Source organism: Urocitellus parryii, chromosome 6 (assembly GCF_045843805.1).
Source record: "Urocitellus parryii isolate mUroPar1 chromosome 6, mUroPar1.hap1, whole genome shotgun sequence".
In the NCBI taxonomy this organism is placed as follows: Eukaryota; Metazoa; Chordata; class Mammalia; order Rodentia; family Sciuridae; genus Urocitellus; species Urocitellus parryii.
The window spans coordinates 113940593-115094025 of NC_135536.1; the positions used below are offsets into that span (position 1 = coordinate 113940593).

Consider the following 1153433-nt stretch of genomic DNA (forward strand, 5'->3'; position numbering starts at 1 on the left):
ACAAACTGGGGATCTGAGAAGGGCCAGGGTGTGGTTTGAAGGTTGACAGGCAGAAAGCTGATGGTGCAGATTCCAGCCTGAGCCCCAAGTCCTGAGGACCAGCAGTGCCCCAGGGCAGGAGGCTGATGTTCTCCCAGCTTCAACCTTCTTGTTCTCAGGCCCTCAGTGGTTGGCTGGGACCCACCCACTGGGAAAGCATGGAGCCTCTGCTCAGCCCACCAGCTCAATTGCCTATTTCTTCAGAGACACCTTCATGGGCACACCCAGAAATAATAGGCGTCTTGGCATCCCAGCTGCCACATAAGGTTAGCCATCACAGTAGCCTTCTTCTTCCTGTACATAAGCCATTCAAAATACAGGTACTTCAGGAGTGCCCAACAGGCCGTCACAGAAACAGGGGAGGGACTGGCCATTAACGCCAGTCTGGAAGCCAGCATCCATCCACCTGAGCTGGTGGCATGGACCTGGCCCTTTCAGAGGAAGGCAGGGAGGGTAGAGTCAGGGGCGCTAGCTGTTCCTGCTGTGGGCATTGACCCACTGCACCAGGGGAGATGGAAGCCATCAGTCTGCCGGACCTCCTGGCGAGGCAGGTATGCATGTAGGGTGTGACTGAGAGAGGGGCCCCCTCTGGAGGCACCCTGAGGGAGCCAGGGACACACACAGCCGCTGGCCAGTGCTGCAGAGAGTGTCTCTCCTGGGGAGGAGGCTACGGAGCTGGGCAGAAGGAAGGCAGCAGGCTGTGGACGGGGAGTCCAGCCAGGCTTAGCTGCACAGCGCTGGGTGGGGTGGGTGGTGCTGGGCCGCAGGCCGCCCAGGCTCCTGCCTCTGCAGAAAGGCTTCAGGGCTCTGCGGTGTCTCAAATGCCAGGCCTGGGAGGCAGAACCTGACGGGGCCTGTTAGATATGTTACAGGCCCAGTGCGGGAAGCTGTTTTGATTAAATTTGGGAGCATAATTGCAGGGTTTGTGCTGCGGCCTCATTATGGCTTTTTTAATCTTGTTAACCTCTCTCCCCCCATCTCCCAACCCCCCTCGCTTCCCTCCACAACCACAAGCTGTGGCCTTAGAACAATACCAGGAATATTTTCCGTCTCTCCACCTCTCCACTGCGGCTCCCTCCTAGTCCCCCATATTGGATCCTAGAGGCAGGGTGAGTGAAGAAAGGAAGAAGGCAGGGGATTCACAGCATGTAGATACCCTAATGCCTCCTAGTCTGGTTCCCACACATCCAGCCAGCAGGCCTTTTGGTGCCCTGAGGGTCACAAGGGCTATCTGCCCTGATTTTAGCCTCCAGAGTTGAGTGAATGAGGCATATATCCCTCGGGGACATGGAAAAGCTGGGTTATATGACAAGGTGAGTGAGTGGAGGTGGAACTTGAGGCATTGGAGGCAGCAGAGCGGGCTGGGCTGGGAAGCTGTACAGTGGCCTAGAAGGTTAGGAGGAATTGGAGAATGAGTGGATAAAGTTGGCATGGGCAAAGGTGCAGATCTGCACCTCAGTGCACAGACTGCCGTAGTCAGAATGGACCTGGTTATGGTGCAGTAACAAATAAGCCCATAGCTCAGTGGCTTCCTAATAGTTGTGGTGGAAGAGCAGGGATATGAGGAAGGTGGTCTGTTTGGTATCTAGGGAGGGCATACTGGCAGGTGACACCAGCATTGTGGGATGCTGTGGGGTAGGGAGGGTCTCCAGACCTTAGCTAGCAATGGCCCCAGTGGTGTGGCTAGGGGCTAGGTGGTGAGCTCTTGGGGCAGTGGACACCACCTGCTGCAGGGCTAAAGGGAGAAGGTGTTGTGTGTTCATAAAGAGGCAAGTGGGTTCCCAAGACAGAGCCTGGGCTTCCAGGAGAAGCGGAGAGCAGGCTGGGGTGTGGAGGGTGTGCTCCGTGCACCCAGGGTCCCTTCCCAGCAGCTCTCCGGGCACCCATGTCTCCCTCATCTTTCCCTCCCACTTGCGATCAATCGCCAACTTCAGCACCAAGCTTTTTACTGAGCTTTCCAAATTACTGCTCTCCAGATCATGCCTTTCAGGGCCACTGCATGTCCAACCGTCCCCGTCCCAATGACTGAGCCAGCAGGTAGGTCCCAACCCAGACCTTTGCTCTCTCAATTGACCCTCCTATCTCAAGCCCTTCCCCCAAGTATTGATCCTGCTGATTCTGCCCATGAAATATCCCTGGATCCCCTTCCCCGAATTGCGTTTGTCCCTCCACTGCCTTGTCCTCTGCTTCCTTCTGGCCCATGACAGTCACCTCCTCACTGGGCTCCTAGCAGCTGTCTTGTACCTCTTCCACCCAGTTCTTGATGCTGCAGCTGTAGTGGTTTATTTTCTAAAATCCAGTGGTAGAGGAGTAGGCCTGCTTGCTTCATACCCTTCTCTGGCTTCCTACCATGCCCCCCAAGGACCTTCACAGTAAGGTTCCTGTGCATCTCATCTCCAGCACCCCACCCATCCCTCAGGGTCGAGAAAACCAAGAATCCATCATGCTCTCAAGTGTCTCTGAGCCTGGAGCTCATCCCTTACCTCCCCTCCAGGGAAGGCTCAGAGGCCACCTCTTTAGGAAGCCCCAAGGTCTCATGGCTGATGCCATCTCTCCCTTCAGCACTTTCAAGAGTGACAACTTTCCTGCCTAGGATGCCACACACCACGGCCACGTCTCCTCTGCTCCATTGCCACCTGCTCCTCACCAGCAGACCCATCTTTTCCAGGTCAGTTTCCTGCCTGACCACACAATCGGCCTGCCGGTGGGCCCCAGTGAAGGCCTGCCTACTATTGGCTGCGTCAGTGGGTGATAGGTGGTCCAGGAGCTGGGCTTTCCATGGGAGCTGGCAGGGAGGAGGGACCAGGGACCAAACACTGGGAATGATTAGGGCGGAGCCTGGGTGATGGAGTTAGTACTTGTTGAACGTTTCCAAATGTCGGGGCACTCTGCCTGCAGGGTGTCTCCTGTCCAAAGATGGAGGAGATCTGGTCAGAGGAGGAATGGGAGGAGGTGCTTGACTGAGGGAACAACTGCATATCCTGCCTCCTGGCAGGGTCCCACTCAGAGGGTGGGAGAGGCTGTTCCCCCAGGGCAGGAGCTGAGCCAGGTAAGGGAGAGGCCCTGTCTCCCAAGGTTGTCCTGGCAGCAAGGAGCTGTGTGTCAACAACCATCTTGGGAAACACTGTGTTCTTCTCGGCCTGGGAGGGCCAGGGGCATTCCCTGGAGCACACAGACAAGGGTCAGCGATGCTACAGGTCGGCTATGCTGTGCCAGAGTGTTTGTGCCATCGTGGGGCCCATGCACGGTTGGACACGCAGAGGCCTGGAGAGGCGTGAGCTGGACAGCAGTAATTTGAACCATGCCTCCCATTTGGCCGATCACTTGCCTGGACCTGATAAGCCCTCTTCCTTCAGCACTCAGCCAGGGGATGCAGTGGCCATGTGCCCAGCCAGGCCTTACCCACCTCCAAGGTCTTTTTCCCAGAAAGATCTATGGGACACTCCAGCCTTCCCCTGCAGCACCCCTGTCCTGTCAGTGCCTGATACGGGGCGCTCTGGGGAGGCCAGGCGGAAGGAAACAGGGGGAGGTTTCTCTCTTGGTGATCCCGAGAGCACCTGGTCTGCTGTTCTCTCTGCACCCTGTGAGGCTGAGCTGGGGGTAGAGGATGAACACTGATGTCAGGACACCTGGTCTCTGGGCCTGGCTTTGATGAAACCCCAGGGTGAGCCACCTCCTCCCTCCCTGAGTGTTAGTCCCCACATCAGGAGAACAGAAGTTTGGAGGCAGGTGTTCTCAGAAGGCACAGAGTGCAGATTTTCATTACCAGACTGGCCAGAAAAGAGGGGGCAACCACCACCAGAAGCCAAGATCAAGTGTTCTACATACAGTGTTCCTCCAGAGCAACTTGGGCCGACACATCCGCCACACCAGCCCGTGCCCAGCACTTTGCCCAGGAGGGCTGTTTCCCACACTGGGCCCACTACCTTCAGTTCCCAGATGAGGAAACTGAGACTCAACAGGGTCAAGGCCTGATATCTTTCAGGGAGTTGGTGGGCTGGACTTGGGCTCCTCTTCTTCCAGAACCATGCAGCTTCCCTCTGGCTTGAAGATCACGTGTGGAGGCCCAGGATGGCCTCACGCTCTCCACCACCTCCTAAATTTAAGTTTAGCCCATGCGGGTTTAAGACTGTGCCCTGTCCCTGGGCGTGTTCCTCACGTCATCGCCTGCTCCTCGGCAGGGCGTGTGTGGTTCCCCATGCCTGGCTTGGCTCCTCGTCCCAGCTGCAGCCTCCTGGAGGGCAGAGGCTGGGTCTCACTCCTCTGCCCAGCGCAGGCCCCCGGCACAATTGCTTCCCAGAAATGATGCTGGTAATTAGAGTGAGTGGTGGGTGGGATGACCCCACCCGGGCAGACATGTTTCTGGAATCCTCTGACAAGATGGTTTCTGACAAAGCCTGGGAGGGAGGGGGAGGGGCCGCCCGCCTCTCCAACCAGCATTGTTCCTAATGGGCTGACGGAGACGTGTTCGACAGGAGCCTAACAGGAGAAGGCTGTAGATGCAGTGACGAGTGAGTAATTAGACGCTAATTAATTTGCATTTCACAAGAGAGTCAGGGATGTTAGGGGGGAAAAAAAAACCTGCAAAGATTAAAGGCCTCGTGGAGAAGGGAAATCTGGGACAAGGAGAGCCTGTGGAGCAGCCAGAGCTGAGGAGGCAATGGCAGAGGGAGCAGGTGCCACCGCACTGTTCAGTGAAGCAGGTGTGCGTGTGGCCCTCTGAGCCGCGCCTACCACTGTCCCACACAGCAGCTGAGCGGCCCACCAAGGGTGTGGCCTGATGATGGGATGGGGGAGGGGAGAGAGAGAGAGAGGTGTAAACACATCTAAATGGAAAGTTAGAGCAGGGCTTGGCCAAGTTTGTAAAGTACCACATTGTAGATATTTTAGACTTTGCAGGACACCCAGTTTCTGTTGTATGTTCTTCGTCAAAATTCATTCTTAGTCCCAGGGCCATCCCCAGACAATTTACTGGTGTTTTTGGCCTTTGGTCTAGAGCTTGCTTCTCAAAATGGAATGTGGGGCCCAAGATAAATTCTGCCCATTTCTAACGAGTTTCCAAGTGAACTCAGAATTCACTTTGAGTATGGAGGGCTGAGGGTGCCTTCACAGGGAGGCCAGCCCTCCAGGATCAGCAGAGGGCCTGCATTGGAAGACGCATCCCTTCTTTGCAGAACATGGAAGTGACGTGGGGTCCACATGCCCCCCAGGCTCCCTTCAAGGAAAGCCTCACTGTCTATCAGTAGGGGGCATGGCAGGCAGGCAGCCGTGGAAAGATGGGTGGGCAGTTTCTAGGGTGAGCCCCTTCAGGGTCTGCCTCAGTGGTGGAAGCCACCCTGGACTGAGGTCAGACCCTCTCCAGCCCCGCTCAAGGCAGCCTGCATCTAGGGACTGAGCAAGTTGGGGGTCTGCCTTTTCTGTCACTGTAACAGGACACTGGAGATGGGATGATTTTTAAAGAAAAGAGATATACGTATTTAATGTTTCTGGACATCCAGAATCAGGCAGCTGCATCTAGTAAGGGCCTCCTGTGTCATCGTAATGAAACTGGAATTTCTCCACTTAGGCTGGAGGCGCGGTCTGCGCAGCTGCGGTCCTCTGCCGCAGGGAAGCCTTGCAGCTCTCGATGGTGGGCCGTGCCCTGCACGGTAGCAGCAGACCCCAGCAGCTCACCGGCAATTTCTTTCTTTTTTTCTGGGTTCTTGTCTTATAAGTTCAAAGAATGAAATCCACAGACAAGAATGAGAAGGGGCAAGAGTAGGATTTAGTCAAGTGTCCTAGATCCCGCATGGTGAGAGGGGACCCAAGAGGGGTTGCCACCCCGTGTGCTAGTGTATGGTTCATATGGCACTTGGGTCAATGCTATTGGTCCAAATTTACGCTGATTAGGGTTTGGAAAAGTACTAACACTTAAGTCTGCTCTATCTCCATTCTCTTGCACCACTGACCTCTGTGGGGTGACAGGTCAGCTCACGCCGGCTCACTCCGTGCTAGCCCACCGCCACTCCTACCACACCAGCACAGCAGGCTCCGCAGGGCCAAGGCCTGTGTTCGCTGCCTGCACTTCCACCCATCAGTGCCACCGCTGTAAGGTGCCAGGGCAGCAGCTTCTTAGCAGGGACCCAGAAGGGCTGGCCCCGCACAGCTTGGCGGCCAAGTCATGTCAATAAGATGGTGGGGGCTGGAGATGTGGCTCAGCGGTAGCGCACTAGCCTGGCATGCGTGCGGCCCGGGTTCGATCCTCAGCACCACATACCAACAAAGATGTTGTGTCCGCCGAAAACTAAAAAATAAATATTAAAAAAAAAATTCTCTCCCTCTCTCTCTCTCTCTCTCTCTCTCTCTCTCTCTCTCTCTCTCTCTCTCTCCTCTCTCCTCTCTCCTCTCTCACTCTCTCTTTAAAAAAAAAATAAGATGGTGGGAAAACGGACAGGTGAGTGGGTGTGTGTGCAAGAGACCAAACACAAGAGGTAGGCGTGGCTTACGACAGCCAGTTTCAGGAAAGCCAACCCAGTGTAGTGAGGAAGCCATTGACCTCAATCTCCCCATTTGAAGGCCCTTAATCACATTTGCCAAAGACCCCTTTTCCAGATAAGACCACATTTACAGTCTCCAAGTATTGAGACTCATATCTCTGGGGACTATTGTTCAGCCACCTGATCTCTTCTTAAAGGCTCCACCTCTGGATACCACCATGATAGCAACCAAATTCCAACAGGAGCTTCAGAGGGGACAAACCATGGGTGTGTGTGTGTGTGTGTGTGTGTGTGTGTGTGTGTGTGTGTATGTGTGTGTGTGTGTGAGAAGTCCTGGTTACTTCAGTTCCCTGCAGGGCTGGCTGAGGACTGCACCACCATCCACCATCAATTTCCCATTGCCCCCAAATTTCTGCCCCTTTTTCACTGGGACAGACCTCCTAGTATCCCAAAATTCCTGAGTCTGCTGCCATGGAACCTAGCTTGAGGCCCAGGCAACAGAAGAGTATCCCAGCTCAGGGGCAGGGATGATAACAGACTGGAGCTTGGTACTAGCAGGACTGGTCCTGGGGCAGCACTGAGTCACTATGGCAGCCGGGGGTCTCCGGGGTCTAATCCCTCTGGGGGTCCTAGCATGGCTAGGAGAAAGAAGGCAGAAGGAAGAGGAGACTGAGGGTCTAGGGGCTGGCAGACCTGGATCTGGCCTTGGCCAAGGCCCCAGCATACTGTGTATTTTTGGGTGGGTCACTACTGATCTCTGGGTCTAGTGTTTTTTTGTGTGAATAAATAGGATCCATGGGCTGGGATTGTGGCTCAGTGGCAGAGTGCTTGCCTCACGTGTGCGAGCACTGGGGTCAAAATAAATACATAAAAGTATTGTGTCCAACTACAACTAAAAAAGTTTTTAAAAAGGGATCCATGATCTGCCTGTTTTTCCTGGGATTGTTATAACAAATGAGCAGAAACTTGTCTGTAGTTTAACACAACTGAAAGTTATCTTCTCATAGTTCTGGAAGCCAGAAATCCAAAATCAGTGTCACTGGGCTGAAAACAAGGCGTGACCAGGGCTGTGCTTCCTCCAGAGGCTCCAGGGAAGAAGCCATTCTTTGCTTATTTAGGGTACCAGCAACCCTTGGCATGTGGCCACAGCACTTCAAACTTCAGGTGTAGCATCTTCAAAACTCTGTCTAGTGTGCCTTCACATCACCTCTCTGTGTCTATAGATCAGATCACCCCTCCAGGTCCCTTATGAAGGCACTTGTGATTGCCTTTAGGCTTATTCTAATTCAGGGTAATCTCCCCATTTGAAGGTCCTTAATCACAATTGCCAAAGACCCTTTTCCCAGATAAGACCACATTTACAGTCTTCAAGTACTGAGACTGATATCTCTGGGGACCATTGTTCTGTCTACTCCATGAATAGTTTGTCCCCTTCACAGGCTTTCCCTCTGCTCACGTCTCCCTTTCTAAGCTGAAGTTATTTGCTTGGTCTTATTCTGCCAAAATTATTTTCAGTGTCCACTGATTAAATATCTGGCTGTTGTACTTACACCGTTGCTTTCATTAGCAACTACACCACAGCTAACATTAATTGAGAATGTACTACAGGCTCTGTGGTATATTTGCATCATATCAATTGCTCCTGCCCAAGAAGGTAAGTACCATTATAATTCCCATTCTACAGATAAGGAAATCAGGGATGGAGAAGTTAAGCAATTTGCCCCTGGCCCACAGCTGTGCTGCTGGGATTCCCCCTCCAGCTGTGTGGCTGAAGGGCTCTCTTATCTCTTACCATATATTGCCTCCCCAGCATAAATAGAGCTTCTCTTTGAAACTATTTACCAAGTTCGGGTCCCTTTTGAACTTTGAAGCAAGTCTCTTATCAGATCCTACAAATTGCAGACATAACATAGGAAGGACTGTTCTAGAAAGTTGAAAATCCAATTACAAGAGTTAGGGAATGCAGTTCCTTTGTGGCAGTATTTGTGACCCCTACTATCAGGCACAGCCCAGGCTGGGAAGGAGGGACCGCCCCAGGCTCTACCTGCCCATTTGACAGCCCTGCTCAGAGGCTCTATTATTTCTCCAACTCTGAACTGCTTGGGACTTTGGATACTGGTCGTTGTTCCTGTTGAATTTATGGGTTGACGTTGGCTAAGCAGTTTATTCTTCAGCACATGGGCCAAAACATGCTGCTTCTCAGAGATTCATATATTTGCCTTTTGTCCTGAATTTAATTTCAGTATCTCAAAATACCTTTGCATACAGAATTGTGTTTGCTTATATAAGGAAAAGCTGGAAGGCGGTTGACCATGCTTCTCTGGTTTGAAAGGGTTTCCAAACGTCCAGAAGTAAGAAGGCACAATGACCTTTGGGAATGGAGTTTTAAAGACAACATGCAAGCAAACCTTGAGCCTGAGAGTGTGAGGCTAGTCTAAGCACATCTCACTCCTCCGGTGAGGAGGACGGTGGGTCCTGTCCAGAGGCAGCTGGGGGCGTGGATATTTGCTCAGCTGCTGCCAGGAATGGAGTGGGCACGTGGCAGGAGGGATGCTGTGGGCAGATGGTGTTGACCACAGGGGGCAGGGGTGCCTCCAGGACCCCACCAAGAGCTAGAACTTCATTCTCCAGTCTGTGGGGGCACCTCTGCAAGATTTGATGCAGAAAAGTGACATGTTTATGTGCTTTTGAAATATTTTTCTGGCTGTGTCCATGAACTCAGAAAGAGACTCAAAGGGCCGGGACTCCTGGCAATAAGGAGGAAGGACTGGATTTTGGTTTTCTTTTTGTAATCCTTTGTTAACCACAGCCACCATGCTGTACAATAGACCCCTGGATGCATGCCTCTTAGCTAACTGAAATTTTATATCCTTTGGCCAACAAGTCCCTGTCCCCCGCCCCAACCCCTTAGTAAGTACTATTCTACTCTCTGCTTCTATGAATTTGATCTTTTTTAGCTTCCACATATGAGAAGAGCATTTCTGTTTGCTTTTGAGAAATGTGCATTCTGATCCTTTGTCCATTATTAACAGGGTTGTTTGTTTTCTTACTATTGAGTTGTTTGAGTTCCCCACACATTTGGGGTCCTGACCACTTCCAGTGGGTGGGTTGTTTCTTCACTCTGTTGTTTCCTTTGTTGTACAGAAACATTCTGTTGGATGACATCCTATTTGCTTTTTTTTTTTTTTATCTTTGCTTGTGTTTTGATATATATTTTTAAAAAATCATTGCTTCAATCAATGTTATGGACTTTTTTTTTTTTGTAGCAAAAATTGAACCCAGGGGCACTTAACCACTGAACCACATCCCCAGCCCTTTTTGATATTTTATTTAGAGACAGGGTCTCACTGAGTTGCTTAGTGCCTCAATGTTGCTGAGGCTGGCTTTGAACTCACGATCCTCCTGCCTCAGCCTCCCAAGCCACTGGGATTACAGGTGGGAGCCACTGTGCCCAGTAATGTTATGGACCTTTTTTCCTATATATTTTTTTTTCTAGTAGTTTTACAGCTTCATGTCTTGAATTTGTCTTTAATCCCTTTTGAATGATTTTTTTTTGTATAGTTTAAGTCCAATTTCATTCCTCTTTTTGTGAACACCCACTTAATTGAAGAGACTATTCTCCTATTGTATATTCCTGGTTCCTTTGTTGAAAATCAATCGCTTATAAGTTCATGGGTTTATTTCTGGGCTCACTACTTTGCTCCATTGGTCTAGGGTCTGTTTTTAGCCAGTACCATGCTGCTTTGACTACTGCAGCTTTGTTGTATATTTTGAGGCAGGTGGGGTCATGCCTCCAGCAGCTTTACATTTTGTACTCAAGATCACTTTGGCTATTTGGGATCTTTTGTGGTTTTATGTGAATTTTAGGATTTTTTTTTTCCTGGAAGAAATTTCCTTGGAATTTTGATAGGGATTACACTGAATCTGTAGTAGGTTGCTTTGGGTGGCGTGGACATTTTAATAATATTAGTTCTTCTAGTCCGTGAACATGGACTATCTATTCATTTATTTGTGTGTTGTTGTTTCAGTTTCATTCATTCGTGTTGTATAGTTTTCAGTGTGTAGGTCTTTTTTTGTTAATGTATTCCTTTTTGTTTTGGGGTATGTGTGTGTGTGTGTGTGTGTGTGTGTGTGTGTGTGTGTGTTGTGTTTGTAAATGAGATTGTTTTCTGGATTTCTTTTTTGGGTAGGAAGGAGTGGATTTGAGTAAGAAGTAAATTCAGCTGGTGGTTGGGCAGGGAGGATGAGCAAGGGAAGGAGGGAGGAAGATCCCTGTGTGTGGCTGGGGTGGGTAGGGGACTGGGGTTCCTTGTTCAGAGGTGGAGACCAACCAGACCATGCATGAGGGAAAGGGGCACACAGGTGGAGGTTTACAAAGAGAAGAAGCACACACAGGTCAGGAGCGGGCAATGTCTGAGAGTGAGAGAAAGGGTGGGTTCATGCCTCCACTACGAGGCAGCACACTGAGAGCTGCGGTTGAGCAGGGACATTTGTTTAGGAGGTGCCTATGGAAGAACCCCCAGAAAGAAACCAGGAGACTAGGCCTGTTCTGCCATGACTTACTGTGGACACCTGGCACATCACAGTCTCTTTCTGCCTCAGTTTCCTCATCTGAAAAATTTGGAATCAGATCATATCAAGAGGTTTCTCATCAGTTGGGCACAGTGGCACACACCTGTGCTCCATGGTGCTCAGGAGGCTGAGGCGGTAGGGTCGCAAGTTCAAAGCCAGCCTCAGCAACTTTGTGAGGCACTAAGCAACTCGGTGAGACCCTGTCTCTAAATAAAATAGCAAAAAGGGCTGGGGATGTGGCTTAGTGGTTAAGTGCCTCTGGGTTCAATCCCCAGTACCAAAAAAAAAAAAAAAAAAGAGGTTTCTCAATGGAGATTGGCTGGTGGGAGAATGTCCTATCTTCTGCAAACAGTGTGCAAATTATGTTTGTTTCTCCCTGTTTGTGAAGGGGCTGACAGCATACCCTGAGGAGGGAAGTGACATCAGATATCACTGGCCACACCTGGAGTTGGACACCTGCTGGTAAGGATTGCTCACTAAGTATGCCAGGAGTGACTCTTGTCTCACCCAACCAGTTCCTGGAAGGCAGAGATCTGGGTCATAGGTTGCCAACATATCCCTCAGGTGTGTCTCCCCACTCCATGGGGGACTTTCACCCACACACGAGGCATAGAGGCCCCTCAGAATACCTGGAGCCTCCCAGTGAGGCTCTGTTCCCCTGGGCAGCCTAGGCACGTGCCCTTCCCTGGCTAGAGCCTGACGGGCCTCCATGCCATTTCTCTTCCTTCTCCACCATAAAACTCCTCGCATCCTTCACACCCTGAACACCCCACTGCTGTGAAGCCCTTTCAGATTTCCCCTGAGCAGCACTAACTTCTCACTAAAACAGGACTTTACAGGTGAGGCGTCGACTCATCAACAGCCTGTTTTCCACCTGTCCGAGCTAGGTGGCATGGGCTTACCCTTCTGCTTTCCCTTCCCACTCTAGTCCCACAATCCTTTCTTTACGGTAGGGACCATGTCTCAGGCACTTCAGTGTCCCCAGGAGCAACTGACCCACACATGGTGCTCAACCAAAGGTAGTCTCTTTAGTTGTTCTAACTTAGGAATGAATGGCAGTAAAGTAGTTCCTGTTGCTGATCTCAGGCTTCTCACTGGATCATGTTGGGGGTGTGAAAAATGTTGGCTCTGCTCTCCTGAGAGGTATTTAGGAGGGTGAGTGACAGCAACCAGCAACCGCAACTCAAAGCACCTTTTACAAAGTTCCTCCTAGGTCCTTTCCCACAGCATCTCAGGATGACGAATGCAAAATGATACCGATAAAAGATTGCAGAAATCTTGTTGGACTCACACATAGAGTGGAAAATAATACCCACGTCTGGAGCACGTTGGTGCAGGTCTTCTGCCAAGCCTTTTCTAAGAAGGGCCGTAGGTACCGTGTAGAGCAAGCCTGGCTGGCAGGCGTCATTATACCCATTGTACAGATGAGGAAAGAGGACGGGAGAGTTTATGGGCCTTATCAGGTTCACACTCTGCCCCGGCTCCCGCTCACTTCTTACTGAGGTCAGGGCCAGGACCTACCTGTGGGTTGATGTTTCTCTTGGCTGTGAGCAAATGGTCTTCACCCTACCTGAACAATCCAGCACCTTCCCACACGTCCTGCCTGAAGATCCAGCCAACATCCACTCCCCCCCTGGGCTTTTTTTTGCTGTTGGGGCCTTGTGCCTCCTCCTCTTCTCACACTGCAGACTCGCTTTGAATCAGCGAACTGGGGTGTGCCTGGCCAGCAGGCTGTGTGCTCTGGGAGGTGGGCTGCTTCTGGGGACAGTGCCCTGGCGGGGGGTGGGGGGTGGGGGTGGGGGGGCGGTGGCGGTGGCATTTGAAAAGGCTTCACCTGGGAGCAGCGACTTCAGGTCTGCAGGATGAGCAGGAGTTTTGATTTTTTTAAACATTTTTTTTTTTTTAGTTGTAGTTGGACACAATGCCTTTATTTTATTTATTTTTATGTGGTGCTGAGGATCGAACCTAGGGCCTCACATGAGCTAGGTGAGCGCTCTACCCCGAGCCACAGCCCCAGTCCTGAGCAGGAGTTTCCAGGGTGAAGGAGGAGGAGAAAGAGGGCTCTGGGGCTGGCACTCCAGAAGTCTCCACGGCCTGGCTGAAGACACGGTTGAGAGGGCCAGAGGAATTTAGAAGCAGCCCTGCAAACCCAGGGGAGAGGCTGGCGGGCTGAGGAAGAGGGCAGATCCTGTGACTGAGCCCAGGAACGGCTGCCAAGCCCCAGGGCCTTGCCGATGGCAGGCTGGCCGCCGGGGCACCCCCACATGGGCCGACAGCGCCAAACCAACAGCCGGGAGAGAGGCCTGCCCTCCCAGATATGTGGGAACGAGGGAGGCTGAGTCACCCGCCCAGCTGGACACAGCCACCACCGAGGGCTGGAAGGCGGGAGAGTGTTCCCAGCCAGGGCCAGTGGCCTCAGGATGCCCTGGAGTTAGCCGGGCTCTTTAAACGGCTGTTGCAGACTTGGCTGGCCCTTGCATTGCTGAGCAGAGGCTCATTTGCTAGCTGTCAACTCTCGGGGAGTTGGGGCCAGGCACACAGCCCTGCGGACAGGATGTTGGACTAGAGATCAGAGCCCTGAACTTTGGAAAAAGGCAAGTGTGGGTTCTAATCCCAGGGCAAGTCCCTTCATTATCTGTCAAGTCCTCACCTTTCCATTCAGTTACATGATGCAAATAAAAGGAGATTTTGGAAGAGCTCTTGCAGACTCCCTGGCACATAGTAGGGCTTCATGCAGGTTACTGCTTCTGCTCCAGGCCTTCCTTGGAGGCCAGGATGGCAGTCTGGCCCTCATCTGCACTGTCAGTGTCATTCTTGCTATGGGCCCTTGAGAGACACCAGTGCCCCATCCTTAGCTTGCAGAGGGCTGGGGGGAGGGGTGCTGGGGTCACCTCCTGACCTGAGCCGGGCCCAGAATCTCGCCTTTAGCCTCAGGCCAGGGTAGAGAAAGAGCCGACCCCCTTCCCTTTAGCACCCGGAGCTCCTGCAGCGGGACCTACTCCAGGTATTGTGCAACCCCCGAGGCAGGTAAGCCTGGGGACCAACTCAGCGGGGACAAGTAACAACAGGGGACCTCACTGCTCATCCAGTTCACATTCCAGGAGTGCACCAGTCCAGCTCAGAGATGGTAACAAGATACCCTCTGGCTGGGGCTGCCAGGAAGACAAACCCGTCTTTCATCTGCCTTCTGAGCCTCGCAGCTGGCGACCTAGGGATGCAGCTTCTACAGAGGATGCTCTCCAGGGCTGCCGCTGAGGTGCTCCTCCTGAGCACTGAGGGAGCAGAATGAGTGATCCTCTGGATGCAGGAACCCCCGGCTAATCACTGTCCGCATCGGCCAACCAAGGAAGGCGACTCTCTGGGAAGACGGGCCTCAGTGGAGGACCCAACACCCAGTAGGTGCCCAGGGAACACTTAGTGGTGGTTCATTGAGCAGATCACAACTGTGGGTTAAAGAAAAGAACAGGAAACCCCATCTACTTAAATTGCTTAAATGGGCCTATCTGTGCTTGGAGACACACACACACACACACACACACACACACACACACTCCACAATTATTTCTTATGCTTGGAGTGCTGCAGTCATGTAGAACCCAAGGGTTTTATTTGATAAGCACAGACCATGAAAGGGACTCACTCAAAGTCACACAGCAGGTTAATCGAAGGGCTTCTCTTTTCATTATCTTTTTATTTTCCTGAGCCACATCATGGCTCAATTGTCCTTCCCTGTTACACTCCCAGCCAAGTCCCTGCATCTGCTATGCCAGCCTCTAATTCCTAGTGTGTTTGACATGCTCACGGGGGAGAAGGTCATCCGGCAGAAGGAAGGGTATGTGCAAAGTTCCTGAGGCAGCAGGGAGGAAATGAGGTGAGGATTGCCTAGGGCCCGGGATTCAGAGGGTGGGGAAGGAGCTGAGGATGAGGCTCAGCAGTACAGTACTTGCCTGGCATGTGTGAGGCCCTGGGTTTGAGCCACAGCATCACAAAACAAAAACAACCACCACTACAACAAAAACCTCAGCCGAGTGGGCAAGTGAGGTTGGACTAGAACCCAATTCCATAAAGTTTGTACCTGGATGTGGAACAGATCGGACCATCTGGGCCCCTGCTGTCTTCAGGCAGGTGAGCCTGAATCCCGCCAACCCTCTCCTGTGACTCAGGAGGCACTGAAACCCAGCGGCCCTGGGGATGTGGGCCTGAGCTTGCTGGGGTGCAGGATGGCCATGTGCATCCTGGATCAGCAGGAGGCAGACCTCGGGCTGTGGTCCTGCAAAGTTCCCTGATCTGGGTCAAGAGGGATGCAGGAGGTCACCCCACAGGTACCTCCTGGTCCAGCTAAGCTCCCGCTAGGTGTGGCCTAGGCCCAAGCCTGATGTGTCACAATGGTGTGGGCTGGGCTGGGATGGGCATGGGTGGGGGGGGGGGAGTGGGGGGGAGAAGGGAGCCTTCAGGAGACTCAGGGGAAAGGGCCAAGAGGGCCTGGGCCCTTGCTGGTTGTGAAATGATGACACTTCCTTATGGGTCTGGAACAATCCCATAGTTTACAGCAGAGCCTCTTCCTTGGGGACCCCATTGGTCAGTGCGATCAGAGTGCATCACATGTCCATCACACACACACACACACAAACACACACACACATTGCAGACCTACTGTGTGCCAAGCGTTACTAAAAACTCTGGAGTTTCCAGGAGCTCAGACTCCAACAGAGGAGACCCATACCCTGCCAATGAAACATTAGGCAGTAGGTTTTTTTCTCTAAGGGCATGATCTTAATTTTTCTATTTTATTTTATTTTTGGTACTATGGTTTGAGCCCAGGGGTGTTTTACCACTGAGCTACATCCCCAGTCCTTTTTTTGTTTTTTATTTTGAGACAGGGTCTCACTGAGTTGTTTAGGGCTTTGCTAAATTGCTAAGGCTGGTCTCTAGTTTGTGATCCTCCTGCCTCAGCCTCCTGAGTCTCTGGGATTATAGGCATGTGCCACTGTGCCCAGCTAAGAGCATTATCTTGAAAGTGCCTTCAAAACTCTGAGGAGGAGCGGTCAGGGAGAGCTCTGGTTAGCTGAGCCCTCAGGGTGGGGATGAGGCTGGACAGACCTTCCTGGCAGGGGGAACCGGTTGGGCTTGGAGCCTGTTGGCTCAGGCATCAGGGAGGGGCTGGGTGTGGGTGGAGCTAGGAACCAGTGAGAAGCTTGGAGGAGAGGCTGTGCAGCTGGGGACAGGGTACTAGATCTTTCTATTTTCTCTGCATGTGGGGATCTAATCCATGTTCTCGTAGGGGGCCAGAGTCTTGAGGACCCTCCATCTGGGAGGATCCTGAGGCCTGGATTGGACTGCCATTTGAAACTAGGCATGCCTCTGAAATACTGAAAGTGTTGGCTAACACCCAGAGTCCCCGAGCCCACCCTGAGGTCACAGGGCCAGTGGGTGCTCAGGCGAGGATGCAGCTTTAGCCAGCTGGTCCGTGAACCACACTTTGAATAGCATTAGTCCAGTTTACTCCCAGGAGGTATCCTGGGCAGGGACTGTGTAGGATTTTTTCAGTGCTCAGAGCCCCTGTGTCAGGGAAGTGACAGGTGGGGTGTCCCCATCTCCCCGGCCCGGGCCAGGCTCCGATGCCCAGCATAGCCCAAGGTTACTTGGTGGGTCAGGAGCAGGGACACAGCCATTGAGGATGAAGCTTTCTAACCTTGAGGTTGAGGGGCATTCTAGTGCAGGACTGAGTCCTGGTCCGCAATCTCCTGCCTAGAACACTGGCAGGGAGTGCTTCAGAACCAGGAGGGAGGACTTGGGGCTGGGAGTGGAGGGAGCTGGGACAGGGGGAGACGGGCACACGCGTGTGCACCATGTGTGTGTGTGTGTGTGTGCACGTACAGCTCAAAGAACTCAGGATTAGCTATGACCCTTCCCTTCCTGATCATCAGTTTCCTCCTCTGGAAAAGCGAGGGGAGGGGAGTGGATTAGACGTTTCCTCTGAGAGAGGCTGGGCCTCCCTGTCCTGGTGACACCACCGTCTGTTCAGCACTCAGTCCAGAGCGGCTAATAGACGCTGAAACTTCTCAAGGCTAGGCCATTCCTGGCACCAGAGCAGCCCTGGGTCTGTGGGGACCTCCCACCTATCAGGTGTCCTCGGCCTCTCTGGGGACCCTGAGCGTGCACAGCATTGCCCAGAGGAAACTCAGTGCAAAACAAAAAAAGCCCTTTCCCCAGCAGCTCCCTGGGGGGCTCCAGGGACAATATCTTGGCCCCCACCGAGCCTAAGAGACTCGCCCCTGTGGGGTGGGCATTTGAGGGAGCTGCAAGAGCTCATTCTCCTCCCCTCCCCTCTCTTCCTGTCCCCAGGACTCTGTCCACGGACACCAGCCCAATTACAGTGGCCTTCTGAGGAACTGGCAGAGAAAACAAAGGCTCCCCAAGAGGAGAGTGCCCCAGAGCAGCCCGCAGTGCAGGCTGGGCAGCCTGGACTGGATCCCAGTTCTGCTTTGCAAGCCGTGGGACCCTGGCTTGTGTGCTGGACCTCTCCTTGACTCGGTTTTGTGGTCTCTAAGGTATTCTTCCTGATTGGTCTTGGGAATTAGCTAAATGGCAGTAATGGAAGCATCTTGGGGGAATGAAAAAATGAAATTCAGTGAAGCCTTCCACGATACCATGCTGCAGATGGACTCGGTGGTTAAGGGCGTGGAACGCAGAGTCTCAGATCCGTGTCTCAGTCTCAGTTACTTTCTGTGTGACCTTTGGAAACACACAGAACCTCTCTGAATTTTGATGTCTTCATCTTCAGCAATGGAAATATTTATGGTATCTCCCCCCCGCCCCCGCCCCAAATGTAAAAGAATGAAAATTAAAAGGAGAGAGTGTGTCCATAGTTCCTGGCTGATGATAGGCCCCTAAAGTTGTGCTTCTCATGTTCCTCAGGCGTCCTCACCTCAGAGTCGGGGGGTGGCACTGCCATTGTCCACGGTCGAGTGCCTGCCTCAGGTGTGTGTCTCTAGGCTGCCCTGGGCAGGCCCGGCCAGGCTGAGGGGCGCTGCCAAGTCGTGGCTGACCCACAGCAGCCCGCCCGCCCAGTGGTTAGCTCAGGAAAGCCTCAAATTATACAATTTATGAAACCCAATCCAGTTTTCCGACTGGAACGTGTGATTAGAGCGATTACACATTCACTGTTGCAATTATGGTAATGTTGATGTGTGGACAGATAACTGGCAGCAGGACCGTTCTGAACCATCTATTTATAGGCGAAGATTCTTGCTATCTCAAGGCAGACATATGGGCCATAAAGGCAGGCGACAAAAAAACAGGAGGGGGAGAGAAAAACCTCCCTGGGAATGAAAAGACACCCAAGGAAGCCGTAATTAGGGCTGGGACCGGCTTATGTAAATCAGGTAAGACTTTCAAAACAGAGATGAGATCCGGTTTTAATAAAGTGTATCGGAACAAATGGTGGAATAATGACTTAATAAATCTAAATACAAATATTTTGTTCCGTCTCCAAAATGAACAGCCCTAGCATCTGCCAAGCCGGGGCCCGGGCAGGGGCGGCGCTCCGTGTGCCTGTGTTCCTTCGCTGCCTCAGCAGGCTCGGGGATTTTAATTTTTAGCCTTCTGCTAAATTACATGGGCTGTCAGTCAACTGTGGGAGATATTTTGAGTAGAGAGATTTATACAAACACACAGAGCACACTCGGAAGACTCCGCACAATATCTTTTACACCGGCCGGGATGGAAATCATAGGTTGTTCCGAGCCTGAATTACAGCTTTTCTGGAAATAGACTGCAGAGGAATTATTCACCAGTAGGAGGAATCGGGTGGCATTTTTTTTTGGATACCCCTCTCACCCCAGGATGAATCAGGGAAGCTCCAAGATTGTTCTTTTGGGTATCTTTTCCCATCACCTCCCACTCCAACTCGAGGGTCTAATGCTGAGGTTACAAACCCACCGTGTGTGGGCCAGAGCTGATCCGCAGGGGTGTGTGTGTGTGTGTGTGTGTGTGTGTGTGTGTGTGTGTTGATTGGCTCAACAATGTTGGCCTAGACCGAGGCCAAATTTTAAAAATTAATTGCAAGTATTTTTAAATGAAGGGTTTTCATAAAAGTTGCATTTCTCTCAATGGGTCAGAAAACCCAGCCAGCAGCATTGACTTTGCCTTCCTGTGTGGCGACAGCTGGAGCAAAGGATGCTGGGCACACTTGGGCTCTGCAGGTCTTCGCTGTCCCTGGATTCCTATGCTTCACCCAGTTCACTGATGTTACCTTCCTGGTCTTGCTAAGATTTTTTTTTTTTTTTGGTACTGAGGATTGAACCCAGGGGTGCTTAACCACTGAGCCACATCCCAACCCTTCTTATTTTTTATTTTGAGGCAGGGGCTTGCTAAGTTGCTGAGGGCCTTGCTAAATTGCTGAGGCTGCCTTCGAACTTGGGATCCTCCTGCCTCAGCCTCCTGAGCCACTGGGATCATAGGCAAGAGCCATCACATCCAACTCATTAATAATTTTATATTTTACATTGTCCTTATTTTTACTGGTGAAGAGACCCAAGTTCGAGAATTAATGATGTATACATATATGATTTGTGTTATTTCCAATAACTTTGACTTTTATTTCCAATGACAATGACTTTTCCTAAGCCTGTGGTCTGTTAATAGAGATGTAAGGTGAATGTCATACACATCTACTCATGGACACGTATGTGTGCATGTGTCTGGGTATATAATACGGTTTGAGTATATCTTCCAAAATTTTGTGTTTTGGAAGCTTATTCCTTAGTGGGGCAATGTTGGGAGGTGGAGGGACCTTTAAGAGGTGGAGACTAATGGGAAATGATCACGTCATTGGGGACCTCACCCTAAGAAAGAATTAATGTAGTTCTCATGCAATAAGTTAGATCTCAAGAGAGCAGGTCATTGTGAAAAGAGCAAGACTAGACCCCTCCCTCTCTCTGCCTTCCTATCTTGCCACAGCATCTCTCCCTCTTGCATGCATCCTGCCTTGATGCTACCTGCTGTAATGTGATGCCAGAGTGGTCACCATTCTCTTAGGACTTCCTGTTTTTGAAACTGTGAGTTAAATAAACCTCTTTTCTTTATATATTACCCAGCCTCAGGTATTTTGTTATACTAATGAAAAAAGGACTCTTACTATCTACACACACCCACACCCATAGGATTATCAGATTATCAGTGATTCTTACTTGGGAAGGACTTTTCTTTAGTTCATTCTATTCTGTTTCATCATTTCCTTTGAAACATGTTGAAATTTATTAATAATAGTCAATATCACATAGTTAATTCAACTACTTCTCTATTGTGCATAGTGACAACATCTTCACTAGACTGCATGCCCAAGGATTTGAGATGATCCGTGTTTGGAGCACCACAGTCAGAGACTGAGATCCACTGTATTTACACCAAACACAGCAGCCTCGGTGAGGGGGCTGCCGGCCTAAAGCTGGGAACACAGACAGTCCAGGTGCAAGGGCGGTCACTTATTTGGAGACTGATAACACATCTTTAATAGCCACACACACATCTCTACCTTTTTTTTAAAAAAAGGTGTCATTTCATAGACAGTGCCTAAATTTTAAATTCAAAGTTTAAGTCACAATTCAAAAAAAATAAAATTCATCCATATTTCGTTTCCTCTTTTTAAATAGATAATTGTTTTTACACTGATGGTCTTGACAAAATCAGAAGCTAGGTAACTTGAGGTCATTTCTCATGTTCCTGGGGCCTCTGACATCCCAGAGACTAGCTTTTCTCACCCACATCATCATGTAACTGTGGGTTCTCAGACCTGGAGGGCAGTTCTGAAGGCCTTCACCCATCATCCACACCCCCTTCCCCGTTTGTGTCCTCCCACCCCTTCCTTCACACCCATTTGTCCACCCGTCCATGTTTGTCCAACTATTTATGTAGACTCTCATTCATCTGCTTGTCTACTTCATCACAGCCTGTCCACCCGCCCACCATCCATCCACCCAATGCACAGAGCTCTCCTTTCTGCTTCTCTGCACTCCCCAAGTTTAAGTCCAGCAAGTCCTTCAGTTTTTACGGGAGGTCTGGCTGGCAGAGTTCTTCCTGTAAATGTCTCTGTTCTCAACAAAACACACGTTCCTGGGACTTCCATCCACCAGTCTCATTAGGGCCCTGCAAACACTTGACCCTCACTCCCCCATCAGCTCCTAACACAGCTCTGTCCTACCTCCCGAAGCTTCGCTCCTTACTAGAGACTACTGTTATTGTTTTCTTCTGGAAAAACCCCTTGGATTCCTCCTTTGACTTGCCTCTAATAGGAATTCTGGATCTTGTTCTCGGTATGGCTCCAGGGTCTTCCTCACTCCACTGTGGGCCCTGGGCAGCCCAGAGACGTGGGAGGCCCTCTGCTCTGTCACTGTGAATGCTGCCTCGGTGGCCTCATTTCCGAACTGGAAGGCCTCATGGATGACGCAGAGGGTGGCCAGGTCCCCTCAGCTTGCAAGGTACATCCACGCGTGCCACTAATTGCCCACATGGACATCCACAGTGACCCTGGATTCAGCTCAAAAGAGTTTTCTTTTCTCCCCCCCACCCCAGAGGTTTTTCTCTGCCTGTCAGGAAAAGTTAAAAGTCATCTCCGCCTGGTGAACATTATTTCCAGTCTCTCACCTTCGATGTTACCATCCTCCACAGAACCAGACCCAGCTTACCCAGTGTGAAGGGGTCCCTTCCCTACATGGAGGGATTCGGGATCAGAGCAGGCCATCCGGGCTCTTCTCCCAGAGCAGGCCGCGGTCTCATAATCCCCCATTAGCCCGTTCTTTATTATTGATGCCACATGTAGGAAAATGAAGGTTTTGAAGATCAAAGTGTGACGGGAGGTAAAAGGTAGCCAAGAAGGCCTCCATCTTTAGCTGGAGTGGGAAATGGACAAGATGGGGACTAGAAGTTCAACTTCACTCTTTACCTTAGATGGTCCACAGGGTGGGTCCTTACCCCTCAATGAATCCTACGCCTTTCAAGCCTACTCAACGAGTCTGTTGTTGTTGCAGATCTTGCCTTCCGTGCAGTACAGTTACAATATGGTATCTGTGGGGTATTTGTTCCAGGGTCTCTGAGGATATCAAAACCCACGGATGCTTCAGTCTCATATAAAATGACCAAGTGATTTCCTATAACCTTCACTCTCCTCCTGTAGACTTTAAATTATCTCTACTTATCATACCTGACACAGGGTAAATACTGTGTGTATAGTTGTTATACTGTATTGTTGAGGGACAAGAAAAAAAAAAAACAGCAGTACAAGTTCAGTGAAGGTGTGATTTTTTTTCTGAGTGTTTTTGATCTATTGTTGGTTGAATCCACAGAGGCGGAGCCTTTAAACACGGAAGGCTACTGCCCTGTCCAGAGCTCAGCCGCTCTCACGCTCCTCTGTGGGCCTCGCTCGGCCAGGACACACAGCTCTCCTTTCTCAGATTCTCTCTGCCCAGGAGCAGACCCTGCGTGGACTCAGCCCTTGTCTTTGGCAGCTACATTCTGAGATGGCGTGGACACATCCACTCTGCATCCCCAGCAGCTAGCTGCCCCAGAAGCACCCTGCTGCACTCATGAGTCAAGCAAGGGGTTTTGCCTCTTGGCAACTTGGCAGGAGGGACTTCTTTGAAATGGGAGTAGCAATTGGGAGTTACTAGAAGGACATGTTCAGACACCCATGGGTGTGTGTGTCTGGACCAGAAAGCCTTCCCCTCCTAGGAGATAGGAAGGGTTGGTGGAGGAGCCTGGATGTCACCAAGGAGGAAGTGACAGAGTGTGCTTCTGGCACAAGCACAAGATCTGACACGTGACCTGAAAGGGGTTTAGCTGTGGAAGTGAGGCTGTGATGATCGGTTTTAAGTATCAACTTGACTGGGCTAGGAGAGGCCAAGACAGTTGGTAAGACCATATTCTGGGTGTGTCTGTGAGGAAGTTTCTAGAAGACATTAACATTTAAATTGGTAGAAGACATTGCCCTCATCCATGTTAGTGGCCGTCCTTCAAAGCACCCGGGGCCTGAAAAGAGCCAAAAATTAGAAGAAGAGTGAATTTGCTCTCTGCTTGAGTTGGGACATCCGTCTTCTGTCCTCGGACAGCAGTGCTCCTGGCTCCAGGGCCTTTGGACCTGGACTGAGACTTTGGCTCCCCTGGTTCTCAGGTCTCAGACTCAGATTGAATTACGCCACTGGCTTGCCTGGGCCTCCAGCCTGCAGAGAGCGGATGGTGGCACTTCCCCACCTCTCCCAGCGTGTGAGCCACTCCTGCACAATAAATCCCTTCCCATTTATCTCTGTCTGTCTGACTGGTTCTGTTTCTCCGGAGAGCCCTGACTAACACAGAGGGAGATGGTCGGAGGGAGGAGGCGACAGTGGGAAGGGAGGCTGTCTGGTGGCAGCAGTAGGCACTAGCAGGTTCACAAAACAACAATAATAATGGCCCTCCCATGTCAAGTACTTCCTTGGAGTCAGACCCTGGGCTGTCAGACGGCTCCGTAGAAGTCATTGCGCCCTCCCTGTAGCCACTCGGGGGGTGACAGGACAGAATTTATGTTCTTGTTTATTTGGAAATATTCACAGCCAAAGCCACCCTACCTGCTCCTGATGAAGAGAACTCTGGAGTTACCCTCTGAGTTGACCTCTCCAACACTCGCCCAGAGGGAGGCAGAGACGGGGAAGGGAGACCAGGGAGCCTGGCAGCTGGGGCCGGTGGGAGGATTTCATGGCTGTGCTGGGTGAGACGCTCCAGGAAAACCGGAGAGATTGCAAGAGAATTGGGAATGAAGAAAGGGCTTTTCTGGGAGGTGAAGCGGGGAGGAAAAGTGATTGTGGATTATTTCAGAGTTTCTGTTACAAATGGAATTCCTTCTTATTTTTTTTTTCCTTTCAACTAAGTCTGGACCACATGGGCCCTGGACTTTTAAAGGTCATGTAGGTGCTATTTTCCTTATTTATAGATAAGGCAACTAAAGCTAAGAAAAGTTGATTTGCTTAGGGCCGTACTGCTGGGAGTGAGGGGGTCTGGATTTGAACTTGGGCCATCCACCTCCACTTCCTAAGCTTGAATAAATGAGAGAACTCTCCACTCACAGATATTTAGAAACGGGATGGACAGGGGACTATGTCTCCCAATTGTTTTGTTAGTAGAGATACTGAAGACCAGAGGAGGGGAGCGAATGGCCACCGGCGGGGAAGAAGTGAGACCCAGGATGGAAATCCGGGCAACCTAACTGCACCTGGAGAATATTATTTTCTTTCTTTATTGAGAACTTGCCATAAAGTCGACACTGTGCTCCAGGCTTTACCAAAAACATCTCCTAATCCCTCTCAATCCTCAGAGGCAGGGATCATTATCCCTGTTTTATAGAGGAAGAAACACAGGAACTTGCCTGCGTTCATACACCTTAAAAACAGCACAGACAGGATCGGAAGCCAGGCCTGTTAGACTTAAAGCCTGCTCTCAATGGCTCTTTCCTGCACAACTGGTTTTAGTGCTTATGGTTACTAATGGGATAGAATGCTAATTTCAATTTCTGAAAGAAAATTATACTCTATTTATAGTTGGGTCAAACAGCGAGTTTCAAGCGAAGCACTTTTCATGCAATGCTGAAAATGTTTATAATTGGTTTCAGAGAGGAAGGACAGGGTTGGGGTGCAGAGAAGGCCAGGCACTCACCTGCAGGGTGAGGATTCTCAACCAACAATGCAGGACTGAAGAGAGAGGGACTGAGTGGGTCCTTTTTCCCCCCTAGTGAATCACGTTGATAAGTTTGTTCCTCCCCTGAGATAGGGCGATTTACCTCAGTTTTGCCCTGAGGATGCTGGACACCCATTCTCATTTGCTTTTGTGCATGAACACAGGCGCACACACATGTTTTAATTTTTGAACCGTACTATGTGCAAAATATGACCCAGGTCTGTGTCTGTTGTCCTGGCAGATTCTGCTGCCTTACCTCTGAGAGAGCAGGTGGGATAAGCTCCCAGAGAACGCCAAGGTAAGGTGGAAATGGTACATGCCTTCAGAGTAGGGAGATAAAGTGAGCGAGAGGCTGGGAGGCCCTCGTCGATCTGTCCATCTAAGAAATCTGGAGGATTTCCTGTAAGAAGTGGGATTTCAGAAGGGCTTTGGAAAGATGTGAATGTCTTGCCTCAGAGAGATGGGGAGAGGTGTATGGTCCAGATCCAGGGGTTGTCTGTGTCTGTGTGTGTTGCTGCCTTCAAAATATTCTCTTCTCTTTCTTCCAGTTAAAAGCCCATCAACCAAATTCCTTCAAGTGCTTTTGTCATCCTAAATTCTCTGATCTTTTTTTCCCCCTTCGCTTAAGTTTATTGTGAATTCCTTTTGAAATAAATCATAATTGCCTACTGTCACAACACCAGAACCACTTGACAGGCATCTATCTTGAGATACCATTCAATGCCTGTCAGCCAGCTGGCTCAGGGGCCAGGAGAGGGGAGGGGAAAGTCTAGCAGCCAGATACAGGGCCCCAGGGTCCTCAGATCATCCCCCCTAGTCTGGCAGGACACCCCTTCCCCAGCCCACATACCCAGCAGAGGGGCTTAGAAGAGACACATGCTCTAACGGGGCGTTTAAAACCCCTCACTCCTTCAAAAGGTCCATATTGAAACAGCCCAAATCCTCACCCTCCTTCTGGACAATTGGCATTTTGTAAGTCACAATCACCAGATGACAAATTATTACCAGGAATGATCAATATATTGTTCAGTAGAGCTGGCATTTGGGGAAAACAGACTGACACACACAGAGACAGTCTTGGAAGTCTTCATGTGCAGAGTCTACTGATTAATCAATAAGTAAATATTTCTTGAGTGCTTATGTGGATAAAGAGGAAGCACAGTGCACAATTAAGAGGGCCGGCTGTGGAGTCTGCGGATCTGGGTTTGGATCTTTGACTCCCTGATGGTGCGGTTGCACCCAGGGCAGGAGTGTCCTTGACCCTCGTGCCCCTTGGTTTCCCTGTGTGAGGAGGGTGGCAGTGCTTGCTTTCTGTGACTGTGCTCAGGATTAAATCAGCTCATGTGCAGGAGGAGCTCACACTTACCCAGTTACCCAGCTTGGCTCTGGGGGCCTGGGTGTCCACCCAGCCCAGCCCTCGGGGAGCTGTTCTCCTTGCTGCAGGCCCTGGACGGCCCTGGGCACCCCATGGGGCTATGAAAAGAAGGAGGTGCCTGAAGCTTAACCGACTCCCTGGTCCTGTGTCAGATGACCTTTGGATCACGCCAGGGTTGGCTTCTGAGTAGGCTTTCTCTGCGTCTCCCTCGGATTATCACGTCGTTAATGAAGAAATGGGACCAGCCCTCACATTAAGCACATGGACTGGGAGGTTCCTGACATCTTCTGGGCTCTGCCCAACCCAGCGGCTCCGTGATCCTGGGAAAAGCACCAAAAATGCCGCTTTTTCTGCTTCCTTCCTGCAGACTCCCAGCCATGCCTTTCCAGCCCAGCTGGATGTCTTCCCATTCGGAACAGAATGGCCGGATGTTCGAAGGACACGCTCCTCCACTTGAAGCTCACTTAAGGCGCTCTTAAAGCAGACGCCCACCTCAAGTGGACCTTTGGACTTTCCCTCGATGCATGTGTTTCCCTTCCACCCACCCGTCTCAGCTGGCTTTGGCTGCCAGGACATTCCCACTCTTCACACACAGAAGTCAAGAGGGACGGTGGGAGGGACTCAGAGGGCAGCTGGGCCTGAACTTGACCCCACAGCTCTGGAGGCTGAGCATGGGGAGCTAGGCCACCAGAGCCCACACCCAGAGCCCTCTGCGATAGACCAGAGACATGCCTGGGTCTGCTTCCTCTGAGGAGCCACTGGGGATTATGGGGGTGGGGGTGGTACTCAGCACAAGGCCCAGCTACTGAGGCAGCAGATAGGCCACTTCTGCGTGGGCACGTGTAGCCTTTACAGAGAATGGGAGCCAGACTCAGGTTGCAGGGTTAAACCAGGAGAAGTCACAATCCAAGAGGAAGACACAAAATATGCAAAGATGGTGTGGATTCCAGAAATCTCAGGGATGAGGGAGGAGGCAGGGCCTGGAGCCAGTGGGTGGGGGCAGAGGCGGGCCTGGGGCCCTCCCTTGACATGGACAATGGATGCTTTCTGGCTTTGGAGATACCAGTTTTCTAGTTGTAAAGAGCCAAATATGTAAATGAATGTAAAACAAGAGGTGGGCGGGGCAGAGCGGAAGGATTTCCAGAGGCCTCTGGGTGCAGGAGAGGTGCAGCAGGCTGAGCAGAGTTCTTGCTGGAGCCCAGGCTCAGCCCCGCCTGGGCTTGAAGCATCTGCTGCTTGGTTCTTGCTGCTTCCCTGAAGGCCACTCTCTTATATTTGCTCAAGTCAGTCTCCTTGCTGACTCAGGGTGGCCAATGGCCCCATACCAGAGCTGCGATCCTGCCACCATTTGTCAGTGCCCCCCCAGCATGGGCATCCCTGTAACTAGTGGCTTGGAATCCATAAGGGGCATGATTGTCCGGTGTAGGCGAGGTGGGGGAGGCACAAGGGAGGACTTAGGGTCAAAGAGGTCTTGTGACCTAAGCTCCCCTCCCCCACCCAGTCTTGGTTTCCCCAGTTGCTCCTGAAGGGGTTGAACTAAACAAAATTCAGAGAGGATAACTGTTACCAGGAACATCACAGACAACCATGTCCTTCCACCCAGACTTAATAAATGGGCCATATCTACTCTGTCATCTCTCTCTCCTTCTCCCTCCGTCTTCCAGATGAGAGGGCAGGTCCCTACCCACTACCTCTCTTACAAGCTCAAGTCCAGATCCCCACCTCACTCTTTGGAGATGCTACTAGGTTGAAGCTGGTGTGACCTGCCCATCAGTTCTGATGGCCTAAGTTCCACTGAGATGGCCACTCCAATATGCCTTCAAGGCCATGGACATAGAGGTGTCCATGAAAAGCCTCTGGCCCAGGGCTTCTTCCATGAGACCTTGTCCTCTGTGTCTGGTGTCCCCACCCTGCCTTGCTGAGGCCCAGACCACAGTCTGCCTCTCAGGAGGGGTCGTTGAATGATTTTTGCCATCCCCTCTTGCCATCCAGGCTCCCAAGCCTGGTCCTGGGCGGGCTGAAGCAGGGAATGCAATTAGCAAAATCATTTCAGATCCCAGAGCCAATAGGCAGCCGCCCCTCCCAGCGCCACTTGGGTGGTTCCCAGGTGACTGATAACCTCCAGGCTTGTGCCCCTCTTCCTAGAGAGGGTGTGGCTTTATTCTAGAGCCTTTAGATGTCTTAATGAAGGATTTGACTTATAACCCTGCTAGTAGCCAAGAGCTGAGCTATGACCTGGGTCGGCGGGGAATGCTGTGTAGGAGCTAAGTCAGGGAACATGAGCTGGGAGAGCCCCTGGTGGCCTGAGGCAGGCAGCCCAGAGGGACCCAGGGTCATTGCCAAGAAAAACCCCCATGGTTGATCTGGGGCAAAAACCTGTAGCCCTCCTGAATGCCTCCTTAGGTGAGATCAGCTCCATTTCACAGATGAAGAAAGTGAAGCTCAAGGTAGCACTGTCCATGTGTGACTTTGCTGAGATCAATTCAGGGGTCTGATTTTTTCCCCTAAACTCTCACTCTGCCAAGTTGCCTTTCTTCCCTTCCAGGAGTTGCTGAGGTCCCCACTGGCTGCGACACTGAGGTTGATAGCCAGGGCACTCTTTGCAGAGGTCTTTAGGATTATTGTCACCATGATGGCAGGAAAAGAGGCCCCTGTGCAAGAATGACTGTCACGGTGAGCCTGCCAGCCTAGGTTGGCACTGTATAGGAGCTGACGCAGAACAGTGGTTTCCTGGGTGGCACCCAGAGAAGGTACTGGGATGGGGACCTGAGCAGGGGTCTTCTTTGCCAGGCTTCCAGGGATCTCCAGATGTCCCAGGAGGCAGCATCAGGAGGACTGGACTCTCCACGCTCAGGGGTGGCCTGTCCCAGCAACCTACTAGACCACCGTTGCAGAGGCCAAGAACTTCTCACAACCACGGCTCTGATGAGATCCAGGTCATGGGTCTTGACTTAGACTATTACGGGACCACCTTGGGGCAACTGTCCCAGTTTAAGGAGTTTCCTGGGATATGGAATTTTAGTGCTAAAATGGAGAAAGTCCTGGACAAACTGGGATGGTTGGTCACCTCAGGCCATCACTGCCCAGCCGCTGTTTTCTTGGAGATGACTCACTGGATTAGGGAGCTGAGGAGTCTGGGAGGGGGAATGGCCCTGGCCCCCAGCCTGCAGGGAGGGCTGTCCTGGTGTTTTGTGGACCCTGAAAGCTGGCCCACTTACCTGGGTCAGGATCTCCTCCGAAAGGGCAAGAGCCTGAACTTCGTTGGATTCTCGAGGAGGAATTATTAGGAAGCCCACCGTGGCCACCTCTTTCACCCACAACCTTGACATGGCTTGGTCACTAGCTCACACTTTCATATGACCATCTGCCCTGGGCCCCCCTCACTGCACTTGCAAATTATTTACTGACCTTGTTGACCACTCTAAATAGACACTGAGCAGTAGGAGTATGGAAAAAAGGCACGTGCTGGGTAAGTGACAGAGGCCCTGGCAGTGGTGACAGAGCCCACCAAGAGGCAAGGATGAGCCTGCCAGTGCCCAGCGCAGCCCAGACCAGGCACTTAGGGAGTGCCTAATGCACACATAGCACCAGTATTGATTTGTGATTAGGCCACACAGATCAGGCCTATTACATCAAGGCCCTCAACAACCCCAGGGAGTAGGGCTGCTGGCCTTTCTTTGCCAGAGAGAGTGGATGTGTGCTTTGAGGGCACAAGCAGAGTTAGCGGTGGGCCCTGAGCCACAGCTCAGGGGTCCTGACTCACAGGCCACCCCACCCTGCAGCCTCTTTGATTCTCTCTGGCTAGAGGCAGTCAGGTATGTGTGTGTGTGTGTGTGTGTGTGTTTGTGTGTGTGTGTGTGTGTGTATGTGTGAGAGAGAGAGGGGGGTGGGAGTCTTGTTTTAGGAATCCATAGTTACCATACTAAATTGAGATGGTTCTGTAACTCTTTAGGAACCTGGTGTAAGGGGGTGCCAAGCAGAGACCCCACAGGCACATTGGGCTCTGGGTCAAGCAGACACCCCCCTCTCTGACCCTCAGGGAGTCTGTTAGGAAGAGAAGACCCAGGATGGGTTTTGGTGTCAGAGAGACCTGAGTCTCTGGGACTTTGGACAAGTGACTCCATCCCTCTGGGATGATGCTATTTCCTAGGATTGTGAGTGTGGCAGTGCAGGACATACAGTGGTTGCTCAGCAGAATGCTTCCCTCCGCACCTGTCTCAGGTGTGCCCATTTGGGCTGGAGCAGGTCCCGTTGGTTCTGGGAAGGGCCATGGAATGTGGGCTTTTAACCACAGGCACATCCTTCTGTTGAATTTTCATGTACAGCAAAGGCTCTCTGAATGTTCCAGTTTATTACTTAGCACAGCCAAAGAGAATTGAGGGAAGGGGTTGGGTAGTTTTTGAGTGTGAATCCTGAAAAACAAAGTTGCTGTGGCCTGTCCCTAGGGCCTGGATGGGGTGGCTTCAGCGGAAAGGATAGTCAGCATCCCTTGGTCCAGCGTCCTCCTTCCTGAAAGGCTCTGGGTTTATTTGAGGAAGGGTTGTGAATCCGTCCACTGCCTGTTCTTCCCTCTGCTTGACACCTCACTCCCTCCCCCAAAGGGCAGCAGGTTGGATTCTGCAGCAGAGAAGTCCAGCAGGAGAAAGATCCATTAGGCAGATGAACACAGTGCCCCCTCACCACTGTCCCCTGTCTGCCCCAGACGACACACATCATGGTGATATCTCATTCAGCTCACCTAGAGAATAAAATTAGAAACCACGTCAGCTCCCTGGAGTCTTGTTAGATCAATCTGACTTACACAAAACAGGCCAGACAGAGTGTGAGGTTTCCATGAAATTAGGCTGTGTCCCTAGGGGCTGCCTTGGAGCTACCCAACATTTCAGAAAACTGCCAGGCACCCTTTTGCATAATTTATCAATTACACACAATTCAATTCATCTAGGCAGGAGGCAGGAGGCGTGGCTTAGGATGGAGGGGACCCTGGGAGCAGTGCGGGTAGGGAAAGGAAATCCAGATTCTAATCTCCTCCTCAGCTCTGGATGAACGAGTCTGTGGTTATAGGGCGCCAACCACAAAGTGAGGGGTTAAGACTAGTGGGCCTAAATGTTCTTTAATCAGTTCTAGAATTTGTTTGAATGATGAAATTCCAGATTTGTGGAATCTGAACACAGTGGTGGGTGGAGAAAGAGATGCCCAGAGCTTGGGCCCTGCCTGGCAGCGTGGTAGTATTGAGTGGCCAAGGCTAGGTGCCCAAGGTGGCAAATGATCCAGAGGCCACACAGAGGTCAACTTCTCAAATTTGCCTCTTGGCTGTCACACTTACAATGCCACCTCTTATGCCTGTCTATCCTGTTAACTTCTCAGGCATCTCTGTTGTGCATCCATTGACCTTGCTCTCAAGGAAAGCAGGGTGGGCTGCTCTGAATCCTGCTTTACTTCTATGTCATGATCTGAGGCCCTTGTGCCGCTTACCTGGACTGGTTCTGAGCCGCCGCAGTAGGGACAGGTCATCTTTTCCAGCTTCAACCTCACCTCTCGAAGGCCCATGCTTGACCATGGCATCCACAACAACAGGACTTTTGGGAGAGCCAGGATTTGAACCTACTCCTGCTTGACTTCAAAGTCCACATTGCATCTATTAAGCCATGATCCCCCCCACATTGTCTTGTGACTTTTAAAATGCCACTTTACCCCATCTCACCTCAGCCCTTACAGGTTTGTGGATATGCAGGAGGACAGGGCTGGGGTGTCTGGCCCACTTCAAAGATGAGAAGACTTGCCCGAGGTCACATGTCAGAGCCAGGACCCCCACCTATACAGGTGTTGCCAGAGGTGCCCACAGGAGCAGTCAGTTGCCTGAAGTTGCTAGCTACCGAGTTACCGGCTGGGGCTCTTCTGATTTCATAGCAGGTATTTGGTACCCATTTGCTGGTTGGGTCTGTTTGCTTTTGTTTTTAAATTTTTATTAAAGGACTGAAACAAATATGTGAGTCTCCTCCCAGAGTGGAGTTCCCCACAGCAAAGAGATCACCAGGGTGGGATTTCCTATGGGGACAGAGAGCCACAGGGCCCACCGAGGTTGAACCAAAGGCAATTTTGCTCTGCTCAGATACTAGATTATTGCCTGGCAAATATTGTCTCAAATGGTGAAACCTAATAAGTCCTCATTATCTTCTTAGAGAAGAGCCACAGCCTGGGAGACAGGATGAGGTCACCCGGCCTATCTGTCTTATCTGTTGTCCCTGAACGGGAGGGTCAGAAAGGTGGAGGGGGCCATTGGGAGCCCCAGACTCTCCCTGAGAAGGCTCTGGAGGCACGCAGGGCACAGCTGCTTTTGTTCCTGGCCTCAGAGCGTGCAGGCAGGTTTCGGGGGCAGGGTGTGCCACCCTGGTTCCGCCTGGCCCGTCAGCCTGTGCCTGGGGGCTGAAAGGCTCCACCGGAGAGGGCAGCGCCAGCCCTGCTTGGAGATCTCTCTGAGGGACATGTTGCTGCTTTTGTCTGGAAGCAAACTCCTTAGCCGCTGTTTTCTCCATGGAAATTAAAGCCAGGAAGCTAAGCAGTGGGTGATTATGGGGTTCAACTTGCTTATTAACAGCCCACAAAGGATTATCCTAGGGCTTCTAGGAGAAGCCCACAGAGGCTTGGCAGAGCTGTGGCTGCCTCCTGGCTCGGGCACTGCTCCCTGAGAGCACAGTCTCCTCCTGGCTCCGCCTTGCCTGTGTCCCCACAGGAGTCCCCAGACCCAAGGGGGGCAAAGCCATTTGTGAACTGTGTCTGCAAGGGATGGGTTAAACGGAATGAGATCAATGCCCATCCCATGGTACAGACTCCAGGTATTTGCAAATGTCTTTTTGGAGCAAGAGAGCATTCAGATTAGTTGCTAGAGTATCGGAAGGCAGGGGTTAGTCACCAAACCACAGCTGAGTTCTGCTTGCTGCCTGTTTTTATAAATAAAGTTTTATTGGGCATAACGGCCCCCCATTCCTTCAGTTATCCTTTGTGGCTGCTTTCAAGCTACAAGTTATATAGCTGCAACAGACTGTCTGGCCCATGAAGCCTGAAGTATTTATTCTCTGACCCAAGACAAACTTTGCCTGCCCTTTGGTAGAGAAAGAGTGCATTTCAGAGTTGACTAGATATGATTCCAATGTCACTGTTAACCTGTTTTACATTACCTTGTATATGGCACTTCCTCCGGAAGCTCAATCTTTCTACCTGTTGAATAGGGCTGACCATACTTATCCTCCTGTGCTCACCCTGTACCAGGTGCCATCCTCGGTGCTTTGCAAACACTGACTCATTTACTCCTCACGGCAACTCTCCCGGGTAGTGATAGTATGATCACAGCATCCTACAGAGGCAGAAGCAACGACCCAGAGAGGTTTAGTAACTTGCCCAGGATGACACACGGTCCTAGGCAATACAGTTAACTGCTGTGTCCCAGAGCCTCTCACCAGACCTTTGTAAAGATTAAGGGATAATGGATGAGCAGGAAGGGGCCACCGGTCTTGGAAGGTGATAGGAGCTCAATAGATGTTAGTTCACCCTTTCCCATCTTCCTCCCCAGATTGCTTTGCTTCCCACATTTTCTAGAATAAGCATGCCAGCCCCTTTGAATTACAGAGACTGAGGTCATCAGGTCCCGCCTGCCTTTGCCAAAGCCACAAACACTGCTGTGTGTTTCCTCAGCGCTCTCCCTCTCCCTGCCTGCCATCCTCTCCCTCCCACTGTTTCCTTAATAATAACATATCATGTTCTGTCTCAGATGCATATCAGTGGTGTGTAATTATTTATGGAGAAATAGACAGATGAGTCCCTGCTTGGACCATTTTCAGAGGCAGCCCTACCTATCACTTAGCATCCCTCTCTCCCCCAGTCTAATAACACTGTCCACTTTAGATCCTGGGGCCTTGATTTATTAGGTAATTTGTTTCTTCTCTGTGGCTTGGGCCTGCCTGTCATCAATATAATAGAATGATGGAAGTGCAAGCTATAGACACCAGACATTAAAAACTAGGCAAATATTACCCATTTCAACTCCTTGTCCAGCCACAGCCAATCCCCAGCAATCCTCAGCCTCTGCTTGTCTAAGGAGAGGAAAAAGATTACAGAGGGACACCCAGGGCCTGGCTTCTCACAAAATGGCTCTTTGCAAATTGGGCTGCTTGGTGGCTCTGCTGATGGATGTTTCTTGGAAAATGCCCACAAGAACACACATCCACAAACATGCCCACATACAGCACGCGTGTGCATGCATGCCCACACGCGCGCACACACACACACACACACACACACACACACAAGCAAAGGGATCTAATGTGAGAGACTGGATGGATTGAGGAGGGAAAGGGGCTCCCTCTACCCCTGCTCTGCCACAGTAAGCAGCTGGGGAGTTGGGGCCACTCACCTCATCTCTGGGCCTGAATTGCCTCATTTGTCAAAGGAGGAGGTGGATTAGATGAGCTCCAAGTGGCCTTGTAGCCTGCTCATGCTGTGAGATGGCCAAGGTTACACAGAATGTAAGCGGCAGGGCTGGAAATTGAACCCTGGCTGTCTGATGCCAAGATGAGTGCTCTTCAGCATGTCACCTCGCTGCTGCCATTGATCGTAATTGTAATCCCAATTATCATTCTCTTCACTGTCAATAGCGTTATCACAATCGCTGAAATAATATTACCGATAAATGATCTTTAATTGCATCATCAGAGAATCATCAGTGCCATTATCTCCAAGAGCATCTCACCGCCACCATCACCAGCATCTCCGTGATGCTAATTTCACTGAGTGTTTTATATATTCCAGGTTCCACATGCAGGATGTTGTTTAATCCTCACAGCAATCCTGGAAAAGAGGCACCATTACAATTATTCTTATTTAATAGATGAGGTGACTCAGGCTCAAAGTGGCTGAGAAATCTTTATAAGGTCACACAATAGTAAATGGTTGGCTTTGAATTTGAACTCATGTCTGTCTCTAGGGCAAACTCTCAATTTCTGTGCTATATGCATTGTCAGCTTTGTTAACATAAATACTCTTATTGGTATGAATGTAGCCATTTTCACCTATATCAGTATCAAAGTCACACAACAGGGTCTTTTTAGCCACTGCCAACATCAACATCATTGCTAAAGTTCATACCACCAGTATTGAAAGCAATAACACCAATATCGTTATTATCAATATTGCTTCAATATGAACACTATCACTAATCATCAGCATTGTTACTATTATCAATGTACTCAATACTAGTATCATAATTAATACTAGTGTCATAATTAATACTATCAAAAGCATTATCTTTAGAGTCATTGCTATTACAAATACTAACATTGACACTAGCAATTGTCACCAACCCTGTCCATAGCAACCTGGTAATATTATAAAAAGTAGAATCATCAGGCTCATCACTAACGTCACTGTCCATAGGGAATTACCAATATCACCTACAGTATGATCAACCCCTCATCATCCTCAGTAGGCAACTCTGGATATTCTACTAACACAATCAAAGTGGATGATATACACCTGCAATTACATGGATAACACAGAAATCAATATACTTTGCATTGTCTCAGACATGATCTACTGAGTTCTTAACTCTGGGACTTGTTCTGTGCTGGGTCTTTTCTCCCCTGGTCCCATTCAGATACTCTGTGAGAAATGTGGAATGCATAGATATTTGATTCATTGCCTCACAGCCAGGGTAGTTAGGAATACAAAACTTCTCCATCTCTAGAGTTAGCTGATTTCTCTGTCAGAAATGTTAGCCCATTGAATATCCTCATATCCCTTCCATCCTTCAAAGTCAATGTGCTTCCTAGTTTTGTGGTGGGATTGACTCCCCCTCTTCCTTTTGCTTTTATTTTATAAAAGCATTGTTGTAGCATTTCCAGTTCATCTTGTCTGTGCACCTATCTCCTCCCCTAGGATATAAGTTCCTGGAGTTGGGACTAGGTTTTTCCCATACTCCTTAGCAAATCTATTCAGAATGTTCTCATGTTTTTGGCATTGAAGCAAATGGAAAGTCAGCTGGTCCATAAGAATCATAAGATGAACCGCCAGAACATGAGACAGATCCAAGCCATCTAGGTATCGCCTGCTGGCCAGGCTGGTGATATGAACTGGGTTCAAAGAAATTGGCTGTGTCAATACCAAGAAAATGACAAAGAAATCACACAACACACGAACATAAGTTTCTAAGGCAGGGTGGCTCAGTGACCCAAGGGTCAGCTCCAGTGCTGGAAGGAATAAGAGAGACAGAGAGAGAGAGAGAGAGAGAGAGAGAGCACACCTGAAAACTTCTATTTATTGGGGAAAAGACATTCGAGAAAGTTCCACCCAAATAAGGTAAGGGATTGGGTTTCCAAGGGTGGAGTCTTGCTTGGTGATGTCTTGTGGTCAGCAGATTGATTGACATCTTAGACAGCCACACCCATCTCAGGTGCTGCGTGAGATCAAAGGCAGAGCCAGAGAAAAAGGCATACATACGTCCCACAGCCCAGTCAGGCAGTAAGGTCAGGCCAGTCCCTTCAGACGCTCAAATGCACATAGCTCTCACACACACACACACACACACACACACACACACGCGCGCACACACACACACACACACACACACACGCCCGTGGCTGGCTCCCGACATCTAGGTTTTAGTCTGAATCTTTCTAACTGAGCCAACTTTACCATTCCTTCCTTCCCTTCCCTCTGTCATTCCTTTCTTTCTTCCTTCATCTCCACATCTAAGTGTCGTCCCTTGTCCACACCCAACCTGTTGACAGTTCAGGTGACTCTACCTTCTACATCTCTCCCCAGGCCACCCACTTCTCGCCCCTCCCTTTCTGCCCCACAGACGCCCCGTTTCTCCCTAGAATCACTGCGATTGTCTTGCCATCGGTCCTGCTCTCCCACTCTCTCCCCTAAACTCTCCCTCCAAGTGGGGGCCAGGTCTCTCTTGTAAAGTGTAAGTCAGCTCCCATTGGCCCTCCTCACCTCACCTGTGGCTGCACACCTCACCATGAACAGCACCCAGGCTGCCTCCAGTGGCCTGCACCCCGCAGCCCGACTGCCCTCCCATCTCCTGCGTCTGCACCTCACCTGTGCCCCCGGGGGCACCAAACCCCAGGTTCCACCCTGATGGGAGGCCAGGACGACTGCTGCTCCTTCTGCCCAGAATGTCCCTGCCTTGAGTCTCATTCTGTGGCATCCCCTGGTTCCTTTGCAGGACCAGCCTTTGGGAACCACAAATATTTGTCACTACCTGCTGCAGAGAAATCAGACAGTCTGAGTGCACTAAAGTACCCTACAGCTCCCTGACACCTCCGGCTCAGAATTCCTATGTCTCCCTTTTTGGTTTTCTGTTTATTCTTGAGATGGAGTCTCTCTAGTATCCCAGTCTGTTCTTGATTATCTGTTGAATTTTGAATTTATCCTCCCCTGACACCTCTGGTCCAGCCTGGGTTCTCAAACATCTCACTTTATCCTGGTACCCCCATCCTTAAAAAAAAAAAAATTCTACCTCAGCCAGTAAATGATTTTCAAAACTTAAGGTCAAAACTAACCTCTGAGGAGGAAGGAAGAATGGAAGTTCATTGGATTAGACAAAGGGGAATGAAGGGAAGGGAGGGAGATAGGAATAGGAAAGACAGTGGAATGAATCGGACATAACTTTCCTGTGTTCATTATGAATCCTCAAATACACAACCAGAGAAACTCGACATCGTGTACAACCACAAGAATGGGAAGTTATACCCCAGGTATGTATAATATGTCAAAATACATTTCACTGTCATTTATATCTAAAAAGAAAAAAAAAATCTAACTTCTGAGTTAGGCACAGTGATACGCACCTGTGATCCCAACAGCTCAGGAGGCTGAGAAAGGAGGATCATGAGTTTAAAGCCAGCCTCAGCAACTTAGCTAGGCCTGAAGCAACTCAGTGAGACCCTGTCTCTAAATAAAATATAAAAAGGGCTGGGGATGGGGCTCAGTGGTTAAGACCTATGGGTTTGATCCCAGGTCCCAAAACAAAAAAAATAAAAAAACAAACAAACAAAAACTAGCCTCTGCTGTGAGGAATTGAGGTGAGGCCAGGGGGGTGTCACTCTCACGGAGGGTGCAGAGGCTCAGCAAGAACAGGAGACACACATAGGGAATAGAGAAGGGTCAGCGGTAACCCACAGGGAACTGACAAGCAGGAAGGGAAGCACTGGCTTGTCCCAAGGGTGGTGTGCCCTCTGTGGCTGGGTGACCACGTGGGTCAGGGCAGTGTGGTGTGAGCTGCAGCACTAAAAGAAGGAACTGTCAGTGGAAGCAGAGGAAGTGGTTGCTATTCAAGCATCGTGGCTTACGGAACCTGTCATGTCATCTATGAGCATCAGGCTTCTCCGCCACCAGGTGACTGCATTTTTATAGATGAGAAACCAAAGCCCAAAGAAATCAGACAACTTGCCCAAGGGCACAGAGTAGGAGGAAGACTCCAGAATCCAGACTCCACACCCCAGCTCTAGGATTTGTCAAGCTCCCAGAGGGTCTCAGTGTTGGCAAGGGCCTCTGAGTGCCCCCGAGGGCTGGTGAAAACCCAAATGAGCAGAGTGCAGTGGTGCATGCTTGAATTCCAGTGGCTTGCAACGCTGAGGCAGGAGGATGGCAAGTTCAAAGCCAGCCTCAGCAACTTAATGAGGTGCTAAGCAACTCATCAAGACCCTGTCTCTAAATAAAATATAAAAAAGGGAAGGGGATGTGGCTCAGTGTTTGAGCACCACTGGGTTTCAATCCCTGGTACAAAAAAAAAAAAAATCCAAAACAAACAAACAAAATCCCCAAATGACTGGGTCTCATCCCACAGAGATTCTGTTCAGTGGTGGGAAGGACAAAGAGAGGGTGTCTGAGATTTTGCATCTCAAACAGTGTCCCAGGGAAGACAGATTCTGTGAACCACACTTGGTTTTAAACTGGTGTAGACAGACAAGAAGGAAGAAGACATGCTCAAAAAGGGTGAGGGGACGTTGAAGGTGACAAGACCCCAGAGGCAGGAGTGGGCAGGGAATATGCTCACAAAAATAGGAAACTTGGGAAGCAGGAGTGGTTGGGGCAGTGGAGAAAAAGGAACAGGCTGGTGGAGGGGAGCACAGACGAGCCGTCTGCGTCCCCCCATCCCTCCCACCCAGCCCCATCCAAGGAGACAGCATCCCACAGCACCCACCTCCCCCAGAGAGGCCCAAAGAGGGATTCTTAGCCTAGATAATTTCTCCAGCACCACCAATCCCTTCTGCCGAGTGTGATAAACCCTATTTCATAAAGAAGATATGAATGGCTGTAATCAGATACAATGTTTGCTACGCTAAACAAAATGAGCAAAAGAAAAAAAATGCAGCCAGGCTGTAATTATGGGTGTAATATTTCAGCCCATTAGCAAAAAATATCTCAGAAACCTGCTGCCCCGCCTTCTCAGCTCAAAAAAATTGGATGCTAAGCTGGTGAAGGCAAACGGAGGCCACGGCGTGCTGAAGCAGAGGCCTAATTAATTGCTTAAACATTTTTTTTTTTTTTTTGGCTGGCAGTGGGTTCTGACAATTCTGGGTCTTTTGCTACACCAGATAAAAAGAGAGTTGGTCACCCCCTGGCAGTTGTACTCTGAAAGCTGGTGGCTTTTCCTCTGCTCTACCCGGCCTGGCCTAGTATTAGTCTCAGTAAGTACTAGCCTGTCACTTACTGAGCACTTGGAAGATTCTATTTTCTGTACCATGTTCACCATCTTGGTTGCTTGCTCTGTGCCAGACACAGTGATCAAGGCTGTGCCAAGTCGATCTCATTTTCCACCTTGGGAGCAATGAGAGGTAACGTCATGTCATAGTGTGCTGGACCCTGGCACCGGTGGCCAGCTGGGGAGGGCTGCTCACCCTTTGTCTGGGTGCAGACGTCTTATCCCCTGGGCTTGTTTCACCAGTGAGTGGCAGGGCAGAGAGGAACCTGGCTCAGTCTTGCCGGGGTAACTGAAAGGGCTTATACCTGGAGTTCCCGGGGCCCAGGCTCAGTCTGCTCCCTCTGTGGGAGTTGTCTGAAGCCACCCTTGCCTGATTTCTTCCCTATCACTGCCCTGTTCCTCCTGGTCCTCCTAGAGAGTACTTTCTTCATACGTCACTAGCACACGAAGCCTTTTCTCAGAGTCTGGGGAGTCCGACTTCAAACACACCATCTTCCTTATGATCACTGGAGCAGACACTAGCTCACTGGGGAACTGGGCTGAGAAATGGGGGGCTGGGATTAGACTCTGCGTCCTCCAATCCCAAGGCTTCCTCTTGGAATCCCTGTGCTGAGACACCTTTCACTAGCAGCATCAGCAACAGAGTCGTGACCTCCTCCCTCCTTCCCTTCTCTTCTGCTGGTCTCTGCTTCCCAGAGAGATTCTTTAGTATGTCCCCCAAATCCACTGTCCCCTTCAGTGACCTCTCCACGATATCATCCACACTGCATTGTTTAGTGTCCACCATCTGTGACCTTTCCTGCAGCAGCCTGTCCCCCTGAGGCCCAGGAATGGGCATGCTCCTTCCCACCCCCACTAGACTGACTTCTCAGAGGCCAGTGTTTCTGATTATTCTTCAGGGCCCTGTGCCCGGCAGGTGGTCAGGACGCATGTATGGAGTTAATGAAGTAGTTGCTCTAGGTACAGCACCTTCCCCACGCCCTTCCTAGTCTCTAGGATCTCTATGAAAACAGAGCAGGGGGGTGGCTTGGGAGCCACCACTGCACGTTCTGAAACTGGAATTGTCTGGTGATTCTAATAACTAGATCCCCCCTTTTCTCTTGACTCTCTAGTTACCTGCCTTTTACCTCGGCTCCCCAGGCTCTGCAGGAGTCTGGCCAGTTCCTGTGCAGACTTTCATTTATTCACTCTTAAAATCATCTACCCATCTAACCCCATCCATCCATTTAAGCTGTCTGTTCATCCATCCATCCATCCATCCATCCATCCATCCATCTATCCATCCATCCATCCGTGTATCCAACAAAGCTGTGCTACGTTCCAGGCCCTGCCCTCAGTGATAGTCCAGGGGAGTAGGGCCTGCTCCTGCCTGGGGGCAGAGAGGGGCTCTTCCCATCCTGGCTGCCCAGAAGAGGAAGAAAATGGTCATCTGAGTCAGGAAGCTCCAAAGTCAATGCTCTTTCCCCCACTGCTTCCAGAAATGGTTTAATTATTAAATTACTATGTGCACACGGTAAAAGAGATAATCCAGAATGAAAGCAAAATAAATATGACACTTCTCCCCCCACCCACACATCTCTCCTCCTTCCAACACCAGCCCGACCCCATCCCCTAGGGGCAACCATTACTGCATTTCCAGATTCACAGCACACTAACATGCTGCTCAGCAAATGGCTTCTTGTTTATAAAATATATACTGAGCATATTGCTACATCAAAATGTAGCTTAACTCCCATTTTTTCCTCTTTTTTTTAATTGTAAGAATCATACAAATTTATGATTAAAAAATCTAGAAATTCAGAAAAAAATATTAAAAAGACCAAAATCTACCAGTATCTTAAAATCTCATTATCCAGAGATGACGATTCACATTCAAGAAAAAATACATACAATTTACTTTTGCTGCGCAATAAAAGAGGAAAAAGAAACTAAAGTTAGAATTAAAGAGAGAATGTCCAGTAGATTTTTCTTCAGAATTGGAGATATTGGCCCTTATATAATTGCTGTGTTTCTCTTAACTTTAAAGGAATTAAGAGTTTGAAGTTGTGATGTTTTACTTTACATGCTTCTTAATGGTTGTTCGTTTAAGTTAAAACTCAGTAATTTCTCTTATAAAAATCAATTTGTTTATCCCTAAACAAATACACAGACTGATTTATCAGCCTGTAGCCTCTTGCTCTCTGCAGGGGGTGGCTCCCAAGTCCCTCATGTAAAACGACGTAGCGTTTGCATACCTGTGCACAACCTTCTGCATGTTTTAAATCATCTCTAGATCACTCAGGACACCCAACATCATGGAGATACTATGTAAACATTTACTATCCTGCATTGTGTAGGGAAGAGGACAAGAAAAGGGCCCACAGGCTCGGGACAGCTGCAGTATTCCCCCCATACACACACATTTTCCATCTGTAGTTGGTTGACTCCTCAGATGCAGATCCCCTGTATACGGAGGGAGGACGTCATATATTTAAAATTAAGATAATATAAAAAGCTAAGCCTACTGTCAGGATATTCATCCAAAGCAATTATTGAAGTTATTCAATCATTTTCAAAAAGAACCAACACAGCATAGGGAAGCAGTTACTGCTTGGTCCTAATGAAGCTCCAAACAGAATATGTGTGAATTCAAAGCATTTGCTGATCATCTGCTTTTCCCCACACCCCTGACCAAGGGCTGGCTGACTTGTGGGTGGAGAAGACGCAACACCCTACGCTTCAGAGAGGGCTCAGAATCACACTTCAACCTAGCTCACCTTTTTCCCCCCGTGTGGACTGTGGGTTTCGTGGAAAGTGCACTCTTTTCCCCAGAGTCTCTTTTGGCCTGGCTTCTCCTGATGCTCAGAAGTGTCTTGGTCTTGCTTTCACGCAAGCTCTCAGCACTCTAGCCTGGGACTCCCAGGACCTGGGCAATGCTGTTTCCTTCTCCAGGTCCTTCTTCGTAGGACCTTGGGATGTCTTGCTCTAGATGGGGCTAATTGCTTATTAGGCCAGCTGCACAACTGTCCCATTGGTGTTCCTTTTCTGTGTTCTCCTGGGTTAATTCTAGAATCTCTTTAATCTATTGCCTCCCTGGTTTTTGGATTCAGTTTTTGTTTTGTCGGATCTCATTTTGGTTATATATATTCTAGGATTTTTTTTTTTCATGAAATGTACCCAACAGGGTAGCTATATGGAGCAAGTAAATTTGAGTCCCTGGCTGTCTAAAGTGTCTTCACTCTATCTTTACACTTACTTGAGTAAGACTCCAGTGATTTCTCCTCAGAATGCAGTAGACACTATCTGTTGCCATCTACCAAGCTCCTTTGCATATGAAAAATCAAATGCTGGTTTGAGGGTTGTTTCTCTTTAGGTACCCTATGTTTTTTTTAGAAATTGTTTTTAGTTCTGGTTGGAGACAATATCTTTATTTTATTTATTTATTTTTATGTGGTGCTGAGGATCTAACCCAGCGCCTCGCACATGCTAGGGGAGCGCTGTACCTCTGAGCCACAACCCCAACCCCTATATTTTTCTCCTTAAGAAGTTTTAAGACTTCCTTTTGATTGTTAGAGCTCAGAAGCTTTCCAATCTGTTGAGAAATGTGTGATTCTTTGCATTTCACCTGCTCTGCTTGGTGCAAGTAGGAGATGGCTATTGCTTTTTGTCTGGCCTCTTTCCCTTCCCACTGGGAACTGCTGCTTACTCACACTGACTCTAAAAGTATGGAGATGCTGTCAAGAAAAGAACCCTTCTTCTCCTGCCCCAGAGCAACCATCAGAACATTCCAACTCTTGGCTAAGCGATGGGTTAGAGAGATGATATAGATACATACTGGCCAGGCCAGTAAGAGTTCTTTCTGGACAATGACCTGGATGCTGGAAGGAGAGAATTATGATCATATCTCTGATTTTGGTAAAAGGATGAAATCAGATTGAAAGCCCTTCTTAGCTAAATGGAGAGACTTTCTGAGACAGAACCCAACCAAGAGGCATAGGGAGAAGATGGGAAGAGGGAGAGAGAAAGAGAATGAATGAATGAATGAATGAATGAATGAATGAATGAATTTATTTCCATTTTTGGACCTGTGGATGCAGGCCAGACAGAAACCAGATTATCCAATATGTTCATTTCTTCTTTGAGTTCTCTGAGTCGGGTTTCTATCAAATGAAACCAAAAGAATCTTGATAATATAGTGAGCTCTTTTAGCCTAAGAACTTTTATCAGCTTAGGGGAATTTTCTTTTATTATTTGATTATTCCTTCCCTTCCATAGCTTCATTTTTCTCTTTCTGAAATTCCTATTAGTTGGGTATGGGCTTTCTGGGATCTAGTCTCCATCTCTTTTTATATTTCCTCCTTTAAAAGAAGTCACTTTGACATTTTATGTAACTCCATATTCTGAGACATTTCCTAGACTTTATTGTCTAGAACTCTGATTGGGTCTTCCCTGCCACTTCCGCTCTTTTATTAAGCTCTTCATTTTAGCCAACATATTTTAAATTTCTAAAATCTTTTCTATTCTCTGTATGTTCCCTTGTTTTTTCATCATGAGTTGCTTTTGTTTTATGGATGCAATATCCTCCCATTGGATTTGCACAGTTCTCTTTGCTGCATTGTCTGTTTTTTTTTTTTTCCCAAGTTACTTTGTTCATCTTATTCCTCTTTTTTTTTTTTTTTTTGGTTGATTATTTCCCCCAAATATGGTTATCCTCAGACAGCCTTTAGAATGCTTGAATAAATGCTTGATCGATAACCTGGCTCAAATGGATATTTTTACCCCTGAGAGTTGCACAGGCCTTTTCCTGATGGGTCAGGGGTCCTGGAGGTACTTGCGTGGGCCTTGCTGACAGAGAGCAGCAGTGCAAGTTCATGACCTGCCACGATGCTGAAGCCAGGAAGAATTTCCCTCTAACTCTGGAGAGCCTCAGTGTACAAGCATTTTGGTCTACGGGATCCCCCAAATCCTTTAACTCTTCCAAACTGCACATTGAAAAAAAATAGGATCAATGTGAACAATGGGGTTAGGGATAAACTACTCAGTATTCATGCAACATTATAATCAGACCATTAACAAAAATAATAACAACCCTAATAAAAAAATGCTGGTGCTTTAAGAACACAGTTAAATTTCTAATAAAACAAAAACTTTATTTTTTTTTTTTAAAGAAATGAAAGTAGCTTCAAAGAAGGAAGTGCCAGGTAGGGTTTAGGCTTCTGAGTTATAATAATGAGGGTCAAATGCACAGGGAGAAAGGTGTGACAAGCCCTTGTAGGACAAGGCAAGGGGCCCTGAGGAGGAATGTGGGTGTGTGAGGTGGTTTCCTGTACTGTGCATGCCTCTGGGTCCCGCCATTGTTACTTGGTGGTGCAGAACAGTATGTGGGGAAAATCCTGTATGTGACTTCCATCCTGAGCCGACGCGGCATCCTGACAGGTGTGAGTAATGCATACGATAGAAACACAATGTGTGGAGACCAGGGTCATTCCTCTGTGGAATCCTCTGCCTTCATTTTCTCCCTGAGTATTGTGAGAAGGTCAGGAAGGGCCAGTCTGCAAAAGTGCTGGCGGAACCCCTGTTTTATTTGGAGGGTCATTTTTCTATTTCTCCCCCCCCCCCCCGGGGGTGAATGCCAAGACCAACTGTTCTATATATCCCAGAAGGGGCTGAGACAACCAGCCTGGCTATTCTTCCGGCAGTTTCCATTGCCCTGTGGCCTCTCTCTCTCTTTTTATTATTTTCTGACACTTTTTTCCAATAGGGTTTTGTTATAGAGAAAAGTTAAATGTTCAGTCTACATCCCAAGTTGTGTTTATTTATTCATAGCCTCGACAACAGAAGCTGTTCACAACTTCTGCAGTGCTGGGGGCAGAGCCATCGAGAATTTGGAAGAGGCAAAGATGGCATGCATAATTCAGAGATTGCTGACCATGGGCCATTAAATTTTCCATGATCTGTTTTATTGCAGCTGCTATGCAGTGTTAGTCCCTTCCAGTGCAGACGCAAACCAGGCATTTCACTCTGCCTACAGGAGCTGGCCGCTGCTCCCTCTCCAAACCCAAGACCATGAAAGCATTGGCCTCAGGCCTGGCTGGGTCTACTTACTGAATGGTGGCCAGGAGTTCACACCCCAGCAGGAGTGCCAAGCTTCCTTCCTGCTCCTTCTTTACTGGGCCACCAAGAGAGGAAGGATTATCACCTTTCAAGCATAGGATATACTTGCAAATGACTTCACCTTTAAACTACTGCTGTCACTGAGGATCAGCTGCCAGGGCTGAGGAATTCAAAGAGTTAATCATTTCTATGTAAACAATAATGGTTACCATTACTTTTACCATGTCATTTTTCCATTTCATCATATACTGGGAGCTTCAAAATTTGGCAATGGCCCACACCTCATGTAACTTCTGGGAAAGGATGGATCTTCAACTACAGGACCTCACTGTTTAGAAAATTAAGGGAAGTAAATATATATTGGAAGGCAGAGAAGCAGAAAGGGAGCTGACCTTGGGCAAAGACGCTAGCTGGTGGTAAGGCAGGCCCAGGGTCAGGTGTCAGGATTCATAGTCCAGAGCCCTTCCTAAGGCTCAGGTCTCTGGATAGAGAATTATTCCTCTCTCCAGCCAACAAAGTGTCACTATGCAGGGTCACTGTGGCTTCTCAGACTTGCAAACACAAACCTGTGTTTTCTCCATCATCCCAAGGACCACAAGGATCCCTGAGATCACACTTCTAAGTGTGCCCCCACTCACATCCCAACTATACAAAAGAAGAGAACTTGTGCTGCAGCTGAGATTTGCCCCAATGTCCGTGGCTCAGGAGGTTGGCCACTGGGTGTAGTGGCCTTTCCTACAGTAACCTTTCCTGTGGATACACAAAGACAGGTAAAGTCAAAAAGGAAGAGTCCCCCAGAGGATCCCTAGTGGGCAGACGAGTGTGGCAGAAGGAATGCAGATGTGTAGACAGACACACTGGTTCCAAGTTCCAGACTTATTGCTTACCAGTTGTGTGCAAAGCAGAAATCACTTCTCTGTCTTGTTCTTAGTTTCCTCATACATAAAGTAGAGATACCAACTCTTAAATCCATGAGGTTTTATGAGGCTCTATCCTAATGATAGTTATGAACTGCCAAAATTCTTTTGACAACCGTTGCTGCGTAAGAAACCACTACCCCAACACTTAATGTCCTAAAACAAGTGGTTGTTATTGCTCAAACCTTCATAAGTTCATGGACATTTGTCTTGCAATCAACTCACTAAGCCTGAGCTCCCTCACTTGTGTGTGCCTGGCTGGTTAGAAACTGGGCTAGGGCAAGAGGCTTCAGTTCTCTCCCCATCCAGCAGGATAGCTTGGGCTTACTCACATGGCACATACAGGGTTCTAAGAGAAAAGCATGGGACACATAAGCCTGCAAAGGGCTGGACTTGCACAGCATCACTTTTACCACATCCTGTTGGCCAAATCAAGGCATAAAACCAGCTTCATCTTTTAACGGAAGCAGTAGCAAAAAATTGCAGCCATCTTTAATCTGTCACAGCTATAACATAGAAAAAAGTATGTGGTCCAGGATACATACACAGTAAATATTAGTTTTTGCTTCGTCTCTTTCCTGCATCCATTCAACCAGTTCCAAGCTAAGGAGTTCATCTATTTATCAGCTTTCCCTCAGCTTTAACTAGGTGACAGTCAGGGTACAGAAGGGAAGACAGGCAGGTGAGAGACCCTGTGAGTGATCCCAAATAAAGCACAGATTGATGAGTTAGAGAGATCCAGGAAAGCTGGTTTCTGGCTCTGACCACTCCTGTAAGTTGTTTATTTACCTTGAATAAGTCCGTTGCCCTCTCTGGACTCAGTGATGCCATGTGACATGTGGGGGATGGACGAGAGGAGCTCCAAGGTTCTTTTGGCCTTGTCACTGTGTGACTCTACCCATGGGCCTGTGTGTTCCTCAGCACTGTTCCAGGGGCTCTGAGGACTCATGACCTGATGTCAGGACTTGGGACTTGATGTTTCTATTCTTTTTGCAGACAGTCCTGATGCTCTTCTTTGGTGTCACCCCTGGGCGTGGGCTCTTAGACCTCAGAGGGGCTGATTTCTAATCCAGTCCCAGCCTGATGTCCCTTCATTGATTAAGCCCTAAAATCCCTTTGGTAAATGAGCTGTAGTGCCGGGTTTCTGTTCTCACGACTAAAAGGCTCAGGGGTCACTCTAGTTAAACTGGGCTAACTGGGCTGCACGAAATAACCACACGAGAGACACAAATACCTTTTTCTTTGGGGTTGCTGTGACGGCTCCTCTGACCTTAAGGGTCTGCAGAAAGAGAGAGAGCGAGAGCCCATGCTGACCCCTTTTATTGAGGAAAAGTTATTTAAATGAGGCAAGGGGTCAGGTTTCAGGGGGCTGAGTCTATCTTCATGATGTCCACTGTCAGCAGGTTGACTGACACCTGGGTAGGCCACACCCAAGGGCACTGTAAGAGAAGGGGACACACACAAGGCACTTCCATGGAAGATTCTATCCTAAACAGGGTAGGGGGTTATATTACAAAGGAACAGGTGAGCATAGCTTCACCATGGGGCTGTAGCAAGACACACCCATTTCTGTGACTGAGCGCCTCAGCACCCAGCTGGGGAGTGTAACTCAGTCACCTGTAAGGTTGGCCTCCCACATTGTAGGTAACCTTAAACTGATGGCACCCCCCTCTCCTCCCCGCTCCTCCTGGAAAGTCTAGAGGGCTTTGCTGAGCTCAGGTCATGACTTTAGCCAAGGACCCTAGCCACTCTGCTCACACTTGCTGAATTTTCCAGTTGACTTCTTGGGACCTTTTTTCTGGGGTGAGGTGATCCTCAGCATTTGGGGGTTTCTTAGCTTTTACCCTCATTCTGAGATGGAAGGTTTATGCCTCTGGAAATACAACCAAACATCTCCCTTTACTGCTCAGGTGCTGTGTACCAGGAACCACCAGGTCATGGGGAATTGGGTGTATCTTCAATATGGATAGAAAAAAGCCTCAACACGTACGATCCTCTCCCAGCCTTCTTGCTGACTGTTTTGTTCCTTGAAATTTAAAATGAGCTGAGCCTTGGAAGTGGGTGACATTTAGTGAGATGCAGGGAAGAGGGGAATGATTTTAGAATGGGGGGCACGAATGAGCAGAGGCTGGGAGGGGGAAGAGAGGGAGGTGTCCCGGGGTGGTAAGGAGGCCTGCCTGGGCTGAAGCAGAACGCCCAATCCTTGGAGGCAAGACATAAGTTCAAACCTAGTTTTCTCCACTTGTTTGCATTTATCTATTCCTCACTCATTCACCTATTGCTCCTACAGCTCCGCTGTGTAGGCACAGGGCTGGTTTCTAGGAATAGGAACCAAAACAGAAACCTTGTCCAGAGCAGGAAACAAATGCTAGTCAGATGGCCACACCAACAAATGTACCATTTCAGCTGGGACTATTGACATAAGTGACAGGTACTCAGTGTGTGTGACAAAGCCTTTATTGGTTATATGTGTGTATGTGTGGGAGGGGGGAACCTGACCTTGTCAGGGAGGTCAGGACAAACTTCCCTAACATTCCAAGCATGAGTTGAAGGATGAATAGGAATTAACTACTGGAAAGAGAAAGGGCAGAACATTCCAGGCAGGCCTAGGAGATAGCATGTGCAAATGTCCTGGGCAGGGCAGAAAGAACCTTGTCAGGTACTATGGGCCTAGAAGGTGAAACTGGGGAGAGAAGTTTGGATTTTTTTTTCACCATACTAATGAGTTGGGCCTTTAATTCCAAAATAATGGGAGTTAACTTTTGGCTTTTAAGGCTGTGGGCTAATGATCTGAACTGACTCGCATTTTGGCAACATCATTCTGGCAGCAGGTAGAGAAGGAATTACAAGGGACATCTGCAGGTATGGGGAGGGCAGTTAGGAGGCTACTGCATTTATGCAGGCCAGGTATAGACTCAGGTGGCAGATATAGAGATAAATGGAGGAAGCTGAGAGATCTTTTGGGGGTCAAACTGCCATGGCTCGGGGATGGATTGGTTATGGAGGGAAAAGAAGATGTCAAAGACCACATTTATTTCTGGCTTGGGCATCAAGGTCCATGGTGCTACACTTTGCCAAGATGGGGCAGGCCAGAGGAGGAGGTTAGCCCTAGAGTCTGAGCATCTTGGTAAGAAGCGTGGGGCGGGGAGGTGAAGGAGGCTCTCTGGGTCTGAAGTCAGGGTAGCCAAGGAGTCCAAACGCTGCTGAATTATTCAGAGAAGGCTAAACCAGTGTGGGGGGAGGAATTGAGGCATGGCCTCTCTGCCCCAGGGAGGAAAAAGTGGGTGGGTTTTCCCAGGAGAAGAAGTGACCCAACCCTGGAGGATGCCAGCATTTACCACCCAGGAGAGGGCTGGAGAGCAAAGGAGACTGAGAAGGAAGTGCAGACCTCCAGGATGACCTGCTCACTGGAGAGAACCCCTGAGCCCTGGAGATGAACACCGGAGATGCCTGGCTGTGCCTCCCAGCCAGACCCTGTCCTGCACTCCCAGGGTGCTAGCCGCCTTCTTGCCAATCTCTTTCAGATGTTCTGGTCCCCACGGCTCCTGCCCTGGAGCTCAGCCATCAGGACATTATGGGCCCTCAGGTTGCCACTTCAATCAAAGCAAGCGAAGAACCTTCAAAGGACTTCTACTTGGCTGCCAGGAACAAGGCCTTTGGGCATTTTAAAGCTCAATTTGGAAAGCAAGGGAGGAGGTTGCTGGAAAGTGGTATTTTCCAGAGAAAGCCATCAGTGAACCCACTCCCTTTGTCTCTTCTCTTGCCCCCTCCCCATGACGACTCCCTGCTTTCATCCACCCACTTTCTCCAAGGAGAAGATGGAATCAAGGGGTCAAAATGTCTTTTTCAGATCTGTGGACTTGCATTTTGGAAAACCAGATTTCTATGGGCTCTGATGAAGCCTGTAATCTGGCATTCAGTTCTATTCACTTCAATTAGATTCAAGTCAATTCCATTCAACTCAGTCAATTCAAATTAATCCAAGAAACCTAAGAGACTCTGCCATGTGGGGCAGGGTGGGCGACAGGGAGAGTTCAGTGCTCCGGGGGCTGGGATGATTTGATGTCTTGGAGGAGACAGTGGGCTGCAGATGGGGTTTTCTGTGACAGGCCAGGTCCTGGGGCAAAGGGCTTCTCTTCAGTCAGGAAGACAATGGGTCAGGGCCGGCATTTTACAGAACCAGCTTCCTGAAAAGATGGCCCCCTTCACATTTTTCTGAGCTGGTGATGCCCAGAAACAGGAAGGAGGTTGTGGATGGAGACATAAGAGATGCCCCAGCCTGGCCTGCCACCTGCCTAATTCTCTACAAACCAATCCTCTGTTCACATCCCCACCCATTCTGCTTGCTGCTCTAGGGAGCTGGGATGGACCCCAGACTCCTTAACCCCCTCCTACCTGAACTGCAGCCTAGTCTGCTGTGTCTGTTGGCCTCCTTCAGCTGGGAGTCTGCAGAAGATTAAATCAGGAGACCTGGCTGTGTGACCTAGAGACACAAGCTGGTTTTGCCAGCTCTGTAATCACAAGGAATCTGCTTGCTGTGGTCACTGAAATGACAGTGAAACAGGCAGCAGGCAGAGAGGCCATGGAACTATTGAGCACGCAAGAGTGCTTCTCCCTGCACCCTCACCCTGCCCTCTCCTGCAGGCCCACAGCTCCCAAGCCAGGCTCCTTTCTGGGGTGTGGCTTGTGGATGCTTCTGCTGGGGGCAGGGGATCCACTGATGCATCTGGAGCAGGTGGGTTGTGCTGCAGCAAAGGGCATCAATCAATTGGATGCCCTCATTGACTGTTCTGATGTGGCCTAAGGCAAAGCAGAGAAATTGTCATTTGCACTCATTCATTCATTCATTCAGTAAACACTTCTGGGTGTCCACCAGGAGGTTGGGCTATGGGAATAAGCAGGACCCACCTGACGTCTACTGTCCTGAACCTCCTAAGAGTCACCATGAGGCAGCACACCTGAGTGAGGACTGTGATGAAGGTTGTCCGGTGCTCAGGAGGGTCACCCCTCTCCAGAACCAGACGCTGCTCTGGGTGCCAAGCACACAGGCATGATCTGGCCCAACTCCTTTCGGAGCCAGAAAGGGGAAGGGATGCACAGGGCCTCTCAGGTTGGTGGCAGACCTCCAGCTCCCAGTCAGAGCAGTTCTGACTCTTTCTGCAGAGAGGTGCCCCCCTCCAGGGTTCTGGGCCTGAATGTGTTTCTCTGTTCAAGTGACAAAGGTAACTGAGTAGTGACTAAGGGCAGGAAGACAAAGCTGTGCTCTGTCAGAGAGTTCATTCAGGGACACAACAAAGGCCAGATCAGCTTCTCAGTCCCCAAGAGGGGAGCAGGAGATAGCAGGGCAGAAATCCTCTGCCAGGGGCCTGCTTCCCAGACCAGCCCTAATGGGACTCTGTCCCCAGCTCTTGGCCTGGACTCCTCTGCTGCTGAGAACTAGCTGCTCTTTCCACCCCACTTCTCTTGAGTGTGTTCATATAGATTTTCCCCAGTTTCCTTGTGTGCTAAAGAGCAGAAACACTGGCTGAACCCACGGAGTTGCTGAGAGAATAAAATGAGGCTTGGAGAATGGCGGTCAAATGCTGTGCTGAGCTGGCCAGGGGAGGGCTCTGTAAACCTGAGATCTGGTGAACAGACCTGCCACCTTTCTCCTGGAACTTCCCAGGGACTTGGCCCAGGTGCAGAATAGCTCACAGTGACCCAGGAGCCCTCTGTTCCCATGTGGTGGCTGCCAGTGACCCCAGGCTAATCCCTTGAGCCTTCTGGGCACTGACATCCCTCTTAGAGGAAAGCGCCTGGGCCTGGGACCCTGGAGTCCCGGCCAGGCCACCTGCCAGAAGCAGGATCCGTGGAAGCCAGAGCTCATTTCCACCGTCTGGGTCAGACTCTCCAGCTGAAAGGCACAGAGCCCTCCTTTGCCACAGTGTAGACATTCAGCCTTCTTTGAGTTTCGGCTGAGCACCCCCTGCACGGAAGGGTTTGAGAAACCCTGGCCCCTGGGAAGAGGTGGGGACCACAACCCTGCCCGCAGCAGCCCCCAAGGAGGCCGTTTGTCTTCGTTGCCCAGCTTCCTCCTTCCTGTCCCCCAGCCAGCCCTCACCCCTCTTTCACCACACAGAGCACCTGTGTCTCATCCCTGACACTTTGCAACTGTAGACCTTACTCAAGACGAGGGGGAACCACAAGGGATTTCAGAGATCCTTGAAACCCCAGGCCCAGGCTCCCATCGGGGAGTCACACTGGGGGTTAGGCACTCCCCTCCCTAAAGCCTTTGAACTTTGGAGACTGCAAAGGCAGCACTGGAGCCCATGCATGATGACAAATGTGCAACCCAGAAGTCAAACTTCAATTTCTGCTGTAAAGGAAGGAAGCGATTCTTTAATGTACAAAGTTTTCTTACCTGGCAACAAGAAAGAAAGAAAAAAAAAAAAACAATAACCCAATTAAAAAAATAGACGAAATACAGGAAGACAGCTTTCGAACGAATATATAAGTGGCTCTTAAATATATGAAAAGTTACTCAGCCTTACTCATAAAAGAAATGCAAATTAAAACTTCAATAAGAGACCCTCTTTCAACCATCAGATTGAAAAAGATCAAAAGCAAGGCAGTGCTCTGCTGCTGAGGGCACAGGGGATGGGCGCTGGCACGTAGAACTGGCAGGAATGGCAACCAGTGCCACCCCTGAGAGCCATGGGGCAATAGCTACACACGCTCTTGCCTTTGACCCAGCACTTGCAATTCTAGGAATTTGCCATGCAGATGAATGTGAGAAGTGTAAATGCCGTCACTGGGCTTTGGTTTGCAGCATTGCTTATCAAAGCAAACCATTGGAAATTGCTCGAATGTTAATTAGCAAGGGACTGATTCAATCCACGGGTGTCCATGCAATGGAGATTTTCACCACTATGAGCGTGACCACCACATACGTGACCTTAGCTCCCTTACCTGGAATCAAAGCCCTCCCAACTGTGCCTAATCAGGACATAGAATCCTACATAACACATATGATTATTGCTTTGAGCCAATTAAAAAAAAAAAAAAAGTAAAGTGGCCTCTAACTGTTCCAGTAAGGAGAGGGCTCCAGGGTACTGTCATGTGTGGCTTAACGATGGGGACATGTTCTGAAAACGGTTGGACGATTTCCTCATTGTGCAAACATTGCAGAGTGCTCACACAAATCATCCGGACACACGGTGGACATGTGTGTGTGTGAGGCTGCTGCAGGGGACAGGCCTTCTTTTGCAAAACTCCTCTTCAATAAGTCGGAAGACATTCGAAAACAATGATAAAAGCATAGTAGCAAGTAGGTAAACCAGTGACAGTCGTTGATTATTAAGAATTAGATACTATACATAATTTATGTGTTGGACCTTCACATACCTGGCCGCACTGCTTACAACAGCATCACCACAGACATGCGATGAACACATTGCCTGGGACCTTAGGGTGGCTTCCATGTCACTACTTCATGGGAATTTCCCTGCTCCATCCTAATCTTATGAGACCACCATCATATATATGTGGTCCACTGTTGACCAAATTGTGTGGCTCACAATTGTGTATTAATGTGCCACTACTGTGTGAAAATAAAGGAAAGGAAGAGATGCACACCTGGAAACACACACACACGCACACACACACACACACAATTGCATTTATTTGTAAACCTAGGAGAGTGAATGATACCTGGAAGGCTGTAGGAACACCAGCTGGAGTGGAGGCTTCGAGGAAGGACCTGGGTGCAAGGGGCCTGGACAAGGAGGAGGTGGGGGAGAGGAGTTTCTCACTGGATGGGTTTTTGGCCCTTTTAACTTTTTTAATAGTGTGCCTGCATATTTTCTTCTAAAGATATACTTATTTAGTCTAATTAATCAACCCAATGGCCTCTTGACACACACACGCTGAAGGCAGGTAAGCCAGGGACGTACCAGGGTGTGAACCCCAGGCTGCAGCCCTCTCTTTATGGGGTCCTGAAGTCGAGATCTGGGAAGGTTCTCTCCAGCCCTCTCCCCGCCCTGCCCTGCCCTGCCCTGCCCTGTTCCCCCAGGTGGAGATTTGTGAGCTGGGGGAGGCCTTTGCTCTCTCTGGACTCCTGCACTGGAGCATACCAACTCCTCTGGCTTCGAGAACCTCAGTACCCGCTAGGCCTCCATCTGGGTGTCTTCAGATCCTGTCTTTGGCCTGTCCCCGGAGGGACTCAGACCCTCAGAATGCTATAGCCAAGGGTCCCCAGGCTTTTCAAGTGTGCTAATTGTCCTCAGTGCCTGAACCACCCTATCCCTGGGTCCCGGCCACAAACACTGACCTCGAGGGGTCATGGCCAGCTTGCTTAGGGCAGTCCCAGCCAGTCTTGCAATTGGTGCTGGAAGGAAGGTCCAGGGGAGATTCCAGGGCAAGTCATCTCCTGTTTCTCTGTTGGTCCTGGAACAGGGCAGCAAGCTGTGACCCTGCCTCAGGCCAGACTCCATGTGAGGCCTTGGCCAGGGCTGGATGTCCAGAGCCTGCTGTGGAGACCGGGGTTCAGCCTATGGAATCCAGTGGAGGGGGCCTGGGCACATGTCAGGCAAGTCACAGCAGCACCCTGAGCCCCAGCCTGTTTTGTATCTGGGCAGTGGGAACAATGATAATTTGTTCTTGAATTGCTGGGCCATAAAGCCCCCGGATGGAAGGCGAGTCCCTGTGGACAACTGCTCCACGCTGCCTCCTCCTGCAGCCCCAGGTGCCACTTCCCAGGGAGCAGGAGCTCAGAGGGTCAGGTGTTTGCCCAGGAGGGCCAGAGCAGGTGGGGATCAGGTCCACTAGGGGGAGAAGCAGGTGAGCAGATCATATCACCTGCAGCAGGTGATACCCCTCAGGCTGCTCAGAAACCATTCCTGGGCCACCTCCCTCCTCTTTATCTATTTTTCTCACTCAGACAGCATCTCCCTCTTCCCGCTTTCTCTCCCCAAAGGAGAAAAGAGGCATCATTGGTGTCAAAGGGAAGTTGCAGTGAGAAGCACCAAGTGCCGGGCCAGGCCCAGAAGAGACGCTCTGCCCCCTCTAGTGCTCCAGAAGATTCGCTAGTAACAAACTACAGAATTGATCCCTGAAGGTGTAGGCTCCCCTTCCTCTTTAGTTGTCTTGATTCAGAGCCAATCCTTGCTTGCCACTGGCTAAGCCCAGACTCCATCTGCAGAGGTCCCTGGGGGAGCAAAGGACACTCAGGCGCACAGCTCTCCCCGGGGGCCTGTTTAAACAGAAATAACCCCTTACCACATTATCAGGTACTGCGGGGGTTGGGGGGCTTTACACAGATTATCTGATCTTTCTCTCACAGCTGCTCCTTAGGGAGAAGCCCTCGTTAGGCCCATTTCCAGGATGAGGAAGCTGAGGCACATGCTACCTTGGGGTTACACCCCTAGAAGAGAAAGAGCTGGAATTTGACAGGAGGCAACTTGGTTCAGAATGGAGGCAAAGAGGTGAAGTGCCCAAGGAAAGCCCTAGGAGTGAGCAGCTGTCGACGGCACTCTGAATGGGGTCCCACCTGCACCCGTTCCCTCCCACCTTTGCCAGCCAAATGGGGAGATGAGCACAGAAGAGGACATCATCCTGTCTGTCCATATCTGGAGCCTGTCAGATCTTGGGGAACCTCACGAGGGGTAAGCGCAGGGGCTCCCTCCAGCAGCCTGGGCTGGCAGGGCTGGGCTCCGCTTTTCTCACCACTCAGAGTTTTAAAAGTCAGAGGAATGGGTGAGGTTACAGTCCTCTTCATATCAGCAGGCCTCATGTCCAGTGTCTGACATGTCCTGTGTGGTCCCTTGGGGTCTGTGTGCTTCAGCATTCCTGACCTCTCTGTGCATGGACCAGGCTCCTGGGTCAGAGGAGAAAATAAGAGGCACTGAGGCCCTGCAGAGAGCCAGGCCGTGCACCCTGCTCTGGGTACAGGCAGGGAGCTGAGGCTCAGGAAGGAGAAGTCCCTCAGGAAGGAGAAGTGCCCTGGTGAAAGGGAGAAAGACCCAGAACTGGGATTCAGCCTCTGAAAACAGAGCCTCTGCTTCTCTCTACACACAGGTGAGGGGGCTGAACTCCCCACTGCCCCACCTCAGCCTGGGGCCTGGGAAAGGAAACCATCTTACACAAAGGCCCCTGTCACTTTTTCCGTGCTCATTTGCATGGGCCCTTCTGGGTCATTATGGAGGTGGCCTGGGAGGGGCTGCCTGTGGCTGGCTTCGTCTGTTGCTGAAAGCAGACCACAGAAACCACACTCAGGGGTCCTGGTGAGGGGACACAGGGTCACATGGCCGCCTCTGTGGCATGTGCTGTGGGTGGAGGAACCTCTGCCTGTCTCAGCTCCGCCCCTTCTCTAGAATAACAGAGCAGTCCCAGAGGCAGGAAGGATGCCCTCCATCTGCCCCACACCGGCCTGAGAATCTGCAGGTGGCTCCTGTCTCCCATGGCCAGTCTGGGCTTGGCCATGGTTTCTGGGCCTTTTGTGACCTGCATCGCCCATTCACTCTCTAGTGCAAGCTCCTTCGCTCTAGCCATCTCCACTGCCTAGAACTCCCTTCTCCACCTCTCCTCCCGTCTCTCAAGGAAATACATCCTGAAGCTTTTAAAGCCAATGCAGAAGCTGCCTTCCCTGGGGACCCATATCAGTGGTGACCCAGCCCTCCTTATCCACCAAGTGCCTGTCACCTGAAGTCTCTCCACCCCCCAGAATATCTACCTCTCTCACCCACTTGGGTGGTTCCTTGGCTGGAAGCAGGTTTGCAGAGCTTTAGGAAGGACCCAGGTGGGAGGTCACCGCTGGTGGATCAGTTTGGGACTGTAGCCCCAACTGCACCGACAGTGGGAGTCGGTCAGTCGCCGTGCGGACGTGGGCAGGTGAGGGAGGTCCACTTCTCACCAGGATGCCCACCCTGTGGCAGGGCCTCCCTAGGATTTTGAAGTGGTCCCTGTGATCCCAGTATCCTACCCAGGCCAAGATACAGCCCTGCCCAATGACCTTTCAACGATTTGTGACCAGTTTGTTATAATAATTGTGATTTCAATGTGGTTTTAAGACCAAACTTTATCTTCCCAATAGTCCACAAGGCATAACGATCCCACTGCTGTTCTTCCTCGTTATGTCGGGGACTCAGTCTCATCTGGTTGGTGACTCCCTAAGGACTCACAGTGGGACTGTCGGGATCCTTGCTTGCCAAATTCCAACCTCGGCTTATTATATGCCTCCCCCAGGAGCCTCGGCGTCCTGTAGGTGGTGGCTCCAGAAGCAGACAGGTCTCCGCAGGGCTTCCTGCTCCTCCATGATCAGCTAGGTGACTGTTAGCAAGCCCTTCAACCTCCCCATCTCTGATGGCTCCTTCAGAAAGGGATGCAATGAGACCCATCTTGGGGGACTACTGGAAGATGCTACAGAATGCAATGATACGCCGGCCTGCTCTGAAATGGTTGACCCTGTGGCCCCACCTGTTGACACATCTTTCTTACAGGGACCAATCTTGATCCCTTCTCTGAGGCCAGACTCGTCCTGCCCTGGGCCTGAGTGAGCAGTTGCAGCCTGCTGTGTTGGTGAGGCCCCTAATTGATTGTTTTCATAGGCTGGATCTGGTTGTCCTCTTGGGAAGTTGGTACTCTGGGATTATTTTCTGTGCTTGGCAGGTAAGAAAACAGAGAGGCTTGGGAACAGTGTCAGGTCACGCAGCAGGAGGAGCCACACCAGCACCGAGAGCCCCTGGCTGCAGGCAGGACTTCCGGTACAACCTCCCTAGGGCCTCATCCACGCTTCATTTGAGTCCTTTCCAAAAATCGAGATCAAATTCTTAAAACCTCTCAAAATCCATGCCAAATGGACAGCCACCCACCTGCCTGGCCCTAGACCAGCACTCGTGTGGGTATGTGTCTGCCCCTGGGGGGCGTTTTTCCCACTCTGTCTAGTCCTCACTGGCCAACCCAGTGTGGCCTCTGACCCTCTGTCATTAATGCACCCATGTTCCTCTCTCCAGGCCTCTGTTCCTTGTTGTAGCAGGTCCCCAGGGTCTCAAGGGGCTTTGCACCTTGTGGTACCCAGGGTGGAAGGTGGCCATGTTGTCACAAGAGAGCAGCTTCATCATCCCCACATCATGCCCTCCCCCAAGTGAGCACTCACTGAGGCAGACTTGCTCAGAGTCACTAGGGAAGCCACTTGCCTCTCAGCTGGGCCAGCTGTCCACAATGAGCCTCTGCTTAGTAGATACCCCGAATACCCTGAGGACTCCCACCCCCTCCCCTGCCTCTTCTCAAGGAGCAGGGAAGAGGATGGGGTGGAGAGCTGGGACAGAGAAACTCCCCCCTCGAAGTTACTCCAAGATTTAGGGCTCCCCTTTCCTTCTGGAAGTTTTCCATCAGAGGAGAATCAGGCCCAGCTGGGGCCAGGCCCGCCTCCCCCCCTCCCCCAGGAGAGGTAGCTGGAAACGGCTGCCCAGCCCTCCCCCAGGTGTCTCCACAGCCTCCTGCTCTCTAGGATATGAGTCACACAAGTCCCGGGAGTCCCAGACAGGCCACGGGCCCTGCAGCAGAGGAGGCGCCTGGGCCTGTGTATTGTGTGACTGCGAAGCTCCACACCATTTAAGCCTTGACCCCCGGCCTCTCTTTGTCAGCACATCCAAAAGCCCGTGCTTGAAGAGTTTCTCATTGTTCTGGAAGCACATTCGTGAGCTCAAGTGCATCACCACCATCACGAGTTCAATCACACAGGCATCACTTTTCACCAGGAGTGACGGTCAGGTGGGCAGCCCCACCCAGCTCCTGCCCTCAGGAGTGTGGCACCACTCAGTGGTTCCGACTTCGACTGACCGAGTGAGCAACGGTGGCTCAGCACCCCAGTGGGTGGTCAGGCAGGTCCTATTCCTTGCTCTGCAATTTACTGTGTGACTGTAGACAAATCACTCAGCCATCCTGAGCTTGTATTTCCTTATCTGAATAATAAGAAAGTGAGGGTAAAAGCAGAGAGCCCAGGGCTTTGCAATTAACTAGAGAGAGATACTGTTTGGTCTTTGCTTCAGAGGTGGGGCACTTTGGGAACTCTGACTTAATAAACTACGTCCCCTCGGTGTGTTCACAGAGGGCTCCTAAACTTCATCTCCTGTCAGCTCGCCCCCAAAAAAGTCAGGAGACATGTGGCCTGGGAGCTGAGAGGAGGAGCCTCTGCACCCAGCGAGCTCGCAGCCTCCGAGGAGAGGCTCAGTCAGGATCAAGAAAGGAGGAACCACGCAGTGAGGGAACCAGGGGGCTCCGTGAACGCCCCGTCGTCACCCGCAGGCAGCGTGTGCGATGGCTTCCGGCCTGCTGCGGGCGGGCTGCCGGGTCCGATCATCTTCTGGGGAGCTGGAGGGGGAAGTGTTCCAGGGGGGTGGGTACAGGATGAGCAGAGATTTGTTTCAAATAAGGTGCTGAGAGGACCTAAGGGCAGCCAGGGCTGTGGTTCTTGCCTGGAGTTCTTATCTCAGAGGGGAAAAGCCTAGGAATCATGGCTCGAAGTCACTGCCTTCTTCCTAAGTGCGCACACAGTTCTCACCACGTTCCGGAGATTACCTGATTTAACCCTCTCCGCACCCCAGTCGGGGAGGTAGGCATCAGATACTGGGGAGCAAACATTCAGAGGAGGCTGGGTGGCTCGCCAAGCGTGCACGGCCTCCGGGGGCCAGGGGAGAATCATGAACCTGCCTTGCTCCCAAGAGCCTCTGGGTCTTGGAGCCCCTAGGCCATGGTGGGCAAGAGTGGACAGCTTGCAGTGGGAGTTTGGGGACTGTAATAGCTGCTGGCAGCTGGCACAGGCCTGCCATTAGTTCCCATAATAGCATTGTCTCCGTGGCAACCCTGCTGGGCCCACCCTTGAGGCTGGCTGGCAAGGAGCGCCCATGGGGAGCATGGCCAGGTAGTTCTCCACACATACAGGTGTGCAGAAGACTCCCCCTGGTTCAGGAAAGCCAGGATCTGTCATCCGGCTTCTGAGAAGCTGGTGCCACTTAGCCTTTCAGATGGCAACTGCCTCCACCTGCACAGGGACATCACGATGTACTCTCCACCAAAGACACAGGGTTGGGACATGTGGGGACTGAACCGAGAGTTGGACATCACCTTGGGTGAGCAGCAGACATGCCAGAAGTTGTTCCTGTTGGGTCAGGCACAGGGATCATGGCCAACACAGACACTGGCCAGATGAGGAAGCTGCAGCTCAGGGTGGGGACTGGGCACTGGCCACCCCAAAGTCACCCCAGTACCTGGGCTCACTCCTAAACAAGGCTCTCTGGCTGCTGTCCCCTGGAGGAGACTTCCAGAAGGCCTCAAGGAGCTCCTGGGAGTCAACCAGAACATGGAGGAGGGCTCTGGTCTCCTTCAACTGGGCCTCTGGGGGTTGCAACCTGGATCTCGAAGCAAAGGGACTCAGTTTTCTTTAGTGCTGCTCAGCAGGTGGGACTCCGCCTGGGGCCACCTCCCAGCTAGTAAGTAGCATAATTGGTGTAAAAGCTGGAATTCCCTAGTTCTAAACTCACTGGTGAGTCTGGTTTGGCCCATGACAAAATGGTGGCACCATCTGCCTTTTATGTGTGTGTGTGTGTGTGTGTGTGTGGTTTGGGGAACTGAACCCAGAGTCCCAGCATGCTAGGTAAGCAGGCTACCACTGAGCACCATCCCCAGAGCTGTTTTCTTTTGAGATAGGGTCTAAGTTGCCCAGGCTGACCTTGAACTTAGGATCCTCCTGCCTTAGCTTCTGAGTCACTGAGATTTTTAAGGGCCTGCACCTCCACAGGGACCACATTTGTGTTTGAAGGCATCTTCTCTCTCCTTCCCTTCCTTTTGGCATCTTGACGACCTGTCCCCTCTTCACCTGACTCAGGCAGGCAGGAAAGGGTGCACAGGCCCCCTCCCAGGAAGCCTTGGTCACAGCTTCCTCCATTCCCCCCAAAGGAGCTAGACTCTAAAACCAGCCCCTGAAGAGGGCGCTGCTGAAGCCCGAGGTGACACTCTGAGGGGGTCTCGCGGCTCTGTGCATCAGGGAGGACGAGAACGCCAGGACGGGCAGCTGTTTGACAGTGAGAAGCAAAGTGCCTGCCTGCCAGGGTGCCATAAAGCTCAGTCTAGCACAGCAAAGTGGCAAAAAGGAAGAATAAAACAGCCGTCTATTTAAAAGAGTAACGACAGGGAAAAATACATTTTCATCAGCTCGTCTTCTCGTGGCTGAATCCCTGCAGCAAGCTCCAAATTCCGACGTTAGGAAATAAATCAAAATAACTTTGCTGTGTTTAGCCTCATTTTGCTGCGCCACTCGGCTCTGAGTTAAAAAGCAACAGGTACCGTGGTGTCTCTCCCAGAAACACGGGAATGGTTTTAAAATGCAATTATGGGGGCTGGTGGAAGGGAAGGGGAAAAATGTTTTTCTTCGATTGATGTATGATTGCCCCCATGCTGTTTGGAATCGTATTTTCGCTGAGCTCTGCTAAGAAGTGCTATTTACGGGGAGCCTGACAGACGGAAGCGATTGGGTTTGGCAGGTCTAAATGTATTATTTTAGCGGGTCTCCAAGGAAAGATTCCGGGAGGGGCGCTGGCCTTTTAAAGTGCAGAGGACAATGGCGCTGCTCGGCATCGGTTCTGCTGGTCAAGACCAATCAGCTCGCCTGGAAATAGCCCCTGAGCTTCCTGGAGAGGCCCGCCTGCCTCCCCACCACTCCTCCCTGCTTCCCACCCCATCCTCCTCCCCGGCGGACCTCGGCTCCGACTTGACAAATGCCATCCATCATCTGTTCACCTAGCAAGGGCTTCCTGAGTAAATCTAATAGATCTGGCTCTTTGCTGGGTGCTCCAAGGATTTCAAGGGGACTCTGGTCAGATGGGGGCCACCGGAGGCTGAGCCCATGGGGAGAGAAACTGGCTAAAAAGGGTGTCGATACAGTGTGGGAAGCCCAGAGCTTTGGGCACCAGGCCCCACCGGGTGAGTCATCCGTGACAATCTGTCATCAGTGACAGAAAACAGGTGGCAGGTCCTGATGGAAGACGGTCATGGTTCCGAGGTGGGTCCATGAAGTGATGGGGCCACCAGTGGGCGCCCACACAGGAGTATGACTGGGGAGGAGCTTGCTGTCTGCCCTTCAGCATTAGCTCTGCCGGAGCCCCTGCCGAGCCAGGCACTGCTCCGAGCACTTCACATGTATGACGTCATTTGATCAGCGCAACCGCCTGGTAGATTTGATTATTTTCCCCGTTTCACAGATGGAACACATAAAGGTGATGACTCTCGATCTAGGTCACCCAGTGAGACAATAGCAGGGGTCAGACTTGAATACAGCTCCTGGAGCACTGTGCCGTGGGGAATCCAACAGGGGCTGGGCCTGGGATCAGGTCAAGGCAGGGAAGGCCAGCTGCAGTGCAGCAAGATGGGCCGAGCCCTTGAGTGACAGGATGCTAGGCACTGCGCTCAGCCAGGAGTGAGGAAACAAAGCCCAGCTCCTGCTTTCAGGAGGTGGATGGTCACATACATAAAGTGGTCATTTAAATACATAGGATAAAATGCAAGGCAGCCTGATGATGTCACAGCAGCGGGTCCTGCAAGATGCTGAAGCCTCCCAGAGGCTTGACTCCAAAACTCCTTCTGGAGGACGGGGCGGGAAGGCTTCCTGGAGAAGGTGACATCTGGCCTGAGTTTTCAAGGACGGATAGACGTTTCCATGAGAAGAGGAGAAGGCAGGAGCAGCGAGTGGAAGTGCAGGCCAGGGATGAGGCCCGGGGTGGAGGATGTCCTGAAAGGTCTGAGAACCTTTTGCGGGGAGGTTGTGAGCAGGAGACCAAGGTTGCTTCTGGCTTGCGAGGCCAGGGGTGCTGGGCTAGGGAGCCCTGCAGATTATTATCCTGAGGTAAAATGCTCTAGATCTGGGCTTCTCAAACCTCAGAGTAGTTGGTGGTTTGGGTCAGGAGTTGTTCGTTGCAGGAGGCTGTCCTGACCCTCGCGGGGTTCTTCACGGCCCCGATAGCTTTCACCCTGCAGACGCCTGCAGACCCTCCCTGCTCCCTTCCAGTGCTGACAACCGCGAAGGTCTCCAGACATTACCAAATATCTCCTAGAGGGCAACATTGCTCCCCGACTGAAAATCCCTGGCCCTGACCCTCATGATTTAGGAGATAAACAGAAGGAACCACACAGTGTGTCCACGCAGTGATAGAGGCTAAGGGAGAGCTCTGTTTGGGCAATGTCTTAGGTGACAGATCCCTTGTTCCGGGGAACTTGAGGGCAGAGAAGAGAGGACTGTGAGAGTGGGTTTCAAGCCTCATGGGCAGATATTTAGATCCGGAATGGCAAATAGAGACCACATGTGTCTTGATCCTGTGCCCAAGGCAGGCATCAGCAATCCATCACAGAGTTCTTCCCACTGAAGTCAGGCTACACTCCCTCCCCGTGCCCTGAGACAACCACGGCAGCTAAGCAGGAAGTAACGCACAAGTTGCCCTCCTGGGAGCACAGTTCTTCCCTGAGAATTCCTTTCTCTGACACTAGGGGCTTCCTATCCACAGTGCCCCTCACTGGCCCCCCAGTCACAGCATCCTTCATCCAGTAGGAGAGCCAGGTGTGTTTTCTTGGTGAGGCTAAGAACAGCCTTCTTCCACCTTCTGCTTTTCAAAGGAAGAGCTGGACCCGGAGACTCTAGGGTCCAGAGTAAGGAGGGCACATGCTTCCTGGTGACAGGAGGGATCTGTGCATGATCTGTGATGAGTGTGCACAGGACACACCAGGCAGGGGCAGGAGACAGTTTCCAGTGGTATCAGAGAGGATTATTGGCATAACTCCAGGCAAGGATGACTCCATGGAAGAGGCTGCAAAACCTCGCCCCCCCATCCCACTGGGCTGCTAAGACTCTCTGGGGTGTTGGTGGGAATGGTGGGTGCAGAGAGCCACAGAGTTCATTTATCCCAGGGAGCTATCTGAAGGCTCAGGCTTGAGCTTCTTTGTTCCTACATTTCCTGAGTACCTGCCAGCCCACTACTTCATGGCTCCCACAAACTTCCTGCAGGTAGACCCATTGCTCTACACTGCAGGTGAAAAAAAATTAAGGCTCAGAGAAGTTAACCAACTTCCCAGGGTCACACAGCCAATAGGAAGCAGAGTGAGATGAAAAACCTTAAGTCACTGACCATAAGCCACTACTCCTTGTCCACCCAGGGCTCATCTTTTAGAGAAGAAGTAGAATTGCAGGGAGGATAAGGAAACTATTACAAAGTGGAGTCAGTCTGGGCTCAAATCCTGATTCTGCCACTTAGTGGTCAGGTGGCCTCAGGTGAGTTATTCAACCTGTCTTTGCCTTGGTTTCCTCACGGAGGAAATGTGATTATGATTCCTAACTCACAAAGCTGTTACAAGGATTTGAAGTGTTCCCCACGAGCCCAGAGCCTGGCATCTAGCTCCCTGCTGGGTTTGTAGTGGGCACTGTGTGGTCTGCAGCTGGGCTTCCCCTTGCTCTGTCCAGGATTCTTCTGCCTGCTCAAGGTGCCCTCCTCTCAGAGCCCATCTTAAAGCGAGACTGCTGGGTGCTGTGCGTCTCTCTAAGTCTGATGTGTTGCCACAAGGCTGACCTCAGCTCCGCCTGAGCCAAATGTCACCGGAAAGGCACAGCCTGTGGTTTGTTGACGCCCCCACCTCGCCAGCCCTAGAAACCTGCTGTGCACATGAGGCCCCAGGGGAAGCAGAGGGCACCTCTGGGCCTGCTTACAAGGTGGGGGGCTCTGGAAACAGTGGGGAGGAGGGATGAGGGCGGCAACAGGAACCCTCATGAAGGGCCGCTGAGGGGCGGCTGGGCCAGGTGGTCAGGTGCAGCCGGTGCAGAGGGCCCAGTTTGCCTTAAGGGTGGGGCTCCTTGTCCATCTTCCTGGCTGGGGTGTGGTGCCTCCTCTCTGTGTCAGGGATCCCAGGGGAGCACCACTCACCTGCTTTCCTGCCTCCTTGGCAGCCAGGGCACTGTCACATGGCCTTGGCTCCACCCAGCAGGGCTTTATTCCCAGGGGGGACTCGAGACTGCAGCTAGGTGTATGGAGAAGCAGGTGGGGGAATGTCCCACCTGGCAGGGACATCAGCTGCTGCATCTCCCGCCAAGGGCAGCTGTGGGTGGGCTCAGGGCTGGCACCCACCACCGGCGTCCATGCTGTCAAGTGTATTGGCCAAGAAGACAGGGCACCCCTTGGCCAGTGCTGCAGGGTGGCTTGCCATTGGGTCCTGGTTATGAACTCTCCAAGTTCAGGTGTTGAGTTCCCCCAGAGATGATTTTAACATCAACCCGAGTTCCTATAATAAAATCCTTTTGTTTTTAGACAGGATTTCCACGGTTTTCTCTGTTCCATGTGCTACCCCCACCTCCTAACTACTGGATCTTCCTGAGGGGAATCCAACCAGAGTTCTGGAAGCTCCATGCTGTGCTTTTGGTGACTGAAATTTATACAGTTGAAATCAACATGGAGAGCTGCCTTGGGGTGTGTGTGTGTGTGTGTGTGTGTGTGTATGCACGCGCACACACACACACACACACGCAGTGTGCATGTGAAGCCACAAAATGAGGAAGTCAGCTTGAGAAGGGGCTGTGAGGGGGTGGGGGCTGTCCCATGCCTGGCCCAGTGGCAGGTGGTTTGGGGCTGAATACACAGTGCCATGCTCTTCCTGCCACCTGCCATCTCTCCACCTCTGTGCCCTGGTGCAGGTCTCGGGTTTGTGACTCCTGCCATCTATCGGGACCCACACAGCACCAACCATGAGAGAGCAGCAGAAGCGGAGCCGAAGGCCATCTCCAGAGTCCCTTTGAGTGACACACCCCTTCACCACCAAGCTTGTCTCCGTCACTGTAGGGAATCGATGAAGACTCGAGGCTTTAGAGGGTTCCAGGGAAGGGGAGGGCCCGTGCCCATGTCTTGTGGTTAGCCACAGTGCTCTGCTCTGTGTGCAGACAACCAAAGCCCAGCGGCTAGGGGGGTACCCCGGCCCGCCCCAGGGCTCTGCACACTGGCAACAGACAGCATAGGAGCCTGAAGCCCAGAGTAGGTGGTGGCTTCCTCACACAGGCCCCTCTAGTCCCCAGGGCAGAAAGCCCGTGTGTGTGTGTGTGTGTGTGTGTGTGTGTGTGTGTGTGTGTGTGCACTCTGACTGTAGCATGCAAAGGGCCTTTCCCCTTCGTCACCCACAAAGCCTGCTGTCACCTCAGCTGGCCTGGGGGCTAATCACACCCATCCTGCTTTTGCAGTTCAAGATCCCCAGTCCCAAGTCTGGGGAGTTTTCATAGTTTGGCCTGGCAGAAGGAAGACCTTCAGAGTGGTGGCCCTGGGGTTCAGGCTGCAAGTGGGTGGGAGGGTGTCCTAGCACAGCTGGAGAGGGGCGGGCACTGGGGAAAGCTGGGGACAGAGGGGGAGGAAAGAGTAACAGGGCTGAAAGGGGATGGAGGGGGTGGGCACAGGCAGATTAGGGGCACGCATGAAGTGGGCAGGGGCAGGGGTGAGAGGTTGCTCCACAACCTGGACTGGGGCCACACTTCTCCTCATATGCAGCTTTTGGAGTTCTGATGTGACAAAGGATGTGTGTGTGTGTGTGTGTGTGTGCGCGCGCGCGCGCGCGCTCACACATGCACATGGGCTTTTTCCCTTGGGGGCCGGGGGCTGGGTGAATGCACTCACTGAGTGCCCACGGCTGGGCTTTGAGTTTCCCTGGGGCTGTAGTGCTCTAACCCCCAACTACCTGCTCAGGGCAGGAGCGGCCCCGTCAGCCCCTCTGCAGCTCTGCGTCACTGGAAACACCAAGTCATCCAGACCACTTGTGTGCATGTGTGTGTGCAGAGGCACACTCACCTGTGGTTGGTCTGTGAGGCAGAATGCATCTACGCGTGCTTGAGGGTGAGTGCATCAGATGTGTGTGTGCAAGGGTGACTGTGTGTCCACATGTGCATTGTGTGTCTGGGCATGGATGCACACAGGCCAGAGTGTGGCACCGATGTTAGCCTGCACCGCCTCTCTGAGAGCTCCTTTAAAAGGCAGATGGGGGGTCCTGGGTGGGGTTTGTGCTGAGGGGCTATGCACTGGAGGGGGAGGGAAATGCACAGCTTGTCTTCCTCCAAGATGATAGAGAGACTGAGCATAGGGTATTCACCAAATGGGACACTGGGAACACTGCAGAGCTAAGGGAAATGAGACAGGAGGGGTATCAATACTGAACTCCAAAGACCAACTTAACAGCTCCTCTTGGGGAGCAAGGCCACCTCCAAATATGCGATGCCCCTGCCCATTCTTTTCGACCCTTCCTGGGACTCACATCCCAGTGCCTGATGCCACCTTCCCGGTCTGGGACTGAAAGGAGGGCACTTACCCTGACATCCAAGCCTCATCCCCCTTCCCCTCGTGTCTGTGTGGTCCAGCCCAGGAGCCTAGATGGCCATTTCAGTTTTAACTTAAAGAACATAAAAAATCTAGTTTCTCAGTTGCATGAGCCACAGTTCAAGTCCTCCGTAGCCACATGTGGCTGGTGGCTCCCAGTCTGGAGAGCTCAGTTCAGGAACATTCCCACCACTGCAGGAAGTTCCACTGAACAGCCTCGGGCTCTTACCCCTTGTGACACTTGCTGAGGTTGTACAACCTCCAGGATGCCAGTCTCCCTGTGTCTGCCTGTGGAAGGCCTTCTCTGGGCTAGGATATGCTCGCCCCCAGGAAGTCCCCCAGCCTGGGCTGCTCCTTCCTGCCAAGCTCTGGGCCTCCTTCTCACCTCCAGACCACAAGCTGCTTCAGGAGAGGGTCCACACCTTAATGGTTCATTTTCGCTGTGGCTGTTCACACGGCCTTCAGTTCTCTAGCCATCTAGTTCCTCTGCTGGTCCACCTGCTCGGTTTCCCCTCCCAGTCCTCCATGTCTCCTGCCACCTCTTGGTCTGCCTCACAGGCTCCTGCATGTCCTCTCGGTTTCCTTCTTCCCTTCCATCCCCTCTCCTCTGCTTTGCTAGAGAGATGCTAATTGCACCTGCAATTATCTAATTGCCATGGCAATTAGCCAGTTGCACTCTATTTTAAAGGTGCAAATGGCAAATTGCAGGTGTAAGGAGGTAATTTTCTGCACAGAATTGTGCCCAGAGAACTTGACCTCAGCCTCAGGGGCCAAGGAAAGTCCAGAACTGGTGGGAGCAGGGTCTGGGGTGTGAAGCTCTTCTCCCAGGTGGGGTGGGGGCAGGGCTGGGGAATTTCCCTCCCGCAAGGCACATCTCCTCCAGCACCCAACTGAGGCCAAGCTTGGAGCTTTAATTGTAGTGATTTTAATATTACCGCTAGCGCTGATGAGGATTAATCATGGAGTCTCAGCAAGGTGGTTCAAGGTGCTGAGAAAGGAAGGCACTTGACCTCCAGACTTTCCAGCCTGGTGCCATGTCCCTGGACCCCAGTTCGAGCCTGGACAGTCACTTCTGGGGCAGAGGATGGAGCTGGGAGCAGGGGTGAGGCCAGCTGGAACCCGTTGTCTGTGCAGGCCTGGTGAAGAGTGACATAACGTGACCCCAGGTGTAAATGCTGCTGAATTTCATGGGGGGAGCTTGAGGCTGAGCCCCTTCCTCTAGAAGTCAACACCACAATTCCCTCGGGAGACCTGGGGTCCTCAGAGCCACCCTCCCCTGGAACAGAGCTCAGGTCAGTCGCTTGCATTAATAGCAGGTGTTTACAAATCTGGTTAGTGGTGTCTGGGGCTGTGGGCTTGTAAGAGGTGACAGGAGCTGACTCCTGTGCCTGTCCTGGTCTGTAGGTCTCCACCGGGGTGAAGAACGGGGACTCTGGCCCAGAGGAGGGAGGGAGCTCTGGAGCACAGGACAGTTCTCCTCCGTGGATAGGTTTGGGACTTCCTGGCAGACTGGGATGACGTCAAGCTGGCCAGGCCAGGGTGACCTAGGTGCGTTTTGGGGTAGCCCTGCGCATGCTGATGGGGAACTGGGGAGACAATTGCTAGCATGGGTTATAGTCCCCGACTTCCTTGAGTGACCTTGGACAATGAAGTCCCCAAACAAACAGAATTCTCTGTTGTGCTCAGCACCAGGTTAGGTGTCGCTGGTGATACTGAGGTCACAAGTCTAGGGATACTGTCCCATTGGCTGTGCACTGTGAGACAAGGAGACAGACAAAGGAGGCCCTGTGATAGTCTAGTTGGCACTCATCTAGCCACTGGGGAGCTCAGGAATTCTGTGGAACAAACTAATGGATAAACAAGACGTGGCTTCTCTGTGGGCCTCAGTTTCCCAATAAGTGAAGGGAGGAGGCTGACTCGAGGTCCTTTCTGTCTCTCACAGACTAGAAGTCCATGCTGGCGGGGTCCCTCACGCTCCCCTGACAGCCCTTCTCCCACATTTGCTGGCGGGATGCCTGCACCATCTGCTGAAATGACACTAGCTCTCTAAGACACGGACCCTGGAGCTGAGGTCCAAGAGACGCCTCAGTCCCACTGTGCTGGGGAATGGGGTGACTGGGGGAAGCTCAGAGCTGGAGCTGGGGAGGCCAGCCAGCAGCCCCCCTTCCCCCTACTCCCAGCACAGTCTCAACAGGGATACCAGCTAAGCACAGCAGTGTCCAAGGCCACCAGCACAAGTTAATTAATTCGCCAGAGGGAAGGAAGGCTATAAATAACTCGCTGGGAGCGGAGGTGCTGGCTGGGGCAGGTTTGTTCACCAGCCGGTTTCCCAGTCTCTGCTCTAGCGACACAGGTTAATGAACACAGGCCTCCTTGCCAACAGAATAGCGACTAAAAATAAAAAAAAAAAAAAAAAAAAAAAAGAGGAACGAGGCACCCTCCCTGGTGAAATCAGAGGCCTTGGATTTTAATTTCCACACTGCTGCTGAACTTTCCTGTTCCTCTGTGCCCCAGGGGCTGACAGAAATGAAGTCCCACCCTCAGAGGAGAGACAGGTCCTATTCTCAGCAAGGAGGGACCGTGATAGGAAGAGGAAGGGCAAGTGGAACCCAAGCCTGGCCAAGTGGCCACCAAAAGGCTGAGGACACTTGCTGTCTGTTGTTCAGAGGGAGAAGTGAAATTTGATCACACCAAAGTCCCAGACCTAGTGAGTAGCACAGCTAGGACTCTCTCCTGTGACTCCAAATCCATGCCATGGCTCGGGTCTACTCTCCCCCTTGGATTTGTCAGATGAGGAAACTGAGGCACGGGGAGGAAAAGTGGCTTGCCAGGAGTCTCCCGGGAGACTCAGGAGCCCCGTGCCTCCCCAGCTGCTTGCTGTGGTGATCTCCCTTGGCTCCACTCCTGCGATGTGGCCATATACCTCTCCTGCTGGGCCCTCCCCAGGCGGGCTCCTGTTCCACCTGACCCTACCCCCACCCCCATCCCGGCTTCCTCCAAGAGACCTGTTAACTGAAAAATCTCCAATGCCCCACGTTCCCCCAGCCACCTGAGCAGCACATGTAGGTTGGCAGAAGGTTCTTGTCACATGCCTCTGTCCTTGGAGGTCACCCTGGCCCACTTGGCTGGAGACAGGCACATCAGACTTCTCACCGAGGGGCCTACCCTTGGGGGACTCAGAGCCTTCTGTGAATTGGAGAAAGGAGCCCCCTCCCACAGGTGCACCCATTTCAGGACACTGGGCTTGGCCCCTGGGCCCAGGGTGGGTTTCAGGCCCCACCTGCCTCATTCCCTGCCAGGTACACTGTCTTCTGCAAGGAGCCCGTCTACCTGTCTATGTGGAGGCCTGCCAAGCCCCTAGAGGCTGTCAAAAGAAGAACGCTCATGAAAACTTCAGCCTCCCCCTCCCCAGCATATGTCGTGAAAGGAGAAAGACGGAAATAGACCACAGTGCCTTGTGTGGACAGAGCAGAGCTTGAGGCCCCCAGGGGGCTGAGAAGCCCACCTTGGGAGGAAGACCCAGACACAGCTGGAGCCAGACTCCCGCCTGCAGACCCAGTTGGGCCCTGCCCCCACCCCTCTGCAGTGGGGGCTTGTGTCATCTCACTGTCCTGTTGGCAGCTGTGGGAGAGGGACAGGCCTTGTTCTGGACCCCAGGGAAGAGAGGCGGGCACAGGAGGGGCGTGTCATAGCCAGGGCAATGGAGCCAGGCCTAGGGGCGGCTTTCTGGAAGCCGCGTGACTCCCAGGACCACACCCATCTGGGAGCCCATTCTGCCACTCTGTGGCTCCTTGGCATTCCTTGTGGCAGATGTCAGCACAGATGAAGCCAGCCTGTCCTGCCAACATCGCCCCTGATCACTCATCCCCAGCGGAAGGCTCTGCAGAGGGAACTGGCTCATCCTGGACCCTGGGGCCCCGTGCACCTGTAGGGAAATTCCTTTTTCTGTGTTTTAGTGCCTTTTTCAAAACTCCACAGCAAAAGCTTTTTCCTGCAGCCCACCCAGCTGGGTGTGGGGCGGGGGAAGTGTGCATGTTCACAAACCAGGCCTTCTCTTCACCCCCTGCACCTCCGCCACACCTGCCTGCACCCTGGCTCTCAGGTGCGGCCCGCTGCACCCACGAGGCCTCCTTCGGGGTTCCAGCCTCTTCCTCACAGGCCTTCTCGGGGCCTTCCTTCTTCCCCCCTCTCACTCTGCTGGTCCTGCCCACACAGTGGGGCCCAGGATCATGAGGAAAAGGCCCTTTCCTGTTCCTTTTCTCTGTGGGAGGTGGGGCAGGAGAGGTGGCAGAGGAGAGAAGGGCCACCTGGGAAAGGGAAAGGAAATGGCGCACGGTGATGGCCCACCGGGGCCTCCTGCACAGGCTCAGTCTCCCTCCACTGCCCTCCAGGCCTCACCGGTAGCCAGCAGACCAACAGGTACCTGGCCATGCCTGTCCCTTCTCTGTGACAGAGCTCTCCCTGCCCCCAGAGGACCTGCGCCTCTTCAGCGACCTGTGCCCTCCATGAGCCCCTTATCTGCTGTGTCTCCCCGCCCCCCCCCCCCCCCCCCGCCTCCCTCCTGGCTCCTGGCTACTGGCATTTTACCAGCTCTTTTCTGTCCCCCAGACCTCCCCTTCCTGGCCTCCGGGCCCTCCCAGCTCCTGACCCGCCCCACTTTCTTCCGCAGCCAGAGCTCTTCCTCGTGAGCACTTTCGCAAGCAGTTCCCACCTCCTCACATCCTGCCCCCTCAATCTGGCTCTGGCCCCCTCCAGGCCACCCACGCTGGCCTCTGGCAGCCAACTTTGACCTCCTTGTTGCTAAATCTAATGGGTGCTGTCGACTCCACATCCCCCGTGGTCTGTGGGCCAGGCTGACACCGTGACCACTTCCTCCTTTTTGACACACTTTCTGCCCTGCTTGCTGGGCTCCCGCCCTGCTTCCTGCTGCGCATCCTCACCAACAGCTCTGTCTTCCCCGGGGCAGGTGCAGGCCCTGCCCACGGGGCTGCTCGCGGCTTCTCCCTATCACCCCTCACCCTCCCATCCATGTCCACATCTTCCCGTGTCTTCTCGGAGCTGTGGACACCCACATCTTTCTCATCAGCCTGGATCTATTTCCCATGGTGGAACAGGAGACAGAAGCCCAGGACTTCTGTCGGCCAGTCTCCTGCTGGGGTGAACGGGCCGAGACCACAGGCCATCTTCTCTTCTTCTAACCCTGCCTACCTACAGAATAGAGCAAAACAAAGCAGCAGGCTTCATCCAAATAAAAGGAATAACTCCAGGGGCTAGGGGAAGGGTCTCCTCATACTGGACATCCGGTCCAGTCACGCCAATCTGCTTCCCTTACAACTGTCATTCTACACGACGCTTTTCACATAACACCCTCCATGGCTCCCCATTGCCCTTTTCTTCTGCCTGTGCTTTCCTGACATAACCTGGCACAATCTCTGGCCTCACGAGACTGTCCTTATGGTCCAGTCTCCCATGACATGACGCCTCCTCCTTGGATGCTTTCTTTGGGCTCCAGAATCTATGCTGTTTTCTACACACATCCAGTCCTTTCTGGCCCCCTCTGCAATGCCTTTCTCTTTCCCCTCCCTCCCTCCCTCCCTACCTTCCTTCCTTCCTTATTCTCACAAACTCACCTTTCTCAAGGCTTTCTCCAAAGCACATTCCTGCAGACAGCCAGCACACCACAGTGAGCTCTCCCTCCCAGCATATCTCAAGAAGCCTGTGCCCAACTTGGAGAAGGTGTGCTTGCCATCTTGAATCAATCCCCTGCCCCCCTTTGTGTCATGGCCCCAGCTCCAGGGTCAGCATTGTATACCCCGGGTGTCTTGACTCGTTTTGGAACAGCCCGGTAACTGAATGAATGGAAGAGACACAGGAGAGCAGAGTGATCAGGAGAGACGGCTTCAGGGTCAGACAGATGTGGGGCCAAACCAGGGCTCTGTCACTACCTGCATAACATGGAGCAGACCCATACCCAGGTGGCTTCAGCGTCATCTGCACATGAAGAGCAGTCCCTGCCATGAAGCTCAGCAGGGGCTTCTGGCAGAGCCAGGCACCCGGCCAGCACTCCACAAATATCAGCTCTGGGAATGATTGTTCATCCCTGCCAATGTCCCCATTAAGAAGACAGGCAAGCTGAGGGACCAAGGACATCCAGGCAGTCCAGATGCAAGAGGGCACATTTTTTGTGTCTCTGCTCACTTCTTTTACCTCCCAAGGTCAGGGGACCATGTACACCTGGGTGACTCCAGTAAAGTGGATCAGAACTTGAACAAATGCTCTGAGGGTCTGGAAGCCCCACCTGACTGCCCTGGGACCCCAGCCCTCCTCCCCTGGCTCTTCTCTCTACACCCCAGGCTGTAGGAACCAGAGATGGCTTTGCAGTGTCTTGTAAATACTTACAAAGGAGCTCAGCCAGAGCCTCTGAGAGCTGTCACCTCCCCAGTCAATACCCCCTTCCCCACCCCCGACTGATCCATCCCACTAACGCTGCGATCTGGAGCACCATCCGCCTGGACTGTGTGCTTGGGGCCTGCGGTGGTTTATTTTCCTCCTGTTAGCTCTCTGTGCCTCCAGCCCTCCCCACTACCCTGCACCTCCGCCCCCCAGTAGCAGCCGAGTGACTGTGGGCCTGCCCCGAGCCCTGACCCTGACAGGCAGGAGGAGGAGGTGGGCCGGGGCTGTCACCCTTCAGCTGGCTAATGTGGAGGTCTTAATGAATATGAATCACCTCCTCCTGCCCCGAGCCAGCCCCCTCAGATTCCTTCACACCTCGACGAACCCGGAAAGGTTACTCAGAATTAAATGTAAATCACATATTTACTGGTATGAATCAGATCACAGTGTCACTTTCTCACCACCGAGAATTTAATCACTTTGCAGCCCCTTGGGTTCTGTCTTCCTGTGGCCAAGAGCCTCACCATCCCACCCTGTGGCCTGCACCTGGGAGGGAAGGTCCCTGCCCTCTAATGGGAGGGGGTGCAGGTGGGGAGTTCCCAGAGTCTGGGAAAGGGCAGCGGGCACAGGGGAGACCTGAGGCCGGTGTACACAGCCGTGGGCACCCAAGTCACGGTCGCCTGTTCACACCACGTCAGTCAGAGGCAGTCACCATGGGTGGGCAGCTCTTTAAAGCTGTGCTCCGTTGATACAGAGTGAGTGGCCACAGGAACATCACTGCTGAGAGGCGTCCGGCAGTGACCCCTCTCTCCAGGGCTCATGGGTGTTGCAGAAGGCAGAGGGGGAAAGGAGAGACCCATGGAAAGCCTTCATCCATGTTGTCCCACATCCAGAGGCAGCCGAGCGGAAGGAAGACTGCCTGGGGGCCCAAGGCCCAGCTCAGAACCCAGACTTGCACCTTGTTCCTCTCCAGACCGTGGGCCATTCACCATTATGGCGGGTCTCCACCTACATAGTGAGGCATAACTTCGGCCCTGCTGGCTGCACCTACACGTTGCCTGTGAAGTGTTTGCCGATGGCAAAGTGCTCTGCAAACGTGAAGAGCCGACATGAGCCCCGTGCAAAGGCCGCTGGACAAGGAACAAAGGCACCAGGCTCGGTCCCTGCTTCTCCTGCCTAAGGCCTATGTGGCCCTCAGAGTAGCCTCCAGTGCCTCTGAGCTTCAGGTTCACATCAGCGAAATGGAAATAAAGAAGACTTTTCCTATGCCAAGAGGCTCAAATAATGAGTGACAGACCTCTGCGCAAACCATAAAGTGCCACACGTAGCTAAGGAGCTCTGTGTGGGTCACTTCCTGCAGCCAGGGCGGGATGCCAGGGACATCTGCTCTCCTCAGAATGTCACGGCCCCTTGTCTTCCCTTCCCAAGCCTGCTCCTTGGAGGCTGGGCTCCCCACAACAGCTGTGTGTTTAGAGGGCTCTTTACAATTTACCAAGTGTTCCGTAAGGCAGGACCATGCAGCTTACTTAGGAGGACACACCATTTGCTCTGGGGTCTTCCTGGGGGCTTCTAGCTGGGCCCACGGAAGCATACAGGAGCTGGCACTTGCTGGGAGTGCCCAGACTGAAGTTTTCCTCCAGCAAACTTCATGCCCAGGGCAGCCTCCCCAGAGCTAAACGCCTGAAGTAGGCTTTCTCCACCAGAGAATTTCCTAACTGCATAACTATTTTCCGGAAAACTGAGCCCACATTGTCTGCACAGGAAGCCAGTCCACATCGTGTGTGTGTGTGTGTGTGTGTGTGTGTGTGTGTGTGTGTGTGTGTTTAACCAGGAAAACAGATGTACTTTCTTCGTGTATCAGGAAGCCTCTCTTTTCACAAATTTTAAGGAACACAGCTCCCTTGGGCTTAAAGTCAAGGGGCTTTCTTTTTATAGTCAGTCTCAGTCCTATAAAAGTTCTGGTGTTGTTTATGAACTCAAGTTAGGGAAATGTTGATTGAATTAGAATCTGTCCATTAACCCTAAGCTGGACATGGACTGATAGGAAGTCATGATTGTAGGGGAAAGAAAGTCCATTTCAGTTATCTGTTGTGTAACAAATCACCCTACAATTCAGTGGGGTAAACAAAACCCCATTTATTAAGCTCATAGATTCTTGGGATCAGGAATTTGGACAGGGCGCAGTGGAGATGGTTTGTGTCTGCGGCACCGTGTCTCAGGTTTCCACCTGGAAGATCCAAACACTGGACTGCTAAGGGCTGGAATCAGCTGGGGGCTTCTTTGTCACCTGTCGGGTACCCTTGGGTTAGGATATGTCAAAGTCTGGCCCATGGATTGGAGTATTCCACAGTGTATCCCCATTTGGATGAGACTTCTCATAGCATGGAAGTTGGATACTGAGATGGGGAGAGCAGGAGAGGGAGCCTCTGGTTACTGAGGACTGGCCAAATTCATGAGGAGATAGATAAGGTTTCATTTCTTGCTGGAGCATGGCAAGGAGAGTATCATGGTGGAGGAGAGCATGTGGGCTAGGTGTTACTGCTGCTGCCATCTTTGGAAATCACATTCTTCAATAATATCTCTTGTTGCTTTTAGTTAAGCTGCTGAGAATCAACCACTCAATCAGTTAATTGCCAGATATATACTGACTACCTCCTAGGTCCCAGGCTCCAAGCTAAGTGGCAGGGCTGGCAGAATGCTTGAACTCCCAGCTCCAAGTCAGCTTCCACATCTGTGAAATGGGATCCAGTCAGGGATCTTTAGATGGCAAGACACAGAGACCCAACCCAGGCAGCACAAGTAGAGAAATGCTTATTGTCAGGGCGCTCAAACATCCTGTGGAAATTTAAGAACTGAGTCTTTAATACATTTCCAGAAATCATAGACTCCACTGGAAATCCCTCAGTTTGTCTTCCAGGGCCACATGGGGGGATTCTCCTGGGGGAATCAGTGCTTTCTCTCCCCTTTTGTCCTGTTTCCTTTGCTCATTCCAAGCCTCTCCAGTCTTCCCCGCAGCTCACAGCTTTCCCAGGACCCCATGGTCGCCATGACCCACATGCTACCTCCTGATCTTCCAGCTCCCTATCTACTTCTCTCAGTGGCCCAATCCCTGGTCCTAATGGGGATCTTTTCCAGCCATTTCTTAAAGATCATAGGTTGTTGGCCAACCTAGAAATAGGACATCTTTATATCAAGTGCCTCCCTCTTGGGTCAATTAGCTGGACTTTGGTGGTAAGGGGACCAGGACTTTCAGCGGCATCTCTGTATACAACACTGTCCCTTAGCAGGGATTTGTGATGTCATCAGCTTTTTAGTGCCCTCTCACTGGACTGTGGGGAAGATGGAATTGATTGAATGGGGAAAAGCACTTTGTCATCTACAGATTGCCACAGAGAGGGGAGCAGCATTATGTTTGATCCATCCATCACTCAAATATTTATTGAGCATCTAATAGGTGCCAGACATTGCGCTTGGAACTAAGGAGATAGCAACAAATGAGTTAGAACTGGTTCTCGCTCTTCCCTCATTTCTGCATTTATATATCAAGGCACAAGATGCATAGTCTGCAAAAACCCAAGTAGCCTTAACTCTGACTTGTGGCACAGGGAATAAGCACACCAGGGTTTAATAAAACAACCTACAAATAAATGAATCTATGTTGAAATAACACCATTTACTGACCATATTGCAAAAGACTCAAATGCATACTGAGAGTGGTGGTATAGAACACTGAGCGTGCTTTTACATCACCCATAGGAGTGTGAAGCAGTACAAGTTCCAAGTGGAACATCCCTCAAATTACAAATATACATCTCCTGGGAAGCTGTCCTTCATTCATTTATCCTGGTACTCTCTACAACCCTAAGAGACTGGAAACAACCTAAATGTCCACCATGGGGGAGAGATTGAATAGATTCTGGTGCAGCCACTACATGAAATCCTACATGGCCATGAAATTCAAAGAGCCCTTCATGGGCTTCTGTGTAAAGATGGATAGAAAACACTACTGAGTTTACAAAGTAAGGAATAGAGCAGAGAACTACAAATGGTGTTAAAAAGTGCTGGGCGGTGCGCATGTACACACGCACACTCACACACACACACATACACACACTTGTATATGCTTGTGTAACCATGAAATATCTCTGGGAAAATTCTCATAAGAAACTAAACAGCAGTTTCCTGCTGAAAAGGAAATTAGAATTGGAGGAAGATTATTTACTATACACACACACACACACACACACACATATTTAATTTTGGGACTATTTTAATGTATTACTTATTCAAAAACTAAATTTAAAAAAGTAACACAAATGGAATTTAATATCCCTTTAGATCTCGTAAGTTGCATGTGATTAAGGCAGGGTGACATTCTGTGGCCAAGAGAGGCCTGTGCTACATGTCCACGCTGTGGTCAGAGTGGCCGGTCATGGGGCCCACTACCCAGCCGGTCCAGCAGGGCTGGAGGCCTCCATGGCCCATGAGGATGCTGGGTGGAGTTTCTGGCAAGCACTCGGAGAGGAGTTACAGTGCAGACCCTGGGGCTCTGGAGCAAGACCATTATTCTCATGGCAGAGAACGCTTGTCTGGACCCCACTTGAAGTTGACATGGGACACCGAATGGCTTTGGGCCTGGACTTGCACACTGTGAGCTGGGAGTCATTTAGGTAATTCACTAAGGATGAACATGGCACAGCTGGCTCTCGCCCAGCCATGTCTGGAAGTAATGAGCAGAGTATATGAGCAATGACTGTCACTCATGCTTCTGGCTGCACACCTATGACTTCATGGGTCAGGAATCCTCTGTGAGCATGTGGTAGAGGGAAAACCTTGGGCCTGGTTCTCAGGTGGGTCACTGTGATGTGCCATCATGAGTCGAAACCAGCCTATGCTGTTATGATCCCAATCTGGATGGCCCTGCAAGACGACTGAGGAAGGAAATCCCCCAGTGGGTGGACCTGCAGCTCTCACAGCTAGGAAAAGGACCCAAGGAAGGCACACACAAAGATTCACTGCAGAGACCCGGCCGGTTAGTCAAGCACCTGCAAGGAAAACAATGATAAGATCAGGGATAAGAAGTCTAAGGGAAAATGTGTGGGTGAACTTATGAGGACAGGTGCACACCAGGCAGATCAGGGAGTCTCGCATTAATGCCACTGCACGGGAGACATTTGGCAATGGGGTGGGTGGGGGCCAGGAAGACTCGACCTATGGAGGTTGGTCGAGCTCTCGCCTCTCACCATTGATCATGGGGGAAGGATGGAGCCCATGAATACCCCCGACGGCAGGGGGGCCCTCTCACCAAGCTCATCTCATTACAGCCACTGTGGTATGTCTAGTCTGTGTACAGCAAGTGTCTCTAAGTCCTCAGCATGAAGCCAGCCCTTCAAGGTGATGCCACCTCCAGTGGGAAGATCACACTGGGGCCCTTCAGCCAGGAAAGAATCTGTCCTTGCTTCCCGTTCTCTGCCCTCAGAGCCTCCACCATTGGAAGGCTTTCCTAGGCCTTCTCTCTGTGGGACACCCTGCACACTGGTGGCTCCTATCAAGGGACTCCTTCTATGGTATGACAAAGAGCACATGGCAGTTGGGGGGGGGGGGTTCCCTTGGTCTTGTATACCCATCATTCAAACCCAGTGGCCTATTTCAATAGTGAAACGGCCTGTTAAAGGCTGAGCTAATGTGCCAGTTTGGCATCAACCCCCCATGAGGCTGGAGGACTGCCCTTGAAGACGGGGTCTAGGCACCGACCCAATAGGCACTGAATGGGGCTGGGTCCCCATTGCTGGACACCCTTCCCATTGTTCCTAATGACCTTCTGGCAGAATTTGGGCTTCCTGTGACCACAAACCTTGGGTCTTTGAGGTTAGAGATTTTGACATTTCTGGGGTTGATACTTCTTTCATAAAAGTGGCACTGTAAGGGTCCCAGTGGACTTACAGCTGTTCCTGTCACCTGCTACTTTAGGTTGCTCATGTCAGTGGACTGGCAGGCAATGAAAGGAACTGCCATAGAGGCAGGTGACTCACCCTGATTATTATGTGGGGCAGCTCTGAGGCTCCCTAAATAGGGGCAGGGCTTCTGTGCTCCTTGGCCTAAGGAAAAAGATTTGTGAATGAGCAAGAACCGGAATAACAGTTCATATGGACAGGACCGAGCAGAGGCTCAAACCCCTGGGGGGTGACATCTGGGTCTCGCTGCCTGGTAACAGCCAGGGCAACCAGGTTGCTGGCTGAGGATCATGGAGGTGAGACTCCACAGCCATCCCTCAGGCACCGGGGCTTGTTTCATTCATCCCTTTCCCTCTGGTCTCCGCAGAGGTTTGGAGAAGTTCTGTACATTAGTCATAGGAGGGGTTTCACCAAACATGGAGGCCCAGGTGGCAGCCTGGGAGCGGGGTGTGACAGGGGGGCAGACGCACACGAGGGTGGTAGGAACGTAGATACATGTGCCAGACTGCAGATCTGGACTCCCCTGTCACTGGGGCCTTAGACGTTTGAAGCCCCAAAGGTTCTACTGCAAGGCCAACTGTTTGAGTCTCTGATCAAATGAACGCAGCTCCATCCCAGAACATCTCATCTCCCGTGTGTGCTGCACACGCATCTCTTGGGCCATGGGGCTTACCGGTGTGTGTTGGGGCCTAAATTGCAGCAAGACCCACTCAGCACCCACATGTGTACCCAGGAAGCACTGGGCACCCTTCGGGCTATGGCACCCTGGAACCTATGGATAAGTTCTTCCTTCCCCCCGCCCCTCCCCCCAAGACTAGCCTAAGAAGGAGTCACCACTGCCTTGGGTGGCCAGGTGGCCGGGGTTCTCTTGTCCTGGCTGTCTCGTCTCCAGCTTTGTTTGTCCTTTCCTCACTCCTGCTTCCTTGGTGCAGTGCTCCTTGAAACACAGTAGCCCACAAGCCTTTGCCTCAGGCCTTGCTTTCCAGAGAAGTCGGGCTAAGGCAAGATGTCCGGCCTCTTTAATCTTTCCCTCAAGCTGGGTGGCCACACCGTGATTGTGAGGAAGACGAGGCTGTAGGAAGTTCTAGGCTTCATCCAGAACCGCACCACAGGCAAATTACGAAGACTCTGCACCTGACTTTGAGTCCGAGTCTGGGGCTCCCTCCAGGGCACGGAACCTGCTGCCCTGAGCAGGGCTGTGTGTGAGGGTGGAGAGGAGAACGGAGGATGTTGGAAAGGATCACACCATGGGCTCACCTGGGCTGGGCTCTGCTAGGCTCCTGAGCAGCCGGGGAACAAAGGTGGACTGGCACAGGAAGGCAGGGCACCATGAGCTTGGATGAGGCCAGCATGGGTTTTGCCGCAGTCCGGCTGCAGCAAAATAGCCGGGGGGTGACGAATAACTTGTGTACGTTGATACAGCAGGAATGGGAGCCATTTATTGTAGGGCAACAGAGCTATTTATACATTTTGCACAGCTTATCTTAATTAGCATAAACTAGATACATCAATCAACCAATAAGGAATCTCCACACTTAATGGCTCACTTTTGTTACTTCTCAAACCACTCCCTCTGACATTTTGCCAGGCACCATCCAGACTTGTTTACGAACTCTAACATTTGTCTGGCAAAATACCAGGTGTTATTTTTGACTTATTTACAGACCTTAACAGGGTTTTCTGGTCAAGAATCCAGACAGACACTGGGTACATGGTCTGAGGGTCCCTGTGAAAAAAAAAAACCGTGGTGACATCAGTGGGCAAACTGAGTGATTCAAGTCTTCAAGTAACAGGATGTCTCCAGAGCTGCCCCTTTATTCTTGTCTATTGAGGTTTTAGGGGTGATGCAGAGGAGACCTTCCTAGTCTATGCACCAGGAATTGTCGTGCTCCGAAAGACAAGGGTGTCATGAGAAAGCGGCCTCCTCTCGAAGGCTCACAGGCACAGCGCTACAGCCAAGGCACACAGCCCACGTGGTGGTCAACAAGCGACAACAACAAAGCCCTGACTAGCTGAAACCAGCATTGCCCAATCATCAGATCACAGCAACTTTCAAAAAAATGATTTTCAACCATAAATATTTTCATCTTGTAGCATGCTCTGTTCTATAGAGTGGCTCACAGAATATTGTTTGGAAAAACACTGAGTAACTCGATCCCCTCATTTGACTGTGGTGGGAAGCCACAGAACAGAGAGGTGACTCAGCTTGTCCAGATACACCCAGCAGGGGCTCCTATATCCCCTGATTCACTGGCCGGGGCTCTTTCTTCGACCTGAGAGAAATTTCCACTGCATGATTGTTGCCAAGCTATTAATGAAAATGAGACCTAAATTAGCTCCAGAAAATGAGGTTTTAGCATTGGAAAGTTTTTGACTATTTAGATTGGGAATGCAAATGAATCTATGTGCTAGGAATCGGTTAGCAAGTGAAAAAGAAATCCTGCAAATACTAGTGATTGAAACCCACGGCACCTCTTGGGGTCTCAGTTTCCCCTTCTGTGAGGTTAGGCTATTCACTTGCTGAAGTACCATTCAGGGGTAATGAGATTCGGTGATTTCAGAGATAAGTGTCCAAGGCAGAGAGGACGGGCGACCTGGTGGGGGCCCCCCATCGAGGGAGAAGGCCAGCTGTCCCAGTACACAGTCCCTGGCAGGTTTCCCTGCTGCCCACCCAGGAAGCCGGTTCCCCAGATGCAAAGCACACATCTCACATTAGCTTGCGAGGCAGCGCTGATTAGTAATTAGGCGGCTTTAAAAAAAAAATAAGGCCATTAAAACTAATGCCATCAAAATCAGAACCTCAGACGCTGGCTCATCATTATGAGCGAACCTCACGACTCACGGGAGAGGACATTTACATTTTAACACGCACACCACCCAGGCGTCAGCGCCTCCCCCACCCACCCTGCGCCCATCATGGGGGGCCACTGAATTCGATTGTTTTCCAGCTTTACTGTGATCCTAGAGAAAGCAGGTCATCCTGAGGAAGGTGATGCGGGGCAGGAAAAGAGACTTTACCTTCTCAGTCCTGCCTCGCCTACCTCTGTTACTTTGGACAGCTTACTTAATCACCTTGGCAACCTCATTTTGGTCATCCTTAACTCTGGGATGACAGTGCCCATCTTGTCGTGTTATGCTAAGGGGAAAGAGTCAAGGCATTGCTAAATCTAACACACAGTCGAGGCTCAGTCCCCAGCCACTGTTAGACCTGGTGCTTGGTGCTTGGTGCTTTGTAGGTGCTTGAGTCAGTTCTATATTGGTTACTGCTGAGGGGGAGGGAGCGGGAAGAGAGAGGGAATGTGAGGCCCTGGAGAAGGATAAGAGATGAATACACATGAAATCACCGGACTCATCCAAGCCAGGGCTCAGGGAGGGACAGTGACAGCCGTGGCACTGTGGACTGGGGCAGAAGAGCCTGTGGCCCTGGAAGGTGGTGGGGTTCACCTTGTACTTGGAGCCTGCCTGGCTTCTCCTGGGTGCTTTATGTACAGTATCTCACTCAGTCCTCTCAGCTGTCCCCGTGCCCATTTGATTGACAGGGACAACTAAGAGGAGCCAGGCAGCTTGTCCAGCATCAGAGCTGGGCATCGCAGGAGCCCATGGCCAGGTCTTCATGACCCCAGGCTGTGTGGCAGGAGAAGGAGCCATAACCATCTATACCACCCTTTGAGGACTGGGTGGTAGAAGCAGCGAGGCGGGTATCTGACATTCCTGGAGCTGGGCTGGGATGCAGATCTGGCCCAGCATCCTCAGTGCTCCCCAGACCTCAGTCTTGACTTTGAGCTGGGCTGGGGCCTCCCCTGGAGGCCAATGTCCTTGTGAGTCCCCCTGGCAAGATTCTGTGGACTGCAGAACCTGGAGTCCCAGGTTGTCTCCCTCACTGTTGAGGGCAGCCTATTTGCAGAATAGAACCAGCCAACAACCTGGAGAATCTGACGGGCTTCTATGGCTGTGTGACTTTGGGCCAGTTGCTTCACCTTTCTGGGCTTCCACTGCCTATTCTATGACATGAGGGAGTTGGAGAAGACAAGCTCGGCTGCCCTTCCCAGGCTTGACTCTGCTGCTTTTGTAAAGTCTGGAGTTTTTTTGAAAATAAAGTACCTGCCTTTGGTACGTGGGTTCACTGAGACTCTCCACTCTCATTATTTCCTCCAGAGACTTCACTGTCCAAGGGCTAAGAAACAAAAGTTTAAGAGCCTTTTTTTTTTATTTTTTAATATAAAACATCAGGGCCAGACAGGCCATTTTCAGACAGTCCCTGGGGCCTAGTCAGCTATTAAAGATGGAAATTATATATTCATAACACAGGATATTGCTGCTTGCTTATTTATAACTTGCTCCATTTCAAGAATATTTATTCTAGACGAGGAGGCTTGATAATTTTCATCCAATCTACTCCTCATAGCTTAGGGCAAAAGAAGGAAACAGCTCAATCGAAGGAGTGGCTTTCTATTATCGGCAGGTAGGGAATGCACAGTGCTCTCCCTTCTGCAGGCTCAAAGCAGAATGGGTGATCCCAGCCGGTCTGCACCTCGGTCGGCACCAGCCTCCTTGGGAACCCAGCCAGGACCTCACCAACCCCAGGCACAGTCCTCTCAACCACAGCATGGTGACCTGAAAGGGACAGAAGCCCCCCTGGGGGTGCACTTGTTCAAGGTCACAGGAACTAGGAGGGGCGTGTGCACAGGGCTGGGGTGGACCAGGCCCCTCGAGCCTCAGGCCGCTGCTTCAAGAAGGGAAAGGGAACTATTGAGTACCAAGAATTATTCAGCTAACAAGATTTTTATTAAGCACCTGCTGCATGCCTTGCCCTGTGTTGGGCACTGCTAGGGATCAAGGAAGAAGAGACAGGAGGGTGAAGAAATGTTCCTTCCCAGGAAGCAAGAGCAGCCTACATGTGACCACCACCAGCTGGTCCTATGAATGGGGACCCCCGACGTGGCTGGCATTCTGTACTTTCTGCATATCCCCAATGACACATTCACCTTCCTGCTCAGAAGAATCATGGAAACTGAGAAAGTGTGGGTTGTGTTGTTGAGTTCTTCACTCTGCAAATATTTATTGAGCACCGATTACCTAGCAGGCCCCAGGCCAACTTGAGAGTCCCAGTGTTGGATGGTGAGTCAGACCTAATCAGTTGCTGTCCTCCTGGAGGCTGTAAATGGGTGATGACCCAGTATTCATGCCTGGGCCCCTGAGAGCTGTGAGAGAGAGTCCTGGTGGCCTGGATCTGTGAGGGACCAGAGTTCTGTGAGAGGTAAACAGGAGTTTAGCTCAGGTAGATGAGGAGGGTGGCAGGAGAGAGCTCGGCACCTGCAGAGGCCTGATAACCAGGAGAGGGCTCAGGGAGAGGCCAGGCTAGGCTGGACCTGCAGGGCATCCCATACCACATTAGGGACAAGGGTCTTTGTCATCAAGACAATGGGAAGCCACTGAAGGATGAAGAAACAGTATCAGAATGCCCCCCCCCCCAATTTGGTGATGGAACCCAGGGCTTCCCGCTCCACCCTCAGCCCTCAGATTGGTTTTCAAAATGCTCCTGAGAGTTCAAGAGGTGCTGCGGAAGCCAGGGTTTCCTTGTATGGCTGCTATTTATTCTAAAGCAGCTGGTGGCACGTGTAGGACTGGGGACCCCCTCACTCCTGCACTGCCCTGCTCCTGAAGCCTCCCAGGGCTTTGTTCAGGAAGAGGCAAGCCCCAGCTGCATCAGGAACAGGGAAATGGGAGCTGGGTTTCAATGCAGATTTCCAAGTCCAGGCCAGACCTCCAGAGTCAGCAGCTCTGGGGAGGTCTCGAAATGTGTATTTTGCAAGAAACTCAGAAGTAGATGAAAGCTGAAGAGCTTTGAATTGCTCTCCATGAGCTTTCGTCTGTCAAGAGTGCCTGGAGAGTCGTCAGCCTCTAGGGTGGAAGTTCTCGGCTCTCACTGAACATTCGAACTGGTGGAAAGACTTTTAAAATGCTAATGGCAGGAGCTGGGGTTGTGGCTGAGTGGCAGAGCGAGCGCTGCCTAGCACCTGCGAGGCACGGGGTTCGATCCTCAGCACCACATAAAAATAAATAAATAAGATAAAGCTATCGCCTCCTATCTATGACTTAAAAAATATTTAAGAAATGCAAGTGGTGGGGCTGCAGGCTTAGAGATCCCAATTCACTTGGTCTGGGGGCACTGAGTCTGGAGGTCTGGGCACCATCACTTCTAGATTCTCTCCAGGTGATTCTGTGGAGTAGTCAAGGGGTGTATTTCTGTGTAAGAGTGACAGAGACAGAGACAGAGAGCATTCTGAGGGTTAAATAGGGGTGCAGCAGGTGGAGGGGGAAGTGAGAGGTGGAGCCAGGGACAGGAGGCTTCAAGAAAGTAGGTTCAGCTGCTTCGGTGATGCCTCATCACACGCTTCCAAAGTGACCACTGCCTGCTGGGTCCGGTACTGGGCCCTAGGATGATGACTTGCTTGTCCCTGTGGTGTCTAATCCTGCAGAGCTTGGTACATACTCAGTTCCTGGAGCACATCCCGGCGCTCATCTGCTCACCAGGGCAGGACACTCGCGGGTGGAGGATGACAAAGCCAGAGGGGACTCTCGCAACCTCACGGTCCTACCTGAGGTCCAGGGAGGAGAAGGAACTGTCCCAAGTTCACATGACTCCCAGGGCCAGAGAGAGCTGAGCACATGACAGAGGACTTTGATGAGAGCCTAGAACTGTGTGTGGCAGCAGGAAGGACTGAGGACTGCACTGTGGGTGAGAGGCCAGCCTGAGAGCTCAGAGGGAGGACTTCCAGGGGAGAGGGAGGAGGAGGAAAAACTCACTGGAGCTCCAACAGCCGAGTACAGCACCCGCCAGAAACCAGAGCCCGTTGGTCCTCACCATGGTTTCACAAATGCAGGAAGTGAGGCCCAGGCATGGGGGTGGGGGGTCACGTCCAAGGGTACACATATATAAAACACGCAATGCACGCGCGTGCACACACAGCACTCCTTAGACATCTCTAGCCTACGGAGTTCTTCACCCACGCTGCTTGGTGTCTCAACCCAAGTGGAGTTTATTGATTCTTTGGTGTTGAAAAATTCATTCTGCATTTTTTAAACCACAAGTCTTGCTCAGGATATCCTAAACCTTAAAGAGCAGATGAATTACAGTGACATGAGGTTTTGGTGGGGGGTGATTTTCTTTTCTATTCCTTTAAATTGATAAATCATTAGTAAATGCCTTTAATGGAGATAAATGAAAACCAGCCTTTACCTCATTATAAAGTAGGTATTCTCGACCTTTGCCAACTGGATTTGGGAGCCCCAGAGTCTAGAGCCTCCCCCAGCACAGAAAGCTCCCCTTCCAGAAATTCAGATTACTTTCACCTTATACCCAGGACCACCAAGCACCTGGCTGGGCTCTGGAGCTAAGCAGGCCAGCCCTTGCCCCAAAGGCTCCTCCTTCATGCACTCCTGAGGCGGCCACACGGGCTAGATAGCCTCTTCCCACAGGGACACCCATGTGCTGAGAGACACTCGTTGACACAAACACCCCCATCCACACCCACTTACCCAGAGATTTGCACACACATAGATCCACATGCACACGTGCACACACACTTCTGCCACCCTTGGAAGTCACCCGTATGCATACACCAAGGGTCCTGCTACCCACATATACAGAAGGCAGAGTCTTTATTTTATGGAAGGGCAGGGAATATGGACTCCATTTTATTTTTGTCTGTAAGGCTAAGGTTTAATATACTCTCTTCTTGCTTCCCGTTTCCTTTCACTTTATGACCTCATGTTTCACTTCCTGGAAGACCAACAGGTAGGATGCAGAGTACCCGGGGTGACATCAGTAGGTGACCCAGGGCAGGTGCAGGGGCTTCCTCCATTGTTTTCTATTCAGAAAGGAGCAGCCAAAGATCTTCAAGCCAAAGAAACGGCCAGAACCCACAGAGGGGTCAGGTTTAATGGAAGCCAGAAGAAGGCTAAAAGGTGTGGCTGCTTCCCACGAAGTCCTCAGTGAATGTCTCCTTCAAGGCCAAGGTCGGTTCTGTAGCACCAGGGTGCAGGGGACTCCCAAGGCGGCCTCCTGGAAAATAACCCCTCAAGGGCACCCTCGGGAGGAGCCCTGAACAGCAGAGTACTCCCACAGGAGGAGCAGGCACAGGGGATGCTCCTGCAGACCCTGGGGATGAGGTGTCCCTTTTCCTATGAGTCATAAAACTTAAGTTCTGCTTTGCTCCAACCCTGACAAGCTGTTCCAGCCCCAAGTCACTGGGGAGTCGCAGCCACACTCCTCCACCTCTGGAAGAAAGCCTGGCCCTCCCTGATGCCCTCTTGCGGAAGAGCTGTAGCACACTCCAAGGAGCACCTGAGTCAACAGCCGTTCCTCTCCTGGCACAGGTGGCCACCGTGGTGTCGGGGGCAGGGTCATGGACCTGTGGCTGCGGCTGTGCAACCTCAGCCTGCCACCTCACCTTTCTGGGCCTTGGCCTTGCTTCCCTAATGCGAGGAGGGCTACCACACAGGCACGTGTGAGGTCCCAGGAGGTCCCCAGAGCAGGTCCATGACACGTGACAAGTAAGCTTTCAAGCTTACTTACTTATCGGAGACTGACCGATGACGTCAAAAGCAGAAGACCACATCCTCAAAGATGAAAAGAATGGAGGTATGGTTGAATATCTGCCTGGAACCCTGGAGCTCACCAAGCTCTCTGAGTATTTCCCACTGTGCTCCCAACAACCCCTGCGAAGAAAGCACAGGACATTTTTATCCAAACTCTGCAGATGAGAAAATTGGGACCCCAGAGAGGGGGCACTTTACTCAAGGTCACACAGACAGTAAGTATAGGAAGCCACGACTCCAGCCCAGCACAGGGGCTGTGCTCTCCTGGCTCAGAGCATTTCAAAGGGGCTCAGAATGGAGGCCATGCCTTCTTAAATCCTGCCTGGGTGGTATTAGGATACTGACCCTCAGTCAGAACATGGGCCCAGCCTTGAGTCAAGAGTGCTTGTTCTGTCCACTCAGCACTCCAAGAAGGCAGTGACATGGCTGTCATCGCTTTACCATGGACTTGGTAGAGAGCCTGGCACAGAATGGACCAGAAAATACTGTAGAATGCACAGGAAGACTTGGCTGACCGAGGGCATCGGTGCCTGAATCGGCAAAGAGTAGTTAAGAACTTTGGGCTCGTACAATCTTAAGTTTTAACCCTGCCTCCACCTCCCTGAATGTGTGCCTTGGGCAAGACTCTTCTCCTCTGGGCCTCAGTTTCCTTGTCTGTCAGTGGGTAAGGGTACCTACCTCGCGTGCATGGTAAGGATGATCGACATCGGCAGTGCAGGCCAAGCCCAGCACAAAGACTAGCTTCCTGCGGGATTAAGTCTGCTCTTCCTGCGGAGCTGGGATTGCCCTCCAAGCTGCACCCCTACTTCTGTTCCTGCTCACTCTTGCTCTCCTCCAGCCTGTCTGTCCCAAATATCTCAGGAGCTGGGCCCTGGCTCACTAGATCCACTCTCTCAACAGAGTCACCTGGGTTGCTGGCCCCTCAGGGCCAAAATGAGTACAGCTAGTGGATAGAGGCCTCTAGGAGCTAGGCCCTGGGGACGTGCCTGCTTTCAGGGAGACCTTACCCAGTGGCTAGGCATCAGGCACGGAAGAGGAAAGGGAAGAGGATTCTTCAGTGTCCTCCTTCCTCACCTCCATCTCTCCAAGAAAGAAGGCTTATTTTACCAATCAGGATGCTTCCTACTGCTGGAAACAGGAAACCCACTGTAATTGGCTTAAACAATAAGAAATCTGTGAGAAAGCAAAAGGCCCAGAGGAGAAGCAGAGCCAAAGACATCACCGCATGGTGGCATCGTGGCTGCTGAAGCTCCAGATATCGTATGCAGATGCAATGAAATCACAGAGGGAGGACATTTCATCTGTGAGAAAACTGCCCCAGAGGGAACACCCTCTATCAGCCAAAGACTCGAGCTAAGACCACCCCACATCAGTTAGGTGGACTCAGAGTCTCTGCTTTGAAATGTCCATAGCCTCTTGCTTTGCCTGAGCAGTGAGCCTTGGTAAGGACCCTGAAGCCCCACTCTCCTCCAGCAAGGTGAGGCAGCCACTTCATTATCTGCTCAATATGTCCTTTGATGGGGATGGACCTGCTGGGCTGGCCTGGAATATTAGCTGGGTTAATTGTCCCTTCAAATGAACAACCAGTTTAATCAAGGACTTAATGCCCTCAGCCATTCAATTATGCCCGCCTCTGGACACGCAGATTCCATTACCGTCCCACACCTTGCATGCAGGGAGAATGAGATTGGTGATCGTGTGTGTGCGCGCGTGCTTGCGCACACTCTCATCGCTCACAGGAATTTGTTAAGAGCAAGCTGTGGGCCCAGAGCTCAAGCCGCAGACAGCACCTGACCTTGGCCATTGGCTGCATGGCCTCATCAGGTAGCTGGGCCGGCCCTGCCCAACAAGATTGGCAACTACATCTTACCTGCAAATGCCCGTGAGTGAAAGAAAGAGAAAGAGGGCTTGATAAGATCTCTGTGGGGTAACAGAGTTTAAATGGAATTATTTAAATCAAATTCCACCCATGAATTTGACATTTGCATTCACACACACACACACACACACACACCACTCATACACACATGCTCACACCCAAATTCAGCCCCTATTCTTCCTACCAAGAAAAAAAAAAAAAACACTGAAAACAAAAACAATGTAGTCCCAAGATTTTCATGGGTCTATATCGGAATCTTCAGTTTCCAACACAGTTCAAACAAGATGTGGTTAGAAACAGCCCACATGACCGTCACCAGGAGACAAGCTAAATATTTGAAGGCACGTCTACACAGTGCTATGCATCCACTCCAGGACTGATGTGTATCTCTATTCGTTGACACGCACATGACACATGATTGAGTTAAAAAAGGAGGTTGCAAAACTGCATGCTTACAGCATGATCCACGGGTAAAAATTATGGTAATCTAGATCTATATGAATATGGATGGACAGGGACTTATGGGAAAGAATAGTCCCCACCCCACCCCAATTCCCCACTTTGCATGTGGGGGTGATGAGACTTCTGGTTATTTTGCTTTATTTTCATTTTCTGATATACACTGGCTATTCTACAAGAGTATAAATAAGCCAATTAACACAATTAAGGCAGCAATTCTTCCTTGGGGACATCTCCTCACATCTTCCGGGAGCCACATCCTGTAGGTAAAGGTCACACTTGTCACTTCCTGAGAAGTCTCCAGCACTCCGTGGGACTCAGGAGACAGGAATGGCATGAATTTTGTCACTTAGCTCGGGGACTCGGTTTTCTTCTCCCGAGAACAGTAATGCCATTGACTTCAGCAACTTCAAAGGACTTGTTGGCTTGTGATCATAAGCAGAATCCAGATCACTGATGAAAACTTGAACCCTGCAGAGGGCACATGGAAGGAAACACCACCCCAGGCCAGCAGCAGAAGACATCCACCACTCCCACTCTGCTCTCTTTGCCTCCAGTCTTTTTTTCTGGGTCTAATTGGGGGCACGGCCACCCTCATGCCTGCTTCTACTGAGACTCCCTGGCTTCCAACCCTGCCAGGAGGCCTTGGGTGGGCGTCCACCCCCTCACCTGTCCCTGTTTCCATGGGAATGATCCTGATGCCTTTCTCATTCAATATGGAATCAGATGAGGACCATAGCTCCAGCCCTGCTCCTGGCCAGAGCAAAGTATCTTTGTCATACTGCCGAAACTCCTGGCCATCTGTTCTCCCTCTGGCCCACCCCTGCACCTGACCAGTCCCTCCCACTTCAGAGGGTTGTTCTGGGTAATACAGGACAGAGTGGTTCTGGGCCCTGGCTTCCCACTGGGACTATCTGGGATGCTTATAAGACTGATGCCCAGGCTCCACCCCAACCTAATTAATTCAGAATCCTGGGGGTGGGGATCTGGCATTGATATTTCTGGAAAGTTCCCCAGAGAATCTGAACATGAGCCTGGGATGCGATCCACTGGTGCATGTCATGTCAAAGTGCTTCAGAAAGGCCAGAGTGCTGCAGCTATGAAAGGGGCTGTTGTTAGTCACTGGAGACACCCCTCTGGGGTGGGAGTGGGTTCACTGGCTCCCCCCTACTCTCACTGACCCTTTCAATAAGGTATTTTGGCAAAGTCACAGTCTTGCTTGGAGGGGGCTCCAGGGCTCACAAAGCATTTTCTTATCACTAGTAGTGTTACTACTATTGTATTTTTTGCAATTCAAGTTTAGTTCATGGGAAAAAAAGTGCTCATGCAGTTCAATAAATTTTGCCCATGTACACACTTGTGTAGCGTCACCCAGATCAGGGGACAGTTGATCCCTGAGTGTGGACTTTACCCCAGGCCCTATGCTCAGCTGAGTTATCACGTGTCAAACAAGGCGACAGGCATTTCTTTATGGTGTTCCGCCTCTATGGAGGTGATCTGGCAACATCCATGCACACACCCATTCCACTTCTAGGTGTTTAACTAGTGGAAATGAGCTTTCATGACTATCCCTCCAAACAATGTGTGTGTGTGTATATATATATCAGCATCCTTTATAATAACCTAAAACTAGGGAACAACCTAAGTGTACGTCAATAGGTGAACAGATAAGTAGATTGTGGTACATTTGTGCAATGGATCAGCAACCTGCCTCAAAAACAAAGGAGCCATGATTGAACACAGTGACATGTGTGAGTCTCACAGACAGTAGTGAGAACAGGAACCAGACACAAAGAGCCGTGCATTCTTCATGACTCCATTTATACAAAATTCAGAAACATATGACCCATCTGAAGCGATGGAGGTCAGATCAGTAGATTACCTTGGAGGGATGGTGCCCACCAGGAGAAGGTATGAGAAGGGGCTGGAAACATTCTACAGAACTGTCCTCTGATCTGGGTGATGCTTACACAAGTGTGTACATGGGGAAAATTTATTGAACTGCATGGGCACTTTATTTTCCATGAGCTAAAACTTGAATTGCAAAAAATACAAATTTAATTACAAAAAAATTCAAATGACACAGCATATGCCCTTTTCTGTGATAATAACACTTCTAGCCATTTTTTCTCTATAGGTCTATTTGCAATTGAGAGATATGACATGTACAAAGTTATTTATTACACACTTATTAAGAACCAAAGACTAGAAAAAAATAGAACATCCATCAATGGGGGCAGGGTTAAGTATAGTTCCTCTTAACCGTGGAGCATGACACAACCATGCTAAAATAGATCACCAAGGAGTATTCGTAAGGAAAAAAAAAAAACGCAAGGTGCAAAGATGCATGATGAAGGGTGTGTGTGTGTGTGTGAGAGAGAAAGAGAGAGAGAGACAGAGAGAGAGAGAGAGAGAGAGAGAGAGAGAGAGAGGAATTAGTTCATGGAGGCATAAAACAAAATATCTCTGGAAGGATACACAAAAAAATTGAAGACCAGCCATTAGAAGGGAATCTGGGGCTGGACAGGGTTGAAGGAAACTTCTCACTATATACCTTTCATGGGTTTTGGATCCTGAATCTATTAAAATTTTTGAGTGCAAAAAGTTAAAGCAGATAGCCTCTCACTGAGCTATTTCCAGGCCTATTGTTGCAGGATAGGATTCTAACATTCACCTTGGCCTATGATACAATCCCAGCCTAGCCTTCCCCTGCCACCCTACCACACTTGACCTCCTGGTCCTCTCCAGTGTGACATGACTCATACCCACCCTGGGCTTTTGCATCTGCCATATACACTTTGGAATGTCCATCTGCCTGGTGCCACCTCCTCCAGGAAGCCTTCCCAGACCCCCTCCAGAACCCCATGGGCTCCTGCAGTCTGTATTTCTTATATGCCATTTCTCACTGTCATGGACCATACTGTTCACAGTCATTGGTTTCCAGACCCACGTGCCCTGCCAGAATGCCAGCCCAGGGCCTGGAACCAGGCCTGAGGAATGGATGATGGATGGATGGTTTTTACTAGGCAGGGATTGAGAAGCAGCTTTTGACTCTAACACTTCCTGTTTAATTTCCAAGTTCAGCAGTAGCAGACGCTGTGCCTCGGTTTCCTCACTATGAAAGCGAAACGATGGCACCTACTTCATGGGATTGCACGCTGAGAACTGGGTCTGTGCACACACAGCACACGGAACCGTCACCATGACTTAGAGATCACTGTATCGTGGAGGGGGCAGGTCTGGCTGCAGACCTCAAGGCCATGGCTCCAGGACTAGCTGCTCTTTCCTGTGAGGGATGCAGGCAGGTGGGAGGTTGTCAGGTGGCTGCCTTCTCCAGGCCTCAACCCCTTTGGGCGTTTTTCTACCAACAACGCACACTCCTCTGGGCCTTCAAGATGAACCTCCACGTGAACCCTCTGCATGTCCCCTGGGGCACAGGGAGCCTCCCCTATGTGGGGAGGGGAGGCTGGATGTGGGGAGTTGAAGGAGGATCCTGAGTCAGAACTGAGCACCGTCCTTTTGACTGACTCAGAGGACAGTGTATTTCAACCTCCAGATCTGACCATGGGTGAAGAATCGGGGGGGGGGGGGCGGGGGGGGGGACGACCTCTCTTGGAGAAGCTTCAGGGCACCTCCCAGAAATCACTGCCTGAAATGAGTCTAGGAAAACCGCTTAACCTTGTTAAGACTCATTTTCCTCACCTGCCAAGAGGGAATCATTACTGTCAGGAAGAAAGGAAATAATAATTCAACGAAACCACATGGAAAGAGCTTTGGCTCCCGTAATGCATTAGCCGAGGTCGGCACACAGTCTGCCTGAGGGTCAGAACGTTCATTTTCATTAGAGTCACAGGAAGCACATCAGGACTCCCAGGCTGCTACAGTCCCCACCACTCCCTAGCGCTTACTCCAGCCTGTTCCAAGCTCTGTGTTCGCCTCACCCGAGGCACGTGACCTTGTCACCCCGGCTGTGAAATATGACTTACCAAGATGCCTGCTCTTCTGTCAACGGCCAGTCTTAGAGGAAGCCATCAGAACAGAGAAGGTGTGGCCGTTTGAATGCCTGGGACTGCTCTGCTCAGCCCCAGGACTCCGCCGGACTCCACTGAGGTCCTAGCCAGAGGCCCATCCATCTTGGTCCCAGTAGTTTTCCATGAGCTGAAAAGAAGCCAGACCTGCGTGCTGCCAAAGGACACGCCTTCCCCTAGCCTCTAGGTACAGAGAATAAATCTGCCACCTCCTAAGCTTGCCAAATTCCTGGTCTGCCGGAGCCTGGGAGGCCAGAGGCCGCTGAGGAGCCTGACTCCCAGATGCCCCCAATTCCACCATTATCAACACACTCCTCCTTGCTAAGCCCTCACGGCCTTGTAAAGCCGAGAGATCTCCTGGGAAGGGCAGGAGAGGGATTCCAAACTAGCCTGCAGCAGGCCGTTCAGGCTAAGCTTGGCGGGAAGGAAGGTTCTAGAAGCTGCCTAGGGCAGGTGAGGAGGGGCAGAGGGACAGAGGTGGTTGAAGGCGAAGTTCCAACCTTCCAGAGGGCAGCAAGGATCAAGGAAGGGAGTCTGAAGGGGCCGAGAACCTGAGAACAGGGAGGACACTGAGGCCAACGGGAGGCACAGACAGCAGGACCCGGGGCAGGGCCTGCAGGAGCAGAGGCCACCAAGCTAGCCCCCAATTGCCCTCTTCTCCTTCTGCTTGCTTCCCACTCACCCCCCAGGAACCCAAGGACACAGCAGCTGTCCCCCGAGAATGGAGATAGGTAAGGGAGACCCCTAGACCAGAGCATGCAAGACGGGGTGTCTCATCAAAGGCAGGGCAGGCCTGCAGGCCCAGGGACCACCTCAGGGATTAGTCCTGCGGGTTTTATTGACAACCCCCGCCCCTCCACAGGAGCCGGCTCCTTAGGGTCAGTTCTGACAATGGAGCAAACATCTCTCTTTTGTCCCAGGAAGAGGTTTTTGTTTTGTTTTTTTTTTTTGATCCTCCTGCCTCAGCCTCCCATGAAGCTGGGATGAGAGATACAGGAGGGCACCTCCACACCCAGCATGAGAAGGAGTCTTGAGGGCCTGTGAGGTCAAGTGTCTGGTGCCTTCGGATCCCTGACTCCACTGAGGGACTCCATCCTCAATTCCCTCATCTGTGAAAGGAGCACAAGTCTAGTGTCTTCTCCATGTGAGGATCAAAGAAAGGGATCTGAGGGTGGAGATCCGAGCTGAACGTGTTGGTGGTTTAGATCCTGACCGGCGTCCCAGGCAGGGAGCCAGCCGTGGCAGGGCCTGAGGGAGCAGGCATGTTCGCGTGCTGGAGCACGGCTTTTGGGGGAGATGATTCTGGAAAGGTGGCCCCGGCTCCGTCACCAGGGCTCTTCACTGCCTGTCTCAGGACCTCAGACTCAGTAAGCAGTGGAGAACGGTCGAGGAGTCCTCACACTTCAGAGAGGTCATCAATGTCCAAAGAAGTGATCTGTGCCAGGCCCCAGGGGACACGTGGGTTGCTGTTTCAACCGGCCACAACCCAGCTGAAGAGAGCCACCTCCATCAGGGTCAGCTGCTGACAGCTGGCCCCAGCCCCTTCCCTTCTGCCCTTACATCCTTTCTGTTCCTGGCATGGGGAGGACCCAGCCTTGAAGTGAGATGGATCCTTTCTCAGACGCCAGTTCCGCCATTCCCAGAGAGGTGACGGGGCCAGACCCTTAAACACACAAACTCGGTTTCCTCATCAGAAGTTTGGGAGATCGGCGTGAACCTCCCGGAGTAGGAGGGTGAAGTGGATGGGTGGGGTCCTGGGCCTACCTGGCCCCTGCCACAGACAGCTTTCATTTCAAATTGCTCCCAGACCTTCTCTGTGACTCTGAGAACAGCAGGAGAAAGAATGACCCCTGACCCCAAACCTCGAGGTCAGGCTTAGGGCTACCGGGAAAACAGGGAGCAGTGATGACGGAGGGAAACTGCTTTTCTCTACCTGGACGCAGCTGCATGTGCCAGGTCCTGGGTAAGGAGCCCTGCTGGGTGCAGGGCCTGGTGCTTCCTACCGTCCCCCAGGCAGTATGGCTCACTGAGCACCTTCCACATGACCAGCCCTGATGCTGGAGCAGGGACACACTGTGGACAGAGACGTGGTCCCTGTCCTCAGGGAGGACCAGTAAGATGCCATGGAAATAAGGGCATCCTAAGGACCTCAGCAACGGCTACTGTGAAGAGCTGAGCAGGTGGGAGAGACTGGCCTACTGTAGAGACACACAGACACACCAAGTGAGTGGGGACGCTCAATGGTTTGGAGGCTCATGAACTACCCAAGACACAGGTTCAATTGTACCTTCTTGGATCCCAACTCCAGAAATTCTGACCCCAAGGTCTAGGGCATAGCTCAGGATTCACGTTTGTAACAAGCATTCCAGGACATTTGGAGAAAAATATTGTTGAGGGATACATCTTGAGAAATACCAGGTTAGAACCCAGCAAGAGTAGCACAAGATAAGGCGAGTCACTGGACATCTCTAAGCAGCTCTTAATTAAAGTGCAATGATGGATGGCAGGAGAACTGAAGAAGGAGAGTCACACTGGGCCTGGCATAGAGCCTGGTATGCAGCAGGAGCTTGGTGGATCCCTGTATTTCCATTGCTGCCCTTCTCGTGTCACGTCCTTGAGTCAGACACCTGTGCTCCAGTCTCAGCAAGGCCATGCCTCCCCACTGCACCCTAGGCAAGCCACTTCTTCACGGGCCAGGGGGGTCATAGTTTCCCCACCTGTAAGAAGAGGGTATATGCTTAGGTGACTCTCCTCACCATATCAGTCGCTCAACCACTGTCCGCCATCTTGAATTCCTCATTCTTCAGAGCCCAGAGCTCCCTCACCAAGTTCAGTAGTGCTCAGCCTGGCTGCCAGTGAGAACCAGCAAGGGGGCTTTTTCAAATATTGGTCACATCAGAATCTCTTGGGGTTGGGCCCAACCTTTTTGGTGCTCCCAGGAGGATCTAATGAGAACCAACAATCTTATTCCTCGAACCCCTCTTTTGTCCAGAAGAGGAAACACCCTCCTCCCCAGTTCTGACCTAAAACCTCAGGGAGTACCCAAGCCAGTAAGAGCCTTAGTTATTATTCAGCACCTCACAAAGAAGTCTGTTTTGAAAAATAGTTTTTAATGTACATTTTGGGAATCTTGCCAAAGTAACAGTATGTTATTAAAACTAAAAAAAAAAAAAAAAAAGCCAAGTGACTTCTTATCTACTACCCCTGCTGCCCAAAAACCACCAGATTTAATCAACTTCATTGAGCATAATTTATATGCCATGAAATGAACACATTTAAACTGTGCAGTTGGAGGAGTTGTGACAGATATATCTTGCAGCTGGGTGCATTTGGGTATACCTGTAATCTGGGTGACTTGGAAGGCTGAGACAGGAGGATCTCAAGTTTGAGGCCAGCCTTTAGCAATTTTGCAAAACAATCAGTAACTTCTTACGACCCTGTCTCAAAATAAAAAATAAAAAGGGCTGGGGGTAGAGCTCACTGGTAGAGTGCTTGCCCAGCATGTGTGAGGTCCTCAGTTCAATCTCTAGTATCATAAAAACAAAATCAGAAACAAAACAAAACAAAAAATGTATTCTGCCTCCCTCTCACCCCCAGGAGGCATCATGTTTAACAGTTTTTATTTTACTTCCTCTGGTGGTTTTCGCATGTCATGTGTTTATACCGATACTTCTTGATTTATCAAGTTTAGATAAGATGGCAAATGATTAATCTTCCAACCAGGAAACTGTTGAAAGTGAGAAGAACAAAACTCATAATTGCACAGAACAACAGGTATAAAATGGGACCTTCCTGGGCAGGACAGTAGGTGGGGTCAACCTGCCATTATGGATTCATGCTCAGCCACAGCCAATGAGCAGTTAATTATTCCTCATCTCTAACACCCTCTCCCTGCCCAGCTTTTGCTAGTTTTGTCCCTATTTTAGTTTCTCTGTTGCTTAACTCTGTGAATTTAAATACTTTTTTTAGACTTCTAATTCTGGGGACATTTGGCAAGATGAAGATATTGGCATCCCTATTTTTTCCTCCATTTCTGTTCTACCTCTTAATTTCTTATTTCTTAAATTTATCTTCTCAAGGTGGGTCACCTTTGCTTCTACCCTATACTTATTATTTAAACTTTCCTATTTCATCCATTAAAACAAAAACAAAACGGCACCTTGTTTACATTCTGTCGATGCCGTAACTTTGTCCCTATGAGCCAAAGAGTAGATTGAGTGACTTCAGTTCCTTCTCTAGGGCTATAGGATCACAACTCCTCTGCCTCTCATGGGAGAATCCTTCTGGTATCAATGTGAATGGATTTTTCTTTCTTACTATCTACAGATTCTTCCAAATTATGTCCAATTTTAGTTGGCTTCATGTTTGAACCATTCATTTCTTGTTGAAGTTTTCTTTTCTTCCTCCTTAGCCCTTGTTATTTTGGATTCCCTTGCTTGTTTTGGGAAGAAAGACATAGGCCTCTTCACCATACTCTTAAAACTTAACAGCCTCCTTTTATATATTTCCTATAATCAATTTCCTTTCTTCTTTCTGATGTCATTCTCCCTAGGTCTCTGCTCTTATTTTTTCAAAGGTTTCATTCTGAAATTCCTGGGCTCTTTGAATTAATTCTATCAATTTTTAATCCTAATACATTATCCTTCATTTTTTCCGAGTCAATTTGGCTGAAATATGTATTCAAATAACTTCTCAGAAAAGAATGGCAAGAAATTCATACGAGTCCTTCAGTGTCTGAGGTGATTTTTTTTCCCCCTTCACACTTAATGGTCAGTTTGGCTGGATATAGAATTTCCAGTTCAATGCTATTTACACTTAATTCTCAAGAGATAGAATATAGTGAAGATCTTAAAAGATGGAATGAGCCATGCCAGGGTTCAAATCTTAACTTTACATTTACTAGACAAAACCAGTTACTTAACCTCTCTTTATCTCAATTTTCTCATCTACAGACTGAGTTAAAAATAGTGCCTGTCTCATGGAATCATGAAGGGAATTAATAGTTTATATGTATAAAGTGCTTGGAACAGTGCCTGAACCCAGTGAGCATCATGTAAGTGCCTAACATTCTTGTGATCATTGTCACTGTGGAGGACTGTGATGTCAGTCCGATTCTTGCTTATTTGTTAGTCAACGAAGTTGATGTTCTGGTTTTTGTAAATCCCTGTTATAGTTTCTCTAGAGATGTGCAGGATCTTCTTTACTCTTGATATTTTTAAATGGCCCAATTCTCTATTTGGCATTCTATCCACCCTTTTGATTTAAAGACTCAGCGTTTCTTTTTGGCTCAGGGATGGAGGGTTTAAAAGGTAATTATTTTTGTGCTAATTCCTTTCTTCTGCGCTCTTTCTTTTCTTGTTCTGGAACTCCTACTGTTAGCTGGATGCTAGAGCTCTGCATCAATTGGTTTTCTTTCGTATTTTATGCTATTTGCTCCAAGTTCTGGAGATTTTCTTGACTTCATAGGCCAAACTTTCAGTTGACTTTTACGAGTTTTGCCAACAATGATTTTCATTTCTTGGAGCTCTTCCCCATTCATTGGTTGCTCCTTTTCCATGTCCCTTGTTCTGACTTTTAGAAGTCTACCCACTCAGCTTTCCTATCAGCCTTTTGATGATCACAAGATACCTCTGCAGAGTTGAAAACCTCTGTCACATGCATTCGATCAATACCTTGAGCGGGATACTGTGGTGTCACAAAAATGAATGAGCTATAGCTTATGGTCCCAGTCCTCCAGGGCCTCGTCCCATACAGAGACAAATATGGAAATAATAACACAACAGGGGCACAAGAGGTCCTTCCCGAGGGGAAGTGACGAATAGCCTGTTGGAAATCACAGCAGAGATGGCACTCAGATTCCTTTTAAGGAGGTGTACTGATCCAGGAGCTGATTGCTAGCACATTTGTGAGTAGATTATCAAAAAGTCATTGTTTAAAAATTAACTTAGGTAAATTTATAAATAAATAAAATTATATCAAAAACAAAGGTGATAATATTAAAAAGTCATCATTTCCAATTAGTTTATTATATATAACGAGTATGATCTTGAGCTTGTTCCCATCTGTTGGGTCTGTGGAAATACTGTAGATTGATGTGTCCTCTGCCTCTCTATTCACCTCCTTCAATAACTTAAGTTAGTAACTCAGAATCAGCCATAGTAGAAATATTTGCACCATGGATATTGGCAAATGCTACAAATCAGAGCTTGACTATTATTTTGTTGATTGTCTAGACTTGAGGAAATAATCAAGAAAATGTTAATGTAGATTGAACTTGAAAGTATGTCACATGGTAGCCATTACATTGTGAATAGCACAAGAAATTGAGGACATCTTCTTCCAATATTCAAAAACCATTATCCTCTCCAGCGAAGAAGTCACTCATCATTGCTGAGCAAATGAAACTGGATATATGTTTTCGTTGTTCACGTTCATCTAACTCATTAATGTAAATGAAAATATCAACATTCGTGTAGGAATTATAAACACCCATTAATTGTAACAACAATTTGGTTACAGATACAAGAGTTTAGGAAATACCACAAAAGCATTCTGTGAGAATCAATTTACTTGATAGAATTTATAATAAAAGCACTATATATTTTATTGTTATTTGTAAATTGTATGGTATAATCCTTTAAAGCAATAACATTTTTAATAAACTTCTGCCTGTCGATGTGTATGCACGTGTTCGTTTCCGGGGAGCCCCGCGTTCAATACTTACAGCACATTGCTGAGACTGTAGAGAGTGCTCAAGCCCTGCAATCAGACAGGCCTGGGCTGAATTCCAGCACTCTATCAATAAGCTGTGTAGCCTTGAGCAAGTTACTTTACCTTTCTGAATCTCACCAATAAAACTGAACCACATGCCTGGCGTGGTGGCACACACCCGTAATCCTAGCAGTTAGGGAGGTTGAGACAGGAGGATCACAGGGTCATAACTAACCTCAGCAATGGCGAGGCGCTAAGCAACTCAGTGAGACCCTGTCTCTAAATAAAATACAAAATAGGGCTGGGGATGTGTCTCAGTGGTTGAGTGCCCCTGAGTTCAATCCCTGGTACCCCCAACCCCCCCACACACACAAAATAGAACTATGTGATGTGCTAACTTGGGTAAAATAATATGGTCTGGAGGTTAAGAAGCCAAGTTCAGAAATCTGGCTGCCTGCCCTTGAGCCTTGGGTCTCCCACTGATCACTGGCTCAGTGGCTGTTTGATGGTATATTATTCAAGGTTCTGCCAGAGAAATGAAACCAGTAGGAGATGATTTAAAGGAATTGGCCAGCATGATTGTGGAGGCCTGCAGATATGAAATTTGTGGGTTGGGTCAGCAGGCTTGAAGCTCATGGGCAGCAGCCATGCTACAGAGGGGGGAGCTTCCTTGTCTTCAGAGGAACCTGAACCTGGCTTTTAAGGCCTGTCAACTGATTGGGACCAGGCCCACCACATTATGGAGGATAATCTCTTTTACTTAAAAGTCAAGGGATTATCTACCAAATGCCTTCGCAGCAACATAGAGAATAGAGTCAGGTTAAGCGATGACTCTAGGCTAGCCATGTGGGTGCATAATGCTCACCATCACAGGTGGGAATGATGAAAGCAGAGACCTCATGGGGTTCTCACAAGGACTGCACACAGCCCTCCTGCCAGACAAGCCTCACTGACGTCGGGGAGTACGGTTCACGCTCTGACCAGAGTTTCCTTTCCAGGCACGAGGCAGCCCAGCAGTCACAGGGCAAGGAAGTGACACGGAATCTGCATGGGAAGATCTGTTGGAGCCCCAGCACATCACTGGTAGGCTGCTGTGTTCAGAGAAAGGTGGGGGAGAGAAGAGATGAGGGGAGTCGTGGCTCTGGGACCCAGTGGGAAACCAGCTATGACTGGAGGGCGCCTGTCTGGCCTCCCAGCAGGCAGAGCAACCTGGCTCCGTGGGAGACACTGGGGCCTGAAGTTGAAGTGGTTACAGGTGTCAGACAGGAGGCTTTGCAGAGGTTGTTTCATTAAGCTACTGACTGAGGATCTGTGTGACTTTCATTTGCTGCCTCAGCAGGTAGCTCGGTTTAAAATAAATTCCAGGAGATCAACCTCAAATCCCCAAACCAGCATCCTTAGGCCTCAGGCAAGCCCCTGGCACAACTGCTCAATCTGCAAAGTTGATCTCCAGTACTTCCCAGGTCACCTCAAATGCCCTCTTTCCCTTCCCCGGAAGCCCTCCCCCAGCTCTGAGACCTCGAGCACTTCCTTATTGCCCTGGATCCTCTGTCCCAGCTAACCCGAGTCCTCGTGGACTGGGCCCTGCTCCCAGTGGCCGGTCAGTCTGCTCTGCTCCTCACACCAATTCTGCACCGTGCCCGTGAGCCATGGAAGAGGACCCACGGATGAGGGCTCATGGCTTCAGGTGCCACCATTCTTTGGGGATCTGGGGCCAGGAGGAAAGCGTGCTAGGAGACTGGAGTGACATTAGCTGGTGGTGGGATGTCTGGCACTTGGTTGTTTCTGCAGGAAAAGATTTAGAGCTCAAAGCAGGCTTGCACACGAGCATCGATCCGATCCCATAGAGCAGAGCAGAGCAGGGAGGAGCCTAGAGGCCAGTTCACTCCCTTCTTTTTTACAGATGAGAATCTAAATCTTGAGGAAGTACCATGACTTGCCTTCAGTCACACAGCTAGGAAGCCACTGAGAGGCTGAGCCAACACCCAACTTCCTGGGGTGCAGGCCCTGCCCTGCTGCAGTCAGCAAATGATCAGGGGTGGCTTCCCCAAGGCAGAGAACCACCAGGAATTCCAAGCAGGCCACCCAGATCCCTGGCTACTGCCCTTCCCGGCCAGCTCCACCCCAGCCCTGACCTAGCGCTGTGGCATCTTTCCCACCAGCTCCACCTTCCAACCTGGAACAGAGCCTTCTGGGCCTCTCGTCTCTCCAGCCACAAGGCCTAAGCCATTGCACTCTGGCTTGCTGTGGGAGTTTGAGGCTGGGGATGATCAGAAATGTCCCGCCTCCATTGTTCCCCAAGTCCTGCTTGCTCTATACCTGGCCTCCAGTGAAACCTCCCCTCCCTACTTCAGGCCAAGATTTTGCCTTAAACATGCAGCCCCTGCTCCCTTGGTCTGTCCATATGCTTTTTCTTTTTCCTCTGGCTTTCATTTTCAGGTCACTACCTTGAGTGATGCCTCCTATCCCAACCCCCACCCTTCATTCCGACAGCACCGTGTTTATTCTTCAGGACTCTAAGAGCAGCATTGTTTTAGTTTACATGATTAACCTGAGTGACATGAGCAATTTCTAATACGTGAAAAGTCCTACTGACTTTTTTACCTATTAATTTTGGTGTTTTCAACTTTATAAAAACACTTTCAGATTTAAAAACTACTGCCAAATAGACAAGAAATTCCAAGAGGTTAACATGTTACCCTACTTGCCTATTTTCTCAGTGCTCTTAAGACTGTCACTACGATTTGGTTTTATTTATCACTGAATCCTAGAATCTAGCCTAGTATCTGGCACCAACTGGTGTTCAAAACCACTGCCTGGTGAATGAGGTAAAGTGTAGACCCAGGGATGGTTGAATGTTGGAGGGATGGATTGATGGGTGGATATTGGCTGGCTGGTTAGATATCCTTGGATGCATGAACGGATGAATGCTGGATGGATAGACAGGTGGATAAATGTTGGATAGATGGATGAGAGAATGAGAGGGTGGGTGAGGGAGGGAGGGGACAGCAGAGGGGACCTCTTACCTCAGTGGAGTTTCAATTTCCCCAGCACAGAGCTCGGCCTGTGGGAGGGGCAGGGGAAACTTTGCCATGTTTTGATTCCAGAGCATCCCCCCATTCCTCAGGCCCCCCTAGGTCAGTGCTGAGAGAAGGTCAAGCAAGGGTTGGCCATACCTTATGGATGAGGAAACTGAGGTCTAGAGCTGTTGAGGTTTTTGTTCATGAACATCCAACTAGTTCAAAGCAGAGTGGAAATCTACTCTGGCTTCTTGACCACTTGTTCCCAGCTGTGTGATATGTGAAAAGCAAGATCTAGGGAGCAGTGGGGCCCTGATCCAGCAGAGGCCTCAGTTGCCTCCTGCTGAGGACCCCACGGACCTATTCCAGCTGTAGTTTGGGCCCTTCGTGACACACCTTTGGATGCATGTGCATTGGGACTGGTGTCTGGCTGAACCTTTTAATTCCTCTGAACAGGAAGGGTTTTGAGAGAAAAATAGGCGAGATCAGGCCCTCCAGAAAGATCTTCTCCCTGCAGAGCTGGCCTTACGAGTCAGTGGCTACCCAGAGCAGGCAGGGTGGGGGACACCACTACATCTTTCTTCTATACCTCCCAAACCCGATAGCCAGGTCTCGGCAGATCATGGGGGAGGATGATCTTCAAGAGAAAATGAACTCAGAGTCATTCTGAGTCACCAATTAGATGAGTGACAGCAATTTCTAATATGTGAAAAGTCCTACTAACTTTCTTACCTATTAATTTTGGTGTTTTCAACTTTATAAACACTTGCAGATTTAAAACAATATTGCCAAAATGGACAAGAAATCCCAAGATGTTAACATGTTTCCATACTTGCCTGTTTTCTCTATCATTTCCTTTATAATTCTCCCTCTCTCTACAGATGCTTGTGTATATGCCACTCTCTGTGTGTCCAGACACATGTGTGCGTGTATATGTATGTGTGTGTTACTTCTCTGAAGCAGTGGAAAGTAAATTTCAGAAGTCCCTTTGCCTCTAAATACTTCAGCATGTTTTTAATTCCTCTAACTAGAACCAGTTTCTCAGCCTGTCTTTGTTCTTCATGAACTTTGCATATTTGAAGAGAACCAGCCAGTTCCTAGGCTGTCTCTCCTGTGGGCTTGGGTGATGAGGTTGCCTCTTGATTAGTTTCAGATGACGCAGTTTTGGCCAGCTGCCACAGAAGGGACACTGCCCTTCTCTGTGCCTCCTGCTGGCAGGGACATGATGTTGATTTGTCCCCTTGCTGGTGATGTTCACATGGATCACTTAGTTAGGGTGGTGTTCCGAGTTTCTTCAAGGCAAAGTTGCTCTCTTTCCCTTTGTAAAATAGTAACTTGTCTCATGAGAAGATAATTTGAGACTATATAAATATTTTGTTTCTCTTCATACATTTGCCCACCAGTTTTAGTATCCAATCAATGACTCGCCCAAAACAGTTATTGCGATGGCAGTTGCCAAGTGGAGATGTTCTGATCCCAACCTTCCTGCTACATCTATTTGTTGGAATCTTTCTGAAGACAAGAGCTTCCTTCCCTTTCTGTATTCATTCATTCATTCATTCATATCAATATAGGCTCAAGAATTCTTTTTGTTCTGTGAGTGATAATCTGTTACTCTCGTTACTAATTAATTTATTGAACATTTCATTTTGAAATAATTTTAGATTCTTGGGAAGTTGCAAAGATAGTATAGAGAGCTCCCATATACTCTTCTCTTGGTTTCTTCTAATGATTGTATATTGCATACTTACATTGCAATACTAAAATTAGGAGATTGGCCTTGGTACCCTGCACATCTGTGGTTCTGACATCTTATCACATATATAAATCCATGTAAGCACTGCAGTCACGATGTAGATCTGTCCTACTACCAGAGGGCTCATGCTTCTGTCATCATCTCATCCCTTCCCCACCCTCCCTAACCCCTGGCAACCACTAATTTGTTCTCCATTTCTGTATTTCTGTCATTTTAGAATATTATATAAGTGGAATCATAGTATGTGGTTTTTCGAGATTGGATATTGTTTCACTCAATGTAATGTCCTTGAGAGGATTCCAAGTTGTATTTATCAATATTTTGTTCCCTAATAAAAATAACATACTCAGAGGTATTACATGGTCTGGATGTGCCAAGTTTGCTCAGCCATTCACCTATTGTAAGACATTTTGGTTGTTTCTAGTTTGGGACTATTACAAATAGAGCTGCTATGAATAGTCATGCACAGATTTTTGTGTGCACATGTTTTCATTTCTCTGGGCTAGGTGCCCACGAGTGTGGTTTAGACTTTTGAGAAACCACTGAACTGTTTTCCAGAGTGACTATACCATTTTACGTTCCCATCACTGCTGTACAAGGGACCAAGTTTCTCTGCATTCTCTCCAACATTTGGTATTGTCACTACTTTTGATTTTAGCCACACAGTTTGTAGTGATACTTCCAGTGCCTTGAATTTGCATTTCTTTAGTGGCTAATGATATTGAACTTCTTTTTATGTGTTTATTTCCATCTCTCTATCCTTTTTGGTGAAATGTCTCTTCATCTGTTTTGCTTACTTTCTAATTGGATTGTGTTCTTTCTTACTGTTGAGTTTTGAGTGTATGCATATATATTGATTTTTAAAACAAAGCTTTTATTCACTCACCTGACCAATGGCTTCCTAGGATTTACTGTATGCTGGATATCTGTCTGGGAACCAGAAACAAACAGAACAAGCAAGACCCAGTCCTTGCCCAGGGGATGCTCACAGTCTAGAGTCTGGGTTGGAATAGAGAAAAAAAAAAAAAACAACTGATTACTTCAATGAGATGCAGTCAATGGCATAGAGGCATGGTCAGAGTGATGAAGACGAGGAAGATGGCCAAAGTCTGAGGATGAGTCTGTGCCTGTCCGGGAATCAGGGCCTCCAAGCAGAAGCAAGAGTTCCAACACATGCCCTCAGGTACTCCAAAGTTCCTGGCAGAGAGAGAAATTCCTCAGAGTTGGGCTGGGAGGTACTCACTGATTGTGCGACCATGGACTAGACTTTGAACCTTTCTTGGGTTCAATTTCTCCTGGGAAAAATGAGCATAGAAAAATACCTTTCACCCAGAAACCCTGAAAGGTTTCAAAATGTGATCAGCCCTGTTATCCATGGCTTCTTCATCTAGGGATTTAATCGAGTTCAGATTGGAAATATTTTTTTTTAATGGCATCTGGCATGAACACTTCAGACCTGTCTTCTTTTACGATTCCCTCAGCCATACAATAGAACTTCCAACATAGCGCTTACTATATTAGGTGTGATAAGTCATCTAGAGATGATTCAGATTAGATGGGAGGAGGTGCTTAGGTTATTTGCAAATACTACACCATTGAAGGGACTTGAGCATCCTCCAACTTTGGTATCTATCTACAGGGGGTTCTGGAACCAATTCCTTGTGGATGCAGAGGGATGGCTACGAGGTACACAGAGTACCTAGCACAGTGCTAGGGACAGTAGCAGGTGCTTGATAAACACCCGCCTTGGGAGATCATACTGGAAACCTAGGACATATTTAAAGGTCTCTTTCAGGAGGAAACCCCACCAAGGTCTTTCCCCTTTCCATTGGTCCCTATCTCAGGCCATTGCTACCATGTTCCTTCTGCATCTAATGAGGCCGACTCCACCTTCCCATGCTCTGGGCCACACTCTCCCACCTCCCTGGGACCAGGCACATTCTCCACTAATGAAGACACACTGCTTCTGGTGCCTTCCCAGCAGTCTAAACTTCCCTTGGCCACCAGCCACTCTCCTTTCTTTCTCCACCATGTGTCTCAGAAGAGTTGCTTATTTCCTCTGCCTCCACTTTCTCATCCTCTTTTACGCTTAAACTCAGTGTGGTTTAGGCTCCTCACCCCCACCCCCCACCCCACCCCAGGAGCTTTCTATTGAGGTCATCCATGATCTCTGTGACCCTGATCTGAGTCACTCTCTCACCTGATCTCTGCAGCATGTGAAAGATTGACCACTTCCTCCTGGAGACATTCTCCTTGCTTGGCTCTTCAGGCGGTGCCCTTGTGGGACTTTTCCTGCTGTCCCACCCGGAGCCTCTTCCGAGGTCCATGGGAGGTTCCACTCCCCACACACATCTCTAACGGGAGGCACGACCCAAGGTTCATCTCTCAGTTCTCCATTCGTCTCACTCTGCGAGCTCGGGACCGCTCCCTGGTGCACCGTGTGACCCCTGTGGGTGTCTTCTTTTAGCTGCCTTGGTTTGAAGACTCCAGGGTCTCTATCCTAGCCGTCCCCGGTTTTCTCTCCTGAACTCCAGACCACTGGCTCCAAGTGTCTGTGGATATCTGTCCACATCTCAAACTCAATACAAGTGAAAAGAAGGATCATTGTCCCCCCAGATGAGCCCCCACCTCCCCACCATCCTACCCTTCACTGCGTAGCACCAAGTGCAGAGCAGAGAGTGAGAGAACACAGGGAAAGGGGTGGAAAGGTGAGCCAACGGAGGTGGAGATGCCAGGAGCCGCTGCCAACACGTGACTAGAGTTGTGGGGGGGATGAGGACTAGCTAGGGGAAGGGATTTGCTGGTGTTGCAGCTGCTTCAGAGGCAGCCCTAAAAGGCCCAGGGGTAAAGCACAGCCCTCTCTCTATGGAGCCCCCAGACAGTACCCCTCTGGGCTTGTGAGCTGACAGCATAATGATCTACAAGGTCAAGGAAAGGAAGGAAGGAAGGGAGACAGGGAGGGACAGGGGCAAAGGGAGGAGAGGGGAGGAGAGGAAGGGAAGGAGGGACTCTGTTTCTGTAAGGAGAAAGGAGACAGTCGAGGGAGAACTGGCACGCCGGCAGTGGAAGTGGCTAGAGGCGAGTGGGATGGGAAATGCCCAGGACTAGAGGCTAAAAGGAGAAGTGAACTTGATGTGTTTGTGAGGTTTGGAGAGGAAGGTTGATGACCCTCTTTCCCACTGCTCATGGAGAATGTGTAATTTGTGTTTCCTGCATTAATCTAGGTGGGATGAGGTGGGGGAACCACTTAAACATTTTTTTAAACCCATTTATTTAATACTTAGCGCTTATCTCTATATAACGTGTTGCTGTTTCTTGATATCTCGATTTTAGGCATTGCTTTGGACTTTTCCATTATAAAATAATGGGTTTTAGCTCTTTCTCTCTCACATACACTCCCAGTACACACATGCACATGTCCTAGTCTCTATCCTCCCAGATATAGTAGGCAATTAGCGTAATCAGTAGTTGATGGTGATATTAATATGACTAACTAACTACCCCTCAGACTTGTTTCATATAGTAAACCAGGATTCCTTTTTCTTTACTGTACACCCTTTTTTTTTTTCCCTTTGGACTTGATCATTGCTTTTATTTTTCCTGTTCTTTGCATAGCTTTCTATTAATTTGTTAATTCAACATTCAAAACGACCACCAGTTGCCTAATAAGAGCTAGACATTTTGATGCACATTCATTATTCTTTCAGTTTAATTTCTATGAAAAAGCATTTCATGGAATTTTCTGATCTTTCTCCAATTGAGACCTGCTGCCATCTCTGCCTGGGTCATGGCTTGTCATCCGGGCCTCCCCCATAATTACCATTTTGGAGATTCCCTCTGTATCTCTGTTTTATGTTTTTGTTTTTCTTATTTCACTCCCTCATTTTGGCTGGTATCAATATCCTTTGAGACAATTTTCTGACAATAGGATGCAGGGTTGAAATTTTGAACCTGTGGATTTTTCTTCCTGTGCTACTCATTTCCCCCAGAGAAGAGGCTTCCGGTGTCTTTCCTGAAGTGGGTAAAGATGGAGCTTTCTGGGAGCACACGGGAGAAGCCTAGGACATTTTAGCATTGAGTATGTAAATGTTTTTGCTTCTTGAATTCAATACTGACCTCCACCCTCAACTCTGCTTCATGCCCCTCTTCTTGGAGTGCAGGCTTCCTTTTATCTCCAGGCCTTGGCCAACTTTTGCCATGATAACGAGTGATGCTTGCCTAGAAGGATAGAGCAGAGGCACAGCTCTGGAGTTCTAATTGCTTCTGAGTGAATTGCTTTCACTCAGTAATCCTTATGTTTGCCCCACCTCTTTACCTACTAGCAGAAGTACATGGTACTGTTAGTTCCTGAAGCTTTTGAGGATTCTACTCTGTGATTCATGCTGCTCCTCAGCTTTTCCCAATGCCAACTTAAGAGTCCTTCTTATTTCTCCTGCTGAGTTGATTACCACTTGTCCACATGCTTTCCAGCCACCACAATTTTGTGACTCTTATTTTCTGTCATTTTTTCTTATCCTTGGGAGTTTGTACCTCCTAGATTCTTGTCTTCCTTCTCTGTCTTTGCCTAGGAGTCCAAAGCACCTGACCCCTCCTCAGACCCAGGAATCCTGTGCTGACAGTGGGCAGGCCCTGTGGCATGAGCCATTTTTCAGCCAGTCTCTCAAGGAAAAGAAAATGAGTTTCTGAAATTAACATAATTCCCACATTGGAATCAAGATGGCTCAGACCTCCACTGACTTGGCCGTGACCTTCCTGAGCAGCCTTGAAAAAGATATTTTGCCTTTTTTGCTAGATCTCAATGTTCCCATCAGTTAAACAATTGGAATGCCAGCTGCAACCTTTGATGAAGGCATTGAGAATCAAACAGGATGACAGGGAGATACAGTTCTCCGCGGAGTTTTGAGTACCACGTAGGTAGTGAGAGTTGGCATTACGGGTTTCTTATTTAGGAAGCACCAAGTACGCACCTCTGCTAGGTCCTCAAGTTCCACAGATAGAAAAGGCATGTCCCTTCCCTTAGAGAAGCTTGTGCCATAGCAGAGAAGGCAGATGAATAAACAAAGGGCTACAGTAAGTGGGAAAGCAAGACTGTAGATGGCAAAGGAGTGCTCGGGAGAGGGAGGCTCTCATGCTGCCCATTGGGCTGGAGGAAGAGAAGAGCTTCAGGGGAGCTAGGCAAGAAGGCATCAGAGAACAGAAAGAAGGTGCTCGAGACAGAGGGACCAGTATGAACAAAGGAGAAGAGGCCTGCACCTGAGAAGTAGGAGCAGAGAGAAGCAGAAGCAGAGAGCCGCAGTTCCATGGATAGGAGCTTCTTAGCTGGACAGGGACTGGCTTGCACCTGCCATTCTGCCTTTCCACTGTGAACCAGGGACAGGGTGGGACATGGCATGGTACGGTTGATTTGCCTTTGGGAAGGTTGCTTGTGGCCACGAGATGAAAAGAGGCCTGAAGAAAGGCAGTCAGCTCAGTGTTCCATCGCGATGCTCTGCCACAGCGAGACGGTCACTAGGAGGACAGGAGCAGCGGAGGTGGGAAGAGACTCCAGCCTAGGGTCACATCAGCAAGGCTTGGTAAAGGCTGAGTGTAGGAGTGAGAAGGTGGAGGGTCTAGGCCCACTGCTGGGCATCTACTCCCAGGACTGGCTGGCTAGTGTGGCTGTCTCCAAGCCAGGACATGCAGGAGAAGGTACAGACTGGGAAGAAAGAAGCAGAGGAGGTAAAGGGTTTGGGTGTGGGCATGTAGAGCCCACAGGACGTAAGAAGGGGTGATCATGTGGGAGGTGAAAGTGAGCAGGAAAGGCTAGAGGTTTCAATCATTCAAGCATAACCACCACCACTGTCCCTCCCTCCCACCACACTAGCATCACCACCACTGTCACCACCCCTCTCCATCATCACAACTGCCACCGACACGCTATAATCTCCCCCACCACCCTCGTACCATCACCATGATCACGACCACCATCACCACCATCGCCACCATCCAGATTCCCAAAGATGACAGTCCCTCAGCTTTGCAGAGATTGGCCCTTCTTCTAGGCCCTTGTCTGTCCCATACTTGGGGTTCAGAAATCATGAATATTACAGAAAAGCCAAGGGCTAGGCTTCTGGCCCACCTCCTCCACCTGCCCAAGGGTACTTCCGGACTCTGTCTGTGGACTCCCATGTCACCTCAGCCGGGCATGCTGGGCCACGCCTCCCCACTCCAGTGACCAGGCTGCTGTGCTTCTCAGCCTGTCTCAGCAGCCAGCACTCGGGGGCAAGTCCCACTCTGCCCCCCACGCCCACCCTGCTCTGGCTTCCCCACTGACCTTCCCTGGGTCCTCCCCACCTCCTGCCGCGGGACCCCCGACTGCCCTCCCTACTCAACCCTCTCCCCATCCCCAGCCTTTCCTGGCACCTGCTCTCCCCCGGGGCTACATCCTCCCATGCTGCCCTTCTCCAAGAGGCAGCTCAGCGGTGGCCTGTTTGCATAGTGAGTTCCTGGGTCCTCCAGGAGGTTCCCTCCATTCCTGTAACTGAAACCATTCCTCCTTCTTCCTTCCACAGCGGCACGTTCTCACGCCTCTTTTGGATTCAGGCTTCCACATACTGGGTGTGACCAGGGGCGAGCCACCGCTTCTCTGAATCTCAGTCTATTCGTCTGCAAATGGGGAGAATACCTTCTTCCTTTTAGAGCTATCATCAACATCAAATGATATCACCTGTACTTGTAGATCAGGACATGGCCTGGCACATCATACGTGTGAAACACGCTTTTTATACCTTTCCATTTCCTGACCTGACAGCTTTACCACATCCAGGTTTTGCTCTTCTTGTTTACGGTATCGTTCAATCTATCCTTATTAGGCATCGGTTAGAAAAGAGCAGAGTTCAAATCATATATGCCATTGAGTCCTCCATAGCCTTCTGTCCATCATCCATGCTCCATGAATGTTGGTTAAATGACTGAGTGAGCTGATTAGCGTCTGCTAGCAGCTGCAAATTCTTGCTTATTTGGGAGTCAGACTCAAAGAAACGGGAAGGCACATCCTACATCCATGTATACTTACCCCAACAAACCGATACACATTTGGGGAACATTTGTACCCCATCTCCCCTCCAGTCATACAGCTATATCAGGGCTGGTTGAATTGTAAAAGGCGGCAATTACTCTGAAACAACATAAGCTGTTTCCATGACCCATTAATGGGCCTGAGCTAACCAGAGGAGACCTCCCAGAGAAGACCAGATTAAGCCAGACGTTTTCCAGCCCCATGGAGCAAATATTAGAATCACTCAGGGGCTTTAAAACCTCAGTGTCCACAGACCACTCCTGGGCCAATGAAGTAGAGATTCTGGGAGTGAAGCCCAGACATCAAATTTTTTTTACAGCTCCCCGGGTGACTCAATTGAGCTGAGTTTGAGGACGTCAGGGGTAGAGGCTGGTTTTGAAAGACTGGGATAACCAATGTGGAGGGGCAGGACATTTGTCCTAGAAGTTGTGTGGAGGTTCCCAAGAGTGACACCACCCTGCTCTGTTTGCTGTCTTTGTTCTCTCTCTCTCTCTCTCTCTCTCTCTCTCTCTTTTCTTTTCTTTTCTTTTTTTTTTAAACTCACCTCCAACTCGCTTTCCCTGCTGATGAGTCAGAACATCCTCTTCCAGCACCTGCATTAATAACACCATGTATCCCTTGGGAGATGCTGAGTCTTGCTCTGCTCAGAGCCCCACATCCATCCAAGGCCCAGGGTGTGGGGAGGGAACAGCGGGATTTACACAGGTAACTCCAGTTAGGACAAATGTCAGCTCCTTCTTCATGGGCTACCCGTGACTCGCTCAGCCGTGGAGCACAGGCTCCGTGTGTGAGTGCAGGATGCTTCGCTGTAACTGTCAGGCTCTGACAGAGCAGCCCCAAGGAAGGGGAGAGAGCGTGAGCAAGAGGCAGGGCCAGGACACACGGCCTGCCTGGGAATCCCATCGCCCCTTAGAATCGTTCCACTTTGGAGATGTGGGAAGCCGCTCCTTCTAAAGGGGCCACACTTAGAAGCCAGCTTTGAGGGCTCCTCAGTCCCAGTTGCAGGGATCCAGGGCTGGCTGTTTCCAGCCTGTTTCCCTGAACCTGCTGAAGGGTCTCCTGGGAGCTGAAGGAGATCCTCAACCAAGTGAGGTCCCCAGATCAACAGATTCAACACCAACTGTGGGATGCCTAGAAATGCAGGCTCTCAGACCGTCCCCCTCCCCAGCCCTCCAGAGTCAAAGCCTGCAGGTTCACAAAGTCCCCAGTGACCCAGAAGCACATTGAAGGTTGAGAAGTGCTGGGAATGTGGGCCTGGACTTGGGAAAGACCAACAGCAGCCCTGTGTCGGGGGCTTAGCTCAGAACCTCCTGGATCACCTGGATCCATCTGCAGAATAGGAGCAACAATGCCTCCATGTAGGATGAGCAACTCACAGAAATGCTTCCGAAGGTCATTGCAATGATGGAAGTGAGAAAAATAACAGTGATAAGAGCAGACACAGGCTGGCACCCAAGATGTGCCTGCACCGGGCTGATGGCTTTATGTAAATTATCCCACTTAATTCTCACAGCGCATCACTATAGCGGTATTATCATCTCTATTTGCAGTGGGTAAGTGGCTGCTCAGGAAGGTAAGAGAATGTACCCACGTGTACACAGCTGGGCAAGGCCAGGGCCTAGGGACCCAGCTCTTCTCTATCCAGAACCCACGTGCTTAGCCAGTATACAATGAGAGGGGCTGTCCCAAGGTCACCCTCTACCCCTATATTCCCCTATACTAAGATGGCTTCCCTCTCCTGGGCATCCCTACAAAGCACAGGACTGCCACCCTAGGAACAAAGGTAGACAGCGTCAGTAGGCTGAATCCCAGGCTGTGCTTCATCCTCAGTAGCCTGAAGTCTCAGTCACAGCACTCATGTCGGGGACATGCAGAGTCTCACTGACCTCAGCCTCCTCTCACCCCCATAGGGTGGCTTGGGAAAAACGAGAGAACAGTCGCTGAAGCTGCAATGAACTTTGGAATCTGAGACCAGGGTTCAAATTCTGCTCTGCTATTTCTCATGGTCATAGGCAAGTGATTTTGATCTCTGTGGGCCTCAGTGTGCTCTCTGGTAAAATGGGAATAATAAACATCTGCTTTCTGAGATTGTTGGGTAGATTAGAGATGGTTGGTTTAGAGAGTCCCGCACAATGCCTGGCACAGAGTCGGTAGGCTCTCAAGGGTCACCCCAGGTGTCTTCTTCCTTCACCACATCATCATCGCCACCAAATTCTTCCCTGCAGAAGAATCCTGTGGGGTAAAAATGCAAAGGACCTGGTACCCAGGACATCGAGGAGGGACTTACTAAGCCAGCAGGCTTCCTGGGCTGGCGGTGCCTGGCCCGGTGTCAGCTGTACCAGGGCCTGCCGTGGGCATGGGGTTTTGGAAGGTTCTCTAACCAATCATTGTTTGGACAATAAGTTGCCAAATTATCCAGAGAAACACAAAATTGGTTTGTTGTTTTTTTTTTTTTAAACTTGATCTATTCTCTATGGAAAGTACTTCTAGAGCTTTTTTTCTTGTTTTTTCACATCTTGCTCTGAACCTTTTCATGGCAAGTTGCAGTCATGCCTGGGAGCCACACTGGCCATCCTGTGCTCTCATACAGGATGGTGGCGGAGTTGGGGGGGGGCGGCTGTATTCAGAGGCCCAGACAGCTGCAGGTGGCTGCTAACAGATCTACCACAGCTCTGGCCCTGCGGTTCAGACACCGAATGGAAACATATGAGTGGGAAGCACATGAAGTCATCGTGGCCCATGCCTTCCTGAGTGAGCGAGAATTGATTTCTTGGATGAACAGCAGGTATTTGGCAAGGCGGGGAGGTGGGGGTGGCCTCAGCTTGGAGCAGCAATAAGAGCTGGAGAAGGACAGGACTTGGCCTTGGGGCTGCGTCTGATGCTAGCAGGAAAAGATTCAGACCATCTGGTGGATTTGGTAGTTTAGGCGAGGCCAGTTAAGGTGGCTGAGGGGTGCACTCTCCTTTTCATCACCAAGAGCGCTCTGGGATCCAGGGACAAGATTTGAGTGCAGGATTTGAGTGGGTCTGTACAGAGCAAACTTACATCTGATGGAGAGCCATGAGTCCTTCCTGCTTCCCACAAGATAAACCCCCCACTGCTCAGCCTCACAGACAGGTCCCTGCTGACCTAGAGTGTGGCCTCTATCTCTATCTCTATTTTTATCTATAAAATAGCATTTGAAAGCCAACCATTTGGATGAAGACATGGAAAGCATGTGCATCAAATTTGCAGATGACTCAAAGCTGGAGGGGATGAGAGATTTAAGGCTGTAGATGATCTCGACAGTGGAGAATGCTGGGTCAAAAGCAACCAGATGAAATTTAGCATCAATAAATCTCATGTCCTGAATACAGTTTCCAAAAATCAATTGCACAAGAACAGGATGAAGGAGACCTGGCTTGACTGCATTTCACATAAAAAAAGATGAGGAGGTTTTCGTCTGCCTCAAGTTCAACACGAGCCAGCTGAGTGATGAGGGTTAGGGTTGGGGAGGAAAAGAAACCTAGCAAAACCTCATAAAAAAACGCTTACGGTGCATTAACCCTTGCTGACGAGGGGAAAGACGGGGGACGCTCTTTGCCATAGAGTATCAGGCCTGGGAGAGACGGGAGCAATAAGAACTGATACTTATGAGAACTTATCATGTGCCAAGAAGTTTCTCAGCTCATCAGATCTTCACCCGTCGAGGTAACATCCAGGACACCAGGACACAGCAGAGAAGCTGCCCAAGGTCACATGTCTAGTGGGTGGTGGAGCCGTGCTTTGACCACCCCACCCTGCTGCCTTTCCGTTAGACACCTTGTCTACTTTCTCTTCCCCATTTTACAGATGAGGAGCCAGGACCGGAACCATGAGGAAGACGTGTCTGCAGTGACCCAGTGATGGACTGCGGTCTCGGGCTCTCGTGGGACCCTGTCTTCAGCGCTCCTTCCCTCTGCATGCTGGGCAACGGCCAACCTGCCAGGGTGCTGGATGTCACCCTGAACAATCCTGAGCTTTTATGCAACTTCCTGTGGCACTTAATTGTACAGTGGCTTCTACCCTCGTTGCCTTCTGAGACATAGGGAAATGCATAGGACTTAACTTTTCCTTGGTCAGGTGGTGTCTCGCTCAAGGACAGCAATTACCATGCCTAATTGAACTCCGGCAGGATATTTACACTACAGAGAACTGTAAGACCCTCTATCAAATGTCTCTGTTTCTGTTTCTAGGTGTTTTTTTTAAAAAATTGTCTTCCACTTAAACTGCTCATGGCCACTTCTCTGCCCTCCACTTATTTCTTACATGCCACCATGAACTACGCTTTCAATTAAACAAAACACAAGTTGAGTATCTTCTAGGTATGTGTCTGGCATAGTGCTGGGTCTTCATGGATATGATCTCAGTTAAACTTCACAACAACTGGTGAGGTGGATTATTATTATCCTTTTTCACCAGAAGGATATTGGCTTTATTGGGTGAGCAGCTGTACCAGTTTGCCCAGGACTGAGTGGTCTCACAGAACATGGGATTTGTTGTTTTAAACCAGGAGAGTCCCAGGGAAACTGGGACAGGTTGGTCACCTTGGGCTTAGAGGGGTTAATTAACCGGCCTGAGATCACACAGCTAGAAAGTGGCTGATCCAGGATTTAAAATCAGTTCCCCTGATACCAGATAAATCTGGATAGCAGTGAGTGTAAAGTAACTACACTCCAGTGACTTTCTGACCTCTGCCGAGACTCCTGGAAGACTTGTTTTATTTCCTTATTTTCAGTTCTGGATCAGAAAACCAAGTTCCTGCATATATGAAATGAGAAGTGTCTCTAGCTCCTGGGGCTGCTCTGAGCTCTGCATGTTTGAAAACACCAGAAAAGGGCACGTCATGGCAGGGATTCACAGCGACTTCGCTGCCCGCCCCCCACTGCCCCCCACCAACCTCAGCGTACTCAGTCTGGAGAGCTTAGCTGAGGCTGAGACAGGAATCAATGGCAGTGGGCTTCGATCACTGGCGGTCACCCAGCTGTGACACCGTGATGAGTTTGGGGGATCACATCCCTAGAGGCTATTGACCAGGTTGGGGCCCGGCAAGGGAAGGTGACCTTGATGGTGAGGGGCCCCAAGAGCTAGCACAGGAACTGAGAGAAGAAGAAGGTCCTGGAAGTCTGAGCTCTAATCTTTACAAGGAGGTACCCAGGTCGTGAGGCCCACGAGAGACGTTCACAGCCAGGGACAAAGTTAGTGGAGCAACCTGGGTTCAATGCTGGAAGAATGATCCAATGACAAGATCACCAGAAGGCACTGCTCCCAGCCCGGGCCTCCCTTCCCATTGCTGGGGCTGCACAGATGGACTGGGGGTCACCTGAGAGGACTCTGTGATGGCACTTCCACAGCAGGCGCGAGACTGGCTGGGTGCACTCCGTGGGATGCTGGCTTCCTGCCCTGTGACTGTGACTATTTATGCATTCCCAAGTTGTGAAGGGAGCTCTTGGCTTACGGGGGTCAGGACCACAGGTTCCTTGGGGGACAGTTTGCTTTGTATTTCCTTGGGTTGGAAGGGACACGGTGGTGAGGAAGCAGGCCGTCTTGATGAGTGGTGGGGAGGACTTCCTCTGGGAAGGGGACTTCTTGTCTTCCAAAGACTTCTTGTCGGCTGCATTTGGAGTGAACACAAGCTGCAGTTTATGTGTATGTGTGGTGTCGGGTGTGGGTGTGGTGTTTGTGCATGAGTGTGGTGTGTGTGATGTGTGTGGTGTAGGGGTGTGAGGTAGTTGATGTGATGTGTATATGTGTGTGGTATGTGGTGGGAGGGGTAGGGAGTGTTTGTGTAGTGTGTGTGATGTGGAATGTGTGTGTGTGTGTGTGTGTGTGTGTGTGTGTGAATGAGGGGAGGATCCTTCAAGAGGAAGGGATGCAAAAAGAGATCACTTAAGAAAGAGGAAGTCTGCTGGGTGCGGTGGTGCAAGCCTGTAATCCCCGCGGTTCGGAAGGCTGAGGCAGGAGGATCACAAGTTCAAAGCCAGCCTCAGCAATGGCGAGGTGCAAGCAACTCAGTGAGACCCTGTCTCTAAATAAAATACAAAATAGGGTTGGGGATGTGGCTCAGTGGCTGAGTGCCCCTGAGTTCAATCCCGGTACCCAAAAAAGAAAGAGGAAGTCCCCACGAAGACAGGGTCACTTCCTCCATGGTCACAGCATGCCGAAGTAGAGCCTGGGCTATCCTGGGGGAGGTCCCGCCTTGGGGTTCTTTGTCCTCCTGGGGGAGCTGGAAGGTGCCTCCACTCCTTCGGGGTGGCTGGGAGGGTCACGCTGGAAGTCAGGTCACAGCCTGACTGAGCTCCACTCCTCCCAGGAGCTGGTGTCGGGGAGGGGGAGATGCAGTGCTGGTGGCTGAAGGCTGCAGGGAGCCTCCCCCTCCCTGAGGCCCCCCCTGACCTCTTGTTTCTTGCACTCGAGCTCCTGGGCCACGGTGTTGTCACCCTGAAAACACCTCTCTCCACTTCCCAGGGGAAGTCCTCCCCACCACTCATCAATTCGGCCTGGTTCCTCACCCCTGGGTCCCTTCCCACAGGCCATCCTCTTGGCCCAGAATGTTCTTTCCGCTCTGCACTTCAGCTTCCTCGTCTGAAAATGAGTCAGAATAGGATCTGCTCCGTGAGCTGGTGGTGAAGGTTCAGTGGTCGAACGTGTGCAGGGACCTTAGTGGCACCAGGCAGTTGTTACTATTTTATTAGGAAAGCCAAGTCCTACTCTCCCTGTGAGACCCTGTGACACCCCGTCTCGGAAGGCTGCCCTGTCCTCCCCAGGGGTCTCTTTCCTGATGATTTTGTTCGCTTGTTCTGCCTTTGACTTTAGGCATCGGTGACACTGATTTTGTTCAGGTCATGTTTTTCCTGGGATGACACATGATCATCAGCCTGCCTGCTGGTCCCTCCCACTAGACAGGGGCTCCTTGGAGTAGATACTTCCCCTCAGTTCAGTCCTCAGCCGCTAGGACAGTGCCTGGCACCTGGCGAGGGCTCCGGGAACTGCTGTTGCCCAAATGAATGGAAGAAGACTGAAGCCGAGAAGCGGCTGGTGGTCCTGGGAGCCGCCCCTGGGTTCTCACTAGGATGAGGTCGATCCAACCTCAGGAGACCCGCTGCCCCAGGCCTCTCCACCCACCCCACCTTCTCCTCCTCTCGCCCGCCCATGGACAGACATCTCATTTTTCCATTTCCTCCAAGACGTTTGGATTTGGAAAACAGTGATCACGGAGGAAAATGTGTAATGACTGAGGACTCAATCATGGAAAACACGTAACTCTCCGGAGTCTTACTGAAATGTCAAGGACTCAGTCCGAGAGCACACCCAGTCCCTGGTGATCCAAAGAAAAGATGATCCGTTTGTCCCAGAGGGGGAAGAAGGATCATTCTTTATTTACAAACCAGTCTGGTTAATCCCTTCTGACAATACGGGAAGTCATTGTGCTCGGCTTCTATCTTCTACTCAATTACAGCAAGGCTGAACTCGCCCTGACCTCCTCGTCCCTCTGCCAGGAAAGCAGGCGAGGGCTCCTTCCAGCGGGGCGGCTGCCTGGGCTCCAGGCCGAGCCCTTTTTCATCAGGGTGTCTCAGGCATTTATGAAGGGTGGGAAACAAGATGGAAACCGTCCCTCCTCGGTTCCCTTCAGCCTGGCCGGTCTTTGGTTTCAGGATCTGGAAAAGGAAGAGCCCCCTGAGGGGGGAAGAGGATGCGAAGGGGGCTCTTTCTGGGGCCATCTCTGCCTGCCCAGCTGCAGGTGAGGGCTTTGGAGTCAGGCTCCGTGAGCAGCCCTGGTGGCAGGAGGAGTCCCCGCTAGAGAGGTCTTCAAAGCCCCGACTGCCTCCCAAGCCAGTACAGCCTCGGGTACTGTTGTAGGTCAGGGCCTCCAGTTCACACCTGCCTGCCAAACCCCGCCTCCATCTGCAGGAGGAGCCCTGTGGTGACCTGGGGAGCCCACACCAAGACTGGCCCTGGATCTGATCTCACTGGAAAAGCACATGCCCAGCGCTTCTCCCCTCCACTCCCCTTCCCCAAGCTCCATCACCCCTGGGGGACAGTGTTTCGGAGGCCCAGCGCTGCAGCAAATGGCGTTTTCGCCATGAAGATCTTCTATAGAGAAAAGTGTGATTTTTTTTTCTTGCTTTTCTCAATTACAAAATAATAAGATTGTTGAAAATCCAATGGCAGAAACGTCAATATTGGCAGGGACAGCCGCAGGAAATCCAATTGCACAACGGGTGCCAGTTAAAGATGGTATGTGCTCTTCTCGGGCTTTTCTTAATTCCAATTAGGACGAAATCTACTGATCTTATGGACTCACAAACAGAGGCTTGTTGGTAGGCCAGGGGTGGGTCTGAGCTACCCTTTCTGGGCCTCTTGCCTTTCTTTCCCCCTTTGAACATCATCTCTGATTGGGACTTTTAAGCTGATTTTGAACATCAGCTCTCTAGTTTCTCTGGCATGTCAGAGGGCCAGATGTTTTTTATTTGAGAGCAAATTGACACATTAAATTACACTGTGCAAACATTAAAGCCAGCCGCGGGTAAACAGGCCGAGATTCATTGAATTTTACGGGTCACAATAATGTTTATGTAATTTAACAAATTCTTGCCCTGCTGCTGAGATTCTCCAAGAAGTATTAATCGAAGAAAGATGAGCCCTGCCGGAGGCTCGCTGTCCCATCCACCCCAGCTTGGCCTCTCTGGCCAAGGCCAGCAGGTTTAGAGCTGGGTATCAGAATTTCACAGACAGAAAAATAAGTGATCCTTGTGAAGTCTCACTTAGTCTTAAAGACATCTCCCATTTTCGTCCGTGTGGAGTTTTACAAAATATTTGTGGCACACGATATCCATGGGGTTTGCCTGTCTGGGATCCATCCATTCATACTTTTGACAATACACTATGATTTTTCTCTAGCAGCCATCAACCCCATCTCATGATCAGTTTCCATGATTCCTGAGGGCTGGAACCGCTCCCTTGCTCTGGGATGACACATGACCCAGGTCTGGCCGATCAGAGCCTTCTAAGCAGCCCCTGGCTGTGGTCATTGGTTCAGAGATAGGAACTTAATCCATTCTAGGTCAATTAACATCCACCTCCTCATTTTACAAAACTAGCATGAAAAAGGGCTCTCATTTTACTGGACTTAAGTGGTAACATCGAATATAGGAATTGCTGGGTACCAGTTTGGAAAGTCTACTGGGGAAGGAGGCCAGCACAGAACAAAGTGAAAATGGAGAAGGGCAAACTCCCAATAAGATATTTTGAGTCCCTGGATCCAACTGTGGTCTACACCTGTACTCATGGATTATGTGAGTGAATAATCCACGGTTTCAGCTAAACCAGTTTGCGTTGAATTTCTGTCACTTGAACCACAGGATCTGTTCAACAAAGCAAGAGATTCCCCTGCACCACTCTAGAATAGGACCTCATCCCCACACCTCAGACCCCACTCAGAGTCCCCTGTGGGCTCTGCACTCACCTCTGATTCCCTGAAGCTTCCGAAGTATGCCGCCTCCTCTGGAGCCAGGCTGGTCTGTCGGTAGGCACATCCGCTTATCTCTCCTTGCCTTCTCTGATTTTCCTTTTATTGCCTTCACCACCAACTTCTTTCATCCACCATCCTTTAGGGCCCCGTTTAGTGCCTCTGTCTACAAGGAGATCTCCAGGAGAACAAAGGCTTCGCTCCTGTGTCCCAGTAGGAGGGCCGCAGTAGGTTCCATAACTCTTGGCCCTTAATTATATGAATTAAAAATCTTTTGGATGCTTCCTGTATTATATGTTTCTTTTTTCTCATTCGTCTCTTTCTAGCTTAAAAACCTCCTGGTATGGTTCTAGGCACATAGTCATAGTTTTTTTTCTTTTAAGAAAACAATGATTTGTACTAATTTATTTATTTATTTATTTTTAGTAGTGGTTAACTTTATTTATTTATTTTATTTTTTTATTGGTTGTTCAAAACATTACATAGCTCTTGACATATCATATTTCATTCTTTAGATTCAAGTGGGTTATGAACTCCCATTTTTACCCCGTATACAGATGGCAGAATCACATCGGTTACACATCCACATTTTTACATAGATTATTAATGTTTGAAGGTCTCTTAGAAATCATAAAGATTTCTCTGTCCCTATCATTTACAGATAAGGGAAACTGAGGCTCACAGAGGTGAACTGACTTGCCCAAGGTCACAGAGGCTGTGTATTGCCATGCCAGAGATGAAATTCAAGCTTGGTTTTCTTTCCATGGCACCAAGATGCATCACTTTGATAGACTGATCTTCCAGTTAAGTATATGGATAGCTCAAATTGGCTTCTTACCATCTATTAATGGAACTGAGTCAGCACATAGAGAAGAAAGAATATAGACTTGACAGAATCAAAAGAGCTGATTTCAACTTCCAGTGAGACTTCCTGACTTTGGACAAGTCCTTTCACCTTGTTAGACCTCCAGTTTTCACAACCACAAAAACAAGCGGGTGTCTTGCACTAGGCCTTGATGGTAAGTGAGTTTGATTTGTGACCATCACCCATTGGCTGGCGGGAAGTATTGTGTGGGAAGGTGAGGGTTTATCTGACACACTACAGCAGGTGCCATCACTGACCAGCCCAGTCTATCTTGTGACCAGGAGCAGGAGTGGTGCCAAGGCAGCGAGCATGACAGATTTTTGCCTTCTCTGAATGGGTGTTTTTTGAGTTCCTTCCTATTCTACATTTTAGGTCACTTACGCTCTGGTGAAATAGTCAACTTCAGAACACCTGCCTGTTCCACCAGCTGTGGGCTGCCTTCTCTGCCTCTGCCTGTCCCAGGGACCATGAAACCTCTGAACTCTAGGATCCACTAGCCACTAGGATCTAGCGCCACTCAGCCAACATTCACCTTGGTCTGACCTTAGATCCACTGAGTGACTGAAATCTGGGTTTGGTTTGTGAATTTGGTCTAACCCGCATAGGGTGGGTCAAGGAGCTGAGGAGGCGCATGAGGTCATGGTGTAAAGCTGAAGGTCAGGGGACTCTGGGGGGTCTGAGAAATCTACTTCTGTGTTTACTTTGTTCACCATCTGGCAACAGTCCTCCTCTCTACCATTTCCAATGTGAAACAGAGGAGGAACCCCACAACTCGAGCCAGAGGCCAGGAAACACAGGTCACCCGGGGAAGGACATGTGCAGGGGTCCCCTTCTGAGGTATCGGACAGATGCCCAGCTTGAAGGTTCACGCTCCATCAGGCTCTGTCTTCCTCACTTTACCTATTTTTCAAATGGAGAAAATGGTCCTAACACTGCATTGAAATAAGTTTCACCCAGTGCCCAACCCACAGGGCTTGGCAGGTACCCACCATCTTCTTTCCACCCCAACCCCAGCTCGATTCACCTCCAGCCTAAGAAGTTCAAGCACCCATTTAAAATCAAGCCTGCCCTGTGTGGAGTGATAGAAAGGCAAAGTTGAGTAAGACATATATTTTTTTGGCCCTATTTTAGTTACAGGCCACAGGAATAAAATCCAAAGTAGTTATAGCTTTTAAAAAAAGTGTGTGTTGGGGGGTTGATGGGCTCATAGAAGTAAGCTGCCTTCAAGCATGGAAAACTCAAGTGATAGCATTGGAGATTCTTCTCTTCTCCATCCGGGTTCCCTCCTCTCCCTTTCCCCCTCCCTGCTCCTGTCGTGTTTCAGACTCATTGTCATAGGCAAGGAGGACATTGGAAGCCCAGTCAACTTAGCAAAATCCAAAGCAGAAAGAAGGAAGGCTTCTGATTGGCCTGGCTCAGGTCATGTGCCCATGAAGGACCCTATCACCACAGGCTGAGTAAAATGGGGTGTTCTTATTGGATGGGCTTGGGCCTTGCTGCCAGGCAGCTGGTAGGATCCTCCTCTGTATCCAGTCCTCAGGGAAACAGTTCCCCACAGGAAGAAAAGGTGCTGCAGGTGAGGGCAGGTGGGTGGAGCTAAACCATTGGTGTCTGCAGGGGTTCTGGAGAGGAGGCTTTCCCTCTTTTAGGAAATTCACTGGGATGCACCGTGGAGTCCCTCTGGATTTTCATACCAAGTACTCCACGCCCTCCTATCTCCCAGGCAGGAATGATCTCAATTCCCCACTGGCATTTAGTCCCCTCCTGCACAGGGGCAGGAAGCCAGTGGCAGTGTAACCAGCAGGTCTCTGGGTCTCTAGTTTTCTCCAGAGAACATAATGACATGATGCTGACCGCACAGCCCATGGAGCAGGGCCCAGTGGTGCAGAGGCTCTGAGGCTGTGGTCTAGCTCCTGCCAAGGTCAATTCCTTTCTGTCTAACTTTAGAAGTTCATGGTTGGCTTCCCTTGCTTCAAAGCAGTCAAAGTATTCAACTCCAGAGGGTGTGTATTTTTAAAACAACAACAGCAAAAAAAAATCAAAACAAAGGGGTGGGTGGTGGTGGGGGGGGGAAATCCAGTGATCTTTCAGAGTCAAAGAGACTCTGCTTAAGAGCTCTGGGCTTCACGGAAGTGCCCAGTGACTGTGGTCACCCGAATTAAACATTTCTACTCTGTTTTTAAAGCTAAAAAAAAATTCGAAATGACCTTTAATTAGTAGAGCCACTTCTTTCCTTCCCATCAAAGCCAAGTGTTTCTTGAGCAGAGCTACATTTCCTAAAAAGGCCTGGGGCTGGAAGCTGAGCTTCCTCACCACTGCACAGAGTCCTGCCCCCCAACAGCATTCCCCTGGGGCTTTGTGGCTGTGCTGAATGGGTGTTGTGTGCAAACAAAGGGGGAAGAGAGGCCCTGGAGATGTGACCGCAGGGAGGAGGACTGGAGGTCAGGGAATCTGGCTCAGTTCCCACTTTGCTCTTTTACTAGCTGTATGCACAGAAGCAAGCGCCCAGATCTCTGCCATCTCTACTTCCTCATCTTTTAAGGGTTGGCGGGGAGTGATTTCTGGCCAGCCCTAGCTGGTGAAAGATTCAGCTCTTTGAAAAGCACCAAACCCTCTACAAAAGAATGAAATTATTGCTAATCTATCCAAAGCCGGAGTCCTCCTGCTGCTCCTGCTCCTCCTCCTCCTTCTCCCTTGGTTTCAATCTCCCTTCCCCTTTCTCTGTATCTTGGCCCACCCCCTTAATTCCTCTCTTCCTTCTCTGTCCCGACCTCCTGGTCCTATGGCTGCTTTACCCATCTGGTTCCCAGCAATGGGAAGCTCCAAGGGAGAGAACATGGAGGTGATGCTGGTGCTGGGGAGGAGGCCGGTTCCCGAGAGTATCAGATTGGGCTCGTGGAGGCGTGCTCACTCGGAGATTGCACTCATGTGTCTTTTCCAGGTCGGCTGGCCTCTCTCCATGGCTCCCCTTGGCCTCGAGGTCTGCAAGAAAGCATCTGTCCTTTCAGATCCAACTGGTGGCTCAACCCTCCAGGAAATTTTCCTCTGTTGGCTGCCCAAGTTGGCCAGACAATTTATCTGGGGGTCACACATCATCCCAAGGGAATGCATATTTTTTTCTGAAGGTCACGGCAGTGGATGGAGAGAGAGGAGGCTTGAAATAAAGCACCCGGAGACTCAGAGAAGACAAGTGTGTACTAGGGCTTGCCCAAATTTTGGGAGGGATTTATGGACCCTCTTGAAGGGACTCTCCCAGGCAGTTGGGGACAGGCCAAGCCCACAGGCTGCACAGTTTCCAAGTCTCCTAAGCTTTCTTTACTCAGCTCCATTTAATGCAGAGAAAGAAAAGCACAACACACTGGCTACAGCTGCAGGTCTGTGTCCTGAAGGACCCCGAACAGACGGTTTCTAATGACTTTTTAAATTTCCTTAGTGTTTTTTTTTTTTAATTGAGGCATAATTTTACAGTGAAATGGAATTATCTCTTCTTCTGATAAATGTATATGCCATGTCAACCAAGATTCAGAACATTTTATTGCCCCAGAAAGTTTTTTTGGTGTCACTTCCAGACATTACCACCCAAGAGGCGAGGATCCTTCTGATTTCTCTCACCAGAGCGGAGTTTTGCCTGTTCTAGAATTCTGTATAAATGGAAACATATAATATGTTTTGTTTTGTGTACTGTTCCTTCCACTCAATATAATGTCTGTGAGGTTCATCTGTGTTGGGTGAGTTCTGTTCCAGAGTATGAAGATGACATAGTTGATTTATCCAGGGCCTCTGGATGGACATTTTTTTTTTTTTTTTGGTACTAGGGATTGAATCCAGGGGTGCTTAGCCACAGAGCCACATCCCCAGCCATTTTTGTTTGTTTGTTTTTGATTTGTTTTGTTTTTTAAAATTTTGAGACAGGTTCTCGTTGAGTTGCTCAGGGCCTCGCTAAGCTGCTGAGTCTGGCTTTGAACTCTGAATCTCCCTAAGGTATGTGGGACCACCACACCAGGACTAGGACATTCTAGTTGTTTCCAGTTTAGAGCTATTTTAAAAAGGCTGCAATGTTCCTTCGTGTATAAACTGTTATGTCGACATTCACTTCCCTTTCTCTTTGATATGTACCTAGTAGTGGAATTGCTGGATCATAAGTAGGCAAATGTTTGCATTTATAAGAAATTTATAATTGAAATGGTTGTTCTGTTTTATGCTCTCACCAGCAGCGCATGAGGTCTACATCCTCACCAATGTTTTGCGTTGTCAGTTTTAATGTTAGCCATTCTAGTGATGTGTGATCGCAGTTCATCCTGATCTCAATTTGCATGTCTCTGAAGCTTCCAGATCTTGCACACTGCTTCATATGCTTATTGGCTCTTATAGCCCAAGGTCACAAATATATTATCCTAGGTTTTCTTCTAAAAACTCAATAGTTGTAAGCCCTTACCTTTGATCTATATGTTTAAAATTAATGTTTATATGTAGAGAAGCAGAGGATCCAATTTTATTTTTACCATACATTTACCCGGTTGTTTAGTGTTTATTGCAAAGACCTTCTTTGTCCTGTTAAATTGGATTAGCACCTTGGTTGAAAAGCAACTTGCAGTAAGTAGTAGGTCTGTTTCCAGTCTTTCTACTCTGTCCATTCCACTGTCCATCCTGATGGCAGCATCATGCTGTCTTGACCATGAAACTGGACAGTAAGTCTTGAAGGCAGACAGGAAATTCTCCGAATTTCCTTTTCCTTTTCAATATTCCTATCTATTCTATATCTTTGCTTTTTTATATAAACGCTTAATGACATGTTTCTTGTCATTTTCTACAAAAAAAAAATTGATGGGGATTGCTTTAATCCATAGATAAATTTGGGAAGAACTGACATCTTAACAATTTTGAGTGTTTCAATTCATGAATATGGAATATCTCTTCATTTATAAGATGTATTTAAATGTCTTTTAGCAATGTTTTGTCATTTTTATGACAAATATTGCTCAGACTTTGTTAAATTTATTCCTATTTTGTGTTTTGGGATATAAATGTAGAATGACTTTTTAAATTCTTATTTTCCTCTTATTTTGTTTACGGCTCATGTATAGAAAGACAGTAGACTTTGATATATTGACTTTGTATCCTATGACCTTTCTGAATTCACTTATTATTTCTAGGAGTTGCTTTATAGAGTTCTTAGGCTTTTTTTTTTTTTTACATTGAAAAAGGACTAAAAACATTAATTTTAAGAAAGGGGGATGTCTGGAAAGTTGGTTTTATTTCTCTCATTCCAATTTTAATGCCCTTTGCCTTTTACTTCTTTTTAGTTCTACATGTTATACTGTGTAGGAGCACCAAAATAATTCTGAATAAAACTGGTGACAGCAGACATCCTTCCCAAACACCCATCCTGGGGGCAGAGCATTGGATATTTTTGCATCATTTACATTTACCTTAAGTGCATCATTAAAAGATACCCTTTATCAAATTGAGGAAGTTTTTCTCTATTTCTAGTTTGATGAGATTGTTTTTGTCATGAGTGGATACTGAATTTGTCTAATGTGTACTATAGATTTATGAAATTGATCATATTTTTTTCTCTTTTATTCTATTAGTATGGTGAATTACATTGTTTGGCTTTTCAAATGTTAAACCAACTTTGTGTTCCTGGGACAAAGCCCAGTTGGCCATGATATGACCATTTTTGTGTTAGTAAGTTTCATTTTTGTGAACATTTCCTTATGGAGTTTTGTATCTCTGTTCACAAAGGATATTGCCCTGTAATTTTCTTTTCTTATACCTTTTTCAATGAAAGGTATCATTGACAATGTCAAAATTATATCAGGACCATTTTTATGTGAGCCACACAAAATGAATTGTGAGGTATTACCTTGTCTGTCTGATACATTTCTGGAAATATTTGTGTAAGAGTGATAATATTCTTTCCTAAACTTTCAATGAATTTAATGAGTGAGACCACCAAAGACTGGAGTTTTCTCTGTTGGGAGAGTAATACAATAAAGGCAATCTCTTTAATAATACAGAACTCTTTGAGTTTTTGTCTTCTTGCATCAGTTTTGGTAAGTTGTGATTTTCAGATAATTTGTCCATTTTACCAGGGTTTTCAAATTTATTAATATTCTTATTTATAATAACCTCTTATTTTCCCTTTAGGATCTGTGAGATCTGTAGTGATAGCACTTCTTTCATATTTTTTCATTCTATATTTCATACTATGTTCTTGTATATTTCATACTATAAACTTGTGTTTTTTTTCTTTTTCTTCTCAATAAGTTTTACTAAGGACTTATCAATTTTATTGATCTTTTAAGAGACCCAATTTTTCCTATGTTAGTTTAGTTTTAGAAATTGCTTTTCTCTTGTATAACTGTTCTTTCTAATCTTTCCTATCTTCTTCCTTCTACTTGTTCTGGGCTTAATTTTTTTTTTTTTTCTCTGTACAAGCTTAATTTGAACTTCTTTTTATTTTTCCCGAATATAAGCATTTAAAACTATAAAGTTACATACAAGATTAGTCATATCCCACAAATCTTGATGTGCTTCATTTTTATTCACTTTAAAATATTCCTAATTTTTATTACAATTTCTTCTTGGTCTTCTGTATGTAAAAGTGTGTGATTATTTCCAAATATTGGGATTTTTCTAAATGTATAAATATATGACTATCATTGACTTCTTATTTCATTCCACTGTGGTGATAAAACATATTGTAAATTATTTCAGTCCTCTCAGACATCTTGAGATGTGTCCTGTGGTCCAGCATAGGATGGCCTGATTGCTTCTTTGCACTTGAAAAGAACGTATATTCTGCAGCTGAGTATAATATACATCCATAAATATCGATGGGCCAAGATGGTAAATAGTGTTGTTCAAATCTTTTTACACTTACTGATTGTTCTTCAGCCACTGGCTGTTTTAAAATTGCCAAAAGAAGAGTATCAGCACCCCCAACTCTGTCCATTTTCCTACTTCTGCCTATAGTGCTATATGGTTTTTCTTCTTACATTTTAAACTTTATTACTATACACATGCATGTTACAATTATATTACCATTCCTTTATTTTCTTCTCTACATTTTTTATTGATGCACTATCATTGTACTTAATGGTATCATGTTGTTACATATTCATGTATGCACACAATATAACAATGTACTTTGACCAATGTCTGTTTAATTCATTTGCCCAATTATTGAGTTTTTGTTTGTTTTTTAATGATGAATATTTTTAGTTCTTTGTATATTCTAGATATTAATCTCTGTCAGAAGAGTAGCTAGCAAAGATTTTCTCCCATTCTGTAGGTCCTCTCTTCACATTCTGTTTCCTTTGCTGTGCCAAAGCTTTTTAATTTGATGCCATCCCTTTTCTTAACTCTGGGCATTATTTCCTGAGCTTTAGGGATCCTACTGAAAAAGTCATTGCCTATGCCTATATCCTGAAGTGTTGACTCTGGTTTCTTCTAGGAGTTGCATAGTTTCTGTTCTAATCCTAGTTCTCTGAGACTTTGTGTGTATGTGTGCAGGTTGAGAGATAAGGATCTAGTCTCATTCTTGTACATAGGGAAAGTAAGTTTTCCTAGCACCATTTGTTACAAAGGCAATCTTTTTTCCAACATGTGTTTGGGCACCTTTACCAATAATCAGATGACTCTGGATTTGCCTCTGTGACTTCTATTCTGTACCATTGGTCTATGTGTCTGTTTTTACACCAATACCCTGCGGGTTTTCTTACGATAGTATAGTAATATACTCTATAGTATGATTTCAAGCCAGTCCCTGTGGTGCCTCCAGCATTGCTTTTTTGCTTAGAATTGCTTTGGCTATTCTGGGTCTTTTATTTTTCCAAATGAATTTGAAGACTGTTTTTTTCTAGTTCTGTGAAGACTATTATATTACCATTTCTATGTCTTCTAATAAATTCACCTTTTTATTGTGAAATGATAGTTCTCCCTGTCTTGATGCCAGTCAAGGTTCTTTCTGTTAATGTTGGTACCTTTTTTCATAGTTTTACTTTTTTCTATCTGTCATTAGATTTAAAATATGTCTTTTAAATATCACTTTATCTTTACTCACATACTTACCATTTTTAATATTCTTCATTTCCTTTTGTAGATCTGAGTTTCATTTACCTTCCGATTGAAAAACTTCTGCTGTCCATAAATACTCTCAGCTTTAACTTATCTGAAACTGCTTTATTTTGTCCCCACTTTTGAAGACTATTTTTCTCTGGACATGAGTTCTAGATTATGAAGTACTGGGTAAACCACTTTTCTCTTTCAGTACATTTCATATTTAGTGCTTTACACTGTCATTTCATTGAACTTTAATGACATCACTTTCATATTTGCTCCTGAGTTTGTAATAAGCTACTTTTTTCCATAACTGCTTTCTCTTGATTTTTTGAATTTCAACAGTTTGACCCTGATATATCTCAGTATAGGTTTCTTTACATATATATTATATTTGGGATTTGCTGAGATTCTTACATCTGTAGGGTGATATTTTTCACCAAGCTGGAAGATTTTCACCATTATTTATTCATAACCTTTTTTTCCTTTTTTTTTTTACCCAATTGAATTTCTATTGATTTGTCTTGAGTTCACTGAATCCTTCTCTCATTTCTAATCTGCTATTAAGTCTAGCCAATAAATTTTTCATTTCAAATATTCTTTTCAATTTAAATAGTCCCACCTTTCTTTATTTTTAAATTCATTTCCTATCTATTTACTCCTTATGACCACATCTTCCCTTTAGTTCTGGAACGTATTTATAATAAAAGCTTTAAAGTTATTGTCTGCAAACATTTGAGTCATCCTGGCATCTCTTTCTACTGACTCCTTCTCTTGATCTTAAGCTACATTTTCTTTTATCTTCTAAGGCCTACTAATTTTTAAAAATTTACACTGGACATTGTGGGTGATACATTGTAGACTCTGGATTCTGTTATCTTCTTCTTAAGAATGTTAGTTTTTTTGTCTGTTTTTTTATTGAGACATAATATTTGTACATCTTTCTGAGGTATAGCAATGATAATTTGACATATATGTGTGGTATATAATGATCAAATCAGGATGAAAGCACTTGCATCTTCTCAAATATTAATTATCTCATGTTGGTAACTTTCCTACTTTTCTACTTACTCTGAGGTCTATTATAGATTGTCAGAGCCCATAGTCACCCTACTGTATTATGGAAAACCAGAACTAATTCCTCCCCTCTGACTGTTCTGGTGTCCCTTATCTAAAAAATGTTGCTTTTTTTTTTTTATTCTGGCTGGTAGTTAAGTTGCTGTGTGATCACTCTGACCTTGCAGGAGCTTGGACATTGTTCAGACATGTATTTGGTTTACTTTTGTTTTGACATGAATCCCTTAGTTCTCAGACAGAGACTTATTTTAAAAGTTAACTTGGTGGGAATCAAACTCTAAATTCCATCTCTGCAGCTGGAATTTCTGCTTAGTGTTTGCAGACTTCTGGCGGATGCCTCCATGGGGCTTCTTGATTCCACCCTCATGGAATGTGGCTCAGGGTCAGTTGGTCAAGGATTTAAGGGTACTTGATATGCAGATTTTAAAGCTTACCTTCCAAAAAGCTTCTCTCCTTTTCAGGACATTTCCCCTTAAATTCTAGGCTTTCTGGTAGCATTGAGTGTCAGTCAGAAGAACTTTCTTTTTTTTTTTCTACTTGAATTCTAGTTACCCTGCCAGGAAGACGGTGCAGTGCACTTAGCGGAAAAGCCATATAAACATGAATTCCACCCGGTGAAGTTATCTTCTTTCAAGAGTCAAACTCACCCCAGTTTTGGCAGCTTTCCAATGCTTTCAAATACTTGTGTGTTTTTTTATATTTATTTAATACCTTAAAACTGTTTTATATGGGAGAGTGAGTACCACATGAGCTGCTCGGACATGACTAACATGGGAACTCAGCTACTGTACTACCCAAGTTTGGGAAAAGTGCTGCCCAGAGAGTTAACAGTGGCCTGCTCCATATCACATATCCATTACTGTGAGGGCCAAGTCCCGAGGCCAGGTTTCCTGGCTCCTCTGGCCCTGTCTTGCTGTTAGGTGACCTTTAAGGCTTCGTAAGAGGAGATCAGAGGAGATTCCTGTAGCCCCAGGGATTCTCACTGCAGGCAGGCAGTGGGTTAGGTCACTCAGAGCCACCAAGGGCCAGGCAGTAGGTCATAGAGGCAGAGGCACCAAGGGAGCAGGGATGCCACGTGGCCCTGGGTTCAAGTACCACCGAAGGGAGTCCAGACTCACAGGGATCTTAAACTCAGTCCACCCAGAGCTAGACCGTCATGGTGGTCCCTGGCCAGGAGGTCTCTTCTTCCATGGTGAAGGCCACGGCATCCATTTTCTCATCGTCCAAGCTGGAATCGGAGAGTCGCGACCTTGACGCCTCCCTGCTGGAGGACAGACTGGCACAGGTTCCACATCCCGGGACACCCGTCGTAGCACAGTTCCTCCTTCTGATCTCTCTGGTCCCTGTTCTTGATGAAGCTTTCTTTCTTTCTCCCCGTCAGCCCTGTAGGATCATGACAGCTGCCGAGGTCGGGCTAACCCCTGCACTCCCTGCTTCATTTCCATAGCTGTCAGCCCCAACGCTGATCCTGTTCCTCTCGGTTCTCTCAAAGTCTCCTGCGGGGAAACAGGTTAACATCTGGCCATCATATGAAATAAGCCCTCATAGTAATTGTGAACTTGGGGGGCATCGAGCTCCCCAGTGGGTCACACCCTCTCCCCTCCACCTGCGGACACCCGATGAGGAGGGGGTGCTCAGTTGCTCTTGGCTGCTTCCCCATCCAAACCCACTTAACCTAAGTCAGGAGGTCTAAAATGGAAACATTTTGGCTTTAAAAGGGACGGGGGTGGGGGTGGGGGTGGGGGTGGGGCTAAGCTTACATTTTTAGACACAAAGAGGATAAAGAACAAAAGAAGCAATAAGGTATTCAGATCCGTGTACTATGGACCACCTTGTAATGAAATCAGTTTGTTAAAAGTAAGGGTAAGAAGTCTCCCTAGTCATCTCCCAGACTCTCATTCTTAAAGGAGGCTAAAGATTGACTTCATGTTTTCAAAGTTCCAGAAAGTGAAAGAACAAGAGGCCAGACCTTAGGCAGAGCTGCTCCCATGGCCACTCCTTCTGGGTAAGGACGTGAAGGTGACGGTAATCACAGCAGGCAGCTCGCAGGGTCACTGCTCGCTTCAAATAAGACAGCGAAGGCAGAGGCCCTTGGAGAAATTCAAAGTGTCGTGACAAAAGGAATTCTTATACCAGACACATTTGTGTTCATCTTGCCTTCTCCTGAGAGGCGTCTGTCGCTCCAGCCCCCCCCCCCCAGGCTCATAATATTCCAGAGACAAAAGACAGCGTGAGCCATTGAGGGAGGGCAACCTGGAAGGAGGCAGTCCTGGGGGTTTCCAGGGGACCCTGAGGGTCACGAATGTTTCCAGGAGGCCCCAGGACCATCCAGAGAGACCATGGTGACAAGTGCCAAGGCAGGCCATGACCCTGAGGCTGTGGAGACCTGGACCCTACCTGGTCCACACACAGATAGGCCCTCCTGCCCCACCTCACCGCTGCACGGTGACATGCGCACGCACGTGGGGCGTCACTCCTGGGAGTCCCGGGGAGGGTGAGACGGAACCTACAGGGCCCCACCCATTTCTGGTGTCCTAGTTGTCACCTTCGTCTTCGTGTGCTGACTGTGTGGGTGGGGGATGTCCTTCTGTGCAAGACAGGCCTTTGAAGGGAGCGGTCTCACCGGCCTCCTGGGCCTCAGCCTCTGCCTGCCGTGCAGTGTGGTTTTCATCAGGAGGCTGTCGGGAGGCCAGACACCACGCAGCCAGCACAGCCTCCAGACGCAGGCCGCCCGCGCGCCCTCCCCCAGACCACGTCCTCCAGGCCTCTGACTCCTGCTCCAGCCCAGGTTCCACGTGGCGCTGTCTTGGCAGTGGCCTGGGGAGGGAGGCGTTCTTGGGCTCTCTTGCTAGGGAATATCAGGACATTCAGCAGGATTTAGGTTCCCAACTGGAACTCCAGGCTATCCCCTTAATTGATTTCTTTTGTTTCCTTCAAGTCCTCAAAAATGTGTCGACATCCATTTGGAGCAGCCGTCCGCCAGGCAAGCGCGGGCCAACTTTCTTCAATTAATGAGCTGAGACTGAAGTTGAGATCTTTGCTTTTCACAGCCATGGCTGGAGATTGACCCTGCCGTGGTGATAAAAAAAATAAATGTTGTTGGTGCTGTGTCTGTGAAATATAAGTGATTAAAAAGTGGCCCCACCAGCTCGCCCCGGAGCTGGTTACCGTGGATGGCTGGGGTTTGAGCGGCGGCTGGACTTCCCCTGGGCTCCCCTCTGACCTTGGCTTGCTCGCGGCTGCACTTCTGCCCAAGCCCATCCCCTGCCCAGCGTGCCCGCTCCATGACCCTTCTGCTCGAGAATCCCAGCCAGCCTTGAAGATCCAGCTATCTGGATTTCATATTCATTCAACAATCATTTATCGAAGGCATCCTGTGCACCACGCTCTTCCATTTATCCATTCTCATTCTATCAACATTTGTTACCAGAACATCTATTAGGAGAACCAGGGGGATACTGCCCTCCTCCTCAGTGAGCCGTGGGTGTTGGAGGAACACCCTAACATGGCTTGTAGGTTCGGGGCAGTGATAGATATATATAGGTGTACTGGGAAACTGGGAAGGGGCACTTATTTCTGAACAAAATGTCATATTTAAAAAACATGTTCGCAATGAACACTTTCAAATATGTAAAAATATTAGACAAACTTACACAAGGAACTCCTAGGTGCCCATCCCCCAGCTTTAACACCTATTATTTCTCAGGCAGTCCTTCATTTAGATTCCTAACTACTTCCCCATCGTACTCTTGCATGATTTTGAATCAAATCCCAGATATCGCAGGGTTTTGTTTACGAATCCACAGTCTTCTAATGTGTACCTTTCATCGACTTTAAGCCAATCTTGATAAGGGAGCCACCAAGTTATCTAAGAGGCACCGCCTGGACTTGATATTAGATAAATTCCCCCCCCATACTTATAAATGATGTGGCTTTGAACAAGTTACTTAACCTCTCTGGGCCTTATTTATTTATTTGTACTGGGGATTGCATCTAGGGTGCTTAACCACTTAGCCACATCCTCAGCCCTTTTTAATATTTTATTTAGAGATGAAGTCTCTTTAAGTTGCTTAGAGCCTTGCTAAGTTGCTCAGGCTGGCTTTGAACTTGTGATCCTCCTGCATCGGCCTCCTGTGCCCTGGGATTACAAGTGTGCGCCACCACACCTGGATCCTTACATTCTTCATGAGGACGATGTGACTGAGCTCCCAGAGTTGTTCTGATAATTAAGTGAGATAAAGTACATAAAGTGGCAAGCAAGATACCTGGCACCAAGTAGGTACTCTGCAGATATTTCTCCCCAGGTCCATGTTTTTTCCTGGATGAACAGGAGAGTGCTACAAAGCCTCTGAGTAAATTTGATTGTGACCCTTCCCTTAGGATGCACGAAGATGCAATTGGAAGATTCTAGAAGACAGACACCTGATCACGGTGTACCCAGCCCAGGCACCTGCTGTAGTGAGACCTTGTCTTCAACGTCAACCTCTCTCACCTAACTACTTACATAGCAGGGACCATCCACTGACCACATGTCTACCTCACGTGGTTTCACTGAAGATAGGAGTCACCTAGATTTTGCAGAGTGCAAGTCATGAGGTTGGCATGACTTTCCCATCTCCTAGCTCACAGGGGAAGAGGAGACACTTGGCAACATGGAACGTGCACACCCAAACCAAGCACCCTCAAGCTTTCCTTCAAAAGTCCCGACCGGCTTCTGGCAACTGTTGCAAGCACCAGATTCCTCTCTACTCTGGGTGGCAGCTGGCGATAAAGCCCCAATAACTCAGACAAATGTGGCTGACGCCAGAGAGGAGTCAAGGGCCTGGCTGCGACGTCTGGGGCCAGCTTGGGCTTGGACCTCGCTGTGTGTTTACAAGTTTCCCTTTGACAATTCAGTTTTGAAGATGGGCTTCATTAAAGGGCAATTATAGGTTAAGTAACTTGTTGGCTCGCTGCCTAATGTGGAAAACTCGACTGTGACAATCAGATAATTCTGAGATTAAGCAAGACAGCAATTGCTACTGAAAGAAGCAGCTTAGCAAGGGGATAAAAGACTCTCCAGCCATGACCTCATCCCAGCTGCCCCGTCTGGGCAGGAAGTCTGAATCCAGGGGCCCGCGGGCTCTGGGAACCTCTGTCATGGGGGGTGACCTCTTCTGGGAAAGTGGACCCTGGAAGGCAAAGTGCTTTCCCACTGGGATGGGACGATGGCCCTTTTCCTACGGGGCTCAACTCTTCCAGAGGCTGCTCCTGGGCATCAAGGGCTAGCCCAGCTGTGTGCTTGGCCTCTATCTGTACCTTTCTCTTTCTCACCAGCACAACTTTGCTGGAATCTTCTGCTAGTATTATTCGTGGAGTTTTTCTGACCCATAAAGGGATGCTCCACATCAAATTCCTGTAGCAGTTTGTGTTAAGTAGGAGGCTTTTTATTATATGTCACCCCAAAATATGACTTGTGTAGAAAGGGGGGTTTATCAACTCTTGTAACTTACAAGCCCAGAGGATGGGGTGGCAGGAGGACACAGTCAAGATGGTGGTGGTATCTGGGCTGGTGCAAGGACCCCTTCAGCAGGTCTCTGGGCTGCCAAACTGCCAACGGCGCCAGGTGAAATGATGCCATCCATCAAGGCATGGATGAGGAACTGGAAAGAGAGGAGAAATTATTTCCGCTTGGGGAAGAAGTGGCCCAGTATGACAGGACATGCAAGGTTAGCTGAGGCCTGTGGAAAAAATATGGACACGAGGATTATAGATACTCTCCTATCTGAGACGGGCTTTGCTAGAATTGCTGTCAGTGGAGCTATGGCTGGGTTGTGGCCCATTTGTGAATTTATGACCTTCAATTTCTCTGTGCAAGCCACTGACCAGGTTATAAATCCAGCTGCCAAGACCTACTGTATGCTGGGGGGCCTCCAGCCTGTGCCCATAGTCATAGGGAAGCCAGTGGCACCCCGGTGGGTGTGGCTGGCCAGAACTCACAGGGCTTTGCCACGTGGGATGGGAAGTCCTTAGGCCTTAAAGGTGGTCATCCCCTGGAATTCAGAGGATGCAAAAAGGTTTTAATAACTCAGACATTGAGATAACAATCCAGGGATAGTACTGGAAAATTAGTTGATGTATGGAGTTCCTTTTGAACTTCTTCTTGCTCAAAGATTTTCTGGTTCATATTGGAAAAGTCAAAATAGAAAGCCAAGGGACCGTGGTTTCCCACACAAGACCTGAATGCCACTGCTGAGAAGTTGCAACGGTGCTGTCTAAAGAAGAAATTGAAGGTGAGGTGATCAGTATGGGTACCATAAGTCCAATGGATGTTGAAACCATAGAAACCAACATTATGAAGACAAATTGTCTCTGAGCCCTGGAAGGAGGCCGGCCCCAGTTTGCAGCAGGAGCTAAAATTTGTGCCAGGATCGTGGATGACCTTGCATTCAATTTCCTGGATGTTTTGCTATTGGTGTCCCTATGCCTTATGCAAAGATTCCAAAAGACAGAAGACCTCAGGTCAAGGACATCATATTTGCAATCAAGAAAACGTGAACTCTAGTTTGGACTTGAATATCAAGTCACTGAAATTTACTTAAAGTACTTGCTGGGATTTCACCTGGATGGTACTGCAAGACTTCATTACTTAGAAAAGTTATCTCTAAGGCAACAACAGGTGTTTTTGTATTGATGGGATGTTTAAATGCATCCATGTGTGGGAAACGCTCTGCTCTCCTGCCCTGGATTCCATGCTTTCATTGTTACGGTTGCCCTGTTCTTTGAATAAATTAATATAAAATTTTACCTCTTTTGCTAGAAGGACAGGATATACATGTGGCACTGTACCAATGAACGATATATGTGAAAAAGATAAGTCACTCTTCTTTTTCTTTTCCTTTTTTTTTTTTTGCCTTTGGTTAAGGGGGGGGATTTTGTTTTGTTTTGTTTTGTTTTGGGGGGGGTACCAGGTACTGAACTCAGAGGCATTTGGCCACTGAGTCACATCCCCAGCTCTATCATTTTATTTAGAGACAGGGTCTTACTGAGTTGTTTAGTGCCTCACTGTTGCTGAGGCTGGCTTTGAAGTCACGACTCTCCTGCCTCAGCCTCCTGAGCCATTGAGATTACAGGCATGCTCACCGTACCCCACGTGTATTTTTAAAAGTGTATAATCTACAATTACTGTTTGCTTGTTTGAATAAGGAATAAAGGAATTCCTAACTGTGGGGGGAAAAGCAAGCCCAGAGAATGTTGTTCTCAGGTATAGCTGGATCCAGGAACACTTAAACAGTGCCCTCTTCTCTGCTTAATTCCATTTTCAGGGGTTCTTTTGGCAAGATGAACACAAGTAATTCTGGTCCAGCAGAAAGAAGTCTTGTTGCTTCCTATCAAGATTCCTACAAAGGTCTAAGGAATCTGATTGGATCAGTGCAGGTCATGTGACTGGGGGGCACAGTTTCCTGACTGGATGTTCTTAGGGTACATGTATGAGAGAAATAGCTCCCAGATGGGGGCTGTATTAGGAACACATCACTGAGGGTAGAAAAGGAGTAGATCCTCAAAAGGAAATTAGGGTGCCGCTATAAAAGAGAGGGAAACAGATGCCAAGAAGTCAGGAATCTAATTGATATGTTTCTGGCCTCTGGCATACATTTAAATGTCAACTTTGCACATGCTGGGTCCCAGGCTGATTCTCAGTTTCTTTAGGGCAATGCTTCTGAAAAGTGATCCTTAACAAGCAGCATCAGCATCACCTGGGAACTTGTTAGAAAGTCGTCACATTCTCAGGCCCCACCCTATACCAATTGAATCAGAAACTCTAGGGGCAGGGCCCAGGAATCTGCATTTTAACAAGCCCATCCCCATGCTCTGAAGTTTAAGAACCACTGCAGTAGGACAGGAGCACATATCCATCTTCTCGGCATATCCCCCTCATTGATATTATTCACACAAAATTAGCAAAGAAACGAGGCCCTAGACAGCTCCTTTGAAGAAATGAATTCATGACTGTGGGACAATTTGGTTGCTAGCAACAGAAACCTTCTCAGGCTAACATAAGCACTGTTTCAGTCTGCCTTTGTTCTATTGGTAGATGGTAAATGCTTAAAAAAAACGAAAAAGTCAGCTACTGTGGTTCCTATGTCCCACGACTGTGAAGTACTAGCCATGGAGGGTAACCAAAAACAGACCTGGTCTCTGTCCCCTGGAACCACAGGCCAGCAATCAGCAGAGTCAGACAAATGAACACAAATGGGTAACTCTGGGAAGTTCCAAAAACGAGAGCCACTGGTGTCGTAGGTGGGAACAACAGGGGGATTTGATCATTGCAGGGTCCTGGAAAATCAGAAACTGGAATTTTTGGAAGCCTTCAAAAAGAGCTGATGACTCAAAGGAGACCTGAGCTAGAGGCCTTTGGACGGCCATAGCCTAGGACCTTAGGACCATAGCCTAGGGTCACCTTGAGGACCTCGACAACCAGGGTCGGCAGACGTCCTGTCCTGGGCTCTGCCTTTAAAGTGACTTGTCAGTGCTGTTGTTTCTCCAGGGTCAGATTCAGGAAGGAAGAAACTCCTTGAGCCGGTCAGCCAGAGTCAGGCAGGCCAGAGAGGGACCTGGACAAGGTCGCGGGGGCATCATCAAAAGCCGACGTCGAGGATAGGAAAGGTAGCAGAATACAACAGTTACTAATAGGGCATTATGTAAGAAGGTGAATGTGTAACTGATGTGATTCTGCAATCTGTATTTGGGGTAAAAATGGGAGTTCATAACTCACTTGAAACTAATGTCTAAAATATGATATGTCAAGAGCCTTGTAAGGTTTTGAACAACCAATAAAAAAAAATTTAAAAAAAAAAAAAAGCCGACGTCAAGGAGTGACTGATTCCTGACTGGCCTGGAACTTTCCCAGTTTCAGCCCTGAAAGTCTTTGTCCTGGAAACCTTTCACCCATCTGGCTGTACCCCAGTCCCTGGAGTCCCTCAGGTGGGAGGCTACATGGCCTAGGTCTTCATGCCTCTGCTTCAGTGTCAGTGCCACCCTGGCTGGGCACAGTTGCTGTTCATGGGGGTAGCATCAGGGTGACAGAACCAGGCTTCCAGAACACACTCCACTTCTGGGCCTTGCCTTCCTCATCTCCTAGTGACAGGCTCTGGAGTCCTTGTTTGTATGACACTGAGTGCCTCCTGGGCTCTCTGCTCCACCCTGGGCTAGGAATTGAGGTGGCTGCAGGGAAAGACAAAAGGGCGATTCCTGCCCTCCTCAACATAGAGCCAGTTCCTTTCCACGCAGAGACACTAAGGTGAAAAAAGGTCAATCCAGCTGCTCACGATTCAAGATCCAGGTGCAGACCCCTGAAAATAGCAGAATACCCTGGTGGGCTTCCTGGGGGAGGAGCACATTGAAAACAGGGTAGGATGAGAGAGTGTGGAGAAAGCCCTGGGAGGAGGAGGGGAGGCTGCCGAGCAGAAGCGCCGAGGCAGGTTTAGCCATGTGCTTGAGGATCAGAAACGGGCTTCCTGGCTCTCTCCTGCTCAACGTGACACAGACTGAGCCTTCTTCCCACACCATGTAAAATCCTGCTGCTTCTGCCTGTTTTATCAGAGTGTGCTCAGAACTCCATCTCGGTGCACACAGGATTGAACAGGGAGCCCTGAGTGGGATACTGTGGTTGGATCCACCAATAAGACTGGACCAACATCCTCACAGTGCAGATGCCAGGCAGCAGAGCCAGCTCATAGTATTTAGAGGGAGTTTGAGACATAAACGTGGACTGTTGGGGGGGGGGGGATGAGGCATCTTAGGCCAGTGCAGGGGAGGAGGGAGGTAGGGCATTGCTCACTGATTTGTCCCTTTATTCCATGCATAGGTAGACATCTGCCCAGCTCCTGCTCTGAGATGGTCTGCTCTGGTTGCTGGGACTGCAGAGGCTCCAGAAATTCTGTCCATCCATAAAAGATGGGCATTGAGAGAGTTTGCTCCAGCCCTCGTCTCCTATAGGTGGGAAAACCAAGGCCTGGGCACAAAACATGCAAGGGGCCAGTGGCCAGGCCAGCCCATGCCAGGTCCAGGCATGCTCTCCCTGCAAGAAGGGAATGACTGTGAGAAGCCGAAGCCTGAATGGGCCCAGCTCTAGCTGGTAGGAGGGAGCAGTAGGAATAGCTGGGAGCTGAGAGCAGCTTCAGGAGCTGGGTTCAGGGTCAGAGCACAGATTCCCAGTGGAAGAATTGGCAACAGGAAATTCAGACAACTGGCCACAGGGCAGCAGCTCTCACAGGACAGATTCCAGGACTCTGGTCAGAAGCCACGCAGGAAGAGAAGCCACTTCATCACAAGACCAGGCATGGCTGCAGGGCAGGTTGGTAGCCTTGGAGAACCTGAGGGGCTAGGCACATCCTAGGTAACAAAGGTGGGTTTGCAAGGTCCCCGAGTGAGAAGCCAACACAGCTGCAGCGTCCCCTGCCACAGGCCACCACTGCTTCCAGGCTGAAGCCAGGAATGGGCCCAGCACTGAGACGGAACAGAACAAATCAGCGGCCAGGTGTTTGTGGCCCCACAGCTCACCAGAGCAGGAGGTCCTCAGCAATCTCAAGAACAATAAGGACAAGGAAAAGCTTGCCGTGCACCTGACACTGTGCGAAAACCTATGTGCATTATCTTGGTAAATCCTAGCACCAAGAACATCTCCATATCTCAGATGGGGAAACAGAGGCACAGAAAAGTTAGGTCCTCGCCCAAGCCCACACAGCTAGCAAGGGATAGAGCTGTCCTTAAACAGAACTGGATTCTAAGGCCCAGGTGGTGAGAGAATCCCTATCCTTTTATTCCTATGATCTCATTTTTGTTTCATTTTCAAACATATACAAAAGCAGATAAAATAGTTATACTGATCCCAATGTATTTATCATCTGGCTTCAGTGTGGCTCCACATTTGCAATCCTGTTTAATCTTCAGACCATCTATTTTTAGGAGGAGACTGGAAATTTTCAAAGCAGATCACAAACATTCTCTCATTTCAACCCCAAACTCTTTGGTATGCGTATCTAACAGACGAGCATATTTTTCCTTCCCATAACCATTATGCCATTATCACACCTATCAAGATCAGCGATGATTCCTGGATATCATCCTCTACATAACTCGAGGTCAAATTTCTCTGATTAGCTCCAAGATGTCTTTGTAGAATCAATTTGTCCAAATCAGGACCACCTGGGATCTACACAGAGCATTAGTCACGATGTCCTTCAAGTTGTTCTGATTCTCGTTTCCCTTCCCCACTTTCTCAGGCCAATGATTCGGCCCTCCCTTTATAGAAGAGAAACTGAGGCAGGTGCTGGGTCTCTCCATCACTGAGGGCAAAGCCTGGACTAGGACCCAGCCAGGTCTCATTCATCCTGTTCCCAGCCAACAAAGTCAGACCCCCTCTCTTATTTATTCTCGTCTATTTTGCACTAGCACAGAAGTTAGCAAGAACGGGCATCCTCAAGCGCTGAGTTCTCAGGATATAATTCACTTTAATCTTTTAAGCATTTGACAGTATTTGCTCGAAAGAAGGAGCAACAAGTACATAATTATTGCACTAATTAAGCTGCCAAAAACACAAGCGTGCGGCAAGAGCACCTTTGAAACGGGGAGCCCACGACGCATTAGCATCTGCTGTAAGCTTATTAATCACCTAACAGGCAATTAGCAAGCTGTTACTGTTTGAGGCTGCTATGTAAATAAATTCTTGGGTTAATTTCTTCCTCTGATAATAAAGAAAACATTATGAAAATTAGCTAAGCGACAATGTAAATGATCTTCACTGTTAATTATATGACAGCGTTACATATGCAAGGACCCAGAGCTGATAAGGGCCGGGCTCCCTCCCTCCCCATTGCCCACTGCCAGTCCCCACCTTGGCTGTGCTGCTTTAAAAATAAAAGTGTTGACACAGGTAAGGTGGGGGGAGCTTGGGGACTCAAGTCGCAGCTGTTTGCTTGCAGCCTGCCCAGAGCAACTGCCAACTGCAAACTGGGATGTTTTCTCGCCCGAGTCTCAAGTGGCCTTGGGCTGGGCCTGTGACCAAAGCTGGTAGGAGGAGAACAGGGAAGAGGAAGAGGACCAGGTCTGGGTCCTTCCCATCCCATAACTATCTATTCCCAGAGGCCTCCCCTCAGTGCAGAATGAAAGCCTCTGGAACTGGTGTCATGGCCATCAGCGGCAATTCCTGGGTACTAGTGCATGTGGCATCTGCTAGACGGGGGCCTCCTGGCTCATCCATCTGGTCAGGTGTATAGCATGATGCAGTACAAGCCCAGACACTGAAGTTCAAATCCTGCCTCCACCACTCAGGGACCGTGTGACCTTGGCAAATGATAAAGCTTCCCACAGCCTCCATTTCTTCATCTGCAAAACGGAGGTGACAATAATGGCACCTACATATAATTGTTCACTGTGAACAATGATGGGGGATCATCCTCATAAAGCCCTCAGCACAGAGCCACCTATGGTGTCTAATACATGCTCACTGTTGTTGTCATTCCTGATCTGGTCATTCAAGTAATTCTCCATTGTGCACCAAGACCCGGGCCAAGTACCACAGTTCCCACAGGGGGAACAGCAAGGACGTGCCATCAGGAGATGGAGAGCCAGGGCATATGTGTCAAAATAACCTGCCCACCAGCAGCACAGACCATGATGGGCAAGTGTCCGTCTAGCTTCCTGGGGAGTTGGGTGCGGGCATTGTTTTGGGGTTTAAATATGTCCTGAGAGACCTCAATGCAGCAAGGGTGGTTGCTGCTTCACATGGTGGGTTCATCTTTGTTCAAGAAAGCTCTCTGCTCTAGGCCCTAGGTAACTCTTGGTTGTGGGGATGAAGATTAGGGATGCTGAGGGCAAGGCACTGTGTACGGTAGATAAAAGGATGATATCATGTAGATCAGAGAGGCTTCTCATGAGGTTCTGCACCTTGTAGCATTAAGGTCCCCTGAGCAGAGGAGAGTGACTCTGTTGGATGGTGCCCAGATGCAACTTGTGGCCAGGTCCTGATGCATGGTCCTATATAATTCCCAAGGTCGTTCTGTGAGGTACTCCATGGAGAACAAGGGCTTTTGGTTAATTTAGTTAGGGAAATACCAAGTTAAGTAGGTTTCTTTACTGAAGTGCTTTTCTGAGCATCTAAATACTAATATGCCTGTATCAGGGTCAAAGTGCTAATTGCTTCCATATTTGAAAAGCCCCTACAATCAATAAGACCAGCAATCTATTTTTTAAATGGCCAAAGGTACATTATCTCTTTCCCTGAGGATACATACATCCTACCAGCAATTTCAACTCTGGGTATATGTACTCTAGAAATCTTTGCCTGTGTGCACTAGGAGATACGTACTGGAAAGGTCTTAGTAACACCATAATGGCAAAAATTAGGGGTAATCCCAAGGCATCAACAAGAGAAAGATTATGTTGTGAGGTATATAGCAAAACATTTTATAGAAGTGAAAATTAATAAACTGAAGCTATTGACAACATAGACAAATTTCTCAAACAATGTTGGGAACTTTGAAAAATAATACCAGTTATGGAAGTATATACTTCAATACCACTTAAAAAAGCCCCCCAAAATATAACAACCTATTATTTAAGGAGATCAATTCTCATCTTTATCTCTCTGTATATATATAAAGCATACACTATATGTATATTTAGCAGCACTGTAATGACAAAAATTATATTCACAATATGTACTATATACTATCTATATACATATAAGGTATATATAGTATATGTATATATTTTGTATAATATGTATATATAAAACTTAAATATGAAAAAACACAAATTTGAGAATTGTAGTTACTTTTGGAAATACAGGAGATTTCAAAGGTATAATAATAGTCTATTTCCTAAGCTGCTTCCTAGTTTTTTTCTATTTTTAAGGTGTTTTTCTATTTTTAATATCTCATTTTAAATACATACACACATACATTCAGCTCTCCATATAGATGGGTTTTGCATCCACAGATTCAGTCAACCACAGATTAAAACTATTTTTTTAAATGTCTGTCCGGAAGATGTACAGACTTTATTTTCTTGTCATTATTTCCCAAACAATATAGTATAACAACTATTTGCCTAGAGAGGATGTGCATATGTGATAAGCAAATCCTATGACTTTATCTTTAAGGGACTTGAGCACCCATGAATTTTGGTATCTGAGAGGGGTCCTGAAATCAAACTCCTAGATGTTGAGGGATGACTGTACATAAAATATAGAGAGTATATGCATATATGTGTGTGTGTGTGTGTATAAATATATACTAAGTACATGCATAGATTTACACATGTATATCTTTCTGTATATTTGAAACATGTTAAAATTTTTTAAATCAGGAAAATGGCAAAAGATATAGACAGTTCACAGAAAATAAATTGTCAATGTCTCTCAAATGTATGAAAAAAGGCAATTTCATGCATAACTTCAAACATGAACATTAAAACCACACTGAACTGTAACTTCCTACCTTTTGCACTGGCAGAGATGAAAAGCAAGCCAATGCAGGTGCCCGCATTGGTGGGGGAGGGAGCCTGGCACTGCTGCCCTCGAAGGCAATTCCGCAACAAATGCGTATTCCTATAGACCCAACTATCCCATTTCTAGGTATTTAGACCTACAGATAAACTCCCAGGGTTGCAAATGACTCATGTATGAGAATGTTCACTACTATAATAATTAAATGGCAAAAGAGTAGAGATATCTTAATGTCCATTAATGGGACACTTAAATAAGTTGGTTGTACATCAACAGGATGAAGTGCTATGCAGCTATTCAAATGCAAGAGAGCTCTGTGTGAGTGAGAAAGATCTCCAAGATATATTGTTACGTAAGACAGTGCCCTGTGGTACAGTCCACGCCCATTCCCATGAAAATACATGCATTCCTATATCCCCTGCATTATATATTTGCAGGTATTGGTGCTCATTGCTGTGGGATCTCTAGAAAACAATGTTTGTCTGTGTTGGGGGCCCCGGGAGGTGGGACAGCAGAGGAGGGAGGCTTACTCCCCCCACTCACTATGTCACACATCCCAGGTCCATCAGACCCTTCCTGCCTTACTGTCTCTTGGTCCAGCCTCAAGCAGTGAGGAGCTCTGTGCAGACACCAAGGTGCCACCTTGCTTCTGGCACCTACTGTTCCTCCTGCCTCTCCTCCCTCTGGACATCACCACTGCAGCACCACGCCTTGGTGCCCATGCCTGCCCCACCCAGATGGGAGAATGCCTCCATGGAGATAATCTCCACCCAGCTGGTGACAGAAGCTGACAAATTTCTTCCCCCACGTCTCCTGCATGTTAATCCTGGGACACGATTTAAGAGCAGCCCTCTGGGACCCAGCACTCAGGCGCATGTAGCTGCAGGCAGGGCAGGATCATGACGTCACAGGGCTCTTCCCCCTCTGCAGCTCCACCCCATCCCTCTCCCAGGAGAGGGGGATGTGCTCTTCCTAGTCCCATCCAGCATGTAGGTACTGTGCTTTCCAGGGGATTCTGGCAGAGGCGAGCCCTTGTGTACTCCTGGATTTTGCCCCATGTGATGTACTTACTAGTTACATACCTGTGATACACATTGGAAACAGCACTCTGAACCACTAAGAGGGGCAAGGTAGGGCATAGATACGCTTCCTATTCTGTTTGGGTCTGCTCCCCTTTCAGGTAGCTCCTGCTAACTACCTGGCACTCTCTGGGCAGCAGCTGGAGAGCCACTACACCCCTCTGCACTGTTCTGAGCCCCAGCCCTGCTTCCAGGGCCACCCTGGACAAGCCCCTGCCTGCGTCCCATACGACGCCCTCATAAACTGAAAGCGCTGCTCACCTGTCCTAGTCCTCGCTTGCAGGCGAGGCTCTCGGCTCCTCTAACAGGGCTTCTGACAAGCCCCCAGCTCTCTCGCAGCACAGCCATTCTTCTCTCTAAAGTCTTCAAACTTTGATGTGCTTTTTAATCTGTGACACCTAGAAAGAAAAGCCCTGGTAAGTGGGCAACAAGCACAGGCAAGACTGTGGCTGCTGCCTCTCAGGCTCTGGAGGTGTTGGCTCTGCACAGCCACCAAGGCAGGGCTCCCCTGCTTAGCGGCCGGACCACACTGCTGCTTCTATTGATCTTGTGGCCAGCCTCCCCACCCCTGGGTCTTCCACACCCCCCACTGTGACCCAGCCTCCCGCACCCTGCACTTAGGCAATCGATTTCTCTGATCCTGAAACACAAAGTCGTCCTTGTTACCTCTGTCCTGCTGGAGTCAGTCTCTGGCCAGGGCCTGCCAGGGTCCTGTGAATCCTGAATTGGTCAACATGTCACAGGGAGGTGAAAACACTGGCCCGAGGCTGGCCTGGCCACAAACCAACTATGTGCTTTTGAACCAGCTCTGCCTTTTCCTAGGGTAAGGAGGGGTGGACTCTGTGGTCTCGCTGGCCTCACACTGAAACACCTGCAGTCACTGTCCCTCCCGACTTTGGCATCTGCACCCACAAACCTGAGCTGCTGACAGCTCATGCGCTCACAGCCAAGCAGTGACCTTAAAGGCAGGCCACCAGTGACCTCCCTCCAGGCCCAAATGGAATCATCCATCAACCCATTGGAGCCAGGGCACGTCAATGCCAGCACTGGTTTGTGGGTCAGCCTCCGGGGCTCTATCTTCTGTGGCCCCTCCCCATGAAAACACCCAGCACGTGGCCAAAGTCTGAGAGAGGTACGGCTGTTGCTTTGCCCTCCCTATCTTCTGCGTTGCTTCACACCTGCCTGCTGTGCGACACCAGGGCCTATTGAACACTAGCGTTGGGCTGAGTGGTCGCCTGCGGCCCTCAGGGACAGCCTCGGAAAACCCATATTCACTCCCATCTATCCCAGAGCAAGGAAGGAAACCATCCAACTTGTTCTGCCTTAGTCCTGGCCTGGGACCTTCCTTTTATTTCCACTCTCCGTGTTTCCAAATCCTAACCCCATTTAAAAGATCATTCTGAGCACCAAGGGCATATGGAACACTGATCCAGGAAAATCTAAATTTAAATTTAATTAAATTTGCTTGATATGGTACTACACAGCTATAATCCCAGAGACTCAGGAGGCTGAGACAGGAGGATTGAAAGTTCTAGGCTAGTCTCAGTGAGACTTTGTCTCAAAATAAAAAACAAAAAGGGCTGGGGATGTGCCTCAATGGTAAAGCACCCCTGGGTTCTTATGCATTTGACTTTCTTTTCTTTTTCTTTTTTCTTTTTTTTTTTTGCACCAGGGATAGAACTCAGGGTTGCTTAGCCAATGAGTCATATTCCCAGCCCTTTTTATTTTTTATTTTGAAACAGGGTCTCACTGAGTTGCTCAAGCCCTCACTAAGTGGTTGATGCTGGTTTTGAACTTGCGCTCCTCCTGCCTCAACCTCTCCAGCAGCTGGGATTACAGGCATGCACCACCATGCTCAGCAACGTGAGGTTCAATCCCTAGTACCAAAAAGATTTTTTTCTTTCTCTTCTACATTGAATTAAATTAAAATTTTTATAGAATAAAAATAAAAATGGAATTTTATCTTCCAATGTATGTATGTACCCAGTAGGTGAAAAAATAATACTAAGACCAAAGAAAAAGATGAGAACAGTGGTTCTTATCTATGAAATGGACAAAACTCACGAGTTATTGCCAAGATAGAATGCAACCTCCAGGCAGTCCCTCCTGGCACATTATAGTTACTTAATGTTTTGCTTTTTCTCTGGTATTTCAGGGATATTGGTCCCAGTTGTGCCGGTGTCATGGCTGGAGGGAGCTTTCAGGAGCTGCTAGTGACTCCTCTTTCCACAGGTGAGGACACGGAGGCTGAAACAGGGCAAAAAGGAGAGGCAGCTAGTGGCAGAACCACTCCTTAGCTCCAGACTGTCCCCCAGGAGACTACCGTAAGAGGGTGATAATAGCCAGTGCACATGGAGAGCTTGCTGTGTCCCACCCCTGTCCTCACAAGAACACTTGGAGGGAGCTAACATTATTCGTCCTAAATTTGAAGATGGGAAACAGAAGCAGAGAGGTTCAACGACTTGCCCAAGGTCATCCCATACATTTGCAGGAGGGACTTGCTTCCAGCCCCCCAGGTGGCCTCCCAGGCTAGTCAGGGCTCACCCTGCACCTCTTCCTCAGCTTTCCAGGCTACAGAGCCTTGGGGACACAAAGAGCCACAGGAAGGTCTGGAAAAGAGCAACTGTCGTTTAATTTCCCTGCAGCTCTTCCTGCCCCCTCCACAGGGACACAGGCACTGTCCTGGTCAGCCATGAGTCAGTCCCTGCCATTCCTATACTCAACCCTGCAGGACTCTCCATCAGGCAGAAATCCAAATCACACCCCACCTGCATTCTTCTCGTCCCCTTGGTGGCCTGCCTGTCTCTCTGGGCTCTTGCCCCCTGCCCAGGTACATAGGCCTCCTGGCTATTCCTGGGACCCACCAAGTTCAATGGCTTCTCAGGGACTACACACCTGTTGTTCCTCCAGCCTGGAAGCTCTTCCCCTGCATCTTAGCCAGGTCCCTGCACACAGGTGACGTTCTCAGAGAGGCTCTCCTAGAGCCTTCTAAGTCCCCACTCACCTTCCCCATCAGGCTGTCTCCCTCCCCTGCTTTACTTCCCTTGCCCGACGCTGATTTGCAGATCTATTTATCCCTTCCTTGACTATATCCCACCCCCACCCCGCTAGAAAGTGGGAAGCTGTGAGCTCATTGCTGGGTCCCCAAGGCCTAGCACAGTGCCTGGCACACCGCGATCCTGTCCATCCTTGTAAGAAGGAGGACTTGATGAAATTGCCCTGCTCTCCTGAATGTCCACTCCAGGGCTCAGGCCCTGCTGTCCCCCACCCCCCACACCTCCTGGGGCAAGGCATCGGCAGGGGCAGGAGGCAGCTACTTGAAGAATCCCTGCCTACCCCTCCTGTGAGTCCTGGACGGGGAAGCCAGTTTCTAGTGCAGCAGGCCCACCTGGGCTCCATGATCAGGTGTAGAGAGCCGATAGTGGGCAGATTAGAGCAGAATGGAAGTCAGGGACCGGGAATGGGGAGAGGCTGTGTGGGGCTATGCCGGCCCAGAACAACACCATTTCCACATTTCCAGGGTCCCTCCGTCTGGGGCCTAGTGGGTAGGGTCAAGGCCAAAAGCACAGGCTTTGGAGCCAGACCACCACCTACTGGCCGAGCGGCCTTGCCCTTGCTGAACTGGCCTCTCCATCTGCAGAGCTGGGAGCAGTAGCCTCTCTACACAATTGCCTGAGGGTGCAAAGAACAAGGCGCTGCCTTTGAAGTGCCCAGAGCAGGGTCCCGCAGGTGTGGGTGCCCATCCTGTTACTTCTTCCCTGTGTCCTAGGGTCTTCCCCCCTTTCTCCTGTCCCCTCACACTCCAATACCTCTGTTATCTTGCTCTTTCCTTCAAGGCCAGGCTTGCTGAGGCTTCTAAGCTGGTATGTGTGTCCATGGGAGCCAGGGACAGCTCCTCGTGTCCCCAAGCTCACATGTGTGTCAGCCAGAGTCTTCTGGAGACAGCACCTGGCACCCCTGCACACTTTGTTCCTAAGCTCAAAGAGCTACGGCACACTGATGTCACAGTGCTCTGATAACATCCAAGGAGGGGTGGGGGACCCCGGCAGGACTTTTTGTTTATTTAATTGAGGTGCAACTCACATAAAAGGAACCATCCAGTGGCACCTAGCGCATTCACCATGATGTACAGGCATCACCTCCATCTGATTCCAGACCCTTTTCATCCCCCAGAGGAAACTCCACATTCATTAAGCAACCTCTCCCCACACCCCGACCCCCACCACCTGCAGCCGGTCTGCTTTCTTTTTCTTTTTTTTGGTACCAGGTTGAACTCAGGGGCACTCAACCATGAGCCACATCCCCAGCCCGAGCCTATCTGCTTTCTGTCTCTGAGGATTTGCCTTTTGTTTTTCTTTTCTTTCTAGAACTGGGTATTGAGCCCAGGGATACTCTGATATTCTACCCCTGAGGTGCACCCCCACCCCCAGTCCCTTTTATTTGGAGACAAAATCAAGTTGCACAGGCTGGCCTCCAACTTGCGATCCTCCTGCCTCAGCCACTGGGATGACAGACATGTGCTGCTGCGTGGGCTCCCTGTGCAGCTTTCATTTAGGTGGCATGTTATTCCCTGCGTGACCCTTGTGTCTGGCTTCTTTCACTCAACATAATGTTTTTCTAGGTTCAGCTGTGTCAGAGCATGGGTCAGCGCCTCGTTCCTTTCATGGTGAGAGATGTTCCCTGCAGACTTCTTAATAAAGAAGGCAGTGCCCATTCCGCCTTGGAGCAGGGCTTTCCTGGAGCCAGGCAGGTGGATGCAGGCAGATGTGGAAGGAATCTCAACAGGGAAGGGAGAGAGGGAGGGAGGGAAGGAAGGAAAGCAGGAAAAAAGACAAGGAGGGAAGGACACCACCATACTAGAACATGGGCAAATTCAAGTAGCAGGCTGAAGTCGATGCACCAAGCCATGAGGGTGCATTTTAGTGATGCTCAGGGATCAGGAAAAGGCAGACATCAGAGGCAGGTGGTCCTGGGCTGGGCACGTAGACTCAGAAATCATCGATTTGTCCTGAACTTCTCCTCCACTCACTGTTCTCAGTTTTCCTTCACTGTGTTCTTGGGCAAGGCTGGCACACCTGCAGCCCAACTGGTCCTCAGAATCTGGTCCCGTTCTTGGAGAGGCCTTTGCTCTGTCCCTCTGCTGCGAGAGTTCCGGGCAGGTCAAGGTTGCTGCAGGGGCTACCTGCCATACTGGAACCCCACTGCTTGGCTGCTAGCCAGGGCTATGGCTGCACACTCTGCTTTCAAGAGCCAGGCAGAGGCAGATGTGCCTCCCACGATCATGCAGGGAGTGGGGGAGGACATGCAGGGAGTGGGGGAGGAACCACAGCTCCCTCACCACAGGACGAGGGCTCCCGGGGGTTGGTTCATTGAATACAGAGACCCTTGTTTTCCCTGGAGCTCAGAGAGCCAGCCCTCTACACCTGGGAGCTGATGTCAAGCCAGGGAGCCCGACCAATTGAAATATTGACTCATGTCAGGTTTGAAGGCTTTTGATGTCCCGAGTTTGTTTTAGTTTAATGGTTTTGGAAATTATAGAGTCCCTTCTGATTCAAACTGCCTCACTAAGGGTCTCTGCTTCTCCCGGCCCGTTGTGTTGTGAACACTGATTTGCTAAGTGGTTCACATTCAGATTTGGGTTTGGCCCGAGAATCAACGCATGTGTGCAGTTAGTTCTGGTCTGGGGTGGGGAGTTCAGACCAGTTTGAGGCTCTGGTTCAGAGACAGAGGACAAAGCCCACTGTTCATGAAGCCGGAGGAAGGATGCAGCCGCCCCCGCCGTTCCCCCTGCAGGTCTGGGCCCAGCCTGTGCAGCACTGAGACCGGCTTCAGCCTCAAACCACAGTGAGCCTCCGGAGGGCAACACCGTGTGATTGATTTTGAAACTGTGACAGTAAAACAGTTAATAAAAACCCAATAGATCTGTACAGAGGTGCTTTCCGCGCTGCTTAAATGAGTGCTATTCATCACGGCTGGGCACAGACGCCCCGAGCTCCTCGCACAGGGGAGGGGCGTGTAAATCCTGCCAGGCCCCTGCAGGAGCCCACCTTGCCCTGCTGCCCACGGCCTCCAGGGAAGGCCCACATGCCTCTGCATTCCTGCTCCCCTTTCGTCGAAGCAGTGGTTCTCAAATTATGACCCTCCAAACTAGCAGCACCACCACCCCACCCCCCCGGGTCACAGGGACAAAGAGGCAAGTTCTCTACCGTTCCTTCTGCCTGCTGCCCTGAGACTCCTGGAGGGCCCAGGTGTGAGAACCTGCTCTCAGGGGAACCCTTCGCACGCAGTCATCAGACACCTTGAGCTTTTAGACCTCGTATTTCCTCTGTGCAAAAACACCTGACAAGTTCAGATAGCGCCAAGGCTGAAAGCTTCGTCCTGTATTGACAAGGGGCTTATAGCTGAGCGGAGGATAAGTATTGACTCTCTCCAGCGCTAGAGCTGAGTGGCTGCCAACAGGGAGGAGGGCCCTTTGAGGCTGGGGTTGGGCGAGGGAGGATCAGAGAATCAGGATATGTGAGAGGTGGAAAAGCAGAGAGGTTAAGGGTGTGTATTCTGGAGGCTGCACAGCTGGGTTCAGGTCCCAACTTAGTCCCATGCCAGCTGTGTGACCTTGAGCAAGTCGCTTCACCTCCCTGTATTTTTTAGTCCCCTCAACTAAAACCTGGGGATAATAATGGGACCTCTCTTGTAGGGTGGCTGTGAAGATTTAATCAGTGACTAGATACACATTTCAAAACAGGCTCCTCCCCACCTCCCAGGGACCAGCTGGGGATTTCTGGTGCTCTCAGTCTCTCCTCTGGGGCCAGAACCCCAGCTAGGGAGTCAGGGGGCTGCCACCCAGCCATGCACTGTTCACCAAATAAGCATCCTGGAGTGGGTCACACCCACCCAGGGGGACCCTATCTCCAGTTTGCATAAAGGCACCCAATGGGGTAATGAGACCCTGGATCCCAGTGAAATACCCGGCCACAGTAGACGCCCAGGCTCCAGTCCACCAAGACCCACCACCACCTGCCCTTTACAAAATGCCAGGATTCTCCAGGCTAGGGGCCACATACTTTTGAATCAGGCCCTGAGAAGAGAACTCTTGGGTTCATCCAGTTCTTTCTTGCATTGGATTCCAGTGCCTTCAGAAGGTAATGTGCCCTCTTGCAGGCACACACCCTGCACCCCCCCCCCCCCGGGCCTGTCACCTGGTGCTGCAGACCATGGAGTCTGACTCTCCATCCTGGAGGGACCAGATGGCCTCAGGCAGGCCCGTGGGGCTCAGGGAAAGTCATGATGGACTCCAGCATTTGGCCACCCCAGGAGACTCCAGCCCCTCAGCCTGGCAGCTCCCAGCTCAGCCTTGTGGCCCTTGTGGGTTGCCCTCTGCTATCCGAGGGGAGTCCTCTGGGACAGAGGGTCCTTCAGAGAATGGAAGAAGTGGGGGCTGGGGGGGCAGGGAGAATCCAGGGAGACCTGATTAGCTCCTCCTGAGGGAAGGATGTTCTCTGCTGTTGGGAGGCAGGCAGGAGTCCAGGGCATGGCTACTTCTGGAATATTTGACCCCCTGATCTTGCTCCCCAAGTTGTTCTCAGCTCCTGTGGCCATTCCTCCATGGAGATTTGCTGACCAAGCTCTCCAGACATGAAAATTGGACTGCATTCCCAGAAGGTGGACTGCATTCTGTGTGGTGGGGGAAGGGAGTAGGTTTCGTTCAGAAGGAAAGCAGGTTACAGGCCCAGTGTAAAAAAGGGTCCATGTGGGCACCATCAGGGACTGAGCAGACTTGCATGCAGAGGGTCCCCAGGCCACATGACCCCAGGCTGAGTGAGCCTGGCAGACCCTGGTGACATGGACAGTTCTGCCCAGGCCTTTGCTCACACTGCCAATCAAAGCCCACTGGGCAGGCAGCTGTTCTGAATGGCTCCTGCTCTGTTGATCCAGGCCAGACTGACAGGAGTAAGGGTGACCACAGGAGGCTCCATGGCCCTGCACTCACCTCTGCCTGGTCAGATAGAAACCCCCGTGAAGCACAAAGATCCCTGGTGTTGACCAGATGATTCTCTTTGTTACCTGGATGCAGCTATTCTTTAGTGACTTTAATTATGCTTTTATTTTTGATGTGCATGAGAAAAACAAAACGAGTAGGTCACACAGTGGTTTAATGGTTCGTTGCCTAGGACAGGGCTAAGTTAAAACATGAGTTGATGTAAGGAACTCAGTGTACAGGGGTACGTCCATGAAGCTTATAATAGTGGCAGAACGAAAAATACTGGAGTTGGGGAAACTGTATTTTCCAGACAAGGGGGGGTCTCCCAACTGGACAGTGGGCTGTTCCTTCTCAGTCTGCCCCATCCAGCACCTAACCCCGGCTTAGGCCAGGAGACCCTGACAAAGACTGCTGTTCACAAACACAAGGACATGATTTGCCCAGGGGCAGAGGAGTTGCTCTGTGGCCTAGGGTGCGGGGTTTGTCCATGTCCTCCCTCCAGCAGCCTTTATCCTTGTGATTTTCCCTTCAGGGGGTGCATTTGAGGAAGCTGGGTTCCTGGAGAGGCACCACAGTCTTGCTCCCCGCAAATCACACATGGAGAGAGCAGAGTGGCAAATGGAGGGCTTCAGGGATGTGCTATTGACATCTGGTTCCTAGGGGCCAGGAGGTCCAGTCACCAGCTGGCCAGGCCTCTGTGTCGCCTCTGAGCCTCTCTGAAGTTCCTTCTCCTCCATCAAATCACGTCACTCTCTTTGCACTGGGTAGGGACTGAGGTGTGCATGAAGTGCTCTGAGGAGTCCACGGTGTCTGCAGGTCAGCCGTGACCACTCTGCTCCACCACCCAGAATGCATGGAGGGAAACCCCAGGGAAGGGGATGAATGGGTAAGGAAAGAGCCCCTCCAGCACTTCTCAGCCAGCTCAGCACTGCGAAGGGAGGCTGCCCACAAAGCATTAGCTGGCTTTGTCGGGGAAATTACTTTAGCCAAGCATCATTTTTTTATGTGCCTGTTCAATAAAATAATTATTGATGGCCTCATCCATTTAAGTCACAATCAAAATAGCAGCCAGGATGGGGCAGCCCTATATTATATCACCAGAGCAAGAACTATTTTCTATCAATTCGCAAATACATTCACATTTAAGTGAAAAATTATGCCATCTAGGATCAAATATATCACAGGCTGGGAGCCAGGAGGGAGAGCACCCGGGTCTGAGGGCTTTTTCATTATTCATTAGTGAAGCATGTGGGAGAATGGAGGGGGAAATTTCTGCCTGCCAGTAGACACCCATAGAGGGCAGGGAAGGAACTCTGTCCCCACTGGATGCAAGTGACACTGGCCCCATCCAGGGGTCAGGCAGGCAGTGGGCATTGGATTTCCCACACAAGGAAAAATATAATCAAATGAGTTAGTCAGGAGATGGACCCACGGTGATGTCCAAGTTAACAGCCATGTGCCAATTATCCAGCAAGTCTCACCATCCAAGATGGCAGAAGAGAGGGGAAGAGGGGCAAAGCGGAGGAAGGAAAGAGGAAAGAAAGGGAGGGTAGGTGGGAGGGCAGGAAGAACAGTGGCCATGTGTGGCTGGGGGCCAGGCCCCATGCTGTGTGCTTACCATTGTCTAGCCCACTGAATCCCCCTGCAAACCATGAGGACATGAGGCGCAGAGCAGGGAATTCACTCCCCTAAATGTGCACAGTTTCCCAGGGTCAGAGCTGAATTTTACCATCCAATCTGCCTGATGCCAAGTTGTGCTCTGGAATGTCCTTCTTGGATAGCCCATTGGCAGATGATGGGGTAGGGAGCGCACAGAGGGGGGCAAAGCAGGAGTAGATTGCTTGTTCATTCTTGTTTGTGTTGTTGTTTGCTTGGGAGAGGAATGTTCCAGATCATGGCACCAGCACTGTTTTTTGAAAGTGAGAACTCAGCAAGAATTGGCAAGAAATCAGTCAGATGGCTCCCCTCTGGGTGGAGGTGATCCCAGGATTGGCTGTGCAGAGGCTGTCTGGGATCAGACCAAGTTCACCTGCAGGACTTTCTCCAAAGCCCATCCACTTGAAAATGGCCTTGGCCACGGTCACTTCCTGCATTGTCACCTCACCACTACCCTGCCTCTGTTCTTATGCCCTCCGTCTGAGGTGAATGGATCTCCCTCCCCAGGAGTCTGCATTTTAAGCTTGGTTTCTAATTATGCCCTCAAAGGCTGTTATCCTGTGGATGAGATTTAGGCTCTGAGATGTGTCCCCCAGACCCCCTAAATTCATACGCTATAGAATCCTGGGTTCTGTCTGTTCAGGACCAGTCCAGAGCCTGTGTTTCAATTCTTAGACAAGGTATGTGGATGCATTGGTGGGAGTGTTGGGAGAGTGAAACTCTTAAATCTGCCTTCCAGTATTTGACCCCTCTCTTGCCTCCTTTAATTAATAGGAAACCATTTCATTTGCATGATCCTACCTGTCCAGGCATTACACTTGCAGAATTTATCTTGGAAAACCCTGACCTCATGTACAAACAAACTCAGTGTCTTCCCCTGGCCCTAACACCCAACTTGCCCATTGGGAGGACTGTCAGCAGCCTCCATCAAGATTACGTGGCCCCTTGGGAAAACAATCTGGTGTTCCACAAGATGTTAAGCAGAGAGTTTCTGTGGGACCCAGCAATCTCACCCCTAGGTAGACATACCCAAGAGAACTGAAAACACACGCCCACACAAAACTCCAACAAAAAGGTTCAGAGCAGCATTATCCACAGTTGCCACAAAGTAGAAGCAATTCAAGGGTCCATCAACTGAAGAACGGATAAATAAAATGTGGGACAGGTATGGCTCCATACAACGGGGTACTACTACTCAGCCATGGAAAGGAACAAAGTACTGATCATGCACCTACCAGGGTAAACCTGTACTAAGTGAGACTCAAAGACAAGGACTGCATGAGTCTACTTCTTAGTCGAATGTTCAGAATAGCCAAATTCATACAGACAGAAAGTGGATTTGAGGCGGCCCAGGGCTGCGTTGGAGGGCCACGTTAGGGAGAAATGACGAATGACTACTAATGAGTATGTGGTTTCTTTTGGAGGCCATGAAAATGTTTTAAAATTGACTGTGGTGATGGTTGCACAACTCTGGGAAGATCTATTGAATGGTACCCTTTGAATGGATCAGTTGTGCAATATATAAATTTTATTTCCCTGATGAAAAAGGATTCTGCCCATTAATTGACGGTCAAGGCCTCTGATACCTTGCTGGTCCCTCCAGACCTCAGTCCTCTTACATTCCCTTTCACCCATGTCCACACATCTGTCGCCTGGTTAGCTCCCTTTCCTTCCATCACAGGCCTTCCCCTAGGCCCCTTCCAGCTGCTCCCCCACCCCAGAGACCCCTCCCCTCTGTGCCTGGCTGCCCGGTGTGCACGGCTGGTCTCATCAGCTGCCTGAACTGAAGGCCCTCTAGCTGGAGCCAGAGTAGGGGTGCTGCTGTCCTCAGCCAAGAGCAGCCTTCTGGGCAGATCACCTCTGCTTGGGGACAGAAGCCCTCACACCAGCCCGCCCACCCCTGCCTGACTGTACTTTCAAGGGTACTAGTGTAGAAATTGGCTCTGTGACAGACAACCTGGTGTGGACCCTGGTTTTGCCACTTCTAGCTATGATGGGCACAATTGTGTCCCCCCCGATTCATATGTCAGAGTCCCAACCTCCAGTACTTCAGAAGATGACTGTGTTTGGAATTAGGGCCCTTAAAGAGGTAGTGAAGGAAAAACAAGGTCATAGGATCGGCCCTAATCCAATAACGACTTGTGTGCTCACAAGAAGGGATCAGGACATAGACACACAGAGGGAAGACCAGGTGGAGACCCAGGGAGAAAGTGGCCCTCTCCAAGCCAAGGAGAGAGTTCTCATCACCCTGCTGATGCCTCCATTTCAGGCTTCTGGCCTGCGGAGCTGTAAAAAATCAGACGTCTGTGGTGGAAGCCACTGGCCTCGTTACGGCAGCCCTTGAAAATTAGTGCACGAGTTATGTGACCTTGGGCAGGCTGTTTCACCTCTCTGTGCCTCAGTTTCCTTATTTGGCAAAGGGAACTCATACTAGTGCCTACTTCCTAAAATGGCTGGGATAATTCACTGTGCTACACAAATAAGGTTCCAGTCAGCGTCCAATATGTGACGAGTGCTGTGTGTATTATAGATATTATCATTATACATAAGAGACACAGGTCAAGAAATATTTTCTGGCACCAACAAGTTTGAGGTCAGAGCTCTAATTGTCAGCCCTTTCAACTCACATGAACGTGCCAAGGGTAGTGCCCCAAATGATCAGTATATGGCTGCTGCCTCATTCGACAGACGAGAAGCTGGAAACAGTCTCTCAGCAATGATTGGTCAAATCAAATACAGTCACGCAGTGGACTATACCACACAGCCATTGGCCAAAAGATGTAGCTCCGAGTGCCGGGAGGACCTGGACACCCAGGAGCAGGTGAACAAACGGAATTGCAAACAGATGTCTGAAGAAGGCAGCGCTCAGCACGACATGCTGTGTGTGCGCCCCCTCTGACGTTGAGTAAATAAGTGCAATAGATCACACACATATGAAATAACACTGCTGTAAGGCACACTTCATTTATTTTTTCCTTGAAAAAAAAAAAACCTGTTGACAGAGGTTATGTAGAGAGAGAGACTGGGGTGGTAGCTGGGAGACTAACAATTTACATTTCTGAAATGAATGCATTACTTTAAAAAAAAAAAAAGAGTTGTGGGAAGAATCTGGTTTCGGAGTTGTGGATTCCTTTTGCTTTTTTTTTTCCCCTTATTTTTCTTTATTAACCCACAACCAAATCCCTGAAAAGATGCACTTGGGAGTCAACCCCTGGCTCTGGGGGCACTGTGTTATCAAGCCTCAGGCTCCTGGATCTGCTCATTACTGTTCCCTAATAGTTAGGTCAAAGACTTGGGTGCCTACCCCAATTCTGCCACTCGAGGAATGTCCCCAAACAGTCCCGAACCTTCCCTCCCCTTGGCTCCTCATCTGCAGCCACCCTGTCCACCTCGTAGGGCTTGGAAGAAACTACAGATGAGAACTCTGCTGTCCTTGGGTTCAGGTCTAGATCCTTTGAAATGCTCATTAAAGCTGCAGGTTTCCAACAACTCCGGGGATGAAGCTGTTCCGACCACCTTCTGCTGATGTAAGTATCGCATCACTTACATCTAGTTGTTGAGTTATTCGAGCTGTTAAGTATCTGCTGTGTATGAGAGAGGCCACCAGAGCCAAGACAGAGACCCTGGCGCAGGGAGTTCCCAGGTCAGTGCACAGAACAACTGCAAGACAAAGTTCAGCTCTGCAGACACAGAATGGGAGAGGGGCCCCCAGCAGGAGGCCCAGGAAAGTGGTGGACCTCAGGAGGGGTGGAAGAGGGCAGCCTTTGAGCCTCTACAGAAGAGTGGGGGGATGTGTTCCAAATGGAGCTCACAGCACCAGAGGCTCAAGTTGGCAGAAACAGTGAGAAAGAGCCACCTGTGATGTTCTCAAGGGGCTGTGGAAGGAATCAGCCCAAGCAGCAGCACCCACTCCTTGGGCAGGGATCCAGACCCCACTGGGAGTCACCAGAGCCTCCAAGTCCTGGCCTGCTCCAGGGATCGCCTCTTTTTGGCTTCTCTCCACCCCTGCACTCACTGAGGGGCCCACGCGGCTCTTCCCAGGCCAGCAGACTCTTCCTCTCAGGGGCCTGTCACTCCAAAGGCAGCCACCCCTCTCGGCATTGCCTCCATTTAGGGAAACCCTGCTTGAGGCCTGGTCCAAACTGCTAGCACACCAGCGCAGAAGGCGAACATTCCTGACCTTCTCTACTGGACCCCTGGACGAGGTCTCATTTATGAATGAGAAGCTGGTCAGAGGTTGGCCAGGCACAGCCCTCCCCTGGCAGACACCCAAAACTGGAGATCAGAGGGCCAGGAAGGGAAGGAGAGCTGACAGAGGATAGATCAGGGCTGCACCCCCCGCTCTGTGCTGCGAAGCCAGGGCCCTCCCTTCACCACTGCTGCGAGGAGAACCCTGAGAGCCAGCTTCACCTGCCCATCAGCCCCAGGAGAGCCCACCTTGAAGATAAGAGGTGACAGCTCTCACTGAAATGAAGACTGAGGGTTAGGGTCTCTGTAGATGGTCGTCACCGTGGCAGAGGAGTCCCTGGGCAGTGTAGTGACAATGCTTACAGAGCTGCAAGGGGCCTGCTATTTACAGAGCCCTTTCCCACCAGGAGCTCATGCCTCCAGGAGATGGAGCAGTTGCCAGTGTGGTTTGGAGGGTGGAAGGGGGTGGGGCACCTGGGGAACAGGTGCAGAGGGCCCCACGCAGGGCAGAGGCAGCCTTTGGAACCTGAGAGGGATGAACTCCCCTAAGTGTCCCAAACTTGCACAGCCGAGTAAAAATAGGGACAACTGCAGAAAAGCTTCTTTCTCTGTTTTAGGGTCAAGTGCCAGGCACCAGGGTCACTTGGCCAGCTTGCCCTAGGCTGCCTGGGCATGCCAGGCTCTAGGTCAGTTTCCAATCCAGAGTCCTGACTCTCCTGGGATGACCACAGTGGGAGCAGACCTATGGATGCAGAAGCCTGACCCACCAGGTAAACAAATCCTCCCCAAAGACCTGGGAGGTCCCCAGAGAGCACCAGGATATAAATACAGTGATTGAACTAACACCTGTTCACCCAGCAGCCTCCCTGCAGGATCCCCTGATGCAATAAATCAGGCTGCTTGCAGCCCCTGGATTGAGGTCTCTGGCCCTCCAGGCATGGCCTACAGGCAGGCAGTAAAAGTGCCATGTGCATGGCTGTAGGGGGCAGTGAGGGGATCCTCCTAAAGGGAAGGGCAAATGGCCTAAGGTGAGCCTAAGAGGGACAATCTCCTGGAACCACCCCTCCACCCTAAACCAGGTGAGGAGGAAGGGCCAGCACACAGGCAGTTTTGGGAAGGAGGCAAACCTGCCTCTGGTCTTTAATGAAGGATGGGCAGGTGAGTGGCCCATGACGGACAGAGTGGGATGCCCTTATCTCTCCCTTCTTGAGAAGAGAGGAGAGCGAGGTAATCTTACCCATCCTATGGCCTCAAAGCACAGTCGGCCATCGCCTGTCCCCCAGGGGACTCTCCCTCATAGGAGAAGGTGTGCCCACCCCTGCATGCTCAAGAAACAGCCAACACATTGATTCAAGAAACAGCGAGTAAGCACTGACTTTGCACCAGAGCTTATTCCAGGTTTGGGAAATACAGAAATTGAAAAAAAAAAAAAAATCCCTGCTCTCCTGGAGCTTACATAATACCAGAAAGAAGTTCCTTTAAAAAGGCGACTATCTGGCCACACACTGTCCACTAGTTGAACTCCGTCCCATAAGCCACTCATTTCTGGTTCTTGCTTTTCTTTCTACGCAGATCCCACTGGCAGACCCTGAAGAGTCCCGAGGGCGGTGACTAGCAGTTCCTGTCCCAGCCCGCTGGCTGTCTCCTTCACACCACTGCAGCTTTACCCCCTTTCTCCTGTCGGAATCTCCCCCTGCTCTCTACCCACCCCTCCCCCAGCCCCCTTGGGTCTCTCTTCAGACCTTCCCTTCTCTCTTTCTTTTTCTCCCTCTCTCTCTGAGGTGAGGGATGACCATGAGGAACCTGGCAGGCAGGAGCCAGCTGATGTTCAGGGTCTTGCAGCTGCAGGAGGGACTCCCACTGTGGGCCAGGCTGCTGGGGCGGCTCCTTGAGGTTGGCTGGGGCAGGGACCCCCCATCTGGGAAGTCAGCCCGGTGGGGTCCTGGTGCCTCTAGATGCCTCCCACCTCCCTGTCCACTGATGATAACAGCCTCTGTTCAGTGAGTGCTTCCTCCAGTGGAGGCCCTGGGCTGACCTCAGAGGCATCACCTCATCTAATGGTCCCGACTTCTGTGCTCCAGGTGGTTATGATAACTTCATTTCCCAGTGAGGACCCAGAGCGTGGGATCACAGGACAGGAAAAGAACAAGGCTGGGATGGTGACCCAGCTCTGCCTGGGCCCAAGCTCACACAGTTGGTCCCATCTCTGGTGCCTTCTCCAAGTCTGCCTCCACGAGACTGTCTTCTGTCCTCCAGGAGTGACCTGTGAAGCCCCTGTATCTGTCCCTGATGACAGCTGAGGTGGCCCTCTTTCTTTCCCAAGGGTATTCAAATATCATGTACTTTAATAACTGGACATCTGTCTAGACACATTCAGGTGCCCATGGGGGCCGTTTCGGCCAGATCCCAGCCAAGCATTGCTTCTCATTTGGGAATCAAGGTGTCCCAGACGTCCCAGGAGCACCCCTGCAGGGGGCTGCCTCCTCTGTTCTCTCATCAAAGTAGCCCTCCCCGAACTCCAGTTCCCTGTTCACTACTCACCTCACTTGGCTTCCAGGCAAATGCTCTAGCCTTATTAATTATTGCGGGATAATTAGGGATGGGGAAATCGGAGCACAGATACGATCAGTGCCCTCCCACACCTGCTCCCACATGCCCCTCCTGGTCTGCCTGAAACCCTGGGATGTGCCCTGTTCTTCAGTCATCTCTACCAGGAGGCTCCCAGCACAGCCCCAGGCCAGTGCCCGAGTGCCTGATGAAGGCAGCCGTGTGTGCAGGGCCGGCTCGCCTGGCTGCTGGTCAGGCTGCAATTCCCATGGAAAGCTTCCAGCCACCCACCTTGAAGACCCAGGCAGCTTCTTCCTGGGCCCTCGCCCCCAAACTCCAGCTGCATCTCACCTTTTCCTTCCCAGCCAAGGCTGGGGAAATCCCTGAAGACCCAGTCATCCCTTTCTCCATGGAGACGTGCACCAAAGACATGTCTCAGAGGATCAGATCACACTCCAGGACAGCCCAGGCATCCTTTGTGGGGAGGCCCTGGCTTTGCTACAGAGCACCTCCCAACCCTAAGGGTCCTGGAGGCTACTGAGGCCCAGAGGCCAGGCCTGGTGTGGCAGCAGCCAGAGCTTCTAGAGCTGGCCCAGCTGTACATATCTGCAAAGAGAGACAGTTGGGACAACCTGAGGGTCATGGCAGAAAGGACTAGAAGGATTGGTCGTGTCCCTCAGAGGTGGCAGCAGGGCACAGGACAGTGCTGCCACTCCAAACTACAAAGGCCAAGCAAAGACTAGGACTTTCCCAGAGTCGTTGGTAAGGCAGGCTGCTGCAGGGAGGGAGAGGGAGAAGAGAGGAGGGGGAGGGAAGAAGAAAGAAGGAGGGGGGAGAGAGGGAGGGGGAGGGAGGGAGGAGCGGGGAAAGGAAGAAGATGGGGAGGGAGGGCTAAAGGGGGAGGGAGGAGGCAGGTGTGGAGGAGGGAGGAGGAGAAGGATGAGGAAGGAGGAAGGTTCTCAAGCTTCTTCCAGCTTCCCCATCCCTCCCTCTTCCAGGCAAAATATTCTCTCTTAAAAAAAAAAAAAAAAAAAAAAATCCAGCCTTCCTCCTTTTCCTTTCTGAGCAGGAGCTTTGTAACACTAGATGGCTGATCCGAAAATAACTGTTTTGCCCTTAGACAGAGGCGTTTTTTTAACAGGAGAAGCTGAGATATTTTGAAAGCCGCCCCTGAGGCAAGAAAGTTGTGCATAAGGCACTAATTGTCAGCGCTCCCCAGGGCCTCCGCAGGAGGAGGAGGCCGGGAGGAGAGGGCCCCTGTCACCATCCTGGGGGAGTCTACCTTGCGCTCAGCCAGCCCGGCCAGCGCAGGAGATAAAACACAGGAACAGACGATCTTACATAACCAAAGCGGGACTGAACATTTTCAGCAAATTACCTCTGTTATGAGCTCTGCCATAAAATCGCCTCACAAGTGAATTTAGTTTTTCTTCCCTGCGTGCCCAATCAATTAGCACATGAGTAATACCAAGCCCATTAGGACAAACCGATGCCGGGGGAGTTATGTCATCTGCTATAGAAATGATTGCTTAATATACCAGTTGGCTCGGAGGAGCTCTTAGCCACACACAATCTTGCCATAATCAATAGCAACAGTCAAGCGATGCTGTTTCCAATGAGAACACTGCTGGGCAGAGCAGGAGCCCAGGCTCAGTGTGTGCGGCCAGGATTCTGAGCAGGCCCAAATTCCAGCTGCCACCTCCGCCTGGCCTCCCTCCCACCCTCCCCTCTCTTTTGTTCCCTCCTGCTGCCCTTCAAAGCTAGTAGGAGAAGCCTAATGGTGACTAAGAGAAGCAACCTGGAGGGAGAGAGATGAAAAAGCTTGGGGAGTTATGGGAATTTGCATCCAAAAAGGGAAAAGGGCAGTCCCTTTCTTCCTTCCTTTTCTATTTCCTAGCAACTGCAGAATGGACCTTCATAAGCAACATCTAGAGACTCCTGCAAGATTAAAGCCCCTGGAGCTGAGTGTATGTGTGCCCAATAGGCCTGTCTGTATGTGCTTTCGTGCGCACGTGTGTGCACACAGAGGTGCATGTGAGCATAAACAAGAACATGCACCCACGTGTGTGTCTGCACGTATCCGTGCATAGTCAGGTGGGGCAGGCACATGGATGCTGGGGTGCATATGAGCATCTGTTTGCATGCAGGTGTGTACATGGGCTCCCATTATTCCAGAATGCAGTAAGCCTGTCAGATTCATCTGCCGGCCACATTCATTTGTTCTCTCATACTTATGGGCTGAGAAAAGCTGAAAGCATCTTCCACAAGATGATGGAGAAGAGAGGCCACAAGCCACGCTGTCAGCCACCGAGTGTGGCATTCTGGAAGAGCTCCAGCTTGGCTTTGGAACTGGACCACCCTGGATCTGAGCCCTGCCCTGCCACCGAAAAGGATAAGTTCTTTAATTTCCCTGGGCCACCGTTGCCTCATGTGGACATGGAGATGGTGGCATGTCCCAGGATAGCAGACTGCGGGCTGGTGCACAAGAGGCGCCTCGGGTAGCCTGTCAGGCAGTGTCCACTGAGCTAAGCTGTTGTTAGTGAGCCCTGTGCCCCTGGCATCTCATTGCTGCTGAGATGGAGATCCAAATCTCTAAGCCCTCTTGTCAGGAGAACCACTCCATTTCCATCCCAGGTCCTCAGAGAAGATTTGCCATATCCCAGACACTGGGCAAATCCTACAGGAAGTGAGTGTTTGCAGCCTCAGCTCTCAGCCAATCTCCTTTGAAGAGACCTTCTCCTCTGGCTAGCAGGTGACTCCCTGAAAGATAATCACTGACCTCGACAGTCAGGGAGAGCTTCTTTTAACCAGCTATAGGTTCCCTGGAGAGCCAGCAGAAAGTACCAGTGCCAGCTTGCATGGGCAGACACAGGAGCCCATAGTGGGACATATATTGAGAGCCACATGGAAATGCTCTCATGCAGACCTTTCTTGCAGAAAAGACGAGGTAATGGAGGCTTCCAAGGTCAGCCAGTGAGTTAGAGCCAGGTCAGCCTGTGACAGATCCAGAGACATGGGTTTCAGGCTGGAATTGTATGTCATGGCAATGAGTACTGGGAAGCCACGTCCTCCTCTGGATCCAGTGGTGGGCCAGGGTAAATGAGCCACAAAGCATGCTGGGAGGGAAAATGGACCTGGGGCTCTGAGGAAGGGCTCATTGATAAATCTGTATGTTGTGGGTGATAAGGGAGTGGCTCAGAAATTAATGCCCAGCCTTTCAAAATGCTGCACTTTTTGGAAGAATGCAGTTTAGCCTCTCCCTTTAGTTTTCCTATCCACAAGATTGAAGAATGGGTTTTAAGAGCCCAAGGTCCCTCCAGCTCAGATACTCTGGGAGTAGCTGTGATGACCCTGGGGCACAGTTGACTTGAGATATAACTGGTGGCAGCTGGGATGGAGAGCTCCAGGGAGGTGTGGCTTCCTCTTATTATATGACTGTCCCATAGGTAACTTCAGCAAGGCAGCTTGGTGGAGAGGAAGGCTGTACCCTAGATCTTTCCACCCACTTGTTCAACTAGGGGTGTGACATGGCCTCTCAGAGCTTCTGTCTTCCCTAATATGGGGTGGCACTAGGGCATCAGGCCACAGATTCGGAGCAAAGTTTCCAAAAATGACAGCTTTGCCCTCTCAGAACTGACCTTCCAGATCTGGCAATAGGAGGGATTAACAAGAAAATTAGAAAAGGGGCCAGGGCTGATGTGTGTGACACAGAAAAATCAAACCAGGAAAGGGAGTAGGAGGGGCACTTTAGTGAACAGAGCTGGAAGAAAAGAAACCTGTCTCTGAGCCTCCGTTTCCTCATCAATAAAATGGGCACCAGACTGACTACTTTACCTAGCTCCTGGGTTTTTGTTAGGGAATAGTGACAAGGCTTCATAGGATTTAGAGTCTTGGGAGTAAAAGAGAACCTCAGGAAGACGGAAATGAAAAAGAGCAAAGGTCATGTTAGCTTTTACTACCAAGGGTCAGGACCGCAGCTCATAACCCCAGCCCAGCCCTGCCACCACTGAGCCAAGCCAACATGAATCCCGCCAGGCCTGGTCTCTCCAGCCACGCTCCAGGACTTGCCACTCGCAGAGATCTGTCGGTCCAGGCCCCCGTCCATCCCCATGCCCTCATGCCTAGCAGAGAGAACCGGGAGATGCTCGGGTTCTGAGCTTGGGAAGAACTGCTGCCCGCGAGTACTGGGAAGCCACGTCCTCCTCTGGATCCTTCTTCCCCTGAGAGAAGCTAGGTCATTCCCAAGGTCACACAGAGGTGAGGAACCAGGTTCCAGGGCTTGTGAGACCACCCTGCAAACCTTCCTCAAGATCCTAAGTGTGGAAGCTGCTCTGGGATCTGCACAGCATCAAATGAAAGTAGTCACCTCACAGCTTCAAATGTCTCCAGAGAAACAGGCCAAGACGTGAGCCGTGCTTGGTTTGCCTTAGGTGTGAGCTACCAGCAGGGTCCGGAGCGGAGTTCCCCACCTCGGCCGCCTTTGTGTCAGACAAGACAAAATCCTGTAATAAAGAGCGACTCAGACGGGCCTGCTGAAGGGAATATTTTGGTCTTCATTTGCCTAATTCTTTCCATCCCAAGAGTCCTAGACTAAAAAAATAATAGATATCAAGAAATCAGTAAACAAATGATGTGGCTTTGCTGGTTAGGATCCCGACTGCCTTGTGTGACCTCAGGCCTCAGTATCTTCTTCTGTCATGAGCTCAAGTCTCTTCCCTGAGGCACCACCTTTGGTGGTAGAGGTTCTGTCTGGAAGACAGGAGTGCTGAGTGCTAGCTCTGGCCCTGTCCCAAGGAGCCATGAAGTCACGATACTCTGAGGCCTTGATTTCTCACCTCTAAAACAGGTATTATACCACTCTCCCTACATGTATCCCAGAATTATCCCAGGAAAACATCAAACTTTAACTCAGGCATCATCACCCTTAACTGAGGCAGCTTAGCAAAGCAGAGAGAACATGAGCTTTTAAAAAGAGATACCCTTGAGTTCCAACCCGAAGCAGCGACCTCTGAACTGCCGGGCTTCAGCAAACCCATTCCTGAGTCTGTGTCTTCATTGGGACAATAAAACTTACCTTAGGTAAGAATTAAATAAGCAAGGGAGGTGTTCAACTATTTCCCCTCCCTTTACTGAGCATTTACCAAGAGTGATATGTTCCATATCCTAGGAAGGATATCAAGTTATCAGATGTAGTAGCCAGCCTCCAGTGTGGTCCCCAGTGCCTGACCTAAATGACATCATCTGTAGCTCCTCCCACACTGAATAGGCTGACATTCATAACCAGAGATTTGTGGGAAAACTGGACTGATTTCTGAGGCTAGGTGGTACAGGGCTCTGCTGTTTTCTCCTTATTCTTTAGGAGAATCAGGCCACCATGTTCTGAGGAGACCGAGCAGCCCTGGAGAGAATATTCCATATGGCAGGGAGCTGAAGCCTCTTGCCAATAGCCAGCATCAACTTGCCAGCCGTGGAGAGAGCCATCTTGGAAAAAATCCTCCAGCTCAGCCAAGCTTCAGATGATGGCAGCCCTGGCTCACAGCTGGACTACAACCTCTCAGAGACTGAGGGCCAGGACCACCAGCTGAGCCATTCCTGAATGCCACTGTGCTAAGTAACTTAAATGCCTTGCCCTGTTAGCTTCAACACCCATCAGTAAAGAATGCTACATGCATTGCCCACCATTTGACACGTGTTTCACTCAGATGTCACTAAACTGAGTCACCCATGCACTCACCTTCATAAACCCAGCGCCAGAACTCCTGGCCCACAGAAACCATCTGGGATAAGAAATGTTTGTCGTTGCATTAGGCTGCAATGCTTTGGGATCATTTGTTCCACAGCAACAGGTAACCAATACAGATGTGGTCTCTGCCCTCTTTAATCTGGTTCCAGAGGAAAGAAAGATGGTTGGAGAAATGGCCCCATGAAGCACTGTGTGGTCAGTAACCAGCCGCTCCCAGCATCATGAGCCTCTCTCTGCGAGGCACAGGGATAGATTATTCTGAGGACTGGGAGGCAATGGCTGAGAAGTTGTCCTGGGAAGCAGACCGTATTCTGCTCCTTTGTGGAGAGTTGTGATCAAGAGGAGAAACTCTTGTGTCAGACCTTGATGGGCTGCACACTGGCCTGGCACTCAGAGTCACAGAAGCCCCAGGGTCTTGCAGGAAAGCTTCCTTTACTGTGCTTTTTAGAAGAGGAGGAAATGGGCTCCTTTTCTCTCCTAACAGGCCCGGCTGCTCTCTGATTTTACAGGTAATGGGGCAGGAAATTGCCCGTGGTGAATGAGCGAGACCTGTTACCTGTGGGTGGAAACGGGTAACGAGAACTTAAATCCAGGCACATCACCGATCACATTAGGGAGTCAGCTTGCAAAAATGATTAGGAGTGTTTTACTATCAAGTGATTGGATGGAGACCCATCTCCTGCAGCGACCTCGGACTCATTAACCTAGTGGTCCTGCGCCAGCAATCAATCATTTGTGCTGGCAGAGTGGCCTCCATCCCAGACCTCTCACGGGGCCTCCCAGAACCCAGAGATGGGAAATAATTAAAATGCTATTTGGTATGGTCCAACCAGCTCCCCTTAAGTGCAACTCAGATAATCCTTCAGGCCTTGCCTTAGTGAACAGTTCTAACCTTCCTGCCTCTGTGGGCAAACCCCGGGGCAGCATGCCACTCCCTTTTCCCTTCCTCCAGGAGAGGTGATAATAGGAATCAGTGAAACCTAGTGGAAGGAGCACTGATTCCACAGTTGGGGCACCAGAGCCCCAGGGCTCACTCAACTGCCCATAACCAGGTTTTCAAGTCATGGCCCCTCTCAGGCCAGTGTGTGGGGTCAAGAGGCATCTCCTGGCCCAATTCTCTCCTGATTGTCACTGATCACCCAGGGAACTTTTCTATATGTCCCAGAGTAAGATGCTCAAGGGTCCCCACCCCAAACTCACCGTCTCCTCCCTGGGTTACCATTTTTCTTTCTGTACTCATTTTGATACTTTCTTCTTCTTACACTTCTTCAGCAAATTCTAGCATCTCATCTTTGAAAATGCTGAATCTATCCCTATCCCCTGGTCCACACTGAGATGGCATCAACCTTCTCCTTAGATTTCCTGTTTCCGGCCTCTATTATCCTTCTGCCCTAAGACTGGAAAGGACTCCACCAAGCACGGAAGCTCTCCATGAATCCGCAGCCAGACCTGACCTCAGAGCTCACCAACACAGGGCCCCAGTCTGACCACCACTGACTCCGCTCACCCCTGGGCTCTGTCCCCTCCTCTCACTTCACTTCACATGGTCCTCCAGGCTACCCTCACCCTCTACCTAGCAGCCCCCACCCAGCTCCACTTCCTGTCCTCCTAGAAGCTGGCTTTGTCTCCTGTGCGTCCCTCCCCAGCCAGGAGTCCCTGTGGTATCTGCACTCACCTTGTAGCCTCTCGCCCACTCCTACCTGCGTGAGGGTTGCTCATTGATTTAAGTTTCCTGCAGACTGATGAGTTTTCTGAGAATCCTGTCATCCATCTCCCCTCGAAGGGCCCGGAGCACCCCTGTTCAGTGTAAACGTACCGCTAATGTTTCTTCTCATTTAATGGCTTAAGACAGGGTCTCTGCCCTTGAGAATATTCCTGGAGGAATATTCTACTAAATTTGTATTCATAGAATTTAGAGCTGAAAGGGACCCAGATGACCCTTTCCCATCCCCCAAAGATGGAGAACTAGGTCTCCCCACCACACTTCCACGGGGGGCTGGATTATAAGGAAAAAGCACACTATTTTTTTTTTTTTCTGAATCTCAGGCATTAGACAGGAAGAAAAAGACAAAGCCCTCAACTATCACTAGCTGGCTACCACGAGAGCTAGCTGGGTTTGGGTCTCACTGCCACTTGCTTGCTGTGTGACTTTAGGCAAGTCACTGAACCTGTTTGGGTCTTGGCAAGAAAGCAGACAAAATAAACTTCACAGTGTGCCTTTTGCTTTAGTCTCTCTCTCTCTCTCTCTCTCTCTCTGTGTGTGTGTGTGTGTGTGTGTGTGTATGTGTGTGTATGCACTTGTGTGTCTTCTTATCTGTCTCGGTTTCTTTCTCAGAGATGCTCATTAGCTTTATCAGCAGTCCTTGGGTGGGGTTACTTGCTCCAGGCTGACAGGTGGAGGAATGTCATCTTACAGAGGCCCATGTGCTGCCCACAAGCAGCAGTCATCCATGTAGCTTTGCATTCCCACAGGCAACCAGCACCAGGCCCAGTACTTGGCCAAACCCAGGCTGTTCAGATCCACCCCGTAAACGTGCAGGGGCCAGGCTCCTTTCCAGACGGCATCCCCGTGGAGAGATAACAGCTGCTGACAGGCAGGAGGCTCCATATCATCTGAAGAGACCTCAGCTGACAGAGAAGCCAGGCAGAGGGCAAGCTGGCCTCCCTGGGGGGCAGCCTGAGGGGCCTCCACCCCAATGCTGCAGGAAGCCTCACAGTTCCAGCCAAGATCCTTCTTGGATACCCAGCAGTTTTGCTTTCTGAGGTGACACCAATCCCAGAGGGCTGAGTAGTGGGTGTGCACAATGCCTGGTTTGCCAGTTGAAGGAGGTCAAATGTTCCAGGAACACAGGGACACGGGGTGGGGAGGTTCTAGGCTGGAAGGTGGCCCACGGACAGGAGAGCACTCACTCTCCACAGCTCTTAGGGAAAAAAAAATGGCTGCCCATGATTAATGCATTGAGTGAAGGAGGCCACTGGATACCTTCTGAAACAGCGCCCAACTTTCAGAAACATGGAAGGCCATTAATTATTGATCCTCAGGCGGGAGAAGTACCTCCTCGGGAGGAAGCAGCTCTGAGATGATTTCCTATGCAAAGCTGCATCAACCCCTGGGAACACCAAGGGCGTGGGCAGGAGGGGCTGGTGCAGGCAAGCAGTGCCCTGTAAAGGGTCAGGCCCGGATGCAGAGACCCCCAAAGCCAAGTTATTGTCATCATTATTATGGTTACCATTACCATGGATGAAAAAGAGCCCCCACCATGACAGCCGACCTCCCTAATGGAGGCACCTCATTAAATTCCTGTTGTGACATGGCCCGAGAGCTTTGAGATCAAGAAAAACTGGGTGCTGAGAAAGGACCAGACACCACCTTGTCCTTATTTATGACGCAGAGTGTTTTATATATATGAAAAGCCAGCCGTAATTTGCTTATAAATAATTGACTTCTCCTAGATTAAAATCTCTGGAGGGACTCAGTGTATTCACAACAAGGCGCTTCTGCCTACAGTGCAAATTAGGCCCTTTCAAACCTGTCTTATCTCAACCCCCAACGTTATGAAGAGTGATTTTTTTCTCCCTTCATCCCCTGTAATAACCTTCAACTAACCTTTAAACCGGAGTGAATAATTTAAATCTTATTTTCATATCAATGGAGGAGTCAAGCCAAGCAATTATCTTTTATCTGTATACTCTGTCGTCAGAGCGCAGGCATAATCAAGTTTTCCCCAGCGAGCCAGATGAGAGAGAGGAAGAGTGAGGAAGTGAGAGATGGTATCTGAAGACATTAACGCAACAATGAATTATTCAATAATGAGTACAAGATCTGTCATAACACACACACACACACACACACGCAGAGCTTTACATCTGCCCAATGTTCCAGGCAGGCCAAGGCTGGCAGTCTGGGGGAGGGGGTGCCAGGAAGGGGGCCCCGGCTAAGCATGACAAATCGGCAGATCATCTGCTCAATTAGGACAGAGAGCAGGTGCGTGGGGCGCGTTTGCGGCGCAGGATGGCAGTGTTGTGGGCCAAACAACAGGCTGAGGGAAGACACCTTATTCGCATGACAGTCTTTTAGAACAGCTCAAGCTATGATTTTGCTAAAGGGGAGGGAGCCAGGCAAGAAACAGGATTTGGTGGAGGGGGTGCAAAAGAGAGAAGGGAAGATGTTTTTCTTTTTTTTTTTTTTTAAAATAGTAATAAAAAGCAAGAAAAGGTTGGAATTCCCCATGGTGCTCATTAAAATTCTACTGCACGCGTTTCCTCCCTAGGTCCCCCTGGACTGCCCGTGATCATTTTTATTAATTCATAAAATATCGCACCAGTGATTGAGGCTGATGATTAGTGGAGCCGACAAACCGAAGAGCTGGTGAAATATTGCTGCAGCTCCTATCGGGTCCCTCCAAGTGAAAACACAGGCGTTGCATGAAAATTCATCCTCTAACCGGGGCTCCGGCAGCCAGGCCCGGCTGGGAGGGGCAGGCAGAGGGACTAGTGTATCTGCAACTGCTCCTGTCACCCTAGCTGTCTCCCTTGTGAAGACACCCAGTGGAACCAGCAGACATTTCCCCTCCTCATCTCCTGGTTTACAGGAAATACCTCCTTGAGATAGAAAGGTCCTTTAACCTCCATGTGAAATGGACTGTCAGGCAGCCATGAGAAGCAGCATGGAGTTTCTCCTGGAAGCTCAGGCCTGGCTGGGCAGGTGTCATGGCTTTGAAACCAGGATTCCCTCACCCGCACCACACAGGACCTCAGCTCTTGCCCAAATGTCAGCACCCACTACCTCTTCCCAGGAATCTGTTCAGTGCTATGCAGGAGCACTGCCCCTATCCATCATGCATTACTGTTCCTGTTTTATAGCTGAGGAAACTTGTTAAGGTCCCCAGGCTGGCAGGCACAGAGTTCCTGGTTGCAGGAAAAGCAGAACAGAGTTCTTCATTCAGTTATAATGACCGTCCTCTTAGCTCCCCACTGTGAGTGTCTTCTTCCCCCCCCCCCCCCTGTTTCTGATGTTCTTTCCCTTCTCCTACTAACTGCTGTATTTGACTTCATAGACATGTCACATACTTTGTGATACAAGGTGGGAAGCAAGTCTAGCTCCATTTCCCTCAACACTGACCTCACCCCAAAGATGTACTAAATTAGAATCTCAGGGAGGGAATCAGGCCAAGGAATTTGCATTTTAACCATTTTGCCAAGTGAACTGCAGGCATCAAGTTTGAGAACCTTGGGTCCAGGAATATCAGATCTCAAAGTCCTGGCTGGGTTTGAGAATCAACAGAAGACCTTCGGGATAAAAATAATTCCCTAGGCCCCCACTCCAGAGAGTCAGATTTGATTGGTCTGGGGTGAGACCCAGGCATGGTAATCTTCAAAGACTTCCAGGTATTTCCAATGAGCACCCAGCCACACTAAGAAACAGATATGACCATACCAGAGCAGCTCCTCCATTCTACCCTCAGCGCCATGAACTAAATATGCTCCTGCCTCTCCCTCCCTGATTCATAAAGTGCCAGTAAACCACACAGGAAATAAAAAACAGTGGAACAGATTACTTTTTAAAGACATTCATGATCCATTTATACCTTGGGCACAGAGTTCAGGCTGATTTGCATGCATACATGATGTATTTCATTTTTTCTTAGCAAATTACAATGCCATCTATAATGTGAGAAGAAAGGTGTACTAAGTGCTTGTGTGCAAAACTCAAAATTCTTCCTCCTCTCAATTAGCTCATGTAGACATCAAGCTTACTCCACATGCATTTTGCATTAAATGTATTTGTACAGCTTCTACTGGGATCATTTTAGAATTCTGAGCTCCCAAATCTAGAGGAGACATGCAAAGGCAGTTTTCATCTTATATGCTGGTTTTCAAAGTAGAGTCATGCTTCTCCTGAGAAAATTATTTCATTTTATAGTTATTAACAATGTGAATTGTAAAACTGATTGAGTAGCCTTCTCTGATTTAGCCACTGGGACACTCGGAGCCAAATTTGCAGCCCCCCCCCCCAACAAGATCATGGCATGAACTGTGTAGATTCACTTTCATCTTCACTTTTGGCCTTAGCATAAAAGTAATAAATATGAATAAAGAAGAATAAATTAAGTAGGGACTCATGGTGGCACCTGTTGAGTAGCCATGTATCATTCCCTGAACCAGAAGTTCACAAACTCAACACCTATAGGGACAAGGTAGGCAGCGTATGATTGGGAAGGCCTGAGACCCCACAGAAGGGCTGTGAAGACTACAGACAACTGGGGTGCACAGGCCCCAGCTACAGGCTCAAAAATTGGAAGAAGGAAAAAGACAAAGAAAGAAAAAGAGGGAGAATCATTGTATTCTCAAACACATCTACAGACCAAATAGGGTCCAGGGCCTCTGTCAAGTCAAGTTACTCTAGAACAGGTAGGTAAGGAACTACTTCACACCAGCAGTGTCCTCCCATCCCTTAATTTTCACGTTAGAATAATTATCCAGCCCAATGAAGAAACACAGGGGGACTCCTGGCTGAAGGAGAGTGGGTGCTCCAGAAGTGTTTGGTAAATGAGCTATTGAATGAGGTGCATCCTCTAGGCTCCAGGCCTCTGCTCCATTGAAAGTTATTATAAAAGCAGCACACGCACATGAAAAGCAAGATAGAAACACGGACACTTATTAAAAAAGAAAACAAGAATTCACATCAGTGGGACACTTGTCCCCTCCATGTAGGTATTGAAGGCTTATGTGTTGAAATAGTACACATGCCTACTTCATTTTCAACTTATATTCTTCTGGGAACTTCTTTATTCCAGGGGAAAATTTATTATTTCCTAAATTACTTTCTTAAACTCCCAGGAAATACGGCCAGGTAGATAAGAGAATCACAATTTCTACCCATACATTATTAATTAAATGAAAAAGTAATAATAACAATAGCAAAAAAATCAGAAAAATACTTTGAAAAAAAACTACAAGAAAACATTCCTGAGATTAAAAATACTAGGTCTATCTCTTAAAAAGAAAAAGTGTAGAACAAAGACTTTCAAGGCATATCTTGATGGAGTAGTTGAACTCTTGAGAATAATACTCTTAAGAATAAATCTTTAGTTATTTTGGTTTGAAAATATAAATCATCTTTAAGGGCAAAATCAGGATGCCCTCAGAATTATTGTTTCACTATAAAAATATTCATAGTTTGGGAATGTGGGAGAAACCTCCAATTTTATACCTAGCAAAATTTTCACTTATGAATAAAATAGAACACATCAATGCTAAAAGCTTACATATAATGTATCATAGACCTGAAGTAAGAACTAAACTATACAAGTTCTAGAAGAAAATCTTCCTAACCTTATTGCAATTTTTTTTAATATAGAAGAGTGAATAGGGTTATTGGAAAAGACACAAAAATACAAACACGGAAGAAAAAATTAAAAATTTCTTCTCTTCAATAGTCATGATTAAAAATGATTATGGAATAGAGTGGGAGAAACTATTTTTAGTGTGAATATCTGACAAAGAATTTGTTTTTAGAATATTCCAAAAAGATAACTTAAGACAACCCATTTACAAAAGACCTAAATATTTGAACAAATTCTTTATCAAAGAAAATATATGAAAGTTCAATAAGTACATTAAAAAATGCTCACACTTTTTAGTTGAACCCAAATCAAAAGCACAATAGGATTTTCTATACACCTAGAATTGCAAAAATGAATAAGACTGACAATATCAAGAATTGACAAGGATTATGGACCAACCGGAACTCTCATAGACATTTGATAGCCTTTGATAGGCATGAAAATAGTATAATTCCTTTGCAAAGTACTTTGGCAGTTTCCTATAAAAGCTAAACACATATCTATTATATGACCCAGCCATTCCCACCACTCAGTATTTACTCAAGAGAAATAAAAACATATGTCCACATAAAGACTTTGTGCAAGATGTTCACAGCTTTATTTCTAATAGCCTCAAACTGGAAACAACTCAACTGCCTATTAGCACTTGAGCAGTTAGACAATTTGTGAGATATCCATATAATGGAACACTATCCAGCATAAAAAGGAATGAAATCCCAATAAATGTCACAACTTAGAAGAATCACACACAAAAAATGTCATTTATGAAAGATTACATAATTTTTTATTCTTTATGGAAGAAACTTTAGAAGAGAGAAAACTAAGCTTCTATCATTATAATGATAGAAACCACATTAATAGATGCCTGGGGTAGGGATTGGTGGAGGGGTTCAAAGATTGACAGTAAAGGGTACCCAGGAAACTTTGGGGGTGACAAGTGTTTTATATCTTGATTATAATAACAATGGTTACATGGTGTACATGTTGTCAACAGTTAGCAACTATATTTAAATATATGACTGTTACATATGGGAATTACACTTCAATATAGGAATAATGTGGAAAATACAAATAATAAATGCAATGGGTTATATGAATTAACTTCTTTAAAATAAAGATATCTTAGAAATTTTGAGAAACATCAGCCCCATAGATAACAGGGCAATGGATGTGAAGAAGTCAATGAAGTACAAAGAGGTTCATGAACAGATACTCAAGCTCACTTATAATTAAAAAATGCAAAAAAAAATGTTGAGACATCATCTCTTACCCATTAGATGTCCAAATATTATCAAGGTTTATAATACAGTGCTTTCCAGGCTATATGGAAACAGGAACTATGATACATCATTGGTGGGGATACACACTAGTATAGACTTTTGGGGAACCACCTGGCAAAAATCTCAAAGTTTATAAACCCTTTCAGTTGAAAAATTCATTGCTAAAATTTTACAGTTCAGGTACACTTCATGATTGTTCAAAGGTTGATAAGAGGATGTTGCAGCTTTTTTTTTCTTTTGCCATGTTTAAAAAGAATGGAAAGAAAATAATATCCATTTGTAAGAAAATAATTAAGTAGATTTCCTTTTATTTCTACATCATACTTATACATAATAAAAGAAATAGGCTAAGTTATATTCATTGTTCAGTGGGAAAAGTAAGTTAATAGGTCATATAATTTCATTTCTGTGAAAAATGTATATATTTGTAAATGCATTTTTAAAAGTATATTTATGCATAGCCACAAAACTGTCTCAAGGCTTTCTTGGGAAGGGAATAAAGATGGCGGAGAGGAGAACATGGCGGAGGGGGAGGGCTTTAATCTCATATTTTCTTCATGTTGTTTTTTTTTTTTATATAAGTGTGATTTATTTTGACAATGAAACATTTCAAAACAAAATCAGTCCATCCCACTCTTTTGTCCCAAACCACCTCATGACTCATCACTGCTCACGACAGTGCACAGTCCTTGGCCTGGCAATCAGAGCCCTCGGCGCTCTGGCTCAGTGTCCCCGCCTCCACAGGATTTGCCGATGCTTAGTCTCCCAGTGAATCTTCACAGCAGCCCTATGAAGTGGGGTCTGGACAATCCATTGCTGCACCCCCAGGACTTCATGTGGAGTCCACCCCGTGGCAAGTACTAACAAATAACCACAGAAAGCTGTCTGAACACCTCCCATCGCTTTCTTCTACCAACCTCAAGTCCTAGTCCCAACACCTACTCTGTGCATGATACTGACTCAAGTGAAGAGGCAGGAAGAAAGAGTGGGATGCAAAGATGAATGAGACAGGAGCCCTGTGCTTGTGGCTGTGAAAGACAGAGATCTCAGCTGGAAGAGGTCCAGCCTCACCATCGGGCCACATCACCATCAGCATCTGCCAAGTAGGACCAGGCTACAGAGAAGGGCACCCAGGATGACTCAGTGCAGCCAGGTTTCCAAGTGTGCCTTGGCTTCCTCCCTCTCCCTCGAGTTCATCTTCTCCCCGAAACCTTCTCCTAGCCCTTCAGAGTCAGGGCTTCTGGATGTTGGACCCAGTATCACCCTATTTCTCCTTAAGTAAAAGAAACTCCAGAACTTTATTTGCCTCTGTTCCAATGCCTAGAACCAAATCTGGGATCTAGGAGAGAAGTGGTCAACCCTAAGTGCAGTGAGGTGAGCAGTGGTCTTCACATAAGAAGAACCTCCATTCTCCACAGACATAGGGTTTGACTGAACACAGCAGCTTTCCCGACGGGGCCCAGGGTTCTGTCAGCTGAACTGATGCTGGAAGATGTCCCCACATCCAACACTGCTTCCTTAGCATTGAGGCTGTGAGCAACTGCTCTACCAAAAGTGCTCCTGCAGGGGTGGCCTTGACCCAACAATAGACCCCAGCTGGGCCCCCATGGGGCATGGTGTCCTGAGCTGTGATGACTGCCAGTTTCTTCCAGACTCTTCCAAACCTGCTTGGACAGCTCTTCTGGGAATGCTAAGAAAGAGATCTAAAGGGGGCATGTTTAAATCCCCGATAGAGTCAGGAGTGAATAAGAAGCCTCAGGACCTGGTGTTTCACGAACACTGAAATCTAGAAGCCCAGCAGGGAGGACTTTAATGAATCATCCCTTTCAAATCTCATCTGTGACTTGGTTTTCAAGGCTGAGTCCTTCAGGAGGGTGGGCAGGGGTGCCCAGGTTCTAGGTTACTTGGGGTGAACTGAAGAGCACCTCAGGCCACAGACTCAACAGAGGGAAGCAAGGAGGGGTGAGATTCCTGGGAGAAGGGACAGAGAACCTGCATCAGGGCTGGCACAGACTCACCTGCAGGAAACAAACAGCACAATCCTGCCCTCCGGATTCTGCTGGGTCATAAAGAAGACACACAGGGGCTGCTAAGTGCTTCCTCCCTGGGAGTCTGCTGCCGCTAGAAGCCCACTGCCCTTCCAGGGGACATCTGCATGCAGGCCCACAGAAAAGCCTCCTGTGTGAGCATCAGGCTCCCATTTGCCAGTGGCCCTGGGGGCCTTTCCCACCAGGCCCAGGCTGGGCAGGTGCCAATACCTGCTTCGTCATTTCATGTTCACCAAAGCTGTGGGGTGACAAACAGGGCCCAAAATGTTCAACAACTTGCCCAAGTTCAGATGCCCAGGAAGAGCAGAGGCGTGACCCCAGACAGGTTCAGGTATGTTGGGTGTCGAGCTCCCCACTAGGATTATGGCTCTGGGTGAGGAGCTGGAACCCCATGAGATTCATTCCCTCCACGGACACAGATGGGCAGGTCAACAAGCCAGCCACCCTCCAGCAGGCTTCGAGGGCACAAAACCAAGGTACTTAGTGTAATGATCATCTTAATTAGGAAGGAAACAGGGGCAGCAGCAGAGCCCAGGATCATTTTTATTCCTATATCAGTTTCCTATGATAAGGGACCAGAAGTTCAGGAAGGTTGTGGGTTGAGGTAGGGGATTCTTTTCCCACAAAATTTCAGAAGCAGTGAGTTCCAGTCTCCATTCTGACCGAAACTGTCTGTATGTGACCTTGGAATGCATTCAGAGAGTGACACTGAAGCTGGACCTTGGAAGATAGAGAGGAATTGGGGAGCATGTGGAGAAGGGCTGACAAGAGCAAAGTCTGGAGCTGGGGGATGCTCTTTGTTGAGAGCCAGGGTCTCTGTCCACAGAGAGTCCGGCTCTGCCCACGGTGATGACTGCAAGTTTGCCACCTCTCCCATTCTCCCCTCACTGGAGATGCTCACTCTGCCAGTGAAGCAACCCCTGCCGTCCCACCCATGACCCGGGAGCTTGGCCCATCACACGGAAGCACATACTTTTCCTCAAGCACAGCACAGACCTGTGATGACCATTTTATTAAATGCACTGGATGCAAAGGAGGCTACTCATGCTCACGAATGGCTGCCACTTCCAGTGGAATCTCAGTTGGATTTAGGGTGCTCACATCTGATTGGAAGTCAAAGTACACTCCACATCTCCAACGTGGTGGGAGATGGGCGTACATGACATTCCTGACAGTGGCCTCCTACCTTCCTACAGAACCAACTTGGACTCTGTAAGCAAACCTGCCTCAAGAGAGGAAGCCACACTCCTCTTTGAGAGTACTCCCCGTCTCTCAGAGCCTCCTTCCCAGTTTCTTAAAGACTGGCCCCAGTGCCAACTTAAATATTGCATTTGGTTGGGAAGGGAGGAACCGCGAGCCCAGAATGGAAGTCAAATTATTCCACAAATATTGCTTATTTAAATAACATTTTTAAAAATACATAATGTTCAGTGGTGAAGAACTACTAAATTATTGAATTCCCTGAAGCATCCTATAGGCTTTAAAGTGGCTCAGGAAGCCCTATAAAAGAATATAATAAATAGTCAAGAAGGAGCGCCGGGCTCCATGTCAGCGTGCCTGTGTGAGCAAACGTTCAACATCTTCATGTAATCTTTCCACTTAAACCAATGATTAAACAGATTAAACAGATGATTAAACAAATAAAGATTAATGAAACAAGTAAAGTAATCAAATCTGTATGGGTGTATAAACGAATGATTCCAGACAATATTAGAACAAATTGTCTAAAACTAATAGCGGATGCGTCAGTTCGGTCCCAACAGCTTTTGTTGGGCTCTCACTTGGATGTAATCAAAACATTTGTTTAAACTAAGATGGATATGAGGCATTGAGATGTCAGTTTCTTGAAAGAGAAAAATAAAACAAAAGCGATGTCTTTGGTAAAGAGATTGGCACCACCGAGGGGGCCGAATGACTGAGTCATCTGTGAGCGTGGTTAAGGGACGTTGCTCTATTTTGGAATGGACTGTGCCCAGATAATAAATACAAGCCAGCCAGAAGAGGAGGAAGATACCTAAATTACTTGAGAATTTGTAAAGGAGAGAAAAAAACTGTTCAAATATCCTCTAGCTTTAGAACCCCGTTTTTTTAATTAGTGGTCATTGATATGCTAATTACAACCTGTGCTTATTTTTTTTTTTTTCTTCTTGAGAGCCCTGCCACTCTCTGTGTATTCTTGGAAGAAATAAAATGGGATATCATAGCAAAAAAATGCTCTAGTCATTTTTTTTTCCATTAATTAAAACTAGTGAGCTGGTTTTTTCTTTGCTTTTTAATTTTATTTTTGCGTTTTTATTTTTCTTTACCTTCCTTAGGATAGTTCCTTGGTTTCAACCCTGATCATTGATAATGGGGTTTTAATTGACAGCTCATTTGTAATTCCTTCTATAGGAAATCTAAATCCTTGCTATTCCAAGGATGGCCCTTAGACTAGCAGCACCCTGTTACTCAGAGACCTATTAAAAATATAAGGCTGGGGATATAGCTCAGTGGGTAGAGTGCTTGTTTCACATGCACAAGGCCCTGGGTTCAATCCCCAGCACTACAAAAAAAAAAAAAAAAAAAAGTAGATTCTCTGGCCCTGCCCCAATCTGCTGAATCGGGATCTGCATTTTAGGATTTTTTTTCTCACCTAGTGTTTGAGATGAACGGGATTGCATATTTTGAGCTATGGGAAATTTCCTCAGTGTTGGCAAATAGATAAAGAGCTGGTGGGCTGTTATCTTTCTCCAAGATAAAACTGTATAAGGAATACTTTGGGGGGAAAAATGCTTTGGGAAGAGGAGCTGACCAGGAACCTGGTGCAGTTTTAGCTGGGACCCTTGGGATCTTGCTGATACACGGTGGGCCCCTACTCTGAGAGTGAGGGCAGACTGAGGAAGGGCTGTGAGTGTGGGAATGCAAGCAACAGAAATCAGATTAAGCAAAAAATGTGGATTGTTTGTTTGTTTGGTAAATATACAAGGCACTTCCTAGAACCCACAGCCAGGATGCTGCTTCAAGAAAGCAGGGAGCTATGGCCCAGACAGCCCTCTCCACTCATTTTCTCATTCTTTCTTCTGCTTCTCTCTGAATCTCTGCTTCATGCCATCTCTCTGCCAACCACCTCTTGCTGCCTGTAGACCTTGCACAAATCACAGCTGCCTGCCCAGCTATACCCACAGACACAGATACTTCTAGCCACCTAGAGACTTGGTCTCTCAGACCAAATTCCAAATCCAAGGTGAGAATCATGGGTGATTCTGTTCTAGTAATAGCCACCTCATCCAACCAGCCATGGGGTAAGACCATGTGAAGGAGCCATGCTTTCCAGGAACCTACTTTGTGTGAGACAGGGGTGTATGTACATCAGACAGAGATGGGGTGGAGGGGTGTCCTCAGAGAAAGGAAAGCCCAGTAATTTGCCCAGGGTCACTCAGGGGTGACGCCAGGATTTAAGCCTGGAGATAACCACCATGGACATGGGCTTCCAGCTCCTCTGCTTCTTCATTGTCAGTCTCCCTGGGGTGCTGCCATCTTTGGTTTATGTAAAGCAATTGGAACTTATCATGGTCCCCCTTCTCCCCTCTCAGCACCTGACCTCTGGTCTTCCATGCTTGCAGACTGACCTGTGATTAATCAAAAAACACCCCACCCACTGGGGTTCCCCAAAGCTCTGAGAAGTGTTGACGATGGTGGAAATGTTAACATTCTCAGATTCTCATCTCTGAAGGTGACATGCTACCAGACAAAGGTAGAGCAAGCTGTGTGACGTCATGAGTAGAAAGTGACGCCATACCACCCCACCCCCGTCCAGCTCACTTTAGTCACCAGAGGCCTCCTGAACACAGTGCCTGCTCTGAAGGTGGAAGCCGCAGGCTTGTGGCAGGTTAATAGGGAAGATATTTGGAGTAGAATGCCTTTTGGAATTCCCTCATCAATCCCACAAGGGGGTGGGTGGAGAGACAGAGCCAAGAGAAACATATTAAAATCGGAGAAGCTCATTAAAATACAGAAGCCTCGGGCTCCCCTGCTGTCCTGGGTCCAATCCTCCAGAGGTAGGCCTGGGGAATCCATAATTCCCCAGCTCCCCTGAAAATTACCATCCACAGCCCAAGTCACTGACACCGATGACCCAGAGGAGCATCGAGGAACCATTGGAGTGGCTGGAGGGGGCCAAGAGGGCCAACAGAGCTGCCTTGTTCTGTGCCCACTAGCAAGTTGGGGGTGGACTTGATGATAAACTCTGGGTCTCCTAACTCATGTTCTAGTGTGTTCCCAAAGCAGGGCACAGACCAAAGAAGAATGAGGGGGAAAGCCCTGGAGAGAGAGAGAGAGAGGAGAGAGAGAAACTTCTTTAGGAAAAAAAAAAAAAAATCCAGAAGTAAGAAGGACTTCAGTTTGTTCAGCTGCTAGCACCAGAATAAAGGCCCCAGAACTGCCCCCTCTCTATAGGACCACCTGAGGCTCCCCTCCACAACTCGCCCCAGAGCACCGGCTCAGAGGATCAGCCTCACACAGGCCCCCTGGTTGTTACTATCAGGCGCCATGGTAAGGGAAAAGATCAAAGACTTTGAAGTTGAAGGGGCCGAGGTTCAAGCTTTGGTTCTGGTTTTGTGTGATCTGACAAGTTCCTTGATGTCTCCATGTCTCAGTTCCCATCTGAATCTCAGTCCTCCCCATAAGCAGAGACCAAGGTACAGGCTTGCCTGCAAAGCATTGATTCTGGAAGGGTCACAGAACACAGGACCCAGCCAGTGGAACATTCGACAGGGGATCCCAAACCAGGATGTATTATCGAGTAAGTCACTGCTGCAGTGACCTTCCTTGTCACCTTATGAAGGCATCACAGAACAGCCTGCCCCTGGGAGGAACAGAGAAAAACTTCCTCCATCGTCTCCATGGCTGAGCTCCCCAGACACACACTGCTTTGGCATCAGAGAAGCCCCCAGGCAGGAAGGGAGAGCCACACAGAAAAGCTGATAAACCTTCCTAGAATTGGTCATTACAGTAGCTGGAGCAAGGGGCCAAGGCTCTTAATGGCACCCAGGGGCTGCTGTTATAGTTCCCAACAGGGTTAGTACAGGATAAGAGCAGTTTCAAGCCAGGATCTAGGCTTCAAGCAATGGAAGGCAGCTCGGGCTATCCCAAGCACAAGAAATGCTCTGAATTAACAGGAATCTAAAAAACGAGGCTTTGAAAATGGGTGAGGGGGGAGCTAAGGTGGTTATAGATAGGCTGTCCACAAGCTGCAAAGGGCTTCAGCAAAAACAGACTATCTGGGGTGCTGGTCCCCTGTCCCCTGCTGCTGGGCTACTGTAAGTCCATTCAAATGATCCCTTTGGCCTTGAATATTGCTCATGATTCAGAGTCTAGGAGGAATGTTGTCTGGCCAAGAAGGCCTGGGCCGTAGGTCCACACCCTGAACACTGGGTTGACTCAGGAGGAAGCAGATTGCCCTGTTTGCTTTCCAAGATGAAAACGCTTGCCCCTAGGAAAAGGATTTGGGCAGCCCAGAGATGAAAAATGAGCACTCTATGTCACATGCAAAATGGGCCCAATACACCAACTGACACCTGCAGGGGCTCAGTAAGTAGTAATTCACAGTGCATGAGGCACTGGTCACCCTGATTCTTCCTGTGCTGTTTGAGACCCATTCTGGTCTCATACCCCGAAGTGCCACTGACCGGTGGATTTCTGGAAGGAACAAGGAACAGCAGCCCTCATTAAACCAGATGCAGGGCCCACCAGGGAAAGTGCCTGGCGGGAAGGGCAGCTTTGTCCTCGTCCACGTTGTCTCCTTGCAATCTGCACTCTGCTTTCTGCTGCCCAGAGAGATGTCCAAGTGTGGCTGCTGCTCACAGCCCTGGAGAGGGTGAGGTCTTCTGTCCTGTCTCCATGAGGAAGGTGCTGCCTTCCACCACCATGGCATGGGAGTAGATGAGAGAGAAGGGATTCCAGAGAGAGTCCCCACAGCCTGGATGAGGATGCTGAGCCAGAAAGGGTCACTGAGATCTCAGAGCCCATGACTCAGAGATTTAGTTATAAAATCCTGTCCATGCTTCCCTTTGGTCAGCCGCTCTCCCCTCAACAGAATGCTCGAACCCGATTCCATCTCTATAAATCGCCTTTAACCAGAGGCTCACTGAGCGGGTAACAAGGACAGTCCTACCTTCATCCACCACTCACTCCGGGGCAGCTCCCCAGCCATGGCCTCTGTGCACACAGAAGGGCGATGGGGGTCTTCTGAATGCCCCATGACATCGAGCCAATACGAAGTCCATAAATACCTGAAGATGTGCCAAGGCAAGAAAACCTCAGCCAGACCCCCAAGCCATACCTCTTGAACCTGGAGGGAATTTTGGAGTATTCCAAAATTAAGATTAAATCCTTATTTTGCCTATAAAGAAATAAAACCCAGAGATGGAAAGAGACTTTCCCCAGGTCACCAGGCTAGTCAGTGGTAGATCCAAGCCTAGAATTAAGTTGGAGTCTCCAGGGTTGGTGTCCCTTCTATCCCACTATCCTGGGCAGTGTTTCCCAACCCCAAATGGCTGAGCCATTGAGTCAGCTCTGGCAAAGTCCTCTGGCAAACTTTCACCCTCCCTTTGTCCTCACAAACAACATCTTTCCACACCACTTTGCAATCATCCATTTGCTGTCCTAAAATTACTGTGGCCTCATTTGCTTATTTTAGTTACAATGGGGCTGCAATTTACACTCAGCTTGTTCGAGCTGCCCAAAGCCAGAATCAGTCCCCAGGCATGTCTCTGAGTGGAGACCATAAAGTACAGACCAGTTATGGGCAAAAAAAACAAGAGGAAAGGATTTAGCGAGCTTCTGCCCCCTCCACATTTCCTGGGTCACTAAAGAAGTGACTTCCATTAAGAATTCTCACTCGTCTGTAACCCAAGAAATAAATCAGGTGCTCAACTGAACCACACTTCCAGGGTGGCCTCCCCATCATGTGTCAGGGAGTTGGCACTGTGGGCACCAATATTTATAGATTGGGTCAAGCAATGACACATTACGCATATTCTAAGAAACAGAGGTCTTTGCATGCTCAACATCAATGGGGAGAGGGAAGGACGTGGAGCACTGGAGATCTACAGAACACTTCTAGAAGGCTTGGAAGACCTCCAGGCAGCTTGGGAGGTAGATAAGAACTCCCAGGGGATTTTTTTTTTTTTAGGGGGCGTTACCAGGGATTGAACTCAGGGGTACTCAACCAGTGAGCTACATCTCCAGCCCTATTTTGTATTTTATTTAGAGACAGGGTCTCACTGAGTTGCTAAGTGCCTCGCCATTGCCGAGGCCGGCTTTGAACTCACGATCCTCCTGCCTCAGCCTCCTGAGCTGCTGAGATTACAAGCGTGTGCCACTGCACCAGGCTCAGGGACGGGGTGGGGGTGGGGTTATATCCATTTTTGTATTCAGTGACCCTCCAATTCAAGGTGGTTGGCTGAATTGTATGTGCCTCAACAAACACTACGCCTTCTAGTTTTGACCCATCTTTGCAGTCCTGCAGTGCCCAGCGAGATACCTGGCACACAGCAAGGATCCCTGGACCACCTGCTGAGGAATTGGTTGATGGGGTTAATGGCATAAGAACCTCATAGAGTACAGTGATCTAAATCTTGTTCACAGAGCACAACTCTACCCAGCCAGGGGACCTTCACTGACTAATAGCTCTCCACAGGCATGGCTCTGGGTGCTGTAGGGCACCACATGGGAGCAGGCAATCTGGCAGAGGAAGCAAGTGGCACACACATGGTATGAGGATGCTTTTCATTTTTAATGGGCTTTTTTCTTTGCCTTCTTGCAGCGTGACCTTCTTGGTCCATCCCAGGGAACTAGTTGCCTGGAGGGAGATTAGATTTTATTTCAAAAGAGATTCAGAAAGAAAGATTGGGGTGATATTCAGTTATGGACACACAAAATAGGATTATGCATTGGAGCAATAGTCTAGTAATTCAAGCTCTCATTTCAGAGAGAATTTTCTAAAATCCTTTTTCTCCCCCATTAGAATATCAACCATCATGTGACTGGGGACACAGCTTATAGAGTCCTCCTCATGAGTGGACAAGCATGTGCCCTGTTTGCCATTAAGGCTGATTCAAGAGGAGACAGAGAGGCCATGGGAAGGGTGAGGCTCTCCCTGGCCCCCTGCACAAGGCCTGCTGCAGCAGAGAGAGCTGAGCCCCTCAGTGAGGCCAGGGGTGAGCGGCAGGACCAGAGGACTGGGCGCAGGACTGGCCCATCCTGTCAGTCTGCATCCCATGAGAGTTGAAAGGAGGCTGACTCAGTCAAAGGTGCACACTGGACTCTGGCCAGGCCAAGGGAGATGCATCTGGCAGTGAATGTCCCCAGGGCAAGCGACATCAGGTGAACAAAGCAGGAGAGGTGAGGATACTGTCCAGACGCTTGGTCCATCTGCCTCCCCTATCCCCACAACATCAATTTGTAAGCCCCCCTCTTCCCACATACCTGTACCTCATCTTCGCAAGTCTTAACAACTGCGTATTTTTACTCAAATGAGTAGAAATGTTCCTCATGGGGCTGTTTAAAATCATCACAGCCAATTATATTAAATCTTAATAAAAAATTAGTTGAATTCTCCTGACCCCCTACTTACCAATATTGGGAAGAAGAGCTCATTAGTTATGAAAAAAAAAATCAACCAATTGTATTTTCTGGGTGTGCCTGCATTGTTGCCTGAGTAATTGATCAGCTTGGCCCCATACACACCTCCTGTGCGGGTTATCAAGTATTGGTGGCCAAGGGCGTGGTAAGCCTGGAAGCCCCATGCAGGATGAGGTGGAGATAGCGTGGGCATTCCTTGCTTTAGACTTCCTTTCTCATTGTTCTAATTATCCTGGTTATTCTTTGGAGAACTTCACCTACCTCCCCCCCACCCCGTCTGTGTTTAGGGTGAGGTTTTTGGTCACCTCCTCTCAAGGTACAGGCAGAGAGCCCCTCTGGCCAGAGAAGATCCTGTCTACTTGAATGCCATGATTGGTGCAAGATGGCCAGGCGATCTATGCAGGACCACTCGGTCTTCTCTGATCCTTGATAGAGAGAAGCTGGGGGAGACAAGAGACTTCTTTCTTTTGAAGATGTAGGGATCAGACTTGGGGCAGGGGCCACGCTTTTACCCAGAGTGAAGACTTACAGAAGGAAGAAAAAAAATGAAATGGTGGCGGGGAGAGCAAAAGCCATCGTTGTTCCCCTGGATCCACCTGTGTCTCAGAAAACCTTAGATTCCATAGTTTTATGAATCCACTTTTTCCTCTCAAGCTAAATTGAGTTTCTTATCATTACCGCCAAAGGCAAACCTAACGCATATAGAAATACCAGGAAGACTTGTGGAGCTGATAGGCTACAGCTAAACCTGGGAAGACGGGAAGCTGCTCAGGACTGGATGTTTGTTTCTCTTCAAAATTCATATGGAAACCTCATCTCGATGTGATGATATCTAGAAGTGGAGGGTTTTGGAATGATTAGGTCTTGAGGGTGGAGCCTCATCAATGGAGTTAGTGCCCTTAGAGGAAGAGATACGAGAAAAATGATCTCTCTCCACCAATGAGCCCACAGCAAGAAGGCAGCCCTCGGTAAACCAGAAACAAGCCCCTCATCAAACACCCAACCCTGATCTCAGACTTCCAGCCTCCAGAACTATGAGAAAATAATTCTGTTGTTGAAGTCACCCAGTCTGCGGGAATCTCATTATAGCACTATGAACTGATTAAGACAGAAATCTATTTGGTTCATTTTTAGGTAACAAGGAAGGATAACATGGAGGAGATAAAATGAATGCAGGTACCCATAAAGGTAATGGCTGGCAGCGGGGGACGTAGGGGTAGGGAGGGCAGCAGTAGAACCCAAGGCCATAAGTTAGACTGGACCCAAATAATGTAGACTGAATAGCAGACAGAGGAAGGGCCTCCTTTTTCTTATAAGCAGGGGAGACCCCTGAAAGATGTTGGATCAGAGCAAGGCAACACAGAAACAGTCTCAGGAGGATTCCTTTGACCTTGAAGCCAGAGATCCCCTGCAAAGGAAATCTGCATTTCTTTGTTTTTGTGTCTATGGCTTCAGTTGGAATGAGCATGTCAGGAGGGACCTACAGGACATGGAATCCCATTCCCATTTTTACAGAAAAAAGAAACTGAAGGCTAGAGAGGAGACATGACTTGGTTGCAATCACTAAGCAAATCAGCAGTATAACCTAGACTAGGTCCGGGACCCATGTGATGAGATAGTAAAAGAAATGGCAGAGACTTTTTTTTTTTTTTTTTTTTTTTTTTTGGTACCAGGTCTTGAACCCAGGGGCACTTAACCACTGAGCCACATCCCCGGCCCTTTTTATATGTTTTACTTAGAGTCAGGGTCTCACTGAGTTGCATCAGAGCTCTGGGTTCTATGCTCAGAATATAAAACTGAGATCAAGGGGCAACCAGGCCGAGTTCTCACCTGAAAGCCCCTGGGGAGAGTCCCTCTCTAAGCACATTTGTTGTTTGCAGAATGTAATTCCTTGTGGTTGGTTGCAGAGCTGAAGTCTCTGTTTTCTGGCCAGGGTGGGGGTGGTTTTTGTTTTCTTGCCCCTGGACTCCTCCATCTTCAAGCCAGCAATGGTGTCCTGGATCCTTCTCAGACTTGAATTCTCTTCCACTAGCTGGAAAGAAAAACCCCTGGACTTTTAAAGGACCTTTGTGAGTAGGTAAGGGTGTCCTGATGATCTCCCCATCTTCAAGTTCACTGATCAGGGACCTTAATTAAATCTGCAAAATCCCTCCACAGCAGGACCAAGGTTGGGGTTCAGTGAGAAGAGGACCTTTGTGTGCAGCAGGGTGCAATACCCGCCTGGCCTGGGCACTAACAAGGGGAGTCCAACTACAGCTTATTTCATTGAACTGGGAGAGTACTCTACTACTCAGAAGACAAGCCCATCATTTCAAATAAAAAGTCAGAATTTAAAGGTCAAAGCAAGGGCCCCTTGAGCCAGTGCAGCCACCTGAGCACAGCAGCCCACTGTGTGCTCAGGTCCACACCGCACATCTGTTTGGTCAGGGGACCGGCCCTAAGATTGACAATACTTTCTGTATCCCACATGGATGTACCTGTGAGACTCAGCATGCCATTAATATTTTTTTGATAGGTTCTTTCAATTGCTCTCCCTGGGCCTGTGACTCCTATCCTTAGCCTGCCTGGCCCATTCTAACCCCTCTCTTGCAACCAGTTCATGGACCCCCAAAAGAAGCTGCACGGTCCTTCACCTTCTGGGACCAGCCTGCTCTGGACACTGAGCAGCTTGGATGGGTCATCAGTAAAAGTCCCTGGATCCTGTGTGACCATCCTGCAGCACTGTGGGAACTGACACCTCCCAGATCACTTCTTCATTCAATCCAGCCCAGCAGGTTGGCCCCATAACCATGTGATCAGTATTCAATAAGTCGTCAGCACTTAGCCTGTTTAATCAATTCCTTTATAGATAACTTGGCAGGGCTGAGGGGGGAAACTGCTTGAATACAGAAATGTAAAGGGAATCAAGATAGAAAGGAGAACCCATTGTTATTCTAATTGTGGTCTCCAACCTCCCTCCTCCCCATGAAGAGAGGAACACTTTTCCTTTGGAGCAGGCTGCTTCCTGCCATCCTGGGAAGGATCTGGAAGGTCAGAGCCCCTGGTGAGCTCCACCAGCAGGAGCCACTGGGTCTGGGAGGATCTGTGGCTGCCACATTGTCTCCTGCTCTGGGGAGAGGCCTGACTCTGATTCTCCCAGGCTCCAGCAGGTCGGCTCAGCTCCGAGCAGTTTGTTTTTTGAAAGTCTCATAAATTTCCAAGAAACTTCTCCAGACAACTGTCACGAGGCTGCACCTGCCAAACAAACACAAACAGAGCTCTCCTCCACCAGATTAGTTACTTAATTAAGAAGAGAAAGAGACAAGGCACATAATGTGGAGATAATTACCCATCTTGCCAAGTCTCCAAGTGTAGCGTGGCGCACGCGGGCAAATTGCAGCACCGCCGCTAATGCATATTCATCCAAAGTTGTAACTGCTGTGAACATTTTCCACACAGACAGCAATATGTTCAACCAACAATCTGAGCTCCTTCTCAGATTCCAGCATCTTCCCACACCCTTCCCTGCCTTCCCAGGCTCCCTCCCTGTCTCTCTGTGAAGGAATTTGCTAAACAAAGCAGAGAGGAAATCAGTTCCAAGTGAGTGTGACCAAAACCCACTCCAGGTGATGCTGTTGGGAACAATCAATTTTGGACCCAAAGAAGAGGTGTTTGGATTTTTTCCCTAGCCTGTTGACTCATTCAATTTAATGTCATTTAATCAAATTACAAGGATTCATTGAGCATTATTGTATTACGCCCAGAGATAACCAAGTAGTATGAGGTACAAAGAAGAGTGTAATGGGGCCTCATCTCATGAGGATCAATCCTTGAAGAAGAGAGCTCTGCTTTGTGGACCAGGCAGGATGAGTATCATGTCAGTTTTCTGTGACTGAAGAAGAAACAAGGACATGTTAAGTGCATGGATAAAACAGAAAAAAAAAATAGGGGATCTGGGCCTTGAACTTAGATTATCTAGCTCCAGATCCTTTGTACAAGGCAGACAAGGAGAAATTCTGTTTTGAAAAAAAAGAGGAAAACAGAAGAAAGAACAGAGCCTGAAATAGCAGAAGAGATGTGGGCTCTATTGCTTCTAATCTCTGCTCCCTTGGATAATCATTGAACTGTGAAGGTTGTCAATCTTCTCATTAAGAAAATATAGATGATGAACTGGGCCTGTTTGTAATTCTAGCAACTTGGGAGATTGAGGCAGGATGATCACAAATTCAAGGTCAGCCTCAATCACTTAGACCTTGTCTCAAAAAGAAAAAAGAAAAAAAAGGACTGGGGATGGGGATGTAGTTTAGTGGCAAAGCACCCCTGGATTCGATCCCCAGTACAAAAGTGTGTGTGTGTGTGTGTGTGTGTGTGTGTGTGTGTATGTGATGAAATCTAAGAAATAAAAGTGCTAATAAAATGAAATGCAATCAGATTCCTAAAACTGCTGCTAGGATAGTGTGTGGCACTTGCCAGAGGCTTAGCAAACATAAGTGATCCCTGACACACAATCGTTTGATTTATGATTTTAAACTTCATGATGGTGTGAAAGCAATATATGCTTATTTAAAAGTATTTTTAAAATTTTGATATTTCCCCAGACTAGTGATACATGCAGTATGATACTGTCTCATGATGCTGGGCAACAGCAGCCAGATCCAGCTCCTGGTCAGCTGCATGATCAGGGGTGTAAACATCCCACACTGGGTACTGTGTTGCTAATCCCTGCTATTTGCTGGGCCAAGGATATTAAATGCACTTTTTTAATTTTTATTTTTGTTTTTTTAAATTGTAGATGGACACAATGTCTTTGTCTTTCTTTATTTATCTATTTATCTATTTATTTATTTATTGCTATGTGGTGCTAAGGATCAAACCCAGTGCCTCATACATGCTAGTCAAGTGCTCTACCACTGAGCTACAACCGCAGCCTCTTAAATGCACTTTGGACTTACAGTGTTTTGGACTTACAATGTGTTTATTGGGATGTAACTCGATGTGAGGGGAGGAGCATCGGTAGTCACACGCCTCCCTTGGCTAAAATAGAAGGATAAATGGAGCCCAAGAGGAGATCAGGGAAAGGAGAGATCCAAGATGACAGGGGAGACTGGGGACCTCTGGCAGGCAGCGTGATTTGGGTAGGCCATTATGTGTGGTAAGATTGAAGCAGGACGTTTCCAATGCTGACAGTAAATGACTGACATTCTCAGGAGAGAACAGCAACAGTATGGCCAGCACCGGAGCACAGTACAGATGGGGATCAGGCTGGGTGGTATGGGACCTTGAATGCCAGGGCTCAAAGAACCCTGGGCATTTGGAACATACTTTTTAAGTGGAGCTAACGCAGGTTACCCACTAATAAATTGGAAGTCAGGCCCCAAGAGAAGAAAGATCATGAGGAATTCCATGTGCTCAGAGAAAAAGGAATTTGTCCTAATTACTTCTAGAACATTATCAAGTGGTGGGGAAATTGACAACCTTGTCAACTTTGTTTAAAAGCACACAAGGTCATCCTCTCTGGTGTTCTCCTCCTCTCTATCCAAACTTCATTTTCCAGGTCAGCCAAGAGATCCTGTAGGAAACAATACCCAATTTCTAAGAAAGGAATAAAAAAAAAAAAAAAAAAAAAACAAGCTCAGAATTGCCTTACCCATCTCAGGTTAGACTCTGAGGAACCCACAGCAGAGTTAGGAGAAAACTAGAGTGGGCCTCCTGACCTAATCATGAAAGATCGGGCAAAACACCACTCTCACTATCCCTGCTTTTCTATGGGGGAAACCGGTCTCAGTCCAATTGATTGGAGCTGCCTGGAGTACAGCATAGTGGAGCACTGTGAGGACACTTTTGGTTCAATTGTGTGCCACAATTGATTAGCGATGCCTGTCATGGGCATGTCAAGGGCATGTTAGGGAAGAGTGGCTACATATGTATTTGACAGCCTTGGCAATCATCCCTGGGTATTTGGCTAGTTTAAGCTTACATCCAGTCTTGGATTATTATTATTTTTTTTTTTCCATTTCTGAAGGAGTAGAGAACAGGAAGAGAACAAAAGAACAACAGTAGCAACCATGTATTGAACTCTTCAATGCTATAATGTGGAGGAAGTCACTGTACTCTCCAATCAATCACCGTTCCACGGCTACAATTGAGGAGCAGCCCATGGCAGTGGTGTTTAGCCTTCAGAGGGTCTCAGGACCACCTGGCGAGCAGTTGAAATGACCTGGTTGTCCCTCCAGTATTTGGTTTCAATTGATCAGGGGCAAGGGCAGGCTTTGCGCTGTTTAAAGCTCCCTGGGTGGTGCTGGTGTTCAGACAAAGCTGAGCCCACATGGAGCCCATGATCTCAGTCTCATCAGGAGGCTCCCACTCCTTGAAGGCTCTCCACTTTGCCCTGCAGGGGCATCGGGCTCCTCTATGGATGCCAGGAGATGAGATTTGTGAGGAGAGAGTTCTGCTGGTGTGGTCTGGACACTCTCTGTCCAGATTTTATCCAGCCTTGGGCTCTGAGTTGGGCCTCAAGGCTGGATAAAATCAGGACAGACAGGAACTTGCTTAGGAGGGGGCCGGGCATCATAAACCAGGGGGCAGCAGCGGGTGGCTGCAGCAGAGGCTCCGGGGAGGAAACCCGAGAGGTCCTACAACCGGGGACCAGGTGGCCCACAAAGAAACTTGCTGAGCAAAACTGAGGTCATGAACCCAGGGACTGGGTCCTGCCAGGTATGAACTCTCTCTGGGGTAAGCTGCCGGCCAAGCCCTCCTTCTGGAAGCCCCACATCCAGCCAGCTGCCAGCCTCGGTAGGAGGTTTTCCTTTGGACCACAAACCCTTTCGTTGAAGTTTAATTCCCAAAAGGGAGCCTCAGGAGCAGACTTTAAATGACCTGTACCAGAGGGTTCATTCCTCCTTCCTTGCCTGCACCACACTGGGGCCCCTTAGCTAGGATCCTTCTCTGCCTGAGCCCCAAGGCACACCTCCCCCTCCCTTTGTGGATACCTGAGGCTGTCAAGAGCCTGTTGTTTCAACTTGGCACCTGCCCATGTTGCTTCCTTGTCCCTTCCTGTCTCCCACCTGTTCACAGGGACTTCTAAATTAGCCATCTGTTGCTAAGGAACCGCTCTGCTCCCCCAAGGTGTGAATCCTGGGGGATGCAATTTTGGAAGAAGTGGGAGTGATTTATGGGAGCTGGTGTGGTCCATACATTGGTCAGGGCCTGGATGGCAAAGGCTGGAGTGGGGTCTTGTGAGCAGTGGGCCTCCTGCCCCCAGCACTAACATCCCCAGAGGTGCTGCTAAAATGCAGAGTCCCCGGCTCCACCCTGACTTCCTGAATCAGCCTCCAGGCCCTGGGGCTGCATGTGGCCAGTGGGAGGGTGTCTGGAGGTTGTCTCAGGCTCTGCTGGTACACAGAACACAGCTCTGGAGGGCTGTGGGTGCTTCCAGTGGTGTGTCTTCCTCACTTTCCATTTGTAGGGACTTGTGTGTGTAAGAGAGAGCAAGAGAGAGACAGAGACAGAGAGACAGAGGTCAAGACAGGAATGGAGGCAGAGGTACAAGGATGAAATAATACAGAAACCCAGACTTATGTCATGGACTATTTGTTTCTGTGTCCCAATAAGCTACACCCTATTTCCCAGCAGGTCGCCTGGAGCTCTCAGGATAAAGGGTGTCCAAAGTTGTTAAAGATAAATCAGCATGTAATCAAATCTCTGTTCCTGATAGAACCAGAACTAAAAGAAGGTCAAGGTCTCACACTCACCACCTCTCCTGTTCTCTGGGGAACCTCAGGACCTATTCCCCATAGTCCAGCAATCCAGAGGAGCAAGGGCTCGCTCTGCTTACGGAACTGGTCATTGTTGACCCTGAGCCTTTTAACTCAGTTGAAGATGCTTTGAAGACGATGAAGTCCTACCAAATATGGGGGCAAAGTGTCACATGTGTTTCTTCTCCTTGTTGATACCACGCAGCATCTCCTCTAAGCCAGGTGCTTGTCCTGTGGCATCTTGTGCAATCCTCAGGGGAAGCCCTAAGTTCATCCCATGGCCAGGTCCGAGGGGATGGGGACTTTCGCCATTTGCCCCAGGTCACACAGTCAGTGACAGGCAGGGTTCCCTGTGCTCCTGAGAGGCCCTCGTCCCCCACTGCACCCCATCAGCACAGTCTTCTTTCTTTTACCAAAGCTGGGATCCTCTCCACTGGTTAGTGACCTCCTGCCTGACCCTCATTGTGTCCAAAGGAGAAGTGACATTTTCAAAGCAGCTCATTTTAATTTCTTCTGATTACAAATGCCCCCTGGCATCTATGCTATGGAGACCGTGAAGGGAGAAGGCAACGGTGAGAAAAATAGCAGACCCCATAACCAGTGGCTGTTGGGTCACTAGCCCAGGAAGATTGGCAGTGACATCCTGTGCCACGGGCACTGGGTTCACTGGGTTCCCTTTGCCCCTCCTTTGTAAGTTGGTCGGAGGACTTTGTAGGTTTGGAACAGGGAGGAGGATGGTGGCATCATCGCAGTGCCAACTGCAATAGTTTCAGAGAGCGAATCTCAATGGCCCTGCAGGCTCATCCCCAAGAGAGCAGCGCAGCGTGGAGACTTAGGTGCCTGCTCTGCAGTGAGGATCCTCTTCACCAGGGAGCTCTCGCATTCACGTGACTAAGCGTTCCTGCTCCCCTCTCCTCTAACACAGAGGCACAAGAAGGAGGCACAGATCTTTCCTGGCGTGTCCACGGGAAGATTCCCAAGGCCTGCCCTGTTCTTCTTGAGGTCACAGGAGCTCCAGGGTGGGTGTGTCCACTCCTTGCCTGCTCAGAAGCTGGACCGGACACCCGATCTCAGCATGTGTGTCACCATGCTTCCTTTGGATGGTGATGGCAATGGCAGAAGTATGGGGCCAACATGACGGTAGCTCTATTTTTGTAAAGCAAAGAAAACAGGATGCAAAACTCACTGGACTCAGTTTCTCTGTCCTGCATCCAGGCTGGTTCTGACTGTGATGGCACCACCGTTGACACGGAAATGCTTTAGAAATGACGTGTCGTTGCGTCCAGCCAACTGCCAGGGTCAGAGGGGAAGGCCTCCTGTCTCCCATGGGAGTTCTCAAAGGGCGACTGGAGACCCTGGGACACTGCTGTGGGGCCTCTGACCAGGAGACACTCTCACTAGGGCATCTAGATGACTGAGACGCCTGTCCAGCCATGGAGATGGGCTGTTCTGACACAGGAGAAGGGAACAGTTCAGAACATCCCCAGGCCCTCCCTCTTCCACCTTGGAGGCAAACAGCTGAGTCTGCTTTGCCCCTGGACACTCCATCCACCATTTCCTGCTTTCCACCTCCCCTGGGTTGGGCTCACCTGGAGCCCAAGACGTGAAGGAACCCAGTGTCCATCTTCCTCCCACTCTCGTCTCCTCGAGGGTCCTGCTCCTGGGGAGCAGGACTCCCTGTGAGCAGTGACTGTCCCAGGCCTGTGCTGGGTGCTTTGCACATGTCTTCTTATTTAATCCTCAAAACAGCTCTAGTAATCCACGCTTACTACTCCATCTCTATGGCCCTCATTTCAACCCCTACCTCTTCCACCGTGAGGAGTGTGAACTTGAAAAGTTCCCTAGCTCCTTTGCCTCCATTTCCACATTGGTAAGGTGGAGCTGTTCAAAACGCTGGCCCCTTTTCATGTTTTGTGAAGATGAAAAGAGAGGGTGCCAATGAGTCTGGCACAATGCCCAGCATGTGATCAATATGTCTGTACTGTTAGCACTGCAAGAGGTAAGAATGTGAGCTCAAAGAGTTTTGAAGGACTTGCAAGAAGTAGATTTACATTTGAACTCAGCTCCAACTAACCCCAGAGCTCTCTACCAGCATGCTAGGGCAGTGGGTCTCAAGTGGTGGTCCACAGCCCAATAGGATTGGTATCCCTGGAAATGCAAATTCTCCAGCCCTGATCCAGACCTACTGAATGAGAAGATCTCGGGTGGAGCCCAGCAACCCACATACCCTAGGTGGAGAACTTCTGCTAGGAGAAGAGTCGGCAGGACCCTCGCTTCACCTCCCTCCTGTCTCCATCCCCTACCCCCATCCCTGCTCAGAGAAAACTTCATAATTCCTCAAAGTCTCATGCAAAGAAATATCAGGCAGAGCAAATCTTTAAGAACCAGGAGGATGAGGCACAAAGGAACAATTAAAACCAGGAAGGAAATTAGCAGCCATGGGAGGATAGTTATTTTGAGTGAATTTTTAAAAAACAACAACAACATAAGGTGAGTCATATCTTCATAAATTTATAACATTCCTCTCCCACACCTCTCTTCACTGCTTGGCTCCCAGGATCATAGGACAATGCAGTGCCTGTGAGCTGTACCCACTTCCTTTCTCCGGCCCATTTCACCTGGCCCCATGAGGAGGAGGGCAGGGGGCCCAGAGCTGCCACTGTGAGACCCAGAACAGAAAAGAGACCACTTTCCAAACTTGATTGAGAAAAAAGGCCAGCAAAGCCCACGTGCTTGTTTGTCACCAGACGGAGCATAAGAGCCAGGCCAGGACCACGGGAGGCAATGAAGCCCCCACCCCTAACCCCCCCCCCCCCGCCGCCACCTGGCCCACCCGGGAGGTAAGCACTTTTTTGGAGTTTGCACCTGACCCCACACCCTACAGGAATGCCACACAAAACTTGTCATTACAATTGGTTTCCTCCAAATAAGTCACCTGAGTCAGAACCACCATTTCATGCCTGGACTCAGGACACCTGCGTAAGGGACAGTGGGCACACAGACACCTGCTCAGGCTGCTTGCCAGTGGTCTGTCTTGGGAGCCAGGCCCCCTCCCCACGGGGGATCCACGCGCTTGCTGCTACAGCGCCCACCGGGACCCCCGGCCCTCCCAGCTGCAGGGAGGCAGTGCGGCCCCTGCCAGCTGCCAGTCCGGCCTCTCTGCTTGGAGCCCCACAGGCTCTGAACAGCGTCGGCAGCAGGTTGGAGCCCCACCGGGGGAGGCAATGAAACTCACAGCCGTAAACGACTTTATTATTGTTGTTAACTCGGGAAATAAACGTCTCGAGCACTAATAAAACATTGTGTTTTCTGCCTTTATGTCTCAGAGCTGGGGTTTTCCCAGCATCTCTGCTGCTGGAGCCCGTGTGGCCCCGGAGCCCCAGGCAGGACATGGTAGCTGAGTCCCCTCTAGGACGGGGGGCGGGCTCCCTCCTCCATCAGATCCTGCTCAGAGAAGCCTGGCCTCAGGTCAGGAGAAGAAGGCAACAGGGAAACACAAGCAGAGATCTTCAGCTCCTAAGCAGGAGTGCTCTAGTTCCCTTGCATAAGGGACAGGGGGCACACAGACACCTGCTCAGGCATGTGCGTTCCAGAGTGGCAAAGTGCCCTCCTGCCTTCGGTCTGAGCTCCTGACACGGAATCAGGACGACATGACCACCACATTGCTATTCTCTGGGGCTTCATTTCAGTGGTTATAAAATGAGGAGAAGGTGGAGATTATCTAGGCTCTCTGGGCGCTGATGTTGTAGGAGTTCGTTGTTGATTTCTAAGATGTTGAGGGCAGGCTCTCCTCCTCCAGGTGTGCCCTGACGATGTGCAGGTGAGGCCAAGCCTTCAGGAATCTTGACCTCTTAACTGGCCTTGGGTCACCTTTGGGTCAGACTAGTGGTAACTGCTGTGCCAAATAAAACTGAAATCATCTAGGGCTTAACACAAAAAAAATTATTTCCTGCTCCATAAGGGTGTTCCTGGATGGGCAGCTCACCTCCACGTGGTGATTCTGGGATTCAGGGTACGTCCATCATGTGGCTCTGCCCCCCTCTATGCCTTTGGAGTCCTATTCACTAGTGGATAAGGGAAAAGGCACAGCAAAGGCACAGTGGCTTAAAAAATCCAGCCTGGCTCACCACCATTGGTGGAAACTAGTCACATGGCCCTTGATATTGCAAGGGCATCTGGGACATGTAGTTCCTGACTGGGCAGCAGCCCCACATGTGGGCTGAGAGTCTGAATTTCCAGTGGATAGCTGGTGGTCTCTGTCATGGGTGTCTCTGCCTAATGGAGGGCTGGGCAAAGAAGGCAAGGTCACAGGCCTTCTTCCAGGGCCATGTCTGGTTGTCCCTTACCCCATTCTGGCACTTGCTGCCCTAGGGAGAGCTAGGAGAGCCAGGGGAAGAAGAATGACGAGTGATTCCAAACTGCTACCCTTGGCTGCTTCTGTTTCTTCACAGGAAAATGGAGTTACCAAGAAACCTACCCTATCCGGCTGGGGATGTGGCTCAAGTGGTAGTGCACTCGCCTGGCATGCGTGCGGCCCGGGTTCGATCCTCAGCACCACATACCAACAAAGATGTTGTGTCCGCCGAGAACTAAAGCTACCCTATCAGGTTAAAAGGGAGTTTAAATAAGGCAATGCCCCAGCTCCAGGTACCTGCCCAGAGAAAGTCAATTAATGAAGAATGGGGGGATGTGCCCCAGAACCAGAAAACCAGGAAAGAGGCCCTTCATGCAGCCATGGAAGGAAGAAGCCTGCTCTGCCTTGTGTCCTAACAGACACCCCAAGTCCCAGCCTGCAGGGTTCCCTCTGAGCCCAGCCACGGCCTCTCTAGGTAGAACTGTGTGTTTGCATTCAGTTTAAAATGACTCAAGCAAAAACAAATGGACATCACACACCTTCCCTCAGACAGCACATGCACACACACAATGACACAGAGACAAAAGAAACAAATAGGCTTTATCCCTCCAGAAAAAAAAAAAAGACGAAGCTTACTGCGGATACGGACGGACTATATTTAGTGTAGGTTTGGCACGGTCACATACTTCCCTGCGTTATTTGAGGGTCTAAGCAAGTCTCCCAATTCCCAAAATAATTACCTTTCAAAGAGCTTTGAAAGAGAAAAATAAGAGATGAGGTGTCCAGCTCTCCGAGAGCTGCTGGTGGGGCTACAAGGAAGAACAGCCTGGTGCAAGTCATCTAAATAGAAAGCCCACCTTGGTGTGCTGGGGCCACAGCTGGGGCAGCTCCAGGAAGGGCAGAGGACACTGCCCCCCTAGGAGGGAGCAAAGCCCACCTTTCCTGGGCGGCCCCAGTCTTGGTGATAGGTCTTGGTGCGGGTGGGGAGGGCAGCCTGGCTCCTGCTGGACTGACGGGCTGTTCCGTCTTCACTGGCCACTGGAGACCTGTGTGGCTCCGCAGCCTGGGAGTCAGGTCAACCTGCCCAAGGCTACCAAGGGCCTGCAGGCGGCAGGAGCTTCCCAACGGATGCAAAGGGAATAGAATGTTCTGCTGAGCTCCTGGGAGTTGCCCACGTGTTCCAGAGACACTGGTGGGCCCAGAGTAGGTGCGTCACACGGGGTGGGGTCAGATCAGTGAGGCTGCTGCCCGTTCCCTCCTCGCCCTCCCCTCCTCCTTGGCCTCTTTCCCCTCTTCGCGGTATCCAGGCAGCTGACTCTCAACGCCAGGAGAACTTTCTCTGCTCGGCTGGGTTCTCCTGCACCCATCTGAGGGCACAGGGTGTGTGTGTGTGGCCTCACGAGTGGTGAGCTTACAGATGGGATTCTCATGGACCTGGGCTCCCAGCCCTGCAACTTCCAGGCTGTACCTTAGGACACTTGTGTAAGCCTCTGAGCCTCAGGTCCTCTCTGTTCAAAACGGGGGGGGGGGGCCCAGATAATTGGTGCCAGAGTTGACAGACGGATGCCGGCCCCACGCCTATGACTTTGTGGACGTTTACTTGCTGTCACTCCCCTCGTCTCACATGCTATGATTTCCAAGATCTGGGTCGCGCTCCAGGCCGACTTCTGAGCATCACTCTTGAATGTCCACCCCTGAAACTTTGTCTCTGAAGTCTCTGATCCTGGGGAAAACAAAATGTCCACTGAGGGAACACCTGGCTGGTCCCTCCCACTGATGCCACCCAGGTCACTCCCCCAGGAGGTCCTCCTATGGACATGCTCTTCCTAGGCACCTGGCTATGGGCTTTGCTCTCCCCAGGCTGGTCCAGCGAGAGGTCCCAGGCATTGATATTCCTCTACCGTAAGCCCAGCTGCTTCCAGCCAGAGCCAGCCCTTGCCACCGGAGGGAAGGGGATTTGAGCATGCAGGACCATGCCTCGGCATCCTTCTCCCGGAGCCTCATTACGATATTGTCGATATTCCCCGCGAAAGGGCATCTCTCCTGACGCCTTTGCTTTTTTATTAATGTGTGTGAAGGCAAGTCAAGCCTGATTATCATGAAGACAATTGCTGCAATCCCTCCTGGAGAAGCCTCATCCAGACTGTGTAGGCGGTTTAATTTCAGAGACCCATTAATTGGCAAAATTGCTTAAGCAGCTGCTCTCGGTGTCATTTCAGGACCACTTTGTGAGAAGCAGGGGGGGGGCGGGGAGGAAGCAGGCTTCCCTGCAGACCAGCGTGTCGTGTCTGGGCCCAGCGCTCACACCCACCAGGGCAGGTGGATACTGAGGCCACGGGATGATCACGCTGTGGCCTTGGGCTGGGTGCTCCCCTGTTGCCACCTCTCACCAGTCATCCAGCCCTCAGACCCACAGCCACACGCTACCAGTCCCTCCACTGCCTCTTCCACTCCAGCCGTCTGCAGCCAGCTCACTCACCTTTGACACTGTTAGGAGCCACAGCAAAAATATTGATACAGGCACCTTTGGATTTTATTGACTGCCAGCCAGCAATTCACATTCATATGGTAATTGGACTCATGCTGTCTAGCTGGGCCCATTTTCAGGACTCAGGTTACTCATGTCACTCTTGTAATGGGAGAGTTCCCATTGGTTGGGAAAGGATGGTAGGAGGGTGTTCCGGGGGAAGGGGAACCCCCCCCCCCCCCCCCCCCCCCCCCCCCCCCCCGGCTCAGGTAGAACACACACGTGGCGGACCCACCTGTTAGGGGACGCACACGGCCTCTCTCTAAATAAAACTTTGTCTCAGTTTGACTGGCTTGTGTTTTTGTGCCCAACCGGGTTGCAAGATTGCAAGCCCGCGTGCACTGACAGCTCAGCAGGGAATCGCTCAGCAGGGGTGCCGCAGGCAGTGCTCGGCAGCAGGAACGGGACTCAGCCGGCCCGGGGCCGGGCAGTTTGCGGCATGACACCTCCTCCAGGAAGCACCCTGGGTTTGTTCCCACAAGGTCAATCTCCCTTTTCTCTCCACCAGCTTTCTTCCTTTGACACTTCTACAATCTGCAAGAGCGGGTGATAGAATGGACAGGGTCCTTGGTGTCTTTCTCTCTCCACCCCCAGAACACAGAGTGTGATGTAATGAACGGGCTGACTCACGGTCTGTTTCACGGAATGTGCAAGGCTGGGGTCAGAAGGCTGTTCGTTCATTCAATCAGCAGGTGCCAGGCGTCGGGCGAGGGGTGTGGGTCCCCTGGAGGCTGAGAGAGGGTCTGATGTGCCATCAAAAAATGGGGAGCTGGGAAGAGTCTGAGGGGGTGAGGGACTGCACCCCCAGCAGAGGGGACCACAGGAGAGAGGCTTAAGTTGGGCTTATGAAGGGACGTCGCAAAGTTGATGATCGTTTTGATGCTAGAGCCTTCCATAAACTGAACAGATAGAAAGAAATGGGAAAGTGCAGGTGTGGGTTCTGTGGATCCCTGGAGGATAAACAGGACTCAGAATGAACACACCACGACTGGAGTGCGGCATGCATGCAGCCAGGCCCGTAAGTGTTAAGTAGAAGCCTCACTATATTTTTATATCAGTTTCTACCACTCAGATGAAACATCAGAACATTCCCAGCTCTCTAGAAATGTCCCCTGCCATGCTGGGCAAGGTGGCTCAGGCCTGTAATCCCAGCGACTCAGGCGGCTGAGCCAGAAGGATCGCAAGTTCAAAGCCAGTCTCAGCAAAAGTGAGGCGCTAAGCAACTCAGTGAGACCCTGTCTCTAAATAAAATACAACACAGGGCTGGGGATGTGGCTCAGTGGTCGAGTGCCCCTGAGTGCGACCCACAGTACCGAGAGGAAAGAAAAAAACAAGTCCCCTGCCTTACACCTAGTCTCTGCTGCCCTGCAGACCAGATTGGCCCAGAACCGTGGGGTGACGCTTCCCAGGGGCTCCTGTGACCCGGCCTCCTGTCGGGGAGACTCACCCGCTGCCTGCCCTGGCAACAGAAGAGCTGGGGACACCACCAGGGCCTCTGACCGACTAGGCCAGCGCTCTGCCCCAGAGCCACACCCCCGCTGTCACAGACAAGGGTTTAGGAAACACCTCTGAACCCAGTTCTGGCAAGAGCAGCTGACTCCCATCACACGCCACTTCCCCAGTCTTTCTGACCAGAAGCCAACTGCTGTGGGGTGGTAACGTGTGCAGTGGAGAGAATGCATCCCAAGGCTTCCCTGCGGCCAAGGGTGGCCGAGGAGGGGGCCGTGGAAGCCACTCGGCAGGAGCCGGGGAAACCTTACAGAGGCTGAGTTAGCCAGGAGTCCTTCCAGTCCTTCCTTGTGCATGGGATACGGATGTGATGGGAGCTGCAGCAGCCACCTTGGGTCATGAGGAGACTGGAGAATGGCACGACACAGTGAGCATGGTAGAACAGAAACCTCAGAGAGCCTGGGTCACTAATGGCGTCCTGGGGCCTCTGTGTAAACCTGGACAGCCTTGATACAAGCTTGTGGACTGCCCTATGGGGTTTTCAGGTACAGGCAGGATAACAGATGCCGATAGTTAGACCATAGTGGTGCATAAACCTTCCATTGCATGTGGCACCGAGTCCAGATGTTTTGCCGTGGTCTGCATGGTCCTGTGTGATGTGGCTCCTGGATTTCTTTCTAATCTCCTCTTCTACTTTCCCCCTTGCTTTCGACCCTCTTTCATTTCCTCAAGTCCTCAGAGCTCTTTTTTGACCTCAGGACCTTTGCACATGCTATCCTTTTGGTGCACTCTCCTCTAAATCCAACTGCTCTCTTCTCATCTTTCAATCTGACCATAAGTGCTGGCTCTTCAAAGAGGCCTATCCTGACCTCAACTGGATGGAAGTTGCTTGAAGTTGATTTTTTTTTTTTTTTTTTTTTTGGCACTTACTGCACTTTGTAATTACAGGGTCTTTTGTTCACTTGGTGAAAGCCTGCTCAACCCTTAGCTCTACAAGGGAAAGGACTGCCATTTTGCTGTGTTAACTTTTATGTCCTCAGAGCTTCGCACCTGTCCCATGGTAAAAACTCCGTGGGCATTTTTGAATGAAGAAATGAATGAACTTGAGGGAAATGGTCAGGAAGCTGCAGCTCCTTCTCTATCCTAGAGGAGACAGAGATCTCAGCTCCACCATAAAACAGAAGCAATAATAAACACAAGATGCCAAAGATGACAAGATAGACAAGATGTCACTAAGAGACCAAGGCCAGATTGGTGGGTGAAGATCAGGGGCTCATGGAAATAGATAGTATTCTGAGAATCCAGGAAAGGGGAGGCCAGCAAGATACGGGAAGGCTCTAAAAGACAGAAATTACGAGAAATGTAAAAATATAAAAAGCAATCCATTTATGAGGATAGCCTACTTATGAGGATTAGGTTCAGCCTTGGGTATTAAAATGCCAAAATAATAATGGCTTAAAGAAAATACAAGTTTGTTTTGCTCCCACGTGGAAGACACTAAGTCATCAGAATCCATTCTGCATTTCTATCTTGCTTCTCTAGCATCTTTAGTGCATGACCTCATGGTCAAACATGGCTGCTCATGCTCCAGCAGTTACATCCAGAATCCATGCAGTAGGAAGAAAGAAGATAAACAGAAAGGGACAAAGGATTGAGGCCCACGGTTCATTTACCATTTTATAGGCCAGAACCTAGTTATACAGTCTGTTCTAGCTTTGAGGGAGGTTTGGAAATGTAGTCGTGTTTCTGAACCCAGATAAAAGTCAGAATTCTATTACTAAAGAAGAAGGGCAGAGTGACTATTGGCTTTAACTGTAGTATGGTATCCCCTAGGACAGGGAAGACTTTGTGAAGTTTGACAGGCTGCAGAGGAAGCCACAATCCATTGTCTCCCTCCCATCAAAAGGTGGGATTTAATTCCCACCTCTGAATCTGGGCTGGCCTGTGACGTGCATGAGGAGAGGTGACAGTGAGCCTAGGCCCCAAGGGCCTTGCAGCCTCCACTCTCAGCCCGGGAAGAAACACCAAGGCTCTCCAGCCAACAGCCATAGGACCACGGGATACCCGAGCAGGGCCGCTCAGGATGCCAGCCCTGACCAGCACGGAGCCCTGGGCACTGCTTCTGTGTCAGGACACTACCTTCATTTGTGGCTTCAGCCCCGAGAGCTAACTGATGCCAGTGGGCAGGTGGCAGGTGAGGACGCGCTGGAAGCGCTTGGGGCTGAGCGGGGAGGAGAGCTCTTCCCCCAGATGTTCCCACCCACGGCTGATTAGTGTGCCAAGGCCTAAGGAAGAGGCTTCCTGGTTAGGGTAGAAGCCCACCCTGGGTGGGTCCAGAGACAGCAGCCGGAGGGGGCGTGGCCCATCTTCCCACCTGCGGGGAGTGGGTACTGTGCTGCTTCAGGGTCCAGCAGCCTGCCGAGCTCAGCTCTGGGGTCACCTGGTCCTTAGATGCCCTCACCACTTAGCGAGGCTCAACTTGCCTTCCCGGTGCCTGCTCAGATCCCTGGTTCCTGCTGGGACTAACTGCCTGGTCACAACCCCAGCTCAGCTACACCCTGACCCCGCAGTGCCCCCAAGAGTGAAGGAGCAGATGCCCAGGGATCAAAACATCCTCCGTTTTTGCCAGCTGTGTGAACCTGAGCACACTGATCAACCTCTCTGAGTGGCCTAGATAAAATAGACACACTGCCTCCCTCAAAAGCAGGTTGGAAGTATTCAAAACTAAACTTTAAATAATGTAACAGCATTCCTGGGCAGGCTTCGGAACACAGAGCACCTGCACACGAGTGCCCACGGCCCCCCAGGGAGCAGCACCCTCTCCTGTCTTTACTCTGCCTCTGGGGCTATTCCTGGGGACTACATTTCCCAGGCTCCCTTGCCTGTTGGTTTCCTGTTTGGCTCAGCCAATAGGAGACGCCGGTGGGAGACTGGAAAATGCCAAGGAGAGGAAGGCTTCTTGGGGCTCCTGGCAGTGCCTCCAGCTGCACCAGGGGCAGTGGTGCCTGAGGGACCCTGGAGCTGTCCCACAGCACTGCAGGAGAGCAGTTCTCCCGGGTGACAGCAACTGGTAGTTAGGCTGGTGAGGTCTCCCGGGCCCCAGCCCACAGGACAGGAAGAGCTTCTCCCGGGGTAAGGACTCTCGTCTTTCTTTTGCTCCTCTGCCCTCGGGGAACCAAGTCCTTGCATTAAATCTGAAACGTCTAGAGCAGTCCCTGTCTTCCCGCCTGGACACTGAGAGATGGAGTGGGGGAAAGGTGGCCCACAGGTGGAGGATTTCTTACTCTGCATCCTCCACTGGGCCACGGCCCAGGACCTCTGCAGTGCCAGGACCCCCCTCAAGCTCCCACACTACTCAAAACTCAGATTGGAGCCTACTGGGACTCCGTTTGCATTATCCCTGGAAGCAAGGATGGACACCCAACACAGCTCTGCGGTGACCGTTGGGCCGCCGCACCCTATAAAGATCCTCCAGTCTGATCTCTGCTCATCGGAATGGCAAGATATTGTTATACCCATTGCACAGATGCAGACAGCAAGTCTCAAAGGGATAAGGTGACTTCCTCAGACTTCCTTCTGAAAAGGCTCCCCTTCTGTCTCAGACTCAACACTTCTGCTGATGGTCCTTCCACTGATCCTTCCCTATCTCACGTGCTCATGGTGTGGACACACCTCTCGGCTAGACAGAGCCCTCCACTCAGGCTGAGTCCTGCGTCCTGTACTTTCCCAATCCTGAGATGCTAATGCAACACCGTGTCTTGGATCCCCATCTCTGTTACTTGTTGTCTTTTGACAGGGAAGTGAAAACTAAACTGGATCAAGTGTCAGTGGGTCAGTCAGTGCTCTCTTCCTTAGAAACACGTTTGTTTCTTAGCTGAGGCCTTCCGCTGGGCCACTGAGGGGAGTCATCATGGTGTCATCCACGAGCACAGCCTCCCCTCACCACCTGGAGTTGTGCAGCTGACATTTAGTCTGTGCCTGCCTTTCCAGAGACAATGTTTGGCACAAAGGAATACACTGGAAAAAGAGAGCTCGTGACGAGGATCAGAGGACTCAGGCTTGATCCCCCAGGGACCACTGACCCCATCTCTCTTCCTTTTGTGAAAACTTAGGGCATGTGTTTGTGCAGAGTCGAGTCTCCAAAGCACACCTGTGCTTTCTCATTTAATCACACAGCAGGCAAGGCGGGCCTTCCTCTCCATACCGCAGAATCTAGAAAACAGGGCCCCAGGGGGTCAAGGACTTGTCCAGCGTCCCGTGGCTCTGAGGGCCAACTCCTGACCTGGTCTAGGTTCTGCATCCAGTCTTACCAGAGTGACCTGGGACCCGCCGCTTTCGAAGTGCTAAAGCGATGTGGAGGTTTGGGCAGAGGCCATGGTGATGTTTGGCCATGAGGGGCCTTTGGCCCAAGGGGACGCATCATGAAGTCTTTGAGGCCTGTCCTCTCCCTCCCCCAGAGGCTCCTACCCCACCTCCAGCTCAGAGCTGGCTCCTGGAGGTGCCAGGTGGAATCCCAGCATTTCTCCCGCCGTCCTGAACCTGGCAAGTGCAGCCTAAGAACAGATGCCTAGCACCTTGTTCTTGGGGAGAATGACGGATTTTCAAGTCCCCTCCCAGGAGCCTGGCTCGCCCCCCCAGCGTACACACTGTGTCAGCCCGTCCCGAGCTAGTGAAAATAAACAGTGTCATTATCCCTCCGCTGACTGCTGCACAGTCTATTTATACCACTTAAGACACGGGATAAATGGCTTCTCAGTTTCATAATGAAAGGAATATTTCATTTTGCAGAGCCGAGGAACTGTTTATTGAGCATAAAAACAACATTTATACTGTGTTTTGATAATACACTGATCTGGAAGTTGGTTCATTTAGACGGTGACTTGCATATGACTCAGTCACCTCCTCTGAAGTTGGTGTGGGTGGGGAGAGTAGGGGTGCAGGGAGCCTCTGATCAGGGATGTCACGGGGCCCTTCTCCTCGACTGCGTCAACCTTCTGAATCCTCATCGTGATCCTGTGAGGTGGCTGTTAGGACCCCTAATTCACAGGTGGGAAAACTGAGGCCCAAGAGCTTTTCCAAGTCACTGAATGACTAAATGGTGGATCTGTGAATGAAGCACAAGCAGACGGGCCCCAGAGCCCACTCGAGATTTGTTCTCAGCCTGAGAAAAGTCTAGAAACCTGGAAGGAATACACCAAGAGGAAGTGAGGGGAAGGATCCTGTCGTTTATGAGAACAGGAGCCCAGCGCCAGGCCTTTGCCTGGCCACCCTGGTTGTGGTTCCCCAGAAGGAAGCCCCTGGGGGGAGGGTGCTGGGACCTTGCTCCAGGAGCGCCCTCTTTTGGGCACCCTGGGCATTGCTGCTTTTTTGCAGACAATGCCGCCCAATCTGCAGGTTCTGCCTTAGGCAGCCCCAGACTGCCTCAGCCAGGCCCTCTACAGGACTCCCTGCTGAGAAATGATGGGGCTGTCCTTGCTGCTGGATGAGACCTGTCCTTTCCCCTGCTGAGGCTGGCACCTGCTGGAATCTTCACCCCACTGCCAGCCCCTCTCTATAGAAACGCCTCTTCACCTGCAAAGGGAGGAGGTAGGGAGTTTGTGAAAACACCTGCAGCCCCTGAGTGCTTGCTGCTAGGTGCAGGGCACGGTGCCAGATGGTTTGCAGGGTGCAGTGTCCAGCTTTACAGGAGCAAGGCTCAGGAAGGTAATCTAACTCACCTAAGGTCACATGGCTGGAGACTGGCAGAGCACAAACTAATCCCAGAGCTGTCTTCTCCCAACCCTGGGGCTTTCTCTACTCTGACTCCTCTCCAAGCCCTTAGGGGTAAATCCAGGTTAGACAGACTGTGCTGGGTTCCCTGGGCCTTGTCTCCACTCCACAAAAGCATCAATGTCTGCCTCACTGCCCTCAGTCTGTCCCTAAGTCTAAGAACACCAAAAGACACACACATTCTTTTTTTTTTTTTTTAAAGCAGTGCTAGACATCCAACTTAGGGCCTCAGTCATGCCAGGCAAACACTCTACCACCTGACCACATCCCCCGCCCTCAGACAGACATGTTCTAATCCCCCAAATCTGTAAATGTCACCTTACCTGGCAAAGGGCTTATGCAGATGATATGCTAAATTCAGGATCTTGAGATGGCAAGATCATCCTGCATTATCCAGGTGGACCCTAAATTTAGTCACAAGTGTCCTTCCAAGAGGGAGCATTGACTGCAGCAGAGAAGGAGCAGGATAATGACAAACGTGGAAGCTGGAGGGGGGCAGCAGTGAGCCAAGGAACATGACAGCCTGGGGAGCAGGAAGAGACAAGGAACAAACATCCCCCTGGAGACTGCAGCCAGAACCAGCCCTGTCGACACCTTGATTTTCACCCTACAAGACTATTTTCAAACTTCTGACCTCCAGAATTTAAGAAATTTGTGTTGCTTTAAGCCACTAAGTTGATGGTAATTTGTTATAGCAGCAACAGGACACTAATACAGTCCCATAAGGCCTAATCTTCCAGTTTGGTTCTGATTTTAAATGATTGTTCTGTAGATTCCAAAAATACACCAGACCTTGTCTATATCCCAGTAGAGGCTCAGGAAACCTCATCACTATTTATGTAGTGTTACTTCTGAGGAGAATCCAAAGGTGGAGAGAGGGGAAGTAACTGGCTTAAAATCATAAGCTAACAGTGATGAAGGTTAAACTTGAACCCAAGGCCTCTGGCTTAGGGATGAATGTTTTCTCAACTCTTTTAGGCAATGGTAACTCTAAGGAGTTTCAGGAAAGGATAACTGTGGGAGCTTGGAACAATTTTTTCGTGTCTGAACAGGTGTGTATATGTATATTATTTTGTTTCTTTGTGTGTTGTTTTGTTTGCTTGCTTCTTATTTCTGTCTCCACAGCAGATTATAGGCCTATGGCATAATAAGGAAAAACACATTATTCTGAATTTGCAACATCATTCTAATTGCTAGTTTGGGGCTTTTTGGCAAGAACGAGATATCACTAAATGATCACCCAAACCATTTTGAGTTCTTCTGGGGTTCAGTGTCTTGCATCTAGGCAGGGACTGACTCTGGATGGTGAAATGTGATGGAAGGGAGATTTGCTACTTCATGGCCTGACAACTAAAACTGCAACTAACTCCCCTTTTTAATCCACCTTGCTCATTGACTGGCCAAATGCAGAAGACCCAGAGGAGGACTTGGAAGACTAGTGTCTGGAACACTAGAGATCCTTGGGGTTAGCAACACCAGGCAAAAGGAGCTAGATTCTTGATTTTGCATAAAGGAAGATGTCTGGCAAGACCATCTGATAGCAATAGCCACACTGGACCTGGCAGCGGTGATGAAAGCATTCTGGGTTAACCCACTGAGACTTTGCGGCTTGTTACTGCAGCACAACCCAGCCTATCCTGACTGGTACCATACCTGATGATTCGAAAGGCCTCCTAGAGCTTGATAATGTAATTACTGGTAGGCCTATAGAATGGGACCATTTCTCTGGGTGACTATCAGATAGGGTCTGTGGTGCCTGTGCATGTAATCCTTCTTGTTCCATCCATATATTCACCAAAGGGCTGCCCATTAATAATCAAGAGAGGCTGCAACAACCAGAGAAAAATGGGCTTGGTAATTTTTTTTTTTTTAACTAAACATGCTTCTACTCCTTGCCCTCAGATGTCATTCCATCTGAGAGAGGTTGAAGGCCAGGGCTGAGCTCTTTGGTCCTGACTCAGTTTCTCCTGGTGGGATCCTGCCCACTCCCATGACTATTGAGGGTGTCCTAGTGGAGATAAGGTATTTTTGGAGGAGGGAAGGCCAAGAAGAACCATGTGACCCTGAAAGAAGAAAAAGGAGGGAACAGAGAAGACCTACTTCTAGGGCAGGAGAAGTAGGCAGGACCCACCCAGGCAAGGGTGGGGAGTGAGGCCTGGGGCACTGTCCCCTCAGCCCTGGCTCCATGCCACCACCGACCCCATCAGAGATGCCCTCAGAGGCTGGGACAGAGCTGAGCCAAGCCGACTCTGGAAGACAAACCACCGAGACACATAAGAAAAGATGTGCTTGAGGAACACCTCCCATGGATCCCTGGGAAACGGGACTTAAAAGAACGGTACAGCTGGGAGAGGTTTACCAGGTTCACAGTCTGACATTTTGGAAATCAGAATGTATTTTGCGACCCACAGCAGGCCACAGTGTAATTAGCAGGGCTTTTTATCTCTCATGGAACATAAAATAGTGGTGTATGCCTTAGGTCAGACAAAATAGGTGGGAGTGTGGTCAGAATCATTTTGTGAAAGAGAGTTCCCTCATTCATCTAGACATTTAAATGAAGGATTTAAGTCTTTGGTACATTTTGATAGCAAGAGCTAAATCCCCAAATCACCACTTGCCAAAGAGGTGCCTCGCACAGCCAATTTCAGATTTTTGAAAAATACTTTAATAATAGTATTTAACCAACAAAAATACCAAGATTTCAATATTTCAGAATAAAAAGATATACGCAATACTAGAGAACTGACATTAGAACTGCCATCATTATTTGGGGACTATCTTGGGGTGAATGGGGAAACTGGCTGAGGTGTGGCTCCTACATAGTCAGCATCTATGCTGAATTAATTATGTAAAGTCTAGGACTCATGCAAGATCTCTATTTGATTCCCTGTCTCTTACAATTTGTTCCTCTTCTTCCACCTTCCCTCTCTCTCCACATGGTCCTTTCCTAATTTCCAATCACATGTAAGAGAAACCGAAATTTTTAAACAACTTAAGAAATGCTCCACCTCTTCCTTCAGGCCCATTTCCTTTCTGAGCCCTGCCCTTTTCTGAAAAAACAAAAATAATGCTCTTGAGTATTATCAAAACATGAACGTTCTTGGTGGGTCAGATCCAAGGCTCAGCACTTTCCAAGCATTGTCTAGCATTTTGTAAATATGTCTCTGGCATCTGTTGGGGTTAGCAACACCAGGCAAAAGATGTTATTTCTTAGTTATTTCTTTGTTGTTATTTCTTTGCTTGTGAATCTCGTAAGGCTGGAGTTAGATCTTTAACTCTGTGAACCCCTTCTTCTAGGGCTGTGAGTACCATTTAGAAAGTACTCATTTGATTGGGAGGGACTATGGATGGACAGATGGAGGAAGGAAGGAAGGAAGGAAGGAAGGATAGATGGATGGATGTAGATGGATGGAAGGAAGAAGGAAGGAAGGAAGGATGAATGGATGGATGGACAGAAGGACAGACAGACAGTTGAGTGGAACTATTCATATACTTTTTTCCCTTAAGTCATTGAAACAAAGCAGAGGTTCTCTGTGACAACAGTCAGAGGTTGCTGAGGCAGGGACAGATTTTGGAAGCCACAGCCAGTTTATTTAATCCTGCAAATGAGTAAAAATGATAAAGTTTCCCCAAAGTCCAGAAATCTAGATGGGTGTCTGCCCCTGGCCAAATACACATGATATATTCTTCTTAATAAAGCCAGACTGGTGTCCTCAAATTATCCAAGGAATACATTTGCCCACCCACAGCGGCCGGGGAAGCGATTACTTATTAATAAAGCAATAGCTAAATCTAATTATATCCCCATCAGAGGCAGCGGGTAATAAAACCAGGCTGGTCTTCCAGAGCTCGGTGACCTCGCTGACCTCAAATCAAAGTTTAAACCATCCTTCAGCTTCCAGTACATTCCCAGCACACCTACCAATTACGAGCACCCTGGTGCCGCTGTCTGCCAGGGGTCAGAGGTCGCCGCATGCACCAGATAGCTGGGAGCTGGAATGGGGTTTTAGAAATCTCATTATCCTGTTAACCATACATTTATCTGACAAGATAAAAGAGACTAGGTGACCAAGCTATCATTAAAGATTAATAGAAAGTATAAAAAATTCAGCCGCAACCAGCATCGCTGTTTAGAGCTTGTGATGGCATGACAGAGTTATTAATCAGGGCGCCAAAAAGATTTAGGTCTTCGCTCTTGATATTTTCTATTTTTATTTTTAGTTTTTTTTTTTTTTCTTCCTCCTGTCTCAAGTCATTACCTCGACTCAAACCGCCCCAAACTGGAGGTCAGAGGAGAGGCCTGCTAATTGGCTCTCTGGTTTTGAATGTCACCCACTGGGCCAATTATAAAATTGCCAAGACTCAGGGGGTGACGGGGACTGGGCCAGGGGTGCTGGTGGGCTGGACGGGGCTGCAGCTGCTTCCTGGGCTGCTCAGGTTCCCGGGTTGCCAGGCCTGTTCTCGTCAGAGGGGGAATCGATATGTCTTTCATTTAATTCAGTCCTATAAGGCACACCCAAGTCCCAAGATATTCCTCCTCATTCGAGATTCCATTTCAGTTTTACATGAAAGACTCGCGGCCCACGCCCACCGCAGCAGCACAGGGCAGGATGGCTTTCGAAGGCTCAAGGATTCTCTCTCTCTTTTTTTTTTTCTTTCTGGTACTCTCTCCTGTCGCCCACCCACCCTTGCTGCCCCGCGTCTTCCCTTGGCGTCTTCCTTCGCCTTTTTGATCCTAAATCAATGCCCTTTTTCTAGGCTGCCCAAGAAGATGTGAGCTCAGATGCAACTCAGCTGCTGCCCTCCTGCCTCTGAGGAGGAGGCCCAGGCAAAGGGGAGGCTGTGGGGGCAGCAAGGGGCGTCCAGAGCACAAGGGTAGCGCAGCCCCGAGGAAGTGACCTGTGGCCCGCACGGTCCTCAGGAGGCTGTTTAGAACGTGACCCTGGCCACAGGTGCTTGTCCCTCTTCTCTACCCTGGAGTCAGGTGGCCTCCGAGTGAACCCAGGAATGCCCATCCGGCTAGCGGAGCCTACGCGACTGTCCAGGTGACCCTGAGGAGCATATTTCCTTGGCTGGAAAACAGGGACCCCCCCTCCCTCTCAGGGCTGTTTGAAAACCAAATGGAATCCTGAGTACAATCTCTTCTATTGTAATGGCTTCCTGGCTGGCTCCTGCTTCCTCCCTGTTCCATTAAGGCTAATCTGATAAATCAATTAAGGGCAAAATATGATCGACTGACCTCTGGTTAACTGCCAGAGTTCAAGGGCATTTTATTCCCCTGGGCAGCGCCCAACTCTAACCCCTCCATTACACATGCACACACACACACACACACACACACACACACACACACAGAGTGGGTCCTCAGTGAATTGTCTAATGGCCTCATCTTCCCATTAGGAGACAGTTTTCCTGCCTCCAGGAGCATAGCCCTGCACACATTCTAGTAAATGGCTCTAAGTATTTGGAGAATGAAGGACTGAATGCTTGACCAGGTAGAAGCTTCAAACCTCCTGCTAGGAAGAAAGCCAAGGGTCAATGACCAAACATGGGCAAAAAGAGCTGAGGATCCAGCCCAAGAAGCCCAAACAGTAAAGGAGAAGAAAAATCAGGAAGAGAAGGGCAGGCTGGAAAGAAGAGTACAATCGGTCAGGAGAGTGGTTCAGATTGTGCACTGTGCAAAGTGTTCCAGAGCTTTTAAAAGATATGGCTATGGAGGGGTGGATCTGATGGTTTCTAGGGTCAGACAGCTCTGTTGAGTATGGAAATCACAGTGCCAGAGGCACGCTGAGCCGTACTGAGAGAGAAGAATCTCCCTCCACTGGAAAACCAAGCAGGAAGGGTAAAACGGGAAAGGGAAATGGGGAGGGTGTTCAGCAGGGCAGTGGCCTGAGATAAGCGACATTTCAAGGGACAAACTTCCAGTGATGTTATGCAGAACAGGTCAGAGGAGGAAAGTGTGGAACTGGGGACGTGGTGAGGATGCCATCACAGCCTCACAGCCCCCCAGGTAGGCTGGACCACACTGGGAGTGGACTTGGGGGAGACCTAGATGTGGAAGGAATCCCACCCCTGCCTGTCACCATCTCCACACCTGAGTCCCAGCCAAAGCCAGCCCGACAGGTCCCTCACCGCCCAGGCTGTGACCAGGCCCAGTGACGCCAGGTAAACGAAGAGGAAGTCCACGCTTTCATCTCTCGTTTCTCTGTCCGACTTCCTCCCACTGCCAAGATCTTTCCATCCCATCTGCAACAATGTTCATTTCCTATTCAAGGCAGTGTGTGCCTAATTAATCACTCGATGGGTATCTAAGTCATAATCACATTTAAAGGATTTTTCCCCCCAGAAATGATTTTCCTGTAAGCAACAGTGCTCATTGTCTGAGGATGGTGCATTTGGGGATTAAATCCAGGAGTGCCCGTGACGGCCATGGGAGGGGAGGGGGCTTTGAAGGCAACACAGGGTGGCTGTGGCCTCCTGGAGGGCTCTGGGGCCGAGAAAGTTACATGTCTGCGTGTGTGCCTCTGCCGTTCCCCATGCGTGTGTTCTGGGAGTGTGAATGCGTGTGTCTGTGGAGCAGGGCGCCTTGTACCCTGTGTGTCGTGCAGGGGGGAACAGGAAGCTGACCGTGTTTCCATGTGGTGGGCACTGTGTGCATCTTTGAGTGTTCTTGTCTCTGTTTAACAGCTGAAAAAACTCCGGAAGATGCTGAAATTCAAAGAAGTAAAAGAACTTGTTCAGAGTTATTCTGCCCATGAAGTCAGGGCCGGAACCCTTCAGCTCATAATCTCTGCTCCCAATTAAAGACATGACACCTCTGTTTTCTTCACCCAGTGGCTCACTCTACATTTCCTGAGGTCCACTCATGGCTTTGACAATCATTTTCTGAGTCCCTTCTGTCCCCAACATGGTGGTAGAAACTTTACCTCTGTGAACCCATGCAAAGTTCACCATGGCATGGGAAGTCGGTTTATTACGCGTATTGCAGAGATGGGGAAAATGAGGTCCCAAGGGATCAAGTGACTCCCCTCCACGGAGCTATAATTCAAGTACTGCTCGGTGTGACTCCAAAGCCTGAGCCTTTGCCCCACTATTACACTGTCTTGCTTCATTACAACTGAATTTGAGTATTGAGAATTCAGTCTCTGTAAATAGGAGAACCATACATGTGAAAATCAGAATTGTGACAAGACGATCTCTATGTTGAGGCCAGCAGCTACACTTCATCACCCAAACTCAGTTTCTCTTCTTCCTACTCTGCTCCCTCAGTCTGATGGCTGCCTTGCATTAGCTTCCCTCTTAGTCACAAGATGGCTGCCACAGTTCCTGTTGCCACAGCATCATACACAGTCCTGACAATATCCAACAGAAGCTAATTCCTGGGTCTCCTCCGTTTTTTTTTTTTTTCCTTTTTTTAGTTTCCACTTTAAAAAAAATATTTCTACTATATCGAACCTCTACATACATATAAAGGTATGTTGGGAAGATAACTGCAAAAAGATCACTCTAGTTTGATGCATTCCTCGATTTGTTTTTAGAAAAAATGATAAAGTCAGTATTCAAAAAAAGCAAAACAAAGCTCCTAACGTCAGTCGCCTGCTTAGGACGCATCGGTGGCTTCCCACCACTGATGAGATAAAGGACAAACTTTCTTGGCAGAGTCTAGAAGGCTTCTGTAATCGGGCCTCTGTGTTCCTGCCTCAGGACACTGGTCCTGCAGCCCACAGGCATTTATGAGCTTCTTGCCTGGGCTGCTCTCTGCCCTGGAGAACCTGCACCCACTGCTCTGCCAGAGAAAACCTGCGCCTTCCCCAAGGCTCAACTCCAAACCATTTGTTCCTGGAAGCCTCCCCTGGAGGCTCAGCCTGAGGGCTCGCTCCCCTGACCAGTGAGGAGAGCTGAATGCATTCTCCCAGTTCAGTGCCTTTGGCAAACGACCTTGCCACATGGTTGGTTTGGGTTGGTGGCCTGCTGGGGCTGATTGTGTCCACTCTTGAGACTGTGCTTCTCTTCCCAAGAGCTGCGGCCAAATCAGCCATGGCGGGGATACTTAGACCACGGGAATTGGGAAATGCTATCACCAGACAGGTTTTCCTTCCCCTGGGGAAAGCTGGTTGCTGAAACTTTCTCAGCACACCCCCAGTTTGGAAAGTGTCTTTGCTCTCAACTCAAGATCAACTCCCTGAGGTTCAACTCCTTCCACACCAGATTGGCAGCTTCTGCAAACACAGTGTAAGCAGAGGGCAACCGGGAATGGCCTTGACCTTGTCCAGCAGGGGCCTTGCAGCACCGGGCCCTGGGCTGCGGGTGCCAGAGCCACCACGGCCAGCTTTCTGGTGGTCTTCTGGCAGAAGTCACCCTGTAGGGAGAGAGGTAAGAGCTGGGCTTAACAGGCAAGTGGAGTTGAAGAAACGCCCCAGGCCTCCCCAGATCCCTACATCTTGCACAATGGAGAGGCTCGGTGACTCCATAAATGGGCCAAGGAGTTCATATCTTGGAAAATGCAAAGGGGATCCCTGAACTGGCCTGGCTAGGCGGCATGGATCGTGAGCTCACTGGTGGAGCCAGAGGGGCCCATCCAGTTCCCCAGTACTGTCTGTGCTTTTCAAGGAAGAGTCCAAGTGACCCAGGAGAGAGAGAGGTAGCCCCAGGCAATGGTGGGGGAATCCGGGGATGAGTCTGTTCAGGTCTGTGCAGGTCACAGGGTGGAGGATGGGGGTCCTCAGAGAATGCACAGACTCAGCCATGAGACCAGGCCACCCACACCAGGCTGCACGGCCACCTGAACACACGTGTGGCCTCAAAGCCCATGCTGTCTGTCGTTCGGATGTGGATGGTCCCAGACAAAATTTATGATGCAATTTGCTTGCCACTGTGAGAGAGTCAGGGGCAGGGCTTGAAGTGAGCAGGCCATGAAGAGGGATTAGTGACTCTGGGAGCTGGGGCAGGGGTTGGCTTGGGCCTGGATGTGTTGGGGCAGTGGTTTGCTCTAAAACACAGCTGCCCTCGGGCTCTTGTCTCCTCTGCACTTGCTCTTCCACCACGTGGCCTTGACGCTGAGCAGAGGCTGGGCTCCCTGTTCCTAGACCAGAGCCCAAATAAACTTCTTTCCTTTTTCTTCTGATCTAGATATTTTGTTGGAGCAAGGCTGCCCATGTGAGAGGAGAGCTGGAACAATATTCCCCAGAGACAGACCTGAGACAAGAGGCAGCAGCGGTTAGTTAGGTCCTTGCCATCTTGATTCCTACCCCAGTGCCCAGTCTGCAGGTCATTGTGGAAAATGTGGAAAATCATCTGAGTTCTGGTCTGACCTTTCCCGGTGTGACCTTGAACATGGCTCTTCTCTCTGGGCCTCCATTTCCCCCAATGGGCAATAAGAGAGTCACTGAGTCCCACGGGGTTGGTGGAACCCTCCCAGCTCATCAGCCTGGTCGCCTTCCCTTTCTGCATGTTTTGAGCCATGTGCCCAGACTAGAACCCAGGGCAAGGCTGAGCATTGTGAGGGTTTCTCATCCAGCTGGTAGGTCCAGACCAAGGCGTGGGGGCCCCCAGCGTCTCTGGCTCAGCCCCTCTGAAAACCAGTCTCTCGCCCTGTCAGAGGGAGGGAGTGCGCCCTGGAGCCCACCCAGCTGGCTGGGAGAACTCTGTGTGCGCGCAGGAGGAGGCCGCCGAGTGACAGTCATGAGATGAGGGAATCTCAGCACATGTCCCAAGCCACCATCAGTCAGCAGCTTCCCCGAGTGGAAGGATGTCAGAGGCATGTCAACACTTTGGCTGCTGCTATTCCAGGCGGGCAAGGCAGGCAGCGGGCCTGTGGGTGCCTGGGCTCGGCAGAGCCAGCCCATGGCGGATGGGTGCCAAGACACAGGAGGGGCCCAAGCTGCCCTGCACCCCACCCCACAGCCTCTAGGGGCCTGGGGAGAAGGAGGAGCAGGGGAGTGCTTTTCCTGTGTCTTCTGCCTTCAGACACTGAATAATTGGTCTTGTTCCCGCCCCCCCCATGACTCTACGAAGCAGATACTATTTTGCCCTGCTTTGTAGATGATGATAAGTGATACAGTATATCTGGCTCAAGCTCACTGCATCCTCCAGGGTGACACCTTTAGGGGTAACAGCTAGCAGGTATTGAGCACCACACTCTCAACAAACCTAACATGATGGACTGCAGATTTGTGTGACCCCAAATCCACATGTTAAGCTCTAACCTCAGAGCATTGGCACTGAGAGGAGGTGATCTACATGAGGGTGGGGGCGCCATGAGGACATCAGTGTCCCCCCTGAGTAGAGGAAGAGATAAGAGCTCATTCTCTATCTGGATGCACACACCAAGGAAGGCCCTGTGAGAACACAAGCAGGAGGAGGCCCCTCACCAGAGCTCAGCCATGCTGGCACCCTGGTCTTGGACTTCAGGCCTCCAGAACTGTGAGAAGCAAAGGCTTGTTTTCTGAGCTGCCTGGACCCTGGTCCTCTGCTATAGCAGCCTGCACTGCCTGAGACACCCAGGGAGCAGGAATCAGCCACACGCTGGCTCTCCACCCCAAATGTCACATGGAAACCCGTGGGGTCCACCCTGCGAGGACCTGGGTCCTACTGTTCCAGGCTGACCAGCATCTAGAGAGTCTAAGGGGATGTTCACTCGGGACAGCTGAGTTTTGTTTAGGAGGCCCTTTGAGGCAGCCGGAGTGGGGCTTGCATGCACGCAAGATCTGGGCTGGGTGGGAGCAGGACGATGTGCCTACCCCCAGAGGAAAATCAGCCTGAGACCCAGACTCTCAGAAAGCCTTTGCTGGGTCCTCAGCCCCCGTGGGGACCCAGCCCCAGGGATTGACTGGAAGGCTTTGACTACCCCCCGGCTCTGTCCCTTCTCCATGTTGCTCACTCCAATCCTCTCTCCAGACCTCCCTGTCTCCCACTTTATGTCTCCCGCAGAAAGATTCTCCCATCCCCTTCCCCTGTGTAGGGCTAAAGGTCCATCAGAAATTGCTTGAAGCCCATTACGTTTCAGCTCCAGCAGTTAACAAAGTAAAAGGAGCTTTGCCTTCCTGAGAAACCAGTGCTTGGAGACACCTGGCCCTTCCTAGAGGGCTTTTCTAGAAGGAAGAGGGGCAAGGACCACAGGGGAACCACGGCAGTTAGCTTCCCCCAGGGCAGCAGAGGCAGGGCCTGGACGAGCTCCGGAACAGCACCCAGCAACTGGTGGCTGTGGAACCCTGGATGGCACGGCCCAGGGCGGGCTTGAGATAGGAAGGTGACAGGGGAGGGCATGATGGGCGAGGCGCGGCCCCAGCGAAGACAGAGGAAGGAGCAAGAACCCCATAGGAGCGGGTGGGAGGATCAGCTAAGTGCTCTTGTGCAGATTATCTTGCTGCACCTTTGCAGCAGCCCTGCTAAGGTCCATACCACGTTCTCACTGTTCAGATAAGGAAAGGGAGGCAAGCACAGGGGGGCAGCCATCCAAGTTCACGGGCTCCCCAGCGGCCGGACCACAGGGAGCCAAGCCCTCGAAAGAGAACTGCTTACCAAGTTCAGAGTCGAAAGTGGCTTTTTTGATGATAACAGTCTGCCAGGGAACGAGCTGAGGGGAAGAGCTTTCAGCCAGTGGAAGCTCTGTGGGTCTTCTCAGTTAATAAGCCAGGGCATTTCTGAGAAAGAAAGAGAGTGGCCTTTCTGCAGAGGGGCCCGAGCAGGTGCATTGGCCCTCTTCCACCTCAAGAGCAGGTGTCTCAGGGAGGCAGGGAGCGGCCACCAGGCTCTCCCCAGCAATTCCGAGGGTGCAAGGGGAAGAAGAGCCATTTTGTGATGCTGTCTGCTGATCAGCAACTTGAGCAAAACTTAATTGCTTCCCTGAACCTGAAAAATATCAAACTGCATAAATAAATGTGCTCTAAATTATTAATAAAGGCATTTACATCTGGAGTTGGAGCATGAAAATTAATTTAATTTCTTATGCTAAACTGGCTGGTGTGGCTGGTGCTATCAGGATTCGGAGACACCAAGGGCAGGGAAGCAAAGGAAGATGGGATGTGAGCTCTCTTGGGTGTTTTGCATTTAGAATCTCGAAAATAGTAAGAAAGAAGGGACCAGTGGAAAGGGTGGGAGAAAGCTGTGCAGACTCAGTTGACCACAGAGAAACGAGAACACCAAGCTCATCTGCCCTGCAAAGCAACTCTGAGGGCTGATGGAGCCTGGCTTTCTGCAAAGGGGAAATTCCCTGACTTCCTAAGGCAGCCATAATTGAGCTCGGGTTGGGATGGCCCTATCTGAAAGGGAGGCCTGGGAGCATCAGCCAGTGCCTGTGAGGCAGTTTAGACCCCCAGGTCCTCCACTCCTCCCACCTGCCAGCAACCTTATGACACTCCTACGGCTTCACCTCCTTGGCTTCTGGTAGCAGGGTGGTACCAACCAACCCTGCATCTGAATCCCAGATCAGCCACTTACTAGTTCAGTATTCTTGGGCTAAGCTTGTTCTCAGAGCCTCAGTCTCTTCTTTTGTAAAACGGGCCAATCATACAAATGTCACATTTATATTTTGTAAATATATAACATACCGTTGAGGGATTGTCAAGTCAAAGCCCAGACTTCTTAAAGAAGAAGATATGCTCACCATTTTCCCCAGTGTCTCTGACACCGTTTGACAGGCCTAGATGAATCTGTTTTTGCAAGAGACAGAGAAAAGGAGATGTGGGATAGGAGTCTTGGTCCTCTAAGGAGAGAGGAGTATGAAAGACGATGCCAGACCTGTTCCCATCTGGTCCTGGGGACTGGGTTGAGCTCTGGGATTCAGAAGCTTGAGAACCAGGAGTCAGTCTATTTAGGACCATGGGCAGGAGCAGGGCTGCCTGGGCACAAGGACACCCAGTGGCATGAGGCAGAGAGAAGCCCACAAGAGCCATGCTGGCAGGGACGGTGACACAGATATGGGGTGCACCCAGGAGAGGAAGGTGGGTGACACCCATGAGTGACTGCCAGTCAGGCCCCAAAATACCCAGGGGCCTGATTCTAGCAGTGGGGTCCATGAGCTGAAATGGACCTGGCTTTTTCGGTCACAGGCCAGACACTTGCAGCGGGCTCTGGCCACACCCATCACCATGTGGTATACAGTAAGTGTCAAACTAGTTCCCTCCACACTCCCCTTCTGTCCTGAGTCTCTGTGCCTCTATCTTTTCTCTGATCTGGTTGTCAACAGAGTCAGCTCTTCAGGTTGTAGACTCTAAATCCCAAACCTACGTGGGCCGCTCGACACAGGGACCACCATGTCTGAAGGCACTCCAGGGTGGGCTTCCACTCCTCCTTCACATGAGTCTTAACAACAACCCCGCAATAGTCTTGCTTCACAGTGGGGCGAACTGAGGCCTCCAGGGAAGTGCCTTGTGTCAGAGCTCACAGCTCATTCATCAAAGCAGGAGGTCAGCCCTGGCCTGGCACGGCAGCCTCGGATGGGGAGGAGGGTCAGGCTGATGGGGCGGGGGAACTTTTCCCTCTTTTTTAACCCCTCTTTAAAAAAAAAATATCATTGAGCTTCAATTCACATAAGTTACTGAGTCAGCTGGTGCTTAATACAGTCACAGGGGTGCACAAGAACCACCTTGACTACTTTTAAAGATCCATGTGCTCAGATTTGTCCAGGTATGATTGACAGAGAATCTTGACTGGCATTTAAGGTTTGAGGGTGATGACTTAGTAGGTCTGCATGGTGAAGCCATTGTCCTGACTGAGCTAATTAGCACATCCATCTCCTCAGGGGTCACCTGTGTGTGGGTGTGAGGTGAGGGCACTTAAGACCACTGCGGTGTTATTAACCAGAGTCCTCACCCCACCCACCGAGCCTCCAGCATTTCTAACTGAAGCTCTGTACCCCCCACCATCCCTCCACTTCCCCCACCCAGACCCTTGGTGCCCACCTTCAACCTCCTGTTCCTGAGTTTGACTTCTCATTCACACACAGTTGAGACGGTGCAGTATTTATTCTTATGTGCCTGGATTATGTCATTTAACAGAATGTCCATCAGTGTCATCCATGGCAGGATTGCCTTCCTTTGAAAGGAGCTGGTGTGGATGTCTCTCTCTCTTTCTCTCTCTCTCTCTCTCTCTCTGTTTTTTTTTTTTTTTTTCGTTCATCCATTCATCCATCACGGATGGACATTTAGGCTGTTTCCACATCTTGTCTATTATGAATAATGGACAATTTCATTTCCTTTGGGTGCATATCCAAAACTGGGATTGTGGGTTCATTTGGCAATCTGTTTTCAGTTTTTCGAGGAACCTCCACACTGTTTTCCAAGTGCCACATTTCTAGCTCTTCCAAGAATACAGCAGACACATAATTACACATCTGCGTGGTGGCCATTGCTGAGCCCCTCCGGTGTGCCTTACGTGGTGCTAAGAACTCTGAGAGTTTCACTTGCTCATCGTTGCAAAAACCCAATGGAGAAGGCACTACTGTTCTTCCCCTGTGGAGAGAGGAGACTGCAGTTCACAGAAGCCAGGTCCAGTCCCCTTTCCTTTAGTCTAGTGAGTAAAATAATCAGGACTCCAGCAGCCAGACCAGAGGCCATGCCCTCCACTCTGGCCCCTATTGCCTCTCCCTGAGCAAATCCACCTTCTGCATCTATCAAACACACCTAAAACACTGAACTTGCAGGGCTCCGGTGAGGACCGAGCAGAGGGAGGCTCTCAAAATAAAACGTGTTCCGTTTCCTGTGCTACAGGGCTTCTGGCCCCAAGCTGGGACAGGAGGACAGAGATGAGGTGACTAAGCACAGGCACCCTCAGGAGGAGGCACAGGGCCTAGCGGTGGGAAAGGAGTTGGCCTCCACTCATCATTGCTCCCAGTCCAATGCCCACACCAGGACTGAGTGTCTACTTCGGTCCCTGACCTCCCTGCCCTTTTCCAACAATTTTGCTCTTGTTATGATTAATGAATGCCAGTGTCTGAGTCTGTCTGCCTTTGACTGTTCCTTCCACTCTTTCCACCAGGATGAGAAAGGACACAGCTTAGTTGAAAGTGTTGATTACAGTGTAACACAGGAATGTACTCCAACTCTGGGGACTCTCGGCAGGATCCTGTCCTTGTGGGAATTTTGGGATATTGCCTGAAAAGTGAAGGTGGTAATGGTCCCTACCAAGGTGACCTCGGCAGCAAGCTAGACAATGACCAGGCCACTGCTTGGTGCGGCTCAGCACGGCCATCGCTGCTGTTGGCAGCACCGTCTCTCCCTGTGTGCAGCCCCAAAGGCAGCGGAATGAGTGAAAGTTTTCCATCTGCTGTGGGAGTATGTGGGAGTCCCTGCTTCCATTTTATGTTATTAATTTTTGCGTCTCAGACATTGGCCTTGCCAAATATCTTTGAAAATGCTTCTGAATTGCAACATGATTCTTTTAAAACAAGTTTCTTAAAAAGAATTTAGTTAATGCTGGCTAAAGATAAGCATTTTATTGTCCAGATGTGATGACAGTCAGGGACCCCTTTTGTGGTCATGGTGTAAGGTAAACATGTACGTCCATTCCCCATGATGGGGAGAAGGCTTAGGAATTTTACCTGACCGTGAATGTTGGTCTCTATTATCTGCTTTGTGACACACTTGGCCACAGCTTTGATTTGGCTGTCATTGGGACATTTGGGGTGGGAGGACATCATCCCTAATGACTACATGGCTTTTTCAGAGAGATGACTTCCATTTAGAATATAATTTCTAAGAACAGATTATGAAGGGAAGCAGGATAGTCCTGATCCCAGATGTTTTCTGTTAAACTTGGGAGGAGAAAAATTACATTTCCTCAGTAATTAAGTTCTAACAATTGTTATGGTTAGAACAGTAATTATTCTAACATTGGGTCAAAAATGTCCCCTGAAGGACAGACGTGTGACCATCAGCTTCTGCACCAACACCTCTCACCTGGAGGGCCCCTCTTCCTCCCCTGGGCTGAACACTGCAGAACCCCACCCTCCCACCCAGTTGTACACATACCCACAGGTGCCTTTTTGTGGGGGACATTTAAGACAGAGCCAAGTCCCCACTCACGCCAGCTTCGGTTGTCCTCATCCCTGCTCTGATGTCATGATCCCAGCCCCCAACCTTCTGGCTCCTGTTCCTCTCTCAGCCCGAGAGCTCTTTGGCCTGCCTTGTCTCAGTGTGTGGCCTTGGAGTCCCTCCAGACTGGACCCTGACTGCCACACAGTGTGTCCATAAGCAAGTCATCTCCTTCCCTCATCGGTAAGACAGGGATGCACCTGCCTTCTCCAGGGGGTTCTTGGGACCCAGGGCTATTGTGATCCTGGGGTTGAGAGTGATGTGTAGACTGTGAAGAGCCATCTGGTGGTTGTGATTAGGTTTCAGCCGGTGACAAGCCATCTCCCCATTGTAGTTTTTTTTCTCTTGTCATCCAAAGACTCTCCATGGAAGGGGGAGCACTTGTGTTTCAAAAGATGAAGTTGTAGAGGAGGGAACTTCTTCCTTCCTCTCCCCAGCTGCTGCCTGCTCATGCACAGGAAGCCTCCTGCCCCCTCTAGGAGTGAGCCAGGGCCAGGCTCCCTGACTCCCAGAGGTCCTGAGCAGGGTCCACAGGGCAGAGATGCCTGACTGGTACCTCACACCCTAACTTTCCCTTCCGGCTCACATGGGGGCCACTGCCTGTCCCCCAGGATTCTGCCTCCCTCCCTGGGCTTTCCTACCACTTGGAGACCTGGCCTCCTTAAAACTGCAGTCCACTATGAGGGCAAGCACCATTGTTCCAACGCTGGAGAGAAGAAGTCCCAGGCCCTGAATCCTTGATGTTTTTCCTGGGCCTGATACATCTCAAAGCAGTAGGATGTCAACCCCTGGTTTATTTATTTGCTCAATAAACATTTCCTGGGCAGTACTATAAAGCAGTCCCCAGGACCGTCGCTGGGAATCAGGAGATCAGAGGAGGAGGAGAGGGAAAATCCAGACTAATGGTCTCATTTTTGCTCTCACATAAATTCTCCTGCATCTGTGTCGCACTGGGTTCTGTCTCTTCTTGGCACACATGCCCATGTGCACCCCCACTCCCCCCCCACAGCCCCCCCCACCCCCCCACCCCACCAAGAGGCCTGGGGCTGAGGCTCAGGCCTGCTTTCTGGAAGGAATTCAGTGGGAAGAATAGGTCCCCTGCTGGCACAGGGCCCGTCCTCCCCTCCCTCCTCCCGGGCCACTTCTGGAGCCAGCTCCGACCCTCATCCCCCAGGACCAGCCTCAGCCCCTCTCGCCCGCTGCCCCCTGGGACTTGCTGCGCACCACTTCAGTTTCTAAAATGTAGAAGAAGAAAAAAAAAGGAAGCTTGGCAGGCGGGCCCAGGCCGGGGCGCGAGGGGAAGGGGCCCCAGGGGAAGGGGCCCCAGGCTGGGCGCAGAGCAGAAGTCGCTGATGCGCTGCGGTTGCCTTGTGGTTCGGGCCCAGAGGCTCCTGCGAGCGCGCTGTGGTGAAGCATGATAACCGGCGAGACGATTCGGAGAATTTCTGAAGGTTTTGTAATAAAAGGTGACAGCACAAAGCCTGTGATAACAAGGTGCCGCGGCACCGCGCCAAGAAGTCGGGCGGCAGTGACAATGAGGGCTCCCTCCGTGAGGGAGGGGGACGCGCTCCCCTCCTGGCCAGGGAGCCCGAGGGGGGCTTCTGCCTCAGCTTCCAAGAGCAGAGACAAGGAGGCCACTTGGAGGAGCTGGCTGGCCTGTGGCTGGGCTGAGGTGTGAGGGGAATGGAGATGAGCCAGGCCGGCCTCCGCCAGGCCCAGCCCCGCCTGCTCTGGGATTCCACGCGGGTCTCAGGCCACAGGCCGCAGCTCTGGGAAGAGCTCTGGGAAGTCCCAGCGGCTGTCGCCTCCCCTCTGTCTTGCTCTCTCAGGATGCTCATGACTCCAGCCTCGAGTCAGGTGGGCAGCACAGGGCACAGGGCAGCACTGACAGCAGAGCCCAGCAAGCGCGAGCCTGAGTGCTCTCTGACCCACTTCAAGTGCAGACTGAGGCAGGGCTTTTGGATCCTCAGTGGCTCACAGGACGTGTCTTCAGGGCCTTCCTCCCTCCGACACCAGCCCACCTTCTCAGCATCATCTCCTGCCACTTGCCTCACTGACAGCCCAGCCCTCCCGACGGCTTGCCACTGTACCCCACCCTCAGCTCTTCCAAGGCTGCAGGGTCCTGTGCCTGCGATGCTTGTCCCTTGCCTTCTTGTCTGGCCCCTCCTTCAGGACTCACTCAAATGGTTTCTCTTGCGTGCAGACTTCCCCCTGTCCCCAGGGCAGCCTGGGAGACCCCCAGCCCCTCCATAGAGTTGACCATGAAGACATCTCTCTGCACAGCCCTCCATCCAAACCATTTGCTTTCCTGTCTGTCACCTTCCCAGGCTGTGAGGACCATGTCTTGATTTACTGCTTGTTCCCTGAGTCTAGTTCAGAGCCTGATACAGCAGGTACTCTGTAGATGGATTGATTGAAAGAAGGATGAATGGACAGTTGGGTGGTGGGTGGATGGATGAGTGGATGGGTAGGTGGATAGACAGACAGACGGATGGGTATATGGGTGGATGAGATGAAGGCAAGATCCGGGTAGGTGAGGGTTCCTGGTTATCTGCGGGCAGTAGCAGGGACTTCTTCACTGATCTCCCACCTCCTTCACTCTGCCTCAGGCTAGGAGCCTGGGGTCCCACGCTGCTGGAAAGCCCTCTACTTTTCCTCATGCCTGTGTCCACGGCCATCTCCTCCCCTGGCCTTCCGCCCTCACATCCCTGTGAGGTAGATGCCTGTGAGGTAGATGGGACCCCAAACCTTGAGGGGGTCATGGGAACCCAGCTTTCTCCTTATAAATCCCAGAGGAGGATGAATCTCCCCTCGGCAAGTCCCAGGCTGCTGCACCCAGGGATGGAAGACAGGAGGACTGGTCCCCCTCAGGCCACAGCTGTTGCTCCTCCCGCTCTCAGGGAACCCCCCAGGCCCCGTCCCTACCTGAAGGACTGGAATTCTCAGGGCCCTCCTACAACTTGGGGTGCCACCAGGGCCCAGTCCCAGGAAGAGAGCTCACCCGTAAGAGGCACAGGCACCTGCCAACCAGAAGGGACAGAGCCGTAGGGAAAACAGACAGGCAGGGCAGGGAGGCGGCCAAGGCCTGCAGGAACTGGGATGAACCAGACCAAGCTGGTTTGACTTTGTCTGGTTCTGAGTGGGGAGGAAGTGAGGGGCTCACACCTGGTGAGATGGAGCAGCCAGAGGCATCTGGAAGCCTGGGTCTATTGCTGAACCCACAGAGACACCGCTCCCCACCTCGTGACCCCTCAGGGGACAGGGTGCAACACAGGTCTCCGAAAAACTCAAAAACAATGAGACACTGATTTCCTGTCCTCTTAGCTGAGGTCCTGCCTGGTTCCACACACCTGTGCCCCAAATGCTTTCCTTGCCATGGGCACACGAGGGTTTCCAGAGAATTCTATACACATTTATGTCTTTTTTTTTTTTTTTTGGAGTCCTTCAGGAAATTATTTATGCCTCAAGTTTCCCTTCTGGAAACTTCCACAGGGACATTTCCTCCATGGAGCATCCACATCCCTCATAGGGGCTGCCTACCCCTTCACTGCATGAGTAAATTTAGATCACCACCATGGAGACCTCGGGCTCAGGGATCAGACACCAGGAGCTCAAATCCCCACCCCACCACGGATCAGCTGAGCAAGCCTGGCCCCACAGCCTGGCCCTCCACCTCAGCAGCGTGCTATGGCCCTCCGAGGGCCACTGGATACTGAATGAGAGGGCACACGCACAGCAGTCAGCACAGCTGCTGGCACGTAGGCAGCGCTCAGCCAACAGTGGCTCTGTGTTTTACCCACACACAGACACATGCACCCAGCTCTGCTTCTTTCATGCTGGGGTCACCAGTCCACAGCCCCCAGGGCCTGAAAGAGTCAAGGGAAGGTGCAAGAGCCCCCAGAAGAGCGGCTGACCCAACCATACCTGAGGACCAAATCAGCATCACCTGTGGGACACTTGGCACCATGTGTCACCTCGGAGAACCTGCTCCTGCATCAGGTCAGGGAAGGTGCTGGTAAGTTCCCAGAGGGGAGGACATTTCCTGGACCATAAAAACACTGCAGGCCCATGAAGAAATCGCTTTCCATTCCCTTCCCTGCCCCGGTTCCCTAATAACCTCTAATCTGCTTCCTGTCTCTGGGCCTGTCTATTCAGGATACATCGTATAAAAAGAGCCACACACGATATGTGGCTTTTTGAGTCTGAAGTTTTTCACTTGACATAATGTTTTCAAGCTTCATCCCTGTAACAGGCATTATGCCACATTTCTTTTTTTGGGGGGTGAATAATGTCCCAGCGTCTGGATAGACTATATTTGTTTACCCAGTCATCCATTGATGGACACTTGGATCATTTCACCATTTTTAAGCATATAGAAAAGTTGAAAGAGAAATATAGTGAACACCCATTTTTCCACTCCTTAGGCTGAGAATCAGGGCCAAGACTTAGGGTGAGACTAAGCTGGGTACTTCTAGTACCACATAGAAGTAGGGCCTCACTCTCAGTCTACAGGGGCAGGGTGGACCTTTGAGAGGAGACATCTTCTGCAAGTTTGGGCCAGGGGCATCTTGCTGACCTCATGCTAACCCAGGCCCTGAGGGACAATTTTAATATATTGCCATACATGCTTTATCCTGCTCTATGAACATGGGTAAACCTCTGAAGACAGGTTATCAGCCACACTCCACTTCATCCTCAATGCCTTAGGATGCATGCTCAGGGGACGCTCTCCTACACAGTCACAGATCCTTGTCCACATCTACCAACTCTACCCACGATTCCACACTGCATCTGTCTCCTATCCATGCTCACAGTTCCCAATTTTCCCAAATATGTCCTTCAAAAGATTTTTTGTTTGTTTAAATGATTGGTTGGTTGATTGTTTTGTTGTGTCTTCTGTTTATTATTAATTATTATTATTATTATTATTGCCAGGAATTGAACCCAGTGGTTTACCCCTGAACTATATCCCCAGCCCTTTTTATTTATTTATTTTTTAAAATTTGAGATCCTGTCTTGCTAAATTGCTTAGAGTCTCCATAAGTTACTGAGGCTGGTTTTGAACTTGCAATTCTCCTGCCTCAGCCCCCTGAGTCACTGGGATTTCAAGCACACCCCAGCACACCTGGCAGCCTTTTATTTTTATTAAGATCTTATGAATCTTCCTGCACCTTGCGCTTTTGGAACTTCTTTTATTCTAAAATAGCCTCAGACTTTTTTCTCCCAATAACCTTGGCCTTTAGAAGAGTCTGAACGTTAGATTCTTATAGTGAGAGAATGCCCCAACTGTGGATTTGCTCAATTATTTATCTTGCTGAACTTTAACCTAGTCTTCTGCCCCGTGCAGATCCTGCAATCTGAAAGTTGGGGCTAAAATTTTTAACACACTCAGGTTTTTTTTTTCTTTTTCTTTTGGAGGGGAGTTTATTAAGTTGTATCATATATTTAATTGGCACATAATTACACCCTTTTAAGTGTTTCATATTGTTTTAGTCAAATTTTTTGCTGCTGTGACCAAAAGACCCAAACAACACAATTGTAAAGAAGGAAAAGTTTATTGAAGTTAGCCAATGCCCAAAAAACAAACATCGAATGTCTTCTCTGATATAAGGGGGGTGACTCAAAATGGGGTTGGGAGGGAGAGCATGGGAGGAGGATTATTTCTAGATAGGGAATAGGGGTGGGAGGGAAAGGGAGGGAGAAGGAGATAGCAAGGATGGTGGAAGGAGACCCTCATCATTATACAAAATACATGTATGAAAATGTGAATTTCGTGTCAACATACCTTATATACAAACAGGCAGGACATTTTTTTTTCAAAATTATTTAAATAATTTTTTTTTGTTTTGTTGTGTTCTGTTTTGCTCTGGGTTAAGCTCTCTGATTTAGATAGGTTTATTTGTTCCTGTTCATGCACAATTTGGAGACTTCCCTTTTTCCTATATTTCATTTAATTTCATTGATTTTTTAAAAAATATTTATTCTTAAGTTTTAGGTGGACACAATATCTTTATGTTACATTTATGTGGTGCTGAGGATTGAACCCAGTGCCTCATGCATGCTAGGCGAGCACTCTACCCCTGAGCCACAACCCCAGCCCCTGATTAATTTTTTTAACATGTACAAATTATGTAGAAGTGATCCAAAACACAAAACTATATTAAAAATCCTATTTGGAGAAGTTTCATCCCCATGTTGATTGTTTCTCATCCCCTTCATTGGTTTCTGGTTTGTTCTTCCTATATTTCTTTATACGTATGTTTTGTGTGTGTGTGTGTGTGTGTGTGTGTGTGTGTGTGTGTGTGTGTTTATGCATAAACACATGCTACTACTTTCTACTACTTTCTCCTCTTTCTTAGAGATTGTGTGTTAAGGGTGTGGAAGCTGAATTCCTGTGGAGAGGATTTTAAATGAGGTAAATGTGTGTTGGACTTCAGCTCTACTTGCTGCTGGCCCTGCGGCTCGCTCTTGTCTTGTGGCTCTTCAAACTCTACAGTTAAGATCCAGGCCTCAGAACTCTTGCGTGGGAAATGGGTAACAATAGCTGCCTTGTATGGTTTGCACTGGTATTAAGGCCTTTCTCACATCACACACAAAGTTGGATACAATAAGGAACAAAATGTACAAAAACAATTAGAAGGACATTAAATTTTTTTTTTTTTTTAAATTTAAAGCTTCTTGGGACTGGGGTTTTGGCTCAGTGGTTGAGCGTGTGCCTTGCATGTGTGAGGCATTGGGACAGAAAGAAAGAAAGGAAGGAAGGAAGGAAGGAAGGAAGGAAGGAAAGAAGGAAGGAAGGAAGGAAGGAAGGAAGGAAGGAAGGAAGGAAGGAAGGAAGGAAGGAAGGGGAGAGAAAGAAAGGTGTCCATCTAAAACTAAAAAAAAAAATTAAAAAAATAAATAAATGTAAAGCTTCTTGTGCAACACACAAACTCCAACACCTACAAGAAAAAGATTGAGGTGAGTTCATGAAAGTGTAAAATACCTCTAGGACAAAGTACACCTAATCAATGTTAAAACACATATAATAGACAAGGCAAATATGTTTCCTATATTCAAGACACATCTAATATAATCACCATGGAAAACCGCTTGGCAGTTTCTAAAATACGTGAACATACAACTACTATGTGACCTGGTTACTCAGCCCCCAGGTATTTACCTAAGAGTGACAAAAACATGTCCACATAAGGACTTGTGTAACTTCTTCATAACAGCCTTAATCATAATCACTCCAAATGGAAACAACCCATATGCCCATCAGTAGGGGATGATCAGGATGGTTACCCTCAGTATCCATGGAGAATTGGTTCCAGGACCACCAACCCATATCAAAATCTGTAGATGGCTTAAGTCCTGTGTATAAAACCACATAATATTTGCATAAAACTGTGCACATCTTCCCACATACTTTAAAACATCTCTAGATGACTTACACAACCAAATATAATGTAAATGCTACTTAAGTAATTGTTACATTGTGTTGTTTAAGGGTAATGACAAGGAAAAAGATTGTATATGTCCAATACACATGCAATGTTTTTTCTAAATATTTTTAATCTGTAATTAGTCAGGTCCAGAGGACAGACTGCATACCCATACAGTGGTCTACTGCTCAGCAGTTGAGGGGAACCAATTACAAGTAGACATGACATGAATGAAACTCAGAAACAATATATTGGGCAAAAGAAGCCAAACACAGAGTTTATATATATAATCCCAATTATATGAAGTCCAGGAAGAGGCAAAGCTTATCTTCAGTGATAGAAATCAGAACAATGGCTACCCTGGGGAGGTTGACTGGAAAGGGGTGTAAGGGAACTTCAGGAGTAACGAAGACATTTTAAATCTTGATTTGGGTGTTGACTTCACGAGTTACACATTTCTCGGAGCTCTTCAAACTCTACACTTAATATCTGCATCTTTTATTATATGTAAAATACATCTCAATTAAAAATACAACTAATTTAATGGAACATATGTAAAGAGCTCCTAAAAATAAACAAGGATAATAAGTGTCATAGAAAAATGGTCAGTGATTATGAACATACAACTCCTTAATGATGAATGTACAAATCTTAGCAAAAGAAGAGATGTCTGACTTCACAAGTCAACTGGGAAATACATGTTAAAACATTATGATTTTATTTTTGCCTATCAGGCTGTCCAAAGTTAAAAAGATTAATAGTATCAAATGTTGGCAAGAAATCAAGGAAGCAATCACTTTCATGATTGCATAAATTGGTGAAGGTTATTCAAAGGCAATTTGGCAGTGCCTATGAAAATTTAGAAGTACATGCCCTTTGATCTAGCAACATGACTTCTAAAAATCTTTACAAAAGAAGAATTATATTAACCCTTGATATTTCTGTACCATAAAATAAAACAGATCTACATGTGCTAATATAAAAAGATATACAATTAAGCAAACAAAAACAAAACACATGTAGTATAGCACAAACCCATTCATAAAAAAATACCTGAGAACATATGATTTTATGCATATGTATGTAAATATTCAGAGGAGAAACAGAAAAAAAAATGTACCTTAAGTGCCAGGAAGGTTATTTTTGGGAAGGGGAATGGAATGTGTTTGACAGAGAAGAAGTTTCTTGTATTACATTATATTCTTTTAAGTATCGTTTTAATAATTAGAGTATACGCCTATATTCTTGGAGTAATCTAAAAAACAAAAAGTTTTTTTTAATGAACTCTCTGATGATAAGTAAGGACTTGTTAAGGAATCATTCCTTATGTGCTCATCACTTTAAAAATGTCCTTCCCTGTGGGAGTGAGACCGAAGCCCCAAGAAATGTGCTGCTCCCAAATCCCCGCCCTCTCGCCCCAGAGTGACCATGAGACACTAACCACGCTAAACACAGCTCCCCGTCATTCAACCTGTGTCGGAGCATGTGACAGCTTGGGCTTTCGAGGGTTCACATTGCTCTGATGTGTGAGGTGAGGGAGGGGGTCCTTTCCCTGAAAGTTAGTGATCTGGGTCAACAACTCCTTACCTTGAGCCAGAAACCAGCTATGCTTTGAAATGTTCTAATAAAAAATAAGGAGGAGGGGGAGAAAAAAGAGAAAAAGAAGAAAAAGAAGGAGGAAGAGGAGGAAGAGGAGGAGGAGAAGAAGAAAATCAGAAATGTTCTGATTTTAGTAATTGTGACTGTACAAAAAAAAATCTGTGTGTTGCATAACAGTTCTAGCAGGGTCTTGGGGCAGCACCTTGTAATCAAATGCACAATATTTTTGCAGCAAAAAAATTGGTTGAATATTCTTACTGAATACAGTCTATAAATAGCTATAGGTCAAGTCAGGTGAGATTCTGCCACCTCATGAGTTTGGGCAAAACAGACAAAATAAACTTGGCTTTGAGAGCTTTGAGGATTTGGGATCTGAATAAGGGCAAGATCCCTAACTAGGCCTCACCTTTTAAAAGCTATTTCTGATGACATAATGGTCTAGATGTTGTGCCTGGTCTCTAATTCATTCTGTCCTGTCATAGCTGAGCAAAGTAATGGAGTCCAAGTTAAGGGAGCATGGTATGGGTGTCCCAGAGGCCTGGCGTTACTTGTGCAGAATGATTCGCATCTTTGAATGAATGGCACAAGATTAAGAGAACTACTAACCCTGTCATTACCATTTGCATTTTTCTATTTTCTACTCTCTTCTAGGAAATGACATGGGACAAAACACTGTAACATAGCCACACACAAGCATACAGGATGCATTGGGTGACAGGCAATGGTGTTGACCACAGAAATCTAAAGGCAGCATGAAAAAGTCAGCCCTAGGGCAGCAAGATGTAATACACAGAATTTTATATCACCAGGTCTCATGTGAGTATGGGGTTTGAGTTTATGTGTTGAAGTTCCCCCCAAAACTTCAAGAAAAGCCATCTCCGGTTGGGGGTGCCCCCTGGTGGTTGGGAGAAGCAAATACAAATCATCTGGAGGAAAAAAAAAATCACAGTGTGATTTATCAAGGAGAGACTTAAAAACACACTGGCAGCAATGAGTCATCATGAGCAAGAGTCAGCAGAGACAACAAGCAACAAAATATTTCCTAACCTCAGAACTCCTAACATTATGACCACACAATTCTTTACTGTGGGGCCGTCCCGGGCATTGTAGGATATTTAGCAACAGCCCATCCTCTACCCTCTAGAGTGCATTCCCCTGTCATGGAAACCAAAAGTGTCCCAGACATTGTCAAATGTCCCCTGGAGAGAAAAACTACCCCCACTTAGAAACCACTGATTCAGAGCCTCAAAGCCTGCAAATACTATAAAAACGAGGCAGATTATAAAGGAACTATGTATAAAATGCTTAAAGAAATAAAAGACGGAATGGAAAAAGTGGCCAAGGAATTAGAGACTACCGGGTTATAGGCAGATGTTTATAAAGGCTCAAACGGAGCTTCTGGAAATGAAGCATAAAATGTTCAAAATTAAAATTTCAGTAGATTTGTCTGACACAGATAAAGAAAGAATTAATGAATTAGAAGAGAGCTTTGAAGAAATTACCCCAAATATATCAGGAAGGCAAAGTATATGAATCATGGAGAGGTTGGAATGTAAGAAAAATCTGATGGAATTGGAATGGTATGGAAACTGGAGCTCTGGAAGGAAAGAATAAAGAGACTGGGGAAGAGGCAATGTGTGAAAGGTCAACATCTAAGGAGTCTCTGGATGCTCATATGCAGGCAGTCTGAAAGATTCCCAGCAGGATGGAAGCGCAGGTTGTTGTGAGTTGGGTGTAGAAAAGCTGAGGACTGAGCTTCCAGGGCTCTCCAAGGAGATGGGGACACCAATCCAACCCAAGGGGCCCACAGGAATGCCACCCCTGGCATTAGCAGCGGAGACCATGAGTCTTGCAAGGGGAGTACTCGTGAGACCAGCTGACCTGAGCATGGTCTTGAAGGAAGGGCTTGTCCAATGCTGATTCAGACCTTGACCCAAGTCCCACATTTTGCAGGGCAACCCAGCAGGTCCACTGGTGGACTTGAAAGGGCAGAGAGGAAACGGGATGATGTACTAATCAGGAGGAGAGTGTGAGCAAAGGCGTGTGGCAGAGCTAAACCCTTCATATGCAGAGGACCAAAGGGAGAACTGTCAGATCAGCCACGAATCTGATGATGGATGAGGAGAGGCCAGACTGGGGAGGCCCCTGACCAAAAAGCAGGGGTGTTGAGACTTGAAAGGCTAGGCTGGGTGGGCAAGTGACAGTCTGTGGGCCAAAGTGGGCCCACTCCCTGTCTTTGCAAATAAAGTTTTATTGGAACACAGCCACACATGGCAGGTTTGCACACCAACAGCAGAGATGAGTGCTTGTGGCAGAGCACCACCTGCGGAGCCTCTGATGTTTCCTCCAGCCCTTGACAGAAAAGGCCAAGGCAGAGACAGGCAGCCACTGAGTCCTTTCAACAAAGGATCAAAAGAAGAGGACGAACCTGGCAGTTACCGCACCACAAGGTGTGTACTACGAGGAGGGAGAAATGTGCCCAGCCTCTATTGAGTTCTTACTGTATACCGTCCCTTCACCCACATTATTATCAGGACTTCCCACAGTTACCAGGCTGGGAACCTGTTATTATCTCCATTTCAGAGAAAAGGAAAATGGGGTCCAGAGAGGTTAGGTGACTTGCTCAGGGTGGCCCAGTGCTTCAGGGCAGAACTGAGATTTAATTTCAAGTTGGTCAGACTCCCAAACCAACGTTCTCACCACATCTCACTGCTTTTCAGGACACTATGTATCCCCGGTAGGAGGGGACAGCCCAAAGCCGGGGAAATGGCTACTGTGTGTCATAGCAAGCAATGGTCCAAACAGGGGAGATGGTAAATACCTCACTCCTGTCCACCACCAAAAAAACAGATCCAGGGGCAACTCTGATCTACAGAGGGAACTTGCAGCCCAGGGGTCCCCCATCGATTGCTCCCGACTTGGACTCCACCCTATCCCTCTCAGCCCCATGTCTCTGGAGCCACTGGCTCTGCCAAAAATGCTATCACACCATCTCCCTGCAGCCTCATCTCAGCCAGATGCTAAAGGCAGTTGGGCGATACCATCTCCACATCTGAAAAAAAAATATAAGACAACCAGGGCTGGCTGCCCTGCGGGTGCCACCCACAAGAGATGGCCCAGTTGATCTGCAGTGAAATTGCGACACGGCTTCTCTCCTACCCCATTGGACCCTGGAGCCCCAGCCTGGCTCCTGTTCCTCCCGTGACTCATTCAGATTCTTTCTGATAGCCACCATGACCACTTCATCCAGAGAGGCCCTACCAGACCTGCTTCTTCCTCAGAGCTTCCCCAGAGGTCCGGCAGCATTTATTTTGTCTGTAGGGAAAAGTAACCTGCTGCCTCTGGGACTCAAGCTGGTTGAGAACTTGAGAAACCATGAGAAAGGGTCAGGCGAGTGCACCTTCCGCCTAAGGCCTGAGTTCTCCATATTGGTGTGTGGCCCGTAGGAATCCCAGTGCGTGGGTCAGCTCCTTACTGCTCCCCACTGGCCCAGAGGCTCAGACCCCAACATTTCCACCAGGAAATGAATACAAGGGCAGGCAATCTCCCAGAACAGGTGGGAGGAGCCCTATGACCCCCACCCCCCCAGTCTGCTGACAGTCCCCAGCCACACCTGACACACCCTCCTACTGTCCTGCCTTGGGAAAGTCAGCTCTGGGGACACGGGATCCACTCCTGCTGTGAGCTGTGGTGTTGGCGGTGCCAGAGGCAGAGAAAGAGAGACATGAGAGACACCTGCTCAGGCTCTCCCCTCGCCTTCCTCAGACACAGCCTGCTGTCCCCTGTGACAGCCTCGTTTTGGTGTGGCCACAGTGTGTGCTTAAAGGGGAAAATAGAAGGAAGAGGGTCAGCAGGGGACAAGATAAATAAGATCTCATGAGCATTTACTTCTAGGTGCCAAGGTCAGAGACATGGCACGGCATCCACATTAAGGGTGGCCATGGAGCCAGCTCTTCCTGGGTCCACCTCTGCGACTTCCTGTGTGATCTCAGTTCACGCTTCTATAACATCAGGATTAAACAGCATCCATCATTTCATACGGTTGTTAATTACGAGGATTAAATATTTATATAAAGGACTTAGAATAATGCCTGGCAAATTGAGAATAAAATAGTGTGAACAAATAATGATTTGGGGTCTCAGAGAGGCAGTGACACAGTCAGAGAAGGGCAGTGTTGGGATGCAGGACTGTCTGATATAGTTACCCCGTTGAAGAGAAACTCAGGTGTCCTCGAACCGCAGGGCAAGGTGACTCTAAACGCAGCTCCTGGGGGCTGTGGCTGCCCCCAAAGGAGAGACCATATCATGTTCAAAAAGTGGTGGGGCTCTGCCCTTCTCAGCACCCCTAGAGCGTCATGAGAACCCAAGGGTGGTTCTGGCAGAAGGAGTGGCCATCTCTGGATACCAGCCAAAGATTTTCAGAAAAGAGTAAGAGAAAGTGCACTGGGCAGGGGGCAGGGGGCAGGGGCCAGGGGCCAGGGGGCAGGCCGAGTGGGGTTGAGAGGTCCCCTGACAGCAGAAGAACGCACCAGCTGCTGCCCACCCCGGGGCCGGATGCACCCCAGCTCCATCATGTGAAGGTGGCATCACGGAGCCACCCAGGACCAAAGCGGCAGGGCCCCTTCTGGTGCAGCACCCTGGTTCATCAAGCCCACACTCCACCTCAAGGTGGGCCAGGCCCCTGGAACCTGAGGGAAGTTCCCCAGCCTCCCAGGGGACCCATTTTTTCAGCTGTGGAATTCAGGCGATCAGACCCCACTCCAGGGGAGATCCAAAGACGATGTTAGGTCTGTGGAGGGCAGAGACCAGGTGGGGCACAGAGTGTGAATACACCCCTCCCCAGTGCAGAATGACCAGGGTGGGTGCTCACCGGGGACCTTCTGCTCACCACTGTGTCCTCAGTTCTCTGGTGTTAACATACTTCTGGGTCCCTCAGGCAGCTAGGCCTCAAGGTGAGTTTCTACAGCGCTCCCCGTACCTGGTGCAAACTGAGTATCTTTGGACCTGTGCAGCTCCTGGCCTGGCCTCCATCTTCTGGAAGCCAACGAACATAGAAACCCTGGCTGGTTCTAAACGGAGTGAGTTCTCCGCCGTGGGTGCATCAGGAGAGGCCAGCTCTACCCAGAGAGGAGGTTGCACAGGACATTCGTTCATTGAATAAGAGCCAGAACCCACAGCCTTCGCAATCTAGCCAGCCAGCCGGAGCCCACGACTCTGTGTTTTTGGACTCCGTGACTGTGTTGCAGGCAGAGCCCCAAAGTCTCCTTGATGAAGTGTTGTCTGCCTAACGAATGTCTTTACGGGCATTGGAGTTCAAGTTGAAAGCCAGCCCAACACCAGCATGCAGGGATTAGAGAAGAATGGGGAGACGGGGTAGGAGATGAGGTGTCCTACAGCCTAGAATACTTTTGTTTGGCTGTCCTGGGGATGGACCACAGGCCTCACACAGGGAAGACAACTGCTCTACCAGGGAGCTACATCCCTAACCCTTCAGCATATTTTTCTACCAAAAGAGCTTGCTGGCTTCTAGAATTCCTGTGACTCCGTCCCCATAACCTAAGAAGACCAGGCTGCATCAAAAACCACCCTTCCCAGGTCCCAGAGACGCCAGACAGGTGGCGAGGCCGCTATACTTCCGTTCTCTCCCAGAAGCGTCTTTGGATTCCATCATTGTTGTTCTAAAAACCTGTCAGAGGCTCGGAAGGGCACCGAGGCAGCTCTCTGGAAGACAAGCAGACAGCAGTGAAGGAAACCAAGGCCTCAAATTACTCTGGGGACTGGAGACTTTGAAAAGAGATGGTTTAATGAAAAGGTGCTGTCAAGAGCTAACTGTTGAGGGCAGCGTGTCCTTGGCCACTTTCTCCCTGTCCCCTCCCTTCCCATCCTGCCCAGTCCTGCAGACACTTAGACCTCAGCGCCTGAGGATTAACCTCTGCCCGGCTGGTCTAAAAGGATCCAGAGGGCTCAGATGCTCAGGTGGCCTCCCAGCAGGGCCTCCGCCTGCTGCTTGGAAGACTCCAAGATTCTGAACCCCTGTCCCTGCTGATGCCTCACTCCCCTCTTCCCAGCAGAGATGGTGGTCACGGCCTGAGGAAGATGTCACAGCCGGTGTGCTTTTCTAAAGCATTCTGTTTGGCCAACAGGACCTCTGGCTTAAAGTCAGAGTTCATTAGTAGTGAGTGCTCACTTTGACAAGTCATTTCTAATTTCATTTTCAAACAATGGGTACTGTTATGATGCCCATTTTACAGATGGGACAACTGGGAAGTAACTCATCTTTGGTCCAACAGCTGGTGACACAGGATCTGAGCCTCAGCAGCCTGGATTTAGCACTCTCTGCCTCCTCTGGCCCTCCTGCAGACTGCTCCCCCACCTCCTGATCCCTGAGCCCCATCTTCATCCCCTGAATACTGGGGGCTCAGCCTCTGCCTGGCAGCCTTCTTTCCCTACCTTGGCTCTTCTTCCTGGGGTCAGGAGCTGCTGCCACCTACAGGCTCCCAGTGTGTACAAACATGCTGGGGCCAAACGGAGGACCTTGGTAAGAGCTGGGACTTGAGACCCAGTCCCCCGCTCTGTGGTTAGGCAAGAACAGAGACCCGGGAGCTGTCTCCTGGGGAGAGTTGCAGCAGGGTTCTTCTGCAGTGATGATCTAGACCCCACAAGACAAAGGGGGTGGCTGAAGGGGAACAGTGGGAGGAATTGAGAAGAGCCCCAGGGAGACCGACCCCTCCAGGATGAGTTCACCCCTCCGGTCCATGTGCCCAAAGGCGCTGGAGAGAAAGAACACCGCACATTTCTGCACTGGGGCTTTCCTAGCTCACACGAGGCTCTGATGGGGTCATAATCCAGCTAGAGGAAATCTAGAAGCTGTGAGATGTCCCTGTGCTTGAGATGCTAATGGGCTCTTTTCCAAATAGTAGGTACAACTGACTCAGATTGGTGAGGGATCAGGAGCTCCATGGTGCCTCACGGTGACAAACAAATTTAGAATCAGCAGCCGAAACAGACCAAGCTGCAGAGTTGGGCATTGCCTGCTGAAGGGCCTGGTCTCATCTGAGGGAAAGGGCATGTCGACAGCTCTGGTTTTGTTTCTAGATCTGCCACAGGATCCTGGGCCCACCTCGGCCGCCTGGGTCTCAGAGTCTGGTTTAAGTGGATGGAGGATGGGAGAGGGACAGGGACTCCTGATTGACTTTGTACCTAATAAAAGGGCCACGCTATGTAAGTTGCTTTCCATAAACCCCCATCCAGAGCCCCTGGGGGGCAAAGATTATATTCCTAATTTATAAAGAAAAAAATCAGCTCAGAAAGGAAAACTTAATGTCATGTAGCTACACAGTGAAACAACTGGGAGCAAAGAAATAACAACAGTGATAATAATACCAGCTGATGGTTGGCATTTGTGAGCACAGGCCGTATTCTGGACAGTATGCTGTCTTCCTTAAACATAACTGAAAAAACACTATGAATGGACCATTGTCCCCATTTCACGGGATGAGAAACCTAAGTATGGAGATCCATGATTCTCACCCAGTAGCAGCCACCCTGACACCTTCCCTTGTCGTGTCACAGAACTGTCACGAGGACCAGTGGTATCCGAGAGCGGAAGATACTGCATGGACCTCCCTGGGCTTCCTTCCTGGAGTGGCCCTGCTCCTAAGGAACATTTTCATAGCTGGTCCTTGGCAGCACCAATCAGCACAACTTTCAGGAGGAAAGGATTGTGGCTCTGACAGCTGCAGACCCACATCACATGCATCCCCACCTTGTAAGGAAAGGCAGCTGGCCACCACCTCATCCGTGCCGAGACCTGGTGTCAACAGAGGGCATCATCAACTCTACGGATGAGTTGGTAAACCCCGAAGCAGGTGCCCTTTGCTCTTTGTTTCTTCTGCATCCTTCTAAAGCTGGACTAAGTGGCCTCAGAGGTGCACAGCACTGCAGGGAAGAACCCTGGGAGTGCAGGGGGAATCGAGGAGAAGAGCTGGCTTAGCAATGAGTAGGAAATGCATAAATGAGGGGGAGAATGACCAGGAGGTGGAGGATTGGGGATAAGAAGGACAGGACATAGAGATATAGAGTCAGTGACAGAGAAATAGGCACGTGGCGAACTAAGTTAAGGAGCAAGAGAGAAGAGGTGAAAACCAGGGGTGGAGGGAGCTCTCCCCTCTGACTGCTGGGAGCCTTGGGAGAGCCCAGGGCCTGGGATTCTCAGCCATTGAACATCCTGGAGCACTTCTGCCTCTTAGGAATGAACAGAGAGTCTGTTTCTAGTCAGGAAACATGCAGGAGTAGCCATGGTGGTGACTGTCCCCTAGTCGGCTCCCACCAGCCCTCCTGCACCCTGTGGGGTTTCCTAGACACCCCAGGTGTGCTGTGCAGGTGCTCTGCACACCACTCTGAAGGAAGCAGGTCAAAGGTTAGAAACTAAGCTCAGAGAGAGATGCCGCTAGTTTAGGATCACCAGCACCTCAGTGCCTGGAGGACCGATCCCCCGGCTGGGGAGTTCCTCACGTGGGCCCAAGGGCCTCTTGCTCTAGGAGGTGAGTCAAGAGACAGAACACCTGGGCCAGAGAGCTGATGGAGCAGAGGCCTCTCCCACTTTCCCATTCCACCTGTCCCTACTCTGGACCAGCCCAAGAAGAAACAGCAGCCCAAGCATTTCCGCAGGTCCCCTCCTGCCCCCAGCTCCCACTCACAGTCTGGGTCCCACAGGCATACCAGCTCCCCACCCAAGTCCTGTCTCTTCCTGGAAGCAGGGCTGGGGGCTTGGGCCAGGGTGGGAGGGCACCAGGTACCTCACTACAGCCCATCCAGTCCCACACGGTTCCAAACAGAGCCGATGCGCAGCTGGGGTACAGACATGCAAAGCCGCTCACCTGACACAGATGAACTAACCAGAGGCTGTGGAGAGAGGGAGGGGAGGACAGGAAGCAGGAGTGGAGGTGAGTGGAGCCAGAAGGGCTGGAGCCAGGCTCGCCAAGGGACGGGGAGGACGTGGCTGGTCTGGTGAGCCCAGAATTTTGGGCACCTAGCAGGGTGGGATGGAGTCTTAGAGGTGGGGCAGGGAGGTGGCCTGGACTGGCTTATGAAGTATTGGGTCCTCCTCCCTCTACTGCCCTCCACCATGTGCCTCAAGCCTAGAGCAACAGGCAGGTGTAGAGGGGGCCCAGGAGCAGAGCAGCCAATACTTTCCCAAGCACAAGCTCAAGGGTATGTCCAGGGGCTGGTGCTTGGCCAGCCCTTGCTGACAGATGGACCGTCTTCTGCAGTCCCTTCCTCCTGCCTCTCCATCCTCACCTCCTCTGGAGGACTACAGAAGCAGGGACGCAGGGACACCAGCCCATACCACTTGCCACCCTTTCCAGTCAGGGCCCCATTCGGAGGGAAGCCTGCTAGCATCTTTAGGAAAATCTCACAGGAATGGAACACACTGGGCTCGGGGGAACCTTCTGCATCCCTACCTCCTACATCAAAGGTTCATTCCTCAGCAGCATTAAAATTACAATAAAAACTGCAAACCTCAGGGTTTCTTGTATGTGTTCCTACATGTGTCTCCTGGATGGGTGACAAGCACCAGTCGTAAGTGGAACCTGGATGGAAGCCGGTGGCCAAAGACTCAACGCCAGCTGTGAGTGCAGTGGTAACTCCCAATACACAATAGCCCAGCTTGGGGGGTCTTTTTTTGTCACTATGGTGACTTTATTAGGGGCTTCCAGTGCTGGTGCAGGGACTTCAGATTCATGTCAGGCTGTGCCCCCAGGGCTCAGTCAGTATTCCCGTGAGCTTCAGTCAGAAATCTTGCTCTTTTTATGCTTCCTCCTGGCTGGGACACAGATACAGCTGGTGCCAGACTCAGGGCCCCTGGAGCTGGCCAGGGAAATACCCTTGGCCTGAACCTCTGTGCCTTCTCCCACACCCACTGACCCTTCTCTCCAATACCCTGGACCCTAGGATATTTAGGCGCCAGGGTTGGGCCTGCTGGATTAGCAAACTGTGGTGGGAGTCCAACAGAATTAAATTTTGAGACCCACCTTTCCCTTCCAGGGATGATGTGTGGATGGAACACGGCAATGTTCAGACAGTGCTGGGCACAGTGGTGGCGGCCCCCAGCAGAGCTCAGTTAACTTTGGCTATAATTACACGCTGTTATAAGGCACTTGGCAGTAGAGTAGACACTCCACAAATAAGCACCATACAAGTGTAAGTAATTATTAATTATTATGATGACTAATCATCATTATTGTTGATAATAAACGTGAGAAATGCTACCCAAACACTAGCTCCCCCACTCAATCTGTCTGCAGACAAACATCACTCCTCAACCAGGAAGAAACATTCTCAGAAAGAGAGCGGATCCCAAGCAGCTAAACAGGGAGCCCTGTCCTGCCTTCACCTCCTAAGCAGCACTGCAGGTCTCACCAGGCAGGTGACATTCACCCAAAAGCATCCTATCTGGCTGTTCAGGTTTTCTGTTCTGCTTGGCTCTTCTGCCCCTGAGTTGTTAAATATTTGGGAGGTTACCTAAACAAGAACATACCTTTGTATTTTCCTTGGGTGCTGGCTCACGTGCCACAAGGCCAACCTGAGTGCAGTGAGTAACTCGGGAAATCCTGGTCATGCTCCCAGAACTCTGCTTCTAAGGTGAAGGCAGATAGGCCAGGAGCAGTTTCTGCTGAGCATGCAAATCTCCATCCCCAGCCTGAAAAACAGATCAGGGCAAGGCCCACAAAGGTACTCAGAGCCTAGCTCAGCATCCACCGTTATAGGAGCTCAATAAACACTTGAATGGGTGGGTAGGTGGATGGATGAATGGGTGAATGGACAGATGGATGGATGAATAGATGGGTGGATGGATGAGGGATGGGTGGGTGAGTGAAAGGAATGGCATTAACCATGCCTCTTTATTTTCTGTAGTCTGAGGCTTTGCCCTTGGGGCCTTGCTGATCGGGAGAGACTTCCCCTGCCAAGACTAGTGAAAGTCAAGGATTTGAATGTGACTGTGCCTCAAACATGGGTCTTAATCTATTTGAGGGCCATTAAAAAATCACAGAGTGGGTAATCTATAAATAACAGAAATTTGTTTTTCGTAGTTTGAAAGCTGGAAGTTCAAGATCAAGGTGCTGATGCCAAGCGCAGTGGCACATGAGTGTAATCCCAGTGGCTCGGGAGGTCGAGGCAGGAGGATCATGAGTTTAAAGCCAGCCTCAGCAACTTAGCAAGGCCCTAAGCAACTCAGCAAGACCCTGTCTCAAAATAAAAACTAGAAAGGGCTGGGGATGTGGCTCAGTGGTTAAGTGTCCTAGGTTCAATCTCCTGTGCAAAAAAAAAAAAAAAATTATATATATATATATATATATATATATATATATATATATATATATATATATCTCAAGGTGCTGGCAGTTTTGGTGTCTGGTGAGGGCCTGACTTCCAAAGTGATGACTGACTTCTCTACTTCTAAAGTGATGCCTGGAACACTGCGTTCTCCAGAGGGGACACAAACGCTGCTCACATGGTGGAAGGGTGAAAGAACAAGAGGCAGAATGGTCTAGCTGTTTCCCTCCAGCTGTCTTGTAGGTATTAATCCCATCCACACGGCTCCACCCTCCAGGCCTAATCACCTTGTAGACTCCACCTCTTAATTCTATTGCACAGAGGATTAAGTTTCAACATGAATTTTGGAAGATACACAAACATTAAAACCATAGCAATATGCACACTAACCAGTCCTGAGGGCCTGAGCCTCCTTTAATGTGTGCCATGCTCAGGGTCTCTATCCCCCTGCCTAATCAGCAGGGCCAGGCACCAGATAAGGAGGGCCACCCCATGTCCCAGAACCAGCAGAAATGATCCCAACTAGCCCATCCTAAACCTGTGTCCTCTGCCCGGACAATTCCTTCCCACAAAAACCACAATAAAGCCCCTCACCCATGTCTTCCCCTCATTCTCTCTGTCTCCTGACCCACCCTGTTGCTTCTGCGTGTGGCCCTGTATGGCAGGGTGAGCCGCCTCCCCTGGGAACCAGGGGTTACTAACCCACTTTCCAGTTGCAGTCATTTCCTGATCCGAAAGCCTCATTTTACTCAAATAATAATAAAACCTACATTTTAAAACAGGGAAGGAAGAAGGATGGAAGGAAAGAGGAAGGTGGGAAGACTAGATGGTAGATAAAAGGAAGGAAAGAAGCAAGAAAGGGTGAAGTCCACCTGGGCCTCAGGTTGCTGTGGGACGATCTGACTTACAACTTCGTTTCAGGCTTTGAAGGAGGCTTTCTCCTAGGAAATTCTGGATGTGTCTGGGAGAGTGTCCCTTTACAGGGTCACAGTCCAACAGCCACACAGTATTTCCCATTACCTTTGGGGACAGAAGACTTGGACCTGAATCGTGGCCATGCCATTCTCTAGCCATGAGATCATGGACGGTTGACTTCACCTCTCTGTGGCTTATTTCCTTAACTGGGGTGTGTGTGTGTGTGTGTGTGTGTGTGAGAGAGAGAGAGAGAGAGTGTGTGTGTGTGTGCGCACACATGCACCTACCTTCCAGGTTCTTGATGCTGGAATGAGGTGATGCCACACAGTAGTACCCAGCACAGATCAGGCACTCTGCCCGGTAAGTAACAAGTATCACTATTTGGCTGCATCCTGAGAGTCACCTGATACAAGGACGGTGCTCTTTGGTCTAGATGTCTTCCTGCCCCCCAAACCCCTATTTGGGTCTCCTAGGGCCCTTGGTCTCCACCTCCCAGAAATCCCTCTTAACCCCACTGCCGGTCCCCCGCCAGGAGTATGGGTGCCGTGGGCAGAGGCGGGCTGCTCTGCCTGAGGAAGGAGGAGGCCTGGCCCCACCACGTGCCTGGATTTCACAGTCCTCTCCTCTGGGGCCAGGCTGACCCCTTCCCGCTGAGATGCTGTTTGGCTTCCCTGCTGCTTTTAAAGCGAGAAGGGGAAGACCTTTGCACGGGGAATCACATTTCAATCTCCCCATAGCCCCTGTACACCATCACTCAGTAAAAATAGCTCATTTTAAAATGGCTGCTCTCGTGATGGACGAGATTAATGGATCTTGAAGAGCAGCCAGTACACCAACTGCTCCTGCAGCCATGATGAAAGCTAATAATGTAGAAAATTCTGCCAATTCCTTTAATTCATGAATATTTAAGCCTGTGAAAAATCTGTCAGATTATATCATTTTTTTCTGGTGATTTTCCGCCTAAGTACATTCATGGCGGCCTGCCAGTTGCTCAAGAAACTTCAGCGGGAGCAAAACCGTTTTTGTTGTTGTTGTTGTTACTAGGGGCTGCTGTCTTCTCCTTGCCGGATTTATCCTCTGGCCCCATCTCATGACAGAGAATAGGGCTGTCCAAAGGCAACTGCTGCGATTTCACCCCAACGGGCACAGATTCTCCTCCAAACCCAAAGGCTGGCACAGGCTTCCTAGATCAGAGCTCATGGTCTTCAAGGTATGTTCCCTGGTCCTCAGAAAAATAGGTGTGAACCCACCGGACTCTGGGAGGGTTTTGGGCTAGAAATACTGAGTGGATGGAGCTATGGGATCTGACAGCCACTTCCACCAAGCAGTTCCACTTTATGCATAGAGGTTCCAGGTACTGGACAGAAGTGTCACCCCAACTTTAAAAATGCATAGAAGGGGTGCCTATGGAAACGACCGCTCTAACCATGCCCTTCAATAACCAGTGGAGAAACTGAATCCCCACGAAGGTCACCAGTTTGTCCACCTCACCAAGAACATTAGCACAGCGCCTGAACTGTGGCCAGGGTCCCCAACTCCAAGTCAGTGAGCTCACACGCTCTGGCTCATCCTGGCTGACCGACCTCCTGACCGCCCCGCACAGCATGTCTGGGGAAAGCAGGAAGTAAGGTTCAGCTGAGCCATGGCTCCTGGCCACGGTGGAAAGGCTCTCTGAAGCCAAGATGTTTCCCTGCAAAGACAAGAGAGAGAGACAATGAGCCTGTTTAGCGACTTGAGAGGGAGGGCGGGGAAGGTGGCCAACTTCAGAGATGATTATCATTCAGGGACTCATTGGCTGGAGGAAGGAGAGCGCTTCTTTTTATAGGAGCTCCAGTTCCCCGTTTTGTTCTCTCGGGTTATTCTCCAAAGAAAGCCGGCTCTTGAGTCAGCTGGCAGAGAGGGAGGCAAGCGGGGCGGTTCTGGCCGCGATGGCCCCAGTTCAGCACTTGCTCCAGCTGGTCACGTCCTCACCAGGGCGGCCGGCTGGCCTGCCCACACTCTGCCAGGAGCCCAGGTCAGCCCTGGCCTCTCAGGGGCCGGAGCCCATCCAAAATCAACAAGTCTTTTGTGCTTCTCCTTTGGACGCTGTATAATTACAGCAAACATGTATTGGCGGTGCGCAGCGATTGCGAGGCAATTGTTGAAGGATCTCGAATGCGCTTGGCATTGGGTCCTGGAGAGCGTCGCGAGGAAACACAGCTCCAGTTGGCTTATGCTGGCCAGAAAACAAGAGATTTTTAGAAGTTGCGAGAGGCGTGCTGGCACGGCATCGCCGGCATGTAGTTCATCAGCTATTTCCTTGATAGTGGGTTGCGTTTTACCACCAAGCCAAGCGGCTGACTCATGAGTCAGGGACCAAAAATAAATAAATAAGCGAGGCCCACGGAGCCCGCGCCCAGCAAAGCACTGCAGGCTGCCGACAAAATGGGCCCCTGCCACTTTCGGGTGGTTTCCATTTTCCTTTGTGTCTTCTTGTTTGAAAACTACAAAAGCAAAACCACACACCGCTCCCCTGCTCTGTTCCCACGGGCAGCTAGAGGAGAAGGGCAGAGGTGGGGGCGGGCGGGACGAATCTCCTGGCCATGTTGTCTCTCCTAGGCAAATCCACATTCCAGCCACCAGGCTCCAAGGGTTTGGTGTGTCCTGGCTCAGCACAGGGCACCCTGAGGGAGGCCGACCAAGAGCTGGCGTCAGCCCACCTCATGCAGGAGACCAGGCACTCAGCTGGGTGTGGCTGGCTTCAGCCTCTTAGTGGCTCTTAGAGGGAATAGCTTAATCCTCAATTTATGGAAGAGGAATTGAAGGATCCTGAGGTTAAGACTCGTGCTCAGGTGGCGCAGTTGTAAGCGCAGAGTTGGGGCTGGAACCCAGTTCTGGTTCTGATACTCATGCCCCGAGTGCTGACCTCATTCCAAGCCTCTTCACTCCAGAGATGCCTGAGGTTGCGCAGGCTCCAGGTGACGTGCTTGGGCTTAATGGTGAGGAAGGCTGATGTGGCCATTGTCCCCCTAAGGCTGTCAGTCAAGCTCGGGAGGCAGAGGCGAAGATGAGTTGGACAACTGATCGTTTCATTGCAGTTGTGGCTAATGCCCACAAGGACAAGGACAGGGTGGTTACAATGTAGGACAGGGGATCTGGCCTGGCCCGAGAGGCCTCAGAGTGGGATTAAGTGGGCAAAGCACTCCTGGCAGAGGGAGCAGCAGGAACAAAGGCCCAGAAGCCAGCAACATAGGCTGCGGGGAGCCTGAGGTCAGGGCCTGAGGCACTGGGTGGGGAGAATGCCCACGGAGAATCTGGCAGGAGCCTTGGAAGCCAGGAGAACCATGGGGGGCAGGGGAAGTCACGATGGGTTTTAAGCAGTGGCCAACCAGAGCAGGAGGCTTTTGTTCAATGTCTTCTCCTGCCGCTGTCTTGCCTCCTTCTGCTGCTGCCCACCCAGACCCCATAAGACAGAGAAGACTCAGATCCATGCCCTGTGTGAGGTTTGGGGGCTGCCCGAGCTGTTCACTGTGCCCCTGATCAAGGTCCCCACTTGACCGTGTCATGTTGGTCATATGCTCCTTTGCCATTAGGAGCCCTTACAGAACTGGAGGGAAAGGGCAGCCAGAATCCAGGGATCCCTGGGGCTTCCAACTACCCTCAGAGCATCCCCATCTTGTCCTGTTTCTCTTCTTTCTTTCTTTTCCTCCTTTTTCATTTGTTTTGTTTTGATACCAGGGATTGAACCCAGGGACAAGTACACTTCCCCAGCCCTGTCTGTCTGTCTGTCTATCTATCTATCTATTTGAGACAGGGTCTCACTAAGTTCTTAGTGCCTCACTGAATTGCTGAGGTGGGCCTCAAACTTGTGATCCTCCTTCTCAGCCTCCCGAGTGGCTGGGATTACAGGCTTGGGCCATGGCGCCCGGCTGCCCATCTTGCCTCATTTCTAATCCCCATTTGCAGACGAGGCAACGGAGGCTCAGAGGGACTTAAACACTTACTGCTAAGTGGGAATAAGTGGTTGAAGCCAAGCCTGTTTCTCATGTTGCTTCCTGGGTCATCAAGGAGAAGGAGGGAGAGAGGAGGGGCTGCAGGGCTGTGTCCACCATCTATTCTGTGTCTGGGACACAGACACACCACAGTGTGTCCACCATCTATTCTGTGTCCCTCAGAGCACACCACCGTGCAGAGGCCTGGCACTTGGGAACGATCTCTCTGCCCAGCACGCACTCCTAACAGCCCATGTGGGGCCAGAGGGCCCCAGACTAGAGATGAAGCCACTGCCCCTCCACCTCTACAAAGTCAGGACAACACAGTCACTTTTAACAGTGCAGCACGAGGGACAACAAGCCAGATGACACACTGGCGGGCCACCTCAACCACCAAACACAAGCAGGAAAGCCTATTGCCCGGAACACATCAAGAACTGTCCTGATTCAGACATATTTAATGGCCACTGCAGCCAAGTAGCCAGGGCTCCTGGGAGGAGGCCCATTGCCTTCAAGGGGAGGCCAGTTCTCCCCAGGTCACCCTTTGGCTCAGCCCACCTGGTCCTGTTCCCTTCCCGGCCCCTCCTCAGCAGGGAGCAGGGGCTTCACTTCCTGGCTACGGTGCAGATTTTATTTTCTCTGGCCTGAGGAAGCCCTTGCTGAGCCCTGGGTGTCTCCAACTCACGAGGCAGCAGCACGTTAGACACGGCTCCCAGGCCCCTTAGTAGGTCAGCCTCCAGGCCCCGGGCCCAGTCGGATGGAGCGGAGCTGGAGAGAAACAGGCAGGGCACCCCAGCTCCCAACCCCACTAGTGAGGGCCTGCCCCAGCTTGGATGGTCCTGGGCAGGACGGGGAGAGAAAGAGAAAGAGGCACTGAGAAACCAGCCCTCCAGAAAGCTCAGTACCAGAGGGAGGCCCAGGCTCTGCCCCAGGCCTCTCCCAGTAGAGTCCTTCCTCCTGCCCAGGGGACGCACCCGTCAAGGAAAACAGACACAGAAAGTGCCCTCCCGCCCCTGCCCTGGGTGCTAGGGGAGAACAGCAGGCCAGCTGACTCCATCCTGTTTGGGACAGGCAGAAGCAAAAGGTCCACACTGGCTACAGGTGTGGACTCCCCTCCTCCCCGATGGGTTCTGCATCCCCAGGAGGGAGACTGACCTCTCAGACCTGCATCTCCTAGCTCCTTGGCCTGATGGCTCCTGACAGGACTCATGAAGAGGGGGCAGGAGACAGGAAGAGCGTTTCCCTAACAATACCTGCATCCTCCATGACCTGGCCTCCTCCTGCAGGGGTGCCTTTGTCACCCTAGCACTATGCCTTCCCCTCCCCTTCAAGACAGGACTGGTGACAGCTTCCACTCCTGCTAGTTTCTTTCTACTCTCCAAAAGAAGTCTCTGTACTCATGGCTCTCGTTGGTGCCCCTAGTAGATCCTCAGCCAGGACCTCTCAGCTCCTCTTTCCCTTGTCTTCTTCATCCCTCAGAGAAGAGGCAGTGGGTGAGCGTGGAGTGGGGGGAAGAGGCTTGCCTTTGAGCATCAGGCAGGTGTAGCATCCCATTGCAGCTGTGCCATATGATGCCATGAGAACTTGGGCCATTCCCTTCAATTCTTTGAGCTTCAGTTTCCTCATCTGTAAAACAGAGACCATGAGAGCAGTGGTTTTATGAGTTAAGAGGGTGAGATGAGACCTACTCACTTGGATCTCTTGCTCTTCCTCTCAGCACCTGGAAGGCAGGGAGTAGGCAAGGCTGTGGGGAGGAGCCTTCTGGCCTTCCCATGGGTCTCTAGAGCCCCTACTGCGTGCTCTGGGTCCTAAAGGATGGAATATTTCTACCATGGGCCTCAGGAGCCACACGAACCCATAACCTCCACCCCCAGATCTAAAAGCCACAAAGAAAGAAATGATAGTCCTGGTTCCCAATGGCACCCTGAGAGATGATGACTCACCCCTGGCCCCCAGAAATAGAGGTGTCCTGAGCCAACCGTGGGGGGAAACCCCCCCTGGCCCATGGAGCTTACCAGATGAGAGGAAGGTGAGCATGAATGGGTCTGTCTGTCCGCCCCAACTAGCCGCCTCCCTGCCCCCCCCACTCCTGCTATGTCCCATTCCCAGAAGGTCTGAGGATAGCAAGACCTGCTCTACTGATACCACACAGGGGCAGCAAGAGGGCAGGACATTGCAGAGATGAAGATGTGGCTCTGGTCAGCCTGCCCAGGCACCGGGCCTGCACAGAAGCTGAATCCATCCACCCACCGCAGCAGCTCCCCCTGCTCAGAACTCAACAGTGGCCCTATGTCACCTCCCATTAGCCCTGCAGACGGGCCTGAACCAGACTTAGGTGAGGAAAGCCACCCTGGCTACTTCTGCTGCTCTTCAAGAGTCCAAATAATCTGGCCCAAAGCTTATTTCTCTTATATGTTTGTTCCTTCAAAAACTGCTTACTCAGCACCTACCATGTGCCCCGGGAGGGAAGTAAGATGAGACAGAGAAGCAAGTAGAGGCCTCGCCACGCCTGACTTGCAGGTCTTGCACAAGAGTTTCCGTCATTTTGCTGAGGGGAATGAGAGGCCACTGAAGGGTTTTGTGGGCCAGGGGTGAGGGTCCACTTCTCACCTGCAGCATAAAGTACATGTGGGTACAGCTTGGATGGGCAGGGAAGCCCCTGGGGAGCTTAAATCAATCAGGTGAGATGTGGTAGCCACATGCACTAGTGATGTAAATGGGATAGAACATGGAGATGACGCTGGAGCTGGGGTCGGGGTGGGAGAACAGCAGGAATATTGAAGCCAAGTTGATGGGACTTGGTACTTAAAGTCGAAATATGTGAGAGAAAGAAGAAACAGTCAAGAATGACTCTTAGGGGTTTCTGGATCATGGGTGGTGTCTTTCAGTGAGATGCAGGACCCTGGGAGAGGAGCCAGGTTTAGAGACCAGGATGACGGAGGAAGGTCACAACTTTGGTTTTCAAGGTAACATATTTGAGGTGACATTGAGATATCCCTAAGATGTCGAGTGAAACACATGAAAATGGAGCTTGAAAGAAAAGCAAGTCATCTATGCTGAAGGGAGAGAGTTCAAGGCAGGAGGTAAGAAAATAGGTCCACGACCTGAGGAAACCCAATAAGTAAGGTCAAGTAAAGTGGGGGAAATCTTGCAGAAGGAGCCAGTGAGGCAGTGACCTGAGAGGTAGGAGGGAAATAAGGTAAGCGTTGAGTCCTGAGGGCTGGAGGACGTTGAGAGTGTGGATGATCCTATGCAAGGGAGGGGGAGGTGGGGCTGAAACGTGCCCATGGGATAGAGCAGTATGGAGCTCATCAACTTCATCAGAATGTTCTCCTCTCCACTCTCCGCCACTCTCTGTGCTAGGCCCAAGGTATGCATCCTGTGGTACCCAATAGAATCCCTCACCAAACCTTTCTGGCTTCCCACCCTCCGGGTGCAGAGCAGATTTGCACTTTCTAGTCCGCTGCTCATCAGTGCAACCACATGACTGGTTTTGGCGAACGCGTTGTGAGCAGAAGTAACGAAAGTCACTTCCATTAGCTGAGGATTTCATCAAAGGCACAAGCCCCTCCAGGCCCAGTTTTCTTCTGGTATGGGCACTGGTGAGGTCAAGTTGGTAGGGTTGCTCTGTCAGCCTGAGCCCCTGTGATCCTGATAAACTGAGCCTCCTTATCCATCTTTCTTTGACTTTTACCTGGACATCCTGTTACAGTGTCCCACATCCGGCTCAATATTCTGTCTGCAGACACCCCCAATAGTTGCATGTACAAAAAATAAGTAAGCTTTACCCATTGAGGGAGGTGTGTGTGACCTCACAGCTGGGAGGGACGCAGAACATACCAGTGAACTCCATTCACTCCCTACCCCATCTCAACGTTGTTCTCTCAGAAACGCACCTGCTCAAGTGTCCGCTCAAGGGTTCTCCACGTGCTCCTTGCATCCTGTGTGTATATCTGGGTGGGTGCCCATTCCTAAAAGGAGAGGGACCCCCACTATGAGGGCAAAGCCATGATTTTCCATGTCTATGTGCATCCTCCCCCTTTCTCCCTAGAGAGTGCTCCCAGTGAATTCCCAATGAGGATGAGGAGAGGAAGCAAGGATGCTAATGAAGGGCAAGGGAAGACTAGGGCTCACCTCCTCCTGTGTAAAGTGGGGTAGCTCATGTCCAGATGGGTGTAAAGGGAGATGATATATAATATGTGTAAAGTATACTGCCTGAGGCGTGGGAGGCATATAGAGGCACTTTGCAAATATTTGCAGAGGGAATTAAGGCATGAAGGAGGAAGCAAATAAGAGAGAATAAAGGGAAAAGGAAACTGAAGGCAGAAGGGATAAATTCTTAATAAGCACCTATTATATATCAGGTCACAGTTGCAGGCCCTGTGTACACACAGTAGTTAAAAAAAAAAAAAGATATATGGCTGAACTCATGAAGCTCACAATCTAGAGGGAAGAATGACAGCCTTTGTAACCCACGTGGCGGATCTAGACTCAGTTATTCCTGCCTCGTCCAGCTGATGATCCTGCAGATCTGATGCAATGCGCTAAGCTGCACTGTGGATGCTGGAGCGCAGGAGCAGAAGCACGGTGCTCACCAGGTTCCTCCAGGCTCCTCTCTGCTGAGAACTGCCCAGAATCACCCTTGCTGCCTCAGGAGGGAAGAGGGCACCTAGTTCTGCCTGTAGGAAGGTCATAAACCGGCAAGAAGCCGGATCCTCTCCTCCCTGAAGCCAGCCATCTCCAGCTTATAGCCCTGCCTCTTAAGCAGAGTTGGGGAGGAAGGAGTTTTGAGGTGGGAAGCCCTCAGCCCATGGCCACTATGTGTCAGCTAAAGGGGAAGCAAGCCACAGAGTCCAAAATAGAGAAAAGAGGAAGAAACCAGACCCACTGGGCTCCCTGTACACCCCCCCACCCACACCACTGCAACGCATTGGAGGGTGAATCAGCTTGTTCTCTTGGTTTCTTTTTCTCCTGATGGTGGTGGTTGGACTGGTGGGTGAGTAAGCCATGAGGTTCCCCAATGTGGTCTCCATCAAGGTTTGCTTCAGTCCCATTTGATGAGTTCAGTATCATCTCACATCTACACTGCCCACCCCCCACCATCCCCAGCATGCCTCCCTGGAGTCCTAGTCAAAACATGACCAGGCCTACCTCACTCCCAGCCTGGCCCAGCCAGCCCCTAACCAAAGCCCAGGGCGCAATCCAGAACCACATCTTGCAACATGATTCACTTCATCTTTAGATGGATTGATGCAATTGTGGGTGAGGAGTCATTTCTGCAGATGGGGAAACCACAGCAACCCAGCAGGGGTGGAGGGAGGGGAGGGCGATCCATCAGAGCCCTCAGGACCCACCCTGAGACAGAAAACGACTAAAAGCCCTCCGGCTTCCCAGAGCAGTCTAGGGGCCAGAGAGAAATATGAAGCTGTCCACCTACATAGACATAGCAGGCTGGGGGCAGGAAGAAGGCAGGGCTCTTGGCAAGGAAAGGCCCAGTTCAAAGACAAAACTCTTCAAAGGGCCCCGAGGGTGATCCAGCTTTCTTCCTGGGCTATGTGTGTGAGAGGTTTTTTGAGCTGATGGGAAACCATGAGCAGGTAGATAGTTTTCTCTGAGTGCTAGACTGGCACCTGGACCCAGCATTGGTGCTGCCGGCTGCTTGCTATGCTGCTCTAGAAACATCTATGTCACTTGTGGACAGTGAGTTCTCACAGTCAATCAGGTGCCCAGAAAATAAATGTCTGACTGCATTGGAAATTCCAGGAGCCCAGCTGAGCCTCCTCCAGTGAGCCCTGAGCTCATCCCTAGGCCTACATGAGCGCACACCAATGCAGCCCCCTCTCTGGGTTACCTGTTCCTTCTTCTCAACCCTGCGCTCACTCTGCTGTGTGGCAAAGGACCAAAAGGTAGCTCATGACCACTCTTGTTCTGTGCTCTTTTCCTGTCTTTTTATCCTCTCTCTCCATTTCCACCGCCAACTGTTCCAGAAAGGGCTGGGCTGGCCTAGAGAAATCACCCCTGCCCCAGAGCTACACCTCAACTCAACAGATGTTGACTCATCCCTGCAGGGGAGACAGCATTACCCCACTCCACTAAAGAAGAAAGCAAGGCTCTGGAGGTCACCTAAGCCACCAAGGACACAAGTAAAAGACAGACTTGGAACTGGGGTCCAGTCTTCCAGTTCCCTGCCTAAAGTTCCCTCCAGACCCCAGCCACCTAGCCCAACTACTTCATGGGGTCTCCTGGTGAAAGGTCACATGAGGAGCCCCCCCCCCCCCCGAAGTGCAAGACAGAATAACAGACCTTCCAGATCTACAGGTCACAAACTCACAGCGCCAGGGTCCCCCATAAGAAAAAATAAAATCATGTCACTTCCCATCCTCACCACCTTCCTTGCTCACTGAGCACCCAGCAAGAGGGAGCAGAGTCATCAGTGTACAAGCCTGACCCCTGGTGACCATAACCTTGAACTGCATGGCCAACCAAGCAGGCCCAGGAGGTGGAGAGGTTTGGCAGTCATTTGCCAACCAAATTCTCACTAGCACAGAGTTTAAGCATCAAGCTCCTTCTCTCCATCCCCCAGCCCAGCTGACTCCGGAACCCCAGGGCCAGCCCAGGTTCCTGCTTCGTGGGAGGCAGGTGGAGTCAGAGCCCCAGGGCAGTGAAAGATGACTAAAAGGTCAGAAAGAAAAGGGGGAACATAATATCCAGGACACCCCACTTAAAACAAGTGGATTGGTTCAAAACAAAATAAAGGTATTTGAAATAAACACACTTATTTGAAATTAAACAATTTATTAAAAATAAACAAACATGCTTGAAATGAAGTTTCCGGAAGACAGTATTTTATGTTCCTCCCAATAACTCAGAAGCAAGAGGCAGTGGATCTGAGAAACGCTGGGCCCAGATGCAGGACTAGATGCAGGTGGCCAGATTTAGCAAATAACAGAGAAGGACGCACACTTGCGTTTGAATTTCAGATGCAACGTGAATGCGCCACTTGGGATATACTAAGATAGTATTTGTCATTTATATGAAATTCAAGCCTCACTGAATAGCCTGTATTTTATGTGGTCACCCTAAACGAGATGCCATTATGGGATGGGAGAGAAGGGCAGCTGGTTTAGGGGTCCAGGATCAGCCTTAAGGCCTATTGGCTAGACAAGAATAAAAAACGGGTTGGGGGGGGCAGTGGAGCTGGAGCTCAGTGGTAGAGTGCTTGTCCAGCATGTGCAAGGCCCTGGGTTCAAACCCCAGCACCCCCAGAAAAAAAAAAAAAGAATGAAAAGCCCAGAGAGGTAGGAGATGAAGCAGGAGACCTAGAGCAGAAGGTGGGAGCCACTGCAGGCCGTACCCAGGAGGGTGGCTTTTAGATACTGGTCATGTGTGTCTTAACAATCACTCTGACCAATGTGGTGGTGAATGAGCTGAAGGGAGGAAAGAGGAGTCAGGACTCAGGAAGCCTCTAGGTTGGGGAGGGAGGGCAGGGATGCATGCGTGGGAGCCATGGTGGCTTGTGCAGGGTTACATGGCGGAAGTCGGGGATGGTGGATGGTGGGTGTGGTCTGAAGATGGAGCCCGTGGTAGCCCCACCTTCCAACGCAGCTTCCTTGAGTCATCTCACCTTAGTCCTTCCCAGTTCTTCCCCTCAAACACATGTGCTTGTCCCCTGCGTCCTCTCCCACCCACGCTGACTTCCCCTCTTTTCTTCCTCCTCTATGTCCTCCTCACCCCCTTGCCTTCTGGCAGGATCAGCAAAAGGAAGAGGAAGGAAAGTCATTTTGTGTTTTCTTTACGCACCCCAAAGCCTCACCTCCGTGCCCCACAGAGGACCCGGCCACAGGCCTCCGTCCAGCTTTCCTGAGACGCTTCCATTCTCCACAGGTCCAAGCGCCAAAGTGGGGGTGGCCTCCTGCCCCGGGTGAACTAAGACAGCAGCGTCCAGCCACTCAGTTCCAGCCCAGAGAAGGGTCCTGCTGTCCACCCCTGCTCCCGCTATGGCGTCGTATACTAATTTCCCCTGAACCAAATCTCAGAAGGAGACAGGAAACCTGGTCTTCGTGCTCTAGATCCAAGTTTGACCCCCGTAGGACAGCAGGAGCCTGGGGCATCTCCAGCCACACAAGTCCACTTGTACCTACTTGACAGACCCAGGCCCTTGTAGAGTTCTTCTTTTAAGGGCTTCACTATTGGAAATATTCACCTGGATACACCTGAATATAGACCACGGGTGTGTCTGAGTGGCTGCTTTGTCCCTAGGTTCAGCTCGCCCAACTCCACGACACCCGAGACCTGTTCCTGTAACTTTTATGCTCCTCCTGCTTCCTCCCTAAGCCTTTAAATCCTGAGATGGATGAACCCTCTCTCTTGAAGGTCTCTATCAGAATCCTTAGGCAGCGGCCTAACACACTGGCTGTGTACTCAACGACCCATTCTTCAGATGAGATCACTGAGGCCCAGAACCTGTAAACTCTGGACTGCACACTGGGCCTCTGATTTTGGATGTTGGCCTTGAGTGGGCTCCCACTGTGTCACCAGTCCAAGGTGCCTCCTGGAATACAGGTCTGGGTGCCCCAGCCCACATCTGTGGATGGTCTGAAGCCTGCCCAGGAGTTGGCCGCAGAGCTGGGAGCTCCCTGAGGGCTGCACTCTAAACAGCAGGGCCCAGGCTTCCCTGTGGGGAGAAAAATGAAGATTCTGGGTCTCAGCCCTGGAGACTGATCTCCCTGGTGGCCTCCCTGCAGCACCCAGGGGCTCACTACCTGTTTCTATCACATGGCGAGAGAGAGATGTCTGCCCAGGCTGGGAGGTGGCTCCCAGCCGAGCAGGACGCTCAGCCCACTCTTGTCTGTTGCCTGCTCACATGTGCTAAGAGAAGCCAGCCCTGCTCCCAGGAACCTACTGAGAACCTGGGCCAATGTCCCAGGCCACTCACCAGAGACCCCAGAGCCATCCAGTCAGTGGTTCTCTGGGTATCCCAATTAAAAATGCAAATGCACAGACAACACCCACAGAGGTTCAGTCTTCCTGGGGTGAAGCCTGAGCCTCAGAGTTGTTGAAAGCTGCCCAGGTGATTCTCTGGGAAACCAGGCTTAAGAACCATCATCTGATCCAATCCTCCCATCACAGAGGAAGGAACTGAGGCTCAGAGGGAAACGCTGGTGGCAGGTTAGGTAGGAGCCGGGACTCTCTGCACCCCAAAACCAACATGCTCACGATTTTCAGCCCCAGGTGGTGAGAGGTGCAAAGGGCAAGGGAAAATGGTCACCTGGTTCCAGCCACCAATAGGACATTCTGACCTTCCTTCTTGTCCCCAAACCAACCCTTTCCTCTTGGATGCTCCTCTGTAAGTCAGACAATGAGAAGGTGACTCCAAGTTGACACAGCTGTTCCTGCTTCACTTGGCAGTTCTGAGCACCTACTGTATGCAGATACCATGGCTGGGTGCTTTCCTGGTGTTATCTCATCCTCAAGATCTGCTGTTTTCCACCAGCATGTCTCTAGTGTCCCCAAGAGAAAAATGCCAGCTGGGCTTCACTGGACCTCAGTAGCCACGTCCTGCTGCACACAGTCACAAGGGCTTGCTTGGAACTTCCAAGAGACGGTAGGAACTCCCATCCTCACTCAGGGAAACAGGGCCCAGTGGAGCTCCAAGCCCTGCCGTCAGCCTGTGCCAAGCTCGGGGAGGTGCAGAGCAGAACTGGGGGCCAGGGCCCCAGATTTCTGGTCCCAGCTCTGCCTCAAGCAGCCGTGGGGCCTTGGGCAAATCACTTCCTTCACTTCAATCTCACATTTCAGTAGACAGAGTTGGACTGAATCAGGGACATTGAAAGTTGTTTCATGAGACAAATGCTTCACACAACTGTGCAGACACAGAACCCCATGGCCTGGGAGGATCAGCGGCTGAGTCTTACAGCTCTGTGCCCCCAGACCCTCCTCTCTGAAGAAGCTCCCAGAACTCTCCAAAGCTCCACTGTTCCATCTGTATGGACCCCTTTGGTTCTGTTAGGTCCTCCTGTTGGGAAGGACAGAGAGCAGTGCCGGGGAGATGGGTGACAATTAGGTAAAAGGCACCACAGAAAACCACAGTGTGCAACACGGTCCAGAGGTTCTGAATCGTCAGGGAAAGAAGGTTCTTTTTCCATTTGGTGTGACTCTCATGGCTAAGTAGTTAGCATGGGAAGGAGGTGACAATGGTGACCAGTGGCACTAGGGTCAGGGGAGGGGGCATGTAGGGCAGGTGGGGCCTGGTGCATCCTCAGTGCCCGTGTGGAGGTGCCCTCTCTGTGGTGTAGGCCAGGGCGCCCTGTTGTTCTGCTCTGCTGCGTCTGTGTGCACCTTGGATGGCATGGGGGTCGAGGGTGGTTGCACTCTCAGAGCTGGTGGAAACGTCAGTTTAGTGGTCCAGGAGGAAGGTGGGGCCTGGAGAAGGAAAGGCCTTGTCCAAGTTCATGCAACAAATTAGACCCAGCACGGGAGCCCTCAGCAGGCTAGAGCACCGCCAGCGGTTTCCTTCCTGCTGCTCAGGCCAGGGCGCCTGCCTGGACGGTCCTCCCACACGCTGTCCACCTCCCCAGGCCCTGGGAAAACCACTGACCCTTGGGCAGCCTTGGGTTCCTGAGGCCCGACTCAGCCCTCCTCGGAGCGCATCCCCTGCCTGGCCTGTGATGGCTGTAATTGCCCCCTGGGGAGGCGCGGGGGCCTGCTCTCTGTCCACATGAGTCAGGTTTCCAGAGCAGCAACCTCAGGCAGAGCCACACCGCACAGCCCAGTCTCCCTGCTGCTCCCCACAAACCACTTCCTGCCCGTTCCTGGCACCACCAGCCTGAGACTCGTGGCAGCTGCAGGGCGCTGGTCCACTAGTCCAGCCCACGCCTACCCACAGGCCAGCCAGGCGAGGGATCTGCCTGCCCAAGTGGAGGGGCCATAGGACAAGGAAGGGAAAATCAAATCCTGGGCCCTCATCAGTCCTCAGTAGCTGCCTGTAATTTCGCTGTCCACAGATCCTCCACGTCTGCCCACAGCAGGGTGAGTAATGAAGTTGCTGGGCTGGCAGCCCTCCCCCCCCCCCCCTGCTGCCCTGTCCACCCAGGACTGAGCCCAGCTGTGTCTTCTCCATGGGAAACCTCAGGAAAAAGGGAAAGAGCGCTGACTTTGGAGTCAGCTAGCTCTAGGTTTGAATTCCAGCAGCCTCACTGCCTCACTGTGACCTTGACCAAGTGATTTTACCTTTCCGAGCCTCAGTTTGCCCACCTTTAAAATCAGGAGCCTAATGTCTCCCTTTCCAGATGTGCAGAAGAAGTTACTGAGCTAAGACACACAAAAGCCTACCCAGTGCATGGCACACAGTAGATGCTTAATAATGCACGTATCCTCCCTCTGCTGCACTGTGGCAGTGGCTCTGCTGAAGTGCAGAAAACACAATGTCAGGAAGAGTTCTGCAGTGGGAGTCAGGGGACTTTGTCTCCGACCCAGCACTCTGCCAGTTTGCTGTGGCCTCGGACCACTTGAGCCACCACTTTGGTCCTCAGTTCCTCATGCTTACCTGTGAGGGTGGGAGCAGATGGTTTCCCAGTCCCCCCACCCCCACCCCCAACTGTGACACTCTAGGGCAGGGCTTGGAGGGAGGGGCCGGAGCAGTGAGGAGGATGTGGTCATGACCATCTTCAGTACCATGGTGCAGATACCTGTTCCAGAAAGGACAGCCAGGTCCGTGCTGTCAGGGCAGGGGCTGAGCTCCCAGGTCCAGCACCAAGGCAGCTGCAGGGACACCACAGTGGGTAGTGAGGCTGGCCTGACTCAGGACAGGCTTGCTCTCTCCACCTGGTTGGCCTCCCCTGCCACTCTCAGGGTTCAGGTCGTCACTCCACGCAGCAAGGGGACAGCAAGGGTCCCAAGGAATACTAAGCCATCTCTGCCTTCAGGGAGTTCTGCTGGTGAAGGACAGGACTCACACCACGTGGCAATAACTAGGAACAACACCGACCACACATCCTAACTTCTATTTACTGCTTACCTAAGGTGGTAACCTGTGTTAAGTCCTTAATGAGCTTGATCCTACTTAATCCTCCGACAGCCCAAGATGAGGTCATCACCATGGTTGTTCCTATCCCGCAGTGGAAGGAAATGACACAGAGGGGTCCCATTCTCTGGCTCCAGGGGAGCAGCAGAAGGAGGCTTCCACGGAGGTGCTGGGGAAGGCCCTGAGAGGCCGTGGGGGCCGGCGGAGAGCAGCCATCTTTGGGATGGGGGTAGGGGAGGTGTCTCAGAGGTGGGGACATTCGAGTCAGGCGATGACCATACTGGCTCCCATCTACTGAGCACTTGCCAGTGTCATGCACTTCTAATTCTTTAGGTGAGAGTCATTTAGTCTTCCTTTCCAACCCATGGCGTGGGTACCGTGATTATTCCTGTTTCTCTGAAGCTCAGAGAGGTGAGGTCTTACCCAATGCAGGGGAAGACAGGGTCAGGCAGAGGGAACGACTCAGAACCTGCCATGTTCCCGAGACAGCAGGTGGCTGGCGTAGCTGTAGTTTTAGGTACTAGGTTAGGAATAGAGTTAGAAGGCAGGTAGGTGGGAGCTGGGAATGGTGGCAACACCTGTATTCCCAGCGACAGGGAGGCTGAGGCAGGAGGATCACAGGTTCAAGGCCAACCTCAGCAATTTAGCAAGGCTCTAAGCAACTCAGGCCCTGTTTCAAAATAAAAAGGGCTGGGGATATAGCTCAGTGGTTAAGCATCCCTGGGTTCAATTCCCTGTACCCCTACCGCCCCCCCCCCAACAAAAAAGGGAGGCCGGTGGGGCCAAGACACCATCTCCCTCCAGGAAAAGGCACCCGGGTTCTAACCTCACAGAAAAACTTGATATTGCAAGTCAGGAGCCTCCACCTCCTACCTAGTTCCCAAGAAGGTGGCCTGTTAGTCATCCTGTGACTGATGCATTTCCACTTTGGGTAAGCAAAGAGATCATGGGGCCTCTAATCCTCTCACACCCAGAAAACTGGGGAGAGGCGAGGAAGACAAGCCTGGAATCTGTGGCCTCCGGGGTGCTGGGGAAATCTTTTATTCACCGTTCCCAAACCAGTAGGGCAGAATACCAGCAGGATTCATTTTTTGAAGACACAGAATAAACAAGGCCCAAGAAGAGATTAGGTCTTTGTTTCCCCGGATTCAAGACAGTTGGAAATGCAGGATTGGAAATGTGGAAATCCCGGGTTGGCAAACAGAAAATTAGGGGCGGATTAATTTCATTGTCTCACTGGGGAGTGGAACCCTGGACGTTAAGTACAGGATTAAAGAGAGATTATTTTCGCATCTCACCGGGCTGGAGCCAGTAGCCTACAGGGGGTTCATGGAAGCGCTGTGCATCTGGGGAGCAGGGCTGCTGGGTCCCAGCCTCTTCCTATCTGCCCTCAGTGCTGGGAGGGAAGATTTCAGCAAGCCAGGGCCACCACACCATGGTTCCTCTCGGTGGCTTTTCACGTATGCACAATGGCATGCTCAGACGCACACTGTGTTCACAAACCCTTCCTCCTTTCTTGTAATAATTAGTTCTTTATGTGGTTACTGAGTGCCAATGCTTCCCTTAGAATGATTCAGTTTGGCCTTTGCAACAAGCCCAGTAGGAATGACTATTAGAAGCCCGCTTTCCAGATGAGAAAACCGAGGCACAGAGGGGATAAGTGGCAGAGCTGGTCAGTGGCAGACCCCAAGCCACCTGGAAACCAAGTCTGTGCCCTTCCCTCCTGCTTCTCCATGGAGCCCGTCTGTGCTCCATGATATCCGGCGGGGTTCTTCCTGGCTATCTCAGGGTGACATCACCCGGCCCACCAGTTCTGCCCAGTGGGAAGTGCCTGGGGGAAGCTTTTCAGTCAGCCCTGGGCCTTTGTGGTGGCTTCTTCTGCAGCTGCTACAGGTGGAGAGCTCAGAGGGAGTCAGGCTGGGACATGCAAAGTCTGCGCCGGCAGAGGGACCCACCCACCCACCGAGTCACAGGCTGGCCAGGGCGGATGGGTGGTGTGCCCCAACCAGGGGAGAGCAGGGTGGAAGAGCCCAGGTTCGGACAAACCTCAAATGGCAGGCTGGGGGCAGGACAAAGATCCAGAGAAGGGTGGCCTACAGAAAGGAAGGACGGGGGTGGCCAGCCAGCGGGAGCCAGACCACAGTGTGGCCAGGGCAGCAGAGGCTTGATGTGACTCCCACGGGGGGCAGGGATACACGAGGGACTGGCATCTAGTTCTCCCTTGGGGATGACAAATAACCTTCAACTTCCATGTCAGTGCTAGACAGCTGATTGTGGCTGCCTAGAGAACTCATGGACACTAACGTCACCTCCTGGCTCAGCAAGGTCAAATGCTGTGATCCATTAGCAAAGTCTGCCATGGGCAGAGCATCAGAGTGGCAGCAGGAGGGCCACAGCGTATCAGCCACCCTGTTAGCTCCATAGTGTGGCATTAAGAACCTCCCCACCAGCGCCCCGACTTCAACTCCACTCCTCCATCCCCTCTTCCCGGCTTCTGAGCCCCAGCCACATACCAGCATTTAAGGGAGTCTGGACACAGCTGCAGTGACAACAGACTATCAACAGGCTTCAGAGAGGGCTTTCTTCCTCCCGCCGGACATCATTTTCCCAAGCCCGACCTTGACCGTGTTCTTCACTTTCCCTTCTGTACCTTACAATCAACGGAGCCAACTTGGCGGAGTGACTCCAGGTCCCCGCGTGGCACCAAATTCATCTGGTGCACGGTCATCATAACTCTTTGGAATACTCTGCACATGTTCTAAAATGATCCCCACCTGACAGACAAGGGTCTGACGCTGAACGGTGTTGGAAACTCGCCCCAGATCCCCCAGCGGGGCAGGGATGGGCCTGAGATCTGAACCTGGCTTGTCTAAATCCAAAGCCCGGATTTTAATTGTTACTCGTAATCTGGCTGCTGCTTTCTCTTGCAATGTCACACTACGTTGGGATTTTTTTATTTACACGTCCGTCTCCCTCTCAACAGTTGCTTCTAGAAGCCCAGGGCCTTTTCTTTATCTCGTATCCTCAGCAGCTGGCCCAGGGCTCTGCACACAGCACGGAACCCATAGACGTTGGCTGGACTGGATTGGACGGTGTGCAGAGAGCTTTCCCTCCTGTTCTCTGCCTCGCATCTGTCCAGTGCCCCTTCCCGGGCTCTGCTCAGCCCCATCTCCTCCAACCCCGCAGGGAGAGTTTTCTGGTGCCCAATGGGATGGAGGCTTGGTGGGTTACAAGGACATGAGTCTTTTCTGTGTGGGTGATTTACCTCCCCAGAGAGATTATTAATGCACCATGGAAGAGAACAAAATATACTTCTTTCCTGTCTTTCTCTGTTCTTTTCTTCTGTGCATCTGCTGCTTATTGTAGTGAGCATTCCCATCGTGCCAGGCCTGGGCTGGGCACTGAGGAGCAGTGCTAGTTACTCAAAGTGGGCTCTTTGGATAATCTACTGCTTAAAACACCAGCTCCCTGACTCCCACCCGCTCCCCTCCAGGCTGACTCTGCAGGACCAGCCTAAAGCTCCAGACTACCCAGCTTTGACAGGACACGCCTAATGCTAAGCTGCCAACAGCCACCAGGCCACAGAAGTCCCCACCTTTGTCATCCAAGCCGTCAATGAAGCTGGCAGCTCAGTGATGACCTGAAGGTCTGGTCATGTTGAGGAGAGGGGCCTTGGGCATCCTGGTCCTCCTGGGGCCCACAAGGGGACTGGGGGTCCCCATCTCCAACATGTCCTCTTTCGGGCTTAATTTAAATGTCCCTTCCCCAGGGAGTCCTCTCTGACTCCTCGGGCTGTGTTCATGAGCCTCACTTCCCATGTGTAGACCACATCCTGCTGCCATAGCCTGATTCTGTGTCCCATGTCCCCCCAGACGGTGAGCTCTAGAGGGGACAAGCCTCCTGCTCACTCATGTACCAAGGTGGGCCATGACACGCTTTGTTAAGTCAAATAGAACACTGTCCCTCTCACAGCTCCTGTGATGGCTGGAAAACACAGGAGCTGCCTGTCCATCCAGAAGAAATCAGAGTGGGATGTGTCAGAGCAGAGGAGGACTCAGGGGTGCCCGGCACTGTCTTCCCAGGGGCTGCGAGTGTAGACGGGGCACCCCACAGAGCTCCCAGGCAGAGCCGTTGGTCATGAGCACAGACACGTGGTGGTCTAAATGTAGCCTCCGTCCTGCCCCAGGGAATACTGACTTTCCGAGGCTGAAAGGGACCTCAGAGCAGCCAGCACCGTGAGCTCCTAGGAGGGGCGGTTCTCATGAGCTCCAAATGGTCCACTCAGAATGTGTGGAACCATTCCTTGACTTTCCCACGCCTGTGGAGAGACAGCACTGACTGGCAATTTGGTTAGCTAGAGTAACCCCCGTAACCACGTGCCCAGAACAATGTGCAGCGGTGGCAAGGATGCTGGCCTTGATAGATCTGGGTTCTCCTCCAGGGTCTTGCTATGAGCTGTGTGACTCTGGGCCTATCATGTGCGTCTCTGGGCCTTAGCTCTCTCACATGTAACCTATGACTCACAAGACTGTGGAGGAAAATAGGAAGATACAGGGCCTAGGAGTCCTCTGTCCCTGCCCTGCCATGGCTGTGTCCCACTTCTTATTGGGGACCATCCCAATACTGGCCATCCACCTGCCTGAGTGTCCCCTTCCAGCAGGATCCTCCAGGAGCTTCTAGTCTAGTCTTCCGTGATCTGGCCCACCTGGCACTGCGAGGCCCTGGGTAGAGCACTGGTTTTCTGTCCTGGCCCCTTTGATAGCTCATCACTCCCCTCTGGGCAGAAGGGCAGAGGTGACCACAGGACAGGCTCCCCGAGAGGCCCAGAGACACCTCTTCAACCTGGTCATATTCCCAGAAGTGTCTCCCAGACAGGATGCAGGAGGAGGCTGCAGGAGGAGGCTGCAGGAGGAGGCTGTCCTTGGGGTGGTTTCTAGAAGCTGGAGTCCCCAGAGCCTTGGAGCGAGGGGGCTCCTCACAGCGGTAGCCCGGGGGGAGCACCCTCCTCTGCTGACTCCACACACTTGGTAAGTGGGGTGGGCCCTGCTGGGCACAGCAGAGGCTCCACAGCGGCCTCCAGCAGCAGAGGCAGCCAGCCTGTCCTTCCATGGAGCTGCAGTGGGCGAAGCAGACAATCATAGCAAAATGAGAGGCATGGGATCCAGAGGGGTGTCGTTTTGATGGGAAGAGAGCTAACGGGGATACGGGCGGCTGAGGTCCTCCTGTGGGCCAGGCGCTGGGCCCGGGCCGTTTGCAGACAGTAGAGTGCCATGACCTTCACACTGATGCAAACAGGCGGACGCTGCCGTTAGCTCCATTCTGCTAATGAGGAACCTGAGGTGGGAAGACACGTCAGGTGACCATGGCATGTGACAAGTTAGGGGACACCCAAGATCCGAACCCCCAAGCCCAACTCCAAAGCCTTGATTTGTCTGTCCACCAAAGCACAAACCCAGGGACTTGGGTCCTGAGGACTTTTCAGCTCACCCTGGACAAGTTCCATCCCCCCATCCCTGAGTGGATGCCCATCCAGATACAGAAAAGTGTCTATTCCCAAACCAGAAAGCCAGGAGCCAGCATGCCCCCTACCAGTCCCCATCACCTAGAAGCCACCAGTGACGGCAGGAAGCCACAGAGCCCTCTGCCCATGGCCTCAGTGCTACAGGAAACAGGCTTGAGTCGTGGCTTCACAGCTGGGTGACTTTAGGTACATTACTTCACCTCTCTGATTATCAATTTGGAAAAGAATTCATATTTTGCAGGGTTGTTGTAGAAATTAAATGAAATAAAGAATGAATGAAGTGTCTGGCGAGTAGTTAGTGCTCAGCTAATGCTTCTCACAGGAGTTCCCGGGAGGCCGCGCACTCCCAAACAGAACAAATCATTCTGCCATCAGCTGCTTCTAATTTCTTCCGGTATCCTTCTCCCTAGCCAAGTCAGGGCATCACTAAATATCTCTGGGCAGGAGAGGGGAAATAACTAGGTAGGCCCCAGCTGCCTCTGCATATTAGTTTAAATTTTTATGAAATGAGGAAATTTTCTCTCCCACCTCCAAGTGCCTGGGCTTCATGGACCCAGCCAGGAGGAAAACACTGGAGCCGGCTCAGGCAGCGTGTGGGCGGGAAGGCAGGTGGTGGGTCCCGGGAAGGTGCTGTTCCCAGGCCCACTGGGCAGGAGAGCAAGGCCTTTCTCCTCACGGAGGCCAGGAGAGGAGAGGTGAAGAGGACCTTGAATTTTCTCACAGTGGAACTCAGGCGCATGTGTACCCCCCAGGCCCTGGGACACCCAGGAGACAAACGGCTCCATGTGCAGAGGAGCTCCACCAGGAAACGGGAGATACCAGCCCCACCTCGAGGGGAAGGACCCGAGAGCGTTGGATAAGTGCTGGAGAGTGCCCACACGCTCGCCCGCGCCAAGCATCCTTGTGACCACTCCTCAGGCCCTGACCCACTGTCTCTGCCTACACAGGTGTGGCTTCCACTGTCCAACCAGCAGCCACGGACACAATCATGAAGCAGTAGTAGTGCCTTGTCTCCGGGCTGCAGGTAAACAGACCACCCAACACCTACCCTTCAGGCCCTCTTTGCCAAGACCCCAGCCCCTCACATGGACAGGCTCATCAGAATAGAGTCATCATGACTCAGGGGACCCCCCAGGACTGCTAGTGGACAAGTGTCTGTCCAGGGATGGGGACACAAATAGGGGGAAAGGGGGGGGCATATCACCTTGCTGGTGCTTCCAGAGCGTCAGGCTCTTTCACATAAAAAGCTCAGAATCACCCAACCTAGCTTCAGATCCCAGCTCTGCCATTGGCTATGTGACCTCAGATAAATCACTCAACCTTTCTGAGCCTCTGGTTCCTTCTCAGGAAAATGGGGAACCCAGGATGATCTCACTAGATGTCAGATGGATTAAGTAATAATCTGACTTTTCAGCTCACCCTGGACAAGTTCCCTGTGGCTGAGATAATGTTTGAGATCAGGATCTGGACTCTCTGACCCTCGGATAAAGGGGAAGGGGCTGGGCTCTCCCTCTGCTTCCTCCCCAACACCACAGTTGCTGCCAGTGTGCCCTCCAGGGCCTCTCCCCTCTTCATGGCTGCCCCCTCCTCGGTGTCCATCCATCTTCCCTCCATGCCACCTCATTCTGTGTGGTCCCCCGGCCTTGGTTCACCTTCAGAGGGCCCCTGAATGTCCCAGCATACACCAGGTGAGTGAAGGGAGGGCTCGGTGCTCAGGGGCCTTGAGAAGTCACCCTGAGCCCTGGGAAGGGCTGCAGGAGTCACAGAGGAGGGGACCTCAGGCTGGGAGGCAGGGCCAGTGGGCACCAGTCCCAGGCCTGCCACTAACCAGCTGTGTGGCCTCAGGTCGACCCTGTCTCCTCTGGGAGCCTGGTTCTCCTTGGGGATTTCAAGCCCCATGGTTTGGGGTGTCCCCTCACCCGGGCCCAGAGGGCAAGGCCAGGAGGGCACATCTCTCTCTGCTCGGCTTCGCAGAGTGGGGTTCTATGAGCATCGTCACGGAGAAAAATCAGTTCTTGAGGATCACTGCACCAACTGTCCTGGGCAGCTGCCTGACCCTGGGCCGGGCCCATGGTTGAGAGAAGGGAGGGAAACCAGCCCTGGTGGGAGTTCAGGGAAAGGGGACAGGAAAGCCGGCGGGCACCACGAGGCTGTCCAAAAGAGGCAAGGCGGGGCGGGGGCTTCCAAGGCCTCTCCCACCAGCCCGGCCACCTCACTGGGCACCAGGAGGGCTGCAGCTCCACCATCTTCTGCTCTGGAGCCGATGGCCTCACAGGAAGGCCCTGCTTCCCAGGTCGGGAGCAGGGAGCAGCGGGGGCAGAGTGGTAATGAGCCCCCCGGGTCCCCTCATGTGGCAGCCAGGCCTGCACCTGGAAGCCAGGTCTCCTTCCCTGCCACCTCCCCCCAAGCCCTGCTGGTTTATTCCAACTGTTGCTCACAGCCTTGGGCCACATGGTTCCCTGACCACCCCGGGGCTGAGGTTCCAGGACAGGTTCTGACAGAGTCACCTGTACCCACACCAAGACTTCTGCCTGCTCCCTAATCACTCCAGCATCCTCCACCCCTGGTCAAAAAAACTTCTGGAGTGGTCTCAGCACTAACAGTGACAGGCACCGATAGCTGCCACCTCCATTGCCTGGGAAATAGGCAGACTCACTTTATAGATGAGGAAAGTAAGGTCCAGAGCGCAACTTGCCCAAGTGCACACAGCTGCACTTCTGATTCCAAAACCAGTTTCTTTCCAGCCACTTCTTAGCAGCCGGTCTTTCTGTCATTCATTTGCATTTAAAAGTCACAAGGTAGGGCTGGGGATGTGGCTCAGCGGTAGCGCGCTCGCCTGGCATGCGTGCGGCCCGGGTTCGATCCTCAGCACCACATACAGACAAAGATGTTGTGTCCGCCGAGAACTAAAAAATAAATATTAAAAATTCTCTCTCTCTCTCTCTCTCTCTCTCTCTCTCTCTCTCTCTCTCTCTCTCTCCTCTCTCACTCTCTCTTTAAAAAAATAAAAAATAAAAAAAAAAAAAATAAAAGTCACAAGGTAGAGAAGGAAGGAACCGTAAATAACAGACCAGAAGGCTTGAGAGGTGACTTCTACAGAGTCAGATCAAAGGAGAGCAGGGGCCTTCTGTCAGTCACCACTTCTGTCCTTCAGCAGGGGTCTTTGCATCCCTCAAGGAGGTTCAAGAACTCGAAACTGCCCCCAGTTGCATCCTGGCAGGCCTGTTATGGCCCCGTTCCCTCCTAGTCCCCCAGGACTGGGGCCTCACTGTGCTCTTTGCTGATAGGGGACCTTAGGGGCCTGGGTTGGGGTCCTGTCCTAGAGCAGCTGTTGGTATTAAGAAAAGGTAGGATAATATTGCTTCCTGGGGACATTCCTCATGTCCCCGGACTGGGCCCAGGACTTAATTATACACACTTCTCATGCCCTGTCCCTGTCCTTCATGGCAGGAATCATGGGCTGTGGTTCTACCTTGGTGGACCTGCCAATTCAAAGTCTGTCTAGAGATGACAGTGTGCAGGAACCAGTCCGCTCAGCATGGAGCCTGGCACAAGGAAATGCCCGGAAACACTTGAATGGATGAGCAAAGGAACCAATGTGGAAACAGGCAGGACAGTGGGAAGTCAGAGAGCAGAGAGAGGAAGGCCAAGGCGGCAGCCTTGAGAAGAGAAGGGCTGAGGCCGGAGGGAGGACGGCCATGCATGGTCAGCAGCACCCTCTGGAGAGAGGTGACCCTCAGGCCAGGTGCTGGCTGCTCTGCTCTTGGGTGGGCAGTGGAAGAACAACCAGGGTAGCGGGGTCAGTTTCCATCATGTCCTCACTTGCTCAAGGCCTTTACCCCTCTGGGTCTGCTTGTTCCTGCTGTGAAGTGAGGACAGGAAGGTTGTCCTACCAACCCTTGAGTCCCTTCTATTTCTGACTCCCCACCTCTGGGCTCAGTCAACAACTCTCAAGGCCACTTCCTGAGCCCCAAAGTCCTGAGCCCCCGGCAAGGAACTCTGCCTTCAAAGACAGCTGGAGTTGGGGGCTGACCCTCAAGTGGCCATGTGGTTGCTGAAACTTTTGAGACTTCCCCTACATTTCCCCAAGTCCCCTGGGGCCCAAGGTTTGCTATGACTCACAGCCACCAGGCCTGACTCTGCCAAATCTCCACTCTGGGACCCAGGACAAATCACCCTGACTCCGTGGTCCCATCTATGATGCAGGAAGAGAAGTCTTGTATCACCAATGCACCCATCCTGCCCCCAAAGATACCATGAGTCCAAGCAGAGCCAGCAAAATTCTGCACACAAAGGTAAGACAACGAGATTTTGTGAGGCACCCTTCCCACCCACCCCCGATGGCTCCCATAAAACCCTTGTGTCCTGGGTGCCCTGTCCTCTTAAATAATACCAGTGTCAGTGACCACAGTGTAAATGCTGCTTCTTTCCAAGTTTGGGGTAAATGGGGACAAACCTGAAAACCAAGTGAAAGCTCACTAACAAGGAGCTAATAATAATTAAGGGGTCACGGGCAGAGGGGCAGAACCAGAGCTCCCTCCATTCAGCTGCCCCTGTGCCCAAACATCCCACATGACCCAGGCACCAGCTCCTGAATCAGGATGGGCACCCTGCAAGGTGAACGGAGCAGAGCTGACACCCCAATTCCAGAATGTTCTCAGGGAGCCTGTCATCTACCCCTCCCAGCACAGCTAAGGATATTCAGCCTCAGGAGGGGCTGTGAGCTGCCTGGTGTCTGCAATGAGACTGCAGAAGCTGAGCAGCTCAGCTGGATCCGCACACCTGTGGCCTGGGGGCTGAAGATTGAGGGGCTGCACAGTCTGACCAAGCACCCCTGATTCAGTGGCTTAGGTTCTCATGCCCCTATTATGAGGGTTCAAATTTGAGTGACAAATCAATCCCAAAGTTCGTCTGCTACTGGGTTGCAAAAGAATTGTGATTGTTTGGTATTGGGTGGTTAAACACTAATCATCTTAACAAGGACTCCCCGGCCCCATCACCTCCAGCTCTGGCCTCTCCCCAAACCCACCACTTGGCTTTGACCTTGGATGCCAAAACAGCGACCCCTGCTGGTGGCCACGAGTCTGCCTCTCCAGGCTCTGACACTTGGACACCTTAGAGCAGCCTGGACAGCAGTGGGCACTTCCTGGAGGTAACAGAATGACCTTCTGTACCTCAGGCAGACAGCAAAGTCCTCAGGGGACACCATTGTTCCCAGCCTTAGGGGGACCTGCCTCCCCAAAGCACTTTCATCTGTTCCACCAAGAGCTTCTGATGCCGCTGAGGGCTGCTCTCTTCTCTTCCTTCCTTTGTACTCTGTGCAGGCCACATGGAAATAAGTCATCCTGAGAGGCAGGACCTTCCCAGGCTTCATGAGTCATTTCAGCACTCACTCAGCTTCTTTAAAATCCCCTTCCCTTGGGGATAACAAGGGAAGGCCATCTGACTAGAGTAATTTGCACCTAGGTGTGGCTGACCAGTGGTACTATGATAGGGGATCAGGGAAGAGGAAATCTCCCCCCCCCCCAGTATGTGGCTTTGAACCCAGAGGTGCTTTACCACTGTCACATCCCCAGCCCTTTTTATTTTTTATTTTGAGACAAGGTCTCACTAAGTTACTGAGTTTAGCTTCTATTCTCCTGCCTCAGCCTCTAAGTGGCTGGGGTCATGGGTGTGCACCACCAAGCCCAGCTGAGAGGATGGCTTTTTAGGTGTATTGCTACCCCATACAGAGAAATATCAGGCAGTTAACCAACCCACGAAAGCAGGCTTTAGCAGTTAGAGAAAAACGTAGGGGTTTTTTCGTGGGTTTCCTGACATCCCTGCATGGATGAGAAAGTGCCTCCAGGATCCATTATGCATTTGTGAAGTTAATCATAGAATCACAGCCCCTCAGAGCCAGGGGAGGTGGACCCTGGGGGTATGCAAATGCGTGCACAGGAACTTGCATATTGGCAGCCTTGCTCTGTGGGGGACCAGCTCAGGGAACAGAACTGTCAGGTGGGGAGAGCCAAGTACCATACCAGCCTCCTACTGCAAAAGCCCAAAGCACCCTGGAGAAACTCTGGAGGGGAACAGGGCTTGGCTTGCTGCTCCCAACCTCGGTGGCAGGCCGTTCCACCTTGAGCCTACAGAGATACCCCAGAGAGCCCGAAGTGGCAGCAGAGGAGAGAGGCAGCCAGAGGTGCCACATAGCTGCCTGAGATGGAGCCCAGCCTGTGTTTTAGTAAAAAGATGAATCAAAAGACCATAGGAAGGCAACTACAGGGAAGGGCCCCAACACAGTCACCACCTCTGCCTACCTGGTGATGGTCTACCAGCCCTGATCTGATGGTGGTCACCAGAGCAGCAAGCAGGGGGTACCCCACCACCCCCCAAACATCCTCCTCCATCTTCCCTGCTGTCTACTGCTGGGTGGTGCACTAGACCAGACCCCGTGCCCAGCATCAAGAGCGCCAGCATGACCTAGGCCAGGTCTCTCCCCAAGGAGGGGCCATTGGTACCACACATTCAGCCCTGAGGCCAGGTTAGCACTCAAACTGACACCTTCAGTGCCAAAGACAGGGCTCTGTCCCTCCTCATCCTCTGCAAAGACAGATAATGCAAAGGTGATATCAATCCTCCAGGGCAGGGCCGGCCAGGGCCTCTTCCAGGCCCTGAGAGGTGGATTTGAACAGAGGGGCAGGATTTATTGAGCACACAGTAGAGGCCAGGAACTGCCATTTGCCAGGCTGAGGGCTAAGACCAAGAAAGAAGAGGAACTCCCCCTAGCCACACAACTAGAGATGGCACACTTCAGCGCCCAAGAAGAAGCAGGTGGATGAGAGGGGCTTGGGTTAGGGTGGAGAGCGTGGAGGTGGTAAGAGGTCCGCCTGCACCCCAGCCTCACTCTGGCTCCTCCCACTCACAGTGCGCACTCTCTCCCCTCTTCTGTCCCTAACACGCGTTCTTGCTGCAGAGCGCAGTTAGGTCAGGCACGTGGCAGGTCTGAACTCCCAGGCATGGGTCAGGGGAGGGGGAATCATACCCTTAGAGGCTGCTCCCCAATTCCTCCTTCCTCCCCCAGCCTACTGCAGCGCCTGCTTCCCCAGCGCCAACATCAAAGATTCATCAAAGCTGAGGCCCACAAAGTGTGTGCTTCACATCTTTAAATGTGCTTCTTTCCAATGAAAAATTCAGTGGAAAATGCAGGGAGTTAAAGGAGAGGAAGAAAAAAAAATACAGGTTCAAGAAGGAAACAGGGAGGAAAGGAGAAGAAAGGGGAGCTGTTTCTACGTTGTGTTTCTACGGAATTGACCCATATTTGTTGAGCATCTACCTCAATGCACTGGGCCAGATGCAGAGGTGGGACGGCCATACAGCTACACAGTCACTGCACTGCACAACCCTTGGGGGGCCATTGCCAGAGACCATAGAGGTGGTTCTGCAGAGGAAGCCGCTTGGCTCCTCCAGATGATGTGGGAGTCAGGAGGCCAAGTATCGGCGTCTGCTCCCAAGTCCCTCAGGAGTCTCCTAACATTCTTGAATCTCCAGATTTCTCTGTTCAAATTGGGGTTAAAGTACCTTCCCTTCTGTGGTCCTGAGGAACATGTGCATTTTGGAAGCTGTTGCGATGACAGAGGAAGCAGATGACTCACCCTACCGAAAAGCCTCAACAATGGCTCAGGAATGAAGGGGAGGCAGGGATCACGTCCAGTAGGACACTGCGGCGGAGCCTTCCTAGAAGAGGTGACCTTAAGTCCGAGATGTAAAGGGTGAGGAGGAGGAAGGAGGAGGTCTGTGGCCAGCCAGGCAGCGGGACCGTGTGGGCAGAAATCCCAGAGGTAGGAATGAAGGAGCAGCTGGGCAGTGGCGGGACAGTCTGGTTCAGCCGAGGAGGTGGGGGGGAGGCCGCAGAAGGGGCAGGGGAATGGACTCAGTGGATAAGATGGAAGAGACCCTGGGGTCACCGCTTCCCCTCGTGGTGGGAGACTGCCCTCCCCCACCCCTCACAGATGGAGTCACAAACAGAGATTTCCCTGCAGCCTCAGCGTCCTCCTCCTAAAACAAGGATACCAGGCCTGGCCCTCTACAAGTTCCTCTTGTGGCTTACTTGATCTGTACTTGTAGTCCTAGGAGGTCAATTCTGTTGGCCCTGGGGATCCCCTGACCTGCCCAGGGTTCCCCCCGCTCCCCAGAGGACATCCTATCCCTACCCACACCCCCACTTCAAATCAGTCACAGGTTACTGTGCTCCAAGGACCGGGAAGCCCAAGCTTCCCGTGAGTGGGCCTTCCCAGACCTGAGGCTCCGCCTTCCTCCTCCCTGGAGACAGGGCTCAGCAGGACTTCCACCCCACCCTGCAGACCTGCAGGGAGTGCCCAGGTCTGGAGGGGCCCTGAGTAAGCCACCAGCCTCACAGCCCTGGGATCCCTGGGTCAGGCCCCACACAACTGCACACCAGGTCCTGTACACCAGTGTCCCATCACGTTTAAAGGAAGTTAAGTCTCCCTGTCCTGGTCAGCCTCATGGTAAAAGCCAGAGCAACATTCATGAAATGGCCGGTCCCTGAGCTCCTGGTGCCTGGGCGAGGCTGGCAGCCATCAGGTCATCAGGCTGTATCAGGCCTGGGACAAAGGCTTCCCTGGTAGCAAGTACAGTGCTCTTAGCTCAGCTCTGGGCAGCATGGAGAAGTGGCCCACTGCCTGGACTTGGGGCTAATGATGTGTTTGGGATTCTCAGCTCTAGTCTTTGCTGACTAGATCTGGAGCCTGGGTAGGTTTCTGGTCCATGCTAAGCCTCAGTTTGCTCCTGCCTATAAAACAGGAAAGCTAACACCCGCTGTGGAGGTCCTTGGGAAGATCATGATCATGGTTTTAAGGTCCCGGGGACTTGATCATGGTAATGGTTCAACAGGCGGTAAATTTGCTGGTGCAGCTTCCTTGGTGGTTTGCAGCCAACCCTGTGGGTGGTCCATGGTGAACCCTTGAATGTGCCTGGCCCAGCCCAAAGTCAGGAATCTCAGTGCTTGGCTCCACAGTGCCCTCTTCCTGTCAAATAGGCCACTACAAGGTCAGTGCAGGCAGGGACCACACCCCACTGTGCTGGCCTCCAATCAAACGGTATCACAGCATGGCTGCCACAGGACTAGGAAGGCTGTTCCTGGACACAGCAGCAGGTGGCCCACTGCTGGTCCAAAAAAAAGACAAAGTGACCGAATAACAATGTCTAACAGGCCTGTGCAAGTTTATATCCCCAAATTAACAGATTGAGTTTCTAGGTTGGGCATAAATTGTGTTCAAAAAAAAAAAAAAAAAAGAACAAGCTAAACATAGATCTTAAAAAAAGACATATGATGGACGTCCAAGGTTAGGGGAGGGGGATGGAGAAAAAGAAAGAAAATTCCATCTTCCACAGGGGTTTTTACGGGGGTCAAAGTGAAGAATAGGAAAGTTGGCAGTTCCCAAGGACTCCTGCATACTTTACCTAAAAGTTAAGGGCTGGGTGTAGGCGAGCAGCTGGGCTCCCAGGCAGGAGAACACCTCATCTCCATGCTCTAGGGAATCCCCGCCTGCCCACCCCCTGTCCTGAAAATCTGGATGGCCGTTGTTACTAGCTGCCACTGGCCCAGGGACCTCCCTTTAGCAATGTCGGAAAGTGTCCCCAGTGGTCAAGTGAGAGGACTGAGCTCTCACTGTGAAATGAGAACTGACTGGCACACGCTCTACCTACGTGCTCTCATAAGTAACCCCAGTGCCTCCAGCCCCCCAGATGGCAAGGGTGGCCTTCCCTTCAGTAACCCCAGCCCAGCCTCAGAGACAGCCACCAGCCATGGCAACAGGACGGCCACCCTTCCCTGAGACTCCCTCCCCTCCAGGGATTTCTGAGCCTCCCCCCGGAACACAAACATGTCCAGAACATAAACACGTCCCATAGGACCTACAGGAGTCTCACCTTGTGTTTTATCAACCCAACGCCCTCGCCACTTTGTCTCAGGCCACAGCTCTGCATCACAGGGTCACCTCCTATCATGTCATAATTGGATCCTCCCAGCCACTTCATCCACTACCTCCCTGACTGCTGCATCTCGGTCCTGGACACGAGCCAGCGTCTCCACCTTCAAACTCAGCTACTGAACTTGTATTTTAACACAGTTTTGCCAAAGGCGTAGGAGAGTATATCATAGAGATTAATTTACAACGGGCTACTAGAAACTTTTCATCTTAAAGCTCACAGCCCAAAATGTGACCTTGGACTATGGCTAGCTCCTGGCAGGACGCTCCACATAGAGGGCTGCAGCTTATTTAGAGAAAAAAAAATCAAAAATAATCTTCTAAAAACTGATACTACTATAGATCAGTTTATTAAAAAATATTAAAGTTTACATGAATTTATCAGAAGAAACTGAAATAATTCAAATGTTTGTTTTCCTTATTTATTTATTTTTGGTGGTGCTCAGGATTGTACCCAAGGACTTGCACATGTTAAGCAAGCGCTCTACTGTTGAGCTATTCTGCCAGCCCAAATGATTTTTAACCTTAAAAAATAATTTTTAAAAGATTCCTATAAGAGCCAAGCATTGGGTATAATCCCAGAAACTCAGGAGACTGAGGGAGAGAGAGAGAGAGAAAAAAAAAAGGAGGATAACAAGTTCAAGACCAGCCTGGACCACTTAGCCAGATGTCATCGCAAAATTAAAAATAAAAAGGCTGGGGATATAGCTCAGTGGTAGAGCACTCCTGAGTTCAATCCATAGTACCAGGGGAAGATTTCTATAAGGTTAGCTAGAAAGATTATGAAAAGCAGTATATGTTGTAATCATTATTCTGTAACTATGTTTATATTATAAACAATATAATTGATCATTCACTCTATATGAAGACATTAGCATTTTCATACCTGATTGACTGATTGATTGATTGATTTAGTACAGGGGATTGAGCTCAGGGGCCCTTCACCACTGAGCCACATCCCCAGCCCTATTTTGTACTTTGAGACAGGGTCTCTCTCACTGAGTGGCTTAGCGCCTCTCTTTCACTGAGGCTGGCTTTGAACTTGGATCCTCCTGCCTCGGCCTCTAGAGCTGCTGGGATGACAGGTAGGTGCCACTGTGACCAGTTTCTATTTCTATTTTTAACAGTTACATTATTGTTATTTTCATAAGGCTGTCAGTGTTTCTGTTTGGTGACCAGAGCTCCCATAGTTGTTCATAATTCCATTCATTTTTGTCAGTGCTGGGGAGGGGACCCAGGGCCTCACTCATACTAGGCTCCACCTCTGAGCCGCATTTTTTAGCTGAACTGTTAGTTTGAGATGGATTCCGTGGTCACCATCCTTCCTTCTTAATTCCTGTATTCTTGGCTTTTAATTCTAGCTCATTTGCCTGGCTTTCCTTATCAACAGCACCCATCTGAGGGACCCTGGATGATGCTCTCTGGTGCTGTCCCATTTGAGAATGTCTGTCTGCCTCGTCTTTGCAGTTGAAAGGCAGCCTCCCTGTGTCTACACTGTCTAAGTTGACACCCTCTTTCCTCCAGAGTTTTGCAGACATTGCTCTGTGGTCTTCAGGAATTGAAAATCGCTGTGAGGAAAGCCTGGGTCAGTCTGCTTCCCTCACACCCTCACAGGTGATTGGCTTCTCTGATACCTGAAGATGTGTTTTTTTTTTTTTTTTTTCCCTTTAACTTGGAAGTTCAATAGCCCACCTAGGTTGTGCTCAGCCATCAGTATTCAAAAGCAAACTTTCCTAGAAAGCTGCACTCTCTTTTTGATCGGGGGGATGACTTTCTTCATTTCAGGGAAGTCATCTGGCACATCCTTAAGAACAACTTCGTTATCCTTTGTTGGGTCCTTGAGTCTTGGTGACACCTGTCATCCTCACATGGGAGCATCTCTGTTTCCCTTTGATATCTGGTAGTTCAGCTTTGATTTCTGCAGTCTTTGTCTTTTTCATCTGTCTCGTCAAGATTTTTCTCTGTTAGTCATCTTGATTTCATCTAAGCTCAGCTGTGTCAATTCCTTCTTGGCCGTTAGCAATTTCTTTTGCATGTGTGAAGGTTTTGGTTCTCAGTTGACATGTTCAGCTTTGCGATCTCTATCCCACTGCCTTATGTATCCTCACACTTAAGAGCTGGAATTCATGCATGTATGAAGTTGTTCTATCTGTGAAGCAGTAGTGAAGAATCGCCTGCGCCATGAACATCTTCTGGGTTGGATCCCTTCTTCTTCTGGGGATAGCACATTTGCACACTTGCTGTGTCGCTTCCGTTTATTTTTCTTTATTGAATAATCTATACCTTCTGTTTGCACTGATATGCAGAGGGTGCTCCTCAACTCTTGCCACACCTGAGACCAGTTTGTTGCAACTTTGAACCACTGACAGTCACATGGGGCGTTCGTTTCTTTGCATGCTACTTCAGTCTGAGGGACAGGGCTTGGGTGCCACGTGGGACCAGCTCAGCTCAGGCTTCATGGACTCTTGTGGTACTTGGTCTTCTCTTTTTCTTCCAAAGTGTGTTAAACACCCAGGGTTTATGTCACCTGCTTGGAGGGTGTATTTTGTCACCATGGGGAACATCTGGAGCTGTGGATCATGCCCCTAATTTAGAGTGTCACCAGAAATCTTCATTTTGTGAGAGGGGCTACCTTACATCCCCGCTGCTGTCTTCCCCCTCCTCTGGAGACAGAAAGGGGAATGAAAGGGAAACCTGCAATTTCACATTTCTCCAGAATTTGGTGTCTCCTTGGAAAAATAATCTCTAGGTTGTTATCTGCTTAGCGAGGAGCCCAGCTGTGCTGCATCTCTCCACTGTTCCTATGTCCCCGTGCCATCTCTTAGCACCCACGTCGTGGCACAAGGACACGCCTCTCCTCGGTGATCATGCTCCATGCTTGTTTGCTAACTGGGGCTCTCAATTTTTAGTTCATTTTCCTATGTGTTGTGGGAGGGAAATTCTGAGATTTGGTGTCCATTTCTTATACTCCCTAATCCCTTAAACTAATTTTTGTAGCTTTATTAATTTTAACAAAAAATTAACACCAATGAAGTGTTTGACATGTTTTGAGACCAGATTAACACCTCTGATTTTCATTGCCCCACCAAATTCAACAAACAGTGCTTTAAGGAATGAATGGGTTTTTTTTTTGTTGTTGTTGTTGTTCTTTTTAGATATACATTACAGTAGAATGAATTTTGACATATATACATACATGGAGTATAATTTATTCTAATTAGGATACATTCTTGTGGTTGTACATGACATGGAATTACGCTGGTCACTCATTTATATATGAACTCAGGAGAGTTATATCTGATTCATTCTGCTGTCTTTGCTATTCCCATCCCTCCTCCCTTCCCTTCATTCTCCTTTGTCTAATCCAATGAACTTCTATTCTTCCCTCCCCTACCCCCACTGCCTCTTTATTATGTGTTTACATCTGCATATCAGAGAGTATATTCAGCCTTTGGTTTTTTGTTGTTGTTGTTGTTGTTGTTTGGATTGGCTTACTTCAGTTAGCATGATAGTCTCCAGTTCCATTCTTTACTGGCAAATGCCATAATTTTATTCTTAAATACTGAGTAATATTCCATTATGATTATATAACACTTTTAAAAATCCATTCATTCACCTAGCAGCTGGGTTATTTCCAAAACTTAGCTATTATGAATTGAGCTGCTATAAACATTGATATCGCTGTGTCACTGTAGTATACTAATTTTAAGTCCCTTGGGTATAGACAAAGGAATGGGATAACTGGGTCAAATGGTGGTTCCATTTCAAGTTTTCTGAGGAAGTTCCATAATGTTTTCCATAGTGGTTGCACCAATTTGCAGTCCCACCAGCAACATAGGAGTGAACAATTTTCCCCACATCCTCACCAACATTTATTGAAGGAATGGATTTTTAATTAGTCCCATTCTAAAGACAAGGAAAGTTAAGACCTAAAAACTGTACCCAAAGTTGCCAGCTAGTAGGTAAAGCCTGGAATCTCACCGGTAGGTCCTAGGAACTTCTCCGCTGCTGCACCAACATGGAGATGCAGTATTGACTTTTAAGCAAGCAGAGAACAACTTTCAGGCTGACTGTGACCTAGAACAAACCCCTATGTCTTTTCCATGCAAAAGTTGAGCCAGTGATTTCTTGTCACTTCCTGTGTCACATGCTAAAGTGTCCTCCAGGATACAGCAGCTAGAGTTTGCTGGCTTATAATGGCATGGCACCCCTGATGTAGTTGTGTGTGTCTTGTTCTCCATTTTCTAGCCAGAATTCATAGACTTAGAATCACGACAATAACACAGTTTTCTCTGAGAGCAGTTCCAAGACCTACCAAAGAAGATTCTGGCTTGGAATCTGGAGGTCTATCTGGGGTTTATATCCTACCAGCCCCCACATCTAACTCAGGGTTACCCAGACTTTTCTGTGAAAGGCAGTCGTGGAAGGAAATGCACGTGTGCTTCCACGGGAAGCAGTTTGACTGAAGAGCCTCTCCTGATCGTAAAGGCCCTCCAGACTTTAATCTGGAAAATGGCCCTAGAATTTTCCTTTCTAACATGTTTGGTTTCAGAGAAAAATCTTCTAGAAAAATTAACCTTCTGGAAAGATAAACAGTGCTTCTTACCCTGTGGATTTTCTTCCCCTGGCACTCTGCCTTTTGTGAGAGTGAAAACAGGCATTCCTCTCCTCCTGGGCCTGGGGTGACTTGCATTTTATTGCTTTTCTCATAGGGATAAAAGAACACACACACAAAAAAAATTCTGTGCAAATGAGAAACAAAAGAAGCAATAGCTTCAGAGGCATGAGAGACAGCCGGGGGCAGGAGGGGCCGTAGAAGGGTGAAGAATAACAGGGTGAAGAGGGGTCTTCCACCCAGTTTTGACTAATTTTTGCCTCATGAGGAAGGTGTAGGAATAACGTTGCTAAGTCTTCTGATTTTCAAGAGAAGCCAGAAATATGGGCTTCATGTGGAGTTTTCAAAAGTGGACAGTGAATTCAGCGATTTTAAAATGGACTGACCCCTCCAAAAGAATGTGTGACTGACCTGACCCCCAGTCACTAATTTGCCACTCCATAGTGTCAGTTGATGCTGGTCGCGCAGCTGGTACATCTGTTGGTGTTTGTTTGGCCTCACCTGGTAGGAAACACGCTGGGTCATTCAGCACCAGCCCTCAGTTCAGGCAGAACAGCCTCAGTGAACCCCGTGCTGTCCTCTGGGTTCCGACTCTGCTTGCCATCGGTCCCTCACAGGCTTCCTGAAGGCTGGACTGCCTCATGCCGACCTCAGAGAACTCAGAGCGTGAGTCAGGCTGCAAGTGGCAGTGGGAAGACCAGGGGGGGCCTCCAGATGCCAGGAGCTGCAGAGGCTCCATCTCTCTGGTGCCACTGTCTGGCTCCCAGCAGAGGGAGAGTGGGGAAGGCTTGCAGGATTTCTAACTGTGGCACCGACTTTTCCATTGGCGAGCTGGAAGAAAGAAGATGCTCTTCACCACCAAGAAGCCAAGTCAGTCAGGCTGTCTGGCTTGGGATCTATGACACGGAATCCCCTGCCATGTCCTGAAGAAACATGCTCAGCCCCCCTGCCTACGGGGTGCCGGGGTGCACATGCGCTCACTCACAGACACACTCAGGGACAGTGAAGCATAGGCATGCATACACACATGCACGCTCACAAGTGCACAAGCACAGGAGCACACCTAGATCCCACACGGGCACGTCCACCTGTGCCCACCCCTGCAGCCCCTTCTGAGCATGCCCACTGGTACCCATCCACACACACCAGAAATGAGAGAAGCCCAGCTTGACATCTTGCCTTAGCAAGCTTTATCTGCAAACCACCTGTCCCCAAAAGGTGTACTGGGAGCCTGCCCCAGGCAGGCCACCAACCAGATGGTGGGGCTGATGGCTCTGAGTCCACAGAGGAATTGGCATGAGAGGATGATGGAAAGAGGGCAGAGGAGAGGAGACAGAAATGAGCCAGACACAAAAATGAAAGTGTCACCCATCCGGGACTAGGCAGCCCCTCCCACGCTTCTCTCCACCTCAGGCTCTCCTCCCCCACTGCAAGATCGCCAGGGACCTCTTCTCAAGCTGGGTTTTCTCCCCTAACCCCCGAACCAGCAGCTAAACTAGTCTTTCTAGCCTGGTATCTTTCACTGGATGTGGTTTCCTTGAACTAGGCCTCATGCTTGCACATTCCTGCTGCGATTGTAATCAGTGCAGGGGATTGTAATCAGTGCCCTTGATTTACTGCACCTCTCTGTCTCCAGAAGAAAAGCTGCCCCCCCCCCCCACCGGCTGCTGAAGAAGCCCATGAGCACTGAAGGTCAGGGGAGTCCCCCAGAGAAGAGGCACCACCTAGCACCCAGCTCTTCATGGCTTCTCAGGTCAGAACAGGAAAAGACAGACTTCAGGACAGCAAGACAGGATGGACCTCTCACCTATGTGCCAGCCCCGGTCCCCAAGGGCAGAGCTTCGGAGGTTGTCTTTTTCAAATGTGGCTCCATGCCATCCCCTCAGCAACATCAGGGTTTCTAAGACCTGTCCCTGCCCCCAGGAAGTTGTTCACTATGCCCTAAGGACCCAGGAAAGGCCAGCTGCCTGGTCAGGCCCTCCCAGTTACTCGGGGTTCCCTAGGTACTTTCATTTTGCTGAATAGAAGAAGCCTGCAGTTTAAAAGTTTCCTTTTACCACCCTGTTAATAATCGGTATCAGTAACCAGAGAGCTCTGTCTCCCCAGTGGACAAGGGAGTTGCTTTTCCTTTTGAGTCTGCGTGGTGAGCAGGGCGTGGTAACACTCAATATGCTCCCAGTCCTCAGAGAGAAGACATGCTTGTGCCCCAGCCCCCTCTTGCCCTTCAGATGAGATCTTCCCATGAGGCCCTTATGTCTTCATGCAAATAGACCTGTAAGGATCGGAACAACCCCCCAACTCCTGCCCCACTCCCAGATCTGCAGGCAACTCTTCCCAGGGCCTGGCCAAGATGAGTGGGGACTCATTGGGCCACAGGTGTTTTGCCATCCAGCTTCCATCCAGTGCTCACCTGTGCCCTGTAGAGGGTTCCTTTGTCCCCTTGCTGTCCCTGTAGACTTCTAATCACCCCTTGACATCAGCACCACACACTGTGTTAGAGCAGGAAGGGAGTTAAAGGAGTGGCAACCCAGCATGATCACAGAGAAAACACACACACACACACACACACACACACACACACACACCCCAAGCTGGGCTAATCAGACTCACTCTCTTGGTAGATTAAAAAGGAGCCAGGAGACACCTGTAGTTAGGGGACAGTTGGGGCAGAGTAAAAGCTCACAAGCTGGAGACCACAAGGGCCTTTAAGCAGCCTGGTTCCTGCCTTCCTCAAGAAGACTCTCCTTTAATTTCCAGAACTCTCCAGGAGTCTTCCATCAAGTTTCTTATTTTGCTTGATTGCACTAAGAATGGTTTCTGTTGCTTACGTAAAAGTTGTCAGAGTCAAAATGGAGTCACTTACGTCAAGCCCTGATACCACAGAGTCGAGGGGGCTTGAAGGGCTTGAAGGTCTCACAATAAATGCCTGTGATGAAAATTATTTTAAGAATTTTATGAAAACCACAGCCTTGTTCAAAGGCCACCACAACTTTAAAAAAAAATACTTCTGAGTGGACATTGCGTAGAAATGGCCTATCTAGACTTGAACTGATGCCACAGGATAATTGCTTCAGAACAACTTACGTGATATCCCTCAGCTCGCCTCTAGAGGACTCCTTTGCCTCCCCAGATATGACTGTGATCCATCCAGTCACACACCTCCGGAATTTGCAAATCCCCTGCTGTCCCAATTAAGCCTAACTCCTTTAGAGTCTCTCTGCTATTCAGATTGACCCTTAAAACTAACCTGAGTAATGCAGAAGGAAAGGCGGACCTCTTTTTCCTTGAGAACCCCTGCGTGCGGGGAAAATTAACCACAGGTCCCTCTTCAACCTCTTGATGACCCTGTGGGTATTGGTGTGATTATTCCTTCTTTAGAAATGAGGAAACAGGTGAGGCTCCCAGACCAGGGGCAGTGCCTGAGGGCACCTGTCCAGGGAGAGCGGAGCTGTCTGCCAGGCTGCAAGGCCATTCTCTCCCACTCTCCCACTCTTCTATGGTGCCCCATAGCCCACAGACGTAGACCTTAAGCCCAAACCCAAATCCCTCTAAAAAAAATCAATATGCTTGTTATTATTATTAAACAAAAAAATTTACTGTTAGTGACATTTAACACATTCATGATGGGCAGCCATCATCACTACATAGTTCTTAAATATTTTCATCACCCCAAAGGAAACTCCAGATCCATTCAGGAGATGCCCCTCATTCCTCTCTGTACCCTGACCTCCTATCAGCACCACAAATCTCCTTTCTGTCCCTTTAGATTTACTGACTCTGAACAGTTCATACAAATGGAGTAAAACATGCGTACACTTTCTTGCTTGGCTTTTTGCACTTAGAATAATGCTTTCAAGTTTCATTCATGTTTCAGTACCGACAGTACTTCATTCCTTTTGAAGGCTGAATAATATTTCACTGTATATATCACATTTTGTTTATCCATTCATCTGTTGCACCTTTTGGATATTGTGAGTAGTGCTGCTATGAATATTTGTGTGTATGTGCATGTGTGCATGGATGTTTAACACCTGTTTTCAGTTCCTTGGGGAATGTACTAGGAGTAGAATTTCTGGGTCATATGGTAATTCTATGTTTAACTTCATGAGAAATCACTAGAATTATATGACTTTATTCTGTTGAAAATGGCCATGGTCTTCTCCTCAACATCAAGACACTGTGGCAAAGGATTAAGAAATACAAAGTTCAGGAGATAAGTATGAATCTCCTTATAAAACTTTGAGAAACAAACTGGTTTATCACTGGATAAGGGTTTATCATGGTACAGCACCAAGCACTTTTTACAACTTGACCCAAGTGCCCAGGGTTCACCAGAACAGAGTAAACATTTCTCCCTAACACCATGGGATCTGGGAGGGGCAGGGAAGGTCCTGTGGCCAAGGACACACAGCATCTGTTAATCCAGCTCCCACCATCCCAGAAAAGCATGAAAAGGAGGGGATTGTGGGTAATGGAAAATTTGCATTTCAATTCCCAAATACAAATTAAACCCAAAGTTGTCATCAAAGAAAAGATGAAGATGAGGATCAAAGTGATTTCACACTCCTAGAAAAAAAAAAGAGATTAAAGAAAGTGAATTGAACACAAATTTAAAGAGGTTTTAAAAGGTGTTAATGCAGACTAATGCAGTTAATGAAGGTTAGAAAAAATAAGTGGCTGCTCAATTAGCATTTTCAACTAAGGAGGAGAGCTTTTTGCACCTTTCCTTGAATCAAAGCCTGGATTCTTCCTCTTATGAAAAGACAGCTTCGATTATTTTAAAAGGAAGAAGAGATTAAAAATAGATTTATGATAATTGCTTCATCCATAATAGTAACAATTTATTTCTTTGCTCCCCAAACTCAGCCTCATAACATATGATGTAGTCCGCTGCCCCCAATAAGTCTTTGAACCAACGATTTCCTTCTTTAGAGATGAGGAAACAGGTGAGGCTCCCAGACCAGGGGCAATGTGCCTGGCAGCCCCTGCCCAGAGAGAGCGGAGTGAGCTCCATCAAACCAACAATTAAGATCAAGGGCTTAACTTTCTGCTAGACACTCCCCTTCCTTTGGGTGAAAAGAAAAGGGCCCCAGATGGACCCAGAGAGTGCTGGGTTTGGATCTTCCCTCCAGTGTTCACTGTTGTATAGCAAGGCACATAATCAACAAGAGCCATGCCACCTGCCTTTAGGAATTACTGGTGGTCAGCAGGGGCTCAGTCTGGTGCTTTCCAGAAAAGGCAAGGAAGGGTGTGGGTGTGAACCTCCCAGTGGCTCCTCCCCAGATGAAATAAAGCTAGCAGGGGAAGGCAGCAGTAGGCACCAGTCGGTGTGGTCTTTTTTGCTGGCCTGGTGGGAGGGGAGGGTCAGGTCAACTAGGAGAACCAGGAGCTTAGCTGTGGAATCGGATGCAAGGGAGCGAACCCAGTAGGTGGAGCCCTGGCAGCACACAGTCAGATCAGGAAGGACCCAGGGCAGTGTCCCCACAGACGGGCCAGGTAAGATGCTCAGATCCCAGGAGACAGCAGGCAGGAGGAGAAACAGCAGATGGTGGGTCTTGGGCAGGATGCCAGTCCCAGCAGAGGAGGTCTGAGGAGCAAGGCCAGGCCTGGTATCAGACGAGCCCAGGTACCCCTTAGACAGGCATAAGGGCATAATGCCAAGTCCTGATCTTCATCACCATCATCATCATCATCATCATCATCAGTGTCATCGCCAACATGGCAGCTAATTCTACTTCCTGAACACTGCCAACGTAGGTCCAAGCACTTTACAAATATTTCGTTTAATCCTCACGGCAGGCAGCCTTACAAGGTTATTATGCCCCATTTTACAGGGAAGTTGAGACTCGGAGACATGAAGTCACCAGCTCTCAGTCACCCAGTGAGAAGCTAGAAGAATATCTCAGGCCACTGCTCTCCATGGGTCTGCATCCTAGGCACAGTCAGGACAGGCTCCTTCAAGTCCCCACCCCAGTCTACCAGCCAGGGACGCGGGGAACAGGAAGCCTGGAGCCCGAGCCAGCAGCGAGTGGGGCAGTGCTTCCCTGTGGTGACGAGGAATAGGAAGGCTTAGAGTCGTGACCCCTTCCTCTGGGCTCACAACTCACGGCACCTGATTGTGGGGCTCCCGGGAGAGGCTGGGAGAGCACACCACTCTCACTACTTGGTGCCTTCGGCCCCCTCTGGCAGCAGGGATGGGGAAACTCTTCTGACCAAGTCACCTGCCTCCGCAATTTCTTTTTGATAAAATGTCCCAGGACCCAAGAGACAGTAGAGATCCAGGGGTCCTGGGCTCCTGTCTCTTGGTTAGCAGAGCTACCCCTTCCTTAGCATTTTGGAGGCTCAAGAATTTGAGTGATTTCCACTCGGACCCCACTACAGATCTGCTGACCAGGAAGCCCTGTGGCCGGGCGGCCATCTGCACTTCAACCAGTGCTCCAGCTGATTCTGCCACACGCTTGTGTTTGAGAAGCAGTGAATTAAGGAAAATATGGACGTAGCTAAGAAGTGCTGGGGTGAGAGTCCAGGAGAAGACCTGTGGGGGCCCAGTCAGTCTCCCCTGTGGCCCTGACCTTCAGAAGTCAACCATTATGGTGATGATGATGGTGAGGATGAAGATGGAGACAGTAATAAGAGGCTGCTGCTGCTCACTGAGCAGGCACCTGTCATTCATCCCCTTCCTATGTAGTCAGCAGTGTCCTTACACCCATTTTACAGATGAGCAGAGTGAGACACGAAGAGATTGGTTTTCTTGCCCAAGTGCACATGGCTATCTAAGTGCAGAGCTGGGCTCTGACTCAGTCTGCCTCCCTCTAAATTCCACAGTGCCATTGATCATCAAATTACCCAGTTAGGTGTCTGTGAACAAAACCCAGCATTCACTGCAGTGAAGTGCACTATTTCCTTACACAGCATGGAAGATTGTAAGGGCAGGAGCCAGAAAGAAAAAAATCTCCCCACTGCCTGGGAATTTACAGCACAAACACTGTGTCCCCCACAGACAGGTGCATCCTTAGAAGATAACCGACCCTGGTCATTCGCAGATTTCCTATTCTTGATTTTGATTATTTCCTGGCAACCCCCAAGTCCAAGGTCTATAATCAGCTGCAGTTCTGCTCAGTCACACATCTAAATCCAAGGCCCTGAAAATCTGCTCCTCTATTTTATTACCTTCCTGTGGGGGAAGAGGCCTGAGTGGCCGTGGGCAAGAGCCTGAATGGGAGCCCCTCAGCCCCACTTCTCGTCTTCCTCTCTGTCAGGAGCAATGGCGATTGGAAAGTAACAGAGAACCTGCTTCCTTTGGGGGAAATGAGCCAGGAACAAAGCCTAGTGGCAATGCTATGGTAATATTTGTCACTCTGAGGCTTTTCCTAGATCTCAGGATACCACCGTCCTCATGGCAGGGGTCTTCCACTGCATTTTGCTTGTCTGTCCTGTGACAATGATGATGTTTGGATTGACGCCTCTCTTCAACTGCCCAGGCATGGAAAGGGACGGTACATCTCCTACCCCTTCCCACCCTCCAACACAAACTCCCCGCTCTAAGTTCTTGGAATCCTGACTCATTGTACCCATGGGTGGATGTCACATACCACACCGTCATCATTGCACATTGACCTTCTGCATGAGGCTGCCCCTCGAGGGCAAGCTTGGTCCCAGTTGTCTTTGTTTGCCCAGCATCTAGCACAGTGCCTGGCTCCAGGAGTCATGGGAAAGTGTTTGTTGAATGAATGCATGAGTTAGTCACTCATCCTTTCACCACAGCTCTACAGAGAGAGTGAGGGTAGGTATGATTGCTATTTGACTGCGCAGGAAACTGAAGACCAGAGAGGGTAGGTGACTTGTCAGTCACCCAGTCACCGAATCCTAACTCCCGATCCACGGTTCTTAGGCAAAATCTCTGGCCCTATACCTCCCCACTCCCACTGTTTGTCTTCATGGTTTGGGAAAATAGTTGAGGCTAATTCCCTCTTTATCAGTTTTACTCCTGCCATTTTGGAATAAAGCACTGGTCTCTTGGGGCATCCACCCCCGCACAAAGAGAAGTCAGTCCTCCTTCCCTCTGATTCATGACCACAGATTGATGTCCAATCTATGCCTTGGGCTCTTCAAATGTCCGATGCTGAAGCAGCAGCAGTGAATGGGTGAGTTTATTCCTTTCCACCATCAGTGATAATGCCATCATTGAGCAATTTCTCCCATTCCTCTGCCTGTGTCCCTCCTCCTGAGTCCTAGAAGCCCTCGGATATCCCTGGACACAGCTCAGGCCTCTGCCCATGTGGCTGCCCCTGTTGGAAGATGAGCACTTTCGTGGCAACACTATTGTTGCAGAATACAACATTCTTTCCTTTATTATCAGTCGCACTGGCTTGAGTTGCTTAGGCTGGAGTCGGCAAGATGTGTTTATGTTCTTTCGTCACCTCCCAGGTTGGACCGAGAACACTTACTTTATGTCAAGGCCAAGTCTCCTTTTCGTTTCAGGCTCCCTGGGGCCGAGGTCTCTGCTGTCCCCTTAATGAAGCCCATATAGCATCCAGGTCTCCAAGGGAACCACAGGGAACTGGCACCGCACCAGGAATATAAGCCGGACAGCCACCGCATCCTGGGGTGGGAGACTGCCTCTCCCGGTGCCACCCACACTTGCCAAGTCACCCAAATAACCCTGTGCCCAGGAGCCATGTCTTGCCAGGGGACAGGAGGTCTAAATTGGTGGCTTCCTCACACATTAAGCACAAGACCAGACAAAGGCTGTCTCGAGGCCCAGTGGGAACCAGCAGTTTTATGAGCCGTCATATTTACTATTACCCGATGAGTCACTGGCAGCAGGTTTTCATTTTGAGGCTGCTGGATGAATAGGCTCTCATTGGAGCCACTCTTAATCCATTATTTACGCCCTCCCTTTGTCCTCTCTGCTGTACCTTTGCCGACAGGAACCTCAGTCTCTACCCACCAGCAGCATTTGCCGGGCTAATGCACATCCTTTGTTTCAGGCAAAGCATGTGGTGCTTGAAGAAGCCAACAAGGCAAACACTCTGATTATGCAATTTCCACTTGATATTCCCCTTGCCTTTCACTAGGGAGAAAGTGAGGACTGAGCGAATCCACAAGCCCAAAGCATCCTGTTTCCTACTGGGCAGGCTCAGGTCCGTTTCCCAGGATGCACCCATTGGTATCTGTAATAACTGGGATCGGCGATTGGAATAAATCTGCTATGCCTAAAGGGCACTTTGTTAATGCCCAGGAAAGAGGCACAATTTGCTCATTAGAAAATTGTCCTCAAGATGGCACTTCTTATGTAAGGACAAATGCCCCTGAGTGTGCGGAAGTGACCTATGCAGCACATGTCAGAGGAAGGGAACTCTCAGGCTTGTGACTTAAAGTCACTCATTGCTCCAACTCAGATTTGTCTTGTATATTGGCCACTAAATGGCCCATAACCTTGGCTCAGCAAGAAAACTCTTTCCTCCCTCCATGATGGGTAAGCAGGAGGACAATTCACTTGGCGGCCAAGTGTCCTACTCAGAGGGTACATAACTTGGAGCAGGCAGAAGTCTGGCACCTAGGGTGCAGTGACTCTGGAAACCTCTGTGGGGTGACCTACTCAGGCCTGGGTGGGTATCTAGAACTACGAGAGGTGGGCCGGAACCAGGACCCGGCCAGGAGGCCAGGCTGTGGATGGCAAAACAGAATCACGTTCTAGGTCCCCTGGATTCTCTCTGGAATCTGAATCTGGAGCCGAGTGACAGAGAGCTAATCATGGCTGGCATTCACTTGCACCAGCCGCATCGGCACCAATGGCAACCCTTTAAGAACCTGCTCTTCCCTTCATCAGCAGTGCCTGTTTCTGAGACCCATACCCTCCACATGGTGGTCCCGGATCCAGCCCTTCTAAGCTGGTCCTTGCCCTGCATTCAGCTCCATAAGCTCTGCTACCTGCTCCCAGCAATTCCTTATGCCTCCATTAGCCAGAGAAGCCCCCGCTGTTCTCCTCCAAAGCACCTGAGCAGATAAGAACTGGAAATTAAAAGGAACATAAACCAAGAGCAGAGCCCACTGGTCCAAGAAGGGTGGAATCTTACGACAGATTCCAACCCAGGGAACAGGGTATGTGAGGCCAAAGGGAACTCTCGAGGGACAGGTCAGTACAGGCCAGCCTCCTGTCAGGCCCATGATACTGCTGTCAACGTCTAAGACCCATGAAGTCAACTGGGGCCCTCCTTACCTTGGTTCCTGTTTTGGTCAGGTTTTTTTTGTTGTTGTTGTTGTGTTGTTTTTGTTTTTGTTTTTTGCTGCTGTGACTCAAGCACCAGACAAGAACAATTTTAGAGCAGGAAAAGTTTACTGGGGAGCTCACAGTTTCTGAAGTCTCCATCCATAGAAGGCCAGTTCCATTCCTCAGAGCTTAAGGGGAGGCTGAACATCATTGCAAAAGAATGTAGTGGAGGGAAGTGGCTCACATGATGATCAGGAAGCAGAGAGAGACTCCTCTTTCCAGATACAAAATATATGCCCCATAGCCTCACACCTCATGAACCACTTCCCCCAGCCACATCCCACCCGCCTCCAGTTCCACTCAGTTAATCCATCAGAGATTGACTCACTGATTAAGTTAAGGATATAGCCCATTTATTTCTCCTCCAAACCTCCTTACATTGTCTCACATGTGAGCTTTTGGGAGACACCTCACATCCAAACCATTATAGTTTCTAATGTGATACAATATAAGAGTTAGGCCTTATCCTTAAATTATTTATTCTAGTTGACCAATGGTGAGAGATAATATTAAGTAAATGCACTTTCTAGACTAGGATGACTCGAGTGACAATGTAAGAAATCAGGGCATTGGGTTAGAATTCTGTATTTATTCCATAAGCAAACATTTGCTGAGAGCCTACTCTGTATTAATATGTGCTCCAGGCACAGGGCAGACTGGAGGTGACTAAGTCACAGGTTCTGCCATGAGTTGAGAAAGGACAGTGTGCACATAACCCTCCACAGCAGTGCACAGTAGGTGCCCAGGAACTGGCACACCCAGGAACCAGAAGCAGAGAAATCCCTCAGCCAGGTGTGGTGGTGCACACCTGTAATCCCAGCAACTTGGAAGGCTGAGGCAGGAGGATGGAAAGTTCAAAGCCAGAGGGGGCAGCTGAGCAAGACCCTGACTCAAAATAAAAAAATTAAAATGGCAGAGGATATAGGTCAGTGACGTGCAAAATCCAGATCCAATCCTTAGTGCTGCAAAAGGAAGAAGAAGGGGGAAGACGAGGAGGAGGAGGAGGAGGAGGAGGAGGAGGAGGAGGAGGAGGAGGAGGAGAAGAGAAATCCCTTGAGCCTTGATCTGAAAGGACAGGAGAAGATGACGTGGAGGAGCAGGCACTGGAGCTGCTCCTTGAAGGAAAGAGAGGGTTTCACGGACAGCTCTTCCAGAGATAGAGGCACAAACGGAAAATGGTCAGTGGTCTGATTTGTCAGATGTACCCTCTGTCCATGAAGGATGAGAAAGGTAGGCTAATGTCTGATTGTAGAGGGTAGGCTGGGAAGTCTGGAGTTGACCTGTATTTGGTGGGGAGCCAACAGAGTCTTGGAACTGGACAGGACATCACGAAAGCAGCAAACTGCAGAAACTTGCTCAGCAACAATCTGCAGAGCAGCTGCGACAGAGGAAGAGTGAGCCTGAGCTAGGAAGCTGCTGACAGCCCACGCAGGACCCTTCCCTTGACATGGAGACATGGGAGTAGAAAGGAAGACAGAGATGAAAACTGGAGGAGTGGAGCGGGCTGGCATTGGGAAATAGGTGGGCAGGAGGGAGAGTCAAGGGGACCTCCAGGGTTTAGGCCAGCAGGGCCGCTCGGTTCCATTGCAGTCACATATTTCCTGAGCGCCTGTGTGCACAGCATGGCTTAGGAGATGGAGAGGCAGAGGGATGGAGAGGAGGCATTAGTGTGAAAAAAAGAAAATATGGAAAGGCCAGGTCCTTATCAAAGGCCAGGTCTTATCAAAATGTGTTCCATGCACCCAAATCTCCCCCTCGGTACCTATGTGGGCACACTGTGCCTCTCAGTTCCCCACCGCCAGCTTACTTGGGTGCAGGTTTGGGGGCCAGAGAAGAAAAATGCAACCCAGAGGCAGATGTGCAACTGTTGTTAGCAGCGGCCACTCCTCAGCCCAGTGCTACAAACCCTGCTCTATCTTGTGGTCCCTGGCCTGGCTTCTTGGCTACCTCTTACTCTCATTCCAGAATTCACCTCAGCCGCAAGACCACCAACCAACAGCACCCATCTCTGTATGTTTCGGAGAGAAGCCTACACCCAGAAAGGATCCAGATCAGATGCGACACTCTTAAGAGGGCTTTGATGGTTTAATATGAGGAGTTCCCCGAAAGCTCTCGCGTGAGACAATGCAGGCATGTTCAAGAGGTGGAATGATTAGATTATGAGAGCCGTAACCTAATCAGTGGATTAATCCACTGATATGGATTAACGGGGTGCTGTCAGTGGGTCTGTTGTGGCTGGAAGAAGTAGGTCACTGGGGATTTGTCTTTGGGGTTTATATTTTGTCCCTGATGAGCAGAGCACTGCCCCACTTCCTGACAGGGAACTTCCTGTCATGCACTGAGCTGCTGTCCTCTGTCACCCGCTTCCACCAGGATGTTCTACTTCGCCTCCGACTCGGAGTTACACAGTCAGCAGACCATGGGCTGAACTTCCGAAGCCACGTGCCAAAATAAATAACATCTCCTCCTCTGAGTTTTTCTTGTCAGGTATTTTGGTCACAATGGCACAAAGTGGACTCAGACAAGTGCACAGTGTGTTTTTCTAAGTGCTGCCCACACGGCATCTCTCAGAAGAGGCCAGCAGCCCAGGGGAGGCTGCACGGAGCCAAGTCAGAGTTCCCCCTTGTCCCATCGCCAGTGTGAAGGGCCAGAGCCGGGCCCACGTGTCCCTCCTGCCTTGATGCATTTTTCACTTACCATCTCCTGGGGACTGGTGTTCCAACAAGAACACATGCACACACACGTGTGCACACACACGCAGATAGTCCACAAACACACACATCCCAGGAGATATAATCACACACAAGTGTAGAAAGGAGCAGCTTCCCTGAACTCCCTGGGAGGGCAGCTCTGTCCCTGAGCCCAAGCAGAACACAAAGAAAATCTTCACACCAGCTTAGTGTCCTGTGATCACTGAGTGCCACATCCCAGACTTACAGCAGCCCCTCCCTAACCCTAGGCTGGGAGGCAGAGTGAACAAGAGTCTCTGAAAGGGACTTTCTCTGCCTCAAAGGGTTCCATTCAGCCCCCACCAGAGGAAACTGAGGCTCAGAAACCTTGCGTAACGGGTGGCTGGATGGGATAACACTAAAAGCAGAGCTGGGGTTTGCCCTCACACCTGCCCGTTCGCTCAGTCCATGGGCATGGCCTTCCCATGTGGAACACTGACTGGCACGGTGACGGGCACATAGTAGCTGTTGAACACTGAAGATGACCTTGGGGAGTGAGTCTAATGTGAGAACTCCACAGGGAGAAATGTGGCACTTCTACCTGTACTGGGGCCTTGGTCTCCAAGTTTTACGTGGTTGACACTGGGCTTTGCAGCAGCTGGTCTTGATTCCTGTGACCTTGTATGATCTGCCCCAAATGAAACAGGCCACTCCATGCAGGGCTGAGCACCAGCACCACCATGCTGGCTGGCTTGCCACAGGGGCTCATGCTAGCGTGCTCACCTCAAACTCCTCACCCTTTGCTTTTAATTTTAGGGACTGAGGACTGGAGTAGAAATATGCTTTACCCCCTCTCAAAAGCAGAAATGGAGAAAAGAAGAGAAGAAAGGAAGTAAAAGGGGAGGGAAGGAGGGGGGAACAGGAAGGTAGGGCTGAAAAGAGAAGAAATCCTCTTGCTTTCCATTGGGGGATTATGGTAAAGGTGAGCAGGAAGGAACCTATTACAAGAAAGGTCAATTATCAGGCTGGTTGGTTTGTTTCCAGGCTGTCAACTCACTGGGAGCCAGATGGGTCAAGTGACTTGTCCAAGGTCACGTTGATGGGAGGGACTGGAATCCTGCTGCCCCACACTCCAAGACCCTTGCCTCCTTTCCATGGCCTGCATCACCACCTTGAAGAGTGTGAGTGCATGCATACACACACACACGCACGCACACACATACACAGCCTCCTAGAACAAATTAAATAGGCTCTGGGGTGACCTGTCATAGCATCCGTCACAGCACCACAGGTGGGGAGCTCTTGAAAGGTTGTTAGCAAACTAATGAATTACATAATGGCTGCTCAATAATTCCCAGAGCTAAGGTAAGCTCCTGGAATGCACACTTCTGTTTGAAGAAGATTAAGTTGAAACCATATGTGTGGTGCCCTTGGCAAGCTGTGAGCACTGCCCTTTTCCCTGAGAACATCTGCACGGTGACGAACCTGTGGAGAGGCAAGGCCAAGGCTGCCCAGGAATAGCTCTGAAGAAAGCACCTGAGTCAGGTGCCCCCAGAGCAAGAGCCTTCATCTCCATCCAGGACAAGCCCCTGCTGCGGTGCCAGGCAGTGGAGAGCCCACCCGAGCAGGCCCTGATGGGTCAGGCTTTGTCCTGGGGACTACAAGAGGAAACACAATGAGACATTGTGCCTGGACTCCAGGGGCTTCTGCTTTGATGGGGAGACACTGTCTTTATTTGGGAAAAGCTCCCAGGGTAACAGCACTCTCTCCCCTTCCGCAGGCTGCAGATTTGTTGATCCTTCTGAAGCTCCTGGCCTGGCACGGAGGCTACTGACCATGCCCTCGGCAGAGCCCAACCTATCAGCAAGAGAGAAGGCAGGGAGATAGTGCCTGCCCTGAGGGACCCTCCCGGCTGATGGGTGTCAGGGAAAGGAGTGACTTGATCTCATGGGAAGAGTCCATCCCTGGAGTCCCCACTCCAATACAGAATTAGATCCCAGAGCTCTAGGGGGCCTACAGGTGTACATCTGCCATGTCCAGGGTTAACCCCATAAATGGAAGGCTGTTGATACTGAGGGTACTTAAAGTTTCATGACGACTTCGCTTTTTGCCCCCTACTGAGGGTACTTAAAGTTTCATGACGACTTCGCTTTTTGCCCCCATAAACACACGCACGACACGCACACACACACACACCCCTGGAACCCCATTCAGCCCAGCCCTGTGGAGACTCCACCTTTGAGTGCATGGAGTGGCCACCCCTGGAGAGCAGGCCACTGGGTCCTCATAGCCAGCCCCTCTCAATGACCCTCTCCTCTCAGCAAGTGCCAGGGGGGTCAGGCCACGATCTCCAGCAGCCATCCGTGGAGAGGGTTATGAAGCGCTTGCTCAGGAACTGCAGATTCAGATCGTGGGACAACGCTCAGGGGATCAATCAGCTTCTGCTCCTTCACCTGCTCCTCTCTTAGATGGCTCCTGCTTCCCAGACCCCATCCGCCATGGGGACTAGCAAAGATCTGGGCAAGAATAAGCCTTCTGGATGGGAACCCCTTCTCTGGCCCTATCAGTTCCCTCCCAGGCTCCAGGATCCAGGACCTGCCCTGCCCATAACCCAGGGGCCTATCACATCACAGTGTGACAAACACCTCCAGCCCTCAGCTCTACCCAGCTCCTCAGCTATGGCCCTCAGGGTAGATTCACCTCTTTCCATTCTTGACTTTCCAGGTGACCACAGCCTACTTTCAGGCCCAGTCCACTTTCCCTGAGGTCTTCCTCAAGGGCCTCATGCATGGCTCCATGGGGGTCAGTAACCAGTGTTGAAACTGAACTGGGTCCCCACCCACTGTGTCAGGGACGTTGACTCTCTCCTACTTGGAGTTCTGTCCTTCGGGGCACCCAACTCTAGCGTAGCTGTAGCACCTCCATGCGGCAGTGCGTCCAGGAGAGGGTTTCAGACGACACCCCCACCCTCTGGCCACAGCACTTCATTCCCTTCATTAGAAACTGACTTTAGTGGCTCAGAAGGCTGAGGCAGGAGGATCGCAAGTTCAAAGCCAGACTTAGCAACTCCGTGAGACCCTGCCTGTAAATACAAAAAAGGGCTGGGGATGTGCACCCCTGGGATCAATCCCTGGTACCAAAAAAGGAAAAAGAAAGAAACTTACTTTATTAAGTACAACTTCATGGGAAAGATCAATAACCAGTGGCCCAGGCCGGACAGCGTAGTAAGCCCTCAGAAGTCAGGGTTCCTGGGGAGCAGAGGCGGCCACTCGAATCACCTCGACTCTGGCATCAGGTGCAAATCACAGTCAGGTCTGGCTTCCACTCAAAGCACGGTCCTCCTGACCTGGCTTCCACCAGCAGCGCAGTCCCAAGTGTCCCTTTGCACTCGAAGCCATGCTGACCGCTGATTCCCACCAGGCCTTGAGAATAGCAGGAGCAGAACGAAGGATCTGGGATTGCAGAAAGATGGCGTGAGGAAAAAAGACGGAACCTGGAATCAGATGTTCAGCCACCCCGATTCATCGTGCCGTGCCGAGGACATCACTGAATCCCTCAGTTCCTTTATCCATAAAAAAGAGGGAAATATAGCACTCATTTTGTGGGTGGTAAAAAGAGACACAGAAGTGCCAGGTCTGAAGAGATGCAGAGTGAGTAGGGCCAAGTCCCCGACTGGCTGAGGTCTCCTGCAATTACTGAATGATAGATTCTGAAGGAGTACGAAAGGGAGAAGGGGCAGGAGGGGGTGTCGCAGAATTTTGAGGAATTCCTGGAAGACAGCTGCAGGAACGGGACTGACAAGAAACAAGCCCAGAGAAGAATCACCATCCAAGACATAAGGAGTCCCAGGAGAAGCAAACAGAGACTCCCAAGTACAAATGTGAATCGGCATCCAAGGATCTCCAAATATTTGAGGAAAACCAGCAATATAAGCCCTGACCTCATAAAAGGAACTAACACCCAAGGGAACAGCATCAACAGAGGAGGCAGAAGACAATGTTAAAATAAAAATTAATATTCTCAGAAAGATTCAAGATGACACACACATAAAGAATAATTAGTTGTGATGAAAAGCAGCAATTCTTAAACATTAAAATGTGATTATAAAAATTATACTCATAATTGATGGACTGAACAAAGGAACGAATCCAATTAGTGAGTGGGACAGTGGAGATCCACAAGTCCCCAACACAAAAGAGCAGGCCAGATAGGGGCCAGGGCCAGCCGGGGCCTGGTGGGAGGGGAGCAGGCGGGACCTGAAAAGGGTCTGTGGAGAGCAGCCTGGCGTAGCGGAAATAATTCCTCCATCATCACACGGACACTATTCATGAGCGTATGGAGGCTTTTTGTGTGTGAATTATGCAAAAGTAGCCTTCAGCCTAGTCCAAGTCAAAAAAATTACAGGTTCAGAATCAATGGAGTCTGCATTAGCTACGTCTGAGTGCTCCCAGCTCTCAAAGGACACACGTGTGTGTGTATGAGCACACACACACATACACACACAGTCACACACACAGTCACATGCCTGCATGGCTGAGCAGTGAGGTTTCCTAGTGATCATGTAGCCCAACGCTCTTTTTGCAGAGATGAAGAAACTGAGGTGAACAGAGGCCACGCTGGCCCAGACTCCCTCTCAACTCCCCTGCCTGTCCACCCTTCCAGAAGGCTCCTGGGTGTCGCAGCTCACCAAGCCCAGCAAGTCACTTCTCGGGTGTCTGCTCTGCATAGACTCTCCCTCCAATTGGGGTGGGACAAGCCCCAGGGTTTTGGAGCAACATCTGCCCCGTGGGCAGCTCAGGGAGGAGGACACCCCCAAGGAGTCCTGAGAGCCATCTTCAGATGGGTTTGGGCAGCAAAGGGGAAAAAAAAAACAAACAGCTGCTGTCATTTCTACCACTTGCTTGCCCCCACTCGTGGCCCCAGGGGCCTGGCCTGTATGTCTTGCAGGCAGCTCCTGCATTGAGCTTGTTTTCATTCCCACCACGTCACCTCATTTTCTCAGGACACACTTCCCCTCTAGTTTGTAGTCCCCCACGACATGGTCCAAGGCTGGTTTTCTGTTCTCCCTGCTCTTGTTCTGTTGTTAATATTATTATTTCTGTTCCCCCTGCTCTTGACTGTGTGTGTGTGTGTGTGTGTGTGTGTGTGTGTGCGCGTGCACTCGTGCACTCACACACACACACACACACGTGTCCTTTGAGAGCTGGGAGCACTCAAACGTGACTAATGTAGACTCCATTGATTCTGAACCTGTAATTTTTTTTGAGGAAAAATGGAACCTAAAATTTATAAAACCCCTCCTACATGCCAGACTCTCTGTGGGGCACATGACATTACTGGGCCTCTTTTGATGGTCACAGCAACTGTGATACAGGCAAGCTTTCCCCCTTTTATGGATGGGAAAACTGAGTTCAGAGAGAGGAAGTCACTGGCGAAGGGCCACACAGCCAGCAGATGGGGAAAGCAGGCACCCGTTCAGTCCTCCCTCCCTCCTGGCTCCTTCTGTCCCCTCCCTGCTTCCCCAGCTTCCAGTGAACTTGAAGTCTCCTGGGGCTTCTGGGAAAGGGCATGCTAACTGGGGCAACAAGTCGCTCAAGTCGCTTGAGAATGATATTAAGGCCAGGTGGCAGGAAGGTCGTGGCCAAACGGGGCCCCGCTGTGAGACTCAAAGCCATGTGCTCAGGGAGGCTTCAGAGGCAGGCAGGGTCCCAGCTGGAGGGCGAGCAGGCAGGCTTTGGAGAGCGGAGGAGAAGGAAGCCAGGGAGAAGTTCTGGGCTGAGCAGACAAGATATCCTATGGCTTTACAAAGTCACATCCAGCCACCCCTCTGCCTTTCAAGGAAGCAGGGATGTGGAATAACAGGGAAAGTTCACGGTGGCCGGGGCCTTCTACTGGCCTAGTAGTGGGATGTGGGGGGTTGGGGAGGTATGCAACAAAAACCGATCCCCGAAAAGGGAAGAAGGACGCGTCAGGCCTCTGGGGATCCCACGGGTGGTTTTGATTTTTGCAGAAATAGGTGCCAGCCCCAAGAGAGAGTGTGGAGAGCTGAAAGCTGGTCTTCTGGTGGCAGCAAAGGAGGCCTGAACTTCCAGGGGCAGCCAAGGGAGGGGGTGGAAGGCAGAGAAAACAGGGAGAGAGGAGAGAAGGGTCCCCAGAGGGCAGCTGGGGACTGGGAAGCATCTCCCAGGGAGCAGTGGCTGAAGATCTGCAGGGATGAGCGACTCTCAATTCCAAGTTCATGGCTACAGCCCAAGTCCACACCTCATGGTCCACATGGCCTCAGCTTGGCGTGCAGCAGCCTACAGCTGGGGCTGCTCTAGGGACACCCCCCCCCCCGCCCCCAGGTGGTGGAAGGCACCTGGCCTTGGACCTCCCATTATTTACCAAATGGGGACTTTCAGTGTTTTTATTTAAGTAGCAAAGGGTGATTCTGTTACAGGAGGGTTTGGGGGACAGCCAAGTGGTTGATAAATAAGTTATAGAAGCTGAAAAGTGAAGACAAGGGTGCAAATGAGGTTGTCATTTTTCATTCACAGGCAAAAGCCTCATCATCAAGCCATGCTGACTGTTCTTCTCTGTTTTGTAAAGGTGTCCTTCCTGTGGTCTGGCAGCAATTAAAGTGCCACTTCAGTAGCAACTAAAAGTTCATGCATTGACTGAGTGTTCACTATCAGCTACCACACTTCTGAGTGCTTCACGGTTATTAAATCAATCAATATCCATCACCACCCCATAGGTAGGCATCTGCAAGGATGAAGAACTTGAGACACAGAGAGGATACTTTACCTGCTGAAGGCACATTGTAAGGGGCATAAGTGAGATTCTGCCCCAGGCTGTCTGGCACCAGAGTCTCCCTTTCAATCTTTTCATGTTATAATCTCCCTATAGTATGGAAGCTCTGGCTTCTGTCTCTCTTTACAAGACCAGAACTAACTGCTCAGAGAGTCACCAGGAAACCTATAGACTCTCACCATGACACAAAGATTTGAACTTGTATCAGGTGCAGTGGTGCACACCTGTCATCCTAGCTATTTGGGGGGCTGAGGCAGGAGGATTGCAAGCTCTAGGCCTACCTGGGCAACTTGGCAAGAACTTTATCTTAAAATAAAAAGGGCTAGAGATACAGCTCAACGGTAAAGCACCTATGGGTTCCATTACCGGTAGCTTACACGCACACACACATACACACAAAGATTTGAAATTGCTCTGGGTCAATCCAAAGGATCAAATCAGGATCAGCAAATAGAAGTAACATGGAAATGGATTCCAGCCCCAAGGAAGGGAGACTTTTCTAATATCCTGAGCCATACCACAAATGCATGGTCTCAGGAGGTTGTGTCACTGCCATCGGAGTGACACAAGCAGAGACTTGCCAGCAACTGGGTTTAGAAGCACACTCAGCAAAGGAGTCCTTGAAGATATTTTCCAGCTTGAGATTCCATGACCCCAAGAAACTTCCCCAGTCTAGGAAAAACCACTCAAGATCAGATACCAGGGATCACAGGATCCATAGGCTTCAAGCCACCGAAGGTTGGTTGTGTTGGCCATCCCTGGAAACCATTTCCTCTCCTCGCCTTCATGGCGAACTCCAAGCCCATTCTTACTGGACACAGGGTCACCAGGGCCCTCCCCACCCTGTTTCCTGTCTCGCTTCTCTGAATGACCCCACTTTCTTGGTTATGGTTCATCTGCTCCTGCTCAGGGAGCACCTGAAGGCAGACACCAAGCCCTCACTGTGTCTCTAAGCGCTCATGGAGAGGAGAGGGGTCAGTGGGATCAATTTGATTCAGCAAATAGGTCTCCGCGCACAGCCCTTCATGCTCCACAGTGACTGTTGACACACAGGGCGTGTCCTGAGCCCTGGCTCGCCTCCCCTTTGAGCAGCCAGCTCTACCTCCTCGCTCTCTCTGACCCACGTGTGTCCTATCAATGCCTCACAGATGAACGATGCTGGGGTTTCCTTTCCTCTTAGGTGGCTTGCTCTTGGCTCTGTTCTCTAGGATCCACATGAGGGGAAGTGACCAGATGTCCAGCAGCCCGGGTCCTTGTTATTGTGCTGGCTGCTTTGTCTGTGCCTGCCAGGCACACTTGGAGGCAGAGTCCCCCTTAAAGGAAGTGCTTGCAGGGAGGGCTGGGGCAGGCAGCCTAGCTGTGGCCCTTCAGGATTCCTCAGGGCAGAGGGAGCAGACACACTCCAAGTCACCACCCTTCCTAGGAGACCAGGTAGGGGAATGTGCGGGAAAACCTCAGTGGCCTCCTGATGCAGAAGGGCCCACTTGCAAGCTTATGGGAACTAAGATTTGGGAGGTTTCCCACCAGACCCTCATAAGAGCGGCTCATTGTGTCCAAACTATCCAAGCAACACATTGCCTGCTGAACACCTGCTTTTCTCCAGGGAGCCTGGAATTTGGCACTTGGCAGGCAGAGGGTGCCTGCATCGCTAGCTCTACCCCCACCATCCCAGCCAATCTCTAGGCCCTGAGTCGGTAATGAGCTTCTCCACTTGCAACATTTCACAAGTGCGGAGCAATGCGTTGCTGGAGAAATGAAGTGCGTCCTGCGTGATGCCCCTGGGAGAGGACGCCTGGGAGCCTGCGTCTGGTTTCCCTGGTCTCCTCATCATGCATCTTTTGCCTTCACTGGTGTTGCTTTGTATCCCCTCACTGTGACGAACAGTGCTACTCCGTACTGAGTCCTGACCCTGCTAGCAAATCATCAAATCTGAGAGTTACCTGAGGGACTTCCGGTGCAGGGTATTATACAGGGATATTTGGCTCCAGAGCTCCCACAAGGTCAGACAAGGTTGTAGTTGGACCCATCTCACAGATGACCTCGCCTTTGGCACACTACTTCCTTCTCTTCTGCCAAGGCTCTTGGCCCCAAAGACACTTCTAAGTGAAGGAGTCTGCTTCCCTAGGAACTTGACCTGCAACAGATGCATGTCAGGACGTGCAAGTCACCAGGCATTTTGTGGTGTGTTGATTTCATCACCACAGCCTTTTACAGAGGAGGATACAGCTGAGAGAAGTTAAGGGGTCTGTCTAAGGTCACAGAATGTGTGAACTTAGGAGCTGGGACTGGATCTCGGTCGGGATGCTTCTGCAGTGCTTGGCCTGGCTCCTGACTCAGGCTGCCTCTCCCCTGCCGCTCTGAATGGCGGATGTGTGGTTATGTGTTCCCCAACTAAGATCTTCCCTCAGTGAAAGAGTAATTCAGTGACAGGAACAAGGCAGAATGTGTCTTCTCTCCCTGAAGGATTCAGGGGGAGAGGACAAGTAAACAGAGCTTCTGAAAGAGGGACCTGCAGTTCTCAACTCTGTCCAGCCCATGCAAGGCTCAGGCACCTGCACACGGGCATGCTGTAGCCAGGACCTCTGGCCTCCCAGGCCTAGAGTCTGTGCAGAGGGGTCTGTCCCTCTGTGCAGAGCACAGGAGTTATGCATGGTCTCATTAGCCATCTAGCGCCACCTCCACCACAGCCACAGGAATCCATCCAAACAGTGACAGCACTGAGAGGCACTTGGCTTCCGTCAGGAGAGAGGCTGCCACTCCACAGAGGCAGCCAGGCCAGCTGTCAGCTCCAAAGAAGATGCGCTGCTGGAGGACGTGACAGACGGAGTCCTGGGGAGCTTGCAAACCCCATCTGTCCATGGCTGGGGGTGGGGGGCAACGCCTCCCCAAGCAAGGCACAGCTTTCAAAGTCCCACATAAGCCACAGAGGGTGCACAGGAGACTGAGTGGCCGCACTCCACCTGCCCTATCCACGAGGAGCAGGCCCATCAAAGGGGTGCTTTGATGTGACTGAGCCGCCCAGGACCTCCAGCGGAGATTACTCAAGGCCCCAGTTGCATGACCTGCTGATACCAGCATGTGCATGTTGACTGAGTCAGGGACAAATGAGATTCCAGGTTCTGGGAATTCCCAAGGCTTTCACCCCCAGCATCTTCCTTGCTACTGGCTCCTGCATTTCAGGGATCCATCACCACTGAACATAGACCGAGTCGTGGGGAGCACCACTAAAATTAGCCCTTTCCCCCTGTTCACAAAATAAACACAGAATAAGCAAATAAATAGCAAACATTAGATTTACTATAGATCTTCCTGAAAACCTCAGAGGTCCAGACAAGCGACCACTCTCATCTCTTATAACTACCAGCGACTTAAAATCCCTGTTTTCTTTCCTAATCTCTGGGGTCCTCTCTGACCCTCTGGGGCTCTTGGTTCCTGTCAACATGGTGCCATTGGCTTCTCCCTTCCTCCTTTCTCTGCTCTTCTCTCCATTTCCCAATCCTCAGAGCAGCAGAAGTGCCTCCTCGGCCACCTTCAAGCCAAATTTCACATTGGAGCAGGACTGGACACCATCATTTCTCTTTGAGGGAACCACCTTGGCATGGCTCCTCTACCCAGCCCCTTTTTTGACATGTACCTGTGTTGTCACTGTAGTCTGAGGCATATGCAAAGAAGCCACCACCTACTTCTTCCCTAAAATAGGGTCTGTCACTTATCCAAAGTATTTTCTAGAACACACCAGACCTCTCCACCAGCGCAGATTTCTAGCAGGCTCCACCTGGGACCACACAGAGACACAGAAATGCCCCGTACATTCTTACTGGCTTCTAAGACTAAGCTACATGTTGACTGAGTTGGGGACAAATGACTAACTGCACCTACAGTGAAGAGTGGGAATAGAGGCTGGAGGCCAGGAAAGCACCACTCTAGACCCCCAGAGCTGGCCAAGCCTAGAGGACCTCGAGCCCAGCTCCCAGCAGAGACAACACTGAGGGCCCAGGGCTGCCACGTGAGCAGGGCTTGAGCCGAGGACCCTGGGACTTTGCAGCCCTGGGTGTTGGGCCAGCTCTGGTATGTTCTGGCACCTTGTTCTCAGCAGCTCAGCACAAGAAGCCATGCTGAGGACAGGGTGACAAGGATGGTGGCCCTGTTTTCCAGGCATGATGGAGATGTCTGAGTACTTGAAGACCCAAGGCAGCCCCAGCCACCCCCACCTCCACCACAGCCCTGCTGCAGCTTTCTTTGTGGGGAAGTGCTTGCCAGCATCCCCCACGGCCCTGTGCCAGCTGGAGGAGAAGGACAGGGGGACATGCCCACACCAGCTTCACTTCAGCTCAAGCTCCTATAGGAAATCGGGGGAGCCACACCTGCAGCTGAGACCTCTCTGTACCTTGGGGCAGAAACAGGCCTTTCATTATATTGGCAGATAAACTCTCATATATTTACTGTGTACAACATGATGCTTTGAAGTATGTCACATTGCGGGTGACTAAATCTAGTCAAATAGTGTATTTCTTCACACAGCTATGGTTTTTGTGGTGAGAACACTTTACATGCACTCTCTTAGTATTTTTCAAGAATATAACATATTATTAGCCAGAGTCCCGTGGGTACAATAGGTCTCTCGAACTTATTCCTCCTGTCCCACTGAAATTTTATGTTCTTTGACCAACACGTCCCATTCACCTTGTAGCCCTTGTAACTTGTCACTTTAGGTATTAGATGTTCCCCAAAAGCTCACATATGAGACATGCAAGGTTTATAGAAGAAATGATTGGGTTATGAGAGCCTTAACCCAATCAGTAAATTTATCCCCTGATGGGGATAACTGAGTGGTAACCCAAGATGGATGGGGGTGTGGCTGGAGGAGGTGGGTCTCTAGGGGAATGCCTTTGGGGTCTATGTTATTGAGCTGAGCTTCCTGATCATCATGGGAACCACTCTCCTCTGCCACACTCTTCCATCATGATGTCTGCCTCACCTTGAGCCCTGAGGAATGGAGGCAGCGATCTGTGGACTGAGACCTCTGAGACCGCGATCACTCAAGTCAACTTTTCCTCCTCTACAATTGTTTTTGTCAGGTCTTAGAGTCACAGCAGCAAGCAAAACAGCTGACTGTGACTTACCCCTTACGCTCCCTACTTCTGTCAGAGCGACTTTCTATAATTTCATATATAAATGAGATCATGTGATAACTCTTTTTTCATGCCTGGCTTATTTCACTTAACATAGTATCCTCCCTGTTTTTCCTTACTGTTGCAAGTGACAGGATTTTCTTCTTTTTCTGGCTTACTAATACTCCATTGTGTATCTATACCTCATTTTCTTTCTCCATTCATTCGCTGACAGACACTTAGATTGATGCTATCTATTAGCTATTGTGAGTAATTCTGAAATAAACATGGGAGTGCAGATATCTCTTTGACATACTGATTTAATTTCCTTCAGATATGTAGCCAGTAATGGGATTACTGGATCCTATAGTCTTTCTCTTTTTAATTTTTTGAGAAACCTCCATCCTGTGCTCCACATGGCTGTGCTGATTTACATTTCTATCAACAGTGTACCAGGGTTCCCTTTTATCCACATTCTTACCCACCAAAAATATATAAGGAATTCAAACAACTCAATAACAAGAAAATAAATAACCCAATTTAAAAATGGGCAAAGAACCAAAAAGACATTTCTCAAAAGAAAGCATACAAATGATCAACAGGACATATATATTTTTAAAATGTTCAAATTCACTAGATTTGTAATCCCCAAAGGATCTCCTTACACACAGGCATTAGATAAATCTTCAGAAAGGTGTTAACTTAAGAGTGGGTCCAAATTAGCCCTAGACCAAAGGCTACCCTGCATTCCTATGAAGAAAGCTTAAAAACAAGTTTCAAAGGGATCAAACTGTTTTCAAGTAACTTAACTGCATCCCCAGAACAAAGTCCAACAATATTTAAATAACCTTTGATATTTGCAAAATCTAACAATGAACAAGGAAAAATCTAAAATAACCAGTACACCATCAAAAATTCCTACCCACATCTACTCACTCCATTTCTATTTAGCATTACACTGGGAGTCCAGTCAGAAAAATTAGACAAGAAATAAAAGTCATCCAGATTATAAAGGAAGAAGTAAAAGTATCTCTACTTGCTGATGACATGATGTTACAGATAGGAAAATCCTTAAAAAAATTACAAAAATGCTATTAGAACTAATAAACAAGCTCAGCAAAGTTGCAGGATACAACATCAATAGACAAAAATGATATACTGATATAATAATGAAAAAAATAAAAGATAAAATTAAAAACAATTTACTTGCAATAGCATTAAAGAACAAAATATTCAGGAACAACTTTAACCAAAGAATTGCAAGACTCATACACCAAAAATTACAAAAACATTGTCGAAAGAAATTATAGAAGATCTAAATAAACAGAAAGACCCCTTCTGTTCATTACCTAGAAGTTAAATGTTGCTAAAATGGCACTACTCCCCAAACTGGCCTCCAAACTGAATGTCTGTCAAAATTCCAACTGCTTCTTTTGCAGAAATGGACAAGCTGATCCTAAAATTCATATGGAAATTCAAAGGAACCCAAAATAGCCAAATTAATCTAAAAAAAAAGAAAAAGAAAAACAAAGCTGAGGACGTGTACTTCCTGATTTCAAAACTTACTATAAAGTGACAGTAATTAGGACAGTGTGGTGCTGATTCAGGAAGGGCATAAGATCTGTGGGATTGAATTGAGAATTCAGAAATAAACCCAAACCACTATGGTCAACTGCTTTTCAGCCAAGATGCTAAAGCTATTAAATAAGGAAAGAATAATCATTCCCACACCTTGTGCTGGGACACCTGGATGTCCACATACGAAAGAGTAAATTTGGACCCCTTCTTTAGACCACACACAAAAAAATTAACTCAAAATGATTGAAAAGGCTAAAACTATAAAATCCAAAGTTGTAAATTTCTGGAATCCATGAATTAGGCAACAGTTGCTTAGATGTGATACAACCAACAAAATTAAAAATCAGTAAATAGGACTTCTTCAAAATTAAGAATTTATTTGTGTCAAGGATACTATTTAAAAGGTAAGAAGAGAACTCCCATGATGAAACAAAGTATTTGTAAATTACATATCTGAAAAAGTCTAGGATCCAGAAAACAAAGAATTACAAATCAATTAAAAAGATAGTCAATAAAAAAACTGTATTAAAGATGTGGATAGACTTTTCTCTAAGGAACAGATACAAATGGTCATTATAAAGATGTATAATAACATTAGTCTTTAGGGAAATGTAAATCAAAACCACAATGAGATATCACTTCGAATCCCTAGGCTGGCCATAATCAAAAAGAGAATGGTAAGTGCTGGTGAGGATGTGGATGAACTGGAACACTCAAACATTGTTAGAAGAATCTAAAATAGTGCAACCATTAGGAAACAGGTTGGCACTTCCTTGAAACGTTGAATAGAGGCTTACCATATGACTAGCAATCCCACTCCTGTGTCTATACCCCAAAGAACCAAACATTCAGGCAAAAATATGTCCATAAATGTTCATAGTAGCACTATTCACAATAGCCAAAAAGTGGAAACAGACCAAACATCCATGAAATGATGCATAGATACTCAAAATGTGCTACAGCTATACAGTGGAATGTGATCCAGACACAGTAAGGGATGAAGTATAACACACACTATAGCCTAGATGGACCTTGAAATTCTGATGCTAAGTGAAAGATGTGAGGCACAAAAGGCCACATGCTGAATCATTCAATTTATCTGAAATGGCCACAATGGGCAAATCCACAGAGATGAAAAATTGATTAGTGGTTTCTAGGGCCTGAGAGGAGAAGGGAACCAGGGGTGATTGCTAATTGGGGCAGAGTTTTGTGTGCGTGATGAAAATGCTTTGGAACTGTAAAGTAGCGATGCTTGCACCATCTTATACATACTAACAAGTAGTGAAGTGCTCATGTCAAATTGGTAAATCTCATTATATAAAATTTATGTTAGGTTTATGTTAATTTATGTTAAGAAGGTGCAGAAGAACATGAGCATAATGCAGAGAAAGGTCAAAGACATAAAGGAGAACCAAACCGAATTTCTAGAAGTGACAAATAGAATATCTGAAATGAAAAATACATAGGTGGGCTCACAATGTTAAGCTTGAAATAGCCAGTTCTCACACTGTGTCTCCTCATTAAAGTGCTCATACCTATGACCAAAATACACATGACTGTGAACCTGTTGACCGGATTGGGCTCAGTGGCCATTCTCCATTGGCATTAGGTTCTTTCTAAGTAGGTCTGAAGGTAATGGGGGCCCGGTTGGGGACTTTTTTCCTTTGGGGATAGGAGGTATGCTATTCAACTGTCTTTTGGGGACCAGGTGTGACCCATGAGCTCCCACCAGATTCTCATCTTGATATGGCTACAGGGGATGTCCAGCCCATAGTTGGTCAGGGACAGTTGGTAATCAGTACCAGGTTGGCTTCTCAGAAAAGTCAATAACAGTCCCCTCTGAGCAGGAGGGAGTGTGAGGATTGGCATGGAACTGGGAGTGTTATGTCAGTGAGATTGGGAACCCTCTTCCAGACCCACAGATCCATTCATATCCATTGCCCCCTCACACACACACACACATAGAAACAAGCAGATTAGATGTTGTAGGAGGATCATTACTAAACTCGAAGATGTAGTAATGAAAACTAGGCAAAATGAAAGAAAAAAGAAACTGAAAAGAAGTGAACAGAGCACAGTGACCTGCAGAACAATAAATAGTCCAATGTACATGTAACTGGGGTCTCATAAGGACAGAAGACAGAGAAAAAGCCTAAATAGCTTAGGAAATAATGGTCTAAAAATTTAGAAATTTGATTTGAGAACTATAATCTTTTATTGATAATCAGGAATATCAATGAACTCCAGACAAAAGCAGCATTAATAAAACCATAAGACATGCCATAATCAAATCCCATCAAATTAGCGATAAAGAAAAAGATCTTAAAAGCAACTTTTAAGTCTCATTAGGTACAGGGGAACAAAGAAAAGATGGCAATAGAACCCTCATCAAAAATCAGGCAAGCCAAAAGACAATAGAGCAACATCTTTAAAGAACGAAAAGAAAACAACAAAAAATAAATAAAATTCTATACCCAGCGAAAATGTTTTCCAAAAGTGAAAGCAACTGTGCGCAGTGGCACATGCCTGTAATCCCAGCAGCTCAGGAGGCTGAGGCAGGAGGATCATGAGTTCAAAGCCAGCCTCATCAAAAGTGAGGCACTAAGCAACTCAGTGAGACCCTGTTTCTATATAAAATACAAAATAGGGCTGGGGATGTGGCTCAGTGGCTGAGTGCCCCTGAGTTCAATCTCCAATACTCCCCCCACACACACAAAAAAGTGAAGGTAAATAAAGACTTTGTTAGATAAGCAGAAATAAAGGACTTTAATACCATCTCACCAGGGCTCAAATAATATTAAAGGAAGTTACTTAGGCAAAAGGAAAATGATGGAAAGAATTAAGCCAAATATCTCCCAAAATGTCTTCCCTAAACCAAAAAAAAAAAAAAAAAATGACAAAAGAGTAGATTTTACATAAAACTAAACCAACAGCTTAGCTTGAAAACAGAGAATGTTTAGACTATAAAATAACTATATAAAAAGATAAAAAAATCATTAAATGCTAACATGTGATCTCCTATGCTGCCACTTCACCTCCAAGAAAGAGGCCTAAGTATAATTCAAATAATCACCAAAACATGGAAAATAATCCAAGCAAAGCACAGGACAGGGGGCCCTTCTCCACACCACCAGTTAACGATGAGCTCAGCCAGCACCTCAGTCTTAGACTCTGAATGCCATTCTCCAGTCAAAGAAACCAGGGCTCCGTGGAGAAGTGATTGATCCCAGGAGGTAGCAGGGAAAATATAAGAAGAGGCTGGAACAGCTTGGGATGCCATAAAAGAAGGAAGTGCTCAAAAAGGAATCAGAGCATATCAAAAAGGATAGGAGGACTGCAGGTGTAACTCAGTGGTGAGCACTTTCCTATCATAAATGTGGACCTATGTTTGATCCCCAGCACCTCAAAAAAAAAAAAAAAATACAGGAGACAACCAGATGGAGTTCCCAATGCTCAAAGCTGGAGCAATTTGGATAACAAGATAAATAATGATGGTAGTGGATTACAAGCCTTAGAATAAAAATAATACCCAGGAGTCCATACTGGTCTACAGAAGAAATATATGCAGAATAATTCTGGTTAAAAACAAATGTAGAAAGTATGAAGAATAACAAATTCACATTTGGAGAAGCACCATAATGATAATTGTTGAAGATACAATCCATTGATGGATACTAAAATTGGTAGGTGAAAGTTTGAGAATAAACAGGATATTAGTATATTCTCCATGTATTTCCTCAAAGATATTGTCAATTGCAAAAAGAGGGAAATAATAACTTTACAGTGGAGAAACTCTACAAAGATCACCTTAGCCTAGGAGTAAAGTTAGTATCACCAGTAATAAAGCATTTTGATATTATGTACCCATTAGTATAATGCACAATAACTAGCACAACATCAAACCTGTGGTATTCTTATGCAAACCAATTATGAGAAAATATGAGACAAACCCAAACTGAGAGGCATTCTCAAAAACAATTGACTACTATTTATTAAAACATTAAGGTCACAAATGTCAAGGAAGGAATGAAATAATTGCTACAGGTAAGAAACACTATAGAAACATTTTTAAAAAATCAATGCTGTAGGATTTTGAAACAAAAAAAGAACATGGTGGTGGGGGGACTGATGGCATTTGAATAAAATCTATAATTTAGTTATTAATTCCTGCCAATGTTAAATTCCTGGTTTTGATCACTAGACTATGGTTATGTAAGTTGACATTAGGGAAATATGAATAAAAAATGTAGTTGAATTCACTGAATTCTTTTTGCAACTTTTCTGAAAATCTACAATTTTTTTCCAAATAAAAATTCTAAAAATAGAATTTTCTGTGTAAAGCAAAATAATAACAGTGTAGTGTAGGGTTTAATTGTTATATATATGAAACTAAAATGTAAGACATAATAATGCAAAGGATAAGAGTGGGGGAATAGAAAAAATATTTGCATAAAATTCTTACTTGTGAAGCGATATTATTTGAAAGTGGAGCATAATGAATGAAAAGAAATACATTTTAAACCTGGTCAACAACTAAAAAATAAAAAAACAAAATCAATATAGCTAGTAAGCTAGTAGTAGAGATAAAATGAATTGTAAAAAAAAATCAATTTATCCAATGTATGTGGAAAAGGAAGGGAAAAGGAACAAAGAACAAACAACAAAGAGCTGATAGAAAAGAAAAGAAATAGCAATATCTAAGATTTTAAAACCATATCAGCCTTATGGAAAATTATATTACATGTAAATGATCTAAACATTCCAAATAAAAGGCAGTGGTTGTCAGATTGGGTTTTAAAAAGTGGGAGCTCAACTATTACTATCTATAAGAAATCCACTTTAAATATAAAAATGCAAATATGCTAAAAGTAGAAAGATAGGGGAAAGTGGCATCATGTAAAAAGTAGTTTAAAGAAAATCATATTGCCTATAATAATACCAGGCAAAGTAGCAACTAGAACAAAGAATATTTTCTGAGACACAGAGAAGAATGACCTAATGATAAGGATCACTATCCCATGAAGATAAAACTATTCTAAATATATGTGCACCTAACAACAGAGCTCCAAAATCCCTTGAGAAGAATTGAATGGAGATGTAGCCAAACCCACACTTACATTTGGAGAATGAAACATTTCTCTCTCAATAATTGATATCATAAGTGTAAGAAAATGAGTCAAACTATATTGAACAGCACAATCAATCAACATGGCCTTACAGAACACGCTGCGCAACACTCACAGAGCCCACGATCTTTTCAAGTGCACATGGCATACGTAGCACAATGAAGCATATTTAAAAGAGCTAGCAGTGCATGCCCATGTTCACCCCCGGGAATGATGGAAGTTGTTCATAGAGCATGGCAGTGACAGATGATCAGAGACGTGTCCTGTGGAGGCAGAGGCCAGGGAAAGGGAAAGGATGAGGAACCTGTGGTTGACTGACTTTGACAGCCCCACTGGGCCTCTGCTATGAGCTGGAAGGAAGGCTGGAGCCGAGGGCTGCATTCTCACTGATCACCTGGAATGGGGCTTGGCACCAAGCATGGCATGGTGGAGGTGGCACCTAAGCCAAGCTGCTGGGAACTCTTGTGTGGCCTGGAGTGTCCAAAGTCACAGGGCAGAGTGCTCAGTGACTCCCAATGCCACAGTAAGGCAGAGTTTGGACATCCCTGAGGCCTTGCTGGGTGGGGTGGTGGTGAGGGGAGTCCTGCCCCTTGAGCTGCTTGATCCATCCACAGAGTGTCTGGAATGCTTCCTGAGTAAACTGCTCCTGGGAATCATATACCAACAGGCATCGCAGGTGTGTGAACAATGTTCCAGAGCACTCCAGAAACACAGCCTCCTCTGGAGCTGGCAAAGCAAGGGTTAGCCAGGGCACGGCAGAGAACAGAGTCTGCAGCCTGAGTTTTGCCACTAATTGGCTGTGTGACCTTGGGCAAGTCCCTTAACCTACCTGATTTTTGTTTCTTCAATAGATAAATGAGAGAGAGAGAGAGAGAGAGAGAGAGAGAGAGAGAGAGAGAGAGAGACTGAGAGAGAGAGCGCATGTGCGCAAGAGGGAGCACTTAGACAACTCTAAGGTGATTAATTAATCGACTGAGTTTTCTTGAACTAGAAGGAAACCACTGGGGTGAGGAAGGTTCTGAGGCTTGTAATCCCTTCCCAAAAGGCCTCACAAGGCAATCTAGGATACCAGGGTGTTCCCTGCCTCTGGGCCTGCCACAGCCCACTGTCCCCACTCTCTCAGGCTCTAGCTGCAAATTGGTTCCCATAATGCAAGCAAGCTGCCCACATCACTCATAGGATGGCTTGAGAAGAGGCAATTAAATGCTTTCTTAATTGTAGGATGGCAAGAGGTTAATGAGTTACTATAAAAACCAGTCCCTGCCATCTGGTGGCTGTCACCAAAGCCCACATGCAGGGAGCAATCCCAATTTGTAAGACAGAATGACAGGATCACTCCAAGTCATGAGAAGGTGTGCAGGTGTGAGGTTCGGAGGCTGGGGCCCAGAGTGCGTTCCCCCCAGTCCCCAGATGTCTTCTAGCTGCAAGGGATGTTCAGAACCACGCTGGATGAAAAAGCAGACAGGAAGCCAAACCATTCATCAGTTCAAACACTTTTTCTCTGGGATCTGGCTCTCTCAGGGGACGGCCCTGACAGCCACTCTGCTCAGTGTGAGCCAGGAGGAAGAGAGAAAAGTGACAGACTGAGGGAGATCCCGGCCAAGGCAGAGGGAGGGACAGACAGAGCAGGACTGCCAGGCCCTGCCGAGACAAAAACAGACCAGCTGGACAGACAGACAAAAGAGAATGAACTAGGACTGAAACGCCAGGAGATGAAAAGGGACCGTGACAAGGACGGTTGATGAACGTGAGAAGCAGATGAAAGGGCAGGTAATTTTCTAGAGACAGAGACAGGAAAAAAACTTCCCAGTGTTTTGCTTTGTTCTGTGCAAACGTGTTCTCTATGATATGCCAAAGCTCCCTGAGGCCCCCAAAGAAATAGCCCCTCTCCCTAGGAAGGGAGGGGGAAGTGAGCATCAGGGCCAGCCTCTGCATGGCCCCACCGCCACACACACACACACACACACACACACACACACACACACAGAGAGAGAGAGAGAGAGAGAGAGAGAGAGAGAGAGAGAAGCTCCCACCCATTCAGAAATTCTCAAAGCATCCTCATTCTCAACCCGCACCAGGCCCAGCAAGTTCTCTGCAGCCATGCAGGACCCTGAGTGTCATGTTTCTCTTCCTTGAGCCCCAGTCCCAGTGGCCCCATAGTCTCAATCTGGCAGGGCCAGGGCTGGTTCTCTGGTACAAGGTCCACTGATTCCAAGAGCTGCACTTCCTATGGTTTCCATGAGGCTAAACACTGCTGGCCTCTCTATCATCGCCTGGGAATTGATGGGAACACAGAGGTCACCCGCAGTGTCCTTCCAGGGTCAGCCTATGCATTGCTTCTAGAATGAACTGGAACCAGGAGACATTCCCTTCCAAAGTTCTGGAAGCTTCCTCTCCTGGAGCAAGCTCTAGTTGACTCCAGCAGCAATACAAGTGCCTGCCCATAGGCAGAGGCTGGACCCTCTCGGTTCAGTATGGCCCCTTCACCACCACTGCTGTCCACCCGAGAGGACCATGGAAGGAGCTTGCTCCTGGAGACCTGGGTCTCAGCTTTAAAAAAGAAAAAAAAATCTATATCCCAGAATAAACCAACAATTTTTTTTAATTTAAAAAAACAAAAGGAATATACAGCCAGAAGATTCCAGTATCGCTATTTTCCACATTATCTTGAGTTCTTGATTTTCCTTCTCCTCCCTCCTATTCCAGGGCTGCTTGGACAATCTACCTCTCAGGAGACTCTGCACCTCTGGAAGTACCAAGAAAAGGTGATGTCCCAAGAATCTGCCCATCTTACTAGAGGTTGGTGATTCCCCTGCAATCTGTATGGGTAGTTAGGGACGGGAGCTCTGGTGTCCCAGGGTACAATGAAAGTTGGAAATTGCTGGTGTACAGTGTATGCCCAACTAGCACAAGCGCTGCCACCGAGTGCCACAAGTGCTGACTCTTCTATTTTCAATGATAAGCTGGAATCTCAAGGCTGGCTCCACCTATCAGCTGGGTTCTTTGGGGACTTGCATTACCTGTAAGTCTCCCAGCAGAGGCACACCAGGTCTTTGAAAAGCTTCTTGATTCTGGTGTCAGCAGCTATGAGCACCCAGCAGCTGCATAACAGCAGGGCCATTGGGCAATGACCAGGCAGGGTGCCAGCAACAGAGTCCTCATGCACGGCTCTGGGACCTGCTTTTGTCGTGGTTCTGGCTTTTGTCCCTATCCTTTCGAAGGACTAGTTATTCCTCTCTGGTGAGTCTGTGGGCCACTGGTAGCTTTCCTGCTTCAGAAGATAAAGAGCATGCATGCACCCATATGTTCATGTGAGAGCAGGAGCAACTAACACAGAGACAGAAAGAAGAAGGGAGAGATGGTAAGAGATGGTGAGACACAGAGTCAGGGAGAGGGAGAGAGAGAGACAAGACTCTAGCTGAAGGAATTTAGTAGCCAAGCCACAGGCACTAGTTGGTCCTTGGCCAGCCACCTCTGCACTGAGCCTTCTATGTCCAGCCTTACTCCTGGTGGCCCCATAAGCCTGTGCCTGCAGTTTCATCCCATGACTTTAAAACCTTGTTTTTCAGGCTGGATCTACTGTCTACTCCTGCTCCATGATTAGCCACCTCCTCCTGCTGCTTCCCCAGGTCCCCTCTGGCACAGTCTGCATGTATACACACATGCCCACACACATCTCACACACATACACACGCACTCCTCTACTTGTGTCCCTGTTCCATCCTGAGTTTGCCAAAAGTCATTGCTAGAAGTTGACACATTCCAGGCTCCAGCTCCTGGTCAGCCTGTTCAGACCCCTCATCCAAGACGGGCAGGCATGGCTAGGGGAAGAGGAGGGAGCGGAGGCGGCCAGCACGCAGGGTCTGAGCTGCCACTCGGAGACATCAAATGCAACAGCAGAAGTTGACTCCACAATTTTAAACTCTATGAAATGAGTCCCCCAAACATTGGACCCAAAGGTTTTTCTTTGTTATCACCCAGATGTGGCAGACACACAGCCAGATAGCACGGCCAAGCCTCCTGAGACTGTTGAATCCCTTTTGAACCACTTCCTCCCTCTCCTCTTCAGAGCGAGCGAGCGGGGTGCTCTTTGTGAAGAAGTCTAGCTCAGACAGATGTCGCCTGCAATGACTGCATCAGAGGAGACAGTTCAGTTCCGAGGACTGGGAGCGAGCAGCTCGGTGAATTTCAATCAGCTCTGCTCTGTGAGAAAACACTTACCCAGAGCAAACCACCAGAAGACTCCGGAGCAAAGCGTAAACAAATGCAGGACACAGGGGAGCATTCTGTGCAAACAGGGATCACAGAATTCAAAGTCAGAGAGGGCTGTCGGGAAGTGATGTCAAAATGTGTGCCCCCATGGGTAGCTGTTCTGCCTTCCTCCCAGCGGGGTCCTCACCAGCCAATCAAAACTGCCAGGTCCACCTTCCCACGGTCTTCTATCCGGCGCTGGCCGCTATTAACAGGACCCCCATCCACCCGTCTCTGGGTGGCCGGTGAGAACTTGGGCCCTGGAGCCAGAGGGCTTGAGGTTTGAGTGCTGGCCTCATTGCTGGCCAGCGCTGTTGCCCTCCCCGGGCTTCAGTTTCAATGGGAATAATAACAGGAGAGCGCCCTTGTCTTCACTTCCAGTCCTTCCAAGGAAGGCTTATCTCAAGATCCCGCAGGAAGGCGATTCCTCCTTCAGACGCTCCCTCAGCAGGCTCTCCTGCCTGGCCAGGACCAGGGCTTGTAGAGACAGAGATGCTCATAGATACCACCCTCCTCCTTCCTGACCACTGCCTCCCTCCAGGGTCCACTTTGGTACCCAGGGCCTACTCCTAGAGCTGTCCCACAGAGGAACTGGACCAAGGGGCCCAGGGAGGCAGAAATCCAGCACCTTCCCAAATCCACTCAAAAGAGCCACAGAAGCCATTCCACTGACGGAGGGAGGAACCCCAGGGGTTCACATGCTGTTTAGAACAAAACATCCTATTTCCAGCCTCGGGGCCCACATGCTCTTGCTATCTCCGCTCCTGCTCTGGTCCACAGGTCCTTTTCAGCACCATCCAGTGACCACGGCCTGCTCCTGCTCACTCCCACTTCCCCCGCTATGTCCTCCAGGCCCCGGAGAAGCCATGCTCTGTCCAGTGGCCCACCTCATCCCAGTCCTCCTCGTCAGCCTGAAGCTGATCTACTCAGAGGCCCAGGGGGCAGTGCCCACTCACCCAGGACTGACTTGTCCCCAGGCCTGGCATTCCACACCCCTTCCCTCGCTGAGTTCACGTTTCTCCCTGCAAGTCCAGGATGCCCCGTGCCCTTCCCTGGAGCCCGACGAGCTCCCAAAGAGCCCTGTTTGCACTGTGGCAAAACTGGGGTCACGTGCCAGTGCTCCTAACTTACTAGTTACAGGAGCTGGACCAGTTACTTAACCCTTTTGAGCTTGAATCCCTCCTCTGAAAAACAAAAATGATCACAAAGCCCATTCCAAAGAGTTCATCGTGAAAATGAGCATGAAACAACACGTAAGAAGTGACTACCCCGGATCCAGTCCACCTCCACACGCCTCCAACCTTCCATCCACAAGGTCCACAGAACCCAGATGTCCCTCCTTTCAGCTCACAGCAGCCAGCTCCAACCAAGTTAGCCAACCCTGGTCTCCCCGGACCTTGGAGAAAGAGCAAGTTTCCTCACTCAGCTCCAATGAGAAATGCAGGGTTTGAATCTTCAGCTGTGATCAAAGTGGGGACGGGGATGGGGGCCTCAGAGAATTTTAACACAAGCAAGGCATTTCCTAAGGGAATGAGAATCAGGTGTGGCCCTCCTCCCCCCACCCTGCCCCCAACATTAAGGGGCGGGAGTGCACAGAACCCCAGTTACACTGAACCCAAGCACAAGAGGAGGCACTTTGCCACCCATCGGGCACTGTGTCATGCTGATCGTTGTTTTAATTTAACTCTCCCCAGCTCCTGGGAATCATCAGGCAGACTTGGAGCCGGCGTGGGCTTTCCCCGCCAGGCCTTGGAGAAATCTGCTTCACCTGTGGAATGGGAGCATGCCACTGAGGAACTTCCAAGGATGGGATCCTGGGTCCCACCCTGCCTGCTTCAAGGTCCATCAGGGGATCTAATCTGAGCAGGTTTTGAAATCCCAGCACTCTTGTGATTTGGGCTGAGATCATTCTTTGTGGTGGGGTTTCCCTGTGCATGGTGGGGTGTTCAGCAGACTCTCTGGCCTCTGTCCACTAGATATCATAGCACCCTCTCAGTTGTACCAACGCTAAATGTCTCCAGAAGTTGCCAAAGGGGGAGCAAAGTCACCCCTGACTGAGAACCACTGGCCCTGGCCTGTCCAGGCTGCTTCAGGAGGCTCCCATTGCCCGCCGTGGCCCCCTGTGGCCTGGCTGCTCACTGCCTGCCAGCCTGGACTCTCGACTCTGCAGCCTGATGTGCTGAACTGCTTCCCACTTCTAGCAGCTTGCTCTGGACAGTCCACAGAGCCCTGAATGCCTGTCGGCGCAGAGCACCTGCTGGGGAAAGTGGCCCCAGAAGAGTTCCCGTGACTCCACCTGTGAGCAAACAGACATGCTCCCATCCTGGACTAGCCCCTGTGCAGTCACCTGCATGGATCAGGGGGTTTCACCTGTATTAGACTCCCATTCCTGACCAGGCCTGCTTTCTGTATTTTGGGAAATGGAGAAGGGTGTTGCGGAAACAGGTACTGGGGAGAAAACAGAGAGAAGCAAATGCAGAATGCACAACACAGGAGACACCTGCTTCCAGAATGTGCAAGATGGTCCGTCCACTCCATCAGCCGTGACATCACATGTTCTACAGTGACCATATACTGCTTATTCAATAAATTTTGAAGTCTTAAAAAACTTTAAAAATTAATAGTGCATTTTAATAATGAGCTCTTTATGACATATTTGTACATGCATGTAACATACTTTGGTCATATCTAGCCCCCTTGCCCTTCCTTCTCCTCCCCCTCTGCTGTCTTTGCCCTCCCCCTGGTCCCCCTCCTCTTCCCTGCTAGTTTCATGTCATCTTTTTTATCTCTAAATTCCACAAATGAGAGAACATGTAACTTGCCTTTCTTAGCCAGGCTTATTTCACTTAATATTTTGATCTCCTGTTCCATCCACTTTCCTGCAGATGACATTATTTTTTATGGCTGAATAATACTCCATTGGGTATATAGATATCATTTTCTCTGTGCATTCATCCATTGACAGGCACCTGAGCTGATCCTATAGCTTGGCTATTGTAAATTGTGCCATAATAAACAAGGGCATACATGTATCTCTATACACATGCTGATTATAATCCTTTGGGTGTATACCCAGGAGTGGCATCACTGGATCATATATCACATCATATCTATTTTCTGTTTTTTTAAAAAACCTCCACACTGATTTCTATGGTGGCTGCACTTGATTTATATTCTCATTAAAATAATTTATCTACTACTACTTAGTGATTGAGCCATGTTTCTAAACCAAGGTTTTGGATTCTTACATGAACTGGATGTTGTTATTTTCGAGAGCATATTTTAGTTAGCAGATGAAACCATTTTTATTTTGTTCAAGTCAAGCAGGCACTGGTAATAAAAAATAAATAAAAATGAAACCAGAAGGGAACTGAGTAGCTAGTTTTATTTTTTAATCTCACCACTTTTGGGGGGAAGGAAATAAAAAAATAAATCTGTTCCCATAGCACCTTAGTTACCACTACCAAATTAACCTTTCTGTAATTATGATAATGCAAACACACATATAAATAATATGTATTATAGGCATAGTCACTTATATTTTAAGCAAAGTGCAGCTATGCTACATTATTCTGCAATTTGCTGTTTTGTTACTTAGCATTTAATCCTTATTGGTGGCTCCCTTCCAAGTCAGTGCCTTGGGAACATGACTGCCTGGTTCAAATACAAGCTCTGACTTCTTGTGGTTGTGTGACCTTGTCTCTTCTTTAACATGTGGATGACAACATGGCCTACTTTATAAAAATGTTGAGAGGGTTAAATGAGGCCACATATAGAAAGCACTGAGAACATAATAAATGCTCAAAAGCACATTAGTTCTTATTTTCCAAATCTACCTCATTTTTTACTTATTTATTTCATGTGGTGCTGAGGATCAAACCCAGTGCCTCACATGTGCAAGGCAAGTGCTCTACCACTGAGCCACAACCTCAGCCCCTCTAACCCATTTTTTTATATAGTTGAATGTGATTCTATTACATAGATATACGTTAATTTATTTAACTCATGCTATTTGATGGAAATTGAAACTTCTACAAAGTTTGGACTTATAAGCAAATGAATGCCTTTGTCTATATATCTTCACATATTTATACTCTGATTTTTAGAGGATAATTTCCCAAAGGAGAAATAACTGAGTTATTTAGTAGACACATTTTAAGTTCAGACATCTATTGCCAAACATCCAGAAGGTCCTGCTGCTCTATACTCTACCAACACCACACCCTGCTCACCTATGCTGAAGGTCATGGTTCTTTTTCACTGGGTAGGAAAAAAATAAAAACAAAGCCACATTACTGTTTCCATTTAAGTATCTTCCGTTATTAGTGAGGCTGGCAATCTTTTAAATCTTTCTTCTCTAATGAGCCATTTGTCATAGGCAGTGAAGGTGGGTGGGTACCTGTGCGTCTTGCCCATTTGCCCATGTTCGCTGTTTCTGATTGACTTAGGGGAATATATTCTATGGTATGAATATCCAGTTTTCTTGCTAGAATGTGTAGCAAAAACTTTCTCCTAGGCTGTCATTTATGCTTTCCTTTATTGATGGTTCCTTTGAAAACATGGATTTGGCTTTTTTTATTTTTGTTTCTGTTTTCATTTTTATGTGGCCCAATCTGCAAAATGTCTTTTGTGACTTCTGGGTTTGGTGCCAGACATAGAAGGGCCTTCCCCACCTCAAAACAGACAGGTAGATACATAAATACATACATTCATACATACATACATAGAGAAAATCTTTGCATTGTCTTTTAATTTATTGATATTTATATATTTAATGCACAGATCTGTAATCCATCCAGATTTGTTCCTGTACATGGTATTAAGTATGTACATAATTTTGACCTCTTGCTCATAAATAGATATTTATTTCATGGCTCAAAGTGTCTTTGGCCTCCAACTGGGTTACAAGTAGGAAAGAATCCCTGGATTTGAGTCGGCCTGGCCTGGGAAGGGAAGCTGGCTGGGAAGGAGCGTATTTCCTCCTCTTCCCTCCCTCTCCATCCATTTATTGTCTCCAGTGACAGCAGGTGTTGCCAAGGCTCCTGGCTCAGAACTCAGAGCAGGGCGAGGTGAGTGGGCTGCCAGGGGAGCCATGAACACTACATCACTTGAACACGGCATTACGGGAATGGCCAGAATCTGAGCTATAGTTACCCTGGGACTACAGTAACTTATGTGCCCAGAGAAATCATTTTCCTGGAAGATGCATTTCAGGCAGCATGGAGGCTCGGGTGACCCTTATATCATCTGTCCCCAGGTTCCTGTGGATTTACACATGCTGGCTTCCCACAATAGAGAGAAATCTAATTACTGGTAGAATAACTTACAGGTAAGGAGGCCTCCAGCATGCACCCTGCTGGCTGTAAGTCCTCACAGCTAGATCCTGGGGAACGTGAATAGGCACCCAGACTTGGATACCCCATGGTTCAGAGGGCAGTGCCCACCCAATGCAGGCATGGGCAGGAGAGCATGTGAGCTTCCAAGGACCTGGGGGTCTTCAGGGCCTGAGGAATGGAAAAAAAACATTGGACCGGGCCTCAGTGTGCCTGGGCTGTTCATTTTCCTATTAACCACCAATAGGAATGCAGCCTCCCATTTACCATCTTTCCTCAGTTTCCCTATCAAATTGGTTACTGGTATTAAGTCATATCCCAGGGGCCATGCTATATGCTCCAAGTATACCACCCCCCCAATTTTCACAGTAACCCTGGAGAGGAGACTTAGGATTCCCATCTTACTGCACAGAAACAAGATCAAAGATGTCAAGTGAATTACTTCAGTGACATTGGAAGAAAGCCACAAAGCCCATGCTCAAGTGTGTTCCACGGCATCCATGTTTGCAAACATGGCGTGTGGACCTGCTGCTGCTGGGAGGCCCCACGGTGGGCAGGAGGAAGCATTCCCGGCCTCCCTCAAGGCCCCCAGGAGGCTCCCAGGACTTTGCTTCCCCTTGACCCCCATGTGGCACACCTTTCCCTCTGGACTCAGCTGTGGCCAGGTCTACACAGCTGCCCAGCACTGGGCTCCAAGGGCCCCCACCACAGCAGGAGCCAGGTTCTTCTGTGGCTGTGTGGAAGAGGGGCCACAGGCCTTCAGACATTGGCATGATCGGAACCAGAGATGGGCGGTGGGGAGCGGGCACATACCATGTGGACATATACTAATTACAACTTACATTGTCACCTGCTAAAGTACAAGGCTTCCATGATTCTACCTTAACAGAAACGTCTTCATCATAATCTTAAAAGATGGACATAACCATGGTTTTTATACTACTGAAAGTCTTAACAATACCAAAGATGAATTTACTCCACATGGCACATGCCTGGTGGTCCATTGATGGGCTGTCCATATTTGGATGAGCAATAGAGATATTACATTGATTTTTATAAATTTTTGCCTTTATTTCGGCACAATCTTCAAGTATGTTCATCTTCACAAAATTTTATTCTATTGGCAATAATTATCTAAGGATTAAAAAATAAAATGCAGTTGCATTATAAAGGAATAAGCTGTGCATATACTTTCAATTCTAAGATATCTTAAAATAGAGGTAAAAATGAAAAATATTTACATTATTTGGTAAGTGGGATTTTAGCAAAAGTTATTTTTCATCTAATCTATTCCAAATTGTCAAAAAATTAAAAGGCAAACTTTTAAACTTAAATTCTTAAAAATTTAATTGCCTATGAAGTATTTTATTACAAAAAAAGTCACAATTCTAGCAAAGTCCACTTTGCTACCAATGTGAAGAATCAGTATCACTTCACACATTAGATCTTGAGCTGCTATATAGAAATTTAAGAGTAATATGAATGGTTCACTATGAGAATAAGCTTCAGCATCCACAGGCAAGTGTTGGGAGCACTGTGTTAATTCTTATCTCCAGAACCAGAAATTGGAACATGAAGAGAAGCAAGAAAATGAATGTTTGGCACAACTGGGAAACAATAATTTGTTATACACGAATCTATTGCATTCAAGCTGAGAGGAAGGATTTGACAAGTTAATTAATTTGCTTTTTCTCTTACCCAAGCACTCTGCTCAAATTCTCCCTGCTCTCTGAAGCAGTATCTGCCTCTGACACTGTCAGAAGTGCACAACACACAAGCTTCATGGTGTTTGATGCAGTTTTCCAGGACCTAAGGCAAGAGGCTTTCCCTGGGGCCTGGAAACGGAGAACCACAAGAGCCAGACTTTAGGGTTGCAGACTGCGTTGGGCCAGCACTGGGCCTGCATTCCAAATGGCAGGTGTGTGTGTGTGTGTGTGTGTGTGTGTGTGTGTGTGTGTGAGAGAGAGAGAGAGAGAGAGAGAGAGAGAGAGAGAGAGAGAGATGCAGGGCCCTCCACAGCATAAAGTTCAAAGCAGGGGCCCCTCTGTTCAGGAACTCAGGATGGGGAGGGAAAATGATTTGGAAGAGTCAAGGGTCCCCGCGACCATCCTCAAGTTTGATATTTCACTAGAACACTCCTGGCAGGACTCAACATGTGGTGATACTCATGAGTAGGATTTACTTCAGTGAAAGGGTACAAAGCAAAATAAGCAAAGAGAAGTTCTTGGGGCAGAGTCCAGAGGAAACTAGGAACCAGCTTCTGGAATCCTCTCCTGGAATGAGTAGTGAGATCATGTGAAATGTTGTGTACCAGGGAAACTCACTAGACCCAATGCCCAGGGCTCCCATCAGCAGTAAGAGGAGCTGGTAACATTGGTGTCCTCTGCCCGGCACATGACATTTCAGAATCCAGAGGGAAAGCTGGTGTTTCACATAAACCCGATCACCAGAATGTTTTAGGCACTGAGATCCACTCTCAGCAGCAAGTGAGGGGATCCTCCTGAAAGTCAAGTTCCCAGACACCAGCCAGGGGCCGACGTTGCAAGCAAGCTTTCCAAGGAGAGCAGCCTGGGGTGGCTAAGTCAACTCTCTTCTGCATGATAAGTAACTGGGGTGTGAACAGCAGAGACAGGAGAGCCCTCTTCTTTCATCTACCTTCAAATTTCCAATTCCTGGTGTGAGGACCCATTGGCCTGAGCAGAACAGGAGTTGGTGAGCAGCTTCCTGCCTCCCCTGGATTCATCCAAGTGGTCATGAGAAGTCAGAATGGGTTCATTTTCACCTGGAATAACATCCCCATGTGTGCAGACACCAGAACTGACTTACCCATTTTTTTCAGAGGATGCTAACAGAATGATAGGATTTTTATAAAGTTCAGAGTTAAGCAAATCTAAACACGACACTGTTTTAAGAATGCCACAGGTGGTTGCACTATTTTTTAAATGCAAGCAGATTCAGCATAATTTTAACCTTAAGAGCTCAGAGGTATGAACTGAGAGCAGAGGGGAGCCCACAGTTGTTAGTAATGTTCTTAAGATGGAAGGTGGTTCACAGGTCATGTTAGAATCAGGTTTCATAACTTCACATGAAGTAGTTATAGATACATAGGTGCCTTCACATATACTCCAAAATGCATAACACGTTTTAGTTTTTGAAAATTTTACCATCTGGGGAATGGTAAGGTGCCCTTTCCAACTATGAGCCCATGAGATATGGAATTCTCAGTACTGAATTACAAGCAAACTAAAAAACCCTAAAATTTCACTCCCTCAGAAACCCAAGGGCATCTCCAATCAAATGACATCAAGCTTCATATTCTTTTATTTCTGGCTGGTCCTAAGTCATTCCATTTTTTTTTCACTGAGGATCTCATTTTTGTGAACCAATTTGATGTTGGGAATCAACTCACTTTATATTACCCACCCCCACCCCCACATTTCATTGTTTCAAACCTAGGTGAATAGCATTGTTTTATTTTCAATGTTTGTTTCTGCAGTTATGTTTTATGTATAAGTGATGAAATTTTCTATTTTTGATAGAGATGGAAAAGCTTCTTTTAAAATAACTTTATGCAAGATAATCAATGTTTATAGCAGCTCAATTCACAATAGCTAAATTGTGGAACCAACCTAGATGCCCTTCAGTAGATGGATGGATAAAGAAACTGAGGTATATATACACGATGGAATATTACTCAGCATTAAAAGAGAATAAAATCATGGCATTTGCAGGTAAATGGATAGAGTTAGAGAATTAGTGAAGTAAGCCAATCCCCCCAAAAACCAAATGCCGAATGTATTTCTGATATAAGGATGCTGATCCGTAATGGGGATGGACAGGGAGCATGGGAGGAATGGAGGAACTTTAGATAGGGCAAAGAGGAGGGAGGGAAAGGAGGGGGCATAGAGATAGGAAAGACGGTGGAATGAGATGGACATCATTACCCTAGGTACCTATATGAAGACACAAATGGTGTGACTCTACTTCATGTACAAACAGACATAAAAAATTCATGTACAGACATAAAAAATTATGCTCTATATATGTACTATGGATTGAAATGCATTCTGCTGCCATGTGTAACAAATTAGAATAAATAAATTTTTGAAAAATGCCACCCTCCAAAAAAAGAAAACTTTATACAAGATAAAACTTGAGACAAAGGAAATATACAACTATGAGTTGAATGACAGCTTGTGTGGTATAGCAATGTGACAACAGTCATCAAAGAGGACAATGGAAGCACTGGCCAACACAAGTAGCATCCAAGTATTTACCACCTAAGTTTTATTTGCTGGATCCTCTGGGAGGCCAGAGAGTCACAGGTGTGTGTGGTGTGCATGTAGGGTGAGCTTATCCTCTGAGAGCTGCCCCCCAAAAAGCAGGACTCACAGACAGATGAGGAAACAATCAAGGCTAGAGTCACAGGAACTAAAACAGGGAAGAGTCAGGCTTTTAGGGCAACAGGTATGAAGCTACGAGGAACATCACCCTTTAAAACACTTTCTGGACATGTAGCTACAACCAAGCTCAGCACCTCCAAGGGCTGTATACAAAGCGATAGTTGATATCACCAGTTGATTGTCCTGTATACGTCTTTCCAAGGGAGGGAAATGGGTATCAATTTTAAAATAATGAACCAACAGCACAAGGCAGTAGGTAGTGGGGTCTGTCTCACCTCTGTATTTTATTCCCCCCAAAATATCCATGTTCCAATACCCAGAACCTGCTAATATTTCATGGCAAAAGGGACCTTGTCAATGTGATTAAATTAAGGGTCCTGCGATTGGGAAGTACTCCTGGATTAGTCAGGAGGTTCCAAAGTGAGGAGTAGAGGGAGAGCTGAGTACCAAGAGAAGAAGAAGAGGGGTGTGAGCCCAGAGGCAGAGATTGGGATAACGTGGCCACCAGCCAAGGAATGTCAGCAGCCACCAGAAACAGGACGAGGACAGGAAATAGATTCTCCCAGGAGTTGCCCAAGGAAACACAGCCCTGCCAACACCTTGACTGAGGCCTGCAAGACTCAGTTTTGGATTCTAACCTCCAGAACTGTATGAGAATTAAGTTCCTGTTGTTTTTACGTTGCCAAGTTTGTGGTGATTTGTTACAGCAGCCACAGGAAACTAACACAGCTACCAGAGGGGGAAGGAGTTACAGGCAGAGGGAGCTACAAAAGCTGTGTGGGCAAGGCCAAGTACATCAGGGAGCCTGGAGGCTTTGACCTGAGGCCCCCTAAATGCAAACAGAGCTTGAGAAGGATGAATCCCGCTTGGCTGTGCAGAATGTATGGAAGGCGCAGAGGCCAGAGGCAGGGAAAGCTGCCAAGAGGTTCTCTTGAGGCAGCTCAGGCGTGCAGGGGTGAGAGCCAGGCCCCTGGGATTAGCAGTGGAAAGGAGAGAAAGGACCAGCACAAAAGAAATTTCAAAGGCAAAATTGATGGGGCTTAGTGGAAGACTGAATATAGCAGATGAAGGAGAAATTTCTTCCAGCTGTTAGAGCAGGCACTAGCAGCGAAGGGGAAATTGGGGAGAGGGGAGAACTTTCTAAGTGTTTCTAACAACAGCAGGAGAATCTAAACTACCCCAGCGCCAGGGATTGAGCTTCCTAAGAGTTAAGGGAACCGCTTGTGGATCAGCGCCCTGCCTAGCTGGAGGACAACGCTTTTGCCAGGGCTCCTTGTTCCAGTGGAAGAATTTTTTCCAGCTCACGTCCTAATCTCCCCTTAGCCGGAGGCCTCCCACAGCCTCATTTTTCAATATGGGGATGGGCCAGAGAATGGGGTGGAAGGAAAGGACAGAAGTGGGGGCAGAAGGGAAAAGGGAAGGAGAAAACCATGACACCGGTCAAACGCACCACAGCTGTATCCTGCTGCTATTTTGCCTGGGCACTGACCAGGGTCCAGACAAGCCCATTGGACTGAGACTGGTGCTATCACAGCTCCATCAATAGGGCCTTATTTCTGGCTTACTCCTGCATCCCAGAGGACCTGGAGGATAAACAATCTCCTTGCCAGAAATGGAAGTGGATTCTGGCTGGTTGGGGGAATGCGAAGCCAGAGACCAGTGAGATGAGCAGGAATTAGACTTTAGGAGAACATGTGGTTTAGGGCATATCCCAAAACCAGATCAGGCAGCAGAGCCCCAGAAAAGGCAGTGGTCAAGCCTAGAGGCACATCTTCAGAGATCTTAGCTACAGATTGGGAGAATGTGAATAATTACAGAGCTCTGCCCCGGAGCGCTCTGTTCCGACTCCCACCCTGGGACCACCGATCCCCGCAGGGCAAATCCTCCACCAACCGCATCCAGCAGCTTTCAGCCTGAGAAGGGCCCGGCTCTGAAGCCCCGGCTTTGTTTGGAAGCTGTCAAGGCTCAGTGCTCATCTTGGCGCAGCAAAGGGGAAGGAAAAGACAAAGAGAGGCCTGCGCTTACCCTTGATTATTTATTGTGCAGCTCTCCCAGGGGCAAGCACCTGTTAGAGGCTTAGAATATCCAGTAAATAAGACAGACCCAGCTCCTGTCCCCAGGATGCTTATAAACGTCATCCAAAACAGCCTTTGAAAAAAGCCTGAGTGGAAGCTTGAATCAGAACCAAATCTCTGCATTTTCCGAAATGATTGAACTGGCAAACATGCTAATGTTCTCTGGACCCAGCCAGGATCCTGTTCCATTTGAGACTCTCTCCTCTTCAGGGCCTCCAACAACCTGCTGAATTACACACCCTCACGTGGGCCATCTCTTCCCACAAAGTCCCCAGAGGAATTCGCTGAGATCACTGAGAAATCAATTTTATGCCACCACTTTCCAGCAGTATTACCTTTGTCCTTGTCTGAGCCCCTTCCCTTGTTCATTGGCTCCTCCGACAACCATTTATCGAGCGCCCAGAGGGAGCCAGGTGTGGACAGAGGGTGCAGCCCAGCCCGGGGCTGCCAGCCCACAGGGAACTCCACTTGTTTGTTAGCTCTTCCGCACAGCCTGGGGCGGTGGACAGGGCAGGCACAGCCACCCAGATCACACTGGCAGGAAGCTAAATGTCAGCCTGCAGGAAGACCTGGCCCCCAAGCTCCCAGGCTGGAAAGTCATTGCATTGGGGGAAAAAAAAAAAGCCCGAGACCCTCTAATGCCTGTTCTAACACCTTCCCCCACACTCTGCCCAATTCACTCCATGAGAAACCTCTCTACAGACATCATGAAAGGGCTGTTGGAATTCACCAGTGCATCCCACCTGACCCTCACTCGAGTCCCACAGTGACCCTGCAAGGTAAGCTTTTGCACCCCAGGTTTTCAGACAAGGAAATGGAGGCCCAAGTTCCCCAGCTGGCGGGTTGCCAAATGGAGGCATGATCCCGCTCTTGTGGTCTCAGCTTCAGTCTTCTCTGCTCGGTTTGTTGAGCTGCTTCTCTTTGTTCCTTGTATCTTGTCCCCCTCACCTCCCAAATCGCACGCACATGCCCGACTCAATAAATAATTAAGTTAAATTAAAAACAAAAGTCTCTGCTCCACTCCAGGGCCTGGCAGCAGGCGGCAGACAATTCTGAGAACACTTGGTGATTTCCAGGGCAAATCGGACCATCACTAACATCCAAAGACACTGCAGTGGTTTCAATTTGCGAATCAGGAGTGCTCTGGCTTCGGAGCCTGGGGAACAATGGAGCATGCTGGGGAGGGAAGGCTGACCTCTCCCAGAACCCCCTCTGTTCCCGGCTAATATGTCAATAGCCTCTTAAATGGAACGTTATGTGTCTGGGATTTTATTGTCAGCCCATCCCTTTTTGGTAGGGTTTAGATTTTTTTTTTTTTAATCTAAAGTTGATTGCCTCTCTCATTATCAAAGCCACCATCCATCTGTTTCCACTTTCTTAAGGGCTGCAGCAAGGAATAGAGTGGAAATATGTTTTTACTTGAGGTTTTAGGATTCTCCCTCCTCCCCTCTTGTTGAGGGTTGTTCAAGTTTTAATGTTGTCACTGCAATATGATCTTTCGGTAGTGGGTGGCCTGGCTGTGCTATTTGAAACTAATTTACAGCTTTGTCTGAGACTATATCGTCACTTCAGATTAATTAACCAGAGTGCACCAAATATTCTATGATGGGGGGGGCAGGGGACAAGGAGATGGGGTGGGGAGTTTTAAGCAGAAAGAAAAAAGCTTTCTAAGCTTTGCTGGTTCCTATCCTTGGGCCTTAAAGGGCCATCGTGGCTTTCCTTCCCACCCACCTTTTGGAAGTAAAACATAAGCCATAAAAATTCAGTGTGTTGTCTTCCTTCTGAAAGATTTTTTGAGGAAGATAAGAATTCTGTGTTGGTTTTCACCAAGTCAACCAAGGCTGCTACTGAGAAGAAAGGTGAGTGGTTCTGGGTTCTGCCGCTGGCTGATGGGGACTTGCACATCACCTGAAGGGTACTAGAGATGAGATGGTGGAGGAGAACACCTGGGCATCTGCCTCTCCCCCACTCCAGAACCGTTCCTTCCAGGGCTGCAGGAGAAGGTCATTTGTTCCTCTCATATTTGCTAAGTATATACTGACCTCTTGTCATGTGGTAAGCACTAGGGGTGAGGACAAGCCTTCAAGAGGCTTATGGTTTTCATCAAAATGACAACCACCATTTGTACCATTCTTGGAAGTCTACAAAGCACTCATATATACATTCTCACTGTGACCTGTGGAGCACACAGTATTGTCATTCCATTCAATAAGGGAAGGAACCAAAGCTCAGAGAGGTCAAGAGGCTTATCCCTGACCACACAGCTATGAGGTGATGGAGTGAGGATTCAAATCAAGGCCTGTTGCTAAAATAGAGTCCTCTTTCTACAAACCTATAGGAGGGGATTATAAGTACAAAAACAAGAGAAGCATAAAGGTCATTTATGCAATTCAGGGTCCACAGGCACCTTATTTTTCTGCAGTGTTCCAGCCACTGCCACCTTGAGACTTGAGCTAGTGACGGGGCCAGAGGAAGCAGCCCTCTAACCAGGCCTAAGGAGTTATGGGGACCTCAATATGGCATAAATCTGTGGTGACACAACTGTGCACATTATCTCTGGGCTGGAGTTGACTTTCTAAAACTGAAACATGCAGAGTGTTTGGACAACAACAGATTATAATCTCTCTGCTCTTACACGCCAGCAAGTGTCTGAAAGTAATTTGAGAGTCATTAACTGATGCTTGCATAATGCCTGGCTCAAATGCAATACTCAAAACACTGTTGGTGATGGTTCCTTGCCCAATCCTCCCCCTCCATGAATTTCAGAGTTGGAAAGACAAGTCCTTAGACACAAAGGTTGGCCCCCAACCCAATAGAAATATGGACATCTATTGTGGAATTACGTAACCTATTATATCAGCTGATACAGAGCACTCGCTGTGTGGCAAGCCCTCTTCCAGTACTTTCCCTGAATTAATTATCAGGACAACCCTAGGGGTATTCGATTAACCCATTTGACAGAAGGGGAGTCTGTGACAAAGATCAGTGAAGCATCTTCTTGCTCAACCGGAATTCAAATCCAGGCAGCTTACCTCCCAGGGAGGGCACTGAGCCATGGTGCTGTCTATCCTGCTTGAGTCCCCTCTAATATCCTGAACAAGTGGGCATCTAGTCTTTGCTTAAATATCAATACAGTGACAGGATGCCCACTATCTACAGGCACAACCTTGAGTTGCAAAACTGAGCATTTGAAGAAGAAAATTCATCTTTATGTTGGAATGAAAATTTGCTTTCCTGCCATTTCTATCCATGGTTCCTGTTCTAGTTCCAGAATAAGTTTAAACTCTTCAACTTCAGTAGGCACAAGGGGCCTATTCGAATGCAAATCTGTTTTTATAGCTCTGGGGTAGGGCCTGAGAATCTGTAATATTTCACGAGTCCCCAAGCAATGAGATGCTTCTGGCCCCAGGACCACTGTTTAAGGAGCAAGGGTCTAGCTGGGGAATAGGGTTAAACCCAGTTGGCCACCTGTTTCTGTTTAATTGGTACACGTCCACACCCATCTGTTCACAGCTTGTCTATGGCTGCTCTCTTGCTACCACAGAGGCCAGCAGTCACGACAGAACCCATAAGGCCTGCAGAGCCAAGAATATTTGGCCCTTCACAGAAAAAGTTTGCCAACCCCTGCTCCAGATGACCGCCCTTCACATTATAAAGAGGCTCTGCCCTGACCTCCCAACCACCTTCTCACTGGCAGAACATTCCAGGTGTCACCACCCTCCCATCAAGGGCCCATGGCATCCTGGGGTCTACTTCTGAGAGTACTCAGTGGGCCAGGGGCATACTCCATTGCAGGAGGGGATGGCACCCATTTCCTCCTTAGTCCCCAGGTCCATTTCTCTTTGTGGAATGGTTGGCATCTGGCCTTGGTGGCTCTGCGGAGCCTTCTGCCAGATCTGCCATCCTCAGGACTCTGTTCTTCTCACCAACTCAGCGCTGCTCTAAGGTTCTCCTTAATAATTGATGCTAGTTGCCACGGTGTTGATTCTCCAGCCCACTGAGAACTCTGTGCCCACACCTGGGCAGAACAGGTGTCCCCTTCTTGGAGGCTATAGCCCTGCATTCTGAGTGGCATCTCTGCCCCCCAAAATCCCCATGCAGAGGGCCAGGGTCACAGGCCTAGGAATCATGATCAGGAGCCTTATTACCCTCAAGACACTGCTTCTGTGACCTCAAGGCTCAAGGTCACTGCAGGGGCAGCTCTAGTGACAGAGCCTGGCTCAGAGGGTCTCCTTTCAGCTTCCCTTAGGCAAGTGAGAACCTCTTAGCCGGGGTGACTGAAAGGGAGTTCCTGATACACCCACATCTGCCTTTCAAACACACCATCCTTCTCTCCACATTGCCCAGTAGAACCTTCTATGAGAGGGGCCTATTTTCTAGCTGTACTGTCCAATGTCATAACCACTAGCCACAGGAAGCTGCTAAAGATTTGAAATGTAGCTCTTACAATCGAGGGACTGAATTTTTTATTTTAAATAATTTTAATGTAAATAATCAAGTGTGGATAGTGGCCACTATATTAGAAGGTAAGGGTAATCTATCTCAGGCATAAAATTGATGAATCAAAGCCCTCACAATCTGATCCTTTTGACTCTTTGGGGTCTGATTTTAAATATGTCTGTGGAAAGAAGTCACCTTTGGGGATATTGTAATCCCTAGTTCCTTCTTACGACTTACCACACAGAGAATATGAGTTAATTTGGGGTGGCTAGAGCAGGGGACACAGGAAGAAAGGGAAAGGACAAGATCAGACCAAACCACATTACCAACCTGGGGCCCAGCTAGGAGGTAGAGGTGATTAATCCATTAAAAAAAGGGGAGGGACTATTGGTTTCCACCGGCAACACTGTACTCGATACATGAAAGGGGGGAAAGAAAGAAGGAAGGGAAGGAAACAGGTTGGAGGAGAGGGAGCTGCTTCAGCATCATGCAGACTCGGGGCGCTTGTAATACAGCTCAAGAAGCAAAGTCACAACAGCTCAAGCAACTGGAAAAAAGCAAGGTGCTAAGCTGTGACACTGTCCCCAATAAAACACAAGTTCCAAGAATGCAGACCTTGGAGAGAGCTGAAGAAATCTGAAGAAGGGGAAATAGGCTCTGGTCAGGCAAGGAGCAGGTTTCACTTGGACTACAGGGAGGGCAGAGGCCCTGGGCAGGAGGAAGTCTTGAACCAAAGCCCAGGGCGGCCAGGGGCCAGCCTGGCTAACCAGGCAGCAGAGCTGCTCACCTCGTTAGGGGGACACGGTGGGGCAGAGAGCACTGAGGTGAGATGCTGCAGTGGAGCTGGACTTGGGGGCGCTGGGCAGCACAAAATCAGGTGTTTGGGTCTCTGTAATTTCCTAGTTTTCTGAGAAGGGAAGAGGTTGTCCAGGGTTCCGAGGGGCTCCTGCTAAATGCACAAAGCAATGCTCAGAGTCAAGGTCCAGGAGGACCAGGGCTGAGCACTATAGGGTCCTGGCACCATTCATGCCAAATACAGGCTCCTAGGGCTCCTCTAATGGGCTGATGGCCCACCAAAGCACCTGCCCAGCAGCCCTGTAGTCCCAGACCGTTCCCGTGTGACCTCCTGCCCTTCCCTTTCCCCCTTCAGAGGTGTCAGACTCCAGCCTGCTCCAGATCTTTGCCCTGCACCCTTCACCAGCACTTCTCTCACGGAATCTTTGACACATCCATTCTGTCTTAGTGTCTGCTTCTTGTGGGACCTGAAATGACATAGCAGGGACCAGAGAGACGTGTTCTCTTTTAAGAGGTTATATGCTCCTCCAGGGTTGAGGCATCTCCGAGACCAACGACGTCCATCTCTGGAAACTAGGAAGCACTTGGGGCACATACAAGGGGTCAGGCCACCAAGAGCAAGGGCCGGGGAAGGCTGTCGCTTCACCCAACAGCCCCCCACACCTTTCTTATCCTGCCATTTTCTGGTAGTGCCTGCCAGAGTTGCCAGCAGTGCAAACGCTCATCCATCGGCCTGTCCTGGAGAAAGAGCCTCGTGCTCCCACCTGAGGCCTGATGCTTCACTCCTACCCCTCATGGGCACCCAATGTTCCCAACTTGTGACCCTCAGGTGATAACAGCAGTGTGAGGAATGGCAAGGAGCTGAGGGAGACCAGAGAGGGCCCACGTCTCTGCTGACACTTTCCAGGGAGTTGGGGAAGAGAAGGAAGCAGAGGGGTATCCGTCACCTCCCAGTGCCTCCTTTGTCACAGCTGTGTTGGCGAGGAAGGGTTAAAGGCCATCAGAGAAGACAGCTCCACAAACATCACTGACACCCCAGCTCTACTCATCCCATTGTTTAAATCTAGGCTTCTCCCCCCCACCCTGGGGGATCTGTGGGGACTGCCAGTGGATTATGGCATGTTCAGCGGCATCTCTGGCTGATGGCTACCAGGTGCCATTAGCACTCCCCAAACCCTTATGGTGACCACCAAAATGTCTCCAGAATATTGCCAAATAGTCCTGGAGGGATAAAATTATCACTGTTGAGAACCACTGATTTAATTCATTAGCAGAAATTCTACTTGAGATAGAATAATTTTTTTGTTGTTGTTTTTTACGGACCATTTCTGTCCCCATCAGCCCCTGGGCAGCAAGCGCTGTTTTCAGGTTTTGCCAAGTATCTGCTAATCTAAAGCTCCCAAGATGACTCTTTCCTGGCCTGGTCCTAGAGGTCCCCAGCCCCATTGCAGAGCCCATCTGTTCGAATCCCATCCCAGGTAGCCAGGCCTGGCCCTCCATGCAGCCATAGTGTAGCTGCCTGGTTAGAGAATCTTCAGGGTCTCATTGATACCTGCCAGTGGTTTCTGATGTGGACCAACCATAAAGCTCTGCTTTTCCCCTTGCTGCATTTAAAGGGAAATAATCCAAGGGGAGATCACACTTGCTGCCCACCACCGAACACCTCTTATTTATTCATTCAACAAACAGTTATTGAGTTCCCAGTAGATGTCAGCCACTGTGCTGAGAATTAGGAATGTAACTATGATGACAGTCACAGCCACGCTCTTCCCACTGGGAAAAGTGCAGGCTCCCAACTCTGACCCCTGGGATTTGAGTCCGCCCCACCACCTAATACCTACATGTATTTGGGCATTTTTTAAAACCTCCCTAGGGCTCAATCCTTCATTTGTAAGATGAAGATAATGATGACTCCCGCCTCCAAAAGAGGTGAGAATTGCACGGTGTAAGATGTAAAAATTGCTTAGCATGGAGCTTGGCATGTGATAAGGTGAGAGCTCACTCTGGGGAGGGGGTGGCCATTGTTATTATTCAAGACATCACAGTCTGGTGGGAGAGACAGACATATTTAATATGCAATTACATAAAGTGTGATAAGTGCCCTGAGAAACAGATGCATAGAATTCCTTTGGTGGTAAATCCAAACCTAAGCTTAAAGAGAATTACCTCCCTGCCCCCACTGTCTCATGAGACGGCAGGACATATACTGCAAGCCGGGAAAACGTGTTAAGTCACAAAGAACACAGCACCAAGCACAGACCAAGGATCTGGGAGTGCTCAGTGTGGCTGGAGCAGGAATGCTGGACAGGAAAGCTGGGCTCATGTCACTCAGTCCTGCCAGCCCATGAAGACATTTGTTCTTGATTAATAGAAAACTATTGAGAGTGTTCAAGCAAAGGAAGGGTGTGATCAGATTTGACTTAGAAGTTCAGAAAATATTTATTTTTATATTTATTAAAACAGTGCTTTTAAAAGATTTTTGTCACATCAATCTTGTGTCTATGTAAAGGACATGGGGAATAAGTTGCTCAAGTTATAACTATAACTTCATATTCTGAACTAACTCTTTTCATGTCACGCCCCTCGCTGTCTGCATTTGCCCACACAACATGGCCCTCTGGGTCTTCAAGAGGACCCGCCATGCAGCATATCTTGAAAGAGCACCCCACGACGGTCTTCTGTTTAATGTCAGTGGGAGGCTTTGGACAAAACAATGTCTGATGTCTTAACGATAGCCCAGCTCCACACATGAATCGGTCACTCCAGGCTCTTGTTGCTTTAAATTTTGTTTCATTGATTCCAAGGATTTGGGCTATTTCTCCTGCTACAAGTTCACTTTTGATGAAGAGGGGAGAAATGATTAGAAGGATAGAAGTGGCCACTGCTTTAACAGGAGAACAAGTGAGTGAGTAGAAGGTCCTAGAAGGGTCACTTGGAGCCTCAGAGTGGCTTCCAGCAAATTCCTGTAGCATCCAGTCCAGGGGCCATCTGCCCCTTCCCAAGATGAACCAAACTCTAGGCAGCTTCAGGAACCTGACTAAAAGTAAACCAGAGAATGCCCTTGTCCCTAGGCAGTGCAGAATGTGTGTGTGTGTGTGTGTGTGTGTGTGTGTGTGTGTGTGTGTTGTGGGGGTGGGGAGGTGATGAAGGGTAGAATATGAATATGAAAATAAATGAAATAAATGTCAGGGTGGCACATGCCTGTAATCCCAGCATCTTGGGAGGCTGAGGCTGGAGGATCATGAGCTCAAAGCCAGCCTCAGCAACAGAGATGTGCTAAAAAACTCAGTGAGACCCTGTCTCTAAACAAAATATAAAAAAGGGCTGGGGATGTAGCCCAGTGGTTGAGTGCCCCTGAGTTCAAACCCTGGTATTCCCTCCCGCAAAAAAAAAGAAAAGAAAATGAATGTCAGGGCAGAACAAAAACCACATGCCAAGCTCCAGGGGCTGCCATCTGTGGAGAGGCTGAAGAAATTAGGTCCAGGGTCTGGAAAGGCAGGAGCTGAAAGGGACCAGATCAAAGGCTCCAAAGTCCTGCTGCAGGCTCCGAGCCTGCTGATGACAAATGAGCTCACCAGGTAGAGCACAGGTAAGAGGTTCTGCATGTGTCTGGGGGCTCCAGCAGGGAGCCGAAAGTGCAGATGCCTGGCTCGGAGCTTAAAACAGGGAGTTTGGAGCAACTACAAGAAATACCAAAAAAATTTTAATTATACAACTAATTCTCATAATAATTAAAATATTAAAGACAAGGCTGAAATTTCTCAACATCAACCTCAATTTCAATCCTTTCTGCTCCTCTTCCCAGCGGTGACCACTCTTCAGGTTTCTGTGTTCCCAAACCCCACCTTATTTATTTGCATGTGCACATATATGTGCCCAAAGGAGGTGCATAATAATATTGTTGTGTAGAGCATATTACAATAGGCAATGTGATATGCTTATTGTTGTTACATTGAATAAATAGGTCCTCCACCTGTAATTTGCTTTTATTCACACCACAGTGTGTCTGGGCATTGGCCCAAGTAGATCAATACAGGTGTCCTCCATCCTCCCTGACCAGAGCAGAGCACTATGTGCTATCCTATGGCTCATTGGACCATTCCCTCAGCAGGGACACTTGGTACAAGGGGTAGAAAATCAAAAACATCTCACCCTTCAGTCAGGGACAAAATCATCTTTTTCAGCAAACAGCTCAAGATAAGGTCTGGAATAATGCAGTTAGCAGGGACCTGAAGCTTGAGGAAGCTCAGACAAGTCTCCAGCCTTAACAGTGAGGACCCCATTTTGGGAAACAGTGAAAGTGGAGAATTGAAAAAAATTGCAATAAGCAAGAAGAATTGCTCCCAACCTTGTCATGCTTGGCTTGACTGACAGCACCTGGTGAGGTGGTAAGAGGAGGTTCTCTGCCTTCTCTTTGGGTGGAATTGCAATCCAGTGCTGGGGCCTGACCCGATTTCCAAGCTCCAGCAGAGAGAACTCTTCTAACATGATGGCAGAGGGACGATACAGGCAGATAGGAGGAGTCTCCAGTTCCTGAAAATGTCTTGCTGACCACAGCTCACCTGCCTCCTTGCCCTCAAGCACACATTCCACTTTCCCTGTGAAAAGTGTGGCTTCTCTGTTGGACTCTTCTTCTGATCACACCCGAGTGTAGATGGCAATGCACGGGCTGGATTCTCTAAGGCCTGTACAGGTCAGAGGGTAAAAACAGTGCAAGATCAAGGATGCTGGGGTGGGGCCACAGAGGCTTTATAGGTAGAGAGGATGAGTGGTCACCACATTCTCCCCTTAGTGAGGTCTGGAGTTCCACACTACAGTGGCACTGTGAGTTCAAGGCTCTCTCCTTGTCCTCTTTTTCAAACCTAAACTGCCCACCAACTCCACCAGCCTGGAATTCGACCACTAGTAGGAGGGAGCCATGCAGGACCCAACATCCACACTGATGAGCTGGGCAGCACCAGGTTACTACAGGGGTAGGGTCAAGACCCATAGCAAATGAGCTACCTGTGTGCCATCCAGATGGGCCTGGAGTAAGGGAGGCAGTTCTTACTGCAGGAGCAGAGGTAACTATTTCTGGTCTTAGCTTTGTTATCCATAAAATGGGAATAACATTAACCCCTACCTCACAGATGGTTAAAAAGCCTGATACAGATGCTGCAGGAGGCACCCGATAAAAGGAAGATACTGATAGTCACATCTGAAATAATTATGTATAATAAAGATTAAAAGTATTGGAATCTGCAATGTCCCTTGTGTCTCAGTGAGGACCTGGCCTCCAGCAGACCAAAACTCAGCTGTCCCTGCCATAGGTGCCAGGTTGATTGACTCATAGATGCCCATCCTGCTGCTGGCACTCCTGAACCTCTACCTCAGTCCTCCCAAATTCACCTGACCATGGTGACTTGGCACCACCACGGACCAAGCTTAGCCATGACTCAAGTCAGTCACCTCTGTCCTGGACCTCAGCACTAGGTGGGCAAAGAACAGGGGAGAAGGGCGCAAGTGACAGGTCCCAGTCCAATCTAGAACCAGGCATTTGCCATAACCATAGGGGGGTGAACATCCCCCAGGTGGCTCAGAGACCTGCTGAGAGCTCCAAGGGAAGTTCAGAGCAGTGGACCAGGCATGGATAGGGGTTCTTTGGTCCCTCTTTAGTTGTCTTTAGGTCTCAGGGTCCTAAGCCAGGCTCACTGTACCATATTCCTGGCTTCCTCTTTCCTGTGGTCCTTCACCTGCACCAGGTTCTGAATTTTGTGTTCCCCACTAAAGCCTGACCTCAGAGTTTTCCCTACTCCTTAGAAGGAGGCTGAACCCCACAATCCCTCTGAAGTGGCCCCATCACCCTGCTGAAACAACTAGCCTACTCCCCAGGGGTGGGGTGTTGGTGAGCAAATGTCTCCAATCTCAGGAGGGTCGGACTCAAGGGCCACACCCTAGACCCACCCTGCACTTAGCAGATGAGTAAAGGGAGCCCCCAAGAGAGGAGGAATGTGCCCCTATTACAAGCCTGTAAGGGACCACAGCCTTCAGACCCTCTCCTTCAAAGCAAAATAAACTCCCCTGGATTCCTACATCATCCTTTTCAGCAAAACACCATCACACACCTGTTGTCAATTCTTTCCTAAGTGGAATCACTTGTGTTTTTGGCCTGTGATAGAAATCATCTGGGCACACTCGGTGTAAAACTTGGGTTCCGTCCACGAGTACTTGCGGGACTGTGTCTGGAAGGGCTCCGAACCCCTCTTCACAGATCTCGGGAAAACTGAGAGGGACAGTTTGCCCTCACCAAAGAAACAGCAAGTACAGCAAAGCTGGTTCCCGGGAGATCCCCTGCCGCCAGCCCATCAATCCCTACCAGGCTCCCAAGTCCCCACTCTTGCCACGGAGAGTACCAGCCCCCGTTCCTCAGCTCTAGCTTGAGATTCCTTTGAAGTCCTTCCATTCGGCGCCCTGGCCTGGAGATTAATGCCCAGTGCGCAGCTAGGATCTGGCGGGACTGGAGAGGGCCTCATTCTGGCTCTGCAGCCTCTCGTGGCCTTTGCTGGGCGCACAGCGCCCTCTGCGGACCGATCACCAGGTCCCTTTCCAACGGCAGCCAGCTTCCTCCATCAGCAGCCTTCAGAGGCTGAGCCTGATTGGTGAAGATCCTGACAACTGCAGGTCCAAGGAGCACAGGGATCTGCGTCAAGGGTATCTGGACACAGGCTTGCATGGACAACCTAGAATCAAGGTGGATGGACATGCTTGTCACTTCTGAGAACACTGCTTGGTCCACAAATGAGCTGTCAACCTTCCAAGCTGCTATGAGGGCCACAAACAACTGAGCTGATATCATTGGCATTGACCCTCCTCCCCTGCCCCCATCTCAGCACACCTCCATGTGTTGCCCAGGGGCCTCACCTCTCCGAACCCCTCTATCCTCACCCACTAGCCTCCCCCAAATCCTGATCTGTGCAACCAGAGTAGTACTAAGCCTCAAAGCCTGCCTCAACAATCAGGAATGTTACCTCCAAGGACAAGGACCCCTTGTCTTTTTAAGTTGATAGATAGACAAAAAGGCGATGAACTCAACTGATTTGGGAGTCAAGAGACTGGACTCTTCAGCTCAACCCACCTTGAACTTGTGTGATCTTGGACAGTTCACTTGTCCCTCTCAGGGCCACTTCCTCCTTTTTAAGAAAGAAGAGGTTCTGTTTAGACCTGACACTGTCTCCACTAGGGGTCTCTCCAAAATCAGTACAGCACAGGCCAAAAACTCATCTTCACTCCATGGGATATGTCATGCCCAGCCCGTCCCCTCACCCCACCCCACCCCCGCCACTCCCTGCCCCTCCTGCCTGGATGGGGTGGCCAAATGCATCATTCACTACAGAGCTGGAGGCAACTGTGCAGACTGCCCACCACATCCCCTGTTTGCCCACTCTCCCAACCTCTCTGCCTTCTGCCTGAGCAAAGCCACCCCACACACTGATGCCAGAGTGACTATACAAAACACAGCTTTGGCCAATCACTCCCCTGCTCCAAAGCCTTCAGTGGCTCCCTTCAACCATTAGGATAAAGGCCAAGATCCATACCCTGGCAAAGAGAGCCATGGACAATCTGCACCCCCTACTTCATGTATCCAACTTCGCATCTTGATAGTCCCCTTAATGGGAAAGGAGTGTAATTTCCCACAATGCACTGCACTCAGAGGTCTCCTCTTTGCTTAGGACAGCTCTCCCCTCCACCAACAGAAACTCAGACTGCCTTCTATGCTAATTCCTCCTCCTGACCCTGGTCAGGTTTTCCTGCCTCCATGCTTCATAACCCCCTGTGCTTACTTCTATTGCTTCCCCTAACCACATTATATTAAAATGTAATTTGATGTTCTTGTTGTTCCAATTAATTGTCTGTCTTCCCCTCTAAATTGTGAACTCCTCAGGGCTGTCTTATTTGTCTCCAAATAACCCAGATGGCTCTTGGGATCTCCCAGCCCACTTAACTCTAGTTAAGATGAGCTTTGTGAAGGACATGGCTAATTGCCTTTCCAATAGCCATTTTCAAAGTCTTCCTTAATGATAGAACCCCAATTTTGTTCAGGCAAACAATATGCCCAGCTAAAATAGTCTCCTTCCCATACTCATGCAGTTGACTGTGGCCATGTGACCGACACCTGACAGAAGTCACTGGATGGAGTTCCAAGGAAAGTTTTTCAAAAGAGGGCAGATTCATTCATCTGGCCTACTTACCCCCTTCCTTTTTTCTCTTTCCTGAAACACAGGCAAGATGTCTGGAAGAGCCAGTGGCCATTTTGCAACCAAGAGGTCAGAAGCAACATACAAAGGTAAAGCAGAAGGTAGAAGGAACCTGGATCCTAGGTGACAACTTTAAACACTGGACCAGCCCTTGCTTTTTAAAATCACTTTGGAAGTTTTTATATTACTTGCAGCCAAATGCAATCATAACTGATACAAATGCCATTTCCTCTCCCAGATGTTCAAAGCCATGCCATACCAGGTGTCTGTCAGTTTCCGGTAGGCTCACATTCTTATAGCCAACAGTCACAAACAAAGGTATACTATCTTGCAACAGAGAGGCCCACCAACTCTCTGTACCCATGCCAGCCACACTCTGTCTCTGGGCTCAGGTTTCCCCATGAAGGAGTTAGAAGAAATTTTAAATCCAGTAGTAAGCCTAATTCTGGAAGTTCTTCAGCCACTCCACCCTGGAGAGTAGGTTCTAGCTGCATCAATTCCTTTGGTCCCCAGCCCCACACTGTCTTGCAACCTCCTCTCTTCTCTTTCCCATCCTCTGATCTTCCCTCCCCATCCCTCGAGGAACAGAAAACAAATTCTTCTCAGGTTTTCCTATAGAGTTACTTGACCATCCCTTTTATGTCTTGGACGCCAGTGTGCTCCCTCACCTTCTAGCTCAGTGACTACCAAGCTAATTTTTCATCAATGTCCCTCTAATAGAAATTCTGTTCCTCAAGGTTAAGATAATTAATTGTTTACACTTGCCACATTTCTTTCTATCATGTTCCACACACTCTAGGAGCTCCCTGAAGGGGCTTGTGTGAGCAGAGCTGGAAGGGAACCCTGAGACACCCCACCATGTCAGGTCAGGTGGAAGGGCAGGTAGATGCAAAGGTCAGACAAGTGCAAGCCTCAGGGAGACAGGTGCACCAGGTGTCTGTCCCTGGGCGAGTCATGGTTCAGCCTCTGGGCTCAGGTGTCCCCATGAAGGAACTTTAAATCTCACCCGTGAAGTACTAAGAATGATATGACATCCCTTTGTCAATTGGGAGATGTTTTTGCATTTCTAATACTGTACTTTTTTCTCAATCCACTTTTGAAATTTTAATTTTATCAATGTTTTCAAAATATTAATTTGGGGGTATTTTTAGAATCACCTTTACTGTATGTTCTGTTTATCTTTCTTCACTTATCTTTATTACCACCTTCCTTCATTTCTATTTTTATTCTAACATCTTAACATTGATGGTTGGCTCACTAATTTTTAGGCTTTCTTCATTTCTAATGTAAATATTGAATGCTATAATCTTCCATATAAATATTGTTTGACTATGGTATGTTTTGATGTATAAATCAAAATATAGCAATAATGATAATAAATCATGTTTTGATGTATAATATTTTTATTTATGTTCAATTACATTTTCTTATTTTTGTTATAACCTTTTAAAACTATGACTTGTTGAGAAGTGTTTCTTTGTTTAACTTCTAAAATAAAAGGAAGTTTGTAATTTCTTATTATTGTGGCTTCTGATTTCTAACTTAATTGCATTATGGTTAAACAGCATACCCTGAATCATAACAGTCCTTTTGAAACTTTGGAGGCTTGCTTCATGATTTTTCTTACGCTCAGTTTTCATAAATGTTCCGTGAGGCGTGCTTGAAAAGAATGTATGTTTTCTATTTGTGTGCAAAAGGCTATAAATGTCTGTTAGGTCAAACTTTATATTGTTCAAATATTGTATATATTTAATTTTAATCTCTTAGATTACTCAGTTAATATAGAAAGGATATTAAAAAATGATTTTGGTCATGAATTTGCAAATCCCTCCTTATGGTTCAATTTTTGCTTTATGTAGTCTAAGTCTACTTTGTTAGGTTCATATCAGTTTAGTATTGTTACGTCTTCTGGATGAAAAATATTCTTTCAGTATGTAATATAATGGTACTCTGCCAATGTCTAAAGCTAACAAATATCCTTATTCTTCTGAACAAACCATATATTTTAAAATATTTCACTCTGAACATGTCTCCAAACTTACAAATAATTGGGGCCCAAATTTGTACATAATACAATTTTCTTTCTGGCTGATTTTGTAACTTTTTTGTATCTTTGGTGTTCTGCATTTTCACTATGATATATCTAAGGGTGAATTTCTCATCCTGCTTAAAATTCAAAACATCTTAGTTCTAAGGCTTACTGTTTTTCAATAATTCTAGAAATTTCTCAGACATCTTCCCTGTCTTCTCTCCCTGACACTGATGAGAGATCACCCCATCCTCCATGTTGCTTAATATTTTTCTATTGTCTTTTCTCTCTGGGCCTCATTTTCTATTACTTCATTTTATATAATTACTTCATTTTATATAATTACTTTATATGATTACTATCATCTAGTTCATATTTCTGTCTTCAACTGGTCCTATATTCCTTATCTACCAAGATTTGATTTTTTCAATTGTTCTTTCTTGTTTCTAGAATTTTATTTGGTTCTTTTGCAATTTTCTTCTTCATCTTTTTTTATACTCTATTTTTCTTTGCTTATTTTCAAAATGCTCCCTGTATCTCTTTGCTTATTTTTAAGTGTCTCTGTTATTTCTATAAGCACAGTAATAATCAATTCTGATATTAAAATATTTTCAGATCTAGTTCTGATATCTCTATCTATCTTTCTCTCTCTCTCTCTCTCATTTTTTTTTCCTGCTTTCTCTTGGTCATGGTAAAATTCTTTCATGTCTATTTTGTAATTCTTGACTTTGGACACAAATTCCTTAGAATTTTGTCTGAGGGAATTCTTTGAGTCTTAGGTTGAAGTTGTGTTTATCCAGATACTTTACATTTGCTTCTGTCAGTGTTTAGGGCAATTCAAACCTAAGATAAATTCAATTTTCTATTACAGATGTTTTTTTCATTTCATTTAAGTAGACTGTATTTGGACTGGAAACCTACAGTAGGGCCAGCCCACAGTTATGATTTTTCTCCACCCAGCACCAAGCCTTATCAGGCAAGGACAGGTTTCCTTGTTGTCTCCTCCTGCCTTGTGGGTTTATTTCTCCCTCACCTTGTTCCAGCTCCCTGTGAGGTCTCTAGTAGATTTACAAGCTTGGTTGGGCCCAACACTTTATCTCCAGTACCACACCAGTTTTCCAAAACTAGAATTCTTGGTCACCAGTTTGGGGCAAATATCTTCACAGTGAACTGGCTTCTTTGTTAGCTTACTTACTTGCCGCAGTCCGGCTGCAGCAAAATAACCAGGGGGTGCGACCAACTTGTGTACATTGATACAGCAGGAGTGGGAGCCGTTTATTGTAGGACAGGAGGGGTGTTTATACATTCCACACCACTTATCTTAATTAACATAAACTAGATACAGCAGTCAACCAATAAGGAATCTCCACACTTAATGGCTCGCTGGCGTTACTTCACAAACCACTCCCCCTGGCAAAATGCCAGGCGCCATCTTGACTTGTTTTGTCATTTTTGTTTTTTCTCTTCTTCTTTTGCTTTTCCTTTCCATTTTGTTTCTGCATATCATTTTCATATCAGCTCAGCTTTTCATGTAAAACCACCATTTTTGTTCTAAACAACTTCTCCATTCTTTTTTCATTGTTCTCTTATAGAACCTAACTCAATATGACCAGTCCACCAAACTCCCTGAAACAAAGTCAGAAAACACTTTTGAACAGTGCACTGTTGCCCCTAAAGGACCCGTGATTCATACCACCTTCACCACTTAGGTCCCATAAACACTACAGTGATTTTGTTGTGTTGCTTTCCTGCCTTCTTACCTTTACCTACACCAGACCCTATGGGAGACAACTAGTGACTTCTATCTTTTGATGTGAAGCCCAGGAACAGCTATAATTACAGAAATAATGAGGTTCTTCAGGTCATTTTCTGATAGTCATAATGATGTTGCTTTTAATGGACACTTATTACATGCCAGGCATTGTGCTAAATGTTCTTTTTGCATTATCTCACTTAATCCTCACAACAGCCCTATGAGGTAGAATAATTACTATACACATTTAAAACATGAATAAGCTGCAATACTTACCACATAGCTACAGTAATCAAAGCAGTGTGATATTGCTGAAATAATAGACAAATAAAATCAATGGAACAGAGCAGAGAAATAGACCCACACAAATCTAATCAACAGGTGTGGGTGTGTGTTTGTGTGTTTGTGTGTGTGTGTTGCTAGAGATTGAGCTGAGGTATTCATGCCTGCTGGCTACCTAGTCAACTGATCTTTGACAAAGGATCAATATTCAAAATAATATTGTCTTGTCAACAAATAGTGATGGAACAACTGGATATCCACTGGCAAAATAATTAATCTAGTTGCAGAACTTTCATACATTCAAAAATTAACTCAAAATAGATCAAAGACATAAATGTAAAATTCAAAACGATAAAACTCTTAGAAGATAACATAAGAAAAACTCTAAATGACCTTGGGCTTGATAATAACTTTTTTATTATAGCACTAAAGACAACAATTTAATGAAGGTGGACTTCATTAAAATTTAATATTTGCCCTTCTAAAGACACTGTCAAGAGAATGGGAAGACAAGCCATAGACTGGGAGAAAAGATTTTCAAAGGACACATCTGACACAGTACGATTATCCAAAATATACAAAGAAACTTATAACTCAAGAATAAGAATATAAACAACCCAACTTAAAAATAAGCAAAAACTCTGGACCAATACCTCACCAAAGAAGAAGCACAAATGGGAAAAAATACCAAGAACATGCTCAAACTCATGTCATTAAAGAATCACAAATTAAATAACAGTGAGATGTCACTCTACACCTACTACAATGGCAAAAATCCACAGTAGTGATAACATCAAATGCTGAAGGAGGTGGAACAGCAGGAACTGTCACTCACAGCTGGCAGGAATGCAAAATGGTGCGGCCACTTTGGAAGACAGTTTAGTAGTTTATTATAAAAGTGAACATATGCTGACCATATGATCCAGGATCATACTCCTTGGTATTTACTCAAAGGAGTTGAAATCTTGTGTCCACACAAAAACACAGATGTTTATGGCAGTTGTATTCATAATTGTCAAAACTTTTGGAATCAACCATGATGCCCTTCAGCAAGTAAGTGAGTAAATGGAGTCATACATTTGGATAATGGAATATCATTTAGCACTTTAAAAATACGCTTATTAAGCCATGAGAGAAACATGAATGCATATTATTAAGTGAAAGAAGTCTATCTGAAAAGCCTGTGTACTATATGATTTCAATTACAGATATGGGCCACGTAACACCTCAGTCAACAATGGACTACATGTATGACAGTGGTCCCATAAGATTATAATGGAGCTGAAAATTCCTGTCACCCGTGACTGACAGCTACCATAATGTCATAGTGCTGTGCGTTATGTGGCTGTGCTGATACTGGTGTGACCCCATTGTACTATCAGCTATAGAAAAGCACAGAACATACAGTGATTTACAGCGCACGATACTTGATAATGATAAAACAACTATGTTAGTGGTGTATGTACTTCCTATGTTACACCTTTTATCATTATTTTAGAATGTATTACTGCTACTTACAAAATAAATGTACTGTCAGACAGTGTCTGTGTTGTGTCAGCAGCAGCCTCTTGCATCTCCTGTTTACCCTCTCTCCACTACATCAAAAGAACATGTCGAGTGATTGACCTGTGCCGTCTAGGTTTATGCAGGTACACTCTGTGGATGTTTGCACAAAGACAAAATTGCCTAACAATGCATTTCTCAGGATACATTTGGTCATTAAGCAATGCGTGACTGGACATGACCTTCTGAAAAAGGCAAAACTATGGAGACAATAAAAAGATCAGTGGTTGCCAGGGATTTCGGGGGAGGGGGGATGAATAGGCTGAACACAGAGGGTTTGGAGGGTGGTGAAGCCACTCGGTATGAGACTGTAATGATGATCATATTGTGACACATTTGTTAAAACCCATAGAATGCACTAGAGTGAATCCTGGTGTAAACTATGGGCTTCAGGGGATAATTACATGTCATTGTAGACTGATGCATTGTAACAAAAGTACCCTCTGGTGGGGAATGTCTGACAGTTCAGGAAGCTGCATATGTGGGGAGGATGAGAATATGGCGATTCTATGTACTATCAGCTCACTTTTTTCCAAAACCCTAAAACTGCTCTAAAAATAAAGTCTGTTTTTCAGAAAGAAGAAAAGAAAATGACAAGCTTAGATCAGATAGCAGTCAACTCAAAGTGCCCAATGGAAGCCAGAGGGCTTTCCTGAAAGCATCTAAGGAGAAATTCATGCTTATACCCACAGGGGCCCTCAGGCCCAGCATCTGATTGTAAAGATGTCAATGCTGCTAAGAAGACAAGTCTCCCATCGCAAAGTCTGAGCCTTCCCAGGAAAACAGGGGGACTCAAAAGCCTGGAACAGGAACATTTGGGTGAACAAGACTGAAAATTTGGACCCCAGATCCCCTGAATTACCAGGGACAAAGGAAGTTCACTCTTCTTTTTTAGGAAGAATCAGCTTCCCCACACCTGGAAACCATGCAAAAACCTCACCTGAGACAGGTAACTCTTAAAATATTCCTGGACCTTCTCAAGATCCTCTCTTATCATCACTTTATTGCCTTAGGTCAATAACCATGGTCAGTTAGGGGCACAGTCCAAGCAGAGCAGCCCAGTCCCTTATCTGGAAAGAAGTAGCTTTTGTATCAAAGAATGGTATCACCTGGCCAGTGAACACCTGCAAGAACCATGGGACACATGTGAGAGCAGATCTGAAGAGTTAAGGCTCAGTACGACTGGCTAAAGATAAGGTTGAATATTTATTATCGTTATTGTCACGTGAGCATGCCCAAACTCAGGGTCATGTCTTGGCAAGGACTTTGGAGCCAGACCTTAGTTTCTATTGATGGCCCCTTCCAGCCTGGGCATAAGGAAGACCTATGGGAGGTGGAGAGTCTGGAAGGTTTGGCATAATACTGATGAAGGGGTAGAATCCTCAGGAGTAGGGGAACGTTAGGGTGAAAGTGCAGAGTTTACTTTGCTTCCTCAAAGTGACCAGAGCACACCGGCTCAATAATGCAATAAAGATGGCCCTGGAAAGGGGCCACCCATGCCCTTCAGAAGAAGCTCAGTGGTTGTTGCTCTTCTCTACAGGATCATGTGGCAAGGAACAGGTGCTGCCATGACTGTGGGATCTCCAGGAATCTGAGTGGGGATGATGAGATTCCAGAAGGGCTGATGCTAAGGAGAGCTTTAATCAGCAGCAGCAGGTGGACATACTTATTGGAACAGGCAGTGAGGCTAGAGTAGCAGTAAGCTGTCTGGACCTGCAAGGATCTTGGTGATTGCCAGTTGGCCATGCTGTTCTGAAGGGCCTGATAGTCAGGTTGAGTGTTATTTGACTTATATATCCCTCTCTCAAAACAAAAAAACCCACAGAGCTGGCATGAAGAAGCTGCCATTAGCTGCCACCATAGAAGATGATGGTTCTTGAGCCAGTTTCCAGATCAAAGTCAGCTCACAGACCTGGGGCCCATCGACTAAAGAAGAGGCCAGAGTCCTTTGAGGAAAAACTCTGGAAAGAACACCCAAACTTTTCAAGGAGTTCTGGACATGGGGTCTGGGCTGAGATTGATACCAAGGGAACTGAAATGCCACTGTGGTCCTCCAGGTACAGCAGGCCTTGTGGGAGTCAAGACCCATGGTATGGTCATAGGAGTGGAGACTCTTATGTCACTCCCATGGCCTTCCCTACAAAATGATGACACATAGTACTGGCCTCATAGAACTGTGAGACCTACAGAAGGTGCTTCTGAGAAAAGACTGTGTGTTCATCTTGGCCAGTGATAAATGTACATTTCCTTTGTGGCTTAGTAATAAGAAGGTTGGCCCCTATACCAATCATTGAAAAGCCAGAAAAATAAGAAATGCCGGGGAAAGAGTCAGCTGACCAGGCCTGGGCACCATCCTAGACCCGAAGTTCCCCCGTGGGAGGTAGCCAGGCCTCCTCAGCCCTTCCCAGCAGGCCAGTCGTCAGCTCTCCAACCTAAGAGGCTGCTTCCCCACAACATCAACATCGTGTAGAATGGAACACACTTGACTCCGAGTCAGGATCCTCCTCCCTCAGCTCCACGACCTCAGGGAAGCCACTCACCCCATCTGGGTCCCCTGGTATAAAATAAGCAAGAATCTCAGATGCTTGCCAAAGCCTCTTTCATGGCCAGGATCCAGAGTTACCAAGGCCAGAACCCAGTGGACACATCCTTGGGGCCTCAGCATCTCTCCATCAAAGACAGAAGTGAACAAGTACAAGGAAACTGAGCCTAGCTATAATAGTCTCCTCACAGAGACCTTCAAAGGACCAGATCGATTCTGCTGCTTGACATTCTTCTAAGTTCTGTTATGCACACGTGCAGAGCTAAGGGTCCCTCCATGAGTTTAGCCTCGGGACAGTCTTGTTTAGTTTATTCCCCCACCCAGAAAACTTTATTTACTTATTTGGGTGTTGGAGATTGAGCCCAGGATCACACATGCTAGGCACATACTCAACACCTCCAGCCCCCTCCAGAGACCTTAGCACATTGCTCTTCTCCTTCCCAGTCTCTGCTTTCAGCCACCTTTTAATTCTTCAGTGACCCCGAAAGGGCTACATGTGTTCTCATTGTGATACTGTTTGCCAGACAGGCAGAAGGGGAGCTGGGAGGAGCACAGGAAATGGTGGATGGTCCAGAGAGCCAGTAGAGCTCTTAATCCATACCCCAGGTCCCATTTAATCAAAGCCAGGCCAGAGCCTGGTCAGCCCAAGAACCCAGACCTCAGGCAGATGTCTGCTGCCCCGGGAAACTCTTCCAGCAGCCACTTTCTCCTCTCCGACTTTTGGCAGAGCTAGCACCATTTCTTCATATTAATAATGAAAAAAGAAAAACCCTCAATGAATGTGCAATGAAATGAATCTGCAATTAATTTTAAATAAGCTTAAAATCCCATCGCAATGCCCTCCCTTGGTAGTTTTATGGGAAATGGTTTTCACTAGATATGCACACCAGAAAGATCCTGAAACATACGATAGACAAAATCCTCTTAGGCGTGCTAAAGGGTAATTTGGTTTTTCTCAAATCTACATTTTTAAAAAAAATTAAGGGATAGAAATAAGCCAGCTTTTAAGGAAATATTAACTGCTAACCTATAAACCATCCCAAAAAGCAATCTCCCTACTCAGGAAATTTAGCATATGGTTTTCTGAGCTTAACCCTTTTGCTTTTTCACTTCTTTAAGAGTCTCTCAAGCTGAATCACTTAAAATACAAGAGGCCTAAGGAAATCTTTTCTCATAGATCCCAAATCAGCAGCAATCCTCAGGCCTGAGGGTCCCTGCACCCTGGGGTCTGTCTGGCTGCAGGTTGCTGGCCAGCCTGGGAGCTCCAGTCCAGGCTCAGGGAGAGAAGCCATTCCAAAGCCTAGGGAGGCCTTTCTTCTCCTAGGCCTCTGGGACAGTTTCCAGCTCTGCTTCCCAGCCCCCCTCCCTTTCCCCCCTGTCTGATCCCTGGCCAAACCTTGGCTCCAATAATAACAATGAGGCCCAGAAGATGAAAAGCTGAAGTCCTTTCCCTTCCAGCTGAAACCAGGTGTGATGCTGGCGGGAACAGCTTCCAAGCGTGGCTGAGCCAGATGAAGGCACGCTAAAGCAATAACCCGAAAACGAGCCCCACGTGGGGCCAGATGCCCAGACCTTTCACTTATTTTGCTATAAATGAGTTTCCTGGGGCAAAATAATTTCTTCCTTCAAAGAAAAATCACAAAGGCCAAAGAACAGAAGGAGGGAGCAAGAGGGGGAAGAAGCAAAGGCGGGGTGGGAGGACACTCCAGGCAGGAGCCTCCTGGAAGGTCTTCCAGGGATTCCCAAAGGGCCCACAGAGCCTATTGGGAACTATCTGGCATTTACAGGGTGAGCAGCTCCAGAAGCTGCGCCCAAGCTCTGGGCTGACAGCATGTTCTTCAGCAGGGAGACACCACACTGGTTTGCAGCAGGCCTCTTAGAGGAACAAGGGGACATGGCCCATAATGCTGGACCTCCTGTTTCCCTGGGGACTGGACACCTCCCAGAATAAGGCCGGAGGGTGAGGTAGACTTCAGGCTGAGTTTGACAACTGTTTTCCTCCACCCTCTTTAGCTCTTGGAGCTGCTCAGATGCCCAGACTGGAGAAGGCAGCCTCCAGCCCTGCCTAGGAGGAAACTTCCAATCCTGTTTTATAATCTCAGGGTCATGTAATCTTGAAGATGATTCTGGACACAACCTCAGAATGAAAGCCAGATGCCAGGCCAAGCTGCTTCTGCCCAGTCATTTAGAGTGAACTATGATTCCCATTAAGCGCAAGCTAGTCAAGTGGAAATCGGCCCAGAAAGGGGTATTTTCTATAATGGCCAGAAAGTGAGACAGCTCAGACAGGAAGGAGGCCAGTGTGGTCTGGCTGCTGGCTGCCACACTGGATCTTAAGCCACTGTCTTGAACCAGCATACCCAACACCAAACCAACCACCTACCCTCTGGTCAGGAACGAACAGGGAGCCTGAGAAGAATCAGACTATGAGAAAGGAGAAGCTGAGGGTCACTTAGTTCCACTGCCACCTCCTCAGATGTGCCCTCACTGCCCACTAGAGTGTACCACGCTAAGAATATCTTTCCCCACCTCCATACAGCTCAGGCCTGCAGGGGACCTAGCTTTCTCTAAGCAGGTGCACTAGCTCAGGAGCTGGAAGATGGGACCTGATAGGGTCAGTGGTGCCTCCTGGCAAGCTCAGCCAGGGAGGCATTTGGTTTTCCTGCAACAACTCTAACCGAGGGTCCCAGAGGATCTCTAGCTCTTTGAGCATCAAGAGGCTGGGGCAAGGCTTTGCTGAGCTGGCAGGGACTGCAGCAGAGACAACATGGACCTGGAGCCAGGAGCTGTAGTGTGCATCCTGGCCACAGCAGAGCTGCAGCTCCCGTGGCAGGCCAGTTCTCCAGCAGCGGTCCAGGAGGCAGTTCTGCTGACTCCGCCCATCCTCCAATGCCCTGATAAGCACCAGGCTCCCTCCATTCAATCCCTTCCTGCCTAAGTAACCTAGGGTGGGTTCTGCTATCTGTGTTGATCTCAAGAGAATCGGAAGCAAAAGGAAGAAAGTACAGATGCTCAATTTACAATGGGATTAGGTCCTGATAAATCCATAGTAAATGGAAAAAAGCCTAAATTGAAAATGTATTTAATACACCTAACCGACCGAACATCATAGCTTAGCCTAACACACCTTATGTGTGCTCAGAACAGTCACTTTAGCCAATGGTGGGCAATGTCATCTAACACAAAAAGCCCATTTTATAATAATTAGGCAGCTCATCTAACGGATGAAATACTTGTTTCCAAAATACACTGTCGAGCGTGGGTCATTTTCCCTTGTGATCCCACGGCTGACTGGGAGCTGCAGCTTGCTGAGCTGCCTGCCATTGAGAGAGAGGGTGTTGAAGTACATGTTGCCAGCCTGGGAAAAGATCACAATTCAGAATTTGAAGTAGTTTTTATTAAATGCCTCTGGCTTTTGAACCACTGTAAAGTTTAAAAATTATAAGTGGAACCAATGTAAATCTGGGACCGTCTTTCTTTATAAAGGAGTAGTCCCTGAGGTTGAACAATGCAGAGAATTTAAGAGGAGAATAGAAAAGGACTTGGGATTTGTCAGCATGAAAGTTATCAGTGACCTTGATATGAGCAATTTCAGTGGGAGGCTGAAGCTGAACGGGAAGGGAGCAGGACGAGACAGCTGATGGAAAAATCTCTTTTGAGACGTTCTGCTGATATGAGGAACAGAGGATGACACAATTGCTAGATGGAAGAGTTTTTGAATATGGAAGGCTTCCGAGCACTTTGCCTGCTGAAGGGATGCTGTAGAAAGAGAGGGAGATTGATCGGGCTGGGATTGTGGCTCAGCAGTACAGCGCTCCCCTAGGTGGGGGGGGGACCTGGGTTCAATCCTCAGCACCACATAAAAAATAAAGGCATTGTGTTGTGTTCATCTACACCTAAAAAAAAATAAATATTTAAAAAAAGAAAGATAGGGAGATTGATAATGCAGGGGAGAGAGGATAATCAGACACGAAAAGTCCTTGAAAGCCAGAGTGGATGGAAGGGCAAGCCCTTGAAATAAGGAAAGTAAACCCTCCTTTATAACCTCTGGGCATTGAGATGATAGCAGACCAGCTGGACCCTCAAACTTGTGTGGAGGAGGTGTGAGGGATAGGGTTGAAAAGAACATAGGAAGTCAAAAGAGCTTTGGTTGCCAAACCAAGGAATTCAGACCTCTCCCTGAAGATATTGGTTTCCAAAAACAAACGCTTCACCCAAGGAAGATGCAAGAGCAAACATCCTGGGAGACCCAAATCAAGTCTGCCAGGTCCACATCCACATTGCCAGCCTACCTAGGCAGGTGCATTGCCAGGTGAGTGACTAGCATCAGGACTGGGGGTGGAACTGAAAGGCAGTCTGATGGAAAGAGCACCAGCTTTAGATTTGGATGAATCTGGGTTTGAATCCTGTTACTAATAGCTGTGAGACCCGAGGAAAATCATTCAACTTCTGAGAGCCTCCCCTTTAAAACAAGAATAATCATTGATACTGGAATGGGTGTTGTAAAGGTCAAATTAAATTACATACCTTGCCTAGTATATAATAAGTGTTCAATGAATAGTAGCTCTTGAATCAGAATTCCTGAAAGAGGAGTTCGGATCCAGATTTTTAACAAGCTCTAGGAGGTGAGTCAAATGTTGGCCTCTGGGGGTGGCTGGGATTGTAGCTAAGTGGCAGAGGGCTTGCCTCACACATATGAGGCACTGGGTTCAATCCTCAGCGCCACATAAAAATAAATAAGTAAAGGCATTGTGTCCATCTACAACTAAAAATATTTTTAAAAAAATGTTGGCCCCTAGGGCTTTTTTTTTGAAGCTTTTCCTGTGACTTAGCAGATACTAGGTGATGAATAAGTATTTGTTAAATAATTAGGTGATAGATGATAGATAGGTAAATAGATGTTAGAATGAGCATGGGTAAGTAGAACTGGCCATAAAATTGAGTTTTAATTTAGAACATTACAATTTTGAGTCTTCTTTATAAAACCCTGTCACCCTCCTGTAAATAACAGGGCCCTAGCACATGAGTCATCTCCCTTTTTGGAGGAAAAAGTACAAGGGAGGCCTCTATAATCACCCAGAATCTAACACAATGAACCACAGCCTAACAGCATGCAGACGTGTTATCTTCTAATAGGATCATCAGGGTTTTCAGCAAAGTCCCGGCAAAGCTGGCCTGTCTGAGACAAACTTTTCACCTGGAAGCAGAACAATTCTGTTGGCCCTAATTACATTGAATCCACTTTGGATTGGATTTCTCCTTTTAATCCCAAGATATGACAGAATTCAGGGTGCCTTTGTATGCATGTGTGTGTGTGTATGTGCGCGCGCACGGGCGCACGCACACACACACACACACACACACACACACACACACACACACACGCCTTGCTGTTGCAATTCCCTACCTAGCAGAATCTCCACCAAGGCCAAAGCTGACTCCAGCAGGATGAACCAATCTAAGATTGGCCTCTTGCAGGTTTTTGCCAATGCTTTATCATTCCCCTAATTTATTCGTGTCTGAAAACCAAAGCTTTGAAATCCATCTAATTTAACTTCTTCTTGTTGACTGCCTGGCTACTATCCTGAAGTATAAGCCAAAATTTAAGTGTGCAGGGGTGAGCAGGGGTGAGAAAGAAAGAAAGTGCCTGCCTGACATTTTCTTTCAGGAGAATCCTTTGCTGGGCTATTAAAGCTCCCTCTGCATCATTCCAGGTGAATGTCAGTTTGAATATTCAACCTGGGTCTGCAGTTGACACCTCCTCCTTCCTGCAGATCTGGAATTTTGAAAGACAAATACCCTCAAGATCACTGCCTCAAAATCCATTCTCTTGAGGGCTTAGACACTAGACCACGTCTCCTCCAGCTTCATCTCTTAGGGCAATTGGAAGTGTTCTCAGGCAGCTGAGCCTCTATCCAGGAGGACCCAATGACTGCAAAGACTTTTTTATATTTTTCATTTTTCAGAGAACTGACATTTTTAACCTGAAAGTGGGATATTAATCAAGTCTGCATAAGGAATGGAGATCACAATGACCTGAAATCTACAGACTCAATTTGGAACAGTAGTCATTCCTGTGGCTATTTTCTGCCAACAGCTTCAGAGCTCCAGAGAATCTTGAGGATGGGATTGGATACCTTTTAAGATGAGGTCAAACTAGTGGAGTACTTTTGAGGCCTGAGATAAAGCTTCAAAGTAGTTTTCCATTTTCATTTGGATGTAGTAGCCCAACATGGTAGACATTACCGGAGTTGGAATCCTAGCACGTCCATGGCCTTGGGCGGTGTGACCTTGGGCTACATGTCCTTGGGCAGAGTGACCTTGGCCAAGCTGATTTTTAATCCCTTTGGACCTCAGTGTTCTCATTTGTAAATGGCATTGGGGGGAGAGGTCTGCTTCAGGAAAAGAGTAGAAATCAAGAGACTATGTCCAGCACCTTTGTATCAGGGCGTGTGCTGGTTACTCAGTCCAAATTAGTTCTGCCCTCCCACCCTGACCCTCCTCCTAGGAGCCCAGAGGCATCAGCCCAGGTTCTTCTCAGAAGGCGCTTGCTGTTCAGAACACTTCTCTTGCCAAGATTTTGTTCTTGCATAAATTCAACAAGCAAGGACTCCTTTGAAGTTCACCAGGAAAAAACTCTGTTCTGGCCTTTGGTTACAGCAAGTTCAAGAACAGGCCCTCGCTGTACAGGAAGACAGACACAGTATTTGGAATTTAAGTTCCTTCGTAAACTAAAAGATAACAACTCCTACAACAAAAACTGATATGTTAATTTTTTTAACTTGAGGGATTTTTTTCAACATGGTAAATGAACGACACTGTAAATGTATTTTCTGCACACAAAATTCCTACCTAGTAAATAGTAAATTTCTACACATATTTGTTTTTCTTCCCTAAACCCTTATCCTTGGCAAGAAGTATGCAATTGATTACTGAGCATCCCTTCCCAGGATGCCTCTGCAGACACTCATCCAAACACATTTGCTCAGAACTTGCCATACATTCCAACATCTGGGTGAGGGGTGTTGTTGTTGTTATTGTTTTGGTATGTTTTTTTTGTTGTTGTTGTTTTGTGTTTAAAATACAGTTATACTTTTAAGAAACAGAAATACCAGGATTTCTTTAAAAAAAAAAAAAAAAGACTGTTTCAAACCAGGCATACAAGTCTCATAAGTGCTGAACCATGGAATTCCTGACCTGCACATGCAAAAATATCCCCCTATTACAATGCCTAAGCCTAAGATTGCTCCACCATGGATTTGATCCTTTGGCTTAAGCATTATCTTTCATTTGGCTACTGGGAAGGTAGGGAGGCTGATGGCAGCTAATGGCAATGCCCCAGGAATAAATCTCTAAGTTTATACATGCAACAAATACCATTGTATTTATTTTCTTCACCTCAAACTAATTCTATTCCTGAGTCCTACAATATTCCAGAGGGTCCCCAGATTCTGGTGTCTCCTTCCTCTCTTTCTGGGGTCATGCCGAAGTTCTGGTTTCTTGTTTTCTAACAAGGGTGAGGGTAGGAAATGGACCTCTATTGGCAGATGTCCAGCTTATTTGCCTGATCCCGTGTCCTTCGACAGGCCCCAAGGGAGGATGACATCGCAGTACATGTGTCCTCCTGAGGCTCTCTGGCATCCAAGAGCAGATGGCAAGGTCCTAGGGTGCCTGTGTACCCACTTGCACTCTGCACCACCAGCTCTCTAAGACCACTGGACGAGCCTCACCAACTTCTGGCATAATGCAGTTTCCAGTGTCTGTCGACCTGATGAGCATCATGTACATCTCGTTCTGGTACTGGTGTTTCCATCTGGTGTCTAGCAGTGCTGCTGAACACCTCTACATGTATTGTCCACTCAAACTCCCCTTTCTGTGAATTGCCCATTTATGTCTCTTACTAGTTGTTTTTTTACATTGTTCTTAGTAGTTTTTCTTTATTGCTATTTTCATTCTTTCTTTCTTTCTTTTTTTTTTTTTGTATCAGAGATTGAACCCAGGGATTCTTAACCACTGAGCCACATCCCCAGCCATTTTTAAATTTTTTATTTAGAGACAAGTCTCACTAAGTTGCATAGGACCTCACTAAGTTGTTGAGGCTGGCTTTGAACTTTCGATCCTCCAAACTGCTGGGATTACAGGCGTGTGCCCAGCTATAATTCTTTATTTTGAAGGATTTCAAACTAACGAAAAGTTTTATGGATATTACAACAGAGTATACATTTTAATGCACACACACACACATATATTACTGTGTGTGTTGAGTTTTTTTAATACCTTTATTTTATTTATTCATTTTTCTGTGAAGCTGAGGATCAAACCCAGGGCTTCTCACGTGCTAGGCAAGCACTCTACCGCTGAGCCACAACCTTAGCTCCGGTGGTGGTTTTTTATATGTAACCCAACTCTCAGTTGATTGTAATCCTCTGGACCGAGTGTTAAATTGATCTTTATTTTATTTGCTTTTTATTATGGTAAGAGATACATAATGTATTGTAAGTGTATATAGTTCAGTAGTGTTAAATTTATTCACATTGGTGTGAATATATATAAATATAGCTTGTTGAAAGTATGTTGCTGGCATTCAGATTTGGATATGTCACCACCCCGGTAATTTTCTGAAATTATGAAAAAATACCTCCCAATCCCTTACCTGTCTATTAATTTCATCTGTGAAGATCTTCATGTAACCACAATTTTAATTTTGTTGTCATTGATGTGTTTATTTTTGTCCCTTAGGAAAGAGGTTTTGAGGGTCTTACCTAAGAAGTTCTTGGCTTCCCCAAATTGCAAAGATATTTTTCTTAACAATTTTTTTCCTTTTAACTTTATAGTTTCACCTTTCAAATTTAAATCTAAGGAGGTCAACTTTGTGTGGGATAGCATGTAGGAATTCAGTTTTTTCTTCATATATAAGTTTTTTCAATGCCATTTAACATTTAATCACCACCCTGGCTCCTCTTAGCCCAGGTTCCATGCATGAAGGTTGCTTGCAGACTCTGTCTTCTCCACTCCTCAGTCCACCTGTTCCTACCCAGGAAATGCATGATTCTATGCTGTCTCTTGCTTTCTTTGACCTTCTGTCTGACACATCAACTTGTCTTTTTGGCTCTTGTTTTCCAAACTTTACAGCAATGTGAGGACTTTTACTCTTGTATATAAATTTTAGATGATGTTTTCTCAGTTCTTCAAACCTTCTGCTCACAGCCACCCACTGAATGACCTTCACGCCAGCCATCCAGCTGTCTTCCTACCTAATGGGTTCCTGGATGCTAAGAAGCAAATTTAAATATGAAGGTTTTTTTTCCTGAGAATTCACTTCATGCCATACCACAAAAATGCCAAATCTATCTTGAAAATAAATAAAAGACGTTATCTTTTGAAGTGGTTCTGAATTCATGAAATTCGGATATGTAAAGGAGAATGCTTTCATTAATCTCCCCAAACAAATCCTAAGCATCTTAGGGAGACCTGTCTCAAAATAAAAAATAAAAAGGTCTAGGGATGCGGCTCAGGGGTAAGTGCCTATAGGTTCAATCTCTGGTACAAAAAACAAAAACAAAAACCTGACTTGAATTTCTTTTTTATGGGAACAGCTCCCATTTTCTCTGGGGTGGAATCTGAGTTCCAAAGGAGTTACAGAGAACTATGGCTTCCAGGCAGTGGAGAGATTCATGGAGTGCTCCACATCACCGAGACAAGTAGGTATCATTGATATGCACATTGTCCCATCTGTCCTCAATCAATTGTCCTCAAATTCTCTCTACTTCCTCTGTTCCTCTCTTAGGCTCCTAGCAATCATTCTATGGTTCCATGAAAGCAACTGAGAAATGCTAGGAAATTCCATCTACCTAGATGTGCCACAGAACCATTAATTCTCTGAGATCTTGCTGCCTCTCAAAGCTATGCCAGGAAAAATAGGCACAGCTGCCTTCAGATCTCACAAATCTGCTGGGATCTCAGCAGATTTATTCTCTCCACCCTCAAACCACCAAAAACTGACTTCCTGTATTAGTCATGGTTCTCCAGAGAATCAGAACCAAGAGGATGTGTATATAGAGAAATGTTTACCATCAAACTTTGGCTCACATGATTATGTGAGAATGGCAAGTCCAAACTCTATATCGTGAGCCTTCAGCTTGGAAACCTAGTTCAAGCTTCCAGTTCGAATCCAGGGTCTGCAGTAGAACCAGGGAAAGCCAAGGGTGCAGATGAGGTCTGAAGGCAGTTCTGCTGGAGAAATCGCTCTTGATTGGGGGAGACTGATCTTGTTGCTCTATTCAGGACTTGACTGATTAGATGAAGCTCATTCACATTATGGAGGGCAATCTGCTTTACTCGAAGTCTCTCAATTTAATTGTTAATCTCATTTAAAACACCATCACAGAGATACTCAGAATACTGTCTGATTAAGTATTTGGGTACCCTATGCCCCAGCTATGCTGTTACAAAACTAACATACTCTCCTTGGTTAATTCCATATAATCCTTGGTCTAGTCTAATCAGATATTTCAATGTAGAGGACTGATATTTTTAATGAGATATAATTCACATGACATAAAATTTTAATGATCACCACTATCTAATTCCAGAACACTTTCATTGCCCCCCGCCCTTCGCAGTCAAAAAGAGGATTTAGTGAATTGGCAGTGTATTTGACTAACACAATTTAGTGAATTGTATTAGTCCATTTTCCATTGCTATTACAAAATGCCTGAGACTAGGTACTTTATAAAGAAAAGAGGTTTGTTTTCTCAGTTCTGGCAGTCCAAGAGCATAGCTCTGGCTTCCAAATGACTCTGGGAAAGGCCTCATGGTGGATGGCATCCCAGAAACACACATGGGAGAGATTGCACAGTGAGACAGGCAACCAGACAACAAGGAGGGGCCAGGTGTGCTCTTTTATAACAGCCCACTCTCACAAGAATCACTGGGTCCTACAAGTAGACTTAATCCCTTTTGAGGGCAGCATTCCCACTAACCTAATTTCCTCCCACTGAGCCTCACTTCCTAGTGGTTCCACCACCTCTTAACATTACTACACTGTGGACCAAGCGTCTAACACATGGAACTTTGAGGGACACGTTCAAACCATATTCAAACCATAACAGGTTTGGATAGAGGCAGAAAAGGAACAGACACCAACACTGCACACTGAAACTGTAAGAAACGCTTTCACCACTTGGACTGGGGTTGTCAGAACCAGGGTCTAGGAGGAGGGCCTCCCAGAACTGGGACACGGATTTCCTAGAAGAGAGTACCCAAACTTGTAGTGGAACCTCAGGAGACGGGAGGAGGGGACTTCAGAGCTGAGACCTGGATCTCTGAGGTGGGCACTTGGACTATATGCTGGTGTCCTGCGGGAACTCAGGGGGCAGATCTCCCTAAGTTAGGACTCAGGAAGGGGCGCTGCCTGGCTGCTGCTGATAGGGGCTATGATGGGCCAATTATGGGAACTTAAGGAGAGGACGGAACCCGGAACCAATACTGCTGTGGAGTGACGCTGACACGACTGCGAGCACACAGGAAGGCGCAGCGCTTTTCAGTCCTCCTGACTTCCGGGCTCATTTTGGCGCCCCCTATTGGTGGACCTAACAGGGAGCAGCTGGCAAGGAGGAGAGTGAGTTACAAAGTCCGACCCTCACCTTTGTGCGACTGAGGATAGAAGAGGGGTTAGCAGCTGAGAGACCGTAGCTTTTTTAAGCCCAGCTCTGTCTGCCTAGCCCCAGATGGGGTGGGGGGTTCTCATTGGGAGTGTTAGAAGAAGAGAGTGGCAGAAATCTTGCTGTCACCCATGATGTTGTTTTTTGTTTTGTTTTGTTTTTTGTTTTTCCCAAATAATTACCTCTGTATCAGCTACTTTCCTCCCTGGTCTAAGAGCTCAGGAGCATGATTCCTAGACGTACCTGGGCAACTAACCTTGTTGAATGGAGCCATGCCTGGAGACGGCTGTTTGGAGTGGAGGCCGTTGGTGGTTACAGGGGACTGTCTTTATCCCTAAGTGGACGGGATCATACTGCACACACTGTTTAGTCATATTCCATGTAATGCAACCCAGAGATTGATGAAGGGCACCTGGCTCAGGTGAGATGGTCTGTGGCACATAATTTCACTGACCCACTGCTGAACTGCACCAGTTTTAAACCTGGAAGTATTCACCTTGATTAATCAAATAATAAAAACCAGGTTTAGTAAACAGAACTGCACTCACCTTCGGTGCACACTGCTGGCACCAGTGGAGCCTCACAGTGGATCCTCAGTTCTGATGAGATCCCAGCTCAGACACTGCCATGCACACGTATGAGCCAATCATGTGTGCCCCTCTACCTGTCTCGGATGATATTGCTCATCTCTCTGCCCTGTATCCTGACTGCATAGCCTCCTTCTGTTTATTTTTGGTAGGCAAATACTGTTTGATTTACCCAAGTGACATCTGAGGCTGGGTTTTCCTTTAATCCAAGTCCACTGTTGGTATCTGTCAAGACAGTATTGTGATTATACACCTTCCCATTATGTGAAGAGTCTAAGTTTTGCAATGCAAAGAGCCAGGAAGGGGATTCTTTTCTTTGCATTTTTGCAGTCATCTTCTCTCTAGAACTAATCAGCACACAGTGGCCTAGCTGCTTCAAGAGATTATGTCACAGGAGTTTTTTTGGCTTTTGTTTTTAAAATTTGGTTTTGTAATATTACATATGCCCAGTTCACAAAGCAAACACATACAGCTACAAAGTGTAGCCACCACCCTGAAAAGAAAGAGGACATTGTCAAGCCCCCAGAAGCCTCTGGGTGCCTTCCCTTCAGGTGCACCCTCCGTGTTGACTCACAGGTTCACATTGTATCCATTTGAACAAGTTGGAATTAGGCTCCTTGGAATCCCTGAATTACTTGTAGAATAACTCGGACACTTTTCCTCCCCTTCCTTACTCCATCCCTGCAACCTTTATTTTTCTCTTGAGGAAAGCTTTAGAAGGCAGGAGTAAAACAGCAGGTCTTACTTTACAGAAGTTGTCATGGTCAGATTTGGTGACAGACCCAGAGGTCCCTGTCCTCATCCTGTACCTCCAGTCCTTCCTTCTGATGGGGATCCAGCTGGACCAACAGCGACCCCAGCTCACAATGGACACTCTCAGCCATGGCAGCTGTGCAGAGGCACCAGCCTTGTAGTGACATCTGTCCCACAGCAACACTTCACAGTCCTGTTTCAGCAGCTCGCGTGTCTGGTTTCCAGGTCCTCAGAAACTCCAAAGTGTTTGGTAGCTTTTCTGCCTCCTTCCATTCCTTTCTGAATGTGTACTTCCCCATCCTCTGCCCTAACTGCATGAGGACTAATTCCACCAGCTAATCCTGTGTTCACAGGATCCACTTCCCCGACAGAACACTAATCCACAGATTCTCATAGTCATCACTTTTCTTCCTTTTCTTTCAGTGTTATCATCAACTAGGCACACATACTTAAACACTGCAGTTTAGTTGCACCTGTTTTTTGGTGGGGTTTTTGTTTTTTTGTTTTAAATGAGTGGAATCTCCCTTTGTTTTGTGTCTAGCTGATTTACTCAGCACTACGTTTGCAAGCTTCGGCCACATTGCTGGGTGAAGCTGCAGCTTATGCTTTTCTTTGCTGTGAGAATGTCTTAGTATGAATAACTCACAATTAATTTTTCCACTCTGTTTTCCATTTGGACTAGTATAAATCAGGCTGCTATAAACATTCTTGTATATTTCTCTTAGCACATTCAGGTACCTATGTTGTATACAGGTATAAGGGCAGAATGGCTGAGTCATGGAGTATGTGAATCTGAAAATTAAGTAGATAAAAATCAAACTGGTGGTTTTATCAGTTCACATTCCCAACATCATCAGAATTGATATTTTCAACCTTTTCATTTTAGCCATTCTATGGATGCTTAGGGAATACTCATTTGTGTTTTAAATTGCATTTCTGTGATAATGAGTTTGCACACCTATATATATACTTAATAGCCTTTCTTGAAGTGTCTGTTCTGTTGATTTTTTCCAGTAGGTATTTATTGGTTTATTTTTTCTCATTGACTTATAAATAATTCATTATATATATTTAATATTATTGAGTATATTTTGAATATAAGAACTTATTTGTGTTTTTTTAATGTTTAGTTTAATGAGAGCTGACATATGCAGTTATTGAAAAGTTAATCTTCTCTCTGTGGAATTATCTTGGCATCTTTGACAAAAAGCAATCACTCATATATATGTGGGTCCATTTCTGGACTCTTCCATTCCTCTGATCTATTTGTCTTTGCATCATTTGCTATTCCTGGTTCTTTACAATTTCAATTTTTAAAAATCCGTTTGTCAATTGCTAGTTTTAATTAGTCTGCTTAGATTTGGATTGATTCACAGATTCATCATCCCAATTTGGAGATTGACATTTAACAACATTGAATCTTATGATGTGTGAATATGGTGTGTGTTGCGTGTATAATATATATATATATATATATATATATATATATATATATATATATATATACACACACACACACACTTATTTAGACCTTTAATTTCTCTCAGCAATGTTCTTTTATTTTAGCATACAAGTCTTTTGTTATAGTTAATCCTAAGTATTTTATGTTTTTGACATTGTAGCACATGAATATTTTCATTTCATTTTTCAATTATTTGATGCTAATATATAAAATTACAATCAACTTTTGTATATACTTGTATTCAGCAGCTTGGCTAAAATCAGTTTTTTAAAATATTTATTTATTTATTAGGTGTAGATAGACACAACACAATGCCTTTATTTTTATGTGGTACTGAGGATCGAACCCGGGCCCACCCCTGCTAGGTGAGCGCTCTACCACTGAGCCACAATCCCAGACCTCAGTTTTTAATTCTAACAGCTCTTTGTAGATTTTTTTGAAATTTGTATATAAACAATTATGTTACTTGCAAAACAAAAGCACTTTTACGTCTTACTTTTTAATCTACATATTTTAATTTCTTTTCCTTGCCTTATTGCAATGGCTAGGATCTCCAGAACAATGTTGGAGAGTAGCAGTGAGAGCTGCCCCCTGACCTTTATCCAGGCTTAGGGATGGGGTGTTCACTGTTTCACCCTGAAGGTGTGAAACTGTAGGGTTTTCATTGATAACCAATAGTAAATTGAGGAGGGTTTTTTTTGTTGTAGTTTACTGAGAGATTACATTATTAGTCAATTTTAAGTCTTTTCAAATTCATTTTCTGCACGCATGGAAATTATATTGCCCTTCTCCTTTCTTAATGAATGATATTGGTTGATTCTCAAATGTTAAGCCAACCTTGCATTTCTGGAATAAAACCCACAAGGTCATTGTGTATTATCCTTTTTATATACTGTTGGGTTTAATTTGTTAAAATTTTGTTAGAAATTTTTGTATCTATGTTCATGAGGGATATTGATCTTTTTTTAATTTTAGAATTAACTTTCACAGATCATGATTAGGGTTATGCTAACTCCAATATTACACAGTGATCCCACTTTATTTTCTGAAGAATTTTATGTAAAATTGGTATTATTTTATTTTATTCATGAATTTTTAACAGAATTTACAAAGAAAGCTATTTGAGTCTGGAGTTCCCTTTATGGAAAGTTTGTTTTCAGAGTTTTAAAAAGTTATATTGAGGTAGAACTGATATAAAAAAAAAAGGCACCCCATATCTATCATGTACAATTTGACAAATTTGTACATACACAAACAGCTGTGATGCCATCACCCCAATCAAGGTAATACCAACACCTCAAAAACTTAATCCTTGTGTCCCTTTGTTTTTCTACAATATAACATTTAACATGAGACCTACTCTTAAAAGCTTGGAAGTGCATACTCCCATATTGTTAAGCAAAAACTCAATGTATGTAGCAGATCTCTAGAACTTACTCATCTATCACGACTGGTACTCTGCAACCATTGTTTCCTCCATCCACAGTCCCCTGCAAACACTATTGTATTTGATGCTTCCATGACATGACATTGACCATTTTAGACACCTCATATGAGGGGAATTGTGAAGAAATTTCCTTCTGTCACAGATTGTTTTACTTTTAAAAAGTCCTTTAGGTTCATTCATGCTGTCAAATGATGATAGAATGCTCTTCTCTTTTTTAAAGCTGAATACTACTCCTCTGTATGTATAGACAACATTTCACTTTATACATTCATCAGTGATGGACCCTTAGGATATTTCCATGTATCAGTTATTGTGAATGAGATGAGTGGAAATATCCTTTTGAGACTATAATTTCCATTCTTTTGTGCATGTGTGCTGAAGAGGAAAAGATGGATAGCAAGACTGTTCCATTTTTAATTTGCTGAGGGCCTCCATACTTTACGTTCCCAGTAGTGTACAAGAGTTCCGATTTCTCCACATCTTTGCCAATGCTTGTTACCTTTTGCTTTTTTTTAACAGCCTTTCTAGAAAATATAAAGTAATATTGTACTTTTGATATGCATTTTCTTAACAATGACATTGAGTGTCTTTTCCTATACCTGTTGACCATTTATGTTTTCTTCTAAAAGTGTTTATTATGCTCCTTTCTGCTACTTAATTTTTAAATTTTAATCCCATCTTGAAGAATTTATCATATCTTTCTTGGTCTCTTACATTTTTTCCTAGAATTTTCATGTATCAAGAGTACCAGTTTCTTTGCTGTTACACAGTGTGTGTGTGTGCACGTGCATGTGTGTGTGAATACACATTATGGCCCTTTCCTATGTCAAAAATTGAGTGTCTATATATTGTTCCATGTGGATTCATTTTAACTAGCCATCGTTTCTTTTTTAATATTTTTTTTTTGGTTTTAGGTGGACCCAATATTTTTATTTTTACCTTTATGTGGTGCTGAGGATTGAACCCAGTGCCTCATGCATGAGAGGCAAGCACTCTACCACTGAGTCACAACCCCAGCCCCACCATTGTTTCTTTCTCGGGCTCATTATACATGTCAACTCTTTAGCACAAATTGGGGTGGGAGTGAACAGGGCGTAGGCAAGGGAAGTAACAGCTAGGTTTCAGATTTACTGTCCTAGGATAATTTCTCTGAGCCTATATAATGTTCACTTTGTACTTTCAAGAATACAAAGAGATTTTTCACTTTTGAGCTACCAGGAAGCTGATGATTTTGTAGGAAGCCATGTGGACTATAAACTGCTCATGTTATGACAGTGTCCATAGCCCTCCGCCTGGATCAGCAGCCACTTAATGTAATTGCCACCCAGCCTCTCCATCTGTCCACCAGTGCTATGCCACAAGCCACTCTTTTAAAGAGGATGATGCACCCTTCAGATCTCATTCTCCCCTGTCTTCTAACTCTCCCCTGTTCTTTGTTCTTTTCTTTTATTATTAGATCTTTATAGTTATACATAGTAGCTTGGTTCGTCCTGACAAATACAGGCATGGTTCATAAATGTGTGGAAATCAATTTTAGTTCATGACCCCCGCTCTTATCCCTCCCCCTTTTGAAGTTTTTTTTAAATAATAATCTTATTTAATAAATAAAGGTAGATCTGAGCTCCTGTTTCAGTTCTCATAAATTATATTAGTAATTTTGTCTGTGCTGTGCAATTTGTTGGCATAAATTAGGACACTCCCTTATTTTTATTATGTGTAGTGTCTCTAGTAATAAGCTTCATTTATTCCTGATATTGGTCATTTTTTCTCCTCTGTATTTTCTTGGTGAGTCTAGCTAGGGATTTACCAATTTGGTCCACCTTTTCAGGGAAACAACATTTGACCTTATTAATTTTTGTACTATCTGATCTCTTCCATATTGTTGTTTGCTTTTATATTTTTCCCCTTTCTACTTATTTTGGATTACATTTTTTCTCTCCTCTAGCCTTTTAAAAGTTAACTTTGAGCATTAAATTTGGACCTTTCATTGTTTTTAGTATAAGCATTTGAAACATTTCCCTCCAAACACCAGTTTAGACAAATCTTACAAATGTAGATGCTGTATTTTCATCAGGCAGTCTAAAGTATTTTTAAAGTTTCCTGGGATTTCTTCTTTGACCCATGGGTTATATGGAGACGTGTTGTTTCATCTCAAAAATGTGTTTTTTCCTAGATGTCTTCTTGTTATTGATTTCTCATTTAATCCAATTTCGGCCAGAGAACATATCCCGAAAGCTCCAGATTCCGAATTTCTGTCGCTCGCCAACCTCTACCCAGTAGACTTTTCCATTTCATCTGTTGACTGGAATCTTCAAGCAGATTCTAAAAAATACATATTTTGTCTAGTATCATATTGTGCTGAGGAAGACAGTTAATCCAGACCCCCTAATCCTTCATTATCAGAAACATTTACCAACATGTATTACTCAGCAAAGCCAAATAAAAGCTATGCCATAAAGTGCTTTTGGTGAATTTTTCTGCATAGGATACACTGACTCTCTTCTTAAAATGTAACTCAAATGTTTGGACCAAAAATATTTTCTCTATCTCCTACTGCAAACTTCAGAATCAAACCTAGGCATTCTTCTCACAAAGAGCTCCAAGAGGTGCTCAAAATTGGGGTCCTCAGTCTCAACCATTTGGCATTGTCCATTCATTTTACAAGAATGTCTTTGATGTTTATTAAATGGTATTTGCTAAAGACAGAGAAATAAAACTTACCACTTTTTCTATTTGATCCCTATTTATGTCAACCTAAAAAATTCATTTTGAACTGCATTCACAATTAAATATATTATTTTGTATAAAATTCTATATGCTCTGTCTTGTCCTGTGGCTTTCCTAAACCCTGAGGTCATTTCTTAGGAGGGAAAGATCATTCCCATTCTTGTGGATCATTTGATGTAAAGATGCACCATTCTTTGTAACACTTTGTAACACAGTGCCCCAAGTAAGCACACCATCAGTCAGGCTCCTCCAAGAGCAGAAATTCCCAAGCCAATACTCCTGGGTATGTACAATCGACTAATACCTGAGGTTCGAAATTAAAGCCCAAATACCAGGCCCACCCCATTAATAAAGGGGCCCTTCTGGTCTCCATCTGCTTTTTTTTTTTTTTTGAGAGAGAGATAGAGAGAGAGAACTTTTTAATATTTATTTTTTAGTTTACAGTGGACACAACATCTTTATTTGTTTTTTTTTTTTTTTTTAATGTGGTGCTGAGGATCAAACCCAGCGCCCTGCGCATGCCAGGTGAGCACACTACTGCTTGAGCCACATCCCCAGCCCTCCATCTGCTTTTATTGTCTTATTTCTCTATACTTCTAGAGACTTGGGTGGGATAGGATGGTGCTACTTACTTGTCTCCCTTGAATCCAAGAGATCTGCCAACCAATCCTCTTCTTGAGGTAATTAGTCCATCCTTTGTTTTAAAAGAAAGCATTCTTGTGTTCTCAAGCCTTCAATAGAGAACAGGTGGTTCTGCAGAGGTGGGTCCCTGGCTCAGAGCACATGGATATAACACATTGCTGCATTCAATTTTTACTGCATAAAAATATCCAAATCTCTCACCTCATGAATCAGATATATATATATATATATATATATATATATATATATATATATATATATATATATATATAAATATTCACCACTGATTTCTTGGACCATCAATGGCTCATAAATGAACTTAAACTAAGGGGCTCTTAATAGTGATAAGGAAAAGCAAAACCAGGGAGTGGGGGAGGTATCAATATTTGGGTAAGTTGAGAGGCATCTATAATGAAAGAAAAAATGGAGTCTTGAATTTGCAGCGTGGTGTGATAGGGCAGAACTTAGCTCAAATTCCAGCTCTGCTTTTTTTTTAACTTATTTTTTTTAAATTTATTTTTATGTGGTGCTGAGGATCGAACCCAGGGCCTTGCACATGTGAGGCGAAGGCTCTACCGCTGAGCTCCAACCCCAGCCCCCAGCTCTGTGACTGTAAGCAGAGGCATGGCCTTAGGAGTCCCAGCTCCTTTTCTCATGCAAACAGGAGCAAAAGGTGACCATCTCAGAGGACTGGTAAATGAGGTGACATATTGGAAAGTCAGAGACGTATAATGACAGCTTGTTTTTTCTCCCCAAACAACTTTTTGGTTCAGATTTCCTTGATTAATTTAGGAAGTCTTGAGGAAGACTCTGGATAATATCGACAACCGAAGAAGTAGAAAGATTTGTAAAAACAAAACAAGCAAAAGAAAAAACAACAGAGTTTGTAGGAGGAATGATTCAGTAAACATCCTACATTTGTACCACTTAATGCTTTGCCAGAGGGCACCCTAACTGCTATTTGATGTGAGCCTCACAATTGGTCCATGAAATTGATGGGGCAAATACTGCAGAGTCCATTTGAAACACAGCAAAACCAAAGTGGGGAAATTCAACACGATTGCTTATGGCACCTCAGTATCTAGTCCTGTCACTTTTTCCCATGATCCCCCTGATATATTCTGGTTATTCTGAAATAATGACCATAATGATATCACCCCCACACATACAAGGCACTTTACGATGTTCAGGTCTTACATTTATTTTCACATTTGGTCCTCACAACAAAAATTTTTTCTCATTTCATAGATGAGGAGCTCAAAGCTTTAGAGAAGCCAAGCAATCAGCCCAATAACACACAGCTAACGCAGAGGCTGAACTCAGGTCTTCTGACAAGTCCAAGGCTCCCGAGCTCCCAGGTAATGATCTCACTGAGGAAAATGAGAATATAGAGGACAAATGGATGTGAATCGGTTTCTGGGGTAAGAGCAGGGTGAGCATTCTCCAGCCCTGGGGGAGCTCTGTGCATGAGTGGTTCTGGCCCTTGTGGTCACAGTGACTGGCACAGCCAGCACTCTGCCTGGGTCATTTAGCATAATCTGAAGCAATGTTGTGATTTATTGATGACTTTTATTTCCCACTGGGATGGCATGAAAATAATCAGATGAATAATGAGCTTGTGAAGATGAATGCTCTCTGAGCCAGCTCCCGCAGAAGGGAATTATTCGATGGGATTCTGCCTGGAGCAGCACAGGGCGATGGATGTTTCTGCAGAAGGCTGGGCCTCATTTGCTCCTTTGGCAGCGAGTTGCTTCTCTCTACAGCCACAGAGAGCTTGAGAGGTAATAGTGCTGGCATCTCCCTGTTCCAAGAGTAGAGATGAGATGAGCATTGATGGTCTCTGGGATGACAGAACAGAACAGAACCCTAATCTCCGGGTGTGGGGAAGAGCTACATTTAACCCTGCAGGAGCTGGCTTGAAGGCTAAACCCCCCTGAGGTTTTGCAGTGCACAGGAAGTCACCCTACTTGATCACACACCATGGTCCCATCCCACTGGTACAGACATGCTGTTAGTTAGCTATGGCTGAATCCCAGGCCACTCTAAAACTTAGGGGCTTTAAGCAACCATCATTTTATTACTCATATTTCTATGAGTCCGAATCTGGGTGGTTCACCAGGAATAAATGATTTCTTCTTCACTTTGTGTTGGCTTGGGTTGTCCAAGGTGGCCCCTCTCACATGTCTGGGGACATGATGCTGGCTGTTGGCTGGGGTGTCTCTGTTCACCAGCATACAGCCTCCCTCCAGCAGGACATCCTGGGCTTGTTAACATGCACTGGGGTCTAAGAGCCAAAATGAAACTACAAGTCTACATAGACATGGACTTAGAAGTCAATGCTGTACACAATCTTGGTCAAAGCCAGTCATGAGGCCAGCTCAGGTTCAGGCACAGAGAAACCTTCTGCATCTCTGGATGGGAGGAGCTTCGTAGCCACAGCAAAGGGGAGAGAACCCATGGGTGGGGCTCACTGGGGGCTGAAAGCAGACTCTGAGTTAGAGTTTACTGAGCACTGTGTATATGAATACCGCTGGACAGTCACACGTGGAAGGGAGGGACAGGAGCAGGAGTGGGCAGAGAGAGAGGGGGATGAGATCCTCCAGCATCACAAGGAGCACAGATGCCGGAAGGACCCTTCTGTGCTGTCCAGTGGACCATGGTGGCCAGGGCTTTATACATCTGCCACCTGCCCACGCACGCACGCACGCACGCCTGGCGGCTGAAGGGGGCTCTGGGCAGCCCTCACAATGTCCACCTCAACTTTTCCTGTATTGGCCTTCACCAAGAGTCTGCTTTTCTCCTGAGAGCCCCATCCGTCCACCTGGAAGACAAAGCCAGACGCCTCTTGTCTGACCTGACGCCCTTCTCAGCATCCCTCACTCCCTTCCTCCCTGCCCTCACGCTAGCACTGCTTCCTGCCCAGGTCTCCTCAATTCTACCCTCTCCCCCTCAGCCCCAACTGCCTCTGAAAAACAGAAACCTGCCTGACACCCTCCTGCTTAGCCCTTCTCTGGCTCCCGTCTCCTGGAGACCAAGCCCTGACTTCTCGACATGGCTTCTCAGGCCAGGTGTGGCCTGCCCTGGCCCACGGCCCAGGACTCAGCACTTCCCTTTCACACTCCTTTCGGACCCTCAGTAGACTTGAGCACTGTCTTGCCTCTGGCTGCCACAGGAACTGTCCCCTCTGTCTGAAAGCCCTGTTCTGCACTCTCCCTCCCCACCTCCTCTCGTTGCCCTCACCCCACCCTTCACCAGACTGTCTTCAGCCCACCCTTTCCCTCACCCAATCCCCAGCACCATCCCATGTCCCTCACATTCCAGGTACCTCCACTCTCCATCCCAGGCTGCACCCAGGGTAGAGGTGCCAGTGAAGCCTGTCTGACCCCCTGCACTGGACAGTGGGCTCCACAGGAACAGGCTAGGCTCACTGCACCCCAGGGCCTGGAACACAGCATCATGCAGGGCTGCATGCACAATAATTTCAGCGCCTCACTTACCTGATGCCTGGGCTGTGCTCTGAGCTGATACCCAGGAGGGTAAGGGAGACAAGAGGCGGGAGAGGGCTGAGCCTGAGTCCTGAGTTAGGGAAGCCGAATCTCAGGAGGCGAACACCGTGGCAGGGAAGAAGAGCTGCCCTGGGAGCCTAGAGGAGCCAGCAGGAGCACACGGGCTACACGGGCATTGAGATAACATCCAGAGCTCTACTCCCTGTGGGGCATTTCCACTCTGACAGAGCCCTCAACAGGCCCTGCCATGGGGCGAGATGCACAGCCTGTCTCTTCCTGCCCCTCAAATACTGCCAACCTACAGCACAAGGGAACTGCACGTCATTTCATAGCTCTCACTGAGTCAAGTGAAGTCCATTGTGCTTTATGGGGATTGTTACCCTCAATTTTCAGGTTAGAAAACAGAGCCACAGAGAGGTTAATGGCTCATCCAAGGTCCCCACAATTAGTAAGTGTCAAATGCTGGATTTGAAGCCAAGTTCTGTCTCCTGTCCACTGTGAACACTTGACACTTTGCAGAAAGCCCAGGTGAGGCAATCTGTACAGGTCAGGGAGTAACGCCATTGACAGCTGCCCACCAATTAGAACAGATCACGAAGCTCGGACTTCCAGTCTCTATGAGTCATAAGCCTATTCAAAAGCAGGACTGGGAGGGAACTTGGAGACGATCTTGTCCAACTACCTCTATTTTTATTTGGTTTTATTTGGTGGGCCCTCGGGGCTGTGGTTTTAAGATCCATTCCTGTTTCTATGTGAACATCTGGTCCACTGCTTTTAAATGCTTCCAGCAGCTACATACACCCAGATTTGCTGCCCACTGCTGTAGGAATCAGTGTCCAAATGACAGCTCGCTCCCCAAATACACTGCAAAGGTCACCCACAGTCATTGCTGTTTTTAAAGGCGAGAAGATGAGGGCTAAGGAGTGGAGAGACACTTGCACCCAGTATTCACTTATGATAGGCATTTCCAGTTGGCTCTTAGCAACCCCAGGGAGGTGAGGGTAGAGGGGGAGCCATTTCTCTCTCCCCTAATATCTGCATGTCCATTTTGGAAAGAATCCTGGCTGGCTGGCCTTACTTGGATATTCACACCTTTGACTAATCCCAATGGCCAGAGATGGGGCTTCTGACAGGGCGAGCCAGCCTGGATCCCTCCGGTGCCCACCTCTCGTTTGCAATAGCTGGAGCAGATTCTTATCTGCCCACAGGACACAGAGAGGATAGGGAAAGGACAAAGAAAGAGGGGTCTTAGCAGAGAAAAATAGAAGGGGCCATCTAGGGACTCACAATTACTCCCTGCTGATCATGCAGAAGGGTCCTTTGTGGGGGTGAGGGGCACAATAACACTGCTAAAGGGGGAGGGGGAACATGGAGGTGCTGGAGGCTGGAGGCACGCTTGTCTCTGCAATGTGCTTCCACAAAGGACGAAGAAGCCCCAGTGCCTCTCTGTCCCTCTGAGGTGCTGAGCAAGGAAGAGCAGCCCCCCACACACTCCCTGCTTTATCTACCCATCTCCTCATTTTGCCCCAAGTCTGAGACCCTGCTCACAAACATTACCAGATCTGCACAGAACTAGTAGAGAAGCCACGAGAATCTCCCAACATGCAACAAGCTCTATCCTCCCAAATGCACAGCCCCATCCCTCTTCACAATTTAATCTCAGAAAACACAGGAAAAAGAACAACTCAAAAAGGGAAAAAAAAAACTGCTTCCACAGACTTAACTCAGGTGAGCAAAAATCTGGCAGTTGAAATGGCAGAGAAAGGAAGTTAAGAAAACATAACCATTGGCTCAGAATGTGTATGTGGGCGAAGTATGTTCCCTACCTGCCACACTCTCCTCTTGTCCACTGTGAATTCCTGAGACTTCCCACACTAGGCCCAGGCAGGGCAATCTGGAAGGGTCAAAGTTCATGTCTCTGGAAGTTACCCAGGACCCATCTGGATATGGGAATTTGGTGATGAAGATCAGTCCCCAGCTTCCTCTCCCTTTGCTGGGGACTGAGACATGCTTTGTAGGGGCTGCCAGGGCTCCCCAGGGGGGTAAGCTGTCCTCACCCAGAACATAACTTGCATGATAACACACACGTCATCAGCTTCTTCTCCACCAGGTCCTGTTTCTCCACACCCCTACGACTTAGCAGAACAACTGCTTGCATTCAAATCCTTCTCTCAGGGTCCATGCTGGTGGGGCTCCAACTAAGGCAATGTGAGAACAAAGAAAGTAAATTCTAGAAACCTGGAGGCATAGTACTAAAGTGGTTAACCCTCCAGGCTTTGGGGTCACATCGTCTGCTTGAATCTGCCTTACTAGTTTGTAAATATTTAATGTTAAAATGATTGTTATTTAGAGACTTTAGGAAGTAGATTTCCAGAGTGACAGAACTGGAAACTCTACAGAAGAAAGACAGTTCCAGAAGGGTGGGAGACTTCTTAAAATTCTGAGAAATTCTCAGAATATCTCAAATAATTCATTCTACAGAGGCGCCTGCAGAAACACTGTCTTCCTGGGATGCACTGTGGAGGACCTGTATTTGAAAGGACAAAGGGCAGAAGGAGTAGCCATAAGCAGGACAGAGAACAAAGTCTACCCACCCCTGCCCGTAAGATGAGTGTGGAGAGGCCAACCCCAGAATGTGCTGTGGCTTGCAAATCTCCAAGGACAATAGGAATGGCTTTGTTAAAGCATGTTCCAAACAAAGCCAAGAATGAGGAAGGGACAAGCCAGTGCTTGGGGCAGGACGTTCACGGGTGACAGAGAAAGTCAAACTGCTCAACACCCGCCTGGCCCTGTCTCTCATCACTGAGAAAGATTTAAAACACACAAGGTGAAGACAAACAGGGTTAGGATGGAATCCACACTCGACTAGGGCCCCCGCAGGCTTTCTGGCTTGACAGGGTTACTAGACAGAAACTCCGAGAGCCAGCAAGGCTGGGCTTGGCCTCAGAGGCTGGCAAGCAAGCCCTTGGCCTCAGGTGCATGGGGCAAGTAGGGACTAGGAGCAGGCTGCAGGGCTCTGTCCTGAGTCCCAGTAAGTCTTTCAAGAAACTAGATGAAGATCTTAAGCACAGTGCTTAGCCTGGTGAAGGCTCTAAACCAGTACTTTTCAACAAGGGACAGTGACACCCTCCCCGCCACCACACCACCCTTGTTGCCAAGAGGCCTTTGGCAAAGTCTGCATGCCAGTTTTTGACTATCACTACAGAGGTGTGTGGGGGAAAAGGACTGCTACTGACATCCAGTGGATGGAGGCCAGGATGTGTCCCTTCCTACAGTGCTAGGGAAGACTCCCACATCAGAGAATTGTTTGGCTCAACAAGTCAATGGTGCCAAGATTGAGAAGCCCGAGTCTCAAAAGATCCCCGTCCAATGAATGAGTGAATGAGACACTGGGCAACCACTATGAGCCCTGGAAATGCAGAAACGAATGAGACACAGTCTCTCCCTCAAGAGCTCAGACTGTAATACAAGAAAAAAGGAATGGAAGTTTGGTTGGGACATGAAGTGGAGATGAAGGGTGGATGGGCCATTAAATGTGCCTGGTGTGTACGCAGGGCCCTTAGGAAGAAGCACTGGAGACAATCCTGGGGAGGGACCAGGTGCCATAGTACAAGCCCCCACTATCTTCCAGGCACAGGGTCAACAAAGTTGTGAGGCATGGTAACATAGTCAGAACTATTTTTGAAATAAGAATATACTTATTATTCCTTATTTTAAAACATTCTTCCCTTCAGCAAAGAATTAGTACAATTTTAATCTCATTTATAAGTGCACCATGATGACTTTACACCCAAAATGGTAGAACACACTGGAACCTTTGGAACATAGCAAAATGCTCTGCCTGGGCACACTCATCAGCGGCTCCTTTGCTCTGCACATGTGCCAGATTTTTTTAAAAGTGTACAGCTCAATAATTTTTAGTAAAGGTATGGAGTTGTGCAACCATCACCATAATCCAGTTTTAGAATATTTCTGTCACCCCAAAGAGTCCCTCGTGTGCATTTGTACTCAATCACCATTCCTCCCACAGCCCTAGGCAGCCACGATTCTGCTTTCTGTCTCTATATATTTCCTATTTCTAGACATTTCAAATAAAGCGAATCATACAATACGCAGTCTTTGCCTCCAGCTTCTTTCGCTTAGCATAATGTTTTTGAGGTTCGTCATGTGATAGCATGAATCAGTCGTTTGTTCCTTTTTATTTCTGAATGACATCTCCGTCAGATTTCTATTTAAAAGACTGTGCTGGTTACAGAATGAAAGATGAGTGGGAGAGAGAAAGTAGAAGCCAACAGACCCTTTAGGACACCCTGGTCATTGTTCCAGGGGAGACAAAGCCTGAGTTGGACAAGTGGCCTGGGTCGTGAAGAGAGAGGGAAGGGATGGGGTCACAGAGCCAGGAGGTAGTTAGCTGATAGTGGGACCAGCTAGGAGGCTTGTTCACAGGACAGCGTCCGTGGGGGCCAGGTGAGGAGCCTAGGAGAGGCCTGTACTCTCACAGGGCTAAGCAACAGGGATGTGATCTCAATGTACTTCTGGGCAGGTTCAGACTTGGCTGAAGGGATCGTGTTCAACAAATCCAAGCCACCCATGGACACTCCTGGCGGTCTGTTGAGAGCCTGGCTCTTTGAGCCATTGGGAATAGAACACATGTGGCAACTAGACAGGTGACTCAAAATTGTGAGGGACAACAAATTTAGGGTAACAAAATTCAAAAAATGTACCAGGCCCCAGTGATGGATGGGCTATGGCAGAATCTGGGCTGATCCATGGTGGAAAGAACTAATAACCTGTGACTTTCTGGTTATTCTTCCTGGGATGCTGTGAACTTTGTGAGAACAAGGACTGTGTTTACAGGGACATAAGGAAAATAATCTGAAAATGAACCCTGAAGCTTGCTCTGGGTTTTTTTTAATTATTTTTTTAAATTTATATATGATAGTGGAATGCATTGCAATTCTTATTACACATATAGAGCACATTTTTTCATATCTCTGGTTGCATACAAAGTATATTCACACCAATTCGTGTCTTCATACCTGTACTTTGGATAATAATGTCCATCACATTCCACCATCATTTCTAACCCCATGCCCCCTCCTTTCCCCTCCCACCCCTCTGCCCTATCTAGAGTTAGTCTATTCCTCCCACGCTCCCCCTCCCTATCCCACTATGAATCAGCCTCCTTATATCAGAGAAAACATTCAGCATTTGGCTTTTGGGGATTGGCTTACTTAGCATTATCTCTCTAACTCCATCTATTTACCTGCAAATGCCATGATTTTATTCTCTTTTATTGCTGAGTAATATTCCATTTTGTCTATAGGCCACATTTTTTTATCCTTTCATCTATTGAAGGGCATCTAGGTTGGTTCCACAGTTTAGCTATTATGTGACACAGCCACATCAATGGTTATAGCAGCACAATTTGCTTGCTCTGAGTTTTATGAGGGTCACCTTTCTCAGATTCCTATGTGACTGACAGTTCTACGGAGTGCCCACAGGTACACAAGATCCCATGTGCAAGGTCATGGACCACTCCTTTAAAGATCATCTCTCTGAGAGGCAAGTCTAGGAGATTGACCTCTCCATGACTTGCTTCTCCATGGGATGCTGAAAAGATGGGGACTTTTCTTTGTGGTAACTGTATTAGCAATAACAAAATGCCTGAAGCTGGAAACTTACAAAGTAAAGCGATTTAATTAGCTCATGATTCTGGTGGCTAAAGGGTCCAAACAGTGTGATACTGGCCTCCTGGTGAGGTTCCCCGGGCTGTACTACAACATAATAGAGAGACAGAAAGGGAACTGGCCTCACGCACGAAAGGTCACATGGTCAGACAGGAAGCCAGAGAGATTCAGGAGTCAGGATCCCTCTTTTTATAAAAATCTGCTCTGATGAAACCAACCAGGTCCCAAGAGAACTACATTAATCTCTTGTGAGAACAATGTCCTCCAGCAATTCCAACAGTGCCACACCAAGGACCAGGCTTGCAACATAAGAACCTTTGGGGAACACACACAAACCACATCAAACCATAACGCTGACCTTTACTTTGTAGTTTTCCCCCAATAACCCCGTTCCTTAGCCCTTACTGTGTGCTGGGCCAACATTTACCCCAAGTTCTGGTACACAACAGGTGGCCATTCTGGTAGCAACTAACAGAGCCCACTTCATCTTTATATCCATCTGAGCCGGCAGAGTGCCAGCCTATGGTCAGTAGCTCCAGATTTGCAAGGATTAAGTAGGGACCTTATCACTGTACTCACTTCACTGGGCCCTCATTCTTAGAAACTGGAAATTCTGATAAGATTTACCACATTTTCTAATTATATAAGTAGCTGATGCCCTCTGAGGCAGATGTGGAAAAATATAAGCACTGCTAACTTTTCATTACTTTCTGTATAGAGAATGTATGTTTGAACATTCGTTCATTCCTACACACACACAGACACAGACAAACATACTCGGCACATTTTTTGCTACACAATTGGGATCAACAGTGCAGTTTTCAGTTTCAAATTAAAAACACTTCTTGTCTTTGAAGACACCCTCTGTAATCGGAGCATAACATCCCACCAAATACAGGTTACATAGTTGATTTTTCCATTTCCCTCTCACTGCCCCTGTAGATTTTTCTGGGTCTAGGGATTGACTTTAGTGACACCCAAGTCTGCACTCAGGACTTGGCTCATTTCCCATATGGTTTCATGATTCCTTCCCCAGTTACCCGATTTTGCTTCCTTTGCCTTTAACCACCTGCTCTCAGCACCGGCACACTCTCCTCTCTGGTGGCCTTGCTTCTGGGTCTCTGTGGACACTCCCCACTCCCGCTCTTCTTCACCCCAAGGGCCTGTTCTGCCCTATTTCCCTGTTTTCTCCTACCAGCTGGTTTCTATGACTCCACAGCTTCACAGTCTCTCTGAGGCCACAGTGGCTCTCTCCTGCCACCTCCTGCCCATTCACAACATCTCTGACACCAGCTCTCCCCTCACAATGCTGCCTGCCCACTGATGACTTGGGAAAGGACACACCTAAGTCAGCATGAAGACATTATTGGGTTTACGGAGTAAAGCTACCACTCTGACAGACCTGAGTTAATTTGCATCTGAAAATAGAACTGTAAGCTCAATAGGAATCAATAATGGGATATGGCTGAGAAAAAAGAAAAAGAAAGAAAGGAGAGGAAAGGGAAAGCTAATGCCATTTCCAGCCACCTTTGTGTACTGTTTTCAGATTCAAGATCAATAGGGATAAGTCACAGGAAAATAGATTTCAGGTCAAAATGAAAAAAAGACTTTGTTAAAGGAGTCTGACCTCCAGTGAAACAGACTGGCAAGGCATTGACCATCACAGGCCACGTTCAGGAAAAGATGGCATCCATTCTGCCTCCAAGATTTCATGGATACCCACTTAAATAAATGGATTCTTAAGAAGTGACTGTAGAAAGAGACTACCCACGTGGTCTTCAGAAGACATGGTCTGATGTTCACGTGGACCTTCATTATGCAGTCCCTTTCCTGGGGTCACTTGGGGGTACAGTTGGAAGGCCACAGGGAGGAATGTAGTAGGTCCTGTGGCAGGTCCTGAACAGACCTGAGGCTGGCTTTTCACCATCTCTTTCTTCTTGACAGCACGGGGCAGCACCAGGTTTCATTAACTAGGTCCATCCCAGGTGGGACACAGTGTCCTCCACGCTCCTTGAGCCCTGGGAATGCAGAGGCCAAAGTCCTCCCCACCCCCAACCCCCCACATCAGCCCCATGGTGCTTCACCAACATTCTTGTACTGTCTGCACTCAAATAAGTCATAGCAACTCTGAGGGACACTTGCCTGTCACCTACTCAAGGCACATTTCCTTCCTCAGTTACAGAACAGCTGGCAAGGGTAGCAAGTGAGTACCTAAGAGAATGGTTCCATTTACCTTTGGAAGAGGAATAAAGAAAGGAAAGTCTTAAAGGGTCAAGACAGAGGATGAGTAAATGGATGTCTGTTGGCCCAAAATGGGTAAATGCAAAGGCATGGAGATGGAGGGGCTCGGGAAAGAGAGCATCCAATGGGGCTGCAGCAGAACAGGGTGAGACTCGAAGCTGGAGAGGGGCAGACGGGGTTCAAGATAAGGACAGCCATGTGAAGAAACTTGGGCTTCACTATGAAGGTCATGGGGGACCACTGAAGGAATATAGAGAAGAAAATGATGGAAGCAGATTTCCATTTACAACAGACACTCTTGTAACACCCCTCAGTGGAGTGGAGAATGGATTGAAGCAGAAGAGACTAGAAGTAAGCAGGTTATGGGGACAGCACCACCATTTGTTGATGAAAAGCACCCAGCATCTTCATCCCAGCAGTGAGGATCAGGAGGAGGAGGAGGAGGGAAGGTTTCTACCTAGAACTATTACAAGAGGTTACACAGGGTTGTAAGGGGCAGGACAGGTTCTGGCCAACCCCGTTTTCTGACTTGGGCAGCACTATGGATGGCAAAGCCACTCCCCTACGCAGAGCTGTCATGAATTCAGATACTGTGCCTTGCTGCCCTTGCTTATGGGAACCATATGTCTTGATTTGCATTGGAAACGAATAACATCCATGCTGTGTATGTGATGTGTCTAAGTTTTAGATGCCTAGTGTGTCTGAACCACTTCTTTTTTTTTTTTTTTTTTTTTTTTTTTTTTTTTTGAACCACTTCTTATGTTTAAAAATGTCCTACACTAAAAGTCCAAATGAGAAGCCAAGCCTATCTACCTCTATAGAAGCTGAAAATACTCAATTCTTGCTTTCCCTGCCTCCCTTACAGATACAGGACCATTACATGCCCTTCCAATCACACTCCTGCTCAGACTGTAAGTAAAGACCTGGTGACACAAAGAAGCAAGAGTCACAAGACTCTGGGCAGAGTTGGTGACTACAATATCATGGACTTTCTGGGGGCTCAAGGCAGCAACATTAGCAGTGTCTCCCTGTGTCTAATGGTAGTGGTACAAACAGCAGAAGCAGACTTCTCACTGTACAGGTCTGTGACATTATTTAAGTAGCCTCTGAGCCTAGCTCTCCATCTCTTCTGGCAAATCTGCAGCCTACTGTGTAATCATTCAAAAATTATTTTTCTCCCTAAATTAGCCAGAATTTGTTTCCATTGCTTGCAATTAGGGATGCTGACTGTTATTGACATTGAAGTCAGGAGTAGCTGTTGGCAGATCTTTAGAGAAATGGGAGAATCTGGATAGAGTTTGGGGAGATGAAGCCTGTGTAACCATCTTGTGTTATGTGGTGGGATTCCGGCAGTCCATGCCTGCAGAGGTAGTCCACGATTAAATCACCACCTCCTTACACCTGGTGGGGTAGTGGGCAGGATTCTGGCTCCCAAATTTCTCATACCCTAAACCCTGTGATAGTGATTAGGATATCATGCCTTACAGATATGTTACCTTACTCAGTAAGAGGAACTTCACAGATGAGCCAATCTTAAAATAGATTATTCTGAATTATCCAGGTAGGCCAGAGGAATCACATGAACCCCTAGAAGCAGAAATATAAGGGGAAATCAAGAGAGATCTTCACCATAAGAATAATCTGATGTGTCATTGCTGGTTTGAAGCTGGAGGGCCTGCATGTCAAGGAATGGGACCCTGGGCATTCCTCCTCCACACTGAAGAGAATTCTGGCAGCAACATAAATGGGCTGGGAATGGATTCATCCCCAAAGACTTCAAAACAAACATGGCCCTCTGGCTCCTGGATTTCGACTTTGTGAGCCCTGAGCGGTGGGTTCCATCACATCAGACCATTCTTCTGGACTACAGAACCGCGAGAGAACAAATGGGTGTTGTTTTAAGCTGTGAAGTCTGGTCACTGTTACGCAGAAATAGAAAACTAGTGCAGTTACTGAGGAGGCCATTGTCAGAGAAGAGGTGAAAAGCCTGAAGAATTCGGGGACTATCCTTGGGTGCTTCCTTCTAAGGGCACTGACTGGAATTCCTAAATTCTTGGTCACAGTGGGTGAGCTTATCTGCCTGCCTTCACACAGCACCACAGAGGGCACTGCTTTGTTCTCATTGAGACACAGAGGATTGGCTTCCATGCCCAACAGGTTCTGCCAATAGACTCACCATCTACAGATTTAGAATCAAAGACAAAAATCCATTTTTCCACAATAAAAAAAAATTGGTTGACAATCATCATTCATTAGTTTTACCATGCACCAAATCACCCGGAGGCAGCAGGCCTTGTAGAACGGGGTCATCATTTATTAAGGACTCAGGGTATTTATCGTTGGACAAGCAATACCTTTCGGGGGCTGTTCTTCCATGTCTTCCGTGCCTCAAACCAGCCAGCCTCGATTACCTGGGGCCAGAAAGTGAAGGGTGGATATGCAAATGTACTTATCCATATCACACCTCATGACCCACCCCCAATTTTTACCTCCCATTCCTGCAACTCAGAGCTCTTTGTGTTTAAAGGTTTTAGTCACAGAGAAGAATACTTTTCCTCAGGAGACAAAACAATAATTTCTAAAACATCTCAGAGAGAGACGTTGCTAGGCTCCAAATATAAAAAAATAATAAAAGTTGGAAGAGGTGGAAATGCTAATTGCCCTGATTTCATAATTACACAATGTATACACATATTGAATGATCACACTGTGCCACATACATCTGTACAATTATTATATATCAATTAAAAATAAATTTCAAGGAAAGGCGAAAAAGTAGCTATTTGAAAAATGTGATCTTTCTGGTCCTGATGCTACTTTGGTTATGACATAATTATTACATAACTCAGGCAAAGAGATGAATAGATGGAGCCTAGGGGCTCCCTCAAACTTCTCCTGGTACTAAGATAATCAGTGGTAAAAATACAGAACTTCTATCTAGTGATACTGAGTCATAGCATTTGCCATTTGCCTTGGTGTAAAAACTCCCACCATGACGAATTTCAAATCATCAATATGAACATGGGGTTGGAATAAGATGCATATAATAGCACATCATTATATAATCTCTGTTCCTTACACATACAAAAGACAATCTCAAAACCATAGTGCCTCAATCCTAAAGAAAAGGAGGACATTCCAACACCATGCCCCTGGAATGCCTTTAGTTCCAGGAACCTGGCCACATCAAGGGACAAAAAGGGTAGGCATAGGGTCAGGAATGCCAAGATAAACTAGAAGGACACCGACTTTTGCTCATATAAGCTGGGAACTAGGGCAAGCTAATGCTATCTGTAGAATATTTCCTTTTGCACATACTGAGATACTGGTCACATAAGCAAAGTAAGCAAGATAATGCTGATAGTGTCTCTGCTTCTGCCGCCTAACATAAAATTCCTCTCTGTGTGGTGACTGCTACAGAACTGAGGTTCCTGTGGAAAGGATGTATGTCACTCGTTTAGCCAGTGGAAAACATGCTGTGAGGGAAAAGAGGTGCTGCTTGGCAAAGCACAGTGACGGACAGTGAAGGACAGAGGTGCTATCAGTTCAGTCTCTCATGACGGGACCTCCTCTGTAAGCAATTCTCCCTAAAGCTTATACCTCATGCACTGTCTCCAGGTACTTTCTTTGGTCTCTCAGCAACCTATCCCCACGGCCTTGGCACAACTGGGCTGTGGACAGAGAATGGATTTGAGATACTGATTACATTTGTCTCTAATACAATTTATTTGATTAACAGTTTATATATTTTTAAATAGCATGTATGTGTTTAACAAATGGCCCACAACATTGTAGAAAATTGACTCATCTTCTCTCACAAACCAGTTAAAGACAGACCCGACACCACCAGTGATAAAGTAATTCTATACAGAAAGGGTCAATAAGGCTCAGATCCCCCATAAATGAAGATCAGGGTCACCTTTCCTGGTTAAAAAATTCAGTTGAGGTTCTAGCTAATGGCAAAGTGAATTGTAAATATTGTTGAAGAAAAAAATTGCAAAACCCAATTCTGTCCTTCAGTCCAGTTGTAAAAATCAAGACTAAAATAACTACCCATATTTTCTCCCATTCCATGAAAATATGAGTTTTAACTGATTTTCCTTGACTTTCCTGTCTCTTAGAGTAGTTGACTTTATAATTTAGTCTCTAGAACTTATTATAGAATTCTGAGAATGAATGTGACAACTCAAGAAGGGCTGGAAAGCCCCAAGACCCTGGACTTAGATATGGAGCTGGTCATAGTTCTTATGAAATGTTGACTTGTCACCCTTGAGGAAATACATGAATTCGTTTTTTATTATGTAAGGGTTAAGAGGGGGACATTTTTGTTTTGCCTATTTTGTTTTTGAAGCATGAATGTGGAAAAAGGAATGTTGTTGATATAGTAAAAATCCCTCAATAAGCATCATTTCACATTGTAAATTTGGATACAACACAATTAGTAATTGCCTTGATCCTCTACCCAACCCTGCTCTCAAATGCGGGAAGACTTAATTGTTTATCTTATGCTTCTGCAACAGGATGGAAGAGTCAGGCAACTGTGTATGGGAAAGATGAGACGAAGGGTTTGCCCCTACCTCCCTGGTATTCTCCCCACATCAGGCAATGAAATGGAAACCATCCCCGCAGGAGAGTTTTAGAATCATGTACTGTTCTGGAATCACTTCCCACTGTAGAATCCAGAATCATTCTCTTGATATCTAAGTTGGAGTTGACAGCTTCTCCAATTGTCACCACGTGGCAACCAGGATCTGAACACAAGAGAATCCTGCAGTGGGACTTTGAGAACTTCCTTCTAATTAGCTATGCGGTCTCGCCCAGTTAATGAGTTTATTTCTCAGTAATACAACCTCACATTTTACAAGCTTTGATTGATGTGTGTGTGTGTGTGTGTGTGTGTGTGTGTGTGTGTGTAAATGTGTGTGTATGCTTACTTATGACATTACAGCAGGGGTTTATGATACTGGACACCAAAAGAAAGACCCACGGATATTTGTGTCTTGTTTACTTAATTTCAGCTTCTCAGCACTTGAGTCAATTTTTATAACTGGGGAGCTTCCACCTTTTAGATTTTAGTATGAGGTTGTGCTGACGAGGCTGAATAGTCCCTGCCCCAGCTTCCTTTGCGTATGGACAACATAGCCCAGGAGCAGCCAGGTTGGCAAACCTGCCCTGGACCTGGCATTCAGTGACAATTGTGGCATCTCCACTGAGCCAGTCTTGATGGTTTGGCTACACAGCCCTCAAAATCTTTCCATCTTTCCAGTGATTCCATGAGCCACTTTATATTATTTTTCAATAATATAAACACAACATCTTTTATTTTTATGTGGTGCTGAGGATTGAACCCAGTGCCCCACGCATGCCAGGCGAGCACGTTACCGCTTGAGCCACATACCCAACCCCACTTTTTCTTCTTAAATCAGACAAATATATTTGTAACTAAAACCTATTTATATAGTTCTTACTATATAAATAGATTCTAGAGGGACGTAGCAGAGTTTCATTCCAACTTTGAACTAGTGAAACAAGGAGTAGGGCTACCCACTCACAGGGTGCTGGGCACACAATTGATTGAAGAGAAATGATGAGCCCTTGGAGGAAATAAGGAATCCTTTTTGAATGAATCTGCTTCTCACACCAATTTTCTACTTCCTTGTGAGCTATTTGAAACAAAACTGCCTTTAGTTTTTCCTTTCATATGGCTCATCTTACAATCACTATCTCAACCAAAATAGTGTCAAAAGAAGCAACTCTGAAATTCATAATTCAGAGAAAACAATAATAACTTTACTAGTCCAAAAGCCAAGGAAAACCAATAATCATGCCAAGAATAGAGCCTCAAAACTGTTATATTAGGAAGTACTTTTGTAATAATCCAAGCCTTGTTGTTGTTGTTGTGAAGGTCCAGATTCTGGGCTTAAGATAGTTATCCAAGATCACATCAATAAATCAGGAGTTTACCTAGGAGCAAGAACCAAATCTTACTTGTACATTTCACAAAACTTTATAAATTCTAATCATTAAATATGTTTGGGATGGTCCATGGATATTATCTCATGTGTACACACACACACACACACACACACACACACACACACACATTGAATATTCCTTAAGATGAAGATTCTTTCGACAGAAAGGCAAATTCCAACTTCCAGCTAAGATCACTAATATCTAAAACATGTCTCACTTGATTTAAAGTTAGTTTCTCCCCTTATCAACCAACCTCTTCTCCCACCCAGAACCACTTTAGAAGGATCTCAGCAAGCTTTGTGCCTTGGAAATTCAACCGTATTAGTTATTCTACAATGGACTTTGGCTTTAAGTCCTGTAGGCCCTCACAATTGAGGCACAGTAGGAAAACCAAGATCCTGCATACACCCAGATCCAAACATAGAAGAGAGGGGACCAACGTGAGCCAGTGTTCAGTATTTTCATTCTAATATGAAATAAGACAAAACTCTCTTTTTTTCCACTCAAGTTCTAAAGATCATCCTGTGGATTAGAGAGGTAGCCCAAGGGAAAACATAAAAATCTTTAACAGATTTATGATTTTCATGAACTTTAGGAAGTTCAGAGCCAATTTTGTAGCCCAAATTTAGTTATGATGTAACCATAGAAGCAGAGATTGAAATGAAGCTTCCACCAGCCAAGGAAAGCCAGCAACTTCCAGAAGCTGGAGAAGACAAGGAACAACTCCGCCTTCACTGGAGAGAATTCAATCCTGTGAACACATTGATTTTGATAGGGAAACCGATTTCTGACTATTGGCCTACAAAAGTATGAGAGAATAAATTTCTATTGTTTTAGATCACTAAATTTAAGGTACTTTGTTAGCAGTGACCACAGGACACGAATACACTCCCCAAACAACTATGACAGTGACTTTCTGACACATAGCAAGCACTTAAGAAACATTGTATGGACTAGAAGAACCTATGATATCATAGCAACTCCCCAAGGTTGAATTCAAACCATAATTCTTCAGCAGCATATTGAGGCAGAAGACTGAGAAAATGCCAGTAGCTACTCAGAAAGCTAGCAACCAGGAGAAAACGAGAAATATTGGTTTCTAGAATAAAAAGAATAGACTGGTAGTACTGGGTGCATAGTGGCTCAGGGGATTGGCAGGGAGGAAGATTTCCTTCAATGAACTCAAAGAAATTCTCCCACCAAGTTTAAGAGAAATGGGCACCACTCTCCAGCAAATTCACAGTCTGAGCAAAAAAATATGCTCAGATACAGTGAGGTGACCTGGCACAGGAGAGCGTCCCACCATTCTCCAGTAGAGCCAGTGGAGGTGCAGAAGCTATGATTGTGTAAAAAAGACTTTGGATTTCCTAAAAATCCCCATAGTTTACATTTATTTTTCATCTTTCACTTCATTTTTTTAATTTGTTTTTTTTGTTCTGCTCTTGGAATACTTCTATTTGAGTATCCGAGACCAACAGATACTTAGACTTTACTTTTCCTTGATTAATGGGTGCCCAGGCCATGAGTCTGTCTAGGCACAGAGTGCAACTGTGACACTGACTTGGGAGAAGAGTGACAGGAGCCACTGCTGCCCATCTTTGATCATGCAGAGCAGAGAGGCAGAGGGCTCTTTCATTGGAAACTGGCGTTCTGAACACTGATAAGGAACGTGACTAAGAAAGAGTGGAACTGGTACAGAGCAGGGTTGGGCAGGAAACGGTTGATCCCGCATCCCACCACAGGCCCTGAGCTGAGGTCCCAGTGCCCAGAAGGGTCTGGAGGAGGCAGGTGCATCCCACATACTGGCCCCTGGACTGAGCCTCTTATAGTGAGAGGTGCAACACAATCCTGATCAGCCCACAAGCTGCACAGATGATAGAGCTGGCCAGCAGCGCCACCAGACCACTCTCCCAAGCCCAGTCACAATAATAAAGGAATTCTGAGGGTAAGTCTGCTCTGAAAGGGACAATGAGGCCAACAGGTGCTTACAGGCAAAGCAGGGAGGAAGAAGGTTCAGCATATAGACTGCCCTAACAGGTTTGCCCAGTTTGGAACAGAATCCAGGACAAGAGGATGATATTTGTGTCATACAAACTTTCTAATACCTGTGAGATTCTAAAATCAAAACCCAGGCAAGAAATGTGTCCATTTTAACATGCCCAGCAAGAAGAAAACTGACTCTTTATGACTTTATTGCGTTAGCTACTCCATGTTAACTGATTGCTAGTGTCTTCCCATAGTTTGTATTTTTTCAGTTATGATTTTATGTATTTTGTCAATTAATTGGATCCTCTCTCAATAGCTCTTCTTTTTCATCTCTATTCCCCCCTTCCCTTCTCCTTCATCCTTCTGTCTCTTCTCATTTTATCTTCTGTTTTCCTTCCCTCCCCCACTTTTTTTTTCTTTTTCTTTTTTATTTGGTCTATTTTCTATTATCCATTTTCCAATTCAATTTAGTATACTATCATTAATGCTTAACCTTTTGAGCCTGTTTTATATTATTTCTCATACACTTTCCTCTTTGGCTAATAGAGTTGTAGAGATCATTAGTGATGGCATTTTTAGCATATGTTGACATATACTTAACTCCTTAATTACCAGTTACTAATGATTATTCTCTCTTCTTAAAGTGGTACTGCTGTTTGAACTTAGCACTTTGTTTATACTTGGATGTGTTGAAGCTAAAATATACCCTCAGTCCAGGGCTTATTATACAGAGATAACTCCTCCTTAAAGGACCCTCACATAAAAGAGGAAGGAGGAATCCAACTCAATAAATGCGTAAATATAGGACCACAGAAAACATGGGAAAACAAGCCAACAAGATGCCTCCAAATGCTTATAACTCCCCATACCTAAATCAACATATACTGAAGTGGATGAAATCCTAGAGAAAGACTTCAAAAAGTTGATTGTTGAAATGATTAATAAATTTTAAAAATATCTAAGGAATAATCTAAGAGAGAAAATACAGGATGTATTCTGTCAATAAAGAGAGATTTTCAAAATAAACCAAACAGAAATCTTGGAAATGAAATACTCAATAAAGAAAATAAAAAATTTAATTGAAAGTACTACTAATAATAGATATAACAACTAGAAGACAGAACCTCAGAGCTTGAAGACAAGGTGGACAGTCTTGAAAATTGAGATAGGGTTATATAAAATTAAAAAAAAAAGAAAAGAAAAGAAACAAAACAGGTCAGGATATATAGTAATCCTGGGACAACATTAAGAGATCAAACTTAAGAATCACTGGCATCAAGAAATATATGATTACGTGACCTGTGAAACTCTATATCATGGACTCCCAGAAGAATAAGAAGTTATATTCTATTTATGTATGATGTGTCAAAATGCATTCTACTGTCATGTATAAATAATTAGAACAAATTTTTAAAAATTTAAAAAGCATTTGCTGTCATAAGTTTATATATAAACAACAACTGATATTACTTTGTAAATATTATATTTTGATCATAAAATTTCTGGCTTATTCTTCTGCAATTCAATTTGTACAGCATCATTTTAATGTTTCCTCTGGCACTTTCTCTAATTTATAAAGGTCTGATAAACTGACAGTAAGTTGGTTATTTGTGTGTAATTAAGAATGCTTGTCCATTCACCCTATCTCTATATCTTCAATTACAATGAAATTAATATTAAAGTTATATTCTGTGTTTGAAACGAAAAAAGGAAGGAAGGAACAGAAATACAAGTTAATGGCATTGATATCTTTTCAGTGAAATAGTAGCAGAAATTTTCCAAACCTTGTAAATGAGGCGGACATTTAGATACAGAAGGTATTTAGAACCCCAAATAGACAACATTAAAAAAAATACCTATCCACAACATCATATAATTAACCTGCCAAGTAAAGAGAATAAGGGTAATTCTACAAAGTCTCAAAAGCAAAATGTCAGATCAGAACTAGAGATTTAAAAAAATCTTATTTCTCAACAAAAATCTTAAAAATCAAAAGGGATTTTAAGCCCTGAAAGAAAATAACTACCAACTCAGATTGCTATATCTAGCAAAGCTATTGTTGTAGGGACAGACGAGGTAAGGCACCGAAGATAGCTGCAGCCAGGTTCAGAAGGCACAGCTTTTGCTGTAATCAATTAATCCCCTGAATCCCGAGTTCAGGTAGTTTCAGAGTTTTATACCCAGATGTAAGGGGAGGGGCTCAGAAGTTCACAGTCTGCAGAAGTTCACATGAAAGCAGCTTCTACTTTTACTGTTCTGGGCAAGTTAACCCTTCAAGGACAACACCTGAGAAGGGGAGAGCTTCTCCCCTTTCTTCCACCCCCACCCCAGCTGTTACCATGGAGCCCAGTTGTAACTTATCTTAAAAATGTAGACATCTCTGTGAAGCCCAGCTCAAGGCCAGAGGCCTTGTTTACACATTTCTACAAACTACTAAACTGGATATGTTTGTGAAAAACTAGTAAGGGGGTTTTTTGTTCTGCTCTTGGTATACTTGGTATACTAGGTATACCTGGAGGGCTGGTATCTTCCCAGCCAGTGGCCAAGTAAAACAGGGCGACACGAAAATAGGAAGTTTATCTACTTTGAACTCTTTTGCAGAAACTCTTTTGCTGACAGTCCTAAAATCAGCCATCGTGAAGATTTCTGGAAAAGCTCAGTTAAGACTTTTCTGTGGAGAAAGGGGGTGCCACTTCACTATCTTTCAAAATTGAAAGAGAAATAAAAATCTTCCAAGACAAGCATAAAGTAAAAGATTTCATGACAATTAAGCCAGCATTGCATAAAATACTTGAAGAAATCCTATGCACAGAAGAAGTTATAAACAAAAACAGCAGAGCTTTGGAAAGGGTAAATATCATTAGAAGTGTAGTTAAGCAAATGAGAATTATGATTAACAACAGAAATAAATCAAAATATCAGGAAATAATAAGTATTTCTCTATAATCACACCAAATATAAGTAGTCTCAATTCTCCCATTAAAAAAAAAGTAGACTGGAAGATTGGATTATAAAACAAGACCCAACTATATGTTTTCTGCAAGAGACACACCACTTAGGCAAAAAACATTCTCAGGCTTAAAGTCAAAAGATGGAAAATAATATTCCATGCAAAAAGAGACTAAAAGCAAGAAGGAATACCTACTTCATATCTGACAAAGCAGATTTCAAGAAAAATCAATCATAAGAGACAAAGAACATCACTTCATACTGGTAAAGGGTGCCATCCAATAATAAAAATAATGATAATAAATATTTATGCCCCAAACATCAAAGCACCTAATTACATAAAACAAACTACTTGACATAAAGGCACAGACAGGTTCCATACAATAATACTGGGTGATTTCAACAAACCTCTCTCACTGTTAGGTAATCCGGACATAAAATCTGAAATGAGACTTCAGAACTAAAAAAACATACTATAAATCAAGTGGACTTGACATCTACAGAATATTGCATCCAACAACAGCTGAGTATAATTTCTTCTCACCTGCCCATAGAACTTTCTACAAAATAGACACTATTTTGGGCCACAAAGCAAGTCTTAGTAAACACATACCACATGTGCCCACATGCACACAAAGTATATAATTCTTCGCATCTAATCAGATTATAATGGAATGAAATTAGAAATTAACCACAAGAAAAACTATATAAACTATATAAACACATCCTCACCAACACTTATTGTTGTTTGTGTTCATAATAGCTGCCATTCTGACTGGAGTGAGATAGTGTCTTAGAGTAGTTTTTATTTGCATTTCTCTAATTGCTAACGATGATGATGAACATGTTTTCATATATTTGTTGATGGATTGTATATCATCTTCTGAGAAGTGTCTGTTCAGGTCCTTGGCCCATTTATTGATTGGGTTATTTGTGGTGTTTGGTGCTTAGCTTTTTGAGTTCTTTATATACCCTAGAGATTAGGCTCTATCTGATGTGTGAGGGGTAAAGGTTTGCTCCCAAGATATAGGCTCTCTATTCACCTCACAGATTGTTTCTTTTCCATTGTCATATATAAATTAAAGAAATTAATTAAAAAGAAAAGAAACTATATAAATACATGGAGATGGAACAACATACTTTTGAACTATGAATAGAAGTCACAGAAGAAATTATCAGGTGAGGGGGCGCATGCCAGTAATCCCAGTGGCTTAGGAGACTGAGGCAAGAGGATTGTGAGTTCAAAACCAGACTCAGCAACAAACAAGGGGCTAAGCAACTCAGGGAGACACTATCTCTAAGTAAAATACAAAATAGTGCTGGGGATATGGCTCAGTTGTCATGTGCCTCTGAGTTCAATCCCCTGAACCCTCCCCCCACAAAAAAGATCATAGAATAAATTAAAGGAGACATGTAAAATTCTTAAAATCAAATGAGAATAGAGACACAACGTGCCAAAATCTCTAAGATATTATGAAAGCAGTGCTAAGAGGAAAGTTCATAGATATGAGTGCCTACATAAAAATATCAGAAATATCCCATATAAATAGTCTAATGATGCATCTTAAGGTCCTAGGGAAAAAAGAACAAACTAATTCCAAAACTAATAGAAGGAAGGAAATAATTAAAGGAGGGGAAGAGATGCGGTAAAGGGAAGGTACTAGGCAATGAAATTGATCAAATTAGTTTGTGCATGTAAAAATACATTATAATGGATCCCATCATGTATAATAAAGTACCAATAATAATTAAAAAATATTTTATCAACTTAAGTTCATAATAAAAGGAAAATTTCTTTTTCATTTCTTTCTTTCTTTTTTTTAACCACTGGACTACCAGGGAAATTCTTTCAAAAGGAGAATTCCTGGAAGTGTTCATGAGAGTAGGATTTGAAAAATTAGGTGAATTGTAATAGGAAAAAAAGGAGCAAGAGAACATTTCAAATGGTGGGAATAAGATGGACAAGCAAGGAGGCAGGAGATCTCAAGGCTGTTAGTTAGGATGATGATGTTGGGATGTTGGCCCAGTGTGACTTACTGGGGAACAGTGGAGAAGCACTGCAGTACAAATACCTTAGTCCCCTCATGCATGGGTCCATGCTCTGACTTTCACTGGCAGAATTTCCTCCAAATGCAACTGATCTTGCCAACGTGGGACACTTTTAGATTATTCTTCTAAGACCTGAGCATAAGCTGACATAGTTTTGGTGTGCTATAAAAATCCTACCTTGGTGTATCCCCTTGACTCTCCTGCCGGAAAGCTATTTGGAGCCTAGCAGGATAGAAAGTATAGTTTGGGTCTTCTGGGAAATGGCTCTGTGAATTACTGACTGACTATTTATCATTGTCTTAAGTATTTTTCTATAATAGTTCTAACTCACCAAGTCCATTCATCAGTTTAATGTGGATGGGGTGACCCACCTAGAAAACGGATGGGCCTGTCATCTGGCTCCAAGGGCTCTAGCACTCATTTCTCTCCCAGTATTCAGGAAGAAAATACTGTCAACTCTATTTTACTATCTGGTATTCTGCTCAGGCTCCGTGCCTGAGCACATTGGCACATCTGCAGTATAATGACCATCAGTTTTGTGATATTACTGATGATCTCGAAATACTAGAAGATCTTATGAATTCTCAAAGTAAGTTTCCTTAATACCATTGCTTATATACCAGAGTCCTGCCCACATAAAATAAATAGTTTTCCATATGGCAATCCCCAATGGACACGATTCCCCAATCCCCCCTTATTTATCAAGATTGCCTTTTATTTTTAAAAAAAAGCAATTTCAGATATATTTGAAACTTGAGGAAAGATGATAGGTTTTGAAGTAGAAAGAAAAGACAGACCACTGGAAAATAAGAAAGCATGAAAAATAACCCCAAATATTTATAGGAACTCTATGCTCAAGGTGGCATTACAAATCAGTGCATAGATTATTTAATTGAAAATCAAAAATTGTCTAGTTAACCAGAAAACCCAAATAGCAATTTGGATAATAAATGAACTAAATCTATATATCACATCATATCATAAAGCAAATTCCAAATGGATTATTTGTTTAAATATTACCAATAGTACAAGTACTAGATAAAATGTTAAAGTTCTGACACAGATGCGGAAACCATACAAAACTGACAACTGTTAATTATGCACACATTTTAAACTTCTGAATGAGAGAAGAATCAAAGTTAAAGGACAAATAGCAAAATTGGTGTGGTGATGGGGGAGTGTTCAACCTCTGTGACAAAGAGCACCCTTTTGTAAGTGGTTCTTAAATTAGCTTCAGAGGTAAAATTCAACTTTTTCATCCTTCTTTTTTGTCTATGTTGTCAAATTCAACTAAGTACTCTTAGCCCCAGGCTTTTAAAAGAAAGATTGGAACCCTATTTATTGGGTTCCCTGAACAAAGCAGGAAGTGGCCTAAAGCTCCTGCCCTTTATTCTTCCACAGGATGGGCTCCCTTGAAATTGATGGATGCATATAATTTACTGGAAAAGATAACACCAAAGCATTAACAGTGGTTATCTACAGGTTTAGGGTAAATTATTTTTTCTTTGTCCTATCTGTATTTCTAAAACTTTCTAAATTGAAGATGCTTAATTAATTCTAAGCAACAGAAACTGATTCTGGCTGTTCTAAGCAGGTAGGTGATAATGTATTTGGGATGACAGGTATGAGGACCACTGAATTGGGGTCTCACAGTAGGAAAGAGATACAAGGTTTCTCTCTTAACAGAGCATGGGCAAGTAGCAATTTATAGCCAAGGAGCAGATAGAGGTCAGTGGATGGAAAATTACTAAGAGGAAGCATCAGGAGTGAGGAGGATTCTTGTTAAAGACAAATCAGGGTCATCAGGTGCTCAGACCTCATCTAAGAGGTCTGATAAAGATCCTGATCAGATATCATGGCAAGGTGAGGGATGAGGGTGATACCACCGATTACCATGATGAGCCCTTGCTTCCCTGAATGCTGAAGTATAACACCAAAGAAGCAGGCCGAGACAAGTGTGGAGTAGAAATTGAAAGGCTGTATTAAAGGATAGCAGAAAAGACCCCCACCCCCACCCCCGCAGGAAGAAGGGCACCCGAAAGGCAGTCCCTGGGAAGGGGAGTTCTTCTCCCTTTTATATCTAAGGTCTTCTTTTGTTCTTCTACATTTTTGTCCTTTATTTTGCTCATCTCCCTCTACCCTGCATGTGGTGGGGGATGCAGGTGGGAAGGCCAAATGTGGAAGACAGGTGGGCTGATGGGGCAGGGAGGGCCTAGGGTGATTTGATTAGCATTTCCCTGTCTTGCTGGGAGCTGTTTCATCAACAGTTCTTTGGGACAGCCTGGCCTTGGAAACATAACTTTTCAGTCTCCCAGGTGCTGTTCTGGTTTCCTGGGCTCAGATCAACTCTGTTTTCTTTATTAGACTCGATATTAGGCCTGATTTACCTAACTACACTACCTACCTATCCTTAAACCTGGCTTCAAAGGTGATTGCCAAACCGACTTGACAGGGTACTTTGCTAAAATTGGATGTTACAAAAAAGTACACAGATGGGCCTAGAAGATTTCCTTAGCCAGTCAAGCCAAGTTTGGCCAACTGAAGAATGGGTAAGCACATAGGAAACCTAAAAGGGTGGGACACAGGTAGAGGAAAAAGAGCAGGAAGGAAGATATCAGGGTAAGATGTCTACTTTAGAAATTTATTTGAAACATTTGTGGACCAAGAATAAGCCAAGACTTGTAATCCCTGCAGTTCGGGAGGCTGAGGCAGGAAGATGGCATGTTCAAAGCCAGCCTCTCAGCAAAAGCAAGATGCTAACCAACTCAGTGAGACTCTGTCTATAGATAAAATATTAAAAAGGGCTGAAGGTGTGGCTCAGAGGTTGAGTGCCCCTAAATTAAATCCCCGGTATATAATAATAATAATAATAATGCAAGAAAAAAATGTGTTTTTCCTCATGGACCTAAAAGGATACAAAATATAGACTCCTCCTCCTCTGGTTCAATTATCTCATAGGATATAAATTACTCCAAATTTAAAAACAGCATTCTGACTATCAAGTCCAATGGAAATACTTTAGAAGATGTGCCAGGTGGGATGTGCCCAGCAGATGTGCCAAGGGAGGGCACTCTTCAGTTTGAGAAGCATCCCAAGTGATGGGCTGGACCCACAGGGGAACCACTTGCCAGTTTCAGAAAGCAGGAACCACTGTGCTCTTCCAAAGGGACGCTGTTGCCTCAGGCATGTGTGATCATTATTACCAGCCAGTTCAGAGTCAAACTAAGGTCAGCTCCAGAAAAGGAAACATGTTTAAGAACCTGTTGTCTGGGATCCAAAGTTGCAGCTTGCTTTTCCTACCCTTTTAGTATTTACAATCCCCTTTTCCCCTTCATATTATGAAAAGTAAATGAGCCACCATAAACTCCTTTTTGTGATGAGGTAGAGCAAAAATCATAAATATGCACATTGACATTTCCTTGGGAAACTAGAATATAAATTAAAGGCACTAGCTCTTTACTCTGGTTAGACATCAAATCACAATTAAATCTTCCTCAAATTCTCTGTTGTCCTGGTAACTGCTCTCTACTTAGAAGGGTGAGATTGCCCAAAAGGGCCTGGAAGGAGAGCAAGAGCTTATTAAGGAATTCTTTCTGATGCTCATAACCACACAAGCCCTGCCAGAGTGGCAGCATGGAGTTGGAGAAAAGCCCTCCTTCAGGTTATCCCAATTGCTGTGATATACTTGGGGCCCTGCTGCGGTTAAATGGCTACGTACATTATAATAACAAGATTGGCTATGGTACACCACAAATATTGACAATAAATAGTATTTTGGATAATCAGATTATAAATCCTTTAAACACATTTGACTCTAACAGATATATTTAGACTTGCATGAACGGAGCTGGGGGAATTTTTTTTTTAAGTGTCAATTGGTGTGAATGAATAAAGATAGTTTTAAAGGAGCTACACTGCTTAGGGATTAAGGCCAACTGGAACAATTCACTTAAAAAAAAAAAAAACCTCCAAGCTTAAGAGAATGGCTTGAATTTATTTGATTGTGGCAGATATACTTTAATCATTAGGTCTTGTACTGGTAGTCCTGACATAGTTCATCTCTCCATTTGTCCAAAGAAGAATGACTTTTAATTGTGCATAAATAAGATCTTGCAACTCACTGTATTGAGACAATGTTTGTAGCAACAACAAAGAGGGGGAAAATTTAAGTAGCAGTCATTTTTATTTTGGTTTAACAGATTTTTAGCAAGAAGACTCTGAATATGAATCGGCTTCATTTTTAAATCCTGAAGAAAATTTCTAAGCAGCCCATAAGGTGCCACTTCAGTCAGAAGCAATTAAAAAAAGCCTAGAATAGCAAGAAAGAAAATCACAAAATTTGTTTGGACATTGTAGGGAAAAGTTACAAATTACACTAACTCCATTCCCACACCCTACTCAGTCTACTTGCCATTATTCTCTCACATTAAACTTTTCCTAGTTTTGGGGGTGGGAATGGGGCAGGACATGGTATAGGTAGTGAAAAAAAGTTTATATTAAGATATTGCTAGTCATGTTGTAGCTCCAACATGCAAAGCATTTCAAGCCCATCAAAGGATGGAGTGGACATTCTCCCCATAGGCCAGGGGTTCTTCTCAGGGTCAGATCCCTGAGGCATCACTACAAAATGTGAACTCAGCTTCTCCTGTCTGGGTAGGAGAGAAGAAGGCATTTCTCCAGAGAAGATGCTCTCACACTTAGATTTTTTTGACAATATATAGCAACCTTGAGGATCCTGGAAACAACCTGAAATTTGGTTTCTCAAAGTGCAATACCAACAGAGGAGATAGAGCTACTTCAATATTTTGCAGGTTCCTTTTTTAAAGTGGCCTTCATCCTATTCTCCAAGCCTCTAAGAAAGCTACTTAATGATGCATAAAACTAATTATTATAAAATAAGACTGAATCTGTATGGTAGCTGTTCACAATGTGGAAAATCACACTTTTTCATGGCCTATTTTCTTTTAAAATGTGTGGCCTTTTCCCATCCTTAATGTGTTCTGTGTATGTAAAATAAATACTCTTCGCAGCAGGACCCTGGCTCAGAGGCCTTAAAACCTAATAAAAGAGTCCTGTAGCTTAATGGTCCTTAAATGCTCAACATCTTTTTCACTTAATGTAAAATCCATCTGATCTAATAGCTGTGACTGAATTATAGATATATAATTTTTTTCTATTAAATGTTAATCTTCTGAGTTGGCAGAGCAATAGAAGCTCTAAATTATTAAGAAGGCAATAACCTCTCTAAACTCTTTACAGAATTCAGAATATTCCCAGGACTGCTATCAAGGGGAAAAAAATTGCAAACCTGCTTAAAATATAAAATAAAAATCAGGCCTATTAAGTACAACAATTTGATGGCAGATAACAATTATAAGGGGCATTGTTTTTATTGATGTCTCCCATTATTTCACTGAGAACATACACACACACATATAAACATATATACATACACACGTGACAGTAAACCTCACAAGTCCTGGCTCTTTTTCATTTACATATGACATTTTTGTTACCTTCCCCTTTTGGTTTAATTCATTCTTCCCAATGTTTGTTCATGCAGGCATAAATAATGAAAATGCCCTCTAACAGAACAGTGATGCCACATGCCCAATTATGCTAAACACCAGCACTCCCACTGCCCAGGGAGTCTTGTTGGAATGTCATCTCTGCTGCAGCTTGATTTAAAAAAAAAAAAAAAATCTGTACAATCATGACTCACTTGAGCCAAAGGTCAATACAGGTAGTAAGACCAGAAACCATGCTAAAAAGCAGGTTAATATGTAGCTAGAGACACTGATCTGCAAGGTTGTCTCAAAACATGAAAAAGAGTTGAATTTCCAAACACGAAGTATCAGATCCAGCTTAGCTGGGGACATCACTGAATGAAATGGGAGATGAAATGACTATTCTACATTCCATTTTCTATTTAGTGTACAATCTATTTTTTGGTGCAAACTCTGTCTTATTCATCTGTTGTCCCCCACCCCAAATTAACTTATGGTATTTAGGGGGCTGAAGTAAGATCTAGATTCTTTTCTTCTCTGCCAACCATATGCTGCTGTATTTTACATGTTCATCACAGCCAATTCCTCTCCAAGCCAGATCTTGCAGTAAGAGTATTGCCATTCCATTACTTTGGTGAACATACATAAAGAAAAAAAATCACCACAAGGTTGCAGAATTCTGGATGAGGAAAGTAAGGAAGTAATTAGTAGTTTTTTGTTTTTTTGGTTTTTTTTCCACCAGGTGAAGCAAAAGTCAAGAGAAGCTCACAACTGTTGAGTCAAATTTGGCATACATGTAAGTGGGTACTGATACAGCATCATGAACCCCAAAAGTTAATTTGAAACTCTTCCCTTTCCGACTTTGAAAAAAGGAAGCTGAAGAACAGGAGCCATTCAGGCAGGTAAGGTTCTTGTTAGAGAAAAGCTGGTAACACTTGGGGGAAAATGCTTTTGTTCTAAAGCCACAAGATTTTTAAAGCAGCAACGAGCCAATGCATTTAGAAAAACAAAAATAAATAAACTGTATAAAATTTGGTTAGGGTCAAGAGAAAAGGTTTCAAATAAAAAGCAAGCCATAAGAAAGACTGTTAGCTTTTTGTTGCTATGGGAAAATGTCTGACATAACCAACTTTAAAAATAGGAAATGTTTATTTGGGCTCATAGTTTCAGTCTATGGTTGCTTGGTCCTGTTGCTTTCCGGCCTGTGGTGAGGTAGCATACCATAGCAGAAGCAGGGCCGCAGAGGAAACTGCTTACCTGATAGTCAGAAAGCATACAGGAGGGAGGAGGGAAAAGGGAGAGAGACCAGAATCCCAGTCTCTCTTTCCAGGGCATGCCCCAGTGATCTAACTTCCTTCCAGTAGCCACCCCCTCCCCCAAGAGTCCCATCACTTCCCAATAGCACCATAGGCTGGTAGCCAAGCCTTTAGCACATGGGCCTTTATGGAACATTTAAGATTCAAACCATAACAGACTAAGCTAAATTTTAGAACAATGCAGGTATAGCTAGTGATTAAGTCACTATAATTTAAAGTGTTTACTGCATGAATATTTGATTTTAATCATAACACTGACCCTCAGTCAAAGGGAATTAGCTTTTCTGATGAAGCAGGACTGATAAGAGCGATAAGAGAAACTAAGGATTAAAGGATAGAGACTGCACTGCAGCAGGAATTCAGTCATTATCCCAGAGGGCACGTGCAACATTGTAGACAATAATTCTCTGAATGTGGCCCTAAATTCAGTTCTCAGTCTTTCTGAACACCGAATGGCAGAGAGATTAGCACTATCCATTATCTATATCCTACTTGTTTACTAAATAAAAGACTTTAGTTATCAGTGTTATAAATGCAATCTCTGCCTTTCATATCAAAAGGTGAGACAACAGGATTAGCTTAAAAGGATTCTAGACAGCTAACTGAAAATGATTACCATTCTGAATTTTGACCTCATTTTCTACTCCAAATATTCAAAGATTGGAAATGAATTAGTTCCAAATTTTTATAAGGAGTGGGTTCAAAACAATACTCTACAGAAAATATTTTATTGATGGTTGAAGCAAAATACACATAAAGTTCCCTTCCTGCCCTATTAAGAAAAATACAACACTGAATTCAAGTATTCAGTCTAGAACTTTGCTCCACTGTTGAGCTTCAATGGTGACCTAAAAGTCACTAAACAGAACTCAGGATAAAAGACAACAATGTATATAATTAAAGAAATCAGATATTGCTTATGTAAACTATGTGTCTACCTAGAGAATTAAAAATAAATCCAATTCTGATTTTTCACCATTGTTTCTATACTGAAGAAATACAGTGGCTTATTCTTTGGTTTGAGAAGCTATTCTGATGGTCCTTTTTCCCCATTATGCAGAGATGGGATAAACATGTCTGGTTCAGGATAGTGAAAGACTTTGCTAAGGCACATTTTGCAATTAAAGAAAAGTCAGCCAAAATGATCACTTTGTTGAGCTATTTGCTAAATTTTTGGTCTGAATGATAAATAAAATATTAATAAAAATAACATATAAACTTTCCTTAATGAGATGTAATCAATAAAAATGGTTATATCATTTACTATAAACATGTCCTATTTCATTATTTTCTTGCTCTCTATAAAGTTTACTGTGTTATTGCACTTTTGTCTAACTTAAAATGTCTTTGAAAATCAATTCTCTAATACTAATTTTGTATTTCACATTATTAATGTCATTAATATAATTTTCCTATAAGTATGAAACACCTGGAGGATGCATGTATAATGAGTGCTTGATATAATACAGCAGCAAATGTCAAAGTAACTGCTCAAAAAATGTCTATAAATTTTTTGACACTTTAAAATCTAGCATATCATTTTTCTCCAAATACTGTGGTAACAAAAGGCACCACAGGTTAAAAAAAAAAAATTAAGACATCATTGTAAAGATTATGTAGGAACTTTATTATAAATTCCTGAAATATTTTACCCCTGTGTTTAATCTAAATGTAACTTAGCACTACAAAACATTTATGAAAAGAAATTTACTTTAAAAGGCATAAAAATTATTAGCATAAGAAAAATACTGTACCTCCAAAAGAAGTTAGTCTCTCATTAAGTTATCTCAATAAAGACAGAACTTGGCCAGCCAAGTTACTATGCATGCCTTAAAACTACATGAGACTCAGGATCAACTAAAAGATCTTTTTGATACACTTAAAAGTAGTCACCAAACAAATTAATTTCTCTTAAATAAATCTTTAAACAAATATACCTGCCTAACCCCTCTTCATATGGAACCACGCAGATGGCTCATATTTTAAGTAGCTCAAAGGTACGTAGTTAGTCCAAGGCAAAGTGTTATGTGGTTTGCAAACTGTAAAAACATATATAGAATATAAGATTTAACTTGATATTGAAAAACTCAGTAACATACTCATCTAATTAAAAAAAAAACCCTATTAACGGAACAAAATATATTTTATTTTAATTCCAGTAGCAGAGTCAGGCCCAGAAGAGTCAGAGTTGCACACAGAATGCTCAGCACCAGGAGGAGAAGTCAGACTGGGGCTGCTCAGTGCTAATGCTAGCACACAAGCCCCTGGCGCATCTGAATGATCTGTAGTAAGGCCGCCTGAACATCTTCATCCATGTGACCCTGAGAGAAAGAAACGTTTCATGTCATCATTGTTTACATAGATATCGAAAGTCAAAGCCTTTATCTCAGGGCCCAAGAGGTTGTGACTGACCACATGCTAAACCTCACCATGCTAAACCATGCTAACCCTCACCACTGTGATAGGCTACAGGAAATAATGGAAAAGAAAGAACAGCTCTATTGTGAAAATTTTTAAAAAGTCAATAAGTAGTATGCACTAGTTGATTTTAACATCTATTACAGAAAACAAATGGACAAGCTTCTCACTCTTTTTTAATAATGACTTTAAATGGTTGGGTAGCTTAAGGTCCAAATGAACAAAGTCAACTACATATTTGTGTTATTGTTGTTGTTGTTGTTGCTGCTGCTGCCACTGCTGAGGATTTTTTTTCTTTTTAAATTTTCTAAATAATTGAGGGGAAATAATACTCACATTATAGTTTTCATATGAAATGTGATCAGAAAATAAATATCACTTTACAGCTTGCTTTTTTGCTTAGTGTCATAGACATCTTTCACTAGAGCTACTTAGTTAATATTTGTATAATTTCTCTTTGTATTAAATTTCTTTACCTATTCCCCTAAAGATGAAAATACTTTAAATGTATTTCCAACCTTTACAGACAAATATCGAAAGAAATTGCTGGGTTGAAGAGCCGATTCATATTTTAATTTTGTGAAGTACTACAAAAGTTCCCTCTTATGGAGATTATAACAATTTATACTTCCGTCCATACAGGATATAAATGCCTATTTCCCTCACACTATGGCCAACACTATGGGTTGTTATCTTTTAATATGTACCAATCCCACAGATAAAAAAAAACAAAAAACAAAAAACAATGCCCTTTGTTTATTTGTATCTCCCCTGTTACTGAGTAGGTTGACCATCACTGTACATGCAAAGTGACCTTTTTGGGGGGTCAGGGGGAGAGTGCAGGTGGGAAGTACTGGGGATTGAACCTAGGAGTGCTATACCACTGAGCTACATCCTCAATCCTTTTTGAGACAGGGTCTTTCTGGGTTATTCTGGAAGCTGGTCCAGAACTTGAGATCCTCCTGCTTTAGCCTCCCAAGTAGCTGGAATTACAGGTGTATGCCTGATGTGATTTGTATTTTAAAAGAAACACTTTATCCAGGTGTGCTAGTACATGCCTGTAATTGCAGCTATTAGAAGCTGAGGCAGAAGGATCAAATAACACACTTTGTCTCAAAAAATAAAATAAAGAGGGAGAAAAAAAAGCTGAGATTGTAACAAAGTGATAGAGAACCCGGGGTTCAATCCCAGTACTAAAGAAAAGAAAAGGAGAAAGAAGAAAGAAAGAAAAGGAAGAGAAAGAATCAGGGAGAGAAGGAGGGAGGGGAGGAGAGATTTTAAAAAGTAGAAAGAGACTTCATTAAATGAGTCAATATGGTGGGCTTTCAACAATCCTCTACTTCTTTTTTTCTTTTTTCATTGTTGAAATACTTGAATAGGTTTCAGCACAACACTTCTATTAATATAAAGTTTTGCTTCTGAAATCTGTTTTTATAACAGCAGGATGCTTAAATTTAAAACATTAGCCACAGTTGACTAAACTGAATTCTTAGTTAACTTTATGATGCCAGAAGGCAAGACTATTTCAAATGCCAATTGCTTTTGTTATGTTTCATTAGGACTCAGTAGAAAATAATCTCAAATTTCAGAAATGTAGATTATACTAAGTGGAAAGGCTTGTTAGTTTGTTGTATTTTTCAGTGAGAGCAAGCTCCTCCTCCTTTGGCCAAAACCAGTGTGCTTCACATCCTCACTAACACAGATTTTCTATGCTCTTCTACCATTCCCCTCTAAACTTCCCATTCAGGTGTCCACATACAGTTTTTTTCTAATAACTACAATAAACTTTGAAATCTCAGGTTATCCTCCATCTACTCAAAAGATGGCAGTACGGATGCCTTTTTTTATTAGACCGTTCATTCTTTTTTAGCGGCTCCCCCTCCACCTACAGAAACAGTAGGACTTTTGATTTTAGGAATTTGATATTATAAAGGACTTCTCTTTTTATTATTTTATCTAGTTCTCTTTTTAAAAGTGGTCTTCATTTGAAATTTCCTCTCAACACTCATTCCCCCCACCTTTTTAAAAATTTTAACAGTGTGCCCTAACACCCTTCAAATCCAAATAATTCCTAGTATCTCACTTGTCACTCTAACATTTGTCTCTTGTAGTACACACATCTTCCTGAGAAATCTATTCTGAGAATTTTAGAGATGCTGCTCGTGAAGTTTTGGAGATGCTGCTCATACAGAGCATTAAGAATATATTTTAATATGCTAAATATTTCCTTAATATGATCTAAAAAGAAACAGTGTTCTCAATATAACCCTAAAGAAGAAAATTTGTAAGCTTATGCTTCAATAAATTTAAGGCTCAATAAATATGATAATCTCTTAATAGACCAAGTTTTCTTTACTTATCATTATTCTACAAATGCCCTCTTTGTCCTCTTCATACTTCTCTAGTATTTTCTACATTTCAAAGAAATACTCCTAAGCTACCAAGAAGCATATGAAGCCCTTTCCACTCTCCTCTTTCAGCTGACAGCCACGTGTGGATGTCAAGGCTTTATCTCCAGCTAGCAACACTATTAATGTGCTCTGCCATCATATGTTGCCAAACTGTCTAAAAAATGAGTGACAAGCAGATGGAGACAACACTAAATTTAAGTTGTTGTGTTGCCATATAGCTTTGTAAATTTTTCTGGGAGATATGCAAGCCATGATTAAAAGAAACACAATTATTTTTAAATAAGCATATGGGACACAGCTACTTTAAACATCAATTACTTTTACATGAATTTACTTGAAAATAAAAGCTAATTTTCTCTCAAACAATACCCTTTCTAACAGAGCAATAGTTCTTCACCTGTGCAGCACTAAGGAGGTGTGTCCGATAAATTGCGATTACTTCTTGGTGCTGTCTGTCGGCATCCTAGAAATATGGAAAGATGGGACATATCAGAATATCAGCATTTACATTTCCAAACATGTGGAGGCTTGTGACAATGCTCTCCTCGGGCCTGGGCCTGATGCTACAAAATAGCAACCTATCAAAGGACTTCTGCTACTCTTCCTAGAACAAACCACCTGGGACCTACCAGACACTGAATTCCATAACGTGAAAGAAGATAAACTTCTCTAATGAATGTGCGAGAATACTCATCATGAAAGCAATACCACTTATCCTAGGTAACATGAATTTACTGTCTTGGTTTACATATACTACATGAACTTGCCAGACACTTATCAACTTGTGCTTTGGATTATTGGCAAAATTCTCATTTTATCTCCCTGTCACCAACCTGGGTTCCCTACCATGCTTCCAAGACTGAGGTAGCTCTTACCTCACCTCCTTTTAGTTCAAACACTCCGAGTGGCAGTTCTTTATGTATAAAATGACTCATCAGCTTGGTTCTTAAAGTCCTCCACAATTTGGCTTCATATATTAGCCTCAAGATTCAGGCAAGGCATTTTTTTGTTTGTCTGTTTTTTCAATTGCGCTGGGCCATGCCATCTTACACTCCTTCTTCATGGCTCTTCACCCTATTTCCTCTTCCTAGAAGACCCTCTATTTTCCTTATGCCTACCAAACACCATCTATTTTCTAAGTTCAGGCCAAATACTCTCTTCTTGAAACAGGTTCCCACTCCACCAGTAATTATTCCTTCCTGGAAAACAAGGATGCTTTGAATGTGTCCCCCAAAATTTCTGTGTTAGAAACTTAATTCTTAATGCAACAGTGTGAAGAGTGGGGAATTCTCAGAGGTGATTAGATCATGAGGACTCTACCCTCATTCATGGACTAATGTCACTATCACAGAGTTGGATTACTAGAGTGGGGTCCTGATGAAGAATGAGTTTCACTCACACATGATGCCTTCTGCCCCACTTTTACACAACAAGAAGGCCCTCATCTGCAGCAGCCGCTTGACCTTGGACTTCCCAACTTCCAAAACCACAGTCCATATAAATTACTGTTCATTAAACATTATCCGGTCTGTTATTTAGAGTTATAGCAACACAAATAGATGAAGACAGAACCCTGTCCTTCAGAATCTGGTATTACATTCCTAATTCTGGATCTGACATTTCTCATTTAGAGGTTGGAAGACCCCATTGCTTCAGGCCCTATTGTGAGGCATACACATTATAGTAGGACATGCATGAGGGAACAAACTCTTTACCTCATAGCAGGACAGAGAGGAAGGGACAGGGTGGGGGTCCCAGTATTCCCTTCAAGGACACACTCCTGATGACTGGAAGACCTCCCACTAGGCCTCACCTATTAAAGTCTTCACCATCTCCCAAAAGCATGGAGCTGGGGACTGTCTTTAACACATGCGCCTCTGGGGGACATTTCAGATCTAAATTATGAGCAATAACTTCTTTCTATTCAAAACCAATTCATAACCAAATCCTACAGAATAGGAAAACATTGGCAACAATTTGCATTTGACTAGGTCATGCTTTACTTTGCATTCAGTGTGTACTAGCTCAGTTAAAAATGTGAACAAGCTGGATGCAATGAGGCAGGAGAATCACAAGTTCAAAGCCAGCCTCAGCAACTGAGCAAAGCCCCAGACAACTTAGTGAGACCCTGTCTCAAAAAAAAAAAAAAAAAAAAATTAAAAAGGGGCTTCTCATCCTATTTTATGGATGTGGAAGCCAAAGATTAAAGGGAATGTTCCATGCCACTCACTTTTGAGTTGCAGGACTAACACCAGAGCTCCCATCTTTAAGGACTTCTAAATCCAGATACCTTCTTTAAAGTTATAAAGCATAAAAGCATAGGAATTCCTATTTTTGTTTGGAAGGATAGAAGATAATGAAAATCTCCCTTTGGTTAGTAGACCAATATTTTAGAGCACACACTGCATGAGAAAGATGCTAGATTGGAAACTGGTCATCCCAAGTTTAAATTCCAGCTCTATGATCCCAAACATGAAGTATTTTAATCTTTGTTTTCTTAAGAATCAAACAGTGGGAATAAAATCTGTTTGAAGAATACTGATAAAGACAAACTTTATATTTAAAATAAGTAAAGTATTTAAGGTAGTACCTGGCATATATTAGGCACTAAATAAATGATATTATTATGCCCCCAACAGAGGTAATTTGGGGCAAAAATGATTACATTCTTAAATGTGAACACAACTACAAATCCATTTGCTCTCCAGAAAAGCCTTACACACAAACTAAGACAGACAGCTGCCAGCCAAGGCCTGTATGTCTGGTACTCACAGCCAGCTGCTGCTGCAGGGCCTTCACTTGGTGCTGAAGAGTGTCAATCAGCTGGCTCTGCCTCTTGGTGGGGCTGCCACTTGTGTATGTGAGTTGGGAAAGGCCATTGAGCGCCTGTTTTAGTCTTTCTACATCATTAAGCAATTCAGTTATCTTTTGAAAAAGAGAAAAAAATCATGGTAGAAACGCATATCATTTACTTATTTTTTATAACAAACATCTTTGTACAGAAATCAATCCTTACTTGAGACATTTATTCTTTTTTTTGCCAGAAAAATGAGGTAGAAATATTGCAAAGATCATTATCAACAATATATACAACATATTATTTGCATTTCTTTGATTTAATTCCTCTCAGTAAATTTCTTAGAAAAGTATCAAATTAAAGAATATAACACATCCTAAGATTAAGAATGAACTTAGTCTTGATTTCAAATAATAAAAAAGGATCTATGAAGGTACAGAAACTATCTTCCAGGCAATGTTTGAAACAGAAAGAGAGGCATCTCCATCTGACAAAGTGTAAAAAGTAAAAGAACGCAGCCTATGTATTTCTAAAATTAACTTGTGTACCCTGCTCTTTACGGAAGTTGTATCAGTAAGACTACTTTGTGTAAAGAAAGAAAGAAAAAATAGGGAGGCTCTTTAGAGAAGTGGAAAGAGCACAGACTTTGAAGTCAGACTCGATGTGGAAAGTTTAGCTAATTTCCTTTATTTTTCTGAGCCTTGAAAGGTGAAAAATCTTTCATAGTCAAGAAAATCAATGAGGTCATAAATATATACCTAGTATATGCTCAATAAATGACAATATGTACTATTAAACTATATGCTATCACATTCATAACCACCTTCCAAACAAAGTTAGAGAATTTACATTCTGAATTATATGGAAAGATGTGCCAGAATTTGTACTTATACCTCTCTAGTGAGGAGTGCTGGGTCTGAATCTGCTTTTACTCATTGCTAGTTCCTAGCAGCTGCCATATAGAAGGCACTTAATAATGACTTGTTGATTAGATAAAACTGTAGTCAATCTTCATCTCATGTCCACAGCAGAAATTATGTGACTACCAGTTTCAAAATATTGTTGAATACCTATTCTGTAAATTGTACCATGAGATTGAAAGAGAAAGAAAATTAAGTTATAAACCCTGCTCTTCAAAGCTGGTTGAAAAGATCAGTCACACAATTCTAATGCAGTAATACAAATGTTTTAAATGCATGGAAAAGCCAAAACAAAATATGAGTTCTAGAAGATGAACCCTTTACTGAAGCCTAGAGTGGACAGGATAGGCTTTAGGAAGGAGAATAAGGGGCTAAAGAATGTACAGTATTCAACTCAATAGGAAAGGAAGGGCACTACATACTGGCCCCACTGAATTCTGACTATTCCTCTAGGAAGCCAGTGAATCACAGTATTTTTTCAACTCTTGGATGTACTATCCAAGGAACATTAGGAAAAATGCTTTTGATTTTTTTTTCAATTCAGGATCTTCTGCACATCAATAGTCATAACAAAAAGGGGGCACTTATTTAATAACTTTGTCAGCTTGTCTGTGGAATTCTATGGTAAAAAATCCCATTCTACTCTGGCCGTCCTGCTCTGGGGTTTTCAGTGCATAGCCACACAGACTATACTGTGCCTACCTTATTATCTTTTGCTTCAATTTGTTTAGCAGATTCTTGAATTCTTCTCTGTAACTCTGTGATTGTTGTTAAGGACTTATCACATCGTTCCTTCTGATCCTTGATTTCTTGCTCAATGCTGAAATGTACTAAATCCTTTTCATCTTTCTTCTTTTTGACATGCAAAACCTCTTCACATACTTCATCATACTTTCTATTGAGATTGGCCAGTTTTTCATTTAAATTGGAAATCTGAGTCTCCAAATCACTTTTTGTTGCTTTATATTTAGACAAATCAACTACCTCTCTCGTCTCTAATTTCTTTAATGCTTGTTTAGTGTTCTGAACCTCGGTCTGGAGTTTAGAGACTTCTTCAGTTTTGTTTTGGCTTTCTTCTTCCTTTTTTCTCAAGCTAATTTTCATGATTCCAACCTCTTTCTCAAATGCTTCCTTAATCTGCAAATGCTCCACCAGGGGTACTGAAGAGTTCTTTTGATTCTCCAACAGCTGATGCAGTTTGGTCACCGTCTGTTGCTCTTTCTCAAAACACCTTTGCTTATTCTTCAGTTCTTCCTTTAAATTCTCGATTGTGTCATTAAGAGACTTTTTCAGAGCCTCAACCTGTTCCAATGGAACATGCTGTTTTTGCAAAAGATTTTGTGCTGCAAGGATCTCCGAACCTTGTCTGGCATTTTCTTCCATGAGCTTCTCTTTCTCCTTCTTTACTTCAGTGTATTTCTGTGACAGGTCTTTTAATTCTTTGTTTAGCTCTTCTGTTTTTCTGCTTAATGCTCTTTCAGTTTCACGGGAATTCACCATTAGAGCACTCTTATCCTTTAACTCTTTCTGAAGGGCGAAAATCTCCTTCTTTAATTTGTCATTCTCTAGCTTGCTTTTCTTGGCCTCTTCTTCTCTGACAGTACACTTCTGTGTCTGCTCTAATAGCTGTTCTTTTAGTTCTTTCTCTGTCACTTTGAATTTTCGCTCACACTCTTCAAAGCTGATAATTGGGGCATATTTTAGCTTGATGCATTCTTGTATTGTATCAAGTTCCTTCTTCTGGGCTTTAATTTCAGCATGCAGTGTAACAATCTCTTCCTGGCCTTGGTTGTACTTGGTCAGGATCGCAGCATTAGCGTCCTGCTCCTTCTTTAGGCTCTGGCTCATAACACGCATCTTTCCCTCATGTTCTTCCAGGCTGATGTACTCAGCTTTTATTTGATTCTGAGTGTTTTCCAGGTTTCTTTTTAAAATTTCATTCTCATCCTTTATTTTTATGAATTCTTGATTTATACCTTCAAAGCTTTTCTTCACATCAAATAATTCTCTGTTAGTTTTATCTAAAGAGTTATTCAAGGCAGTCTTAATCTCTTCGTGGGTTTTGGCTGGTACATACTGGCTACTCAGAGTCTTTTTCAAACTCGTGTTTTCAGACATGAGTGCATGAATTTTCTCTTGGTCTTCACCACATTTTTTATTAAGTTCAGATTGCTGTTTTTTAAGTTCAACAATATTGGATTTCAGAGCCATTATCTCTTTTTCATGTTTCTCAGGACTTATAAACACAGTTTCCAGGTGGCTAACATTCTTACTTAATCTGTCATTTTCCATCAGCAATTTCTCTGTCTCCAACTTCTTCTCTGTATATTTTTGTGTTACATCTGAAAGCTTTTTATTCAAATCATCAATATTTATATCATGTGACTTTTTCATTTCTTCACTTACCTTTAAAGGAACATAATGATTTTTCATTTCAATTGTTAGATTATGTACTTGCTGGTTGAGGAGCTTCTTATCCAGAGAAACTTTTTCAACTTCCTTTTGTAGTGCCTGGTTTTTCAGTGTTAGCTCAGTGATCTTCTTTCCAAGCTCTTCTGACTTTTGTTCTAACCTGCTCTTGAGCTGCTCATGTTCCTCTGGTCTCACGTGTTGGGCGAACTTGGCCCTAATGTTCTCAAGTTCTCTCTTCAGCTGTCTAATTTCGCTAAGTGATTTTTCATATTCTCTTTCCATCTCTGCCAGTTTTTTTGCTTTCTCACTCACTTCATTTGATAATAAGCTCTTCATGTTTTCAAATTTTTCTGTTGGAATGGAAAGGGCTACCTTTGCTAACAATTCTTTTAACTGGCATTCCATCTCCATGACCTTTCTTCCTTTCTTCTCTCGTTCCATTTCACACATACTAAATTCCTTCTGCAATCGCTTATTTTCTTCTATCAACCTACCTTCATCCCTCTTAAACTGTTCTACTAACATCTCATTTTGTTTGATTTGGTTTCTTAACTTTCCCACTTCTGCAGATGCGCCTTCATATTTTGCTTTCATGTCTTTCAGCTGATCCTTCAGTTCTTCCATTACTCTGTGATTCCCTGTGGCTGCTTCACTGGTTAGGTGCTCTTTAAGGGCAAGAAAATGGGTCTGCATTTGTTTCACTTTACCTTCTGATTCGTACATTCTCTTCTGCACATCTTTTAATGCATCTTCTAATTGCTTTATCTGTTCATCTGAGTCCTCCTTGACCCTTTCACATTCTAATGCTAAGGCTTTGCACTCTGCCACTTTGTGAGCCAGTTCATTTTGGAGCTTGAGTCGATCTTGCTTTGCTGAATCACAGAAGGTTCGCATTGCTTCTAACTCTTTCTTCAAAATTTCATTTTCAGAGTATGAGGTTTGACTGGGTAAAGATAGCTCCAGTGGTCTTAACATAGATCTGCTTTGCATATGAGCTGGCATACCTGGGGAAGTACACTGAAAAGGAAAACAAGGCATCAATCACAAAAGTCTAAAGAAGACAAAGACTTCTTATTTGCCAAACTGTAGAAAAGGTTGCACATCATCAGGAGTCAAAGGGTTTTTCAGAGTAAGTAGGTATGTTGAGGACTAAAAAATCACATCACTGATTTATACGGCAAGAAAAGCAGTTTTGAATATGATTTTTTTTTAACATACTCAAAATATTTTGGGAGTTCTGTATGCTTGAATCTATTTCTGGCAGAACAAGAAAGAAAAATAGCTGTGGTCTCTGGGCTCTATTTTCTCTTTCTTTCCCCATTCATAATTCCTACCTATAAAACAAAAATATCAATTTTATCAAAAAATATTTACCTCTATGTTTTATGATATATGATGTACTAAGAATTACATATTATTTAGCAGCTGCTGGGTTTTTTTTTTTTTGGCGGGGGGGGGTGTACTTGAGGGTTGAACCCAGAGGTACTTAACCACTGAACATCTCCAGCCCTTTTTATGTATTTATTTTTTATTTTGAGACATGGTCTTGTTAAGTTGCTTAGGGCCTCATTAAGTTGATAAGGATAGCCTTAAACTCATCATCCTCCTATCTCAGTTTTCTGAGTTGATAGAATTAGAGGTATAAGCCACAGTGCTTGGCTTACATATTATTTAACTTCTAATAAGACATATGACTTCTGAGTACCCTTACTGTTAACTCTGAAATAATGTTCTTTAATTTTTAAAAATACCACCAAAATAAACCCAGCTAGTATAAGAGCTGTCAAAAGAATGTCAACTCACAAAAAGGAATCAAGTTTTCTTAGGAAAATAAATTAGAATATAGCACATAATAGTCATATAAAATTTAAAGGGTACCTTGTTCCCTCTCTTAAGTGCTGACAAAAAGAGGAAGTATAATTAAACTTCTGAGTGAAATAGTTCAAATACCAGAACACGCAATCATGAAGGACTAAATTTAGCTATTTTTATTTTCTCAATATAGCCTATTACAATAAAGGCTCTTTACAAGTACTAATTCATTGATAAAAGCCATGTGTCATGAGCACATCCTATTATTTTAATGGGCAGTTAAATGAAAACTGTCTTCTTCTGAAACAAGAGAAAGAAAATTGACAACATGGAATAATTTCCTAGCCTGGATCTGCTGCCAAATTATCCTTTAATTTATCAATTATCTTTAGACTTATAGCTATTTTAATTGCCCCCCAAATTACACACACAGCTTCACAACTTATATGCCTATTTTATTAAAATCACATACTTACCTAATCTTAAATACTGGTAAGTTGATAACCATTCCTTCCACTTAGACGCTTAGAATTTTCCACCTTAAAGAGGCCTTATACTTTACCTAGGTCTACTCACTCTGACTGCACAAAAGAAGGTATATAAAAGCCTTTATAGCCCAAATATACATCAGTTCTACAGGCTATAGAAGGTGGTAGAAATACAAACCTTAAACGTACTGAAAAATAAGGACCTGAAGCAGATAGATAAATAAGTAGTAAGAAAAAAAGCCAATACTCTAAGTCTTGGAAGCTTGCTTTACTTAGAGGTGAATTTCCAAAACATAGACTGTATATTTAATTGAAAGGATACATTTCAAAGCCAAAACAATTTATTTCAAAATTACTCATATCTGTTTTCCCCCTTCCATGGGAAAATGTGAAGCGTTAACTGCTATAATAACAGAGGCTCATTAACAAAGACAATGAAACTGTAATTCAAATCTTGTTTAAGCCAATACTACCACAAACACTCTAGAGGGCACTACAAACAGCAATCTCTGCTTTGATTAAACTCAAGAAAGCAAGATCAACTTTGATAATGAAATCTTTACTTAATGCATGCAGATTTAATAAATATATACATAGGACTGTTTTCTCTTTTTTTAAAGATAGAAATATTTTCTTAAAACTTTTTTTAAATAAAAGAAACAATATTACCTGTGAATCTGTCATATACATTTGACCTTGTTTAAGAAGCACATCTTCTTTTCCTAAATAAATCCAAATAAATGGCACCTTAAATATCTACACCAAAGTAGGCTAAATATTCATTTAGTATCACTCCCTCACTTATTATCCCATCAAAAGAAGCAGGAAGTACAACAAAATTATTTTTGTTCTAAAATATCTATTTTTCTTATTATTTCTACTAAAAATAAAGGAATTATGTAAGGTCTATAGTAAGCTGTTTTTTAGAAATATGAAAGATGGTTAAATAGGCTACATAATTAGTATAAAATATACAGTCAAAATAAAAATATGTTCTCTGAGATTCATAGGATATGTATTATACTGAGTGAAGAGTTTAATACTCACTAGGAAGTAAAAATAGATTTTCTAGAGAAAGTGTAAAACTGAAGAGTAAATGAAGTGAAGACTGTGTACAGTCCTAAAATAATTAATAAATAAGTAATTATTTATGAAACTTGTAATTACAAAATGCTTATCTGAATTGAGATTGATTTCTCCAAATCAAAAAACTGTGTTTGTTTTTATTTCCATGAAAAAGCCAACTATCACAAGAAAAATGTCTACTAATCAAAAAGGCAAATGTGGTAATTCATATAATGTACAATTTAAAACTACAGGTGGCAAAGGAAAACAGGGCCTCAGTGACTCTCAGAGTTTATGGTAGAGGTCATGGCATTCATCTGAACCTCTTCCTATTCTACTTACTGAAGTGTAATACACAGGTGGGTGTAAAAAATTTAACAGCAGGAGTATTATGTACAATCAGACAAATAAATAGGTATAAATATTCTTTTTCGCTTGAACTGGGAGAACCATAATAACAAAGCCAATATTTTTATACTCACGGTTACTGAAATGACTTCCTGATCCTAAATGATCACTCTGAAATCAGAAGCATAAATTAAAACACTTGTGTGAATGCTGCTTCATTTTCTTGAAAGTTCTAGTTTAGCTCTAAATGATCCAGTCATTAAAACCACATTTTTTACATTCCTTTTTTCTCCTGAGTATTATTCTATTTGATCCCACAAAAAGACACAGCACTAACAACAATTAGACAGATCAGCTGGGAATAAACAACCTCACTAAGCATTTAAAAGCAGCTGAGTGTTTCAAGGAAAAACTTTATTGCTCTATAGAAAAAAAAAAGTGAGCCCCAAACAAACTGAAACAACTTTCAATATCTAGTGTTTGCCCCTGCTTTATCTCAAAAGGAAAGAAGTATCCCGTTTGCATCCAGGACTCATTTTACTTTACCACTGTTGGGAGCAGAAACCCTACCTCAGTGACTATGAAATATTAGTGTAATCCCTTCCTTTGGAATTTATAGAATATTGATTACTTTTGAAAGCAAAAGGAGACAGAGAGCAGGAAATGAAACTGTGGCAAAGACCTACACACAAAGGTAGTAATAAACCTGTTAATGTATCAGTTAGGAAAAGGAACACAATAAACACTTCAGATACTTTGAATTAAAATACCCTTGGTTTGCTCCTTTTCCTGAGTAAGGAAAATACAAAGAATCTAATATATAAACTAAAGTATCACACTTCAAGAATAAGTGTATGCAGATGAAGTTCTGGGAGTATTAGTAGCAAAAGCTACACATCAAACTCTTACATTAAGATACTATGATAAAAAGTCTAGAGTTTCATAGCTAAATTAATGCCACCTCCATTAAACCTTAATGCTCTAAATGTGTGAAAAATATCTCTAAACTTACTTAAGTTCTTCATTCCATGCAATATTTAATATCAGAGTTTGTAAAAACCTAAATAGGCTTGTATGTGGATGTAAGGGATCGAGGTTATGCACACAAGGAGTTAAAAAAAACCTTAATTTGGTTTTGTTATCTTTATTTCTCAAATGAAAACAAATGCATGGATTATAAAATTATACTTATTCTAAAATATTCATATTTCCATGTATTTTTTCTATAAATGTAAGGGAAATACCTTCATATTAAGTATTACACATAACTCACAGTAATGCTATTGGCAGTTTAAGAAGTTTTTAAACATGTGAGATGATACAGTAATGGATATTTAAGTTGTTCCTTGATGTCCATGAGGATTGGTTCCAGGACCCCACAGATGCCAAAATCTATAGATGCTCAAGTCTCTTATAGAAAATGGTACAGTATGTGCATTTGACTTCTATCCATATCTTCCATATAATTTAAATCATCTCTATATTACTTACAATACTTAACACAAGAAAAATGCTATGGAAATAGTTGTTATTTAGGAATATTAACAAGAAAATAGTATGTGTTCAGTAAAGATGCAATTTTAAAAATATTTTCAATCTGCAGTTTATTTAATCCATGGATGCAAAAATCATGAACATGAAAGCCTGATTTTATTGAAAGTTTTTATTTTATTTATTTTATTCTTAGATTTTAATGGCTGCTTTCATAAATACTGGGTCACATATAAATAGGTCCTGTAATTTTCTTCTTGAAAGTAAAAAAAATCATTCCTAGCATGAAAATTAGTCAAAATTAATATGTAACAACTAAGGAAACTAGCCCCATTATATTGAAAGAAGGGTTACAAAATGGAATGTACAATATGACTCAAGCTGTTAGATGAGTATGTGAAAAACAAATAATGCACAAAGTACTACAAAGATATTGGTCAGGTACTAAAAGCACAAAGATGACAGGTGCCTCTATTTTCTGCTTTTAGTTTGACTATATTTTCTAATTTAAAAATGCATATTGGTTTTGTGATAAGAAAAATAAGTTACTTTTCTACAGATTATTATGACCTTATTGAAAGTTACAAACCTGACAAACTAGAGTTTCTCTACAGAAAACAACTTATTCCTGAGACATGCAGAATAGAAGAAAAGCAAGGTAAAAACAGTACCCAAATTACAGGTGCCAGACTTTGATGATTACTTCAAAGGCTCTGTTTATACACCTGTATTTTCTCATTCAAGCTATTCTAAGTGCAAAACTAGCATGTGAGTTAAGATACCTGGGTTCAAGTTTCGGCTCTGCTACTTCCTATTTGTGAAGTCCCTCCCTGGGTAAAACCACTCTGCTCTTCAGATTCCTCACTTATAAAGTGCAGATAATAATAAAACATATCACACAGGGTTGATGTGTTCATTAACGCACATACACTGCACAAAGCAGAATAGGATTTATTTTATGAAAATGTTGACTATGACTAGATTTCACAACCTTAAAAAGAAGTTCTTCAAATACGACTAGATTTCATAACCTTTCAAATGTGGAAAAGAAATCCCTACAGTTAGATTATTCTTACGTTTTAGCTTATAGAACTGTTTCTAAACACTCTCTAGAATGCAGCCATAAATAAAACACTTTTGTTCTATTTTTAAAAATGTATGAAGGCCGCCGACCAACATGGCTGCCAGCGAAGAGGCAGCACATACAATGCCTCCGTGGTAAGGGGATCAGAGAGACTCATTAATACACCCACATGCATCCTGCTGAGAGACTTCAAGCAAAATTCCACTGAAAGGAGACCTTCCGGGAACTAGTAAGTTTAATTGGAGGTGTCAGCTTGTCACAGAATACTGAATCTCGGCAACCCAGAGCAGGGGCACAGTCCCGCCGGGGCCGCCAAATGGCGGCTTCCTACACGTTGCAGTGAATATAGGAGCGGACACTGACCGCCTGGACCCCCGCGAGCTGGCTCTGTGAACCGCAGCCGGCCGCAGGCCACACGCTGCAGCGAGTTTAGGAGCGGGCGCTGCCTGTCTGGGCCCCCGAGAGCTGGTTCTGTGAACCTCCGCTGGCTACCACCCACACATTGCAGCGAACTTGGGAGCAGTTGCTGCCTGACTGGGCCCCCGCAAGCTGGCTCTGTGAACCGCAGCCGGCCGCAGGCCACACGCTGCAGCGAACCTGGGAGCGGTTGCTGCCTGACTGGGCCCCCGCTAGCTGGTTCTGTGAACCACAGCCAGTTGCCGCTCACACTTTGCAGCGAGTTTAGGAGCGGGCGTTGCCTGCCTGGGCCCCGCATCCCGGTTCTGTGAACCTCCGCTGGCTACTGCACACACATTGCAGCGAACTTGGGAGGGGTTGCTGCCTGACTGGGCACCCCCGGGCTGGCTCTGTGAACCGCAGCCGGCCTCCGCTCATACGGTGCAGCGAACTTGGGAGCGGTTGCTGCCTGCCTGGGCCCCCGCAGCCCGGCTCTGTGAACCTCCGCTGGCTACCGCCCACTCGTTGCAGCGAGTTTAGGAGCGGGCGCTGCCTGCCTGGGCCCACACCGCCCGGCTCCGTGATCCGCCACCGGCCACTGCCCACACTTTGCAGCAAGCTAAGGAGCCGGCGCTGCCTGCCTGGGCCCCCCCCCCCCTCTGTGAACCGCCACTGGCCGCCGCCAAGCGGCCGCTGCCTACACCCTTGCAGTGAGTGGGGGAGCAGGCGCTGCCTGCCCGGCCCCCACCGGCCCGACTCTGTGAACCTCCTCTGGCGGTTTGGAGCTGCAGACGACCACCCTCCACCTGCCAGCCGGGTGCTGCAAACGACCCTTGACCAGCTCTGCAAAAGGCCCCGCCCACACGCCGAACAGCAGGAGTGGAGACCCGCCCAATCCGGGAGGAAGAACTGCTGCACAGTGATTGACTCCCGTCTACTGAGAGGAGAAACTTGGCCCGGTAGGCATAGCTCCATCTACTGAAAGAGCAGTTAATAGAACTCTAGGACTGCATTTATAAATTTTTTTTTTTGCTGTGTTTTTAAATGTCTTTTTAATCCATCTTATTTTATTTTATTCTAATTTTTAATTTCATTTTCCATTTCTACTATTATTATTTTTCTTTAAATTCCTTTTAATCTTCTATTTTTTTCTATCCTTCTTTTCTCCTGTCTTTACATTTCTTTTCAATTTTCTTATTCCCCCTTCCTTGAATTCTACCTGCTTACTCTCATTCTCTTTAGTGACTTCTTCCCATCCCTTCTAATACCTTTCCTCCCAAGCATCAAATATATTTATAGGAGTAAACAGTAACTCAGCAGTCAAACAGAACAAGAAACAATATGAACAGCATGAAAAAGCAAGGAAGAAAAGGAGTGCAAACAATGCAGGGCAGCCCAAATATTCAGGAGGATATAGAGTCACCAGAAAAATGGTCATATAAAGAACTCATGGAACACCTGAGACAGATGGAACGGAACCTTAAGGAGGATACAAGACAGCAAATTCAAGCAGCAAAAGAACACATTGAGAATGAATTACATAAACAGATAAAAGAAGAAGTTAAGCACCTTTATCAGGAGATAGAGATTATAAAAAAGAATCAAACCATAATCTTAGAAATGAAGGAAATTATAAACCAAATTAAAAACTCAAATGAGAGTATTATTAATAGAGTGTAGCAAGTAGAAGCCAGAACGTCAGATGAAGACAAAATATATCATCTGGAAAAGAGTCTAGCCAACTCAGATAGGCTGGTTAAAAATCAGGAGAGAAACATACAAGAGATATGTGATAATATAAAAAAACCAAATTTAAGATCATTGGGATAGAGGAAGGGATAGAGATTCAAACAAGGGGAATGAGTAATCTACTAGATGAAATAATTACAGAAAACTTTCCAGAAATAAAAAAGGAAACAGATATACAAATTGTAGATGCATACAGGACACCGAGCACACAAAATCACAGTAGACCAACGCCAAGACACATTGTTATGAAGATATCCAATATACAGAACAAAGAGAAAATATTAAAAGCTACAAGAGAAAAGAGAAAAATTACATTCAGGGGTAAACCAATAAGGTTAACAACGGACTTTTCAACTCAGACGCTGAAAGCGAGAAGATCCTGGAACAACGTATTTCAAACACTGAAAGACAATGGATGCCAACCAAGAATTCTGTACCCAGCAAAATTAAGCTTCAGATACGACAACGAAATAAAAATCTTTCACGATAAACAAAAACTAAAAGAATTTGCAGCCAGAAAACCAGCGTTGCAAAGCATCTTGAGCAAAACACTTCATGAGGAAGAAATGGAAAACAATAACCAAAGCCAACAGTGGGAAGTACCTCAGTAAAGACAGATGGAGGGGGAAAGCTAATCATGGTGAAACAAACGCAATTAAAAAAAAAAAAAAAACGAGATAAATAATCAAACATGGCTGGAAGTACAAACCATATATCAATAGTAACTCTAAACATTAATGGTTTAAACACTCCAATAAAGCGACATAGGCTGGTAACATGGATCAAAAAAACAAATCCAACAATATGCTGCCTCCAGGAGACTCACTTGACTGGAAAAGACATACACAGGCTGAAGGTGAAAGGTTGGGAAAAAATATATCACGCACACGGTCCTCGCAAGCAAGCAGGTGTGGCCATCCTCATATCGAATAAAATCGACTTCAAGACTAAGTTAATCCAAAGGGATAAGGAAGGACATTATATACTGTTAAAAGGAACCATTAAACAACAAGACATAACAATTATCAATATTTATGCACCAAATAATGGTGCTTCGAAGTTTATAAAACAAATTCTCCTCAAGTTCAAGAATCAAATAGACCACAACACAATAATTATGGGTGACTTCAACACACCTCTCTCACCATTGGACAGATCCTCCAAGCAAAAGTTGAATAAAGAAACTACAGACCTCAATACCACAATCATAACCTAGACTTAACTGACATATATAGAATATACCAACCATCATCGAATGGATATACTTTTTTCTCAGCAGCACATGGATCCTTCTCAAAAATAGACCATATATTATGCCATAGGGCAACCCTCAATAAATATAAAGGGGTGGAGATAATGCCATGCATTTTATCTGATCATAATGGTTTGAAACTGGAAATTAATGATAAAAGAAGGAAGGGAAAATCCAATATCACATGGAAAATGAACAATATGTTACTGAATGATCAAAGGGTTACAGAAGACATAAAGGAGGAAATCAAAAAATTCTTAGAGATAAATGAAAATTCAGACACAACCTATCGGAATCTATGGGACACAATGAAAGCAGTTTTAAGAGGGAAATTCATCGCCTGGAGGTCATTCCTCAAAAAAAGGAAAAACCAACAAATAAATGAGCTCACACTTCATCTCAAAGCCCTAGAAAAGGAAGAGCAAAACAATAGCAAATGCAGCAGAAGGCAAGAAATAATTAAAATCAGAGCAGAAATCAATGAAATTGAAACAAAAGAAACTATTGAAAAAATTAACAAAACTAAAAGTTGGTTCTTTGAAAAAATAATCAAGATTGACAAACCTTTAGCCACGCTAACGAAGAGAAGAAGAGAGAGAACTCAAATTACTAACATAAGGGATGAAAAAGGCAATATCACAACAGACGCCACAGAAATTAAGAAGACAATTAGAAATTATTTTGAAAACCTATATTCCAATAAAATAGAAGATAGTGAAGACATCCATAAATTTCTTAAGACATATGATTTGCCCAGACTGAGTCAGGAGGACACACACGATTTGAACAGACCAATATCAATGGATGAAATTGAAGAGGTAATCAAAAGACTACCAACCAAGAAAAGCCCAGGACCGGATGGGTATACAGTGGAGTTTTACAAGACCTTTAAAGAAGAATTAATACCAATACTTTTCAAGTTATTCCAGGAAATAGAAAAAGAGGGAGTTCTTCCAAATTCATTCTATGAGGCCAACATCACCCTGATTCCGAAACCAGACAAAGACACATCAAAGAAAGAAAACTACAGACCAATATCTCTGATGAACCTAGATGCAAAAATCCTCAATAAAATTCTGGCGAATCGGATACAAAGGCACATCAAAAAAATTGTGCACCATGATCAAGTAGGATTCATCCCTGGGATGCAGGGATGGTTCAATATACGGAAATCAATAAATGTTATTCACCATATCAATAGACTTAAAGATAAGAACCATATGATCATCTCGATAGACGCAGAAAAAGCATTCGACAAAGTACAGCATTCCTTTATGTTCAAAACATTAGAAAAACTAGTGATAACAGGAACTTACCTTGATATTGTAAAAGCTATCTCCGCTAAGCCCCAGGCTAGCATCATTCTGAACGGAGAAAAATTGAAGGCATTCCCCCTAAAATCAGGAACAAGACAGGGATGCCCTCTATCACCACTTCTATTCAATATAGTTCTCGAAACACTGGCCAGAGCAATTAGACAAACGAAAGAAATTAAAGGCATAAAAATTGGAAAGGAAGAACTTAAATTATCACTATTTGCAGATGACATGATTCTATACCTAGAAGACCCAAAAGGGTCTACAAAAAAACTACTAGAACTAATAAACGAATTCAGCAAAGTGGCAGGATATAAAATCAACAAGCACAAATCAAAGGCATTTCTGTATATCAGCAACAAAACCTCTGAAATGGAAATAAGGAAAACCAGTCCATTCACAATATCCTCAAAAAAAATAAAATACTTGGGAATCAACCTAACAAAAGAGGTAAAAGATTTATACAATGAAAACTACAGAACCGTAAAAAGAGAAGTAGAAGAAGATCTTAGAAAATGGAAAGATATACCCTGTTCATGGATAGGCAGAACTAACATCATCAAAATGGCGAAATTACCAAAAGTCCTCTATAGGTTTAATGCAATGCCAATCAAAATTCCAATGGCATTGCTTATAGAAATAGATGAAGCAATCATGAAATTCATATGGAAAAATAAAAGACCCAGAATAGCAAAAGCAATTCTAAGCAGGAAGTGTGAATCAGGTGGTATAGCAATACCAGATTTCAAACTATACTACAGAGCAATAGTAACAAAAACAGCATGGTACTGGTACCAAAACAGGCGGGTGGACCAATGGTACAGAATAGAGGATACAGAGACTAATCCACAAAGTTACAACTATCTTATATTCGATAAAGGGGCTAAAAGCATGCAATTGAGGAAGGATAGCATCTTCAACAAATGGTGTTGGGAAAACTGGAAATCCATATGCAACAAAATGAAACTGAATCCCCTCCTCTCACCATGCACAAAAATTAGCTCAAAATGGATCAAGGACCTTGATATCTATCAAATCAGAGACTCTGCGCCTGATAGAAGAAAAAGTTGGCTACGATCTACATATCTTGGGATCAGGCTCCAAATTCCTTAACAGGACACCCATAGCACAAGAGTTAATAGCAAGAATCAACAAATGGGACTTACTTAAACTAAAAAGTTTTTTCACAGCAAGAGAAACAATAAGAGAAGTAAATCGGGAGCCTACATCATGGGAACAAATTTTTACCCCTCACACTTCAGATAGAGCCTTAATATCCAGGGTTTACAAAGAACTCAAAAAATTAGACAATAAGACAACAAATAACCCAATCAACAAATGGGCCAAGGACCTGAACAGACACTTCTCAGAGGAGGACATACAATCAATCAACAAATACATGAAAAAATGCTCACCATCTCTAGCAGTCAGAGAAATGCAAATCAAAACTACCCTAAGATACCATCTCACTCCAGTAAGATTGGCAGCCATCAGGAAGTCAAACAATAACAAGTGCTGGAGAGGATGTGGGGAAAAGGGTACTCTTGTACATTGCTGGTGGGACTGCAAATTGGTTCAGCCAATTTGGAAAGCAGTATGGATATTCCTGGGAAAGCTGGGAATGGAACCACCATTTGACCCAGTTATTGCCCTTCTTGGTCTATTCCCTGAAGACCTTAAGAGAGCGTACTACAGGGATACTGCCACATCGATGTTCATAGCAGCACAATTCACAATAGCTAGACTGTGGAACCAACCCAGATGCCCTTCAATGGATGAATGGATTAAAAAAATGTGGCAGTTATACACCATGGAGTATTACGCAGCTCTAAAAAATGACAAATTCATGGAATTTGCAGGGAAATGGATGGCACTAGAGCAGATTATGCTTAGTGAAGCCAGCCAATCCCTAAAAAACAAATACCAAATGTCTTCTTTGATATAATGAGAGCAACTAAGAATAGAGAAGGGAGGAAGAGCAGGAAGAAAAGATTGACATTAAACAGAGGCACGAGATGGGAGGGAAAGAGAGAGAAAAGGGGAATTGCATGGAAATGGAAAGAGACCCTCATTATTATAAAAAACTACATAAAAGAGGTTGTGAGGGGAATTGGAAGAAAAATAAGGAGAGAAATGAATTACAGTAGATGGGATAGAAAGAGAAGATGGGGGGAGGGGGATAGTAGAGGATAGGAAAGGTAGCAGAATACAACAGTCACTAGTATGGCATTATGTAAAAATGTGAATGTGTAACAGATGTGATTCTGCAATCTGTATTTGGGGTAAAAATGGGAGTTCATAACTCACTTGAAACTAATGTTTGAAATATGATATGTCAAGAGCTTTGTAAGGTTTTGAACAACCAATAAAAAAAAATGTATGAAGGCCTAACTCAGCTGCCTGAGTACACCAGCATTAAGTGCCCACTATAATAATTTCTGCCCACATATACTCTGTGTAAGCACAACCCACGTCAAGATACAGAGTATGTACAGCAGCCCAGGAGCTTCTTCATGCACTACTCTGGCCTATAACCCCTTCACCAAAGGGTGGCCTCTATTAAATATCCAACAACACTGATCTGTTTATCTGATTTTAGATTTCATAGAAATAGAACTGTGCAGTATGTACTCTTTGTGTCAGATTGCTTTCCTGCAACATTACATCTGTGAAAGTCATCCATGCTTTAAATTCTTTTTTTCATAGCTGCACACATACTTTTTTATTTACAAAGAAAACAATTTACTCTGCATGTCCCTCAAAATATGCTGAAACTTAACTTAGGTGGTACCAGAGGTGGAGCCTTTTGGAAAGTGATTAAGTCACAAGAGCTTTGCCTTCATGAATGAATTAGTGCCTTATAGCAGAGCTACCAGAAACTAGCTTAGCCCCCTTTTTGCCCTTTCACCTTTTGCCAAAGGAGAACACAGTTTCGTATACTTCCACCACATGAGGATGCAGCCAGGAGGCCCTCACCAGACAGCAAATGAGGGCACCTTGATCTGGGATTTTCCAGTCTTCATAAATGTGAGAAATAAACTTTTGTTCTTTATAAAGTACCCAGTCTTGGGCACTTTGTTACAGCAGCACAAGTGAATTAAAACACACTTTTAAAGTATTGTGGAATTATATTTCCCAGTAAGAATAAGATTCATTCTCAATCAGCCACTTTTTTCAGCAATCCCTAATGATGAATGACATTATACAATATATAATATGGCATTACAGTTAAAAGTTGAAGAGAGGTTCCCCTTAATGTAGCAAGAGCAAGGAATGACAAGAAGCAAGTGTGAGAGAGGCTTTAAGTGCTAATAACATTCTGTTTCTTGATCTGGATGTGTTTAAATTGAAAATTTATTAACTTGCACACTTTAAGTGTGTACTTTTAAAATGTCTATTATATTTCAATAAAAGTTAAAAATATGACCTTGAAGAAACTAAAAACTAACTGATTCAACCAATGGTGAGTATATGATGTCAGCTTTATTAATATACCATTCTCACCAAGATGTTCTAATTAGACCATATGCACACAGTTCTTCCTGAGACAACCCTGGTCATACTGCTTTTCATTTATATGATTCTTTATTAATCTTGCCACTATAATCACTGAAAATTTACAGGTAAAAACATGAAGTTTTGAAAAGGTACAAATAAACAACTAAGAAGGTTGGGGAAAAGAATCTGGACTGGAGCTAAGTGTCAACAGCATGCTAGTCAACTGTAATGACCTCACCTAACCTTTACAACTCTCTGAAGAAAGGCAAGATAGTCCTAATTTTTCCAAAGAGGCAAAAAACTCAGAGATTTTAAACAAAATCCTGAGATCACACTATAACAAAGAGTTATAACCCAAATTCAAGTCTGATGCCAAGCCCCTTACTACTACTACCTACTATGAATTATAGGAAATGAATAAGTTTTCTGTACCTCAAGATATTTAAATCTATTTTTCAGAGTCTCAATAGTTCTTAAGCTTTCTTCATGTTGCTTTTCTTTAGCTGCCAAGAGGGACTTCAGCTTTTCTCTCTGAAAAGCAAGGAATAAATACAGAGTAAAATCACCCTGTGCATGAAATAGGAATTCCTTTGAGAACTGGAGTTAATGAATTCTCTAACCTGGTGGAATTAGTAGAATTAATAACATAAATATGCTAATAAATCATGCAATATATAAAAATATTATAAAAAATTCAAATCTCTGTTATTTAAATCTTAGTATGTTCATCCTTTATAATGTTTAGAATTTTTCATCATGTCATGATAAGTTCCACAGAAAACAATATTCAAAACAATTTTAAGTCACACATAGGTTTTTCTTTCCCTTTAAGCAATAACTAGAAATAGAATCTTGTTTTTCATCTCAATTTAGGACTTAAACTTTTACTACAATATTATCTTCAAATTTACAAAACACTTTATATGTTTAAAATAAAATTTAGCATCCTACCTCACTTTCCAGATCATCAGCAACCATTACTTCCTAAATTTAAGAAAAAGAAATGTATTTTAATTCTTGAAAGTTTATCCCAAAAGATAAGAGAGTGGCAAATATATTTTTAAAAGACTGGTAAATGCCTTTAAGATTGGAGACAAGGATGTGAGAAGAAAATGGTAAGTGCTACCATGTCTGCTGTAGTTCATTCTTCTTACCGACTTCAGAAGCACTTTTTTGATTCAAGTCAAAAGAAACTTCCCAAGTCCTATCTGCTCTTCCTCCTCATATCTTCTGCCTACAGCTGCTTCTTCAATCCCCTGGCCTCTACTATAGTTCAATCCTTTGCTATTATCATACACCTAAATTATTGATAATGGCCTTCTTTTTTGGTATGAGCTTCCTTATTGTAAAATGTCACATACACACAAATATAAGTCCATTTTCAATACTTTAAGTATTATTTAGAGGACAATAAAGTGAACATCTGTACCACTATCTTTCTATATTTATAGTAAAGGAATGTATATCTTCTATAATTCCAAAGTTCAGGATTAATTTTATATGCTAAATCAAAATTGCTAATTTATTTTTCTGTTAAAAGCTACTATGTCATGAGTTGTCCTATGGGAAGTTCTCATGGCAAGGAATGAGGACCCTTTAACAAGCATCACATCAGTCAGCTTCAGAGCAGATCCTTTAGCCCTTCAGATACTGCAGCTTGGTTGACTGCCTGACTTCAACCTGAGGGACCTGGAGCCAGAACCAACCCTGCTCTTAAAGCTTCTAAGTTTGAGGGTAACACATTACATGTGAATAAACACCTAATACACCTTGTGTATATGAAATTATCTTTATTTTATCCTCTTGTTTGATTGAGTATTTGACTGGCGATAGAATTTTAGCATGAAATTTATTTTCTTCAAAATTCTGAAGGTATCCTCTACTGTCTTCCCATTTTCAATGTTACAGTGAGATTCAGAGTCATTTTGATTTCTGATCCTTGAACATGCTACCTGACTCTTTTAGGGAGTGGGGGGAGACAGTTGTTGGTAGGATCTTCTTCGTCCTCAATTCTCTGAAGCTTCACAACAATTGCTAGTTCATCAACGGTGGGTCCTCTCTATGTGGAAAAGCATGTCTTTCATTTCTGGGAAATTTTCTTTAGTTACCTTTTTGATGATTTTCTCCTCTCTGCTATCTCTTTCTGGAACATCTATTACTCAGATGCTGGACTATGCTCGTCTGTTTTCCAATCTTTCTACTTTTTTCTAGTTGACAAGTCTTTATCTTTTTTCTATACTTGCAGGGCGTTTTCCCAGATTCACTTTTTTTTTTAATATCAGAATATTCCCCTTTTAGATGAGATATTTTCTTATGTCACTGAAAATATCAAGAGTAGTCAGTTTTAGGGTTTTGTTTTTTAAAACTTCCTTTCCTGCACAAACCATTTCTTACATTCTCCTGTGTGTTAAATCTCTACCTTCCACAGCTCATGGATATGCAGCACCTTGATTTTTGCTCGTGTTCAAAAGTGAAGACTTAAAGAGCTGACTGAAAGGTCTACACCTGTGTATGACTAAGGGTTGTACTGCAAGACAGTATGATGGGGCCAGCTAGGTAAGGAACCCTTCATTTCAGCATTTTAAAGAGTTTGCTCCTTGGGCTGGAAAGATTCCTTTGAGAAGACTTCCAATCTCCTGCTGGCTGTAACTCACTTACAGAGCAACAGGATCTTAGCACTAAGAATGCCAACCATTACTTAACCTCGTGTGTTTCTTACGGTGCACCCACCTTTGGCTACACTTGGTGTCCTCAGTTCAGATATTCTTCTATTGAGAAGAATAAAGAAGAGCAGTTAGAACTGAATGAAAAGAGTCAGGTATTTAGGAACCTGTTTTTTGTTTGTTTGTTTGTTTTTTAACAGAATTTTAACTACTCATTCAGCTTTCATTCCTAAATCCAGAGATAGCTGACACTACCAACTCCTAAGCTTTTTAGAGGTTATGAATTATAAATCATTCCACTTTCCCCACTGCTGGCCTTAGATTCAAATTTCTCAAGTCTAATAATTTATTGTTCATTAATCTGATTTCCAGATTCAATATTTTGTTACTATGATATGTTTCTATTATACCTGTCCTGAGAGATGCTTTTGAAATGTCCCTTAACTCTCCTTTCACTGGAGATGTGAATGGAAGAATGTGCATGTATTCTAATTGTTGCCTTAACTAAGAAGTTATCCCTACCAAAGTTAGTATTTAATTTTTATAATGAAAAATTAATCTTACCAACATAATTTATCAATTTCCGGACTCATCTGTGTTTCTTATATCCCACAACTTTCCTCTTACTTTATCTTTCTTGATGAAGAAGTACATTCTTTAACGATTATTTTATTGAAGGCCTACGTGTGGCAAATTCTCTTAGTCTTCAGAAATCTGAAAATGTCTTCACTCTGCCCTCATTCTTGAATGAGTGCTTGGAAACAAAAGTCTAGGCTGAAGCTCATTTTTGCTAGCATTTTGATGGTATTAATGGTTTTTCTTTTTGTCAATATAAATTACATTGTCTTTCCTTTTTAACCACTTTTAAGATCTTCTCTTTAAATCTAATGGTATATAGTTCTACAATGTAATATTTAGTTGTATCTATATTTTTGTTTCTTCTTGGTACTCAAAGTACACAATCACCTAGTTTCAATTCTTGAAAATTATCAATAATTATCTCCATTTTATTTTAATTTGACTTATCAATTTTTATGTATTTTTTATCTGTGTTCTACATCTGAATGCATACTTTACACTATCTATAAATCAAAACTCACTCTTTAAGTGTAACCAATCTTGAGTTTAGCCTGTCACAATTTTTATCTCAGTGACTATCCTCAGGGCAACTAAATCAATATAGTGGGGAGAGGCAGTAGGAAAGGGGACTCAGAGATGATTCTAAGGTTAGTGTAGATACCAAAACCAGTCAGTAGGGCTCTTAGAATAAAAAAAAAAGAAAGGAATGACTAATTTCCAGTTAAGATAGTGAATTTGCTTTGGGATACATTCCATTTTAGGAAAATCTAAAAGAGATAGAAATATATTAAAATAATGAGGAAAAATAGAACCAAAAGGACAGCTATCCCAATCATGGGCTTATTTCCCACTCTTAAAATAAAAATATCACACAAGATGGTACCTGTGACAAGTCATACACATGATAAAATATGCATTTAAAGAGTGAAATGATTATCCTGGATTTCATATTTTCTTTAAAAAATAATAGCTTATAGATATTTCTTGCATTTTCAACTTTTACACAATAGATAATATAGATCACTGTTTCTGTGACTTTGTTCATAATAGCACTCTCTGGAACATCCCTTTGTTCCTTCTTGCTTGCTACAAAATTCAGTCAAAATACCATCTTCTTGCAGGAAGTACCACCTTAGAAGCAGCAGCTCACAGCTCTCTCCTTTCTCCTCTGAATGTCCCTCACATGTCCTTACTTATCATCTGGGTTACATTACTTTATATTTTTACATTAGAAGCTTCAAGGAAAGGGTTTGGCCTCTAGTAAGATACAACTGTCCTCAGGACAATAACTTGATTTTACCTCCTTTAGCATTGTGACCTGAAGTGACAGGCAACTGGTAACAATATCTTATTGATAATTATAGGTACTAAAACAGTTTTTAGATTTTTAAAAATACTGTGCAGATTATTTACCTCATTCAACTGTAATTGTAAACCATTGACTTTATCCAATAGTATCCTTTGTTCTTGCTGAATTTTTCTCAACCGCTCTTTCAAATCTTCATTTTCAATCTCCAGATCCTTAAAAGAGAAAACAGATAAAAATTTTTATAAAATAAATTTAAAAAGCAGTTTGCTATAACAGATATACATATATATAAAACAGCTTTAAGTACAAATGATATAATTTCAATGACAATGTTACTCAAAATCTAAAAATGAGTAATAAAATTACTGTCCAATGATAATAAATACAAGTATATTAAAGAGAGTAACTAATCAATTTGATTTCAATAAATAAACAATAAAAGCAACACTTGGAAACAGAATATGGCAGAATATGCCACTTTAACTTTTGCTTAAGAATTCCCAAGTTGCTGGGTACAGTGGTGCACACCTGTAATCCTAGGAGTGCAGGAGGATTTCGAGTTCAAAGACAGCCTCAGGAACTTAGCAAGGCCCTAAGAAACTCAGTGAGACCCTCTCTCTAAATAAGACTTTTTTTAAAAAAAAACCTGGGAGTGGGGGGTGATGTGACTCAGTGGTTAAACTCCTCTGGGTTCAATCCCTGGTACAAAAAACCCCACAAAACTCCAAAGTTTATGAAGCATTCTAAAGCTTCTGTTAAACTAATCATTTCACGACTCTGATAAAATATGAAAGGTTCCTACTTAAGTCCACAGTCTACTTTCTCAACACTACCTAGAAACCCAAATAAAATGCTTTTATTATATTGAAAGCAGCTATTTAACTTATAATTTAATGATGTTCCAGTAATAAACTAAGTATGAGTTCTTTCCTCAACATAATCCACATAATAATTACTCTGGAAAACTTTGACCAACATAAAAAGGCACTGTGTAGTTAGTTTAACAAAATTATTTTTTTTTCATAAAAATAAAAAATTTTTAAAGTTTAGATTTTATTTTTTTATATTACCATTACTTTTATTACCGCAATTAATTTTACAACATGAACATAAATGTATGGTTTATAAAAGATATGAAAATCAAAAAGAGTTACATAAAATTGCTAAGTCATTTGATTTTCTAGTGTAATCAAAACAATGTATTCTATACTATACTTCTGTTATATACTTGAGTTACTTAATACAGACTCAAACACTCATAACAAAAGTCAATTTTTGAAGAAGAGTAAGAAAATATCCCAACCACAACAAACTTCCTTTCCTTTTCCCATTCATTTCACCTGTGTCTCTGTTCTCACTTACCCCATCCCACTATATACAACACTGAAATTCTTTTAAAAGTAAGATATTAATTTTTTTCTTTGTACCTGAATGTTTTGATGCTCCCTCTGATTTGACTTTATGTTTATTTCATCTTGCATGTGTGTCAAATTTCGCTTGGGTAAAACATTAAGAAAAAACAAATTAACAAGTATAAGAATATGGAACAGTAATATTTTCTTCAATAGTCAATACACCCAACCAGTGACTTTTAGTTCATTCAACATTAAATTTTACTGTGTATAACACAAGATGGCAGTATTTACACTTAAAAACCCCTAAATGGAAAGCATCTTTAAAGATAGAGGCTTTAAATAAATCAAAGTATAATTTAAAACACTACCAATTTTTAAAACTTATTAAGGATTTATTTTAGCTAAACTCACAAAATTTAAAAAGGAAAATTTTTTACTAGACACAATATGAATGTTGTGCTACAAAACATCATATACCACTTCATAGAAGAATTTAGTTTTTGAAAAATGGAGGGGAAGGGCTGGGGCTGGGGCTCAGCAGTACAGCGCTCGCCTAGCAAGCGCAAGACGCCGAGTTTGATCCTCAGCACCACATAAAAATAAATAAAATAAAGGTATTGTGTCCAACTACAACTAAAAAAAATTTTTTTTAAATGGAGAGGAAGAGGAAACCACATTAAGTTTGAAAGACAATATGGAAAGTATTCCTTTTCTGAGGACTGCTAAAACAAAGTATCAAGATGCGGTGTTAAGAAGAGACACTGACTTGGATATATAAAAGATCTCTAAATAACTCTGTTGGGTATATGTTCCATTTTTAAACACTTACAGCTTTGGAACTTTATTCCAGTTTAGAGATTTGCTTTAACAAAAACAGAGCACAATGATTAAGCAAGAGAACAAAAATAACCTCCTTTTTAAAAAATCCAATTGGTCTTTAAATCTGCATAATAACCAATTTAGAAACATCACTCTTAAAGTTAAAAAAAGACTGCTTTAATTCCTCTAGATAATTTTTCATGTTTTATATTACTTGTTTGTTTAATCAATTTATTCAACTACCATTATAATGAGTTCGGATCTAGAATTCGGGGACAGGTCCCTTTAAAAAGATATTCTGTAGCCACAATTTCCAAAATATGTTTCTAGTTTCATTCATCCTACTAGAGGACTGTTCCTCAAGAGGCATTTGACATTTATTAACAGCTCACTTCATCCTATCATTCTTATTTTTTTATTGTTTTTGAGACACGGGTCACTGTGTTGCCCAGACCAATCTCAGATTCTCGAAATCACTGTGTTGCCCAGACTCAGTCAATCCTCCTGCCTGGGACTACAGGTGCCCACTATGGCTTCCGGCTCATCATAGAGCCCTCATTCCTAGCCTTCCTCTCAGAATCCTCACCCATTTCCTCCACTCTTTAACCCACCCCGCTCAGACAAACTAAGTCAACTCCACCCACGAAGACCCAGCTTCCTGACAAGGCCTTCTTAGCAACAAGAAGAGAACGTTCCTTGCCCTTCCAGCTCCAAGAGGCAGTAACCCAGGCACAACTAATGGCTGATATAAGCCTTCCGCAAGCTGTTGGTCTTCAGAAGACATATTTGAAGTCTTTACCACCCCAAGTTCTTCTTAACACAGCACCTGGTTATTTTACCACTCTCTCCTTCTGCCCCCTCCATCATGTACACAGCACTTCTGCCAACCTGAGCTTCTACTGTCCCACAGGTGGGCGAAACACACTCCCTCATCAAGGGTTGGAACTTGCCTCCCCCTCAGCCTGTGAACTTCTCTGGAGCCCCCACTCTCTCCATCTTCATCCTTTAATACTGTTTCCTTCGTAGCATCTGCTCTGATGCAATTGGTCATTTGTTTATTGTTTTTCTCTCTCAATAACCTGGTAGCTGCATGGGGGCAACAACTTGGCACCTGGCAATATCCTGACACTTAGAACAGTGACTGGCACACTGTAGGTGTTTGTTGAACAAACAACTAAGTCTTCCTTTTACAACTATATTACAGGTTTCTTGATAATAGGGACTGCATGGCTTGTACAAAAACAGATCCTATTTATAGTAGATAGTCTATAAGGATATTCAATAAATACTGGAAACAGGAATTAGGAGTCATTACTCTTACTGCTCCTAGTAGAAAATTAACTTCTTGTATTCACTCAGAAATCCTTATAGTACTGAGCAGAGTACTATTCCCATGTAAATATTCAATAATTCTTTATTTTAAATATCTGTACATTTCAGAACTCATTTTTCTCTTCTGTAGGATGGCTGGTATAAACACAAGAGAATACTTTTTATCTCACTCGACTCCTACTTAAATTATCTGAGAAACAGGGAGAAGGTTGATGAAAAAGAAAGTATCAACAGACATGACCCATGTATGAACATGTTACTTCATTCTGATGGATTGAAAAGGAGAACAAGCTTTAATACAGCTTTCAGATTGAGGTGAGAGGTAGAGATAATGGTGCAGAATGATGAATAGAATTGCTCAGAAGGTACCTGATTACTTTTTCTTCAGGATTTGGAAGTGCCCAGGTTCCTCTCACTAGAGAAAAGCTGAAAGCCTGGAAGGGAACAGCCAGCAGAAGAGGAAAGCTGCCTACACTAGCTCTGCAGCCAGAGTGCTGTCAACCACCCCACTTCAACTCAAAAAGATGAGAGGAAAACACAAGACATTTACTCAAACCAGGACATAAAACCAGGGTTAAACTGTGATTTGTTAAGTGGTTAGTATAAAGTATGAATTGTTCCATGTGCTATTTTTTAAAGTCATCAATTGAGTATACATAGAAAAAAGACTTTTAGAAATAGAAAATACTCTATATTAACAGTGGTATTGAAATCACAATAGATAATCAGTTCTTAACTGTTTTCTTCGGTTCTTACTGCACTAAAAGAATCTTCCCAAATCAGTACAGATTGGCTCTGTTGTTAAGAGAGGATGGGGGAAACTGCCTATGATCTGCCAGGCTAAAATTCATCATTAAATAATTTCAGTGAGGTGTGATATCACCACATACATGGAACTAAACGCCCCAATCAGGAGGCTATTTTTTCCCCACTGGATACATTCATTGTGATTATGATCCATTACCAGGCTAAGTGATATTATCTTAATATAATAGGATCTTATGACCTTGATACTACATTCTACATGGGCATGATAAACTGGGGAGATAGAAAGCATGCACTTAAATTCACAATGAGTTGTGTATAATCATTAACCAGCTTTACTAAGTACTTTACTTAAATTGCACAATACCTACAATTTTTAAAAATTAAAATTAAGATCTACCTGTTGCAGAGATGGTCCTTTCTTCCAAAGTTCTCTCCCTAAAGATTTAAAGAGAGAAAAACAGTGAAACAGCAGAGTATTATGGGTAGATATGCATCCCTTAACTATACCACTCAGTCAATATTAACTAAATAAATCTTAAAGTTTCCTCTACAGCTTACTACTTTTTAGTTTTAATTCTTAAATTCATGCCTAAAACAACAATAAAATAACATTTTGCTAACCAAATTAACAAAGTTTTTTTATATGACAATATTTAGATAACTGAAACATCAACTTGTTAAACTATCTCAAAAGCCATAATGTACATATCCTAAAGCCTAGTGATTCAATTTCTAGGAACTGATCTCAAGGGAATAATAAATAAACATATGCCCAAAACACATAAGGACAAACCAGTGAAAAAACAGATGTAACTTATATACCACCAACAGAAAATTGTCTTAATTAATTGCCTTAATTTAAGTAAATGGAATCCTAGGCATTAATAAAAATTATACTAAAAATATGAGGAAAAAATAGAAAAAAGAAAAAGTCTTCAAAATATGTTACATAAAAAAGTAAGCTACAACTCAGTGTTATAGGTGACCTCAATTTTATAGATAAGGAAAAGACTGGACAGCTATGCTTCAAAATATCCACAGAGGCTTCTCAGTGGCAGGATGAGTGTCTAACTTTATTCATTGTGCTCTTCTGCATTTTCCAATTTTTCTTTCATAAATAGAAAAACACTTGGTATAGGCATTTGATGTATATAACATTTGAATACTTTATATACATATGTTAAAATGTTTTTTTTTTCTTTAAAATTTCCTGAGTATAAAGTTAGGAGCTTCACTCCTTATCAAAAATATTAATATATGCAGTTTTTATGTGTCAATTAAAAAATATTAGTAAAACCCTTGAGTTGACTCTTCCTCTCAGTTCTTAAATTAGTCCACAGTATATCAGGATTTATTTGATAAACTACACAATAAATGTGACAGACACTGTCCCAAAACAAAGGGGTATGATGTAAGTAAGCAAATCTATGGTACAAAGGGAGGGAAACCAACACTTTATTAAAACTTTATTATTTATTATCTAAGTCTTTAAAAAGCTGCTCTTTCTTAACCTGGACTTTTCTAGTCATAGAGAACTGCTAATACCTTTGCTGGTGTTTTCTGATGCGGTCTTCAGTAAGGTTAGAATGTCCAGATTGTCACCAATTCTTGCGTAGTAAGAACTATCATGGCCAAGGGCGTCCAGTAAGCTTACATCAGCACCATTTTTAATTAAGATTTCTACTGCATCTCTGCAACCATACTCACAACCCAGCATGAGAGCCGTTCTAAAAGGAAAGGGGAAGAATAAAAGACCTTGAGAAAATCCAAGGAAATGTTTCAAAAATATTCAGCCAGAGGCCTCCTTAAAACATCAGTAGTACTTTAAGAGATTATACTCATTACAGATACAGATTTTACTTTATCTGTTTATCTTACATTTTAATTTCATCACATTTATAAAAAAACATTTACTTTATGTTTGCAGAGCTTAAACCTTATGCTCTCTTATATACTTTAATTACTTGTCAAACTAAACTTGTTTATTCCCAGTTCATCAATGTGGTATAAATAATTACCATAAAAAAATCTTCTACAACTAATATTGTCACCCCCTCTGCTCAAAACTTAACTCAGTCTTTTCATAAACTGAACCACATCACACAAACTTCCCCGAGAAATCATTTATCCTCCAAGGGAGGGCTTTCTGTCTTTAAGCTTCATTTAAAACTTGTCTCATTAAATGAACTTTCCTCAACTACTCACACATTAACATAGACCATTCCTTTATTCTGCATGAGAAAGCCATCAGCACTTAAACATTTCACATATGTCAGCAAATAATCATCATGAAATAATACGATTAACTTGTCATGGAAATTTAGAAGGACCCTAAAAATTATTTTGTCAAATTGTTTTTACAAATAGAAGAAGACCTTAGAAGATGGAAAAATATACCCTGTTCATGGATAGGAAGAAGTAACATCATCAAAATGGTGATATTACCCAAAGTTCTCTATAGGTTTAATGCAATGCTAATCAAAATCCCAACAGCATTTCTTGTAGAAATAGATAAAGCAATCATGAAATTCATATGGAAAAACAAAAAACCCAGAATAGCAAAAGCAATTCTAAGCAGGAAGTGTGAATCAGGCGGTATAGCGATACCAGATTTCAAACTGTACTACAGAGCAATAGTAACAAAAACAGCATGGTACTGGTACCAAAACAGGCAGGTGGACCAATGGTACAGAATAGAGGACACAGAGACCAATCCACAAAATTACAACTTTCTTATATTTGATAAAGGGGCTAAAAGCATGCAATGGAGGAAGGATAGCATCTTCAACAAATGGTGCTGGGAAAACTGGAAATCCATATGCAACAAAATGCAGCTGAACCCCTTTCTCTCGCCATGCAAAAAGTTAACTCAAAATGGATCAAAGAGCTTGATATCAAATCAGAGACTCTGCGCCTGATAGAAGAAAAAGTTGGCTCCGATCTACATATTGTGGGGTCGGGCTCCAAATTCCTTACTAGGACACCCATAGCCCAAGAGTTAATAACAAGAATAATCAAATGGGACCTACTTAAACTAAAAAGTTTTTTCTCAGCAAGAGAAACAATAAGAGAGGTAAATAGGGAGCCTACATCATGGGAACAAATGTATACCCCTCACACTTCAGATAGAACCCTAATATCCAGAGTATACAAAGAACTCAAAAAATTAAACAATAAGATAACAAATAACCCAATCAACAAATGGGCCAAAGACCTGGACAGACACTTCTCAGAGGAGGACATACAATCAATCAACAAGTACATGAAAAAATGCTCACCATCTCTAGCAGTCAGAGAAATGCAAATCAAAACCACCCTAAGATACCATCTCACTCCAGTAAGATTAGTAGCCATTATGCAGGCAAATAACAACAAGTGCTGGTGAGGATGTGGGGAAAAGGTTACTTTTGTACATTGCTGGTGGGACTACAAATTGGTGTGGCCAATTTGGAAAGCAGTATGGAGATTCCTGGGAAAGCTGGGAATGGCACCACCATTTGACCCAGCTATTGCCCTTCTCGGACTATTCCCTGAAGACCTTAAAGAGCGTACTACAGGGATACTGCCACAACGATGTTCATAGCAGCACAATTCACAATAGCTAGACTGTGGAGCCAACCCAGATGCCCTTCAATAGATCAATGGATAAAAAAAAAAATGTGGCATTTATACACCATGGAGTATTACGCAGCACTAAAAAATAACAAAATCATGGAATTTGCAGGGAAATGGATGGCATTGGAGCAGATTATGCTAAGTGAAGCTAGCCAATCCCTAAAAAACAAATGCCAAATGTCTTCTTTGATATAATGAGAACAACTAAGAACAGAGCAGGGAGGAAGAGCAGGAGGAAAAGATCAACTTTAAACACAGACATGAGGTGGGATGGAAAGGGAGAGAAAAGGGAAATTGCATGGAAATGGAAGGAGACCCTCATTGATATACAAAATTACATACAAGAGAATTTGAGGGGGAAGGGGGAAAAAACAAGAGAAAGAATTAAATTACAACAGATGGGGTAGACAGAGAAGATGGCAGGAGAGGGGAGGGGGGATAGTAAAGGATAGGAAAGGTAGCAGAATACAACAGTTACTAATATGGCATTATTTAAAGATGTGGATGTGTAATTGATGTGATTCTGCAATCTGTATTTGGGGTAAAAATGGGAGTTCATAACCCACTTGAATTGAGTGTATGAAAAATGATATGTCAAGAGTTTTGTAATGTTTTGAATAACCAATAAAAAAAAGAAAAAAATTATTTTTACAACTGAGGGAACCAACACCTAACAAAATAAAGTGACTTATCATCAAACTTCAATTGAGACTGCTGAATTTCATAAGAAAATTATTCTTGCCTTTACTATCCTATATAAGCTCTTTCTTATACAACCAATACCCCCATAATTGCTGGTATAAAATTCTATACAAAATAGGCATTAACAAAGTTGTATTATTAGCTTTAAAAAAATGCCAAAAACTCAATAACAACCACAAAAAACTTGAATACAGTGTCAAAACTATAATTTTAAAATCATTTGCTATCTAGCAAGTTTATAAAACATCACGGTGTGTATGTGTGTTTGTGTGTGTGTGTAAAACAAAAGAACTATAAAAATGTAAGGCATTATACATAAATCACCCAGATCAACCCTCTGTAATCCCAAATTTTAATTTTAGAATCAAATTTTATTAGTTATGCTTAGACAAACAGATTATAGTATCTGCACAAAATAATACAAGAATTCCATCTTCTTAATCATATTAGTGATTTAATTGCTTAAGAATTTCCTCCATTGAGATGTCTGCACAATAAAAACAATTAGAATTATAAATATGACATCTAAAAACTATTTTATTTGTCTTCTTTCAATGAACTATAAATAGTATACATGTTTAGAAGAATAAAATTAAATAAAAAGAACAAATTTATTAGTAATTATTTGTAAAATCCCAGAAACTTAGCTATAAATTATTACAACAGCCCAACTAATTAGGGGAATATATTTCAGATATTTGCCACCAGAAAGTTTGTGACCATATATACATCAGAATTATAATATAGAAAACACAATGAACACCGGACTCCAAGAAGGAGAAAAGGCAGACTGTGGGTGGAAGTTAGCAGAGCAGATTACCTGAAAAACATTCATATACAGGGGGAAAGTAAACTAAGGGAAGCTTAGGATGAAGAAATAGACTCATTTTCAGAGGAGACAGCACTGTGCTCTGATAGGCTAAGGAGAAAACACCTCAAGAAAATCTAAATTGACCATGTCAAGCTTTACAATGTCCAAGAACCACCTGAATCTAAAAAAAATTCACAAGTGAAGAAAACAGTCTATAGATATAATTTTTAAAATTCTTCTGTATTTTGTATTTATGCCCATTTCATTAAAGATTTTTTTTAAAGCTTAAAATAACAGGGATGTACTTCCTTTTTCCTTCAGTTCCCTGACCCAAATATAGGCCCTAATCACTGCTTTTATTCACCATTTAACCTGTCATTTCCCCCTATTTTCCTCTCCTTTATCCTTCAGCAGACTGAAGAAAAGTGAGGGATGGATGATAATTCCAAAGAAGAGCAAACAAAGGAGGGGAGAGGAGAAGGAGAGGGAAAGGCCAAATCACAGCAGCAAAGTTTCAGAATCACTGTGCTTCCAGCTGCTACCTTAGAGCCAAGAAAAAAGAATTACCTGTTTTGTTTGTCTCTGGAATTAATATCTGCCCCTCTATCTATCAGCAGTTGACATATTGTTGGCCTACACATCTGAGTAGCAAGAACAAGTGGTGTCCGCCCATCCTAAGCAACAAGAAAAATAAACCAGCATTAAGAAAAGAAAGTTAGAACACATGAGACAAAATGAGAATAAAAACGTAAACTAACTTACTATATCCTTGGCATTCACAGAGGCCCCATGGTCACAAAGCAGCTGTATGCTAGAAGGACAGTCTGCCATTGCTTTGAGAAAGAAAGAAAAGTGATAAATGCTGAACATCTGTTAGGACACATGGTGCTTTTCTAGGTACATATAAAGCAATATAGTTCTTCAATTTCTACACCACCAATCTTTATATTCATCATCCTCAGTGCAGCATTATAAACATCAATTTTCTATTTAAAAATGGGTTAAATGAGATCATTTTGTAACTTTTTGAATAATTTATTAGGCTCAAGGAACTATTGTCATCCTTGTAGAAGATAAGAATATATTACTAATCAAGGGCAAAAGAGATAATAAAAACCAAACTTAAATTTTCTATTTATAGCATGTTTTTAAACATAGCTACAATTACCTTGTTTCTTGAAGTTAGTGGGTTTTTTTTAAATATTCATTTTATAGTACAGCCACAGTGAGTAAAGAATGAAACATACAATTCACACTTTATTTTAAAAGTAGAGAATGCAATATCTGCCCTTTAATGATGGAAATTGGGCCATTTTGCTTAAAATTATAAAATCACATAACACTTCTTCTTGACTAACACTAGACTTCATATTTACACTGGTAAAAAATTTTTATTAAATTCAGACTGTTTACACGCCTCATGATTTTTTTTTCAAAGCCTTATGAGCACATTATTTTTTTCCCCTTGGTGGAATTTAATAGAATTAAGCAAAATATATGTAAGAAAATCAAGTAAATTTTAATTTTTGTCTCTGAGCCAGCAAATCCCTCATTAAAATGCTAATCAAACTTAAAGAAATAAACCAAACTGAATACATTAATTCAGAAACTAAAATTTATAACTAGCCAGGTTCAACTATAAATGAGAATTAAAAATGAAAGGCTTAATAAATTCCAGGGTTATAATATACTGAACATGTAAAAGTTAGTATTAAAGGTCCATGGTGAAGACTGTTAGCTAGTAACCAACTTGGATTACCCTCTCTTCCATGATAATAAAGTTGTATTGAGCACATAGTGACTCATCTAATGACTCCATTTTCCAATCCCTCCCCCCAATAGCCAAGTGTGGCCATGTGACTTTGATTCTGTTTATGAAATGTGATAAGAGTGATGTGTGTCACTTCCCAGTCTAGACCTTAAAAGACTAGTGATGCCTTCCTCTACAATCTTTTCCCTTCCTATGAGCTGGAACATAGAGGTGCCTGCTATCATCTCAGCCTTAAAATTGAGAACAACTCTAAAAGATAGTAAATCTGCTAAATGGAAGAAATCTGGGTTTCTAAATGACCCTGTGGAGCGAAGCATTAGCCAACGTGAACATCAGGTCTGTGACATGAAAGAAAGAAATTCTGTCCTTCCTTTAAAGCCAATGTTAATGTTATTTTATGGTTTGTTATATAGTAACTTAGCCTAAGACAAAAATTACTATTGAGTGGGGTGCTAATATAACAAATACATAAAATAAACAGTACAGATTTAATGGTTGGATGCCATGTGATGAGTTAACAAATCTCAGGCTAGAAATCTGGTGAACCTCTTATGCTGTGACAAAATATTTCACACAGCTATCATCTATGATAATTTAGAAGGTATACCATGTGATTATGAATGCTTTCTTGGTTAGGCAATAGAAAAGAGCCATACTAATAGGATATATTTAATAATATATGTATTTGAGACCTCACAAGTGTGGTGAAGCAAATTGTTTCTCTATACCAAACAATACAATATAAAATCATTGTTGCTTACAACTTTTCTCAAAGGCCTTATAGCCAGGGGAAAAAGGATCAAATCCTAGAATAAAGATAAGATTGAGGATGTTATATTAACATTCAAGACTATTGTTTCAGATGGCTTTAAGATAAGTAGCCATTAAAATAAGATTAAAAAAATCCTGAGTCTAGAAATAAAGACAAGAGATAATGGAGGGTTAAGAACCATATGTCCAGCACATAACTTCTGATATGGTTCTTGGTATATAAGTGGTTGGAAGCAAATAGGTTTTGAGGGAATTGTCCTACTGCAAAAGCCCAGTCAGCTGAAACTCAGTTGTTCCAAACTTAATCGGCTTCCACAAAGGGCAACTTTCTCCAATAACCAATGCTAGGAGCCACAGCAAAAGTATTGATACATGGCTCTTTTGGTTTAGATGACTGCCAGCGAACCATTGAGGATATGATTATGTTAAGCTTTATATTTCATATGAAAATTGGACTCCTGCTGTTCACCTCGGCCTGTTACGGGTTACTCGTGTCACTCTTGTAATGGGAGAGTTCCCATTGGTTGGGGAAGGATAGTAGGAGGGAACTTCCGAGGGGAGGTCCAAGCGCCCGGTTCTGGTGAGACACGTGGGTCAACCGGCTTGGGAGTGAGACACAGAGGGATCGCTTAGCGGCTTTTTTAAAATAAAGCTTTGTTTCCCGCTTGAGCGGTTCGTGTTTCTGTGTCTAGCCGGGTTGCGGCGGCTCGTGCAGCCGGATTGCGGCAAACCAATTTACCTGTCTTAGAGGAATATAGACTAGTAGGATTCTCCCTAAAGGCAGGGCCAGGAGCCACAGAGAGCAATGGATAAGGGATGTCTCCCATAAAACAGAAGGGGCAGGTGGCAGCACCAGTAGAACAAATCAAGAAATTGAACCCTAGGACCTCAGCAGGAAGTCCTGTTCCAAGTTCTGCTCAGCAGGATTTGATACCTGTTACTAACTAGTGAGTGCTGTTTGTCCCTGTTCCTTCCTTCCAAAAAGGAATCTTTATTTTACTTACCCTGTTCTTGTGCCTTCATTCTATATTATAAGGAGATACCTTCCCTTTGAATTTATAGACTGCTAGACTATGAAGTGTTACCTCAGAGCCAAAATGATAAAACTGTCGCAACATCCAGAAATCCTGGACTTTGAGCTAGAGGCTGAAGAACTGATTTATGTATTCTCACCCTTGAGAAGAAGATGAAGGATTCCATGTGTGGGGAGTAGAGGCTACAGAAATATCTGGAAGGACAGAGTTGGACTGGAGCAGAAATTGTGAAATCTGTTCTCCCCTTTTTCAACTGTGTAATAACCTGACTAGTCATCTAGAAACTACACTTCTGAGCCCCCTTTACAAATAAAAAATGCCACCTGGCTTTGCTTTTTTCAGGAGAATATGAATGGAGGGTTATTTACCACTTCTAAGTTTGGGCCTTAGACTTTGAGCATGTGGTCCACCCATGTTCCCTTTCCACTCACTTCTAGTCCCCTCATAGACAAGACTATAACTGCTTTGACCACAGAGTTGAGGAAGAAACCCAGAAGATAGAGTAGCAACAAGATGAAAAGAATTTCATACAGAAATGACCATGAGTCACCTGCCAATCTATACTACATTCAAAAGTTTTTTGTAAGAAGCTTATATTAGAGTTCTTTTGGTAGAACACTAAAAAGATATCCATCCTACCAATAAATGTATTGAACAAATATTAAGATTTCAGTTGATCAGGTGGTACCAGTTCTAAATAAAGGGGATAAAATTCATAATAACTCTTGGAATTTTATTGTAAGGCTGAAATGATAATGTACATGAAAATGCTTTGCATATAATACCATTCTATATAAAAATAAAAGAGAAGAAAATGCATTGAGAAATAAAAATAGAAAAGCACCTAAAATGTAAAAGAGAAAAAAGTGAAAGAAAATTAAGACATAAAAAGTTAAAGGAAATTAAAGGGTATCTTTAATATGGACCACTGTAAGTCATGCAAATAGTCCCTTTACATGAAAAGAGAGGGTAGATTTATTTTTTTCATTTTAGTAAACTATAGAAATTTCATACTGAAAAGAACCACACAAGAAGTCAGGCTATCTTACATTCCAAAAATACCTGAACATCTAACTTTTTCAATGTATTTTCTTTATGACACCTAAAGAATAATTCAGACACTTTGACACATAAGTGTGAACAATAAACTCTGTGAAATTACTAGTAAATTTTTTTATATATAGCACATTACAGTGATATGAAATTCAGTATTGACACCTCTTAGTCAAAACAATCACCATAATTAATTAATTAAGGCACTATTTATGATTTAAATGTAATAATATTATTAACTTCATTCTGCAAGTGAGAAAAAATAAGGCTTAGATATGCTAATTAGGTGCATTCAATTTAGAAACAAAAAGTCTTTCCCACTTCCCATATATCTTAACAATTCACACACACACACACACACACACACAGTGCTTGGAGCTCCTTGATAGCAGGGTATGTTGTATTTATCTTTGTGCCTTTAGTATCTAACAAACTGGCCTGTAAAAATTCACTGATTCAATCTTTTTAAACTTCATAATCTAATAAATTATACATAGAAGTGTAGAGCATTCTTTATTTCACCATGAATCATACCAATACATGTTAAAACTTCGACATTAATTTAAATGATTAGATATTTTAACAAACATTTGTGTTCATGGGAAACCTTTGCTTACCTGCATCATGAAGTGCAGTTCTCCCCTGAAGGTCTACATGTTCAGTAGGACAATTGTACTGTTAAGACACAGAAACTTGGGTGATCTGAGAGAGTTTTGTTTTAAAATTCAATATCCAGACTGAAATGAACAGCTGTTATTTCTTAAAATATTCCAAATATCAAAGAAACTTAAGACTTTTTAGACAATGTAGCAAATATTTTGACATGAAACAAATATCATAACATGATATAACTGTAAATTTCATGGTATTTCACCAAACAGGAAACATACGGTACATTACAATAGCATGGAATATTGAAAATATGTTTGTTTGTTTTTTCAGTGAAATTTAAAACAAACTTCTGAATAAGAACAAATAAATCCTAGTGTGAAATTTAGTGGAAGACCCTTTGATTAAATTCAGCCAACTAGTTCACAGAATTTTGTGGTTGCTAGATTAAAAGTTTAACTAATAATGTTAATATTATGTAGTCAAAGTTATCTACATTTATATAGAAATATATAAATCATATCTTCTATCACTTTATCTTAGGCCATATTCTAGACAACAGAAAATTCCAATCTCCAGCTAATGTCAACAGGAAGGTCAAGTCTTTGTTATTTATTTTTAATACACTGAGTTATGCAATTCACTTCCCTTGGAGTTTTTGTTCTTTATTGTTCACATTCCTTCACAAACGATGGAAAAAATATCATGTAAGCTAACAGTCAAAGTTAGCCTACCATTTTCTTTGAACTCAAATTCCAAAATACATTAAAAACACATTTTTCAGTCAAATAATAAAACTAAAATTTTAACCACTTCCATTACCTGTAGAAGTTTTTGCAGGCACAATGCATGTCCATACTTGGCAGCCAGATGAAGAGCATTTCTCCCTAAAAAAGAAATTATGTAAAGGATTGTTTTCTTCATACATTAATTTTTATAAAAATATGATTCTTTATTCCAAAACTAGTTGACAGGATACTTAATTTGTAAGCAGGCTCTTAGTTTCTATGATTTTTCACTTAAGTCTGATATTTTAATAAGAGATAAATAAACACACAAAACAATAAAGATGGGATGAAAAATTAGCATACAAATTCAAAGAAGTAGGAACTTTGTCTTATTCACCACCATTGAATCTCCAGAACCTACAGTAGTATCTAAGACAAAGTAGGTAGTTAAGTACTAGCATAAAGAAAGAGGGAGGGGAGAAAAAAAGAATGGAAGAGGAGAAAAGGAAAGAAATACCAGATTTTATGTAACATTTCCAATTAGGCAGTGTGGGCAGTAATAATGGAGAAAGTTAAATATAAGTCATAGAAAAGGTATTCTCTAATTTTCATACTTCACCTAGAACTCATAGTCCATTATGAGACTATATTTCTGAACATCAGACCACTTGTTCAAATATACTATGTACCAAAATGTGCAATTTTATACACATTTTAAAAGAAATGCCAAAGGGATTGGGGAGGAAAGGTTACCAAATAATTTAAAAAGCTGACTTTGAATTTTGGATAAAGTAGACTCTCAGAGGATATCTTAACTCCAAACGTTCTCTTCTAATTATGTTTTTTTTACACATTCATCTCTCTTTGTTCTCTTTTTTACTGGTTTACTTTAGTTATACATGACAGTAGAATCCACTATGTATAATTATACAAGCATGAAATACATTCATCTCTCTTGAATAGTAAAAAATACAAGGGTTTCACTAAGATATTCTATCTTCCACTTTTTAATACTCCCAATTTTCTTCTAACCTCACAAATTTCTGAAAATATAATTTGACTTTGCAAGTACACCTTTCTACTAGAAAAATAATTTATATTCTGAGCATTTTGGATGGATAAATAAATTGGCTTTCAATTCCCAGTCAAGAGTTTAGGTAAGTAGATAGGTTTTCCTGGTCTGATCACTTTTCTGCAGCTGGTTAATAAGATTCTAGAACAAAATACAGTGAGACCAGGCACAGATGTAATATATCAGCCACATCCAATCATCTTCTAATTTCAAATCAGTCAGATATGATCATTTCAAATTTCAACTTAGTACCATTAATGGACAAGTTTCCTAGAAACATTTTACACTGTGAAAAATAATTGACAGATAGCATGGAAATGGAGGTGGTGGAATGAGGCATAGTGGTGAGTCTCTGGTGTTCAACAAAACGTTACAGAAAGCTGGTTACATAAATAGGCCTAAGGAAATACCCAATCCAGACACTTGAGATGTAGCAGCAAAAAAAAATCAGGACACACCAGATCTAAAATGTGCAATGTTAAGGAAACACCAAAGGGGTTGGGAAGGGGAGGAAACCTTTCATTATAAATCACTTTCACGTAAAACTGAAGTTAGGTTAGTTTACATAAAAATTTTAAATCAAATATCCACATCTGGATTGTAACAGATTCTGTAACAAATGAGAAATGTCCTTGTCTTCAAGAAAGGACATCTCTAGAGACAGACAAAGAATCAAATAAAAATATAGCTAAATAGCAGCATAAACAAAAGAAAGGAAGACTTTAGGATATGTTAGAATGCAATATATGAAGCAATGTCTGCTGATCTTGGGAAAGCTTTATTTGAGTTTTATCTGCACTGAAGGAGGCAGGAAAAAAGTCACTAGATTGGGCTGGAGATGTAGCTCAAGCGGTAGCGCGCTAGCCTGGCATGTGTGCGGCCCGGGTTCGATCCTCAGCACCACATACAAACAAAGATGTTGTGTCCGCCGAGAACTAAAATAAATAAATATTAAAATTCTCTCTCTCTCTCTCCCTCTCTCTCTCTCTCTTAAAAAAAAGTCACTAGATTATCCACAAGGCAAAAATGTCCAGAACAGAAAAAACACAGATTAAAAAAGAAAGAAAGAAAATACATGTTTGAATTGGAATCAGCACAGTAAATAGTCTTAGAAGTTCTGAAGACATATAGGTCTAAAATTTCTAAGAATATATATACCTTCAGTGATATACAGGAACATTCCTACAATAAACATATTTCTTTCTTCAAACATAGGTAATAAACTAAGTTTGGACTTTAATTTAAAATTTCATGTATGTTAGGTAAAGATTTTCCTCACTAACTCAATTGTGATCTGTTTCCCTTTTTCTGTTTCATTTCTAAAAAGAACACTGGTTAACAGTAATGTATTTATTTGCCCATACACAGAGTCACAGGATAAAATATTAAAGATGTTTAGCAAATTCTCTGCTCTGAGTCAATTCCTATATTTCACTGACTAACAAAGTAGAATTACAGAGAACTAAGCTGTTAAAGAATGCCAGAGATATGAGAATGGTGATCCTGATGGACTGAAAAGTAACACTCACTGAAAACATAAAAACATATTTTTTAACATAAAAACATATATTTTATGTTAACACTCACAGCTATATTCAAATACTTAGGGGTCTACCTTTGATGTGCAAACTTATGCTACATGATTTTAAAGGACAGACATAGGCATGACTAAGTGTAAGCAGAATATAAAGTAAAAAAGATTTCCATTGTTTTTAAAAATATGTTTTTATAAATATAGCTAAGCAAACAGACTGGGTTCCCTTTGAGGCACAATGGCTAAGAACACATACTGACTGCAACGTTATCTACTGAAGGGCCTTGGGCAAGGTACTTAACAGCTCAGTGCCTCATACCTCACTTAGTTAACATGGAGATAAAATGAGTTAACATATGTGAAGCATATAAGGTACTTATTTAGCAGCTTAGCAGAGAAGGTATACAAATATTATATAAATGTCAGCTATCCTTGCTACTATCCTTATTGTTGAGGTTGTTGCTATTTCGAGGTGGTTACTTCTCCATCACAAAAAAATGTCTAATTGAATGTCAAATGACCCCATGACAGAGAGGACTCTTAGAATAATATATGAATATCAATTCAATAGCCCCTAAAGATATTAAAAATCTGAGATTTTAGGATCCCATAACACTACTAACACCAGCACTAGACTATAGGTCTTACACTGCTTATCAGTCTAGTAATCCTTTCTCCTCAATTCCCTATACATGACTGCGCTCCACAATGATAACTCAGAAGTAAACCTTTTCTCAACTATTTGAACATAGAAAAGTAAGGAGTTTTCTTTAGTCTAACTACTTAAGTGGCCAGGGGTATAGCTCAAAAGTAGAGCACTTGCCTTGCATGTGCAAGGCCCTGGATTCAAACTGAAACAACACACACATACATATGCACGCACTAACAGTGGACAGTGTTTGCAACCTCTTGATGCTTTGACATTGACTATGGAGGTAAACATACCTGCAGTGTCACTGGTTGTAATGTCAATTCCATGTATAAGGATGGCATTCAAACACTCAAGATTCCCCTTTGAGGCCACAACATGGAAGCTAAGCAAAAAGAAAATATTTGTTATACCACAGAACCTACCAAAGGTAATTTTTATGTTACATGAATGTCACTATTTATTCAAAACATGTGTGCGCTCATATACACACACACATACACACACACACACACACACACACACACACACATTTAAAGGCTACATATTTAAAGGAACATATTGAGCATCCCTAAACCAAAAATCTGAAATTTTAAATACTCCGAAGTTGGATTTCTGTAACATGCCAATACATTCCAGAACATTTATTAGAACCAATAAAATATTCTAATATTCAAGTCTTAAGAGAAAATTTATCCCATTAATACCATTAACTCCATAATTTACCATTTCAGTAGCAAAAGTATTGGTGCTTGGATAATAAATGTACACTGAAAGATTTCTATTTAGATCATTTTGTTTAATTTCAAATATACCAAAAATCCCCCCAAAAAAGTTATTACAAAATCCTGAGGTAAAGACACATCAAAACATTTATCTCTTGGGGCTGGGGTTTTAGCTTAATGGTAGAGAGCTTGCCTGGCATGTGTAAGGCACTGGGTTCAACCCTCAGCACGACTTAAATAAAACAGAGGTGTTGTGTACATCTACAACTAAAAAAAACAAACAAAAATTTAAAGTCCATTGATAACTAAAAAACATTTTTTTAAAAATTTACCCCTTCTCTTTACAATTATCAAACTAAGCCTTCCAAACAAGCAAAATGACCTTTAAAAACCACAAAAGAATCTGTGACCAGTGACCAAAGACTACCAGCTAATTCTTCTTCTTGCTTACAGACAGACCTTCATGATTGGTTAAGTTTCACACAAACCGATGTAACTGAATGATTTTCCTTATAAGGGAAGTCAAACCTGCTTAAGAAACTGTGAAGCATCAAGGATTTAAGACACCAGATAACAAAACATTCCATTTCTTTGATCATCTACTTTATTAATCAACATTTACAGAAACTTTTTCTGTGCACTAAGACCTGACGTTGACTATCAAATTCAAAGCGGTAAATAACATAAGAGTTGTTGGCAAAGGACACTGAACTCAGGTTGAAATAGAAATGATGTTCTAAACAAGTACAATAACCACTCTGAAGATGCCAGGAGACAAAGGATATGAATGTGTTCAGCAAGGTGCCTGGAAACAGAAGCACTCTGCATCGCTTTCTCAACCCAGGGTGCATCCCTGGCCAGACCATTGAAAAGTTTTATGATCCTCCTGGTCCCTGAAAGCTTAGTACTTCAAGTTCCCCCATTTTATGAAGAACTTAACATTTTCATAATACATAAATTCAATGCTTATTTTCTTTATAGTTTTTGAATCTCTTCTTAATCAATTGCAAACTCAATAAATGCAGAGATTTTATCTGTTTTCCTTTCTATTATAGCCCCAGAATCAAGTGCAAGACAGATAGTGGACCTTGAAATATTTGAATAACTAAATACTTAGAGACAAACTTTGAAGACAGCTTGCAAATTAATTTCCAAGTATTATGATACTCAGTGTGTGACTCTACCTACTATTATGACAGATAAAATGCAAACTAGAGACCAAGCATTCCTTTAAAAAAAAATCAGGTTTGAATACAAACTGAATTAAAGAAAAATAGATGTTTCTGATAAAAGGTATATAGTGTTCTTAAGAGTTAGATTAGTTCTCCTTCTAACAGAATAATTAAGGCTGAGGATATTGTTCAATCTCTGCAATAACACTGAAATCAAGAAATAATTGTTACATTTTTGCTTTAAATTTCAAAATTAAAAAAATCAAAACAAAGTTTTTTTATAATTACAGATAATACAAAAGATACATTTGTAATGACCTATACTTGACTACTTACTAAATTATTTAATTAAGGAGAAATATAGTTTATATTTATTAAGTATATATTAAGGCTGAGGATATCATTCAATCTCTCTGCAATCTGAATAAATTATACTATGCAATGCACTATGAGAGCCTTTTGGGCGCTGCTAATTCCTTCACACAGATATTTAGCCCCCCAATGATCTTGGAGATAACACTTTTTGTTTGCTTGCTTGTTTTTATCTCTTGGCTCACAAAATTTAGAAGACCCACTTCTTCAAAATTAATCAACATTATAAGAATGACATGCTAAAAGTCAGAAATCAGAACAAATCTATAATGGATTATTAATATCGGTATGCTATAAATAGTAAATGTGCTTCAGAAAGACAATACATCAATTATTAAAATGTGAGCAAAGAACTATAAAGGAATATGAAAAACTGCTTCACAAAAATACTCTTTTGCAATTAAAATATCAGTTCTTAGGTTTTCCTTTTAAGAATCAAGAGACAAATTTCTGCTTCCATAATGGAAGATATAGATAATTTGGACAATCAGTACCTCTGAGGACAAATAGAAAAGCTGCACAAAATATAAACATGTCCTCAAGGGTATTGGTAAGCTAAAAAGATAGTAAAGAAATGACTAGGCCAGGATGCAAGGGAAGACAGATGCCCAGAGGAGAGAGCTTAGTATCTGAGCAGAGGCCACTTCCTTCTGAACATTTGCTGATTCCAGAGAAAGCGGTTGGGAAGTTGAACACCACTTTGAAAGCCATTGGGGGAAGGGAAGCGAAAATCTAGAGCCCGTGGTTCTGTCATTGATGGTGGGGATCCTTGGTGAACCTGCCTATTTGGGGTTGGAAGTTCCAAAGGCTGTGCCCTAGGAGAGAGGTACACAGGAAAGAAAAAGAACCTTGCAGTGACAATGGCTAGGCTTCAAATATTTCATTTGTTAAATAACACTGAGATCAAGAAGAACTTGTCTCATTTTTTTGCTTTAAATTTCAAAATTAAAAAAATTCAGAATAAAATTGCTTTTATAATTACAGATAATACAAAAGATGCATTTGTAATGTCCTATACTTAACTAAACACTAAATGCTTTAACTAAGGAGGAATACAGTTTACATGTGTGAATAAAAATTAAATATATTTTATCCCATGAATCCCAGGAAGAATTCTACTTCTTACACTGAAAACCTCAAAGATTAATTCTATTCATTTATTTCACAAACCTAGAATTCAAAGTTCATCAAATGATACTAAATTTTATACTCTATAATATAAGTAATTTCACCCTAAACTGAACCTTAGATCAAAAATTCAAACAAAAACTCAAAGATCATTCATTCAAAACACTGAAAACAGGAATGGGCTGAAACAAGGTTTCACCAAAGAGTTTCACACCACAGAAGACTTCCTTTATCTTTTAACATCTCAGAGTTTCTGGAAAAACAAAATCACTTACAGATACTAAATTTTAATTATTTCTACTGTGGGTCCATTTTCATAAATAACTTAAAATTTAGAAAAAAATAGGGAAAAGCAAAAATAACCAATGTGTCTGTAACTATCAAATTACAACTTGATGAAATTGAAACATTATAAACGTTTAACTTTTCAAATTTTAGTTTATTTCAAACTTTGTATTATCTTTAAAACTACTTAATTTATAGTCATGCTTTACTATTTTTACTATATTTAAAAGTCTAAGCATTCCAAGGTAATGACCTCCATCAAACATTAACTATTCACTTCCTAATATTCATTTCTATATTTAGTCTTTGGTTTCCACCTATAATATTCTGAATAAACGCTTACAAGTATAAGACTGAGGAATTTTAGGAAATGGGACTTTTCACCTTTAACTTTGGAAGGATGCCCAGATAGGGTTTTAACTGCTATAATTATAAAGGGTCTTAACAGAATCTATATCTACCCTTTAAACCAACTGATCCCCACCCTCAACAGGAAGGGAAGCAATGAAGATTTGGGATGGGTGGGGGAAAAGACACATGGTTCATAAGCACATAAACTAGCCAGCTGTCCTTCTCAGTAACAAAAACAAGAGTAGGATCACTACCTATGTCTCTCTAGGACACACTAGTTATTCTGCTTCCAACTGCTCTGAACATTCTCATTTAAGTATCTAAGTTAAAAAAAAAAATAGATCAGGGACTTGGGGGGAAAGACAGTAAAATTTACAGAACTCTTCAAAGAAAAAAGCTTGGGCTCACATCCTAGTTCTGTGACTTTCCATGAGATTAAAGCAAGTGTTTTAACTTCTGTAAACTTTTTTTCTACTTCTTTTATAGGGCTGCTCTGAGATCAAATATGGAAATATGAAAAAATCTTATCAATAAAAATGCATCAAATAACTATAGGCCATGGTTTACTCTTGGGCCTAAACAGCTAGACCATCAGAGTAATCTGGTGTTCTCTCTCTCACTTGGGAATCTTTGAAATTAGAACAATCATTAGCTTGTTTGAAAGGTTTTTGTTTTGTTTTTTGTTTTGATACCAGGGATTTAAGGGGCATTTAACTAACCACTGAGCCACATACCCAGTCGATTTTTCTTTTTACTTTTTAAAAAATTATTATTTAGAGACAGGGTCTTGCTGAGTTGCTTAGAACCTCATTAAGTTGCTGAGGCTGGCTTTGAACTCAGAATCCTACATCAGCCTCCCTAGCTGCTGGGATTACAGGTATGCACCACCACACCCAGCTGTTTGAAAGTTTAACAGTGAGTTTTGGTAGAGACTTCTTAATTAAAAATTAATATCCATAGTTCACAAATTTCATTTGTATCCCAACATTCTACCCAAATTTTCTTCAGACATGCTTTCATCACGGGCAATACTTACGCAGATCTGCCCTCCACATCTAGTTTGCCTGGACTGACTCCCTTTTTAGCAAGGATTGAGGATACTTTTTCTACATCCCCTCTCTCTGCAGCTTTCATCAACCGGTCATCATATTTATTCCAATCTGCTGCATGCTACAAAAAGGAAAAAAAAAGAAAGAAACATGGCATAGTATATTAGTTAAGATTTTGTGGAGGAGGAAGGAAAAAAGAAGGGAAAGTGGTACTGCGTAAGACAATTCCTCCTTTTCCAACAGCATCCCAAACTTCCTTCTCTGTGCTGTGCTAACTTAAGTAGAACAGCAGTTACAAAACCTTCCCAGGACACAGGACATTCAAGTGTAGTTTACATTGTACTTTTGAGAAAAAGTATGCTTCTCATTTTCTCTGTCCTGTTCCCTTTGTCCTCAGGGAGAAAACAAGGAAATTAATAATTACTAAAAGCCACCCTGTGCCAGACATAAACGACCCCCAAAAACCCTAGTAAACTAAAATTATCTTCTCTACTTAACAGATGTGGAGAGTCAATGCTCTGGGGACATTAAATGGCTGAAGTCGCCAAGCCCAATCTTGACTTCTCCCAAATCAGTTGCTTTTCCTATTCCCCAATCACACTTTCAGATTTGGCTCCCAGGACTGTTAGCCATAGAATTCTGTATACATTTTAAGAAACCATATTCCTCTCCCACTTATTTAAAGGTACTGATAGAAATATATTTATTTCTATAAGGCAAATAATACACACACACACACACACACACACACTCACACACACTCAATACAGAGAGAAACTTATTATGCTTATATATTAGGATAAAAAAAGAACTTCTACACCAAAAAAAAAAAAAAACCTAGAAAGTCTCTAAAGTATTAATTTCTTAGAATCTAAAATAATAAAATTAGAAATGACTTTCATTTTCTTATTTACATTCAGTACATTTTAATTTTATAAAAAAGATTTTTAATTTTAACAAAAATTCAATACATGTTTTAAAAAGGAAGATCAAAAGTAGTTTTTTAGGGCTGGGGTTGTAGCTCAGTAGTTGAGTGAGGCACTGGGCCGAATCTGCAGCACCACGTAAATAAATAAATAAATAAATAAATAAGGATATTGTGCTCATCTACAACTCAAAAAACTTTTTTTAAAAAGGTAGTTTTTAAAAATAATATTTATTTGTATATATATTTAATTGTACTAAGATTTTATTTAGCTTTGATTTGAAGAAAGTTCATTTTAAGATATTATTCTCAGTAAGCAGAAATTAAAGAACACAGAAATTAAATACATGTTGTTTACACATTCAAGATTTTAACCTTTTAAAATATATATCAACTTCCTGCTTAATTCTGTGCTAAATCCAGTACTATTTCTAGAACAAAAAATATCTACACATTTTTCACATAACTTATAAAGCAAATCCTATGCTTACAAATATCATAACAAACCTCTGGGGGAAAGTTATTTACTCACAGATTCCCTAAATGTTTGTTTAATCAGCAAGATTATTTTATATCTAATATCCTCTGAACCACAAAAAGAAAAAAACACCAATTTTCTAGCTAAATATCAAAGTACTCATTAAAAATATTAAAATTGTGTATAAAAAGATAAATACATTAAAATTTTAACTCACTCTTGAAATTCAGTATTTTTATGGAACCTGGTTCAAGTACCTACAGACTTAATAATTGTCTTGAAATCTATAACAATATGAAGATTAACCCACTTCTTTCTAAATTCAGAAGTTAAAATTGACAATTATGAGTAGAGAGTAACACTATTTATTGGCTCAAAATCTGTTACATTTTAGGCACTACCTTTCTCTAGTGCAGATCAAAACAGTTTAGTGACTCTGATTTGAGGAATGGTAGTGGATGCAGACCTAAAAGACGCCACACTTTCAAATGCCTCAGGGATTAAGTCATATTTAACACACTTTCTCTGTATTGATTAGTTTATCCTTACAAATAACACAATCATTATTTCCAACTAGCTGGTGGAGCAAAAAGCTACATAATTCCAAAGGAAGGCTTTAAAAAAAAAAAAAACAACAATTAAACAGGATCAAAGTCTCACATGAGGATGTGATTTTCAGTCTACTTCATCAAGCTCCATTTTCAATTCTGGTCCAGTGTCAGTTAACAGTAATGCTGCTTAATGATTAAGATTCTATCATGTGCTTTTTTTAATCCAAGAAAACAAACAAGAACTTTTATTTTCTATCACTAATCCTAATGGCAAATCAGGAAGAAGAGTAATCCAACGAAAGCAAAATTAATAAAACAGCACATTTTAAAAGAACACAGTTCAGAAAGCCGAATGAGAACCTTTTGTTACACTGAACTACTAGGATACCTACTCTGTTCTTAGGAGCACAAGAAAACCAACAGCTCATCATAGACAGGATTTAGTTTCTTGTTGCTAACGGCAAACCACTCCGCATTAAGTTACAAATCTCTGCAGCTCACAAAGCAAGCCTTCACACAAACGCCTAATGAGTGGGGTGACTCAGTCCCTCACATGCTGTGCTACACTTAGCTTGGATCTCTAAGGATATTTTCTTCGTCTTCAGGATCCTTCTCCGCCTTCATAACGCTTGAAAATTATTTTCCTCACAGCGCAGCACTTGATTAACAGGAGCCTCAAGTCAGGTACTGTAACTCCTCCTATTTCTCGTTCTTTAGAGACTGTCTTTCAAAGTCCTCCCTTTCAAGGACCCCACTAGAAAACCTGAACAGTACTCTGCATCCTGCTGCTTTGAAACTGCAACAGAGACTCTGCAGTGCATGATAAAACTGTCCACATCCGAAAGGTCCAGTAAACAATGCAGAGACTGTCTCCCGTTGATGGAGTTCTATTTTAGATTCCATAGGACCTGACAGCTGAGTAATAGAAAGGAGCAGCTAAGAATATATTGTAAAGGCATGCTTTTCTTCTGAGTAATAAATTTCAGGTCTCCTGGGAAAATGACTCAAACATGTTGTAAAACATGCTTATTATATAAAAACAACTTGTGTGACATAATGACAACACTGTTAAGAGACAAATTTGGTTATCCTACAAAACAATATTTAAAACCAGTTTCAGTCTTAGGATCATCTATCATGGAGTTATAATAGCCTTGACAAACAGAATATAAAATTCTATTTAAAGCCAGTGTGTCACACTTTAATTTAAGGAAACACACACACTCACAGTAACACTTTCAAATTTCCTCCATTTTAGTACCCATACCAGTCTCATTCCGCATACAACCAAGTTTCAGCTTACAACTGCTGCCAGTCTGTCTCCTTGCATGTTAAATGAGAAGAGTCAGAGGAACTGCCAAGACATTAAATAGACTACATCATGATGAATACTTTTCAACAAATTTTAAATTTAACTCAGTACTCTTTAATTTCCAAGTTTAGCACCCTGCCTGTTATAACAAGTAAATATTTTATCAGTGGAAAGTCAAATTATCTGGATTTGGCAGATTAAAAAACAAATAAACTGATTAAACACTAAAGGAGGCATTAAATATTGAACTAGACCATAAATGAAATTCTGTTTGGGGACAAAGCAGAGGACTCCTCCACATTCTCTACAATACCTATACTTGTACCAACATTCCACACATTATCAAGTTGATACACCCACAAGTTCAGGATTCTTTTTTAAACCATGTTTTATTTACCACAATAGTATAAGAATAATTTGTACTTCCTCCAAAAAGGCACATTCAGGAAAAATGTTTCCTGGGAATGCAAAGCATTCCAACACAAGCATTTATAGGAAAGAGGTAACTGCTAGCCTATAAGATCATGTGCCTAGTACAAAATTCTGTTATGAACTTCAGCAAGAAATCCATTTCCTACTATTTAATTTTAAAACATTAGGTCCATTTTTAAATTTTAAAGTATATATGTATTACTTTCAGAACAATGATTTTCCCCCCTCAATCTATGAGCTATTACAATGGATTTATCTGAGTCAAGAAACTCCACCCAGCCTATTTAATCTTCTTCAGAGGAAATCTGGAATAGAACTCAGGTCTTATCCTTTGGTTAACAAAGCAAGTACATTCTTCTTGACATAGGACAGTATCAGCAAAAGAAATAAAAAGAAGGGGGAAATTTGTAAGGAGTAATTAAAGCCATAGAAGAAGCTGCCCATGCTCAAGAAGATAGGATGTGAGTGTCCTAGTGTACAGAGAAAGTCCCAATCCTCCCCACTCTGTGGCTCAGTCTCCAGTTCCTACTCTCACACACTCCTTCACTGCAGTTGCCAAGGAATCCTAAGCAAATCCCTGTTATTGCTGTCCCCTGTTGTCTTGAAGGTTCTTCCCTCACCTTCACTAAGGTTCTTCTCAAATGTCATTCTCTCAATAAATGCTTCTCAGATCTCTGTATCTAAGCAGCCCCCATCTGCTTGACCCCACCACTCTTTATCCTGTGCCACTGTACTTTCCTTCAAAATACTTAATAGCATCTGCCATTATATTCTCATTTACCTGTTTAGTATATAACTTACTGCCTATCTCCCTAGTACCTCTATAATTTGACTAGATATCTAAAGTCTTTTCTATGTCTATTTGAAATTATAAAGCTATTTTTTAAGAAAGTAATTTGGAGGGCTAGGGCTGGGACTCAGCAGTAGTATACTTGCCTGGCATGCGTGAGGCACTGGGTTCAATTCTCAGCACCATATATAACTAAATAAATCTAAAACTGTTTCAGGAACCCTCTTTCTCTTGGAAGACATTGCTAACAAGGTCAGATCTGGAACATATTTTTACTAGCAACACTGTTTCCCAGTAAACTGTCCACCTTCAGACAACATGTAGGAAGCCCAAGAGTGGCTCAGCTGATTGCAACTGAATAGACCCTACAGCTTGTAGTCAATTAAAAATCCTTGGGGGTGCGGGGTGCTAGGGTCATAGCTCAGCCGTAGAGCGCTTGCCTAGCATATATGAGGCACTGGGTTCGGTCCTCAGCACCACATGTAAGTAAATAAAATAAAGGTATTTTAAAAAATCCTTCTAGACCCTTACCTCCTGTAAAATCTATGTCTCAAGTCTCTCTTCACCACTCTTCAAATCCCACTGGGCCCTTCAAAAAGTACCAAAAATAATAGAGTCAGGCAAACCTGGGTTCAGATTCTAGTTCTGCTATCTTCCCGCTGTGTACAAGGCTCAGTTGCCTCAAGTACAAAGAGAACCTATCTATATAAAGTCAAACAGGTAATACATAGGAAAGGTCAGCACTGTGCCTGGCAGATATTAATGTCCAAAAATTAATGTCCAAAAATTGGAAGGCATTGGTGATGGTCACAGAGCTCCTGCTCAGAGATGCTGAACAGAAGAAAATTCTTTTAAAAACTACCAAAGTAAAAAAGAAAAAGAAAAAAACTTCAAGCACTTTTTCTGCCTTTCCTATGTTCCTATGTCAACTATGCCTGGGGGTAATTAAAATAGTTGATGAGGGTAAGTTTATATTTACAAAGGTATAATGGCCAATAAAAAAAAAGAATTAGAATTTCACCATTTTGTAATCCTTGTATAATCAATGGATCTAAGCAATGATCCTCAAAGACTGTTAACATCACTAAAAGATAAGTAGATCTTAGGTTCCTTTTATAATAGCATCAAACCCAGAATTTTAAAAGAAAACTTTTATCTAAACCTCTAACTACAAGAAATTCAAAGGACAGAGGAACATAATAAACTACAATACAAGGATGAATCAGAAAGTTCTATCACAGAGAAAATTGTGGTTTCTAAAAATACAACAAGAAAAAAAGAGAAGTAGACCTATAGGTCAGGTACAGTGGCACATATCTATAATCCCAGTGACTAGGGAGGCTGAGGCAGGAGAACTTCAAGTTCAAGGCCAGCCTCAGCAACTTAGATTCTCAGCCATGATGTGAGAGGCTGTCTCAAAATAAAAAATAAAAAGGGCTGGGGATGTATCTTAGCAGTAGAATAATGATACCACCAAAAAAGAAAAAAGAAAAAAAAAGTGAACCTTTTTTTTTTTTTACTCCCTTGTTTATTAAATTTATTCCTAAGTATTTTAGGTTTTTTTGATGCTATTATAAAGGGAATTATTTTCTTAATTTTTTTCATATTATTCATTGTCAATGTATACAAATGCAACTAATTTGTGTAATTCCTATATAATTAAATGACCTCAGAAATATACCAATAAATCACTAGGCATGGAACTTAAGTACCTCAATTAACTATTTTAGAAAACATAGCTACTGACTGGATACTTGATGATATTAAAGAATTATAATAAATCAAGGGTTTGGTAATAATGTTACTATGATTTTTAATCCCTTTTTCAGGAAACATTTTTAGTTAAATGATAAGACATCTGGTATTTGCTTCAAAAATAATAAAAATAATCAGGGGGCAAACCAAATTCAACAGAACTTTTGAAGGATTATATACCCAAACTAAGCAGAATTTACTCCTGGAAGGCAAGGTGACTCAAGATGGGAAAACCAATCAGTGTAATACACCAAATTAACAGGATGAAGGACATCATCTCAATTGAAGCAGAAAAAGTATTTGACAAGATATGACTTCAAAGATGAAAATATTCAACAAACAGGAAGAGAAGGAAACTACCTCAATGTAATAAAGACCATATATGAAAAGTGCACTGCCAATGTCTTACACAGCTCTAGATGACTGAAGGCTTTCCCTATAAGATCAGATATGAAACAAGGATGCCCACTCTAGTCTTCTATTCAATACAGTAGTCAGAGCAATTAGAAAGGAAGGAAGGAAAAGGAAAAGAAAGGGGCAGCTGAGGGAGGAGAGGGCTAAGGAGAGTAGGTGCAAAGAAAAGACATCCAAATTGGAAAGAGAGAAGTGAAATCGTCTCTGTTCACTGATGACATATAGAAACCAAAAAAGTTCCAATCCTCACAAAAACAAGCCTGTTAGAATAAATTCTGCAAAATTGAGGAATACAAAAGCAACACACAAATTAGTTGCATTTGTATACATTGACAATGAATAATATAAAAAAAATTAAGAAAATAATTCCCTTTATAATAGCATCAAAAAACTAAAATACTTAAGAATAAATTTAATAAACAAGGGAGTAAAAAAATCTGTACACTGAAAACTACAAAACATTGCTGAAAAAAAATTAGAGAAGTCACAAATAAATGGGAAGATATCCTGTGTTCATGAACTTGGAAGACTTCATGTTGTTAAGATTTCAATACTTCCCAAGGTGATCTACAGATCAATTCAATATTCCAAATTCCAATGGCATTTTTTTTTTTGCAGAAATTGAAAAATCCATCCTAAAATTCATGTGGAATTTCAAGGGACCACAAATAAGTAAATAATCTTGAAAAAGAAAAAAAAAAAAGACCAAAGTTAGTCGTCTCATACTTCTTGATTTCAAATATACTACAAAGCCACAGTAATCAAAACAGTTTGGTATTGGTATAAAGACAGGTTATATATAGTCTGAAATAGAATAAATAGATAAACTTCATGTATACTTTCAAATGATCTTTGACAGCAGTGCTAAGATCACTCATTGGGTAAAGAATAGTCTCTTCAATGAATTCTACCAGGGAAACAGGATATCCACCTGCAAAAGAATGAAGCTGGACCCTTATTTTACAGAAGATACAAGAATTTACTCAAAATGGATAAAAGACCTAATTGTTAAGACCCATAATGATAAAACTCCTAGAAGAAAACCTGCATGACATTGGATTTGGCAATGAGTCCTTAGCTATGACACCAAAAGCACATGCCACAAAGGCAACACTAGATGAATAAGACTACATCAGACCTAAAAACTTCTATATAGGGGTTCAAGATGTGGCTCAAGTGGTAGTGCGCTCACCTGGCATGCGTGAGGCACTGGGTTCAATCCTCAGCACCACATAAAAATAAAATAAAGATATTGTGTCCATCTAAAACTAAAAAATAAATATTAAAAAAAACTTCTATGTAGCAAAGGAAACAATCAATCCTTCCAATCAGAGTAAAATGTCAACCTCTGGAATTTGAGAAAATATGTGCAAATATATATATATGATAAGGGATTAGTATATAGAAAATACATTTTTAAAAATCTTATGACTGGGGCTGCAGTTGTGGCTCAGTGGTAGAGTGCGCGTCTCGTATGTGTCAGGCCCTGGGTTCAATCCTCAGCACCACATAAAGATAAATAAAATAAAGGTATTGTGTCCATCTACAACTAAACACATATAATTTTTTTTTTAAAAAACTTATGACTTAACAAGAAAACAAATATCTAACTTTTTTAATGAGCAAAGGATTTGAATGTGCATTTCTCCAAAGCTAACACACCAATGGCCAACAAGCATATTTAAAAAGATTCTAGATGTCAGTAATCTTTAAAGAAATACAAATCAAAACCATAATGAGCTATGCCTTGGTACACCTGGATAATGACTATCAAAAAAATTATAAAGAAAGGAAAAATAAATAAAAGACAAAGGTATTGGAAAGTACGTAGAGAACCATTTCTTGAACAATGTTGGGCATATAAAATAGAGCAATCATATGATCCAGTCATATGGTTTGGGGCATATAGCCAAAAAAATTGAAAGTCAAGTCTCAAAGAATTACTTATACACCCATGTTCAAAGCATTATGAACATAATGATATTGACAGAGGCAATCCAAATGTCTATTGGGGGATGAATGGATAAACAAACTGTGGCATATGCATACAATGGAATATTATACAGTCTTTAAAAATAAAGGAAATCCTGTCTTATGTTACAACATGGATGAACCTTAAGAACACTCTAAGTGAAATGAGCCAGTCACAGAAAAAAAAAAATATACTGTATGTTACCATTTATATGAGGTATGTGAAGCAGTCAAATTCATAGAAACAGAAAATGGCATGGTGGTTTGTCAGGGGCTAGAGGGAGGAGGAATGAAAAGTTATTATTTAATGGGTATAGAGCTTTAGTTTTGCAGGATGAAAAAATTCTTTAGATGAGTTTCATAACAATGTGAACATCCTTAAAACTCTGAACTGTATGTTCAAAAGTGGTTAAAATGGTGAATTTTATGTTATGCTTTTTTTTGTTTTGTTTTATTGTTTTTTGAGAGAGAGAGAGAGAATTTTTTAATATTTTTTAGTTTTCGGTGGACACAACATCTTTATTTTATTTGTATGTGGTGCTGAGGATCGAACCCAGCGCCCCGTGCATGCCAGGCAAGCGCGCTACTGCTTGAGCCACATCCCCAGCCCTCTTATGTTATGCTTTTTAGCACAATTAAAAATAAAACATAATATGAGAAATGCAATATCTCCCAATACCTTAACATGATTAATAAAAATTTATAATACGTTTTTAAATCAGGGATTGAGGGTGTAGATGAAACAACATTGACTGTAGCTTAATATTAACTATTAAAGCTGAGCTATAGGTTCATTATACTCAAGTATTCTCTTGACCTCTTACATTTTATGCACTGTTGATACATGGCACAAAAAAATCTGGCTAATGTATAAATTTTTAAACTGCATTACATGCTTATCACTAAGGTCCTTCACTGAATTATTAGCATGGCATGAAAAGCAGTACAGTGATCCTTTAACAAAAGGCACCTATCTTCTTTTAAAAAGGAGCTATTAACTTCTCAACATATCTTGGCATGTACAAGTCGCATACTGACTGTCTTCTCTTACTCTAAAATTTTAAATGAAAGCCTTGTGAAAGGAAGTAATATTTTTAAGGCACATTTAATGTTTACCATGTATGAGAGCAAAAAACACTGCCACAGTCAGTTATTACATTAGTTTGCAAATCGTTCAACTCAGCCACTAGCCAAACTTTCTATGGCAAAAGCCAAACTACAGTTGTTTCTAGAGAATATAACATACTAACACGAATCAGTTATTTCACTAAATAGATCTAACTATATCATAACTTAAATCTTGAAACCAACATAAAAGAAATAGCTTGAAAAAGTTTGACACTGATTCTCATTCATATTGATTATAAATTCATAATTTTTTCAGAAATGCTATGAAACTTTTTTAATTTAAACGAAATGCATGATTACATTAAATATGTATATACTACAATAAAGTTAACAAATGAAAATAGAAATGACCATAATTGGGGCTGGGGATGTGGCTCAAGCGGTAGCGCGATAGCCTGGCATGCATGAGGCCCGGGTTCGAACCTCAGCACCACATACAACAAAGATGTTGTGTCCACCGAAGACTAAAAAAATAATAATTAAAAATTTCTAAAAAGAAGAAAAAAAAGAAATGACCATAATTCCAAACTGCAGAAATGACATTATTAAACATTTTGCCTAGTTTCTTTTCTATTGAATGGTCTAATCAAGATAAATCTAACATTGAATAAGAATCCAATCAATATTTAGAACAGAAAGTCTCTTAGAAGAAATGCATAGATGTAAAAAAGAATAAAGCAGACTCTAAATCCTATGCAATCAACATAAAATAGCCTATATTTAAAAGACAGATACAACAGGACACAGTTTAAATGATTTAGTAACCAGTTTAAGCCTAAAAACAATTTTTGATACATTATGCAAAGAGGATGACAATAATATTGTCACAGAAATCTGCTTTAAACTGAGTGTCATGGACTCCTTTAAGAATCTGATGAAAACAATGGATCCTCTTTTTAAATTGCATATAAGCACACACACGTGAAAAACCAACTGTGTTTTCTATTCTCACACTCATCACAAATTACTTCTATGACCAGATATGTGGGACAAGCAATTTTCCAGGGGACACCCTCCAATTTAATGCAATTCTGACACTACTCACCTGGAGACTGCCTCAGATCCCCAAGATTGCTGCCCTCCTCACCTAAGATGCTGCTGTTGGAATAGGTTTGTCCCCTCCAAAACTTGCACTGAAATTTGGTCCTCAACAGTGGTGAGAGGTGGTGGGGCCTTTAAGAGGTGATCAGATTGCTATTCACAGGACTGGATTAGTTACTTAAGAGCCAACTGTTATAAAGTGAAGCCACCTCTTGTACTTTGTCTCCAACAAACTCACTTGCTCTTTCCTTTTTTTGCCAAGTTATGATGACCTCACTACAAGTAGAGCAAACATCTGTACCATGCATGCTCTTAAGACTTCACAGTCCCTAGAATTCTAAGCCAAAATTAATTTCTTTCCTTTATAAACGATCAAGTCCCAGGCATTTGATTATAGTAACAGAAAACAGATTAAGACAAATCACCACTTGCCCCATGTTGTGGCCTATGCTCTGACTAATTGGTGAATTTTATGTTATGCCATGATCCCCTCTTCTGGTTTGATTAATTTGCCAGAGCAGCCCACAGGATTAAAGGAAGCAATTTGCTTATATTTACTCATTTATTAGAAAAGATAATTACCTAGGATACAATAAACAGTCAGATGAGAGAGATCTATAGAGCAAAGTATATGGGAAGCAGCACAGTTTTCTTACCATCTCCTGGAGTGTCACCCTCCAAGTTCCTCCTGTATTCAGCAAGCAAGAAATCTCTGAACCTTATCCTTTTGGGGTTGTTATAAAGACTTCACTATGCAGGTATGCTTGATTACATCATTGGCCACTGATGGTCAACTCATCCTTCAGTCCCTCTCCCCTCCCCCAAGGTTAGAGGATTTTGTCTGCCATAACTGTAGGAAGCTGTAGAATGACTGTAGAATCCTGTTGTTTTGACACCTACCTGGTATTCTTTCTATTAATTAAACTATTCTCATGTCTCTAATTATCTGGAAAAAAATCAATGTAAAAATGCAAATATTTCTTTAAAAATTTAAACCTAAGAAACTCAGATGTCCTTTACAGCAAAAACATGAAAATGTCTACATTTACATATGCAAACTTTTATGAAGCACCTTCTACATGTCTGGCACAGCACCAGGGATACAACAGTAAGATAGCCAAAGTCTCTTCTCCTTAATGGAACCTGATGACCTAATAAGGAAAGACAGAAAGTGAACAACTAAGGAAAACAAGTTATCAGGTAAACATAGGGAAGATATGAAGGCAATGCTGGAGTAGAATGTGAGGCTGGCTAATCATGAAAGGCTGTTCTGAGAAGGTGATCATGATGTTGAGTTCACAATGACAAAGAACAACCAGCCCATGAGGATTTACATTCCAAGGAGAGAGAACAACAGTAAAAGTACAATTTATCTGAAAGAAGGCCAGTGTAGCAGACGCATAATCAGTAAGGGGGATCCAGGATGAGATAAGGGTAGAAGAGAAGGCAGGCCCCAACAGATGTAAAATGTGGGATTTCTCAGTTTTATCATAAACATTTTTCAAAAGAGACTTCAAGGATTAAAATAACTGCCTTTTCATTAAGTTCTTTGGGCCACTTTATAATAAAGTCTTAAAAAATCCTATTTTTTTCACTTCCAAGAATTTATATTAAGCAATAACTGGCTGAATCTTAACTTCCCTTGAAATATTGACAAGACTAATTAACTACTTTAACATACCAGATACCATAATCTATCTCTCCATACCTAGAAACCAAATAAACTTTGAAACTATACTAAAAAATAACCATAAAAAATAGTACCTTAAAAACAATCTCAATCATAACCTCAAGATAAGTGTCTTTTAAAAAAAGAAGGTAGAGGCAACTATTAAAATCTTCTCCAATGGAAAAGATACATATGCCCTAAATAAAAACTAAATAATACAAATGTATCATTTAGGTAAATTCCCCTTAGTAGCTAATTGAAACAAAATACAACAGGATTCTTAATATCTGTAGTTATCAACATTCCCAATTATTAAACTTAAGACAATCACCACCACAATTTAAAACTTAGCAGAGAGCAAAGCTCATGAAGCATTAACATTCCTTAAAGATTAGGCTGCACAATTAAGAACTGTTCTACAGTTCACTGGACTGGTGATGGTTAGAAATATTTCTCCCATTCCATTTAGTCCAAAGATTATTTATTCCTTCCTGTTGTGTAACAACAGCAAATTAGAGCTTACATAATAGGAAAGGAAAAGAAGAAGGCTAAAATAAACCAGGAAAACAAAAACTGTACTACTAGCTTCCTTCTCCCAGACCCCTAGCTCTCTTCTCTTTATGATTTTCCCTTATCTTTATTTAATTATGCCCTATCCACCTCTCTCACCCTTCTAGGGGCAAAAGTATGCAGTAAGGAACAAAGAAAAAGATATTCTATCAATTACTTTTCTGAGCACAGCAATAACAGGCTTAATCCTGCTCCACTGGATTTCTCTGCATAAAAATGACAAGAACTAAGATGATGATGATGATAAGGGTGAGTATTTAAATAATAAATCCAATCCCTTCAGGATCTCAGGTGGCTATTTGATCTGGAAAAAAAAAAATCTTTTTTTTTTTTTTTTTAAAGAACTAGAATCAGAAAAACTAGGAATGCACTGCCTTGCCAAGATTTCCTAACCACCCAGTTTGATTCTATTCTAGTCTGTTTAAATACCAGACTGTCTACCCCGCCCTAATGCAGGTATTTGTTCCCTTATTAGAGCTGTCTAGGCCCTCAAAAGAGGTTACTAAAAATATAGACCCAGAAATTGCAAGTTCAATAAATATCACTTGTTTCTAATATCACCTATTTCACCCTTCTTCAAAAGAAGACAAATTAAATTCCAAATATAATGTGTAAATATATGCATAGATCTTAAGTAGAATAAATTATAATGTATGTTATATAAGAATACAGTTCTGAGGTTGGTTAAGTAAAATTTTATTCAAAATCACTTTTTAAAAGTTAAAGAATTGGGAATTTGGAAAAAATAAACTTTGTTCCTTAATATTTTTAGAAAAATATATTCAAACTAGAGTTCTTAAAATGCCTGAATGTCATGAGTAAAAATTTTTAAACATTAAAGTAAAAACCAAGGAAGGTCTATAATCACCTCCCACACTTACATACACCAATGAACAGAGTGATACCTTTGATGAGTTTTAACAAATATTTTTGTCAATGTTCTAATATATATCTCAAAACAGGACTGTTTTAGAAAGCACAAAGTGAAAAGCAAAACAGATACATTTGTTAAAATAGAGCCTCTGATGAAGGTTTTCCACAGTAAAAAAACAACAAGATATTTTTATTTCTTTGGCTTTTTTTTTCTAGGATTTGTAAAGAAATATTAATTAAATAAAAATATGAAGTTTGGGGGTTTGCTAGAATCCAAAAGTCTCTTCAAGAATTAAAGTAAAAACAAACCTTACAATACCAGCCAATATTTTTAAAAATCTAAAATGGAAAATATGTACATAAAAATAAAACTTATGGGGAAGTATATTTTTGGTAAACACATTTGAACATAATTGTTTTTGCTCTTTTATATTAAATGAATGTTTTTTACATAACACAAAGATCTTCCTACACAGTTATTTTACAAAGGAGTTCCTTTGAGTGAATCTTAATGTTTTCCATATTAAAAATGCATGGCCATCCTAATTAGAATAAGTTATAATCCGTGTATGTATAATGTTAAAATATACTCTACTGTCATATATATCTAAGAAAAACAAATAAAAAAATACATGGCCGAATTAATAATAAGAAAGAATACTTATTTGCATATTTAGGTTTATAGTGAAAACAGCTTCTAAAATAAGGATGCTCCTTCAAAGTTTTTAAGAAATACTTCTGAGTGCATATATAATTGTTAAACTTTAAGAATCCTGCAATTTAAGTCATATTGCTATTGAAAACTCAGTCCTTAGCCCCAATTGTCAATCCAGTAATGAAAACACAGTTTTGAGAAAAGGAAAAAAGAGTTTTATTGCTTTGCTAGCAAAGAAAAAACACAGGGGACTCCTGTCCCAAAGGCTGTGACTCTGCCCATCAAGAACAGGGGGATTTTTAAAGAGGCAATTCAAAGGCTACATTCTTGTGTGCTCTGTTGTAAGTGGTAACCCACTTGTTAATTTAGGAGATAGTCATTTCCACATCTTCTGGTGCCATTCCCAAAGTTTGAATTACTTTGTTCTTTTGGTGGGTGTGTGCTGCAGACAGATAACTCTGCCTAGGATGAGGAAGAAAGGTAAATACAGTTTCCCCCAAGATTAGGGAGGCAAAGAGATTAGGAGGGGGAGGGGGAGAGAGAGAGGAAGAGAAAGAAACAGGTCCCTTTTAAAAATAAGCTGCAGCAGCAGAGCAACAAGGGCTACACTCAAAGCATAAAGTGGACCACTGTTACAATATTGTCGTTTCTACTTTCCAAATATGGCGTGAATTAAAGTTAACTAATTTATGGTGGTGGATTGTGCAGCAATCTTGATGTCTTTCACTCCTGGGAGCCCACCCCTTTGCAATGTGACTTGGTTACTCCTCCTATTAAGACATGGCATTTATTGCCTTGTCCCTTGAATCTTCACTGGACTTGTAACTTATTTTGAATGCAGTAGAAGTAACCTGGTGAACGTCTGCATGTAGGCCTCAAGAGACCTTGAAGCTACCACTTTAGCCTTCTTGGAATGCTGCCAGCACACTGTGAGCACAGCAACCCCCTTGAGGATAAAAGTGCCCCAGAGAAAAAGAGCCCAGCTACCCAGACACACTAGCCAGAATCATGTGTCAGAAAGAGTGGTGTGACCATCCTAGCCACCTAGTCCTGGTGCAGCCACCAGGCGACTGCAGTCATATGAGTGGCCCTAGCAGACCAGTGGAATCACCACATGGCAGGGCCTAGCCCAAACTGGTGACCTACAGAGTCAGCAAGAAATAAAATAGCTGTTGTTTTAAGCCACTAAATTTAAACCTAGAATTGTCTGAATCAGAGTCTAGACTCTCTCCACTAAATAAAGTTGTACTTTATTCTTTGCTATGGAAACACATACACCTTGTAGTCTAATTCAACTTTGTAGATATTAAGAGCAAGCAAATTAGGAAATAATAACAATTTGGTTAAACATTATCTGAAAACAGGGGATGAGGTGGGTACAGAAATACATCTTTTTACCCTCTTAAAAGAAGGAAAATAGATATCCATATTGAAATTTGTAATGGCAAATTTATAGAAAAAATACTTCCCCTTCTTTCCCATAGATACACAAGTATTCATTTGGAAACTAACAGGAGAATCACAGCCTCTGGGACAGGAATCCTCTATGTTTCTCCTTTGCTAACCAAACATTAAAACTTCTTTTTTCCTTTCTTCTCAAAATGATGTCCTCATTTGGATTGTGCTATGGTTTAGCTATGAGGTGTGCCCCCCAAAAGCTCATGGGGGAGAGAATGCAAGGTTCATAGGAGAAATGATTGGGTTATGAGAGTCTTAACCCAATCAGTGATTTAATCCCCTGATAGGGATTAACTGAGTGGTAACTGAAGTGGTGTGGTATGGCTGGAGGAGGTAGGAATTGAGTCTTGGCTTTGGGTATGTATTTGTATCTGGCAAGTGGAGACTTCTCCCTCTGCTTTCTGATCACCATTTGAGCTGCTTCCCTCTGCCACACTCTTCCTCCATGATGTTCTGCCTCACCTCAAGCCCTGAGGAATGGAGCAAGCCTTCTATGGACTAAGACCTCTGAAGCCTAAACCTTTCCTCCTCTGCAATTATTCTGGTAATAATTTAATCACAGAAGCAAAAAAAGTTGACTAAAACAGATTGGTAATGAGGACAAGATCCAAGCTTTCAATAAATTGGCAACCACAAAGGAACCCAAGAGCAGCCCATGCTCCAGTTCTTTGGGGGTGGGTCTGGCACTGTGAGCAACCCCTCTTCCACACTAAGGATGTAAGGTGGCTGGTAAGCTTTTTTGAGAGCACACTGATAGAGAATTAGAAGATGGGGTGAGTTTGCCTTGGGTCCAACCAGAGGAGCTATTCCTGTGAGTAAAGAAAAGGACTAAGGGACTGTCCAAGCAGCTCCAGAAGCTCCTTTTGTTCCAGGGAACTCAGGCCTCTCTCTCAACTGTATGGGTTGCTCCATCTTTTGGTCTACATTGAGAAAAAGGAAACCAAATACAGCATGTTGGCCATCTGGATTACCTTTCTTTCCCATCCTAGGTAAAGTGATCTGTCCTTGAGCATATATCCTCCACAGGAATTTCCATGTAGGGATGTCACCAGAAGATCTAAAAATGACTATTTGCCAAATTAACAAGTGAATTATGATCCCCACCAGTAATGTAGCCTTTGAATCACCTCTTTAAAAACTATCTGTTCCCCTTGATGAGCAAAATTACAGCCTCCCCTGTGAAAGCAATAAAACTTTTCTTTTTCTCCAACATAAAATAAAGCCTAGCAGAACTCATTTGTTTTATCCATGAAAACTGAACTCAGCACGTAATCTAAAAAAAAAAAAAATCTGAATGTGCAATAAAAATTTAGAAATGATTGATTTTTATTCATCTAATAAAAGTTGTGGCTTCAGAAAATGCATTGAAGTCTAAAGTGAAGGGATACACTAAACTAGGAGAGGTGCATAACAGAACAAGAACCACAGCATCTTCTCTATAGGTTGGAAAACTTTCTCTGTAAAATGGTAGGTACTAAATATTTTAGACTTTGTAGGCCATATGATCTGTTGTAACTTCTTAACTCTGCCACTGAAGAATGAAAGCAGCCACAGACAACATGTAATGAATAAGCATGGCTATGCTCCACTAACACTTCATATATAAATATATAGGCAGCAGGCCATAACTTGCAAACCCCTATTTAAGGTACTATTATATTCAGCCAAATATGCTTTGTTTATTAGCTCTGGTCAAACTAATCTGTGTGCTGACTCATCATGAGGATTATTAGAAACTACTCCCTCTATTTACATTCTTCTATCTGCAAATTAGTAATGTATGTGATGGCTAAATTTTGTGTCAACATGGCTCAGTTATGGTGCTCAGCTGTTTAGTTTTAAACATAAGCCTATGTTGCTGGAAAGGTATTTTGCAGATGTGCTTAACATCTAAAACAAGGTGACCTAAAGTAAAGGGACTTACTCTTTATCATGTAGGTAGGCGTCATTCAATCATATGAAGACCTTCAGAGAAAAAACTGAGGATCTCCAGAAAAGAATTGTGCCCCAAGACTATAACATAAAAATTCTACCTGGTTGGTTAGGAATCTTGTTCATATCATATCTTTTTGTTGTTTAATACTAATGGACACAAGGTAACTTATTTATAGTCCTCTGTCCCCAAAGTAATATTTACAATATGAGCAATTTTTTTCCTCTGTATATGGTAGATAAGTATCTCATAGAACTTCTAATTCTGTAAGATGTATCCCTTCCTATAATGCAGTGTAAAATATTACAGGAGCTCAAAAGACTTGGCAGCAAAGAGCTCCATTTAACTCCTTTGCCCATTATGTCCTGAGTTTAATCAAACAGGGTTTTGTTTTGTTCTGTTTTTTTGGCATTCCTTTTAATGGAATGAAAAATTGCTTTAGAGCAGTATAACCAGGGCTTCCTGATTACCAACAAATTGGCCTGGAGACCTATAACAAACATAGTATCTTTTGAAAACCTGAAAAAAAAAAAAAACAACTTAGGTTTTGTACTGCCTGAGTCCCCAGCTTGCTCTATAAATTTCAGCTTCATCATTCTCCACAATAACATAAGCCAATTCCTTAAAATAAATCTCTTTTTATAGGTATATACCTATATCCTATTAGTTTTATTTCTCTGGAGAATGCTGATGAAAATGTAGAATATTAAGGCAAGATGTCCTTAAATTTTTTAAAAATATATACTCTGATGTTTTATCACATGTCTACAATTTAGAAGAAACAGATGTCCCTACCTATTCATTTTTGGATCACTCATGTGACATATTTGACTCATTAGTCAAATGGGAAAGAATGAAATGTCTGTCACATCTAAACAAAAACTTTAAGTAGCAGTCTGAGCTTGGTCCAGCCTTCTTGCTTCAGTAGTCAAGAGATGGGCATCTCTGATGTAAGGGATATTTTTTCGGCCATGGTTCCAAATGAGAAAAGGTCTGGAGCACAGCCGCAGGCTGGGACAGAACTGAAGCTGACTCAAAATCTGTACGTAAAGGTAGTACAAAACCTAAGTTTTTTTAATTTTGAAAAGTCACTGAAATTCAGAGGTCATTACTACAACAGAGCTGAACATTGCAGAAACTAGCACCAGAAATGGTCTGTTACCTTAACAATAACCAACAAAAATATAATTTTAAAAATCTGAAGTAAGGTTTGAAGTTAGGTGACAGATGGCAAGGAAACTCTTAGTGGAGATTGGAAAAATGGCAAACTACATCATTCAGTGGTAAATAATAAAGCCATCATGTATAAAATATTGGATAAGTTGATGAAAAAACTAAAAAATAAAAGTTGTGCTTTAGTTATCATTAACTGAATTTGATAAAGTACTATTAGAAAAAGGGCCAGCAAGGATAAAAAGAGAACCCTGAAAATCCTGGACTTGCAAGGTAGAAACTTTAAGTTATTTCCATCTTAACAGGCACAGAAGTGCTTTCAAAGGTCCAAGTAAGACAGAAACTCAGAGCTAAGACCAAATCAGCGGTGTGGCCATCACGATATTTAAGATCTCTGAGCTGATGGATTTGAAGAGAGACCCACACACCCACGGGAAGAGACTAACAATGTGGTCCCTCAGAAGCCCAATAAACTCAGGATACCTGTACTAAAATCTTGTAGCTATCAACACACAAATGATCTGACTGATCAAACAGACAAAAAGACAATAGACAACCAACAAGTAACCCCCAGCCTGAGTTAAGAAACTGGAGCTGACTTCTTCTAGATCACCTTTGGGTCTCCAATTCTCTGAGCATGCTGAGTAGGCTGCTCAACCCTGACTGCACTTCCCAGTTCAGAAGGGCGTATCTCCCAATATGCTGTTCAAATGTGGACAAGAATGACATACTAAAAGAAGCACCTCACAGAGTACACAGCTGAGAGCCATGAAAACAACATACTGGGGTGTCAATCAAGGAACAAACCCCAGCTAATCATGGAATACTCCATCATATCCAGAAATGAATCCTCACTACATTTACCCAATAGGATTTTCAGTAGTGCTAGGGATCCATGATTGCCATGTGTTTCCATTCTTCCTTTTTTTTTTTTTTTTTTGTATTGGGGATTGAATCCAGGGGTGTTTAATCACTGAGCCACATCCCCAGCCGGTTTTTAAAATTCGGGGGTGGGTGGGCGATGGAGTTGTAGTTCAGTGGTAGAGTGGTTCCTTCGCATGTTTGAGGCACTGGGTTCAATCCTTAGCACCACATTAAAAAATAAAAAAATAAATACAAATATTGTGTCCATGTACAACTTTAAAAATATTTTTTTAAAAAAATTGAGGCCGGGTCTCACTAAGTTGCTTAGGGCCTCAATAAGTTCCTGAGGCTGGCTTTGAACTCAAGATCCTCCTTCCTCAGCCTCCCCAGGCCCCACACACGGGGCTCTTCCCCTTTCTCAAAAAGAATGTTTACTGTGGATATCCTATTACTGAACCATCACCACATGTGGCAAGCAACAGTCTCAGTCACTGATCAAGGAAATCTATATATACAAAAGGTACAAAAATTTTAATGAGGTTTAGACTGAAGGAAATTCTTGAGGTGTTTTCTTTCCTTGAGGAAAGAATGAATCTATTTTGAATACTGACAGGAATGAAGTTAACATTTGTGATCTGACTGACCAGGTGTGGTGGCACATGCCTATAATCCCATCTACTTGTGGGGCTGAGGTAGGAGGATAGTAAATTTGAAGCCAACCTGGGCAATTTAGCAAGACCCCGACTCTCCCCCACCCCCTCCCCCCCAAAAAAGAGGACTGATTGTATTGGATTATATTATTATTCACAATTTACCATCCCCCATCCTTCAAAGAGGTTTATACATCCCTGTCCATTAATTTATAACTTGCCTCTATTTCCTGTGGGAAGAATACTTGCCTCTGCATCTGACTTTGAACTTGACCATGTCCCAAGTTCTGGCACTCAGGAACCACTCCACACCTGACAGAAGTTTTAAGAGGTTTTGCATGGTTTAGCCAACCCTGAGTTCTGTGCACTACCATACAAATGGCAGGTGGAGACAAGGGATGCTTCTTCAGTCTGGGTCTTGGAATGAACACGTTTGGAGCAGAGCCACTCTGAGCCCACAGTCAAAAGCCTACATGTAGTGTAATGCTGTTATAAGCCACCCCTGTGGCAAAATTGGTTAATACAGAAATCAAATGAAACAAAAAGTAAAAGGGGAAAGAATTATGTGATGCATCATAGGTATTACTCTAGTAGGTGAATACAGAATGACATGCTATGGACGTAGATAAGTACAGTTAGTGAAGGATCTGTTTATAAAAAAGACTATGGGTAAGGGTAAATAAGAATTCTTTAAGGATAAATCAGTTCAATTTGATTGCTGGAAACAAGGTTGTGGTAATAAATAAAACTAAGGTTGCTTAGTTTTATTTATTATTGAGCTTATGCTTCACACAGACTATAATCAAGACAGATTTTTATGATGACCGTTTTCATTTTACATAAAAGAGAAACTTAGAGAAGTTCAATAACTTGTCAACATTTTACACAGCTACCAAGTAACAGTTAAAAAATTCAAACCCAAGGCTAATTTTAAAATTCAATTTTTTTTCTATACCTACTATCAAAAAAAGGGCACACCCAGTTGTTCGGGAGGCTGAGGCAGAGGACCAGAAGTTCAAAGATAACCTCAGCAACAGCGAGGTGCTAAGCAACTCAGTGAGACCCTGTTTCTAAATAAAATACAAAATAGGGCTGGGGATGTGGCTCAGTAGTTGAGGGCCCCTGAGTTCACTCTCTAGTACGCCTCCAAAAAAAGGCACAGATTACTTAAGAATCATGCCATAAACAGTGGCTACTTGATTTTATACCATCTACCAATTCTTTTTTTTTTTTTTTAGGGTTTGAGTCTTTTATTTTTTAATTTTTTTGCATTCATTTCTTATCTTTTATTGATTTTATTTTTTAAATACATGATAGCAGTAGAATGCATTACAATTCTTATTACACATATAGACCACAATTTTTCATATCTCTGTATATAAAGTATGTTCACGCCAATTTATGCCTTTATACATGTACTTTTTTTTGCATTACAACTCTTAATACACATATATCACAATTTTTCATATCTCTGTTTGTATATAAAGTATGTTGACACCCAACTCAAGTCTTCAGACATGTACTTTGTATAATGATGTCCATCACATTCCACCATCCTTGCTAATCCCTGCCTCCTCCTACAATCTACCAATTCTAATAAGAAAAGTTGATACCATAAATTCAAAGTCTGAATCCTTTTAAATACATTATTCATATTGAATATTTCTTTTATAATCTGAAATGTACCTATTATGTGACAACCAAGAATCTAAGACAATACATCTTTTATCTCTATTCAATAAAAAGTTTATATTTAGACTACAGTAATTCAGAATCCCAAAGATTCAGATAAATGATGGCCTAAATCTAACTTTTCAAAATAAAACAGATTTCCCAGACAAATTAACAATAAATAAAATGACAGGTGATGTGTTTCAGAGTTTTTAAATACTTTTTAATCTAGCAAATAGCTATTAAACTCTCCTTAGTAGCTACAATTAAGTGTTGTTTTATTATGTAACAATATATTCAGAGTAAAAGAGAAAATACTAATACATATTCAAAATGAGAAGCCAAGCAAGAGGGAGGGAGAGAGAAAAAGACAGGTAAAATCATCATTAAAATGATGGTGAGTGATATTAGCCAGATTATATTGTTAATGACTATATTGTTATATTGTGTGCATGTATGAATATGTAACAACACATCCCATCATTATGTACAACTATAATTCGCCAATTAAAAACTATAGAAAAAAAAACACTAATTTTATATTTTGTTACCTATCTGTCCAGATTTCCTTTCAACACCTAAATATACATTAAGTTTTAAGTCAAAATAAGAAAATACTATATGTTTTACTTAAAGAATTATTCTTAATATGAATTTATCAGAATTGCTTATAGATGAATATTTCTAACTTGGAGAATTCCAAAGCTTATTAAAATATCAAGCTTTCTGGCTCCCTCTGGTGGTAACTAACATAAGCTTTTTTTTCCCTTCAATTAAAAAAAAAAAAAAAATCAAAATGACCCAACTCAAGAGAAGGGCTCCTTTAACACTAAAAATATCTTTAAGAACAAAGGCACATGCACAATTGGGCCATAATGTGTAAAATGGACAATTTTTGAGTGAATATCTATTATACAACAACATCTGGCATCACAAACACCTGAACTGAGTTCCAAGGTTGAGTTAATTGTACCAGTTTTGTCATCTGTAAAATGAAGCTAATAACTACTTCATTAGTCATAATAATTGGAGTTAATATCTGCACTTTTGCTATGCTCCAAAGTACTAACACAGAAAAAAATGCAAAATAAATGGCATTTAACTATCACTGCTACCACTACCACCACCTTGATGCTGGCTTATAATTAGACAGCATGAAGAATTTCTACTCAGTGATCAAATTCAAACAGGTGTAAATGTCTTGAATGCAAATCTACTGTATACACAGTCTTCAAGGACTTCTAAGTATTTTATTTAATCCTTTATATAGTTTTTTCCTTTATTAGCACCTTATAGTTATACATAATAGTTAGGTTCATTTTGACAAAATCATACATGCATTGGAATCAATTTACTCCATTTAAATCCCCAGTCCTCCCCCACTTTTCCTTTCCCTCTTCCCTCCCCTATTCTCTTTCCTGTACTCCACTGATCTTTCACTCATTTATTTTAATTAGTGCTTTATAGACATATATAAAGGTGGAATTCACTGTGGTATATTTATACGTGTACATATCATAATTTTTTCAAATTCATTCCTCATATTTTCACTTTCCCCATCCCTCCTCCCTCTCTCCTCATCTTTTTCTACTCCATCGATCTTTCCCTATATCTGTATGATATCAGACCTCCCCTTTTTTCCCTTATTTTGTTCTAGATTCCGCATAAGAGAGAAACATTCAACACTTCATTTTCTGAGTCTGGCTTATTTCACTTAGCATGATGTTCTCCATTTCTATCCCTTTATCATCAAATGCGATAATTTCATTCTTCTTTATACCTGAATAAAGCTCATTAAGTATATACACCACATTTTCTTAATCATTCACCTACTGATGGGCATCTGGGCTGGTTCTACAACCTAACTAATGTGAACTGTGCTGCTATAAACACTGATGTGGCTATCACTATAGTAGGATGGGATAAATACCAAGGAATAGGATAGCTGATAGCTAGGTCATATGATGGTTCCACTCTTAAATTTTTTGAAGAAACTCCATACTGCTTTGCAGAGTGTTTGTACTGATTTGCAGTACCACTAACAATGCATGAATGCAGTACATACAATCTTTTAACAACTTTTTATTGCTCAAGACCAAAATCCTTACCATGACCTCTAAGATTCTTTACGGTCTTGTCCTACTGGCCTCTGAAGTGTAATCTTGAGTTGGATACTCTCCCTCTAACCCTTCAATCGCTTTTTATGGTGAAGTTTTTCAAAAGCACCAAGTTCCCTCATTGGGTACCTGAGAATAGTGTTCCCTTTCTGCATCTCTAACTCATTTTTCAGATTTCTTCCCTCCCATTACATACTCTGGTATATCTCTCCTTTGTACAGCTAATTACATAGACTTGTGGCTTCATATTTAAATGTGTTAGCACTGGAATCCTGTCTTCTCCTCTTTTCTAAGAAGCACACGTTCTGCTTACTACTCTGTCCTTAGAACCTCGGTGGCTGTCTACATATACTAGGAACTTAAATATCTATTGACTTAACAGAAATAAACAAATATTGAAATTGAAAAATTCTTTACAGACCTGCTTCAGATAAACAGTGGTCATATAAATATTATGTTTTGTATTTCTTCTCAGGCTAACCAGTATTCATAAAGGCTGACAGAAAACAATACTCAAATAGAACTATGTTTAACACGTCACTCAAAGTAGTTCCCTTCCAAGAAGAATCTTTAAGAGAACAGAAACCTAAATATATAATGATAGTCCTTCAACATCCCAAATTTAAATTTTGAAAACTTTGTGTGTGTGTGTGGGTGTGTTATCTTAAGGGAAACTATATTTTAAAATAAAGCTCATTTATAATAGAAACAAGCTGCCATTGAAGATCATCTTGTCCCGCAACAATAAATATCTAATAATATGTGTGGCCTCTCCTGTGGCAAATATGGATAAGTCAATCTTAGCACTCTTTCCTCGATCAAGACCACCTAGATTCTTGACAATAAGGCAATAATCAGTAATGTAAGAGAAGCATGGTCATTTTCATTAGCACAGAGAACATCTCCTGCTACAAAAGGAGGCAGCTAACAACTCAGGGAAACCTCCCTTCCTCCCTGTCTTAAAAGAAAATCTAATTTCAACCTTCACAACATCCTTCCAACTTTAAAGAGGACCTCTCATGACAGATTTCTTTATATTCCAGTTTCCACGGAGAAGGGCAGATTATGAATTGACATAATGTATTTCACACGTTATCATTTAGCCAAGAAATAGGAACCAAGAGTGGAGACACTGAAGTACTTATGACTGCAGAGGTACATTAAGAAGGATGATTTTCAGGAAATCAGACCCTGGCCATGAAAAAAAAACAATGCAAAATAGATGAAGGAGACACCAAGACATCAAAATATAAGTACTTTATACATTTGAATCTGCCCCTTTGTTCCTATTGTTCTGACCCTTTCTTCAGAAATCAAGCTTTTGATAAACTTTTTTCCCTTTTGGGTAACATGAGGTAGAAGTACTCAGCTCACTAGTCGGCTATTAAGCTCTCATTATATACTAATAAGATGATATTTAATACATCAATGAATTTTCAGTCTAATTCTGTACCCCTAAACCCAATCAAGGCTGAGTTTTTGATGAAATAAAAGTAAGATTAATTTATCAAGGTGACCAAAGGCCTTCCCTGGCAACAGGCAATTGAGTCTCCCTTACCAAAACCTTTAATTCAAACGTTTACAAATGCATATCTGAGCAGCACAGAGGAAACTATAAAAACTATAAACAGCATTGATTTCTCTCATCAGCTTAGAAGTATATTTTTGCTGTTCTTTTTATAAGAAAACAAAATCTCCCCAAAATTCAGGCTTTAAAAATATTTCACTAATTTTTCCAATTTATTTCATTTTACTTGGCTATACTTTGATTTTCTTCTGTACTACAAATAAAGGTACAATAACTTGGCACATTTAAAAGATCACAATTTTAAGATATAAAAATTCCAAAAGATAATGGAAGGAAATAACTAAAAACTTTTAGCTATGAGATATAGAATTAGAAAATACTTTTTTCTTTCTTATTTTTATATTTTCTATATGTTTTATAATGAATATTTTTCTGTTCAAGCTTCTTTATTTGAAAAGAACAAATAATATTTCAGATGCCTTAAGCAAAACAGGATTTATCATAAAGATATCATAAGAGTTACAAGGAAAATCTAACAGAAAGCAAACAATGGGAGCCATCAGCAGGCTGAGCCCTAAGTCTGAGTGAGAGGGTGGCCTGGGAGCCTCAAGAATATACTCAGGGAGGCTGTTGCCAGTGTTCTGCCATGCACCCTGCTAAGCTCTCATCCATGTGTGCTTCTCCATTCCCACCATCAGCTGTGAACACTCTGCCTTTGGCACCATATCGAACTCCAAACTTCTTCCATTTTAAGTACAAGGCTGTGGTTGAGGTACTAAGGAAAATAAGCAGCTTTTTTTTTTCATTTTTAAAATTTGTTCCAATTAATTATACAATGACAGCACAATACATTTCAATTCATTGTACATAAATGGAGCACAACTTTTCATTTCTCTGGTTGTACACGATGTAGAGTCGCAACATACGTGCAGTCATACATGTACCTAGAGTAATGATGTCCATCTCATTCTACCATCTTTCCTGCCCCCAAAACCCTTCCCTTCCCTTCCCTCCTCTTTGCCCAAATTTCCTCCATTCTTCTCACGCCACTCACACACACCCACAAATACCCCAATTATGGATCTGCATCTATTTATCAGAGAGAACATTGGGCTTTTGGTTTGGGGGGATTAGCTTACTTCGCTTAGCATGATATTCTCCAACTCCATCCATTCACCTGTAAATATCATAATTTTATTCTCTTTTAATGCTGAGTAATATTCCATTGTGAATATATACCACAGTTTCTTTATACATTCATTTATTGAAGGGCATCTAGGTTGCTTCCACAGTTTGGCTATTGTGAATTAAGCTGCTATAAACATTGATGTGGCTGCGTCACTATAATATGCTGATGTTGAGGGCTGAAATCAAGTCAAGATGGCGCCTGGCACTTTGCCAGGAGGAGTGGTCTGTGAAGCAACGCCAACGAGCCATTAAGATGATGAGGATTCCTTATTGGTTGACTGCTGTATCTAGTTTATGTTAATTGAGTTACCTGTGTGTAATTAGTTAAGTATATATACCTCTGCTGTCCGGCAGAGAAGCGGCTCCTGCTATCTCGGGTGCCCGCTACATTGAGTTCTCGCTCAGGTCCTGCTGAGGTCACTTGCAATAAAGTAGTTCCGGATTCAACCTTCAAGTTGCATGTCACCTCTCGGTTATTTAACCCAGCCGGACTACGGCATGCTGATTTTAAGTCCTTTGGGTATAAACTGAGGAGTGAGATAGCTGAGTCAAATGGTGGTTCCATTCCCCATTTTCTAAGGAATCTCCATACTGCTTTTCAGAGTGGTAGCACCAATTTGCAGTCCCACCAGCAGTGTATGAGTGTGCCTTTTCCCCCACATCCTTGCCAACATTTATTATTGCTTGCATTCTTAATAACTGCCATTCTGACTGGAGTGAGATGAAATCTTAAGAGTAGTTTTTATTTGCACTTCTCCAATTACTAGAGAAGTTGAACGTTTTTTCATATATTTGTTGATCGATTGTACATCTTCTTCTAAGAAGTTTCTATTCAGTTCCTTAGCCCATTTATTGATTGGTTTTTTGTTTTGTTTTGTTTTGTTTTTGGTGTTTTTTGAGTTCTTTATACATCCTAGAAATTACTGCTGTATCTGATGTGTATGCAGTAAAGATGTTCTCCAACTCTGTGGGCTCACTCTTCATATTACTGATTGTTTCTTTTGCTAAGAAGCTTTTTAGTTTGAATACATCCCATTTACTAATTCCTGATTTTATTTCTTGTGCTTAGTTCTCGGCGGACACAACATCTTTGTTGGTATGTGGTGCTGAGGATCGAACCCGGGCCGCATGCATGCCAGGCGAGCGCGCTACCGCTTGAGCCACATCCCCAGCCCGTATTTCTTGTGCTTTAGGAGTCTGATTAAGGTAGTCAGGACCTAATCTGACCTGATGAATATTTGGGCCTACTTTTTCTTCTATTAGGTACACTGGTCTAATATCTATTATCACTTCTATTAGGTCTCTGGTCTAATATCTAGATCCCTGATCCACTTTGAATTGAGTTTTCTGCATGGTAAGAGATAGTAGTTTAATTTCATTTTGCTGCATATGGATTTCCAGTTTTCCCAGAACCATTTGTTGAAGATGCTATCTTTTGGCCAATGCATGTTTTAAGCACCTTTGTCTAGTATGAGATAACTGTATTTATGTGGGTTTGTCTCTGTAGCTTCTATTCTGTACCATTGATCTACATGTCTATTTTGGTGTCAATACCTTGCAGTTTTTGTTACTGAGGTATGGTACTGTGATACCTCCTGCTTCACTCTTTTTGCTAAGGATTGCTTTGGCTGTTCTGAGTCTCTATTATTTCTTATGAATTAAAAATTGCCAGGGCCGGGGGAGTACTGGGAATTGTACCCCAGGGATGCTCTACCACTGAGCTACATCCATAGCACTTTTTATTTTTTTGAGACAGGGTCTTGCTAAGTTGCCCAGTCTGACCTTGATCTTGCAATCTTCCTGTTTGAGTCTCCCAAATCAGTGGGATTATAAGCATGTGCCACCACGTCCTGCTAAATTTAACTTCTGATTATAAATGTAATATGGAAACATACATACACAGATGGTTTTAAAAACATACAGCAGTACAGAGAAGGGTATATAAAAGGAAAAGTCTTCTTGGCATTTCTTTCAGGAAAAATAAAAAAAATGAAAAATGACAGGAAAATTTACATTTAATTCATTTCCAAAAATCATAAAAATGATTTTCTTATTACATAAACAATCATATAACAACTACAAAATGCAGATCACCAAAAGCAAAAATACATCACTTTAAAATTACTGGACATCATATCACAAACAAATAATATGCATTACTTTAAAACTGGTTCTATTTTTTAAATTTTTTTTATTTATAGGTGCACACAATATCTTTATTTTATTTTTATGTGGTGCTGAAGATCAAACCCAGTGCTTCACACATGCCAGGCAAGCGCTCCACCACTGAACCACAGCCACAACCTTGATTGGTTCTATTTTAAATAGATATTTTTCTGACCTTCACTGTCCACAGAGCAGATAAATATATATTAACAATCTATTTATAAAGTATATAAAATACATCATCATTGTAGAAACATTGTAATTCCTCTTATACTTTTAATCTGTCCTACTCAGGAGTAAGTGGCGAAACTAAAAGCACTGTGAAAGTATTCTCAAAAAGCAAAATCACCAAATAAACATGTAAGTGATGCTTAAGATATTAACTGTTGATAATACCCTTAATCTATCCTAAAACTTCTACCTGATAGGGTCAGTCATCTCAGTCAGTGGTTTTCAAATCTAATTTTAGAAATTTTCTTCAAAGAAGACCTGACACAAACTGCACTGTTTAAAGGCAGGATCCTTTCAGTGTATGTTTCCTTCCTTTGTCCTAAGATTCTTCATGGAGCAGCTCTGACAGAGTAGTGAGTAAACAACTGCATCAAAATACCTGGTACAGGTATTTATTTAAAATGCAGTCAAGACACCACTCTAAATCTTCCAAACCCCTTTCTAAGCTAGGCATGGTAGCACATTCCTATAGTCCCAGTTCCTCAGAAGGCTGAAGTAGGAACATCACTTGAGCCCTGGAGTTTGAGACAACCTGGGCAACATAGTAAGACACCCCCTTCAAAGGATGTGGGGACAGGAAAAGAAAGCAGAGGAGGGAATAAAAGGATGAGGGAGGAAAGAAGGGAAAGGAGAGAGGGAGAAAGAGAAAGAAAGAGACCAAACACACCTCTGGATGGGTGATCTCAGAATATGTTTGTGAACTTCATATTCCTGAACCCCTTAAACATATGAAACTATTTTTAAGAGTTTGGTGAAGAATTTGGTGTATATTTTCCTGTTTAAAAAATCTCCATTAACCAAATTGGAATCATACTAATAGACTGTTCTCCAACTTGCTTTTCTCACAATATTATATCTTAGACATCTTGACATACTCTGCATCCCAAATGATAATTTCCAAAGTCTTACAATATTCTATAGAGAAAAAAAAATTTTTAAGGAAATAATGTTTTCATTTTACTGTGTTATTATAAGTACTCTGAGTTGATTTTGAAATTTAATGTTGGGGATTTTGGTATTACTATTATACTGGTAGATACTACTATTATACCAGTTAATGTCCAAACCTCTGGTGTGGGATTGAAATTAACATTAGATTCCTGAATTAGTTAGCCAGTTTAATTTTCATGTTTTAGAAATATTTAATCATTCTTCAATGGCAATTTTGAATGTATCATATCACATTTACAAAGCCAAGTAACTCCACAGTATCCCCCCTTCTTCATGGGAACACATTTCAAGGCTCCCAGTAGATGCCTGAAAGCACAGATTGTACCAAACTCTAAATGTACTGCTCTTTCCTCTGTATACATACCTATGATAGAGTTTAATTTATAAATGAGGAAACAGTAAAAGATTAACCTAAATAACTTTAATCAAATAGAATAATCATAACTATTATAACAAAGTTTTGTGAATGAGCTCTCTCAAAATACCTTACTGTATGTACTGTTTATGACACAGATTTTTTTCCTTCTTGACAAGTTTACAGATACAAGATACACTTTGACCTTAGATCTAAGCAATCTCAGCATACAATTTTTTTCTCTCCTTATTAACTTGATAACTTTAAAGTCTCCATGTAAAGGAAGCACTTTACAGTTTCTCTTTTACATATCTGAATTGCCAGCATTATTAATCTTGTACACTCGCAATAAGAATTTACTAGCTAAAATAAGGGTTTACTTTAATACAAGCACTACAATACCACATCAGTTAATTCTGATAACACAGATGGCTACTAAGAACTAATAGGCGGTTAGCAAATACAGTGTGGATACAGCAGACAAAGGAATGACTCACTTTCCAGATGGAACGGAGCAGGAGGGCACAAGATTTCATCCTGCTACTGAGAATGACATGAAAACAAGACCACAGACAAGAGGGGAATACTGTGTATGAAGAATAAATTGAATCTGGCATAATCGGTAGTTTTCATATTACTCATATGCTTTAAATATTTTATTTTTATCTCAGATTCTTAATTATATCAAACTACTGTAAAAATCATTATACTATACAATTAAAATAAAATATTTTGTACAGAACAGGATAGAATGCTGAAGAATTCAACCTGCTTTCAAATACTATTTTCTACATTTGAGAAATTATGGAATTTGAAGTTTAACATCTTTATTATGATTTTTATAGGATTATAGCTACTTATATTGATGTGATTATCCTAATTTCAGTAAATAAATGCTTATACTGATGATGACAGGGCTCATGATCTCTGCTTCTGCAGGGCTAGATACTGGAACAGGCACTAACTTTCTCTGGTTATCAAACATTGACTTGTGATACCCACATGGTGTAATAGGTCTAAGAGTATATCATATCCATCATTTTTTTGTGGGGGGGGATTCAAGAATATGAAAAACATTTAATAATAAGCAGAATGTCTCAAAAGATTTCAGTCCTTTTTGAGTGCAGCAATGCTGTATTTGGGAACCATTTCTATATTATAAACAGATTTAAAAGAGTGGAATATTTCATCCAGACTTATAAATGTATATATTAGAGAAAAAATTGTGTTTTTTAAGGTCAAAATTTAAATTTTATGTTACACTCTTTCTAATAACTTTTACTTAACATTAAATTGCATAGTACTTTCTCCGTATTTAAAACTTGTTAGTCTATTACTTTACACATATTTATATAATTAGTGTCATAAATTAAGATACTTGTATTTCTACCTATACTTTAAACTTCCAATCATATCCTTTAACTTAAAATGAAAGAAACACTTTTAGAAATGAAGACCACACAGCAAGTGGAGTGCCAGCCACAGCACTCAAACAAAAGTCAAGCCACACTTAGAGACCCAATCCACAAACAATTCACTTAGACTTTTCCAATAACATAGAGATAACACTGCCTCAAACACTCGGTAATTTGTTATTCCCTTCCCACATCTCTCCTGGATTCTCATTAATGTTTTGAGGGAAAGATGAGTTTTTAAATAGGCTCGTGAGTATATTAGCTTGAATTTTGATTATTTCTCAAATAAATGTATACAAATACAAATGAAAGGTTTTTTTTATAAATAACCTAGATAAATTTAATTTATACTAGTCAATCGCAATAAGAATTGTTATAGTTTATATTGTTTTCCTAGTTTAGACACTGTGGACTACTTATCTATTAACTGGTCTCATTGCTTCTATTCTACCCTTGCACCACCCTACAGTTTATTCTCTCTTCAGTAAAAATATATATTTTTAAAAAACCTAAGTTAAATCATGTCACTCCTTTGTTTAAAACTCTGTGGTAGTTAGTGTTCTTGCCATAAATGTTTAACCTAAACCTAATAAGAAAGCAAATAAAAAGCTGGGTGTGGTGGTGCACACCTGTAATTCCAGTGGCTTGGGTGGCTGAGACAGAAGGATCACAGGCTCAAAGCCAGCTTCAGCAATTGGGGGTGTTTAACAATTCAATGAGACCCTGTCTCTAAATAAAACACAAAATAGAACTGGGAATGTGTGACTCAGTGGTTGATTGCCCTCGAGTTCAATTCCAAGAAAGAAAGAATAGAAAGAAAGCAAATAAACTCAAATTGTAGAAATGTTTGTAGAAATGTTTTTTTAAAAAGCACCTGTATCCTATATTCTTAGACTGGCATCCAAACACAACGCAAAGTCCTTACCCATACTTGACCCAGATCCCTAGAGATCATTGATACAATCTTCTGTTTTCTCCCCCTGCTCATTTCAATCTTAATGGCCCCCTGTCTCTAAAACATGAAGACAACAAATAAGACCTCATCTCAAGATCTTTTAACATGCTATTTGCTCTGCCTGAAATTATTACTAGTCAAAGAAAAAAGTAGAAATATTCATTTAAAAAACCAAAGGCATTACCATGTGGTAATGAATCAGTTACCTATTACCAAAAGACTAATTCACAGTGATTAAAACAGCTACCATTTATTATTTTTCATGAGTTTACTGGCAGGTAGTTCTACTAGGCTGGGCCAGGCTCAGAAATCTCTACGTGGCTTATACATTCACAAATGCATCTACAGTCAACTAACAAGCTGCCTCATAGAATGGTCTTTTCCAGTTTTTCTGATGATTGACTAGATTTCAGTTGGGGTAACAGGGACAACCAGTAACAGTAACCAGCATGCTAGAAAGCATGTGCTTAGATTTATCAATCTAAACTATCTTCACAGTATTTATGTTCCTGTAACATTGTATATAAATTAAATCACTTTAAGTACATAAGATATACTTTGTATCTTTATAAACTAAACATGCTCCAACACTCAGGTACAAATCTATGATAGCATTGGCCAAGGGAAATCATAAGAACCAATTTAAAGACCTCCATTCTAGTATTTCAGGGGGCGGGGCAGGGGGAATAATAAGTTGCTCCTTTACAGAAAAGAAAATGTAGTAACTTGCTAACCCAGTGATGCACCAAATAGAGCTGAGAGGCAGCGAGCACAATAAAGAACCTAGGAGAGAAATGTAAGGGAGACTCACTCTCAGGACAAACAATGAATCAAAAGGTGAGGCAAAAGCCTGCTGTTTACAACTCATCTCCAATCCAGCAGGCAAGGGAAACAGCACTTTGATTTCTGCATGACAAAAATCTGTCCTCTACTAAACCTCAGCACTTATACCTTACCCATCAACATCTCTGTGTCCCTTCAAAGAACCACAGGGCCTACCATCTGTGCTAAAGTGATATCAAACGGGGAACTACTGATAAAAAGGGTCGCTTACAAGAATACAACTAGAATAGTTGGCAAAATTTTTAAATTGTAAATTAGGTAGAAATGAGGGGCATTTCGGGAAGTTTACAAAATTCTGTCCTTTATAAAGTTCGCTTTGTGTTTTAAAATGATTTATAATTTGTAAACATGTATTTCAAACATTTTTTTCCAACAATGTCTATTTAACTAAACTAATGTTATACCCAGAAACACTGGGAAGCAATAGTAAATAGTATGTGGTTAGGAATGTTAAGTTTTAGTAATCAGTTTCATGCAAAAATGACTATAAACCAGGGTTTCATCTTCAGAGAGCAAATGTATTCCTTCCCTAATTGTGGTCTTCTATAAGGAATATCTTTCATTCTAAGCAGTCAGGAGCAGCCACAGGAAGTTTATCTTTTAGGTTAGAACCAACAACAACTATGTGACAGCCTCATCGCATCAAATGAGACATTGCATTTTCTTAGGTACACACAAACACACCACCACACCCAAAAGTATTTATAATGGGTCCTAAGTGTAGTTCCTTCCTCTTTCCTGACTCACCCTTTCCCATGCTATCAAAACAGTTCGACATCAGGAATGCAATTAGATCTAAGCAATTAAGTACTTGCTATTCTATTTCCTCAATGGGTATACAGAAAAGATTCTGATTAATAAAGCTTATCTTATAAGGCCTTACAATACAGTTCTTTCATTAAGGCTAAATTAAATTACTTTATGTGGCTATAAGCAATAACAGGCACAAGTTCTTTCAGTTCTTTCACACATCTTTTTTTTAAAGGCCATACACCAGCAACTTGAAACTACATTTCCAACTACTTCATACCTCTACACAGAATTTCTAGTCAAAAAATGTTCAGGTCTGTGCATCCCCCAATCAACATGGGGCAGCAAAAGTTATTTCCTTAGTAAACTAGTTAACTGGACAATGTTAAGGAATGCAGGATTTGGGGGCTCTTGATACCAATTATATTAGTGATATATTAATTAAGCAAAAGGAAAACATGTAAATGTTCATCACACCCAATGCTTACTAACAAGTCTTTTATACCTATGAATCTATATGTTTTAAGATCTATAAATTTCTAAGTAATATTAAGCTGTTAGTTTTATAGGAAAGTTTATTAAATTAATACAACTCCATTTTAATTATAAAAAGTAATATAACAAAGAAATGGGAAATTTAAAATTTTTTCATAAATCTTCCACATCTTCATAACTGTGATCATTTTTTATATCTTCTTCCAATCTTCTCCTTTGTGAATGTTTTTCATTTATCAGATTATGCCTACATATTTTATTCTATTTTTTTTACTTATAAGATTTTCATTTCCTTATAGAATTTCTTCATATTCTTACAAAGTGGCCTTTTATTTTAGTTTTCTCTCAGGTACAAATCTATGACACTCGGGTACAAATCACTACAAATGTAGAAGCTTAAAAACAACTATCGGTAAGTTCACAGTTCTGTAGATTAGAAGTCCAGGTGGGACTGACTACATTGTCTGCGTAGGGTCTGGTTTCTCAAGGACAAAAATCAGGGTCCAGCCAGCCTGGACTGTTGGCTGAAGAAATTTTTGCTTTCAGGATCCTTCAGGTTGTAGACAGAAAGCAGTTCCCTGCAGTGGGGGGACTGAGGTCCATAGTTCCTACTGGCTGTGTGACAGGAGACTCTCTCAGCTGTTTAAGGCCACTCACATTCCTTCTCATGTGGTCCCATCCACCTTCAACCTGAACAACAGGACAAGACCTTCTTAAATTTAAATCTTTTAAATTTGCAGGTCTGCTTCAAGCCAGAGAAAAATCTGTGGTCTTTAAAAGGGTGTGTCATTAGAATCGACCCACCTAGAATAATGTCCCTTTTTACTACCTTAAAGTCAAGTGATTGGAAAACTTAATTATCTGTGCAAAATTTTGTTTGTCATTGATTATGACATAATCATGGGTATATTTTCTCATTATAAAGTCCTGGAAATTAGGGTTAAAAAAAATCACAAAAGGTCATTTCTAGAATTCTGCCTATTACATCTGTGGATCACTAAAGAAAATTATTTCTCACTGTGGGTTGTAGTAAAAAGAGCTTAAAGGTCATCCAGCCACTCCTCTAGAAAACTTTAAGGTAAGGGCTGGGGCTATAACTTAGTGGTAGAGCACCTGCCTCACATGTGCAAGGCACTGGGTTCAATCCTCAGCACCACATAAAAATAAACAAATAGAGAAAACTTTAGGGTCACTTCCAATCCAAAGTTCTAAAAATCTAATATTAAAATATATTTTAAAATGTAAGGTTGTTTTTAAAACTGTAAAGGAAATAAAATTATATAAATTGAAAAGATAGTTTAAAAGTATGCTGAAGCTTTTCCTTGTTTTAAAAAAAATATTTCTATAATCACTTTTTTTTAGTCTGTTTTCTAGTCATATCAAGAGATTGAACCTTTAAGGAAGAATGATACATGAGAGTAGAAATAAAGGTTAGTGCCAAATCATAATGCCTGGGAAATTCAGAAGGAAAAAAAAAAAAAAGAACTCTAAGCCAGTGACAATTTCACAGTACAAACTCATCTGATTCTAGATATAAAGATTAGAGGAGGTAAAGGGGCCAAATGAAAACTAGGTAATATACAGGCTATTCCACTCAAGGATCACTAAGAAAAACTACAACTAAGGGTATAACCCTGTTACCAGAATGGCAGGCCTCTTAAAGAAGAGGGATCAGCTGACTGGCTTTAGTATAAAAGAGTCCACATCCCACATTCCTATAGAAGGAAGGAAGGAAGGAGGGAGAAAGGGAGACGAAGGGTGGGAAGGAAGAGGAAAGAAGGCAGGGAGGAGAAAAAGAAAAGGTACTTGGCATATAGTAGGTGCTAAATATATATTTGTTGAATGAAGATAAAATATAATGGATCATAAATACATTTGTTAGCCTCCAGTAACCTTTACCAACTCAGAAAAGTATTTCTTTCTTTTTCATTTATTTATTTTTTTAAAATTTGTTCTAATTAGTTATACATGACAGTATTTTGACACATTGTACATAAATACAGCACAACTTCTCATTCCTCTGGCTGTACATGATGCAGAATCACACCAGTCGTGTAGTCGTACATATATAGAGAGGGAAATAATGTCCATCTCATTCCACTGTCTTTCCCACCTCCACATCCCCACCCTCCCCTCTGCCCAATCCAAAGTTCCTCCATTCTTTCCTACCTGCCCCCTCACTATGGATCAGCAACTGCTTATCAGAGAAAGCATTCAGCCTTTGATTTTGAGGGGGTTGACTTATTTCACTTAGCATAATGTTCTCCAGCTCCAACCATTTACCTGCAAATGCCATAATTTCATTCATGTTTAAGGCTGAGTAATACTCCATTATGTATATGTACCACAGTTCCTTTATCCATTCATCTGTTGAAAGGTATCTAGCTTGGTTCCATAGTTTAGCTATTGTGAATTGAGCTGCTATAAACATTGATGTGGGCGGGCACAGAGGATAAGACAGGAGGATGATGAGTTCAAAGCCAGCCTCAGCAACAGCAAGGTGCTAAGCAACTCAGTGAATCCCTGTCTCTAAATAAAACACAAAATAAGGCTGGGGATACGGTTCAGTGGCCAAGTGCCCAAGTTCAATCCCTAATACCCGCCCCCCCCCAAAAAAATTGATGTGGTTCATCACTATAGTATGCTGATTTTAAGTCCCCTGGGTATATGCCAAGGAGTGGGATAACTAGGTCAAATGGGAGTTCCATTCCAAGTTTTCTAAGGCATCTCCATACTGCTTTCCAGAGTGGTTGCACCAATTTGCAGTCCCACCAGCAATGTATGAGTGTACCTTTTTCCCCACATCCTCACCAAGACTTATTATTGCTTGTGTTCTTAATAATTGCCATTCTGAATGGAGTGAGATGAAACCTTAAAGTAGTTTTGATTTGCATTTCTCTAATTGCTAGAGATGTTGATATTGAACATTTTTTCGTATATTTGTTGATCGATTGTATTTCTTCTTCTGAGAAATGTCTGTTCAGTTCCTTAGCCCTTATACTGATTGGGTTATTTGGTTTTTGTTTGTTTGTTTGTTTGTTGTTGTTGTTTTGGGGGGAGTTGGCATTAAGTTTTTTTTAGTTCTTTATATACCCTGGAGATTAGCACTCTATCTGAGGTGCATGTGGTAAAGATTTTCTCCCGCTCTGTAGGCTCTCTCTTCACACTATTGATTTGTTTTGTTTTGTTTTTTTTGCTGAGCTTTTAGTTTGATTTTTGATTTAGTTTTGATTATTGATTACTGATTTTACTTCTTACACTTTAGGAGTCTAATTAAGGAAGTCAGGCCCACATGATGAATATTTGGACCTACTTTTTCTTGTATTAGGTGCAGGATCTCTGTTCTAGTGCCTAAATCTTTGATCCAGTTTGAGTTGAGCTTTGCGTAGGGTTAGAGATAGAGATTTAATCTCATTTTGCTACACGTGGATTTCCAGTTTTCCCAGCACCCTTTTGTTGAAGAGGCTGTCTTTTGTCCAATGTATGTTTTTAGCATCTTTGGTATGAGATAACCATATTTATGTGGGTTTGCTTCAGAGAAGTATTTCTAAATCTTAAACACTAGTGGACAAAAATCTATCAATATAAACCAGGCTCACCCTAGATCTAAGGAGAGCAGTACATAAGGGACTGGGTTCCCAGAATGACAGAAGAAAATAGGGGTATGTAACAAAAGTGTGAAATCCAAAAATAAATAAATAAAAATAAAGCCTTAAATATTAGTGGAACTCAACTTTGCTGAAATTTTTTAATCTCATAGTAATAAATTATACAATAGCAAATACACATGTAGATACAGTGTTCTCAACAGAATTCCAAAGAAATGTCCCCAGCAAAATAAGCCAGGATTTTATCAGTATCAACTAGTAGAAAGAGCTTATTAACAGCTGTGAATGATGCTATGGAATGAAAAGCTTATAACAAACACAGAATACTTCAACTTCTCATCAAACATGCAAGTGTAATGTTTTCCATGGCTTACAAAATGCTCTAAATCTAGGGTTCTCATTCACTTCTGTACTCTGAAGATTTCTTGGGGGAAAAAAATGTGTATTTTGTCACATTTACAAGGATTGTTCCATCTCAACTTGCTTTATTCAGTTAACCAACTCAAAACTGCATTGTACAAAAACAAAAGCGGTATTCATATTTACCACTCATGGAATCAATATGAGCAGTTTGAATTAGAATTCAAATCTTTTAATTCCACTATAAGCAATAAATCTTACTCTTCACCTCATAAAAATATGAGCAACACATTTCATTTTCAGAACTGGACCAGAGCAATTCTGTATATAGCCAACAAAAATTAATGTAATGGTTTAATTGACAGACAATGACCATTGCTTAAATTTCTATACCTTCTGTTCGACAGTTTCCAAAATATTTCCATTCTTTTTAGAACCTAAAATTTCTGGTAAGTTAGAAAGGTAAGTGGTGTCCCCAAGAGAAATAACTCAAAACTTTCTGAGATAAAGTGCTTTGCTCAAGTCACAGACACTTTAGCAGCACTACCTGCACCTGAATCAAGATTTTTTTGATATCTTGTCTATCGTCCCTGATCTTTTTGCTACAGAATGTCTCTACTTTAGTGGTATTAATACTTAAAAATGAAAGAAGATGTTTTTAGCATTGCATCAAATTTCTTTATATTCGGAGGGAAAAGCAAAATAACTGAATAAACATGTTAAAGAAAACATTTATTTTTTTAAGATCCTAATAAAACTAATGTGAGAAAATAAATAGCTATTATCCTAATATTCTAAACTAGAAGAATTATTTAGCAGTCAAAACAATGGACACACTAATAATCCACTATAGACAACCATGAGCTATTTTGAATAATTCAATAAGCTATACCCTATTCAGAAATTACATTATATTCTTAAACATAAATTTAGGTGATTTATTTTAAATTTAAAAAAATTCAAAGAACAATAAATTTCAAATACTCATGGACATACAATGAAATTTTTGTTTTGTTCCTCAGACAACACAGTGCCTTGCATAAAGAACATGTGTTTTTAAAAATGTGTTCAAATATAATTTAAATACTAAATAATAATTATTTCAAAAAGAATTTCGATAAATTATAATTCTTAGCTATAAAGAATTTTTTTAAAAAATCAGTCAGTCTACAAATAGGAAAATATTCACTTAGTAGCAGAATGTAGAACTGAGCATCTAAGTGTGGTCTACACAATACTATGCAGGCAACTGTCTCACTGGCACAAAGACAAATGTGGTAACAGTCTTCTAGAATTTCCTCCTAAGATACCACATCACTCAGTATAAGCCTGCTGCAAGGATAACTGCAGAGGCATGAAGTCAGTAATACAAGCAAAAGGACCAATGACAGCCTGTTCCAGAGCTCTGGTCCCTGCTTCAACCTAGTGACAAGACCAGTACAGCGCAAGTACTCACATGCAGCTGCATCAACACTCTCTTCCCACCTGCCACTACCCTTACTAATGCTCCTTCCCCAGATGCTAATCAGAGAGATACTCTGCAGTGCAGAGGACTGCCAGTAACCCCTTTACTCAGCATCTGGCACAGTTTCCTCTCTAAATAAATATATTGGTATTTATATATTTTTTAAATGAATCAACTTAAAAGCACATTAGCAATTATTATAAATGTTTTATGGATGTGACAAAAATCATAAAAATAAGGAACTAATATTATTACTAAAGTTTGAAAGTTGGTGTTACCATGTACAATGCAAGGTAAAGGGGCCTGAGAAATTAGAAAACACAATTTTTTCATATCGCTGAGTTTCCTCACCTTTAAATAAAAGGTCCAATTTCAAATATCGGCATTATATTAAAGATATTTAAGAAGATTATTATTCTTAAGTGATGCATACTACGGTATTTAACAGTGAAATAAAATACTGTGATTTGCTTTCAAATCATTCAGTGAAAAATGAGTGTACTATGTACATAAAATTTGATATGCACATTTTCAAATAGAGCAAATGCAGCAATATATTAACCTTTGGGTCTAAGTAGTAGGCAGGAAGATCCTAGATCATGGTACTACTATTCTTTTTCTATTAAAAATTCAAAGAAAACAAATTACCTTCTAAAAATTATCTTCATAATGTTAAACTAAGATATTTTCCAAACATCATCAGAACATTGAGCCATTCTTCCAAACTAATTATAAGTGTGCTTTTTAAAAAATGTTGTTAATATATAGGAAGTTGTAGGCAGTGTCCTCTCACCCCATCAGAACATAATTACATCCAATCAGATACCCAGGGGACTCAGTGGGAATCACACAGGACAAGTAGGTAGGGGCTTGAGAATCTGTTTGCTGTGTGACTAGTGAGTTAGAACTTTGGATCTCTGGTACCCTTCTCTCCATTTACTTCCAGTACTAAAGGATTCAGGCCCTCACTAATTCTTGCCTATGCCACTGAGGCAGTTTTATAAAAGATCTACTACTCCAAGTTCCATCTCCTCCAATCTCTTCTGAACAAAACTACTACTAGTAATTCATTAGAAACACACTTGGTCATGTGATTGTCACCTCTGGGTCCACAGGACAAAGTACAAACACTTATAGATGGTATATTTAAAACCATTACAACTTCCTCTCTGCCTATTTTCCACCCAAGCCCACTGATATCATTCTAGGATTCAGGAAAGCTGAGCTGACAATCTAACTGCTCCCTTCCCCCAACATCATATTTCTCTTCTATGTCTGTTCTTCCCTCTGATAGGTATTCTATCCTTTCCTGGATTACTTCTGTCACATCCTAGAAGCCTCCGACTAAGAGGCTCACTCTGTAAACTGTTGATTGCCATGGGATAGGGAAAGGTAGGTGGAAAGCAACTACTTAATGGGTCCACAGTTTCCTTCTGAGGTAATGGAAATGTTTGGTACTACATAATACAGTATTTACACAATACTGTAGATACACAAGATGCCACTGAATTTTCACCTTACGTGATTAATTTTATGTTATGAATCTCACCTCAATTGCAAAAAGAAAAACAACAGCAGTTTACCTTGAAAAATCAACCTGGCTCACTTCTCAGGTCCACACTGGATGGATCAAGTACCTTGCACATTATCACAGCACTTAAGGCTTTACATTACTCTGCCAGAAAACTGTGAATAAGCCTTTTGTTTTGTCTTCTCATCTCCCAGTGTTCAGCCTAGGACAGCCCTTGAGAAATATTTATTTTCCATAATTGAAAAATAGAGATGCCAATTATCTCCCTCAGGGCAAGAAGCTGAAGCGGATGACCTTTGGAAGATCTAGGTTACATGAACACCTTACAGAAGTCTGTCTTTGTTGGAGAAGATCAGGAAATCCATACTTCACCCATAAGCAGTCAACAATGGAGTGACCTCCAGTGAGATGTTTCAGTTAGTAATTAAGAAGTAATCTTTACTGAGACAACTTCAGGCACCATGCTAACAAGTAAGCCCTGATTATGTCTCACAGCTACTCTACAAAATACAATTACTAACCTCATCTTCCAAATGAGGCAAACAAACATATTTGAGTTCTTGCCTAAGGTCACAAAACTGATTACCAGGAGTGGCAACACTCAAACCCAGACTACCTGGGCTACACAGTTTGACCAAGTAGCATCAACATGTTACCCTACCCCTTTATACTTTTCCCACTACAGTTTCAGAGCCATTTAGGGTCATTCTTTGGCCCACAATTTACCTTTTATAAGGCTGAGAAGGCATTTCATTTACTTACTTATCCGTTGTCATGATTGCTGTTTATATTCCATACAGTGATTTTTAAAGATATATAATGTTAATTTTAAAAATCTATCCATCAAAAAAGAGAAATGATCCTTAAAAAGATCTCTCAATTAAAAGACTTCTCACATGTAAATCAGCAAGCATTTGACTGTTCCTCTTGCCCATGCCAAAAAAGGTCATGTGCCTGCTTCACTATAACCACACCCACAAGGCTTCCTCACGGAAGTGCCCCAACCTCTGCACAGGGTAAACCCCCTACAGATTAAAAATAAATAAATAAATAAATAAAACATGAAATTTAAAAACCATGCTGAAAGAAGAATGGCCCATTCTTACTTTTTTAGTTTAGAGAGTGTTGGGAGCTGCCCCATAGGAACCTAGCACCCCTTAGCCCTGAGCCATTGAAATGTGGAGCTGTGGCAAGCCAGCCATGGGCTGTGTGAGAACTAGGGGCATTGAGTGCACACAGTGGACTGACCTGACAGGCCTCTCTGTTTGGGTGGGACTCGCTCTGGTCTTTCCGCTTGCTCTGCCTTTGACCCCCACACATCTCAAGAGATAGGCATGGCCTTTCTCAATGTCAGTCAATCTGCTGACAACAGACATCAGGAAGCTAGACCCAACCCCCTGACACCTGACCCCTTGCCTCATTTGAATGTCTTATCCCCAATAAAAGGGTTCACACATGCCCCATGCTCTCTCTCTTTCCATGGACCCCTAAGATCAGAGAAGCTGGCACAGGACCCAAAGAAAAAAGTATTTCTCTGTCTGTGTGATTATTTCGTGCAGTCCAGTTCACCTGGAGTGACATGAAGCAGGGGTTAGGGTATAGCTCAGCAGTAGAGCACTTGTCCAGGAAGAATAAGACCCCCTAGAGCCACAGGAAAACAAAAACAAAAGCCATGATGTCTAAGTGTACACATGTGCATGCTCTCTCACACATTCTCTGCCACTCTCTCTCTCTAAGAAAATGCCACAATCTAGTAAGAAGAAGATTTTTACCAAGATTCAGTAAAAATAAAAAATAATTATTTGTACACCTGTAAGGGAAAACCTTACTACAGAGTTAATGTCAAACCTTGACAACTTAGCAATAAAGCCGATATTAAAAATGTCATCTCTTTAAAAAACACACCCTTTTAGACATACATACACACAACCCTCCAGATTAAGCCAGTTTTCAGTTCTACTGGATCCTCAGGACTTCCTTTACCTATATATACATCCTTCTAAAAATCTGATGCTAAAATCAAGCATGAGAGGATAATGTGCAAAAGATAAAAAAAAAAGAAGGGGATATGTAACAGTATTAATATAGAACAATGTAGAATTCAAGACAAAAGTCATAATGTGACAAACTAGACCCTTTTACAGTGAATATAAAATAGCCAAGAACCTTAATGTAACAATTATCACAAAATTAAATACTTTTAAAAAAAAACTTTGAAATACAGGGGAAAATGACAGAAACAGAAAATCACTATACAGAGACACAGGCTACTCTCAAAGCTATGACTGACCAAGCAACAAAGATACAGATATAAAGCTCTTCCAGATCAATATGAATAAGACATCAGTTTAAAAAAATGGTAAAAGAACATGAACAAACAATTTCTAAAACAAGAAATGAAAGCAGTCACTAACATGAAAATATGTTCAAACTCCCTAGAACACAAAAACACAAATTAAAACAACAATTCTTTTTTTCCTATCAAGTTGACAAATATTTGCTTACATTCATTCTATCCATTACTGAAAGGATACAGGGAATCTTACAATTTCATACACCACTGGAGGAAGTATAAATTGATTTTGAAACTTCCCATTGAAGACCTGCTTTCCTGTTAAACACCCCACCCCATTTTTTATATGGCTTAAGATACAAATTCCATAGTTTTAAATTTGAAATTATACCAGTTCAGAATGGTAAGGCCATGGATTCCAGAACCAGGCTACCTAGCTTCCCACTTACCAGCCATGGCAGGTAAATTATTTAACTTCTATCTGAAATGATGGCAAAGTGCCCACTTCTTTTTGCTGTGAGGACTGAGTTAATGTAAATCACTTAGAAGAAAGCTCGGACACACATGCTCAAAACATGTTGGCTAGGGCACTTTTATTTCTCATGAACAATTTAAGTAATTCACTAGCATTTCCTGAGAACAAAACAAATCCAACAGATAAAACTTTTTTGTGTGATTACAAACAATTCCATTTATGTTTTTGTGCTGTACTTTTTTAAGCCCCCCAAAATATATACATTTTCTAAATATATTAAAGCTATATAATCATTTGTATCTGCTCAAATAATTTCATATTGCTTATAACTTTCAAATACAAATTTGTTAGCTTAAAATATTATTTAAAATTGTTCATATATCACTACTGTAGTGTTAAGATAATTATATACTAACTAAATAACAAAGAGGCAGGATGGATTTTTAAAACAAGCACAACCAGTGGTTATGGCACAGTAAATAGCACTATGGGTAACTTGTTTGGTCTCAACTCTATTTTCTACAGTGATTTACATGAGGTGGGTATTTTGTTTTTTGTTTTGTTTTTAAGAACAGAGGATGGAACCCAGGACATCATACATGTTAGGCAAGTGCTCTATCACTGAGATACACAACTGGCCTCCAAAGGCTTTAAAACAATAGCAGCCTTTTATCCTAACTGGTTGTCATATACCTACTCTCTATTAAAAAGACTTGCCAGGTCTGATTCAATTAAACAATTACAATTTATCCCATTCCCACCCTTTGCTAGATCCTTTAGTCACTCAACCACATCATTTCCTCTTCTGCCCATCATTTTAGAGAGGTTACCATTTGAAAATAATATTAACATTTAGGATTTCTGAGAACAAAACAAGTCCAACAGACAAAACTTTTTTGTGTGTTTACAAACAATTCCATTTGTTTTCTGGGTTGTACTTTTAAGCCCCAAAACAAACAAACATACATATATATATATATATATATACACACACACACACACATATATATATATATTCTAAGTATATTAAAGCTATATAAAATGTTAAATAATTTTATTATTTAGAGAAATAAGGTGATATAAATATACTATCCCACTTTTCTAATTTTAGAAAGTACATTTCAGTCTTCTGTTTTTAGGGAAATTCCTTACATAAATCACTTTGTTTTCTCTTGAATAAATAAGCTCATACAGGTGAAAATTTTAACCATCTGATATATCCTTTAGGTGGCAGAATAAATATTTGCCTAACTGTAATAATAGGATAGTGAATGGTTCTATATTATAGAGATGAATACAAACAGAATACATGAGTTATAAGGTTCAAATCTAGTACTTTGGACCTAGATTTCTCTATCAAGGACCCAACTATAAGTTAAACATAGCTGATGACAACAAAATTTTGTTGGCTATTAGCTAAATCTAGGGATGATGGCAGAAGAGAAAGGGTAAACTTGTTAAATCACTATTATGAAAACTTCTGAAGGTAAACCTTTAGCGACTCCACTACAATTTCTCTAAACATGGCATAAACATCAAGTATTTTAAAATTTTAATTCAAGTTAATAAAAAAAAAAAAAGGAGGGACCTTCCCTAACTACAACCCCCTATCTGTTGCCTTCTAACCTCTCTCACTGAAATTCTTACAAGGTGATTAGTTTAGTTTCCTAACCTGATGCACCCTCAGCAGGCTAAATAATTTCACAGTTCCACACCACAATACTTGCTCTTCTTTTGCCTACAAAGTCATTCAAGTTGTCTTTCTGGCCCTGGTGGAAGCTTCACTCGCCAGCCTTTCCCCTGTCCCTACTCTATACATCTGCACTCCCATAGCAATATATACAGACCTCTATTATGGCTCTGATACTGTATTACTGTTATTGTTTAATTGTCTCTTAAAATCCTTGAAGGCTGAGACTAGATCTTTCTTATTATAAAAATTTTAGGAAATATGCTGAATTCAACAGTAATACAAAAGTAGATACAATAGCATCACAAACCACCCAGCTACAACTGACCAATTTTAGTTCAACTATAACCCTACTTACTCACCCCATCTACCCTCCACCAGAGTATTTTGAAGCAAATCCTAGACTTCATATTATTTCATCTGTAAAAGCACTTCTAAATATATCTTTGAAAGATACTCTTTATAAAGATAATGACATTACTACCATAGTCATATTTAAATTTGTTATAATTCTATATCATGAAGTATCCAGTTAGTGTTTACATTTCCTCAATTGTCTTATAAGCTTTCACTTTCTACAACTACTTAATCAGGGTCTAAATAAAGTCCATCATTGCAATTGTCAATATGTCTTTTAATCTCTTAAAATCTTGTAATCTCTAGATTTCTTCTCCATCTTTTTCCTTTTCTTATAATTTATTTTTGAAGACACCAGGTCACCAGTTCTTTAGTTTCCCACACTCAGAATTCTCCTGACTACATCTCACATTTCTCTTTCCTTTGTATTTTCTATAAAATGGAGGTTATATGTAAAGGGCTATCATATTCGGGTATGATTTTCTGGGCAAGACACTAATAAATGGTGAAGAAAATATCTACCAGGGGATAATGTTCACTGTCTAAACTCTACACCCATTAATTCACTAGGACATGTAAAATCATAATACGCTAGCATTCTTGCTTACTAGCTGGAAGAATATGTGATATGTTAATTCTATCACCCCTTCTTCATCTATTAGCTGGGATAAAATTCCTTTCATAAAGAGAAACTTTCCCTTATTGACAGTTTAGTTACCCTGAGATACAGTTTACAACAGAAAATCATGACAAATATTTTGTTATATCCCTTTATTTTCCAGAGCTTAAAAGAATGCATCAGTTCCCCAGCATACTCTAAAAGTGACAAATTGTTTTTATTTTTTAATCATCACTACAAACTCATGGATTGAAAGGTTTTAGTCCACTGTAGTTGTTTCCTAACCAATGATCAAAAGGTCCCATCTTTGGCCAAGTGGGGGCCTCTTCAAGTTAGCATCAGAATTCTAATCTTTTATTTCCCCCCTGCATTCTAGCATGACAAGGAATTCCAGGCTCATCTTGTACTACTTCTGCTTCCAGTTTGGAATCATCCATTTCTTCAAAGAGGATGTAACAATTAATCCATTCTTGAGACTAACTTAATATTCCATAAATATTTTCCAAGCTAAGTAATTGCTGAGCAAAGTCCAATTCCTCAACTAAGTTTAAATTTGAACAATATGTATGATGCACAATAAAGATATACAAATTACTTCATCCTTATTAATATAAGTAATTAAAATCCTAAACTACTCATCACTTAAGTTTTTAGACTCATGTACCAGAAGACCTACAAAAGCAACTGTTTTGGTATTCAGATACAAATTTCATAATTCAAATACACACGATAATCTGGGTAAACCTGCTGCTTATGTTGGGGTTGAAATGGAAAAGTATGAAAAACAAAACAAAAAAATCTTCTTAACTAAAGTCTTCATCCTTCAAGAATCACAGGAAATATAGTGCAAGAATAAGAATAGGAAGTTGTCTAAATAAAGCTTTAATTAAGATAGGCATTTTTAATTAAAGGTTGTAATCTTTAATGATAATGAGTGAATAGTGCTCAATTAAGTATCGTGAGCTTAGAATGATGATAACGATTTGTGATCTTAATTATTCACATTACCCAAAAGTCATTGTGGTAATATTAACATGTTTTCAAACACACCCAAATCCCTGAGTGGAAAACATAAAACCAAAACTAAAATCCAAACTAAAACAAAATCATGTTTAACTCTTTAACATCTCAAACTAATATCCTTAGTAGGAACCAAAAGAAGTTTTTTGAAAAAATTTTAGTTGCTATTTTGTAACCAAATTCCTTTAGAAATCACAATGTTTCTTCAGAGTGCTGAGGCATTAGCAAGATGCTTTCAGAATAAAGTTAGAATCTGGCACTGTGGGACATGCCTTTAATTCCAGCAACTTGGGAGACTGAGAAAGGAGGGTTGCAAGCTTGAGACCAGCCTCAGGAACTTAGTGAGACCCTGTCTCAAAATTAAAAAAAAAAAAAAAAAAAAAAGAAAGAAAGAAAGAAAGAAAGAAAGAACTGGAAAGTGCATAAACACTCACTGGTAAAGCACCCCTGGGTTCAATCCCAATATCCAAAAATGAAAGGGAAGCAAACATAATCACTGCAGGACCTCCTAGGTCAGAAAACTTTTACAATCAAGACTTTGCTACAAATGTTGAACATAGCTACAATTTAAAGTGGAACTGCCCCTTCCAAAGTATCTGCTTACAATATTAGTCTCTAGCATGCAGCCTCTACTAGTTCTGTAAATACAGTCCCTTAATTTTATTACTAAAGGTCAGATTTTATAATTAAAAATAAGTGTAGCAACAGAAATATTCTAGTTTATGATTAATAAATGCAGCTATCTCCAGATTTGACTTGTAAAGTACTAATCATCAAATGTATTTTACCCTGAATTGATAATTGTGAACTGTTTATCTATGGATATATAAACCTGTCCCCATTTAGCTGGGCTTTAAACTCACTAGCATATTTATAACAATGGTACTAGTCTGACCATTTAAAATTACTTTTTTTCTGCACATCATCTGTGTATAATTATAATTTAGTATGTTAAACTAAGATGCTATATTTTATATACATACTATGTCATAAAATGTTTACATACCTAACATACTTCAGTCTATTGCTCATGTCTCCTCTTCAGATATAAGCTTAAATAAATACACAAAGAAAACCATGATATAAACAATTTTAAAATTTCTCTCAAATCAAAGTAGCTCAAATTGTAATTATTTCCATGATAATCAAAAAAAACATTAAATTCAAATTAAGGGATTCAAATAGGGGAAAGGAGGGAGAAAAAAGAAGGCAAGATGTATACCTTCTTACAACAGAATAAATTCTGTGTGTATCCAAAAAATGCAACAAAGCAAACAGAAGAAACTTGGGGAATTTCTGCTGTTGTTTAATACTGCAGAGTGAAAAGGCCAAAATGTAACATAAATCTAAATCTAAAAGTCACAAAATAAAAGGTTAAGAATTCTGATAGTATAAAAACAAGCACTTTCTGCCCAGAAAATGCCACCATAAAAATATGACAAATTACCAATAAATTAATATTAGCTATTCATATTAAAGGGGCTAATTTTCATGCCATAAAGTACATATAAATTAATAAAAAATCAACAATGCAATAGAAAAATGGGAAGGATAAACTGTTCACAGAAAAGAAGATGCAAAGCAACTGAAGAGATATTTCACAAAAGAAGAAATACAACTGGTCAACAAATATATAAAAAAAAATGTTGAACCTCTAGCAATTAGAGAAATATAAATCAAAATTACACTGAGATTCCATCTTACTCTAGTCAGAATGGTAAATGAAGAATGCAAGTAACAATAAGTGTTGACAAGGATGGGGGGGGGGAGGTACACTCATACATTTCTAGTGGAACTGCAAATGGGTGCAACCACTCTGGAAAGCAATATGGAGATTCCTCAGAAAACTTGGAATGGAACCACCATTTGACCCAGTTATCCACCCCTTAGCATATACCCAGAGGACTTAAAAACGGCATTGGATAGCAGCCATATCAATGTTTACAGCAGCTCAATTCACAATATCTAAGCTATGAAACCAACCTAGGTACCCTTCAACAGATGAATGGATAAACAATGGAAAATTACTCAGCCATAAAGAAGAATGAAATTACGGCATTTGCCAGTAAATGGATGGAACTGGAGATGGAAATGGAGACTATCATGCGAAGTGAAATAAGCTAATCCCAAAAAACCAAAGGTGGAGTGTTCTCTCTGATATACAATGTTAACACACAATAAGTGAGGGAGGGAGAATAGAAGTTCATTGGATTAGACAAAGGGGAATGAAGGGAAGGGAGATGGAAAGACAATAGAATATGACATAACTTTCCTATATTCATATATGAATGCAAGACCAGTGAAACTCCACATCATGTACAACCACAAGAATGGGAAGTTATACTCTATGTTTATATGATATGTCAAAATACATTCTACTGTCATGTATAACTAAAAAGAATAAAAAAAATTTAATATGAGAAAAAGAAGATGCAAATGGCTTGTAAAAATTTGAAAAGATGTTCTACTTCAATCATAAGGGAAATAATGCAAATCTAAAGTACTCCAGTCATATTTTATCTGTCAGAATAGCAAAGATCAAAAAATTTAAAGACTTTTAATAAAAGTTCAAAAACATTTTTTTCCCACACATTGGTTTCATGATACATAAAAGGAAATTTGACAACATTCTTTAAGGTACAAAGAATGTACCTATCCTCTAACCTAGCAATTCCACTTCCAGGAATGGGAAGCTCTGGACCAAATTTACCATTAACAAAACAACACAGGATATAGAACAGCAAGAAAGGTGAGCTACTATTTCTATGAAGGATGAATATTTATATTCATATTTGTTTATATATACTAAGCTCTCTCTGAAGGAACATGCAGGCAACTAATAACAACAGTAGCCTCTGAGGTGGGTGGGACCAGGTGGATGAAGGACAGGGATGAAAGGCCGACATTCTGTTGCAAATATTTGTTGTTGTTGTTGTTGTTGTTGTTGTTCCCTGCAAGTCAAACCAGGTCCTATATTATCTGTTCAAAAATGTCTAAAGTCAAGGTGGGGGTGGGTAGGAGGGAGGGAGAGGCCTGCCCAATCATAACAATAAATACATATGTGACCAAATCAGGAGTTATGATGTATATATAGACTGAAAAGCAGAAGGAATCGATTTCTCCTGTATATTTTATGCTATCAATGCTTGGTTTGGCTTTGTTAGTTACCACACTCACTTTCATTTAAAAATCTTACAAAACTTACTCTAATATGTATCAAACTGAGAAGACATTTGTTTTTTTTGTTTGTTTTGTTTTTTGTTGTTGTTGTTTTTGGTTTTTTGTACTGGGGATTGAACTCAGGGGCTTTCAGCCATTGAGCCACATCCCCAGTCCTATTTTGTATTTTATTTAAAGACAGGGTCTCACTGAGTTACTTAGAGCCTTACTTTTTCCTGAGGCTGACACTGAACCCGCAATTCTCCTGTCTCAGCCTCCCAAGCCGCTGGGATTACAGGTGTGCACCATCATGCCCTGGCTCCATGTATTTCGTCTTCATTCCATTATTTTATGAAAAGTAACAGAATGCTGAATTTAATGAGCACTAAAGACATAAGCTTCCAAATGTATAAAATGAAAATTGAGATATGGAATATACCAATAACAATCAAATACTCTCTCTACTTTTCTAGAGGAGAAAACAGGATAAAATTAAGGTATATAAATTTTCAAGTGCTATGTAAATCCTTAATGTAAAAACAAACAAAACTGTGGGAGATGTAGCTAAGTAGATATAGAACAGTATATCTTCCAAAAAGCTGAAAACACACCTGTATCACAAAGAAGTTCAATCTTTAACTTGGCTATAATGATCTCCAATATTACTACATATTTTTGCCAATTATTTTTTTAAGTGAAATCAAAGGAGTCTTTTTCCTGAGCTTATGAAACATTTTCAAGCTTTACTAACACCACCAAATATCATATTATCTGAATCCATTCTTTTTATTTTTTAAATTTTTAATTAAAAATTCTAGTCCCTCCACAATTTCCTTATGACCTAGTAAAATAATCCTGGAAATGGGTGGAAACAAAGGCACAAATCTGTATAAAGTCTAATTCGTATTTTCATAAAAAGCATATGATCCGGGCTGGGGATGTGGCTCAGCGGTAGCGCGCTCGCCTGGCATGCATGCGACCGGGGTTCGATCCTCAGCACCACATACCAACAAAGATGTTGTGTCCGCCAAGAACTAAAAAATAAATAAAATTCTCTCTCTCTCTCTCTCTCCTCTCTCTCTCTCTCTCTTTAAAAAAAAAAAAAAAAAAAAAAAAAAAAAAAAACATATGATCCTTTGGTAAAATCTACACAAAACTATAAAGATCCTTTTCAATTACTCCCACTATGTAACTGGGCTGTTTCAGCATAAATTTCCTCGGTATTTGATTCTTCAACGCTTTTTAAATAGCATTTATTTTAATAAGACAAAATTGTGATGATATTGCCATTCTTCTAACGTGCCAAATTATCTAAATCCCAACATCTGTGGTCAGGCTGTTTTCCAAGATCCCTGTTCTCTTGCCAACTAAACAGAGGCCCTGACTATTCTCCTTCTCAGCCTGCACACAGAGGCGGGCTGCAAATCAGTGGCGAGTGGGTGTCCTTTACGGATCTGTTCCACAGCTGACATGGCCAACAGGGCAACCCCCTTCCTGACTTCCCGACCTAGAGGGTCAACACCTAAGTGAAGCTTTGTCTTCACAACGATGCCCATTCTCTCGGCCTCTCTCAAAATCAGATTTTCCCAGTGACAGCGACAGCGGAAGACCCACGACGTCCACGCAGCCCTGCAAGACTCAGGCTCGCAGTCACAGCCCGGAGACCCGTTCCAAGTCCGTGCGAGGCGGCGCCGGGGGCGCGGCCTGCCCACCTGGACTGGCCCGCGGGAACCCCGGGCAGGGGACGCCCTGCGACCGCCTCGCCCCCGCGGAGGACTGCGGGCGGGGAGCCTGCGCCGAGAAAGGGGAGGGGCTGCGCGCGGAGACACTCCGCAAACGCCAGCTTTAGTAGAGGACTACAAACCCGCAGCCCCCGGGCTTCTCCAGAAGTTCCGAGACGCAGCGACGAGGGGCGGGGCAGGGACCCCCAGAGGAGCTGCTGCCACGGCGGGGAGGGTTCGCGGGGTCTCCGGGCCTGAAGGAGGGTCGCCGGGCCCTAGAGCCGGACTGACTGAGGGCCCGCGGGGAAGGGCGGCGCAGGGCTTGCGGGAGTCGAGCGCAGGGAAGCCCAGAACGCGCGCGGACCGCGGGACTCACCGCGCTGGCGGCCGCAGTGGCGCCTGACGACGCGGGGCCGGGCGCGTCCTGCCTCCTCAGGCGGGACTTGAGGCTCTTCATGGCCAACTCTTGGCAGTCCGGCTCCCGGCGGGCGCGGCGCGCCTGGCCCGCGCGCGAACCTTCAAGCTTGAGAGTTGGGAGAGCGAGACCGGGAGGAGGAGACTTCGGGGGCGGTGCGAGCTGTGCCCGCCCCACCTGCCACCTGGGGCGGCCGCCTGCTCCCGGCCTGAGGCTCTCCCCTCCCTCAGCCAATCGGCTGACCGCATGGCGGGGGTGGGGTCGGCCCCAGCCAATCGGAATCCGGGAAGAGGGAGGGACTTCCCTTTTAAACTTAATAACACCCTTCCTCTCGCTTGCTGGAGGAAAAGTTAGGGAACTTCGAGTGGCGTAGGTGTGCGGCTAGTGTCGTGGAAAGGCTCCAGGCTCCATACTTATGCCTTCCTCCCACTCGGGCGGTGGAGCCTAAGGTCCAGAGCAAGCTTAGGGTCCCGCTAAGCCAGCCCTAGTCTTCCCGGACTCCCTTCTCTTTCCAACCACGTGCTCTTTCCAGAGTAAAGTTCTCTTCCGTTGTGTCCCAGAAATTACTCTGGGTTACCTGTACAAAGACCAGATTTCGAGTGCAATTTCTCTTCCGCCTGATGTTTTACGACACAAATCTCACAAATTCCACAACCACTCGTACCAAAAACTCCAGAAAGGTAACCTCTAAGAAATAGGTTGTTGATAGTACAGAAGGACATACAGTTGACAGACTTTGACATACGTTATTGTAAATCAAAGGACATGTTAGGTGTTATTTGTTGAGTGAAGAACCCACTGCTTTGGAGGGGAAAAAAATGGAATGAAGGGGAGGGGTGCTCTCAATAAACAAAATTTGCCCACATGGCTAAAGTGATGTTGTCAAAAAAAAAAAAAAAAAAAACTAAGTCATAATATGTTTCCTATAGAAACACATTACAGATTAAAGTATAGAAATGACTATATGGCTGAGACAGAAGAAATGCAAGCTTGTGCCCAGCCTCAGCAATTTAATGAGATCTTGTCTCCAGATACACAATAAAAAATAAAGAAAAGGTCAGGGGATGTAGCTAGGTGGTAAAGCACCCCCTGGTTCAATCTCCAGTAATACACACACACACACACACACACACACACACACACACACATACAAATGAAAGTACAGAAACATGGATTAATGAAAATTATTTAAGGAAAGGGTGAAGAAATCATCTGGTGAGCAATACCCAATAATTTGCTGTCAATGCGATAGTTTCAAAAATCTTTGGTGTCAGTTTTTTCCCAGTAAAATGTTTATTCTAGCAAGCAACCATTTCAAAAGATAAACAGGTTGTCCACGGTTCTAACAAAGGACTCTTTTTGTCTTCTAACAGGGCAGTTGCTTTTTTTTTTAGTTTCCTTACAGCAACTCAAGGTTTTATTCAAATATTTCAAGAAAGTTTCCAGAATTCTCTTAGAGAGACAGCATTCAAAGACTCCTTTTAAAAAGTAAATAACAAGTACTGGAAAAAAAATACGAATTGTGTCTTAATTGTATCTACGGAAGAAAATTTTCTTTGATTCCCCTTTTTCCTCAAGGGCCACAATCAGTTTTTGTTGGCTCTTTATAGTGTTTGCAGATGGCCGGTTACTCTCTGTCCTCACTGCCACTACAGAGCCAAAATTATCTGATGCCTGTATCATTATAGAAGCTTCCCAACCAGTATTCCAAACTCCAGTCTCACCTCTCCCATTACCAATAAGTTACTAACCATCACTGAAAAGTCTTACAAACTTCTCTTTTTTCAAAAACCTTCAACAGCAAGTGGGTAAATCTACCTTCTTTATGTAGCATTTAAGTCTCTACAACATGGACCCAACCCTGTTCTCCAACTGGCACTCTGAGCCAATTACTCATTTCTCAAACATCGGTCATGGTTTCCAATGTCTCTCAGTGTGAATGTCTTTACACATGGACATTGTACAATAATACAATAATAATAATTCATATGGATTCAGTATATGAATCCACCTCTAATAATTTTTTCTCGGTCTACATTTCACCTAACAAATCCTGCTACCCTGAGTGTGGTTAGAAGGGAGCAAAAACAGCACTCGAGGTCTTTCTGAAACACCATGCTATTCTATCTAGATACTGCTTACATAACTAGTATGTTCAGTTTATGAGAATTCACTGAGCCTGTACTCTTCATGCAGTGTACACTCTTATGTGTGTGCTATACTTTAATATATACTTTATACTTTAATAAAATGGTAGTTTTTAGATAAAGTATACATTCCTCCCAAGTGTCTTTCCCTATAATAGATCATGTAATCATTACCTAATCATGCAACTGAAAAATTAGAGCAGCTGTTATCTCTCAAAGGTACTAATACAAATAATCTGAACTCATTACTGAACTCCAAACCTCTTAAAATCAGGAAAAAGCTGACATACATTTGCATTTCCTAAAATGTTAGCACATTATAATATTCAATAAGTATTTCTGAATGGACCAATGCATTCTTTTTAGTCGCTGGAGTGAAATGTGGTTGGTTGTTCTGGTTACTCATGTGACACAAATTTGGGACCCCTCCCTTATGAACACAAGTGAGATGATCTTGGGCTATGTTACTGCTGAAATACTTGTACCACCAATCAACTGCTTTATTCTGGACTTAAGATAAACACCCCTTTCCATCAAGTCCCCTGGCTGAATCTTAAATGTTAATTGTCTTTAGTAGCACTGTCTCCCCTACATAATTGGCTGTTGAGCTAACTGCAACCTTATTCTGTACTGGTGTTTCCTGTAGCATCCAAATTATCATAGCCCTGGTGGCATTATTGAATAAAGCAAAGGAAACAGATAGAGCCACAAGTATAGCTTGCATCAGATTCCAAAAATGTTGGGCAAGTTATTTTTATGAACTGTCTGAATGATGTCCCCATGGTGTTTGTGTCCAGTGGCTATTATGGATTTTTCCAGGCTAGAAACTTGGTAGCTGATTCTATGTATTACCATTTGAGAGCAATTAAATGAACTGCACTAGTTTGAATACACAGTGAAAGTTTTGATCTGGAAGCCCCCTAAATAAAGTCAAGTTGCTATTATTAACATTTAGCCAGACAGGTTTGGTTTGTTTTTGTTAATTATTATCACTATTTTTCATTTTTATCTTCCTTTCAGAACAAAGGGCACTTATCAAACCTAAATGGACTTTCATTTGTTACCATACTGAATCTATATAAAATACTTTTTTGTTTTGCTTCTTACTTTTTACAACATATGCAAACAGAAAGCGTAATGCACTTTCTAAAAGTATTTTAATAGGATATACATACACATGTTAAAGAAATGCCAGATAATGTAAAGAGTATACAGATAGGATTCTTATATCACCTCTCTCCCTTTGACATCTGATAAGGGGACAAAGCTAGCATATAAAATTCAAATGGAATCTACTTTCTAAACTGTTCATAGGATTGCAGGTATGAGTGGTACTGAAGGAAGGGGAAAAAACAGAAGATAAATTTACTTGAATGAAAGATCCCAAGGTTGGGTATTCATTCATTCCTTAGATGCACTCAGCTGAGAGTTCACACCAGGTAGGCAGAAATTACCCCAGGGAATCTAGGGGAAAAAAAAGCATAACTGGGATCTCACTAATAACACAGATGATGCTAATGACAAGGATGATTTCTCAGAGGAGAAGAATAAAGAATGAACATACAAAATCTAAAATTTACACAGAGAACAATTCCTTTGCAAACAGGATCTCCTTTCAAGCAAGCTTCAGTTATGAATTCCATTTCCAATGACTTCCTGGGAAATGAAGCCAATGAAGCCAGTCAATAAATTCCGCAGAAGGGCCCAAGACATCATTCATTCTCTCCCTAGTTCAGATGCCAAGGCAGATAGCTGGCAGAGACACGTGTGGCCACAGGGTCACAAGGAAGGGTCCCCCACCCACCCAGAGCTCCAGGAACGAGAGACCTGAGGCAGTTCTCACACACTCTTTTCTCTCCACATTTGGAACTAAAACACATTGCATAAGAGGGCTTAAAAAAATAAATAGGTCATCTCTGGCACTAACTTTAAAACCATCTGCATTTCTAATAAGCTGTCCAGTGACTCCATCCCGAAAACTAGAGTGGGAAGAAGAAAGTGGGAAGAGGAGGTAGCTTCTGCTCTATACAAACATAGACCCTTATGTTTCCTAGTTATTCATAACTAAAATTTCCAAGGATGTCATTTTCCACATACAGAAACAACTTTTTAATATCTCCTGCTGAGGGTTGTTTTGTATTTATCTAGAGCAATCTTGAGTTGACCATCTATCCCTTGACCTGGGCTGCTTTCCACCTATCTCTGTCTTCATTGGCATTTATGGACTGTCATTCATCTATGATACATGAACTGTGCCCTTAGTTTCAATGTGGAAAGGGAGAGCAGAAAGCAGGGAGGGTCCTGGTCAGAAACAAAACTAGACTTGCCCAGGATATTGACCTTATAACCTTAGACCCCAGGGACCTGTCAGAACAGGGAGGAGAACACAGATGATGCTAATAACTTGTTTAATATAAAGAAAACCCAATGGGTTTCACTTGGTGAAAATTAACCTTCATTATTAAGTCTTGGTTACAAAGCTCCAGATATACCATTGCTTTCCCTTGAATGAGAAGACTATATGCCCATAATTCAAGGCAGAGTGCTTTTCTTTCTTTCCTTTTTTAAAGTAGTATACTTTCAGAAGCTCTTTTTTGCCTCTTTTAAAGCAGGCTGCTTAGCCTAGAATCTAGATAAACACCAGAAATTTGGTTCAGGGATCAGAAACCATCTGATTCCGTAGGAAACTTTCCCAGACCTTGGAGTTTTCTTATCTTAGCCAGGGGACCAGGATATGAGCAAACAATGAGCCAAAAGACTTTCAAAACTTCAGCACTATCAATAAGTTGAATAAAAAGGCTTCTTGCCTTTGAATTGAAAATGTGGCAAATAAAGGCTATCTCTGTAGAATTTTAAATGATAACTTTGCTTGTCCTTGCTTGTGCTTGTACTTTTTCCCTTTTGGATCTCCAAAGGACCTTTTAAAGTTCTGGCAAGGTACTCAGTAAATACTCTAGACTAAATGATTAAATTACTAGTACATTTTTATGGTTGGTTCAATACCATTAATTACTCAATGCCAGTATTTGCTAACTGCCCTGAAACAAAAGAACATTGCAGACAAAATAAATCAAGCTAAATTTCACTTTCAAGTACACTTGGAAAATGACCTAAGCCTTATGCTAGGTGTTCAACAGTGAACTTAGTTATTTAAATTGAAATTACTATATTGATTTATGCTGAAAGAAAGGTCATAGTCAAAACACTGGAGAGGCATATTCCAATAAACTTATATGTAAGGAAATTTATTATATATTATATTACATATTGTGTTATATATTTTACATATTTTAATGTACCATTTTGAATTTTTCATCAATTATCCTTAGAAATTAACACATCTTTATGTAAGTCCTAATTTTATGTAAAAATTAAGCCCATATGAATGTAGATAAAAATGTGTGTTTTTTAAAATTATTCTTAAAAATTAGTTGCTTGCATGATGTAACAATACAATTTATTGATTGATTGTTTTTGTTTTTTTAATTTGGTTACCAAAAGACTCAAACTTTGGCTTCCTGGAAGAGAAATTGATGAAAAAGTTATGAAAAGTTTTTTTCTGAATTCCTCTTCTTCAAAACTACTTGCACAATGTTTAAATTTGTTTTAAAATTAAAATATAATTTTGCTAAATGATAATTAATTGCAATGCTTCTCTGGGAAATTTTCTTAAATCAAGGTATAATTCTTGTATACAATGGCATTCCACATTGCATTTAGGTTATCAGGGCTATTTTCAAGGTGTATTCTATTCCAAGAGATTTGTCCACTGCTGTACCCTTATGGATTAATCATGTATATATTCTTTATATTATCTATGTCTATCTGATACATGTATGAACAAATATTCAATAATAATGGATCAGTATATGCTTTTCCAATTGCTGTTTTAGGAATGCTGTTGCCACAAGCAAAACATATAAAATAACCAATAAATTAAAATACCAACACGCTCTGGTCTTCAAAAGAGTTACATTTTAATTCCATCATGCTGGGGAGAAGCATGTACACATTATGCTCCATAAACTTCAAAACCACTCCAGGCCTAAACAACAATTAAGAAAAGTTCCTTTGAACCTCAGAAGGGTGAAGTTCATTCATTTACTTAAGATCAAGGCATAGCATTTGAAGCCTACTCTAAAAGGTATATTTCTTCCACTTCTGAGACAGGGAGCACTGAGAGAATAATACACTGTTAAAATCCATTGACTTTTTGGCTCATGACTATGAAGTGACACTCATCAAGTCAACAAATGCAAATAAACCTAAAACCCCTCACACCCAGAGGGTTGGGCTCTTAGTGGGTAATTTAAGCACTAAGTACAGCAACCTTGTGGAATCACAGATATGAATCACAGCAAATCACCAAGCAACAATGAGGACTTCCCAGACTGCCACATAAACTCTTCCATCCAGAAAACTCCCATCCAACAGCACATTGTTCCTTGCCAAGATCCCTGACAGGCAGCTGTCCAGTCTCTGCCTCAGTGTTAACCCTTGCAATGATTTTGTTCAAATCACACTTCTTTTTTTTTTTTTAATTTAACTGGTACATAAAATTGTACATAGTTATAGAATACCATGCAATGTTTTTATACACAAAAACACTGCATAAGATTCAAATCAAGGTAAACTTATCTATCTCCTCAAACATTTATCATTTCATTATGGTAAAAGCACTCAAAATCCTTTCTTCTAGACAAAAAAAAAAATATATATATATATATATATATATATATATATATATTACACAAAATACATTATTATTTAGAGTCACCATACTGTGCAATAGAACACCAGAACTTCTTTCTCATAACATCATATTTATTAATAAATCTTTCCCCATAACTTCCTCCCCTTTAAATCACACCTCTCTCCAAAAAGAAAGTGTGGTGAATTATAATAAATTTCATTACCAGAAATTTGTTCTGATAACAAAAGTAGGAAATAAATCTGAAGAAGGGAGAACCCACATTCACGGCTGGAGAGACTATGCCTGCTGCCTTAAGCTTGAAACTTAATTTTCCCTTTCCTAATAAACAAAAATGTAAACAATCTGAAACAGCTTTAATATTGGAAGCAGGAGACTCAGCAGGTTCTCAATGTAGTCAAGTTTTCCTGATGCATCATTCTGAAATGAACTTCTCATGTGGGTGTGACTTTACATATAGGAGAGTGAGCATGATCATAGACAATCTCCTCACCTGCAAGAAATGTCTTTGTTGAGGATCCAGAATGTTCACTCATTGCTACAGCAACTATTGGTTAGTCACAAGTGATATGTAAACTAGTGCTGGGGAAACAGCAGGTACCAAGATGGACAAAGGGCTTGCTCTTGTGAAGCAAAAGTGCCAGTAAGGAGGACATAAAGTAAGCCACCAAGTTTCCTTGGGTGATCAAGGCATATCTTTCTGGAGAAATGACTTGACCTAAGACCTGAATGATAGGAAGCATAGATGTGGTGGCAGAACACTACAAATACAAAGGCCTAAGGGGACGTCCAGCTTCACATACTGCAGGAATATACTGAAGGCCTGTGGACCTGAAGCATATAGGAGAAGAACATGAGCAAGATGAGGTTGGAGAGGCAGGATTGGGCCAGCACAGAGAGGGCCTGGTGGGTCAAAGTAAGAGTTTTTAATTGTAGTCTCAGGAAACTAATTAAATGGGGATGATCTGGTGTTATTTATATATCAAAAAGACCCTTCTGGTGCTAGAGAGAAAACTGATCATAAATAACCAAGACAGAAATCAGGAGGGCCTGAACAGGATTGAGACATCAGGTAGGAACAGAGCCAACTGGCTGATTAGATTGGACGGAGAGAGAAACATTAAGCAAGTAGGTAGTGGTGTCATTTACTGAGTGGGCATGATTACAGGAAATGTATTTTGAAGAAAACGTCAAGAGTTCTATTTGGTCTTTTTGTTTGAGCTGCTATTTGAATATTCAAGTAAGGCTATAAGTAGGACTGAAACTCATGAGAGAGTGGGGCTGGAGACACAGATTGGGGAATCACAGGCCATCATGGAGACAGATAAGATACATTATGGAAGAAGACAACCAAAGGCCAAGATGTAGGTACTACAACATTTACAAATTGAGCAGACAGAAGGCACAAAAAAGGAGTCTGAGAGGGACTGGCTAGCGAGTAGGCAGAAAGCCAGAGAATGTGGTGATAGCAGCCAAGAGAGGATGGTTTTTCAAAGGTCAGGGATCCTGATGCCACTGAAGGATGGAGAAGCACAAAGACAGATACATGAGTGACCACTACATTTCCCACCATGGATGTTGCCAGTAGCCTTGACAAAATGGTTTCCACCAGCTTGGGGGAGAGAAAGCTGACTAAAGTAGATTTGACAGGGAAAAAAAAAAAACAGAATGTGGAAGGGTGAAGACTTTGACCAAGTGCTAAAAAGGGAACAGAGAAAGGAGATGGCAGTTGAGAATAGTGAGACAGCAGAGGAAAGCTTTTTATCCTAAGGTGGGAGCTAGAACTGTTTTGTAGGCTGGAAGAGGATGATGCAGTAGAGAAGGAAGGGCTGATGACACAGAGAAGGAAGACAACTCAGAGCTGAATCCTTGAGAAGGTGAGAAGGGACATGATCCTTTAGGTGCAGCTTGGACACATTATTTATAGTAACAGGATTGAGACTATATTTATATGTGTGTGTGTGTGTGAGTGTGTGTGTGTATACATATACACAGACACACATACAGACACACTTTGGTTGGTGCATTTAGTGGAAGGAAAAGAAGAAGGTCCCGCCTAGATTGCTTATATTTTCTCATGAACCACAATCTTCCATTAAAAGGATAATGGAAAATGAAGTTTGAAGACAGTTGAGAAGATATAAAAGAACCCATATTTTGTAGTCCTACAACCCCCAAATATCAAATTGATATGCCTGATAAAAGAAATAGTCAGTGTTATTGTGAGAATATGATAATAGTTTCTCAAATGACATCTTTCTATCAGCAAACCATATCAGCTTGGACAGGGACCTCCCTAATTATCTAAGCCGCCAAATAGCAAATAGCTCATTTATATTCCAAAGTCATAGAGGGACTGGTCAAAATATTTGTTTGCCAAAGCACACATTTTATCTCTTTGTGAGTGTGTACCCTGCTTGCTACTATTATTACATTATAACTAAAATGTATTGAAATACTCCATGTGCCAAGCACTGATAGGTTCTTTACATATGTTGTTCTTCAGTACTTTCAGCAACTAAATGAGCAGTTTACATCATTATTATCCCAGCTTTATAAATGATGAAGTTGAAGTTTACACAGCTAAATTATATCAATATTAGAGATCGTGAAATTGACCATGAGATGAGAAAGACAGAGAGTCAGCAATTACTAATCAGGCCATGTAGTTATGAATGGAGTTGCGTAAATAGGTGTAAAACCATATCCTAGTGAGGTATTCATGCTTATAAACAGTTTTTTTTTCATATAGGGAAAAATCTATAAAACCAAAACAAAAATATAATGATTGATACACATAAATGATCTGCTATAGAAAGTTAAAGTACTCAGACAGAAAGTCTAGTTGAGGCCAGGCACAGTGGTGCACACCTGTAATCGTAGCCATTTGGGAGGCTAAGGCAGGAGGGTCACAAGTTCACGGGCAGCTTCAGCAACTTAATGAGGCCCTAAGCAATTTAGCAAGACCCTATCTCAAAATAAAAAATTAAAAAGGCTGGAAATGTAGCTCAGTGGTAAATCGCCCCTGGTTCAAACATCAGTTCAAAAAAAAAAAAAAAAGAGAGAGAGAGAGAAAGAAGAATAGAAGTAAAGAAAGTCTAGTTGAAAAATGGACTTTTAGAAAGCTCTCTTCACAAAACCAGCAGGTAAAATGTTTATCAGCTGTTTTTTTGCAGCTGGTGGCAGAGTTGGTGAGCGGGCAGTAACTTGCCAGTAACTTTCAGTGCAAATATTTCCACCATAGAGTTCAAGCTATCAATGTGACATCAAACAGGTCACCAAAATTCTTGAAAATTTACAACTTGGCTCTTGTGAGACGCACACCTGTGGAAGCAGCTCAGGTGAATCCTGACACTACCAGCTCTCATGTGTCCTACAGTATATCTAACAAGGATAACTTGGGGGTTGTGGAACTTTGATTGGTCTGAGATTATAGCCCCCCTACTCCATGGACCAAGTGAACGAAATAAAATAAAAGGGAACCCCAGGCAAGAACTATACTGAATCTCATGTATGGTCAGAGTGAGGAATAGGCAGGATAGGCAATCTTATTTCAGCCCTTGTATTTTGTTTGGACTTTCTCTTTTTTTCCAAAGCATTGAAAAGATTTCATGAATAAGACATAATCAGATACCACAACAAACAAAAATTCCATACAGAGATGTCACATTGGTAGCTTGAACTCTATGGTGGAGTCTCAGAGTGGTCGCTTCCTGAGTTTCAATGTGTTTGTATGATTCCAGGCCTATGGTCTTAAACAGTAGTTACATAGCTAACATACCCCCAAGCAAGTACGTGAGAAGCTGATGTGGATTTATTGGATCATATAAGTGATTGAACTTCCTCTTTGAAAAAAAATTCATGTATAGAGATTCAGCTCTCTGCCATTTTAAACAAAGGATTCATTGACCTTCTAGTTTCAAGTTTAGGAATGGTAATACCAAAGTAGTGCTTTCATAGAGTCATGGGTGATTGTTATGTGAACTCTCAGAACTATATCTTTCCAGTTTCATTTGTGATTCATGTCAGAACAGGTATGGTTTGGATTCCAAGGTTGAAACAAGCCTCCAGGGCAGAATCAAGTTTTCTTTCAGACCTGTTTTCTGGATTTTTATTTTTTAAAGTCGGTGTTCCTAGTGTTATAGGAACACTGCAGTATTTTTGTTGCTCAAAGTAAAAATCTAGTCAATGGTATCAAAAATTGAGATTCTAGATAAATATCTCAAAGAAACAAGTGAAGTAGCAAAAAAGAGAAAAATCCTTCAAAACAGGAGAAGTAAACAACATGAGAGTTTGTGACTGAGAAAATTTATTCAGTCATTAGATATTTACTGAGTACCTATGAATTGCCACACATACTTCAGAATCTTTGAGTTTTCATCATTATCTCCAAAGGAGTCAGAACACTGCTCACCCCTCTCCTCCATATTCCATATGACTAATTTCCTCATCTTCAAATGTCCCCTTTCTGTTGAGTCCTACCTTGGCCTATTCTGCTTTCCTCCACCCCTGCCACTTGAGTTCCCCAAGTTTTTCCATATTACTGACAAACATCTTATTTTGACATTCTACATAAACAGATTACATATAACACACCAGGAAGCAACAGGTGTCATTGTAGCTGGAACAAAATGAGAAAGAACAGGAAATGAGGAGGATGACCTGAGAGACATAAGGGAGGTCTGGGATATCCATCATGAATCACATAGTAGGCTATTGTATGAATTCAGGACTTTTCTCTGAGGGACATGAGAAACCATATTTTATAGTAATCAGGGTAAGATTGGTGACCATCCTGGAGGTGCAGCAGTGGAAAAGTGATTGGATTCTGGATATGCTTTGAAGATTGAACAAGCAGGAATTCCTGGTGGATTGATACGAAATGTGTGTGTGTGTGTGTGTGTGTGTGTGTGTGTGTGTGCAATAGAGTCAGTTGTGAATCTGAGCATTGAATAGAATTGCCATCAACTGAGATGGGGAGGACTGTGGGTCGAGTAGGTTGTAGGGAAGGAATTTGGACAATTGGGAGCTTCAGTACTGGACATGTTTAGTATGAGACGTCTACTACATATCCGAGTAGCAGTTTAGATAAATCAATCTGGAAACCAAAAGTAGGGTCTGACATGGTGAAATACATTTGGATGTCATTAGCATATAGTTGATCTGAGATGGCATGAGGTCATCTAAGGAGGAAATATACAGAAGAGAGCCTGAGGACTGAGCTCTGAGCTTCAGAGCTTCAATATAAACCAGTTGGGAGAAGATAAAGAACCTACCAAGGAGATGGAGATGATGCATCTAGGGAAGAAAGAGGGAAACCAAGAGCATGGGGTCCTGGGAACCAGGTTAAGGAAGGACATAAGAAAGAGGACACGGCTGGCTCCATCAGTGCTGCCTTCAGTGCAATGAGGACTCAAAATTACCATTGGCTTTGGTATCATGGAGGTCATTGGTCACCATGACCACAGGCAAAGAGCATTGATAGGATAGTGGGTGTGGAAGTCCAACTAAGTTTGGCTTTCAGAAGAAATGGAGGAGACGAATTGGAGATTACAGTAATAGACAATTCCTTCAAGGAGTTTGTTCTGCAAAAGGGAATGAGGAAATGGGTGAAAGCTTTTCTAAGATGGGAGACAACAACAGAATGTCTTCAAATAAATTTTACATACTTAGCTCCACGCACACACACATCCCAATCTCAGCACTTTGATTATATTGTTTACAGGGCTCTATGTCAATAAATTCTGATAATAGATAAACTCTCCAGGACAGGGACTTTGTTTTATTCAACTTTATATACTAGCCCAAAGTATTCATTTCCTGTCAGCTATAACAAATTACCACCAGTTTCGTAGCTTAAACAACACAGGTCTGAAAGTGAGCTATCTAACAGGTCTCACTGGAATAAAGGTGTGGCAAAGTGCTCTTTTCAAGTTTCTAGAGGTTGCCCACATTCCTTGGTTCTATGTTCCTTCATCCGTCTTCAAAACCAGCATTGTTGCATCTCTGACCTTTTTTTTTTTTTTTCACAGCACATCCTCCTCTGACTCTGAACTCAGCTGGGAAGGATTCTCAGATTGTTAAGGAGACATATAATTAGACCAGGCCTACCCAGATTATGCAGGATCATCTCTCCATCTCAAGGTTTTTAATCCAATTGCATAGTCTATAAAGGCTCTTTTGTCATATAAGGTAATATATTTGCAGGTCCTTGGGATTAATGTGTGAACATCCGTGGGGGTCATTAATTCTTCTTATCACATTCAGTGACTGACATTTAGCTAGACAAATGTTTGGAATACCAACCCTCCACGTGTTTCCTTATGGTATCAATCTGACTGCATTCCCAGGGCTGAATTCCTTAAAATCTGTATCTATGACAGCAGAAACTGTCTCACTTTGGTTCCTCCCTGTATTCCCAGCACTCAGCAGAAGGCATGGAGTGGGTACACAATAAAGATTTATTGAATAGCTGAATGAAAAAATAAGTGAGTAAACCTATTCTTTCATGTGAGCTGCTATAGGAGAAATCTCTTTGGGGGCCTCAGCTGGTAATATCCAACCCCTTCAAGGGAAAGGGGCTCCCTCTTCATGGGCAGGGTCACTTTATCGTCCTTATCTTTTCTTCAATATTTGATTCTACCTTGAGCATATCCCTTCCCTTCAGTCCCTACTGAGCTTATGCCATCTGCTATATTAAGCCGTTAATGGCATTTCCATTAAAAGACGGACAGATGTTTACTTTTTAAATTTATTTTAATATATAATATATACTGTACAAAAAAGTTTTAAGTACAAAAGCAAATTTATTGACAAGCAAGCTGGCCTTCCTGTTCCAGCCACCCTGTTTCCTTCCAGAGGCAACATCTTCCACCAGTTGATTTGTTTGTTTGTTTTTGTTTGGGGGGAGGGGCCTAATCTAACAGGAATATGCTGAATGTACACATTTGTTATATAAAACGAAAGCATCCTGAATAAAAAAAAAAAATCTGACTTTAATTTTTATTTAACAATCTCAATCTTTCCAACAGCTCTTAGTGTGCCATTAAGTAGAGATGCAGCAATTTATTAAACCCCCTGGTCCTCCTGCGACCTCTCTGACTTTCTCAGTCCTTCTCTGGATCCTTCCTTTACTGGTTTGCTAGGGCTGCTGGCCACACACTGTGGCTCACAAGGGGAATGTATTGTCCTGAGGTTCTGGAGGCCAGCAATCTCAAATAGGCTTCTTAAGTGGGAGGGTTTCAGGCCCCTGAGGCAGAGAGAATCTGACTGTCCTGGGTGCAAGAAAGCAGATGGAAGGAGCTGTAGTGTAGGTGTGGCACCTGGAAGACCAGATGTGTCACCAAACTAGAAGGCAGTGGAAGAAATTCAAATGCCTGAGAAGGGAAGCCCAAGGCAGCAGAAGGAAAACACATCCACGACTCTCCACAGCTGCCTCCACCCAACCTGTCCAGAAGCAGCTTGCCCCACTTCCCTAAGCACTTCCGCCACTCCTGCTGCAGGGTTTCCTCCCGGCTCCCACCCCTCAGGGCGACTGCACATTCCAGTGCCCTTGTTCACATCCTCCTGCTTCCAGAGTTACAATTGATGAAACCACATTGACACATCATAATCACCTAAGGGCATAATTGGCACTAGGGCTCCCTCTTGGCAGTGTACGTTCTGTGGGATACACACACACACACACACACACACACACACACACACATAATGGCACACAGTCCTCACTGTAATATCAGGCAGAGTAGCTTCCTCTGTGCTTTGCCTATTTATCTCTCCCCACCCTCTATCCCTCTGCCCCTAGCAACTGCTGATCTTTTTGCAGTTTCCATAGTTCTCTTTTCCGGATGGCCATGTAGCTGAAATCATGTAGTACATAGCCTTTTCTGATTGACTTCATTTACTTAGTAATATGTATTTAACTTTCTTTCGTGTCTTTCAATGGAGGATTCTTCTTGAGATAGTTTTTAAATAGGTAAATTATTTTCATGGCTAAAAACCAGTTTAAAGGCCATAGTCCTCCAGGTTTAGAGGCTGTGACGCATGGACTAGAGTGGAGATGGAAACCTGAGATTTTGAAGGTATAATCAATGGGCTTTGATGGCTGATTTAAATGTGGTGGAAGTAGATAAGGAAGACTTCATACTTTTCAACTCAATTGCCTGAGTGAATACTGTTGTTTTTTTAAATTTATTTTTCTTTTTACTGTATTATATTTTATTTATTTTTTTTTGTGATACTAGGGATAGAAGCCAGGCCTTGCACATGCCAGGCAAGTACTCTGCCACTGAGCTGTTCACCCCAACCACACACCTCCCCCATGCTCCCAGCAACAGTGTTGCTTTTTTTCCACAAAGAAGGTATACAAGCAGGAAAACCAGTTTATGGGGTAAGAAAGTTTTGATTCCTTGTATGTTCAACTAGAGCTATTTGCAATGCTTCCACATCCAGCAGCCAGGAGGACAGGCAGGTCTGGAGCTGAAGATAAAAAGCTGATTGTTGTCAGTGTGTATAATGGTAATTTGAGCCATAGGAATGGCTAGGAAAGCTCAGGAAGTAGGCAGAGTGATATGAATCCTAGGACCGGAGAATGGGTGGAGAAACACAGGCCAGCAAAGAGTAAAGAGGAAAATCAACAAACTCCAGGGACACAGAGGTCAAATGTCAGTAAATATTAAGTGCAAGTGCTGTTGACAGAAGTCGACAGCTACTTTCCTTCTAACTGTCACCCTTATTCAGCAAGGCCTCACCACACATTGAGAGTACTCCTGAGCCACACCTCTGACCAATCTTCATTTGTGAGAAAGCAAATAAAACCAACGTGCCCTGTGCAGCAAGTCTGTGTTTGCAGACTTGAGTGTAATTATTTGGGATATCTAATTGCTCTTCTTTCTGGGTATTTTAACATTTCAATTAAACAATGTGCAGAGCAGAAGTTGAATATTACATCAGCAAATTTTCTGTCCTAGCAAATGCTCAATCCACTGATAGGAGAACCACAGGCTCATCCAAACGATGGAAAAGGTCTGTATAATTATGTTTTCTCCAAGGAGGTTTAAGGGATATGGTGGTTTCATAGGTCATGCTTGCTAATCTCTCTGACATCTATCCTCTGTGCATTACACAGCCATTGTTAACTGACCAGCTCAGTTTAAATTTAAGACTACCAAATTTGGGGCCAAGGAACCACTAGGTCTGTGTTCCTCATTCTGTAGCCACATCTTGGCCTGTTCGCTTCTCAATTTATATACAACTTCAGTCCAGTGCTCAACATTCTTTTCAAGCTTTATGACCATTGTATGTCTTGGCCATTTCAGCCTCTGGATCTTTGTCCTTCATATAAACACTTATCACATTTTCTCTGTCTCTCACCTGGTTTTTGATGATATGATACTTAGTTTAAGATTAACTTCTCACTTGATCATATTTCTCCTCTGCTCTGCTTTCTATGTGGTTTGTTCCCCAAAGATTCACATACTAGAAGCTTGGTGCCTGATGTGGTGGTATTGAGGTGGTGTACTCTTAAAGAGATGGGACCTCCTGGGAGGCAATTGAATCTTTTAGAGGGATTAATACTTGTTTGTAAGAGTGTTCCAACTTCTTTTCTCATTGCATTTACTGTCTGTCTGTTCAAGTCATGGTAGAATAAATTTCATAATCTCTCTTCTGCTGTAGAGTTTAACCATGAAATTTCATTAAGCATCATAAATTTACTTTATTTCTTAAAGGCAATTGCCATATCTCTATAACCAGACCATAGGAACTGTACTTTATACTTTATATCTCCATGGAGTCTAGTTCAGTGACCTGCCCGTGGATAGTGCTCAATTAATAGCTCTTAATCGATTGGTCCATTGGCATTACACATGTACAAAGGCATGTTAGTGGTGGTCCCTATACTTAGGAAAGATTTGGTGCAACTGAGGGAAACAGTGCAACCTAGACAGTTATGTGACAACACATGAAATGTCCGCAGACCTCTGATTCATGGTAAACAAATGCAGCAAGTCAGTGGTTCCCAACTTTTGGACCTTGGGCCTCTTGTAATCTTTGGGGTTTACTAGGCTTCCCAAAGTCTGTATATTTTAAGATAACTCAGACATATCTTAGAAGGGCCATAAACTTATTTTTAAATGTTTCTATTGTGATCAGCAAAATGGCCTCTTAAAAGTCAGGATTTCCTGCTATCCCTTGTTTAATGTGAACTTTGACAATAGATGCTAAATGAACAATTATTGTACAGGTTCTGAGAACATATCTGGAAGTTAAAATCATCATATTCAAAAAGCATTATTCAATCCAGTGGTAGAGATATCCAGAATTTAGAAAATAAAGTCAACACTTTGGCCTAAATGGATCAAACGGGTTTTTCATTTGTTTATTTATTTTTTTCCCTGAAAGATGGGGTTTGAACTTAGCTTTGAATAATGATTAAGTTTTTAACAAAAAGGTTTGACCCATTTTTAGTGTCCCAATGTATAAAAAAAGGAGAAAGACTATAGTCTTCATGTCTATGTGCTACAGTTCTCTCCCTGATAGGTCATGATACACAAGATCAGAAGGCACATGGATGAATTGGAGTGTAGGTGAATGCAATATCAGGTTAATTAACTTCCTTTAAGAGCATCCAGAAAATTAACAAAGACATGAGAAATTATTCATCCCAATAATGCATGCCAGTCAGCCAGGAACCTCTTAAACCTATTACATCAGGTTTTTAAAAAAACATCTTCAAAGCATTGTAGACAACTGTGCAACACCAGCCACACCCTCAAAACTTAACAAGGCAACATGAAAATAAGAATACCTGAATCTAAGGAATCACATATAAGAGGATGTGCCTTCAAATCAAGTCCAATCATTTTTGTTTATCATCAAACACGAAAGGAGATAAACTAGCAGTGACTTGCTTCTTAAGCAAGTTATTTCATGGGGGCGGCTTTGATTTGATAAAGTGAAGAGCTGGAAAAAATAATCATAAGGGGCTCTAGAGCCACCTGTCCCCCAGGGAGCTGACAGGTGCCACTGTTCTAGCCTTGAGTCCTAGGAGAAGTGGACAGAGGGAGTTGCCCACAAAGGTGGGCAGAGGAAGAGACGACCTCCCTATTAGATCTAGAGAAAGTCCCAAAAGGCTGTCGTTCCTACAATCCTTTCCTAAAAGCTCTTTTCTCTGCAAGAAGTGAAACATTACACTCTGCCTTTCTGACCTTTCCCTTTAGGCTAAAATCTGGCAGTGAACACATTTCTTTCTTTCTGTCTTTGAACTTGGGTTCACATCAAAACTGCTGCCTGTTTGCTCACTGCACTGCTGGAAGGGGATCTCCTGTAAAATGACCCAACTCTTTTGGAAAATATTTTGCTGTGAAGGATCACAATGCTTAAAAACAGTCATCATCTTGTAGCATGTAATCCTACATTAATTCCAGAAGTCAATTTTAGAGAGGTATTTCTAAATTTAGTTAAATATTTAGGTAAAAATATGTTCATGGTTGAGTTGCACAATTGCAAAAACAATGGAAACAACCTAAATGTCCAGGACAGAAGAATGTTTAAAAAGTCACAATATACTGAAACGATGAAATATGGTGTTAAAAGTATTGTGTTAAAGAATTTGAGATTAAAAACTTGGAGGCTCCATGTATGCCTAACATATCAAAATACAGGGGCTGGGGTTGTGGCTCAGAGGTAGACCGCTCACCTAGCATGCCTGAGGCACTGGGTTCCATCCTCAACATCACATAAATAAATAAATAAATAAATAAATAAATAAATAAATAAATAAAATTGTGTCAACCTAGAACTAAAAAATAAATATTAAAAAAATACAGTCTAGGCTTGGGATGTGGCTCAAGCGGTAGCGCGCTTGTCTGGCATGTGAAGGGCTCTGAGTTCGATCCTCAACACCATATAAAAATAAAATAAAGATGTTGTATCCGCTGAGAACTAAAAAATAAATATTGAAAAATTCTCTCTCTCTCTCTCTCTCTCTCTTTAAAAAAAAATACAGTCTAGGGGCTGGGGTTGTAGCTCAGTGGTAGAGCACTGGTCTAGCACGTGAGAGGCCCTGGGTTCGATTCTCAGCACCACATAAAAATAAATAAACAAAATAAAGGGGTTGTGAAAAAAATAAGTCTATTGTCATATATATCAGAAAAGAACAAATAAAAGAAGAGAGAGTTGCACTGCAAAAAAAAAAAAAGAAAAACAGAAAACTTTGAGACACTGCTTATATTGCAAAATCATGAGATTGGTTTTCTGATAGGTTTTGAGCTCTGTAAACAAAAACATGGATAGAAAAAATATTGAAAAGAAACCTACCAAAGTGATAGCAATGGTATTTCTGGGTGTTTGCCCATATCCACTTTTTTTTTTATTAATAGGCTTTTATTGTTATCAGAATAAAAATATGATTCAAATACAATGAATGAAAATGTTAGCAATAAAATCTCTTAATGAAGCAAATACAAATGTTATTGATTTCCTTCTTTTTTATTTTCTGCATTTCTTCAGTTATTTATTATTTGTATAATCAAAGAAAAAAATTAAGAAAACCCACAGGAAGATTACCATGGGGCTCCCACTCCAGCTCCACACCCCCGAGTGGTCTTGATGAGATGGAGCATGTGTATTCGTTAGCAGCTCAATGGCTGACAAAGGGGCCCAGATGGAAAGTAAATACTATGTTTGTGACTAAATTTAGACTACAGGTGGCAGGAAGGACACAGGAGGAAGGATTAAAGATCTAAGGGGGTGGCTGCTGAGGAAGTCTCAGGAACCTAAATCTGTGTTGTGCTGTTGAGTGGAAACAGCTCTTCCAAACATCTTGGCCAGCTGTTGCTACGTTATTTGTTCTGGGTACTGGAGAAGACTCAACTTGTCCCCACAGGTGCCTAGCCACTGCACCATCAGCAGCAGTCACTTGAAACTAGGAGCCAGCTGGGCAGGTGACCTCTCTAGAGAGTTTGGGATATTTTCTGCTTGCTCCAAAGGCTGGCTGGCCTAGCTACTAGGAAGACTGATACCATGGGCTGGTATTGCAGGCAAGCTGGACAAAGCCCAGGAAGCACCTAGGAGATCATCTTGTCATCTCAAACATCTGGCATCCAGGGCAAAGTGAGAGCTCTGGAGACAGCATCACATTTATCTTCTAGTCCTTCCAGTAATTAGTAGGGCCTTGGAAGAGCTGTTTGACCTATGCCTCAGTTTTCCCACTTAGCCTCCCACATTGGACCGGGCATATAGTTGATGAGTGATAAATGTGGCTACATGAATGACAAAGAATGGGGTAGGGTGGGCCTCATCAAGTGGGCCCCTGGGAAAGGCTCACAGGGGGTTCTGCCCTTTGGGAAGAGACAGTTTGGTGTTCCCTGGTCTCCCACACCATGCCCCACTGATATAAAAGGGAAACCCCTTTGGCCCATTCAGAAATTCTCCTGAATTTCCTTTTGGTGGGAAGGCTCCAATCAACCATCCTGCCCACAGTGAGACTTTATTCAGTCTCAGGAGCAGGTACCTAGTGGTGGGGGGCTGGGAAGCCGTAGAGCCCCCACCACGGGTTGTGAGGTAGTGGGAGCTGCTTTTCTGCATCTGTCTCACAATCTGACTTCCTCTGACATATTTCTATCTTAGCCTCAACCGTGTTATTATAGTATCTTTAAAAATGTGGGAAAGCCCCCTCCCCCGCAATTCCCAGCATCCAACCCTGCTACCCTGTCTCTGGTCCCATGCAGTAGAGTCCAGACTAGAGCCAACTATAACCAACTCGAGGGTCAAAGGGGCCCCAGGGGACCTCAACATAAAAGAAAAAACAACAGCTCCTCAAGGCATTTCCCAGGGCCTAGCCAACTGATGCTGAAGCCCACACAGCTTCTCTTAAGAGTTGAGAGGGGTGGGAGAGCTTCCCTTGGGGGTCTTGAGGGGAAAGATAAACAGGAAAATCAGCATTCAGAGGAGAGGAGAGGACGTGAGAATGGAGGCCATCCTGATATACCCAGAGTGGGCAGTTGTCTGAGAGACACGGTTCATCTACAGCTCTCAGTCATCCTGAATCTCTGCAGCCTCTGAATGTACAAAGTCATCTGGTACTTTAGCCTCTTGAGTAGAGTCAGGGGCACATCCCACGCCAACCCCAGCAACCAGTCCACGATAGCAATTCCAGCAGAGACAGGAACATGTAATCAATTGCTGCTCCAGTTTATGGGGGTTGGGGTGTGGAAGACGGACCTTGCTGATCGAGCTGGGAGATTTGGGGGCTTCCCCTGAGGTCAGTGTAACTAATTTAAGTCATCTGCCTGCTAGAACTTTTTTAAAATGAAGTTTTAGTAGGATTCTTCATGTGGGCGCTGTGGTTAAACAGAAATTCCTTTTAAATGATGTCTGAAGAGTGAGTCAAAATAAGGCCAGAAATCTAGTGGTGAGTAACTCCAGGACAGAGCACGAGCTGGGTGGAGAGGGTATTTATGCAGAGTGCACGGGCCAAAGTGGAAGGGAGATGGTTCCTTCTCCAGCTCTCACTGCAGGATATGGCCTTCTGCTCTCCTCCCATCCCACTGCCTTTCTGCAGGAGATTTCTCCTTGCAGAATTCCTAAACAAGGCTCAGCTTCTATGATAATCAGGTCCCCCTCTGTTTCAAAATAAAGTTTCTTTTATTGCTTTTTCTCTATGATAAGAGTTGTAATGAACAGCCATGCAGCTAATTGCACAAGTTCTTAACCCTTTTTGTTGGATAATTTCCCAGAAGTCAAATTGCTGAAGCTCCTTCATCTTTTTTTTGTTAGGAAAATTCAACCCCCAGATGTTGGCCTAAGGCGCTACACAAACATTAAAAGATGATGGGGTGGGGGCAATGGACAGCCAGGCCAGTGCCCTCCGATCACACTGCTGTTTGTACTGTGCAAGATAACGAAGCTACTCTTCATCCTTATGCGAAAGTTGGAAATACCCGCAGTGAGAATGAAGGCCACCATTATAATTTGACTTCTTGTAAAATTGAGGGCTTCTAATTAAAAACCCTTTGGAGGAGATACTCATCTTTTGGGACCTTGGGTCTGGGACATCCTGGAAATGTGAGCTGTCTATCAGATCTGTCAGCATCTTCCTGTATCCAACCACTATTAGCATGTGAGAACACTGAATCTCTAGACCTTCTTTCTCTTCTGCTGGCCATAGGGGGATTGGGATAAAAATTTTTTTTGACGTTCTATAGGAATCTCTAGACCCATTATTACACAGTATCTCCTTGCACTCTGCATAAGCTCTGCATTGAGGGGGCTTATAAGGAAAAGCCTCAGAAGAACAACTTGTATTTATTTCTAAACAACTTGTATTTCTTTCTGAGCAGTTGAGATTCCTCTCCTCCTGCACCTCAGTAGCACAATTTCAGTTCAGTCACCTACTGCCTAAATCTGTCAACTAATAACCCTACCCCTACCCCAAAGAGAGAGGTAATGAGATGGGGAAGTTGTTGGGGCAGGAAGTAGATTTGTAGAGGGATAAGTACAAATGGAGAAGGAAGAGGAATGTGTGCACAGAAATTGAAAGTGTGTTGTTCTGGGAGTGAGGAGACAGTTGCAGTTGTGCCAGCCATGTGCTGTGGAGCTGTGAGGAAGCTGCTTTCCTATCGGGTCCTGTTTTTCCATCACTCAGACAGTGGCTTCCCAGTCTCACTGCTCTGCAGTGAGATAAGATTTGATAATATTTCTCAAGTGGTTCAGAGCATCCTTTGGTAACTTTTTTCAGTCCTTTGTGTTTTCTGAATCTTACAGACAGGTTCCCGGTGATTGATCACATGTTTATGCCAGGGAGAAGTAGCAAGGTAAGCTTTGATCTTTGCTCTAAAAGCCCTCTGGTTTTCAAAATCCTCTTCTATAGCAACAAACTCTTGTTTATAGGGGCCCAAGCCACCTTATCTTTAAAACTTATAACATGGGGGTCTCCAGGGCCTGGGAATGTTCACTTCATGCATATCTGGAGAATTCTCCCTTTTCTGCTCACCAGTCCCTGAGCTACCAGGAACTACAGAGTTGGCACATTGATTTCATTCTGCATGCCACTCTAATCATCTGGTGGTGGCTGCCTCAAAGGTCATAGTAGAAAAGGACTCCGAGGCTACTTCTGGTCTTAACCAGAAAGACTGCTTGTCTGCCATGGGAAGGAGGCAGAATTGCGCCATTTCTCACTTGCCTGACCTAATGTATGAGAATTGGTCAATCAGCTTTCCAGTGGGTTCCCATACTGCAAGGTAGGGATACAGAAGGTCAGCCCTTGTGGGGAAGATAAGCCTGTGCATAAAGAGATGTTTAGGACTGTACAAGCATGCCCTCATCTCTTCCAAAGCCTTCCACCAGCATGAAGGCAAGATGGCACCTCTCAACTTGAATACTGGGTTTTCTCAAACTGTATTCTTCTCTCCAATCCTTCTCTTGAGCAAATTTTAACTTCCCTCCTGTATCACATTTTCTTTTGAGCAACTTTGAGACTCTCTTTTCCAGTTGGAAGAACTTGGCTGGATCATTTATGGACTGGAAGTTGACACTTCAAAGAGAATCTGCTATCTTTTGGAAAGACAAGATTTAGAAACAGTACCTGGGAAAATGTTTGATGTGATCTCCTTATTCTTTTCATGTGAACACAACACACAGCAAGCTTAAAGTGGTTGTTAGTGTAACTGTATAAGGAGCAGAAAGTCCCATAAGGGTTTTTAAAGCAGGCTTGCTAGACTTGAAGATATCATGCATCTCCATTCAAGGCAGTGAGGTCTGCAGGGCAAGCCAGCACCTGGACTCAGGAAGGCAGAACTCTTCTTTCTGTTTCATCACCCTGGGGAGGGCAATTCACATTCAGGGCCTCAGTTTCCCCATCTTTTACATGCCCTGCCCATCTCATAGGGATTGGGGGACAATCTGATAGGAGAAAGGATGTGAACGTGCTTTGGAAAGAAGGCTTAAGAGCTATAGAAATGGGAGGCATAATCGTTTGTTTTCCTAAGTGGAGCTGTCCTTTTGCCATCCCTGCTGGAGAGGCTGTTTGGATCATAAGTATTTGGCCTCTGAACCTTTACTCTGGAGTGGAGCAGCTGTGGGTGGCAGGAATGTGGAGAGGGAGGAAATATCAGAGTTAGCAAGCATGGGCCTCAGTTCCAGAGTTGGCCAGGTTTCTAAAAGGAAAAAAAAAAAATCTCAAGTAGCTCTTTGTGGTCATGAAGAATATACTTATGTGATTGTTTTCAATGTCTTAGAGTCTGAAGAATATCTTGAAAAGACACTTATCACCATGGAAAACAATAGAGTTACTCATTTAACCTAGGATGGGCACATAGTTATGTGAAATGGAGACTAGATCAAATTGTCTATAAATGATTCAGCACCCCTCTTTTTCTAGCATCCACACAGTTGGACATACAAACCAGGATTATTTCATCCATAGTCACTGAGATAGTGGTTTCAAATGCATTTGGTATATCCTTCTGTCTTTCCACCCAGTCAGAAAGTTCTTCAAAGTTATTTTCAATGACTTCATATTTTTATACTCAGTGCCAAGCACTGTGTCTGGCTCATAGTGGGCACTTGGGTAGTTTCCTATAAGTAAAATGCCACTCCATCTGGGGGTATGTTGTTATCCTCAAGGCTTCCAATGGTTCATGTCTCTGAATCCATGAGCTTGCAAACTATTGGGATATGTATACCAATCAACAGTCAGCTCTAATGGCCAGTCGTGTGAGTGAGGCCATTTTCGACCTTCCAGTCTACTTCAAGCCGCCAGACGGCAGAAGAACTGACCTGCTAAGCTCAGCTCAAATTGCCAACCCTTAGAATCATGAGCAAACTCTAGTTTTAAGGCAGTGAGATTGGCATGTTCTGCATCAAGATGCTACTTCTTTAAAAACATTGATAGAAATCTTTAGGTCAAAAATGGCCAATATGTTATCCCATCTATCAACTTTTAATTGATTGGTAGTGCTTTCTTGGAGGCGTTTCATGAGAACTTGAAGGTCAAATTAGTGTGAGGAGGGGAAGCCATGATTCATTAGCAATACACACAAAATACACAGGCCAGAGTAGTGGCAAGGTACATCCACATATTTACCATCCTTTTTTCCATGTTATCAATCAGACGGAGGCCAATGAATAAGGAAAGCAAAATTACTCAAGTGTAATGTAGGGCAGGCAAAATAGTCAGGGATTTTCCCAGGGAGTTAGATCATATTTTCCAGGAACAATGGTGGTGAGGGCAGAACTCCTCAAGTGGACCCAAACAGCAATACGTCACTGGAGAACACAACCATGTACTGAACTGAAGAGAGTCACAGTTTGGGAGTCTGGCTGGCTCTCCAGGATTCCTGGGACACTGTGCAAATAAGTTTACCATGGTTGCAGATCTGGTCATTACCCTTGAAGTTCCAGAAAGTCTGTGTTCTTGGTGCATCTGGAACTGACTGGACTCTTGGGAACAGACTTAGAAGAACTACACTCCTGAGAGACTAACAGCAAAATAAAATGAGGGATTCAGGGAGACAGTTCTTATCTTCTTCCTGACTAAATTAGCCCTTTAAAATGCTAGTTCCCACAAAGAGGATGAAATGAGAAGAAGTGGGAAGATTCAGAGGGAATATTTCATGTGAGTCATGATAGTCCAGTGGAACATCTTTGCCTCTCACAGCGCCCTCAGGCCCAATGCCCTCTCCTTGGAGCACAACTGGAGATGCACTAACTCGCTTGCAGATAGAAATTGTTCTTTGACGTCTCTGCAGACCCCACTCCTCTGAGACACACTTCCTCAGACATTAATTTAACTGACTAGGCCATTCCTACTTTCCTGTTCAGAAACCCCTTCTGGAGATTCTACCATAATTAGAGTTTTGTTTTCTCAAGTCACTGACTATAAATTTCCACCTTGATTTATAAGGCATCTTACTGCATGGAAGATTTCTACATAATGCATTGGTTTATTCATCTATCCATCTTTTTTCCTTTTTTTTGGTACCAGAGATTAAACCCAGGGGTGCTTAACCTCTGCGCCGCATTCCCAGCCCATTCGATTTTTAATTTTTTTTTTTTTTGAGACAGCTTCTCACAAAGTTGCTTAGGGCCTCACTAAGTTGCTTGGCTTTGAACTCGTGATCCTCCTACCTCAGCCTCCCGAGCTGCTGGGATTACAGGAGCGTGCCACGATCCCCAACCCATCCATCATTTTATCTATTTATTCATTAAGTACTTCATGTGCACCCAGTTGATACTGGGAGACACACAGAGAGCAGAACATGAGTACTGCTTCTCAGGTGCCTCAAAGGTGAGAAAGGAGACAGAAGTCTAGGTAGAGACAAGTCCTGGACTAGTTTAGAGAAGAAATGAAGATAAGTGGAGCAGAGGTGATAGGGAAGAAGGGGCAGATATCAGACCAGAGTGTCTTTATTTTTTTTATTTTTTTGGTACAGGAGATTGAACCCAGAGGTACTTTACCACTGAACTACATCATCCCTGGCCCTTATTTTTAATTTTAATACAGAGTCTTGCTAAGTTGCTGAGGCTGGCCTCAAACTTGCAATCCGCCTGCCTCAGCCTCCTGAGTTGCTGGAATTACAGGTGTACACCACTATGCCTGCCTCAGATATTAAGGAGAGATGTTAAAGACAGAAAGTAGACTTAATAACACCTTTATAGATAGGCAATTGGGGAGAGAAGAAAGAGACCAAGATTAGTACTGAGTTTTTATTATTATTGCCATCATTACAATTGTTAACAGCTGGCATTCATTAGTGCTTCTAGCCTGACAATACTATTCTAAGGACTTTATAAGCATGCATTGATATAATTCCTCATAATCCAAAGGGATAGGCACTGACATGATGTGCATATTTCAGGTGAGGAAATGCAGTCACAGAGAGATGGGGGAACCTGTCCAATGTGATGCAGCTAGAAGTGGTTAAGGGTAGGGTGACTCTCAGGTGTCGCGTTCAGTATCCCAGTAGGTGCCTCCCACAAAGACAGGAAATGTAGGAAGATACACAGAACAGTTTTAGAAATGTGCAATTTGAGACACCAGGGACCATCCCAGTGCAGTTCCGGAAGGAGGGGTATGTCTAGGAGGGAGGCCAACTGTGCTGGAAACATCAGCTTTGCCATGCTCAGCATGGCCATGTGGTGGTGGAGAGAGAGATGGGGTGGGGAATGTCAAAGACAGGGCCAAGGTCAGGACCTGGGAGAAGACTCAAGAGTGAAGGGACAGTTGGAGGAAGAGGAACCAGAGAGGGACTGTGGTAATGAGTAATTCAAGAGCTGAGATACAAACCAGGACCAAGAGATGTCACAGAAGGTGACAGAGGGAAGAGCTCCCTAAAGCAGGCGATGCCCACACACATCAGATACCACCAAGAGAACACACAATAGAGGCCTGAAAGGCAGACCCTGAATTATACCTTCAAGAAGGTTAATGACTAGTGGCCTGGACAAGCGCTGTTTGTTTTAGTGGCATGACCTCCAGCTCCCAAAGCGCCCAGATCAGTGGTGTTCAACCAGTGGGGCAGCAGGATCCCTTGGTAGACTGCAAAAATGCAGACTTGACCTTGACATGGAGAGTACCTGTGGCTTTGGAGCAGAGACTCTTGTTTTGTGTTTTAGAGAACTAAGAAGACCAGTGGTGGGAAGCTGGGAGACCTCTTCCAATCAGTTTCCGGCCGCATCCAACAGAAATGGGATCTCTAGCAGAGAGAATCCTAGAATTCCTAGAATTCCCTTGGTACTGGCAGACACAGTTTTTGAGTTTGCTTCCCCTAAGCCAGGGAACCTGAAGGCTATACTTTGGAAACGAAACCATATGGAAGGAGGAGGGAGAGGAGGAGGAGGAAGAAATGATGAAAAAAAGAGGTATAATGCCTTCTTATATTTATTTATATTCTAAATATGTATTTAAAATAATCACAGAAAATTAAGTTTTCAGAAAATAAAGCTTTTGCAGAGTGGGTTAAGGAGGAAGAACCATAAATGCCCAAGAACAACAAAGTAGAAAAAATAAGCAGAGGAGGAAAGAATATAAAAACAGGAAGTCTGCAGGCAGCAGTTCCCCATGAGGTCATCTGCAAAGGCCCCAGGGGTCTGTTTTCTGCAGGCCATGGGTGTGGAAGGAAAAGCTCGGGAGTAGGCCTTTTCTTGTAGCCTTGGGTACTAAAACAGGGCAGAGCACGGGGTCAATGCCAGACACAGATGGAAAATTTCAAAAGCTATTTGTATATGGGATGGGGAAAGGGTGGTCTCAAGTGGGCCCCAGGGATAAAGGAGGAGGCAGATCAGATGCTCAATTCAAGTCAGAAGATGAGCCCCTTCTGGATCTGCCATTCAGAGGCTGTGTGACCTTGGGCAAGGGCCTCCACCTCCCTGGGCCTGTTTCTCTATCTGGGATTTAGTGTGGTTGGCAAGGCCTGCACACAGGGGTGGCCAGGGGACCTGTTGATATCCAGCTATGCACTGTGGTTTGAGCTGAGACCGAGAAGAAAGGGTGGTTTATTTGTTTGTTTATTAATATTCTGCCAGCCAAACTCAGAGCCCCAAAGCTGTGACCATTCAGAGAGGTGCCTTTTACTCCCTCATGCAGAGAGCTCCAATGGTGCCCTCAAGTGAGGGGATGTGGAGATACAGTTGGAAAAACAGGCTAAGGCCACCCTAGGAGAGCCTTGGGTGCCATGATACGAAGCTTGGACTTGTTCTTGAGTGAATGGAAAGCCAGATCTGCGTGAGCCTGTGGCCTCCCCCAATCCCTTCTCCAGGTCTGTTCCATGGAGAGTTCCTGCTGCCACCATCACCCCACCTCCTAACCCCCGAAGGCCACTCACCCAGGGGTGAGTGCTGGGCTTGGGCATGAAGTTCAATGCTGGCTGTAAAACAGCTCCAGCCCCCACATTGTCCAAACTGACCTAGACCACTGAGGCTGGCCCCGCAGCTGCTCAGAGGGCCCAGGTTCACAGTCCAGATGCAGGAAGGAGCTAATGCCCCACGGGGTGAATTGGAGCAGGGAGAGACGGAGACAGGGAGGAAGCAAGAGACGGCTTCCACTCTTCTCCCTAAGAAATTGCTCCAGGGTACAGTGGGTTCATGTGGCCTCCCCAGAGTCCAGCATGACCTGCCACCCTTCCTGGGATGCCACAGCCTACGCCATAACGTGCCACTTTGTATTTGCCAGGTCCACCCCCTTTCTCTCATGGTTGCTGCTGCCCCAGGGTTACCTTCCCCTCATCATAAAGCTCTATCATGCAAGAGTGACAGTTTTTTATTCATTGAATTTTGGGGGGAGAATGGGCTAAGCCAGAGGGCTCTCCCTAATAATAGATACTGGCTATCTTGCTGACCCTGGCGAGGAAAGGCTTGTCACATTCGTAAGGTGACTTTCCTTGCTCCTGAGTGTTGTTAGAGCGTACTCTGGTTGGGCAGAAGAATCAGGAGGATGTGGAGTCAGACAGAAGAGCGTTCAAATCTTTCAGGAAGTTGGGTGAGGACTTGATTTCTATAAGTCTTAATTTCCTCCTCTGTGAGATGCAGATAATAAAATTTCACAGAGTCAGCCATGATCAAATTCAATGAAACATTTCTGTGGATTTCACAGCATATTGCAGGCCACACAGGATGGGCTCAGGCAATGCTGTGCTTTATTGTAATGATCGGGAAAATTGAAAGCTAGGCCTTTGAGTGGCAGCCTGGGAACAGCAACTGCAGAGAGGCATACCCTCAGGCCTGCAGGAAGGGAATGACTGGCAGCTGAGGCTGGTCTGGAAGATTTCCCAGATGGGGTTCAAATGTGGGGATTCTCTGCTGTTAAACATGGATGGTGGCCCGAACAGTGATCCCAACCTCCCTGGAGCCCGTTTCCTGTGCAGAGCTGCAGACCCACGCAGCCACCCACCCTGACCTCAGCTGGGAGCATGCTCACCTCCCACCCCTGAATGCTATTTCCGCTGCTGCTCCTGTCCCCATTTCATTTTCAGAAAGGACAGGCATCTTGCCTGGCTTGTTTTTGCTGTGGCCTTGGGCTTGGAAACGAAAGGCATGATTTGGCAAGAAGTGAGTCCCAAGGCAACCTAGGACACAGCCTTTCCCTGCCCACAGCCACAGCAGCCCGTGGGCACCTCTGAGGCCAGATCAGGTGTCAGAGACCAGACTGCAAGGTCATGACATGTGTGCATGGCAGCACTGTTGCTGGGGACCTGTGTTTATTTGTACTGCTCTGCTGCTATTTGTGGTGACAGACCACCAGTGGAGAAGGGTTGGGGAGGGGAAGGGTTTCTACAACGGGGAACTGAGGCAGCTGGAGAATGTGATATTCCAGGTTGCAGAGGGAGTCCAAAGGGAGGGTTCTGTTTTGTTCTTTTATTTATTATTTATTTATTTACCAGTGAGGGAGCCCACACATGGAAAAAGCCATAAAGAGAGAGATGGAAGTTGGTGGAGCAAAGGTCCTGGAATCCAGGGCACAGGTCAAGAGTTCTAGTCACCTCACTCTCTGATATTGGTGGGGGTCGGTGTGAAGGGCAGCAGACAGAAGGATGTGTGTAGTGGGGAGACTGGCAGGTGAAGGGTTCATGCCTCTGGAGGCAGAGCCACCAGCTGGGAGCAGAATTGAACTAAGAATGGGATGGAGAAAGCAGAGATGAAGGACAGAAACTACAATCACAGGGAAGGGAGAGGATGCTCCCTAGAGACAGGGTATAGGCCTGCTCAGCACCAAAGACTGTGAGTTTACAATTTATCCTCCAACAGCATCAGGCAATACAGACTCAGGGTCTAAGAAGGCAGAGGGTAGCATTAGACCCAGGGTTGACATGAATGAATCTAAAGGACATCACAGTGGAATGCATTGTGCCCAACCCCTGGAGTCTAAATAGTTATTAAGCCTAGAATTTTATTGTTCCTCTCTGAAAACAAAGGGTAAGTGGCTCAGAAAGCTTTTTGTGAATATGGGGCCATTCCCATCTGCACCCAGGTGCCAGCTCTTGTGCTCCCCACAGGGCCAAGTGCCTGTCTTGTGGGAAGCTCAGGTGGTACAGGTGCAGGTGGCCAAGTAGCCACCCTAGCCTCTCGGGCAATATTCCATCTCTCTGTGTCCAGGGTACACAGAGCCCAGACACAGGGTACAGTCAAGACAATTTGGCTTCTGGTCACCTGTGTACAGGCTCTGTAGTCACTAGGGCTGTAGTCTTCCATGCAGCTGAACCCAGATCTCAACCTATCAATCAAAAACTGGTCACAGGGGGGCTGGGGTTGTAGCTCAGTGGTAGCATGTTTGCCTGGCATGCATGAGGCACTAGGTTTGATTCTCAGCACCACATACTAATAATAAATAAAATAAAGGTCCATCAACAACTTTAAAATATTAAAAAAAAAAAAAAGCTGGTCACAGGGCCTGGGGTTGTGGCTCAGTGATAGAGCACTTGCCTAGCAGGGGTGAGGCACTGGGTTCAATCCTCAGCACCATATAAAGATAAATAAATAAAGGTGTTATGTCCATCTACAACTAAAAAATATTAAAAAGAAACAACAACAACAACAAAACAAAAAACTGGTCACAGGATATCACTTTGCCTTCTCTCACAGTACCCAACACACAGATAAGAAATTCCACCAGCTCCCCACTACCAAAGCCAGTTTTTCTAAATAGAGAGGTCTTATTAATTGATATATATTTGACTATCTTGTGTTTCCTTGACTTGTTTCCCCCAACTCCCCATTTGTGTGGGAGGAGCTAGGGAACAGGTAAGTTGCAAACATCAGCAGATTTTTTGGGGGGCAAAGTGATCAGATTGGGGCCACTTTCACCCCTATATATAACACAGTTTGGCTCTTATCCCAGGCCTGCCTTTCTAAGATGCCAAGAGCACACACAACCAAGAGACTCAGCCTTCTAAGAGATGAGTCATGTGAATTTACAATTCTGGTCTTTTTCTTTTTTCTATTACCACTTTATATTTTTATGATCCACTTATCTCAAAAAAAATGATGAAGGGCAAAAATAAAAAACAGAAGCTCACCTACACTTTAACTTTATCTCCACGTTCAATTATTCCTCCCTTTGATTTTGACAAAGTTGAGGCTTTGAGCATGATGCTGTAGAAATCTTTGTTATGTCGCCATCTCGTGATCAAAGAGGATAACTACCTGTTTATGCTTCCAAAACATGGTATTTTTATTGAGCATCCACTCTGTCTCAGGCACTGTACACCAATTGTGGTTGTCTCTTAACATTGAAAACAAGGGTGCGCCTATATGGTAGGAAACTTCCCCAGGGACAGTAGCAGCTGCATTGTAGGAATGCAGTATCCACACCTGTCTCTCTCCTCCTCATTTGAGATTTCACCCAGACTCTCGGATGCTGAAAGGAGTTTGATGGAACAGTACTGTCTGGAGCTGTAGGATTTATTTCAGGTTGCAGCAAAGCACGGCCTTTTCCAGCTGCAGTTGTTTCCTATCCCTACACACTAGTGCTTCTCAACCCCGGCTGCACATTAGAAACACCCACAGGCATAGAATCAGCGATGGCCAGTCCTCAGCCCCAGAGAGCCTGATTTCATAGTTCAAGGTTGAGGCATCAATGTTTTTAAAGCTCTCTAGGTGCTTCTAATGTTCAGTTGGGCTTGGGAGACACTGTAAAAATTACTAAGCTAGGCCGGATGTCACTCTTTTTATTGCTGTTATAATTGGAGGAGTTTCCCTTGCCCCATGCACTTCACACACTCAACAACACATGGAGACAGAAACTGGGGAACTGTCTGGTCCCATCATCTAAGAACTTCATTTGTCTCTCAGTTACCAGAAATACTTTCCAAATTGCCAGTGGGTCTTTGAGAGGTGTCATAAGCTACTATTAAAAGGAAGATGGGGAGGGGGCTGATTACAATGGTAGAGTGCTCACCTAGCACGTGCGAGGCACTGGGTTCGATCTTCAGCACCACATAAAAATAAATAAATAAAATAAAGATTTTGTGCCCAACTACAACTAAAAAAAAAAAAAAAAAAAAAAGGCAGATGGCATTCTTGGCCAATCTAAGGGTGCACAGTTTAAAAGTGGAATGGATGGGTGGGAATTGAGCAGAGGAACACATTCTAATGGCCAGAAGTATGCAAAGGAAAATTCCAGGGAGCAGTTTGAGGGTGGGGAGTGAGTTTGTGTTTTTTTTTTTTTCTTTAGTGTCTAAAATTAGTCTATGCTACTTCTGGGAATTAATGTTTGTCATTAGGAGGGATATGTGCATGTACTAACTGTTATTTTATGACCATTTGGAAGAATAAAGAGGTCTATTATCAATTCACATTGGTGGAACACCTTAAAGAGGACGAGGTGTGGGGTCCTCCTGTCCCTCAGCTTATTCAGCTCTTAAGGATTTGGAGAGTTCATGTCCATCTTGGACCAGTTTGCTGAGCTACCAGGGAGTTGTCCAGGTTAGAACAAGACTTGGCTAAACCAACTCCTAGGGGAACGGAGTGGGGTTGGAAGATCCTGTGTGACAGACAAGTCTCCATAGGTGGGAGGAGCTTCTCAAACACAGGAGGAAATGCACACCTGTTTTAGTCCATTTGTGGTACTATCACAGAATACTGCAGGCTAAATAACTTATAAAGAACAGAAATGCATTGACTCTTGGTTCTCGACACTGGGATGTCCAAGATCTAGGGGCTGTAAACTGACAAGGGCTTCTTGCTAACCATAGCATGGCAGAAGGTACCCCATCCTTTTGTAAGGAACCCACGCCTATGATAATGGAATTGACTCATTCATGAGGGCAGAATGCTTGTGGCCTAAGTACCTCTTTTTTATTTTTTTTGGTACCTGGGATTGAACCCAGAGGCACTTAACCACTGAACCACATCCCCAGCCCATTTTTCATATTTTATTTAAGACAGGTTCGCATTGAGTTGCTTAGGGCTTCAGTAAGTTGCTGAGGATGGCATCGAATTTAGGATCCTCCCGCCTCAGACTCCCCAGCCAGTGGGATTATAGGCATATGTCACACTGCAACCAACAGGCCCCGCCTCTTAATACTGTTACATTGAAGACTGAGTTTCAATACATGCTTTTGGGGGGACATAGTCAAACCATAGTGACACCTCAGAAAGAGAGGTTTGAAGGAGGCTGCTTGTCTGGGAGAAAGGCAGACAGAAGGTCAAGGGAACAAGGTCAGCACCCGGAGAGTCCTGTCAAACATGTAATTTCTTGCATAATTTTCCTTGTGAATACAAGAAAAATAGGACAGTGGCCTTTAGTGTCTTGGAGATTTATCTAATTTGTCCAACCTTTAGTACGCTTTGTGATGATATTGTGAAGACAGAAGGGCCGTATTTGCTGCCTCCTCATGCACCTGAAAGCTGCAGGAAGCTGGGAGTGGCTGGCCCTGTGAGGAGCTGAGTGTGGCCCACACAGAGCCCAGAGCAGCCAGAAGAGGACAGAACTCAGAGGTGGGAGACAGGAGACACCCCTCTTCTAGAGGGAGAGGACCCCAAAAGAGGAAAGGAAAGCTGCCATTTTGGTTCCACCAAAATGCCTTCATTATAAAAAAAAAAAAAAAGATAAAGAAAGATGGCTGCCTGAGAAGGGCCATCTAAAGATGTGATTTTCACTCCATTAGCTTTGAGTAGCAGCAGGATGTTCAAGCAGAGGTTTCCCATAGATAGGAGCACATATCTGGCAAAGAGAAGGCAGATTTTTTGTCCTTGGGATGCTGGGGATGGACCCCATGCTAGGTAAGCTCTACCACTGACTACACCTCCAGCCCCAGAAAGTGGAATATTTAAGACAAAACGTACCAATTGGAGAGAGCCTGGGCAGTGTGAAAACTGCACGAGGAGAACAGGTTTCAGAGACATAGACCATGTCCTAGTCCTTTATTTTACACATGAGGAAACTGAGACCCAGAGAACAGGGAAGGCCACTGAGGTCCCCGTGGCTGGCACCTGCTTCTGATTCCCAACTCAGGTTTTGTGTGTGTTTTCGGTTTTCCCAGGTGTCATCTGGATCCTGGTAATTTGAACATTGTCTTTGGTGAACCCATGAAAGGTACTTTGTGGGAAATTCCGGGAACTCACCAGCCAATACTCATATTAGGTTTTCTGGTGCCAATTAAAGATAAGTTTTATTATCTTGTCTTTTTTTTTTTTCAGTAGAGTTAATTACCAGTGTTTGTGTAGGCAGGGAGCTGAATCTCTGAGTCAGAACTCTCCTCTTTGTTTGAGTATATTCAAAGACTTCAGGACTGCGTGGGCAAAGAGTATCAAATGGTTTCCATTTAAAAGGGAGTTTGAAATGGAGCCACAGGGCTTGGCTGCTGTCCTCATGCTAGGCTACGTTTCCATGGGGGCAGGCCCAGCCCTTTCACAAAAGTGACATTTGCCCATGGCAGAGGTGACCAGGGCTTCAAAGAGGAGAAATAAAGCAGGAAAGAGGTGGAAACCTCCCAAGAATCAGATGAAATTGCCCACTGGATGGAAATCAGCTACCTGGGGACGGCAGAGGGAGGCGTCCACAACTCCTCGAGCTCAGGTGGACATTTCTCTCTCTCTCAGTAGGGTTAATGCCCATGCAGCCATTTTGTCAACTGAGACTTGCCAGCCAGAAGGTCCAGCAAACAGGCACCTCTTGAGCTTCTAAATATCATCTCTTTTCTGTAGTGGCACCTTCAAATCTGAGGCCACCTCAAGCAGTGACTCATGGGGCTCCCAGCAGCCTGGCCCACATGTGTTTTCCAGTGTTTTCTGAGGTCAGAGGTTCTAGCCCTGCCCCTTCTTGGTTAAGCCTCGTGTGTCCTGAGGAGCTGGGGCGGCAGAGAAACTGCTCTGGGAGGTGTCCACACTTGCCCAGGCCTCCCGAATTATGTTTATAGCAACAGGGACCCCACCGGGAGCTGGGAGCGAGCTGGCAATAAGCTTCTGTGGTCTGGATCGTATCACCCTGTACCTGGGACCCTCTGAAAAGCTTGGCGACGCCACGTCTGTTTATCCTGAGACAGAAGGCCAAAAACACACTGGAAGAAGTCCTGTCCCTACATCCTGGGAGTTAGCCAAACGAGGAAATTCTAACCACAAGGCAAAACCGCATTTGAAAAGCAAAACTGTTTTCTTCTCCTTCCCAGTCCTCGGTCCTAGTTAAAAGTTCCAAATATTTGGTCGTCTCTTCGTAAGGAATTGCTGCTTTCCTTTTTATAAGTGAAAAAGCCTTTTTCCCCGCTAATATTCACTAGTATACATCCATTCTCCGCATAGCAACCAGAATTCTCTTTGAGAAGAATCAATTCCTTTCCAAGTGTTTTAGGGCTCTCTATGGGCTGGCTGTGTGACACTCTCTCCCCTGCAATTTGAGCTCCAGCCATAATGTCCTTTATTCACCAAGCACTTCAAGTTTGGGGGAAATGCAAGGAGGGGTCAGGCTGCCCGTACACCTAGAAGCACTGCTCAGTCATTTTTATTGCTATCAAAAATTTCCATGCAGTAAACTTTGTTTTTGTTTTTGTATAGTTCTACAAGTTTTCACAGATGCAAAGATCCCTGAAATCACAAACACAAACAGGATAAAAAACTACTCAAGTTCAAGAGAATTCCCTCAAGCTTCCCTTTACAGTCCGTTCCTTCCCCATTTCCTTCCAGCTACAGATCTGTTTTCTGGTCTTAGAATTTTGCCTTTTTCAGGCTACCATTTAAATGGAACTGTATGAATAATTATATACTTTGAGACTAACTGATTTCACTTAGCATAAAGCATTTGATATTTGCCCACAGTGGGTATACATCAATAGCTCATTCCTTTCCATTGTTGAGTAATGTTCCATTGTACAGGTATTTTAATTTGCTCACCCATTTTCTTATTGAAGAACATCTGGATCATTTTCAGTTTGGGGCAATCATGAATAATGCTGCTATAAACATTTATGTACAGATTTTTGTGTGAGTTTTTCTTTCTCTATAATAAATACCTACAAATTTGATTTGTGGGTCAAATGGTAAGAATATTTTGAACTTCGTAAAAAAAAAAATCCAACTGCTTTCCAGAATGTTCTGTACCATTTTACATCTTCATCAGTCCCATATTAAAGTTCCTTGTCAGTACTTGCTATTATCAGAATTTCTTATATCAGCCAATCAAATTTGTATGTAATGGTACCTCAATGTAGTTTTTTCTAAGAGAGGAGAGAGAGAGAGAGAGAGAGAGAGAGAGAGAGAGAGAGAGAGAGAGAGGTTTTTTTTTTAGTATTTTTTTTTTAGTTTTCAGCGGACAGAGCATCTTTGTATGTGGTACTGAGGATCGAACCCGGGCCGCACGCATGCCAGGCGAGCGCACTACTGCTTGAGCCACATCCCCAGCCCCCCTCAATGTAGTTTTAAATTTGTATTTCCCTAGTGACCAATGATGTTATATAGTTGTTCATATATTAATGTGCCACCTCTCTATCTTCCTTGGTGAGATGTGTGTTCAAATCTTTTGCCCATTTTGAAAGACTGTTGAGTGTTGAGGGTTCTTTATATATTCTGGGTACAAGTCCTTTCTCAGATATGTGATTACTAAATACTTTTTACCAGTCAGTAATTTATATTTACATTTCTTAGTTTTTCCCAGAACTAAAATTTTTAATTAAATTAATTCTGATTTATTAGTTTTTCTCTTAAGGATTTTGTTTTATGATCCAAGATCATAAAGGCTTCTTTATTTTTGAATCTAAGAGCTTTATAGTTTTATGTTCAGTCATATGGTTTGTTTTCAGTTAATTTTTATATATGATGTGGATAAGAAAAGTATGGTACCTAATGGAATACTATATTGCAACGAGAAAGAATGAACTATTGATACATGCTACAATCTCAAAAGAATTATGTTGAGTCCAGGAAGTGAGATTAAAAATTTAAAATTTACATGCAGTAAATGGATATGATTCCATTAACATAAAATTTTAGGAAATTTTAACTAGTATAAATGAAAGAAAGCAGATTAGTGATTGCCAGGAGACAAAGAGTGAGAAGGAGGGATAAAAGAGAACAGAAGGAAACTTTGGGGAAAGATGGATGACGGGGGTGATGGTGTTGTTGATATATGCATATGCCAAAATGTATCAAATCATATGCTTTAAACACATGTTGTTTGCTGTTGTATCTCAAGAAAATGTTTAAATTGATCATATTTTATAGACCCTATAGGTGGAATCCTTTAGTCTGTTTCATTCATCTCTATCCTGTAGTCAACACCATAACTGCTATGATCATAGTAGTTTTATTTTATATCTTAAAATTGGATACTGTGAGTCTTCAAATTTGTTCTCTCTCAAAACTGTTTTAGATAGTCTAGTTCCTTTACTTTTGCATATACATTTTCTAATTAGCTTGCCTAGATCTATGAAGAATCATGTTTTTTTTTTTTTAAAGAGAGAGTGAGAGAGGGGGGAGAGAGGGAGAGAGAGAATTTTTAATATTTATTTTTTAGTTCTCGGCGGACACAACATCTTTGTTGGTATGTGGTGCTGAGGATCTAACCCGGGCCACATGCATGCCAGGCGAGCGCGCTACTGCTTGAGCCACATCCCCAGCCCCAAAGAATCATGTTTTTGAGGGGAGTGCCTTAAATCTATACATCAGTTGGGGAATGTTTGATATTTTGACTTCAATGAATATAATGGGAACAGAAGGTCTTTGAATTCTTTCATTAATTTTAAAAAATTATAACTAAGTGTATGATATTCTTTTGGAAACTATTGTAAATGGCATTGATTTATAAATTTCAGTTGCTAGTTTTAGAATTGAGTGCCCTTTTGTGTTGATCTTCTACTACATGACCTTGTTAAATACAATTTGTCCTCAAAATGTTTTTATGTAGATTCCCTAATATTTTCTACATCTGTGAGAGGATACAGGTTTGTTTCTTCCTTTCCGATATGATTTCCTGTTGCAGTATCTAGGATTTCCAATTGTGTGAAACAATTGTGGTGAACTCACACATGGCCCACTTATTATTCTTCACATAACAAAAAGAGACAATCAGCTGGCTCATCCCTCTCTGTGAGGCAGGAGGCAGGGCCATCAGCTGTGAAATCCTCTTGAAGACAACTGAACCTGCCACAGACCAAGCCTCCACCAAACTCAACCATCAAGATGAATAACACTTGAGGTAGATCCAACATGGTGGCGGGCGCGGAGAGATCAAGTCTCTGACCTCTTCAGCTGCTCGGGCATAGGGAGTCGTAAACTGTCTAAATGCTGTTTGCTAAGGATCACTAGGCAATGCTGAGCTGACGTGGATCTGGGGCGAACAGTCTGGGCCTCTCAGAACACACACCGAGCCCGGATCAGCTGAATTCAAGCTCCCATTCGCCTGCTTCTCGCAGACAAACTGCTGTGACTCAGCAGTAAACGATCCCGCTGAAACAACTGGTCGGCCCTTCTGAACCTGCTGAGGTTAATGCCAACCGAGCCTTCACAGGCAGTGGCCACAGGATTGAAACGGGGCTTGGGAGAAACAGTCAGGACCCACCCGTTGCATTGGTCACCCAGCAAAGGGAACGAACTGTAACCATTTGCATGGGATACCACCATGGCAGAGAACTGACGTCACCAGAATGCGGCGGAGGAGATAACTTCATTGAAACCAGTGATGACAGGTGTGTAATCCCCTAGCCTTCCCTCTCCACACAGCGGGGGAACCTTAAGGGCCCCTCCCAGCTCTCCCATGAGCGCGATAGCCAGACCGAGGGAATCAGGAGTGGTGCGGGACTCGCGGCTCGGAACTCCCGGCTACCGCTCCCACCAGTGCTGACAACTGAGGTTTCTTGCACCAGATACTGGGGGCGTGGCTACCGGAGGGCAAGCAAAATTCGCTGAGCGTTCTCAGCCCCAAACTCTACAAACTTAGGGTCTGAGGGAATGGCAAACAGGGAGAGTGTGCCCAGTTGTTCATGAAAACAGGGCTCCTGGGAGCGACAGACCTGGTGTGTAGCCAGTATTGTGGTGAGCGTCACCGGTGAGCGGGGCCTGACTTGAGGAAAAGTGGGGAAGTGACTAGACACAAGAGAAGGTCCTAGGCACTCAGGATTGGAGACCCGCCCAGACTGGGAGGAGGAGCTGCTGCACAGTGATTGGTTCCTGCGTATTGAGAGGAGAAGCTTGGCCCGGTGGGCACAGCTCCACCTACTGGAAGAGAAGTTAATCAAACGCTAACACTGCATTTATTAATTTTTTTTAATTTGGGTTTTTTTTTTCATTTTCATTTTTTTGTTGTTGTTTTTAAAATTATTTTTAATTTTAATTTTTATTTTTTATTATTTTTTAATTTTTTTTCTTTTTTCTTTTCTATTTTTTTTCTTTTGTCTTTTCATTTCTTTTCAATTTTCTTATTCCCCCTTCCTTGAATTCTACCTGCTTACTCTCATTCTCCTTAGTGACTTCTTCCCTTCCCTTCTAATACCTTTCCTCCCAAGCATCAAATAAATTTATAGGAGTAAACAGTAACTCACCAGTCAAACAGAACAAGAAGTAACATGAGCAGCATGAAAAATCAAGGACGAAAAGGAGTACAAACAATGCAGGACAGCCTAAATATTCAGGAGGACCTAGAGTCATCAGAAAAATGGTCATATAAAGAACTTAAGGAATACCTTAGACAGATGGAATGGAACCTTAAAGAGGATACGAGACAGCAAATTCAAACAGTGAAAGAACACATTGAAAATAAATTACATAAACAGATAAAAGAAGAAGTTAAGCATCTTTATCAGGAGATAGAGATTATAAAAAAAATCAAACAATAATTCTAGAAATGAAGGAATCTATAAACCAAATTAAAAACTCAATTGAGAGTATCACTAACAGAGTGGAGCAAGTAGAAGCCAGAACTTCAGATAATGAAGACAAAATATATCATCTTGAAAAGAGTCTAGCCAACTCAGAAAGGCTGGTAAAAAATCACGAGAAAAACATCCAAGAGATATGGGATAACATAAAAAAAACATACTTAAGAGTCATCGGGATAGAGGAAGGTATAGAGATTCAAACCAAGGGAATGAGTAACCTGCTGAATGAAATAATTACAAAACTTTCCAGAAATAAAAAAGGAAACGGATATACAAATTGTAGATGCATACAGGACACCGAGCACACAACATCACAGTAGACCAATGCCAAGACACATTGTTATGAAGATATCTAATATACAGAACAAAGAGAAAATATTAAAAGCTACAAGAGAAAGGAGGCAGATTACATTCAGGGGTAAACCAATAAGGTTAACAACAGATTTTTCATCACAGATGCTGAAAGCGAGAAGATCCTGGAACAACATATTTCAAACACTGAAAGACAATGGATGCCAACCAAGAATTCTGTATCCAGCAACATTAAGCTTCAGGTACAACAACGAAATAAAAATTTTTCATGATAAACAAAAGCTAAAAGAATTTGAAGCCAGAAAACCAGCATTGCAAAGCGTCTTGAGCAAAACACTACACGAGGAAGAAATGAAAAACAATAACCAAAACCATCAGTGGGAAGTGCCTCGGTAAAGACAGAGGGCAGGGGGAAAGCTAATCATGGAGAAACAAACTAAATTTTAAAAAAAAGATAAATAATCAAACATGGCTGGAAATAGAAACCATATATCAATAGTAACTCTAAACGTTAATGGCTTAAACTCTCCAATAAAGGGACATAGGCTGGTAACATGGATTAAAAAAACAAATCCAACAATATGCTGCCTCCAGGAGACACATCTGATTGGAAAAGACATACACAGGCTGAAGGTGAAAGGTTGGGAAAAAATATACCATGCACATGGTCCTCATAAGCAAGCAGGACTGGCCATCCTCATATTGAATAAAATCGACTTCAAGACTAAGTTAATCAAAAGGGATAAGGAAGGATATTATATACTGTTAAAAGGAACCATTCACCAACAAGACATAACAATTATCAATATTTATGCACAAAATAATGGTGCTGCGACGTTCATAAAACAAATTCTCCTCAAGTTCAAGAATCAAATAGACCACAACACAATAATTATGGGTGACTTCAACACACCTCTCTCACCATTGGACAGATCCTCCAAACAAAAGTTGAATAAAGAAACTATAGAACTCAATATCACAATCAATAACCTAGACTTAATTAACTGACATATATAGAATATATGTCATCAACCATCATCAAGTGGATATACTTTTTTCTCAGCAGCACATGGATCCTTCTCAAAAATAGACCATATATTATGCCATAGGGCAACCCTCAGTAAATATAAAGGGGTGGAGATAATACCATGCATTTTATCTGATCATAATGGAATGAAACTGGAAATCAATGATAAAAGAAGGAAGGGAAAATCCTACATCACATGGAAAATGAACAATATGTTACTGAATGATCAATGGGTTACAGAAGACATAAAGGAGGAAATCAAAAAATTCTTAGAGATAAATGAAACTACAGACACAACATATCAGAATCTATGGGACACAATGAAAGCAGTTTTAAGAGGAAAATTCATCTCCTGGAGGTCATTCCTCAAAAAAAAAGAAAAAAACAACAAATAAATGAGTTCACACTTCATCTCAAAGCCCTAGAAAAGGAAGAGCAAAACAACAGCAAATGTAGCAGAAGGCAAGAAATAATTAAAATCAGAGCGGAAATCAACGAAATTTAAACAAAAGAAACTATTGAAAAAATTAACAAAACTAAAAGTTGGTTCTTCGAAAAAATAAATAAGATCGACAGACCTTTAGCCACGCTAACGAAGAGAAGAAGAGAGAGAACTCAAATTACTAACATACGGGATGAAAAAGGCAATATCACAACAGATGCTACAGAAATACAGAAGACAATTAGAAATTATTTTGAAAACCTATATTCCAACAAAATAGAAGATAGTGAAGACATCCATAAATTTCTTAAGTCATATGATTTGCCCAGACTGAGTCAGGAGGATACACACAATTTGAACAGACCAATATCAATGGATGAAATTGAAGAAGCAATCAAAAGACTACCAACCAAGAAAAGCCCAGGACCGGATGGGTATACAGCGGAGTTTTACAAAACCTCTAAAGAAGAATTAATACCAATACTTTTTAAGTTATTTCAGGAAATAGAAAAAGAGGGAGCTCTTCAAAATTCATTCTATGAGGCCAACATCACCCTGATTCCGAAACCAGACAAAGACACCTCAAATAAAGAAAACTACAGACCAATAGCTCTAATGAACCTAGATGCAAAAATCCTCAATAAAATTCTGGCGAATCGGATACAAAGGCACATCAAAAAAATTGTGCACCATGATCAAGTAGGATTCATCCCTGGGATGCAAGGATGGTTCAATATACGGAAATCAATAAATGTTATCACCACATCAATAGACTTAAAGATAAGAACCATATGATTATCTCGATAGACACAGAAAAAGCATTTGACAAAGTACAGCATCCCTTTATGTTCAAAACATTAGAAAAACTAGGGATAACAGGAACTTACCTCGACATTGTAAAAGCTGTGTATGCTAAGCCTCAGGCTAGCATCATTCTGAATGGAGAAAAATTGAAGGCATTCCCTCTAAAATCTGGAACAAGACAGGGATGCCCTCTATCACCACTTCTATTCAATATAGTTCTCGAAACACTGGCCAGAGCAATTAGACAGATGAAAGAAATTAAAGGCATAAAAATAGGAAAAGAAGAACTTAAATTATCACTATTTGCGGAACACATGATTCTATACCTAGCAGACCCAAAAGGGTCTACAAAAAAACTACTAGAACTAATAAATGAATTCAGCAAAGTGGCAGGATATAAAATCAACAAGCATAAATCAAAGGCATTTCTGTATATCAGTGACAAAACTTCTGAAACAGAAATGAGGAAAAACACTCCATTCACAATATCCTCAAAAAAAATAAAATACTTGGGAATCAACCTAACAAAAGAGATGAAAGATTTATACAATGAAAACTACAGAACCCTAAAGAGAGAAGTAGAAGCAGATCTTAGAAGATGGGAAAATATACCCTGTTCATGGATAGGCAGAACTAATATCATCAAAATGGCGATATTACCAAAAGTTCTCTATAGGTTTAATGCAATGCCAATCAAAATCCCAATGGCATTTCTTGTAGAAATAGATAAAGCAATCATGAAATTCATATGGAAAAATAAAAGACCCAGAATAGCAAAAGCAATTCTAAGCAGGAAGGGTGAATCAGGAGGTATAGCGATACCAGATGTCAAACTATATTACAGAGCAATAGTAACAAAAACAGCATGGTACTGGTACCAAAACAGGCGGGTGGACCAATGGTACAGAATAGAGGACACAGAGACTAATCCACAAAGTTACAACTATCTTATATTTGATAAAGGGGCTAAAAGCATGCAATGGAGGAAGGATAGCATCTTCAACAAATGGTGTTGGGAAAACTGGAAATCCATATGCAACAAAATGAAACTGAATCCCCTCCTCTCTCCATGCACAAAAGTTAATTCAAAATGGATCAAGGAGCTTGATATCAAATCAGAGACTCTGCGTCTGATAGAAGAAAAAGTTGGCTCTGACCTACATATTTGGGGTCGGGCTCCAAGTTCCTTAATAGGATACCCATAGCACAAGAGTTAATAACAAGAATCAACAAATGGGACTTACTTTAACTAAAAAGTTTTTTCTCAGAAAGAGAAACAATAAGAGAGGTAAATAGGGAGCCTACATCATGGGAACAAATTTTTACTCCTCACACTTCAGATAGAGCCGTAATATCCAGAGTATACAAAGAACTGAAAAAATTAGACAATAAGTTAACAAATAACCCAATCAACAAATGGGCCAAGGACCTGAACAGACACTTCTCAGAGGAGGACATACAATCAATCAACAAGTACATGAAAAAATGCTCACCATCTCTAGCAGTCAGAGAAATGCAAATCAAAACCACCCTAAGATACCATCTCACTCCAGTAAGATTGGCAGCCATTATGAAGTCAGACAACAACAAGTGCTGGTGAGGATGTGGGGAAAAGGGTACTCTTGTACATTGCTGGTGGGACTGCAAATTGGTGCAGCCAATTTGGAAAGCAGTTTGGAGATTCCTGGGAAAGCTGGGAATGGCACCACCCTTTGACCCAGCTATTGCCCTTCTCAGACTATTCCCTGAAGACCTTAAAAGAGCGTACTACACAGATACTGCCACATCGATGTTCCTAGCAGCATAATTCACAATAGCTAGACTGTGGAACCAACCCAGATACCCTTCAATAGATGAATGGATTAAAAAATGTGGCATTTATACACCATGGAATATTACGCACCACTAAAAAATGACAAAATCATGGAATTTGCAGGGAAATGGATGGCACTAGAGCAGATTATGCTAAGTGAAGCTAGCCAATCCCTAAAAAACAAATGCCAAATGTCTTCTTTGATATAATGAGAGCAACTAAGAACAGAGCAGGGAGGAAGAGCAGGAGGAAAAGATTAACATTAAACAGAGACATGAGGTGGGAGGGAAAGGGAGAGAAAAGGGATATTGCATGGAAATGGAAGGAGACCCTCATTGTTATACAAAATTACATATAAGAGGTTGTGAGGGGAATGGGAAAATAAACAAGGAGAGAAATGAATTACAGTAGATGGGGTAGAGAGAGAAGATGGGAGGGGAGGGGAGGGGGGATAGTTGAGGATAGGAAAGGTAGCAGAATACAACAGTCACTAATATGGCATTATGTAAAAATGTGGATGTGTAACCGATGTGATTCTGCAATCTGTATTTGGGGTAAAATTGGGAGTTTATAACCCACTTGAATCTAATGTATGAAATATGATATGTCAAGAGCTTTGTAATGTTTTGAACAACCAATTAAAAAAATGAATAACACTTGATGCATATTCTAAAGAAATCATAATGCAAAAATAAACCACCCGGTGATGAACAAAATTTCAGTGAAAACAGGATTGGTGTGATGATTTTTCCTTTACCGTGGGTTCTATTACGCTGCACTGTGATCCGGACCCTGAAGAAAGTCCTGATCTAATAGCCGTTTTACAGAAAACAGAGGTTTGGAAGAATAAATCCAGTGTGGGAGGGACCATAGGACGATGACCAAATAAATTGCAAGAGAAAAAAAGCAAACAAACCTGGGGTGCTAGGGCCATAGTTACACAGCTGTGTTCATTTTATGGAATTTTCCAATAGTCTGTTATAAAGCAATAAAAATATTTTTTTTTAAAGATGAAAGAAAAAGTTCCTAAATTCAGTTACTAAAACAAGGTGATTGGATTATGGGGTGTTTATGGGATCTTATTTTTAATGTTGTTTTATAATGTTTAGTCAGCATTTTCTAGTTAGTTATTTGTTACATAATTAATGTTAAAATGTCAAGTCCTATTACCTTGTCATATAATTAATAATTTTATAATAGATACATTTTAATAAATTAAAAATTTATTTTTAAACAATTTTGTCTTTAATTAAATGAATTCTGATTTACTAGTTTTTCCTCTTAAGACCCCTGAAATCACAACCACAAACAGGATAAAAAACAATTCAAGTTATTAAGGAGATACACTGAAATAGGTATGGGGTGAAATGAATGAAGTTTGGGATTTGTTTAAAAATATTTTAGACAAAACAGAGAGTAAAAGGAACCAATGGAGTAAATGTGAGAAAAATTGATAACTGTTGAATCTGGGGTACATATTAGAATTCATTGTACTCTCTACTTTTGTATTTGCTTGCAGGCAAGGAGACGGTGACATCACTGACTGACGTGGGAAGTCAAGAGGAGAAGCAGGTGGGCACATGTGTGGAGGCAGCGGGTGGCAGACAAGGTGGTATTTTGGACGTGTTCTGAGTGAGGATGTTCTGCCAGCACTTCAAGGGGAACGAAGACACGTGAGGAACGAGAGATGGGTGAGCGAGAAATGAAAGACAGAGACCAGGCAGAGATACACACCAGAGTTCATTTGTCAGAGCTGACAAGTAAAGGCCATCTCTCTATAGTGGAGAGAGGCAAAGCAGGCTTGAGTTCTGGGACTTTTATGGAGCCGGCTCAGGAATCAGAGCCTGGTGGGTCCCAATGTGGCCAGTTAGGGGTTGGATTGGGATGAGGGAGTGGTGAAGCCTTTCTCAGAAACACCCAAGTGAAACTTTTTCCTTAAAATGGCAGCTGTCACTTAAGATGGTCCAGATGCTAAGGACCTTATAGTAATAAAAATTTTTAGATGGCTCTTTCCCCTGCTGTTTCCTGCTCTTACCATGGAACAAGAATCCAATGAACTATCAACACCTTTTATCTCATATGATTTCTCAAACAGGTGATGTTGAAGTTGATGGATAGTTTATTTTTTATACTATTTTAAAAATAAGATCTCAGTGCAGCTCCTCTTTTGGTCTCAAAGGAATCCCAGCTCTTCACAGAGGGGTCTCCACTCTTTTCTCCAAGGATAGATGGCAAGATTTGGATGGATGCAGAGACTAAATCCCCTCCAGGGATTCCTCACCATCATTTTATGACCCCCCCAATCTGTTCTGGTGCCTGTCTGCAAAGGCTGCAGAGCCCAGCACTTTAATTTGGTCTGCTGCTAAGTTCCCTGTGAAGTTGTCAATTTCAAAGTTTTACAGACTCCATTTTCCTTAAATTGTTTTAAGACTCTACCCAAATACAGATGTCGAACTCTATAATGTAGCTACCAGCTGCTAATCACTTCTCCATGTCAAAGTCAGCCTCTCCATTTTGTGAAGGGATGTACAACTGAGAAAAAAACAAAAACAAAAACAAGATTTTTGCCCCCAAATCTTAGCTCCTCAAAAGTATTAACCCAGTTAATACTTAACATCTCTTAACATCTCTCTTGTATTTAAAAATGAAAACGCTTGTCTATCCCATTTATAGGTTCTTGTTGGCAGGTTTGTAGACTCGTGGTGTTATAAAGATAATTTTTGGGTAAAGAAAACATTTGTTTGTGTCTATCTGCTCTTCACTGTACTCTGCCTCATGGCAAACTTAAGATGACGTATTAGAGACTGAAGAACACTGTGGTAATTGAATTCACCTGTCAGGCTGGCCCACCAGAATGTATTCCAGACATTTCAAGGTGGAACTGTCACTCATTTCACACAGGAGAAAGGCAGCAAGGGAGTTTCCTGGGTCCTGGCTTCTGAAGATCCCAAAGTTCCTTGGCTTCCACCCTATTAAACAAGTTCCCCATCCAACCCCGGAGCTCACTCTTCAGATTTTTCAGGGGTTCTGAGCTCAGGAGTCACCATCCCAGACTTTGTTATGCATTATATGCTTTTCTACTCCTTATGATGAGACCTGCAGAGGTTCCATGGTGTAGTTCAGGGCCAAAGCTTTTCAGGACAAGGGGAAGCTGCCAACCAATGCTGAATCACGGAGCCCTTAGAATCTAGATGCTCACAAGAGGGTCTTCTTAGATATTTGAAAACACTAAATTTTTATGACACTTTACAATATTTTTAAAGATAGAAAAGAAGTCGTTATTCAGTATCCACCCAATAAATAAATCCTGAGCTCTTGCCGAGGGCCAGATACTATGTGTTGACATACATTGTCCCTTCCACGTGGCTCAAATGGAAGCAAAGAAATGGAGCATAAGCAATTGAGTATAACACAAAGTGACGAGTGCTCTAGATAAGTCTTTCCCATCCTTTTGACTTAGAAGGAGTTTATATCTGACAGTTTTAGTGACACCATATCTTTTAGGGCAATTTCTTTATGCTAGGATGGTTTGCTTTCCACAAATTACCCCTTTAATCCTTACAAGACCATTGGTGTTGTGAGCATGCTTATGCTCATATTGCAGGCAAGGGAACTGAGGTTTAAAGAAGAGGGGCATGTCTTGTCATCTGCCAAATGACAAGGCTGCAATTTAAACTAGGGTTTTTGTTATTCTCAACCACAGGCGTGTACTCTCAGTGGTGCGTCCTGGCTGTGATCCTCTTGGAGGCTATATTTAAGTTTGGACACTAGAGGGCGCTGAGATAGCAGAATGGTGGGAGTCATTTGCCTTGGGCTACCTCTGGACAACAAATTGATCTTCCTAAGTGCATCTTTGAAGGTGGGTTAACTACTAGTGCAGTGTTGAGAAGGCGAGTGTGAACCTACTGCAATCTCCAGTTACAGATAAAGGCAAGGATCATAGGATTCATCTTTCCTCCAAAACACTTTAGCCCCCTGCTTCTTTCACCCTTGGTATTGCTCCACAATATTTGTGGAGTTTAATTGAATGTCTGTGTATAGTCACAAGGCACATGGGTACCTTGCTTCTGCTTGTCTTACAGCTGATTCCAAATCAGAGGTAATGTGCAAACAGCTGCATATATAGAAATTGGTCTAAATGAAGGTAGCTGGTTTGCCCATGGCCGTTATACACACACCAGATGAGCACCCTCCCGCTCCATATCCCATTTATTCTAGCTCCCAGACCACTGAGTGGCTGGCAAACCTCATCCCCACTGACCAAGTCACAGAGAGCTAATCCTGAGGCTTTATAAGGATGCTTTATAAGGATGAAGTACTAAGTCTGTAGTCTTCGGGATTATTTTTCCATGAAGAAGTGAGCACACACCAAGATCTGTGTTGGTATTGAGAATAAGTTGACATTTATTGCTGCTTCAATCCTTTCCTCCTCGAACCTTTGCTGCTAGTCTCTGAGTTTTTTTCAACATGTTTACAGCTTACAAGGAGCTGTGTATGTGAATGAAAATTACTGGAAAAAGCTACTTCATGTTTTAGGGAAAAGCATTTAAAAATAATCAATAAATAATGTGTCTTCAAAAAATACTTGTTCACATGTTTCAGTCTTGTGTGGCAGAAACCAAACAGAGCTGTTTTCAACCCAGCCACACCCTGGAGTGATGCAAGAGTAAATGAGACACAGACATGGACATGTTTCGGTTATGACTCTGGCCTGACAGTTCAGGATATTGCCCTACACTCCAAAAGGATGTGGACCCACTGAGTAATATTCAGAGGGTCTTCTCCACAAGATGCACAGCATGTCAGGGGATACAGGGCAGTTTGTCTCTTTTTTCCCCTTATGTACAGAAAGAGGTGGCCAGTATTTTTTTTGTTGTTGTTGTTGTTGTTTTAGAGAAGTTATGTGACCAGAATTCTATTTTAGTAAGATGAATAAGGTGGTATGATGGGAAGAATTAAGGAGGGCTGGACAGGCAGACCTTAGGAGAAGTGTGAGTGGGACAAGTCAAGCCCTCAGGGAGGAGGAAGCAGGTATAAAATATTTCAGAGCAAGAATCAATAACTCCGGCTTCTTGTGTGAATGTGAGAGAGCCGGAAACAGAAGGTATAAACATGGCAGCTTCACAGTCTTTGAGTATTTACCATGTGCAAGCTTTTCAGATATCAACTCACCTAATCCTAACAAACCATAGAAGGTAGAAATTATTATTCACCTTTTCTGGGAAAGAAAACAAGGCACAAAGAGGCTAAGCCATTTGTCAACAGCCAATAGGATTTAAACCCAGGCAGGCGAACCCCAGAGCCTGTGTTCTCCACATTTTTTACACAGTCTCTTTTCCAGTCTGGGTGGCTCAGGAGATGGTGACATCAATGACTGACATGGGAAGTCAAGAGGAGAAGCAGGTGGGCTCATATGTGGAGGCAGGGGGTGGCAGACAAGGTGGTATTTTGGACGTGTTCTGAGTGAGGATGTTCTGCCAGCACTTCAAGGGGAGATGTCCAGCAGGCTTCATGTCCCAGTGCAGAGAGGGAGCTGGTTTTCATTAAAAAGAATGAAACATCTGTAAAAATACTGTTGGCCGGATTTCCCAGTCAAGCTGTTCAAGAAAGGCTTCATGCTAGCAAACAGGAAGACCATGCTGCAGTTGAAGCTTTGGCCCAGAGACTTAGAAAGAGCAGGTTTGTCAACAAGGTGCCCCTGGACTACTATAAGCACCACATGGAGAAGTCTACAGAAAAGACCAGGACCAAGCCCTGAAAGAGGACAAAGGAACCAATGTCCCTAAGTCTCCCGTCCTCATTGCAATGGGCCAGAGCTTCTATTGCTGACTGCCTATTACAATCCTGGAGGGAGCCTCAACCCAGAACCTGTTAAATCAGAACATCTTAGGGTGAGCTCTCCAGGTGATTCTAGCATGAAGCTAGGGTGAAAACCCACATGGAGAGAAGGAGGAAGGTTTGTCTTTGGAGGAGATAATCAGAGAGCAGAATGAGTAATGACCAACATCTGCAAAGTGCTTTTTAGGTACTTTCTCTCCCAGTTCATAAAGCACTTTGCCCATAGGTGGGTGTTATTTAAGGAACATCTGATTGTTAGCCACTGATTGGATGGGGAAAACATGAATCAAAGAGAGAGATTACTTGCTCAAGGTCAAACAATTATTCACTAGAAAAGCCACAACTAGAGTTCAGTTCTGCTGACTCAAAATTCAGGGCTCTTTGATAACACCACCCAGGACAATACCACAGAGGAAAGGCCAAGTTCATCCATCTTCATATATAAAGGTGAAGGTGTAGGTACTTTAAAAAGTAATCATGCTCCATGGGAACTTATCTAAAATAGAGCTGCAGTGTGTGTGTTAGAACAGAAAAGGGTGGAACAGCATGGATGAGACCACTCTGGGAAGCACTGGGAAGCCCAGATGGCCTGGTGGTCCTGGAGCAGCTGGTGGATCAGGCAGGGACAGTGGGAACAGAGGTAGGGGGTGAGACACAGGGAGGAGGCTGGAGGGGGCTGCCACTCACTGCAGGCCTGGGGTCCAGACACAAGCCCTTGGGCTACCTACAGCAGGTAGTAGTGGGAAGGGAAAATCTTAAAAACTCCTGGAGGCACTTACCAGTTGGCAGGAATTCTTCTGACCCTCAAGGGACATATCATCCTACTAACCGGATAATAATTGCCTGCTCTTGATACAGAACTGTATAATTTAAAATGTACTTCTTTATATTCAATGGCTTCTTCCATTTTCACAATTTCTCGGCAGCTTCCTGTGTAAAACTGATATAAATCCTGTATGAGGTCTAACAAAATGCCTAGCACGACATGGGAGGGCACTCAGCAAATCCTAGCACCTTTGGTTTGCAACTTGTGAATTTGGATGGTGAGACTCCCAATGTCGAGAACCATCTGGTGCCTAAGAGTGTGAGCTCCAGAGCCCCACTAACTCCACTGAGTTGGTTACCCACATGAAGTCTGTTTCTTTGCATATAAAAGAGAGAGATAATACCTGGACCTTTGTCATGTGGCTGTTGGGAGGACTAAATTAGATCATGCATGGAAAGTTCTTAGTATAGTTCCAGGCAAATAATCGCTGTCCAATACTTATCCACAAGTTCTATTAAAACCCTAAAATAGTAGATGGAAAGTCAACACTGGAATTGAGGCCAGTGCTCTTTCTGCTACTCCCAGATGATAATGGACATTAACCCATGTGAGAAGGGAAAGGCTGCAGTTACAGAGGGCCAACTGCATTCCAGAGATAGGCATCCTGACGAAGCACTTCCCAGGGAAATGAGGAGGCTCAAGGGGTTAGTACATTCCCAAGGTCACAAATAGAGTCAAACTGACACCTCCAGACCCACAACCTTGGTCTACACCAATGGTCCTCACTCTAAGCATATAACAGAATCACCTGGAGTCTTGTCAAAACCCACATTCCAGGTTCTTGTCCCAGAGTGTCTTGTTCAGAAGGCTTGGGCAGGACAGAGAATCTGCATTTTAACAAGTTCCAGGTGATGTCATTGTTGCTGGTTTAGGACCCTACCTAGAGAAACATCATGACATGCTAAGCTTCCTGCTCAGTGAGATTCACTGTGATGGGAGAACTCTCACCTGCGGGAGCTCCGAGGAGAGCTCGGGGCTGCCCTGGGGTACACTGAAAACATGTATCCCTGCTGAGCTTTTCAGGGCCTCACGGCACAACACCCACAACCTTTTCAGATGGGAACAATTTTTGTCAGGCACCATCTATGACTTCAGAGTCAACACTCCAGTGGGTGTTTAATTATTTATTCACTTGACAGGGAACATACATTTGGTCCTACAAGACACCATGCTATAAGTTTATCTATTTGCCATTAAACAACAAGACTCACCTTGGCTCTTAGGAAGCCCTAGTATGGCCTACCAAGGACAGCTCCATCACTGCAGGGTGGTGGTGGGGAAACAGTCTCCAAAATGGGACCTGTTAGACATTCTCCAGGCACCCTCTGTCCCACAGCCTTTCAGAGCCAACACACACACACACACACACACACACACACACACACACACACATCAGGCACTATCCAAATAATGGCCATGCTGGGACAAATGGGTGATACGAACTAGAAGATGATCTCAAAACCATAGGGTACCAGACAATTTATATGCCTTACAAATATATAAATTAAGAGGTCTACATGTATACAAAAATCTTGCAAAGAGGACTGAATTCCATTCTATGTCATGCCAGGTATTTGTCAGAACCTTGAAAACACATGGAGCTGGTATTAAAAATAGAAGGCATTTATACACAGGCCCTGCTCCTCTCATGTCCACCATGAAATCCTCTGGTGTCATCAGGGCCCCTGGGCAGCCTCAGCACCCCCACAGGTAACCCATCTGCAGTCTGCATCTTCCGAGACAACAGGGGACTTGCCCCAGGACTTCTTTCCTGTGTCCCCATCTCAGCTTGGCGGCGCCTCCGAACCCAGGGGCTGCCAGAGGGTGTGACGCTACTGTCAGAGGAGTAATCCATGCACTTGCGGAAGATCTCGGGACTGGTGCTCGCGTGCAGCCTACCTTCCTCAGCCAGTGGGGACTTTCTGGAAACACCTTTGCGTTGGGCCAAGGGGCTGCTCCAAGGACTTGAGCACGGGGAGGCATTGGGGCTCAGAAAGAGATTCTGGTGGCCAGAGGGGCTGAGCTTGTTGGTGACCACATGCCGTCGGCCAGCCATAGGAGATGCGGGATTGCTCTCAGGGTCAGAGGAGCTGTTGGCAGAAGACTCGTCCCCCATGTATTGAAGCTCCTCCACCCTCTTGTTCAGGGACCTGTTCAGGTGGGTGCTGGCAGAGGGCTCCTCATCATGGTTCTTATCTTTGGAAGGTTTCTTTTTGGGTGGTTTCATACCGATCAGGACAGCTTTCATGTTTTCTTTCCCCTGAGATTCTGTGATCATAAATTCGTGGGCTTTGATAGCTGCTTCTACCTCCTCAAACTCCACAATAGCGCACTCTTGGGTCCCCACCTGGCTGTAACGGCTGCTGATCCTCCGGATATCAGGGGGCAGCTCTCTTCCAGGTTTGAGGATCCTCACTGATGAAATGACTCCAAAAGTCCCAAAGAGCTTGAGAAGATTTTCCATCACCTTCTCCTGCACTCTTCCATTCTTCTGGGGGGTGGCCAGAGCCCACAGCTTGGAGGATAAGTGTAGATCATAGACCAGGAGCATCTTGCTGGGAAGGTTCTCATTTGGAAACAGTGGGACGGGGGTGGTCCTCCTCACCTTCCGATGGTCCTCATTCAACTCAAGGGTCACTGAATACTTCAAGGCATGTGCTGTGGTTCTCCAGTCCCGTGTGAGATGCTTCACCTAAAAAACATACAGCAAATCTGAAATGGTACCTAATGTCCTTGTCTACATTTAAGCATGCTGAATTCCCTTCCTTCTCTCCCTCATGCCTGTAATACTAATATCTAGACTCATACCTGACTGCGTGGGCACTCAAATATCTGATGAATGGAAACACTTTCTACATCTGCAGACGAGGGCAGCACAGTTCAGAGCTGTCCAACAGGACACTCCATGACAGTGGAAATATTTAATTCTGCACAAGTGTCTAGGTTAAACCTGTAGGTTGGATCAAGGCTGTTGTATATATAGATCTAAGGCTCACCTCCACCTGGCAACAAGACCTCAACAGTCAGCCTCTTAGTGCCTCAACTTCCTCATCTGTAAATTGGAAATGTTAGTAGTGTCTACCCCATACAGGTGTCATGAAGATTGAATGAATAAAAATACACATTTACACATAAAGACGCACACCATTACATGTAAAATTTAGACTAGTGCCTTGCTCCCAGAGAATATTCAATAATCATGTGCTGTTTTTATTTCAAATTTTAGGTGCTATTGTTTTGATAGGACTTGGAGATTGTGACATTCAAACCCTTCTCTGAAGTCGTATTTCTGCATTTGATACAGAGAAGGTTCCAAAAGATCTTCTCTATTTCTCTGCAATATCTCTGGAAAATGACATGGACTGCTTCAATTGGGACTTAAATCCAGCTTAAGCCTCTTAAAGAATGATGAAATAATCCCTCCCTCCCCCTCCCTTGATGGAAATTGTGCATATTGATGTTGCAGTATATGAAAGCTATATTTATATTGTAAAATAGTAATTTTCTAGAGGCCCACTTCCGGTGAAGGGAAAGCCAGGGAGAATGAATCATCCCAAAGAAACAGTGAAGGTGGGTGGGGTAGGTGACCTGAGCCAAGAGTGGCGAAATCAGAGTCCTCTGAGGCCAGGCCAGTGAAGCTGCTCTGCAAAGGAATCGGGAACTCCAGGTGCCCCTAAGCCTACAGCAGAAACTTCATGGAAATCAAGGAAGGAAGGCTCACTTAACTGGGTGGGACAGGGAGACCTTGGGACAACCTGAAAATGGACAGGCTCTGGACTGAGAGCACTGTCCACTCTACAATGTTCCTCTGGAGGAAATGGCCAGACTTAGGCTTATGGTGTAGGAATCACAAATCATCTACACACAGAATCAGTGGGCTGATCACTGTGACATGGGCCAAGGAGAAGCAGGCTTAGGTGTGAAGAAGATGATTGCTGGTCATGGTGACGTTGCGGGAAAGCCAGGCAATGGCTCTATTGGGGTGAGACATGGTGGAACCTTTTCAAAAAACTGATAGGGAGGGTACCCTTCAGAGAGAAGAAGCAACTGCCTCCTAAGCCTGAAGTCTGAGTAAGGAGTACTTGGGGGAAGGCAAATGCTGCCTTACTCAGAGGGCTGAGAAGTTTGTGGAAGACCACATCCTAAGGAGGGAGAAGCAGGCTCTGGCAGAACCACGGGCCTCAGAACTCACGGGCAGCACGGTCCTCTAGGAAAGCTCTGTTAGAGTCTGAGCATCCTAGGCCTGTGTACTGACCTGTTACTAGGAGTGTCCAGGTGCCACCTTAGAAAAGGAACCAGGCAGCTTCTACCCTTGTGCAATTTCTAGAAGAACTCTACAAGATTTTCAGAAACTTTGTAATTTTCTTATGTTTACAACCTTTGTCACATGCTTCCCATTATGATTAGCAGGAAACCCTTTGAATGAATAGGGTGTTCGTTTTTATTTAAGGGGTGTTAGGGCATCTGTCTGTATTCTGTAGCTGATTTTCAACAGAGAAGAACATTCCTGAATAGATCCACAAGTGGAAGCTTAAAAAGGAAAGAAAAACAGGCTGGCTCTTGAGGTCCCTGGGGAGCACTAAAGGAATGTGCAGGGCAGTTCTACTGGAGGCTTCATTCTGGGATCCCTGGCAGACATTTTTCATGGGAGAGCTCTCTCACTGTTCTCTGGACATGCGATTCCTTTCCCCTTCTCCTGTCCCCTGACAACTCCTGCTCATCCTCCAAGATCCTATCCCAATCTCACACCCCTGCGGAGCGTTCTCGATTCTCCAAGCAGGGTTACTTGCTCTGATCCACTAATTCCTAGCAATACTTTCTTCAGTCTTTTGTAGAATGGGTTCTGTGGTAAAATGCCACAGGTCTCTCTTCTTTATTGAATGGTGAGCTTCTCAAGGGCAGAAAGAATACCATATTCATCTTTTTTAAAAAAAAAATTTTTGTAGTTGTTGATAGACAGATGCTTTTATTTTATTCATTTATTTTTATGTGGTGCTGAGGATCAAACCCAGTGCCTCACACATGCAAGAGTTCTACCACTCAGCCCCAGCCCCCAAATTCATCTTGTACCTCCTGTATACATAATATGGCACTCAGCAAATAGAAAGAATGATAAAGGAATAAAGAAGAGATAGAGATAGATAGATAGATAGAGAAGAGCACACTTGTGGGTGAGGCAGAGAAGGGCTCTAAGGAGCAAAGCTCCTCCCCAGTGCTCTCTGACAAAGCGCACAGGCAACTTGGCTGGGACCCACTTGTTACACAGCCCATTATGCAACGGGCCGTGTGATTCTTTTCCATTCTAGTAAATACACTTCCCCCAAGGGAAACAGAGTTCTTATTCCAACTGGGCTGTCAACTCCCCGAGAAGCAGGGAGTTCAGAGCCCAAATGCTGGAGTAGGCACAACAGGGACAAGCAGTCTGCTGCTCAGTTTCAGCAGTTCTCTGTGGTATAGGTGAGGACCTTGCCATCACACTGGAGTCTTGGAGAGGCTCAGCTCCCTGGTTCTGGGTGCTCACTCTCTCCCTTTTTATATTCAACTTGAGAAATGAAAAGCCTAGATTTTGTGTCATTCTAGGCTCTGGATATCTGTTAAGGCCTTCAAGTGCCCCTGTCCTGGTGCAGCAACCTCCTGGGCACTCAACTATGAACAAGTCCCAGTGTTTCATAACTGGACAGCTGAGACTTGGCCCAACACCCAGGACCCTTTTCATAGTGTGCAAGTATATTGTTAATAATGACCCTAAATCCATTCTGTTCATCATTTTTCTAATGCCTCAGAGTTAATAAAAAAATGGCTAGTCAACAGGGTTCTAGAGAGGCTAAAAAAAAAAAAAGTGATTGCCACAACCCCCAGCACCCTTGAGATCCCAGAAGTGGCTTCCGAGGATCCACCTCACCTTCTTAAAGGAGGTGAGCAGCTTGACGCTCACGTAGCCCAACTTGTTCCTCCTCACGTGCTTCAGCAGGAAGGCATCCTTCTCCAGGTTTTCATCAGAAAAGTAGAATTCGATCTGATCCACCAGTTTCTTGATGAGCTCCTCATCTGGGGGCTTCCACTCCTGCTCCAGGTCCTCGTTCTCGCCCCCACTCGTAGTGGTGCTGCTGAGGCCAGAAGGAGACACTGAATCAGGGGTGGAACTGGGCCCTATAACCACCATTCCTAGGTGAAGTCCTAGCCCAGAAGCTCAGAAGTGGATCTTATTTGGAGATGGGGTCAAGGCCCCAGTAGAGACGAGGTCATAGTGGAGTAGAATGGACCCCTGATTCAGTACGACTGGGGTCCTTATTAAAAGGGCAGATACGGACTCTGAAGCACACAGGGAATGTCACGTGCAGGTGGAGCAGAGGTGGAGGTAATGCAGCAGAAACCAACATCAGCACAAGCTGCTCTTGGAAGCTGGGGGAAAGCTTGGAACAGACCCTTCCCCAGCACTTTGGAGAGGAAGCACAGCTCTACGGACACCTTGGCTTCAGACTCTGGACGTCCAGAACCACGAGACAACACATGCCTGCTGTTCTAGGCCACCCAGTTGGGGGCTCTTTGTCATGGAGGCCCTAGGAACCGGGACTAGGTTATGCCCTAACTGCGTTCCTCAGAGGCACTGAGTGAACTAGACTCCTCATGTAGCCATAAAAGGTTGGGTTTTGTCTCCAAACACCTAAAAAAAAAAATCAAGCTTTTATCAAGTGTGGAGGATCATCATAATAACAACTCCCACTCCTGACATTCATGTGTGCTCTGCCATGGGCCGCAGGCTTTTCACACAGACTACTTGTTCTTCCCTCTTCACGGTGCCCACCCTCGAATCCAGTAGCTGGGAGACAGCGCAGCAGAGTAACTTGGTCCTGTCACAAGATCCTCCCCACTGGTTATAAAGAGAAACTTGGTTTCTTAGCTCACTGGGGACATAATCTATTCCTTTGTAGCCATCTGCTCACTGTCTCTGAAGAATCCAGTTTGGATGTGACCCAAAGTAGAGTCAAGGACAGATGCTTTGGGGAATATGTACCATAGAAATGAGAGGAAAAAGAGGCGACCAAAAGACACACTGGCAGAAGAATCATAAAAGTCAAGTCACCTAAGCCCAGGAGGACAGAGAGCATCAAGAAGGTGGTCAACAGTGCCAGATCCTGTAGCAGGGCAAGAAGACCAAGATGGAGAAGAGGCACCTGAATGTGATAAACAAGCTCTTTGGCGATGTCCCAGGCACAGAACAGGTGGGCAGAGGAGGTGTGCCCCAGGGAGATCTGCACAAGCCTGGCTGGACAGACCTCCTCTTCTCCATCCAGTCTGAGACAGGTTCACCTTTGGTGAGGAAAGCAGACATAGCAGACCTGAGGAGAGCCAGGAGGCCCCAGCGTAGGCGCCAGTAGGGCTGAGAGAGCACACTGCCTTCTTCCTGGCACGTCTTACTTGTGGGAGTTGAGCTTTTACACAGCACTGACTGCTGTTATTTGGGAGTAGGATGTACTAGTGTGAGGGTCACTTTTGCTGTCCAGTTACCTCTGATAAATGAGGCATTTGTAGTAAGCTCAATCATTATACCAATATCCCCCGAGTCCACCTCAAACTCTCCACTCCCCCTCATCACCACCCCAGCCTGACCCTGCTGATCTACTCACATCCTTATCAGCTGGACTCAGAATTCTCCATGTGTTTGTAGTTATTTTATCTGGCTTATTCTCCACCGATGTCCAAAATGAAAATTTGGGGTCACTTATATCCCCAAATCCCTTCTTTAATTTTTAAATTTTTATTTTTCAATCTTCCATGAGCCTTCTATTTGTTTTAAATGATACATTTAACATGATTTCTTATTCCATCAATCTTTGTTTTTCAATTATTCTTCACCATACACACGTGCATACTATTGGCCTAGCTTTTCCTCTACCACTCCCTCCATGTCCAACCCTCCAAATTCAATCAGATGTACCTTTATTTCATTTTGCTGTGGTTCATAATATTTCATTCTATTCTCTAATATTCCATGTTTTGTCTACAGATACTAAAAATTAAAAGTTCATCCATTTTATTTTATTATTATTATTATTATCATTTTATTTTTCCCTTAAGGGAAAAATAATTTACTAAAATTGTATTTCTCTTCTTAAAGTCCTATTAGTTAACTGCATCTGAACTAATCTTTTACATGTACCTTTTCTCTCGTGTTATCCATCTTTGCCTTTGTCTTTGATTTACATGCTAAGAGATTTCATGGTATTATCTTTTGACTTTTCCTAATGAATTTTAAAATTTCAATATTTATTTAGTCTCTAAGAACTCTTTTTGGCCTTCGGATTGTTCCCTTTTAAGAGCACCTTGTTCTTTTTTTGTTCACGCAGTGGCTTAAATTATCTCAGGATACTAATTGAAGCATGAATCTTTTAAACTTGTTTGTTTCTAACACCATCAACTCTGTGTCCTCCAGAGTCAGTTCTTCCATTTAACTTTCATGCCACTGATAGCCATCATGTGATTAGTAAGCAATTCATTTTTTCTGCATTTAAAATCTTCAATAAACTATTTTCAAAAAATTATTTTAGAACACTTTTAGATTTATAAAAGAGCTATAAAAATAGTACACATAGGTTCCCATATACCCCACGTTAGGCTTGCCTATCACTAACATCTTACATTAGTATGGTATGTTTATTACCATTAATGAACTGATAATTCTACATTATTATTAGCCAAAGTCTATACTTTGTTCAGATTTTAAACTTTTTACTTATGAGATTCTATCCAGGATAATATATTACGTTTAGTTGTCAGGTCTCCGTGGGCTCCCCGGGCTGTGAGTTCTCTGACTTTTCTTGTTTTTGATGATCATGCAGGCATTGCAAAGTACTGATTAGCTATTTATAGAATGTCCCTCAATTGGGATTTCTATGATGTTTTTGTCAGGATTAGATTAGGGTCACAGGATTTGGGGAGAAGGACCATAGAGGTAAAGTTCCATGCTCAGCTACATCATATTAGAGTACAAAGTATCAATCAAACTTAGTAACAGTGGGTAGTAACCTTGGTCACCGGTCTGATGTGCTTTATCTACAGCAAAATTACTCCTTTTCTTTCTATACTATATTCTTTGGCAGAAAAATCACAACATACAGCCTCCACGTAAGGAAAGGGAGTCAAGCTCCACAGCTATTAATTTTGAAGAATGAACGTCCAGGTTGCCTTTTCTTGGCAGGGTGGGTGGTTTTATGCTCCTATTGAATTTGTTTTTCTAGGTGGCCCTCTGTATTTCATGGGTAGGGCATGCCAAGTGGCAGGCTTCTCTTTAGGGTGAATAGGCAAGGACTCATTCAGTTGGGGTCCTCTACCTAAAAGAAGGTTTACTCTGCAGCTACCAGCTACCAGTTTTACCTTAACATCAGTACATTCAATTCCTTTAGAAAAGAGTCTTCTTTCTTTTCTCCTCCTTGAAAGTAAATGATATGTTGCCTGCTACTTTTCATTGGCAGGCAGAGAGGCTGGGAAATGGTTCTAAAGGAAGAATTTAAATCACCTCTCAGATATTTGCATCCCTTTTTATTCTTGCATCTTTCATATATTTCCCAACCAGAGCCTTTCTAGAGTTCTGACTTCCCACCTCCCACCTCCTCTCGTGTTGTATTTTTGGGCTACAGCCGCCTCCATTATGTGCCATGTTACATATTTTAAAGGACAGCTGTTTACTTTACTTCACTGCTTTACTTTAACAATAATAATAATAGTAGTAGTACTAATAATAAAAGGTTTTCTATTACCTACTAGATGAAATCTAAAGTCCTTAGCTTCATATTCAGATCCTTTTAGAATCTGGCTGTACCTAGCTTCCACACTTTCCATCTATCTGCTTTCAGATCCTCTGCTCCAAGCAATTAGAAAGATCACAGTTCCCTGTGTCACAAATTACCCAGACTCTCTGCCTTGGTGTGTTGTTCCCATCTCTGTGAATGCCTTGTCCTCTGTGAATAGTTGTATTGTGGCTACTTGGTGCATATCTTATTAGCACCGTGAACCCTAAGTTGAGGGTAGGATTCATATTGCCTCCTTCCATTCTACAACCATTTCAGAGCCTTTCACATAGTAGGAATTTTAAAAGAATCAACAAGATAAAACAAATAGTTGTTGTAGGAGTAAATCATACCTACCAGGGTTCTTGGAGGAAGGAAGCACAGTTACTGGTAAATACGTACTTTACAGGTTTTCAAAAAGACTTCAAAAAGCTTTATACCTAAGTATTGGTTTTTCTTTTTTTAAAAAAAATACATAAATGGGAATGATTATGAAATCTTCCTGTTATTACTATATGTCTGCTAGAAATGGACACAAAGAATAGAAGAGGATACACAAAACAGGTAACTGGGTTCCATGGATCAGTGCTAAAATATTCATTATATTTGTAAATGATTTGGAAAAACAAAAATGATTTGTAGCATAACACTTCTAAAGATTTCATGTTAAACTGGGTATGTTGATTGATTCAAATGAAAATGGTGGGATAATGAGATCCTCACTGACTTGTGACCTAGGAAAGATTTCTTGAACTTATGTCTATCCTATCACATGGTCTAATACAGTATTTGGCCACTAAGAACAGGAAAATGATGGTTAGCAACAAGGATATTGAACACAAAGGAGAAATATCATTTATGAAAAACACTAGGGTTCAGACCCATCTGTGTGAAGTTTCTTTTGACTCACTTCTAGAATAAGATAACGAATCAGAAATGGTCCAAAAGAGCAATCAAGTTGATAATGCAATATAAAAACAAGAGGGCAGATTCAAAAGGTAAAGGTTCTGGAATGGAGGTGTACTTCAGTGATGGAGCACTTGCCTAGCATGTACAAGACTCTGGGTTCATCCTCAGCACCACAAAAACCAAAACCAAAAAACTAAGCCTCTTCAGTGAGACAGGCTGAAAACATTCAGGTATGTTCTCAACTTCGGAAAAGGCATCACAGGAACAATCACATTAGATGCCACTAACAGAGTCCACATTCTGTTTGGGTGGCCCGAAAGTTCTCCCATCAAAGAAAACTTCCTTTCTAACCATGTCTTCAGCCATGCTGCTCCAACCTAGTCCCTGGGTCCTGAAAAGGAGTATAACTGGTGAATGCCTTTACAAAACTAAATAATGGTTTGTCGTAGGGAGTAGAGATGATGTCTGTAAAGCTCTTAGTTTCACATTTGGCATAAATTGGCATTAATAAATGGAGACTTTTATGGTCATGACCCAGAGCAGGTAAAATGTAGCCCATGCAATGTCCCTGAAACATTTCAGAGAGGAGGAAACCTAGATGATTGTGTTTGCTAAATGAAAAGCTGTTGTATTCAGTGGGTTTTATAATTCATAGTAATGCTTAGTATTATAAATTTGATTCATTTTGACATATTATAAAGACAGAGCAAAATAAGAAAATGCATTAATGTCATTAGGAATCAAGATTATCAGTGTAAACAATAAAATAAGAAAATAGCAAAAACACTGCAGTGTTTAATTTGAATAGGAATTACCAATATAAATTTATCTTTCAAAAGCAAATATTTTTTATCCTTGTTGCATTGAAAAACCATAAAAGCAATTATACCCTAGTAGAAATTAGCACTTTTATTCCAGATCTTGGTTCCTAAACACTTTCTCACTAGTATTTGAAAAACTATGCATTTCTGTAGAAATGGCTGGATTCCATGCTTGGAGTAGGAAAATAAAAATCAAGGCTGAGGGCTGGGGATGTGGCTCAAGCGGTAGCACGCTCACCTGGCAGCACAGGTTCGATCCTCAGCACCACATACAAACAAAGATGTTGTGTCTGCCAAAAACTAAAAAATAAATATTAAAAATTCTCTCTCACTCTCTCTCACCTCTCTCTTAAAAAAAAAAAATCAAGGCTGAAATATCTTTTATCCCAAAGCAAGGAAGTGCTCAAAGACTAATGAACATGTTGCTAAGGGATGCACTAAAAACAGTGTGAGGGGACTCCCGGAGCTACATTATAGACACTTTGAACATCAAGAATAACGATCATAGCTCATTATTGAAAAGTAAGCAAATAAAAATCCATGCATGAGAAAGGAAGTGAGTTCAAACTTGAGGGAGACCACTCATTTTAAGTATTTGTTGTGATTGTTACACCAACTGCTCTCTTTAAAAATTGGTAATTAAGGGAGAATTATTTTTTCCTTAACCCTTGATCAATCCAGATTATGAGGCAACTCTCTTTTTTACATAAGAATGTTAACCAATCAAGTTACAAAGAATGGCAAAATTAGAAAATTACCAATTAGTAATTGCCAGTGAAGCAATGGACCCAGGTGAGGATCATGAATGGAAGCTAACACCATCAGGTGAAGGTGACGGGTAAAAGAATAGTAAAAAAAAAAGACTAGGTAACTTAGAAATGCAGGTAAGTTGCTAGAAGCATGCAACCTACCACGACCAAGTTATAAAGAAACTGAAAATTTAAACAGATCAATAACAAGTAGGGAAACTGAATCAGTAATCAAAACTCTCCCATCAAAGAAAAGAGCAGGATGTGATGACTTCACTGCTAAATTCTACCAAACAAGAACAAATACCAGTCATTTTTAAGCAGTTCCAAAGAATTGAAGAGGAGGGAATCCTTCCAAACTCATTTTACCAGGCCAGTATTACCCTTGTATTAGAGCCAGACAAGAGCACTACAAGAAAAGAAGTTTACAGTTACCTATGATGAACACAGATGCAAAAAACTTTGGCAAAAGAATAGCAAACTGAACTTAACAGCATATGAAAAGGATCATTTGTCAGTCTTGGTGGCAAATGCCTATAGTCTAAGCTACTCAAGAGGCTAAGGCAGGAGGATCAATTAAGCTCAGGAGTTTGAGAACTACCTGAGTAACATAGCAAGACCACTATGTCTTTTTATGAATAGATAAATAAAAGGATTGTTTACAATGATCAAGAGGGATTTATCTCTGGGATAGAGGGATGGTTCAACATACACAAATCAATAAGTTTGATACGTGGAACTAACAAAATGGACAAATTAACAAATTATTCGTAATTACAAAGGGAAAAAAACATACGGGTATAATGGAGAAACTGCCTTACCGAAACAGTCAAATTGAGCATTACTAATGGTGGAATACCTCCTGAGGTGAAGTTTCACACATAGCCTATGAAGTATTGTTGCCAGAATGTTTCATCTGGATTGACTCCAACGCTTAGCCCTAACTTTCAGTTTATAAGAAGCACATACATGGTACAAAGGAGCAAGTTCAATGAAACTATGAGGTTGTAATCAGACCAATCCAATAAGTAAGACACTCAGTAAGACGTCTGGCCTCTTCTGTCCAAAATAATAAAGCATCAGGGGGGAAAAAGAGGTTGGAATGTTCTAGATTGAAAGATCCTAGAGCAACATAATGGCCAAATGCCTCAACCTGGATTGGCTGGGTTCTAATTTGAGGATAAAAAGTAACATCTGTAAAAGACAATTGTGGGATAACTGGGGGAATCCTTGAAATGTGGAATTTGGCTATTAGATGATCTCAGTGATTATATAAGGGAATTATTGTTAATTTTCTTAGCTAGAATAATTGTGTGTTGATTTTACAGGAAATGTCATTATGAAGTGTTACAAAACAAAATATTCAGGGTATAAATCTTGTGTACAACGTACTTTCAAATGGTTCAGGGGAAACCACACACATTATATATGCATCAAAAATGTGGTAAAATAGCAGGGCACAGTGGCACATGCCTGTAATCCCAGTGGCTTGGGAGGCTGAGGCAAGAGGATCGTGAGTTCAAAGCCAGCCTCAGCCAAAGCAAGGTGCTAAGCAACTCAGTAAGACCCTGTCTCTAAATAAAATACAAAATAGGGCTGGGGATGAGTGATTGAGTGCCCCTGAGTTCAATACCCAATACCACCTCCCCACAAAATACGGCAAAATAATAACAACTGTTAAACTTAAATGGGTGGGTAAATGAATGCTCGAGTACTATTCTTTCATATTTTCCTTATTTGAAAGTTTTATGTTAATAAAGTTAAAATAAAAGATATTTTTAAATGAATGAGACAGGAGGAGAAGACTAATGAACATTTAGAAGTTATGAAGATTTTTTTTATTGTGCATTTATCCCTTGTTTCCCTGGGATAAGCCAGCTGTTAGGCTAGGGTCTAGATATGAAGAGGTGTGGGACAGGCAACTGCCTTCAAGGAGTTTCTTGTCTAAGGGAAGGAAGACATATGGTTTTCAATCAGGATGAAGTGAGTTTAGTGACAGAGACACACATTCATTCAGCAAGAGTTCACTGTGTGTCTACTACATGCCAGGTGCTGTGCTAAGTACTGAAGGTATAGTAAGAAAAAGGCAAGCATGATCCCTGGATTCACAGAGCTCACATCCTGTGGAGGAGACAGAAGTATGGAATTACAAGTGTTAGGTCTAAAATGTATAGAACACTATAGCAACTCTGAGGAGAAGAAACAAACCCAGCTCGGGAGGGATTTTGGGGGGAAGGCAGGGAAGTTCGACTGACAAATCAATCAATCAGAGGATCTAGAGGTGGGAGAGCAGAGGCACGCAGACAAGGAAACAGGCTCCCATGTTCAGGGAACTAGAAGCAAATGAGGTACTGCAAGAGCATGAAACAAGACAGGCCGGGAAGAAAGCCACGGGTTGAGGGGATCATGTAGGTGGGTGCAACATTTTGAACAAGCAGATTTTGGAATCTGGGCTTTCTCCTATAGGCGCCGGGAGCAGAGAACATTCACACAGGGCGGTGGCTGCTGACACACCAGACTGGGTCCAAACTGGGGACAGCATTTATCCAGTTCTTGGCTGCATCTCCTCAAGCCCTGGATGCCTGCCTGCTGGGTTCTGTCAGCTCCACTACCCTCAGGAACCCCAGAGATTTTTCTGGGGTCAACTCTAAGCCGGTGGGCAGCAGGAACTGCTTCACACTGAACACTTCATGAGCCTCAAGCCAATGGAGCTGGGAAAGAAAAAGGACAGCTCTGGAGGGAGAGTGTGAGGGGTGAGGCAAGAGGCCCACCCCTGTTTGAGGACCAGTTTCTCCTAGACCTCCATAGAGGATCTTTCAAAGCTCAGAAAATAAGCAGGGCTTTAATCCTGGCTAATTTAATTTCCAAGATAGGCCCAGCTTTATTTGTCCACAGGCAGGAGAAAAATAACATCAGAAGGATAAACCACTCAGAGCTATTTTACATGACCTCTGAAGTTCTGTGAGGAGGTGGCTGCTTCTCAAGACTCTGAGTTGTCAGTTACTGCAGTTTCATCATTTTTATGCCCTCAGTACTAAGCACAGAGTTGCATGAATCAGGCTTTTTAGTATATAAAGTGCTGATAGATCTCCTGTGTCATATGTTGTGGTACAGTTTTCCTGTCCTAAATGGTGGGGCTCGACTTTTCTCTTCCGTTAGCTGTCTCCTCTGGTCTGCCCTGAATCTCTGGGTTCCTAAGTCCAGACCCTTTTAACTGGGGAATGGATCTGGTCCCAGTATCCTTACACCCAGTCTTCAGTATTCTCCCAGTGAAGTAAATATGCCTGCCAAGGATGATCCTGCAGAGCCTTAACAGCTGAAAGCCTGTTCAGAGTCTCAGAGGAAAGAGGGTTCTTACAAATGCCTCTTGGCATTTCCTAGAATTTGCAAGTTCTGTTATTATCCTCATCATTCCTGTGGATACTCCATACTGTATCTCCTTTCAACAGCAGGACCAAACAATCACAGTTCTGAAGGACCTGGGCATTAGTGGACACAGCCAAAGGTATCTGGCTGAGGACAAAGCTCAGGAGCCAGGGGCAAGGTTAGACAGGTGCCATACCATACCAGCTCCAAGCCATCTATCAACCAGGAACCCCACCCCCACCGTCCCAGGCAGCAAGATGATGTTGCAGGCAGAGAAGTCAGGAGGGACGCCTATGTGAAACTGGGGATTCCCGGGGTGGGGGGCGGCGGGTGCAGGGGTGGTATAGATACAGCAGGGAAACCTCAAATCAGGGCAAGAGGTCTCTCCAACTATGAAATCACGGCTCCTGGAAGTCCCATCAGCAAGTGTCAGCTGCGCCCGGCCTGCTCCCACCCTAAGGCGATGATGGCAACGAAGGATCCCAAAGGACCACTCTCAAGGGGAGGTGGTCCAGCCTCAGGGGTGAAGGCTAGGCTGTTGGGAGAGCTTTAGGGAGGGGTCTTTGGGGAGACCACACGGAGGGGACGTCTCCTCCAGAACAGGGGATGGCTAGGCTGGCCCATGTAGGTCCGCCTCCTGGATCCCAGAGCATCCCCACGTCCAGGCCCCTCCGATGCCCGCCGCCAGCTCCGGGAGCCTTACCGGGTTAAGAAGCTGCGGAGTGGGGAACAGACGGCCGCCAAAAGCCAGTTCTGACTCAGTGGGACAACCCGGAGCCGCTTCCCCGTTGGCGGGGCTGACTCAACCCCTCTACCAGTGGAGCAGCAGCGCGCTGTCGGCTACCCCGACTCGCGTTTTCGCCTCGGGGTCCCCCTCCGCAGGCCCGCGCCTACCTGTGCCCGCGGCTCGGCTCCTCCTCGCTAGCACTGCCCCAGCCGGGGCTGAGGTAGCGGGCCAGGTCCCCTGCGCTCCGCGTCTCCGCCCCCTCCTCCTCGTCTTCTAGCTCCTCCACGTCCTCGGCCTCCTGGATGGCGACGCGGATCTGCACAGTCGTCTCGGGTCCGGGCAGAGCCTCCTCGCCGGGCTGGGCCATGGCTGGCGGGCGCGCGGGCACTGCGACACCGCCGGGGTCTCCGCACCGCGAGGCCCGGCCAGCCGGGCGGCGGCAACTGCGATTACCCGGCCCGGGCGGCTCGAGTGCAGCCGCGGTTCGGCCCAGGGGAGGGACCGGGGGTCGCCGCGGCCCGCCCCACGCCGCTGCCGCCGGCACCGCCCCGACCGCTAGCGGAGCGCCGCGCAGGCGGGGCCGCGGAGGGGGACTTCCTGCGCTCTCCCGCAGCGGCCTGTGGGGGAACGCGCCTTTGGCCCCTGGACCCTTTCAAGCTCCGTCCTCCTGCGGTAGGCAGGGCCCCAGCCCAGAGAAGGTGCCACGACTCCCCTCTTCTCGCCTCTCCTTCACCCTTCACCGCGGCCTGCGTCGGGAAGGGCGCAGCGCATCTGACTTTGTAGTTGGGACTTGACTCTGGGGGCGGCAGGCACAGACACCAGCTTAAGGGGGATTCTGTGCTCCCTGCGTGTCTTTCACCATGACCTGCAAAGATGACATCAAGTCTCCACCTTTAATCTCTTTGGCGTAACCACCCTATACTGCAGCATCTTATGAGGTCAGATACTTGGCTCTGTACAGTGGTTCTCAAAGTATGGGGTCCTAAGACCAGCAGCGTCAGCCATCCCTGGGAACTTGTTAGAAATTCACACTCTCAGGCCCATCCAGACCTCCTGAACCAGGATCTTCAGTTCAAAACTTTGTGCATCTGAAGTCCTCTAGATGATGCTGAAGTTTCCTAAGTTGGACAACCCACGGACTGATAGAGTATGCCTTACACATTATAAGTACACAAATGTTTGTTGATTGAATAAAGGGGAATGCCAGAACATTCTAAAACCCTGACACTTTTTCACTTGTAGCTTTGAGTCCCACCTCGGCCTTACAAACTAGGGACAGGGGCATAGACATGAATGACTTGAATCTGTTTTCATGAAGCTCATAATTTAGGACCTTAAACATTATTGATCATATCAATTTGTTACACAAAACTACTCCAAAAGAACAGACCCCCTTGACAGATACATTTGTTCTGAGATAGGGAAGCAAGGCAGGAGAAGCTCAGGAAAGGGTCTTTTGAATGCCAGTTTGAAAAAAGAACACCACACATAGGACCCTAGTGTCTGGGCTGGGTCAGGAGAGACCCAGGAGCCCAAAAGGACAGCCCTGCTCCTCTTTTTTACAGTGTTGGGAATTGAAACCAGGGTCTCATGCATGCTAGGCAAGCACTCTACAGCTGAGCTACAACTCCAGCCTGATAGGCCTTCTTTTTAAGATTTGGCCAAGATCTGTCCCTTTCTTTGGACACAGAAGTCCTAGAATGAGTAGGGGAAGAAAGAGAGAGAACCTCTGGGTGCCACAGCTGTTTCTGCACCAGAATAGCTCATAGCCAGGGATCTGAGCACTGGGAGGAGGCAAGAGGTCAAGAATATCTTTGACATGTTAGTTGTACTGGCCTCCAGGTGGACAGTGTTCTAGAACACACCTGTGATGAGGCTCTGAAGAGATTTGAGCAGGCTCCATGCCTTCTGGTCTGATAACTTCAGTTCCTGAGTTGCACCAAGCAATATCCATTATCTCATTTGAACCATCCAACATGGCAAAGACATCATGATACCCTCTGTAATGTCTTATATTAGTACCAGGTTTGCAGTTTTTAAAGAATCTGTACATACTTTACATCAGGGTTTCCAAATGTCTTATCATGAGAGGCCATTGGGGACTTTTCTAAAAATATAAATACTGGAAATATAGTTTGAGAACTGATAGTTGGTGGGTGAATCTGGTCCACAGAAATATTTTACTTAGAGTTTTGAAATAAATAAATTGAATTTATATGCTCTTCAATTCAAATATATCTGCCATATTGTTTCTGATATTATTTATTTTTGACTCCTCATAAAAGAATTTTGGATCTAGAAAAGATTTCAGACTTTGTTCAGCCCTGAGCTCCTCCTAGTAGGGAATGGGTACATATAAATAAATAAATAATTGAATTGAAGAGCATATAAATTCGATTTATTAAGGGTATAAACTTTTCAGCCAGGGCCCTACTAAGCTATAGGGTTGGTATGGGGCCTCTTTCCCAGGTATCAGTTTTACTCAAATATTTGAGAGAAGAGATGTATGTGTATGTTAAAACAACTTGGAATATCTGTGAAATGAATACAAAACTTGCATGGAATTTTTATGGCAACTTCACATTGGCTCAGCCTCATGCCTGGAGGTGGGAAAAACAGAAACCCTCATCTGCACTTGATGGGTGTCAATCATTTTTCAAATGAGGAAAGGCTTGCAGGAAAGGATCTCTTCTTCCACTTCATTGCACCTCCTATTCCATCTTGCAGAGAGTATGCATCTAGAATATATGTTGACTTAATTGGGTTGGTTCTACCCACACATCTTATCATGTGTGTCACTAGTGAAAACAACGAGTGATTTTAAAGAGCTCCTTTCTCCCCAGAGCCACAGCAGGGGAAGAGGCCAATCCCCACCAGCATCATTGCAGAGGTGTTGTACACCTTCAAGATGATTAGTAAAGTCTCTTTAAACAAAATCATGACCTCAGCCTGGAGCTGGCATCTTTCCCTTTCCCTGAATCTTGAGGGTTTATTTTTACAGTAAACTGGAAATGGGAAATCACTTTCTCCTGAGCTCCTGAGGATGAAACAAAACAGGGAATAAGTGGACGAAGCAACAGGATGGACTGTGGTTAGGTGGAAGCAAAAACTCAACCCTGGAAGACCTTTCCAGTACATGAAACATGTTGTTTTGGAATCAGTTGGAAATATTTTTTTTTTATTGTGTCTGGCACAAAAGTTGGAAACCAAGGATTTGGAATAAATGTTAATGTGGTGAAACGGGGATGGGGCTAAGTGTTGAAGAGAAGAGTTGGGGGTACTCATTTTCAGGTCTGATTTTAACTGTAAGTTAAGAGGACATTTTTAATTAACTCATTTCATCATTTGTTTAAGTATGTACCAAATACCAGACCCTGTGTTGCACTCAACTTTGTCAGATGACTAAGACAGGATCCAAGAATACCAGGAGATGGAAGGAGACTGGAAAAGACAGCCTTCAATAATAAGAATGTGTCTACCGCAGTAAGTGCTGTAACAGATATGTGGACAAGAGGTACAGCCAGTAAAAAATATCACCAAGGATGTCCTGAAGCTCACCACAAAAACCTCTCACATGAGCATCAGGGTGTGATGGTAAAAGCACTCACTTTGGTATTATATAGACCTGGATTTAGATACCAACCTGGCTGCTTCTCAGCTTCAAAATCCCTCTCCTGTTGAGTTACTTACCTGTAAGATGGTCTGAGTGGTCTGAATGATCCTGACTTAATTGAGTTTGGCACATAGACCAAATGAGATTGTTTGTGGAAAATGTCTAGCCCAGCACCTGGCCCAGATAGAGGTTCAGTATCCACTAGTGGATTCCCAATACCAGTAAAAATCTGAGCCTCGATGGGGAACAAAAACATTCTGATCTCTTGATATGAATGTTCTTCTACTGTAAATTAAGAAATTGTGGTTTTGTTTTTTGACCTGCACACCAAGCTCTTATAACTTGAGGTAGCTTTTCAGAAGCCACTTAATTTTGAACACACTGACAGAAGGAAGAACTTTTCTGAGCCTGAAACCAGCATCTTCCTGTAACTTATTCCTAGCTTTAATAAGAATTAAGATACTTATTCATGCGTGTGAATTTTCTTATGAGACTTGTCTGTCAATATCTATTCTCCTTTGTTTGACAACCTTAAATAGGATAATATTAAATGGATACAAGGCCACCTAATTAGCAATTACATTTCCCACTCTTCCTTGCATATTGGTTTAACTATGTGATTAAATTCTGGCAAATAGGATTGAACAAAAATGTTTTCTGTTTTCTGCCACTTTTGAGTTGTATTTCTGGAAATGCAGATGTGCTCCCTGACACTTTTCCTCTACCCCTTGGTAGAGCAGCTGTGTTGGATTCAATGGAAATTACATGTTAAAGATGCTTGAGCCAAAATACGTCCTGGACTTGTTTGGTGGATCATAAGCTAGAACATTATTTGAAAAAGAAAGAAAGAAAACTCACACCTTATTTAATCTACCTGGTATTTTGAGATACCTTTGTTATAGCAGTTGAGTCTACATCTTTACTAATACCTAATATTAATGCTGAGATGGAATGATATAATATGGAAATACCTAGTTCAGGGTCAGGGTATAATAATCACTCAATAAACTGATGTTCAGTTTTTATTTTAGAAATTTGATAACCTAAACACTTATTGCATGAAGTATGAAAGTTATGTAGTTAGAATGATGCGGGATTCCAAAAGGCATAGAACATGGTGATCACTGTTAAGACTAGCTCACATTCTAGTGGAAATGCGAGATTTTAAAAAAATCTTTTTTTATTTGTTCTACTTAGTTGTACATGGCAGCAGAATGCATCTCAATTTCTCATATACAAATGGAGTGCAGCATTTCAGTTCTCTGGTTGTACACGGTATGGAGACACACCATTCATGGAATCATACATGTGCCTCGATTCCACTATCTTTCCTATCCTCATAATCCCTACCCACCCTCCCCTTTGCCAAATCCAAAGTTCCTCCATTTTTCCCCTGCCCCTCATCATACATCAGCATCCACTAATGAGAGAAAACATTCGACCTTTAGTTTTGGGGGATTGGCTTACTTTGCTTAGCATAATATTCTCCAGCTCCATCCATTTACCTACAAATGCCATGAATTTATTCTCTTTTATTGCTGAGTAATATTCCATTGTGTATACATACCACAGTTTCTTTATCTATTCATCTATTGATGGGCATCTAAGTAGGTGTACAACCAGTACAAAAGTTTATCTATTTTGAATTCAGCTTCTATACACATTGGTGTGGTATGTCACTATGGTATGCTGATTTTAAGTCTTTTGGGTATAACCTGAGGAGTGGGATAGCTGGTTCAAATAGTGGTTCCATTCCAAGTTTTCTAATGAATCTCCACACTGCTTTCCAGAGTAGTTGCACAAATTTGCAGTCCAACCAACAACGTATGAGTGTATATTTTCCCCCATATTCTCTTCAACTCTTAGTATTATTTGTATTCTTGACAACTGCATTCTGACTGGGGTGAGATGAAATCTTAGAGTAGTTTTGATTTGCATTTCTCTAATTACTAAAGATGTTGAACATTTTTTCATATATTTATTGATCATTTGTGTATCTTCTTCTGAGAAGTGCCTGTTCAGTTCCTTAACCCATTTATTGATTGGGTTCTTTACTTTTTTGGTGTTAATTTTTTTGAGTTCTTTATATATCCTGAAGATTAGTGCTCTATCTGATGTATGTATGTATAAATTTGCTCTCTCTTCACCTCAACGATTGTCTCTTTTGCTGAGAGGAAGCCTTTTATTTTTAATCCATCCTACTTATTGATTCTTGATTTTATTTCTTGCATTTTAGGACTCTTGTTAAGGAAGTTGGGGCCTAATCCGACATGATGAAGATTTGGACCTACTTTTTCTTCTAGGTCTTTTATTCACTCTGAGTCGAGTTTTGTGCATGGTGAGAGATAGAGGTTTAATTTCATTTTGCTACATATGGATTTCTAGTTTCCCCAGCACCATTTGTTGAAGAGGCTATCCTTTCTCCAATATATGTTTTTGGAACCTTTGTTTAGTATGAGATAACTGTATTCATGTGGGTTGGTCTCTGTGTCTTCTATTCTGTACCGTTGGTCTACATGACTATTTTGGTACCAATACCCTGCTGTTTTTGTTTAGATTCTTTATTCCTATTTATTTATTTATTTATTTATTTATTTTTAAAGAGAGAGTGAGAGAGGAGAGAGAGAGAGAGAGAGAGAGAGAGAGAGAGAGAATTTTTAATATTTATTTTTTAGTTCTTGGCGGACACAACAACTTTGTTGGTATGTGGTGCTGAGGATCGAACCCGGGCCGCACGCATGCCAGGCGAGCGCACTACCGCTTGGGCCACATCCCCAGCCCCTTTATTCCTTTTTATAACCCCTTCTCAAGAAGAGAATTACCAGCATTATCAATGGAATCTAGTCATTGCTCAAGAACACCCAACTGTTATAGCATTAATTTCTTTTTGAAATATTATTGCATCGTTTTGGCATTTACTTCAGGGAGAGTATTCAAGCTTTACTTTCCATTTCTGCTTAGTGGAGGACTAGTTAATCAAAGTGACAGGGAGAGTGACATGTTAAAAATAGATGGATCGAACATCATTACCCTAGGTACATGTATGGCTGCACATATGGTGCGACTCTACATTGTGTACAACCAGAGAAATGAAAAGTTGTGCTCCATTTGTGTACAATGAATAGAATGCATTCTTCTGTCATGTATAACTAATTAGAACAAATAAAAATGCAAAAAAAAAATAGATGGATTGTTTTTGGGGGAAATGGGAGGAGGGCTAGGTCTAGGACAGTGATCAATAATGTAAGATAGACAAAAGCTGTGGGTCCCAACAAGAGCCCAAACTGTGACCTCTGCTGGGGTCCAGATGGGTCTGACATGCTCAGGGAATCAGTAAGAAGATTCAAAAATCTCCTCAGGAGGAACTGAAGCTCCTCCTGGGAGAATAGTCATCCCAGGACAGTGGGAGCCAGGCACCACAAGCCTGACCCTTAACAAAGCCTCCACTGTCAGGAAGGGTGAGTGATCTCAGGGACAGATCAGTGTCTGACATGGGTTTGTTTGCCTGTGGGCCCAGACTCTGCCACCACCCACCCCTTATTTATACCCTGTGGTTATATATCTCTGTCCCAAGGAAATCCAGGAACTCTATATTAGAATTAAAAGTTGTTGTTTCCCTATGGCCCTTATTAACTAAGCAGAAAGAGTATGAGTAATTGAGCATACACATAAAGGGGGGAGACGTTCTTTGTCCCTGCACAGAACAGTGTCACAGAAGCTTGGGTACCTCCTGTGCTCCTCATCAGCTGCAGGAGGAGCCTGTGGTGCCTGGTGGACACACCTGTGCTCAGGGAAGTATCATTAGTGCCCATGGACAGGGCTTGTTTAGCAGAGAGGCTGAGGCAGTAGAGGAAGTCACTAGGTGGGGCTTGAATCCATGGAAGACTCTACCAGTGAATGCCTACAGACACTGGCACAGTATTTTTTTGGTGGGGAAAGGGGGAGGGAAGTGAGGCTAGGATGGTGTACTCATGGCATTAACAGGTGAGAGGGGTAGGTGGAAAGAACTCGAAAAACATGGGTCATAGACTCAGAAGACTCAGTTCTTCCTCATTTGTCACTCCTTTTACATCAAGAACTTAGTGCCGGGCTGGGGATGTGGCTCAAGCGGTAGGGCGCTCGCCTGGCATGCGCGCTGCCCTGGGTTCGATTCTCAGCACCACATACCAACAAAGATGTTGTGTCCGTCGAAAACTAAAAAATAAATATTAAAAAATTATCTCTCTCTCTCTCTCTCTCTCTCTCTCTAAAAAAAAAAATATTTAAAAAAAAAACAACTTAGTGCCTAATCAGAGTGACTTCTAACTTATAACCCAAACCAAACGCATGAAATACACTGAGGGGTCCTAAGGCAGGGGCACTGAGATGGGTCAGAGTATTGAGAAGGAAGGAGCAAGACCCTATTTCCTGAGGGGAAGGAATATGGGTCATTTACTTTGCCCCACATCCTGTTGTTATTCTTTTGCAACAATCCGTAGATTTTTTTACTCTCTGTTTAATGTCTAAATTTCTCAACAGACAGTAAACCTCAGGGAGGCAGGGACACGTATGTAACTCTCATTACTTTAATCCTACTGTATCCCCATAATCCTGGTAAATATTAAGTGTTTATTAAATCTACATTGAATGAATAAAAAGAAATTCAGCATCTATTTTCTGAATGACCAGCTAAGAAATTTTTAAATAGTAAGTCTCTGTCAATGGGTAATCTCCATGCCAATAATCACTGAGCATTATTAGGATAAGCGCCATGTTTTCAAATCTTAAACTGTGCAACTGTCCTTGCCTTTCCAGTGAGATTCTGGAAGTTTAAATGAACTTCAGGGTCAAATTTTGACTTTAACTAAGTCCTCTAAGTAGTCACAGAGTTAGGATAGGGGCAAATAAGAGTAGGGGGCCATGTGGAAACCCGGAGACATTTATTGGCTGAGCAGCACTAGCCACCATATACCAGGATGCTAAGGAAATCAATCACATCTTAAGAAGATTCCATTAAATCAGACGGAATTAAAATAATGATTCTAGTCTGGTAACGTGGTGCTTCCTGTAGACTCAGCAACCTGGGAGGCTGAAGCAGGAGGATCACAAGTTCAAGACCAGCTTCAGCAACTTAGCAAGACCCTGTCTCAAAATAAAAATTTTTTTAAAAAGCTGAGAGTGTATCTCAGTGGTTGAATTCACCAGGATTCAATCTCCATAGTAGTAATAGTAATAACAACAACTATTATTAACTGTTATAAGTATCATTGTTATTATTATTAGTAGTAGTATTTCATTTAGTCCTTGACCCATTTGTCAGATTTGAATTAAATGTTTGGTCTCTGAGAAGACAATAAGAGGTTGGGGCTGGGAAGACAGTTGAAATATGGAGTAATTCTGAACCTAGTCTGAATTCCAGGTCAACTCAAGTTCAAGTCCAGCCTTTCAGAAATCTTTTGGACTGGGGATTTAGTGATGAACCTGAAATAATGTTAGGTATCTGATGGTAAGTATTTGGCTGCTGACTGATCTAGGCTAGAATCTTGAAGGCCTAGAACTCAGGACCAGCAAGGTTCAAAAAGAAGATAATACATCTCAGTATCTGCTCTGTAATTCCTTTCTCCCCTCCAGAGGAAGGTCTATCTGGGACTCAGGGTGAGTCATATAGGCCTGGCTTTGTGACAGGAATCCTTATTTCAGATACTTACTATAGAGAGAGATATCAGGAGCACTCTGAAGTGTCCCAGAAAGATGGATAGATAAAGCATTTAGAAAAGAAAGGAACTTCCTAAATGTGCAAGATTGAAGTACATGATGAAATTTACTCTTTCTTTATGAGCATCAGTGGAATATTTTTGTGTCTCTCACACTGCGGTAGGGGACTGAGGTACTGAAAAGACAACAAAGCACTGTGAAAGAATGACAGGAATAATCATTTATGGAGCAATTACTATGTGCTAGCACAGGACCTCATTTAATCCCTGAAGTGCCAAGAAGGTATTTTTGGGAAACTGGGACTCAGCAAAGGTAAGTGACTCACTAAAGGTCATATGGCTGGGTTGTGGCAAATCACGGAGTTTTATATCTGTGTTGCCCAACAGCTTATCTATAACTCTCCCACTATATCACACAGCATTCTTTTGGAAAGGCAATGAAACAAAGTCTTGAATGAACTCAGAAGCAGGGACATTATTAAATCCAGGTGAAGAAAACAACCATTTCTGCCATGCTATTTGAAGGGCACTGGAAAGAAGTTATTGATTCCCAGTTTTCCCTACCGTACCTACCAGAGTGCCTGAAGTCTTGGCAGGCATTGCTTTGAGAAGAGCACTGGGGTCGTGCCTCTCAGTCATTCTAAATGAACTAGTCGGATCCAGAGGTGGAGGGTGGAGGTGTTCTCTACTCCACTCCGTCACCTCTGTTTTGATACACCCCAGATGTCCCATCCCTCCCACTTCTCAATATTAGCTGTGAACTTGAGATCATTGTGTTTTTCCTTCTTTGGCTGGATTGTTCTTTGCTCCTTGGGGGAGGGGATGCTAATGGCCTGGAGGGTGGCCAGATTATTCCCTTTTGCAACCTCCAGCCACAGCTGCTAAAGAAAACTTATATTGTGTTTTCATTCTGCAGGATAACATGTTTTGTTCTACATTCTTGCGTAACCATGAAACATCTGGGGTCACTTAGCTGAAAACATCCTTCCAATATCACATTTGGGCTAAATGATATAGAACATTTTTCAACATGAAATGTAAGGTGTAGCAGTGTAACAACTCATTATTGCCTGTGTTCTGTTGCATACCCAGTAGGATGGACTTACAACTCAGACCCTTGAAATGAAAACCCATTGCCTTTGTGTCACATTACACAGTCCTTATAAATGGTGAGGGCCCAGAAAATGGCTTTGGACATTTAAAAGCAGGAAAACCCTTTTCAGGACATAGAAAGGACTCTTTGGTGCTTTCAACTAGCGGTTCTCAAATCTGTGTATGCATTGGAATCACCATGTTAAAACGCAGATCACCAATTCTCATTCCCAAAGTTTCTGATTCAGTAAATCTGAGGTAGAACCTCAAAATTTTCATTTCTAACAAGTTCCTAGGATACTGATGCTGCTGGGTCTAGGGACCATATGTTGAAAATTTCAGCTTTAAACTTTAATCAATCTAAGTGAAGAATAGAGTTAGCATAACTGCTTAGTTGCAAAGTTCAGTTTCATGTTTCACTTTGTTTTTCTAAATGGCACTAAAATGAGAAGCTCATACTTAATCATTGCTGATGGGCATACACCTAGTACAAACTTCCTAGAAAAAAACAGGAACTAAATAAATATTTATAGGTGATCGTCTAGTAAATCTCACATATGGGTATCTCCAAGGAAATAATCAGAAATATGTACAAAATTAGGGTACAAAGATGCCTATTGCTGCTTTATATAAAATGATAGATATTTGGAAATCATACAAGTACTCAATAGTTCATAAACTATAGTAATATGTATATAATGGAGTATGATGCCACCATCAAAGCACTTAGGGAAAATTTTTAATAAGAGGTACTGCTTCTGATAGATTACTAAATGAAAAGGACAGATGTATATGAATTTATATATATATATATATATATATATATATATATATATATATATATATCATGTTGACTTCAGAAAACATACTGAAATGTTAATATGATGATTTGATGATTTCTGGGTAGTATCATATTGGTATTATAGATGCCAATCATTTCTTTCCTATCTAATCTTCTAAACTAGTCTCTTCCTTCTCTCAATAATGCCCTCTCCAAAAGGGAATTCTTAGCTGTCATATTTATACAAAGGGATACCACCCTTCCAGGGGTAGATGATTGGATGCTATCTAGACACCTGACCCAGGATGAATCTATTAGAGACTATCAAAAATTGAACTATTAAACCCCAAAACTACATTTACATAGCTGAGAGCTCTACATATGTATAGAGAGTTGTTGTCCATCCCAGGCTAAGTACAAACACAAGACTAGTGTAGATCTGCAGCTTTATCAGTTATTACCATCAATACAACACAGGCCAGTAACTAAGCAGCAGGCACACAGACACCCACACAGGCTGACTCAAACTCTCCTTAGAAAGCAGGAGTGGGTAAAAGCTGTAAACACTAAACTATAATATATATATCCCATTATGCTTCAAATAATCTCCCTTTTTGACTTGAGCTAATTACAGTGGGTTTCTTCTCTTTCTTGCAATTGTTTCCTGGATTAATAAGTTATTTATTTATTTATACATGTTTGTTTTTTCTTACTCTTCCAATCTGAGTGTTAAACTGCTCTTATCAGCAGAAAAAAATTATTAAAATCACAGCAGTGAGAGCTGGGGTCATAGCTCAGTGGTAGAGCCCTTGCCTTGCACAGGTGAGGCACCGGGTTCGATCCTCAGCACCACATAACAATAAATAAATAAAATAAACTTACTTTTAAAATTCACAGTCGTAAGCTGCAGCTGAAAAAAAAAATTACTGAAAATCAACTCCTATCCCCCAACCTCAGTCTCTCCTATTTCTGACACTTGGGTTTCAGAAACGGAGAGGTTTTATTTGGTTGTTTCAATTTGGTACAAAATCCAGGGGACAGTTTTAGTTTGGAAACATCCATGCAAAATTATTTTCCTGTCCGGAGCTAAGATGATTCCAACAGCAAAGACTGATGCAGAATAAAAGATGTAGAGTGTGGTTTTCCCCATTGATTTATAGACACAAAGGTTGGGATGGATGAGTCATCAGCAAATTGAATTGGGAGGGACTGCTGCAGAGCAGCCCACACTTTGTCATAAAAATTCTGCTGCAGTGTCGCACTGGCTCAGCTGTGGTTTGCCAATTTTGAAATATGAGTGGATGCACTATAGTTGGTTACCACCTTTTTGTGACCCTTCGCCGGTTCATGTGATGTTGTTTCCAACTTAAGGGGTGATAAAATTCATGACAGAGCTATTTGAAATAAGCCTATTAGGTCATTCTTATCCCTCTCAAAGCCATCATCTCAATCTCTTTCCCATTGGGAGTCAAATTCTAAAGGAAAAAAAAAATATTGGAATTGTTTTAAGAATTTTTAGATATGCTGTTAAAATCTTTGAGGGCAGGGACTGATTCTGTTATACTCATTTTTAACCCCAGTTTAATGAATGAGTAAAAAAAACAAGTTCATATTGGTACAAAGAGATGAACCTAGGGGACAAGTGCTTGGAAGTAATTTCCCCAGGGGTCCCTTTTGTGGACCCAGAATTGTCGTTTAGAAGCCTGGAATGATGTTGGAGATAAAGTTGTGATGCAGTTTAAGGTTTCACAAAGTTTGTATGTGATCTAAAAGGATGAGAACATTGTCAACAAGGAGAAAATAATTGGCACTTACCAAAATAAAAGAAAAAAAAAAGAGGAAATGTAAGCCACAAAAGTTCCATGAGTAGAATTTAAGAAAGCTCTTGTCTACACTGAGGAATGCGATGTGGATTTGAAACTGTGGGCTGCCTAAGAGGACCTTTTCCCCCAAGAAATTCCAAGATTTTTGAAAGAGAAGACTTCCGCCTAAATTGTCATAACCAATTTGACCTCCTTTTTCAAGATGGATTACCAAGTAGAGATAATCAAAGCCTATACCTGCAATTGATCCAAGTTTATATAACAATAACATTTTGCTCTTCCCTCACTGAAGTAAAACATCATAGACAGTTAACATTACTAACTAAAGTTGTTATGGTAGAACAGGAAGATGAGGGTCCTGATAAGAAGAGAACAGGAAAACCAAGATTGCTTTTTCTTTAAGGAGTCTCTACCATCAAAATATTAGACAGTATTTGCTGCATAACAAACTACCTCACTCTTTAATGGCCTAAAACACAATTGTCAACTCATGTCATAATTTCAGGGTTCTCGGGGAAGTCCTTGGGAGGCTTGGCTGACCTGCTGGGCTTACTCATGCTTGACCCGTCCATTGACATGTCAGAGGTGATGGGAAGACGTAGGATGGCTTCCCTCACATGCCTGGCAGTTGGAGGGTTCTTTGCAAGGGGCTAGCTGCTTCTCTGCATGGCCTCTTGACTGAGCAAGCTAGCTTGGGCTCATAGTCCTAAAGTTTCAGACACAGAGAAAAGACAAGCCCAATGCTCAGATACTTAAAATCTCAGCTTGGGTCATCCTTGCTAATGTCCCATTGGCCAGAGCAAATCACATGACCAATTGAAAGTCAAGAAGTAGAGAAATAGAGTTTACCTCTTGATGAGAGTGAAAGACTTTTGGCCTGTTTTACAATCTATCACAACTGGATAGTAGATTTAGTAAAGAAATAATCAGTTCAAGAAATTATACAGAAAGGGTGAAATATCAAATATGCTCCTTGATTATAGAAACTTTCCATTTCCTGGGCAGTGTTAGCAAAACACTACTGGAATATCATTTGGTTCAACTGGGGTAACTTGTTAAAAGGATTTCTCTGGGTTTTGCTGTCTCAGAGCTCAGTACAACTTTTGAAGCTTTGAAGAGAACTGCAACACCATCAAAGAATGATACTGGAAGTGTCCTAGATATCTGGGATCCTCTGTTCTAAAAGTAACGGGGACAGACAATTTCGTTGGAATAGTAGAAGATCATTTTTTTCTTCTCAAGGCCAGGAGTTAAGACCCAGGAAGTGGAAGGGCAGGTGTGTGGGTAGGATGTGATAGGATAGGTGTGTCATTTGAGCTAGGATCAGGGAAAAAGAGGATGTGAAAGGTCAGCAGCTCCCTGAGAGCATCCATAAAATTTACAGGAAGCTGTAGAATATGCCCAGGAGGTAAGGTTAAGGCTCATTTAAAGGGAAGGTGGAAAGAACCTGACAATTTCTTGAAGCAGTTTAAAAAAAAAAAAAGTTTTGTTAAAGGTGATGAGCTAGGGAAGATTCTATTCTCATCTTTGCCACTAAATATTGCCAGTACAGACAAACCACTTCACTTAATTTTCTCATTGACAAAACAAGGTATTTTTGACTGAATGATTTCCCCAAAGTTCCTTTCAATTCTAGCATCTTCAGGAAAGCAAGAAAAAAGAAAAGAAAAGGATTAACGTATACATGAAGGGAATGAGTCTATGTCAGGAAGAATCCTCCTTCTGAGAGCACTGAAAAGATTTATAATCTCTAGAGCTTTAAAAGCCTGATGGATCCCTAGCATTCTTCACTCCACAAATCTTCACTGAACATCTACAGAATGCCAAGCATGGAAGACAGAGCAGGCAGTGAATAACTGTATTTTGCTCCTGACCTTGAGGTGTTTACAAGATCACTGGGTTTAATCACATAATTCTAGAGAAATTCACTAAGTAGACTGCCCAGACACTCCCAGCTTTATTATTCAATCTTTTCCGAAGAACAGCATTATAAGTGTGTCAGAAATGGGATTGCAGACACAGGACACAGGACAACAGGATTGCGGACACAGTTACAAGCAGGGATTACATCAAATCACCCCTCTGATCTTCAGTTTCTCCATCTGCAGATGAAAGGCATGGGCTAGCTCATCCCTAAAGTTCTGAAATTCTGAGTAGGCTGCCTAGCAGTTCTTAGGCACTTTTGCTCAGCAACCCCATCTAGTGTCTCTGTGAATTTAGCAATGTTTGGCTAAATGGAGACATGACCAAAGAGAATAGTCATCATTAAAGCAGGCTTCAGAACACCATCGAACAGATAAGGGGTTGATGGTGATTATAATTAATGCTTTGTGTGTGTTAGTATGCTATATGTCAGACAGTATCCCAAGTGGTCCACACACATTTGATTCCCACAGCAAACCCATGTTAGGTACAAACAAACACCCTTACTTTACAGATGAGAAAACAAGGCACAGGAAGATAAAAGAAGCTTTCCAGTAAGCGGCAGAGCAGAAGTGACGCCCAGGTAGCCGGCTACAAAGTCTGTCCTCTTGAGCCAGAACAAAGAAAAAAAAAAAACAAAACGGTAAAAAGGATATAAAAGGAAGGAAAGTGAGAGCATATATTTAATCTAAAAGGCTTGTGCAAAGTTCCTCATATCTTTTGTTCCCAAGCCAATGTTTCTTCCAGGTCTATCACTCCCAAATTTCTGGGAAATCTACAAATATTCACTCATAATTTTAAAATTACTGGAAATTTATTCACTTCTGAAAATTGTTCTGTGCAATATACTTTTAGAATATGATATGATACTTTGAGAAACCTATAATATGGAGTACATTCCAAATGTTATGTATTGATCAGATAATGGAGACAACATCAAAGATCCTGAGCCCAGTCAGACAATCATCACCCATCCTGTCATCATCAGACTGATGTCATCACACCTTCTCGTGCCCTCCCCTCACAAAGTTTCTTTTAAGAGACCCCCAAAAGGCATGCCTCACTCTCCAAGATAACTCACATTCTCCCTTGAATGTGTATTGCTTGCTTCCCTAATAAATCTCTGCTTGGGTTTGTCCGAAATGGGAAGACAGGATTGCGGAGACAGTTACAGGTGGGGATTACATCAAATCACCTCTCTGATCTTCAGTTTCTTCATCTGCAGATGAAAGGCATGAGCTCTACCTGACACATCTTGAACTCCTTTTCTATGACGTGGTGACACTCTTACCATTATATTTTATCCTATTTATAGCTAAAAGGTATAGAATATTTACCACGTTTCAAGAGGTTTGCATATTGTAACTCATTTAATCCTTTTAACAAAAATATGATCTAAGTACTAAAGTCAATTTTTCAAATGAGTAGACCTGGGCCCAGAGAGAGGAAATAACTTTCAAAGCACAGAAAGCTGATAAGTGATGAAGATTCAAACTTTCATACAACCAGGGTAAAGGGAGCAGATGAAAAGATGCATCCAAACTGTTTTGCAATTTCCCCAGATATTTTTTCTTCCCATATGCTAAATTTCACGGATTCTTTGTTCTTGGTACAGGAAAGGCAGTTGTTAATGTCAAATGTTAGTCAGAGTTTATTTGTTTTTGTCCTATTATCTGCAGAGCTAACTCCTAAATATTTATAAGTTGTAAATCTGGTTAATGGGTAATACAGGCTTATATGCATTTCATTGGCCTCTCCTGTTTCTCATTGTGGAACATTTTTTTCCAGGTTGTAATGAAGACATTGTGTGTCACAGGAGGTTTTCTTTTAGGGATCTTATAATATGACTTCAACTATCACTCTTATATAAGCGCTTCCTCAGACCACATCTCCACCTTTCTCATTGCCTAAAAAACATGTATGCTTTCCTGTTCCATTATCCTCTCAGACTCAATTTTCAATACTCATTTAGCAAATGTTTCTAAGCACTTACTCTGTGCCAAGAACATAGGCCCTTTGAATGGTGCTTGGTACATGGGAATACTAGTGAAAGATAGGTCTGACCTCCAAGTTGTATAGAGTTTCGTGGGTGATCAGTAAATCAGAATGCCTGTACATCAGTTATTTATAATGCAAAAGAGTAGATGTCATGCTAGATTAAGCGTTATATGCTTTGGTAGTGTGCAACGACATTTTATCCAGTCTGAGGAGAAGGTAAAAGTAGGATCAGGGTAGGTTTCTCAGAAAACTTATTTCTAAAATTGAAATCAGCACCTTTCTCTCCAAACCAGCTCCTTCTTATATCTATTATGGTAGTGCCTTTTTTTTTTTTTTTTTTTGCTATCTAGGCTTGAAAACTCTCATTCACAAATCTCGTGTCTAAATTAATTGTTATGCCCAGCAAATTCTCCCTTCTCAATATTTCTTCCATTTCTTGCCTTTCCTTATTCTAAGTTAATCTTTATCTTTCCAAATCAAGACTGTTGTAAAAATATGTCATCTTAACCCTAACAAATCCCCTCTTTCCAATCTTCCTATGCATGCTCCAGATTCATTTTCCCAACATATTTTCTACTAATAAATCTCAGTAGCTCATTCAGTACCCAGATGTTTAAGACCAATCTGCTTATTCTGGTAGTATTCTGTCCCAACATCTCAATCTCCCAGAGCTCCCCTAGAAATCTGCAGTCAGTCTAATGACATGATTATCCTTCTAAGTCACTCATCCTTAGACTTTTATGAATTCATGCTTGGGTGGACTTTTCTTTTTCTCCCAGTCCCTCTTTTGTTCTTGTTTGTTTGTTTGTTTACAAAACATATCTAATCTTGTCTCTTCTTAAAAGGCCACTCCCATTTTACCTATTTTATAAAACCTTCCCTGAAAAGCTGCAAAATTTTTTGCTTGAACTAGCCATTTGGTAATCGGAATGTATTGCCTTTTCTTTCAGTCAAATTTATAGAGTATAATCTATATACAACTGCAATGGATATAATGACATAGCCTTCATCACATCAGGATACGAAATATTCCATCACTCTCAACAATGTTTTTATAATGTAATTTAAGATATACTTTTGTGTCAGCCCTACCAAAAGTAAGTAAAGCTGGAGACTTTACAGGAAGGGTTCTTGTGTGGGAGTACCTAATAATAACGATTACAAAGGATTCTAGAGTTGCAAGCTTGTCCTGAGTTAATCTGAGCCTGATCTCATAGTCCTACATATTTTCCTAACCTCCTACAATTATAAACTCAATCTGTTTTTCACTGATTTGATTATGAGTTACTGTCTTCATGGTTTTTAGAGACTGGCTGAAATACTAATTGCTTACAAAAAAAATGCTTTGCTGTCTTGTTAATTGTTGTCTTAGCATGACCCCTGTCCTATTTTTATGTCCAAACACCTGCCATCTGCTACTGTGGACCTCTGGACTGCTCTGATGCTGACTACCCTTAACTGTCCACGCTCCACCTGATAAAGAACAAGGACTTGGGCTGGGGTTGTGGCTCAGTGGTAGAGCACTCGCCTAGCATGTGCAAGGCCCTGGGTTTGATCCTTAGCACCACATAAAAATAAATAAATTAAAGATATTGTGTCCAACTACAATTAAAAAATAAATATTAAAAAAAAAGAACAAGGACTTTGGGTTACTTCCCCCAACTTCACACTCTTTCATCAGGAAACATCTTGGAGATATTATCACCCATTTTTCCATAGAAATGGAATGTAGAAATTCACATTGGGGAAATGTAACAGTGGTTCACCTTATACTTCCTATATAGCCCTTGCTTGCTGCTCTGCCACTGCAACTGATTTGTAAAACAGACATGTTTCTTTCTCTTCCTCTTTCTTGCTCCTCCCTAATCTATCTTCCTCCCTAATCTCAAGGGAAATAATATTACCTTTCTTCCCCATCCTAAACAGAGTTATCTGTCCTTGAGTACACACCCACCATAGGAATGAAGTAATCCAGACTTTGGGGATGGTACCAGAGGAACTCAGAAATGACTATCTCCTAAATTAATGATTGAATTACAACTCCAACAGAGAACATGTGGAATGTATCCTTTGAATTGCCTCTTTAAAAGCACTCTGTTTCTGCTGATGGGACAGCCTCTGGGACAGGAGTCCCCTGTGTTTCTCTTTTGCTAGCAAAGCAATAAACCTTCTTTAAAAAAAATCTTTCTAAATCTAATGAGATGAGATGATTTTTCTGTTATTCTTTCAATGTGGTGAATTATATTGATTGATTTTTGGATGTGAAACCAACCTTGTATTGCTAAGCTAAACTCAGATATCATGTATTATACTTATAATATATTGAGGATATGCTTGCCAACAGTTTGTTAAGAACTCTCACATCTATGTACACAAGAAATATTGGTTTCTAATTGCCTTTCTTGCAACATCATTGCTGAGTTTCACTAATAGGACAACACTGAGCTGTTGAGGTAGAAAGTATTCCCTAGTCCCTTTCTCTTGGAAAAGCTGGATATTATTGGTATTATTTCTTATATGAAAGAATTTATAAGTGAAGTCACCTGGGCCTAGATATTTTTCTTTGTGGAAAAGATCATAAGTACAAATTCAATTTCTTTGATGGATATAGGGCTATTCAGACTTTGTTTCTTCCTGTGCAAGTTTCAACAGCTTGTTGTTTTTTTCTTTCTAGAATTTCTTTATAGTTTCCATTTCTCTGTTGAGATTCCCTCATCTCTTCACTCAATAGTACTGTATTTTTTTCTTGAACACTTTATAATAGCTGCTTTAAAATTCTTATAGGCCAGTTTTGATCATCTTGGAGTTTTGGATGTGTTTGGTTTCTATTGATTTTATTTTGACTTGATTAATACATCATACTTTCCAATTTATCCACCTAAATAATAATTTGTAATTTTCAATTGGACATTTTTATTGGTATTATGTCATTATTTTCCTCCAGAGCCATTGAGTTTTTTTCTTAATAGCCAATTACCTTTGCTGGACACAAACTCCAAGCTCTGTTCTCACTGTGATGGGTAACAGTTAACCTGAGGCTTCCACCTGTTGCTTTATGTTGAGTCCCCAAGGTCACAACACATGTGTAGTTCAGTGATTAGTCAGAGATTTAAGTGGAATTTACAAGCAGATGTTGGGACTCTTCCCTTCTGGCTTCCTCTTCCATGACTTGTCCCATCAGTTTTCATTTAGGTAGATCTGAATTCTTACCTCTGATGCCTTAGGCCAGTAAAATTTCCATTTTCTAGAATTCTCATGGAAGAATATTTTTTTATTTAAATATTTTTTTAGTTGTGATGGACCTTTGTTTTTTAATTTGCTTATGTGTCGTGCTGAGAATTGAACCAAGTGTCTCACACACGCTAGGCACGCACTATACCACTGAGATATGTATAACCCTAGCCCCAAGGAAGAATATTTTTGGATGAATGAACCTTACATCCACATATTCTTGACATGTCTCTTTTCATACTTAAAACCCAATGTTTTTCATCGCATCCAATTAGGTTTCTTAAGCATAAGAAAAAACACTGGAAGATAATTAAATCAATCATAAGCACACACAAATTTAAGCCTGTAATAAAATAAAAATTTTTTATTGTAGCCTTGTTATGATTTGGACCTGAAGTGTCCTCCAAAGGCTTGTGGGTTGAAGCCCTTGTCCCTAATGCAGCAATATTCAGAGGTGGGACTTTCAGGAAGTGACTGAATCATGAGGGCTCTGACCTTATCAATGTCCTAATCTATTGATAACGGAATGGACTGTTGAGAGATGGTGGGAACTGCAGGCAGTGGAGCATGGTTGAAGCAGTAGGTCTGTAGGGGTGGGCCCTGCCTGCCTCCCATGTGTTTCCTGGCTTCCATGAGCTGAGCAACTTTCCTCAGCCTTGTCTTTCTGCTATGAGTTTCTGTCTTGGACCCAGCCCACCAAGACTGAAACCTCTGAAAACCGAAAGCCAAAATGAATTTTTCTTCTTCCAAGTTGATTTACTCAGCTATTTGTCACCATGATCTTGAAAAGCTGACCAACTTGGATTTTTAATACTTAATGTGGACTGCTCTCACATACCACTGCAATCTCATCTCTTACCATTCTCTGCCTAGTTCATCATCTCCAGCCACCCTAGCATTCTTGGTGTTCCTCAAACACAGCAGAGCAGCAGCTGTTCCTATCACCTGGAATGCTCTTCCCTTAGATCATTGTGTGGTTGCTCCTTCTGGTCATTCAGGCCTCTAATCATACATGGTCTCTTACCATATATTATCATACCTAAAAGAGCTTCTCAACAAACCCTCTCCCCCTGTGCAATTATACCCTAGCATCATAATCTACTTTATTGTCTTCAAAGACTAAACACTATGTGAAATTATTCATCTGTTTTTTGTTGTTGTTGTTATTGTTGTTTTGTTTGTTTACTATCTGGCTCTCCCACTTAAAGGAAAGTTCCAAGAGGGCAGAATCTTTTTCTGTCTTGTTCATCAATGTATTATAAGTGTCTAGAATAGTCATCTAGTGTTGAATATATGTTTAATACGTACTTGTTAAGTAAATAAATAAATGAAGAATAATATGAGAATATTTAGGCAAACCTAACTTTTTCTCCCTATTAAACTCATCTGGGAACAAAATAGTTAAAACACATCTATGCAAAACATGAACATATCATTTAAAATCATGTCAATATTTTATTTTACTGTAGGGCAGTAGAACATTACACAATACATTATAAAATCATGTGAATCAACAAACCAACTATAAATTTCTAATTGATGAGAGAAAAAAAATCCAAGGGAATATTTTTTTAAGTGCTCATATGGCTGCCAAAGCTTTAACATGAAGAAATGAAGTAGACTCATAACCATAAAATTGGAGATGAATGGGCCTGTAATATCAATTAAGGTCTGAATTAAGGCAATAGGTTCTTTCAAAATTCAAGGAACATCCCTGTCTTGTTCCAGTTTTTAGGGGGAATGTTTTCAATTTTTCTCCACTTAGAATGATGTTGGCCTTGAGGTTTACATAGATAGCTTTTACAATGTTGAGGTATGTTGCTATTACCCCTAGTTTTTCTAGTATTTTGAACACAAAGAGGTGCTTTTTCTGCATCTATTGAGATGATCATAGGATTCTTGTCTTTAAGTCTATTGATGTGATGAATAACGTTTATTGATTTCTATATGTTGAGCCAACCTTGCATCCCTGAGATGAACCCCACTTGATTGTGGACACTATCTTTTAAATATGTTTTAGTATGTGATTTGCCAGAATTTTATTGAGAATTTTTGCATCTATGTTCATCAGGGATATTGATCTAAAGTTTTCTTTCCTTGATGTGTCTTTGTCTGGTTTTGGTATCAGAGTGATACTAGCCTCATAGAATGAATTTGGAAAGTTTTTGTTTTTTCTATTTCATTGAATAATTTGAGGAGTATTGCTTTTAATTTTTCTTTGAAGGTCTTGTAGAACTCGGTGGAGATTCTGTCTGGTCCTGGGCTTTTCTTGGTAGGTGGGTTTTTTTTTTTTTCATATTAAAACTTTTTTTTTTTTATTGGTCGTTCATAACATTACATAGTTCTTAATACATCATATTACACAGTTTGATTCAAGTGGATTATGAACTCCCGCTTTTACCCCATATACAAATTGCTGTATCACATCAGTTACCCTTCCATTGATTGACATATTGCCTTTCTAGTGTCTGATGTATTCTGCTGTCTGTCCTATTGTCTACTATCCCCCCTCCCCTCCCCTCCCCTCCCCTCCCGGTAGGTGGGTTTTTGATGGCATCTTCTATTTCCTTGCTTGAAATTGATCCATTTAAATTATGCATGTCCTCCTGATTCAGTTTGGGTAGTTCATATGTCTTTTTGGTGACTTCAAGATTTTCTATTTTATTTGAGTATTAATTTTCAAAATAGTTTTTGTCTTCTGTATTTCAGTCATGTCTGTCATGATATTTTCTTTTTCATCACAAATTTTAGTAATTTGAGTGTTCTCTCTTTCTCTTTGTTAGTGTAGCTAAGGGTTTATCATTTAAAAAATTTTTTAAAAGAACCAGCTTTTTGTTTTATCAATTTTTTGAATTGTTTCTTTTGTTTCAATTTCACTGATTTCACTCTAATTTTAATTTGTTCTTCTTTTTCTAGAGCTTTGAGATGTAATGGTAGGTCATTTATTTGTTGACTTTTTATTCCTTTAATGAATGAGCTCAATGCAATGAACTTTCTGCCTTCATGGTGTTTCAGAGATTTTGGCATGTTGTATCAGTGTTCTCATTTACTTCTAAGTATTTTTTTTATTTCTTCCCTGATTTCTTCTGCTATCCATTCATCATTCAATAGCTTGTCATTTAGTCTCCAGGTGTTGGAGTAGCTTCTATTTTTAATTTTATTGTTTATTTCTACTTTCATTCCATTATGGTCTGATAGATTCAGGGTAGTATTTCTTCTCTCTCTCTCTCCTTTTCTTTTCTTTTTCTTTTTTTGTATTTTCCAAGGGTTGCTTTGTGGTGTAATCACACCACAGATATTTTTTGAATTCCTTGAAATTGCATAGTGTTCAAGGCATAGGCAATACAATGGTAAATAAATTAGATACGAACGCTGCTCTCATGGAGCATACATTCTAATGTGAGACTAATAAATAAATTACACATCTATTTCATGACAATTGTGATCTGTGCTACTGAAGTATATAGAATATGTGAGTGGTAACATATAACTAAGCAATCATATAATTAATGGGAAAGATGTTTGAGCTTATTTCTAAAGAAGAACTTAATGGGAGATGATGGGGAGTGGAGAGGCATAATTTCAGGGCATTACAGGAACAGTTAAGCAAAAAAGTTTTCTTGGTAGGAAGGAATACAGTATGTCCCCAAAATGAAGAGGTCAGCACTACATTTATAAATGAACAACAAGGATATTCAAAGATAGTGGATTTGAACAGGAATGGTGTACCACACCCAGGGCAAAAAGGATGTAGGGACATCAAATTGTGTTAATAATTTTGTTCATCATCTAAAAAATTGCAGAATATCACTTAAGGGTTGTAAACACCTGTTCCAATGTTGGAATCAGCTTCTTTTTGTACAAAGAGTTTGTCTGGCAAATTGGACCTAGAGTAAGGATTATAGGCCCATGACCTTCTGGTTGAACTTCCTCATGCATAAAATTGTGCATTTGGACTAGATAAGCACTAAAGTTTCCTTTGGCTCTAAAATTTCACAAATATTTCAAGCCAAAATATGTTACAGGTCACTTGACTTCTTGGGAAAATTTGTCCATATCTAGAAATGAATACATTTTATATCTAATTATGAGCCATAATTTAATCTAATTAAGTGTAATCAATGTTAGTAAGGATTAGAAAAGCAGGCAGAAAGGAGGCAAGATGGGGAAATTCAGCTCATCAGGTACATTTACAATTAAGGCAGCCAGTCTCAGTAAAAAAAGCAGGGTGGGAAGGGACTGTCTATCAGCAATCCTTATCTTCAAACAGTAGCCCATCAGCATCCTTCCTCCATCATTTTTAATATATGTAATTGAAGTTCTTCACATTTATGTAATATATTACAGTTTAAAGCATCTCAATACTTGAGAGATTTGCTCAAATTAAACCCTTTCTATTTTAAAACTCTGGAGCAATGCGTGAAGGCCATCCTACACCCTGAAGGACAGGGCTTGTGTGTGTGTTTTGGAGGAGAGGCAGGTAGAAATTAAAGTGTGAAAGCTAAATGGGACTTTGGGAATCACCTCTAAGGCATGCTCCTTATTTTAAAGATGACAGCACAGAAACCTGTGAGGTGAGGTGCCCTTCCCAAAGTGATACCAAGTGGAGAGGCCTAGCCACAGTCCGGGGATCCTTCCACGATCCTGGCTGGACTCTGAGGATTCCCTTTACTTCTCCCTGGCGCTTTCAGGAGGCTGGTTCCGAGCAGCCTCAGGACGCCTGGCTGCCTGCAGCTCTCCTCCCGCTTTCTCCCCCTGGGGTAGTGGCAAGGGCACCTGGTGCAAGGTGGGCACAGCGCCTGCCACCAGCCTTTTGCGCTAGGAGAAGCGCAGTTTCTTCTGGATAACCTGAGACATCAAAACAGGCGGGGGCAGTTGATGGAGGAGTCATTGGCCCCAGCCTTCATTGGCAGCCGCGCACGAAGGGATCCCACCTAGTCGTACGGCCGTGTCTCTGGGGAAGCTGAACAAGGACTTCCCAGACTTGGTGGTGTTGCCGCAGTGGGCGGCCCCAAAGTGGGCCGGCTTGTTGGTCGTCCCTGGTGCAGGGTAGCCGGGGTCGGCGCCCTCCCGATTCGAACACGCTTTTCGCTGGGGCCTCAGCGCGGCGGGCTCCCTGTCACTTGTAGACTCTGGGTCCGGCAGTTCTCTTCGCTGCCTCGGGTCAACCGAAGTGCGGAACTGGGCTCCAAATGCGAAGGTCTTTGATATCTCCCTCCTTCTCCTTTTCTTTCTCCTTCCCGCAATGCTTCCCCGCCAGCAGGTAGACAGGCAGAGGGATACAAATTTCGCGCGGGCGGTGTTGAGGTGGGCCCTAAAGAGCAACGGACCGGAAGTGGTGGTTGTCATAGCCACCGAAGTGTCCAGCCTTTCCCCATCTAATCCTCTTCCCAGTACTCTCTCCGTTTTTACGAAGCCAAGGAAAACAGAACCAGGAAGTGCTGACGCACCGGACCCCTACAAATACAACCAGATGTTATAACGACGGTTTCGGTCAGGCGATTTGGGAGGGGACCAGACCGGAAATGGTAGTTTCTATGGTAACCCCTGAGCGGGTTGCCTGGGAGATGACCTCTTGTGGTCTCTCTGAATCTCTGCTGTAGCGTCACCTAGAAGGCAGATCTAACATCCTGAACTGTCTCCTGCCATGATTCCCGGGAAATACCGCTCTGCTTCTGGCCGGACTGCAAACAACGTAGGTTGGGCCTTCCTATTTGGTCTTTCTTCCCATTGGTATTGTCCTTTCTGACTGGCGTCTTTGTCCTAGGTGATGGGCTGTGTTATTGGTACCAGGACCGCTAGGTCTACTCAAGCTATTGTCTGACCGAGGTTGAGGTTCGTGGGCTGGACCCAGGCGCCTGGAGAGTGTATAATGTTGTATGATGAATGTTCAAAGTCTGGTCCAGGATCTGGGCTCCCCAGAAGGTGGAGCTGGTCTGCAGTGTAAGATGCGGGTTCATTTAAATTCCTTTTATTAGTCAATTTCTTTTCTTTTTAAATTGATAAAAGAATCTATTCTTAGGTACGTCTATCTCCTTCACCTGCCCCATTTATTATTAATTTAGACCTGAAATGATAACTCTCGAAAGCCCAGGATACCTCAGTGGAGGGTTAAATTGGTGCCGACATTTTGAACAAATCAGCGAGACCTTTTAATTCTTATATGTGATTTTATTGATTTCAGCAAATCCTCAGAAAATTATCATTTACCCGAAACAAACAAAAATGGAGCATTCTATTCTATTTTTTTTTTTTGGTAGAGTCTTTATCCCATTTTGGGGAGAGTGTGTGTGTATGTACATAATTTAAGAGCAAATTTTATGGTTTAATTTTTATATTTCAGGTGAACTGTGGGCTTCATCTGGTTATTCAAACATCATCGCTTCCTGAAAAAAACAAAGTAAGATTTAAGCATATTAATATTTCAATTGAAGATAAATCATTTTATATTCGATACCAATAGTACTGTGATTTAAAGAGTATATATATTTTTTTAGTTGTAGATGGACACAATACCTTTATTTTATTATTTTTATGTGGTGCTGAGGATCGAACCCAGTGCCTCACACATGCCAGGCAAGTGCTCTACCACTAAGCCATAATCCCAGCCCCAAGAGTATATTCTTAACTGGAAACTTTAAGTATATTTGCTTTAGTCTCTAATGTAAAGTTTTTTTTTTCTGCCTGCATAAAACCAAAATTTGTCCTATTTTAAAAACTTAATGTCATTTCATTGATTACATGAGGTAAGTTTTTTGACACTTAAATATTTCTGAAATGAAGATCCTTCTTAAAATTGGTATCAGGGGAAGGGAGGGGGCAGAGGGTTAGCAATGATGGTGGAATGTGATGGACATCATTATCCAAAGTACATATATGAAGGCATGAATTGGTGTGAACATGCTTTATATACAGAGATATGAAAAATTGTGTTCTATATGTGTAATAAGAATTGTGATGCATTCCACAATCATGTATTTAAAAAATAAAAGCAATTAAAAATTGGTATCAGGTCAGTTTAATTGAGAATTTTTTTAACAGTGGATGAAATAAGGATATGTTTTATTACTGATGACATCTTACACTGGTTAAAATATGGTAATTTGGGAGGGTATCCGCATTCCTTTTTAAAACAAGAAAGAAAAACTAGGTTAACTGGAAATATGTTAGGCTTAATATTACTTAGAATGTTTTCAGACTGTTGTGAAAATGAGATTCTTTTTTTTTTTTGCCATACTATTTGCCCATGATACCTCTGTCCTTTCCAGAATTTCTGGCTTTTTATTTGATTTCTAAGATTTTGAGGTAATTATGTTTGTCTACCCCTCCTGTCTTACCTAGCACTCAAAAATACTTACCTACCTCCCAAACCACTGTTTTCAAGATGCTGCATCATGTTTCCTTTAACCAAATTGGAGACCTTTGACCATCACAATTCAGGTTGATAAATTGATGTCATTGGAAAAATTTTAAAGGGCACAGTTTACAAATAACAAGATGAAGAGGGTAATGAATGGGGTGAGTTTGAGAAGGGTGGGTGGAAGGACCATTATTCAAGAAGGTAGTAGTTGAACATATTATGTATATATGTGAAAATGGTTGGACACTTGGAAGATAAACCATTTGATTATCTCTAATAAACACCCCTTAACTTCTTTTCATTATTATAATGGGACATAATGAATTCCCTCCAAAGCTTTCTTAATTCTACCACTGTAGTGTTTCTAGGAATTTTGTGTTTCATCCAGGTCCTTTCCAAACCATTCCCTTACTCTCGTGTGGATACATGTTATGGGAAAATACCATTAGCTCATATAATTCTTTAGGACATAATGCAAATGATAATATAATGTTTATATTATGTATGAATGAGAAACATCACAATTCTTTTAAGATACATATTTAAGGGTTTTTGGTGTCTAATCAACAAGGTTGTTTTGGTTTTGTTTTTCTCAGTTCTTCTACCAGATAATTATTTAAAATTAATTTAGTGAAAACCATTCTGAGGTTTAAATATACAATTTTATTATGTTATGATATAAGCAAAGTGATTTTTAAACATCATTTAATTTTTATTTTTAGTGTGTGTTTTTCTTTTTTTTTAATTGAACAAATGATTCTTTTAATCATTGTATTTCTGGTGATAATGTAAAGACATTGGAAGTGCCTCAAACTGGAATTTGCTTTCCTCTGATCTCATGAAATGACTCTAATTTTATGTGTGGTAGAATACATATAACATTAAGTTTCCAATTTAAAACATTCTGAAGTGTACAACTGAGTGGCAGTAAGTATATTCACAGTGTGGTTCAACCATCATTTCTATCTAGTTCCAGAACTTTTTCATCACTCCAGATGGAATCTGATGTACATTAAGCAGTTGTTCTTTATTCACCAGCTATTTCAAATCCATAGAAGCAACAAATATGCTTTCTATTCCTATGGATTTACCTTTTGTAGGTATTTCATATAAATGGAATCATACAATCATATGTGGCTTTGTGTTTGGCTTTCTTTCACTCAGCATGATGTTTTCAAGGTTCATCTGTGTTGTAGCATGTTATTAATTTTTTTTATCCAGAAATTTTTCCTTAAATAATGTTTTTCAGGTTGAATTCAAGATTAATAGAGAAACATCATCATTTCCTGGAAGACTCTTACAGCATGACCTTGAAAGAAACTACTCAAGTAGGCAAGGTATTGTCAGTTGAGTAGAAATCAGATATAGTTCATCTTTTTGGGATAATATTAATTGTTTAATAATGTTGAATTTCTAGATAGAAATAAACTTCAGTTAAAAATGAAATGGTTGGGATGGGGATATTGATCAGTGGTAGAGCACTTGCCTAGCATGAGTGAGGCCTTGAGTTCAATTGGAAGGAAGGAAGGAAGGAAGGGAGGAAGGAAGGAAGGAAGGAAGGAAGGAAGGAAGGAAGGAAGGAAAGTTTCGAAGGAAGGAAAGAAGGAAGTTTCATTAGTTATCAAATTGGTTTGGTATTTGTTTAAATCAGAATTGGTTTGATATATGTAGCACAATACATTATTTTCAATACAGAAAAAAATGTTATTTTAGTTTGAGAGTAGGCTACGATAGAGAATGGAGAATGTCCCAAATATTATAGTAGAACAGAAAAACTGGGTAATTAGGGAGACTAAGAATGTCAGAACACAAATATTTGGGAAATAAGGAAATAGTGCAAAATGGAAAGAGAAGAGTGAAAAAGAAATAATCTCTTTACTATTATTTACAATCATGAGTATTTTCTATCAAAGGCCTTCAACTTCAGTGTATACCATTTGGGATCTTGTTAAAAATGCAGATTCTTAGTGCTCCCCTTTCATCTTCCCCATTCTGATTTAGTAGGTCTTGGACAGAATTTTGAAATGTGCATTTTAATGATGCCTTAAATGATTCTAATAGAGATGGTTTGTGAACCACCCTTCAATGAGTACTGCCTAATATAATCTGGTTATATTTCTGAAATGTATTTTTAAATTAAGGAAAAAATCTTTTTAGCATATTTGAGTCATGATTGGTTGTTAGCTACTATGATGTGCCTTTGTTAGACAATTCAAAATTCTTACATACAGTACTACCTCTATCTCTTAGGAGTTTGTATGAGAGGGCTGAGCAGTAGAGGCACCTAGATTTTCTATCTCATTACTGAATGAACATAAGGCGATTTTGAATTAGTTTTCTCTTTTTGCTTTGGAACTCCTGGGCCTTCCTTTTGGATCTGTCTAATCTGGACTGTCCTTTCTCTTACATATGTCCTAGGCTCTTTTCTTGGCCAATTACTGAACCTGGTACTAACCTAATTATAGTTCTGTAATACAGGAAGCATCTTTCTTGCCATCTTTGATTCAGTTCAGTTATTATTTATAGAGTCTGTAGTATGTGTTTGGCACTGTTTTAGGCATAAAGATATGCATGTCATCTAGAAATTCTCAGTTAGGGTTTTTTTATGCTTTCATTGTGAATTTCCTTCACATTTTTAATAAATGTATTTTAATTATTTTTTCTGTAAATCATGAACCATACTTAAATACTTTCCTAAGTTTTCTTGAGTTATAGTAGGGAGTTGATATACTGATTTGTGGATGACTGGCTCCATAAATTTATTTAGTTATAAAGAATTACCATGTGTCTGCTAAGGAGGAAATAATATGGATGTATTGATTTTTGTGAACCTGAGAAGTGAACAGTTATATGTAAGTAATGACCCATACAGTACAAATTAAAAATTTATGTAGAGAAATATAAACCAATTTGGCTTTTCCTTGAAATATTTTATTCAAAATCAATAAATTAAGAATTTAAAACTATGTGTGTGGAGGGAAAGAGACACTGCTTGATTGCTAAGATCCTAATAAGTCACTGGGAAATACAGTCAGGACTTTGGCTACTAAAACAATCTGAAAGATAAGGCTAAGTGGTACACATTTATGGCAATATACTATACTATCCATTCAGTCACCCATCTGACTACCACCCACTTGTGTGTCTATCCTCCCATGAATGTAGAGTACATACAACAGAGTGAATATTTTTACCAATTGTGGACCATTATGCCTCTTAACAGTTTGAGATACTACTTATGAATGAATTAATTCAGCATCTTTCTATTAAAATGCAAGAATTTCTGATTTTCTTTTTAAAAGAAATAACACACACTAGATTTCCAATTAAGTTTTAGTAAACTGGAAAAACAATTTAGCTACTGATTGCCTACTGAATTTAGATGCTACCAAGAAGAAGTAAAGTAAAATGAAGTTCATTTCTTAAGGTACTTAAAAATTTAATTGGGAAAACAAAGGCTCTGTATTTGGTAAGTTAAATAGTAATATATGATTAAACAATAACAGAGGAAACATTTCAATGTAAAATTTTACCAAGTGATGTGGCATAGTGATGTGGTTACATACACACACACACACACACACACACACGTATGTATATGAATGAAAAAGTTTTAACTGAAGATTTCTCTGGTCCTCAAGTCATTTCGAAGATTTTTTTTTTTTTTTTTTTTTTTTTTGGAGACAGAGATGTCTTTAATCCATTGGACATTTGCTAGAAAAGTGAAGAATCCAAGTCCTTGTTATACAAGTACAAAGTGTTACAATTAATTTAAGACTTGCATATGCTTTTTTCCTGTTTTTTTGGCCTAGAAACATTTACAGTGTCCCTTCCATTAGGAAATGGAACTGAAATTCCAAGCTGAATTAGAAACTAACTTAGGGACAAAACACATTTGTAAGATCGGCATTTCATCTAAGATCTGGGGCATACCTGGAAGGCTTTGCATTGTGACCAACCCTAGAGGGATGAGAACAGAGATGGGAATAGGTGTTCACCTGATGAGCAGCAATTAGAGAAATGAGATTTAAAACTACACAGAGATTCCATCTTACATCATCAGAATGGCAATGGTGAAAATAGTTTTGGAAAAACAGGGAGGATAAGAAGATGGATGAGATTAGAAAAGCTAAGACTAAGCACAAGATTATTTGTAAAGCAATTAAATTTTTTTAAGACAAAGAAAACGAATAGGATCCTCAACCAGACTCCTAAAGTGCAAAAAGTAAAATCAAGAATCCACAAATGGGATGGAATCAAACTTAAAACCTTCTTCATAGCAAAAAAAACAATCAAGAATATGAAGAGGGCCAACAGATGGAAGAAAATCTCTGCCACTTGTACCTCAGATAGAGCATTAAACTCCAGGATATATAAAAAACTCAAAAAACTTAACATAAAAAAAACCTGATCAATAAATGGGCAAAAGAATTGAATAGGCACTTCACAGAAGGTGAAATATGAATAGTCAACAAATATATGAAAAAAATGTTCAATTTCTCTAGCCATTAGAGAAATGCATATTAAACATATACTGAGATTTCATCTTACTCCAGTCAGAATGGCAATTATTAAGAATACAAGCAACAATAAATGTTGGCGAGGATGTGGGGAAAAAAGTACACTTATAATTGCTGGTGGGACTGCAAATTGGTGCAACCACTCTGGAAAGCAGTATGGAGATTCCTCAGAAAACTTGGAATGGAACCACCATTGGACCCAATTATCCCACTCCTCAGTATATACAAAGGACTTAATATCAGCATACTACAGAGATGCAGCCACATCAGTATTTATGGCAGCTCAATTCGAAATAGCTAAGCTGTGGAACCAACCTAGATGCCCTTCAACAAATGAATGGATAAAGAAAATATGGTATGTATACACAATGGACTATTATACAGCCATAAAAAGAATTAAATTATGGCATTTGCAGGTAAATAGATGGAGCTGGAGAACATCATTCTAAGTGAAGTAAGCCAATTCCAAAAAACCAAAGGCTGATTGTTCTCTTGGAACACACAATAGGGAGGGAGGGAAGAATAGAAGTTCAGTGGAGCAAAGGAGAATGAAGGGAAGGGAAAAAGAATGGGAACAGGAATCACAGTAGAATGAGTTGGACATAACTTTCCTATGTTCATATATGAATACACAATCAGTGAAACTCCACATCATGTACTGTTATGCCAGGTTCGTGGGACCCCAATAGACCTCCAGGAGCCGAATCCGATGCAATCACACAAGAGTCTTTATTGCAAGCTCCAGCCTGGACTCACAACCATTTCAGATGGGGGAGTCCCAAGGAATAAGTCCCAGTCCTTTGTTTAGGGAGATTATAGTTTTTTTAGGATATTCTATGAGCCACAACATCACACAGCAAATCATTTCATACTTGAGTAGAGAAGGCAGCCTAACCCTAGAAGATTTTGTGTGTGGATTTTCAGGCCTTTCTACTGACTCAGTTTTGTCTCTTGCTGATAGTAAGCTCATCACACCAATAGTGATTATGAATTTTGTGTATGATAGTAGCTGAAAGGAATGAGGATAAAATTATGTTATTCACTGAGTGTAAATGAATTTATTATTTGATTTTTTGCCTCTATATTCCAAGTCTTATAAAGTTTTATTCTACTTCTTAAGTTCATGGTTGGCTTGAAGGCTTAAAAAATAATTCAAAAACCTCAACTCTAATGTTAACAAGAGAAATTGAGGTTGTTTATTGTCTTCAGTTTTTCCTTTATCATCTTTAGCTGACTGGTTATCTTTTTTTTTTTATTGGTCGTTCATAACATTACATAGTTCTTAATACATCATATTACACAGTTTGATTCACGTGGATTATGAACTCCCCCTTTTACCCCATATACAAATTGCTGTATCATATCAGTTTCCCTTCCATTGCTTGACATATTGCCTTTCTAGTGTCTGATGTATTCTGCTGTCTGTCTGGTTATCTTTAATCAATCTTGTACTGCAGTTGACTCTTAGACAGTTTTTTGTTCATTTTTAGCCATCTGATTTTTTTTTTATTCCAAACCACTTTACTGAATCATGTTTGCTTAGGTATTGTACCAGAAGGTCATCATGTCAGAAGATCAGCCTGTTGGTAAACATGATATCAATTCTGAATGCTTATATTCTGGAACACCATTATTAATCATCTTGATATTTTATGCTATCCAAAAAAAAAAAAAAGCAAGATGTGAGCGCTGATTATCTTGTTCAAGAAGCTAGGTGGGGGATATTTTAGTTTATGTCTTGTAGATCTGAAGAAGTTAGCAAATACAATGGTATTTGTTAAAAGCTTTACAGCTTTTTTTTTAGTTGTAGATGGACATAATATCTTTATTTTATTTATTTTTATGTGGTGCTGAGGATCAAACCCAGTGCCTCATATGGGCTAGGCAAGCGCTCCACCACTGAGCCCCAGCCCCAGCTCCTTTACAGCTTTTTAGTATGATCTGGTTGGAACTTAATTTTAAGTTGTTATCATATAAAGAGAACTTTAGGTTCCTAGATTTGGTTTTCCTCTTTTGATTAGCTTGAGAAGTAGAATTCTGTGGTCACCTCAAGTTTTATTATTTATTGCTCATTGCTTCCTCCAAGCACTTCCGCATCAATTGCTGCTTTCAGATTTTTTTCTTTATAGAGGAAAATATGGTCAATTTCCTCTAGTAGTCACAGTGTCACCTTTGACCCATCACTTAAGTCTTGCTGCATTTTTGTAACTTTTCATCAGTTCTTCTTAACCCTCCTACATTCTTCTACTTCTTTGAGTATCTCTTAATATCAACCTCCCTTAAAATCTGTCTGTAACCCTCTTCATTAAGTGAGAAACACTTATGTGCAAATATATTATTTTTATTCTTCATTTTGTGTGTTTATTAATTTTATATGTATATATCTACTAGATTAAAAGATGCTTAATGTTAGGGACATAATTGGCCAAGAACCCATAAACCTCACGGGGGTGTCATATCTGCTATGGACCTGAATTACAAGTGCACTAGATTTACTGACTTCTATTTTGGTATCTTTGAAATAATATCTATGAATATTAGCTGAACACACAAAGAAAAAGTGATGATGTGAAGTTACATCTGTGATCCAAAACTACTTTCTGTGTATTTTATATAGCAAAGTCTTGCATTATGAAGCATTGTGATAAACTTTTTGATATTTTGAAGGAGATGGAAGAGTAATAAGTCCTTCGCTTCGTTATAAATCATCATGCATCTCATCCACAACAAACGTGACAGAACTATGTGGGCTGGAAATGAAAACTGCCACAACCTCCTTATCAGCATTTGGAGATTCTTCCATTCAGACACCTTCAAAGTCCAGAATTCGGCAGGGATGTCATAGTGCTGGCCCAAATGTATCTGGTAATGAGGGACTATCATCTCAGTTATTAGTGAGTTAAAATTTATTACTAGGGTTCAGAATTATAAAGGGATAAAGATAGCACTAGAGTAGTTCTGTATTTTCAACCAATCTGTAAGGCAAGGGAAAAACCTAACATGTAGTTTAGGTTTGAGGAGGAAAGAAACAAGCTCAAATTTAGTAATTAATTTCAAATATGGAAAACCATGGAAACTTCCTAGAAAAGATGTTTGTAGGTGTCAAAGTTCTCCAAATATAAGGTAACTTTATTTCCAAAATTTTAAAGGTTTGTCATAATCAAGTAATTTGTATATCATTTACATATAGGTGATCATATTAATTTGGTGAGCTCATCAATGCCATCATTTCCTATTCTTCACCGTTCTTCTGAAGAGAAAATTCTTTACTCAGACAGATTGACTCTAGAAAGGTGAGGACAATTTTATCTATCTACCTATTTATTTATTTATTTATTTACTATTTATTTTTTCTAGATAATACATAGACATGGTACAAGATTTGAAAGATGTGAAAATCTTCCTTCATATTTCTCAGCTGTCCCATTATCCTACTAAATATAGTCCTTTTTTTAAACCACTTTTTTATCCTGCCAGATGTATGGTGAGGAATTTTATATCTATATATAAAAGGACTTGACTATACTCCAAAAGAGTACTATAGTGATTCCAAAATATAGTTATGTTAGTCAGTTTTGCATTACTATATCAAAATGCCTGAGATAGTCAACCTAAAAGGAAGAAAGGTTTATTTTGGCTCATAGTTTTGAAAGTTTCATTCCATGGTGAGTTGGTCCCATTGGTTTTAGGCCTGTGATGACACAGTATATCATGGAGTATGTGCATGGTAAAGCAAGCTACTCACCTCATGGAGTGTGAGAAGAAAAAGAGAGAAACAGGAAGGGATCAGGGTCTCAATATCCCCTTCAGGGCATGCCCTTGATGACCTAAGAACTCCTACTAGGGTCCATCTCCTACAGGATCTACCACCTCCCAATAGTGCCATAAGATGGGGACCAGGACCAAGCCACTAACACACAGGCCTTTGACATTTATCCAAACCATAACAATGACATTGATGAAAATGGGTTTTTAAATAGGAAAAAAAAAAAGACTTATGGTCCTCATGTGGACTTATTGGGCCCAAGCTCCTTCTCTCACTCTGCTGCAGTCACACCCACCTCCTTGTTCCTTGAAAACACCTTATATCTGAGGGCTTTTGTGCTTGCTGTTCCCTTTTTCTGGAAGGGTCTTTCTCTTTATATCTATAGGCTCACTCCCTTACCTCCTTCAGGTCTTTACTCAGATGTCTCATTTTAGGGATGACTTCTCTGGCCACCTTCTCCAAAAGTACAACCCCTTCCACCCTGACATTGTTCAGCCCTCTTCTCTGCTTTATTTTTCTTTTAGCATTCTATAACACATTAAATAAGACATTAAATATTTACTTATGTTTATTGTCTGTCTCCTCTTACTAGAATGTAAGCTCTATAAGCACAAGGATTTTTATTCAGTTCTGTATCCCTGGCACCTAGAACAGAGCCTGGTACAAAATAGGCTTTTGATAAAAAAGTTAATAAATGAATAAATATATTTAGGTCTTGATATCCATCTTTATAGCTAAGAAGGTATCCATATTAGAATGGTAGATGAGATCCCAACTCCTATCCAAGTGCTATAACCAGCACAGTAACCAGCTCTGTTTCTGTTCATTTAGCAGTCCACACCTGACACAAATGGACCACCTGTTTGTTGTCAGGGAAAAAAGCTCTCTGGAGGGTCAAAGAGGGTCTGTTGTTTTTTAATCAGGTCTCTTAAAGCATTTTTGGAAGATTAATGGATTTTGAGATACTAATACTACCTAATGTTTGTAACTTTCAGAATATCATTTTAATGTCTTAAGGTATTTTGTGGTAATTTTCCTCTTAGTCTTTAAAAACCTTCCCAAGAATAGTATCGCAGCTTCATGTTACTTCATATTAATAGGTACCAGTAAGACTGTGACATAACAAGTTAAGTGCTTCTGTTGTAGCTGGAGTGACTTGGCAATTGTGAAGATGGATCCTTGGCAGCATATCTTCTGGGGTGGAGAAGAAAACTTTGATCAGGTGGAGACTTACTTATCAAGAAAGTTAGGATCTGGGAAAGTCATTGCTTCAGAGACTGGTTGTGAAATGTTGGCATCATAAAGGTGTCATAAATTTAGGCATAGTTTGGCCAAGTCCAGAATGGGCAGTCAAGAAAGTTGGGCCAGCAGCAAGGAACTAACTCAGGATTGATTATTTGAGAACCAGTGGGTAACAGCAGTGATCTCTGTCAGGCCTTTGACACTTATCCAAACCATAGCAATGACATTGATGAAAGTTTTTAAATAGGAAAAAAAAAGACTTATGGTCCTCATGTGAACTTATTAGGCCCAATCTCCTTCTCTCACCTCCTTGTTCCTTGAAAACACCTTATATCCTGGCTTTTTCTTAGCCAGGAGACTAAGGGGTCAATAACAGAATCTAGCCCTAAGAAAGAGCGAGGCCCTGGCTGTTCTGGCTGTTAGGGCAGGTCTGGAATACCAGGAAGACAGCCTGTCAACACCAAGAAGAAAACAGGAGGAAAAGCATAATTCAGTACTTGTGCATTACCAGCATGTGTAATATGCCAGTGCATGATGTGTGCAGTAATGGGTAGGAGATGTAGCAACCCATGGGTTTTATGGGAATAAAAAGCTCCCTTGAAGGGCATTGGGACATTGCTTATTGTGTCTGTTTTCTTGCTTCTTTTGGTGGAGTGTGACAGGGTTACAGGGGGTGAGCTTTGGAGTTGGGACTCTGACATTGTGTTTGGAACCAAGCAATTTTATTTCAAGTTTCGGCAGTTTATAGAGGATAGGAGGTTTTTACTTTTCCTATCTCAGCAATATTTGATTCAAGAATTGGATGAAATAGAAGTTGTGGGGTATCAGTAAGTGTAACTGAGAAATGGAGAAAAATAGAAAAAGGAAAAAGGAAATAATTTAAGTTTTTGCTAAGTTGGTGCACAAAGATAAATTTTAAATTAGAATACTTGTGATTTATTAATTTATAATTTATATGCCAGAAGGACCAACTGTGGAAGTATAATTTAATGTATTATATAAAATCTAACTATTATCTGCACATTCAAGGGATTAAACTATCACTTAGTATTTTCACTTTTCTTCTATTTTAAACTAATTTCCTTAAGCTTATTTTTTTTAAAAATATTTTCTTTGTCAATCATTAACATTCACTGATTTTTTCTGTGTATCAATTTTTTTCATATGAGAATGATTCTGTTCATTTCCATTTTTCACTTGTGCTTGTAGCAGTCTGATACATTTTTATTTTAAGCTTATGTTAACTTGATTTTTATTAAGTGGAAAAGCCTCCCCACTAGAATTGTCTACATACAAAGCTGTATTTTCCTTGAAGTCTTCTTTGGACTTCTAAGAGTAGAATCATCAGTACCTCCTATCTGCCCATATTATTTTATTGGTAAAATTCTTGAAGGGCCTTGTATTTATTTACTTCACATGTGATATGTTATAACTTTGTGCATACAAGAGGCTTACTGTTTTAAATACAACTAAAGACAAATATTATTGAAAGTTTTCCTACCCTTATAGCACTCTAAATGTTCGGCAAAATTTAGAGTTAATTAAATTTAACATTTAAGTTTTTGAAGAAATGTTCACTAAGGACTACCTTACTAGTAAGAAATTTCAGCTTAATTTTTTTTTTCATTGAAGTGAACAGTAGTTGGCTGAATTTCTTGCTCTTGTGAAAATTTCCTGTAGCTTATAAGCCTATGAATCTAAGAAACTCTTTCATGTGGTTCTTGTTCTGATGACTTAGTAGATTGATGCCAAAGGCATTTATTTCTATGGTAATTTGCCATGGTTCTTTCTACCGTCTAAACATCTATCACAGAAGACATTTGAAAGTTTTCTGATGTTAAGTCAATTTCATGTGAAATAACTGACATTGGAGGTTTTTTATATGGTGAGAGCTTAGACTTAATTTTAATAATTACCTTGTCAATGTTTATTGGTGTGTCTTAAATATAAAACATATAGTATGTGGGAGCTGGTAGTTGTCCAGCTTACCTTTTTTCCTCATAATATGGGAGTGCAAAGATATTAATACTTGACAGGAGACTGGCTACTAAATCAAAATCTTACTGACTTAAATTTTTTTTTTTCCCTAGGCAAAAGCTAACGGTTTGCCCTATCATTGATGGAGAAGAACACCTTCGTTTGTTGAACTTTCAGCACAATTTTATAACTCGGATCCAAAATATATCAAATTTACAGAGGTTAATATTCTTGGATTTATATGATAACCAGATTGAAGAAATTAGTGGGCTTTCTACTTTAAGATCCCTCCGTGTCCTTCTCTTGGGGAAAAACAGGTATTCTTAATAGAGATGTTTTTATTTGTAATATAATGTTATGGTATAGGACTAATGTTGAGTCCTGTGGTATTTAGATGACAGTTCAGAATTGAATAAGATCTTAGAAATTATTAGACTAAACTTTTGAAAGAGTTTTTGAATGGATTATGTTTTGGTGGTAGAGTGTTTGTCTACCATGCGTGAGGCCTGGCTGGGTTCAGTCAGTCCCTAGCATCACTAGGAAAAAAAAAAGATTAAATTTTAATTTATTTTATGAGATTCATTCTGAAAATGTGTCATATAACAAACATTCATTGAGTATTTTATTTTCATTGCTTTCCAGTGTCTTATCTTATAAAAAAGACTTTGGCCTTGAATTTGTGCTTTCTTAGGACATGTTTTAAGCATGTTTGTTCACTTTAGCCTTCTGTGTTTCAGTTGCCATACTTCTTAGTATTTGACTAAAGTTGGATACTCACTACTTTGTGATTGTCAAATCAGTGATTGTTTTTTTTCAGATGGTTATTTCAGTATGAGTTATTTAATATTACATTTTGTATACTTCCTATTCCTTTTATACCGCTCTATTATATAATATAGCTATACAATTCCTAACACATTTCCTTGAGATTTGTTCATGACTTTTCTCTTTATTCTTCTTTACTAAATAGCTTTCCCCCTTTTATTGTTTTTTAAAAATTATATATAACATTGGGATTCATTTTTATATAATTGTAAGGGCGTGGAATATTTACTCTAGTTCAGACCCTATTATTCCTCCTTTCCTTCCCCTCTTCCCTGACTCTATTCCCTACCTTCTACTCTACTGATCTTTCTGCTGTTTACTTTTAGTTTTTGTTTTTGTTTTTAGTTAGTATCTTGTGGATATACATAACGGTGAGATTGACTGTGGTGTTTTCATATATGTACACAGGAAAGTTAGGTTAGATTTATTCCACTGTTCTTCCCTTATCCCATCCCCTTTTCCTCCCCCTCAATCCCTTTCATCTAATTCACTGATCTTTCTTCTATTTTGATGGAATCCCCCCTTCTCTTTTCCCCTTTATTTTAATTAATCATTTTTATGTGGTGCTGAGGATTGAACCCAGCTCCTCACACATGCTAGGTGAGCGCTCTACTGCTGAGCCACAACCCCAGCCCCTTCTCTTTTATTTTTGATTAGCTTAAACATATCAGAGAAAATATTCAACCATAAACTTTCTGAGTCTGGCTTATTTCACTTAACATGATAAATACCTACAAAGAAGGGCTGTTTAATAAAGTCCAAAAATGAGTAATATCTTTTCTTCACCCATTGCAAGGTTTACAACTGACACCCTGATAACAAAGATGATTATCAAGAGAAAAGCATAGCACATTTACTTAATATAAGTTTTGTGTGACCTAATAGTCCTCAGAAATTAAGATACAAAGAAACAGGGAAAAGTATTTATTTTTATGCTTAGGTTTAATGGCAAGTGGACACTTATGTAGAAGTGTGATGGGGTATGATACAATGGTGATAAACTGGGGAGAGATTAGTGAGACCTTTTTGTTCAGATTCTTCTTGGTGTCTGTGTTTTTATTCCTTTCTTCTGGTTATAGGGCAGACCCATCTGTATTGAGAGTCTTATTATATCCTTTCAGGGGAGATAGGTCAGGTTTTTTTTATGGACTTATGGTAGAAAAGTGAGAGAATATCAGAGAGTGATCTTCCTGCTTCTATAGTTTTCTGTTTCCTTTGTTTTAAAATATTCAGTATACCAAAGTGCCATGTTTGTGTTCTTAGCCTGGCACTCTTTATTGTCATTGCCCAATGATAATATGAAATACTTTTTCCAAGATCATGTTTCATAGTTTTAAGATCTCCTTTGTCCTCTGTGATTTATCACCCACAATTAGTTCAAGTGTTAAATTTTAAACATTATGTAATTTGAGAGAATCTGGAGGAATTATAGAATCATAGAATATTAGAGCTTGAAATGACCCTCAAAGATTAGCTCTCTCATTTTGCAGATGTAGAAATGGAGAGGTCAAGTGAATTTGGCAAATTCAGATGTGTACAAAATGTATGCAGTAGGAGTGTGCCACCATAGCACTTCACTGGGAAATGTGAGAAAGTTAGCTTATCATGCATTTATATGGCTTTCCCTGTCAGGCGCTGCTGTTATCTCTCAGCAACATTTCTTTACTACTTTCTGAGTTCTTTATCTAGCTTATATTGATTCCTTAGAACCACTGTCTTTATGTCCTTGATTTAGTCTTTGGGTCATTTTCTTTTTAATATTTTATTAATTGTTGGTGGCCCTTTATTTATTTTTTATGTGGTACTGAGAATCGAACCCAGTGCCTCACATATGCTTGGCAAGCACTCTACCACTGAGTCAAAACTCCAGCCCTGGGGTCAAGTTATTTTCTAAAGATATTTTTAATCTTCTTTTCTGGTTTTAAGCAGTATCTAAGTATCTCTTCTAACAATTTGAAATCGTCTCTGCATCTTTTGTTTTTTTCCTACTTCTACTTTTCTGCTTCTCTGTCTTCTAAGATATAACTTGTTTGTTTTGATAACTTGTGCCTAGAAGACAAAATCTGTCTGCCCTTATTTAGAGTCCCTTTGATCTTCTAACTGTAAGGGACTTAATGACCTTTTACTGTATCCTTATCTCAGTGAAGTAAAAGCAACTCAATACCAACTCTTATTCCTTCTAATTTTCCATCTTCTTTTGTTGTTATTGTTTGTTTATTTGTTTGCTTTTGGTCATCTTTTACTTTATTTTTTCATGTAAGGTAGCTAAATAGTACTTCTAAATAGTAGCAAACAGTTCTAGAACTGTTTGTGTTCTTGACTCAGAAAAAAAGTGAGTCAAGATAACTTTTCACATACTCCTAAATTGCTTATTTCTGATCCTTAAGACATATGTCAGGTGCCCGCTAGCCAGCTGACTGTCACAGTAAGGGACATGTGAACAGTTAGGATGCAGATCTGAAAAGGATATTAGGAAACCTGGCAGAAAATTGTGGAGAAAAGGGAAGCACATCAGCCACTCTGTCTCTTCCTGTTTGTCTCAGGTGACTTGTTGCCCCTCCTGGTCAAGTCCATGAAGGTGTCTCCCTCCCACCTTGTAAGCCACTGTACCATATTTTAGTCCAAAGCAGTAAAACTACATACAAAAATCTCAAGCAATTACATGCCTCTAGGCTCACACAGCCCCAACAAAACTCTCTAAAACTAGAAAGACCCCTGCTCAGATTTTGTGTGTGAAATTGATGTTATTACCAAAGAACTCCCAACCCTACTTTGCTGTTAAAGTTCTTGCCTTCTAATTTTTCTGCCTTGACTACTCTCTGCTTATCTTCTCCAAATTTTCTGGTGTCCTCATGATCAAGGACTCATGAATAGAACTCTGTCTTCTTCTGATCACCTAGGGCTATAGATATAAAACTCTGTCAGACTCTGGGATCCTGTGTTCCTTTCCTTTTGACTCCTTGAAATTTCTCATGTGAGGACTTGTCTCTGACACCTAAACAGCTGAGCCTTCATATAGTGCTGTAGTAGGGCCTTTATCCTAGCATCAGTAACATAATTTGGCCTGCGAAGCTGTGATATATTCCTGGAGGTCTGTAGCTACCAAGGTGAGGGGTGAACCTAGTCTATTTCTAGGTTCAATTTCTGTCCTAGAGAATTTAAAAAAAAAAAAAAAAAACCTTTCAGGTTACATTGCTGTTAATGTGAAAATATTTAGCAATTTGGCAACTGACTAGGATTCTGAAAATTCTTCACATTAATACCTAATCTGACCAGTAGCCTCTTAGGTCAAATGATACCTTCATTTTCTTCTGAAGTCTTTAAAATTGGATCAATTTTTAGGATATTTCAGGTACTGGGGTTGAGGAGAGAATCCACGACAAAGGCAACTAATGAGAAGATTGCACGACGTCTCTCGGGTCTTTAGTTTTATTTATTGAGTAACAGACTACATTGATTCTCTAGATGTGAGAACTTTGAGCTAAAATAATCTCTATTATCCCTGGTGTATAGTTTTCAAAATGATAAAATATAATTCTCAGAAAAATAGATAGTAATCACAGACCAATATTTTAATTAGTTCTATAATGCAAAACCAGCAAGATGACAAAACTAGGGGCTGGGGATGTGGCTCAAGCGGTAGCGCACTGGCCCGGCATGCATGCAGCCCGGGTTCGATCCTCAGAACCACATACAAACAAGGATGTTGTGTCCGCCGAAAACTAAAAAATAAATATTTTAAAAAAATTCTCTCTCTCTCTCTCTCTCTAAAAAAAAAAAAAGGTTGCTTCTCTCAGCCTCAGTTTTCGCATTAGGAAAATGAAAGCTAATGTCTATTTCAGAGAATTGTGAAGATTTGCAAGATTTGAGTGCCCCTCTTTAAAAAAAAAAGATGACAAAACTAGCTCAAAAAAGGGTAGAAGGAACTGATTATCAATGTTTTAGCAAGCCCTCCAGGTAAATATGATATACAGAGAACCTTGAGAACCATTGTTTTAGGGAATGCCAGCTTGGGAGCATTACATAACCCAATAAAAATCTTTGTTAATAGCTGAGGTCGGATTGCCTTAAGAAAGCTCGACTCTGTTGTAAGCCATTTTAGTAGGATATTGAAATTTTTCTCCAAATGTTCTAGGTATTTTAAGAGTAAAACAGGAAGAGGAAAACTTTTGTAGAATTTTTATCTGGTTCCCACCAGATTCTGGAAACATTTAGTAAGGTAGAAATGTTTTTTGAGGAAGTAAATAATGACAACAGCAATAAGTAGTGATAGACACATGATAAGAAGGATAGATTGGGTGAGATTTTGTCCTTTCTTTGCCAATTCTCCATCTCTGTACTGAACAATGGTGGTAGGATAAGGTAGAGTCTCTAGGAACAAGAAAAAGTTGCTAGTATTCCTTGCTCTTATTGTAAGAAGAGTCCAGTTGGGGATACAGGTAAAGTAGACATAAGACAGGAATGAGAGGGATAATGGGTAAGCTTATAAGAGGGGCTAGAGGAGGCATTTTAAAGGTAAAAATGTGTTTTTCTTTTTTAAAAATAGAACCTTGCTATATTGCCAAGACTGGCTCTGAAATAAAAAGTTCTAATTAAATTTAAGTGTTTTTACAAAGCAGGTCTAATAGAGAGCATTTAGATGGTGCATAATTGTGTGATAAATAATTCTATAATGGAAAACCTTAGAACATTAAACTTATCCATTTAATTATTGTGGTCATTCATTTACTAAACTAAAATTTATGGGCACTTACTTGGTACTTTACTGTGTGAGTGCTGAGGCTAGAGTAGAGAACATGTCAAAATTTCTTTCTTTCTTTTTTTTTTTTTTTTTTGAGTACTGGGGATTGAACTCAGGGACGCTAATCACTGAGCACATCCCCAGCTCTATTTTTTATTTTATTTAGAGACAGGGTCTGAGTTGCTTAGGCCCTTGCCATTGCTGAGGCTGGCTTTGAACTCGACATTCTCCTGTCTTAGCCTCCCAAGCTGCTGGTATTACAGACGTGTAGCATTGCATCCAGCTTTCTTTCCTCTTGAAGTTCGCATTTTGATATGGTCACAGAGATGATAAAATAGTATACATGTAAATAAAATAATTTTAGGCAATGCTTAATGCTATAAAGTCCAATAAAACTGGGGAAGGAGAGCATAATGGGGATAAGAAGGATAGCTATTTTAGATAGAATCATTTCTGAGATGTTTGAGCTAAGACCTGAATAATGTGAGGTCATGAACCATGTGAAATTCTGGGAGAAGAACATTAAAACAGAAAAAACAGTAAGGGTAAATAATCTAAGGCAGAAATAAACCTGTCAAGTTAGAGGCACAGGAGAAAAAGGCCCTGTGACTGGAACAGAGTGAGACAGTGAGCCTGTGGTAGAAGAAGCTGGCAGAAAAGTCAGCAGCCAGATGGTTCAATACCTTATAGGCAGAAGTGAGGAGTTCAGATTGTATTCTTAGGTGAAGGGAACTACCTTGAGTCAGAGCTTTGACCTAAGGTTCTTAGAGGTAGAGTTGCTTTTCTCTAAATGTACATTTTTATATCTTTCCTCCTAATGCACTGCATCTTTAAAATATAATTAAAGCAAAGAAAAATATGTTGTTTAATACATATATTTATAACTATTATATGTATTTAGAGAGAGAAGAGAGTAAATTAAAATATTAAAATGTAAATGTAAATATAAAATATTTGCAACTTAGCATGCTTTGCTTTACTGATAGATGTGACATACACATATTTCTCTTCAACTTATTGTACTTGTTTTGATTTTCAGAATCAAGAAAATCTCAAATTTAGAGAATCTAAAAAGCCTAGATGTTTTGGACCTTCATGGAAATCAGGTATTGTTCAGCCCTTTTCTTCTTTTGAAAAATGCCCGAGAAATTTGGTATTGTAAAAGTTTTAAGAATCATACACTGAATTTTTCAAGAGTTACTTTACTGGGTCATTGAAATTAATAGGAAATTAAGCTTATTTTTGCAAGATATGATAATTCATTAGAAGTTAATTGATTAAAAAAAACATTTGTAATCCTTATGGTTACAACTTAATTTTCTATTTATTTTTTTAGTAACTTAATTTTAATATTCACATTATGCAACCCTATACTCAAGAAATAGAATATTACTGACTTTATGCTACTTAAGTGTTTTTCTTTCATTTTATACCCTTATTTCTTCATCAGAGGTAACCACTACTTTGGATTTCACACTACCATTCCTTTGTAGGTTTTTAATTGATTTCTTCTTGGTAAGGAATTGAAGGAATTGGTGTTTTATCTTATAGCACACTGTTTAAAAAACTATAACATAAATGAAACATTTTATAGTAGCAATTTTTTCTTAGGTTTATTTTAAATTATATATGTGAGAAATATAAGACATATTTCTGTTTTTCAAATTACAGTGTATCTTTCAGAATTCATAGGAACTATCCAGGATCTTAAAAATGCACCTGGTAAATAAATGCCACCATTCAGTCTAAACATTACCAACCATTATGTTGATGAAAAATGCTCTATTTCTTGTTAGCTCACCTGTATTATATATCTTATATTTCAGCATGTTTGTGATATTCTGTGTATTAAGAATAAATTTTATACTATATGAATTATTTCTCAAGGTTCAAATGAAAAATCTGAGTCTTGTTTCAAAATAGCTGAATCCAAAAAGCAAAAGTTTGGAATATTTCAATGCAAAGATGAATAGTCTTAGTGACCTTAGGTTTCTAAAAAGTTAGAAGATAAACTATTCAAGTTGACACAATTAATGTCTGGTTCTAAAAATTTAGCATCACATAGTAAAAAATGAACAGAAATTAAGAGAATTTTTTTCTTTTGAATTTACTTCCATTGGAAATAAAAATCATTTAACGCACATTATGAAATAAAACAAATTTGATATGTGGATATAAAGGTGTTCTGAGGAATGATGATGGAATTCAGGAAATGGATTGGAGAATGGAAAAGTTGGAGAGGGGGATCTGTCTTCGGACAGAGAACAGTTAAGAGGATAATCATAGTAATCTTGGTGAGAAGTGATGGTGGCATAAAAGTAGTCTCAGTGGGGATTTAATAAGGACATAATTGAATAAGTATTTTAAAAGTAGAAAAATTAAGAGATAGCATTTGGTATATGACTTGAGGAATCTGAGTAGGTTGACTCTCAATTCTGATCTGTATTCTGTGTTTGTGTTAACTTTCTAAAGAAGGAAAGATTTATTTTGGCTCATGGTTTCAGAGGTTCTAGTTCATAGTCAGCTGGCTCCATTGCTTCATGGACTGTGATAAGAAGGGCATCGTGGCAGGGAAGGGGTGGTAAAGCCAAGCTGTTCACCTCATGGTGGCCATCAAGAGAAGAGAAGGAGAGGAAAAGAAGAGGGTGGGGACAATATATCCTTCAAGGACACTTCCACAGTGACCTACTTTCTCCAATTAGGCCCACCTCCTAAAGTTTCCTACCACCTCTCAATACACCAGCCACTGGGGACAAAGCCTTGAACACGTGAGCCTTTGGGGGACATTCCAGTTCTGAACTATAACGGTGTTGGTCTTTCTGATTTTGTTCTCTTAGGGATGCTTTAAGAAAGCACAGATGCTTCAATAAGACTCCATTTTTTCAGGGATATCTTTCTCAGGGATGAGGTGAAGACCCAAAGAAAGGATGAGGTGAAGACCCAAAACACCCTTCAGGGAACATCTCAGTGACCTAAAGATCTCCCTCTAGGCCCCACTTCTTAAAGGTCCACTGTACCTCTTAATACTACCTCCCTGGGGACCAAGCCTTTACATATGGACTCCTAAACCATAGCAACAGATCAAATAATTAGTACCTTCACTTTATATATTTATATTTTTCTTGAATTCATAGAATTTTATTTTACATATTTAAACATTGCTTCTTTTCTACTTATGTTTATTATAGTCACACTGCTTGTTTTCCATATTCCCATATTATCTTTTTTCTTCCTGTCTCTGTTTTTTCTTTATATTTTGGGAGAAATTCTCAAACTTGTGTTAAGATTACTGATATCTTTTTCTACAATGTCTATTTTGCAATTTTACTAATTCCATACATTTCAAATTGTGTCACCTATTTAGTTTTGACATATTTTACTCTACATCTTATTATATAGTTGTGCCATCTGCAAATATTTATAACCTTGTTTGTTCTTTTCCATTAATTTTACATCAATTAGAAAAAAATCAAAACAAATTTTAAACATAATCTCAGGTTACTTTATCTATTAGTGAATTTTCAATAAACACGTCATGTTTCTCTTGAAACTAGAGGAACTTAGATGGTGTTTCTTGAATGTAAAAACATCCAAATAACAACATGGAAACTGGATTATAAATCTAAAAAAAGTTCTCATAGCTAACATGTTTTTGAAGTGTTAGATAAAAAATTCATATAATACTATGATGGCAGTACAAATGGACAGAATAATCTCTAGTGACTGAATTCTTTTTAATGTTCATAATAAAAATATGATGACTCATTGTTACTTAAATACATTATATCAAGAGATTGATGAAGATTCCTTTTTTGTGTCATGCAAAAACATATCCTGTTGTGCTACACTTGCTATCTGTAAATAATGGGGTTTAATCTTGGTGATCTCTTATTACTTCATGGTGATGAACTCAGACTCCTCTGCTGCAGTTCAGTGCTGATGTACATATGCATATTCCATGATTCAAGTCCTCTTGTTCTAAATATTTAGTGTCTAGCATATTGCACCCTGACTAAGCACTATCTCTCTCCTCTTATAAACACTTCTAATAAAACAGTGTCCATTCTGACCTTCCACTGGGGATAATGGTTCCTTGAATTTTTCCATTCAGACTCTTGACTGCTCTCAGGATCTTGTAGTATAATAGAGTTAACATTAGTATAGTATAATATAATAATAGTATAGTATAATAATAGTATAATAGAGTTAACAAGGGGAATTTGGTATCATTCTTTTCCTTGCCTTTTCTCTAAGAGGGAAGACTTCTGTATAAGTACCGCGCGCTAACCGATTGCGCCACTGGAGCTCCAGGGAAGACTTCTTTGTAAAAACAATGTGAGCTTATGCCTTGGGCTCATAGTAAGTTTCTATTTGGCAGCTAGTACATAGCCTTTACAGGACCTGGCAGTGTTGGGCACTTAGAACTCCTCCCAATTGTAGACCGATTGATTTTTTTGATGAAATTTACTTGAAATATTTACTGTGGTCAAATTGTAAAATGTGATCCTTTAGTTGAATGATTTCTTTTATCTATTAGTGAATATCATCTACATCATAGGAAATTTGAAAATAGAGTTAAAATGTCTTCATATGAACTTGTCACTAAATGTCACTAAATACAATGAATTTGAATGTTTTATTTTTTTATAATATATATATTTATTAGATATGCTAATCATTTCTCCCTTATTTTTTTTTAACAGATTACCAGAATTGAAAATGTCAACCATTTGTGTGATTTGAGAGTTTTGAATCTTGCCAGGAACCTTTTGGGTCAAGTTGATAATCTTAATGGACTGGATTCACTAACTGAACTTAACCTGCGACACAATCAAATCACTTCTGTGGTGAGTGTTAAAATGGAATCAATATGTGCCCTTTAAGGAAATTATACAAACGTTACAGCATTGCTTTACACAAAGTTAGAATCTAAAGTTATTTATTTTTCTGAATTTAAATTGTGGGTATAATTATTAAGTTTTAAAATATGTTGATTTGGAAAATAGTAAGTTTTCCTATTTTAAAGTGTGTGTGTGTGTGTGTGTGTATAACTAGAAACAGAAGTATTATCACTAAATGAATCAGCTATCACTAAATGAATACTGAATCTTTTCTTGTTTGGTCATGGGTAAGAATGAGAAAGAAGGAATGTTATTGGTGAATGAGAGGATTGATGAATTAAGAAATTTTTGCAACAAGGAAGAAAAGGCACAGAGAGGAGAAGTGGGGTTGTGGAGATTCACATTAACATGCCTTGTGGTTTTTTTAAGAGGCTGCTTGATAGAGTGGAAAGAGCATTGCAGAGGGTATAAAAGGCCTAGTTCTGGTCTCAGCTTCACTTCTAATTATGTGATATTGGGTAGATAACATATTCTCTGGGCCTCAGTTTAGTTTTTTCTAAAACAAGGACATTGGGCTAGATTGTCTTTAGGGTCTTACTGGCTTATTGATTCTGAAAAAAACACTTAACACGTTTTCTTTATTTAAACACTGTAAAAAAAAACCCCAAAAACTACTTTCTGGTAGTGTTGAAGCACCTTGTAAAGGCACAATCTAACATAGCTCTTTCAAGATGTTGAGTTCCTTAGTCAAGACTTAAGTGGGCTATAAGTAGTATACTGGAAAAGGTTGAGACAGAAGATGCCTTATCTCTAGTTTCATTTTGAAGTTTTCTCAGAAAATTCAGGCCATGTAATGCTCATATCTTCTAGAAGATTAGAATCATTTCAGACCCTTCTTTAAGACATGGATTTATTCTAGAACTTATAAATGCTATTTATCCCTCCCTAGATAGGGTATGAATATTGGAACTGGACTACTTATCTTAAAAGACATGTATATAGGTTAATCTTTTGCATTGCTAGATCTCCAGAAACTGCTCAGTCAGGACTTAATCTGTCCTCAGAACACTGGGTCTGGTAAGAATCCAAAACAGAAATCTATTAGCCCTAGCACTTTCCTGTCTATATTTTGGCTTTCTTTTGGAAAGTACATAATACACATCCTGGAAATTGCTTACTAGATTTCCCGTTGAGTATTATCTTTAATCATTACTGTTATAGCTTAGGCAGCAATAATGTCTTATGGAAAGGAAATTGTATTAATTTCTAAAAATTAAAAAAAAAAAAAACGGGACTGGGGTTGTGGCTCAGTGGTAGAGCGCTTGTCTAGCATGTGTGAGGCCCTGGATTTGATCCTCAGCACCACATATGAATAAACAAAGTAAAAAAATCATTGGCAACTAAAAAATATTTTAAAAATAGACAGTAGTAAGTATTGTATATATTATGTAGCTGTCAGAATGATGGGTATGATACATGTTCATTATATGAAATTGTGAATATAAATATAATCTGAGGATACAATATTTTTTCCTTTCCTTGGGGCAGTTATCACACTTAATGTTTTTTTCTTTCATGATTTTGATTTTTTTTTTCAATGACTACTAATGTTTAAATGAAGGACCACGTTAAGTAGTGGCTGAATATTCTGTGCAGCTGAACAATTCTTTTTTTACCATGAGAATACTCTCTAAAATAATCAGTGGATTGTGTGACTTTTGAATCCCACACATTGGCCTTTCACACATTGGTGAGTGAAAGAGGAAAGGCAGGTTCACTGTGTAATTGCCCAAATAAGAAAGATTTGGCTTTGGGGGATAGGTGGACTCTAGTTTCTCTTGTGCCAGGAAAAACTGTCATTTCTTCTTCATTTCCCTCTGATTGTGTTGTAAAGTCATTAACTATCTCCCTAGGTAAAATACCCACACTCTCCCAACCTATCTTTACTAATAATTCATTTTGTTTAGAGACAGTTCTGAGGCTTCAGATAAGGAGTTCTTCAGGGAGCTTCTCTGTATGTGCTTTATATAGATGATATGAGTGGGAGCTGGGTAGATTTGTTGGTGTTCTAGGAATAGCTGTTGAGTAGACAGACCTTCAATTACACACCTACTTGATTTGTCATAGTTAACTACAATCTCTGCCTGCTCTTTGTCTGTCCTCACTTTCATCATAGATTAAGATGGCCTTCTGTCAAGAAAGAATGTCTGCATCAAGTGCAATATCTCCCTGCAGTTTTAAACCACAATTCTCTCCACTCAGAGTCTCTAAGATCCCATCAGCTTTCCAGCTAACTGAAATTTCATCAAAAATGTTGGCCTGTGAAGGCATCTTTCATTTTCATGATTTTTGTGAATTTACTGATTTTAGTATGTTTTATATTTCTTTACCCATTGCCTACTTCACCATCATGAGGAGAAACTTCTGATTTTTTTTTTAATACTGGGAATTGAACCCAAGGACACTAAACCATTGAGCCACATCCCCAGCACCTCTTGCCCCAGCCTTTTTAAAAAAATTTTAATTTGAGACTGGGTTTCCCTAAATTGCTTAGGGCCTTTCTGAGTTGCTGAGGCTGCTTTAGAACTTGCAATCCTCCTGCCTCAGCCTCTCAAGCTACTAGGATTACAGACATGTACCACTGTGCCTGGCCTGATGTTTTTGATATAGAATAGTTATTGTTTGTTTGTTCATTTGCCAGTCTTTCTCTTGAAAATTTTATACATGTCAAACTAAATATCCTTTAAGCTTGTATGGTTCCTTCCACATATGAGAGAAAAATTCGACCCTTGATTTTCTGAGCCTGACTTATTTCACTTAGCATGATGTTCTTCATTTTCATCCATTGACCAGTAAATGTCATAATTTTATTCTTCTTATGGCTAAGTAAAATGCCCTGGTGTATGTTTATATGCTATAATTTCTTAATTCATTCATCTATATTGTCAGGCATCTGGTTGATTCCATAATTTGGCCGATGTGAATTGTGCTTCCTTGAACGTTGAGATACCTATATCACTATAGTTGGCTAATTTTAGTTTGTTTGGATAAATACCAACGAGTGTAATAGGTGAGCCATATGGTGGTTCCATTCCTAGTTTTTTGAGGAGTCTCTATATTGCTTTCCAGAGTGGTTTTGCTAATCTGCAGTCCCACCAGTAATATACAAGTATACCTTTCCCCCAATATCCTTGCCAGAATTTATTATTGTTTGTATTCTTGATAATTGCCATTCCAACTAGAGTGAGATGAAATCTTTGTGTAGTTTTGATTTGTATTTCCCTGATTGCAAGAGATATTGAACATTTTTAGTATATTTGGTGGCCATTTGTGTTTCTTCTTTTGAAAAAGTCTTTGTTTAGCCTTTTGTCCATTTATTGGTTGGGTTGGTTTTTGAGTTCTTTATATATTCTGAATATTAACACCCTCTCAAAGAACCAATCTGCAAAGATTTTATCCCATTGTGTAGGCTTTTTCTTCATGCTCTTAATTGTTTCCTTTGCTGTGCAGAAGCTTTTTAATTTGATGGCATCCCAATTATTAATTCTTCATTTTATTTCTTGAACTTTAGGGGTCTTATTAAGGAAGTTGGTGCTAGCACCAATATGAGTGTTAACCCTATGTTTTCTTCTAGCAGTTGTGAAGTTTCTGGTCTAATTCCTAAGTTTTTGATCTATTTTGATTTGACTTTCATGCAGGTTGAGAGATAGGGTCTAGTATATTTTCATTCTTTACATATGGCTATCTGGTTTTCCTAGCACCATGTGTTTAGAAGGTTGTCTTTTCTTCACCAAATATTTTTGGCACCTTTGTCAAGTATTAGATGGCTGTAAATATATGGATCTGTCTGTCTTCTATTCCATTCTGTTGGTCTTCATGCTTATTTTGATGCCAATACCATGCTATTTTTGTTACTATAGCTCTGTACTATAACTTCAGGCCAGGTATTGTGATGCCTCTTGCTCGGTATTGCTTTGGATATTCTGGGTGTGTAATTCTTCCAGATGAATTTAAGGATTGGCTTTCTTTTTTTCAAATTTGATGAATAATGTCACTGATATTTTGATGAGAATTCCTTTAAGTGTATATATTGCTTTTGGCAGTATGGCCATTTTGACAATGTTAATTCTTCCTATTCAAGAATGTGAAGCTTTTAATTTTCTAAGGTCTTCTTCAATTTCTTTTTTCAGCATTCTACAATGATCTACCTCCTTAATTAGATTAATTCTCAAGTATATTTTTGAAATTATTGTGACTGAAATGGTTTTCCTTATTTCTTCCTCAGCAGAATCACTGTTGAAGTATAGGAAGTACATTTATTTATGGGTGTTAGTCTTGTATCCTGCTACTTTGCTGAATTCATTTATTAGCTCAAGTCTTCTGGTGAAGTTTTTTGGGTCTTTATATGTAAGATCATGTCATTTTCAAAGAGAGATAGCTTGACTTCTTTTCCTATTTCTATCTCCTTAATTTTCTTCTCTTACCCAATTGCTCTGGTAAGTGTTTTGAGAACTATATTGAATAGAAGTTATGTGTGGTACTTGTCATGTTCCTGATTTTAGAGGAAATACTTTCAGTTTTTCTCCATTCAGTATAATGTTGGCTTTGGATTTTTCATAGATAATCTTTAAAATGTTGAGGTAAATTTCTTCTATGTCTAGCTTCTCCAGCATTTTTAACAGATCCATATATTTACAGCCATCTTCTTCATTTATTTTTAATGAATGGGTACTGGATTTTATTGAAGGCCTATTCTGTTTCTATTGAGTTGACCATGCAATTCTTGTTCTTAATTCTATTTAAGTTGAATAAATAGAATATGTTGAATAATCCTTGCATCCCTGGAATGAACCCCACTTGATCATGTGTTTATGAATGTGGTTTTATTTTATTTAAAAATAAAATTATTTTATTTAAGAATTTTTTCATCTGTACACATTTGGTGTATTGGTCTATAGTTTTCTTTCCTTGATATATTTTTGTCTGGTTTTTGTATCAGGGTTAAACTGGCTTCATAGAATATATTTGGGAGTGTTTCTTCCCTTTCGAGTTCATGGAATTATTTGAGAAAGACTCCTGTTAGTTTTCTTTGATGTTCTGGTAGAACTCATCTGAGAATCCACCTGGTCCTGGGATTTTCTTTGTTGGAAGGCTTTTAATTTCTATTTTGATTTCATTACTTGATAATGATCTGTTTAGATTTTCTATATCTTCCTGGTACAATTTGGGTGGATAATATGTGTCTAGACATTTGTCAGTGCCTTCTAGAATTTTCCAGTTTATTGGAGTATAAGTTTTCGAAAATCCTCTGGATTTCACAAGTGTCTGTGGTGATATCGCCTTTTTATCTCTAATTTTGTTTTTTTGGGTCTTTTCTTTATTTTGATTATGGCTAATTGTCTTCTACTAATTTTGGAAATAGTTTATTCTAACTTTTTTAAGGACTTGCAGTAAAGCATAAGATTATTATTATTTTTTTAAGAGAGAGAGAGAGAAAGAGAGAGAGAGAGAGAGAGAGAGAGAGAATTTTAACATTTTATTTCTTAGTTTTCGGCAGACACAACATCTTTGTTGGTATGTGGTGCTGAGGATCGAACCCGGGTCGCGTGCATGCTAGACGGGCACACTACCGCTTGAGCCACATCCCCAGCCCCAGCATAAGATTATTTATTTGGAATTACTCTACTTTTTAATGCAGATACTCAATGCTATAAATTTTCCTCTTTTATTTTTTTAATTGGTTAATTTTTTTCTTTTAGAACTACTTTCATACTATTCCAGAAATTTTAATGTGTTATATCTCTGTTCTCATTTGCTTGTGAGAATTTCTGATTTCTTCTCTCAATTTTTTCTTTGATGATTCTTCATTTCAAAGAGTCTTTTTATTTATTTATTTATTTATTGGGGAGGTAATTATCCTGTTTAACAGAAACCATGGAAGGACAGCAGTCCTTGCTCAACAACAATTCTCCCTTCCAAATTCATCCCTACAAAATGAACCTAGTGCTCTAGGTTCTAGTGTTGTAGGTTCTAGACTTCTTCAGGAGAGTTTTTGCCTTCTGATCTTCCTTGCTGTGGCTGCCCAGAAGGGCAACAGTAGTATTTTGAAAATGAGGATAGAGGGAGGGTTTAACACTCAATCAGCCCTGGAACGACTATCCCTACTGCATCATTGCCAAGCTTCTTAGGCAGTTTTCTGCTACTTACACCTAAAGCACTCAGCTACTTGAGCCTACAGTGCTGTTTCACATCCATAAATTTAATGCCTTAAAAACCTGTAGTTAAGTCATATATCTTGAATCATAACAAGTAGAGACAGAAACTCTTCCTTTGAAATACTCCCCCATATTTAATATTTTGTAAGTTGGGCTATAAATTTAAATATAGCTAAATGCACTTATGGTATGTGTACAGTCTAGTGAGTGTTAACCAATTCAAGCACCCATGTCCCAATCAAGAGGAGGGGTGGGAAAAAAAAAGAGGTGGGGTGGGATTTTATCACAACTTTCAAAGAATATTTTAAAATCTCCATTTGTTTATGTGGTTTCTGTTATTTTTTTGCTGTGATGTCCAGTTTCATTCCATTGTGATCTGATAGGATACACAGGATTTTGTCAATTTTTTGTTTGCTAAGACTTACATTGTAACCTAGAATATGGTCTGTTTTGGAAAATGTTCCATGAATTGCTGAGAAGAAGGTAAAGTCAGCTGTTCTGGAATGAAATATTCTGTGTAGATATCTATAAGGGCTATTTGATTTATAGTATTATTTAGGTTGTAAATGTCTATTGATTTTATGTTTTGATAGGCTCTCTTTCTCTCTCTCTATTGGTGATAAGGATGTGTTGAAATCACCCAGTATTATTGAGTTGTGATCTATTTGAGATTTAATGTCAAGGAGAATTTTTTATATATATAGTTGGGTGTGCTGTCATTTGGGGCATATATTTTTACTATTGTTATATCTTTTCATTAGATTGTTCCATTTATCAGGATGTTGTGGCCTTTTTTGTCTTCTCTGATTAATTTTTGCTTGATACCTACTTTGTCAGATATGAGAATAGCTCCTGCTTATTTTTGGACTCTATTTATGTGGAATATTTTTTCTGTATTTTTACCTTCAACCTGTGAGTGTCTTTGTCTATGAGATGAGTCTCTTGCAAACAGCATATAGTTGGGTCTTTTTTTTAATGCATTCTGCTAATCTGTGTCTTCTAATTAGGGAGCTGAGACAATTTACTTTCAGTGTTAGTATGACTATGTGTAGTTTTTTGCTGTTTTAATTTTTTGCTATATTTAAATATATATTTATATTTAATATTTAATTCTTGTCTTGATGTTCATTTAGTAGATTATTCTTCTATTGATCTACCTCTATTTGGGAGCTTTGGGTTTTGTTTTTGGGTTCCTCTGTGTGCAGCTTATTTTTGAGTATTCTTTGTAGTGTTGACTTGGTGGTCATAGATTCTTTTAGCTTATCCTTGTCATGGAAAGTATTTTACTTCCCTTTCGAATTTGAAAGAGAGCTTTGCTAGGTATAGCAATCTAGGTTGGCAGTTGTTTTCTTTAAGAGTTTAGAATATCTCATTCCAGGCCCTCTTTGATTTTAGGGTCTGAATTGAAAAGCCAGAAGTAGACTTATTGGTTTGTTTCTAAATGTGACCTGATTTTTCTCTGATAGCTTTAATATTCTTTTTTTATTTTCTATGTTAGGCATTTTGATTATTATGTATCTTGAGCAGCTTCTTGTTGATTTGATCTATTTTTGGTTCTGTATGCTTCCTGTATGTGGTTGTCTGTCATTTCTGATATGAGGAAAGTTTTCTGTTACTATATCATTGAAAATGTTCTTAATGACTTTAACTTGTTTTCTTTTATTCCAGTGATCCTAAGGTTTGGTTCCTTGATGTTGCCTCACAGTTATCTTATATTCTGATCATGTTTTATTACTTTCCCCTTTATTGCATTCTGTATACTCAAGTTTTTGTAGCTTCAAGGGCTAATGTTCTGTCTTCAAGGGCTGAAGTTATATTTTCTATGCAATCTAATCTGTTAGAAATGCTTTCAAGTGAATTTTTAATTTGATTAATTGTGTCTTTTATTTCTAGGAGTTCTGATTATTATTTTTTTCTATATTTCTATTTCCTTATTGAAATGGTCTTTCATCTCCTGTATTTGCTCTCTTGATTCATTCATTAGGTCTTCTTTGTTCATTGAATATTTTAATGATAATTTTTTAAATAATCTGTCTCTGAAATTTCATCTCCTTCCATATCTATGGGATCCTTTGTTAAGGAATTGTGAATTTTGGAGGGATACTTGTGTGCCTGTTCCCTCATGTTTTCATAAGTCTTGGATTTGTGCAGCAATTGAGATGGTTTTCCTTTTCTCTCTTATACACACGTCCTTGTGTGTAGTTTTTTCTTTTGTTCTCGGATTTCCTCTTTGTTTTTGATGTATGAGTACAAGTCAAGGGGTGGAACCTGAGTTCCTCCTTGGGTGTGGTTGTTAGTTTGGGGTATTTGTCTCTCCAGTTCTATGAGTTGAAGTAATGTTAAGGCTCAGATGGGGCTTGATCATGTGTGGGGTGAGATTCACTGTTGTTTGGCAGACTTTGTTCATTAAGGTCAGTCTCCTGCTGGGTGTGAAGGCCGAGGCATGAGGATTGCAAGTTCAAAATCAGCCTCAGCAACTTAGTGAGGCCCTGTCTTAAGATTAAAATGGGGATGTGGTTCAGTGGTTAAACGCCCCCTGAATTCAAGTCCTGATACAAAAAAAGAAAGTCAGTTTCTCTTACATAGGTTCCTCCAAGCCAAAAAAAAAAATTTTTTTTTTTTTTTAAGTGCTCTGCCTATTCTCCATCTCCCCTCAGTGGCCACTGCCATGGCTGCCGGCTAAGCTGGTATATCTGTAATATTTTATTTCTTTGATTTCTGAGTTTGTGTCTATAGTTTTTCTTACAGTCTAGTACTAAGTTTCAGTGAGTTCCTTTTGTTACCCACCTCACTGAGGAGAGCAGTCTTTTCACTTTGTAAGTCTTGTGCTGGGGACCTGCTGGGAAGTGCATCCTTCCTCTAATCTGCCATCTTCTTCCCTGCTCTATTATGTCTTCAAAGCTAGTAAGGTTCCCAGCCTTCTCTTCCCTTTCCTTCCCTTTACCCTTTCTCCTTTGCCTTACCCTTTGTCCTTCCCCTTCTTTTTGCCATTTCTTCTTCCCTCTCTGCCTCCTTCCTTCCCTCCCTGTCTCCCTTCTTTCCTACCCTTAAAAAAAATAACTTTGTTTTTATGTTTTTCTATATATAGCCTAGAAATAGACTATCAATTTTCATGAAAAACTCTACTATTCTGTTTGAATTTCTTTGAATTTGATGACATGAATCAGTTTAGGATACTGAGCCTTCAAACTTCTTTATTGATTTTTATACTTTTCTCCATAGTTAGCTTATATGCTTCCTGTTAGATTTCTTTCCAGATAGCTTATGCTTTTTGGTATTATTGTAAATTTTTTGGTAAGAAATAGATCTCTTACTATTGCTAGTGTAAGGAACCACAGTTGATTTTGGCTCATTGATCTTATGTCAACAACCTTGCTGTGAACACTTAGTTCTAATAGTACACCAGCAGATTATCTTTGATTTTCTGTCTAAACTATTGTAACTTTTTGCAAATAATAATGAGTTTCCCCTTAATCATTATACATTTTTGCTATGTATTTGAATGTTTCCCTCCCAAATTAATTATGTTGAAACCTAGTCACCAATGTGATCATATTAAGAGGTAGTACCTTAAGAGGTGATTAGGTAATCAGCTATATTGCTATATACTTCAGTATATATTTCCTAAAAATAAGGACTTCTCTTATATTACGCAGACTTGTGCCTGTAAAAGTGGTTTGAGAGAGCTTGTTCACCTCTTCACTCATATGAGGACACATAGAAGATGCCTTCTATGAGGGATGGGCCCTCACAGTACACTGAATGTAATGGCACCTTTATCTTGGATTTTACAGTCTACAGAACTGTTGAGCACTGAATTTCTGTTGCTTATAAATTATGCAGTCTAAGATATTTTGTTATAGCAGCTTGAAAGAATTAAGACAGTTTTATTGTTTCTACTTGTTTGAGCTAGGAAAACCTCTAATACAAAGTGGAACAGAGAAGTAAAAATGGATGTTCTTCCCTATTCCTGATTTTAAAGGAAACACATCACTACCTATGTTCACTAGATGCTAGAAATTATCTTCTATTTTAGGTTTCCTTGGAGTTTACATTTTTTTTATACATTAAGATTAATCATATAGATTTTTCTTATTTAATCTACTAACTTTGTAAATTATTTTTCAAGATTTTTAAGTCATTCTATCATTGTTGGTCATATATTATGGAACATATTTCACATACACACATTTTTTTTCCTGGAAGCTTTTTGCTCATATTCTATTTATAATAGCTATATCTATGATAATAAATAAAATTGGTCTATAATTTCTTTTCCTTTTATTGTCCTGGTATTGATGCTTCTGCCCTCATAGATTAAATTGATACTTGCTTCCTGTTTGTATATTATCTGATTTACCATTTTGGTTTTCTATTTGATATAAGTCTCAATTTAAATGAAATAAGGATGATTTATTCCTTGGATGTTTGGTAAAACTTATCTGTAATAGACTGGGTATTGACTCAATGATTATAATAATGGTCTATTTTGATGCTCTTTTAGTTTTCTTTTGTCCAAGTTTACACTTTTTTTCTATCTATAGTTGTGTCCCCTGTCAGTTCTGATAATGTTTATTTGCATTTTTCTTAATTAATAGTGTTTATTTTACTAGTAGTTTCCAAGAACCAACCTATAGTAGTTGAACTTTTTAATAACCTTGTAAAATATGATTTTTTTTGATTTTTATTCTCCCTTCTGTTCTCTACTTTCTTGTAATGGATAATTGACATTTTAGTTATCAGTTTTCAATTTACTAACATAAGCATTTAAGACTCTACTTTTTCCTCTGAGAACCACTTTACTTTCTGCTCACAGGTCTTGAATTTTTATTGCATTCAGTTCTAAATATTTTCTAACATCCATTATGATATCTTCTTCATCTATGTGTTTTTTGAAAGTGTATTTGAAAATTTTGAAAGGTATGGATTTTTTATTCTTTTTATAGCTATTATTTTCTGATTTAATTGTATCATGGCCAGTGAATGTGGATTATATGTAATTAGTTCTTTGAAGTGTACTGAGGTTTGCTTATTGCCTATAATATGTGATCAGTATTTATAGTAAGTGCTTACTCTTAATATATTTGTCTAGTATCAATATATTTTTCTTACTGTCAGTATATTTGAAGCTATATTCTAGGTGCTTACAGGTTTGAAATTGATATGTCTTCCTGATAAATTCCTTTTATTATTATGTAATAATGTTAACATTACTAACTTCTCACTGAGCAAGAACTTTATGAGAATGGGCTCTGTGCCTTGCACTGTGTCCAGGCACTTGGGATATATACTTATTGCTTTAGTATTTATTTAATTTAATGTTAGCACCAGCATTCCTTTGTTTTTTTTCCTGGTATATCTTTTATTTTTTAATAATGTTTTTAAAGATTTTAATTTGACATAATTTCAGAAAATATTACAATGTTATAAAGTACCCTTAACCCAGATTCTGTTAACATTTTGCTATATTTGCTTTTATTGTCTTTTTCTCTTTATGTCAGTTTATGTATATTTTCTCTCTTCAACCATTTAAAAGTAAGTTCCAGACAGGATGCCCCTATATTGCTATATACTTCAGTATATATTTCCTACAAATAAGGACTTCTTTTATATAACGCAGTTCCATTATCAAAATAAGGAAATTAACATTGTTATGCTATTTATCTAATCTGTAGGTCCCGTTCAGATTTTTCCATTTGTCCTGCTAGTGCCTTTTATAAAAGCAGAAGAATAATGCAGAATTCTGCATAACACTCAGTTAAACATGTCCTCTTATTCATGTGAAAGAGTAGCTGAGTCTTTGTATTTCATGATATTGACATTTATGAAGAGTACTAGCTTGAGACATTTTAGAAGTAGACAATTTGTAGACAATTTGAGCTTGTCTAATGATGTTTCCTCATGATTAGATTTAGCTCATATCCTCTTGGCAGGAATATCACAAAAGAGATGCCAGTTTATTCTTAGTGTATCCCACGAAATATTCTTTTAAAAGAAAATTTTTAGTTATAGTTGGACATGATACTTTTATTTATTTATTTATTTATTTATTTATTTATATTTGTATGTGGTGCTGAGGATTAAACCCAGTACCTTGCATATCCTAGACAAGCATTCTACCACTGAGCCATAACCCAAGCCCTGACATGAAATATTCTTTAAATTTCAACCTTTTTATTATACAGGTTGCACACCTCTTTTTTTAAAAAACAGATGATCTAAGCAGGAAGTGTAGGCTCCCTATTTACCTCTCTTATTGTTTCTCTTGCGGAGAAAAAACTTTTTAGTTAAATTAAGTCCCATTTGTTGATTCTTGTTATTAACTCTTGTGCTATGGGTGTCCTATTAAGGAACTTGGAGCCCGACCCCACAATACGTAGGTCGGAGCCAACTTTTTCTTCTATCAGTCGCAGAGTCTCTGATTTGATATCAAGCTCCTTGATCCATTTTGAATTAACTTTTGTGCATGGCAAGGGGAGGGGATTTTGTTGCATATGGATTTCCAGTTTTCCCAATACCATTTGTTGAAGATGCTATCCTTCCTCCATTGCATGCTTTTAGCCCCTTTATCAAATATAAGATAGTTGTAACTTTGTGGATTAGTCTCTGTGTCCTCTCTTCTGTACCATTGGTCCACCCGCCTGTTTTGGTACCAGTACCATGCTGTTTTTGTTACTATTGCTCTGTAATATAGTTTGAAATTTGGTATCGATATACCACCTGATTTACACTTCCTGCTTAGAATTGCTTTTGCTATTCTGGGTCTTTTATTTTTCCATATGAATTTCATGATTGCTTTATCTATTTCTACAAGAAATGCCATTGGGATTTTGATTGGCATTGCATTAAACCTATAGAGAACTTTTGATAATATCGCAATTTTGATGATGTTAGTTCTGCCTATCCATGAACAGGGTATATTTTTCCATCTTCTAAGATCTTCTTCTACTTCTCTCTTTAGGGTTCTGTAGTTTTCATTGTATAAATCTTTCACCTCTTTTGTTAGGTTGATTCCCAAGTATTTTATTTTATTTTTTTTTGAGGATATTGTGAATGGAGTGTTTTTCCTCATTTCCATATCAGAAGTTTTGTTGCTGATATACAGAAATGCCTTTGATTTATGCGTGTTGATTTTATATCCTGCCACTTTGCTGAATTCATTTATTAGTTCTAGTAGTTTTTTTGTAGACCCTTTTGGGTCTTCTAGGTATAGAATCATGTCGCCTGCAAATAGTGATAATTTAAGTTCTTCTTTTCCTATTTTTATGCCTTTAATTTCTTTCGTCTGCCTAATTGCTCTGGCCAGTGTTTCGAGAACTATATTGAATAGAAGTGGTGATAGAGGGCATCCCTGTCTTGTTCCATATTTTAGAGGGAATGCCTTCAATTTTTCTCCATTCAGAATGATGCTAGCCTGAGGCGTAGCATAGATAGCTTTTACAATGTTGAGGTAAGTTCCTGTTATCCCTAGTTTTTCTAATGTTTTGAACATAAAGGGATGCTGTACTTGTCAAATGCTTTTTCTGCGTCTATCGAAATGATCATATGGTTCTTATCTTTAAGTCTATTGATGTGGTGAATAACTTTTATTGATTTCCGTATATTGAACCATCCTTGCATCCCAGGGATGAATCCCACTTGATCATGGTGCACAATTTTTTTGATGTGCCTTTGTATCCAATTCACCAGAATTTTATTGAGGATTTTTGCATCTAGGTTCATCAGAGATATTGGTCTGTAGTTTTCTTTCATTGAGGTGTCTTTGTCTGGTTTCGGAATCAGGGTGATGTTGGCCTCATAGAATGAATTTGGCAGAGCTCCCTTTTTTTCTATTTCCTGAAATAACTTGAAAAGTATTCATATTAATTCTTCTTTAAAGGTTTTGTAAAACTCTGCTGTATACCTATTCGGTCCTGGGCTTTTCTTGGTTGGTAGTCTTTTGATTGCTTCTTCTATTTCATCCATTCATATTGGCCTGTTTAAATTGTATGTATCCTCCTGACTCAGTCTGGGCAAATCATATGACTTAAGAAATTTATCGATGTCTTCACTATCTTCTATTTTATTGGAATATAGGTTTTCAAAATAATTTCTAATTGTCTTCTGTATTTCTGTAGCATCTGTTGTGATATTGCCTTTTTCATCCCGTATGTTAGTAATCTGAGTTCTCTCTCTTCTTCTCTTCGTTAGCATGGCTAAGGGTCTGTCGATCTATTTATTTTTTCTAAGAACCAACTTTTAGTTTTGTTAATTTTTTCAATAGTTTCTTTTGTTTCAATTTCGTTGATTTCTGCTCTGATTTTAATTATTTCTTGCCTTCTGCTACATTTTCTGTTGTTTTGCTCTTCCTTTTCTAGGGCTTTGAGATGAAGTGTGAGCTCATTTATTTGTTGGTTTTTCCGTTTTTTGAGGAATGACCTCCAGGTGATGAATTTCCCTCTTGAAACTGCTTTCATTGTGTCCCATAGATTCCGATATGTTGTGTCTGTATTTTCATTTATCTCTAAGAATTTTTTGATTTCCTCCTTTATGTCTTCTGTAACCCATTGTTCATTCAGTAACATATTGTTCATTTTCCATGTGATGTAGGATTTTTTCCTTCCTTCTTTTATGATTGATTTCCAGTTTCATTCCATTATGATCAGATAAAATGCATGGTATTATCTCCACCCCTTTATATTTACTGAGGGTTGCCCTATGGCATAATATATGGTCTATTTTTGAGAAGGATCCATGTGCTGCTGAGAAAAAAGTATATCCACTTGATGATGGTTGATATATTCTATATATGTCAGTTAATTAAGTCTAGGTTATTGATTGTGATATTGAGTTCTATAGTTTCTTTATTCAACTTTTGTTTGGAGGATCTGTCCAATGGTGAGAGAGGTGTGTTGAAGTCACCCATAATTATTGTGTTGTGGTCTATTTGATTCTTGAACTTGAGGAGAATTTGTTTTATGAATGTTGCAGCACCATTATTTTGTGCATAAATATTGATAATTGTTATGTCTTGTTGGTGAATGGTTCCTTTTAACAGTATATAATATCCTTCCTTATCCCTTTTGATTAACTTAGTCTTGAAGTCGATTTTATTCAATATGAGGATGGCCAGTCCTGCTTGCTTACGAGGACCATGTGCATGGTATATTTTTTCCCAACCTTTCACCTTCAGCCTTTGTATGTCTTTTCCAATCAGATGTGTCTCCTGGAGGCAGCATATTGTTGGATTTGTTTTTTTAATCCATGTTACCAGCCTATGTCCCTTTATTGGAGAGTTTAAGCCATTAACGTTTAGAGTTACTATTGATATATGGTTTCTATTTCCAGCCATGTTTGATTATTTATCTTTTTTTTTTTAAATTTAGTTTGTTTCTCCATGATTAGCTTTCCCCCTGCCCTCTGTCTTTACCGAGGCACTTCCCACTGATGGTTTTGGTTATTGTTTTTCATTTCTTCCTCATGTAGTGTTTTGCTCAAGACGCTTTGCAATGCTGGTTTTCTGGCGTCAAATTTTTTTAGCTTTTGTTTATCATGAAAAATTTTTATTTCGTTGTTGTACCTGAAGCTTAATGTTGCTGGATACAGAATTCTTGGTTGGCATCCATTGTCTTTCAGTGTTTGAAATATGTTGTTTCAGCATCTGTGATGAAAAATCCCTTGTTAACCTTATTGGTTTACCCCTGAATGTAATCTGCCTCCTTTCTCTTGTAGCTTTTAATATTTTCTCTTTGTTCTGTATATTAGATATCTTCATAACAATGTGTCTTGGCGTTGGTCTACTGTGATTTTGTGTGTTTGGTGTCCTGTATGCATCTACAATTTGTATATCCATTTCCTTTTTTATTTCTGGAAAGTTTTCTGTAATTATTTCATTCAGCAGGTTACTCATTCCCTTGGTTTGAATCTCTATACCTTCCTCTATCCCGATGACTCTTAAGTATGTTTTTTTTATGTTATCCCATATCTCTTGGATGTTTTTCTTGTGATTTTTTACCAGCCTTTCTGAGTTGGCTAGACTCTTTTCAAGATGATGTAGTTTGTCTTCATTATCTGACGTTCTGGCTTCTACTTGCTCCACTCTGTTAGTGATTCTCTCAATTGAGTTTTTAATTTGGTTTATAGATTCCTTCATTTCTAGAATTATTGTTTGATTTTTTTATAATCTCTATCTCCTGATAAAGATGCTTAACTTCTTCTTTTATCTGTTTATGTAATTTATTTTCAATGTGTTCTTTCACTGTTTGAATTTGCTGTCTCGTATCCTCTTTAAGGTTCCATTCCATCTGTCTAAGGTATTCCTTAAGTTCTTTATATGACCATTTTTCTGATGACTCTAGGTCCTCCTGAATATTTAGGCTGTCCTGCATTGTTTGTACTCCTTTTCTTCCTTGCTTTTTCATGCTGCTCAGTTACTTCTTGTTCTGTTTGACTGCTGAGTCACTGTTTACTTCTATATATTTATTTGATGCTTCGGAGGAAAGGTAGTAGAAGGGAAGGGAAGAAGTCACTAAAGAGAATGAGAGTAAGCAGGTAGAATTCAAGGAAGGGGGAATAAGAAAATCGAAAAGAAATGAAACGACAAAAGAAAAAAAATAGAAAATAAAAATTAAGAAAAAAAAATTAATAATAATAACAATAATAAAAAAATGAAAATTAAAAATAAAAAATAAAATAAAATAAAAAAATTTTAAAAATTTTAAAAAAAGTTTTAAAAACTACAACCAAAAAAAAAATGAAAATGAAAAAAGAAAAGAAAAGAAAACAAAACAAAACCCCCAAATTTAAAAAAAAAATTAATAAATGCAGTGTTAGAGTTTGATTAACTTCTCTTCCAGTAAGTGGAGCTGTGCCCACTGGGCCACGCTTCTCCTCTCAATAGGCGGGAACCAATCACTGTGCAGCAGCTCTTCCTCCCAGACTGAGCTGGTCTCCAATCCTGAGTGTGTAGGGCCTTCTCTTGTGTCTAGTCACTTCCCCACTTTTCCTCAAGCCAGGCCCTGCTCACCGGCGACGCTCACCACAATACTGGCTACACGCCAGGTCTGCTGCTCCTGGGAGCCCTGTTTTCATGAACACCTGGGCACACTCTCACTATTTGCCATTCCCTCAGACCCTAAGTCTGTAAAGCTTGGGGCTGAGAACCCCCAGCGAATTTGCTTGCCCTCCGGTAGCCACGCCCCCGGTAGCTGGTGCAAGAGACCTCAGTTGTCAGCACTGGTGGGAGTGGTAGCCGCGATAGCTGGAAGTTCCGCGCCGCGAGTCCCGCTCCACTCCTGATTCCCTTGGTCTAGCTATTGTGCTCACGGGAGAGCTGGGAGGGGCCCTTATGGGAAAGCTGGGAGGGGCCCTTAAGGTTTCCCAGCTGTGTGGAGAGGAATGGCTAGTGGATTACACACCTGTCATCACTGGTTTCAATGAAGTTATCTCTTTCGCAGCATTCTGGTGACGTCAGTTCTCTGCCATGGTGGTATCCCATGCAAATGGTGACAGTTCATTCCCTTTGCCAGGTGACCAATGCAATGAGCGGGTCTTGACTGTCTCTCCCAAGCCTCGTTTCAATCCTGTGGCCACTGCCTATGAAGGCTCAGTTGGCATTTACCTCCGTAAGTTCAGAAGGGCCCACCAGTTGTTTCAGTGGGATCGTTAGTGCTGAGTCACAGCAGTTAGGCTTCGAGAAGCAGGCGAACGGGAGCTTGAATGCAGCTGATCTGGGCTTGGTGTGTGTTCTGAGAGGCCCAGACTGTTTGCCCCAGATCCACATCAGCTCAGCATTGCCTAGTGATCCTGAGCAAACAGCATTTAGACAGTTTACGACTCCCTATCCCCGCCATCTTTGATATGTTTTATCAGTGTTCTCTAAGAATGTTTTAATCTTATCTTTGATGTCTTCTTCAATCCATTGTTCATCTTATAGCATCTTATTTAGTCTCCAGGTGTTGGGATAGGTTCTATTTTTTTATTTTATTATTATTTTTTTATTTTATTGATTTCTAATTTCAGTCCATTATGATCTGATAGAATGCAGGGTACTATCCATCTATCTATCTATCTATCATCTACCTATCTATCTATCATCTACCTATCTATCATAATTGCTAAGAGTTGCTTTGTGGCATAATATATGTTCTATTTTAGAGAAGGATCCATGTGATGATAAGAAGAAAGTGTATTCACTTTTTGATGGATATAATATTCTTTATATGTCTGTTACGTCTAAGTTATTGATTATATTATTGAATTCTATAGTTTCTTTGATTAGTTTTTTTTTAAAGATCTAACCAATGGTGAAAGAGGTGTGTTAATGTCACCCAGTATTATTGTGTTGTGGTCTATTTGACTCTTGAAATTGAGAAGAATTTGTTTGATGAACGTAGATGATCCATTGTTTGAGGTATATATATATATTTATAATTGTTATGTCTTATTGGGTGGTTCCTTAAGCAGTACGAAATGATCTTCTTTATCCCTTTTGACTAACTTTGGCTTGAAGTCTACTTTATTTGATATGAGGATTGAAACCCTTGCTTGTTTATGCAGTCCACGTGAGTGGTATGTTTTTTCCTAATATTTTACCTTCAGTTTGTGGCTGTCTTTTCCTACAAGATGAGTTTCTTGTAGGCAGAATATTTTTGGGTGTTTTGGGTGTTTTTTTTTTTTTTTTTTCATCTCGTATGCCAGTCTATGACTTTTGGTTGATGAGTTTAGGCCATTAACATTCAAGCTTATTATTGAGACATGATTTGTATTCCCAGTCATTTTTGTTTATTTTTGGTTTTTAACTTGATTTCGTTTCTCCTTTGATTGGCTTTTCCTTTAGTGTAATACCTGCCTTTGCTGTTTTTCATTGTTGTTTTTCATTTCCTTCTCATGGAATATTTTGCCAAGAATGTTCTGTAGTGTAGACTATTTAGTTGTAAGTTCTTTTAACTTTAGTTTACCATGGAAGGTTTTTATTTAGTCATCAAATCTGAAGCTTAATTTTGCTGGATTTAAAATTCTTGGTTGCCATCCATTTTCTTTCAGAGCTTGGTATATGTATTCAAAGATCTTCTAGCTTTTATGGTTGGGGTTGAGAAATCTGAAGATATTTTAATGGGTTTCCCCCTATATGTAATCTGATATGTTTCTCTTGTGGCTTTTAAGATTCTCTCCTTATTCTATATGCTAGGCATTTTCATTATAATGTGCCTTGGTGTAGATCTGTTGTAATTTTGTACATTTGGTCTTCTGTAATCCTCTTGTATTTGATTTTCCAATTCATTCTTCAGGTTTGGAAAATATTCTGATATTATTTTCATTGAATAGATTGTTCATTCCTTTGGTTTGTAGCTTTATGCCTTCTTCTATCCCAACAATTCTTAAATTTGGTCTTTTCATGTTATCCTATAATTCTTGGATGTTCTGCTCTTGGTTTCTTATCATCTTCACTGTGTGGTCAACTTTATTTTCAAGATTATATATTTTGTCTTCATTGTCTGAGGTTCTGTCTTCTAAGTGATCTAATATGTTGGTGATGCTTTCTATTCAGTTTTTAATTTGGTTTATTTCCTTCATTTCAAGGATTTCTGTTTTTTTTCATAATCTCTGTCTCCATATTGAAGTAATCTTTTGCTTCATGTATTTGCTTATGTAGCTCTTTATCAAAATGATCTTTTGCTGCCCGTGTTTTGTTCTTATATCATCCTTTAATTCACAGAACATTTTAATTATGTACATCCTGAACTCCTTCTCTGACATTTCTTCTTCTATACTGACCATGGATTCTAATAATGTAGTATTTTGGTTTGTTTGGGGCACTTTCTTCCCTTGTTTTTTCATGTTGTTCGTGTATCTTTCCTTCTAGCAGTGTGGATCCAAAGTGTTAATTTTTTTTAAACAATATCTTTATTTATTTTCATGTGGTGCTGAGGAATGGAACCCAGTGCCTCACACATGTGAGGCAGGCCCTCCACCCCTACCCCCCAAGGTGTTACAGTTTTTGCCCTATAGACTTATAGTGTCTCTGCAGGGTTCAAATACCTCTCCTTTAAGGAGGAGATCAATATTAATAGTTCCCAGTACAAACAATATATGGCCTTAAACTAAATAGCTCCTATTAAATGTTTGTGGTTTTGTCATAATGGTGAGTTCATTTATTATCTACAATATAAACAGTAGGTTTGCAAAAGGGTCTACAGTTTCTAATGGTGGAAAAAGAGAGAATGGGGTGGTGGTGAAGGGTGAGATATTAAGGAGGCAGGAAATGAGGATATAGAGTTATTAGATGTTAGGAAGCATGAAAGAGGAATCAAAAGATGTTGGCTAGTAGCAGGAGAAAAGAGAGAAAGGGATTTGGGGGAGACAAGTAAGTGGGAAGACAATAGAGAGTGTATAAAAAACAAACAAAATTAAGAAAAAAAATGTAAAAATAAAAAAGAATATACAATACAACTGCAATTATATTATTCAGACGTCCTAGTCCTCTGTAGCCTAATGCATGAAAAGTACTTGTTTTTACAAATGTTGGGAATAAGAGGGCAGGAGAAGAGAGAGAGAGAAAAGAAAAAAATCTCCAAGGAAAATTAAAGGATTGTTTCTGTTGGAGTTCAGTATCTTTCCTGTTTTCCTTCTCATCCAGTAGGTGGCTTGTCTGTTGTTTGCTAGTGTCTCCACCCTCAGGATGGTGAAGATTATTAGGGTGGGAGGGTTGGTCTTGGATGCGGAACTCCTAGAGGTGGGGTATAGCACTTGCTAGTCCCCGATAGAAGACTGTACCCCAAGGATCTCCTTTGGGGCTCACTCATGTGTTGTAGGTGCCTGGCCATATCTCCTTATATCGTCTGTAGACCTTGCAATTCCTTGTCTCTATTTAAATAGTCTCTAAATTGTATCTCACTCACCCCACTTCCTTTCTACTTCCCAGTCAGGAACCTTTCTCTCTGGAAGTCTTGTGGGCTGCATTCTGAGGTCTGTGCTCTGAGGTCTGCACACCTGTTGCAGAGAGCTGTTTTGTATCAGGCAGATCAGGGCCAGGCTTTGTGAGCTACAAACCATCCACGTAGCTGCAAGCACTGTGCTGGCTTAGTGGCTGTGAGGGAGAGGGGGAAGTCGGGAGACTATAGGTATCTTAATGTTGCTTTTAGATCCCAGCCGGTGACCCAAGCTGGTAGTTGCCCCAACTAAAGATGGTGATGGTTGTAGTGAGCATAACCCAATATGGCGACAAAGGTGACCCAAGATGGAGGTGGAAGCTTTCAGAGATGAGGCATCGGGACAGGCCCAGCAGTGTGTTCAGAGATGCAGCTCAGTGGCATGCAGTGCCATGGCAGGTAGCTGTCTCCTGACCCTGTCCAGCGTCCCCAGGTGGAGACTACCATGTGGTAGTGGTTTCAGTGTTCCAAGATGGAGGTGATGGTGGGGGGAGCACCATGTTGGTAGATGTAAGTCCACATAGGAGTGGTGGCCAGGGGTCCTGTGTGGGCAAGCAGTTGGGAGTCCTGTGCAGATGCTGAGGCTGGGGGACTTGGTGGGAGCAGCTGTCAGGGGTCCTCTAATAACTCACAAAGAAACATTGTTATCCTCCTGCTTGAATCCCAGGTCACGGAACAACAAGGAATGCGGCCTCCCTTTAGCCTGCCATCTTGGATCCCCTATCCTTTGTTTCTTAATCTCTCTTTTATAAATTTTCCACCATTCTAATTTCTGTATGTTGCATTTTTGCAATCTCATTAATTTTTTGTTTCTACCCTCAAATTCATTTTCTCCTTAGCTTGTTTAATCTGCATTTTCAGCCTTTACAGTATATTGAGTGTTTAATAATGACCAATTTTTTTGTTTCTAAAAGTTTTGCATTGATTTTTTTTGTAAGTGCCCTGATTTATTTAGTTCTGGTGCCTTATTTTTTCTCATGTTTTGGTTTCTTTCATGTATTTAATAATTTTAAATATAGATATCCCATAGTCCTTACTGGATAATTATATTCTTTTAATTTTTTGGCAGTTCTGCATTTGATGCCTAAAATTTCTGCTGAATATTGCTCATGGTAATTTTTTTTTTATAGGTCAGTAGTTTGGGGTAGTCAGAAGACTGCAAAACCTGAGTTTGTGTCTTTCCAAACAGTTTTGCTAGAAGTCTTAGAGACATAAATGCTTGGGTTCCATCATTTTGTAAGGGATTTTTCTTAGATCATTCCCATAATATAAATTCAAACTACAAATTCAAGTGGAGAAGGCTTATTATTATTAAATTGAGGCTTTTAAAAAAATCTCTTTTCTCATAACTGTTCAAATTAGCTGTCCTGGATTATAAAGACTGAAAATCTTCCTATTCAGTGTATCAGTGCCTGCTTACTAGTCTTCTTTTTAGTTCCCCTTTAATTTTTCTTCAGGGATTACAACCATGTATAGAAGAAAATCAGATTAGAAGAATAGGATACAGCTGGGTTGACTGATATGCACTTCCATGTAATAGTACAAAAAGCAGAGAAGTACAAAACACAGAGAAGCCCATTAATGCCTTTGGGTAACAGGGGCAGACAGTGGATTTTTTTCATTGGCATTTAAAAGTATGAATAGAATAGTTGAAAAGATGGCTTACAGTTTTTATTCTTCATCTCATATGTGCTTGTGTTGCAAAGTAATGACTAGAGCAAGCAGTTATCTTGGAATTAATTTAATAAATCTTTTTATGAAAAGAAATACTTTTTTCTGTTTTCAGGTTAAGAATCTGTTTATGGGGCTGGGAGTGTGGCTCAAGTGGTATCGTGCTTGCCTGGCATGCATGCAGCCTGGGTTCGATCCTCAGCACCACATTCAAACAAAGATGTTGTGTCCGCCGAAAACTAAAAAAAAAAACAAATATTAAAATTCTTTCTCTCTCTCTTTAAAAAAAAAAAGAATCTGTTTATGGTTCTTAAAATTAAAATAATTACCTCTATGTATTTTTACTCTTGTCTTTTTTTTGTATAAAAAATTAGAGTACTTATGATTTTCTTTTTTCTTTTTTTACTTATGATTTTCTGATAGCCATTTTTATCCTGTTTGGTGTATGCCCATGTCTTTTCACCTTGCTTCTTCCTTATTCCTCTGCAGGAGCTATTCTAAAAATAGCTCTAGTAATAGATGTTCCACACATGGTCAAATTGCTGAGTCATTTAGTTCATTTACAAAGTTTAGGAATATGGAAAACAGTGTCTAAGCAGACTAGACAAACGTGTTCCTCAGATGGCAATCATTATTCTCCTGAAAATTAAAGAATTAAAATCTTCGCAACAACCTTATAGCAAATAATTTTTATTTAAGTCTATTTTTAAAAGGATTATGTTTTGAAAATAAATAAAATGGCTCTAAGTCTTACTTCAAAAAATATTTTCAATGTGATTTTTCAGTATCCTTTTGCTAAATGCAAAAAAATCGACAATTTTAATAGGATTAATAATAGGAGCTATAAATATTCCCCTATAAATGCTACCTTATATGTAAACATTTTATTTCATCTTCTTTTTTTCTCATCTTAGGGATGTTAACAGTTTAACTGTTTTATAGTAGTTTCTCTGCCTGTGAAATATTTACCTCCACAAGAGAAATATTGCAGGCTGGGATTGTGGCACAGTGGCAAAGTGCTTGCCTAGCATGTGTGAAGCACTGGATTTGATCCTTAGCACCACATAAAAGTAAACAAAATAAAGGCATTCTGTCTGTCTACAACTACAAAAAGAAGGAGAAGGAGAAGTGATGTTGGGAGTGTTTAATGCTTGATGGTGAAATAAATATGTTGACAAAAAGATGTAGCTTCCTTACATAATCCTTAATCCCCATTTCTCCTTTCTCTATCTTCCTAAAATAATTATGTTACATTCTGGTGATAAGCAGATTGAAGAATGATAGTTTCACCACCAGAATAACATTGATAAGGCCAAGCTTCAAGCAGAATCCTTGGTGTAATCTAGTCATATCTTTGAGGACAAAGGCAGGACATTTATTTTGAGATTTCTTAAGATTCTAATTTAGGGTGGGTCTTTCAATGTAAGAGCCTAATTAAAATTGATAAATTTATAATATAGATTAGGATTGGAGAATACAGCAAGGTGAAGTTTTAAAGTGAGAGTTCATGGTATTAAACTTTCATTTTCCCTGGGATTAATAATATCTCATGTTCCTCATTAATGGAGGATTCTGTTTAGCTATCATTGATTAATATCCATGCTTCCAACAGTATAATAAAATCCCCCTCTGTATAGACAAAGATATTAGGTAATCTAAATTTTCCCATTCGAGATTCTCCCTCTGGAGCCCTATGTCCTCTACCTCTGATGTGGACTGGGGCTCTCAGGCCGGCCATACACACATCATTCTCAGATTTTTCTTTGCCTGTCCAGGATGGTGAAGCCTACTGACTGAACTTTACATTTTTTTTCCCTTCTATGATTTACTCTCTCATATTAGAGGACCCATCTTTAGTAGTTTCTAGCAAGTCTTTTTTTTTCTAGAAAGAATTTATACATAGATAATTGATGCAATATATATGGCATTCTTTTTATCTATTATAGTACTAGAATTTCATTAACAAATGATTGTTTCAGAATTGCTAGAAAAAATAAAGCTCTTTTCTTACAGAAGTGAAATTTTTAACAAGAAAAATAATTATGGGCAATTAGTTTGCTTTTTAAACTTCTGGAAAGGCAAACTATATGTGATTATAGGGACATATAGTTGAATTCTAATTTTTAGTTTTCAGTTTGTTATGAATATTTATATAGCTATCAGGTAATGACAGTTATTGATTTTGAAGATTTGATAAGGACTTCTGCTAATATTTTGTTTTGTAAATGAAGATAAATTCAAAGCATTATAATTTTATCAAATAAACTTTTAAAAAAACCTTTTCTCACAAATCATATATATAATTTGGATTAAAATTCAATTGCAAAAATTATGTCTATAGTCTCTGAAGGAAGTATATCAGAGATCAAAGAAACAAATATAATTTTTAAAAAAGATTACTTGATTCAAAGGATATCTAGGCTACAGTTTCTCAGTTTCTCCCAGTTAGGTATCAGCAACGGTGCTTATACTCAGGAATAGATTTCAGAAAGAATTTGGGAAAAGAGGTTCCCAAGAGTACAGGGAGGGCGTATAGTTTGGCTTACACATTTCTAGAGACCAGTTAAAAAGGAAGCTGCCATTTTCTGTGGGAAAGAGGGCTGTGGATAAAAATGAGTCCTACCACTATTCATTCCTCCATTTGGGGAATGTCAGAGAGAGGTTGCTGGAAGTAATGATTTAAGAAGTTTGCCAACATGTAAAAATTATCCACTGGGGGAAATTCTGTGATCATTAAGAAATAACGTGCCACAATTCTATCACTTTCATATTTTCTTTGTATAACAAGTTTTTAAAAATAAACAAATGCAGCATTTGGGGTAAAGGTAATTAAGCTCATATAATTTCAGTGCACTTACCAAATCTCTTATTAAGGTCTTGGAAATGATAGGGAGGAAGAAAGATAATCACTTCTGGAAACTATAAAACAAGTTTTCCACCCCCCCCCTAGTATTCGAGATTGAACCCAGGGCCTTGCCCATGATAGGCAAGCACTTTATTACTGACCTACATCCCCAGTCCTTTTTGTTTTATTTTGAGATAGAGTCCTGCTAAATTTCCAATGCTAGTCTCAAATTTATGATCCTCATGCCTTAGCCTCCTGAGTGGCTGGGATGATAGGAGTATACGTACCGCTACTGAAAAGTTTAAATAGCTCATATAACTAGGAATCATTTTAAATGATGCTATCCTTAAAAATGAAAAGTATTTTATATGATAAGTAGCACTATAGTGTTCTAAAGATCAGAGCTCTGGAATTGAGGTTAACTGGAATCTTGTCTTATCTCAGCCTCTAGGACAGTAGAGGGTTTCACCTTCCCATTCAGCCTTTTCCTGCTCCTACAAACAACCTCAACTGTTCACTTTTTCTCATATTTATGAGGTTGTAGATTAGGTAATTACTAAGCTTTCTCTTTACAATTCTGTTACTGTATCCATTTCATTTCAGAAGGTTTGTGTCTTTTTGCTTAATGAAATTAGGTAGTTTTGCTTGTATTCATTTTGTATTTATTTTTTAAAATTATTTGGGCCCAAGCATTTCAGTATTTGCTGAGGGAAACTATTTAAATGGCAGTGATGTGCTTTTAACAAATTTTTGATCATACCACAAGAGCCTTTGATGTGTGCTTAGATTGGAAATTGCCCTTATAGTGCCCTTCAATAACACTATGACCTGCTTTCAGTTTTATGGAGGGAATTGTCAGTGTATTGTATTGTTTCATTTATAACCGAGTGGTGTATTTCCAAAGGTTTAAAGATAATGAGGTGAATAGCTCTGAAATTCTTACTATTGTTTGAAAGGCTAATTGTACAAATATAAAATATAAAGCTTTGAATGATTTCCTTTAAAAGTGACTTTTAACAAATGTCTGATCGTTCTGTGTTTGTGCTACAGTAAATGCTGAAGTAGCATTTTGGCATCTTTCCCAAAAGCATGCTTAAAGAGGCTAGCTGCAGCATCTCTCTCTCTCTCTGTTCTCTTCAGTGCTTTTTACCTTGCGAGTGGTGCAGCTTGTTCTGCGGATGTACTGAAACCCTCCCATTTAATCTGCAGTGGAGAAGAATGGAGCTCAATGTCCAGTAGAAATCAATGGTGTAGCAAGGTTGCAAGAAATAGAAATGACTATATATTTCAACAGCTGGGCAAGAAGGCATTTATAATAGGTTTTTTTCTTTCAATTGATATATTTTTGCTTTCTCTTTCCTTCTAGAGAGATGTGGATACTTTGCCCTGCCTCCAACGTCTGTTTCTCAGCTTCAATAATATATCTAGGTAAGTGAAAACTCCCAACTTGTCATTTATTAATAACTTGATTGTGTGGGTTTGAACACTTTAATTTGAAATTGTAAATGCCTTGGAGAATTGTATTGACAAGGAAGATTTTAAATTTGAAAATGATAGGACAATCTAATGACAAAGTTCTTTGCAGAAAAATGAAGCTCATTTGTATATTATTGCCTCTATTGCTACAATGATGAAATTGATATAGCATATGCTTTTTATTTAATTATATCTTAGAGTTAGTTATTCTTGAGTAAAACATTTGTATATGGAAATTTCAATATATACTTTATTGTCCTTTGTTTGACATTCACTGCATTAGTCAGTTGAATTAGAATTTCTTTCATAAATTATAATCTATAATTTCTATAGCTACTAAGCAATTTTGATAAAGCAGGCTATATTTGTCACTGAGCTGCATATTAATTAGGCCATACCTGCCTTCCAACTTAGTATCTCTACTTAGAATTTATTCTGTTAAGAGATAGTATATATATATGCATAAATTTTGTGTTTCAGATTTTAAAGTATCATCATTCTTTATATTGTGGTGATATCTTATTCAGGGTCAATGTAGCAAATTTCAAAACTCAAACTGAGGCATAAAGATTTTCCAATGCAGAAAGACCACTACTTCTTCCCTAATTCTTTCCATCTTTTTCTTCCCTGTAACTACTTTGTTTGAACTAGGCTAATATGACTGTCCCCAGTTCTTTAGTTTCACTTTAAGGCTGTTCTTTAAACCTGCTCTTATAAGAGGGAAAATTAGAATATACAAAAGTTTAGAGTACATCTCTTTCTGATTCTTTGCATCTGGTTATTAAAAATTAATGTAGTTTCGTTTTTGTTTTTCTGTTCACCTTTTTCCTCATCCGTCATCCGTGTGTTAAAACAAACCATTTCCCTGCACTTTATCTCTGAAAGACAGGTATTATCTCAAGTTGGTGATCTTTGTAGAGGTATTATTTCCAAAAAATACCCTTAATCTTTTTTTTCCTCTTCTATGGTAAAAGTTTTCTGATAGACTTCTCATATTGTTTTCAGCCTCTATTGAATGCAGTATTCTATCTGCCTTTTGATTTTCTTGCCAAGATAGGGTTTCTTTTCAATAAAAAGAATGACAGAAACACTCAATTTTCATTTATGGAATTTCTACCTGAAGCACTGACAACTCTTTAGAGAAGAGAAAATATTTTTAAGGTACTTCAAACCATTAAATTTCTTCAACTGTGATGTGGGAGAAATAATCACTCACCTTACTTTTTGCCTTGTATATAGGAAGCCATTTAAACAGAGATATAAATTTGAGTTTGTAGGTTCATGATGCTCCCAAGTCTCTAGGAGAGAACTTCTACACTTATAAACTTCTAGCTCTGTAGGGAGTTGGTTTTAACTGTGTGTGTGTGTGTGTGTGTGTGTGTGTGTGTGTGTGTAACTTTTTTTCTCAAAATCCGGAGGGGAGTTTTATCTACCCAGCAGTAGAAGCCCAGAACCATAAATAAATATTTTTTTCTTTTGTCAGGCATGATGGTACACACCTATAATCCCAGGTGCTTTGGAGATTGAGGATTGCAGGAAGGTCACAATTCTGAGGATAGCCTAGGCAACACAGCAAGACACTATCTATAAAAAATAAAAATATTAATGGGTTAAATATTTGTAAGTTTTAAAATAAAGCATGATTTCTTAAGAAATTGAGACATAAATGAGTCAACACTTTCAAGGCTCTCTTTCTCTTACTAATTACTTTATCTATGTTTTGGCATAGTCTCATACCTTCTTCTAGTGTTTCTAGCTGATCTGCTTTTGACACAAAGTATGTTTCTTTTCTGTTCCTACTGACACATGTGGTCCAGGAGATGGTATAGTGAATAAATTAGGCCTGAAGGGGGAAAATCAGAGAGCACAAGCCTTGATAATATTTCTATAACTTCACTAAAGACACAAATATTTCAGATAGCTGAGTGAGCAGATAACCTGGAGTGACAATTGTAATATATTTTCAGGGACCCATTGCCTTATTAGGTTCTGGCATAATAGAGTTGCTAGGTTTTATAGTTCAGTTGCCCAGAAATAACATAAGTCAAGAAGAGTAGAAATAGCAGTGTAAAGCCCAAACTTAACACATTTTAAGATTTTTCTCTAGAGAATCCTCAGATAGCATCCAACAAATGAAAACATCCAAATGTGTAACCATTTGGGGGGACAAAAATAAATTGACTGAATTATTCTAGAACTTCTTAGGTTTTCACTAATTTGTTGGATTTTCAGTGGTCCATTCACATCGACTATTAGGTACCCTGTGAAAATACAGAAAATCATGAAATATAATGACACCCAATAGAGTTTATAGTGCTCCAACATAGGATGAATAGGTACCTATACTGAATGGAGAGTTCATTTTGAGCATGGTAGACAGACCTCTTTTGTATGCTTGCCTACAGATATTATAACAATGTGCTTAGTTCTATCAGTAGGCATGCAAGATATATTTAGAGACTGAATGACATGCCCATGTCTATCTGTGTATCTCAACAAAACCAGTGCTTCTGATTAAATATCCTCAGAACACTCATAATCTAATGAGGAAGACAGAGACATAAATAAAGAATTATAATACAGTTAATATATACATTTGTATGTTTATACATGATATATATTTACATATATACAGTTAATGAAGTGTTAAACTTAGTTGTAGTGACATATTATTTTAAAAATGAACAAAAAGAAAAGTTTGTTCTTTATTTCTATAATGTTTTGACTGGCAATTCATATTTATAAATGAGGGACTAATAGATAGATTTGTTTTTCAACTTGAGTTCTAAAATCTTTGAGAATGCAAATGATTCTGAATGCAGAATCTCTGCCTGCAGAGGATGTAGGGAGAAAGGTGGGAGGAGGATGTCTACTCAGTAGTGAGACTTCTCTTTAGAATATGTGTACCCCAGAGACTTGTCTTCTGGGAGTTGATTCCTTTATTCATCTTGGCCAACAGAACTTACCTACCACACTGTCATTTTCTCTTATTATTTTCAACCTGAAGACAGTTTGGTTGTCAGCCACTCTGAGGAAAGGTAGCAAATTGTTACCTTCAATAATTATCTGGACAGTGGACCCACATCTGCTCCTAATGCTTGCTAGCTCTGATCAAGGGAATGTTCTGAGGCTCTGCCAGTGACCCTTAATTATAATGTAATAATGTCCATTACAGGCTCTTTAGCAATTTGGGGTTTTACTGATTCCATCTGCTTTTATATTCTCCAGAAATTATTTAGTATAGTTTACCAACAGAACTCATCTTGATTTTCCAGTACTGCTATGGACATTTTCATACTTTTGTGTTCGATCATTTCAAAGAGAGTAAAGGGTGGAGAGAGATAAGAACATGCACTCAGGAAGCCAGTGCTCATCACTGAGTGATTTCCCCAAATAGGCTATGCACAAAAATATTCTTGGAGGCTTTGAAAACATATAATTGGGCTGGGGTTGTGGCTCAGAGGTAGAGTGCTTGCCTACCATGCATGAGGTACTGGGTTTGATCCTCAGCACCACAAAAAAAAAAAAATGAAGATATTGTGTCTATCTATAACTAAAAAATAAATATTTAAAAAATAAAAGAAAACATATAGTTCCTGTTTTGCTGCTGGATCATTTGCTCTGATAGACTTATAGTGGGACCACTCTAATTTTAGAGGATTTTAAGTGTTTGATTTGGGAACTACTGAGTTACATTGCCTCAAAATGAGACTATTTATTAGCTTCAAGATTACTATTTTGTGAAAAAGTTCATCAAGCCCTTTATAAGAAAAAGATTTTGAAGCAAAAACTTTTCAGGGCTAACTGTTCTCTTCAGATATTTTATGATCTGTAGCCAAAACTGAGGTGTTTCATTAATTTTTTTCATGAGACAGTTTGCTATTTCTTATATAGTTGAGTGCTAATTTATTCTATTTTTTCTTTTTCTTTTTTCTCCAGTGTGGAAAACTTTTACAACTTTGGTGGGGTTTTTTTTAAACAAAAGGAAGAATGAGCTCATAATTATAGTGCATTGATTGTCCAGAAGGGAATGGTTGCTTTTGTTTCTAGAACTCAGGGAATTCAGTGTCAGTGAAAAAGAGTAAAGAACTAATCAAGGTCAAATATAAATTTAGGACTCTTTGATCTCATCTATTATTATTATTATTATTATTATTATTATTATTATTCCACATCCCCAGTCCTATTTTGTATTTTATTTAGAGACAGGGTCTCACTGAGTTGTTTCGTGCCTCACTTTTGCTGAGGCTGGCTTTAAACTTATTATCCTCCTGCCTCTGCCTCCCAAGCCACTGGGATTACACATATGTGCCACTGCACTTATTATTATTTTTAATTGAATTAAAATACACATAACATGAAATTTACCACATTAACTGTTTTTAAAGTTTGTAGTTCAGTAATGTAGTTCAGTATATTCACATTGTTCTGCAACTCTTTTTTTTCTTGCAAAACTGAAACTGTATACCTATTAAACATATGTCTCCATTGCCCCCTTCTTATAGCCCTTTTGGAGACTGCCATTCTTTCTGTCTCTATGAATTTGAGTACTTTGGATACCTCACATGAGTGGAATCCTACGGTATTTGTCTTTTTGTGTCTGACATATTTCATTTAGCGTTTTTTCTGCAGTGTAAATCTGTGCTGTAGGATGTGTCAGGATTTCCTTCCTGTTTAAAGCTGAGTCCTCTTATATTATTCTTGAGGTAATATGGAAGAGGGAGGTTACAGAAAGAGCCAGCCCTGCCTTTCCCTCCTCACTGCCTTCTCATACTGCCCTAGACTCCTTTTCTACTGAACTTCTTTAAACATATCAAATGCCTCCTTGCTAGTCTTTGTCATTGTACCTACCTAGGCCATTGGCAAATAACTTTTTTCCCCTGCCCTTTCACTGTCTAAATAGTTCCTGATCATACTTTAGGTCTCAGATTAAATGGTATCAAATGTTCTTAAACCTTAATATACATAATCATCATCTGCTAAAACGAAGGTGGACTCTACCTTCAATGGATTCTAATTCAGTAATTTTAGGTCTGGTTCAGGAATTTGTATCTTTAGCTAGTAATACAGTGACTTAAAAATAATCTATTCTCCGTGTTTTCCAAGCTTTAGGTCAAAACACAAACAGGGATCCTAAATTCAACTTAGTAGTCCTGTTACCAGATGGCTAAGTCCTTTTGCTCAACTTAGATAGAAAAAATGAAAAACCAAAATGAATATCCTTTAGTTTTAGCAGCTCTGAGCCCTGAGTGTCAGCTGCTCTTGATCCTTAGGTGTTGGCAGTTATCCCAGCTGCTCTCAGCATCTGGATCTAGAAGCTACTCACAACTCTCCACAGAAAGAGCTAACTGACCCCAGCAGCTCTTCTGCTATTTGAGCTAACAACTCCCAGCAGTTTTTCTGTACTTGAAGCTCACAGTTCTCAGCAGTGCTTTTGCTGCTTACCTAGCTTTTCCTAGACATTCTCTGTAGCTCTTTAGCAATTCTGACTGCTAGGTGTTCTGAGGGCTAGCAGCCCTTGGTGTTGCCATCTCTTGGTGCAACCAACTTAGCCTGCTGTTTTTGAGATAACAAAAACTGGTGTTGTGGCTCAGCGGTAGAGCACTTGCCTAGCATGTGTGAGGCCCTGGGTTTGATCCCCAGTACCACATGAGAATAAATAAATAAATAAATAAGATAAAAGGTATTGTGTCCAACTAAAAATAAATATTTTAAAAAATAAATTAAAATAGGCAAAATAAAACTATCTGAACAAGGCTTTATTGGGACTTATTCTGTAGCATAAGGTACAGTATACATAATTTCCAGACTGGCCTCATGAAAGTGAGGGAAGGATTGCTTATATATGCAAAGGTGGGACCACAAATGTACATTGTACATTCTCTCCTGCCTGCTAACTGCAGATTTTCTGTTTTGTCATGTCAGCCTGGGCAAGCATACTCGGCCTGCCTGTCCTGGGGTAATGAATGGAGGAAGTGCTCCTCATCCACCAGGATGGGGGAAGCTGAAGGTGGATGGACATATTCTGAGTGGCAGAAAGGTGGAGTCATCAAAGGTGGCCACAGGTTGTCCAAAGCTGTCCCAGTCTGAGTGAAATTTCTCTGAGCTGTGTAGGCATCTGTAGATGTCTATGGATGTCATGATGACAGCTGTGCCTGATCATTGAAGAAGTGGCCACTAGATTGACAGCACCCAGGGTTTCTGTGAAGCAGTGGTGCTTAAGTCCTGGCTGCTCCCACTTCTGATGGGACTTTAGAAGAAGAGGCAATGTTTGTTGATCATAGCCCACCCAGTTCAGGGCTAGAGCTCTCAGCAGGAGATTGGAGCAGTGGTTGCCACTGCAGGCACCTCCTCTTTTCCTCTGTGATCCCTCCCTGTATTACAGGTGGCACAGCCCCAGCTCAGATCCCTGCCTCACCTCTACCCCATTCTGTAGGCCAAGCACAGCCCCCTGGCTGCACCTCAGGGCAGCAGCAGCTGCAGCTGAGTAGCCAGACTTGGAGGAGGGGTGCAGGGCTGTCATCCATGCAGCTGAGCATGATGACACCTGCTTCTACAGGCCCCTGGCAGCTTTGGTTATTAAAGGAAAATAAAGAATCTCTTTTTGGGGAGAGTTGGACTCTCTTGTCATGGGTTCAAGACCAGCAAAATTAAAGTAGAATAGAAATTATCAGAGTTTGTCATACATTGTAAGGACAAATACTGTTTTATGAAGATTTTCTACTTTTGATTGTTTATAGGTGTGTCTATGAATGCATTTGGGTGTGTATTATTATTTTACTATGGAGATATGTGAATTGTGTTACAATTTAAATATGTGTTATACTATAGATTAGGTTTAAAAAGTTTGAAAACTAGGGTGAAATCTTGCAACATAATTTTATAGCTTACTGTGTTTCTACTACTATTGCAGTGTTCATTGTTCATTGTACTTTAATTTTTAACCACCCACCCCAAGACTGTAAACTTGGCAAGGGCAGAGGAATAGATGTACACTGCTTACCACATCCTCTCTGGCATCTAGCAGACATATCCTTTTAGTAAAAATATTACTAACATATTTAAAAATTTTCAGGAAGAATTTAATCCCGCAAATGGGTAGATATTCCTGTGCAGCTGAAGAACTTGTTTTGGTGGGTCCTCTTTCATGTCATTGCTAGATCATTTGGATTGTGTTTTATGCCTGGACCTGTGAGGTTTAAAGCTATACGAAATCAAAACTCTCTTGGCTTTTTAAAAAAATATTTATTTTTTAGTTGTAGTTGGACACAATACATTTATTTATTTATTTATTTATTTATTTTTATGTGGTGCTGACGATCGAACCCAGGGCCTTGGGCATGCTAGGCAAGTGCTCTACCGCTGAGCCACAATCTCAGTCCCTCTTGACTTCTTTTCATGCTTCCATTTAATCTATTGATTTGTCAGTAATGATCTTGACAAGAACGTCTAGATCTTGAAAAATATAAGAAAAAAATATACAGAGACAAAACCTTTTAGTTATGCAATGGGATATATTAAAGGTAGTGGGCATGGTTTGCTCCAGGTGTGGGCAATTTGGAGCTGTGGCATCTATAAGACATTTATAAATGGTCTGTGGCTGTGGCTCAGCAGTAGAGCACTTGCCTCACATGTGTGAGGCACTGGGTTCGATCCTCAGCACCACATAAAAATAAATAAATAAACAAATAAAGGTATTAAAGAAAGATATTTATAAACAATGATAAGACAGACAAAACAATGTTGCTTTTTATTATCACCATGCCCTGGAATTTTAAAACCATGTCCGTGATGAAGTACTCCTTTATGCCAGGGTGGGAAATCTCATACCTCCTTCCTTCCTTTAGTAAGACATTGCTATTTGGGCCCAGCTTTCTCTTTATGATGTCATTGAAACTTTTTTCCCCATTTTCTTATTGGTGCACTACATTTGTGCATAATGATGAGAATTTTTTTCATTACATATTCAAATATACACATAATATAACTATAATTTGTCCAATATCCCTCTTCATTGAAACTTTTAAGTTAATTTCCATTTGTTTTTTGAGAAAGCAATGCAGTTGTAAAGTCTCTAGTGTCTTCTGTTAGTAATTATAGTATGGCTTAAAGGTCACTGTACCGCAACCTTTGGGTGTAACTTTTCCTTCATCATCATTCTCCAGGGAAAGATTATCTTCTAGGTCATTTTCAAAATTTTAAGAAAATTATTTCATAATGTTACCTTTATAAGGAAGTAATTTTCTCCAAGCTATTTTCAACTTTTGTGGTCTGTCTATGTGAATTGTATAATTTTTTTTTAAAAAAATCCCAAACCAAAACAAAACACAATTTCTTCTTGAGAAAATCAGAGAACCACAAATGGCCCTGCAGTTGTCTCATTTATTATCAATTGGTATTTGAAAGAGGAAATTATTCCACTGACCTTCAGTTTGTGTTGATATTTTTTATGAGCTCAGGTTGATATCTCAAGCATTCCTAGAGTTAAGATACAGACCTTTTACTCTTGAAAAATTTGAATTGTCACTTATGCTGTTTTGACTTGAAGAAAATTCATTGTCCGCAATTGTAGTGTACAGCATTCTGTTACAATACCTTCATTTTTACTTGGTGGCTGAAGTTAACAGAAAAAGTATGTGAATCTTTTTACTGAGTGAAACGGAGAAAATCAATTTTTGGCAGCTGTTTTTTGATGACCTGCTAAGAAAAGTTTTAAATATGATAAACGACTACACACTTGTAGATATTTCATTATAAATAGTATTCACTTGGGTTGGGGTTGTGGCTCAGTGGTAGAGCGCTTGCCTAGCATGTGTGAGGTCTTGGGTTCCATTCTTAGCACGGAATATAAATAAATTAAAAAGGGTTTATATATATATATATAAATGGTACACACTTATCTGTTTAAATCCTCTTGAGGTATTTCCTAATGTGACTGACTTTCAGACATTTAATTGAGTTTTTCTAAATGTGATGGATATAATCGAAAGAGGACCCACAAACAAGTTTTAAAAATAGGAACATTTTTCTTCATTCATTATGGTTTTACTTTTTTGCTGTGAACAAAACTCCTTGACTGTAGAGCCTTGCTTCAGCTTTTGAATTCTTTTAGACAGAAAATAGGTGAAAATATATATCCACAACTAATTTTGTTTGGCCATTTCAGAAAAATAGACTTTAAGGTAAGATAAATTTGTTTTATCACTCTCAGGGTTGATGAAATTATTGGATCAAAATTTATTTTATTTAAAACAGAACTTTTTCTAAATTATTTTTATGTAATCTTTCATTGTACATCTTATTTCTGTATTACTTTGTCAATGTGCTACTTCAAGTAGAAAATAGGGATCAAAAGGCAGGAAAATCTAATGGGTAGCAGTTATTTTTTAAACTCTTTATATGCCTTATTTTATTATATTATTTTTATATCAGCATTTATAGTAATTTAGAGAATTAATTCTGTAATAAAAAAGACACACAAATGCTGTCATGGATTTTATTGATAACATTATGAAATGTGGAGAGTGATACCCTATGAGATGTACAACTCCCCTTTATAAAATGTCATTGAAACTAATCTTCCCCAAATTAAAGGATTTCTCTACCTGTATCGTCTGTCTCAACCCACGCATACACACACACAGACATTATGATTTGGATATGAGGTATTCCCCTAAAGCTCTTGTGTTTACTCAGAAATATTCAGAGGTGAGATGATTAGATTATGAGAGCTGTAACCTAATTAGTCCATTCTAGTTTGGGTGATAACTGTAGGCCAGTGAAGTATGACTGGAGGAGGTGGATCACTGGGAGTGTGCCTTGAAAGAATTCATCTTCCCTGTGACTCCTCTCCCCATTTTGCTTTATGTTTCTTGGCTGCCATGATTGGAACATCGGTCCTCCACCAGACCCAGAGCAATGTCATCAGCCAACCATGGACCAAACTTCTGAAACAATGAGCCAAAATAAACCTTTCCTCCTTGAGTTATTCTTGTCATGCATTTTTTATCACAATAGCAAAAACCTGAATATCATGTATATGGCATATGTGATATATATGCATACATATATTTATATGTATATATTTATGTGTGCATATTTTTTCTTCACTACAGGAAATTTTCTTAATACTTTTATTATTAAGTTTTATTTTCATGAGTACAAAGATAGTTTGTGTAAGTATCTAAGCTTTTCTAAAAAGAAGGATTCTTGAACTAAAATTAAACTAAGGCCCTGGGCTGTTTGCACACCTTGTCTCATTCTGGGTTCACACATATATAGTTGAGAGGCTGGTAACTATTCATGGCAATGAATTCACATTTTTAAAGGTAGTGATAAATCAAAGGCCCTCTGGGGTTTTGTTAATGTGAAGATTCTAGAAGTTGCAGGAAAATTTTTGTGGCACATTACTAAAAGGAAGGGACTAGATTGAACTTTAACATTAGACCTAATTAAATATTGGGTGTTTTTTTTCCTAGGTTCAGAAACAAACAAGTACAATAAATTGAGACCAATATGTATTTTATGATTGTCTGTTTATTTTGTTCTACAAATGCAAGGAAATTCAGAGTATATTCAGAAACAAATGTAAGGTATAGATAAAATATAAATTGTATTTAGAAATAAATTTAAAGTATATAAGAAGTTTTCTCTAGTGCGATTGCTTGCTCTTAACATTATACAAATACTTCCAAAATGAATTTGAAGTACTATATAATAAAAACCTCAAATATAATGAATGTAACTATTTATTTTTATTTTTTTTATTTTTTGAAAGGTAACTACACACATTTTAATTTGTTTTTAAGAATATATTTATATTTTAAAAACAGGACATGACTAACAGCATGGCTTACACCTATAGACCAAGTCCACACTGGTAAGCTTTTGAGAACCATTTAATGTGTCGACAGTAGTACTGGTGCAGGCAGACAGTAAGAATAAATAATAGTGCTCTGGGAAGTGCAGTAGTGATGTTGAGGGTAGGTAAAGAAGGAGCCTCATCTGTGGAAGCTATAGCAGGAAAATGTCCCCAGTGGTGACATGTGCAAAGCTGCTCATCTCCACAACAGAAATGACCCAACCTACCCAGACGGCCTCCCAACTAGGCTGGCAGCTGCAGGGATAGAAGAACTTGGGCACATGGGGGCACAGTGGACCCAGAGAGAATTCTAAAGAAACAGTTCAGAAAAGCATGTGTGTCACTCACACACACCCACAAACAGATTGCACTGTATATATAACACACTGTACAATTTAACAAAGGTGTTCCCAGCCTCCCTGTCATCTTTGGCACTGTATCAGGCCACCTCAAATGCTGACACACAGTCATTCTCATTGGGAGGAAGGCTGTCCTGAGTGGTGGGGACAGGCCTTCTGGTGAGAGCAAAGCTATCATAGCTACATCATTAACTGAGCACCCCTAGACAAAAAACAATGTTGATTGCTAATTACAAGTATACATGCCAAAATTACTTCATTTCTCATCCCCCAAGGTTGGGCCTAGTCAATCATTTTCTATACAACTGTGATCTTGCTTTGAAAAGTAGAATCCTGGAGTAGATAAATAAATTAGGTCCCAGATGCCAATATTTGTACTTACAGCTATAAACTAAGTTTTAAAATATTTCTTGAGTCAAAAAATAAAAGCAACTGTCTATGGACTCACTAAATCCATAACAGACTTCAATCTGTCACTCTTGTTCATGTCTTTAAGTTAGGCCCATGGTAACAAAACCTGTCCAGGGTTTTAAGCGCATATAAAGAAAAACTAGAGCCACCCCTGTATAATTAAGTCCAATCTATACACAGGAAGCCACAATGGCTGGCTGGTCAGGGTTTCTCAGGCGTGGATGTTGGTTAAATTGAGGATTTGAGAAGTAGCTTCAGATTTGGAAGCCTTTGAAAGTTCTCACGCAAACTCAGAATAGGTGCTGGCAACAAAATTAATGCTGAAGTTGTGCTGGAGAGGGGTTGAGTCAGGGTACCCACCACTCAGGATGCTGCCATTCAACTCCAAATTCTCTTTGTTGGCTCCATGCCTACCGGCATGGGGTGTTTTCTTTCCAGAACAAGTGGAACTGACCACTGACTTGCTGCCAGAAGGAGGAAGTCGAGACATAGGGGAGCGGTAGACTGTCCCCTCAAAGATGGGCCTAATGCTACTATTGGCTGTAGCATTAGACATGGAAGTAGTATTCAGCTTCCACACTTTGCCTGGTGTGTTGTGAGCCAGTACTCGCCACTTGCTGGGTGTCTGGGGAGCACTGCCATAGAGCATCTCTGCCTCTGTTTGCTGCTTGTTCTTTAGTTGTCTTTCCTGCTTGGCTCTCTCTTTCTCCAATCGATGCATCTCCCATTGTTCTGCCCCTTACTCCATGCATTTCTGCCCATTCACCTCAAATGCAGAACTTTAAAGTTTGATCTATTGGCAGAACCTTTGTTTTTTATGATCAAACCAGAAACCCCAAATATTATTTTCTTTTCAATCCAAATCCCAAAGAGAACTGTCTCCTTTTTCTACTATCTTTACCTCTTACAGTCCAATAATGTCTGTTTTATATGTGTCCAAGTAGGCCATGTTCAACTTACCATAGTATCTATCACAGTTGGCACAGAGAAGGCACAGAATTATTGGTTTTAATTAATGAACAAATAAAGTCAAATTTTAATGCAATGCTTTTTAAGTATTTATAGATAATCATTAACAGTATATTCAACAGGTTATCTTATTTAGTTGTTTGAGGATTCAGTTTGCAGCTAATTCATCATGACTATCCCTTGGACATAAATCTGCTAGAAAGTAAATAATACAGAGAAGCCAAATTAAGATTGTTTCATATTCCTCTTGGATTATGGTTAACAACTGTCTTGAGATCTTCCAGACCAAAGGCTATCTTCAGTGAGTGGTTTTAAGATTTTAATGGTATACTTTTGAACATTTGAATATTTGAACATTTCTAGCCCCATACCCTCTTCCTTCCCTTCTCATCCCTCTGTCCTATCTAGAGTTCATCTGTTCCTCCCACATTCCACCTCCCTACCCCACTATGAATCAGCCTTTTTATGTCAGAGAAAACATTTGGCATTTGATTTTTTGGAATTGGCTTACTTCACTTAGCATTGTCTTTTCTAACTCCATCCATTTACCTGCAAATGCCATGATTTTATTCTCTTTTAGCTGAGTAATATTCCATTGTGTATATATGCCACATTTTTTTTTATCCATTCATCTAATGAAGGGCATCTAGGTTGGTCCCACAGTTTAGCTATTGTGAATTATGCTGCAATAAACATTGATATAGCTGTGTCCCTGCAGTATACTATTTTTAAGTCTGTTGGGCATAGACCAAGGAAGATAAGATAACTTTATATTAATGCAAAGATGTCTAATTTAGGGCTGGGGTTGTAGCTCAGTGGTAGAGCACTTGGCTTGCATGCAAGAGACACTGGGTTTGATCCTGAGCACCACATAAAAATAAATAAATAAAATAAAGATATTGTGTCCATCTACAACTAAAAAATTTTTTTAATGTCGAATTTATATTTATATAGATACTTTTATCTATATAAAATAAGCTGTTTAAAAATATTTATCTGGGCTGGGGTTGTGGTTCAGTGGTGGAGCTCCCGCCTCCTATGTGTGAGGCACTGGGTTTGATCCTCAGCACCACATAAAAATAAATAAAGATATCGTGTCCATCTACAACTAAAAATATTTAAAAAAAAACATTTATCTACTAATTCTTAAATCTGTCATCTGGTAGTATTTCTAGAATCTGTTTTTTTGTCTTTCACTAATACATATTTAAGTTTATTGCTTCTTCCTCATCTGGCAATTTTCTATTGTGTTCTTGGCATTGTGGGTATTATATTGTTGAAAGTATGGGTTTTGTTGTGTTAATTTAGAAGTATGAAGTTTTATTTTAGAGAATCAAATCAGTCCTGCTGAGGCATATTTTTAGTTTATTTTTTTTAACTGAGTAGGCCAGATATACCACACTTATTCTAGAACTAGAGTAATATGTTTTTATATCTACATTTATTTTATCCTGACAGTAAACACAAGATTTCTGGATCAGAGGACTACTGATTATCTACTACAGAGTATATTACATTTGCCATGTTGTTTTGTCCCTCAAGGGTTATTGATGAAGGCAGATGTTATCTACATGTATTGGTAGTGATGGTAGGGAATCTCTAACACACAAGAGGAATCCCCAATTATTCATCTCAGAGTGTTTATATAGGAGCTGCTAACACATCTGTGCCTTCTTTCCTCCAGAGTAGAGAGAGACAGGGGTGGAAGCCGAGAGGCACCTTCTCTTCCTAATGTAAACGAACTTTCTTTGAAAAGAACTTGAAAAAGGAAAGGTCTCTTGGCCAATTATCAACTGGAATATAAAAAAATTGGTTCTAGGTTTTATTACACTTTGGAATGTGAATACACAGCTCTGGAAGCTAAGTTTCTTTTATCACTCTCAAAGTCTCTTATCTATTGAACCACCCTTTAATCTAGGTGCTAATTTTCTTTGCTCAGAAAGCCCTCACCATGCAGAAATATGAAACTATTCACATGTTTATCAACATAGAGTATCCCTACACATGAAGCATGGCTTTTCTGGGACTGCCAGTGTATATTCTGGGTGTTCAGGGAGGCCTTTTCTCTCTGTTTGATTGGAATTCCATCATCTCTCAGCTTCATTTGCACTATAGATGCTCTTTTCATGTTATAGCTCCTCAGTAGTTACATTGTGATAGGTTTTGTGAAGTCTCACCTTGTGCATGTACATCCTAATAAATTCAGGAGTCCCCTTTGCAGGCTTATGGAATTCTATCTCTGCATAGCTCCCTCCTCTCCACTCCCAACCACCCAAATTACAGTAGTCTCAAGACCCTAAATCCAACCACTGTTTGATCTACCCAGTGAGACCTGTCTTCTTTTTTTAGCAATATTTCCATGTTCTGTTATCTGTAAAGTGCTACCGGGCAGAAGGCCAAGATGAATGTGATTTTCTTGTATTTCTTTTCTTTCAAGGATTATAGCCTTATGCTGTTTTTTTTGACACTTGTATCATATTTTGTTCATTTCATAGTTGTCGATATTGGAAGAGTTATCTGGTATTTTCAGGGCCACAATTGCAAGTTTTGTCTGCCAGATTTTTAAATTTTAATGCTTATATGTATATTTTTTTGTTTAAGAATTAATGATTTAATTCTATCCTTTATTGCCAAATTGGCTTTTCCGTCAGAAGCTCTGCTGATATTTAAAATGAACATTTTAGAAATGAATTAAAAATCTTAAAAATTAAAAATTAAAAATCTACTTAGATTCTTTAAACTCCTCTCAGATATTATATTATTTGTCCAGAAGGCCTCATACTTATGTCTTTATTACTTTATCTGCTTGTAGAAATGTCTTCAAAAAACTACAAATTAGTATATTCTATTCTTTATTGAAGAGATTAAGGAAATAACTAATTAAACCAGAAATTATTTTTAAGACTGCAAAATTATGTTATTCTCAAAAAATGAATCCTTTTTTCTTATTTGTGATGCAGAAATACATGTAATGTAAGAGCCATGTTAAATGGTTTGGGAATAAATTTATAAGGATTGATATTTCTGTAGAAACTACTGACCTGATGTTTGAAAGGGTGATTAATTTATCATACCCTTTTTCTTCTGCTCTAAGTTTAGAATCAATGGAAAGATTCAGGAATCAGACAATTGGAGTTCAGTGCATTTAGATATTTACATATTAACAATATATCTTTCCTGAATTGGATTTCTTGCTCATTCTATCACTAATTGACAGAGGAATTGGGAAACAGCTACTTCTCTGGGTGGAGTGGAGATGAACAAACACCCCCATTCTGGAGACTGGATGACTTGAAACAAAAATAAAAGAACCTGGGATTATTACCCATGCACAATGACTCTGCATTCTCCTAGGCTTTCCAGTCAGATAATTACTTCTTTTGGGAGTTTACTTTTTTCTATATTTTTATTGATACATTATAGTTGTACATAACTGTGGACTTTTTTGTCACATATTCATACATGCACATAATACAACAATATAATTTGGCCATTATCATTCTCCAGTATTCTTCCTCCCACCTGCCCCCACTACTCTGCTGATCTCCCTTCTATTTTCATGAGATCCCCACCTACCACCTTTCTTTTTCTTTTTCCTCTCTAGCATCCACATATGAGAAAAAACATGGCTTTTAGCCTTCTAGGTTTGGCTTGTTTCACTTAATATAATGTTCTCAAGTTCCATCCCTTTTTCTGCAAGTGACAAAATTTCATTCTTCTTTTTGGTTGAATAAATATATATCTCACATTTTCTTTATCCATTCATTCTGTGGTAGGCACCTAAGCTGGTTCCATAGTTTGGCTATTGTGAATTGTGCTGCTATAGCATCTCACTATAGTATGATGACTTTAATTCTTTAGGATAAATACCATGAAGTGGTATAGCTGAGTCCGGGTGGTTCCATTTCTAGTCTTTTGAGGAACTTCCATACTGATTTGTATAGTGGTTGTACTAATTTACAGTCCCACCAATGTGTAAAACTGTTCCCTTTTATCTACATACTCTCTAGCATTTATTATTATTTGCATTTTTTTTGATACTGGAAATTTAACCCAGGGATACTTAACCATTGAGCCACATCCCCAGCCCTTTTTATTTTTTATTTCAAGACAGGGTCTTGCTAAGTTGTTTAGGGACTTTCTAAGTTGTTGAAGCTGGCTTTGAACTTGAGGTCCTTCTGCCTCAGCCTGCTGAGTTGCTGGGATTACAGGTATGCACCACCATACCCGACTTGTTTGTATTTTTGATGGCTGCCATTCTGACTAGAGTGAGATGAAATCTCGGTGTAATTTTGATTTGCATTTCCCTAATTGCTAATGATTTTGAACATTTTTTTCATGTATTTGTTGACCATTTGTGTTTCTTCTTTTGAGAAGTTTCTGTTTACTTCATTTGCCCATTTATTAATTGGATTATTTGGGGATTTTTGGTATATATATATTTTTTCCCCATTCTGTAGATTCTCTCTTCAGATTCTTAATTGTTAATTGTTTCCTTTGCTATTGCTATTCAGAAGCTTTTTAATTTGATGCCATACCATTTATTAACCCTTGGCATTATTTCCTGAACTTTAGGGGTCCTATTGAGAAAGTTGTTACCTGTGACTATGTGTTGAAGTGTTGACTCTGTTTTCTTCTGAGAGTTGCATATTTTCTGTTCTAATTCCTAGATCTTTGATCCATTTGAGTTGACTTTTTGCAGGGTGAAAGGTAAGGGTCTAGCCTCATTCCTCTACATATGGATAATTATTTTCGCAGGAACATTTTTTTTAAAGGCTGTATTTTCTCCAATATATGTTTTTAGCACCTTTGTCAGGAATCAGATGACTTTATCTATGTATTTTTATCTCTGTGTCTTCTATAATATTGGTCTATGTATCTGTTTTTATGCCAGTACCATGTAGTTTTTGGTACTATAGCTCTGTAGTATAATTTGAAGTCAGGTATTGTAATTCTTCCAGCATTGCTAGTTTGGTTTAGAATTGGCTTTAGTTATTCTGGGTCTTTTGCTCTTCTGAATAAATTTTAGTAGGGTGTTTATTTTTTAAGAGGAGTATGTGGGGAGGTTATTAGATGGGTTAAATCATTTTCTTTCTCCATATTGTCTTTAGTATTAAATATTGTTTTAATACTAAAGCACTTCTGGAGTGCTGAAACTTAACTTGATCAGGAAGGAAAATAAATGCCTGATCTTGATGGAAACTATAGGTTAAAAACAGGAGTTATTTTCTCCTTTTAAAAAAACCTTACTTGCATGTAATTAAAGGAGTTGGGATTCTCTATAATAAGTAGAATACTTCTTTACTCTTGCTTTGAAAGGAAGTGAAACAGGTTTGTTCACCCTACATGCATAAAAAGATATCATAGTGACTTAATTGTAAACCCTAGGAAATTGTTCAAAACCGTCATCCATACACACACACACACACACACACACACACACACACAAACTCGTACATACGGTATACAAGTTGATGTTTTGGTATATGTATACATCGCAGAATGACTATTTCAAGCTAACTTATGTATGTTTTTTTTTTTTACAATTTTTACCATTTCATTAAAATATCTTCTCCATCTCTTTCATTAATGTACATTAATGTACATATCACTTTTGTGATAATACCATATTGTACAGTAGATATCCTGAACTCACTTTTCTTTTCTAACTGAAAATTTTCTTTCAATTCACCTCCAATTCACCATCCCCCAAACCCCTGGTCACCATTATTCTCTTCTTGTATGAGTTCAACTATTTTAAATTTCACATATAAATAAGATCATATGATATTTGTTTTTCTATGCTTGATTTATTTCATTTAGCATAATGTCCTTCAATTTTATCCATGTTATCACAAAGAACAAGGTTTCCTTCTATTTTAAGGCTGAATCATCTTTTGTTGTATACATATACCATATTTTCATTATCCATTCATCTGTCAGTCTGTTGTGTATAGTGCTGTGGTGAACATGGAAGGACAGATGTCTCTTTGATGTTATCATTTCATTTAGATAGAAGCCCAGAAATGGGTTTTCTGGGTTATATAGTAGTTATATTTTAAATAGAATAAGACTATCTTAGGAATATCCAGGTAATGTGTTACTTTTACTTCAGTAGTGGTAGCCAGTTGATCCTCCTCCTTCATAATTTTTATCATTTCATTAAAATATCTTCTCCATCTGTTTCATCTAAAGAATTCTTTTTTTCCCAGTTGATTGTTGAAGGACCTTGATTATGTATCTCTTCATGTAAAACACTAAATAAAACATTGTGGACAGTGACAAAGGTTAAACATATGGCTTTTGTTTTCTATGATTGTATATTCTGATGATTAAGAACACATAAGCTATAAGTGACAGAAACATAAAACAAACTCTGTGGCCTGTGGGAAACCCAACAGCCTGAGAATCATAGTCTGTCACTTGGCATTTCTGATATCAGTACTTTATCCCAGATAGTTCTGGTAGAAAGTTTCTGAAGAGGCTTAATGTTCAAAATTGTGTCCCTAGACCAGTAGTATTCGTATCACAGTGGAGTGTAATAGAAGTCCAGAATCTCAAGCCCAATCTACTGCATCAGAATGTCATTTTAAAAAGATCCCCAGGTGATTTGAATATACATTACCATTTGGGAGGCACTGCTGCAGAAGATTCTGATTGTACTTAATTAGGTCAGGTGCCCAGTTAGAACTAATCACCCTGGCCAAGGACATACAGGGCACACTGAATGCTCAATCCTGGGACATATGTTCCCTATCCTAGGATGAGGCAAAGAGATCAGTTTGTGGATTGAGTTTGTTACAGGAAAGAAGTGTTGTTCTATTACCAAGGAAAAGGAAACTGGGTAGGAAGTTAATAACAACATATATTCAATAAATTATTTATTTCTTCATTCTTTGCTCATATTAATATTAAAGCTAGCTAGCCCTTCATTTTTAGGGTCATATTTCATCCAGTTTCCTGTGTGTGTGTGCATGCTCATGCACAGGCACGTGTGTGTTCACGTGTGTTCTCCTTCCATTCTCCCTCACCTCGAAAAGCCATCTGTCTGCCTGACCTAGATATCAAAGCTTTTCCCTTCTTCCACAGCATGGTCCTCCTGTCCTTTTCCAGAGAGTCATTTTTTAAAAATACATATAAACGTTTTAAGGATAAGCATAAAGGCAATGCATATAGCTAGTGGTAGAACACTTGTATAGCATGCACAAGGCCCTAATTTCATCACCCCCAACCCCAACAGAAATTTTAAAAAAGGATTAGACACAACTCTTAAGTCTGACTTCACTTCGTTACACTCTGTGTAATGAATGTTTGTTTGAACCACTGTCTTTCATTCTGTCACTGAAGCATTAATTTTTGGAGTTCTGCCTTTTAAAGTTGTGAAGTATCTGTTAAAAATGCATTTGTATTTACTAGAGTGAGTCATAATTTTAGCACTCTGGAATTGTAATTCTTTCAGTAAAAATTATTTACATGGAAATAAAGATAGTTATAATACTTTGCTATTTTTGTTTGTTTCAATACCAAAATTCTCTGTGATTTGTCAAGCTAGTTTCTTTCATCTTTTGATATGTCCTGATGTTTGAGCACTTCTTTACTTTCTAGGGTATCAAGATGTTTCAGGCTCATCTTGTATTTTTGAATTAGCCATTTCAGCAAGTTCTAATTCCCTTTAATGGAAGATGGTATTTAGAAACCAAATTTGAGTGTTAGGTATGCTCATTGTTACTGGGATATAGTTGCTTCTAGTCTTTGTAGATTGTGTTAGGAAATTGTATGTGTATGTGTGTAAGTATGTGTCATACATCTTCATCTGTATATATGATAAAGCTGTGTGAGAGGGCACAAAATTTCATCTATGGGCTGCACAAGTTCTAGAGATTTAATGCATGTACAACTTGGTAACTGTGGTCAACAATAACACATTATATACTTGAAATTGCTAAGAAAATAGATCCTAAATGTTCCCAACACACACGCACACAATATTAAGGTGATAAATGTATTAATTGTGATATGACAATGTTTTGATATATCAAATATATTAACATTTAAATAAATGTATCAAAAAGTAAATAGGAAAATTTTTTTCCTCCTACCAAACAAAAAACAACTCTTAATTAAATCCCATTTCTTGGATAATATATAATTATTGAATATGTAAAAAGTCCTTGAATATGTAAAAAGCCGTTACTAACCCATACTTCTAAGAAAGATGCCTAACTAGGTAGAGTTCAATGTTATATACATATTATATTTGCCTTTAGTCTAAAGATTCACAGTCAAGACTGTGTTCAAAAGGGGTTTTTTGTTGTTGTTGTTAGATCAACACCAACAACACTTCTCTTTGTTAATTTTATATACTGCTACCTTACTTAATTCTTATATTGTTTGGGTTAGTTTTATTCCTATGCCAACACTGTCCAATAGAACCTTCTTTACTAGTGGGAATATTTTATACCTGCTCTGGCCAGTATGTTACTACAAGCCACATGTTACTATCTGAATATAAATAAAAAATTAAATAAAATGAATAGTTATTTCCTCAGTCATAGTAGGCATGTTTCAGGTGTAGCCACATGTGGCTGGGAAATAATATTTTGGATAGAATAACTCTGTGGTTTTTCATGTATACTATATGTCATCTACAATCAAAGATAGTTTTGCTTTCCAAGTCTTATACTTCTAATTTATTTCTCACATTTAATTACATTGTTTATTACCTTCAGTAAAATAGCGTATAGTAATGGAATAGTGAACACACTGGCCTTATTCTTGATCACAGTGAAAATGCCTCACATGTTTCCACATTAAATAAAATAGTGGGCTGGCTTTAGGGCTATCTGCAGTTATCTTTGATCATGTTAAGAAAGTATTCATCATATTCATTGTCGCTAGCAATTAGAGAAATGCAAATCAAAACTACTCTAAGATTTCATCTCACTCCAGTCAGAATGGCAGCTATTATGAATACAAACAACAATAAGTGTTGGTGAGGATGTGGGGGAAAAGGTACACTTATACACTGCTGGTGGGACTGCAAATTGGTGCAGGCAATACGGAAAGCAATATGGAGATTTCTTAGAAAATTGGGAATGGATCCACCATTTGACCCAGCTATCCCTCCCCTCAGTCTATATACTCAAAGGACTCAAAAACAGGGACAGGGACACATCAATGTTTATTGCAGCACAATTCACAATAGCTAAACTATGGAACCAACCTAGATGCCCTTCATTAGATGAATGGATAAAAAAGAACGTGGCATATATACACAATGCAATATTACTCAGCAATCAAAAAGAATAAAATCATGGCATTTGCAGGTAAATGGATGAAGTTAGAGAAGATAATGCTAAGTAAAGTTAGCCAATCCCAAAAAACCAAATGCTGAATGTTTTTTCTGATATAAGGAGGCTGATTCATAGTGGGGTAGGGAGAGGGAGCATGGTAGGAATAGACGAACTCTAGATAGGGCAGAGGGGTGGGAGGGGAAGGGAGGGGCCACTGAGTTAGAAATTATGGTAGAATGTGATGGAGATTATTATTTTTATTATTATCATCATCATCCTTTTGCTTAGAAGACCTTAGTGCTTTTTTCCTCCAAAGTACATGTATGAAAACATGAATTGGTGTGAATATACTTTGTATACAACCAGAGATATGAAAAATTGTGCTCTATAGTGTAATAAGAACTGCAATGCATTCCACTGTCATACATGAATTAAAAAATAATTAAAAAGGTATTGTGTTCATTGAAAAAAAAAGAAAGTATTCATCAACTTCTGTTTTCTTCAAAAGATGGATGTTGAATGACAACCAGTGGAATAGAAAACACAGAGACAAATCCACATAGACAGTCATCTGCTCCTTGACAAAGGTGCCAAAATATATATTGGAAAAAAGACTGTGAAAACTGAATATCCATATATAGAAGAATAAAACTAAATCCCTGTCTCTCACTCTGCACAAAAGTCAACTCCAAGTAGATAAAAGACCTAGAGATTAGACCAGAAATACTTCCTTCAGCTGCTAGAAGGAAGGAAACATAGGGTCAACACTACAATATATAGGCACAGGCACCAACTTCCTTATTAAGACTCCTAAAGCTCAAGAAATAAAAACAAAAGTTAATAAGTGGAATGACTTCAAGTTAAAAAGCTTCTGCATAGCAAAGGAACAAAGAATGTGAAGAGAGACCCTTCAGAACTGTAGAGAATCTTTGCCAGCTACTCTTCTGACAGGAGATTAATATCCAGAGTATTTAAAGAATTTTTCTTTATACCTAATATCATTTAAATGCCCTTAGTTCCCTATTATTAACTCTTTTACTTCCATGTCATTTTTAATGCTGTTCTTTAACTCTTGCCCTGCATGTACAATAATCAAGAACTTATTTTAATTTCCTCTTTCCTTCTTCCATCTTTCATATTTAGTTGCATTTTTACTTTCTGGAAAGTACAATACATTTTATACAATGCATAGCATGTTGTCCTTCCTTCCGAGTTCTTGTCTTTATTTTAGTTTTATATCTACATTACTTGTTAAAGGCACATCATCAGTCCATTGCTCAAGTTTTCCCAGTCATCTCAATAGATGTAGCCATCTGGTATAGTCTTCAGAGACTCTTGAGTATAGAATATTCTGATATCTTGCCTGTTTAAAACTGGTTTTCTATACCTTACACTTGAAGGACAGCTTGTCTAAATATTCTTGGTTCACTCATTCTTTCCTTGGGGCTTTTTTTTTTTAATACTGTTTCACTGTTGTTCTGTATCATACAGTTGTGTTTAGAGTTATCTGATACTAGTTTGATTAGAGTTTGATCCTTGTGCTTAGAAGACCTTAGTGCTTTTTTTCGCCTTTATTTCTAAAGTCTAATAGTTTTATTGGCATGTATTGGTTTCCCCAGGCATTTGTTGGGCATTTTTGGTATGTTTATTTAGGTCTTTTCATATTTCCAGAAAGTTTCTTGGATTATAGTTTTAGGTATTTGTTATGTTCAGTTGTTTGTTGTTCTTTAGGATCTCTAGTTACACATATTTGTTTTCTTCCTTGACTTTCTTTTACTTCAGCCACTTCCCTTCTTTACCTCATTTTCATTCTCTTGATTATGTCTCTGCCTTTCTTCAGTGCTGCTTGGTAAAATATTATTTGGTTTTACTCTCTTTTGGAACCTTGTATTTTAGTCTTTGATTTTGAGATTATTTTGGCTTTTTTTGTCATTTCTTTCCTGTGGTTCAATCAACTCTTCATTTCTTCCTTCATATTATTAATTTCTGTTTTTAATTTTTGAATTTCTTTTTCAAGATAGTTTTTTATTTATTTCAGATGCATATTTGAGGGTGTTTAATTCAGTTTGGAATATTGTGTTGCATGTTACAGTTTCCTCCTTTATGTTACTTTTGAGAGAAACTGAGTGAATTTCATTTTCTATTCTTAAAATAGTTTTTATAGATTTAGTCTAGTCTGTTTTGCCTATTTATTTTACAGATGTGTATGGTTTATAAGAATCTCAGAGGCTCAAGGATGATGCTTCTGACAGTGTAACAATGTACAGTTTCTTCAATGTTTCATTTTCTTTTTGTGGTAGGGAGAAGAGGAGGTTGTGTATTAGTCCTACTTTATTTTTTGGTTCTCTTTTGTCCTGCAGGGCTGTTTCCCCTCTTTGCTCTTTCACCTATTCCCCCTTCACCATCCAATCTCTAAAGGGCTCCTCTACCTCCCTTTCTACCTTGTCAAAAGCAATGACTTTTGAAGACTACTACCTTGAATAGCACATTCACTTGAAAGTACATACTCTGATCTACTTCTACTTTTCCAGTATTTTTAGACTCTTTCTGATGATGATTTCAGATTGGTTTTAGGTCACTGCTGGTTCCTTTCTTCTCCTTTCACACAGTTTTTCTCCCATATTTCCTTTTCTTTCCATCAAATTATCAGTAGATGTACCTAAGAGAGTTTGTTGGGATTTAGTGTTTATTTTTGTGCTTCTGAGTGACTTGATATTTGGGTATTATCTGTCTTTTAGTTTATGTTATAGACATTAATTTTGTGTTCTTGTTCTGTGGGGGGTTTTTTTGAGGGAGGGGGTGAATTGGAGCATTCAGTTTATGCCTCTGCTTGTTCCTCATGTATGTTCATATGCACATGTATTTACATATTATGTGTATATTTACATATTTATATATTTACATATTATGTGTATATTTCTATTTTTCTCTTACTAGAATGTGATTTCCTTAAAGGGAGAAATTAGTTTTACTCATCTTTTTTGCCTTTACAATAACGTCAGGGCCTTTTCTTATTGAGTTTTAAAACAAGGTTTTAGTATAAATGTTAGTCTGCTTATAGACTCTCTTATCTATCCCTTCCCCAAGGCTACTGATACCTAAAAGATTATAACATGAAGTTAAAACTTACCTAGCTTTGTTACTGTGCCTGTGTAGGCTTAGATAGCCAGTACTTGGAATCATTTATTACTTGATAAGCTGAATATATAGAAATTGCCATTTTGCCCATGAATGAAAGAATATGATATATATGCACATATATATGTAAACATATGTGTGTTTATATGTATTATAAAATGATGTTATTAAATATAGTGGGAAGGTCCCTGGCTTCCAAATTATTATAGCATTCTTGTTGTTATTCTTGTCACTTCACTATTATATGAAATAAATGTCAAATCTTTATTCACAGTATGAAGAGATAAACAGCAATGCTATATTATAATACTATATTAAAAGTTGATTATGAAGGCCAAAAGTACTAAATAAATATTTAATGTTTAAGATTAATAATGTCTAAGATTTCTAATGAAATCTTAGAGGAAATTATTCTGTGTTCACCAAAACCAGTTTCACATTGAAATCTTGCTGACAACCATTCTGTTTGGGTCATGCAGCAAGTTAAATTTGATATAATTTTCTCATGATAACTGCCATTTAAAAATAATAAATTAGAGATCAATACCTTTGACAGTTTATGTTTGGAAAAAGAAGAAAATGATGGATATGGATATGGGGAGCAAACCTAGAATATACATAGTGATTTATGTGTAAGTGTTATGGGCTGAATTGTGCATCCCTTCACAATTCACATATTAGAATCCTAAGCCTCAGGACCCCAGAATGTGACTGTATTTTGGAGAGCCTGTTCTTTCACTTAGAAATATACCATATATAGATGTTTTTGTTAGTAGAGGTAGGCAAGGGGATAATAAAAAAATTAATAAGCCCTGGACAGGGCATGCTCCCTGTAAAGGTGTACAGGCACACATCATAAAACTGTGGTGTGGAATGAGTGGAATTCTCAAAAGCCGGTGTTCTTGGGTAAGTCACTACGCCTCTCCAGAGCTTAGTCTTCCTCACTCAGAAAATAGATATAACAATAACTACTTTACCTAGTTTCTTTGGACACTTGGATTATTCAACTGGCATTATGGCTAGTATAATTACTAAACAATTAACTAAGATGTTGAAAGTGGTTAAAATGAGTATGCCTTTTAAAATTATTCTTATTACATTTTGCATAACAGAAATAATAGTTATTTTCTTTATTGAATTGATGTCAATGTCACTGTTATAACAGAAGACATCTAAAGACTCAGTTTAACATTATTACTTCTGGCTAACTTTATATGTCTCTATCTCCTCCCTTAACATGTTCTTTATGTTACAATCTATATCTACAGCCTTCTGTTTGTTTCTTTCTGATATGACTTTAGCTTCTCAAAAAGTGCCTGTAACTTTTTAAACATTATAGAGGGGGAGGGAAGAGGGACAGGAAAAGGAAGGGACTACAGAATGTAATTGGCCAAATTACACTATGTATATATTTGAATGTGCCACAATGAATATCACCTTTATGTATATATATAAAGCTCCAATATGAAAAACACTAAATAAATAGAAGGAATACCAGTAGAGTAAAGGAAGGGAGGGAGAGGGAAAAGCAGAGGGAAAGAGGACATACTAGAGACTGAAATGGAGCAGATTATATTCTATGCATATATGATTATGTCACAAAGAACTTCACCTGTTATGTGTAACTACAAACTATTTTCATATTTTCCATAAGGGAAATTTGGGTATCTTTTTCATGAATGTGAAAAAAAATAATCTCAATCATAATTTTAGTTTGTAACCTAAAAGAAGGACTTCTTATTAGATGGCATTTAAAATTTCTTAGAAGAACCTGTTAGTGTCTAAGAACCCCTACTACCAAGAGGCACTAAAAAGAACTCTAGTGACTAATTGCAATGAACATGCATCACATGGATGATTGCTTGTTATTCAACACCAAGGATAATGAAATTAAAACATTTAAAAAAGGAAGAGAGAAAAGTTAATTTTTCTTACAGTAATGTTAAAACTGATTTCTAGGCTAAGCTGTTGCTAACTGGTTCCATTAGTAACATTAATAAAGTTTCCCATCACCTTTTACCTGAGTTATTTAGCAGTCATTGGTAATTATTATTGGGCTGTACTTAGGGATTACAAAGTTGTAATATTTTAGCCTCCTCTTCCTCTTCCTTCTCTCCTCTTCCTTCTTCTCAGCTGCCTAGTTTTCTACCTATAATTCTTCTGTACAGAAAACTTTTCTTATCCATTTGATTACTCACTCCAAAGATTAGTTGGTACAGGAAAGTCAGGATAAAGTTATTCCCTTTATCTCTATTCACTATCTTTGAATTTTAATTTTAATTATACATTTTTATTTCCAGAGTTTTAGTATCTTTTCCTATCTGCTTGTATTTTGCTCCTATTTTCAAGCCTATTTTTATTTTTTGCAATGTAGTTTCTAAAAATATTTTGTTTGATAATCCCATTATTTGAAGTCTTAGTCAATGTGACTATGCCACTTGTTTCTACTGGCTGTCAACCAGAGTGTGTTTTCATTTCCTTTTGAACTGTGAATTGATTTTGCTGTTGTTGTTTGGTACTTTATCATTGGGAATCCTTTGAGATAGTTTCCTCCATAGAGAAATTTAATCTGCTTTTATTGTATTCTCATAGGCATATGCATATTTGGACTTCTTCAAAAAATTGTTTCTCCTTTTGAAATATTTCAGACCACACATTTAGTGTGGATTCCAGCTTCAAGTTGTGGTTTGTGGTTCAAAGTAATCAGGGAAGAATGTTACTTCCCTTCTACTTAGCCCCAAGTTGAAGTAGGCAATACTTCAAGTAGGAAAGTTTATAACTATTTCATTCCGTTTTGAGAATCTAGCTCTTGAGGTCCCAAATTTATGGACAGGAGCATAGTTAGACTTGTGTGTCTTTCTTTTGTTTCTGTCCTCCAGCCTTGGAGATCATAGAAACCAAAGCTTAGGTTTCAGCAGATGCTCTCAGACCATAAAGGCCAACCTTCTGTTCGCTTCTCTGGGCTTCCATCTTTACTCTCTTTTATCTTTTTTTCTTCATGTAGTCCTGATTTGTTTTAGTAAGTCATGAATGCATTTGAAAAGATTTTTTTTCAAATATATTTTATCTTGCATTTTAAGTCATTCTGTCAGCAATGCAAACACCTGCATTGTATACTCTTTGCTTTAACTGTGCTTCACTCTTCAAAAGTTACTTACATATTGTTATAGGTGATTCTAGTTATTTTATGCTTATCAGTTGTATATATTTCAGGCTTTAAAAGAACACTTGATGATTTGTTCTATTAATTCCATTTCCTTTCAGCCTGCTAGGTACATAGAAACTATTTAGTAAAATTTTCACTGATCGATATTAAAGAAGTGAACTTTTCATTAAGATTATTTCAGAATTCATGATACATTATTGATACAAAAGAATAAAAACTCCTTTTCTAAAGTACATATCTTACTTTTAGAGGTAACTTTCCATTTTGAGTTATTTGACTGATATTTGGGAATTGTTAGTTAAATACCTATATAGCATACATGTATTTATGGAAATTTTATTTCTTTCTTTGTATTTTATTAAGTAAGTACAAAATGCTATAAAATATTTTCTTTTCCCTTTGAGATTCAAATTTTAGTCAGGAGGGACAGATTGTTCTTCTATAGGTTCTTTAGCAGATAGGAAGCAGATGTGGCATTGGGAGGAGGCTACCGGGATAAGAACAAGTACATGAGTAATCTGGAAAAAGATTAAAGTCAAATCATGAATTAAATGTCAGCCCAGCTTTTGGACCCAAACTTTTCCATTCTTGACTGAAGAGATGAGCAACTCAATGTTCTTAACAAAGAGAGAGGGGGAGAGGGAGACTGTTGCCAGTATTCCACTATACTTACTGTTCTATTTCCAGATTTTAAAAAAGCAGTCTGATTTTTATTTGCTTTGGTTAGTTGGAATATAACCCTTCATTACCCTGTATCCATACTTAAAAATATTGTTCTATTTGTTTAGATAATATCTTTAAAATTACATGCATTTTGTCAATGTGCTTCTAGGAATGTCTGGCATGCTTATTGGTCAAATGCCTGGCAGATGGAAATGACATTTGGTGAGGAATCTTCTGGACCAATGCAAATTTACTGTTACTTTAATAAAACTGTACAAAGCATAAAGACTTAAATCATCATCTGCACTAGCAACTAACCTGGCAGCTTGCTGTGACGATAATACCTGCTGAGGATTTCAGTGATTCTCGATGCACTCTCTGTTGTGCTTGAATTGTAGTTATAGATCAGGAGGGCACCTGCAGGTCTTTTAAATCTCTAAAATGCTACATAGTGATTATATTCATTGGGTATACTTTTTTCTCATATACATACAAATATGATTTGAATTCACTGAAGATACTCTTTAGTTTTAGGTATAAAACCACCCCATATTAGACAATTAGAATTGTGATTATTAGATCAATTTTATTCCCCCAAAGTAATATTTGAGAGATAGGGGTGGAATAGTTATAATAACTTTGGTTTTAAATTATATTGAGTGATAAGAATTAAAACATAGACTCAAATCATAGAGTCTGTAGTCTAATCTGTATAAATAGTAAATAACAATAAAATTACAGTCTTCCTACAATAAAATGAAATTATCCAGCCTACTGTGCTTCTGGACCTATGGTTTCCATTTTTTAGTGCATCTCTGATTAGTTATGTATATAGCTAGCAATAATCTTTAATATCATCTCTTTAAGTGATAATTCCAAGAACAACATAAGAAAGCATATATTAATTTTTATCAAGAATAAGCCCTTTGGAATAATTCCAAGTCATTATTTGCTTTCATGTCTTCACCAAAACCTTATACACACTTATTGAATGATGGGTTAGATGTCCTGGTGGTAGTCATGATATATTTCTGGACTGCAAGAAGCTTATAGTTTAATTCTATTCAGTTATGTTGGGCCATTGAGGGAAAGTAATCTTCAACATAGATCATCTTCTGGCTCTGTTGCTTCTGTCACTTAATTCTAAGTGTAGAGTTCAATTAATTTTGACAAAGAATGACTCTTATAACCACAACTGCAAGTGTCTTCCTGAGGAAGAAACCTTGGTAATACTCTAGATTCCTTTTATCACCTCCAAATGATTCTAATTTCTATCCATTCTACATTCTAAACTTCCAAATAAACTATCTCCTTTTTACTCTTACAAAAACTATTATAGTTTTTTATATTTTTGGCCCTATTTTTCACCTCTATTACTACAATCTAATTTAGAACTAGTTTTGACTAGGACCTCTTTCCTTTGTTTTATACCCTCTATAATGTTACTGAACTGTGATTTTCTTAAGTGCGGTTCTGATCATATTAGTGCCCTTGGCTTAAAATCTCTTCATAGTTTCTGTCTGAAACCTTAGTTTCTGAGAGAGGGACTGATGTAGAGGGGCAATCTTTCATTTTTACCTACGTATAGTATATTAACCTGGTTTTAAAATATCTTCTTGTAATTATCAAAACATTTCTCAAAGGCAATTTAGTGCAATTAAAAAATAAGTTTAAAAATGACAATGTAGTGCATACAAATTGTGACTTTACCTTTTAGATCAGTAAAGATAAAGTGTGAGGTAATAGAATTAATATAAGAGTATAGTTTTACATTGATTGTGATGAAAATGTAGATATTTAAATATGACAGTAAAAAACAGTGAACTTCATTCTTTTTTTTAAGAGAGAGAGAGAGAATTTTTTAATATTTATTTTTTACTTTTCGGTGGACACAACATCTTTATTTTTATGTGGTGCTGAGGATTGAACCCAGCGCCCCGTGCATGCCAGGTGAGCGTGCTACCACTTGAACCACATCCCCAGCCCCTGAACTTCATTCTTGTTATAAAACTTGCCTCCACTTTAATTGTCATTACCTAGGTTATTTTATGTACCATAAATATTCCATGTCTTCTAGTTTTTCTTAATAGGAATTTTCAATACAAAGCCTGGATAAATGAAAGATTTATAAGCTTAAGTGTACATATTAGGTATTTTGACACTATGACCTCCAATATAAGTAAGCTTTACCAAGCTGCTGAAATATATACAAAAGTGATTATTCTTTTCTTTAAAAATAAAAATCCCAATAAGAATCTCAGAAAAGTTATTATAGATATTAAGAAATGGAATTTACCGTTCAAATGGGAAGGCCAAGACCTAGAATATTGACATAATACTGAAGAAGAACACAGATGGAGGACTCACATTAGCCCATTTCAAGAATGGTTTGTATGGTTAAAATAAGAAGGTGATAAAACTACAATTTCTCTAATCACAGTTTATTGCCATCCAAAGGGATTAATTTTTTTATTTACAATGCTCAAAAATGGGGCAAATAACAAGAATAAATCTCAAGAGAATACACTTGATAGATGAGGTACAGATATTGCAAAGTGAGTGAGATATAATTTAACTTAAAGTCCAAAGTGTTACAACCTAATTGCTCCAGTAGGATGCAAGCATACCTTTGTAGATGTTAAGTCAAATTGAAATTTGAGCAGTACCTTCCTATGAGAGGTTCTTGGGGAGGGATATTTGATCAACATATCAGAAATCCATGACCACACTCAAGGATGCTCAACCGTAGCAAGCAGTGCTGCTGTTGGTGGGTGAGGCTTTGTAGAATTGTTCAAAGGCCATCAAAGGGTAGCCCTGCCATAAGCTAAACTCTCAATGTCTGTCAAAATTGTGGATTTATATATGTTTTGGAGTCTTCTAGTTGAAGCTGATAACTCACATATATGATCTGATAAGATGTGATATAATGTTTTCATGGGGATGGTGGTTACATTCCATGTTCTTTATTTTTATTTGTTTTTATTTTTATGTGGTGCTGAGGATCGAACCCAGTGCTTTGTATGTTCTAGGTGAGCGCTCTACCACTGAGCCACAACCTCAGCCCCACATTCCATGTTCTTAGCACAGGAAAACATGCTATTCACATAGTAAACTGTGTATTTGGAATAAATTCAAAGCTATATTACAAAGACTATAATGACCAAGGCATTGGCTATTAGTAAAAGAATAGACATATTTATCAACCAAACCAAGTAGAAACCCAGAAATAGACCCACACAGATACTTCTAGGTATCTTTGACAAAGAAGCAAAGTTGATTCAATGGAGAAACAATAGTCTTTTCTGGAACAATTGTATGTTGATGTGGGGAAAAAATGAACGTAAACATTGGTCTTACATCTTTTAACTCAAAATGGATCATAGGACTAAATATAAAACACAAAATATTAAAATCCTGAAAGAGCCGAGCATAGTGGTGCATGCCAGTAATCCCAGTGACTTGGGAGGTTGAGGCAGGAGGATAGTGAATTCAAAGCCAGCCTCAACAACTTAGTGAGGCACTTAGCAACTCAGTGAGACCCTGTCTCTAAATAAAATATAAAAAAGGACTGGGGATGTGGCTCAATGGTTAAGCACCCTGGAAGAAAATGTAGGAAAAACTTTAGACAAGCTTGGATTTGACAATGAGCTTTTAGATTCAAAACCAAAGGTTTGATCCATTAAAGAGAAAATCAGCCAGGCATGGCGGTGCATTTCTGTAATCTCGGCTGCTCAGGAGGCTGAGGCATTAGTATTGTGAGTTTGAAGCCAGCCTCAGTAACTTAGTAAGGCTCTAAGCAACACAGCAAGACCCTGTCTAAAAATATAATAAGAGCTAGGGATGTGGCTCAGTGTTTAAATGCCCCTGGGTTCAATCTCTAGTACCAAAAAAAAAAAAAGGAAAGAAAATCAATTAAGTTGGACATCATAAAATTAAAACCTTCTACCCTGTGAAAGACATTGCTAAGAGAGTATAAAAACCAGCCACAGACTGAGATAAATTTTTGCAAAACAAAAATCTGATAATTCACATATCCATAATATTAAGAGACTTTTAAAACTCAATCACAAAACAAAGAGGGGAGGCTCAAGATGGCAGAAGTGAGCAAGGCAGCAGTCCTGGACCTCCTTGCAGCAAGGGGGGAGGCAGCGAAGGAAAACCAAAATTGAGAGAAATTTACTATAGGTATATACAAACTTGAGGAACAGCAGAGATCAACTACAAAAAGTTTTTGTTCTTATGAGGTTGAATAGAATGAGGCCTGGCCCAAAAGCAACTATAGGTGTATAGGGCTCAGTGGTATTGCTCAAAATGGGGCTGATATTAGGATCAGCAGAGATCACACAGTGAATTAAAATATCATCATCTGAATAATCACCCAACACAGGCTTTTAAGAGAAAGAAGCTCACAAACTAGTCCTTCATGTAGATGAAGTCAGAACCATACCGATAGATGGGGACACATACAAATAATATAAAAAAGCAAGGCAACCAACCATTCCAAACAATTCCAAATACCTCAACAATAGACTTCTTTGATACCACAGTGTAGGAAATGTGAGAGAAGGAATTTAGAAAGTTCATAGTTAAGCTGTTATATGAGGTAAAAGATAATGTAAGGAGTGAAATCAGAGAAGATACACGAAGTGAAAGGTCACTTTAATAAGAAGATAGAGATTCTGAAAAAGATGAATCAGAAATCCTCAAAATGAAGGGATCAATAAGCTAAAATAAAAATTCAATGGAAGCATAACCAATATATTAGACCACTTTGAAGATAAGAGCTTAGGCAGCAAAGATAAGTATATAATCAACTTTACTTTCAAGTTGATCATAGAGAAAAAGATGTTAAAAGATCATTTACAGAATTTTCAAGAAATATGGGAGAGCATTAAAAGGCCAAATTTAAGATTCATTAGGATAAATGAAGGGTCTAAAATATAAATTAAAGGAATGCACAATTTTTGAAATGAAATAATGTCAGAAAAATTTTCAAACCTCAAGATTGAAATGGAAAATCAAATACAAGAGGCATATATGACTCCAAATATGCAAAATTACAATGTACCCACACCAAGGCACATTGTAATGAAAATGCAAAATAACTGAATGGGCATTTTAAAAGCTGCTAAAGAAAAATAATTGGTCACATTTATAGGTAAACCAATGCAGATCTCAAAAGATTTCTCAACCCAGACCCTAAAACCTAAAAGGTCTTGGAATAATTTATAACAAGCTTTGAAAGAAAATGAGTGCCAACCAAGAATACCATATCCAGAAAAAAATTAAGCTACAGAATTGAAGATGAAATAAAATCCTTCCACAATAAACAAAAGCTAAAAGAATTCACAATTAGAAAGCCTGGACTACAAAACATACATAATACAACATTTCATGAAGAAGAAATGAAAAATAACAATGGCAGAGAGAGAAACTACACTAGAAGAATAGTCAATCAGAGACTTTAAATCAATGTAAAAACTAGAAATAAAATGACAAGGAATAAAAATTATCTCTAACAACATTGAATGTAAATGGTCTAAACTCATCAATCAAAAGATATAGGCTGGCAGATTGGATTAAAAAATAAGGCTCAGGGCTCAGGCTTGGCCCAGATCTTCCCACATCGACCTGTGTGAGACTCAGGCTCAAGAGTAGGACTGGGTCCATCCTGCCACTGGCAGACACCCGCTGGAGCTCAGGCTCCATGACAGGACCACTTTTTCTGACCAGCAGACCACTGCTGGAGCCCAGGCCTGGCCCAGATCCATCTACAACAACATACGTGGGACCCAGGCCCAGGGTAGGTCCAAGTCTGCCACCCCCGCACACACACACACACACACACCTGGGAGCCCAAGCCTATCCCCCTTCCATCTTGGGATACTGCAGATATTACCATAGCCTTCCCCATGCTCCCCTACCTTTTGACAACAGACAGGGCCTAGAAGCAGCTGCATCACAAAGACAGTGTAAGGTCCACCTTTTCAGCCCCATCTCTGTAAGATGTTGTATGCATCTCGGGGCACCTCTACTATTATCTTGAATTACCTCAGATATTGCCACCAGTACGTTTAGTTGCAGTAGCATACATTGAGGGATACCAGCAGGGTCTGGTAGCCCAACATCAAGGGGAGGTACAGAAAATCTGCACGGATACTACAAGAATTTAAGGTGGAAATGGTAATATCTCAGATCCACACTGCAAGAAAGGAAGACACATAGACAACATGAAAAACCAAGGGAGGAATGTGCCCCAAACAAACCAGGATACTACAATAACAGAACCCATGGGCAGTGAAGTTCATGAAATGTCAGAGTAGGAGTTCAGAAGGCTCATAATTAAAATGATCTGTGAATTAAAAAATGACCTAAATAAGCAAATACAGGCAAAAATTGATCACCCCAAACAAGAGATAATAGAGCAAATACAGGTAGCAAAAGATTACTTCAAGAAAGAGATAGAGACTCTGGAAAAAGAAAACAGTCAGAAATTCTTGAAATGAAGGAAACAATAAACCAAATGGAAAACTCAATAGGAAGCATAACCAACAGGCTAGATCATTTGTAAGAAAAAACATCAGATAATGAAGACAAAGTATACAATCTGGAAATTAAAGTTGACTACACAGTGAAGATAGTAAGAAACCATGAACAGAACATCCAAGAATTATGGGACCTCAAAAGACCAAATCTAAGAGTTATTAGGATAGAGGAAGGCACAGAATTTCAAACCAAAGGAATGCACAATTTCTTCAGATAACATCAGAAAATTTCTCAAGCATGAAGAATGAACTGCAAAACCAAATACAAGAGGCCTACAGGACACCAAATGTACAAAATTACAACAAATCTACACCAAGGCACATTATAATGAAAATGCCTAGCATACATAATAAGGGTTGAATATTAAAAGCTGCAAGAGAGAGGAATCAGATCACCTATAGGGGGAGACTAATTCGGATCTCAGCAAGTTTTTCAACACAGACCCTCAAAGCCAGGAGATCATGGAACAACATATAACAACCTCTGAAAGAAAATGGATGACAACCAAGAATCTTATATCCAGCAAAATTAAGCTTTATATTTGATGATGAAATAAACACTTTCCATGAAAAACATAAGTTAAAAGAATTTACAGCTAGAAAGCCTGCACTAAAGAAGATCCTCAGCAAAATATTCCATGAAGGGGAAATGAAAAACAATGATGAAAATCAACAGAGGGAGGTATTACACTAAAGGAAAAACTAATCAGAAGAGAAATCAAGTCAAGTTAAAAACCAAAATAAACAAAAATGCCTGGGAATAAAAACCATGACCCAATAATAACCCTGAATGTTAATGGCCTAAACTCACCAATCAAAAGACATAGACTAGCAGATCGGATCAAAAAAAAAAAAAAAAAAAAAAGACCCAACAATATGCTGCCTCCAAGAAACTCATCTCAAAGGAAAAGATTTCCACAGACTGAAGGTGAAAGTTTGGGGAAAATCATACCACTTACATGGACTGCAGAAGCAAGCAGGTGCATCCTCATATCAAATAAAATAGACTTAAAGCTAAAGTCTGGACTTCAAAAGGGATAAAGAAGAACACTACATACTGCTCAAGGGAACCATATACCAAAAAGACTGAACAATTATAAATATATATGCCCCAAACAATGGAGCATCTATGTTCATCATAGAAACTCTTTTCAAGTTCAAGAGTCAAATAGACCACAACACAAAAATTTGGGGTGACTTTAACACACCTCTTTCACCACTGGATAGATCTTCCAAACAAAAGCTGAACAAAGAAACTATAGAACTCAATGATACAATCAATAACTTAAACTTAACTCTGACATATATAGAATATTTCATTCTTCAATGAGTGAATATACTTTCTTCTCAGCAGCACATGGATCCTTCTCTAAAACAGACCATATATTATGCCACAAAGCAACTCTTAGCAAATATAAAAAAGTAGAAATACTACCCTGCATTCTATCATATCATAATGGAATTAAATTAGAAATCAATCATAAAATAAGAAATAAAAGCTACTCCAACACCTGGAGATTAAATAATATGCTCCTGAATGAACAATGGGTTACAGAAGACATCAAAGAGGAGATTAAAAAAAATTTAGAAGTGAATGAGAACACAGATACAACATATTGAAATCTCTGGGACACTATGAAGGCAGTTCTAAGAGGAAAGTTCATTGCATGGAGTTCATTCCTTAAAAGAAGAAAAAGTCAACAAATAAATGACTTAACATTATATCTCAAAATCCTAGAAAAAGTAGAACAAATCAACACCAAAAGCAGTAGAAGACAGGAAATAATTAAAATCAGAGCTGAATTCAATGAAATTGAAACAAAAGAAACAATTGGAAAAAAATGACAGAACAAAAAAGTTGATTCTTTGAAAAAATAAATAAAATTGACAGACCATTAGCCATGCTAATGAAGAGAAGGAGAGAAAACTCAAATTACTAATATATGTGATGAAAAAGGAACTATCACTACAGAACACTATAGAAATACAGAAGATAGTTAGAAATTATCTTGAAAACTTGAACTCCAATAAAACAGAAAATATCAAAGACATTGACAAATTTATAGAGTCATATGATTTGCCCAAATTGAATCAGTATGATATATACAATTTAAACAGATCAATTTCAAGCAATGAAATAGAAGATGCCATCAGAAGTGCCTACCAACCAAGAAAAGCTCAGGACCAAATGGATACACAGCCAAGTTCGACAAGACCTTTAAAGAAGAACTAATACCAATACTCTTCAATTTATTTTGGGAAATAGAAAAAGAGGGAGCACGTCTAAATTCATTTTATGAGGCCAGTATCACCCTGATTCCAAAACCAAAGACACCTCAAGGAAAGAAAACTTCAGACCAATATCTCTAATGAACATAGATGAAAAAATTCTCAATAAAATTCTGGCAAATTGAATATAAAAACATATCAAAAAGATAATATACCACGATCAAATGAGGTTTCTTCCAGGGATGCAAGGCTGGTTCAACATATGGAAATAAATAAATGTAATTCATCACATCAATAGACTTAAAGATAAGAACCATATGATCACCTCAATAGATGCAAAAAAAGCATTGGACAAAATACAGCACCCTTCATGTTCAAAACACTAGAAAATCTAGGGATAACAGGAACATATCTCAACATTATAAAGGCTATCTATGCTAAGCCCCAGGCCAACATCATTCTAAATGGAGAAATACTGAAAGCATTACCTCTAAAAACTGGAATAAGACAAGGATGCTCTCTTTCACCACTTCTACTTAACATAGTTCTTGAAACTCTGGCTAGAGGAATTAGACAGATGAAAGAGATTAAAGGGATATGGATAGGTAAAGAAGAACCCAAATTAGCACTATTTGCTGACGATATGATTCTATACCTAGAAGACCCCCAAAATTCCACCAGAACTAGTAAATTAATTCAGCAAAATAGCAGGATACAAAATCAACACTCATAAATCAAAGGCATTTCTGTATATCAGTGACAAATCTTCTGAAAAGGAAATGGGGAGAACTACCCCATTTACAATAACATTAAAAAAATACTTGAGAATCAACAAAAGAGGTGAAAGACCTCTACAATGAAAACTACAGAATGCTAAAGAAAGATATAGAAGACCTTAGAAGATGGAAAGATCTACCTTGTTCTTGGATAGGCAGAATTAATATTATCAAAACGACCATACTACCAAAAGTACTATATAGATTTAATGCAATTCCAATCAAAATCCCAATGATATTCCTCATAGAAATAGAAAAAGCAGTCATGAAATTCATCTGAAAAAATAAGAGACTCAGAATAGCTAAAGCAATCCTTAGCAACAAGAGTGAAGGAGATGGCATCACTATACCAGACTTTAAACTATATTACAGAGCAATAGTAAAGAAAAAATGGCATGGTATTGGCACCAAAATAGACTTATAGAACAATGGTAGAGAATAGAGGTCACAGAGACAAATCCACATAAATATTGTTATCTCATACTAGACAAAGGCACCCAAAACACACATTGGAGAAAAGATAGCCTCTTCAACAAATGGTGCTGGGAAAACTGGAAATCCATATGCAGCAAAATGAAATTAAGCACTATCTCTCACCATGTTCAAAATTCAACTCAAAATGGATCAAGGACCTAGGAATTAGATCAGAGACCCTGCACCTAACAGAAGAAAAAGTAGACCCAAATCTTCATCATGTTGGATTAGGCCCCGAATTCCTGAACAAGAGTCCTAAAGTGCAAGAAATAAAATCAAGAATCAATAAATGGGATAGATTCAAACTGAAAAGCTTCTTCTTAGCAAAAGAAACCATCAGTGAGGTGAATAGAGAGCCTATAGAATTGGAGCAAGTTTTTACCACAGGCACATCAAATAGAGCACTAATCTCTAGGATATATAAAGAACCCAAAAAACTTAACACCAACCCCCCCACACAAATAACCAATCAATAAATGGGTTAAGGAACTGAACAGACACTTCTCAGAAGAAGATATACAATCCATCAAAAAATATATGAAAAAATGTTCAACATCTCTAGCAATTAGAGAAATGCAAAACAAAATACTCTAAGATTTCATCTCACTCCAGTCAGAATGGCAGCTATTAAGAATACAAACAACAATAAGTATTGGTGAGGATGTGGGGGGAAAAGGCACACTCATTCATTGCTGGTGGCATTGCAAATGGGTATAACCACTCTGGAAAGCAGTTTGGAGATTCTAAATGGAAAACTGTGAATTGAAGCACCATTTGAGCCAACTATTCTACTCCTTGATCTATACCCAAAGGACTTTAAAACAGCATACTACAGGGATACAGCCACATTGATGTTTATAGCAGCACAATTCACAATACCTAAACTATGGAACCAATCTAGATGCCCTTCAGTAGATGAATGGATATATAAAATGTGGTACATATGCATAATGGACTATTACTCAGCAACCAAAGAGAATAAAATCATGGCATTTGCAGGTAAATGGATGGAGCTGGAGAATATAATGCTAAGTGAAATTAGCCAATCCCAAAAAAACAAATGCTGAATGATTTCTCTGATTTAAGGGTGCTGATTCTTAATATGCTACAAGGGTTAGGGGTTGGGAGGATTAAATGAACTTTAGGTAGGACAAAGGGGAAAAGGGGAGGGAGGTTAAGGAAGGAAGCATAGGGGTAGGAAAGATGTTGGAATGCAATGGTCATCATTACACACAAAATAAGGCCCAACAATTTGCTGTCTCCAATGGACTCTCCTCATAGGCAAAGACATCCACAGACTGAAGGTGAAAAGATGAAAGAAAATATATCATTCTCATGGATCTCATAAGCAGGCAGGGGTTACTATACATTTCAGATAAAATGTACTTGAAGCCAAAGTTAATCAGAAGATACAAAGAAGGTCATTTCATACTACTTAAGGGAATCATACAACATTTATTGTTATTTGTACTCTTGATAATTGTCATTCTGGATGGAGTGAGAAGAAATCTTGGTGTAGTTTTTTTTTTTAACCACCTCAAAAGTTATTTCTTCAAAATTGATAACAATACCTGATAACCAGATCCATGGTAATAATACATTTTATATATGAAAGACTTAACTAAAACAATTCCAGAGTGCTAGCAGAGGTAACACAGAGGTGAAATGTGGTACTTCCAATGCTGTCTTCTGTGAGATCAGACAAGTTTTCAAAGCATGAGAACTCAAATAGGTGCCCCATGGGCTGGTGGCTGCCCTAAGGAGGTCTTAAGGAAGCACTAGATGCCAAACTTCAGCACTGCCCCCAATTGCATGTGTAAGAGCATGCAATCTGACCTGGCTTTCTTCAGCTTCCTAAGGGATCTTGTCAGATGCTAGAAGTGGGTGGAGAATTTTAGGAGCGCTGACTTGGATGATAAGAAAACAACCTGATCAACTAAATAAACATTATCAATTGTGGGCCAAACACTTCAAGACATCTATGATCTGTAGAATTCTACATTTCACAGGGGGCATCAGAAAAGTAAAGAATGATTGTGTTATTTTATTTCTCAAAATTAATTAAGGCAGATACTTGTGAAGTCATTGGGAGAGTCCTTATAGGACTCTCAGCAAAGTGGATACAAAATCAACTTTTGATTAATAATGCAATACCAACGATATTTGATCTTACCAGTCATTTGACAATCCACATAGTAGACACAGAAAATTAATAAAAGAATTGAGTAAAGATGAAATCAGGACACTGAAATAGAAGAAAAAATGACAGAACTTATGAACAGGAACCAAAAAAAAAAAAAAAAGAACAGCAATGCTCAGAAAGAACCCCAGTGCAGAAGAATAGGGTGATGAGCCAGATGAAGATATTTTACCTTTGAGCTTAAAGAGAAGGAAACAAAGAATACTCTTAAAGTCTTCATTTGAAGTTTTGATTCTTATGGGGAATACACACACACACACACACACACACACACACACACACACACACACACACACACCTCTGAATGGGCATGAGGCTGATGAAATCTCAGAAGGTCTCTTCACTCCTGATAACTTTCAGGCCCTTTTGGAGTGCTAGATAAATTTTGGTGAAGAGATCCTTAGAAAATGCTTTGAGACCTCAGCAGCTAACAAGTTGTTCTGTTCAAGAACATAGCAGAAACAGATGTTAGAGATCTGTGAGAGCTGCATTCAGGAAGAAACCCTCAGGGAAGGGAAAGACTCACACTTCTCTTCCATTATCAGTGAGGATGTGGTGGACATAGCAAGGGAAGAACACCTTCCAGTGTTGGTGAGGTTTATAGATGAAACTCATAGCCTGAGAAGAATTTGTGGGCTTCCTATCTTATGAAGCTAATGCAGAAATTTTGGCTGTGAAGTTTCATACTACAATAACTGAGAGTGGGAACTAAATATGGAGTATCGTCATGGCCAGGTTTACTTGTGTCTAGTGGATTCTCTTCCAAAATGAAAGTTGTTGCTTCTAGACTTTTATAAAAATATCCTCAAGCTATTCACACACTCTGCTCTTCCTGTGCTTTGAACATGTGGCTGACAAAATCAGTGCCTGCAATGGGGGTGCCTATTGCATTAGGAACAATTGAGGAAGTTTGTTCTTTTTTCCATCCATCACCACTATTGCTTTTAGAACTTGACAATGTAATTTCTGTTCTTTTACAGAACAGTGAAGAAAGGGGTAAAGAACTGAAGGAAATTTGACGTTTTCAATGGACAGGCAGGCATGATGCTTTCAAAATTTTGGTGGATCTCCTGCAAGCACTTGTTTTAGATTGTATAAATAGTGACACAAATAATTAGATGGTATAACTGGTAGAGCATTTGTGCTCTGTAGTGCAGTAACAGATTTTGATTACATTGTTACCACTGTTGTTCATTAAAATGTCTTATGTTTTACAAGAGCCTTTAGAAAAAAATCTCTAGGGATAAATTTTTGATGTCTTCTTTGCCACTGTAGCTTGATCACAGTGCTTTATTCATTCAGTGAAGTAATGGAAAATATTAAAGTTTATCATGAATTTTGGTTTTAGGAAGCAACAAATTTGGCAACCAAACTTGATATTCAGATTAAACTCCCTGGAAAATTGTGTAGGGCTCATCAGGGTAACCTGGAATCTCAACTAATCTCTGAAAGTTACTATAAAGAATCCCTAAGTGTTCCAACAATGGAGCACATCATTCAGGAACTTAAAGATACTTTCAGAACAGTTCCTCAAAGCTCTTAAATGTGTATCCCTGGTACCCTTAGCCATGGGACAGCTTAAAGTCAGTACATCAGAGGAGCACCATGCTGACATGAACAGAAGTGACTTGCCTAATTGTGACATGCTTTCAGTCAAGCTTCACTGTTGGAGAATCAAATGGAAACACAAGGGAAAGATATAGAGCTTCCATCCACCATTTATGAAACCCTCCATCTGCCTAATATAAATTTTTTTCCTAAAGTATATGCCTTGCTGAAGGTCCTGTATATTCTCCTGTGACAAAGTTTGAGAATAAACACTATGAAAATGGACGAAAGCGTCTCAAAACATACTTGAGGAACACTTTGACAGACCAAAGGTCAAGTAACTTGACTTTGCTTAACATAAATTTTGATATAAAACATTATCTGGATGTAATGGTAGACACATATATCAAACTATATACAAGTCAGAACTTCCTACAAACAATTCAGAAAATACCCAAAAGACTTTTAAAATTTGTTTTTCTTTATGGAAAAGCCATAAGGTGTATGTAGGTCACTTAATCACTAAGTATTCTCTCACAGGCCTCTCATGAATACATTAGACATTGGTAATCTGCCAACATACATGGCACCTATTTGAGTTCTCATGCTTTGAAAACTTGTCTGATCTCACAGAAGACAGCATTGGAAGTACCACATCTCACCTCTGTGTGACCTCTGCTAGTAGCACTCTGGAATTGTTTTTGTTAAATCTTTCATATCTAAAATGTATTATTACCATGGATCTGGTTATCAGGTATTATTATCAATTTTGAAGAAATAACTTTTGAGGAGGTTAAAAAAAACTATACCAAGATTTCTTCTCACTCCATCCAGAATGACAATTATCAAGAGTATAAATAACAATAAATGTTAATGAGGATAGTGAGAAAAGAGTATATTCCTACATTGTTGGTGGGACTGCAAATTGGTGCAACCTCTCTGGAAAGCAGTATGGAACATTAGGAATGGAACCACCATTTGACCCAGTTATCCCACTCCTTGGTATATAGTCAAAGGATTTAAAATCAGTATGCTACAGTCACACAGCCACATCAATGTTCATAGAAGCACACTCCATAATAGCTAGGCAGGCTATGGAGCCAAGTTAGGTGCCCTTCAACAGATAAATGGATAAGAAAAATGTGGTATATATACAGAATGGAATATTATTCAGCCATAAAGAAGAATGACTTTATGACATTTGCTGATAAATGAATGGATCTGGTAACTGTCAAGTGAAATAAGCCAATCTCCCCATCCAATGGTTGAATATTTTCACTGATATGTAGAAGCTAATAGTAAGAGGAGGGGGCCATATTTAAAAAAAATCAGTAGATTAGACAAAGGGAAATGAAGAGAAAGGAGGGGCAATGGGAAGAGGAAAGACAGTTAAATGAATCTGACATAAATATATATACACATGAATATAACACATTGAGTCTCACCATCATGTATACCCACAAGAAATTAATTAATAAAAACTATTGGTAAATGACAGAAAGATCACTAGAGGCAAGGTAACAGGAGTTGTGAGAGGGAAGGGGAAGAAGAGGTATTGGGGACTGAATTAGAACAAAGTGTATTTCATGCTTTTATAATTATGTCAAAATAGATTCTACTGTTATATAAAACTAAAAGAACCAATAATATAAAACAAAGAATCCAATTAAAAATGGGCAAAAGAGCTGAAACCACATACGGATGGCACATTATACATATGAAATAGCTCAATATCCTTCATTGTAAGAGAATTGCATATTAAAATGAGATACCACTATACACCTATTGGAAGAACATCCAAAAACACTGACAAATACCATATGCCGGTGAAAAATAGGACGCTTATAAGAATGCAGGATGGTATAGCCATTTTGGAAGACAGTTTGATAGTTTTAATAGTTTCTTACACAGCTAAAATAAACTATCTTACTATATAATCCAGCAATTGCACTCATAGGTGTTTACTCAATTGAAATTAAAACATGTCCATTTAAAAAGCTGCTGACAAATATTTATAGCAATTTTATTCATTTTCACCAAAAAATGAAATCAACCAAGATGCTCTTAATAAGTGAATAAGAAACTGTACTACATTCATACAATGCAATATTTCTCATTGATAAAAACATTAGCAATGGGGCTGGGGATGTGGCTCAAGCGGTAGTGCGCTCGCCTGGCATGCGTACGGCCCGGGTTCCATCCTCAGCACCACATACCAACAAAGATGTTGTGTCTGCCGAGAACTAAAAAAAAAAATATTAAAAATTCTTTCTCTCTCTCTCTCTCTCTCTCTCTCTCTCTCTCTCTCTAAAAAAAAAAAAACATTAGCAATGAAGCTATGAAAAGACATGGATGAATGCACATTAAATGCATACAACTAAATGAAAAAAGTCAATATGAAAAGGCTAAATTCTAGTAGTATTTAATTCCAATTATTTGACATTTCTTAAATTTCAAAATTATAGGGACAGTAAAAAGTTCAGGGATTTCCAGGAATTGGAGTGAACAGGAGACAGGAGGAGAATTGAATGGATAAACCATTTGGGGGGGGGGCATGAAGACTATCCTATATGATACTTTAATGGTAGATATATGACATTATGCATTTGTCAAAACCTGTAGAACATTACAGTGATAAATCATGAACCTCAATGTGTGCAAATTTTAAAAAATTTTATTATTTAGGAGCTTGGAAGATCCTTGAAAGGAGTGCAAATTATAGTAAGAAAATATAACTATAGATTTTTAAATGTATGAAGAAATCTCCCTGAAGTGGTGGGGGACAGAGGCACTAGCTTATATAACATTGAAAGTGAATCTTTGAGACTCAATGCAAAAGGAATTATACTTAATCATTGTATTTAAGTTGATAAAATTATTTTCTATTGTGAATACAGTTTATAAATTCTGATGCCTCTATTCAGATATACTGGAATTGAATAATTAAGTAAATAGGTAGCAGATAGTAGAAACCAGATTTCTCCTTGTTGCAGTAGGAATTTTCAGACAAGCAAGGGCAGAAGGCTAAAATGATCCATTCGGTAATAATTTAGATTTGAAGACATTACTATGAATTGTCATGAATTAGCTTAATATAGATGGTTATAAAGAGAAATGTTAAGATATTTATATAAATAAATAAATATACCTATGATATATATTATATAATATATATTATGTGTGTGTGTGATTTTTTTCTTTCTCTCAGCTGAGAGGGCCTAAAAGAAATGATACTAGGTTAGCAAAAAGTATATCTGGAGCCCCTAGATCTCTGTTTCTAATATCTTCTCCAGTAAATAGAGCCATAGTTCCTTGTAGAAATGGTAGAGTCTAGGAACAAGGCAGGAAATATTTCAATCTAAAAAACATTGTAGAACTAGAAATTAAGGAAGTACTACTACTAGTAATAATAATCCATATTGATGGTCAAGGAACATATAGGAGCCAATTGGAAGAATTTCCAAAATGGCCGAAGCTGGAACATTTAGAACAAGAAAATAATTAAAGTGGTATTGATCAGTAACCCAAAGCATAAAATAAATACACATAAGTCTAAACTAATAGAAATAAATAAATGCACCCCCCAAATACAAAAAAGAAAAATTCTAAATTATTCCTAGATACTGCAACCTCAAGGAGGGGGAAATACTTAGCTCTTTCCTAAGTGTGGGCTGCACATCATATAGTGACTTCCTTTCAAAGTGTTCAGTATGAAAAAAGTGAAAAGAATACTAACTTTACATTGGGGAAACCTGAAAAACATGGCCTGAGCCAGATGATCAAGGCAAATTATCAACAGTGGTAAGTCATGTTAGCACAGGTTCCTTAACCCTAGTGTGGTCATGAGAAAGATATCCAACAAATCCTAATAGAAGGCATCCTACAAAATGGCTGACAAATATTCTTAAAATTGTCAAGGCTATTGAAAATATTAAAATTCTGAGAACTGTCACAATCAAGGGGAGCTTAAAGAAACGTGACGACTAAATATAATGTACCCTGGATGGGCTCCTGGGACAGAGAAAGAATACTAAGTAAAAACTAAGGAAATCTGGATTAAATTTGGACTTTAGTTAGTACAACTGTATTAATATTGGTTCATTAATTGTAACAAGTGTACTGTACTAATACAAGATGTTAATAATAGGGAAAATTGAGTGTGGAGTATATAAGAACTCTTTATACTATGTTCTCAATTTTTCTATAATTCTAAAGTTGTTCTTTTAAAAGTCTATTACAAAAGCATTATTTGAAGGCCTCAGAATAATCCAGCGGTTTGTTTCTCCTGTAGTTTTGACAGTGTTTCCTGTCTTGCTGACTCTACTTCCCTATCAGACATCACTTTTGATGGCAACCCAATAGCTCAAGAGTCATGGTACAAACACACTGTCCTTCAGAATATGATGCAGCTGCGCCAGCTAGATATGAAGAGAATCACGGTGAGAACATTTTCAAAGTGTTTGCCATATTGTTTTCCTAAATGTGGATTAGGAAATTGAGATACCTACCTTTTGCTTGAAATGCTTCTTAATTTTATTAATTATGGAACTGTGCATTATCATAACTGTATACTTCATAATTATAATTTCAATTTTTACTACCTACTCCCATCTCCAATTTCCTTGAAGATTTTTGTAAATTTATAAATTTTGCCTTCTATTTAAATTAATTATCATGCTTATTTTTCATTCTTGCTTAATATCCAACTAACATTTTATTTTGGAATGCATGGTAAGGACTTCATTAAGTGAATGACATAGTGCAATGATTAAGAACTTGGCTGCAGGAGCCAGACTGTCGGAGTCTGAATACTGGCTTGACTACCTTCAACCATGTGACCTTTGGCAATTTGATTAATATTTCTATATTTCATTTTCCTTCAAATAAAAAAAATCATAATTGCTCTGTGTCATAGAGTTGTAGTGAAGATAAAGTATCAAACTTTGGAGGGATATGAGGCTCCTAGAAAGTTTTGTATGCAGTTATTCATGTTAATGTTGTACCTTCCAAAGTAGCTCCTTTTAAAATAAATTCCCTTTTTCATGTACTTCAATATTTTGATATGGCTGCTGATCTAAGTGAATCATGCAAATGTGGCCCCTTCTTTTTAGGTGCACAGTGCACATTAGCATATTATCGGCTTTAAGAAGTTCTCTAAGAAAGAGACTTGCCTGACTTTGTTTCATTGCATTCCAAATTTATTTAATTTTTTTCAGAAAATATCTATTAATAACCTTAGTTTGATTATCTGTGTCCTAAGAAAAAATCCCAAGCCACTGTTTTCTTTTAGCGTCTGCTAATTTTGATGTGGATTGTGTTGTCACCTAGGTTTACTCAATTACCAAGTGACTTGTTCTTTGTATACCATCTTTGCAGTATGTGCACTTATTTTTTTTCATTTCCACCTCAGCAATATTATGGACATTGAGGCAGGTTAGCAAATATTGAAGTGTGGATGAAAGACTCAATATCAAGAGCCTCCTAGGGTTCTCCCTCTTTCTCTTTGTTCCAGGATGGACATATGATTCTTTGTCCTCTCAGATTATTTAGATCTGTACTATCAACATTGTTTTGTATTTTAGGCATAATTCTTTACCCTTACCTCCATGTCTTTCTTAATTAAGCATTCTTGATACTTCTAATTGCTCTTCTCCTGAGGCTGAGTTGAGTGGGGAAAGACAGCTGTACAGCAGATTTACACAAATCAGTTCATAATTATGTGTTTTTCATAGTGAATGTGTTTGGCAGACTTGTCTACTGAGCCAATATAGTCTTTTTAAAATTTTTTAATTTATTTGTTCTAATCAGTTACACATGACAACAGAATGCTCTTTGATTCATTGTACATAAATGGAGCACAATGTTTCACTTCTGTGGTTGTATATAAAGTAGGGTCACACCATTCATTCAATCATACATACACCTAGGATAATGATGTCAATCTCATTCTACAATCTTTTCCATCATAATGACCCATCCCTTTGCCTCCCTCTCCTTTGGCCAATCCAGAGTTCTTCCACTCATCCCATGCCCCAACCCCCAGCCCCCCCATTGTGGATTAGCATCCATTTATCAAAGAAAACATTTGGCTTTTGGTTTTTTGGGATTGGCTTACTTCGTTTAGCATGATACTCTCTAACTCCATCCATTTACTTGCAAATGCCATAATTTTATTCTCTTTTATTGCTGAGTTATATACCACAGTTTCTTTATCTGTTCATTTATTGAAGGGCATCTATGTTGGTTCCACAGTTTGGCTATTGTGAATTGTGCTGCTGTGAACATTGATGTGACTGTGTCCCTGTAGTATGCTATTTTAAAGTCCTTTGGGTATAGACCAAGGAGTAGGATAGCTGGGTCAAATAGCGGTTCAATTCCCATTTTTCCAAGGAATCTCCATACTGCTTTCCAGAGTGGTTGTACCCATTTGCAGTGCCACCAGCAATGTATGAGTGTGCCTCTTCCCTCACATCCTTGTCAACACTTATTGTTGCTTGTAATCTTGATAACTGCCATTCTGACTGGAGTGAGATGAAATCTTAGAGTAGTTTTGACTTGCATTTCTCTAATTGATAGAGATGTTGAACGTTTTTTAATATATTTGTTGATGGATTGTATATCTTCTTCTGAGAAATGTCTGTTCAGTTCCTTAGCCCATTTATTGATTGGGTTGTTTATTTTTCTAGAATTAAGTTTTTTTGTGTTCTTTGAATATCTTAGAGATTAGTGCTCTATCTGATGTGCATGTGTTAAAAATTGGCTTCCATTCTATAGGCTCTCTATTCACCTCACTGTTTCCTTTGCTGAGAAGAAGCTTTTCAGTTTGAATCCATCCCATTTATTGATTCTTGATTTTATTTCTTGCACTTTAGGACTCTTGTTAAGGAAGTCAGGGCCTAATCCGACATGATGAAGATTTGGGCCTACTTTTTCTTCTATTAGGTGCAGGGTCTCTGGTCAAATTCCTAGGTCCTTAATCCACTTTGAGTTGAGTTTCGTGCATGGTGAGAGATAGGGGTTTAATTTCATTTTTGCTGCATATGGATTTCCAGTTTTTCCAACACCATTTATTGAAGAGGCTATCTTTTCTCCAATGTGTGTTTTGTGAACCTTTGTCTAGTATGAGATAACTGTATTTATATGGGTTTGTCTCTGCATCTTCTACTCTGTACCATTGGTCTTCATTTGTGTTTTTGTGTCAATACCTTGCTACTTTCTTTACTGTAACTCTATAGAAAATATAAGGGCTGGTATTGTGATGCCTCCTGCTTCACTCTTCTTGCTAAGGATTGCTTTGGCTATTCTGATCTTTTCAATTAATTTATTTATTTTAATTTTTGTTTTGGGGTACCAGGATTAAATGCACAGGCTCTTGACCACTGAGCCACATTCCTAGACTTATTTTGTATTTTATTAGAGATAGGGTCTCACTGAGTTGCTTAGCGCCTTGCTAAATTGCTGAGGCTGGCTTTGAACTCACAATCTTCCTACTTCCACCTCCTGAGCCACTGGGATTACAGGCGTGTGCCACCTCGCCGGGCCTGGCCTTTTATTTTTCCAAGTGAATTTCATGATTGCTTTTTCTATTTATATGAGGTATGACATTGGAATTTTAATTGATATTGCATTGAATGTGTATAGCACTTTTGGTAGTATGGCTATTTGACAACATTGATTCTGCCTATCCAAGAGCATGGGAGATCTTTCCATTTTCTAAGGTCTTCTTCAATTTCTTTCTTTAGTGTTCTCAAATTATTCCATGAAATATAAAAGGAGGGAACCCTCCCAAACTCATTCTACAAAACTCGTATCACCCTAATGCCAAAGCCAGACAAAAACTCATCAAGGAAAGAAAACTTCAGACCAATATCCCTGATGAACATAGACACAAAAATTCTCAGTAAAATTCTGGCAAATCACATACCAAAACATATTTAAAAGATAGTGTACCATAATCAACTGGGGTTTATCCCAGGGATGCAAGATTGGTTCAACATATGGAAATTAATAAATGTAATTCACCACATCAATTGACTCAAAGATAAGAATCATGTGATTATATCAATAGATACAGAGATACCAATAGCAAATTCAGCACCCTTTCATGTTCAAAACACTAGAAAAACTAGGGATAGTAGAAGCATACTTCAACATTGTAAAAAGCTATCTATTTGTAAACCGAAGGCCAATATTATTCTAAATGTAGAAAAATTGGAAGCATTTTCTCTAAAAACTGGAACAAGACAGGGAGGCCCTCTTTCACCACTTCTATTTAACATAGTCCTTGAAACTCTAGTCAGAGCAATTAGACAAAATAAATTAAAGGGATTCAAATAGGAAAAGAAGAACTCAAACTATCACTATTTGCCCATGACATGATTCTATACTTAGAGGATACAAAAAATTCCACCAGAAAACTTCTAGATTTAATAAATGAATTCAGCAAAGTAATAAGATATAAAATCAATATCCATAAGTCAAATGCACTTCTCTACCTCACTGATGAATCCTTTGAAAAAGAAATTAGGAAAATCACCCCATTCATAATAGCTTAAAAAAAAAACTTGGGAATCAATTTAACAAAAGAGGTGAAAGACCTCTATAAGAAAAACGACAGAACACTAAATAAAGAAATTGAAGAAGACCAATATAATCTTTAGGACAGTAACCATTCTTCCTCTTTCTTTTCCTGACACATATAGATACTCTATAATTTTTTTTCCTTTTCTTTTTCTTTCTTGCCTAATTCTGAGAATGTAATTGAATTTACTAATGTTTATTAAAGCCTTATTAATTGAGTAAAATTTACTTTATTTTCTTAATTAAAATAGAATCATACTAGTTCTTTTACATTCTATAAGATGTATTTGCCTGGTAAGGAAATAGGAGAAGGTCATGAGAATAGAATTGGGGGCGTCTGTACTGATAATTAAAGAGCAGTAATATTTATAGAGCATATAAATATAAACATAAAGCATATCTGTTCCTTCATGGTTTAATTTTAACAATTAAAATTTGGAAACACTCTCAAAGTTACAGAAAAAAAGTACAGAACAAAGAATGTTTTTTCTTGAACTCTGAGAGCAAAATGCTGACTTGATTCTCCAACAGCTGTATAAGCAAAGACATCTCTTATAAAACCTCACTACAACTAATGAAAATGAGAAATAAACATTGAAGTATTACTAGCATCTAACTCTTGCACCACATTCAACTCTCACCAATTAAGTTAATAATGTTTTCCGTAGCAAAATGCTCCAGTGCTATAGATGCCTTTTGTTATCATGCCTCTGTGTGTGTGTGTGCACATGTGTGTGCATATAATTTGTTGTTTTCCTGGAATAGCGCCTTGCTTTTTCTTAAACTTTCATAACTTTGATAGTTATGAAGATTATAGGTTAGTTATTTGGTAGAAATGATTCTCAATTCAGATTTTCTACTGTTTTCTCATGATAAATTTTTTACTTATAGATTTGGCTTAAATGTCATAAAAGTGAATTTATGTTTGCATTGCATCCTATCAAGAGATTTGTTATTCATATTTATTCCTTTACTGATGACGTTTACTTTGATGATGTATTCCAGGTTTTTTCCTTGTGAAGTTATTTTTAATAACTTTGTAATCCCGTTCCTCAAAGAAATTTTAACTTATGCATATCAGTGTGAACTGATGATATTTAGTTTCACCTTTTTAGTTGAGTGTGGAAACAATGGCCCTTTTAAAGGATTCCTGATAGCAGGTGTTTGGAGCTGGCTACATGTTTTTGTAAATAATGTTTATTGGAACAAATTCCTATTCATTTGATGGTGTCCATTTATCTGTTGTCTATGTCTGCTTTGATGTTGCTGTGGTAATATTGAGTAGTTGTTAGAGACTATATGCCTACAAGCCCCAGATATTTAACATCTGGCTAAAAAAAATTTCTGATATTCATTCTATAACAATGTTTTTCTTAAGAAAAAAATCTTGATTCAATTTTGGTATAAATTTACTGTATAAACATTTTAGTTGAGGTGAATTACACAAATATGTAATGATCCTAACTGTATGAACTCATTCAGGCATTGTGGAATATTTTTAATTTTCAAATTAAACAGTGAGATTTGATATCTGTCAGATAGAACAAAGAACTAGCTCAAGATGGTTTAACATTTTAACATTAGGTCATGTTATACTCTTTTCTATCACATCATACCCTTACAAAGCTGAGTTTTCAGTGGTCATTATGACAAAAACTATGCCCAAACCAGTGTGGAAACAGGGAATAAGGGTAGCAATGTCCAATCTGATGCTTAAATCTGATGTTTGAGAAGTTATGAAATGTCCTACAGATTACAAGCATTACATTGGTAAATAATTGTGATTATTTAAGAATGGTTTTAATATTTTTTCTTTTGATTCACATATATTATTTTTTCCAAATGGCTACTAAGTTGCTTAGTTAGTTGTTTGGATCTCTCTACTTAGTAAGTGGAGCTGCTAATATTCATTTGGCCTAAAAGCACTGTGAAAATATTCCTGATGAAACTTTTAGGCCCCATGAACTGAGAGGTTCCGTAATAGGGTTGTAGTAGACACTAAAAATGACAATATCAGATTCACAGTTTGTGCCTTAGAATTAATTACAGTCCTCCAAAGAAGCCATTGAGCTATAATTTGCCACTCCTTGATCTATTACAGAGACAGGCTTGTAGCCAGATGATGATGCAAAATGACAATCCCAGTTGGATAAGACAGCTAGATCATATGTGTGCATGTTTGTGCATATTCATATATATGATATATCCATAGATATGTATATATATATGCACATGCTTACATATGCTTACATACACACTTATATGCTTATATACACATTCTTACATGTGTACATGCATGGACACCCTAAATGATATTGAAGAGCAAAGCAACTCCTAAGTCTGCCCAATAAACAGGAAAATTACCAAAGGAGAATATATCTGTGGAGAACAAAGGTATGCAAAATGCAAAGGGGTGCTGAGAGAATATAGAAACTGATGGAAGTTGAATATGGCTAAGAATTGAGTGTACATGCGGAGAATAGTGGGAGACATGCCCACTACAGGCAAGGGACAGGGCATTTTATATCATTATATAGTTTATACTTTTTGTCTTAATCATAATAGGAAGAAACCCTTGAAGAGTTTGAGGTAGGTAAAATAGTTTTAAAAATACTGTCCAGCTGGGTAGCAGCCTGAAGGATGAATTTAGGAGGATGGGATGGGTGGCGAGAAGCAAGAGATTAGTCAGGGTAAGAGATTCTAGGCATCTGATCCAGGAGAATAATAAGAAATAAGATGATGCTATCTATTAAGGCTTCAAATTCTATCTTCCTTTAGTTATTTCTTCTAGGAAGAAGGGGGCTTTGTCTACTAATAATAGAATAAAGGTTAAAGCCTAGGAGAGCTGAATAAATAAATTTGAATCCAGGCCCATCTAGACCAGGGGGTTAAAAAACTTCATCTATAAAAGATGTAATGGTTAATTTGAATTGTCAACTTGATTGAATTAAAAGGCTTCTGGGTGTGTCAATGAGGATGTGTCTAGGAATGATTGGCATGTGGGATACCAACTGAAGTGGAGACCCTCCCTAAGCATGGGCAGCACCATCCCATAGGATGATGGCTTGGATTGAATAAAAGTAGGAAGAAGCAGCAGATGCAAGCTCAGTTCTTATTGAATGAGTTCTTGATTGTTGCTTTGATGGTCTGAGGATATCAGACTCCTGCTTCTTCATTCTTTCAAAGTGGACTCTGCTAGTGATTCTCCAAGGAGTTTCCAAAAGCCTAGGGCTCCGACTAGGGTAGCACCATTGATCCCTCTTGTTCTGGGGCTTTAGCCTCTTGCACTGCTGTAGCTACTGGTTCTTCCAGCTCTCTAGCCTGCAGACGGCCATTGTGGACTATCCAGCTTCTGGTCACATAAGCCAGCCTAATAAGTCCCCTTTTTATAATTATACTTCTTGTTGACTCTGTTCCTCTAGAGAACCCTGACTAATACAAAGGATTTGAAGGTAAATATTTCAGGCTTTGTGAGCTAATACAGTCTCTGTTGAAAGTACTTAACTTTCCCATTGCAGTGTAAAAGGAGACATGAACAATACGTAATTTAATGAGCATGAGTAATAAGTGTTATTTACAAAAACAATTAGCAGGATGGATTTGACCTGTGAACTAGAATTTTTCAATCCTTGATCTAGAGCACTGAATAAATTGCTAGACCATTAGAGAGGTAAACTTTGGTAATAATAGAGTAGCCGAGGATTAAGGTGAACTAATCTGTTTTTTAATCACAAAAGAAAAAATATAAACTCTCCAAATTATGACAATCAATATTATAAAAAATATAAACTCAATTATTAAAAGTTGGTTTTAAGTACTTAAGGAATTGATCACTAGGAGGCAGCATTAGTTCACTAAAAGCAATCCATGCAAAACAATTAGTTTCCTATTTTAAACTTTAAAAATTGATATAGTATCTAGACATATTCATGAGTACATTATAAGGCATACATACAATGTGATGATCAAATCAGGGTAATTATTAATAGACCCTTTCAGAGAAGTGTTGCTGATTGTGTTTTTATATTTAAGCAAAGTATTTGCAAAAGTCTTTTTTGACATCATTTTGAATAAGTTGTATGACAACGTGGTTAAGTTGACAATTTTTCAAGTTTATCTACAAAACATGAAGGAATGGATTGGTGCCAGCCTTTAGAAAATCTGTACTGACATGCGACGAGGGGTTTTCCTCTTGCCTGTTTTATTCAACATTTTTGTTAAGGTCAATATAAGAAAATTTTAATGTTACTCTGTTAAAGTGTGTAAGTGACAGAAACTGAAGACGTTAGAGATCCTCTTATACTGTTTGATCAAATCAGAATCCAAAAGTAACCCAATAGTCTAGGATAGGGCTTGGCAAATTATAGCCTACAGGCCACATTTGTTCTGCATCCTGCTTTTGTTTAACTGTTAAGTAGTTTTTATAGTTTTAAAACATTGTTTTTGTTTTTTTAAGGGAGAACAGAGAACAATATAAGATAGAAATCTTAGATAGCCCAGAAAACCTAAAATATTTACCATCAGACCCTTTACAGAAAAAGTTTACTGACCCCTCATCTAGAAAAATAAACAGAATTTAATAAAATTTTTTTAAAAAGATAAATTGAAAATATTGAGCTTTACCTCATACTAACAATCTGACAGAACAATTTTCAGCACAAATGCAGGGTTGTGGAGAATGAGATTTAGCAGTTGTGTGAAAATAATGCATTAGAATTGATAAGCTCAACCTGAGTTAATTACAAGATGTGATTGTTAAAAGCTAATGTTGCTTCAAATAATATTCATTTATAGAAATAAAGAAATTAGGAAATGAAGACAGTCATTCCATTTTTTTCTTCAATAGTCAGATTATACCTGAACTATTAGTTTTAGAGGGGGGGGGGGAGAGAGAGAGAGAGAGAGAGAGAGAGAGAGAGAGAGAGAGAGAGAGAGAGAAAGGGAGATTGATTCAGACAGTCTGAGGAGTAGAGCAAGGGTCATTATACAGTAAATTCTGAGAAGTCAATTTTCTTCCTTTAATTTCTAAGGCAGCATTTTGGGAATGCAGGCACAATTCTCACAATTCTGAAAGAGAAACAATGTCAAAGTTTTTACCTCAAATGCACATTTAATTGACTTAATATGGACATGTTTACAGTTTACTCACCCCCTCCCCTGCCAAGAAAAATGGAATAACTCATTTCAGACAAAAGTAAGTTTCTTCTTTTGGTAGATATTACTAACACTCACTGATGATTTGGTTCTCTTCCTTTTTTTTTTTTTTTTTTTTTTTTTGGTACTGGGGATTGAACTCGGGCACTCAACCACTGAACCACATCCCCGGCCCTATTTTGTATTTTATTTAGAGATAGGGTCTCACTTAGCACCTAAGTTCCTTAACACCTCGCTTTTGCTGAGGCTGGCTTTGAACTTGTGATCCTCCTGTCTCAGCCACCCGAGCTGCTGGGATTACAGGCATGCGCCAGGGAGCTCTCCTTATCTTTTTGACATGTGGAAATGTGGTATTTCTACACCCTTTTGAAGTTATGTGTTGCTGTGTAACTTGCTTTGGCTAATGAAACATGAGCAGAAGTACTATATCTCATTTTCAGGCAGAAGCATTTAAAAGCCTGTGCAAGATTCTCTGTGCTTTCTTCCTGTGGTCATTATAGAAATATACGTTGGGTTGAAGATATCATCAAAATAATAGTACCCGGGAACATTTAGTCACTACATTGAAGATATTTGCAGTAGTGTTTGCATATTCAAAAATAAACATTTCTTATTATAATCCAATGTCAGTTTTAAAGTTGTTACAGCAGCATAACCTATTGTGTTTGGGCTTTTCAACCTCCTGCTAGTATTTAACAGCTAATTCCTGGCCCAGTAGAAGTCAGGTGATGTGGCTCCTAATCCTTGCTTTAACACTACCTATGACCCTGGAAAAATCAGTTTTATCTGCTAAAAGAAAAATAAAGCTATCTCTTCTAGACCAAAACACTGTGATTTTTAAATCTATTTCAATGTTTTATATATTCAAGGAAAACAACGGCAGTTATTCTAGAGTGTGTGGTTAAAAATGCATTGCCTCTTTATTTTAAAAATTCCACATAGTAAAGGACTACTATTTATTTTGGAGCAAAACTTCTCGTATACATTGTTTGAGAGCTGCAATAATCTGCTAGTAAAGTATAATCTAGGTTATCAAACACTTTTTAAATCATTGCACTGCTTAATTAACTTGAAATTATTTCTGTATTGGGTCTTCATAGTCAAACTAAAATAAGGAAAAAAGTAGGTTTGTTTTTTTTTTTTTTTTTTTTTTTTGGTCCCAATTTTTCCCTTTCTTTTGCTACATAAAGAGTATGGCTTTTGTCCCAGATACTGGAGTGGACTATTATCATGAAGGAGCCAGAATTTTACAGGTTTTTTCCTTCTTACCAACAGATTTATAGCTTATCTTCATAATTAGAGGTTTATTTTTGTTTCTAAATTTAGTTATTCTATAATTATTTGAGCTGAAATGCAGCCATCAAATGTAAAAATTCCTTAAAACACTCAATATTTAAATTGATTGGTAAAAATCCAGTTTTCCAAGGTTTAGATTTCCTTTTAAAGTCCTACTGCCTTTAATAGAAGCTGAAATTCTTTTTGAAAATCTGATGAAATCATCTCTTAAGTATGTGTAGTACGTGATCCATACAGTTTCCAGTACTGCTTGAAATTGGCTCTTTGAATAACCAATCTGTTTCTAGTTCACATTTTATAGATGAGTCAACACTGAACATCAGTATTTTTTTTATCTTTTAAGAAGTTTGTTCTGAAATAGGTTATACTCTATAGGTACCAAATTAGTATTTATTTAATAAAAGAATTTAATATAATCATTAAACCAGCTATTTTGTGATGCTAGGAATCAGAGTTCTGCATTTTTTATTTAGTTTATTTCTCCTCATTACCTCTATTTAGTTTTTTAAGTTAATAAGAATTATCTCCCATTTTGAGAAAAAGCACTTGAAATTTGTCAAAAATCACATTAGATTTCCATTCCCTTTAAAACAACTAAATCAGTGGGCTAGGATGTGGCTCAAGAGGTAGCATGCTCCTTGGCATGCACGGGGCGCTGGGTTTGATCCTCAACACACATAAAAATAAAATAAAGATACGGAGTCCACCTAAAATAACTAAAAAATAAATATTTAACAAAATAAAATAACTAAATCATATGGTAGATTTCTAATGAATTCTAATCTCAATTTTTTCATCTCTAAAATTAATTTTTAAAAATTTAAATATAAATTTATTATAAAAATACACTACAATTATCATTTCTAGCGAGACATGGCTTCTGGTTCTTATCCAGATGTTGTCACTAGCTGTGTTACCTCATATAAGTTACTAACTTCTTAGAGCATAGTATCCTCATTTCTAAAATTAGAATCTCTTAATGGATTCTTTTCTAGTTTTCTTTTTTTAACTCTGTGATAATTAATGTTTGTGCATGTTTTAAGTGTATTTCTTTATCTATCTTAAGTCTTTGTTTTCAGGAACAAATATAGTGGCCCACCTTGTAGAATATATTTTCATGTCTTCTTTGACCTTCCTTAATATATATTGGTGAGGACAAGCTAGATTTTGCTTTAGCACCAACTTCTCTAACCTCATTGGGCTAAATCAACAAGTTTATTTCAGGCTCTTAATAGTCTGCCATGGTATGTAGTCTGGGATCTGTGCTTTTTGTTTTTGTCTTTGGAGGGCTCAGTTTTCAAAGTACCCACTATCTAGAGCTTTGCTTTATTTACTAGAGTAGAGGTTAGAGAGAAAACAGCCTTATTATACTGCCTTTGAAAACTTCCACCTAGAAGTAAATATATGTCACTTTTGTTTATATAACATTGGCCAAAGCAAGTCATATGGCCATAGTTTCCTATTTCTGAGTGTATTTTCAAGGTTATCTTGAAGGAAGAAATTGTTTCCTCAAATTGGGACTTTTTCACTACCTATAAATCTTATGGTAATGAAAAGTAAAAAGTTAAGTGGTTGTAACTTATTAAAATTTGACATTCTTCAGGGGGAAAAGGTAAATCTGTATAACTAGGTTACAACTTTACAAAATGTACTCATTGTAAAAAAATAAAAGCTATACATAGAAATTGTGAGAGTATTGAAGTTATGACTGGTTTTTTAAAAAAATTTTGTGAACTGAACAGTAATATAGTCTTTATTTTTTCCAACTTTATTGAGGTATGACTGACAAAATTTCAAAGAAAACTTATACAAAGAAAAGTTCTCCCCCTTTCTTTACTTTTTTGTTTGTTTATATTAATTACCTAGGTTCATCTTGACTGCAGAGTTTGAAGTAGAGTTAAGAATGTTGTGTTTTTAGCATACATAAATAAATAATTTTTTAAGAAGAATTTTTTTTTTAAGACTTAGGAGGAAAGAAGAAAAGAAAGACATACTGACTTTTTCTTTGAGGGCATATTTCCTGTTAGCAAGTAATATACTCCTTAAGAAGAAAACTCAAGACTTTCAAGACCAAAGATATTTAGCATTAAAAAATGGTTACATACATCATAATATTTTTGGCAAAACTTTTTTTTTTTTTTAGGAAGAAGAAAGGCGTATGGCATCTGTAGTAGCCAAGAAGGAGGAAGAGAAGAAGCGGGAAAGTCATAAACAGTCTTTGCTTAAGGTATTTTTTCCGCTGCCTGAATCCATGAGTGTGTACACTGAAGCTAGCTAGCTAATCTATTGGAATATTGGTTTCTAAACTTTAAATTTTGCATTACTAAACACTCCTATAACTTTTATAAGTTACTATCTATAAATAAACTTGTACTTAGGAAATGTAATATAATAAACATTATAAAACAAATGCAAAAGCTGGAACTTGAGAGATGAAAATAAATATAATAGAATTTGTAGTATTTGTTTTTATATCAGTGCATTACCTTGTGTATCCATCCATGGCATGTGCAATTCACCTTGAATGGCACTGTAATAGACTGTCATCTTCACTGATAAATGTTACTGATACACACACACAACACACACACACACACACATTTATTTATTTATTTATTTATTAGTAATTGGGACTTAATCCAGAAGCACTTTACCACTGAGACACATCCTAGCCCTTTTTATTTTTTGAGACAGGGTCTCTCTAAGTTGCTTGGGACCTCACTAAGTTGCTGAGGCTGGCCTTGAACTTGCAATCTTCCTGCCTCAGCTTCCTGAGTCTCTGAGATTACAGCCATGTACTGCCATGACTGGCTTACTGTATATATATTTAATTTTTTTCTTTAATAAGTTGTACTCCATGTATGTATACCTTTATTTTGTTTGTTTATTTTTATATGGTGCTGAAGATTGAACCCAGTGCCTAATGAGTTTTGGTACATGTTTCTGCCTTTTTACTGATTCAGCCAATGAAACTTATTCTTTCATATATTGGCATATTCCCAAGAGTTTGCCCCAAATACCCTAGTTTATAGGAAATAAAGCCATAGACAGTATTTTTAAAAATCTATAAGAGCGAGATTTCTCATTGCCATGTTCATTTAGAAAAAGTAGTGTTCCCTGTCATGCAATTGCTTCTGCCAGATACATAAGTGAAAAAGTACATAGATGAATTAATGAAGAAAATACATCATACATAAAATACAGAACACTCTTGTATGAGCTCTAGAGTATGGAAAGGAAGAATGAACAAAGAAATTCTATTGATTATTTAACTATAAGGCTTCCAGTTTTAGTAGAGCTTCCAGTTTCAGAAATCATACTTGATTTCACCTTTCAACTGAAAAAAAAATTTGTTATGTACCCAATTCAGCTGCATCTTACCACCAGCATGTGGGAAAATGTGCCATTAAATTTTAAGCAAACATTTAAAAGAATATTTGGAAGGTTTTAATGAAAACTTTGGAAAATAGCTGATGTTTCTCTTAAAAGTCACTAAGTAGAACTCTTTAGTTATGAAGATTAATTAGCTCTTTTAATAATAGGAGAAGCATGAGGAATCAGTAGATCTGGGTTCTAGCCCTCATTCAGAATTGGAGTCATGATAAAACAGATATTTAGCCTTTTCTAAGGATTATTTTCATGTAATACTATATATTGATCATTAAGAAAATGGGATGGGTTGAGTAGGAAAAGATTATATAGACCTACATCTTCTGCCTTGTTTCTTTTCTTTCTATTATTATATCCTTGGAAATGAAGATAAATGGTATTTATGGCATATACCAGTGTGGTCTTATCTGGACTGTAAATAGACTCAAATGGAAGAAGTTGAATTTGGCACCTTCTAAAATATTTATCACTTTAACATAGACTTAGCAATTGATAACAATCTAGCAATTACCAAAATCTAGCAATTACAAACATAATTATAGCTAATATGCCCAATGCTTCAGAGATCTTTGAAAATAAACTATGCTTTGGTTGCCACCTTTTGCCTCGGAGAATCTATAGCATTATCTAGCTTTTTTTTTTTTTTTTCCTTGCTCCGTATATATCTAGAGCCCTCTTGTGGCTTCCTGGCCAGACAGTGAACCCTGCCTGATCTCAGGATATACTTCTGTCCTACATTCCTTTTTTTCTGGCCCCAATAAAATTATCCATTCTCTTAGTCTACCTGGTATTGATTTGATTTTAATAGCCCAAGTAAAGGAAGCTTAACTTTTATGGGTATAAGAAAATGTTTGCATTTTCAGAGACTATCTTGTTACAAATTTGTTAACATATCCAATAGTGTAAAGTTATTTCAGTGCCTTTTTTCTAAGCTCTGTTGTCTAAACCTCAGTAAGTATATTATTCTCTGCCAACCCCTGTCATACAGAAAGCCAAATGCATGGGTCCAGTGACCTTGGTACTGAGTAAAAATAACAGCATTGCTTAGATTAAGAATTGAGTTGGCACAGTCATCAGTAAATAACTAAAATAGTATTCCTTTAGGTAAGATGCCTTTTTATTACAGATTAGGAAGATATTGTTTTTCCAGTAGAATAGCAGAATCCTACTTGCTTTACATAAGGAGGACATTTAAAAAATATCAAGATATTTCAAAATTGTATACATAATAAGTGTTATCCATTAACTATACAAATTTGAAATTTCAAATAATAGAAAAAAGAACCCATGCCTAAAACATTTTTAAATAGAGAAACAGAAATTTTAAATGTTTAATTAATTATAAAGATTAGTTAGCTCTTTTAATAGTAGGAGAAGCATGAGGAATCAGTAGACCTAGGTTCTAGCCCTCAATTTTTAATTTTTAATTAAGCCAGCCACATCACTTTTCATTCCTACAAAATCACACACACACACACACACACACACACACACTAGAATCTTAAAGAAATATAAAGAGACATAACTAAAAATAATTATTCTATATGTATATAGGCACTGAGGAAATGGGCAGAGATTCTAACAGGTGAAGAAGAACAATCAGTATCACATTCAGCTGACTTTTCATTGGACGGTTATTTTCTTAGGAAAGAGGAAAGAGAAAATATCTATTTTTGGCATTCTGATCTAATTGATAAACCATTTTAAAATGATAACATTTGGTAGTAAAAAAAATAACTAGAATAAGAATTCTTTATTCCAGTTAATACAGACAACATAAATAGAATTAAAACATTATAATCTATCATAATTTCCTTCAGTAACTTAGAACTGCTTTTCTCAACAGGGTTTCTATGAGAAAATTGATCTCTAATGTCTCAAGGCAGTTGTTCTAAAAATGGGGTCTGTGAACTAGAAACTTAGCATGAAGTGGAAGCATGTTAGACACACAGACTCACAGGTCCTAGTCCAGAGACACTGAATCAGAGTGGGGTGAGATTCAGCAATCTGATTGTAAAGCCCTTTAGGTGATTTGAGGCACTCTAAAGTTTAAGAAACACTATTGTAAAGCATCTATTGCATATAATGAATTAATTTCTTTCCTTATCTTCTAGAATGGTACTAGATGTCTAGAAGAATTTCAGCCTAGCAAATTTCTTTTTCATTTTCAGACACAACAGTTTATACTGTGAAACTTGGAACACTGATCAACCCCCTCCCCCCCCACACACACAAAGATTATTCCACCATATTTGTCCTAATTATTGGGTAGGAAAACTTTAATGCTTATTAGTCTTTCTTGCTATGTTTAAAGACAGAGGCATATACATTTTTGTCAAATCAAAATTTCAGATAGTAAATTTTCACTGTCCAGTGGTTATATGTTTATTTTTAATAAAATTCAGTTCCTACATACTAATTATATTTTGTATGTAGTTTTTTTCTTGAGGATGATAGACTATTATTAATATATTTGAAAATATAAGATAAATATAGGTGTCTTGAACTTTGTTTTAGAATGTGTATTGGGTAACTATGTTTAAGGAATAGTTGACTTCAAAAGTGTTGTAAGAAGGTGCAACAATATGCTCCTTGGATTCTCTTCTTAAAAATTTATATTATTTAATTCTTGTCACAATTAACTTTTTTTAATAGGAGAAGAAAAGGTTAACAATTAACAACGTAGCTCGAAAGTGGGACTTGCAACAACGAGTGGCCAATACCGCTACAAACCCAGATAGAAAAGATTCTGACTCTCCTCCTCAGGACCCTTGTCAAAGTGATGGAAGCACCGTTTCTGCGTTTCCAGAAGAAACAGGGTATGAAATGGTATCTCTCAAGATACTAGTGTCGTTAGAGAATTGAATTTGGAGTGGAGATGGGGAAACTTTTCATGTGTAATTATTTTGAAAGAGTAGTTTTCATAAGAAAACTTACTGAAAGGGGACGTTTAAATTTGTACAATGGAAAAGTTAAAAATATAAATCTGACTCTAAAATTTTCCTGATTTACCAGAATAAATAACTAAATAAATAAAATAAAAACCCTTTGGTTGTTTCCCATAGGAAAAAATTCTAGATTATTTAGGACATCCTATAAGGCACTCTGCCCACCTCACCTGTGTCATCCCTCACCATTAGCCCACCTCCTGGGGCTGCAGCCTTGCTGACTTTCTCTTGGTCCATTTACTTCCTACCTCAGAACCTCTCTTATAGGAACAGTATTCTGCTCTCCAGATACTACTTCCTTGCCCCATTTCACTGATCCTGCCCTGACTCCAACAGAGATCTTGTTTGATCCTTGTATTCTCCAAATACCTTCTCTAACTTTAGAGACTAGATCAGTTATTTCTTCCTTAGTACTTACTATAGCCACAATTAAATAACTAGTTGGTAATTAGTTCATATCAGTGATATCAATACAAACTTCATAAAAAAGGAAATCTTGATTTTCTTGTTGTATCCCTAGCAGAAAGCACAAAATCTTACTCCTTAATAAGTATTAGTAAGCAAATCAGCATAAAATCTGAATATTTACTCCAGCTGTGGCCTGTATGTTCTGTTTCTTCTAGTGGCTCCACACCTCTTTCTTGTATCATAGAATGAGCAGTTCTAACTACATTGTCTGGACTCTACATATTTAATTTACTCTCAAGAAAGCATATTAGAATCAAGTAAATGAGGGGGACATAAAGTGTGTGTGTGTGTGTGTGTGTGTGTGTGTGTGTGGGCGCGCGCATATTTTTATGGTGTATATATAACTTAAATATATATACATAATTTAACAGTAAAACTAAAAATAAAAGATAGAATACATTTAAGTTTTAATTTAGTGAAGTACATTTGTTTTATTACCTTAACCAAATGTTGAAACACATTTCAAACTAAATATAGTATGGCTTTCATTTCAGAGTTTTAGTGAGACTTCTTAACGCTATTCACATACAAAGAATGTACCAAAGGAAATAATTTTGGAGGCATTAAAATAATGTTTTTCAAATTTTCTGGAGTGAGAGTCTACCATATTTTTAGACAAAATTTCTAAATTTTAATTATAGGATTATCATATTAATCAATGTATTTCCTCCAGCTCAGTAGGGAAACCACACGTAAGAGCTGTGTCAGCTAAAAAAATAAGGCTGAAATTAAAAAAGAAATTCTGATTGATGGTTTATGTAATATACCACTCTAAATAGCCCTCGAGCTATTTTTAACACCGTTTAAATATCAAAATATAATTTTACTGAATTAGAACTGTAACATTTTATAATGTTAAATGTTGTAGCATCAGATTTTAGATTTATAAAATAATACACATCAGTACTATTTCTGATTTTTTAAATGTTTTTTCTACTTAAGGTTTACCAATTCTGCATTTATTCAAGTAATATTGCCATGTGTTATCCTAAAATTTTAATAAGATTTTTGAAAGTTCTTTAATACACTGAATTTATTTTTATAGTATTGGTAGTTAAATAATCTGATTTATTATAATTAGCTAGTCAATTTTCTAAGTAGTCTTTCTTAATTTAATGTTTTTAATGACAATACCGTCTTTATGTTAAATACATATATGAATATATTTGTGTACTGCCTATTTCATTCTATTAATGTACTTATCTGTTTTGATGCCAATATCAGATTCTTTTTATAGTAGTTTTGCAGTAAATTTTAATAACTAATAGGGGTTATTTTCAATTCTCACACACCTGCTCTTCCATACAAACTTTAACAATCATTTAATCTAAATATAAATGTTGAGAATCTTATTTTAAATATATTGATTTATTAATTTCAGAATAATTAACCTTGTTACAATGATAGCATACTTTAAGAAATATGGAATGTCTCTCCATTTTTTCATGGTCTAGTTGATATTCAGAGGGAGCTAAGTGACAAAATATTGAAATGTTAAAGGAAAATTCTGAAGAACTAAATCAGGTTAGAGATGCTGAAATCATAGCAACTACAGTCTGAATTGTTGAGTGAGTTTGATCTGGAAGCACATAGTAACCTGGGATAACAGTAGAGAAGACAATGTCTGATAAAGAGCAAGGAGGTAAGGGACTGAGGACGAGAAATAAAAAGCTTCAGTGGGGATGACAAAAGGATAAAAATGATGGGTCTGGGGCCACAAGAAGGCAGACTAGAAGAAAGCTGTATTTATTATTGCTCCATGACCCGGGATTCAAGCAGCAGGAATACTGCTTCTCTGCCAGGTGGGTGAAAAAAGGGAGTTCACTAAAACTCAATAATGAGCAGTCTGAGTGCCTTAGACTTAGAAATTTGGGGTACATTAAACCAAGAAGAAAGACAAAATTGGAGCCAATCTACTAGCAGTAGCAGTAGCATTAGCACAGAAGGAGGGAAAGTGCTGAGAAATACAAAGGATAGACTTAGTGTGGAAAATCCTGAGATCTGAGGGGCAGTCTGCCCTAGGCTGATCCAGAGACTACACTGCACATCATACTGGTACATGAAAGATGCCTCATTGTTGAGATGGGCAAAAGGTGCGACTTATGCAGTCCAGGGGGAGAAACAAAGAATGTTCACGCACTTCTGTCCTAGTCAATGCTTTATTCACTCAAATCACCAAATGCAATTTCACTCCATAGGTTCTTAATCAAGAAAATGACAATTCTTTTTTTTTTTTATTGATTGTTCAAAACCTTACAAAGCTCTTGACATATCATATTTCAAACATTAGTTTCAAGTGAGTTATGAACTCCCATTTTTACCCCAAATACAGATTGCAGAATCACATCGGTTACACATTCACATTTTTACATAATGCCATACTAGTAACTGTTGTATTCTGCTACCTTTCCTATCCTCTACTATCCCCCTCCCCCCATCTTCTCTTTCTATCCCATCTACTGTAATTCATTTCTCTCCTTGTTTTTTCTTCCAATTCCCCTCACAACCTCTTTTATGTAGTTTTTTAATAACAATGAGGGTCTCTTTCCATTTCCATGCAATTCCCCTTTTCTCTCTCTTTCCCTCCCATCTCGTGCTAAAAGAGCGTACTACAGGGATACTGCCACATCGATGTTCACAGCAGCACAATTCACAATAGCTAGACTGTGGAACCAACCCAGATGCCCTCCAATGGATGAATGGATTAAATGTGGCATTTATACACTATGGAGTATTACGCAGCACTAAAAAATGACAAAATCATGGAATTTGCAGGGAAATGGATGGCACTAAAGCAGATTATGCTTAGTGAAGCTAGCCAATCCCTAAAAAACAAATACCAAATGTCTTCTTTGATATAATGAGAGCAACTAAAAATGACAATTCTTAATGCTAGGCACTGAAATAGACAATCATTTCACAGCAAACAATTCTAGATTAATTCTAAGCACTGCAAACACACTTAATCATGACAAACTAATGACAGATGTTCCCTTTGCAAGTTCAAGTATCAGATCAAAAGTCTCAAGCCTTAGGCTTTAAGTCCAGCAGATGCACGCTCACTCAGACCGAGGTGATCCGGTCAGGAACCAAGGCAGGCTTCTCCTGAGGTGGAGCTTATGGCAGTTGAGGAGAGAGTAGTAGAGGGAAATTGCGGCTCTCACCAGGGTCAAGATGTGGCTGTAGGAAAATGCAGAGGATTAGCAAACGCTGATAAATCATAGAAATTGAAATTAAAGAAATAATACAAAAGATGCAATGCAAAAAGTTAGTTTTTTGAAAGCATAAACAAAATTAATATACCTTTAGCCAGACTAACCAAGAGAAAGAGGGAGAAACTCACATTATTAAATATTACCACAGACACTACTAAAATGGAAGCTAACCTGCAATAATGGGGTTTGAAGGAAGAATAGAAGTTCAGTGGATTAGACAAAAGGGAATGAAGGGAAAGGAGGGATATAAGAAAAAGAAAGACAGTGGAATGAATCTAATGTAACTTTCCTAAGTACATTTATCAGTATGGCACAGTGACTCCCACCATCATGTACATCCACAAAAAATTAATTTTGAAAAAAATTTAAAAAATAATTATGGGTAAATGGCAGAGAGATCATTAGAGGAAGGGAACAGGGGGTAGTGAAAGAGAAGGGGAAGGAGAGCTTTGGGTTCTAATTAGAATTCGATATATTCCCTGCTTGTATAATTGTATCAAAATGGATTCTACTGTCATGAATAACTAAAAATAACCAATAAAATAAAATATAAAAATATGATGGTCATGTTTTCTAGGCTAGATTTAAGGTATTGAAGTGTAGTTTTGTCAACAGATTGAGAGAAAATTTTATATTCCTATAACTGAAAAATCTAAATGACGTTGAACATGAAAATATGAAATGAGAGGATTTATAATGAATGGGAATAGTGGAAATTTATGGTCAGAGTGAGTTGGTTTTTTGGTTTGTTTGTTTGTTTTTGTTTTGTTTTTTTCAATTCTGGGGATTGAATTTAGGGGGCATTGAGCTACAATCCCAAATCCCTTTTTAATTTTTCATTTTGAGACAGGGTCTAAGGATGACCTCAAACTTGGGATCCTCCTTCCTTAGCCCCTTGAGTTTCCTAGGGGGGATATATATATATATATATATATATATATATATATAGATATAGATATAGATATAGATATATATAGAGAGAGATAGATAGATAGATAATGTAATTTTATATATATATATATATTTTTTTTTTTTTTTTGGCTTGGAGAGTGATGGTTATTGGAGATTGAGGGATTGAACTCGAGGGCACTCAACTGCTGAGCCACATCCCCAGCCCTGTTTTAGAGATAGGGTCTCACTGAGTTACTTAGCTCCTCGCCTTGCTGAGACTGGCTTTGAACTCATGATTCTCCTGCCTCAGCCTCTGAGCTCCTGGGATTACAGACGTGCACCACTGCACCCAGCCTGGGTTTTTGACGTTGAAAAGTTTAAAGGTAGAATATATCTAAACAATAACATTAAGAACAACATGGTGGGGCCTGGGGATGTGGCTCAAGAGGTAGCGCACTCGCCTGGCATGTGTGCGGCCCGGGTTCAATCCTCAGCACCACATACAAACAAAGATGTTGTGTGCGCCGAAAACTAAAAAATAAATATTAAAAAAATTCTCTCTCTCTCTCTCTCTCTCTCTCTCTCTCTCTCTCTCTCTCTCTCTCTCTTTAAAAAAAAAAAGAACAACATGGTGGCCTTGGAAGTAGGTTATTGGAACAGTAAAAGTAAAGATCACTACAGGAGAGATCAACTGAAACACCCTTTATTGTAGACTGAAGTTAGTGATGGTATAACTGGGTGTAGAAACAGGACCCCAAATATTTAACAAATAATCATCTCCATCTCCTGTTGTCTACCATGTATCCTTTGCTCTTGTTCAGGGATGTTCACTATTCAGGTTTTACCAGTGTTGACAGCTACAGTAAGTGCAGGAGTGTCTTTTTTATTAAATGGCTCTTCTATCTGGAAAAACTATCTCTGATAGGTGGATTTCAGACTACTAATGTTCTTTCTTGACATTTGAACGTTTAGCTTTTGGCCAAAACTTATGTGACTCTCTAAAATGACTTAAAATTACAAAGTGTTCATTTTTATGGTCTCAAAAATAAGCAATCAAGAGAAAGATGAAATATCTATTAGTGAAAATCCTTGTGCCTTTTAGTTATTGCCAAATTTTTCAGAATTTTTATTGGGAATTCCACAAAGTCAGAGGCTTTTACTCAAGAAGCATAGAGGAAGAATTTGAGAAAGTTTGAAAAAGTGATGTATAGGTTCAGTAGAAAGGAAGTAAAAAAGTATAGGGGAACTCAAGCTTGGAAGGGCATCTGATTGGTACCTTCTTGACCAGAGACAAGGAGAAGAAGAGATATCTCCCTGGCAAAAAAAAAAAGAAAAAAAAAAGAAAGAAAAACCACCAATGTCATCATATTCTTCACCTTCTTCCAAGCCCAAACTTTATCTTTTCCCTCTCCCTTAGAAGAAGAAATAGAAAGCTCACATAGAATGTTTGAACAAGAATGACAAAGGGAGGAAAAGAAATGAACTTATCTTTATTATTTAAGTAGAAAAGAATCCTTAGGAAAGGGATCTACAATTTCTGGCAAAAGATTTATTTCAATAAATATAAATTCAAAGTGCCATGGCAACACTATTACACACTCTTGGTCTGACCCCTTTTTAATGACCTAAGAACTAGTAATTCAAGACATTTATACATGAAGGTGGAAAAATAAAACTTTAGGGATAGATACTAAATAATTGATACAGACTTTAATGCAAGATCAGTTATTTATAACTTGTGGTAGTTGTAGACTTTTCTTCAGTTTAATTGTGGTTATCTGAGTCCTGTAAAATCTCTTACATATAAAAGTTTGGAGCTTGAATTTATCTCAGCCAGGGACTTTTAACCAAAATATCTATGTTGGTTTTTAAATATTAAGTCATTTTACTTGACCTCCCAATAGCATTTAACATAGGTGACTGTTCATTGTTGAGACTCTTTTCTTCATCTTTCTTGATACCATATTCAAATGATTTTCCTTTTATCTTTGTGGCTACTCATTTTTAAATTTTTTTTTTTAGTTGTTGATGGACCTTTATTTAATTAATTTACTTATTTATATGTGGTGCTGAGAATCGAACCCAGTACCTCACACATGCTCAGCAAGTGCTCTACCACTGAGCTACCACCCCACCCCAGCTACTCGTTTTTTAAAGGTTTATTTTACTGACTCCTTTTCTGTCAAGTCTTTAAATTTATTTGATGCTATTTTTTAATTTATGAGATTTAGATGTAACACTTTTGCTATAATAGATGAAGATTCAGCTCAGCTCTTTTTCCTCCCCAAACTATATATCTATAGTTCATTTACTTGTAACTTTCATAATATATAATTAAATCTCTATTTTTTGTTCCCTATAAGTCCACTACTCCTCTTTTACTTCTCCTCTCTCTTTGTACATTACAACTTCTATTGCTATTATTTTTCTAATTTCACTCGTGCTTTCGTCTTTTAACCTGTTGTCTTTTTAACAGTATGGAGTTTAATTTTCAAATATTTCTGCTATTTGTGAATGTTCCATATTTCTGCAATTACTGCTTTCTAGTTTTATTCCATTTCGGTCAGAGAAGATATTTTTATTAGTTTAATCCTTTTAAAATTTACTTAGACTTATTTTGTGGCTTGACACATGGTCTGTCCTGGAGAAAATTTCATGTACTAAGAAGATTGTACATTCTCTTGTTGGATAGAGTGTTAATGTATGTCTGTTAGATTTACTTAGTTCCTGGTGTTCTTCAAGTCCTCTTTTTATGTTGATCTTCTGTCCCTTGTTGAAAGTAAGGTAGTAAAGTCTTTAACTTTTGTTATAGAAATATTTCTCCCTTCATTTCTCTCTGGTTTTGTTTGCTATAATTTAAGGATCAGGTATGTATGTTTGTAGTTGCTATACCTTCCTTATGGCTTGACCCTTTTTTTCAATATAAAATTGGTTTTTAGAGAAATTTTTATATACAATCTATTTTGTATGATGTCAGTGGCCACCACAGCTCTCTTTTAGCTGCTATTTGCATGAAATATTTACTTCCAACCTTTCAATTTTAACATATTTATTTATTTAATCTTGTAGATAACTTATATTTAGATCTTTTTAAAACCTGTACTCTGCTAATCTCTGATTTTTAATTAGAAAATTTAATCTTATCAAGTCTTAATAGTCAAGGACTTATTTATACAATTTTCCTATTTGTTCTCTGTTGTTTTTTGGTCTGTTCTTCAATTCCTGTATAACTTTCTTCATTTATATTTAATTTTTTGTGTACTCTTTTTATTCCCTTCTCATTTGTCTTATTGTATTTTTGTAAATTTTTTTCTTACTTGTTACTGAGGAGATTACAGTTAGCCTCTTAATGTGTAACAATCTAATTTCAATTAATACCAATTTAGTTGAAGTCGTTTATAAAAACTTTGCTTCTGGATATATCCTCCCCTTTATGTTGTTATCTTTATAATTACATCTTTAAGTGTATGTATATTGACATGCATTTAAAATTTTATATGCATTTGCCTTTTAAATCATAAAGAAAAAAGAGGAATTATCAATCAAAGATACAGTAATACTGGCCTTAATATTTATATAAATAATTATACTTCCTGATTTTTAAAAAATTTCTTCATATGACTTTCATTTACTATCAAGTGTCCTTTAAATTTATCCTGAAGGACTCCTTTAACATTTCTTATAGAACAGGTCTCCAGGTATGAACTTGCTCAGCTTTTGTTTATCAGAAAGTATCTTTATTTCTTTCTTATTTTCAAAGTTCAGTTTTGTCAGTTATAAAACTCTAGGTTAACTTTTTTTCATTCAGCACTTTAAATATATCTTCCTACTGCCTATAGCCTTCATGATCTCTAATGAGAAATCATTTAATACTTATTGAGGATCTCTTGGGTATAATAAGTCACCTCTCTCACTGCTTCAAGATTTTCTCTTCATCTTATATTTCAACAGTTTTATTATAGTGTGTCTTGGTGTGGATCTCTTTGAGTTTTTCCTAGTTGGGACTCATTGAGCCTCTTGAATGTGTTGGTATATGTCTTTCACCAAATTTGGGAAGTTTTCTAGCCAGTATTTCTTCTTCAAATATTCTTTCTGCCCTTTTCTTTCACTTCTGACCTTCCTGAACTTCCCTTATGTTTGTGTTCGTTATCCCACAGTTGTTTAGATTTCTGTTTACTTATAGTTGTTCTTTTGTCCTCCCAGCTTCTCAATTTCAATTGTTCTACCTTTAAGTTCACTGATTCTTTTCTTTTTCTTTTTTACCTGCTCAAATCTGCTGTTGAATTTCTCTAGAAAGCTTTTTATTTCAATAAGCACCTACAAGTCTGTAGCCTTCTGCAGGGCCAGGGTCTTCTCGGGTCTTTTCTGGGCATGTGTCCAGCACTAGTCATGCAAGTTGCCTTCTAGATACCCTGAGATACTTAGGGGCAAAACCCTAATCCTCCCCAATATCTCCTTTCAGCCTGCCTATTGCTTACTCCAACTTTTATCCCTTGCTCCATGTGGCAGCAGCTAATTCATTTTACCTTTAAACGCTTCTGAAAAAATGCTACCCAGAAGCCACCTCAACCCTAAGGAAGCCTCAATGCAAGTAAAAAAAAGGCAAGCCCTTCAGCTATCCTTCAGGGAACCACCAGAAATGTGAAAACATTCTGTATTGCTTCCTCTGTTAACCATATGCCTGCACCAGGAATGTAGGATGTCATCTTCATGGACACCACCAAGCAGGAAAGGCAATATGGTAGCAAGGTATGTTAAAATGCCCCAGAACTGTCTTATTGAAATTGAGCAGGTTTTTTTTTCTTCATTAAGTATTGCCCCCTGGTTATTGTAATTTCTGTACTTCAGAATTCTGAAAAAAAAAGTTGATTTGGAATTTTTTGCTAGGATATTTGTTGTTATTGTGGAGGGATGGAGTTTGGAGTTCCCTACTATACTATATCTGCACCCTTTTTAGGATTCTAATATTTCTATATTCCATGAGCTATACTTTTACATTTCAAGATTAATTTCACTTATATCTATCCTATAATCATTAAACTTTGTCAATTGGTAGCATTTAAAAAATGAAAAGTCATTAATAGAGTTTAAGTTTCTGTGTTGTATCTATTTTTTACTGCAGAGTTAAGCAGTATACTATGATTATATCTTTTCTTTTCTACTTCCTAAATCATTTAGGGAAAAAAGTGTAAAGTTCAAATAACCTCTATATTACACTTCAAAAGTTGCCCCAACACTTGTCCTTTTTTAGTTTGCTTTATATTTGAGTTGTGGCTTTCTTACAAAGATTGTTTTATTCTGGAGTTTCTGATTATCTTTTTTCAAAAAATTGAAAAATAAATTTACTACCTGTACTCTCCTAGTTTCTTTTTTATTTGTTCTTTTTAGATATACATGACAGTAGAGTTTACTTTGACATATTATACATACATATACAAATATACATATGATTTATTCTAATTAGGTTCCCATTCTTGCAGTTGTATATGATGTGGAATTTTACCGGTTATGTAGTCATATATGAACATAGAAAAGTTATGTCTGATTCATTCTTCTGTCTTTCCTATTCCCATCCCCACTCCTTTCCTTCATTCCCCTTCATCCAATCCAATGAACTTCTTTCTCCAAGCACCTTACTGTGTTTTAGCATCCACATATCAGAAAGAACATTCAGCTTTGGGTTTTCTTATTTGGCTGTTGAATAGAATCTACTCTTCTTGAAGTCTGTTGTTTCCTTTTGGATCATTCTTTATAGTTTATTATTTTATAACGTATTATTAGAAACTGTTGACATTTTTTCTGGTATTATTTTTTTTTTCTCATGTTCTCAAGTACCTCTGTTCTTTCGTAGAACAGAAATGGTAGAGTTCCTCAGATTTTGGGCCCTTCCTGGGCTTTCTTATTATTCTCTGATTTTCCCCAAAGTTATATACTCCTTTGACTTTAAATAATGTTTATATGCTGAAAATACCATAATATATATTTTTTCCTTTATATTTTACCTTTAGATTATGTACATACAAAAAGTTCTTGAAAAATTAATGTTCTAAAAATGTTCTCTCGTTTTGTCTTCCTAAAGTTTTAAAATTTGGCCTTTCCAAAGTCTTTATTACACCTGGAATTTATTTTTATTTTTGAGATTAAGGTTTGATTCCCTACCACCACCACCATGGGAATAGCCAGTTACCCTAATGGCATTTATCAAGTATTCTTCTCTTTTTCCACTGCTCTGTAATGCCACTCTAAGTGTTTTCTTGTCAGTGAGAGAGGTAGTTGGGAGTGGTCTTTTACAGATCTTCAATTAATGCCCCTGTGCCTCCCATCCTCTATCATATTTACTCTTCTTCCTTTTCCACAGTTCATTCAAGCAGTTTGACTGCTGTCTTTGTTCTTATCTCCATTGCATATTCAAGGCCATCAGTTTTCCCCCTGTTCATCATTTACTAGTCTTTATGTTCCAGCGCTCATAAATTTGCTGAAATCTCCTGCTACCTCCCCTGATGTGCTTCTTGTGAGTTTGTATCTTTTCAATTACTTCCCCATTCTTTAATAGGTTTTTAAACACATTTGTTGTGTCAATCTGCTCTTTTATATAGAAGTGCAAAGTAAAGAGTTTTAAATGTTAGAAGTTATACATTTTCTGTAAGTCTTTAAAAATTTAATTAAAATTTATCTTTTAAAGATGGTGCGAGCCTTACTCTTTTTGAGGGTGGAAGACTACTCTAGAGAGCCACGAAGTCTCTTCCTTAGTGTTTCAATTTGTTTTTTAATACTGCATGAAATTTTCCATTTAAGTAATCATTTGTAGTCTTTAGTGTTTTGTAATGCCAAAGAAGTGGCTAATTCTTGTGTTACAGTGTCTGTGACCTTTGGCTTATGGGTGTGTAACTAAATGCCTGGCAACAAATGTCCATGAAAACATTATAGACACATTAAGGGAAGAAATTCTTTAAAACTTTGCTATATCCCATTAATGATTTCACTGTTCACTATACTTTGGACAGCTCTATAGTGAAATGACAGATGGCAGGTTTCTTTTGCCTGGCAGAAATTGGAAAATACTGGTGTAATGTTTTCTTTGCTTACATTGGATGTGTGCAGTGAAACTGGTTTATTTTTGGTCATTTCCTGTCTATGAACACTGGTATTTTAGCCAACACTACTATAATAAAATATAATGCATAAAATGAATTTCCACACCTATGAATGTTGTAATAGAAATTCATAAAATAAGTTATTATAGGAATCAGCACCACTTATTCACTAGGAAAAGAATCTTCCGAAAGATTTTAAGTATTTCTTTTCTAGCCTGTTATAAAAAGCCTAAAGGTTAAAAAAAAATACTAAACCTCTGAAATGCTGTCTTTTTTTTCCATCTAGATATTTAGTAGTATGTTTTACATTTAGCCTGCCTTTCGGGAACTCATTACTTTATTGCTGTAAGTTAAGCATCCTTGGGCTGGGGATGTGGCTCAAGTGGTAGCGCGCTCGCCTGGCATGCGTGCGACCTGGGTTCGATCCTCAGCACCACATACCAACAAAGATGTTGTGTCCGCCGAGAACTAGAACATAAATATTAAAAAAATTCTCTCTCTCTCTCTCTCTCTCTCTCTCTCTCTCCTCTCTCACTCTCTCTTTAAAAAAAAAAAGTTAAGCATCCTGTCTTTTCTTAGGGTCATCCTAAGTATTTTTCTAATTCATTCTTATATAAAGATCAAGTCAAATAGATGAACATTTGGACTTGAAATTAACCACTAAAAATCTTGAAGATTATTCCTATTTGATGTCTCACTGTCCGTTATATTTTACATATGAAGAAACTGAAACTCAATGAAATTGAAAAGCCTAACCCTCAAATCATCTAAAATTTGAATAAAGGCCTGATTTTCTTGCCAATGCCATTTCTACTAACTGTATCATTTTTTTTTCTGTTATACTCTTATAAGGACTAGTTGACACTATTGCACTTGTATTCTTACAGGGCAGTAGTGTCAACTAGCTTCTCTCTGCTCTATCAGCCACACAGTTGATCAACTTATCTATCTGAGGTGGATCCTTGAAGGTCCATTTCATCTTATTTCCTTTGTCTTTGTATTCCCAGCACCAGTACTTAGATCCATGCATGGTGCTTTGAAGTTGCTTAAAAACATGCATTGAAAGGTCTTATTACATTTTTATTTTAAAACATTTTCTGTTCCTGAACCCTACAAGATAAAATCTGACTTTTCAACTTTATCTCCAGCTACTACTCGCCTGTATATTTCAGCATTCTAGTCCCGTGTTTCAGTGTTCTAGCCATACTTAAATTGTGCTTACATGAATATGTTACATATAATCAGACTTCTGTGTCTTTCTTCATTATGCCCCTCTCCTCCTACTTCTGATGAAATTCTACTATTCATCACTCAAGAATCAGTTTAAATGCTACTTCCTTTTGAAACCTGATTTCTCCCCTCTAGAAGAATTAGTCGTTTCTTACTGTATTTCTATAGCATATGGTTTAAATATTCATTATATAACAATAAGCACATTATATTACACATATATATATATATTTCTCTTCCTTTTCATCCCCCATCCAGAATGGGAACTCCTTGAGAGCAAATATATCTTGATTTATTTTTAAATCTCCAAGGCCTAGCACAATATCTGACACATAATAAGCTCTCCACAAAAACCTATTGATTTAATGAAATATTGAGGTCATTTCAATTGAGAAATTATGTCTCCTGTGCTTATTGGGTTGATTGCAGGGTAGGATTAGGGAATTTATATTTCTGGAACCACAGCCCAATAAAAGTGAGCAGTAAGTTTAATATATCCAAAAATTTGCACATGATCTCTATACTGATTGCCCTTATCAATAGACATAATTTAGTGGCCTATGCCAGAATTCTTAGCACAATGTCTTGTATATAGTGAACATCTTCAGATGTTCAATAAATTAATGAGTGAATGAATTAATATATATATATATATATATATATATATATATATATATATATATATATAACTAAAAAGATATCTACTGTACATACAAGGAAAACTGGATGGACAATCTCCAACATAAAAACATTGTTTAAAAACTTACTAAGTTTTATTTGTTTGTTTGTTTAGTTTTGTTTCTATGCTGAGGATTGAACCCAGCATGTTAGACATCTTGTATGATAGACACACAGTGTGCTCTACTTCTGAGTTGCATCCCCAACCGTCTAAGTCTTCTAGGGAAATCAGGACATACCTCCCAAGAGGAGCAAATTTATTAATATTGGTCAGGGTTTGAGGCTAAAGTCAAAGACTTAACACAGAAAATAACTGAAATGGGTTAACAGATGCTACATGTCCTATTGAAAAGGATGAGTTAGTCTGTAGCCCAACAAACTTATATTTGTTTTTGCCAAATATCCATGTGAGATCTATATAAGTTGGAGAAAACTTTCTTCTGCTTTTATTACCATATTACTGTTTTGATGATTGTAGACAATTTTTATTTCACTTCTTTCTCAGCAGTTTCTTTGGTCATTGTTTACACAAAATAACTAATCCCTTTCTAATGATAGACTTTTTATTTTGGAGTCTCTTTTTAAAAAATTTTACTCACACAAACAAAGAAAATAAAGACATTTTCAAATATATAAGACATCACTTCCCAAAGGACTTATTCATATTTTTATATAACTATAGTGACCCATCATTTTCCCATTAAAACTAAACTTCTTTTGCTGGTTAAGCTTCTTTTGCTGTGGTCATAAGGCATCCCTATGCCAATTAGTTTTTTCTCCCCTTCACCTTCTTTCTTCATTATATGTCTTTGCCAAACCTGAGACAACCTTCTTGCTAATGTTACTCTTTTTCTGGGCCTATATCACTGATTTTACCCCATTTGTGAAACCATAGCTATGGTAGGAACATCCTTCTTAAAATTCAATAGATTCTTATGAAGTTTTTCTCACTTTATTAATTCATTATAGAAATATGTATCAAGAAAGTATGTGCTAGGAACTGTGGTTGGCTCTACCATAGCAAATGTGGCAAAATTCAAGCCTTCAAGGATCACAATGTTTAGTAAGAGAAATAGACAACAGATAATTGCAATGCAGTGCAGTAAGTGCTATAGTAAGAGTATGCACTCTTCATCAAGTCTTCTTTATTTTAGTGGCAGTGAAATGCTCAAACTGCCATCCTTTGTCCTATTCCAGTAATGCTTATATGCTCTACCTAGCTCCATGTATTACCCAAAGTACAATAAATGGAACTGATCCTTATCTTATTTTTGTGCTATCAGCCTTTACCTTTCTAAGACTATCATCTGAGACTGTTCATATACTACTGCTCATTGAATGTTTGGATATTATCTCTCTTCAGCCTTAAGTCTGGTAGAAATTAAGCCTTTTCATATTTTCTTGTTGCATATTCACTTAGAATATACTGACATTACTACTTTGGTTGTTACTGAATAAACAAACATGTAAAAGGTTAAGTAGTACAGTCAAAATAAGTATGATAAATCAATGGAGTAATAATGGTTTGTGAGTCTTATTTCCCAACATGAGCATTATAAAAATGTTGATGATCTTTAATAATACATTAATATACTATAAATTATGTAAAGCCCATTACTAAGCTTCAGAGTCACCAAAGTTAAAAATATTTATATATGGTCTTTAGCTTCAATGAATTCATTCTGTAAGAAGAGGCAAAATTGTAAACATATATACAATGTGAGAATTGACATATTGGAAGAGTGTGCGGCACAAAGGAAAACAACACACAGGCTAGTAAATAGTGCCTGAAAGCAAAAATGACAGAATGAAAACACATACAACAAAAGCCAAGCAGTAATCTGGGTGCAGTGGCACATACATGTAATCCCAGTGGCTGGGGAGGCTGAGGCAGGAGGATTGAGAGTTCAAAGCCAGCCTTAGCAAAAGCGAGTTGTTAAACAACTCAGTGATACCCTGTCTTTAAATAAAATACAAAATAGGGCTGGGGATGTGGCTCAGTGGTTGAGTGCCCCTGAGTTCAATCCCTGGTATCTACCACCCCATAAAAAAAGCCAAACAGTGTTTAAATTTTGAGGTTGAGTAAATACTTACATCTCTTTTTTTTAATCGCTTTTATTTTTTAAATACATGACAGCAGAATGCATCACAATTCTTATTACACATATAGGACAGAGTTTTTCATATCTCTGTATATAAAGTATGTTCACACCAATTCATGTCTTCATACATGTACTTTGGATAATGATATCCATCACATTCCATCATCGTTTACATCTCTATTCACAAAATTTTGAGTTGGATCAAGGTATTTTACTTATTCCTTAGCTATTATCGTTTAGGTAGCCTTTTATAGATAATGTAGCTTCTAATTTGGAAATACTAACAATTACCATGTTCAGTAAAGTATATGAAGAGATTTTATGAATATATAATATTAATAATGAATTGCTTTCATTATTTTTTATTTCAAACTGGGGACGAAATCTTCAAAAACTTTAACAATTATATTTTATATACACTTATGGAATTTCAAAACACATGAGGAATTAAAAAATACAAAGTCAAAGATATTACTTAATCTAACATATAAGAAGTAAACTAATAGCTATTATGTTTTCCAACATGTTTATGTATTATGTAATTTTTACTATAAAAATATTATTTTGTAAAAGACATTTTTTCTACCCCGATAGTTTCATAGATTAGACAAACCTGTTTGTATTGACATGAACAAAAGATTCATGACATATTAAAGATATATTAAATGCACCTTGTGTGGTGGTACAGGCCTGTAATCCCAGCTGTGCAGGAGGCTGAGGCAGGAGAATCATCAAGTTCAAGGCCAACCTGGGCAATTTAGTAAGGTCTTTTCTCAAAATTAAAAAAAAAAAATCTGGTGATATAGCTGATTGGTAGAGTACTCTGAGTTCAATCCTCACAATAACGTGTATACATACACAAAAATATAATAAATGATTCTTTCATTAATATAACTAATTTGAGTTTGTTCATAATATTTCTATTTTAATTAAAATATATGATTAGAATAATATAAATCTTCCACATAGTCTATTGAAAATTAAGTACAGAATTGAAAAAAATGAATATAATATCAAAGGAGCTTTTCCAATGTGGCTTTGTATTCTTTTATTTGGTTTGCACGATAAGACTTTCACTTAAAATTATGCTTTGGTTTTTCCAGGTCTCTAGACTCAGGACTCAACAATGCTTTATTAGGTTTATCTGTCACAGACACATACCTTGTTGAAGTGGATGGGGATACACTTTCCCTGTATGGTTCAGGAGCACTAGAATCTCTGGATCGAAATTGGAGTGTCCAAACAGCAGGAATGGTCACGACAGTCTCCTTCACATTCATAGAGTTTGATGAAATTGTCCAAGTGCTCCCCAAATTGAAGATGAAGTTTCCTAATTCTCTGGTAAACATTTCCCTTTGGTAATATCTTTGAATTATTCTTAATCATGACTTGTATGTTCAAGCCGAAGGTCTGTTTTAACTTTTATTTATGCAGGAAGGGAGAGTAAGCTTTTGTGTTGATTTTCTGGTGCTGGGATTTAAATTAGTAGTCATAAATGATCTTGTATTAGAGATTTCATCTCTGAAAATGAGCCTTTATGTAGTATGAAAGACCAACAATTTTATTCAAATTATATTTATATTTTATAAAGCATTCAATAAAATTGCATAGCCCTATTATGTATCCAGGTATTGTATCTGGCACTGATGAGACAATACTAGGTATGTATTATGTAAATTATACAGTAATTTATATTTACAATAGTCCTCTAAAAACATTGAAAACAAATTTAGTAGCATATTAAAGTTGCTTTGAGAAATTAGACTTCCCAATTATGGTGTTATTATATTATTTATTATTAAGCATTTTCAGAACCTGTAATTTTTATAATGAGTTTCCTCTTGAGTTTTTATGATTATTATTTTTTTGTCTTTGCTGATTGATTTTCCTCACTTGCCCTTTTGTACCTTACTTCCTCCTTCTTAAATAAGATAGGTAGAGGTGCAGACAGTATGTTAGAAAAGAGCCTCCGAAATCACAAAACACTTGCATTAATATTTCAGTTGTAGAGATTTGATTTTTCTATAACCAACTTAACCAGCATACACTGTATTTGGCAAGATACAAGTAATAGTGATTAAAACTAATTCTTAGAAGTTTTGTAAACCTTATAAAGTTCTGAATTTTTTCTTTCCAATTTTTCTTTTAATTTCAATATAAAATGTATAATGTAACATCTGAAAGAGTCCAAATTTTTTCATGTTTATATAACTATTAAGAATTCTAGCTTGTTAATAAATGAGGATATCCTTTGCAGAAGGAATCATCCAGAATTAAATACTGGATGAATTCCATCAATGATGTAATAGTGGGATTAAAGTTATGTAATCCAGTTGATTTAATGTAATTGAGACATATTTGCTAAGCCTGAAGCTTGTGGATTTAGTTAGGAAATGATCAGTGAAGCTTTAATGTTCAGTGAAGCTTTAATGTTAATATTTTAAGATGGTTAAACTCAGTATTCAGATTTTTTGTGTGTTTTATTATTACAGCACCTTAAATTTAAGGAAACAAATCTTATAATGCTGCAGCAATTTAATGCACTAGCCCAACTTCGTCGTATTGACCAGTTGACAATTGATCCTCAAGGAAATCCAGTTGTCAATTTTACACTATGGAAATACTATGTACTATTTAGGCTAAGCCATTTTAGTATGCAGAAAATAAATGGAACAGAGGTAAGTAAAGGACTGTGCAAACTGCAGAATAAAAATGTTCCCTTTGGGGAAAATAATGATTAAAAATAGTTAAGAATCTAGGTAATCATGATAGAACTTTTGAAAAATATATTGTTTTAATTTTTACATTTGAAATGTCAGAAATCTAAAACTCTACCCTAATATTCTAAAGCACTAGACAAAATTTTAAAATAAAATAGTAATAAGTTCATGGTGAATAGTTTCCAATTGGAAACAATACCTTTATTTTATTCATTTATTTTTATGTGGTGCTGAGGATTAAACCCAGCACCTCGCATGTGCCAGGTGAGTGCTCTACCTCTGAACTATAACACCAGCCCCATAATATGCACTTTTACTGTTGTTAGTAAATACTCAGATAAAAAGTTGGTAGGAGTGACCGTTTTTGGTTGGTTTGTTTGTTTCTTATGTTTTGTTTTGTTTTGGTAGCAGAGATTGAACCCAGGGGCACTTAACCACTGAGCCACATTCCTAGCCCTCTCTCTATATATTTATATATGTGTATGTTATTTAGAGACAGGGTCTCACTGAGTTGCTTAGAGATCTTGTAAGGACTAACAGTTTTAAACAAAAAAAAAATTGTAAATCTTCAACAGGTAATGTGATCTTTGTATTTTTCAAAGTGCTTTTCACACTGCCTGGCATGCAAGAAGGAATGAGGAAGTGAAACTTAAATGTCAATTAATAAAGTAGAGGAAAGGAAGAATAAAATGGGGACAGAGGGAGAGTATAACTGTATGAATATGAGAGGAGAAAATAAAGTGTAAGCAACCATCTGGACTGCTTTGTTAATAGTTGTAACAGCTACCTGTATCATAACTATATTGGATAACTCAGACCTGAATCTGAATAGTTGGAAAATTATTAATGAAAAATTATTTTTAGATTAATTCTGCTGTCACGGGTAATCTCCTAGCTACTCAATGACCGTGTTCTCTTTAATTATTAATTTGGAAGAAAAAAGAAGCTATTCCTCTACATCTACTGAGTTTAAATAATTATTCAAAAGAACTAAGAGCCTTTTATATGTGTTGGTCATATTAGAATACCTCTCAAAATTCAGAAAACTTCCTTACTATAAAATGAACTGTAGTCAAATTTGCTGGCACAATAACTATATTTCCCTACAACTGATAGACTACAGCTAAGTCCAGCCTAGACTCCAAAAGTCTAGCATATTATTAGGAGAATAGAGATCTCTCTATTGATGTAAAAACAACCATATGAAATCTACGTCAACCATGGTAGGTCCATGACCACAGTATCAGCCATCTATAGAAGATGTCAGGCAAATCTGGAACCTTCACGTGACCTTTCTTCAGCCAGCTCTCAAGAGATTTTGTTCAGTCTTGTGTATGCTTCTGGACCCTTCAATACTTCCCCAAAGAGAAATCATGAGTCCCTGGTGGGCCCGGGTAAATAGTCCCAAAGGTTTCAGAAATTAGTCTGAACTGAAAATAGAATGGTTATTTAGTTATTGGTAGGCAATTCTCCCTCATTAATGACCAAACTGTTACCCCAATTAACCCTTCATAGGAATTTGCTCAGATATGGATAATTACTACAGGAATAAGCATTCTTATGAAGCTTTTAAATTAAAAGGGATAGTATAATTATATAAAGTAGAGAAGAATTTCTAGAACAGATATTGTAATTTCAGTAGCTTGGGAGGCTGAGGCAGGAGGATCGCAAGTACAAAGCCAGTCTTAGCAATTTAGTGAGACTCGAAGCAACTTAGCAAGACTCTGTCTCAAAATAAAAAAAAAAATTAAAAAGGGGGCTGGGGATGTTAAGCTACTCAGGGTTCAATCCCTGTACCAGGAAAAAAAAATCCAATATAATTTACTCTGATTTAAATTTTTGAAAATGTCAGTTCCAGAAATATTTGATACTTTATTAAAACGTGTAATAATATAATTCTTGATATTATATAATAATATACACAGCATTTCTACTTCTCTTTGTATAAGAGAGAATGATATTACTTGAGGTAGAATTAATTATGAGCATCAAGAAGAAAAGATGGAGTAGTGGCCTACATTGGCCACTAGGTGACTATATTGGACCAAATAACTTAGTTGTCAGCTAAAGGCAGAACTTGAGGTGCCAGGTAAGAAAGTCATTCTGTACTCATTTATATGTATATGAACTATGGGTTTATTTTTCAGAAGATGCCTGTGTAGTATTACTTTAACAGCTAATGTTAGGACCAAATTCTTTAAAGATCCAAAATTTAACTATACCAGGGTTTCTCAACCTAAGTTTCATTGACATTTCAGGCTAGATAATTCTTTATTGTATGCACTATCCTATGTATTATAAAATGTTTAGAAACAGCCCTGGTCACTACACTCTGTAGCACCCCTCCACCAGTTCTGATAACCAAAAATGTCTCCAAGTAATGCCAAATGTTCCTTAGGGAGCACAATGGCCACTGAATGAGACTCATGAATTATATAGTGCAAACAAACTGACACTGTTTAAAATGCAAACAACCCTATTTTATATTAAACAAAACCATAAAAATTAACTCAAGTCTTGCTTTCAGCTTTTAGTACTATCTTGGTTGACCCAGGAGTGAACCCTCACAGGATCTACTTGTGACATGCTATTCTTTTTCTGGAGAAAGGCTGATGTGAATTTAGAATGAATAGCAGCATCTTTGCTAATCCTGTGAGAATTCCATCTCTCAAAGAAGGAACCAAATTATCCTTATAGGAAGGAGCAAGCTATAAACAACAGCACAGCTTCCCCTTGACACATTATTAAAATAAATCTCTTCCATTGACACATGGGAATATTCCCATTAAATCATTCTAATTTAGGAAGCTATAGGATTTCTGGGGAAATTTTTCATTAAGAATTTAAGACTTCTCAGGCATAATTCTGAGGAAACACACCTTCTAATTCAGAGCTAACTTATCATCCTCCAATCAACTTCCATAAGCCCACATTTGAATATCTTCACCTTAATTAGGTTCAAGGAAGAAAGAAAAATATCAATGAAAACTCCTCTCCCTATAGTTCAGGGGAATGTGCTTTCCTGGGCTAAAAGAAAATATTTAATCTAAATATTTCTTTGGAATTGTATTGTATCCAAATAAGAAACAGTGTCATTTTGGACATCTCTCTGTTTTTTCTCTTCAGGTGACACAGAATGACATGATAATGGCTGAAAGGCTCTTTGGAATCCTAGCACATGTAGCATCTTCTGAGTTACCTCAGTACCGTATGATTTCAATTCTGGGTGATGCCAGGTAACCTTTTATTTTCACAGTTTTTATAGGTTACTGTCGTACTAGAAAGAAATTCCACACACCTCTTAACTGTTCCATTTATGCATCCTACAAACATGTATCCTAGACTTACTTTGTGGCTGGCCTCATTCAAAGTATGGGGGATATAAAGACAAATAAGACAAAGTCCTCGTTCTTGTGTGGCTTATAGTCTAACAAGTTAAAGATACACAACAACATAAAATCTTTCAATATAGAAGAGACTAACCATGTTTTGGAACAACATTGGGAAAACAAGTAACCTTTTATCTAGTTCATAAGAAAATAACTAGGAGTTTTCAAGGTATGGCATATAGGGGAAAGAAATCTATAAAAGTACAAAGAATTGTAAATAGTTCAATGTAATTGGAGCATGGAATGATTATGCATAAGTCATAAGATATGAAGCTAGAAAAATTGACTATGATCTGAGAACCTTGCAATCTATACAAAACAAAAAAGGAAAGTTATTCTTTGTAATTAAGCACAACAATCATGTTTTTAAGTTTATATCTAGAAAGAGGTTGAGAATGGAAAACAATCAGGAGGATGGCTTATAGTTTAATTGAGAGATTATGAAGAGCCAAACTGAGGAAGTGAGAATGGAGAAGAGGATTATGTGAAAAACATTTAGGTTTGCCTGACAGAACACTGACCTACAGGACATAATATGGTAGGGAGAAGAATAGTCAAGGATGATATATCAGCCACAATTCAATTACAGATAATAGAAGTCACTCTGGCTAGCATATGCAGGAAACTTGATACACAGGAATTAGATATCTACAAAATCTTTAGAAAAGTTGAGGAAGCAGTCTCTAGATTGGGCCTCCAGATTGTTCCCAGAATGATACCATAGAAGCAGCCCACCAAGAAAGCTGCCACCTTGCTGTAATCATGGATAATAGGAGATTGTTGTTACAGCTGAGTCCCACTATCACACCATTTTCATTCACTGTATTGGGGATTGGAAAGTTGCTTGCCCCTTCCCCAAAATCTGGCTCCAGAGCTATGTTGCCCCGCTATAATTCACATCAACAAAATGAATACCTTGTATGTTACCCCAGCTTCTCCACTTAGCCCAGTTCTGAATTTAAATCTAACTTAAGTGTATCTGATTGATCTGTTTATTCCATCTAGAACCCCATAGAACCATTCTGTGTGTGGGGGGGGAACTAAGGGACTTACTGAATTTAAGAAATGATGATATAGTAAGAAATCAGTAAAAATTTGTATAATTTTTACTGATTTCTTTCTACATCATTTTAAAATACTACACTACAGTGCATGGTATTTTAAAAATTTAATAACTTGAAAATAAAAATCCCCCCAAATCCTGAGTTTCTTTCCTACAGGAGAGATAATAAATACTAATTAACAACAAAAACTAATGGAGGGGAGGCTTTCAAGATGGCGGAATAGAGAAAGAATGTCCCTTTCCTGGTTGCTCCATGGCAAGAAACCAAGAAATCAGGCAACTTCTCAGTAAAGTTCATGAACAAGAAAGGCTAGGGTGGGATTGGGCAGGGGGAATGGGATTCATTACTGGACACTCAAAGCAGATCAGAAACTCAAGATGTTGAATATAATAAAATAAGGAAGAAATCCTCAGTGCCTCAGCCTCTGCTACTGGTAAGCCAAAGCAGTCCCTCCACAAGCAAAGTGGAGGGATAAGGGAATTAAAGGAACCTGAAATTTTAGGAAGACTGAGGCATGTCTGAGTACAAAGAGTTTAGAGATCAAGGACACTGACCAACTAAACTGAAGGGCACTCTGCATAATGTCCTTGTAAGGGAAAGAAACTGCATGTCTCCCGGCTGTGTGTGGAAAACAGAGGAAGGAACCATTTCGCAGCTGAGTAGTGCCAAGATCTGGAGTAGCCAATTCCTTGCAAACCCACAATTCACGACATAAGTTGAGCCTAAGTGACCAGGAGAAAATCAAAAGGTGGAGAGAAGTTTACCCAGGGGACAACGAGTCATGGAAACCCACCCAACTCTCCCTTCCCCTCCAAACCAGCTGCTTGCAGGACTGGCTGGAAGAGATGCAACTGGACAGGGTTTCGAAAAGGTAGGAGGGGGACAGATTGAGGTTGGAGACTAAACCCTAGACCAGGAAATGTGGAGTCCGCAGGTGACAGAGTAGACTAAGAATTGTTTCCTCTATCACATGAATGGAACCCAGAGGAGATCCCTGGGGTGCAGTCTTCCAGCATGGACTGGCAACTGCTGGGCCCTGGAGGTACACTGATTTAAAATGTCCAGACCAATTGACACTCATGGAAGAAAGTGCCTGGAGCCTGCTTAAGCCTAAACCCCACATCTAGGAGTTCCACCGACAGGATTAATTTTCTCATTTTAGCAACCCCATCCTGAGGTTGGAGCAAGCATCATACCCCAGGTGACTCCACCTAACACTGCTGAAAAAGGAAAGCTAGGAATCTTTTGAACTCCAAAAGAAACAATTCTTTAACTTTTTGTAGAGATTTTTTTTTCATTTTCATTCTTTCTTTCTTTTTCTTTTCTCACTCTCTTTTTTTTATTTGTTTATTTAATTGTGACCTTATTGGTTCATGGACATTTATACATATTCATATTTTTTAATTTCTAGCATTTTTAAAGCCAGTTATTTTTCATGGGTCAGTTTTTTGAGGACTAAGATGTTTGATTAGTCTATTTCAGTTTTGTTTTGTATTCTTTTATTTTTAAAATTTTTACTTTATACTTTTGCTCTCTCATATCTGTTTCCCTTGATTCTCTCTTTTCTTCTACTAACAACTAATCTCTATTTTTCTCTCTTCACTCTTTCTTTAATTTTTTACTTCTATTTTCTGCCCTCTTCCCTCACAATTATAACATCTATCACTTCTCTTCTTTCCCTATCCACCATTCAAAATTGTAAGCCCTTTTGCAGACTTTTTTTTGTAGTCAATAACAGATCATATCCTTTTTGTTTGTTATAACACTGTAGATGTCATAGCAGGAACTGTTTAGTTTAATGCTATATATTGTTTGCATTTGTGGTGGTTTATTTGTCTCTCCCTAAAAGGTGAGGAAATGGAAACCTTCAAGGACACTATAAGTCTACAGGATAGAAACTCTACTGCCTCCGATCCATACTGTTACATGGGTAGGCACACAAATGTGAAAAAAGCAAGGGAACAAATCACCCCAAACAAACCAAGATACTTCAATAACAGAATCCATTGATACCACAGTGGAAGAAATATCAGATAAAGAGTTTAGAATATACATAGTTAAGGCAATCTTTGAGGCAAAGGTGATGTAAGGAGTAAAATCAGAAAGAAAATACAGGAAGTGAATGATCACTTCAATAAAGAAATACAGATTCTTAAAAAAAAAATCAAGCAGAAATCCTCAAAATGAAGGAATCAATAAACCAAATTGAAAATTCAATGGAGGGCTGGGATTGTGGCTCAGCAATAGAGCACTCACCTAGCACGTGTGAGGCCCTGGGTTCGATCCTCAGCACCACATAAAAATAAATAAACAAAATAAAGGTATTGTGTACAACTAAAAAAGAAATAAATAAAAATTCAATGTAAAGCACCAACAGACTAGACCACTTGGAAGACAGAGTTTCAGGCAATGAAAAAAATAAATAGGATCTTGAAAATAGTGTTGACTATGGAGAAAATATGTTTAAGAAATCATGAACAGAACTTCTAAAAAATATGGGGTAACCTGAAATGACCAAATTTAAGATTTATTGAAATAGATGAAGGTTTAGAGATACAAATGAAAGGAATGAATCATTTTTTCAATGAAATAATATCTCAAACCTAAAGAATAATATGGAAAATCAGATACAGGAGGCTTATAGGACCCCAAAGGTTCAAAATTATAACAAACCCACACCAAGGCACATTGTTATATAAATAAGGATAGAATTTTAAAGGCTACCAGACAAAAATGAAAGGTCACATTTAGGAGGACACCAATCCAGATCTCAAAAGATTTTTCAACCCAGACACTAAAACTTCAGAGGTCTTGGGATACTGTATACCAAACTCTGAAAGAAAATGCATACCAACCAAGAATACTATGCCCAGCAAGATTAAACCTCAGAATTGATGATGAAATAAAAATTTTTCATGATAAACAAAAGTTTTTTTTAAGAGAGAGTGAGAGAGGAGAGAGAGGGGGAGAATTTTTAATATTTATTTTTTAGTTCTCGGCGGACACAACATCTTTGTTGGTATGTGGTGCTGAGGATCGAACCCAGGCCGCACGCATGCCAGGCGAGCGCACTACCGCTTGAGCCATATCCCCAGCCTGATAAACAAAAGTTAAAAAAAGAATTTACAACTAGAATGCCTGCACTATAAAACATTTGCAAGAAAATATTTTATAAAGGAGAAATGAAAAATAAATGTGAAAACTGGTAAAAGGAGGAAGTACAGAAGAAAATAAAAGGAGGAACTAATTCAAATTAAAAACTAGAATAAATCAAAATGACAGGGAATGAAAATAATCTCTCAATAATAACATTGAATGTAAATGGCCTAAACTCATGAATGAAAAGACACAGACTGGCAGATTGGATTAAAAAACCAGACCCAATAATATGCCATCTCCAAGAGACTCACCTCATAGGCAAAGACATCTACAGACTAAAAGTGTAAGGATGGGAAAAAATCATATATCATTCACATGGATCTCATAAACAAGCAGGGGTCTCTATTCTCTATCAGATAAAGTGGACCTCAAGTCAAAGTTAATCAAAAGGGACAAAAAAGGACATATCATACTGCTTAAGGAAATTATACATCAACAAGACATAAAATAAATATTTAAGCCCCAAATAATGGAGCATCTCTGTACATCAAACAAACCCTTCTCAACTTCAGGAATCAAAGAGACCACAACGTAATAATGCTGGGTGACTTTTACATACCTCTCTCATCACTGGATAGATTCACCAAACAAAAAGTAAATAAAGAAGCTGTAGAACTAGAAAATGCAATTAATGATTTAGACTTAACAGACATATAAAGAATATTTTATCCACTATGACTGAATATACTTTCTTCTCAGTAGCACAAAGATCCTTCTCTAAAATAGACCATATCTTAGGCCATGAAGCAACTCTTAGCATATACAAAATATAGTGATAATACCTTGCATTCTATCAGATCATAATGGAATAAAATTAGAAATCAATAATAAAATAAAAAATAGATGCTACTCTAATACCTGGAGACTAAATAATATGCTACTGAATGACCAATGGATAGCAGAAGAAATCAGGGATGAAATAAAAAAATACTTAGAGGTAAATGAGAATAGCAGTATAACATATCCAAAACACTATGAAGGCACTTCTTAAGAGGAAAATTCATTAAAAAGATGGAAAGTCGCCAAATAAATAACCATCTCCAAGCCCTAGAAAAAGAGCAAATCAACACCAAAAGATTATTAAAATCAGAGCTGAAATCAATGAAATTGAAACAAAATATCCAGAAAATCAATGAAAAAAAGTTGGTTCTTTGAAAAAATAATTAAAATTGATAAACCCTAGGTCAAGCTAACAAAGAGAAAAAAAGAGAAAACTCAAATTACTAAAATATGTGATAAAAAAGGAAACATCACAGTGGACACTAATGAAAAACAGATGATAATCAGAAAGTATTTTGCAAATTTATATTCTAATAAATTAGAAAATAATGAAGATATTTCAGACCGATATTCCTGATGGACATAGATGCAAAATTTCTTAGTAAAATACTGGTAAATTGATACAGAAACATATTAAACATATTAAAAAGATAGTACACTATGATCAAGTGAGGTTCATCCCAGGGACGTAAGGTTGGCTCACCATATGGAAATCAATAAACATATTTCATTAATCAATAAACTTAAAGACAAGCATCACGTAATTATCTCAATAGATGCAGAACTAGCATTTGTCAAAATACATCATCTATTCATGTTCAAAACACTAGAAAGACTAGGGATAGTAGGAATATACCTCAACTTTGTAAAAGCTATATATATGTTAAACCCAAGGCAATATCATTCTAAATGTAGAAAAGTTGAAAGTATTCTCTCCAAAAACTGGAACAAGGCAAGGATGCCCTCTTTTAATGCTTCTATTCAACATAGTTCTTGAAACACTAGCCAGAGCAATCAGATGAAAGATTCAAGTAGACTCCATGATTAAAGCAATTCTAGAAAGAAATAAGATCATTTCAAAATAATAAGTTCAGTTTAAATTTAAATTTGTATGCATTTTTAGCATAGCCTTCTAAACTTATGACCCCAAATTGACACAATTACAAGTCTACAGTCAGAGTGAGATGTTTTTATCACCTCCAAGTAAGAGAAAAGGGACATAAAATACTTGAACAATATGACAACATATTTGACCTAACATTTAAAAAATATTATCTCCAATGTACATTCTTTTCAGTTATAAACGAAACATTTATTAAAGTTGTTCAAGTACTATCTATAAAGCAAATGTCAACAGATTGAAAGAATTGAAATCACATGGACTAATTCTTTGCTCAAAATGTGTTTAAGCTTTAACCCAGTTACAAAAAGATAACCAGAAAAATTCCTACATATTTTCAAATTAAGAAACATTTATAAATGACCTATAGGTTAAAGACAATTTCATAATGGAAAACTGAAACTACTGTGAGTTGAAATATAATAAAAGTGCCACATTTCAAAACTTGTGAGGTCACTAAATTGGTGCTAAATGGAAACAGGTTAGCCATGAACTGGGTGCATTGGAAAGATTAAAGGCTGAAATTATGGAACTAAACCTGTATTTCACGAAATTAGGAAAGGAACAGCAAAATAATCATGAATAAAGTTAAAGATATAATATTCAAAACAGTTAATTATTTGAAAAGACTAAAAAAGGGTAGTATATAACGTCTGGACATTCCTTTTATAATTTAACAATCAAAATAAAATGTAAATACAAATAAAGACCTATATGCCACCCTCTTATGTTTTTTACAAAAGTGAGACAATTATACAACCAAATTTCTAATAAAAAAATTTGTGATTTATATCACAATTAACTTTTTATTCATTCACTGATTATAATATTTAATTACATAGAAAATGATTATTATTATGTAACAATAAGTGAAATAAAGCATACAAAATGGTATATATGGTATAATCTTACCTTTTCTAAAATTTATAGGAGAAGCTTCTCAGAAATATGTCAAATGTGAACAGTTATAGATTTATGTGAACTTATGCAGTATAGGCTAATGGATGACCTTTATCTCTTTATATTTTTTAAAATTTATACTTCCCCAAAATTTCTAAAATAATTGTTATACTTTTAAATAAAAAAGAAGGGATTTTTAAAGATATATCCCTCTTTTGTTCCCAATCTTCAGTTCACAGTAAAGTGTTAGTATCACTTCATTCAGAGATATGCCCTATGATGGATTGCAGCCCTCTGGAATTCAGCTTCCTATTTCATTACTTAACCACCTACTTAGGACCGTGCCTGATATGCTGACATTTGGATATTTTTAGTTTTTTGTTTTGCTTTTTCAAAAAAAAGTTTAATCAATATTCCATTTCATTTTCTAGCTATGAATAAAACTACTGAACTACATAAATGACATTATGAAGTATTTGTGTAATTTGTAAAGGGTAACTAACATGTTTTATAGAATATAAAGACTAAAAGTTTGTTCTACTACCTCCTTATTTGGATTGTTTTGTGCTCTGATTATTTTGTGTACGTGTGTGTTGTTTTTTATTAAGGTAAAATTTTTTTTCATTTTAGAAATACTTAAGGCATTTTTAATGGTTGTTAATTATAGAATAAAGAAAAATGTGTAGGATATGTTAATTTATAGAATGGATACCAAACTGAGTACAAATAAATAATAAACAGATTCATAAAGCAGATGTTCAGAAAAGCATAGGGCTCCCCTCTAAAGTCAACAAAAAATAGATATTTTTTAAGTCTGATAAGCAACTCTCAAAATCTCTTTTATTATTTTTCTTTTTTAACAATAAAATAGCCACTTTATTTCTATTGATTTTAAAGCATAATAATTAGTCCTTTACTTTTGTTCTAATTAGTTATACATGACAGTATAGTGCACTTTGATACATTGTACACAAATGTAGCACAACTTCTCATTGATGTGGCTGAATCACTATGATGATGTTAAGTCCTTTGGGTATAAACCAGTGAGTGGGATAACTGTGTCAAATGGTGGTTCCATTCCAAGTTTTCTGAGGTATCTCCATACTGCTTTTCATAGTGGATGCACCAATTTGCCATCCCACCAGCAATTTATGAGTATACCTTTTTTCCCACATCCTTGCCAACATTTATTGTTGTTTATATTCTTGATGATTGCCATTCTGACTGGAGTGAGATGAAATCTTAGAGTAGTTTTGATTTGCATTTCTCTTGTTCCTAGAGATGATGAACATTTTTTCATATGTTTGTTGATCAACTGTATTTCTTCTTCTGTGAAGTGTCTGTTCAGTTCCTTAGTCCATTTATTGATTGGGTTATTTGGCTTTTTTGGTGTTAAGTTTTTGAGTTCTTCATATATTCTGGAGATTTGAGCTCTATCTAAGGTGCAAATGGTAAAATCTCTTTATTATTTTTCTACAGGAAAAAGCAATTCCGGTATCTATTAGAAACCAAAGGAAAAAAACCTGGCATTGTCAGTGAAGAAAATAATGATAACAAAAGACTTGTAGGAGAAAACACAAATCGTGCTACACTCAATTATACCACAAGAGAATTTTATCATGAAAAGCTAGAGGTAAAATACCATTAATCTTTGAAATCTGGTCCCTGGATATATTCCATGTGGCTCGAGGTTTGGATGTTACGTGTTTCACCTTCCTTTACATACAAAGCTGAGGACAGTAGACACCAAGGAAATAGAAAGGAGTAGAGAGCTCTGAGATGAAGAAGAGCACGTGGTTCCATCTTTTTTTTTAGTAGAAAAGAATATTTAAAAGAAATTTATTCCCAAAAATTTAGATCAAAATTGGACTAAGGATCCTCATCTATCTGAATTAAGAAAAGAAACATAGGCTTGTGTGGGCAGTTAACCAGCCTATGCCAAACCAGAAGAGGACACAGCATAATCTCCATCTCTATTCTCTTGTCTTAGGCTCTTAATGTTTTAATTTATATATTTCATTATACACCTTGAACTTCTGTGTTCTTAATTATGTAATTTAACCTGTTGTGTTCCCAGTAGAGATACTTAGCCAGGAAAACTGGAACCAGTCTTTTAGTTCTTTATGTGTTCAGAAGTTTATTGGGGTAATACAATATTATGGCACTACAAGAGCTACAAAGAAGAAAAAAGCCTACAAAGTTCCTGCCTTGATGAAGCTTACAGGAAAGCTGAAGAAACAGTCATCTAAATCACTGTAGAGTTTTAAGATTCTTCAACCGAATTTTTGTTTGTTTTTGTGGTACTGGAGATTGAACTCAGGGCCTTGCATATGTTAAACAACTGCTGTAATACTAATCTATATACCCTGCCTCTTTTATTTTATTTTAAGATAGAATCTCACTAAGTTGTTGTGGCACAGTCCTGAAATACCAGAAACTTGGGGGACTGAGACAAAAGGACTGCAAGTTCAAGGCCAGCCAGAGAAACTTAGTATGACTCTGTGTCAAAACAGCTCAGTGGTAGAGTGCCCCTGAGTTTAATCCCCAATACCACAAAAAATAAAATATCTAAAGATATAGATGTATCACTGAACAGGTGGTGCATGCCTTTAATCTCTGCAGCTTGTAAGGATGAGATAGAAGGATCACAAGTTCAAAGCCAGCGTCCACAACTTAGCAAGGTGCCAAGCAACTATCTCAAAAATAAAATGGATCTAGTCTCAAAATAAAGAAACTGCAGATGTGGCTTAGTGGTTAAGCACTCCTGGGTCCAATCCCCACTACCCCCAAAAAAAAAAAAAAAAACCAAAAAGATAGTTGTATTTCTATATCTCCTCACACAAGGTTTGTGTGTGTGTGTATATATAAGGAAAGAGAGAGCACATGAGAGAGAGAAAGCATGCATGCTGTGTATCCTCATCAAATTTGAAAGTGAAACAGCCAGATAAGTGGTTTTCAAATGTCTTTTAAACAATTATGAACTCTTTATTGATGCCATATTGTAGCTGAAAACCCAGTATGTGGAAACTGTTGTTATAGAGGAAAAGTAGGGGACTAGGAACTTCATTTGATTAGATTTTCTATTCATTTCCCTTCACCCCTCTCCTAGTTCTGAAGTGTCTCTTTGGAATCTATGTTAGTCAGATTTTCTAAGAAAATCAACTTAAAAGGAGGAAAGATTTGTTTCAGCTTGGTTTCAGTCCATGGTGGCTTGGCTCTGTTGTTTCCGGCTTGTGGCCAGACAGAACATCATGGCAAAGAGTATATGGTAGAACAGAGCTGCTCACTGCATGGCTGCCAGGAAAAAGAGAGAGAGAGCGAAGGGGCTGGGGTCTCAGTATGCCCTTTAAGGGCATCCCCCCCGCCATGACTTAACTTCCTTCAGCTCCCTTCCCACCTCCTACAGTTTTCACTACCTCAGAGTAGTGCTATCAGCTAGGACCAGGCCTTCAATAGATGAGGTTTCTAAGGGACATTTAAGATCAAACCTTAACAGAATCCTTTAAGAATTACAGCCTAAAAATCATTTGAAAACTCAATTCTATAATATTTTTATAGCATCCTAGAAAATGTTCATATTCTCCTTTAAATAGTACAAGAAGGAGCTGGGGATATAGCTCTATGACAGAACACTTGCCTAGCATGCTCTAACACTACAAAAAGAAAAAAAGGGAAGGTCAGTGCTTAATGAAATAGTTGACTAAAACTGAACAACTCCAACTATTAATGATCCTAATACTACCTTATGTAGTAAATAGAACAAGTCTCTTCCATGTGGAAACCCTTCAAATACTTGAAGTCAACTACCTTATCTCATTTCAGCCTTCTTGACATTTGTACTTTTCACTCATTCAAAAAATCATCTTTGAGCACCTACCATACACACTGTGTGGTATACTAGGTTATAGAAAGATACTGTCTTTGCCCTCAAGGATCTCATATTCTAATGGAGGAGATAGATAGAAGATGTTCCCTAATATTTAAAAAGGACAAAATAGAGCTATGTGATGATATATAGATACAAGGCAATTCTGGCAAATAAAATGATGTGAATAAAAGGCACAAAAGTATAAAAAAAGAGAGAAAGAGTGACAGAAATTACAAGGCAGTTAATTGTTGCAGTACATAGGTTGAGAAAGACAGTGTTAAAAGATGAAACTGGGATGTACTGGGAGAATCATGCTCAAAGAGAATGAACATAATTTGTTGGCCATTAGAGGCTTCTTGGTATTGCTAGAAGAAGAAAAGACAACCTGGCAGGAATATGAGCCTTCTTCCTAAATATGGTTCTACGAATTAAATTATAGGTGTGTGTGTGTGTGTTCTACGAATTAAATTATAGGTGTGTGTGTGTGTGTGTGTACATAATTTAAATGTACAAATTTTTATAATAGAGATTTTTTAAAATGTCAAAGAGCTACATATAAAACAAGGACAATTCATAGAGAAACCTACCCAGTGTTTAAGGAACGGATAATTCCAGTGATTTTTAAGTAGTTTAAGAGTATTTAAAAAGAAGGAAAACTTCCATTTCTTCAAGACAAACAGCATTAAATTTATTATAAAACCTGCAAGGATTGCATAAGAAAAGTCAGATCAGATACTTAAGAATATAGTTGCAAAAATCCTTTAAAAATGTCATCAAGTAGAATGCAGCAGAACATTAAATGGCTAACAAGCTTTATAGCCACATATAGTACATTCTGGAAATGCAAGAAAGATTTAATATGAGAAAATTAATAAATCTAAAGTGAAAATCATGATTATTTCTATGTACATCAAAAATAAAGTTCACAAAATTTATTGTTCATTCTTGACTTCTTTAACTCTGTTTAAATAGAGTCCAGAAAAATTGGATAGTAACTATCATAGTAATGGGGAAACTCTGGAAACATTAGCATTACTAGCAGGCAAAATTCTAAGTTGGCCTCATGATTTCTGCCCCCTTGTATCCACATTATCCCTGTATAATCCCCTCCCCTAAGGATGTGTAAACTCTATGACTTGCTATTAACCAATGGAATGTAGCAGAGTATCCAGGCTTTGCAGATACAGTAGGTCTGCCTTTATACTCAAGGGATAATTTTCAAGACCCCCAGTGAGTGCCTAAAAATTGGATTCTACTGTACCCTATATATGTCATGTTTTTCCTATGCAAACATATATACCTATGTAATTTATAAATTAGGCAACTAGAGATTGACAATGATAATTAAAAATAGAACAATTACAATAATATACTATAATGAAAGTTATTTGAAAGTTATGGATTGTTTCTCTGGAATTTTCCATTTAATATTTTCAGACCACAGTTGACTACAGTTAACTGAAACCACAGAAAGCAGAACCACAGATAAGAAGGAACTGAGTAGTGGAAAAAGGTGTTATCTTGAGTGAGCCTAACCTAATCTGGCAGGTCCTTTAAAGGAGTATTCAAGCTTTCCCTGAAAGATTCTCCTGTTGGACTTGAAGAGAAAAGCTGCCATGATTTGAGAGGGCCACATGGCAAGGATCTACAAGAACTTTTAGGAGGTGTGCATAACCTTGGGCCAACAGCCAGCAAGAAAATAGGTACTTCATTACTGTCACTGCAAGCAAATAAAGCTAAATTCTGCCAGCAATTATTTCAACTTAGAAGAGGGGCTTCAGAAAGGAACACATACTGGCCAACACCTTCACTACAGCCTTGTGAATGCTTTAGCAGACCACCCAGCAAAGCTATTCCTGTACTCTTGATACATCGAAACTGAGGTGATAGATGTATGTTGCTTAAACTGCAAAGTGTGAGTTAATTTGTCACACAGAAATAGAACCCTAATACACCATTGAAGTCAATATCAAGACAAGAACATCTAATATCATCATTATTTGTTGCTACAAACAATACATTTAGGTAAAAGAAAGAAATCAGTGGTAACTTCAAAAGATGGGAACTTTCTAGTACAGTAGACAGTATTACTGAATATTTGAAAATTCCAAGAGAATTAATTGAGAAACTATAAAAAGCTGTAAGAAAATTCAGTTCCAGCTTCCGCATTACAAATAATAAGCAGAAAGAAGATATAATGGAAGAAAAGTTCTTACAGTAGCAACGCAAAAAAGTAAAATACTTCATGCTGTGGTTTAGATATGATGGAACTGTCACCCAAGGGTTCATGTGTTGAAATTTAATCTCTATTGTGAGATATTAAGATGGTCAAAACTTGATCCAACCATGGTATTTAGAGAAATGTTTAGATAAAGTCATCGTGTGGAATCCATATGACTAACTGACTGGTGGCACTGAACAATAAGAAAGACCAAAAGATAGACATATGCATTCCCTGTCTCTTGCTATGTAATTTCCTGTACTGCCTCAAGACATTGCCACCAAGAATGCCATCACCAGATGTACTCCTGAACGCTGGATTTCCTGAACTGTGAGCAATTGCTTTATAAAGTAGCCTACCTTGGATGTTTCATTATAGTAATGTAAAATGCACTAATAAACATATAATAAACCAAATGTAAGTATGCAAGATGAATATAAGGCAAACTTTAAAGCATTAACAAAGCACACAAAATATTTATACAAATGGAAAAACCTACCATGTTTTAAATAAGAAGGCTCTCAAGCAAAATATGTCAATTTTCTTTAAGTTAATTTAAAAGTATAATATGAACCAAATAAGAATATCAAAAATGTTTTGTTGAGGCTTTTTATAAACACATTGATCCTAAGGTGCATGTGGAAAAATAATAACTAATAGCCAAAACTTTGAAAAAGAAGAACAATGAGAAGGCTAGCACTATTAGATATTAAAGCATATTTTAAAGGCTTATCAACTAAACTAGAGTGGTTGTGAAGAGATAGACTAATGGAATAGAAAGAAAAATTCAGGTTTATTTCCAAATATAGAAGATTACATCATATAATTAGGGAGCAATTTCAAATAAGTCAAGGGGACTATCTACTAATGGTTTGGGGATAACTGAAGAACTATCTGAAAAAAAAAAACTGGATTCAGACATACCATCTTATATCAATTGAAATTCCAAATTGGTCAGAGATTTTAAAGTTTAAAGTAAAAGCATGAAAATTCTAGAAAAATCCATGAGAAATGTCTTCATGAGGATCAAATAAGTAAAGACAAATGACAAACTGGAAAAATAGTTTGCAACTCATATCCCTAAATTACAAAGAGGTTTTAGAAATCAAAAATATAAAGGGCCAACAGCCTAATAATTGTTATATTGTCTATTCAAAAGTAAATTTAAAATAAGATACCATTAACTATAACAACAAATACTGAGGAGTGGGTAATAAAATATATATAAGCCCTTTATTGGGGAAATTATGACTTTCTAGTTGAAAGTCACTAGGGAAAAACTAAATGGTTTGTTAATGTACAGAAATGTTCTACATTAAAAAGATGTTAACTCTTCCTAACTTCATTTATAAATATATGCCAGTTCTAATTCAAGTGTGAATGTGGTTCTTGTGGAACTTCACCACCTGATCCTAAAAGTTATCTGATAGAGCAAAGGAACTATCATACTCCAGAGGAAAGCAGGAATAAATTGCCTTAGCAGACATCAATCATTATTATAAAGTGATGGTAATTAAAACAATATAGGGATAAACAAATAGACTCATGAACAAAACAGAGGGCCAGAGTATGCCATACTGGTGAGGCAAATGTATGCAGGTAGTAGGCATTATAAACTACTGACAACAGTCTGTTTATAAGAAATGGGATCTCCAATCAGAACAACATATTGAAAACATTCACACTATACTACAAGAAATTAACTCCAGATCAAATAAAAACCCAAGTACAAAAAGCAAAACTTTAAAGTTCTTATTTTAAAAATAGGAGACAATTTGTATGACCTTGGTTGCATAGGTTATGATTTTTTAATACTCCAAGTGCACAAACTGTAAAGGAAAAATTTGATAAATTTAGCAGACAAGGTCATTGAGATTATTTTTAAATATAAATAACTGCAGTGGAGTCATATAAGCAAAGTCTTGATTAAAGTGGTTTGATCAAAAAATAAGCAATGAAGAGGTAAAGACAGGGAGTATTGACTCCTGTTTTGAGGAAATTCAAAGGGAAAAGAAGAAATCTGAAGCCACATAGTATTTTGAAAAGAACACTAGGCTTACTGTCAGGAGACTTGGACTTGAGCCCCTGATTACCACTTATTACCTGAGAGACCTTGCCCAAGTCCCTTAATCACTCTCTTTTAACTCACAGGCCAGCATTCCTTCACTTACACCACGCTCCCCACATCTTGAAAAATACTTAAGTCACTACAGCATAAAGTCCTCAGTCTCTCTTCTCTGTACATACTGAGTTGTTGAGAAAATAAGTTCAGGTGAGTTTCTCACAAAACAGGTTAAGTAGACCCTTTCATTGTTCCTGGCAAAGTTCTGTCACTTGGTAGTTGTCCATCCATTCTCTTGACTCACCTACAAAAGATTCAAGATGGACCTAGAATGCTGAAAAGGACTTTAAAGAATCTGGCTCTGTTCTTAGATAAGGAAAACTGGAAACAAGTGAATTATTCAGGGTCACAGGTAAACATTTGACTGATCTGCCTCTAGAACTGAGACCTTCTGATTTCTGATCATGGATTATTTTACAATATATTGTGGTGACTTCTTGACCATCCAATGAAAAGAATGCTTTTTGTTTTTCAGAGTACTGATTATATTTAATGGATGACCATTTCATTCAGCACTTAAATTACTGTTTTATTTTTTAGTTAGCTGTTTATATATGTAGGCCGTCTCCCAACTAGACTGCCAATTCTTTCTCTAGGGAAGTTTTAATGCATGATGTCTAATCCTGAGAAATTGTCTCAACCTTATTGACCTTGTTTCCCATTTGTAAAATGGAGATACAGATTAAATTCTAATACAAATAATACAACTATAATGGTAGTTAAAATTACTCTATAACAAATCCCTCCATTGACGTTTTCCCCAACCATCTTTTTTTTACAAAAAAAAATATTTATTTTTTAGTTTTCGGTGGACACAACATCTTTATTTTATTTTTATGTGGTGCTGAGGATCGAACCCAGCACCCTGGGCATGCCAGGCAAGCGCGCTACCGCTTGAGCCACATCCCCTGCCCTCCCCAACCATCTTTGTAACAACACATTTCTAGTTCCATGAAATAGCATAAATAATATTGTATAGAGTTCATCTCATCAGGATTGAACTTGCAAAATACTTGCTTTATGAACCCCAGGAATATTATGGGATAAAAAGAAATAAGTATATCAATGCATTTGAGAAAGAAAAGACTAATTCAAAGAGAAAGAACTCCTTGATGGGTCAGGGAAGAAAGCTATCTATTATGTGTTCTTCACAGGATCATTTGGACAGGCAGAGTGAGTTATCCTGGCAGATACCTGATGAGCTTTCACAGGCACACAGAGTAACTGGCTTGGAGGAGGGAAGAAATGAAGAAATAAAAATTCTTTCAAACACAATTGCTAAATTAAGGGCTATTATAACAAATATAATTCTGTTTCAACATGTTGTAGGGGAACAATAGAAGCAACTATAGCAGGAAATTTTAAAACACCAAAAATTGTATTTATGTCAATTGCCAAAAGTTAATTTTAATTTGTATTATGTGTAAGTGATATGACAAAATGCAACATTTAAAATTTTTTATTTTTGTTATCTCTAAACTGTTATAAAATTTTGTCTAGTCTTAATGATGGAACTTTGTCTTTATTTTTTTAAATTCAAAATCTATAATAAGAAATTTGGAAATGTATTTGAGAGCATTTACTAAATAGGTTCTGTACCTTCTACTTGTGTAAATGCATTGCTTGTTATAAAATATCGCTCTTTTGGTTACTGATCTCTAGTGAATCACACTTGGCCTTCATGCTGCTGGTTCCTATGTAGCTCAGCTCATGCTGTTTTCATCAAGCTAACTTAGTGCAGGTGACTGAGTTCCAGACTGTGTTTCAGAGTCAGAGCTAAGTTAGACTCATCAAAGAAGCAGCCAGCTGGACCCATTATTGTTTATAATCTATCAAAATCTTGTGCATGTTTTTAGGATAGGTCAGTTCATGATCTGTTGCTTTAGCCCATGAACAATATCACATCAGTATGTTAACCCCTCAATGCTGAAATTATTTTAAGATGTCTTACATGACAAAAGAAAATTTCTACAATTTGCCTCTCCTAGGAAAGTGCAATTTGGATCTACTAATTTTATATTAATTAATGAAGAATTTTTTAAAAAAACATTTTGTTGTAAAAATGGTAAGAATTTTAAAAAATAAGAAAAATAGAAAAAAGAGGAAAAAATACCTGAAGACTCTCTTACTGATACTTCAGTACATTTTTTTCAATATTTTTCTATGTATTATTTCCCAATTTTTTACTAAAAATTTCAAATGTACAGCCAAGTTGAATTTAATGGTAAATACTCATACACCCAAACCTATGTTTTACCATTAACATTATACTATCCAGTTTCGTTTACTTGTTTCATTGATGAATCTCCCATCCCTCTATCCATCCATCTGTTCATATTGTTTTTAAAAATCATTTCAGAATAATTGTAGACATTCATATGCTTCTTCCTAAATAATTCAGCATGCATATCATTGATTAGAGTTTAATATTTGATATCGTTTCTTAATTTGAAATGAAATTTATATACTGAAATATAAACCTTAGGTATACTATTGTTGAATTTTGACAAATGCACATACTCATGTAATCCAATCCCTATCAAAATTTCAGTTTTTCTTTTTGTACTTAATATTATAATATAAGCATTTTTCAAATTAAAAATCTTCATAATTTTAATGACAATATTTATAATATTCTAAATTTAGCTTTTTAATTAACCTTGATATTATTTTGGTATTTTGATTTTAAGTTGGTTCTAAGTAGTGGATCTTTTTCCTAAATCTATTATCAACATCTATTATTTCCATCCTTCTTCATTGATATGAATTAGTTCTCTATAATTCTGATTATGTGATATTATATTGATTTTCTATATATATTATGACATTTTTCATAATCAAGCCTTGACACTCTCCAGCAGTATCAATAGTCAAAATAAATGTTGAATTCTTAAATTCAAGTGTGTGTGTGTGTGTGTGTGTGTTTGGTTTTGCTGGGGGTGGATCCCAGGGCCTCATGTATGCTAGGCACGCCCTCTACCGCTGAGTTATACCTCTAGCCCTAATAAAATGGCTTTCTTTTAGACTCTGTGATGAAATTGGGGCCTAATTCCCAAATATCTTCTGGCCCAAAAATTCCTCTGTCATGTTTAGAACTAGGTTTTTCATTTGTAGACTGCTAGACTCAGAAGTTGAGAGGGAAGGGAACACTATTTATTTAGAAGGCTACCTTCAGGTCCTGAGCTTATATATATTCTTTTCCTCTTTGTACACTCTTCTCCAACTTTATCCAAAGATCAAGGCCACATATTTCAATGTAATATTCCACTATATGCTTTCCTAACCTAGAGAGTAAATTCAGAGTATAACTATTTAAAATATGTGGATATTAACTAAATAAACACCAACAAAATTGTCAGTGCCTGTACCCTGCCACATTAGCCACTGAAAGCCATGAGACTGTGCGCATTCAGCTGACTTGTGTGAGCTAAGCCACCACTGAGATAGGAGAAATAGTGTAACGATCTAGTGATTACAGTTAAATATATGTGTGTGTGTGTGTGTGTGTGTGTGTATGATATTGTGTGTGGGAAAGGGATTAAGGGATCAAAATAGATTATTTCAGGTTTCTCTGGTTCAGCTAATCACTGCTTTGGATTTTGGATTGGTTATGATTTTAAAAACATTTTTTTCTTTTTTTAACAGGAAATAAAGGAGAAAAAGAAATTCTGCAAAATGTATATAGAAGACCTTGTGAAGGAAGCCACAGAAATCAATATGAAAAATGAAGCTTTGCAGAAGCTTTGGCCGCAGATGTTCATTGAGCTTGTTAGGGATGCAGTCATAGAAATCCGCAATAAAAATTCCTATATGAAGCTCTGCCTACAGCAGATAACTGACCAAAAATAGAGAGGGCTTTTAGTTACTGTTGATTTTGGCAGTTTTACTTTTTTTTAAAGGTTGAAAATATGCAGATTAAATATGTTAAAACAACATTATCCTACAAACTAGGAAGAGTAGCATCAAACGTTATTGCCTATTGTTCTCAAAGTTAAAGATTAAGAAGGAAAGCAGGAAGAAGGGAGGATTCAATTCATATATGTGTTGACCAGATGCTTGGATGTTAGGTTGGCAATGCATCTTCCGTTCTTGCTCTGATCAGAGCCCCCGCTATAGCCCAAAGCACATGGCATTTGCTGATGGGTCAGCATGAGTTGCTTCTACCTACTTTCAGCTGATGGTTTTCATTTGTTTGCCTTTTTATTTTATGTCATGATTTCAAAGCCAAAAATATGTTCTTTTTTATGAGTGAAGAATAAACTTAATACATTAGTTAAAAAAAATTTTTTTGCCTCTTTAGTCCAGTCAGTATTGTCATATTTGATGTATTTTTATGTTCTGCTTTTGTTGGGTAGGATCCCTGCTGTTCACCTATGTGGGAGGAGGCCCCATTCTTCTAGGGATGTATTTTCAGGGCACAACAGGGAGACCTGGGAGTCCCTATGGGCAGAGTATATTAAAATAAATTAATACTAGGATAGAAAGAAAATGCTTGATCTTAAAAGGATCCTGAGTGAATGTAAAATGCAGTCACAAATCAGTAAGTCTGCTTTGATGAGAGTTGATTCCTTCTTATTGACTGCCATGAGGCTCTTTTTATAGGCATGTATGTGTACCTGTATCTTGGAGGTAATAAGGATATAAGGGTGAAAGTTTCTAATTTTTAAAATTCCGCTGGAAAATCAAACAGATAATCAAGATGTGAGCAGGGCTTGGGGCTCATTCATGCTAGTGAACAGGGGGTTGCAGCCTGCCGCAGTCTGGCTAGGCACAAAATCACGAGCCACTCAAGCAGGAACAAACTTTATTTCCAAAACTCCCTCGAATGCCATGCACTCGGCCTTCGCCTGGGACACACTACACCAACAGGAAATCCCTCCTCCGGAATTCCCTCCTACCGCACTTCCCCAACCAATGGGAACTCTCCGGGAGTCCCGGGAGAGCTCCAAAGTAGCAGGCTGAGGCAGACAGCAGGGGTCTAATCTCCAATTGAATGCACATCTTAACATAATCATTATCATCTCAATGGCTTGCTGGCATCACCTTTCAACCAAAAATGCCATGCATCATTCCTACTTGGCTATGGCTCTCAGCAGCAGCCTTTTTCCAGAGCTGGAGATGGTACAAACAATTTCAGAAAAAATAATCTTACAGGTCAATAAATAGGAATTCTCCACTTTGCTCAGATTTTTCCCAGCAGCCATCATGTCAACAGACCACTAGGCTGTGTGAAAACTAGAAGATGCAAGACAGCAAAATCATACATAGATGCTTGGAAGAACACTGGGTATATTGCTGTTGCAAACCCAAGAAGGAGCCACATCCTTAAGTTCCCCTCTCCTAGAAGGAGTGCTCAAATTTAGTAGGTGAAACAATTTTTCTGAACATTGTCTTTAAGTCACACTGTCATGGATTAACATTTTGGCACTAAACTACCAGCTTACTAATTTATAACCCATCTAATTCTCAGTTTTATCATAATAGTACTTGCTTCTTAAGATTGTCGTGAGGACCACAGGAGATAGTGCATGCAAAGCATTTCTCACAATGCCTGGCACTCAGCATACAACCAATAAATGGAGCTGTTATTCTTAACTGTTTGGGACACCAGTTGAACCATAAATTTTGTGTCATAGATGCTTGATGATCCCTCAGCCTCTCCAAATTGGAACAAGGACCATTTCTCATCTGGCTGGTGACTCATGATCTCTCATAGGGTTTTAAACCTTCTTTGGTATAGAAATGAGATCCCTGCTTGAGGGTGATGTGGAAAGAAAAACTAAGACTATCCTCTTCATGTACTTAAACTACATAGGAAAATAAAAGAACCTGTGCCTCTTCAGGAATGTGGGGAGCTATTCCTGGCTCTGGGATTTGCAGGTGGATAGCCTGGCTGTTAAATAAACAACCTATCCAGCTTCTTTCCTCTCCTCGCCTAATCCTCCCATTCCTGATCTGTTCTTTAGCCCTCACCAGTTCTTCTGAGAACTTGAGGGACCCAAGGTCACAGCAGTGGTTGAGTTGGTAGTAAACCTGCTCGCCCACTGCAGGCTCCACGGACACCTGCTTCAGGCCTAGAAATAGGGTTTCTGACTTGTTTGGGAAACCAAGCCTCCCTATTCTTCACTTTGGCCTCTCCTTTTTTGTACCTAAGTTTCTTACTCTTTGCTTCCCCTTCTCCATACTGATTTCTACTCTTGGATCCTTATTTTGTCTGGTCCTAAACTCCCAGTGGCTGTGTCCTCCCATCCAGTTCTATCCTCCAAACTCAGTTTGCTTGTTGGAGTTCCTAGGTGAGGATAAATCCCCAGATGAAATGAGCAGGAGGACCTGGGTCAATTAGATCTGGTATTAAGGGACTGTCCTATATTATGAGTGAGTGATGATCCATGGAACATGCCCTTTCTACTTGGGATTTCCAGAGAAGAGGAAGAGGTTCTAGGGTGTGCTGAAATTCTGCTTTGTTTGCAAAAGTAATCTCAAGCAGAAACAGAGTATTGTGGCTTTCTCAAAAGTAGAAGCATCTAGTATCCCCCAGTCAGGGATATAATATTCCCACATTCTAGTTCAGCAATTGGATGGTAAGTGCTGGATCTGGGCTGGTACCAAGAATACTGTTGGATCTATGGCTAGTTAACTGTGCTACTTAATCTGAGGATGGTATCAGCTCCCCACTTCACTCCACTGAAGTCCTGGCATGTGAGCCAGTACAGCCCTGCCATGCTCCTTATCTGTTACTGATCAGAGCAGAGAGTACACTGGGATACATATTCTCCATGCTTTAATAATAATAACCATAACAACAAAGATTCTTTGAGCAGTGTCTTACACTATTATAAGCTCCTTATGTGCGTCATCACATTTAGTCTCCTAACACTGTAATATATGCATGCTAGTTACCCCTATTTGAGCATTAGAAAACTGAGACAGAGTGTTAAATAACTCATCAAGGATATTTCAGTCAATAAATAGTGAACAGAGACCGAATTCTCTGTTAGTCTTAAGGATTTGACATTGGGGGAAAATTATGATACCTATTGTCTTTCCTAATCTGTTTTCATGTTTTGCTATTACACTGTAGGATAGCAAATGGAAGATGAGAATTTCACAAACGTGCCTACATGTACAGCACATTGAAGAACATAAAGTACAGTATAAATATTAAGGTAAAATGCATATAAATAGATGGACAGCACTATATTTGGGAAATATATATACACACATAATATAGGACTTATAGGACTGCCTTATGGAACATGCTCTTTCTACTTGGGATTTCCAGAGAAGGGAAATATGTATTATGTGTGTATGTGTGTGTGTGTGTGTGTGTGTGAGAGAGAGAGAGAGAGAGAGACAGAGAGAGAGAGAGAGAGAGAGAGAGAGAGAGAGAGAGAGAGAGAAAATCAAAATGAAGAAGGGGTAAGAGCAAGTATCAAATTAGGGAGGCCAGGGAGAAGGGTATTAAACTGATATAGGCAAAAGATATATTGACTCAGATCAAGGTGGTAGCAGCTAAAGTGTCAAGAGGTGATGGGATCTGGGGTTTTCTTTAGAGGCAGAACCAACAAGATTTCCTGATAGACTATGTGGGATATAAGAGATAGGAGTGAATAATAGCGCTTTGGTTTTGAGCTTAGACAACTAAAAAGATTGAGTTATTATCAAGTAAGACGGGAGCATGAATGGAGTATCTTTGAGGAAAAAGATCAGGGAGTCTGTCTTGTACTTATTGATTTCAATATGGTTATTAAATATCCAAGCACAGGTGTTTAGCAGGTGTAGATATAGGAGTTGAGAGTTGAGAAGTGTGGGCTGGGCTAGATTATAAAATTTGGAGTCATCAGACTGAGGATATAGCTAGGTGGTAAAGCACTTGCTTAGCATGTGTGAGGCCCTGGGTTTCATTCCCAGTACCATAAATAATGATGATAATAATAACAGTAATTATTATTATTATTATTTGGAGTTCTTGTTATATTATTTTTAAGAGAACAAAATGGTCACTGGTTAAATGATATTTATAGTTTATATGCCTTTTAGTTTTATTTAAGTTTTTTCATGTGGTCAAATCTTTCATTGTTTTTCTTTATGATTTCTTTCATTGTGATTAAGCTTATCCATAGAATAAATAATAATTCGCTTATGTCTTTCCACATTTTTGTGCCATGCTTCTATTAATAGTCTGTGGATAGATAAAAACATGACCTGGTCATCTTTTCTTTGGCAAAATCTGGGCTTGATTCTCTCAGGTTCCAGATTGTTTAATAAGATATTCTTGAAGGGGTGGGGAAGAAAGAAAAAAGGGAAAGAAGGAAGGAAAGAAAAGAAAGGAGGGAACAAGAGAGGGAAGGGTGGAAGAAGAAGGAGAGACCTGGCTAGTTAGTAAGGTAAAATACAAAATAGAATAGAGACTGTTCAGGAAAACATTAGGTTTAAGCCATAAAGAACAAAGATTAGTTTTTCTAACCTGCTTTTACGGGTCAGCTAGAGATGATGTGGTTACTATTGCCAAGAATTTCAGAGCCAAGTTTGAAATTTGATCTCAGCAACTGTGGTCCACCAGTATTAATGGAATATTTGTTATCTTTGATCCTGATTTTCTCCTTATGTTTTCCTTACTCATTGTAGGTGTCTTCTTTTTTTCAAGCTACCTCAAATCTTTTATGGAAAGAGCTAAAGTGTATTCAAATAGCTAAAGAATAAATGACTCCTAAAGAAGAAATTCACTTCTTGGAGAGTGAAATAGTTTGCATTTTCTTTTCAAGAGACAATGAAACTATTAATTCCTGCACCAGTCTTTGTAAGCCTCAGTAGTCACAGAGTTGACTTCTCTTTGTTTATCTTGAAATATCTCAACATGCAGAAATATATGCAGAGTAGTATCTCAAATAAAATACCCTGCATCTACCACCAAGCATAACAGATCTTAATATTTTCCACATTTGCTTCAGATTTTAAAAATAACACATTTCAAGTAGAGATGGAGCCCCTGTGCACCCTCTTTTCCTCCCTAAAGGTAACCACGGTACTGAATTTCATACTTATTATTCATTCATGTTTTCATACTATGCTTGTTATGCATAAATGCATAGGGAGTTTATTTAATTGAGCTTTTATATTTTCCAAATTTATATAAGTGGCATGATGCAGTATGCCTTCTTCCTTTAACTCTGTGTTTATTTTGAGAATCATCCTCATTGATGAAAGTAGATCTTTCATTTTCACTGCTATTTGATATTCAGTTGTATGGCCAGTCCTTGATTTGATTGTTTTCCTATTGGTGTGCATCAAAAGCTTTCTACTTTAAAACTAGTACAGATTTGCTGCTCTGACTATTCCTGTTCCCATGTGTGTTTACAGGGTACACAATTAGCAGTGCAATTGCTGGGGCCATGTGCACACATTCAGCTGTATTCAGTGTTGTCCAAATGCTCTTTAAAATGACTGGTGGCAAATTCAAGCAGAGAATTCAAGTTACAGTTGTTTCACATACCCACTAAAAGCTAGTTTTCCTTTTTTTGCAATTCGATGTGTGAAAGTGGGTAGGGGGCCTTGGTGGCTTTTGTGCAAAGAAGAGATTTTTCAGGGTTTTTTTTCCCCTTAAGATAAATTTTACATACAGTAAAATTCACCTAAGTGTACAATTTTATTAATTTTGAAAATATAATCAACATCCCAGTGAAGATATAAGACATATTGATCACTTCAGAAAAGCTCTTTTAGTCTACCCCGCCCTCCCCTACAAGCAATTATTGTTCTAATTTCTGTCTCCATTGCTTTGTCTGTTTTGGAACTTCCTGCAGATGCAGCCACACAGTATGCATTCATTTGTGCCTGGCTTCTTTTACCGAACATAATGTTTTTGAGAATCAACCATATTGTTGTATGTATAAATAATTCATTTTTTTCCTTGCTTGGTTTAAAGATATCACAGTTTGTTCATCCATTCCACTGGGTTGTTTCCAACTTGAGATTCTAATTAATAAAGACATTTTTGTGCAAGTTCTTTTGTGCAGTGGAACTGCTGGGTCAGAGAATAGTTGTAAGTTTACCTTTTATAAGACTTGGCCATACATCTTTTCGAAGTGGTTTTACAACTTTACACTACCTCCAACAACATATAGTTCTAATAGCTTTACATTATCTGCCAACATTAGTTGTTCTAAGCATTAAAAAAAAAATGTAGCTATCTTCATGGCTTTTTCAATCATCTCATTGTTGCTTTAATCTTATTTTCCCTAATGTCTAATTATGATGAACACATTTTTGTGTGATCATTTTACATCCTCTTTGGTGAAATAAATTTTCAGGTCTGTTTTTTATTTTTTTACTTGTCTTTTTATTGATTTGTATGACTTCTTTATGGGTTATTTTCTAAACACAATACTTTCATTTTGAATTACAATAGTCCAATTCATCCAATTTTTTTATGCCAAGTGCTTGTTATAATCTTCTCAAAATAGTTTTTCTGCTCCAAATTTGCAAAGATACTCTGTTTTCTGCTAGAAACTTCATGTTACAGCTGTTATACTCAGAACTATGATTCTTCTTGAGTTCATTTCTGTGAATGCATGAGGTAGATGTAAAACTCCATCTTCTTTTACCTTTGAAAACTCAGTTATTCTAGTATAAATTTCTAGTATAAATTGGTTCAAAGAGTTTCTTCTCCCCCATTGAATGGCCTTGACAATATTTTCAAAAAAGTCAATTGACCCATATACTTGTGGGTTTCTCTAGACTTTCTATTCTGTTTCTTTTTCTATTTTTCCACAAATATTGCCCTGTCTTGATTACTGTAGCTGTATGTAGGTCTTGAAATCAAGTAACATAACTCCTTCAACTTTGTTATTCTTTTAAAAAATTGTTTTAGGTAGTCTATATATTTGCATTTCTGTACAAATTAGCTTGCCAATATGTTTTTTTTAAAAAGACTATTAGGGGACTGGGGATGTAGCTCAAATGGTAATGCGCTCACCTGCCATACGAGGGGCACTGGGTTCCATCCTCAGCACCACAGAAAAATAAGATAAGGATGTTGTATCCACTGAAAACTGAAAAATAAATATTTTTTATAAATTCTCTCTCTCTCTCTCCCTCTCTCTCTCTCTCCCTCTCTCTCTCTCTCTGTCTCTCTCTCTCTCTGTCTCTCTCTCTCCTCCCCCCTCTCTTTTTTAAAAAAAAAAAGACTATTAGGATTTTTATTGTGATTCTGTTGAATCTATAGAGGAATAGAGAAGATCTTTAATAAACTCTGATTATCATGAAATATAATATATCTCTAAATTTTTTTAAATTATTTTTTTCTGACAGAGTTTTCCCTTTTATCAATTTGCTGAGAGAGAGAGAGAGAACACTTGTTGGCTTTTGTGCAAAGAAGAGATTGTTCAGGGTTGTAGGTTTCAATTTCAATTTTATTTGGAAGTAAATTTATTTCTTACCATTTATTAATGGTCTGAAATTTCCTCCAGAGACTGGTATGCTAAAGACTTGGGCCAGCCTGAAGCACTCTTAGGAGGTGGTAGAATCTTTAGGAGATGGGGCCTAAGTGGAAGGGAGTTAAGTATTTGGGGGCATGTCCTTGATGGGAATATGGGGACCCTGGCTCTTTGATCTCTCTCTTTGCTTCCCAGATGCCATGAGGTGAACAGTTTCTCTGCCCACACCCTCCTGAAATGAAGTCCTGGGTCACCATGGGCTCAAAGCAACAAGGTCAATGGCCATGGACTAAAACCTCTGAAACCATGAGCCAAAACCTGTGCTTCCTTCTTTTAAGTTGATTTTCTCAGGTATTTTGTCATAGATAGAAAGTTGACTAACACAGCATTTTGGATATATTGAAGGTATATTAAAATTTCAATTCCAATGATATGGTAATATACTTTATTTTCACGTGCAGTTGATCCTTTGATTTGCCATTCTGTATTTGAATTTGCCTGCTAGCTAAAATTTTTGTAACTCCAAAATCAATACTCATGAAACTTTCACTTTTATTTGTAGACATGCCCAGAATTATAGAAAGTTTAAGAAATTTCACAGGTGTGTTCCCGGCTGGGGCCAAGTAAGACACACTCTACGTTCTTATTTCAGTTCTCATAATGTAAACAAGTGTGCTTTTCATTTTTATTTAGTGTCATGTTTATAGCATTTTTGTTCTTTTTTTTGGTGACTTTGCTGTTAAAAACTCCCATAGAAGTAGTGCTCAAATCTAATATTTTGAAGTGCAAGAAAGTTGTGATGTTTCTTATAGAAAATATACACATATTAGGTAAGCTTTGTGTAGGTGTGAGCTACAGTGTTGGTGTTCACGGATTCGATGTTCATTAACAATACACATTTTAAAAGACATCTTCAAACAGGAGGACCTATAAAACAGAATAGTGTATTATTGGGGAAAAAAATGTTGAATATAACTATGCATTTCCCAAAGGAGCAAGCAAATGTTCAGTATTTGCTAATACAGTGTTTTCAGCAACTTCACAGACGATAACTACCATAAATGATAATTTACTATATTGACTTCGTATTCTATAATCATGATATATTGATTTGGGGGGATTTTTCACATTAGAAATCATTTTCTACAAATAATGACAGTATTATATTTTCCTTTCCAGTCTGTATACCTTTTGTTTCTTCTTCTTGCTTTATTCACAGACTAACACTACATGTTATTGTCTAAAAGAAGTGTAAATGTGCTTCTTTTCGCTTTTCCTAGTCTTAAAAGTGCTCGGTTTCTCACCATTATAAACTTATCTGTAGACTTTTTATAGACAGGTTTTATCAGACTGAGGATGTTCCTTTTTGTTCCAAGTTTACAGAGAATTTGCTTTATCTTGAAAGATATTGATGTGAAATATCTTTATCTTTTGAAATAATCATAGCATTTCTTTATTCTGTTAATGTTACTGACTATATTGGTCGATTTTCAAATGTTAAATCAACCTTGTATTCCTAGGATAATATAACTATATATTATCTTTTTACATATTACTGGATTTTATTTGCTAATATTTGTTTGTGTTTATGTCTACATTTTTTAAGCATATTGGTTTATAACATTTAAGAACTTTTAGTGCTGTTCTGCTAGAGAATTCCCTCAGATTTTTTTTAAATCTGAAAATATCTTTATTTCACTTTCATTTTTTTTTAAAGTTTCCTTAAAATATAATATTCATCCAGCAAAGTAGACCAGTGGGATCACTGCTAGTCTGGGATTACCTGACACCAAGTTCAGAGTTTGAAATTCCATTTCTATCCCCACCCCTCTGTGATTTATCATAACAAAAGGTCCTAGTTTTCAGGATTGGCAAGTATTATCATAGTCTGTGTTGCTTCTGTGCTCTTTCGCCTTTCTGGATTTTCCATTCTGTTTGATCTTGAAATTCCTTATTGTCTCATCTTGTCTTTGATGTTTTAAAAATATTCAGATGTATTTTATCTAGCTGTTCAAAATTTCTATCCAGTGTTGATAGTTAATTCAAATAACAGAAAGTTTCCATATTGAATTTTAAATTTTTGCTATTATATTACTTCCAAGAGCTGAGTTTTTGTTTGTTTTCTGAATGTAATTCTTAAATTGTACCCTCCAGTTGGGTCATGAATCAGCATTTTTTCTTAGTTCTCTGTTTTAAAGAGAGGCTATTTGGTTTGTATTATTTTTAAATATTCTTAGCCTTTTAAAAAACTTTCCTCAAATGTCATGTGAATCTGGACTCTGTAAAGATGATTCCATGATTTGGAAATTCTAAAAAGTCTGACATGACCCAACCATAAGTTCAAAATGAGTTCTGTCTTTCACATTTTGCCACAGCTGTTGATTGCTTTGAGGAATTTCACTTGATAGTTCATCTTGGGGAATCTCAGATCTCTTCTCGCTTTTTCAATCCTGTTGCCCGAGTATTATACTATTGTCTTTCTGGAATGGAAACAAAGTCTGGTAATGGGGTTGCATATACGATGTTGGAAGCAACATTGGTCCCCTGTGAAGTTTATACATGTCATTTCCTTCCTCACTAGCTGAATTGGCTTATCAAGTAATGATGGCATGTAGAAAAATTCCAGCTGCTTCTAATGTTTGATAAGAGCTCTAGTTTTTCTCTGTCCTCCCTAGTTTGCGTTATTACTGAGTGTTAACTACCTGGGGTAATTGGAGCAAAGCAAGAGCCTGCTAATGAATGGTCCTCAAAATCATGTTTTCTTCCTGACAAAACAATCATCCTCATCTTCAGCATTTCCTTCTATGCTGAAAGCTACAATCTATTTTGGTTGATTTGATCTTTTATCCCCTTTTAGTGCCTAGGGGACTGGGTGATGTATTCCTCATATCTGGCCCATTGTTTTTAATCACAGAGGGGATTTAACCTAGGAGTACTTCAGCACTGACCCACATCCCCATCCCTTTTATTTTTTGAGACAGGTTCTCACTAAGTTGCTTAGAGCCTAACTAAATTGCTGAGGCTGGCTTCAAACTTTGAATCCTCCTGTCTCAGCCTCCTGAGCCTCTGGGATTATAGGCATGTGCCACCTCACCGGCTTCATATTATTTCTTTGATACTGAACCTTAGTTCTCAAGATCAGCTTAAATTAAGGAGATAACCTCATTGATGGACTTTCCCTTCTTTGTGCTCAGTCAGAACCATTGAGTGTCACCTATTTCCAGGGGACACAACCCCATCATCCTCATGCCTCCCAAGCTGTTACCTGTCCCTTCCCCTAGCATGATAGAAAGTCATATAACTAGTGACTTCATTTTAATTATTTTTATTTTTATCATAAAGAAAATATAAGCCACCAATGTTTTCTCTGTGAATAGAGCAGCAGTGGATTTCTTTATTAACTTATTGGAACATACTGGCAACTTTCCTTGCTGCAAACACAGCTGACGATCAGTCACAACAATCTGAGTGCCTCCTTTTTGGTTTATGGCATGATTCACAAAATAGTAACTAGGCAAATAAAGAAAATTTTCTTCAGTTTGAGATTTCCCTTGAGAAAAGTGTCACTGAGCATCCTTTCCTCTTACATACCACACGGATTGCCAAGTTCTGATTCATACTGCGTAGCCTGACTTTAACAGAACCATAAATATCTGCCTGTACGTACACGTGAGATTAATTGGTTTCCACATTGTATGCCAGTGATATTATGCAACATCCAACAATAACAATCGATATAGGAATTCCAACTTTCTATTCAAGCAAAATATTTGGCATTAACTTTATGGATAGTTTATAATTTCTGGATAATAATATGGCTCCTATCTGTTTCACTCTGAGATATAACATCTATGGCTCAGCAGTTTTAGTCTCTGCTTATCAATTTCACATTGAAAAGCACTACTTTTCATTTGTTCTGTAAAAATTCAATTTATTTACCAAAGTGTTGCTTTGTTTGACAATTACGTAAAGCCTACAGTGGTTTGGGACCTCTATTTAATAGTTCCACAATAGATAAAAATCTGAGAGTTGGGGGTGAAAGGATAACCAGTTAAATGAAATTCAGATTTTTCCAGAAAATAAACTATACTTGCACTTCCCATTTTCACTTTCAGTTTTCATCTTCTTGTGCAAAATTATCATATTTGCAGATTCTTTTCACATTTTCACATTACTTTTCTCATTCTGTATTTGCACTGGAACAAGCTCACTATTTAAGTTTATATTATTTGCATTTTAGGATTAATTGACCTTCAACAAACCATTTTTGTGAATTGGGAATGATGACACAACAGAACAAGAAGCATGTAAATTAGGAAAACATTCATTTGACAAACATTTATCAAGTACTTAATACATTGCCAGGCTCTGTGCTGTGGTTGGAGTTATAAAAATGAGCCATAATTAGATGCAGCCTCACAGAAGTCATAGTCAAGTGGACAGTAGAGTGTCTGGTGAGAAGCTACACTACCCCCAGAGGAACTAGACTAACTGTTCTCAGCAGAAAACAACTAATTGGAACATGTAAAAAATTATTTTATTGATTTAGTTTTTTAATTGGTGCATTATAATTAGGCATAAAAGTGGAATTCATTGTGACATGTTCATACCTGCAAATGACAGTTTGATTAATTTCATTCTGCTGTTCCTCCTCTTTCCCGTTTCTCCTCCCTCCCTTCCTCTCCTTCACTATTCACCCTTTTATTTTCATGATATCCCCCACTTTTTAATGCTTTACTCCTCTCTAGAATTCAGATAAGAGAAAACATTCAACTCTTGACTTTCTGAGTGAAAAAAAAAACTTAAAGAATGTAAAAGTAAGAGCATGTCCATACTTCAATGAAAATTAGAATTAATTTATATTCCAAATTTGTGGGATCTAGGCAAAAGGAATGTAAAAGGTAGTTTTGGCCAAACTGCTTTCTGCCCACTCATTTAGACTGTCAGGGTCCACCAGTGGTCTGAAGAAATTGGTTTCAGGAACATACACAAAAGCTCATGTTTTGGATTTTGTTTGGGCTTTGTTTTTGTTTTTATTTTTGGTGGGTTTTTTTTTTTAGGGGGGGGGTGTAACTAGAGATCGAACTCAAGGGTGTTTTACCACTGAAGACACGCCCCAGTCCTTTTACTTTTTTATTTTGAGACAGGTTCTTGCTGAGACTGGCCTCAAACTTGTGATCCTCTTGCTTCAGCCTCCTGAGTTGCTGGGATTATAAGTATACACCACTGCACCCAGCTCTGTTTTTGTTTTTAATACTCTCCTCTACCAATGTAGCAGAAACTTGGTTGGGCGGGGTCAACTTTACTACCTAGCTCTAGGGGTAGGCCTTGATTGACCCGTGCTGATTGACCTAGCCTCCCCATTGCTACAAATCAGGCCTAAGCCAATCCGCATGTGAAATTCCTCTAGCATTAGTGTTTTTTGTTTTGTTTTGTTTGTATGACTCTCTCCCTCTCTTAATGTGAATGTGAGGGGTACAAATATGAATCCTGGGGCCCTGCAACTCCTTTAATACCATGAAAGAAACCAGCCACATCTAGAAGGTGAGAGGTAAGAAATTATAAAGAAACGGAGGAGAAGCCTGAACTAAACCATGATCAAGGTTCTCTTCACTGCTAAACTTAGTCTCTGCTTCATGATCTGGAGCCTCAGCAAGGAACATGCAAAAGCTAGGGTCTAGAATAATCAGATTTGATCACTTACATTTCTGGTGGTTGATGCTTGCTACTGACTGGAATTTCAAGGCTGGGGCTGTCACCCAGAACACCTACACATGCCCCTGCAGGGACTTCATTATATCATGGTGGCTGAGTTCCAAGAGCAAGCATCCCACACTCTAATATCTTTTGCAACCTAGCCTCAGAAATCACATAACATTCCCTTCAGATCCAAGAGCATATAAGCCCAGCTCTCAACCAAGTGGAGTATCAAAGTCTCATTGTCAAAAGAGTGTGTGAAATGGTAAATATTGTAGACATCTTAAAAACTACCATTTGTCATATCTACTATGCTATCTCTTGTTTCTATGGCCTTGGGTGTTTTGTAACATCTCTTTCTACTTTGTCATCTCATCGAATCATACTCAGCCTGGTCTATGTGAGGTGACTTCATCAGCATGCACACAGAACCTGGACTTCTTTTATAAGATTTCCTGGTAATTTCCTAATTACATGCCTGTCTCCTCCTTCAGCCTATAAGTTCCCTGGCAATGTCTGTCTCTTTACTGCTATCTTCAGCATTTGGCAAAATATCTGGATTAGTACTGAAGTTTTACCTTGGGCTTAGTGTAAGACAAACCAATTTTAATAATATTTGATTCCCATTCCAAAGATAGATAGTACTCCATCTCTGTCTCTGAACAACCTACATCCTCCAGTTTTAAGCCCTCAGCATTGACACACGAATGCACCTTCCAAATGCAAAGTTCTGACTTTGCTAGTCAGTTATCAAGAGCATTCTAAGTTATCCCATAGTGGCCTTCCCTGGCAGCCAACTGTTCAGTCCTATAAGAATCACCATGTGTGCACAGCAAAGCAAATAGAAAAGGAGAAATGAAATTCTGATACTAGTGATAAGAAGTGATACCTCATAGGTATATGATAGAGTCAAAAATGGAAGCCATTAAACATGATGAAATTGTCATAAAGAACAAGAAAAGAAAAAATGTAAAGAACATGTACAAAATGCTGGAAACATATCATCAAAGATGAAATCTGAAAGGTAGGGCATTACTATGGAGTTTAGTCTTCCTTTTTTTAAGCTCTCTGGGAATCAAAGTTCTCCCACCCCCATAATATATAACTGTTCCTGTTGAACTCTTGATTTCTTAGAAGGCTTATAAGGAAGATAGGACCACCAAGTAAAGTATGAAACTCATAATAAATCTATGTCATCTCGGTAGGTCAAGTTTAACAGAGATCAGGTATCTGGCCTGAGAACTTACGTTGATGATGGTAACAGTAGGGTATGTAGCCTCGGCTTTCTTCAGACAAAATCTCTGTGGGTGGGTACCAGCAATGTTAACAGGCTCCATGATGGCTCTTCTCCCTACTGAGTTTTGGGCCAGTGCTTTGGATGATTCTAACATGGAAACCAAGAGCCATTTGGCCTGTCCCTGTGATCTGAGGAAGAATCCACATTAGCCTCATCACCCAATCGCACCCTACATGATATAAGCCCCTTGTAACATGAAGAAATGGTTTTGCAACAAGAGAACAAAAAGGAAGGTTTTTCAATGGGCTTTGAAACGCTAACTTAACTCATTTTCAGGTGTCCACAGTCTATGCCTTTCTCCCCAAGCTGAAAGTGGAGCAGCAGATTTGTATAGTCATTCTTCCACAGAGTTCTGTGAAACACTGGACATGTGATCTAGCTGAATATGAAACTGGACAACAGGAAGGGACAGATAGCCAAGAGCAGAGCATATTGTAAAGTTGTAATGCAGAGATTGAAGGCTTTAAGTATTTATAAGAATAATGTTTCTGGCTTCCACCCTGATGGTGATAGAGATGGTGACAGGATAGGACTGACGACTGACCAACCATTTCTCCAGCAAGAAAGACCTTTGACTTTCGGCTAATCCCAGCACTATATGTCAGAATGCAGAGATACTTGGCACCATGATTGACAGGAAGTTAGATGTAGTAAACAAAGTCTAACCCTCCATAATGGCCATGAAGATGCTGCAGCCAACCGTGAGAAGCCCAATGACTGATAACCAACAGCATCCAACAAAACAGAGTTTGGAAATACGTGCTTAATCCCATAGACAGTGATCCTAATTAATCTATATCCTATGTAATGGATTTGAATTCAGTTAAGACTATCCAAATTTGCGGTTGTTTCAGTCTGTAAATCTGTGACTTACATTTATGATCTAGGAAAGAAACTGTGAACATCTCCCTCTGTTTTTCTGTCCTCCTTTCCTCTCCCCACATTGCTCACTGCTTCTCAAATCTTGTTGCAAATCCTTTCTCAACATCAATCATTGTCTCTGTCTCTGTATTCTCTCTCCTTGTTTTTGTTCCCAAATCTCTCCATAATCCTCTTGCTATCTTTCCTGCTCCATACCCTCAGAGATTTCTCTCCCCCACACTTCTCATCACAAAAAAACCCATATCTCCCTTTTCCCCCATTATTTTCTCAAAAAACTGCCAAATATTCTAAAACCCACATGGAAAGAACACTCAAAATAGAGATCTAGGGAAGTATTAGATTTAGAGGAAGAAGATGGCTCTAAAAGTTATTTTTTGTAAGAAACAAAGAGAATATCAAATGCATGGAGTTTGTAAGTGTGTATTATTCTGCACTCTTTATTCTTGACCTTTGTCAGTGCTTTTCCATGCTAAACTCTGGGCTAGCCTTAGACTTCACTTTAATCGTTGAATTTGTTTTCATCCCTTTGTGTCTGAACATCTCTAGTTTTCAGTCTTTTTATCTTATGTCACAGTCTTCCAAGACCTCCATGAACATTTTTTAAATTCCCTGTTTTATTTTTAAATTATTTTATCTGTAAATTATTCCCAGTGTTATTATGTATTCAGACAAAAAGCAGCCAATGCCATAAGGCCAGGAGATAGAGATGTGTGCTGTGTCCAGCTTTTCTCCTACCATCCTGAAGCTCTCAAGGCAGGGGCGGGCTTGGGCCTTATTAGTTCAATGTTTATTGAACTGACTGTTGTTACTAGGTAGAAAGTGCCTGTGCCAGGAGATACAATTTACTAACAAAATAGGGTAGAGCAATATAGCATCTTGAAATTTGAAAAAAAAATCACTGGAAACCATGATTTTTTTTTTTAAAGTTACATTTTCCAATGCAAATGTCTCAACAGCCTTGGCAGAAGGTTTGCCCATCTCCTTTTAGTCGAATCCTGACAGGCCCATTGCTGAATACTATTGTCAAGTAAAAGAAACAGGACTTTTCAGAGGACAGTTGACTCCTTATGCTGGGAAAGGATGAAAAAAAAAAAAGAGAAAAAGAAAGAAAGAAAAGAAAAGAAAAAAGTATCAGAATGAGCTTGAAATATCCTGTTGGTACCAGAAAGTAAGAACCTTATTTAAAAAACAAAAAAAAAAAGGGCAATATAAAAAATAAACAATAAGAATTCAATTTAATGTTTCCATTGATTAAGCTGTAGCCATTTGAGCAAAAATTATCTTTTTTATGGGTACTTGGAGCAGGGTAAGTCTATGAAGGGTCATGGATTCATAATTGTACCCCCCAAAAGAAAAATTAACATCATTAGTAGAAAAATACAGTTTCGATAAAAATATGTAACCAATTATGGATATATATCTTATTAATGGATTTTAACAAGTGGGCATTGTTTCTATATGGCAAGTTTGTTTCTCCCATTAAATTACTATTTTGTGAAAATATAAATATATATGTATATATTTGTTTCTGAGGAAAAAATAAAATTAAGGAACCAAATAAACCAGTAATCCAGGATAATAATAGGAACTCCAACAAAAAGAGACGACCAGTTTGGTAAGTAGTGAGATGACACTTAATAATTTAAGTGGACAGAAATATCAATATTTAATCAGAATCAGTGATCACACAAAATTACAGAGTAGAAAAAGTTTCAACAGAGTTCTTTGTGCATTTGGACTGTTTTAACAAAGTCCCATAAACTGAATAATAGAAATAACACTTTATTTCTCATAGTTTAGGACACTAGGAAGACCAAGATCAAGATGCCAGCAGATTTGGAGTCTAGTGAGAGACCATTCCTCACAGATGGCTGTCTCCTAGCTGTGTTCTCCTGTGGTGAAAGGGACAAATGAGCTCTCTGGGGTTTCTTTTACACGGGCACTGATCCCATTCATGAAAGTGGTCATAACCCAATCCCAAAGGCTCTACTTTCTAATACCATTGCCTTGGGGATTCAGATATCAGTGTATGAATTTTGGGAAATATAAACATTCAATCCATAGAAAGGTTCTTCCAAAGAAATAAATTAGACAAATGTGCCAGACAGAAAGGGTATACTACCCAGACCCAATGCTTCATCTCACCGGAAATGAAAACATTAGATGATCCTATTCATTTTAATAAAACACCAATACAGAATACATAATTCTTTAAAAAGGTCACACACAAATCATCATATTGATAGAACATCAGGTTTTGTAACTTTGGCAAAGTGAGACTTTAAAAGTACATAATTTCCTGAAAGACACCAGGTTGTAAAAAAAAATAATAATAATAATACCTAAGTGAAGGTGTGACCCTAAAAATCATATTGTGGTAACAATGGAAGTGAACTCCGCCTGACGATGAGTCCTGCGCCCAGACTGAAAATGGATCTGCCACAAATCCAGACCCTGCAGTCTTGAGGCGCTGAGCACATGGACTTGCACTTTGGGGTCTAGCAATATTACTCTACCCCTGGGAAGAAATAAAAATATATTACTGAAACCCTAGTAAGATATTAAAATAAGTATACTAATATCCCCCAGGAAGGTATAAAACAAGCACATAAATTATCAAAGAAATGAATAAGTCCATTGTTCTAAGGCTTCAGAAGAGGTTCAAGTGTAAGTGTAATAATAAGCTTTGTAGTCATTGCATTTGTGCAAGTTTTATGATTTTGTAGGGTTCAAAAAATCAGCCATGGAGAATTTATAATTGCATTTTAAATGATTGAAAAAAAATTTAATCAAATCACCTTAAATATTAAGATAACATATATATTGTTTTTAACATATATATTTACTTTTTATTAGTCCATTTTAATTATTTGGAAAATTGGGTTTCGTTTTGGCATATTTGTATATGCATATTACATACTTTGATCATATCCTCCACCCCCATTTTCCTAAATTATTTCTCCCTCCCCCATCCCCTTTCTCTTCTCTAATAGCCTCCCTTCTATTTTCATGCTGTCTCCCTCCCCATTCTGCATATGAAAGAAAACATGCAGTATCATTGTTCTGAATCTGACTTGTTTCACTTAACATGATAATCCCCAGTTCCATCTATTTTCCTGTACATGGCATGATTTCATTCTTGTTTACAGCTGAAGAATACTCTATTGTATATATATATATATGATGGACACCTAGGTTGATTTCATAACATGGCTATTGTGAATTATGCTGCAATAAACACAGGTATGCGGACATTTCTACAGTATAACATATATATTTATTAAGTACATGAATTCAATAATTTGAGCAATTAAACAATATACAGATTTTCAGTCCCTGATAAGAAAATTTAGATATCTAGGCTATGAGATCCCCCTCAAATCAACCCAGATGAAGCTAGAGACGGTGTTGGAAACCTTTCCTTGCACATTAGAATCACCGGGGGGGGGGAGCTTTAAAACTCACTGATAATCAAAGGTCCTCCTTAACCCATTGTAGAAGTATTTTCAGATGTAAAAGCTAAGCACTGTTTTTTGAAAATGGTCCTCCAATCCTGCTAATGTGCAGCTAGGATAGAGAAAATGAAATGGGGAGGGAAGCCTTAGTCTGAGGAATTCACATAAAAAAGAAAAAAACTTTGGTAAGGCCAGAAGAGAGAGCTAAGAGTTGTAAGTTGGGGTCTGGAATTGGGACACAGTGGGGCACTAGGTGCAGCCATGAAGGGTAAATTGTGTCCCACATTTGCTTTGGCAGGATATTTTGTTGCCCCATCACTTCTGCAGAACAGAAATTAGCAACAACAGTGCAGATGCCAGATGTGTGTGCTCTGGGGACAGGCAGGGGATGGAAGGGTTGGGAAGGTGGGTTGGGAAGGTGGGGATCAGTGAATCAGGAGAGTAAACACTCTGAAGATGAGAATCTGCTGCGAGTACCTGTATGACTATCTTCCCTAAAGCCTGTGGCTCCTCAGTCCCTCTCTTTCTTCACCTTTAGTGAAGAAGACTATAACCTAAGAATGTTATCACTTCTTATTTCTTGGAGCTAATCTGCTTCTTTCCAAGAATTTTGATAAGAGTATGAATGAAAGAGATTCTGGCAAAGGGGCTGGGCATGGAGGGGGTCTGGAGGTTCCGTGGTGTGGTGCCTATGCTCCAGGAGACCTTCCCCTAGCTGCTTCATAAATAGTTCTAGAGATGGATATTACACAGATTACATTCTCTGATTACAGTGCACTTGTGGTAGAAATAAATTACAGGAGAATAAACGTCAGGAGACAATTCTCGACGAGTCTCCAGTGTTTGTATATTGTCATGTGTAGAGGCACTGCTGGGTTTTGTTTTGGACTCTTTCCAAAAATAACCTTAGAAAATAAAGATAGTATCTCCCTCTGTGGCAGAGATCAGGTTTGTTTGCTGTCCAGTAAAATGAAGATGTCATTTCCTCTGGAGCAAGAGTTGAGTGTGTTGGCTCATAGCCTCCTTGGAATAAATTGGAGTTGCCTAAGCTCAGGGTCCCTCAGCTGTGACTGACAGCTGCTTGCAGCCTTCTCCTGTATCCATAGATGCATTAGATCACACCCACACCCCATTACCCTCCCTTGCCCTCCTCTCCCCACTTTCCTTCCCCTATCCCTTTCCTCTTCTCTAATAGTCTCTCTTCTATTTTCATGTCATCTCACGGGGATTGGGGAGGCGAGGGGAACCAACGAGAAAATTAAGTGCTAATTCCTTTGACTCTGATCCAGGAGTCTCAAGGAGTTCTCTGCAAATTTTTTCTTTTTTTTCAAAATTGAGGCTGGTTAACTTGTTAACCTTCAAGTAGGACAAAATCCATTCCTCTTCACAGCTCTTGATAATAACTTTTTAAACTCCCACAAGTCTGGATATGAAATAGTATACAATTAGATAATATTCAGATTAAAAAATAATCCATGAATATATTATAGAAAACAGAATAAATTGAAAGCATATTAAGCCAAAATTTATTGACACAACCAAAACAGTACTTAGAGGGAAGTTTATAAATGTAAGGGGTTTAGTCAGCTCTTTCATTGCTGTGACCAAAAGACCTGACAAGAACAATTAGAGGAAGAAAAGTTTATTTGGGGGTCACGGTTTTAGAGGTCTCTGTCCATAGATGGCCTACTCCATTCCTTGGGGCTCAAGGTGAGGTTGATCATCATGTTGCAAGAGTGTGGTGGAGGGAAGCAGCTCAAGACACCACATCAGGAAACAGAGAGAGCTCTACTCAACACAGGCAAAGTATATGCCCCAAGAGCATGTCCCCAGGGACCTATGTCCTCCAGCCACATCAAACTGGCCCACAGCTATCTAGGTAATCCCCATCAGGGAATTAATGCATTGATTAGGTTACAGTTCTCATAACCTAATCATTTTGCCTCTAAACTTTCTTGTATTGTCCACATAGGAGTTTTAGTTGGGGGGCCAGGGGACACCTCATATCTAAACTATAACAGTAAGCAAATTTATCAGGAATAAAAAAAAGATTGGAAACAAATGAACTAAGTGTTTAATTCCAGATGAAGGGGGAAATTAGAACAAAGTAACAAATTAGAAAGGAGAACATATTAAGGACAGAATTTAACAACAACAAAAATCTCTTAAAACAAATGATAATATAGATCAGCAAAATTCAAAGTTGGAAAAAGATAACAAAATAGTCTTCTTGAAAGACTGGTCTAGATAAAGGAGAGAACATGTAAATAAAATGCAAAATGATTAAAGGGAAGTAAGTGGCAGATGAATAATAAATCTAAAAATAATAAAAGAATATTGTTAATAAATGTATTTTAATGTGTTTGCAACCTTAGAATAGATCGATTTTATTCTAGAAGGTAGTATTTAAATGATTCAGGGAAAGGTAGAGCTCGGGCGTTATTAATTAAGATGCACACCTGACCTACACCAGAAAGGCTACTGCCAGGAGCCAGGAGGCCATACTGATGTGTCCTGGCTGAAGAAGAGCTCTGTATTGCTGGGATAAAAATTAAGTGTTCAGTGGGTAAAAAAAGTATGTATAAATATCAAATAGACCAGCAAGCATTAAAAAGGTGAAATGGCAATCAAAGCTTTCCTCTTCAAAAAATCGCAGCCCAGAAAGCTTTCCAGGTGAGGTCACATCAGGAAACAGAGAGCTCCACTCAAAAGAGCAAAATATACACTGCACATAATAAACACTGTACAAACTTGATGAGACTGAAAGGAGTTGCAAAATGCAAAATGATTAAATTACTAAATGATTAAATTATCCTTTGTGGGAGGGAACAAAAAAACCTCAGATATTAAAATAGTCTGTGACCCTCCAAGATATACAGTATATCTATAATATTAAAATTTTATGTTGAGGCAATTAGAAATAAAATATATTTTAAAAGTCTCCAGGGGGAAGATGATATAATGAAAAACTAAAAAGATTGAAAAACACACTCTAATCTTACTCAAGAAAATAGGAAAAGAACAAACATTTTCTAGCTCATTTTAATATCCTAAGAGGACTTAGATAAAACTGATGAGAAAAATACATACAGATATGTATGTATATATTTATATGTACATATTTATTCATATTTATAGATGAAACTTGCCTTTATGTATGTTATGTTTAGTTATAAAAATGAAATAGAAAATACTCCATAAATAGTAGTTAGATAAATCCAACAGAATACTTAAAAAGAAACACATCATGGATAGATGCTTGTTATCTCCTGCCATTTTGGTTGTTTGCTACATTTAATTCAGTCTTGACTTTCATTTAGTTAATAAGCTTCATCCTTTTAGGAGCTCTGGGGTTTGTTTTGGAGTTCAGGATCAGTGGTACAATAGGCCCCTCAAACCAATGAGAACCCAAGCACTTGCTTTAAAAAAATTAATAAAATTGATTAATCTGTAGTCAGATTGGTTAAAATTGATAAATATTTAATTTTCCAGTGTTAAGGAACAGGAAGTAGCATAATTACAATTTCAACATACATTAAAAGGATAACAAGGGAATACTAAGAACAACTCTACTCACACAAATTAAGCAACTTAGATGAAATGAACCAGTTGGTTGAATCACACAAAGTGCCAAAGCTCATTCAGGAAGAAATAGGTTGGCCAAATACTCCCATATCCATGAAAGGAACTGACCTTTTACTTAAAATCCTTCCCATGAGGAAAAACTCCAGGCTTGGATGGCATCAGTAGTAAACTATCAAATATTTAAGAAATAAATAATATTAATTGTTCACAAACTCTCCCAGAAAATTGAAGATTAACTATTTCCCAACTCATTCTTAAGTTCAACATGACTGATACCAAAACCAGGAACTATATAAGGAAGAAAACCCCATTCTAAAACCCCTCATGAACAGACACACAAATCCTTTACAGTATCTTAGTGAACCAAATCCAGTGACATATAAAAAGATAATACATCATGACCATGGGGATTTCATCCCTGAATATAAGATTGGCATAACATTTGAAAAATCAAAGGATGTAATTCACCATATTAAGGAATAGAAAAGGAAAACCAGATGATCCTGAATATTGTGGTCAGTCCTCTCTGCCACCACACATACCACACAGGGATTGGGGTGGGGTGGGGTAGGGGGGCGGAAATCTGGATTGTTAAGGAAGTGACAATCATTGAGAGTCATCCCTCTCACAGACACCCAGGTTGCTTCTGGGTTCCTGCACCTGGGCTGGCTCCACCATCAAGGCTGAATTAAATGTAGCAAACAAACCAAAATGGCAGGAGATAACAAGCATCTATCCATTTTTTTAAGTATTCTGTTGGATTTATCTAACTACTATTTATGGAATATTTTTTATTTCATTTTTGTAACTAAACATAATATGCATAAAGGCAAGTTTCATCTAAAATATGAATACATATGTATATATAAATATATACATACATGTCTGTATGTATTTTTCTTATCAGTTTTATCCAAGTCCTCTTAGGATATTAAAATGAGCTAGGAAGTTTTTGCTCTTTTTCTATTTTCTTGAATAAAATTAGAGTGTGTTTTTCAGGACATCTCACATCTGTTCTCTGTGATGGTCCTGCCTGCTGCCTGGTTCAGCAAAGTTTTATTCCCCATTTTAGGATACTGGATTTTTTTTTGAGAGCATCAATAGGTAAATTTTATTTTTTTAAACCTTTAAAAAATTTCTTACATACATGACAATAGTGGAATGCATTACAATCATAATTATCCATTTACATCACCATTTTTGTAACTACTGGATTCTTTACCTGAGCTGTGACAATAGGATTTCTGATGCCAGGTACTTTATTCATTCCTACTTGCCCAGCTACTGGGATTGACACCTCCACCCCCCACCCCCCACCATTCTCTCAATGATAGGGGTTCAGTACAGGGCTTTGTTCTGGTGGTTGAATAGTGTTTACCATTCAGTTCACCCTTTTCAATCTATTCAATCCATGCCATTCTGGATGGATTACAAAAGGGGGTTTATATTATATTTGCAATATATTCTAACTGGTGCCAATGGCTCCTTGCTTTTACTCTCAAATCACCCATAATTTTTCACAGAATAATCTTCATATTTTAATATTTCCACAGCATTCTCTAACCAAAGTTTATTGTTAACATGGTTTCTTCAATGAGGAGAGAGAGCCTGCTGGCAAGATTATGGACCAGGCCTGCTGTTTTGCATTAAAAACCTTGGAAACCCTATTCAACTTTTAAAATTGTGTGTATGTCATTCTTGGGTAAAACGATGTTAAATTGAAAAGAAAAAGAAAAGACATAGTATGCTTGCCGACCCGCCCCTCCCCATCCTGGGTCTAATGCTGGCATCCCTAATCCATAATGGTATTCCTTCCACTGACAGTCTTGTGGCCCTTCTAAGGACAGTACTCTAGGTAGGCAATCCCAGACTGATGTGAAACCAGTTTTCCATTCCTGATATTATCCTTTGGCTCTCCAAACAGCTTTCAATTTTGTTTTCCTAGCTCTGAATTTTGTGTCTTATCCAGAATGATTCCAAGTTTCAGGCCACCAGCTTCTTGCATAAGAGCCAAAGGTGTACCTGACTCCTATACCAAACCATGTCTTGCGGTCAAAGAACAGTTTTTGTTAACACTTAGTAACTACTCAATATAGGAGGGAGACTGCAAGGCTACAGTGTGCAGGATGAGATCTATTTAAAGAAACCCAACCATCCAGAACCCCTGCAAGGAACTATCTCTGCAAACAGTGGAGGCTATGAACTGGCTTGAATATGATATTGCTTCAGTGGTCTCCAGGACTTAATGTTGGCAGGAAGTGACCTCATATCAGTCCATATTCTCCTAAGAGGAGTAGCATTGTCCTACAGCTGCAGCTACTCCAACCCGGAAGGCTTAAGACTTGTAGCAAGATTTTGCTTTAAATCCTGTGGAGGGTGTGGCATAGGAAATTAGAACAGGAGAGCTGCCACCTCTTCACCCTCTCATCAGGAAGTGCACTGAGACTTTTTAATGCTTCCCTTTGCAAATCTTCAGTCTCCAAAGCAGAGCAATCAATCATGTCAACACAAATAGGCCTCATAAAATACAAAATTAAAGTCACTCTGACAGTTTTCTTGCCTGTAAAACGAGGAGGTTAGACCAGATGATCTCTCAGGGTCTTTCCCTCTCTCATGTCTTATAACTTTATGACTTCAGTCGACAGTATAAAACAAGAGAGGAAAGCAAAAGACTTCCTTGAAAACTTAGCACAGGTTCTGGAGAATCGACAGGCATTTCAGAAAGAGCTGATTTGAAAGGGAAGAAGCCCAAGTGAATTCTGATTCATGGAGTAGAACAACCAGAGCATGCTTGTAAAATGTCTCACCACCCTTGTGCCTTCCAACTGGCTCTGGGTGATTTCCAGACTGGGTGATACCTGGCTGATAAAAATCTTTCTTTGTTAATGCAATCACAGTTTGTCACATTTGCCAAAGGTTGGGAGAACCCTGAGCTAGGAGATAGAGGCCAGAAGTTCCCCATACCAGCCTTACATGCCCAGGCTGAGTATTTGCATTTTTTTACCATATTGCAAGGCAAGTGAATATAACTTTGCTTCTCTTCCTCTGTCACTGTAAAACACCATGTCTCTATGGCAACAGGGGATACATTTTCCTTCAAATTCCTCTGTGGGTGTGTGTGTGGGGTGCACTGGAGATTGGATTTGTTCATGCTAGGTAAGCTCTGTACACCACTGAGCTACATCCCCAGCCTCTCAGTCTATTTAGAACAGGATGCAGCAGGAGTTGCTTCTCACAGGAAGAGTTTTGGAGGGTACCCCATACACACTCGATGCATAGAGAAAAGTTGCGTGTTCCTGGAAGGTAAACACTTCCAAAATCCAGAGAGACCAGCCATCTCATGGAGGAAACAGTAGCTATAAAAATTCAAATGGAAAAGCCACAGGCAAAAAAAACATATTTTTGGAAAAGCTTGTCTTAAACTTTGGCCCAGAATTCAGGATCATTGCTGTGGGAATCAATGACGCTTGGATGGGAATGGAAGCCAATGGCTGGGCGAGGCAGCTCAGAGAGAACACGTGTGTGCAGGGAAAAGAGGAAAGGACCCAAGACAGAGGCCAGAGGCATGTGGGTCTGTTCCCGACAGGCATGCTTTCTTTCCCCACCTCTCACACGGGCACTTCAGAGCTCCACTTGGGCTGGAGGAGTGCTTCATTTCTTCATATAGGTATCCACTCATCCACTCTTCTGCCAATTCACCTGCTCATTCATTCAAAAGTTGATCCTGAACCTCTATGTGCCCAATATTCATGTTAGGCATAGAGTTCACCAGATGAATAGGACATGGCTCCTGCTCACCATTCTAGGTAGGGAAACAGATGTCTAAGCAGCCAAGGACAACTCAGCATAGTTGGTGCCACAGTGTGTATGATCTCAGTATAGTGTACAGGTGGGCTAAGCCCACTTTGGGGAGGGTCACAGTGGGCTTTCCAGGGGAGGGCCTACCTTCAGTGAGGGTCTTCAGGGGTGCATTGTTATTTGATGGGAGAAGGGGAGAAGAGGTGAAGACTTGGGGTCAGCTTTCACAGTGACTCAGAGATAGGGAAGAGCCTGTGGGGCCTGGAGGTCTCCAAGAAGCTCGGTCCAGTTGATGAACTGGCCCCTCATAGTTCTCTGGGGACTTGGGCCACCAAGTGCTATGATTTCATTTAGTGTGATTGTCTCTGTGTGTCTGCATTGGATGAAATATTCCACCTTGACAGTGGGTGTGAAGAATTTGGAACCAGGATTTAATCTGAAGAAATCATGTACCCCTGGAGGAGGTATGTTGCTCTGTGAAGGGAGCCACTGGAGGCTGGGGGAAGGCACAAATGCGGTGGGGGAGGGAAGTGTGTTCACAGAGCACCTGCCTAATGTCATCACCTGGGAAAATGTCACTGACAGGTCACCTCTCTTGCTTTTCGCAAGGACTGAAGAGGAGTCGGTTTGATGGAGCCCACTCTACAAAAGCATAATCAGAGGCTCAGAGTTTGTCAAAGTCACTTGCCTTGATTGGCTTTGAGAGATTTGTCATGTTTTTCCTGACTGTGACCTTGGCCCACCATGGAGTTTCCCAGAGGTCAGATCCATGGTGGAAGAAGAAGTACAGCAATTGAATATCTGATTAGATGAGAGGGCTCAGGGGAGGCAGGCGTCAAACAGCTCTCTGAGCTGGGACCTGGGACACTGAGTGGCGCCCTGCTTAGAGTAGGGAAGCCAGCAGCCTTGTGGATTTTAGCCATTCATTCAGTCTCTATTCAATAACAGATTCTGCTGGAGGTGCAGCGCGAAAGCAAGAACGGGGAGGAGCCTTGCTCTCCGGGAACCTCACTCTCGTGGAGCCACGCCCTCAAGGAGCCCCCGCCCCCCCAGGAGCCACGCCCTCAAGGAGCCACCCCGCCCCCCCAGGAGCCACGCCCCACAGAGCCACGCCTTTCAAGAGTGTACCTTCTGGAGGGGAGGTAGGAAATAAATGATAAGAGAGTTTACTCTGTAGTAGTTTAGATGGTGCTAGGTGCTAGGAGAGAGATGAAGAAAGGAATGAAAAACACCTAAAATGTGCAGCTTTGGCTGGAGAGGCCAAGGAAATGGCATTCGGGTAAAGACCCGCAGGAAGTGAAGGAGTGAGTGGCCAAGAGAGGGCATCTGAGGGACGTGCATTTCTGGTGGAAGGAACAGCAAGGCAAAGGTCAGGAGACAAGAGTGGGGCTGGTGAGTGTGAGACCCAGCATGGAGCCTGTGCAGGTCTCAACCACAAACGAGTGGTGAATGAGGAAACGAGGAGTGAGGCTCGCAGGCCTTCCTGAGGACTTTGGTTTCCCTTCCACAAAGCATTGGAAGTCTTTAATCAGAGACTGACATCATTTCACCTTCATTTTAACAGTATCAGTCAGTCTTAAGTGCTGTCTGGAGAGCCATGGTGTGAGGGGTAGGAGCAAAGCCAGGGAAGAGGCAGGAGGCTCAGTCAACCACCAGGAGACCCATGGGGGGTGGGGGTGGGGGTGGGGGCGAGGGCCAGGCTGGGGCAATGCAGGTGGGGAAGCCATCAGACCTCCAGACATTTTGGGAAGCTGAGCCCGCAGGCTTTGCTGACAGACTGGATGCGGGTGTAAGAGAGAGAAGTCGGAGGACAGGGGGCTCAGGTTTGGGCCTGAATAAAAGTGCCTCAGCTCGCAGCACAACTGTCCTATGAAGATAGGATAGTTCCACAGAGGCCAAGGGCAGGGAGAATGTGTCCAGCGCCCCAGAAAGGTCAGAAAAGATGTGCCTGGAGAGGTCATGTCCTGAGATTACAGAAGAGGTGGAGCAAGTGCTTTGTGAATCTGCACCCAGCCCACACTCCCCTTAATCACACACGGAGTTCTTTTGGTCAGTTTCTTCTTTCTATTCCTTTTCCCAGCTCTTTTCAGACCAGTGTTGGCTTGTGCCTATGGGGTTCTCCATATTGACTTCAGATTCTATTTAATGGTCACTCCAGGGATCTCTTGGAAACTGATGGGAAGGTGCCCTGTCCCCAGCATGGTATTTTTATGATCATTTTTTATGGGACATTAATTTTTCCCGCTAAAAATATCTCATGCCTTTCTGGAGGTAGAGGAGAGGGAATGGAGTGGAAAAATAATTTCAGCATCTCACTTACAAATCTCAGTGGAGCTGGAGTCCTTACCTGCTGTGGGTTCAAGAGCTAGCTCTCCATCCCCATTTCTACATCGCTTTGGTAACAGCCCAGGTCCTTCTCATTTAATGAAATGAAAGCAGGCATTCCCACCCATTCATCTTAGAAATGGCTGGCCTGGAGAGTTTCCATTCCAGTAGACGGCACGAAACTGAATTCACGGGGCACAGAAAGTCTGAACATCTGTTTCTGTGGGTCTTCATGATGTCATTTGTCTTGAAATATCTCCAGCCCCACACAGAGACAGCCCAGATTCTAAATTTGGAGGGGAAAAGATCCCAGAAGGGGAATTCCCACTGGAGTAATGTTCTGGATGTGAAAAGGACACCCAAATCTGGCTTCAGTGAATGAACCAATTGAACTATTTAGACACAATTTCCCCTCACAGTTTCCCTAAACTCTGTCCTTTGAAAAAAGACAAATAAACTAGACAAAGTCATTACTATGTGAAAAAGAGTTGAGGATTTGGATTTCCCTGGGTTGAAGAGCAACTGAGTCAGGACCTTTGCATGGATTCAAAATTGACTTCAGGGTGGTGAAGTTCATGTATCACAGGATTATTGAATAAATGTCTGAAGAACATTTCACTTTGATCCAGCCTGAGCTAGGATGAGAGTTTGCTTCTGAAAAGCAAAGGTAAGTCACTCATGTCCCAACTGTGGAAGGAGGTGGAGGTTGATAGTGGAGCAAGGAGAGAGGAGGTTGCAAGGGGAGGTGCCCAGTGACTCAGAAGGGGGGGCTCCTCTCTGTGCTGCCTCCAAAAGACCCCTCAAATAATTCTCCAGGCTTATGGGTGTGAACCCTTCCAGGTCTGGGAACTAGGGGTTGGGGAGTCTATGCTGGTCCATTCTGGCTTAGACAAGGGCAAGTGAGAAAAGGACTATTTATTGGGTAATATTTAGCCCTCCATATCAAATAGGCTGAATCAAAGGCCAATTCAGGGAAAGTCGATGATGCAATGTGGTGGCAGAAGGTGGAGGTGGGTGGTGGGTAGGGGTATGATCTGTTTTGCCAACTCAGGGCCCTAGAATCTTCATGGTAGTCATACATGTGATCCTCTTGGTAGGAAAAAAAATATCCATATCAATATTTGGAGGAGTGCTTTATCTTAAGACATCAAGAAGAGAACAAAGGATTTGTTAATACTTGAAACTGTGCTTATGAATGAGAACTTTACAGTGTCACTATACGGATAACATAATGTTAACCTTTTGCATCTGTGCAGAAGGGAGTTCACATAGCTGCTTGAAACGCCATGCCTAGAAAGACCCACTTGAAAAATTGTCCTTTGGCTAGTCTGTGGGAAATTGGTTTATAAACAGTTCAAAACTGTCACAAAACCTTCATCAATACTAAGGGTTGCTCATGGTGCCTATGCTGTTTCTATAAACAGTGTGGTTCGTGCTGAGCACCTTTCCTTCTGAGAGTCTGGGATTTTGGTTCCTGTTAGGCAAAGGGTACCTATGTGACTAATCCCTAGTACAACCCCAACATTGAGTCTCTGTTGAGTGCCCCTGGTAGAAAGCTTTCACATGTGTAGGAGGAATAATGTTGTCCTGTGTGACTCCACTGGGAGAGCATATGGGGGCTTGCTCTTGGTGTCCTCTGGATCACTCCCCATGTGCCTTTTCCCTTTTCTGATTTTGCTTTGTACTCATTCACAATAATTTTATGACTATATGCTTGACAAATGGCTGAACCTGGGGTGGTCCTGGGGGTCCCTGACACAACTAAATCACTCAAGCTATAGGACAGGGCCCGAACCTTAATGTTCAGATCCCTCTTCACTGTGGTTGGTAAAATGTGGGGTTAAAGAAAGGTGTTTACTTGAGTGTGGATAGCTCTGTTGACCCATGTCTGGTGTTCCTGTCTGATGCACGCCCCATCTCATGAATGTTTGCTTCCATGTACCAGGCTCCTCACTCCTGGGTGCACCCTAATCTCAGTCTTGGAAGCAGAGGAAAAGGAGGAGTGTTTTGATCTAGTAGTGGTTGATGCTCAGGACTCCACAGATATAGATACACTTTAGTTCCTGAGCCAGCCAAAAGGTGACAGTGGTAAGCTGAGGTTGCCTGTGCTCTTCCTCGATGCCAAGTTCACCTACTTCAACTTGGTTTTCACACATTTCTTCTTTATATATGTTAATTAGTTAATTAATTAACACAGAGTCTTGCTGTGGCCTATTATGAGCTTCTGCAAAGTAAGGTTTGTAACCTGATGTGTTGATTTTGCTCCCCAAGAGCACCTTAATAAAAGTTTGGGGATCCTCCTCACTCCTGATCTCTTTCCCTAACTGCATTTACCACCTGGGATGCAGAATAGCTCTGAAGCATGTCCTTTCTGAATCATCCCAGAGAGAAAAACAAGTTTTATTGTAATAAGAATTTTTTTCATGTACTAAGTTCAGGGTTCCCAGACAGCTACTCATAGGTGGAGGCTGCCCCCACAGAAAGGGTCTATTTTTCCACCCTTGACCCCTTCTACAGACATCACTGGGAAGATGAGAGGGAGGACAGGAGTCATAAGAAGATGAGCACAGGAGTCATGCTAAGAAGAGAACATTCTTGGGCTGGGGATGTGGCTCAGTGGTGGAGTGCTTGCCTGGTATGTGTGAGGTCCTGGATACAATCCTCAGCAACACACACACACACACACACACACACACACACAAAGACACTTTTGGAAGTCTGGAAGATTTGATTATCTTATAGACTTTTGACTTGAGGAGCAGGAATATCTAGGTGACTAGAGAGCTCAAGGTGAAAACAGGAGAGAGTGTCCATGGTGAGGGAGGCACCAGGGAAGGGGACAGGTAGGTGAATAAAATCTTTCTACCCCACTGTGTATTAGGATGGAGGGTTATCAGAGGTTGTTATAAGTGCCTTCAGGTCCAACGTCAAAACAAAACAAAACAAAAAACACGGAACATGTTCTTTTGCCTCTGTATGATTGATAAACTGACTTAGGACTTTTAGAAAAGCTATAATAATCTTTGTAGGAAAATAAAAAAATCCTACACTTAACTATTGCAGGAAGGGAATATACATCTAATTTGTATATTAGATGTATACAGTTATCTAATTGTATACATTTAATATGGAAGCTTTTCCTCATGGTTAACTCCAGAAGACTTTGTATCAGAGGTATTGAGGGGTTCAGGCTTCAGGTGTCAGTGAGAAGCCTATAAGAGAACATGATGTGCAAAGGGCTCCTTTAACATCTAGGGAAACTGCTGTCCATCTCTGAGGACCGTGAGAGCAGGCCCCATCACTGTTGGCTCTGATGCACACTGGCTGAGCCTGGAGCAGTAGAGGAAGGCCACTGAGTACTGACTAAGCCACAACCTCCTCCTTCAGGTCACCTGCAGTCTAACCCAGGGGGATGAGTACAGGGCTAAGAGGAGGTCATCTTGCCCAACAGAGGCCACGTTAGTGACCAATCCCAGCTCTCAGTGGTGGATAGCTCTACCTTTACCTGTTTCCCATCTTCAGACAGATCCTCTCAGAAAACTTAAAATACTGACTGTGGGTGCTGTATGCACCCCCTAGAATGATGGTTTTCTGCACCAACTGCATATGTCTTTTAAGGAGATTGTCAACAAACTATTTGAGTTTCTTATAATCCAAGTCAACCCAACCTTTACTGAAGACCTACATAGTTTGTAAAGAATACCACTTCTGACCACACAACCCCGACTTTTACCCTCCTGGGTTGACTGTGAACCCCAAATCATTACTTGCAGGCAGTACAAACCCTTAATCTGCAGCTGAACCATTTAATAGATGCTTCAGTTGAATGTTTGGAATTCTTCTAGAGAGAAATAGCCATTTTCCTAAGCATCCAGGAGTGTATTGTGCATCTGTATTTCTATCCTCTGTATCTCTTCCTGTTGTAAGAGATGACCTGTTGCTTCCTCAGTGCAGGGCAACCTGCCATCTATGCACAGGTGTTTTGACCCTCTTTTTAAGGACTTGACATCTTTCTTGTTTCGATTTTCCCATTTCGAATGCTCCACCCCATTGGCATACCAACATGGGGTGGCATCCATTATTATATTACAAAGTGAATGAACAAGTACACGACTCTCTCCCTGACCACCTTACTCCCTCCTTCACCTAGAACTTTATTTTTCTCTCTTCATAGAGAAACACCTCAACAAACTGCTGCCCTCTTTACGTCTCCTCCTGTTCCTCTCTTCACCCACATCCATCAGGCTTGAGTCTCCACAGTCATGCAGAAATTTCCAAGGTTGCCAGCAACTCCATCTTGCCTCATCCACTGGTCACTTCCTATCTGCATATCCAATAGCCTCACAACTCATTTTCCTGTGCTTCTTCTGCCAACCCTCCCCCAGTCTATTCTCGCCATTGACTCTCAAATGATATTTTTAAAAAGCCAACCAAATCCTGTCAACACTATTCAAAACTTAGAATGAAACCTAAATGACTCAGGTGGCCCCACCTCATCTGCCTCTCACTGTCACCCTCTCTCCAGTGCCCTCCTGTTTCTCACTACACTGACCTTCTTATGTTTTTCAACCCATTAGCTTTATTCTCACCTGGTGGCTTTTACGTCTTCTGTACCTGCTGCCTAGAATGCTCTCCCCAGGATCTTTGCATTCTTACTTTTTCACATTATGTAGTTTTTCATAAATTTTTTACATATAAGTTACTTGAAATTATAATAGTTACTAATTTGTTCATTATCTATCTCTAAGGCCATAGAATCTAAATTACATGTCAATAATGAAATCTGTATTGTTCACTGATTTACACTGGTATCTGAAATAAGGCTTGGCATGTGGAAGAGACTGAATAAATATTTGTTGAACGAGTGAGAAATAATAATAGCTAGAACGTATTGTGTATTGACTGTGTGCCAGATGCTATGGTAAACGCATTGTCTCATTGATTCTCACACAAGCCAATGGAAAGTTTGCTATTGTTTTACCCTTTAGGTAAGGAAACTTCAACATAAAAAGATGATCAGAGGTAAAGCTCAGTGGTAGAGCACTTGCCTAGCATGCAAGACCTGGGTTCCATCCCCAGTACCCCAAAAAACAAGAAGGAGAAGAAGAAGAAACAACTCATCTAAATTTACACAGTTATAACACAAGGGAGGAACTGGACCTTCTTCTAGCCACTGGATTACACTGCCCCCAATGAAAGCAGCCTACAAATTGAAGCCCTAGTGGAATTATTTTAGGATTCCCTGTCTAAAATTCTGTATGTGGCTACCATAAATGGTCTTTTCTGTGTCTATCAGTATCGAAAAAAAGCTGTCCACCCCTATAACTGGGTGTGTAGTGTGGGTGGGCAGGAGGGAGCAGGTGTATGAGTGGAGGAGGAGGGAAGGGGGAAGCACCCCATCCCTGGAAACCTAGGTTTAGACTCCCCCACCCCCAGAACTGAGGAGTGAACCCAGAGCCTCACACATGCTAGGCTCTATGGCTGAGCTAAATGCATCTCAGGCTGTATTTCTGGACTTTGATTTAGACCAAACTCCCAGCCTCACTTTTCTCTTACTGCCTTCTCTCTCTCCTCTTCCAGAAGGGAGACTGGAACTCTCTTCAGAGACACTCTTATTCTCTAATTGTATCTCCTGGCCCACCCCAGAGGTCACCTGGAAAGGGTTTTTCAGGCCAGGATGCCAGAAATTTAGGATGTAGGGGGCGTCCTATACCAGGAGGGGCAGGAGTTGGTGGATAAAAACTCCTCCTCCACCCCCTCACAGGCAATGTTGAGGCATGTTCCAGAATTTTCTAGAGGGTCCTCCATTGCCCACAGCAGTAATCCACTCCCTAGCACACCCTTTAACAACTATCCCCCTTCCCCATTTCAACTGCCCGCTCCTGGGCTTGCTTTCTGAGATTGCCTCCTAAGTAAATCATATCTTCCAGAATTTCCATCCCAGAGTCTGTGTTTGGGGACATCTGACCCAAGACAGACTCCCTCTTCTAATCTGCTTTGCCATCTGAGCTGAACAATATCTAGCATTGTGCACGCTGGGTGAATATGTGCACACTGGTACAGAAATTCCCACGGGACTTGGTCCCTCTTCTCCTCACGGGTGCAATTTATGAATCAGCCCAAGCTTTCACTCTGAACAAGCTGCCCATCTCCAGGGGCTGCCGTGTCGGCCTCTGTCAACCACAGCTTCTGGCTTGTCTCCTTTGTAACCATTGACACTCCAACTGCCAGATGGCCAAGCTTCTCAGGCTCCCAAAAGAAGCAGGAACCCAGTTCTCTCTAGGGTTAAGATTGGAGCAAAACAGGCTGTAGCGGAGCTCCGGAACCCAGCAGAAATATGGACTTGTTCCCCAATCCCAGAACAGAGCACCTCTTCTCTACCAGCCTGGTTTGCTGCAGGTCTGCAGCCTAGAGAGCCAGACTTCAATGCCCACACTCTAGAAATGTCTGTTACCTGTTATGGCTTCTTCAGGTGGTGGAGTGTGCATGCCACCCGTTCATGTTGTGTTTCCCTTGTGACTCTTCCCTTTGCTATGTGCTAATAAGGCCCATCTACCATAGCAACGCCTACAGCCAATGGCACCATGCACAGCGTGTTCCTTCCCTGCCGCACAATATTTCCTTAAAGAAGCACACACCTGGAAATGGAATTTTGGGAAAGATCCCTGGATGCTTTCCAGAGGAACCCTGGCAGCGTGCGCAAATACACTTTTATTTTCCAACCAGAGAACAAATATTTCCTATCTTTCTTTAGTTTTGGGATTGGGTTCAATAAATACCCAGCTGACACTTTTGTGGGTGCAAGAGTGGGTGATGGGGAGGGTCAGTCTGTGTCACGTCTACCCGCACTGAGGTCATTGTTTTAATATCTACATGGAAATTATGGGCTCAGGAAAAGTAGATGAAAATCATGAAGTTATCTTCAAAGGAAGGAATTTTTCAATCATAAAAATGGGTAAAATCTCTGTGGTTGCAGAAAGAGAAGGGTAGAAGGACAAAGGAGCCAGGGACCAAGTGGGTGGATCATATAATCTGTTGCCAAACTGAGCAACAGAAGCCACTATTAATAATGACACTGGGATCAGTTGTAGACCAGGACTGTCATGACACGCAGGGACACAGGGTCACACTAACAACAGGGTCAGTCTGTTGAGGGGGCTGGTGATGACTTTCTGACTTTAGCCACAGTCCTGACACTGATCACATGACAACAGGAAGTGGGAAAGGGGCAGTCGCTGGATGCAGCCCTGAACATGAGGCACTTTGGCGGTGTCTTCCCTGGGGCCTCCCTGGCCTTCCCTTGGCTGGCAGAGGAGTCCCTCCCTTCTCCGTCGTCATCCTTCTGTGGTGACAGGGGAGGGATGGGGAGGACAGGACACAGAAGTACACATGTTCTCCAGATGTTTCAGGGAGGGGGACCAGCTATTGGAAATCCAATAGAATTGTCAAAAGAATATAATCAACTACATAAATTATTTAACCAAAGTTATGGTTCTATGATAAAATATTTTTTCATAGGATTTTAAAACTAACCATGACCCCATCCATGTAATCTCCCAATTTAATTACAATAGACCTTTGTTTCTCACCTGGTCCCTCCATTCTATGCCCTCCCACCTCTTCTGGGATCTTCATCCATGTTTCAAAATAGACAAAAAAGAATGCTATCTTGTCTCTGTTTCGGCCTGTGTCAGGGCATACAGGCAGAATACCTCCATCTTGTCATGCTCTTTACTCTGTGATCCTAGGTCACCTGGGCTCCTGCAGTCCCCACTTTTTTGCGTTTCAGAATCAGATGAAAGAGTTCTAAGTGGTTCAGTATGAGTCAGTGTGGTTCAGGGCAGGCCCAGATGAACTTAGCCACTCAGAACCTCAGATTTCTAAAGGAAACCACTGGTTCTCTAAGAAGCAACTGATTGGTTTCCAACCTTTCCCAACTGAATTGGAGAAAGCCAACTCAAACGGTTTTGATCAATCTGGTAGCATTGCCAGATGACTTCACAAATATATTATTAACTATTTAATAATGAGAATAAAAGATGGATGGATTATAGATATTGTCATACATTTTATCTCTTTTTGGTACTAAGGAGACCAAAATCCATGAATGCTCATAATGATGCAATGTTTGTATAGAACCTATGCACATCCTCCCATGTACTTTAAATCCTCTCCTGATCACTTATGATACCCAATGCAATGTAAATGCTATGTAAATAGTTGTTATACTGTATCATTTTGTAATAATAACATGGGAAAAAGTCTGTACATATTTAGTACAGATGCAATTATTTTTTTCCCAGAAGTTTTCAAGCCACAGTTGGCTAAATCCACAGATGAGAATCTGTGGATATGAAGGTACTCTGTGTATGTGTTTTCAGTATTGGGATTTATCCCAAGGATGCTCAACCACTGAGCTACATCCCCAATACTTTTTATTTTTTATCTTGAGGCAGGATCTAACTAATTACCTAGGCTGGCCTTGAACTTGTAATCCTCCTGCCTCAGCCTCCCAAGTAGCTGGGATTATAGGTGTGTATCACTGCACTTGGCTTTGACTGTCTATATTTTTTTAAATGATTTTTAGTTTTAGGTGGACACAATATCTTTATTTTTATTTATATGTGGTGCAAAGGATCTAACCCAGTGCCTCACGCATGCCAGGTGAGCGTTCTTACCACTGACCTACAACCCCAGCCCCTTATTGTCTATATTTTTAAAAGATCAAAAGTAAGCTCTTTATTGATCCAGGATACAATTTATAATGTTGATTGATCTATAGGTTACTTTTGGCACTAAAATTATTCATTACACTCTATACTGTCCTAAGTTTTAATCAAATTCAGGCCAGGTTATTTGCCCAAACCTACTTTTCTCCCAGTTATCTGGAGATGAGCTTTCCTGCATAAAAGTGAACTTCATGTTTTCATATTGAACTTCTCACCAAGATATTTTTTTGGGAACCTCTTTTTTCCTGGGGACAATGCATTTGCATTACTTCATCAAAAATAATTCACAAGGAACCAGACCCATTTTCAAAGAGAAAGGCTTTCTCCTGATCTCCTAGGACATGGAACACCAAGGCAGTGCTGCCTTTATGGTAAATATGTGACAACTTGAACTGCTGAACAGCCCTTATATGATGTGAATACAACTTTTCAATAAAAACCTTTTGTTTTCAATTTGAAATTTTTCTGAACTAAATCATCATTTGGCATAGGGAAATTCATCAGTTGTGTAGTTGCAGGCTTTCTGGTTGATGGACAGTGTGGAAACGAATTCAGAATGATGTTGACTGTCTAGGAACCACCTGGTCTGACACATAATCATATTTACTTATCCAAACGACACACTAGTGCATAAATAGAAAACTAGTGCAGAAAGTAGAGGCTAAAGGAAAGATGAGTTTCAAAGCAATTTGTAGTTAAACTGAAGTGGAAAGGTGATTCATATGAACCACATTTTTAAAAGTGTATTTCCCAGACAGAAAGAAAATATTGGACTTTGTGTTTAAAAACCAGACCCTACCAGCCTACACTCCAGGTCTAATCAGATCAAACGTGCTCAAACAATTCTCTGCAAATAAAATTTGTTCCCAATTGTTTAAGCTGGTTGCAATTGGATTAAAATGAGAACAGCCATTTCATGGTCCCACAGTGACCTTTAGGAGGGGTGGGCCTTGGCTGGATTATGAAGTATGAAAATGCTACCCCCAACTCCACTCTCACTACCCACTACTTCTCTGGTCACATGCCTTGCTTCCTAACAGGCTGGGGAAGTTATTTTTTTGCATTGGAAGACCCAAATGTTCCATACACACTTGAAAGGAATGTATATTCTGCTTTGGGTGGGGTGGTCTATAAATGTCAATTAGGTTCAGTTTGTTGGGTGTTCTATATTTTTGCCGGTTTTCTGTCTGCTTATATTATTAAAAGAGGAATTTTGAAGTCTTCAACATTACTGGTGGATTTGTCATTTCTCCATTTGGTTAGGTCAGCTTTTGGTTTTCGTATTATTGAATTTTGTTGTTTGGTACACAAACATTTAGGATTGCCCTGCCTTCTTTGTGAGTTAACTGGTTTTATCATTCATGCAACGCTTCCTTTTTATCACTGGTAATTTTCCTTTTTCTGAAGTCTAATAATTGTATAGCAATCAAGCTTTCTTTTGATTAATGTTTATATGGTTTATCTTTGTCATATTTTAATTTTGATCATACATATATCATGACATTTAAAGTAAAGTGAGTTTCTTTTAGGTAATAGGTAATCGTGGTTTTTAAAAAGTTATTCTTTAATTTCTGTCTTTTTAGGTCGGGTGGCCAGATAAATGGACCCCATTGATCTTTATTTTTTGAATTTATGTCCTTGTTTAATCACTTCTCTTTAAGTATGGACAGATCCTGTGAATTGCTTCTAACCAATAGAAAATGGTGACAGTGATGGGATGTCACTTCCTTGGCTACGCTACCTAAGGTTGTAACTTCATCTTGCTAGTACACTCTCTCAGTAGGCTCCCCCCCACCTGGCTGCCATGTTGGGGAAGCTCAGATGGCAAGGAACTGAGGGTGGCCTCCAGCCAACACCACCTAAGAACCCAGGCCCTCGGTCCATCAGCCCCAAAGAATCTGAATTATCCCAATCACCACATAAGCAAAGCTTAGAGTTGGATCCTTCCTTAGCTAAATCCTTAAATGTGACATCAGCCTTAGCCAACATCTTGGTTGTAGCTTCATGAGAGGCCCTGGGACAGAGCATTGACGTAAGGCCTGCTGGGATTCCTGACCCATAGAAACCATGAGATACGAAATGTATGTTGCTTTAGGCTAAGTTTGTGGTAATTTGCAACAGATAACTAATATGTTTTTACCATTTTAGTTTAACATAAGAATTGATATGCTTACACTTAGATCATTATTTTATTATCTATTTTATGTTTTTTTCCTTCTGCTTTCATTTTCCGCTTATTTTCTTTTGAATGACTGGAATGATTTTTGTATTCCATATTAATTTTTAATTGATATTTTTACTATATTTCTGAACAAACATTTTAATAGTTGCTTTAGGAATTATAGTATGTATTCTTAATTTTTCAGAGTGTATAAATAATTTTATTTTATAATTTCAAGTGAGTAGAAACCTACCACCATGGAGGTACCTTTGGCATCATTGCTTTGTGTAGTCATCATTGTATTGCATTTGTATACATTGAAAATTCCATCAGACAATCATCACTGTTATAATTTTCGCTTTCAGTGGTCACATGTATCTTAAAGAATTTAAATTCTATTACATTTCCCAGATATTTGCCACATCAGTTGCTCTTTTTTTATTATACTGTTATGAGTTTTCCTCTGGTATAATTTCCCTTTACTATGAAGAATTTACCTATAGAAAAGGTCTGATGACAATGAATTCTCCTATTTCCCCTCCACCTGAAAATGTCTTAGCCAGATACAGTAGCACAAGCTTATATTTCCAGTAACTTGGGAGACCAGGGTTAATAAGCAGCAATTATAATCATACTCCATGAAATAAAGGCAAACAGTCTTGAAACAAGAAGGAATATAGGATATTTCAGCAAAAACAACAATAAAAGTGGAAGATACAAAAATAAACCAAATGTAATTTTCAAAAATAAAACTAACTTGAATAAAATATTCATTGAGTATAAATGAATTTAAAGATAGATCACAAATTGGAGGCCAGCGAGACTCTGTCTCAAAATAAATAAACAAAAAACAAATAAATAAATCTTTATTACCTTTTCATTTCTGGGGGACATTTTCACTGGATATGGAATTCTGGACTGACAATTCTTTCTTTCAGCACATTAAAAAATGCTATTTTACTTCCTTCCAGTTTCCATGGTTTTTGATGGGAAATGTCATCGAATCAGTGTTTGCCTACATGAAATGAATCTTTCTCATTAGTTGCTTTTAGTAATATTACTTTGTTTTTAGCTTTTACAAGTTTGATTACGATGTATAAATTCCTTTGATTTTATTCTTTTGGGGATTCATTGACTTTCTTTAATCTATTTGTTCATTTTCTTTTTGGGAAATGTGTCCAGTTTTCCCACCATTATTGCTTTAAAAAAATTTCTCACTCAAAACCTTTTTTCCTATTATGAATGTAATGCATTCCAATATTGTCATCTATGTAAGAAATAAATTAATTAATTAAAAAAACTAATCTTCATATTAAAAAAAAACTTTTTATAAATTCTTTCATTCTGGAAGTCTAGTGACACAAAGATTAAACTTTTGGTATTTTCCTGTGAGTCTCAGAGGCTCCAATAGTTTTTTTTCCCTCATTTTTTTCTTCTGTCATTCATATTAGATAATTTCTACTGATCTATCTTTAAGTTCCTTTATACTTAATGAATATTTTATTCAAGTTAGTTTTATTTTTGAAAATTTACATTTGGTTTGTTTTTGTATCTTCCATTTTTATTGTTGTTTTTGCTGAAATACTCTATATTCCCCTTTGTTTCAAGATTGTTTGCCTTTATTTCATGGAGTATGATTATAATGCTGCTTTAAAAATCATTGATAATTCTAACATCTGTATCTTCCCTGTGTTAGCATCTTTTGGTTATCTTTTTCCTTGTCAGCTAAGATCTTCATGGTAACCTCATCAATGAATTAGTCTATTTGATAGAGTAATAATTTGAGTAGACTTGTATGGTAACTATAGGCAGGTGGGTATGGCTACAAGAGGAGGTGTCACTGGAGCATATCCTCAGGGACTATAAATTGTCCCTGGCTCCTCACTCCCTCTTTTTCTGCTACCTGACGACCATGAGTTGGGTAGCTTTCCTCCACCACACCTTTTGCCCCAATGTTCTGCTTCACTTCAGGCCCACCCATTGCAATGCAGTTGGCTGACCATGGGATGGAACCTCTGAAACTTTGAGCACAAAATAAACTTTTCTTTCTTGCTAAGTCACTCAGTAACTTACTCTGGCCTCAAACTTTCAATGCTCCTGCCTCAACCTCCTGAACACTGAGATTACAGGCATGCATCACCATGCCAAGCTTAATGTAATTATTTTATTCACTCTTTTGTGTATTAATTTGGTTGTTGGTCTATATTTTTGATAATTGGATTGATAGAACCTAGGGGATTGATTTTCTGGCTGCAGAACTGTTCTTTTAGAAATTATTTACATGAGGATCTCTAGAGTCTGAAAAAAAGAGAGAAATACTCACTTTGGGTAGCTTCTAGGTGACTAGGTCTTATTTACTGAGAATTGAATCTAGGGTGCTTTATCATTAAGCTGCATCCCCAGCCCTTTTCATTTTTTAAATTTTGAGACAGGGTCTTGCAAAATTTCCCAGGCAAACCTCAAACTTATGATCTTCCTGCTCCAGTCTCCCAACGGGTGGGATTACAAGTGTGCACCACCATGCCTGGCTTGACATGAATAGTCTCATAGGAAACCACATCAGAAGAACAGAACCTGTTCCAGGTTGGAAGGAACTCTAATAGCTCATCCAGGATCTCTTGGGTGGGAATGGTCAACCTATACTTTGCCCTATACCCACTGGTATTTAGGATTTTCCCAGACACATAAAAGGCAGGTATCTGACCCATTGCTGACTTTTTGGAAAGCAATCTCCATTACTGACAGCGCATTACTGACCCAAAACATTTTTTGAGTACTGACTCTAGTTCTAGCCTTCAGAAAAGCCCTCTCTGAATGTGTCCTAAAGACAGATTAGGCAGATTTTAATTTAAAATCATCAAGATAAACTGCTTAGACATACATAGTTTTGGCAGGATGCTCCTTTTTTTTTTTGGCAGAGATATTTAGCCTGCACTTTTTTTTTTTAAATCAAGCTTATGATAATATCTTATGGCATATTTTCTGGCAAATTCACTATTGGGTTTTATGTGCTTAAGTTGTTATTTTGTTTTGATCAGCCTAATTTAATATCTTCTTGTAAACACATTAAAATAATTTTTAAGACTGAAGCTATAGAGTTACACAAACTGAATTTGTTTTACTCTTGTTAGTTTTGCTTTTATTTTCATTGCATAAGTTTGTAACTGTTGCCTCTTAACATTCTGCAGAAGTACAACTACTAACAAGATAATCTCGCCCTATGTTTAAAATGCCAGAGATCACTTTCAGGTCAGATAGGATTACACTTAACAATGGACTCCAAGTAAGTTTAGCCTAAGAACCACTCATTCTAATCCTTTTTGTTGATCAAATGTGGCAAAAGTGTTTTGACACTGACTCCAAGTGAGAATCAAAATGGAATCACTTGTGCCAACCCTACAAAATCAACAGAGCCAGGAGGTTAGGGAAGAAGGGTCCTTAGGCATAATTGCCTGATAATAACTATCAGAGAAGACTGTGCCAGACTACAAGTTCACTCAGAGGCCACCACAAACAGACCAACAGGTGTCCAAGACATTTTACTCCTGATTACCTCCTCGAAAAGCACAGTTGCACGTAACACCGGCCACACTTACAAATTTGCCAGCCTACCAGAGGTGGTCTCATTCCCTGGCCCTGAGGGTTGGTCTCCCTCCCCATCTTCAGCATCTTCCTTTGACTTCCTGTCATGCTGGTCTCCTTCCTATCCCGTGCCCTATGGTTTCTGATGATGGTTATTATTATGGGATTAAGCATCTGGCTTCTTTTTAAGGTGACAGTCTGTTTTTATTAAGACAAATCAAGCACAGTGATGGACATCCAACACATCCTGTGGTTTTTACATAAACCTTAGCGGAACTGAAGAAGGAGCCTGTAGGCTCTTAGAAAAGGCAACCTGGCTCCAAGACTGGAGTCCAGCCATCCCTGCCAGGATGTTTGGAACATGGTTCAAGGGTTCTGCTGAATGCTACCTGGTTTCTGACTCTCTGGGGTTCCTTGGTGACTGTCTTGCTCCTTCTGCTCTTTGAACCACACATCCTCAACTTGAGGTCATAAAAAAACTGGAGGCCATAAAATGACAAATGATAGCTATTCTCGGTATACACAGACAGGCCTATAGCCAGGTGGTAATCAGGTTTATTTTAGCCTCCCCTACTGAGTTTCCTCCACTTTCCAGAGCCTGACCAGTCTCCCTAACCTCCCCTAGGTTGGTCCTTTACCTGGAACTTCTACAAAGGCAAAGGTGGTATTTAGGTGCCATGGCAGAACTGTTGGAGATTTTTCAGGATTGTCCTGATTCTGGCCCCTGGTGGAGACAAATAGTCTGGAGTAAAATTATAGCTAGTAAACCCAAGCTCTTGAGACCAAGGGACCTCTGAAATAAAGGGCTTATTGAACAGTTATGGATGTGAGCCAGAAAAGGACCAAGTCCTGGGACAAATTCTGCAACCACTATCATCAGAGCTAGATAGGAGTTGAGAAAATGTCTGGTAAGAGCAGAAAGCAGTTTCATAAGGCGAATTTGGAGAAGGAGAACATAAATTGTTTACATTGAATTTGCACTGGCTCCAGTAAAAGGTTGGATAATGCAGGGCAAGGGCAATTTCAGAATCGGACAATCCATAAAAAGTACTTGTTGCTTCTGGATTGCTTGGAGGTAGTAGTTCAAAACACTTATGTGTAAGCAGGAAGCAGTGGCACCTGCGGGTTGGCCGCCAGGTTTGTAAGTCAGGGTTTCCTCATATATTTAGGAAGGGGGAACAGTCTCTTGTTGTTTTTAGTCATGACTATTAACTGATTAACTTATCTCTTCAAAATGAAATTTAGGACATCTCAGAAATCTTCTTTCAGCACAGCTTTCTGTGACTGACCTGACCTATGCAAAAATTCACCTCCTTACCTCAGATGTCCTAATCAGCAACCACTGCATAGTGAAATAACAAAGCTTTCCAAGCACTTTGGCATTGCCAAGTCGCATTTACAAATGTCATCATATTTTATGGTAACAACCACTGTATCAGTCATAGTGTGCTAGGTTTTGTTGCAGTAACAAACAAAGTCAAGTCTCAGCAGTTTAATACAACAAAAGTTTCAACAAGGAATGACTTGCTCATCTGAGTCCTCTGAGACTCAGGCTAACCAATGTTTCCAGTAGTCCCAGCTCCAGTGGAAAGGGAACATCATTATCTGCACACTGAGTCTTAGAGCATTTGCTAGGTTTTATTTGTTCATTTTTAATTTTTAAAAGGTATCTTTTTTAAAAAAGATAAGTCACATTCCATTGGCCAAAGTGAAGCACATGGCCACATTTAATTTCAAGGGAACAAAAAAGTGAAGTCCTCCCTTGTCCCTGAGGAGGAAATGGTGAAACTGCCAAAACCTCAAGGATCATTATCTCAATTCGAGAATAGAAAAAAAAGCTCAGATTCTTCAAAGTCACCCTTCCTGAGTCATGCAGTTAGTTAGCAGAGGAAGGATCCAGGTGCACACTCGCTTGACTATAAAACCCATGTGCCTTCCACGACCTGAATGCCTCCTCTTCATGAAACAATTACCCAGAAGATAGTTTTTATGAGCATCAAGGGAATTTCAGATGCTGACAAGAAAAAAAGTTTGACCTCCCAATTAAACTTAATCTTGTGAAAATGTGTTTCTTTCCTTTCTCCTCCAGCAACACCTGTTGGGAGAGAGAAAGAGAGAAAAGGAGGGAGGGAGGGAGAGAGAGGGAGGCAGGAAGTAAGGACAGGGAGGGAAGGGAGGGAAAGAAAGGAAAATAAAAAGAAAAGGTCCTTCTGGCCCACCTGTGACCTGCACACAATATCTGATTGCATCAGGCTGATGTGGGTTTTCCCCAGTGAGTTATTTTCCACTCCTGGGACCAGGTCAGGAGAAGCTTATATCTTAATCTACATGCTTGTTCTTGCTCCTGTTTATTCTCCACTACGTTCCATACACTTAATTCATCCTTCGGAACATTCAAGAGACGGTAGAAAAGTGGCAGCATAGCTAGACAGACATGAGGGATGAACCATCCTACAGACAAATTCTCCTAGCCTGGAATGCTGAGCTGGAAGGTGGCGGGCACAGGAGCACCTCTACCCTTTTCTCCACTTGAGCGAAGGGGGTAGTTAGTGAGGGTGCCTGCTCTGCCATGGAGGATACTGAGGTAGGTGATTGTGCAAGGTCACGTGGCTGGAACCCAGATTAAAACCAGAAGCTATTATTTTTTTTTTTCTGAATCGTGGCTTCGTTTTCTGTCCATTCTACTCTGCAGCCTTCCTTCTACCCTTCTGCTCTAGGAAGCCTGCCCTGACACACACCAGGTGATAAGGAAGTCTCCTCCAGAGCTCTCTACCAAGGACATCTGATGACTTCCACCTTCACAGTGGCTCGCTTGATGGCAGAGACAGGAACAGGCGCAGCTCACTGTGTTGGAGAGGTAAGGTGAGGAGGCAACCCTGGGGCTCAGGCTGGGGGCTCAGGCTGCTGGGGGCTGGATGTGGGACCCTTCCGATGCATAGAAGAAATACTTCTCAGGCCTCAGAACTCTTCCTGAGCAAACCTAGGGTCGGTAGAAGAAGAATTCTGGAGAGAGGATGAGTTATGAGATGACAAGAGAGCAGTAGAAACTTGAGTCCATATTGTTGGGCTGAGTCTCTGGACAAGCTTCGAGGAAGATGGGGCAAAGAAGCGGGGGTAGGGTGGGGGGGAACAACCCTAAAACCTTGATTAGATGAAATGTGTTTCAAGTGAGGCCTAAAATGCCCAGCTTTCCTGTCCATCATATTTGAAATTTAAGATGCTTTCAGTGGTTTTAATGCCTACTTCTGTCAGCATGAAGAACTGGTTTTCTCCACCCATGGACTTAGGAGGGGGAAGACCATGGGGAGGGGACCCACTGAAATAGCTCAAAGACAACCAGCTGGGTTCTGGTTTCCCATCAACCACTATAGTGCAAATGTAAGCAACTCATTTTTTCCTGGGCCTTCTTTTCCTTACCTGAAGAGGAGAAAATGTTCTCTTCACCTCTAGAATTCCATTCCAGTAGGGAAAGATGAGCTTAGGAAGAAGCTGGCCACAGACACTGATTCTTTAGTTTTGGAATAGCACCTCATTCAAGAGAAATACAGGAACCATTCAGAGTCATCTACACGGTGCTCTTTGGTTCTACCCAAATCAGTGAGCACAACAGCCCTATCAATCAGTCTTAATGGCTGTGGGGAGTTTTCTCAGAAGCCATGATATGGTGCTATAGTTGCATGGTAATCCTCTACATTACCAGGAATGAAAGAAGCTATTTCAAATACACTTTGAAAAAAAAATTTTTTTTTAAGGGATCACATACTTCTCTGTGTATGTCATCTTTTCCCAGATGGATCCAAAACGAGTCATTTAATTTCCCTATTGCAGAGTGTCTGAGAGATCCATAGATCTGAGAGCTGGAAAGGGCTTCAAAAGATGGGGTGAGCTGGTCCCCTTTCTGCCAACAGGTTAACTATGATCTTTCCATTTTATAGATGAGGTGACTAAAGTTCCAGAGTTGGTGGTTTCTATAATGGAATGGCCAGAGGGTGACACTGGTACAGTGGTTGAGTGACCGACAGCCTTCTTTTTACTACACCAAACCGCTTCTCACAAGCAAAAGTTCCACCATTATGAAGAGAGCCACAGACAGGAAACACTAACGGGTTAAAATCAGAAATCTGGGCCGCCAAGCTTGGTGAGACTTCACAACCGACACTCAGTAGGCACTCCACCTACTGGAGAGGCAACGTGAAGGTGAGTAAAGCAAGGTCAACCGGAGAACTTGGAGCCTCTCCTTTCCGTAGTAGCCTGATTTTATATGCAAGTTCTGTCTGGCCAACGATGGTTAGATATGCCTTATCTCTGAGACTTTATAAAAATCAATTTATTGAACAAGTTAACCAGTTTGCTAAAGAGGGAAAATTGCCAATGAGTTCAAGGTAACAGCAATTTCAAACACACTGTAAGCTGATTAGCTTCAAACACAGAAACTGCTTCCTGGCGAAACCTGTAGCCTGCTGGCTGTCTTGGAGATTTGCAGAACCGGTCACAGGAGGTACCAGGCAGAAGCATGTGCAGCGGGTGAAGGACAAGACCTTATTAGGAGAGTCTCCCAGGAAGCAGGGGAAAGGCAAACAGAGGGCATTCCTTTATAATGATGGATTTGTTTTATTTTACATTTACTTTTTTCATTACAAGAGAATAGTGGAATGGTGTTTTTGCATTACCCCCTTCCCTTTTAATAACAAAGGCGATTTTTTTTCCCCTCTCTCTTTTTGGGAAAACACAGATCTGATCATGTCAACCCCTGTTTAAAAATCTTTCAAGGCTTCCTCTTGCTCATTTGAAAAATGATACAACTCATAAAAATGGCCACAGCACCACTGATGTGGAATGGATTTGCCCAGGGCAGCTTTCTCAATTGTCAGAGAACAGTACACTTCTGTATCTGTTGGCTGACAGCCTCTACCCCAAGTGGACCACCCGTTCTTCCACTCTGGGAACCGTGGAGCTCCCTTAACTTCAGCATCCAGGACAATGGGGGCTTGGGAGCTCTAGCCTGTGGCCTGTGTCTGCTGTGATGGGTCAGAGCCATGTCTCTGTGGTTGTCAAGTGAGAAGGCTGGGCACATCGGACCCCCATGACCCTTCTGCCTCGCCTCCCTCATTTCTCCCTTGGGCATCTCCTGGACACTCAGGGCGACTGCTTCCCTCGGGATATTTATTAAGTCACTTCCTTCTGTCTAGAACTGTCTCGCTCCCATTATGTCCCCTTTTTACTTTGGGTGTTATATCTCATTCTCCCTTCAATCAGGTGTAGTTGCCTTCAGCACAGGTAGGTTGGATGGGTGGATGGGGGACTGACTGATCAGTCCTATTTGAGAGGAGGAGAAGCTTGCAGATGGATTTATTCCCTAGATGGCCATTGTTCTCGACTGTGAGTCCAGTGGCCACTGTGTTATTACCTTCTCTGCTCAATGTTGCTACTCTTGGAAAGGAGAGGCTTCAGATCCAGAGGATGCTTCTTGGCTGTAAGTGCAGAGGGGAAAGAGAAAAATAATCTAAATATTTGGAATTCCAAAAGTTTTGTTGTACCAGGTAACAGGAACTTTCCTATCTCCTCTGACTGGATGTGGGGAGAGGAAGAGGATGAGAATCAGAGTGAAGCAAGAAAGGAAAAGAGAAGTAGATAACCCGAAATGTGTTTGACGACCCTGGGATGCCTCATGGGAATCTGTGACATTCCATCCAGAAACCAGTTTGCTGATGTCCTCAGAGCTTGTGGCTGCACATTATTTATTCTCTGGCCTCAGTTTGGGTTATAGTTCAAGTAGGGGACCAGGCGTAGGCAGGAGCATGAACTCAGTCTGTAGGACAACATCCCAGTCCTCTGGAGGAGGAAGAAAAATAACTGGGGAAAAAGCAAGGGAGGAAATTTGCCCCTAGATGCTTAGAAACAGTTTAAATTGACAACAGCAGCAAGTTCACCAGCTCTCAGAGCATTTTGGGTTTTGTTTACATTGCTCATCTCGTCTCCTTATTACTCATTCATTGGGCACAAGTTTGCCTTGGCTTTTCCGTGTACATAAGTTTACAACCTAAAAAATGAAAGGAACAATTTTACAAGCATTTCGAGGGATCCTAGTACCTCAACTAGAGCCTGAAATTAGGGGGTTTGAAAACATGTCTACTTTCTTTCCACCTCCAAATGCTAGCAGAGTAGGGAATGATATAGTGGATTCCTTCCCTGCCAGGACAGAACCCCCTGAAGTGCCATCTGGATGAAAATACTAGGGTGTATCAAAAGCAGGGTTTTTCCAAGAGCAATTTTTTAAACTCTGGCCCCAAGAAATGTTCTGGTGGTAAAAGGATTCATAGTCAAATAAATGTGGGAAACTCTGCATAGCCTCTCCTCTCACGAGCAAGCTCTGCTTCTTAGTGAAGTGAGGGGCTGGGTTCCACACTGCCTGCCTGCAGCCTGGGTGCACATTCAATTGTGCTTGCTCTGACAACCCAGGCAGTTGCACCTGGCTGTATGTGGGTGCTTCCTCACACTGTGGGGAGCCTTCACCATGTTTGGACACCAGGCTTTAGGCCTGGCAACCACAAGAGAAGTGGCTGAAGACTCTGTGGATGTGGCTGTCTGCAGAGAGCAGGCTTCGTGAGGTGGGGTGGTGGAGTCCTCTGCAGGGCAAGCACATCATTTACCACCCCATCTGGGGTGATGGAGTGAGGAGGCCTCGATTAATAACTAATGCATAATTATTCTGGGACAACAGGTGTTAACACAACTCTTCTACACATCCAGATCTGACCGATAACAGAGGGATTCTGTGTTTTGTCTGTCATATAGGGCCGGTGAGAGTAGACACTGCAGATATGTGAGGGTGGTTCTCCTCCCAAGACTCTGTATAGAAGTGACATTGACATGTCAGGCAGGCCTGGACTGGCCTCTGACTATGATCAGAAGCTTTGACCCTTCTTTGTCCTCCCTTTTGGTGAGGATGGTAGCTTCATTTATACACAAGGATCAAATCCTCCCCAAAATTTGATTCATCTATACATATACATTTGGGTAAAAGTAGATACATCACAGGACTGAAAGATTAAAAACTTATTATTTTACCATAAATATTCACTGATACTCCTACGTAATGTAAATTTCTATCTAGAATAAGTATAGTCTTGACTTTAATTAAAGAGAATGTTCTATGACATATAAGCAAAATATGGTCAAAATAATTTGGCTAATTTTGAAGTGGATCAGAATCAGTTCTAAACAGCCAGCCTAGGTCAGTTGGATTAAGTTTGATCAATAATAATTATACTTTGATTATACAAGATGTTAACATTAAGGGAAAATGGTCAGGGTATAAGGGAATTCTCTGGAATGTTTTTGAAACTTTAAAATCTAAAATTCATTAAAAATAAATAAATTCATATCCTATGCTCCTGAGCTCTGTTCATGTCACACCTATTTGAGGATCTCCCCCCATCCTTTAAGATTCAGCTTAGCTCACACAAACTTCTCAGATTTTCTGTCTTGATGTAGGGATTGCTCCTCTAAGTCCCCAGATGTTCCTGCATATTCCCCACGTATACCTACCATTACTAATGTGGTTTTCTGGCTATACCTCACTTTTCCCTAAGCCCCTTTTAGACTGTACTGCTTTCTCCATTTCACATTTCCTCCTAGGACCAATGCCACACTAAGCTCTATAATTAATGTCTCTTCAATGAATTAATAAATCAATTCAATGTAAACAAGTTTTTAAAATTAGTTTTGCTTTCTTCTTTTTAAATGGTGGTTTAAAAATATACATACCATAAAATTTATCATTTTTAAGTCTACAATTCAATGGGATGAAAACCCATTCCAATATTGTGGAGGGTTTTACTGGTTTTCAATGATAAAAACTGGTCAGAATTTACAAGATCTGTTCCATCCACTGGCTCTGGACCTGGGGGACCCATGGCCTACAGGATCCATTTAATCCCACTCTCACTAGGTCCCTCACATCAAAATCTGTTCCATCAAGTGTGGAATGATTTCATCCCATTTGAGCCAGCACGAATCTTTCAGCATGAGCCATGCCCAAGCTGCAGGCCCTTGGAGTTGGTTCTCTTTCTTTGGCTTGACCTCTTGGGTTGCCCTTTTACCTTTTGTTATTTTGTTCCTGGGGCTCTCTTTCCCATTGTTTGCTCTTCTGCCCCTACAAAGCCCACCACACCCATGCTTGGTGTGGCCTGGCTCTGGGACAAGGAGCCTGCATTTTGCCACCACCTTCATTATGGCACAGATAACACCTGCACTTTCCAAACATCCCCTGTGGGCAGGCTTTAGTGGTAGTAATAAACAAACAGGCTGAGTCATCTTAAGGATGGAGACGCCCATACCTCTTCAAATGTTTAGGGTCACTCTTGTCCGCCTTTTGGAAAGGAGGGACATTTTCTCACAGTCACTCTATTTCCTACGTTCCCAGCTCTAAACACCTTGATTTGAATTTGAAGAATTTAGCACTGCCTTAGGAGTGAAGAAACTGGGCCCTACTAATTTTTCTTTTTTTGCCATTAACTAGCTATGTAACTTTGGTCATATCCTTTGTGGAACAGTATTTCCCAATTATTAAAAAGAAGGGGTTGGAAATACAGATTGAAATGTGATTTTTTTATTTTTTGCAGCAAGCTATTGCCTTGAATACCCTAAGAAGTTATAGGCCAAATTGTTTTGTCTTATGTAAAAGAGTATGCTTTTATCTTTCGTCTGTTAATCCCAGTTTCATATAGAGGTTCTTGTCCTTTCCTTTTGCTCTCAGAAGGAGCCCAGTCTTATTGTGTGTGTGTGTGTGTGTGTGTGTGTGTGTGTGTGTGTGTGTGTGTATGGGGCGGGGTGGGGGTCGGGGAGCGGGGTCCTTCTTCACTACCCTCTGCTCTGCTCTGGTCCAGCTTTAACCCCATCCTCTTGCAGAAGGAATGACTGTCCCAAAATTCAAGGATGCCCTTGTCCCTAGTGTGCCTCCGTCCTTCAATGGCTCCCCACAAATCTCAGGATAAGATTAAGGGGGAATCAAAACCTTCCACCTTTAATCCCTAACCTACCTCCTGGTCTCTGCTGTCCTCTTCCTATCCTCCCTAAGAAGGTCCTGGCCAGCTTGGACCTCTTTCCTTCCCACAATCGCCACCGACCTGTCCTCATAACTTCTGTCTACGGTCCTCCCCTCTATCAGATGATGCCTCTTTTCCAGCTGCGCACAGATCCACTTCGATCACGGTCTAAGGGGACCCCCCAGTGGGGTCGCGGGGGTGGATTGGGGGCCAGTCCTTCCCGAGGCCGCCGCCAGGGGGCGGCAGGAGCAGCTCCAGATGACAGCGGGAGGCCGCGAGTGGGGGAGGGAGGAGGGATCGAGGGAGCGCGGATCCCGCTCTCCGGATCGCAAACTCCGAGCCAGAGCTGTCGGCGCGCGCCCCAGACGCTGGCCGCCCGCGCAGCCCGACACGGAATCCGGGCATAGCGGGAGCCCGTGGAGGGCGGGCGCGGGGCGGCGCGGGGGTGGCCGTCCATGCGCGGGTGCTTGGGGCTGCCCGGCGCCGGGAACCACGCGGGGGCGAGGTGAGGCTAGGCGGCCTCTGGCCGCTCCGGGACACGGACAGCCAGGTGAGCAGAGCCGCGCGCCCCCCGCTCCCTGCGCGCCACCCGCGCGGCCCGGCCCGGCCTGGCAATTGCCCCAGCCCGGTGCCCGCTGGCTTGCAGGGGGATTGGCGTGGGCGTCCGGGCGCAGTGGGTGTGTCTGGGGTCCAGTGGGACTGCGCCCACTCGGGATTGGGGAGCCAGTGCGCGCCGGGTCCGTGGGGACGGCTGCGTCCGCTTCTATCCTTCTTTTCCTTTCCCGGGAGTTTTGCTCAGCTTGGGCTCCAGCACTCACCCCTCCACCCTCTTGACTCCGAAGGTCTAGGGACTGGCAAACTTGGCGTTCTCGGGGTGGGGCATGAAGCTCCGTAAGTCGGGTTGGAAGGGGACCTGCAAATACACATGCTGCGGGTGCGTCCCCCACCCCAGCCTCCTTTCCTCCCGTCTGGGGCTCATCCAGCCTCAGCGTGGGGCCTTGGCCAAGCTGTTTTCTAGAAAGCCTCTGATCCTTATGTCAGTCTCTGCTAAACCCCTGCAACCCTGCGCCTCTGGGAGCCTAAGTGCTTGGGCTGTTTACACCAGCTTGGGACTTTTTCTCAAGTGAAGCCCAAATACCTGTGGACCCTTGTCACAGTACAGAATTAAGTTTTGCACAATTTGCACCTTGCAGTTTTAGAGATCTGGAAGTTAATTTTTATTTTTCTTTCAAATAATATCAGCTCTGACTTAGGAAGGGAATTTCAGGGCGTTCTCAGGCCCACTTAGCATCCGGAATTTACGGATCGAGTGAGTTTTTAAGCAGTCCACACCCAGCACCTTGTCCCCAGTCTCCACTACTGTCTACTAAAAGAGCATCTGTCTTTTCCTGCCTTTGCCACCCCCAACCGCACAGCGCACGACCTCTTTGGGAGTAAGTGAATTGAAGACTTGGACCTGGGTAGCTGAAGCAATCATTGGATGCCTGTTGGAATTTGGAATAAGTAGTTATCTGAGAGGGGTCCAAGGAATTAGTTTGTTCAACTCTCGTTTCACAGCTGAAGGCGCCCAGGCAGGGTCTAAAGATGTTTTTCAAAGCTCACTCAGTTTTTGAAACCTGCGTCTTCTGCTACATTGATATACTTGGACTGGATTGAGTTGGAAGTGATGGAGTTGCTGCTGGGCTAAATAGGGTCTTGTATACTGGTCTCAGTATACAAAAGAATAAACATTTTATGAATGTAATTTAAATACAGTCCTACTCAATTCCTATAGATTTTTGTTGGCACCATAGTTGAATTCCTTTAGAAAACAAAATCCTAGCCCTTGGAATTAATGCAAGGAAGCAGATGGGAGTCCTGGGACTTTCCTATAAACCTCTGCAGTGCTGCAGTAGGGGTTTCCCAGAGGTCCTGGCCTGGAAAATGAGTTTGGGTGATCAGAACAGAGGAGCCACTACTGAATAAGCAATTATGCTGACCTCCTGTGGGGAGGGCTGGCCAGTTGAACTCATGTGCCCATGATTCTGCATGGGAGATCCCCTTGGTGCCCAGCCCTGGGCAGGGCACCAACTTGGTCTTATCTTCTTTTTAGTACTCTGTGCTATGAAGAAGTATTTTTAGCTGGTTGTCAGGGAAAGAACAATTCAGTCCAGAGTTTGGACATAAGATCAGGGTTAAAGATTTTAACTTGGAGTTTTTGTTTTTACCTGCAAATGCTTGTTATAATGCAGTCAATGTCCTAGAGAGAGGTTGGGTATTGCCCTGTCCCTCTCCATCCCCCATTTTGCTCTCCAGGGTAACACTTTTATTCTGGTTGCAGAGAAATTGTCTTGATGTTGGAGTGTCCCCTATGTTGCTAACTCATTCACCACAAAGTCCCTTCTACATTCTTTTGTGATATCTCAAGGAATGATTTTCCTGCTCCCACCTTAAGCTTTGTCCAAATTACAGTAATAATCTCCCCTCTTGACTCCTCACCACGAGTTGCTTTCTTCATTTAAATCCATCTTCTTTCATGTTGACAGATTAATATTCCTAAAATTCTGATTTCACCACATCATTCCTCTCATGACATCACAATGGCTCCACAGAATTCATTTCTGTCAAATTTTTCTCCAGCAGCTATTTCAGAGCATCTGCTGTGTGCCAGGGACTGTCACTGTGTGCTGGGGCTTCCATTATGAACAAGACCACACCACTGCCCTCAAGGAGTTGGCAGGCTCCTCGATGATAAATGACCATTGGAGAGAGAAAGAGAAGCAAAGAAATAACTACAAAGCAAAACAAGGATGTGTGTGTGTGTGTGTGTGTGTGTGTGTGTGTGTGTCTTGCAAAACATCAAGGAGATAGATAAGGGAGAGAATGATTCTGCATGGAGAACCTAGGTCAATTACCATTGGGTTTTGCAGTCCAAGCAGGAGTTCAAGGAGATGGGAAGACTGGGAGGCGTGGGGTATGCTGAAACAAAGACCCAGAACTGTGCGTGCTGGTGTGGACAATGTTGAACCAAGGCCAGCCTTCATCTGGACCTTTCAGACGTTTCCTAACTCAAGTCTACTTTGTTGAAATGAGAGCTGCCCAACTCTTCTGTGCCTGAAACCCCTCACTCCATGTCTCATTCTCTTTATCTCCATCTTATCTGCCCTCTCTACTCTCCAGGAACCCCTGAAATTCACCAGGATAAAAGTGTTACCCTGGAGAGCAATTTAGATTGCCCTCTACTAATCTAAATGTTGCAAGGCAATACCTTCCAGCCCATTTTTCCATATCTGAATCAGAATTAGGATCTGGTGGGAAAAAAAAATGAACAGGTTCTAGGGTGGAGCCAGGGCCTGAGAATTGACATTTTAAATGCTGCTTCAGGTAATTCTTCAGGGAACTCGGGTTTGAAACCCGTTGCCTTGGGCTGTCTTTAAAAAGAGAGGTTCTAGTGATAGGAACAGAGTTAAGGTGCTGCTATTTATTGCAGATGGCACCTTCCTTTTTTTTCAGAAGCCTTGACCTTGACTCTAAGGAGTGAGCAATGGAGACTTGGTTGTTTTTGCTTGGTCAAAAAATCATTCAGTTCAGTCCTGAAAGCAAAGACACCCCCTTCACCCTTCATCCTACCAGAAGGCATCTAAGTTCATCCCCATGGGACCAACTGTGAATTTCTTTTGGGGCTTGAGCCAGTGCTGAGGGAGAAAGATCAGGCTGCCTTGGTTTGAGAGCCCCAAATTTCTGGGGATAAGAAGGTGGTCAGGATTTACCAAATAGGATGGGACTTGACATGCTAGCTACCCTCTCATTCCCCAGAGTGGAGTCTGGCCATTGACAGATTCTCATTCAACAGGTCCTCCTCCCACCCCATCCTCAGTCTCCCCACATGTAACAAGGGGATAGCCAAAGCCTTGAGGGCTGGGTGGGAAGCATTGCACTGGCACCTAGTAGGTGCTCAGGGTCAGTTCTCATACCATTCTTCTTGTCTACTCTATGATTGGTCAGATTTGCAGTTGGCCAACTGTCAGTCCAGGGGATTGTGTCAGAAAGGCTGAATTTCTTAATCCTATATTTGAACCCATCAAATGAACACTCCCAGCTGTGCAGAATTAATGACTATCCATCCAACATCCCCTCCTGTCCCCAGTTTCCTTTTACATTTCCTAAGGAAGAACTAAGAAACAGGCAGAGCAGTTTTCCTTGCTGATGTGTAGTCATCCTGGAAGAGGGGTCTCTTTCTGTTTATCTCCTCTTCTTTTCACTTCATCTTTCAGCCGAAGGTCCCACACATGGGGTCTTCTCCAGTGGACCTTTCTGATCCTGAGCCCCAGTCTTCTTGGGCGTGTTCCGTGGTCTGTCGGGCAGTGAGACAGACTTGTGCCTCTGTGTCTTGTCCTGGAAGGGTGGCATCAGGCAACACGCAATGGGGTGGGCCGAGGGTAGGCTGCCCCACCCTCCCTCCGGGCTTCTTGGCCAGCTGCCCAAGGGCTGGCCAGCGGGGAGGACCAAAGTAATGAGTGATTAATGGGCGCCTCATCTAATCTCCTGCCAGGGGAAATGAAGGGCCAGCCATGGGCTGGGAGCTCGTCTTGACCTGCTCCAGGTGGGCTTGGAATGTACCCAGCTCAGGATGGGGATTAAGGCTTGAAAGAAGAGAGGAAATGAGATGTTAACCCTTTAGGCCATGGCCCTCTGAGCCCCAGCAGGGAAACAGCAGGGGAATTATCTGCAGGTATCTGATGAAAGGGGAGCATCTTCTTTGATATATGATGGGGATGCAGCCATGTGATTACTGAGGGGTGGTGGTGGTCACGAGCCATGTCTTTGAGTGAACCATTTTTCTGAGAGGCATGGTCAGGAGAGAGAAGAAGATTAATTTCCTGTGACAGTGGATAAATGGCCTGCTGGGAGGCTGCCCTACCTCACTTCCTTCTTGGAAAACTTCCGATCATATCAGCAAGTTACAAGTTTGTAGTTGCCAAATGTCCTTTCCCCCTGAGGTGTAGCTCCTCAGACTGCTTGTCATCTGGAGGAAGGACTCTGGCCCTGGCTGGACATCCTCTCCTGCAGTGGAGTCTGCCTCCTCTCCCAGGTCAGGCTGGGCTCAGTAGTGCTCATGTGACTGCCCTGCCTCGCCAGCTCCCTGAGTTCAAGCCTAGGTTCCAGCAATTTGCTTAACTAATGTGCTATAATTTTTCCATCCATTCAATGAGGGTAAAAAATAATGCATACCCTGGGTGAGGTTCATGAGAATGTAAAAATGCTTAAAAACAGTCTCAGGCACGTTCAAGGGCCACTTGAATGTTAGCTTTCTTTTCCTTGCCTATCCAGTTGAATCCCAGAATCATCTTCTTTTGCAAATGATGCAAAGCAGCTCCTCCTACAGGGCTCTGAGGCTTGCTTTGGGTGAATCCAAGACTTAACTCTGATTGATCTTACTTGTTTGACCTCTGACCCTACATGCCTTGAATTCTGGCTCCTCCTCCAGCTGCAGGCTTGGTGACCTCCTGCTGCCCTTTTGATTACACCACCCTGCCCCTCAGCCCGGCCTCCATGCTAGATAGGCAGACTGCTGGTGGGCTGGGTAGTGACATCTGCCCGGACTTCTGGTGGCACATGCTGATTCTGCACCAGCTTAAGTATGCTAGCTTTGCTGTGACCCAGCAGCCCCAAGTGAAATGGCTGAGGGTAAAGACTGCAAAACTAGCAGCCACGGAGAGTCTGGCCTGGAGCAGATCCCAGCTCTGCCCATTTTTGGATTCTCTGCACTCTGGTTCTTCATCCTGTATTACAGCTGATGAGAGTTACACTCAGCTAGTGATTGGTAGAAGGATCAACCCTGACAGTGGACATGAGCCCTTTTGAGATCACATAGAGAGCTTCTTGTTGGTCATCTGTGAGCCTGGGGTGGTGAGGGAGGGCAGAGCAGTGTCCCACTTTGAAATCTCATTACATGGACCAGACCAGCACCTCAGCCTGCTTAACTTACCAATATTTTATTCTGCTTGAATTTCAAAGGGTCTTCTAAGGGAGAAAAGCTGCCATTTGCAGAGATCCATGCCAAGTGCTTGGATTTATCTGTGGGAATTTATATAATCTTCTCTTCAATCTGTGTGAATAAGATATTATTTTCTATTCAATATCCCAGAAAAGTTAGGCTCAGAGAATTAAGGTGCTTGCACAGGCTCACATAGCAAGTAGGTATCAGAGTAATGTTTGAATTCTGTCATCTGACTCTTAAAACAGGTACTGTGGGGCACCTAACAAATCATTGAGTTCCTCAGTAACAACAACAAAAAATCTCTCTCTTACATATATGCATAATACACCAACTGCCTCTATTGTTGTTTTCTCCTTGATATGTGTTTATATTTAACTTAGCATGTGCACATTCATCTTTGAACCTCATATGCTTTTGGGTAAACATTTCCCACCTTTGACCTACTCATTTTTTAAGCATAAAGATCTCCATCATTCACTCCTTCATGGTTCCCTTAGCTCTTCCCCACCCTCTGTTAGGGATCTAGGTTGTTTCTAGTTTTTCCCTAACATGAAAATTAGTACCATCAACACGAATGTTCAATTTGCTGCTGTTTTTCCTTTTCTGAAATGATGTTTCATTTTGGAAATTCAGTACAAGGCCATGTGATCTCCAGGTCAAAAGTAAGAGATGCTCAAGGGCTCACAGAGAGCATGCACCTGGAAGCCTGCGTGAGCGTCTCAGAAACAGAGCAGGTGTTCGCTGTCAGCCAATCCTCTCCTTTCCTTATTAGTTCCTGTTCTTTCCTCAGGCTCAGGTTGGAGGAATTCAACACCTCCCTCTTAGCCAGGGATGTAAGAGGTGCCATGGGGTGGGGTTTCTGAGTTCCATAGAAGGAAGTGATGTCCGTGTTCATAGAGGTCCCTTGAAGTAGCAGGTCTTGGCTTCTGCAGTTGCCCCAGTCAGCATTAGTGGCTCTGTATGGGCCTGTCACTCAGGCCTCCTGCTTTCTCCCAGCCCCTACTGTGCCTCAGGCGAAGGCCGGGTCCATTGTAAAGTGTGTGCATTCCGGTCCTGCTGCTGCTTGTGTGGCTGCGCACAGTTTCACCTGGAGTCCTCTCCTCATGTGTGAAATGGGCTAATCATCTTTGTACCTTCTGTAGGAAGTGGTGGGGACAGTGTATGCACAGTCTGTGCTCAGTCCGTCAGCTTCCCATCACTATAAAACAAAACCAAACCCTGAAGATATCAATAAATAAGGAGGAAATGTTCATTTTATCTTATAGTTTCAGAGCTTTCAGTCTGTTGTTGCTTGTCATGTCGCTTTGGGCCTGTGGCACCCTCATACATATGGTGGGAGCATATGAGATGGTGGCTGAGAAGCAACGATTAAGAGAGAAAAAGGAGCCAAGGTCCAGATATCCCCTTTAGGACACACCCCCACAGGCCTAACTTCTGCTACTGGGCCCCACCTGTTAAAGGGTCTCTCACCTCCCATAGTGCCACAGACTGTGGACCAAGGCTTTAACAAAGCTTTTGGGGGACACTTGCCCAAACCAAAGCATACCTGGAGTGCCTACTATTTGTGCCTCAGAACTGTCCATCTGTCAGATGAAGAAGATGGCATTCTTGCCTTGGAGGGAGAGGGACTTACAGACTTAGGATGGGGTGGGTGACAGGAAAGTCACTGTGATAGAATATTCCTCTGGGGGACCCAGAGAAAGGGAATTGGACTCAGATTGGTGGGAATTCAAAGAAACTTGAGGGGGCCCCCATCCCACCTGGAGGAAACAGTGTAGGAGAGGGGCAGGGAGAAGCCAGTTGTGTTTGATGGGAAGGCTACATTCTTGAAGAACCTCACAGAATTCAGATCTCTCCTAATTCAGATCATTTTCCCCACAGAATAGATGAGAAGCGGGCACGTGTGTATGGTGCGGTCCCAGAAGGCATCACGTTGCTTTAATGTGGCTTCTTGTCTTGACAGTGGAACCTCCAACATTGCACAGTGGGCTCCCTCGTAAACTGCCCCCTTGGTAGAATGTGGTGGTTTCCTGGCTGTTTCTGTTGTTATCCCCATCGTCTCAGCGTGTTTACAATCTGGCACCAGCACCACCATTTGATGGACTGTCTAGATCAGGGGTCAGCAGATTTTTCTTCCCCAAGGGCCAGAGAGTTACTATTTCGGCTTTGCGGGCTGTGTGGTCCCTGTTGCAACTGATCAGCTCTGCCTTTTGAGCAGGAAGAAGCCGCAGACAATCCATAAGCAAACAGACATTTATGTGTTCCAATAAAACTTTATTTATGGACACGACAAATTGCATTTCATCATTATGGCATTATTTTCACATGCCGTAAAATATTCTTCTCTTGATTTTTATCCAGCCATTTGAAAATATGACAAAAACCTGCGATGGGTCAGGTTTGGCCCACAGGCTAGTTAACTGATGCTTGGTCTCAGTGATTATGATATTTGAAAATTGTTTTAAATTATAAAAAGAATGGGGTCTCTCACCTCCCATAGTGCCACAGACTGTGGACCCAGCCTCTAACAAAATATCCCAATAATCAGCAAAATCACAGAGGTTCCAGTGCTCATGAGAGTATAGCTCAATTCACAAGTTCTAGCAAAAGATTGTGGGTATTTATCAGTCTGCATGATACCAACATAGGTGATCATTTTAACCCAGTTTGTAATTCTTTAAGTAGTTAGTTTAATGAATTTAAAAAAATTTTAAATTATGTTATTTTGGACTGGGTTGTAGCTCAGTGGCAGAACACTTGCCTAGCATGCGTGAGGCACTGGGTTCCATCCTTGGCACCACATAAAAATAAACAAAGGCATGCTGTCCATCTACAACTACAAAAAGTAAATAAATAAAAATAAAATAAATTATAAATTATATTATTTCAAAAATTTGGCATCCCCTGACTTTACTAAGACAGTCAGCCTCTGTATCTACTAATTTTACGGATTCAACCAACTGAGCATTGAAAATATTTGTTAGAAATTGCAACTGTGCTTTACATATACATACTTTTCCCACTTTTTAAAATTGTCTTTATCCTTTAACAATATAGTGTAACAATAATTTATGTAGCATTTACATTTCAGTAGGCATTGTAAGCAATTTAGAGATGGTCTAAAGCACACGGGAGGATATACATAGGTTTTAGGCAAACACTGCCCTTCTATATAGGATTTGAGCATCCATGGATTTTTGTATCTGTAGAGCTCCTGGAGCCAATTCTCTTGAGGATGCAGAGGGAGGACCTCACTGCATGTCATTCTAGTTCATGTTTGAAACAGTATTCCTGCGCTTGTTTATTATTCTATGCCATCCTGGAGTCCAGCAACTCTGCCCAATTCCCAACAGTCCGATGGCCTATGGTAAGGAACTTGGAGCTTGAATCTGGCTGGAATTTTTATTGTGAAAGCCAGGGGAGGGCACAGGGGAAACACCAAAGTGTATATCTGGCACATGGTGAATGTGGGATAAACTTTTGTTCCCTTTATTCCCTTTCCTCTCCACCCCACTCCAAAGTTCTGTATATTTGGTCAGCTCCAAAACATGCTGAGCTTCTTTGAAATTGTGACTTTGGTTCTTTCCACATGCAATAAAGTCCCTAACCTTTTTAAATGGAAACAAAAACAAAGACTGTTAGAAAGCAGAGTTTCCCCTCTGGGGTCACCCGCTTTCCCTTACTAGAGAATAAGCAGCACTGTGCTGAGCCTGGTGGCTGGGGCCAGAGGAGAGGCCCCAGGTCCAAGGAAGGCCGCTCCCCCTGGGTGCAGACCCAGCTCTCAGCCAGGAGGAGGGCGCCTGGCCTGCTGGCTGCTCTGAGTTCCACAGCTCCTGGGTGTATCTTGGTGCAGCGATTCCAGAGGAAGGAAAGCCAGGATCCTCTCCAGATGGAAGACCACCAGCCCCGAAGGTGACTATGATGCTGTGGTTCTTGGCCCGAGAGCCTGCTTTTGCTGTGTGTGTTGGATGGAAGGGCCGTCTCGAGCAGATGTGTGTTTGTGTTGTTTAGGGGGTGATGGCATGCAGCCATGTGTGCTTTCTGGCCTGGGGTCTGGCAGGATGTGAAGGGAGGCAGCTGCTATCCTTTGGCCGGTGAGAGTTTTCATTATTATGTTGGGTGGGGGGCTGGCATTCCTCCTGTGGGCTGGGAGCTCTTTGGTTTATAGACAAGTGGTCTGGGAGCCAACGGCTTGTGTGTCAAGTCCTGACTTTGGCACTAGTTTGCCATGTGGCCATTGCTCATCTTGGGGTCACTAATTCCTCATTCCTAAATCAACCACGATAGAGTAGAACACTTCTGAGGGCTCATTTCTCAGCTGAGACATGCAGGAAGCCTAGACTTCTTCTCTCAAGCAAGGGCAATAAAGTGTCTCTTCCTTCTCCACTGGAGTGGCCAGAGGGGGCCTTGTGGACAATTAGGATTCTTACCACCACCCAGCAGTAATGAGGCCATGCGTCCCACTAAGATTCCCCTCCTGGTTCCAGAGGAATCCCACACCTCTGCCCAGAAGAGTGATGGGCTCCCCTTTCCTTCTCTGGTGTCCGTGGAGACCAAATGGAGAATTTGGACTTTTGTCCCCATCTGGCCACAATCAGGTGGGTCCCTCCCCCTGCTGGAGCAGTGTCAGAGGACATCAGCTGGAGTGGAAGGTTAAAAAAGACCTAGCGCTGACAACACAGTACCAAAAATACCCAGGTTCCAGTAGAACATCCGTCACCACAGGAGAACCAGGCAGCTGTCCAGCTGTCGGACGAAAGACAACTGATGCCAACACCGAGATGACACAGTGTGCAAGTCATCTGACAAAGATTTTAAAGCTGCTGCCATAACTGTGCTTCAGTGAGCCTCTGTGACGATGCATGAAACAAATGACAAGGAAGTTTCAGCCAAGAAATGGAAGAAAAAAGGCTCAGCAAATGGAAATTTTATTGATTTATTGCATTGTAAGGGATTGAACCCAGGGCCTCCCATGTCTAGGCAAATGCTCTACCAGGGAGCTACCTCTCAGCTCTGGAAATTATATTTTTAAAAATTCAAACCAATTTTGTTATAAACCTGGCAGTTTATAATTATATATATTTATGGGTTCAAATCAATGTGATGGCTTATGAATACAACGTGGAATACTTGAGCAAGTGAATGATACATCCTTTACCCCCAAATACTTCTCAATTTTTGTAGTGAGGACATCTGAAATGTAATCTCTGAGTAGTTTTGAGGTGTACAGTAGAGTGTCAGTGAGTGTCCTCACCAGGCTGTGCAATAGACTCAAAGTAAAAGCCTACTACCTGTCTGAGGCTTTGTGCTCTTTGGCCGCCATGCTGTCACCTCAGTGTGGGCCCTTCTCCTCTCTGCTTCTACCAGTTCGATTGTTTTATAAATAAAAACATGTATTTGTCTTTCTGTGCCTGGCTTTTTACACTTAGCGTAATATTCAGTTCTATCCACGTTGTTGCAAATGACAGAATTTCCTTCTTTTTATGGATGAATAGAATTTGGTGTGTGTACCACATTTTCTTTATCCATTCCTCTGTTGATGGACGCAGGTTGGTTCTGTAACATGGCAGTTGTGAAGAGTGCTGCAGTGAACTAGGGTGTAGACAGCTCCTCAACAAACTGATTAAAGTATATTGTGGGGAAATACTCAGAAGCAGGGCTACTGGATCATAGGGTGATTCTATTTTTAGCTTTATGAGGAGCCTCCCCACAGTTTTCCATGATGGTGATACTAATTCACATTCCCACCAAGTGTGCAAAAGTTCCCTTTTCTCCATATAGGTTTGAGCTGTCCCTCAAAAGCTCATGTGTGAGACAATGCAAGAGGGTTCAGAGCGGGAAATGATCAGATTGTGAGAGCCTTAAACCAATCAGCAAAGCAATCCCTGATGGGATTAACTGAGTGGTAGCTGGAGGCAGGTGGGGTGTGGCTGGACAAGGTGGGGCTTTAGGGGTGTGGTGTTGGGGTATATATTTGTATCTGGCCAGTGGGGTCTCTCTTTGCTTCCTGATCTTCATGTGTGCTCTTTCCCTCTAACATACTCTTTTGCCTTGTTGTTCTGCCTTACTTCAAACATCAAGGAATGGAGCCTGCTGTTCATGGACTGAGACCTCTGAAACTGTAATCCCCCAAATAAACTTTTCCTTCTCTACAATTGTGTTGGTCAAGTCTTTTAGTCACAGAAAAAAAAAACAAACAAACAAACAAAAAAAAAAAACATCCTAGCCAGACCTTGTGATCTTTAGTGTTTTTTTTTTCTTTTTCTTTGTTCTAATTAGTTATACATGACAGTAGAATGCATTTTGACACATCATACGTAAATTGAGTCTCATTCTTCTGGTAATTTCTGTAATGTAGAATTACACTCCTGGTGTGCACATAGGGTAATAATGTCCGATTCATTCAACTATACTTCCTACTCCCATACTCCCTCCCCTCCCTTCCCTCTCCTCTGTCTAATCCAAAGTACCTCTATTCTTCCTTAGCACCCCCACATTTTATTGTGAATTACATCCACATATCAGAGAAAACATGCAACTTTTGGTTCTTTGGGATTGGTTTATTTGTTCAGCATGGTATTTTGTTTATTTATTTTGTTTAGCATGGTACTGGCAAATGCTGTAATTTCATTCTATTTTTAAGGCTGAGTAATATTCCATTGTGTACATGTATCACATTTTCTTTATCCATTCATCTGTTGAAGGGCACCAAGGTTGGTTCCATAGTTTGGCTATTGTGAATTGAGCTGCTATAAACATTGATGTGGCTGCATCACTATAGTATGCTGATTTTTAAGTCCTTTGGGTATAAACCAAGAAGTGGTATAGCTGTGTCAAATGGTGGTTCCATTCCAAGTTTTCTGAGAAATCTTCGTACTGCTTTCCACAGTGGTTGCACCAATTTGCAGTCCCACCAGCAAGGTATGAGTGTATATTTTTCCTCGACAACATTTATTGTTGCTTGTATTCTTGATAATTGCCATTCTGACTGGAGTTTTTTTGATAATAACCATTCTGACAGGTATGAATGACATATTATCATGGTTTTTATTTGTATTTTCCTAATAATTAGCAATGTTCAGCATTTTCCCATGTATTTCTTGGCCATTTGTATATATCTTCTTTTGAGAAATGTCTACCAAGGTCCTTTGCCCATTATTTTCTTTTCCTTCCTTCCTTTCTTCCTTTTCTTTTTCTTTTTTTTTTTTCTATTGACTTTTTGGGTTCCTTGTATATTTTGACTATCGGTCCCTTATTGACTATGTGGTTTGCAAATATTTTCTCCCAGTCTGTAGGTTGTATTTTCACACTGTTATTTGTTTCATTTGCTCTGCAGAAGCTTTTCAGTTTGCTTTTGTTGCCTGTGCCTTAGGGATTAAAAAAAAAGAAGAAGAAAATAAATCCTTGCCCAGTCCAGTCCAATGTTGTTCCTCCCTTATGTTTTCTTCTAGTAGTTTTACAGTTTTGGGGTCTTTAATCCCAAATGGAATTTTTAGAACTGAAAAATAGAATAACTGAAATAAATCTCATTGGATGAAGCTAAATAGCAGAATGGAAATGACAGGAAAGAATCAGTGAATTTGAAGGTATAACAATATAAATTAATCAAATGGAACAATAGGAGAAAATAGACCAGGAAAAGAAGTGCAGAATCTCAGGGCCCTGTAGGACTGTAACAAAAGAACCTGTATTTGTGTCTGTGAGGTCCCAGGAGAGAAGAAAGAGAGTGTGACTGAAAAAGTTCTGAGTAGAATCCTGGCTGATTCAAGAACTTGAGTGAGCCCTCAGTAGCATAGACCCAGAGAAGTCGACACCAAGACACATCACAGTCAAAATTTTGAAAAAAGAATAAAGTAGCAGGAATTTGTCTCCCCGGCTTCTAGACTTACAAATTGAATAGTGGGTAGGGTGGAGGGACTGGTATGCAGGACAGTGGGACAGGATGCTCACCCTAGAAATTGGCCCCACTATTTTTGAGAGGGGTGCATAGAAAAGTCAGAAGAGCACTAACTGCAGTTGTCTAGATGCTGGTTTGGATGAGACTAGGGAAGATGGTGTGAAGAAGAGGTCATCCGAGAGAGTACAGAGGGAGAACTGAGAATTGGCAAAAGATGGGACCTAAGCCGCAGGAAGAGGGGTTCACAGGCCCGAGGAAGTTTCCAGCTTTACTTGCTAGAGGGATGATGATGTCACCGCTGCAGGAGCAAGGCCTGGCACGCAGCTGGTGACTGGGCCTGCCCTCCCTCTGAGGTGGGCATTGGCAGGAGGAGGTGGGAAGCACAGGAAGCTGTCTGGTGTGAGGGGAGGGTTGATCTTAGGAGGGTGGGCTTTCTAGACCTCAGTGTGAGGCTCTGAGCCGAGAGGTGCAGGGTGCACGGCTTGTTAGCGAGGCCTGTGCTATAGTTGCCATTTTTCTGGGCCTGGTTTGGTAAAGGGGAGAGCCAACAGGGAGAATAGATGCCATAGAAAGAGAACAGATTGGTGTGCATCCCAGCCTGCCCAGGGAGTTCAACTAAAAGGATTTGGAAACAGACCAACTTTTTCTAGGCCCAGTTGCCTTTACTGTCCTCCTTGACCTCTGGGTGACCTTTGATCCCCAGTGACTTGCCTTTCTTGGTTTCCTTGAAAATATTTTTAAAATTTATATGACGACTGTCTGGTTTGCATTGTCATAATCTTTTAATCACCACACCTGATTCAGCTTGACCTAATATTGGCTCGTCACAGAATTGTGTCAAGGATATAACAGCAATTTGCTAGTCTTCTGCTTCCTTCTGTAAGGATATACAGAGCCTTTTAGCAGGGATTGCCACAAATTATGGACTAGATTTCTGTCACTTAAACAAATAACGATATAACTCAGATGTCAAGGCCCAAGCCTCAGGAGCAGAGCAGGAAGAGGCAAATCCTTTTCCCTGGCGTTTAGAAGCATCAAGGTCAGAGAGCGTGGCAGGCTGTTTTATGGTGGCAGATGCACAGTGGGTCGGGATGCAGGCTGGGTGGGTAGATGCATGGGGCACCAAGGAAATATCCTGAGCTCAAGGAGGGAGCTGTCCTGGGAAGAACTGGGCAAAGCACAGTTCACATGCATCCTCCCTGGCTGGATCAAGGCTGCAGCCTTCGTGCTCTACCACCGGTAACTGTGGACGAGCATGTTGGGGAAATGCACATGGATGCCCTGTGTCAGGAGACCTGGGGGGCAGGTTAATGTATGGCCATGGTTTCAATAATCAAGGGAGCTTGGCTTCAAGTCATGCTGCTGCCACTTACTACTGTTTGACCTTGGGCCTTGTGCTTCACTGCTTCCAGCCTCAGTTTCCTTCTCTGTAAAGAGGGAATAGCCATAGCGCCTACCTCATATGGTTGTCTTGAGAATTTACTAAAACAGTGTTTGAAAAGTATTTGGCATGACCTGTCACAGGTTATCCACTTAACAAGTGTTGCTTTTTAAAATCTCTAATCCTTGCTTTTGCCCCTAATTGGCTGTGATACCATGTACCATGCATCTCATTTTTTTGTGTGTGTCAGTCTTTATTCATCTTTGAATCATAGTTGCAAAATAATGAAATCCCTTCTCCTGGGAAACTAGGTAGGCCACATTTCCCACGTTCCTTTGCAGGTACTTCCCCCATAGGACTAACAACAACAACAACAACAACAAACCCTTTTACTGTGATAAGTCATTGAAATTTTGGTATGGTTTGTTGCAGTAGTTATTCTACTCGACCTAATTATTTATCAAAGTAGGACAGGTTATAATCATTGTTTTAGCCAGCTTTGTGTCACTGTGACCAAAAGACCTGATAAGAACCATTAGAAGTGGAAAAGGTTATTTGGGCTCGTGGTTTTAGAGGCTGAGTCCATGGTTGGTTGACTTCATAGCTCTGAGCCTGAGGTGAGGCAGAACATCACGGCAGCCGGGTGTGGCAGAGGAAAGCAGCTCAGGGCACGACAGCCAGGAAGTAGAGAGCTCACTTCACCCAGGACAAAACATAAGCCTCAAAGGCACACCCCTAGTGCCACTTCCTCCATCCACACCCAGCCTGCCTACGTCACCACTCATTGAATCCATATAGTAGATTAATCCACTGATTAGGTTACACCTCTCATAATCTAATCAATTCAGCTCTGAAAATTCTTGCATGGTCTCATACAAGAGCTTTTAGGAGACACCTCATACCTAAACCATAAAAATCATAATCTTTCACGCACTGCATGTGAGATTTGGGGTTGATACATTCTTTTTGAAAACAATCCATGTGTATGAAGGACCTTAAATAGCCATATTTTTTGGTTTAGGGATTCTGCTTTTAGTAATCTATTTTAAGGAACTAAGCAGAAAAACAGATAAATAATTTTATACAAAGATGCTTGCTGTGGTTTGAATATGGTTTGTACCTCTGAACTCATGCAGAAGTTGAATCCCCAGAGTGTTAAGGGTATTAAGAGGATAAAGGCTTAATTGACTATGGTGTTTAGAGGTGAGGCCTTTGGGAAGTGATTAGATTAGATTACATTCTTTGGGTGAAGCCTCCATGATTGAATCCTGGTGGCGTTGTAAGGAGAGTGAGAGACCATGTGGACAGAGACACACACAAGTTCCTGCCATGATGTGATATAGTTAAGAGAGCCCTCACCAGAGCCTGTGCCATGCTGTTTGGACTTCCAGACTCCAAAACTGTGCGCTACTTTAGATCTCTTTTTACTTCATAAGCAGCCTGCCTTAGGTATCTTGTGACAGTAATGATAAGAGAACATTATTAGATATATTATTTGGCATCTATAGATGGGCTATAATGTAGTGATTAAATTTTATTTTTAATATTGCTAACAAGATGCTTAGGATTTAAGGTGAAAAATAGAATACAAAACTGTATGTGTTATTGTCTTTGTAGAAATATACGTAAGTCTGGGTGTGATGACTCACGCCTGTAATCCCAGAGACTCCAGAAGCTGGGATAGGAGGATTGCAAGTTCAAGGCCAGCCTCAGCAACTTGGTGATACCCTGTCTCAAAATTTAAAAAAATAAAAAGGGTTGAGAGATGTAGTTCAGTGGTAAAGTGCTCCTTGGTTAAATTCCCTGTCCCTCCTTCCAAAAAAAAAAAAAGAAAGAAAGAAAGAAAGAAAAAAATACGTAAAGTCTTTAGATAATATGCATAAGCATTATGCATAGAAAAAAATTAAACAGAAGAACACCAAAAATTTAATAATGGCTAATGTGGATTATGAGACAATGAATAATTATGACTTTTCTCTTTACATTTTTCCATAGTTCTTAGACTTTCCTCAATAAACATGATATTTTATTTTATTGTAGAGCTGGAGATTGAATTTAGGGAACATGCATAATTTTATATATATATATATATATATATATATATATATATATATACACACACACATTTATTTATTTATTCATTCATTCATTCATTCATTCTTTCATTCTTTTTTTCCTAGAAGTAAACCACATTAGCTATATTGAACTTAGCCCTGAAGTCTTACTTGGCTCTGTTTTGAAAATGAATATGGTACTTGCTCTCTTTGAGTTTGTTCTTAGTGTTAATGCACCTGGCACCCTCCTCCTTGACGTGTGCACACACATGCATGTACATGTGTGTCAGTGTGCGTGTATGCACACACAGATGTACGCAATTGCTTGCCGCGCTTCTGTAGGGGCCGCTATGGGTAGGAGGACATAGCCCTGTAGTATAAGGAAGGCCTTGTATCAGAAGGGCAAGTGGCCTGTGCCGATCCCTCTTTCTGTCCTGTGTTCACTTGCCTTTGGCTCAGGTGGCTGGAGAACCCAGTGGTTTTTGGCATGAGATGGATCATCATTTGGGGAAGGCCCTGGTTCCCAGCCAACATTTGTCTGTAGTAGTCTGATCCTTTCCCTTTAATAGTTACAACCCAGGGATTATAAACTGGGAAGAGGTTGAGCCACAGAGAGGAGAAATCTGCCTCCAGGTGTCTTTGATTCCTGGGTAGGGTGGCCTGCATCCCATTAGGGCTGTTTATGGGATGTCATGGCTTTCGGAGTAGGATGGAGTATGTCATCAGTACTCAGAAGCAATTAGCAGTTTCTGTAGAAGAGTAACATTGCTGTTCAGATGGTGAACCGCGTATTAGTATCTTAGAAACAGCACATTCCTGCTTTCAACCAAAGACCCTCCTACTGAGGTTAACTGGAAGGCCTCTCTGTCATCCCCAAACAGCTACTGTGCCCAGGGCTCTGTGCTAGGTACCAGAAAAAAAAAAAAAAAAAGGTAAGTCTTTGAGGAAGATGTCCCATGTTGTGAGTGAAGAAAGACAAGCCCAAATGATAATGACATTCTTGACAATTGCTTGGTTGAAGTTCTGCACATGAGAGTTACAAAGGAATGGAGAAATGTAACTTGACTTATCAACTGCTGCAAGTCATATGACTAAGTACTAACCGGGGAAGAGAAAGTGCTCTTACCCACCCCGCTCCTTTGACCCTCATTATCATCACAAATTGGAAATGCAACTTTGTACAGTAGCAGGAACTAATGGCTCATTTATTTTAAATATCTTGCCTGTTGGATAGTTCTGCCCTTGAATATTTTCCTTAGTTACCTGGGAAATGTTTTTTTAAGGATCCGAAAACAAATATAAACCACACCAAAGTTAATGACCGTGAAAATGATGCAATTTGCATTGAAATCCTTAACTAATCTGTGCTGATTACCTAATTTCTCCAGGTGAAGAAGGAGACACAAGGTATTTTCCTTAATGAGTAACAAATCCCATGGTAATGTATTAGCTTGAAACTGGCCAAGGAGTTTTAATAGATCTCAACATTTTTTCCTAACTTGGATTTTGTGTATTTTCTCGTTGCTTGGGTAAGCCAGCCAGGCTGCCGTATGGGGTTCCATGGCAAGAAATGAGTTCTGTAATTGAGTTCGAATGTGACAGGGGAAAAAAGGGTGGGCCTTATGAGGGTAGGAGAAGAGACTCTAAGCCAGTGACGGGACCATGTCATCCATGTCAGGGAAGCAATCCTCAGGCTGTAGGAAGGGGCTGGAAATACACCGTGGGGTTTCCAAGGTCAGCTTTCCTGAATACCACACAGGCTGGGGCAGGATTCCCTGAAAGGGTTGTGGGGATTCATGACTGGTACCAGAGACCTTGGGAGGATCGGTGCCTCCACGGAGGTAGCTTGCATCGGTGGCAAGTTAGTCCTTCGCTCTGTTTTAGGTCCCTGTGTAGACATGCAGTGAGAACCAGCAACTACAGCTGGACAGAAATCAGTCAGGATTCCTGCTTCCTAAGATGTAGAAATCTGTAGGAAACACATGCCTTTCCTGCTTCATTTATTCATCCATTCAACGTTTATTGCATGCCCACCTGGTATTGGGCAGGGTGTCTGGAGATGGGTTGTTTATAAAGGTGACCAAAACAACAATCCTTTGCCTTTAGAAGGTTCCCATCCAGTGAGGATCAAGTGTAGACCTACAAAGCCTGGTGTCTGTTAAAAGAGGACAATCCCTTCCCTTGTTAGCTCCCAAGCCCTTTCCTGTGTCTCTCGTTGGCTGGCACCCTTGCCCTCTATGTTGTTAATAACGACAATTTAAAAGCTACTCCTCTACTTTTCCCACCGGCTCTGGATAATCTTTCCATCGTAAGCAGCAGTTACCTTGAGGAAGGCCCCATTTTCTTCCTTTTGCTTTTTTAGCCATTGTTTTCTGTCGCTTTTCCCCTTTCCATCCAAAGCTCCTTCCCCAGTCCACCATGTTTTCTGATTGGGGGCTTGGGGTCCCTGCGCATCCTGGCTCCGGTCTGCCCACCACCTCAGCACAGCGTAGGACAATCTTTTCCTGGTCTCTTCCTCCTTGGTTTCCACCTGCCAGCTTGTTCCCCGCACCCACACACCCCTTTGACTCAGGGGGCAGCGGTGGGATTCTGTCTTCAGCTGAGTCATTCACAGTGTTCATTCTGCAGGACAGGATTTGCTCATGTCTAAATATACAAGTGCCCTTGGTTTTAAGTTTGTTTAAGGCACCACAAACTTTCCTGTTCTCTCAGTCAATCATCTTTCTCCAAACCTGCCTCTTCATCAGGTGGCGGTGCCCTGTGTCTGTGACACCCTCTACCGCGGTGTGGCCTGCTCTGCTGGGAATCAGGTAGCATGCTCTGTGTCCTGTTTCAGTGCTTAGTGAAAGCTGATTCCTGGCTCTTTCCACTTTCCTACCAGTGGGAGACAAAGGTGGCCAGGACATACCCCAATGTTGGAAACCGACATCCTGACACAGACAGCGAGAATGATCGACAGGTACGGGGTGGAAGTGGTACCACAAGCTGTGGTGAAGATGTCCTGAGAAGCAGTTTGTCATAAATGGTGGCAGGGGCAGGAGGGCTTGTTGGAGATGTTGGTGGAGAGAGGAAGAGGCCACACTCTGACCCAAGGTAGAGGCTCCTGTCTTGTGAGGACCCTGAGGGGCAATTTTTTGCTGAGAAATGGGCAGATTTTGAGAACTTTTCCTTGTCCCAAGTGGCTGGGCGCTGGATGGGGCTCTGGAACCCCCTCCTTCTAGACTCTCTGTCCCTCATGCTTTGCTAGTGAGTCACTTCCTCTCCCCAGGGCCTAGTGCCTTTGTTTGTCTGGGTGGTGGCTTTACACTGTGGGAGTTCCAGGCATGTGTGTGCCAGGGGGAGGGAGGAACCATCCTCTGGAGTTGGGCCCTTCTGACCCAAACCTGAGAGACTGAGCAGGTCCTTGGCTTTAGAAGTGCCAGCTGAAGTCAGGTGGGGTCTGCAGTAGTTGTGCAGGCTTTGAGGAGAAGGGGTAGGAAAGACCCTCAGAGGTGGGCTGGTAAGAGAGCCACAGCTGCATGGTGTCACAGTTTGGGCACAGAGGCATTTTCTGGGGCCAGGGGAACCATTTTCTGCCCTGGCTTAAATCCATGCTGGTCCTTGGTGGCCCTGGGTCTTGAGACCTCCTAGGGAGTAGAAAGTGCCATGGAAGCAAATTTGTGGGACCAGATTAGGCAACGTGCTCTGTTTTCATGCAGAGCCTTAGTGGAACAGAGAGAAGATGGAGCCTCCACTCCCCAGGGAGCCGACGTGCTACCCAAACTCGATGGTTAGGGTTTTTGTTCATTGTGAAGGCTACAAATCAACTGGAGCAGACCTCAAGAGGCAGACTCAGCCCCACGGATAAGAGTGTTTACTCACTCTGCTCAGCACACTGTTGCCAAACAGATTTTTGGGAAACCTCATTTTATCAGGTCCCTGCCTCCTCCAGAGCTGACCACGGTTCTTTCTTGCCCATTGCATCAAAAATCGACCCCCTACTGTGGATAACATGGCTCTGCCTCGTCGTCTCGGTTTCAGTCTCCACAATCACAGTTAGAATTCTTCACTGTCTCTGGTCTTCCAGAGCAAGGACTTTGAACTTCTCTCACTCTGAGTCACAGGAAGAAATAGGTACCCTCCCTATGGGGGAAAAACCTTGGTGTTTCTCATCATTCATTCTGCTCTTTTAAATGTAGTCTGAAAAGCAAAGCTGACTTAACATGCTCATGGGGGAGCCTAGGTGAACCCCGAGAGAATGACAGAACTGGTGATCCTCCCAGAGTAAGCCCCTTAACCTTATTGTCAGATTAAAGTGTCCACAAGTTAAGTGAGTCAAAAAGCCATACTAGAGTAGTGGCCTCCAAGAACAGTTTTGAATTTGTACTCATTGTCAAAAATGTTTACATCAGAAAATGTTTGCACATATAACTCATATATATGTGGTTACTTTTACCTGCTAATGTACTGTTTGATCACATAAAAATATACCCAGAATATGAATTTTAAAATGATAAGACAAAGATGAAAGAAATCATATTTTTTTTTAAACTTTTTAAATCGGTGCCTTTTAATTATACATAACAGTGAATTCATTAAGCCATATTTGTACATGTACATAATTTTATTAATCTCTTTCTCAATAACTTCCCCTTTCCTCCCTCTCTTCCCTCCCCTGATCCACTTGTTTTACTCTACTGATCTCCCTTCTGTTATTATTATTATCTTAATCAGTGCATTGTAATTATATATAATTATATTATATATATAATAACATGTATGACATTAATTGTATTATATAATTACAATATATAATATATATAATTACAATGCACTAATAGAGCTAATTACATATACATACAATATATACATATATTACATATTAATTATAATGCACTAATAGAATTATATGTATTACAACACACATATATACTACACACACACACACACACACACACACACACACACATGCACATACACACAGGATTCATACATGGACATAGGATAGTTTTGTCGATTTTCCTCTAGTCCTTTCCATATCCTCCCCTCCTCCCTTCCTCTCCATCCCCTTCCTCCACTCTGCTGATCTCTCTGAAATATAAATGCCATATTTTAAAGGACATGCTGGTCAGAATGGCTTCCTTCTGTTATCACTAAGTGTCTGAGGGCACAGTACACACAGAGGACGGATGGGGTCGGTGGTATCAGTAAATGTATTTTCTAGCCGTTTCAGTCCTTTCCTGATTAAACTGTGAAAGCTTAATGACCACTTCCTTTGGCCACCTCCTGGGTCCACTCTAAATCTGTATGGTGTCACTTTTGACACCTCTTTCCCTTGTCACCCTCCACCGTTCCTTTACCATGTGCTGGGGATGCCGAGTGGGCTCTGAGCTCCTTCCCCTCTGTCCCCACTTTCCCACCCCATCCCTTCCTTCTTCCTTCCTTTCCTCCTGTACCTTTCCCCACTCTCCTGGGGTGCCCCCGCCCCACTTCATTTAGCTTACTCCTCCTGTCCCTGCCTCAGAGGGATCTTCTCTAACTACTACCCAGGATATCCTTCTGAAACACCTGGGACTTTCTTTCATGGCTTTTACCACAATTGTAGTTTTATACCTGGATTTTTGTTTGCTTAAAATATATAACTCTCTAGCATCTGGGCTGTAAGTTCCACACGCCTGCTGTGTGTGTGTTGGGTATGTGTGTAGCACGCAGGTCATGCATTCCAGAAATCCATAAATTTTTAGTACTCGTAATAGCCCAATGAGGTGGTTAGAAACAGTCTTTACAGATGAGGACAATGAAAGACAGGCAATTGTCAAAGGCCACCTGGTTAATAAATGGGGATGTTGGTCTCACTTCCAGGTCTTTCAGATCACAATGTGCACGCTCTTACCAACAAGCCTAGAATGTTCCTTTACAACCTGCTTAGACTAAGGCCTGATTTAGTGTCCCATCTTCCTTACTGATCCCAAGCCAGCCCTCAACAGAGATTCCCCTTCTTTTGAACTAGCTCCATTTGGATTTGGGGTCCAAGTTAACAGTGTTTACCTGTGTTGCTTTGGGTAACACCATCCTTTTCCACTGACAATCTGTGTCCCTAAATTTAATCCACCTAAGCTAGACTGTAAGAGTAAGAACCTAAGCTGACTCATCCCTCTTTTGAATCCATGGCACCTCAGAGAGGACCTGAGAACCTCTCCTAATGAGTGAATAATTATTGATTAGCCAATGGTCCTTAGGAACTTGGCAAAGGCTTCATCTGACTTCCAAGTTAAATCCCCTGGCTCTCTGCATACCTGCTCTGCAGCCAAGAGCAAGAAGACTACGCCTTGGATTCAGAGAAGTTTTAACTGTTCCAATTTGCACTTGCTGGCCTTCTTCCTGCTGGATTCTCAGTGTAACTTCTGGCTGAGAACCAAGAATTTAAGGGTCTTCAATGCCATGAGTAATTTCATGAGTTGCTGATGGCTAATTAGGGGTGATTGCAGTTAAGAGGCTTTACTTTCTTAATAACCCTCAGAAAGGGCTGGTGGTAACTTTTAAAATCTGGATTCTTTTCCCCTGTGAATGGACTTGTCTGATTCTCATGACTGTCTTTTCATAAATCCTTGTAATTTATCTTCCTGCCCCTGAAGTCCTGGGAAGAATGCAAAAGCAATGGTCTTAGGAAGCTCTGCCTTTGTGAGAGAGGATCCCTGGCACACCTTGCAACCTTGCTTCATTTTTTTGATTGTTTGTTTTTCCTGTAAGAAGTGGGAGGAGAGGAGGCTGGGCCATGCTGTGTTCTACTCTCAAGTTCCATTACATTTCAACTAAACTCCCCATCCCAAGCTTTCTGATGCTATTTATAATTTGTCTTTGAAACTAGTGGCTTGCTTGACAATGTTTGGAAATTTTAGTGAGGGCATCCGAATAAAGTGGTATTTGTAGGTGAGAAGTTTTACCTGCCTATCTTTGTTGTGGTAACATAGTTTTAAATGTCACTTTCTCTCTTCTTGCAGTGATATCATCAGGGCTACCATTTACTGAGTGCCACTCTGTGCCAGATACTGGCTAAGCGTGTTACGTGTGTCCCCTAATTTAATCTTCACAATGATCTGCAGTAGTTCTGCAGGCAGTACTTGTGCTGCTGCTGCTGCTGCTGCTGCTGCTGTTTTTTGGTGTTGGGGATTTAACCCATGGCCTTGTGCATGCAAGGCAACCTCTCTACCATTGAGCTACATCCTTAGTCTACATATATATTTTTTAAATCATTCTGTTGGGATATAATTTATATACTATACATCCCATCAATTTAGTATATAATCCAGTGGGTTTTAGTACATTCACAGGATTGTGCAACAACCATCATTAATAACTTTAGAACATTTTTTTGTCACCCTCAGATATTGTACCCTCCCATTAACTCCCCCTATCCCCTAACCCCTGGGCATTACCCATGATGGAATCATATGATGTATTCTCTTTTGTGCCTGTTTTCTTCCACTTGTATGTTTTCAGTGTTCATCCACATCATAGCATTGTATCAGCACTTTTTTATTGTCATGCACATTGTACAATTAGGACAACCAAGGTGAGAAATGGCTCTCTATAGCCGGGTAACCTATGACAGAGCCAGGTTTCCAGTGCTGGTTTGCCTAATGCCAATTCCCCTGTCATTTCAAGTCAGAGCTAATCATACTGAGACCATCCTCTGTGGGTCAGGTGCCATGCTCAAGTTCTGTAAACTTGCCACCTCATGTTCATGCATAGGCACATTTTGACTGGGAAATCCTGGTACTCGTAACTGGTAGTGGCATTATTGTTATCTCAGTATCTTCCATCAGTTCACTTCTGGTTTCAATGACCTGGTGAGGCTCTAGAATCTTCCTAAGAGTATGATGCTAAAAATAACATTGTTCATTTCTGTAGGAATTGGACAGCACTCCCACCTGTGGAGAATTGGCAACACCTCTGAGGAGCCCTTGCATCAGCCTGGACCCTTAACACCATGGTTTCCCATTTCAAGGGCTCTCTTGGGTAAGTGAAGAACTCTTAAAGAGAAAACAGGAGCTGGGGGTGTGGCTTGGTGGTAGGTCACCTGCCTAGCGTGCACGAGGCCCTGGGTTCCTTTCCCAGGACTGCACATAAACAAAACCAAACCAGAAAAAGACAAAGGAAATAACTCCAGGAGAAAAAGAGGTTTGATATTTGTGTTTTCTCATATGGCTTCTTACAATAGTTAAAGTATTGGTCTTAAGAGTAAGCCTGGCACTACTATTTGATACAATATGGACAGGTGTGTGGTAGTTGATATGCCGAGGTTGGTGGCTAGGGAAAGGGTCTGCTATTTTCTAGAAGATATTCTCTAAGCCTCAAGTTTTTTTTTTTTTTTTTTTTTTTTTAAATCAGAAGTGGGATTAGATCAATGAGTACTTATGGTTTGTATAATAGAATTATTTGAAAAACTTTCAAAATAGTTCTGGTTACACGCCCCCCCGCCAGATTTTGACCTAATCATCTGGTGTTATTAAAAGATGCCTTCTCTGGTCCCTTCTGCTCAAACTTCTGTGACTTCCACCTGCATTTTAAAATTTGATTCTTGTATCAACACTGCATAGTAAGTTGAGCGAGTATTATTATCCCCACTTTGTAGATCAGAAAACCAGGGCTCAGAGAACTTAAATCATGCACGTCACCTTCCTTTCTGTGCAGAATCAGGTTAAAGACTCCAAGCACTGGAACTGTAACCCATGTTATTTGGGTTGTTTTCAGACTTTTTTTGTTTATGGTGCTGGGCATGGAACCCAGAGCCTCATACATGCTGGCAGGTATGCTACATTGAGCTGTAGTCCCAGCCCTCAGACTTTTTAAAAAAGCTGACAGACTGTTTGAGATTCTTTTGTCAAAATCCCACGTAAGTTCTCAGTATATAAAATGGACAATGACAGTGTTCTATTAACAATTTTATTAACATAAATCCAAATTTATAACATGGGCACACTGGTATTCTTGAATCTGTTGTGATGAACACCAAAATTTGAAGTGAGATTTCTGGATGACAGCTTGTACATCTGCCTCAGTGTCTAGTTTAATTTGCATGTATTTTAGCTACATAGCGTTAAGAAAACCTGTGTGCATACAGGTAAGCATTTGCAGCAGTTGGTAACAATTCTGTGATGAAGGTCATTTTACTATCTTGGGATGCTCTTTATTTTTTTCCCTTCACTTTTTATTGATTCATATTAGTTTTACGTACATTGGGATTCATTTTGACATAATTATAAATTCATGGACTATGATTTGCTTCAATTCAGTCCCCAGTGTTTATCCTTACCCTCTCCTTTGTCCCTCCCCAATTCCCTTTCCTCTACTTTACTGATCTTTCTACTATTTACTTACATTTGTTTGTTTGTTTTAAATGAGTGTCTCATGGATATACATAATGGTGAGATTCACTGTGGTATATTCATTTAAGCCATAGGAAAGTTAGGTCAGATTCATTCCCCTGTTTTCCCTTTATCTCGTCTCTCCCTCCCCCATCCCCTTCTTCTACTTGGGATGCTCTTTAGATAAATTGATTGAGAATACTGAAAGAAGGGAAGAAGAACTTTCTTTTTCAAAGTGGAATCATTTAGGATATCTTGTAGTCTTTCTTTGCGGGTAGGGGGTTACTGGGGACTGAACTCAGGGGCACTCGACCACTGAGCCACATCCCCAGTCCTATTTTGTATTTTTTTATTTAGAGACATATCTTACTGAGTTGCTTAGTGCCTTGCCATTGTTGAGGCTGGCTTTGAACTTGGGATCCTCCTGCCTCAGCCTACCTACCTGCTGAGATTATAAATGTGCTCCACCGTGCCTGGCTTCTTGTAGTTTTTTCCACCCTATGACCACACATTAGTCTAAAATGCCTGGAACTTACACTAAAAACTAAAATGGTCTATAGCATGTTATTATGAGGGTATCACGTGTGATTACCCAAGCAGATGCTTTTGGGCCCATACCTGACATTTAACCAAGTAGTGTTCATGTGTGTGCCTTAGTATGTACCTGCTTGTATAATTTTACATGAGCAGATATGTGCGGGCTTGAAATCCAAAATCCTTCAGAGAATAATAGATCTTTTAGTCAATGACATAGTCACTGCATTATCAGATACAGGCAGAGAAGGCAGGACAATCTCACTCTGAGGCCCGTGTATATCTACCCATCAACAGGCAGCTCAAGTTAATGCTTGGTGTTCTCTTCAAGGTTAATGTTTGTGGTATAATATAAATTTACTTGTGTGTTTTTAAAAACTACAGTTTTAAAAAATTTAAAATACATTTCAAGACATGAACTATGCATCTAGTTTGTGGAAGTCCCAAAATACTGTTAAAAAACCATAGAGCAGTGAGAAATGTCATTGGATCCTTTGGAGCTTCAGGACCACAGTATATTACAGCACTAAGACCCAGTGAACCCAGAAAAGTAGAGGTCACACTCAGATATGGAATGGGATCAGAAAGAGCCAGCATAGGATGAGAGGTGGGTTCACTGTATGGTAAGCAGGTAGAAATCTGGCTGTCATCAAAAAAAGATTCCTAAGAATACTTAAGGATCCTCAAAAATGTGGCAATCCAGGCTGCATGGGAAGGGCATTTCTTGGGAAATTTTTTTTGCAAAATTTCCCTTGATGTCCTAGAATTCTAATTGACACCCCTGCAAACAGCCTTCCATGAGGAGCTGAGCATGCATGTGATATGATGCCCATCTTCCTTTGAGAGCCACAGGCTGGACTCACCTCCAATTGTGCATTGTTTTAAAAAAAATGTCCACAGATTAGAAAAGAGCAGGGTGGGAGTAACAGAAAGTGGATGTGGTCTTGTCACCCTTGTGGTGGAGCTCTGGTGGTCCTGATAGGCCTTCATCATTGGCGTTCTACTGGAGAGGTTGTTTGAAAAGAGTGGCTCAGCAGGACATTTCACCAAGAGTCCTGCTGTCAGGGCTGCAGAAAGCAAATGTGAGTTATGAGGCTGGAGGATTCTACAGGAGATTCCATAACAACCCCTTTATGATGAGCCAGGTACACATTGACCATTTTGCATCTCTGTTTCTAGGGCCATGTACATATATTTTAAATAGAAAAACAAAAATAAAAACGAAACCAGAGGAGTCTTTTGTTTGAATATTTTCCAAAATGTCTTGGGGGAAAGGGCTGTGACTACTTTCAGAGTGAGAGGTCTTTGACGAAATTGGTAGTTGAGAAATACCCCATCCCACACAAACACAAGTTAAGGAATTTTTATTATTTAATCAATGTACCCAAATGCTTAAAGATTAATTGGAAAAGCTGGAAGATTTTTCTACCTATAGAGAAAGCAGGTTGCAATTAGGAGTTAGCTGCCAAGAAAATCCCTGAGAGGAAAAAAATCTTTTAAGGGGATTCACGATTCTGATATGCAGAGATTTAGTTTAAAAATCCCTCCCCAGTTTTTGCCAAACCACAGAGAAACAGAAAGTCAGTTTCCCCCTCATTGAAAGAGACAGAAGAGCCTGAGTATTAATGTAGCAACGGTAGTTCTGCCCTGCTCAGAGTCCATAGTAATAAAAACAATCCCAGTCAAACCCAGTAGCAGAAGAGACACAAAGATTTTAATTCTCGATGAGCTGGATGGAGGGTCGTTCAATCTTGGGTAAATTCAGGATGCCATGAAAATTTCAGGGAGAGTGAAATCCATTTAGACCAAAAGGTAGGTCAAAGCTTGATTTAAGAGTGTTTGTCATCTATCACAATTCAGGGAGGAAATGGCACTAACTGGTACAGAAGGGTTTATATTTCTTAAAAACTTACTCCAAATCCTGCACCTTTTTTGTAGGCACAATCATATCTATCTGTTTGTTCAGCAATTGATTGAAAGGAAACACAGCTTTCTCACTAGATGCTAATGATCAGTAAGATGGCTGCCTACCACGGCCACCATCGAGATATCCAGGGCCAGCCTGGTTAGATGCCCTTCAGTTTGCCTCTTAGCGTTCTTAAGTAGAGCTGACGTACTTTATGTTTCCAATGAAAACATAGAGGAAAACAACACCATTAAATGCCAAAGAGGTGGTTAAATTGGCAGGAAATAAAATTGATTTGGTGATTTTTTATTTCGAACAGTAGTTTTTGAAGAAATACAGATGTAATTAGAGCGATTACAGGGTTAGATGGTGATTTTTATAGATCGTAGGAAAGCGAGTTCTGGATCATTTTAAGGGTTTTACAGTTGATGGCCTTAGGTCAAGTGTCTGGTTTTAGTCTTAGAAAACTTAAGGTTTTTCCTTTCCTTGATATATACTTCAGTAAAGTATTACTTTAATGCCTGTCAGCTATTCCACTTAGAAATACAACCAGAAGGGATTGAGGAAATGAGAGACAGAGAGGGGTGGTCGCTCTTGGGGCCATTGCAAAAGACCTTGAAGACAGAAGGGAGGAGAGAAGGGGCCTAATAAAACGTGTTTGCATGTGTGAGCAAGTCCAAAGCCGTGACGTTGGAGGTATAGCTGATTTGTGAAAACTGAAATTCCCCCCCAGGGGTAAAGAAATATGTGATAATTAGAAGGGTCATGGGGTCAATCAGTGTCTCTTTGGCAGTGATCAGGAGGTGGAAAGGAAAAGGAGGAAGAGGACAAGGGAGGAAAGAGAAGGGGGAGAGCAAATCGGGGAAGAGGCCAGGCCTGGGCGTCAAGTACTGAACTTCACATAGTAAGAGGCAGGTCAGAATTTGTGTGGCTGGCAACTAACCCACCCCCACCCCCCCGCCCCCAGCCCCAGTTGGTGTTCAATAAACATTGGTTGAATATTGAAAGAATCAATAATGACCTTTTATGTGAAAGAAATAAGGTAGAAATTTTATCTTGACCAGGATGTTAGTTAATTATGGATGAAGGTTAAAGCATGGAAATCATACGAGTGATACACACACACCTTAAACAGTTTATTTCTAACTTAAAACACATGTACATGTACTCACCAATTTTTTGATGTGGGGCCAAGGGCTTTTCTTTGAGCGTGAAACCCTGATTGTCTTTCTTGCGCAAACTGTACCCATAAGCACCATCTGAGGTTTCCACTTGGGTTTCTTTAGAGGGGGGTGAAAATTTAAAGACATTTGCAAAGCAATCTGACTACAGAATGATTCTAGGTTTTTATTATTTTTGCCCCTAATTATTTGCAGTTGTCTCATCCACACCTAATTTGCCAGCAGTTTTTTTTATTTTTTTTATTTTCTTGGCTTCTTGCCCTTATTGAGTCTTTCCAAAGCATTCAACTTTGCAAAAACAACTAACAAGTTCTCTTTCTTTCTTGGTCTATTTCATGGGTCTGAGTACTCTCTGGGTCTTTCATGTAATCACAAAGCACTAGCAACTGGCATTAACAGGTTTGGGAATGTGGATGGCCCCATCGGAGCACAGCTCAGGGGGGAAAGGTGCACAAGGACACAAGGGAAGGACCTGCTGGGGTCCTGTCTGTGGGAAGCCTGGTAGGAGCCATCTGAAGGGTAGGCAGAGACCAGGAGGAAATAAAACAGTTTTTTGGAGGACTGCCCTGGCAAACCCCTACCTATAAAATGACGGCAAGCATCCAGACTGTATTGATTTTTCTTTCTGCCTGGCAGAACCCTGTACCTGGACCCTATCCTCATCACTCAGTACTTGACTGTGGGGTTTGCTAGAACATTCTGTACCAAAACAGCTTGAATGGAGTCAAGGTGTGATCACTGGACTGCCAGCGACCCATTCCTTCCATCTCCAGGTGGATCTATATGCATCAGGTTAACACTGGCTTGACTCCCCAGAGATTGGAACCAGTAGCTCCAGCTGGTAGAAATCTTTCTTTTAGGATTGCCTTCCTTTGCCCATGTCTTCTGTTTTTCCAGCAGGGAATCCTGGGACACACTTAACACTTTCTTGGGAAAAAAGTGTCCCTAGCACAGCCTCACTGTGTGTGAATAATATTTTCCCTCTCTCTTCTTTCTTTTTCCTCCCTTCATTTCATTCTGTTTTTCTTTGATTTATTTGATCTCTCTTAACCCTGAGGTTGGACCAAGACTATGCTGATTGTTCCTCTCACTGCAAAGATGTATCAGAAAGCAGCTTCCCAGGAAATTTACCACTTAGCAGGGAGATTGACCAAAGGGTGTCGCATCTGAACAAGCCATGCTGGGACAGAATGCCTCACATTTCCTGAGACCCTGGTCCAGGAAACACAAATGGCTACAAGCATTGAGAACCTGGAAATAAGCAATAAAAACCAGTATGCAGTTAGAATGGGTATCTTTAAGTCCTGTATAATAGAAACACTTTATTGCACATGGGCTAGGCAGGCCTTTCCCCAAAGCCTCTTTGGTCTTGGTTTGGCAAAAGCTTGGTTTTCTAAAGATGGATTGAAGGGAGTTGGGGATGCAGGCGCATCAGGGTGCAGTCAGCAATCCCTGACAGTGGGAAGAGAGGGACAGAACAGCAGAGTGCCTACAGGATTTAAAAGCTCCAGGTGTCTGAGACTCTGGAGCCTGGATTCATTGTGCTTAGAGACCACCTGTGCTCCAAAAACCAGAACCTGGTGTTGCACACATTGGGTGCACACTGGTGAAAAGTTACTTAACCCCAAGATACCCAGCATAAGAGAGCCGAGGAAATAAACAGAATGCATTTTTTAAAAAAACGTTTGGGATTTACATGGTTTGCTTCATTTATTTTGAAACTTGGAATGTCCTTTAGTGAGGTTGGACAAATGAGGCCATATTGCCATCTATTTTATTTCCTGGTAGTTCTTATATGTAATAGCTGGTGGGGGTTGGGGGGAGTGGGGGGTACTGAAGCCACAACCTCATACAGGCTGGGAAAGAAAATGAATGCAATAAAATGGCAAATGTTTGGTTTATTAAAAAAAAATGTTGTGTCCTAATGAGGCCCCCAACTAGAGCGGTTTGAGAATTGGGACCAAGGGTCTGACTGCTGGCATTTGAAATCAGGTTTTGCCACTTAATAGGCACATGTGCTTTGGATAAATCTAAGTAAGTCTAGCCTCTTTGTACCTCAATTTCCTCACCTGCAAAATGGGTCTAATAAGTGTCCTAGAGAAGGGTGGTGAAGGTTAAGTGAAATACTACTTGCAAACCTTGAGATCAGTGATGCCTTCAAGTCGTCTGGCTACAGCCAGCTGTGACCCATCTCCCTCCCTCACTGCATTTACTCTTTAAGTGCTGCCCGGAAGGCAGAGGCCAAACGGATCATGGTAAAACATGCATGCTTAGCAAAACAAAACAAAACAAAACAAAACAAAAACAAAAAACCCTTTTATCTTCAGAGTGTACTAAGTGGGGATATCACTTCAACACTTCAACGCTAAGGCTTTCGCTCTCCTTTGCTGAGGTCGGTATAATTTTATTAATGATCAGGTTGCTCTCAAAATATGTCTTTGTATGTATTTCTTTTAAAAAAAACTTTTTTAGTTGAACATGGAACAATACCTTTGTTTTACTAATTTATTTATTTTATGTGGTGCCAGTGCCTCACGTGTGCAAGGCATGTGCTCAACCACTGAGCTATAACCCCAGCCCCTCTTTGTATGTATTAACTGAAGAAAAAAAGAAGATTTTTTTCCCCTGTTTTCCTTTATTTTGATACTTGATACACTCAGGTGGTGTTGAGTTCATCAAGGGCCTCTGAGGTACACAGTGGCTGTAACATGGTCACTGGAGTTGAGGATGGCTGGGTGTGGGGGACGCGGGGAGTGGGCTTGGCCAAGGCAAATACAGAAGCCCAGAGCCCTGGTTCCGTGATGGAAATCTTGTATCAGATTTCAATGAGCATTATTTTCTACATGAGGAAATGAAATGATAGAGTGCTTAAAGTCTAGAATAGCAATGGGTAAATGGTGTAACTATTTTTTTTTTTTTTTTGGATTGGTGTGAAACGCTGGGTAGTTTCGCCTGCAAGGTGAATCGGAAAGTCTTGGTAGGAATGTGGCTTCCCCCCGCCGCTTGGAGGGGAGGTGTGATTTGTTTGCCAAAGGCCCTGGTAGCCTTCAATCTGTCAAAACGTTGCAAGCTGGGAGCCGTGTGCCAAAGCAAACTATCCAAGTGAAATAACACACGAGCTGCGCGCATAGACACACACACGCACTCTCGTTCCCCCAACAGTAATTTCAAATTGGGTCAGGAAGAACAAGGATTTGGGCTAGATTGTCAGTATTTTGGAGAGGTGTGGGCATGGCTACAGACTACCAATTAGCGAGGTATGTGTGAGCAGGGTGGGGTAGCCTGAGAGGAGTCTGCCAAGCAGGGGTGGGAAACCTTCAGCCTTTGGCAGGGTTTCCTCTGGCCCCTGGGGTTATATATTGCTCTGGCTGCTGTTATTGCAGCCTGAAGAATAATTTCCCCTCTGGGGGAATTTATTTTATTCCATTTAGAGCAGAGCCCATTGAATAACTCAGATTTTATCCCAGAGTGAATTTTGTTGGGTACCTCTATGCGTTTTAGCACCACCGGGGTCCCAGTTCCATGAAGAAAAGGACTGTTTGAACATGGAACTATAACTCGTGTTGCATTTTTGCAACAAGACGCACCAGCAAGAGGCACCATTTTGCTGCCGAATCTTAGAATTGTTGTGGGGGAGGGGGTCACATAGAAATTGAAAAGGAGAACTGAATTTTACAAATTCCTCATTAAAAAAAATAAACTTTTAAAAGCTTCTGATGAAGTTAACTTTAGAATTTTAAAATATATGCATCCAGTTATCTTGAGATTCCCAAGGTCATCAGGATAGTAAAACATCATTTAATTAATTCTGTACCTTTTTTTTTTTTTTTTTTTTTGGTGATACTTGACATTGAACCCAGGGCTTGACACATACTAGGCAAGCACTCTACTGTTGAACCACAGCCTTTTAATTTTTTTTTGAGACAGGATCTCACTTAGTTGCCAAGGCTGGGATTACTGGTGTACACTCAGTGCATTGAGCTCTTTCTAGGTAGTAGGCAAAATAAACTCCCCAATCTCATCATGCTTACGTTCAACATGGCAAAGGGAGAAGTTTAAACAAATATATGGGAAGACATGGCATATGAGACAGTAAGTACTATGGAGGAAAAGAAGTAGTGCTGGGAGAGGGAACAGTTTTATGTAGGGTCAGGGAAGGCTTATGGAGACAGACATTTGAGCAGAGACCTTACAGACGTGAGGGAAGCCATAAATGAAATGCAGTTCCTCTCACACGGAGGGAAACCTGGAGTGTCTCCTAGAGGATCTTTCCCTCCTTCTTCTGCCCAAGTCCTCCTGAGTGCTGTGGATGCAACCCGGGGCCGGTGGAGACACAGAGCTGCTCCTGAGCACATTACAAATATGTGGCTACGGCATGTGCCAGGAGCTTTGAGGGGCCGAGGTGTAACGCGTTTATGGAGCTGCTGTTTGTTTTTTTAATGAAACCACACCAATCTGGTTTTCTTTTTAAATGAGTACACAGTGCCAGAATGTGTTACAAATGATTCCGATTTATAGGCACAGGTTCATAGTGTGCTTGCTCAAACATTAAATCACTTCAGGTTGGCAGGACAGCTTATATCATATTCCTGTTTTACAGATAAGGAAACTGAGGTATGGAAGGAGAAGATGATTTGCCCAAGTGAGGTCTTGCAACCTAGGAGTGTATATTCCCAAGTTATGATGCACATGTTCTTGGCTTAGGGGATAAACTGGGTCTAGTAAGGATACAACTAGAAAATAACTTAATTTTTTTCACCACTGCCTGGAGATCCATTCTCTTTAGATGCTCCTGTCCTGTCACTGGAGGACATCTTGGGCAACTCTTCTGATCCATTGCAGGCTTAATGGTACCATTTTCAAGTATTAAAAAGTTCAAAATTGGTTAAATAATTATCCTTTTAGTAAGTAATTTTTTTTTTGGATTAACCCAGGACTTAACATGTAGACCTGCAGCATTAGCTTTCTGTGTACTGAACTGCACAGCTTCTTGTATCTGTGCATTGGACAGGCTAGGGAGAGGTTTGCATCATTGTGGAAAATTCTACTCCATAGCACTGGTGTAGATCCTCAGCAAGTTACAGAGTCTTGATTCTTTCACCTCTAATTTCACAACAAATTTTTGCAAATAGATCCCTTCACTAGAAGGGTGTTGTCTATAATTATAATGGTCTACATTAAAAAAGAAGTCTGGTCAGATAAAAGCTTTTTAGTCTCTCATCCAATTTAAAGCTTTCCTTCTCTGAGCTGGACCTGGTCTAGCCTGTAGTGGGGAAGTGGGCTCTTCATACTGCACCCCCCTGCCCATTCACCTTGCCATGTTAATTCCTCCAGGATGGAGCAGAGAGGTGGAGAGGAGGGGCAGCTGGCAGAGGCCATCCCAGTGGGACTGTTGCCCCTTGGGATATGGTGCTGCTGTTCTCAGCTGGCGGACGTCTAAGTTCCAGATTCTTCTCTCAGGCACTTTTGCCTGTTCTTTGGAGACCCACCCCCTCACTGGGGTTCCCTGCTTCAACATGCCCTGGGGCCATAAGTGTGAGGGCTGTCTGACCCCTTTTGACCCATCCTGCCCCCCCAGTTCCTATATTACACAGGCACCTCCCATTTTTTAGGGGGTCACTTAGTCCTTCTTGTGCCTAAAGGTGGGTGAGGGGCTGCAGCTTTGGATGGGGACACCCCCTTTGAAGGTCTTGAATAGACAGGCAGCCCCTCTCTTTGGAAAATGCACATACTTAGTACCTTTGGTCTTCAGCTGTGGGGGCTCAGCCACAGCTCGAAGAACAGGAAGGATGCATTTGGCACTTGGTACTGTGCCCTTCATTCCCTGCTCCTCATCACATGCCCTTTAGTCTAATCAGTCTATCTGTGTCCATCCTGAGTGTTCTTCTGGGGCCTCGATTCATTTACATGAGATAGGAGTGGTGGTGTTGCGGTTGTAGCCTTAAAGTGTGTGTGGGGGGGTCAGGTGGCAGTTTTGGATTCTAGAGGTGGGTAGAAGCCTCACCTGACTCCACAGCCTTTACCTCCCAGACTCAGGTGGGTTTTCCTCACCTCCAGTCCCACAGGACCGGGACCTGTTCTGCATCTCTCAGCTCTGTTGGAGACCTCAAAAAGGTTGGAGAACCACTGTGGTGGTTAACTGAATTGCCCTCAGGGTTAAGCCCTAAAAACTGTTCAAAATAGGCCTCCTTTCAGGGATGCTTAAAATAAGGACACCGATGATTTGAAATCAAAAAACTCTGGGCATTTAAATTCATTGACAACACTTACCTGTCTTCTGACTTACTACCTGTGCTGGGTGTTTTCACCTCTGCCACATTCAGTGACCCTTAAGAAGATGAGAGTGTTTGAGGCTTACAGATACTAACTTACCCAGGCTCACCCAGATGGGAGTGGGGGTGTTGCGGTTGTAGTCCTAATGTGTAATCAAAGCCTCGCACTCTCTCCGGCACACTGCTGTCTTGGGCCAGCCGGCTCCTACTTCTACACCTTTCTGTATGTGATGACAAGTCCTAACTGGGGCTGGTGACAGTGGGGCTTAACACAGCTAATCCCATCCATAGAGAACATGTGTGACACCAAAGGGCTAAGAATGGGCCGAGGATAGGCTCCAAAGGAAACGCGGGCTGTGAGGAGGGGAGCTGCCCTGGTCAGGCTCAGAACCCCCATCTGAGGCTGATCTCACTGCCCCTCACAAGGCCACACATGCACTAGCACGTCCTCTGTCTCCAGCACGGTGACTACCTTGTCCATACCCCCTCCACGCTTCTGAGCCGGCTTCTGTGGTCATCCCCATTTTAAAAGAGAGGAGACCGAGGCTCACAGAGGTTAAACACCTGGATGTAATAAGGCCCGGCTGGTGAGTGGTAGGCTAGGCATTGATCCGACATCTGCCCCATGCCATGGCCCTGCCACAGCACAGGCTGCCTCCCTGGTGTGAGGCATGTCCTTTGCATCTTCACCGGGTCCATTCCAAGGACCAGACGGGACTGTCCTCTCCCTTGCAGTGGTGAGCCGGGGATGCTGCCTCACTCTGGGTGCCGCTGCCAACTGTGTTCTCACAGCCCTGCCTCTTGCTCTTTTTTCTTCCCAGTGTCCTGGGTTCCCTTCTGCTGCTTGGACTCCAGCTCGTTTGCCCGCAGCACTCCACTGACCACAGGAAGGTAGGTCATGGCCATTCTGGGCTCTTTCTTTTCTGCTGGAGGCTCTGGAGTCACTCTGGTTACCTCCCTGGGTTTTGTTCTATTTGGAGGTGAGTTACTGCTGGTTCTAAGAAGAAGCACCATTTCCAGAATATTCACCAGTTCACCCATCCAGGGATTTCTAAATCCCTGGAGCTTAAACACAGACCTGGTACCCAGAGTCAGTTTCTGATCCGAGGGCAGTGCCAACTTTGCGCCTGTGATCCTAGAAGGGACAGTTCAAGAGAGGACAGTGAGAGCAGGTTGAAGGCACTGGACGGGATAGAAGAACCACCTAGGCATGGGGGAGCTTTTATTCTTCCAGGGGCATCTTCAAGTCAAGGGCATGAGAAGACTGGAGAGAGCTGTGACTATGTGAGAGGACCCCCTAACAGGCCCTCATGATCTTTGGTAGAGGCACAGAGCCGGGCAGGGAGGGAGCTGGGAAGGAAGGACCTGGCCTTCTCTTTCCTCCTACCCCGTCTCTGCTGTGCTGGTGACTCCCTTGGGCCACATCTGACCAGAAGACAAAGAAACCCCTGCTGTGGTCCCCAAAGGCCAGCCTCCTGGTCCCAGGGCCTGATGGAGAAGGGTGGACGCACATGGAGAGTACTGGATGAGTGTCCCTCAGGTTCTGTGTGCTGCACAGTGAGTGAGCGTCCCACCCGGCCCACCACGCCTGATGGTGTCCCACTACACAGCACCTGTGTGACCAGTGTTTCCTCAGAAACAGATGATGATAGGACTCAGAGGATGTCCTAAAATCCCCTCTGCTACTGGGATCTCCTGTTATCTACCTGTGAGGAAATCCAGATTCCGGAGGGAAGAGCAGCCATTTATACCTCAGCAGAGATGAGGTGCTGGATCTTTTCATGTGGGAAGTTTGGGGGAACATGGGAACCGGGAGAAGGGATCACTGGCACAGGTTTGGCCAGACATGACCCTTCCCAGAGCAGTTCTTGGTGTTCTTGTTTGTTTAGTCTAATTCTTTTAGGTCAATGGATTATGTTCTGTCTCTGTTCTTTCTAGCCGGGAATAATCTTCTATTGTTCTGTATCCCCCACTAGGAATCAGCTCTATGAAGGTGGAATCTTATGCTATCATTCATTGCCATAAATCCTAGTTCTGGGATAGAGACTAGCATTTTGTAGGTGCTCAATAAAATACTTGTTTAATGACTAACTGACTGACTGAAAAACCTAACCAAGGTCTAAGCATTATTTGCTAGATTCGCTTGGAAATTTGTATCACCCACTGCCTCATCTCCATTCATAATTTCAATAATCAAAAAAGACAACTGTCCATTTTTATTTTTAAGTCATTTATTCATGTTTGGAATTATTGTGATTGTTAATAAGTGACTCCTCAAACCAATATTCTTTTTGTTGTTCTTGCTCAAATAGACTATTTTAGCTAAAAATATTTTATAAGTGACTTTTGCTGTCTCTCATATTCTTCCAAGTTGATCTGAATGATATAGCTGGAGCAAAAGGTCCCTTCATCCTTCTTAAAGTGTTCTGAGAAATGGAAAAAAATTTTTGAGTTATTTAGGATGTTGAATTAAAACACCTAGTAAAAAGTACCACATTTTGTTATATAGCATCTCCTTGTCAAAATATTATTAAAAATTTTCAGTGGAAGATTTTGAAAAAACTTTTTCAAAGTTATTTATAGATCTCTTTATATGGAGGACCTATATTTTAGAACAGGTGTTGAATATAATAAATGTATGCCTTTTGGGCTGCCAAGGTCATTGCCGTTTATCCAAGAGAAGAAAACAGTCAATGCTTTCTTGGGTGGTGGATTTCTTTTTAATGTTTTTGGAGCTTTGTACAACTGTGGCTGTCATCCTGGCGCAGAGGCAGGGCTGGCAGTAGTAGTATCTGTTTATTCTAACAAGATGAGAAATTAGAAACCAGGCAATGCTTTTCCATAGAGAGCTATTTAATATTTCAGGATTTCTGGGCTGTAATATCTGTCACAATTGCTCAACTCTGCTTTTGTAGCACAAAGGCAGCCAGAAACAATATGCAAATAAAGAAGCATGACTATGTGCCAATAAAGCTTTATTTGTAAAATCAGGTGGTGAGCTAGTAGGGCCCACTAGCTACAGTTTGCCAACCCCTGCTTTCCAGTCAAGATAGAAATAAGTTCGCCAGAAGTATAGGTTTTAGAATTTGAAGTTGGAAATTGTTTCCTCCTGGGACTTTAAGAAACACAAAGGAATTAAGAGAAAGGGTATAGTTCTCATTAACATAAGATTTATGATTGTTATTAAATTGTTTTCATTCCTTAGATATATCATAGTTGATTTCTTGCTGACCCATTGTCTCGTGGTAAAATCTACTCCCAATCTTTAGCAGAAAGCAACAGAAAGATTAGAATATTACTTATGGTAAATTCTTACGGGACATCATTATTAATTTGTGCATATTGTAGTTTAGTATGTATATGAAAAGTAGCTACTAAAAGGCCTCTCTTTTCTCCCTCCTCACAATGACGTGTCCAGCCTTAGCATATGGAAGCATTTCCCTAGTGTAAGTGCCTCGGAGGAAAAGATGTAATTTGCAAATGCTGTCAAGTAAACTATGCATTTCTAAATGCTGCTCGGGTGACTGCATACAGCTCCGTAGAACTGTCCCACAATAGTGCCAGCCAAGAGGACCCTGGCACAGAATGTAAGTAGTTCTTTCCAGAAGTTTCTATCCAGAAGTCCCCCCTCACTCCTGTCATAGGAACAGTATCACAGATTGCTCCGCCTCCATTCTTGGTGATTAATTAATGACACTAGGGAGATGATTATATTTTCAAAACTTTTTGTGGCTTCATTTGTGGATAAGGTGAGACCAAGAGCATGGAAACAAACAAACAAACAAACTTGGCCATAACTTTAATAAAAATATTAGGTAATTAGTAAGGAAAAATATGTAGATGATAGAAAGCTTTTAAATAAATGAAACGGTTGGACTGTCTGCTCTACAGGCATTTACTAAGTTGCTTTGAAAGTCATAATGTGTGTGGCCAAAATACTCTGTGCAGAAAAGAGCTATGAAACATTGTTTCTTTAGCTACTGCAAATAGAAATGTATACATTTTAATCACCACTGCTCAGCTTTTAAGTTTACTTTTTTAAAATTATAAATGTGCATGTTTACTATAGAAAATTTAGAAAATGATGGAAACTAGAAGAAAATAAATCCTGGCTGCCAGGGCTACTAGCCAAAGGGAACCGTTCTTCAGCATGTTATTTATAGAAGCTTTCAAACAAAGAGAACAGAGACACTACAGAATGAAGTAAGGGTAAAGTAAAATATTTGTTTTGCTAACTGATAAGCAGGTCACAATGCAAATATCAGGGGACCTCGTGATGGGTTACAGCCACGATTAGTGCAGTAGGATGTGCAACCAATGACTTTAAATTGCCTCTTGACAGTGTCTTGCAGTTGGATATTGAACAGAAAGCCTGCAAAAGAGCAAAAAGATGTTTTAGGTTACACAAAGCTTGTCATTATTGCTGCTGTACTCAAGAAAAGGAAATCCTTCTAGAAGAAAAATATCAGAATATCTTCATGATTTGAGGTAGACAAAAACTTCTTTTAAAAATACACAAAGCATGCACGCCTGTAATCCCAGCGGCTCGGGAGGCTGAGGCAGGAGGACCGCGAGTTTAAAGTCAGCTTCAGCAAAAGTGAGGCTCTAAGCAACTCAGTGAGACATTGTCTATGGATAAAATCCAAAATAGGGCTTGGGATGTTGCTCAGTGGTTGAGTGTCTTTGAGTTCAATCTCCCTGAGCCCCCTTCCCCTCCCAAAAAAGACACACAAAGCTCTAACCATAAGAGAATTGAGGACTTATAAAAATTGAGACACAATAAAAAGAGTAAAAAGATAAATCACAGGCATGGTAAAGACATTAACAGTGGTATATTTGACAAGAGATCTATATTTGGAATATATAAACAAAACCCCTCTAGATCATTGAGAAAAAGTACATCCATCCAATTTAAAAATGGAGAAAAGACTATTCATGTGAAGGGATATCCAAGTGGCCATTAAACACAGGAAAATATGTTCAATAAACAATTAGTCTTTAGGTAAACACATATTAAAGTCTCAATGTTATACTACCAGAATGGATAAAATGAGAAACAGCGTTAAGAGTGATGAGGATAAGGAGCCATAGGAACTTTCATGCATTGCTGGTGGGAGTTTAACATTGTGAACCATTTTGAAAAACAGGTAGCATGTCATCATGAGGGGCACTCCTTATTCTGTAGCCTGGCTATTCTACTCTAGGTATTTTCTCCTCCTTCCCCCCCGCCCCCTCAAAAAAAAAAAAGAGAGCATAAATTCATGTTTTAGTCAGCTTTTTAATCATTGTGACCAAAAGACCTAACAAGAACAATTACAGGAGTAGAAGTTTATTTCATGGTTTCATAGATCTCAGTCCTACACTATTGCTATGGGCGGGAAGTGAGGCAAAATAACATGGCGAAGAGTGTGGAGGAAGAAAGCAGCTCAGGAGGTGGTGCCAGGAAGCAAAGAGACTGCTGTGCTCACCAGCAGACAAAATGTAAACCTCAAGGACAGGCCCCGTGAACCACCTCTTCCCGTCACACCCTACCTGCCTGCCTATCACCCAGTTATCACCCAGGATTAATGCACTGATTAGTTTAAAGTTCTCATAAGTTGATCATTTCATCTCTAAACTTTCTTGAATTGTCTTACACATGAACTTTTGGGGGATAACTCATCTAAACCGTTAGAATCCACCAAAACGTGTGGAACAATGTTCACGGCATTTACAATAACTCCAAACTGGAAACAACTGATAAGCTCATCGGCAAGATGAGACTACCAAACAGCAATGAGAACAATAAAAATAAGCTTGTTTCCAGCAAAGATGGAGCATCATGGGTTGGATTTACCCTTACACTTGAAAACCCACCACAATGACCAAGATAGAACAAGAGGGACAAGGTAGACCCTCTCACGTGAAACAACCCAAACCACCCTGGTAACATATACAAAACACTGTTTTTCAAGACTGCGGACTTCAGGCAACAAAAGACAGTGATGACTCAGAGACAGGAAACCAATGAATTGATCCCTAAATTTCCCCAGGTTACTGCCTTGAGAGTTTCCTGCCCTCAGTGCAGGTGGCAGGGAGTACTCCAGGCAGAACCTGTTGAATTCCTTGTGTTACACCAAAGGGGTGAAGGTCTGCAGGACGGGATACCAGAGAGGAGAAAACTTCACAGAAGATTACAGAGTTCCTCTGAAAATTGATCCTCGAGGACCTAGCATAGCACTGATCAGCATGCATGTGAGAAAACAATCCGTGGCTGGGAAAGAGTCCTCTGAGAGAGTGAAAGAGATCAGTGCCTTGCATTCATGCCACACCATGCATAGTAACTGTTCTCAGTGATCAGACTTTAAAACCCAACCTAGGAGACACTGAATAGAGTAGTGAGAAAGTTCTTGCCTCCATGCCAGCATAACTAACCTTAGACTGTGCATGGCTTACACCTGACTAACAAATCGTAAAAGCAATACTGAAAAGGTCTGTTTGTTACGAGATGTCTAGCATTTAGTCAAAGATTACCAGGCAATACACAGAGGCAGGAGAATAATCAATCAACTGGAACCAACTCAGAAGTGACATATACTTTAGAATTTGAAAATAAGGATATTAAGTTATAAGAACTATATTCAAGATATTCAAAAAATAATTAAAATCACACAAGTTTTAAAAAAAAACACAAGTAAAACTTTTTGAAATGAAAATGACACAGGGTCTAAGATGAAAAATACATTGGATGGTATTAACAGTAGATCAGATATTGCAGGAAAAAAAGATAAGTGAGCTCGAAGTTATAAAGCCAGAAACTCTCTAGACAGGAAGATGGCCGATAGAGGAGGTTGCTTTCCAAGCTGCTCTGTGGTGTAAGAACAAGATAGCAGATAAACAGTTTCTCAGTGGGGTGGGTGAAAGAGCGATTTCACTGGGGTTTAATACTGGACACCCAAAGCACCCTGGGGACCCAGAAGGTTGGATACAGTAAACTAAAGAAGAAAGTCCACTGCTGGCGCTGACCCCCCACAGGTAAAGTGGGGAGGGGGATTAAGGGAAGCCACGTTTCAGGTGTCTCTGTAGGAGGGTCTTGGTACAGAGAAATCTGAGATCAAGGGTACTGGTGGACTGAGCCAGAGGCTGGGCCGCACAGTATCCTCATGTGGGAAAAATGCCTCCTATTTTCCAGTCCTCTGGGGAGAACCAAGGCAGGAGCCATCTTGCCACCATGCTGGGGTGGCCAGCGGCTGTGGAGAGTAGGAGCTGAGACCTGGGAAATCTGAGCTGGATCTGAAAAGCAGACCTGGTGGATGTCTGCTCCACAAACTAGACTGTGCCCAAGAGATCGGGAGAAAATCAGGCATGGAGAGTGTATTACCCAGGGAATAGCGGTCAAGGAGACCTGAGAGAGCCTGGTTCCCTCCCCACCTTTGAGTCTGGTAGGACCAGCTGGGCCAGGCTGGGAATTGGAGCAGATGGGCGGGTGTGACTGCACTTGGGGACAGCGCCCCCTGGAGGCCCAGGAAGGGCAGTGTCTGTTGATGGCAGAGGGGCAAGGGATTGGCTCCTCTGCCTCTCAAGTGGAGCCTAGGGGACACTCCTGGGGTGAAGTCTCCCTTGCAGATCATCAGGGGCAGGGCCCTAGAGATGTGGTGATTTAAGATCCTCAGACCAATCACCACTGAAAAAAGCTCCTGGGGCTCGCCTAGACCTAAGCTCCGCCTTCAGGAGCTCCACCTATGGAACTCCCTCCCGACCCCACCTTGAGACTGGAGCAGAGGAGACTCTCTTAACTTTCCCCACGTCATACTGCCAAGAAGGGAAGCTGAGAATTTCTGAACTACCTCGTCAACTTAATGGCAACGCAAAGAGAAGAAAGATCGGACAGTCCATGGCCACTATTCCCCTGCACAGTACATACCTCTAGAAAAAACAGAAACACAGTGAATGTGTATTCTCACAATTTTTGACCACTGCAATGGAGATGATTCCTTAATTTTTTCAAGAACCCTTGTTTTTTCTTGTTTCCTTTTTCTTTCTTTCTTGTGTGTGTGTGTGTGTGTGTGTGTGTGTGTGTGTGTGTGTGTTTACTGAGTGGTTCATGAACATTTATACATATACATATTTGTTGCTTTTTTCTTATTTCTAGCATTTATTGAAGGTCATTATTTTTCATGGCTCAGTCTTTTGAGGGGTAGGGTTTTAGCTTAGTATATTTTGATTTTGTTTTGTATTGTTTTTCACTTGTCTATTTCTTTTGAAAAAAAAATTTATTTATTTATTTTATTGGTTGTTCAAAACATTACAAAGCTCTTGACATATCATATTTCATACATTAGATTCAAGTGGGTTATGAACTCTCATTTTTACCCCAAATACAGATTGCAGAATCACATCGGTTACACATCCACATTTTTACATAATGCCATATTAATGACTGTTGTATTCTGCTGCCTTTCCTATCCTCTACTATCCTCTCTTCCCTTCCCTCCCATCTTCTCTCTCTACCCCATCTACTGTAATTCATTTCTCTCCTTGTTTATTTTCCCATTCCCCTCACAACCTCTTATATGTAATTTTGTATAACAATGAGGGTCTCCCTCCATTTCCATGCAATTTCCCTTTTCTCTCCCTTTCCCTCCCACCTCATGTCTCTGTTTAATGTTAATCTTTTCCTCCTGCTCTTCCTCCCTGCTCTGTTCTTAGTTGCTCTCATTATATCAAAGAAGACATTTGGTATTTGTTTTTAGGGATTGGCTACCTTCACTAAGCATAATCTGCTCTAGTGCCATCCATTTCCCTGCAAATTCCATGATTTTGTCATTTTTTAGTGCTGCATAATACTCCATGGTGTATAAATGCCACATTTTTTTTTTTATCCATTCATCTATTGAAGGGCATCTGGGTTGGTTCCACAGTCTAGCAATTGTGAATTGTGCTGCTATGAACATCGATGTGGCAGTATCCCTGTAGTACGCTCTTTTAAGGTCTTCAGGGAATAGTCTGAGAAGGGCAATAGCTGAGTCAAATGGTGGTTCCATTCCAAGCTTTCCCAGGAATCTCCATACTGCTTTCCAAATTGGCCGCACCAGTTTTCAGTCCCACCAGCAATGTACAAGAGTACCCTTTTCCCCACATCCTCACCAGCACTTGTTGTTGTTTGACTTCATAATGGCTGCCCATCTTACTGGAGTGAGATGGTATCTTAAGGTGGTTTTGATTTGCATTTCTCTGACTGCTAGAGATGGTGAGCATTTTTTCATGTACTTGTTGATTGATTGTATGTCCTCCTCTGAGAAGTGTCTGTTCAGGTCCTTGGCCCATTTGTTGATTGGGTAATTTGTTATCTTATTGTCTAATTTTTTGAGTTCTTTGTATACTCTGGATATTAGGGCTCTATCTGAAGTGTGAGGAGTAAAAGTTTGTTCCCATGATGTAGGCTCCCTATTTACCTCTATTATTGTTTCTCTTGCTGAGAAAAAACTTTTCAGTTTAAGTAAGTCCCATTTGTTGATTCTTGTTATTAACTCTTGTGCTATGGGTGTCCTATTAAGGAATTTGGAGCCCGACCCCACAATATGTAGATCGGAGCCAACTTTTTCTTCTATCAGACGCAGAGTCTCTGATTTGATATCAAGCTCCTTGATCCACTTTGAGTTAACTTTTGTGCATGGCGAGAGGAGGGGATTCAGTTTCATTTTGTTGCATATGGATTTCCAGTTTTCCCAACATCATTTGTTGAAGATGCTATCCTTCCTCCATTGCATGCTTTTAGCCCCTTTATCAAATATAAGATAGTTATAGCTTTGTGGATTAGTCTCTGTGTCCTCTATTGTGTACCATTGGTCCACCCGCCTGTTTTGGTACCAGTACCATGCTGTTTTTGTTACTATTGCTCTGTAATATAGTTTGAAATCTGGTATCGCTATACCGCCTGATTCACACTTCCTGCTTAGAATTGCTTTTGCTATTCTGGGTCTTTTATTTTTCCATATGAATTTCATGATTGCTTTATCTATTTCTACAAGAAATGCTGTTGGGATTTTGATTGGCATTGCACTGAACCTTAGAGAACTTTTGGTAATATCGCCATTTTGATGATATTAGTTCTGCCTATCCATGAACAGGGTATATTTTTCCATCTTCTAAGATCTTCTTCTACTTCTCTTTTTAGGGTTCTGTAGTTTTCTTTGTATAAATCTTTCACCTCTTTTGTTAGGTTGATTCCCAAGTATTTTTTTTTTTTTGAGGATATTGTGAATGGAGTGTTTTTCCTCATTTCCATTTCAGAAGTTTTGTCACTGATATACAGAAATGCCTTTGATTTATGCGTGTTGATTTTATATCCTGCCACTTTGCTGAATTCATTTATTAGTTCTAGTAGTTTCTTTGTAGACCCTTTTGGGTCTTCTAGGTATAGAATCATGTTGCCTGCAAATAGTGATAATTTAAGTTCTTCTTTTCCTATTTTTATGCCTTTAATTTCTTTCGTCTGTCTAATTGCTCTGGCCAGTGTTTCGAGAACTATATTGAATAGGAGAAAAATTGAAGGCATTCCCTCTAAAATCTGGAACGAGACAGGGGTGCCCTTGTCTATTTCTTTTGATTCTCTCTTTTCTTTTGCTAACAGCCAAATTCTACTTTTTTCTCTTTCACTCTTCTTTTATTTTTTTACTTCCATTTTTCTCTCCTCCTCCCTCATAAACATCACATCCTACATATCTTCTGCATTATATATGTTCACCTTTTGAAATTGTAAACTCTTTTACAAACTTACTGATTTTACTGATGGCAATTGGTGATCATACCATTTCAATTTACCAGTTAACATTGTAGATGTCATAGTAGGAGCTACTTATTTAGTTTAATGCAGTATATTGTTTGCATTGGTTGTCATTATTATTTGCCCCCTTGAACTGAGAGGTACTAGAAACCTTCAGGGATAGTATAAGCTCGTTGGATAGAAACTCTGTAGCTTCAGACCCATACTGATAGAAGGGTAGACACACAAACAATATGAAAAAGCAAGGGAACAACCTTCCCAAACAATCCAGATAGCCTCAATAACAAACTCCATTGCACCACAGTGGAGGAAGTGTCAGAGAAGAAAGTTAGAAAGTTCATAGTTAAACTGATCTATGAGGTAAAAGATGATGTAAGGAGTGAAATAAGAGAGAAAATACAAGAAGTGAAAGATCGCTTCAATAAGGAAATAGAGATTCTGAAAAAGAACCCATCAGAAATCCTGGAAATGCAGAAATCAAAAAACCAAAATAAATAGTCAATGGAAAGTATCACCAGACCACTTTGAAGATAGATTTTCAGGCCTCAAAATACAAAGTATATAATCTTGAAAATAAAGTTGACCATACAGAAAAGATATTAAGAGGCCATGAACAGAATATTCAAAAAATATGTGATTACATGAAAAGGCCAAATTTAAGATTCATTGGGATAGATTAAGGTTCTGAAATACAAACTAAAGGAATGCATAATATTTTCAATGAAATAGTATCAGAAAAATTTCCAAACTTAAAGAATGTAATGGAAATTCAAATACAAGAGGCCAACTCACAAAAGATCCCCTCCGAGACACATTATTATGAAAATGCTTAACATATAGAAAAAGGATAGAATTTTTTAAAGCTGCTAGAGAAAAACAATTGGTCACATTTATAAGTAAACCAATCTGATCTCAAAGGATTTCTCAACCCACACCCTAAAAACTAGGAGGTTTTGGAATATTATATACCACGTTCTGAAAGAAAATTGGTGCCAATCAAGAATACTATACCCAACAAAATTAAGCTTCAGAAATGAAGTAAAATTCTTCCACAATAAACAAAACTAAAAGAATTCACAACTAAAAAGCTGGCATTATAAAACATATTCAACGAAATATTTATGAAGAAGGAATGATAAATAAAAATGAAAACCAGCAGAGGGAGGAACTACATTAGAAGAATAGTAAATTAAAGGAGAAATGAATTCAAATTAAAAACTAGATATAAATAAAAATGACAGGAAAAACAATGAACTCTCAATAATAACATTGGATGTAAATGATCTAAACTCATTAATTAAATGAAAGACTTAGGCTGGCAGATTGGAGTAAAAAACAAGACCCAACAATCTGGATCTTTTACTGTTGTCTCTAAGAGACTACCCTCATAGGCAAAGACATCTACACACCGAAGATGAAAGGATGGGAAAAAAACTATCATTCACGTGGATCCCATATACAAGCAGGGGTTACTATTCAAGACTTCAATACAATATTAATCAGAAGAGAAAAAGAAGGTGATTTCATACTGCTTAAGGGAATCCTACAAAATAAGAAATAATGATTGTAAATATTTATGCCACAAACAATGGAGCATATATGTACATCAAACAAACCCTTCTCAATATTAAGAACCAAATACAATACAACACAATAATACTGGGTGATTTTATCATGCCTCTATCATCACTAGATAGATCTTCCAAACAAAAAATAAAGAAGTTATAGAACTAAAAAAATACAATTAGTAATTTGGTCTTAAAATACAATCAGTAAATATATAGAATGTTTCATGCATCAATGACTGAGTACACTTTCTTCTCAGTAACATTTTCTAAATAGACCATATTTTAGGCCACAAAGCAAATCTTAGTAAATATTAAAAAAAAGATAGTATCTTGTATTCTATCAGATCATGATGGAATTAAACTAGAAATCAATGATAATATAAAAAATAGAAACCACTTTAACTCCTGGAGACTAAGTAATCCACTTCAAATGAGAAATGGATAGCAGAAGAAATCAGGAGTGAAATAAAAAGTACGTAGAGGTAAATGAGAATAATAATACAACATATCAAAATCTAAGGGACACTATGAAGGCAGTTCTAAGAGGAAAGTTAATAGCATTGAGCACATACATTAAAAGATTAGAAAGATACCAAATAAATAATCTAACAATACATTAAAAGGCCCTAGAAAAAGAACAAATCAACACTAAAATCAGTAGAAGACAGGAAATAATTAAAGTCAGAGACAAAAATCAATAAATACAGATAAAAACATTCAAAAAACTCAACAAAATGAAAAGTTGGTTCTTTGAAAAAAATAAACAATATTGATAAACCCTTAGCTAAGCTAATCAAAAGAAAGAGAAAAATTCAAATTATTGAAATTTATGATAAAAAATGTCACCACAGACACTACTGAAATATAGAGGAGTATCAACAACTATTTGGAAAATTTACTGCAATAAACTAGAAAATCTTGAAGACATTCATAAATTCCTAGAGACATATGACCTATCCAAGTTGAATCAGGAGGATGTAGAAAATTTAAACAGATCAATTTAAAGTAATAAAATTGAAGAAGCCATCAAAAGCCTGCCAGCAAAGAAAAGCCCTGGACAGGATGAATTCTCAGCCCAATTCCATCAGAGATTTACAGAAGTAATTACAGCAATCATCCTCAAAGTATTCCATGAAACAGAAAAGGAGGGAACTCTTCCAATTTCATTCTATGAAGCTAGAATCACCCAGATACCACAACCAGACAAAGACACATCAAGAAAAGGAAACTTCAGACCAATATCCCTGATGAATTTAGATGTAAAAATTCATAATAAAATACTGGCAAATCACGTTCAAAAGCTCATTAAGAAGATAGTCTACCATGACCAAGTGGGTTTCATCCCAGGGATATAAGATTGGTTCAACATATGGAAATCAATAAATGTAATTCACCACATGATAAGAATCACAGGATTATCTCAATATATGCAGAGCAAGCATTTGTCAAAATACATCATCCATTTATATTTAAAACTCTAGAAAAACTAGGGATAGTAGGAACATACCTCAACATTGTAAAAGCTATATTACAACAAACCCAATGCGAACATAATTCTAAACAGGGAAGAACTGAAAGCGTTCCCTCTAGAAACTGGAACAAGACAGTGATGCCCTTTTTCATCACTTCTATTTAACATAGTCCTTGAAACTCTTGCCAGAGCACTTAGGCAAAAGAAAGAAATTAAAGGGATATGAATAAGAAAAGAAGAGCTCAAACTATCTCTGTCAATGACATGATCTCATATTTAGAAGACCCAAAACACTCCTTCAGAAAACTTCTAGACCTCATGAATGAACTCAGCAAAGTAGTAGGATGCAAAACTGAAACCCACCAATCAACTGTGTTCCTATATACCAATGATGAATGAACTGAAAGAGAAATTAGGAAAACAATTCCATTCATAATAGCCTCAAAACAAAACAAAACAATAAAACAAATCCACCTTAGGAATCAATCTAACAATAGAGGTTAAAGATCCCTACAATGAAAACTACAAAACACTAAAGAAAGAAATTGAAGAAGACCTTACAAGATGGAAAGATCTCCCATGTCCTTAGATAGGCAGAATTAATATTGGCGAAATGGCCATAATGTCAAAATCACTATACAGATTCAATGCAATATCATTAAGATTCCAATGCTATTCTTCATAGAAATAGAAAAAGCAGTCATGAAATTCATTTGGAAAATAAGAGGCCCAGAATAGCCAAAGTAACCCTTAAGGAGAAAAGTGAAGGAGGCATCACAACACCAGACCTTAAATTATACTAGAGAGCTATAGTAATAAAAATAGCATGGTATTAGCACCAAAACAGACATGTAGACCTGTGGAACAGAATAAAAGACACAGAGTCAAACCCACATAAAAATAGTTATCTCATACTAGACACAGGCACCAGAAATATACATGGAGAAAAGATAGCCTTTTTAATACATGGTACTGGAAACACATATGTAGTAGAATGGAATTTAACTCTTATCACTTATCTGCACAAAAATCAACATCCGCCAAAAACCTAAGAGTTAGACAAGAAACCCTTACCTACTAGAAGAAAACGTAGGCCAACACTCCAACGTGTCAGCTTAGGAATGGACTTCCTTAGCAAGACGCCTAAAACCCAAGAAGTAAAATAAAAAATTAACAAATGGGATGGTATCAAACTAAAAACTTCTTCACAGCAAAGGGAACAATCATAAATGTGAAGAGAGATCTGTGGAATGGGATAATAATTTTGCCACCTGCTCCTTGGATAGAACATTAATTTCCAGGATGTACAAGGAACACAAAAAACCTTAACAAGGAACAAATAACCCAATCAATAAATGGGCAAAGGAACTGAACAGACACTTCTCAAAAGAAATATGAATAGTCAACAAATATATGAAGAAATATTCAAAATCTTGAGCAATTAGAGAAATGCAAATTAAAACTGATATTCTGTCTCACTTCAATCAGAATGACAATTATCACGAATACAAGTAACAGTAAATGTTGGCAAGGATGTGGCGGAAAGGGTACACTCATACATTGTTGGTGGGACTACAAATTAGTGCAACTACTCTGGAAAACAGCATTGAAATTCCTCAAAAAAACTTGGAATGGAACCACCATTTGACACAGCTATCCCACTCCTCAGTTTATACCCAAAAGATTTAAAATCAGCATACCATAGTGATGCTGCCCCATCAAGTTTATAGCAGCTCAATTCACAATAGCTAACCTATGGGACCAATGTAGGTGCCCATCAACAGATGAATGGATAAGGAAAACGTGGTATATATACACAATGGAATATTACTCAGACATAAGGAAGAGTGACTTTAAGTAAATGGATGAATGTGGAGACTATCATGCTATGTGAAATAAGCCAATCCCCAAAACCCAAAAGTTAAGCATTTTCTCTGATATGTGGAAGCTAATCTACAATAATGGGGGTAGGGAGTAGAATAGAAGTTCAGTGGATTAGACAAAAGTGAATGAAGGGAAGGGAAGAGTATAGGAAAAAGAAAGTGCAATGAATCTGATGTAACTTTTCTATGAAAAAATATGAGTACATCACAGTGAATTCTACCATCATGTGCATCCACAAGACAGGGGCCCTAATAAGAATAAAACATAGTCCATGAATGTGTATTTTATCAAAATGGACTCTACTGTCATTTATAACTAAAAAGAACAAATAAAAAATTCATCTTGGGAGGCTAAGACAGGAGGATAGTGAGTTCAAAGCCAGCCTCAGCAACTCAGTGAGACCCTGTCTCTAAATAAAATACAAAAATGGGCTTAATATATGACTCAGAGGTCAAGTGCCCTGGAGTTCAATCCCTGGTTCAAAAAAATCATATGCATTGTTTAATAAGTTTATTAATATTTAGTTAGGATTCTTATGTTTCTCCATACACATGATATCACAGTGCAAGTGCTATTAACATGTATTTTTTTTCTTTCTTTCAGAGTCCTTTGTATGATTTTGAAAGTTACATGAGTTTAATAAGGAACATTTTCTATTTTCCATTTTTTTCTAGAGATATTAAATATTTCAATTGTGTAGTTCGTGTTTTTTGGTATGTAATTCACCTCTAAAACCTAAGAATGTTGTTTATGTGTTTGGGGTAGGATAGGGTGGAGATGGTATTTTAGCTATAAATTTAATTTCTTTCATGTTTTAGGGGGTTACATTTTTTAAAATTTCTTCTCTTTTGTAGAAGTTTTCAAATTAATTGAAGGGGTAACCTTTGATTGTTTGTCTCTCTGTAGTTGAGTACCTTTTGATTTTGTTTCCGCTATTTTCTTAAAATTGTATATAATCAAATTTATCAATATTAAAAAAAAAGACACACAGAGTGAAAGTCTCCAAAATGGGACATAGAAAGAAGAAAAAGTTAAAGATAGCATCATTGTGCTTTGGGATAACTTCTGGTGGACTAATATATGTGTAGTTGCACTATCATAAAGAAAGGAAGTGGAGTGTCAGAAAGAATATTTAAAGGAATAATATTAGAAAATCTCCCAAATTGAATGAGAACTACAAACTCAATAGTATCTATGAACTCCAGACACTAGATATGTGAAAAATAGGGCACCAATAATAACCGAAATGCTCCAAATCAGTATTGAAGAAAAAAATTTAAAACCTCTAGAAGAAAAAAGACACACTAATTATATAGGAACAAAGTTAAGGATGACAGCAGATTCCTTTTCTTCTGTTATTCATGCCAGAGGAGCAACGTCTTTAAAGTACTAAAAGAATAAACAATGTCCACCTAGAATTCTATACCCAGTAAAAATATCTTTCAAAAGTCAAAGTAAAATAAAGATATTTTCAGACATTCAAATGCTGTATCACATTTACCCTACAGGAATTGCTGAAGGAAGTTCTTTAGACAGAAGGAAACTATCAGATGGACATATATGGGTCCACACAAAAGAATGAGTGATCAGAAATAATAACTATATTGGCAAATACAGTCATGAATCACTGGGGATATGTTCTGAGAAATGTATTAGATGATTTCATCATGGTGCAAACATCATAGAATGTACTTACACAAACTGAGGTGGTATGAGGTCACTTGTTAATATAGTCTTATGGGACCACTATTGTATATGCGGTCAGTTTTTGACTGAAGCATTATTATGTGGCACATGACTGTATATAAGAATTTTTAAATTTTTATTTACCTATCTTTTAAAGATTGACCCTTTAAATGAAAATAATAATCATGTGTTGTAGGGTTTACAACATATGCATAAGTAAAATGTATGACAACAGTAGTGTAAATGCCAGGAAAAGGTAAATGGAAAAATAATATTGTAAGGTTCTTTGCCGCAGTCCGGCTGCAGCAAAATAACGGGGTGGGGGGGGGGTGAGCAACTTGTGTACATTGATACAGCAGGAGTAGGAGCCGTTTATTGTAGGACAGGAGGGGTATATATACATTACACACAGCTTATCTTAATTAACATAAACTAGATACAGCACTCAACCAATAAGGAATCTCCACACTTAGTGGCTTGCTGGCGTTACTTCACAAACCACTCCCTCTGGCAAAATGCCAGGCGCCATCTTGACTTGTTTATAGACCCTAACAGTTCTTCCTACAATATATGTGAAATGGTATGATTCTACTTGAAGATATACTGTGATAAGTTAAAGACATATCCTATATGCTCTAAAGCAACTACCAAAGTAACATCAGAACTTTTTCTCAAAAGACAGAAAAAGGAAATAATTCGGAGTCCTAAAAGTACTCAGACAAATGGAGAATCATAGCATATTTATGGATCAAGAAACTTAATATTGTTAAGATAACAAGTTTCTCCAAATCTACAGATTTAACATGATTCCAGGAAATTTTCAGTAGACTTTTTTTTTTTTTGGCTGAAATTGACAAATTGATTTTAAAAACCCTGTTTTAAAATCACATTTCAAAAAAAAAATAACCCAAGTTTGGAAGATTTATACTATATAATATTTATTTTATTAGCTACATCAATCAGTATAGCATATTGTTGGCATAAAGATAAGCAAACATAAAGGGACAGAAATAGACCTGGCATATATAGACAACTGATATTTTTACTTTTGCAGTATTGAGCATTCTACCACTGAGCTACATTCCCAGCCTTTTTTATTTTGAAATAGGATCTTGATATGTTTCTGAGGCTGGCTCAAACTTTCGATCCTACTGTCTCATCCTCCTGAGTAGCCAGGATTATAGGTGTGTACCTCTGTTCTGGTGCACAACTGGTTTTGACAAAGATGTAAAGGTAATTCTGTGGATAAAGGAGAGTCTTCAACAACCAACAATACTGGGAGAATTGGATATTCACATGCAAAAAAAAAGTGTACTTCAAATCATATTTTTGTATAATAACATATACAAAATTAAACTCAATATACTGGGAGTGGAAGGAAATTGCCTCAATAATAAAAGCTATGTATGAAAAAACCCACAGCAAACACCTAATGATTAAAGACTGAAAGATTTCACATTAAGAGCCAGAACAAAGTAAAGATGCCCTTTTTTTGCCTCTTCTATGCAACACAGTAGTGAAAATTCTAGGAGGAGCCCTTAGGAAGAAAAAGGAAGAAAAAGCATCCAAATTGCAAAAGAATAGGAAACTAATTTCTGGTCACAGATGATAATGTTCTTAAGTTTAGAAAACCTTAAAGAATCCACAAAAAGCTTATTAGACCTAATGTTATGGTTTGGATGTGAGACATCCCCCCAAAAGCTCATGTGTGAAACAATGCAAGAACATTCAGAGGTGAAATGATTGGGTTATGAGACCCTTAACCCTATCAGTGAATTAATCCCCCTGATGGGGATTAAGTGAGTGGTAACTGAAGGTGGGTAGGGTGTGACTGGAAGAGGTGGGTCATTGGGAGAGTGCCTTTGGGATAGGTATTTGGGGATCTGAGCTTAATATCTTTCCCTTCTTGCTAATCATCCTGTGAGCCTCTTTTCTCTGCCACACTCTTCTGCTCTGATGTCCTGCCTCACCTTGAGTCCCGAGGAATGGAGTTGGCTGTCTATGGACTGAGACCTCTGAAACTTAACTACCCCCAAATAAACTTTTCCTTCTCTAAAATTGTTCTTGTCAGGTCTTTTAGTCACAGCAGTGAAAAAGCTGACCAAAACACCTAGTAAATGAATTTGGCAAGGTAACAGGATATAAAGTCAACACACAAAAATCAGTTGCATTTTAATGCAATAAAAATGATCCAAAAAGGAAATTAGGAAAATAATTCCATTATAATAGCATCAAAAAGAGTAAAATACCTGGAAATTTATTTAACCAACGAGGTGAAAGACTTTTACCATGGAAACAATAATATATTGCTGAAAGAAATAAAGAAAGACATAAATAGATGTAAAGATTTCCCATGTTTATATTGTTAGGTCAGTATTACCCAAAGCAATCTATGGGATTCAATGCAAAACTTCAAAATGTTTCATAGAAGTGGGGAAAAAATCATCCTAAAATTTAGATTGAATCACCAGGGATCCTGAATAGTTAAAATAATCTTGAAAATATAACAAATTAGTAGAATTCATACTTTGTGATTTAAAAACTTATTACAAAGCTACAGTCATCAAAATAGTGTGGTAAAAGGACAGACACATCAACCAACATAATGTAGACCCTAGAAATAAACTCAAGCATACATGGTCAAATGATTTTTTCCAAGGGTGTCAAGACCATCCAATGGACAGTCTTCAGAAAGTGGTTCTGGGAAAACTAGCTATTCACATGCAAAAGAATGAAACTTGACCTTTACCTGATACCACATACAAAAATTAACTCAAAATGGATTAAATACCTAAATATAATGCCTAAAACTATAAAGCTTCTAAAAGAAAACATAAGACAAAAATCTTCAAGACATTGAGTTTGGCAGTGATTTCTTGGGTATGAAACCAAAGGTAAATAAAACAAAAGAAAAATTGACAAATTGGACTTTGTTAAAATTAAAATTTTGTGTTTCAAAAAACGTGTGATGAAGCATAAAAACAACACAGAATGGGAGGGAACATTTGCAAATCATATATCTGGAGTGATATCCAGAATATATAAAGAACTCTTAAAACTCAACAACAGGAAATCAAACAACCTGATTCATAAATGGACAAAGGACTTGATTAGGCATTCCTCTAAAAACAGAACACACAAATGGCCACGAGGTCTCTGAGGAGATGCTCTTTGTTTGTGGGACTGTGTAAGGGAAGAAGGGAGGATTAACAAGGGGCAAAATTAACTTTCAGTGTCATGGATAGTCACATGACTTTGATTGTGGTGAGGGCTTCATGACTGAATACATATGAGGAAGCTTAACAAATTGTACACTTTAAATATGTACAGTTTACTTTGTGTCAATTATACTTCAATGAAACTTAAAAAAATAAGCTTCTCATTTCAGTCATTATGTTGACGTTAAGCCAGCCACAAAAGTACCTATAGTAGGAAATCATTCCTATGTAGTTCAAGAATAGGCAGATAATTTGCAGTGAAAATAACATCAGAACAGTGGATACCAATGGAGAAGGTGGCTATTGACTGGCAAGGGGCATGAGGGAACGTTCCAGAGTGTTGGAAGTATTATTCTAAATCTTGATGTAGGAGGTTACTTGCTTCTTAAAAGGGCAAGAATTCATAGATTTAAAATGAGCATATTTATGCACTTTTAAAACTTTAGGTATTTCTATAAATCAGTATTTAAAAAGGGAGTAGAAAGGGGAGGAAGAAGACAATGCAATGAATCTAATGTCAGTACTGAAATGGCAGTTAGTGTCCCTGGAGCAGTGTGGGGCTGACTGTCCTTTGGGAGTGAACAGGAAAGAAAGATGCTCTTCAAAGAGCAGCAGGAGGGGTGCTTTGGAGTGTCCGGCCTCAGAGCTGTATAGGATTTGAAGCTGATTCTGAAGCAGCTCTGTGCCTCCTCCAGCTGGTATTTCTCAGGCCTTTTGTTTCTAATGGCAGAAATACAACTGGCCGCTTCTGAAAAATTGGGGGTATTTCTGAGAAATGAAGAAGCTAAGGTAAAAAGACCTTGATAAGGGAAGAATTCCAATGTTCAGTAATTCATGCTGTAAAACCTCAGATTCAAATCCAATGGCAGAAAAATCAGATATGCTGTTACTATAATCGGAGCAGTAAGCTTAGATCTTGGACATGAAACCAAAGGTTTTTGGGAAGTCCTTTATAATGTTGCAGAAAGAGGTGCTGAAGTCTCTTGATTTAGCACTAATGGGGTAGACCTGGCATTTTAGCCTGTCTCTTGTTGAAGGCCAGGATTCCCTTTGATATATATATTTTCTGAGTATTTTATTACTCATGAGAGGTGGCATAAAGGGGAACACAGAACAACCAGCTCTGCCAATGCTTACCAACTCCTTGACTGCGACAGGGTTTGCCTGCCCAATATCTTGGGTCCTGTACCCCTTCCAACTGTGGCTGACTTCATATGATTTGGTTTTCTATTCTTCTAGCCTTGGGGCATTTCCAAGGTCTCTCCTCCTGTGGAGGAATCTTGGTTCCAACCATCCTGGTGACAAGCTGGTGCAGAAAGACTGGAAGGAATCTTTAGCGGTTTCCCTTCCCATCATAGTGGTTTTGCTGGAGATGCTTGTTGGTAACTTTTCCCTACTTCGATCCTTGCGTCTCTGGATTGTGAAAAGAGTTGTTCTCTAATGCGAAGCTCCAAATCAAGAAATGAAACACGGTACTCCCAGCTACTCAGGAGTCAGAGGCAGGAGGATCACTTGAATCCAATAATCTGAGGCCTGCTTGGGCAATATAGCAAGACCCCAGCTCCAAAGAGAAAAACAAAAAAGGAGCAGAGGAGGAGGATGGACAAAAATATACCAAGAAAATACTAATCACGAGAAAAGTGGAGTTGGAATGGCTATAATAGCTGTATTAATATCAGACAAAATTAAGTTAAGGAGTATGAACAGAAATAAAGATAATTAAAAAAAATTTTTTAGAGAGAAACATGAGAGACCTAGAATAATTTGTGTCACAGATTTGTTTGCAGAAGATGCTAAGGGTCCATCACGGGGAGAAGACCTTTGGGATAAAGTAAGCTGGAGAAACTGGAGTACCATCCCACATTTTTTTCTGACAAAAATTGTACACATTGAGTTTTGAGTGTTCTTTCCCTATGATAACCTCTGCCTTATTTTATTGATTGATTAATGGATGGATGGATGTGTTCATTATCTTTATTGCAATGATGATTTTATGAATATACACATCAAAACTCATAAAATTATGTAATTTAAATATATAGAATATATCATATCTTAGATATGCCTCAATAAAACTCTAGAAAATTTAAATAAAAGAAAACAAGGGGCTGGGGCTGGGGCTCAATGGTAGAGCGCTTGCCTAGCACGTGTGAGGCACTGGGTTTGATCCTCAGCATCACATAAAAATAAACAAATAAAATAAAGGCATGCTGTCCATCTACAACTACAATTTCTTTTTAATAAAAAGGGTCTATGGCAAAGCAAAAAATAAAAAACTTTTACTTAACATGTGGTCTAGGAATTTCATTTCTGGGTATACATTCAAAAGAACTGAAAGCAGAAATTGATATTTGTATACTAGTGTTCATGGCAGCATTATTAATAACAGCCAAAAAGTGGAAAAATTCATATGTGGTATATAATATATTCAAATATATAAGCAGTCACATATCACTTAATGATGGGAATACATTCTGAGAAATGTATCATTAGGTGACTTTGTCATTGTGCAAACATGACAGAGTGCACCTTCACAAACCTAGATGGAATTCAATTCAATAGCAAAAACTGGAAACCAAATGATTCAATTTAAAAATAGGCAATAGACCTAAATAGATATATATTTTTTTTCAAAAGAACACATACCAGTAGCCTACAAATATATTTTTAAAACTGCTCAATATCACTAATCATCAGGGAAACACAAATCAAAATTACAATGTAATATTACTTCACTCTTATTAGGATGGATGTTATCAATAAGTCAAAGGTAACAAATGTTGGCAAAAATGTAGATAAGAGAACTCTTACACATCGTTGGTGGGAATATAAATTGGAACAGCCATTTTAGAAAACAGTGTAGAGGGTCCTTAAAATAAATAAAAATAGATCTAGCATATAATCCAGCAATCCCACTACTGGGTATATAGCCAAAGGGAATAAAACAATATGTTGAAGAGACCCTGGTATTCCCATGTTTACTGTGGTCTATTCACAATAGCCAAGAAATCAAATCAACCTATATGTCCACCAACTGATAGACAGATAAAGAAAATATGGTGTATACACACAGTAGAATACTATTTTAGCCATATATAAGGATGAAATCTTGTCTTTTAAAACAACATGGAAGGAAGTAGATAAAGTTCATCATATTAAATGAAATAAGCCAGGCACAGAAAGACAAATACCACATGGTCACACTTATATGTGGAATCTAAACAAGTTGTTCTCTAGAAGTTGAGAGTAGGATAGTGGTTACCAGAGTCTAGGGACAGGCAGGAAAGGAGGGGGAATTGGTCAGTGCATACTATGTTACAGTTAAATAGGAGAAATAAGTTCTGGTATCCTGTTGCAGAATGATGATGTTCTGTATGTTTCAAAAAAAGCTAAAAAAAAAAGGATATTGAATATTATCACCACATACAAAAAATGATAAATGTTCAAGGAGATAGATTTGCTTACCCTGATTTGAACATTACACAATACATACATGCATTGAAATATCATATCATACTCTATAAGTACATACAACACTTATGTGTCAATTAAAAACAGTACTATGAGGAGATTCTTTGAGGTGATGTATCAAGTTTTCACTTTAAGAAAAGGGATATGGGTGGGGGTAGAAAGGATAGTGGAATGAATCAGACATCATTACCCTATGTGCATATATAACTATACGACCAGTGTAATTTTGCATCATGTACAAACAGAAGAATGAGAAATTATACTCCATTATATATGGTGTATCAAAGTGCATTCTACTGTTATGTATAACTAATTAGAACAAATTAAAAAATTAAAAAGTGGAAGAAGTGATGTTAAAGCTTTAACACCAATTGATGATATTTGCCTAAATCAATCATTATGTGATAACTGAAAAATGATTATTATTAAGTTTATTTTCTTCTTCCCAAGTTCTGTTGAACTTTGAAGGCAGCCTGGCTCAATGGGTCGTGTGGTACCATTGGTCTGTCTCTCTCTGCCTCCCGAAGTCCTGTTTATCATCTCTGGAAGGCTTAACTTGAAGTTGTAGCAGGACAGTAAATTCCCAAGAAGACTGTGAAAGAGGGGTTTATGGCCCAGGTTGCTGATATCAGATACACTGAATTTATCTCTGTGTCCATCGTGTTGTAGTTTCAGAGTTTCTGGTGAAGTTGATTCCATTTTATGTGCCTTCTATATGTGAGAAATCCTGTCTCTGGTCTTCCAAAGACTCCACAAGTTCTCATTTTCTCTGGAAACAAAATCTGGATCTTTGATTTTGAAACCAAATTTGAACTTCTGACTCAGGAACCTCAATTTATTCAGCAAGTTGCTCTCTAGAATCCATCTTCCAGTGAAGGTTGTTCATGAAAACCTTGAAGAGGGCATGTAACCCAGAGTCGTTGCAACTACTATGACACTGTCGGACATCTTCCCTCGAATCTGTCCTTGAATGGTGATTTTGTCCATGGCCTAAAGCTTTCTTAAGTTCTGGTCTTTTCTGGAAGAAAAGCTCTTTGATTCTGAAACCAAATCTGGATTCTTGACTTTTCAATGTTAATTTCCAATGAGAGTTTTTATTTGGAAGCACAAACTGGGTAAGGTCTTTGGGTGAAGGTGTGGATGAGGATTTTTAGTTGCCCTTCTGTGAATTTGGTGTGACTGTACTCACAAGTTGTTGGCACAGACCTGCTGGAAGAGTTGTCGTGGACCATGCTGGAAGAGGGCTCTGATGTCCAAGAATCCATCCAGGAGGCACTGCCCTGATTTCTTAGGGAACTCTTTTATGTTATTAATTGCCACTAAGTTCAGAAAGACAAAAAGCAGCAAAATAAATAATTACAACAGCAACAACAAAAATCCCAATCAACAGCAAAACCAAACCAAAAAAAAAAAAATGACCTTTTTTTTTTTTAATATGGGAATATTTCTTTTTTTTTTCACCTAGGTATTTTGCCTGCTTCACAGAATTACTCCCAACCCATGAGTATAAATTCCTCCCTTTGGAAGTTTGTAATTCCATTTATAACAGTATTTAAAAATAAATACATTATAAATGTGTTATTATTGTCTGAACAAACTGTAATGCCCATATCTCAAATGTGATCTTACCACAAACAAGCCAAGTTATACAGAGCAGATATTTTTGTGTGTTTTGATCCTAACAAAGTGACTTTGGGACTATAAATGGTTCTAAGAAAAAAATGAATATTTTATGTGCTTTAATTTTTTTTCCTCAAAATTTCCATTCCCTCCCACACTTATACACACAGAATCCAAACCATAAAAAGGTGTTTTTAAAATAACTTCTAAATTCCCCACTATGTTATGTTTCCAGGCCAGATTACAGTTAAAACAAAGTTTTGACAGACAAAATAACTTATCACTTAAGCCGCAAATCATAGACTTTGGGGGGGAAAATATGAATCACAGTATAGTCTTCAGGTCACTGTCCTTGAGCGTATGTTAGTGGTCTCAGCTCTGGATGTGTTTCTGATTCTTGGGGAAGGGGGAATTTGGAAAGTACAGTCTTCATATACTGGCTGTCTTCCTTTCCTACTAGGGGTTCTCATTCCTTGGTCCATTTGAAGATATAGAGAAGTTAGTGTCTTTTTTTCTAATTTTATAGTCTTAGTCTGATTGTTAGTATATGTAATGCATGTTTTTACTTAAGACCAGGTCCATTTATCCCATTTACCCTTCCCTATTGACTCATCAATTTATCAAGTAGATGCCTGTCATGTGATCTTAGACTCTGAAGCCAGACTGCCTAGTTGATATCCCAATTTTGCTTCATAATTCTGGACCTTGTGCAAGGTCCTGTGTCAACAGAAGGGCTTTAGAATATAATCTGGCCCATAGCAAATATTATGTAAGTATCGCTGCTATTTTGACAAATGTCAGCTCCATTCTGCAAGCTGAGTACTCAAGTATATTTCTCACATTTCTTCCCTTCTAATGTCACAGGCACCATATCTACCCAAGCCTGATTTATCTGCATCAGAGTTTCTTATCTCCGGCCAAGTTCAGATTTGGGGCCAGATAATTCTTTCTTGCTGATCTGTACTATGTCAGTTAGAAGTTTCATAGCTTTCTGGTCTCTATCCATTAGATGCTGGTAAGGTACTGCTCCAGTGGTGGCAACCAAAAGTGTCTCCAGGCATTACCAAATGTGTCCTGAGGGGAAGAATCTCATGGAGCTGGTGACCACCTAGTTAAGCTGGTAGATGCTTCTGCAGAGGCAGCCCATGGTCTCTGCTTTCTGCGGGGGTTGCTAACTACACGGTTTCATCTTTCCCTTGGCTTGTTTTTGAAGAATCATGTTGCACGCTCTTCGTAGACCACATGAGTGGAAATGCAGGGTCATTTCTGCTTTATGCTGAGATCTCCTTATCAAGAGGAGCTCCTCTTTGAAGTGTTCTCCTCCTCCTTAACCTGGGGGCTTTTCTAGAAAGAAGAGGAAGCCACAGACTTCTTAGGGTTTGGGCCATCCTTGGAGACAGCCTCCTGTCCTTTATAGCTTAGGGAATCACTGCTTATCAATGTGGAAAAGCAACAGGGGTCCATGACCATACATAGGACCTCTTGCTGTGTGAAGTGGGACAGCCATAGTCCTTGGTCCAGGCCTCCTGCTCTCTTGCTAGTGTGAGCGCTGCCGGTGAGCTTATCACAGGAAAGTGCTTGCTGTGTGCCAGGCCTTGTGCTAAGCTCTTCTTAAACACGGGTCTGTTAACTTCTTCTGATCCCCCTCTAAGGCAGATATTTTTATCCCCAAATAATCAATAAGGAAACCTCAGCTTGGAGATGTGAAGTTCACTGGTACCAAGTGACAGAAGCCTGAATTCAAAATGCTTAAGTCCAGAGATGCCTGTCCTGTTATCTCAGATAGCACCATAACCACCATTTTCTTTGGTCTCTGGAGAGTGGCAACTCATTCCTTGGAACGCCTCATTGTGCTCTAGTTAGATTTGGGCTCCCACATTCCATCCTGGTTATATACATCCAGCATTAACCTCTTGATGACCTGCAAAGTGTTGGAAGTGGTGTTGCTCTGTTTTGTTTTCATGGAAATGAGGTCACAGCTGAGACCCATCTGTCCCCCGCCCCCATTTCTTGGCTCTCCCCACGCTGAACACTGCATCCTTTCCTTTCCTGGTTTAGCCAGACTTTGAGTTTCTGCTAATTGTCATGGCTCATGTGAGGTATAAAGCAACCTTTTAAACTGGATGGAAACTTTCAAGCTAGGCCTTTAGGCCCTGGAATTTAACCTTGCTGGCTTCCTAATGTCCAGATTTCCTTAAGACCAACTTCTTTAAAACTATTAAGTCTATAACAAGTGATCACTTTTAATATACATTCATTCTGTCCTAATACAGGTCTCCCTATAAGCCAAATATAAAGAATCAGGGTGGAAAGGATATCGTGGCACATGCCTGTAATCCTAGCTACTGGAGAGTCCAAGACAGGAGTGTTATAAGTTCAAGGCCAATCTCAGCAATTTAGTGAGACGCTGTCTCAAAATAAAATGAATAAAAGAGCTGAGGATGTAGCTCACTGGTAGAGTGCTTGCCTAGCATTTGCCAGGCCCTGGGTTCAATCCTCAGTACAGCAAAAAATAAAACAAAGCAATTTTTAAAAAATTATACCTAAAAAGATCCTTTACTAAAATTTTATTGTATTGAATATTATTCTAAATGTGCTGGCTATCAGAAGGTGTGGTGACTTTTTACCTCCGTTACATTGTTATTTATGCTAACAGGTTATGATTTGGACCATACATCCCTGTATCATCTGCTTTCTGTTTGGCCTCCCTTGGTTTCCTTTTGCTGAGACCACCTAACTGTCTCTGACAGCACTGCCTTTATAGTTCAGAAAAAAATAAAATAAAAGTGGTATCTGGGGAAAGCACTCAGAAACATAAAATGCCAAAGTACAAATAAATTATGTAGTATTTGAGAATATTTCTAAGTAGCACTGGGAACATCTCATTCTCTTCATTCTCTTCCTGCTCTTTTATTCTCTTCCTGTACCTTTCACATGGAAGATGCGTCACAGGGACACTTGGGCCTGCAGGACAGGGCCTTATAGTTTGTTTTGGATTTGTTCATCGGTTCAAACAGTGCAAGAGGGTTATTGAGCATTTGCTGTGTGCCAGGCAGTACACAAGGCACTGGGGATGTGACAGCTCAGAGCCTAAAGAGGGAGAGAGGAAAAAAACAGTGCAGACAGGAGGTGCTGTGGTCCAGGTCTGGCCAGAGAGTTTGAGATCACAGGGGAGAATGAGGATAATTGTGACAACCCACATTTATTGATCCCTTTCTGCATGTTGGACCCTGTGTTTGCTACATAGTATCTAATTTTTTTCCTTTTTTTAGTTATAGAGGGACACAATATCTTTATTTCGTTAATTTATTTTTATGTGGTGCTGAGGATCGAACTCAGTGCCTCACATGTGCAAGACAAACGCTTTGCCACTGAGCCCCAGCCCCATTGTATCTAATTTTTATCCCTCACAACAACTTTGTGTGGTAGAAGCTACTGTTCCTCCCTTTTAACAGGTGAAGAAATTGAGGCTCAAAGAGAAGATTTCTAAGCTGATTCTTAAAAGCTTAGGAGGAATTATCTGGGGGCAATTAAAAAATCTGATTAGAAAATGCAATGGAAAAAAAAATATCTAGGGGTAAGAAGGAAGAAGGCAATTCTGGGACCAGGTAATAGCAAATAGTAAAACAGAGCGAATGGATGAGATGGCCTTGTGTGCTGGGGGCAGTGTCATCTGGGGTAACTGAACCTCATTTACAGGATCTGGCTCTGCCTGTGGTTAAAGGATTGCAATCATGTGACCCACTTTCATGAAAGAGCCACCTGTGCTTCCTTCCATTGCACTCCAGTTCGCCCCACTCAGGTAGCAGGGCCACTTAATTATGTAATGCTGCCCTGTGACTGGGGAAGTGGTTGTTACCTTCCGGCTTTGACTCCAAAGGGGAAATAACAGCTGGGCCTCTCTGGGAAAGTGAGGGCCGGCAGGATCTGCAGGGTGTTGAGTTTTCAGTCTTCCAGACTGGACTTCAAGGAGGCTTGGGGCAAGTGACTTAAACTCTGTGACATTTGCTTTGTCCTTTATAGACCCAAAAAAGAAAAACTATGTCTGGTTCAAGTTTGTATCCCCAGAACCTACAGGAGAGCCTAGTCCCCTATCATCTGTAAAATGGGGATAACGGTTACTAAGGCATTTCTGGTACCACTTTATATTTCAAATGACAGCCTCTAACTGCTTAGTGAAAGCTAAGGAATAGATAAATAGTCCCACTTCTCAAGTTTCCTTCATTAACTAGTCGTTGCTGATCTAAGCTCTTCTATTTGGAGTTAGCAGGTGGTAGTTGCACTAGGAAAATGATCTTGGCTTCTGCTCCATGCATTTTTTTTCTGTACCCAGTGGCTGGGTACAAGAAGAGAAAACCAGAGGCAGAATCTTGTCCCACTCATGGGACGTGGATGGTGGGAAGCAGCCTTCTCAGCCTAGGTGGAGTATGCAGCAGGAGAGAAAAGCCTGGGGCCCCCTGTTGTGCCCCTTGTCTGATGACTTCTCCTTTGCAAGGGCTGATCCTGACATCAAATGGGGGGAGGGTAAGACTGCATTGAAATATCTGCTGATGGGCCAGGGCCTCCCTTCCTCCACACTCTTTCTCTTCCACTAAAGTACTTTCTGGAAAACAGAGCAAAAACAATAGGAAACCCCAAGGGCTGATGAGAGTTGCATTTTCCATGCAGTCCCGATTACCCTTGTGCCTTTGTCCCTGGGGACTTCGTGAAGGGTATGGCTGTCAGGTGTCACTCCTCCCCTAGCAGGGTGATCTGGACTGATTGACTTGTCTATTGTCCTTCCCCTGGAGCTAAAACAAAACAGGAAAAGCTGTTTGGTGGGGATGGAGGGGAACTTGGTGGCCAAATGCTGTTGCTTTCCAGGCATTGGACACAGGCTCATTCTCTCTGAGAAACTTATATCCAAAGGCAGTGACTTTGAAAGGACCATGGCTGTGGAATTAGAGACAGATGCTTAGCTGGCCATGAGTAGATATTAAATTGTATTAAACTATGCAAACCGCATTTCTCATGCAAGACTTGTTTCAACCTTACATCAGCCCTTGAGCTACATTTGCATTTCTATAGAGAAAGAAATAAAAGCAGCATGTCTCTTACTCATTTCTATTCATAACTGAGCTGTTATTATTCTAGCTCTCCTCTTCCCTGCACAGCATCACCAGATTAGTCGTCTAAACCTCCATCCAGAGTTAGAGGAGTTCCCTGCGTTTCATTTGGTCAACTCTTGTTCAGAAGGCCCAGGTGCCGAGAGAGATATAAGGATACATAGGATGGGACTCAATAAGGTAACCAGACATCCAGCTTTGTCTGGGACGGTTCTTATTTATGCTTGTTATCCTGATATAATGATTAATTACAACCCCTTTCCCTCTCAGAAGTGATTCTGCTGAATGGTGAATTACAGGGTTACCCTGCTCATGCCTGGCAAGTGCTTAAAAGCTAGAAGGGGTGGAAAATATGTCACAAGTTATTTCAAAACAAGGTAGAGATGCAAGATAGAGGGACATAGATCTTTGGAGGAGGAAGGGAGCCACCCAGGGCTGAGACTGATAGGGGAGGCCTGCGTAGGCCCAGGGCTAGGCCTTGGCTTCAAAGAATGAGAAGGACACAGAGGAGACGGTGGCTAGACCAAGGTGTGGGAACAGCGTAGGGAAAGGAGAATGTTCAGGATCTTCAGGGGCCTCACAGATGGAGGTTCCTCTGAGAAAAGTAGAGAGCCCTGGAGAGGTGGGAAGAAAACCATGGGAGTGCTGGCATGAAACATCCAAGGTGAACAGGAAGATTCAATCCCACTCTAGGAACTGTTGCCCAACCCCAACTGGCAGATGGAGGATTTGCCCTGCCAAGCTGCCTCCTCACTGTGCCCCACCAACATGCCATTCTGCCTGACCCTTGCCCATGTCCCACTACATTAACTAAGCCCATTAAAGAGGTTCACACATGAAGATGAGGCAAATGGATGTGCTCGTGTCTTGTTTTCTGCTAAGCAAAAGCCTCTAGCCAAGAGTCATGAGCTTGCCTCTTTAATATCAGTTGAAATAATTACGTTAGCAAGACTTTGATAGGAAAAAAAAAACAAAAGAGATATTTCTAAAAGCTCACAGTGCAGTCAGGACATGCACAGTGGCCATCAGAGAATGGCTGCTTGGGGTGTTACCTGTCCTTCATGTGGGTAAGCATCTTTTGTGTCATCCTGACGAATGTCAGTAATGAAAGCAGGGCCCTATGCCTCCAGTGAAGCTATTTATTTTTTCTTGTGTCTGCTTCTTCCTTCTTTCTTCACACTAAAATCATTGAGTATCCAGTACCTGGCCACACCCCAAGTGAGATGCTCTCATCTCATATCATTGCAGCAATTCAGTCCCTTGAGATCAGAGCACCCCTATTTTACAGAAGAAGAAAATGAGCTTTGGAGAGGGAAGGGAGAAGCTGGAGGTGACCAGTTCTATGTGCTGTTGAGCAGGTTCCTGGGTGATTATCATCAGGCAGGTCTCCATGGATATTCAGACTTGGTTATTTCTAGGAATGCTGTTCGGGAAACAGACTATTAAAGAGCAGAGCTGGGTTCATGGCACTTCCAAAGATTGTTTTAGTGGGTCCTGATGGATCTTAATGATTTGCAAGGATTTTAAGGCCCCTAGAGTAAGCTAGCAGATGGCAGCCTCTCCTGGAGATGTCCCTCCCCACCCCTATAGCATGGATCTCTGAGTTTGCATCTCATGTGGTCTTATGATGCTGCTGGCCAGGGGGGTACACTCAGAACCTCTATCCTAGGAGTTTGTGGTGCTCATCCAAACCAGGTGCTGAATGGTGGATTTCTGCACTCCAAATGTTCAGCTGGTTGGATTCTCTTTGGTAGAGACTATGATAGGACTAAAGAAGCTACACTTAATTGGGCCACATCCCAGCCATTCCCTCACTCTGTGCCAACTAGGGACAGACATCATTCATTAATTGATCACTGAGCTTCTCTTTAACTGAATCCTCACTGAGGGTCTCTGACATCTCCCTGCAGCTCATCAATACCAACCAAATAGTGTTGGCTCACAAGCTACACCTATTTAGACAGACTAACTGGCACTTCCCAAAATCACTCATTTTACAAGTCTGTGGAACTTGTGCCTTAAGTGTCCACTAGAGGAAGCCCACCTTGGGAAGTGGTTCTTAACCTTGACTGTATGCTAGAATCACCTCAGAAGTTACAAAAAGTAAATAAATAAAATAAAACCCACTATTGATGCTGAGTCCTTCCTGGGCCAGATGGATGTATGTGTATGGCAGTGGGGCCTTGGTATTTGCAGCTTTAAGCACATGGCTGGTAACTTAAGTTTACAGGCAGGGCTGGGGACCTTGGATCAGAGGCCTTGTGCTATGCAGGTAGAAGCTGTGCAAACTCTAGACTAAGTGCTGTGCCGACTCCTTATTTCTCCCCGAAGATTCACCTTGCCCGGCACCCCTCTTCTCTTCTCACACACCTCCTTTCTTTTTCTGCCAACCAAAGGCCTGTGGACACCCACTGTTTTCTCAGAGGAGTCCTGACAGGAGGCTGAAATGGGTGACATCTCCTATCCCAGAACTTGAAGAAGGAAGCCGTGTTCTTGGAGCAGAGTCAAAGGAAGCAAATAAGAGCAGCAGATAGTGTTTCTCCTTGCTCCTTCTACTGCCTGGCAGTTTAGTGAGTTTCAGGGTGCATGGTATCCCATGGGAAAGCACTTTGGCACAGAGACTCCCCAAAGCTCAACCCCAGAGTTGGTGCCAACCCAGTCTGTCCTCCATGGCTGCCCCATCTGGCCCTATTAAAATCACTTTTTGGAAGTTACTGGGATCCTCCTCGGCAGCACTTAACTCTCTCTGTTGCCTATGGCCATCTGATTCTGTGGACCATCTTCTTGGCTCCTGGGATCCTAATGTTTCTACCTCCTCTCTATTCCTTCTCTGTTTCCTTTACTAACTTCTTTACCTTCTCCCTCCCTGGAATGGGAGCCTTTCCCAAATGCCACCTTCTGTATTCCTCGGTAGCTCTCTGCACACCATCTTTCCCTTAAAGTCCCTTCCCTGGATCTGTATGCTGCCTGACTTGGGCTCTGAGTCCGTCTCACAACAGCGCCTGTATAGAACTCCCTCCTGCCTCCACTGAATTGGCCCTGACTCTCAGCTTCTCTGTTTTTATTCCAGTACCAACATCTCTTATAATCTCCCAGGAATGGGATCTAGGCTGGGTTAAGTCCTGTTATCCAGCTGATGACCTTGTCTGCCTGTGGTCTCTCCCACTGGCCACCCCAACCTTGGCCTCTGCTGCATTAGTGCTGGGTCACTATGGAAACCTTCCAACGAGCCACCCAGCTCCCAGCCTCATCTCCTTCCATCACTGAGTTTCTCTCCAGAGATGTCATATGTTCTTACTTCTTTGCCTAACTTCAGACATCTATTGAGTATATGCTGTATGCAAGGCACAGTACTAAGCACCACATGTTTACTTTCTCATTAAAACCTCATGAAAACCTTAGGAATCCATGGATGATATTACCATCATCTCTACTTTGGGGGAGAAGGTAAAGATGATTAGGAACCTTGACTGGTGCCTGGTGGACCAGAAATAACAGCGCACTCTGGACTTCTGGGCCCTCACTTTTAAGTGCTAGACCCAGATGTCACTTTCTTACACCAGAGTGTTTGCCCAGTGCGTATAAAGACTGTCCCTTCAATTGGCACATGGGCTTTCTTGCATCTGCCCTAGGTCTCCTTTGCGATCTCCTTTATCCTTCTGTGTAAGAGCTCCAGATGAACCAATTCACTCCTGGGTTTGTTGCTGGGTCATTCTTTTCCTCCTCTATATTTTTGCCCAAATCCTTGGCGACATCCAGGACCCTAGGGGCGACACCACTTGTCATGCTTAGGCATCTTGCCTTTTCTAAACTGAATTCTAAAAGCCTTTTTTTTTGGTGTTACAACAAGTTCCTTTGTTGAATTTTAATGTGAACCTGTTGTCGATGGTTTTTTCAGGTGTGTCAGTGTTTTTCTGACAGCTAGGCCATAAGCCCTGGAGGCTGGGAACTGTATGGTAGACTTGGTTCAGTGTCCCACAGCTCTAGCTTTAGTCCCATCCACAGTGTCCTGCCAATCGGTGCTGATTATTTCAACTTCCTCCTCTTGCCCATGACAGCTGTCCCTATACTGGGTGATGGGAATAAGGACGTGAGCCGCCGCCCCATCCCAGGGGCGCTGTTCTGCTAAGGTGCCCAGATCCCCAGCAGCCTTCTGCACAGCTGCAATTGCTGGTTAGATTAGTTTTCCATCCTTCCTGGGAATCGTTTTTCTTCGTACATTTCTGTTTTTAAAGTTTGAGTAAAATGGAGACTTGGCCGTACACCAGGGAGATTTAGGAGAGAAATGAGCAGTGGGACCTCCCCAGCCGAACCTGGCTGCAAACTGATGACTGCACAGGAATACAAATGACTTTTAGTGGGATGGGGGGAACCTAGCAGTTCCTGCTTTTGGCCAGGAGTCTTAGTGCTACCCTCAAGAGTTCCTTGCTCTGGGTCTTCTGGGGTGGCTAGGGTGTCCACAGTCAGAGGGGACCCCTGCCCTGCTTAAAGCCTGCCCCTCACTGACTGGCACAGGTTGGTGACTGGGGAGGCAAAGGCCTCACACAGAACCATGAGCGTTATGTCATCTAGTACAGCCAGTGAAATAAACCTGGAAACAATTGGTATAACTGGAATACCATTAAGTGTTAGAATTTCTAGATCCTTCCTTGACTTGGTTCTAGGCCACTGCTATGGAATCATGGTTGTCTGAAGGAAGAACTGTTGGGGTCGGTAAGGGCACTGTAGCACAGTCTGTGTATGTTCTGTTTCTTCTCTTCAATAGGTGGTAATCTCTCTTCTACTTGTTTTGCCATCGAGTAGAAGTTGCCTCCTCTAGCTTAGTCCTAGCCAACTCCTAGCAGTAGCAGCAACCTGTTCGCTCAAGTCCTTGGTGCTAAGGACACTGCAGAGGGCTCTGGAAACAGTCTATCACGTCCATACTCTCTTGGGAGGTGAATCTGGCCTCTCTGGGCACCTGTTGGAGTGTAAAGGTACAACTTCTCTAATGACCCATCCTGTATGGCCTGATGGCCTGTTGGGCCTGATTCCTGTTTTTCAATCCTTTTCTATGAGAAAAGGCTTGGCTCTGAGTGTGGCTCTGCTTAGAGAGGCCCCCATGAACCTATTCAGATCCTATCTGTCTCCTCTCCAAAGCTGAACCTGGTTTGTGGTGTCCCTTCAGTGCCCCCAAACATGTGCACACCTCTGGCTTCCAGACACCAGCAGCTCTGGGTTTGCAGTACATTTACCCCCAGGGGATCCCACAAGCAGCTCTTACACTAAGTCCAGACCAGTGGCTTCTCTGGAGGATCATGAAAGCCTGGTCAGTTATCATCCTGTGGATGATACACCTGGAATTCAATGAAAAGAGCTGCTCTGGGGATATTGGGAGCTGCCAGAGAGACTAGAATAGGAATGAGACTTAACCTGGTGAGCAGGGTCCCAGGAGAGGGCTGGTTCCATGGCTGCTATATTCCACGATGTGGGGGAGACCTCCACACTCCCACTGGTAGCTGTTTCCTTAAATCAGCAAATGCTTATTGACTACATTTCTGTGCAAGGCATTGTGTTAATCCATTGTAGGAGGTAGAAAAGCAGTGTTTCTGAATGATTCTAACAGAACTTGGTCCATGGGAGGTGCTAAGAAATGTTAAAATCTATAGGGATATTTGCAGAGATATAGTTTTCTAGCCCCAAACATAAAAATACAACTGAGCTCTACTGAGTTTAGCAAAGGATAAGCTTTCTGCTGGAATAGAAAATGGTTCGGGAAGGCAGAATTGGGAAGAGTTCAACAGAGGGAGGCAGGCAAGAGGGTGTTTGTTTTCTCTATTAGAGGGGTGCTATGGTTTGGTTAACTATTCCCCAAAGGTCCATGTGTTAAAATCTTGGTTTTCAGAGTGGCACTATTGGAAGGTGATGGAACACTTAGGAGAGGGAGCCCAGTGGGAAATCCTTAGGTCAGTGGAGATGTGCCTCAAAGGGGATTGTGGGACCCAGGCCCTTTATTGTTCTCTTCTGTTTTCTGGCTTAATAAAGTGAGTGGGTTTGCTTTGCCAGGTGCCCCTGACATTGCCATCTGGCACTGCCACCAGAGACCCAAAGCAATGGGTACTGATCTTGGACTGGAACCTTTAGTTTGTGAGTTAAATAAACCCTCTCTATTATGAGTTAATTACTCAGGTCATCATGGTGGGAGAAAGCTGACTATCACAAGGGGTCTACTGGGAACCTGGAAGTAAATGAGGTTTTCTGACAACATCACATGGACTCATCTAGGGTGCTTAGAAAGACTGTATTTATAGGCTGCGGGAAGTGAGTGGCTAGGGGAGGCCATTAGCAGGTCCAATTAAAAAGGAGGGTGGAGCCCAAATGGAGACACCTTAGATACCAGGTTAGGTATGATAGAGTTTGTTTTCTGGGTACTAGGGGCCCATTGAAGCCCTTTGAGCCAGAGGGATGATGGTGGAATAGGATGTTCTGGAAGTATGGGTGGGGGGGTAGATGGGGATGGGGGACAGATGGGTGACAGAGGGAGCAGCTGGTGGTAATAATAATAACAATAACCAATTATTGAGCATCTCCTAGGTGCTGGACACTGTGCACATGTGATATATGCCATAACCAATAACCCTGCAAGACGGGTACACTTGACCAGTGAGAAAGCAAGGACTTATCCATGCTGAAGAGCCCACACAGAGACATTAAGCTTGTAAATGCCAGACCACCACGTGGACTCAAGACTTTCAAAGCTCAGGCAAAAGCAGGTGGAGCTTTTTACTATGAACTCTGGAGTTCTAACTAGGAGAGTTCTGATCCATTGAAAAGAAGAGTCAGAAGGGACAGATTATTGGAAGAATCAAGATGACTCGATAACTGACCAGATTTGTGGGTGAAGGAGACCAACAGACAAAAATAATGCTTCCACCTTGTAGCTTTGGATGTAGGGAGAGTGACAATACATCCACCAGACACCAAGGGTCATGAGGAGAAGGTGATCCTGAGGGGTTAGGAAAGACGGCATTGAGACGAGATTCAAAAATGTGGCATGAAGATGGTGTCAGACAGGCCAGGTAGTAATTGTCAATCATGTTGTCTAGATAAGCTGTGGGTGTGGATGAGCAGGATCATGGGAAGAAGAAAACATGCTACCTGACAGGGAGATACAGGAGGGAGTTCCCTGAGGGACGGCAGAGGAGCAGCTATCAGAGAGACAGGGAGAGGGCTGAGGTGGCAACGCGGTGTGCATGACAACCAGCAGAGGAGTTGTTTCCAAGTGGGTTGTCAGGACTGCCCACTGTTTCAGAGAAATCAGAGTTAGTGCTGCTGCAGGAGTTTGGGAGAGCTCAGGTCAGCTCGCCACATACCCATTAGGTAGCTTCCACATGCGTGGCTTTGCATCTGGAACAGGGGAGAGAGGGAGACAAGTCGCTGCTCTTGAAGGCCTCAGGAAACCTTCAAACAGACCTGAGTTCAAGTGGCTTCTACTTCGTGTAAGAGAGTTCTTCTGAGAGCCTCTGTCCTCACCTGTAGAGGGGGCATGATAACACCTGCCTGGCTGGGTTGTCCTGGGAATTGGATGAGGCCACACAGCTCTCTCTGGTACCTGGAGTTGAATAGTTTAATTTGGCTTGGCACTCACGTTGACCAGTAAAATAATGCAGGGCTGTTACGGGGGTCTCCCTGCCAGACTCTGGGATGCCTGCCTCCTTGGGAGTGGCACCCTCGATTCAATGGCTTGGGCTGTTTGGTTGTCACCCCTGCTTTCTGCTGCCTCAGGTGGCCTTCCACTACTATAAAGAATCTACTATTTCTAAAACTGACACCTTTAATGTGCTTCAGGCCCACAGGTTCCCACAGAGTTCTATTTCCTTTTTCCTTCCCCGTGTTCAGAGACCAGACCCCCCCCTTCACTGGCTGGCTCACTGTGCCCTGGGAAAGCACACGGTGTACTCCATAGCAGATGAAAGGGTCCCAGACTGCTCCGAGGGTTAAGAGAGCAGAGTGGGCTCCGTGCTCCATGGGCCGTGTGCACTGGCCCTTGTCCTCTGGAGTCAACGAGAAGAAGGCTGTGTCCATTGCCTGTGTCACACCACAGGGCTCTGTGTTCATCTGCCAAAGGGTCTTTGCTAACCACCTGCCACCTGTTGCCCCCTGTATTCCCTCACTGGGATCTAGGAGGTGGGGAACGGGTAGGTTGGCCTGATGTGTGTTTGGTACCCTTGGGAGACTGGGCTATGAGGGTGGGGGTGGATGCCACAAAGAGAAAGTCCCAGAGGATTATGAGGGTGACTTAGAAGCTGGATATGGTAGGGGAAGGGATCAAAGTAGGGGAAGGAAAAGCCACTGTGTTGTGGCTGCAGGGCTGGCACAGGAAGGCTGTGCTGCTCAAACCCCTCTCCCGGCAGCTCTGCCCACTCTCTTTGGGATCTGTCTGTGCTAAGCCTATATCAGAGACCAGGAGAATTCTTTTATGTCAGCTGAGAGGACCTTCAGGGGTTACCTCTCCCTCCTCTGTGGAACGTGGCCCTAGTTTACCCGAATAGTTGGAGGGTATAAATTATGTCACTTTGCACTTAAAGGGTGGAATTGGCCAGAAGGTCGCTCTAAACTAGGGTAAGGAGCTTGCTAATCTTGAACTGTCTACCTGGCCAGGTATCCTTGGCATTCAGGAATCCCAGCTGATATGTGTTGGCCCTAGGTAGACTTAATTTGACTGTGCCCATGGACATGTACCACCTTCCCCTAAGAGGGGTGGCCCTTGTGCCTTTGAATAAACTTCACATATAACCCATTATGAAGATCCCTGCTCAGCAATTTCATGAATCAGAAGAGCCTTTCTTTTCATCCCAGTTGTTCAACCCGAGTCTGAGACATCTTCACAATTTGACTTCAGTGGTATCAAGTTTAATCAACTGGCATAAAATGTTCCTTCTTTAATAGGCTCACTGGGAATCCCCTGTTGTATCATTTTATTGGTGACTTAATTGAAAAATAGCCCATATCAGCATCCACCAGAGAAATATTAAGAAGCAAAGTGGACTACCCAGGCACTTTGCATGGGTGACACTGCACATTAGGTGCGGATTCAGGGACGTAGCTCAGGGTCCCCTCCACGTTGCCGTTCCTTTTGAGGCATTTCTGTTTGGATTTTGTGCTCTTATATATTGTGACCCACTTCCTTCCTCCTCTCAGTTATGATGCCAGTGCTCTGGGGACCTGGCACCTTTGCCTTTCTATCCTTCACAACTGTCAGAACTGGGACTCTGCAGAGAAAAACACTGAGGGGTGTCAAGGATACCTCTAGCTTACTCTAGAGCAGGGTTTCTCACCAGTGAGAAAATCCAAAGATCCAAATCATTGACATTTTGGATCCCATAATTGTGTAAAGTTGGGGGAGGGGTTTCTCTGTGATGCTGTATTTCATGTTTAGCAGGATCCTTGGCCTCTACCTATTAGATGCCAATAGTACCCCTACCCCTGGTTGTGACCACCAGACTGTCCACAGGCATTGCCTAGCATCCTCTGCTGGACAAAACTGCCTCTGGCTGAGATCTTTGGGTTCTAGAAGCAGCAGCAACTTAGGTGTTTTAGAAGCCTTTGGAACTATCCCCAGATTTCTCTTTTAGTTGGGATTTCAGAGGCAACTCCTGCTGGGGGTGCTGAAGGGCATTTTCTAGAGCTCCCTCCGCATTCCTGGGCCAGCAGGCTTCTCTTTCATTCTTGTGACTGTTCTTTCAGCCAGAAGCCTGCGGCTCCTCACATGGGTCTGTAGCTTACTGTGTCCCTGTTGTCCCAGACAGGCTGATCTGCAGCTTCTCTGACTTGCTTGTCAGTTGGCTTGGGGGAGGGGTGGTGGGCAGAGCCTTGGAATCCTGGGCTGCGGTCCTGGCTTGGCTTCCCACTGGCTGTGGGACTAGGAGCACTTCTTGTGTCATGTTAGCGCTAAATTTTCATATGAGAATTTTACATGATCAGAAGGTACGATGGCCAGGGACCCCCAAATGCCTTAATCCTGCCTGAGACAGAGAGAGACTCTGAGAAGAGCAGCAAGTGGGAAAGTATGCTGTGTCTTGTTCTAATGCTTCATGTTCCGGGGAGTTCTTTTGCTTCCCATCAAGTAAGTGATCAAAGTCATTGCTCCAAATAGAAAAAAGTGTGTTTGAGAGTTTTATATTTGGATAACAAAATATTTTTGTAAGAATTTAGTTAATAAAGTGTTTCTAATAGCTACAGATTATATTTTGGTGAAAACTATAGGCTATCGTCATCATAATCCTTTTCTTTTCTTTTTTGGTACCAACCCAGGGGTGCTTAACCGCTGAGCCACATCCCTAGCCCTCTTTTATATTATATTTACAGACAGATTCTCACTAAGTTGCTATGTACCTTGCTAAATTGCTGGGGCTGGCTTTGAACTCGAAATCCTTCTCCCTCAGCCTCTGAAGCTGCTTGGATTATAATCAGTCAAGCATAAAATTGAAATGCGGTGGTGTGGGGAGCATCAAACAAAAACACAGTACAGTTCCACCCACAGCCACCAGGGACCACAGAAGCACAAGATGCCACACCCGTGGCCAGTCCCACAGCTCCGGAACTCATGGGAGTGGCTACTTCACCTGGACTCCAGATTGGCTTCCCACTGGAATCACTTTGTGACCAATATCTATGTGATGGTGGCCGTGCTTGCTTTGAATCTTTCTTGTTATATCCAATTCACAGTGTGAAAACTTGTGTGGTGAATGAAATACCTGGAAACACTTCATCTGGGTTGGTGCCTAATGACTCCCAGTGCAGAGCCCTGTAGAATTTCAAGTATAATATATAGCTTGGACTTGGAGACCTAAATAGAGCCTTCTGTCTTCTTTAAGCCCAAAGCAATGACTAACATTCTCAACTGGTTGTTTAATAAGAAAGAAAGAAAGAAAGAAAGAAAGAAAGAAAGAAAGAAAGAAAGAAAGAAAGAAAGAAAGAAAGAAAAGAAGGAAGAGAAGGAGGACCCCCTGAGGTGGAGGAGAGGGTCAGAGGATGGAGGTTGTCAAAATGGCGCCTCTGCTCAGTTGGGCTTTTTAGTGTCTAGAGTCCAACCAAATAGATTAGCAGCTCTCCTAAATGAGGATGCTGTGAATCTCATAGGCTCAGGGTATGCAACAGATGACTTTGAATATGTACTAATGTGGGATTCTTATTGTTAAATACTGTGGGTCTCCCTGGATTTCAGCTAGAAAATCCAAACTTACCTGCCATTTCCCCAGATCGGGCTGCCTGGAACACAGCGAGTAGGCTTGCCTATGCAGCCCTTCCAAGGGCACCTTTGGTCTCCCATGTAATTGACTCTGAGTATTGGAAATAGCTGTGGTTTTTAATACAGTGATATTTCCTCTTCAGGGACTCTGGCCCCTAGTCTAGTTTCAACAACTGCTAGTTCTGTCCCAAGACATGGTTTTTGTTTCTTCCTTGTCTAATGGAGAGAGTGTTTGCATTTGCTCAGGGTTTTTAATGGGCTGTAAGCTTTTGGCTCTGAGCGGGATTCTTGGTTCTGAGCCAGGGAGACTTGAAATGTTTGGGGAAGCCTATGAGAGCTGCTGAGAGGGCTCCTTCCTGCTGTACACACGGCCCAGAGTGGGACCAACATGGGCAGAGTGGTAGAAGGAGACTGCCTTGGTGGGACAGGCACGGCTGGAGTCCTAGGTTCCCTGCCCAAGCAAGTGATCTGGGCTGGGTAACCTTTTCTGTGAGCAGCTGGAGCCAGCAGTCTCAGATCCAGCCAGGCTGTTAAGAGGGGCCCTTCTTCTCATTCCAGAAACAGTGGTGGGAGCTCCCAACTTGGCTGCTGCTGCTGGTCTGGACCATGGAGTTTCTTGAGTTGGAAATAATTTCCAGAGATTTTCTCTTTCAGGCAAGACCACACCCAAGCCATCCCAGAAAGACAGATCTGCTTTATTTAAAAAAAAAATATTTTGTTTTAGTTGTAGCTGGACAAAATACCTTTGTTTTATTTTTATGTGGTGCTGGGGCTCGAACCCAGCACCCTGCACGTGCTAGGTGAGCTCTCTGCTGCTGAGCCACCAGCCCAGCCCCAGATCTGCTTTATTTTGAACTGCTCTGGGAAAGAGACTTTGCAACAAACTCTTGACATCACAGTCTATTTTTAATGGTCTCTGGTTTTGCCTCTTACCTTTCTCTCTGTAGAACTACCCCTCAAGGCCTTGAAGAACGGTGTTGAGGGTGATCATCCTTTGGCTCCTCTCCTCTCTGCTAAATCATTTCAATCTCAGTGCTTTTGGGTGCTGGCCAGTTGAGTGCGGGGGTTTTCAGATGCCTCCACCAAAGTGCCCCCAGCAGGAATGTGAATGTGGGCACATGGACTCACAAGTGTACAAATATGGCCTGTAGGGAACCCAAAGGGTCCTGCTGCTATCTCAAAACTCTCTTGAAGTCTACTATTTTATTGTTGTTTATTTAGGTATTTTGGTGCCAGAGATTGAAACCAGGGGTGCTTAACCACTGAACAGTGTCCCGAGTTGCTGAAGCTGGCTTTGAACTTGCAAACCCCCTGCCTCAGCCTCCCAAGCCACGGGAATTACAGGTGTACATCAGCACATCAGCACACATTCAGTAAAAATTTTTTTAGAAATTAATTAGAGCGTAAAATTCTGTCTCAAAATATAAGGTTGTCTTAATTTACTTAACATTAGGAAAAAGTTCAACCCTTTCCTACCCTTTAAAAAAAATTTAAAAAAAAAAAACCTTGAAGAAATCAATAGTTTAGGAGATGCCATGTGTTTTCCTCCCGAATGTCCTGTGCCCCTGGCAGTGCCAGTTAGAGAAGCCCAGACCATGGATATCTCTTGGCTTCTGGAGCAGGGAGATTGGAGTTTGAATTTTGTGTGGCTTCCTAGCAGCCTAACCTTAGGCAGATTACATCAACTTCTTGGCCATAACAGAGGGAGAATTTTCCTACCTGGCAGGCTGTAGCCATTCAACAACCATTAAGCACCTATGATGCATGCCAGGCTCTGTCATAGGGACTGAGACCTAAGATACAAAAGATCCCTATAGATAGCAAGCATCACTATTCCAGAGGGGTGGAATAGACAATAAACAAGTAAGCAAATGAGAACATTTCACCCTGTAATAATTACTGTGAGAAAGTTGACATAGCAATGTGATTTTGTGTGTGTGTGTGTGTGTGTGTGTGTGTGTGTGTACATACCCACATACACTCAGTATTCTTGATGGTGAGGCCAGGGGAGTCCTCTATAAGGGGGTGACATTTGAATCAGAGTCTGATTGACAAGAGGGAGCCAACTTTGAAGATTAAACAAAGTAAATTAAGTTAGTAAAGCATGTGGCACATAGTAGAGGTTTAGTAGACATTGCCTCTTTCTTTAAGAATAAAATAAATATTATTTAAACACAGGAAAACAGATTTTATGGCTTGTTAGATGTGATTGGAAAGATCTCAGAAGCGTAACCAGGGAATCCAACTGGATTTTGGAAATGATACAGCTGGAAAATTTGTTTGCAGCCCAAATTATTGCACCTCTTTCAAGGATGGCTGCTCAACGGTACTCCTGAGAAAAAGGAGGACCCTCCTAATTGAATTTTCCCTGATAATCAGCATCTTTTGCTTTGTTGAAGAGGCCTTGATTTTCCATTCACCTATTGCAACAGCCTGCTTCCAATAGAGCATGTAAATAGTGTCTTCACTTCCTTAATCGAATATTACCAAGTGTGTGTTGTAACCTGTTAATTGTATGGGAAGAACTGACATAATTATTTTCTTTTTGAAGAGACATTGCATTTTGCAAGACATGGCATTGCCCCAAATAGGCCAACTCCTTTCATAAAAGTATAAGTTTTAAGAGTATATAAGGTATTTTTTGTACTTTTAAGAAATGTTTTATAATTTTCTTTCATATATAAGTAATAGCTAAACTCTAAACTAAAAATGCTATAGAACTTTATCTTTCACAAAATCCTTTTGTACCAGCATTTGGGCTTAACAGAAGCCTTGAGAATTAAACACTATGGGGCAGTGAGAGGAATCTGAGCTTTGGAATCAGCCAAAGCTGAGTTCAATCCTAGCTCTGAGCCTCATCTGTAATTAAGAGTGTTTAATAAGCCAAGGACACATCTGCCCCTGGAGTCTTGGGTAGATTCTTTGTATTCTACAACTTAGTTTTATTTTAAATTTATTTTGATAATAACTTGAAAATATACATATAAATCTATTCCAGGTAGTCGGAATGATAATTTATTAGTCGAATATGTCCAGGTCAGTGAGAAAAGGTTTTAAGTGTTTGAATCATAGAAAGGTGGGGGAAATGAGATATCACATCATGTCTCAGTCTCCAAGGACTTTCCTGTAGTAGTCAAGGTCATGCCCGCCTTGCTGCTCTATTGCATAGGTCTTGTGTTTTGTGATTTTGTTTACAATAACTTATTAGCAGTAAGTGTAATGATTAGTAGCATCATTAAGCACATTCATTTTAAAAATTTATCAGTCTCATCGATTGACCCTTCAAAAAAAATGGACAGGTGGTTTGAAGCAAATTCATTTTTTCAAAAGAAAAAAATTCAAATGGTGGTCTAATACTCAGACTCAGAAGAATCTAGTTAACACAAATCCTGTGCTTTACTAATTTGTATCAGGCATGAGACACAAACACAGAAATTATTGTGGAACATAGTGAAGTGTGCTTAAAATGCTGTGGACGTCTATAGTGAAACCTAAAAGGTTTAAATATATCCTTTAGTCACACCTAACAATATTGACATTATTTCATTAACTATCCATTCCATTAAATTAATATTGCTAACTGGGATTTTATTGGTTTTTAATTTTGTACTTATTCCATTTGTAGATTGTTTTAAGTTTGTACTTTATGAGGAGCAATAAGCATAAGAAATTTATACCTCAGGCATGAGACACGAACACAGAATGTCACCTAACCAGGACCTGAACACTGCTGCATCTTCAGACCTTTGCAGAAGTGTCCCATCCCCCATCCACCCCCCTCAAGCTGGACACAAGTCCTGTGCTTTACTAATTTGTACCTCAGGAATGAGATGCAAACTCAGAGATTATTGTGGAACATAGTGAAGTGTGCTTAAAATGCTGTGGAAGTCTACAGGAGAGAGCAAGTGTCCTTGCCTGGGGAACTGGGCTACTCTGCAAAGAGGGTATGAAATCCAACATGGGGAGAGTCTTAAAAGATAAGTAGGAATTCATCAGGCCAAAGACTAAAGGGCCTGGTAACTGTATTCAGTCTTGGAGGCAGAGGGCAGTTCAGGTCAATCAACATGGAACTTGGATGGTGTGATTTTTAAGAATTTAATTCTTGAAGTGGGAGATGGATAAATGTCAGATAAAAGCAAACAGGAGTGAGGACTTAACCAAGCCATGGGCTGTGGGGGTGGAGAAAAGGGGACAGTGAAGTAGAACTGGTAGGATTTTGTGGCCAGCTTGGGACGGGGTGTTGGGGGATGTGACACATCTGCAAAGGTCTGAAGATAGACCAGTGTTCAGGTCCTGGTTAGGTGACATACTGAGCATGAAAAACCTGTGGGTCATCTTGGTGGATATTTCTCATTGGAAATGGAAGTCTGGTGCCGGGGACCGTTTGGGGCTACCAGTTAACAGGGAGACTTGAGCATGGAGATTCATTGCTGATGCTACAGTGTTTTCCCATAAAGAAGGTTTGGATGAGAAAAGACCAAGAATGGGACCCCAACATTTGAGGGGCAGCTAGAGAAAGAGAAGTCAGCAGAGAGAGAGAGAGCCCAGAGTTGAGGAGGAGAACCAGGGCAGTGTGGTGTCCTAGAAGTCAAAGGGACAGACAGTTTTCTCAAACAGGGGATAGCCAGGGGGCAAATACTGAGTGACGTGGCTTAAAGAGAGAATTGTCATTTGGATTATCTACTTCCTATCATTTAGACACATGGAGTATGGAGAACATTGGAGGCATCATAGTTCATCAGCCAAGTAGCTGAGCAGCCATGGCATGTACTGCTATAGAGAAAGGAGGTGTTTGACCTTGCACAAACAGATGGGTAAAAGGACCAAGAGGGTGGTTGGTAAATGTGTCATCCATCCATCCATCCAGTATTTCCTGAGGGCCTGCCAGGTGACAGACTGTGGATGGGATCCTATTAGAGTATAGATAAAATAGGTTCTAATCCCTGCCCCGGGGAGCTCAGTGCTACTGGGGAGACAGATGTGTATAAAAGATAATTGCAGTGTCCCGTGGTAAGTGCTACGGAAAAGGACATGCACAACAGCCTGAAGAATGGGAATGAGACCATCTGATGTGGGTGGGAAAGGTCTGCCGCAGGCAGAGGAGAGTGAGCATCTGAACTGAAAGAACAGCCAGGGTGCAGGTGGGCGAGGAGAAAGGGTGGACCCTACTTCGCCCATGTTATGGGGGTGTGTGATTGGGGTGGCAGCAGAGTTGAAGCTGGAAGAGAAGGCAGAGGCCACATGATGAGAGGTTTAGAATTCTATGGCAAATACCTTTGGATTTCAACCTTTGAAGAGTGAAAAACAAGACATTGGTAAGGAGGAGAGTAAAACAGTAGTGCTAAGGTTTCCAGAAAATAGCTTTGGTGGCACAGGGAGACCAGAGGAGGCAAGGGAGTCATGGAGGTGGGAAATACAGGAAGGATCCCACCTCCATCCACTTGCAACCTCACTCATTTGGCAAATGTTTATTGAACACCTATTCTGTGCTCTGCCCCACGGTGGACGCTGACAAGTTCCAGCAAAATGCTTTCCATTTGCCTTCCTTATGGGAGCCTGCTGATCCCTGAGGCTTTCTGGAGAGTGCTAAATAGGGATGCAGACAGCCAAATCACCATGCTGAATTTTCAGCTGGAAGGTTGCTGTTCCCCACATCAGTTTCTGGGTCCAGAAGCCGGCGCTCTATATTTTGTGCATTACACGTTATTTTGACTGTCCTGGTTGGCTTGGGTTGCAAATAGGCAATTGCTATTGAGCGCATGAGGCCAAATGGGCTAGCCACTGCACAAAAGAACACACCCAGGCATTGCACAGAAACATCTGCTTCTGTTTCCCAAGTAACTGCACAGCAACACAGGGTGGACTGGGTACCCAGGCACATGCTCTGCGTTATTTTCTAGTTATAAGTGAGGATGATTTCCATGTGGCTGGCGATGAAAGAGGTCAATTTCAGAAGGGGGGTGTGTTTCTAATTATAGAGATTGTATCCAAATATTGATCTCACTGTGTCATTTTGACTGGACCCTGCCTTTGAATTTTGGGGAAAATCATCCGGGCTTCCTTTGCACTGGGTTTAAGGAAGATCTGTGCTTGGAGCCTCTTCTTTGCTTGGGAGGGAGTCCTGGGCACAACCTGGGATTGCCTCTTTCTCATGATACTGGAAGCAAATCAATAAGTGGCAAGGAATGTAGGAGTTTTTCCAGGAAAAATCAAAGCCTGCTAGCACTGGAAGGAACCTTAGCCTCCATCAGTCTGACCGGTTCATTTACTGATATGGAAACTGAGGTTCAGAGCCACAGACTGACTGGCCCCAAATCACAAAGTGAATAAGTGCAGTCCTGGGACCAGAAAGCAGGGTCCAGTCCAGAGTTTCCCAGGAGGAGTCTGCCCTTCCCTCTTTCATCTTTCTGCATTTCCTGTTTGCAGCTACACGTCTTTTATTAAAGGTATATATATATATATATATATATATATATATATATATATATATATATATATATATCACATGGAATCTGCTTAGTGTAGACATCATGTTAGGCAGGTGTCATTTCATGAATGTTTTCCTGTCTTACCTGATAGACTGAATTGACTTCAGCTTGAATGGCAGAGGTAGAAGGGGTAGTTCCCAAAGCAGGGAACTTGAAGGTCATAAAACAATGTGGCTAGAGCATTTGGGGGTAAAGGAAGTAGCAGCCCACAGTGAAGGCCCAAAGCCTGAAGGGTGAGCCCAGTGATTCTCAAACCATTCAAATCAGAGGGATTTTTTGAAAATGCATATTCCTGGGCCCTGACCCAGAGATTCTTATACATTAGGTTTGGTGAGGGAATTAGGAATCTGCATGCCTCTGTATTTGTGAGGTGGATTGTATTGCACATAATCTTGTGGATCATGCCTTAAGAAACATGGCATGGGACTAGGAAACCCAGAGGATAAGGGTGTGTTAATGTTGCTCTCCAGTGTTTGGTTTGGAGGATGTATCTGGGGCTCCCTGGGACATGTATGGAGTAATGTATGCATGGCTGAATCTGGCAGTTTTTGTATCGGAGATGACTAACTGTAATGATTCTCCAACTGGAAGGACAAAAGTACTAAAAGGATCTCAGGGTATGGTGGACACAGCTGGCATTTGCAGGGCATCCTAACCCACCTGCTTGCTGGCTCCTGGGTGGGTGCATGTCAGTGGTGTTTCCTCTGTGTGGCCCCTGCTTTCCCTAAGCCTTGGCCTTTCTCTTTCCTCATTTCTTTCTCTTCCTTGGCCTCCATTTGCCTCTCCTCCTTTGTTTGAGTTTTATGCAAATGCATTTTTAACTATTTCTGAAGTGCATTCATAGAACACACTTCTATGATCGATTACCACTGGGGAGAATTCTGACCCAACAGTCAGGTGTGTTTTACTCCAGTCTTCCATATCTGTGAGGCTCTTGAGATTTGGGGGCTTTTGCAGTGTGTTATGCCAATATAGGTGATCAAGATGTGACACTGAATCATCCATCTCAGAGAAAACCATAGCAGTGTCCTTGATTTAGATCTGCTTTGCTGGAGAGCCCCTGTGGAGATGCAGTTCCTCCCTGGGCTCCCCTACAGGGTCCCAGGACCCTGTAGCTGAGCATTCTAGCTGAGCTGCCAGCTCTGTGATTCTGTTTCCATTTGCTCTCAACTTTCCAGAACTTTGCTTTCCGGACTCAAACTCCAAGGTGTATTTTGGTAACGTTTTGGTTTCGGATGTTGACTTGGTTATGTGGCTAAAACCAAACCTACTTTTTCCAGTGTCTTCCAAAGCAAGATTTGAGAATGTCAGACTTTGCACGTGACCCATTTTCTATGAAGAACAGATGGTAGGTTTAATTTTGTAGGAAGAGAATTAGAAACCAGTGAAATCTTACATGATTTCACATTAGTACCGAAACCAAATACATCGAAACATTAGCACTGCGCCTAGTCATGGGCTTACTGGTGGGGACAAGGAATTCCCGGGGCTCTCTGGGATTGGGACTACCGTCTACTCTTGGTTTCCTCCATGCCTCTCGCCCCCTACCCCCAATCTGTTCTGAATCTTTCTCCTTTAATCTACTTATTTTTATTTATTGAGCAAGCAGTATTGTAACCATGACTGAAATTTTTTAAATTACAAGAAAACTTATCCTGGGCTCAGCTTCAGTAACAGATCAGATGTTTTCATTTTTCCACATCCCCTTCCAGGCTTGGTTCATAGGCTCACAGAATCTTTACATTAGTATAATCATGGTATAAGTTTACGTTTGGCATTTTTAACTTAATATTGTATAACCAGACTTTTTCTATATTGCACTGTGTATTGCTCATGATTACAATATTTTGTTGAATGATTAGACCCCAATCTATTTGACCATCTTTGCATTTGGTCCCATGTGTTCATCCCCCTTAAAAAGGTTATAAAACACAGCCATAGTCACTCTGATGGTTCCTCCTGCTCTCGTCTAAGCTTACCTGATGCCTGTCTTGGGAACCCCTGATTGACTCTTCCCTGGGTATTTCACAGGGTTAGTTCCCTGGTTACTCTGGCTCTGGTCAACTATTGTCTCCACACATTTCCTCCAGCCCTGGGCTCTCTTAAATCCCAAGACTTCTGCCAAGTGCAGACCAACCACTTTTCCTAGCCTCTGCTCATCCTGATAGCTGCTTTCTCTTTTCCAAGTCCTGTGCCAAAGGCAGACCCAAATCATTTTCCATTTTATATGTATAATATTTGCAATCATTTAGATATCATTTAGCATTCTTCACAGCAAGCAACAGAAACTAACAAAAGCAATGGTGAGTTTATTTCAACAAGTCTCAGAAGTAAGTGGGAAGTGGGCAAACCAGAGAGCAGCACCACAGAGACGGACTCAGCATAAATGGTGGGGTCAGGAAGAAAGTCTCTCATTGACCTACCTTGTCCACCTTGGTTTCAGCTGGCAGAGCCCCTGAATATATCCTGATATACTTTATCCAGTGCAGAGAGGTGATTTCCTGAGGCCCAAGGGCACAGCAGTGATTACCAGGCTGCCCTCCATCACATCTTTCCATGAATATTTACTTACACAATCGTCCTTGCCTAACGTTACCAACATGGTTGTAGAGCTGATCCCAAAGTGTTTTCAGTTACAGCGTTCGTCTCCAAAACCCAAATATTTGGGGGATACTAGTTTCCTCTATACTGCCACAGCCTCTTTTGCACAGTCCAAGCTGAGTTAAATGGAAATGTGTCTGCCCTGCTTCTCTTATTCCTCTGAATATAATTCCGACCCCCTTCCCCGGGCTCCCTGGCTTGTGCCCCATAGCGACTATTTAGAGAGGGGCCATAATGCCCAGCAATCAACTTAAAAAAAAAAAACATGTATTTTTTTAGTTGTCGGTGGACACAATACCTTTATTTTATTTTTATGTGGTACTGAGGATCGAACCCAGTGCCTCACTCATGCTAGGCAATGCTCTCTCTGAGCCACCACCCCACCCCTCCATAGGAAGGTGATATCAGACACTTTGGAGGATTTTATCCAAAATACATGTCTCCCTTGACTCTACACCCACCCTAGATATGGCACATTGTACTCTCTAATTAAAGAGTCCCTGCCTGGTACATGTCCTTCAAACAAGTCTCTTAATTCTGTAATCTTCTCCTGCATCCACCCTATTCCTGGCCTTGAAGACCTCCAGTGGAACAGAGAGCACACGATGGGTTCCAGGGTTGGAGCTGCTTCCTGTGCATTATAAAACTTACAACTAAGTGTGTCTTCTCTCAAGAAAGGGACAAAATGAAGATTTTCTCTGTCCCTTCTGGTGAAATGTCGTGTTAGATGCCCACTTATTTATTCCATGCCATCTACCCAACAACACTAGACAGAGTCACACTATTTTGTTTCTTCAAACCCTACACCTCATCCTCTGGGCCACACTCCCAGCCACTCTGATCCACCAGGATCACATCTGCAAAGTGGAAATAACCCTTGAAATGAATCTTGTGAGGATCAGGCCAGGGTTTGAATTAAAGCACTTCAGGAAGAGGCTGCTTTGGGCCATCCTTGTTGCCTTTTTGCTGTGACCCTCCCGTCTGTCTCTCCCCTTCTTTCAGTGGAGGCTCGTTCTCCTTTCAAAGCCGGCTGAAGCTATCCAATGTGAACTTCGTCATTCACTGCATTTCTTGTTCCTGCATGTTTTCCACGATGGAAGATGTGTTGTTTCGTTTATTTTAATCATTTAAGTAACTTTACTCTAAATTTCCTTAGAGCCCACTGGTCTGTGGGAATGAGGTCATTTAAAAGCAATCACTCCAATTTCAGTGACTTCTGCTTGCATGGGCATGACCCCTAAGATCACTCCAGACACTGCTGGAAATCTCCACAGGAGGTATCCTGGTCAGAATTTTGTAAACTCTGCAATTTGTCCTCTGGTTTTCATCCCTGCAAGGAGGATGCTAGTAGCTTCTTCATGTGGATGTTATGGAATCGAATTAGATAATATATTTAAAGTAAAATTAGCCCTTTGTTTATTCTGAACTGAATAAATGATGGCTGTTACTATGTCACTTGTTAAACTTCTGCAGATAGGGCTGGCCTGACATCTGCCGTGAGGTGTTGACATGATTCCCAGGGGCAACCGGATCCTTGTAGAGTAGCAGTGGGTGGGCCAGTGGGTGACGGGTCCACAGTGCACTCTGCTTTTTCATCACTGCTGCTGTGTTTGGTGGGAAATTTTCCAGTTGAGCACTTCAGGTTGCCAGGGTCAGAGAATGACTCAAATTAGGTTGAATCATGTGCAATTGCTTTTTTAGAGATTAAAAAATGATCAAGTATCAGTGGCGTCTTAATATTTTGATCTCATGTTTAAAGAAAGATATCTGAAAATGGGTTTGTTTGCTTATATTCTCCTGCTTGTCTTGTTTTTCACAAATTAATATATTATGTGGAACTGTCTAATAAAGTTAATTCTACCTCTTCTAACAGATAAATGTGTGGAGAGATTAGGTTTCATTTAGTCAAGCTCCTATTTATGAACATTTAGATTGTTTCCATTTGTGGTTTTTATAAATAATGATGCAGCTGGGCATGGTGGCACGCACCTGTAATCAGTGACTCGGAAGGCTGAGGCAGGAGGATCCCAAGTTCAAGGCCAGCCTGAGCAATTTAGCAAGACCCTGTTTCAAAATAAAAAAAATAAAAGGGGCTGGGAGTGTAGCTCAGTGGTAGAGCACTGGGGGAGAAACAAAAACAAATAATGATGCAGTATAAATCTTTACATGTATAACTTTTTATGCCTTGGCTTGGGGTGTACCAGTAGGATAAGATACTAAAAGTACAACTACTGAGCTAAAAAAGTATATATGTCTCAAATTTTAATAGGGATTGCAAAGTTTTCTCCCAAGAAGTTGCTCCTGTTTAGATTTTCATCAGCAGAGAACACTGTTGCCATATCAATGTGGTCAAACTATAGAATCTTTGCCAATCTAATAGGCATAATATAAAAATTTGGTGTTTTGTTTTGTGTCTATCTTATTCTATGTACTGTTAACCTATTTTCATATCTTATTTATTTTCCTGTTGTATTAGTTGGCTGGGCTGCCATAATAATACACCTCAGACTGGGTGGCTTAAACAACAGGAATTGAGTTCTTATAGTTCCTGAGGCTGGAAAGTCCAAGATCAAGGTGCTGATTTGGCTTCCCAGTGGAGGCTCTCTTCCTGACTGGCACAGGGATGCCTTCTCCCTGCACCCTTTCATGACAGTAAGGGAGAGAGCGATGGAGGCAGAGGCAGGTAGAGAGAGAGAAGGCCAGCCAGAGGGAGCAGCAGTGGTCTTCTTTCCTTTCCTTATAAGGACCCCAATCCCATCATGGGGGACACCCTCATGAAGTCATCTAAATTTCAAAGGCCTTAATTCCACATCCTGAGGGTCAGGGCTTCACCCTATGAATTGGGGGAACACACACATGTTCACTTCACAATACCTATAGCTCACCCCTTCACACCCTTCTTCCCCTCTCCACTGGTTGTCCTTTTCTTACTACTTTGTCAGCACTCTTTATAAAGGAAGGAATCCCACAGTTTAGGGTGCGATTTAGAAGCGCCTTAGGTTTTCTGCCCCAGTCCCTATGTGCCACATGGGGGAAGGGCAGCATGCCACAGGTGTCAAAGCTTTCAGTGTCAATTATTTGTTTTGTCTCGTTGTGATTGTATTCTCTGGTTTTGCGTTTGTCACCAACTTAAAGAGATCCTCTTAGCCCTAATTTTAGGAACATTATTCATCTCAATCAAAATACTCAAAAGTTTCCCCACCTTACTTCTGACCTCACAGAAAACTTATTGACTGTCAGCCGAAAGGAGGGAGGCTGGGAAGGAGGGGAGGCAGGGTGGGGGATCAAGGAGACCAGAAGGCTCACTCCCAGCCCTCCTCCCTGTAGTTTTTCTTTGATTTGGTTTTTCTTCCTTCCTCTCTTTCTCTGTTTTCTCTCCTTCCTTCTTTCTGTTTTCCTGTCACTTTCCTCCTTTGTTTCGTCTGTGTACTGTAAAAACACAGCCCTGGAGCATGTGGCTGGAGTCCCACCATGGGGACTCAGATGGAATTTCTAGTCACTCACCATAATTCAACTATAAATGAGAGAATTTTTATGAATAGAATAGGATGGAATGTGGTTTCGTGTTTTTTCCCCCCCAGGGACCCTGCCCAATTTGGCAATAGGAAACTAAATTAAGGGTGGGATTAGTTCTAGGAAGTGGAGTTTTAGTATAGCTGCATGCCTAATCCAACTATTACAGACATTGTCTTCGATATCTGCGTTACTGAGGGATCAGGAGGTGGTGGATATCAAAATCCCCAAATATGCCCGAAACATATTTCTGCCTTTGTTCATTTATCCCAATTATCCTTCCACTAGAACAACTCTAGGAGTGGATTTAGTCCCATTCATTTTTCCCTTCTGTTGTCCAACAGCAACACAGGCAGGGGCACAGCATGCTGTAGGAGGGGGAGACAAAACACCAAAGCACAAGAACAGGAGCAAGGAGACCTCGATTTTAGTCCTGTTTGTGTTTCTCACTACCCTGCGACAAGTCACGCAGTCTCTCAGCCCCTCTGTTTCTGCTCTGTAAAAGGAGCAGAACAAGATCAACTTCCCACGGTGGCTGAGTAGGGCATTGAGGGGCTCTGGGAAGTGTGACCTTGTCCTTATCCTGCCTCTACCATGGAGTCTGACCATCCACACGTGCCTGCAACCTGTCCCCCACATGGAGGAGGTGCCTGAACGATGCTGGTACCCTTTTCCTCTTTGACCCAAATGTCCAACACTATTATTTTAACTGTATTATTTTAACAAACTACCAGAAACATATTCCCTCACAATTTTGGAGGCCAGACATTCAAAATCAAGACGTCACCAGAACTTGAGTTCTTTCCAAAACTCCTGGGAGGAGCACTCCTTCCATGCCTCTCCAGCATCTGGTGGCTCCAGGCTCCTGGCTGTCACTCCCATCTACATTTCAGCAGTTACACTGTCTGCCCCTCCAAGTCTGTCTTCTCTTCTGTGCCTCATAAGGACACATCACTTGTATTTGCCCCCCACCCCCAGATCATCTATGATGATCTCATCTTGAGATCCTTAACTGAGTACACTTATAATGACCCTTTTTGCCAAATATGGGTCTGGGGTTAAGCATGCAGAACGAGCTTTGGAAAGATCAACCCACTAAATACACTTTAGGTGTGACTTTATAGATCCAGACCTGCCCATTGAGGAACATTTTTTCCTAGCCACCTCAGTAAATCTACTCTCAGTTTAATATGATAAATCAGGTTGTGGTAGGGAGGAGAAGAAAGAGCACATGCCTATTTTTGTTTGTTTAGAGGCTGAGTGTGCACCCTGGCTGACACCTGGAACTCAGCCCTCCAATCACTGCCTCCAGCTGTCACCCAGGACTCTCACATCCATCTTGTTCTTGCTCTGACCCCATCTCCAGCTGGCCCAGCCCAGGTCCTCTTTAACCTCGCCTTGGCTCTCTGAAAGTAGCTCCCATGGACTGGCTGACAGATGCTGGCTGTAGACCATGACTGTCTTCAGTGTGGCCAGGCTGAGGCCGCTGCTCCTCTGGTTGGCTTCTGGTTTGCCCCTTGGGCTCCCTGGTCTCCTCACCCCTCCTGCCTTACTTATTCCCTGAACCATCAGGAATCCAACTTCAGCTACAAAGGTTATCCAGAGTCCACTCTGTGCACTGGAACAAAGGTGATGTCAATTATACAAACGTTATGGCTTCACAGCCAGAGCTGAGCCCTGGCTTCTAGTGACCACAGTAACAGCCATGGCAGTGGTGAACACCTCCTAGCACTTACGTAAGAGACATCAGGGCCAGTTCCTGGTCAGGTGGTCAGAGCCATAGGCCTAGCACCATCACTCAGTCTGCCTGGGTGTCAAGGAGTTTAGCCTTCTCAGGTTTGTTCTGCACGAAGAGAAAGATGATCCCTGGGCTGTCTTGCTAATCAGGGGTCCACTGTGGGGACAGAGGAAAAGCACAGCTGTGCAAGTCTGTGAGCTCTTGGGTCAAACACTACTGTCAAAAACCAAGATTGTTAAAAGAAAAAAAAAAAAGAAGAAGCAGCCAAGGTAATCTGGGGGCACTTTTGCACTGCAGATATAAATAAGCCCATGGTGTTCACAGAAACCCCACATTGTAAGGAAAGTCATGAAGTTGCTCAGTGTTCCAAGGGCAGGGAGGACATTGCAGGAGAAAGCTCTAGAAGGGCAGTAGCAGCTGTCTGTTGGGGAGAGAGCAAGAAGTACTTACTGGAAAGTGCAGTCACTGAGAGCAGGGTACATCTGAGTCCAGAAGCTACTGCAGCTAGGTGTCTGGGGTGTCACATGATGTCACTGAACCTGTTTCCTTTCTGCAAGGTGGTGAGGGCTGTTGTGAGGATTCAGATTACATGTGTAATCTGGCATCAAGTAGATGCCTGAGTAGTCATAGCTGTGACTATCACTCCTGGCTCCTCTCTGAGGCCTTCTCATTCCCCTGCTGCCCACATCTATCCAGGAAAGCCAGGCCCTCCCAGGAGCCTCCTCCTACCCTTGTGCCCTGGCTGCATAGAGCTCTGCTGCTGCTAGGCCCAGGCTACCTGAATGAGCCTGGTGAGCTTTCCTTTGGTGCTGCAGCACATCAGCATAGCAAAGGAGCCATGGCACCTGGCACTGTAGGTCTCTGCAAAATGAACAGTTAAATGAATAAGAGTGTAGAATCACACTTTGGATAGAACTTGTAAACTTTCTGACATTTTTAAAAATCTCTTCTGATTTGTATGAAGCAGAAAATTATCATTATGTTTACCAACAAACATTTATGTAGTGTTGAGCTCTGCTGTGACCTGAAACACGATGACCTAACCTGAATCTCCTTACAACCTATGAGGAAGGTACCAGTACCATCCTCCCTTCCAATGTGGTGACTTCAGAGAGGCTGAGAACCTTCCCAGTCACGCTGCTAGAAAGTGGCTGCAGAGATGTGACCACAGGTAGCCTGGCTGTACAACATGGCCTCTGCTCTGTTCTATCCATTACCTTTACTGCAGGGAGAAACAAGGCACACCTACCCAGCTAAAGGGAAGTCCAGCCTAGACCATAAGAGGACTCCTGAGGGCAGCCCACAGTTAAGAGGCCAGGGCACCATGTGGAGCTCTCCAAGGCCATGGCACCCAAAGCCAGAACTGCAGTATGCTTTCAGGGTCCTAGGCTCCTTTGCCTTTGTAGGTCCTTTCCTTCATTAAAATGATGATGATGATGATATAATAACAATTCTATTGTGTGACTAAATTCACAAAAAATGACTATGATCGAGGCTGGATTACATTCATCTTGTTCTGATTTTCAAAACAGAATCTGTGCGTACCTCTACCTAGTAGATGAACCAGCCCTGTTGAAAGCCTTGTCAATTCTGGTCTCCTAATGGGCCTGTGTCTTTGCAGGTACCTCAGCGGGTAGCGACAGCCGAGGGCGTCCCGGAGGACAGCGGCGGTGCCCCGGGTGTGTGGGGCGCCTGGGGTCCCTGGTCCGCTTGCTCACGCAGCTGCAGCGGCGGCGTGATGGAGCAGACTCGGCCCTGCCTGCCCAGCTCATACCGCACGCGAGGCGGCCCACGACCTGGTGCGCCAGCGCGCACCTACACAGGCCACGTCGTGTCCGCAGTGCGCACGTCTGTACCGCTGCACCGGAGCCAAGAGGAGTTGCGCGCCCCGGCTGTGCCCGATGCTGGCCGCCAGGTATCCGCGGTGCTGCCGGTGCTGCGCGGCAGCCGGCACCCGCAGGCCAGGGGCCGCCAACCCACCACTGAGAGAAGGTATGTGTCCACCAGGACCTGCACTTTCCTGTCCCTGTCCTTATGCTCTGCACCCCAGAAAGCACAACTAAGGCAAGTGTTTCTGCCCAATGGGGAGGAATTCTTGGCTCTACATATCTTTTGATTTATTTTGCAAGCTTTTCAAGTGCTGAGGCCTCTCCTTCTGGGAGGCCCCATGGAAGGGTAAAGGGAGGTAGCTGGGCTGGGCTTAGAGAGACCTAGGTTCCAGTGCTGCCCTAGTGCAGAGAGGAGAAGAGATCCCTGATCCCAGGCTGTGTGGATTTGAGCTGATGACACAAGCACAGAAGCATCTAAACCAAGAGCCAATCCCTGGACAAGTTGAATGTTTGGAGTGGGTTTCAGGATTCTATGAATTTCATTAGAAAGTTTCTCCAAAATATTGAGTGAACATAGTATTTTAAGGATGTGTCCAATTAGGAACCTAAATATTTTTAAGTCAATAAAATATAAACTTTAGTAATGGCACAGTGGCATCAAAATAGCTGTACAACTTTAAAAAGCATAAATATGCCAAACTAGGCAGTGCCCTTGGCAATTATAGGGACTGAAAGGAGCTTATCAGTGAATGAATCAAAATATATTTACAGATTATTTTCATTCACTCAACAGTATATTTGGGGTATGCTAGTTCCTAGGTCCCTGATCGATTATGAGAAAACACAGAAACAGTAGCAACAACAAAAACAAAAACAAGTAAACATGGACAACAAGAACAAAAAGCTTAAGCTATCTCTCTATGATTAAGAAATGTGTGCCTTGGTTATCTAGCCACATTAATGCCCTTCTGTCTGGGATTGAGCAGGTATCAAGCCAGTTGCCTTGCTACTCTGACAGTTGAGCATCAGCATGGTTGGCTACTTTTTCTCACAATAGCCAGATGCTGCATGAGAGCTGCCCAGTGCCAAAGGCTGATATGCTACTGGCTACCTGCAGTTAAAAAGGAGATGCAGTCCATCCACCCTCCATCCATCCTGCCATGCACTTGACCTGGTAAAGTTTGGAGACAGGACCATTTCATAGAGAAAGGTGCGTCAGATATATTCTGAAGGAGGAACCAAGTTCAGGTAGATAGGAGTCAAGAACAGTGTGGCCTGGCATGGGAGAGCAAGAAGAAAGACCAGCCCAGAGAAGATACCTCTTCTCTTTCTGCATAGGAACTGGAATGTTCTTCAACTTTGCGCTCTGAAATTTTGTTGGCTGCTCCTCCCTTTATCCCAACCACACTCTCAAAACATAGCTCCTCAGTCCCTTATCTGAAATGCTTATGGCCAATGTATTTTAAAATTCAGAGCCAGCCAAATTTGAGAGAGATAAGTCACATATGAATGGCATTCCCTCTGGTATTGGACAGCATCCCATAATCAAACAGTTTTATTTCAGCAGTGAAGCTGAATGTTCACCTAAGTAGGATAACAAAGAGCCAATAAATAACTGCCTTTATTTATGGTCAGGGAAGGTCAGGCTTGCTGCCCAATGAGTTTTGTCACCAAACTGACTAAGTTAATAAGTAAATTTTTAAAATATGAAAAAAGAAAGAGACACAAACTTGGTTTTCAAATCCCCTGATTTCAAAATTGCAGAGTAATGATCACTAAGGTTTATTGAATGTCTATACCTCACCAGGCATTGTTCTTATAACTTTACACTGACAACCCTATGAGACAGAGACTACTATCATTCTCTTTTTAGGTAAGGAAATAGAGGCCCAAAGAAGTAGAGTAATTTGCCCCAGACCACACCACTAGTAGGTGATGAGTCAGGATTCAAACCCAGGTACTCATTTGTTCTAAGGACCCGATGAAGATGTGAAGCATGATGGATCTGGGGACCTGGGAGGTGGAATCACTACCCAGAATCCTAAAGCGAGTGGAAGAACTGAGATTTGAAGGTGGCGTGGCTGACTCCCAGGTCCCCACAGCACTCAGCTTCCTGCCGCGGCGGCTGTGAGGGTGGAGGCCTGGGGTCCATGGCGCCTGGGTGGGAGAGAGTCTTCTTTGAAAGCCTCTGTGGTTGAGAACCTAGGAGAGCTGCCCGGGAGCAGGCTCTAGTTGGCCACAGGCCTGTGCTGCAGGCATTCTGGCCCATGTGTTTTGGCAGCAGGCTTTTTTTTTTTCTAACTTATTGACAAAGGGCCAGTTACTGTTTACTATGAGGTTCCTACACGTTTTTATCATGCTCTTATAATTTGACAGTTTCAGATGGAACAGTCCAAATATTAACCAGGGAGGCCTGAGCTGCCGATGAATGTCATGCTCTTCCCGGCTAATGAGAATCACATTTGCTTATATTTATCAGTCATTAGGCACTTGTACAGTGTATTTGACCCCAAGGAGAAACGCTGGCATGTTCTTTGGATGGCTGTCTGCTCCACTCTCTGTTTCAGGTTTGAGGTTTGAGGCACAGGCTTTTGAGGTTTAGATGTTTAAGAAATGCTTAGGTTGCTATGCCAGGCAACTGAAAACTTAATTGGAGCCAGATAGCAAATGCAACTATTTGACCTTCCAACAAATATTTATTAAGCATCTACTATGTCGTAAGGCCCTAGGACAGACACAAAGGTAAATATAAATCAGGTTATGGGATCTCAAGGCTCTTACTGGCAGACTGCAGCAGTTGTTTGCAAACTTTCTGTTTTTTTAAGTGTGAGAATCCTTTCTGCAAATTCAGTCTTAGGTGGAGTTTATAGCACAAATAAAAGCTGTGCTGCTCTAATAGAAGCCTCAGAGGCATTTCTGTAGAAACCTGGGATCCTGACCCAAACATAACAGTAGTTTTTCGCCTTGGCTGATGTTAGAATCTTTGGACCCTTTTTCAGAAATCCTGACTTCCATAACACAATCTCAGAATCTGCGGGTCATCCTTAGACATTTGTAGGATTCCAGTCCAGCCAAGTTTGGGAATCATTGGTCTAAGGTCTCTCTTTGGGACCTCAAGTTTTCATGGCAAATACTTTGGGAACTGACTGTCAGTTAGCAGAAGTTTCAAAGTTTGGTGAGCACGTAGTATAATCTCCTGCAGTGGGGTGGAGTGGCTTGTTAAACATCTTTTCATCTTCTAAAACTGAAACTCTGCATCCTTTAAACCATGATTTCCTGCTTTCTCTCTTCCCCAGCTCCTGCACAACCTCCATCTCACTTTTTACCTCCACAATTTTGACTACTCTAAGTATCTCATATGAATGGAATTGTATAACATTTTGGGGACTGAATTGTTTCATTCACCATAATGTCCTCAGGGTTTATCAATGTTGTAGCATGTGCCAGAGGTTCCTTCCTTTTTAAGGATGATTAATATCTGTTTATATATATATATATATTACATTTTGCTTATCCATTCATTCATTGATGAGCACCTGGCTCGCTCCCATGTTTTAGCTGTTATTAATAATGCTCCTTTGAACATGGGTATACCAGTGTTTCTTCAAGACCTCATTTTCATTTCTTGTGGGTGGATTCCCAGATGTCAGTTAGCTGAATCATACAGTAATTCTAATTTTAGTTTTTTTGAAAAACTGCCATACTGTATTCCATAGCACTGTATCATTTTTTATTCTTGCAACAATACACAAGAGTTTCAATTTCTCTACATTCTCACCAACACCTGTTTTCTGATTTGGGGTTAGTGGCCATCCTAATGGTTGTGGAGAGGCATCTCAGTGTAATTTTGGTTTTGCCTGATGGTTAGTAATGTATATTTACCTTATGCTAACTGACTATTCTTTTATTGTCTTTGAAGAAATGCCTACTCAAGTCTTTGGAGGACTTGCTTTTTGATAATGTTGAAACCAAGATGAATTTCCTCCCATTTTCAAAATATCTAGTGAAAATGACATTCAGATAGAGTCCCCATTGCTCAGAGCCCAAGTACATAACCATATAGACATGTATTGGAAATGTCTGTTGGCCAGTTTCGTTCAGTTTCTGCAAAGACAGGTTAGGAGAGCAGTGCTCACTCCTATTTGAGAGTCTCGGGTAATTTTTTCACCACTCTGTTTGCGTATTTAACAGTAGGTGTTTCCCTCCCTATGGGCTTCCTTCCTTATGCCGACCCAGCTGGAATCTGGTGAATGGGATGCTCCATGGCTTTGATTCAGTAATTTTCTAGAGAGAGCAATCGCTTCCCCACACTCTAGCAGATTTTGCCAAATCATAGCTATCACCTACTGGAAAGTAGGTAGGTGCCCAGGACCTGAGGGTTCCAGCTGCAAAAATCATAGTACCCAGATAAGTGGAGCTAGTTCTGCTGGGAGCTGCCTGGCTGGGTCAGGGACATTCTTGACCAGGCCATATAGACCCATATCACAGGAGCATTCCTTGGTAGCATTCAGTCATTGGTGACTGAAAAAATAGTTCTTCATTGTAGCGTGGGAGACCAGGAGCTGGGAATTTCTGAGAGGCAGTAACCTGCATGATGGTTTGGAGTTCAGCTTCTGGAATTGATAGATTTGGATTCTCCACCGGACTCTGCCACTTTGCTAGCTGTGTATACTGCCATTGTTAACTTTTTCTCCCTTATTACATTGGTCTGAACTGAGTGATTCACATAGTGCTTAGCACAGAGTGGGGCACCTCAGGTGGAGGACAGCCTTCCACATGCCAAGCTCATCTGCAGCTGTTTCACAGGTAGCCTTTTATCTCATCTCTGTAAGATCACAATCTGTATGGTAGACCAGTTGTTCCCACTTCAGATAACAAAGTGAAGGGTCTCATAAATCTCTAGATTGTGGCATTTGCAGGGAAATGGATGGCATTAGAGCAGATTATGCTAAGTGAAGTCAGCCAATTCCCCCCAAAACAAATGCCGAATATTTTCTCTGATATAAGGGGGGGGTGACTCAAAGTGGGGTAGGGAGGGAGAGCATGGGAGGAAAATTACCTCTAGATAGGGAATGGAGGGGAGGGAAAGGGAGGGAGAAGGGGAATAGCTAGGATGGTGGAAGGAGAGGGTCATCATTATACAAAATACATGTATGAAGATGTGAATTTGGTGTCAACATACCTTATATACAAACAGAGATATGATAAATAGTGGTATAAATGTGTATTAAGAATTGTATGCAAAAAAAATAAGAGAGCTCATGTATAATGGCATAATTTGGTGTGAACATATTTTATATATAGAGTTACAAAAAAATTGCGCTGTGAATGGATAATTATGAATGTAATGCACTCCATTAATGTATGTAAGAAATAAATAAAAAAATTTTAAAAAAATTTTTTAAAAAGACCACACTCAGGAGAGTCAGATTTAAACACAAGTCTGTAATGTTATACCACTCTCTGATTTGTCCTTCTAGAAAGTCTTTTTCAAAGTTAAAGTTAACAGTTAAAACTTTCTAATTAAGTTGTTTGATAAATACCTCTTTACCTGAGATGTCAAATGAACCTTCCTCCAGTATTTGCCCCTGTATAGTAACACTGAAAATGACTCTGCCATGAATTCCAAAGCCTATGTGGGAAGCCCAGAGGAAACACCAACTAGCAGTCATTACAAAGTGGCCATGCAGAGCCGTTGCATAAAGTTACTTGTTAAGGCTGTCTCTGGATCTCAGGGCTTAATTAATAGAGATGACTGAGCATTGCTTTTCTAAACAATTTGGTTTTCATTTCCATTCAATCTGTGTTCCTTCATATTTCCTGTGAAGCTGGACTTAGCAGGGAGTGACCCAGGGAGGAGGCAGGGTTTTTAGGGACCTCCATGTCTGATGAGGAAACAGTCCACATGATGGAGTGTGATGAGTTATTCTACCTGCGGGATGAACAGAGGGCTGAGGGCAAAGGTGGGACTAATTCTTGGGAGACTGACGTAACTTCATGGTGGAAGATGAGTTTGTGTTTTTCAGGAGGAAATATTGGGAAGGAATTGGAGAATGGCTTGATATAGATGGGGGATGGCAGGTGTTTGATGCCACAAGAAGAAGTGTTTCTTGTCCCCAAGGGGCTTATGCTGGTGGAGTGGAGGAGAAAGACAAGCAAACAGACATTTATGAGACAAAGTGCCCAGGGCTGTATCTAGTAAGAGGATGCTCAGGGTGTGGAGAGGAGACAGGTAGGCAGAAGAGGCCAGAGGGAGGCAGACGAGGCTTCTTCACACAGGAAGAGGGAAGTGAGCTAGACTTTGAAGAAGGATTAGAGCAGAGCCCAGGAGCAGAGGGCATTCCCCTCAGGAGCAAACTGCCGGGGTGGAGCACTGGCGGCACGAGTGAGCGCGTCATGCTGTGGAAATTGTAAATAGTCTGACGGGGCTGGAGCACAGGCTGAGAATGGGGGAGTGTGCAGGCGAGCCTGGGGAAGTCCACAGGCTCCTTTCCAGGGAGGAACTTTCTAGCAGTCCTTAGGGTATTGAACTAGAAATCCTTCAAGAAAGACAAGCCCTGTAAACACAGATGGCCAACTGTTTTCCATTTTAAAGCAAAATGATGTATCCATGAATAGTCCATCTAGGTTTCTCCTTAATGTCCTTGTGATTTTCAGTATTTGGAGCCACACATCATCCCATCAACCTCAAGAAGCCAGCGTTCATTGGCTGGGGAGCTAGGCCTGCTCCTCTAGATTTGGGATAGATGTGCTAGTTTCCTGTCCATACTGGAATGCTTACCACAAACTTAATGGCTTAAAACAACACAAATTTATGCTATTACAGTTCTGGAAGTCAGAAATCTAAAATCAAGGTATTGGCAAGATTGCTTTCTTTTGGGGACTTCAGGAGAGTATCTGTTTCCTTCCCTTTTTCAGCTTCTAGAAGCGTCCTTGGCTGGTGGCCCTTCTTCCCATCACTCCAACCCCTTGCTTCTGTCATTTCATCTCCTCTCACTCTCATCTGCCTACCTTCTTCTTAAAAGGACACTTGTGATTATGTTGGGCCACTCAGATAACTGAGGGCCACCAACTTGTCTCAAGATTCTTAACTTGGTCATAAATGCAATGTCTCTTTACCATATAAGGTAGCACTGACAGGTCCCAAGGATTCTGATGTATATATTTGGGTTGGGGGAGGGCCTGGTCAGCCTACTGCAATAGTAGAATACTTGTATTTGGGGGTCTTCAGAATTCCCAAGTAATGAGAAGTTTCTGTGCCACCAGGACCTCCTGTCCCTTTCTCACATCATCCCTGGTTGTTGTCCATGGAATTATGCAATTCTGTTTCCCAGAAAAATTAAGAGAAAAAAGCATGCGTTCTCCACCCTATTCTTAAGGGTCTTTATTTGGACTTCTGGTTTTAATTAGGGACAGTGAGGGTAATGAAGTTAAAGATAATAGATGCCCGAGGCAGCTGGCATAGGACAAGGAGATCTGTATCTCAAGTCCAGAGTTCAGTTCCAGACTCTCATGAATGCTTTGATCCTGGGCAAGTCACCTCATTTCTCTGGGCCTTAGTTTCCACAACTGTAAGCTAAGGTCTTACTCACGGGTCCCTTGCTCTTTATCCATGCTGCTGTTGAGGCTGGTGGCTGTCTTAAGCATTCCCACTGCCATTGGTGTAATGGGAAGAGAAGTGGCTGGAGAAACAGCTCTCAGGCATGTTTTCCAACATCCCTCTGGAATGTTTGGTTTCTCTTCTCTTCAGATACATCGATATCACAACTCTTTAAATCCTTCTCTTCATACTTTTAGCTCATCACATGAATTTTATTTAAAATTGTCATTCACACATCTGACCACATTTTTTTGTTTGTTTTGCTGCTCTCCCCATGGGTTTTAGCCCTTTTCCAGTAGAAGGATTCCCATGTCTTACCTTGTAGAAATCCCTGATCCCTGGCTGGGAGTCATTAGGCCACACTTCCTGTCTTAGTTCCATCATTTGCTAACTGGATGTCTTAGGGGAATCACTTAATGTAATCTATAAAACATGGGTAATTATATGTCCTCTGTCTACCCCACAGGCCTATTGTGAGGGTCAAATGAGGTAACAGCTGTAAAAGTTCTTTGAAAAATACAAGATATTATTCAGAAATAACATGGCTCAGTTGTTTTGTTATCATTGACCAGACACTCTTTGAGGATAATTCTGTAATTTCTCGCATGAATGTCCGTATTTTCTGTGTTTTTTGGTATGTGCATATGTGCACGTGTACATGTGAATATGTGTATGCATTAGCATGCATGCCCACATGTGTATTTGTGCCTGAAAGGATCATTCATTTTAAATTAGGACAGACAAGAACAGGCCTCCATCACAGGCTTGACCCACCCATTCCCTCCCCCAGGAATTGTGCGCCTGGCTATGGGTAGGAATCATTTGTTTTTCCAGCTTCTCCTTTCCTGCCCACTTTGTTGGAGGCTGTTTGTATTTCATCATTAATAACTCTGCAGCAATATGTTACTTCTGTCCTGAGGGCACCCAGAGCTGAGTGGGCCCAGTCGTGGAGCTGGGTAGGAGAACTTTCTGTTAATTAAACTTCACAGGGTCACATGCTGATTTCATGACCCTCCATGGTTACCTGGGGAGTCTAGTTACATACAGGGGGGCAGAAACCACATGGCCAGGAGAAGGGAATTTTTGACCTTGTCTCCTTTCCTTTTTGGAAAAACCTCTAGGGCCATCCTGGGTAGTTAGCAGAGAAGCAGGTCCAACTATTTGAAATGCAAGGTCCATATCTTCCATGTTTTTTTTTTTGTTTGTTTGTTTTCCTCCTCAAAGAAAAGTTGTGCTTCTCTCCTTTCTGAATCAGGAATTCCACTCAGTCCTTGAATTGTCTGACAAGAAGTTACCTCTTGATACTAACCAGATAAATGGTGTTTTAATATGCTTCGGTTTCTAAATCGGAAACCTTAGCCCTTTCAGCAAGAGGGTTTGCAGCGGAGCTGGGCCCACTGGTATGTACATTTCTGCCTGTAAGTTAGGAAAGATTGGAGCCAGATTTAAAGCTTGAGTTACTCTGATCTTAGACAAGCCTCCAAAGAGCCCTTGTTCATTTCTTGTGGCATTTCATTAAGTGTCACAAGTATTTCATTAGTTATCAGAACAGAGATCACATTCGCCGAAAGAATGTTGCATTGAACCCTCTGCAAGCCATTCATAACTCATTCAGGAAGAAAGATATGATGGGCAATGGAAAAAGCCGGACTACGGTGTGTGTGCCCCAGAAGGGGGATCGAGCTCTGCATCTGGACTACTCTAGGGCTTCTCCTTCAGGGCACACCTGGTGGCAGCCTGGGTTGCCTTCAGATGAGGCTGGGGCGGAGAATTTCCTGAATGTAAGTTCCTGGCATTTCCTTTACTCATCCCAGTTGCAGGAGCCTGCACATATTGTGGATATAGTCATAGTCATCTTTACAGCTGGTGTGGGCCACATCATTTATATGGGTTATTTTAGTCTCAGCCAGACCTAATCTACAGTGCAAGACACTGAACTGAGGTAAAGGTGTCCCCGGCATCCTGCTCTGGTACAGGACAAAGTGGGACTTGGCTGCAGAATTGTCCAACCCAGCATATCTGCTTCTCACCACTCTGAGCTTACGACATGCAGGTATTCACTGTCACAAGAGAGGGCTGGGGGCAGCTGCTGTGGTTGAGTTGTATCATTCTCAGCCTCCCTGTTGGTTCTAAGGATAGGGTGCTCACAGCCCTGGGAAAGCTTTTCAGGTCCTTGCTTTCTTATCAACCCGCAGGCCCTTTTCTGTATGTGTAGCCCTTTTGCCTCATCTCTGTTAACAACAGCAAGAGCAACAACAACTGATGTTATTATGTGTGATCGGCTAAATAAGTCCTGCTCCCACCAAAGATACCAGTTTCTAATCCCTGAAAACTAAAAAAGCTAATTTGGGGAAAGGGATTTTGCACGTGTGATTAAGTTAAGGATTGTCAGATGAGAGGATTTTCCTAGATCATTCAGGTGCGTCCTAAATGCAATCATGGGTATCCTTATAAAAGATGAGCAGAGTGGCCACGCATGGAGTAGCACATACCTGTAGTTCCAGCTACTTGAAAGTCTTGAGATGGGGGGAATCACTTGAGTTTATGAGTTTGAGACCAGCCTGGGCAACACAGTTGAGACTGTATCTAAAAAAAATAAATTGAGCAAGGAGAGATTTGAACCACAGACACAGAGATAATGTGAAGGTTGACTAGAGGGAGATTTGAACATGCTGCTCTTGAAGATACAGCAATGTGGGTATAAACTAAGGATTGCTGGCAGCCACCAGAAGCTGAAAGAGACAAATAGATACAGTCATGCATTGCCTTGAGATGGGGACACATCATGCAAGCATCATGGAGCATGCTTACACAGATTGAGATGGCTGCAGTGATGTAAGTAGAGGAAATTGCTGTGATGTGTGTCCTTCACAGAAATGTTAGGCAGCCTATGACTATAGTCCCCTAGACCCTCCAGAGGGTGCATGGCCCTTTGACACCTTGATTTCAGCTAAGTAACACTGATTTCAAATTCATGGCTACCTGAGCTGTGAAAGAATATATCTGTTGTTGTAAGTCACCAAGTTTATGAGGGTTTGTTGGGGCAGCTAGAGGAAACTGACATTCCAGATGAGGCTCTGAGCTGAACTTCATAGGACTCTTCTGCATGAACGATCCATAGTGTCCCTTTTATAATGTGAGAAGAATTCTGTGCTTGGAGAAACAAAGTGATGAGCCCTGGGTCCCAGGCTAGTAGGTTGCACAACAGGAATTTGAACCAGACTCTGCCTCTAAGTCCCTATCTTAACCACTGAGCTATTCTCCCTTCCTGGCCCCTGACTCCATTCCCACCCAATGCCCCAGGCCAGGCATTGCCCTTAGAGCTTTCCTTTCCACCTTTATGGTTTGCACTCCAGGCACACAATATTTCCTTTCATTGCTCATGAATTTTTTTCCCTATGGAAACATTTGGTCCTCGTGTGGCCCTATGGATCCAGCAGCAGTTGGCTGACATTTCCTCCTTTTCCTCTATGGTTGGAGCACAGTTCACCGTGACCTACTGCTGAAAAGTTTTTCTTCCTGGATTTGGGGGAAAAGAGTCATTTCCCCTTAGTCCGGTAAATCCTCTTTCCAACTAGCCCATCTCTGTAATCCTCTATGAATGTGAACTTGGTATTCAGATGCTGTACTATCTTGCAGTTGTTTGAGTTCATTAAGAGCTTAGCATTCATCTGCTCAACAACATTTGTTAATATTACAATACTATCTGTTCACACAGACGTGCTACCTTGGTCAGGTTATTTAATGTCATTTAGAGTCAATTTCCTTGTGTATAAAATAGGAATGATGACTTACTTTGCTATCTGGGAGAACATGGGTAAAGCACTTAGTGGGTGTTTAATGTGGTAGCTACTGGAATACTGAATACATTATTTAAGAACACTATGCTAAATATGCTTTGGGGTAGATTAAACTCTAGAACAGATCCCTCCTTCAATTAACTGAGGGTGACAGATCACCTAAATAACTTCCTCTAATGCAGAGAAGAGGATTATTATGCTTGAGATATTTCACATTTATAATAAAGGATGAAGTGATATATTGTATATAGGCACATAGAAAGCAGTATAAAAACTCAAGAGTGGGAGAGGCATCCAGAATAGGAGAGAAATACCATTGCTTCCTCCGTGGGCCCTTCACATAAAAGATGCCCCCCAAACCTAAGTCGTGTTAGAATCATTATCGCTGTTGTGTTAATGAATTTAGCAGAACTTGCAGAAAATAGTTCTTCAGTTTTCTTCAACCTGCGAAGGCTTAGCCTCTGGGGCAGGGGGCACTGTTTGAGAGTCTCCAGGGGAGAAGGGTTAGGAACCCACATTTGCTTAGCATGTGCTCTGGCCAGGCACTGTGCCCCACAGGTAATCTCATTTGGTCTCCCCTAAACCTCTGTAGTCCTGGAGGGCCAGTCAGGTTCAGATTACAACCATATTAGCAATAGCTTTGAGTCCCAAGAGGGCTCCTCTTACTTATGCTGGAGAAATGAATGCATTGACTGTTATTTCATGCAAAGCTGTCTCTGTGCTTCTCAGCCCCATGTTTGGCAGTCTGCCCCCCGCGGCGGTCCTTACATGTCAAGTTGAAGGCTCTGCGACTCTCACCTTCAGAAAGGTGCAGCCTTCATGAGAGCCATGTTTCCAGAGTGTCTCCTGAAGGCCACGCCCGCCCTTGCTAGGCACTACAGCTGTTTATTTCACCCACTGTACAACAGCCAGGTGAGATAGGCATGGTGGTCCTCCTTTAAGTGCTGGAGAGAAGAGCCTCCAGGATCGTGCAGGCTGTAATTGTTGGGGGTCGCCCTGGCTCCAAAGACTAACTTCCTCATCTCCCCGAGAAGAGCCATCCAATGGTGAGCCCTGCTAGCTCACATGATCCTTACCCACCAATCAGACTAGCCCTGCTGGCTCACATGATCCTTACCCACCAATCAGACTAGCCCTGCTGGCTCACATGATCCTTACCCACCAATCAGAAAGCACCCCATGCCAACTGTCAAACCCTTCAACCATTAAACTGTCATAACTGTCAAACCACCCCAGGCTCTATAAATATGCAGAGCTGTTCAATAAAAAGGCATTTTCTCCGACTACGAGCCTTGATTATTCTTTCAGTAATCCTGCTGAAAACCAAGGCTCTTTCTTACCAGCCATGTCTTAGTTGACCTCTTACCCTCCTCACCTTTAGGGGTGTTCTGCCTGGTACAACATAGGGTGGGGGTGGTCTGCTCTGAGCTCTGTGATGTTAGCTCAGCCTTGGTTGGACCTGCCTCTCTCTCAGCCCTCCCTCACTTCTCACCTTTGTGCAAATCTGAAAAGGTGCCTCTTTCTCTGGTCCATTCATCTCTCCACTAAGGGGACCCTGGATTGCAACTCCCAGGTGTCCTTGTGCAGTGAATACCCTGCTCAACTAACAGCATCCCCGCAGCCGTTGGACCATTGCTTTCTGTTGTACCGAAACTGGTTTCCTTCAGTGTCCCCTCACTTGTCCTTATTCCACCTCTCTGGGCCCACACAGAATAAGGCACTTGAAGACCCCTAAAACCTCAGCATCATTCCAAAGCACAGAAGCACTGGTGGGCACTCTGAATGATTTTTCAAACACGATCCTAGAAAAGAAGCCCAATGGCCATGTTGGAGTAAGAGTCTGTCACCCACTGGGGTCGTTGCTCCCAGGTTATTGCTCAGTTTTATTCTGGGTGTGTGGGGGGTGATGTGGGAAGTGGGGAATAGCCCCATGAACCTCACCTCCTGAGATGCCAGTGGGTTGGTCATTGAAGATGGAGTCTCTTAACCCATTAACTCCCGGGTTTTCAATTCTGCAAACAATAATTTCAAAGTTAGTGTAAGTGAATTTAAGTTTTTAGGTACTCCACATCTGGGACGATGAGTACAAAAGGGCCTTTTAAACTCAGTCATAAACCACCAAAGCCACCTCTTTGCTTCCTTCACCTACGTAGCTTGGCTCCCAACTTCTGAAGTAGCCCAGAATTCATCTGTGACATCTTTCCCTTTAATGGAACAAATTCATCACTTCCTCCACGTCCCTCTCCTTCCTCCCTGCCCTGCATAAGCCTGTGGGATCCTTCTTTCCTGAAGGCTCAGAGCAACTGTGTCAGGTGACTTTCACTCTGGCTTTTAAACCCAGATGTCACCCACCTCTTGGGGAGCAGAGGCAGCAGGTCTGGTCACACCCATGGCCAACGTATGTGACAGCATGTGCGGCACAGTAGTCAACCAGGAGAGTTTTTGTTTTCATCATCTTAATTTTTATTTCCCTACGTGGTCAGAGTTTTGCCTCTTATCTTCTGTAGACACCAGATAATTTATGGCCTAGAACGGTCCTGGCAGGAGTTTCAGTCTTCTGAACTTCTAAGTAGACATCTGCACTCAGCCGAAACCATTTGCTCTCAGCCTCTTTGAACTTCGCACATGATATCCTTTTTCCCTTTGGCAGGTGGTCACAGTGAATCAGGGCAAGTCTCAGGAAAACAAGGCTCTTTCCAGTTTCAGGCTGCAAACTCCTTCCCATCCAGCTCGCTTTAGATCTGTGACTCCTTGGAACACACACATTTCTGGTCCTAAGCTCTGCCCCTTCCTATTCTTTCTCCCTTTAATGTCAGCTCTTAGATCTGTTTAGATGGCCACGGGCGACTGACGAACTTTTGCTAGCTTTCTTTGCTTCTCACCCAGATGTGTGAGACTGCCTCGACTTACTTATTGGAACCTAGAGCCTTTTTGTCTCTACTAATTAATCCAAAGCAATAGCCTTTATTGAACTATCAATTAGAAATGCTGAACAATTAAGCTCTGATCTCTCACAAGTGTTATTTTAACAAATATTCACAGTGTGCTTCAGTTTCTTTCTTTCTTTTTTTCTGGTGGGGACGGGTACTGGGGATTGAAACTGGGGTGCTTTATCACTAGCTGTATCCCCAGTCCTTTAAATTTTTTTTAATGGAGACAGGGTCTCACTAAATTGCTGAGGCTGGCCTTAAACTTGCAATCTTCCTGCCCCAACCTCCCTAGTCACTGGGATTACAGGCATGCACCACCATGCCTGGCCCAAGTTTCATTTTTATTGGTTCCAAAAATGTATCCTGGACATACATTTACTGCAGACAATTTTTCTCTTTTCTTTCTTTCTTTTTTTTTAAACAATGGGAGCATACTTGTGCCCTCAGCTTAGTGTCCTGTGTCTTTTCCTTTTGCCTGTGTTTTGGAGACCGTTTTATATCAATATATGCACATCTGCCTCATTCTTTTGAACAGCTTCATAGTGCTCCAGTATCAGGTCCATAATTTACAGCCACAACTCAGGTCACAGCACAGTTGACTTTTCCATAGCCAAGATGGGTCCCTGCGCCTGTGTCTCTGCTGCAGGAATGCCTCCAACTCCAGGAAGGAGATACTGAGATGCTTCAGGATAGACATGATCAGTTCAGGGTTTATGTGCAGTTCACTCAGGATGCGCCTTCTCCCTCCCACTCTTCCTTCTCTTGAGGGGTGGCCTGGGCTCTCACCTTCACTGTCCACTCTTTCTACTACTGCTGCTGATGCCTCTGGCTTTCAGTTCCCAAGGGCCATGTGCTCTGTGTCCTCACCAGAATCATCAAGACCTTCAAAGTGGCTTACTCACTCTCAGCTGCCCCTTCACCACACTTCCTGACCTGAACCATGTCGAGTTCAGGCTTTCTACAGAGCCCGCAGGTCTCTGTCCTCAGGCCCCTCAGTGTTCCTCCTTCATCTGCCTTCTACTCAAAATCTTAATTTCCTTTGGCTTAGAAGGATAATTCCCAGGTCATCATGCCTCCTTCTTTGCTTGTAATATGAACTATATATTCCTATGTAGAGGGAGGTGGCCTTGTGCCCAGCCCTAGACTTTGACTTTGGATCAGTTTTTCTTTTTTGTTGTTGCTGTAAGTGGACACAGTATCTTTATTTCATTTTTATGTGATGCTGAGATTTGAACCCAGTGCCTCATGTGTGCTAGGCGAGCACTCTACCACTGAGCCACGACCCCAGCCAGTGTTTCAAATTTAAAGAAACCTTTGCTCTCCTGGTGATGGTCTTCAGGTCTTCCCTTTCCTGGCATTATAATCCTCAATGTTGTTTTACAAGAATTATGGAGAAGAGAGAAGGGATTACTGAGAGAAATGCACTGGCTAGTTCTTCACACCATTGTTATGCTAGGGTCTCAGAGTCCTGCCGGTTCCCCAGGCTGCAAGGAGGACTCCTGAAACCAAAGTCTCTTTATCTCTACAAGCACTGAGAAGAATAACTCTTAGGAGTAATTACCACCATCCAATTGGGGTTTTCTCAGCTTCTGTGAAAAGTTTTTAAAAATACATAATTGATTTAGTGAGGCCCTAAGGAATTTAGTGAGGCACTGTTTCAAGATAGAAACTAAGGCCAGGGGCAGTGGCACACGCCTGTAATCCAGTGGCTTGGGAGGCTGAGGCAGGAGGATGGTGGGTTCAAAGCCAGCCTCAGCAAAAGCCAGGTGCTAAGCAACTCAGTGAGACCCTGTCTCTAAATAAAATACAAAATAGGGCTGGGGATGTGGCTCAGGGATTGAGGGCCCCTGAGTTCAATCCCCAGCACACCCTCACCTCATAAATAAATAAATAGGACTAGGGATGTGGGTAAGTGCCCCTTGGTTCAATCCCAGGCCCCCCAGAAAAAGATACATTTGATCATATTAATGGACTTTGATGGTAGTCATTGCAAACGGCACCCCCCACCCCTCCTTAGCTTACACTGCAGAGTGGAAGGAACTGCTTTGTCTCCTCGTTGGCAGGAGAAGGAGAGGGAGCACATGCACATTTTGAGCCTGGTAGAAACACAACCTTCAGATGCAGTGTTCCACATCCTGCTGCCCTCATCCCCTCCCTACCCCACCCCATTCATACTTGGGAGTTTGTGACACTGAGCTTCATATTTCCCCACGTCTCTCTTCAGTGCTAAGACTGGGCAGGCAAATTTTGCACCAAAGATAGGCTTCATAAGAGTTTAGTTTTGATTCATAATAACAGTGAAATGTGAAAATGTGCCATAAAGGACTCTTTAAATCATATGGACACTATCTATTATAGTTGGAGATGATAGGATCTTTAGTGTACTTAAAGGAATCTCGTGCAGGAACGTACATCCGCCCCGATGTGGTCAGCTATCTCCAGTAATAAATAGTCCTCCGCTCCTCCAGCCTCTTCCTCATCTTCTCTGTGCAAGAACTTATTTCTCCTAGCAGCTCCACCCAGATGCCTGGATGCAAAGAATGCCACCCTCCTCACTGCTGGAAAACCCAGACCCTCCAGGTGAAGCAGTGCTAGGAGACCTTCTGCACCAGCAGGCAACTGAGTTCCTCACCATCTCCCTTCCCTGAGTTCCCAGCTCCCCTGGGGCCCTCGGGTTCCCCTTTTGTGGCTCCTGCAGGCTGCTGGGCCAGGGGCTGCTGCTGGGTGGGATGCTGCAGTCTATGTGTGGTTCATGTTGGCACAGCTGAGAGAGGCTGGGCCTCTCCCAGGGACTTGACTGGGCTCTGAGGGGAGACAGAATGGAAATAAACATGGAAAGTTAAGAACTACAAACAGCCCAGCTTCTGGAAGGCAGGGTTCTCACTCTCCCATTCCATTCCATATTGGAAACTAAGAAAAGAAATGGGAAGCCATCCTCTAGTGACAGGCTGCTGAGAGCCTCGCCTGGGTGGTTTTCCAGCTCTGCAGGCAAGCACGAAGCACCCTTGACCTCTTAATTCTTTGCTCCTTTGGAGAATAAAGGCTAAGTCCCAGCCCCTGTGGGGTCTCCCTTTCCAGTCTGAGGACCTCTTTCTTCTCTAGGTGTTTGTTACCAAGAATGTTCTCACCTAATAGATAACACTGATTCCTATGTGGAGGGAGGTGGCCTTGTGCTCAATCCTCAGTAGTCTGTCTTTTAATAAAAGACAGTATTTCATGTCACAGACATTAAATGCAGTAGTGGGTAAAGGGGATTTTCCTCCTTTGGCAATAGTGGTTGGAACCGTTTATCCCTTTTTTCAATTTTTCCATACTGATTATTGAGCCCCTATTTTGTGCTGGACATTGTAGTATATTATTGAATTCTAAGATAAATAAAATATGGCCCCTGCCAGGAAGGAGCCTGCAGTCTAGTAAACTAAGGCAGGTGTGTAAACAAGTGTACATAACAAAAGATGACCGTGCTGTGACAGTTATGTGGGGTTCAGTAGAAGGAAAAAGAACATCCATTCTGTGGAGTGGAAGGTCGTGGTGGGGATTGGGCCAGGAATAATGTCATTGAGAAGATAAAATGCTTCAGCAGCGTCCTGGGGGACAGGTAGGTGTAGGCATTGGTGCCGGGGAAGGTAGCTGGGGAGGAGGAAACGGTGAGGACAGAAGCCTGGAGGATAAACTGGGAGAGCCTGGGGGAAACTGCAAGGGAAGTGGTTGGGGTAGTCCATGTGGTGCCCCTCGTGGACTTGAGGAGCAGTGGGAGCCATGACCTGCAGGCCATGGTGACTGAGCAGCAGAGTGTGGACCTCCCATGGAGAGAAGGGGTGAGTGGAAGATCCAACTGACTTCGGGGGACAGTGGCACTTGGGCATGAGACAGAGCAGCGACTCTTACAGTGTGGTCCCCAGACCGAGAGCATCAGCAGCCTAGAAAGGAACACCCTCAGGTGCACCTGAGGCCTCGATGGACCTGAATCCAGCTCTCGGCAATGGGCTCCTAGACCTTTGTAACAAGCCATCGGGAGATTCTGATGGTTGCTCACACTTAAGAACTCCTGGGGGGCTGAGGATGTGGCTCAAGCAGTAACGCGCTCGTCTGGCATTTGCGGGGTGCTGGGTTCGATCCTCAGCACCACATAAAAATAAAATAAAGATGTTGTGTCCACTGAAAACTAAAAAATAAATATTAAAAAAATTCTCTCTCTCTCTCTCTCTCTCTCTCTCTCTCAAAACAAACAAACAAACAAACAAACAAACTCCTGGGACGTCTAGAAAGAACTAGAGCAGGAGCAGATTTTTCGAGTCAGGCCTGAAGGCCTTGGGTTGGAGGTATCTGTGGGGATGTGTAGCTGGAGCTCTCGCAGTGCTGTGCCAGGACCACAGCCTCCATAGCCCCTGGGAGCTTGCTACAGATGCAGATTCAGACCCTACTCCAGATCTGCCAAAACGCAGGCTGTATTTTGACAAGAGCCCCTGGTGATCCCTGTGCACCTCACAGGCTCTGGCCTACAGGTTCATTGGGCATAGAAGGTTGATGCTCAGGAGAGGGGTCCAGGCAGCAAAGGGAAATGTGGAAGTTGTCATAGGGATGGTTGGAGGTGACGCATTTCCAGAGGAAGTGTGAAGTTAGGAGATGGAGACTGAGATCACCACACTGCTCAGCATTAATGTCACAGAATTGCATGTAGCACAGAATGGGTCCCTGGGTGGCAGCCAGCGTGTTGTAAGGAAGTGCCATTGACAGCCATCTCTTCAAGAGACAAGGACTTCCCCCAGACACTTTTCCCAGACACCCACAGTGTAAGCTGGGGCAGCGGCCTGGTGTGAGACCCTTATCACCCACCACTGCTGACCAGATGTCCTTGAGTCATGCTAGAGGCAGGGATTACACTCACTATGTTGTCCAGACTGGAAACATGATCAAGTAGAAATCAATCATAAATAGTTCTCAACAGGTGCCCACGGAAGGTGCTCACTGAAGATAGGTTAAATGATGTTGAAACAAACAGTAGCAAACACATGATAGAGTACTTTCAGATTCAAACAATATATTCGCATCAGTAACCTCAATTTGATCTTTGCAACATCCTTGTAAGTAGATAAGATGGGAATTACTCATGTTCTCAACTTTAAAAAGTAATGGCTTTAGGGGCTGGGATTGTGGCTTAGTGGTAGAGTGCTTGCCTAGCACATAGGAGGCACTGGGTTCAAACCTCAGCACCTCATAAAAAAATGAAATAAAAATATTATGTCCAACTTACAACTAATATATATATATGTATATATATATATATATATATATATATATATATATATATATTATATTAAAAGTAACAGCTTTATTGTAATATCATTTATATACATTTTTGCCACTTTAAATGATTTAGAAATTTTACCATATTCACAAGAATAATCAACTGTCACCACTGTCTCATTACAGAATATTTCCATCTCCCCAAAAAGAAACCTGTGCTCTGTTAGCAGACAGTCTGTCCCCTTTTCGCCCCACAACCCCTTATTATAAATAATGCTTCTATGGATATTCATGTGCAAGGTATGTGTGAAGGTGTATTTTCATTGCTCTTGGGTGTATACCTAGGATTGAAACTGCTGAGGTGTATAATAACACTACGTTTAATTTTTTGAGGAACTTCCAGATAGTTTTGCAAAGTGGCTACAGCAGTTTATATTCCACCAGGAATGTATGAGAATTTCAGTTTATCTTCTCCAACTCCTATTATTATCTGTCTTTTTAATTATAGCCTTCCTAGTGAGTATGAAATGGTCATAAGACTCATTTTATAGGTAGGAAAACTGTGGATGCATTATTTGCCAAAGTTTGTAGAGCTAGTAACTGGCCAAGCTAGAACTTTTTTTCTTTTTAAGCAAATACTTGTATGGTGCATACTCTGTGGGAGGCATTAAGACTTTGATCTTTTATTTATTTATTTATTTATTTATTTATTTGCATGTAGGTTGTATATTTGGATATTTACTGAATTAGAAATTTACAAATGGGACTGGTGGTGTAGCTCAGTGGTAGAGTGTGCTTGAGAGCCTGGGTGCAATCCTGTCACCACCTCCCCCCTAAAAAGAAATTGGAACAAAATTTAGAATATGTACTTATTCATTGAAAAATAATAAATATATTACATTTGAATATAAGTAACTTTTAAAAAATATATTTTAATTTGCTATATATGACAACAGAATGCATTACAATTCATATTTCACATATAGAGCACAATTTTTCATATCTCTGGTTGTACACAAAGTAGAGTCACATCCTTTGTGTCTTCCTACATGTACTTAGGGTAAGATGACCATTGCATTCCACTGTCTTTTCTACCCCTATGCCCCCTCCCTTCCCCTCCCCTCCTTTTCCCCTTTGCCCTATCTAAAGTTCATTTAATCCTTCCATCCCACCCTCCACCGACAGCATATTATGAATCAACATCCTTAAATCAGAGAAATCATTTGGCATTTGGTTTTTTGGATTGGCTAATTTCACTTAGCATTATCTTCTCCAGCTCCATCCATTTACCTGCAAATGCCATGATTTTATTCTCCTTTAATGCTGAATAATATTCCATTGTGTATATATACCACATTTTTAAAATTTATTCATCTACTGAAGGGCATCTAGGTTGGTTCCACAATTTAGCTACTTTGAATCATGCTGCCATAAACATTGATGTGGCTGTGTTCCTGTAGTATGCTGTTTTAAAGTCCTTTGGGTACAGACCGAGGAGAGGGACAGCTGGGTCAAATGGTGGTTCCATTCCCAATTTTCCAAGAAATCTCCATATTGCTTTCCATATTGCACCAACTTGCAGTTCTACCAGCAGTGTGAGTGTACCTTTTTCCCCCACATCCTTGCCAACACTTATTGTTGTTTGTATTCTTAAAAGCTGCCTTCTGACTGGAGTGAGATGAAATCTTAAGAGTAGTTTTGATTTGCATTTCTCTAATTGCTAGAGAGGTTGAACATTTTTTCATATATTTGTTGATGGATTATATATCTTCTTCTGAGAAGTGTCTGTTCAGTTCCTTGGCCCATTTATTGATTGGGTTATTTGTTTTATTGGTGTTAAGTTTTTTGAGTTCTTTATATAGTCTACAGATTAAGTGTTTTATCTGACGTGCGTGTGGTAAGAATTTGTTCCCAATTAGTAGGCTTTCTATTCACCTCACTGATTGTTTTTTTTTTTTTTTTTTTTTTTTTTTTTTTTTTTGCTGAGAAGAAGCTTTCCAGTTTTAATCCATTCCATTTATTGATTCTTAATATTAATTCTTATGCTATAGGAGTCTTATTAAGGAAGTTGGGGCCTAATCCTACATGATGGAGATTAGGGCCTACTTTTTCTTCTAATAGACCCAGTGTCTATGGTTTAATTCCTATATCCTTGATCCACTTTAAGTTGAGTTTTGTACATGATGAGAGATAGAGGTTTAATTTCATTTCGTTGCATATGGATTTTCAATTTTCCCAGCACCATTTGTTGAAGAGGCTATCTTTTTTTCCAATGTACATTTTTGGTGACTTTGTCAAATATAAGATAATTGTAATTATGTGGGTTAGTCTCTGTGTTCTCTATTCTGTTACATTGGTCTACAAGTCTATTTTGGTGCCAATCTATGCTGTTTTTGTTACTCTTTCTCTGTAGTATAGTTTAAGGTCTGGTATAGTGATGCCACCTGCTTCACTCTTCTTGCTAAGGATTGCTTTAGCTATTCTGGGTCTCTTATTTTTCCAGATGAATTTCATGATTGCTTTTTCTATTTCTATGAGGAATGCCATTGGGATTTTGATTGGAATTGCATTATATCTGTATAATGCTTTTGGTATTATGGTCATTTTGACAATATTAATTCTGCCTATCCAAGAGCAAAGTAAATCTTTCCATCATCTAAGGTCTTCTTTAATTTGAGTGTTCTGTAGTTTCCATTGTAGAGGTCTTTCACTGTTCATTAAGTTGATTCCCAATATTTATTTATTTATTTGATGCTATTTTAAATGGGGTAGTTTTTCTCATTTCCCTTTCAGAGGATTTGTCACTAACATATAGAAATGCCTTTGATTTATGGGTGTTGATTTTGTGTCCTGCTACTTTGCTGAATTTATTTACTAGTTCTAGAATTTTCTGGTGGAATTTTTTGGGTTTTCTAGCTATATAATCATATCATCAGCAAATAGTGCTAATTTGAGTTCTTCTTTACCTATCTGTATCCCTTTAATTTTTTTCAAAGACTTTTGATCTTATTAAATTATTTAATCTTTATAACTACCTATAAGGAGGGTACCACCAGTTTAAGATTTAAGTTTAAGATTTTGGAGCATTTCAGATTAGGGATGCTCAACCAATAAAGTCTGTGCAAATATCCCAAGTCCAAAAAAACTCTGAAATCTGAATCAGTTCTGGTTCTAAGCAGGTTTTTTTTTGTTGTTGTTGTTGTTTTAATGCCATTACTATCAGCATTCAGACAAGGAATGCTCCCCAATCTTATTACCTTAATTTATAAGTGAGTACAAGGTGAGTACTGGCCTTGGAGTGAGGCAGAGGGCCTATAGGGTGCAATATTTAAGGTGACTGACCTTACTCTCAGGTTCTGGTCAGTAGTTGCATGCCCCTGAGACTATCTCCCAAATGGTGCCTCCTGGGTGCTTCACCAGCAACACCTTAGTCCTGGCACTGTTGGAAGAGGCTGGGTTACACAAAGATAGAGTAACTTAACCAGTTTCCAAACTAGTAAGCTGCAGAAATTGGGATTCAAACCAAGGAATTCCGGCTTCCAGAGCCTATGTTAGAAACCACTTCACTCTTTTGACTTCCATGTCTCTCATCCCCAAACTCTATTTTTTTCTATTTCCTTCTCATAGGCCTAACTTTTGGAAATTAGCTACTATTTTGACAAGTGGGGATTTCAAAATAAAGTTCCACAGCCGGGTTCTGGGAGATCAGGCCAAATGAATCAACTTAACAGCCATCCTGGGCACCTACTGCGTGCGCTTGGGGAAGAGTTAACTGGTCACACAGGTCCCCTCGACCACATCTGTGCTTATTGTCAGAACTCTGTATAAATTTGCCTTGTTCTACAGAGGCCTCCTGCAAGTGGCCAGATGGACTCTGTCCTGGTGGGGAAGAGGCCACTCTGAACCACCAGGATTATTTGTTCTGATGTCATAAGGAAAACAAGCATTCTCTTGGTCAACTAGAAACAAATCTGTCACTCATTCAAGTGTTCTGATTCAAGGACTCAGAAATCAAATCTCCATCATCATACCCTAATTGGTTGTTTATTGCTTTTAGTCTGTCTATCAGAACTTACTGGTCATCTGCTTTGGAATTATCATCTTTTCACTGATGTTGCTGTAGGGTTTGAATGGTTCTTGGAATTAGGCAGAGCCCCCCACAAGGCAATGCGAATACAAAAGTAGACATTTGTGAGTGTATGTGTTACCCCCCAGGGATGATGGGCAGCCCTGGGGAAGACGCTTACACAAGTCACCAGCCAACAGCAGGTTGTTCCTCCGCTCCCCAAAGGTAAAATCAAGTCAGACTTGGTTCATCAGTGCCCCCCAGGTGAGCAAGAACTTGGCAGCCTTTCCCCAGGCAGCAGATCTTTTATATATGCCACAAACCCAGAGGTTTTTTTTTTTTTGTTTTAATGCCATTACTATCACTCTTCACTAAAAATGATATATATTTTTTTCCTGTTGAAATGACTTTTTTGTTTAGAATTTCAGTTTTGTTCTGTGGCTTTGTTCCTCAAAGCTGTGATCTGTGGACCAGCAGCCTGGGCATCTCCTGGGAGCTTGTTGGAAATGCAGACTACAGGCTGCTCCCCAGACCTCCTAAACCAGAATCTGCAGCTTAACAAATCTCATATGTCCTGGGCATGGTCAGTTTGAGAGGCAATACTGCATGTGTCTTGATTTCTCCGTTGGCTTGAGCCAAGATCTCCACCAAGTGCTTTCCTTGAGGCTGGGATTTTTGGGTGGGCTTTCAGATCTTAAAAACATCCATTCTCAGAAATCCCTTCTTTTGCCATTGCATGATGTCATTCATTTTACCTGGCCTGCCACAAGAATGAAAAAGGCAAATGACGTCCAAGTTTTATACACACACACACACACACACATACACACACACAAAAACTTCTTAATTGCATCTGTTAAAACCCCCATCATTAACAGAGTCCCAAGTGCTGCCAAGATTAATTGAGAAATGCCTAAAGGCAAAATAAACACTGCCTCATGATTTAATTCAAAACCATATCAGCTAAGAATGGAGGTGCAATTAGTGATAAAGATGTTAATAATTAGTTGTGCTCTGTTAAATTTTATATTCAGTGGTTATTGTAGAATGAAGAAAGAATTTCTGCAGGAGGGCAGAAATCAATGTTTCACCTTGATTGCTGTTTTAATGTGCTTATTTTAATGGGGCCATCCTGTAGAAACCCTTGGGCACATTTCCAATTTTACGTAAATGTGAAATTAATTATTACGGAAGCATATAATTTTAGAGTTGGAGCAACCTTGGCGGTCATTTAATCCAGTTCAGTCATTTTACAAATAAGTGAGAGTCAGATGACTTAAGTCCTTCCATAGAGTACTAAAACCAGGCTTTCCCAACTCTCAGAACAGCAACTCTTGCACTGTTTTTCAGATCCCCTCAGATAGATGTGCTTCCTGATGCCTTAGAATTCCCAAAGTACTGTTGTATTGCCCCCATGGCCCTTATTCCACCTTCCACTATAAGATTGGGGTCTTGGTAACTTTGTCTGATTCATTTTTGTATTTCTTCAAGTGTTCTAGCTCTGTATTTATTTATTTGTTTTAAAATATTTGTTTAGATGTTGCTGGACCTTTATTTTATTCATTTATTTATATGTGGTACTGAGAATCGAACTCGGGGCTCACACATGCTAGGCAAGTGCTCTACCACCGTGCCACAACTCCAGCCCTAGCTCTATATTTAGCCATTTGTTCTTGCACGATAAGTGAAATGTGTGAAGTTTTGGAGCTAGTTTGTTACTTTGGATTTTGTTTTGTTTTTCTCCAGAAATGGTACCCAAGGCCTTGCACATGCAAAGCGCAGATTCTATTTGCTATTCAGCTGCAATCCCAGTTCTGGAGCTGGTTTTTATCTGCTCATTAGAAATGATTGTGTCTTCATACTTGAAATTGGCTATAGTGGTAGTATTTAACCATAGAGATGGGCAAATACTTCAAGGCTTTTGGTTCCCTGTCAGTGCAGCAGTTAAACATGTACGAGCAATCACCACTCTTGGCATGATTCTCATAAAGTCTCACAAGGCAATGAGGCCTTATGAAAATATTTACAAAATTGTAAGATCCATACCAACATGAAGATGACCATTTACCTGTTGCTTAGCATGGGCTGCTTCAAGAATGATGGAGTGGGCTGGGGTTGTGGCTCAGAGGCAGAGTGCTCACCTAGTATGCGTGAGGCACTGGGTTCGATCCTCAGCACCACATAAATGTAAAATAAAGATATTGTGTCCACCTAAAACTAAAAAATAATTTTTTAAAAAAAGAACGATGGAGTAGTCAATTTCTTGACCCACTCTCATCTTTTTAGGATTCAGGACGGTGCACATCAGACCTTAGGACTGCCTTAGAACATGATGGTTGCTCAACTAAATTTCACTCCCCTGGAAAAGCTCTCTGGGCATGAATAATAATGGAAACCGGGTCTGAAATGTTGAGTGAGAAAAAAAATTTTTTTTCAGAAAAAATGTGAACAGGCAATTATAATGGCTGTAATTGCAATGACATCTTTATGCTTCCACAAAAACCTTCATGGCTCCCTGCGATCTACAAAAATGCCTAAACTTCCTAACATAAGTATACACTGACTACAGCTTATCCTTCTAGATTCATCCCCAACCAGTCACTGTTCACCCACCCTGAGTCCCACCTCCACTCTACTCTGCAGCCTCCATTACATTCCCTTGTCTTGGGATCCCCACTCTTCCTCCCAGTTCCACCATAGGCTCTCTCCCAAGCCTCTGTTCTTACCTGGTCCCTTCAACCATGTGCCAGAATTTCTGATAATTCAGATGACCCTGTTTATCTCTTCTCTTGTATGTCTGTCTTTAGGAGCAGGAACCGAGGTCCCATTGGCCCTGGAAAGTATGGCTATGGTAAGGCCCCGTACATCTTACCGCTGCAGACCGACACTACACACACGGCGCCACAGAGGCTTCGGAGACAGAGGCCCTCACCTCGGCATTCCAGGTCCCAGGGGACATCTGCTCCCAGGCATGGCTACAGCTCACCAGCCCACCAACTCCCCCATCATGCACCTTTATACCAAAGTGACAGTGGCCCTCGCTCTAGACTGCAGACCTCAGAAGACTCCGTATACCAGCTGCCTTTGACCCATGACCAAGGCTTCCCTGCAGCTTCAAGTCTCTTCCAGAGCCCAGAAACAAGCAACAATCATGGTATGGGGGCCCATGGAGCCTCTCAGAGCTTCTCCCAGCCTCTGAGATCTACAGCAATCTCGTGCATCGGGGCCTATCGGCAGTACAAGCTGTGCAATACCGATGTGAGTACTGCTCCTCTTACCTTTCAGCCAGTTGGCACTGGGCATGTGGAAGACAGGAAGTCATGAGGTTTGGGACCATGTTAAAAGATCTTTTTAGCTGGGCACAGTGGCACATACCTCTAATCCCAGGGATTCAGGAGGCTGAGACAGGAGGATCGTGAGTTCAAAGCCAGCCTCAGCAAAAGTGAGGCACTAAGTAACTCAGTGAGACCCTGTCTCTAAATAAATTACAAAATAGGGCTAGCAATGTGGCTCAGTGGTCGAGTGCCCCTGAGTTCAATCCCTGGCACACACTCCCCAAAAAAGATCTTTTTATATACCACCTTCCCTCTCTTTTATCTTCATATAAGCTCCCCATGTTCTTTACTTTTTCTAAAAGTTATCACTTTTGAAACGTAAGCATAGCTTATGGAATCATGTATCGATAATCACTTAATGGTGAGGTGAGAGCTATTGCTGTGTAACAAATATCAACTCCCAAATTCTCAGAGGTTCGCATCAACACTATTTATTCTTTGCTCATGAGTCTGTGGGCCAAGTGAAATTTGGTTGACTTATGGCAACTAGCAGTGGTGCCAAGGAAGCTGGTGTTTGGGGAGGTGCAACCCAGGACATTTCCTGGAGACTCCCTGCTCTTCCAGGCATATGGACTTTAGGTGTTGTATCATCAAGGCTTCTGATAGTGAGGGTATAAGAGTCTCCTCATCTTAGGGGAGGAGCTGGGATGTTTGGGGTAATAGATGGCACTCACAGCCCTTTAGCAGCAGTTATTTACTAACTAGATAGCAGTATTTAAATATTTGAAGAACCTGTATAGATGTATTGTTATATCTAGGCTGAATACACACTTTGGACATTCAGTAAATATTTATCCATCTTCATGCATTAATAATATCTACTTTTATTAAAAACTCATAAGAAGCCAGGATCTGTGCTTAGCCCTTTTATTATTTACCCTATTTAATCCTGTCCTTAACTTTATGAGTTTGCTTCTCTTTCCATTTTACAGTTGCAAAGAGAGGTTAAATAACGTGTAGAAGATAACACAGCTAGTGAATAGGAGAGCTAGTTATCAATGTAAACTATAGAAGGTGAGCAAATGTGTTGTTTTTAATATCAGTTTAAAGGCCATGGGTAAAAGAGAAAGGAATGAGAGAGTGTTGAGAGGTTAAATTTCTGAGTTGCTATATTTTTCATTAATAATTTAATCTGCCTTAATACTCCGTTACCCGGTAACAAGACAGCTGTTATATATTAGGTTCAATTCCCTCATTAAAAATATATTTCCTGCTATAGAGTCCATAGAAATGACTTAATTTGTGATCTTAATAATTCCTCTGAATGCCTGAATTGCTTGTAGTTTGTTCTTCCCCTGAAAGACTTCAGAAATTATTACTTTTCATAAAGCAGTAACTTTTTTAAAACCATCACTAATCAGTCAACCAAAAGTCTTAATTGAACATCTTTACTTTTAACAGACGGGGTGCCATGAGAGATTAAAAAAAAAAAGTTATATTCTCTACTTCACAGAGTTATTATAAAGATCAAATGAGGTGGTGTTAAAAAAAAGTGCTTTGTAAGTCAAAAAGTAAGGAATTTCTTGCATTAATGATCAGACATGGTCCTTGTTCTTGAATTTCCATTGCTGTTCTGTTAAAATTAAATGAATTCTTTCATAATGTAGAACACATTCTCCCATTGACTAGTACATTTCTTAATTTTGAAAACCAAGTAAACCATAAAGAGAAAGGGAAAGAGACAGAACATTTGGCATAAAGTGTCTGACATCTGCTTAGCACTTCTTTCATTTAACTTGCATTTTTAAAGCCTGCTCTTTTTGCCAGACCTATGCTGCCAACATCCTGGGTGCTGGGTGGCTGCATCGTAGAGGAGACTGGATTTCAAGAAATCTCAGATGCTCCCTGTGAGTTTGTGAGGTCCTCTGGTGTTTGCAAAGCAGGCAAAACAAAGAAGTCCATGTTGAGGCTGCTTTGCACTCACATTTTTAACAGTGCACCCCACTGCCCCAGGTCCACATCCTTTTCACCTTTATTGAGATATGTCATTCCTTAGAGGTCCCATTATTATATATATATTTTTATAAGCCCATGACTTCTTGTGACTTGGGCCACATTCTGTGAGTACTTTAAAACTCTGCCAGGGGTCCCCAAGACCTCTCCCGAGTTTGAAGATTCTCTAGGAGGACTCTCAAGACTCAGCACACGGTCAGGGCTATGAATTATCATAGTGAAAAGATAGGAAGCCAAATCAGCCAAGAGACAGGCACACAGGACCCAAGCCCAGAGGAAAAGCAGGCACAGGTTCCCACACGCCCTCTCCTAGTGAGGGCGAGCACACTCCTGCAACAATAGGTCGATTCAACACATGTGAAATGGTTACTAGTGACACTCATTCTCTGTACCCAGAGTTTTTACTGGAGGCTGGTCACATGGGTGCTCTCTGTCTGGCATATTACAAAATTCCAGACTCCCCAAAGGAAAGCAGATGTTCTGCATAAACTAGATTGTTCAATACAGTGTAGGCACAGTGGGCCACTCTTGCCATTCAGAGAGGGACAGAAGCCTTCCTGAAACCCAAGTTCCCAGACACCAGCCATGGACCAGTCTGGCCAATAGGCCTTTCCAAGGGAAGCAGCCTCAGTCTTGCTGTGTTAAGTCTTTTTTACACCCTCCCCAGATGGACCATGCTGTAGCATCTTTGCATCAAGGACCTCGTGTGGACATTTCCATATCCTCCCAAGTGTCCAACATGAAGAGATGACATGAATTCCCAAATTATAGAAATCTTACTCAAAGAAGGAAAAAAAAGTATAAAATAATGTGAAAAATCTTACTAATCTAACAGGAAAAGCAGGTTACTATATATGTCCTCTCCAAAGATTAAAAAAAATAATCTAAAACTGTATGCACTTAGATATATCTCTCCTAGCTATTATCTGGAAGCAGGAAAAGATGGAGATGTAGGCCAGGGCACGTTGGAAATATCCACAGGTTCCATCCCTTAAACTAGTGCCTGGTATATCCCACTCCAATTTTGATGGGACACCCCCTTTATAACACTCCCAACAGCTGAGAGCCCAGTTCTGACATGTATGGGGATGAACATGAGGAGTGTTCTAATTCAGGGGTCAGTGTTGTGCAGTGTGTCATCACTGGTCACAGCCCCTCCCACCCCCCCACAGTCCAGAGGGGAGAGAGTTCCACATGGAGCTACTTGTTGGTCACCATCCTGTGCTAGAGCACAGAGCAGGGGTCATGGACTGGGGAGGACTCCACTGAGGAGGAAACAGTTGAGCTAGGCTTACAAGATGGTTCAAAAAGAGGAATGAGCCTCTGAGAGCAAAAGAGACAGCTTAATCCAAGAAAGGAAGGCAGAATGGTGTCATGATCTCAGAGCAGCCATGTCTGCTGGGAGGTAGGGAACGCTCCAGCCTTTCCCTCCCACCTGCTTTCCATTGTAAATAATCACACAGTTAATGCAGAATTTATTCTTTAACATCTCACAATGCAGAAATGTCACATGGACCTCATTTCATCAAATTGTGCATGAGACAGATTAATGAGAAACAATTTTTACACACAGTGAGAAATCAGAAGGCCATTCTAACTAACTGGTTTAGTTGGATGTTAGACCTGCCAGGCAGTGTGGGATAGTGCCCATGCACTTGAGCTGGATGCAAACTCCAGTTTCTACAATGGGGAGCCGAATCTCTTTGGCAAATCACTTAACCTTTGTAGGTCTCTTGTAAAATGTAATCATGATAAGGTTCAGATAAGGTTAGATATTTAAGGCTTGGCAAAGTGCTGACACATTCTTAGTAAATACGTTAGACCTGGATAGTTGGCCATGACTTACCTATCTCTGTAGACAGGAATAGAGTAAAACATCTCCATGTCTGAGCATGGTCCAAGTTCTAAGTGGTAATGCACGAAACTTGTGGATGAAATAGCCAGATTTTCTACCAGCCCCTCTTTGTCCTCTGCATTAAATGTGATTCAGAGTCCTTTCCCTTTGCCCGATGATATGATGAGACTGCTGAGAGACCCAACATTTCTGCTGCAATGCAGCTTCAATGTAATCATCCCTGGGGCAGTGTTCTAAAATGATTAGAAAGAAACTACAGATAACCGACTTCATGCCAGTCAATTCTTTACACCCTCCAGTGTCTGTGCTTAATAGTAAGCCCTACCTTGTCATGATGTCATCTTGGAATTTTAAGCATTCTAGCATGTCTTCACGATTATTTGATTCATATGACAACATCTACAAAATACTGCAAATTCAATAATGAATATTAGTACTCATGACTTCTGAATGTAGATTTTAAAAATAAGGTTTTTAAACCTACACTGTGTTGTATGAGGAAGTTAAAGTATAGGTCCTGGTATAGATAAACCACCCTGTGGTCTTTTTTGAGCTGGTATCAGTCACCTGGTGCAAGGCAAGAACAAGATTATGAGTTTTTAGGGGGCTTTGTTGTCAAAGGAAGCATGATCCTGAGTTTAGATAGAGTGCACTTAGTGTTACAAGGGGGAACCCCTGGGGCTAAAAGAAGGTTTTAGCAAACACAGGTGTGGTGAGTTCTGATATCACTGACTCTCCAGCATATTTCCCTGGGGTGGGACTGGCTTTGACAATGGGTTTATCCATGTGGAGTTGTTTCGGCTTCAAAGTAAGTGACAATGAAGGGAAGATGTTGGACAGATGGCAAATGTAGCTGAGCATACTCTTTACAGGCAGATTCTAATCCTACTCCATGTCTGATCTGATACTGAATGAAAGAGGAGCTGACAAACAACTTCCTGACTACAGTTTGAAGGACAGACTTAGAAAACTGGGCCAGGTAAGAATTCAGTGCAATTCTGTAAGGTGTAAAGCTTGCCAGGAATCATGGAGCCAGTTACTGGATGGACAGGTTGTCTGACTTGGGTCTCCACATACACATCTCTTCTTATGAGCTTAGCACAAGCCTCTTCAGCTGGGCGATGTGTGTTAATGCCAGTATCTTGGCAACTCTGCTTTCTGTCTTTTTGAACCACTTGGAATTTCCACAGAAAGTTCTCCGAATCATGCCTATATATGAGCTGTTTATAATTGTCACTTTTCATGATTATTAAAAAGGTGTATGAATAATAAGAAATATCACAGTAGTACAGACAGGTATTTCCTAGTCCTTCTCCCAAAATGGACTCACTGTCATTTTGAATTTTTAGTATTTATAATAGTTCTCTTCATAATTCTAAATGGTATACTAATATCAACTTCAAATCTCCCCATCACCTCCTTACTCTGAAAGATAAAGAAATGAACCCCTCATTCCCCATTCTTCTTTCTGCTTGCCATATTTTAATTTTTTTTTTTTTTTGAGAGAGAGAGAGAGAGAGAGAGAGAGAGAATGTTAATATTTATTTTTTAGTTTTCGGCGGACACAACATCTTTGTTTGTATGTGGTGCTGAGGATCGAACCCGGGCCGCACGCATGCCAGGCGAGTGTGCTACCACTTGAGCCACATCCCCAGCCCCATATTTTAATTTTTAGTTGTATCTTTGGCTATATATAGTATGTCAATAACTTTTATGTTCTTGGTTTATCAATATTAGAAAGGCTCATTTAACTTCTTGCTTTGCAAAATCAGAAATTTAGCATCCGGCTCACTCGATTCCTATTTTTCCACATTTTTATGTACTTCTTTAAACCTAGGCCTGTGAGGTCTCTGCAAGAGGCTGTTTTGACAGATTCTTCTCTGCTTCCTCATAGTCACAACACCTAACACCTATAGCAGTACAGAGATGATTTATCTTTGAATGAAACATCCCACCCTGCCCTGGCAGAGGGCAGAGGGGAAGGAAGTCATTCTTATTAATAGGATACCTAAAGTAGCCACAGGGAAATTTATTCTTTAGGACATTAAAGGTTTGGGGTATTTTAGTAAGTATATTTTGCCATATACTGCTTAGTTAGGGGAAAAGGCATTCTTTTTTAGACCTTCTTTTAGACATAGAGATATGTCAATAATTAAATTTTAAGAGGCAGAAATAAATAAGCATCCTGGGACAGGACTGCGTTTGTATGGATGTGTGTCCAGAGTACTTAAAAGTCTAGGATAAACTTAGTCATTTTCACATCCTTTGGGACTTTGACCTGTGTGTTGAATGGAAGGGAAACACCTTTCTCTAGGGGAACATTATGAGCTTCTCTTGTGTGGGAAAAAAATAGAAGTGTGAGTGAGAACTAAAAAAAAAACTCAGATTTTTTTTTTTTTTTTTAAATCCAAAGGCTTGTCCCAACTCTTTGGGCAAATCATTTCATGGACTAGAGAATTGTGGGAGTCCTGGGAGGTGGCAAAACAACTTTTTTATATGGTTGGCTTTGTTCTGTGTGACTTGAGAAAGGAGATGGTAAACATTTGGAGAGTGTGCTGGGTAACCTGAAAGAAACTTTGGTGCCTGATTATCTATATCTGGAAAATATGTCCAGTTTTCCTGCCATAGAAGAGAAAGGAAAGAAGAGAATGTTTGCTCAAAACACCGACCTTTGGACACCTGGCACCCTCTGGAACAATTGCAGTCCTCTTCGGGACCTTCAGACACATGGGGCATTCCTGTGAGCAGCAGCTTTCCTGTGTGCTAATATAATCCTCACCAGAATCCCTGGTGATTGGGTTTGGGGGCTTGTCATTCAGAGGTGGTGATTTAGATTTGAGAAGCTTAAGTGTTTGACAAGGTCACATAGCCACTTTCTCGTGGGGTGAGGGACATTTTCTAGATTTCTGTTTTTAGACTTCAGTGGTGATGTTAAATACATCATATGTTGCTATGGTAGCTGATCTTTTGATTGAATCCAGAGCAACACAAAGGATAAAAAAGAAAAAAAATGCGTATCCTACCCAAGCTGACTTCAAGGTCATGTTCCTTGGCACCACCTTCATTGGGCACAGCACTCTTCATCTCCTGGGGGAAATTAACATAATTAATTACCCAAAGGTAAGTGTTTGATCACTGATGGTGGCCTCTTAAGCAGTGAAGTTGGGAACACACAGTTGTCATCTCAGATTAACCAGGGTCACTAGAAATGTAGCTGGAGTTTCCATAATACTCTTTGTGACTCATAGCAACCCCAGGCAATTGTCTAGATGGAACTTTGGATAGGGCTTGTATTGCTTTATAAGGATTCAGCTCATCCTTTTAAAATACTTCTTTATTTCTCTCCCATTAAGAGTCCAATGGAAACATCTGTCCCTCTTTGGGGTGGGAGTCATTTGGAGGGAGATTATCTCTTGGGGGCATTTCACATCCCAAATGAGCCTCATTCTTTTCTATGTGGCTTTCTCCTCTGTCTCAGTTTTCTGGCCTAAAGATTATAAGAATCTGTGCCCATGGAAAGGATCAGCTGTCTGCAGGAAACCTGCCGAAGCTGGCTCACAGTGTAATATAGAGTCAATTACCCACAAGGTGAAGGTGACTCGTCTAAGACATCAGGAAACAACCAATTTAAAATATAACAAATGTAAAGTGCTCTGTAACCTGGAAGTTTTAACTTCAGAGAGTCTGTTAAAATGAGAGGAGATTATATGCTGATAATAGTAGGACAAGTACTAACAGATGTAATCTACAAAAGAAACACGAAACAGGATTTCCCAGGCCTGCTTGGTCTTAATCCTCACTTCACAGTGTCCCTGCTCCTCACAGCCAGGGCCAGACACTTCACCAGGTCTTTGGGGTGGAATCTGACCTTGGCCTCTAGACCTGACCTGGACATAGGCAGGAAGCAGTTGAGGCTTTTTTGTCTGAAGGCACATCACAAATTGATTTTGTTGTCCACACAGCCATGAGGGACACAATAGCACTGTTGTCAAGGTAGCACAATAATGTAGGTTTTAGGCCCTGTGTCTGGTTCAAATATTGACTTTTTCTCTCACTAAACCTGTGATCTTTGGCATCTCATTTAGCAGCTGATTTAGCCTTGGTTTCCTCATCTATAAAATGGGTATAGTAGTTATTGTCAGATTGAAATGAGCTATCTACATAAGTCACATGGTAAAGTTCTGCATTTAGTAAATACTATTTTTTTTTACTCTTCCTCATCCTTATCATTGTAGGCATCAGTGTTCCTTGCTTGTACCATAATTCTGTCTCAGTAACCCATGGCTACTCTGGGCCTGGTGAGCCTTGGATTTCTCTTGCCAGGTCCCTCTCCTCCCTAGGAAGTAGTATCCAGCTTTCAATTGGCAGTTTGCCTAGTATCATGTTAGGACTCTTCTTGGGGTCACATATAGAATGTGATGATCTGCCAGGGTACCTTGTCATCTCCAGTGCCAGCTGCTTGCTGGACACTACAGTCAACCTACTGGACTTGGCAGACTCTAGTCACTGTGACTGACTTTGCTGCCTCAGCACCTGACCTTCCACTTTGAGTCTGGTGCCACATTAAGCGTTCCTGTCTCAGGAGGTAACGGGGCCATGCTCAGATATAAAGAACTTGTTGGAAACCAGGGTGCAGGATATCTCGAATGACCCATCACAGGTAACTGGTTGCCTTGGCAGATGCACTTGGATGGAAGTAAGGAGCCCCAGGCCTTAGTGTGGTGTTAAGACACATCTCAAGATGATAAACTGCAAGCACATGCAGAACTGGTTAAGGGCCAATGTATTTGGAGGATCTCAATACTGATAAATTGTCATATTTATTGCTTAAATACTTATCTATTACAAAAATTAGATATATGAATAGACTAAAAATTATGAAAACTTCTATAACCCTACCTTCCAGAGAGAGCTACTTTTAAACTGTGTACACAGACACATACATATGTGTATATGGGGGATACATATAACCAATTATTTTAATACTTTTCATTTAAATGTTAAATGTTATGAAACATATATTTATGTTGTCAAATGCTGAACAATTCTAGATGATTCTGAAGGTTCACCGGTTTGTGGTCTAGCTTCTTAGAAGTATATTTCTCATGGAGAGAAATGGGGTAAGCAGACCACTGAATGTCCTTGTAGTCTACAGCTTCCAATATTGGTCAGTGCCACCAGGTTAATTAAGGGTGGCTTCTGGTCAAAGCCTGGATGTGGAGCAGCTTGGCTCTACATAGTTATTTGAGAAATGGGACATGTAGCCCACTCAGCCTTCTCTGTTCCTGTTGTGAAAGCTACAGGCCAGCAACTGGTCTCCCATTTCTGGTTATGTTCAGGGTGGGCGGTCAACCCTCTGGGCTCTGCCTCTTGTCACTCTGGGACCCTAAGTGAGGCAAGCCACTTCTCCAGGCCTCAGTGTCCTCATCCATAAATTAAAGAGGCTGGGTTTGATTCTCTTCTGCTCTTACATTCTAATTTGAGTTAAGTAGTTGGGGAGACAGGGTGTGGGTGTGGCTTTTAATCACTCCTGCGCAGCCTGGTGCCAGGCTGGCTGCACCAGGACCACCAGAGGAATTACAACCATATATCCCTGGGCCCTCTTCCTACCCTCCAACTGGGATAGGGCTGGAGAATTTGTATTTTTAACAAAACTCTTAGTGATTCTTTCTCAAAGTCAGCTTCAGATGTGGCTGCAGGGCCATTGCCTTCTCCACGCTGCCCAACTGATCACATCCTAGTTGAACTTAGCTCTGGCAAAAGATCCGTGGAAAACGTCCTAACCCAAAGCTCTTCCTGGGACAGCTGGTGCTGCAGCAGGTCTACATGGGTGCAGAGTCAGGGCAGCCAGCAGGTGGGCTCCAAGCCCCTGGAGACGGGCTACCTGGCCTGTCAGCGTCTCACAGGTTGTCAGAGCTCAGCCCACCCTGCCTGTCCACCCTGGATAAACTTGATAATGTCCTTTTCCCCACCAGTTGTCATCATATGCTGCTTCACATGGCTTCTTGCTCCATATGGTTTGGCTCATGCTGCAGCAGGGTTCTGACCACTCCGGGGTTGGTGCATGCAGCCTCCTTCCACTGTCCCCTACCAAGCAAGGGATGTTCACCCTCCTACCAGGTCTCATTCCTCCCTCTGATCCTCCATCTTCCAGGAAACCTGGTGTTTCTAATGCATATTTTTTTAAATAAATCTTTGAGGAATTTGACCTATTGCTTTAGCAGTTTGTTCTAGAGGTTTCCTATACATGGTGCTTTTTAATGGTTAAGGGGTTAGGACCCTTTCTCTTTCCTTCTGATAAAATGTACACCACATGTTTTAAAAAGCAAAAGGTGTAGCTATATATTAAAAAGGTAAATCATATTTGACCTATCCACAAGTCAAATTAGAGTTTCTTATTTTACTACTTTATTTTGCACATTTATTTTATGTCATGCTCTGCGTACCATTTATGAATTAGAAAGAAATAAGCCAGGAGGAGCTGCATGTTTTCTCAGAGTACTCTCGAGTGTCAGATTCACCTGGATAAACTTGATAATGTACAGATTTCTGGACCTTGTCCCAGACTTACTGATGGGGATCTTGTGGGGAGGGACCCAGGAGTCTGCATTTCCAACAAGATCTCTGGGTGATTCTTTTGCATACTAAATTTCTAGAACTCCTGCTTCAGAGATGGACAGAGTTAGAAAAGATGGGGAAGATAATGAGAGAGAGATGGTGGGCACCAGACTGCTTGGATTTGAATCCAGGCTCTGTCTCTACTGGCTATGTGACTCCTCTGTGCCTCAGTTTGCTCATCCATGAAAAATCTATGAGGCTAGGATATTTACCTCATTGGTGATTGTGAGGATTAAATTAATTAATATGTATGACATGTTTAAAGTAATGCCTGGCGCATGGTAAGGGTTCTGGATGTGTTTGCTGTGGATATTATTCTTTGCAAGGGGAAGGGCATGCACAAACAGATGGAAACGGATGGCCTCTGTGAGGGAGGGGAGCAGACCCATCTGTCGGGATCAGAGGGTTTGAGTCAGTGGGTTTCAAATTACAATGTGCAAAAAACTATCCCAAGGAGCTTGTGAAAGATTCAAGTGTCCCTACAAAGATTCTGAGTTAGCAGACTTTGTGAGAAGCCTGGGGATCTGCATTTAATTAAATGATAATGATGATGATGATGATGATGATGATGATGATTGCAGTGCTGGGGGGTAAAACCCAGCACTTGCATCCTAAGCAAGTGCTCTACCACTGAGCTATACCCCCAGCCCTAAAATTTTTGATGCAAATGATCAGTGAAACTTCAGAAACTTGGTTTAAGTAGAAGACTGGTATTTGAAGTTGCAGGGTATCCTGGGATTTGACTGGGGCTCTGGAAATTATGGACACTAACCGCATATTTTGTTTGCTTTATTAGGTATGTCCAGAAAGTAGTAGAAGTATCCGGGAGGTACAGTGTGCATCCTACAACAACAAGCCATTCATGGGCCGGTTTTATGAATGGGAACCATTTGCAGAAGGTAAGAACAGAGCCAGCCCTGTCTGCAGAATTATTTTTGTCTGTTCCCCAACTCTGTGGCCTTCTGGTTGATGCTGGAGGCATGGTGGTGATCCTGGCTGGAATGTCAGTGGAGGAGAAAGTGTGACCCCAGGGCAGAGGGGTCTGCAGGGGTCTTTGCCAGTGGTTGAGTAGATCAGATGACATCTGGGCCATTCTCACCAGTGGGGCCTTGATGTAAACAAGCACCCAAGCAAGTAGGACAGAACATTGTTTGAGGAATCGGTTGGAACAGAAGGTTCAGACCCGATGTGGTAGTGAGCAACAGTAGAATTTCTTTTTACTTTGGTACCTGCTGCAAGGACTGGTGTGGGAGCTTTGGAGTCTGTAGGTTGTAGAGTTGACAGTTGTGTGGTTTTCTCACGGGGGGGGGGGGGTTCCCGTGCTCTTTTCAAAGATACAGCAGAGTAGGCAGGCATTGTCCTTGGGACCAAGATTGTTGCCCTTTTGAAATGACAGAAGACCTGAAGTTGGTAGCACTGGTCAACCTGGCTTGCACACTGCTGTTGTTTTTCTTTATTAAAACTCAGATGATAATACAGCATTTGGACTGAAAAGTATTGAGTTCTGAGACATTTTTATCATTATAGAAAAAATAAGCTCAGAAGTGGTATTGGGTTGGCAAAGCTGCTGGGGCTTCTATATGACAGCCCAGTTGGCTAAGAGGTGAGTCCAGTTGCCATCAGGGCCCAGCTGAAGGGCTTTGGTGGACAGTGCTTCTCAGCCTCAGCCCAAGGCAGTAGCCAGGCATCTGGAGCTGGCCAAAATCCAGAGTATGGGGCCCTGTCAGCTGTGTCCAGGATCTGGAGAAAATGTTTTTGGAGAGGTTTTGATAGTGAGATGTGCTGACTGTTTTGTAGAATCAATGCCCAGGGAGGCCAAACTGTGGAAGGTAGGGCCTCAGTAGAAGCCCTTGGGGATGGGGAAGGGAGATCCATATCTGACTGCTCTGAAACTGGATGCAAAATTTTTATAGTCTGTGCATTTTTCTCGGAGGAGAATCTGTATATTCTGTTAAATTCTGAGTGGGCCCTTGACCTCAATATTATTTAGAACAAGCTTGACTTAAAAAATTGGGACTATCAGATTCAAGTAAGAAAGATGTACAGATGAAAACTAGAGCCAGCTAAGTGCAGATACAAGGGTGGGTGGGAAGTTAGAGGGTGAACAAGGAAGGGAAGCCTAAAGGGATCATTTTGATTCTGTGCATAGATCTTGGACCTTTTCCACTTTTAATAGTATTATGCTAAGTTCAAGGTGATATCCCCCTTGGGATCCCAGAACAGATAAAGGTCATTATTGGAAACCTGACAAAATACACATTACGTGTGTGGTTTAAACCAATAGTATTATACCAGTGCTAATGTCTTAATTTTTATATATGTACTATAGTTTTATAAGATTAGAGGAAGCTCGGAGAAAGCAGTACAGGAACTGTCTGTACTATCTTTGCAACTCTTCTATAAATCAGAAATTATTTCAAAAAACATTTTAGAAAAGGCTTCGTACTCACTATTAGCTAGGTCTCACATGTGTTCTGGTAAAGACAAAGTCTAAGACAGTGTGGGCGGGGAAGAGTATCTCCCCAAATTCTCCTTCCTGGAATCTTGGAATGTGCCTTTCTTTGAAAACATGGCCATCACAGATATAATTAGCTAAGGTGAGTTCTCACAGGAGCAGGGTGGGCTCTTATTCTAGAATGACTGGCATTGTCGTAAGGAGAGGAGAAAGGCCATAGACATACAGGGGCACCCAAAGTGATGATGAAGGCAGAGTTTTCTACAAACCAAGGAACACCAAAGAGTGCCAGCAACTGCTGGGTGCTAGGATGGCCCTTGCCCACTCTTGCTTCTGGATATTCAGTCTCTAGAATCATGAGGATAAATTTCTGTTGTTTTCAGCCTCCACTTTGGTCATATTTTATCATGGCAACTCTAGAAAACTAAAACAAAGAAAAGGAGCTAGGTTGTGGATTGACTGAGGTGTACCCATGGAAGTAGCTCAGGAAGCTGTTTGATCTGACAAGGGACAGGAGATGCCTTAGAAAAGTGAGGCACACATCCAAAGTGAGTGACCACCTTGTGGCTCTAGGTCTACCCAAAGCATTGGTTCTCAGCCCTGGTTGCTTATTAGAATAACTGAGGGACCCACAGTGCATCTAAGCTGCCCTAACACAAAATATCCCCAGGGTTATGAATTAAAACTGAGAAATCAGTATTCTAGAAATACTGATTTCTGGGCTGTACCCCCAGAGACTGTGATTTAATGGGTCTGGGGTGCAGGCTGGACATTAGGATTTTTTAAGGATCGAATGTGATTCTAATGAGTACCTGGAGTGAGAACCTCTACTCCAAGAGGAAACAGGATCCCAAAGAGGTGATGATGACAGACTAGACTGAGGGACAGAGTCATGGATGTTTTGTAAACCATAACCTTTATCCTCATGTCGGAACAACACTACTTGCTGGTGAACGTTTGGAGTAGTGAACTGTCTTTTTATCTGAGCCTCATCCTTGTTTTATGGTTGCTTTCCTGTAACTAACTGGGGTGAGGGGATGAATTTCCCCAGCACAATACACTGCTCAGGGCATAGTGACATGCCATCATGGCCCAGGGGTTGAAGCTGCATTGCTGGACTTCCTCTGCATGGTTGGGGTGGCCATCATCCGGCTGCCATTCCCCAAGACCTCAACGCCCTGTCAGACTTCAAGACCTGGTAGACTGAGGTCCAATATTGGTAGCTCTGTGAAGGCTACAAAGAAAAACACCGTTCCAACTATTCCCTGTGGAGGTCTGCTATTGTCTGGGTCAGGTGTGATTCTGTTCTTTTTCCCACCTGATGTGCCTGGGTTTTAAGGATAATCCATGAGAGGGATTATTTATTGAACATGTGATTTAGCTTATTCTTTTTTTGTGTGTGGAAAATTTCCAACATAGGTAAAAATAGAGAGAATTGTATAATGGTTTAATAATGCCCTCCTATATGCTCCTCACTTCATCTCAACAGTTTTCAACTCATGACTAATCTGTTTTATAATAATCCCACCCAGATTATGGAAGACTATTTGAATTCATATTATACAGCATTATTCATTTCTGGATGTACCAGCGAGATCTCTTGATTGTAGGTGACAGAAAACTAAATGAAATACATTTAAACAAGAAGGGTATTTTGTTGGTCATGCTACTGGGAATTCCCAGAGTGGACTGGGATTCTGATTTGGCTGCAATCCAGGGAGTGAGTCAAAAGCATCAGGACCCTGCCTTTTCATCTTTCACTATCTCTTAGTTCTGCCTACTTCTCTCTTAAACACATGAGCAGGCTTGCATGGTTTTGAGCTTGCATTCATAGTGAGGGAGATTGGTTTTTTTTTTACCTGGTGCTTTGGGTTGAGTTGTATCAAATGATATCTTAAAGTCTTAGCCTGTGAATGTGACCTTCTGTGGAAACAGATATAATTAAGATGTTAGATAGGAAGAGGTCTCATTGGAATTGAGTCGGCTCTAATCCGTGAGGAGAAAAGACACATAGACACACAGAGAGAATACCATGTGAACACACATGGAGGGAGACAGCCACCAGATTATGGAGGAAGAGATGGTAGTGATGCTGCTGTAAGCCAGAGAATACCAAAGATTTCTGACAACCATTGGAAACCAGGAAGAGGCAAGGAAAGTCTTCCCCCAGAGACTTTAGAATGAGCGTGACCCTGGCAACACCTTGATTTCAAATTCTGGCCTGTAGAACTATGAAAGAATAAATTTTTATTGCTAGCTAGTTTGTGACATACATAACTACAGTGTTAGAAAAATTATACCCAGGGACAATTTCAATCTCAGGAAAACTATGGCCACACCTGACTCAGGTCATGTGACCAGCCTTGTCACGGGGATCCACAACAAATAAAGTGAAGATGGGCAAGTGGAGTTCGGGGTAGACTGAAAAATAGATTCTGTTAACAAAAATTAGTATGTAGCAGTGTCCCTGTTACCATAGCAAGATTGTGGAACCAACCTAGATGCCCTTCAATAGATGAATGGATAAAAAAAAATGTGGCATTTATACACAATGGAGTATTACTCTGCATTAAAAAATGACAAAGTCATAGAATTTGGAGGGAAATGGATGGCATTAGAGCAGATTATGCTAAGTGAAGCTAGTCAATCTTTAAAAAACAAATGCCAAATGACTCCTTTGATATAAGGGGAGCAACCAAGGACAGGGTAGGGACGAAGAGCTTGAGAAGAAGATTAACATTAAACAGGGATGAGAGGTGGGAGGGAAAGGGAGTGAGAAGGGAAATCGCATGGAAATGGAAGGCGATCCTCAGGGTTATACAAAATTACATATAAGAGGAAAGGAGGGGTAAGACAAGATAATACAAGTGGAAGAAATGATTTACAGTAGAAGGGGTAGAGAGAGAAAAGGGGAGGGGAGGGGAGGGGAGGGGAGGGGAGGGGGGATAGTTGAGAATAGGATAGACAGCAGAATACATCAGACACTAGAAAGGCAATATGTTAATCAATGGAAGGGTAACTGATGTGATACAGCAATCTGTATATGGGGTAAAATTGGGAGTTCATAACCCACTTGAATCAAACTGTGAAATATGATGTATTAAGAACTATGTAATGTTTTGAACGACCAACAATAAAAAAAAATTAGTATGTGCTTCTTGACCATAAGTCACTGAGAATTTTAATGAACTAATTAGAATTCTGGTATATTACCAAGTACAAGGAAATTCAGAATAATTGTAGATTAATCACCCATCTTCTACAATGTAGTTATTAGGAAAATTAGCAATCTTTAAAATAGTCACGGACATCCATATCTCTCACTTGCCTAGAAGGAGCCTATGGTCACTGGAGCTGCATTTACTTTGGCTTCATTGAAATAATTCTAGGATTGTTTCCTTGACATAATTCTTCTTCCTCTTAAATGACTCCCAGGCTGACCAGTGGGAGGAAGACAGCGCTCATGTTTCTATGGGGTGAACATGCTTTGCGGCTGGGTTTTGCATTGGCCTCTTGGTTTTGTTTGGAGTCTGTTGCTGCTTGCATGTGCCCACTTAGGGAAACAGCTGCACTCGTTTAGTCCAGTGCCACATAGGACGGTAAAAGCAGAGCTCAAGCTCTGAGAAACACATTAATTCCACCAGATGTTTCTTCTTAGGCTTTTAATCACATTTCCTGGATATGGCAACCTATCCTTAGATAATGCCTCTAAGAATTTTTCTCATAGCCCTCGACCCAATGTTGTAAGAGAATGGAGGAGAACCAGGGTGCATCCTTGATTTCCTAGGGGAGTGGGGGCTTAGTCCTGTCATCCCAGCTTTCTTTTACTTTCGAAACTGGCTTGGACAATGAGTTGTGTGGTCAACACAGCTAGAATGAAATAGTTTAATAGGAAGATTCTCATTACATGCTGGCATTGGAGAAAATTATACAGTAGTCTCCCCTAATTCATGGAGGATACATCCCAAGACCCCTGGTTGGACACCTGAAATAGAGGATAGCACCAACCCCTGTATATGCTATGTTTTTTCCTATGTATACATACCTATGATAAAGTTTAGTTTATAAATTAGACACAGTAGATTAACAAGGATAATAAAATAGAACAAGAGAGAGAGAGAGAGAATTTTAATATTTATTTTTTAGTTCTCGGCGGACACAACATCTTTATTTTATTTTTATGTGGTGCTGAGGATCGAACCTGGGCTGCACGCATGCCAGGTGAGCGCGTTACTGCTTGAGCCACATCCCCAGCCCAAAATAGAACATTTATAACAATAAACTAGTACACTGTCATGAAAAGTGTCTGAATATGGTCTCTCAAAATATCTTACAGTAAGATATAAACTGTCTATAAACTTTTTTCTTTTCTTAAGTTGAGAACATTTAATTTTTCACATAAAAGAAGCACTTTAGGGCTTCTCTTTACCACATCCAAGTTGCCAGCATCACACCCTTGCACTGTGGGACCATTACGAGAGATCAGGATTCCCTGAACAGAGAACTATGATAGAACTATGATAGAACAGGGTAGTCGATCTGATAACTGAGACAGCCACCAAGTGACCAGCAGGTAGGTAGTGCAGAGAGTGTGGATGGTTCAGGATGTCATCATGCTACCCACAGTGGCACACAATTTTATACTCATGGATTGTTTATTTATAGAATTTTTCATTCAATAGTTTTGGACCACAGTTGGCCCTGGGTAATGGAAACCATAGAAAGCAAAACTGCAAATATTGGGGACTACTGTACCTGTTTTGATGCCCAGGGTATTGGGGCTGCTAGTCCTAGAGTCTAGAGGTTTCCTGGGTCACTGCAGACTATTCAGTAGCAGGTCTCAGTCTTAATCCATAACCCTGGGGACATTTTGTGTTTGGGCAGCCTAGGTGCACTGTGGGTCCCTGAGAGCTGAGCTAAATAAAGTAGGTATCTAAAATCCAGAGGAGAGGCTATGACAAATTGGAACTTGCCTACTGGTGACATAAACGTGATAATTGCATATATCAAGTGACTAGCTTATGCTGCATAATAAATAATCCCAGATACGAATAACTTAATACACAGAAGTTTTTCTTGCCTGAGCTACATGGGATCTGTAGTGTGTGTGCTGCACATTTGAAGACCCAAGCTGGTGCAAGCTGCATCTGCCCTCCAGCACCACTGGGGCAGAGTAAGAGAATGAGTGAATCGTGCTTGAGTTCTTAGAATTTCTGCCAGCAGTGATTCCTATTATTTCTGCTCACATCTCATTGGCCACAGCAAATTATATGTCTCTCTTCACTTCAAAGAGAGCATGGAGGTACTATCTTACCAAGTGCTCAGAAGAAGGAGAACTGGAATATCTGTGACCAGCCTTCATGACTAGCCCAAGCAGGAAGCACTAGTGGAATTCCCTGAATGCCTTCCTCTTACCAGGCAATTTTTATTAGACTGCTTGTAAGGTTAGTAGCTTTTGCTCTAAAAAATATGAATGGTACCACATAGTCTCTAATATCCACAGGGCCCTGAGGCACCTCCATCAGATTCTTCCCCTTGATTAAAGCTCTGTGGGGGCATAGATGGAATGTGGGTACCCGGGTGTGCTGCTGATTGTCCCACCAGTCCAGCAGTCTGCTCCGACACACACAAGAACACTGCATTATCCAAATCCTAGTTCTAGTTCCTCAGGAACCTTCACAATGGCCAGGGCAGCCTCAGGGAAGCAGAAGGCGGGTCCCAGTTCACTGATGGTGTGTCTATAATGTGTCTAGAAGACCTGGCAAGATGAGGACATGTTTGCTTTGGAGATGAAGGTATCATTGAGGCTGGGCACAGTGGTACATACCACTGTAATCCCAGTGGTTCAAGAGGCTGAGGCATGAGGATCGCAAGTTCAAAACCAGCCCCAGCAACTTAGTAAGACTGTCTCAAGATAAAAAATAAAAGGACTCAGTGGTTAACCACCCCTGGCTTCAATCCCTGATAACCAAAAAACAAAAAGAAGAAGGTATCGTTGAGGAAAAAGCAAAGTCCAGAGGGTGACCTCTTTGTGAAAATGAAACCATGATTTTGACTTATCACATGTCAAGTTTGAATGAATACAGAGCGTTGAGGATGAGAGATTCTAAAGTTCAGGGAGATTCCTTAGGATTTTAAGTCCACATTAGAGTCATCTGCCTCAGCGAGATAATTGGAGAAAGACTTCAAGAGAATGTAGAATCATAAAATGAATTGTACAAGGACCAAGGGTTGAGCTTTGGAACACATCACATTAAGGAAGCAGAGCAAAGAGGCTCCACCATCTAAGGGGACTGAGGAGGAGGCCCAATGAGTGGGAGAGGCACCAGGCATTATAATCCCAAGCATTAGTGGAAGACATATATCATTTCTTACATCATTCCAGGCCTTTATGGTTTATAAAGTTCTCCTGATATATACACCACAATGAGTGCTAGGAACTGAATATTGTTGGCCTTCCAAATTTGTATGTTGAAATCATGACCCTTCTTATAAGTGTCTTATAAGAAGAGGAGTGGACACCAGAGGCCACACTGTATAAACATCACATGAGCGCACAGCAAGACAGTGGTCACCTGTAAGCCAAGAGAAGAGGCCTCAGAATGAAACTACCTTACCCTTACCTTGATCTTAGATCATGAGAAATCACTGTGAGAAATATATTTCTGCTGTTTAAGTCACCAGGCCTGTGGTATTTTGTTAACATGTCTGAGCTAAGACAATGAAGATCAAATGAAATGATAAAAATCACTTTTACTTATTGAGCATCTCCTAAATACAAGGCATCATTACTCAGTGCTAATTCATTTAATCCTCCTAGTGATCTATAAACTAGGTATAATATCATCCTCATTTAATAAGAAAAAGGTGGGCAGAAGTGAGACAACTTGCTCAAGGCCACCCAGCGGGTCAGTGACAGAGCCAGGTTGAAACCCAGAGTTTGGCTGCAGACTTTCTACTCTGGTATATGGAAGTCGGGAGAAAGGTTTCAAGGTCATCAGCATTGCTGAATACTGCAAGAGGTTAAGGAGACTGGGAACCAGGAAAATAAGAGTGGAATGAGCTGTTGCCCATCCTAGAATGTTCTGGACATGACCTTTCTAGTCTTACTCCTCAACTGAAAAGCAGTTAAAGAGGGTAGCCAGTGAAGACAGCCATCTCTTAAAAAATCAGAAATTGCCTTGAATCGGGCATCTTGAGGGTGTTGGCTAGCTTAAGGGGAAAGGTTTGCTTAGAATGGTAGAGAAATGAGGATGTCTGTAGGTTGAGAGAATGAAGCTTGTAGAGAGGAAGTAAGGAGTTAATGGAAAAGTATCTGCTTACTTTATCCTAGAAGAAAAGATGCAAAACATGCTATTTCTTTTATGCCTGCAGAATGTATATTATTGCTTTTCTGCAAGCGATTATAGAAAGCTGCTTCACCATTTAATAAAAATTAATTTATTCAAGAGAAATGAAAGCAAGCATAAAAAAGATTTTAATGTGTTCATGTACTTTTTTCATAATAGCTCAAAACTGGAAATGACCCAAATATCCATCTACAGGATTCTGGATAACAAATTGTGATACATTTATACAATGGAATATTACTCAACAGTAAAAAAAAAGTACGTATGTTATAAAAAGTTGGATGAATCTCAAAAACATTATGTTGAACAAAATAAGCTGCATTCAGGAGTACATGCTGTCCAGTTCCATTTATACGATGTTCTAGGACAGGAAAATGAGACAGTGATGATAGAAACCTGAACAATGTTACCTATGCAGGTATGGGCAGTAGATTAGCTGGAAAAGAGCATGATGGAACCTTCTGGATTGATGGGAGTATTCTCTATCATGATTGGCATGGCTATTACAGAGGTGTATACAGTTGTCAGAATTCATGGAATTGCACATTTGTGATCCACACATTTTATTATGCATAAATGATAAAGTTTTTAAAAATTATTCTCTTTTCTATTCTCCCTCTCTCCTTCTGTATCAAATCTAGAAGTGAGATTTGAATCCAATATAAATTTCACTCTCATAGAACGAGTCAAAGATTTGCTCATACTCCCACCTCTTTTATTTTAAATACTCTCTCCTGCTGCATGGAGGAACAAGAAATTTTCAGGGACGATGGACTTGATAGCACATAGCAACAACTGCAAAATCACTAGAAAAAAAATGTAGGGGAAACTGATCCTGTAATGACTTCTTGCATATGACACCAAAACACAGGCAACAAAATTAAAACCAGACAAATGAAATTGCATCGAACTCAATAGCTTCAACTCAATAGCTTCTGCGTCGCCAAACAATTAATGGACTAAGGAGACAACCCACTGATTGGGAGTAAATATTTGCAAATCATGTACCAGATAAGGAGCTCATATCTAACCTATATAAGAAACTCAAACTGTTCAGTAACAAGAAAACAACCCTATTTTAAAATGGGTAAAGGACCTGATAGACATTTCTCAAAAGAAGACATACAAAAGGACAACAGACATATGATAGAATGCTCAACATCAGTAATTGTGAGGGAAATGCAAGTTAAAGCCATAACAAGGTATGACCTCACGCCTGTTAGGGTGGCTGTTATCAAACAAGGTGACGGATAACAAACATTAGTGGGGATATGGCAGAAAGGGAACCCTTGTACCCTGTTGATGGGACTGTAATTTTATAAAATAATTGTTGAAAACAATATGGAGCCTCCTCAAAAAACTAAGAATGGAATTACCATTTGATCAAAAAAAATCCCACTACTGAGTATATATTCAAAGAAATTGAAATCAGTATGTCAAAGAAACATCAGCATTCCTGTGCACCTTGCAGCACTATTCACAATACCTAAGATATGGAAACACCTAAGTGCCCATCATCAGATGAGTGAATAAAAAATAAATGTGGTGCAAATATACCACAGAATACTATTCAGCCTTTAAAAAAAAATGAAATCCTGTCATTTGCAACAAGATGAGTGCAGTTGGAGAGCATTATGCTAAGTGAAGTAAATGAAGTAATCCAGGCACAGAACAGCTTACTGCATGATCTCACTTACACATGGCATCTAAAAATTCAAATTCACAGAAGCACAGAAGTAAAGAGAGAAGGGAAGGGTGGTTAGCAGAGTCTGAGAGGAGAGGGGATGGATGAGGAAAAGCCAAATGATGGTCAGAGTACAGTTTCAGACAGACGGAATAGGTAGTGATCTCTTGAACAGTAAGTTGATTATAGTCATCTTAATAATTGTTGTGCTTTTCAAAATTTCTAAGAGTGTATTTAAACATTCTTACTACATTGTCTCATAAGCGGTAAGCAGGTGATGTTCATTAGCCTCATTTATTCACTGCACAATGTATACATGTATCAAAATATTGCATTTGCCCCATAAACATGTACAATTATTTTGTCAAAAATAAGAATTTTAAAAACTGTATCATTTTAAGCCTCATAAACAGACAAACCATAGGGCTTCATGGAATAGGAATTCTCAGTCTCAAATCTGAGGAAGCAGAATCTAGGTATAGGTATTAGTTAATGTTCTTTATTTTCTTTCTGTAAGCAACACATATCAGTTTTGATTCTTCAAACTCAGAAGGCATTTTATTGGAAGGATAACTTCCTTTTATTGGAAGGATAACCTAGTCGCTCAGAGAATCAATAGAAAGTGTGGAGATCCTGGTTTGGTGAAAGACAGAAATTGGCATGGCTGTGGGAGTCCAGGTGGACAGAACCCGGTGTCCCTAGTGTGCTGCTGCTCCAAGGGAAAAGTCACGACAGGTTTCCCCATCCACAATCCACAGTCCTGGAGAAAAGACTTAATTGATCTGCTTAGGCCACATGCCCACCCCTTAGCCAGAGTAGGCTGCGACATCCTAACTCACACAGAGTAGGGGAGAAGAAATTCCTAAAAAGGAAATACAGATGCTGGGCCAACAAAAGATAGCACGCATACTGGTTGGCCCTAAATGACCAGTGTCCATGGCAGAAACTCATGACAAGTCAGGGTATCTACTTCTGTCTACTTCATCATCAGGCATGGAGGGCTTCTTAACACTTTGGGGGGATTGGAATTGTAATTTAACACATTAGTATCATATTTTCTTTCTTGTAATATTTGCATTTATTTCTTTCTTTCTCTCTTTCTCTCTCTCTCTTTCTCTCTCTTTCTCTCTTTCTCTCTCTCTCCTTCTCTCTTTCTCTCTTTCTCTTTTTCTCTCTCTCTTTCTTTCTTTCCAGGGATTGAATTCAGAGACACTCCACTGAGCCACATCCCCAGCCCTATTTTGTATTTTATTTAGAGACAGAGTCTCATCGAGTTGCTTAGCACATTGCCATTGCTGAGGCTGGCTTTAAACACACGATCCTCCTGCCTCAGCCTCCTGAGCCACTGGGATTACAGGCATGTGTGCCACCATGCCGGGCTTCATGTTTGCATTTCTACAGATTGCACAGGCAGGCCTCTTTATGTGTGTATGGCACGGGACTGTGGGACTGTGGATCCCCTTTGCTTCCAATCATCATGCTGGCATGATTCAAGTTGAACAGTGTGCATTTCCATGGGGACCACTGCATCGTTTATAAGGGGGCGATGTCAGGGAGAAGGGAAGGGGTTGAGCAGTGATTCTGTTCCCTTGCCTCTGATTTCCATAATCCTGGTCAATGGTTTAGCTCTCTTCCTGCCACTCCTAGAGTAGGATTATATGTGTGAAAGGCCTCTAGAACATGTCTGCTTCTTGCATCTTGCTGAACAGGAAGGAGAGTGCCAGATGGCGCAAGTGGTTGTCACACATCGAAATCTTTTTACCCGGAAGTTTAGGATATGGAAAGGGAGAGATTATTTGAGGGAGAGAATTGCCTCTGCTCTAGGGTATTCTGCAAGATGTAAATGGTTCTTGTAAAAGCAGTTTCTTTCCTGGCACTTGAATCAGTGTCATTCTGGATAATTAGTAAAGAAAAGCCTCTGGGTATATTTCAACATCTAATAAGCAGATTAGTTTGAATATGAATAATTGTAAAGATTTGAAACCAAGCATAGAACTTAAACTCATTGCAAAATACTGAATAATGAAACCCAATCCTGTTGTTTCTTTCTCCTAAGAACTCAGCTTTCTACAAAGCCCGCCTTGCCCGGTCCTGGTAGAGCAGCTCTGGATGGGCAGGTTATTTTCCTATTCCATGGCGTTCCTGTTCGGCATATGCGGGCACCAGACTGTGGGGTTTCGGTGGTCAACACAGGTCGAAGAATAAAACAAAAGACTCCAATTCAATGAGAAGTTTTGTAAGCACAGTCAACTGAGTGGAGGACAGACATTTGTCACAGGGGCCACCACAGAATTTCTTTCTCGCTGCAACCAAGCTGTGACTGGTTCATTTCCTTTAAAAACAATCAGATGTACTTTTGCATCAAGGCTTCCAACACTGCTCCAGGAGATCCTGGGACTCTGTCTTAATGTCTTGTGGCACATTTCTCCCACCCTCTGCTGAGGTGACTGTGTTGTAAATTATCCTGAAGGAATGGGTGGGACATTTTATTGCACCTTACATGGATGTCAAGAAATTAGTATCTGATCAACATTAAGAAGCTTTTAGAATTAGAGGGTTTACAGCTAGCAGTTTATAAATGAATGTGCAATTTATATTTAAATTGCAAATTCAGCCCCTCCTTTGCATATTTATCAAAGACAAGATATTCTCCATCCACACAGTCCCTCCCTCAAAAGCTGTTAGATAGAAAACATAATTGTCAGTCTCCATTACTTAGAAGTTTCAGTGAGAACTTTGTATGGATCACAGTGGGACTTGCTTCCAAAGAATTAAAGGAAAATTCGTTTATATATCTAGTCCAAGGTGGGAAGAAGGAAGAGAATGTACTCCCTCCCTGCCCCTTCTTTATCTGCCTCCACATTCTTCTTCTTCTTCTTCTTCTTCTTTTTTTTTTTTTGAAAGAGAGAGAGAGAGAGAATTTTAACTTTTTTTTTTTTTTTTTTTTTTTAGTTTTCGGCAGACACATCTTTTGTTTTTTTTTTTTTTTTTTTTTTTTTTGTATGTGGTGCTGAGGATCAAACCCGGGTCGCACGCATGCCAGGCGAGCGCGCTACCGCTTGAGCCACATCCCCAGCCCTGCCTCCACATTCTTACAATGTCATTGTAGTTTACCATGGAATGATTATTTATGGCCTGGCTACCCTTTGGAGACATGTTGAACTAAAGATCCAGGTTTTCCCTTCAGTTATTTGAAAGCAGCCAATTTTTCATCCTGAATCGACTTTTCACCAGCCTGTGAATATTTCTCTTTCCTTCAACTGATTCTTATGATTTAGGCATGCTCTTTATTCATCATTTTGGCTGTGCTCTTTAGAGTAGAGTACATGGGTCATAACAAGCAAGGCTCTTCACCTGTGCCACAGTCTGATTGAGTGTGACTCTGATGTGTTGTATTGGGGAACAAGGAATGTCATTGGGATGGATTATTGATGTCTTGCATGGACACCATAAGGGGAAATAGCAACACGCTGCTTCTGCCATCTGTACTGTATGGTTTTTCAAATCATGGTTAAATGTGTACCAACTAATTCTTCTATTTGGTTAAAAAATGGAATCAATCTGCATTCTTTATTGAACAGAGATGAGATTCTTAAACGTTCACAAAATTTTCAAACAATGCTTTAGGTCTCCCCACAAATGGCTGTATTAAGTTTTTAATATTAAAGATACAGCAATGGGGTTGATGTGAATAAAAATAATGAGTACACATCATTATACATTTTCTAACATGTTCACATTTAAGAGGTAAATACAAATCAAACTATGTAACTGACCATAATTTTCCTAGAGAAGTCTTATGGACGCCTGTCATAATCAGGGACAAGCCTTGTTTCTTAAGAGTGATCCTTTAGATTAGGAATTCTTTCATGGGAGCAGAGTATCTAGAGGTGGAGGGACTAAATCAAGGATAGTTTTAAAGTCTGGCCTGTCTTCATTGACTAGTTTGCATTCTGCTTTTAGATTATCTTTCCCGTCTGCATCTAAGGCTGTGTGTATTGCAGCAAAAGAAAACTGAGGTAGTGGCAATTGTTTATATGGGAACTATTCTGTTTTTCAACCCAGCTGTCTTCAACCTGCTCTGTGGAAAGCAATTGTCATCATATCCTGTAGCCACATGCATGATCAGCACACCTCTAAATGCAAACTAAGGCTTCACTAGAAACTGTTTGCAATACTCTCAACCCAAATACTTAGTAACTTGTATATATAGGAACATATGTTTCAAGATTACTAATTGTGATGTATATTAACCTGAAACAGAAGGCTTTTATGCACAACCATTTCTGTTGAACACAGGAGATAGCTCTGGGGATTCAACTTTCCCCTCTTTCCTGTACTGTGACTGTCGCTGTTCCATTCCATTCACCATTGGTCCCTGACAGTGTTCCCTGATCTTTGGATGGCACACTGAAGTAATTATACATTTCTCGCCCTTTCTGTGCAAGGTCTAAGATGGTACAGATTCTGCATCACCCTCAAGCAAAGCAGAAACAGTCATGGCTACTCCATTGTTATCAGATTGCTCCTGATTACAACTCCTTCCCATAAGCAGTAATGGGTTTTTTATGTGTATTTTTTTCTTCTCTTTTGGACTTCAAGAAAAAAAAACACTCACCACCACCACTACCACCATCCACTGTGCAACTTTGTTGACCACTGTGTTATGTGCATGTGGTTCAGAAATAAGACAGAGAAAGGCCTCTTAGGAACTCTAGTTTTGGATTAAAGATTTCTAGAAGCCGACATTTTTAAAATGAAAATGATCAATAACAGACTAGCCTCTCTGGAACAGGTCCACAGAATTTACCACTCAGGATTGCTACTTAGTAATTAGTAAGAAAAGTTTAGGGAAACAGTTGTGCAATTGTATTCAGATGATCTTTTCTCTAAAACTTTGGTGGGGATGTAATTTCTTTTTGAAGCCAGGATGAGGACAGGGCTTGGTCTTTGACAGGGGCAAGGTGTTTCTTTTGGGAGGGACCAAATAGCAGATTACAGGGGTGGAGAGAGCCAAGGGATTGTAGGGGTGACACTCCAAGCTGATGAGCCTTGCCAGGAGTTTAGTGAGGCGAGGAGTCAACAACAGACCAGAGGCTAGGAACTGGCAGGGCAACTATAGATTTCACATGGTTATTGGATTAATATATTTTTTGCTTTAAACTTTTATCATGTGAGCCATAATTTATTGAGCTGAATTGAGTCTCGTCCAGGGAATTGATTTGAAGTTTGGATTCATCCCAGGAAACAGCTTTCATCTAAAGTCATGCTCTAGCACATGGTGTTGATGTTAAATTGAGCAGCTCATTGAAAATAGGACTGATTTAAACAGTAGAGTGAAGCTTCTGGTGGAGGCGAACTTGAGTACATCAGGAACTCCCGTGAACTGTCTCTGCTGTGACCACAAAGCTGGCCTGTCATTAGAAAAGGGAGAAAATGGGGGAGGACTCTTACATTCCAGTCAGCTCATGTACCCTCTTGATGCCAAACATTAGAAAGGCGAAGCGTATCAGATGAGTACAGCCCAAATTCCATTTGTACTTAAAGTTACGTAACAGCTCATCGTGTAATAGCTCTGGCCCCTGTCCAGCGAGTGTGTAGATATTGGCGGCTTTGCGTGCTTAATAGACCCCCATCAATCAGACATGACACCTTGTCCTACACCAGTTGCCTTGTTTGTTTAAGCCCGCTTTGGAGGTTGTATAAATAGTGTTAGCAACGTGCTCTCCCACCCTTGGTGATAAATAGCACCTTTTAAAAATCCTTCAGCATGTTCTTAGGATGTGAAGGAGTAGAACGTGATCCACTGTTAATTATGGTGGTTGTCAGTCTCCTGTGAATGTTCTCATGGCATCTCCAGGTGGAGAGTGTGGGGTGTCTGCACCCACCCTGGCTCCCCGGCCCTCTAGGGCCTCAGCCTTTCTGAGTCAGCTAATGTCCTGCCTCATGGAACCTGGCAAGGGTTGCCCAAGGGCTGCCAAATGCAACTGTGACTCAGGACTGGACAAGTGAATCCAAGTTCACTAAGAATGGAAAGGTGCATTTCTCCCCGTTTAAAAACAAATGGCTGCAATGACATGCTGGTATTGATTTCTGGGGCCACCTCTTCTTCCGTGTGAGAGATACACATGGGGTAGAAGGAAGAATATTGGGCAGAAGGTACAAACCACAGCCTCCTGGGAAAAGTTTTTTAACTAGAAAATTAAGAAATTACTTCCTTTTATCATGAGGTTCCAGTGAAATGATGTGGATAAAGCACGTGTATAAATGCTGTAAACTCCATGAATAATGACCTGTGTCTGCCATGTGCACTGCCAAGAGTAAGTAGGACTGGGCATGTGCACATGGAGCAGGGAAGGGCAATCGAGGCAGAAGGAATAAGCAGAGGGGGTTGGGCAGAAGATACAGAATGCACTAGGGAATACCACCAAGCATACTTTGACTGGAACAAGAGTATATCAAGGGAAGAAGTGCTGGATAAGTTTGGCCTAGAATTTTTGGTCCAGATTATGCAAGTCCTCAAATAGGAGGCTAAGGAAATTGGACTTCATTTTATAGGCAGTGAAGAGCAAGCGAGTAACACAATCACAGCTGAGCTTCAGGAAAATTAATCTGGCAGCAAAATACTGCAAAACCTCTTTGGAGTAGAAGGGGAATAAATAAATAAATAATTCAAAAATTTGCAGTAGTGTTTTTAAATATGTTCTGAAATGCATAAACTATATATTTTTAAATGATAATGTGTTTGGTTCTTTTTCTCACTGGCAGCCAAATTCCTTTTTTATTCCCTTTTTTTTTCTGTACTCTGTCTTCCCTCTTTACTTCTCTATCTTCTTTTCATCCTTTCTTACTTATTCACTTACTCTCTTCCTCTCTGCCTCTCTCCTGTGCCTTTCATAGTCAGTGGTATTTTGTGGGGTTCAAACCCAGCCAGGCACTGAGTTCTAGGATGGTGCTTTGCAAAGGTCCAGCTACTGGGATTCTATGCTCAGTGTGCACTTGGGCACCATTACTAAAGGCAACTGTGATTTTTACCAACCCCAATCCTATGATCATAGGTATTTTGAATGATAAGGTGAATTCTTGTAATTAATGTGACCAACGTTTCTATTGTCAAACTCTCTGAACTCTACCAAAAGGCTCAATCAACCTCTGTAATTCTTGTATCAGAAAGAACACTGCAAAGTCAATGGATTCTGTGGATAGGCTATATGCCCTTATCCAACAAAATTCAATAAATGTGTTTAGACGTCGGTGTTCAGGTATTTCACTTGTAGGCTTGTGTCTTGCGTGAGTTCCCCTGTGGGTCTGTATGTAGCACATAGTTTGGCTAAGATATGAATTTGAAGAATCTATTTTCCAAGATATACATATGGAAAAGGGCCATTTAGCTTTTTTGTTCTCTACTCATTTGTGCATTTGCAACAGTGCTTGTTAACTTATTAAAAAATCCTTTTGTGTCTGTGAAAAATGGCAATCATGTGAGAGATAAACATTCAGTGAAAATTGAAAGTATGGTTAACTTATAGTGTGTAGTGTCAGGCTATGAACAGGAAATGCATGCGACTCTCCATGGAAATGTGATTCAAGAGAAAACTGGGAGCCTCTATAAACATTTTTATATTTGTGAATCTGGGAATTTGAGAAGGTTCCGGATGTATGCCTCAGGAATGTCAAGAGTCTGCTATAAATCCAGATTTACAAAACAGATAAATTATTGAATGACTCTTCAGATTGCAAAATGATTTTTCATTTTATTAAATATTTACTGCATGTTTACCCCAAAGAAGTCCTTTAGTAAATTCAGTTAGTATTTAATTTATAGAAATTCAGCATATGCAATTGTATTTTGGATTCATGTATTTTGTTAAATGGAATCCCCTTTTCCATAGCATTAGAAAATTTTAAGGAAAGCTTTCTTCCATTTGAAAACTGAGATTGCATATGTGAAATGGACTTATTTGATTGAGAGATTCATTTTTTACCATAGGAATTTTGAATTATGAATAATTATCAAAGCTGTTTGATAACCACGGTTCTTTTTTTTTAATTTGGTTTTTTTAGTTACACATGATGGTGAAATATATTTTGGCAGATTATATATATACATAGAGTATAACTTATTCTACGAAGGATCCCACTCTTGTGGTTGTAGATGATTTGGATTACCCTGGTCATGTATAGGCCAATAAATGGATAGAACTGGAGAATATCATGTTAAGTGAAATAAGTCAGTCCCCCCAAAACCAAAGGTTCTTATTTGCATGCTCAGTCATCACCATCTTCCCTGGGGGTTGGCTTAGGCCCTTGTGGAATGGCATCAAAGCTCTGATTCTGAGGGTTACCTGCCCCAGGACCACAGGCTTTGGCTTTCCCATTAGTAAAATGGGAATAATAAAAGCATCTTGTTCAAAAGTTTTAGAGAAGATTAAATGAAATAATTTCTGCACCTGGCACCTGCTCAATAAGTCTTATGTCTTCTATCATTGCTGGTCATATCGTTATTTTTCTTGCTCCAAAGATCAGATCAGTTAAGCCAAGTGGTATGTTATTTCCCAAAGAAGGATTTTTTCTATTCAACTTTTCACATTTTGATTTTGTGCTTCATATAGATGGTTGCATATTTTCCAAAATGAGGAAATGTTTGGCATCAAACCCAAACAACTGGTGTCCAGCAGTATCAGGGGGCCCTGCCTTATCTGGTGCTTGGATTTAAAGTGTTTAAGGTTCAGTGATTTATTTCTCTGTTCAACTGTGCTGCAGCCTGGTACCATTGTAAGAAAGAAGTAAAACAGAACAGGGAAGAAGTAAAAGGAAAAAGATTGGAGGGAGATATGTTATTTTATGATGCGTTAGATTGGTCCTGGTCCCTGTAGCAGCCCTGGATTAGGGACAGTGTTGCCTGACCAGGGTGCCTTCGTTTCGACTTTATTGCATCTGAGCTCCGCTCCTCGACTGGCAGGTCCACATGGTCTAGTACCTGACGCTCACCCGCCACTCTTCCCCTTCACACTTTTCACTCTCACTAGGTGCATCACGGCGAACCTGCTCGTGTGCTGACTCTGCTCAGGATGCCCAGCAGCCCTGTTCACTGATCCAAATTTCTTCTCATTCTCGGGGCCAAACTCAAAGCTAACCATATCCCTGAGGATCCTCTGCATCCTAGTTACTCACCAATTGCTCCTTTATTACACTTGTGTGTTCTTTCTGGGCTGGCTCCCTTACAGAGCACCCTAATATGATTGGTGGTGATTATAATAACAACTACAAACACGTACATGAAGTTCTCCATGCCCAGAACATTTTAATTTACACTATTTCTTTGACCTTCCTAACAAACCCCAAGGTCAGTAGGTCAGATGTTTTTAACCCTGTTGTGCCTGGTTCCTTGGTCAAGCCATAAGTCCAATGTGATGAAGAAGATGGACTCTCAAACCCACCAACCCTGTTTCCCAAACATAGCTTTATGCCACTGTTGTTTCCTGTATATTGACATTATCTCCTTAGCTAGTCCTGGACACTCTTGATGTCCAGAAAGATGTCTTTAATAGTAGTTGGCCCTGTACCCAGCTCACCAAAGACTGGTTGCCTAGTAATAGTGGCAGTTATTTAATGGTTACTATGTGGCAGGCATTGTGCTACACTTCCTTACAGGAAGTAGCTCCTATGGGAGAACACTTCTGTAACACAGCTGCCGTTCCTAGGGTCAGGTTCAGAGAGTTTTAACAACTTTGCTAAGATCAGATGGATCAAGCATCTAGTTAGTAGGTGACCTTTACTTATCACCTGGTAATCACGGGAGGTGTTTTTTGTGTGTTGTTTTATTTTTAAAATTTAGACTTCCTCATAGCTTACAAGTTGAAGGCAGTATTGACTGTGTGTTATATTTCTGGACGGTAGATGGGTGGGAGAGGATAAGCCCTGTTGAAAGCACAAGGCCCAGCCATGGGCAATGGAGAAGCTGGGTGAAAAGGATCTTGCCCTCTGTCCTGTTTGGGTCCTTCAGCCCATGGTTCTCTTATTGGAATTTTACATTTAATTTGATTGTGTTTTGTCAATACTAATATTCTTAAAGTACAGGAATAGTATTTAGTATTTTTCCTCTTATATTCCCTAAACCCCAGACTTGGATGAATGAGAACCCTGTAAATGTGGTCCCAAGTAACGCAAAGAAAGACTAGAGATGTCTGTACATTCTTACAAATGCACATGGGATTTTCAGTCTGCATAACTGTGTGTGTGTGTGTGTGTGTGTGTGGTTTTCTTAATAGAAAAAGGCTTTTTATATTACCATTGAGAGGAAAAATGGGATGGCTTGGATATTTTTAAAATTATGTTGATAAAGATAATTAATGCTGTATAATAATAGGTTCTAGATCCAAGCAGCTACTTTTCTTTCTTGCTGTTAAGTTTTGAGACATAAACTCATAGAAATAAGTGTTGGGTATTATATGTGGGGAGGTGCCCACAGCCTTGCCAAAGAAATGGTTCATGCTGCGTTTTCAGACTCTGAGTGATAGAAATTTCAATAAGTACTTTTCTTTCTGAGAGGCCAAGTTACTTGTGTAATATGGCAGACCCAAAGTGTTTCTGATTTCTGTAACAACAACAACAAACTCTTGTTCTTTATTTTGAGTATTAATGCTACCCTGGTAAATGACAGCCATGTCATCACATGTAAACAAACTGTCTCAAAGATTCCTAGACACCTGGATCCAAGCTCCTCATATAATTCTCAAGAGTTTTTCATGACAATAGTCAGCTCTGCCTTGCAGTGGTAGATTTTAGTTATAGGAGAAAAGTTTTCTAAGTAAGTCAACTTGTGAATAACCAAAGAATTCATCATATCCATGTCTTTAGCCTTTATTTTTTAGAACATTTGTTTCTCCATTAAGGAAAATAATAATTCAAGAGTAAGTTTAAGAAGGCTGGCCACAATCAAAATAGCTAGCTTCATGTCCCCATAGCTACTATTCAAAGAGATATTGAAGCAGACTTTCAGGAGCACTGTTACTAAACATATTGCAATGTTATTAAAAAGTAGAATTTTCAACCACTGTTTGCATTTACTTTTTTCTTTTTAGAAAGAATATGTTGCACTCTTCTGAAACTATAGCAGAAGCAGGGTTGTCACCAGACTCCATGTCAGCTGCCAGACTCAATGCTAGTCATCATTGCTACATATTCACAGATGTCAGCACTGTTCTTACTGTAAATAGACTGAGATGAGATAATCACACCTTCTTTTAAATGACTTCATTGGATATGTTCTAGCTAAGCATTTTGCATGTTAACAAGTTTTCATAAACAGTATTACAAACAGTATAAGCAAAGGCCTTTAAACGGACTTATCATTATACAAAACTTCCCGGCTAGCTAGGAGGTCTCTCAGCTACTCCTTCACTTGTGTCTATTGAATAATTCAAATGTTGTTGTTTTATGGCTTCACTAATTTTTAAGCTTGGCTATTTCTTTTTGATCCAAACCCAAATAATGCCTCTCTTTACTTCAGGGCTTCACCAAATGTTGTCTTGACTGAGCTTCCTCTCCTAAGGTGTTTCTGAAACTGACCCCAAGGAAAAAAATGAACAACATAATACTGTGCTAATTGTATTTTCTAATGAATTGTTTTCAACTCAACTTTTCCCTTAAACTGAAAGAATTCTAGGGATTTTTATTAAAAAATTTGCATGGTTTTTTTATTATGCTATCATTACAAGATTTTTATTTTTATTTTTTTAATGCAACTGACACTCAGTTTTCTTCCACCAACACTGTGTGTAGTAGGGCGAGGGCAGAAGCTCTGGAGATTTCACCAGGCTTTTTGCATGCTAGGAAACTGCTCTACCACTGAGCTATATCCCCAGCTCTCTTTAAAATATTAATTTCAAGACAGGGTCTCACTGAGTTGCCCAGGCTGGCCTTGAACTTGGATCTTCCTGCCTCAGCCTCCCAAGTTGCTAGATTACAGGCGTGTGCCACCACATCCAGCTTTCACCAACATTTTTTTTTTAAAAGCAAGGTTTAGGCCCATGTTCATCTCCACTACGTCAAACTCTTTATTTGACATATGTATTAGTGACAGTAACACTAACCTGGACTTGGGGTCATACTATTATTGTTGTTGTTATTTGTTGTCAATTTTACTGTGGGGAGATTTCACAATAACTTTTGCTGATTTTGAATTATTTTGAATTTTTCCTATTATCGTCCATATTTTTGATCATTTATTCTTCAAACTTCCAGTCTTTAGTAAATGACCAACATTCCTATAAGCAGGAATACTCCTGTTTGAAAAGCATGATATTTGAGTTTAAGTCATAGTGACAAGCAGATTAATACTAAAAATTGATTGCCTGGAAAATATACCATAGAAAATGTAATACTTAGGAAATAAAAGAAAAGTATCAGAGGAGCCTATGGATGGTTGAATATGGCAATGTCAGATGCTTGTATTTACAGAAGGAAATGGAACAAAGTTCATCATTTTACTGAATACCATGTTAATATTTAATACTTAGAAAATTATACTGGTATCCAAGAAAAACTGAATATAACCTTCTTATTATCCTGCAGTGTTTTTTTTAAAAAACCTACAGATCTAGACTTTACCCATTGCTATATCTGTAATAAGCATTATGGGATAATATTAATGTTCTTACATTCTTCTTTGATATGCATGAGCATATTTTTAAATTTAGATGTTTTACATCCAAAGTAGTTCCAGACACTAACTGAAAAAACAATCAAGCTTCACATGGCGAAAAGAAATATGAATACGTTCCTAGAAAAAGCCCCCAGCTAGAGAGCTTAAAATCAGATAAAGATTTTTAAAATAGCATCTCGTGAGGTAAACATAACTTGTTGAAAATCATCTTGCACATTTTTGAAACTGGAACAAACCCCCTGCCACCCAGGAGTCAAGGACCACTCTGTGGGCGAGTGCCAAGGGCACAAACTTGCATATTTCAAATGCTTCCTATTTGTTTTCAATGATCTGAGCTGCTGGAGGTGGTGCAGTAGATTGATAAACTATGTTAGGGGATGTGGAGCTCAAGATGGAATTTTTAACCCCTTCTCTGTCTGAAATTGCAAGGTTTCTATAGCTGAGGGCTAATACACTCCTCAAAATCAGTTTGGTAAAAAGCTTTGAGAAGAAATTGATTCTTTTTTTGTATTTGAGTAAATTTATGCAATATGTACAGCATGCCCCCTAGATTTAGTTGATAAAAGAAATCAGTCCACAATAAATACTTACTGTGAGACAAGACAAAGACCAATCAGAAACTTTCTTATCCTGTCATTTTGATCCCCCTTTGAAAGAGAACATTCTAATAAATGAGAAAGTACCAGCCTGGAATTCATACCTGTTTGGTTTGACAAATATTAATAACTGTTCTTTCTGAGGATTTCAGAAGTAACAAACAGCACCTGAAAACCACCATAGAGATCTGATTAATTCCCCCATTGTACATGTGAGAAAACTGAGGCTTGACTCATGATCTGCTAAGGTCAAAGGACCACATGAGAGAGCAGATGGGGAGTGTAAATAAGTACCCTGACTTATCTCACCATCCCATCTCCTGTAGGTCAGACCCAGCTGGAAGCCTGGGGGCAAGGGCTCCCTTCTAGAACCAGAGCAGGACAGATAAAGGCAGAGAATCAGTCTGAGAAAGTAGACAACAACAAGCACAGTGACTACATCCAGATTTAAAAGATCCTTATAAATTCAGCGAATGATTTCATTCAGTTAATTAATTAATTAATTAATTTTGCAGTACTGGGTGTTGATCCCAGGGATGTTCCACTTACAGAGCCACATCCCCAGCCCTATTTTGTATTTTATTTAGAGAAAGGGTTTCTGTCTCTAAAGCTCTTTGCTTTTGCTGAAGCCAACTTTGAACTCACCGTCCTCTTGCCTCAGCCTCCTGAGCCACTGAGATCACAGGCATGCATCACAGTGCCCAGCTCTTATTTTATTTTTATTTTTTATTTTGAGACAGGATCTCACGGAGTTGCCCAGGCTGGCCTTGAACTTGTGATCCTCTTGCCTTAGGCTTCTGAGTCTCTGGGGTTATAGGCATGTGCTACCATTCCTGGCTCATTCAGTCAATTCAGTATCTTATTAATCACAACAGCATCCACACACATTTATTTAAAAATGGTGCCTGTATGCATGTGTGTTGCTTGTTTAAATAACAAGTCTGGTTACAACATTTGGTGAATTTATGAATTTAGACTTTTCTTACAATGATACCATGACCTTCCACAGTCTTCTGCATGGGGGATTTCTGCATAGAGAAAACAAAGAAACCACTCTCAATGGGCAAATCCCCAACTGGCAAGGTCTCTATTTGTTACTGTTGCTTTTTGAAAATAACTCTTTCAGGAAAACAGCTAAATATTGCCAGAATTTTAGTTATGACCTAGACTCTGTATCCAGGTACTTCTTGCATGCTACCTCAGACCCACTTAGCTGACCCTAAGGATCTTGACTCACTCACTGCCAAAACCATCCTCTATGGACAAAACCCAGTAGCTCCTAGTCTCTTGGTGGCCCCTGGAACTTCCCTGTTGACTCTGAGAAGCCAGACTCCAAGGACCCCTTGACACTCATGAGAGAACAGCTCTCACAAACGAGAGATGGAAATTAGTTGAATTATTGTCCCTTCCTCCCATCTGGATGGACTATCTTAAGACACAGTACTTCATGCTTCCAGGAATTTGGAAACATGATGATCCCAGGGATAATGCACTGGACACCCAGAAGAGGTCAGCTGGGAACATATCCCAGCCTGTTTTCTCTCCCTCCTTCTCTTTCTCATTCCCCATTTCCCTCCCTGAATAAAGTAGTAGCTCTGCTTTAGGAACCCAGGCCAAGAGAGATACCAGGGTTGATGCCTTCATGGGTTCTCTTTTTTTTTTTTTTTTTTTTTTAAGAGAGAGAGAGAGAGAGAGAGAGAGAGAGAGAGAGAGAGAATTTTTAATATTTATTTTTTAGTTCTCGGTGGACACAACATCTTTGTTGGTATGTGGTGCTGAGGATCGAACCCGGGCCGCACGCATGCCAGGCGAGCGCGCTACCACTTGAGCCACATCCCCAGCCCATGGGTTCTCTTTTTGAAGTTCAATTTTCAAGGGAACTGATTAAGCAACTGCGAAATAAGTATGGAGGATTTTTAAGTGGACCTCTGGTTGTTCTTAGGGATTGGACCCCAGTTTGACTCAGAAAACAAATGAACGATGATCTGTTTTAAGAATCATAGTGTGCAGAGTCCTAAACTTCTTTTCAGCCTTTCCTGATGCCTGCTCAACCCTCATTTGGGGATCGTTTCTTCATTTACCACAGGACATGGCTCTCTTCTACTTGAGAAGGGAGAAGTGACTAGGACTCCTTGTTCTGTCTTTCTAGCTGGATGACCTACCCCTCCCTAATGATGAATCAAGAATGAGGTGATGACCTGGAGCATGGGGCCAGTGTCCTCCTGTGTTGGATACCTCCATGCTCACCTTTCCCCAAAGCTGGTATGCATCAGACCCCAAAGAACATTTAGCAGTTTCTTTCTTTCCAGTGGTAGATGGAGAAGGGAGGGGGGCATTGGGATCCCTGTTTGGGATCTAACTGCCTCAGTCCCTTTCCTGCCCTGTGGGTCCTACTGGTGACTGTATGTGGGTAGTGCCTGAGTCTATAGTCAGCCTGGTACTGTAGTCACATGTCCTCTGTTCCTGGTAGCTTCTAAGCTGATTCTCCTGTGAGCTGCCTATAATGTCCTTTACATTTATTTTCCCCTTAAGTCAGCTAGGGTGAGTTCTGTGTTTGCAAGAGCACAATAAAGCATCTTTAAAATCCCCGAGTGATGCTGCTGTTGGAAATGTTATTCTAAGCCCTAAACTTTCATTTGGATGTCATTTAAATTTCTCTGCCATTTGTCCCATTAGTGTCTCTCTGGGATCTCTTTAGCTATCAATGAATCAGATTGCTTTGGAAAAAAATAGTCTTGTGTACAGTGACATCCAACATTTGCAAAAGTCCTTTACTGCCAAGAGGAAGTGAAATACATGGTAATTAGATTTATTTTAGGTTTCGATTACTCAGAAGAACAAAGATACATCATTAGCTAGTGTTTAATTTAAAAAATACTCTGATTATAGAAATGTCTGATTACCATATAAATTAGCTACCTTTGTATTTTGCTTATAACCTATAAAATACTTAACTTCATATAGAGCTGCTGGTTACAGATAAATAAGCTTGTCATCGCACACTAAAGGTGGCAAGTAGGTTTGCCTTTACTGCCAACTCCAGTCAAATCCTTCTTAACATGTATAATCATAACATAATTGATCTGTCTTGAAAATCTGGTTTCCTTTCTTTTTCCCTTTCTTAAATTATCTTTTATTTATGAACACATGCATATAATTTAAAAATCCAATAGTCCTAAAAGGCTTATAATGAGAAGCAGTACTCCCCCAAATTCCATCCCACTCCCCAGAGGCAACTCTCTTCCACTTCTGGAGCTCTTTCTTCTGGCATTGATCTCCATATTTCTAGACAATATGAACTCTCCAGTTTGAATATTCCTTCTTGGCTTTTCGTAAGATAACTGTGGATTGGGTTCTCTGACATCAACCAGTCCTCTGGCCTCCCTTCCCCTCCCTGATCGTCTCCATGTAGATTCAGCTGAACTTTTGAATAGTCATTGTTTACATTATTATGACTATGAACATACTGTTCGCTGTAGTTCTTTCATATGTTATCACATTTCTTTCTAAATAACTCAATATATCTGAATTCGCCAGGGTTCTCCAGAGAAATAGAACTAATAATGCGTATATATGGAGAAGAAGATTTATAATAAGGAATTGGCCCACATGATGATAGAGGCTGAGAAGTCCCAAGATCTGCAGCTGGCAAGCAGGAGACCAAGCAGAGCTGATCCCAGCAAGCAGGAGATCCAGGCCAAGTCAGAGGCCCAAGTACCAGGAGAGCCAGTGATGTGCCTTCCAGTCTGAACCTGCAGTCCCCAGAAACAGGAAGGGCTGCTGTGTCAGTTCGAGTCTGAAGACAGGAAAAGATCAATATCCCCAACTCAAGCTGTTAGGCAAGAGTTCTGTCTTATTCAAGGGAGGATCAGCCATCTTGTTCTATGCAGGCCTTCAACTCATTGGAAGAGGCCCACCCACACTGGGTAGGGCAATTGGCTTTACTCAGTTTCCTGATCCAAGTATTAATCTCATCCAGAAACACCCTCAAAGACACACTCAGACAATGCTTGACCACATATCTAGCTACCTTGTGACTCGCTCAGGTTGACCCCTAAAATTAACCATTGCAACAACTTTCTGACATTGATTAATTTTTCCAAATGCTCAACCACATGAATTTTTCCAAGTGCTCAAACACATACATGTTGCTTCTTCTGAGAGATGTTCTACCCCTGGTCTTCCATCTTCCTGCTCCAATTTGGACTCGTTATGTTCCAGGCGGGGGGCATAGCTAACATCATCCATTTTGATGATCTTTGTCTACCACATCCTATATCTTCTGCTTTCTTGGTTTATTCTCTTATTTGGCTGAAGCACATCCTTGTAGCTTCCCAAGGAAAGGGTAAAGGGAGGTATTAGCTTTCTAAAAATGTCTTTACTGCACCCCCGCACCTGACTTATAATTAAATTAGTTTTAGAAATTAATGTTGGAGATAATTTGTCTCTTAGAATTCTGAATGTGTTTCGGAGTGTCTCCAGCATTCTGCTTGAAGATTGGCACAAGACCAATGTCATTCTTATTTTGCTTCTATTTTTGTGATATCAGTTTTGCTTCTTGATCCTTTTAAGGTCTTCCAATCTCTGGGATTCCTCTACTCTGCAATGAGGTGCCTTGAAGAGGGCCCTCATAAATCCATGTGTCCTGTGCTTACCTTTGAATGGAACCTTTCAAGCTAGAAATTCATATTGGGTAGTTTCTTGATAATTTCCTTCTTTGTATTTTTTCCTATTTTTTTTTTAATTTCTGGAACTCCTCTTTGGATAGCATGTCAAATTCTCCCATCTTTCCTATTTTCCAATGTTTTGACTTTGGTCCTATTTTCTGGGGAGTTTGCTTGACTCCTCTAGATTTTCTGCTAAACTCTTTAATTTTTATGGTGATACAATTTCCAAGAAAGATTTCTCTCTTTTTTTTGGTTATTTTCAGTGGGACATCCTATTCTTTTTTCATAGATGTGCTATCTAAATATACTTATTAAGAATATAACAGAATTTTCGAAGGTTTATTTTCCCTGCCTTTCCCCCCACCTCCATGTTATTTTCCTGTCTGTTTGACTCTGACTTTCATGTCAGACCTTTCTCCAAGTATCTGTCAACGTGTAGTGAGCGTTCATATTTGATAGTAAGGCACTAAAAGCCAGATTGAAAGTTCTGCGTGCTTGGGTGGTATGGTGGGCTGATGACCTCTTCTTGCATAGAACAGATTTTGAGCTGCCCTTTTTGATGGGACCCCAGACACAATATCAGCATGTGGATGTCTTTCCTCTGAGGCTACTGTCTTTCTCCAGAAGAGAATGCTTTGGTGTCCTACCTGGGATATGAATGGGTGGCTGGTATTGAGTGTTCCTCACCCAACTCTGTTCTCTACAGTGCCTCCTTCTGCATCTTCAGCCCCTTCTCAATTTCTCCAGAGAATTAACTTCTCACCTGTTGGAGACAGGCAGAGGGTAACTAGTGCCCTGGCGTGTAAAGTGAGCCTTGTACCTCTGTTTTCTATTGTGAACTTAATCCCCACCCTTCAAGGGCTGGGCTCTTGGGGTTTCTGTCAGGCTGGTTGGCTCTGGTCCCCATGGTATATCCCACACGGTAGATACTACATTTGCTATTCGTACTATTACAACTCCTTTATCTGCTTTCCCTCAATATTGTTGAAATCTTAAATTGCAGTAGCGTTTTGGGAAGGAGAGGAGGGAAAGGCAGATGGTCACCCCTGCATGTTTAGCTGGAAGGAAAAACCCGAGCTTTCCCTGGAGGTTTGAGAGGTGCACTTGAAAGGAAGTTGGTCTGTGGCTGCCTGGGGAGCACGGAGACCACCATGACCCCTGGGGCAGCAGCAGACCTTGGCAGCACATGAGCTTCATATTTGTCATTCTTGTTTTGGATGTTTGCTCTCCCGCCTTTTTTTTTTTTTTTTTTTTTGCTTTTCTTTGTGCTTTCCTGGCCTTAGTCCACCCCGCTCAACCCCCTCCCCCATCTCCTCTATCTCATTTGTCCTCTGCTGCAGCTCAAAATGGCATTTTCAGCAAGTCTCTAACACCTCTCTGAACCGAAGGCTCTCAGGTTCACCTTCCCTTCTCCCAGCCTGCGCCTGCTCTGCTGTCACAGCATCAGGGAGCTTCTGTCTGCTCTGTCTTCAGTCCCAAGTGACTTTTTATAGAGAATTCCTGTGAGTCGCTGTCCAGCTCAGTTACCAGGAGCTAATCAGGATCGGCACTAAGAGCTTTCTCAAAGAAGTCAGATTTCTCTTTCTTCTAGTGAAGCAAACAAAACGTGGCCTGAGCACACAGCATTGGACAGGTCCCCTTTCACCTTCACCTTCTGCCACATGGATGACACCGGCTGAGAGTTCAGAATCCAAGTAGGTGGGTTGCTCAGTGTTTACAGTTTTCCTTCTGTGAAAGCTTCTTGGTCTAAATGTTTCCTGTGCTGTGAGTGTTCAAGCTGCCATGACTCCAACTTTGTAGGTGACTCTTCTTGCCCCACAATGTCTGTATTCACATTGAGGCTCTATGATTAGCCAGTAATGTAAACGCCTGGCCAAAATGTATGGCCTGAGTTTATCCAAGGCCCAAACAATTACCAAACATTCCTCTTAGATAGAAGACAGATTTCTTTCCCTTGGCAAAGATTTCCTACTGAGATATATTACAGGATGTTTTACATTCTCTTGGTCTTGTAATAACACCACACCCAATCCAGTATTTGATGTGTCGGTGTTCATTTGGAAGGTTGTTATTTTTTAAATATATATTGTTCACAGTCTGGGGCTCTCATATCTGTACAAAACTACAGTCCTGTTTCTACCTTTCCAGAGTTTTATGACACCTGGGAACTTAGATCAAACCCAGACTGGGACCAGATTAGGGTGGGTGTGCAGCGCCTGTGTCAGGGAACAGGACCGCCCTACAGGAGGGAAGGGATGCTCTAGCTGAGGCTTGTAGATAAACAAGTGAGCTGGATGCCTGTGGTTTCAGATCAGGTAGGAAGGAAATCATCTGGAACCATCTCTTGTATGGATTATTTGATGTCTTCCTTACTGGTTCTACCATGATCCTGTGATTACGAGGCCATCAATGCTATTTGCAGATAGATGAATGAGCTGAGACTGCGGCAGGTGAAGGGGCCAGCCCAGGGTCACCATCAACTCCCAGGGCTGCGTTTGAACCCAGGCCTCCTGACTCCCAGCCTATGATCCTTTCACTGCCCTACAGCTGCTTCCTGAGCCCCTTTCCTGGACCACTCAAGCAAAACAAGCCCACTTCCTGCTATGGAAGGGGGAAAGGGGCTTAATGGGGACTGACTCATTGAGTTTGGCAGGCCCCTTGGGTTAATTTCAGCAGGTCATCCCCAGCGCTCTGTTTCCCTTTGTGAAGACACAGATCAGAGGTGTTCTGCCTTTGTATAAACTCACTTTGTGACTCTAGGTGAATCATTCTCCTCTCTGGACTGCAGTTTCCTCATTGAAGATGAATATATTGAAATTTGGTGGATCCCAAATCAGCCAGAGGATCAGAATCACCTGAGGAATTAAACACACACACACATACACACACACCCCCCAAACCTATTGAGGCACATTTTTATACATCATAAAATTCACCCATTTCATGGTACAATTCATTCAGTTTTAGTAAAGTTTAGTGCAACCATCACATAGATCAGTTTTAGAATATTTTCTTTATGCCAGTGATATCCTCCATGTCCTGTTAATTCTCATTCCCATTTGAGGCAACAAGTAATCTATCTACTTTCTGTTTCTACATATTTGCTTCTTCCAGACATTCTGTATAAGTAGAATCATACAATATATGGTCTCTCACATCTGGCTTCTTTTACTTAATATAACGTGTTTGTGGTTCATTAATGTTGCAGTATGCATCAGCAGTTCATTCATTTTATTGCTTTATACTATTCTATTGTAAAGATATACATATTTTGTCTATCCATTCATTAGTTGTTGGACATTTGGCCCATTGGATGGGCTTCGCAAGCGATGAATATGCTGCTAGGAATATCTAAGTACAAGTGTTTGTGAGGACTTAACGTTTTCATTTCTCTTGGGTCCATACCTAGAGTGGGATTACTGGGTCATATGGTAACTCTGGGTTTAATTTTTTAGGAAACAGCCAAACTGTTTCCTGAAATGGCTATACCATTTTACAATCTCACAAATAACATATAAGGGCTTCCCTTGGGGAACTTTTAAAAAATTCTCATTTTGGGGCCTTACCCCCTCCCCTGATGTCTGGAGTGGGGCCCAGGAATCTGCATTTAACAAGCTCCCCAGGTGATTCAGATACATCTGTTCAGTGGGTGTGATTTTGAACTCGCTCAGACCAGGTGACCTGTGAAGCCTTCCTGAGACCTTTTGTCCCTATTAGTTTGTGCCTCTGGGGCAAGACACACATTCCTGCCAAGCCATTTTTAGTGTTTGTCTTTAGATCAGAGAAGCTGTTACGCAGAGCAAGGCTGAAGGAGTTGGCCAAGCAGCCTGCATAAATCTGCGCCGCACCTGTCCTGCATTATCCTCAGCGCAGGCCAAGGCTTTGTGTCCCTGGCTTCATAGACATAAAATTTTATCACAGGTTTTTATGTGTTATCACATTGTAAAAGTGCCATAAAATCAAGGGTCCAGTTTTCAGTGTATCTGAAACCATCCTAATCCTTGAAGTCCTAATCTTGGTTGCTATTATTTTGGTAACTGGTGGAGAAGCCTCCTCCCAGCCCTGCCATTTATATTAGGATGTGAGTAGGTTCTTAATGGCTCTGAGGTTCCATTTTCTTATCTGAAAAATGGAATGGATAACATGGACATCCTGGAGTCATTTGTGAGAATTCAGTGAGAATACCTGTGAAATGTCATTAGAATACACCGAGTGTTCTTCCTTCCTTCCTACTCTGCTACTTCTTACCTTGTGTTCTCTTCCAGTATCATACATATTGTCCTGTCCTTTTTAGGCCTCTGTTCATCTTCTAATTTTTATTGAGCTGGAATTCACACAGTGAACGATCAGCCAGTTTCCTCCACACCTTTGTCTTTTCCCTTTCTCCACTCTTGTTCCTAAATCGTAGCCATACCAGTGGATATAAAGTGGCATATCGTTGTGGTTTTAATTTGCAGTTCTTGAATGATTGGTGATGCTGAGCTGCTTTTCATGTGCTTGTTGACTGCTATTCTTCAGAAAAGAATATTCTTGCAGAAAAGCCTTTTCAAGTCCATGGCTCATTTTTTTAAAAAAATGGGTTGTTTTGTCTTTTCATTGTTTAGTTACAAGAATTTTTTATACAGTCATGTGTTGCTTAATGACAGGGGTCCATTCTGAGAAATGCATCATTAGGTGATTTCACCATTGCACAAAGATCATAATTTGTGCTATGAAATTAAGTTGGCTATGATGTCACTAGCTGATATAAGTTTATGTGTTCTGGTCTGCCACTGACCAGAGCTTCTTTATGCACCCATGACAGTTCTGAATGCTAGATCCTAATTAGATAAATGGTTTGCAAATGTTTTCGACTCCAATTCTGTTGTTTGTCTTTTCGTTTTCTTTATATTATCTTTTGATGCTCAAAAAATTTATGGCCTGCCATCCTCTCCTTGAAAATCCTCTTGCCTTTCCCTGATGCTATTCTTCAGACTTTGGTGTTAGATTCTGTATTGGCTAACTGTTTTTTTGTTTTGTTTTGTTTTGTTTTTGTTTTGTCACTGTGGCCAAAAGACCTGCCAAGAACAACCTAGAGGAGAAAATTTTTATTTTGGCTCATGGTTTTAGAAGTTCAGTCCCTAGTTGGCCAATTCCATAGCTCTGGGCCTAAGATGAGGCAGAACATCACAACAGAGCTTTTTTTTTTTTTCCCCAAAAACCCTTCCATTATTAACCACCCATCACTGTTGTGCACTACCCACTTAAAAACACACCAGTTACTTTGCTATTGGATCAGGGTATTATCTGTGTGTACTGTGAAATTAGCCACATGTTGTATGTTCTCATTATTTTGTTTTTCACCTGCTGATGCTTCATTTCTTTGATTCTACTCCTTCCTAGATATATCTTCCTTTAATGTGACTGATTCTACTTCTCCCAGTCTGGAGTTTTATGGCCAATTTCTCTTCAACTCTGGGCCAATGCCAACTTTTCATTTCAATCTCTGGCATGGCTGGAAAAGCAAAACTTTTGTTGTTGGGTCCCTGGTATGACCCTGGCTCAGGCCCACTCTTTCCTGAGACCAGCCAGCCAGTTGGGGGCCTCAGCCCAGGGCCTCCCCTCTTCTACCTTCCTCACTTACCCTGATGTTGGTGCCCTTCTTGAGGACTAGATAACTTTGAATTCGATCTCAATGATCCCTTCAGAGTTATCGAAATTGTCATTTTGGCTGTCATTGCCCTTGCCCTCTCCCATGCCATCAGTATGCATATTGATGATCTCATCAGCAATCCCTACAGGGAGATTAGGTAACTAAGCATTGAGACCCAGTCTAGAACCCTCTTCTCCTGACTTCAAGGCCAGTGATGACTTTCTTTCTAGATGGCTGTGGTTTCTGTATGACTCTCCAAAAGAGCCTGGCTATGGAACAAATACAGTTTTTATTTCCTTGCAAACTATGTGATCTTGGACACATTTATTAAATGCCATGAGCCTCAGATTCCTCCTCTGTGAAATGGGAATAGTTATGCTTACTTTGCAAGATGAATGCTCAGATCAGATGAAGTATGGAAGCTGCTCAACCCCGTACCTGTCAGAGGTGCTCATTATCCTTGAGAGCTTCTGACCTCCTTTGCAATGATCCCTCCCATTGTGGGCAATCTCTAGGCTCCCTTGGATTGATATGTTCCTTCTCTGATATCCTAGCCCTCACCCCTGGGCCATCATCTCTTAGACAACCTGAGATTAGGTAGACTAATTACAACTTGGTTATGCTTCAATGGCAGAAAGTCAAAAGACCGGGACTTGTTTGATAGATGGTGACCTCAGCCATATCAGTAAACTTCCTAGATGGACAGATGGATGGATAGATAGATAGATAGACAGACAGATACATTACAACAAGTTGTCAGAAGCAGCTGCAGGTAGACAGGCCTCATCTACCAGAAATAAGTTGGGTGGCACAGCGCCTGTTTCCTTTGCCCCTCTGTGGCTTCCCTAGTCCTGACTCCTTGAGCCTCATTTGGCCTTCAACCTTGGACCAGCATCTGCACCGGCCCTTTCTTCTGCCCTTGCCTGCTGCTCTCTGGCTCTTCCCTGGCCTTTCACGAATCTTGGTCTTAGTTGTGTTCCAGCCTGTTGAGCTGTTCCTCAGGGACAAGAAGCACAAAGGAGAGTAATTAAAAGAGGAGGCTGGGGAAGGCTGACTGTTTATGGAACTGTTCTAAATGTTTTACCATATTTTGAGGTTTTAAAACTGAGGTCATCTTGTAGTGTTTATTTTCAAAATACTTGGTTGCTTGATAGGGGCAAGCTAAGGACTGCAGATGCTTCATATTCTTTAAATATTTGCTCTACAGTCTTTAGAGGAGAATTATGCTGGGAAGAGGGAGAAAGGAGGACCTCTGGGGGCAGGGGCAGCAGCTTCCCTGTCAGTTTGGACATTTCACCTCTGGTTGGAACTTGCTGGCCACATTGAGCAGAATGAAAACAATGTCCTCAACAGGAGCCCACTTTAGAAGCCATTTGAGTGACCACCTACTGTCACTTCAGCAGACCTCCTGTGGTCATCATGAGCACCATAAGCCCCTCATCAGAGGCCTTCCAACCCTTTGCAAAGCCCTCCTTGAACAGAGTTCTGGAAAATCATGTTTTTTCTCTCTCCAGTTAGGTTTTCCTAACTCAGGCGCTTTCAGAACTGCACAGGGACATCAGGAGACTTGGGATAGTTGGATGGTGCTATATTTATAGAAGTTTCTTATCACCTTTCCCACTAAGTCTCTCAGCACATCAATTGGCAGAGTTCAGCTTTTTAAACTCCTAACACTTATCAATTCCTCTCCTCTGAAATTCTCCATGAAGGTACTAGGATACGAGGAAAAGCTGCCAGTAAAAATCTAGAGGGTATAATGTGTTCTTTTTGATTACTTTGTCTGGCTTTTACTCTTCGTGTAATGTCTGGCGGGAGAACAGTATACAAGAACTCAATTAAGTTCCAAAGTTAAGAAATTACAAGCAAGATCATAAAATAAATGGATTGTGCTGGCAAGTTCTAAAATGGCATCAAAGTACCTTTGATAAACATCTTCCTGAGGAATCCACTCCCAGCTCCTGAAATTATCACCAGGGGACTTTTTGCTCTGAAATTCTGCCATTGTGCAAAAGAAAGTTTGTTTAGTTCCCTTTTAGGGTTAAGAATCTGCTGAAGGAGAAGGGGAGCTGTAGATAGAACTTGTTTTATTGAAGACAATCTGGGCCTTTGCTGCAGAACAGAGGGACACTTCTTTATACTAAGATCATTTTCCCCAAACTACCTAAAATTTTCTTTTCATTAAAAGTTGGGGGTGGAATGTGTTTCTTTGTTTTTAAGCAGAAATAGAGACTAATGGTAGTAAGAGAGAAAAAAAAAGTCAGTTCCAATTCCATCATTCAGGTTAACTACCATTAACATTTGCTTTTACATGTTATTTTACTTTTTAACAAGAACTGGAATCATGCTGTTTCCAGTTTCACTTACTGAATCTTTCTGCATTTAGCAATATATGGCAAATAGCTTTTAAGCCAACAAAGAAAGACCTAAAATTGTGAATTTTAGCAGCTCGAAGTCCTACCCATTTAATAGCTAGATATATTTTATCAGTCACCTATTGATGTCTCTCTAGGTTGTTTATAAGATTTTTGCTATTTAAAAATACGTTTGCTATCATATATAAATTAAAAAAAATGTTTTAGTCATTGTCTTTGGACATACCTTTGTTGAGAATGATCATTTCTCTTCTGTCTTTGCCCTTCCAATGGGTAAAAAATTACATCCTAATTTTTAAAATATTTTTGAATTTTTTGATCATTTATGTTTCTCTTTATAAATCGTGTATTATATTTTGCTAATTAAAACTATTTTCAGATTTTATAAACCTTTTTACTTGCCATTGTTGATTGTGGGTGGAGGGAGCTTTATTTTCTTCAGACTCCTTCACCTGGCTCTGAATTCTCAGAGGTCTCTGAACGTGATGGAATGTTGGAATCAATTTCCTGGGGATCTTGAAAAATGACTGAAGTTTGGGGAACAATATCAACCAAGTTATATTGTTATATTGTGTGCATGTACAAATATGTAACAATAAATCCCACTATTATGTATAATCATAATACACCAATGAAAATATAAAAAAAAATTAAATGTCTTAGCTGGCTTCAAGTCTTAGATGTTGATATTAATTGGCATGCATGGGACTTCTGCTGTGGTCCAGACCAATCATCATGCATACTTCCATAGATAAATATTTTCTTTTGATTTATAACATAGGTATATTTTTCATAATTTTATCAAGTTTCTATACATCTTTTATTCTGCCTTTTTAAAATTTCACATTATTTCACAAGCACTTTTCCAAATTGCTTTTATTTCTCAACAGTCCTCATTTTAGGCCTACATAATATTGTTTTGAATGTATCAACAGTAACTCACTTAAAATTACTGTCAATGAATATTTCAGTTGATTTTGTTATGGAGGTAGCCAAGTGTAGTGAATGCAGTTGTTAACTCTGATTTTAGACAGTCTGGATTTGACTTCTTAACTTTATGACTGCATGATCTTGGGCAAGTTGACCTCACTTTTTTATGGACCTCAGTTTCCCATCTGCAAATTGGGAATGATAAAATTGTACCTATTTCAAGTTTCTCCTTGCTATAATGTGCTGACCTTTCTCCACAGGAACATTAAAATCATTCTTGTGCTTTTTTTCTTGAGAAATAATTTAATATCTCTTGAAAACTATTGTCTCTGAGCTACTTGGAGACTTCTTCCAGTAGTTTGAAATTGAAGTTACAATGCAGAATTTCTAAAATTGAGGTTTTTTTTTTTTTTTAACTTATTTGAACTTGTGTCCTGCCTGGATACCTACAAAGTAAATATCTTCTCTTCTAAGCAGTGGAACTTGGGGGATGGGTGGAAATGTCACTCATTCTTTGCAGAATATGCCATTAGAAAGATAGGATAGGATGCCTTCTGATCCCTCCTGTGTGGGGGTCTTCTGGGGGCCTAAACTCCACTTCCTGATGCTCACAGGGTCCACCACAGCAACTTCAAAATGTTCTGGTTTCAGTAAAAACTGGAGGGTCTGTCTGTGGGAGCAAGGTCAGAGTTGGTTTGTTTGGGGACGTATTTTCAGAGCCTGTGATTTAAAGTCATAGTAGGTTTACACACAGGGACTTCTGCCACATGTGAGAGGTGAGCTGCCAAGTGTCACTATCTCCTGTCCCTGTCAGAGTTTCTCAGCCATCAGCCTGGGGTCAGACAGAGCATCGTACCCCATGTTGGAGGGAATGCCAGAGTGGTGGAGGGTGGAGGCAGGCAGAGCAACATCGACACCCAAATAGGGAAGCCAAGTCCTAGTGAGCTCAGGAGGGAAGGCCGGAGGGTCCCGAGAACCAAAGAGGCCAGAAGGAGGCACTGGAGCCAGAACCCGTAGCTGGAAATGCCAGTCAGGGAGACAGAGAGCCGCAGACCATTGCTGCTCTGGACTGCTTCTCAGAGCAGGAATGACTGGCTTGGTGTATGAGATGGGGCCACACCACCTCCAAAAGGTTCTACTCCCACCCAAGATCCAAGCAGGATGGTTTGCAGGAGGGTTTGCTGAGAGAGTGAATTGGCAAAGCAAGTAGTGTAGGTTTATGCTTATTGTCCCCAAATGTACTCCTGCTTTTGCTTAGCTTGCTGGCGCATCCCTTTGGGGGCCACCGTTTGGCTCGTGGGAAAGTGATATGTATTGATCTCTCATCCACTTCCTCTGAGCTGACTGAGATCATCAGCTATAAAGCTGACTGATACCCACCTTTCCCCTTTCCTACACTGTGTCCCCCACAAATGCTGGGCCTGCTGGCTATGCCCTACTTTCCTGTTGTACCAAAGTCAGGAGGGCCTTGCAGCCCCTCCCCAGGCTTCCCTGGGAGTTCATGGCTTGGTCCCCGGAAAAGGCAGCCTAAACAAGGTCCTGCACTCCCTGCTATAAGGTCTGCATTTATGGCACTGGAACCAGAACCCATAGCTGGATTTTATTTTCAGTCTCTCATAACTTCACCATTCTGATTCCTAAGGAGGAGACTCTGGGGGAAACACTGGGAAATGTGTTTATTAAAAACTCCACAAGTGACTGACAGTCAGTACAGATTGACTGCACTAACACCCAGCTACCACCAGTTCCAAACACCATACATTTCCCATCACGGCCAGAACCATCAAGTAGGGTCCTCCCAGACACCATTTAGAGATAAGAGCAGGAAGTGGGCATTCAGCATGGGCTCAGTTTTTACAAATCCCTGTCCAACACTGTTGTCTGCTTTAGCTAAAGAGGGAAAGGGGAGGTAAGTGATAAACGACCTCTAAGATTATCTGCTGACTTTTAAATGTGGAGTTCAGACAAGCCAGTTCTGTGTATAGAACACATTTAAGATGAGGTTTCTGCTTTTTTTTGTTTGTTTGTTTTGGGAGGCCTGATAGATACTGGGTTTTGGATCTTGAATGGGTTGCCTCTTCTAGAGTCTTCCATTTAAGGCTTTTCCATCTTACTACTGATAGTCCCTCACAGAAATCTTACATTTAATGCTATACATCTTGGTGACATTTTCTCATAACTGGGTCCTATACTGGTGTCTTGGGTCCTCAGGGAAGATATTTTACTGGTATCTGGGTCAGTCACAGACCACCAGGAAACGTGAGTCCTCTGACACTGCTTTGCCTAAACCCGAAGTAGATCTGCCTGGTTGCTTTTCCCTGGTCCACACTAGCTACTTCCTTTAGAATCACAGGACAAGAATCCAAGAGAGACCCATCTCCAAGAAAGAGCACTAAGGTGCTAGAGGGCAAAACTGGCTCAAGCTGGGCATTCCTGGTCTTTTCATGGGTAGGATGCCTCCCGAGGTGACCACCTCATCCCAGAAATCACCGGGGGAGTGTGGTGACCTATAGGGCTGTAGCACACAAAGGCCAGGGCCTCTCTCCTCTTAGTGAAAGAGAATATGAGCTCTGCCCCATCTGGCTGTGAGCAGCTGGGCCTTTGGCTGGGATTGCCTTGCTGCCCCTCACCAGGCGAGGCGTGAAGGGGAAGGAGGGGCCTTGTGCTCCTTTCAGAAGTTGGACAGTGCCATGACAACCCATGCTCCAGGCCCTAAACTCTCCTGGTTGGAGTTCAAGAGACATCATTGATGGACAGCATTTCTGTTCCAGTGTGTTCTATTTCCAGTGTAGTTGAAATATATGATAGTGTTACACATATTGAAAAATATGTTTGGCACTAAAATTTTCAGTCTTATCACTAAAATTTCAGCCCCAATTCTCTTTCCTCCTTTCTTGTTTCTTGTCCAACCTGAAGATTCTGTATCTCCCCCCGGGAAGCCCAATTATATTACCTAAGAACCACAGCATTATTGTCAGAGGATTCAGGTGCTCCTGCTTTTGAAGAAGTGCAAAGGGGTTCCAGTGTTTTCCAGCCCCTCTGTGGTGAAGTGTATTCTATGTAGGAGATCCCTGCTGCAAAGAAGAAACCCAAATGCATATTTGCTCCATCTCAGATAATTAATCTCCCTAATGGACTTGCAGATTTATGCAAAAAAGTGGTAGAATATAAAAGCTCATTAATCATCCTGGCATCATGAGCTCATGTTGTTATGAAATAAATATGCTTACTAAATGGATCCAGATGCTATCAAATACACGTTTCCAATAAATACTATTTTCTCTCCTTGGCCAAGGCAATAAACACACAAAGCTTTTTGTGACACCTCTTTTCCATTTATCACCAGTGGTCCTACATTGTTTTCCTTTAGTTTCTTTCCCCACTTGCTCAGCTGCTGGTGAAAGGTGGTAAGTGTTTTCTGATAAGGATTCTGGGGAAAACTATAAGGAGATAGGAAACGTTCCTTCTAACCCAGAGCTGAGGGGTGATGGGAAAATGGAGATCCCATGGTCAGTTGTGTACCACCCTGGGACAGAACATTTTGCTCGATTTATCTTCTTGCCCAACACATCAAAGTTCAAATTCCAACCCAAACTGTTACCAGTCTTCAGAGGCCTTACTGGTGTCTGAGTGGACCCCCTGCAATTTACTGTATGAGGATGGAGTGATGGGAAGATGGAGACATTCAATGACACTCAAACCATGGGTTCTTGATATGGGGGAGCTGCCTCGCCAAGACCACCCCCGGGATTGGCTGTGGGGCTGGAAGTAGAAGGGCCCATTGTGCGGAAGGAGGGGTCCACAGTGAGTCCATGGCAATGGTTAACATGGGTTTAAGCCAGACATATGGAGGTTCCAATCTGTACTCTGCCACATACTAGTTGTGACTTTCAAAGATATCCAACCACTCATTGTCTTTATTTGTTAATCTGAGTTGATGGAAAGATTGATGAGATTATTATAATAAATTATCTGAAGCCTAACCTGGGACATGGTAGCTGTCATCACCCTTCTTAGCAAGGTCACCCCTGATGGGGAGGGAGGTAGTCCAGGAGAAGTAGATGGAAGAGAGAAAGCTGTTGAATAGCCAAGTGATGGCCACATGTGCCACTAAGCCTAGGGCCTGCCCTGCTGGGAAGGGCCTCCCTCACAGTCCATTCCAAGTCTAACCTTCTTGAGTTCCCTCTCACTGCTGTCCCAGCACTCCAGGTCCCTGATCCCGGGTCAGCTGGTGGCCACCACCACTGTCTGGCTGACTGGAGTGTGTGTCTTTCTGTTGTCAGTGCAGGAAGTGTGAAGACGCCTGCCTTCCCCAGAGTAGGATCCATCAGAGTTTGAAGGCATTAAGATGAGAAAGGAAGGGAACTACACACTCATTGATGCCTTCTCTTATGGCAGCCCCTTGCTAAGCTATTAAAATATTTTATTTCAATTTTATCCTCATAACAACCTTGAGAGGTATGATTACCACATCCAGAGAAACCAAGGTCACCCCAGGTTTATTTTTCTTAAAAGCCTGTGATCATTCTAGTCTACCTTCTTGCTTCTCTGGTGATTTACTAAGAAATTAAGATAATAAAGCAGAGCAAACACAAAAATGTTCAGGAGAGAAGGCATATGTGTTTTGCAGAGTATGTTTTTCTATTTCTACTACATGAGCAATTTATCCGATAAAATAGTACATCCCTGAATTTTTTTTTGGGGGGGGATACTGAAGGATTGAACTCACGAATACTCAACCACTGAGCAACCTCCCCAGCCCTATTTTGTATTTTATTTAGAGACTAGGTCTCACGGAGTTGCTTAGCACCTCGCTTTTGCTGAGGCTGGCTCTGAACTCCCGATCCTCCTGCCTCAGTCTCCCAAGCCACTAGGATTATAGGCCTGCATCACCATGTCCGGCACATCTCTGATATTTTGCTTAAAAAGGAATTTGGTGGGGCTGGGGTTATGGCTCAGCAGTAGAGCGCTCACCTCGAAAGTGCAAGGTTCTGGGTTTGATCCTCAGCACCACATATAAATAAAATAAAGTTATTGTGTTCAACTACAACTACAAAAATAAATATTAAAAAAGAATTTGATAACCAAATAAAGTTGGGAGTGTTACTTGTCATATTCTTGGTGCTCCTGCTTTTGAAGCACACCTGAGCCTTAGTGTGTTAGCATCCTAAAGCTTTGAGTAGTCCTGTGGTTACAAAGAAAGAACAACAAAGAAACTATTTAAAATTGCTTAACCGAATATCTCCTAAACTTATTGTAGATCCTTGTATGATATGTGAAACATTTAAAAAATATCCTGTTACACTTCTTTACAGAGCATTCTTTGGAAATATCAGTCTGAAATAGAAGCACAAATTTCTCAAATTTCTAAGCTGGCATTTTCATGTCTGGAAGGATATTTAAGCACCGTCCCAGAATTATTTCCCTTTACCTCTCTCCAAGGGTCTCTCTGCAGCCACTTCTGAGGCCCTCCTCTTGAAACCATCTTTGTCCAGGTGAGGGGACCACTCTGCTTCCTTTGTTCAAGGGGCCTCCCCAGGGTTCCTGCCTTGAGGGTTGCTCTTCTTAACCAAAAGTTCATTTCCTCTGGCCTGTGGGCTGCTGAAGACCTCCTCCATAGCCACTTGTAAGACTGGCAGCCAGTGTACTCAAGTCCTGCACTCAGTGGGTTGGCTGCCATCTTGTCCCAGTCAAAGCAGTGACCCTATGGCCTGCTGGTTTCATCTTTCCCACATGTGACTTAGTGCTTTGTCCAGTCTCTGCATCCATGTGATTGACTTGTATGTTAGATACACTGGATATGCCAACATACTAAACCTTTAAGTGTGTCAGGGTCTCAAAGACCACACACATTGATGGTTTGCTAGAAGGAATCACAGGACTTAAAAAACCTTTTATACTCACAGTTATGGTTTATTACATTGAGAGGATACAGAGTAAAATCAGCAAAGGGAGAAGGTACATGGAGTAAAGTCTAGGAGAAACCAGCACAAGATCAGGTGTCTTTTAGTAGTGATATTGCAGAGGGACATGCCTAGTTCACACATATATGTGAACTGTGTGGGTCAGCGAAGAACACCCGAGCCTTGATGTCCAGGGTTTTCACTGGGGTCGGTCACACAGGCATACAGCACTCATGTGATTTGCCCCAGGTACTTAGACTTGCATCCCCTTTAGCCCCCATAGTAAGACAATCATTCACCATAAATAACATTTCTAGTATAAAGTTAACTGGTCACATTGGTCCAGTGTGTTTAGGCCTTGGGCATACTAAACAGGCATCCACTGTAAACAGGGGTGTGGGGGATTCTCAGGCATACCAAAGCAACCCTGTTCTGAGGGTTGGAGGTTATCTCCCAGGAGACCACCAAGGGTCAATCCTTAGCTCAAACCTTTCTTTGGAATATGCAGGATTTGCACATCACAGGCCTGCTGCGTTACTCCTTCCTTAACCCTTTCCTGCCTATAGAGATTTAGATCATATTTTTAACTTGCTACTTTCTCAGAATCATTGGATTCAAGTCAAGTAACATGATTTCACATTGACTCTCCCCGCCCCCTGCATAAGTGCATACTGAAATAGGGTAGAAACAATTTTTTGGTATTGGTTTAAAAGGTCAAGATAGCTCTCTTCTTCATTTTCATTTATTTTTAACTGAAGTAAAGTTCCCATAACATTCCTCATTTTGGCTATTTCACAGTGTGCAATTTGGTGGTTTTTAGTATATTCACAATGTTGTGTAGCCATCACCACAACTTAATTCTAGAACATTGCCATCATCTCTCCAAATCCTCTTATTTCCCAGTTACCACCCCCCCCATCCCCTATAACCACTAATCTACTTTTTTACTCTGTGAATTTTCCTGTTCTGGATATTTTATATAACTAGAATCACATGGCATATGGCAATTTGTGACTAGAGTCCTTCAATTAGCTTAATATATTTTCAGGGGTCCTCCCCATAATAGTGTACATTAGTTCTTCACTTACCTTGATTGCCAAATACTATTCCATTATATAGATACATCCTGTTTTGTTTATGCATTTATCTGCTATGGACCTATGAGTTGTTCCTATTTTTTAGAGATTATGAGTACTGCTGCTCTGAGCATTCATGTGCAAGTTTTTGTGTGGGCAAGTTTTCAGTTCCTAGGTTATGTACCTAAGAGTGGGTTCCTGGGTCATATAGGAACTCTGTAATATAGTACTTTGTTGAGGAACTGGGAAAGGGCTATAGCACCTGTACCATTTTGCATTTCCACTAGTATTATGTGAGGATTTCGATTTCTGTACATCCCTGTCAACATTTGTTATTATCTATCTTTTAAATTTTAGCCATCCTAGTGTGGAGTACAGTTGTACCTCATAGTGTTTTTATTTTGTTTTGCCCTAATGACTAATTATGTTGAACATCTTTTCATGTGTTTACTGACTATTTGACTGACTATTTGTATGTACTCTTTGGCAGAATGTTTACTCAAATCATTTGTTGTCTTTTTATCATTACATTAGAAGTATTCTTCTTATATTCTGGGTACTTATCAAGTATATGCTTTGGTAGTATTTTTCTTCCATTCTTTGGTTTGCCTTTTCACCTTCTTGATGGTATCCCAAGCACCAAAGTGTTCAACTTTAGTTCAATTTATCTAGTTTTTCTTTTGCTTCATGTTGTCAGACTTAAGAAACCACCACCTAATTCGAGGTCATGACAATTTAGATTTATATTTCCTTCTAAGAATTTTATAGATTTTGCATATAGGCCTTTGAGTTAATATTTATAAATGGTATGAGGAAGGGGTCCAACTTCACTCTTTTTCATATGAATGTACAGTTATCCCAGCTCTCTTTGTTGAAGAGACTATTTTTTTCCCATTGAATGACCTTGACACCATTGTTGAGTATTGTGTGTATGTGTGTGTATGTATGTATGTGTGTGTGTGTGTGTGTGTATGTGTTTATGTGTGCATTTCTCCTTTGATTCTAAACAAACAAATATGTGTGACAGATGACGGTGTAGCATGCAGGCCCTGCTACACTGAGAATATGGGCTAGCTAGAGCCCCGCACACTGACTTCTGCTATTTGACTCTCTAATACATGTACCCTCAAATTGATGCCCAGCATTGATGGTTCCCCATGTGTACAGCTTGCCTTCACCCTGCAAATACTTACTATTCATACAACCCCTAAAAGTTTGAGGAAGGATTTCAAGTGTAGACCCTAGGAGGCTGTCAGCTGGACAACGCATCACTGTCACTTAGAGCAGTGGTTTTCAGACAATGGCCCCTACAACCCTGTCTCCTTTAACCCAAGTTCTTCTGCTCCTGCAATTTTACACACCTCTCTCTCTCTCTCTCTCTCTCTCTCTCATGATTTCATCTTAGGAAACCAACACAGACTTTATGACTCTCTTATATCATGGGATTGGGAGAGATCTGTTAGAAAGTAGTTATCACTAAGTTTAAAAAATGCCTGAAACATTGTGTAATTTCTCCACCACAAGGTGCCAATTATCTCCTGCCTATTGCATCAGCTCCTCTTCAGTCCACTGTTAAAGTAGCAGAAACCCAAAACAGAGTGGCTTCAACAAGGCAGAGTGAATTTCTCGCTTAGTTAAAAACCCATAGGAAGATGATTCTGTGGTGGAATGATGCTGTGCTCTAGACCTGGAACCTTCTAACACATCACTCCCATCCCTAGGGTTAGTCCCAATCCTTAGGTTCCAAGAGACGGCCAGTGTTTTGACCATCATATTTAATCAGGAGACAGGATAGAGAAAAAGAAGGGGGAGGTGATGGGGAAAGGGCACAGAACTTTTGTTTTTTAATGGAAATTTCCAGGAGGTCAGCAAAAGATCCTTCTGCTTACATTCCATTGGCCATACATGCCTCCCGTGGGCACACCTAGCCACAAGGAAAGCCTGGAAATGTAATCTTAGAAGGAGATGACCCTCAGCTCCGTTAAAAATTCTATTATTACAAAAGATGCTGGGTTTGGGAAGACATCCAACCGTCTCTGGCATGGGTGCATCATTTGAATAGCTCCTAGAATCTGACCTTTTCCAAGAAGTTTTTTGAACTAATTAGAAAAGTGCTTTGCTCCCTATACTTCCTGTTCTGTTTCTAGGATTTACAGAGTGCAGTTGCTGATTTTCCTTCCAACTGTGCACTTAGCCTTGCTTTATAATTCCACACATCCTTTTCCTAGACTTAAAAAGGGTCATAACATTGCACATGGACGTTTTGTTTCTCTTTTGTACATGTGTATGATAAAACAAGCTGTTTCCATCTCAGTCCACCCAGGTGCTCAAACCAAATGCTTAGAAGTCATCCTTATTTTCTTGTCCCTTCTGTTCAATCCATCAGCAAGTCCTGTCTTCTCTTCCTCCTAGGCATGTCCTGTGTCTGTACTCTTTTCTCCCATCCATACTATCTCTTGTGTGTACTACCATCCTCTGTTGTCCAGGCTGCTGAAAATTGCCCTCCCACCTCACCTGGCCTTCCCATGGTCCACTCTGCACTGCAGGCAATTACTACTAGTGATGTGACCCTGCTTCACATCCTCCTCTGCTCTCCTATTGTGTTTAGGAAAAAATCCACAAGTTTTTGTTTGTTTGTTTCCATGACCTCTGTTAAGGACTGAACTATAATTGGTATATTTGAACCCTAATTTCCTCAGGGAATGCCAAAATGTGACTGTATTTGAAGATAAGTCCTTCAAGAAATAATTGAGTTAAAAGAAGGCTATTAGGAAGGGCCTCGGTCCAATCTAACTGGTGTCCTTAAAAGAAGAGGAGACTAGGACATATGGAGGCAGATACTAGGGAGGCATACTCACAGAGCAATGACCAGGAAGAGAGGCAGTAAGAGGGCAGCCATCTGCAAGCCAAGAGAGAGGCTTCAGAGGAAACCAACTTTGCTGGCATCTTGATCTGGGACTTCCGGCCTCCAGAATTACAAGAAAATAAGTTTATCCTGTGTAAACAACCCAGTGTGTGGTATTTTGTTATGGTGTCTCTAGCAAACCAATAAAACCTCCCATGCCCCGTGTGATCTGACCTCTGACCTCATCCCAGCCTTTCCCTTGCTCACTCCTTGCCAGCACACTGGCTCTCTCCACTCCTCCAGCAGTGCTCCCTGCAATGATCTGACCCCCAGATCTTCCTGTGGTCCCCTCCTTGTCATCCAGGTGCCACATCCAATTGCCATTTCCTCTGAGAAGTGTCACTGTCACCCCCCACCACTCTCTATCACATTACCCTGTTTATTGCCTTTACAGCATTTGTAAACATCAGGAATTTGTGGAGTTGGTTCATTTCTTTCCTTGGAATGAAAGCTTCATAAGAAGAGTGGCTTCTTCTGTCTTGTGGCTTTCCTTGCACCATCAGGGCTCAATGTGTATTCCTTGGAGTGAGCAAGGAATAAATTCTTAAAAATACTGTGTTAAGGAGAAGACAGGGTCTGCCTTGTGGGGGGGGGGGGTACAGAGTTTCTTGGGAGCTTTCGTGCCAGTTTCCCGTTTTGGTTGTTCATACTCATCCCTGCCCCAGAGTGGTTGACTTCCTGCCTGTGGCTCAGAATCTACATAGTGTCCCTTTATCTCAGCAGAGCAGTGCAGGTTGAGTATCCCTTATATCTGCCTGGGATCAGAAGTGTTTGGGGATCTCATGTTTTTTAAAAACTGTATTTTCACATATATAACAAAATATTTTAGGGATGTCCTAGGACCCAAGTCTGAATATGAAATATATTTGTGTTTCATATATACCTTATACACATATTCTGAGGGTAATTTTTAATAATATTTTTACTGCACTTGTGCTTTGACTGTGACCTACCACATGAGGTCAGGTGTGGTATTTTCCACTCAAACTGTCATGTTGGATTTTCGATTTTGAGGTTAGGGATCTTGAGCTATACTGCATTGGCTTTCTATGACTTTCATGCCATGACTGGTTTGTTGCTGATATTAATTGTCTCTAATAGAACAAGGACTCAGGTACTTAGGAAAAAACACAGCTCGGCTTCTACTAGCAAAAGCCAATTAAAGCCATCAGTTAAATTAACCCCCATGACCCAATACCAAGGCACATGGATGCTTTTTTTGGAGGGATTCTTCCATCTGGAGGTGATTTGAAGGCAAATGTACTGATAGTACTAATAGCCTCTCTCATCTTTAGAGAATCCTGGCCCTCAGAAATGTTTTGGGGTGAGTTAGGAAAGATCATTTAGCCATATGATTAGAGTTCTTTTTCTAAAGGATTGTTAACAGTCACAGTTTATTGAGAAAGGGGTTAAATTATGCTTGGAATTTTTTTTCATTTGTTTGATTTATGCTAGAACAACTTATATCAAAACTTAAGCTTGGTAATGTCAATTTTGATCAGTTGCTATAAGAAAATACTCTATTTTTTTTCTTATAAAAGAGCAAAATGATTATGTTCCCAGCCTCAGGCAAAGCATGCTTACAGCATAATCTTCTTTGCATCACAATCATCACCACCACTTGGCTGATGTGTACTGTATTATAGGTTTAGGTTTAGTTATTTTAAATGGTAAATATGTCTCTTTAAGCAGGCTTGAAATTGATGCAATAGATCCAGATGAACAGAATTTTGGCTTCCTAAAAATATAACTGTTATGGAGTCTTATTTTAAAAGAATGTGGAATATAGAACTGTACATTCAAGTGTACTTACATTTTCACTCTTTCTGGTCTAGTTAAAAAACAGTCTTTGTGGGAATCAGGCTCAAACTTAAGTCAATTCATGGTCCAGAGCTATTCCCTACCCACCTTGACTTCTGGGATCAGGGATTTAGAAAACACTATTTTAACCATTAAGGATGAGTGAAAAGACTTTATTCAGGCTGTGTCTGTCCTTGTTGTGAGGGAGGATGTAGAGGCTTCTACTTCAAGGGGTGAAGAGCTTTGAGGAAAATAGAAACATAATGAATGAAAATGTAAAATTTAGGCTACTGCATCCTTGTGAAAATATCTTGTGCTGGAATTACATGACAATTGTGCGTTATGTTGTAGACCTTCAAGATGGTGCCCATAGTTTAAGTGATCATATTGTGACCCTTCTTATCTCTGAATGAGTCTTCCAAGAAAGGATTTTACTAAAATAAATGTTTAAATATTTACATGATGAATTGGCTGGTATTTTTTGACAACAAAGCTTGCTGGGCACCTAGTAACACATTTTCACTTTGTGTTTTGAACAATTAGTGTTTAAAAACTAGCCCCAGAGCTTATATGACAAGTTTATAATAGGTTTTTGTTATTGTTGTTGTTTGTTTGTTTTGTTTTTTATTTTGTTCTATTTTATTTTTTTTGGAGTCAAGGATCAGGTGCATAGATAGGAGAGAGATTTTGAAAGCCTGCTGGAAAGTCATGGGATGAATTATCTTTTTTAAAACGGTATCAGAATAAAGATAAAGACATGGAACTAGGAAAAAGCTTTTGTTTAACACCTTGGCCAACAAAGATTGCTGGGTCAGAACTGGACCTTTCTACTTTTACTCTAGCAATGGTGGAACTATGAGGTTGTCGAGTAGAAATATGAGGTGCCTGTTAATACTTGTGCCAAATAATTTGTGCCAACTCCTATTTGGTTTGCTGAGTCAAGTTCCTGCAGGTTTGTGGGTGTAACCTAGAAGTGTTCAGGGAGGTCTTCCATGCTTTACTGAGCTAAGTAATCGTATCATATAATTGTCAGTTATATTCCCTCCTAGACCAACTTCTTGTGTGTGAACTGTGTTCTCTTTCTCCAGTTGTCTTAATTATACAGTAAATATTTTGAACTTGAACAGAGAAGTTATAGAGATGTCAGAATAGCAGAGTGAGAGAAGAGAGAGATGCCCCCCACCCCCGCAGCATCCCCAAAGGGGGAACTCTTGTCTGAATCCAACATTAAGGAGTCCATTTTTCCTCTGCACAATTAGAGTTGCATGAGCTCTAAATTATTAAAAGTAAGAAAAACAATCACCTGATAACCTAGATTCATTAGCTGGTCCCAACATTCTTCTCCATAAAGGATTATGTATAAGGGAAGCCAGTTATTATTCCAATTGAAGAGAAAGTAGCGTAATATGGTGAAATGCACATAATTTGGACAAAGGCTGAATTAAACACAGATTGGTATCTCAGTCCTTCTACTTATGGGGTATGACTTCATAAAATCTTACTCAACTTTGCAGAACCTCAGTTTTTGTTTTTGTTTTTGTTTTTGAACTGGGGATTGAACCCAGGGGCACTCAACCACTGAGCCACATCCCCAGCCCTTTTATTTAGAGATAGGGTCTCGCAAAGTTGCTTAGCGCCTTGCTTTTGCTGAGGCTGGCTTTGAACTCACAGTCCTCCTGCCTCAGCCTCCTGAGCCACTGGGATTACAGACATGTGCCACCATGCCTGGCTTAGTTTTCTTATTCATAAAATAGAGTAGTAACCATGACCTATTGAAGAATTATTATAAGGATTGCACAACATAATATGTAAAAGTTCCAAGCACAATGGTAGTTACTGATATTACCACATTTTTATTGAAAGATTGACCACTGAATTTGAACATAGGTAGCCTAGGAGGGCTTAATGTCTTGGAGAGACTGATATTACTTTTTTAATGATCAGATTACATATGTCCAAAAGCTAAGCACTCATCCCATTTGTCCAGGACATGCTATTCCTAGGCTGAGATAGTTCGTGCTCTCAGGACTTACCTTTTTGAGACTGTGCAGATGGCCCCCTTCTAAATATGCAGTACTTCTTCACATTTATGAATTACTTTTCACAGGCCATACTTAAGAAACTCTAGCCAAGGTTTTCTTACCTATTTGGATAAACTTCCTATGTTTTAGGGTAACTTCTAATTATTATTGATCTTATTCATTTTTCATATTGATTGTTTAAATGTATGCTCAGAGAGGACCTTATTTATAAGAATAAAAATAGTAAGCATGATACCTATCATTAATTGAACAATTGTTTTTTTTATGTCAGTATTGTACAAACTGCTTTATTGAACTTACAGTCCTCCTGCCTCAGATTATTTCACTGAATTCTCATAATAAATTTACAGGATAGGTATTATCTTTATTCTCAAAGTGAGGAGGAAGAGGCTTTTGAGTTGAAATGGCAGCTAGTAAATGGTGAGCTGGTATTTAAACTTAGGTGCATCTTATTTCAAAGCTATACTCCCCCTAAGTTTTGGAGGACACAATATCTTTGCCTTTTAATTTGGGTAGCAATACAGGTTTGCCCAGGATTACAGATATGGGCTTTTTTGTGCTTTACTTTTATAGTACCATTGATATTAGAATGTTGCAAATGTCTAGAAAAGCATAGGAAATAGTAAATCACAGCACACTCACTACTAATTTTGAATGCATGCTTCCGTTTTACCATACTCATATTTTTTATTCTCCTGAGCATAAACTACTACTGAAGGTGATGAATATCCTTCCCTGCATATTCTTATAGTTTGGTGCCTTAAGTATGCACCTAAACAAATAATATTTGTTCAATGTGTTCTTAACATAAAATCACATTGTATTTTGCCTTTATAACTTTCATTTGAAATTTATCTTTGTCAATACATGCAAATCTAATCCACTCCTAAGATATGACACTGCAGAATGTAAGTACTTGGTAATTTGTTAGACTCACACTGATGAGCATGTAGGCTGCTCTCATTTGCCTCACACATACATGAGTGAAACGCGAGCGCGCATGCACACACACACACACACACACACACACACACACACCCCTTTGTAAGTTACATTTATTGCAAATAACTTCTTCCAAACATAGGGCCTAGGAACATTGTGGTAAAGCTTCAGATATAAATGTTTTAGGTGTTGTAGGCCATAGAGTCCCTGTTGCAACCACTCAGCTCTGTCATTACAGCTTGAAAGCAGCTATAGACAATTCATAAATGAATGGACATGACTGTGTTGCAATAAAACTTTATGAAAACAGGCTGTGGGCCACATTATAGGCCATGGGCCATAATTTGCTGACTCCCATTTTAACTATTGCTTATCTTCTTGTTTATGAAGTCTTTTGTTATAACTGAGATTTTATTTAAATATAGTCAATTTTTCTCAGTCTTCTCCTTTTGCATTGTACCTGTTTATTATTAAACACTTCTTTCCTATTTAAAGCTTTAAAGTTTTGTGTCTTATATTATTTCACTTTCAATCCACATGCAATTTATTTTTGTGTACTGCTAACTTATGGATATAATTTTTATCTTTTCCTTGACTGTCTAGGTTATTCTAGCACTTTTTAAGTTTACCCACTGTTTTTCATAATTCCTTTGGCATATATGAATTGTTTTTAAAATAACCCTTGTTAAATTCTGCAGAAACAACACTCAGCTGCTACCTGTTGGTTACTACTCATGTGAAGAATCAGGCCAAGTTTGAGATCCTTCAGTTGGGCAAAATTTAAATACTCTCAGGCAAATAGAAATAGGAGACTTAGGAGGCTTGCCAGAAAACCAGAATATATTAATTTAATCTTCTGACTTGGATTTTATCATGCTAGGCTCATTACTATAACAAACAAACAAAACCATATCAGAGGGAATAAGTAGGAGGGTATGCTCTGATCCACAGAGTCATTTGAGGACTTCAGTTCCTTCCTCCTTATGGATCCACTATCCACAAGGGACCCTCAGTCTATCCTCTGCCATGGGGCTGTTTATGGTGAAAGAGAGGACACATATGGAGTTTTGCAGGAGTTTTTATTGGCCAGGTCTGGAAGTCGCACACCTTGCTCTTATCCATATTCCATTGGCTGGAACTCAGTCTAGTCACATGATTGTACCTGAGTACAAGGGATCCAGGAAATGTAGTCTAGCTATGTGTTCAGGAGGGAGATAAAGTGGATTAGATGAGCAATAAGGCTCCCTTCATTCAGATCTAGAAACTATTCTTCATGAGAGAAAGATGGTGTTTATTGTTTTCCTGCTTTCTCCTTAGTACATAGCACAGTGCCTGGCTTATGATAAGGGTTCAGTACAAATAAAAAAGTAAAAAGAGAGAGGGAGGAAGAAAAGGAGGCAGGGAGAGAAGGAGGGAAGTGTTCAGTGAAAGGAAAATGAGATGAAGGAAGAGAAAGTGGAAAGGGGAGGGAATGGGAAAGCCCAGAGTGTTATTGAGGTGATTGTCTACTTTTGTGGAATTGGTAGGTCAGCAACCCATCAACTTTTATTGAGAATGAGAAATGCAGAGCTGTGACCTTGCAGGAGGCCTGGATATAATCTTGGATCTTTAAATGCTGGTACCCCTCCACATAAGCCGACTGCTGTTAGGGAGGAGCCCTCCTCATGCTTCTAGGCTTGGCTCCTCATAGCTGAAGGACTAGATAGACCTGAACCTGGGGATGAACTTCCTCCATTCCAACCGAGGAGCAGAGTGGAACTCCATGTGCCTGGAGAATGCTGAACATTAGGATCTGGCTGGCAGTTACATTCCAAGTATCTCAGTGAAGTTGTAAGAAGTCAAATGTAATGGATGTTAGGGCTTAAATCTAGGAATTCTCAAATAAGACTTTTTTTTTTTTTTTGCCTGTTGTGGGAGTACCCATGTTGGGAAAAGACCCAAAGTATTATACTTGTAGTTATCAGTGGGACCTAATAAACCATTGCCAATCCTGACATTTATATTTTCATGCAACACAAAATAAGCCATGGGAACCGTCTTTCAAGGTCCTTCAGAAAGTGTTGGCAGGACCCACAGTTTTAAAACGATTGGGTGGAATATAAATGTTTAGACAGATTAGATTGCCTAAGTGTTTGCTTTGTATGCGAATAGTCTGAATTACTGCTGAGGGAGAATTTTCAGAGTTGAATGTTGGGTTTCTAAAATAGTTGAAATGAAAGTGATTGAGCCTAAATACTTCTTGTATCTCTGAAACACATTTTGTGATGGAGAGAATTAGAAGTGAGGGTCCCATAAAAAGTAAAGAGGTGTTTGTCTTCTATAAATCCATTTATGTGCTGAGGAAATGGAATACTTTTGAAGGTGGCAAAATATGTCTATTGGGAAATTTGTTTTTCCTTAGAATTCCAAAGGAGAAGTTGTCTATGTAGGGAAATGGTGGAATCATCAAAGACTGGGGAAGCTCTGGTTTCAAATCCTGATATACCACTTAGTATTGACATTTGACAATGTACTCTGCCTCTTCAAGCTTTATTTTCCACATCTGTATATATGGGGAAAATCAAGGTATCTATCTTCATAAAGTTCTCATGGTGTTATATGAGATAAATGACCTAAAAACTTGAATAGCAATGGAATGTTCAATGAATGTTAGTGGCTCTTTTGATCCCCATTTTTGTGATTATTAAAAGAAGGAGTAGTAGAGCTTAGAACATATGCACAGGAGTAGTGTACTTCTTGCCCAACACAACTGACCAGTAGTGTTTGGGTGGTGGGAGGGGGAGGAAGGATTCAGGGAGTGTGGAGTTATGTCCTTAATCTGCCTAGGCCACGCATGGGTTAGGTTCATGAGAAGTTCCAGTTTCTTCCCAGGAGGCCCGCCATGAGCCAGAGATGATGCAGTGAATTTGGGAAGTCAAAAACTCAAGACAACCAAGTATCCAAAGTCAACAAGAAAGAGGAAAGAATCTGTGGATGGCCTTTGGAATGAAGGCTTAGGAGGTCAATGGTGAAGGCAGAGAGCCAAGGAACTGCAGGAGGGATGAGGTGGAGTCTGGGTGGAAGCAAGCTTAGTTCAATGTCCTCTCCACCTGGGCCTTTTTGATACTGGATCACACTGAGAGATGGAATCTTGGTAGGGTTCCATCTTAATCAACCTATCCTTTGGTCACAAGGTTTGTAGTTTCAGAAAGAGACTCCTGTATGTGTCCTGATGGAAAAGGCCAAAGCTTCTGGAAGGCTCTCAGGGTTTGGCCAGAGAGGCATTGATGGGACAAGAATTGTTAAGGTCATTCAGATAAACATGAACACAGAGCCAAGGGGCTGTAGCAGAGGCTGGAGAGCAGCCCATCAGCAATCCAAAGGACTCTCAGAGAGGCCAGACCACATTGGAGCATTCCATTCTGGGATGGAAGCTACTGAGGTCAAGAGCCTAGAGAAAATAGAATCAATGAATCCAAGACTTAGAGCAGAAGGAACACAGACACCCAGGATAGCTAGAGAAGAGTCAGGTATGTCAGGCAGGGGAGCCAGAACACAAAGAGAGGAAGGAACAATGAGCAGAGTATTGGAGCCCTGGGTGCCACTGAGATTGTCTTGGCTTTATTTATAGCCTTGGATAACTTGCTTGATTTCTCAGGGTCTCAGTTTCCTTAACTGCAAAATGCCCTAGTTTATAATGTTGGTCAGGGGCCGAACCTGACTTAGAATCAGATCTCTGAGGAGTTACAGTTAGCACTTGCATTGCATTACTGCTTACAACATATTTTCTCCTAAGTGACAACACTTGATGACCAGTCCAGGACTGTTTCCAGCACATTATGAGCCTCACTGGTCACCTTAGGACACTTCTACTAGGTCTGACCAAAGACATTAGGAGCACTAAAATGTTCACATGAAACAAGAAGTCCAAATTCTCATTAAAATGTCCCAGAGACCATCTTAAAATCTCCAGGAAATCCTCTTTTAATTCCTACTCTTCCCTAAAGCATTCAAGAGAATAGAGCACTATCCTTGTTCTGAATTTATATTGCCCCATTGACAGTGGTGTCCTGTTAGAAATCAGGACATCCCTGAATATGAGTTTTGCTTAGCTGTTAATGAAAGTTCATCTGGCCAACAAGTGTTACAAATAGGTGATTAAACAAAGGTATAAACAAATTCTTTATTGCAGGAATTCTCAGAGCTTTTACTATATTAATGTGAATTATAGAGCTTCAAAGAGAAGGTATGGTAACCAGTATCTACTAAGAGAATCATTGAACCATTTTAGAACTTGGGTGATTGTTGTTCTTCTTGTTTTAACAGAGACTTCTAGGTGCTAACATTCTTGAGATGTGCTTTGGGACATCTGGATGACTTAGGGGTTTTCATTTGCTGTACTCAAGAGTCTACTCACAGCTGTCCTGGGTAAATTCCTGGTTCCCCAAGTTGGTCTTTTAATGAGTCATCTTCCCATATCAGGGTGAACTGTGTAAGGGTCACTCCTAGTCACCCGTGATAACCTCACAGTCTAAGGGAATCATTCCATCGCACCTTACATTCTGCATAAGATCTGGCTTGGCAAATCACTTCTGTACATTTGGAATGTACTGAAAGCCACCAGCTAACCCAGATGAAAACAACCTCAGGATTATTTGCCACCCTCTGAGCATCTCCATATTGCAGCCACTCCCCACCCCAAGCTGGGCCTCCCCTTTCCCTAGGACACTGTCCTCCAGCAAAGTGGAATCCCCTTTGCACCATGATTTCCTCCCTCCTCCTGGAGGTCCCTAATGTTACTAAGATTTCAAATAGATTAGCTCACCTTTGAAGCCTTTTAATACAATGCAGTTCAGTTCAGGTTGGTAAAGAGACAGACAACACATTAAAGAGAAGATCTAAATAGTGCAAAAAACCTATTCCTGAAGTCTTATGGAAATTTTAAAAAAAATTTAGTTGTAGTTGGACACAATACCTTTATTTTATTTTATCTTTATGTGGTACTGAGGATCGAACCCACCATCCTGCACGTGCTAGGTGAGCACTCCACAGCTGAGCCACAACCCCAGTCCTGGAAATTTTTTGCTCTATCACTTATGTCAGTTTCTAGAAAGTGTGGCCTCACACGACAGACCCTTGATTTTTAGGTGGAGCCAAGAGACGTTATTAAATTCAACAAATCCGCCAGATACAGTGGCATATTGTCTGTAATCCCAGTGGCTTAGGAGGCAGGGGCAGGAGGATCAAAAGTTCAAAGCCAGCCTCAGCAACTTAGTGAAACCCTGTCTCAAAATAAAAAAATCAAATAAATTAAAAAGGATGCCCCTGGGTTCAATCCCCGAAACCAAAACAAACAAACGAAAACAAGAAACACAAATCCTAAACTAACTGAGTCATTCCTTTTTTCATTCTGTTTCGACCCCAACTGCATCTTCTTTATTTTTTAAACGTTAAGAAAAAATGTTGTTGCGCTAGTTGTGTCTTTATTCTCAAACTGAGTTGGGCTTCAACAGTGCGTAGGTAGGATTCACTAATGCTATTCTGCTTTCTTTTGTATTTATTCTCCTGCGACCTGCATCAATATTCAGATTTCCCATATACCATGGTAAAACATTTCTTTTGAAAATAAACTTTACAACATGGAAACACACAGGAATCTACTGTGACGACTAGAATACTGTCATAACAGCAACCCTGTCACCTTCTGAAGTGGACGCTAAATATCTGATTGCTGTCTAGGTGCATAACTGAGGCTTGGAGAGGTGACATGCCTTTGACTAGGAATGGGACAGCCCATGGTCGTTAGCATGACAGAGATCACCAACACTGGGGCCGGGACCTGTGGCATCTTCCTGTACCCTTCTCTTTTAAACTTTTGAATTGGTCTCTCCTTGAAAGCACAAGGCTAACACAGTCTCTTAAAATTATTTTTTTTTCTCCCTGCAGCATTTTGAAACCATATTCCAAGAATAGATTAGGACTAAGTAAGTTATTAAAAATCAAAAGCCGTCGTGAGTGTGAGCACTGAAATAAATGTAATTGCATTCTTGAAATGCTCTCACATCGGGTGATAATTTTTTAAAAGTTAAATGATTTAACTGAAAAACAGCTGAAACAACTTAAGACCTGTTAAAAAAACAAATGGGCTGATGTGAGCAAATTTTAAAAGAATCTTAAATTATTATAGTCCATTTAATAGGGGCAAATTTTTTTTTTAACTTTCTTAAAACTCTGAAAAGCAGTGAAGACAAATAAATGCCAGAGTCAACAAATGCAAACATAAAAACAACCAAAGACCATTAAAACTAATGGGCAAATTTAGAAGGGAGTAAAAGGATAACACAGATTTTTTTTTCTTTTAATATGGGTCAAATTGAGTTGAGAACAAGCTGGCAGTATATTAAAATGCACCTCATAATGCTTTTTGAAAAAATCCTCTGCAGGTTACACAGTGCAGTGGAATTAGCCTGGAAGGAATTGATGGCTCTTTGGGAATATTGAAGAAATGCCCCCCTTGTCTCCTGGTTTGTCGCACTGACACTCTTCTGGCAAAGAGGGTGTCTATGAGGTAGAGAGACTGGGAGGCTAAGATTTCAGGTGACCCCATAAACTCAGCCCTTGCTGGAGGATGTTTGGTTATAAGAACCATCCAGGAAAAAGGAACAGGAAAAAAATGAGGAAATTTAGTCCAAGGAACAGACCAGAATAACTTATTAGGCTTGTTGAATCTTGGTGACTTCCTACTATTTTAAATTTTGTTTGTTTCATATGGTATTGGGTAGTAGAATTCTAAAAACATGAATGTATTAGTTGTTCCTTGTTACATGACAGATCATTCCAAAACTTAGTGGCTTAAAAACAATAATAAATATTTATTTATCTTACAGAGGTTCTGTGGGTCAGGAGTTCAGCAGTGGCTTGGCTGGGTGGGTCACCCTCTCTCTGGAGCAGCAGTCAGGTGCTAACACTGGCTGTGGACTGTAAGCCTCAGCTCCTGTCCCCACGGGCCTCACCCAGGGCTGCTTACCGGATCTCCTGACATGGTGGCTGGCTTTCCTTAAAACAGGCAATCAGGGTAGCGTGTGCAACTTCCTTAATGATCCAGTCTCAAAAATCATGGGCTGTTTGTTACCTTTGTGGTTCTCTCTTAGGGATACAGACTTGTCCTGATGCTTCGTGAGAGGAGATGCAGGAAGGCATGAATATTGTGGGCCTCTGTATCTCCAGTGCACTCACCTAGCCTCAGATCAAAGTATTCAGGATAATAATGGCATTGGTGCTGGGCATGTGTGGACTTTACTGTTTTCATGTCAGTATTTCCTAAACAATATGACATGTACATTCATCCATGTATGTGTGTGTGTGTGTGTGTATATATATCCATATATATATGATATTTACATTGTGGTAGGTATTATAGGTAATCTAGAGATGATTTAGAGTATACAGGAGGATATATACTGGTTATATGCAAAGACTACATGATTTTTGCACAAGAAACTTGAGCATCTAAGGATGTGGTGTCCACAGGGGTTCCTGCCACTGATTCTCCCCACTGACACACACACAGATACCAGGGGCAGCTGTACTAGAAGTTGCTGATCATTGGAGGGTCCTTATGTAGGCTCAGTACCACAACTAAGCGCTAAAGATCATGAAGAGAGCTGAGAAAGCCTATATTTGCCTGTGGCCAGCCTTGCAGAAGAGGGGAGCCTGAGCAGTAGACAAATGGTGGGGTCTTAGTGAGCCAAGTCCCAGTGAGGCCATCTGGGGAGAAGGTGGCACTATTCAGCCAGGTAGTGAGGGATGAAGAGGAGCTTGGCAGGAGAGCAGAGGCAGCGGGGGAGCCCCACCCACCTCTCAGCTCCCCTTGAAACTGGTTGCAGAGCTTCAGACTAGTTGGGATTCAGGGAAGGTCATCTTGAGCAGAAAGCTACCGGAATCACAGCAGATCCTACTGTTATGTTGAATGAGTGACCCAAGGTGGCAAGAAGAAAGCCAGCTAGGAAGAAATAAAGAACAAAGGAGCCAAAATCAAGGGCTGGTTTTGTGGTAGAGCAGATTGCCACAGTAGTGGCAATCTTAGACACACACACACATACACACACACACACACACACACACACACACACAAAGCCCTTTTTCTCGTAAGGAATGTAAGAACTTTTTTAAAAATGCAAGCTGGCACAAGTGTTGCATGCCTATAATCCTAGCTACATAGGAGCCTGAGACAAAAAGTTCACAAGTTTGAGGCCAACCTGGGCAACTTAAGAGATACCCTGACTCAATAAAGAAAGAGAGGATGGAGGAGAAGGAGAAGAACAAGAAGAAAATAAAAAACAATCTGTAACCCCACTACTCAAAGAATACTATTAAGGTTTTCCTAGTGACATGGAAGTCTCACCACTCTCTGGGTATCATATCTGAGTGAGTTTTTCACCAAGATGGTGTCAAACTGCTCCCCTCTGCTTTTCCCATGCAGTGCTTAGCTTTAATGTCTACCCCTAGTCACCAATGACTGCACTAAAGCAGTGTTTCTCGACCTTCTTTTCATTATTGCTCTGCTAAGGAGGCCTTTTAATCCCACCATGAAATTTTAATACCATAGATATACTGTATGTCTATTATTTGCCTGTTGCAGTTCTTTGGAGGACTGCAAATACTGTAATGGCCAAGATTTCATTTTTACCTCCCAAGAACAATTGCTTGCCCTTTTAACAAGGCATGCACCATGGCTTCCTTTTATGATGTGCTGGGGTATCTCACTAGATGAAGGTGAAGTGACTTGTTTAATTAACCCCTATTACTGAAGCTGTGGATTATTTCCAGAACTCACTAATTACATACAACTGTACAACAAACTCCTCATATGTGTGATTTTACACAGAAGACTGAGACTTTTATTTATAAGCTCCAGTGTGACCTCCTTTCCTTTTGACTTCAAGACTCTTGGTTTTCTCATGTCAGTCAACCCTGAGTACTTTCCTGGTACCAGCCAGTCCTGAGGCTGCCACTGGTGGGAGAGAGATGACTGAGAATCAATTTTATCTGTGCAGAATTCACAGCCCAGTGGAAGAAAGGAAGGAGGCAAGAATAGGGATGAAAAGGACATGGGGAATGTGGATACCTGAAGAGGTCCCCAGAATGACCTAAGGGGGCTCAAAGTGGGAGATGTCCTAAGCCACACTCCTCCTAGGAACTCAAATCAGGGCACAGAGTCACATGATATGTGATTGTGGCAAACCTCAATTTCCAAATATGTACAATGGGGGCTAGAAGTACTGCATGGTGACTTGTTCAAACTTTCTATAGTTGGGGCTCAGTTAGTGAAATACCAAACCCAGATCACAGAGTAGTCAGAGGAAATGCTAAATCAGAGTTCATTTGACTTCTGAGTGTGATACCAATTAAACAAGAAAATCTCCAGGAACTCTAGAGAGTGTCCAATGTCCACTGTAGGTTTATGATGACATCAAAGCCAGAAAGAAAGATTTTACTGGGAATGATTTTTTTTTTCTCTTCTCACCCTTGAGTAATTCTAATGATATGCATGTGAAATACATTATGGCAAACCCTCTAACTATTTCCGCCTCCATAATAAATGTTGCATTCTAGTAGAGCAAGAACATCTGCTTATTAATTCCATGTAACTGCTCTGCAAAGCTGCCAGGGGTAGAATTTAGTCAGTTGGATATAGCATGAAGCGGATGGCGTGGGAGAAAGAAAGATGTAGTTTGATCCCAGACTCAGCCACTAATGTGATCTGGGCAAGGGGTTTAACTTCTCCAAGCCTCAGTTTCCTCATCCACACAGTAAAGATAATAAATGATATATACCCTAAGTGGGTTCATGAGGATTCTGTGAGTGAATACATTTTAAGAGTTGATATCAGTACCTAGTCCAGAGTGAACCATCAATAAATGGCAGATGATGAAGATAATGTTGGTGGTGGTGGTGACAGCTGTGCTGATTGATAGTGGTGATGGTAATGGTGGCCATGAAGATGATGATGGCAATAGTGGTAGTGGCATTAGCTATGATGGAAGTGTGATTGACTATAATGTGAATAGAGAATGCCTTTCTGTCTGCATTGCGGTGGTGGCTGAGATTCAGTGGCAGGGAAAGCGAATAGTAATAGCGAACAGCATGAGACTCATCCAGCAATGAGGTGGAGTAGAAGGAGCAGAACTATGGGAAGCCAGCAGACCCAGAGCTGCCTTTTGTGATGTTGAATCTTGGAGAGCCTCAGTTGTCCACCTGTGGAATGGGAACAGGACCTTCTCCCGAGGTTATGGTGCTAAGCAAAGGACAAAATGTGTGTGAAAGTGGTGGCAGTGGGCAGGTCTAGTACATGTTCATTTCATTCATGATAGGGGCATTCAATAAACGCTCCAACACTCCAACATTTCCTGCTTGTAATTGTTTATGGCGGCATTTTCCCTCCTGTGAAGTGTTAAATTCCCATCATCCTGGAGGGGCTCACACTGTCTGGTGCCTGCCACTGTTGAGAACAGCTCCCACTGGCCACCCCTTTGCTCCCACCCTCCTACCTCCTCCCTCAGGAAGTCCTCCCTGCCCATCCTGACCCACCCAGAGCTTCCTTCTTAGGACTCCCTGAATCACACAATTTACAAGACCAACATACTATGCTTGGTTATATTTGAAGAAGTATAGTATTTATCTTATCTAAGAGTGTTTCACTGTTTGTCTTATTTCCCTTGCAAACTAAAGCTCTATGAAGTCAAGAGATTCTGTTGTGTGTATGTTTTGAATCTCATTGCCTATCTTTTACTCCTACTCTTTTCATATGCCCCCACTTTCTTCACAATGCTGCACATATAATGGGCATGCAATAAATAAAATTGTATATTTGGATTTCTTTTGCATAAATTTTGCTTTTTCTCTTGGCCTCTTTTCTTTATCCCAATCCCCATATCATGTGCCTTCAAATATACACAAATAACATGCTTTTCTGTTTATGTATTTAGTGACCCACTTGTGAAAAGAAATGTGTTACCCTGTGGGGCCTGAGACACCTGATACCATCTGAGCCTCAGAATGTGTTAATCAGTTCAGTGGTGTCTCTGGGAATGGTGATTTCTTAATTTAAATAAACACACTCCAGAAACCACAAAGTTACTATAGGGAGGGATGAGACACTCTCTGTCCTGCCTTGTTGATTGACAGTGCATGTCCCCCTTCCCCTGACTTCCAAATCCTGAGGTTGTCTGACTAAAATTATCAAAACCCTAGCTAGAGAGGCCTCTATCAAGTGTCACATGTGGCTAGGGGACCCATGCTATCCCTCTGTTATTAATCAGCTGTATTTTTTGTGATTCCTATATATATATATATATATATATATATATATATATATATATATATATATTCCTTTTTCTTTCTTTATTCTTTTCTTTCTTGAGACAATCTTCAGCCTTACACTGAAGCCCTCTGTGTAAATGCTTTTGACCTTTTGGAGATCACAATCTACCTTTTCTTGCCTGGTGGTACAAAAACCTTTCATCTCATTCCTAAATGACCACCTTGCTGTGTGCCTGGGTGGGCATGAAGGGAGAGCTCCTCTGGCTTGATTTTGTTTGTGGCTTTGCTCTCTCTTTCCTGCCAGCAGTCAGTTCAGGCCTGGTGGTTCCATTCCTCCTGGGTGCTCATTTGTTCATTCATTCAGCCAGTCTGCCGTTTTATAAGTATCAAGGGTCCCCTATGTTCCAAGTGCTGTTCCAGGGTCTAGAGATGACAGTGAATCACCTGACCACACCTCCTCTCCAGGAGCTGACATGCTAGCAGGAGAGAACGACTCACCGCATTGTTTAGTTGGAACTTTTTCTAGACTCTGAACCTTGGAAAAAGTCCACTTTCCATGGCTTATTAAATATGCTGAGCCAGACCATTGCCGCTGCTTACTGGAGATCAGGGTTCAACAAAGGGGAGTTCCGTGACACAGCACATTCGATTTCAGGATGTATAAAATAAACAGTTATGGCTCTCTGCAGAGGTCTCATCGGAGTTGTTCACCATGCCCCCTGCGGGCATTGTGCTATCCCAGAAAAATCAAGACCAAACTTTGAGGTTCACACACTTAAGCTTCTGTCCCTTGGTTTCCCCTTCAATCAGACAGGGAGGATGGTAACCTCTGAGGTTCCCTCTAATCCTGCAACCCAATGTCCCTAGTTAGTACTACATCATCAAGATCCTTTTCCTGAAGAGCCACTGTCCTTTTTTTAGCTGAGGCAGAGCCAGGGCATCTGAGAAGTCCTAAGTCTCCGTTATGATGTGTCACCATGAAAATGTTGGCTGCCCTCGGTGTGAGTCTGCTGGTGCTGTGCTATGGCCCAGAGTTAAATTTAGATAAAAATCAGTTAGCAGCTAAAAATATTCCCAGCTTTCCTGACAGGTTGTATCCATCATCATGGGAGGAAAAACAAGGAACTAGCTGCCTGGCGACAGGGGCTGGGCCAGGCTGAGGGTGAGGTCAGGCCACGGCTGGAATCTCACTGACTTGAAAAGAACAGAGACATTTCCTGGGAAGGCTGAGGCAGACCGTGGGAGGCTTCAGCCAGAGGAAAGTTCAAATCCGCAGGAAAGGTGGCCAGATTCCGAATGAGCCACTCTACCCAGAACTTCTAGAAGATTCTTTTAGGAAATGCTGCTCAGGGTGAAACCTTGAGCTGCTTCTGTAATTATTTGCCTTAAAGAGTCCTTCAGTCAAAAGGCCTATTTTAATCGAGTGGAAAGGTAAAGATTAGGTCGATGTGATCTCCTTTGAGATACCATGTGGGCAGGCAATATGGCAGACCTCATTAGAACTCCAGCTTTACTCAGGTATGGCCCTGCCCTCCTGAGCTTTGGATTGAGCATTGAGAAGCTGAGGTAAATCCACAGTGCGATGATCTAGGCAAAGGCAAGATGGTGTGCAGCACATTGTTAGTGCTTCCCATTATTGCTCTAGTATGGTTAGGCCCTCTTGGACCACACAAGGAATGACTGCAGCCATTCAGACTGTGATTTCAATCTGAAGTCCCCCACGTATAGTTCTATGAACTTTATTAAGTTCACCTGAGTCCAGTTCTCACTTCTCAGAAGCAGGTAAGACACATATTTTGTAAAGATATCATAAGACTTACATGAAGTCATATAATTATGAGACCTGGTGCATGGTGGGTAGTCAATAAGCACAGTAAGTACATTGTTGTAGTCAATAGAGTAAATTCTAATGTGAGACTGAAGCTGTTAAAATCCAAGTTCAGATTATTATTATTAGTTGGGAGGCCTGGGGACACTTGCTTCACCATTCTGAACTTCAGTTTGTTCTTCTGTAAGGTGGAAATAACAATAACAGTGTCAGCTTCCTAGAGTTACTGGGAGGATTAGATGACATAATGCATGTAAATCAGTTAGCACACAGTGCCTGGCGGCAGTCGAGCGCTCCATAACTGTTAGCCTTGTCCTTCTTGACCTCTCAATTCATCTGGGACTCAGTTGAAGAGAGCAGTCCTGTGCTGACCTAAAATATGGTTTTATAAACGCACTCTCCTTTTCTTACTTGCTCCCTCTGTCTCTGCTGCTGCTGTCACTGCTCCCTGTTGGTTGCCAAGAGTGAGAGAGGCTAGTTGGTAAAATAAAACAGACATCAGCTCACAGATCAGAGGCTTGAATGACATAGACCCTGGCCTGTTTGCTGGTGTCACTGGCCATGTGGCCTTGGTGAGTGGGGAGAAAGGTCCTGCTAATTTGCTCTCCTACCTGTATGCCTCTGGGGACAAGGACAGAACTAAGCTCATTTCTCCTGCTCTCCTCTCAGTGGCCTTAGGCCAGCAAAGCTGTCTGTCTCCTGTTCCACTTTTCTGCTACAACCATTTAGACAGTGTTGATTGGTTTTCCTGAGGTGGTGTTTGGGTGTCTCCCCAGCCACCTAGGTACAAAAAGAGAGTGTGTTTGGCCTGCTATGGTGACAGAGGGGTGGCTGTCCTTCCTTGGACTCCTCCTGGCTTTGGGGAAGCAGCTCTGGGGTAGGCCAAGAAAATTTGGACGTGGCCACATGAACACTCGGTTTCATCTGAAGACAGTCAGGTCTCAGGCGGCCAAGATCACTGGGAAGAAATGTGGCTTTGCATTTGAACTTTGCATTTTGGGAGACTTGGAGTTATCAGTCTCAGCTGGCTCCAACTCAGAGTGGATTAACTTTTATGAAATGATTGTCTCTAAGCACACTTAGTAAATGCAAAAACCTGCTGTGGCTCCACAGGCTCCACGGGGCCGGGTCACCACAGAGGTCTGCTCTAACTGGGATTGCACTGTGGTCTGGCTCCAGAGCGTGGCCGGTGGGAGGAGGGAGCCCCGATTTAGACGATGAAAACTTAGGCTTTGTTCTTAGCCCACCACTAATCAGTTGTGGGAGCTGGGGACTTGGGGATAGGCTTGCTGCTTCCCAGAAAACACCTCCGGACCCATCTCCAGGGCTTCTTATGGAAGGGGTGGAAGGCACTGTGGCATGTGGATTCGAAATTGCTCATTCTGCATTATAGCTCTTTCCATATCTCCTGTGTGACATTGAGCTAGTTACCTGTCCCTTGAACTTCAGCTTCCCTGTCTGTAGTAAGACACAGTACAGTTCTGTTTCTCAGGGCCTTCCAAGAAGCAGACACCAAGGTAGGATTAACTATGCCAGGGTTTTATTAGGAGAAACAGACTGGAGAATGGTCCAACCGTTATGTCAATCTAACCTCGAACAAAGGAGCGAGGGAGAGGAGATTGGTGGGAAGGGTCCTACATCACCAAGGAGGATCAGCAAAGCCATCTAGGAGTTTTGCAGTCAAAGTTTCCTGTCAGGGTAATCCTGAGTCTCCTGGGAACAGAACTGCCTCAGGACCCCTGCTGGGATCGGCCATGGCCCCAAGAGCAGACCTTGGGAAGCACAGCCTGGTGCCAGGACTGCTGCTGTAATGAGGGATTTCGGAGCACAGCAGCTGGGGCTCTTGGTCATTTTCACAGCCTGTAGTTGGAGGTCTGCAGAGGGCATTTGTTCTCATGATACCACAAATACCCACCCTGCGGGTGGCAATGAGAATAACAAGAGATGAAAAATGCAGGATGCATCTGTGAGGATGACGTCTATGTGTGTGGGCACATGTATGTATGGACATTCACGGCTGTGGAATGTAGAAGGAAGACCGTCAGGCACGAAATCAGGGAGCCAGTGGGGGAGGAAAGGGCTCAGTTCAGGTATTCCAGATACTTTCCTTAATTTCATCTGCTCCAGAACTCAGGGAAGCCAGGTGCCTAAGGCTAGCAAGTTAGGAGGCAGCCGTGCCTGGGATAATGAACCCTAGTTAAAGTTTTCTGACATTAACATTTTACAGACCAATTGCTGTCACAGGATAAGGTCAACATCATCATCCCTGAGGGCAATTGTGTCAGTTTTGTCATGCTGTATTTTCAGCATTGATCATGGTGCCTGTGCACAGAAGGTCCTCATTGAGTATTGGCACAATGTATCGACTGCAAGCTTGGGTCCAGTCTGGCTCACCCAGATTCCATGAGAAGATGCCCCAGTCATCTTCCATAACAGTGCCACTCCTCTGAGGAGACTGGGATGTGTGAGTGAAAAGGACATCTCTCTTTGCTGCCCACGAGGTCATGATGGAAAGAGCCACTTGGGCATGATGCTTTCTAGCGGAAGAGGAGGTAATGCAAGAGTTAGCTCAGCCCGAGGACATGAGCTTCCTTGCTCTGGAGTCTGGGGGCTGAAAGGGGTCTTGGGAGGAGCATTCTGAGGGCTGGTTTTGAGATCAGGCATGTATTCTGTGGGTCCCAGCCAACCTAGAGCCCTCTTGTTACTCTTCTTGCAACTGTTACCATGTCATGGCAGTGGAGAACTGCCCATCCAGATCCCAAACAGCTGCCCCTTAGCTTTCCGTCTCTGCTGTGTGCCTCTCGGGCTTCAGCTTTCTCACCCTCAACATGCTCTAATTAGGCTGAGCTTTTGTTTTTCTTTGGCTGGGAGCCTTGGCATTCTGGCATCTACAGTTTGAACAGGAAAAATGTGGATTTGAGTGGCTGGCAACTGGTACAGTGCAGAAGGGGCAGAGATGTGAGGGGCCATTCCCATGCCATCAGTTTCCCAAGAACCAGCCAGACTTTCACAGTAAGCCTCTGCTTCACACTTGACTCAATGCTACCCCCACCCCTGCTCAATAAAGGCACCATTTGAATCAGACGCAGTTTTTAAGGTCGTACCAAGCAGACAGCAAATCTTTCTTAAAGGGCTTAGGAGATGACACTGGAAAAATGTCAGCTCAGTTGACAAGAGGATGCTAAGGAAGGTTGTGGCTTCTTCCTTCCCTCTTTCTTTCCCTCCCTCTGGTTCTTTATCCCCGAATAACATTCATCAACGGGGTTTCTTTTATGCCAAAACTGTGGAATGTGGAGATGAGTAAGACCCAACCTCTGCCCTCAAGAAACGCACTGCCTCCAAGCCTGTGGGGTTGAGTTCATGGAAGCATTTAAAGAGACTGTTGTGAAGCTGCAGCTTAGCTTGCACGTTATGGAGGGCGGGGTGATAAGATGCACCCAGTGAACAGGAAGCCAGAACAGTATATCAACAACGATAATGGCCGTAAATTGAGAACTTATTTAGCTCTTTTCCACAAGACCATCCAAAGCATATTCATGGGATCATTTTTTTTCATGATTTGTAACCTTGAAAAACAAGGGAATTCTCTCCTTCTCACAAACGTGGTGGCTGTTAAGAATTCTTCAAAATCCTAGCCCTAAAACCAAAGCTGCTAATCAAATTCCAGAGCCCTTTCTCTAAGAAGTGAACATCAGCAGGCTTTCTAAGTTGAAGGTTTTAGGAGGGCTAGGGGAGGAGGTGCAGAGTGTGTGCGAAGCATTTGGTATATTTCCTGTGTACTTACTAACATCCAATATAATTGGTAACACTCGTTTTTATTGTTATTTTCATCATTCTTATTTTTTTCTCATTCCCCAGCTATAGGGGCTTCTTGGGCAAGGTTGTCACCCAGGATCCATGGAGCCAAGGACCCCCAAGGGCCAAACAACCCTGGGATTGGCATTGGCCAAGGTTATGGCCAAATACTAGCCCATCAGGGCAAATAACTCAGCGTGCCATTATCTGAACTGAGCTCAGGAGAGGACAGAACATCTCCTTTCCCTCTGAATTATGCCCTTGGCATCATCTGGATTTATTGCTACATAGATTTGTAGCCCTCACAGCTCTCAAGACTATTGGCAAATGTGGTAGATAGAAGAAGGAAAATGAATGTACTCATAGAAGCTGGACTGTCTATCTGGGACAAAGGGAGAGTATATTACAAGTCTGCTTCTTTTTGAAGCTGCACATTCAGAAATAGAATGTGGCTAAATGACAGAATGGAACAGATGGGCCAGGGCTGTGACGGATTTCAGAAAGGCCCTCCTTCCTGAGCAGAATTAATAGTGCTCAGGTCCTGGGCGGGTGAGCGCACTCTTGGCATGCAGCTGTCTTGTGTGGCTTGGGCTGCGCGCATCTGGGAAACACGTTGGATCTGAGTAATGAGTCTTGGATCCCTGGTCACGTTAGCGGCAGAATCATCTTTTATTAATTACGCAAGGCAATACATGTGAGATGCGCAGAGGAGTGCGTGGCACACTATCAAGAAATGCGAGCACCACCATCTTCCTCATTGATTTGGCGGCTCTTTGCCTAAATCAAGACTGTTGGGTTCGGACGTGATATTTCAAAGTGACAGACCTTCCGACTCTGTTTAGGACTAAATCCCCTAAAACAAATCCCCAGATTTGTGTTGTTGATATTAGAATCCTAATTCCTTAGAATTCTCAATGAGTTAGACTGTTTTTTTTTTTTTTTTTTTAAAAAAAGGCGTAAAATACTACATTTGTGCAAGATGTGCCTTCAAGTTTCTCAGAATGGCAAATGGATTTAATATGGCCTCACAGTCTGGATGAAATCCTTCTTGGGAGGACTTCTGGGGTTGAGTTCAGGCTCAGAGGTAAGGGATGTAGGGATTGATTAGTGATGTCTGTTGCCATGTGGGAGAAGGGTGGGTGGCCTATGTGCCATGTTTTACCATCACCAAGGAATCGGGTCCCAGCCTTCCTGGTGAAGATGTGTCCGAGACCCATTTTCGAAGACATTGCCATTCTGGCAAGCAGCTGAGATCTGAGCAGCTGTTTATCTTCCCGATCATGTTTCAGGTTTCTGGCTGTTTGTCTTTTAACAGGAGGTCAGTGATTGAGGGCTCCCCACATCTGCAGGGAGTTTCCTGCAGAATTAGGATGTGTAAAGTAAACCCACAAAATCAAAGCCCTGGGCAGATGCTGGAGATTGTTTCCCACTTGAGGTCGCCATCTTCTATTAGGATATGGGGTTGGGCGACAGAGGCATGATGTGGAAGCTTTAGGCTTGAGGAGCTGGGCCACAACAAAACACAAGCAGCAAGAAAATTCTCAAACTGAAGAGAAACCACCTCAGCGGATGGGGTTTTGCACTGTAATCCATTAGGAGAAGTAAATAAAGCAATGGCTTCTCTGTCCTCTTCACCAACATGTGTGAGGCACACACTCTTCCCTCCCTCCTATAAATCTCAAGCTTCTAGGACCTAGTAAACCAGTTAAGTCATTCAGGACAATTGTTTTTCAACTTTTAAAATAAAAATCAATGTTCTGGCCTTGGCCTGAGTGGTGAAAATTTAATGATACAAGGAAAGAAGTGGTAGTTAGCCAATGCTTTAATACCCTTTATTACAAGGTCCTGTATGGTTAAATCTGAAATTCAGTTTCTACTTAAACATATGAGAAATTAGAATTCAAATTACTGAATAGTTAAATTTCTAATTAGCATTATTTATATTTATTTTTCTAATTTGCATTATTTAAAGCAAGGAATTGTATACTTCAGCATTTTAGCCTTAAGAAAAATCATAATTTAGGCACAATTATTTTTCTTATGATTGAAGTCCACAGTTGGAAGAGTTAGAGTTATCACTAGCCATTAATTATTCTCCATGTCTAACCATATTTCAGTTTGTTTAAAGCATCACATGTTTAGAGAAACTGTAGCTCTCAACAAATTCAACTTTTTAAAAGGTATAAAACATTACTTTTCTATAAGATGGGCTTTCAAAACCCACATCTAGCAACTCATCATTTTTATTTCTTAAAACGTTTTTTTAAATTCATGACTTACTTCCCTTTATTTGGTAACTCTGATGCAATTTCTGAAGCAATGAATGGATTTGACCTTGATCTAATTTTTCTATAGGAAGAAAGAGAGAATCTAAGAATGTCACACAAACTTGTCAAACCTGTAAAAGTAAACTAGAACTGCACACTTTCTTCAGGGGACAATTCTGTTAATAAGGTCATCTGGAAGTAACATTGATCGTATTTAAGCTTACAAATCCTCTGGAAAGGAAATGAGGAGAACTATCCCATTTACAATAGCCTTAAAAAACAAAAACAAAAAAATCTCAGAAATCAACTTAACAAAAGAGGTGAAAAGACCTCTACAATGAAAACTATGGAATGCTAAAGAAAGAAATTAAAGAAGACCTTATAAGATGGAAAGATCTCCCGTGTTCTTGGATAGGCGGAATTAATATTGTCAAAATGACCATACTACCAAAAGCACTATAGAGATTTAATGCAATTCCAATCAAAATCCCAATGACATTCCTCATAGAAATAGAAAAAGCAGATATGAAATTCATCTGGAAAAACAAAGAGACTCAGAATAGCTAAAGCAATCCTTAGCAAGAAGAGTGAAGCAGGTGGCATCACTATACTAGACCTTAAACTATACTACAGAGAAAGAGTAACAAAAACAGCATGGTACTGGCACCAAAATAGACTTGTAGATCAATGGTACAGAACAGAGGACACAGAGACTAACCTACATAATTACAGTTATATTAGAGGCCAAGGACATTATCTGCATGGGTGCCGTGAGGGCATTATTTGCCTGTTTACTTCCAGATGGTAGGACAATCAGTGTGTTGGGGTATGTGCGTGTGCACATATATGGACACCTAGGTGCAGGGGCTCTGTTTGGGTGGAGAGGGACAAGAGGAGGGAAGGAATAAAAGGGACTAATATGACAACCCTAGTCCTTGGCTAGGCAGAGGAGGGCTAGACATACGGATGCGGCTTGGCTGGGTAGAACGCTAAGTCCCTTCCCTAGTTACATGCCTAAAATCTATTTTAAAAGTTAAAATGGTCGTTTTCTAACCCACGAGAGAACTGTGCGAGGTGGTAGTGGCTGCAGCAGCCAGGCCAGAGGTGGAACCTGCAGAGACCTCCAGCATGGAGGCCCAGGGAACAGGTGGATGCACTACAGTCCCCGTCAACCCAGAGGAGAGTCAGGCATAGTGACCCTTGGAGGAGCCAGGAGTGAGGAGCAGGACGTGTCCAAAACATCTGGGAGGAAACCTGTCCTTAGAGGGCTGGGCATTCTTACTCAGTGTCCGCCACAGGGAAAAACCACAAATACTTGCCTTGTGAGCTAAACCCAGGATCACTAGTTAAGGTGTGAAAAGTTGTCCTACACTGAAACTGGATGAACTGGTCTGGCCGGCTGAATCTCTAAGAGGCTTCTCAGCCAGGACTGGTGCTGGAGCCCTTGGGCCTTTTGCCTGGGCAGCCATTCACTCAGCAAGTTCTTATTAAGCTCTGGGAGGGTCTCAGAAATTTGTGCCCTGGGGGAGAGAAGCCCTGAGCCAGGATGGAAGAGGAGGCTGCTCAGGCACAGGGGAAAGGCCTTTGAAGCCTGGTCAAGGACTGAGAGTCCTGGGGGACATTCCTGGAAGGGCTGAGGGATGGGAAGTGATTTCTGAATACAGTGTGACACAGGCAGAATAGCAGATTTGACGGTCAAACTGGGCTGTACTCTGGATTCTCTTTCCTCCAGCCTCAGTTCTCTCACCATGTAAATTCATAGTGCTGCTAACTTCCCTGAAGGACTGTGAGGGTTGTACAGAAAAATCTGTGTAAAACACCCAGCAGCTAGCAAGAGGTTGTGCTTAATCTCATTTCTCTTCCCTATTCTATAACTGTTCCTCCCTCAAAAAGATTCTCCAAAAACTGAGTTTCAAGTTTATTTTTTTAAGTTTTTTTGTTTGTTTGTTTGTTTGTTTTTGTGGTACTGAGGATTGAAATCAGGGATACTCTACCACTGAGTATACCCCTAGCCCTTTTTATTTTTTGAGACAAGTTCTCCTTAAGTTGCTTAGGGCCTTACTAAGTTTCTGAGGCTGGCCTCAAACTTGCTGTCCTCCTGCCTCTGCCTCGAAAGTAGATGGGATTATAGGTGTACACCACTACACCTGGCTTCTATTTTATTTTTGATTGACACATGGCTGCACATATTCATGGGGTACAGTGTGATGTCTCAATACATGTACATGTTGTATAGTGTTCAAATCAGGTTCATGAGCATATCCATCAACCCAAACATGTATCATTCTTTTGATGAGAACACTCAGCATCCTGTCTTATACCTATTTTGAAATATATGATACCTTATTGTTAACTATGGTCACTCTCCTGGACAATAGAACACCATGGTTTTAGACATTGGAGAATTAGAATCTTGAGCTTGGAGTCCTGGAGTTTCCCTAATTAGCTCTGTTATGGTTTGGATGTGAGGTGTCCCCCAAAAGCCCACATGTGAGACAATGCAAGAAGGTTCAGAAGATAAATGGTTGGATTCTGAGAGTCTTAACCCAATCAGTGATTAATCCCTGATGGGATTAACTGAGTGGTGACTAGAGTCAGGTGGGGTGTGGCTGGAGGAGGTGGTTAGTTGGGGGGAGTGGCTAAGGGGTTTATATTTTGTATCCGGAGCTGGAGTCTCTCTCTCTGCTTCTGCATCACCATGGTGTGGGCTGCTTCCCTCTGCCGCCATGATGTTCAGCCTCATCTCAAGCCCTGAGGACTAGAGCTGGCCTTCTATGGACTGAGACCTCTGAAGCCATGAACCCTCAAATAAACTCTTCCTCCTCTGTAGTTGTTCTGGTCAAATCCTTTAGTCACAGCAGTAGAAAAGCTGACTAAGACAAGCTCTGTGACCTCCTACCTGTGAGATCCTACAGTCCTGGCACCCCATGAAATGGGATGACTCCTCAGACACCCCCTGCCCTGCCCTGCTTTCCGGACACTCCAGAACAGCACAGGAGAATCCGAAGGCCAAGAGTCCTCTTAGGCCGCACAGGATAAATTCTCTTTGGACCTGGGTGTGAACCATCTTCAGATAACAGGGAGTCTCACATTGTCCCAATTTATCCTCACGTGTGGAACCTTGACTCGGTCGTGAGGTAATGCAGAGAGTATGTGGACTGTTATAAATCAATATGTGGATCTGCTCTGCAGGGAAGTTCTTTCTGTTCTGATTTCTCCTTTTATGGTGTCTTTAGAGAAAGGCAGGGAGGTTTGGGAAGCAGTTGACTGAGAAGTTACAAACACATTCAGCACATCAGGACTTGAGCTTAGCTCTTATTTTCTAGCTAGTTTAATTATTTGGGTTTGGCTCATCTGTGACCAAACTGAGGTTATTGGAAGGAAAAGGTGCCTTACCCAGCCTCTCACCGAGACAGACACTTGGTGGGTGGTGAGAAGCGGGGAATGGTACAAGGTAGGGAAAACCCTCCACCTGACACAGAGGGGCCTAGGAAGCACCAAAATCTCCAGCTTGGTGCTCTCAGAACTGAGGCCAGAGGCTGACCCTGGTCTGAAAACCAAAGTCAGAGTTCTGGGTGGTCAGTGAAGAGCCACATCAGATGTCAATGGCAGGGAACACACAGCAGAGCAGGCTGCTCACCTCATGGCCAGGAAGCAAAGTGGGAAGAGGAAGGGGCGGTGGGGTCCCGCAGTCCCCTTCAAGGGCACTTCTCCAAAAACCAAGGATCTCCCAAAGGTCTCTTTTTTTCTTGCCCGTACTTGGGACTAAATGCAGGACCTTGCACAGGCTAGGCAAGAGCTCCATCACACAGCCTCATCCCCAGCTCTTTTTTATATTTTATTTTTAGACAGGGTCTTGCTGAGTTGCCGAAGCTGACCTCAGTTTGAACTAGTGATCCTCCTGCCTTGTCCTCCCAAGTATCTGGGATTATCGGTGTGCACCACCATGCACAGCCAGAGGCCCCACTTCTTAAAGGTTCTATCGCCTTTCAACATCACCACCCTATCAACCAAGTCTTTAGCCATGGGCCTTTGAAGGCCAAACTATAGCAGCCTCAATTTCCTAATGGGTAAAATGGGAATCATAAAGGTATTCACTTCATAGGGATGTTATGAGGATTAAATAGTGGACATGGATACAGCACAGGGGTGCTCTGTCTTAATTATTATTGACATGGATCTGTATTTCCAGGCTTCCTTTCAACATTTGGAATTTAGCATTTCATCAGTCAACGATCGCCAGGTTGCTTGGTTGTCTCTGACGGGGGCGGTGTGTCACTGGGAAGGGCAGCGTGCCCTGGTTGTGCGGTGCATGTTGGGTTCACACCTCACTGGGCTGGGCCTCTTATCCCTATTCATAGATGAGGAACCTGAGGTTCAGAGAGGTTAAGTGACTTGCTCAAGGTTATTTAAAGACCAAGATGTGGTAGAAGTCCTGGAACTCTACATGGGGGCTTGAACAGAGTGTCTAAAATGCCATCCACCCTGTAGCTGCCGAAAAACCCCTATTTGACCTAATTATCCCACTCCACTTGAACCTAGCCCTTGAGGCATGAGTTGTGGGCCTACTGTGAGGCGGTTCTTCCTCCTGTCAGCCTGCTGTGCTGCTGCACTCCTGAGCTGCTGGGCTGTGCTAGCCTCCCACTTCCCAGGCTGGCTGTTGTGGGTTGATGTCTGGACCTTAATGAGCTGCTAGAGATTTCTCAAAGCTTTCCCTGGGGGTTCACTAGTGAAAATGGGGAGGGAGGGTCTACAGTGTCCCTGCAGATCCTAAGGTGAGTATGCGGGAATGGCCTGTTCAGTGCTTCCCATTGTGTAGCATTTCCTCTTTCTCATGTTATATTTCTTTTCTTTAACTCGACTTTCTCTATTTTTCTCTCCCCTTCTCTTTCCTTCTTTCCTCTATTCTCTCCTCCTTCCTCCCTTTCTTCATTCCTATTTATTTCCACTCCCTAGATTCTTACTATATTTCTTTTAGAATAATGACCTTAACGTCCTCATCATTTTTTTCCCTAGGAATATCATGTGTTCAATATAAAGAATTCAAACAATCCAGTAGAGAGCCTAGAAAAAAGTAAAGAAAAAAAATTACTCCTAATCTCACCATGGTAATTAACATGTTAACGGTAGATGAACATATTTCCAGACATCTCTAGCAAACAAGAGAGGGACATCCCGATGGAGAAGCTAATGCATTATATAATTGATTGGTTGAAATGCTTTTTTATTTATATAAATATATATTTAAAAGGGGCAGTAGACTTTATTTAATAACATCCAGCAAATCCCATTTTCCTTCTGGAGTTTAAAAATAACATGGCTGATGAGGTTTTAAAACGTTTGGGCAGCTGGAACAGAGGCCATTAGAACAGAGACTGTTGTGGGAAGTATGAGACTTCATCCTGTGCACAAATAGTAGAGAGATGAAATAGAAAAGCAGTCATGAAATTCATTTGGAAAAAAATAAGGCTCAGAGTAGCCAAAGCAATCCTTAGTGAAAAAAAGTGATGCAGGAGGCGTTGCAATACCAGACCTTAAATTATATTACAGAGCTATAGTAATAAAAATAGCATGGTATTGCCATCAAAACAGACATGAAGGCCAATGGAATAAAATAGGAGACACAGAGACAAACCCACATAAATACAGTTATCTCATACTAGGCAAAGGCACCAAGAACATTCATTGACAAAAAGACAGCTTCTTCAACAAATGGTGCTTGGAAAACTGGAAGTTCATGTGTAGTCTAATGAAATTTAACTCCTGTCTCTCACCCTGTATAAAACTCAACTTTCATCAAAGACCTAGGAATTAGACCAGAGACCTTGCACCTACTAGAAGAAAATGTAGGCCTTAACATTCCAACATGTCGGCTTAGGAACCGACTTTCTTAACAAGACTCCTAAAGGGGGAGAAGTAAAATTAAAAAGCCAATAAATGGATAGCATCGAACTGAAAAGCTTCTTTACAGCAGTGGAAACAATCAGGAGCATGAAGAAAGAACCTACAAAATGGGAGAGAATCTTTGCCACCTGCACCTCAGATAGAGTGTTAATCGCCAGGGTATATAAAGAAATCAAAAAACTTATCAACAGAAAAACAAATAAACCAGTTGATAAATGGGCAAAGGAACTGAACAGATATTTCTCAGAAGAATAAACATGAATAGTCAACAAATACATGGAAAATGTTTGACATCTTTACCAACTAGAGAAATGCAAATTAAAACTACACTGAGATTTCATGTCACTCCAGTCAGAATGACAATTATCAAGAATCAAGAAACAATAAATGTTCATGAGGATATGGAGAAAAAGGTACACTCATGCATTGTTAGTGGGACTGCAAATTAGTGCAAACACTCTGGAAAGCAGTATGTAGATTCTCAAAAAACTAGGAACGGAACCCCCATTTGACCTAGTTATCCCACTCCTTGGTATATATTCAGAGGATTTAAAACCACATACTACAGTGACACAGCCACATCAATGATTTTACCAGCACAGTTCACAATAGCTAGCTATGAAACCAAGCTCAATGCCCATCAACAGATGAATGGATAAAGAAATTGTGGTGTATATATACACAATGGAATATTACTCATCCATAAAGAATAGTGACTTTAATGACATTTTTAAGTAAATGGATGGATCTGGAGACTATCGTGCTAAGTCAAATAAGCCAGTCCCCCCAAAACCAAAGTTTGAATGTTTCCTCTGATATGTGGATGCCAACCCACAAGGTGTGTGTATGGGGAGGTGAGAATAGAAGTTCAGTGGAGTAGACAAAGGAGAATGAAGGGAAGGGAGGGGAGATAGGAATAGGAAATATAGTGGAATGAACCTGACATAACTTTCCTGTGTACATATATGAATACACCACAGTGAAATCTCACCATCCTGTGGACTGGGATCCTAAGGGATTTAGTTCAGTCGGGAGAGTGCTTGCTTCGCATGCACAAGGCCCTGGGTTTAGTCCCCAGCACCACCACCAAAAAATAAATTAAAAAGAAGAAGAAGAAGAAGAAGATATATTGCTCACTTGTATAAATAGATAAACTATATTTTACTGTGATGTATAACTGAAAAGAACCAATTAAAAAAAAAAAAAAGCAAGTTGTGTCTCCAGCACAGGCCTTGGCCTCCTCCCAGGATGCTTGGAGAACCCTGTGTTGAGAAGGCCTGGTAGGAAAGAAGAAATAATAGAGGTGCAGTCTGGGCGTCTGGCCTTCCTCCTCTGACCTCTCATTGAGCTTCCCACACAGTTTAATGTGGTCCCCTCTCCAGATTTCCTCCCCTGGCTTCCTGATGCTCCTGGCTCACACGGCAGCTGTGTTGGTGGGAGCCTCACCTGGCCACCAGCACTGCCCCAAGCCACCCATTCTACCCGCAGGAGCAAAACATCAATAGATGTCCCCTTTTCCTCAAGGTGAATGCTCTTCTGGGCTTTCCTGTCTCAGACCTACCAGATCTCAGAGAGGTAGCAAGTGTTCCGTTTCAGAAGGTGTTGGAGATCCCCAGGTTTGTTTCTGAAGATCTCTGCTCTCTTCCTCCCTCTCTCCAGTTCTGCATACAAAAATGGGTCTGGAGAGAAGCAGCCATCGCCGCATAGCCCATAACAGGCTCCACTGCCCCGTCGGGGCCAGGGCTTCTGTGCCTAATGGTCTCTTGGTACCATAACTAGAAGGAAAAACTGTTTCTGCTAAGCCCACTCCAAAATGACCAGCCTTGTCCACTCTGTTAGTTTCCATAACAGATTACCACAAATTAGCAGCTTAAAACCGATGCCTTCCTTACTATTCCAGAGGGCAGAAGTCCAAAGTCAAAGTGTCAGCAGATTGGGTCTCTGCTGGAGGTTGTCTGGAGAGACCTTTTCTTGCCTCTTTCAGTTTGCGGGGCTCTCGCAGCCCTGGACTTTCCTTGGCTTATGGATTCACACTGTGCTCTGTGTCTCTGACTCAAATCTCCCTCTGGTTTTCTTTTATACAGACAACTGACATTAGATTTAAGTCACCTTAAATCCAGGATGATCTTCTTTTGGAATTCTTTTTTTTTTTTTTTTTTTTTTGTACTGAGGACTGAACCCAGGGGTGATTAACTACTGAGCCACATCGTCAGCCCTTTTTCATGTTTTAATTACTGACAGGGTCTCACTGAGTTGCTTAGGGCCTTGCTAAATTGCTGGGGCTGGCTTTGAACTCACAATCCTTCTGCCTCAGCCTCGAAAGCCACTGGGATAACAGGTATGTCCCCCACGCCTGGCTAGGTATTCTTAACAGCATCTGCAGGCTCTAAAGAAGGCTATCCCCACAGGATCCAGGGCTCAAATGTGGGCATATTTTGGGGGAAGTGGGCATCATCCAACTCACCACATTGGCAACCACTCCAAAAATATTTGAGCCATCTCACCCTCACACACACAGGGTGGGAGCTGGATGCCTGCTCCAAAACCCTCATGAAATCTATCCTTCTATCCTCCTTGATACCTAGTATCATGCTGGAAGCTTATCTTCAGTTGTTTCTTGCTAGACAAGCTAGTTTTTTTTCCGGGGGGAGGGAGTCAATGTATAAAAGTTTCTCTGACCTCAAGTAGGGGAATTATTTCATAATAAGAAAAAATATGGAAGTACTATGTGATATCATGAGCATTCAAAAAGATTTCTTGTGCTCTACACAATGGATGCTCTGTGGCTGTGCATTCTGAGATCTGCTCATCAACGTGGCCTTTGCCCACCAGAATCTGGGCTCATGGCTTCCTTAACAAGACTCCTAAAGTGCAAGAAGTTAAATCAAGAATCAACAAATGGAATGGATTCAAACTAAAAAAGCTTCTTCACAGCAAAGAAAATAATCAAGAATGTGAAGAGAGAGCCCCCAGAATGGGAGAAACTCTTTGTCACCTGCATCTCAGAAAGAGCATTGATCTCTAGGATACATAAGGAACACAAAACACTTAACACCCAAAAAACCAAATACCCAATCAATAAATAGGCAAAGTAACTGAATAGGCATTCCACAGAAGAAGAAATACAATTGGTCAACAAGTATAAGAAAAAAAAGTTCAACATCTCTAGCATTAGAGAAATGCAATTAAAACTACACTGAGATTCTATCTCGAGTCAGAATGGTAATTATCAAGAATACAGTAACAATAAATGTTGGGGAGGATGTGGGGGGAAAAGGTACACTCAAACATTTCTGATGGGACTGCAAATTGGTGCAAGTGCTCTGGAAAGCAGTATGGAATTTCCTCAGAAAATTTGGGCCCAGTTATCCCATTCCTTGGTTTATACCCAAAGGACTTAAAATCAGCATACTACAGTGATGCAGCCACATTGATGTTTATAGCAGCTTAATTCACAATAGCCAAACTATGGAACCAACCTAAGTACCCTTCAATAGATGAATGGATAAAGAAAAAGTGGTATATATACACAATGGAATACTACTCAGTCATAAATAAGAATGAAATTATGGCATTTGTGGGTAAATGGATGGAACTGGAGACTATTATGCTAAGTGAAATAAGCCAATCCCGCCCCCCCCCCACAAAAAAATTGGGGGAGAGGAATAGAAGTACTTTGGATTAGACAAAGGGGAATGAAGGAAAGGGAGGGAGAATGTGAATAGGAAAGATAGTAAAATGAATTGAATATTACTATCCTATGTGCATATATGATTATACAATTTATGTAACTTGACATCATGTACAACCAGAAGAATGAGAAGTTATACTCCATATAGGAATGTCAAAATACATTCTACTGTTATGTGTAACAAATAAGAACAAATACAAAAATAAAGGTGGTTAAAAAAAGAATCTGGGGTTGTGGGAAGGATTTCGAAAATGGTGTGGTATTGACATCTATTTCTCAGATTGCAAGAGCTGCTGAGGTGGGAGGTGCCCTTTAGGTGTGGTGGTGGGAGAGCAAGCCAAGAATTCTGAGTATGTGGGTGGTCAGGAGGGAGAAGTGTGGAGAGAAGAGGGAAGAATATCAAAAGATGAAGTAGGAAAAAAAAAAAAAACACTTTTCCAGGTTACTTTTCAACCTTGACCCTTTCTTAGCCTAACCAGTGTCTATGACACTGGCTATAATAATATATGTCATATCTCATATCTATAAATAGTATTCTTGTGTTCAGTGGGCAGGTGAGTGAGTGTGTGTGTGTGTGTGTGTGTGTGTGTGTGTGTGTAGGAGGGCTTGACTGTGAGTAAGGAGCCTGCCAAATAGGAAGGGCATTTCCCATGCCAGCAGCTCCTATCTTGGGCGGGGGAAAGTGTAGGAGGGAAACTGGAACAGGGAGGCCCAGGAGCCAAAGACACCTGTAATGGGAGAGTCTGAACTCCCGTGATTAACCCCTTTCTTCACATAAGAGAGCCAGTGCTGTTTGAACACTAGCTCAAATGAATAAATAATTAATTAATTAAAAACTTTTTTTAAACCATTGGATTTGGTAATAAATCACCTATAACAAGAAAGCTGGATGTAGCCAACTTGAAGCCTTGTTAATTTAGTCACTTGACAATATCAGGTCCCTGGCTGGCCTCCGGGAGTTTTTAGTGGTGTCTTCCCACTTTGCAAGGTGGTTGCCACAGAGGCAACAGCTTTGACACTGAAATGTCTGTGTCACAGGGAAGGGGAGCGCTTTTCCTTCGTGTGGTTCTTCTGGCCAGGGAAGAGCACCTTTCTGAGATGCCCCTAAAGACTTGATAGTGCACTGGCCACAGAGAGGTGAATATAGTCTTTTGTTTTACTTTAATATATGTATTTTTTTTATTTTAAAAAGTTCTCAGAGTTATAGAAAAGTGGGAGCCCTATACTCCCAGAGTTCTTTTTGATCGAACTGTATGGGAGTAAGTTGCCAGTGTTGTTCATCATAACCCTCATCCCATGTTTCCAATTAAGAAAGTCCATAAGGTAGCTGTCAAAATCAGAAAATTGATATTGGTATATTACTCCATCTAACCTCAAGCATTCAGTTTAACCAGTTGTTCCAATAATGTCTTATTGTAGAAGCGTCTGGGATTGCAGGCATGCGCCACCGTACCTGGCATGAACCATGGCTGTTTTGAGGAGTGCAGACCTTTGTAATACAGAGTGGTCCTGGGCTTGGGCCTGTCTGATATTTCCTCCATGATTACATTTAGGTTATGAATTTGGGGCAAGAAAAATCACAGAAGTGGAGGTGGGTTCTTATTGTATCCTCTCTGAAGGTACAGTTGGTTCCTGTATCACTCATTTCTTTGTATCGGTGTGGGCATGGTTTTTCTTTTGCTCAATGGATTGTCATCCATTACTGTCATTATTTAGAGATTCAGTTATCCTGCATTTGACCAGCCATTTCAGGCTGACTCCAGTGTCTTCTTTGATAGTAGAAAGCTATGACTGTACTTTTCTCTCTTTCCGTAGTTGTGAATCCCTTCTTTGATGATGAGAAATCCAGCTCCCTTTATTTTTATGTTTATTTATTGCTCATTCACCCTGAATGCAGCTGGTTTCCAATGTCCCCATTATCCCACTCTGTGGAAATGCCTCTTAGTGTCAGGCTTCCCTCTCATCTGAATACCATCTTCTTCCCAGTAGAACTCTGGCACCTTGCTTTGGGCTAATACCACATGGTTATCTTCCTTGTTTGGCCCCCGAACGCATCCTTTTAAAGGCAAAGAGTTTGACTTCATCAAGGTCTCCATTTTCTACGTGTATAAATTTGCTCCTTCAAGCCTTTTTGCCTTACTTGATTGGTACTCCTGATGTCCCATCAATAACCATTTCCTTGATGGGGAGCTGGCTGGTCCATCCAGGCCAGAGGCAGGCATAGGAGATTGCCATGGTGTGTTTGTATACCTGTGCTGTCAAGCAGGGTGAGGTGGTGCGTGCCTGTAATCCCAAGCAGCTCTGGAGGCTGAGGCAGGTGGATTGTGTGTTCAGCTCCAGCTTCAGCACTTAGTGAAGTCCTAAGCAAATCAACAGGACCTTGTTTCTAAATAAAATATTTTAAAAGGCTGGGGATGTGGCTCAGTGGTTAAGTACTGTTGGGTTTAATCCCTGGTACCAAAAAAAAAAAAAAAAATTGCAGCCAATAGTCACATGTAACTCTTTAAACTAATTAAACTTAAATAAAATAAACTAATTAAATTTAAATAAAATATAAGTTGTAGTGCTATGTATATTGCAGCCACATGTGGCTACTGGCTACCACATTGAACAGTATACACATAAAACATGTCATTATTGCTGAGAGTTCGATCAGCTCTGGTATGTACTGCATAAACCTATTCTGTTTGTCCCCTAACTTTATATTGATCCTTCCTCATTTTCCCTCATCTGGATTTCAGCTTAGTTTCATTGTTTAGGTGATCAGTTGGGTCATCCAAACCCTTGGGAATCCTTTGTGCCAACTAACCTGTCTCTACCAGCATGGTAGCAATGTCACCTTTAGGTACTCAGACCCAATGCCCCTGGGTCCACCCCTACTGCTCTAGCCATAATAGCCGTAATACATGGGCTGCAAATGGAACAGATCTTCAAAACTGAGACTGTTTTGGAAAATGTTGGACTAATAACCACAGTGATTATAAAATGAGATTAATCACTGCTGCTCGCCTGAGTTTTTGAAAAGCTTGTTTTTTAGGTCATCCCTCAATTCCAGTTTATCTTTTTAGTTCCCCAACATTCAACCCTTGGCCTAGGGCCTCCTCCTCTAGACCAGTGCTTTTCAAACTTTAATATGCAGAAAAGCCTCCTAGAACTGTTACAACGTGGGTTCTGATTCAGCAGGTCTGGGTGGGCCTGAGATACTGTGTTTTAATGAGCCTCAATTGCTGTTGCTGTGGCTGGTCTGAGATGACCCCAGTCAGCCCAGCGTGTCTGAGCCAGTGGGTCTGGGAGAGGATAGGGGTCTTTGCTCTTAGAGGCCACAGGGGCTTTATAACTGCAGAGGAGAGTCAGTGTTGGCGACCCACAGCTGGTCTCAGGAAGGAGGTGGAGAGCGGGAGGGAAGACGGGTAGGGTCCTTTTCAGCGGGAGCACAGGTTTCCAGTCCATTAATTTTAACGCAATGCAAATCGGTTTATGGAAGTGCTGACATGCTGTTATTTAAAAAGCATGAGTAGCATGATAATTAAATCTCCATCTATATTTTATTCTAGCACATTTATAGTGTATCCTTGCCCAGCTGGTGTGATAGATTTCCAGCCTTATAATTATATAAACTGCAAAGTATCCCCCCCCCAAAAAAAAAAGGTAGAGTGGGGATTGTGATGCCAAAAACAAGATGGGGTACATTAACTTAAGCTTCATTATTATAAGCTGAACTCGGTTTTGTCCTTGAGCTTGACCACATTCACTCACTAAAAATATCCCAAAGTCATGCTTTCCAGTACATGAAATGAGGGGATATGGGTTTCTGTTTAATGTTTCTTTTTGGCACCTTTGCTTTGAAGCGCCTGTTCTTGGTGGGAAGCCGAGCACCCTAGAATTCAGACAGCCATTCCCCGCCCCGCTGAGAAGTGGAGCAGGAGGAAGTGGGGCCTTTGCTGGGATTCAGAGCCCTGAGCTCTGCGCCTAGAGCTGTCAGTGGCTGCCAGAGTGACCTCCCCTCTGGATGTCTGGCACACAGGGAGCCACGGTGTTATAACTTTTAGAGTGAACATACTGTGACTCAAGTTTTCTTTTTATTCCTTCATCCCTTAAAATAAAATTCTCCCAACACAGCCCTTTATAGAACTCTAAAGTCGATTTCTTTTTTTTTTTAATTTCAAAGAAGTTCAGCTGGACAGAATGACCCACAAGACTGAGATGTCCATGAAAGTTTAGGAGCAGGTCACAGAGGAGACCAGGAGGGATAAGCTGAGGCCCTGGGTCGGGGTGGAAGGAAACCCAGAGTTGGTGGCAAGGGCGGGCCACCCCAGATGTGGGAGCCTCCTCTGTATAGGAGGACTTGCAGTTGTAGGCCATGTCCAGGCCACACTGTCACACTTTTCATGAATTCAGCCTGTTGGTAACTCTTCTAAGAAACACCACTGGGAAGAGTGGTGGTTTATAGCCTTAAAGCTGAGCTGATATGTAAGGCCACCCAGGTCCCTGTGTTCCGGGAGCCCAATCAGACAAGTCTGTCAACATGCTGCAGTTGGAACAGCTTTCCTGTGGGCACTGGCTGTGGACCAATGGCCTCTGGGAAGTGTTTTGCAGGCCAGCTGTGGTCCTGCGATATCAGGTAAGTGGTTGGGAATCAGCCCCGGAGAGTAGCGGAAGTCCACCTGCCCTGTCGGAGAACAGCCTTGCACAGCAGTTCAGCCTTTCGTGGTAAATCCATCACAGGATGGAACCCTGCAAGGTCTTAGGGATCATCTGGCCCAGGCTGCCTTTTGTGGAATAGGGGAAAGAGGCCTGACCTCAGCTAGTGAGGGGCAAGGCCAATCTGATCCCTCACCTGAGCCCCACTGTCTGCATTTCTCACTAGAACACTATATAGACACCATTTCTCCAGATGAAAAAGAAAAGCAAAATCCCTTTTTTTTAGGGAAAGTATGCATAAGAAAAACACACATGTACTCTAGGCCCCTGAAACTACATTGATTCTATTGATTGATTGTACCCTCTCAATACTGATTTTGCTCTCAATTTACAGATTTCATGAGACTTCCAACCCCAGAGCTTCTCCCAGCACCTGTTCTTAAGTTCCTTCTTTTACACAAACTAAGCAAGACTGTTGTAACCGCAAAATAATAATGCTACTCTCATGGATTCTCTGCTTTCATTACCTGTGTTGAGCTGCAGGCTCTTGGTCCTGGGTACTTCTGGTATATTATGTAGACTCTCCCCAAGGAGTGGGGATGGCATTTGACTGGCCCTCCCTGGGCTGGTGATGGTTTTCTCCAGCTTGGCCTGGAAACAACATGGAAGCCAGTGTCCCAGCCTGTGTCAGGCTTTTATCTCCTACTCCCTCCTGAGGTCGTTATAGATTCAGGAGTCAATTACCAAGTAACTGAAACTTGTTTACTCTGGTCGCATTAGGAACCCCGTTTCTTTCTGTCATTTGGCTTTTCCATGCACAGTTTGCCAGCCCTGATTTTTTCTTTAATACTTCTCAATACATTCATGCAGCTACTCAATAAAATCCCCTTTGAAGAATCATGCCAACCCTCCAGTTCTCACACATCTCTCCTCTTTGGCTTGTAAAGTGGGCCTGGTCCTTCAACCAAAGAAAAGGTTACAGACCTTTCCTGCCTTTGTTTGGCAGGTCCATGATTTGAACAGAGTTGTTGCTTTCCTGTCCTCTCCCTCTTTGTTTAGCATCCTTTCCCAACCAGAGACATGCTGAATGTTCATTTGGAAAGACTGAAGCTTCTAGGCCCACAACTCCTGGTGTTCCTGTTTCTGTTACATGCAGTTCTCAGCCAGGTTCAGGTTTGAAGATTGGTCCACAAGGTAAAGTTCTGGCTGAAGATGCATGGCCTGAGTTTATCCAAAGCCCTGATGGTTGCCAGCTATTCTTTCTGAGAATGAGACCTGTTTCTTTCCCTTAGCAACAAGTGTGTATGGAGATAAATTGCAGAATGTTTCACATAGTCATGGCCCCATAGCTGAGAAGCAATCATTACTGTGTGTTCTGGGGTTGGGAAGTGTGGGTCTTTAAAAACCAGGTAAACTGGAACATGGTGAAACTTTACTAAGACTTCTGGATACCCTGGGCTCTTAGAAAGGATTTGTTGGCATAATCAGGTTTATTGCAGAGAGCATTTATGCAGATCCTATGTGATCAGTTAGGGATATAAATGTTAGGCACATGGGTCCTGCCTCAGAAGCTCAGAGATACTAGGAGGAGAGGAATAAATCATGGTGACACCATGTCCAGGGTGCTATGGTTGAGGTTTTTCCATTGCACTCTTATGAGCCCTTATTGAAAAATGAGTTCCAACCAGAGTGTTGGGAGAGGGTAAAGGAAATCTTAGCATGTAAGCTGGGTCTCAGTGGTGTTTTCCATCTGGACACATTTGTGGAAGGACATTCTAGGTGAAGGAAATGGCATGGACAATGACTGAGAAGCCCAAATCCTTGGGGTAATGCCACTTGGCCCATATAGCTTTTCTAGAGGTCGGGTCAGTGACAGGACCAGGAAATGAGACTGGCAAGAAGGCCAAGGCAGCTTTCCAAGGATTTTGCTGGCAATAACTCACATTCATTCAACATCATCTCACGTACCAGACACTTTGCTGAGCTTTCACTTGGTGCTTCATTTTGTGATCACAGAATCCCAGTCCAAAGACAGGAATCTAAAAGATGCATGACACATAAAATTCCTACACTTGAAGACCACCCCATTTTCATCCAGGGATGTCACTCCTAGCAGAGCAGTAGGGAGTGTGGAAAATAACATCTTCATATGACACACCATCTGTGGTTGGTTGGGCTGATTTGGTTTCGATAATAAATAGGCTATGTTAATAAAAATTAACTGTCCAGTTTTAATTAGCAAACAATCAGATCCGGAAAAAAAATCCAAAATGTGATGCAGTTTTCAGTTTGCTTTACTAGAGCAAGTCAGAGCAGGTGAGAAGGAACACCTAAGCTGTGGTTTTCTTTAAAATACTTCAGAGGTGTTTTCTGAGTCTTTACACACTGAGTTCTTAGATCTGAGGCCCCTGACCCAGAGGAGTCACTGATGAGCTTCCAGGAGATCCCGGACACTCTTTAAATGGTATCTAATTTTTTTTTCTACTGATACTTACATATGAGCCATGCCTATGGAGAAGACATGCTTTTATATCATTCTCACAAGGGCCGCTTAGACTCCAGTGTAATAGGAGCCCCTGATTTATAGGCTGTCAATGTAACATCATGTCTCCACCACGTCTTCAATGCCCAGATGATAAACTCCCAGCTTCTTTGCCTGGGAGGCATGGACTGAACAATTAGGTTGAGCTGGATTGAAATGCTGCCTCTGCCATTTTCTGCAGAGTGATCTCTGAGCTTCGGTTCCCTCCCTCAAAAATGTGAAAAGTAATATGGGAACAGATGACATTCGAACAGCTGTTGAAGTACAGAGACCCTGATGAGATTGTTGGGTGATGGAGGAGGGAAGAAGTCGAGGGCAGAACCCCGAAGAGTATAAGTACCATGGATCCTTCCAGAAACTTGGGCCAATGTAGGAGACTGAGGAAGAGAAGCCAGGGAACCCCAAGGGACACCAGAGGAAAAAGCATCCAGAAGCCAAGGAAAGGGAGTGTCAAGCAGGGTGCCACCATAGTGGCTTTAGGCTGACCTGTTAGATAAGGCTGGAGAAGCCACCTTTGGTTTTTCATTTTGCACCGAGGTCATTACTTTGCAAACTGTAGCTCAGGAAGTGTTTGATGAACTAAAGTCCCTCCTTTATTAATTCAACATAAAGTGCCTGGGTGCCTATTATGTGCCAGGCAAAGCCTTTAATGCCTTCCTGGGGTCCCACCATTAGCTACTTTGGGTTCTAACATTATTTCTACACCTGCAGTTGCTAATAAGCATAGACTGAGCAGACTGGACAACTCATAGACTTGCTGTGTAACCTTGAGCACGCCACATGACCTGCCCAGGCTTAAGGAAGAGAGTCTAAATTTTCCTAAGTATCACCAGGATATTATAAATCCTGTGTCACTGCCCAGATAAGATGAGAGTAGTGGGTGGTGGTCAATAAATACCTTTCACATAATACATATACCTCTGGTTATGCTTAAGCACTTGGTTTTATATGATGTCCCTCCAGGAAACTCCCCAATCCTCTTGTTCGTCTTTACATTTCTTGTGCCTGAATGGTGTGTATGCTCCCGTGGGCTAAGCAGATGAATCTGTGGCATCTGAGGATTCCCTCCCCGCCCACCCAGCGGAATTCTGTTGTTTTAATGTGGAAAAATTACACGTTTTAAAAAGCAAAAAATCACATATGTCAAATGCTAACCATGATCCAGGCCCCAGCTAGATTCTTTCATATCCATGACCTTGTTTGGGGTAAAAATCCTGTCTATGGAGAGTTCAGTGCACTGCAGATCAAATCATGTTTAAGTAAAGGTTTTCCTGGTGCAAAACCACATGTAATAAAAGACTGATATAACATTCTCACAGCAGAAGGTGAGTGTTAATCCTGGCCTTCTTGCATCCAACTCACCAAGGAACTCTTCTTTACTTGAAATTGGCTTCCAAACCTGATGACTCTCTGAACAAGGCATACTTTCCTCTGGCTAGTGTGAAATTTTTCTTTCTTTTTTGGGGGTGTGGGTGTATGTGTGTGTGTGCACACACACGCGCACTGTGCATATGAATGTGTCCAAAAGGGAGGCTCTGGAGGGATAGTTCTTGGTTTTTTGCATTTCCCTGTCTGCCCAATGGCTTGCTTCTTGTTTCTGTGGCAAGTGTGGACCTGTAGTCCCAAGGGTTCCTGGGTCATGCATTGGTTTGTGGTGCCCAAGGCACGGACCAGGAAGTAAAGAGCGCTGTCCTGCTGCTGGACGGTCCAGTGGAGGGAAGCTGCTCAGCTGGGAAAGTGCTCCGAGACAGTCAGGTCAGGGCCTCAGAGAGATGAGTTAAAGTGGGAAGGGCCCAAGGAGGATGCCATTGCTTGACTGAGTTTGGATCAGCAAGACCCAGGGCAGGGCATGCAGTATTTTCCTTACCTGTCAAAAAAGGATGTTGAGGGCCACAGCCGTGTCGGGATGACGCATGGCATTTGTGCCAGAAGTAGTGGTTGAGAGGTGATGGCGAGCCATTAAGATGATGACTTTTGAGTTCTGGCGGAGTTCCCATTGAGTTCCGCTTGATCTCTCGCGGGGATTCCCGGAGAGTTCCCATTGGTTGGGGAAGTGCCGGAGGAGGGATATTTCCGGTTGCTGGTTCCTGGAGGAGCCGCATGGCGTTCAGGGGAGTTCCCGGGAGCGTGTGTGGAGTGTGCTGGTGGAGTTCAGAAATAAAGTTTGTTCCTGCTTCAGTGGCTCGTGATTTGTGCCCAGCCAGACTGCGGCAAAAGGGGTCTTACAAGTTCTAATTTGGGTTTTCCTTATTCATTCTAATTAGCTTCTTTGCCAATGATGCTGATGACTACTCTCTGTATATGGTGGCTTCTGGGGTTTAGTGGCCCTCAGGTCCCTCTCTGCCTACTGCCCTGTTCCAGGTCTCTCACTCTTACTACAGTGCCACATGGGGAGGCAAGTTTTTGTTATTTAGGAATTGTTTGTCTCCTCTACTCTCAATAGAATGGAAGCTCCCTGAGAGCCAAGAATGACCCATCAGCCTCATTCTCTCCTGTGTACATAATAGGTGCTCAGTGAAAATTTATTGGATAGATGAACAGAAAAACAGAGAAGGAAGGAAAGACAGGGAAGGGAAGGAGGGAGGGAGAAAAGAAGGGAGGAAGGGCACTTCAGCAGGATGCGACTCTTTTATTCAGCAAGCTGGGGCTGAAGAGACAAGGTCCTCAAAGCTCATGGAAGTATCTTCTTTTCAGGTGGCCCCACAGCTCTGTCTTAGTCTGATGGGGTCTGTCATTGCTCGTCTAGCGTGCAGGAGTCTGAAGTGCCCTTCTCTCCCTTCCCCAACCTTCTCCACATTCACGGCTCTTTCCCCAGGGAGTTTTTCCCCCAGAGCTTCTGCAGTACCATATACCACGAAGACATCAAGGGACAATGTACAGGGTGGCAGTCAGCCCCACCCTGGGGTGGCAGCACAAAGGGACTGCACATCTCAAGTGTGAACAACATTTTCCTTGTGGCTTTGGGGAAAAAAAAGAGCCTATTCATGCCACATTCCCAGTCCTTAGTAGATACAGAGAACATGGCAGCCCCTCTGCTGGTGTCCTGCACATTCTGCCCAGGGACTACCCCTTCCTGCCCTGTTAGGGGTGGCTCACTGTTAGCTAACAGGTGCAGAAGATGCACAGGAATGTCGCTCTTCCTCCTGCCTCCCTGACTCCCACCCTAGCTGCTTTTACTCTCACTGTCTCTGGATTTGGTGGCTACTGCACAGCAGGCAACTAACCCAGGACATCTGCACCGGCACTGGGATGTCATTGGGATGGCCTTCCAGGCAGCGTGCTTTTCCTTGGCTACCACTCCTGGCCTGGGTGGGAGCTGACAGGCTGGCTGCTCAGCGTGTATTTCAGCACATCAGCCCTGGGGACTCCCTGTCCGTGGTTTCTCCAGAGGGGCGTGGGCTGCGGCAGCCAGAGCAGCGGGTGTGGCTGCCAGGTTTGGGGAAAAGTATTGGAGGCGTTGGGGAGGCCTGAGCAGAGCCCCACCCCCTTGCTCCCCACCCCCTCACTGGCCTGCCTGCAGTTTTAATAAGGGCAGGGGGTGGATTAAGTGTCTTGGCAGAATCCAGCAACCAGAGTCCTTTCTGGCAGAGGAAAGGGAGCACACATCAGGATCACATTCCAGATGCAGGGATGGAGATTTGGGAAGGATAAAGGAAAGAGAGTGAGAAAATTAAATGTGGCGAGAAATGGATTTTCCCTCTCTGCCGTCTGAAAATAATCGAGTTATGTTATTTTGTAAAATAATCTGTTTTGAGGTTTTTCCTGTTCCCCATCATACTACCAAGTGTCTTACTGATTTGAAGAGGGGAAAAAAGCACTCATTTGGGCCCTGTCCTATGATTCCTACCAAATACCTCAAATTTGGGCGAGGTTCTAAGAGGTGGCTTTGCTGTCTGCTAAGACTGGGGCTCAGCTGTCGGAGGAGAACTAGAGACCGGCTTCCGCTGGGAGAGGCGGCGGATCCCTCCCTTCCAGACAAGGGCCATCGCACTGCCTTGCTGCTGTCCCTCTTTCTCAGCTTTGAAGGGTGTAGTTGCTCTTGGCTGGAGACCCTCAGGGGTGTCTGTCTTGCCTCCCCTCCTGGCCCTCCTTCAGAGCTGTTCCTTTAACTCTGCCCTGACCTCTCTTCATGGAGGCTTACTGGGTAAGTCTCACGGTAGGCTTGCCCTTGCACTGAGGCCTTTTTATTAGCCACCCAAGAAATATTTGGTAACTGTGAGTAACTCTACTTTAATTGTAGAGTGTGATAGGATGGGACTTGGGACTTTCTATCCAACAGAAATCCCATTAGGGCCTGGTAAAGTAGCACATATCTGTAATCTCAGGGGCTCAGGAGGCTGAGACAGGAGAATCACAAGTTCAAAGCCAGCTTCAGCAACTTAGTGAGGCCCTGAGCAACTCAGCAAGCCCTGTCTCTAAATAAAATATAAAAAGGACTAGGGAAGTGGCTGTGTTCAATCCTCAGAACCCCTGCCCTCCAAAAAAGAAAGAAATCCCATTAGATGGGTCACCAGACCCACTTGATGGGGCTGTCCTGTCCTCCCTGGGTGACAAACAAGAACAAGCACGGGACTTCCAAGAGCTTCAACTTTGGAGCCAGATTTCAAAAACTGATATCCTGGCTAAGCCACTTATTAACAATATGACCTTGGGCAAAGACTTCACTGTACCATGGTTTCCCCATCTGTAAAATAGATACAAGAGTAGTATTTTCTACTGGTTGCCATCAAGAGTGAATGAAATAATGCACACGAAGTCCTCAAAACAGTGCCTGCTGCCGCTCGATCGACATGATGGTCATGCGTCATCTAACAGCATTCCAGTCAACGATGGACCACACACAGCTGAGGGTGGTGGCATCAGATCGTGATGGAGCTGAACAGTTCCTGTCACCACCACGTGAGGCTGAGTGTTTGTTAGCACTGTAGCACAGCATGATACTCACATGTTCACGGTGATGCTGGTGTAAACAGACCTGCCCTGTAAGCATAGTGCTGTGTACAACACGGTACTTGATGACAGTAATAAATGACCATGTTCATGATTTCTGCATGTACCATACTAAAAATTTAATCTTTACTTCAGAGTGTGTTCCTGCTTATTTAAAAAGTTTAGTATTGAACAGTTGCGGCTGTGGCGGCCTCATAAGACCCATTTACTGCCTCGATTGCATCATCTTTTCTCGCACTTGGTTTAATTTCCTGTCGCTTTGTTGATCGTGGCCCCTAAGTATATAAAATCCACTGCTCATTTTGCCAGCAAGAGGCCACATAAAGTGACTGACCTGGAAACGAAGGTAAAAGTGATTAAGGCGTATGCAGGTGGCACATCAGTGCTGGTTACTCCTGGACAGTCAGGCATGTCTCATCTCACGATAGCTGTGAACTTGAAAGACAAGAACAAAGTGAGGGAAGCAGTGGATGAATCTGCTTCACTGAAGACAATGAGACCAACAAAATTTCGAGAAGGGCCTGTGTCAGACATGGACCTAGATTGAAGACCAAACACAGAAGCGCATCTCTCTCAGCACCATGAGGATCACTGCCAAAGCAGAAAGGTTGTTTGCAAGGTTGAAAGAAAAGGCCAGACCTGATCATGGTGTTGAATTCACTGCCAGCTCTGGTAGTTGAAAGGGTTCAGAAGTTGATATTCGTTGCATTGTTGAATGCGAGTGGTGTCTTCGAGTGCTGGTGGGAGGCAGCTGGAGCAGTTTTAGAAATTCTACAGAAGCTAATTGTGGAAGAAAATTAGTTGCCAGAGCAAATCTTCAGTGTGGATGAAAGCTGCCTACTGTGGAAACCGGTGCCTGGAAGGAGTTTTGTCCAAAGAAGGCCATGTCAATGCTGGGTTGCAAGGCTTTGAAGGAAGGATAACCACTCTGATTGGGGGTGGTATTGCTGGCAACAAATTGAAGCCCTTTGTGAGTCTGCAAGGGAGAACTCAGGGCCTTCAGCACACCAGTAAGCACCATTGCAGTGCTCATCAGGAGCTATAAGGAATCATGCATGACCCCCTTCTCTCCCGAGATGCTCTCCTAAATTGCTGTACCAGTGCAGCAGAGGACTGTTTGGAGAGTAACATACCTTCCAAGATTTTGCTTACTTAGGTTTATGTTAAGTACACTCTGTGGTTTTCATGTAACAATGAAACTAAGGATGGATTTCTCAGATCTTATCCCCATGGTTAAGTGACACATAACTCTCTTTAGCATCATCATAGTCATGGCCATTATCATCTTTACTTACTATCTGGGTGGCCTTGTGCAAGTTACTTTGCTTCTCTGAGCCTTTGCTTCCTTGGTGTAAAATAAATATGATACTAATAGAGCTGTCAAGAGGATTAAGAGAGAAGCTATTTGTGAAGACACTTAGCTCAGGGTTTGACCCCTAGTAGAAGGGGTGAAAAAGAGTTCCCATGTCCCCCCCCCCCTACGCAGCCTGCCTCAGTGTACCTGATCCTGTCAGCTTCCAGGTTAAAGGCTCATACGGTAGCATTCTGGCTGTGTAATGACAAGGATCCTAATTTTAATTTGGCACAAGTTGACATAATCCTCAGTCTAAATGGTCAGTACCATTTCCCACCCTCCAGTTCTCCCCTTTGCATTCTGTCTTCTGGTAGAATCTGTCCGGTGGTTAATCTCTAGGACCTTGTGCATGTCCGACATGGTGCTAGGAGGCCTAGAGTCACAGAGGAAGTATGAGACATTCTTCTTGGATGCCAGACTTCTGCCTAAAATTCTTTCCTGATCCCATTGCTTCCTTGGTATCCCCATGCTGCCATTAGCAAATTCTCCATCTATTGTTATAATACCTCTGCCGTCACCATACTAAGTGACTTCCTTTATGTTGTCTCATCCATTTTCACAGTAACCCTGGGAGGTAGGACCTATAGATGAACAAATGGAAGCTTAGTGAGGCTAAGAATCCTGCCAGTGGCCACTCAATTATAAGCTGAGCTGGGACTGAAATCTGAGTTTGTGAGAATCCATTATTTGTACTTCCCACTTCTGTTACATTGAGTCTGCTGGTTCCTTTGTTTTGGCTCTCATTTGTGTGGAACAAACCACCCCAAAATGGAGTGACTTAAAACAACAGTTTACTGCTTATTCTCTTCACCTGTCATGGTCCTGGAGGTTGACCATACTCAGGTGGTAGCGGAGGCTGGAGGCATCCAAGGTTCCTTCATCATGTGTCTGGCACCTAGCCTGGGAGGAACTGGAGGCTGACTGGTCCCCTCTCTCTCTCCCCACGTGACCTCTCCATTTTGCTAGCTTGAGCTTCCTCCTAAATATGGTGGTCTTAGGATTGACAGACTCACATGGCAACCCAGAGCAAGCATTCTGAAGATCCAACCAGAAGTTGGAGAGAGAGAGAGAGAGAGAGAGAGAGAGAGAGAGAGAGAGAGAGAGAGAGACTCTGTGTGTGTGTGTGTGTGAGAGAGAGAGAGAGACTGAGAATTTGTCCCAGGGCACTCTACCACTGAGCTACACATCCAGCTCTTTTTATTTTTTATTTTGAAACAGGACCTTGCTAAGTTGCTGAGACTTGTGTTGAACTTGTGATCCCCTTGCCTCAGCCTCCTGCATAACTGGGATTATAGGCATGTGCCACTGTACCAGGCTGCAAGCCTTATTAATGAGCCATCTTTGGAAGCTCCAGCCCATCACTTTCACCACATTTTATTAGCCAAGCAACTTAGTAGGGCCAACCCAGATTCAACAGGATGGGTTATTAGGCTCAATCTCTTGATATAAGAAGCAGCAGATGTATATAGTGAGGAAAGCTTTAATTGTGACTATCTTTATCCTAGCAGACACCAAAGCCCATAAACGTTTTTGCTGCTAAAAGTCTCTTTTGGCAGCTCTATTCTATGATTGCCACATTTATCGGGTCCGATTTTGTTGGACTTCGTTGATGTGGAAATGCGTGCTATTTGGTGCTTCCAGAGACTGGAGGTCCGTGGATGTCATTCCACAGGGCCTGGACTTGATTATGTAGTAAATGGGGAGTTGCTGAAGGATAAGACCTCCATGTTGTCCTTTAACTGGGACCATTTATCTGGGGAAGAGTTTTTAAGGAACTATTAGCTGAGTTACCTCTCTGTCCCCAGACACTCTCATGGCTATGTCACTTTGGGTGGATTTTAAAATGCTACTCCTTTCTCTGCCACAAGACCAATCACCCAAAAGAAATGGACCCAAAATATTTGAAGATATGGTTCTTATAGATGCAAACACAATTTTTTCTAATTGTGTGAAAAGATGGTCAGCTTCATTAAGTATGAGAAAGATGAAATTTCAAACTACACCCAGGTGACATTCATCCCCTCTCAGAGTGCTGAAGATCAAAAAGACTAATCACCAGTGGTGGTCGAGGTATGGGCTTCCTCAGATGGTGCTGGTGAAACTGTAATTTTGGGATCTCCTCTAGGGAGAGCAATTTGGCAATCTATCAAAATTATGAGTACATATATTCATCGATCCAGCAATTCTACATTTCAGTCCACAGCTATTCTTATATTTGGAGAAAGCAATGAATGCACATGATTATTCATTATAGGCTTGTTTGTAATTGCAGGAGATTGGAAGCAATCTAAATGCCATAGAAAGAAAACCAGTCAAATAAATTACATTTCATCCATACAAAGGAATGCTATGAAATCTTGAAGATAGATTGAGAATTTCTGTACCTGCTGATCTGGATGAATTTCCAAAGCAAAGTGTTGATAGAACAAAAAAAATACATAAAATGGGGTACAAAAATAAATATGCACTCATCTTTGCTCAAATATGCATAAAGTATCTCTGGAAGGAAATGGAAATTTATAAAATTGTTCCTCTTAATGAGTAGCTAGGGTACGGAAGTAGGAAAACATTTCACTGTTGACTCTTTTGGATCTTTTGAAGTTTCAGAATTTCTGAATCTTATTTTAAAAAATTAAAAATGAAACCAAAGAAAAACAAGGAATTAGAACCAATAAAATATCAACATGGGGAGCTTCAGATCTGGGGTAGAATAATATTCTGTGGATCCCTTTCATCTAATTCATTATTTTATTCCCTTTTAGATTTCTTCCCTTTCCCTGTCTCTCCCTGGAAGAAGGCTGGTGTTCCTGGTGTGTGTATTTGTGTCTGTGTACAATGTGTCTCTTGTGGGTATATAAATGTGCGTTTGTGGTCCCCGGGAAGAATATACCTGAAGAGGAAAGGAGGAGCCAACATATTATAGAAATGGAATGGAACGGAATAATACAGACTGGTGACCTCAGGCAGCCGTAGAAGTTGTTAGGGAGTAATATTTTTAGAAAAGATAAAATCATGACTCACTTTCAAATATAAAATTAACATATATCAAAGATTCCATTTCATTAATTACTGAGGGAACCAATATGTTCTAACTGGCTCAGAGGAGAGAGCAGGCTCACACAAGGGCCATCAGGAGAGCTGAAAGGAATTTACCCCCTCAGTAAAACTGACCTCTTGGGGAACAAGAAAGGCTTACATTTTCATCTCCCCTGACAAAACTATTTGCATTACTATCAGTTGCCTATAATTTATAGAGTTGTAAAAGTAGCTCAGTTTAAAAGACAATGAAAGAAGCAGACCTATAAAATTTGATGATTCAGAAAGGGTTCCTTAGACGATACCTTATTATTCCCTGGAAAATATACTCAGAAATCTTTTTTCTTTTTTCTTTTTTTTTTTTTAGGTTTTTTTTTTTTTTTTTTTTGTACTGGGGATTGAATCCAGGGATATTGAAACCACTGAGTCACATCCCCAGCCCTTTTTATATTTTATTTAGAAACAGGGTCATACTAAATTGCTGAGGCTGGCTTTGAACTTGAGCTCCTCCTGCCTCAGCCTCCCAAGCTGCTGAGATGACAGGTGTGCAACACTATACCCAGTTTTTAAAAAGTTTTTCACAATCTTGTCTTTTTTAGAAGTAGCATTCAATGCAGTCATGTTATACAAATTATAGAAAATGGTGAAATCTAAGCACAAAGTTTTCAGACTTGGTTTGGTAGGTATGAGCCTGAGAGAGCAAGGTCAAAGTTCAGGAGGGAGACACATTTACCAGCAGCAATCCAGGTGAGGACTGAGGTTTGGCTGGGGGAAATGGGGTGCAGTGGACAATCCCAGGGACTGTGACAGAAAGGTTAGCATGGTGACACAGAAACGCATCAGATTGGAGTCAGAAAGCCTGCCTTGGTCCCAGCCTTCTGCTTACCACACCTGCAACATTGGGCAGGCTGGGGCCAGTTTGCTATCTGTGATTGAGGGTCCCCCTCTCTGAACTTTGGATTCTTTATCTATTCAAATGCAGAAACTGATATCTGCCTCGATAGCAGCTGGAGAGCTGAGAAGCCGTGGTTCCAGTGAGTGCTAGTTCCCTTCTGAGGACCTCCTGGAGGAGGAGGCCTCTGAGCCAAGTCTTCATGGATGAGCAGATGTTTTGCACATTTGCATTTCCAGGTTTCCTAAGATTTCCTTGATTTTCATCACATACTTTTGGACCATTTGTTGTTTTCTTCTTGGCCATTGTAGAGGGCTGAGCTTTAAAGCATGTCAGGATGAGGGCCACGCACTGTGTCAGAGTGAATGAGAAACATTATGAAATTGATTCAAACATTTTGGGGAGGTGGGTTATCATGAAATGTGTGTTACGTATGCGAACATGTAAAATATATTCTTTAAAACCATTAAATTGAAGCTTTTAAAAAATCTTTATTTGTTGTTTTTAGCTATACATGACAGTAGGAAGGGTTCTTATATATCATACATACAGGGAATAACTTCCTATTCTTGTGGATGTACATGATGTGGAGTTACACTAGTTGTGTATTCATATATGAACATAGAAAAGTTATGTCCAATTCATTCTACTGTCTTTCCCCTTCCCATCCCTTCTCCCTTCCCTTAATTCCCCTTCGTTTAATGTACTTCTGTTCTCCCCCCAACACACACACACACACACACACACACACACACACACACACCTGCTTACTGTGAGTTAGCATCTGCATATCATTTGGCCTTTGTTTTTTGGGGGATTGACTTATTTCACTTAGCATGGTAATCTCCAGTCCCATCCATCTATCAGCAGATGCCATAATTCAAGTCTTCTTTATGGCTGAGTAATATTCCATTGTGTATATATACCACAGTTTCTTTATCCATTCATCTTGAAGGGTACCTAGGTTGGTTCCATAGCTTAGCTATTGTGAATTGAACTGTTATAAACATTGATGTGACTATGTCACTACAGTATACTGATTTTAAGTCCTTTGGGTATAAACCAAGGAGGGGGATAACTGGGTCAAATGGTGGTTCCATTCCAAGTTTTCTGAGAAAGCTCCATATTGGTTTCCATAGTGGTTGCACCAATTTGCAGTCCCACAAGTAGTGTATGAGTGTACTGCTTTTGTCATTTTTTTTTCAAATGCTTAGTTGTAGATGAACACAATACTTTATTTTATTTATTTATATGGTGCTGAGGATTGAACCCAGCATGTGAGGCAAGCACTCCACCACAACCCCAGCCCAATACATGTGTGTGTGTGTATGTGTGTGTGTGTGTGTGTGTGTGCTGTGATTTGAACGCAGGGACTTGTGCATACGAGCCAAGCTCTCTACCAACTGAACTATATCCCCAGCCCTTTTTGGTATTTTGGCACAGCCCTAATCACAAATATTTTCAGCTGTTGCTTTCACCTAAATAATGAAATATCCTATGAATTTTTTTTTAATTTTGGCACCTGAATTACATCTCCCATATTTTCTGTCTCCCTTGGAAACAATACAAAAGTAAATTATCAGATCATTGGAAAATGATGCTCATTTTACTGGAGTCATGGAGATGTACCCCCCTGCCCCACCCCTTTGGCGGTGAAGAGAGGTTCCTGAACTGCTTCGCTGGCTCTGCCACACGGAAGGGCTTGCTTGAGATCCAGTGAAGCAAAGCCGTTGCTCCCCACTCCCTCATCTTGCCTTGGAGTGGTCAGTCTGGGCCTCTTCTTGTCACTGATCCTGATGTAGCACTAATCAGGTTGACAAAACAGGTTCAGCATGACTCCAGAGCCAGGGCCTCAGCCCCAGGCACGCGCCCCTGCCTCGGCCTCCTTCTGCCTGCTTAGGGCTCCTGTCCTCTCCTTTCTTTAGCCGTGGTTGCCATCGCTGTCTCCTCTGTTAGAAAGCCTCCTTCCAGCCTTTTCACACATCCTGGAATCCCTCTGGTGTGGGTGTTCTCCTTTTGGCAGAGAGAGCCGTAACAGCACAACACGCAGAGACTTTATAGAAATCTTGGGGGGGGGGCGGAGTGGGGATCAGGGGAGAGGTCTTATAAAATGAAAGGAGATCTCTTGTCCTGCTTTCTTTGGAGCCCTTAGAATCCTCAGGAGAGCGAGCGCTGGTCGGGATGGAGATCAAGCTTATATGTACAACCAGCAAACGGAACCAGAAACTCATGGAACAGAATTACACGCCTCTCTCCCTCTCTCTTTCCCACCCTCCCACCTCCCCACCAAAAGTGGCTCAGAAGGACGTGTTTCCCTGCCCTTGGTTGAAAACTCAGGTAGTCCCACGACTCTTCTCATCATTCCCAAGTAGCAGAAATTCCCAGGACCATAGGAACTTGCCAGCATCTCAGTTTGGCTGTGAAGAGTGTCCATTTGCCTGATTTGTTGGCACATGTGACGGGTGACTCAGAAAGCTAAGACGGGAGGATCGCAAGTTCAAGGACGCCTGGGCAACAACTTATCTCAAAGTAAAAATGATTAAAAAAAAAAAACTCAAAAAAGGACTGGGGATGTACCTCAGTGGTAAAGCACCCCTGGGTTCAGTCCTCAGTACAGAGGGTGGGGGGTATCTAGTCTGTACAACAATCAAAACTTCTGACTCGCTCTAAACTTAGCTTCCTCTTCAAGCCACAACCAATTCCCTGTGAAGACAGGTTGGGTTCCTTTTTGCTCTCCTTTTACATATCCTCCCTCAAATTGGTGACCAGGGCGACAGTGTCACTGGAGGGGATTCAAAGAGGTCCCAGAGAAGGGACTTTAGCATGAATGACAGAAAAGAATTTCAGCATGTGTCAGATACTGAGACAGATTTATTCGGAAAGTAAGCAGTATCCACATTCAAGGGAGACTGTGGGCCATCTTGAGAATAGGGTGCCCTTTTGGGGTCTTGGGCTCTTCTTTTAAAGGAAGCTTGGTGAGGGGTATGCCCGGGAGGGCATGTGGGCGTGACATCAGTCAGGTGATCACAAAACGACTTATGGTGGTCTGGTGATAATCAGGATCCTTAGGTTGATGGCTTCTCCATTATCTCATGGATAGATACCATTGGGGAAGTAAACTCTATTGTAGGCCTCCTATTTCCCTTTGCTCCATCTGTTTTAAAAATATCTGCACTGGTGGACTACTTAAGAGTACACAGGGTGATTTTCATAAGTGGGTAAACTTCCAGTAGTTTTAAGATTGTGAGTAAGGATTTGTTGATTTCCCAGAAATTTGGAAGTGGCAGGTCTGGGAGAGAGAGCTGGCTCCGGAGGGAAGGAACCAGGATCCTGGGCACGAGGTCTCCTCCCCTCTCCTTTCCTTTGTCTCTTGTCTATCTTTTTTTTTCAATTTCCTCTCTCCTACTGTCATTAGCAAGTTATGCCATTAACATAGACCGAACACACTGTGTCTTTCTACAGTGTCAGAATTCATTCAATAAGAAGAAGAAATTCACAGGCTACACCACTTTCAGCCCGTAGCAGTCCCCCAAGTACTTGGGCATCACCTGAGAGTCATAAATCGGGCAATCACGGGTTCTTACAGGTTCTTTTATTCCAATCTTAACTATCAATATCTGTAACACTCAAGTCATACATCACACTTTACAATTATATACATATTATAATTAGATATATGTATATGTATTTGTATAATTGTTTTATATGTATGTAAAACAGAAAGGCTAAGAAAGGGTTAAGGTGGCCACAGGAGCTGGGAGAACTGAGATCAAAGGCAGAGAGCAGATAAGAATTCCAAGAGTCTCTGTAGGTGGTCAGATAAGACTGCGAACCAGCTGTGGGAGCAGAGCTGTAAAGCACAGGAACTTATTCTAGGTCAGGGTCCAGAAAGACTGGCAGTTTCAGATGGTCAGCCTGGAATGTGTCAGGCTTGGATGTCACAAGCAGGAGAAACCGTGCTCTGTTGAAGTTAAGGACAGAGATTCAGAGGTTTCTTGCTGGGGATGACTTTCCAGCCCAAGACTTGGGACCAGGCGATGGGGTCTGTGTACTGCTGTATCTGGTCTCAGGAGTCTCCTCCTTTATGGGTCTCGAGAGGGGGTTTCTTGATTCAGTGGTCTGGTGAGTTTCAATAAGTTCATGGGCCTGGTTTTTCGGATGCCCATTCATCCATATGCTTCTGATCAACGACAGGTGATCATTTTTATTAGAATGCGTGATTATCAGCTTGTGCCTTATCACAGGGCCAGGCAGATGGTGGTTGTTGGCTGGTACAAACAAGATGTGGAGTCATTCTACCTCCGCCCTTGGGCTCACAATGGAAACACTCCTGCAAACAGCTGCTTTACAAAATGGAGTAACTCAGTGCCAGAAGCCATCCAGGAGCCCCCATGAACTGTGTGCGAACTAAAACGATGCGGGAGCCATTAGGTAGGAAAGCCTAGTGTCAGGAGCTCCCAGCAGCAACCCTGGTTGGAGAGCACCCAATTCATGTGACTTCCTGCCCAGCTCCATCAGAAGCTCAGCACAGCATGGAGATGGGGAGACCCCCTGGAGCCACACAGCCTCTGGGTGTGGCTTGCCAAAATGCCCATCAACCTGTTTACTGCAAGACCCCCACCACACCGAGAAGAAAGCACTGAACCAAGACGACCAAGACTCCTCCTGCCTTTGATGTACTCCCTCTTAAATAAAGAATCCAGGCCATGTTTCAGTCCGGACTGGAAGACCTATCAGGCTCCCCTTTTATTCTAATTTCTGGCACTGTCTCTACTTCTTACTAATTATTTCAGACTTTTTATTTCTCAGGCAGCTCACACCTCCTGAGCAGGAACCTACCCTGGCAGGGTGCTGGTCACCCCGCAATAACTCAGGGTTGGATTCAGTCTAAAAACTACTGTTCTGCACATCATGGAGTTGCTCAGAGCCTGCTCTCCACACTGATGTGAGGGTCTTCACAGGAAGGACCTAGAAGGCCTTCAGAGCTGACTCCTGCTCTCATGGGCTGTTCTGGTTCTTCAGAGGCCCGGACTAACAAGGCTGACCCACCTGTTGCATTCCTCTGGCTGGCCACCCCCTCCTCTCCTGTTTTCCCCAATAGTACACTCTATTCGGGCTCTCAATTGCAGTTCTGTCATTCCCATAGAATCCTCTTAGTTGTAATTTGAAACAGAATCCAGACTGTCTCCCCAGCATGTCTTCTAAGTGGTCTGCAAGAAACACTTGCCAATCATTTGCCCTGACCACACCCAGGAAAAAAGCTCTCAATAGGCACTTCCCCTTTGCTTACACCATCAGAGCTTCTAATCTTTTAGATTTTCCAGGAAAAATCTAAAATTTTCTGGGCAGGAGTTAGACCTCGTTTTCTGTGTTCCGATACTTGTCAGGAGACCAAGTCAAGCCCTCCGGTGGTCTCATCAAAGCCCTTTCTCTTACCTTAAGGGAGAAGGACCCATTCCTCTGCCCCGATTAGAGGAAATGCCACACAGCTCTTTCCAAAGAAATGCTCTTTTGAGCTCCATTTTCTCAAAACTCAAATAAGGGGTTCAAGAGTCATGTAATAAGTTGGCTTGTCAACTTTGAAATTTTTGTTACTTCAAAATGGAACTTCCATTGAAGTGTGGTGGCTCACACCTGTAATCCCAGCAACTTGGGAGGCTAAGAAAGGAGGATCACAAGTTCAAGACCAGCCCTCAGCAACCCTATCTCAAAATAACAGTTAAAAAGGACTGGGGATGTAGCTCAGTGGTAAAGTACCCCTGGGTTCATCCCAGTACCAAAAAAACAAATAAACAAAAAAACCCAAAATGGAGCTTCCACTGTAAGATTTCAGTATCTTAACTGAAAATGAGACAGGAACAGCCTTATTTTCTCATCCACTTCTACAAGCTTGGCCTTTGTGCTATCACAACATTTATTACTGTCTGCCAGCTCCTCTTTCTTGTTCTCTTTTTTTATCCTTGTAACAGTTTCCTTTTAGGGAGAAGAACATTGAGGGGAAAAAAAATGTCTAAAGGACTTATCTGAGAGTATTCAGATAGTGTTAGGGTTGGGAAACTTCTTTAATCAAGATGTTATTTAGAAAGATATAACTTGCAAATGGGTGGGTTAAAATCAATTCTTTTATTACTAATTTCTAGTTTTTTTCCTTTTTATTGGCAGAGTGGTGTGGGGGTAATCATAAATAAGTCCCTGTGTATATTCGGACTTGTAGAATGTAGTGGATTTGTGCTGGGGCCTGATGCATGGGCAGCTGTAGTAACTCATGGATATTTGAAAAGACTGTGTATTTGCTTTCAGGAAGAGTTCTGGGACTTTCTCTTAATTCAGACTTTCAGGACTCCTAGTTCAGGGAGATCCCAGTGGCCAAAGAGACATTTTGGAGGTGCTTATAACTAGAACAGCCATTGATCACTGAGCCACATGGGCATATTGAAACCCAACTGCTTGTTTAGGACTGCATTTCCAGTCAAGTAGGAAACCCTTTCTAGACCCCTAAGAGCTGATGGTGAGCTTTTCCTTCTGCTTCTAAAACAACTTTGATGGGGAGTCAGGACTCTTTGAGTTCTTGGCCCAACTCTGCCGCTGACCTGTCCCTGGGGAAACCACAGGCCTCTCAATGAATAGTGGGGTGCAGACAGATGTTCTCCTCCTCAGAGCCTCTGACTCTGGCGGGTGGGTCTCTGGCTTTTCAGCCTGAGGGTCAGAGGCAGTTCATGAAAGAGGGTGCTCCCACGGAGAACTAGTGTTTCTTGGAGACAGCATTGTGCAGACACAAATGCTGCACCCTGGTCCCTGGGAATTAAAAGTCATTATTTTAAAAGATGCTAGAACTGTTGGTCTGTGATCCGTTGTGAAGTCACCAGGGTAACCCTTTCATCAGGATGTTATATGAACACTGGACCAAGTTCAATTCCAAACTAGCTCAGAGGGTAGATTGGGATGCTTTGCAGACTGTGGCTCATGTTTTCTCATCTAGAACAGCTGTGCATGGGCTGCGTGACGTGTGTGTTCCCCGCAAGGTGGTGCAGACACATGTTTATGGTGCTCAGTGCTGCATCCTTCTCCCCTGACGCCCTTGACTATGGAGAGGTTAAAGCATTCAAACGGAGGATACAGAGGGAGCTGTAAGTTTCTTTGCAAAACATAGAGTTCATTTTCTTCATTCCAGATGGACCACTGAATCAATACCTTAGTTCCTGCATTTTCCCTCTGTTGAGCATTCCGTATGAGTCAGACTATGTGCTATCTCCAGGGTAGAAATAGATGGATAAGAGACAAGCATTCTGGGCTAGTGGGTATTTGTCACTTCTTATCCTACCTAAAGTTAGACATGAGCTAATTCACATTCTGCATAAGATCAAATGGGGGCAGTAAAAAAAGGGGGGGGGGAATGATAAGAGAATGCTCATCTGAGTTTCCAAATGAGAAAGGGTTAGTTCTGGGGGAAGGAGTCACGTTTTACTAACTGAGTTGTCAGAAAGGCTGCCTTGACCTCGGCAGAGCTCTGGAATTCCCTGCAGCTGCCTCTGAGTTGCACTGTGGAATGAATCTTGAGGATGAGCAATGGCTCTGACCTTCAATCTCTGAATTCTAAGAAAGAGGTTGCTTGCAGGAATGAGGTCAGCCTAATCACTTGAAATTAAGGCAGCAAAGGAAAACGCCCTATCTTTGTTTATAAACGTGCAAAACAATTCTGCAGACAAGCTATTACTCGAGCTAGAGACTACTCACAGATGGGCTTGGGCTGAGTGGATACAGGGCTAGGACCACAGACCATCAATCACCATCTGCAGATGCACCGCTGGGTTTAAGTGAGCATGCTGATCTGAGGCAGGGTGTTCTGTAGGGGCTCAATGTCAAATCACCTGTCCTGCAAGTAATTAGTGAAATCTTCGCAGCCACAGAAATCACTGAAAGCCCACTGAGGGGATTTCAACCAAATCCACATCTCTTCACACTTCCCTTTTCTCCTTTCCTGCTCTTTCTTAAATATAGAACAATTCCAGATGGTTGTAAAGGTCTGCATTCAGTTATTGAATAAAAACTGTCTGCTAGGGTTCAAGCACCCTGAGGAATGCCTGTGGAGTGTAAAGGTGATCTCTTTGCCCAGGTAGGTTGCTGTTTAGGTGGGGCAATGAGGCAGAGTGTGTACCTGTGGGCACAAGTGTGTGCAAAAGGTAAACAACCCAATGCCAGTGATACAAACATCTCTTCCAGACTGCTTCCTTCTGACCCTTTAGTCCCCAGGTCAGTGTCTTCCTCTGACCTTCCAAGACCAGGGTAGGGGCTCTGGCTATTCAATCCCAAAGGCCGCCTGTACTTCCTCTGGTGCCAGGTTTCACTCTTGAGTTGTAATTGCCTGTTAAACTGTTTGTGTCTTCTCCCCATCCTCCAGCCCCATACTCTGACTTTTGTAGAAGCAGGGACTTTGCCTGTCTGTGTCACTTCTGGAACAATAAATGTTTGTGGACAGATTCTATAAACAGAATTGATGATATTCTCTTAGAGTGGAGATGTGGCCATTTTAAGCCCAGGAGAAAGGACCCCAGCTGGCCCTGGGCATTACATTAAGAACAGAGAGATGAAGTGGTTACCTACCTCAGCGTATGGTCCCTGGACCAGAAGTATTGGCATCACCTGGGAATTTTTTAGAAATGCAAAATCTGGCCTCATCTCACACTTCCTAAATCAGAGTCTCTCGAGGGAGACCCTGTCACTCTGGGTTTTTAATAACCCCTTTAATAAGCTATGATGCACATCCATGTTTGAGAACCACTGGCCTAGCACCTTGCTACTATGATTCTGTTATTACCACCAGGGCTCTCAGATACTGATTTGGCCCTACCTGTGATTTGGGAACCAGGTATAGCCAACAGAATGGATCTCATGTGCTACTTTGGGTTGATTGGTAGTGGCTATTTGGAGCTCTCACATCGAACCCCCTGAGGCCATGACTGAGCCCAGGGTGAAGAACGGTCACAATGGATGCGTAAGGTCTACCACAGAGCAGGGGGAAGGATTCCTCTCACCCTGGAAGCTGCAGCCTCCAGTCCAGCACCAATCCTGAGTGGATGCAGGATGTGATGGAGCAGTGTTCCAGTCTGAGGGTCTTCCTGGCTGTGGGTTCTGTTCTGACCTTCATGCTCTGGTTTTCCAGGACCCAGGTCCTCCTATGCCCCCTGTTGGGTGACCTCCTATTAATGCTGTGCTTGCCACTACTGGGCCTTCTCACCAGCCACTGGAGCTCCATCTGACCCCCCTGCTTGGTCTGGGTTGATGGCCTGCCCTGTCACTATTGTACTAGACCCTCGGCCATTGTCCTGAGTTGTGGCCTCTCCTAGCTGCCCACGGAACCACCCTCTAGCCAGGTCGGATTAGGTCACCTGGCTCTCCCTGGACATATGTAATTCTGGTCCACCCTGAGAAAAACAAATCTGTCCCTCTTGCTTCCATGTATAAAATCTTAGCCCAAGTCAGGCAGCTGATGTTAACACCCTAGTCCTGGCTGTCCCCTCCTTTTTAATCCCAATCCTCCAAAAAAAGGATCCCAGGTAATGGCACCAGTAGAAACAAAGAACTGAATCCTTAGTATGAAAAATATGATTGGGTTCCATCATAGGCTGGTCTGATGGGTTAAGAGCACACTGGATCAAAACATTGGCAAACAGTTCCTAGGATCAGATGGTGCGGGGTCTTAATGCCGTGGCTCTGGAGTTTGGACTTCATGCTGCAGGAGGAAGTCAGAGGGCCCTGTGCCGGGGCAGGTGGTGCATTCAAGAGAAGCTGTGGGCCTGCTGACATGGAGGCCATGCCGGGGGCTGAGCAGGGAGGGACGGAGCGGAGGTGGCACAGCTCTCCAGGCCTGCTGTGGCACTGGTGGTGGGAGTGGAAAGAAACTGATGTGCAGAAGAAATGCTGGGGACAGTTCTGAAAGGGAGTGAGCTGAGCAGGATGGCCGATTTCACAGGACAGGTAAGGGACAGGGAAATCCATGACACTGGAGTTACAGTAGCCCCGACAGAAAGAGGACAGAGCTGAGGGGGAAGGAGTTGAGAATTTGAGGTTCACGATCAGTGGGTTTGAGAAGAAAGCACGATCCACTGGTGGGGAGATGAGCAGGCGCGTGGGGATCGGGACCGCAGGCTGGATGAACAGGACGGGGCCTTCCCCTTCCAGGGACAGCAGGAGAGAGGAGAGCGGAGGAAGGAGAGTGGACTCTGCCGATGACCCGTGGGGGAATGCCTGCATTGGGCTCCAGGAAGCAGAACCAGGCGGGGACCTGGGAGCCAGGAGGCTATAGTGGGGACAAGGGGCGTGGTCTGCAGCATTAAGTCTCCAGAGAGGAAGAGGAGGAGGAGAGCAGGCCTGCTGAGGGCGCCTGTGGGTAAAAGAACAGCACCCGGAATGCGGCTGGGTGACTAATCTAAGGATCTCCAGGGGATCCTTCTGCTGACAAATTTGCAGGTCACCCTGGGCCTAGGAACTTTGTGACAGAAGACTTGGGATCACACTCTTGCCCCCTTCCCTGCCCCCTGACACACCTACACAATGCACATTCCCGCTTTTTTCCACCAGTGACTCTTCTTAAGGCCAACGTGAAGGTAGCAGAACATAACTTATTCTGCCACTGGCCACTTACTTAAAGACTTGGTCTTTCAGAACCAGCCACATTGATCCCATCTGCTTTGCATAGTTGTTCAGGTTGTGCACTGCCACAGGGTACTTCACCTAAGGGGGAAGCATTACATTTACAGGTATATTCTTTTTATTTAAAAATATTATAACTGTGTTGACTCTAAAGACATGTGATCTGCATGTTCACTAAGGTGGCTTTCTGGCACATGGCGGTAAAGTGGCTTTGTCTAATACTATCACTACATTATGATAATCTTCTGTCAGGAGGAAGTGAAGTGTGCTGAGGAAGGAAGGGAGACCAGGGAGGTGGCCTAGGGAGCTCCCGCCACACGAATGAGGGGCTGGGCTTTGGCAAGTCGCATTTGAGTCAGCTTCTCTTCAGGTGTGGGCTGTTAGCAGGGGCTGTGGTTGGTCCACCCCTTCTGGGTGTGGGGACCTGTATGAGGGCGACAGGGATGAGAGCGTCAAGGCGCCATCGTGCCGTGGGAGCTCAGAATCTCCCTGGGGACACAGGCGGGGAATCATGGGTACTGAGGAATTGCCTGAAGACAGTGCCGGGGGCTGGACTCAGTCCTGCCGATCCTCTGCCCACTCCCTGACGCTCTTGCTTTTTAACAGAATCTCCCTGAACACTGGCCATGGTGACAGCATCATCTTTAGTAGCTCTCTTGTGGTGGTGGTCACTGCTTCACACACCTGACCCTTTCCTGGGAGCCTATGAGGGTGGCTCGGTTCAACTTGGTGGTGGGGATCAGGAGCTCACGAGGCTTCTGCTCCTGGACTAGGCTGCTGTGGTCTCCGGGCCCTTCTCATGTCCTCATCCTTAAGGGCCATTTCCACTGATGACCGTGGAGAGAGCGCAAGGCCCTGCTCATCTCTGCAGGACCAGGTCTCCTTTGGTTTTGGAAGAGGGTGGGGTCCCGCTCTCTTGGGTTTATGTGGCTGCCGTGTTCTCGGTCTGGGGCCCTCTCACCCAGCTTGTCCTTCACCAGCCCTCTGTTACGGGAGGAGGACTGTTCTCTTGCCCATCTCTGACTGCGCCATATTGGTCGTCTCTGAGACCTCTGAAGCAGACAGATTCTTGAAGCATCTGTGCCTCTGTCCTCTGACCTTCATAAATACAATGGACTAGAGGTCATCCCAACCTCCTCACTGCACCGAGAAAGAGAGGCTCAGGGAGCCGATGGAGTTCAAACTGTGAGTCGAACGCCAGGAAGCAATCATTTATCAATGGATTTGCTCATTCGTTGACGTTAAAGAAAGGCCTGGCAGAATGGAGACGGAGCTGCAGAGGAAGACGAGGAAAGTGATGAATAGGGAACTAATGAAGAGATAAAAATGACAGCAGAGGACTCGTGACTTTTGAGAACAGAAAGGATCCCTGTCCTGTAGGTACTAGAATCTTCTGGAGCTGTGTGTTGGTCATCTTCCTGTCACTGCAGCAAGACACCGGAAGTAATCAACTTAGAAAGAGAAAAGGTTTATCTGGCTCACAGTTCTAGTACATGACCAGTTGGCCCAATTGTTTGGGACCATGACAGCACAGTGCATGGTGACAGGGAGTATATGGTGGAACAAAACCACTCTTCTCATGGCAGGAAGCCAAAGAGTAGAAGAGGAGGGGACTGGAATCCTACAGTTCCCTTCAAGGGCACTCCCCAATGACCTAAAGACCTGCCACTAGGCTCCACCTCCCCAGGACTCCACTCCTCCCAGGAGCGCCTCTCTGGGTACCAAACCCTGAACACGTGGGATACATTAAGACCCAACTGTGGCAGGCTGTTTACTGAGTGGTGTTCAGTCAAGAGTGAATGAATGCCCAGCTACAGAAGAGCAAGACCGCTGGCAGCACCAGATATGAGAGTGGAAAGCACAGCCTTGTTGTCCTCGCTTCCCACAGGTTTGTAGGTTTAAAACACTAAAGAAGAAACAGGCAGTTATTTAACAGTTCACCCAGGGAAATTCAGGAGCTCATGCTGTGAACAGCTAAGGTCAAAGTTCAAAGAAACCAGCCCAAGGAGGACCAAAGGCCCTGACAGTAAACAGTTTCCAGATTCAGCCAAGGGGTTCGGGTGTCCAGGAAGAAGAGGCCCACCTGTGGGGAGGAGGCCCAGAGGGGGTGAGGGAAGAACTCTAACCACCATAGGGCTAAGGCCACTGGGGACCTCAGAAGAAGCCAAAGTGGCAGATGCTTTCAATAAAATGGTGACAATATGAAAGAGAAAATAGGGATGTAAATTTGACATAGATTTACATGAAGAAAAACTACCATCCTTGGTCTCTTATGCAGACATCTGAATTTCCAGCAGATGGAGATGTTACCACATGAAAGAGAAGTCTGAGTGGTGGGCCAGCCCCAGACCCCCCCGCCCCAGACAGGATGGTTTGTTCCTTAGGCGTGAAAGGCAGTGAGGACCCCAGAAATAACTAGACTCCTAGCTTTAAATCAGTAGCACTTTTGAAAAGAAACCTTAAGTGAGCCTCAGGCCTCTGATTCGGAGTTTGCTTGCTGGATCCTGGACACACTGGCCAGCCCCCGTTTCCCTGTTTGGGGGCCTTTGGCCTCCTCCTCTGTTTTCTGAGCTCTCTGTTTGCAGACTGTGGGCAGAAGAGCCTTCTGCCTGCCTTCTCCTCTGCCGTATTTACATCACAGTGCTCACTACTTTGGGAGTCAAGGTTTCATTCAGGTTTTTTGTTTTGTCTTTTCTCTGTTTTTTCCTGGTCTCTAGAGATTTGCTTGTGGCCATGGCAGAGGGTCAGGTTGTTTTCACAGCTTGCTGGTGTTTTGTGGCGGGCTTCTGAGGACTCCCCGGATGCTTTCATCCTGCATGAAGGACTGAATAGCTGAGCACTGGCCACGGCCTCCCTCTGGCATAACTCATTAACATTAAAAAACCTGCCTGCAGGCTGGAGGAGGGACCTTTTTGACATTGTTGTCGGGGTGACCGCAGGTGGTAGGGAAACATTTTCAGATTTGCCCTGGATGCTGAGGTTCCAGGCGTCTCTCACCCCAAACCCAAAGGCACAGAAGAACCAGGACTCACACAGGGTTCAGCAACAGACAACATGGCCTTTGGCCGGAAGCGGATTGTTTTAGAACTTGGTTTTCTTCCCTAGGGTCTCTTTCCAAATGACTAAAGAACTCAAACTTTATTCAGATACATTTTCAGAAAGATGCTTTCAGAAAAATGCTTTCAGCATTTTGTGTTGAATATATTCCAGGAGGAGGATGTGGATGGGTCAGTGGGTGTGGATTGTGTCACCTGGCATCTGCTTTACTTTCTGAAGCCATTGAGCCAGTTGTGCCAAGATACCGTGTTCATGCCAAGCTTACCGTATGTGCTATCATTAATTTAAAAAGGAAAGAAATCTTTCCTTATACATACTTATAAGTATATATAGCAAAGTTTTGGAAATAAATCTTGTGCTCTCATCAGGGCATCTCAAGCATAGAATCCTGATCAGCACACTTTAGAAGAAGCATCTTACAGATTTGCTTGCCAGCCCAGCCGCCCTCTTCCAAATTCCTCTGGGATCAAGCAAAGGTCACCCTGCCCAGGCTCAGGACCTCTTGCTGCTGGCCAGCCAGGGATCTCTGGACTTTCCTTTGATCTTCTATCTTTTTCTCCACCCAGAGCTATTTGTCTCCCCCTGAGAAGGGCCAGAGGCCTTTGTTATTTGATTATCAACAGTTAGCAGCTTGGGGGTTTCCACAGGTAATGTACACATTGGAACAATCAAAGTCACACTCGGGATAGCACACATTAACAAGAGCTTACTTTACTTTGTTTCACATAAATCAACCTTTGAATTTGTCCAGAAAGAGGCCATCAATTTGGGTTTTTAACACTCTTGAGGCATCTTAGATTTCTGCTGGATAGCTGCTTGGTTAGTTCCCCTTATTCTTTCCGTGACTCATTAATTTGCTCATGAACACTGTATGGAACCCACGGTGTGCAAGGTGCTTTATAAAAGGAGAATGCGGTGGTGCCGCAGAAACTGGTTCCTAGTAACAGGGACACAGCAACCTTCGCACTGGCTTCTTCCGTTCTGGGCCCATCTGCATCCTCTTCATTTGTGAAGGATGGCTGATTTTTCCCATCTAACAGAATGTGTTCTGAAGGTTTGCTCTTGATCATCTCTTCCTGCAAGCCCAGCTTTAGATGGAGATAGGAAGGGTAGAAATCAGAAAGCAAATCCCTACAGGGCAGTTTGGTCTAGTTGGAAATCATCTCAGCTCCTAGAATTTGGACACCACTTTTAGTCACTTGTTTTATTAGAGCGATCATTAGATTCCTTGGAACATGATATGCAGGAGTGGGGGAACAAGCTTTCGGCTGTTTGTAAGGCCTCTGGCATATTGGGGTTTTTAAATTATGAAATACACAAAGCATAAAATTGACCGTCTTCACCACTTTTGAGCCTGCCGTTCAGCAGTGTTAAGTTATATTCCCATCATGCAAACCATCTCCAGAACTCTCCTCATCTCACCAAACTCAAAACTCCATCCTTCTATTGCTACACCTTCCCCCCTTTCTGCAGCCCCTGGCCACCATTATCCATTCTGCTTCATGTCTCTATGAAATCGACTGCACTGGTACCTCATCTAAGTAGAATCATACAGTATTGGCCTTTTGCAACTTATTTCCCTCAGCATAATGTCTTCAGGTTTCATCCATGTTGCAGCATGTGTCAGAATTTTCTCTTTTTAAAGGCTGAATAATATTCCTTCTTTTATTTTTTTAATTTATTCAACCTAGAATGCATTTTGATTCATTGACAGCAGAATGCATTTTGATTCATTGTACACAAATGTAGCACAACTTTTCAATTCTCTGGCTATACACGATGTAGAGTCACACCATTTATGCAATCATACATGTACCTACTGTAATGATGTCCATCTCATTCCACCATCTTTCCAGCCCCATACTCCCTCACCTCCCTACCCTCTCCTTTGCCTTATTCAAAGTTCTTCCATTATTCCCATGCGCCCCTCCACCCACCCCATTAAGGATCAGTATCCAGTAATCAGAGAAAACATTCAGCCTTTGTTTTGGGGGGGATTGAATTACTTTACATGATATTTTCCAACTCCTTCCATTTGCCTGCAAATTCCATAATTTTATTCTCTTTTAATGCTGAGTAATATTCCACTGTGTATAGATACCAGTTTCTTTATCCGTTCATCTGTTGAAGGGCATCTAAGTTGCTTCCACAGTTTAGCTATTGTGAATTGAGCTTCTATAAACATTGATGTAGCTCTGTTACTATAGTATGCTGATTTTAAGTCCTTTGGGTATAGACCAAGGAGTGGGATAGCTGGGTCAAATGGTGGTTCCATTCCAAGTTTTCTGAGGAAGCTCCATATTGCTTTTCAGAGTGGTTGCACCAATTTGCAGTCCCACCAGCAATATAAGAGTGTGATTTCCCCCCACATCCTCGCCAACATTTATTATTGCTTGTATTATTTCTTTTAGTTGTAGACAGACACAATACCATGATTTTATTTATTTGTTTTTATGTGGTGCTGAGGATCAAACACAGTGCCTCTTACTAACTTTATTTGACTTTCAGTCAGATCTTTGAGATCAGCATTATAATAGCAAGGCAAATGCTCTACCAACTGAGCTACAATTCTGGTGGAATGAGATGATAACTGCCATTTTGACTGGAATGAGATGAAATCTTGGAGTCATTTTGATTTGCCTTTCTTTAATTGCTAGAGATGTTGAACATTTTTTTTCATATATTTGTTGATCTTCTGAGAAGTGTCTGTTCAGTTCCTTAGCCCATTTATTGATTGGGTTATTTGTTTTTTTGGTGGTAAGCTTTTTTGAGTTCTTTATGTATCCTGGAGATTAGTACTGTGTCTGATGTACATATGGTGAAGATCTTCTCTCCCACTCTAGGCTCTCTCTTCACATCATTGATTGTTTCTTTTTCTGAGAAGAAGCTAATTTGAATCTATCCCATTTATCAATTCTTGATTTTATCTCTTACACTTTAGGAGTCTTGTTAAGGAAATCGGGGCCTAATCCCACATGATAAAGATTTGGTCTACTTTTTCTTCTATTAGGCGTAGAGTCTCTGGTTTAATTACTAGGTCCTTGATCCACTTTGAGTTGAATTTTGTGCATGGTGAGAGATAAGGGTTTAATTTCATTTTGCTGCCTATGGATTTCCAGTTTTCCCAGCACCATTGATTGAAGAGGCCATCTCTTCTCCATTGCTTGTGTTCTTGATAACTGCCATTCTGAATGGAGAGAGATGATGTTTTTGGCACCTTTGTCTACTATGAGATAATTGTATTTATGTGAGTTTGTCTCTATGTCTTCTATTTTTTTACCTTTGCTCTACATCTCTTTTGGTGCCAATACCATGCTGTTTTGGTTACCATAGCTCTGTAATATAAGTTAAGGTCTGGGTATTGTGATGCCTTCTGCTTCACTTTTCTTGCTAAGAATTGCTTTAGCTGTTCTGGGTCTCATATTTTTTCCAAATGAATTTCATGATTGCTTTTTCTAGTTCTATGAAGAATGTCATTGGAATTTTAACAGGAATTGCATTAAATCTGTATAACAGTTTTGATAGTATAGCCATTTTGACAATTCTAATTCTAAGGCTGAATAATATTCTGCTGCATGTTTGTATTACATTTTGTTTATTTATTCATTTACTGATAGATACTAGATTGCTTCTATCTTTTGGCTATGTGGATGATTTTGCCATGAACATGGGCATACAATATTTTTCAAGACTCTGCTTTCAATTGGGGGAGGGGGAGGCATATCTTCAAAATTGGAATTAATTACTGGACCATCATATGGTAACTCTATTTTTTGTTTGTTTGTTTGTTTTGAGGAACCATCTCATTGTTTTCCACAATAACTGTACTGTTTTACATTCCCACCAATACTGGACAAAGGTTCTAATTTCTTCACACCTTTGCCAACCCTTGTCATTTTGATTTGTTTTGTTTTTGATGATAGCCATCCTGATTGGTGTAAGATATTGGCTCCATTTAAAAAATTTTTTTTTTAGTTGTCAATGGACCTTTATTTTTATTTATTTATATGCAGTGCTGAGGATTGAACCCAGTGCCTCACACATGCTAGGCAAGAGCTCTACCACTGACCTATAACCCCAGCTCAATATTGGTTCCATTTTTAAGGGTGAAATGATAACACAGAATGAACAGCGTATTCTAAGCAATGCCTCCATTCTCAGATAAAGAAATACAAATCAGGAAATGTTAACATTGGCCTTTAGATTCCCACTATCAAAAAGCAAATTTCATCATAACCCAAACAGGATGGGCCCAATAGAATCTAGGCCAAAGGCTTAAGAGAGCTTATGTGTTATCTAATTTGATTTTCACAGGACTATCTGCTTTTGGTGAACTTTCCGTGTGAATTTAACTGGACAAGGAAACCAAGAAAGAATTAGAGAGCAGTTAAGAGCAGAAGTGTTGGGAGCCCCAGAAAGTTTTTTTCCTAAGGCTACAGAGCTTAAACCTAACTTTGGATCTGGTATCTCCCTGTCTTCCTTGTCCATAGCCTTCCTCCAACATCCAGCACTCCAAACCCACAGAAAAAGACCTTGACTGTCCTGGGGAGTCACTTGCCATTTTGAGTTACCCAGTAATAGCTCTTGGACCTGATCTAATAGGACAGTGGTAAGGAGAATAGTAAGATCTGGAGTTACTCAGAAATATGTTCTTTCATTGCAAGTGCATAGGGCATTGGGAGAGAATTCTCTCTTTTTCTGCACCCCCCACCCCCCACCAAGCTTTTAGGTCATGGTGGCTGGTCAAGTCTATGGAAAGGAAAGTGGAGCATCAGGCTATGGCTACATAGTTAAGGCAAAGCTAGGAACTGAATCCAGGAAAGGATCCATGTCCCTGACTGTGGTTATGCACAGTGGGGACATGGTAGGGTGGCAAGTGTCATTACACCTACCTCAGTCAGCTGTCACATTTTTCAGTGAAGCTGAGTGTGCTTGTTGGTGGGAACATTTGCTAAGAAAGAGTAGTGAGTTCCTCATTGAGACTTGGGTTTGTCAGTGGAGGATGGCTGAATCACAGGAGACTGGGGCCTTTGGAAAACAGGAGACTCGTTCAAGAAGGAAGACTAAAACTTTCTCTCTGTGTGTGGGTCCAATAATGAAATGGAACTTGCAGTGGCTATTTGCAATGACCATGAAGAGAAAGAAAATAGAGTAATGAGACCCTGGATGCTGTTCCCTAGGTTTGGCTACCTAGCAGCTAGAGCCCTGGAGTGTGGCCAGAGGCCAGGGAGCTGCCCTGCCTCTTATTCTTCCAGGCATATTTTAATGTGGCCATGCTCCTTTGACAGTTATCAAACAAAATTAAAAGAACAGACAGCTCAGAAGGGCTCTGGCAACATCCTAGCAATTCGCTACCTAAGGGCAAAAGACGATTTTTAATAAAGCCTGAGTCTGCTGGGCACTGCCACCTGGCCCAGCTCTTCCCGCCAAAGTTTGGAGCATTGTGATACAGGTGGATGTTTCTGTGTCTCCAAAGCTTCTAAATGCAGACATTCCACCACTTCCCTGGGCATCCAGTTTCAGGGCAGAAGAAAAGAAGTTAGCTTTTATTGAGTGCCAGTGCTTTTACAAGCATTTGCTTATTTGACTTTCAGTCAGATCTTTGAGATCAGCATAGTAATAGCAATTTTGACAGATAAGAAAAGCACGGCTCACAGACACAAGTTGTCAAGTGACACAGGCTTAGTTAGTGGCAGAACTCACATGCAAACCCAGGTGAGGACTGTGCAAAAATTGTGCTCTTTGTCTTTTTTATGTACGCAGTTTAGTAGATTCTCAAGGGCTAGGTAGTTTATCTGAAGATGTAGCTAGCATCGATCCTGCTGCATTTCTTTGCATTCAGTTGCATTGACTATAGAGTCATAATGCTGGCAGCAGCCAATTTTTGCAAAGCAGTCGTAGATCTCAGAGAATTTGAGAGCAAGGCTACACCTCATTTAACTCAATGGCCACTGTCCAAATTGTCTCACGGTCAAGAAGTGGGCTGCTTTTTCATGCTTCTTCTGTACACATCCTTTATTTTCCCTTTTTGTCTTTGCCCATCCTTTCCCCCAAATACCACAAACTACTGTTTTCAGCCTGAGGTTTCAATTAGATTCTGGCATGATGAGCTCAGGCCACGCTTTGTGTGGCCCTGACAAGAGCATCCTTCCTGGTGCTTCCTTTGAGAGGGAGCCTGGGCTGCTGAATTCCCCTTTTCATGCTGCCTCAAGGGAACCTCCGTTTCTCATTTGTCCAAACCCTTGTTTGTCTTTGGGGGCAGTGAAATGCTGCCTGCATTTGATTGTGATTGGGATGGATGGACGTCTTTTAAAGTCCCTTGGAGGAATGAAAGCCAAGCTTACTGGGGGATTATTCCCCCTGCATTCCTTTGAATGTGGAGCTGAATGTGGAGGGCTGCATTGGTTTGGTAAACAGTGGTGGAGGGACCCACCCGCCTTTATCTTCTGGTGGGTGTGCATATTTGGATGGAACATGTTCTGCCTGCAAATTTGTGCCTGGGGGGGGGGAACCTATTAGCAAATAACTGGGCCCTGAATGGGTTCAGTGAGGCTGGCCAGGAAGTCCATTCAGGGTCAGTTTCCATTTTAAGGTAAAAGCGTTCATTTTCCACAATTGCCTTCTAAATGCAATTGGCATCAGGAATAAACTCACCAAGCCACCAGAGAGGGTTGAGACTTGGCTCCCAGGCTCTTGTATAATCTCAGGGAAAATGCTGGAGTGTAATAGGTGGAAGCGGCCACTTTCTGGTGCCCTTTGTGTCTGTCCCTGTGTTTGTGCATGTGCAGATGGCCCTTAGCCTGTCTGGCTTGCTGTTTATTTTGGTTTTGAAAGCTCCTGGGTGTCTGGAATTGTGTCTATTCATCCCCCTCTGTACAGAGGCATGTAAATGAGCTTGTTAATTCAACTAAGCAATTGATTAAGCTGTTTTTTAATGTGCTCAGGGCTGTCCTATGTACAGCAGGGAGGCATGAAAAAAAGCCCCAGTGGGTCTCTGTGACCTTGAACAACTCCAGGCCTCCTGATTTCTTTAGGACTCTTCTTGCTCTTAGAGTCTTAGCTGCAGGAAATCAGTGAGATGGAAGATATCAGGCTAGATAAAAGATAAGAACCATTGTGATAAAGAATACAGTTGGGTCATGTAGAGAGATTAATTCTTTGGTTGTATCCAGCGGAAGGCTAGCACATAAAAATACAGGACTCTCAGTTAAATTAGAATTTTAGATTATAATACCTTTTATTTTAAGCACTTAGCTAAATAGGTCCCATGCACTGTAGACTGCACACGTGAGCTATTTAGCTGAGCCTCATGCATTTTATTTGGCAATGTTATGGAGCTGGGCCTTCTGAGAAACTGAGGCAGTGCAAAGACACCCCCCCAACCCTGATTCTTGCAATCAAGTCAGAAAGATTTCCAACATGTCGCCGAGAGTAACAGGAATGACGTTATTGAAAAGGGAAAGAGTGGGTCTCCTACACTCCAGTTTTATTGGGGATCCCAGAGAAGTTTTCAGTGAGTCCCACCCAGGTCCTCTTGACTTTTAACTGACAGCAGGGTGATATCAGACTTTCAAGTCCCCACTGCCATGGAAACTCTAGGTCACCTTGGCCATTGCTAACGAGCTCTAATTGGATTCTAATTCTTGCAGATTTTATGGTTGGAACTGTCCTTATCTCCTAGTTTCAGGATCTGGTCACAAAAATCTTCAGGGTCCCTCTCATTGACATTATCTTGGGCCTGCATTTCACCTGCAGTGAACAGGTAGTTTGCTGAGGAATGTGATATAGCCTGTCCACTTAGGCCATGCAGGGCTGCAGGTTAATTACTTCTTGGAAAAGAAAGCATGTGGTGGTCAGCACCATGGACGGTTTTATAGAATTATTCTCTTAACCTCATATTCCCACCATCTTCATCTGTCTGTTCCCTAACTCTGATCCAGAGAGATTATTGAACTGGACACTTGGAGGAGGGCCTGGTCTCCACGCTGCCCACTTGCTGTTCACAACTCTGGCCTGATCCCTCCCTTCTCACGGGGACCCTTTGCACAGGTGCCACCTCCTGGGATGCCTCCCCTCTCTCCTGGCCCTTCACATTTCAGTTCATAGATCACTTCCTCAGTGAAGTCCTTCTTGATGCCCCAGGCTAAGCCACTTCCTCTGTCACAGATCCCCTGGGACACCCAGTTTGCCTGGCACCTGCCACCACTTGTAGTTTATGTGGCTGTTTGCATTTTTGTGTATTTAATCACATCAATGCCAGTCCCTCTCCACCTCCTTCTGCTCACCCCTAAACAGATATTCCTTAAACAAATGACAGGATGAAAGGCTTCCAAGGGGTCACAGGTCTGGTGGGAAGGTAGGGTTTGTAGAGGGAGATTGGAGTGTCATGGGAGTGTCTGGATGGGCCAGCAAAAGTCACAGAGCCCCAGGGGGGTGGGGATGGGGTGGGGTGAATAACATGGTGTATTTCCAGCACAGCAAGAGAGCCAGCTGTGGAGAGCAGTGTCCTCAAAGCCATCTTAGTGGATGGACACAGATGTGCTCAGAGAGAGAAAAGTGTATGCAGATAGTGAGGAGAGGGGTGACCTGGAGAAAGTCACTCCGTGGTGGTTCTATTTATTTATTTTGGTACTGAGGATTGAATTCAGGGACACTCGACCACTGAGCCACATCCCCAGCCCTATTTTGTATTTATTTAGAGACAGTCTCACTGATTGCTCAGCACCTCGCCACTGATGAGGCTGGCTTTTTTTAAAAAAATATTTTCTGGTTGTAGATGGACCCAATATCTTTATTTATTTATTTTTATGTGGTGCTGAGGATCAAATCCAGTGCCTCACACATGTGAGGCAAGTACTCTACCACTGAGCTACAACCCCATTCCCTGAGGCTGGCTTTTAATTTGTGATCCTTCTGCCTCAGCCTCCTGAACCGCTGGGATTACAGGTGTGTACCACGGTGCCTGGCTCTGTGGTGGTTTTATTAAACCCCATCAGAGAAAGCCCAGAGTCAGCTCTCCAGGAGGTTGCCACTCAGGCCATTCCCAGGGACCCCAGCAGGAACACAGATGATTCCTACCTCACTGGCTCCTGTGGTCAAGAGTTGAGATGATGTGAGCCGGAGTTCTTGAGGTTTCCCCCTGAATTCTGAGATGTCATTTCAAAACATTCCTTTCTCGAAGCCACCCGGACTTTCTCCCTGCGGAAACCTTTTTCCCCTAATGTCTCTCTGTGTCTGCTTCCCAGTGTTTCCAGGAGACAGAGAGCCTTTGTTGATAGAATCCACTGGTTGGTTTTCAGGCATGTAGATTTGCTACATCTGCATTAAGTTTTTCCACCTGATGAGCTACCCCATATTTACTTCTTATTGCTGTTGACAACTTTGACCAACACACTCTGAAAGATACATGTTTGAACCTGCATGCACATGCACTCATGTACACCTTGCAGTTATATGCACATACTTGCACAAGCACACACACACACATAGTTCATAAACCCACACAGGCACACCACACATACACACATGCACACTTATGTTCACGCACAAATACAAAGTGGTAGTAGAAGGGAAGGAAAGCCATCCTCCTCCAGGTATTGCTTCTTAGAAGTATCGCTGCTTTCTCTGCCTGAGTTTCTCTGGCTTCTGAGAATTTTACAGAGCAGTTTGTACTAGAGTTCACTTTCCCCAGTTCCTTCTTACAGCTTTTGACAGACTTCATCCTTGACAGAGAAAAAGAAAGAAAAGAAAAGAAAGAAAAAAACCTGTGAGTTTTTCTGGAGGAGATGTACGTATTCCGCATTTTAACATAGCTATATCTGCTCCGATAGATATACGGTTTCCCAGCCATAAGAAGCTCGTTATGACTCCCACTTCCACTGATGCTGTCAAGCTGCTTTCCTGACAGTTGGCCAAACTAGTGTTCTACTGACAGAACCCCTTTCAGACTTTTGTTTTTTTATTAAATATAACATTTTAAAACGCAACTCCACATGTCACACAGCTTGAAGAGGTTTGAACAGCATGGTGGGTTTTTTTTTTCCATAATGACATTTGTTTTCAGTTGCTTTTTTTCCAGCTGTAGATTTACTATGACATGAGAGCAAAAGGAAACATTCAGAAGATCGTTGGGTAATTTGGACAAAGTTGGCTTAGCCAGTTCCCAAGAAATTACATGAAACTACATGTCTTGGAGCTTTCTACAAATGGGAAGCTACTGCTCTTCCCAGGTCCCTCTGGAAAAGTGTGCAGAAGGCAAGCTAAGGGATTCACAGGACCAGAGATAATTTTTTTTTTCTGCAAGAACAATGGTCTTGCAAATCCTGGACTGCTGACCTACCTCCATACCTCCTCTGTCCATTCTTCAGACATGGAGAATGTCTCTTGGCTCCTTGAGTGGGTCATGTCCTCGCCTCTTGGTAGCTCTCTATGCTGTGGATTGGGCATGGTTTGAGATTCCTCCTAAGATCCATATGTTAGGGCTTGGTCCCCAGGGTGGAGCTGTTGGAAGATGGTGTAACCTATGGAAGGTGGATCATGAGGCAGAAGGTCCTTAGGTCTTGGGAGTGTACCTTCAAAGGGGATTATGGGACCCTGATATCACCTCTTTTCTCTTTCCCTGCTTCCTGACTTGAGATGTAACCCTTTTGCTCTGACACATGCTCCCTACCATTGCCATCCACCACTCTCACATCATGGCTTTGAATAACCTGTATTTCATTGCAGCCACACAAAGTCAACTAATACATTCTGCCTATAATGCTCTTCTTTTCACACACTAAACAATCACTTATCATTCACAGTTACAATTTTACATTTATTCATGTGATTGATTAATATCTGTCTTCCCCATGAGATTATATATATGAAATTGAGGACCTGATCCTTTTTTCTTATCATTTTCTGAGCACTTACTATAGTATCTGGAATAGGGTAGACTCTCAAATATTTTCTGAGTGAGTAAAATCACAAATGCATGAATGCTGATTGTCCCAAGAAGGCAGACTCTTGTCACAGAAATCCATTTATATCTAGATCCCAGCACAGCACCTGGCATAACATAGGTGTCCAATAAATGTTTTTTGGGTGAACAAATGAACATTGTTCCATGTATGACATTATGTCCTTGATCTTGAGGAGGTGAGCTTCTACTTAGATAATATGTATTCAGATGAAAGAATGAACAGCTCAATAGGGACCCTGGGCATAAGACCTTTGTATCTGAGTCAAACATGGATTTGAATCCTGCTGGCTCTACCACTTTCTATCAGTGTGGTTTTTAGTGAGTTACACAAAGAATGAGTTGTAAGGTTAATATGAAATAATAAATATGCAGTGTCTTACCCAGGACATGCTACAATGCAAGTACTCTATCCATGTTAGGTGTCATCGTGATTAATTTAACAGCGCTCAGTGTGTTCAAGTGTGGTGAGGTCATTGACCAACAGTGTGACTCCAGGCAAGTCTTCATTTTTCTGAACTTCAGTTTTCTATTGTGCAACATGAGAGGATGAGGTGAGAGTTGGGTTCTTTCCAGGGGTGATGTAGAGATGGCAAGATCAGTGGGAGTGACTGTGGTAGAGGAAATTTCCAGGAACAGGCAGCCAAGCCACATCTGGAAGGTCAGGTAGAGTTTGCTTAGGCCAAGAACAGAAGGTGGAGCATACCAGTCGAGAGAAGAGTTTGTGCAAGGCCAGGGGGTGTGGAGAGGACCATGGGGCGTGGGGGTGGAAAGGAGGGTAGCTGGGATGTTTGTGGATTATGAATCGAGTTGGAGAAAAGGGAGAGATCAGGGAGCTTAGAGTCAGGGAAATGAGGTGGGAGGATACGCAGGCATACTGGCACTGGCTGATGAAGGCCTGGCTGGAGCTGACAGGGGGAGTAAATGGGACATGGAGAATCCGGAATGAATTAATGACACAGCCTGGTGTCAGACAAGATATAAGGAGTGCAAGAGGAGTTTAGAATGTTTGCTGCCACTCCCAGAAATGTGTCCTGTCCTTCAGAAAGTGGGTAGTGCTCTAGAAATGTACATCTGTGGTTGGCAACCCAATAAAGGGCCTCAGATCCACCAGCCGAAAGCTGGTGGAGCCCATGGAAAAGCCAATGGAAAGCTGGGAGCCAGTGGGTGGAGGAGGAGGCAGAGGAGGGGCTGGCAACCAACTCCCATGGCCAGTCCTGGGCAGACCCATCCAGTTCTGCACTATGTCATGGAATGGATGGGAATAGACCAGGAAATTGGGAAGGAGGCAGGGTGTGCAGCTTTAGAAATCCAGGGTGGGGGGAAGGAGAGCCATGAGAGTGAGGCAGGGAACCACAGGCTTCCTTTAATCAGCTGCCCCAGCGGGATAGGGGAGGAGATCCCTAGTGGCCAGGAAGTCCAGCTGGGATGATGCAGGATAGGTAACCTGGCGTCCAGTAGGTGACTTTGGGGTGGTGGAGGCATGTCCCGGTGGCATCACAGCTACAACACACTGGCCACCCAGCACAGCAGCTGAAAGCTCTGGAGTAGCTTTGGGTTCCAGCGTGGGGTAGTGAGGGTGGGATGCAGGGTTAACAAGGGCTTTGGAGTCTCACGGATCTGCTTAGAGCTGAGCTCTACTGTACCAACATGCTCATGAGTAAGTCACTCAGCTTGTCCTAACCTCAGTGCTCTCATCCTCATGGGTGAGGATTAGCTGAGTTGATTTATATAGGAGTCAGCATATTGTAAGTACTTGGTAAGAAGAAGACATATAAAAACTATGAAATTAGATCTGGGTTAGACAGCTGAATTCAAATGCAGATGCTAGGGAAACAGGAGTCCCTTTCCTCTCTCAGATTTCTGCAAAGTACCAGCCATAGGTGACAACTCAAAGCATTTCCTCTTTGCAAAGCCTCCTAACGGCTATAACCTTGACTGACTGGCTTGCACTTATAAAACTGTAACCTTTTATTTAGGTAGCTAAAAATCATTTTGTATGTCGGTTTTGGCATTGCATTCCCAGGATGTCAGCTTGGTACCTGGTTGTAGGTAGGTCTCCTTCCTCCATCGGGGTTCATTAGCATCAGTTAGAGCAGTGGTTTTCAAAGTGTGGTTGCTGGACCAGCAGTATTGGCATCACTTGGAAACTTGATGGAAATGCAAATTCTCAGGCTCCTGGACAGACCTACAGAATCAGAAACTCAGGCTGGGATCTATCAATCTATTTTAACCAGCCCACCATGTGATTCTGATGTCTGCTTAAGTTTGAGAACCACTAAATCAGACTGTAACCAACAGAACTATGTCTAAGTGTGAGCATTACCAGGAGGAATGGAACATTAAGCCAGTGATTTTTCAGGGTTTAAAAAAGACGTTTTTGTTCACTGTTTCTAATCCTGGTACCTAAGCCTATTAAGACTGTCAGTTAAATAAGATTCAGTAGGGCACTGCACGTGAGCTTCAAAAGCTCAAACGACATAGTTCCAAGTGTGGGATGGAAGCTCTGGGATAGTAAGTAATTGATAAACTGTATTTTTTGTGTTCAAGTTTCAGTGATGGAATGCTCCCAAAACAGTTTCCTTTTCAGAACAGGAAAAGCTAAGAATTCAACAGTCTCGTCCTTCTTCTCTTCTGACTTTTTCATAACCATTTTTAAATTTCTGAGCGGAGTCTGGGCCCTTAGAAAAATTCTCTTCATCTTATTTTCCATAACTTTTTCCTGGAAAATGCAGTCTGGGGAAATCAATTTAAAGAGGAATCATCATCTGAGTCTAGTGCAGAACGTGAAATCCAGCAGGCAGATTTTTTGTCCTAAACAGGAGGCATGCCACACAGATAATGCAGTCGCTGCTTCAGATCTGGCTGCTTCTGGATTATTCCCCAGACCAAATACTGAAAACCCTGAGTCTGTGGCTCTGCTTTGAGCAAATAGCTTTTTATTTAACTTAAGCCCTGTACACACACACACACACACACACACACACACACACACTCGTGACCTGTGTCCACATGTTTCTAATTCATTTACACTTCACTCGTCAGCATGTGTTGGGTAAGCAACCTGCCACGTCCAAGTTTTATGGGCTGTGTTTACGAGGCTGCTTTTCTTGAACAGGGATATCATATATATTCTACCCCCAAAATGGAACTTGAGGACTTCAGTACTAAACTTGGAGTGAACTTGTGAAATTTGAATGGATCTGAAAGTAAGCCCAGATGTTACCCATTCTCTAAGAACAGACTCCCATATTCAGGCATGGAATCTCTCCTCTTAGCTTACCTGAAATTTTCTCCCCAGTTGATGGAAGCGGGTAAGCTCTGCAGTCGTGGGACTAGCTCAAACCTTGCTTCCTGCTGTTTTTCCATTCAGTCTTCCTACAGTCTCCCTCTTGCTTCCTTAGAGTGAATGCAAAGCTCACTAAAATCTAAAACCTCCCCATGTTTTGCTTTCTTAGAAAGCAACATTTTCCTCTTGCACTTATGCAGAGTTCCTGGAAAGACAGCAGGGAGTTTTATGTTTTTGTATTAATTTTGAATAAAATTGGGAGAGACCATTGATAGTAACTGCACAGAAGGATTCTATTTCTCAGAACCTGAATTATTGAGGTGATTTTTAAAACATTTTTTAAAATTAATTTTTATTTTTTAAAGTTATACATGTATATCCTACAGATTCAAAAGGTTCTGTTTGCTCCTTCCCTAATGTTTCTTACTCCCTATTTTAGTTATTCTTTCCATATTTACCTTATCTCTAAATGATGCTTATATTATTATTTCTACATCTTTCTATTTAAAAGTTTTTCTATTAAAAATGTAGGCTTTGCCCTCTTCATCAGCGGCTCCTGCTCCTTTGACCTCCTTGCACGCACACCCCACACTCTCTCAATAGCATTGTGCTGTAATTTTGGTTAGATGAATAATGGTTGCTTACATTGGTAACAACTGCGCCCACTCTACAGTGTAGACGATGGGAACTGACCCAGGTCAGATCTCCAGGACACTGGTCCTGATGCTGAGGTTTGTGTCCAGTGTTTATTGGGGCACAACACCTGTGAGGTAGGAGGCAGGATAGGGCAGTGGGGAAGTTGTTGAACTGTGACGCAGTCAGCTGATCTCATGAGAAGGTCTGTGAGGGGAGAGACCTTCAGAGTTACCTGACATTGAGATGGGGAGGGTCTTTGTACCATGTGGACCCATTAGATGACGTTTTCCCTGGGGACAAAGCTTGACCTAAGGGAGCCTTAGGCTGAAAGCAAATTCCAGAAAGACACCTGTGAGCAAACTCCCAGCTCCTGGAGGAATTACTGAGTCGGATTGGGTGATGGGAGGTGGATTATCTGGGCACCACACTGAAGCATCTACTGCATATACTGTGACTTCTTTTCCTTTCCTGAAATCCTTTCTCTTTTTAAAAACCTTTTGCTTTTATTGTGCCTACTTTTCTCTCTCTACTTCACACTAATTCAACCCCAAGATCTAAATTGCGTAAATCTTCTTTCAGTTACTTAATATCTTGAAATCTCAACATGGAGCCATTTCATCTTCCTGAGGAAGTCTCCCCCGGAGCCTTTTGACCTGCTCCAGTCCTTCCCAGTGCTCCGCTGGGTTGTCAGGGTCTTTCATCAAGGTCCTCAAGCTTTCTTTGCTTCTTTCTGGGGTTAGATCTTCTGACCCCTGGTTTACTCCTTTCTTATGGCAGAACACATCCTCCAATATTGGTACATGTGAGGTAAATTGCACAAGTTGCATTTCCTAAGAATTGACACTTTGACTAGATGTAGAGTTCTAATTTGGAAGTTATTTTCCGTCAAAATTTTCAATGTGTTACTCAATTATCATCCAGCTTTCAAAGTTGTTGTTGAGAATTCTAATACTGTTTTGTTTACTGGCTTCCTCTTGGAAGCTGGCATTTTCTTTGTTCCAGGTGTCTTGATGTGTCCTTGGTGTGGGTTTACTTTTAATTCACTTATTGGTAAACACTTCTCTGTGCTCTTACAGGTCTTGTGAAGTGTGATTAAGAATGCAAGTTCCCTAAAATAAGATCATTTCTTAAGGTTGTGTTTGCAGTGAACAATCTTGAGGGAGGAGATAAGTCTCCAATGGGACAAAAAGCAATGGGGTCCCTCAATTTTAGTGCTCCTCAGCTGCAATGCCAAACCAGTGCCGGTGCAGTATCCACCTGGGCCTCTGTGCATTGCTCAGATAGGACTTGGGAACCAAGGGGACTGCCACAAACATGCCAGTGTTCATACTGCTTGCTCGTCCATGAGTGATAAGTTTCTTTATCTCTGACCCAGGAGTTTTCTATCTTCTATTTGTACTCATGAAACAGTGATTGGCAAACATCTTAACTCTAAGTAGGATAAAATTAAAATCCCACCTCTGGCATAATTTTCCTGGGCCCTAGATAGGCTCCTTCAATCTAGAAACAAATTTTCTAGAGTTATTTATTTGATGGTTTCCTTTGGATCTGGGAAACTAACTGCTTTGGCTTCTCCTGTTGTTTTTTTGCTTTAATTTATATATCATAAAAATCACCAATTTAGTGGTTTATAATATATTTTGAGTGTTATATAACTATCATCACTGTATAGCTACAGAAAGTTTTCATCACCCTAAGAAGAAAGTCCACCCCCATTACCAGCTACTCTGTATTCTCCCTTCTGTCCCATCCCTGGAAACCACCTTTCTTTCTCTATGGATTTGCCTGTGCTGAACATTTTCATATAAATGGAATTATACAATATGTGTCTTTATATGACTGGCTTCTTTCACGAAGCATAATGTTTTGAAGATTTAAATACCATAGCATGTATGAATACTTCATTTATTTTTGTTGCCAAATAATATTCCATTTTATGGATATAATGTATTTTGTTTGGATACAACATAGTTTGTTTAACCATTCATCAGTTGAGGGTCATTGGGGTTGTTTCCATTTTTTAGCTATTCTGAATACTGCTCCTGCTCTAGTCTGAAAGTTGGTGTCCCCTCCAAATGCCTATGTTGTAACCTAATACCCAGCGTGATGGTCTGAAGAGGTGAGGACTTTTAGGAAGTGCTGTGGCTTCATTGGGGTTTGTTCCTGCCAAAATTCATATTGAAATTTGACTGCCTGTGTGGGAGTGTTGGGAGGTGGCAGCTTAACAAGGATCATGTCTTTATTGTGAAACTGGATTCGTTTTTTGGTGAAATGCATTGGTTCTCTCAAAAGCAGGTGGTTATAAAGTAAGTCAGCCTCTTTGTCCCCTACCTCTCTTCCTCATACGTTTACTTCCCCTCCTACTTTTCTGTCCTGCATGGAGCCTCATGTGACCCTCACTGGAAGCCTAGCAGATTCTGGCTCCCTGCTCTTGTACTTCCAGAACTGTGAGCTAAATAAAACTTTTTTATTATAAATGATTCAGTCTCAGATATAATCTGTTATAGCAACAGAAAATAGACTAAGATGGGAAGTGATTAAATTACAGGGGCTCCTCCCTCAGGAACGGAATGAGTGCCCTCATAAAAGAATTCACTAGAGCCCCCTGCTTCCTTTGCCTTGTGAGAACACAGTAACAAGGCCCCATGTAGGAAGCAGAGAGCCCTCACCGGACATCCAATCTGCTGGTGCCTTGATATTTGACTTCACAGCCTCCATAACTGAGAGAGAAATTGCTGTTGTTTATCCATGACTGATTTTATTTTAGCACCCCAATTGGACTAAGATAGCTGTTATGAATGTTTACATATAAGTTTTTGTGTAGACATATGTTTGCATTTCTTGTGAGTATAAACTGAGATGTAGAATATCTGGATCACAAGGTAACTCTGTTTAACATGTTTAAGAATGGCCATATTTTCCAAAGAAGCGATTCCATTTTACAACCCTGCCAGCATTATATGGTCTTATACAAAAGCTCTAATTTCTCTACATTATTGTCAATACTTGTTATTGTTACTTTTTTTTTTAATTTAGCTTAGTAGATGCAAAGTGGTGTCTTAATGTGGTTTGATCTTTATTTCCTTAGTGACTGTTGATGTCGGACACCTTTTTGCATGCTTATTTATGATTTGTATATCTTCCTTGGGGGAAACATCTATTCAAAAGCTTTGTCTGGGCTGGGGATATAGCTCAGTTGGTAGAGTGCTTGCTTTGCATGCACAAGGCCCTGGTTCCATCCCTAGAACCAAAAACAAAAACAAAAGCTTTGTTCACTTTTTAATTGTGTTGCCTTTTTATTGAGAAATTCTTATTGTGTTTTATTGAGCATTCTTTATAAATTCTGGATATAAGTCACATATTTGATATATGATATATGTCTTTTTGGCCCATTCAGTGGGTTTTCATGTCATTTTCTCAATGGAATTCTAAGGTGAAAATTAATTTATCTATTTTTAATTTGTCATTTGTTTTTTTTTCTTTTTTGATATCACATCTAAGAAACTATTGCCAAATCTAAAATCACAAAGATTAATGCTATATTTTCTTTCCTCCTTCCTTCCTCTCTCCCTCCCTCCCTTCCTTTTTTCTCTCCTCTTTTCCTCTCCTTCTCCTCTCCTCTCCTCTTCTCTCCCCTCCTCCTCCTCCTTTTCCTCCTCCTCCTCCTTCTCAACCCCCGCCCCTTTTCTGAATCTGGGGTTTGAACCCCAGGCCTTGAGCATGCTAGGAAAGTGTTCTACCACTGACCTATATACCCCCAGCCCTATGCCTATATTTTCTTCTCAGAATTTTATAGCCATAGCTCTTACATTAGGTCGATGATACATCTTGAGTTCTTTTTTGTGTATGGTATGAGTAGGGGCCCAAGTTCATTGTTTTGCTTGTAATGTGCCAAGTTGTCACAATGTCATTTGTTGCAAAGATATATTGATTTTGGCTTGGCACCTTTGTCAAAATTAATTGACCATAAATGTAAATATTTATTTCTGAACTCTCAATTATTGATGTGAGATCTTTTTTAATCCAGGTGTTTATAGTTTTAAGTTTTCCCTCTAAGCACCAATATACCTATAGCCCATGAACTTTGGTATGTTGTATTTTCACTTTTATTAATTTCAAATGATGTTTTTTTCTAATTTTCTGTGTGTGTGTGTGTGTGTGTGTGTGTGTGTGTGTTTTCCTTGATCGTTTATTAGGAGCATGTTGTTGAATTTCCACGTATTTGTCCCAAAGTTCTTTCTGCTATTGATTCCTAAGATCAATCTATTATGGTCAGAGAACATACCCTTTATTGTCTTAGTCCTTTAAACTTCCTGAGTCTTGTTTAATGGCTGTTACTTGTTTCCTCCTGGCATATGTTTGGTGTGCACTTGAGAAGAATGTGTGTTCTGTGTTGTCGGGTGGAGTGGTTTATAGGTATCTTCAAAGCCTGCTTGATTTACACTGTTATTTGAGTATTCTCTTTCCTTGTTGGTTTTCTTTCTTATTGTTGATAAATTGCTGAAAGTGGACTATAAAAGTAGAAAACTGTTATTGCTGAGTTGTTTATTTTTTCTTTCAATTCTACCAGTTTTTATTTCATGTACTTTAGGGCTCTGTTGTTCTGTCTTCCTGAGGGATAGAATCTTTTATCATTTAAAATGTCTTTATTTGTCTCTAGTAACATTTTAAAGTCTCTTTTGTCTGATACTGGGATAACCACTCCAGTGTTCTTGTGTTTATGGATGGTTGATTTCCAGAGGCATTAGGCAGCCATTCTGGAAAGCGGAACCTCCACTTCTCAAACATCCCAACGGTTTTAAGCCTCTTCTATCTCCTGCGTCCAAACAGGAGACTCTGCCATGCCAGGTGGCATTTCTGCTTCAGTTCTTGCTTGGGACCAGCTTTCCTGGGGCTGAATCTTTACCATGGGTCCTTCTGCTGTCTAGCTTTCAACATTTTGAAACTGTTAATTCCTTTCTATATATTTTTTGTCCTATCACTTTTTATTACTTCAAAACAAAACAAAAAACTCTTTATTAATACATCCATGGATTTTTTTCCAAGGGACAGACCTCAATGACTATTTTAAATCTTTAATTTCTATTTGTAGGTAAATCATGTAGCTACTAACTGCTTTATTTTAAGTAACTTAAATTTGCTTCTATATTTTTCAGCATTTCTTTCATGATCACAGGCTTCTTTAATATCGGGGATCCAGATACTTGGTAATATCTTCAATTTATTTAGAATGCTTATATTTGGGGTTATATTATCTTTTAAATTTAGGTGTGGGGATTGGAGCATCTTTGATTAAATAAGGATAGTCAGGAGCTCCCAAGTCTATTTGTTGCCTGATCTTCCTTAGAGCAGCGGCTCCCAACCTGACTGTGGCCTGGGCTCTTCCCCAGTTTCTGATTCAGGAAGCCTGAGGTGAGGCCAAGACTCTGTGTTTTCTGGAAGTCCCCAAGAGATGCTGGTGCTGCTGTTCCCAGAACCACACTGAGAACCACTGATTCCTGGGTGGAAGGTGAAGTGTCTGTCTCCTCTGGGGGCTGGGAGGACTTTAGGAAGCAGATGAGAACAGAGAGGGAGAGGAATAGGAGGGAGAAAATCAGGGAAGAGAAGTAGGTGCCCATTTGTACTTTCCCGTGGCTCCCTGCTTGTGCTTCCTCTCCTTGTTCCCCTTCCTGTGCACCAATAAAAATGAGGTCCGCTTAGAGAAGCATCTTCTGGCATCAGTATTTTTTTTTTTTAAATGGTGCAGGGGGTTGAACCCATGTCCTTGTACACACTAAACACACGCTCTACCACTGAACTACACCCAGCCCCAGAAATGTAATTTTGTTTGAGGGAGAAACAAAAGGAATGAAGAGAGGCCCTTGCCTGTATTTTACTGTGGAACCGTAAAGGCTGGGGAGTATATGCAGGGTCTAGTGGCATCCTGATGTCATCTTCCGAGAAACACTACAGTGAGTGTTTCTTTAAGGCAAAAGGATTCTGGGCGATTTTGTCATGGAGTCCCATGAGCTCAAGTTTCAGGGATCTCCTGGTTGCAGATCTGAGAAGGCAAGAACACCATCTAAGGACAGGGAAGGGTCAGACTCAGTGATTGGTTTGAGCCGCAGGAGGAAGGAACCTGGGTCTGAACCATTCCTCTGGGTTATTTTCCATTAACCACTTGGGAGATTTTGACATAATTATTTCATGTTTAGCCTTTCCACCCCACCACCCCGACCCCCCAGAATGTTCTTTTGTATTATGGCTGCGAATACTGAGAAATAAAATTGCAGCTGTAGCAGATATCATCCCAAAGGATAGAAGTCCAGTTGAGAGGAAGCCAGAAGTGAGAACCCCAAACTCCTGCCCCCCGCGAGGCTGTCTTTCACAGGACAGCCAGGATCGGAAAGCAGGCCTCTTAACTTCAAAGACAGAGCTCGGAGTGCACACACACAATTCAATCTTCCGTGAACCATGCCGTCCCGGAGGTGCCATGTTCTTTCTATTGAAATGTGATGTGCCTGGCTAGTCCCAGCCAGCACTTACGAGCGAGGACCCAGGAAGAGAAGGAACAAGGTCTTGATGGAGGAAAGGAGAAGGCAAGCTGTAGCAGGCAAGTTTTGCCTCTAACTTGTCATTTCCTTTTGCAGTGTTGGAGGTTGAACCCAGAGCCTCACACCTATCAGGCCCCCAGCCTGAGGTTTTCTAAGTCTACAAAAGGATTTGGTTTGGGATCATTTCCAAAATTGCTTCCCTCTTAGTATTTTTTGGTTTTTGTTTTGTGAACTGGGGATTGAACGAAGGGACTCCTAACCACTGAACCACCTCTCCAGCCCTTTTTTCTTATTTTGAGGCACCTTCTTGCTAAGTTACTTAAGGCCTCACTTATTCTGTTTTTTTGTTTTTCCAAGATCACGTCTTATATCTTTAGGACAGCCAGGATAGGAAAGCAGGTCTCTTAACTTCTAAGATAGAGCTCGGAGTGCACACACACAATTCAATCTTCCATGAACCATGCCATCTCGGAGGTGCCATGTTCTTTCCTGTTAGTGGTTTCCAGTGGCTTTGGAATAGAAGGAAGTTCATTGCCGTAATAGTCAGGCAGCCACACTAGGGAAAATATGATGTATTATGTTGTGTAGGAAAAAGTCAGTATTGCCCAATCCAGTAATCGGATGTTTAGACAAAGGCACGACCCTGGAACATTCTCTCTATGGCTAAGCATAGTACTAGTCTTGTCTCCAAAAACAGTTTTGTTTTGTTTTGTTTTGTTTTTTTAAATCAGTGTGTACTTGGCTTGTCTGTTTCTTTTGGATATGGAAATATATTTTGCCTAAACTTTTTTTTCTCTTTCTTATTTTGGAAGCAGCTAAATTGTTCCTTAATGGAATAATTAAGTTAGCATTTATGGAGTCCCTCTGTGTGCCAAGCTCTGTGTGAAGTAACAAAGGTATAGAAAAAGGCTTAGATAGAGGGGAATGCATCTAGCAGAGGGAAGGGAGAAAAAGGAAAAAACAAAAAATTTGGGGGAAACATGCATGTATTCATCCCTTCTTTCATTCCTCAGTGATCTGTAGTGTTTGCTATGTGCAAAGATCTCTGCCAGGTACTGAGAATGCAAACGTGATGAAGAAAGACACATTCCTGGGCTCCCTCAGACCATATGACAATAAAGCATGGTTCATGCTGTAATAGAGGAGGCAAATCAACCTGTGATGGGTGGGTGCACAGGTGGAATCAGGTTCCATAGAGGTGACCTGGGCACTAAAGCAAGGTCAATTTGGATGCTAGCCAAGCGAGGGAAGGGCAGAAGGAGCTGAGCAATGGCTAGACAGAGGAAATGGTGAGTTAGATGTAGAATGTGGATCTGAGGAACAATGGCAGGAAATGAGACCATAAAAGTAGGCGAGGTTTAATTCTTGCAAGATGTTTTGTCCATTGTTTAGGACTTTGAACGGCAACTTAAGGTGATGGAGAAAGCCCTTAAATTATCTCATAGTGGATGAAATTTTACAGGAAACAGCAGCCTTTAAGAAGAGCACAAAGATCATATAATGACATAGGTTATATTACAAAAGTTGTATGATTACAGATATACAAAATATAATTATGACAGTAACAAAGTGCGGAACAATGTTCTATAAACAGAACATGAAGAAGATTCTTTATGATGTTCACTTAGCATTGGATCTCTACCATGCCAGTAGAGCTCTACCATGCCAGCCCTTCCCGAGGCCGTCAAATCTGAGAGTATCAATACTTCCTTGCAACTTGAAAAAGTATGTGCTTGCAAAATGTCCAGAATAGACAAATCCAGAGAGACAGAAAGTAGACTGGTGGTTGCCAAGATCTGGAGGGAGAGAGGAATTGGAGCGGCAGCTAACAGGCAGGAGGTTTCTTTTTGAGGGGATGGAAATGTTCTGGAATTAGACAGTGGTACTAGTTGTCCAAACTTGTGAATATACTAAAATGTGCTTAAATGTACACTTTGGTTAATGGTTAATTTTATGTTAATTTTTATTGAGATTTTTATCTCAATGAAAAACATAGTGATAAAAGGTGCTGATTGATTCGACAGCACTGACATTTTTTTTTTTTTTTTTTTCCTGTTTGGGGCAGTAAAGGGCAATCGCAAGTGTGAGCTGAACTGCCAGGCAATGGGCTACCGCTTCTATGTGCGGCAAGCGGAGAAGGTCATTGATGGAACCCCATGTGACCAGAATGGAACGGCCATCTGCGTGTCCGGACAGTGCAAGGTAAGTCCCCTGGACAGGGTGTTCAGGGTGGACTCTTAGGGTGTGTTTGTTCTATAGCTGCCAATCTCTTGTTTTCACAGAGCAGCTGCTATGGCTCCCCAGCCCTCACGGGGCCCCTGGAACCATGAGCTCTGGGAGAACTGGGCTGAGGTGGACGCTGCTTGTCAGCTCTCTGCTTTTGGTCTTTGACCCACTCTGGCATTTCAGGCATTTAAGTGATTGAGGTTCACGCCACACATCTCACAAGAGATGGGGCAGTCTTGCGTGGTGGGGTCTGGCACAACTTCCCTACCCCTGGCGTAGAGGTTATGGAGAGGACGCTGCTGGGTAAGTTCAGAAATGGTGGCATCCTAAGGGTGGCATTTTAAGGGCATGGCGTGTTTTATCTTGCCTCTCCCAGATGAGGCAGTCTTCCAAAGGAAAGTTGTTTAATGCCTTTTATAGCAGAAATTGTACTTTAAACAGGAAGAGTTTTTCACCTCCTTGGGCTTCTGAAGTCTGTTCCAGAAACTCCCCGCCCCATAGTCTGCAAACATTTGGGGTTGGAGACACTCCTTGTGGGATAGTCAACATTGACAGAAGGTACCATTTGGTTAAATATAGGCATCTCAGATGGGATGGCCCAGGTTCCAGAGCCACATTCGTTGGTCCTAGACTTCTACCCTGCTTTCATCTATAAAAGCATTAGTGGAGCTAAGACCTAGCTGGCAAATGACTCTGGAGCCCAAACGAAGATTCGACCTTAATTAACACTCAATAGCTAGCAGGACTGACTTTCATCAAAGGAAGAGAGCGCTTTGGCTGTAACATCTGAAAGTTCCTGTTACACTTTGATTGTAGATCACGCATCTATTTGTTATTAGAGTTTTTGAAGTGTGATTTATAAGCACAAACTCCCCCTCACACTAACCTTTTAAAAGAAGGTTTTACACAGGATACAAAATGACAAAATGGAATAGAAGGAAGCAGAACTGATATTCTCAGATTTGGAATGAAAGGAAAAATAGACACTGTCACTTGGAAATGCCTTTGGAAGAGCCAAACCCTGGAAGAATTAGGATGTGGCACCGGGGAGGCAGGAAGCTTGATGGGAAGTTCACTAGAGGCTCAGACATGCCCTGGCCTCCAATTTTCTACTCCTTTGGGAAAACCATTGATTTTCACACATTTTCTCTCTTTAAGCTTTGGCATCCTCAGATGATAACCCAAGGGAGTTCTGAGATCCTCAGTTCTAATGCTCACTGCTTTTAAATGCCACTGACCCTAAAATGAGGCACCTTAGAGTAATCTAGTCTTTTCTCTCAGGTCCTGGATCAATTATTTAATTTCCTGAATGCAGGTGCACTGTTGGAAGGAGGGAGAGTGTCATGGCTAGAAACTTGCTCTCTGGAGTCAGGCTGCCTGGATTCAAATCCTGTCTCTTCCATTGATTTACTGCATGACCTTGCAAAAGCCACTTAGGCTCTCTGCACCCTGTTTACGCTCTATAAATTGAGAAGGATGATACCTACCTCCCGTGTTGTAGTGAAGAATCATGATGACCCTTATAACAGAACTTGGCACTCACTGTCTACACTCACTGAAAAACACCCCGTTTTTGAAAGACCCCCGTTTCCCTGTCCAAGGAGAATCACACGAAACACTGGCTGCAAAAGCACGAAGGGGTTTATTGGGACACAGGCGCCTGCGGGTGTCCAGCAGCACCTCAGCCGGAGCTTTGGTGAACTGGCACACCGGGCTTGGGGATACAGAGATTTTTATAGGGTTTGGGACAGGTTTCGCGCGTGCGGGAAGCAACAGGTTTCTTATTGGTTTGTTTAAATCTAGCATATAGGCCATCTAGGGGGTACAGGTCTGCATTCCAAAAACCACAGGTCTGCATTCTATTCTTTCTGTTCCTGCTTATCTGTTCCGGTTTATTCATTCATGCCTCAGGATGCAGGTGCTCTGTTCTTCAACCGGTTGTCCGGAAAGCATGCCTGGCGCCTGAACCTGTTTATGGCCTGCCTGATATCTTGGTTTCATATCTTGGCCTTAGGTAACTGGGCTAACTGGGCTAGGGTCTTTCATTCCCCCCTTTTTCTTTATCATGGATAGAATCTTATATCCATTGTCCTGTGTTTTCCCTGAGTCATTCCCAGCATGGCCTCCATTTTAGATTTCACTCGATATTAGACCCCAATTTATCTAACTACACTGACTACCTAACTTTAAATCTGGCTTCATTCCCCCCTCTAATTTGGGAACTCCTTACTGCTGTGAGGAAGGGGGACGAAGATGATCTCTCTGGCTTCTTCAGGCTGAAAAGGGACGGTGTGGGGCAAGCAGTTTGGAGTCCCCCTTAAAAATATCGGGTCTATCGAGTGGTCCATGCTAAAAGTCCAATTGAGAAATAATAGGCTGGAGGGCCATTCGAGTGATAGGTGGTCTATAAGAGAAACAAGAATTCATTAGTACTGGAACCAGATTGATGCAGCAAGAAATGCCACAGCACAGAAACATGCCAATGAGTATAATGGCCAAGACAAAGATCAACAATGTTTTCTATCAGGCAGTACCAGGAACTAGGAGTTAAGATACTGTTTCCAGACAATGTTGCTGAGGACATGGCTTCTATCTAAGCATGTAAATCTTTAAGGATATTTGTCACATTGTCAGAAATGTCAGGGATGTAAACACAACATTTAACTTTTAGGGTTACAGTTGTCCTTCCCTTAAGATATAGTTTAGTAATTTAATATCATCTGATCTTGCAAAATCCTTTTACTAGTATGACCTGTGTCTAATAGAGAAATCTTTAATTCTGCAAACATTAAGCCTACCTGCGTTGGTTAGAAATAAAGGCCTTAGATTAAAACTACTCTAGCAGTCCCTTTTGATAGTTATCAGGCATTCCTACCTAAGAGTCTCTTTTGCAGCCTCCAGTCTACTTATTTATGGAAGTTACATTATTTTAACTATTATTATTATTTAAGATGTCCAGGAACAGCTGTGCTTTGGCTTTGACTGTCTTTGCTAAGTGTTTAAGATGAAGCAAGTCAAACTGACTTTGTTTCCATCTATTGTTAATAGTCAGCTGAGTCTCTCCTGGGAGTCCTCGGGAACTTCACAGCAGCTTCTCAGTTCTGCTAGTGCCATTTGCGCTAGGATGGGTCCAGGCCTTGCTTGACCACGTGGCTTCCCTCGGAAGCATCAGGGATGTCTCCCTTTTCTGACGACCCTCCTCTCCACAGCAAATGCACTGATTGGCTTTCTGTCCTCCACTGGTCTCATTAATCTCCCTGATCAGGAGGTTATGTGGCCTAGAGTTGCAAAGCCCTTTGGAGAAGTCCCCTATCCCTGATTCAGACTGACTCAGAGGGCAAGAGCCAAATATTGGTTTTCTTGGCCCTTTAATTTAACTTTAATTTTAAAACTTAATCTTAAACATCTAGCAAATAAACTTCAACAGCCTTATACTAAGTACTGGGCTTTAGTACCTATCTCTCTATCCTGTAGGTGATAACTCCTTATCTTAAGTTAACCCAGGTTGTGAGTTCTTAAAGCAGTACCTCTTTAAAACATTAACAGGCAATCTTTAGACCATCTAAAAGCAAACTACAAAACAAAACTAACTAGGATAAAAACATATTTAGTTTATGTAATAGCTACCTTGAATTCTGGCAGAGTTATACATTATAATCCCCTGTTTGAGGTCCTGGCAATCGTGACAAAAACCAACTTTTGGACACAACCTTAAATGCACTGAAATCTGGCCTACTTCTTCCATAGTCACTTTCACATGAGATGGGACATAGAGCCTTATCTCAAGTAAGGCGGGGCTCATCATAAGTCTTAAATACTATAGTTCTGAAGCTGATCTTTGCTTTTTAGACATCTACATAAATTGTTGCTCAAATTTATATGAATATTAGCTAACACAATATAATATCACATCTAAAACATGAATTAAAGAAAGGCTGAAAACTTTTAACCTTTTGTAGAAAAGTAGCAAAGTACTTTTGTGTTTTACAATAAAACCTTTACCCAGATCTAATGGTACTTGAGTTTTCTATGCAAAAGTACTCGTTTTTTTCTGAGGGGGGGCATGTGTGTAGCAGATCATAGATTTGTGAGATTCCCCATATCTTTTGAGGAAGTGTTTTTACACTGTAGTGTGCATGCCCAGGCCGTTGTGAATTCTGAGGGAGTAGATCTGAAGAAGGGACTGAGTCTGCTTTCCTAGGAGCCCCCATGTGCTGCTAATGTTGCTGATCCTTGGATCATACTTTGAGTAGCAAAGCTTTGAGGGGTCCTTTGATTCAAATATAGTTAACAAAGGGTCAGGCATATCAGTATGGGATGGTGAGGTGACTTGGAGGGAAGAAGTGTTTTTTCCTCTGTCGCAGTAAGGGTTTCTGGACTGGCGACATGAAAGAAAAACAAACACCAAGAAGAATATGGGTAGAGATTTCTTCTACCTGATAAAAAAAATTTGCAGTTTGCAGATAATAATTGCTCAAAGGCTGATATGATATGGATATCTTAATATGAATCTGATATTACAAGGACCACTTTGATTCTTCTTTATATTTTTTCTCTGAGCATTTGCCTAAAATCCCATTATGGAAGTTGGCAGAGCTGCTGACTACCCCTTCCTCCCTAGAAGTTCAGTTTAAATAACAAGTACATTGCTTCCCAGGCTGAAGTTCTGTTTACTTTGCAGTTTTCAGAGGGAAAAGTGTCCTCTGGATATTTGATTGGAAGCCTGGAATTGAACCTGATGTCTCTGTCTCCCTGTCTTGTGGCTGAGAAAGTTGTCACTTAAGAGAGAGTGCTCCCAGGATGTGTTTGTCTCTGCAATGGTCCCACAAACCTCCCTAGACCATGTGAAGTTGAAGGGAACAGCTAGGCTAGCAACAGGAGTTAATGAGAGGTAGCCAGCACAAGTGAGAATATTTCATAAGCCCACAGACTGGGAAGGGGAGCAGCACCCTGTCCCACACCAAGGCTAACAAAGGGTCCGTGCCCACCCAGTGCAAGTTTAGCTCAGTTCTGGCTCCTGGTGTAGGTGTATTGCCCAGTTCCTGGAGCTCCTCTGCATGTTAGACCCAAGAGCTGGAAGGACGTGGGGAGGAAGCAAGTGTCCGAGGACTGGCTTTGTGGGGGTTGGAGCATGGAAGAATATGGAAGAACCATTTCCAGGCCTTCCATGCTGGGACATTCGCCCTTCCTTGGCAGGGACAGAAGGATCCCAAACTTTGGCTCCAGGTCCCTGGCTGATATAGATGGGCCTTGAAGGGGAAGGGCACTGGCACTCCTACGCTGGCTTTCCGAAAGCAGGAGAATGTAGAGGAGGCTGCAGAGATTCCACCTGCTTCCCCTCAGCCCTCTTGATATCAAATGGTTATATATGACCAGTCTTCAGAGGCATTTCAAAGACAATTCCAGCCCTGCCCCGTCATGATGTCATTTATGGGAATGAAATAGCAGTTAGACCAATAAACATAATTTTTGTTCTTAAGCAGTCAATTAATCTCAGCTTTAAACTTTTTTTCTGAATTTTATTTGATATGTATGTATTATTATTTTTGCTGACAATACAATAAAAATAGATGAAACTTTAACTTGAAGGCATATCAGGCATTTGAAAGAACAGGGTCATTTTGGGTCGAGGACTAAGAAAAAAAAATCCTTAGCTTTCTGGAGACCAACTGTCAGAAATCTTAGGCCTCCCAACTTGAAGGATCCTAAAAGAGTCAGGATCACTCTAAGACCTATCTCCAGCCCTGCTTTAAAAAACAAACAAACAAAAATAAAGTACGGGATTATGAAGGAACAGTTCTTGAGTAGGTGCTTTGCCAAGAATAGGTGGCTTCCGAATCACAAAGGGGACAGGTACTGGAGCTGAGATAAGCCAGCAAGGAGCCATTTCTGAGAGTTTAATATGTACCAGACATGGTGCTGCACACTTTATATACAACTGATTTCATTCATGCATTTACCTTGACAATGGCCCAGTTAAGTGGGAATTGTATATCCCTAAGTTACAGAGGTCTATTGTGAAGTTGAAGAGAGTTGTACCTACTAAGCACTTCTGTGCAGTTTACAATTAGTGTAGGCTGAACCTCATCAGAACAGAAAAGGTAGTATATCGTAATGGAAAAACATCCATGTTCTCTCTACAGTTCTGGGTTTATTTTCTTCATGTCCTCTTTCCCAAATGACTGTTTTTCCAAAAACCAAATCAGGATATGCCTCTCTTTTGCTTAAATTCCATCTGTGGCTCCCTATTGTCTATGGAATGAAGTCCAGGTCTCCTGGCTCCTATAGTAAACACTATACATCTTTACTACAAAACATTTACAATTAGTAAATCCCAGGTATGAGTTACTCCCTGACCCAGCAGGGCCTCCAGTTCGGGCCTCCACAGTGTGGGCCTCCATGGGAAGGCGTATGCTTCCCATCAGCCTGGAATCCAGTGCCATGTGTACTTTTGGCTTTAGCAAAATGCCTATCATTTGAACAAATTCTTAAAATAAATGTGGAAATGAATTAAGGTATTTTGTGACTCAGTGTGTTGGATTTCACCCAGATGAAAGTAGTCTTGAATCCAGTGCAGTTTTCTCTTTTAGACCTGGGATGGGCAGTTGAATGTAGATAAAACAAGGAGAGAAAACCCCCTTGGCCGAGTCCCCAGAGCCCAAGGCCTTGAAGGTTGCAAGAGCTCTTGGCACCTCCTCAAGTTCTTGTCTCCCTCCCTTGTTTTTTCTGTTGTTCACCATGAATGCCTTGAGCCCCTTCTGAGCTAATGGCGGAAAAACCTAGAAAATATGAGTGCATCCTCCCCCACCCCACCCTGTGCTTTCCATGAAGCCCTCCTGCTACTGACCTTCCCTTCTCCCATCACCCCCATAGTCAGTGATCAATCACTGGGCTGTAGGGCCCTTCCTGCAGTTCCGACATCTGCCCACACTCAGCATGTGCTGGGACACCACTCGGCTTCCATCAGGACATATCAGCGGACAGGTTCATGTCTATTCAATAAATGAAAGCAAGGCAACTGTTTGCAAATGTTCAGAGATAAGCTCTGGACCATTGTATTGCCCTGAGTAGGAAAGGATGGCATAATGTGTGTGTGTGTGTGTGTGTGTGTGTGTGTGTGTGTGTGTGTATGTGTGTGTTTTCAGGTGCCAAATTTCCATCTTCCCCCTTTATAAACATTATTGTGCCTTCCTGAACTAAACAAGTGGCTCTTGCTCATTTCTCTGCCCATTTGCTCTAAATTGCTTTTTTCCCTGCTTGTGCTTACTGGCTCTATTTTGTGGACTTTGCTTAGAGTTATATTGTTACCTGAAGGAAACCAAGAGAATAATTACATGGATAAACTGTCCTCTTTTGCCAAGTGGTTGCATGATTCAGCCTTGAAATAGGGTGGAGAGTTTTAATATACGTGAATTCCAAGCTTATGTGACCATTTGTGGATTCCTTTTCTTATTTCTGCCCCCAGTAAACTGTGTTCTAAAAGTACTTTCCATCTAATCTAGGACTATTAAATCTCATCATAGTGTGTTCTAGTTGTTTGGACATGTATCTGAGCACCCAAAGGAAAGAGACTGTGTTTGTATCCCCAGTGATTAATAGATAAAATTATTCAATAAATGTATTTTAAATACAATGAATGAATGAACAAAGGTATTAGTTAGAAACTGGTTGTGAAACCTCCTTTCCTGAAAATAATCAAGAGTAAGAATAACCAAGCACTAAAACCTTCACAGTCCATACTCTCAGGACCTCTTCAAATCTTAAATTGAAACTGAACTTAAACCTGATGAAATGGAGGTGTGGTGGCACACGCCTGTAATCCCAGCAGCTCTGGAGGCTGAGGAAGGAGGATTGTGAGTTTAAAGCCAGCCTCAGCAACTTATTGAGTCCCCAAGCAACTTAGTGAGACCCTGTCTCAAAATTAAAAAATTAAGAAAGGACTAGGGACATGGCTCAGTGGTTAAATTTCCCTGGGTTTAGGGGCTAGGGTTATGTCTCAGAGGTAGAGTGCTCACCGGGCATGCGTGAGGCACTGGGTTCCATCCTCAGCACCACATAAATATAAAATGTGTCCACCTATAACTAAGAAATAAATATTCAAAAAGAAATTTTCCTGGGTTTAATCCCCAGACCAGACTTTTTTTTAAATCATATAACCTATTTTTTTCCTATTACCTATTTTTTTTTTCATTTTCAACCATTGGAACAACTACCTAACATAAAAATTATTTAGATTTCTTGATTAATACATATTTAAGTAATTAATAAACACTTAACTACTACACATATTTATTAATTTAATAAACAGCTGCTTGATGTACACTGGGCCAGACACCAGCACCAAAATAGTAGAAAAGATTCACATGGTTCCTGCCACTGGGACACTGAGCTTAATATATGGTGGAGGGAAAGTAGCAAAAAGTTGGTTTATAAGCAAAAAGAATGACACATTTTGACCAGCAGTATGCATCTGTGTTCTTCCATAGCAGATGATGGTAGGAAGCACATGTTAAACGGAGCATTAGAGGAAGCCCTCTGAGGAGGGCTGGGTCCAGGTGACAAGTGGTGACACTATGGACCTGAGGGGTTGGGGAAAAAATAGTGAGGCCTCTAACCCAGGACCCAGCACACGGAGGTGCTCAGGGCCTGACAGACAGGAGGTGACATGTGTGCTTGCTCCCCGCTCTCCTGGGTTGGTTTGCTCTCCTCCTGACAGTGCCATTCTCGGTTCCTCCCGAGAGCCCACACATCTTCCTGAACACATGCTGGCTTCGGCCATGAAAGGCTCTGTTAGATCATTATCCAAGCCCGGAAAGCCTCCCCTGGAGAAGGATGATAGAATGAGTGGAGAATGGGCTTTGGGATCAGCCAGGATCTCCAATATTAAAACGGTTAAAAGAGAGGCTGCGTCCATCAAATTGGGACAGGATACACAGAGCTTCTGTCCTGGCCCTCCTTTTGGTCCTTTCTGGATCATAGTGACAGAGAGGTTCAAGGGCCCTTTCCCTAAATCCTTTCATCAGGGGTGGTGACTGGCACTTATAAGGGAGAAATGAGGGAATTTTCAGCAGAGAAGACTCTTCTGGGTCAAATAGTCCACCCCTACCTCACCTCTGCCCCTGAACCAAGCACAGGCCAGTACCATCAGAGAACCATCCATCACAGTACAGGCAGCATGGGGCTATGCCATGCCCACATACCAGGTCAGCTCTACAGATACCATTCCCGGAGGCATGAAGGAAAGTTTGAGGAGTGCAGAAACCCGTGCTGCATGTGGAAAGCTGTGCAGTTTCTATTCAGACTCAAGGGTCAAAGCAAGCTGCAGTTCCCTTTTGGTTCCTGTGCATTCTTGCCCAATCGGCTCATTATTTATTGGTGATCTCAATGGAGGGTCAGCCTTTATCATCATTACACTTATTATGACTGACATAGTCTGCTCAAGCCTAATGATGACTCAGGTAGAGCCGGGAAGTCTGGGTGAAGATGTGAAGGGAGCATCTATCATCCTAGCACCAAGTTTGGGCAGCTCCTGTAAATTCCTGCCAAAAGTCAGGTCAAACCTTATAATGAGCAGCAACTAACATGATAGGAAGGCATTTTAAGGACAAGCCTGAGGTGTGCTGCTTCTAGGTTGGCATGGGTATTAGAGGGGAAACACACGGGACAATCTTTAAACTTTATTCCATGTACTTATTTAGCAGTACTAGGGATTTAAGACAGGGACCCTCTTCCACTGAGGTACATCTTGACCCTTTTTTATTGTTTATTTTGAGACCAGGTCTTGATAAGTTGCTCAGATTGCTCCTCATCTCGTGGATCCTCCTGCCTCAGGCTCCCAAGTAGCTGGGATGGCAAGCATGTACCACCACATATTTTGTATTTTTAATAGATAAGATATTTACATGACTCTAAAATCAAAAGTATGACCCTTGCCCATCATCTGCCCAGTTTCCTCATGTTCCAACAGGAAATTGCTACTCTTTGATGCTTTCTTTATTAATACAGATCTTTTTATGTGTCTACAAGTCAATTATTCATGTTCTATTACTTTTCTTATCGACACATACGGCAGCGTATCTCATACACTGCAATGTACCTTGCTTTTCTTTCTTAGTGTACCTAGAAGATCTTTTGTTTCAATCTAAAGAGAAGCATCCTTCATTATATACACTTGCGTGGTATCGTCCTGAATGAATTAATTATAATTTAGCTGTGATGCACATGTATGCCATACCATTACCATCGGTGTGGCAGTAAATCTACTTGTATGTGGGTTTCTGTACATGTTTGCAAGTATCTGATGGATAAATTCCTAGAGGGGAGTCCAGAGTCTGTGAATTTAATAGCCGGCAGGCAGGTGGCATATTGGTCTGCAGAACAGTTGGAACCACTCACGCTCTCACCGGCAATGAGTGGGGCTGGTTTGTTATCCAGCTTTTGGACCTTTGCCCATCTGATAGGTGGAAAGTCATGTCTTATGTAGTTCTCAGTTGTCTTTATCTTATTTTGAATGATATTTAAGAACCACTGGGGCCTGGACTAGGATCAGGTGATTGAGGAGCCTTGGGTACAAAACCTCAGGAGGCATCTGCTCAGTTCTCAAGGTCTCCCGGAAGGTGTGCCTGAGGCTCCTCACCTGCCACCCCAGGCCCCCTGCCCTCCCGACCAGGAACCATTTACATTCCTTTTGTATGATCTGCCTTCTTATAATCTTCCCACATTTCTCTCTTCAGTTGTTGATCTTTTCCTTAACTAGCAGGACTTTTTCATATATTAAAGAGGTTATTTATGATATACTTTTCTTGGGGAGGTGTTTGTTTGGGGGTTTTGGGTACATGGAAGCCTTTTGACTTAGCCCTGGGCTCCTGAGGTTTGCTGTGCTGAAGTTTAACAGTTTTTAAATGGCAAACTGAGCAATTTTCTGTCTTTTGATTCTGGATTTGTGTGCTTTAGAAAGACTTTCTACACTGTGAAATCCTTAAAAACAACAACAGCAGCAACATTCCCCTGTGTTTTCTTTCAGAAATTTATGGTTCTATGTGTTTATATATATATTTTTTTTCCTGGAACTGGGAATTGAACTCAGGGGTGCTCTACCACTGAGCTACAACCCCAGTATTTTTTAGACCTTTATTTTATTATTTATTTTTAATTTTTATGTGGTACTGAGGATCAAATCCAGTGCCTCACACCTGCTCAGCAAGTGCTGAACTATTGAGCTATAACCCCAGCTCCTACAACCCCAGTTTTATTTTTGATTTTAAGACAGGGTCTCATTAAGTTGCCCAGACCATCTTCAAACTTGTGATCCTCCTGCCTCAACCCCCAGAGTCACTGGGATTACAGGTGTGGGCCTCTTCACCTGATCCTTTTTTTTACATTTTACATTAATCCATTTAGAATTTATCCTAGTGTATTTTGCAAGGTGTGGACTCAATTTTAGTATTTTTCAGATGGCTGCCTAGTACTGCCTGTACCATAATTGATTAGTGCCCCATTATTTCGAGGCTCCATCTTAACTACTGTATGGAATTATTAGATTTGGGCTTTCTGTTTTATCCCTTTGGTCTATTGGTTTATATGTCTGCTCATACACACAAACTGGAACAGACATTTTGAAAGAGAAAGAAAACACTGACATTTAGCTAAGACAGGTTTGTTCTTTGCTTAGGGCTAATACCTTTAGATGGAAACCTTCATTTATCACTTGGAAAAGCCACCTGTTCTTAGGAGCCTTTGAAAGACTTCAGATTTACATTATGTTTTTAACTTGATTGAAAAATGAATCTTCTGTGACTCGAAGGGTCAGAATGGCAGAAATACAATCATGGACAGTATTCCAGGTGACAAAACCATGAAAGGTCAGATAAAGGTCCTATAGGGAAAAGCATAAGAGAGAAAAAGTAATTAGAAGTTTATTGAAAAACACAGACTAAGTATTCAAGAGACTGTTTGCTTTTAGAACAAACTATATTTGAGAGAGGAAAAAATTACTGTGGGCAGCATAGCTCTTTTTGTAATTTTCTGTCATTCAGTAAATAGTATCTTCCATGAATTCTGTTTTATCTTATATGGATCATATCAAATTTTTATTTATCAACCCATCGCCTGATGATTTGAAATTTACTATTTTCCTACCTACTTTTCTCATGATTTCAAGGAAGATGCTAGTAATTGTAATGCCTGAGGATGTTGTGGACCTGGTCTCCTAACAAAACCTTGCGAGGGTACCAGGAGAAAGGCCTAGTTATTCCCCCCTGACTCCACAAAAAGGAAGGAAGGTCGGTAATGGCTATGACTGTCACTTAAAAGTTCTGGAGATGTCGTAGAGTCAAATATTTGATTTCCAAATACTAGTGTTTTCTCAAAATCGTACTTGACAAAACCTGAATGTGTGTTTGTCTCCTTTGTGAAGCTGTGATGAGCTTTTTAGGGATGAAGAATCTTTTTATCCTTTGGGCTTCCAGCTTCTAGAAGCCTAATTTAAATCCCTCTCATATACAATGGGAGGTTTCAAATGTAGGATGTGATTAAAGTACAGTACCTGGAGTTTCAGTGGTACCTGGAGTGCTCTTGGAAAAAATGAGCTTTTTCTTTCTTCCCCCATGGACATTTGGTCTTTTCAGAGTGAGGCCAGGGATCACCCACTATTTTGAGGGGAAAGTCTGTGTGCTAGTGCTGTGTTTCAGCCTTTAGAGATTATATATGTAGTAAGTATCAAGTCACTGTGAGACCAGTTGTGGAGGAAGGATGGGTCAGGAAGGTTTTGTAAGACTGGTTGATTGTGCCATCTAGTGTTCAGTGCTAAAATTACAGCATTTTAAAAGCATCTAAGGAAAATTAGCATGAATCACTGTTTAAATCAGGGCTGGAAATACCCTGGCCTAAATAAACTAAACAGAAGTAGAGCACTGAGGGGCAAAAAGTGGGGGAAATTTGAACTAAATGGATGATTTCTCCTTGTTGACATTGCCAAGAGCTGTAAATGACACCTGAGGGCAGGTGTGTACAGACACAAAATCAACTGCTATCCAGTCTTTGTTACAAATTAGTTTTATTTTTTGTTCATTTTTTTTTTAGATCAAACCTCCTTTGGCTCTTCCAAAACCAGGTGTGTAAATTCACTAGCCAGGTTACCTTGAGCAGGTCATATATTTCTGAGACCCAATCTGTAAATTAAAGATGCTGAGACCACTGTATAAAATTCTGAGAGAATTAAATGAGATACTGTTTCATGTGTAAAGATCTGGGCTCAGTGTGATGTTCATCGTGAATACTAAGTGGCCTTACTGGTGATGGTGAGGGGATGCATCTGGACTCATCTGTGTGCATCTTGATGTCTAGGGTAGCAAGGACAGACAGTGACCAGATATGAAGTTATCCAGGATATTGTGACTAGATTCTGGGATTAATGAGCAACAGGATCTGTGTCATGAGATGAATAGGAAATGTGGATTACCAGAGGCTCAGATGAAGAAAATCATGGCCTGGAAAAAAACCCTGAAGTGGGAAAGGCCACATTAGCCCCCTGACCTGGGATATAGGGCAAGGGAGAGAGGGGTGGAAGGAGGCTTTGCCTAGGGTGTCCCGGGGAGCGCATTTCACCTGTAGAGCTTTAAGAAGATAGACCAGCCTTTGTGGATCATTCCCTCTGCTGCTCAAGATGGGTCTCCTTCATTAAGGTTCTTGACTTTACTGAGCCATTTTTTCCCCACCTTTGTAAAGTGAGAGGGATAGCAGTACTGGCCCCAAGAGTTCGTGAGGATTAAATGAGATGATGCATGTTAAGATCTTGAGCATGATATGGGGCACAGCTTAGCAATGACTGTGAACCCGGATGCCATCTAAAGGCAAAAGATAAAAGCAGAAGATTAAGAACAGCACAAACAAACCTCCGGCATGATAGTTCCTTCTTGCCTTCACATGGGCTGTTCCCTCTGCCCAGAAACCCTTTTCTGCCTTTATCTTCCACACAGGTTACCTGTCAGTGACACATCCCTGGCAGGCATCAATCATTGCTGCTTTTTCTCTGTTCCCAGTCCCCAAAGCTCCTCTCATTCCTATTGCATGGTTCACATGTTTGGCCTCCCTGAGAAACAATGAACCCCTCAGAGAACAGACCACTGAGCTTAAATGCTTAACAAATGAAAGAAAACCAGGCATGGTGGCACATGCCTGTCATCCAAGCAATTTGAGAGGCTGAGGCAGGAGGATCACCAAGTTTGAGGCCAGCCTGGATAACATAAAAAATAAGAAGGGCTAGGGATGTAGCTCAGTGGTAGAGCATTTGTCTAGCATGTGTGAGGCCCTGGATTCAATCCCCTTGTGCTGCAGGAAAAAAAAAGTATTGATAGAATTGATGAATGTGGAGAAATATAGACAGAGGGAGAGCGGAGAAAGAGGGAAGCACCGGAGACAAACCGTTAATTGAATCTAGGTGAACTGTTCTTGCAACTGTTTCCTTGGGTTTGAAACCTTTCAAAAGACAAAGTTGGAGAGGGAAAAACTGAAAAAGTGAAAGATCATCCATTTTCCTTATTGCATTCATAGCATTTCTTTTTAGGGAGATTAGATTGGGCTCTGACACCTGTCTTATGCTGCCTTTCCCCCTTCCTGGCCTCCCTGAGCTGCTCTGGGTGCTCATAAACCTTGTAACCAGAGGGCAAAGCTGTCCCCTCTCTTGAAAGGTCTTTCTACCCAACTAGGCTCCAGTCAATTGAGGTTCAACCCTACAATTAAGAGAAAAACAGATCCCTGTATATAGGAGAGCAATTCCCCTGATGTTGTTCATCACCCACAGTGTACTTCTGAATTTGGGACAAGGAGAGAGAATGTTGAATTTTACAAAGAGGAAACATTAAAATAGTCCTTTGAAAATGCATGTTAAGTTCAGAGGCAAAAAAAAAAAAAAAAACAACCCTCCTGTGTCTTGTCACTTTCAAGTCCCCCTGCTGGGCATTTACAGAACAGTGTCATCCTGGACCACTTCTTAAAAATAAATAAATAAGTGTCTGTATTTCTATTCTTTTGGAAAAGTTTAAAAGGTTCATGTTCAAACCTGTATCCTAGCCAATTCCCTCTGGGGCATCCCCTGCTTACATTGTGAAGCTCTGTATGGAATTGAAGCACAATGGGAAAATGTAATTTCAAGACTGAAGCAAAGGTACATAACAAATGCTCTTCAAAGGCTTCTATTTTATTTTATTTTATTTTATTTTTTAGAAGAAAGGTCCTGGGACAAGTCCTTGACATAAGGACTGCCATATACCCCTTTTATTGAAGAACAGGCACTGCCTGTCCTGATTACTCAAGGCCAAGGTAGTATTTTTTGAGATAACAGAAAAAATTCCTAAGAAATCAGATTCCTAGCATGATTTGGCCTCTTCCATTCCTGATAATGCCTTCCCTATTTAAAATGATGTGAATTCCCAGAAGATGGGTGATGAACAGTGGGATGGGGACAGGGATTCAGATAAGGGTAGACAAACTGACAAGCTGGATAAACTGATGCCAGAGAAGCGTTCTTACACTGAGTGCAGGTAGGACAAGATCACTGCTGGATCACTTCCCATCCATGTTATGGCACTTCAGAAATTCTGAAGAATTCAATGGAACATCTGAAACTCTGAATTAATTCGTATGTTCCCGAGGGATGTCATCTCTTCTATGGCCACAGGTGACATTACTAGTTTTGCTCAGTCCTTGGCCAGAAGATAGAAATGTACCAAGAGAATCAGTCCTCTGCAGCCCCGCCTGTCTCCGGGGTTCCAGACACACACTCACTCCCTGGGGTCTACGTGGCTCGCAGCTCCGAAGGCCACCATAGTCCAATCCCATTCATTATATTTCCTTCCTATTGCCCTCATGCTTGGGCTTCTGATTTGGGCAAGTGGTGCCTCCATTCCTCTAGTGCCCCAAGCCTCTCCTCCCCGTATCCATGGTGACCAAGTTGTCTCCATTTACCTCCTGGAAGTCCTGCTCCTTCCTGGCTCTCTTCATCCATTGCTTCATCCTTGCTCTTCATTCTGCTCTCTGCCCCTTTGCAGTGGGCTCCTAACTGGTCTTTCTACCCCCTTTTTTACCTTTTTCAGTTGAACTTTCACTTTGCTGCCAGAGGGATTCTCAAATTTAAATCAGGGTAAACAACTTCGCTGCTTTTGTGTCCTCTGTGCCTCCCCCTGCTGTCTGCAGGTGAAAGCCCAAGGTCCTTAGCATGACCTTTAGTATGCTCGGTGACCTAGCCCTTGCCTCCCCGGTCACACTGCAGCCAGACCACACCAGGCACAGCTCTCTGATCAGACCACACCTCTGTTCCATGCTGCTAGGCTCTGCCCCTGCTTCTACCCAGAATGCCTCTTCCTCCCCAGACACTTGCCAAAGAGCTGCTCACCTGGCAAGTCTCAGCTTGGGTGTCATTTCTCCCAAATGCCTTTACTCTTGGGCTCCAGAGAGGGCAGCTGCCTCTGCCTGCTGTATCTCAAACAGAGCTTCATGGAAACACCTGTAATTGTTTATTGTCCTTTTTGATCCATACATCTGCCTATCCAGGGATGCTCAGAACTAACCTTGAACCAGAGACTAATCTTGTTTTACTCATTTTTGATCCTCCAGTGTCTAACACAGTGAGTCACACATAGTCCTTACTCAGATGTTTAACAAACTCAGATGTTCAACCAACGAACCTGCTATTCAGCAAGCCCTGAGATTTCCATGGGAAGCAGCACTGTTCATTTGGAGTGACCAGCCCCACACAATTTGTTCATTCTTCACCAGGTGTTACTGAATACCCCTGACCTTACAAGCCCTAGTACAGATGTGTCACACCTACAGAGGCTTCCCCAGAGACCATGTCCTCTCCCCACATCAACCTGATTAGCAAGAGGTTCTCGATGTCTTCAAATGGCCCTCCTAAGTCATTTCCAAATGGTGGTAGCAAATAGGATACACAAGTCTGAAGCTCAAAGCCTTGGTCAAGATCATTGTTTAGGCCACTAGAAAGAAGTGATAATTCTGTTAAGTCTCAGAAAGGTCTCTTCAAGGTTGTATAACTCAGATGTCATCATGGAAGTGCATGGGTTTCTTATGGTATTGTGTTTTCCTTGCATGTCAAAGTATTGAGCGTATTTGTTAAGCTCAACGGGGGTATGAGTCTGTCCTTTACCCTCCTGAGCAACTGCATGCCACAGGGTAGACCCCTGGGAGAGTTAAAACAGAATTTACCCTTATTTCCCTCAATTCCCCCAAAGGAAAATATCCTTACCAGCAAAGAAGGTTTCTCCTGTCTTCATAAACGATGTCCAGTTAGTCAGCCAGGACGGATGTGAATGCCAACCTCAACTCCTCTTTCCTTACCCCACCACACCAGTGGTGATGTGACCCCAGGGAAACTGGCTCCTTGGCAGTTTTGGGTATTATGCTCTTTGTCTGTCTTCCCACTATCACTTCCTGACTTCAAGTCTTCATCTTACTTGTGTAGATGAGTAAAGCAAACCTTTAATGGTCTTCCTGTCTCCAGTGTTGCCTTTTCTCATACAAAATTGTGAGTATCATCTTCTTTTTTTTTCATGGAAAAGTTGAATTTTATTTTATTTTATTTTTTTAATTTTATTTTTTTATTGTTGGTAGTTCAAAACATTACACCATTCTTAATATATCATATTTCACAGTTTGATTCAAGTGGGTTATGAACTCCCATTTTTACCCCGTATACAGATTGCTGTATCACATCAGTTACACTTCCATTTATTGACATAATGCCTTTCTAGTGTCTGATGTATTCTGCTGTCTGTCCTATTCTCTACTATCCCCCCTCCCCTCCCCTCCCCTCCCCTCTTCTCTCTCTACCCCTTCTACTGTAAATCATTTCTTCCACTTGTATTATTCTTCTCTTACCCCTCCTTTCCTCTTATATGTAATTTTGTATAACCCTGAGGATCAACTTCCATTTTCATGCAATTTCCCTTCTCTCTCCCTTTCCCTCCCACCTCTCATCCCTGTTTAATGTTAATCTTCTTCTCTAGCTCTTCGTCCCTACTCTGTCCTTAGTTACTCCCCTTATATCAATGAAGTCATTTGGCATTTGTTTTTTTAAGGATTGGCTAGCTTCACTTAGCATAATCTGCTCCAATGCCATCCATTTCCCTCCAAATTCTATGATTTTGTCGTTTCTTAATGCAGAGTAATACTCCATTGTGTATAAATGCCACATTTTTTTAATCCATTCGTCTATTGAAGGGCATCTAGGCTGGTTCCACAATCTTGCTATCGTGAATTGTGCTGCTATGAACATCGATGTAGCAGTGTCCCTGTAACATGCTCTTATTAGGTCTTTAGGGAATAGACCGAGAAGGGGAATAGCTGGGTCAAATGGTGGTTCCATTCCCAACTTTCCAAGAAATCTCCATACTGCTTTCCAAATTGGCTGCACCAATTTGCAGTCCCACCAACAATGAACAAGTGTACCCTTTTCCCCACATCCTCACCAGCACTTGTTGTTGTTTGACTTCATAATGGCTGCCAATCTTACTGGAGTGAGATGGTATCTTAGGGTGGTTTTAATTTGCATTTCTCTGACTGCTAGCGATGGTGAGCATTTTTTCATGTACTTATTGATTGATTGTATGTCCTCCTCTGAGAAGTGTCTGTTCAGGTCCTTGGCCCATTTGTTGATTGGGTTATTTGTTATCTTATTGTCTAATTTTTTGAGTTCTTTGTATACTCTGGATATTAGGGCTCTATCTGAAGTGTGAGGAGTAAAGATTTGTTCCCAGGATGTAGGCTCCCTATTTACCTCTCTTATTGTCCATACCACCCTGAACGCGCCCGATCTCGTCTGAATATCATCTTCTAAATTATGGATCTTAGTGTGTCTCTACCCTACCAGGACACTGCCAATAATTCCCCCGTGGTTTTCAGGTGGCCATGTTATTTTACCAGGTCATTTTGTCCCTCGACTCTTTTACTCTTTCACCTCATTGATTGGTCCATAATTCCTCTAGATTTTTTTGTTTGTTTTGTTTTGTTTTTGTTTTTTGGCATTGCTGGGGATTGGACCCAGACATACTCCTCTACTGAGCTACATCTCCAGTCCTTTTTATATTGAGACAGGGTCTTGCTAAGTTGCCAAGCCTGACCTTGAACTTGTGATCCTCCTGCCCCGGTCGTGGGGGTTACAGACATGCACCACTGGGCCTGACTGTTGCCTTTAGTTCTTAAAACATGTCATCTTCTCCACAGGTTGTATGTTTTCCTTCATGGGTGGAAGCTAGAGAGGAAAAAAGAAAAAGAAAGTGAAGGGGGGATCTCATGAAAATCAAATGAAGACCAGTAGAGTAGAGGAAAGGGACCAATAGGAAAGGGAAAGGGGAAATCCTGGAGAAGGATATTGGCCAAAGTATACTGTTACGTTGTGTGCATGGAAAATGTAACAACGAATCTCACCATACGTACAACTGTAATGCACCAACGAAACATACAGGAAAAAATGCCATTTCCTGACACATCTCTCAGCTCTTCAGTATGTGCTCCTTCTTCAGCCTGGAATGCCTTCATGGCAGGACATGTATGGCTTCAGGTAACAGAAAATCCAGTCGTCAGGCTTCAAGGTGAGGAGGATCCGTGAACTCGTATAACAGTGCAAGCATCTGTGGCTTGAGGACTAGTTCGTGCAGCCAGTGGAGGTCTTGTTTCCCTTCATCTTTCCACCCTGGTGGCCTTGGGTGGGCTACTCAGACTCACTCTGTCAGTTTTCAGGGTGTCTGCTGCAGGTCTGGGAACTTTGTGAAGACATGAGGTTCATCAGAAGGGGGAGCCCGTTCTTTCTGGAGCATTCTCTTCTGAACACAGAAAGCTTTTCTGGAACCCCTCAAAGCAGAATGTGCCTGCCGTCATATTCTCAGAGCCATCTCGACACCATTCACCAGCAGAGGGACTTAATGAAGTCAGGAGGGGGGGTCAGGGACAGAAGGACATGGAATGAAAACCAAGACTCCATCAGCTCAGAGGAAGGGAAAGCACCTGCTGTGTTGACACAGAATCGTGTCTGCTGTCGCCCTGTTCCCCTTCTTTACCTGAATGTTCCGCTAAGAATCACCTTGGGAGTGACTTCTCTGACCACCTCCTTCCTTTGGAAGAGCTCACACTGCCCTGGAACTAATCCCACCAGACCACAGGTCCTCAAGATTAGAGTGTCTTTTAGTATCTGGACGGTTCCTGGCACATCATTATAGGCTCATGCTCTAAAATTCGTTGAATAAGAAAATAAGCTGGGTGCAGTGGTCCACACCTGTAATTCCATTGACTTGGGAGGCTGAAGCAGAAGGCGCACAAGTTCAAGGCCAGCCTCAGCAACTTAGTGAGACCCTGTCTCAAAGTAAAAAGTTAAAAGGACTGGGGATGTAGTTTAGTGGTAGAGCAGAGCACCTCTGGTTTCAATCCCTGGTACCATAAAGGAAAAAAAAATAAGGAAAAGAAATGACCAAACCTGTGTTGTTCCAATGAGGGTATAACTGTCCTGATTGCAACAGAAACCCCAAATCAGGTTCAATCAGTGAGTTTGTCTTTCACAGGGAAACAGCTTCAGTTGAAGAGGCCCTGGGCTAATGAAGATGCCCTTGCATCTTCATCATCAAGGGCCCAGGCCCCTCTGGTATCTTTATCTACCACCTGTACTTTGTGGCAACCTGATCTCACGAGCATCAGCTGCCTGCTCTTTCTCCATCAAGCCCGTTATCCAGGTAGGAAGAAGGGCTAAGGGTGCAGGGTGCCTGTCCTCAGATGAACAACAGCCGCATTAGCAGAGGCAAACAGATGACTTCATTATCCAGATGGTTCTGTGGGGACATTGCCCACACAAACATCGTTAGGAAATAGGAAGACTGGACAATGCACTTAGGCACTGTCACCTCCAAAGCGTATCAAGATGATTTATTCTTTATTCATCCACTTGCTGGCTTGAAACAAAACAGCAGCCGCTGAAAGTTGTTTGGAAGTTTATGTTATCCTAAAATGGACCTTACGAAGGATGGCTTCCATAGTGTGGTCCACCAGCCTCACTCAGAATATGGAGAAGATAATGTCGAGAAGACTACAGCCCGGAGACATGTCATTTTTCCAAGACAAAATTAGGGGTTTTTTGATGGTAAAAGACAATTTGGGAGAGATCCTAATCTTACCCCCAGTCTAACTTTTGTAACATTCTGTGGCTTTCGATGATTTCAGTGCAAGTGATCGTGAAGTGATAGAAATTAGTTTAGCTAACTTGTTTTTTTTTACAGCTTTACATAACAAATGCTCCAAAACCAAACACTATTGTTGCCTCTCTTGTTAGATACCCTCACCTCAGGATGATCCTAATGCTTTGTCTGCATGCATTCACAGAAACATGTAGGAAAGACATTGTGCCCACAGTGGCCTGAAGTTACACCATTCACCACTAGATGGCACCCACACATTGACCTGGAATCCACCCTCCTCTTCTATTAACCACTTGCTAGAAACTGACAAATTCTTGAGTCAAGGTGGTGAAAAGTTAAGCATCAGTGGCTTTCAGGCGTGGCTGGGTGAATGGATTGGTCAGAAGAGAGGTGGTGAAAACTGGGGACTGGTTGTAAACACATTCAAAGATTACATAGAAATCCCCTTGCCTTCTGTTCATTCTCCGTTGCAGGGACCAGCACAGGCGAACCAGGGAACAGGCTGGCTGGCCTTACCTGAGCCTGCCTGCCTGGTCTGCAGGCAGCCTCAGCACCCCTGTAGTGCCCAGGGAAGCCTGTTCCTGCTGGACACATACCCAGAGATGGTCATCACAGAGGAGGCTCAGTGACCACATCAAGACTTTGCTATTTAGATGGGAAAAGCCTTGTGCATTGAATTAGTAATAAGGGGACTTGCTTTGAAATTACTCTAACAAATATGAACATATTATTCAACATCACTCATATAGAATGGTTGTTCTGCTGACTGACCCAATTGCTTGGGGGTATATTGGAAATATATCTATACTGTAGTACAATATTGTAATGGAAACATGGGGTTTGCAGTCAGAGAGATCTGGGTTCCAGTTTCAATTCAATCACCTATGAATGTTGGCCTTGGTCAGTTAATTAACCTCTCTGTGTCTCAGAAAAAATGAAGATTGAATGACAGTTCTGTGAACCACCTAGCACAGTACCTGATATACTTGTAAGTATTAGAACAACATCAGTTATTCTTAGTATTGTCATCAAATCTGACATGAAAATCTCAGGGGTCCCTGATGTTAATTGTCCCCATTACATAGCAACTATACATAATAACTATAATGAGTTGTAAAAAGTATCAGGGACAAAATGAAAAGTAAAAGTTACACAGTAAAACCTAAGTTCAAGTTAAAATAGCATTGTAGAAATAAAGACTTCATTGGGAGCAAATTGGTTTGTACCCAAAATACCTAAAGTACTAGAAAATGAAAAGCAGGTCATTTTCACACCAATTTGTGTCTGTAGGATTAACTGACTGACGTCTGCCTAGTTCTTTGGGTAGATTTTGCCTCTGATTCATAATATTTATAGACACTTAGGTGGAAAAAAACATTTTGGGTTAAAAGTAGGAAAAGAACCAACTCCCCATATCAAAACGATGTGATGGTGCAGCGATGTGGATGGGGGCTCTGGCCCAGGACAGTCATCCAGCATGGACACAGGTGGTCCTAAGGACTGTGATTTGCAAATCTGGATGGAATCAAGAGAAGGAACAAAGTAAGGAGGGTTTTTATGTTGATGTTGGACAAATACATCAATCTAGCAACGTGTGTTTGAGAACTTACAATGGTGATCTGTTGTGGTTGTAGTTAGTGGGTGTGGAAGTTACATGTCCTTGTAGCCTCACGTGTTCCACAAGCTGGTCAGCACTGCTATGCCTGGAGAAAAGTGGAGGCTTTCTCTGCCAGAGCACGCTATGATAATGAGCCCCGGAGAGTTATTTCTTACCTTCATTTCTACCTGGGAGAGCTATGCCTGCTCAGGGAGAGCTGGGGAAATAGAACAGGGTATAAACAGAAAGCACCTTGAGCTTTCAGAAGATCAAGTGCATGTCCAGTGTCAATCACTTAAAAGTTGTGTGGCCACAAACAAGCTCCTGCTATTCTCTGAGCACGTTTTCTCGTGTGTAAAATGAAATTTAATAATTCTTAGAGCACCCAACATAGTATAAGAAGTGTATATTAGCCATCAACTGGAGACCGTGAGATATCACTTTGAGATTCCACTTTGTTCATAACTGAGCCCCATTTCCACACGGTAGGAATGACAGAGGTGTGGGGCTGGGGCAGAGGTGGCACTTCATCTTCTAAACAGGTTGGGGGGGGGTCTCATGCTCTGAGTCCCTTCCTACTTCTCAAGGATTCCTTCTCTTTCCTGTTCTCATCTGTTCTCCTGGGTCAAACTGGGGGGGAGCAGGAAGGAGTTTGCCCAGTGCCATGGTTCTAGGGGAAGGGACTTGGTCCCTGTCCTTCTCTGCTGGTTCTTGCTGGCCAGGTGACTGGTGCATTCGGCCTGATCTTTGAGCTCGCCCCTCTCACGTCTCTGCAGCTGCTCCAGACCTGGAGCTCTTGGTCTGATTCAGAGCATAGTGGGGGGCTGATGAGCTCCAGGCCTATCCCATGCCCTTCCTCGCAGGTCAGGTCCATCTTGGGCCTTGAGAGTGCAGCTGATGCCCATGGGCCCCAGCATTGCCCTTGTGCTTCCAGTGCTGGACTGTCCACCTCAGGCCTCCACACCTCCTGCAGCCCCTCGCTGGCCTCTGTGCCATTGTCTCAGCTCTCTGCCAACACACTTTTCTTTCCTCCTACAGCTGGCGTGTGTTGCTGGGGACACTCTGGGGGGTGGTCCCCCTACTCCCACTTTCGTGGAAGGCAGACACAATCCCTTTGGCTTTGGAATCCCAAAGTTCTGAAGGTTTCTAATTCCACCCCTGGTGTTTCTACCTGGGCTGGGTGGGAGCCTGCATGTGCTGAAGGCAAAGAGCTCACCCTTGACTCTTTCGCCCCTGCCCTCCAGTCTCCCCTCCCCTCCCAGTGCTCAAAGGGGTTTATCCTTCCTGAATTAAGGCCTGAACCCTGATGCGGTGGTATTTGGAGGAGAGGCCTTTAGAAGGTTAATGACGTTTAGGTGAGGCCTCAAAGGTGGGACTCCTGTGATGGTATTAGTATCCTTGTAAGACAAGATACCAGAGCTGGGTGTGGTGGTGCACGCCTGTAATCCCAGACACTTGGGAGGCTAAGGCAGGAGGATCACAAGTTTAAAACCAGTCTCAGCAACTTAGGGAGGCCCTAAATAACTTAGGGAGACCCTGTCTCAAAATAAAAAATAGGAAGGGCTGGGGATGTGGCTCAGTTGGAAAGCACCACTGGGTTCAATCTCTGGTATCAAACCAAAAAAGAGAGAGAGAAAGAGAGAGAGAGGGAGGGAGGGAGGAAGGGTTTCAGAGGGCTTGCTCTATCTTTTCACTCATACCCACTGAACAGTTGGTACATGACTGTTTCCTAAATTTTGACATTGAGTAACAGCTCTGAACTTGGGTGTCATAAAAAACAAAGCTGAACTCCACTAAAATGAGAAATGTCTGTCTGTGGCTGACTCTGGGGCATGATACTCCAACTCTGAGGGAAGTGGGTATGTGCCCTTGTAAAGATTCACTGATGAGAATCTAATGAATAGGTAAATTAAAAAACTGTATGGTCATTGCCTTCTTGTGTCAGCTGCCCACTGGCAGCCCCCCAGAGGGGGGACTCCAGGCGGCTCTTCCGTGCATGGCCGCATTGCAAATGAACCCTGGCGTCCTCGCTGGGTGAACGCTCATCAGAATGAAAGAATCTTGTGGAAAATAACTCAGAAGAAACGTACGTTTAAAACCCTTCAAACTCTTCCTTCTCTTGCTCCTCTAAGAAAGAAAAAAAAAGGGGGGGGGGAATAAAACTTAATGTTCAAGGCAAACAAGGCCGTTTCTGTACATTGATGTAACTGGATAGCTTTGAAAGGGAGGGTGGGTTCATCCCTGGCCCGGGTGTTGGAGTCTGGCTGCCAAAGACAGAGGCGGCCTGGCCCCTCTCCCAGCCAAGGGGCTCTGGGCCCGAGGAGCCTGAGGCCCCGCATGTGACACCTCACTCTTAAGATACTCTAATTTATAGTTAACGCCTTTTAAGCAAACAAGAAGGAGAAAAAAAAACCTGGTTCATATTATAGCAACTTGCATTAAAGAGAAGCCTGGGAGTTCAAAGAAAAAATGTCCCAGGAAAAGCACAGCCTGTTAAAATTCATGCTAAGTGGCCAGGAAGGTAATGTAAAAGAAGGCTTTCTCAGAGAGACGTGGTAGCCCAGTTCCCCTTCCTCTGCCCACCTCTCTGGAACCATCTCTCCCTGACGCTCAGGTCCTTCCAAAGAGGGACAAAATCAACAAGTATTTGTTACTAAGGCTTGCTAAATCGACTGAATAAAAAACGTCTCCAAAGCTCAGTTGAAGGATCAGGAAGGGAGAAGTAGGTACATTCATCTTCCCAAGCTGGACACCCTTGGGACCCTCTATCTTGATTTTCAGTGTAGATCTTCTCTGGTTGGATTGGAGGCTTCCTCTTCCATCCATATCTTACCTGCTGGCCCTTTGGAGTTGATTTTCTACCACGAATTAGTTCCTAACTGGTTTCTCTGAACCAGGTCATCTTTTGTGGCCATGGGTGCTCATTGGAGGTCTTCAGAGCAGGAAGGATGCGAGCTGGGAGAAGGCAAAACTTTGCTGTCCTCCTCCTGCCCCTCTTTGCTGTCCTCCCCGTGGCTGGAAGGTTTTCATGCTGGATGGAGTAGCACAGCTCAGTGACTAAATCAGAAGGGAGCGGAGTGACAGTGTGCAGGGAAGGTGGTGTTCCAGGGCTTGTTGTATAGCTGGGTGGACCAAGAGGTGTTTGCTTGGATGGTAGTTGGTCTGGAGGGTTTGGTCTGAGGGTGGGAATGGTCTAAAGAAGAGCACCATAGAGCAGTTTCCTTCCTCTCTGCTGGCTCCACCCTTGGCCCTGTTGCTTCCTGGCTGGGGAGGCTCCTGTCTTAAGCAGCCATCATGCATCCTTCCAGGGCAGCTGCCTCTTCAGGTGGGTCCTCTTGTCACCTGAAGCCTCATTCCAGCCTCAGGACTTCATTCCATCGGCCTTCAATAAAAATGCTGTTCTCCCCCAGTCTGACACCTGGCCTGTGTGAAAGTGCATTTGGGGATGCAGTCCATTCTGGGTGAACCCCAATTTAGTTGAGAGGTGGTGGGGAGGAATGAGGAGCACTGAGGGGGCAGAAATTTGACATAAATAGACGCTGAAAGGGAGGTGGAGGTGTCAGAGACAAACTTGCTCTCTTCACCTTGGGTGGCCCTGGATGGAACAGTCGAGAGTGCAGTTCTTTGTGCTTTTCCTGAAAGCTCTATTAGGTTTTCTTGTTTCTCTGGAACCGCAGTGGCTGCTGTTGATCCTGCCCTGATTCACCAAGGTCAGATTCCTTTCTTTCGGAGCCTGCCAGAGTCAAGGATCCAGCTCAGCCCTGTATGACCCACCGACCTTTTGGACTGGGCCACCTTTTGTAAACCAACTCAGGGTTCAGTTTCCTTAATTAGACTCCCCTGGTATGGATGGCAGCGGCTACTTTGCAGTGTTTCGTTTGGTGTGAGGAAAGAACTTGTCTGCCTTTCTTTTCCTTGGGCTGTTTACTTTTGGATTACTTGAATAAATAGGTTGAAAGCATTCCCTGCTAATCACCCAAAGAGTGCTAAGGCAGCATATCCTGTTTATTTGTTTATTTTTCCATCCCACGTATTCTTCTTCACCTCAGATCCTTCTCCAAGGCAGTTTCTTCCACTTCCTGAGAGAATTTTTACCACTAGCAAAAGGAGCTACCTGAAAATCCCGGTTGATGGTGACATGCCTAGGCGATCATACTTAGCGAGAGAAAGAGGAAGAACATTGGCGCATGCTCCCCGGTAATGACTGAGGTGCTATGCTAAGCACCTGATCCCCAAACGATCTTGTTGGGTAGGTCCTATTATAATCCTGATTTCACAGATGGGGATGCTGAGGCACACAGCAATTTGCTTAAAATGTCATAGTGTTGAGCGGCTGAATCAGAAATCGAACCTCATCAAGGGACTTCAGAGTCTGCGAGGTCTGCTTGAGGCTTCACTGCTTCCTTTGCAACAAACCCTTATTCTAGAAACTGTAAGGGTTGGGGTGAAATGGGCAGGAGACATAGTTGGTGATTACTTTTGGATTTAGGAGTACTGATGAGAGCTAAACTGGTGCTTTGTATGACAGCATGTGGGTTCCCTGTTTTCTCTTCTTCTCATAATGACAACCAAGAAATTTACCCTTCAAAATGCCATCCTGGGACACTTGGATTTGTGGATAAACTATTGCTGTTCTAACATCCCAGAGCCATAGACGGCTGTCATGGTCAGACTGCTTTGTGAACCTTGTCACACTGAGGGTCATGGACACCCATTAGATGAGGATGAAGACCCACCAATGTGTGGAATTCCTCCCTATAAAGAAACTGGCCTTGGGCCAGGCATGGTGGCGCACGCCTGTAATCCCAGCAATTTAGGAGGCTGAGGCTGGAGGATCACGCCAGCTTCAGCAACTTAACGAGGCACTAAGCAACTCGGTGAGACCCTGTCTCTAAATAAGATACAAAATAGGGCTGGGGATGTGGCTCAGTGGTCTTCGATCCCTGGTACCCTTCTCCCCCGCAAAAAAACTGGCCTTGGGATAGTGGGGATGCAGGTGATTCCAACCTCCTCCATTCCACATGGGGTTGGGAAGTAGAGATTATCCCCTGAAATTCAATGCAGACTCCTTGCCTTGGACTACAGGTCACCTGGCTGGTTCCCATGACTCTAGCCTCCTGTGCCCATTTTCACCCTGCAGTCACCTCAGCCTTGCGTTCTCTGGTCTTGCTGAAACTGCTGTCCTCTGGGGCTTGACACTTGCTGTGACACCTGCCTGGAGCCCTTGACCCAGGCTGTTTTAGTCAGCTTTTTCACTGCTGTGACCAAAAGATAAGCCAAGAACCATTTTAGAGAAGGAAAAGTTTATTTGGGGGCTCACAGTTTCAGAGGTTTTCGTCCATAGATAGCTGACCCCATTACTCAGGGTCTGAGAATAAGAAGACCATCCTAGTAGAAAGGTGTGGTGGAGGAAAGTGCCCCGGACATCACACCAGGAAGGAGACAGAGAGAGAGAGGGGGGAGGGGGAGTGAGTGAGACAAAAAGGCAGGCTCCCAGGGACCCCTCTCCTCCAGCCACATCTACCTGCCTACAGTGACCACTCAGTTTATCCCTATCAGGGGATTAATTCACGGATTGGGTTAAGGCTGTCATAACCCAGTCATTTCACCTCTGCACCTTCTTGCATGGTCTCTCACATGAGCTCTGGGGACACCTCACATCCAAAGCATAACACTGGGTCTTTACAGGGCTTCTCTGACCTGACCAACGTGTCTCCAAGGCCAGTCCCTCCACCCTATATCACCGCCATACTGTACCCCAGAACACTGCCTAAGTTTTCCCCCATCTATTTGCGTACCTAAGTATATGGTTTTCCTTTGGCTGTATGTTTGTGGACTGCCTTCCCCACCAGAATGTGGCCTTGTGAGAGTGGGGTCCGGGTCCATCCTGCTCACCACTGGGTTTCCAGTACCTTGGCAGTGCCTGGCACATCTGTGTTGAAGGAACAAATGAATCCAAGGCATCTGGGAATCAGCAGTTTCCAGAATCCTTTTCCAGAGGATTTGTGGGCTTTTCCAGTTCTGGGATAAAAAATTAAAAGTGATACAATCTGTGAAAATGTCATCTTATTGTAATATATCTGTTTTGCATATGCATTGATTTAATTCTTGAATGACATAGGTAAATTATTATAATTGTTATCCGTATTTCTTTCTCATAGATGATAAAGCTGAATCTTAGGAAAATTCAGTGACTCGCTCAAATTGTGTAACCTTTGAACATGGATTTTGTGATATAAATACACATGGAAATACAATTTGTTAATCTATTGTTATGTAGTGGAGAGAGCCTAGCACTTGGAGCCAAGGTTTATTTTGTGGGTTTAGTATATTTGTAGCAATGTTATCATAGGCAACATACTTCCCTTTCTAAATGTTAGTGTTTTTTTAATCTCTAGAATGCATGTCTTTTTTTTTTTTTTAAAGGACTACATTAGGACTATCTACAATAGTGCATAGAAAGTACTTTACAGAGTCCAGCACACCATGGCAAGTGCTTGATAAATGTTCTTTGACTTCTGAACCTCATTTTCTCACACATAAAAATATCATACCTACTTCCTGGGGAGTGGGTATTATTGAGCTCAAATAAAGTAAGGCACCAGAACTTCATGAACTGGAAAGCCTAATGTGAATGTTAACTGGTCATGTGATTGTCGTGTCTCAAAACACTGGACATCCTAGAAGTTTCTAAAAGGGAAATAAAGGCAAAACATTTTGTTCATTCTTCAATGTTATTGGAAAAACCACTCAAGACACTTGTATTACTGAAATAGGGTCGTCATTATTCTGTGAGGTTCTCTCAACTTTTTAATATTTCACACAGAATTTTTTTGAAAGCTTATTTGGTCTTTGAAAACAAAGGAACCCAGGGCAGATGGCCAATCACAAGTTCTCCAACTTGCTGGACTTTTTCTGCTTGAATCCTTAACTCTATCAGCATTAATGTCCAACATTTTACCTACCGATAAAGCTTTTACTGAAAATAGTTGGGGATTATATTTGAGAGAAATGAAGGCGTGTTTCAGATGCTCTTCAGTGAACTCCAAACCTGATCTTCTTTGGTTCCCTTTGAATCCTCAGTTGTGCTCACCTTCTCGTTCCCCCTTGTTTTCTGTCTGGCCAGGACACTCCTGAGCTGGTGCCCAGAACTAGGCCTCTAAACTGTCTCTGATCAGGGTTTTGTCTGATCGCTTTGCTTGGTACAGGTGGATTGAAATATTTCTTCGGTAGGTTTTCCTCAAAAAGTTGTATCTCTTGCATGAAACAGAATATTGAAAGCAAGGCTTGTTGTTGCGTTTTTTAAAAGATAATTTCTAAACTTGAAAACTCCAAGAAGAAACACATACACCCCAAAAGCAAAAATTCACCTATAATTCTCAGATTAAACTTATAAACTTGTAAGTATGCATGTGTGCGTGCCAAACACACACACACACACACACACACACACACACACAGGAGTTATATATAATAACTGAAGTACCATTTTGTCTTATTAAGGATTAGTTCATTGTGCACAACTCTGACCTAGAGAGGGTGGGTTAACACATTCTAGGGAGGTATTTTTAAGCAAATAAGCTTTATACTTTTAATTTTTCAGCTGTCACTTTTGTGGCCCTGGAGGGACTAGCATATGAACATATCTCTGAATTGTTACTTATGACCACATTGATGTCTCTACTAGAAGTGCCCCAGACCTTTTCTGTGTTTCTCTGGAGCTGTCCCCTCTTTACCCTTTGATCTCTGTGGCCCTCAATACTGATGGTATAATTTTTTTCTCCAGCACATTCTCAGAGTTTAAAACTCCTAGGCCAATTGTTCTGAGCCTACTCGTTCTAGGAGAAGAAATAAACTGCTTTCCAACCTGCACAAAAATGTAAGTAGATAAACAAGAAGAGAAGACAGACAAGTTGTCTTAAGTTTATTAAAAGTATGCCATTAGCCCCAGGTAACGCCAGGAGTAGATTAAATGGTATATTGAAAGGTGCTCCAATAATATGCCTGTTCTCCCAAAATTAATGCATGAATGTACATTGTACATTTTGCAGCAAATTTATTATGCCTCTGCCTGCCAGCAGGATGGATGGCATGTGGACACATTTGCACATTCTAGAAACAGTAGTTTGGTTTATGACACCTCCAGTTCTGAACTCAAGTCCAAAGCTGGCAGTAATGGGCTGTCCCAGATGATTTACCCAGGACTGTGTAGAGCCAACAGACCTGTTCAGGGTCCATGTTTTAGACTTTCTCTTCCTGGACTGGTGAAAAGAGACCGTCACCACTCCAAAAAGAGCTCCCTGTGACAATGAGCTTACCTGTTTGAGCACAGTTTCACCACGTTTGATGATAAATAGCAAAGCCACTTTGCCTTGCTGGTGTCTTATCTTTAGATGGAGACATGGACCTAAGCATTCATTGCACAAGGTAGTCAAACCTAGCAGGACAAGATAAAAGTTGTCTGTCATTGGTAGGGCTTTCTATGTTCCCAACAGACTATGTTTAAGCATAATAAAGAAAATTTGAGTTTTATCTTTTTTCTTTTTATTTGGGGGTTGAACCCAGGCTTTTTGTATCTGTCAATGAGCTACATCCCTCAAATCCAGGTTTCACCAGTTATAGCTCAGCATTACACCAAGACTTATAAACCTAAAGATAATAATGAGCATTTATTATCCCACTTTGCTTCCGGGGGTCTGGAATCCAGGAGGAGCCTAACCAAAAGCTTCTGACTTAGGATCCTTGTGGAGTTGGAGTGGGGAGGTCCTCTATGTCTGCAGTTACGTGAGGCTTGACCTTGTCTAAAAGGTCTGCTTCTAAGAGGTTCACTCATGTGCCTGGTAAGTTGGTCCTGGCTGTTGGAGGCCTCAGTTCCTCACCACATACACTTCTTTGGGGCTGTGTGAGTGTTTTCATGATATGGCGCTGACTTTCCCAGATGACACAAGAAAGCACCAGGTAGCAGTCCCAGTGTATTTTATGACTTAGCCTAGCAAGTCATATCTCACTGTTTCAACAGTATTTTATTGGTTGCACTTATTAGCTTTCTTCACTGTGTGAGGGAACTATAGAAGGCCATTGTGTAAGTCAGCTTTCTGTTACTATAACAAATACCAGAGATAATAAACTTACAAAGAGAAAAGGTTTATTTTGGTTAGCAGTTTTAGAGGCTTCAGCCCATAGTCAGTTGTCCCTGTTGCTTTTGGGTCTGTAGCAAGGTAACACATCATGTCAGGGAGCCCAGAGCAGAGCAAGGCTGTTCATCTCATGGCAGGGATGTGAAAGACAGGAAGGGCATGGCCCAATGACCTGAGGACTCCCACTGTGACCCACTGTATGAAGGTTCTACCACATCCCAATAGTGCCAAGCTGGGAACCAAACCTCTAACACACAGGCCTTTGAGGGCATTTAAGATCCAGTGTACGACAGGCATGAATACCATTAAGCAAGGATCACTGCAGAACAGCTTGGAGATGGGCTACCACACCCTCTATGGCCTTTCAGAATTTCCAGTCCCCTTTAGCAGAAAATCTTCATAGTATTAGTTCAAATACAGAGCCAAACGTCCTTTGGGGATCTGTAAGATCCATCAGTATTAAATATAGCTCTTGAACAATGTCAACATTAAATGTCATCCTATTAAAAGAGCTGTTCCTTTCTAAATATTTAATATGGTCCAGAAGAGTCAAGGTTAGAGTGCACTTTTGATCACAATTTCCATGTGGGATTTTCTTCCACTATGATGGAACCATATGGGCGCTGTGAGTTTTCTTCACTAGTGTCCACATTCAGGAAAGTTAAACAAACAAATCAGAGCTGAACCTGCTTTCACAGAGTTACCATTCATGGGCTGCCATCCTGGACGGTGGGCCAAGTTCTTCTGTTAGCCGCTGCTTTGAAATCCACAGCCAAGAGTGCCTGGTGCGAAGCTGTGTGTTGGCAAGCCACCTCCAATGAACTGGAAGCTCACTCGGAGCTGAAGGAACAGGACCAGAAGCATCCCAGTATCATATCTCTCATAACGACCTTCCAGGCATAACTTATAATGGGCGCAGATACATCTTCTTAACTCTAAAAGTGCAACAGATGATTGTCCTGCTCTAATATCTTCAATGAGGAAACACCTACTTCCTCTACCTTTGATTGTGTTTTATTAAAAACCATTTTTATTATCTACTAGAGCCAACCTTTATCTCTGTGTAATCTGCTGACCACTGACCTTTCATTTTTTTGTCCTCTGGAGCAAAACCAAATGTGAAATTCCTTCAATATTTGAAATCTGTTCTCATGTGGCTCTCGTGTTAGTCTTTTCCAGGCTAAACATTCCGTGTTTGTTCAGCCTTCGCTTCTTAGAACAATCTCCAAATCCCTTACTGTCTTCGTTTCAAGGTCCATCTGAAAATGTGGTATCCATTCATTGGTGTGACAAGTATTTATTGAAAGCTGTCTATTGGCAAGGCCCTGTGCCCAGCCCAGATGTCTGAACACGACCGAGTTGGGTAAGACCGTCTCTTCCAATTGATTTGGACGCTACGTTTCTATTGATATAACCAAAGATTGCGCTAGCCTGTTTTTGCAGCCATGACATAATATTGGATTATTTTTTGGCTATGATCAACTAAAATAATCAGTTTTCGTTGAAGGGAACTGTTATCAGTTTGGGAATTCCCTATTCTATGTGCATGTAATTGATTTTCTGAACCTAAATGAAAGGTTTATCTCTCTATCCAATTCCTTCTCTTGGGTCTAGCTCATTTTTTCTAGCCCATTGAAGTTACTTTGAAATTTACTAACTTTTAGATCTTGATTTCATCATATTAGTCATTTCTCCCAGCTTTGTGTCATTTGCAGTCCTGATCAGCGTTCCCCCTATCTTTGTATCCAAGTCACTCAGAGTAATGACTAGTAGAAGAGGAGCCTCAACGGAGCCAATTGGCAGGCTCCAGAACCCCTCCCTTCCCCCTTCCATCAACACTCTTTGAGAACAGGTTTTCCGCCAACTATGGAGTTGCCCAAATTATACTGTCATCTGGTCTGCATTTCTCCATCTTGTCCACAAGAATTTCCTGAGAGACGTTGCCAAATGCCTTGGTTAATCAATACATTCTGGGTCTCTGACATCCACAGCTGTCAGTTGGAGTGACCTGCTTCTTGCTCCAGAGAAAGCAGGGGAATGGAGCGACCTGGGAACTGTTCTGTACCCTGCTCAGAGACAGAACCTCCAGGCTCAGCCTAGGGGAATGCCAGGTTCATGAAGGTAGAGCTGTTGACTGACTCCTTGCCCTGACCTTTAGGACTGGAGGGTATCTCATTGCTTATTCTAAATCCTGATGAGACTCCAAGCCTCTTCAGTCCTAAGTAGCTACTTTCCTAGTGGCCCTGACTCCATGCACCCTCACCTTTTAACCTCATTCCCTACCACGCTTCTATCTTCAAGTTCATGAATTTTCATAGTTGAAATCACCAGATATTTGATTCCCCAATGTAAGTTTCTATGCGAGTTATGTCCATTCCACATGAATGCATTTCAGTGCACCCTGAGCAGCTCCCCAGACTCCCTAACATGAATCTGTAACAAGCAGCCCTGGACACTTCTGCTCCATCTTAGCAAGTCCTTCAAACTCGGGCCTCTGTCACCATCCTGTTGTCTGGCCATATGCATTTGGACCTCTGATTTTGCCCTTTGCTCTGGCTTCATACCCTGGTTGCACATTGCATCTCATTTGGACAGTCCACTCTGGATCAGGCCTTGGTCCTCATCAGGGTGTGACTTGCACTGGCACACCGCACTGCCCCCTCCCTGGGCCCTTCACCTGTCAGAAACACTGGAAAGGCAGTGGTGGAAGAAAAGACTGGGGTTCCACTGAGGTGCTGACAATCCCATACTGTGTAATGCCTGTTAATCAAGAGAAGCTGTACTTTGTCCCCGATTTCTAACACTGAGTCACAGCCATCATTCTTCGTGATACCAGTGAAAAAATACCACGAAGGGGCATAATCCAAGGTTACTATGTTACCTAAAGTCTATTTTTCTTTTCTTTCTTTCTTTTTTTTTTTTTTTTTGAGTACTGGGAATTGAACCCAGGGACACTTAACCACTGAGCCACATCCCCAGCCCTTTTTTTGGTATTTTATTTAGAGACAGGGCCTCCCTGAATTGCTTAGGCCCTCACTAAGTTGCTGAGGCTGCCTTTGAACTCACAATCCTCCTGTCTTAGCCTCCAAAGCCACTAGGATTACAGGCATGCCCCACCACATCCAACTTGTAGGTCCTTTAATATGGAGCAAACCCCATCAGCTTACCCTAGTTTTTTCATTAAAAATGTAGGGCGTTAGCACTTTTTCCTGGGACACACTCATTGTCTCTGATTATAGTCTCATCATCTCACCTGGACATTTTCTTCTCTAAAGTTTAAGCTTCTACCCTCTAGATCAAATTTCCTCAGCCATAATGTTCCCAGTTTGGAAAGATTGCCACTGTTGTTTTTGCCCAAGAATTCACAGGACACTTATTCATAAGCCCCCATGAGGTGGCCAGCTACCATCTTCCCATTTGTTCCAAGGTCTTTCAAAACTACAATCTTCATTTGGAGTTAGAAGAGGAAACACCACCTCTTCCCTTAAATCCTCAATTCCCTACTTAGAAAAATGAATAATATATGCATTTTCAGTGACAGCTTATTTTCCAAAATGAATAAATAAAATTGGACATCTCCAACTTTCCAAATTTAGTAAAATTTGTACCTGTGTGTGTGGCCCTTGCCTGAGTTAACTTTTCCTTGGTGGGTGAGGTTGTTTGAGATAGAAATCAAACTCCCCATGCGTGCTAGTATTTAGCTAGACATACATTTGAACTCTAGATTTCAGCCACTGAGATTCTTTAGTAAACTAGCCTGTTTCTACTCATTTTAAACTTATAAATCTCGTCTTGCATTTTGCTTTGAAGCAAACAAGATTTTTATTAATTGAAGCAGGGCTTCCCACAGGATATTCAGTGCAATTGAGTCAGTCATTACTTAATAGCAAGAAACAAATGATCCCCCTTTGAAAATAGCAGTGCAGACTCCTACTGCATTGGCCATGACTCCCTACTTTGACACCTATGCCACAGTTAATTAGGGTGTCTGTGAGAGGTAGAAGGGAGGAGAAAAGGCAGGGTTGGGAAGCTGTTCCCACTACTTTTGTCAGGAGACAGTATTGAAATTCTTTCTATATCATAAAGATAAATGATATTTTATGCCTCATTTTCTCGCTAGTCTCCCTCCTTGGCTTCATATTTAATGAGACCAAATTTAATGAGTCCAAAGAAAAGAGGGCTCCTAGCCAGGCTGGTGGTGCATGCCTGTAATCCCAGCTGCTCCAGGGGCTGAGGCCAGAGGATTGTGAGTTCAAGGTCAGCCTCAGCAACTTAGCGAGGCCCTAAGCAACTTAGCAAGACCCTGTCTCAAAAATAAAATATTTTTAAAAAAGAAGGGCTGGGGATGTGGCTCAGGGGTCAAGCGCCCCTGTGTTCAGTCCCAGTACCAAAAAAAGAAGAGGAGAAAAGAAAAAAAAAAGGAAGGAAGGAAGGAAGACAAACAAATGAGGACTGATTATTTAAAGTCTGGGAGACCATACATTTGAACTCAAGATTTATATTTGTCCAGAATTTTTAATCCCTGTGACCCAAGTTACCTATATATAAATCAAACTTCATCAGTGGCTTGGTTGATACCCTCCTCTCCTCTCGAGAGAATCTCAACCCAATGAGCTATTTCTCAAAACTTGCTTTGTTCCCAAAGTTTTGTTCCCAAAACTTGCTTCTGTCACTTAATTGGTTTGAAAATGATGGCAGATGAGAGACTGCCTATTCACGGTGTTGATTGGCACTTCCAAGGGAGGGTGGTGTGGACCCCTGTGGCAGGGCCAAGGGTGGAAGCATGCAGGGAAAGGATCTGACCGACTCCTCCTGGAGAATGACGGCAGGTGTGTCTTCCTCTCTTCCTCTCTTCTCTCAGGGCACCTCTCACAAGCGCGTCTTATGACCTGCTATCCGGAAAGGTCAGAAAATCCCTCCTAGGTGTTCTGACCTGCTTCAGGGGAGAGGGGTGGGGGAAGGTCAGAGAAACCCCTAACCTGCACATGTTCTCCTTTAGATTCCTGCAGCTTAAAATATCCAGTATGGCTGGATGTGGTGGCGCACACCTGTACAACTCAGGAGGCTGAGGCAGGAGGATCGTGAGTTAAAAGGCACCCTTGGCAACTTAACAAGGCCCTAAGCAACTCAGTGAGACCCTGTCTCTAAATAAGATATAAAAAGGGCTGGGGATGTGTCTCAGTGGTTAATTGCCCCTGGGTTTCATCCCTGGTAACAAAACAAAACAACACTCCAACATGGTGCCATGTTTTGGGTGACTTAAATAAAGAAGTGCCTATAGGTCCCTTCACAGACTCACCCCCCATTCCACTCCCTTCTCCCTATTTCCCAGCAACTTTAGTTTTTGCCTATAATCAAAGAAATAATAATAATAGCAGTGATCTGAAGGAGTTTATTAACTGTCTCACATTACAAAAATCTGGGACTAAAAATTTGAGACAGTTGTTTGTTTAAAACCTCTTCTGTCTTCTTGCTCCATGCCTGGCTTCTGTTCTCAAGATGATTTCATCATCCAAAGTGATTGCCGTGGCTCCTGCCATTCATGTACATTCCAGCCAGCAAGAAACTTATTAAGAATGTGTAAGAAGTTTCCTGCACTGCCCCTGCCTCTATCCCAACTGCCAGAATTCAGTCACATGGCCACCATACAAGGTAGACTGGGAAGTGTTATTGTTATTCTGGGCAAGTCATTTGATTTGCTCAAACTTGGGGTTTCCATTACTAGGAAAGAAAGAGAATAAATATTAGGGGTAACCAGCAGACTGTCACACCTGTGACAATAAATGCCCATCCCTTTTCTCACTCTGCTTGGTTTGACATCTGATTAGTCTCCCACAGGTCCTCACAGTTAGCTTAAGAGCCTGTTTGACTATCATTCTTAAACACCTACAACTCACTTCCAATGAGAATTCTACTGAATAAACTTTTCTCTGTCTTATAAACCATGCTAACTTTTCCTGCAATGAACTGCATTGCCCAGGCCTCCTGGTACTGTCACAGGTCTGCCCCAGTGGTCACCTTAGATTGTATACATGGACTGGCCTCCACACATGCACCACTGCTGCAGTCTCCAATGCAACGGTTCTCAGCATGCAGCCGTGGATTCACAGTTCTCATGTCTGCAGCTCAAGGTCATGGAGAGAACAATGTGAGAATGTCGTGGTGTGCCTGCCCCACCCCCACAGTCCCACGGATACATACCAGTGGCTGGTTTTGAGGCCCAGAACCTGCCATCCAATGTGTTCTGGTCCTCCGACAGCTCCCTTTCCAGTGAGGTGAGGCACAGACAGTACTTATCTGTGAAACAGCACCCACATGAATATGCTTAGCCAGATGTGTGTGCAACCTATGCTCAACACATCTGCATCAAATACAGCTTTGGAAGTCTGCCCTTCTGGGGGAAGAAGGCAGGAAATCCAGAGTCTGGTTATCTCCCTCCCCATGATCTCAATATTGCTGGTCTATTCACTGTTTATACTCCCTTAGTGTCTCAGGTGGTGCCTGACGTGTAGTGGGCTTTCTGTCACTGTGTTTAAGGTTAATGAGCACCTGGCGCTAAATGATGGATATACAAAGACAGTTGAGATTCAGGTGGGGGAGTGGCACATAGTTACACTGTAGAGAAAAGTTCACAATAAATTTATACACAGCATGGAAGGAGGACAGAGGAGATGCCCAGCTGAAGTCTGACATATAAATAGGAGTTCAATAGTCACAGGTCAATAGAGATAGAGGTATTGCAGGAAGAAAAACCATTCTGTGCCTAGGTATTAAGGCATGAAATGGCTTCCCATGTTCAGAAGATACTTATAAGAGTTTTCCTACCTTATAAAGCAGTTAAAATAAAAACAAACTTTATTGTTTTCCAAGAAGTGACTCATAATTTATCAAAGTTAGAGCTTTGATTTAGAATAATGATTTGCACCCGGAGGTTATGAAACAAAATCTAGTGGTCTGTTGGAGTTTTTATTTTCTCATTTGTTTATTTATTTATTTGAGACAGGGTCTCACTAAGTTGCTGAGACTGGCCTCAAACTTGCCATCCTCCCACCTCAGCCTCCTCAGTCGCTGGGACTATAGGCATATACCACCACATCAAACAGTTTGTTGAAGTTTTACAACTCACATCCAGGGTGACCAAAAAAAAAAACAAAAAACTGAAGACTTTGCTTCTTTCTGAGAGCTTGGCCTCTTGGAGCCACGTGAAGGCTTCGTTTTAGTAATCACAATATGAAGAACATTTAAAATCCAAGTGTTACCAGTCTCACCAGCTATCAGTGTTATCATTTCAGCCTTGGTTTTTTTGCTTAATTTGAAATAGGCATCATGAAGAGGCAAGAAAGAAATACCATCTTAATGAGGCTTGATTGGAGCTTATGCTCGAGTATAACACCTGGGGCAGGACCCTGGGGCTGCTCCCCAAGGACCCGAGGAGTAAAGCTTATATAAGCAGAAAGGGTGAGCTCACTAAATGCATCCTTAGCCATCCTGCACCATCCCAGGACTTCTGCACGTGTCTTGCTAGTTCTTTTCCCTCAGCCTCAGGATTTGCACTTGACACAGCCATCTGCTCATGCCTATTGTCTGCACTCAGTTCACAAACCAAGGTGGACGTGCTCACTGCCATCACCAGGAAGGTCACAGATGGATCAGGTTTGAGTCATATTGTTCACGTGCTGGTGGCAGGAAAGCTTGGGGGGAGAAGTCAGCAGCCCCTGAATCTGGTCATTGGTGGAGACATTCTTTTGGAGGCAGCAAGTTAGATGGGAAGGCTTGGTGGTGGAAATCAGGGCCCTCCACATCTCAGAAGTAGGAACTACAGCTAGAAGATAACAACAACAATTATTAACACTCATGTGGCAGAAAGTAGTGTGAGTTTAAGAATTTCACCTGTATTGACTCATTTAATTTTCATCATGACCTTCTGAGGAGGTACTGCTATTCTCCCCATTTTACAGATGAGAAAACATATGAGATGGGGACAATGGTGCAGAATCTGTGCTCTGGAGGCAGACAGTGGCTTTGGATCCCTCTTGGCCACCATCTCACCACGTGACCTTGAATAAATTTGTAATTTATCCTCCTTTGTAAAATGGAGATGATGGCAGTATCTACGTGACAGGATTGATGTAAAGATATGCTTACGAACTGAATACAGTCCAAGGCTTAGAATACCATCTAGTACATATTAGGTCTTCAATCAACAGTAATTGCTGTTGTTGAATTGTCATCATCATCATTATCATCATCATCATCATCAAGAGTTACTCCATTCTAGAGAAATTGTTCAGAGTACCTGGGAAAGGCCCATCTGGATGCAGAGACTTTCCAATGAGGCACAGACTTTCCCGGTAAGCTTTTAATTCTGTCCTCATTCCTAACTCCCTCTTAGAATTCCCTCAGTGGAAGGTTTATTTACATTTCTTACTGAACAGAGGCTTTGCTTCCCTAATGGGCAGAGTTTCATAGCAGACAAACCAGCGCTGGTCTCCCTGAGGAATTTTCCTTCATTGCAAAATGAGTGTTCCAGAAACAACCCCTCTCTTGATGCATCTTTGGAAGTCCTGCTTGCTGACCTTCATGGAAATGGGATGGGATTTTAAGAGAGATTGATCTTGCAGGAGGTTGACTGCATGTTATTCTCATAAAGCAAATGACCTCTTAATCGAAACTGTGTGAATGGTAAACCTTGCATTCCAATTTTAGAAAAACCCTCAGGGGGAGGAAGCCTAACCTTTGAATAGGTGGAGGAGGTGGTGGGAGTTGTTTTGTATGACTCTGGTGGGGAGAACACCTGGATTGGCAGGTATACTGGTTGCAGATGCTGTGACTGGTGAGGTCCATTTTGAATATGTACACTTTCAGGGTTTTTTTTTCCCAAATGTTACCCAATCTTTTTGCACTCTTTATTGACTGTATTCAGATTTGCAGTTCATAACCTGGTTTTAGTCCACTTGATATTATTTTAAGAGCCACAACCTTTTATTTATTTTCCAAGCCACACCCCAACTGAGACTCAGGAATGAATTACCCAATTGTTATTCCCAAGCCTTCAAATTTACCTGTTGGTAAAATTGTTATTTGCTCTAATAATAGTCACAGCCTTGACACTAATGCCTAACATGCTCATACCCTTGAAACGGGGTTGTAGGTGGGAAGAGGGGTCTCACAACTGGGCCCCTAGCTCCTGCACAGAGAAAAGAGACAGGGAGCATTCCCTTACCATTGCCACTGCTCCTGAGGTCAGGGGGAATCAAGGGCACTGCCCTCTGGGTGGGGGGGGGCTGCTAAAAGTGAGGGACATTGAAGCTTGGAACAGTTGGAGTACAGCCAGCAATTTCCTTGTGCATGCCATATGATGCAGAGATGGCTGTATATCCCACCACCAATGAAGCCACATCAAAAAATAACCAGCACAGGAACCAACAGAACCACCTGGGGACATTCTTATTTTCTAGTCCTAGACCTACCCCAGGCCAGTGAGATTAGAACATCAGGGACCATCAGGGCTGAATGAAAGAATCATTAGCAAAGTTGAGGACAGGAACCAAGAGGAAGAGGACAGGGACCAAGGACCAAGAGGAACCACAGGGGTTCTCAGACCCTGATGTGCATCTGGGGGCCTGGCTTGCATGCTGGTTTTCAAAGCTTCCGAGAGTCTCTGTGCCAAGTCTTGCTAAGCAGCTCTTATTGCTGCTTCTCCTCATGTGGCTCTATGGTCAGCTGTACCCATGGCCCCTCAGGCTTTACCCAATCACATAATCCCAGTGAACTGATTGGTTCTACAGAGGAAGAGGCAGCCACACTTGTGCCTTTATAAGGATATTATTCATTATTTGCATGCAAATGGAAGCAGGAAGTGCACATAGTTTGGCATCTTGCTATTTTGTTCTTGTTCTCAACTGCAGACTGTGCCATGGTTTTTTGAAACCAGTCCACTGTTACACCAGATATTTCCTCTTGCCCCTCCAAATCCTTCAGCCACTCTCTTCCCTGCTGTCCCTTCCCTGCAAGAATCTGTTCCATAGGGGTTGCATCACAGGCCTCCTTTCCTCATAGATCCCTGTTAGGGAATCTGTTTTCCCGGCTTGCTCTTTGCAAGGTGCTCTCCTATATGACCATCTCCTCTTAGATTCCAGCCATCGCTGTCTCCCATGGGCCTGGGGCAGTTCCTCCTCTGTTGCTTGTCCCAGTTTATTTCACTATACATATGTGTTAGTCAGATTTCTGTTGCCATGAAAAAATACCTGAGAAAAAAACAATTGAAAAAGAGTAAAGATTTATTTTGGTACGTGGCTTCAGAGGTTTTAGTCTAGGGTCATTTGGCTCTATCATTCTTGGGCCTGTGGTGAGACTGAGCATCATGTCAGGAAGTGTACAGTGGGGCAAAGCTGCTCCCCTAAAGGTAGCCAGGATGTAGAGAGCAAGCAACTGAAGGTGCTGATAACCCTTAAAGGCCATGCCCCCACTAGCCTAACTTCCTTCCACTAGGCTCCACCCCCTAAAGGTTCCATTATATCTCAGGAGTGCCACAGGCAGGTGATCAAGACTTCAGGGGATTTTTATAATTCAAATAATAACAGCAGATGATTCACAATGTCACTGTTGGACTAGCAAAATCAGCATCACCTGGGAATTCGTCAGGAATGAGAATTCCCAGTTGCACCCAAGACCCACTCTGGAAGTGGATCCACCATTCTGGTTTGCCAAGCCATCTGGGTGACTCAGATGAACATCAGGGTCTGAGAACCCCTGTTTTATGCCTTCCTGTTGGTCCTTGTCCTCAACTTTGCTAATGATTCTTTCATTCAGCCTTCCTAAGAGTGTCATAATTGGAATGTCTGCTCTTGGAACTCTGCCTGATGCACCTGTGAATGGGCTTTTTGGGTGGTCATTTGCTATTCCAAACAATTACCATCTTTGTTTATAGATCTGCACATCTGTGTGTTTACAAGTAGAACAAATTCCTCAAAGTAGCATTTCTGGGTTAAAAGGAATGTGCATTTTACATTTGGGTATATATTGCCAATTGTTCTCCAATTTTTGTCCCAGTTTACTGTTTACCAAACTGGTGCCTTTTATTTCACATGTGTTACCTCTTCAGTGATAATTAACCAGAGTGGCAGAATGTCAGGGTCATGCTGCTCAGACTTAGGTGCCCACAAATCACATGGGGATTTTGTCAAAATGTAGATTCTGATTTAGGAGATCTGGGGCAGAGGCTGAGATTCTGCATTTTTAACAAGTTCCCAGATGTCTGTTGCCAGCCTGTGGACCACACTGTGAGTAGCAGGTGTCAGGAAGTAAGCATAAAGGAAGTTAAGGAATGGGATGTGGGTTCAAATCCCCATCCCCTCTGAGCCATTCACCAACTATGATTTTGAGCAAGTTTCTCAATCTTAAGTCTCTTAGGGCATAAATCAGTGTTTTATGATTATCAAATAAGGTAACATGTATGGAAATTACTTAACAAAGTACATTATTAACATTCCATTATACCATTAAATAAATAATTTATTTTTTGCTTCACCCAAGTCATTCCTGAAGGTTGTTTGTCCCAACCCTTCTCTATTCCTGATACTCAACTACACTTAGCTCCCTCCAGACAACTTCAAATGTTCCACACTGGCAACTGCCCCAATGTCCTGTAAGGCAGCCTACAGTTGCTGAGAGGTAGTGCAGACCCCGTTCTATTCTCTTTTAGCACCTCTAGAAGAGAGCTCAGGCAAATCATCTCCAGAACCTCTGCTGAAGTCCACTAGTTCAAGAAACTTTTGAAACATTTGGTTCTAGAAAAGTGATACTTAGAGAACCCCAGCTTCCCCATAGGTGTCCTGGGCAGATAGGTCTACCTAGTCCTTTTCCATACAGTGTCAGGAGTGAGCTCCTAGTAGTATTCTTCCATTTGGGAGTCGGGGTAGAACCCTTCACTTCCTCCTAGCAATTTAGGTATGCATCACTTAAGCCTGGAGGCATTCTGAGAAGTGCATCCTCAGTTGATTTCATCATTGTGTGAACATCATAGAAGGTTATTCATGAAATCTAAAAGGTAGAAGTCAAGCACTTAATGTGGCCTCTTGCTGCAACCAAGAGACATGGTACCCATGAGGCTGCTGTGCATGTAAACCAGCATACTGCTTTATAGTAAACTTTCTCTTTTATTTTAATAAGTAAGAGGACACTATAAAATAATGATTAAAAAGTACAGTGTGGCAAATGTGTTGTTATCATCAAGTACTATGTGCTGTATGTAATTGTTTGTGCTATTCTTTTACATAAGTGGAAAGGTAATAACTTGGTTACAACAGCATCATCATAAACATGTTAGTCATGTCTTGCACTGTGACATTACGATGGCCATGATGTCACTAGGCATTAGGAATTTTTCAACTTTCTTATAATCTTACGGGACATCATTATACATGTAGTCCATCCTTGTCTGAAATGATGTTGTTCATTACATGAAAGAATACAAACTCAGGTTTCTAAGGAACTTGGCCATACCCACTCTGACCTGTATGGATTGCTCACAGCCTGTTCCTGATATGCAAATTGGGTCCCCCAAACAGCACAATCCACTAAGGCAAAAAAAAATAGTTTTTAATACATATCCTGGTTTACAAAACAATATTTAAAAAAAAAAAACAAAGGCTAAGCATCAAGGTGTTAAGAGGAGGCCAGGTGTGACATGACTGGCTCCATGGAAAGTTGCCTTCTTCTTATGTTTAATGTGGCGTGAATAGACAGCCAGCAAAACTGCACATATGTGCGGAAAATCACATTAAGAATATTTAGAAGTTTCCCAGAGGTAAAGGAAGTGGACGTGCCACCCACATGCCCTGTGTATTGAACTCATTTTCCCCACACTGAAGGCAGCTTTGTTCCCAGGAGGAGGAGATGGACACATAGAACAGACACTTGAAAAGTATAGGAGATTGGAGTGGGATTAGGATTTGGAGGCCATGTTGGGAAGTTTATGCTTGGAAAAGAAATCAAAGCTGCTGCTTCCTGTGCTTCTTGAGCACCTCTCCAATGTCTCCTCCCCCACACTGGAGATTCTCCAGGCTGCATCACAAGGCAGCCCTGGTCTCCCTCCCCACTTCTACCTCATACCTCTAGCTGAAAGTCCCATACCTCTAAAACTGCTTGCGTCACCCTGCACACCTGACCTGCTTTTCCTTCCCCTGTATTTCCCACTCTGAAGGAAATCTTCATTCAAGGACTGGGTTCTGCAGCTTAAAACATTGCTATAGATAGACAATTATTCTGCATGCTCCCAAATGAGGCCTTGGCTCAGGCATCATGCAGCAGAACTGTGTCCCCTATCAAATGGCTCTAGTCCCCAAGGATGGCTCTTAGCCTGCTTGACACTGCTAGAAGAAACAGTCCCCTACATCTGCTTGCTGCTTGTTTTCCTTGAAGGCTGCTCATTACTTTCCACATGAGCATCTTAATGAGGACCCATGGGAGAAATTTCATGGCTTGGCCAGGTAGGATTAGATGTCATTGTCCCAAGCAAGTGGCTGTCCTGGTCATTCATATGCCATGTCATCTGACTAGTCAGAAATCCCAGCATCTACCTCTAGCAAGTATGTGGTTGGGTACAACAATCTGTTTTATGCTTTCTATGCTCCTGGCTTTATTGTTCTCATCTACTTATTTTAATCTGCATTTTCTGGTATTATGGCATATATTTATGTAAGCTATCTTTAATGTAGAATATAGCATGTATGTAATTATATCTCCATTCTTGTATTTTTATAAATGAACACAAACATAAAGTATCTGTAGAAGTATATTTATTTAATAGAAAGATGCAACTTTTTTTTTAATTTTTTTTTTATTGGTTGTTCAAAACCTTACATGGCTCTTAACATATCATATTTCAGACATTAGTTTCAAGTGAGTTATGAACTCCCATTTTTACCCCAAATACAGATTGCAGAATCACATCAGTTACACATTCACCTTTTTACATAATGCCCTATTAGTAACTGTTGTATTCTGCTACCTTTCCTATCCTCTACTATCCCCCCTCCCCTCCCCTCCCATCTTCTCTCTCTATCCCATCTACTGTAATTCATTTCTCTCCTTGTTTTTTCTTCCAATTCCCCTCACAACCTCTTCTATGTAGTTTTTTTAACAATGAGGGTCTCTTTCCATTTTCATGCAATTCCCCCTTTCTCTCTCTTTCCCTCCCATCTCGTGTCTCTGTTTAATATCAATCTTTTCTTCCTGCTCTTTCTCCCTGCTCTATTCTTAGTTGCTCTCATTATATCAAAGAAGACATTTGGTATTTGTTTTTTAGGGATTGGCTGGCTTCACTAAGCATAATCTGCTCTAGTGCCATCCATTTCCCTGCAAATTCCATGAATTTGTCATTTTTTAGAGCTGCGTAATACTCCATGGTGTATAACTGCCACATTTTTTTAATCCATTCATCCATTGAAGGGCATCTGGGTTGGTTCCACAGTCTAGCTATTGTGAATTGTGCTGCTATGAACATCGATGTGGCAGTATCCCTGTAGTACGCTCTCTTAAGGTCTTCAGGGAATAGACCAAGAAGGGCAATAACTGGGTCAAATGGTGGTTCCATTCCCAGCTTTCCCAGGAATATCCATACTGCTTTCCAAATTGGCTGAACCAATTTGCAGTCCCACCAGCAATGTACAAGAGTACCCTTTTCCCCACATCCTCTCCAGCACTTGTTATTGTTTGACTTCCTGATGGCTGCCAATCTTACTGGAGTGAGATGGTATCTTAGGGTAGTTTTGATTTGCATTTCTCTGACTGCTAGAGATGGTGAGCATTTTTTCATGTATTTGTTGATTGATTGTATGTCCTCCTCTGAGAAGTGTCTGTTCAGGTCCTTGGCCCATTTGTTGATTGGGGTATTTGTTGTCTTATTGTCTAATTTTTTGAGTTCTTTGTATACTCTGGATATTAAGGCTCTGTCTGAAGTGTGAGGAGTAAAAATTTGTTCCCATGATGTAGGCTCCCGATTTACTTCTCTTATTGTTTCTCTTGCTGTGAAAAAACTTTTTAGTTTAAGTAAGTCCCATTTGTTGATTCTTGCTGTTAACTCTTGTGCTATAGGCGTCCTGTTAAGGAATTTGGAGCCTGATCCCACAATATGTAGATCGTAGCCAACTTTTTCTTCTATCATAAGCAGAGTCTCTGATTTGATATCTAGGTCCTTGATCCATTTTGAGCTCACTTTTGTGCATGGTGAGAGGAGGGGATTCAGTTTCATTTTGTTGCATATGGATTTCCAGTTTTCCCAACACCATTTGTTGAAGATGCTATCCTTCCTCCATTGCATGCTTTTAGCCCCTTTATCAAATATAAGATAGTTGTAACTTTGTGGATTAGTCTCTGTATCCTCTATTCTGTACCATTGGTCCACCCGCCTGTTTTGGTACCAGTACCATGCTGTTTTTGCTACTATTGCTCTGTAGTATAGTTTGAAATCTGGTATTGCTATATCACCTGATTCACACTTCCTGCTCAGAATTGCTTTTGCTATTCTGGGTCTTTTATTTCTCCATATGAATTTCATGATTGCTTTATCTATTTCTACAAGCAATGCCATTGGGATTTTGATTGGCATTGCATTAAACCTATAGAGGACTTTTGGTAATATTGCCATTTTGATGATGTTAGTTCTGCCTATCCATGAACAGGGTATATCTTTCCATCTTCTAAGATCTTCTTCTACTTCTCTTTTCAGGGTTCTGTAGTTTTCGTTGTATAAATCTTTCACCTCTTTTGTTAGGTTGATTCCCAAGTATTTTATTTTTTTGGAGGATATTGTGAATGGAGTGTTTTTCCTCACTTCCATTTCAGAAGATTTGTCACTGATATACAGAAATGCCTTTGATTTGTGTGTGTTGATTTTATAACCTGCCACTTTGCCGAATTCATTTATTAGTTCTAGTAGTTTTTTTGTAGACCCTTTGGGGTCTTCTATGTATAGAATCATGTCATCTGCAAATAGTGATAATTTAAGTTCAAGAAAGATGCAACTTTTTTTGTAGACAACATGATTCAATGGACTTTACCCAAAAGATGACCAAAATCCAGTTAATAATCCATTTAGGAACCTGTCTTAAAACAGTTCAGCATGGTGAAGAGAGAATTCAGTCTTGGACTTCAACTGAAGAGAATTTCAGTTGTATGCAGGTAAAATTTCAGTTGTAGGTCAAAATCAAAGTCACTTTTTTGTGTCTTTAAACATACCTACACTGGGTATAATTAAGTAACATGTAACATATGTGTATGTGTGGTGTGTATATACAGTATATATTGTATATATATTGTATACATGTATGTTTATGTGTGTGTGTGTGTGTGTGTGTGTGTGTGTGAGAGAGAGAGAGAGAGAGAGAGAGAGAGAGAGAGAGAGAGAATGGGAGGTCCTTGGCAACCAAATGAGTGGTTTCAAGGGATGAGAGCCATATGGACCTTTTCCAGATGCTGGGCAGGGTGGCAAAATGTCCTAAGAACCTGTTCCTCCTGGGCTTCCCTAATGGGCCATTAGAAAAAGGGACTATTTTCTGGTTAACAGAGATGAAAGTTTCTGTCATTTTCTGCAAGAGAACAGGTCTTTAATATTTCCTGAAACCACAGGTCTGCTTCATGTCTTGTAACTCAAACAACTATAATCCCTAACACCAGAGAGCAGCGGGCCCCCAGGAGTCCAGTGGCAGTCTAGGGGAACAGGAACACCTGTGGGAAAATTAGGCAGAGAATTTTTGCAAGCCACGTCTGGATCTGCAAATGCTGGCTGATCACTGCTAGATTTTCCTTTCTTCCCTTCTTTCTTTGCCTTTTTGTGTTTTTTTTTCTAAATATTTTCAATATACCTGAAAGGTGTCCTAGGAGGACACATTTGACACAGATTCCCAGTAGACTTAAATAACATTTTCCATGTCCCTTTATCCATGTTACTCATTATATTCATAGCTTTTGTTTTTGATGCCAAGCCTTAGTCCTTTTAATTAGGTAAACTTTCTCTCTCCCTGACACTAATGAAATTATTTTTATTAGAGTCTGCAGTTTCCTAATCATTGCTTCTGGATTTGGGATTTTATGGGTAGATCAAGGACAACTCATCAGGAATTAGACACAGAGAGAAGTTTAACTTTACCTTTGGGAAAGAATACAAGCCCTTGGTCACAGATATGCTACTCAAAATCTGAAACAAGGAATTTTCATTAGTTGATGTAATAAACAGACAATTTGAGAAAGAAACAGGCTGAGAGTTTCTTTTTTTCTTTCTTTTTGTATTTTGAATGGAATTTGGCTAAACTTTTGAAGTATACTGTATCAGCCTTTAATTGCCAGATTTTATATGTGCGCGCACACACACACAAACACACAGCTAACATATCTTTAACTCTTTAGGGGGTTTGGGAAAATAAATCAGCTTTTTTTCCTTGTCGAGGCCAACAATACATGGTAACTTACAGCTAGACTTATCTGTAAGTTTTAATTGTTTTTCTAAATGAAATAACAATTATTTTTATTCTCACTTAAAATTTCTGTGTTTTTTTTTTAATGCAAAACTAGACAGTCATAAAGAAGAAAGTGAAAATATTTATATTCTTCCCACGCAGAGAAAGGCGTTATTAACATTTAGTATATTTCTTTCCAGATTCTTCCCTGTGCATGCAAACACACATAGGCTTTTATATTTTATATAAAAGTAGTCTAGATTGTATATTACCTGCTTTTTCCCTTAATATATTTCAGATAGAATCCATGTCTCTCTATATGTAAATATATATTTAACTAGGTCACTAACTTTAATTATAATGGCTATTTTATACTATATGTATGTGTGTGTGTATATATATATGTATATATATTGCAATTTGTTAAATTCTCAATTTTTTAAAAAATTTAGGTTGTATGTCAGTCAACTATTGTCATGATATACCTGTGTAACAATCACAAAATCTCAGTGACACATAGAAATTAGCACTTCTTCCTTGCTCATGAGTTTGCAGGATGGCTGGGGTGACCCTGATGCCTAGTAAGGCAGGTGAGGCTGCTGCACCATGATTCTCCCATCCCCCTCCTGAGATCTTTTCACAGTAATGATGGCTAGTGCTCTGTATGCTTGTCATGGTGATCACAAAATTGCAAGAGTGTAAGCCCAGTCACATAGATGTTTTAAAGCCTTGGATTGCATCCAGCTCACCAATGTTCCATTGGTCAAAGTAAGTTACACAACCAAACCTGAGGTCATGGGCCACAGGGACACAGAAGGCAGTAAATGTTTCCAAACACTAGAATACCATGGTTGTCTCCATTTCTGTGAACACCTCTATGCATGCAATTTACATGCCTGATTGATGTGTTTTAGAGTAAATTAATAGAAGTGAAATTTGATCAAAGGTCAAAGCATCTATAAAGTTTTTATTTTTATACACGTGGTCAGACTGCCTCTTAGTATCTAAGTACTTTATAAAATCTGATATATATATATATATATATATATATATATATCACACATACACACAGAGCACCTTGAGAATTCCTGCAAAATGAATTTTTTTAAAATAAAAAGCATTAACATTTGAAAAATTCAAGGAGATCAAGTCTTTCATTGCTCTCTCAGGGATTTTTCTAGGTAACTAAGGACCTTCATTAAATTCTAAAGAGTCATGACCAAGGAGAATGATTTTTTCTGACAGCCCAGAAAGAGAAGAAAAATGCTTCTTCCCCTGATTCCTTCATCATTAAGTCTCTAATTACTCAAAAAGAAAAAGGGAAGTAAAGAAGGAGAAGCCAAGAGCTTGTGTGTGTGCACATGGCTAGGGAGAGCAGCTCCTGCATTATATGTTTGTTGGAGTAGTAGTTTTGTTCCTCATTAAGTGAATTATTCATTCTATAGACAACAAGAGGGCACTGTAGTTTCTAATAAATGAAGGTTTTGGGTGACCACCCCCCCATCCCCCACTAAGTGACTTTTGAGAAAGTAAGAACTCTTGCTGTGTATCCAGCTATCACTTGGTAATTCAGTCTTTTACTTTTAACACCACACACACACACACACACACACACACAAACAAACGTGTGAAACCTTGAGAATTCCCAAATTTCAACAGCAAAATATAGCACCAACTTAGAAAACATGGGGAAAAAAATAACCCCTTCTCTTTCTGACCATGGTCTGTTCACAGCATTTGGTTTCAAGTAATCATAACCAATTTATGGTAGCATAAACCAAGAGGGATTATGTCCTATCATAACAAGGGGTTTGGAGGTGGGCAGTATCAACATCAGCTCAGCGGTTTAACAGGGTGTCATCTCCTCTGATGCTCTTGGCCTTCCTCCATGGTCACCAGAGAGCTTCTGCAGCTCCAGCCATGGGATGGGTTCAAGGCAAACAGAAGGAGGCGGGGGCAGTGTTGCAACTTCCACATGACTGCCCGCCCACCAGCAGAGTTCAGCTTGTATCTCATTGGCCAGCACTGCTGATATGCCCATTCTTGGTAAGAGGGAGTGATTCTGATGAAGAAATTTTTAAAAAGAACAGGTATTGGTGTTGATATTGCCAATAAACAGTATCGTATATAATAAGGATACAGAATACTTAAGAGTTATCTTTAACAGTTCATAAAAGTACCATCAAGGGACACAGAAGGACACACAGAAGAGAGAGACCCAAGGTGATCTGGGCTGACTGCAGGCTGCAGGTCCTTAAATTGGTTACATAGTATCAGCCCCTCAGTTCTCTTGGGTATTGCCCTAGTCTGGTGTTGAACGTGCCCTAAAGGTCCATGTGTTAAATCCTTGGTCCCCAGGTGGTGCTGTTGGGAAGTAGTATGGACTTGTAGGAGGGACTTTGTTGGAGGTCCTTAGGTCACTGGGGTGTGCTCCTGAGGGTATGGAGGGACCCAGGCTCCTTCCTCTTTCTCTTCTGCTTCCTGGTCACAAGGTGAGCAGTTTACTCTGTATATGCTTCCTGCCCTTACCGCACTCTCACCAGAAGTCCAAAGCCATGGGTCTGCCTGATCTTGAACTGGAATCTCCAAAACTGTGAACCAAAACAAACCTTTTCTCTTTATAAGTTAATTATGGCCAGTATTTTGTTACAGAGATATGAAGCTAATTAATGCAAATACCTTCTTTTTAAACTCTCCCAAGCTTCATATATGTGAATATATGTATCTTGTATCTTATTGTATTGCTTGTATCTTATTTGAAGTTAATTCTACACGTTGATTCTATAATAAGTGAAATATTAATGATTTCTAGTGAAGCATATTTGTTTTTTGATTGGACATTTTATTTCAGTGAGAGTAATGTTCTTAAACTTGGTCAAGTGGAGTCAAAGAAGTGGTGTCATGAGAAGACCATTTGGCTGGTTGACAATTTACTTAGCAAAGTAACATGAACTTGAGCTTTCACAGCTTTGGTTTCTTCTTCTGGGGAGTGGAGGCAACATCCACTCTGCCTACCTCATAGAGTTGTGAGCAAGAACTGAGAAAATGTCCTGTAAAGGGAGTTCAGAGCCTTTCAAGAATATATTCGACTGGTGTACATTTCACATTGGGCCCCTCAAAACAGCTTTTCTCTGAACCTGGGTTTTCTCAGGATTTTGAAACTGAGATGGAGGCAAGACTATAGTCCCCAAAGGAATCTTTTAGAATATTTGCCTACGAAATTCCTAAAGTTCTAACCACCAGGGAGCTTCTGTCTGCTGATTTTACTGATTCCATCGGCATCGTTTAATCATGGAGAGCATCCATGGAGAATGGTTCTGCTTTTCTAAATTAGCTTTCAGAAAGGCCCCCATGCTGCTGTTTCCATGAGTCACATCAGGAGACTAAACTGGCCATGGCTCTCTCTTCTTAAATTGTTTTTTCCAATGAGATAGGTAACTGTTATTCTTCCAAATTTGAAGTTGAGGAAAGCGAGGTTCAGAAGAGTAGATGATGATAAGAACCTCGTTTTTTGAAACCTCATCTGTCTCACCCTGATGCAGAGTTCTTAACCTTAGCGCCCATCAAGGGTCAAAGGTAACAATATTGACCCAGAATTCCTCCTCTTCCTCTTCCTTGTCCTCCTCCTCATCCTTGAAGCATACCTTTTATCTTCTATTACCTCCTGTCACCTCTGTGAGGTTGATGGACCTAGGAGTTATCAGTCACTGTTTACAGATTGGGAAAACTGAGGCTCAGGGACAAGACGTGGCCTGCCCACGACCCTGTGGACTTCATGACGGAATGAAACCTCATGGTAGTGTGAGATCTGGAGCCAAGATTCCCCTCCAAAACATCTAGAAGCATTGGGATTTTCAGATGTCCTATGTTTCTTGCCTAATAAAGTAAGATTCCCATTTCAGACACTGCCCTCTGGGAAAGCCCTCTGTTCTCCTGACCAGTGCTGATTGACCTTCCACAAATGTTTAAACCATTCTGTGTCTTCACACCCTCTATTTCGAACTCTTTCCCCCATTTCCTCTAGATGGGGCTTCTAGATTTGAACAAGAGTGTTGGGCTGAGGAAGGGTGTTGAATGAGTAACCCCCACTTTCTCTTCTGCTGTCCTCGTCAACATCAATGGTTTTTCCCAGGACCGATTGGCTCAAAGTTCATGCATATATTTCTGACATTCTTCAGCTGACCTGATTCTCCTCCACATGGTATGGACCCCTAGTTGAGGAAGCAGAAGAGATGGGTTCTAGGCCAAGGTGAGCCCCTAGTGGCTACTTCCCTCCCCATCGCTGGGCCTCACATTCTAAGCTAAGGTAGAACTAGAAACCCCCTATAGAATTTTCCTGTGATTTCTTTTCCTCCCTGAGTAGAGTTACAGTTCTCCATCACTGACTATTTTTGGCTCAAAATTATTGTGGTTCAGTGGTAGGAAAGGAACTTATTGCAAATTGGTCTTTAAAGTGTTTTGAAATCATTAAGAGAAAACTGAGCTCACCGTTGCCTCCTGAGCATTTGATGTTACTAATCTTGCTGGGCAGAAGGAGGCCTGAGGAAAGTGGAATTTGGAGGCAGAAATGCCTAGAGATCCTACACTTTTTATCCTGCATTAGAAGAGACCACAACCCAGATAATTGCCCCAAGGTCCCTTCTCCCAGCTTTTAAGGAAAAAAAAAGAAAGAAAAACAACACAAGAATTAAACTTGGTTTCCTACATTCTTTTTATGATGCCTGTCATATAATGGCAATCTTTATTAACAGATATTTTGAAACTATTCCTGTAAAATGAGTGGCCCTGTGTATCTGCATTGCATACCGATCTTTCTGTGCTCATTCTCTGAGCGCTACAGCTCAGTGACAAGTTTGTTTTTCATGCTGTGGAAATAATTACATCGTCAAATACCATTTCATGATTAAAAACTTTCTAACCAGGCATAGCTCCCTTTTCACAGTGATTACTTGTGGCAAATATCCTTTTTTTAGAAAATAAATGCTGAACAAATTGAAGTCAGATCATTTTTTCCTCTTTTGCTAAAATGATTGCGTGAGTAAGAGGTGATTTCAGTTTGGGGACGTGGGCAGTTTTATATACTGGATTATATTTAGTCTTGAATATTCTTATAAACCCCTCACTTGATGGTAAACTATTTCTCTTTTTTACACAGAGCTGAAGGGGGGTCTCCATCTTCCTTTAAAATCAAACTTTCATTCATTCTCTCCTTCCTCCTTGGAGATTTAAGCTCTCAACTTTTTTCTTTAGCAGCTATAGTTTCTCCCTGTTTGCTAGTGTGGGATTCCAATTTCAATGCCAGTATGTGACTTTAGGAAAGTTCAGTTCTCCCAGGCCCAGTTAAAAAAAAAAAATGAGAATAATGATTTCGCCCAACAGAGTCGTCATGTGAATGAAATGAGGAAGTTACATGTAGGGTGCTACCTGAGCCACAGCTCTCTCATTTTCCCCCTAATTTATTGCTTTTCCATTGTGAGAGGCCTGCAATGGACTAGCTGTCTACCTCTGTTTCTCTCTCTTCTGTTTTTTTGTTTTGTTTTTAAAATTTTTTCCACTCCTTTTCTGATGGGCCCCTTGCCTGAAATCCCTGGGTATTAATACTTTTGGGGTATAAGCTAGCTTAGCAGGGGTCCTTTTCCTGGGTTCAAGAGAAGCACACACATGTGAATTTGCCTATGGGGATCCTACAGAATCATCTTTTATGTTAAATCCTAGGTTTTTTCTTTTTCTATCTTTCTTTTCTTTTCTTTCTTTCTTTTCTTTTTTTTTTTTTTAAAGACACTGCCTATTGAACTGCTCCCCACTGGTTCATAAAGTTCTTCAGCTATATGCTGAGAAACCCCCGCAGGTCCAGCTCTCTTTCAGCAGGGAAGTGAATGACTTTAGTTTCACTTGTGGACTATATTAAAATTGCATCAAAATCCCAGTCCTGCAGGGTTTATTAGGGTCTGTAAGACATTCAGCTTTCTGCTAGAGCACTCCGATTTTGTGTTTTTTCGTTATTTCTGACACCTTGAGATTTCCTTTTCTTATTCTGAATTTGGCTATACCGTGTGTGTGTGTGTGTGTGTGTGTGTGTGTGTGTGTGTGTGTATGAAACAGAGAGAGGGAGAGAGAGATCAAAGTTATCTATGAGTTTGGAGGAGGAAGATGCATTGCTTCACATTCTTGTAAGCATGTAAAAGGTTTAATTGTCTCCCTCTGGCACTAGAAGAAGTGGCTTTTGCTAACTACTGCAGGCCAGTTTTCAGCCTCACTACTTGGTGGAAACTGCATTATGGAAGGTCAGCATTGCTAAATCCAATTACATCTTCTGAGTCTTGGTAGACATAATAGATTTTTTAAAGTATCTTGATAGTAGAACCTTAAGAAATTGTCAACCAGAGTTTAAGCAATGTGGTACAGAGCAATTCCTATTTAACTTGTGTCTGCGTACCCCCTGAAACCAGCACAGAACCTTTTGTGTAGACATCTGTTTAGCTCCAAGGAGAGAAACTGTTGATATATATATATATCAACAGAAATATTTTAAGGCTTTTTTTGTAAGTGGCTTTCATATTTCTTAAATTGACCTCTGTGTATTTTAACTTTTTAAATTAGTTTTGTAAATTGTCTTTTCTTCCAATATATCTTCACTCTGGTTATTATTGCTATATAATTCTATGTACTTTGTTTTCCTAAATTCTTTCATTACTACAGGGTTTTCCTTGCCCTTTCAGGTGTTCAGGTGTATAACCATATCATATGTAGGTAGTGATTTTACCTCCTGTTGGTTAAATATTTTACCCCTAGTTTGTTTTTCTTATCCACTTTCACAGGCTACTACTTCTAGTACAAAGTTAATAAGAGTTCAATTCTTGCCTTTTTCCTGACTTCATCAAAGATACTTCTTATATCTCTCCTTTCAGCATAATGCAAATTCTAGGGCATTGTTTTTTGTTTTTTGTTTTTGTTTTTGTTTTTTTAATTTAGGGAACATTCTATGGGTTTGCATATTTCTATCACAAATAGGTATTGATTTATGCTTTTTTCTTATACATTAATATGATAAAATATATGAAAGCATCTCCCAGTCTTACATTGTCTTTATTCCTGGCATTAACACCTGATTATGATGCATTGTTCTCTCAATATTTTGGATTCTGTTTGTTAATAGGTCATTTAGGATTTTTGCATTAGCATTCCTAAGAGATTGTCTGCAATGCTACTTTTGAAATCTTTCTTGCATTTTCTTATTGCTCACATCAGAAAATTTACAAGATTTACTCTATTTCTATAGTCTAGAATAACTTAAATAACTTTGGGACTTTCTGTTCTGTGATGCTGGGTGAAAATCCTATATGAAACCAGCTGGATCTGGTACTTTTCAGGAGATCCTAAACTATCCTCACGGTCCCCCCTCCGCCACCTCATGGAAATTGGTCTGTTTAGATTTTCTTTTTAGAGTCAGTTTAGGTAAATTATATTTTCTTTGTAAATTGTCCATTCCTCTAGGTTTTCAGATGTATTTACCTTGTGTTTAGCCATGTAGTCTTTTATGATTCCTCTAATTTGCTTAGATTTTGTAGTTCTTTTTAATAGAATTTCTTTGAGTGTTTACTGTTTTCATCCTTTTATGATTAAGTAAGCTGGCAGATTATTATTTTTTTCTCCAAAAGCTTTAGTTCATTTATTCTACTATTCGTGAGTTTTTCCACCTCATTAATACCTGCTGGATTTTTATTAATTCCTTTCTTCTGCCTTGCATCCATTTATGTATTTTTCCTTTTCTAATACCCAAATTTATGGTTTGTGGTTAGTGCATTCACAGGATCCTACTACTCCTTTTCTCATGGTTTTCAGTCATCTTTCAGCTGGCTAAGGTTCACCTTCTAGAAATTTCCCCAGAAAATTATGTGGGAATAATATTCCCTGAGTTCCTGCATGTTAAAAATTATTATCCTATGAAGAATTGATTAATGCTATGCAACTAAAAATTTAAAAATAGGGAAAGAAGGTATATGGAGGTGGGGTATTATAGAAGCAGGGTATGATAAAGGTGGCTCAAGCACTCACCTCTGTTAGTTGAGGTTAATTATTGGAATCATATTTTTTCTAAATCTTATTGATGTGTGTAGAGTAGATCACTACAATTAATTTACAATTTAATTATTGCTATTTCTTTTTGCGTTCAAAATACTTATTCTTGTCTGTAGCTCATTTTGTATTTTAAATGTAGTATCATTTATCTTTAAAAGGAACTGCCCTCACATTGTAGAAGCTTCAGGCCACAATCCCTGGAGCTTCTGCCTGCTGCCCCACATACTGCCTTCTACATGCACCTTTACAGATGAAGGATAGACCTGGGACCCTAAGCAGTGCCCCTGGCCTCCAGAGGTGCATTATTTTTAGGACTTTATGAAATATGCTGCCTCTAAAATCTCTCTTCTCTTTTTCTTTACATTTTCCCCTCTATAGCTCTGGAGAAAATTTGCATGCTTATTGTATTGCTTTAAAAATTGGGTGTTTGTCTCCTGATTTTGCCAGAAATGGAAAGCATTTTTCCCCCTTTGTTTTCATTTTTGGATTATTTTCACATGAAGGAGGAGAAAATGCTGACTTATGCAATGATGCACACTCCAGAAGTCCACTTCTGTCACTTCAAACTTTTTTCTATTTTAAAAATTAAACCCATACACATTACAGAGAACTTGGATCCTGAGAAGTGTAAAAAAGATAATTAAAACCACCATCACTGTTAAAATCCTTGTATATTTGTTTCCAATCCTTTTTCCATGTTCACTTTTTTTTCTTTGCTTTATAAAATTAGGATCACTCTAAACCTACAGTCTTGTGTCCTGTCTTTGTTTTGTTTTGTTTTTATTTTTCAAATAAGCATTTTCCTATATTACTATATAAGGAAAAAAGTTATAACAGCAGCATAAAATATTTTATTATTTCTAGATTACTTGATATTTAGGTATTTTATTATAATTTGTACCATATAGGCTGGTGAATTTATGGTCGAGAGACCAAATCTAGCCCTCTGACACAAGCTTTTATAAATAAAGTTTTATTGGAACACAGCCATACCCATTTGTTTATGTATTTCCTGTGGCTGTTTTATTGTTATGGTGATAGAGTTGAATAGTAACACAAAGACCAGATGGCTTACCAAGCCTAAAATATAAACCATCTATCCCTTTTTAGAGAAAGTTTCCAACTCCAGTTGCACCCTGGTGAACATCTTTCCATGTTATTTTTGTGTGGTAATTTGCATATTTTCTCAACAGAAACCCTAAGAAATAGATTTCCATTGGTGTAAGGGATGTGAATATCTTTATGTTACTTGCCAAATTTTCTGTCACAAAGGTTGATTCTCTATTAGCTATTGCCAGAATGTCAAATGTGCCCTTTATCCCATACTTTGGGCATAATTATATTTTTAATCTTTATAAATTTGGGAAACTTGAAGAATGGTGTCAAATTTTTGTTTGCCTGCCTTGGTGACTAGTGAAATGAATGGGATATTTCTGTGTACTTGTCACTTCTGTTCCTTTTTGAATTGCCTGTTCATGCTATTTGCACATTTCCCTGTTGGGTTACTTGTTTTCTCCATAGTCTGCAAGAGCTATTTATAGGTTATGGATATTGTCACTTGATGCTTTGGATGTTGGACAGATTTGCTTAAAACACTGTTGCCTCAGCATCCACAGTCACAGTGGATGGGGCCCCATTAGTCTAAAGTAGTATGGTGGTTTTTATAGCTTTAGGTTTTGTTTTGAAAGGAACCCCATGAAGCGTATGTATGAGAGAAAGCAAAACTGCTGAGGACCTGACTTCACCTTCCTGAATTGAGAGAAGAAAAACTTCCAGAAAATGAATGTGAAAGTGAAGGAAGCAAACCCCTTCCCTTCTTTGCTCAGGCCCAGAGTTAACCCAGCACTTTCTTCAAATGAACCCCATCCTCACAGAATCTAGAAGCAGAAGTTGATTTGTTTGTAGAAAACTTTATTTCTGAAGAATGCCACATTTAAATCTTTTGCTCTCCCTGAAACATTTTACTTATTTGTAGTTCATGTAAAGAACTATCTACAAAGTTCTGTGAAGTATTCATTACTATAATGAGTGAAATAGTCCTCAGAAAACTGCTCCAAATATCAGACTTTCCAAATAAAATTTTGTGACTTCTGGTGGCATCTTGGCTGAGAGGAGTTGACCCAAAGGTATTTCTGAGACATATGGTTGTTCCTGATGTCTTGAAACAAGCAGCCCTGCTTGAGCTTCCCAGGGCAGCAATTATTTGGAAGATTTTAGTCGGGTTTGCATAAAAGCATCAACACTAAACCAGCTTGGGCTTCTCTGGTCTCCATGTGTTTGGGGTAATCGATGGTAGCAGGGTTGTGGTGGTGGTGTTTTGTGACAGAGCCTCAGAGTTTGACATTTAACTACTTGACCATCCATAACCTCTTCTGAGGCTGCCAAACCAGTGTTCCATCTGTGTAACTCTCACTTTTACCATTTCTTTGATTTTTAAAAAATAATTTTTATCCTTTCCTCTAAGGTGGAACTGGAACCATCTCAAACTAAATAATAACCCTGTTTGCACAGCACCTGGGTACCAAGAGCTTCCTTCATAGAGTCTTAATTATCTGTGAAGAAAATGTGGCCATTGTCCCCATTTGATGGCTAGGTAACCCGAGTCTCCAAGATGCCTACCATCCTGTTATGGGGTGTTGGACTAGTGTGCATCAGCACTGGAGTATGAACCTAGGGTTTGGTTTAACTCTGGGACCTCTGTACTACTCAACATGAACCAAGAGCACAATTGGATCACCTGGCAAGAACTCTCTTTGTCCTATGGACAGCATTTCCATTCAGACAGCTGGTGTGTCCTGAGCTAGCACTGTGTTCTGACCACTCAGCTAGCTACCCCTACCCTGCCAACTCTCCCTCCACACACAGTATGTTGAATCATTGCCTTATGGGGAAGGGCTATTGCCATTGTCACAGCTGTGGGTAGGGAGGCTGTGAGGTGGTCATCTTACCCAAGAGCAGAGCTAGTTGGAGCTTGTACTAGATATGAACTTTGCCCCATGTGGCCCTGGCACTGAGAGCACTAATGAGGGGAGGGTTGTCCTGAGCTGCCTTGACCCTGACCTTTCCTAGTTTATAACACTGCTTTTAGGTGGCACCTGATAATGGGACCCTGACTTTAGTTCATTAGAAATTGTGAGGATGTACTTCTTAAGAAAACTAGAAAACAGTTGCTAGTCCAGTAAGAGGAGGTTTGAAAACTATACCTGAACCTTTGTAAGTGAAAAATTTTACAAGAACTATTCTTACCTTTGCACAGCTTCTTTTAAAGGAGGGTGCCAGTTTTTTAAAAAATTACAATAAAATAGGTGAACACTAACATTTAAAAAAGGGGAAAGATCAGGCTCATCTCTGATCCCATCTTTTCCTTTCTAATCCCATCTTCTGAGCTGGGAAATCTTTGTGCCCTAAATTTGTCACACGTCCTGAATCACCTTTGAAACCCAGTGTCTCATTCCAAAGGTGCCCACAAAAACACAAACAGCTCCCAATCCAACACCACGCTGTTTTTAATTAAATATTTTTTAACAAAAGTTTCAAGTAATCTAAGTCTGTATTATACAAGGTTTCCCTCTTTACTGTTCGCTGTTCTGACCCTCCTCCCCACTAGCAGATGATGGATCCCAAGAGAAATACCGTCTGGATCGTGCCTGTGAATGAATTCGATATTTTTCTTTTAAGTTCTGTGGCAGTTCAGGAAGAAGAGTGGCTTTATAAACCATTACCAAATCAAAGACCCATCAGAGGAGGACAGAAGCCTCTATACATGGGGATGAATTATTTTCGGTTCTTGATTTTATGCCAGTGCTAGTGAAATTTCACAGCTGGTTATTAAAAAATCCCGGGGTCAGGGTTTATGTGCTATTTATGTCACAAGAAGCAGGAGAAATAAAATACCCTAAAGATATGAAAACATTTTGTAAATCGGCATATTTTTGGCATATGTTTCCCTTCCAGGGCCTGGGAAGTGATTTATGTGCTCTGATGAGGTGCTGGGAGAAGGGGCCCCTCTGACTCCCCGCTTAATGGGCCCCGCACCTTCCAAAGTGTGGATACAGCTGACCCGGCTCAGGCGCAGGGGCGGCCGAGAGGAGGGAGGCCCGAGGAAACGCGGACAGTTTATGGCTTTTCAGAAAGCAGGGAGAAGAAGTGCGAGTGACCTAATCACGGTTTCCTCGAAAGGCAGAAACTGCTAGCAATTCAAGCTGACCCCTGCCAATAGCAGCCCAACCTCGCTCTTCTCACCATAAATCTGAATCATCGGGTGATTTGGGAGAATGCTAAAATGGAGCCCTCCCCTCCTACTGCTTGGAGCAGTGCCAGCCCTGCCCTTCAATGCCGAGACCCGCAAACCCATGTCCCTTTATCGGAGAGCCAGGAGCCGCCTCTCCTGGGCCAGAGATCTGACCCAATAGAGGAGCAGACCCGGGCCGCCCTCGGTGACTGGCCGGATATCCCCAATTGTCCATCCCACCGCCACCAGCCCAATAACACGCTCAACTGAAATAAAACACTAAAAGGGTAGTTTCTCCTTGTAAGAAAAATGATATAGGAGCGAATGAAACTTTCTTTCTTTCTTTTTTTCCCCCTGTGCTCAGGGTTCTGATACCCAGCCAATCAAATAGGACGAGCTCAAGTTCTGCAGGCACAGAAACTGCAGGCTGCAGATGTTGTAAAGGACCCAAAAGAGGGCTAATATTATTACCTTTGTAATGGACAAGAATGTGCATTAAGAAGCCTCCCATGAGGGCTCTGGAGGACTAAATCTAAAGCTTAATCCTGGTAAAATTCTTATTTCCCAAACCCATCTCCCTGTCCCCAAGGCCTCTCCCTGTCCTTTCGTTTTCAGTTTTTCCATAGGGTTTCATTTCAAGAAAAGAATGTGCACCTGGCAGGACCCTGGTAGAGTCTCTGGAGGGACCCAGTAGAAGCACAGGCTTTGGAAGTGTTCCGGGCAGAACCTCCTCCTGCTTTTCCTGGGAATGGCAGCCAGGGTTCCACACATCCCCTCCCTGCACAGTCACCACCAGCTCCGTGCCACTCTGCCTGGCAGCAGAGGCTGCTTCCCTGGAGGAAGGGACCGGTCATAACTGAATGTCTCCTTTGGTCTCCTAAGTTGCGGATCAGTTTGGAACATCACCTGTTCCATGTGAATCTGAGGTGTTCACTGGTCAAGCTGAGCTCATTTAGGAATGGGTAATTGATCCTGTAACTTGCCCAAATTATAGTTTTTGATTCCAATGTTACCTCATGGTATAACAAAATGAGTTTCTCATATTAAAAGTTGACAATTTACAATAGAAAGTCGTTGGTATAAAGTATGTTAATTGGGATTAAAATCAGCTTGGAGGACAGAAAACTTGAAAATGACAATGCTAATGGTGGTCTATAGTCCCCAAGGTGGTTTTCTTTTTCTTTCACGTAAAAGGAGTTTGCACATAGACTGTGGGGATCCTAAGTTTCTCAGGTCTTTTTGTTCTGTCATCTCAGCATACAGCTTTCATCCTGGTGGCCTCAGGGCCCATGGTGGCTGTTGCAGCTCCTGTTAGCTCTAGTCAGCAGCCTGAAGGAAAAGGGGGAAGGCAAAAGTACACTACTACCTGTTCCCTGCTAAAGACCTTTTCCAGAAACTCACCCTACAACTTCCACTGACATCCCACTGGACACCCCCAAGCTACAAGAAAGGGTAGGAACTGTAGTCATTAATCAAGCACAGCAATTGTGTGGAATAAAACTGGGGCTCAGGGCTGGGATTGTGGCTTAGGGGTAGAGCGCTCACCTAGACGTGCGAGATCCTGGGTTCAATCCTCGGTACCACATAAAAATAAATAAATAAAATAAAGGTATAGTGTCCAACTACAACTAAAAAAAAACAAAACAATAACAACAACAACAACAAAAAACTAGGGCTCTATCCGCAAGGAGAAGGGAAGGATGAGTGTGGGAAAGTGACTCAGAGACTGTGGCATGACCTCCCACCCCCTTTCCATTTGGGGTAGTAGTAGCTGACAATGAGACAATGAGAGAAACCACCCAGGGAGCATTTTATGGAAAATGTGAGCTCTGAGAAGGGTGATAAATTAATAACCACCAGAGAGAAGGAAATGCATGATTACTGGGCAAACTTCAGAGCTCCCCATCCAAGAAAGGAGAATGTCAGTCCTGATGTTGATTCTAAACCCTAAAGAGCATTTTTCAAAAAGGAAGGATGGTTTGTAGATTTGGAAGGTTTTGTACCCAAAATGAAATCCTTCTGTGGTAAGACTACAATTGTACACATTTGAATATTTTTCAAAATGTTTTATTAATAAGAAGAAGAGAAAGGGAGTTGGGTGTATGTTTGAAGGTATATATGTCCATAAAGTAATATGTAAACATATGCAAATAGTTTGTATATATGTGTTTATGTATGTATGTATATATATATGTGTGTGTGTGTGTATAAAATGTTTTGATTATTTTACAGTGCTTACTATCTTACTTCTTGCTCCAGGGATCCTGTTTACAGAGATGAGTTTAATCACTTAAGGTTGACTGACATTTACTGCACAAAAAAGCCTTACTCGCCAACACACAGGTCCCAGAACACTGTAGTATCTAGTGTAATTCTTTTCTTTGTTTATCAACGTAAGATTGTTAGTCTTTGAATATAACCTTTGGGGCTCTAAAGATTTCTCATAATAGGTTTTTAGTGTCATTGTTTAGAAATAAAAAATTAGTGTTTTTGATGCTCTATGCATGAAAATATTGCTTTGGAATCATGTATTTAATGCAGTTGGTAGATGGAAGCTCTGGTCCATGCCAATGGGGTTTTCAAAGTGGGGAATTAAACATGTTTGGGTTAAAGTTGTATTTCAAGGGAATGGGATTTTTACAAGGAAGAAGGTGATTCTCGGTGATTTACCTAAATCACGGTGCTTGTCCTAACTGGAGTAGCTTCAAGCCAACAAGGGTTGGTGATAAAAAACTAATACTTGAATTTCGTGATTATGTAATTTTTAACAAATAGAAACCCTGCTGTTGGATTAAATTGCTCAAAACAATATTAAGTTTTGTAACACTTTCTAAACAAAAGAATCCATGGGAATAATCCACAGAGCATGGTAATTTATCATGCTTTAAGAGGGGAACAGCTCATTCCTCTTGAGAAAGCTGATTATTTCTTCCCTAATTAAAATGCTAACATTTTAGGGCCCATTGCAAGTTGAGATCCACAAAACCTTCCTGCTGTGTGCAAGTGCCTGAAATGTATTTTGGAATATTTCACATTTTTTCACCCCAGTTGTGCTTGTGTGATGATGTCTTGCTGATAGTAGTTGGGAAACAATGGTCTGTTGTTTCTGTTTTTTAATAAACCACCCTGACCACCTCGCCCAGTGCTGCTCTTCCTTGTGGTCTGTCTGGAATCCTGCCTTCCTCCCCTCCCACCATCACCCTAAGCCCAGACAGGGCAGGAGGCCCCTGCTACTCTCTGCCTCTCAGTTCTGCATTTTCCTTGGGTCCTATGCACTGCAACTAGGTTCATCTTCCCATATGAGATGACCTTGGTCATCTGATCACCAAACTCAAGAACATTTGTCAGTGTTGGTTGATGACATATCAATTCTTGTATTGTAGCCTGGCATTGATCTCATGGGTCCTTCATTTCCCACTTTGTCTCTTATTATTTCTAAACACAGAGTTTCAGTGTCTAATCAGTCCAATCTGTAGAACTCCTTGTCCCCAGGGGTGCTGTCCTCCCATTGTAGTTTTGCCTAATGCTGTCCTCTCTCCTGGCAGTGCCCGATTCTGAGCAGTCCCTCCTTCAAGGCCCAAGAGGAAGCCACTCTCCTTTTTCCCTGTATGCTCAAGGTTTCTCCTATTGCTGAGTCTTTGAAGGACATATTGCCCCTGATACATTTTTGCTATGCCACATAGGACACATCATACAGTGTTTTCTATACATTTATTTTCTGAGCAACTTGAGAACCATGTTTAAATGTCTTAAGTGCATCACACAATTATTACTCCTTTTTTCACTATAAAAAAAATAAACATAAAATTTACCATCTTCATCATTCTTAAGTGTGTAGTACAGTAGTGTTAACTACATGCACATAGTTGTACAACAGATCTCTAGAACTTTTTCATCTCACAAAACAGAAACTCTACACCCATTGAACAATTCCCCTTTTCCTTCTCTGTAGCCATAGGGAACCACCATTCAACTTTCTGGTTCTGGAAATCTGACTCCTTTAAATACCTCATCTAAGTGTAACCATGTCGGATTTGTCATTTAATGACTGAATTATTTTATTTAGCATAGGATCCTCAAATTCCATCCATGTTGTAGCATGTGATGGGATTAATTTATTTTTAAGGCCGAGTGATATTTCATTGTATGGGTAAACCATATTGTCTTTATCAATTCATCTACTGATAGACCCTTGGGTTGTTTTCATGTTGTAGCTATTGTGAATCATAATGTAATGAACATGAGTATGCAAATATCTCTTCAAGATCCAGGTTTCAGTTATTCTGGATAGATATCCAGAAATGACATTGCTGAATCATGATAGTTCTAATTTTAATTTTTGAGGAACTGCCATACTGTTTTCCACAGCAGCTATACCATTTACATTTCCACTAACAATGCATAAGGGTTCAAATTTCTCTACATCCTAGCTAATATTGTATTTTCTGACTTTTTTGATAATAACAGTCCTGTCAACTGTGGGACTCATTTCTCATTGTGGTTTTGATTTGCATTTTCCCTGATGGCTGCTAATCTTGGGCATCTTTTCATGTACTTATTAACCATTTGTATATCTTCTTGGAAGAAATATTTATAATCAAGACCTTTGACCATTTTAAAATTGGAATATCTGGTTGTTGATGATGATTTAGAGGAGTTGTTTTATGTATTCTGGATATTAGCTGCATCTCAGATATATGAAAATATTTGAAAATCATATATCTGAGATGGGGAAATAATTGCAAACATTTTATTCTGTAATTTGCCTTTTCATTTTATTGCTTATTTACTTTGCTGAGCAGAAGTGTTTTGAGTTTGATGTAATTCTATTTGTCTACTGTTCTTTCTTTCCTTTTTTAAAAAAATTTTGTGTGTGTGTCTGTGCTTTTGGTGTCATATCTAAGAGATCATTATCAAATACAATGTCATAAAGTTTTTTTTCCCTGAATTTCCTTCTAGGAGTTTTATAGTTTCAAATCTCATGTCTGAGTCTGTAATCTATTTTCAGTTAATTTTTGTATAGGGTATAATGTAAGATATAAACTTCATTCCTTTGCAAGTGGAAATTCAGTTTGTCTAGCACCATTTACAAAAGAGACTGTCCTTCCCCCACTGCACGTAGCCTTGGCACCCTTGTTGATGATCATTTGACGGAATATGTGTTAGTTCCTCTGGACTTTATTTCATACCCTTTCTTTATGTCTGTCTTTATTACATTATCAAGCAACTTTATCAAACTATTTTGATCACTGTACCTTTGTAACGTGTTTTGAAACCAGGAAATGTGAAGCCTCCAGCTTTGTTCTTCCTCAAGGTTGTTTTGGCTATTCAAGGTCCTTTATGAATCCACATAAATTTTAGGATTGCTTTAACTCTTTCTGCAAAAGATGCCATTGGGATTTTGATAGGGATTGCTTTGCTTGTGTAGATTACTTCAGGTAGTATGGATATTTTAATAATACTAAATCTTCCAATCCACGAACATGATGTATCTTTCTATTTAGGACAGTTCTTTATATAAAACAATGAGATTATTGTTAATGATCAAAGGGTGTGAAAATAAAACCACCAAAGATCTGTGTGTGTGTGTGTGTGTGTGTGTGTGCGCGCGCGCGCACGAGCTTCTTTTAGAGGAGGCAGGAAAAGAGAAAGAAAGCAATTAATATGTTTTTTAATATATATTATTTTTAGTATAAACCTATGGGTGTTAGTAACCTTGTTTTGAAAAAAGAAAAAAGAAGAAGAAATTGAGACTCATATTTAGCAACCTCTGATATTAAAGGCTGTACAGCTAGTACCTGGTGGTGCCTGGGCAGTCCTAACGCCGGCTTGTCTGACTTCCGAGCCTATGTTCTGTTCGTTTTCATTTTCATTCTCAGTCTTCCCTTTCTACCCTCCATGTCTCTCCTCCATGTAGCTATTTTCCAGTTCTGCCACTGTGAGCTGCTGACTGCCTTCATACCAGGGGTAGGAGATGCCAAGGTCATTTGGAGAAGGCATGTCATTGTGACAGGGCTGAGCTGATAGAACAGCCCAGTGTCCTCTGACTTAATTCACTAAAGCCTGTGTCTTTTGAACTGCTAACATTTGAAGGCAGATTTCAATTTAAAGATGCAGACAACCCTTCACATGCCAGAGACCCTTTTGAAACTCTGGGATCATTTTTGTTTTGTTGCTCTTGAGTTATCTCGTGGCTTCTCTTTCCCATCTCTGCTTCCTCCATTTAGTACAAGTTACATAATTTCTACCACCAAAGAAGGAATAATTCATGCAGAGAACACACTTATTTAACTATGTTTAAGATCTGCCCAGGAATGTGGAACATGTTTAAATATAAAACTGAGAATGAAGGCTTTGACATTGATTGATTTTAGGAATAAAGTAGAACTAATCCACGATACTGATCTCATAGAGAAATATTTTCATAAAATTCCAGAACATTTGTGGGAACTGGACCCTAATTAGAGCTCCATTGTACAAGGATAAATAGCATGGTCATTAGAGTTGATATAGTTACGAAAGGAATGGGTAAATCTGTTCCTTAACATATCAGGGCTATTTGGAGATGCCCGAATGTAATAATATGGGGTCAGTCCAGAAAGCATTTAAAAATACATTCTCAACACTTTCTATGCATTATTGAAACTAATAAGGAGTACTAAAGTTCATCATAATTAGGGCCAGGAAATGGATGAAAAATATGGATGAGCTTCTTTGAGACCTTTTATGGTACAAAACAATTTAGAGATCATTGTGGGTCACAGATGAGAAGGAGGCCCAAGAATTGATTCAAAAGCAAATTCAAAAAATGTTTTCATAGTTACAAACCTACTAAAGATCTTCCAATTTGAAATTAACCATGTATGGTCAGAATGGATCAAGTTTAATGCTTTACAAGTTAGAGAAAAGCAAGAACTTGGAGTGATTAAAACACTAGAAATGAAAAATACAAAAAGGATTGGAACTGTTGACTTGAAAAATAATGGACAAATCATAATGTATTCTGAACTGTACATAATACTGTATATATATATATATATATATATATACATATATACACATATATATATGTATACACACACATAAAGGTGAGGTGCTCTCAGAAGATAACTTCAGGCTCTTAGCTGTTGTCTTTTTTCAGATCAAATAAAAATAGGAAATGTTTTAAATGCAAGTTGGAGATAGAAAACAAATCATTCTGTAAGTGGAGTCTTTCTGAAACATGGTCAAAATATTAGAGTCTTCAGTACTAACTGCAAACATGCTGCTGCTTCATCCTTGTGGAGCTGGTGCCATGTCAGAATGCCCATTAGCTCAGGGAATTTGCGGTCAAGTGAACTCACACACAGCGGACTTACATGGTGTAAGTGAATTTACAAACTATATGAGATATATTTGTGTTGTATATATTACATTATTCATATATATATATATATAATCTATATTAGTTGCATAGACTTATACACAGTTCAGAACAGCAAAGAGTTCCAGATGTAATAGGGTGCCATAAACCAAGAATGTTCAGAAGCTGCTGGAATAGGTTCATGTGACAGTCACTAGAGGTCACTTTAGATTATCAGGATTGAAGCCGTCTCCAGTGCCTCTCTGTGAAGCCTTGTAAAGATCGTTGGAAAGACCGTTTCAGGAAGTGTGAACAGCACAAGGCATCAGGAAAGATCCCAGCATATGAGAGAAGTAGAAAGAAGCCTGCGTTGCTAATGTGTGAGTGGCAGGCGATGAGCTCATAGGACATAAGGAAGCACTTTCACCCGACTTAGTGCACACCCCTCTTCCCTGTCATCCCCCACGGCAAAGGCCTCATGACCTGACCTGCATCTGGACTGTTCTACCTCAGAACTTTCAGCTCACCCCTTGGGAGTTAGTACTTCCCATAGAAAGTGGAACCTATGGTTAAGGCCTCAAGTTGAGGAACTAGAACAAGTTGAATAATTTATTATTTGGATTAACTTTTTTCTCCCTTTAATATGTTTTAGTTGTCAATGAACCTTTATTGTATTTATTTATATGCAGTGCTGAGAATTGAACCCAGGGCCTCACACACGTGCAAGTGCTCTACCACTGAGCCATA

General features: G+C 42.6%; 3 protein-coding genes, 1 long non-coding RNA gene and 3 pseudogenes across 14 annotated transcripts; 4 read left to right on the forward strand and 3 right to left on the reverse strand.

Annotated features, from left to right (window-relative positions):
• Window positions 1-55791: 55791 nt before the first annotated feature.
• On the reverse strand, window positions 55792-55982 carry LOC113182096 (small nucleolar RNA U3; annotated as a pseudogene).
• An 83133-nt stretch (window positions 55983-139115) lies between these two features.
• Window positions 139116-140122, forward strand: LOC113182086 (pyruvate dehydrogenase E1 component subunit beta, mitochondrial pseudogene; annotated as a pseudogene).
• A 267574-nt stretch (window positions 140123-407696) lies between these two features.
• Uaca (uveal autoantigen with coiled-coil domains and ankyrin repeats) lies at window positions 407697-513479 on the reverse strand. 5 transcript variants are annotated; one of them, XM_026387844.2, is made up of 19 exons: window positions 513267-513479; window positions 459273-459406; window positions 454500-454588; window positions 451043-451107; window positions 450229-450286; window positions 445745-445815; window positions 445550-445656; window positions 441400-441581; window positions 440252-440289; window positions 437008-437076; window positions 435685-435792; window positions 431981-432013; window positions 431462-431560; window positions 420378-420414; window positions 419500-419552; window positions 414821-417547; window positions 413174-413326; window positions 410799-410864; window positions 407697-407893 (listed from the first exon to the last, which is right to left on the reverse strand). In XM_026387844.2, exons 1-19 carry the CDS (start codon window positions 513345-513347, stop codon window positions 407822-407824), a joined length of 4242 nt encoding a protein of 1413 aa, XP_026243629.2. In that variant the 5' UTR covers window positions 513348-513479; the 3' UTR covers window positions 407697-407821. The 5 variants fall into 5 exon arrangements, with proteins under 5 accessions (XP_026243629.2, XP_026243633.2, XP_026243631.2 ...); XM_026387848.2 differs by lacking the exon at window positions 513267-513479 and adding an exon at window positions 509017-509035; XM_026387846.2 differs by lacking the exon at window positions 513267-513479 and adding an exon at window positions 462507-462530.
• Window positions 461835-973629, forward strand: LOC113182091 (uncharacterized). 6 transcript variants are annotated; one of them, XR_003300670.2, is made up of 4 exons: window positions 461835-461923; window positions 472429-472570; window positions 501320-501417; window positions 526196-526861. It is a non-coding gene; the product is annotated as an uncharacterized LOC113182091 (long non-coding RNA). The 6 variants fall into 6 exon arrangements; XR_003300673.2 differs by lacking the exon at window positions 526196-526861 and adding an exon at window positions 507367-507781; XR_003300669.2 differs by lacking the exon at window positions 526196-526861 and adding an exon at window positions 501828-502387.
• On the reverse strand, window positions 566150-581824 carry Larp6 (La ribonucleoprotein 6, translational regulator). Of its 2 annotated transcripts, none has more exons than XM_026387804.2 (3): window positions 581550-581824; window positions 570925-571126; window positions 566150-567714 (listed from the first exon to the last, which is right to left on the reverse strand). In XM_026387804.2, the coding sequence occupies exons 1-3, from the start codon at window positions 581747-581749 to the stop codon at window positions 566647-566649; spliced, it is 1470 nt and encodes a 489-aa protein (XP_026243589.2). In that variant the 5' UTR covers window positions 581750-581824; the 3' UTR covers window positions 566150-566646. The 2 variants fall into 2 exon arrangements, with proteins under 2 accessions (XP_026243589.2, XP_026243587.2); XM_026387802.2 differs by having other exon boundaries at window positions 570925-571129.
• On the forward strand, window positions 606968-763185 carry Lrrc49 (leucine rich repeat containing 49). The gene is made up of 17 exons (XM_026387798.2): window positions 606968-607231; window positions 607880-607936; window positions 610146-610233; window positions 616084-616281; window positions 616607-616709; window positions 620515-620718; window positions 627007-627073; window positions 630671-630814; window positions 657815-657876; window positions 704848-704995; window positions 717730-717813; window positions 721632-721795; window positions 738706-738943; window positions 740095-740280; window positions 743449-743558; window positions 752214-752367; window positions 762591-763185. The coding sequence occupies exons 1-17, from the start codon at window positions 607184-607186 to the stop codon at window positions 762792-762794; spliced, it is 2259 nt and encodes a 752-aa protein (XP_026243583.1). The 5' UTR covers window positions 606968-607183; the 3' UTR covers window positions 762795-763185.
• LOC144255304 (52 kDa repressor of the inhibitor of the protein kinase pseudogene) lies at window positions 698591-701107 on the forward strand (annotated as a pseudogene).
• Window positions 973630-1153433: the final 179804 nt, after the last annotated feature.

Excerpts from the sequence above, each read along its gene's own strand:
- Larp6 (XM_026387802.2), bottom strand. The coding sequence starts at position 581,749 with ATGGCCCAGCCCGGCGAGGAGGCTCTGCCCGGACCCGAGACGACTGTG. Across the intron at positions 571,130-581,549 it reads GAGCCGAGCCGCGGGCACAG|CAGCACCACTACGAGTGGGG; the intron begins GTAGGCGCGGGC and ends TTCTGGCCTCAG. Across the intron at positions 567,715-570,924 it reads TGCTCACCTCCTTTAAGAAG|GTGAAGCATCTCACACGGGA; the intron begins GTGAGGTGGATC and ends TATGTTTTTTAG.
- Lrrc49 (XM_026387798.2), top strand. The coding sequence starts at position 607,184 with ATGATTCCCGGGAAATACCGCTCTGCTTCTGGCCGGACTGCAAACAAC. Across the intron at positions 610,234-616,083 it reads AAACTACTCAAGTAGGCAAG|GAGATGGAAGAGTAATAAGT; the intron begins GTATTGTCAGTT and ends GATATTTTGAAG. Across the intron at positions 616,282-616,606 it reads TGCTGGCCCAAATGTATCTG|GTGATCATATTAATTTGGTG; the intron begins GTAATGAGGGAC and ends ATTTACATATAG.
- Uaca (XM_026387844.2), bottom strand. The coding sequence starts at position 513,347 with ATGAAGAGCCTCAAGTCCCGCCTGAGGAGGCAGGACGCGCCCGGCCCC. Across the intron at positions 459,407-513,266 it reads CCACTGCGGCCGCCAGCGCG|CATGCAGCAGATTGGAATAA; the intron begins GTGAGTCCCGCG and ends TCCTTTTTGTAG. Across the intron at positions 445,816-450,228 it reads AACTGCACTTCATGATGCAG|CAATGGCAGACTGTCCTTCT; the intron begins GTAAGCAAAGGT and ends TCTTTCTCAAAG.